The sequence below is a fragment of the Alternaria dauci genome, chromosome 6 (assembly GCF_042100115.1).
Source record: "Alternaria dauci strain A2016 chromosome 6, whole genome shotgun sequence".
Lineage (NCBI taxonomy): Eukaryota > Fungi > Ascomycota > Dothideomycetes > Pleosporales > Pleosporaceae > Alternaria > Alternaria dauci.
In genome coordinates this window covers 1,390,724-2,462,692 of record NC_091277.1, presented here as the reverse complement: position 1 = coordinate 2,462,692, position 1,071,969 = coordinate 1,390,724, and the positions used below count along the sequence as shown (strand labels likewise).

At 51.2% G+C, this 1,071,969-nt stretch overlaps 337 protein-coding genes across 337 annotated transcripts; 171 read left to right on the top strand and 166 right to left on the bottom strand.

The window, feature by feature from the left end:
* Window positions 1-1,889: 1,889 nt before the first annotated feature.
* ACET3X_007138 (uncharacterized protein) lies at window positions 1,890-3,160 on the top strand (the record flags this gene model as incomplete). The annotated part of the gene is made up of 6 exons (XM_069453345.1): window positions 1,890-1,903; window positions 1,984-2,232; window positions 2,318-2,374; window positions 2,429-2,572; window positions 2,640-3,065; window positions 3,127-3,160. 6 exons carry the CDS (start codon window positions 1,890-1,892, stop codon window positions 3,158-3,160), a joined length of 924 nt encoding a protein of 307 aa, XP_069305906.1.
* Window positions 3,161-8,140: 4,980 nt separating this feature from the next.
* ACET3X_007137 (uncharacterized protein) lies at window positions 8,141-9,829 on the bottom strand (the record flags this gene model as incomplete). The annotated part of the gene is made up of 1 exon (XM_069453344.1): window positions 8,141-9,829. The coding sequence occupies one exon, from the start codon at window positions 9,827-9,829 to the stop codon at window positions 8,141-8,143; it is 1,689 nt and encodes a 562-aa protein (XP_069305905.1).
* Window positions 9,830-10,345: 516 nt separating this feature from the next.
* On the bottom strand, window positions 10,346-12,513 carry ACET3X_007136 (uncharacterized protein; the record flags this gene model as incomplete). The annotated part of the gene is made up of 6 exons (XM_069453343.1): window positions 10,346-10,416; window positions 10,596-11,171; window positions 11,220-11,498; window positions 11,548-11,762; window positions 11,810-12,314; window positions 12,366-12,513. The coding sequence occupies 6 exons, from the start codon at window positions 12,511-12,513 to the stop codon at window positions 10,346-10,348; spliced, it is 1,794 nt and encodes a 597-aa protein (XP_069305904.1).
* A 497-nt stretch (window positions 12,514-13,010) lies between these two features.
* ACET3X_007135 (uncharacterized protein) lies at window positions 13,011-15,275 on the bottom strand (the record flags this gene model as incomplete). Its single annotated transcript, XM_069453342.1, has 1 exon — window positions 13,011-15,275. The coding sequence occupies one exon, from the start codon at window positions 15,273-15,275 to the stop codon at window positions 13,011-13,013; it is 2,265 nt and encodes a 754-aa protein (XP_069305903.1).
* Window positions 15,276-16,030: 755 nt separating this feature from the next.
* On the top strand, window positions 16,031-17,770 carry ACET3X_007134 (uncharacterized protein; the record flags this gene model as incomplete). Its single annotated transcript, XM_069453340.1, has 4 exons — window positions 16,031-16,067; window positions 16,117-16,715; window positions 16,776-17,304; window positions 17,358-17,770. The coding sequence occupies 4 exons, from the start codon at window positions 16,031-16,033 to the stop codon at window positions 17,768-17,770; spliced, it is 1,578 nt and encodes a 525-aa protein (XP_069305902.1).
* A 466-nt stretch (window positions 17,771-18,236) lies between these two features.
* On the top strand, window positions 18,237-19,064 carry ACET3X_007133 (uncharacterized protein; the record flags this gene model as incomplete). The annotated part of the gene is made up of 2 exons (XM_069453339.1): window positions 18,237-18,354; window positions 18,460-19,064. The coding sequence occupies 2 exons, from the start codon at window positions 18,237-18,239 to the stop codon at window positions 19,062-19,064; spliced, it is 723 nt and encodes a 240-aa protein (XP_069305901.1).
* A 1,459-nt stretch (window positions 19,065-20,523) lies between these two features.
* Window positions 20,524-22,050, top strand: ACET3X_007132 (uncharacterized protein; the record flags this gene model as incomplete). The annotated part of the gene is made up of 5 exons (XM_069453338.1): window positions 20,524-20,709; window positions 20,759-20,952; window positions 21,043-21,435; window positions 21,490-21,939; window positions 22,032-22,050. 5 exons carry the CDS (start codon window positions 20,524-20,526, stop codon window positions 22,048-22,050), a joined length of 1,242 nt encoding a protein of 413 aa, XP_069305900.1.
* Window positions 22,051-22,456: 406 nt separating this feature from the next.
* ACET3X_007131 (uncharacterized protein) lies at window positions 22,457-24,355 on the bottom strand (the record flags this gene model as incomplete). Its single annotated transcript, XM_069453337.1, has 1 exon — window positions 22,457-24,355. One exon carries the CDS (start codon window positions 24,353-24,355, stop codon window positions 22,457-22,459), a length of 1,899 nt encoding a protein of 632 aa, XP_069305899.1.
* Window positions 24,356-25,365: 1,010 nt separating this feature from the next.
* Window positions 25,366-26,127, bottom strand: ACET3X_007130 (uncharacterized protein; the record flags this gene model as incomplete). Its single annotated transcript, XM_069453336.1, has 2 exons — window positions 25,366-25,531; window positions 25,583-26,127. The coding sequence occupies 2 exons, from the start codon at window positions 26,125-26,127 to the stop codon at window positions 25,366-25,368; spliced, it is 711 nt and encodes a 236-aa protein (XP_069305898.1).
* A 79-nt stretch (window positions 26,128-26,206) lies between these two features.
* Window positions 26,207-28,116, top strand: ACET3X_007129 (uncharacterized protein). Its single transcript, XM_069453335.1, has 5 exons — window positions 26,207-26,448; window positions 26,502-26,627; window positions 26,679-26,756; window positions 26,806-27,500; window positions 27,548-28,116. The coding sequence occupies exons 1-5, from the start codon at window positions 26,284-26,286 to the stop codon at window positions 27,936-27,938; spliced, it is 1,455 nt and encodes a 484-aa protein (XP_069305897.1). The 5' UTR covers window positions 26,207-26,283; the 3' UTR covers window positions 27,939-28,116.
* A 697-nt stretch (window positions 28,117-28,813) lies between these two features.
* Window positions 28,814-30,611, bottom strand: ACET3X_007128 (uncharacterized protein; the record flags this gene model as incomplete). The annotated part of the gene is made up of 7 exons (XM_069453334.1): window positions 28,814-28,927; window positions 28,983-29,053; window positions 29,105-29,346; window positions 29,406-29,712; window positions 29,765-29,838; window positions 30,309-30,423; window positions 30,587-30,611. 7 exons carry the CDS (start codon window positions 30,609-30,611, stop codon window positions 28,814-28,816), a joined length of 948 nt encoding a protein of 315 aa, XP_069305896.1.
* Window positions 30,612-31,261: 650 nt separating this feature from the next.
* ACET3X_007127 (uncharacterized protein) lies at window positions 31,262-31,784 on the top strand (the record flags this gene model as incomplete). Its single annotated transcript, XM_069453333.1, has 4 exons — window positions 31,262-31,392; window positions 31,454-31,519; window positions 31,611-31,676; window positions 31,733-31,784. The coding sequence occupies 4 exons, from the start codon at window positions 31,262-31,264 to the stop codon at window positions 31,782-31,784; spliced, it is 315 nt and encodes a 104-aa protein (XP_069305895.1).
* A 58-nt stretch (window positions 31,785-31,842) lies between these two features.
* ACET3X_007126 (uncharacterized protein) lies at window positions 31,843-32,112 on the top strand (the record flags this gene model as incomplete). The annotated part of the gene is made up of 2 exons (XM_069453332.1): window positions 31,843-31,979; window positions 32,049-32,112. The coding sequence occupies 2 exons, from the start codon at window positions 31,843-31,845 to the stop codon at window positions 32,110-32,112; spliced, it is 201 nt and encodes a 66-aa protein (XP_069305894.1).
* Window positions 32,113-33,448: 1,336 nt separating this feature from the next.
* On the top strand, window positions 33,449-35,222 carry ACET3X_007125 (uncharacterized protein; the record flags this gene model as incomplete). The annotated part of the gene is made up of 3 exons (XM_069453331.1): window positions 33,449-34,169; window positions 34,224-34,706; window positions 34,765-35,222. 3 exons carry the CDS (start codon window positions 33,449-33,451, stop codon window positions 35,220-35,222), a joined length of 1,662 nt encoding a protein of 553 aa, XP_069305893.1.
* A 2,127-nt stretch (window positions 35,223-37,349) lies between these two features.
* On the bottom strand, window positions 37,350-39,761 carry ACET3X_007124 (uncharacterized protein; the record flags this gene model as incomplete). The annotated part of the gene is made up of 6 exons (XM_069453329.1): window positions 37,350-37,502; window positions 37,559-37,786; window positions 37,853-38,856; window positions 38,914-39,071; window positions 39,125-39,279; window positions 39,342-39,761. The coding sequence occupies 6 exons, from the start codon at window positions 39,759-39,761 to the stop codon at window positions 37,350-37,352; spliced, it is 2,118 nt and encodes a 705-aa protein (XP_069305892.1).
* Window positions 39,762-40,976: 1,215 nt separating this feature from the next.
* Window positions 40,977-41,764, bottom strand: ACET3X_007123 (uncharacterized protein; the record flags this gene model as incomplete). Its single annotated transcript, XM_069453328.1, has 4 exons — window positions 40,977-41,096; window positions 41,153-41,344; window positions 41,398-41,617; window positions 41,727-41,764. The coding sequence occupies 4 exons, from the start codon at window positions 41,762-41,764 to the stop codon at window positions 40,977-40,979; spliced, it is 570 nt and encodes a 189-aa protein (XP_069305891.1).
* A 242-nt stretch (window positions 41,765-42,006) lies between these two features.
* Window positions 42,007-43,489, top strand: ACET3X_007122 (uncharacterized protein; the record flags this gene model as incomplete). Its single annotated transcript, XM_069453327.1, has 5 exons — window positions 42,007-42,147; window positions 42,218-42,344; window positions 42,393-42,652; window positions 42,699-43,194; window positions 43,437-43,489. 5 exons carry the CDS (start codon window positions 42,007-42,009, stop codon window positions 43,487-43,489), a joined length of 1,077 nt encoding a protein of 358 aa, XP_069305890.1.
* A 469-nt stretch (window positions 43,490-43,958) lies between these two features.
* On the top strand, window positions 43,959-46,319 carry ACET3X_007121 (uncharacterized protein). Its single transcript, XM_069453326.1, has 2 exons — window positions 43,959-45,464; window positions 45,527-46,319. The coding sequence occupies exons 1-2, from the start codon at window positions 44,774-44,776 to the stop codon at window positions 46,252-46,254; spliced, it is 1,419 nt and encodes a 472-aa protein (XP_069305889.1). The 5' UTR covers window positions 43,959-44,773; the 3' UTR covers window positions 46,255-46,319.
* A 3,459-nt stretch (window positions 46,320-49,778) lies between these two features.
* ACET3X_007120 (uncharacterized protein) lies at window positions 49,779-51,351 on the bottom strand (the record flags this gene model as incomplete). Its single annotated transcript, XM_069453325.1, has 2 exons — window positions 49,779-50,857; window positions 50,907-51,351. 2 exons carry the CDS (start codon window positions 51,349-51,351, stop codon window positions 49,779-49,781), a joined length of 1,524 nt encoding a protein of 507 aa, XP_069305888.1.
* An 870-nt stretch (window positions 51,352-52,221) lies between these two features.
* ACET3X_007119 (uncharacterized protein) lies at window positions 52,222-54,153 on the top strand (the record flags this gene model as incomplete). The annotated part of the gene is made up of 4 exons (XM_069453324.1): window positions 52,222-52,274; window positions 52,387-53,051; window positions 53,186-53,771; window positions 54,015-54,153. The coding sequence occupies 4 exons, from the start codon at window positions 52,222-52,224 to the stop codon at window positions 54,151-54,153; spliced, it is 1,443 nt and encodes a 480-aa protein (XP_069305887.1).
* A 4,757-nt stretch (window positions 54,154-58,910) lies between these two features.
* ACET3X_007118 (uncharacterized protein) lies at window positions 58,911-60,373 on the top strand (the record flags this gene model as incomplete). Its single annotated transcript, XM_069453323.1, has 2 exons — window positions 58,911-59,316; window positions 59,622-60,373. The coding sequence occupies 2 exons, from the start codon at window positions 58,911-58,913 to the stop codon at window positions 60,371-60,373; spliced, it is 1,158 nt and encodes a 385-aa protein (XP_069305886.1).
* A 1,710-nt stretch (window positions 60,374-62,083) lies between these two features.
* Window positions 62,084-63,648, bottom strand: ACET3X_007117 (uncharacterized protein; the record flags this gene model as incomplete). Its single annotated transcript, XM_069453322.1, has 2 exons — window positions 62,084-62,956; window positions 63,382-63,648. The coding sequence occupies 2 exons, from the start codon at window positions 63,646-63,648 to the stop codon at window positions 62,084-62,086; spliced, it is 1,140 nt and encodes a 379-aa protein (XP_069305885.1).
* Window positions 63,649-66,918: 3,270 nt separating this feature from the next.
* ACET3X_007116 (uncharacterized protein) lies at window positions 66,919-68,525 on the bottom strand (the record flags this gene model as incomplete). Its single annotated transcript, XM_069453321.1, has 2 exons — window positions 66,919-67,835; window positions 67,895-68,525. 2 exons carry the CDS (start codon window positions 68,523-68,525, stop codon window positions 66,919-66,921), a joined length of 1,548 nt encoding a protein of 515 aa, XP_069305884.1.
* Window positions 68,526-72,215: 3,690 nt separating this feature from the next.
* Window positions 72,216-72,645, bottom strand: ACET3X_007115 (uncharacterized protein; the record flags this gene model as incomplete). Its single annotated transcript, XM_069453320.1, has 3 exons — window positions 72,216-72,412; window positions 72,465-72,557; window positions 72,609-72,645. 3 exons carry the CDS (start codon window positions 72,643-72,645, stop codon window positions 72,216-72,218), a joined length of 327 nt encoding a protein of 108 aa, XP_069305883.1.
* A 345-nt stretch (window positions 72,646-72,990) lies between these two features.
* ACET3X_007114 (uncharacterized protein) lies at window positions 72,991-74,706 on the bottom strand (the record flags this gene model as incomplete). The annotated part of the gene is made up of 3 exons (XM_069453318.1): window positions 72,991-73,031; window positions 73,087-74,400; window positions 74,454-74,706. The coding sequence occupies 3 exons, from the start codon at window positions 74,704-74,706 to the stop codon at window positions 72,991-72,993; spliced, it is 1,608 nt and encodes a 535-aa protein (XP_069305882.1).
* Window positions 74,707-76,595: 1,889 nt separating this feature from the next.
* ACET3X_007113 (uncharacterized protein) lies at window positions 76,596-77,523 on the top strand (the record flags this gene model as incomplete). The annotated part of the gene is made up of 2 exons (XM_069453317.1): window positions 76,596-76,881; window positions 76,937-77,523. 2 exons carry the CDS (start codon window positions 76,596-76,598, stop codon window positions 77,521-77,523), a joined length of 873 nt encoding a protein of 290 aa, XP_069305881.1.
* Window positions 77,524-78,036: 513 nt separating this feature from the next.
* On the top strand, window positions 78,037-81,123 carry ACET3X_007112 (uncharacterized protein; the record flags this gene model as incomplete). The annotated part of the gene is made up of 1 exon (XM_069453316.1): window positions 78,037-81,123. One exon carries the CDS (start codon window positions 78,037-78,039, stop codon window positions 81,121-81,123), a length of 3,087 nt encoding a protein of 1,028 aa, XP_069305880.1.
* A 6,918-nt stretch (window positions 81,124-88,041) lies between these two features.
* ACET3X_007111 (uncharacterized protein) lies at window positions 88,042-88,889 on the bottom strand (the record flags this gene model as incomplete). The annotated part of the gene is made up of 3 exons (XM_069453315.1): window positions 88,042-88,196; window positions 88,262-88,722; window positions 88,789-88,889. 3 exons carry the CDS (start codon window positions 88,887-88,889, stop codon window positions 88,042-88,044), a joined length of 717 nt encoding a protein of 238 aa, XP_069305879.1.
* Window positions 88,890-89,600: 711 nt separating this feature from the next.
* ACET3X_007110 (uncharacterized protein) lies at window positions 89,601-90,571 on the top strand (the record flags this gene model as incomplete). Its single annotated transcript, XM_069453314.1, has 3 exons — window positions 89,601-89,710; window positions 89,760-90,283; window positions 90,333-90,571. 3 exons carry the CDS (start codon window positions 89,601-89,603, stop codon window positions 90,569-90,571), a joined length of 873 nt encoding a protein of 290 aa, XP_069305878.1.
* A 360-nt stretch (window positions 90,572-90,931) lies between these two features.
* Window positions 90,932-92,444, bottom strand: ACET3X_007109 (uncharacterized protein; the record flags this gene model as incomplete). Its single annotated transcript, XM_069453313.1, has 6 exons — window positions 90,932-90,992; window positions 91,042-91,300; window positions 91,349-91,991; window positions 92,053-92,078; window positions 92,148-92,289; window positions 92,376-92,444. The coding sequence occupies 6 exons, from the start codon at window positions 92,442-92,444 to the stop codon at window positions 90,932-90,934; spliced, it is 1,200 nt and encodes a 399-aa protein (XP_069305877.1).
* Window positions 92,445-93,174: 730 nt separating this feature from the next.
* On the top strand, window positions 93,175-95,385 carry ACET3X_007108 (uncharacterized protein; the record flags this gene model as incomplete). Its single annotated transcript, XM_069453312.1, has 4 exons — window positions 93,175-93,277; window positions 93,336-94,105; window positions 94,164-94,991; window positions 95,041-95,385. 4 exons carry the CDS (start codon window positions 93,175-93,177, stop codon window positions 95,383-95,385), a joined length of 2,046 nt encoding a protein of 681 aa, XP_069305876.1.
* A 534-nt stretch (window positions 95,386-95,919) lies between these two features.
* ACET3X_007107 (uncharacterized protein) lies at window positions 95,920-97,342 on the top strand (the record flags this gene model as incomplete). Its single annotated transcript, XM_069453311.1, has 2 exons — window positions 95,920-95,987; window positions 96,130-97,342. The coding sequence occupies 2 exons, from the start codon at window positions 95,920-95,922 to the stop codon at window positions 97,340-97,342; spliced, it is 1,281 nt and encodes a 426-aa protein (XP_069305875.1).
* A 358-nt stretch (window positions 97,343-97,700) lies between these two features.
* Window positions 97,701-98,540, bottom strand: ACET3X_007106 (uncharacterized protein; the record flags this gene model as incomplete). Its single annotated transcript, XM_069453310.1, has 1 exon — window positions 97,701-98,540. One exon carries the CDS (start codon window positions 98,538-98,540, stop codon window positions 97,701-97,703), a length of 840 nt encoding a protein of 279 aa, XP_069305874.1.
* An 808-nt stretch (window positions 98,541-99,348) lies between these two features.
* ACET3X_007105 (uncharacterized protein) lies at window positions 99,349-100,137 on the top strand (the record flags this gene model as incomplete). The annotated part of the gene is made up of 1 exon (XM_069453309.1): window positions 99,349-100,137. One exon carries the CDS (start codon window positions 99,349-99,351, stop codon window positions 100,135-100,137), a length of 789 nt encoding a protein of 262 aa, XP_069305873.1.
* Window positions 100,138-101,496: 1,359 nt separating this feature from the next.
* ACET3X_007104 (uncharacterized protein) lies at window positions 101,497-105,182 on the top strand (the record flags this gene model as incomplete). Its single annotated transcript, XM_069453307.1, has 4 exons — window positions 101,497-101,583; window positions 101,635-101,666; window positions 101,719-104,833; window positions 104,883-105,182. 4 exons carry the CDS (start codon window positions 101,497-101,499, stop codon window positions 105,180-105,182), a joined length of 3,534 nt encoding a protein of 1,177 aa, XP_069305872.1.
* A 3,306-nt stretch (window positions 105,183-108,488) lies between these two features.
* Window positions 108,489-109,796, bottom strand: ACET3X_007103 (uncharacterized protein; the record flags this gene model as incomplete). The annotated part of the gene is made up of 1 exon (XM_069453306.1): window positions 108,489-109,796. The coding sequence occupies one exon, from the start codon at window positions 109,794-109,796 to the stop codon at window positions 108,489-108,491; it is 1,308 nt and encodes a 435-aa protein (XP_069305871.1).
* Window positions 109,797-116,886: 7,090 nt separating this feature from the next.
* Window positions 116,887-119,211, top strand: ACET3X_007102 (uncharacterized protein; the record flags this gene model as incomplete). Its single annotated transcript, XM_069453305.1, has 3 exons — window positions 116,887-117,117; window positions 117,167-117,469; window positions 117,523-119,211. 3 exons carry the CDS (start codon window positions 116,887-116,889, stop codon window positions 119,209-119,211), a joined length of 2,223 nt encoding a protein of 740 aa, XP_069305870.1.
* A 1,928-nt stretch (window positions 119,212-121,139) lies between these two features.
* ACET3X_007101 (uncharacterized protein) lies at window positions 121,140-125,844 on the top strand. The gene is made up of 2 exons (XM_069453304.1): window positions 121,140-121,507; window positions 121,560-125,844. Exons 1-2 carry the CDS (start codon window positions 121,289-121,291, stop codon window positions 125,715-125,717), a joined length of 4,377 nt encoding a protein of 1,458 aa, XP_069305869.1. The 5' UTR covers window positions 121,140-121,288; the 3' UTR covers window positions 125,718-125,844.
* A 147-nt stretch (window positions 125,845-125,991) lies between these two features.
* On the bottom strand, window positions 125,992-127,075 carry ACET3X_007100 (uncharacterized protein; the record flags this gene model as incomplete). Its single annotated transcript, XM_069453303.1, has 2 exons — window positions 125,992-126,377; window positions 126,454-127,075. The coding sequence occupies 2 exons, from the start codon at window positions 127,073-127,075 to the stop codon at window positions 125,992-125,994; spliced, it is 1,008 nt and encodes a 335-aa protein (XP_069305868.1).
* Window positions 127,076-127,825: 750 nt separating this feature from the next.
* On the bottom strand, window positions 127,826-129,741 carry ACET3X_007099 (uncharacterized protein; the record flags this gene model as incomplete). The annotated part of the gene is made up of 2 exons (XM_069453302.1): window positions 127,826-129,510; window positions 129,558-129,741. 2 exons carry the CDS (start codon window positions 129,739-129,741, stop codon window positions 127,826-127,828), a joined length of 1,869 nt encoding a protein of 622 aa, XP_069305867.1.
* A 936-nt stretch (window positions 129,742-130,677) lies between these two features.
* ACET3X_007098 (uncharacterized protein) lies at window positions 130,678-133,979 on the top strand (the record flags this gene model as incomplete). The annotated part of the gene is made up of 2 exons (XM_069453301.1): window positions 130,678-132,990; window positions 133,038-133,979. The coding sequence occupies 2 exons, from the start codon at window positions 130,678-130,680 to the stop codon at window positions 133,977-133,979; spliced, it is 3,255 nt and encodes a 1,084-aa protein (XP_069305866.1).
* A 490-nt stretch (window positions 133,980-134,469) lies between these two features.
* On the top strand, window positions 134,470-135,612 carry ACET3X_007097 (uncharacterized protein; the record flags this gene model as incomplete). Its single annotated transcript, XM_069453300.1, has 3 exons — window positions 134,470-134,807; window positions 134,941-135,408; window positions 135,456-135,612. The coding sequence occupies 3 exons, from the start codon at window positions 134,470-134,472 to the stop codon at window positions 135,610-135,612; spliced, it is 963 nt and encodes a 320-aa protein (XP_069305865.1).
* A 296-nt stretch (window positions 135,613-135,908) lies between these two features.
* Window positions 135,909-137,136, bottom strand: ACET3X_007096 (60S ribosomal protein eL20; the record flags this gene model as incomplete). Its single annotated transcript, XM_069453299.1, has 5 exons — window positions 135,909-136,067; window positions 136,121-136,297; window positions 136,348-136,532; window positions 136,943-136,956; window positions 137,120-137,136. The coding sequence occupies 5 exons, from the start codon at window positions 137,134-137,136 to the stop codon at window positions 135,909-135,911; spliced, it is 552 nt and encodes a 183-aa protein (XP_069305864.1).
* Window positions 137,137-137,282: 146 nt separating this feature from the next.
* Window positions 137,283-138,912, top strand: ACET3X_007095 (uncharacterized protein; the record flags this gene model as incomplete). The annotated part of the gene is made up of 4 exons (XM_069453298.1): window positions 137,283-137,945; window positions 138,001-138,212; window positions 138,261-138,693; window positions 138,829-138,912. 4 exons carry the CDS (start codon window positions 137,283-137,285, stop codon window positions 138,910-138,912), a joined length of 1,392 nt encoding a protein of 463 aa, XP_069305863.1.
* A 2,030-nt stretch (window positions 138,913-140,942) lies between these two features.
* Window positions 140,943-141,806, bottom strand: ACET3X_007094 (uncharacterized protein; the record flags this gene model as incomplete). The annotated part of the gene is made up of 2 exons (XM_069453296.1): window positions 140,943-141,570; window positions 141,625-141,806. 2 exons carry the CDS (start codon window positions 141,804-141,806, stop codon window positions 140,943-140,945), a joined length of 810 nt encoding a protein of 269 aa, XP_069305862.1.
* Window positions 141,807-144,412: 2,606 nt separating this feature from the next.
* Window positions 144,413-147,108, top strand: ACET3X_007093 (uncharacterized protein; the record flags this gene model as incomplete). The annotated part of the gene is made up of 5 exons (XM_069453295.1): window positions 144,413-144,588; window positions 144,681-144,926; window positions 144,988-145,676; window positions 146,128-146,969; window positions 147,019-147,108. The coding sequence occupies 5 exons, from the start codon at window positions 144,413-144,415 to the stop codon at window positions 147,106-147,108; spliced, it is 2,043 nt and encodes a 680-aa protein (XP_069305861.1).
* Window positions 147,109-147,546: 438 nt separating this feature from the next.
* Window positions 147,547-148,487, top strand: ACET3X_007092 (uncharacterized protein; the record flags this gene model as incomplete). Its single annotated transcript, XM_069453294.1, has 2 exons — window positions 147,547-148,154; window positions 148,265-148,487. 2 exons carry the CDS (start codon window positions 147,547-147,549, stop codon window positions 148,485-148,487), a joined length of 831 nt encoding a protein of 276 aa, XP_069305860.1.
* A 270-nt stretch (window positions 148,488-148,757) lies between these two features.
* On the bottom strand, window positions 148,758-150,130 carry ACET3X_007091 (uncharacterized protein; the record flags this gene model as incomplete). The annotated part of the gene is made up of 8 exons (XM_069453293.1): window positions 148,758-148,825; window positions 148,879-149,064; window positions 149,112-149,330; window positions 149,378-149,449; window positions 149,496-149,632; window positions 149,685-149,788; window positions 149,844-150,035; window positions 150,089-150,130. The coding sequence occupies 8 exons, from the start codon at window positions 150,128-150,130 to the stop codon at window positions 148,758-148,760; spliced, it is 1,020 nt and encodes a 339-aa protein (XP_069305859.1).
* Window positions 150,131-155,468: 5,338 nt separating this feature from the next.
* On the bottom strand, window positions 155,469-156,858 carry ACET3X_007090 (uncharacterized protein; the record flags this gene model as incomplete). Its single annotated transcript, XM_069453292.1, has 3 exons — window positions 155,469-155,655; window positions 155,705-156,479; window positions 156,531-156,858. The coding sequence occupies 3 exons, from the start codon at window positions 156,856-156,858 to the stop codon at window positions 155,469-155,471; spliced, it is 1,290 nt and encodes a 429-aa protein (XP_069305858.1).
* A 494-nt stretch (window positions 156,859-157,352) lies between these two features.
* ACET3X_007089 (uncharacterized protein) lies at window positions 157,353-160,122 on the top strand (the record flags this gene model as incomplete). The annotated part of the gene is made up of 5 exons (XM_069453291.1): window positions 157,353-157,545; window positions 157,596-157,666; window positions 157,720-157,786; window positions 158,026-159,352; window positions 159,402-160,122. 5 exons carry the CDS (start codon window positions 157,353-157,355, stop codon window positions 160,120-160,122), a joined length of 2,379 nt encoding a protein of 792 aa, XP_069305857.1.
* Window positions 160,123-160,864: 742 nt separating this feature from the next.
* ACET3X_007088 (uncharacterized protein) lies at window positions 160,865-162,261 on the top strand (the record flags this gene model as incomplete). Its single annotated transcript, XM_069453290.1, has 4 exons — window positions 160,865-161,409; window positions 161,491-161,727; window positions 161,815-162,038; window positions 162,095-162,261. 4 exons carry the CDS (start codon window positions 160,865-160,867, stop codon window positions 162,259-162,261), a joined length of 1,173 nt encoding a protein of 390 aa, XP_069305856.1.
* A 144-nt stretch (window positions 162,262-162,405) lies between these two features.
* ACET3X_007087 (uncharacterized protein) lies at window positions 162,406-163,931 on the bottom strand (the record flags this gene model as incomplete). Its single annotated transcript, XM_069453289.1, has 2 exons — window positions 162,406-163,779; window positions 163,836-163,931. The coding sequence occupies 2 exons, from the start codon at window positions 163,929-163,931 to the stop codon at window positions 162,406-162,408; spliced, it is 1,470 nt and encodes a 489-aa protein (XP_069305855.1).
* Window positions 163,932-164,503: 572 nt separating this feature from the next.
* On the top strand, window positions 164,504-166,507 carry ACET3X_007086 (uncharacterized protein; the record flags this gene model as incomplete). Its single annotated transcript, XM_069453288.1, has 2 exons — window positions 164,504-165,337; window positions 165,386-166,507. 2 exons carry the CDS (start codon window positions 164,504-164,506, stop codon window positions 166,505-166,507), a joined length of 1,956 nt encoding a protein of 651 aa, XP_069305854.1.
* Window positions 166,508-167,291: 784 nt separating this feature from the next.
* Window positions 167,292-167,725, bottom strand: ACET3X_007085 (uncharacterized protein; the record flags this gene model as incomplete). The annotated part of the gene is made up of 2 exons (XM_069453286.1): window positions 167,292-167,487; window positions 167,628-167,725. 2 exons carry the CDS (start codon window positions 167,723-167,725, stop codon window positions 167,292-167,294), a joined length of 294 nt encoding a protein of 97 aa, XP_069305853.1.
* A 2,854-nt stretch (window positions 167,726-170,579) lies between these two features.
* Window positions 170,580-171,346, bottom strand: ACET3X_007084 (uncharacterized protein; the record flags this gene model as incomplete). Its single annotated transcript, XM_069453285.1, has 2 exons — window positions 170,580-170,950; window positions 171,007-171,346. 2 exons carry the CDS (start codon window positions 171,344-171,346, stop codon window positions 170,580-170,582), a joined length of 711 nt encoding a protein of 236 aa, XP_069305852.1.
* Window positions 171,347-172,478: 1,132 nt separating this feature from the next.
* Window positions 172,479-174,794, top strand: ACET3X_007083 (uncharacterized protein; the record flags this gene model as incomplete). Its single annotated transcript, XM_069453284.1, has 6 exons — window positions 172,479-172,536; window positions 172,589-172,683; window positions 172,731-172,936; window positions 172,988-174,104; window positions 174,155-174,311; window positions 174,358-174,794. 6 exons carry the CDS (start codon window positions 172,479-172,481, stop codon window positions 174,792-174,794), a joined length of 2,070 nt encoding a protein of 689 aa, XP_069305851.1.
* A 2,195-nt stretch (window positions 174,795-176,989) lies between these two features.
* ACET3X_007082 (uncharacterized protein) lies at window positions 176,990-179,449 on the bottom strand. The gene is made up of 2 exons (XM_069453283.1): window positions 178,453-179,449; window positions 176,990-178,405 (listed from the first exon to the last, which is right to left on the bottom strand). The coding sequence occupies exons 1-2, from the start codon at window positions 178,988-178,990 to the stop codon at window positions 178,098-178,100; spliced, it is 846 nt and encodes a 281-aa protein (XP_069305850.1). The 5' UTR covers window positions 178,991-179,449; the 3' UTR covers window positions 176,990-178,097.
* A 648-nt stretch (window positions 179,450-180,097) lies between these two features.
* ACET3X_007081 (uncharacterized protein) lies at window positions 180,098-185,112 on the top strand (the record flags this gene model as incomplete). The annotated part of the gene is made up of 9 exons (XM_069453282.1): window positions 180,098-180,267; window positions 180,316-181,009; window positions 181,062-181,284; window positions 181,993-183,324; window positions 183,383-183,702; window positions 184,153-184,278; window positions 184,337-184,466; window positions 184,532-184,599; window positions 184,675-185,112. The coding sequence occupies 9 exons, from the start codon at window positions 180,098-180,100 to the stop codon at window positions 185,110-185,112; spliced, it is 3,501 nt and encodes a 1,166-aa protein (XP_069305849.1).
* Window positions 185,113-185,225: 113 nt separating this feature from the next.
* ACET3X_007080 (uncharacterized protein) lies at window positions 185,226-186,007 on the bottom strand (the record flags this gene model as incomplete). The annotated part of the gene is made up of 2 exons (XM_069453281.1): window positions 185,226-185,575; window positions 185,848-186,007. The coding sequence occupies 2 exons, from the start codon at window positions 186,005-186,007 to the stop codon at window positions 185,226-185,228; spliced, it is 510 nt and encodes a 169-aa protein (XP_069305848.1).
* Window positions 186,008-186,878: 871 nt separating this feature from the next.
* ACET3X_007079 (uncharacterized protein) lies at window positions 186,879-189,215 on the bottom strand (the record flags this gene model as incomplete). The annotated part of the gene is made up of 3 exons (XM_069453280.1): window positions 186,879-188,553; window positions 188,693-188,925; window positions 189,024-189,215. The coding sequence occupies 3 exons, from the start codon at window positions 189,213-189,215 to the stop codon at window positions 186,879-186,881; spliced, it is 2,100 nt and encodes a 699-aa protein (XP_069305847.1).
* Window positions 189,216-192,955: 3,740 nt separating this feature from the next.
* ACET3X_007078 (uncharacterized protein) lies at window positions 192,956-193,584 on the bottom strand (the record flags this gene model as incomplete). Its single annotated transcript, XM_069453279.1, has 3 exons — window positions 192,956-193,064; window positions 193,144-193,473; window positions 193,529-193,584. The coding sequence occupies 3 exons, from the start codon at window positions 193,582-193,584 to the stop codon at window positions 192,956-192,958; spliced, it is 495 nt and encodes a 164-aa protein (XP_069305846.1).
* Window positions 193,585-193,977: 393 nt separating this feature from the next.
* ACET3X_007077 (uncharacterized protein) lies at window positions 193,978-194,795 on the bottom strand (the record flags this gene model as incomplete). Its single annotated transcript, XM_069453278.1, has 2 exons — window positions 193,978-194,550; window positions 194,601-194,795. The coding sequence occupies 2 exons, from the start codon at window positions 194,793-194,795 to the stop codon at window positions 193,978-193,980; spliced, it is 768 nt and encodes a 255-aa protein (XP_069305845.1).
* Window positions 194,796-196,087: 1,292 nt separating this feature from the next.
* Window positions 196,088-196,969, top strand: ACET3X_007076 (uncharacterized protein; the record flags this gene model as incomplete). The annotated part of the gene is made up of 2 exons (XM_069453277.1): window positions 196,088-196,535; window positions 196,584-196,969. 2 exons carry the CDS (start codon window positions 196,088-196,090, stop codon window positions 196,967-196,969), a joined length of 834 nt encoding a protein of 277 aa, XP_069305844.1.
* Window positions 196,970-198,907: 1,938 nt separating this feature from the next.
* On the top strand, window positions 198,908-201,134 carry ACET3X_007075 (uncharacterized protein). The gene is made up of 6 exons (XM_069453275.1): window positions 198,908-199,418; window positions 199,472-199,761; window positions 199,814-199,945; window positions 200,008-200,240; window positions 200,288-200,860; window positions 200,913-201,134. The coding sequence occupies exons 1-6, from the start codon at window positions 199,183-199,185 to the stop codon at window positions 200,946-200,948; spliced, it is 1,500 nt and encodes a 499-aa protein (XP_069305843.1). The 5' UTR covers window positions 198,908-199,182; the 3' UTR covers window positions 200,949-201,134.
* A 972-nt stretch (window positions 201,135-202,106) lies between these two features.
* Window positions 202,107-209,715, bottom strand: ACET3X_007074 (uncharacterized protein). The gene is made up of 5 exons (XM_069453274.1): window positions 209,479-209,659; window positions 208,995-209,396; window positions 203,489-208,939; window positions 202,486-203,436; window positions 202,107-202,433 (listed from the first exon to the last, which is right to left on the bottom strand). Exons 2-5 carry the CDS (start codon window positions 209,154-209,156, stop codon window positions 202,416-202,418), a joined length of 6,582 nt encoding a protein of 2,193 aa, XP_069305842.1. The 5' UTR covers window positions 209,157-209,396; window positions 209,479-209,659; the 3' UTR covers window positions 202,107-202,415.
* Window positions 209,716-209,931: 216 nt separating this feature from the next.
* Window positions 209,932-211,935, top strand: ACET3X_007073 (uncharacterized protein). Its single transcript, XM_069453273.1, has 3 exons — window positions 209,932-210,112; window positions 210,173-211,045; window positions 211,129-211,935. The coding sequence occupies exons 1-3, from the start codon at window positions 209,977-209,979 to the stop codon at window positions 211,848-211,850; spliced, it is 1,731 nt and encodes a 576-aa protein (XP_069305841.1). The 5' UTR covers window positions 209,932-209,976; the 3' UTR covers window positions 211,851-211,935.
* A 533-nt stretch (window positions 211,936-212,468) lies between these two features.
* Window positions 212,469-213,996, top strand: ACET3X_007072 (uncharacterized protein). Its single transcript, XM_069453272.1, has one exon. The coding sequence runs from the start codon at window positions 212,568-212,570 to the stop codon at window positions 213,963-213,965; it is 1,398 nt and encodes a 465-aa protein (XP_069305840.1). The 5' UTR covers window positions 212,469-212,567; the 3' UTR covers window positions 213,966-213,996.
* A 59,925-nt stretch (window positions 213,997-273,921) lies between these two features.
* On the bottom strand, window positions 273,922-280,793 carry ACET3X_007071 (uncharacterized protein). Its single transcript, XM_069453271.1, has 2 exons — window positions 279,634-280,793; window positions 273,922-279,587 (listed from the first exon to the last, which is right to left on the bottom strand). The coding sequence occupies exons 1-2, from the start codon at window positions 280,198-280,200 to the stop codon at window positions 274,275-274,277; spliced, it is 5,880 nt and encodes a 1,959-aa protein (XP_069305839.1). The 5' UTR covers window positions 280,201-280,793; the 3' UTR covers window positions 273,922-274,274.
* Window positions 280,794-280,951: 158 nt separating this feature from the next.
* ACET3X_007070 (uncharacterized protein) lies at window positions 280,952-283,252 on the bottom strand. The gene is made up of 2 exons (XM_069453270.1): window positions 282,899-283,252; window positions 280,952-282,846 (listed from the first exon to the last, which is right to left on the bottom strand). The coding sequence occupies exons 1-2, from the start codon at window positions 283,118-283,120 to the stop codon at window positions 282,073-282,075; spliced, it is 996 nt and encodes a 331-aa protein (XP_069305838.1). The 5' UTR covers window positions 283,121-283,252; the 3' UTR covers window positions 280,952-282,072.
* A 2,634-nt stretch (window positions 283,253-285,886) lies between these two features.
* ACET3X_007069 (uncharacterized protein) lies at window positions 285,887-289,372 on the top strand (the record flags this gene model as incomplete). The annotated part of the gene is made up of 3 exons (XM_069453269.1): window positions 285,887-286,044; window positions 286,120-287,887; window positions 287,936-289,372. The coding sequence occupies 3 exons, from the start codon at window positions 285,887-285,889 to the stop codon at window positions 289,370-289,372; spliced, it is 3,363 nt and encodes a 1,120-aa protein (XP_069305837.1).
* Window positions 289,373-289,725: 353 nt separating this feature from the next.
* ACET3X_007068 (uncharacterized protein) lies at window positions 289,726-291,142 on the bottom strand (the record flags this gene model as incomplete). The annotated part of the gene is made up of 4 exons (XM_069453268.1): window positions 289,726-289,886; window positions 289,977-290,270; window positions 290,323-290,393; window positions 290,445-291,142. The coding sequence occupies 4 exons, from the start codon at window positions 291,140-291,142 to the stop codon at window positions 289,726-289,728; spliced, it is 1,224 nt and encodes a 407-aa protein (XP_069305836.1).
* Window positions 291,143-291,921: 779 nt separating this feature from the next.
* Window positions 291,922-293,411, bottom strand: ACET3X_007067 (uncharacterized protein; the record flags this gene model as incomplete). The annotated part of the gene is made up of 4 exons (XM_069453267.1): window positions 291,922-292,466; window positions 292,517-293,049; window positions 293,136-293,280; window positions 293,348-293,411. The coding sequence occupies 4 exons, from the start codon at window positions 293,409-293,411 to the stop codon at window positions 291,922-291,924; spliced, it is 1,287 nt and encodes a 428-aa protein (XP_069305835.1).
* A 224-nt stretch (window positions 293,412-293,635) lies between these two features.
* Window positions 293,636-299,127, top strand: ACET3X_007066 (uncharacterized protein). The gene is made up of 7 exons (XM_069453266.1): window positions 293,636-294,582; window positions 294,634-294,847; window positions 294,895-295,144; window positions 295,190-295,952; window positions 296,003-297,024; window positions 297,075-297,921; window positions 297,972-299,127. The coding sequence occupies exons 1-5, from the start codon at window positions 294,527-294,529 to the stop codon at window positions 296,160-296,162; spliced, it is 1,443 nt and encodes a 480-aa protein (XP_069305834.1). The 5' UTR covers window positions 293,636-294,526; the 3' UTR covers window positions 296,163-297,024; window positions 297,075-297,921; window positions 297,972-299,127.
* Window positions 299,128-299,203: 76 nt separating this feature from the next.
* ACET3X_007065 (uncharacterized protein) lies at window positions 299,204-300,549 on the bottom strand. Its single transcript, XM_069453263.1, has 2 exons — window positions 300,423-300,549; window positions 299,204-300,359 (listed from the first exon to the last, which is right to left on the bottom strand). Exons 1-2 carry the CDS (start codon window positions 300,512-300,514, stop codon window positions 299,222-299,224), a joined length of 1,230 nt encoding a protein of 409 aa, XP_069305833.1. The 5' UTR covers window positions 300,515-300,549; the 3' UTR covers window positions 299,204-299,221.
* Window positions 300,550-300,700: 151 nt separating this feature from the next.
* ACET3X_007064 (uncharacterized protein) lies at window positions 300,701-303,087 on the top strand. The gene is made up of 3 exons (XM_069453262.1): window positions 300,701-302,233; window positions 302,282-302,546; window positions 302,598-303,087. The coding sequence occupies exons 1-3, from the start codon at window positions 301,052-301,054 to the stop codon at window positions 302,831-302,833; spliced, it is 1,683 nt and encodes a 560-aa protein (XP_069305832.1). The 5' UTR covers window positions 300,701-301,051; the 3' UTR covers window positions 302,834-303,087.
* A 1,469-nt stretch (window positions 303,088-304,556) lies between these two features.
* On the bottom strand, window positions 304,557-305,790 carry ACET3X_007063 (uncharacterized protein). The gene has a single exon (XM_069453261.1). It carries the CDS (start codon window positions 305,672-305,674, stop codon window positions 304,619-304,621), a length of 1,056 nt encoding a protein of 351 aa, XP_069305831.1. The 5' UTR covers window positions 305,675-305,790; the 3' UTR covers window positions 304,557-304,618.
* Window positions 305,791-308,635: 2,845 nt separating this feature from the next.
* On the bottom strand, window positions 308,636-310,354 carry ACET3X_007062 (uncharacterized protein; the record flags this gene model as incomplete). The annotated part of the gene is made up of 3 exons (XM_069453260.1): window positions 308,636-308,993; window positions 309,052-310,209; window positions 310,257-310,354. 3 exons carry the CDS (start codon window positions 310,352-310,354, stop codon window positions 308,636-308,638), a joined length of 1,614 nt encoding a protein of 537 aa, XP_069305830.1.
* A 2,739-nt stretch (window positions 310,355-313,093) lies between these two features.
* Window positions 313,094-313,757, top strand: ACET3X_007061 (uncharacterized protein; the record flags this gene model as incomplete). Its single annotated transcript, XM_069453259.1, has 3 exons — window positions 313,094-313,286; window positions 313,376-313,383; window positions 313,701-313,757. The coding sequence occupies 3 exons, from the start codon at window positions 313,094-313,096 to the stop codon at window positions 313,755-313,757; spliced, it is 258 nt and encodes an 85-aa protein (XP_069305829.1).
* A 261-nt stretch (window positions 313,758-314,018) lies between these two features.
* ACET3X_007060 (uncharacterized protein) lies at window positions 314,019-315,628 on the bottom strand (the record flags this gene model as incomplete). Its single annotated transcript, XM_069453258.1, has 5 exons — window positions 314,019-314,904; window positions 314,961-315,078; window positions 315,124-315,336; window positions 315,387-315,471; window positions 315,575-315,628. The coding sequence occupies 5 exons, from the start codon at window positions 315,626-315,628 to the stop codon at window positions 314,019-314,021; spliced, it is 1,356 nt and encodes a 451-aa protein (XP_069305828.1).
* Window positions 315,629-315,962: 334 nt separating this feature from the next.
* On the bottom strand, window positions 315,963-318,097 carry ACET3X_007059 (uncharacterized protein; the record flags this gene model as incomplete). Its single annotated transcript, XM_069453257.1, has 6 exons — window positions 315,963-315,980; window positions 316,028-316,317; window positions 316,382-316,811; window positions 316,862-316,902; window positions 317,746-317,923; window positions 318,017-318,097. The coding sequence occupies 6 exons, from the start codon at window positions 318,095-318,097 to the stop codon at window positions 315,963-315,965; spliced, it is 1,038 nt and encodes a 345-aa protein (XP_069305827.1).
* A 436-nt stretch (window positions 318,098-318,533) lies between these two features.
* Window positions 318,534-319,419, bottom strand: ACET3X_007058 (uncharacterized protein; the record flags this gene model as incomplete). The annotated part of the gene is made up of 4 exons (XM_069453256.1): window positions 318,534-318,573; window positions 318,625-318,758; window positions 318,805-319,067; window positions 319,113-319,419. The coding sequence occupies 4 exons, from the start codon at window positions 319,417-319,419 to the stop codon at window positions 318,534-318,536; spliced, it is 744 nt and encodes a 247-aa protein (XP_069305826.1).
* A 1,536-nt stretch (window positions 319,420-320,955) lies between these two features.
* On the top strand, window positions 320,956-322,988 carry ACET3X_007057 (uncharacterized protein; the record flags this gene model as incomplete). The annotated part of the gene is made up of 4 exons (XM_069453255.1): window positions 320,956-321,004; window positions 321,077-321,273; window positions 321,331-321,806; window positions 321,860-322,988. The coding sequence occupies 4 exons, from the start codon at window positions 320,956-320,958 to the stop codon at window positions 322,986-322,988; spliced, it is 1,851 nt and encodes a 616-aa protein (XP_069305825.1).
* A 5,167-nt stretch (window positions 322,989-328,155) lies between these two features.
* On the bottom strand, window positions 328,156-329,029 carry ACET3X_007056 (uncharacterized protein; the record flags this gene model as incomplete). The annotated part of the gene is made up of 3 exons (XM_069453254.1): window positions 328,156-328,405; window positions 328,456-328,895; window positions 328,973-329,029. The coding sequence occupies 3 exons, from the start codon at window positions 329,027-329,029 to the stop codon at window positions 328,156-328,158; spliced, it is 747 nt and encodes a 248-aa protein (XP_069305824.1).
* A 1,510-nt stretch (window positions 329,030-330,539) lies between these two features.
* On the bottom strand, window positions 330,540-332,027 carry ACET3X_007055 (uncharacterized protein; the record flags this gene model as incomplete). Its single annotated transcript, XM_069453252.1, has 2 exons — window positions 330,540-331,913; window positions 331,965-332,027. 2 exons carry the CDS (start codon window positions 332,025-332,027, stop codon window positions 330,540-330,542), a joined length of 1,437 nt encoding a protein of 478 aa, XP_069305823.1.
* A 574-nt stretch (window positions 332,028-332,601) lies between these two features.
* Window positions 332,602-333,796, bottom strand: ACET3X_007054 (uncharacterized protein; the record flags this gene model as incomplete). The annotated part of the gene is made up of 5 exons (XM_069453251.1): window positions 332,602-332,794; window positions 332,848-333,452; window positions 333,503-333,582; window positions 333,634-333,694; window positions 333,752-333,796. 5 exons carry the CDS (start codon window positions 333,794-333,796, stop codon window positions 332,602-332,604), a joined length of 984 nt encoding a protein of 327 aa, XP_069305822.1.
* A 482-nt stretch (window positions 333,797-334,278) lies between these two features.
* ACET3X_007053 (uncharacterized protein) lies at window positions 334,279-336,246 on the bottom strand (the record flags this gene model as incomplete). Its single annotated transcript, XM_069453250.1, has 5 exons — window positions 334,279-334,827; window positions 334,874-335,431; window positions 335,489-335,753; window positions 335,962-336,092; window positions 336,139-336,246. 5 exons carry the CDS (start codon window positions 336,244-336,246, stop codon window positions 334,279-334,281), a joined length of 1,611 nt encoding a protein of 536 aa, XP_069305821.1.
* Window positions 336,247-336,564: 318 nt separating this feature from the next.
* Window positions 336,565-338,988, top strand: ACET3X_007052 (uncharacterized protein). Its single transcript, XM_069453249.1, has 3 exons — window positions 336,565-336,991; window positions 337,042-337,949; window positions 338,015-338,988. The coding sequence occupies exons 1-3, from the start codon at window positions 336,762-336,764 to the stop codon at window positions 338,881-338,883; spliced, it is 2,007 nt and encodes a 668-aa protein (XP_069305820.1). The 5' UTR covers window positions 336,565-336,761; the 3' UTR covers window positions 338,884-338,988.
* Window positions 338,989-339,557: 569 nt separating this feature from the next.
* Window positions 339,558-341,238, top strand: ACET3X_007051 (uncharacterized protein; the record flags this gene model as incomplete). Its single annotated transcript, XM_069453248.1, has 4 exons — window positions 339,558-339,690; window positions 339,747-339,804; window positions 339,864-340,039; window positions 340,109-341,238. 4 exons carry the CDS (start codon window positions 339,558-339,560, stop codon window positions 341,236-341,238), a joined length of 1,497 nt encoding a protein of 498 aa, XP_069305819.1.
* Window positions 341,239-341,449: 211 nt separating this feature from the next.
* Window positions 341,450-349,931, bottom strand: ACET3X_007050 (uncharacterized protein; the record flags this gene model as incomplete). Its single annotated transcript, XM_069453247.1, has 7 exons — window positions 341,450-342,584; window positions 342,635-342,915; window positions 342,965-344,169; window positions 344,352-344,380; window positions 345,440-345,837; window positions 345,889-349,436; window positions 349,490-349,931. 7 exons carry the CDS (start codon window positions 349,929-349,931, stop codon window positions 341,450-341,452), a joined length of 7,038 nt encoding a protein of 2,345 aa, XP_069305818.1.
* Window positions 349,932-350,418: 487 nt separating this feature from the next.
* Window positions 350,419-351,757, top strand: ACET3X_007049 (uncharacterized protein; the record flags this gene model as incomplete). The annotated part of the gene is made up of 3 exons (XM_069453246.1): window positions 350,419-350,661; window positions 350,709-351,313; window positions 351,361-351,757. 3 exons carry the CDS (start codon window positions 350,419-350,421, stop codon window positions 351,755-351,757), a joined length of 1,245 nt encoding a protein of 414 aa, XP_069305817.1.
* A 230-nt stretch (window positions 351,758-351,987) lies between these two features.
* Window positions 351,988-353,914, bottom strand: ACET3X_007048 (uncharacterized protein). The gene has a single exon (XM_069453245.1). It carries the CDS (start codon window positions 353,422-353,424, stop codon window positions 352,048-352,050), a length of 1,377 nt encoding a protein of 458 aa, XP_069305816.1. The 5' UTR covers window positions 353,425-353,914; the 3' UTR covers window positions 351,988-352,047.
* A 224-nt stretch (window positions 353,915-354,138) lies between these two features.
* ACET3X_007047 (uncharacterized protein) lies at window positions 354,139-354,986 on the top strand. Its single transcript, XM_069453244.1, has 2 exons — window positions 354,139-354,325; window positions 354,422-354,986. Exons 1-2 carry the CDS (start codon window positions 354,190-354,192, stop codon window positions 354,841-354,843), a joined length of 558 nt encoding a protein of 185 aa, XP_069305815.1. The 5' UTR covers window positions 354,139-354,189; the 3' UTR covers window positions 354,844-354,986.
* A 231-nt stretch (window positions 354,987-355,217) lies between these two features.
* On the top strand, window positions 355,218-355,982 carry ACET3X_007046 (uncharacterized protein; the record flags this gene model as incomplete). The annotated part of the gene is made up of 1 exon (XM_069453243.1): window positions 355,218-355,982. The coding sequence occupies one exon, from the start codon at window positions 355,218-355,220 to the stop codon at window positions 355,980-355,982; it is 765 nt and encodes a 254-aa protein (XP_069305814.1).
* A 102-nt stretch (window positions 355,983-356,084) lies between these two features.
* ACET3X_007045 (uncharacterized protein) lies at window positions 356,085-357,167 on the bottom strand (the record flags this gene model as incomplete). The annotated part of the gene is made up of 3 exons (XM_069453241.1): window positions 356,085-356,866; window positions 356,922-356,991; window positions 357,078-357,167. 3 exons carry the CDS (start codon window positions 357,165-357,167, stop codon window positions 356,085-356,087), a joined length of 942 nt encoding a protein of 313 aa, XP_069305813.1.
* A 712-nt stretch (window positions 357,168-357,879) lies between these two features.
* On the bottom strand, window positions 357,880-359,430 carry ACET3X_007044 (uncharacterized protein; the record flags this gene model as incomplete). The annotated part of the gene is made up of 2 exons (XM_069453240.1): window positions 357,880-359,354; window positions 359,406-359,430. The coding sequence occupies 2 exons, from the start codon at window positions 359,428-359,430 to the stop codon at window positions 357,880-357,882; spliced, it is 1,500 nt and encodes a 499-aa protein (XP_069305812.1).
* Window positions 359,431-362,072: 2,642 nt separating this feature from the next.
* Window positions 362,073-363,744, top strand: ACET3X_007043 (uncharacterized protein; the record flags this gene model as incomplete). The annotated part of the gene is made up of 2 exons (XM_069453239.1): window positions 362,073-362,651; window positions 362,701-363,744. The coding sequence occupies 2 exons, from the start codon at window positions 362,073-362,075 to the stop codon at window positions 363,742-363,744; spliced, it is 1,623 nt and encodes a 540-aa protein (XP_069305811.1).
* Window positions 363,745-364,101: 357 nt separating this feature from the next.
* On the top strand, window positions 364,102-365,519 carry ACET3X_007042 (uncharacterized protein; the record flags this gene model as incomplete). Its single annotated transcript, XM_069453238.1, has 2 exons — window positions 364,102-364,680; window positions 364,731-365,519. 2 exons carry the CDS (start codon window positions 364,102-364,104, stop codon window positions 365,517-365,519), a joined length of 1,368 nt encoding a protein of 455 aa, XP_069305810.1.
* Window positions 365,520-366,001: 482 nt separating this feature from the next.
* ACET3X_007041 (uncharacterized protein) lies at window positions 366,002-369,112 on the bottom strand (the record flags this gene model as incomplete). The annotated part of the gene is made up of 8 exons (XM_069453237.1): window positions 366,002-367,216; window positions 367,268-367,318; window positions 367,368-367,490; window positions 367,542-367,804; window positions 368,360-368,829; window positions 368,882-368,936; window positions 368,988-369,017; window positions 369,067-369,112. The coding sequence occupies 8 exons, from the start codon at window positions 369,110-369,112 to the stop codon at window positions 366,002-366,004; spliced, it is 2,253 nt and encodes a 750-aa protein (XP_069305809.1).
* Window positions 369,113-369,818: 706 nt separating this feature from the next.
* ACET3X_007040 (uncharacterized protein) lies at window positions 369,819-371,126 on the bottom strand (the record flags this gene model as incomplete). The annotated part of the gene is made up of 4 exons (XM_069453236.1): window positions 369,819-369,822; window positions 370,348-370,740; window positions 370,789-370,959; window positions 371,017-371,126. 4 exons carry the CDS (start codon window positions 371,124-371,126, stop codon window positions 369,819-369,821), a joined length of 678 nt encoding a protein of 225 aa, XP_069305808.1.
* A 524-nt stretch (window positions 371,127-371,650) lies between these two features.
* ACET3X_007039 (uncharacterized protein) lies at window positions 371,651-373,047 on the bottom strand (the record flags this gene model as incomplete). Its single annotated transcript, XM_069453235.1, has 5 exons — window positions 371,651-372,156; window positions 372,209-372,713; window positions 372,764-372,890; window positions 372,941-372,972; window positions 373,027-373,047. 5 exons carry the CDS (start codon window positions 373,045-373,047, stop codon window positions 371,651-371,653), a joined length of 1,191 nt encoding a protein of 396 aa, XP_069305807.1.
* Window positions 373,048-373,495: 448 nt separating this feature from the next.
* On the bottom strand, window positions 373,496-375,212 carry ACET3X_007038 (uncharacterized protein; the record flags this gene model as incomplete). The annotated part of the gene is made up of 3 exons (XM_069453234.1): window positions 373,496-373,827; window positions 373,879-374,868; window positions 374,918-375,212. The coding sequence occupies 3 exons, from the start codon at window positions 375,210-375,212 to the stop codon at window positions 373,496-373,498; spliced, it is 1,617 nt and encodes a 538-aa protein (XP_069305806.1).
* Window positions 375,213-375,641: 429 nt separating this feature from the next.
* Window positions 375,642-377,069, bottom strand: ACET3X_007037 (uncharacterized protein; the record flags this gene model as incomplete). Its single annotated transcript, XM_069453233.1, has 1 exon — window positions 375,642-377,069. One exon carries the CDS (start codon window positions 377,067-377,069, stop codon window positions 375,642-375,644), a length of 1,428 nt encoding a protein of 475 aa, XP_069305805.1.
* Window positions 377,070-377,457: 388 nt separating this feature from the next.
* On the bottom strand, window positions 377,458-378,857 carry ACET3X_007036 (uncharacterized protein). Its single transcript, XM_069453232.1, has 3 exons — window positions 378,655-378,857; window positions 377,970-378,607; window positions 377,458-377,925 (listed from the first exon to the last, which is right to left on the bottom strand). The coding sequence occupies exons 1-3, from the start codon at window positions 378,796-378,798 to the stop codon at window positions 377,481-377,483; spliced, it is 1,227 nt and encodes a 408-aa protein (XP_069305804.1). The 5' UTR covers window positions 378,799-378,857; the 3' UTR covers window positions 377,458-377,480.
* A 22-nt stretch (window positions 378,858-378,879) lies between these two features.
* On the top strand, window positions 378,880-380,491 carry ACET3X_007035 (uncharacterized protein). The gene is made up of 4 exons (XM_069453230.1): window positions 378,880-379,379; window positions 379,429-380,206; window positions 380,258-380,342; window positions 380,396-380,491. The coding sequence occupies exons 2-4, from the start codon at window positions 379,463-379,465 to the stop codon at window positions 380,422-380,424; spliced, it is 858 nt and encodes a 285-aa protein (XP_069305803.1). The 5' UTR covers window positions 378,880-379,379; window positions 379,429-379,462; the 3' UTR covers window positions 380,425-380,491.
* Window positions 380,492-380,741: 250 nt separating this feature from the next.
* Window positions 380,742-382,826, top strand: ACET3X_007034 (uncharacterized protein). The gene is made up of 5 exons (XM_069453229.1): window positions 380,742-381,526; window positions 381,578-381,976; window positions 382,032-382,228; window positions 382,279-382,426; window positions 382,482-382,826. The coding sequence occupies exons 1-5, from the start codon at window positions 381,058-381,060 to the stop codon at window positions 382,808-382,810; spliced, it is 1,542 nt and encodes a 513-aa protein (XP_069305802.1). The 5' UTR covers window positions 380,742-381,057; the 3' UTR covers window positions 382,811-382,826.
* Window positions 382,827-385,430: 2,604 nt separating this feature from the next.
* Window positions 385,431-387,258, bottom strand: ACET3X_007033 (uncharacterized protein; the record flags this gene model as incomplete). The annotated part of the gene is made up of 6 exons (XM_069453228.1): window positions 385,431-385,480; window positions 385,556-386,057; window positions 386,107-386,477; window positions 386,525-386,700; window positions 386,753-387,046; window positions 387,092-387,258. 6 exons carry the CDS (start codon window positions 387,256-387,258, stop codon window positions 385,431-385,433), a joined length of 1,560 nt encoding a protein of 519 aa, XP_069305801.1.
* A 2,157-nt stretch (window positions 387,259-389,415) lies between these two features.
* On the top strand, window positions 389,416-391,192 carry ACET3X_007032 (uncharacterized protein; the record flags this gene model as incomplete). Its single annotated transcript, XM_069453227.1, has 4 exons — window positions 389,416-389,526; window positions 389,583-390,273; window positions 390,331-390,816; window positions 390,879-391,192. 4 exons carry the CDS (start codon window positions 389,416-389,418, stop codon window positions 391,190-391,192), a joined length of 1,602 nt encoding a protein of 533 aa, XP_069305800.1.
* Window positions 391,193-392,139: 947 nt separating this feature from the next.
* On the top strand, window positions 392,140-394,643 carry ACET3X_007031 (uncharacterized protein; the record flags this gene model as incomplete). Its single annotated transcript, XM_069453226.1, has 3 exons — window positions 392,140-392,266; window positions 392,319-392,945; window positions 393,001-394,643. 3 exons carry the CDS (start codon window positions 392,140-392,142, stop codon window positions 394,641-394,643), a joined length of 2,397 nt encoding a protein of 798 aa, XP_069305799.1.
* A 234-nt stretch (window positions 394,644-394,877) lies between these two features.
* On the top strand, window positions 394,878-396,122 carry ACET3X_007030 (uncharacterized protein; the record flags this gene model as incomplete). The annotated part of the gene is made up of 1 exon (XM_069453225.1): window positions 394,878-396,122. The coding sequence occupies one exon, from the start codon at window positions 394,878-394,880 to the stop codon at window positions 396,120-396,122; it is 1,245 nt and encodes a 414-aa protein (XP_069305798.1).
* Window positions 396,123-396,403: 281 nt separating this feature from the next.
* ACET3X_007029 (uncharacterized protein) lies at window positions 396,404-396,834 on the bottom strand (the record flags this gene model as incomplete). The annotated part of the gene is made up of 3 exons (XM_069453224.1): window positions 396,404-396,551; window positions 396,602-396,720; window positions 396,775-396,834. 3 exons carry the CDS (start codon window positions 396,832-396,834, stop codon window positions 396,404-396,406), a joined length of 327 nt encoding a protein of 108 aa, XP_069305797.1.
* Window positions 396,835-397,395: 561 nt separating this feature from the next.
* On the bottom strand, window positions 397,396-398,384 carry ACET3X_007028 (uncharacterized protein; the record flags this gene model as incomplete). Its single annotated transcript, XM_069453223.1, has 2 exons — window positions 397,396-397,748; window positions 397,820-398,384. The coding sequence occupies 2 exons, from the start codon at window positions 398,382-398,384 to the stop codon at window positions 397,396-397,398; spliced, it is 918 nt and encodes a 305-aa protein (XP_069305796.1).
* A 545-nt stretch (window positions 398,385-398,929) lies between these two features.
* On the bottom strand, window positions 398,930-399,835 carry ACET3X_007027 (uncharacterized protein; the record flags this gene model as incomplete). The annotated part of the gene is made up of 4 exons (XM_069453222.1): window positions 398,930-399,037; window positions 399,089-399,420; window positions 399,471-399,666; window positions 399,824-399,835. The coding sequence occupies 4 exons, from the start codon at window positions 399,833-399,835 to the stop codon at window positions 398,930-398,932; spliced, it is 648 nt and encodes a 215-aa protein (XP_069305795.1).
* Window positions 399,836-400,135: 300 nt separating this feature from the next.
* ACET3X_007026 (uncharacterized protein) lies at window positions 400,136-401,767 on the top strand (the record flags this gene model as incomplete). Its single annotated transcript, XM_069453221.1, has 1 exon — window positions 400,136-401,767. The coding sequence occupies one exon, from the start codon at window positions 400,136-400,138 to the stop codon at window positions 401,765-401,767; it is 1,632 nt and encodes a 543-aa protein (XP_069305794.1).
* A 45-nt stretch (window positions 401,768-401,812) lies between these two features.
* Window positions 401,813-402,150, bottom strand: ACET3X_007025 (uncharacterized protein; the record flags this gene model as incomplete). Its single annotated transcript, XM_069453219.1, has 2 exons — window positions 401,813-402,014; window positions 402,071-402,150. 2 exons carry the CDS (start codon window positions 402,148-402,150, stop codon window positions 401,813-401,815), a joined length of 282 nt encoding a protein of 93 aa, XP_069305793.1.
* A 374-nt stretch (window positions 402,151-402,524) lies between these two features.
* On the top strand, window positions 402,525-409,418 carry ACET3X_007024 (uncharacterized protein). Its single transcript, XM_069453218.1, has 5 exons — window positions 402,525-402,620; window positions 402,676-404,649; window positions 405,001-409,020; window positions 409,069-409,182; window positions 409,232-409,418. Exons 2-3 carry the CDS (start codon window positions 402,812-402,814, stop codon window positions 405,170-405,172), a joined length of 2,010 nt encoding a protein of 669 aa, XP_069305792.1. The 5' UTR covers window positions 402,525-402,620; window positions 402,676-402,811; the 3' UTR covers window positions 405,173-409,020; window positions 409,069-409,182; window positions 409,232-409,418.
* Window positions 409,419-409,697: 279 nt separating this feature from the next.
* Window positions 409,698-411,599, bottom strand: ACET3X_007023 (uncharacterized protein). Its single transcript, XM_069453217.1, has 3 exons — window positions 411,484-411,599; window positions 411,244-411,331; window positions 409,698-411,057 (listed from the first exon to the last, which is right to left on the bottom strand). Exons 1-3 carry the CDS (start codon window positions 411,520-411,522, stop codon window positions 410,048-410,050), a joined length of 1,137 nt encoding a protein of 378 aa, XP_069305791.1. The 5' UTR covers window positions 411,523-411,599; the 3' UTR covers window positions 409,698-410,047.
* Window positions 411,600-412,597: 998 nt separating this feature from the next.
* ACET3X_007022 (uncharacterized protein) lies at window positions 412,598-413,394 on the bottom strand (the record flags this gene model as incomplete). Its single annotated transcript, XM_069453216.1, has 3 exons — window positions 412,598-412,793; window positions 412,916-413,160; window positions 413,260-413,394. 3 exons carry the CDS (start codon window positions 413,392-413,394, stop codon window positions 412,598-412,600), a joined length of 576 nt encoding a protein of 191 aa, XP_069305790.1.
* An 827-nt stretch (window positions 413,395-414,221) lies between these two features.
* Window positions 414,222-415,369, top strand: ACET3X_007021 (uncharacterized protein; the record flags this gene model as incomplete). The annotated part of the gene is made up of 3 exons (XM_069453215.1): window positions 414,222-415,010; window positions 415,066-415,267; window positions 415,317-415,369. The coding sequence occupies 3 exons, from the start codon at window positions 414,222-414,224 to the stop codon at window positions 415,367-415,369; spliced, it is 1,044 nt and encodes a 347-aa protein (XP_069305789.1).
* Window positions 415,370-418,072: 2,703 nt separating this feature from the next.
* On the top strand, window positions 418,073-419,700 carry ACET3X_007020 (uncharacterized protein). Its single transcript, XM_069453214.1, has one exon. The coding sequence runs from the start codon at window positions 418,122-418,124 to the stop codon at window positions 419,460-419,462; it is 1,341 nt and encodes a 446-aa protein (XP_069305788.1). The 5' UTR covers window positions 418,073-418,121; the 3' UTR covers window positions 419,463-419,700.
* Window positions 419,701-420,258: 558 nt separating this feature from the next.
* Window positions 420,259-422,205, top strand: ACET3X_007019 (uncharacterized protein; the record flags this gene model as incomplete). Its single annotated transcript, XM_069453213.1, has 4 exons — window positions 420,259-420,418; window positions 420,472-421,053; window positions 421,184-421,941; window positions 422,002-422,205. The coding sequence occupies 4 exons, from the start codon at window positions 420,259-420,261 to the stop codon at window positions 422,203-422,205; spliced, it is 1,704 nt and encodes a 567-aa protein (XP_069305787.1).
* Window positions 422,206-422,753: 548 nt separating this feature from the next.
* On the top strand, window positions 422,754-423,748 carry ACET3X_007018 (uncharacterized protein; the record flags this gene model as incomplete). Its single annotated transcript, XM_069453212.1, has 2 exons — window positions 422,754-423,445; window positions 423,514-423,748. 2 exons carry the CDS (start codon window positions 422,754-422,756, stop codon window positions 423,746-423,748), a joined length of 927 nt encoding a protein of 308 aa, XP_069305786.1.
* Window positions 423,749-423,833: 85 nt separating this feature from the next.
* On the bottom strand, window positions 423,834-425,016 carry ACET3X_007017 (uncharacterized protein; the record flags this gene model as incomplete). The annotated part of the gene is made up of 2 exons (XM_069453211.1): window positions 423,834-424,564; window positions 424,635-425,016. The coding sequence occupies 2 exons, from the start codon at window positions 425,014-425,016 to the stop codon at window positions 423,834-423,836; spliced, it is 1,113 nt and encodes a 370-aa protein (XP_069305785.1).
* A 1,341-nt stretch (window positions 425,017-426,357) lies between these two features.
* ACET3X_007016 (uncharacterized protein) lies at window positions 426,358-427,529 on the top strand (the record flags this gene model as incomplete). Its single annotated transcript, XM_069453210.1, has 3 exons — window positions 426,358-426,400; window positions 426,461-426,646; window positions 426,697-427,529. The coding sequence occupies 3 exons, from the start codon at window positions 426,358-426,360 to the stop codon at window positions 427,527-427,529; spliced, it is 1,062 nt and encodes a 353-aa protein (XP_069305784.1).
* A 313-nt stretch (window positions 427,530-427,842) lies between these two features.
* Window positions 427,843-428,916, bottom strand: ACET3X_007015 (uncharacterized protein; the record flags this gene model as incomplete). Its single annotated transcript, XM_069453208.1, has 1 exon — window positions 427,843-428,916. The coding sequence occupies one exon, from the start codon at window positions 428,914-428,916 to the stop codon at window positions 427,843-427,845; it is 1,074 nt and encodes a 357-aa protein (XP_069305783.1).
* A 653-nt stretch (window positions 428,917-429,569) lies between these two features.
* Window positions 429,570-431,155, top strand: ACET3X_007014 (uncharacterized protein; the record flags this gene model as incomplete). Its single annotated transcript, XM_069453207.1, has 3 exons — window positions 429,570-429,629; window positions 429,678-430,208; window positions 430,268-431,155. The coding sequence occupies 3 exons, from the start codon at window positions 429,570-429,572 to the stop codon at window positions 431,153-431,155; spliced, it is 1,479 nt and encodes a 492-aa protein (XP_069305782.1).
* A 537-nt stretch (window positions 431,156-431,692) lies between these two features.
* Window positions 431,693-433,144, bottom strand: ACET3X_007013 (uncharacterized protein; the record flags this gene model as incomplete). The annotated part of the gene is made up of 1 exon (XM_069453206.1): window positions 431,693-433,144. One exon carries the CDS (start codon window positions 433,142-433,144, stop codon window positions 431,693-431,695), a length of 1,452 nt encoding a protein of 483 aa, XP_069305781.1.
* Window positions 433,145-435,156: 2,012 nt separating this feature from the next.
* On the top strand, window positions 435,157-436,155 carry ACET3X_007012 (uncharacterized protein; the record flags this gene model as incomplete). The annotated part of the gene is made up of 1 exon (XM_069453205.1): window positions 435,157-436,155. The coding sequence occupies one exon, from the start codon at window positions 435,157-435,159 to the stop codon at window positions 436,153-436,155; it is 999 nt and encodes a 332-aa protein (XP_069305780.1).
* A 1,420-nt stretch (window positions 436,156-437,575) lies between these two features.
* Window positions 437,576-440,393, top strand: ACET3X_007011 (uncharacterized protein; the record flags this gene model as incomplete). The annotated part of the gene is made up of 4 exons (XM_069453204.1): window positions 437,576-437,700; window positions 437,753-440,030; window positions 440,081-440,266; window positions 440,322-440,393. 4 exons carry the CDS (start codon window positions 437,576-437,578, stop codon window positions 440,391-440,393), a joined length of 2,661 nt encoding a protein of 886 aa, XP_069305779.1.
* A 699-nt stretch (window positions 440,394-441,092) lies between these two features.
* On the top strand, window positions 441,093-441,682 carry ACET3X_007010 (uncharacterized protein; the record flags this gene model as incomplete). Its single annotated transcript, XM_069453203.1, has 2 exons — window positions 441,093-441,419; window positions 441,530-441,682. The coding sequence occupies 2 exons, from the start codon at window positions 441,093-441,095 to the stop codon at window positions 441,680-441,682; spliced, it is 480 nt and encodes a 159-aa protein (XP_069305778.1).
* A 1,659-nt stretch (window positions 441,683-443,341) lies between these two features.
* ACET3X_007009 (uncharacterized protein) lies at window positions 443,342-443,844 on the bottom strand (the record flags this gene model as incomplete). Its single annotated transcript, XM_069453202.1, has 2 exons — window positions 443,342-443,667; window positions 443,724-443,844. 2 exons carry the CDS (start codon window positions 443,842-443,844, stop codon window positions 443,342-443,344), a joined length of 447 nt encoding a protein of 148 aa, XP_069305777.1.
* Window positions 443,845-444,132: 288 nt separating this feature from the next.
* On the bottom strand, window positions 444,133-445,170 carry ACET3X_007008 (uncharacterized protein; the record flags this gene model as incomplete). Its single annotated transcript, XM_069453201.1, has 1 exon — window positions 444,133-445,170. One exon carries the CDS (start codon window positions 445,168-445,170, stop codon window positions 444,133-444,135), a length of 1,038 nt encoding a protein of 345 aa, XP_069305776.1.
* Window positions 445,171-445,790: 620 nt separating this feature from the next.
* Window positions 445,791-446,969, top strand: ACET3X_007007 (uncharacterized protein; the record flags this gene model as incomplete). Its single annotated transcript, XM_069453200.1, has 1 exon — window positions 445,791-446,969. One exon carries the CDS (start codon window positions 445,791-445,793, stop codon window positions 446,967-446,969), a length of 1,179 nt encoding a protein of 392 aa, XP_069305775.1.
* Window positions 446,970-449,002: 2,033 nt separating this feature from the next.
* On the top strand, window positions 449,003-450,463 carry ACET3X_007006 (uncharacterized protein). Its single transcript, XM_069453199.1, has one exon. The coding sequence runs from the start codon at window positions 449,081-449,083 to the stop codon at window positions 450,245-450,247; it is 1,167 nt and encodes a 388-aa protein (XP_069305774.1). The 5' UTR covers window positions 449,003-449,080; the 3' UTR covers window positions 450,248-450,463.
* A 1,134-nt stretch (window positions 450,464-451,597) lies between these two features.
* ACET3X_007005 (uncharacterized protein) lies at window positions 451,598-453,779 on the top strand (the record flags this gene model as incomplete). The annotated part of the gene is made up of 7 exons (XM_069453197.1): window positions 451,598-451,748; window positions 451,801-451,935; window positions 451,990-452,123; window positions 452,195-452,449; window positions 452,506-452,798; window positions 452,849-453,536; window positions 453,585-453,779. The coding sequence occupies 7 exons, from the start codon at window positions 451,598-451,600 to the stop codon at window positions 453,777-453,779; spliced, it is 1,851 nt and encodes a 616-aa protein (XP_069305773.1).
* Window positions 453,780-454,161: 382 nt separating this feature from the next.
* On the top strand, window positions 454,162-455,348 carry ACET3X_007004 (uncharacterized protein). Its single transcript, XM_069453196.1, has one exon. It carries the CDS (start codon window positions 454,218-454,220, stop codon window positions 455,268-455,270), a length of 1,053 nt encoding a protein of 350 aa, XP_069305772.1. The 5' UTR covers window positions 454,162-454,217; the 3' UTR covers window positions 455,271-455,348.
* A 666-nt stretch (window positions 455,349-456,014) lies between these two features.
* Window positions 456,015-457,072, bottom strand: ACET3X_007003 (uncharacterized protein; the record flags this gene model as incomplete). The annotated part of the gene is made up of 2 exons (XM_069453195.1): window positions 456,015-456,763; window positions 456,817-457,072. 2 exons carry the CDS (start codon window positions 457,070-457,072, stop codon window positions 456,015-456,017), a joined length of 1,005 nt encoding a protein of 334 aa, XP_069305771.1.
* A 775-nt stretch (window positions 457,073-457,847) lies between these two features.
* ACET3X_007002 (uncharacterized protein) lies at window positions 457,848-461,713 on the bottom strand (the record flags this gene model as incomplete). Its single annotated transcript, XM_069453194.1, has 5 exons — window positions 457,848-458,309; window positions 458,357-458,643; window positions 458,691-459,806; window positions 459,916-461,251; window positions 461,429-461,713. The coding sequence occupies 5 exons, from the start codon at window positions 461,711-461,713 to the stop codon at window positions 457,848-457,850; spliced, it is 3,486 nt and encodes a 1,161-aa protein (XP_069305770.1).
* Window positions 461,714-462,943: 1,230 nt separating this feature from the next.
* Window positions 462,944-463,612, top strand: ACET3X_007001 (uncharacterized protein; the record flags this gene model as incomplete). The annotated part of the gene is made up of 4 exons (XM_069453193.1): window positions 462,944-463,203; window positions 463,254-463,381; window positions 463,432-463,536; window positions 463,596-463,612. 4 exons carry the CDS (start codon window positions 462,944-462,946, stop codon window positions 463,610-463,612), a joined length of 510 nt encoding a protein of 169 aa, XP_069305769.1.
* A 721-nt stretch (window positions 463,613-464,333) lies between these two features.
* On the top strand, window positions 464,334-464,912 carry ACET3X_007000 (uncharacterized protein; the record flags this gene model as incomplete). The annotated part of the gene is made up of 1 exon (XM_069453192.1): window positions 464,334-464,912. The coding sequence occupies one exon, from the start codon at window positions 464,334-464,336 to the stop codon at window positions 464,910-464,912; it is 579 nt and encodes a 192-aa protein (XP_069305768.1).
* A 3,990-nt stretch (window positions 464,913-468,902) lies between these two features.
* Window positions 468,903-469,994, bottom strand: ACET3X_006999 (uncharacterized protein; the record flags this gene model as incomplete). Its single annotated transcript, XM_069453191.1, has 1 exon — window positions 468,903-469,994. One exon carries the CDS (start codon window positions 469,992-469,994, stop codon window positions 468,903-468,905), a length of 1,092 nt encoding a protein of 363 aa, XP_069305767.1.
* Window positions 469,995-470,585: 591 nt separating this feature from the next.
* Window positions 470,586-471,928, bottom strand: ACET3X_006998 (uncharacterized protein; the record flags this gene model as incomplete). Its single annotated transcript, XM_069453190.1, has 3 exons — window positions 470,586-471,719; window positions 471,774-471,811; window positions 471,862-471,928. 3 exons carry the CDS (start codon window positions 471,926-471,928, stop codon window positions 470,586-470,588), a joined length of 1,239 nt encoding a protein of 412 aa, XP_069305766.1.
* Window positions 471,929-472,623: 695 nt separating this feature from the next.
* ACET3X_006997 (uncharacterized protein) lies at window positions 472,624-473,835 on the top strand (the record flags this gene model as incomplete). Its single annotated transcript, XM_069453189.1, has 3 exons — window positions 472,624-473,079; window positions 473,128-473,673; window positions 473,722-473,835. 3 exons carry the CDS (start codon window positions 472,624-472,626, stop codon window positions 473,833-473,835), a joined length of 1,116 nt encoding a protein of 371 aa, XP_069305765.1.
* Window positions 473,836-475,797: 1,962 nt separating this feature from the next.
* On the bottom strand, window positions 475,798-476,622 carry ACET3X_006996 (uncharacterized protein; the record flags this gene model as incomplete). Its single annotated transcript, XM_069453188.1, has 4 exons — window positions 475,798-475,944; window positions 475,999-476,223; window positions 476,268-476,372; window positions 476,428-476,622. 4 exons carry the CDS (start codon window positions 476,620-476,622, stop codon window positions 475,798-475,800), a joined length of 672 nt encoding a protein of 223 aa, XP_069305764.1.
* Window positions 476,623-477,745: 1,123 nt separating this feature from the next.
* Window positions 477,746-479,598, top strand: ACET3X_006995 (uncharacterized protein; the record flags this gene model as incomplete). Its single annotated transcript, XM_069453186.1, has 6 exons — window positions 477,746-477,901; window positions 477,965-478,143; window positions 478,190-478,620; window positions 478,673-478,692; window positions 478,742-479,077; window positions 479,128-479,598. 6 exons carry the CDS (start codon window positions 477,746-477,748, stop codon window positions 479,596-479,598), a joined length of 1,593 nt encoding a protein of 530 aa, XP_069305763.1.
* A 7,495-nt stretch (window positions 479,599-487,093) lies between these two features.
* On the bottom strand, window positions 487,094-488,520 carry ACET3X_006994 (uncharacterized protein; the record flags this gene model as incomplete). Its single annotated transcript, XM_069453185.1, has 3 exons — window positions 487,094-487,460; window positions 487,514-488,365; window positions 488,426-488,520. The coding sequence occupies 3 exons, from the start codon at window positions 488,518-488,520 to the stop codon at window positions 487,094-487,096; spliced, it is 1,314 nt and encodes a 437-aa protein (XP_069305762.1).
* A 474-nt stretch (window positions 488,521-488,994) lies between these two features.
* On the bottom strand, window positions 488,995-490,214 carry ACET3X_006993 (uncharacterized protein; the record flags this gene model as incomplete). The annotated part of the gene is made up of 3 exons (XM_069453184.1): window positions 488,995-489,280; window positions 489,334-490,081; window positions 490,136-490,214. 3 exons carry the CDS (start codon window positions 490,212-490,214, stop codon window positions 488,995-488,997), a joined length of 1,113 nt encoding a protein of 370 aa, XP_069305761.1.
* Window positions 490,215-491,591: 1,377 nt separating this feature from the next.
* On the bottom strand, window positions 491,592-492,641 carry ACET3X_006992 (uncharacterized protein; the record flags this gene model as incomplete). Its single annotated transcript, XM_069453183.1, has 1 exon — window positions 491,592-492,641. The coding sequence occupies one exon, from the start codon at window positions 492,639-492,641 to the stop codon at window positions 491,592-491,594; it is 1,050 nt and encodes a 349-aa protein (XP_069305760.1).
* A 4,130-nt stretch (window positions 492,642-496,771) lies between these two features.
* ACET3X_006991 (uncharacterized protein) lies at window positions 496,772-497,618 on the bottom strand (the record flags this gene model as incomplete). The annotated part of the gene is made up of 2 exons (XM_069453182.1): window positions 496,772-497,419; window positions 497,481-497,618. The coding sequence occupies 2 exons, from the start codon at window positions 497,616-497,618 to the stop codon at window positions 496,772-496,774; spliced, it is 786 nt and encodes a 261-aa protein (XP_069305759.1).
* Window positions 497,619-497,985: 367 nt separating this feature from the next.
* Window positions 497,986-498,669, bottom strand: ACET3X_006990 (uncharacterized protein; the record flags this gene model as incomplete). The annotated part of the gene is made up of 1 exon (XM_069453181.1): window positions 497,986-498,669. One exon carries the CDS (start codon window positions 498,667-498,669, stop codon window positions 497,986-497,988), a length of 684 nt encoding a protein of 227 aa, XP_069305758.1.
* A 5,453-nt stretch (window positions 498,670-504,122) lies between these two features.
* On the bottom strand, window positions 504,123-506,408 carry ACET3X_006989 (uncharacterized protein; the record flags this gene model as incomplete). The annotated part of the gene is made up of 1 exon (XM_069453180.1): window positions 504,123-506,408. One exon carries the CDS (start codon window positions 506,406-506,408, stop codon window positions 504,123-504,125), a length of 2,286 nt encoding a protein of 761 aa, XP_069305757.1.
* A 1,550-nt stretch (window positions 506,409-507,958) lies between these two features.
* ACET3X_006988 (uncharacterized protein) lies at window positions 507,959-511,153 on the top strand (the record flags this gene model as incomplete). The annotated part of the gene is made up of 3 exons (XM_069453179.1): window positions 507,959-508,016; window positions 508,093-508,236; window positions 508,338-511,153. The coding sequence occupies 3 exons, from the start codon at window positions 507,959-507,961 to the stop codon at window positions 511,151-511,153; spliced, it is 3,018 nt and encodes a 1,005-aa protein (XP_069305756.1).
* Window positions 511,154-512,161: 1,008 nt separating this feature from the next.
* Window positions 512,162-514,262, bottom strand: ACET3X_006987 (uncharacterized protein). Its single transcript, XM_069453178.1, has one exon. The coding sequence runs from the start codon at window positions 513,738-513,740 to the stop codon at window positions 512,310-512,312; it is 1,431 nt and encodes a 476-aa protein (XP_069305755.1). The 5' UTR covers window positions 513,741-514,262; the 3' UTR covers window positions 512,162-512,309.
* Window positions 514,263-516,986: 2,724 nt separating this feature from the next.
* On the top strand, window positions 516,987-517,730 carry ACET3X_006986 (uncharacterized protein; the record flags this gene model as incomplete). The annotated part of the gene is made up of 2 exons (XM_069453176.1): window positions 516,987-517,321; window positions 517,385-517,730. The coding sequence occupies 2 exons, from the start codon at window positions 516,987-516,989 to the stop codon at window positions 517,728-517,730; spliced, it is 681 nt and encodes a 226-aa protein (XP_069305754.1).
* A 60-nt stretch (window positions 517,731-517,790) lies between these two features.
* Window positions 517,791-522,861, bottom strand: ACET3X_006985 (uncharacterized protein). The gene is made up of 4 exons (XM_069453175.1): window positions 520,300-522,861; window positions 519,242-520,252; window positions 518,454-519,185; window positions 517,791-518,403 (listed from the first exon to the last, which is right to left on the bottom strand). Exons 1-4 carry the CDS (start codon window positions 520,403-520,405, stop codon window positions 517,859-517,861), a joined length of 2,394 nt encoding a protein of 797 aa, XP_069305753.1. The 5' UTR covers window positions 520,406-522,861; the 3' UTR covers window positions 517,791-517,858.
* Window positions 522,862-523,194: 333 nt separating this feature from the next.
* On the top strand, window positions 523,195-524,753 carry ACET3X_006984 (uncharacterized protein; the record flags this gene model as incomplete). Its single annotated transcript, XM_069453174.1, has 2 exons — window positions 523,195-523,465; window positions 523,513-524,753. The coding sequence occupies 2 exons, from the start codon at window positions 523,195-523,197 to the stop codon at window positions 524,751-524,753; spliced, it is 1,512 nt and encodes a 503-aa protein (XP_069305752.1).
* Window positions 524,754-525,067: 314 nt separating this feature from the next.
* ACET3X_006983 (uncharacterized protein) lies at window positions 525,068-526,450 on the top strand. Its single transcript, XM_069453173.1, has 3 exons — window positions 525,068-525,378; window positions 525,431-525,812; window positions 525,864-526,450. Exons 1-3 carry the CDS (start codon window positions 525,154-525,156, stop codon window positions 526,100-526,102), a joined length of 846 nt encoding a protein of 281 aa, XP_069305751.1. The 5' UTR covers window positions 525,068-525,153; the 3' UTR covers window positions 526,103-526,450.
* Window positions 526,451-526,954: 504 nt separating this feature from the next.
* On the top strand, window positions 526,955-528,223 carry ACET3X_006982 (uncharacterized protein). The gene has a single exon (XM_069453172.1). The coding sequence runs from the start codon at window positions 527,084-527,086 to the stop codon at window positions 528,146-528,148; it is 1,065 nt and encodes a 354-aa protein (XP_069305750.1). The 5' UTR covers window positions 526,955-527,083; the 3' UTR covers window positions 528,149-528,223.
* A 9,412-nt stretch (window positions 528,224-537,635) lies between these two features.
* ACET3X_006981 (uncharacterized protein) lies at window positions 537,636-539,090 on the bottom strand (the record flags this gene model as incomplete). The annotated part of the gene is made up of 2 exons (XM_069453171.1): window positions 537,636-538,064; window positions 538,113-539,090. The coding sequence occupies 2 exons, from the start codon at window positions 539,088-539,090 to the stop codon at window positions 537,636-537,638; spliced, it is 1,407 nt and encodes a 468-aa protein (XP_069305749.1).
* A 599-nt stretch (window positions 539,091-539,689) lies between these two features.
* ACET3X_006980 (uncharacterized protein) lies at window positions 539,690-542,463 on the top strand (the record flags this gene model as incomplete). Its single annotated transcript, XM_069453170.1, has 6 exons — window positions 539,690-539,710; window positions 539,765-539,851; window positions 539,895-539,921; window positions 539,974-540,357; window positions 540,407-542,086; window positions 542,143-542,463. The coding sequence occupies 6 exons, from the start codon at window positions 539,690-539,692 to the stop codon at window positions 542,461-542,463; spliced, it is 2,520 nt and encodes an 839-aa protein (XP_069305748.1).
* Window positions 542,464-546,783: 4,320 nt separating this feature from the next.
* ACET3X_006979 (uncharacterized protein) lies at window positions 546,784-548,272 on the bottom strand (the record flags this gene model as incomplete). Its single annotated transcript, XM_069453169.1, has 5 exons — window positions 546,784-546,786; window positions 546,841-547,609; window positions 547,664-547,804; window positions 547,860-547,994; window positions 548,073-548,272. The coding sequence occupies 5 exons, from the start codon at window positions 548,270-548,272 to the stop codon at window positions 546,784-546,786; spliced, it is 1,248 nt and encodes a 415-aa protein (XP_069305747.1).
* A 1,661-nt stretch (window positions 548,273-549,933) lies between these two features.
* Window positions 549,934-550,587, bottom strand: ACET3X_006978 (uncharacterized protein; the record flags this gene model as incomplete). Its single annotated transcript, XM_069453168.1, has 3 exons — window positions 549,934-550,398; window positions 550,448-550,503; window positions 550,551-550,587. 3 exons carry the CDS (start codon window positions 550,585-550,587, stop codon window positions 549,934-549,936), a joined length of 558 nt encoding a protein of 185 aa, XP_069305746.1.
* Window positions 550,588-554,253: 3,666 nt separating this feature from the next.
* On the bottom strand, window positions 554,254-554,714 carry ACET3X_006977 (uncharacterized protein; the record flags this gene model as incomplete). The annotated part of the gene is made up of 2 exons (XM_069453167.1): window positions 554,254-554,591; window positions 554,684-554,714. The coding sequence occupies 2 exons, from the start codon at window positions 554,712-554,714 to the stop codon at window positions 554,254-554,256; spliced, it is 369 nt and encodes a 122-aa protein (XP_069305745.1).
* Window positions 554,715-555,572: 858 nt separating this feature from the next.
* ACET3X_006976 (uncharacterized protein) lies at window positions 555,573-556,197 on the bottom strand (the record flags this gene model as incomplete). Its single annotated transcript, XM_069453165.1, has 7 exons — window positions 555,573-555,637; window positions 555,694-555,763; window positions 555,816-555,842; window positions 555,907-555,941; window positions 555,994-556,027; window positions 556,080-556,102; window positions 556,161-556,197. 7 exons carry the CDS (start codon window positions 556,195-556,197, stop codon window positions 555,573-555,575), a joined length of 291 nt encoding a protein of 96 aa, XP_069305744.1.
* Window positions 556,198-556,462: 265 nt separating this feature from the next.
* ACET3X_006975 (uncharacterized protein) lies at window positions 556,463-559,265 on the top strand (the record flags this gene model as incomplete). Its single annotated transcript, XM_069453164.1, has 4 exons — window positions 556,463-556,693; window positions 556,743-557,525; window positions 557,716-558,879; window positions 558,930-559,265. The coding sequence occupies 4 exons, from the start codon at window positions 556,463-556,465 to the stop codon at window positions 559,263-559,265; spliced, it is 2,514 nt and encodes an 837-aa protein (XP_069305743.1).
* Window positions 559,266-563,835: 4,570 nt separating this feature from the next.
* Window positions 563,836-565,469, top strand: ACET3X_006974 (uncharacterized protein; the record flags this gene model as incomplete). Its single annotated transcript, XM_069453163.1, has 2 exons — window positions 563,836-564,610; window positions 564,709-565,469. The coding sequence occupies 2 exons, from the start codon at window positions 563,836-563,838 to the stop codon at window positions 565,467-565,469; spliced, it is 1,536 nt and encodes a 511-aa protein (XP_069305742.1).
* Window positions 565,470-566,133: 664 nt separating this feature from the next.
* ACET3X_006973 (uncharacterized protein) lies at window positions 566,134-567,707 on the bottom strand (the record flags this gene model as incomplete). The annotated part of the gene is made up of 3 exons (XM_069453162.1): window positions 566,134-566,784; window positions 566,837-567,298; window positions 567,627-567,707. The coding sequence occupies 3 exons, from the start codon at window positions 567,705-567,707 to the stop codon at window positions 566,134-566,136; spliced, it is 1,194 nt and encodes a 397-aa protein (XP_069305741.1).
* Window positions 567,708-568,432: 725 nt separating this feature from the next.
* Window positions 568,433-569,326, bottom strand: ACET3X_006972 (uncharacterized protein; the record flags this gene model as incomplete). The annotated part of the gene is made up of 1 exon (XM_069453161.1): window positions 568,433-569,326. One exon carries the CDS (start codon window positions 569,324-569,326, stop codon window positions 568,433-568,435), a length of 894 nt encoding a protein of 297 aa, XP_069305740.1.
* Window positions 569,327-569,870: 544 nt separating this feature from the next.
* ACET3X_006971 (uncharacterized protein) lies at window positions 569,871-571,298 on the bottom strand (the record flags this gene model as incomplete). The annotated part of the gene is made up of 2 exons (XM_069453160.1): window positions 569,871-570,042; window positions 570,100-571,298. 2 exons carry the CDS (start codon window positions 571,296-571,298, stop codon window positions 569,871-569,873), a joined length of 1,371 nt encoding a protein of 456 aa, XP_069305739.1.
* A 993-nt stretch (window positions 571,299-572,291) lies between these two features.
* ACET3X_006970 (uncharacterized protein) lies at window positions 572,292-573,153 on the bottom strand (the record flags this gene model as incomplete). Its single annotated transcript, XM_069453159.1, has 3 exons — window positions 572,292-572,591; window positions 572,647-572,825; window positions 572,880-573,153. The coding sequence occupies 3 exons, from the start codon at window positions 573,151-573,153 to the stop codon at window positions 572,292-572,294; spliced, it is 753 nt and encodes a 250-aa protein (XP_069305738.1).
* Window positions 573,154-575,176: 2,023 nt separating this feature from the next.
* Window positions 575,177-576,604, top strand: ACET3X_006969 (uncharacterized protein; the record flags this gene model as incomplete). The annotated part of the gene is made up of 4 exons (XM_069453158.1): window positions 575,177-575,391; window positions 575,455-575,650; window positions 575,690-576,129; window positions 576,190-576,604. The coding sequence occupies 4 exons, from the start codon at window positions 575,177-575,179 to the stop codon at window positions 576,602-576,604; spliced, it is 1,266 nt and encodes a 421-aa protein (XP_069305737.1).
* Window positions 576,605-577,962: 1,358 nt separating this feature from the next.
* ACET3X_006968 (uncharacterized protein) lies at window positions 577,963-578,786 on the bottom strand (the record flags this gene model as incomplete). The annotated part of the gene is made up of 3 exons (XM_069453157.1): window positions 577,963-578,439; window positions 578,504-578,573; window positions 578,623-578,786. The coding sequence occupies 3 exons, from the start codon at window positions 578,784-578,786 to the stop codon at window positions 577,963-577,965; spliced, it is 711 nt and encodes a 236-aa protein (XP_069305736.1).
* Window positions 578,787-578,976: 190 nt separating this feature from the next.
* Window positions 578,977-580,282, bottom strand: ACET3X_006967 (uncharacterized protein). The gene is made up of 3 exons (XM_069453156.1): window positions 580,192-580,282; window positions 579,427-580,134; window positions 578,977-579,198 (listed from the first exon to the last, which is right to left on the bottom strand). Exons 1-2 carry the CDS (start codon window positions 580,219-580,221, stop codon window positions 579,532-579,534), a joined length of 633 nt encoding a protein of 210 aa, XP_069305735.1. The 5' UTR covers window positions 580,222-580,282; the 3' UTR covers window positions 578,977-579,198; window positions 579,427-579,531.
* A 145-nt stretch (window positions 580,283-580,427) lies between these two features.
* On the top strand, window positions 580,428-581,686 carry ACET3X_006966 (uncharacterized protein). The gene is made up of 2 exons (XM_069453153.1): window positions 580,428-580,998; window positions 581,432-581,686. Exons 1-2 carry the CDS (start codon window positions 580,465-580,467, stop codon window positions 581,516-581,518), a joined length of 621 nt encoding a protein of 206 aa, XP_069305734.1. The 5' UTR covers window positions 580,428-580,464; the 3' UTR covers window positions 581,519-581,686.
* Window positions 581,687-581,793: 107 nt separating this feature from the next.
* On the bottom strand, window positions 581,794-582,971 carry ACET3X_006965 (uncharacterized protein; the record flags this gene model as incomplete). The annotated part of the gene is made up of 3 exons (XM_069453152.1): window positions 582,776-582,971; window positions 582,131-582,706; window positions 581,794-582,060 (listed from the first exon to the last, which is right to left on the bottom strand). The coding sequence occupies exons 1-3, from the start codon at window positions 582,872-582,874 to the stop codon at window positions 581,794-581,796; spliced, it is 942 nt and encodes a 313-aa protein (XP_069305733.1). The 5' UTR covers window positions 582,875-582,971.
* Window positions 582,972-583,408: 437 nt separating this feature from the next.
* ACET3X_006964 (uncharacterized protein) lies at window positions 583,409-586,196 on the bottom strand (the record flags this gene model as incomplete). Its single annotated transcript, XM_069453151.1, has 2 exons — window positions 583,409-583,509; window positions 583,562-586,196. 2 exons carry the CDS (start codon window positions 586,194-586,196, stop codon window positions 583,409-583,411), a joined length of 2,736 nt encoding a protein of 911 aa, XP_069305732.1.
* A 271-nt stretch (window positions 586,197-586,467) lies between these two features.
* Window positions 586,468-587,823, bottom strand: ACET3X_006963 (uncharacterized protein). The gene is made up of 4 exons (XM_069453150.1): window positions 587,228-587,823; window positions 587,095-587,175; window positions 586,887-587,045; window positions 586,468-586,833 (listed from the first exon to the last, which is right to left on the bottom strand). Exons 1-4 carry the CDS (start codon window positions 587,474-587,476, stop codon window positions 586,807-586,809), a joined length of 516 nt encoding a protein of 171 aa, XP_069305731.1. The 5' UTR covers window positions 587,477-587,823; the 3' UTR covers window positions 586,468-586,806.
* A 146-nt stretch (window positions 587,824-587,969) lies between these two features.
* On the top strand, window positions 587,970-589,204 carry ACET3X_006962 (uncharacterized protein). The gene is made up of 4 exons (XM_069453149.1): window positions 587,970-588,170; window positions 588,219-588,242; window positions 588,299-588,358; window positions 588,407-589,204. The coding sequence occupies exons 1-4, from the start codon at window positions 588,138-588,140 to the stop codon at window positions 588,866-588,868; spliced, it is 579 nt and encodes a 192-aa protein (XP_069305730.1). The 5' UTR covers window positions 587,970-588,137; the 3' UTR covers window positions 588,869-589,204.
* A 513-nt stretch (window positions 589,205-589,717) lies between these two features.
* Window positions 589,718-593,703, top strand: ACET3X_006961 (uncharacterized protein; the record flags this gene model as incomplete). Its single annotated transcript, XM_069453148.1, has 7 exons — window positions 589,718-589,789; window positions 589,980-590,188; window positions 590,241-590,636; window positions 590,689-590,863; window positions 592,823-592,925; window positions 592,989-593,143; window positions 593,218-593,703. 7 exons carry the CDS (start codon window positions 589,718-589,720, stop codon window positions 593,701-593,703), a joined length of 1,596 nt encoding a protein of 531 aa, XP_069305729.1.
* A 1,349-nt stretch (window positions 593,704-595,052) lies between these two features.
* Window positions 595,053-596,254, bottom strand: ACET3X_006960 (uncharacterized protein; the record flags this gene model as incomplete). The annotated part of the gene is made up of 2 exons (XM_069453147.1): window positions 595,053-595,755; window positions 595,803-596,254. 2 exons carry the CDS (start codon window positions 596,252-596,254, stop codon window positions 595,053-595,055), a joined length of 1,155 nt encoding a protein of 384 aa, XP_069305728.1.
* Window positions 596,255-597,336: 1,082 nt separating this feature from the next.
* Window positions 597,337-599,669, top strand: ACET3X_006959 (uncharacterized protein; the record flags this gene model as incomplete). Its single annotated transcript, XM_069453146.1, has 4 exons — window positions 597,337-598,262; window positions 598,313-599,026; window positions 599,077-599,249; window positions 599,299-599,669. 4 exons carry the CDS (start codon window positions 597,337-597,339, stop codon window positions 599,667-599,669), a joined length of 2,184 nt encoding a protein of 727 aa, XP_069305727.1.
* Window positions 599,670-600,008: 339 nt separating this feature from the next.
* Window positions 600,009-600,740, top strand: ACET3X_006958 (uncharacterized protein; the record flags this gene model as incomplete). Its single annotated transcript, XM_069453145.1, has 1 exon — window positions 600,009-600,740. One exon carries the CDS (start codon window positions 600,009-600,011, stop codon window positions 600,738-600,740), a length of 732 nt encoding a protein of 243 aa, XP_069305726.1.
* A 1,165-nt stretch (window positions 600,741-601,905) lies between these two features.
* Window positions 601,906-602,915, bottom strand: ACET3X_006957 (uncharacterized protein; the record flags this gene model as incomplete). The annotated part of the gene is made up of 3 exons (XM_069453144.1): window positions 601,906-602,333; window positions 602,409-602,646; window positions 602,877-602,915. 3 exons carry the CDS (start codon window positions 602,913-602,915, stop codon window positions 601,906-601,908), a joined length of 705 nt encoding a protein of 234 aa, XP_069305725.1.
* A 329-nt stretch (window positions 602,916-603,244) lies between these two features.
* Window positions 603,245-603,614, top strand: ACET3X_006956 (uncharacterized protein; the record flags this gene model as incomplete). The annotated part of the gene is made up of 2 exons (XM_069453142.1): window positions 603,245-603,292; window positions 603,357-603,614. 2 exons carry the CDS (start codon window positions 603,245-603,247, stop codon window positions 603,612-603,614), a joined length of 306 nt encoding a protein of 101 aa, XP_069305724.1.
* Window positions 603,615-604,005: 391 nt separating this feature from the next.
* ACET3X_006955 (uncharacterized protein) lies at window positions 604,006-605,283 on the bottom strand (the record flags this gene model as incomplete). Its single annotated transcript, XM_069453141.1, has 2 exons — window positions 604,006-604,159; window positions 604,238-605,283. 2 exons carry the CDS (start codon window positions 605,281-605,283, stop codon window positions 604,006-604,008), a joined length of 1,200 nt encoding a protein of 399 aa, XP_069305723.1.
* A 615-nt stretch (window positions 605,284-605,898) lies between these two features.
* ACET3X_006954 (uncharacterized protein) lies at window positions 605,899-606,843 on the top strand (the record flags this gene model as incomplete). The annotated part of the gene is made up of 5 exons (XM_069453140.1): window positions 605,899-606,093; window positions 606,144-606,308; window positions 606,360-606,565; window positions 606,616-606,652; window positions 606,706-606,843. The coding sequence occupies 5 exons, from the start codon at window positions 605,899-605,901 to the stop codon at window positions 606,841-606,843; spliced, it is 741 nt and encodes a 246-aa protein (XP_069305722.1).
* A 1,155-nt stretch (window positions 606,844-607,998) lies between these two features.
* ACET3X_006953 (uncharacterized protein) lies at window positions 607,999-609,292 on the bottom strand (the record flags this gene model as incomplete). The annotated part of the gene is made up of 3 exons (XM_069453139.1): window positions 607,999-608,054; window positions 608,105-608,748; window positions 608,808-609,292. The coding sequence occupies 3 exons, from the start codon at window positions 609,290-609,292 to the stop codon at window positions 607,999-608,001; spliced, it is 1,185 nt and encodes a 394-aa protein (XP_069305721.1).
* A 567-nt stretch (window positions 609,293-609,859) lies between these two features.
* ACET3X_006952 (uncharacterized protein) lies at window positions 609,860-610,403 on the bottom strand (the record flags this gene model as incomplete). The annotated part of the gene is made up of 2 exons (XM_069453138.1): window positions 609,860-610,279; window positions 610,326-610,403. The coding sequence occupies 2 exons, from the start codon at window positions 610,401-610,403 to the stop codon at window positions 609,860-609,862; spliced, it is 498 nt and encodes a 165-aa protein (XP_069305720.1).
* A 2,730-nt stretch (window positions 610,404-613,133) lies between these two features.
* Window positions 613,134-615,587, top strand: ACET3X_006951 (uncharacterized protein). Its single transcript, XM_069453137.1, has 2 exons — window positions 613,134-614,435; window positions 614,485-615,587. The coding sequence occupies exons 1-2, from the start codon at window positions 613,863-613,865 to the stop codon at window positions 615,241-615,243; spliced, it is 1,332 nt and encodes a 443-aa protein (XP_069305719.1). The 5' UTR covers window positions 613,134-613,862; the 3' UTR covers window positions 615,244-615,587.
* Window positions 615,588-615,866: 279 nt separating this feature from the next.
* Window positions 615,867-616,948, top strand: ACET3X_006950 (uncharacterized protein; the record flags this gene model as incomplete). Its single annotated transcript, XM_069453136.1, has 3 exons — window positions 615,867-615,945; window positions 615,998-616,095; window positions 616,148-616,948. 3 exons carry the CDS (start codon window positions 615,867-615,869, stop codon window positions 616,946-616,948), a joined length of 978 nt encoding a protein of 325 aa, XP_069305718.1.
* A 3,045-nt stretch (window positions 616,949-619,993) lies between these two features.
* On the top strand, window positions 619,994-622,565 carry ACET3X_006949 (uncharacterized protein). Its single transcript, XM_069453135.1, has 3 exons — window positions 619,994-620,142; window positions 620,212-620,523; window positions 620,573-622,565. The coding sequence occupies exons 1-3, from the start codon at window positions 620,017-620,019 to the stop codon at window positions 622,226-622,228; spliced, it is 2,094 nt and encodes a 697-aa protein (XP_069305717.1). The 5' UTR covers window positions 619,994-620,016; the 3' UTR covers window positions 622,229-622,565.
* A 794-nt stretch (window positions 622,566-623,359) lies between these two features.
* ACET3X_006948 (uncharacterized protein) lies at window positions 623,360-623,975 on the bottom strand (the record flags this gene model as incomplete). Its single annotated transcript, XM_069453134.1, has 2 exons — window positions 623,360-623,516; window positions 623,575-623,975. 2 exons carry the CDS (start codon window positions 623,973-623,975, stop codon window positions 623,360-623,362), a joined length of 558 nt encoding a protein of 185 aa, XP_069305716.1.
* Window positions 623,976-624,626: 651 nt separating this feature from the next.
* ACET3X_006947 (uncharacterized protein) lies at window positions 624,627-625,420 on the bottom strand (the record flags this gene model as incomplete). The annotated part of the gene is made up of 2 exons (XM_069453133.1): window positions 624,627-624,871; window positions 624,925-625,420. The coding sequence occupies 2 exons, from the start codon at window positions 625,418-625,420 to the stop codon at window positions 624,627-624,629; spliced, it is 741 nt and encodes a 246-aa protein (XP_069305715.1).
* Window positions 625,421-625,736: 316 nt separating this feature from the next.
* ACET3X_006946 (uncharacterized protein) lies at window positions 625,737-627,416 on the top strand (the record flags this gene model as incomplete). The annotated part of the gene is made up of 1 exon (XM_069453131.1): window positions 625,737-627,416. The coding sequence occupies one exon, from the start codon at window positions 625,737-625,739 to the stop codon at window positions 627,414-627,416; it is 1,680 nt and encodes a 559-aa protein (XP_069305714.1).
* Window positions 627,417-628,271: 855 nt separating this feature from the next.
* On the bottom strand, window positions 628,272-630,116 carry ACET3X_006945 (uncharacterized protein; the record flags this gene model as incomplete). The annotated part of the gene is made up of 2 exons (XM_069453130.1): window positions 628,272-629,084; window positions 629,133-630,116. 2 exons carry the CDS (start codon window positions 630,114-630,116, stop codon window positions 628,272-628,274), a joined length of 1,797 nt encoding a protein of 598 aa, XP_069305713.1.
* A 585-nt stretch (window positions 630,117-630,701) lies between these two features.
* Window positions 630,702-632,544, bottom strand: ACET3X_006944 (uncharacterized protein). Its single transcript, XM_069453129.1, has 2 exons — window positions 632,434-632,544; window positions 630,702-632,273 (listed from the first exon to the last, which is right to left on the bottom strand). The coding sequence occupies exons 1-2, from the start codon at window positions 632,446-632,448 to the stop codon at window positions 630,942-630,944; spliced, it is 1,347 nt and encodes a 448-aa protein (XP_069305712.1). The 5' UTR covers window positions 632,449-632,544; the 3' UTR covers window positions 630,702-630,941.
* A 184-nt stretch (window positions 632,545-632,728) lies between these two features.
* On the top strand, window positions 632,729-634,383 carry ACET3X_006943 (uncharacterized protein; the record flags this gene model as incomplete). Its single annotated transcript, XM_069453128.1, has 2 exons — window positions 632,729-632,779; window positions 632,887-634,383. 2 exons carry the CDS (start codon window positions 632,729-632,731, stop codon window positions 634,381-634,383), a joined length of 1,548 nt encoding a protein of 515 aa, XP_069305711.1.
* A 2,987-nt stretch (window positions 634,384-637,370) lies between these two features.
* Window positions 637,371-640,714, top strand: ACET3X_006942 (uncharacterized protein). The gene is made up of 2 exons (XM_069453127.1): window positions 637,371-638,411; window positions 638,511-640,714. The coding sequence occupies exons 1-2, from the start codon at window positions 637,606-637,608 to the stop codon at window positions 639,646-639,648; spliced, it is 1,944 nt and encodes a 647-aa protein (XP_069305710.1). The 5' UTR covers window positions 637,371-637,605; the 3' UTR covers window positions 639,649-640,714.
* Window positions 640,715-642,204: 1,490 nt separating this feature from the next.
* On the bottom strand, window positions 642,205-644,722 carry ACET3X_006941 (uncharacterized protein; the record flags this gene model as incomplete). Its single annotated transcript, XM_069453126.1, has 6 exons — window positions 642,205-642,235; window positions 643,197-643,261; window positions 643,528-643,834; window positions 643,930-644,023; window positions 644,077-644,116; window positions 644,168-644,722. 6 exons carry the CDS (start codon window positions 644,720-644,722, stop codon window positions 642,205-642,207), a joined length of 1,092 nt encoding a protein of 363 aa, XP_069305709.1.
* A 1,056-nt stretch (window positions 644,723-645,778) lies between these two features.
* ACET3X_006940 (uncharacterized protein) lies at window positions 645,779-646,932 on the bottom strand (the record flags this gene model as incomplete). Its single annotated transcript, XM_069453125.1, has 3 exons — window positions 645,779-646,347; window positions 646,414-646,785; window positions 646,839-646,932. 3 exons carry the CDS (start codon window positions 646,930-646,932, stop codon window positions 645,779-645,781), a joined length of 1,035 nt encoding a protein of 344 aa, XP_069305708.1.
* A 529-nt stretch (window positions 646,933-647,461) lies between these two features.
* Window positions 647,462-648,215, bottom strand: ACET3X_006939 (uncharacterized protein; the record flags this gene model as incomplete). The annotated part of the gene is made up of 2 exons (XM_069453124.1): window positions 647,462-648,002; window positions 648,139-648,215. The coding sequence occupies 2 exons, from the start codon at window positions 648,213-648,215 to the stop codon at window positions 647,462-647,464; spliced, it is 618 nt and encodes a 205-aa protein (XP_069305707.1).
* Window positions 648,216-650,819: 2,604 nt separating this feature from the next.
* On the bottom strand, window positions 650,820-651,534 carry ACET3X_006938 (uncharacterized protein; the record flags this gene model as incomplete). The annotated part of the gene is made up of 4 exons (XM_069453123.1): window positions 650,820-650,876; window positions 650,934-651,149; window positions 651,200-651,372; window positions 651,423-651,534. 4 exons carry the CDS (start codon window positions 651,532-651,534, stop codon window positions 650,820-650,822), a joined length of 558 nt encoding a protein of 185 aa, XP_069305706.1.
* A 223-nt stretch (window positions 651,535-651,757) lies between these two features.
* Window positions 651,758-655,475, top strand: ACET3X_006937 (uncharacterized protein). Its single transcript, XM_069453122.1, has 3 exons — window positions 651,758-652,445; window positions 652,660-654,668; window positions 654,721-655,475. Exons 1-3 carry the CDS (start codon window positions 652,322-652,324, stop codon window positions 655,225-655,227), a joined length of 2,640 nt encoding a protein of 879 aa, XP_069305705.1. The 5' UTR covers window positions 651,758-652,321; the 3' UTR covers window positions 655,228-655,475.
* A 750-nt stretch (window positions 655,476-656,225) lies between these two features.
* On the top strand, window positions 656,226-659,429 carry ACET3X_006936 (uncharacterized protein; the record flags this gene model as incomplete). Its single annotated transcript, XM_069453120.1, has 6 exons — window positions 656,226-656,430; window positions 656,484-656,713; window positions 656,771-657,079; window positions 657,134-658,537; window positions 658,590-659,147; window positions 659,199-659,429. 6 exons carry the CDS (start codon window positions 656,226-656,228, stop codon window positions 659,427-659,429), a joined length of 2,937 nt encoding a protein of 978 aa, XP_069305704.1.
* A 620-nt stretch (window positions 659,430-660,049) lies between these two features.
* ACET3X_006935 (uncharacterized protein) lies at window positions 660,050-661,492 on the top strand (the record flags this gene model as incomplete). The annotated part of the gene is made up of 3 exons (XM_069453119.1): window positions 660,050-660,423; window positions 660,494-661,265; window positions 661,325-661,492. The coding sequence occupies 3 exons, from the start codon at window positions 660,050-660,052 to the stop codon at window positions 661,490-661,492; spliced, it is 1,314 nt and encodes a 437-aa protein (XP_069305703.1).
* Window positions 661,493-662,699: 1,207 nt separating this feature from the next.
* Window positions 662,700-663,404, top strand: ACET3X_006934 (uncharacterized protein; the record flags this gene model as incomplete). Its single annotated transcript, XM_069453118.1, has 1 exon — window positions 662,700-663,404. The coding sequence occupies one exon, from the start codon at window positions 662,700-662,702 to the stop codon at window positions 663,402-663,404; it is 705 nt and encodes a 234-aa protein (XP_069305702.1).
* Window positions 663,405-663,906: 502 nt separating this feature from the next.
* On the bottom strand, window positions 663,907-666,499 carry ACET3X_006933 (uncharacterized protein; the record flags this gene model as incomplete). Its single annotated transcript, XM_069453117.1, has 3 exons — window positions 663,907-665,414; window positions 665,462-666,163; window positions 666,214-666,499. The coding sequence occupies 3 exons, from the start codon at window positions 666,497-666,499 to the stop codon at window positions 663,907-663,909; spliced, it is 2,496 nt and encodes an 831-aa protein (XP_069305701.1).
* A 2,170-nt stretch (window positions 666,500-668,669) lies between these two features.
* On the bottom strand, window positions 668,670-671,177 carry ACET3X_006932 (uncharacterized protein; the record flags this gene model as incomplete). The annotated part of the gene is made up of 1 exon (XM_069453116.1): window positions 668,670-671,177. One exon carries the CDS (start codon window positions 671,175-671,177, stop codon window positions 668,670-668,672), a length of 2,508 nt encoding a protein of 835 aa, XP_069305700.1.
* A 273-nt stretch (window positions 671,178-671,450) lies between these two features.
* Window positions 671,451-672,103, top strand: ACET3X_006931 (uncharacterized protein; the record flags this gene model as incomplete). Its single annotated transcript, XM_069453115.1, has 2 exons — window positions 671,451-671,493; window positions 671,547-672,103. The coding sequence occupies 2 exons, from the start codon at window positions 671,451-671,453 to the stop codon at window positions 672,101-672,103; spliced, it is 600 nt and encodes a 199-aa protein (XP_069305699.1).
* Window positions 672,104-672,251: 148 nt separating this feature from the next.
* On the bottom strand, window positions 672,252-674,976 carry ACET3X_006930 (uncharacterized protein; the record flags this gene model as incomplete). Its single annotated transcript, XM_069453114.1, has 6 exons — window positions 672,252-672,807; window positions 672,864-673,646; window positions 673,693-673,808; window positions 673,858-674,136; window positions 674,186-674,889; window positions 674,946-674,976. The coding sequence occupies 6 exons, from the start codon at window positions 674,974-674,976 to the stop codon at window positions 672,252-672,254; spliced, it is 2,469 nt and encodes an 822-aa protein (XP_069305698.1).
* A 377-nt stretch (window positions 674,977-675,353) lies between these two features.
* On the bottom strand, window positions 675,354-676,635 carry ACET3X_006929 (uncharacterized protein; the record flags this gene model as incomplete). The annotated part of the gene is made up of 4 exons (XM_069453113.1): window positions 675,354-676,036; window positions 676,086-676,338; window positions 676,388-676,412; window positions 676,466-676,635. The coding sequence occupies 4 exons, from the start codon at window positions 676,633-676,635 to the stop codon at window positions 675,354-675,356; spliced, it is 1,131 nt and encodes a 376-aa protein (XP_069305697.1).
* A 1,408-nt stretch (window positions 676,636-678,043) lies between these two features.
* Window positions 678,044-678,865, top strand: ACET3X_006928 (uncharacterized protein; the record flags this gene model as incomplete). Its single annotated transcript, XM_069453112.1, has 2 exons — window positions 678,044-678,264; window positions 678,319-678,865. 2 exons carry the CDS (start codon window positions 678,044-678,046, stop codon window positions 678,863-678,865), a joined length of 768 nt encoding a protein of 255 aa, XP_069305696.1.
* Window positions 678,866-682,725: 3,860 nt separating this feature from the next.
* On the top strand, window positions 682,726-683,033 carry ACET3X_006927 (uncharacterized protein; the record flags this gene model as incomplete). Its single annotated transcript, XM_069453111.1, has 2 exons — window positions 682,726-682,786; window positions 682,843-683,033. The coding sequence occupies 2 exons, from the start codon at window positions 682,726-682,728 to the stop codon at window positions 683,031-683,033; spliced, it is 252 nt and encodes an 83-aa protein (XP_069305695.1).
* A 2,153-nt stretch (window positions 683,034-685,186) lies between these two features.
* Window positions 685,187-686,979, bottom strand: ACET3X_006926 (uncharacterized protein; the record flags this gene model as incomplete). The annotated part of the gene is made up of 3 exons (XM_069453109.1): window positions 685,187-686,584; window positions 686,650-686,755; window positions 686,807-686,979. The coding sequence occupies 3 exons, from the start codon at window positions 686,977-686,979 to the stop codon at window positions 685,187-685,189; spliced, it is 1,677 nt and encodes a 558-aa protein (XP_069305694.1).
* Window positions 686,980-688,844: 1,865 nt separating this feature from the next.
* On the top strand, window positions 688,845-690,052 carry ACET3X_006925 (uncharacterized protein; the record flags this gene model as incomplete). The annotated part of the gene is made up of 2 exons (XM_069453108.1): window positions 688,845-689,085; window positions 689,157-690,052. The coding sequence occupies 2 exons, from the start codon at window positions 688,845-688,847 to the stop codon at window positions 690,050-690,052; spliced, it is 1,137 nt and encodes a 378-aa protein (XP_069305693.1).
* Window positions 690,053-690,349: 297 nt separating this feature from the next.
* On the top strand, window positions 690,350-692,170 carry ACET3X_006924 (uncharacterized protein; the record flags this gene model as incomplete). The annotated part of the gene is made up of 3 exons (XM_069453107.1): window positions 690,350-690,828; window positions 690,886-691,278; window positions 691,335-692,170. The coding sequence occupies exons 1-3, from the start codon at window positions 690,447-690,449 to the stop codon at window positions 692,168-692,170; spliced, it is 1,611 nt and encodes a 536-aa protein (XP_069305692.1). The 5' UTR covers window positions 690,350-690,446.
* A 400-nt stretch (window positions 692,171-692,570) lies between these two features.
* ACET3X_006923 (uncharacterized protein) lies at window positions 692,571-695,194 on the bottom strand (the record flags this gene model as incomplete). The annotated part of the gene is made up of 3 exons (XM_069453106.1): window positions 692,571-693,315; window positions 693,363-695,050; window positions 695,099-695,194. 3 exons carry the CDS (start codon window positions 695,192-695,194, stop codon window positions 692,571-692,573), a joined length of 2,529 nt encoding a protein of 842 aa, XP_069305691.1.
* Window positions 695,195-695,920: 726 nt separating this feature from the next.
* Window positions 695,921-697,075, top strand: ACET3X_006922 (uncharacterized protein; the record flags this gene model as incomplete). Its single annotated transcript, XM_069453105.1, has 3 exons — window positions 695,921-696,449; window positions 696,518-696,935; window positions 696,985-697,075. 3 exons carry the CDS (start codon window positions 695,921-695,923, stop codon window positions 697,073-697,075), a joined length of 1,038 nt encoding a protein of 345 aa, XP_069305690.1.
* Window positions 697,076-697,443: 368 nt separating this feature from the next.
* ACET3X_006921 (40S ribosomal protein uS19) lies at window positions 697,444-698,139 on the bottom strand (the record flags this gene model as incomplete). Its single annotated transcript, XM_069453104.1, has 4 exons — window positions 697,444-697,688; window positions 697,739-697,860; window positions 697,941-697,998; window positions 698,103-698,139. The coding sequence occupies 4 exons, from the start codon at window positions 698,137-698,139 to the stop codon at window positions 697,444-697,446; spliced, it is 462 nt and encodes a 153-aa protein (XP_069305689.1).
* An 887-nt stretch (window positions 698,140-699,026) lies between these two features.
* On the bottom strand, window positions 699,027-699,423 carry ACET3X_006920 (ribosomal protein P2; the record flags this gene model as incomplete). The annotated part of the gene is made up of 2 exons (XM_069453103.1): window positions 699,027-699,296; window positions 699,352-699,423. 2 exons carry the CDS (start codon window positions 699,421-699,423, stop codon window positions 699,027-699,029), a joined length of 342 nt encoding a protein of 113 aa, XP_069305688.1.
* A 501-nt stretch (window positions 699,424-699,924) lies between these two features.
* On the top strand, window positions 699,925-701,095 carry ACET3X_006919 (uncharacterized protein; the record flags this gene model as incomplete). Its single annotated transcript, XM_069453102.1, has 2 exons — window positions 699,925-699,930; window positions 699,986-701,095. The coding sequence occupies 2 exons, from the start codon at window positions 699,925-699,927 to the stop codon at window positions 701,093-701,095; spliced, it is 1,116 nt and encodes a 371-aa protein (XP_069305687.1).
* Window positions 701,096-704,209: 3,114 nt separating this feature from the next.
* ACET3X_006918 (uncharacterized protein) lies at window positions 704,210-705,184 on the bottom strand. The gene has a single exon (XM_069453101.1). It carries the CDS (start codon window positions 705,031-705,033, stop codon window positions 704,335-704,337), a length of 699 nt encoding a protein of 232 aa, XP_069305686.1. The 5' UTR covers window positions 705,034-705,184; the 3' UTR covers window positions 704,210-704,334.
* A 942-nt stretch (window positions 705,185-706,126) lies between these two features.
* Window positions 706,127-707,775, top strand: ACET3X_006917 (uncharacterized protein). Its single transcript, XM_069453100.1, has 3 exons — window positions 706,127-706,186; window positions 706,370-707,272; window positions 707,322-707,775. Exons 2-3 carry the CDS (start codon window positions 706,379-706,381, stop codon window positions 707,496-707,498), a joined length of 1,071 nt encoding a protein of 356 aa, XP_069305685.1. The 5' UTR covers window positions 706,127-706,186; window positions 706,370-706,378; the 3' UTR covers window positions 707,499-707,775.
* A 522-nt stretch (window positions 707,776-708,297) lies between these two features.
* ACET3X_006916 (uncharacterized protein) lies at window positions 708,298-710,169 on the top strand (the record flags this gene model as incomplete). The annotated part of the gene is made up of 2 exons (XM_069453098.1): window positions 708,298-708,583; window positions 708,698-710,169. The coding sequence occupies 2 exons, from the start codon at window positions 708,298-708,300 to the stop codon at window positions 710,167-710,169; spliced, it is 1,758 nt and encodes a 585-aa protein (XP_069305684.1).
* A 1,914-nt stretch (window positions 710,170-712,083) lies between these two features.
* Window positions 712,084-714,208, top strand: ACET3X_006915 (uncharacterized protein). Its single transcript, XM_069453097.1, has 3 exons — window positions 712,084-712,398; window positions 712,456-712,542; window positions 712,593-714,208. Exons 1-3 carry the CDS (start codon window positions 712,273-712,275, stop codon window positions 713,988-713,990), a joined length of 1,611 nt encoding a protein of 536 aa, XP_069305683.1. The 5' UTR covers window positions 712,084-712,272; the 3' UTR covers window positions 713,991-714,208.
* Window positions 714,209-716,063: 1,855 nt separating this feature from the next.
* ACET3X_006914 (uncharacterized protein) lies at window positions 716,064-718,097 on the top strand (the record flags this gene model as incomplete). The annotated part of the gene is made up of 2 exons (XM_069453096.1): window positions 716,064-716,089; window positions 716,155-718,097. The coding sequence occupies 2 exons, from the start codon at window positions 716,064-716,066 to the stop codon at window positions 717,986-717,988; spliced, it is 1,860 nt and encodes a 619-aa protein (XP_069305682.1). The 3' UTR covers window positions 717,989-718,097.
* Window positions 718,098-720,900: 2,803 nt separating this feature from the next.
* ACET3X_006913 (uncharacterized protein) lies at window positions 720,901-723,968 on the bottom strand (the record flags this gene model as incomplete). The annotated part of the gene is made up of 4 exons (XM_069453095.1): window positions 720,901-722,534; window positions 722,653-722,739; window positions 722,789-723,139; window positions 723,185-723,968. 4 exons carry the CDS (start codon window positions 723,966-723,968, stop codon window positions 720,901-720,903), a joined length of 2,856 nt encoding a protein of 951 aa, XP_069305681.1.
* Window positions 723,969-724,220: 252 nt separating this feature from the next.
* Window positions 724,221-725,787, top strand: ACET3X_006912 (uncharacterized protein; the record flags this gene model as incomplete). Its single annotated transcript, XM_069453094.1, has 4 exons — window positions 724,221-724,279; window positions 724,333-724,437; window positions 724,569-725,528; window positions 725,595-725,787. The coding sequence occupies 4 exons, from the start codon at window positions 724,221-724,223 to the stop codon at window positions 725,785-725,787; spliced, it is 1,317 nt and encodes a 438-aa protein (XP_069305680.1).
* A 195-nt stretch (window positions 725,788-725,982) lies between these two features.
* Window positions 725,983-727,070, bottom strand: ACET3X_006911 (uncharacterized protein). Its single transcript, XM_069453093.1, has 2 exons — window positions 726,906-727,070; window positions 725,983-726,850 (listed from the first exon to the last, which is right to left on the bottom strand). Exons 1-2 carry the CDS (start codon window positions 727,054-727,056, stop codon window positions 725,985-725,987), a joined length of 1,017 nt encoding a protein of 338 aa, XP_069305679.1. The 5' UTR covers window positions 727,057-727,070; the 3' UTR covers window positions 725,983-725,984.
* Window positions 727,071-732,389: 5,319 nt separating this feature from the next.
* Window positions 732,390-734,101, top strand: ACET3X_006910 (uncharacterized protein; the record flags this gene model as incomplete). Its single annotated transcript, XM_069453092.1, has 5 exons — window positions 732,390-732,477; window positions 732,525-732,608; window positions 732,659-732,813; window positions 732,864-733,252; window positions 733,303-734,101. 5 exons carry the CDS (start codon window positions 732,390-732,392, stop codon window positions 734,099-734,101), a joined length of 1,515 nt encoding a protein of 504 aa, XP_069305678.1.
* Window positions 734,102-737,242: 3,141 nt separating this feature from the next.
* Window positions 737,243-738,546, top strand: ACET3X_006909 (uncharacterized protein; the record flags this gene model as incomplete). Its single annotated transcript, XM_069453091.1, has 2 exons — window positions 737,243-737,435; window positions 737,624-738,546. The coding sequence occupies 2 exons, from the start codon at window positions 737,243-737,245 to the stop codon at window positions 738,544-738,546; spliced, it is 1,116 nt and encodes a 371-aa protein (XP_069305677.1).
* A 180-nt stretch (window positions 738,547-738,726) lies between these two features.
* ACET3X_006908 (uncharacterized protein) lies at window positions 738,727-739,449 on the bottom strand (the record flags this gene model as incomplete). Its single annotated transcript, XM_069453090.1, has 3 exons — window positions 738,727-738,881; window positions 738,936-739,271; window positions 739,353-739,449. 3 exons carry the CDS (start codon window positions 739,447-739,449, stop codon window positions 738,727-738,729), a joined length of 588 nt encoding a protein of 195 aa, XP_069305676.1.
* Window positions 739,450-739,731: 282 nt separating this feature from the next.
* On the top strand, window positions 739,732-740,765 carry ACET3X_006907 (uncharacterized protein; the record flags this gene model as incomplete). The annotated part of the gene is made up of 2 exons (XM_069453089.1): window positions 739,732-739,768; window positions 739,843-740,765. 2 exons carry the CDS (start codon window positions 739,732-739,734, stop codon window positions 740,763-740,765), a joined length of 960 nt encoding a protein of 319 aa, XP_069305675.1.
* A 72-nt stretch (window positions 740,766-740,837) lies between these two features.
* ACET3X_006906 (uncharacterized protein) lies at window positions 740,838-742,178 on the bottom strand (the record flags this gene model as incomplete). Its single annotated transcript, XM_069453087.1, has 3 exons — window positions 740,838-741,047; window positions 741,097-742,067; window positions 742,115-742,178. 3 exons carry the CDS (start codon window positions 742,176-742,178, stop codon window positions 740,838-740,840), a joined length of 1,245 nt encoding a protein of 414 aa, XP_069305674.1.
* A 426-nt stretch (window positions 742,179-742,604) lies between these two features.
* On the top strand, window positions 742,605-744,154 carry ACET3X_006905 (uncharacterized protein; the record flags this gene model as incomplete). The annotated part of the gene is made up of 6 exons (XM_069453086.1): window positions 742,605-742,928; window positions 742,982-743,041; window positions 743,105-743,223; window positions 743,278-743,897; window positions 743,944-744,013; window positions 744,061-744,154. The coding sequence occupies 6 exons, from the start codon at window positions 742,605-742,607 to the stop codon at window positions 744,152-744,154; spliced, it is 1,287 nt and encodes a 428-aa protein (XP_069305673.1).
* A 1,811-nt stretch (window positions 744,155-745,965) lies between these two features.
* Window positions 745,966-746,542, top strand: ACET3X_006904 (uncharacterized protein; the record flags this gene model as incomplete). Its single annotated transcript, XM_069453085.1, has 3 exons — window positions 745,966-746,178; window positions 746,228-746,326; window positions 746,396-746,542. 3 exons carry the CDS (start codon window positions 745,966-745,968, stop codon window positions 746,540-746,542), a joined length of 459 nt encoding a protein of 152 aa, XP_069305672.1.
* Window positions 746,543-747,002: 460 nt separating this feature from the next.
* Window positions 747,003-748,456, bottom strand: ACET3X_006903 (uncharacterized protein). Its single transcript, XM_069453084.1, has 2 exons — window positions 748,184-748,456; window positions 747,003-748,122 (listed from the first exon to the last, which is right to left on the bottom strand). Exons 1-2 carry the CDS (start codon window positions 748,335-748,337, stop codon window positions 747,968-747,970), a joined length of 309 nt encoding a protein of 102 aa, XP_069305671.1. The 5' UTR covers window positions 748,338-748,456; the 3' UTR covers window positions 747,003-747,967.
* Window positions 748,457-749,108: 652 nt separating this feature from the next.
* On the top strand, window positions 749,109-751,011 carry ACET3X_006902 (uncharacterized protein). Its single transcript, XM_069453083.1, has 5 exons — window positions 749,109-749,485; window positions 749,539-749,746; window positions 749,799-749,955; window positions 750,007-750,392; window positions 750,440-751,011. The coding sequence occupies exons 1-5, from the start codon at window positions 749,442-749,444 to the stop codon at window positions 750,854-750,856; spliced, it is 1,212 nt and encodes a 403-aa protein (XP_069305670.1). The 5' UTR covers window positions 749,109-749,441; the 3' UTR covers window positions 750,857-751,011.
* Window positions 751,012-751,278: 267 nt separating this feature from the next.
* Window positions 751,279-754,139, top strand: ACET3X_006901 (uncharacterized protein; the record flags this gene model as incomplete). Its single annotated transcript, XM_069453082.1, has 7 exons — window positions 751,279-751,362; window positions 751,624-751,715; window positions 751,810-751,852; window positions 752,116-752,600; window positions 752,650-752,911; window positions 752,961-753,618; window positions 753,667-754,139. 7 exons carry the CDS (start codon window positions 751,279-751,281, stop codon window positions 754,137-754,139), a joined length of 2,097 nt encoding a protein of 698 aa, XP_069305669.1.
* A 666-nt stretch (window positions 754,140-754,805) lies between these two features.
* On the top strand, window positions 754,806-755,708 carry ACET3X_006900 (uncharacterized protein; the record flags this gene model as incomplete). Its single annotated transcript, XM_069453081.1, has 1 exon — window positions 754,806-755,708. The coding sequence occupies one exon, from the start codon at window positions 754,806-754,808 to the stop codon at window positions 755,706-755,708; it is 903 nt and encodes a 300-aa protein (XP_069305668.1).
* Window positions 755,709-758,239: 2,531 nt separating this feature from the next.
* On the top strand, window positions 758,240-760,034 carry ACET3X_006899 (uncharacterized protein; the record flags this gene model as incomplete). The annotated part of the gene is made up of 2 exons (XM_069453080.1): window positions 758,240-758,663; window positions 758,716-760,034. The coding sequence occupies 2 exons, from the start codon at window positions 758,240-758,242 to the stop codon at window positions 760,032-760,034; spliced, it is 1,743 nt and encodes a 580-aa protein (XP_069305667.1).
* Window positions 760,035-760,641: 607 nt separating this feature from the next.
* Window positions 760,642-761,772, top strand: ACET3X_006898 (uncharacterized protein; the record flags this gene model as incomplete). The annotated part of the gene is made up of 3 exons (XM_069453079.1): window positions 760,642-760,746; window positions 760,842-761,599; window positions 761,649-761,772. The coding sequence occupies 3 exons, from the start codon at window positions 760,642-760,644 to the stop codon at window positions 761,770-761,772; spliced, it is 987 nt and encodes a 328-aa protein (XP_069305666.1).
* A 206-nt stretch (window positions 761,773-761,978) lies between these two features.
* On the bottom strand, window positions 761,979-763,980 carry ACET3X_006897 (uncharacterized protein; the record flags this gene model as incomplete). The annotated part of the gene is made up of 2 exons (XM_069453078.1): window positions 761,979-763,152; window positions 763,634-763,980. 2 exons carry the CDS (start codon window positions 763,978-763,980, stop codon window positions 761,979-761,981), a joined length of 1,521 nt encoding a protein of 506 aa, XP_069305665.1.
* Window positions 763,981-764,226: 246 nt separating this feature from the next.
* Window positions 764,227-766,349, top strand: ACET3X_006896 (uncharacterized protein). The gene is made up of 4 exons (XM_069453076.1): window positions 764,227-764,484; window positions 764,613-764,756; window positions 764,833-765,834; window positions 765,890-766,349. Exons 1-4 carry the CDS (start codon window positions 764,451-764,453, stop codon window positions 765,898-765,900), a joined length of 1,191 nt encoding a protein of 396 aa, XP_069305664.1. The 5' UTR covers window positions 764,227-764,450; the 3' UTR covers window positions 765,901-766,349.
* A 250-nt stretch (window positions 766,350-766,599) lies between these two features.
* ACET3X_006895 (uncharacterized protein) lies at window positions 766,600-767,741 on the top strand (the record flags this gene model as incomplete). Its single annotated transcript, XM_069453075.1, has 3 exons — window positions 766,600-766,623; window positions 766,713-766,896; window positions 766,957-767,741. 3 exons carry the CDS (start codon window positions 766,600-766,602, stop codon window positions 767,739-767,741), a joined length of 993 nt encoding a protein of 330 aa, XP_069305663.1.
* A 2,544-nt stretch (window positions 767,742-770,285) lies between these two features.
* On the top strand, window positions 770,286-772,115 carry ACET3X_006894 (uncharacterized protein; the record flags this gene model as incomplete). Its single annotated transcript, XM_069453074.1, has 2 exons — window positions 770,286-771,815; window positions 771,867-772,115. 2 exons carry the CDS (start codon window positions 770,286-770,288, stop codon window positions 772,113-772,115), a joined length of 1,779 nt encoding a protein of 592 aa, XP_069305662.1.
* Window positions 772,116-775,366: 3,251 nt separating this feature from the next.
* On the bottom strand, window positions 775,367-780,282 carry ACET3X_006893 (uncharacterized protein; the record flags this gene model as incomplete). The annotated part of the gene is made up of 2 exons (XM_069453073.1): window positions 775,367-780,171; window positions 780,222-780,282. 2 exons carry the CDS (start codon window positions 780,280-780,282, stop codon window positions 775,367-775,369), a joined length of 4,866 nt encoding a protein of 1,621 aa, XP_069305661.1.
* Window positions 780,283-780,876: 594 nt separating this feature from the next.
* Window positions 780,877-782,744, top strand: ACET3X_006892 (uncharacterized protein; the record flags this gene model as incomplete). The annotated part of the gene is made up of 3 exons (XM_069453072.1): window positions 780,877-781,150; window positions 781,205-782,268; window positions 782,451-782,744. 3 exons carry the CDS (start codon window positions 780,877-780,879, stop codon window positions 782,742-782,744), a joined length of 1,632 nt encoding a protein of 543 aa, XP_069305660.1.
* A 1,349-nt stretch (window positions 782,745-784,093) lies between these two features.
* On the bottom strand, window positions 784,094-785,803 carry ACET3X_006891 (uncharacterized protein; the record flags this gene model as incomplete). Its single annotated transcript, XM_069453071.1, has 3 exons — window positions 784,094-784,105; window positions 784,155-785,313; window positions 785,367-785,803. The coding sequence occupies 3 exons, from the start codon at window positions 785,801-785,803 to the stop codon at window positions 784,094-784,096; spliced, it is 1,608 nt and encodes a 535-aa protein (XP_069305659.1).
* A 1,541-nt stretch (window positions 785,804-787,344) lies between these two features.
* On the bottom strand, window positions 787,345-788,496 carry ACET3X_006890 (uncharacterized protein; the record flags this gene model as incomplete). The annotated part of the gene is made up of 3 exons (XM_069453070.1): window positions 787,345-787,427; window positions 787,661-787,676; window positions 788,200-788,496. 3 exons carry the CDS (start codon window positions 788,494-788,496, stop codon window positions 787,345-787,347), a joined length of 396 nt encoding a protein of 131 aa, XP_069305658.1.
* A 1,191-nt stretch (window positions 788,497-789,687) lies between these two features.
* On the bottom strand, window positions 789,688-790,852 carry ACET3X_006889 (uncharacterized protein; the record flags this gene model as incomplete). The annotated part of the gene is made up of 2 exons (XM_069453069.1): window positions 789,688-790,431; window positions 790,487-790,852. The coding sequence occupies 2 exons, from the start codon at window positions 790,850-790,852 to the stop codon at window positions 789,688-789,690; spliced, it is 1,110 nt and encodes a 369-aa protein (XP_069305657.1).
* Window positions 790,853-792,902: 2,050 nt separating this feature from the next.
* On the bottom strand, window positions 792,903-793,445 carry ACET3X_006888 (uncharacterized protein; the record flags this gene model as incomplete). Its single annotated transcript, XM_069453068.1, has 1 exon — window positions 792,903-793,445. The coding sequence occupies one exon, from the start codon at window positions 793,443-793,445 to the stop codon at window positions 792,903-792,905; it is 543 nt and encodes a 180-aa protein (XP_069305656.1).
* Window positions 793,446-794,472: 1,027 nt separating this feature from the next.
* ACET3X_006887 (uncharacterized protein) lies at window positions 794,473-795,242 on the top strand. The gene has a single exon (XM_069453067.1). It carries the CDS (start codon window positions 794,591-794,593, stop codon window positions 795,170-795,172), a length of 582 nt encoding a protein of 193 aa, XP_069305655.1. The 5' UTR covers window positions 794,473-794,590; the 3' UTR covers window positions 795,173-795,242.
* A 262-nt stretch (window positions 795,243-795,504) lies between these two features.
* On the bottom strand, window positions 795,505-797,361 carry ACET3X_006886 (uncharacterized protein; the record flags this gene model as incomplete). The annotated part of the gene is made up of 4 exons (XM_069453065.1): window positions 795,505-795,722; window positions 795,777-796,835; window positions 796,890-797,105; window positions 797,151-797,361. 4 exons carry the CDS (start codon window positions 797,359-797,361, stop codon window positions 795,505-795,507), a joined length of 1,704 nt encoding a protein of 567 aa, XP_069305654.1.
* A 381-nt stretch (window positions 797,362-797,742) lies between these two features.
* ACET3X_006885 (uncharacterized protein) lies at window positions 797,743-801,219 on the top strand. The gene is made up of 3 exons (XM_069453064.1): window positions 797,743-798,629; window positions 798,695-800,431; window positions 800,496-801,219. The coding sequence occupies exons 2-3, from the start codon at window positions 800,136-800,138 to the stop codon at window positions 801,013-801,015; spliced, it is 816 nt and encodes a 271-aa protein (XP_069305653.1). The 5' UTR covers window positions 797,743-798,629; window positions 798,695-800,135; the 3' UTR covers window positions 801,016-801,219.
* A 7,351-nt stretch (window positions 801,220-808,570) lies between these two features.
* On the bottom strand, window positions 808,571-809,752 carry ACET3X_006884 (uncharacterized protein; the record flags this gene model as incomplete). Its single annotated transcript, XM_069453063.1, has 2 exons — window positions 808,571-809,230; window positions 809,285-809,752. 2 exons carry the CDS (start codon window positions 809,750-809,752, stop codon window positions 808,571-808,573), a joined length of 1,128 nt encoding a protein of 375 aa, XP_069305652.1.
* A 1,735-nt stretch (window positions 809,753-811,487) lies between these two features.
* ACET3X_006883 (uncharacterized protein) lies at window positions 811,488-815,772 on the bottom strand (the record flags this gene model as incomplete). The annotated part of the gene is made up of 3 exons (XM_069453062.1): window positions 811,488-815,372; window positions 815,512-815,554; window positions 815,651-815,772. The coding sequence occupies 3 exons, from the start codon at window positions 815,770-815,772 to the stop codon at window positions 811,488-811,490; spliced, it is 4,050 nt and encodes a 1,349-aa protein (XP_069305651.1).
* A 1,632-nt stretch (window positions 815,773-817,404) lies between these two features.
* On the top strand, window positions 817,405-819,666 carry ACET3X_006882 (uncharacterized protein). Its single transcript, XM_069453061.1, has one exon. The coding sequence runs from the start codon at window positions 817,856-817,858 to the stop codon at window positions 819,113-819,115; it is 1,260 nt and encodes a 419-aa protein (XP_069305650.1). The 5' UTR covers window positions 817,405-817,855; the 3' UTR covers window positions 819,116-819,666.
* A 254-nt stretch (window positions 819,667-819,920) lies between these two features.
* Window positions 819,921-822,782, top strand: ACET3X_006881 (uncharacterized protein). The gene is made up of 3 exons (XM_069453060.1): window positions 819,921-820,261; window positions 820,314-821,591; window positions 821,648-822,782. The coding sequence occupies exons 1-3, from the start codon at window positions 819,982-819,984 to the stop codon at window positions 821,917-821,919; spliced, it is 1,830 nt and encodes a 609-aa protein (XP_069305649.1). The 5' UTR covers window positions 819,921-819,981; the 3' UTR covers window positions 821,920-822,782.
* Window positions 822,783-823,263: 481 nt separating this feature from the next.
* On the bottom strand, window positions 823,264-825,162 carry ACET3X_006880 (uncharacterized protein; the record flags this gene model as incomplete). The annotated part of the gene is made up of 3 exons (XM_069453059.1): window positions 823,264-823,623; window positions 823,673-824,762; window positions 824,837-825,162. 3 exons carry the CDS (start codon window positions 825,160-825,162, stop codon window positions 823,264-823,266), a joined length of 1,776 nt encoding a protein of 591 aa, XP_069305648.1.
* Window positions 825,163-825,780: 618 nt separating this feature from the next.
* Window positions 825,781-827,207, top strand: ACET3X_006879 (uncharacterized protein; the record flags this gene model as incomplete). The annotated part of the gene is made up of 5 exons (XM_069453058.1): window positions 825,781-825,862; window positions 825,912-826,165; window positions 826,224-826,846; window positions 826,912-827,147; window positions 827,203-827,207. The coding sequence occupies 5 exons, from the start codon at window positions 825,781-825,783 to the stop codon at window positions 827,205-827,207; spliced, it is 1,200 nt and encodes a 399-aa protein (XP_069305647.1).
* Window positions 827,208-828,233: 1,026 nt separating this feature from the next.
* ACET3X_006878 (uncharacterized protein) lies at window positions 828,234-829,454 on the top strand (the record flags this gene model as incomplete). Its single annotated transcript, XM_069453057.1, has 1 exon — window positions 828,234-829,454. One exon carries the CDS (start codon window positions 828,234-828,236, stop codon window positions 829,452-829,454), a length of 1,221 nt encoding a protein of 406 aa, XP_069305646.1.
* Window positions 829,455-829,702: 248 nt separating this feature from the next.
* Window positions 829,703-830,472, top strand: ACET3X_006877 (uncharacterized protein; the record flags this gene model as incomplete). The annotated part of the gene is made up of 2 exons (XM_069453056.1): window positions 829,703-830,344; window positions 830,398-830,472. 2 exons carry the CDS (start codon window positions 829,703-829,705, stop codon window positions 830,470-830,472), a joined length of 717 nt encoding a protein of 238 aa, XP_069305645.1.
* Window positions 830,473-830,615: 143 nt separating this feature from the next.
* Window positions 830,616-831,912, bottom strand: ACET3X_006876 (uncharacterized protein; the record flags this gene model as incomplete). The annotated part of the gene is made up of 5 exons (XM_069453054.1): window positions 830,616-830,760; window positions 830,816-831,099; window positions 831,157-831,345; window positions 831,412-831,832; window positions 831,884-831,912. 5 exons carry the CDS (start codon window positions 831,910-831,912, stop codon window positions 830,616-830,618), a joined length of 1,068 nt encoding a protein of 355 aa, XP_069305644.1.
* Window positions 831,913-832,814: 902 nt separating this feature from the next.
* On the top strand, window positions 832,815-833,937 carry ACET3X_006875 (uncharacterized protein; the record flags this gene model as incomplete). The annotated part of the gene is made up of 2 exons (XM_069453053.1): window positions 832,815-833,160; window positions 833,213-833,937. The coding sequence occupies 2 exons, from the start codon at window positions 832,815-832,817 to the stop codon at window positions 833,935-833,937; spliced, it is 1,071 nt and encodes a 356-aa protein (XP_069305643.1).
* A 775-nt stretch (window positions 833,938-834,712) lies between these two features.
* ACET3X_006874 (uncharacterized protein) lies at window positions 834,713-837,742 on the top strand (the record flags this gene model as incomplete). The annotated part of the gene is made up of 3 exons (XM_069453052.1): window positions 834,713-835,248; window positions 835,336-837,553; window positions 837,605-837,742. The coding sequence occupies 3 exons, from the start codon at window positions 834,713-834,715 to the stop codon at window positions 837,740-837,742; spliced, it is 2,892 nt and encodes a 963-aa protein (XP_069305642.1).
* A 2,228-nt stretch (window positions 837,743-839,970) lies between these two features.
* On the top strand, window positions 839,971-841,544 carry ACET3X_006873 (uncharacterized protein; the record flags this gene model as incomplete). The annotated part of the gene is made up of 6 exons (XM_069453051.1): window positions 839,971-839,978; window positions 840,224-840,355; window positions 840,496-840,540; window positions 840,614-840,786; window positions 840,908-841,143; window positions 841,407-841,544. 6 exons carry the CDS (start codon window positions 839,971-839,973, stop codon window positions 841,542-841,544), a joined length of 732 nt encoding a protein of 243 aa, XP_069305641.1.
* A 1,699-nt stretch (window positions 841,545-843,243) lies between these two features.
* On the bottom strand, window positions 843,244-844,035 carry ACET3X_006872 (uncharacterized protein; the record flags this gene model as incomplete). Its single annotated transcript, XM_069453050.1, has 2 exons — window positions 843,244-843,765; window positions 843,823-844,035. The coding sequence occupies 2 exons, from the start codon at window positions 844,033-844,035 to the stop codon at window positions 843,244-843,246; spliced, it is 735 nt and encodes a 244-aa protein (XP_069305640.1).
* A 797-nt stretch (window positions 844,036-844,832) lies between these two features.
* Window positions 844,833-846,140, top strand: ACET3X_006871 (uncharacterized protein; the record flags this gene model as incomplete). Its single annotated transcript, XM_069453049.1, has 3 exons — window positions 844,833-844,983; window positions 845,039-845,523; window positions 845,571-846,140. 3 exons carry the CDS (start codon window positions 844,833-844,835, stop codon window positions 846,138-846,140), a joined length of 1,206 nt encoding a protein of 401 aa, XP_069305639.1.
* Window positions 846,141-846,932: 792 nt separating this feature from the next.
* Window positions 846,933-849,068, top strand: ACET3X_006870 (uncharacterized protein; the record flags this gene model as incomplete). The annotated part of the gene is made up of 3 exons (XM_069453048.1): window positions 846,933-847,628; window positions 847,694-848,064; window positions 848,111-849,068. The coding sequence occupies 3 exons, from the start codon at window positions 846,933-846,935 to the stop codon at window positions 849,066-849,068; spliced, it is 2,025 nt and encodes a 674-aa protein (XP_069305638.1).
* Window positions 849,069-850,238: 1,170 nt separating this feature from the next.
* On the top strand, window positions 850,239-854,907 carry ACET3X_006869 (uncharacterized protein; the record flags this gene model as incomplete). The annotated part of the gene is made up of 8 exons (XM_069453047.1): window positions 850,239-850,382; window positions 850,625-851,524; window positions 851,615-852,443; window positions 852,502-852,569; window positions 853,297-853,398; window positions 853,802-854,766; window positions 854,817-854,839; window positions 854,891-854,907. The coding sequence occupies 8 exons, from the start codon at window positions 850,239-850,241 to the stop codon at window positions 854,905-854,907; spliced, it is 3,048 nt and encodes a 1,015-aa protein (XP_069305637.1).
* Window positions 854,908-855,575: 668 nt separating this feature from the next.
* On the bottom strand, window positions 855,576-856,805 carry ACET3X_006868 (uncharacterized protein; the record flags this gene model as incomplete). The annotated part of the gene is made up of 2 exons (XM_069453046.1): window positions 855,576-856,594; window positions 856,649-856,805. 2 exons carry the CDS (start codon window positions 856,803-856,805, stop codon window positions 855,576-855,578), a joined length of 1,176 nt encoding a protein of 391 aa, XP_069305636.1.
* A 134-nt stretch (window positions 856,806-856,939) lies between these two features.
* On the bottom strand, window positions 856,940-857,347 carry ACET3X_006867 (uncharacterized protein; the record flags this gene model as incomplete). Its single annotated transcript, XM_069453045.1, has 4 exons — window positions 856,940-856,985; window positions 857,040-857,094; window positions 857,149-857,178; window positions 857,239-857,347. 4 exons carry the CDS (start codon window positions 857,345-857,347, stop codon window positions 856,940-856,942), a joined length of 240 nt encoding a protein of 79 aa, XP_069305635.1.
* Window positions 857,348-857,554: 207 nt separating this feature from the next.
* ACET3X_006866 (uncharacterized protein) lies at window positions 857,555-859,152 on the top strand (the record flags this gene model as incomplete). The annotated part of the gene is made up of 4 exons (XM_069453042.1): window positions 857,555-857,576; window positions 857,830-858,172; window positions 858,231-859,056; window positions 859,123-859,152. The coding sequence occupies 4 exons, from the start codon at window positions 857,555-857,557 to the stop codon at window positions 859,150-859,152; spliced, it is 1,221 nt and encodes a 406-aa protein (XP_069305634.1).
* Window positions 859,153-862,156: 3,004 nt separating this feature from the next.
* Window positions 862,157-864,359, top strand: ACET3X_006865 (uncharacterized protein). The gene is made up of 2 exons (XM_069453041.1): window positions 862,157-862,611; window positions 862,667-864,359. Exons 1-2 carry the CDS (start codon window positions 862,214-862,216, stop codon window positions 864,207-864,209), a joined length of 1,941 nt encoding a protein of 646 aa, XP_069305633.1. The 5' UTR covers window positions 862,157-862,213; the 3' UTR covers window positions 864,210-864,359.
* A 1,612-nt stretch (window positions 864,360-865,971) lies between these two features.
* Window positions 865,972-868,202, top strand: ACET3X_006864 (uncharacterized protein; the record flags this gene model as incomplete). The annotated part of the gene is made up of 5 exons (XM_069453040.1): window positions 865,972-866,042; window positions 866,090-866,498; window positions 866,546-866,648; window positions 866,703-867,271; window positions 867,321-868,202. 5 exons carry the CDS (start codon window positions 865,972-865,974, stop codon window positions 868,200-868,202), a joined length of 2,034 nt encoding a protein of 677 aa, XP_069305632.1.
* A 668-nt stretch (window positions 868,203-868,870) lies between these two features.
* ACET3X_006863 (uncharacterized protein) lies at window positions 868,871-871,256 on the bottom strand (the record flags this gene model as incomplete). The annotated part of the gene is made up of 3 exons (XM_069453039.1): window positions 868,871-870,686; window positions 870,740-870,759; window positions 871,212-871,256. The coding sequence occupies 3 exons, from the start codon at window positions 871,254-871,256 to the stop codon at window positions 868,871-868,873; spliced, it is 1,881 nt and encodes a 626-aa protein (XP_069305631.1).
* Window positions 871,257-871,513: 257 nt separating this feature from the next.
* ACET3X_006862 (uncharacterized protein) lies at window positions 871,514-873,758 on the top strand (the record flags this gene model as incomplete). Its single annotated transcript, XM_069453038.1, has 2 exons — window positions 871,514-871,901; window positions 871,969-873,758. 2 exons carry the CDS (start codon window positions 871,514-871,516, stop codon window positions 873,756-873,758), a joined length of 2,178 nt encoding a protein of 725 aa, XP_069305630.1.
* Window positions 873,759-874,586: 828 nt separating this feature from the next.
* On the bottom strand, window positions 874,587-875,915 carry ACET3X_006861 (uncharacterized protein; the record flags this gene model as incomplete). The annotated part of the gene is made up of 3 exons (XM_069453037.1): window positions 874,587-874,595; window positions 874,664-875,437; window positions 875,592-875,915. 3 exons carry the CDS (start codon window positions 875,913-875,915, stop codon window positions 874,587-874,589), a joined length of 1,107 nt encoding a protein of 368 aa, XP_069305629.1.
* Window positions 875,916-878,761: 2,846 nt separating this feature from the next.
* On the top strand, window positions 878,762-881,489 carry ACET3X_006860 (uncharacterized protein). The gene is made up of 3 exons (XM_069453036.1): window positions 878,762-879,899; window positions 879,952-880,787; window positions 880,847-881,489. The coding sequence occupies exons 1-3, from the start codon at window positions 879,448-879,450 to the stop codon at window positions 881,212-881,214; spliced, it is 1,656 nt and encodes a 551-aa protein (XP_069305628.1). The 5' UTR covers window positions 878,762-879,447; the 3' UTR covers window positions 881,215-881,489.
* Window positions 881,490-881,879: 390 nt separating this feature from the next.
* On the top strand, window positions 881,880-885,171 carry ACET3X_006859 (uncharacterized protein). Its single transcript, XM_069453035.1, has 3 exons — window positions 881,880-881,982; window positions 882,033-884,494; window positions 884,609-885,157. The coding sequence occupies exons 1-2, from the start codon at window positions 881,914-881,916 to the stop codon at window positions 883,071-883,073; spliced, it is 1,110 nt and encodes a 369-aa protein (XP_069305627.1). The 5' UTR covers window positions 881,880-881,913; the 3' UTR covers window positions 883,074-884,494; window positions 884,609-885,157.
* A 5,644-nt stretch (window positions 885,172-890,815) lies between these two features.
* Window positions 890,816-891,835, top strand: ACET3X_006858 (uncharacterized protein; the record flags this gene model as incomplete). Its single annotated transcript, XM_069453034.1, has 1 exon — window positions 890,816-891,835. One exon carries the CDS (start codon window positions 890,816-890,818, stop codon window positions 891,833-891,835), a length of 1,020 nt encoding a protein of 339 aa, XP_069305626.1.
* A 2,201-nt stretch (window positions 891,836-894,036) lies between these two features.
* On the bottom strand, window positions 894,037-895,161 carry ACET3X_006857 (uncharacterized protein; the record flags this gene model as incomplete). Its single annotated transcript, XM_069453033.1, has 4 exons — window positions 894,037-894,344; window positions 894,397-894,618; window positions 894,680-895,051; window positions 895,101-895,161. 4 exons carry the CDS (start codon window positions 895,159-895,161, stop codon window positions 894,037-894,039), a joined length of 963 nt encoding a protein of 320 aa, XP_069305625.1.
* Window positions 895,162-897,323: 2,162 nt separating this feature from the next.
* On the top strand, window positions 897,324-902,140 carry ACET3X_006856 (uncharacterized protein; the record flags this gene model as incomplete). Its single annotated transcript, XM_069453031.1, has 7 exons — window positions 897,324-898,747; window positions 898,796-898,978; window positions 899,034-899,104; window positions 899,154-900,566; window positions 900,621-900,826; window positions 900,878-901,634; window positions 901,686-902,140. The coding sequence occupies 7 exons, from the start codon at window positions 897,324-897,326 to the stop codon at window positions 902,138-902,140; spliced, it is 4,509 nt and encodes a 1,502-aa protein (XP_069305624.1).
* A 3,035-nt stretch (window positions 902,141-905,175) lies between these two features.
* ACET3X_006855 (uncharacterized protein) lies at window positions 905,176-909,487 on the top strand. Its single transcript, XM_069453030.1, has 4 exons — window positions 905,176-905,281; window positions 905,359-905,689; window positions 905,742-905,947; window positions 906,012-909,487. The coding sequence occupies exons 1-4, from the start codon at window positions 905,237-905,239 to the stop codon at window positions 906,453-906,455; spliced, it is 1,026 nt and encodes a 341-aa protein (XP_069305623.1). The 5' UTR covers window positions 905,176-905,236; the 3' UTR covers window positions 906,456-909,487.
* A 1,170-nt stretch (window positions 909,488-910,657) lies between these two features.
* Window positions 910,658-912,092, bottom strand: ACET3X_006854 (uncharacterized protein; the record flags this gene model as incomplete). Its single annotated transcript, XM_069453029.1, has 3 exons — window positions 910,658-911,325; window positions 911,377-912,004; window positions 912,054-912,092. The coding sequence occupies 3 exons, from the start codon at window positions 912,090-912,092 to the stop codon at window positions 910,658-910,660; spliced, it is 1,335 nt and encodes a 444-aa protein (XP_069305622.1).
* A 1,228-nt stretch (window positions 912,093-913,320) lies between these two features.
* Window positions 913,321-914,484, bottom strand: ACET3X_006853 (uncharacterized protein; the record flags this gene model as incomplete). Its single annotated transcript, XM_069453028.1, has 3 exons — window positions 913,321-914,162; window positions 914,215-914,367; window positions 914,418-914,484. 3 exons carry the CDS (start codon window positions 914,482-914,484, stop codon window positions 913,321-913,323), a joined length of 1,062 nt encoding a protein of 353 aa, XP_069305621.1.
* A 201-nt stretch (window positions 914,485-914,685) lies between these two features.
* On the top strand, window positions 914,686-915,954 carry ACET3X_006852 (uncharacterized protein; the record flags this gene model as incomplete). Its single annotated transcript, XM_069453027.1, has 2 exons — window positions 914,686-915,059; window positions 915,108-915,954. The coding sequence occupies 2 exons, from the start codon at window positions 914,686-914,688 to the stop codon at window positions 915,538-915,540; spliced, it is 807 nt and encodes a 268-aa protein (XP_069305620.1). The 3' UTR covers window positions 915,541-915,954.
* Window positions 915,955-917,639: 1,685 nt separating this feature from the next.
* Window positions 917,640-919,037, top strand: ACET3X_006851 (uncharacterized protein; the record flags this gene model as incomplete). The annotated part of the gene is made up of 1 exon (XM_069453026.1): window positions 917,640-919,037. One exon carries the CDS (start codon window positions 917,640-917,642, stop codon window positions 919,035-919,037), a length of 1,398 nt encoding a protein of 465 aa, XP_069305619.1.
* A 326-nt stretch (window positions 919,038-919,363) lies between these two features.
* On the bottom strand, window positions 919,364-920,858 carry ACET3X_006850 (uncharacterized protein). Its single transcript, XM_069453025.1, has 2 exons — window positions 920,429-920,858; window positions 919,364-920,379 (listed from the first exon to the last, which is right to left on the bottom strand). Exons 1-2 carry the CDS (start codon window positions 920,782-920,784, stop codon window positions 919,398-919,400), a joined length of 1,338 nt encoding a protein of 445 aa, XP_069305618.1. The 5' UTR covers window positions 920,785-920,858; the 3' UTR covers window positions 919,364-919,397.
* Window positions 920,859-921,942: 1,084 nt separating this feature from the next.
* Window positions 921,943-924,415, top strand: ACET3X_006849 (uncharacterized protein). The gene is made up of 4 exons (XM_069453024.1): window positions 921,943-922,290; window positions 922,568-922,885; window positions 922,937-923,103; window positions 923,153-924,415. The coding sequence occupies exons 3-4, from the start codon at window positions 922,971-922,973 to the stop codon at window positions 924,334-924,336; spliced, it is 1,317 nt and encodes a 438-aa protein (XP_069305617.1). The 5' UTR covers window positions 921,943-922,290; window positions 922,568-922,885; window positions 922,937-922,970; the 3' UTR covers window positions 924,337-924,415.
* Window positions 924,416-927,238: 2,823 nt separating this feature from the next.
* Window positions 927,239-928,001, top strand: ACET3X_006848 (uncharacterized protein; the record flags this gene model as incomplete). Its single annotated transcript, XM_069453023.1, has 2 exons — window positions 927,239-927,817; window positions 927,882-928,001. The coding sequence occupies 2 exons, from the start codon at window positions 927,239-927,241 to the stop codon at window positions 927,999-928,001; spliced, it is 699 nt and encodes a 232-aa protein (XP_069305616.1).
* Window positions 928,002-930,590: 2,589 nt separating this feature from the next.
* ACET3X_006847 (uncharacterized protein) lies at window positions 930,591-933,699 on the top strand. The gene is made up of 6 exons (XM_069453022.1): window positions 930,591-931,067; window positions 931,128-931,239; window positions 931,298-931,408; window positions 931,477-931,572; window positions 931,624-931,879; window positions 931,926-933,699. Exons 1-6 carry the CDS (start codon window positions 930,949-930,951, stop codon window positions 933,398-933,400), a joined length of 2,169 nt encoding a protein of 722 aa, XP_069305615.1. The 5' UTR covers window positions 930,591-930,948; the 3' UTR covers window positions 933,401-933,699.
* A 233-nt stretch (window positions 933,700-933,932) lies between these two features.
* ACET3X_006846 (uncharacterized protein) lies at window positions 933,933-935,441 on the top strand (the record flags this gene model as incomplete). Its single annotated transcript, XM_069453020.1, has 4 exons — window positions 933,933-933,987; window positions 934,043-934,543; window positions 934,598-935,321; window positions 935,417-935,441. 4 exons carry the CDS (start codon window positions 933,933-933,935, stop codon window positions 935,439-935,441), a joined length of 1,305 nt encoding a protein of 434 aa, XP_069305614.1.
* Window positions 935,442-935,969: 528 nt separating this feature from the next.
* Window positions 935,970-936,698, bottom strand: ACET3X_006845 (uncharacterized protein; the record flags this gene model as incomplete). Its single annotated transcript, XM_069453019.1, has 1 exon — window positions 935,970-936,698. One exon carries the CDS (start codon window positions 936,696-936,698, stop codon window positions 935,970-935,972), a length of 729 nt encoding a protein of 242 aa, XP_069305613.1.
* Window positions 936,699-937,098: 400 nt separating this feature from the next.
* Window positions 937,099-940,375, bottom strand: ACET3X_006844 (uncharacterized protein; the record flags this gene model as incomplete). Its single annotated transcript, XM_069453018.1, has 3 exons — window positions 937,099-938,963; window positions 939,023-939,682; window positions 939,766-940,375. 3 exons carry the CDS (start codon window positions 940,373-940,375, stop codon window positions 937,099-937,101), a joined length of 3,135 nt encoding a protein of 1,044 aa, XP_069305612.1.
* A 752-nt stretch (window positions 940,376-941,127) lies between these two features.
* On the bottom strand, window positions 941,128-945,027 carry ACET3X_006843 (uncharacterized protein). The gene has a single exon (XM_069453017.1). The coding sequence runs from the start codon at window positions 943,308-943,310 to the stop codon at window positions 941,544-941,546; it is 1,767 nt and encodes a 588-aa protein (XP_069305611.1). The 5' UTR covers window positions 943,311-945,027; the 3' UTR covers window positions 941,128-941,543.
* Window positions 945,028-946,075: 1,048 nt separating this feature from the next.
* On the top strand, window positions 946,076-947,825 carry ACET3X_006842 (uncharacterized protein; the record flags this gene model as incomplete). The annotated part of the gene is made up of 3 exons (XM_069453016.1): window positions 946,076-946,295; window positions 946,347-947,036; window positions 947,089-947,825. The coding sequence occupies 3 exons, from the start codon at window positions 946,076-946,078 to the stop codon at window positions 947,823-947,825; spliced, it is 1,647 nt and encodes a 548-aa protein (XP_069305610.1).
* Window positions 947,826-950,123: 2,298 nt separating this feature from the next.
* On the top strand, window positions 950,124-953,507 carry ACET3X_006841 (uncharacterized protein; the record flags this gene model as incomplete). Its single annotated transcript, XM_069453015.1, has 3 exons — window positions 950,124-951,476; window positions 951,528-951,822; window positions 951,877-953,507. 3 exons carry the CDS (start codon window positions 950,124-950,126, stop codon window positions 953,505-953,507), a joined length of 3,279 nt encoding a protein of 1,092 aa, XP_069305609.1.
* Window positions 953,508-954,558: 1,051 nt separating this feature from the next.
* On the bottom strand, window positions 954,559-955,500 carry ACET3X_006840 (uncharacterized protein; the record flags this gene model as incomplete). Its single annotated transcript, XM_069453014.1, has 4 exons — window positions 954,559-954,965; window positions 955,086-955,191; window positions 955,367-955,421; window positions 955,487-955,500. 4 exons carry the CDS (start codon window positions 955,498-955,500, stop codon window positions 954,559-954,561), a joined length of 582 nt encoding a protein of 193 aa, XP_069305608.1.
* A 707-nt stretch (window positions 955,501-956,207) lies between these two features.
* ACET3X_006839 (uncharacterized protein) lies at window positions 956,208-957,279 on the bottom strand (the record flags this gene model as incomplete). The annotated part of the gene is made up of 2 exons (XM_069453013.1): window positions 956,208-956,699; window positions 956,752-957,279. 2 exons carry the CDS (start codon window positions 957,277-957,279, stop codon window positions 956,208-956,210), a joined length of 1,020 nt encoding a protein of 339 aa, XP_069305607.1.
* A 1,285-nt stretch (window positions 957,280-958,564) lies between these two features.
* Window positions 958,565-959,955, top strand: ACET3X_006838 (uncharacterized protein; the record flags this gene model as incomplete). Its single annotated transcript, XM_069453012.1, has 3 exons — window positions 958,565-958,632; window positions 958,699-958,747; window positions 958,798-959,955. The coding sequence occupies 3 exons, from the start codon at window positions 958,565-958,567 to the stop codon at window positions 959,953-959,955; spliced, it is 1,275 nt and encodes a 424-aa protein (XP_069305606.1).
* Window positions 959,956-960,357: 402 nt separating this feature from the next.
* On the bottom strand, window positions 960,358-961,029 carry ACET3X_006837 (uncharacterized protein; the record flags this gene model as incomplete). The annotated part of the gene is made up of 1 exon (XM_069453011.1): window positions 960,358-961,029. The coding sequence occupies one exon, from the start codon at window positions 961,027-961,029 to the stop codon at window positions 960,358-960,360; it is 672 nt and encodes a 223-aa protein (XP_069305605.1).
* A 604-nt stretch (window positions 961,030-961,633) lies between these two features.
* ACET3X_006836 (uncharacterized protein) lies at window positions 961,634-963,481 on the bottom strand (the record flags this gene model as incomplete). The annotated part of the gene is made up of 1 exon (XM_069453009.1): window positions 961,634-963,481. One exon carries the CDS (start codon window positions 963,479-963,481, stop codon window positions 961,634-961,636), a length of 1,848 nt encoding a protein of 615 aa, XP_069305604.1.
* Window positions 963,482-964,010: 529 nt separating this feature from the next.
* ACET3X_006835 (uncharacterized protein) lies at window positions 964,011-965,675 on the bottom strand (the record flags this gene model as incomplete). The annotated part of the gene is made up of 2 exons (XM_069453008.1): window positions 964,011-965,121; window positions 965,170-965,675. 2 exons carry the CDS (start codon window positions 965,673-965,675, stop codon window positions 964,011-964,013), a joined length of 1,617 nt encoding a protein of 538 aa, XP_069305603.1.
* Window positions 965,676-967,002: 1,327 nt separating this feature from the next.
* Window positions 967,003-968,327, bottom strand: ACET3X_006834 (uncharacterized protein; the record flags this gene model as incomplete). Its single annotated transcript, XM_069453007.1, has 4 exons — window positions 967,003-967,029; window positions 967,094-967,433; window positions 967,483-967,666; window positions 967,715-968,327. The coding sequence occupies 4 exons, from the start codon at window positions 968,325-968,327 to the stop codon at window positions 967,003-967,005; spliced, it is 1,164 nt and encodes a 387-aa protein (XP_069305602.1).
* A 694-nt stretch (window positions 968,328-969,021) lies between these two features.
* On the top strand, window positions 969,022-971,699 carry ACET3X_006833 (uncharacterized protein; the record flags this gene model as incomplete). The annotated part of the gene is made up of 2 exons (XM_069453006.1): window positions 969,022-971,461; window positions 971,515-971,699. 2 exons carry the CDS (start codon window positions 969,022-969,024, stop codon window positions 971,697-971,699), a joined length of 2,625 nt encoding a protein of 874 aa, XP_069305601.1.
* A 253-nt stretch (window positions 971,700-971,952) lies between these two features.
* Window positions 971,953-973,251, bottom strand: ACET3X_006832 (uncharacterized protein; the record flags this gene model as incomplete). The annotated part of the gene is made up of 1 exon (XM_069453005.1): window positions 971,953-973,251. The coding sequence occupies one exon, from the start codon at window positions 973,249-973,251 to the stop codon at window positions 971,953-971,955; it is 1,299 nt and encodes a 432-aa protein (XP_069305600.1).
* A 749-nt stretch (window positions 973,252-974,000) lies between these two features.
* Window positions 974,001-976,346, bottom strand: ACET3X_006831 (uncharacterized protein). The gene is made up of 4 exons (XM_069453004.1): window positions 975,996-976,346; window positions 975,762-975,915; window positions 975,263-975,699; window positions 974,001-975,207 (listed from the first exon to the last, which is right to left on the bottom strand). The coding sequence occupies exons 3-4, from the start codon at window positions 975,566-975,568 to the stop codon at window positions 974,074-974,076; spliced, it is 1,440 nt and encodes a 479-aa protein (XP_069305599.1). The 5' UTR covers window positions 975,569-975,699; window positions 975,762-975,915; window positions 975,996-976,346; the 3' UTR covers window positions 974,001-974,073.
* A 1,128-nt stretch (window positions 976,347-977,474) lies between these two features.
* Window positions 977,475-978,133, bottom strand: ACET3X_006830 (uncharacterized protein; the record flags this gene model as incomplete). Its single annotated transcript, XM_069453003.1, has 2 exons — window positions 977,475-977,908; window positions 977,968-978,133. The coding sequence occupies 2 exons, from the start codon at window positions 978,131-978,133 to the stop codon at window positions 977,475-977,477; spliced, it is 600 nt and encodes a 199-aa protein (XP_069305598.1).
* A 1,249-nt stretch (window positions 978,134-979,382) lies between these two features.
* Window positions 979,383-981,153, bottom strand: ACET3X_006829 (uncharacterized protein; the record flags this gene model as incomplete). The annotated part of the gene is made up of 2 exons (XM_069453002.1): window positions 979,383-981,082; window positions 981,150-981,153. 2 exons carry the CDS (start codon window positions 981,151-981,153, stop codon window positions 979,383-979,385), a joined length of 1,704 nt encoding a protein of 567 aa, XP_069305597.1.
* Window positions 981,154-981,847: 694 nt separating this feature from the next.
* ACET3X_006828 (uncharacterized protein) lies at window positions 981,848-983,889 on the top strand (the record flags this gene model as incomplete). The annotated part of the gene is made up of 2 exons (XM_069453001.1): window positions 981,848-982,349; window positions 982,514-983,889. 2 exons carry the CDS (start codon window positions 981,848-981,850, stop codon window positions 983,887-983,889), a joined length of 1,878 nt encoding a protein of 625 aa, XP_069305596.1.
* Window positions 983,890-987,803: 3,914 nt separating this feature from the next.
* Window positions 987,804-990,396, top strand: ACET3X_006827 (uncharacterized protein; the record flags this gene model as incomplete). Its single annotated transcript, XM_069453000.1, has 2 exons — window positions 987,804-989,952; window positions 990,011-990,396. 2 exons carry the CDS (start codon window positions 987,804-987,806, stop codon window positions 990,394-990,396), a joined length of 2,535 nt encoding a protein of 844 aa, XP_069305595.1.
* Window positions 990,397-990,893: 497 nt separating this feature from the next.
* On the bottom strand, window positions 990,894-995,969 carry ACET3X_006826 (uncharacterized protein; the record flags this gene model as incomplete). Its single annotated transcript, XM_069452998.1, has 1 exon — window positions 990,894-995,969. The coding sequence occupies one exon, from the start codon at window positions 995,967-995,969 to the stop codon at window positions 990,894-990,896; it is 5,076 nt and encodes a 1,691-aa protein (XP_069305594.1).
* A 281-nt stretch (window positions 995,970-996,250) lies between these two features.
* On the top strand, window positions 996,251-997,261 carry ACET3X_006825 (uncharacterized protein; the record flags this gene model as incomplete). The annotated part of the gene is made up of 4 exons (XM_069452997.1): window positions 996,251-996,277; window positions 996,401-996,501; window positions 996,552-996,699; window positions 996,754-997,261. The coding sequence occupies 4 exons, from the start codon at window positions 996,251-996,253 to the stop codon at window positions 997,075-997,077; spliced, it is 600 nt and encodes a 199-aa protein (XP_069305593.1). The 3' UTR covers window positions 997,078-997,261.
* Window positions 997,262-997,880: 619 nt separating this feature from the next.
* Window positions 997,881-999,124, top strand: ACET3X_006824 (uncharacterized protein; the record flags this gene model as incomplete). The annotated part of the gene is made up of 6 exons (XM_069452996.1): window positions 997,881-998,067; window positions 998,130-998,340; window positions 998,371-998,586; window positions 998,639-998,684; window positions 998,715-998,857; window positions 998,908-999,124. The coding sequence occupies 6 exons, from the start codon at window positions 997,881-997,883 to the stop codon at window positions 999,122-999,124; spliced, it is 1,020 nt and encodes a 339-aa protein (XP_069305592.1).
* A 722-nt stretch (window positions 999,125-999,846) lies between these two features.
* Window positions 999,847-1,000,844, bottom strand: ACET3X_006823 (uncharacterized protein; the record flags this gene model as incomplete). Its single annotated transcript, XM_069452995.1, has 2 exons — window positions 999,847-1,000,579; window positions 1,000,684-1,000,844. 2 exons carry the CDS (start codon window positions 1,000,842-1,000,844, stop codon window positions 999,847-999,849), a joined length of 894 nt encoding a protein of 297 aa, XP_069305591.1.
* Window positions 1,000,845-1,001,655: 811 nt separating this feature from the next.
* ACET3X_006822 (uncharacterized protein) lies at window positions 1,001,656-1,005,898 on the bottom strand (the record flags this gene model as incomplete). The annotated part of the gene is made up of 4 exons (XM_069452994.1): window positions 1,001,656-1,001,754; window positions 1,001,806-1,002,621; window positions 1,002,669-1,003,250; window positions 1,003,295-1,005,898. The coding sequence occupies 4 exons, from the start codon at window positions 1,005,896-1,005,898 to the stop codon at window positions 1,001,656-1,001,658; spliced, it is 4,101 nt and encodes a 1,366-aa protein (XP_069305590.1).
* Window positions 1,005,899-1,006,770: 872 nt separating this feature from the next.
* On the top strand, window positions 1,006,771-1,008,798 carry ACET3X_006821 (uncharacterized protein; the record flags this gene model as incomplete). Its single annotated transcript, XM_069452993.1, has 4 exons — window positions 1,006,771-1,007,162; window positions 1,007,536-1,007,668; window positions 1,007,802-1,007,960; window positions 1,008,028-1,008,798. The coding sequence occupies 4 exons, from the start codon at window positions 1,006,771-1,006,773 to the stop codon at window positions 1,008,796-1,008,798; spliced, it is 1,455 nt and encodes a 484-aa protein (XP_069305589.1).
* A 179-nt stretch (window positions 1,008,799-1,008,977) lies between these two features.
* On the bottom strand, window positions 1,008,978-1,010,399 carry ACET3X_006820 (uncharacterized protein; the record flags this gene model as incomplete). The annotated part of the gene is made up of 1 exon (XM_069452992.1): window positions 1,008,978-1,010,399. The coding sequence occupies one exon, from the start codon at window positions 1,010,397-1,010,399 to the stop codon at window positions 1,008,978-1,008,980; it is 1,422 nt and encodes a 473-aa protein (XP_069305588.1).
* Window positions 1,010,400-1,011,171: 772 nt separating this feature from the next.
* On the top strand, window positions 1,011,172-1,012,797 carry ACET3X_006819 (uncharacterized protein; the record flags this gene model as incomplete). The annotated part of the gene is made up of 1 exon (XM_069452991.1): window positions 1,011,172-1,012,797. The coding sequence occupies one exon, from the start codon at window positions 1,011,172-1,011,174 to the stop codon at window positions 1,012,795-1,012,797; it is 1,626 nt and encodes a 541-aa protein (XP_069305587.1).
* A 714-nt stretch (window positions 1,012,798-1,013,511) lies between these two features.
* ACET3X_006818 (uncharacterized protein) lies at window positions 1,013,512-1,014,237 on the top strand (the record flags this gene model as incomplete). Its single annotated transcript, XM_069452990.1, has 1 exon — window positions 1,013,512-1,014,237. One exon carries the CDS (start codon window positions 1,013,512-1,013,514, stop codon window positions 1,014,235-1,014,237), a length of 726 nt encoding a protein of 241 aa, XP_069305586.1.
* Window positions 1,014,238-1,022,162: 7,925 nt separating this feature from the next.
* ACET3X_006817 (uncharacterized protein) lies at window positions 1,022,163-1,024,967 on the top strand. Its single transcript, XM_069452988.1, has 3 exons — window positions 1,022,163-1,022,242; window positions 1,022,298-1,024,358; window positions 1,024,415-1,024,967. The coding sequence occupies exons 1-3, from the start codon at window positions 1,022,203-1,022,205 to the stop codon at window positions 1,024,822-1,024,824; spliced, it is 2,511 nt and encodes an 836-aa protein (XP_069305585.1). The 5' UTR covers window positions 1,022,163-1,022,202; the 3' UTR covers window positions 1,024,825-1,024,967.
* A 222-nt stretch (window positions 1,024,968-1,025,189) lies between these two features.
* On the top strand, window positions 1,025,190-1,026,470 carry ACET3X_006816 (uncharacterized protein; the record flags this gene model as incomplete). Its single annotated transcript, XM_069452987.1, has 1 exon — window positions 1,025,190-1,026,470. The coding sequence occupies one exon, from the start codon at window positions 1,025,190-1,025,192 to the stop codon at window positions 1,026,468-1,026,470; it is 1,281 nt and encodes a 426-aa protein (XP_069305584.1).
* Window positions 1,026,471-1,027,230: 760 nt separating this feature from the next.
* ACET3X_006815 (uncharacterized protein) lies at window positions 1,027,231-1,029,669 on the bottom strand. Its single transcript, XM_069452986.1, has 3 exons — window positions 1,029,559-1,029,669; window positions 1,029,349-1,029,500; window positions 1,027,231-1,029,288 (listed from the first exon to the last, which is right to left on the bottom strand). Exons 1-3 carry the CDS (start codon window positions 1,029,584-1,029,586, stop codon window positions 1,027,471-1,027,473), a joined length of 1,998 nt encoding a protein of 665 aa, XP_069305583.1. The 5' UTR covers window positions 1,029,587-1,029,669; the 3' UTR covers window positions 1,027,231-1,027,470.
* A 254-nt stretch (window positions 1,029,670-1,029,923) lies between these two features.
* ACET3X_006814 (uncharacterized protein) lies at window positions 1,029,924-1,031,225 on the bottom strand (the record flags this gene model as incomplete). Its single annotated transcript, XM_069452985.1, has 1 exon — window positions 1,029,924-1,031,225. The coding sequence occupies one exon, from the start codon at window positions 1,031,223-1,031,225 to the stop codon at window positions 1,029,924-1,029,926; it is 1,302 nt and encodes a 433-aa protein (XP_069305582.1).
* Window positions 1,031,226-1,031,881: 656 nt separating this feature from the next.
* ACET3X_006813 (uncharacterized protein) lies at window positions 1,031,882-1,033,607 on the top strand (the record flags this gene model as incomplete). The annotated part of the gene is made up of 4 exons (XM_069452984.1): window positions 1,031,882-1,032,087; window positions 1,032,149-1,032,411; window positions 1,032,451-1,032,850; window positions 1,032,905-1,033,607. The coding sequence occupies 4 exons, from the start codon at window positions 1,031,882-1,031,884 to the stop codon at window positions 1,033,605-1,033,607; spliced, it is 1,572 nt and encodes a 523-aa protein (XP_069305581.1).
* A 2,316-nt stretch (window positions 1,033,608-1,035,923) lies between these two features.
* Window positions 1,035,924-1,036,951, top strand: ACET3X_006812 (uncharacterized protein; the record flags this gene model as incomplete). Its single annotated transcript, XM_069452983.1, has 3 exons — window positions 1,035,924-1,036,713; window positions 1,036,759-1,036,888; window positions 1,036,945-1,036,951. 3 exons carry the CDS (start codon window positions 1,035,924-1,035,926, stop codon window positions 1,036,949-1,036,951), a joined length of 927 nt encoding a protein of 308 aa, XP_069305580.1.
* A 794-nt stretch (window positions 1,036,952-1,037,745) lies between these two features.
* Window positions 1,037,746-1,042,141, bottom strand: ACET3X_006811 (uncharacterized protein). The gene is made up of 3 exons (XM_069452982.1): window positions 1,042,102-1,042,141; window positions 1,040,452-1,042,023; window positions 1,037,746-1,040,402 (listed from the first exon to the last, which is right to left on the bottom strand). The coding sequence occupies exons 2-3, from the start codon at window positions 1,041,248-1,041,250 to the stop codon at window positions 1,038,085-1,038,087; spliced, it is 3,117 nt and encodes a 1,038-aa protein (XP_069305579.1). The 5' UTR covers window positions 1,041,251-1,042,023; window positions 1,042,102-1,042,141; the 3' UTR covers window positions 1,037,746-1,038,084.
* Window positions 1,042,142-1,043,426: 1,285 nt separating this feature from the next.
* On the top strand, window positions 1,043,427-1,045,127 carry ACET3X_006810 (uncharacterized protein; the record flags this gene model as incomplete). The annotated part of the gene is made up of 3 exons (XM_069452981.1): window positions 1,043,427-1,043,522; window positions 1,043,585-1,044,310; window positions 1,044,366-1,045,127. The coding sequence occupies 3 exons, from the start codon at window positions 1,043,427-1,043,429 to the stop codon at window positions 1,045,125-1,045,127; spliced, it is 1,584 nt and encodes a 527-aa protein (XP_069305578.1).
* A 118-nt stretch (window positions 1,045,128-1,045,245) lies between these two features.
* On the bottom strand, window positions 1,045,246-1,046,052 carry ACET3X_006809 (uncharacterized protein; the record flags this gene model as incomplete). The annotated part of the gene is made up of 4 exons (XM_069452980.1): window positions 1,045,246-1,045,391; window positions 1,045,445-1,045,606; window positions 1,045,677-1,045,895; window positions 1,045,947-1,046,052. The coding sequence occupies 4 exons, from the start codon at window positions 1,046,050-1,046,052 to the stop codon at window positions 1,045,246-1,045,248; spliced, it is 633 nt and encodes a 210-aa protein (XP_069305577.1).
* A 2,513-nt stretch (window positions 1,046,053-1,048,565) lies between these two features.
* ACET3X_006808 (uncharacterized protein) lies at window positions 1,048,566-1,050,753 on the bottom strand (the record flags this gene model as incomplete). The annotated part of the gene is made up of 4 exons (XM_069452979.1): window positions 1,048,566-1,049,358; window positions 1,049,455-1,050,201; window positions 1,050,251-1,050,336; window positions 1,050,700-1,050,753. The coding sequence occupies 4 exons, from the start codon at window positions 1,050,751-1,050,753 to the stop codon at window positions 1,048,566-1,048,568; spliced, it is 1,680 nt and encodes a 559-aa protein (XP_069305576.1).
* Window positions 1,050,754-1,051,946: 1,193 nt separating this feature from the next.
* Window positions 1,051,947-1,053,280, bottom strand: ACET3X_006807 (uncharacterized protein; the record flags this gene model as incomplete). The annotated part of the gene is made up of 5 exons (XM_069452977.1): window positions 1,051,947-1,052,125; window positions 1,052,181-1,052,342; window positions 1,052,696-1,053,056; window positions 1,053,127-1,053,160; window positions 1,053,216-1,053,280. The coding sequence occupies 5 exons, from the start codon at window positions 1,053,278-1,053,280 to the stop codon at window positions 1,051,947-1,051,949; spliced, it is 801 nt and encodes a 266-aa protein (XP_069305575.1).
* Window positions 1,053,281-1,053,517: 237 nt separating this feature from the next.
* ACET3X_006806 (uncharacterized protein) lies at window positions 1,053,518-1,054,332 on the top strand (the record flags this gene model as incomplete). The annotated part of the gene is made up of 3 exons (XM_069452976.1): window positions 1,053,518-1,053,557; window positions 1,053,634-1,053,914; window positions 1,053,976-1,054,332. The coding sequence occupies 3 exons, from the start codon at window positions 1,053,518-1,053,520 to the stop codon at window positions 1,054,330-1,054,332; spliced, it is 678 nt and encodes a 225-aa protein (XP_069305574.1).
* A 282-nt stretch (window positions 1,054,333-1,054,614) lies between these two features.
* On the bottom strand, window positions 1,054,615-1,055,847 carry ACET3X_006805 (uncharacterized protein; the record flags this gene model as incomplete). The annotated part of the gene is made up of 1 exon (XM_069452975.1): window positions 1,054,615-1,055,847. One exon carries the CDS (start codon window positions 1,055,845-1,055,847, stop codon window positions 1,054,615-1,054,617), a length of 1,233 nt encoding a protein of 410 aa, XP_069305573.1.
* Window positions 1,055,848-1,058,536: 2,689 nt separating this feature from the next.
* On the top strand, window positions 1,058,537-1,062,424 carry ACET3X_006804 (uncharacterized protein; the record flags this gene model as incomplete). Its single annotated transcript, XM_069452974.1, has 2 exons — window positions 1,058,537-1,061,558; window positions 1,061,607-1,062,424. 2 exons carry the CDS (start codon window positions 1,058,537-1,058,539, stop codon window positions 1,062,422-1,062,424), a joined length of 3,840 nt encoding a protein of 1,279 aa, XP_069305572.1.
* Window positions 1,062,425-1,063,227: 803 nt separating this feature from the next.
* Window positions 1,063,228-1,066,635, top strand: ACET3X_006803 (uncharacterized protein). Its single transcript, XM_069452973.1, has 5 exons — window positions 1,063,228-1,063,605; window positions 1,063,752-1,064,530; window positions 1,064,583-1,064,837; window positions 1,064,889-1,066,380; window positions 1,066,429-1,066,635. Exons 2-5 carry the CDS (start codon window positions 1,063,770-1,063,772, stop codon window positions 1,066,555-1,066,557), a joined length of 2,637 nt encoding a protein of 878 aa, XP_069305571.1. The 5' UTR covers window positions 1,063,228-1,063,605; window positions 1,063,752-1,063,769; the 3' UTR covers window positions 1,066,558-1,066,635.
* A 222-nt stretch (window positions 1,066,636-1,066,857) lies between these two features.
* ACET3X_006802 (uncharacterized protein) lies at window positions 1,066,858-1,069,284 on the top strand (the record flags this gene model as incomplete). Its single annotated transcript, XM_069452972.1, has 4 exons — window positions 1,066,858-1,067,014; window positions 1,067,069-1,067,149; window positions 1,067,216-1,068,962; window positions 1,069,014-1,069,284. 4 exons carry the CDS (start codon window positions 1,066,858-1,066,860, stop codon window positions 1,069,282-1,069,284), a joined length of 2,256 nt encoding a protein of 751 aa, XP_069305570.1.
* Between the last annotated feature and the right edge of the window lie 2,685 nt (window positions 1,069,285-1,071,969).

Below are 1,071,969 nucleotides of genomic sequence, written 5' to 3'. Positions count from 1 at the left end.
ACCTTGGAAGCACTGTTTGGTTATGATGGAAAAGTCTGCTCGCTATTGACAGCGTGCATTAGGTGCACGATGATCGCCTTCTAGCTACCTTGAGTAAACACTTCGCGGGTCTGGAGTATAATCTCCTGTGCGGCGCAGTTGTCTAGACGGCAACGGGAGCGAATAGGCTGGTGTTCCTATGCGGTGAACCATGCTTCTGGGAACGCTTTCGGCAGCATGCGTCACGTATCGACAAAGTTACCTGCTATGCCGGCGACTGCATGCGAATCCACTCGATCTACCTGCTACGGCCTCGGCAAAAGCTAATATCACAAAGAATGTCACCAGAAAACATGTACGCATTTACTGCTGTTGTCGTCGTCGCGACGAGAGCATCTTGCTGACAGATGGGCGGGGTTTGGGCGTTTGGGCCCCTTGCGTAACCCTTCTTGTACCAAACGACGAGTCGGCAGCGGAACGGCGCGCGGCGCTGCAACAAGACTTGCGTCAAGTGCAGTCGAAAGGGTCAAGTTAGCAATGTGTGTGTGTGTGTGTGTGCGTGTGTGGATTGCAAAATCTGGGAGCGAGTATCGGGACCATGTTTCCGGTCCCAGAGTGCGTCTTGTGGCATGCTCGCAACGTGCTCTTGCAACGCTGCAGACGGGCAAACGCACATGCAGACATGCAGGATGACGGTTCGCTGGGACAAAGCAATTGTTCGGTACTCGTCTCGCGTAAGCAACATGGTTGATTGAGCAGCAGCTAGGGAGCGCGGAGATTATCCAGGCTGGCAGGCGTCGAGGGTGGTATCACTTGGGTAGTCATTTCGGTCTTGGAGGCGAAAGCGTCGCTTGGGCCGATTGTACGTGTAGGCTGATGGTGTCCTGAAGCGGCAGACGACGAGCACAGAAACGGCAGGGTGTGTCAGGGTGGGTGTGAGTGACGGCGAGATGGCGGCGTGTGATTGGCTCGAGTGGAGCATGGTACGGGATTCCGCGCAGGACGCTTACCACTCTATTGGGCGTAGAGGCCAAGACGAAGGGCCGGAAGTGAAGAGGGCCTGGCAGCAGTCATGGGGGAGGGGGTTGGGTATGCAGTGCAGACGGTGCTATTAGCGATTGGGGGGGAGCGGAGCGAAGGGATGCATTAGGTTCCAGAGAAGTCGGGCGCATGATATCTTGTCTGAGCGGTGTGTGTTTGTGTGTGCGTGTGTGTGTGTGCTCGCTCAAGGCTAGCAGTCGATGGGTAATGCTCTCAGGGTGAAGACGAGTGCAGAGTGGGCCAGTGAGGGACAGGGAGATGGACAGCAGCCAGTCAGTGCACGGATCCCCTTCCGACAGAGTGTTACCGCCATAATGGTAGCCGGAAAGAGTCTTGACTCGGTTGGGCCAAACTCCGAGCCTGAGAGGCATGGACAGGGCAGCTAATTAATAGTAGCTCTGTTAATGGCCTGCGCTGCCGACGGGTCCCAGACGTGCAAAAGATGGGTGGAGCCGCCGGACTGCCTCTTGCATTGATGCCGGCACGCCTGCTTGTGGTCGCAGCCCCAGCCAGCGTCAGCCCTCGTAGTCGCGCTTGACGGAAGCACTGCAGGGGTCGTAGTCGCTTTTAAATACCTCCCGCGCCGCTCGCTGATGACTGAGATCGGCTTTGCTTGGAGTAGCATTATACCTGCCCACCCGTCTCGCCGAGCCACGCCTGTATACACCAACCCTACAACCCTACCACGTCCGACCGCCCCTCCCATGATCAGCGCATACGACACGGCTTCGTCGACTACCACCACGTTCGCTCGACACCACCACACATCGTCGACGTCGTCGTCGTCCGCCACTGGACCTGCTCCCTGGCCTCAGGCATCCAGCGTGTTGAGCGATTTGAAGACGCCCGCCTTCGCTCCAATGGTCACGATGGCTTCGAATGGGTGAGTTGCCCCCACTCGGTGCGACATGGCAACTCTGCCTACCTCCCCCCGGGCCAGACAAACTGACCAAGCGCGTCCAGATTGCCCGTGCCCGCTCAGAACAGCAACTACATGGAAAACGGCCGGTGGTATCATGGCTACCGGAGAGGCCTCTACATGTACCCGTGCGACGAGGCTGAAAAGGACCGCATGGACATTTACCACCAGTTCTTCGCCGTAGCACGGAGAGGCCAGCTGCACCAGGCGCCCGTGCCGACGCAGCCAGCTGTGCAGCCCCGCATCCTCGACATAGGCTGCGGGACGGGCATCTGGGCAATTGACATGGCCGAGTAAGTTGTCGACGACGCCACCCGCGCGCAAAAATAAAAAAGACGGTAGTGGGCGCAGGCTGATTGTGTGTGTGCGTGTGTGCAGCAAATACCTAAACGCCGAGGTGCTGGGATTAGATCTCGTCAACATACAGCCCGAGAAGTATGCCGCCCGCCCGTCGCTTGTCTGGCCTGACACTGATTGCAGCCCCCGCAGAATCCCCCCGAACCTGCGATTCCGTGTGCCACGCGACTACGAGAGCCCGTGGACGCTGGGCGAGGACTCCTGGGACCTGATCCACCTGCGCATGGCCTGCGGGAGTGTGACGAGCTGGCCTGAGCTGTATCAGAAGATTTTCTCGTGCGTCCCTGTATCCTGCACCCCTCCGCACTGCCTCGGTCGCTAATTTGCCCTTGCCCTGCTCCAGCCACCTCAAGCCCGGCACCGGCTGGATAGAGCACATTGAAATCGACATGGAGCCGCGCTGCGACGACCACACGCTGCCCCCGGACAGCATGCTCGCAAAGTGGTACGGCTGGCTGGCTGACGCCACGCACCGGGTCTCGCGCCCAATTGCCTACGAACACCGCACCCGCCAGCTGCTGCAGCAGGCCGGCTTCATCGACATCCAGGAGACGGTCATCCGCGTCCCCTACAACACATGGCCCAATGACCCGCACCAAAAGGACATTGGCCGGTGGTACAACCTGGGCCTGACCGAGGGCCTGGAGGCGCTAACCATTGCACCCCTCACAAGGGTCTATCAGTGGGACCTCAACGCACATGTCCGGCCAGTGCTCGAGAGCGTCCGCAGGGAAATCTGCAACCGCAAGATTCACGCGTACAACAACATGTAGGTTTGCCAATACTTTGCGTGTACCAAACAAAGGCTCCCGCGACTAACCCCTTGACAGCCACATCTGGACTGCCCGCCGTCCCCAGCAGTAGTATCTCGCACCACCCTTGTAGAACTCTGTCATGACGCACACACACACATACACAACCCACCTAGCCCGGACTGGCTCTCCTCCTCCGCTTTCTCGCGCTTCATCGAGCAGCCAACGCGACGGCCTCGTTACACCTGGATTCCATGTATGCATTCCAGCATGTTGTGCCTTGCGCGACACACCATTTTTAGCCTCAGCAGGCCAGCACTGAGCAGAACAGGGGGAGTTCTGCCTGTCACGCCACCACTACCTCTTTCGCGTTTCCTCGCGTCTTCGCGCTTTTCCCGCGTCGTCTTTTGCTCTTCACCTAATGGCGCATCTTGCGGTAGGGAAAAATTCGGTCTTCTTCGGCGACTACCCCCAGTCTGGCGTTACGGCATGTTAACAATATGATACCTTGATACCTTGATACCTCGGTTTCCTTGCGACGACGATTTCTTCACCATCTATTTCCCTCTCACCAAAGCACCGTGGTCTGGACGCGTCAGCATCCTTGTGCATGTCACATTCGGCATCTGTGCAGTCACGTTCGGCAGCAGTGCAGTCACATTCGGCGTCATTGCAGTCACATTCGGCGTCAGTGCAGAGCACACCATGCGGGTGATGGTGGATTGCATGCGGCATTTTGGCTCTCTTCTCACGAGCGTGTTGTTGTTTTTAGCGGAGCAGCGATCAGGACCCTTGGAGTCCCCTTTTGGAGATAGCACGAGCAGTACATAGTAGCTGGAATATACCCCCACTTGCTCGTAAACTTTATCGCGACTCGTCGGTAACAAGGTCTCGGATCTATGTTCCGTCTTGGAAACGACCAGCCGGAATATGACGTTGCACAGGTGGCAATGCAATCTATCAACAAAAGCTGGCTGTAACATGCATGGTGATGGGATGGTGATGGTAACATTGGCAGTCGTGCTATATACGCTCATGCCACGCGTCGCCGTTCCGACACGGCGGGTGGCTCTCTTGTCGAGGATCACATGACAAACATGGCCAACGGTGCAGGCGTGCAGAACCAGGGCGGCGCTTCTAGCAAGCAAGAGGGTGGGCGCGTAATGTTTCAGTGTTGCATCGCTGCCTTGCTCGTTGGCCCAGGGTGCCGGACCGATCCATCCTGTAGCAATTATAGCAAGCGAGCTGCGGCAATGCCATGGCAGCAACATGGATAGCATTCCGTCAGCGGGACATGCACGATATAGTAGTGCATAGGAGACACGGCAAGGCACGATGCGCAAACCCACCTTTTTGCACATAATTCGCGACACAAGCAGGAAAAAATGGTCTGACTCGTACGACGTCTAGAAAGAGGAGGAAGTTTGTCGAGGTGCAGATATGCGGGGGGGGGGGGGGCGAGAAGGATAGAGAGAGGTGTCTCGTTGGTTCCGGGGCTTTGGGCCGGCCGAGGCATCTCCCGTATCCCGCGTATCTTCCTTCCGCGCACCACTTCCTCCAACAAAAGAAGGAATATCGAAGTGGAAGCAGGTGAGCAGCCTCGACTCGCGCGTACATTACTGTACACGGCACACACGGCGGTGTATAGTGTACGGCAAATCTGTTTCCGTGCTGCTTGGCCCACTCCCGCCCTTGGGTCGTTGAGCGCTCGGGTGGTGCGTTCGCCCACGACCTTGCTATTACCGACGACGGTCATCGCAATCTTGATGGGCGGCGCGGAACAACGCGTCACGCTCGCGCGCACGCTGCTAACGAAATATAGGGTACGGATGGGGCGCCATGTCACCACTCTGATAGCCACGGTCCTTTCTCGGTGCTCCTCTCAGCCAATAACGCGCACACCTTTGCCAGCGATCGCCGCACGTGTTCTGACATGTCCGGCAACGCCATGACAGCTCGTGGCCGCCGGTCGACATCGGCAGCCCATCCCCACGGACTGACCTGCGCATTCCAGACTGCCAATTCGTCCACATTCCCATGGCCAGACTCGATTCTGCCTTCCTCCGAGAACCGTATTCACCTTTGCATCCCCCCCACGACCCAAGACGCCGCCGACGAGCGCCGCACGTGTCGGCAACGCCTTTTTTTCGCAGTCCGCACACTCTTATCCCATCCTCCACTTTTCCCATCGTCCCACATCTCCTTATTCCCACCCCTTCGCGCGACGCGACCGCCATTATGCACCTGCTACCACAATCCGTACCATAATCCGACCACCATATACACCGCCAATGTGACTGGCGAGGCCACATCAAACTCTATTCGTCCTCGCAGGTCCCAGCCGAGCCCATGATGCATCATTCCCACCCACCCGCTGCCCTCGTTACCGATAGCGAGGTTCGGCCGCCGCAGCCTCTTACATGATAGCAAGCCGGTATGCGCCACTATTTGCGCCTGTCACTACGCTGTCGCTTTCTTACCACTCTCCCGGATAATCTTTGTCCGCCTGCGAGCCAACGAGTCGCCGATCTTTGTTTTTGCTGTTATGCAACACCCGCATCTCCGGTGCTAGTAGAATCATGGTGGGAAATCCAAAGTTTTGGGCCATGTTGATCTCTTTCCTCCGTCATGAGCGAGTCGAACCTTTTTTTTTTTGGTACTGGACTTGCACGACATGTTCTGGACGCTGACACACACACACACACACACACTAGTCGTCCATCTGCCGGCCCACGTCTGTACGCGGTAGGGCATTCGGCAACACCGTTTATCTGGTCCTCCAGCGCGTTGGTGGCGTGCATGTGACCAACCGTTCGGAATTCCTTTGCCAGCACGCAGACGATGGCATACTCAAATTGGACTTCAGCTCTTACTTGGGGAAGCGAGGCGACCAACAAGGGCGCACCTGGGTACCATATCCGTGGAATACCTGGCCTCTTACCGTAAAGGCACCATCAGCCAGCCAGCCAGGCAAGCCGCCGGCGATTGAATTTGATGCGATATGATTCGACGCGATCTAATTCGATGCGAATGAAATTTGATTTTCGATCTGAGTACCCAGACGAACCGCCCCCGCCGCCTCACAGGAACCATAAGGTTGCCCGCACTAATTCCCCTTACTATTACCACACACTCCGCCTTTACCCTTAAACTTCGCTCGACTCCAAATGGCCCCTTCGTATTCGTCGTTTGGCAAAAATTGCCGCAATGGGCGAGAAACTGCGACGAGGCGCACGCCCAGTCCGACTTGGCTCCGCTGTCATGACGTCCCTCTCTCGTAAGTCTCTACCATTTCCTCCTCGTCACTCCGGAGTTTCACACACCCACACCCTACATGATGAGCAACGCTGGGGCCATAAGAGTTCCTCTCTGCTTTCTTCCGTTCATCGCAATGGGGGGAAGCGGATCGCAGGAACAGTGCTTTCAAACACCAGCCAAATTCTATACCAAGAATCTTCTCAACCTTTTTCTGAACCGTACCATTGCTGCCTGTTATTACAACGGCGCTGTCACATATACACTTTAACCTCCACTTATGATCGGACAGGGTCCAGTGCTAATGATTGGGTCAGGGCACATGTTCCGAAACTAGTACCATCGAATCCGTCTTAGTCAGAAGCCCAGAAGGCTTTGTAAGAAAGTTAGTGCGGTTGAGAGTTGTATGAGGGGAGGGGGGGTCTTCTTGCCAAAGGTTCTAGCGGCTTGGGTACACCACGGCATAAGAATGAAGGGACTCGAGATCGCCATTTTTGCAGAGGGACATGGTTCTCTGGATCGTCAAAGTAAGGTCTACTTGTCCTGCCCGCAGGGTTTAAAGACGATATGACGCGATCGCGGTAATTACGCACGGGGACTGACTACACGACTCGTACGAACGAACAACAAGTTCCAGCTGAAGAAGATACGCGGTACGCGCTGCCGAGGTCCTCACTCTTCCTGTTCGTTCCCGGGCAATGGGTATACATCGGGAGCACGTACAGTATACCAGAGAGACGGACCTCTTTTTCTCCCCCTCGTATTTCCTCCTCCGAGCCCCGAGGTTGGCTCCTCCCCCTAACCCGTGCGCATCGTCTCGTATCGCATCGCCATCGCGCGATCGCACAATGTCGCAATCTCCCTTCCTATGACATGGGCGTGCAGCTTCCCTCCCATTCTCCAAGTAGCTAGGAAGCTCCACGGAGAAATTGGCAAGGCATAATTTAGAGCAGAGTTAATCCCCCGAACGTGGTGGGTCTCCAGCTAGGTAAGTTTGAAACCGCGTGTTCATCACGTTTTCCCTTACTCCACAACAGTGGAGTAAAGAAAGGCAGCGTTCGGCACTTCTTGGAGGATATGAGCGCCCCCCCCCCCCCCCTCCCCTCCGATTTACACACAAACGCCTATCGAAGCCCCTCGTTCATCTCGAAAAGCCTGTTTATTTGGTTGAGACAAAGAAGTTTGTGACAAAACGGCGCGATACTTGCCTGTCGAATATACACTTCCTTCCCCATTAACCCACAATGGCCCGCATCAACTTCCAAAACTTGGTACCCACGCGAGTAGCAAAGCCAGCCAGCCAGCCAGCCAGCCAGCCCAAATTAGCAGGCGCAGAAAGAAGCGTCTTGGAAGCCCATTTCTTGTTTTCCGCAGGAGTCTTCTAGCTGTCGATCTTCGCTCCCGTTAGTGTCTGGGTCTAAACTAGGTGAGGAGCTGGTTGGTTGCTCGGTACTCCGGCCTGCGTAGTCTGGGGGCCAAGAGGAAATGAGGTAGGTTGATTACTCAACTGTTCTCTTGTGTTTCGTGTGGCGCTGTTCGGTTGCTCGTTTGCGGTAGATTCATGTAGGCATACGTTGTGTGTTGTATGCCTGGGCAGATGCGTACTGGTTGGTGCTTGATCACGGAAATTACAAGGCAAAAGGAAATAAAATGAGGCCGTGTATGGCAAAGATTTCCATCGGGTTTTCAGTTCAATTGATGTTCTGGATGCATATCATCGTGTTTTAACTACCACCTTGGTTGGAGCACAGGACCAGTCCAAAGCACAGCAACTTATGGTGCCCTCGTGCGTACAAGTGGTTCATTCCGAGTACGGTATATATCGATCATAGCCTTCTCACTGATAGTCGTGCGGTTCCATGCAGAGGAATTTAAGACGGTTGATAAAGCCACAAAGCGTCCTCTTACCCCATCTTTCCGGCTGTGATTCGCACACGAACCTGTTCCAATATTCGTATGACATCCACTGTCTTGCCTTGACTGCATCGTGCAAAGCGGTAACATTCATCATATCCAAGACCTCTGTTACTTCCGAACTGACATACTCCGATCCCTGATGGCGCTTCTGGACGGTGGCTCTGACGGGGAGACAATTCTTGTTGAGCCAAACTTCGACGATGCTCTGTCGGGCTCGTGGGGTTGCTTTGCGCTCGAAATCTTCCATGAATACCAGAGCGTATCTTTGAATCTCGCCAAGTGTCGTGACGTGGACGTCGTCGCTATGGTCATGTACGCGAACAATGATTGTAGTACGGGGCGGGAAGATGGAAGTGGCCTGCAGAAAATCCCATGCGTTGATCTTGAGGTGATTGAGAGTCTGGAATTGCAGAACGATGGTCGGCTTGTTCAGGTGATCCTGAGCCGCCTCGATTGGGTTGCAGTATCGCATGTGAGATCGGTCGAAGGATCGGAAGGATTCTGCGATGCGATGCTCAAGTACTCTATACGGTGTCTTCGTAGGCTGCGACGTATCGAACCCCAGGATAAGGGTGAAACGAGTTTCACTAAGAAAGCATTCGCGGACCATGTCACGGAGCTGCTTGTTGACGTTGAGCAAGCCGAATTCATGGCCATGCGTAATGCCTGTGTCGAAGTTGTATGTGAAATCGTAGTTGGACAGTGCCAGCCGAGCGATATTAAGAATGATCTTGGTACCTAGGTGGACCAGACACGGTGGGTTCGGCTGAGGGACAAGTTCATATATACTGGACCCTTTCGATAACTGGAATTCGCGGCAGATGTTGGCTCCATAATCGGTCCCCCGATAGTCAATGGTACCGCGAATGCCACTCCGGTGAACGTGGACGTGTTTAAGCAAGCGGCGTGTTCCTTTCAAACGTAACGAATCGTTCTTTCCCAGCTCATACAGAACGTTGCTCATGCCCTCGACGTTGATACGTGACTCTTCAGACTCTTCATCATCTGAATCGAAGGAGTACGACCTGAATTCTCCTGTGTGCTCGAATTCGATTGATATATTGCTTGCCATGTCGTTCCAGAAGATGTCGAGTAATGGTAGAATCGGTAGATCTTGACGGGAATCTTTGTGCACATGTGAACCAATCCCATAGTGATCATCTGGTATTTCGGGTACGCCCACGTCAAGAGTAACAGTGCATAATCCTGGAAGACAGGACCCAATATCTTGGATCCATTCTGTGCACGTCTTGACAGGAGTGGCAATGATACAATCGTGCAATCGCTTATGTCTTAGGCTATACTGGAAGCGAAAGACGTTTTGACCATAAAGGACACCCAGTGCTTCATGGTAAATTTGACGGCAAGTATGAATGATGTCAGGGCTTCCAATGAAGTCGCTAACCCTTCTGATAGGTTCTTTGTCGTCAAATTCATCGTCAACTTTGTCAAAGATAGTGATTGGTTCACAGTCTATCAGCAAGTACCCGTAGATCTGGTTGCGAAGTTCCGGCGGGATACCGAGTAGGGAAGCTGCACCCGGATCGTTGGATTGGGAGTACACTTGCGCGATCCGACCATACACAGGCTTTGGGATTGGGAAGTGCATGGTTGCGGTGGGATACAGCAGCTCTGTTCCTGGACGAGTCGTGCGATGGCAGCAAGTGCGACTGGACTTGTTTAGCAAACATATGAATTTGATGGCTTATAAAATAGGACAGTACTCACCTGATGGCCGCGGGCGTGGTGGCATACAGTTACAACACCCGTGAGCGCAGTGTATCGCGTCAGTCGCGTACGAGAGACAAGGATAATGGGCGACAAAGAGGTGAGGGGCAGTGTCCAGGAAGTCGCAGTGACGTAGAGAAGCCCGAGCTTGGACCCTTGTGGTCGAGGAGGGACAGAGCGACGATTGCTGCGCTAGGACGTGGACTGCACTCACCTTCACTACGTCAATCCGGGGTGGTGAAGCTCCGTAATGAGAGAGACATGGCAGCAAGCATCACCACTGAGATACACTTCATCACGATAGCTAAGCGATGGCGTGCCATCAGATTCAGATCTCGACAAGGTGATTGACACACGCACAAACAGCTGACACACCTCGCTCTCTATGAACCTGCCATTAGATACGCCCACGATCCAAGAACTTCTTCGGCAAATCCACAGTCTTCGCACGCATATACTCCATAGCATCTGCACAATCGTCAGCAACACTCACTCCAACAACCTCACGCATCACTTACTCTTCCCCAAAGTATCATACGAAGAACACGTATTATACCCGCCATCCCTCAAGTGGTCATGCAGCAAAAAATGCACCGACCGGATCCCCGCAATCTCAAACCGATCAATCGGTTTACCGCTATACTCACTCTCCCCAAGAAGCTGTTTGACGCGCTCGATCGTCATAAAAGAGCGCAGCCAATCCCACTCATCGTCGTGGCGGACGAAGAAACCACAGTTACAATCTGATGCCTTATCGCCAGACCGGCCAGCGACGATATATCCCAGCGGTGCGCGAACCGTTTCGCCGAATGAAGCAAGATCGACTGGTGACGACGTTTCGTACGAGACTTGCTGGCGCGGATACTCTTTTGTGACCTTAGGTGGACTGAGATCAGTGACTGTTTTGTTGCCGTACATGGCATGTACGCGCAGAGGTAGTTGGTCTTGCGGCAGAAGCGAGACCCAGTAATCGTAGTATGGTTTCGGTGCAATCTGCCGCAGGTCATTGGAAAGTGAGAGACCGGGGGCGGACTGGAGGAAGACTTCGAGACACCAGCGATTGAATCCGTTCGGGACGTCTGGCCGTACCAACTCGGGATCAGAGGTTTGAGCAAAGATCCGGAAGTCAACTGTTGCTACGTCTTGGTTGGGCGCGTCGATGGGTGATGAGCCGTTTTGGTGGAATCTGAGCGTTTTGAAGCGATTTACGTTGTCTCCCATGGCTGGTTGTCTTTAGTTTGATGTTGTGACAATGATATGGATGTGCTTACCGTATCGGATCTGATCCTCGGTAATTTTGCACTTCTCCTCAATATCGAGACCGCATACAAACATGTGCCACTCGCACTGCCAGCCGGCTGGTGCAGTGATGCCAACCTTGGTCGTAGGTGGTGGGGGAAAGCCCTTGACTCCTGTGACACGCACTAGATCCTCGCCTACCTGCTCCATACTGACGTCGGTGATATCAGCCGTAACATCGCAGTTGTAGTATAATGGTCCTTGTATCTCATACAGCAGCTGCGAAGTGCATGTGCCGACAGTGACGCAACCTGGACGCGTTAGCCGCCTGAAGTCACGATCCCGAAAACCGATGCCTACCTCCGGTGTCCTTCTCTTTCGCAATGTTGAAGCTGCCGTCGTACTCGACTTCCGCGATAGGGAACCCCATGTTGATGTGCTTGCCCGTCTTCATGAGATCTTTGAACATTGAGTAGTATCCTCCTGTGACGTAGGCTGAGCACTCTACCAAATGGCCTGCGATGAGCGCTCCAGCGAGTTCATCAAACTGATCATTCCTCCAGTCATGCCACCACCTAGCCGCATTAGCCGAGTTATTGGTAACAATAGTAAAGCAACTCACGCCGCAGCACCAATGACCGGCGCAGCATCCGCAACTCTCCCAGCGAGCACTATATCAGCACCTTGACGGAACGCCTCTGCTATGCAGAGCCCACCCAAATACGCCTGAGCACACACCGGTTCCATCCCCCACTCTTCGAGCTTCTTGCCATGCATCAGACTCTCAAACTTCTCCCCCTTCTTGATCAGACTGTTGACCTGTCCCGTCACATCATCGCCCTCGATCCATGCTACTTTGAGATGACCAGCGCCCTGCTTCTCCAACATGTCGACTACGACCTCAGCGAGAAGTTCAGTATCTGAAGCACCAGCATTCACCGCAAGCTTCGTCTTGTTCCTGACCAGATTTGGTATCGCCGGTTCAAAGCATTGAATGAACGTGTCAGCGTACATGGCGCTCTTCATCCGCTCTTCCAGACTCTGAATGCCATTGTCACCCTTTTCAGACTTTTGTTTTACTTTTCCACTACCGTGTACAGTCATGGTCATTTCGGATAGCCAGTCGCCTAGTTCAGTCAGTTCAGGACTAACGACATCCACTCGTCAGGCACCCCTACCCATTACAACATCAACCTCCGGATCGCCAGCCATACGCGTGATAGCGAGCGAACGGTCCGTAAAGCCACCAGAGCATCCTGCGATACGCACAGCGCGCTTGCGATCAGTAGAGGGCGACATCTTCACTCTTTTGGAGTTTGTCGCCATGTAAGATTCGTATCGACTCGGAAAAGGATTGATTGCTTCATGATGGAAGGTCTTTCGAAGCTATATATCAGGCCGTACATCCATGACATGTATAGAGGGCTGCTTGCGGATAATCTCCAACGAAGGAAGACGATTTCCTGTACGCTTATGGCGGGGTTGCGGGGAAGGAGGCAGACGCGAGCGCGCGACGCTATCAATGCTCAGGACAAGTTTTCGCAGCGCCATGAAGAACGGTATTTACTCTAGACGACATCTTCCCGAATGCAGTGTCGAGTTCGTGGACCCAGTATGAGCGTGGTTGAGTCTCGTGGTTGGAAGGCATGAAAGGGACGGTGACGCGCCAGGTTCGCGATTCGGCTAATGACTCGTGCTACCCCCGATCATGACTCGTCAACATTCGTAGTGCTATGACGCCTGTTCTCGACTTGACCACCGTAACCAGTACATCTCCCAGTATCACTACCTACAAAAAGATATCCAGAATCCCCTCCAAGCACTCACGGCGCCAAATTCTCAATCACCAACCAAACCAACTCAGGCTTTCCTTCATCCCGAACACACTCCTTCCCCTTACCCCCACCCCTGACCTCCTTCCTAGCACTCCTCCTCTCCCTCCTAGCCTCCTCTTTAGCCGCACGCCACTCCTTCCTCGCAGCCAACCGCTCCTTTCTCAGCACCTTCCTCTGTGCTCTATACTCCCTCTTGGCTTCTATCCATTCCGGGTCTTTCTTCAGCTTAGATTTGGCTTTGCCCTTGCCCTTGCCCTTTCCTGTGTTATTTTCCTGATTCAGGGCGTGCCGAGCTTTCAATACGCGTTTCTTCTGACGGTGTTGTTTCTTCAGGGTGCGAGAGCGCTCCTTGAAGTGGCGGCGGGCGTCGCGGATGGAGAGTTTGCGCGCACGTGCTAGGTCTTTGTCTACGCCAGAGAAGTTTTCGTCGGAGTCGGAGTCGGAGTCGGAACCAGAGTCGGAGTCGGAAGAGATCGAGCTGTCGGACGAGAGGGATGATGTATCGTCGTCGTCGTCATCGCTGTTGTGGTCCTTTGCAGGGACTTTTCCCTTGCCCTTGTTGTCTGCGGTTGTTGAGACAGAGTATTCTGGAGCACTAACCTTGCTCTTCTCATCTCCATACAGCACGCCCGACTCCTGACCCACTGGAGGGTCGTAGGCAGGTGGGAGGTCATCGTTTTGTGCTTGTTGGTACTGTTGACCCGATGTGGTGCCTCTATTCTGCGAAACTTCCCCACTCCCACTTCCACTCGCCATCTTGCCCACATCAAGCCCAAAAGCATTGGCGCGTTTCCCAAACTCGACACCCCAATCACCCATCCGTTTGCCAAATTGTTCACCAATCTTGCCCAACTCTTTGCCCATTTCCGCCCACTCGTCTCCGCGCCACTCGCTTCCGCGACCACGACCACGACCGCGAGAGGGCATACCTCGTCTGCCAAAAGGTCCGTTACCTGGAGCACCAAATGGTCCTCCGCCTGACATACCAAAGGGCGACCAGTGACCCCCACGTTGCCCACGAGGATGACGAGCTCCAGGTCTAGGAAGGGAGTGAGGCGGATCTTCCGGAGGCCCAGGGATAGAATGAGGCGGATCTTCATGTCCCAAATCCCTATTCTGTCCTGACATGTAAGCACCAGTCTCAGACGAACTCTGCCCAGCAGCTGTCCAACCTTCAAACCGCTCACTCAACTCGTACAACTTTCGTACCCTCTCACTCGGCACCGGAACACTCTCCACATCAAGCGCTTCAATCCAGGGATACAATTGCTGCGCCCGCCACTCAGCCGTCGCACTTCCGTCCGCCAGATTAGACACAACAGTGCGCTTGTGCCCTGCAGGAATGGGCAACTGCTCGAGAAGCGCAGTCTCACTGCGGAACGACACGACGAGGCCTCTTGGCGCAAAGAAAGCTTCATTCGCGCCTCGAATGTAATCGTGCACTGTAGTTGAAGGAGCGTATTCATGCGCTGGTTCATGCAGCAGCTCTCTGGCTGTGCTCTTCGTGGCTGTACAAAGGGTCTGTAGACCGTACAGGAAGTCGGCGAATTCGGCGGGTCTAATCGAATGATGCTCCAACACTTCAGCGTAAGCGACCAGGAACGTTACAATCTCATCTACCCGTCGTGCTGGCCCGCCAAGCTCAGGTATCGCGATGAGACGGTTCAGATGCGGTGCATACTGCGCTGCGGCATCTGGCTCCTGACGCGCGAATTTCAGGGCGTGGTACAACAGGGTAGAAGCTGGTCCAGCCTCCATACTGAACGCACTAGACTTGGAATCATACTCTCTGTGCACTCGTCCAACTGCGATGCTCTCGCTGGTACTGACATGCTGCACGGGCACGCTGGTAGCCTTGTCGCTTGTATGATTCGCATAGTCTGGCGCTTGTTCCCGCTCGTCCGCAGGATCTGGCTCTTCGCCTCTCACTCGATACTCCCATACTTCAGGCTCATTAGGGCCTTCGTTAGAAGTGACGCGGTGGGCTTCGAGTTGGCTTGGGTCTACAGGCGCAATGCCGTTGCGTGTATCGTGAACGGCCTGGTCTTGGGCTTCGTCGTATGATGGTGGCAAATCCTCGTACTGCGGGCCTCCGGGGCTGTGGGCGGGGGTTGGCACGAATTCGTTGTCAGAAGAGTCAGCGACTGACATTGCGCTTGGCGTGGAGGCGACGTTAGGCCGTGATTGTGCTGATGGGGGTGGTGGCCTGGAGTGGAAGTCGCCATTGGCGGGGTATGATGGTGGGCCAGCCATGGTTGGGAAGGTACAAGAGGTCGATGTTGATTCAGTTTAGAGATGAAAGTTCGAAGGATTCGAAACTCTGCAGCCGTGTTCTTGATGTGTAGAGGAGAACTGGTGGCTTGCTCATATGTCTCGACGATATTCTACTAGCCGCGTAGTCTCCGTGGAGCTGAACGGAAAGCTGTTGCCTTGTGCAGAGAAACGTCCAATCGCAACTTCAAACTCAGAAGCACGCGTTATTCCCAGGACTAATGAACGTCCAGTCAAGTATTCCAGTCTGTCAGAAATGACGCGTTGGTAGTGAGGAGGCCGCAGTACATGCATGAGATGCACTACATCGGTGGGCTGTGGAGTGGGGCCGACGCCACACAAAATGTTAGTCGGTTGTGGCGGTGTAACCGATTCCAACAGATCAAGCAGTCGCGAAGCATACCGATCCAGGCTGACGGAGAGTGTAAGAATATGCCTACCATGCGCTACGGAAGCACGTGAGAGTGAGAATGGCGTGGTGTGACAAGTGCGCAGCGTGAGATTCCGCCTACTCTTTCGTCCCGTCTGGCCCGCCTAACAATTCGCCCGTAAGACCCACACGAGATGTCGGGCCATTTCACTTTCTTCGTGAAGCTTATCGCGGTATGTTTCATCATTAGTTCAAGTAATTCGGACGTCTTTGAACCTGACACGGTTGCTGCGTCTCGCTGAAAAGACGGGTGGCGAGCGACGTACAGAGCACAACAGCACAACAGCACATCTGCACGACTGTCATCATGGACGGTGTCACAACGGTAGCCGTGATAGGTCTAGGTGAGCTCCCTTATATTCGAGACGACAAACTCAGCGACTGAACTTCTAGGACCGGCCGGCCTCGTAGCATTGAAGAACCTCAGAGAGGAAGGCTTCCACGCCACAGGCTTCGACCGCAACGACTACATCGGCGGACTATGGCAGTACTCGGCAAAAGAGCAGACTTCGGTCATGGAAACAACCAGGGTTAATATCTCGAAGGAGAGAGGCTGCTTCACCGATTTCCCTTTCCCGGAACACGTCCCATCACACCCTGCAGCTGCACAAGTACAACAGTATCTGGTAGACTATGCAAAGCACTTCAAGCTAGAACCGTATATGCGACTCAGTACTTCGATCGAGAAAATCACTTTTGATGAAGAGCGGCAGCAGTGGGCCTTGAATATCCAAGATAGGGGTCAAGAGTACTATGACAAGGTCGTCGTGGCGATTGGCGGTATGATCGGAAAGGCCAGTCTTCCGGTCGTGGAAGGCATCGAGAAGTTCGCTGGGCCTAGCGTGCACTCTCAAGCGTTCAAGCGGCCGAGAGATTACGAGAACAAAAGGGTCATGGTCGTCGGCTTCAGTAATAGTGCAGCAGATACAGCTACGCAGCTTGTGGGCGTGGCAGACAAGGTGTATATGGCGCATCGGCATGGAGCGCGCGTTGTATGTTCAACAACATGACCTGCATTTGCGAGTACTCTAATACTGACTCTTCACTTGTAGCTCCCACGACGCATCAAAGGGATCCCAATAGACCATACGCATAACCTGCGTCTCTTCACTATCCAAGGCCTCATCCTAAAATACTTTCCACATGTCGGCGAACAGTTATTCGACAAGTTTCTTAAGAGTTTGCAAGACAAGAGTTTCAAGATCCGTCCCGAGTGGCGCTTCGAGCCTGCAGGCAAAGTGCCCGTGGTGTCTGATACTCTGGTCCCTTGCCTCGAAGACGGTAGCATCTCATCGGTTGCAGGGATAAGGCGCATTCTAGGCGCCACCGAAGTGGAGCTTCAAGACGGGACTAGGCTCGAAGTCGACGCTATAATCTGGTGCACGGGATACAGATCAGACTTCAGTATGATTGAGCCTCGCTTCGATCCCACATGTCGTCCTCAGCAATGGCTCGACGCTCCCGGATCGAATGGAAAGTCGCTATTCCGTCTATACCACAACGTCTTTTCACTGGAGAAGCCGCATAGTTTGGCGTTTCTGGGGAATGTTGCTATAACACTTGGCGGGTTCCCGATCTTTGGTGCGTGGTTTCAGATGTAACATGCAGGCGAAGCAGATGCTGACGGTGAGCAGATATGGCATCCATGGCTGTAGCCCAAGTCTGGGCTGGCAAATCTAGTCTACCTTCGCCTGATAGCATGAATATCGCCGTTAGCAAGCACCACTCATGGTTGGCCGACTCGGCGAGGCGCATTCCCAACGTGTCGCCAGGGCAATGCGAGGCAAGTGAATGGGTCAAGGCCATGGACCATCTTGCCGGTACAGGTGTCAACGAGTACCTGGGATATGGATGGAAGGGCTGGTTGTTCTGGTTACGCGACAGAAGATTTTGCAGTCTGCTGATGGGCGGGATATGGAGTCCGCACATACATCGCGTATTCGACACGGGGAAGAGAAAATGCTGGGATGGAGCGAGGGAGGCGATCGAAAGAGTAAACGAGCGCGTTGCTAAGGTGAAGAAAGAAGCGAAGAAGAAGGCAGCTTGACGGTGGATGGGGGCTTGGCTTCGCGAATATACCGGAGCGTGCTCGAATGTTCCCTCGTGGTGAGCTTCCCCACCCATGACGCCAGGCCGTACCACCGCATTCACAGGCGGTAATCTTTCACACCACGCGGCGCAGCGCATATATGCTCTGCAACAAGCACGCGGATAGTCTCTGCATCGTCGTAATCAACCAAACTAGCATTGCACACTCTGAACCGGGCTGTCTGCGTTGTCAAGGTGACGTGTAAGGGTCAACCTAGGTTACCATTCTACAAGGCTGGATTTAACCAATCGCACGGGCCGTTGCACAACAGCTGGGGAAGTCGCAACGGGCGACATCTAATTTCGATTTCTTTCCACCAACGCCACCCCGCAAACACTGAACACACCGACTCCTCGCTATACGCTCAGATACTGAACACACCAAAACACGACACACTCCAAACACAGCCGGACGAGCACCCGATATGGCGACCCAGACGCTACACGGCAGTTGCGCCTGCGGCCGGAACCGCTATGTTATCGAGATGCCCAAGCAGCAGATTAGACAGGCAGAGCTGCGATACGACAACACTTCTGCGTCGCGTAAGTATACATCGTGTTTGCTGTGCGGCCCATGAATCCCTTTTGACGGGTCACGTCATGGCGCTACCCTCCAACAAGGTGCTTTCGCTAACAGCAATACTACAGGACTCCACTCAGCCAGCCCTCTCACACTATGGCTCCGTGTACCTCTGCCTTGGTACTCCTCAGCGACGTTTGCGCAATTCTTCGACGAGACGCCTCTGAGCATCAAGCGCAGCTTCACCTCGCCGTATGCACCCAACAGCCGTCGTCAATTCTGCGGATACTGCGGCACCCAGCTCACGTCCTGGAACGAGCGGACACGCGATGAGGCGGACCACATCTCCCTGACAGTCGGCAGCTTGCTGGACGAGGACCAGGAGATGCTGGGTGAGCTCGGCTTCCTGCCCAGCAGCAGCGAGAGCAGCGACGACGAGGAAGAGTCCGTTGCTGGACCCTCACGGACAACCCACCGCTCGCGCACCGTCGCCCGTTCAGAACCGCAGTCTCGGGGCGCGCCTTGGTTCGAGGAGATTGTGCGCAACACTCGCTTGGGCCGCTTCAAGCAGCAGCGCGGTGGACACACTGAGAGCGGCGTGCACGTTGAGTGGGAAGTCACCGAGTGGATCGAAGGCGACGACGGTGACGACGGCGACGGCAGCGCTACACCCAGCAAGCGCAAGATTGGCGATGTGGACGATACCGACGATACCGAGATGCGCAGCGCGTGAGCCTGCCGTCTCTTCCTTTCATATGCGGAATGACATGGACCTGGAGGCGCAAGGTCACTAGAATTAACATCGCTCACGCACGGACGGGGACGAAACGTATGTAATCATTGAGCCTCTAGCAGAGCGACATGGACTCGGAGTTGCAGGTGCGTTTATTTTTTGTACAGTATTTGAGAATGCGTCTTGCATGACGCAGCAATTTACATTGTCTTTCGCCAAGTACATGTCACTGGTCTATTTCGGTCCTACAACACCTTTGTTCTTCATCTCTCTTGCATGTCCAAAGCCAATGCATCGCACATTGTCAATTGGCGGAGCAATCGGGCCCTTAGGACGCGTGGGGGATAGCGCAGACATGCTTTCCTAGCGCGTACTGTAAACGGCTCGCAAGCCTCCGGGGCCGCCTTCCGTTCTGTCTACACCACTTCCCTGACCCCCAATGTGGGGAGCAGCTGTCACCTCAACCACGGTCGTGCCAGCCTGAAAAAAAAAAAAACCTTGACGGCGTCTAGGATCCATCTTCATATCATACTCCAAATAACATGCAGAGGTTTACTTATCTCGCCTTACGCTACTGTGTTACTGCAAAAGTCTCCGCAGCCCCAATTCAGCAGTCGCGTATCTCCCGCTTACATCCACCAGCCCTCCCCCTCATTGGCCAGATGCGCATCCTGTTCCTGCACCATCTACCCGGGATCACTTATCTTGCGCTCTGGGCACCTCAGCTCCGCCTCAGCTCCTTATCAGTCCTGCTCACGACATAACACGATTAGTGTTCCCTGACCCGTCTCCACGGTTCTCCTTCGGACATGGCTACTGCTTGCACGTTACGCCATGGATGTTGGCCCGACTCTCTTTAGACGCACTGGCTGCCCCATCTCTTACTGGGGCTTCTGGCACGACCGGGGCGTACAACGGACGGTAATGCTAGATGCGTTGCTTTATCTCCGAGCGCTGTTAGTCGCTTAGCACACATGGTTACGTGTAAGTGACAGTGTTTTGCTTCACACAGCAAGATAGAGGCGACCGAAGCCGCTGTCTCGCATGGCAGATGGAACGCCATAAGAGTAGGATGCAAGTGAAGAAACATTTTTCTCTCCTGTTATATTACTTCACTGTCGTTCATTCCAGACACGTTTTCACGCCCCCCCTGTCCCGTCTTCTCTTTGCGCCGTGCCTGGCCTTTCTTATCTCTGGGCGGACATTTGCTGTACGATTGACTACCAAGGCCGTTTGATCTGCGATCGATACGCTACTCCACTGATTCCTTCCCCATAAGGCTGGTAATCTACGCCTCGGGCTTCCCGTGTCTGGGCAATACACGACTATTGACATCAAGACATTCCTGTCGCTTTTTGTATATCCCCCTTGTCAACAACCTCCCTCCTGGAAAACGAGTTGCAGGACTACAGCGACTACAGCGCAGTATCTGGCGCACTGCCAGCATTGATTGCCAATCATGGATATGGAAAAGAAGTCGGCTGAGAAGCCAAGACCGGATGTCGACCAGACCATGGGCGAATTGGGCGAGGTCTTGAATGCTTCGGGTCACAAGCAGGAACTCGAGCGCAACTTCAGTCTGCTGAGCATCTGCGCAATTGGCATTACCACGGGAAATGTTTGGGCAGCGTTGGGAGGATCTATTGTAAGTACCCTTTTTAACGTATAGGACACGATATGCTAACCATGTTCAGGTCATCGCGCTTTACAATGGCGGCCCGGCAGGTGTCATTTACGAATTCATTGCCGTCGCATGCTGTTATTTTATGATAGCGGCCTGTATTGCCGAGATGGCGTCTGCTATCCCTTCATCGGCGGGTGTATACCACTGGGCTAGCGTGACAGGAGGAGCGCGGTTTGGTAAAGTTATCGGCTTCTACGCAGGATGGTATGTTTGAAGCATCACTCCACATCTGCCGAGCACCTTGCTACCGGCTCGAGGAGTTGCACACGAGTAGGCACGACTAACACCGCACAGGTGGAACGCTCTGGGATGGATCTTCGGAACTGCGTCGATATCCTCCATCCTCGCCAACCAGGTCATCTCCATGTACGGCCTCTTCCACCCCGGCTATGCCTTTGAACGCTGGCACGTCTTCATTGTCTACCTCATCGTCACTTGGCTCGCCTGCTTCGTTGTCATGTTTGCCAACCGCGCTCTGCCCAAACTCACAAACATTGGTCTCTTCTTCATCCTCATGGGCGTCTTCATCACCATCATGGTATGCGCCATCATGCCCAGCAGAAGCGGCAAGGGATATGCAAGCAACGAGTTTGTGTGGCGCGAGTGGCAGAACCAAGCAGGCTGGAGCAGTGACGGCTTTGTGTTTTGCGCCGGCATGCTGAACGGTGCTTTTGCCGTGGGGACGCCGTAAGTCAAGCTTCTCCTGATCAGAAGCACAGGAATCACTAACAAACAAAACAGCGACTGTGTCTCCCATCTCGCAGAAGAACTGCCCCGCCCCCGAACCAACATACCCAAAGCCATCCTCGCCCAATACACCGTCGGCTTCATCACCGCCTTCCTCTACCTCATCACAATCTTCTACGCCGTAAACGACCTCGACTCGCTCTTCTCAAACCCCTGGCCCTTTCCCCTCGCCGAACTCTACCGCCAAGCCACAAACTCGCACGGCGGCTCCCTCGGCCTCTTGCTCGTCATCTTCATCCCTACGTTCTGCACAAACATCGGCTGCTACATTACCTCTGGCCGCATGCTCTGGACGCTCGGCCGCGACGACGCAACGCCGTTTTCAGCCTGGATCGGCAAAATCGATAAGAAGTGGGAGAACCCGTTTAATGCTACCTTGGCGTGTGGTGTCATCAACACCATTCTGGGCTGTATTTATATCGGTTCGTCGACGGCTTTTTCGGCGTTCGTCGGCTCCTTTATCGTGCTCTCGTCGCTGTCGTATCTCGCCTTTATTCTCCCTAATATCTTGACGCGTCGCCGTCATGTTATTAAAGGTCCGTTTACTATGCCTAACCCCGTGTTTTATACCGTGGCGAGTGTGGCGTGTGGGTACATGGTGGTGTGGATTCCGATTTATTGTTTCCCGTTTGCGGTTCCGTTTGATACGACGACGATGAATTATACGAGTGCGCTCGTAGGCGGTGTGACGATTTTGCTGGGTGGGTGGTATGTTTGGATTAGGAATAGGGGGTATGTTGGGCCGAGGCGGTTGGTGGAGACGTTGGGGAGTGGGGAGACGACGATTGTCGCGACTGAGGGGAGTGTTTCTGGAGAGAAGATTTGAGGATATGGTTTTTTAATGTGTCTTGAGATGTTGTATTCAATACAGAGTTTTTGCCTGTGAGAATCATTTTGATATTTTGAATTCATCTACTCTTGTGTCTAGTAAACGAGAATGTGGGAAATATGGAAGGGGCAACTACCAAATCACCTGCCACTTTGTCCGACTAAACCCCACAATCTGACTAAACGCCTCATCTCTCTTCTCCATTTCATGCAGTATCCACTCCTGTCCATCTCTGTCGACGAGACGCAAGTCCTTGGCACACTCCTTGAGTACCTTGGCCATCTTCTCCATATGCCGATCTTGCTTCTCCAGATAGCCAATCCGATCGTACGGGAGAGAAAAGAGAACTTGATGCAATGGACCCTTTGCGACGAAACGCACTCCTGTCTGATTGACGACGAGGTGTCCAGGCGCTTTCTCGTAATGGCACGAGTACGAGGCAAAATCCTCCTTTTCTGACAAGATGGCAGCAGCATCGAGAGTACTCCCATCCGCCAGGGCGGCTGTTTTCGCGCTAGCATTCTGCTTCTCAGCGATGGCACGAAGACCCTCGGCTTGTATGTACTGAACCGCCCACTCGGCATGCGTGGGGATATTCCAGAACAGACGTTTCGTAGGCGAGACGAGGAGGCGGTATTCTGGGAAATTGACGGAGATGGGAAAGAGGCAGAAGAAGGTGAAACCAGCGGAGAAAGTTGATATTTTGACGAGTAGCCAGAGGGGTGTGAGGACTGTGGCAAGGATACCCGCAGCGAGGACTACAAGGACGGAAAGCGTGCGCGTTGGCTTTCTCCACTCGTAAAAGTTGCGGATGCTCTCGAAGAAGTTTGCTAGATCGGCTAGTTGGACCATGAGCCAGGGGCCGAGATCTTGGAGGAGGTCGTGCGCCCAGTTCTCGTCGCCTTGCTTTTCGATAAACTCGGTGAGCGAGAGCGCTGTTCTCTCCACGTCTTCGCGGTGTTTGATATCGTCGCGCAGGTCCTCGATGGACTGTCCGTGAAAGCGGCGTTCTGCGACCAGGTACAATACTACTGACAGAGCACCTGGTAAAAGGAGGTCCATATACCACAGGATGATGTAGATTACGAGGTACTTTGTGGTCTCGGCAGGGTGCTCCCACCTGTACACCCGACGCGTGGTCATGATGAACTCCTGGAACGGCGACGTCGCTACAATGAGGCGCTCGATGTTTGGCATGATGGTTTCCTTGGATGGTGTCGGCAGCTCAGAGCCGAAGCCAATGTACTGTCCACCATACCGATGAGCGTAGTAGTCCAGTAGGTGCGAGCTATACGCTCTCCAATCGGTAACGGTACGGCCTGCGGTGTCCACTTTCTCAAAGTCTGATTTGGGCTTCAGTACCGCAGTCTCGCGTGGTAGGATTCTGATCTTGCTGACATGTCGATCGAGCGACCATCGAACATAGGTACTTTGCCGCTGCCTGAGCATCTCGGCGAAACTTTCCTCAGCCTGCGTCTTTTCGGCTTCTGTCTTGGCATGGTTGACAGCACTCGCCGCGTTGACCAGATCCACCTCCTGGCCGTGAGGAACGTCGCTCACAGCTATGTTTGCTGCAACTTCTTGGTTTCCCTGACTCTGTCCTTTAGACTTGACCGTGTCGATTGGGTCGTGCAAAAGGTCCTTCAGTGTGTGCTTCTCCGGTTCCATAGACTTGTGATCAAGGCGCGAGTTCGACTGCTTCACGTCCGTGGTATCAGCAAGTACTACCGAATCCGGATCATGCTCCTCAGTCTCATCCTCTGGCTTTGCAATGTGCAGGGTTTTTCTGATCTTGACACTGGCGTTGTGCTTTTTCCGCCGAACCTTGTTGACTATCCTGCCAGCAGACGATGTGTTTGGTGGAACATGGTCCTCCGTACTTGGGTTGAGATTGTGCGAGCGAGGTGTGTCGTCATTGCTACTTTCAGAGTGATCTGTGGGTATCTCAATCTGCCCCTGGGAGGTGATACGTGACCGATCGAGTCCAATGTTCAGTCTGTCGACCTGAACGAGGTCTTTCTGGATATCCATATGGGTAGTGGCGCAGGCTCGGTTAGTTGTGGGCGACGTGCGCAGGCTGCATTACTAGGTGATGTTGATGTAATGTTGATGTCGGAATTTGGATGAGTATTTGAACATGTAAACTCAGCAGATCAAGTGCAAGTGAATGTATGAGTGCGCCGCTTTCGTTTGCGATCCGCGAGCACCGCGGAGGAAAGTGCCAGGACGTCATTGTGAGGTACTGCCACTGAATGGAGTAGTGGCGACGAGAGATGACAGGAAAATCTGAAGGGAAACTTGGCAGTTGTCTCTGCGATTGCGTGTTGGTGTCCGGATGGAGTCTAGGACCGTGTTAGCATCCTGATTGCCTGATAATTTTGGGTGGTGGACTTGTAGGCACGGAAGGCGCGCCAACCTTGAGGTGGGGCAAGGCTGCGCATGTCAGCAACCTCACGTCAAGTGATTGACATGTCGAAGCAATGTCCATTTTGTCACAAGGCTTGAAACTCTGTCGAACTAGATCGCATAATGAGACACATACACCAACCACTGTCTATCGTTTTTGCTCTGCCGCCAGGAGTCGTAGGGTATCCACTGACTCGCCCAAGTCATGGAGACTATGGCGAAGTGCATCAGATTACCACTGTCGACTTCAAGCGACTCCAAGCGACCAAGACCAACATCTGGTCCCAACAATCGCAAGCTCTATTCCTCGGTGCCCTTTCCAACGCGCTGGGAGGCTCAATGACCAATCTAGCTTTCCCACGCAATGCATAGCTCATACATGAACTGGGCCAGAATTTCCAGAATTCGTGAACGAGAGCTGGCCTCGGGCTGACTTGAACGACAACTTCATCTTCACTATCCTTGGTCTTGCATGGGTATAACTAGTCAAGTAAAGCTGTTGCCTATGCTCATCATAAGTACCAAGTCAGTCAAGAGAAAAAGGAAGATTGACATAGTCACTCTCCCCCATAGTCCAGTAGTTCAATAAAAAAAGAGACGTCCCTCTGCATTTACATTTCGATCCAAGAATATATCTATGCGTGCCACAACCTCGCGACGGCCTCGGTGATACCAACGTCGTTTGTCTCGAAAGAGTAGAGGGCAAGACCCAGGGTGACAGTTCCAGCGCGGAGAGCCCATATGGCGGCCTTTCGCGTCTTGGGAACACGCTTGGCGGGGAAGTAGTCGATGATGCAGGACCTGTGTGACATTAGCCAGCGTGCCCACTACAAACGCTTGCTACCAACATACTCAAAGCCAATGTGCGAGTGGACGACGAGAAGAGCGCAGAGGATGGAGTCGGTAAGGGGGTTCAGCGATCCAGCGGCAAAGGGCGCAATGGTCAAGGGAATAAGGCCAGCGGAGACGATCCTCTCGAAGCTCCAGTGGTAGCTGCCGTGGGCGTAGTCGGGGTCGGGCACGGGCACTGGGTCGTTTGTGGTTCCGATGATCTTCTGGGGCAGCGGTGGCAGGATCTGGTTGCGCTGGGTGGCGTGGAAGGCGGCAATGCGTGTCGCCTTTGGGATGGCTGAGCGCTGGAACGCTGGGCGAAGTTGCTGGGCGAGCGGGCGGCTGGTGGTCGAGGCGGCCGTCGACAGCATGCGCTGCGAGGCGTGGGCGGGCGGGCAAGCTTGCCTGAGGAGGCCGGGACGCATGACAGAGGCCATTGTGTGCTGCTGGAGGATGCAGAGGTCGCGGTCGCGGTGGGAGAGGTCGCAAGATGCAATATCCGAAGGGCGAACGATGTTGACGACAATGCCTCGGATGTCGATTGCTGACGTCCCTGCGACGCTCATTGGCCGACGGTGCAGGCCGGGAAATCCCGTGATGGCAGATTTGACGAAACTCATCCACCTCACCTAGGCCAAGCTGCAGCTGGACGTCGTCGATACACCCACCCCAACCCCATCCATCACAGTCCCATCCCCCACCCGCCACCGCGAGCACACGCAATGGCTTCCCGCCGGCTCGCCCTCAACCTGCAGCAGAGCATGCGCTCTCGCTCCGCCATCAACGCCGTCAAGTCCTCGCGAGCCTCGCCTCTGACCCGCGGCCTGGCCACGCCCGTCAGCTACGGCGCAAAGACTGAATCCACTACCCTCGCCAATGGCTTCACGGTAGGCCCGCCGCAGTAGCCCTCTTGTCGACTGCAATTGACCCAACCCGCCAGATCGCTACCGAGCACTCCCCATGGGCCCAGACTTCGACCGTCGGCGTGTGGATCGACGCAGGAAGCCGCGCAGAGACGGACAAGACCAACGGCACTGCCCACTTCCTCGAGCACCTTGCCTTCAAGGTACGATGCCAATGGCACTGGGGCACGACAGGATGCTGATGCTTGGCACAGGGAACCCAGAAGCGCACACAGCAGCAGTTGGAACTCGAGATAGAAAACATGGGCGGACACCTGAACGCCTACACTTCGGTACGTCATATGCAGAGACTGACCATGGACGCCATGTTAACAAAACTAGCGCGAAAACACCGTCTACTACGCCAAGGCCTTCAACAACGACGTCCCCGCCGCCGTCGACATCCTCTCCGATATCCTCCAAAACTCCAAGCTCGAGGCCCAGGCCATCGAGCGCGAGCGCGATGTCATCCTCCGCGAGCAGGAGGAGGTCGACAAGCAGCTCGAGGAGGTCGTCTTTGACCACCTGCACGCCACCGCTTTCCAGGGCCAGCCCCTCGGCCGCACCATCCTCGGACCCAAGGAGAACATCCAGAGCATCCAGCGCGCCGACCTCGAGAACTACATCAAGACCAACTACACCGCCGACCGCATGGTCCTCGTTGGCGCTGGTGGCATCCCCCACGAGCAGCTTGTCGACCTCGCCGAGAAGTACTTTGCCAACCTCCCCTCGGAGCCCCAGGACTACTCTTCCAAGTCCGCCGCGGCCGAGCAAAAGGCTAAGCCCGACTTCATCGGTTCCGAGGTCCGCCTCCGCGACGACACCATGGGCACCGCCAACATCGCCATTGCCGTCGAGGGTGTTAGCTGGAGCGACCCCGACTACTTCACTGCCCTCGTCACACAGGCCATTGTCGGCAACTGGGACCGCGCCATGGGCACCTCGGACTACCTTGGCAGCAAGCTCAGCAACTTTGTCTCGCAAAACGCTCTGGCCAACAGCTTCATGAGCTTCTCCACCAGCTACTCTGACACTGGGTACGTCACTCTTAAGTTACATGAAGATATCCGCTAACACGGCCCAGTCTCTGGGGAATCTACCTCACCAGCTCCAACCTCACCCAGCTAGATGACCTCGTCCACTTCACTCTGCGCGAGTGGTCCCGCCTCTCCATGAACGTCACCTCCGCCGAAGTCGAGCGTGCCAAGGCCCAACTCAAGGCCTCTATTCTCCTCGCCCTCGACGGCACTACCGCCGTCGCCGAGGACATTGGTCGCCAAATCGTCACCACTGGCCGCCGGTTAAGCCCCGAGGAGGTTGAGCGCGTCGTCGGCCGCATCACAGAAAAGGACGTCATGCAATTCGCCCGCAACAGGCTGTGGGACAAGGACGTTGCCGTTAGTGCCGTCGGTCAGATTGAGGGCCTGTTGGATTACAACAGGATCAGGAATGATATGAGCAGGATGCTGTCTTAGACAATGACCACCACCACCTCTTCTTCTTTGATGAGATGAACAAAGATGGGGGGTTGTTGTGCAAAGGAAAGTGTTTATAGTGCCCGTGCCTGTGAGCGTTTTTAGACGGCAGAAACATTGTAGTTTTGTGTACACTTAGTCGATGAGTATTTTGACAAGGAAGATTTCAAACTAGCCGTGGCTTTTGAGTTGGTGGTGGTGTGTTTTCATGTGAGGAAGCAGTGCTAGCGTGTTGAAGTCGTGCAAACTTTAGTCCAATGCCTTGACTACATTACACAAAGCCCAAAGGACGGGAAGTGAGTGCAAGAGGAAATTGCGGCCACGACCTCTCGTAAGCAGCAGGATCATGAGTGACGTAAGCATCACAACGTGGAAGGAGCGCCCCAGTTTCGTAGCAATCATGGAACACCAACACTAAGCACTCACCAGTCCATGCCTCGACTGGAAAGTGAAAGCGAGTTTGAGAATCTGATATTTTTCATTACAAGTCTCCAAGAGAATGTAGGAACAGAAACACCAGGCCATGTAGCCACCAGCCACAGCTACACTCTAATTGCAAAAGAAGCATCTCGACATGTAACTCGACATGTAAATTGAGACTTGCATAGACTAGAAAAAAGACAGCAACGACTCCACAAAGGCATGTACGCACATGTGGCAAGACGACTGGACTGCTAAAAGGATGTAGACAGGATTGAAAATTTGTAGTCTAAACAAAGCGCATACCCGGCCCTGAAGTCACACCTAGGATATACTCTTCATGCCACACTGACAAAATGATGAGTCTAGCCATCATTGACTGTTTGCTTACCAAGATGCACCATATCACCACTAAACCCCTGCCGTTTTTGCGTCTGTGTTATGGTTTTTCGAATTTATGCCTTGGCGTCGGCGGGAGCCTCGCTGCTCTCGGCCTTGGGCGCGTCGGTGGCAGGCTCACCGGCGGGTGCGTCACCGGAGGGCTCGGCCTCGGACGATGTCCAGAGGGTCTGAGTAGAGTTAGTACGCTGGAAGTGGGAGTACAAGGGTGTGGATGAGACTTACCAAGTTGTCACGGAGGAGCTGCATGATGAGGGTGGAGTCCTTGTAGCTCTCCTCAGACAGGGTGTCGAGCTCTGCGTTTCTGTTAGTCTTGTTCAGACAGGGTGTCCTTGTCCTTTACGTACCAGCAATGGCGTCATCGAAAGCCTGCTTGGCGAGTTGGCAAGCCTGGTCGGGCGAGTTGAGGATCTCGTAGTAGAAAACGGAGAAGTTCAATGCGAGACCGAGACGGATGGGGTGAGTGGGGGCGAGGTTGGAGGCGGCAACATCGGTAGCAGCCTTGTAGGCCTCGAGTGACTTGTCGGCGGAAGTCTTGCGCTTGTCACCAACAGCAAACTCGGCAAGGTAACGGTGGTAGTCGCCCTTCCTGGAAAAGAGAGAGTGGTTAGCAAAGCTGGCTGGTGTGGTACATGTGCCGTGTCTTACATCTTGTGGTAGAAGACCTTAGACTCTCCGCTCTCAGCAGAGGGGATCAGGTGGCCGTCAAGGCACTCAAGAATGTCCTCGCAGATTTTGGCCAACTCGGCCTCGATCTTTTGGCGGTACTCCTTGATGAGAGTAACCTGGGTCTCGTTGCCCTTGGACTCCTCCTTCTGCTCGATCGAGGTGACGATTCTCCAGGAGGCGCGGCGGGCACCGATGACGTTCTTATAGGCAACGGAAAGGAGATTTCGCTCCTCGACGGAGAGCTCCTGGTCTGCAGAGGCAACGGCCTTCATGTTCTCGACCATCTCTGTTGTACAGGGTTAGCTTGCTGTGCTGTGCCTCATTGCAGATGCCCTTACCCTCGTAACGTTCAGCCTGCTCGGCCAGCTTGGCCAGGTACACGGAGTCTTCGTAACCCATTGTGATGTGTAGTCTGCGAAAACGGCTGTTAGCTGATGTGAACCGAGTTGGAGCGCGCAACAAGTGCGGCTAGCGGTTATCGCAGTTGCTGAGCAGCAGACAAGCCCCTCAATGTGCGCTACTGCTGTAGTCGGAGAAAATGCCGTTTCGCTGCCGCTGCCGCTGCCGCTGCCGATTGTTGTGCTGCGTGTGTTGAGAACTCAGAGAATGTGGCAAATGAGGCACAGCAATTGCTTGCGTAGCCTTTGCACCTGACAACAGAGCAGATGCGCAGAGAGGGGCGACTCGAGCTGTCACGGCTCTCCGAAAAGAGCGCCGATACACGACACCCTCAACAACAGCGACCAGGGGGTTTGAGCGAAGGGCGGTCTCGACAGCCGGCTAGGTTGATAGGAACGACAGGCGTTGTTTGCTGCAGTTGAAGGCGCAAATTGCAGCTGTCCGCGGATTCTTGGGCAGTGACGAATGCGGTGGAGCACTTACGAAGAGAAAAGTTGGTATAGGGCAGGGAGTGTGCAGAAGCGTAGGTTGCTAGAGGCGGGGTGTGTGTTTGTTGTTGACGAGAAGCGGAGTGCAAGTGTTCTGGTCGAGAGGGCGGCTTGTGGTTGAGTTATCAGAGGAGGGGAGTTGAGAGGGAGAGAACCCGACTCGTCTTGGCGTCGATCACGCCTGCCTGTCCTTGGTTTCACACGGCCCAGAACAGGCGCGACCTTATGTTTTCTGACAGGCGAACAGCGCCCGTCACCGCCTCAGCGGCCAACTCCTCGCCTGCGTAGTGCCTGCCATTGCTCTCAGGCTTGTAGAGCCGCCTTGGGCCTCTGCTCTCACAGGGTCTCTGAACGGCGTGCCCCGCAGTACACCCCTTCCATGACAGCTACAAGGACCAGCCTACACCACGACGATTGGGCATCACATTTGCTTTTGCAGAGCGTACATTGGCTCTCGCCAGGCAGCGGGCGCGATAACTGCCCTGTCTCCAACGTCCCCAACACTTTGTTGGACGGACAGACATGGTGTGGGATCCAAACAGGCGTTGAGACCAGGACCCTGATGTTGCATAACATGTACTATTACCAATGCCGAAGTCTCTCACGGTACTTGCTGTTATGCTTGGAACAATGAAATATGATGTGCATCCCAACACCCGCGGACCACATTGAGGCACATCACCTGCCGACTCCTTTCCCTGACCTGAGCAGACGTCAAGTAAGAACAACTCCCACCTTCGTACGTCTGGCCTCGTGTGTACCAAACTACAGAGTGGACCAGGCAACGATGTTGAGACCCTTCAGCATCACGTGAGGACCGAGCGATGACGCACATGCACGTCCAAGCTCCATGCTCTTCAAGCCATCACTCCACCTCAGCATACCAATTGTATATAACCACACAACACACTCTCAGCACCCATCCCAACATCTCTACCAACCGCAATCATGCTTCGCACATCCATCATCAAGAGCGCGCGCTCAATTGCCGCTCCCCGCTACTTCTCCGCATCTGCCCTCCGCATGGCAGAGGGAGCTACCGGCTCAGGAGCTTCAAGACCTACTGGATCCATGGGCGGGTAAGTCGAGGCTAAGATCCGAATTGTCAATGCGAAGCACGCCAACTGACTCGGCCGTTAGTGACGCCTTCACCAAGCGCGAGGCTGCTAGCGAGGAGCTCTTCATCCGCCAAGAAGAGAAGGCCAAGTACGTACATCTTGTCTGGCCTACCGCGATATCTACTTCGCCTGCAGTCAGACAAAGCAAAGACTGAGTACATTTTTCTGACAACAAACAGGCTCATGGCAATCAAGGAGAAGCTCAAGGCGCAAAGGCAGCACATGGAGGATTTGGACAAGCACATGTCAGTGTACTTCCAGCTTTGCGACATACAAAACGCCAAAACTAACAACAATGCAGCGACGATGTCATTGCCGAGTCTGAGCGCTCAGGCCAGGGCGAGCAAAAGTGAGCGCTTCGCGATGCTCCGGACGAATAACGCGGGCCGACCCATTCGTCGATAACTTGCTATGATATACAATAAACATGTCAAACACATAATCTTCGCAATTGACGTCTCTGATCCTACGTCAGGCGCCTGCGCTCCTTCGTACTCGCTTCTTGATCGTCCTTGTTCGTGTCAAATTGGGCATGGGTCTGTACAGTTGTAGGGCTCCCCAGCAATCCATGTGGATCACCCACCTCAATGCTGACACCTGATACGTCCCGTCAAAAGGACACCACAAGTAATCATCTCTGTACATTGCATCTACACATCATCGCATTCCATCCCACAGTGAGCGAGGCAATCCGGAGTGACCGCGGGAGATTTCGGTATCTCGCGGAAGCGCGTCATTGTGTGAATAGGTTCTTCCTCGGCCTCTTACAACGTCAGCTCATCGAAGATCCGGAGATCCACTACATGGATACAACCCAGGTCAATACAGCCACCGCCCCGCACGAGGCTGGATCACAACTCGAAATTTCCCTTTTTGCTTTTCTGCCGCGAAGGATCTGACAACAACACACAGCTTCGTATCGCGCCTAGCCTCTCCAGCCTCCAGTATCTAGAACATACGCCGTAGTGCTTACGCAGCCTCACACAAAGACAGCCATCGCGCGGACGGAGAATAGGATACGTACCTCAGTTGCACCGACACGCAGGATAGTTTGATACCCTGAAAATCCGAGATGACGGTATCGTCGACTGTGGAATTGATCATTTCGATCAACGTTCGCAGTGTCAAGCAGAACTTCACTCCTTGTGTTCAACAACCATAGCGACTTTACAAATGCCTTGTCGCCTAGGCTTCCAGATCTTCGTCATTATTAGCCCATTTCAAACGCCTCTCGTATCCACGCAGCTAGGCGTTTTACTTTTGCTGGCGAAACAGGTACTGGGGTTGTGATTCTGCATTGCGGCAGGGATCCCGCTAGCACCCATACAAGATAACCGACAGTCTACCACGAACATCCCGGTTGCGATCACCACTGCAAGCGACTACCTTGTGAACTCTCGAGTAACTTGCAAGAACTTTCAAGATCATGCAGCCTCCTCATTTGCCGGCCATCGCCAGCCGTACGAATAACGGCTGGTTTCAACCTCCTGCCAAACTCCTGTTTGCCCCCACCAGGCTACGCATGCTTCTTTTACAAGATACCCCATGCTACGACTAGGTGCATCCCGCCCATTTTTGTATCAAGGGACAGCGAAGATACGTCATAGTCAGCGTCGTCCTGCCCTCGATGGGCGAAACCCTGGATATGGAATCCACCCGTTGCCCCCATCAACGAATGAAGCAAATGCACGGAGCGATATCGCGCCGAGAAGACTACGGACAGACAACACTGGACTAAATTAGGTATGACGAGAGGCGGGTGATGGGTCTATTCAGGGTCTTCACTATAACCTTGGCCGGCCAACATATATGGTCTCCTTGACCGCTCAGGACCACGAGGTATAACTGAGCGTTGATCTACAGCATACTAAACCATTACCAAACATCACCGCTACCCAACTAGCCATACAAGCGTGGCCGCTACTCTGAACGCTCCATCACATCTCTTTCGCCCATCTCTTACTCTTGTCAAATCCCCAGCGGCCAGTCTAGCAGCTACCGCAACCAATTGGCCTACATGGCGCAACAAAACAACCAACAGCCTCAGTACTATGGCCAGACACTGCAAGATGGTACGATAATGGAATCCCCTGCCATGCCACCAACGCGAGCATCCAGTGACTCAAGGCAAGAATTGTTACGACTACCTGCACAACCCCACCCAGCACACATCGACTACCACATGGAGTCTGATCAGAGTCTGCCCCAGCAACCGCAACAACAGCAGCAGCAGCAGCAACAGAGCGACCACCCCCTGAGGTCAATGCCGTCCAATGCTCGAAGAATAGGAGGCCAAGGCGACTTCAATGACCAGTGGACACCCACTCGGCCTCGACGACCATCTCAGAATGTTCCTTATGCCCATGCCACCCATCGTGGTCCGTACATAGAAGACGACTATGATGAGGAAGACTACAATCATCAAGTGTACCGCCGTCGGTCTAACCGTCGCAATCAAGGCCCTCCTATGGCCTACCGTAACTACATCGAGCAAAACTCCAGGTATGGACCGATACCAAGGAATAGTGTCGATGCAAACATGCAGCCCCAATACTCGGATACACCGGGTAAGCCAAACTATGAAATGTACTACCCCGATCACACGGATCAGCCCCCACGCCGGCCTCCTATGCCGGGCGTCGGAAGTGGAGGAAGCAAGGGACCGCCACAGTATCCATCCGCGAAGGCTGTGATGAGGCTGCCCTGGGCCGTCTGGATGGGAAGTAATGCAAAGAACCGTAAGCCATCTCCGCGTCACTCATGTGTCTGCCTCGCTAACACATTTGCAACAGACTTTGTCGCTTTCGTAGGAGAATTTGTAGGAACAACCATGTTCCTCTTCTTCGCCTTCTCCGGCACCCAAGTCGCCAACATTGAGTCGTCAGCAAATCCAGCTCAGAACACGACGACCAATGAGGCCGCCGGTTTCTCACCCATTGTCCTCCTCTACATTGCTCTCGTCTTTGCTTTCTCCCTCATGGTGAACGTCTGGGTATTCTTCCGTATCAGCGGTGGTCTGTTCAACCCGGCCGTCACGTTCGCCATGTTACTGTGTCGCGCTTTATCACCTGTCCGCGCTTTCCTGCTACTTGCAGCGCAGATTACGGGAAGTATCTTCTCCAGTTACATCGTTAGCGTCTTGTTCCCTACGGATTTTAACGTTCGGACTACGCTTGGTGAGGGGACCAGTCTGGCGCAGGGCGTGATGATTGAGGCTTTGCTTACGGCGGAGCTGGTCTTTACCATCTTCATGTTGGCAAAGGAGAAGCACAAAGGTATGCTTTCCCTCATTCTCTCTCCTAGTCCAACCCAAATAACTAACTCCCCGACCAGCCACCTTCATAGCCCCCGTCGGCATCGGCCTTGCCCTCTTCATCGCAGAACTAGTCGGCGTCTACTACACCGGCGGCTCCCTCAACCCAGCCCGCTCCTTCGGCCCCTGTGTCGTAACCGGCGTCTTTGACACGGAACACTGGATCTACTGGGTAGGCCCCGCCGTCGGCGCCATCATCGCCGTCGTCTTCTACCAATTCATCAAGATCCTCGAATACGAGGTCGCAAACCCCGGCCAGGACGACGACGACAAGGACCAGGAGGTGAAAGAGGAGATTGAAAAGGTGAGGGAGGGATCCCAAGAACCGGATCTGGAAGCGCAGAGGGGGCCGGTTGGTGGCCTCATGAGTAACGATGGGACGAGGACGATTCCCACGGTGGCGAGTATCCATCAGATTCGGAAGAAGAAGGCGCTTGAGGGCCAGGGGTTTGGGGGGAGGGGTGAGAATACTTACTAGACGGCCGGGCAGGTATTCGGATTGGCTGCACAGGCTGTCGACTGTGAGTGAGCGGAGTTGAGGGGCGAGCGAGGTGCGCTGGGGTGTAATGGGGTAGATGGGACGGTGGGCTACGCATTACGCATCACGGGTTATGGGTCATGGCTCATGTTAATGAGTTGGTATGGTTGATGGCTGATGGTTGAACGACTCTCCTTGGGTTAAAAAGGATCACGAAGCATGGGGTCCAGGTCATGAATAGGATGTTTACATAGATTGCTCAAAGTACCGTAAATAGATCACACCAGCACTCCGACAATCCTCACAAAGCTTGAGGAGAGAAAGCAGTGAATGGAAAATCAACACTTACTCCCAAAGCCTGCTCCTCACTGCACGCATCCGCCATGTGTTCTCAGAAGTGGAACTGGAAGAGGGTCCTCGGAATACATGCCTCGTACCAGCTCCTCGGGTTCCAACAAGGGGGTGTTGTAACCGAGGTTTTTGTGATTCCGAACCGGCATGCATTGCATGGCATGGCATGGCATCACATGACGTGTCTGTCTGCTGCGATCGACAATGCAGGTGCAAGTTCCAGAGAGAGCCATGTGACATGTGCTGAAACGGCCGACGGGTCCTCGGGGCTTTTCTCCACGTCAGACACGTACTAGAGTAGTGTACCTGACGGATGGTGATGATGTGGGGGGAATAATTCTCCGCTACGTAGGGCTGAATGGTGGTGGGTGTTGGTGGGTGTTCTGTGTCTTGTTGCTGTATGTACATGTTGGATACAAAAGACCTATTGCCGTCTATCTCAAGTAGGAAGGCATTTGTCTTTACTACATCAATATTTGTCCTGCCATCCCCTCCAAGCTGAATTCTTGCCACAGTGGCCAATTGACATGGAAGTACCGAGTTATCTAGATCCACAAAGCCAGTGGAGAAAGAACGTCACACTCCGCACGTACATGCTGACCACAACCCACATTTACTTCACACATGATCCCACCACTCGACATATGCACGCATGCAAGATGTATGTATTTTTTTTTTAAAAAAAATGAACTTATATCTGGCATTAAGTCATCTCGAATGATATGTAAAAAGCTATTCCCCGGCTCTGACCTCTCTCACACACACATCTTCATCTTCATCTCCCTTTCCTCCCCCCCCTCTCTCTCTCTCCAATCGTCATCCAAACAAAATAATGAAAAAGGTAAATGGTATAGCAACGAGGGGTTTTCCTAGTCGACCCTCTCCTCTCCTCTACTCTCTCTTGCACTTTGGCATTTTCCACGACTACCTTTCTCTTCCTCTTTCATTCCCACTCTTTCCTCAACTTTCCACAACGTCCAACGTCCAACGTCCAACGTCCATGATCATGAACATGAACATGAACATCGAAAAATAACCAACAAACAAAAACAAAAACACGCACACACACACAAAGAAAAAGAGATAAACAACGTCTACCACTACACATAGTGTAGGGAGCCGTGAATAGCGAACGGATACAGCCAAGAAAAAAAAAGGGGGACGCAATTGAACAAAGATAAGGAAATCGAGTATTGTGGTAAGTAGGTAGGTAGGTAGGTAGATAGATAGCGACATGTGTGAAGTCGGCAAAAAAGCTCAAGCTCCCAACTAAACAGAACAAAACATAGATAGAGCATAAAAAGGGCAAAAGGGGTAAGTCAAGTTCCGTACGTCAAAACGAGAACATAGCAAGCAAGCCAAGCCAAGACGCCTGTTCCCCCAACAGCAGCGCAGATATAATAAACGCCCACCCCGATTGACGAACACACAGAGAGAGACAAAGGGTTTGGCACGGAACCGCCCAAAGACTTATGAATCCCCCTTTAAACCCTTAGCTCCCAAGTCCCCCGTAATGCTCCAAATAAGAGAGAGAGAGAAAGAGAGAAGAGACGGATGGATGGATGAGAAAGCGATCGATGGAGGAGGAGGTGGTGGTAGTTCTTTGGGGAAAGATAACAACACGGGTATATAGGAAAACAGGATTTTTGTTTTGTTCCACCACGACAACAACAAAAGGGCCAACTAACCAATTGACCAACGGGGCGCGCCCGCGACCAAGCCGATCAAGCGAAAGGATGCCAGTCGGAACACTTAGTAGTAGTTGTTCGAAGCGCGCTATACTTCGGCCGCATTCGGGAAGTCAAAGTCGCTGACCAGGTTACCAAAAGCGTCATTGTCATTCCCCGTATGCAAAAACGAGTCAAAGTCAAAGTTTTCGAGCGCACCAGCGTCGTCACCAAAGTTGAGGCCGAGGTCGAAACCGTTGGGCTGTGTATTTGATTAGCAAGATGCACAATGTTGCTCATGACAGACTTGTCACTTACGTCACCGTCAATGTTGCCAAATGGAGGACCGCCGTTGTCCATGGGTTGGTCGGAAGGCGCTTGAGGCTGCACGGGTTGCTGAGGCCCACCGTTTTGTCCTTGGTTGAAGGACTGCTTGTGTACAGGCGTGATGGGCGCGACAGGAGTCGACGAGGTCGGTGTCGGTGGCTCTTCGCCGTTTGATGTAGCTGGAGTAGCACCTGCGTTACCCTTTTTGTTTGCGGGCTTCTAAAATCAATATCAACGTTGCTCGAAGGCGGGATGAGTTCCCAAAGGGGAAGCGCGAGACTTTACCTTATTATCTTTCGTCACCTTCTTCTTGGGGTTGGCCTTGTTGCCTTGGTTCGGCGTCGGCGGTGCCTGGTTAGACACTGATGGGGATGGTTCGGGTCGTGGTTGTTCGTTTGTGGGCGCTGGAGGAGGCGGCATTTGTTGCCGCTGCTGGGGGTTTTGGCCCATGGGTCCCCCCATCTGCTGGCCGCCAGGGCCCATCATGCCTGGTTGGGGCCCGCCACGCCAACCATTCTGCGGCATCTGGCCGTTGCGCATAGCCTGCATCTGCTCCTGCGTCATGGGCTGTCCGTTGAACTGGGGACCGCCATTCGGATGTGAGCTCGGAGGCCGCATCATGGGGTTGCCGTTGGGCCCCGGGCCCATGCTCTGGGGGTAGAATTGCGGAGGCATTCCTGGGGGTGCTAGGCTGGGGTCGAAGTTCATGTTGGGTGCTGGTGATCCACGTTGCTGCGCCATGATTCCTTCTGGCATAGGTGAGCCGGGTAAGTTTTGCTGGCCGAGCTTTGGTGTACCTCGCTTCATCTGGTCGGTAGGGTTGGGCGATGGGCCGCCAGCCCTGCTACCTTGTGGTGACATGGCAGCGCCAAAGCCTGGGGCGCCGATGACACCTTGCTGAGGATGTCCGGACTGGTTGTCTTGTTCTTGGCGGGCCATGAGTAAGCGCTTCTTGTTCTGCTGCTCAAGCAGCATGAGTTGCATCTGGTAGTCCTGCAGCGCATGGTTGCCCTGTTGAGGTGCGCCTGGCGGGTTGGTGGGCATGCTGCCGGGCCGCGGGCCGTTGCCAGCAAAGGTGAGGTCCTGACCGTCGAGGCCGGACTGGGCCATTGGAGAGCCTTGGACGCCAGAGTTGATACCCTGGGGGGAGGAAGTGTTACTCATTGCCACTCTGTGTTGATGGGCCAGACTTTGGGCATATACCTCGATGTTCTTCTGCTGCGCACCTGGGCCTTGCGGCATGAATTCGTTGAACTGGTTGTTGGGCATGTTACCAGCATTCATACCACCTGTGAGCCGGTCTTGATTAGCTTGTGCCCTCGTCATGCGTGTGACAGATGACGTACCATCAACGCGGGGGCGCTTGTTTGGAGAAGGGGCATTTTCGTTGGACCCGGGCGAGTTGGGGCGGTTGCCGTTCATGTCCATGTTGGAGCCGTCGCGTTGCATCTGAATCATGTTGGGGTTCTTCATGGGCTGCATGTTGGCCATGGGGTTGCCGCTTCTGCTCGAGTTAGCTTGAGGGGCACAGAATGGGGCGAGAGTGCAGATACGTACGGGCGGTTGTTCATGGCTGCTGTGCGCTGGAGCTCGGTGGGCTTGCCGTTGGCCATGGCGCCGTTCCGTGTCATCATAAACTGGGCGTTGGCCATGGGGTTGTTGGCCATCATCAGGCGCTGGTTGCGCTGCTCGTTCTGCATGTGGCCGAGATTCTGTCGTCGTCAGTACTGGAGGCGCTTGTGCGAAGCACGAGGGCTGCAATGCTACTACGTACCCGGTTGTGGCCGAGATACTGGACGGCATTCTTGGGCCCGCCGTTGGGGCCCCGGGCGGCCGAGTAAATGTCCCAGAACTGGACCCACCAGTCGAGCAGGAACGAGTTGTCGGTGACCTGGCCGGCGGGCAGTGCGGGGACGGGCATGTCGTCGGGCATGTCCATGTCGCTGGCGCCATTGGCCTTGTTGGGGCTCGACTTTTCCGTCGACAGCTTGAGGTCGCAGTCGAGCATGGCGCGCGCGAGGGCGTGGTGTCTGTTGCGCAGGAAGTAGTCGTAGATGTACGTGTTGAGGCGCTCGACGGGGTCGTTGGTGGCCATGCGTTTGGGTTGCGCCATGTTGCCCATGACGGGGGTGCCGTTGACGGAGCCATTCGCATTCATCTGCGCCTGCATCTGCGCCATTTGCTGGTTCTGCATCGCGACGGCGGGTGCTGCTGGGGGGCAGGGAGGGGCGGCAGGCGCGATGGGGGTGCGTGGGTGGGTGGGGAGTTAGCGATAGGTGCGCGGTGGTAGCAGTAGACGCGCTGTGTCGTGCACCTCAGTGCTCGATGGGCCGACTAGACCAGCATGGGACGTCGTCGCCACGGGCTGGGAAGTCGCAGGCGGAGCGTCGTGCCAAGGACGCGATGTGCTCGACGACGAGGGCCGGTGATGGCGCGCGAAGATGGGCAGCCGGGTGGGATGAAGGTTGCCGAGAAAGGGTAGCGACGCTGGTGTCGCGATGAAAAGGCGGCGGCTGATGCACGGTATGGGTCGGGGGTTAGCGTGAAGGAAGGACTTCACCAGAGGGACCTCAGCGGCGCGCTGCACGGAGCCTGCCAAGCGATCTGATCACGGCGACGGCGACAACAACAACAACAACAACGACGGCGGTGGAGAGGAGCCGGCGCAAAGGGGCGCGTCTGGTTCAACCGCACAGGTGGATTATCCCAAGGTTGTGCGAAGTTGAAAGTGCTCCAGATCGAGGGGAAGCGTGCGGCCGCTCGTGAGCTGCGCCAAGCCACCCACGTGATTTCGGTATTATTAGACTAGCATCCTCCAGCCTCCTATCGCGCACCACGACGCCCTCGTCGCGACTGTGGCTCGCTTTTGTTTTTCAGTCCGCATCAAGCAGGTCAAGACGTCAGACATGGTGGATGGGTGGTATCGTGATCGCATGACAGCACTCCAACACCTACGTGCTTGGGAGCTTGGTGGGGCACATGCAGCGACAACTCGACTTTCATGTCCGCGACGCAGAGTTGTAGCATTCTCATAATCTAGCCTTGAAAGTACTTGTCGTTGTTGGGCGTCGTCTTGCGTCGACATTGCGCTGAAATTAAGGGGGAGGAAAGACTAATACACCTTGTAGGTGCAGACTCCGTCTTCAATCATCAGTGGTAGTGCAATTGCGCCGTTGTGCAATTACCCTCTCATTGGCTTCAATGGCCATCCCAATAGTGCACTTTCTACCTAGTCTTGTGCAGTAAGTTCGTTGACCGTCTATGCCGATTCCAGCAACACAACCACCGAGTGCAAATTCCAGTCAGATGCTACATTCCGCGAATAGCTGCAGCGTGCAGGTTGGCTTGCCCGACGCCCTGCATGTTCAGCGCGAGACGACAAGTATGCCTTCTCGTTGCGCAACTTTGTCTACTCGTCGTCCGGTGGCATCTCATCGTCGATGAAGCGGATCAGCGTTATCCGCATCTCAGTTGTGTCGTTGCCTCGGAGCACGTCGCTAACAAAGTGCGCCTCGACCTGCATGTGTACCTGGCCGATGTCAGTGTACTGCTTGTTTAGGCCACCCAAACACACCCTCCACCTACCATCTCTAGTGCACCCCGCAGCACGCCCACCAGGATGTTGGAGAACCAGAGCTCGTCCTGCGCGCGGCCATCGTCAGGCAGTTCCACAAAGTCGGCCAGTGGATTCTCGTCGAAGATGAGAGAAAACTGCTTGTTGTCGCTTGACCAGTTGGCGATTGTGGGTGTGATGTTGAGGAAGATCTTGAAGCCAACCTACAGCCGCTACGTCAGCGTGCGGTGCATGTCTATGCGACGCGGCGGGCTACCTTTGAAATCATCTCAGAGACCTCTCTAAAGTTGGTGCAGGCAGGTACGCTCGACTTGGCCAGAAAGTCCTCAATCAGCCGTATGCCGATGTTGTAGCCCATGCGCTCGAGTTGCTTGTTGACATCGGGGTAGTTGTATTCGTAGTCCTTGCACAGCTGGGCGACAATGGTGCCGTATGTGAGGGTGACGAGCTCGGCGCTGACCTTGTCTACGCGTGTCCTTGGATTGTCAGATGCAGTCGTCCAGGCCAGTCGCATGCGAGACTTACTTCCACACTCTGACATCTATTAGCACATGTTGAAGCAACTACTAGACGTCTGGAGCTCACTCCTCGCCCAGGCGGGCCGCTTTGGTCGACGAAGCCATGCGGAGGTACGTGGATGCAAAGGATGTGTCGAGGTGTGGTCGATATCGAGGCTATCAAGTCGTGGTGTTGGCGTCGGGGAGCATGCGGACTGCGGAGGAGCGTTCCTGGTACGCCCGGGCCTTAGCGCGCATCCAGATGTCTACCTTGGCTGAAAGTTTACCAGCTGCAACTCGCCCTACAACCACAGCGCAACAACCCACATAGCCCACCAAGATCACGCCCCAAGCACCCCGCCATCGCCATGTCGAGAGAAAAGCGACCCGCCAACGAGGCTTTTGGCACCAGCCAACTGGTCAAGCGCACAAAGTCGGACGCCAATCTTGCGAGCTCGGCGGTAGCCAGAGTGAATGGCTCAGGCGCAAATGGCGCGCTGATACAAGCGGTATGTGACCACCAAGGACTGTTGATAGAGTACCAAGCTGAAGGTGTCGACGTGCTGACAGGTGCTGTAGGAGCCACGTACCAGCGCGCTGCAGTCTCCGGTTATGGAGTTGACGGGCCATTCTGGCGAAGTCTTCGCAGCGCGATTTGATCCGACGGGACAGTGCATAGCCTCTGGCTCCATGGACCGCTCCATATGTAGGCCTTTTTCAAGCTTGCGAGAGAACACGCGCTAATCATGAACAGTACTCTGGCGCAGCTCTGGATCATGTGAAAACTACGGTATTCTGACCGGACACAAGCAAGCAGTGCTCGATCTGCATTGGTCGCGCGACTCCAAGGTTCTCTTTTCTGCCTCGGCCGATATGCACCTCGCCAGTTGGGACGTCGAGACGGGAGAGAGGATACGAAGACACCCTGGGCACGAGGAGGTCATCAACTGCATGGACGTGAGCAAGCGCGGTGAAGAGGTGCTCGTGAGCGGCTCCGACGACGGCTACATTGGCGTGAGTGCAGCAACATACACGTGTCGAGCATGTCTGACTCTGACAGATCTGGGACACGAGAACCAAAGACGCCGTAACATTTATCCCCACCGACTTTCCCATAACCGCCATATGCCTGGCCGAAGCTGGCAACGAGCTCTTCACCGGCGGCATCGACAACGACATCAAGGTCTGGGATCTGCGGAAACAGGCCGTCACCTACACGCTGCTGGGCCACACGGATACCGTCACCTCGCTCCAAATGTCTCCTGACAACCAAACTCTCCTATCCAACGCACACGACTCGACCGTCAGGACATGGGATGTGAGACCGTTTGCGCCTGCAGACAGGCGCATCCAGACGTACGACGGAGCCCCAACCGGTCAAGAGCGCAACCTCCTGAAAGCGAGCTGGGACTCCAAGGGAGAGAAGATTGCTGCTGGAAGCGGAGACCAGTGCGTCGCCGTCTGGGAGACACGGACAGGAAAGCTGCTGCACAAGCTTCCCGGCCATCGAGGTGCCGTCAACGATGTGCGGTTCCACCCGCTCGGTGAACCAATCTGTAAGTGTTACAAACTTTCTTTCGCGCAAGTACCTGTTCGGAACCCCACGCTACGCTTCATTCCCCAGTCCTGGGGTGATTAGGTGGGGAGGCTCTGCGGAGGGGCTTTTCCAAGCTTTCTCACATCCTCCTTTCCAGCGCTTGAGGCGCCGACAAGGAAATTTCGTTGCATTAATCCCTCTTCACAAACTTTCGACACCTATCACCCAATACGAGGCACGAGGCTGACTTGGCAATTCTAGTGCTCTCCGCGTCCTCGGATCGCAAGCTCATGGTAGGAGAGCTAGGCAAGTGAGTGCGGAGGTGAAGCAGCTTGGCTACGCGAATTTGCTTCGAGATTATAATTCCCGGGATGGAAGCTGTGGAGAAAGGCCCGAGTTGCACCTCCGGCCCCACGCTACGTCACAAGGGCGTTGTTTATGTATAGGACTGGATACGCCGGTGCGACGTTTGACAGGGTTGGGAGGTCGCATGTAACAGTCTTGAATAACCGCAGGGAAGCGAGAGGAACACGGGAAGACGTGTCGAGGAGACGGAATCCTTGAACAGTGCGACGGCATCACTGTTGATAGCAGAGTTAGACACAAATCAACAAAGATGGAGATTTGAACATTATGCATCCTTATGCTGCTATATGATGGTCGCGTTGCACATAAATAGTAACCGCTTGGTTGGTGAGGTGTACGTTCCCAATTGGGATAGACGTTTCAAGTTGTTTTCCCCTCGGCCAACCAGCGCGCACCGGGCCTGGCCATCTTGCTACCTGCACCCTTCTTCCGGTCAACAACCACAGGCCACAATTAGCCAGACATCCAGATCTGATGCACGCGAACGCGGTCCGTGACACAGTCTAGCATCGCTGGACGTCGCGTTTCACACCCACAGCGATCAAAGTCTGATACGCCACTCGTCGCGGAAACGCATGGCGCTCAATGCTTTCTCGCGTTATGATGGCCCGCCTGCTTCTTGGATGCCGCGCCCCCCATGTCCACTCCCTGCGACAGTTCTCTTTTCCCTTTCAACCTCTTGTTGTTGTTTGTCGTTCACCTTCTTTCCTGAAAGTCATTGGTAATAGAGGTAGCGGTTACTGTGCTCCGGCTTGTTTCGCTTCTTTTCGTTCTTTTGCGCTCGTTTGGCCTGGGTGCGCTCTGGATAGCCGTCCTGGTCCTTTTTTCTTTCACCAAGTCCTTTTTTTTTCTCTCTCTCCAATACTGTCGTTCTGGGGGTTCTCGTTTCGATTCTTTCTCGAAATAAGAGGTATAGCCAACCGTTCTTTACTGGACGTACCACAAACACTAGAAGGGACTCGAGCAAGGGCGAAGACCCATTCATTGTTCGACTACTCCACATTCTCCATCTTGTCACAGTCCCGCCGCAAGGTGTTCCTGCATGAACAGGAGCATAGCCCTCTCATTCGCCATTGAGACTTGTCAAGGGAAATCAACACGAGGGACGCTTTTAGTCTGGGGGACGCGCCCACTATAAGGAATACACGTACGCCCAAGATAGCACCTGGGGGTCTCGAAGCCGTGTATTTCTGGACTCGAGCAAGCACACCGCGCTATATACAGATCTCACCATGTTTCGCTCACCACTTTTCGCTTGGTCACCACGACCAGACCAGGACCAGGACCTCGAGGCCTCTTTACGGACGCCTGCAACACAGAACCCGTCGCGGTTCAGCGCATTCCGGAGTAACGTGCGGGGAATCGTCAATGGGTCGTCGATATACTCGCAGTCGCCGGCCCTCAACAACAACAATGCCAACATCAACACACCCAAAACACCCTTCTTAGGCTTCTGGAACCGCCAGCAGCAGCCTGGTCTGGACACCGATCCCACGCATCGCGAATCCCACGATTCCAGATCTCCTCTCCACGCACATCACACCGCAGGGTCCTACATCGGCGCCATCGCACCATCGCAGGACCCATCCAACGTCTACTCTGCCCGTCACCCAGCAGACGTCCCATTGCCCGGAAGCAGTCATCAGCAAGATGGCTTTGTAGACCCCGAGATTCAGCAACTCGCCGATGAAATAAACGGCCGCCGACACAAACGCCGCAAGCACCACAAGCGGAGAAAGCACCACCACCATCACCGCCACCGCACTGAACGATCTCGATCAAATGGATCAAGCGGATGGGTACGCAGAAGAGAAGAGCGAGGCACGCGCACCACCGCTGTTTATATCCGCGGATCAGCGGCACGGGGGAAGATGATAGCGTGTGTGATTTCGGGGTCGGTTCTAATCACCATCCTCGCAATCTGTAAGTCTCCATCCATCTCCACATTCACCCATGTATGTTATTACTAACAACATGATTCACAGACCTAGCCATCGCCCTTACAAACCGCTCCCTCGGCCAGGAAATCCACATCCTCTTCATCATGGTCCTGCTCACCGTCACAATCTTCTTCTGCCACTCCCTCATCCGCCTCTGCATGCTCATGCTCCATCCCCGGTCCCCCCACGACACCCACCGCGGCGTCATGCCCGACATGATGGGAAGCGGGGGCGAGGGCTTCCAGCCCATTGTCCCGATCCGCGTGCATCTGCGGCGGGACGAGGAGGTCGCGGATGGCAGTAGCGCTGTGGACAGCGAGGCGGCGCTGGTAAACGACGTAGTCATGGATGATGAAAAGGATATGCCGCCGCCTCCGCCACCAGCATACGGACTCTGGCGCAGCAGTGTACGTGTCGATCCTAACTTGTTACACTGGCAGCGCGCAGATAGTGTTGCGCGCGGGAGCGTCATGCACTCGCGCGCCGGATCCATGTCTGGTCCTGCTGTCCTTGCTGCTGCGTCTCTACGCGGTAGCGCGGCGTCTACTACCAACGAACCACACACATCACAACAACAAGAGGGTCCCCGCCCGCCTTCTTACGTCTCGGAAGATGGCGTGAGTTATATCACTGAAGCGCAGCCGAGGAGCACGGTGCACGTTGGTGGTAGCGGGCTGAGCGAGATTCATCCAGCGTGGCGGCCTGGGTACGCGATGAGTGAGATTAGAGGGGGTGAGCTGCCTGCTTCCGCGATGAACGGGAATCGTGTATAAAAGCGAAGAGTATACTTGGGTCTTGGTCATTTGGACATTTGTAGCGTTCTAGCATTGCGTTGTCGATCTTCCGTATACGAAATTCATGGTATACAATCTCACATCTTTGTTCGCTGGACTGGGAACACCACGATCATTCTCACACACACACTCTCTCTCTTTCCGGACTTGCACAATCTCTCATCCCGTGCTTTTGCTGCTGCCCTTCGTTATCTGAAGCTAAGATGGAGTGATGATCGGGGTCACTGAAACAACAGCGATACCGGTGGCGTCGTTGCCCGTTCGAGATAAAGCAATGCGTCTCGGCACTTCTTACGCAGCCTGTTTTCTTCTTTGCGTCATTGTTGAAAGGGACGATGTTATATGATGTCATGCCTCGGCTGCTGAGATTGAGGTCTTCGCGGAGTGGTGTGGTGTTCACTGAGAGTTTACTCGGATTTGTTCCTTGTCATGGGAAGAGGACAGGAGGAAAGTAGTGACAGTGCAGTAGGAAGACTGAAGGATTGTGAGTCTGGAAGTAAAATTGCCTGTATTCACGTGTAGATACAAACGACGATTCCTGTCTCATGCTTCTTTTCGTCATCATCGCTTCACCAGCTGCGCATTGACCGAAAAGTACAAGAAGATGCCATTGCAGTTAAACGCTTCCTCCTCTGTCCTGACGTCACTTCGACTTTGGTAAGCCGCATACCATCCCATCGTGCTTAGCATATTAGCCGAGTATACAGCTGCATGTTCTGCGGTAGTGGCGGCTCTGGACACTATCCTTTGATCAATATTCGTTCGGCTCTTTGATACTTATGCTTCTTCACTGTTCTTCATGTTCTCCATGCTCTCCTATACATCCTGTCGCCATAACAGATGTCAAGTATCTTCGTCCAATATTGCCTCAGCATTCCCTTACAGCGTTTGAGATCCCTAGCCGGATCGAACGTTAATGCCATTCGGTATCCTCGGTCGCGTATCTCGGTACGTGTCAAATGGCCATGCGCATACTCCACACGATGTCCCGGAGAGTGTGAGCTTGCTGGGTAGGACGCAAAAAGGAGGACTCCATGTCCATTAAGCCAGATATCAGGAAGTTCACTGTCATGGATCTTGCTCATGTATGAAGGCCATTGTTGCATGAAATCGGCTAAGAGCAGGAAGAGGCTTGGTAGTAATTCTGCCGCTGAAACTGCGGCTTCCTCGTGGTGTATAGATTTTATCCAAGGACACTTGAGGACGAAGCGAAATTTTGCCTCGAGAGGAAAGTAGCGGTGGCTCAATGCAGGAACAAAGTCCTTGATATTGACACGGAATTCCTTCAGGGAGGTGGCAGTGGCGATATCGAAGTAAAGGACGATGCTTGTACGTGAACGGTAGGGGAGTATGTACCCGAAAGGAAACCAATACGTCGGGTGTCTGCGTCCTAATCCATTTGATTTGTACGGCATCAGGGCGGCGGCGAAGTTCTTGAGATCCGTATTCGTGGTGCTGATGCTCTTCCTAACAACAATGCTCGTATCATGTGGTATTGGAGGGTGTGTAGCAACCAACCTGAGCGTACGACTCAGATGAAAGAATACTGGGTTGAAGCCACGTATTGTACGTAGGTCAAGATCAAGTACAATTTGATGAGTTGGAAACATGACGAGACCGAGAATCTTGTTTACTAGGCGGCATGGCAGGCTTTCGAGGCTGAGAGAAGACTGGTCTGCCTCAGCCCATCTCACAGCTTGATGTTCCGAAGCTTCGAAAGTCCAATTTAGGTTTGGTCCAGTAACACGGCCTTTATCCAGATACGAGCTAAGAGTGACCTTGTTGACCAGCAGGTTCGTACCAGCGTAGCGTTTTAAGTCTAAGACATCTTGAGCACTGATTGCGATCAGAATGCTTTGTAAATGTCGGCGCGTTTCATCTCATATGCTTCTCTGAAATGATGGATATCGCCAACCTCAGCTTGCTCGCGCTTTGTCGGCTCTCTCTGGGTGAACTCAACAACATTTATAAGATAGGGATGCTTCCATAGTAGCCGTAAAAGCTGCAGAACAGGTATACATCCCGATTGTTTGAAACACCGATCAGGACACAAAGCACCGGCATCTATTTGTACCCTGGTCAGAAGTTTGAGTTGAGAGCCCAGACCCTGCAGCCACTGAGCCACGTAGTTCGTTACAAGGTAATAATCGTCGCTGTAGGCCAGAAAATCGCCGTTTTTCGTGTCATGGCGATAGAGTGGGCGCGAGATCATGAAGGTATTGTTGCTGTATAGGTATCCGACTGCTTCAGCGTATACCTGCCGACATACGAGGAGAGCCGGAGTGACTTTCTGGAAATTGTGGACGAAGAGCTGACCGTGCATGATCTCTTTCTCGTACTCATCGTCAAAGGCCTCTATCGACTGGCTCCATTCGTCATCGTTATGGGCATATTCCGGTGGAAAGGCGTGATATGCTTTGGCATTGTAGAGTAAGACAGGCCCATCACGCGTGAACAAGAGCTCGTAAACATGGTTGCGAATCTCGGCCGGAAGGTTCAGGAAGGAAGGCTCGTTGGGATTCGCCGGACTCGAGACCTGCTTCGGGATCTGCATCGTCGTGGCGGGCTGGCGCTGTTGTGGTCAGCGAGTATTCAATGAAGAGTTCGCCATTGCAGCGAGCGGCAAGGACTCACCAGTTTGGCGACTACCTGAGTAGCCCCCGAAACGAGTAAAGTCGAGTATGTGGATGGGCGGGCGACGTTTGCTGACAGCAAAGAGTGGAAGTAGAGGAAAGTGAGGGGACTGTTGTTGGTGCGGAAGGTGAGAGACCAGGTGGAGGTGAGTGACCAGATGAAGGTGAGTTCTTCGTCTCTGCTTTACACGCACGGCTTTAGGTGGAATAGCGGACCCTCGCCGTTTGTCGAAGAGTGCATCGAGGACAGAAAGGCAGGAGAGTCAGATGCAGTTATTGACCGAAACCAGTCACATTTTCAACGGCGAACATCAAACTGCTTCTGTGGTAAACATCTTTAGAGCGTAAGTTGATTGGAAGAAGGTGAACCGGGTATCCTGGGAGCTGGATGACTCAAAGTGCGGAAGGCAGGAAAGAAGGCAGGAAGGAACGCTCAAAGGAGATCCCCAAGTGATGCCGGACATCGACATGATTTCTCGCCTTCGCCTTCGCATCTCGTTGATCCAAGTCAAGATTCAGACGATCTCATGATGTGAATTCCAGTTGATCCTAGGGGCGACGACTCCTCCAATCAGGCCGGTAGTGGCTTCGCAACACTATCCAAAGCGTGTACAGAGGTTTCAATTTCCCGTATCGGTCAGCCATAGCCTCGCTGAAATCCATCCTTGCGGCATAGGAATAGGAAATGAAATGTGACCTTGGTGAGTTGTAAACAAAATGATGCGCTCTTCCCTCCATCATGACTCCCCTTTCCAACAAACGCCAAGATAACATGGCATGGACGAACAACCTTGAGAAGGCACGATTCCCGTTTTCGTAATGACACATTCCTGGATCAACCCGAGAGTAATCATTCATCATTCATCATAGCTAATCGTAAAATCCCAGAATCTTGTTCGCCCGATCCAGAATAACTCTCTCACCAGGGCCAAGTCCGGCCGCATCGCTGTCCCACTCTTGCAACCCCATAGCCCGGCAGCCCTCATCACCGACCAAAGCATGCATGTCCTCAGCCTTGATACGCCCAACATGCTCGCTCTCACCGATACCACCACCAAAGTCCGGACTCGGAGTTCCATTGACAAAGTTCTGGCGCTGCCGGACAAGGTAGTTGGCGTTATCCTCTGTCATTGGGCAAGCCGGGATGTACAGCACGCTGGAATCAGACTTGCCTGCATGCGTCTTGTCTACACTGTGAATGGTGTCGCAATGCCATACGACGTAGTCGCCAGGCCTGACCGTCGGCATATGGATCATCGACTTCTGCAGGTTGAGATGCGGATGCAGGAGGTGCGAGAGCTCCTGACCATGACCTGGTGTTGCGCCATGCACCCATGCGTTCTGTGTTGCATCCATCTCCCAGTTGTCCGACGCAAGGAAATCCGCCGAGTTGGTGACGGCTTCGGAGGTCGTCTGCGCACCGGGGTCTACGCCTCGTTTGGGAGAGAAGAAGGGTCGGAGGAGGTAGTACGCAGTTGCTTTCGCCAAAAGCGGGTTGACTAACAGTGTACCCTCAAAGGGTCCAGTAGTAGAGAGCGACAGCCAGCCTTGGAACATGCGGAATGCGCTGCATGCTCCGACGCCTTGGTGGAGGTCGGAGACGACAGGAAGACGACAGCTGGCTTCCCAGGGGTCAAAGTCTTCCCAGTGTCCCTTCCAGACCGAGTCGTAGACTTTTCCGAGCCCGTATCCTTCCTCGGACCAGCGTTCTACACTGCCGCCGTCGACATGTGGTCCTAGTGCGAATTTGGCGTCACCCGGTAGGCGCATGCGCAAGCGATCTGCGTAGCTTATCGGGTGTTTGGTGGAGAGTGGGATGTGTGGGTTGAGGCTGTGCCAGTACGACATGAGGAAGGCTTGCGTCTTTAGAAGGTTCGGATTACCGCGAGCGAGGATTTGGGTGCGCGACCAATACAATTCAAACACTTGAGGGTTATCGGCGGGGAAAGCTATGAAATGGTCAGTGGCATTCATCTCACAAAGATGCGCATGTCTTACCCTTTGTCTGAGGATTCTGGCGGACATACTCTCTCAAATCTTCCTTCCACTGCAGCGCTTCCTGCTCGGGCACGACATTCCTAACAACTGCGACACCTCTTTTGCGCAGCTCGTTGCTAAACGACTCCGGTGCATTATCAATGTCCTTGAAGTCAATCTCTGGGATGACTTTGCTGCCTTGCTCAACAATGAACGGAATCTCGTCGCGAAGTGTGCGAAGGAGGCGTTCCCAGGATTCCCGTACTTCGCTCTCGTGTCCCCGGATCAGACGGCTTTTGAGGTCAGCATATTCGGACGTCAGAGGCTTAAACTCCTGTCCCGAGAGCGATGCGAAAGCATCGGATATGTCGCCTGCGCGCTTCTGGGCCTGTGTCGCAACGGCGCGCAGTTGTGCTGTGGCGCGTCTCGCCGGAGATCGAATGGTTCGAAGCGCGGAGAGCATCATCGTGGGAGTTCGTTTGGGATTGTTCGACTGTCTCAATGCTGTATCATAGTCCTGTTCACCCCCAGCAGCCACCCATTATATACTGATGCGTGTGCCGAGATTGCACCAGACTTCACTGTGGTTCCGACAGAGTCGTGAAGCTGAAGCTCTCGACAGAAGATACTGTACCTTCGGAAGCTCTTCTGAATGGGGCATAGCGCCTTCTATGAGCTCGTGCAACCCACCTGTGTCGCAACTACCACTACATGTAGAGCATCGTTTCCGACATCTCCATCTTGCATCGTCATCAGCTCCGAGGTTCACGAATGAGAAGACGAGGAACGCACTCTTCGACGCATAATGTTAGCTGGCAGTGGCCGGGAGGAAAACAGCGGCTCCAACTTGCCCAGTACCCCGCCATCCCACTCCTCCACGCATCGCCTCTGCCCAAGATGACTTCGCGCCGCGCCTAGCAGGTTAATAGGCAGGCTGAATCGGCGGCCCGTAGTCCCACTGACCGCCCTGGTCATTGTAGACCCTCGCGGGCAGAATCGACGTAAAAGTGTAGCTTCGTCATGTGGGATGGAGCTCTAACACTCAAGTGATCGTGACTATGTGCGGGGCCAGTGGGCGAAGGAGCCATTGACGACACGGGGAAATCGACTACAGCCCGCTTGAGCTGGACGGAGTCGTAACAAATTCCTCATGTGTCTTACGGCGCGTCTGTCACGGCTTTGTCAACGCGCGAGGACGGTTACGGCGGGACGTTCTCCGCAGCCATTTCTGTGTCCACGTATATGAAGTATAGGTGTCCTGCTGCTGCAGGCAGCTTTCTGATCTTCTTCCGAATTGTCAGCTTAAGCATACTTGCTGCTTGACTCCGAAACCGCCATGTCGCAGTCGTACTTGCCAAAAGATTTCCTGTGGGGATTTGCAACAGCGAGGTTCGTCTGACCCAGTGCCGTTCTCCACTGTAAAGAGCACCCAAGTACCCCGCCACGATGTATTGTTTTGGGGGCCGCTTTGTTGTCGCATACTGAGTTTCTGAACCTGCAGTTACCAAATCGAAGGCGCACCGCATGAAGACGGCCGTGCTGATTCCATTTGGGACACCTTCTGCCGCATCCCGGGCAAGATTGCAGGCGGAGACTCCGGAGATGTTGCGTGCGACTCCTACCACCGCGCGGACGAGGACATTGCTCTCTTGAAGGACATCGGCGCAAAATCTTACCGCTTTTCTCTCTCGTGGTCCCGCATCATACCACTCGGCGGCCGCAACGACCCTGTAAACGAAAAAGGTCTGCAGTACTACCTCAAGTTGGTCGACGATCTCCGTGCTGCAGGCATCGAGCCGATGATAACGCTGTTTCATTGGGATCTCCCAGACAACCTGCACAAGCGATATGGGGGCATGCTGAACAAGGACGAGTTCGTGAAAGATTACGAGAACTACGCCAGGGTGTGTTTCAAGGCATTCGGTTCGAGGGTGAAATATTGGATCACCTTCAACGAGCCGTGGTGCAGCTCCATTCTCGGATATGGCACCGGCCTTTTTGCTCCCGGGCGTTGCAGTGATCGGAGCAAGAGCGCAGAGGGCGATTCTTCGAGGGAGCCGTGGATCGTCGGCCATTCACTCCTCATTGCTCATGGTGCGGCAGTCAAGGCCTACCGTGATGACTTCAAATCCAAGGATGGAGGCCAGATTGGGATTACGCTCAATGGTAAGTGACCAGCACGTGGCTCGCGTATACCGTATGACAGTGGGCCAACCCCACGCGTGTCGAGCCCGTGCGAGGATGGGAACAATCGGTCTGACGTCTGAGGATGAGAAACCATGGACTGACATGTCGTGCAGGCGACTGGACGGAGCCGTGGGATCCCGAAGATCCAAAGGACCGTGAGGCCTGCGACCGAAAGATCGAGTTTGCAATCTGCTGGTTCGGCGACCCAGTGTACTTTGGCAAATACCCCGACTCGATGCGCAAGCAACTTGGGGATCGCTTGCCTGAATTTACACCGGAAGAGGCGGCTCTCGTCAAGGGCAGCAATGACTTTTACGGCATGAACCACTACTGCGCCAATTACATTAGGCACAAGGACACTGTGCCAGAACCCGAAGATCATGTTGGCAATCTGGACATTCTTTACCAGAACAAGAAGGGCGAATGGATCGGCCCAGAGACACAATCAGTCTGGCTCAGGCCGATGCCTTTGGGTTTCAGAAAGCTAATCAAGTGGCTGAGTGATAGGTATGGCGGCCCGACCTTCTATGTGACTGAGAATGGCACCAGTCTCAAGGGAGAGAACGATCTCCCTCTTGAGCAGCTGCTGGACGACGAGTTCCGCTGCGAATACTTCAGGGGATATATTGGAGCCTTGGCCGACGCTCACACACTGGATGGAGTGGACGTCAGGGGTTATTCCGCATGGAGTCTCATGGAGTACGTGAATCCCATCCTTTCCAAGTTTCAACCCTTCTTACATCCTTTCGCCCGACGTCTTTCCCACGGAAGTACCTTTTTCCGACAAGTGGTGGAGACTCTATTGTCCGCATTATGGTGTTGCGCGTTCGCACCTGGGTAGATTGTCTTTGTCTCCTAGCTTCAAACACTGATTCCTTGGTCTTCCCGCGGACGCCCGTAGTAAACGGCCTTATGACACACGCTGACATAGTGTACCTGCAGCAACTTTGAATGGGCCGAAGGCTACACGACACGTTTCGGCGTTACCTACGTCGACTACAAGGGTGGACAAAAGCGATACCCTAAGAAGAGCGCGCGCGAAATCTCGAAAATCTTTGACAAGTACATCAAAACGGAGTAAATTCCGGTCGAACAACGGGTGTGGCGTACAAGGGCTGCAGGTCGGATGCGCAGGCCATCAAATCAACGTCGGTATGGGCGAGGGGTTTACAATCTAGGACTTTTCTAGCGTCATGGATGTGGCATGCAGATGTGGATGTGGGACCATGTGGCAGGTAGACGTGGATGCGGGACGATGTGGCATGCATCGCATGTCCTTGCCAATTACCCGCTGCGGAAATATGTGCGACCCTCTCTTTTTTTCTAGATGGATCTCGGAGGCGCAAAGATGCTATCTTAGATTCGGAGCATTGCGCCATCTTAGGCTGGGGGGTGGTCATGACCGCCGGGATGATGGTTGTGTATCTCCCGTGTCATCCTCGCGATTTTGCTTCCGACGTTTTGAATGAACTCTTAATCGACATGCTAAGATCACTGGTACCGTGGTGCCCGAACGTAGCGTCTAAAAAGTTTGGTTGAGTGGCTGTGATGGTGTCACGGTTGGGCCATGAATTAACTAAACACAAGCTGGAGGTGTCGCTGACGATCGGTGTTGAGTAAACTACCGCGTCTTGCTCTCCGCCTGTTTGTCTACACCAATTCGACCATCAAAGTCAAAAAGTACGCCACTTTTTCAGCCCCAGAAATGCAACCCCGCATTTGCATATTACATACAAATCAGACCACCCCTCCAAAAAAAAAGCAATAAAACAGGATTAGTTATGGCCCAGCGATTCTATAACCGCACTCGCTCTTGTTGAGAACCGAGAGCGAAAGGAGAATTGTAATTGTGAGGAAGACCCACCAATGCCTCAATGGCAAAGGGTTACGCCATTGCCATCTTTCTCCCTTCTAGCCGCAGAGCTAGAAGCCTCGAAGACTCTGGATGGCGCAACACGCTCGCTTGGCGCGAATCGTGAAAGCGTGATCGGTGAGGGAGGGCGCGATATTGTAGCGTTAGCGAGGCTAGGAGAGATCACAATGGTGTGGTTAGAGCATGTGGGGCAACCTTTGTTGGGTAGACCCGTGAACTCTAATATTCAACTAAGCATGTTTCAGGATAGGGGTTGTGTTTGTCACCAAAAGTTGGTGGCCGCTAGCGGACTTTCTGGTCCTGTGGGGTTTGGGATGGGACAAAGTTGGACTTTAGCAGCGCTCCTTCAGGTCGTGGGAGAATGTCGGCTGATTATCAGAAACAGACGGAAGGAGAGATCCCAGGTCTGGTAGCGAAAGATAGCGTCATGACGAACCGTCCGTCTGTGACAGTTTGGCGCCTGGCCTTGCTTTGGAACCGGCACCTGAGTGATGGATAATGCTCATGTTTCGGACACCATTTGATCCGGCCGACGCAGGTCTGCTTGCGCAATCGCGAACGGGCCCACGTCGACAAGGTGTCCTGGAGTCAGGCCTGGGTTGAAGGGCCCTTGGGAATGGATGAACTAAGTTTGCCTGCAGCCGCAAGGCATCTTACGAGTAAGACAGGTCTAGCGAACGAACCAGTGCGACGCCTTGGTACCTGCTAACTCGAGTGTTTGGTTCCTGGTGGTGACACGGCAGCTGAGATCTGACAGATGAGGGTGGTTGCACTGCAGAAACTGATCTGCCGCTCCGGGCCACGCTGCACGGATGCGTGCCACTGCACTGCGCCGGGTCCGAAGGGGGGACGAACGCGGAGCTAGACGGAGTCGGAAGAAATGCCATGTCCATTTCACCGCTACATGGTGGACGGCGACGCTCGAGAGTCGAGATCAAGCACACTTGGACGCGTGCGCTGCACCCTGATACTGCATGCCAGTGAATGCGGCGAAGATCAACGTTCGGGCAGCTACGTGTGGGGAAGGCTCAGGTTAGGCCCATCCATACACTTGTGTTAGTAACGGCTGGTTTCAGATTTTCGCAGCCGTCATGACGATGGAGGTTCGGCAGGATGACTGCGGCGCTGTTCTGTTGGGAGAGTGTTTGACAGGTTGCATCGGGATAGCTTCCCCGATGGCGTCGATGGCAAAGGGAATCGAGAGTGGCATCATGCCAGCCACTCCCTAACTGTGTAGAGAAGTGACGGCGGTGACGCTAGAAGTTTGCATGGACGGGCAAAGTATTGACGCTAGATAGCCCTGGGTTGGGTGCAAGGGAGAAGCGAGAGGCGGGCGACAGCATCAGGCATGGACGGAGGGAGAAATGAAGCTAAGCTCGCGACTTGCCGTACGCGTACCGTGGCCCTCGACTCTTCACCGAAACCTGAGGCGGCGGATGGAGTTTGCTGGAAATGAATGTACGTTTTCGGACGCCATCTAGTTGTCGCCGTCTCATGTATACGCACATCATCCTGATGGACGTCAAATAACGTCGCGCCTAACCTCAAGCAGACGGAACGTTGCAAGTGGTGCGGCGTAATCGGATCCTTCGTGCCTCCCCACCTGGCCACCTCTCCAAACCACCACGACTCTGGCCACGAACATGCATTCTGTCAATTTTTTTTTCTTACCGAGATTCTCCATCGAGAGGCAATGCACTGGGCAGGATCGCGCGCTCCGGTCCATTCTCTCATCGCGGCTCGCGGCTCGCGGCAGCTTAGCCTAGTGCTGCCGACGTGCATCATTGTCATCTTCGAAACACCTGCCGAAATTCGCTATCGTCCAATATCGGCGCCAAGGGTATCCTTTGCGGCTGGCAGCGTCTCCAAGGTACGAGCACTAGCAATTCCGAGTCTAGTGGCTGTAGCCTCGCCGTGTACGCCTGCGTCTATGGAGCGGTGAGGTTGCTCGGAGGATTTTTGCTTTATCGATTATTGGGGGATGTGATGCATAGCGCAGCAGATCACTGTGCCGCCCAGAGCTGTCATCAGCACCTGAAGCTCGACACAAGTAGGTGATTACTCAAACACTGTCGCTTTGGTCGTGTTGGTCATGCAGCTGAGACTGGCCGTCAGCAGACACCGGGTAGTCGTGGTGAGAGGTGGTGCACGAGCATTAGCCACAGCCTTTTTTTTTTGGCACCCTCTTTCCCATGCGGCGGGCAGCACCAGGAGAGGAGCGCATCACGGACTCTCTCTCGCTCTCTGGCCAATGCTCCTCAGCTCATTTCTGCAAGTCCGACTATCGGCAATGCAGTCCAAGCGAATGACGGAGCGTTCACCATATCTTTCCACGTGCCGGGCATGCGCTTAGTCTGCAGGGCGCCGAATACAGACGTACCATGTATGCATAGCCAGCACACGGCATGAAACACATTGAAGGTCATGAAGCCACGATAGAGTTTGTCTCCACCGAACATGTACAGCAGGCAGACACGTGTCGGCAACACTGCTCAAAGTCGATATGTCACCTGTACTCGAGGTAAACAAGTGCGGTGGAGTTACCTCGGAACTATGCTGTTACCAGCAGCGCTCGTTCACTGCCAGTGCGGAGGATGGGAAGTGCCTGGGTCCCGACAATGATCGACGTGGTTGTCGAGGCGGCAACCCCCCCTGGCACTCAATACACGTCAAGACCCACAGCGGACCCTCGAGCGTCTCGCAATAGCCCACTGGCTCGACACTCGACGCTCGACCTCGACGCTCGATGCCCTGGTGGAGTAGTATACACACGGTCGACCGGCCCTCCGACTGAAGCGGCCAAGGACAGGCCCAGTGCAGTCCTTGGCATTCTCGGGCTAATTTTCAGCATGCAGGGCTTCCACGTGCTGACCCTTTTAGCGCTGCCGGGGTCTGCTCGTCTGCGTGCTCCTTTACCTGGCCAGTGTCACCCCTGGGCTTCCTAGCATCGCCTTCACCTACTCTGCAGGAGCCCACGCCATACGCTTCTCAAACGTCACATTTTGTCCGTGTCTGCTTACCTGCCATCCAAACCTCGCTACGGTCCGCAAACACGACCAGCTACCTGACTGGCAAGCGGTCATGGCGACATCAGGACCTTGTCTGCCCATGTTATGCGCCTCCGGAGACCCTTTGCGCGCGGTGGAGCTACGGGCGCTTTTCTGCCCTCTCTCACACACGCTCTCTCTGTCGACGTAAAGTGGGCCGAAGCGTGTTGCGCAGGAACTCGGCCATGCCACCTAGAGTGGGGTGCAATATCCCAGGCGACTGTGTGTAGTGCCCTTCCAGAAGAGGCACGACGCGCATCCAGATGCAGGGCATGCTGCTGCTAGGCCCTTGTGCCACCACCACCGTTGAGAGTTTATATGGCGTGAAGGGTCTTTGCTAGCCTAAGCTGATACGAGTGTGTGGGCTACTGTATGCTGTACTGCGCGTCCAAGCCTCGTGCTAATGTCGAAGCTAAAGTGAAACGATTTCCCCAGAACCCACGTTGTGTGGCTACCCACCAGGGGTCAGGATCAGGATGCCAACACTAGTCTAGGGCCGTGCATGGGCCCCGACAGACGCTATCCACCAGACCTGATAGCAGGTTATAGACTCATGCCAGCCATGTCTTGCTACCATTAATTCTGTCTCTCTACCAGTTTTGCTTCGTCCTTTTGGTCTCGCCATCCCTGACTTTGTTTATAATATTCCCTCTTTGCCTGACATCACTCCGTGCTCACCTTCTGGAACACGTCTCACTGCCATCCTCCACCCCTCGTCATTATTCCCCTCTTGGGAGCCCGGGAGCACCCTTCGCCCGTACACACAGCACTTGATATTGCCAAACGCTTGGACCGCATTCGTTTGGGTCACGCTGACATAGCAACGTCGACTTCGCATATACTCTCACCGCCTCTCGCGGATCCTCGATGACTTCAATTCTTCACTACCGAGACCCCATCGCCTACAGGAGTGACTTCATGAGTACCTCCAGCTACCACTCGCCTCACATGGATCAGCAGAAGAGGTCGCCGCCCTACGAGGGCCACTCGTCTGGCTCAGAAGCAAGACAGCTCACTCCCGGTGCAAAGAAGCGACCGTCGAGAGCTGGCACCCGCAGCGTCACTACTCTCACCGCCGCTCAACTGGAGCGGAAGAGAGCCAACGACCGAGAAGCCCAGCGAGCGATTCGTCAAAGGACAAAGGACCACATCGACACACTTGAGCGCCAGGTTCGCGATCTCACTGCGCAATTGGAGAACAACTCGTCGACCAAGATGATGGACCTTGTCCGGAGAAACGAGGAGCTCGAGCAAGAGAACTCTGTCCTCCGCGCCCGTCTATCACACGCCGTATCGGCTCTGGGAGTCCCAGAATCAGGAGCAGGTATGTAATAATGATTTCATTTCTGCAAAAGCACTGTCCAATTGTTCGACTCACAATATCGTTGGGCGTTGTCGTTGCTTTTTGGTGTCTCGGCCCGCGACCGTTTTGGTACAGCCGACCCTCTTTTCGCAGCATGTCACGTCTTTCTTTTGCCTCATTTCCCGCTTTCCGAGTCTGCGGCTCGATCGAGCGACGTGCAGCATCTGTAACATTGGCTTCCTTTTGACGCCCAAGCGAGACGAGAACAGCGATTTTGTTTCTGCAATCGACGTGATATCAATGCATAGCGGCTGACATGACCACAGCAGGCGCACCTTCCCCCAGTGATCGGGTTCATATGCTCAGCCAACCGCGGAGAATGTCGACTGGAACTGCGAGGAGCGCGCATTCAGTACCCGAAATAGCAACACCCGTGTCTCAACCGGGACACTGGCAGTCGCAGCATACGTACACCCACCACGTCTCCTCGCCCCATGTTGACACGCCACCTGCCATGGGCGAGATTCAAGCGCCACAGCACGAAGGAGTTCGCTGGAGCCCTCACCCCGGCCACCCGCAGCAGCAGCAACAGCAGCAGCAGCAGCAGCAGCAGCACCATCAAGTTTCCATGCCAGTGCAGGATGCGTCGGTCCACGCGGTCGAGCAACCAAACATGTCATACCCCAGCCCATATGTCATGGAGAGCAATGCGCGAGCCATGTCCTACCCTCTTGAGAATGCTTCCATGGTCACCTCGCAGCCTATGCCAATGTCCGGTTACGGAACGCCCACGTCGCATCCTTCGCCTCACGCCTCGGAATACCAACGGCACATGAGCGTCCCCATGCATCACCAGCCGGTTCAAGGCCAAGGCCCGCCTCAGCACCAGCAACATCACACGTCTGCCCCCTATGGCTCCTACCCCGTTGGTCCTCAGCAAGGCTACCCGCCTCAAGTGAGTCATGGTAGCGAGATGCCAATGATGCACGCCCAGCACGGCCAGCCTCAGATGATGAATGAGCAAGGGCAGCATATCATTTACCAGCCATACCAGTCCAACATGAAGGTTGAGCATTGATGATGACCACGACTCGTCCAAACATGTTCGCACATCCTTTGTGGTTGCAGACACCGTTGGTGGGGGGTGCCGGGGAGACGATCCTTCGACGACCAGAGCGTCCATTTGCAGCAATCAACTAGACGCGCGAAGCACGGTAGAACAAGCTCATCCTTCAATTCGCAATCTTCCTCGAACGCGGGACACTATTGCCAACGACACGCGGCACTTCGCGGCACGGTCTCGATAGGCTGTATTCTTCGGCGATATATCACAATTGTTCCGCAAGGGCCCTTCCCGATGCAGTAGCTCGCGCCGCAGCTCGATGCTGTCGATGACGGCAAGACGCGATCTCGCGGGAATTGATAGGGACGACCATGTCTTGATCCTTTGGGTTTTGCACGCTAGCAGCAATCGCATTTTCAGCCGTGTCCACACGTTCACCGCATTGTTGCTTACCCGTTTCCAAGGACGCCTTGCTTCGGACAATTTCGCATCACAATTTTTTTTCCTCGGATGCACACTCTGTGCCCCCAAGATCGCATGAAGCGCGATGAAACATCAACACGGCAAGCCCCACACGCGGTATGTAGGATCATATCAATATTGCAGTCGCCCGTCGCGCAGATAGACCCGCCTTGGGGCGCTACAGCTTAGTGTGTTCCCTGGGGGAAGAGCTAGCACCACGATGGACGGTGAAGAGGTGGATCTGACAACGATGAATTTTGGTGGAAGGCGGCAGAAGATTGGGAAATGAGCAGATGGAACATTCCGTGGATCTTCCGATTTCTGCGCGCCTGACTGGGGGCCTCGTCCCGAGACTTGTGAGAAGTGAGCGTCGTTTTGGGCTCACAAGTCGCTTCCCCCTTAGCTAGTCCGACGGGCTGCTTCGATGGTGTGCTGCAAACCTGTTCCTGAAAGAGCAATGGAACCGAGATAGCCCGACATCCGACTATCCGTTCGATTCGCCCATGCCACCACCCTCCCCAATTTATCCGCCGCCATCCGTCATGGTATTTGTCTTTGGAAACTCGCGAAAGGGAAACATGCATGGCGCATGTGGGGCTAGCTTCCAGAAAGTCTGCTAAAACTTCCTCGTGCGGTCACGTCTCCACCAGCGCTGAAACATGGTATGCCAAATACACTTTGCGAGCTATCTGCAAGCTACACTGCGCTACACCGGTCTCTGGTCACGCATGCAGCATCGGGTCGTCGTGAAAGTTCCTGCTCTTGTGGAACATCGCCGGCCCTACTGTACCTGTCCTCGGAATGGTCCTTCCGATAAGCAGAGAAGCGCCGAAAGGTCCGTGGCCAGCAGAATCTCGGCGTGCCTTTTTTTCTGCCCACCCTGCGGAGCCTTTTGCCGCCAAGCCCAAGGTGTGGAGTCTTTTGCGTGGCGTCCCGCGGATCCGAACACATGGGACACATGCGCCCGGGCGCGTTTCCGCCCAATCGCAACCTGCAGCTTCTCCCAGCGCGGCGCCTGCGCTCGCTTGCGCCTGCATAGGGAAGCGTTGCCGATACGCAGCTATACGATGTGGACATGAGCTCACCGCATTGCACCCTGATCCTTGATTGCGGTGGTTTGTGTGCATGTTTGTCACACCGCATGAACGCTCATGGAACGGAAGGTACACATTGACCCGAGCCCGCTGGACAAGCCTTGACAAAAGACATTAATGGTCCATCTACACTATCCGACAACAGGCCCCTCCCAGTTCCGATCGCTCTTCATGACGACGCCTTTGCTGCGGCTGCCTGTTGCGCACGTATCAGCTGTAGCTCTCTGGGATACCAGCGTTCTCCAACGTCGGGGTGACTCTTGATCCTGTTCATCAACGTCGCCTCGCCGAGGTGCCCCCATCTGCCCTTGACAAACGTAAACTCGACGTCGTCCTTGCGCTGCTTGCGTGCCTGGTCCCTGAGCTGTAATACTTCTCCAGGCACGTCCATGGCCTCGAATTGCGCGTCGTAGCTTACGCCCTGGAAGAAGGGGACCGAGTAGCGCGCGCCTTCGCCTCTGCGCGGACTGAGGACGCGGTGTGTGGTTGACGCGCAGACACCGTCTGTCAGAGCCTCCATTCCTTGGCCGATTGCCACGACAAGGGTGCCTGGGATCGGCTTGCAGTCTATCCATTCACCCTTTGCATTTTGTGCTTGCAGCCCGAGTTGATCGGAAGCCTGCAACAGGTAGCTGGTCAACATGCTATCTTTGTGCGGGCCTACGCCCTGGCGCTTGATCTCCCACTTCTTGCGGTCCATCTCGCTCGCCCCAGCTGGCAGATCCGGTACATCGACCTCGGGGTATTTGACTATCTTGAGCTTGTGCTGCTGGTCGCGATCGAAGAACTTGTCAAATGCGGTAGAGGGAAGGCCAATAGCCTCTGCTATCAACGACGTGAAGAGCGTAGAGATGTGCGACATGCGACGTATGTAGTCCTCATACACTGGGCGGAAAGACGGTAGATGCTCGGGCGAAGGCCATTGGTTTGGTGCGAGAAGATTGTGGTACAGCGGTGTGTCGGGTCCTGGTACGGGATGGGGAGTCGAAAGATCGAGTTGTTCTCTGTGATCTGGATTGAAGGCCGTGGTTTCGTTGTCAAGCTACGAGTGGAGTGTTGTCAGCATGCATTACGACGAGTCGGAACAAAAAAGAAAAGTGTTTTTGAGCAAGAGGAGGAACAAGTAATGGCAGGAGTGAGCGAGCGCAAGTTAACGGCCTTCGAGTGCATAATGTTGGCGTCGTGTATTTGGGATATACCCGGGTGATTTTGGTTTTTTTGCAACTGGCGTTATGTCTGAGGGCGTTGGACTTTTATTGTACATACGCGTTATGGGATCACGGCCGGTTTGTATTCGTCGCCTTTCTGTTGCTTCGGTTCTTGTATCATAGTTTCATAGATCGATTTCCTTTTACACCCTGCATAGCGTAGCATAGCGATAGCTTCTAACAAGACCATTGTCATAACTGCACAACCATCGTCCAGGACCTGAAAATATGAACGGATATGAACTAATGACAAACTCACCCTACTCCATCCCAGGAAGCTCTTCTCGTTTTTCATTTCAATCCGCTCCTTTTCTTCTATCGGCAGTTGCTCAAAGAACAGCCCGCACTCCTTGATCACATCTTGAATCAACTGCTCGGGCAACCCTGTTTCGCTCAGGTACAAGAAGCCGACGTTCAACAAAGCAGAGCGCAAGTCTTGTAGAAACTGTGGTTTCGTGGCGGGGTCCAGGGCCGCACTGAGCGGGAGGATGGGTAGAGTCGTGAAGGTCTGTGGCACCTCTGCCATGTTTGTGGTGTATGTGAAAGACGAGACGAAGCGATAGTACGTGTCGCCGGTATGCGACAGTGCCTTTGATGCAGTGGAGTGCAGCGTTGATGTTGTTATTGTTGTCCTTCGTGGGTGTAGATCGCGGCCCTGTTCCGTTGTCGCTCCTGCCTTGTGGTCCGTCGAGCTACCCCGCCTCACACCATACAGCGGGGCAATTACACCAACAGCCCCCGTCCTTCTGGCTGGCCGCAGGAACTGGTTCCCTGTAACGGCAAAACTCCTCGCTTCACTTCTTGCCGTTTTGTTTGGCAGAGCAGATTGTAGAGATGCCTACTTTCTAATAACGAGCCATCCATTTGAACGCCAGACCAACAGCTGTGAGCTTCAAGCCGCCGATGACAAGAATGCTGAGGGCTTCGAAGATCATGATTGTGAGGTGAAGTGGGCGTTCGTCTCGAAGAGGAATGTGTGTGGAGGAACCGTTGTGATTGGTAAAGAGCAGGTATTATTGTTTCTTCAAGGTAACTCGATATGGAGAGAGGAAAAGGAAACAACACGCTGTTTGCTTCTCTTTATACAGCCCAACACCCACTTCCCGAACAACGGCGCGTCCTGTCCGTCCGCCTCACACACGAAGCTGAAATAAGAAACCTGAACCCGTTTGTTTTCGCAGCCGTCCGTTGGGCAGCGGGATGACCTGCGTGCTGGCTTGCTTGCTGGACGAGTAGCTCGCTTCCGCTCCACTCGATCGGCCTTCCCCAGTTATCACCAACGATCGAGGCATCGCATCGCAGCCCGCCGTGGAGAAACATCTCCACAGAGACCCTTTCGGCGCAACGGTCGGCGCTGTTCTACTGCCAATTACCTTGCACGTGCGCACTCATCCATCATCATCTGCAACCCTCGGCATCACGAGATGGTATCTGCGGAACAAAATCATCGCATGCAGCGCTTGTCGAGTTTCATTTACACGTACGATGCTTGCGCGACGGTTCGATCGTGGACTGCAATCGTTGGGCAGGACAGCATATGTATGCGTGACGTACGTCGCACGTCGCACGCGCGATGCGGCGATATGCACGATCAGCGGTGGAAAAATGAGGCTGGTATGCAGGTGTAGCAAAGGCGGTTAGAGGGTGTACGACGACGACAGCGACTACGGGTCATATCGCGTGAACGATAACTGTCGGATGTAGGGCCGGATGGAAGCTGCGATTGTGCTTTTCTCAGTAGTCCTGTCGACTGCGCATACGTGTAGTTCATATCGGTGTTCTTGAGGTAGGCAATACAGCAAAGTGGGTTGCCGCGGCTGCTGTTCATCGGTCTGCAAGGGCAAGCAGCCTCAACGAACAAGTTTGAGGTTGCAAAAAGTCTAGGATGACGGATACGAGCTACAGGAAAACTAATATTCTGTAAGACGCCTTCATACGAAGAAGAAAGAAAAACAACGTTGTGCCTATCAGCCGCCTGCCAGCTCTATACTTCTTTCTGCTTTTGTCCTTGAGCTACCTAGCCGGCCTGCACCTTCCGCAACTACGAAACAGCAATTACTAGCTCAATTCACTTATTCCATCTTCCCCTGCCCGCCACATACGCCATACGCAACCATCAGGATGCACTCAGAAAAAAGGAAGCAAGTCAAGAGAAAACGAAACAGTCGCAGCACAGCATACGTCACCCAGCCGTTGCAATCTCGACAATCGGTCAGCCATCCCACTCTCACGTCCATCCTAACCCCCATACGCCCATAACCCCGAACCGCCGCCAAGACCACGCGCATTACCGTCACCTCGCCTACACCATCTAGAACACCTGTGTCACAGATCATCCAACGGCATTGTATCGGAGAATTGGCATCTCGAACGACACAAACACCCTGACGACCCTGACTGGGCATTATGCAAGTCAGCAAAGTAGGTTGCAGAGTTGAGTCAAGGTAAGCTGGTCAAGGGGAGCACGGACTATATATAACTTGAAACATAACACTGCAGGTGTTGACGGGCACATACGAGTCGTATTGCGTTCCTCGCCGGCTTCGGTGGCGGAACATTGTGTGGCATACCGAGCGTGTCATATAGACAACGGCCAGTTTCTCGTGCAGACTATCGACTCGGCGAGTGCTGCATAATGTGATACTCGCGCTGTGGCCGCCTGGAACAGTCGACGGCGAGCATTCCGTCGCATACCTACCGTGTTGATCAAGTCTGATATCAAACTACCAAGTAATATGTCTATCATGCCAGATGCGATCACATCTAGCCCACCAGAATCTAACCGACATGATCGCTACGCCCCGTCTATCAGCCCGTGTACCTAACCTATACCCTCAAGCCCATCGCTCCGGCATATTCCGATCACATATACATCCTCTACAGCACACATCCTATAGCATTAACAGCCCAAACCTTGACACATGCCAACTCCTAGAATCAATAGCCTAGATGATCGTACATACCGCGGTCTAACGGGATCATCCGCCCATACTCGCTATTCCCAGACCTTATCGTCGCGCCTTCTCCCCCACTTACCAATAATACCTACTCTCCTTTAGCATAGCAGACAAGAGTTACAGTACTCGCCCCGGCCCCCGTCGTCACCGTCATGCTCACCTTTTCGCCGGCCGGGGAAGGGGAGGGACGGCATTACCAAACCTAGACTTGTTGGGCGGGCGGCTTGACAAACGACCGCATATTTGCTTACACCCTCTTCCCAGAAAGCTTCTTGATCCTACGTTCGGGCTCTGGGTGTCAGGTTTCCCGAGAAATCCGGAGCATAGTCGTTCCGCGGAGTTCGGAGAAGTCGGTACGATTAACGTTTGTAAAGGGGAGCACTTTAACATTATCGACATAGCGAGATTGCTGTCTTGGATGTAGTTGTTGAGGAGGCGTTGTACAAGTGCTGCTTTGCCGTCTTTGGGGATTGATAATGGTGATTAGTCTGTTTTTGCGCGCAGACGGATGTGTTTGTTCGCGTTGGTTGGCAGCCGAGGTTGCCGCTGATGTAACATTGTAATTTCACACTCGAGCAACTCGGAGAGATTTTCGGCTCGTGACAAACAGTGGGGCGAGTCGTGAGCAGTGAGGCGAAATGGAAGGAAGAGAAGACGCGGGAAGGAGAGGACATAGTATTGCGAACAATCGGCCATTGGATGTGTATATCGCTAGAAACTGTCGACAGCGTTCGACGAACTAGGAAAGAAAAGTACCACAGCATGCTCTCCACCCGCGATGCCAATCGCCCTATATCGTAATGTCATACCTCATACCATCATAAGCCCATGACTTCACTCTACCTCTTTTCCTGTGGATAGTATGCTGGCTGTCCCTCAAGGCTCTCGCCTACGCCTGTCCGATAGCTAGGCGGCGGGCCCCCAAAGCTCACTTGACCACCAGGCGCTGCACTAGAACTCTGATTAGGGGGAGCGTTATTGTTCGACACGCCCAGGTTCAAGTCGCCTGGCGTGACAGTGCCGCCGTCGCCACCACCAACAAGCACAGTCTGCTCATTGCCCTTCTTGTCCTTGACCTTGCCGACAACCATGCCCTTGGCCACAGACTTGATGATCGCTCTCCTGCTTACGCCGGTAACGTCAATATAGACCAGACCGACATTCTTGACGCCGCCAGCGAGGTTAGTCGTGATCTGTCCTGCTTCGGCGCCGTACTTGTGGCCGACTGCCGCAGAGGCGGCTGCACCACCGCTTGTCAAGAGTTGCCTGCCAGAGTGCGAGATACCGTCTGCGACCGTGGAGAAGGCGATCAAGCTCTTGTTCAGCAGTCCGGGCTTGTAGTTTGCGTTGGGCGTGCCATCTGGGTTCACGCTCTTGGCGTTTGTCTTCTTGTGGCCTGCCATTCCCGCCGCGGCGTTCTGAGCGTACTTTGTGAGTTGGCCTACGGTCTTGGCCGAGTAGCCAGCGACACCGGTCGTGAGGGTGTTGATCTTGCGGACGCGCTCGTGGGTGGCGGGCTTGAAGACCATGGGCTTCTCGTTGGGCCTCGTCTTGTTGATGAAGTTCTCCGCGCCCGACACCATCATGTTGCTGATGTAGCTGGAACCGGTGACGACGAGGCGAGACGCGGCGGCCGCGTTCTGTACGAGGCCGGAGTCCTTGTAGGCAGGATGGCGGGCCATTTCGAGGTAGTCTTCTTCGAGCGGGCGGATGTCGATGCGCTTGCCGTCTGGGGAGACGACGATTTCCACGGGATCTTTACCTGTGTTAGCATGAGTGACATGTGTACGCGCAAAAAGGGTTTGAACAACATACTCTTGGAACCCTGCTTCAAAGCTGGGTCGGCATGGATCATGGCACCCTCGGCCAGCTCACCGACGACGCTGCCATTCTCCTCGTCGACCAGGACGACCTCGCCGTTGTTGCCAGTGCCCACGTAGCCCTCGCCTGGCCGGTAGTCCTGGGGGTTGTATGCCTTGACGTCACCCTTGCCCTTCTCGTGCTGGGGAGCTTGCGCACGCTCGAGGAAGGCGGTGCACTGCGCCAAGATGGTCTCAAAGGTGTCGACGTCCTCCTGCGTGACCGATGTCGAGCCCTGGCCGATGGGCGGGAACTCAATGCGTGTAAAGGCGCCGCTCTCTGGGCCCAAGTCCCATCGCGGTATCAGGTAGCTGCGCGGCGGCTGGTGGTAGATTTGTGTTGTCGCGGGGAGGGGGAGGTCGAGCTCAGGAGGGAGGTTCAGGTGGAGATAGAAGTCTTCTTCGGGCGCTTCGTTCTGGCCGCGCGTGTTGCTGAGATCTGCAAAAGGCGAGTTGGTCGGGACCATCAGCAGCGAGAGCGTCTGCGGCCCAGACGGTGTGAGGGGGCTCTCTTCGCCCTGCTGGATGTGGTAGGCCTTGATGCCCCCGACCGTGTAGAGCAATCGAGGATCTCCATGTCCGCTCATGCTTGCGATGTGTGTCTCGCGGGGTATCTAGGTGGGTTGGTAGGTAGAGAGGAAGACAGAGGAGCAATTAGGCGTCTCTCGGGGGGTATGAGCAGGAGGGGTATCTTCTATTTTGGTGTGCGAGTGCAGGAGCAGCGACCTTTTTATGGAATGCAAGCGACAGGGCGTCGACTGGCCATCTGCAACCTGCTCGACTTTCGGCGCTTGCAAGTTACGTCAGGATGCCTGTCGCATAGCCACTGGGAGCTCCAGAGCATGGCGAATCATGGACCGTGTGGCTGTGCCACCGCGCCACCCAACACAACTCCACGTCGCGCGTGTGAAGATACGTACGGTCTTTTCTCCGCTTCTGTGCCGCTCGCATACCACTTTTGCCCCTTCACATGCTAGACACTCGAGATATACGAGCGAGTCTGGTCTCGTGCTGAAGATCTGGTGCTTGAACGCGCCTCCGAACGCGTCATCCGAAGTCTTGTCGCGGGTTTGGCACTTTTTGATAACCCCACGAAATTCATCGTGAACTGTTTGGTGGAGCTAATGCTCTTTCTGAAATGACGGCGTCAGCAGCTTTCGTCATCTAGCTATTGCGGGTAGTTTCGGCAACGAGCTCAACTCTGTCGTTGCTGGATTGAAACAAGACTCTGCCAAGAAGACACGATAGTCAGGTCAGTTGTATGGTCAGCTTTTGATACTCGTTATGACGGTAGCGCAATGATTGAATGATATTCATAATTGTTTGTAGGGTGATTTACATTTCTCAATACAGGGCAACGCAAATGGATCAGACATGCACTCGAGCAAGAGATGGACCACATAGCCGAAAAAGCATCCATTATCAACAACTGAAAAAATACTCGGGCTCTCCCCAGTATTACTCGCCTTAACTGGTAGCGCCGAAGAATCCCGACGGTACAGTATGCTGGCTTAACTTCCCATATATGCTACACCGAACTGACATCCAATGTGCAAAGGGCCTACGGCAAGTACCGGGCAAAGCACCGGCACTGCTCTATTTCCATCCCGAAACTCCGATCAAGCGACCGAATGTTTCCTGTCCACGACGGTACGTACCGAGCGCATACCCGGAACGCTAGTCGTCGATGTCTCCCACATCTAGTCGTCTCCCGATGCCGCTTCTCCACCATGCCCACCGAGCTGGCTAGGACTGCCGAACCTCGACTCCGTTGTGCCGATCGTACCGAGACTCCGCGAACTATGTCCTGCAGGCGCGGACAGAGATCGGGATCTCTGTACCCGCCTTGTGCCCTGAGCAGTCCGTATAGCTCCTGGCAATCCTTGCCCCCGAAGATCTGTCCTTGATGCAGACACCGAAAGCGACTCCACATCCTGACCAACCAAGGTATCACCCGATGTATGGCCTTCCTGTCCCTTTGCCTGTACAGGTCCACTGAGTGGCAGTGGCGAATCGAGCAATTCTCGGGTATCCAGAAGGTCCTTTCTCGAAACCCTCTCCGCTCGCCCAGGGTCCGAGGAGATATCCTGGGAGCCCTGTCGTTTCTCTGCATTCTACACAGTGTTAGTACATGCAAGACCGTTTAGGAGCTTGGCTTACCTCGCAATTGCTCAGACTGCTGCTGGTCTGAGGCGTCAACATGTCAGACCTAGCGTTGCTTTGTGTTGGCGGAGCACTCTCGCGAGTTCGTGCGATGCGGGCGAGAAATGCGTCCGTCTCGTCTGTAACGCTGCGCCCACTGGCCAATTCCTTCTTCCATCCAATCACCTTTCTGACCAACTCGCGGTCTTCATCTGCGCATATCTTCTCCATTACTTCATCGGCAGGCGGCTCCACGTACCGCCGCTCTCGCATCAACCTGAGGTCTTCCTCCAACTGGGAGCACTGCAATCTGGCTTCCAACATCGCTCTGACATGCCCTCTCGGATGATTTGGGGGACGCCCAGTACGGTCTGTCATGGTTGTGGTGTGACGTGTTGAAGAAGGTGAGTGCTGGAATCTCACTGATCAGGCTTGAGACGCTAGCACTCCCAGCACTCAAACAGGAAGTCGCGACCCAAGCACGGCGAGCACGGTCGGAAATCAGTTTTCAGCAGCGCGTATATGCATCTAATCACCAGGATTCAAGTTACGAGATAGTCTAACATTACGGTTCTACAGATCACGACACATGCTTCAGTCCAATATGATGGCAGGATCCGAGTGAATGTCAGCTTCATCACAAGGTACCGGAGGTCGGATTGGAAATGGAGTTGGAAAAGCGTGTCTCGTTTCTCTCTTTGTCTTTGCGTGTCTCTCTCGGTTATGTTGCAGGGTCTCGCTATCAACACCGTTGCGATACCGAAAAAGCGATGGTATCCCAACTTGGAAGAGAAGTGGGGAACGACGCCAGGCGACCGGGACATTATGCATATTGAGTATCCCAAAGCGTTATTGCAAGGCGTGGACTGGGGAAATATGGTCGGTGTCGGTCAATCTAACATCGGAGGGGAAGGCTACCCTCCCTGGGACTGGGCGCTTGGTACGTCTGCTTCTCTCACCTTCGTCGGCTTAACGCATATGGTGTCAACGGTCAGGGAGAATCAGAAAGGTTGGCGGCATGTGTACGACTACCGTTTGGACAGAGATCCATGGAAGCGCTGGACTGTACTCAATACCGATTTTAGTCGTTCTGATGGATCAGCCGAGACGATATCAGCGGACGATGGGCAGATAACGAGTGTCTACGATTGGCTCAAGAAGACGGGCCATCAGCCAACGTCTTCGTCCGTTGGCTGGACCGGTAACTTGACGCTAGTGCTACCAGTGCTCAATACAGTCTGTACGCCAATAGTCTCCTCGAGCCCGGAGGGGTCAATCGATATTCAGCCGCCAGCCGCCAGCGAGTCGTCTGAACCAGTAGTCAACATCGATCTTGGACCAGTCTCTCCTTTAGGATTTACTGGTGCCGTATGCTCCAGCGTGTTTCGACAAGGGAAGTACCCAGTCAATGTGTGGATTGTTGATAATGAACTTCCCGATCTGAGCTTCAACTGGTATGGTGCTGAATGGCATCAGAATATCGTATACGAGCCAACGACTGCAGGCGACTTCAACGTTGCTAGTGGATTAGGAGTCCAGGCGCGCGATGTCATGCCGAGACTTGCGCCTTTAGTTACTTCGACAGGGCTGCTACCCCAATTCCTGCTCATGAGCCGCAATATGCAGACGGCTGATCCCTTGGTCCATTCCGATGCTATGGGCCTGTCGATCGTTTTTGGTGTGCTGTTGCAGAACATCCTCAGCACGAGCAATAAGTACTGGTCTCCTCTCCCGTCATCTCTGCCTGCTCGACCTGAAGAGAAGATCTCATCTTACCCTATTCAGTGGCAACTGTATAGATCTAGTCCGCGTTTGAAGTGGGAGTGGGCAGCGGTCGCCATTCTCGCGGTTGTGCTGCTCACTTTCTGCTTTGGCATGTATCAAACACTACGATACTGGATGGCGCCGGGTCCGTGGGTGCAGCTTGACGGTATGATGATGATTGCGCAGCACACTCCTCAGTTAGAGATCATTGGGGATGAGAAGGGGGCACAGAAGAGGATCTACTCGGTGGAAAAAGACGGGAGTGGAGTGTTGATACTTAGAAGTGAAGCAGGATAGGCGAGGCCTCCTGCGTAATCGTACATGGTCGTCGTCCTCATGCGAATCCTCGTTTGGTTGAGCCAAGATCCTGCTCATACTCCATACCTAAACTCGCGCACCTTTTTCTGATAGTAATAAGTCGCCAATGCACCGGTCGCACCCAATGCAATCGGCACAGGTGCGCGTCCGCCCGTCTTCATGATGCGCGGTATCGCCGAACCCATCAGCATGACACTGTTGCCAAGTGCGAGTTCAGTACCGTAGTCTTGATTCCGCTTGATGCGGTAGCCTTCGAGCGCAAAGTCAGCTGGTGTCACATGCGCATGTGATGGAGGACTGACCTGCAAAAGCATAAGAAGCACCCAATCCGAGTCCAGCGACAAGACTGGGCTTTGAGCCTGTTCGGAGAAAACCCGCAGTTCCCCCGACAGCCACTGCACCTTTCAGTCAGCTTTCGCACACGCGAATCCCGCTGCGAGACTTACACAAGCCTGCCAACGTGAAGGAAGGATGCTCGGCCATTGTTGGTTTTGACTGTTTTGATGAAGAACGATGATTGGGCGATGGTGTGCTGATGACTGAGTGGGATGATTGGGAAGCTGCGGGAGGGTAGCACGGAAGTGCCAAGCCACCATCACACGATCGATGACATAGGCAATGGCGGAGGCAGGAACGGACAATGAGACTCAAATGTATTATGTTTATTGTTGGGTATGTTGGGTATCTACTGGATGATCTAGTAATGAAAATACGCTACTCAAATCGAGAATAAGCTGCGGTTGTGATGAAAACTCCTGGTACGGCTTCTGCCATATGCCCAAAACCAAAATCAATCTGTGTCAAGGGCAGGTCTCATTAACCGCCAATTTATTGCGCCATGAAGCTCTTGCCATTTCCTATCGCCGGTCCTGCCGTAATAGCATGTTCAAGCAACCACAGAGTGGCTGATACTATACCTCGTACTGGACGACGCAAACGTTGAATACCCAGGCGGCATCTCGTCTCTGGCCCCAACACTCGCACTCCTCGCCGTCTCGGAACTCGGAGGCGCGACACTACGCGGCGCAAATGCGTCCGCAGCGGCTCGGAACGCCGTCTCTTCCACGCTCCTCGCTCTGGCATTCTCGATACCGGTGTCACTGCCTTCAGCGCAAATCTGCACGGGGACCTTGAGATGTATGCTTGAGCTGCCGTGGGCGGAGAACTGCAATGCGAGTGTGTACGTCCGTGAGATGAGGCAGGAGTGGAATGTCGGTATGAAGTTCTGCGTTGTGGGGAGGGTGATTGGAACAAGTATTTGGGCGGTGTAGAACAGGCCTTGCTTGTAGTCTTTGGACGGGGGTAGAATGCCCATTGCAAAGGCTTCCTCCGCTTCGCTCATAGTCGAGCAGTCGCTGATGCCAGAATCGCGTCGGACTAGGCTCTCTGGATTGGGATTTTGTGCCGAATCGTGCTTTTCCCATTGAGCGGAGGCAATGCAGAGACTCGATAGGGGTACATATTCGGAGTATAGTCCTTGCGATAGGTCAAAGCCGAGAGTTGATCGTGTAGGGAGATTCTGTCGAGGAGCGGAGGCATAGTACGTCAAGACTTTCATTTTCGTTGACAACGAGCCAAGCTTCGGTGGTGTGCTTGTCTCCTCTGTAGGATCGAATCGTAGAACCACCTTGGCCATGGTCGTGATTAATCGTCCCTCGGTTCGCGCGCCCGGTATGACAAGGGGTGACGGTTGTACAGTCTTCGCGGACAAGGTTCCAAGTTTTCCCTTGAACAAACCCTTCTTCACTGTCTTTTCTTGTCGCGGTCGGTACTCGTCGTTGTGATCAATGTTCAGTGGAGGCTGCTCTGCAAAAGCTGGCTTGACACGAACTTTCTTTAGCTTTTCACAGAGCAGCGCAATACCTTCTGATCCCCGGTTCTGCGCGATCCTGACTTGAATTGCATAAGTGATTTTTGACATCTCCGGTGCCAAATCATCGAGCAATGTACTGCCAAAGCCAGCAAGATCAGGATCTCCAATGCTTGGTGGAAGCGTAAGGTGCATGTCGCGGATGTGGTCCGAGGCTACACTATGTGCACAGGCCTTTGGAAGTAGTTGCGATGGGACGGTGAATGTGAACGGGAATTTGTAAGCTCTATGAGCTTCAAATATTCTTGGGGTAGGGAAATTTGATTGGTCTATTGGTTGCCTAAGAGTCAAAAACCGGTGCTTTGCCTCTGTCCGCCCAGTCATGGTGGGTGCGGTTGTCATCCTGTCGACGTACACCTGGCTGGTACCTGTGATGTGTTAGGTCATGGCCGTCAACCCCAAAACACCAGTCGTCTCTTACCGGTGAATGCAATATCGATATCCTCAAAGCGTATGTCGTGCGGCGCGGTTATGGTGACTGTGCCTTCAATAGTATCCATGGAAGAATAGCTTGTGATGAACTTGTGACCGTGGCCATCAGTCTCGTTCAAGTCGATCTCGATTGTTGGTTGGCCATAATGCGAGATGTTGCGAACCTTGTAGCCAATCTGGCTCCCAAGTGTTTGCATCCTGTCTGGCGGCGCGACCGACGATGCGCTCGATGAAGAAGGCATGTTGAAGATGTCGCGTGTCTCAAGACCAGCTTGCTGAAAGCAACAGCCAAGGGGCAGTCACACGAAAAGCGGGGTTATGGCCCTCAGACAAGACGCCTCGAATGCGGAGAGCTGGGGTAGTGCGAATGGGAAGCGATCAGGCTAATCTTGGGGGCAAGTGAAGATAAGACGTCTGGATTCCAGGGCTGTGAACGAGTGGGCCTTGAGTCGTCTTATACAGAACAATCAGGCACGCCCTTGCTTGAGTCATCTACAAGCGGCACAATGCCAGGACTGGGTAAGTGATGAGAAGGTTGCAGGCCGCACATGGATGATGCGCTGAGAGGTTTGCCGTCGGATACGCCAGCCGGGGGGAGTCACCCATCCTTCCATCACACACCACGCCCTATATGCCGATAGCGTTGTGCGCTAGACCCATGTAGGTGCGCGCATCTACATTTCTCAAAGCTGAGTACACGACGACACCAGAAGGTCTCCACCACGTCAATGGTCTCGAAGGCGCTTCAGCCAGGTTCTGGGATCTTTTCCGTCATGATGGCATTAGCTTGAAGCGCACCGATCAGCCATGGCGGTATTCTAGCGGTCAGTTGGAGCCCTCAGGCAGCCCTGCACGATCTCATGCCATAAAAGTAGACCGAGCGCGACACGTTCTGACTGCTCGCGTTGAAGGTACACGACGAGTGGATACGTTGTGTCATTGGTCTCTTTGCAAATTTTCGACGTTATGCCGTTAAATGGTAGAGTCAATAAATGTCGCGTTTCAACCTCGTCCAACCATCGGAGCACTCCGACGTTGCTTTTGCTCGCAAATTTTTCTTTCTTGCAGCAAGAGAAGATTTCTAGAAAAAGGACGACTTCGCAAATGATTCAGCATGTCCGCGCGCGAGCATGTGAGATTGCTAGCTTAGTGGCTTGGTCGGGTATGCATGTCTACATTGGCATGTAGGGCGCACGCGCAGCCCTCAGGAAGGGCGCTGGGTATTAATCAGCGCAACCAAGTCCCGCTGTCCACTCAGGGGCAGCACTTCGGCGTGCCGGTGTCGTAGGCGCCTTACTTTGCCATATTGGTAGCACGGTATAGCAGCTGAACTCCGAAGCATCGCAACTCCGAAGCATGCAACTTTCCCGTTGTATTGCGAATCTTACGGGGAAGTGATCTTCCCCCTTGGAAAGCGCAGTGCGTCTCTGTGTTGAAGGCGTTGTCTAGCGTGCTGGAAGTGTTCCGGTAAAACTTGATTTGAGAAAAGGCACTGATAACGAAATGGCGAAAGGGTGTGCAGGCACGTGAAGGCGAGGAGTAGCCAGAATGATCGAATTTCCTGATGGCTGCTGGGAGTATAATGTTGGTGTTGCGGGGTGTTGCGAACAGGGTAGGAGCTATGCAGCAACGCAGCTACCACCTGTGAACATCATTTCATCATCAGGAGCTCCACGTCCGAGTTACGCGCAGCATCTACCAGTGCAGCCTTTCATCTAAAAAGATACCAGCCGGGTCCGTTCTCGCACGCACGCGACAAACGAGAGCCTGCTCACCTTGCAGCCAGTGTGAGAGATGCACAATTAGTGTATGTGTGTGAGTGTCTCGAAGACGCGCTGCGATCGCGAAACAATACCATAGTACACCCCATCCCACCCACGGTCCGGCAATGACCTATAGACGATGAGCAACTTACAATTACCGAATCACCATCGCCACCATCGTCAAAATTAGACCATATATATGTGTCTACACCCTCCAGAATCGGTCGGTTACCTTGCAGCGTAGAATGACGACTATACCCCACAGCTTACTCACCACCTTACATCAGTATCTGCCACCTTAGAAGTGCACAGAGTGCTAGACTTCCCTCACATCATACGACAATCGTGCGCGGAAGCATACAGTCAGCATGGCTGAGATTCCCACCCCGCCAGCTTCATCCGCGGCGCCCTCTCAGCACGCGTCACCTCTTCCGCAACCACGCAAAAACCCGCTGAAGCCTGGCGGACCAAGGGAATCTGATTTGATACGATATCTCGATCATGGCGTCAACAGAATCCAGAAGCGAGTGGACAACCGCATGACGAACCGCAAGCTCAGGCCTGTGCCGGGCGAGGAGGAGGGATACAAGGCGTTTTGGGAGGTCGCGAAGGATCTGGACGGCCTAGTAGATGTTGTCTGGGTATCTGGGTCACGTATGCTACCCTCTCTCGTCCTGAAGATAAGCTTCGCTAACCGTGAGATGTGTAGCCAATCTCCAGATTCCTTACCTACTTAACTTCGCCGTCCTCATCGCCGACTTCCTCCCTCTCTTCGGGTCCTCAACGCGTTCGGCCCAAGCTACGTTCCGCCTACTATCCAAGCTCGACTATGCCTTCTCCTCCTTGCTCACTGGCCGCGACACTGCATCTGGCGAGCATCTGCCTGGCTTTGAAAATGGCCGTACAGTCACTACAACAGACAAAGTGCGCTTAAAGGGCGTTGTAGATCGGACTCGGCTTATCGTCACACGAGTCATGAGCGGGGACAGCGTAGTCGGCGACGAGGATGATATAGGCGAGGCCATGGACACCGACACGGAAGGAGAGGGGGAGACAGGTAGACGTCAAGACACCGTGACCTTTGAAGGGTTTGAAGATAATAACGAAGACGACGAAGATGACGAATGGGAAGAGCGCGGTATTACGAGTGTGTATGAGAAGACAATAGGCGAGCTAGGCGATGTTTTAGGCGGTCCACCGATCGGTATCATCACTGACGATTGGGGCGTCAACGGCACTGAACAGCAAAGAAGTGGTGGTGGCTTCGTTGAGTCGGGGGGCGAGGTTGAACTGTGAGCCCCTGTGAGTGCCGCATTACAGGGAGACTGCCTTGGTGAATGCTGCCTCCATCCGTAGGTATCCCGTCCTGCTCTCATATCTTATCATAGAGTCTGCTCTCGGTGTTCTTGACATGTTTCTCGTCATCGGTTTGGGCGATTTGAACATCCGAAACTCTCTTTTTCTCGTCCGACATCTGGTGACAATGTAGAGTGAGGTGCGTTTTTGTAGTACGTCTCCGGCTGTGGCGGAACGTGATGTGGACGCAGGGGGGTTCTGGCTACGGCGAGAACGTGTGGAAAGAGTACTGGAGGGCGCCTACCCTAAATGGAAACCCACGATATACGTCACGCGATAACAACAGCGCCCGGTCACCACAACGACTACCACGTACCCCGCCATGATCGATACACTCTAGACGGCACCACGACACTCAATCGACTGGAAATCACCCAATTGCCAGGCGTTGTAGCTGTGCTTCTTGCGGCAGTCATGTTATAATACTTGTATATTGCTTCACATCCTCCAAATATGCCTACCTATTTCGCACGCGGCGTGTCGGTGCGACTGAGCGCGACGCCGCTCGAAGACTCAACTACACAGAAAATCATATTGAGAAAGGGCGACGCAGCCAAGCTGCAGTCTGAATCGGCTGAAAGGAGGCTCCTGAAGAGGAGGTTGCTGAGAGAGGAAGTCGTGCCTTTCCCTGGTGATGAGTACGCTTTCCAGCTCAACTGGGTCGCAAACGCGCCTTTTATGCAGACTCGGGTCAAGAACGACGTGTACGACAAGCAGGAAACAACAACGGGTACGCACCTTCTCCAGATTTCTGATAGCATCATCGCGACTGACCAAAGCTTCACAGACGGCGCCTCACTCCACAAACCGAAAGCACTTGCCCTTCACGTCAACCTCTCCGACAAGACGTACATATCCGGCCTCTACAACCAGAAAACATCCCTCAAGATCGAAGTCCTCTTCAATGGGACACTCTCCGCCTGCTTGTTCATACCTACCCACGATGTCAAGTCCGGAGCGAAGAGTAACCACCAGGTCTTCGCAGGAACCAGGATCGACTTCCTCGCCGAGCGACCTTGGGTGATCCTGCCTCCCGAAGTGGCAGCAGACGGTAATGCTAGAAATAATACTTCACTGGTTTCGGTAGAACAGCGATGGCAACACCTTTGTCACGCGCTCCAGACTGAAGCGCGAGAGCGGGGCCAAGACGAAGGGGGCAGCAAGCCTCCCACTGCCGAGTTCCTCCACGCGCTTGCGACAATACAGATGCCGAACCAAGTGCGCAACATGCAGACGCCAGGTGGAAAGACTTTCGGCATCATCGATGTAGTCGTCACTGCTGGCGAAGGTAGGAAACTCACTAGTGGTGTGGGCTATTTGAAAGCACCGAAGCGCATGGTTGACGAAAGCTACCCGTTCGTGCTCGATGCTGATGGCACTACTTTGCGGCCGCGTGCAGAGGCATCTGGTAAGAGCGAGAGCGAGGCGGATCCCCAGAATACCACCGAGCCGAGCTCAGAGGTCATTGACATGGATGCAGAGCGAGATGGCGATCCGGACTATGGTTCTCCCCCCAAGAGACAGGCTATTCAGTCAAGAGTGCGGTTGACACAGGACGTATCACCTGTTTTACCATCGGCTCTGCATCACCCGACCATGGGTCCTTTGACACCGTCGATTCCACCACCTGTCCAAGTTGAATCAAAGACTACAGTACTTCAAACACCAGATTCAAAGGGCCGAAACTTGCTGTTCTCACCGGGGTCTGCACGAGTACATGCGCAACTACAAGGCCAAGATAGAGCATACAAGCCACAAGTGGACATCATGTCGCAAGCAGGATCTGCTCTGAAAATGATGTTCTCAGATATCCCCCCGAACTTACAGACGCCTCAGATGCGTCCATCACCGTATGCCGCTCAGTTCTCGGACCCAACCCTGGGAGGAGTCGCGCCTAATGATCTCATGCGTCAGATCCCGTTCGACTACAGCGGCCAACCTCCCAGTCCACTAAACCGCTTTCCGATAGATTCCCGGGGCACAGGCGTTCCGACCGTGTCGTCTTTCGCTCCATTGGTGTCAGGACTTCCACATGGCCCCTCAAGGTCCGGTCCGTATCCGTACTCCTCGCCTGATCAACCACGTAGTGACTCTTTTAATACACACTACTTACGTCCAAACCACAACCTGCCCGGAGTATGTTTTCCTCTCGCTGGCGGATCTGAGTTCTACAAGCCAAAAATTTTACCGCAGGCTCCAGCTTTTCCTAGGCTCCAGGGATTCTCACCACCACAAGCGCCCTTTCCACCATTCGACCATCGACTTTCGCTGCCATTGCCGCCGGCAGCTCTGTACTCGGTACCTACAAAGCCAAAGCCAAAGCGAAGTCTCTCTCCACAGAAAGCTTCTTCTTTCCAACAGGCAAAGAAGGTGAAGTCTAGCATCGAGGTCAAGCGCTTGGTTGTTCACGGAAAAGAAGATTCAATCTTGGTGGACCACCAATGGGATCCTGCGCAGCATATTGGCATATCTCCCAACCACCCAGTGAAACTCAAAACTCAAGAGGCATCGGCCCAAGGCGAAAAGCAACATGCAAACCCCCTTGAGCAAGGAAGAACGTTCACGGAAAATCGCGGGACAAAGAAGGTTCCGGTCCAGAAGGGAAGTCTGACACCCACATCATCGTCGGAGCACGAGAATATAGGCCCATATATTGCTACGGTCGAGCAACAGCCGACCAGTACTTGCCATGCAGATGTCTCGACTGGCCAGCACGCTACCGATGCCAAGGAACCCATCCTGAAGAACAACCCTGAGAAGGTTGCGATGGCCAAATTGGGTAGCGACAAGGCTCTTATCGATACAGGCAATCAAGATCAGCGTGTAACAAAGAAAAGGTCTTCGCGTCGCACAACCTCTAGTACCAGCATACTCGGCGTACAGGGCCCAAAGGCAAGCCCAATCTGGTTTGAGGACCCGGAAGAGATTCTACGCGAGGCATCAGCGCGACTTCGACGATGTCGGCCTTCTGAAAATCAGGGAAATGCATCTGATGTGGTAGTACTGCCCAAGGCTGTCGTGCCAACTGTTCAAACCCCTGAAGCATGGGATACCGGTACATCATCCCCTCTTTCTAGCCTCCATACGACTCCCGAACCTGAGACGAAACCTCGTTCATACAAATGTTCGCCTCGAGCACTTATTGAATCATCTCCTGCTCCCATCCCACAGGCAGATGGCTCACCCGAACGTAAGGCGTCACCTGAACACCGACCCGGCAATTACGCTCCAGGCCCGGTGAAGCTCACTCCAATCCTCCCAAAATCCCAAGTTCCATGCGGTGATTCCTTGACATCCCAGTCTCCAGCTGCTAAGAAGCGCAAAGCTGCTCAACGTACCTTACCCAAGGAGCCACGGAGCCCCAATCGCCTGAAGACCAACGACAATCCACTGCTGAACAGGGACTGCGTAACCGCGTATGCAGAGAGCAAGGACAAGAAGAATAAACAAGGCATCTTAAGACAGGTCAAGAGCGAGAGGCTGGGAGTGTTCACAGAGAGTGATGTCGTCTTCGCAGCGAGATTCTTCGTTGAGGAGTAAATGAGATCATATAAAGGGGTAGATCACTACGGAGATCACGACAGAGAAGCATGTACGGGATCATGAAGATATGTGTAAAAAGACGTGCGAGGTCTAGAGTTGTGCTACACCCCGTGGGAATGTCAAGCTGGTATTCGCCAGAATATGTACGAAGCATGCCTCGAGTTAAAGCAGGGAAAGGCTTACAAAAAAGAGACACTACAAATGTAAGCCCTGTAGTATCACTGTGTTCATCCTCATTGTTCCTGTTGCTGCTCACCGTTGTGACGTTCCTCTCTTATCCAGGTACCTATCATTGGAAAACCTAGCATGACCAGCCTTTATTAGATAGCATGTCTCTTTCACGCGTACGCGATATCTTCTTCTCATGATGCAGCATGCCTTGAACGGTATCAACTGCTGGCTCTTCAAGCGCGTGTCCGCCCTGTCGCGCAATCACGTGTCATCTGTTTCCAGTCTAGCTCCATCGTGACGAGGTGGCTGCACGATCCAGGTGCGAGCTTGTCGCGTTTCACGCACACGAGCGTCAACACGACCACCACGTACGCATGATTCCCATCTGCCAGCCTCCTTGGACTAAGTCGATACTCGCACATCCAAGTCATCGTAGTTCAATGAGTTTCGCAGTCCCTTGCTCTAATGCAGAGAACCCGAGGAGAGACAAAGAGTGACGTTTACGCGTTATCCCAATAGGCATGCCCGGACTGGAGAACCACAGCATGACAACCATGGCTCAACATGATATGATTCAAATGAGCCAGGATAACTTCCGGCGCATGCATCGCATCTGTTATGGGATACATTACTAACTTTACAAACACCCTGACAACAGCTTAGACCTCGAATACCTTTAGGCGCAACTATTACGATGTCGCAGAAGCACCCGATCGATGTCATGCGAGAGGCGTACGCAGCGAGCCTAATACCTGCACCAAAGCGCGAGCCCGTCATTCCGCCGGCCCCGACTGCTACAGTGGCAGCGCTTACGGATCTTTGCATCATCGGTCGCGGTACATGTGGCATCATATACACGTCCCCGAGTCTTCCCACACTCGCACACAAAATCGGCCGCGACCGAGATGTCGCGACATCGTCCATTTTGCACTTGGCGAAGAGAACGATTGGGACGAATTGCAAGGCAAATATGCGAACAACCTCGATACTTCTTCCGAACCTTTCTACACCCCATCAGAGAACATCGTTCCCAGCGCATCTGGCTCCAAGTCGAGCTCAAGCCGAGAACGACGATTTCGCAAGGCATCCCGCACGTGCCTTTACGTCCTCGACTTCGACAAAGCCTCCCTGCTTTCGTTCGAACGACCCGAACACACGATACAGCAATGAGCCACAGCGGTCACTTGCGATAGAAAAGTTGGAGAGGGCTTTAATACCAATCTGCGAGCCGTTGGAGTGCATCAAGACAACTATTTTATCGCCATTGGTGATTAGATCTCCTACCGCGGCGCACACATGCGCTGTATCGGTGGTGAGATTCATATTGGGTAAGCGGGGGCCGTTGGTTCAGCGCAGGTTTGATGTGCGGACCATAAAATCCACGAGGGTGAGGACATGGCGTATGTTCGCGTAGGACTGGGGTTGATGGTTGGTGGGGGTAATGGCCCCCAACGGCCCCCAATATCGGCTCCTAACACGGACTCGCTCAGCCGCCCTTCTCCTTTTGACCCGTTCGTCTTCGTCTCGCTACCATGATCATCCAATGTCTGCCATGTCGACAGATACTACAGCTCCCAAAGTGGTACCGAACCCGATAGACGCACCAAATCCTGCTTCTTTGCGATACTCACCTCTTCCGCCAGACGGCGACAGCTTCAGACTTCTGCGTGTACTACCTAGCTTGAGGTTCAACTCTCCTCTGCAATGTGAGCTATACACTGCTTCAATCTCGGCTGAGGAAGATCAATATTTCGCTGGCTCCTACGTCTGGGGTCCGCCCGAGCCGACAAAGTCTATACTGCTGGACGGCAAGTCTTTCGAGGTGCGCGAAAACCTCTTCCGGTTTCTTGAAGCGTTCCGCAGCCGGTACCGAACGCAGGTCATATGGCTGGATGCCATATGCATCAACCAATATGACGTGCAAGAGCGGAGTCATCAGGTTCAAGAGATGAAGCGGATCTACTCTGGCACTAAATGCGTCTACTGTTGGCTCGGCCGCATCAACCGATTACCGTATACGAGCATATTCGACAAACACCGGATGAAAGATCTCGTCCATTGGCGTGATAGAGATGCACGTCGTAGTCTACGACGGAGTGAGCAATCGGAATGTTTAGTACAAAGAGAGTACTGGGGACGATTGTGGATTGTGCAAGAGTTTCTACTGGCCAAAAAGATTATGGTTCTGGTGGGGAGGTACAAGCTTTCTTACCGTGAGTTTGAAAGTATTGTAGTCAGTTGGCCTTTCCATAACACGCCTGATTCGCTGCGTGTAAGCAAAACGTTCGATTTGATACGTCTGCGGAGGGAAAACGTGCGATGGACCTTTGAGTCGTTGTTTGCGGACTTTGGCATGCTGCCTTGCTCAATGCCCCTAGATGGTGTGTTCGCTCTACTCGGTCTCGTCGGCGACAGGAAAAAGGACTTGGAGCTCAGCAGTCTGATCGATTACAGTCTTACGGTATGGCAGCTCTTGAGGCTCATACTAGACCGCAAGGTCTTGCGGGAACCATTCAGATTTGTGGAATGCTACGGTCGTTATTTGATCAAGGGACAGAAAGACAAGCATATGCATGATCGCACCAGTTTAGAACTGGATTGCTATCTAGACTGGCGATATTGCGGATCAAGTCACAGTCTGCACAGGGGCATTGACCGGTCATCCTTCCAGCCGGCTTTGCGAGCGTTCCAAGCATGTGTCTCGCCGAAGCTCAGCCACGCGGACGTACCCAACATGTACAGTATAGTCTATGCGCATGACTGGAGGACAGTATCACGACGGCCTTGTGTATTGCTGCGTCTTTCTACAAATGTTTGGGAGTTGCTGAATAAGGCTGAATTCGTCACATACGCTCTCGTTGAAGCATGCGACTTGCGGTGCAAGAAAGGTTGCGCTTCTCACTCGATTGTCGGCTTCGCTGGTGTGAAGTCGTCAAACGAAGAAGAACATCAGTCGACAACGCCGATGACACCGATGGAGCTGCCGCTACCCACAGATCATGCTCTTGGAGAGATGTTCAAGTTCAGGCAAGATGCCCAACAGCGTATGGGAGAGTTGTTGATTGCCGCGGAAAAGAAGGTACGCGCAGTTCGATGCGAATCCAGCCGGTACAGACTTGACATCAATCTCGAAGTCATGATGCAGTTGTCAACTTTCATGGTTAGCATAGAAGAAGGACACTTCTGGTCGGTGTTCCAAGGAGAACCTAGAAAAAGCTACAAAGACCAGATGCTGTCGGAGATGTGGCATAAACTGGGCCGCCCGTCCCTTGGAACTTCTCTTAGGATAAAGACAAATGGTTGAGCAGACGGAAGTTTGGAACAAAGTACCCGGTCGGATGAGCTTATCGGGCCGTACGCGCTGCCGTCTAGGTTCTGGACACGTTGTGTGACGGTGAGTTTCAGTCATGGCCCGCAGAGCTCTGCCGGATTTTTGAGTGTGTTACGGAGCTTCTCGTTTAGTTTGCTAATAAAATTCTGTCCATGACTGCCCCACATCGCGAGTCATTGTGCAGCACTATGCAAAGCCTACCACGATGCCCTACTTCTTTCAGCTCATCTTCAATGTAATAAATAACAATATATGTGTTCTATTTTGGAGCTGAGTCATCAATCAAACCAAGCACGGTTTCACTTCGAAACATTCTCCCCGTAGCTCAGTTGGTTTAGAGCGTCTGACTGTAATATCTGCTGTTATCAGAAGGTCCCTTGTTCGACTCATGGTGGGGAGATCAGTTCTTTTTTTTTTTGAGGTCGGAGATGGGCTGGAATAGACGCAATGGCACTGTGGGTTTACGTCTTGCCCCTCATCCCACACCATCCGTCTAGAATCTCACCGTTGTCACATTGCATTGTGAAAGCAGTTATTGTAGCACGACCAGTGTTTGAATTGTTGGAGGAGGGAACATCTTCAACCCTTTTTTTCTCAATGCGCTTTGCTCTCGAGGTGAGACCATCGCGTTCTTTTGCGGAGTGCGTGGGATTGGTGGGAGGCGGAAGCGAGGGAAGTCACTATGCGCTCCTGATGCAGCTGCAGCTCTGCTCGCCATTTTCTCGACAAACAAATGGCACCTCTTCTTATGAATTCATCCTATCCTCCAAGGCTTACGCCTTTGATTCTACGTTCTCAATGCCGTAATTTCTAGGAGAAAGTCTTCCGGGATGGCATGAATTGGCGCTTCATCTACCCATCAATCTTTAGTAATTGATTTGCATATGTGTACTTGTAGACTTCTAGCATTTTGAACAAGCCTGTTCAGACCCGATTTGTGGAACAGTTGCGCGAAATTCTGTAAGCTCAAAGCAGTCGGTGACAAAACCCTAGATATCATACGGAGGTCAACGGTTCGAGAATAGAGCAAACGGTTCCGTTTGCGCAATGTACTACTACTCGAGGCTGACCGAGACGCGTATAATAGCTCAAGGTGGCCGAGGGCGATGCCTTTGAAGTCGCATCACTATCGGCGTCCTTGTCGAGTATAATCGGCTTAATAGTAAGCTCTTCCCATATGATTAGCAAGCCTGGTTTGCATACATAGGTGTCCAAGGGCATGTCCAGAAGACATGACTTGAGACAAGCTCAATATGTAGGAATGGAGTTCCGATTGTCGCATGACTTCCGCGATAGTCGGAGTGAGTGTGCAAGCTAGGCTGGGTGAACCGATAGGCAACAAGTACAATGAGCAAGTGAAAAGCGCCTATTAGCGGCAGGGCGCAGCTATTCTTGAAACAATTATTAGAGACCCGCGTTGTACCGACGGAGACCATAACCTTACAGACCGGCAGGAACTTTCCACTCTAATCTTTCAACTGCAGGATATACCAGTCACTACTACTTAGTGAATACCGAATGCGATCGTTAGAGAGAATGCCCAACTACGCGCGACAGAGCGCCTTGGACCTGGATGAAATGTACGGCCACTATATCAAGAATGACAACAACGTCGCCATGATGAGAAACATTCGCACCAAGGAGAAGATGAAAAGCGCTGTAAGTGACTGAGACTAATGGAGCTTGTACATAGAGTACTGATCTTCTCCAACCGTAGCATCACTGCGAGGATAAGGAGTGTGGCGGCTGTCCAAGCATGAGATGTGTCAGCTCGCTGCACTTTTGCTGGTGCCTTGCCCCCATCGTCGACAAAGACAAAGGGTCAGACACATACGGTGAAGTCGTGATATGCGGGCAACGCTTCCAGTGCATTTCCCCCAAAGGATGCGCCAAGCATCCATATCTTGAGGGCTTCAACATCGACATTAGGGACGCGCGCAACGGTTACCCTTCTACTGAGGTCAAATAGAAGCTCATCTTCGAGGCATTCAAAACTGAACACGACGCAGCATTGGCGGACAATGTGGAGCAACAAGAACTGTCAAGAGAGTGGGAGGGTATGACCGATCATCAAAAGCGGCGCCAACGGAAACTGCAGGACCAAGCCGCCTTCCATAGATGTCGCGAACGAGAGTGTGCTGCAGGCCATCAGGAGATTGAGGAGGTACCATTGAGGGACGAAGAGGTATCCCTGGCAGGGGACGGAGACATTGTAGGTGTTGCAGCTGGATCATATGGCTTATGTTCCGCGTATCGAGCGCCATACACTAGACCATCAGTCAAGCTAACATGCCCCGTTAAGGATTATCACAGACCTACAAAGCCAGCATCTGATTTATTGCCATCCGCGGAAGCGACACCGACAACGCCTTCTGTCGCAACCCTTCTTCCGTCCGAAAACCCCGAGTCGCTGTCTGCTTGTACGGATAATGGCGAGGTTGCAGATCAGCAAGTACCCGTCGAGATGCCTGCAACTCAGCTCCATTGGAAACATACTCAGAGACAAGGAGTCAGAGTCGCCTCGAGGGCTAATGAGGAAGACGACATAATGGGTAGGGTGAGTCCCAGAGGTTGGAATAGTGTGAGGGGCGGCGAGACGGGCATCGGCGGAAAGGCCGTTCGCGCAGCAAACCTGTAGGGTACACATACGCCTGATCGCTGGGGACAGTGATGGATTCGGAGACGAGCACGAAATCTGTGGTGGAATCGTTACGTGCCCGGCACTTGCATAAATCGGAAGCTGCGATAAGCCCCTCGATGCTCATGTTACGATCAGTCCGCGCCGTCACGCAACTAAAACCTGCAAAATGACAAAAAGTTGACGCATTGGAAAAACACAATCATTGTCGCATTATCTCATACGAGCTGCTGTCTTCGACGCGTTGTGCATGTGCTGATGCGTGTTACTGCGGAAAGGAAAGGCGGACAGGAGCGCGTCAAGCACGCTAGCCGATGACGTATGCCCTTTATGTAAGCGCATGCCCCATGTGGATCCTCCGCAGCGGCTTCCTCCATGCCGTTACCCACAACTCTAGCATTCAAAAATATATTGCCGTCGCCAGCCTATGCAACCTTACCGCCCCGTCCGCACAAACGGCCAAAAATTCAGCTCCTCCGGGAAGGCTCGAACTTCCAACCTCCTGATGGACTGCTACTGCAAGCTGTAACAGTCAGACGCGCTAGCCAATTGCGCCACAGAGGATATATGAATTTTGATGTGCAGATTCTCAATTGACACAGTTCTAATTCCGGGCCTTTGCACGTCGACACTCTTGCCTGCGGTGACCGAGTCTATGGATCGTTCCACATCGCGACCTATGCCTCTACCGACCAAATGGGTGGGCCCGGAATATTGTATACCGTCTTCGTCGAGACCTCGGGGCTATAGATATCGATGTTTATCTCTGGTTCTACTAGTGCTTAGCGGCAGACTCGTTCCAGTCGTCCGTATACGTACGATCCATATTCCACACGCCAGGAATCTTGACCATGTATTCTTTGTCAGGAATCGTGCCTTTCTTATCATTGATGACTTCTAGATGCGCACATTCGGGGTAAAACTGCGGTTCTAGGCAGGTACGATCTGTTAGCACTCTACACGCACCTCCAACGAGGAAAGAACCATGTACGTACTATTCGCCGAATGCAGACTGATTATCTCATGCCTCACCAAATACCTCCCCGCCTTCAACCCCACCGGCACCATCTCACTCCACAAGCTCGGGCTCCCATCCCACATGCTAAACGCCTTCTGGAACCACTCTCCGGTTTCGATGCTTCCCTCCAATAACCCCTTCTCCCCAATCTTGAACCAATCTGCCGTTTCGCTGGAAAAGGTCGTGCAGTCGTTGTCGGCGTTGTCGCAGTACGCCATCCATGCAATCATGGGACCGACGGTGTGCACCCAGTACGCGTACACGGCGGTTATGTTTTCGCCTGCGCGGATAGGTATGTAAGCGCGGGCGGGGGTACCGGGTGTGTTGCAGGAGAGGGATGCGTTGGTGGTTTCGAAGATGGGGTTGTTGGATATCCATTTTCGTTGTGGCATCCATGGGGCGGCATCTTGCATGGCTTCATCGCCATAGGGGTCGTAGCTACGGGTGTTGTTAGGTGGGTCGCGATGGCCACTATTTAGAAGGACTGAAGTGACTTGATCGTACCCTGGATACCATCTCTCGTCGACAGTATAATTCAGAGCACCTCCGTGGGCGGAAACACGACGGGCGAGGAGTACAGCGGTGAATGCAAGGAAGTTCCACATCTCAGATGTCTCCGCTATGAGATTGTATGGAGGAGCGAAATATGGAAGGTGCACTTGACTCGGGTTGTGGCAGATTACACCTAGATTTGATTCAACTACTAGTTGGCAAGAGATGATTGACGATGAGTGTGAGCTCCATGAAAGCTTCCCCACATAGGTATCGCCAATGCCTGCGCATATAACGTACCAAACATCCGCACAGGTACCCTTCTGCCCGGAGCCAAAGTCAGCAACTATCGCGGATCGGTTTATCTCTATATTACCATCGCTCTCAGGTCATGCGACGTTCTTCTACCGCTGCACCTGACGTATAGCTTTGTTCGGCATCTACAACGACCTCATCAAACTCTGACAATACAACAGCCAGTAACATGCGCACATTGCCTTTCGCACTAACAGTCGGGAAGTGATAGGCGTAGAGTGCAGGGTAGTAGAAATGCGGGTAATATGCGAGAATGCTTGGTATGAAGCTTGATTGCGAACACCTTGCTCTTTACCCGGATCTATCTAACAACACGCTCTGATGAACATCGTTCCTCACGTGGCGCAACTGTATTCAGAGTACGGGTGATGGCACGGATAGCTCAGGTTCCACGAATAACAGCCGACCCCACCTGACGATGCGGAGGAGTCGAACGTAAATGGGCATATAACCATCAAGTTCCAGAGTGAACCTCTTCACCGCTTTCGACTACCTTCAGCTCCCCTAAGATGCGTATTCAATTTCTTGCCGCAAGCCTCGCTCTTGCGTCCGGTGCTTTCGCTGCGCAATTGACCCAAGTCTCGAACTATGGCGGAAGTGCGCGCGCGAAGCCTGGCATGTACGTAATACCCATCCATCTCTTACGTCTAGCTAACACCACATGAAAGGTGGGTATATGTACCAGATCAAGTCAAGAGCGACGCGCTGGTCGTAGCAATCCACTCGTGTCAGTCATCGGCGCAGAAGTACTTCCAGAACTCCCTGATCCCCTGGAAGAAAGGTTCGGACACCAAAGGCTACGTGACAGTCTGGCCAAGCTCGACAACCGAGTGCTGGGATGTGTCCAGCAAGGCCTCGTTGTCGCATAACGGCGGCGGCGATTCGAACGCTATTGCGAACATGATCACGTATGCAATCGACAAGTACAAGATCGATCCTAAGAAGGTTTTCGTCACTGGTGGTTCCTCTGGTGGCATGATGAGCAATGTCCTCGCTGCCACTTATCCCGAGCTCATCAGTGCGGTGTCACTGTACTCTGGCGTGCCAGCTGGGTGTTTCGTCTCCGCCTCCGGGGCAGCGGCAGCGTGGAACAACACTTGCTCCAGCGGACAATCTATTTCGACTGCGCAACACTGGGGCGACGTAGTCAGGGGAATGTACCCAGGATATAACGGAACACGCCCGCGTATGCGTAAGTTGTGGACATCAAGGCGCATTCGAACCACTACTGACTCATCCAGAATTCTGGCATGGCTCTGTAGACGGAACACTTAGCCCGAAGAACTATGATGAGACGCTGAAACAATGGACCAACGTATTTGGCGTCAGTACCATGCCGACGAGCTCGAAGAAGGATACACCAGAGAGGAACTATCGCACCGATGACTTCGGTCCGAGCGTTGAGGGCATCTGGGCAGTGGGTGTAGGGCATAGTGTACCCTCACATCTGACAGTCTCGGAAGCCTGGTTTGGTTTGTAAACGATCAGCGACTTTCGCTCCTTCGATGCCCTTCTTTTGGCACTTCTAGCGTGTCTCGCCGTAGCGGCCGTCGAGAAGGACTAGTGTCAGGACGCGGAGTTTCTTGGTGTGGTGGTGGAGACGTGGGCGGTGGAGACGAACTAGCTTCGAGCCCTGGTGATGATATAATGCTTGCCGCGTAAATGCTGTTTGCCTTTTCTTCACGAATTTGGCTGTATGTGCGGCTGGTTCGTTCTAGATCGGGGTTACGTAGAATCTCGCCAGGAACCTCTGGAAATCTCTGAGTGTCCTCGTCACATCGTTCATGGTCTGGGTCGAGCCTTTCATGTGCTGCGTCCCCAAGATAATTTCCAGCTGACGTTAACCAATGACGTATACGGTTTCTGCCAGCTGTCGGTTGGTCGGCTTGGTGAGTATCTTGCTGATTTGCTTGAGAGGCAAACCCCGTATTGCGTTCAGAGTCGGGGTACGTGATAGTCGGGGTCAATTCGAAAGCGTTGGGTGACTCTGATCGAATGCCCAGACCGTCCTCTAAACCTCTGTTGGGGTCAAGATATACAGGCGATGGATGCCCTGGGGGAGGCTGTCGCTCACTACTGCTGGGTGAACCAGAGTTCTCGGAATGATCCGCGAGTTTCTCTTTTGGGACGTCATTGCCGTTGGTTGACCACAGGATATATAGAGAACCTAGTGCAGCCATGGTGGTTCCAGCTAACGGTGACCATTGTCCTAATGAACATGTTAGAAACTGGCACATCGCTGTGACTCTCTGCTTACCAATTGAAGCCATGGGCTCAGTCATAAATTGTACTTGCGGGCTGAAGAAGTTTGCTTCGCCAACCCCGATGATCGTAAGAATCACCCCGCCGAACAACGGGATTTCGATGACGCCCAAGAATTTCCTCACGACGTTGTTAATGCCTTTCAGCTCTCCAACGGTCATATTCGCACCCTCAATCCGAGCATTCAGAGGCTCGACAGGCCTTCGTCGCTTCCAGTTGACCTCCAGAATTTTATCCCAGGTAAATATCAGAGACAATATCGCGGGAATGCAGAACCCGGCAGAGAGTAGCATGGCGGCGTTGAAGGATAGGATGCGCGGCACGGGAATCACATAGACGTCGGCAGCGGACCCTCCCCGCATAGGGGATCTCGGACCCTCGCTTTCGGAGCACTTCAAGTTGCATCTAGCATGCTCGTATGGAAAGTCGGTGGTGCCGTAAAAAGGGTTCCCATCATCGTCGCTGCTGCATGCCGTTGAAGTGACGCGGTAGAACTCCACGCAGAGGGCCAATAGTCCCATCAATATCAGTATCGTCCAGAGAAATATAATGTTGCGCCCTGGAGACTGGAAGTAGGTCCGCGACAGCCTCACGGTAAGAGGGGCAGCCAAAATCCCGATTGCGCAGAACTGGAAAGCCTACACAGCGAACATGACATCAGTGGACGTCGCACGCGCATCTTGGATACCAAGAACTTACTCCGTATATATCCATATCAACGCCGCCTGCATGGTTCGTCGTTAGATTCGCGTTTCTTGGGTGTTCTTGACGTTCTTGGTGGCTGTTGTACTGACCATTCGTATGCGCCGAAGCGAGCACGAGGGCTTGGAGAGCAGAAATGGCCGGCAGAATCAAGACGGCAGCAAGGCACGTATTTCGCAGCCATTCGGCTTTGCGAAAAGTTACACATGCCGCAACCAGGACATAGTACAGAATCTGTACTCATGCATCAGTTTTCTGATAGGCCCAGACGTCCAGACCCGCTCAACACGGGTATGCTAGTATGGGGGTGGTGTACTTACACGCGATCCTGCGCCATAGTTGGATGAAATTGGCCAGGCGCAAACGACGTGCACTGCAGGGCTAGACATTGTAGCTGTTGAAGTAGCTGTCGCAACACTTTGCGTCACAAGAGTGGACAGCGCGCGAGTTGCCGACATGCTCACATAGTACGAGCAAAGGCGGGTGGGATGAAGACTCTACTGAGCAGACTATCGCGAAGGGAGAGTAGCAGCATAGGTAATGCGCACTGCGCATACGGGTACGCCTCCGGTCAGTAAGGCGCTCCATGTGTGTTGTGGACCTCCAATAATCTGGAGTAATGCAATCCACCGGTGAACTATATGGCGTTCGCCTGTTGCAGTTGCATAAGGCGACAGGCTGAGTAGAGGGCATGACCTACCACCGACTGAACCAGTTTGGATTACGGGTGGGGCTGGTCGTTAGCGGCCAACCGGCGCCGAGATGCCATCATCTTGTCATCCTGGGCAGCAAGCCTTTTTACAACACCGCCTCTTAGCCTGCACTTAACAGGGCAGTACAAAGAGCCTCACTTGCCTGCCGCCAGGGTCATGTCGCGGGTCATTTCGCACATGGCACAAGCAATATCTCGGCATCGGCACTGAAACTCACGGTCACGACTAAGCTCCAGGCACCGGCTCACAGATCGCCTGCAACGTCTAGCGTATACATGCACTCTTCAATCGGGCCTAACCAAAGCCTGATTTGGCGCATTTTAACCGTCAAGATATCTCCTGGATTTTTTTCTGGCTTCAAAAGCAATCTGCACGGCGGCCCCCAAGCATTGCCCCAGGACGCGACATGATCTCTGAGCGAGCCACCCAATCGGAAAGGCCAGACCTTGATACTAGCAAAATCAGAGAATGGCGCTCTATAGTGACACTGATTGTCTTTGTTTTGACAAGTAAGTAGAATCTGCATACTGAGGTCGCGAACTCTCAACTAATCATCAACGCATATAGACATCAATGTTCTGTTTCCTTTCCACATCCCCATCTATCTCCCGCGGATAATATGGACCCCGTTCCTCAAGACCATGAGTGCGTTGCGCATCATACCGCCGCCACAACATCCGACTAGAGTGCGCAATGGCAAGCCTGGACGTTTCGTGCGATTCGACTTCCCAATGAACTTCATTACAGCTCCGCTGATAGCAGACCTCTTTCTGCTCGCTATCCTTGCTATAGGCGCGAAGGAAGTAAGAGGCGGCACTCTTGGCGATCAGGGTATCGTGCCATACGATATCATGCTCTTCTTTCTCTCTCTTGCTTACATTGCCATCTCGGTTGACGCCTCCGGTCTCATCAGATGGCTGGCTTTCAAAGTCCTGCAGAAAGGAGGGAAAGTCGGCCACCGGCTTTTCTTCTACCTGTATGCCTTCTTCTTCCTTCTCACAGCTTGCATTGGAAATGATCCGATCATCCTATCTGGTACTGCCTTCTTGTCATATATGACGCGCGTATCAAGCAACATCAAGCACCCCAGAGCTTGGATCTTCACGCAATTCTCAGTCGCAAACATCGCATCCGCAATACTGGTGTCTTCCAACCCTACCAACCTTGTTCTGGCTGGCGCGTTTGAGATCACATTCATCAAGTATACGGCGAACATTATTGTTCCGGTTCTTGTTACAGGAGTCGTGCTATATCCGTTCTTGCTGTACATCATCTTCCATGATGAGGCTCTTATCCCTGCAACCATCAAGATAGAGGATCTTCCCGATGAGCTCAAGGTAAGCGCCTGGAGAGAGAGTTGTATTCTGTATATGCTGACCCAGTTTTCTTCCACAGAATAAGAAGCCAGTCAACCCCAATATTCCTTTCGCCAAAAGTGGGCCTGAAGAGAGCGAGGGCGACCCCAACAGCAGCGACGACGAACAAGAAAAGAAGATGTCCCTCGAAGAAGTTTTGAATCCTTTCTTGGATAAGAAAGGCGCAATTTTCGGCGCAGCAATCATGGCAGCTACACTCGTTGCCGTCTTGGTAATCAACGCTACTGCTCAAGGCACGCACGAACGCCCGGTGTTCTGGGTCACACTACCCGCTTCATTCGTCATGATCATTTTCGATCTCACAATGGGGTGGCTTGGTAGAGCAGAGACGCGCAAGATCGCTCACGAGGGCCGACGGAGAGCAGAGACCGCACTCGCCGAAAGGGAGACAAGGAGGAAATCTGTCATACAGGAGGACGCGGATGGAATTGCCCCCCAATCAGACCAAAAAACGAGCCAGAACTCCGACGAAAAGCCCCACACCTTGGCCGAGGCCTCCAGTCACATTCTGAGTGGGAGAACACACGAAATGATGAAAGTTGAACCCGGGTCGCAGGAAGAAAAGACGTTGGAGCCAAGCAAGGAGACAATGCCGACGACCCTAGCGTCGCTCATCGCAGACACATATCGATGGGCACAGGAGACGTTCCCGACGACCATGACCGTTTTTCACCACCTTCCCTTGGCGCTGGTCCCCTTCGCATTCTGCATGTTCGTACTGGTTCAGGCTCTGGTCACCAAGGGCTGGGTTCCGGTTTTCGCACATGGGTGGGATCACTGGGTTGAGAAGACTGGCACAGTTGGTGCAATCGGCGGTATGGGCTTTGTCTCAGTAATATTGTGCAATGTGAGTTTTCGATACCATCGCAGGATGCCAATAACTAACGTTTGAGTAGTTCGCTGGTACCAACATTGGCACTACAATACTCATTTCCAGGGTGATCCAGGCGTGGCAAGAAATTCACCGTCTGAATGGCGACCCAATCTCCGATCGAACCTTTTGGGGCACGATTTACAGCATGGCGATTGGCGTCAATTTTGGCGCTTTCAGTCTGGCCTTCAGTGCATCGCTAGCAGGCATGCTTTGGCGCGACATCCTGGGCAGAAAACACATCCGTGTCGGCGGTTTAGAATTCGCACGCGTCAATCTGCCCATCATCGCGATTACCATGCTCGTTGGTCTGGTTGTTCTCGTTGGCGAGATCTACATCATAAGAACAGACGACCCTTACGACGCCTGACCAGCCCAGCAACGGTGAAGCGCGTCAGTGTATATATGTTTCTAACACAATAAAATTCAAACAGTTCATACCCGGAAACTAGAGCACTTTGCTCCGTCTGTAGTAAACGAGAATCGTTCGAAACAGGCTTGGCCAGCGCTATGCTCAAGAGCTGTCTACAGAGGGTGGAACGGTGCAGGTAGAACTGACAATAGGCGGATTTCATCCTCCGTTAAAGGCCTGACTTTCGGCTGCGAGGACATATTGGCCGTCGAGTATGTAATATACTCCAGGAAATGGGGAAATGAGCATCGCTGCTGATAACACAGCACTGAGAGACTGGATTTTGAGGGCGACATATCGTACGTGACTCTGCGAACGTGATCTCTACGCTACGTCACTGAGCTATGTCCTCTTTGGTGACACCTGCACTAGCAATCACGGTTAGCGTGTCACTAGCGCGAACCCTCGTTCGCGTTACCCCACGCCCGCTGTCCCCAATACTTTCTACGCAGACATATTCAGTACCTTATCGTCGGCGCGCAAACAACAAAGATGGCGGGCGCGATCTTGCTCAACCATAACGAGCCCACGCTTGGGGCTGCCGAGGCGAACCTTGACAGGTCAGTGACGAGAACTCTAGACAACTCTTAAACATTGCTCATGTCTTATAGGCTGCTCACGGAAGTAATATCAGTTCAAGTAAACTAAGTCTTGTTGTTCTGGAGTGATTGCGCGAGAAAGGATAACTAACCTCCGACGCAGGCTTGGCCAGTTGGAAGACGAAGTCGCGAAGCCGAAGACCAGGCGAACAGACATAGACATTGAATGTCACAAGCTCAGCCGCCCCGTTGCCATGAAGCTATGCCGTACCTTCGCCAACAAGTTCTACACCACTCTACCGTGCGAGCTCCGCGAGATGGTCTACAACTACGTCTGGGACGGCCTAATGCTCCGCCTCGCCTTCGATGACGTGGCCCTATACGGGAGCACTTCGGGAAATTCACGTGAACCGGCTTCATTCCCACGGTTCCGTCATAGGCGGTGGGAGGGGCCCAAAGCCGTGCCTTGGGCCATACCTTGCACGCAAGATGGTTGCCGTTGCTTCGATTGGTGGGAGCTTCCGTGCTGGGCGGACCATCAGTGCGTCGGAATGGACGTCGCCATCGAGGTTGTCAAAGCATACTATCGTAACACCCGATCACTTTCGGTAGAGCCTGACCACTTTGAAGACCTCACTGCCCTGGTATCTCGGGATCACTTCCACCTCGGTGTCAAGCCTCTCGATCACATCCGGCGTCTTATAGTTCCCTTTTGTCATGAAGTTCTCATTGAACAAGGCAAACAGAGAAACAACAACCTCCAGAGTTTGGCTGGCCTTGACAATTTTCAACACCATCTTGAAGTACTCTTGGACGTGCGCGTTAAGAAGGGTTTCGAACTGACAATTCTACTCACGTGGCATGCCTTCTTCATCTACTGCATGCCAGCCCTTGAGCGATCACGAACGGTGGTTGACAAGCTACTCATGGAAGGTGTCAAGGTGACCATACTTGCCTGGGACACCGAAGGGGCACAAGAATATGACGTCTCGGACTACTACACGCTCTCATCGGTCGACTGGCAGAGAAAGTGGATTTGGAAGGTGAAGAAAGACCATCGCCGTATGGGCTTTATTGCGCACCATGACGATCTGGACACATTTCCTATTGGCTTCTCAATTTGCGATGACTTGACAGACGATGCAGAAAAGACCGCAGAGAGAGAAGAGTGGGAGAACGACCAGGACAAGGTGTTTTTGGAAGCTTTGGCGGGCTTAACAGGCCCCACCAGGGATGTTCCCATGTCATACGCCTCCGGTTTCCACACACAAGGGACCCCACCCTACTTCAGTGATCACATAACCTGGGATTTTGGTACATATCACGACAGCATTAGCGACGATACTTATGGCCTTCATGTAGACGGCTTTCTCTAATGTCTTCGCAAACTTCTCATGTCAGAGCTTCGGACATGTCACATCGGCGACCGTCGTCCAGGAAGCCGCTACATGGTACTCCAACGATCAGTGGTCATGGTGTTCGGGGCCGCATAGCACTTGGTATCTACGAAACGCCTCAATAGTCCTGTGGCACATGCGGAGAATACGTACACAACATCTTCATCCCTCATGCATATAGTGACAGCGTGATGAGATGTAGAGGTGAGTCAAGAAAGCACGAGTACACACAGAAATCAGTCGATCAATGAGTCAATACTGGTATTGAACTGGATATCGAACGACATCACATCGGGTTGAATCTGAATCAAGCCGGCATTCTAGCTGCTCCTCCCTGTCATACACATTCAAAATACCTCTCCTGCAAGACATCATGCAGCCTCCCAAACACACCCCCATGCCACTCCCTAAAGTCCTCCCATTCCTCCTTTGGCATACACTTCGCCATCATATTCAGCCACCCACCCACAATCAAATCCGCATAATTCGCCTTCTCGCCCTCCAAAAACGGACCCCCTTCATTCACCACAAAGAAGTCGGCTAACGACTTGAGCGCCACCTTGAACGCCGCCCTGACCTGTTCCCTAGCCTCGCCTTGCAGAGACACACTATCCCAAGACTCCAGATGCGCTCGCTTACACATCTGCGCCTTGACCGCATCTGCAGTCTCAGGATTAAACGGCATGTACTGCGACACGAGTATGACATGTGCCGAAAACGTGGCATCAACGTGGGTATTGAAGTTTGCATAAGCCGCATTCTTTGCACCCTCGTTTAGCGTCAGAGGCGCAAAGAAGAGTGTATCTTTATTCGGACTCTGGTAGTCTAGTCCCGTGCCTTTGGACTCTTTGGGAAAGAGACAGCCACCAGAGTCTGGATACGTGTCTTCGAGGTAGTTTGCAATGTCGAAACTGTCGCCGATGACTTTGTTGTTATTGGATGGGTCTTGGAGCATGGGGAGGGTGTGGAAGTCTGAGCCGTCGTCGAGCTTGCGTGTGGCTGGGCAATTGAGCCCCGTGCGGACGGTGGAGATGTCTAGTAAGTCGACCCATGTTGTTCTGAATGGGACTTTTTTGAAGCAGAGGGCGAGACGGGCTTTGGAGGGGTTGGGCGCGTAAGTGCGGGGTTGTATTGGTGAAGAGATGTCGTAGAAGACGAGGGGTGTTGATTCTGTCATTTTGGAGACGGCAGGAATGAGTGAACTGGTAATGTTGGCTTGTTGCGAAAACGAGCGTGGGAAAGAACGAGTGTGAACTTGGAAGCTGTGATGATTGCAGCAAAATACGTGTCACTGGTATAGATTTATGTATGTAAGATCTTGAGAGCTTGGCGCGTAGGCTGAGAATGGAGAATGGTAGCGACTCAGGGCTGCACTTGCTGCTGCGCCTTACCAAATCAGTTTAGAGATGTATGAGCCATTCTGACGCATATTGCTTTTTGCAGCCAGTCGGTAGGCACAACGCCGAGTTGATGAAACACGAACCTCGCCCACTGTGCAGAGCACGTGACTATCGATGAATGACTTCTTCGCAAGCCCATGACTTCAGATGGATTGGTTGTGTTGGTAGCTCTTGACATCTGCAGAAGGTTTGAGTGCATGGACCAGACGCTAGCGGTGAGTGGGGAAGGAAGGTTATCGCTATTACATGGACACCTCACGCGTCAAACCTCTTCTCCACAAGGTTTCACGCGTCTGCATTCCATGAACTTCATGTTGCAGTCAAGATGCGCCCATTCAACGTCGTTTGCATCACGTGTGATGGAGGCTGTTTGCACGGCAGGCCAGTTTCACGCGTGTAGCAATGGCTAACACAGCTATTGGACAGGCTCGGCACCAGTCTCGTCCTAGTCTTGTCCTCGTCATAGGCCAACGGACTGCTCACACGCGCAATGAATGTCGCATTCCACACGGGTGCAATGCATTCAGCGAGGGTATATATGCCGGCGCCTTCTGACCGACAGCATACTAGACGGCCAAATGCACAATGTCAGCTATACGGCGCGCAGACGCTCTCGACTTGTTAGACGCCGCGCACGATGACGAGCTTCCGAGCTACCACGAGGCTGAGACGGCTCCGGCCTACGATGACAGCGCATACGACGGGCCCCTCGTTACCTACCATCTTCGCCAGTATGATCGCAAGATACAGATGCTCGCTGCCTACGATGCGCCGGTCGTCTCTTCTTACAGAATCACAACGAATAGCTTCCGCGTCTTCTCGAAGAAGCCCGAGATGGAGGTGCTGCACACGTCGCAGGATATGCGCCAGCGCAATATAGCTGCTCTTTCATATGACAACGACGGAGGGTTCCCTTGGCGGCCGCGCGCGCATTTCGATTATACCTCGGAGGACGGCTTGTGTACAAGATACAAGATGGAGTCGCTGAACTTTGAAGACTGGAGTCTCATGGTCGGAGACAAGACATACGTCTGGGTGCTCGAGATGCGACCGGTCGCAGTGGGCATGTACGAGAAAGGCTCCAGCAGGGTCATTGCGCGCTTTACGTTTTCAGACAAAGGTGTGCTGGCTCTCCGAGGCGCTGAGGTTGGTGAGATGACTGTATTTCGCGACGGGCTGACTCTGACACCGGGCGGGATTGACAGAGTCGTCTGTGGCACCATGGTTGTCATCACCTTCTTCAAGAGAATGGGCAGGAACTATACAAATCCGAAGATGGACGGGATGGTGAGGGTAGGGTCGGTGACAGGAGGCATGCCGCTGCCGCCGCTGCATAGGGACTCGACAGCAGGCCATTCAACAGTGGGCAACTGAGCAGGACAATACAGTACATGTCGTTGATGAGCGAGTTCGAGGAAGACGTATTGCTAGAGGTGAACCATGCGAAAGCTCACATTGCTGTGCTTACGCCACGTGTGGAAGGGCCGAGAAGGTACCTAAAGACTAGAGGGTGGTCGATCCGGGGCATCGTGTACCGGGCGGGTGGTTTGCGTGTCATGAGACTGACTAGAAAGGCGACTCGACTCGGCCAGGCGCACTACTCAAGACAGCGGCGCGGACCGTTTGAGCGGCTGTTAGCAAGCACCTAGCAGCCGTTGACAAGTTGGTGTTGTAGACGTCTTTTTTTTTCTTTGTTCATGCAAGCAGCGCAAGTGCATGTCAGTGTTGCCTCATGCCTCGGCGGCAAGACGGGACCCCTAGACGAGCCCGACTGGGGTGAAAGTCTGGATCGCAACGGATTCAGTCAATCTGCCGATCAAAAGAGCAAGTGGAGTCGGGGCCCGTAAAAAAGACGACAAGGCCATCCCCGCCTGCCAAGTGGCCTGAACTCGTGTTTGCTGGTGGGGAGTGAGCCGGGCAAGACGCACAACACTCTTGGTGCTGCAGCGCAACATGGCGGCGGGTGAGTGTGTGGCTCGGAGGGTTGCGCGTCCAGATTGCACTCTTGCCTCTACAGGGTAATGTGCTCAGTCGATGCAGCCGAGCACTGGCAAGCTGTGGCGAGCCCAAGCCGGGGGGTCTGCGCCGCAAGCTGTCAGCCCATGTTCAGCGGTGCGCGACTAACCCAAAGGGAGCGGCTGCCAATCTCTCCCCGGGAGGTCCGCCCTCAGTCCTTTTCCACGACCGCGGACGCGACGTGCGCTGAGCTTCCCAGGCCGAGTCGCTCCTCTGCCACCCACTCACTAATTCATCCCCACCTGAGTCCGCCCGCCAGAGCGCTCCAGCTCGTCCTCTCTTTTCGCGCACGCAAGAATCGTACGGTACCTGCTGCCAAAAAGCAACAATACCCTGTAGAACCCAAAGCCGAACCTGTCTTGCTGCTTCGGGCGTAGTAGCCTCTGCCGTGCATTCACTCCACCTCGCCTGCCCTCTGCGACTCGCACCCCCCAGACTGCATCGAGATCTCCCTCTGATCGTCCGCAACACGCCTGCAAAATCTCCGTCCGCGTCTCCGTCTCCGCCGGTAGCCCACTGTGAGGAATGGGATACACACATCCTACACACGCCCCGACCACACCCGTCGTTCGCGTCTGTCAGCTCGCCGGTACTGCTAGCACAGCTGCGTGAGATCCGCCCCGACTGCGCACTTTTTCCCTGTCTGCGGGCTGCGTTGCTCCCTCCAGCAGCACGTCGGACGTATAGCCTGCGACGCCTCGCAGGGCTATGGTCAAGATGCGGATTCCCATCCGTGAGCAGTTGGGATGTCTGGTTCTGCTGGCTTCCATGATAGGGCTGGCTGTCGTAGCGGTCGCAACATGGGTACCTACCAACGCTGTATACACTCGTCCGTACCCGCACTAACTGCCGCAGCTCACCAACCACAACTTCGTCTTGGGCATACGGTAAACCGCGCCATCTCCTACCATGGACGTGCCCTGCTAACCGTCTGCTTAGGTCGACTCGCCTCACGCTGACAGCCTCTCTCAAAGCCGCCCAGCTGTCGTCAAATCTGGCCCTCATGCAAATCCTCACTCAACAGGCTGCCAATCGCCTCTCTCCACAGTCTGCCCTCGGCCGGTACTACAATGGAAACACATCAGACGAGAACTGGTCCCGGGTCGGGGAAGACTACGATGCCATCTTCTCCGGCGACATGCGCACCCGTGTGGCTATTCAAGCCCAGATATACCCCTTCAACTCCTCCGAGCGCTCCATCTTCACTCGGACTGCATACAGTATGAGGGACGTTGTGCTGCCCATACTCAAGCCTAACGGACAGAATGCTACGCTAGGCGACCCTGAGTACGGCTTCATCCCAGACCTCTACCCAAAGTTCACTGTACAGACCACAACATACAACGACACCGTCAACACGTACAAGGCAGACTACGAAGGCAGGACCATCGACAACACTAGTTACCTCTTGTCCGGGCCATACCGCGTCAACGAAACACTCAGCCTCGTGTCGATTACCATTCCCATCATCAACAACACGTCCAACATTGATACCTTGGGATGGCTGACAGCTGTCTTGGATGCATCACTCATCACCAATGTTGTCAATGCCGTAGAGGGTCTCGACGACAGCGGTCTTACTCTACTTTTCGGCCCGAACCATGCCACCAATACCTTCCCCGCCGAGTACAAGTACGATGCTGCAAACCCTAGCGCTCCCGATGACGTACAGGTGCGCTATCTTGCCCCGCCAACGCAGCGACAAGAAGTGCAGAGACACGGCCAATACGATACTGCTCTCGATCCGCCGCCATTTCCCTGGAGCAGATATCCCGCTGTACGCAAGGGCTTCACCGAGCCGACCGGCGCCACCAACAATGCCGGAAGCATCATCTCTACCAGCAATGAGGATGGCGACAATGTCGCCGTTGGATACGCTGTCATCAACAGTCCTATGGTCGACTGGATGATTGTCGTAGAGCAGACTCATGATGAAGTCTGGGGTCCCATCTACCACCTTCGCAACGTCATCATTGCATGTGTGTTTGGCACGCTGGGTGCCATGTTACTCCTCACATTTCCTGTAGCACATTTCTCTAGTCTGCCGATCCGAAGACTTCGAGACGCCACGAAGAAAACCGTAGCGCCCCACACGTTCGAGGACGACGATTTCAGCTCGCAAAACGATGGTGCCAATGATAATTTGGAAGACGGGGCACTTGCCCGTAAAGAAGGATTTTTCGGTCAAATCATCCACTATCGGAGGAACGCAAAACTCAACCGTGCAGAGAAGAAAGAGGCAGAGAGGCGGAGACAGTTTCGCATTCCGGGCAAGGTCAAGGACCGCAAGCACTTCATCCACGACGAGCTCACCGACTTGACAACCACCTTCAACGAGATGACGGACGAGCTGATGATGCAGTACGAAAAGTTGGAGGAGAGAGTGGCACAAAGAACGGCTGAGCTCGAACAGAGCAAAAAAGCGGCCGAGGCAGCCAACGAAAGCAAGACGTTGTTCATCGCGAACATCTCGCACGAGTTGAAGACGCCACTGAACGGTATTCTGGGCATGTGCGCTGTATGCATGTCGGAAGACGACCCAGTCAAGTTGAGACGGTCGTTAGGCATCATCTACAAGAGCGGAGACTTGCTGCTCAACCTACTCACAGACCTCTTGACGTTCAGCAAAAATCAGGTTGGTCAGCAGCTGAGTCTAGACGAGAAGGAGTTCCGGCTGCGTGACATCAGCTCGCAAGTCTTGGCTATTTTCGAGAAGCAAGCAAGAGAGGGTGGCATCAAGCTCGCTGTCGAATTTGAGGGCCCGTACGAGAACAATCTGGACGACAACGGACGGCCCAACGAGCTACGCGACCTTGGACCTTTCGGACTGGGCCGACTCAAGGACATGGTCTTGTACGGGGATCAACATCGGATACTCCAAGTCGTCATCAACCTGGTTTCAAACAGTCTCAAGTTCACCCCACAGGGTGGTTCTGTCACGCTCACCATCCGCTGCCCTGGAGAAGCCCACATGTCTGACAGCCGCAAAGCTTCCCTACAATCACGACAAAGCTCGACGCGTAATTCAAAAACTCGCATGAAGGCCTCTGCGTCAGAGGTAGGATCCGTTTCAATTGCCACACCACCAGACCACAACTACGGGACTGCCAATGTCATCAACGTCATGGGCAAAGGAGACGCTTTCGCCCGATACATGGCACAAGAGCGAGCTGCAACACCGCCACCCGGACGCTGGCTGTCATTCGAATTTGAGGTGGAGGATACTGGTCCTGGTATACCTGACAATCTGCATTCCAAGATTTTCGAGCCTTTTGTCCAGGGTGATCTGGGACTCAGCAAGAAGTTTGGAGGCACAGGTCTCGGGCTGAGCATCTGCTCGCAACTTGCAGGCCTGATGAAGGGTACAATTGGTCTCAAGAGTGAGGTCGGACACGGAAGTGTGTTTACCATGGTAATACCGCTGAAGCATCTCACGAGTCGGGCCGACAGTACAGCAAGCTCAAGGAACGTGAACCTGGAAACCGGGACACCGCGCAGGAGTTTGTCGATTGACGAGCCGCCGCGAGGCCGCTCACATGACGACGCGCTTTCGGCCCGCTCCATACAATCCGCCACAAGTGGTCCGATGGTCAATGGGAACACCGTTGCTAATGCTCCGCAAGGGCCAGTAGCCTTCGACAACGACAATCAACCCCGTCTTGTCGGTCTTAGTCAGCCTTTCTTCGCTTCGAACGCGCCACTAGAATCGCCAAACTCGCAGGTCGCAGCGATGAAGCGGGTGGAAGCCGAAGCAACAAAACGGGGAGACAAGGTCAAGGTGCTCGTCGCTGAGGACAACAAGACCAACCAAGAGGTCGTATTGCGCATGTTGAAGCTGGAGGATGTGTACGATGTGACTGTCGCAAAGGACGGCCAGGAAGCACTCGACAAGGTCATGGAGAGTATGGAACGTCAAGCTCCATACAATCTCATCTTCATGGACGTCCAGATGCCTAACCTGGATGGCCTGCAATCAACACGACTCATCCGACAGTCTGGCTTCTCAGCTCCCATTGTCGCTTTGACAGCGTACGCGGAGGAGAGCAACGTGAAGGTGTGTAATCCACTGCCATTCTGACTACCCAGATACTAATATATCACAGGAATGCCTCGACTCAGGCATGGACTTCTTCCTCTCGAAACCCATCCGCCGGCCGGCCCTCAAACACGTCCTCAAAACATACTGCCCCACGATTCCAGAAGAGGATTCGGATTCAACGCCGCCTGGTTCTGCGAAACTGGCCCCGAAAACAAACGGCGCAGTGGTAGCCCCTGCCCCCGGAGCAAACGACACAGCGCCTTTTACCATTGCTTCTGGCACGAGCACGAGCGACAACCGTCGTGTGGATGAATCGCCTGCGATATCACCTACGAGTTCGCCGCCGCCGCCGCCGCCGGCGTAGCGGCAGTGACATTGCCGTCTGTCTGCATAACGCTATTTGTTTGATCTTTTGCAACTCTGTCTACGAAGTTCCTTGTTCATGTCCTACGCACGATACCACCTAATCGCTAGTTTTCTAATCACGTCCTTGGTTCGACGGGTTTTTGTCCTTCTTCCCACTTTTTTTTTTGCAAGCAGCAAATGTACATAGCAAGCATGGCGCTGGTGGGGATACATGGAAGCACAGCTTCCCTTTTTTCTTTTTCTCTTTTTTTGAGAACCGCAAAACATTTGGGTGCGCGTTTTGGCGTTCTTCATTGCTCAAAACTTGGATCTGGGAGGGCTTTGGTATTTGGCCATCTTGATGGAATTGCTTGCCTTGGTGTTGATATGAGGAGAAGACATGGGATGTCTTTTTTTTGGAATTTTTTATTTCATTTTAACCAGGCAACAAAATATCAGGGAAGGGATTGGGATAAATCAACTCATCTTGCAGTGCTGTCTTGGCTGCTGCGCACTACTCAATTCGCTTTCCTCCCATCTCTTTGCTGTGACGTCAGTGCGATGAAGTTTTGGATATGAATCAGGCAAGGCTTTACTATTCTCGTTGTCTACATACGGCTGTTCCATGTTGGTACACTTGTATCCTCTCGCGCTTTCTTGCACCACGGTCGGTTAGTCTCATGGGGTAGGCACTTTCAAGCGAGAAAGAAGAGCAGTGGCGGCGTGTCAATCTATGATATCGTCTTTGGAAGATGATTGTCTTGAGCGGAAAGTCGGTTCTGTGGTGGGGTTGTATGCGGCTGTTGAAAAAAAGTAGGGGATGCGACAAGGATGGATGATTCGGCCAAGTTGGTGCGTGATTGAAAAACCGGTGGATTTTTTGTAGGAGGTTGATGAAGGCGGAGAAACCGTGTAAAGATTTCAAGAGAGATTTTGTGCTAAATCTGGGAGAGAATTTACCGCAGGTCGAGTGTGGGAAGAGCATGAGGAGTGCATCCCGAAGACTGCTATTGACCCTGACGAGGCGATCGTCGCAGACGATGGTGAAATGGCGGGTTGAATCCACTGTTGTAGTCGACAAAGATTTTGAGCCCGTCCCTTTGTGAGATAGTGGTCCTGGAATAGAGAATCAGTACTTCTCCTTGGGTATGGCAGAGCATTGGAGGAAGGTGCGTCTTCCAGCTTAATCGCCCTCAGGAACGACGCATGACGCCATTACTTGAATTTGGCAAGAGCTCTAACAGACATATACAAGTGGCTGAAGGCAGACCTTCATACTGGTAGCATTTGAGGCTGTAGGATATAGGTAGTTTCCAATTCTGAGCAACGCGAGCATGGTGTACGAGGCCGCGCAGCCTCACGGGTGGATTGAGTAGCTTCAGGACGCGTTGTGCATTGGTGGAGGTGAGTGTGGGTGGGGTTGTAAGGTGGGGTTGTAAGGTGGGGTTGTAAGGTGGGGAGCAAGGAACGCCATTTGCTAGTTTACGTCCATGATCAGTGAGCTTTAACCAGCAGGCACGATGATGTATCGGATCGAATGATTCGCTACTGATTGCAGAGGCTGTCGAGAGTTAGTAGATAGTAAACAAGATCTTACAACACACCAAGGCTGATGCGGATTGAGGAACCACGAAAACAACACTTTCCTAGGTGAAAGAACCCATGCGGGTGATGCAATTTCTTCCTATACGCTTCGATCCCAAAGCTAGAAGCAGTTCGTTGCTTGGAGTTGAGCGGTGTGTTCATCGCAGCTTCCAGTGTTGAAGGAGCCGGCTCGTCGCAGCGGCATTCACATGCCAAACCCACAGAACGGACAACCAATCATGCAAACATGCTCCAGACACACCATCAGCGGCACATTCGCAATTCCAGGCATCACGTTAGCTTCTTGGTCACTCGAGATCAACACTAATCACATGCTTTTTTTTGCACATGCTTTCCACATTCCACATCCTCGTACCACCTCGATAGCCCCGACGTTTCAGGTCAACCAGGGCAGAGAAAGCCACCGTCAAAACTTCGGCATCATATCTGCAGGCCCGTGCAGGTCAGCCAAAAGCAGTCATCGGAAGTCCGGCGTCCCTAACCATGCAAGACATAGAACAGCGTCGCGATCCCTACCAGCCCGGAGCTGGTACTATAACTCTGACAAGCTATATGTGACAATAAACGCAGAGGACATGGCAATATTGCACGGACAATGGAGCATGGTTATGCCCCGTCTCAAGGACTATGGAAACTTTGTCTTGTAATGATCCAAGAATAGATCGCATGTGTTGGGATTTTGTGGTGTCCAAGGATGTCGACGTGCTGCTCGTCTTTAGTGATGGCAAAAAGTCATAAAGTTCATCTGAACACATGTAGTGGTATTGTGCAAGCATGTCTCGGTTGCTGGCATACTTCAATTGGCTACTGCGGCGCTTTAGTATCGATGCGCTGTGCTGCAGTGACCGATCAGGAAGAAGTCAGAATCTTGTATGAAATCTGTTGGGTCCGCTCGTCGTGCTCCGACATCACTGGTCAGTCGCTGGGAGGGTGTTTCAATGACCGGTGAAGTCAAATGCACAGCATCGTATATTGGTAGTGTCGTCCAGAATGCACTGCTGTATGCTAGCAAGGCGCAACGAGCCAGCGCAATCGCGACGGAAACGGGAATCGCGCGGAGAGACGGGCAGGATGCAACATCGATGACCAACACACATGATAACAAGGTTGGTCGTATATGCGCTAGTAGACGGGACACAACTGTGGTGCAAGACTGCCTGAATGGGCCCGATGCCGATGCCGGCGGGTACTTGATTTTGACAGGCCGGTAACACTCGCACTGAAGGCTCAAAAGAGCATCCAAACCCACTAGTTTCTTCCTCTTTAAGCGCTACCAACGTGGTCTGATTCCGTCACTCCCGCTGTCAGTAACGTAGCTGTCAAAATGCTGTCCCCCATCGCTTCTGCTTGCACCCGCATGTAATGGAACGGCAACCCACGTTCCTGGATTTTCTGCAGTATTACCCTTGTATCGACTAGGGCGGATAGGCTTGCTTCAAGAGTAAGTTGCTGCTGTGAGATGCCAGCCTTGTCAACCAAGTGATGATAAACGCGTCTGTGTAACCCCGCAAGCGCACACATGCATGCTGTGTAATGAATTCGACAATGGATAGGTCATGTATGTCGTGCCCACGTTAAATCCCATCCTTCGTGGGCGGCGAAGAATGCCGATGCGTAATGTCACATCCCGGTTCCGTTGTTGAGGCTGTTGGCCGCGGGTGCATACAACACATGTGATTACACGTCCACCCACTTTTTGCGGGACGCGGCCTTCAATGCTCTAGACCAGGAACGTCCAGAAGCTTGGGTAGACAAATTCATCTTCAAATATGCGCCTGACTTGCTCCAGTACGAATGACTCCACCTTCCCAACATTCTTGAGGACCTGTTTACCGCTGCCTTGGCCACCTATCTCGCTTTCGACTTTGATGTGTTCCAGCAGTCCTCCGATCTTGGGTCGTTGCACGGGACGTGGGTTTTGGCCTTGTGAGTCTGTCTGGAGACCGTTGAAACCGTTCTCCCCGCCAACCAGAGCATCTGCATCATCCGGTGACAGGAAGCAAAAGTGTGCTCTCTTCTTGATGTATGCCAAGATTGCAACACCATCGAAAGTGAGACCGGTGATGTTCAGCTTGAGGGGAATGCCGACAAAGCTCGGCATGGGGTAGTCGAGAAGGATCTCGGCAGTCAGGGACATTTTGATGTCGCCAGAGTATTGCACATGGGTCACGACCTGTATGTCATCGGGGCTCTTCTCACGCATGCGGTGAGGAGATGCAGACGGTATCCGCCCAAAGCTATGCTGGGAGTGACTGTCATCTGATCCGGCAAAGGACTGTTTCTTCCCGTCGTCCTGTTGGTGCCTGGAAGAGGGTCTTGAGCTGGGATCCGGGTGGGATTGTGGTGTGAGGGTTAGCGAGTTCATGGACGCGGCGTTCCGCAGACGCATATTCGTTGGCGTACTCGGCCGGCTGTGACGGTCGTCAAGCCAATTATGCAATTGCGCGCCAGCTACAGCAGCCAGAGGCGTTGTAGCACCAGAGAGACCTGCGCTCAAAGGCAGATGGAAGTAGTTCATGTTGGAGGTGCCACCAGGGATGCCTGGAGTGAGAGCTCCATGAAAGAACGGGCTGCCTAGCTCGTTGGGAGCCAATGACGAGCGCTGGGTGGACGGTCTAGCAAGAGGTTGAAAAGGGCGCAATCTGTTCTGGTTGGGAGTGTGTTCCTCCAAGTCTGCTTCTCGGACTCGTTCCCTGGGATGGCTATCCCTTGGTGACTGACTAGGTGGGTTGCTGGAATCGCGTGATTTGGCGGCATGCTCAGTGTCTTCTTCGCCCAGGTCGTCCCCTTGCTCGTCTGGATAGTCCTCATCGTCTTCGTAAAAGTCCGGTAGTGGGTCGCATATGTCTTTAATCTCAATTTCCGGGGGTACGCTGCCGAAGTCGAAGGAATGCACGTGAACGGAGCGAATGAATCGTGGCAGCGTCACCTGCTGGAACCGGTCGTGAATGAAGGCGCGTATCTTTTCTGCACGCGCGGAGCCTTCTGCGCCGCCTGTGATGGTGTCCCAATTGATGTCAATCGACATGGCTGGAGATTGATGGTTGGGGCTGACGAAAGAAAGTCGCGGCTACCAACGCCGAATAAGGAAGCGACCACCGGGCCGAGCGCACAAACGATGACGCCGAGCCGCGAACCACTCATCATCCTGACCGCGAAGTCATCGCTTGCGCACCTCATTTCTTCACGAAACGTCCAGATGTGATGAGCTATTCACGTCTGCATTGGAACCCTGCCTTCCGCGTAGCCCCCTGCCGACTAGATTCAACGATTGATAGTGAGACCCGCTCGCGGTCGTGTACCAAGTTAGCACAGGTATGACTTGACACGAAAGCAGGTCGTCTAATCGATGAACCGAAAGGAGCCGCTCTGCATCTCTGCACGTGCTATTACAAGCGCCTCTATACCGCAGATCGCTCATGTGATGGTTTGAGGCAACAAGAGCAAGGGATGGTGCGGTAGTTGCAGGGGTGCGCACCGGTAGGCGTCTTACCTCTGCCTGGGGTAGCAAATCACCACAAAGATATCAACCAAAGCACACCATGTTGTCAAGACTGTCCCTCTAAACTCGGTCGTACTAAGTCTTAAGAGTGTGGCAAGGAATCTCGAAAGAGCCTGGGAGGGTCGGTGCACAATCACACGCATGACAGAGGGCGCTGGCGCTATTGCTGCGTCGATGTGGCTCAGTTTTCGGTTGAACCGTCAAGGTAGTCAGGCTGAATGCCTTCTAGAAGACGCGTTACCCGGTTGGCTGCAGATGATCAGTGCGGAGCTTGACGCATATCAGGTGCCCATACATGACAGTCTCGGTTATTTGGCGATCGGGATACACATTGGCGCAGGCCGCGGCTGTGCTGTTGGCTACATGAGAAGCGCTGCACCGGCTGGGTCTCAGTGTATGAAAGAGATTTGGTTATTGTTGTGGTGGCTGAGAGAGAAGAGAGAGAGGCGTGGGTAGACGAATGCATCTAAGCTTACGAGGCGTTGAACATGCCACGGCCCGTCCCTCAGCATGATCGGAGGTGTAGTAAGACGGCCACATCTCGAGGGCTATACGACAAGGTCCTTGTTCCCAGGTTGAGTATTAGGCCCGGTGCACATGCTAGCATGTACTGCATGACAAGACTGGAGCTTGACTGCTGGCGTCCTATCACGAGGCGTGAACAGAGGTGCCTTGACCATGTACGCTCGTTTACCTGGTTGTTAGTGCGAGGCTGATATACAAGGGAGTCAGGCCCCAATATACATGGCGGATTGGCGGCTCGCTTGATTGGCCTGACTCGCGCTTGGTGGTTCGAGGGCTATGTGAACTGTGATTGATGGCATCGCAGAGGCCGTAAGCCCAGGGCGATTGGCGAAAAACGGCATTGCATATGGGGTGCTCATGCGTGATACTGTACCGCAGATCCGCGCAGATTGATTGGCCATGGAAATGGTCTCGTTCGGCGCGGAGGTCGCGCAATACAACAATGAGCTCAACAGAAGAATTGTGGCGACCCGGGAGGGGACAACGTGTCGGTCCCGGGTGCGTAAGGATTGATTGACTCGCTCGTATACTGGACATTGTCCCTCATGCCAACATTGCAAAAGGCCAGAGAGGGCCGACAGAAAATATAGTGATAGCAATGACAAGATAAGAAGAGAGGAGGCATGTGGTTCGCCGTCGGCACATGGCGCGACATGATTAGGAGAACGTGGTATCCATGTAGTAAGCAAGAAGGGTGCCGAATGGCACGGCTAGGAAAATGTCTCGCAACACGGGCCTGTATCCAAAACGCCGGACGTGCAGTGAGAGCCCAAGGTGCAATTAAGACGCAATGCCCAAGGGGGCCAATACTTTTTTTATGAAATCCGTGGCGCCGTGAAATGCAGTCTGGGGAGGGGGAGGCCCGAGGCTCAATGGGGGGAGCTGGCTGTGCATGGGCTCAGTGCGACGGCGGACTGGCCATGATGGGGGTATCGTGCGAAGAAAGGTGAGGGTAGTACACGGCACTGTCGCGGCGGGGGGTTAGACACGTGTGACGCGTATGGGGTTTGGGGAGTGTCGGGGCGCACCTGTCTCAATGGTCGCATCTATCACACTTCTCGTCGTGCTTGACCGTCTTGGTGTTGCAGACGCCGCAGGGCGCTGTTCTTGATGTCGCACACGGGGCCTTCTCGGCGATTTCGTGGCCGCAGCCATATTTGTGTACGACCTTGGTGCACATGTTTGGGCGGGGGGTAGGGTAAGCGCGGTTGAGCGTCGGACGGCGGGGGTAGGGTATCTCCTTCTGCAACGGGCGTGGGAGACAGGGAAGGCGGGGTGGCAGCTGTGACGCGCTGATTGGCTGTGGTGCAGGGAGCTCTTTCTTCTTGCAGCTTGAGGGCGAGACTGCCGTGCGGAGCGCTGCTCTACGTGCTCGCGGGGAAGGAGGACGAGGGAGACGACGAGGACGAGGAGCAGTAGAAGGTGTGTGTATGTGTGTGATGAAAGAAGACGAGCAAAAACAAGTCAGGAAGAATCAACGACGCGGGCAAGATTGAGATGGGCGGCCGGCAGCGGGATCAAAGCTTCTTTGCTGTTGGCGGTGCGAGGGTGTGCCGGCGTGGTCGACGAGGAGACGGCAAGGGCAGCAGCAGCAGCAAGTGCGAGGTCTACTACGTGGTGGAGAGTGGGTGAGGAATGGGTCGGAGCGTCCAAAGGGGATCCAGCGGGCAGCGTGGAGAGTTTTATAACTTCAACATTGAGCGAGCCAGCCCGACGGTACGCTCCAAAGCTGTTAGATTGCCTTCGCTCCCGTTTGCAACAGGACGCGACAGTCTTGTACAGCCGTTGGCTCCGTGCGGAAAGGCAAGCACATACATACGCGGAGCTACTAGCCTCGACGCCTAGCTGCAGCCAGCAAGCCAGCATCGCATCAGCCAGGGTGATCCCGCCTCCTGGCCAGCGCCAGTGCTGTGACCAACACGCCGTGAATGGCCCAATCGCCGTGCCTGGACACCCGACGACCGTTTCTCTCCTCTCCCTCATCTGCCCAGGGTCTGCCCACTGCGGAGGCTGCCCGGCACTTTGCGAAGCCCAGGAAACACCCGCTGCCCCAGCTCCGTTGCTTGCCCATTTCAAATCAACGCTGCGCAAACAAACTACTTCGTCTCCTTGGCCGCGCCGGAAGAGGCCCCGACGCATCAGACCACAGGGCTGAGTAGCTAGTCCATCGTCTCTCTGCCTCTACCTCTGCCTCTTGCCTATGCCTCTTACTCGCACCGTACGACACTTGCTGTTAATAGACAGACGTTGACCTCCGCTACTGCAACCCTCCGTCGGTTACAGGACGACCTGCAACACCATGCCAGACGGCTAACGGCATCTCCAACTCATCTTTTGTTGGCAGCCAGGCTTCCGAGTGAGTCTGTTTGCGCGCATCCTGCCTGACTCAAGCCTCGACTCAAGCATTGTGGTCAATAATCACAACATGTACCCTGTCCAAGCGGACGAGGTAATCACACCCTGGTTCCTATCGCGACCGCGCTCCATTGGCACATGGCACCCTTGTGAATTCAGTCGCCAGACATTAAAAAAAACACCCAAGCTCCTACTTGTCATGCGCTGTCGATTCCAGCGCGGCGGACAACACGGGTGGAACATTGGAAGCAATAATAAGGGCCGTCCTTGCATAACGTCAACGCAGCTCGATGTTAGCTCCCTCGGGGCGAGGGCAAGTGAAGCAAGTGAAGTGTCGACGCAGTAAAATGTCGACAGTGCTAGCTATCGAGTCTGGTAGCCCTGTGTGCCAAATTTGGACGCAAACTTTAGCGTTGTAAATTGCGACTTCCGCCCATGATTCGAGACAGACTGGAAACTTCCTCTCTCTCCATCTCTCTCCAGTCGTCACCCCAATTTCGAACCCTGGAACCAAACAACCCGCGGATTGCAAACACCCAGCCGACTCGGAGCCCCCCTCCAAATGAGCTACCACGTCAGCGTCCGTTTGGAGGGTTGAGAGTTGAGCCGGATTGCCGATGTGTGATTACCGCCAGTCTCCACACCCTGACGACAGTACAAACAAGTCAGCTGGAGCGCAAAGGCATCATACACGACTGAACACGTCCTTTTACGGTCCGCGATCAAGATACAGGCGCTACTCGACGCATGCTGTGTAGCCTGTCAGACTGTGTTCCACAACCAGTCTTCAACGGGCGGCAGGGGTGGTTTCATCCGCCTTTCCCGAAATGCACTAGCTCCACGGCCCGCTCATACCTGATCGACTTGTGCGACCTGGAACTCCACAGTGCAGATGCGCCGTCGGTGATCAAAAAGCAACGCGGACTGTTTCGTTTTGCGAGACGCAGGAATCCAGTCCGCGCGCCTGCAGTCTTGTCGCGCAGAAGCAACATGTGTCTTATACCTGCAACAGCCCTCCAAAGTCTGTTGCTCTCCACTGCGACCCATCGCCCACTTGGGCAGAGCTGTGTTTCGGTATATTGATCCACGTTTGATGCGCGGGGGCTCGCGGCTGTAAGATTAAAATGTGATTCATCTTCCCTTTTGCGTGTTGGCGTATTCCCCCGTCTCCATGCGCATCACAGTAGCCTCATGTGACCGATTCGGCTATTGCTCGGCAGTGGACAACTCAATGCTGCTGATCGCTGCTCATTGATCAACATGGTTGTCAGATCTGTACTGCACTGTGCTGCATAATGTGGTATATCGACCAAGAGCCACAGCAAGGTCGACTTGGGTGCCGACGGATCCACGCAAGGCTCTGGCAGCACCACTTCCGACTCGGATGCTGTTCAGGTCAGCCTGGTGGTAATCTCCAGGGTGCAAATCTCGGTTGCGCTTACCACACGCGAAGACACTAGGTTAGGCCGCGCTATACCACAGTGCGCTTGTGACAGCGGCCCTATCCTTATATCCCTCCGATGACCATCAAAAAGCCGTTGGCTGCTCGTCTCACTAGCACTCCTTTGACGTTGGCAGTTGGTAAGAGGCACAGCATGCCCCACTGCACTTGGAGGATAGCACCAGCGACTATGCGTCAACCTCGGTGCTATGCCTGATCAGCACCTACAATTAGAACCGGGGCTGCCCCGCCTCTCGACAGACACACCTGTCACGTCTACATTCCGCATCCTCGCGGCTACCTGTTCCTTGTCGCCCAACATGTGTATCTAATCTTCCGTGTTGTTGAGGCTTTTCCTTGTCCACCTTTCTACATGGAGATCTGCGTCCGAGACACGGAACTAGCTGGGTCAGGCGCGTCTACACAGTGGTGCGCTTGCATAACGACATGGCGTGAGAACAATACAGTCGCACATGCGACTAGCCTGCTGCCCCGCAAGAGGTGCATCCATGGATAGCAGGCGGTAGTTGCCGGAAACCAAGCACGAAGGCTCATCACAGCCTGGCAGGGCCGTAGGGACACCGCACAAGTTCTACATAATCGCATCCGCACCTTGACAAGCAAAAATAATAAAGTTAAAGCTCCCGGGGCTAGCAGCAGATGGCCGATGCCTCGAACGCCGCCCAGCGGAGGTTGTGCACATCTGCTCGCGCAACATCACGGCCAACAGCACCAGGCTTGCATCCGAAATCGTCGCGTCAACAGCTAGCGTATCGATGCCATGGTATACAGTTTGCCTGTGCAGAGTTATGAGAGCGATGATCAACCAGGAGCTACTAATGCACACGACGTTTTGAGAGACTTTTTCCGCCGTTTGACAATCTCGACCTCTATGGACGCTACGGGACTGCGGAGAGTTTGGATATAGCTGCAAGGTACACATAAACAAGCGCAACGCCTGTCGATCATCAGCCAAGGCGTTGCGGTCAAGGCGAACGAGTACGCAATGCCAACCAGATGCAATATGTACAGACGATCCATTGGAAGAAGGATGATCCGGAGCGCCACGGCTCCTGACGGATACTAGGTACGCCGAAATTACCTTGTACAACTCTGCGAAATACCATCGGAAGATAACTTGGATTCGCGTAAACTTGTCGTCACTTTGAGATAAGCCAGTCGCATGTACACTTTGCTGACACGGGCCAGCTGACTCTATTGCGACGCACACCATCGTTGCTCCGCAAACTGCTGGTCTGTTGTATGAGAACGTAAGCCCAACATTAGCGCAAAGCGGCTGATCTCAGTTGCATGAAACAATGGAACTGGTATGGAGAATCTGGTCCAGAAAAAGTTCCGGAGGTTGTCTATGGCGTACTATTGGGGTGGATGCGATGTAGTTCAGCTTTTATGGTCACGTTACGGAAAGCCGTGTGACGGTCGGCGTCTCTTCCTCTCGTCCTTGAGGGAACGTTCATCGCGGTGTTTCAGATGAAGAGGAAGAGACGGCGAGGCCCAGTAGAGTTCATCGGAATACGTACGGTAGGGCTTGGGCGCAAAGAGCAGAAGCGAAAACGAAAGCTTATTTCACCCGCCCTATACGTTAGCTCGACGAAGCCTGAAGAGCAGGCCCCCTCGCCCTGAATATCTCGTGCACCCCTCTCACGACCGACTGCCTTTGCCTCCGGAGATGTCTTCGCCCTGAACATGTTGGCGATTTGCTCTGGTGGGTACAGTGCGGGGCGTCCACACGTGGGCTTTGCAACGGCTTTACATCGCTGACGTCACAGCACGATCTTTCCGAGCAGCGGCACTTGAACATTTGCTATCGGCTTGTTCTTGATTCGCCAGGAACGGGGTTAGCAGCAGCAATTAAGGCAAGGCGGACGGACAGGCTATCCATTTCTCAGCATGGCATTCTCGAACTGCTCGGGCCAGCTGCCGGCCACATGGCAAAGTCGAGTCTCGCGTCGCACATCGGCGTCGCTCGGCCGTCGATGCAGACGTACAAATCACGATGATCTAACATCATCTGCCTTGCCATTGGCTGTCGTGCACAAACTCCACTCGCAAGCGCGTCGCAATCGCGCAGTCAGAGTCTTGATGTAGCTGCACTGCAGAGCCATTAGGCAACTCAAAGCCGAACTGCAGCGAGCACACGTCGCTATGACGTCGAAAAGTAAACAGATGCCCGCCCGCGATTGCGATACAAAGACGGGCGCGCCGCACGCTGCAAATGCCCACCACATCGATTGACATCGCCAATTGCCTCAATCTTCACTCACAACCGACAATATGGCGTCCGAGATACTAGGCAACGCTGCGGAAAAGGCAAAGGGCCTTGTTGGCGAGAAGACCGGCAAGATGGCTCAGCTTGCAGCCGTCACCAAAGACGTCCACGACGACAAGTGGCGCATCACCACAGATGCTGGTGTCAAGCAGAGCAACACCGACGACTGGCTGTCGGTGGCGACGGACGACCAGCAAGGTCCGACGCTGCTTGAGGATCACGCTGCTCGTGAGAAGGTTAGCACGCCACCCTCTGCAACGCAACACCACGACCTAACATAATCAGATCCACCGCTTCGACCACGAGCGCATTCCCGAGCGTGTTGTCCACGCCCGTGGCTCCGGCGCCTTTGGAAAGTTTACCCTCTTCGAGTCCGCCGAAGACGTCACATCAGCTGGCGTTCTTACCGACACATCGCGCGAGACCCCCGTCTTCCTGCGATTCTCAACTGTACTGGGTAGCCGTGGATCTGCAGACACCGTCCGTGATGTTCGCGGTTTCGCCGTCAAGTTCTACACAGAGGAGGGTAACTGGGACATTGTTGGAAACAACATTCCCGTCTTCTTCATCCAGGACTCGATGAAATTCGTAAGCAATGACCTTGTGCGAACCTCGTGTGACACATTCACTGACTTCTCCAGCCCGATGTCATCCATGCCGGAAAGCCCGAGCCTGACTGCGAGGTCCCGCAAGCACAGTCCGCTCACAACAACTTCTGGGACTTCCAGTACATGCACCCAGAGGCTACACACATGTTCATGTGGGCCATGTCCGACCGTACCATTCCCCGCTCATACCGTATGATGCAGGGCTTCGGTGTCAACACCTACACACTCGTCAACGCCAAGGGCGAGCGAAGCTTTGTCAAGTTCCACTTCACCCCCGAGCTCGGTGTGCACAGTTTCGTCTGGGACGAGGCTCTCAAGATTGCTGGCCAAGACCCCGACTTCCATCGCAAGGACCTGTGGATGGCTATCGACAGCGGTGCATACCCCAAGTGGAAGTTCGGTATCCAAGTTCTCCCAGAGTCCAAGGAGCACGACTTTGACTTTGACATTTTGGATGCCACCAAGGTCTGGCCTGAGGAGCTGGTTCCCATCCGGTACATTGGTCAGCTTGAGCTGAACCAGAACCCCGACGAGTTCTTCACCCAAACTGAGCAAGTCGCCTTCTGCACAAGCCACATCGTCCCTGGCATCGGCTTCAGCAACGACCCTCTTCTGCAAGGACGCAACTTCTCCTACCAGGACACCCAACTCTCTCGCCTGGGTATCAACTGGGAAGAGCTGCCAATCAACAAGCCTGTCTGCCCCGTCATGAACTTCAACCGTGACGGTGCCATGCGCCACACCATCACCAAGGGCAAGGTCAACTACTGGCCAAACCGTTTCCAGACTGTCCCTCCTGCTACGGAGAAGGAGGGCGCCTACATCGACTACCCTGAGAAGACTGCCGGCATCAAGGCCCGCATGAAGACTAGCAAGTTCAGGGAGCACAAGAACCAGGCCGAGCTCTTCTACAACTCCATGTCGGAGAACGAGAAGATGCACATGAAGGACGCTTTCGCCTTCGAGCTTGACCACTGTGACGACCCTGTCGTCTACAAGCGTCTCTGTGAGCGCCTCTGCGAGATTGATCTTGAGCTCGCTCAGAGCGTCGCGGAGATGGTTGGCAGCGATGTGCCAACTGAGCAGACTCGCCCCAAGCACAACAAGAAGGCCAAGGGTCTCTCGCAGATGGACTTTATGCCTGAGAAGCCTACCATTGCTACCCGCATGGTTGCCATCCTCATTGCTGACGGTTACGACCAAGTCGCTTACAACGGCATCAAGGCTGCGCTCACCGCTGCCGGCGCCCTTCCCTTCACCATTTCCCCCAGGAGGAACAAGATTTACGCCGATGGCGAGGACAAGAGTGGCTCCGGCGTCGTAGCAGACCACCATCTCGAGGGCCAGCGCTCCACCATGTATGACAGTGTTTTCGTCCCTGGCGGTGCCAAGTCCATCGAGACCCTCCGCAAGAACGGTCGCGCCGTTCACTGGATCCGCGAGGCTTTCGGTCACTTGAAGGCTATTGGCGGTACCGGAGAGGCCGTCTCCTTCATCAAGCAAGCCGTCGACCTCCCGGGTATGGAGTTTTCGGCCGCCGCTGATGTCGTCAACAGCTACGGTGTTGTCACTGCTGGTCAGGTCCACGCCGATAGCTTCAAGGAGGCTGTCAACATGGCCAAGGAGGCCAAGGACTTCACCAGCGCGTACTTGTACAGCATCTCACAGCACAAGAACTTTGAGCGTGAGACCGCTGGGCTCAACCAGATGGTTGCGTACTAAGCGCGCGGGTTTGATGATGGACGGTAATGATGAGATACCACTTTACTTTTCCAGAATGTAGATACGAAATGATACCACATGACTAGGTTTTACTCACAAACCCTCGACTGAATTTTCCCTGTTCGGCACTGAATACTGGTGATCGCAGTGCGAACGTGAAGAATCGTGAAGGAAAATGTCGCCTTCTTCTTCATTCACTCGTCTTTGTGCTACTCGCTACGCCAAATCAACCGCTGGTTCTCTGTCCGCTTCTGCGCGACAGCAAAATAAGCATATACCATCTGTCCATCCACAGCCTTCCGCCCATGTCTTATACAGACCCTATATCCCCTGTAGTTCTGACCATCACGATACTTGTCAATACAACTCCCGCAGGCATACTCTAGACCATCAACATTATCCGTAGCTCGACCATCATAGCGCTGGTGGATACAGACGTCGACACTGCCAGCTAGTCGATTGCGCGCAATGTACATTTCGATCAATTTCTGCACGGCAGTTTGGATATCTGTGTGGAGCAGTACGAGGGGGATGTTGTAGGTGCCGTAGAAGAAGTAAATGCGTTCTCCAGAGGGGGCAGTGAGGGGTTGGTTAAGGTCGGTGGGAGCTGCGGTTGGGTCTGGTGCGGGGGGTTTCATGTCTTCGTCTTCGGTGTCTGCTTGTTCTTCTTTGATCTTCGTGCGGATTGATAGTGAGACGGCGCTCTCTTCGTTTTCGTCGGAGTTTTCCTTCTTATCATCGCCATCGCCATCGCCATCATGATCAGTGTTCGTTGCTGCGGCAGATGAGCTACCAGGAGTCGGAGATGGAGGGGACCGGACTTGGTTTGCCTGCGCTTGTTTCGCTCGATCTGCTCGTTCTCGTATCTCGCGCTCTTCTCTTTCATCTAGGAGTGCCAGCAATATCTTCCAGTCCTCATCGTTAAGGGGATCAAGACGACGTGGGTTTTGCCGGATATCTGCCAGTCGAGCTTCACGTTTTTGGTTCATGAAAGGTTAGTTGGAGAATCGATGAGTTGTCCAGAAGTGGAAGGAAGCACTTATCCAGGCTACGTTCATCATATATGGAAACAGGCAATTGCTTCCTCACGCAAAGTGATCATGTCTCGTGAGTCAGTCCGTGTTATTTGCTTGGAGTAGGTGTTTGGCCTGGTTAAACATCTTAAACTCCTGAATCACTTGAGTGCAGATGTCCTTCCTACACACCACGGGAGACTGACTACTGTTGATAGCCCATATGATCTAGACAATCATTGATGCTTGCGAATTTCAAGTTGGCGACTTACTGATCTATTCATCGCTCCTTCCAAGGTTTGGTACAGTAGCCCGCACTAATCTCGATGGAGCAGACATCTACCCAGGTATGCGACTCGACCACATCTTCAACATGATCATGAGCAGTGTGTCGTGGATATATAAGCCAAGAATGACTCAGCCATGCAAGACATGGGGCTGGAGGTGGAGTTCGCGTTCTCCGTATCTTGATTGCAGCTCAGCCACACGCCCCACTTCGCACTGCCGACGCTAGCCAGTTTTGTGCGGCTGCGCCCTTCTGAGAGGGAAAGGGCGATACAGGAATTTAGCGCTTATGAACCTGCGAAAGACGTTTCTTTTCACCCACATTGGAAGAGGCCGTCGCAACGACCACACACGTCGTGCAAGTAGAGCACCTTCTGCTAAGACCGGATAGCTACCAGGTCAGGCGACGCGACGGGGCCGACTTGACATTCTGGCACGTAGCGTAGGATCTCCACAATCGCATCTTGAACGACCGGCTTGGCGAAGTCGTAAAGTTACCGCGATTCCCCACTATTCGGCTCACCGGTTGCCTGAACCTTGGATCTCCATCGCCCTTCCCTGAAGCTGAAGGGCTGCATGAATGACTCCGAACTCGATTGCGAACCTCGTGCGCGCAGCGCCCTTTGATCTAAAATACCGAGCAACAGGCCTCAGGCTTCTAGACACTCATTCTCCATCATACTCGCTCATTCCTTGGAGCCTGTGACTGCTAACCGTCTACCACGACGACAGCAATACGCCATACCCAGCGACAACGCCCTCTGACAAATCCCATAGTCATGGACCATCAGGGCGCAGGTTTCGCCTTTGACACGACCAACATGGACTTCAGCAACATGTTCGCGACGCCGCAACAACAGACATTCACGCCAGCGGATAACACTTCTGGCTTCTTCTTCGCTGACGAGGGTATCGATACTACCGCATCGTCTTTCATGGACCCGACCGTATTCGATAGCACCCCTCAGCAGAGCACATTTGACATGCAACATACTCTTGTAAGCTTCTCATTGAGCCTGCCATGTCGCATGCGTGCTAACAGCGTGGCAGGCCTTGGATGATACCTCGGCGACCTCAGCATGGAATACGCAGCTCACTCCTGATATGCAACTCCAACATATCGCGGGATCATTCCCACCCACACCACTACAGTCTTTTGACAACATGCCCACACAGTTCAATGCGCTCGGCAAGCGCCCACTCCAGCTTGACATGCACGACTACCCTCAGTCGAAGCGTCACGCAAGCTTTGATTTCCCCTTGTTCCCTACACCCCCCACGACGACTACGTCCAGCTGGAACCTGGACCCTGTCCCTTCTGTGGTAGCAGATGGACTTCCAGATGAGGCAGCTGACGTCTGCGCGACATGGTTCAACAAATACAATGTACTGCCAAGTGACAGACATATCGACTCCTTAAGCCAGCTCACTGGTGAGCCAGCAGATGCCATCCGAAGCTGGTTCAGTCAGCTCTTGAAGCAGGGTATGGGTGGCAGCCAAAGCGATTCAGCCTACAAATCCCAGACAGCACTCATCCAACAAGAACAACAACAGAAGCAGCATGAATCCTTATGGGATGACCACACGTTCCAGACGGAGCTTCCGGAGGCATACAATGTCTATGGAAGCGTTGCACAGCCAGCGCTTGGGGAGACATCTTCTAATAGCTCATCGCCAAATCGTGACACCGCTACCGTCACCGTCCCCGTAGTTTCCACACGGGGCAGCAAGAAGCGGTGCTGTCCTACCGAGGACATTGAGTTGCTTGGCAGAGATCCCAGGAAGATCTACCAGTGCACTAGGAAGTGCGGCAAACGGTATGGCCGCAAGAATGACTGGAAGCGGAATGAAGAGGAGGGCTACCCATGCAAATCGTGGGTGTGTAGCCTGTGCACGATTGAGGGGGTCGAGAACGTCAAACCATGTTATCGAAAGTACCACTTTGTCCAGCATTTCCGAAACATCCACCCCGAGATGAACCCTGAAGACTTCGACGAGGCCAGTACAGTCATCTCTGAGACCGAATTCCCTCGCAGATGCGGATTTTGCCGACACCGCTTCCAGTCCAGACAAGAACGTATAGATCACATCGCCGACCACTTCAAACAGGGCAAGTGCATGCTTGACTGGCGGGATGAGGAAGACAACGACAGCCACGACTCTGCGGACGATGACAATGACGACGGACCAAGCGATGACAGCTTCGGTGGCAAGCCTTCTCCTCAACCGCCATTCCATCCACGGGGCGGTAATGGCTCCAAGTACCCTGGCAGCGGCGGCAGCGGCAGCGGTCCTGCAGGCCCATCATCCTCCGGAGGATTCTTCCAATTCCAGCTCTCACAACTCGGTGAGAGCCAGTTGGATTGTGCGGACCAACGTACCAAACCCACTACAATTTCGCCGAACATCTCTCAGTCACCGACCTCACTACATGAGTCGAACAAGTCTGGCTCGCGCAGTGTGTCGACTGTTGCGGGCTCCCTGCGAGATGGCCGCATCAGAGCAGAGGAAGACGACGAGACTGCTTTGGCCGGAGATGATGTCGCCCAGTCCATAAATAAGGAGCTTCCGGCCTCATCCATGGATGATAGGACAGACAGTACTCTGTTGGAACATCCTCACTGGAAGCATTCTAGAGGCGGTATCGCTGCTAGCACTCGGCGCTTATCCCGAGCATCTTCAGTCACCACAGGAGGTCGAGACGTCCTGACTGAAGGCATATGGAACAGCATGGATACAATTACATACATAAAACCCAGCACTGTGATGAGACCGACGGATGTTGGACGACCTCCTCTGTCATCCCCAGTGTCTCCCGCTACCCCTGGAGATGGAGAACTCACGACACGCCATGTATCCCTGGACAAGTACACAACGACATCCACACAGGATATTGTGCCATTTGGGTACTCCAGAGGAGCAGTATATGCTAGGGAATCGACCTTCCTTAGTGTCAAGCTACTAGGCTCAGGAGGCTTTAGTACGGTGGATGAGGTCGTGCATCAACAAACGGGGTTGCACGTCAGTCGCAAGACACTCAAGAACCGTAACCAGACGGTGATTGATGAGCTCAAGAAGGAAGTAGGCGTTCTTCGGAAGTTACGTCACCCTCACATCATTCGCATCATGGGGACCTATTCCCGGGGCGATAAGATGTCCATGCTGCTCTCGCCCGTTGCGGATACAACACTTGCGATATGGCTCGAGCGATCAGCGTCGCAGAAGCCTGCCAATCTGTCGGAGACTATCGTCAAAATGTTCGGCTGTCTTACGTCGTCAGTAAGACATCTTCACGAGCAGCAAGTCAGGCACATGGACATTAAGCCTCAGAACATCTTGATCGTCGAAGGTGATCAAGAATTCCCCCACGTGATACTCAGCGACTTCGGTGTCAGCTCCTCGGAGGAGATTAGCGATGACCAACACAAGCCGCTAACACGCCAATACATTGCACCCGAGGTCTTCGAGGGCGCTCCTCGCAAGAAGGCTGCTGACATCTGGAGTCTTGGTTGCGTCTTTGCGGAGATGGCATCCGTTCCGTTTAGTGAAGACAACATGGGATGGCTAGCTTTCCGCAAGGCATTTAGTGGGCGTACTGGCAAGCACTATTGGCAGGATGTATCTGGTATACAAGACAAGCTCGCCGGATTCCTTGCTGAGGCGAAGACCACGACAGAGCATACAGTCATTTGCACGCTTCAGAGCATGTTAAATGCTGATCCAGATGAACGGCCAGATGCAGGAGCATTGGCCATGGTCTTCACTCCGGCACCATGCTGTCTCAACTGGCCCAACGACAAGGCGACATTCCCCGGCCCACAAGAAGAGCTTGATGGAGTAGACTTGCTCAATCAGCACGGGAACATCGACACCTACGACCATCCTCACCATCACGGCACGAACGCCACAGAAGCAAATGCCAGCCTTGCGAATGCAAAGAATTGGCTGAGCGAATGTTCATGGACACACGAGGCTTGTCGCCATACAGCAGCACGCGATGCCAGCTCCTTACCCACACGTCTGATTGAGATTCTTCCGAATGGCCAAGGTGGCACAATTCGCGCAAAGATTGTTCAGACTGACGGCATCGAATCGACTACCGACAAAGTAGAGTACGTGGCATTGAGTCACATCTGGAGTCACATACAGCCACTACTCTCGAGCGAGACACTATCGAGCATGCAGAACGAACTGCTACTACCGACCCTCCCGATTGCGATTGCGAATGCAATTACGGCAGCGCATGACCTGGGCTATAAGTACTGTTGGCTAGACTCACTCTGTGTCTTGCAAGATTCAGAAGAAGATAAGGAACGCGAATGCACGAGTATGGCGTCCACCTTCCGCAATGCGACACTGACCGTCGTACTTGACCATTCAAATGACCCGGGCCATGACTTCAACAACGAAGTTGCCGTCGAAGGCACGACCGACAAGACCTATCTGGTGCCTTTACTTGGATCGAGTACAAGTCAGAGCCCGACGTCAGGCCAATTACCTGCTTCTGCTCTGCTACCAGCTGGCGTCTTGAATACGCCAAACTTTGGTTGGGACACACGTGCATGGGCACTACAAGACCGCCTCCTCAGTCGACGCTTCCTTCACTTGGGCGAACAGTTGTATTGGGAGTGCAACACCCTCAAGGCATCCGAAACTTTCCCTCGCGGACTCTCGCCGCTGGTGTGGGAGAAGATTCATACTGAATCTAGCAAAGTCATGCAGCCTGTCCTGGTGGCCGCTACCATGAATGGGAAGAGCAAACATCGCAACGACCTCATCTCCCTCACGATGCCAGGCAAGGCTTGCCATGCCAAAGATCATCTAGATATCCGGGAGGCCCATGCCTCCGATGGTGTTTTCACTAGTATTTCCGAAAGTGCGTCTGAACCGCAACACATACTTCCTTCAGCAAGTCGTTTACGTGACTGCCAATGGCTAAGGAAGCAAGGCGATGATATCGGACAAGGGACAGAAGCTGTGCAAGCCACGCTAAAAGTCAACTCGACCCAAATGTCCGATCTGAGTTCCATTTTTTGTCCTTCGCATCAGAGGAGTGGAAGTCGTCGACTGAACAAAGCTTGCTTCCAGTCAAAGACACTTCCTGGACAGAACCCAGGCGGCGGTAATGGGAACGATGAAGGGATGGACGGAAATCTCATGAATAGGTGTGGGAGTGATGCGAGTGCAAATGGGAATGGGAAGGACTAGTCGGGGTGCTTTGTGACAGGAAGTCGCTTTTCTTATTCGGCTATTGAGTTGAAGAACCTTGGTCTTTTCCCAGGGCGTTTCAGGAGTTTCTCTTTCAGTTTACATGGCGCTTTACGATTGCTATTTCATAGTCGAGAATCAACGTTTTGGATTCGATTATCTCGTCTTGTGCGCCATACTAGGTGATCATCCATCCTGAACACCTGATTCAATAACGAAAATGTCTGAAGATACCAACGCCATTCAGGTAACCTTACACAACAATCATGACCCCTCAAGCCTCTGGCCTGACCCTCCCTCTCCTCTCCCTCATACTCTCCACCCTCCTCCTATCCTCCTCAAACTTCCTCTTCAAAGCACCCTCAGCCTCCTTCCTGCGCTCCCGATTCTGGAAGCGGTAAAAGTCATCCGTGGCCCTGTGATTCCGTTTTCTCTCATCCAACTCCGCCTTCTTCTTCTCTGCATCTTCAATCCTCGCAGGCCCAACGCGTCCGCCTCGCGTGACTGTCATGAAGCCATCTTCGTCGGGAACGGAGCGGGATGTCTTGCGGAGGCGATTCCTGGCTGTTTCTAGTGCGTTGAATTGTGTGAGGTATGCGTTGAGGGAGGCTTGGAGTGAGGAGGGCGTGGGGTAGAGGAGTGCGTTGTGTGATTTGTAGCCTGTTGATTCCAAAGTTAGCATGGACATTCATGTGGATTCAGCATGTCGAGTAGAGAATATGGGAATCAGACTTACGTTCAACGCCCAACCCTTCTTCTCCTTTCCATACAATACTTTGACCCTCTTTCACGGCCCTCGCCACCTCCTTGAGCGCTCCCCGCGCACTCTTCCTATCCACAAAGACAACGACAGCGCCACTCCCACTCTTCCTCACCTCACTATTCCACAACCGCGGCAACACACTCTCAGCATCTTCCACAACGCCCTCTGCAATCACAGCCGCGTCGTCTACCCTCTTCCTCTTCTTCCCCCTCTTGTCATCGTCTTCCTTCGCAGTCGCAGTTGCAATCACAGATTTCTCAGCATTCCTCCACCGTTTATGCATCGGCTGCGCAGGCACACTCGCATCAAACTCCACGCGCTCGACCATGCTCCCGCCTAGCTGTCCCTGGAACAGCGCGCGTATGCTGCGCTCGTCGGCGTCAATGGGTGTGTTTGCGATGAAGAGGCTGCGCTCGTCGTCTGCGGTGGGGAGGCTGGGTGCGTGCTGTTTGATGTACAGGTAGTGTTTGGCGGTGTTTGAGGTTGCTGGTACGCCCGAGAGGGTGGGTAGTGTGAGGGGGAGGACGGTGAAGTCTGCGATTGTTTTGGGTGGCGCTTTGGATTTCTTGGGCGCGGGGGACGCTGAGGGTGCCATGGTGGCTTTGGTTCGTGGGTTGGTTGCGACGGGCAGCGCTGTGTGCTTGAGGAGGTATTGATTGGTATCTCTCTGGATGAACACGATTTATGACTCTTTCAAACGTCTAGATCTTAGCTCTATATGTCAAGGAGCGCTGTTTCGGGAATCGGACTTGAGATTGTTGGTGTAGAAGTTTTCGCATGCGCCCGCGCAAGTCAAGCTCGTGGTGGAATTCCGCTCACGAAATTTTGGCAGGGATGTCACGGCTGCGTTAGCGTCCGAAGCCGTCCAGCGCTCCCACTGCCTCCCAGCAGCCATGGAGCTTAGTACCACGCAGGCAAACTTTGAGGGACGTTTTGTTTACAAATTATGGGATTGATGTTGATCTACGGTCGCTGTCGCTACATGGGCTAATGCATTGCTAATTGAAGACGGCACTAAATACATACGAATGCTGAGGGACTATGCGCGAGAGGCAGACAAAGCAAGAATGTGGATATCAATGGGAATCATAAGTCGTAACGACGGTGAGAGTTCATCTCCAATGAGAAAATACTGATCGACCGAGAATGCTTGCGTTTCAGCCAAGTGGAATAAGCAAGTGGTAAGACACGGTAACCATGCGCTGCACATCTCAACGCCATCTTTTACGCGTACTCTGAGGACTTGTAGTCAGGGATGATGCTGTCATCCCCGTTGATTATCGTCGCGGTAAAGAGCGGTGTGACGAGAGGTGCGAAGATTCGATAATTGCCACTCTTTGGTTGCTCAGTTGAAACCACCCGGAATGTGCTTCATCGGAGACTCCGGAAGTGAGTGATAAGAATCATCATTCTTCTCGTCATCGGGCGAAGGCTCATGCGAGTACTTTGGCTTGAGTCTGTTGCCAATCTGCTCCAGTCTGTTGTCCTCTACGGAGGACAGAGAAGACGTCGAGTCACCGCGCATAAGCGAAGGGGTGGATTCTGGGCTATGCTTTGGTTTGGTCGGAGAGGGCAGAGGGGATCCACCCTGAGTAGTGTTCAGCGACCCGTCAGAGTTTGTTGAGACACGGTTGCGGAAGGGATTCCTGACGGGTAGGGCTGGGGCGACTGGTTTGGCAACTTGGACAACGCGCGCGTGGATGGCTTGCGGAGCAGCGGCCTGGTGAACCTCGTAAACGACTGGCTCATCCTCAAACTCGTCGTCCTCGTCGTCACTGCTGTCGTCCTCGTCAACCTCTTCAGCGGCTGTTGAGTTGCGAGGAGAGCCAGTCGACTTGGAGTCAACAGCGCTGTCAGTCTTGTTCGCAGCTGTGGGTGTTGCCTCTTCAATCTGCCTCTCAACACTCTTGGCTCGTGGCGGAGTGGCTTGCTCGACCCTGGTCTCGGGGACTTCTGCGATAGGAGGCGTGGGTAAACGTGCGACGCTTGTCCTTGGCGGTAGTGTAGGGGGCGTCTTTTTGATAGTCGGAGGGGGTGGCGGTAGATCATCAGTCTGTGTGCTCATGTCGACCGTTGGTGTCCGGGGCTCGAGTACGCCACTGATGGTGCTTGTTCGCCAACTCGAGCGTCGACTGCCGGCAAAGCTTGACCGATCCACGCTTCTCCGGAACGTGGAGTTCCTGAAAGTGTTGTAAATGGGACTGGTTGGGCTCGGCTTGAATTCAAACTGCTCGCTTGTCGGCCGACTGTGTGTGCCTGCCTCTCTGATTTCTAGGCCGGCTTCTTGGAGTGCCAACACGCCATACGGGTCGGGATCGACAGCGTCTGGAATACCAAAAGTCTTGTCTTCGGGGCCTGTAACCTCAAAGTCTCCTGGTGTTGCCTCGTCTGGTATCAGAGACTCATCCACGTCGGTGTCGCCTTGAGCGGACTTGAGTGTTTCCATGAGTCTCCTTATCTCATAGGGTGGATGCCGTACGTTGCCCGCCAATATGTCCTTGACTCCTATGCGCTCGCCGTAGAAGCGCTCATTCTCGTCCGTTCGCTCGATTACGATGGTTCCGTCTAGCTGGAGGCCCGCATAGAAGCCCCGCGATTTGATATACGTGAAAAGTGGCGCCTGACGCTTATGGAGCTCCGTGTCGAGTATGCCGCCAACACCGGCTGGGCCTGCGACTGCGCTGATTTCTCCTCCCAAGGTACAGCGGACGGACTGGAAAGCCTCCATTGCCTTGTCCGAGTTGATGACGATGACACAGTCGTAAATGTCCACGCCAACGAGGAAGCCTACTCCAATGGTGTGCATCATGATACCAGAGGGTGGTGACCATGTTCCGTCCGCCTTGCGCGCAACCAATACGCCTGCTCCGCCGGATCCGGATATCCAGAGGCCGGACCGCATGGTTGTGAAGATGCAGAGACCTTTGGCATTCTTGATTACCTTGGAGGGTATCTTCTTGAGGACGCGCTGCTTGCCCTTGGGGACGTCGGTGGTAACCGGTCGGTCTTCTTCTTGGTAGAAGCCATCCTCTGTGACTGTGTTAGCGGTTTGCGGTGGGTAGCGGGAGCTGACGTACTGCAGAAGCTTTTGAGGATCCTCGCAGCCTTGTCCGACTCGACGTCTAGCGTTGTAGGCCAGAAGGCTTCAGAGCCGACCTTGTTGGACAGGCGGTTGACAGGCGCACCGAGCTTGTCAACCCAGTTGTAGACCTTGTCGAAGCCTTGCTTTGATTGCGTCTTGGCTGTTGACCACAGGGCCATGGTTTGGGGCGGTTGGTGGTTGCAGAGGCACTACGTCAGAGGGTGGGCCAGAGTGCTATGAGAGGGGTGCAGCAGCATTACACATTAGAGACGAAGCGCGCTTGAAGTAGGGCAACTCGTACGAAGAAAAGGCAAAGAGTATGGTCAGCAGACGGAAGCAGCGGGAAAGGCAGTGTGGTAGGCCAGCGGGCTCCAACCGTTTTTGAGTCCCACTGTACGTCAGCTGTAGGCTAATGCTGGCGGAGGCTGGCGAGGGCGCAGTCTAGCATCGGGTACCTTAATCATGAAGCGTAGGCATTAGCGAGTGACTCGACCCCTGCCCATCACGACTCGATGGAAGAGTTAGTGAGGGCCATGGGATATTGATTTGGCAAAAACAGGACGTAGCGGGGTTGAAGACGGGTGCTGGACACGCCCATGGCCGAGGCGGCACGCTGGCTGATTCGCCGCGAGCATGCGCTTCCATGGCGCCACCAGGAACGAGCAGGAAAAAAAAACCAAAAGTTAAGCAAGACAAGGGCATCCGACTAGACCATGCGTCGTGAATCACGCACACGTGTCGTGCATCCTAGATAGCCGGGGCGGGTCTGCAATCTACCGGAGAGCAAAGCAAGCAAGGCCTCCCCCGTCTTCTGCCCTGGGCGGCGACGGCCGGGGAAACAGCTTCGCCGGGCTCCGGGGGTTCGACGCGCCAAGCCAGGTCCGAACAGGCGCGTCCATGGAGCTCGTCCAAAGTTTACGCTTTGCGACTGCGACGAGATTTGGACAAAGAGCTCCCCAGGACGCTTTTACCCGCCCGTCTTCAATAGCCTACTGGGGCGCGCGTGCGGCGGAACATTTGACGTGCGAAATAAAAAAAAGCGCAAACACTACTTGGGTGTTGGGGTTCCCGGCACGCCAGTCTCAGCACGGTAGAGTCGCGACAGCACGACTGCAATGTTTCGTGGGCCTCCTTCCACACCCGGCCGCGATCTCTACTACGACTACGACCGCCAACCTTCGACCACGCCCGCCGGCCCGCCGCCGCCCGACGACTCGCACTATCCCTCGTCCACACCAGCCGGCCCGCCGCCCGGCATGAACAACCGACTCTTTGGCAACACGCGCCCGACCTTCAACCCGAACAGCCATGCCTACTCCAGCCACTCGCTCTTCGACAGCTCGCCGCCCAAGCAGGGTCTCTTCGAAGGCATTGGCGCCGGCTCAATAGGCACGTCGGCGTCCGGACGGCCCCCAGTGCAGCGAGGACGAATCACCTCGAGCCACTTTCAAGCGCCCACCAACGCACCCAACCGCCACGCACACGGCGAGTCAGAGGAAGAATACACGGATCAAGAGGGAGACGAAGAAGACGACGACGACGACGACGACGACCAAGACATGGACCACGACGACGGCACCGAAGAGGACGAGCCACTTTCCCCGCACCGCCGCAACAAGACACAAAACAGATTCTCCCACTCGGTCGTCTCACGAACAAGCGCAACCGACATGGAGCCCGGCCCCACACTGGTGCGCTCCGGTGAAAAACAGACACAATTCGATCTCCTGGCGCTCGCCAGGGGCCTCACATCCGACGCTCCCCAAGGCCGTTGGATGCCAACTGGCAAACAGAAATGCCTGAACGAGGGCCCTGACCTGATACTGGAGACGGAGCGCCTGTCTGAAAAGGCCCACGAGTCCCTTCACTCAGACTCGCCAGACAAGCGCACCCAAGTGCTCAACACAGTCGCTCAAGAGCTGGTTGCAGTCTGGAGAGAGGCCACGAAGCCGCCTTTCACATCTGCCTTTTCAGACAGTCAAGTACCCTGGGAAAAACGCAAAGGCAGCCAACTCGCCAGTCTTCTGCTCACCCTACACCACCCCCCACAGGTCGGCCTAGACCAGCGAGCCTCCGCCCTCTCACTTGTACCTGCGCGATCCGACTCGAGACAATACACGCCCATTCCAAAAGTACTGCTCGACTGGCTGAATCACGCATTCCCCCTCGATAGTAATACCGACGCCGGACAGGTAATAAAGGAAACAAGCGGGTATTCGAGACATGCGTCTTTCTGGGAGGCCGTTCATGTTTCCATTGTTCGCGGCAACTTCTCACAGACTTTGAAGCTACTGCAGGGTGCTCGACTCGAAAACGCAGAGACAGCCGAACGGGACGGGCTAGGCACCACGGGCTATACCGGCACACATCTCCAGTACGCCAACCAGGCGGTGCGTCAGGCAGTCGATCTTCTGCGCGAATGTCCAGCTGTTGCATCCGAGGACTGGGACATCAAGGGACATGACTGGACCATCTTCCGCCAGCGAGTACAGCACGTATATGCGAGCTTGGAGGATTTTGCCGAGGGCGAAAGTGCAAACCGGCATTCCGTCTATGAGCCTTTCAAGGCAGCACACTTTGGCATTTCGCAATCACAGGCAAGCTTCCAGCTTAGTGTCGCGAGTCGCAAAGCCGAGAGCAAAGTGCCGTGGTCCGTGTACGAGAACCTGGGAATAGTCTACCAGCTCTTGCTGGGCAACGAAGAAGAGATTCTCACCTTGTCGTCCGATTGGATCGAAGCAGTTGTGGGTTTGAGTGCTTGGTGGAACGGGGAAGAGGACGACTCTGCACAAGGCAGTCTGGCGGCAAGCCGTCGCTCCATCATGCGGTCACAACGAGTCCGCCCTGTCGACGTGACTCCGGTCAAAGCGTATTGCCAACGCTTGTCCTCTGCGCTGGCAGCAGTCGTTCACAACTCTGATGAAGACTTCAGTGTCAATGCTACAGACCGCCTTGAAGTCGGTTTGGCATGTGCGTTCGATGACAACATCGAGGGCGCTCTGGAAATCCTCCAGGTGTTGTCACTTCCCATGGCTTGTGCAACTGCCGAGCTCGCCAGCGCAGGAGAGTGGTTCACGAGCGCCAAGGGCCTACTGGATCAGTTTGACCAGAGCGATCTAATGGTCCTGAGTTACAACGAACAGCAGCAGCAGCCAAAGGGTCTGACAAAGGACGACTTGCTCATCTCCTACTCAAAACTCTTAGCTGCCGAGAAAGATCCCTTGACAACGGATGACGGACAAATATCCAAAGAAGGATGGGAGATTGCTGTACAGGTCCTCGGCAGACTGGACGACGTCATTACGGCGAACGAGCGTATTGAGCGGATACTGAACGACTTGCCATTGGAATCCTCGGCCCGCGTTGACAAGATCACTCAGCTTTGCCACAATTTGGGCCTCTCGCAGCACGCTGTTACCATCGCCCAGGTAAGTCATATCACAAAATCTTCTCGGGTCCAAACTTACTGTGGCAGAAATACGCCGACCATCTTCGCACAAATACCGAAAGCTATGGCGACACGCTTCTTTACTATGCTCGTGCCCACGACGCACAAAAGATCCAAGAAGTGCTGCGTGTATTGGTCGCCCACTGCCTGATCAAGTCAATTGCCTATCCACCGCTGGACGAATTAGACGAGTCACTCAACTCGCTCATCACCTCACCCAAGCAGACCCTGACAAATCTCGCAAGCCTGGACTCAGAAGCCGCTTCCCTCCTCTCGAATTATCTCAGCGGCTACGCAACCATACGCAAATACTACGATCTCCGGGATGAAGGGGTGCTTCTAAAGGCCGGAGAGAAGCCAGCACACCGGCCCATGGCGCGGAAACGAGCTGCAGCTAATGCGCTCATGGTCATCATCGCCAGCGCAGCGTCCAGCATCCGTGGGGGGCTGTATGATCCAGAGATAGAAACTGTGGTTCAAGTCGATGTCCTGCTACCATTGCTAGGCGAGGCACTTGTCTTCGTCAACCAGCCCAAGCGCACATTGACTCTCCGTCACTTGTACGACCTCCTTGCGGCCATCGAAGACTTTGATACTGCTCCTAGTATGATCCGAATACAATGCGAAGAAGTACTCGCAACTACTCTCCTCTCCGCACATGACGTCAACTCATCACAACGACTGCCGAACCCGCACCAGCTCCTATCGAAATCCACATCGAATCTGACGACTGCATCAAGCCAATATTCGCTCATCGGTTCAACTGATTTTGGCTCCGCAGATGGTCAGAGTACAGAGGGCTCAACAGTTTTTGTCAAGGGCGGACGTGTCGACGATACCAAGCGTGGCTGGGATTGGCGAAAAGGCTTTCCCAAGGGTGCTAAGAGTGAGGATATCATCACGGTGCTTAGGTTGGGTGTTGCGAGAGAAATCGGGAGAGCCTTTGCAGAGGGTGAGGTTACTGCTTGAGGTGTCTGGTTCGGAAAAATGATACCATAATGTAAAATAGTACAAGATATTTGGTTTTGGCCATCGGGAGTGGACATTTGAACGTCAGTAATCATCTTACGTTGACACTTGTGTATGATGGTCGTGTTTGAGTAATCGTGAAGCATTACTAGACTTCTTGCGCTACTCCTCTACCCACCAGACACGTGCCGCAGTATGTTCGATCATCCGTGTTGCATTTCGAATAGACACGACATGTTCGTATGAATCATTCCCCTCGTCTGCGAAGCTTGAGCATGGAAAGTGAGCTGACCTGCGCCCAGAACCCACGCGTCGACGTTGAACACCGCCGACGCCTACCTCGGTTCCTCGTCTCCCCGCATCACGATCAATATAAACACGCCTCCACGCTCCAAACAGAATGGGGCGAATGCACGAATAGAACGAGCTCTCCAACAGCGTCCTCCACACCTAAGATACAATTCACGTCCACAAATCGCTCCAGCAGAAAATGGCACACAACCAACCCCCGCGCCACGCCCCAGACATCACGCTCCCATCCTCGTACAACAACCTCACTTTTACCCAAATCATCACGCGCCACTACGAAAAAGAGCCTTCCATCATCATCCTCACGCTCCACAGACCAGCCAACCATAATGCTTTCACCGAACTTATGCGCGCAGAAATGGAATCCGCATACACCATGTTCGACGCCGACGACCGCGTAAAATGCATCGTCGTGACAGGACAGGGGCGGATATTCTGTGCCGGCGCCGATTTAGACGACGGGACCGGGGAGGGCAATCTTGATAAGGAAGTTGAAAAAGGGTATGAGCATAGAGATGAGTATGTTGCCTCGTTTTCTTTTTCTTTTTCACCACTTTAATATGACGCCATGCTGTGTTGTATAGTCTTCCCTCTAGAAGAAAACACAACAAAAGACGCAAGAAGTCAGCTAACACGTGACAATCTTCCTCAGAGGCGGCCGCTTGACCCTAGCCATCCAGCACTGTCGCAAACCCTCCATAGCTGCGATCCAAGGTTCCGCCGCAGGCATCGGCATCACCATGACGCTCCCCATGAACATACGCATAGCGTACGCCAACGCGAAGATTGGTTTCGTCTTTGCGCGCCGTGGCATCATCATGGAAGCGGCTAGTTCCTTCTTCTTGCCCCGGTTGATTGGGCATAGTCGCGCGATGCAGGCCGTCACAACAGGGAGCACGTATCTTGCGAGCGACAAGATCTGGGGTGGGTTGTTTGCGGAGACGTGTGACAAGGCGGAGCAAGTGCTGCCAAGGGCGCTTGAGGTGGCCGAGGAGGTGGCGAGGAACACAAGTTCCGTGAGTACATATCTGATGAAAGAGTTGATGTATAGGGATACGGGGAGTCCTGAAGGTCAGCATTTGTTGGATAGTAGGGTCATCTTTGACCTGTTCGGGTCGCCGTAAGTCTATGGCATCGTCAAGGTTGAACAAAGCTAATTGGCTACAGGGACAACACCGAGGGCGTGAGGTCGTTCATGGAGAAGAGGCAGGCCAGGTTTACAGGAACGATGGGCAATACCAACGTGGCTGGATATCCGTGGTGGACGCAGGTGGACACTTTAAACAGACCAAAGGTGGTGCCAGCAGGGAAGCCAAAGATCTAGTTGCATATTAGAATGCGAGCCAGCGCACAAAACGTACTGTTAAAGTGTATTGGCATGACTTCATTGTCTATCGTCCTCATCCCACACAGCTGCTGTTCAATGTCCCTGTCTGGCTCGCCTTCAGGCGCGTAGCTAGCCAGCGCCCTGTACTGCATCACGCGCACCGACGGCTCGAATGGAGGTATCAGGGATTTTCATTCGTTCCTAGTGTACTTCTTTTCGTGAAGCATGCATAACCGAGGGAAACCCATATCATCCCAACCCATCCAGACCGCACTCCGTAATGGAAAACACGCTTAGAAGAAAGTGGAAGGTCGGGTAGCAGAGAAGACCTTCTTGCCAGCCTTCTTGTTGATGCGGTGGGGCAGCGGGAACTTGAGGTTCTTGGTGAGAATTTGCTTGATGTATGGTCGGCGGATGTCGTCGGCCTTCTCAATCTCAACGACCTTGAGAATCTAGAGAGAATGTAAGTGGGCTGACGGGGACGGTGGAGCCGGTCTGGTCTTACCTGAACCTGCCTGAAACGCGATCGGTGGCGGGCGGCCATGTCCTGGTAGAGAGCATCGACGGCGGCGACGCGGGACATCTCACGGTACTCCTTGTACATGTTGTGTGTACCGGAGCGCGAGTCGTACTTGAGCCAGATGCCGAAGTTCTTGACCTTCTGGGGCTTCTTCTCGTGGATCTAGAAAAGTCAGCGTCTACCACTCAGGCTTGGAGTACTGTCTGACGTACCTGGTTTACGGAGACGATCTCACCGTTGGCCTTCTTGATCTTGCGGAGCTTGCCAAGGAAGTACCAGAACCGCGACTTGGCGACGACCTCGTTGGGCGCAAAGATGCGCATGCGGTAGATCTTGGGCGCGGGGTTGGTCTCTGAAGGCAGATGGCGCCCGATGATCTGGTATTCCTGGAAGCGTGCTGAAGCATCGTCAGTACTGCTTCAACCAAAGATAGAGCCCCCCAGTCCAGCAATTGCAGCAACCGTTGTCGGAGAGTTCGGTTGGGTAAGGCTGCTCGAGCACGGTCGTATTCGAATTTGTCGCATGCGAACGATTTCGCGTGCATTCGCTGCCATGGTCATGACTGTTCGGTGCTCTTGACCCGCCCATCGTGTCTGCACACGCACTATTGCTGCTCCTTCCTGGTCGGTCTCGAACTCGTGTTGTCGTGGATTGTCATGGCGAGAGGCGTTCAAGGCCGCGCTGGCCTTGTTCGAAAATTCCATCGGCTGCGATTGCTGGACGGGACCGTCTTGGGGAGAAGAGAAAAGTGCTTACCCATCTGCGAATGGTTAGCAAGCGATGATGATATGGGCTGACGACGTAGACTGACCTTGATTGTGCTGTGAGGTTAGTACCTTGAGTTGGGAAGTTCAGTCAGGTCGTCTCTATCGTGGACACACAAGCGAATTCGACAGCAGCTTGTGGGCGCTAGTTGAGCAGGGGCCCACAACAACTTGGCGGCAGGCGCGAGGTCGTCGGCGAACAAACAGCCCAAACACCGACATGCCAACATCGAGCATCAACCAAACACGCACCAGTCGACGGACTGCAAAACATAGTCTGCAACATGTCCGAAGGTTGAAGACACCAGTTGAAGTCGCGAAACCACTCTGACCATCGCGACAATCATCGCTTAATTTCTGCAGTCGCACGCCCACGCACAACCATGCAAGCCGCCCTCGAGCCTTTCCACGAGGCATACGCCAGTGGCCTGGCGCAACCCGTCGCGGATTTCCTCAGTCCAGTTGCTCCTGCACATGACCCCGGCCGGCTGTACGACTTCTATCGCGCTTCCAGTGACGACAAGATTGAAGGCGATGTTCGCTATGCGCTCAAATACAACAAGAACACACGCATGACCAACAAGGAGGCCGGCGCGTGGGTTGACATCATTGCTGCTTACTGGCGCGCTGTCAAAGAGATCATCACGGCAGACGAGGCAGCGAACCAAGGCAGGCTCGGTGCGGGTCAGCATGTGGCTGTGTACGACGCATGGAAGGACTTGACGAGCAGCTTTATCAAGCACATAAACGCTGGGCTGCTTCCACCATGGGCCATCTTCACCCTGTACTTCACTGCGAATCATCTTAGGACGATAGCAATCAGGGCGGACGAGCAATTGGCCAAATCGAAACCAGCAACGCCCAGCACTGGCTACTCGGACGATATCGTGAGCACCGCCCCGCAGAATCAGAAGCTTGAGGAAGCCGCGCGAGTCTTCAACAGGATCTTTGCTCTCTGTCTTGGCGACAGGAACCCAGACATGTCAGAATCGCGAAAGTGGGGTGTATACTGCATAGCCAATCTCCAATTCAAGACATACTTCAAAGTAAGGTTTATCCCACTCTGCCTTTTGTGACAGTCGCTCACGCGTATGAACCTAGTTGAAAGCCATCAGCCTATCCAAAAACGTCGTACGATCCATCGAAGCACAGTCCGATCTGCCCACGTTCGAGCTGTATCCGCGAGCGCATAGAGTCACATACAAGTACTACCTTGGAGTCCTAGCTTTCCTACAAGAGGATTATGCCAAGGCGGAAACCAGCCTGCAACAAGCATGGGAATCCTGCTGGTCAAAGTCGCAACAGAACAAATCGTGAGTTCAAAGAACCTGACGCGGATGGTTCTCAAGCTAAAACCACAGGCTTATTCTCACATATCTCATACCCTGTCGCCTGATCACTCAACACAAGGTTCCTACGGCCAGTCTTCTCGCTGAGGCGCCTCGTCTAGAACGCATATTCGGCCCCCTTGTATCGTGCATAAAGCGAGGCGACCTCACAGGCTTTGACAAAGCCTTGGCAGAGGGCGAGCCCGAATTTGTCAGACGGCGCATCTTCCTCACTTTGGAGCGGAGCCGCGACATCGCCTTGCGCAACCTCCTCCGAAAGGTGTACCTGGCTGGTGGCTTTGACGATCTCAAGGAAGGGCAAACAGAAAAGGACCGGATACGGAAGTCGCGAGTACCGCTAGCGAATTTTGCCGCCGCGCTCAGAATGGGCATTGCAGGCGAAGGCAGCGGCCAAGCCGTGGAAGACGATGAGGTTGAGTGTTTATTGGCAAACCAGATCTACAAGGTGCGCATACCCTGTCTCCAACGTTGGGCTCTACTGCTCTACTCCACACTTCTGCAGGTCTTACCCAGCATTGGGGCGGCCTCGTCACGGAGACCACATCACATCTTGAACCCACTTGGCTAACCCAGATTGCAGGGTCTCATGAAGGGGTATATCTCGCGCGAACACGGCATGGTAGTGATGAACAAGAAGGGCGCGTTTCCCGGGACAGGGGTCTGATGCCTAAACACACTCTCGTACTAGAAATCTCCTGCGGGACTCAACCATCAATCAATCATGGCTACGTACCGCGACACGTCACTATCCAAGCTGGGAACGCGCATGCACGGTTGCCTGTGTAAGCAGCCTCAACGTGCACGCAATCACGACATGACGTATCACACCATCGCGACAAAGAAAAACTTATCCAGAGCATCAATGCAATACAAGCTACCAACGTACCTCCAACTCTGCATCCCTGGTAGTTTCTTTATCCAATCTAAACCTTCCCATGCACGGTTCGTGAGACAAGCCGGCTCTCGGTGCGCGACCAGTCATTGTCGTAGGAGCCACAAGCCGCGTTCCCGCACAGACACGTTGTCGCCCTATCAGCTGATATCGCGTTGCAGACCCCCCGTCCACACCCAACGCTTGTCCGCCCTGATAATCGTCACCCCACTTGTGCTCCCTATCCGACGCGACCCAAGACGATTTCTCGCTGTCACCCCCGCCTCAACATACAGCCATGGTGGTTCTTGGCGCATGCTGCATGTAGATGGACGTCGGCAGAGGTACTGTGACTGTACCTCCTAAAAGTACCCGTATCACGCCTCATCGTCTAAAAGCGTAGGTAAGCTTTCGGCGAGACGAATCACCGGAAAACGATCGTCGGTGTTCCCTCGGGTACGCAGGCTATCGTGTTCCTTCTTGCCTAGGCGATGCACCTGGTCCTCCTCCATCCATGTCCGTCTTCGGACACCGTTATCGTTCGCCTAGACATTGCATTGCATTTCCCATCCCGTTGAATCGGTTGCTGCCTGACTGGCGTGGTGAGTAGCGCTTGCTAAGCCATGCACCCCAGTTCATAGTTCTTTCCTTTCTCTGCGCTTCCTGCTTCCTGCTTCTTGTTTCCGTTTGCAGCCCATATGTCTTGGTCCTATCATAGCGTACCAGTGCTGCATGTGCTTCGCTCCCCTTAGAACGACTCGATAATGTGTTTTACCCCGCGGATCAGATTGTGCGCTACTTTGCTAGCGATATCGCCTTTGGTTTTGCTGCTCTTCTTGTGGTTTCGGTGGTACTTGCGGTACTGTTTGGGCACTTTCTTCCCGCCGACGCGTTTTGCGCTGATGGCTTGGACGGAGTGCGGGGGTGGGCATTCAAACATCGTGTCCGACAATGCTTTGGATTCTGTAGTCTGGTGTATAATATAACGAACAAACGCTCAATAGGTTTTGTGTGTATACAAGTCCCTTTATGATGTTCAGTTTGCTGGATACATGCACTTGTGTCCTGTGATACCATAAACTTTGATGCGCTGGGAACCCATCTCGGCTATATATCTAGAGTCTGTTGAAGTGCAGATGGAGTGGTGATGCCGCGTTGCCGGCCAGTGATATCAGCCAAGCGAGAGTGGAGATCGAGGATGGCTGAGTATCAAGAATTGTTACATGAAGTGGGAGGCCTAACGAACTGCTGCGCCATGTCGCATTATCAATGGAGAACTTTGGATTGAATCCAATTTCCCTAGTTTCATTCATTGTGATACCAAATGCTAGCATTAATCGGCTTGAACAGGCTGTGAAATCGACGATCGTATCTTGTTACAATTTGATGCAGCTCAGCTGCGAAGAAAGACACCCAGCCGCAGGATGTAGAGGCTAAAAAGGAAGATGAACACGGGACACTCGAGTGACATTGGTCACCCACAACAATCTCGTGTCTCAAGAGGCAAAGAAGAAAGTCAAACTAATGCGACGAAGGCCTGCATCGTGAGGCAAATGCAGAAGATGCGAAACCGCAACGGAACCCATCCTAGATAAAAAGATAAGCATAGTAGTACAACAGTGGCGTGAGTGAGTGCCAGAAAGATATGTCCAAACTGTAACGCCATGCAGAATCAAGACCGCAACCGAGGAAGAGCCCAGTGAAGAGATGAGGCATAGCCGTGAGGCTGAAACAGAAAGTGTATGTACAAGAAGTGTAAGAAAACAGACAAGTAAAATCATTAGTCGCATCTGAGGAAGTGTGATTGCTGCAAGTGGAAAGCTTCAGCGGATTGAAGGTGATGACAGGTCGTCCATGTGGTTGACCATGGCAACGAACAAGTCGAAGAAGAGCTTGCCGCCGTTCTCCATCTCGTTCTGCATCGTGCCGCTGCGCTTGAAGGTGTGTCTGGCTCGGATGATGAGCGCGAGGTAGTGTGCACGGAGCTTCGAATCGTTGTCGGGAGTGTTGGCGTAGGCATAACGGGCAGACGTCAGGATAGTCGAGCACTGGATGCCCGACTGGAGACCTTGCTTCTTCAACGCAAGCTTTTTAAGTTCTTGTAGCCCATACTTGTCAGCCTGACAGTAAATGACGGTGTCTTTCAGTATCGGTCCTACGGAAGACTGGACGACAGCTTCCTGTGTGTTGTTGGCATTGCCGCCATCTTCAAGATTCCAGCTGTTTCGCTTCTTGTCGTACTCCATACGCGGGTAGTAGTCACCCTTATAGAGATATTCAAGAATCGATGAGAAGACTTCGGGTTCTTCGTCAGGCAGGTCGATGCGCTTGTTGGTAGTCTGGAAGAACTGGCCGCTACAGAGAGTCTGAAACCAAGGAGAGTGCGATAGGACATCTTCGTGCGCTGCGAAGAGTCGCTGTTCACGGCCGACGGATATGGTGATGATGGCACTGATGGAAACATTAGCACAGTCGCTTGGGTTGGCCAGGACTGGATGTACTCACCTTCCTAGTGACGGCGATGTTTGGTTTGATTGCGGCGATGATGCTTGGGCATGTTGTGCTAGCCTTTCTACTCTCTTGGACGAATCCCTGAACGAGGGGTTCTTCTTGTGTGATTTAGACTTGCTTGCGCGATGTTTCGAAAAGCTGCCTTCCTGGTGGCGTGTGCGGTTTGATGAGAACATGATGAAGTACGAAAACTGTGGTACTGTACAAAGGGATGTTGTTGATACTTATAAGTGCAGTGGTAGGCAGCAAGTGTACGAATCTGAGCAGGCAAGCAGACGACTCGAAAGAAACCTTAGGCAGATACGTCGCAGGGCAAATGAGACGGTAGCACGCAAGTACTAGGCGACTGCAGCTGTGTATATATACCTGACTCCTAACGGGAGGCCACTCTCTGGCCCTCGGCCAGGGTGAGGGTGGAATGCGACGCGGATTGGACGCGTCCACAGACCTAACACGTAAACGCGATATCACATGTTCCGCTTTGCCTTTTCGAGAGCTAAGAGTCAGGACGGCTGAGCCCCCGGACCTAGACCAAGCAGTATTTGTGCAAGGTTGTGAAACAAAGGCGGAACAAAGAAGGCTGATAGCGCTAGTTGTACGCCGGTGGGTTGGCGTGGTCCTTGAACCGCAAGCAACTAGACGTGTTAGAAACGAGCCATCAAGAGCTGAGGATCGATACTCGCGATGTCTCGTCACATGCTTTTGCCAGAGGCATGCGACGAGCACCGTCAGCCTCGACGGAATGATGAGATGACTGGTCGCAATCTTTGCGCAGGGCTCAATGCCTGCAGCTTGCGTCGGGAAGGGTGGAAGCTTTGGCCAGGTACCCAGGAAAGTTTTGAGAAAAGCAATCGACGCCGCCGTCGTGCAACAGCCAACATCGGCTCATCGCTTGCGTCTGCGAATCAAAGAATGGCGGCCATGCACCGGACGCCCTCTCTAGAGCCCGTTTGCCGTTCCCCTGAGGGGCAAATGTCGCGATGAAGGACCGAATCCTAGTCAAAGAGGCGTGGCGCGAGGCTATGGTCCGGTTCCGCGCAATGGTGAGATCCGCGGCTGGCAAAAGCGAGGTCAGCGACCATGACACGGTGCCTGATGCCGTGAAATTGTGCGTCGCTGATCAATGACCCTTGGACGCGAGGGGTGTATGGATAGAGCGCGTTCGGGCTGCCGCGACAAAAACCGCCCCTCGACACGTCTTCACGTGTTCCACTCAAGCCCGCATCTGGTTTGGCGCATGACGCTACCAGGGAACCCAACGGCTTTGCAGTTTCACCACGTCCGCAACCATCACAATCAACGGCAGCAGCACCCAGAATAATATGTCGCATCCATTGTGACGTATCGAATATGCGGCAGAGCTTCCCCCCTCAGTATGCTGCTCTTCATGTTGGGCGGCGCGGTTTCCTGCTTTGGACTGGTCTGGTCTTTCGGCTTCGACGAATGCTGGCACACACTGTCGTCAACCAGCTCGTCATTCACGGGAACAGGCTTTCCGTCAGATACGTGATTTTTTGTTTTGTCCATCTTCCAACCTGTCTGGCTTTCGGATCCATCGCACCATACTCTGACAGCGCATACAGCCCTTCTAGATGGTGTGAACTCACATTTCTTTAGACCAAAGAAAACACTCGCGCTTCTTGAGCCATTCAGAGTAGTTCTCGGATGGCGCATACGTCTTATGCCAGAGTGTTGGATCGTGTCTGTTCGTTGCTTCCTTGGCTGTGTCTCTAACAGGCGTTGTGTCACACAACTCGCGGCATACATTGGATTTCTTGTCAGCATGCACTTCCAGTATGCACCATGGGTGTCCGTAGACACCAGCACTACTGGAGAACTCGCTGCGCTGGGTAGCATATGAGATATCGCACTTCCCTTCCTGGCCGTCTCGTTCTAGAGTGTCGCGATGCAGGTGACGGAGTCCACCATTTCAAATATACTGGCCCGCAATCAATGTTGATGTGTTACAGTTTCATTCAAAAGTACTCGAGCTTGGCAAGTGCCGCTTGCGCTCGGCAGAATCTCGCCGAACGCCAGGGGTGCCATAGCCGGTATTGCACGTCCGATATTGTCCAGTAGGGGCTCTCTTGTTCGTAAGAGATCAATAAAAACGACGATCCTCGCCGCTGGCACTTGCACACAGCTGTGGCCGACTACGAGAAAAAAGACCCTTTGGCTTACTCAATCGAACTCAGATGGCAGCATCCTACTCCATTCTACGGAAACGACCGGGTAGTATGGCACTTTCGAACTAAAGTGTAGGAGCTTGTTCTCATGGCTCGTCTTAATGGAAAATCCGAGCTCGAGGTGAACCGCAGCTGAGCCCATGACCTTGGCTCTGCGCTGTGCGTTGCATATGCAAGGATGCTAACTGCCTTGTTCGGACTGCCGGTCGGCAATGTGGTCAGATGCAACTCAAGTCTTGGAGCCCTTAAGAGATTGATACTACAGCCACTCAGGGCCGTCATGAACGCTATGCTGCAGATCTCATGAACAGAACTAGAAGCCTCGTGAGATCGACGAGAAAGGCGGTGGGCTATCCTTCCCTTACCGGTGTTCCTTGCTGCATGTATCAAATGTGAAGGGTGCTCGTTACAGGGACACTTTGGGGAATCTCGCCCCGTACTGGGGAACACGTCGGGCGACCATCAAATTAGACGACGCAGCGAATGCAGTAGTATGGCAGTCACCACTAGCCTGCGTTGGAGAGGGAAGCTGACCATGTCTACTTGGTATAAGAGCTCTGGCATCCGTACTCAGCAGCATTTTCGCATCTCGATCAATGGCTGGCATCGCGGTTGTCAAAGCCCTTGTGGCATCTTTGCTTCTGGTCTCCGGCGCTTCGGCCTTTCCTTTCGCCAGGAGGCAGACCACGCTCACTCTTGACGGTGTTCAGGAACAGGCCCTTGCCAATGCGTACAAGGTACTGGATGGGACGCTATCGGATGGCCTGAACAGGTCCGCGTCATGTAACAAAGACACTGTTGCTGTACGCAGAGAATTGCAAGTACTTATGGAAATCATTCGGAACATACGTTAACACATGATAGCGGCGACCTCACCAAAGAGGAGCGGAGAGCATATACCACAGCCGTCAACTGTATTTTGAAAGCCCCTTCCAAGCTTCCTGCCGGACAGTACCCGGGCGCGAAGTCCCGCTATGATGACTTTGTAGTCGTCCACATGAACATGACACCAACCGTCCATGCCACCGCAAATTTCATGCACTGGCATCGCTACTACATATGGGCGTATGAGACAGCGCTCCGTACAGAATGTGGCTACAAGGGTTACCAGTAAGTATCAGTGTACGAGGCTTATGCGAAGTGAACACTAACCCGATATTATCTATCACAGACCCTATTGGAACTGGGCCAAGTACAAAGACCTGGTCAATAGTCCTATATTCAACGGCGATGAATGGAGCATGGGTGGCAATGGGGATCCAATTGGTCCACACGCAGGTACGAGTCTAGGACCGGGACAAACACTTCCAGGTGGACCAGGTGGCGGTTGCGTTACCAAAGGTCCCTTTGCCAACCTGACGATTCGTCTCGGTCCCATCTTATCCACCATGGACCCGAAACTCAACATCAAGACCAATCCGCGTGCTGATGGCTTTGGCGACAACCCACGCTGTCACCGTCGTGACGTGAGTAACTTCTTCACAGAGAGTCACTTGCGGCCTCAAGATCTCTTGTCCCACATCACCAGCAACAAAGCCATCGGCGCGTTCCAAGATTCTCTCCAGAGCAGCAATGTAAACAACCTTGCAGCACTTCACATTGCTGGCCACTTCAGCATATGGGGCGACCCCGGCGGTGATGTGTATGTAAGCCCTGCCGAACCAGCCTTCTGGCTGCATCATAGTCAGCTCGATAGGCACTGGTGGATGTGGGCCATGTACCAGGAGAAGGAGATTAAGTCCCGGACGAGCATGTACGAGGGCGGCACCCATTGGATGATCCCCAACAGTCCTAGAGGCAAACCGACGGATGAACAGGAGTTGAATATTGTGGCGCCACCGGGAAAGAATCACCTTGCCAGTAAGCAGTTCTTTTCTACCACAGCAGGGCCACTGTGTTATATATATGCTTAAATAGTCGAGCGCGTTACTCCCACGTCAATATGATTTGCTGGTTCAGCTACCACGTGCTGATCAAAACTTCACCTCAATATACTTTGATTCTGTTCTCGCGGCATCCCAGCGCTTTCGATCGGATTCAGGAGCGTTTCCAACACCTACATCTGCCCTCAGCTGCCATCATCAAGTCTCGAGAGTGATACCTCACGCCTAGATCATTTTCCAGAAATGGGATGCTTCTGCCCCTCTTACCCGATCGGGAAGGTAAGGGAAGGTGTTGATCAGCGCAACTTTCCAGTGAAGAGATTCATTGCTGCCTGAATGTCCAGGCCTTCACTTGTCGCGTAGGTGAACACACGTGACGACGAGGGTCTAGCGCGACGCGCTAGATCGTCCGGAACGAGAAGCGACAGATGACATGGGTGGTCTTGTTTCACCCACCTACCACCCCGCCACATCGAGAACTGCTGGTACCAATGCGTCAACAGTCACGAAGATGGCGACCCCGCAAGCGAAACGCCGCCGGCTAAACGAAGCCACCAAGACGCTCCAGAAGCCGTTCAAATCGCCGTTCCGCACACCCTTGAAGCCCAGCATAGGAGACGATCCGCCATCCTCAGATCCGCCTGAGATACGCACTCCAGCCCGCAAGATTTCGGAGGCAGATGTCAACGCTGCCAGGAATGTCGCTCCTGCAAGCCGCTATGCACAGCACTCGAACACCTCTGAGCCTTCCACACGGCCACTATCAACGCCAGCAACCTCCAAGGTGACACCACGTGTCTCAAAGTCTCTCGTCTCACGTCCAAACATATCCACACCTTCGCGGGTCGCTCCAAAGAAGGCGCCATCGAACCCCTCAGTCACACGCGAGATTATGCAACTCCGCAACGAGATCCAGATGCTCACACAAGCCCAGACCCTCGCTACCTCTACAAAAGACGACGACCTGGTCGTGCTGATAGATAAATGGCGCACAGCAAGTCGTGCAGCCGCCGAAGAGCTGTTTGGCAGTACTCGCGATAGGGTCAATAGAATGGGCGGAGTAGGCGCGTGGAAGGAACGCGAGAAGGAATCAAAGCAACGGCAGATGCAGTGGGACAAGGAAGAGATGGAGGCAGAGCGGGAAAGGATGGAAGAAGCTAAGGAGAGTGGAGATATTTCGGAAGAAGCGTATGATCGGTATGCTGAGATGGGCCTGGAAAGAGAGAAAGGAGAAGAGGAGAAGGAGACGTTCAAGTGCGCAGACGACGATGTGAGTACGCGGAGACTGTATGCATATATTGTCGCTGACAGGGACACAGTCTTTTACCATGGACATGATGCTCAAGACGCTCAACATCGACCTCAAGCTCATTGGTTATAACAAGGAAGCGCAAAGGTGGGATGGATGAACTTCGAGAGTAAAGGACACCATCCGGCACATCCTCGGCACATACCATGAATTTTACAGAACCCATCCATACAAGAACTGAGCTTGCCCTGTCCACGAATGGACGTAGGCTTTAGAGGAAGCCACGATACGAAGTGTAAGTCAACTTCCATGTCTGTCGCTTGCGGAATAACTTACCATGTCAGGATGATTGTTTACGGCGATACCCTTTTACGAGCGACGGAGTTTATTAACATTTAATGCAGATCTTTAAAAATGTCGAAGAATGCCATGCATGTGACGTCATAGTATACTACTAGCATTACTAATGTCTACGCGCTACGACGGCCATCGTGCTTCTCAAGCCCTCTTGATAGCCCAATTCCTGAAGTCTCATACCAATCGTGTCGCTGTTCCAAACAATCCATACGTTCGAGCTTCTCAACCCCCATTACCAACCATGTCACTCAAAGGCCAAACCGTCCTCATCACAGGTGCATCAATGGGCATCGGCGCAGCCATCGCCGAGCGTCTAGCCGCCGAAGATGCAACACTCATCCTCTTCGCCCGCTCAGGCGACAAGCTAAAGGCCTTGTCCGACTCCCTCAAAGCCAAGCACTCCAACCTCAACATCTTCCTATCCGTCGTCGATGTCCAAGACCACACCTCCCTCAGCACTGCCATCTCAAAAGTAGTCCAGCAAGTCTCACACATTGACATTTTGATCAACAACGCCGGTCTTGCTATCGGTGCCCCCTCCAAGTTCCCCGACCTCAAAATACACGACATTATTACCATGACCAACACGAATATCAATGGGTACATGTTCGCTGCATATGCCGCGTTGAACGAGGGAAAGATGCAAGAGCGGGGCAAAGGCACGATTCTCAACGTCACTAGCACCACGGGGTTGGAGGTACCGCCATTCCCGGGCGAGGCGGTGTATCACGCTAGCAAAGCTTGTCAGGAGGCTTTTACAAATGTGCTGAGGACCGAGTTGGTGGGCACGGATATCAAGGTGCTTGCGCTGCGGCCGGGGGTTGTGGCGACAAATTTTCATGAACAGCGGTACGTCATACATGTCTTTTCGTACATTGCGTGTGTCTCTCGTACATACCGTTTCCGTGCTCTCACACTTTTGATTCTGTGGTGGAACTTTAGGCTAACGACATGTCTAGTGTTGGATATGACAAGGAAAGCTATGACACTTTCATGACCGGCTTCGAGCCTCTTGTCGCTCCTGATGTTGCGGAAGCGGCTGCTTTTATGCTAAGCCAAAAAGATCGGGTCAGCGTGAAGGCGCTGGATGTGGTGCCTACTGCACAGAGGAGTTTACAGGTATTTGATCGGGAATGGAATAGCAGGGACAAGACGCGGAACGAGGAAACGATGAAGGATTGAAGAAGTGTGAGATTGGCTTCGGCCACCATCGAGCAGGCTCAAGCTGGATATAACATGTCTAAAAGTTTATAAGACGACAAAACTTGCATACAGACGCTACGCGGGTACCGAGATACGAACGAGATGAAATCTTCCTATATCGGAGAATATGACACACTACAGCTCGCTATCGTCGTACATGAGAAATGTGCATCAGTTCATCTCACATAGCACCATTTCTTCGAGAAATACCCCTCATACGTGCATCAACGCGAGACTGCTGCACATCTGTCACAGCTTCTCTGCGTCGTTGATGCCACCGTTCGTGATGATGTACGTTGCTTCCTTCTCCGGCATGTCTGAAGCGATGCGTTAGCGGATATAGGACGAATAGCAATCCATGGTAACATACCAGGAGAGTCTTGAATCTTAGCAACACGCTCTTCACCTCGACCCTTGCGAAGCAAAATCCTTGTAGCAGAAGCGTGGGCAAGGATGTGACCGCCGATTGGCTTGCGCCCGTCTGCACCAGCGAAGAGAGCGCTCGCTCCAGGGTCGCTCTGGACTTGATTTGTCAAGAGCACGGCGACGTTGAACTCTATGCACTATCAGATTGTATCAGAACCACCAGGAAACTTGGCATACCTTCAGCGACATGCGTCAGCTTTGAGAGGAACTGGTTGAGCTTCTGCTGCCGCTCATTGAGCTCACCACGGCCAGTGTAGTCGACGCGAAAAAGAGCCATGATGCTGTCGATGATGAGTAGGCGGTACTCGTTGCTGACAAAGAACTCGGCGACTTTGTTGAGAAGTTCCATCTGATGCTCCGAATTCACCGCGCGCGCATACGTAATGTTTTCTTGAGCTGGAGGTTGTAAGTGGAGGCACCAGCGGAAGTAAGATGACACATACCAGTCTCAGGGTCGACACCAAACCGCTCGGCAATTTGGGCTATTCTCTCGGGTCGAAATGTTCCTTCGGTATCTGAATGGATGTGAGCGAAGTTCAAAGGCAGCGATGTTCGACATACCAATGTAGGCCACCTTGCCTTCTGCGCCACCCATATCCTTCGGTAGCTGTGCGATAACAGACATGGTATGTGACAATTGGGTCTTTCCGCAACGAAACTCTCCAAAGACCTCGCTGATACTCATCGTCTGGAAGCCACTACGTGTTGTCAGCATCGAGACTTGGAACGCAGGCTGAAACAGGCACTCACCCCCCAAGCACGGCATCAAGCGCCTTGCTGCCGGTAGAAATCTTGATGACACGCTTGCGCAAATGTCCGAGCTCATGAGCAGTCTGAAAGCCTCCTCCAGACGGCTGTGTTGCATGTCAGAGATCTACACCTCAGTGTCAAGTAGGTGTGGTGATGTACCTGGCACTTTGCGATGGCATCCTTGACTTTGTCGACCTTGATCTCACTGAAGCCCTTGATCTTCAGAAGATTGCGACGAGTAGCCGAATGCACCGATGCGATTGTATAGTAGCCATTTGACTTTAGCTTCGAAATGTCGACGGCACCGATCCCGTGCGCCTGGATCGCGTCGATGTCGACGATGAAGCCGTCCTGTGTGCATTCAGTCAGTGTGTGTCTCACTTCAACGAGAGTAGTTCACTCACATCGTTGTTCGAGTCGTCGCTGGCAACTGAAGAAGCGCCCATGGTAGCTCTAGGTGGTGACTGACTTGGTATGAGATGAAAGGGAACAATACGAGCGAAGGTACGAATGCTGCGCGTGGGAGCGACGAATGTATGAACGAGGGCGTGAAGAAACGATGCACGAAGAAAGAAAGAAAAGTCTAAGGAGGCGAGACGGCGGAGGAAGGCACGATGGGTGGGGGCGCTGAGGTCTGTTTAGTGTGTAAGACTGAGAAGGAAGGAAGGCGCAACCACCACCGTCTACGCGACCGCCCCACAACTGGTACAGAGGAGCACATGTATATCATACGAATGGGCAGAGTTCGATTGGATCGACTCAGAAGGTGCCTGCGTTGAGGGCCTGGCATCAGAGTAGCTCCTAGGACTGTGCAGTAGAATTGACAGTATCTGCTATTCTCGTCAGTGAAAACAAGATCAAAACTCGGAATCTAGATACTGATGTGACTGCATATATTCGAAATAGATGATACAATCAAAATCTAAGCGATGCAAGCACAGTCATGTATGAACATAGTGCTAACAGACAGATACACCGACTCAGCTCCCGACATATACACACAGTCTCCTTCACTCTTCCTCTTCCATACCACCTCCATCCCCTGGGAACAAACTTTCGCACCAAACCACCACAGCGCCTTCCAGCTCCATAGACGAGCCTGATCTATCCAAGCACATCGCATTGGTAACGCTTCTGCCGAAGGAGCTGCCAAGCCAAATTGCTCGTGTCAAAACAGGTCGCCATCCAAATCGCCAAGCCGTCGTCTGTCGAAATAATGGTAGAATGGTTCAAGTAAGGGATATAACGCTTGTGGGGTATCAGTGTAAGAATCGTGAAGAACCTTTCTCATATCCATTGATGACTCGTGAATGTGTGAGATATGCCGAAATGATGCTGAGATTGGCTAGGAAAATGATTGTGATGAAATGGTGAAGCAAACAAAAGACATGATAGTGCATGTCATGGGGGCCAGCGCTCGCCATAATGTTACTCATGGCGAGACTTGGGCGCAGCCTGAAGTCGCCTAGGCGACAGCAGCGGTAGGGGCAGCGGCCGGGACGGGAGCAGCAGCGGCAGGTGCGGCGGAAGCGTCGCCGTTGACCTCAGCCTGGGTGCAGTCGCGAGAGATGTGGCCGGTCTCGCCGCAGCGGTAGCAAGTCTTGCCAGCAGTGTTCAAGGGCCCGCCGTTGGGGGCGGTGCAGTCGCGGGAAATGTGGCCTAACTCATGTTAGCGATTGTATGCTGGAATGCGTTCGGTCGACTTACCAAGCTTGCCACAGGCGTAGCACTTCATAGCCTGAGCCTGGCAGTCACGAGCAAAGTGGTTGGGCCCACCGCACTTGTAGCATGTGGCCGGGCGAGCACCGCCGGCGAAACCGCCACGGAAACCTCCTCCAAAGCCGCCACGAGGAGGACCGCCAGCTCCACGACCCATTCCAGGGTTGGGGCAGTTGCGGGCAAGGTGGCCAGCGATACCGCAGCTGTAGCAGCGTCCGCTGGTGCCGGCTCCACTCAGGCGCAGAGTCGGGCAGTCAGCCTGGACGTGTCCGAGACCCTGGCAGTGGTAGCACTGCTTAGCTGTTGCTTGGTCAGCTCCTGATTCCTTTATCGTATAGGCGTGTGTGTCCCTGAAAGTGCGCGAGGGCCATTGGACGAGTGCCCAAAGTCAAAACGGGTAGTGTGTGGATTGCAGTGACGTACTCTCGGTGGTGCGGGGATGCGGGCATCCGTTGGACTCGTGACCTGGCTGCTTGCCTGTAGAGAGGTTAGTCCAGAGTCGTGAGTGGTTTTGGGGTCGTCTTACAGTTGTAGCACAGCCTCTCAGAGGAAGAGCAAACCTCTGTACATCACCGTTAGCCGCATAGTCTCTCATGGATACTGCAACACGGCTCGCGGCTGCGCATTGCAGGTACTGCAGTCAGAACCAACATGCGCCATCTGTCTTCTGACAGAGCAATTGCAGCGCGCGCCACGAGTGCATGCGCGAGATGGCTTACCGGCGTAATGGCCGACGTTTCCGCACTTGAAGCACGCACGACGAGAGAGAGAAGACATGATGGTGTTTCTCTGCGTATATCTGGAAACAGCGTATAAGTATATAGTCGGTGGTTGCGTGAGCTGCGCAGGGAGTGGATCGTGAATGAGGGGTGGTTTTGGGTTGTGTGTTTGCTGCGACGTCTGCTTTGCTCCGTGTTTGCTCGAGCGAGTGCGCGCGCGACTACGAGAGTTGGTAGGGCCAAAGTACCTGCTTCGTTTGCTTCTTCAATTTCCTTCACCTGCGGTCGCCAGTCAGTCGCAGATTTTTCGAGGGGCTGTTGTCGAGGGGCAAGGGAACGCGGACAAACGAAGCACGCGCCAGGGCGGAACCTAGCGCGCACACTCTAGGGAAGGGGGGACTCTCGGCGGGCGCAACCTACTTTCAACTTTCCTGACCTGCCCACTGCAACTCTTCTTCAACCTCCTGCTAAATGTGGCGAGAGAATTTGGGGGATCGTGGAACATTCGGGCAGCGGGCAAAATGCATCTCTCATAGCTGTGGTCCCTGCTTCGGTTGCGCTAGCGAAATGCGCAATCTGCTCTTCCCGAGGTCGAACTGGTCCATAAACAGCCCCGAGTTGCATCATGCGCCGTTTCATAGAACGCGACTATGCCCTCTTCACTCTAGAAATGTCCCGTCTCCTATCGTTGTGCATCAAAGGCGCTTTCATCGTACCGTGGGGGCCTTGGATGGGTTTTTTACCCCTCCGCTGCTGCCGCCAGCTTAAGAACTCTCCGCCCCGCATCATGACACCACTGTTGCAGTCGCACCCTGTAGCTACAATGCAGAGTCAGCTTCCCCAGTACCAGAAACTCAACGCCCTCAGAGCAGGCTGAGTCTGTCAAAACTGTCGAGCAGGTGGTTGTCCGAAATATTCATATCATTCGTGTCTATCTATTACTCAATGCCAACAGTAGTGACAAGCTTTTTTTTAGTTCGTGGTCGTTCACCTGCCATGCTCTGTCGTGCGGAAGAGGAGGTCTCGTGGCTGGAGCAAATTGTATCGAGCTTTGTAGGTCTTCTAGTCTTCAGACTCGATGACAGCAGGAGCCTTGAGGGTCTTGGTCTTGAGGAACTCGAGGCCTTCGCCACCCTGTATGGCAGTTAGCATTCGGTCTGACGGACCAGGAGTCGTCTCTCAAAACTTACGTAGGAGATCAATGGTGATACTTCAATGCCGGCCTCGGCGTCCTCGCTGACGACAGTGGCGCCGGCAGCTTGCACCCACTTCTTGCCCTGAGTCATGATGTCCTGCTTGCTGGTATCGGGGTCGTCCTCGCCAGTTCCCCGCGCGTTCTTCAGGGGCGAGAACTCGTCCTCGCGCTTGACTTCCATGCAAGCAAACTTGTCCAACGTCAGGAAGGGGAAGCAATCGAAGACGAATTGCTCCAGCTTGATGCCGTTTGGCTTCTCTGGCTTGACGGTCTCGCCCGTCTCGGTGTTGACGAAAGGAATCTTCTTGCGCGCAACGTGGTGAGGAAGCTTCTTTGCCCACTCTGGAATGCTCTCGAGGAACTTGTATGAGTAGTAGTGGTTGACGATGTTGGCGGCGCGGAACTTGAGTAGGCTCGAGTCCTTGGAGTCCTTGGCCTCTGCGTCTTCGGTTGAAATCTCAGAGTACTCGACGACATCTGGCTTGCCGTTCTTCTGGAGGATGAGACCGACAGACTCCTTGGCGTTGCGCTTGCGAACGACCTTGGTTGCGATGTCAACGTTCTTGGACGCGGAGAAGCCGATAAAGGCAGGGTCGGCGACCTTGACGAGGCAGTTGTCGACACAGTATGCGTGGATGTGCTGGATGCCACGCTTGCCCATGTCTTGTACGACACCAGACTGGATGAGGGCTTGGTAGAGACCACCGTTGCCATCGGGAGCGACGGCGACCTTTGACTTGCTCTCCAACAGGATCTTGCCATCGTTGGAGATGCACGGCAAGACACCCTGCTCGAAGATGACGACATTCTCCTTCTTCAGGCCAAAGTAGTTGTTCTTCTCGAAGAAGTCGGCGGTAGGGCCACGAGTAGGGCCGCTGGTCATGACGTACCATGGGATGGTAACGCTCTCCTTGTTGTGCTTCTTGGCGGCCAGCATCTCGGCCTTCCTGATCCTCTCACCCTGCAGCTGGAACAGGCTCTTCTTGCTGGGAAGGCCGATGTCGAAGCATCCCTTTGGTGCGGAGCTGCCCAGACGGGTGCCCTGGCCACCAGCCATCAGCACAACCGCGACCTGGTTCTCGGCGATGAGGTCCAGTCCGCTGTTGTACCATTGGTCGAGGTCCTCCTGCTGGGACGAGAGGACCGAGGATGTGGCATTTTCGGGGAGGGGCTCGAGCTTGTTCTCAGTGGCTTCAGCTTCGGCGGGGTGGAGGGCGCGTTCGGTGATTTCGTTGATGTAGTCGGGGTTGAAGTTGCTCAATTGCTCGTAGAGGCTCGCCTTCTCAGCAGTGGTGAGCTTGTCGTAGAAGGCCTGGTGTTTCTGTTAGCGAGGGAATATGGGATCAAGAGAGGTCCAGGAGTCATGGCCGGGGTCCAGTAAGCTGTTTGGTGCTCACAATGTCCAGCGAGGTGCTCCCAGACTCGCCAGCAAAACCAACAACAACAACGCCGGGCTACACATACAAAAACCTGCTCTTGGCCAGCCTTCTGGTACTTGGACTTGAGCTCGTTCAGCTGCTCCTCTGACGGCTCCTTTGCCGGCGTGCCCTGAGATGCGCCCCCTGTGATGTTGAGCTTCTCGAGCGCGCTGTTGACCGTGTCCTTGATGGCCTCCATGATGGTATGTGGTGCGGGGTATTGGCGGGGTAATTGGTGTACTGTGGAAAGATGTTGCAACTGCTTCCAGAGTGTATGCCTGAGATATACACTGAGCTTGGGGAGAAGGTCGGTTTTGCTGCCTCACTCCGCCTTTATGAAGAATCGACTACAGCACAGCTCTGACGCTCGTAGCCCCACTCGGCGTAGGTCCCTACTGCACATGGGTAGGAACGAGCCCAGAGCCTCCCGAGATCGTCAGCGCCCGCAATTCGTCACTAATAATAGACTTGTTGTACATGCTTCATCTCTTCATTCTCCATAAGCTACAGCTATCTCGTAAGATTACGTGTATAACTAGTCATCGCCCATGCCGCCATGCGCAGAATCAAAATTTCATCCAGATGCTTCTGGGTGCCAGCGAGCGGCCAAGAACAAAAATTGCCGCTCCGGCGCAATGCATCAACACCAGGCTATCCGAAAAAGCAAGCCATATGCAACGCCACAACGCCATCATGTCGTATACCCACATTTCGCATGATGCGGTGCATTTCATCACGCGTGTCCATTGACCTCCGCCTTCTCAGGCTCAGCAGGCTTCAGCGCTTTTTGGGGCGCCGGGTTCAGTATGCGAGTGGCGTCGATCAAGCCGGCGTTGGGGTTTAGCTTGAGGCCAAAGCCTGGGAGATCAAGCGTCTTGACGTCGAGATATCCCTTGGTGGGGATGGGCTCGTTGGTGAATCTACACTGCATTAGCGAAACATTTGGTAAATGGTTGGGCCGAAACTTACAGGTTGCCAAAGACAGGCAGAACAGACTTGCCGTCCGGTGAGTTTGCGAGGTACTCTTGGAATGGCGAGTTGGCCTGAGAGACGACGAAGTGGTACGAGTATGGTCCACTGGCGTGGGGCACAACAGGAATATCGTACGCAGCGGCCATGGCCGAGATCTTGATGAGCTCAGTCATGCCTCCAACCCACATGACATCGGGCTGGAGGATGTCGAGGTTGCGGCCCTCGATGAGCTTCCTGAAGCCATATCGCGAGTACTCGTGCTCGCCTGTGGTGAACTTCATGCGAGGGTGAGCGCGCTTGATCTGCTCGAAGCCATCCGAATCATCGGGCGACAAGCACTCCTCCCACCAGTTCAAGTTGAGGTGTTCAGTTGCCTTTACGACTTCGATTGTGTAGGGTACGTTCAAGCTCATGTAGCAGTCAACCATGAGAGGGAAATCTGGTCCCACGCTCTCGCGGTGCTTGGTAAGAAACTCGACGTTCTTCTTGAGACCCTCAACACCCTCACCAGGACCATAAGGTAGTGGTACCTTGGCGCCAAAGAAACCCATCTCCTTTGCTGCCGCAGGCTCGGGGCCAGTGCAGTAGAAGTTGAGCCTCTCTCGGGTAGCTCCACCGAGCATCTTGTATACGGGCTCATTGCGAATATGGCCGAGCAAATCCCAGATGGCAAGATCGATGACTGAGATGACGGCAACTGGGAGGCCCTTGCGACCATAGAACATGGACGCACGGTACATTTGCTCAAACATGTGGTTGGTGTCTCTGGGATCTAGACATGATTAGAATTGGTACTCGACGCAGTATTCAGCGGAGTGCTCACCTTGGCCAATTAGGAAGCGCTCGAAATGCTCAGCAACGAGCCAGCATGCTGGTGGACCTCCGAATCCAGTAGCAAAACCCTTTGTGCCGTCACTGGCCTCGAGCTCCACACAGAAGGATCCCAAGACGTTGATGCCCCAGCTGGTTCTCGACTTGCGGTAATCTTCATACTGGCTCATGGGAGTCGAGATCTTGCTGTCAATGAGCCAGTGGCCGCCAGCAACGTTGTGATAGTCTCCGCCGCTGCCGGGGCCTTGGGTGACAAAAGTCCGCACATACTTGATGGTGGGAAAGGAGCGCGCTGCGCCAGCCTCTGTAGAAGAAACCATTGTGAGAGCAGGAAGAGTTGGTCACGCGGGAGAAGCAGGCCACAAAGTGAGTGAAGGAGGGGTAGAGGAGGGCTCGGTGGCAGAGGGCAAATGTTATTTAAACGGCGGGATAACTACGTGCCAGGTTTCGTGTCTCATTCAAGAGGGTCCCTCGGTTCATCTCGCTGCGATTTGCAACGACTGGGGGAAGAATGCATTGATTCTTGGGCCAACAAGTGGAGCGCAGGCGCGTGGGCAAGCGTCGCAGCGAGGCGTTCGGCACGTTGGTCGGAATGTGGACAAGGCCGAAGCATGTGTTTTTGCAGATCAGTATTGTACCGAAATGCCAGCGGCCCACTGGAAGCCACCAATCCGGACATGCGGAGGGAGAGTAGGCCGGTAAATACGATATCTGGGGTAAGGGTCTAAGGCATGCAGGCGGGGCTGCGAAGAGAGGACACCTCGGACTGACTTCTGCCGAGTGCAGCTGCACGCCCCCAATCGCATCCTCCACCATGGACACCAGTGCAGGCCACCAGCAGACGGCGAGTCCCAACGGCACTGCAAAGCTCTCCAACCATTCCCCGGGCGATGCGCACGACTGGAGCGGCGACGAGCGCTCCAGCGACGACGAGGCCAACGACCGCAGCCAGAGCGGCACGTCCAACAAGCGGAAGCGGCCGCTGTCTGTGAGCTGTGAGACGTGTAGTAAGTGCGGTACGGCAGGTCCTGAGGCCTCTGATGCTGACCGTGTGCAGAGCAGCGAAAAGTAAAATGCGACCGGGGCGCGCCATCGTGTTCCTGGTGCCTGAAAAACCACTCAGCATGCGTTAGTTGCTGCGCCGCGAACTGATATCACGCCCAGTACTCAATCACATCCAGGTATATCTCCCGCGCAAGAAGCCCGGCCTGCGCGCTGGCTACGGACGAGAGCTGGAATCGAGACTTGGTACGTCGCGTGTCCTTCTTCACCCGCCCTGTTCTGGAGTAGCCGAGGCCTGCATCACGCGGATGCTAGTCTGCTGCCACGCCTGTCAGCCTTTGCGCTTCCGTAGTCGCCACAAAGAGGCCTTCAGACGCGTCGCAATCATCGCGCACCGTGGCTGGACAGGCTGCTCCTTCCGTGTCCAAAGTCAGAGGCTGTACATGGCAACCACGAACCACCGCTAACCGTTGCGCTCCTTCCAGACAAGCTCGAAGCGCTCCTGGTCCAGCAGCAGTCGCAAATCAACCATCTGTCCAACAGCCAGGTCGCCACTTCGGGCCCTTCACCACAGGAGGTGGCCGCCTTCCGCAGCCCGCCCGTCATCCAGACACCTCATATACCGCGTCCCGAAACGGCCCTTTTCATCCAGAAGCCCACGTTTCCTTCGCAGAATGCCATACAGAACCAATATGGCAACGGCGTCACGGACCACAGGCCGACGCCCTCGGTCACAGGCAACGGCTACCAGTCCGAAGACATGAGCAGCATGAGCGGTGGCCTGTCCAGGGATGTCTATACGCCGTACAACGACCACTACCAGCCAGCCATGTCGAGGAACCTCGGCCACGCGGATGCCGACTTTCCTCCGTACGATCTCTTGTACGGGCTCGTCGACCTCTACTTCAAGCACATCAACACCTGGTGTCCCATCCTCCACCGCCAGAGCACGCTGAACTCGCTGTTTGGAGACACGACGCTAGACGAAGCGGACCGAATCATACTCCACGCCGTTGTCGCCACGACTGTCAAGTTCTCCACCGACCAGCGCCTTACGGCGGAGAAGCGCACTCGCTACCACAAGAGCTCCAAGGAAAAGGTCCTGCTGTATGGCATCGAAAACAGCTCCGTCAAGTCGTTGCAAGCCCTTGTGATCCTTGCTCTAGACGTCGTCGGCTGCTCCAACGGACCTCCGGGCTGGAATCTACTTGCGCTCATCACGCGCTCAGTGGTCCAGCTGGGCCTTTCGGTCGAAAGCTACTCACCGAGCGTGGCCCCGCAATTCGCGTCCATATACACTTTGCGCGCCATGACGCTCCCTGAGCCCAAAGACTGGATTGAGGAAGAGAGTCGGCGCAGACTGTTCTGGATGATCTACGTCCTGGACCGGTATGCGACCGTTGCGACAGCTTTTGAATTTGCCCTGGACGAGAAAGAGATCGACCGCCGATTGCCCTGTCGCGACGACATGTATGCGCGCAATGCCCCTGTTGAAACGCGATGGTTCCACACCTCGATGCGATCCGACTACAGTATGAACAGACCAGAGAATCTCGGCTCCTTTTCCTACCACGTCGAGATCCTAGGGATCCTCACGCGCATCCACAAGTTCCTGAAGAAGCCAGTTGATATTACGTCTTTGTCTGACGTCGAATCTTGGCAAAGCCAGTATCGGGAGCTCGACAATGCTATCGAACAATGGAAGTACAACCTTCCGGCAGAATTTGGAAACTCGGCGAGATTATTTGCAAAGCCGGGCATGGGACAGAATCTCGACAGCGGCTTGGTAATGCTCCATTCGGCTTTCCACACGTAAGTTTGCTCCCTGCTCAGGCTACAAAGCATGTACTGACTTTCATAGCACGGTCATTCGTCTTCACTCTTCCGCCGCGTACCCGACCCATCGATCGCCCATCTTCACTCCGTCCTTCAGCGCTAGCCAGAGATGTCTCAGCGCTGTCGAGAACATAACAGCCCTGTGCGCTACTGTACGTGACAACGGTTTGCTGAGCAAACTCGGTCCACCTTTCGCGTTTTCGCTGTGGGTGGCTGCGCGTGTTCTCCTGGTCCACGGATCTACAATCGATCATCGCGTCGACCAGTCGATCAACCTCCTTGTCAGCACCCTTCAAGACATGGGTCAGTACTGGGAAGTTGGTACGCGTTATGCGAGCCTGCTTGCGCGCGTCCTCTCGGAATACCAGGAGAGTCAGCAGACCCCCACGGGCGCGAACGGTGAACGCGTGACGCCTTCGACTGTCAAGATTCTGGCGGACATGCGACGGTGTGCATTCGATCTGGATTTCCTCATCTCTTGGCAGCCCAAGCTCAATAACAACCAAAACCAGAAGATCAGTACTGTTACCCCGGCTCGAACACCTGCGCCGAATGAGCTGGAGTATCTTGACGTGTTTGACTTCTTCAACATGCCTCGCCTCCCAGTTTCGATGGATGGTGCCATGAGTTACCCTGCGCCTGACGGCAACATGCAATTGCCAGATGGCGGTTTTGGGAATGAGTCGAATATCACAAATTACATGGTTGACGCGAGCTCAGATTGGTTCATGAAGCAGTCGGCCTAATGTCTGCTTCGGGTTGCAGAGTGCTTCGGAAACGGACGTGGTATAATAAAAGTTGGTTGACATGTTAGTACATGATATTACGTTTGGGATGATGTTCATATCGTTACTTGTACAACCCTCATTAGTTTCAAAAGATACCCAAATTTTTCTCCAGCAAATCAGTACCTCTTCCTTGTACTGCTAAATCTCAGCCAGGAGACACTTGGCTGCCATGCATGTCTTTGTAGGAGCGTGCTATGCGGAACCGCTCATTCCGATCTCGGAATTGATCTTATCAGTGTGTCATCTGCAACCTCAAATCAAGTATGCTGAAGAACATATCGCGTAAACCTTTGTTAGCCAGAACAATACACGTACATTGTACCTCCCCGAGATTCTAAGCGTCGCCCGAGTCTGGTTTGCTATAGGTCCGATCGCTTTTGGACAAGACGGTCTAGGGTCTAGGGACTATTTGCCGTCGGAATAGGTTGCGTAGACTTCGGGATAGCTTCACAAGGTACATGAATCGTACTCCGATGGCTCCAATGTATAAGAGAGACAGGTCGCTGATACTGAGCTAGCTTTATATCACGCTCGAACATTCTATACACAATTCGGAGTTTCATTCTGCCTCGATATAGAATCAAATTTTTATCACATACTCAAGATTCTGCAACCAACATCATCGGAATATCATACCACCAGTAACCTCTGATACACTCTGCCAAATTGGAATTCATTCAAAAACTCCACAACTCCCACCATGGCATCTCAAACAGGCGATCAACACATCCTTGTCCTCGGTGCAGGCGTAATCGGCCTTACCACCTCCCTCGTCCTGACTCACGTCTACCCCACCGCCAAGGTAACCGTGGTAGCCAAGCACTTCCCTGGAGACCGCTCCATAGAATACACGTCTCCCTGGGCTGGTGCCAATTGGTCTTCTATGGCGCACGACAATGGACCGCTAGAGAAACACGACGAGGTAACCTTTCACCGGTTTGGCGAGCTCATCGATGGCAAGGAAGTGTTTGGATGCCAGACGCTGAAGGCTGGTGAGACGCAAGGTGTAGATGGTGTGAATGGGGGAGGCAACGAAGCAGGGTTGGGGCGAATGGGTATGTGGGGTGTGTTTGACACGCCGATTGAAGAGACGGGACTCTTGACGGAGGCGACGGGCAAGGTGTGGTACGACCAGCTAGTTGGAGGGCTGAAGAAGTTGGAGGAAAGTGAGCTTCCCAAGGGCGCGACGTTTGGTCTCGATTACCCAAGCACGTTCAGGATTAATACGCAGGTATATTTGCAGTGGTACGTCGACTGTCCGTCCTTTCCTTAATTGCAAGACGATGCCCACATAATTAGAATTCCAGAAGCTTACAGTATACGCAGGCTCCAAGTTCAAGCCTTGAACAAAGGCATCAGCCTCGTTCGTCGCCACTACCCATCAGTCTCAGCCGTCCTGGCCGACTTTCCATCAACTACCCTCCTGATAAACTGCACCGGAATCGGCCCCCTGAACCTCTCCGACATCAAGGATACGAACCTCTACCCAACACGTGGCCAAACACTACTAGTCGCTGAGCCTAAGAAACCAATCACTCGAATGTATGAAATGGAACGGGTCAAGTACGACAGTGCTATCTGCTTGCGTTACCTTGCCCAATCCCCCGACGAATTTCTGTGGAACTGATCAGACTGACCATGTGAAACCAGGTACTTCCGCTCTCCTAAGCGAATCGATCCGACGACGACATATGTATTTCCCCGCCCATTGGGTGGTGGCGTCATCCTAGGCGGCAGTCGACAAGACAATGACTGGAGTGCGGAATGGGATGAGGAACTTGGTCAAGACATCATGAAGCGGTGCTGTGAGCTGTGTCCTGAGCTGGGGAAGCCGGAGGATTTGCAGGTTATCGCGAAGAACGTGGGATTGAGACGTAAGTCATAGCAGTCGATCTGTGTCATTGCAAACAGCTATACTGACGATCTTTAGCTTCACGCAAGGGCGGCCCAAGGATTGAGACAGAGATGGGGAAGTGGGATGTTCCGGTTGTGCATTGCTATGGACATGCTGGTGCGGGCTATCAATCATCATGGGGAACCGCTGAACGCGTCCTTGAACTCGTTCAAAAGATGCAAGCGCCGAGCCCGAAGCTATGATCTGGTCATTCTACCAGCAGTTGAGCGATCCACGCATCTTTCTTGTAGAGACTTGAGATGAAAATGGTAGAGAATCAGTGCAGATTATGAGGAAGTAGATGCAAACTCCTTGTGTTGTATTACATGTGTGTATGCACATCAAGCTCAGAGCTTTATGGTGAGGTTGTACATATCCAGACCCACTGCAACTGCAGTGACCGCAGCGATGTATGCGACCAGTATCCCCATGGACTGCAAAACAGTCATATGCAAGGTTGGGAATGTCATGTTGACCAGACCAGTAAGTAGGTTCGCTACAAGGAAGACTGCCAGACCATTGCGGTTGTAGGCATACAGCACAGTGCTAGTAGCGTCTCTGCTTCTTCGAACTTCCTCCTCTTTGGTCTTGGCATTGTACAAGTTTGGGAAGAGAAAACTTTCGATAGTGTAGCAGATGGTGATTTGGTAACTGTTAAACGACGAGACCCAGAGGAAGTAGGGGAGGTTAGCCAGGCGCCGCGATACGGGGAGTCGCAGACCGTAGTAGCTGGTTGAGAAGTAGAAAAGGGCTGTCCAACACACGGAAGTCATGATCAGCTTGCCAAACGTGGATTGTCGGAGCTTAGCCTGGATTGATACGTCCTTTGCGATCGGCTGTTGCCTTGGTAGTGCGGACGCACCTAGTGACTGGCCTGCAAGGAAGATGGCGAGATAGCCAAAGAAAGAGAAAATGCCTTCTCGGTTCTGAGACAGGAGGTCGGTCCGTGGAGCTACCAGTATAAAGGATCCGAGCGAGGTCCAGTCCAGAGCAATCTCATATGCAGCAGCCAGGACAAAAGAAAGAACGGCATAGGACGGTACCAAATCGAATGCCGATTGGAAGAGAGCGGCGAATGGAGGCAAGAAACCAAGGGTGAAGAAGAAGTTCCAGTGTACACCATATTCGGTGACATGTTCAGCATAGTCCAGCCCTTTGACGGAGATGAGTCGTATAGTGCCCAGGACCAGAAGGGGAATGGCGTGTCTGAAGGATGCTGTGAGGCGCTTTGATAGCGGCTGACGGCCAGCTCCTTCCTTGAGCGAAGCCCGGACAGATACTACGCCAGCCGTGAAGACGAAGGAGCCCACCCCCATATCCATGAGCGATGTACCCCAGTTCTCCACTTTTGCGAAGCGCCGGGGAAAGACGCGGAAGTCGACTGCCAGAATAGCAACACATGTTATGACCATCATTGCGCCACGGTAATTCGTAATGAACGGCTTCACGGGGAGTGCATCGAGCTTGGTGTCCTTTTCGGATTTGTCAATCTTGGGCGGTCGTGGGGGGTCTTTTGCCGCGACCGGCTTCTCGAAGACATAAAGCGCAAGTGCTGGAAGCAGCAGAAGGAGGTTCAGGATCCATGGTGAATGGGAGTAAATGGTAGTCGCGAACAACGTGGCTCCGCAGTTGAGCAGGAAGTCAACCAAGAAGGCAGGTGGAGTGTAGGGTGTAAAGAGGCGCATGCGCGACTGGACGACGGACCACAGTAGAATGCTCAGCTATGCTCGTAGTCAGCAAGGGGTCATTGCTCGAGTAGTGGGTGTGTGTACGGTACAGGCATTGCGAGCGAGACGCTGTTAACGTCTGCCACGGAGCTCCCGGTATGTCCAGACACCCAGGCCTCCTTCATCTGCTTATATGTCTTCGCCATGATGCCAGAAGGAGCGTTGGGCGAGTTGGTCGTTTATTTTGAGATGCAATGGTTGGTACATCTGACGCGTCGCGCTGGCCTCTTTACAAACGGGAGGTGGCCCATGCGCCGATGACCTCACACATCGCGGCTTCCACACTCCTCTTCTCTCCAACACCTACATTGCACTGTCACAGAATATAGCCAAGACTCTAGTTCACAGTGCCGATATGTCTGCTGGTACTACTGCATTCCCAGGAATCACCACCGAGGATGCCGAAAAGAGCAGGATTGCACTTTACGTGCCAGGACACCCTCTTTCACCGTCACTGCTCCTCTGTGGGCAAACGCGTCTGTGCGCAGAACTCGGGAATTAGCAACTACAGTAGAAATTTCAGGCTCCTTCCTACTTCACCATCGAACACCCCACAAAGCGACACGTGCTGAACCTCTTTGCTGTGACCTCTTTGCTGCTGTCAAGATATGCAAACATGACCACTACTAACAGATCAAAGATACCTAGTATCCGGCCAGATTCGGTGGGTATGAGAGGGGCATTGCCTGCAAGGGCGATGTCACCTGCGACTCGCGCGATGACGACGCCCACGGGCACTTCACGACTGCCCCGTCGCCCTCAAAGCGACAAAGCACTGCCAAGTCCGCCTATCGCACAGGTGATAGATCCCAACTCTCCTCCCAGGGCTTCGCGCACCTTGGTCGACGCTTTCACGCCAAGCCCGATCCTGAAGGAGTACCCAGTTCTGCGCCCCGAGAACATTCCCCCGCGTCTGAGCTCCAAGAGGAGTTCGCTCCCAGCACGAAGCCCAGTCGCTTCTCGCTCGTTTGTTTCCGCCGATGGAGACGAGGGCACTCGGGTGAAGCGACTCTCCTGGCATTCGTCGGGCTCAGGTTCAAGCTCAGGAACCGGTCCTATCCTCACGATCTCTGGCGATGCAGACGCAGTGATTCTAGGCCACTGCGACTCGATCCCGGCCGTACCTGCCATACCTTTAGTACTCCCAGAGCGTACTGTTCAACCGCATTCTTTCAGCGCTCTCACCAGCCGCATTTCCAAGGCGACAACGTCGCGAGCAGATTTGACCGTTGCAACAGCGTCGCCAGTATCAAGCACCAAAGAGCTCACGGCAAATGGAAGTCCCGTCGTTAAGATCAGCCCCATCCGATCGATGCAGCCGCCGAGGCAGCCTAGTCTAGATGCCAATTCGCCCAGATCGCCCTCGTCAGTGTGTTCGACTGTACCAGACGCCGCGACTGTCAGCAAGGCCTCTATGGTGCTTCCGGATGCCGAACGCAGTGTCTCGCCGATGTCAGACAGGTCCTTAACACCTGCGCCAGAGCCCAAGTCACCTGCTCCGCCCCTTCGAGACCCACCCAAGCCGCCAACTAGTTCTGTGCAAGTCCGTGAAGTATGTAATCTCTATCCCTTGGTATGATGATGTTGACAAGCAAAATAGGAAATTCCTGAGGAGATCTCTGAGCTCACGATCGCATCCGAATCCGACAACCTCCTCAGCGTCAGCAAGGTCAGGAACACGTCAACGCTGGAGGATGTAAGTCCCTCGTTGGGTTCATTCAACCGTCCTGGCAACAGCGGTTCGGCTCCCAACATCAGCACCGCCGAATTGAGCTCGCCATCTTTGTCTCAAGCTAAGCATTCGCGCGATACGATCCGCACCCAAGATCTGTCTAAGCCAAGGGTCTCGGACACAGCCAGGTCGATTAGCATTGATGTCCCATTGGGCCGCGGAACGCCTAAGAGTCGTCCTTCGCGACGCCAGCCATACACACCCGTGGTCTCGTCTTCTTCTGCAGATGACACTACCCCGGAGGACCGAAACGAGGAAGCACTAGCGAAGAAAGTCAAGGCTAAACGCAGCATCCGTGGCTTGTTCAGTCGCGAAAAGGCACGCGTCAAAACACCTGAGACTGCCGCACCCAAGCAAGGGTTCATGGGTGCTACGCGGAGCTCGCTCGCCAAGGTCATGCGCGATTCCAAGAGTCTGTCCAAGATTCATCTGCCGAGAAAGACTGAATCGAGGTTAGAGCTCAGGTCAGATCATACGGTCAACAAGAGGAGCAGTCAGACAGGCATGTTCACTGCGTCTAATAATGGCGGAGCGTCTCTAGTACAAGAAGCAGTTCCTGAGAAGCAAAAGAGCATGACTGAGATGCTTCACGAAATGGTCGATCGCATAGATGCGGAGCCTGAGGACTCGCCAGAGCGTCTGCGCCACGTACAGATCGCAGAGGTATGTGAAACCCTCCGCTTACGGTCTCTCATGTTGGAAGAGCTCGTCCTGACCGTACAAATCAAACAGTGCATGATCCTGGCTGCTGAGTACTCTCGTAACGCCAGAATCAGTGCCTTGGAGGCGAAGAAGAGTGCCCGCGATGCAGAGCTTCATGCAGACCGTGCTGCGCTTGAGTTGACGCGTTTGAATCGCCTGCTTGACGGAGCAGAGATTGACGCTCGTTCTATGAAGTTCATTAAAAGTCTCTTCACGAGTGCTGCTGGCGGTGGAGCGGAGGAAGAGACACGCCCAGGAATTTTGTCAGCCATGCGCGGAGCACATTGAGAGTAGGTCAGAACTCATAGCAATTATCAGAGACCAACAGCTAACAGAAGTCAGTGTGTCGCAAACCGCGCTCTGTGCAGTCTGCTACAGGGCGCCTTTGCACACCATCTACTGTTTTTTCCAGTTCATTGGCACACTAGCCACATTTACAGTTTCAACATGTCGAGCGGATGTGGCTCGCCTGGCATGTCTCGAACCGCCATAATCTGCCATGCGCTTCCTTTTCATTGTCACTCTTTCACATTAGAAACGTACGACAGAACGGCTGTACGATACACGAAGATTGCATGCGTTTACGGTTCATGATACTACAGTTGCATGTGATCATGAACCGATACGCTGGTTGGCTCACTATTGGCCGAGAGCGCCGTTTAATAACCACGACGCGGAAGGGTTGAACATTGACACAATTCATCCGAATGCACGCACAGATCGAGGCTCAGGCATGACTTTGGGAGATACCCCTGTTAGATAAACCGATTGATTTGAAAATGCGAACTTTGTATTGTACATGTCCTTCATATCGTGATGTCATTGCTGTGAATGTGGCCATGAAGACATCCAGGCATTTAAAGGCTGAAACGGAGCTGTGCAAGGCAGTCCTTTAGCATTCTGATCCAAAACACCGACCACGTCAAAAATCCATGCAGCAGCAATCATGCCGACAGCGAGGTTTCCTGCCCTCGAGCATCCGACCTCCAGCGGCCCAGCACAAGCACAACTAGGCATGATCGTATATCGCCCAACCTCCACATTTCACCTCTTTGATATAGGATGAATCTCTTTACATTCCACCACCGAACATGCCGCCGCCTCCACCCTGCTTTCCTTGTGCCTCTCCCTGCATCTTCTCGCTAACCTTTACGTTGACTTCGAAAAACTTGGACACGCAGCGGTCGAGGCAGACGGATTCGCCCTTGTTAAGATCGGCTTCGCGGTAGTTGGTGTCTATGCATTTGGCGGTGCAAGATTTGACGAGGCTGGGGAGAATTGATGTGTTAGTGTTGATCTTGTTTGAGAGGGCTGCCGCCGCCGGTACACGTGGACAGGCGTGGGACGAGAATTGAGCAAATGTAGAGCTACAGGATGCGCGAGAGAGAACTTGGAGTTCCTAACTTACCGGCTGTACATGTCGCTCACCATATCAATCTCGGCTTCCGCCTGCGCAATCTTTTGCTCCGAAGAGATTTGGGGTTTTTGACCGAAGAACATTGACATCTTGGCTGGTGTTTTCTCTCTCTCTTTCTCTTGATGCGGGAAAAACGTGTGCAATTGGCGACTATAATTGTCGTCAAATGTTTTGTTTGGGGTGAAGGGGGCTTGCTAAGGTAGAGTGGCTGTCGTGATGGATTTGGACATGGGTGATGGCGGGCGATGATGTCGCGCGAACAGGAATTTGGAGCTGGGTGCGCAGCGGGGGACGTGCGGACTGGTGGCTGAAGTGGCGCGGGACGCGGGCAGTTGTGAACTTCGTTCCCGTTCGTCTTGGACATGCGACCTGATGAGTGAAGGGAGTGCAAAGGACAGGAAATGACAGCAACTCTGAATCTCTTTGGAATGTATGTGCAGTGTTATTCTAACGGTTTAAATCGGGTAAATGGTACAGTATTAATGATAAGGTTCAACGCTCCATGTAGACGACCTCCGGTTCAATCAATAACTCCAACAAACGTACTTTTACAGCCCTTTTCATCCATCGATACTCCCAAGCAGATCTAACACATGCTTTTGACGTCTCATCCGCGCTGATGCGGTGCTATTGCTAGCGTGTACGGCCTGTGTAGCCTGTGACGACATTGGTCGATCACGCTCAATACCCGATAACTCCGTGGCCGGAAGGATGCGTGGTGAAGAACGTAACGAAGTTGTACTGCGCGTCGAAAGCCGAGACTGCGAAGATAACGCGTATACAGACCAAGGTCTTGTGGTGGCTGTTTGGCGGCATTGGTGGTTGACAGGCATGTGCGAACTGAGTTGTTCGGAGTCAAGCTCAGATGTTGAATGCGGGACTGACAGTTCATGGACAGTGGGGACGGCGATTGGCTCACTGACTGTATGCGATGCTATCGGTCTGCGTGTTGGGCTAGCTGGTAGCTCCGAGAGTAACGGTTGATACTGGTTGGGGTGCGGGCTCCTGCACGCCCTCTGGCTAGGAAGCTGTGATAAATCCCGACTCAGCCGCGCGATCTGATTTGGTGCATGAGCTGGCTCACTCCCTGGAAGCTCGACAGCAAGGCTTATATCTCCTAATAACTCCGACAGTGTCTCAGTCTTCTTGTCTTGGACGACGGTAGATCCTGGCGCTGACGCCGACACCATGAGGTGGAACGTGTGGGGGTTTACAGGTCCGTCGGAGTTTGTTCCACTCATGGAGTAGTCGCCTGGCAGTTCAGCGAGAGCTTGTTGTCTTCCCGAATTTACGTAAGCCCATGTGTTGTTCTGTACTGACGGTAGGGTGGACATGTCATGATGCGCCTTTCTCATTGAGAATTGTGAGCTTGCGCGCCGCAGATTATCGGTATTGAGATGTTGTCTGGTATCTCCTGGAGATGATTGCGAAGGAGGATTGTACTGCCCGGCCGATGTATAGAGAGGAGGCGGACTGGTTGGTAGACTTGGAGACGACGGGTATCCCGTGTCGAGTGAATTGTGGCTCAACGTGGTGTTGCCTGACTTGGTATTCTTGTTACTGCTCAGTAGATGCGAAGCCCACTTCACTGGATCTTTGGCCCATATTTCGGACGAAAACGATGCTTCGGGATGGGAGGAAGAATTTTTCGCTGGCCCGGTTTTGTCCGCAGCATTGCACCAGATTGTCTGAGCGTTGTTGTCCATGGGCACTTTGAATCGCATGTCCAAGTTATGCCCACTGGTCACTCTTTCCTGTTTCGATACAATGTCATCGAAGTAGGTCGTGTTCTGGTATGTCGGTAACTCTTGGCTGATCGGTAAGTCTTCCAGACGATTGAGAAAGCTCAGTATGTTAGATAGTTGTTGATGACATGCCACAAGTTCGCTTTTGCGGTCCCCTAATCGTTCGCGGTCGTTGAGGATGTATCGAAGATTTTGAGATTGTTCCAAGATATGAGAGTGTCGGCCGACATCACCGCATTCCACCCAGTTTCCAATGTCCTCTAAAGCAGAGGTGGTATTCTCGATGGCGCTTCTGATCCAAGGGAGTCTTTCGGGAGTGTAAGCCAGTTTTGTCCGCACCGAGCCAACAGCCACTAATCGCTCGACTTCGAAGAGATCGTTACGAACGATACGTATGGTTCGCAAGAAGATCTCACTCTCGCTCCCAATGTCTGCGCTACGTATCGCAAGGTCAGCGAATCTGAACGCGTTGCTGACACTAGCGGATGTTGTTGGTGCACCTATCGCAGAGTAAGCACTGCGTCGCGATATGTTTCAGCACTTCGATGCATCCTGCACATACCGATAGCTCTGTTCATCTTGAAAAGTCTGGACTGGGAATAGTGATGAAAGATCAATTCATCACCAACAGTTGATGCCCTTACTCCTGCGGGGGTGCAGGTCGTGAATGAAGAGTCCACAGACAGCTCGCCAGCGGGCGACTCATAGACCCCCAATACTGGGCAAGCGACACAACAAAGCTCCAGCCTGCAAGGCTGAGCATGCGGGCATTGCGGTACCCCTCATGCTGTGCTGCGGTGCCTCGAGAACCGATGAGGAGCCAAATGCTTCTTCTCACGGGCTCTGGTCATGCGCCCACTACTAAACATAGTTCGGGTACACCATCGGTCATATTACCGATCCAACACCTTGTTTATTCCATGGCTGAGTGACGGTGGTGTGTCTCACAACGCGAAGGCTTGCAAATTGGGCGAGAGCGAACATGACGCCCCTTCCCGCTAGTGGAACCAACGCTAAGACATATCGAGCATAGCGCAAAAGGAAACCTCAACTTCTTCTCCCAGCCTCGTCGCTCTCCCCAGCATCTCAGCTCACGAACCTTAGCAATCACCCGAAGGCGTCTCAGCGATACGACCACTGCATTGCATACTGCATAAGTCATCCGTTGAACGCCACCTTCGCCCTGATTCTACGATCCTCATGTCGCGAGTTCCTTTTCTAGCAGCACGCGCGGAGGCCCCAGCACCTGGCCCTGGTCTCCAATCGTTTGTACAAGGCCCGGAAATACCACCAGACCTCCATGTTCGCTCGAGAACTCAAACTTGAATGATCCCGGCTGTGAAAAGAGTAGGAACGCAAAGTTCGCAGATCGCGTCAGAATCATGTCCAGATTCTTGCTCCGCTGAGCTTCCAAGCCACTCTGCACAAAGGGCGCCACAATAGAGTCCAGATCTGCGACCGCGATGGCGAATTTTTGCTTACGATCTGGGTCTTGTTTATTCTGGCTAATTCGCTCATGCAGCAGAGTTCCAGTCACGGTTTTCCATTTGCTGTACATGGCTGATTGGGCTGATTCGTGGCGTCAGCTTCCCTTGCCGAGTTGGTAAGGCTGAGATTGAACTTACCGGCATTATTGCCATCCCTTCCTGGTATGGCCATGTCAATTGTCGCCAGTTCTCCGGGCAGCAAGCTCTCATTACGTTCTCCCGTACATCTCGATAGCACAATCCAGGCCAGGATGAGTCGAAGCGTTTCGGCTCGCGTTGAGGTGTTTGAAAGCATGCTCGCAAGCATGGCGGAGCTTGTGCCCGTTGCGGTTGCCAGCTGGCCCATATCCGCCTGACTAACACTGGCTACCGGAACGGGAGAAATATGATAGTAGGTGCGAACGTGGTTCTTGATATTGTCCCGGATCTTCAAAACTGTGTCTGTGATAGCGTCGTCTGCCACGGGCTGGGGTAGCATGTCGTCGATGGTTGTTGCATAGGCGCCAGTGACGGCTGTTGGACCCTTCTCCAAGGTTCTAGCAGTATCATCGACAAGTGCATGAGGCGGTGGATGAGTCTGTACTAAGTTGTATCGCTTCTTCTTTTGGCGGCGTAGTAAGAAGAAGAACACAGCTCCAGCGATGAGCATTCCGACGAGCAACATCGCGATAGCAACCCCGGCAGCCGCGCCTCCAGACAATCCGTTGCGAGAACCGAGTGCATCAGAGGCCTTGCCATCTGGAACCGTAGTATTGCTGCTCGAAGATGACTGGGTAATTATGGATGAAGGTGTGGATGTGGAATCGACGGTTGTTGTTATGAGCGCAGTATTCGCCGGCGGCACAGACGAGAAAGTCGTGGTAGCTACTGAACTCATAGGGGAACATGCCGCAGAACAGCTGGGTGCACCGCCTGGAATGGCATCTGGAAGTCCAGACTGTGTTGTATTCATTCCGTTTTGCCTTCGCACAAACTCCATTTCGAAGCTAAGATGCACGAAGGTGCGAAGAAAGGTAGAGGAACAAAGGTCTCCAGACAAATTGCGACCAGGCTTTTGTGGCTGTACTACAGGTCCTCCGCACTGCTGCTCACTGGCACGGCATGGCCAAAGATGTGCACGCCTTAGCTGTACTACAGCACGGCAGACCACAGGATCCGATGATATTGGTTTTCGCCGGAATTGGTAAATGTTGACGAGGCAGACACCGGCAACCTAGCATCGAGCTGCATAATGTGGGGTCCAAATGTAGGCTTATCGAGCGGTCATGGGTACAAGGTAAAGTGGCGTACTCTAGCATCTAATTCTGGCACATCAAACAAAACTGTGCGCCACCACCACCTACTACACGGTACCAAAGCGGGCCTCATGCAGTAATCTTCTAGATCGGTCTCGAATTTTTGGCCGAGTTGAAGCGCGAGGCTGAGCCGAAAATATGTTGTCTACATTCAGAAACACAGATTCATCATGTCTCGGCCTCGCTAGTCTTCGAAGTTCAGACATGGTATACTCGGAATGACCACTGTTAGATTCAGAAGGTTCGCAAATTCCAACTGCATGGTGTACAGTAACAGTCCGTTCATCAATCATTCCTACGCAGCATACATTCACCATGGAACAATTTCGGCCCCGGCCAGATCTGGTCATTTCCATTGATTTTGGGATGACATGTGAGTATGGACTTGTGGCTCGCTGATATCGCAATGCTCATATAACTATCAGGCACTGGTGTCGCGTACTGCAACGTAGCCACCGGATCCGATAATGTCCGACACATTCAACGCTGGCCGGGGAGGACGCAAGCAAATGAAAATAAAGTGAGGAAGCTGATTGCGCACACGAGACCTCAACTGAACCATTACAGGTACCGACACTGCTCGTATACCCTCAAGACTCAGCAACACCTTCATCATGGGGCTTTCTGGCCGAAACTGCACAGGAGAGTAGTGGTGCAGGGTACGAAAGTCGGGAGTGGTTCAAGATTATGCTGGACGAGGACCTGTTAGAACAGATGCGGAGAAAGTCGGGTGAGCCCTCCAAGGTACCACACATACACGAAGTGGAGAAATGGTAAAATACTCGCTCAAGATCGGTTGCGTGGTCGATTGATCAATATTACAGGTACACCGATTATTTCCGATACCTATACCGTACCGTTGAAGCCCGGCTGAGAGGGGAGCTCGCGAGCCGATGGGAAGACGCAAACATCGAGTTCATCTTTTCGGTACCCACGACCTGGAAGCCAATACCAACCGTAGAACGATTCCGGAAGACGATCTCAGCGGCTGGATTCGGTTCTTGTATTAACCACAGGGCATCAATTGGTTTGACAGAAGCAGAGGCGGCTGCAGTACACACAGCGCGCAGCATGCCGGGTATCTTCAAGGAGAACGAGATACTCTTCGTGTGCGACGTAGGCGGGGGTACAACAGATCTCTCGGTGTTTCGCGTGAAGAATGTACACGGTAGCTCTATCAGTCTTGAGCAGATCGACGTAGTCTTTGGCGCCACTATCGGAGCCGCGCAACTTGACAGCCTCTTCGAGAAAGAGGTGCTGCAGCGACTACAGCGTGCTGACCAACTGCAACCAATGGGACTAATCGATATTCATCAAGCTGCATGGGAGATGCGAATCTCGAAGGAATATCAGAACGCAAAGTGCGACTATGGCTCGGAGGAGTCTCTGATGGACACTGAGTCTTTCGCAGTACGGGTACCCAAGCTCGATAGAGCGTACACGAACCAGGATTACGCTATCAGCGACGGAGACATGCATCTTCAGAGAGACGATTTGAAGGGCTTCTTCGATACCCAGGTGTCGAAACTCTTTGACTTGATGGACAAGCAGCTCTCCCGAGTCCGACAGAAATATCCAACCGAACAAGTGTCTCATCTCGTCCTCAGTGGTGGTCTCGGTAACTCTGCCTACGTCCAACATTGTTTACGGAACCGATACGCATGCGGCTACACATTACAATCCAATGCAAACAACATGCAGATCCGCATTGCTCCCGATCCCCAACTCGTCGTGTGCAAGGGCAACGTGGCCGATCGTGTCCAGAAACTCAAGACTGGACAATCGGTTCTTGGATGGCGATGCAGTCGCGCATCTTACGGCACGATGTGCAAGATTTTGTACGATCCTTACGACCCCGCGCACGACGGGATGAAGACCGAAGTGGACCCTTTGGACAAGAAGACGTACATCATGAACTGTATCGACTGGTTCATCAAGCAGGTAAAGCACCCAGACAGTCTGAGATGACGGTAGAAAGCTGATCAGCGCAGGGCGAACCTGTGTCAAGTGATCATCCGATAGTCAAGAGTTTCCAGCGAAAATGCCCGCCAGCGACGTCCAAGAATCCTAATCCTCCCAGGATCTACCCTACGGAGGTGATCTGTACGGAAGTCGACAGATCTAAGCTTCCGATAGTGATGAACAACGGTATGCATTCTTGCCGCAATACGAATAGTTGTACTAACGACCTCAGCGTGTCGTTCAATTTGCAACATCGAGTCAGACTTCTCATCCCTCCCACTTTCCCTATTCAAACTGAAGAACCGGCACTGGTGGAACTCCGGTCCAAAGTACCACCGCATTAATTACGTTGTCAAAGTAAACCTCGGTGCTGCCGATTTATCCTTCGAACTATGGCACAACGGCACCAAGCTGTCGAAAGACAACTCTATCAAGGTTGAATGGCAAGCGAGTGGGCCGCCCGATCCGAACACGATGGCTGTTGCCCCCGACTTCCCGATGAACAGCTTGCCGGCAGTATCAAGTTATGGTATGGCTCATGACCGTGCGAGAGGAATAAACAGCCAAAGTAATGGTAGAATGGGGATGAACTGGGCAAGATGGGACAACAAGAACGCTGTCCGAGCTCAGGTGATACCCGCGCGGCAGAACCGATCAAGTGTGTGGTAGAGTAAGACTGTATTGCCATCTATATCAGTGTCCGGTGAACATGCAGATACGCGTCCTCGCATTTCTCAAGGTACCGTACGTTCATTTGAGGAGATATGTCTGCACGGGACTAGGACGAGCCTACGGAAAGTGTATTGTGTGTATGCTGGGATGGACGCAATACGCCACAAACCAGCGCTTTAGAATCATTGTAGTTGTCGCCGTTGCGGGAAGGGCGAGAGTGGAATGAAGGGACGGAGATCGAGATCGGCTTTGCCTGCGCTTGGTGTGCGTCTATACTCGCCTAAATTTAGGTGTGGCAGAAATCCGCTCCGAGGCGCGTCCTGAGACGGTAGGAGGATAACCATGTATCCAGCCCACATTGTATACCACCATGGGGTCTTACGCATTTAGCTAGCCTTTCCCGACGTCAACTTATTCCGTGAAGTCTCTTCCAATCTGTAGACCTTCCCAGACCAATGCTCCGAAAGTAAACAAACATCCTGAAATGATAAAGGATAAGAGAAACAAGTTCTTGAAGTCTATCTGAACTTCACCGTCGAGAGCGGTTGGTCGTGGCTAGAACAAACGGGTCCGACAGATATGGCAGACATGACCACCATGCGAGTTGATGATTGTGTAAAGGCATGGACGCCCTATAACATGATCACAAGGTCGAAAGCGTATGCCAGGGTGGCCGGAATCGTTGTAAGGTCCCCAGCAGTAGCTACATTTGTTATCGTTGAACTTGTCGGTGGGTTTTGCTAGAAAGACGCGTGTTGCCAGAAATTCTTCTTTCGTGATGCCGCGACGATCGAGGATAGTTTCGAACATGATGCTGGTTGGATGAAAGTTGGTAGGTTCAGTTCGTTTGAGAGAGTGAGGAATGTAAGTTGTGCGGCGAGATTGAGTAGATGGGAGATAACCGAGAGCGAGGTATGGTGTTTGAGTGGTTCGCTACCGCGCAACCAGTCTTTCGAGTTGAACAAATGAAAGTTGCACTACATGTGGAATTTGGTTGACAAGAAAATGGATCCGTGGGACGTGATTGGAAACACAGCCAAGGAGGGGCTTTACCCAGGTACTGTCGTGATAAACACAACGAATTCACTTCCTTAATATTCATCAAAGCATATTCAAGTGACAGTCGATATACCTTGCGAAAGTGGTTTGAGATAAAATACAGAGAAATCTATGTAGCAGGCTTTGGGATGCAACCAAAGAGCTCAATGGATGATGAACTGCTTCGTGAAGTTGCACATCTGGGAGACCGATGCTGGAAAACACTCCAAAAAGACGCCTCTTCAGCATCATGTAGTGCCGTCTCACTATTCAGCAGCTCTCCATCAGCTTCCATCAACGTCATCTTTAGGTCTAGAGACTTCATAGTCTATAATCGCGGCCGACTCGAGGGTGTCCACCTACACCAAAGTCTTTACCGATCAGTTTCTAACCTGTTGGAATGTCTCGGCAGCGGTCTCGAATACCACGATAACTGCCCAAGAATGAAGCGTCAAAACCAGACCTGTGATGAATACGAAAATAGCACGATCCCGCCGACTCCTGAGTCGAGAGCGTACGCCGTACATCAACAGAGTGTTGACTCTGACTACGTTCAACGCTAGTACATATGCCGGAAATTGCGCACATGAGCTTGATGGCGCCATACCTATGCTCGTCAGGGCTGAGTTTGCCATTTGAACAGCTAAGGGGAAGCAGCGATTAATGAAGAACAGGTCCCATTTGTTATGTCTTATCGCCCGTGACATGATCCAGTATCTCAAACCTGGGTTCCTCGCATACAGGTTGGTGAAATGTTTGATCATGGAGTCGATTTGGCGATACACGTTGCACGCGTATAACAAGTTGTGACCTACGGACTGCATCCAGGCCGGAAGTGTATGGCTCATGGCTTCGATCTTGGCTTCGATCTTGTATACTGCGAGATGGATCAAAGTTACCAAATATAGCCTGGGGCCTACAAAGAGGCATTTGTAGAGTCGTGATATGAGAGTCGGGCCAGGGGGCTGAAACCATTGAGATCGACAGATAGGACAAAGATCCCCGTTCGGGCCCTTGGTCATTTCTTCAAGACAATCGTGTCCGAATACGTGGTCGCAAGACGAGACGCGGGCAGCACGATGGTCTTCGTGGTATGAATCCCGACCTAGGCGTATTAGCTTGTGTATTGCATTAGAATGGCCAATAGTACGTACAGAAAGAGCACATGTTATCGTTGAACCTATCATGGTCGCTAGCGCGGACGACGCCATATTTGAGGAAAGTCGTTCTCGAGTAACCGATGATCTTGTTGAACATGATTGCTTAGATCCGAGTGACTGGTCGAAATTTCCCTAAAGGCGCTAGGTAGACGAGAGTAGTGATGCAGTTGCGTAACGGCAGCGTGTAGAAGAGTATGAAAGCTCGGAAGGGAGAATGCAAGGAGGGGATAAATATTGGATAGTGAGTTGGAAATTGTGTAAAATGCATATTGATACCACTTATAGTATGTATATACAATGAATGAAGTGGAACCTGGCCATGTGTGATGGATCTAGTCGACGGGGGCGCCATATCCACTTGCATGCGTCCAAGCACATAGTACTATTGGCAGCTTGGAACAGCAGCTGAGATCAGGACAGGCAATGCAAAGGACGAGATGACGAGTACGGCAAGCTTTCAAGGAGACAGACGGGTTCCACGTGGATTGGCGTCACGGGCGCAGTTTTAGCCGACGCTAGCGCGGCAGCGCGCGAGCTACAAAACCCCGCCAAAAATGTTTCTTGCTTCTGCAACGGCCTGCCTTGCCAACGCTGCGTTTCTTTGCACACATACAGACGCTCTTTACGGAGCTCGTCGCACCCTGCAAATGAGAAATTCGGAGTAATCTTCACCATCATCAAGCCCTCTTGTGGCTGTACTGCTCGTAAGAGCCTGGCGTGACTCACGTCTGCATCCGGCATCAGAAAACTCAGGGCCCAGAAAGCGCGCTCCTGCCTGGGTGGGAGCGTTGTGGAACTGGTGTCCCTATGGGAGTCGGTGCGAAGATTGTGTGCTTTGATCCTTCGGGAGCAAGGTGACACTGTAGTACAATACGCGGCGTACTTGACTTTGAGTAGCCTTTTGGCGAAAGAGGGCATGGTATCATTCGATTCTGATTACTCTGGCGAGGCAGGCCGTTCACTACTTTTTTTACTATGTAAGTGCGCAATTCGCGCGATCAACTCTAGTTCAAGGATACTGCTAACAAAGAACCACGCGAACCCACCAAACCCGAGCGACCACGCGTTGCGCAACTTTTCATGCATCCTCTGCTAGAGCCGTCTACTCCCCCGGCTCTGATGCTGCGTTCTTCTCCATCGCGTACATGATGTCCGTCCGTAACGTATACTTGATGCCTTTCACGACGTCGTCGCCAGAATGTATGAGGAAGCGATGCTGGAAGAGCAGGACACGTCCAGCCTTTGGCTCAACATCGATACGGCGGTCCATGCGGCCGTTGAAAAATGTAGTGGCGCCGCCTTGGAGCTGCCTCTCACCATTTTTCAGTACTGCATCGTTGAGATATAGGTGCAGGGTGAAATACGAGCGTTCTGTGCGGTCTGGCGTCTCATATGTGCCATCACAATGCGCTGACTCCGTCAGTAGCTGCGACCTTAGAATGCAGTGCCAAACATACGTTTGAAATACTCTCCACCGGTGTACTTGAGATAGCGTCCACGTTCATTCAGTCTTGTTAGTTTCCAAGTCTCTCCCCGCCTGGCTGGACCGTTGCCTGTGACGAGCGCCCAATTCTGCAAGCGATGAATCTCAGGCACCGACGCCTCTATCCGCGCCCATAACTTGGCCATGATGTCTTTGTTGTCCCAGATGATGCGACCACACTTTCTCGTGTCTTCGTACATGGCTTGCATGCCGCCGCCGATGTTCACCATAGCTCTCTCCCACGTGCCGTTTGTAGTCGCTTCAGCTGCTTGTAGCAAGGTGCTGCACTCGTCCTCTGACAGAACACCGTCGAGTATGACAGCCCATGCATCCTCATTCTCCAGTATTCCAGCCTTTTTGAAATCAACTTTAGACTTTATTAGATTGGGCGCTGGACCCTCGAGGAATCCATCGGGGAGCGTGAATGTGGATGGGGGAGGAGGTTCTCGACGTTCCTGGGTGCGAAGCAGATCCTCTTTGAAGCCTGCAGGCAATACTTTGTTAGCCGCCATTGCTGATGTATGTTGTAATGAAACTCTGGTTGCGCGCAAAGGAAATATGTATCAAAACCAAGTGCGAGGGGCTATGTAGAGACTGCGCCGAGCTGTGAAGCCAGCCACAGCCTCATGCCTAGGGCTGCTGCCTTGGGGCAACTTGGCCCTATGTGGCCATCAAGTTGCTAATGTGCTGTCTGTGAGTATCATTGGAGATTTCCAGCAAGCACGTGTGGGATTTCCAGCACAGATTGCTCGTCTTATACACTGCTCGCACTCGCAGAAGCAAGCGGTAGCTTCAAACGTCGACAGGTCCCCGTACTGCGTCTAAAGGACGATGATCGCCAGAAGAAGTCCATGGCTTGTACAGGCGCACTGAATCACGATGACAAACGCGACTATTTGTTTCCTGGATGCGCTCTCCGGGTTTCGTTCATGACCTCGAGTATCGTTATCAACGGTTGCTGCCGGTTGAGCTTGTGGGTGAGTGCCTGGAGCGGCAGGGATCATCACGTGAAATTGTGCAGTCGCGGCCCTTCTGGACCTGCCTCGCGTTTCAGGTACACGGACGGCATCATTCATGCACCATCCTCATCAACTCGCACAACTTGATCCGCGGGCTCATCTGAACGACTCGGGCGCGCATAGATAGCTGACGGCAGTTTCATGTGACGTGTTGCTCCTTATCGTAATCCCCCCCGTTGTGCAGTGCGCGCCTCAACTCCATCGCAAGCCACGGCCGCTCGCTCCACCAACCGTCGCGCCAAGCTAGAGGTGCCGACCTCACTCCTAATTTCCCGCCTTCACGTCAGCTTGGACAACACGTCGAGGCGCACGCGACGCCCAAGAGACACCGCTACCCCACGGCCACAGTCGTCGTCGCCTGCTTCTCTCCAACAGCATCCACCACCACCACGTCGTCACTGAAGCTCCGACCCGCCCGGCCATCAAGCTCCCCTTCGTTCGCCCAGCAACCGCAACACTAGTCAGGCAAACAATCGCCGGCACGCTGGGCGCCAGCCCTACGCCAGACCCTGCATCTATCGATAACTGCCGTTCTTCACGTCACAGCGACCATTGTCGCGCGCCTCTTGTTAGCATAGCATCCCCGGGCCGACAGCAATCATGTCTTACGAGGACCCCCAAGATGCCCAGCACCAGCCCGGCCAAACGCGCAACCGCTTCCCGACGCTCTTTGAAGTGCTCAGTCGTAAGACGACTGCGCCGCTAGACCTCTTTTCCTTCTACATCTACATGCGAGACCAACAACGGTCTGTTGACTACCTAGACTTCTGGTAAGCCACTCGGCGTCCGGGTCTGCGGATGAGGCTAACCGCCGCCAGGCTCGATGTATCGCAACACCTGCAGCTGTGTCGGCTCTATGTGCGACGACTGCACAGGAGCATGATTGAGGAGACACCAGATCTCGAGCGGAATTCCAAGCGTTCGTCCTACGCACTGGACAACGCCGGAGAAGGCCCTTCGAACGAAAAGGCAGACAACATGTCTGACCAGCGCTTGTCTGCCTTTCTCCGTTCTGACCACCCAAGCCGTAACCACTCGCCCCAGAACAGCCAGGGTAGCAATCAGAGCCGCGAGTTCCCGCGTCCAAGCCTGAACGTACTAGATACCCCGGGCGATTCGAGCTCGCCCGGCCAGAACTCGTCCATTGACAACTCACAGCCACGGAGAGAGGATTTGCGGGCATCGGCCGAGAAGATTCTGTACACGTACTTGCTTCCTGGGTCGGAGAGAGAAATCATCATCCCCCAGAGTATACTCGCCGAGGTGCAAGAAGCCATTGAGGGACAGGAGCAGCGCGCCGATCCTGAGCTGTTTGACAATGCCAAAGACTACGTGTTCCAAGCCATGGAGCGCGACGCATATCCAGGATTCCTACAGAACAAGGGCCTTGGCAACCTCGTCCCGCAGAGTATGATGCTGCGTCTCATCCTGGGGCTGATCAGCTTCTTCGCCGCTGTGTGGACGTCGTTCATTCTCATCTTCCTGGACAAGTCAAGAGGAACACGCTGCTGGGTATGCCATGGCCCGCTCCCTTTTTGAGAATGTCGACTAACGCTATAGGCAGATCATACTTCCTTTTACGATTGCCATCTACCTCATCTTCACACACCAGTACATGCTCGACCCCATCATCGCCATTGCCGGGTACAGCGAGTACACCTTCTTCGACTTCAACAAGATCAGGGAGCCGTTTGTCAAGAAGACGCTGAACCGACGCTCGCTCACCGTCCTCGTCATGTTCTTGGCCGTGACGGTAGCTATTTGCTGCCTCTTCATCTTCGTTCCCGGTAAGCGTCTGTGATTCAAGGCGCTTACACGGTCTGTTTTCTGTTATGGGATGTAATGTTTGTTTATTCTTTTGGCGTTTTAAGCTGCACAACATGGGATCAGTCCCGGAGGCAGCAGAAGGAGAAGCGCGGAGGTGATGCACGGACCAGCGGGGACATGGAGAAGATACCCCCTCGCTTCGTCGCCACACGACCTACAGCAGGCATTTCATTTGTTTTGTTGGGGCACAGGTTGGATTGGGCATGTTCTGGTTATGGACGGCTGTTCTCGGTTTGGAGCATGGTGTCGAGGCGTTTATCATGAGCCATCGATCCAACCGCGGGTGTCAAGCGAGATATAACATGCAATATATGATAGTATTCGTCAGTAGTGGCCAGATGACATGTGAAGGCAGTCGAGCGCAGCATGTCTTGGAGTATGTATGCACCCCTGATTGACGTTTGGCGAACCGTTAGCATGTGGAGCGCAGCTGTCAAGGCTGCATGCACGCCAAGGCGCAATGACGTGAAGCGCGGCCCGGGATTGAGCAGCGCAGATTGTACCTCTACGACCATCATCGGCAAAAAGGACGCGCCGCAACAAGTGCAGTGTAGCATCTCTACCAAAGCATCTTGCCAGACATCGACGACTCGGATTCGCTCGCTTCTCCATCGCGCGTGGGTGTGACGATTGCGGTGCCCGACGTGTCGTTCAACTACGGCGACTAGGCGAGTGGACTGCAGCCAGCAGCAAAATGAGCGGACCAACAGCTAAGAGCAAGAGAGGGCCGACGGTGCTCATGACGGATGCGCGCGACACGGCCCCTCGCGCACCCCAACGACCAGGCGCGGGACAGCGACAGGCGACGGGCGCGCGACTGATTTCCGTCGACAACATCCTGCAGTACGCCTCGGACATTCCCTCGCAACAACAACGACGCGGCCCGCCTGGCAGCCGGCCCATGGTGCACACGCGCACCCCCAGCGGACGGCATCCGCTCGACCCCAGGCTCTCCGGCCGCCTGATCCCCCAGCACATGCCCACGCGCTCCAGCAAGCTCAGCGAAAAACTCGTCCTCCTGCCCGAGACGGCCGGCCAGGACGACGGCGACGAAAAGGGCGAGTTCGACCAGGACGAGTACGAAGGCCCGCCCACCGACGACGACCTCGCGCGGCGGACGCCCCAGGGCGGCCCCAACGACAAGAGCTATGCAGAGCGGCTGCCCAAGGCCAAGCGCACCGACAAGCTCTCGCGCGTCACGGCCTACTGCACCGCCCAGGCCTACAAGATGAAGAGCACTGCCCAGTTTGTCAAGGACACGCACCATGCGCGCACCAAGCTGTACGACGACTGTCTCTACACCGTCTACCACCTGCCGCTGCTGCCCGGCAGCGACGGCTACCGCGTGCGCAGCAGCCCTGCGCTCAAGAGCCCCGGCGGCAAGACGGTCCTCGACGAGGAAATCGAGCGCAACGAGCAGCGCGACCACCACGAAGGCTACTTTGGCGACGACGAGACCTACTACGTTCGCGACGACCACGAGCTCGACCAGCCCTGGGACGGCATCCACCATCGCCGAGACTCGTCGGAACCCTCGCGAATTGCGCCAAACGCCCTGAGCTTCGGCGAGATGTTCGTCTTCTCGTACGGCGTCGTCGTCTTTTGGAACTTTACAGAGAAGCAGGAAAAGGACATTTTGGCCGATCTCACTTTTTCCGCCACCGCTACCGGCATCTCCATCGCAACACGACCCTTGACCGAGTCCGACTTTGAGACGGAAGAGTTCCACTTTGAATACAACCCCGAAATCCAACGCCCGCGCGTGTACAACGACATGATTACGCTCAAGAGCGGGGACCATATGATCAAGCTAGCCATGAGCCACGCCATTGCGCAGAGCACCAAGCTAAGTCTCTTTGAAGAGGGCATGAGCCGGACCATGCTGGCGGCGCAATACGTACCCAAACGCTTGGCATTGACGGGCAAATTGGGCATGGGGAGGACAGATGTGGTCAAGATGATTGGACAGCTCTTCACCAGCCGTGTAGAAGTAAACCTATGTACGTAGCCAGGCCACTCTCTCAAGCCCCGCCCATTACTAACAAAACCGCCTTCTAGCATCCAATATGCTCGACACCCCAAGCTTCTTCTGGGACTCGGAGCCCACCCTGCATCCGCTATATACCGCCGTGCGCGAATACCTCGAGATCAAACCCCGTATCCAGGTGCTCAACGAGCGCTGCCAAGTCTTCCTTGATCTGGGTGAGATACTATCTGATTCCATCAGCGATAAGAAGATGACCAAGATTACGTGGATCGTCATTGCACTCATTGTGCTAAGTATCTGCATCACGTGTCTGGAAGTGCTCCTCCGATTCGCCATCTTACAAAAGGGTAGGACTAATGTCCCTGTTGAGAGCGACTTGGGTATTAGAGGGGTAGGTGGACTCAGGGGCATCGGTCCGCCTGCCTACGCTGGACCTGGCTTGCTCGCGGCGAGAAGTTTGGTTTGGGTCGGAAGTGGAGTCAAGCATCTGTTGATGGGCTGAGCATAAGACACAGTTGCACGGTGTACGAGCTGGTTAGCTGATTGGAGCTACGGGGCCAGTATCGTAGACATCATTCTAGCATTGTGATGCTGTTGGATTGCTTCATTATCATCTTCTTATGCATTAGCGACGGGCGTTCTCTAACTGGCGCAAAAGGTATTACGGGGTCCTACTGACCCTTGAACTAGTTTAAACCCTTTTGATTTCTGAGATTCCGATCAGCTATATAAACGCGCTTGTCGTCCTTCTTCTGCTTCTCTACACTCCTTCTGTGTCCCATCATCCCTATTCACTCTTACCTTGTCACCATCAACAATGAGGTTGCAAACCTTGTTCCAGGTCCGCCACCTGGCACTTGCAGGCTGCCTTCTCGCCGGCGTAGCCGCCCACAAAGACAACAAAGAAGAAGACCTGCAGCAGAACTTCGTACCTCATACATTTAAACAACAGGTTGTAAACCGCATGGTATGTTGCGCTCATGGGCACATTACATATCAAGCATGGACTGATTTCGTACTTGCAGGTCTTCAACTATCGCCTCGAGGACTTCATGACCATGTGGAACAACCGTGTGGGGGATCAGGGAGTCACCGATCTGGTCTGGTGGAGTGACGGATGCACTCATGCTGATGATGATCCGCTTGGCTGGGACTGTAAGCCGTGCCTCTGATGAACATGTACGGGATGAAGATGGAGTCACTAACACAGCCAACTCTAGTCAAACCAGCTTGCATTCGCCACGACTTCGCCTATTGGAATTTCCACACTCAGGGGAGGCTCAGTCACGTAGGCTTTACCCATCTTCTTATGCCTGCTTTCAGTGCTTCGAGTCCTCGGACATACAACTAACTTTGCCATTAGGCATCCCGCAAGAAGATCGATGTCCGCTTCAAGGAAGATCTTTACCATCTCTGTGAGGGATATGACCACACCAAAGCCTGCCGCATAACGGCAAAAGCCTACTACCTAGGAGCCAGGGTATCGGGATTTCACGAACGGGATCGGTACCTCGTCATGAACGCCATTCTTGGCCCCATGATAGCTGACGACACTACCCCCGAGATTGCTACTGCGACATCTGCGAACGCTACTACTGTCAGCACTACTACCACTGCTACCGCTACTGCCTCTGCCCATTGGAAGCTCGCACACGTTGGTCCCGACGAAAAGGCTGCGTACCTGGAATGGGTCGGTCGAATGATCAAGCAGCTAGTGAAGAAACTCAGATCGCCAGGGAAGGACTTGACATCTCTAAGCCAGGATCTCGATGCCTGGATACTGCTGTTGGAGAGCGAGTGAGACCAACAGAAGGCTGTGCAATCGCAGGACGCGTACCAACTTCTCAGTCCGTGATTCATCTATGATGTTCTACTGTATGTAGTAGAGTAGCCTCGAAGAAATTCCATTCCACATTACTCCTTATCCACGGCAAAAGCCTTCAAATCATCCATACTGACCCCCTTCAACGCCTTCTCATTCGTCGCTTTCAAGACAACCTTGGGCACTTTCTTATCATCCATGCCTGTCCTGGCATCAAACGCTTCCTTCCACCTACTTACACAGAGACACCACTTGCAGCCATCGCTAAGTCCCACTTGACGCAGGTCATTGCCACGTGCGGCAGAAAAGTCGAGAAATTCTTTGGACACGATACCTGCTATGGCGTGATTACCAGCATCTGAGGCGGGCACTTCACAGTAGCCTGAGCGGGTGAATCCCGTCAAAGGTTGTGTGGAGTGGAGTGCGAGTGGCTGCTTGAAAACTAGTGTCAAGGGTTAGTGAATAAGTTTCGTTGTAGAAATCGCAAACAGCTCCTAGCTTCTCCCGTTGCAGTGCAGAAACGGTGCGACGTTGGAGATGCTGAAACGCTGTGCCTGGAGATCTTTCTAGTAGAACGATAAAACTGTTTCATGCGAATGAATGTGGGATGCAGGCATCGCGTAACCGTTTGGACCCTAAACACCCGGAATGCCCAATGCGTAGTGCTGATACACGGTTCCCCTTCCCCAGCACTCGACCCCAAAATGTACATACCGTTCAATGACATATTGCCAGCTTCTTGTTGTTGTTGTTGCTTCTTCCCGTTCTGTACTGGTGCTCTTTCCCACTTGATCTGCACGTCGTGGACGTGAGCAAAGTCGCGTTTTGGAGCGTTACGTGTGAGATTGGTAATTAGATTGCGTAGGAGGCGCATTGGGGAGAAGGAGAAGCAAATGCGGACTATATGGTTTATGGTTCGTGGAATGTGGTGCTCAAGATGGCGTCAAGAAAGTGCTAAAGCGGAGATTTAGCGCGCATAGGGCTGGATGGATGACGTTTGCCAGGGGGTAAGCTGCCGCAGATCCCCAGCCATGGGATTGCCCGATCGGCTGTTACACCATCGTAGCCGCCGCACAGGTTTGCCGGGTTGCGGGTCTGGGAGGGGCGCGATCGGCGACGCGCTGATCTCCAGACTTTGTGATGCGACTGCGAGGATCGGTGGGAGTGGCGGATCCATTGCAGTGATTATTCCTTCACGTCTGAAGGTGTTGGGAGACATTTCCATGCAGGTTGCGGCCCTTTGACCGAATACGAAGCATATGACGCTAGTCAGGATTCGTCAGCACTTATTGGCGCAAGTGGGTCATGGTGGCAGTGTCCATTTGTGAGCTCACACAAAGTTGGAACAAAGTCAGTGGATTGTGTAAAGACAGCATCAATTCGTAAATATTCGAGATCTAAGATGCTATACTGATGCGGAGGCTGTAAACAATTTTTTTACGTGACCAACGGCATTAAAACTCATCGCGGTCGTGGATATAGCAAGCGAACGTAGACGACCCACACGTTTTGGTAGACGTAGAAAGAGAAATAACTATGCAAGACACCGTATCTCCAATGCATCCCTCACAAGTCTTGCCGTACAAACGCCGCTGATAGAAAAGATCCAAAACGCCTTTTGGGGTATGCAAATCGCCGCCATTCTCATGGGACTGGGTAGGCCGTGGGTATATATGCAAGCTGTACTGTGGTAAATCATGCGCGCACGAGGCGCAGTGTCATGGACGACAGGGTGGCGTGAGTCTTCATCGGTGCACGCCGGCACCGGCCTTGATTTCTTTCTTCATCTCTTCGAGCTTCTTGTGCATCTTCAGAAGGTCGTTCCTCTGTGCTTCGGTCGGCGGCTTTTCCGCTTCGGTCAGCTTCCAGTACAGCTCTTCGTATCTCTTGTAGTACTTCTGGAACTTCTGCGAAAGCTCGACTGTTTGTCGGAAACTCAAGCTGGGCATTGAGGGTGAGGTAGTCGAGGTTGATGAAGCGCCTGGAGATGCGCGAGGGTTGTTGTGATGATAGCGCGAAGCAAGGCCGGTGTCGATGTTGGCAACCTTGCGGGCCTTGGGCGCAGTAGTGGGGGTGTTGGACGAGGATGAGTCGTCCGACTTGCGCTTCATGGAGCTGGTACTGGACGGCGTAGAGCCAATGGCTTTGCTGTTGGCGTGCAAGGGTGTGTGGGTTGCGGCCGGACGGTCGACGTGCTGCTTCTTTACGGCTAGATGATTGTGAATATCGCTGTCGATGTTGTTGGCCTTGCGCTTGAGCGAACTGTCCGAGTTGCCAGCAGCGGATTTGGCGGGCGATGGAGCGGCAGCAAGAGCTTTGTGGACTGGGTGCGAGTCTTCAAAGTCGCTGGCATTTACAGGCGGTGAGGCGGAAAGCGGCGAAGGATTTTTTGGTTTGGTGTTGATGGGCATGGTAGGCTTGAAGGGCCTGTTGGTAGGACGGTCCCTCTGTGCATCGCGACCAGACATTTTGGGCTTTGCACGTAGGTTGGAGGTGCTTTCGGGGACGGGTGCCTTCTTGGTGCGAATTTCTGAAGCGGCAGTAGCAGAGACGTTGGGTTTGGAAGGTGCGGCAGGGCGAGATGCTGAGGTGGTGGGGGCGGTAGCTGTGGGTGTCTCCTTCACCTCTTTCACTTTCACCGCTGTAATGTCTTTCACCTTCACTTTCTCCTTCTCCCGCTCCTTTTCCTTGTCCTTTTCCTTCTCACGAGCCAGGTACTTTTCCTTGATGGACGACTTGGGCTTGATCTCTGGCTCCTTTGCTACCTTTGGTTTCTTCTCAACAGCAGGCTTATCAGCAGCCTTCTTCGCAGCGGGCTTCTTCTTGGTGAGGTCAGAGATCTTGTGCATCGGAGTGCTCACTTTGGCCTTGGGCTTGGCTTCTGGGGCCTTGACCGTCGAGCGCGACAGGCATATGCCCTGGCCTCTCTGGTCACGGGGAAGCAGAATCTGCCAAAGTTTGTCGTCCTTGGCCAGGCGTTGGCGGTCAAACGATTTGATTGCGCCGTCAATGGCTTGTTGGCGGTCCTCGGCGGTCTGGTAGGGGAACTTGAAGGGGTTCAGCTCGCGGAACGACTTGTCCGTCAGCTGCCACTTGTCGGCATCGGCCGTGGAGCGTTTGGCTATCTTGGGCAAGACGTTGCGTATCATGGCCAGAGAGGCACGGCATGTGGCGGCGAGCGAGGCCTCTGTGGCGGGCGAGCGAGCCAGGAGGTGGATGACGGGAACGCGCAGGGCGGCGACAATCATGTCGTGGCTGTTGCTCGGCTGCGAAGTGGGAGGGCGCTTGTGCATGGGCGAGGAAGGCGCGCTGAGCAGGGGCGAGCCCATGATGGAAGGCGCGAGGTGTGCCTTGAAGCCCGTCGAAGGGAAGCGACGATGGGCTGGTGTGCGGCCGGGAGCAGCATCGCCCACGATAGTTCTGCAGCAGTCTCTGTCAGTCCTGGTTTATACACAACACTGCGTCGTCACGACATGCATGTGCGACAAGGGGGTGCTCGAGTCTTGCGACTAGCATGCCAAAGATCGCGGGCAGCCATGGGAATACCGGGGAGGCATACTTGTTGGCTTCCTTGAACTCTGATATCGCTGCCATGTTACTCCTGAGCTGCTCCAGCGCCGAGTCTACGCCTGCCGTCACATCTTCGGCCTTGTGTACCAAGAGGCTGTGGTGGATCAGACCAGCAAACTCGAGGCGGTCGTCGCTGCCAGTCCCGCTGGACTTGTACAGTTCGTATCGGTGGAGTTCGGTGCTGCTCTGCAGCATGTGCGTCTTGTCGCCGTACTTGAGTTGCTGTTGTTGTGGTTAGCCCAGCTCGCGTCGTTCCCGGACCACGCCCCAAAGTCGAAGCACGCGTGACGAGGAGCATAGCATCAACTGTGCACACATACAGGAGTCCGTCCAAAGATGATCTGCGGCGGTTTCCCGCTCCTGGCGCTCTCTAGGAGCTCGTCGACAATGTCTTGGGTAATGTCCACCTGCATGGCCTGCACAGGCGGTTGTTTGCCGTCCTTAAGTCCGGAGTCGCTATCCGGAGCCCCGACAAGGGCAATGCCGCCCGAGGCAAGCATCGACGTCGCCATGTTGGTATCGCTGGCCGTCGGTCTTGTGAGAAGAGGTGGAACAGGCGTGAAGCTCGCACCCGGATGTCGCTAGGAGAAGCAATGCATGGAGAGAGCACCCAGGCACTGAGCGGAGAGCAAGCAGTGCTGCCGGGTTCGAGGCAGAGGCCTGTCGCAGAGGGCTCTGATGTCTGAGTGAGGCGTTGGTAGATTCGAGGAGGACGAAGGAACGAACAAAGGGCGCTCTCGGAGGACCGTCAGACAGGTCAGACTGTCAATGTCATAGCGCGCCCGGAATCCAGCGAGCAAGCGTGCACGGATATCAAGGTACGGTGCTGAAACGATTGGTTGGCACGCACAAGAGGAACGGCTGGGTGAACCAGACAATACGATGGTAGCAACAATGTCGTGCACTCACACATAGACACACACACACACACACGAGTGAAGAGTGGTAGGCTCGACGGAAGCTGAGCGGGTGGTAGTGTTGGGCGAGCTCGCATTCCTCAGAAGGCGGTGGTGCCGACCAGGGCGGTCGAGGCATGGCACGATTACGCTTCAGGGTGCCAAATCCAGCGGCGGCCCGCTTGCAAGGTACCTCGTGCTACCTCAATCTGTGGCCGCTGCAAGGCATTGCCCTCCACGCCCACTGGTTCTGTTCCGTTTTATTAAAACAGCCATCCTCTTCACAAGACGCTTCACCTGTCGCTGCATGCAACACGAATTAAAAACAACATAGACGGCCAGTACTCGACTCGAGACTTTGCATCTCCAGCACGTACTGTGCCATATGCCAACACGCTGACCGACCAACGCTGCACGGTGTGCTGGGTCTGGCAAGCCTGGGCGGGCCCACCGTCACTCGTGGCAGAACTGCGGGCAGCAAATGGCTGTGCGTTTTAAAAACGACGGGCGCGGAATTTGGGAGCCGGGTGCTCCAGGCAGGGTAGGGCGTGTGCTGTACCTGTTTCGAATCCGACCTGGTCTGTCCGTGTTTGAGACGCGAGCATTGCCATGCCTCACGTTGGCCTGGAATTGCCTGCTTCCATCATGTCAGTGAGGCTTCCTCGTCCACCAAGGCGCATCGCCTGACCTGCAAGAAACCTCATGGGTTTCGGCGTTCGGTTGGGGGCATCGCGTCACCCGCGCTGTCATCCGGCATGGCGGATTCGGTGCTGCTTAGATCAGCTTCATCGGGAGGCGCCATAACAGGGTCATCCAAGCCTGACCTATTTTGGTGTCTGCGGAACCATCCACTGCGAGTGGGGAGCTTGCTTGCTCCAACGACTCACTTGTGAAAGCTGACATGGCATCATCGACACTGCAAACGCGAGCCACTACGCAAGCTTTCGTGAGCGTCTCAAAGTCGACTTGATCGCGGACTTTTCTGCCCGACAAGGTTCTGCACGAGTCGTGCCATGCTCTCTCAACACCCCACCTTTAGCAGTCAGCCACACTCTTGCGACTACGACGAACCACTCCAAGCAGTGTGCGCCAGCAGGCAGGCCCGATTCTGTGATTCGTAGAGCGTCGTCGGCTGCAGCGTCAGGCGATATGGGGGACACTAAACCATAGACTAGAATCCGTCCGCGTCGGAACATCGCGTCCGGTTCGGCGGCCAGCAATAATAACCGAATGCGTGTGCGAACAGGTTACTCGACATGTGCGTGAGTAACGACGGCCGCAGGCGGACGAGCAATCGTGTGTTTGTGGTTGCTTCTACCCTCCCGAGCACCTGCAGCAACATCAACACTGACCTGCATACACAGTCGCTATCGCTTGACAGTGTTGCCCTTTTGACAAACACAGCAAGCAGACTGTGCGAATGGCCAATGTCAACGATCAGCAACGATCAGCTATCGGTTCCAGAATCAGCGGTGGCGGGTATGCAGAGCGTCTTCCAATATGGAGAGCTTCCGTGTTCTGGAAGGTATCTGAGGCATAATATCTGCACCCCTGACCCCGTCTTCTGGCGATATTGGCGTTGCGAAGCCATGGCGGGGTACATAGATGAGGTACCACAAGCCTCCGTCACAAGATCATCAAATCTTGATGGAAATTGCGTACAACCATGTCAGTGCGGTTGCTTTTCGATCAGTTTGCCTCTCGTTCGTGCAACGTTGTCTCGAAAAGCAACGCATTGAGAGTCTGAGTTTGAAACTGTAATTCACCGATCTAGCGGTCCAGAATAAATGTCCCGAATCCCGTTCAGCGACTGAGCAAAGTCGGCACATGACTGCTCTGGAGCAATTGAATGTTCGCTTTTGGTTTGATTCGTGCTACCCGATTGAACCGGGGCGTGTCCACCATCGGATGTATGCTGTATCCTTTGACAAACGAGGCTGATGCCCACTCCGCAAGTTCACTTTACTTTTCTCCGCGATTTGGCGGCACAGGAAGCCGCGCAACGCATCCATGACGGAACCTGAATCGCCCCCTATATTGTGCGAAGAATTATTAACGCAGACAGCCTCGCCTCAGCGAAAATGGACCTAGAATCAACATCACGTCAGCAACGCCGCAGACTGCCCTCCTTGTACACGACTGCAAGTCGGCATCATTTCCTTGCTACGCGCGCGACGCATACGAGTCGCCGGGAGATTGGGCGCCGGACAGTGGCAGCCACAGCGACATCACGTCAGCCCTGCGCTTAACGTCGTTTTAGTGCTCATGCCCGCCTATCGGCTTCTGGCGTGCCTCAACAGTTGCGGCGGTATTCATGGCGTCTCACCCAGGCCAGACCTTCCCTTTCAGCCTTCCTTCCCACCCCCCCGAAGGCCGAGTTTTCCCAGCCTCCCAAGCCCACTGCCACACCACCATTTCAGGACGCCATTATGCACGCGCTCCGACCCATCTAATCTCTATTTGTGAGTTTACGGTGCGTCACGCAGCTGAGCATGTACATGGAAAAGCAAAGCAGGACTCGATGGCCTCATCGGCGATTTTCGAGGTGATCAACTGATGTGCAGGTCGGGCCCTGGCGGCGGCGCTGGGCGCGTGGGCGTGTGGGCGCGTGTGCAAAGTCGAAAGGTGTGTGACCCTGGTCGGATCCCGCGTTGAGCGGCAGTGGCGTAGGGCGAGCGATCTGGCGAGGCCACTGTAGCAGTTATTGTTCCCCTTGTATGCTTGCTCTGTCTGAATGGACAGTTGCGCATCGATAATTACCACAAGTTTCCTGCGTGTTAGGGTGACGGCCAGAGATGGTGGTATGAGAAGCAGCAGCCACTTGGTGCATGGTACTACGACATGACTCAGCATAACATGGGCAAACAGGACGTGTTGTGAGTCGGAGAATCGTTGTAGGTATTCGTAAACTTTGAAGACGTAACGAGCAGGACATGAATATCAAGCACTGTAACCATGTCCTGACATTATCCCCACGCCATCGCAATGCAACGCGAACCAATCCAAAGCGCCTGGTGCAACTCCATGCCGAAGCCAAAAGACGTTCCGGAACGTTTCGAGCCCCTCAGTGTCTTGAGTGTGGACTCGGTCTCGGGTTCGCCAAAATCGCCATTCCAAGCCTATTCGTGCCAGCGACTGTTGACCAAAAAGCAAATTCCGTTTCATGAACCGACAGCTGCGTTCTAGACGCATGGCATGCCATGAACGCATGACGACAAGCATCTGAGCCGTTTTCAACGCCTCGCTCCAAAAAAAAAAATACGCAATGACTGTGCCGCCAGGCGCGCGACGGACCGAAGGTCAGACGCACCGAGCCGTGAGGCAGCGGCGGGTGAGAGTAGATGTGGCAAAGGCACTCAGGCGTCGAGCTCCTCGGGTGCCTTGTGGCGGGCAAGAACGAGGCGCTTGTACTCGGCGGGGTCCTTGTCCCAGAGCTCTGCAGCCTGGCCGTTGAGCGGACTTGAGCTGTTTTGCTGTCAGCACGGTGAAGCTCCCGTCTCGACCAATACTGTGTGTGTGTGTGTGTGTGTGGGTGTGTACTCACTTGTTCGGCTCTCCCAACAGACTCTGGAGACTCAGCAGGACAGTCGTGATGTTGTAGATGGCGCTCCACTTGTCCTTTAAGATGTCGAGGCAGATGCGGCCCGAGAAGTCGACGTTGGGGTGGTAGATGGGCGTCTTGTAGAGGACCGTGGGCGGGCTGTAGGGGTAGTTTGCGGCAAACTCCATGGACAGCTTGAAGACGAGGTTGGCGTAGGGCGTGTCGGCCGGGCCGTCGATGGTGGCCGTCCACACGGTCATGTTTTCGTCGTCGGGGAAGGCGGTGATGCCGGGCGTGGGCTTGGTCATGATGTCCATGAGCTCCTTTTGGAGGCTGCGCGTGCGTTAGTACGAGCGCCCACAGTGGCCTTTTTCATGGCACGACTGACCGCTGAGCGACGTTGGCGTTTGCACCGTTTCCGCGTCCATTGGATGAGAGCGCCATCTTTTGTGTGTGTGTGTGTGTGTGATTTGGTATATGCCAATGTCCGAGGTAGGTAGGGGACGACGAGTATGCAATGTGCAGGCAGGTGGTCCAGCGCGTGTGGGAGACGGCGAGTCTAATGCAGGCACGGCGTGGATTGCATGTTGTGTTGACTTCCCTGCGTCTGCCCGGCAACCGCGTCCTGACACGTGGGGATGCCTGTGCATGCCTTTCCCTTTCCCCGCCCCTCGCTCAACCTCCCGCAGCCAATCAGAGCCCAGTGGCTGAACCCGCTCTCACACAACTCTCGACTACGACACGGGCGAGCATACAACTATGCTAAGCATTCTTTCAATATCGTCTGCATGCACTTGAAAACAAAAAAGTCCTCTGCTTGACATCCATGCCAGCCATTCAGTCTTCGTCCAATCCCTTAACCCTCTGCTCTTCCACCAGTCTTCTCTCCAAGCTACACCTCAGTACCCTCTTGTCCTTCCCTATCCCTTGTTCCTTCAGACAGTCATCCTCCCTGTCCCAGTACACGGCCCAACCATACCCGCCCTTCTCCTCCTCCACAGCAACAAGGCACTCCTCTCCGTCCAAAGTCAATCCTTGTTCATCTTCCGTCCAGTCCCACGGTCCGACTTTGTGCTTCTTCGCTTCTGCACGTGGACCATAACGCAGTTCGCGACTTGTCTTTTCTGCGTAGAGCCAATTGAGCTTGGGCTTTGTGGCCCTCGAGGGCGCTTTGCGAGCTACGGGCGAAGGTGTAGAGGGCGCAGACGAAGCAGGCGATGAAGGTGCTGAGGGCCGCCATGCTGGTATGGTACTGACAAGGCCAAGGACAGGTGCCGCAGGCATAGGACGGTGCGGCAGATCCGCAGACGGAAAAGGTAGATAGAATCCTGTAAAGGGGTGTGGTGCCGGCTCATCGTTTGGACCGGGTTTGGGCAACCCTGTCTCTGCGTCTTTGGGCCAGAGCCGTACCTACACGCTTGTTAGTCTCGTGCGTGGGGCGACTCATTGTGGTCACGTACCTTTCCATCTTTTAATACTACCATCGCCCCATGTACCTCGTCTCTCTTCCTGCTCTTTGCATCACAAAACACGTCGAGATAAAATTCTTCTTGGCGCTCATCACTTTCAGCTTCTTCATCTAGCAGCCGCTGCTGGTGCACCGCCTCGTTGGCCCCAATCGCGATGGGTATTCCCGCTAGCGTGAGCGCGTACATTTATTCATTCACGTCGGTGGATAGTCAATGGGCGAAATAGCTGCACGAACAATATGGTTGACGAATGTGGAAAACATGTTATGCGTGCTTGTAGTAAACAGGATGCCAGGCTGCGCAAGCTGGGATATGGAGGCGGACTTCGGCACGATGTTGTCATAGCGGGACACCGCGAGTTCGGCTAAAGCTGCCATCTTGCGTCCCTCTTCCTCTCGAGACTCCTTATTGCCAACCCCGAGCAACAACAGTATACCTTACGCCCGAGACTCCAGTCAGAAGAATACACGTCTACATGCATGGCCTTCCATCTAGATGAGATGGGACGAGACTTGCTTCTGCGGAGTGGGTGCTATGAGCACGTCCAAACCGTCCTTGTGAAAATACTACACTATGTACGTAGGAGCTTATACGAGGGCTATTTGAAGCTCTCCCAGATACTACCCTCGTCCGTACAATCTTCATTCGAAGTATTGCGGTCGAGCCCTCTCCCGAGATGTCGACCATGTCCAAGGGCCGTGCATTCTCTGGCCATTGGGTTCACGCCGATATCTCAGTCTTCGATTTTAATTGGCACGCCCTGGGAGTACAAAACTTGGTTTTATCGTGGCAATGCTATTGCGAGCGCCCCAATATTAGAGGCCCTAGCTGTAGGGTTCAGTTGTTGACATCACTGCAGGAGACGGTCCTGTCTTGTTGACTTGTCGATGACACAGTAGTCAACGAAACCAGAACACGACAGCTGCCCGCTTGGATGCGAGATATTCTGCACGAGAAGCACTAATCTTCTGTTGGACTGGAAGCGCCCGGAACTCTAACGTCATCGCCACATCCATCTACAAATCACTCAACTGCAGCAAGAGGAAATGCAAATTTAGCAATCGCGAGCAGCACTTCAGAAGCGGGCACTTGCACCCCCAGGAACATGGCGAAAACATGTTTACTTACTCTCACCACTTGCACACATTTTCAATACTCGCAACATACAACATCCATCGTTATCCCGCCTATCATTATCAATGCACGACACAAATCTGCACGGAACGGCGTCCTCTGACGAGCATCTCTCCGATCCGGAGCCTTCAAGCATCCAATCAGCGATATTGCAAACTGTCAGTACAGACCACCGATCCAAAGCGAAACCAGATGAGCCACTATTCCGACCCGCCAAAGGACTACGACGTTGGTACCTCGGCTATCTACATCACTGGAAAGAATACAAGCCTAATGTGATACATCACTGGGAGAGTGCAGGCTGCAAGGCAGTTCTCGACGAACTCAAACATCACGAAATACGTATGCCACGACCTGCCGCCACAGTCGACGAAGACGACGACAGCGATAAAGACAGCGCAGTTGGCGATGACGGTGCCATCAAAGAAGGCAACGGTGGTATGGATAACACTGTCGGAGAAGATTACACAGGTCCTTTGAGATTGGAAGATGTGTTTCGACGCGAGGTGGCGGAAATTGTGGAGATCATCTACAACAAAATGCTTACTACATCGATGATGAAGCAATTGGATACTTACAAGCAGCCGGAACGCATTCTACTTGATCCAGCTATGCTAGACCCCAAACTCGGGCCAAAGTTCCGGTTTCGCGCGAGGCCTGCAGGTCGGAACATGGAGTCGAAGCCGAGACTGATCGGTCATGTAGAGTATTTGGGAGGAAGGCTGGGAGCGTTGACCTGGGCGATTGCGGAGGCGAACAAGAACTCGTGGGGAAGCCTGAGATGCGTATTGGGTAGGAACATGGTCCTCACATAAGAATCTCTACTGACTATCGTTGTAGGAGATGTAGCTTGGTGCATGCTGAAGCTCAGCACAAGCTATGGCTTCCTCGTCAGCAGCGACGAGATCATGTTTCTACGTCTCGAAATCGACACATGCGTCGAAGAGGTTGACATCAACATACGCAAACCCGACCTGCCTCCGCAGTTTGCAATGGTCGATGTCTTGGAAGAGCCACATCTCTTCTACTCAGATCCCATCAAGTTTACCGATGTATTTGATTCAACAGAGAGGAAAATTACGGTGAAGATGGGACTGTTATACATGATGCACAGGGTTGTCATGAATGATTGGAATATGCAGGAAAAAAAAGGCAGATGCGCTGGATATTTCAAAAGGACCGAGGCTGGAGAAAAGTGGACCATGAGGCCACCAAAGAGACGGTGAGGGTTGATCGCGATGGAATTAGGACGCCTAGAAAGACCCATAGTATCTTGCTTGCGAGATATCTATACTAGCGATACTTGAGCGGCACAACATTACGTACTTCACCAGCTCGTTGCAGCGAGTACTGTTGAGTGAAAGACTAGGTCGGAATATCGTTGCTTCAGCTTGCACTCATAGCCGCTCACTGAGCGGAGGCAGAAGCGACTCTCTTCCCGCCCAAATTTGGAGCCCACCTATCCGCGCGTCTCATCGTGCTTGTGGCTTGCGCTGGGGTGTGCTCAGCTCCTTGGCCGCTCGCTCTGGCAGCGAATTGCCTCGGAACCTGTCTGCGCGCTGGCGAGCTGATTGGTAGTGCTCCACAATCACAACACCGTGGTTGTGAAAGAAATGCTTGGAACCGGGTGATGGATAGCGCCCAGCAAGAAATGTCAAGATGGTGTATTGAGACAGACAACAGTGCCTCGGCTTACCGCAAACTTGAATTAGGATTGGTGGCAGCGATCGAGCCAAAGTGGTTGGGAAAAGCTTCTGGGCAGCACACCAGGCTGCTGGCAATGCACATGTCGCATATATGTGTGGAGCTAGTCAAACGGTATGGATACTCTGTAATTCTGCGTTTCGCATGCCTCGGTCCTTGAAGTCCTATCTCGCTGCTGATTGGACAGTATCGAGGTCTCATCGGAAAGCCACAACCTGGGGAAGATTACCGATCATGCTCCCAAGCACCAGGTTACGATGTGATGATCGCCACGTTCCAATGTTCTGGTAAGAGCCATGAGTATGTTGTTCCTCCAGACCACAACCCAGACATGAGAAGAAGCTTGGACGCATTACATGAATGGGTGCACGGTCGATTGCATAGCGTACATGATGGATCACTTAAGCAGTGATCGCGAATGCACGGTACTGCAACATCTGGTGCCTGATCTCATGGATGTATGAGATGCTCGTTTTGGTTTCCTTGTGTCCAAGTCGCGTTGCGTCAACATGTGTTCGTGTATAGTGTAAATCTTTCGTGGTGTGATTACGCCACGTCGTCAAGGCTACACATATGCAGAACATCCCTTGGTATTGAGCCTAGTGACGGATAGCGAAGGAGTCGCCCTTTGCGATGGCGGCAGGTTTGCGACAGGATCCATTGGTCTAGGCTGGCGGCGTCGTTAAAGTTTAGTCCTCGTGCGCTTATTAGCCGAGTGTGTGCATGCGTAGAATGCATCGTATCTTATCAGTGCGTCTCCTGAACCTAATGCAGTATTGTCCCGTTGCGTCACAGGTTGGAGCAGATTCTCTCCAATTGTCTCTGTTGATGCAACATGAGGAACTCGGCTGTCTGCCTCAGTCTCCTCCACCTGGCCGTCTTACGGAGCTATGCGTGCCACAAGCGTCCGCAAGGAGATCTTGCTCTACGTCAAGCATCGCAATAATGACCAAGATGGCACCGACAGTGGTCCGCCAAGTGGTTGGAGGCTTGGAACGGGAATTCAGTGCACCTGCCCCCTGCTCGGATGCGGCTCGATGCCACAGGCGCTGCGAAGCAAGCCGGAGGAACTGCCTGCTCAGGACAAGGTCTGGAGAAGGAAACAGTGCCCATGTGGAGTTTTTACAGCGCCAGGCATGCTAGTTACCCCGCGCGTGTTACTGAAACGTGGTGACGCCGATCGCTTGACAGCTGGGTTGCACGACTTGGAGTCTGAACAAAGGGAGTGAATGTAAGTCGGTCCTTGTCGACTCTCCAGCTTTCGTTCTTATGCGTAGCTTCGCCATGGCGGACGGCAAGAGACTAGTAGCATGCTCACAAGAAGGCTTCTCTCGTAGGGTCATTTGGCTTGTTGTGGGTCCGGCTTTCGCCAGGATGCGGGGTCTCCACACGCCAAGCCCGTCCCCAGCTTTTGTCGCCCTTTTGGCTTTGTCCCGCGTATCTCCCTCTCTCACTGGCAGGCTGCTGCTAGGATTGTGCGCTCTTCAATAGGTAGCCATAGAGCATCCCAGACGAATGAGTGTTTTATCCCCGTGCCTCGGTACTTTACCAACCAGCAGCCATGCTTCCCTTCCCAAAGCGCCCACTGTGCTTGGCTGCGCGTGAGTGGGGAGGCAGAAGGCAAGAGCTTTGGACATATAACGTGTGATATCGTGGGCCTACCCTGCTCCTGCTCGAACTCACCACCTTCACCTCCTACTTTCCCAGAGGTCGACGACCAACCTACGTATTCACCATGGCTCACCAAGAGTCTGTCATGCGCCACGACGACGCGTTCGAGAAGAGGCCCGTCTCGCTGAGAGAGAACATCGATGGCTCCCAGGATGGCTCCGGATACGAGTGCGAGTTTAGCGAGCGAGAACAAAGAAAGATCATCCATCGCGTTGACCGGCGCCTTGTCGTGACTGTGGGAGTGCTGTACTGCATCAGTTTGATGGACCGTACCAATCTCAGCGCTGCTGCCATCGCTGGGTTCGTCGGTTGTGGACCCAAAGTTGCTCCGTGTAGAAACTGACAGCCAACAGCATGACAGTCGAGCTGAACTTGACCAAGCTACAAGGCTCGATATCTCACTACTCCATTGTCACCATCGTCTTCTTCGCTTCCTACATCGTTTTCCAGCCCCCGGCCACTGTCATTTGTCGCTATCTTGGACCCAGAAATTTCCTTTCGGCCATCGTAGTGCTATGGGGTGGTGTGATGATTGGCATGGGCTTTGCAGACAACTATGAAACCTTGGCTGCATTGCGAGTTATCCTTGGACTCCTGGAAGCTGGCTTCTTCCCAAGCTGTGTCTACTTGCTGTCCACCTGGTGTAAGCGCGCCATGGTGCCCAATTCGTCGCAAAACGCTGACCTTTCTCTCAGACACGCGGTTCGACATCGGGAAACGATATTCGTGTTTCTACATCCTCGGAAGTCTTGCATCTGCTTGTGCCGGTATCCTTGCGTACGGGTTGATGCAGCTCAAGGGTCGTGAGGGCCTGAACGGTTGGCGCTGTAAGTTGTTTCCCGACTTCACCTTTCACTACAACATCGCTGACATCGCATTCCACAATTAGGGGTCTTCATTATCGAAGGCGCCCTGACATGCTTCCTTGGTATCGTCGGTTACTGGGCTCTGGTCGATTTCCCTGACAAAGCGCACAAATCTTGGAGGTTCCTCACCCAGCGCGAAGCCATGTTCATCATCGACCGTGTCAACAAGGATCGTGGTGATGCTAAGCCGGAGCCATGGTCCTTGGCCAAATTCATCAAGGGCGGTGCTGACATCAAGGTCTGGGGTTTTGCCATGGTAAGCCTCCAGATTCCTATCTGAATGCCTTTTACTGATAAGCATAGATCTTCTTCAACACAACAACCGTTAGCTATGCACTGGCGTATTTCTTGCCCATCATTCTACAAGAAAACATGGGTTTCAGCGTCGGCGCAGCCCAATGTCTTGTTGCACCTCCTTACGCGTTCGCCGCCATTGTCATGTATACAACTGGCTGGTTGGGAGACAAGTACCACCTCCGTGGGCCCATTGTCCTGTTCAACATGGTTCTTTGCCTTGTTGGTCTACCCATCATGGGCTTCCACAGCAGCTCGAACGTCAGGTACTTTGGTGTTTTCCTAACTACTGCTGGCGCAAACAGCAACGTCCCCGCCACAATGTCGTACCAGGCAAATAACATCAGAGGCCAGTGGAAGCGCGCATTCTGCTCTGCCATCCTGGTCGGTATGGGCGGTGTCGGTGGCATTGCAGGAGGTCTTGTTTTCAGGGCACAAGACAAGCCCGGATATGAGCCAGGACTGTACGCCTGCATCGCTTGTTCCCTGCTTACTATCGTTATCGTTATTCTGATAACGTTGAGGTCTTGGAGCTTGAACAAGCGTGCGGATCGGGGTGAGCTTGAGCTAGAGTACAACGATGTAGGTATCTTCCACTCACAACCTCTCCAGCCAGACACTAACACGTGCACAGGATGGCGACCAGAAGGGCTTCAGGTATACGTACTAAAGTCGCACGAAGGGTGATTGACAAATGGAAGACGATGCTTCGGGTGAATGCTGGGATCTAGGTTGTCAAACCAATAATCCAGAGCTGACTACCATACCACTCCATCCTAGCATCGAACATTGACATCGACATGTTCCATTATCTCAAGTTGTACAACACATCTCTTATGAAACACCCAGATGCTGCGTGAATGTAATTGATATCAGAACTCGTGAAGCTGCCAAAATCCTCGTTCATTGTGCAATGTGCTCTTGCGATTTTATGATGGTTATCTGATGTTCGCGCAACCTCAGGATCAGTACTCCGCATTTGAGTGTCCTCAGCGAGGAAGCAGTACTGGCTGCCTTTAGCTGAGTGCCCTAAATTGCTATTGTGTAGTAATCATTACAGGCGCTCGGGATACAGACTATCGAATCAACGCATACTGCGCCAGCGTTACAATTCCACACAGCAGCACGTGGGCGCCCGTAGAAATGAGGTTGCCGCTCGTCATCAACCGACGCTACGCCCTTCGAACTATCACCGCTTATAATGCTCTACCATACACTTGACATATTAAGGATAGCTGCCAGTTTCCAGAGTGGGTCACTGAGATGTTAATGGATTTACTTTTACGACCATCATAGTGGCCACTTACAAACAATATGGAATTTCCACCATCTATCGGGACAACTTATAATGAGTTCCAGCGGAACAATCAGAATAGCGGTGCACGCTGCAGTTATAGCAACCATCTTTCCTTTTGGGCCTCGCGGCGGCTAACGACCTTTGGCGAATCACCATCGCCACCATCATCAAAAATAGGTCAGATATGTGTGTAAACACCCCCCCATATTCTGTAACCACCTTCAGACTTAAGACCTAACACCCGTACAATGCGCGTTAGTATCCTTTCTAAGCATAATATCGAGGTTGTTATGGAAAGAGATCCCCACCAAATCAGGCGTTCCGAGAAACGAGATGTCGTACCCCCAAGGAGGACAGGTCGATAAGCTATCTCGCGTACTATAGCTCGCTGCCTGTCCTGAAGTGATGAAATGCCGGACGCTATGGAGCAGCTAAAGTGATTAAGATCAACGAAGTACGTGGGCCTTAAGACTATTGGATTGTGATATACCATTTCGATTCACTGCATCACTTCGCTACATCGCACGGGTTGACTGAATATCTTTCACGGAAGTATGCCCTTGCGTTTCTGTCCATTGCCTTTCCAAATTTGCAACTTAGTATCATTACACAATCTTTAGGGTAGCTAATGCAATACTTGGCTCTAACTCCCGCTGTACAAATGCACATCAAGCCGGCCCTATGCAACAAGAAATGTGAACCATTGTGGTAAAAACGCTAATACCAGCTGAACTCCGCTCTTTATTTGCATGCTTCTTAAAAGGAGAAGATGGTACGGAAGAGGTGGGATATAGGTATCGAGAAACATCAACTCCAAACGCGTGTTATGGCGCCAAACCACTAGTAAGATTTGTATTTCTACGTGCAAGTTAGTTATGTCTCTTTTCAGCAACGAAAGTACTGAACTCACGTCATCAATTTTTCGTCTAGATCCCGCGTCAAGAGCGTTGCCAACGCCTAGCAAGGCATTACTCAGCGCTTTCGTAGCACCAAGTGCAGGCCGTAGTATGACAGTTGGGGCATGTCGAGCTAGCGCCCTTGCAACTCCAGTTCCACTACCCTCTTCCATAACTTCTGCAGGTATGGCTATTACCGCGTCGCGGGCAGTAAGCAAGTCACGCTCAAGGTGCCGGGCTGCACTACGAAGACCGGCACGCACACCAATTGGCTGATTAGCGTAGTTGGATACGGCACGTGGCTCCTCAGTGTCGGAATTCGGGTCTTCGCCGTCCCAGTCGAGAGGTTGATGACCACTCGGCGAGGCTGTCTGCGGGTTCAGGAAAACCTCAGCACCTTCCAGTAGGTTTTGGGTACCAATCGCTACCTTCGCACCCAGACGGGCCACCTCTGATGTAGTGTTTCTGGCAAACGCGTATACACCCTTCTGTAGACTTCGCACAATCCGACCGTCCTTCTTGTACTCGCGCATTGGCACCACGACGAGATCTTTGAGGCTAGATCCGACATTTACGAGGGGCCGTACTGCGGCCAAGCCCGACAATACACCCGGTAGCTGATTGTTCATGACGTCCGGCATCCAGACATCGTTCAACGTCTGGTGAAGCTTGTCGAATGATGTGATTCCATACACGATAGCGTGGCGCAAGATAATATCCGAACCGTCGAGTATCAGGAAGTTTTTGAATTCGGTTGTGTGACCGGACCGGATACTGTGATAGTCGACACGCTTGGGTTTGTAATCTAGCTTCATATGAACCGCCATCACCTCCAATCGCTGAATGAAGGGCTGATCACCAGCTGGAGTACTGGCAGCTGTTATTTCGTCTTTGAATTCGAAGAAGCGTGTGATGAACTCCAATGCATCTTGATCGACATGCAAGCGGAGTGGAAGTACGCTTACCTGTTGATCCGATTAGCAAACGCTGAAACTTTTGTAGCAGATCAAAACTTGCCTTAATGACGAGTTCAGACGCGGCCAGATCAGTGACTGGCTTGACTGTCACGAGCTCGAGATTAATCATCGGACGAATGAGTTCCCTCGTATCTGGATCAATGGCGCATGTGATGAATTTATGCCACGAGGAGGTAGGAACATGGTCGTAAACCTCAAGGTCTTGCACACGGACATTAATGGAATTAATCGTCTCACCTGTGTCAGGCGGAAAGACGACAAGGTCAACAGCAACGCCCTTCAGTGAGAACGCCATCTTCTTGTGTTTGCTACGCTGGAGCTTGAGACGACGCCTGGGCTTAGTCATACTGCGCGGTCGTGCAGTAGCTCCTGTAGAACGTGTTGCTGTCGAAGTTGCGTAGCTGCCTGTTTCGCTAGCAAGATCGTCGATTTCATGGTTGATGCGCCGGGCGAGAGCTCCCTTCTCCTCCTTGATGGGCACGCCTATCCAAACAGAGTTGAATAGAAAATCTTCTTCGACAAAATCATCGTCCTCATCCTCATCTCTTGCTTTGCGTCGTCGCTCCTCTGCGCGAGCCTCTACGTCATCCACGGCTTGAGCGATAACGCTTCGTGTTCGAGGCCAGTCGTAACCATCGTATAGATTCCAGATAATGTTGACGTCGCGCACACGCACTTTTAACGGTGCGTCTGGAGTCTTGAACTCGTTTGAGAGATGATATTGGTTCTTAGCAGAGTCCCATTTGCGGGCTTTACCCTTTGGTTCTACTTTTGACTCCCCAAAGTATTCATCGCTGAAATCGAAATCTTCTTCGCCTTGAGTGATCTCGTACTTCTCTTGAAAGCTTTCCAGAAGAGCTCGATCTCCACGTTGTCGAGTCATTGGTGACGTAGCCAAAGCGCTGAGATCATCCTCGCCAAGTAGGCTGTCACCCATTTCCTCATGCGTAGGCAAGGACTGTGAGTTATAGATGCTTCCGACAAACTCGAGGTTAGTTGGTACATCGTCCTCGACTAGGTCAGCATTGCTCATGAAGTCAACAGCCCCAGTCTCTTCGTCTTCGACCAGTTCGTCGCCAGTGAACGACTCCATCATCTGTTGGAGGGGTACCACAGTCCTATATTGTTCTGCGGTAGAGGGCGCCATCGGTGGCTGAAGGTCGTTCAGGATTGTGATGAGGGTCTGTGTAGAATCTGCGCATGATTCAATGACAAACAACTCATTTTTAAACTCTACATCCACCAACTGCGGCCTTTCTTTCCCATCGCCTTTGATGTTGACATACACCTTAGCAGCCGCAATCGAGCTCAATGACACGTAGCCCAGCTTGCTGAGTTCCTGGAGATGACTGTTTGTAGATGGGAATGATGAAGCCGGTTCGTGCTCCTCTTCCAGACGCACTATATCATCTATAGCATGCATTGAAGCCTTCCGGAGGTCAATTGTAACAGAGTAGTCATCCTTTGCTTGCTTGGCCACAATGTGTGCCTCTGTAAGTACGAATAGACCTTTTGATGCCGACTTTCGCGGATTCAGACCAACCGCGCAATTTCTCAGCAAGAGGTCGACCTGTAGCGGCTGAGGAGTGGCTGTCGCGGGTGAACTCGCATGGGAAGATTGCCGACTGAGACTTTTGGCGGAGGAGGCGCCCGTGATAGTTGCGACGCTCGATGCTAGGCCCTGAGCGATACTCTCAACCGTACCGTCCTCAGATATCCCTAAAGCTGCCATAATAGTGGTGACACGGTATTCAACGCAGAGGTTGAATAGCTTGACCTTCGCCATGGGTTCCATCTCATCACCCACCATCCTCAGCATTATGACGGGTAACTGTTCTGACGGGCGAAGATTTATGACTTCGTGAATCAACACTTCGGTTTCCCTACAAACAGTTGCCTTGCCGACTTCAACAGCCAGCAAAGCCGGAACACCAATGTGTGCGAGTGAAACTTCTCGCAAGACGGCAGAGACGTTACCAAGTTTCTCATTTACCATGACCCGAGCGTTCAGCTGCTTCAACGATACAAGGCTGAGAAGGCCTGGTCGATCGTCGTCTGGCAGGTATTTTGTAACCTTCGACAACCGCGCTAGCTCCGCACCAAGACTATCCAACGTCTGCATTTCTTGGATGTCTGCGATCCAAATTCCAGCTTCGCTTGTCTCGACTCGGAGAACTGAGCCCTTCCGGCGTTGGCGCAATAGCGTTTCGATTAGGATGTCATCATTGTTTTCGTAGGGATTCTTTGATGGTGTAATCAATGATATTAGTCTCGCTAGGTCGGTCTCTTCAGGTTCGAAGAGAAAGCTGACCGTGGTCCCCTTCAGTTCTGCAGTGAAAGGTGCTGTTTTGTTGGACTGTTCTGTGTAGGGGCCGGAGAGCTGAATCTCAGAAACCTTGAGGCGTACGTTGCCTTGTCGCACAGCAATGCGCACGGATGTTGTCTGCAACTGGATAGCACAAACCTTCCCCCTCAGCGTGAAGGAGACCTCGCCGAATTGGACCTGAATTTTAGGAGGATTCGCAGATGGTGGCGGTGGTTCAGCGGGCGGATGCAAACCATCTCCAAAGTGGACGCCTCGAGGTCGAGCGCGTGCTGGAGACATGACAGGACTCTGAACGGTGCTAGTCGAGTTCATAGAGCTACTCAACTCTAGCATACCACTGAAACCCCCGAAAGAACTGAGCGCGGAATCCAATTTTTGAATATCAAACATGACTTTGACAGGGCGTGTTACCACGGTAATACGATTGTCTTTCCCTTGCTCAATGTCCACTTCTACATCATGGCTGGTTTGTTCTGATAGAACGTTGGCTGAGCGTCTAGATCTGGGTCGCGAGCTGCGGAAAGAAATGATCTCGTTATCCAAAGACGCGAGAACGAATTTTCCGATCCGGATTTGCGATCGCGCAGTGAGGCCGCTGCTTTGACTACTGAGATGTATTGCTGAAAGGTGGATTCTCAGAATCGCATCCGTCGGTTTAAGATCAAGTTGCTGATATGCTACAGATCCTTCTTGAAAAGACTGTGTTGAAATGTTCTCTAGCCATGATATCGCAATGTGCTTCACGGAGACTTCGAGGCTACTAGCAAAAGTCTTTTCAGCGTCTGGGAGTTCGAGTGCTCCAACCTTCTTCTCCGTGTGCGGCTCACCAGTCACAGCTTGCATGAGCCGAGCAAACATACCGGCCATGATGCGACCCGCCGAAATGTCCATGTGCCCCGCTACGTTGCCCACGTCGATGATCACGGAAGGTACGCATCTTAGCTTGGGCTGTACTGGTTGCTGAGACGCGTTTGGTGCTTCCGGAGTGGTTCTTCCGCGAGACGATGCATCTGGCGAAAGCTTTTGTCGATGTGAGGAGGCGTAAGCATAGTTCGAGAACGATCCTGGCATCTCGGCAAAGATTGAATCTTCACCCAGGTTGGAAGGCTTGAAGTCCAATCCTGCTTTCTGTGTAGCACCTTCACTTGTACAACCATTACTCTCTGCGTCTTCAAGGGCAAGAGGAAACCAGAGAGTGATCTCATCGATTGAAAGAAAACGCCTCACTTGTTTTCGAAACGCCGGGGCGTCAGGCTTAGGGGCGAAGAGACGCTCGGGGCTTGGCTCCAAAATCGGACTCTGTCGACTTCTTGGGCGAGGGGTCTCGCAACCTTCGTCTGTCTCCAGCAGAGGCGCTAGTATGCTCCCTGATAGCATGTCTTGTGGTATAGATGTGGAAGATTTTGAACTCGAATCCCTGCTGGAAGTCGGAGATGACTCCCAGCCTCCAGGGATATGTGTTGGTTGTGCGCTACCAGCCGAGGCCGCGCTTACGGCGCTCATATACATACTCTCGGCCTCGTCGTGCGTGAAATATTTGGACTCGGCCATGTCTTCGTCTGGTGATGGTGATGAGTCGCACTGATGACGCGGACTGCCGAAAGAGTCTGGAACTTCTTCAGCTGTGTGCCCATGCGCTGTAGCTAGATTGTCAGTAGAGGAGTTGGTTGGCTCGATATGTCCCGATCCATTTGGCGATGTGGGCGAATTCGGAACATGAAATGAACGGCCAAGAGCAGACACAGTGGGTAAGTCGGATGATGACGCATCGCTAGCTGCTTCTGTAAAGTGAGTATGTCGACTGGAGCTCGCGCCATCTAGCCGCCAGGTCTCATCTTCTGACAGTTGTTCAACTGTTGGCGTATCATCGAATTGAGGGTCGAGCATATTATTCTGCATAGCGTATTCAAGCAAGCCTTCGTCGTCATAAAGTATACTGCTCCCATCCAGACCACGTACAGGTGAAAGAAGATGAGTTTGGTGGGGTAGGCCACCCGCAGCATGTGGATCTAGGCCATCATCGGAGCTAGCATCTGCAAAGCGATCGTCGTCTACAGTATGAACAGAAGATGCCAGTATTGCTGGCTCAGGAGATCTGGAACGCTCCGGTAATACAGTCCTTTCGCGAGGGAATATGTTGTCCACTTCCGTTGGCGAGGCTATCGGACTAGGGTACGTCTCTTCATCTACCAGCGATTGCGTCGAGTTGATTTCTCCCTCTTGCATGGACTGACTAGACTGCACGAACTGGCTTGATTCAGAGGATGGGCTACTATGGATGGGTAGGCCTTGTACGCTGCTCGTTGCAGGAATGCTGATCGTCTGTTGGCTGATGGACACATCAGATCGGATTGTGATTGGAGACGATGGCTGTGTAAGCTCCGATGAAGACGAGAAGGTCTCGACATCAGATACCAAGCGCCCGCAGATGTTTTCTACGCGCATTCTTCGCTTACCTAGCTTGGTAGTATCGAGTGATGGTGTTGCTGACCCGATTTGGACGTGTACATCTTTGGAAGTTATCGAATCAACTGCGACACGCTCGACGTGAAAGTTTAAAGATAACGGGGAGTTATGGTTCAGCTCTGATGCGTCTGGGGCGTCCTTCAGGGAGTGATCTTCGACTTCTATGTCGATGTCATTAACTGTAATACTCAGGCGATCTAGTGCAGTGTTGAGGATATTGCGCAGGTACGCCGGGAGCGCCAGGGGGGCACCGATGCCCGCGGAAGCTTCGTCGCCATCGTCACTCGAGGAGACGGATTCTTGCATGTACTCTGACTGAGACGCTAGCTCCTGTTGTAGCTCACGAATCTCCTCAGCAGGCTCCGTTTTGATGAAAGATTTGGCCAGTTCGTCTACTGTTGGCAGATACTCGTCATCGTCATCAGAAGCACTATCGCTCTCGTCGTTGTGGGTAGCAGAAGGCGACGCTGGTCTGGGAGGTGGCGATGATGGCGTCGCGGTATGTTGCTGGCCAGGCAAGGATGAGAAGGCATCTTCTGCGTCCTCTATCAGCCGGGCCTGTATTTGTATGCCATGCACCTCTATCGATATCTGGGGAACGCCGAAATCGAGGACGAAGGTGACTCGGAGGAGAGAGGCCCGCGCTTTGGACAGATGGATTCCAGGAGGGAGTTTGAGATGCAATAGTGCGACGAGTTTCTACAAGGTCCTGTTAGTGGAGTGTGCAGACGAAAGGCACCTCTCCGGCACGCACCTTGATGTGTAGCCCAACATCCCGAACCTCGAGTGTAGTCCGCTTGCCCACGTCAACGCTCACGAAGTCGGCAGGGTCCTTGTCGAAAATGTCGATGTGGCGCAGCCCATAGAGAAGCAGCCGGCGGCCGATGGAACTCGAGAGCCCGGAGAAGAAGGCCATGGCGGCCGGCGGGTGGGGCTGGCGCCTGGGATGAGGGATCTGTTTACTGTAGGCCGGTCAAACGCCTATCGTTATGAGAGAAGAGGCTCCATGAGTGGTGGGCGGTGCCGATTCCTAGGGCGTGTGACGGTTTCGGAGCGCGCGACAAGTCTTCACGATAGCTGTACGGCGATACAGCGTGGTGCCTGCCAAGCCGCGCTTCGAGTATGTGCAAAGGTCCGGCTTCTAGAGGGAGAGGTCCTGCGAGAGCATCAGCAACAGGATTAGTGAGGGTGCAGCTCCTCGTGGCAAAAAAAGAAAGAGAGCAGAAGACGCGGCTGACCACAGGGCGAGGTTCCGAGGTTTAGCGCGTAGGGTTTAGGTGCGTACAAGTAGCAGATGATGTGTTATGCGATTGCAGGCGACCCGTGCAGCACCACCCCATCACCCGCTACGGCCCCACGCAGGCATCAGGGCCGCACTAAGCAATCGACAAGCAGCAGGCTGCCACGCGTCAAGAGCGCGAGCAGCAGTCACCGAAACACTCGTCATAGCGATTGCTGACTTGCCGAAAGCCATCTCGCCGGGGCGGAACAACAAAAAGAAGCGTACCTGGCCCTGTTTTCGCCGGCTCTGCCTGCTCTATTATTGTTCGCTCTGCCTTCCGTCTTTCGCAGCTCTTGGCATTGGCTAGGGCCCTATTACGTCAGCTGTGGCTAGCTCCGTTCAGGAAGGAAGTCGCGGAATTCACCGATAAGCTCCTCGACGTGACTTGCAAACATCACATTTCTCGGTCCTTTGTTCTCTTCGTTCGTCCTTCGTCTCAAGCACAAACACCATCATGGCGACGAATGATGCTGCAAACGACGATGAGTGGGCCAAGGCCGAAGGCGTCCCTAGCCTAAGCGACCCCTTCATCCAACAGTACCTCCAAGGCCGAGATGCGCTGGTGCAGCAAGAGAAGAGACAACGAAGTGGTTGGTGACCCAAAAGCCATCGCATCAATACGCCATTCACTTGGGTCTGACTACCTTCAGACTACCTTTTCCGCCAGAACCTCTCCCCCATGGCCCAGGAGGCATGCGCTATTGTTTCCCAGATCCGTTTCGAGGAGCAACAAACGCTCTGGACCAAAGACTACGAGGACAGCTTGCTGACCGAACATGTCGACGTCTTCCCAGGAATGATGTTCTCGCTTGCCAAAGAGCGCATGGAGAAGAGCAAGCTATGGCAGATAGTCAAGAAGATGCCAAAGGGCGCACTCTTGCATTGCCACTTAGAAGCCATGGTCGATCTTGACTGGGCCATCGAAGAAGCCCTCAACACCCAAGGTGTTTGCGTAGTGGCTGATGGCCCCATCACTGATAGCCAGACTAGGCGCAAGACCGGCTTCTCTTTCACCTACTCCAAGGACGCCAAGACCGATACCTCGATTTGGGGCGACGGTTACGTTTCCAATACTCCAGTTCCCGTGAAACAAGCCGCTTTGACTTTCCCAGATGGAGGCAAAGTCGCTTTTGTCGAGTGGATCCGCTCCCGTGTCACCATTACCTCATCCGAGCATCTCTCACACCATGAGGGACCAAACGAAGTGTGGCGCAAATTCATGTCATGCTTCCCTATCCTCGGATCGCTGATTTACTACGAGCCTATTTTCCGCAAGTTCATCCGCAGAATGTGCAAAGCCTTGGTCGATGACGGCGTATACTATGTCGATCTGCGCTCAGCGTTCTATACGCCCTACCGTAGTGCGAACAAGGAAGAGTGGGATCAAGATTGGTTCAACATGCTCGAGCACTTGGCTGATGAGATTGAAAAGTTCAAGGCGAGCGAAGAGGGCAAAGACTTCTGGGGAGCAAGGATGATCTGGACCACGATTAGACAATTTGGCAAGCAGCAGGTTATCGAGAGTAAGTCTTCGATCAGCTACAAACATCAGCATTCACCTTCACACCACCAGAGTGTGTTCAATTCTCGTGCTAAGCGTCTTCAGGTATGAAACAATGCATAGAAATGAAACTTGAGTTCCCAGAGATAATCGCCGGCTACGACCTAGTTGGCCAGGAAGATCTAGGCCGTCCGCTTTCTGACCTCGCCCCTGAACTGTTCTGGTTTCGCAAAGCCTGCGCTCAAGAAGGTGTCGATATACCATTCTTTTTTCATGCTGGCGAAACGCTGGGCGACGGCGATTCTACCGATGAAAATCTCTTCGACGCCATCATCTTGGGCACAAGACGCATTGGACATGGCTTCAGCCTCTACAAGCATCCGCTACTCATTGACATGGTAAAGGAGAAGAGAATTCTGGTGGAGAGTTGTCCGGTATCCAACGAAGTATTACGGTTATGCGGGAGCATCATGTCCCACCCTCTTCCAGCGCTCCTAGCCCGCGGCGTTCCGTGCTCGCTTTGTAATGACGATCCGACCATTCTTGGCCAAGGGCTTTCTGGAATGTCGCACGACTTTTGGCAAGCTCTCCAGGGTTGGGAAAACCTCGGTTTGGAGGGCTTGGGATCTTTGGCAGAGAACAGCGTTCGTTGGGCAAGTCTGGACGATTACAGCGCGAAGGACTGGACTCAGGATGTGAAGGATGGCATGTTTGGAAAAGGTGTGCGCGCGCAGAGGTTAAAGGAATGGGTAAGTAAATGGGAGAGGTTCTGCGTATGGATCGTAGAAGAGTACGGTGTTGATGAGAACCTGGAACCCGGAGAGTAGCTACGAGGCTCGCTTGAGGATACATTGAAAGCGTGGCACAATGTAGAAGATTACAGAAAGTATCATCATTGATAGGAAGCTTACCAAACACGTCTGCCAGATGAACACCGCTCACAACGCTGAATTCTTTCTGGCAACTAATCCAAGTCCAAAGAGGATGAAATGGAAAAAGGGTGGCTGCCCCGCCAACTTAACCTGTCGCCCACCATTAGGAATGACGCGCTAAGGGGAGCTGGTCTACATTTGCCTACTTTGATCGTGACCTTTTTACTACTGCGACTGATTTCAGCATGACAACGATGCGTATTGTATCCACGGTACTTTGTATATCAGAATGCCCGATGGGCTATGTGACACCGAAAAACAAACGCCGCGACCTTGACCATGTTGTAAGAGGAAAGAATTTGGCTCTATAACACACATGATGTCGGGCTAAACTGCTACGCGCGAAGCTATTTCTGATTCATCCCATCACATCCACTTGCGCATGTCTTGATGGATGTTTCGGTGCCGCCCATGCGCAAGGCCCCAACATCTTGATTAGGAATAGCGTCGATTGTTGCCTCAGGGTACAGGCAGAAGTGCGGCAAAATCTCATCATTTGCACGTTTCTCTGCGAGCGCCTTTCCATATAATCTGTTCATTCTAATGCTGTTGTAACAATTCACGCGCTCTTTTGTCTTCTTTACTAGTCAACACTATTGAACATAATTCATCATGCCCACACAACCCGGTTTCGACCTCCTCCGCCTAGCACCTGAGCTTATAGCGAACATTGTCAAGCAGGTCAACAAAAAAACAGACCTCTCGCATGTTCGACTAGCTTGCAGATTGTTGAACGAGCACGCAGTGAAGGAGCTTTTTAGACTCGTGTCTGTCTGTCCATCAGAGGAGCACATTGGCTCTTGGAACAGAATCAGCCTGGATGATACCATTCGGCAGATGCCTCGGCATGCAATTATTGACACTCATCCGGATATCGACAATCACGGGTCATGCACTACCAGAGAGACCATCCACGTCGACGAGGATGACGATGAGGCTGTAGACTTCGATGACGCCCTTGCTGCCTTAGCGCGGTTTCCCAACCTCGACTCCCTGGAGATTGGCTTCACACGAGAATGCGTGGGTCCGGACGCCGATTTTTGGCTGGAGGTAGAACAGGATGTGTCTGATCGCGAAGAACAGTTGACGCTCGTCTTCGAGGCCATCAGGGACAGGGCGGTAGACGAGCACAACCGAACGATTCGCAAGTTGACAATCATCAACCTCCAGAACTGTCCTCTACCCGAGTTCACATCGTCCGATCTCTTCCGCAATGTTATGGCCCATTTAGAAGAGCTGCATATAACGACAGTGCAAGAATATAATGAGCATGGGCCTGATCACGATTACAACAAAATCGAGCTGCAGACATTCCCAGCGTACCTCTGCTCGCATTGGTTGAAACCCGTTGCTGAAAATCTAAAGGCGCTATCACTATACAGTGAATCGGAAAATTGGGGCCCTTTTCCTGGCTACTTTGACCCGAGTGGTATCTCTTTCCCAAATCTTGAGACACTTGCTCTGGGCTATTACATGGTTGCGCACGACAACGACCTCGATTGGCTTCTCGCTATCAAATCACTACGCAAGCTCATCTTCCACAACTGCATGATCGCTTCCTGGATCTACATCGATACTGATAATATGAGACGGTGGAAGGTCCGCGCGCAAGATTGGACAAGGCTGTCCGATCCGGACCAACACGAGCAGTCAGGAGGTTTTGCCTATAGTGGAAAATGGAGTCAACATTTCGATCGCATTGCACAGGACCTTCCGAACCTTGTCGACTTTCGTTTTGGTTATGGAGACCCGTATCACGAACCCCAGTACAAAATCACAAACCGTAATGATTGCCCTGTGGGGATCTTCCACCAACGATACATCTGCTTCGACAACGGTATCCTACCCACGCATTGGCTAGAGTCGAGGGATGGTTCCGAAGGAGAGCTGCACGCGTGGCTCGTGAAAGGATTTCCTAGCGATGTCCACAAAGAGAACTACCTCATCGACCAGCAGAGTTTAGACTCTTTACTACAGATTATTACCCTTCGAAGGAACTGTAACGTGTAGGATATAGCTTAGCTAGAAGGGTACTAAGGTCCTAATATAATAACTTCTCTTATTATCTTTATAGATAAGGAACTTACTCTTAACCTATACTTTACGCATAGAAAGACTAGTAAGAATTACTATTATTACTTTCCTTAGTATATTATTAGAATATAAAGCTATCTCTTACTATTCTCTTATAGTATAAAGTAAATACTATTATCTAAAACTACTTTTTAAATAATAATTCTTCTCTCCTATAGGGTAAATAGTCTAGGGATAGCTCTCTTAATATTATCTACTACCTAAGCTAAGATAAGAAGCTAAAGTTCTAGCCTTTTAAGCTTAGAATAATACTATATAGTAAATATATACTATAAGTAGAAAATATACTTATAGCACTAGAGGAGTATATTATAGTAGTTAAAAAATAATAAGATAAATTACCTACCTTCTAAAAACTTTATTAAGTAAAAGATAAAGTTATAATTTTTTATTTTCTGTAAGTGTAGGAGTATTATTAAAATATAACTTTAAAAAAATAAAAAGTAGCTATCCCTCTACTTATTAGTTGTAAAAGTTAATAAGAAAGATAAAGTAATAACACGGTTTAAATATAGGACTAATTAGCGTTTTATAGTAGTAAAGCTCTAACGTCTATACGTAAAAACTAAAGTTAAAATATTTTTTCTAAAGGTAACTAAAAAAAGACACTTATTAAACCTTAGGAGGGTAAAATAAGGATTACTAGCTATTAGCTAGTAATATAATTATAATATATTATAAAGGGGAGAGAGGATATAGTATATTTACTATAACTAAGAAGAGGTTATATAAAAACTTAGTTACTTCTAACCTTTATACTAATACTAACTTATAAGCTTTAATACTACATATAATTATTTTACACTATATACGACCCCCTTATATATAAATACCATAGTAATCCTTAATATATTATACTATAAGAATAATTGTACCCTAGTAGGGGAGGTCCTACTTATACTATTTAATAATATAAAAGATCTAAGTATTATATATATTAGTAAGCTACCCCTAAAAGTCTTCTAGGAGTTAGAGGAGTATAAATATAAGGTCCTTTAGTACTTTTACTATACTAAACCTAATAAGGACCTTATAAGAGAGACTAGGGTTAGCTATATTATAATAGAGGAGAGGGTAGAGGAGACTTTAATAATAATCCTAAGGAGGAAGGGGTTTAAGTTAATATTTATTATAGATACTAATACGTGTTACCTTATTAAGCTTATTAGGTATAGCTACTTAGTTATAGTAGCCTTAGGCGTTAGTAAAGAGACTAAGGAATAGCTATACTAATAAATCCTAGACGTTAATAAGGTAGTTAAGGAGAGGGATCTAAGAGTTATAGAGAGGGAGTTTAAATGTATACTATAAGGAGAGTAAAATAAGGCGTAGATAACTATACTACTAGTATTCCTCTAGCTAAAGTTAATTATCTAGTAGTAATAGTATTATAGATAGTGTTTAAATAAGGCTTTAACTATAACTATAAGGGAAGTAAAAGGCTCTAATATCTATTAACTACGCTTAGTATACTAGCTATATAGTTATTTAGCTTATAGGTTATAGTTAGTAGTAATATAAGTATTATAAGGAAGGGATATAGTAGGGGCGGGAGTAGGAGCGGCTATAGAGGGTGGAAATAGCGAAGGATAGCGTATAAGTTAGAAGGTTACGTCTTATCTCTAGTAAGTATATAATACTATTATATATCTTTAGTATCTAGTATTTATAATATACTATATATATATTAGTAGTACTAAATATAGGTATAAGCCTATAGTTACTTAGTTAGCGCTTTATCTTAAAAAAGTCTCTAAACGTACTATAATAATAAAAAAAAAGTCTATAAAGGCCGAAGCTAATAGTTATAGTTATAGTTATAGTTATAGTAATAGTTATAATTATAATTATAATTATAATTCTCTTAAAGTAGCTATAAAGCTTATATATTAGTAGTACTATTACCTAAACTCCTCTATAGCTACTACGTACCTAATAGGTTATACTATAATATATCCTAAGCCTCTTATCTTATTATTATTATTATTAAATTAATTATCTACTACTTTACTAATACCTACTCTATATATATAATTATTAGCTATACCTACTTAATATAATTATATAATAGGGATAAGATAGCTAAGGATCTACTATAGCTATCTATTATAGTCCTTACTTATAACTATCTTAATATATACCTCTTACTCTATTATAAGTATACCCTTAGCTACTATTATATTACTTAGCTTCTTAATATAAATATTCTACTCTATAGTAATAGATAACCTTACTTCTATATTTATCTTAGTACTAGCTAGTAAAGTAACACTACCTAGGTAAATAAGAGTTATAGTAAATAGGCTATCTATATAGAAGAGAATTTATATTAATCCTTAGTAGTATTATCTAATTAGTTAAGAGAGGAAAGGAAGGTATCTAGGAAGGGGCTTAAGACACTATAAGGCTTAAGATTATTATAGTTTAAGCTAATTTAATCCTTAGTATACTAGTACTTTATATTTACGTTAGTATTAATATTAAGTACTATCTATAACTCTAGGAATAGCTACTTAACGCCTATAATATAATTATATATTATAAGGCCTATAGTATTAAAGAAGGTATTTCTCTTTAGTAGTAAGCTTTAGGATAGAGTATTAAAGTAGAAGTTAAGAAATAGAAATTTAAAGAGCTAGTAGTTACTTAAATATTTCTATAGCCTTAAGTACTATAGTTATAAGCCTAGAGGTAAGCTATAAACTATAGTTATTAACTAAAAAACTCCTCTTCTACTTTAACTCCTCTTCTCCCTAATATTACTATAACTATCTAGAACTACTTAAAGTTTAGGGCTTTAGTTTTAACCTATCTATTATTAAACTATATATAGCTATATATAGTAAAAATAAGTATTTAGGAAATATACCTTTACTATAATTTATTATAGTATCTTTTAATAGTATTATACTTATATCTTTTACTAGTACGTTTATTATTTAAATAGAAGAGACTATTAAGGAGAGAAGGATATAAATATAGTAGAAGGTTAGAGAGGTTAAGTATAAGACTTAGCTTAATAGGCGCTATAGCTATAAGCTCTTTATATTTAGCTATATCTTTCTCCTTAACTAAGGGGGCTTTAGGTAGGAAACCTAGGCCTAGCTACGTAGGTAAGTAGTTAATATTAAATAGGTAATAAAGGATTAATATCTTAAGCTTAAGGAGAGGGAATTTAAATAAATATTATAAAGATATAAGAATATAGTATAGATAGTACTACTACTAAGATTCCTCTAGTTAAAGTTAAAAGTAAAGTAGTAGCCTTAGGTATTTATTCTTAAGAAAGGGTAATAGAAGTAGTAGTAGTAGTTATAAAGGGTAGAAATAGTAGATAATAGTAGAGGATAGTAGAAGATAGTAGAGGATAGTATATATATTAGAAGTTTATACCTTATCTCTAGTAGGTATATAATACTATTTTATCTCCTTAGTATCTAGTATTTATAATATACTACGTACGTACTAGCTATACTAAATATAGGCTTATATAAGACTATAGTTATATAGTTAATACTTTATCTTAAAAAAGTTACTAAACGTACTATAATAATAGAAAAAAAGTCTGTAAAGGCTAAAGCTAAAGCTAAAAAAAAAAAAAAAAGGTCTATAAAGGATAAAGCTAAAAAGGTTATCAAAAATAATATTATTATAAGTATAAGGTACTTAGGTTTAGAGAGCCTAGTAACCTTCTTAGTATATATAGTATAGTAGAAAAACTAGGGGAAGTGTAAGTAGTTAAAGAACTATTAGGCTTAGGGGTAGTATAGGAAAAAGAGGCCCTATAGAAACTAGCTAAATAGTATTTAGCTACAGGATAATAACTACAATACACACTCCTTTTAATTTTTCTATATCTACCTACTACATTAAGCACCTATTCCTAATAGAGAATTAGTAATAAAATACTCTACTATATATAGCAACTAATTAAAACTTAAACCTTACAACCTTTTAACCTTAGGAAAGCTATAAGCGTTTACTAAGCGTAAAATCTATCTAAAGACTTTATAAGACGCTCTATCTTATAGTCTTAGACAGTAAGAGAAATTAGAATAGATATAGTATAGAATAAGTAAGAAATAATAAGAGAATAGTAATAGTATATAGTAACCTAAAGAATATTTAGCAACAAAAAAGCGTAAAGACTAGAGAACACGAATAGGCGGGGATATAGAAAGACCCCTAAGAAGTAAGAAAGACATAATAGAGGTACTAAGTTACTAATAATACTAGGGTTATAACTAGAGTATAGCTATACTATATAAAGTAGTATATTATATAAAGAGTATAGGCTAGGATAATAATCCTTTAGATAGCTATATAAATAAAGAATAAAATAAAGTATATATAGATAGGCTAAATAATATATAAGGCTAAGAATAATAGTAATAACCCCTATAGAGTACTATAAATAAGGAAAAAACTAATAATAAATAACTAGATTAATTAACTAAAGATAGCTAACTAAGATAGTATCTTAAGATATATAAAGAATAGGGTAATTACCCTCTTACTAAAAGACTCTTAGATATATAAGTAACTAACTAGTTAAATATAAGTACTACTTTATATAGTACTTACGCTCTTTATTATAGCCTTTACTATACTTATTATATACGTTATATAGATAAGTAAGAACTAATAAGTAAGGAATAAAATAGGTAAAAGAACTTAATCTATTACTAAACTACTAGCTAGAAGCTAAAATATAAATTAATTTACTTTTACTACTAAAATAAAGAAACTAGAAGCCTTAGCTAATAGTATAATAATACTAGTAGATTTACTAAGTATACTAGTAGTAATACTTAGAAGCTCTATTTCCTTAGATATTCTACTAGTATAGTCCTCTAATAATAAAATAATAAAAGTCCTTTAGATAATAGTAGCCTTACTCTAATAGCTAAGAAGCTAAAACCTAATAGTAGCTATATAACTCCTACTATACCTAGCTAAAATAGTTTTAGTCTTTAATAGTATTAATATTACTACGTTCTTAGAACGCTTTAAAGATATATCTAAGTACTATAGGTTTAGTAATAAAGCTATAGTTAATAGGCTCTTAGCCTATTATAAGCGGAAGTAGTAGACTATTATCTAAGCTTCTAATACTTATAATATAGCTTAGGTGAATAAGTTTTTAAAAGACTTTAAAGAAGTACTTAAGAGGTTATTTAGGAGTAATAACTAGAGCTAGTAAGAAGTATAAGCTAAATACTTTAAATATTAGCTTCTTTAGTGTTAAGTAAGGTCTAATCTAAATATTAAGGAATACCTATAGGAGTTCTAGATCTATAGTAAGCGTTATATTAAAGCTGTAACTATTAATAAAGAACACTAAGGTTTCTATCTAAATAAGGGATTACTACTTAGATAGGTAACTAAAGTACTTAAGAGATTTAGCCTTAAAACTAATAGCCCCTAGGAGTTTAGCTATAAGAAGATTAGTAACTACCTAACTACTCGCCTTAAAGTAGAAGAGGAAGCGCGTATACTTAACCTATTAGAAGTAATTAAAGAAATTACCCCTAAGGTAGAGTTTACCTTACCTAAGCTAATAGCTATTTAGTATATACCTATAGTAAGCTATAACCTACCTAATATCCTTATATAAATTTTCTAAGCCCTAAAATTATCTATCCTAATTAAGGAAGATAATTAGTATTATTAACTAACTTAGTTACCCCCTAGAAAGGCCCCTACTAATATAGAAGTAGATAAGTTAGTTAATAAAATACTAAACCTAAGAATTAATTAGGTTAGCTTAGAACTTAAACTTTAGAAGCTATAATAGATATCTTAGGAAATAGAGCTTATAAGTAACTTAGGCGTTTATATAGAAGTAGAATATAGAGTTAATAATATAATTAGCTAAAACCTTTTAATAAATAGTTAGGAACTTAAAAGGCTATAGCTAAAGGGTTAGTACTAATCCTAATAGTATAGTAGGTATTAATAGAAGGGTTATTAGACTTATAATAACTAATTATATACTACTAATACCTAAGACTACTAGAACTATAACTCCTAGTATAGTTAGGGTAGAAACTAAGCGTAGTCCTTTAATATAGCTATAAACTACTAGGTATATAATAAACCTAGTTACTATAAGAATAATTACCTTATTCTATAAGTATTTATAGATAAAGGTTAAGTATACCTTAATAAGTAATCTATACTCTAGTAGGGTATAGAAGAAAACCTATAAGGTAGAGTACTTAATCTTAGCTAATAGCTCTAAGCTAAGAATCTTTTAGCTTAGATTAAAAGGAGGTAGCTTAAATAAGATATTAACCTACTAACTATTATAGTACTATTTAAGGAAAAACCCCCTATAGTAATAGTAGAAAATAATACTATCTTAGTATAGCTAATCCCTAATTCTACTAGAAGCCTTTAAGAAGATAAAGTAGACTAATACTAAAAATTATCTAGTATCTTTACTAAAGATAAGTTAGACTTTAGGCTATAGCTAACTACCCTTAGTAAATATAATAATAATATAGTCGCTTCTACTATAATAATACATATAATAGTAGAATAGAAATCCTACTCTAGCTATAATAAGTCTAAAGTATAGAAACTAACGTAGAGAGTAATCCTGTAAAGACTAAGTAATAAGTATATTCTATACCTAAAAGGTTATAAGAGCTAATCTAAACACCTTTTAAGTAATAGGAATATTAATAAGGATAGGATAGTATAGTTTAAAGAAACTAACGACGCAATAGACTAGGATATTAATATTAATAACTACTAGAAAGAGGTAGTAGATAGTAAAAGAAATAATAATAACTAGTAACTATAAAAGAAAAAGATTATAGATAAGTTAGAGCCTAATATATAATTAGTTATTAAGAGTATCCTAAATATAATAATACCTCTCTAAATTAGTACCCTTCTAAGTAATATACTAAAGGTATATAAAAGCCTATTTAATATAACCTATATATTAAAGGAGCTAGACCTATATAAAATTAAATTAATAGTTAATAAGGACTATTTAACGTAAGACCTACCTAAGTACTATTTAGGAGGTAATATTAATATACTCTACTTAGTAAATACTCTCCCTAACTATATCCTAGTAGAATCCTAGGAAGGCTAGGTTATTAACTACTAGGGTATTAAAGTAGAATACTAGATAGACCTAGAGATTAACTATATTTAAGAAAATATTATTACTAGTACTAAGCCTAATAATATAGAAGAGGATAATTATAACTATTTATAAGATAATTAGAGGCTATATAATAGGGTAATAAGTATTAAATACCTCTAATAAGACTACCTAAAAGTACTAATTAATATCTAAGGTAATTTATTTCTTATACTACTTAATTTAGGAGTAGAGCTTAATATAATTAAAAGAGAATTAGCTAAGAAAGCTATACTACTAATAACCTTACTCCTAGGAAGTATAAGGGCCGCCTAGATAGTTACTACTAATAGTAGTATAGTAAACTCTATAGGGATTATCTAGGGAGTCCTTATTATTATAAGGTAAGTTAAAGTTTAAATAAACTTCTTTATAGTAGAAACCTATACTAATCTAATTATATTTAGTAATCTATTTCTAATAGACGCTTAGGTAAGGTTTAAGTATATAACTAATAGGCTAATATACTATTATATCTTTAGTATTAATAGCTAATATAATACTAGGTTTATATACACTAAGAGTAATTAACTATCTAAACCTAACCTCTATACTAGACCTATCTTAGGAAAAGGAATAGGAGTATAAAGACTAGTACTCTACTCTATTAACCTACCAAAAGGCTAGAAGGTAAAGCAGCATTTAGTGTAGTAGGGGCGATAGAAGTAAGAATAGACTTAGAAGAAGAACTAAAGGGTAGTTAGCTAAGGATAAAATTTATAGGCGAGTAGAAGAAATAGAAAGGTAAGTAAGAGAGGAAGAAATAGTAATATTACCTTTTATAGGAAAATAGTAACTTTATAGGTAAAGGTATTAATAGTAGTATTATTATAAGAGATAAAGAAGGACTTTATATTATTATAATAGAAGGTTATAAATAGCTATTAGACTAAGTACTAGAAGAAGTATTATAATAAGTATATAAGGAAAATACTACTAAAGATATAGAGGATACGTTTTAGTAATAAAGCCTTATAGAAGTAGATAAGGGTAAGCTAATACCTATTAAGGTTATAATAGTAAGTCCTATACCTCCTAGTTAGGCTAACACTACATTTAGGCTAAATAACGTTTAGATTAATAGAGCGTATAAGTAAAAGGGGGTTAAGGTTAAACCTATTAATAACTTAGGCTAACTAGTACGTAATATTAAAAGAAGACTTAATTAGAAAGAAAAGGCAGCCGTAAAATAAGTACTAAATAGTAATAGTAATATAGCTCCCTTTTACTAGTACTTTAAGCCTTACTATATACTATTCTTAAGAGGTACCTATATTACGCCTAAACGTATTTTAGAGATAAAAACATCCCTAGAACTCTAGCTAAAGGAAAGGGAAATACTTCTAGAAGTCCTCTACTAAAGAGAGCTAGTACTAGCTTAAGACTTCTATAAATCTAGATATATTAGTAGAGATATTATCCCCCTAGTTATTATTAATATAGTACTATACTAAGCCTAGAGGGTAGATTAGTTCCTAGTCCTGTAAAAGCTCTATTAGGTAATTATTAAAATAATCTAAGATTATATTAATAGGGGTATACTAGAGCTTTATAAGAGCTAATACTATAATCCTTAGTTCCTAGTAGTAAAGAAGGATAAAAGCTATTAGCTTATTAATAATACTTAGAAACTTAATAGAGTTATAATAATAGATACTAACCTACCTCTTAATCCTAATAAGTTTTTAGAAGAGTTTACTAGGTATATAGTTATAAGTCTCTTAGACTTCTTCTCTAGATATAACTAAGTTAAACTCTATAAGGACTTAAGAGATATAATAGCTTTCTCTACCCTACTAGGCCTTATATAATAGTATACTTTACTAATAAGAACTATAAACTTAGTAGCTAAGTTTATAAGGGTTATAACTAAGATCTATAGAGAGTTTATCCCTAATTACTATATACTATACCTAGACGACGTCTATATTAAGGGGCTAAAGATAAGGTATAATAATAAGGAAGTAGAGCTAGGTATTTAAAAATTTATAGCTAAATACCTTTTAAATATTAATAAGGTATTAGCGGATATTAAACGTACTAGAGCTACTATATCTAGGTATAAGTTAGATTTCTACTACCCCTCTATAATAGTAGTTAAATACTATATTAATAAGAAGGGATATTACCTAGATAAGAAGAAAGTAGAAAAGATTACTAACTAGCCTAAATACTATAATACTAAAGAAGTCTATATATTTATTAGTATATATATCTATTATAGTATATAAGTATAAAGCTTTACTATTATAGTAGCTCCTCTCTTAAAGCTACTATATAAAAACGTACCCTTTAAGTAGACTAATAAAGAGAAGTAAGCTATAGAGTACCTTAAAAAGGTACTTACTTCTACCCCTATATTAGAATCTATTAACTATAGTAAACCCTTATAATAAATTATCCTTATAGTTAATAGAAGTAAGAAAGGTTAGGGTATAGTTATTATATAAGGTAGTCTAAATAGCTATTAGTACCTAATCTAATTTAAAAGTAGAGTTTAGTTAATAATAGAGTAAAACTAAGACTCTAGTAAATATAAGTATAAGGCGCTACTACTTACCTTAAAGAAGTTTTAATTATATATCTATAAGGTACAATTTATAGTAGAAACTAATATAAAGATACTTATTATATAGCTATAATATAGTACTACTAACTTACTAAGAGCCCTAATTATATAATAGCTAGCCCTCCTTAATATATAGGACTTTAATATTATTTATATTATAGGTAAGAAAAACGTTATAGCTAATACACTATTAAGAAGACTAGAGCTAGAAGGCTAAGAACTACTAGAAGAACTAGAAGAGGATATAGAAGACTTTATTAATACGCACCTAAATATAGTTTAGCTTACTTTTAAGGAAGTACTAGTACTCTAGTATAGTATTTATAATACTAACCTTTTATTTAATAAATAACTATTAATAGAAGGTTATAATAAGAAGTTATAAGCTATTATAGCTTAGCTCCTATTCTATAAGCGCTTAGAATACCTCTCCCTAGCTAAGTTCTATAAGTTTAAGAAAAAGGCTCTTTAAATAATAGTTAGAGAGTACTATCTATTTATAATACCTATAAGTAGAAGACCTTTATATAGGGTTATAGATAACTTAAAAGATTAGCTAAGGATTATTTAGTTACTCTATAAGAAGTCTAGCTACTAAGGTAAGGAAGGGATATAGAGGAAAGTATAAGTAAGATACTACTAGAAAGGATAATATAAGTAAGTTAAGAAGTATATCTAATCCTATACTAAGTATTAATTATACGCGTTAGTAATAGTATAAGAGGAGTTATAGCTAATAAAGCTACCTAATATCCTATTTAGATAGATTACTATTAATATTATATATATACTACCTAAGCGTAATAGTAAGAAGTTCTTAGTAGTAGCGTATAATTATATCTTATAATAGGTAGAGACTAAAGCGCTAGCTAAGAATAACTTAAAAAGTATACTAAAGTTCCTTTAGTATAATATCTTCTACTAATAGGGATTACTACTTAAAATATTAATAGATAGTAGTCTAGAGAATAAAGGACTTATTAAGGACCTCTAAAGCTAATAGAAGATTAATTAAGTTACCTCTAGTATATACTACCCCTAAGGTTAGGGTCTAATTAAATAAGGTTATACTCCTATAGTAGCTACCCTAAAGAAGCTTCTAGGGAACTAGGTAGATAACCTACCTAATATCCTTTAGGTAGATTAAATAACTATTAAGTATACTATAAATAAAACTCTAGTATTCCTAGTATATAGTAAATAATATATACTCTTAATTAAGCTATTAATACTTATATAGTAGATACTACCATAAGAAGAAGTTAATAATATAGTAATACTCCTTACTATAAGAGCTAGGTAATTTAATAGAAGAGATAAGTAATTCTAAAAAGCTATTAATTAGACTATCTAATTACGCTATAAGAATAAAGACTATTTTAATAACTCTAAGGTACTTAGGTCTAAGCACCTTTTAATTAGTAACTTAGTACTACTATAAGACTTATTCTATAACGGCGATAGATTAATACTTATAAAGTTTCTTCCTAAGTAAAAAAGTTTATTTTATATTAAGAATACTAATAAAAAAGGATAGCATTAACTAGAAGAATTAGATAGTACTAAATTCTATAGTTATATACTTAGTAATTAGCTAAAGATCTTTCACTAATATATAATTATTAATTTAGAAGAAATTTACTCTTAACTCTAAACCTAATAAGAATAGACTATAGATAATTAAGCTAGCGCAGGTAGTAATTTATCTAGTAATAAGGATAATCTTAAAACTAAGAAACTATAGTATAGATAGGATATTCTAGAATTAAGTAATAAACTAGCTACTAGTAAGAGACGTAGTTCTCGTTTACACTAACTCTAGGAAATCTAGGACGTTAATTAATAAGAACACGAAGATCTTATAAGGATAGAATCTAAACTAAGCTATATAATAGTAGTTATACTATAACAGAAGCTAGGGTTTAACCTAAATAACTATTAGGCGTTCTCGTCTAGTTATAAAATAGCTATTAAATACTAGTCCTCTAGGTTTAAGAAAACTAACTACTACTAAAGTAAGAAACTAGTAATAATACTATTATTAAACTATTACTATTATATAGAAGAATAGTATTAAGGAGGAGAGGATAGTAAGGAAAGCTTACTAAGAAACCCTTAGACTAAGTTTAAATATACCCCCTTAAAGTGTAGAAAAGAGAATTAAGAGGAGATTTTATATTTATTATAATTAGTTATAGCACTATCTAGAATAAGACTAATACTAGTAATAGTAGATTAACTGCGCCTAGCCTTCTTAGACAGCGAAGGCTTATTAGACTCCTTACTCTTACTAAGAATATAATAATAAATATCCTTAGAATTATTATTATTAAAAATACTACTATTAGTAAGAAACCCTAACTTCTTAGAAACCTTAATAGTTAGCTTATAAGTTAAGTGCTAAACTAAATAACCTTTAAAAGAAGTCTTAAGTACTAAAATAGAAGACTTTTTACGTAGGGCCTATTTCTTTATTAGTAATAGTATTACTAGAGCTTAGGAGGTAATATACTTATAAAGAGAAGGTGTCTTATAGTTAGCCTTAACTAGTAACTTAGATAATAAAGAGGTCTTACTAGTATTTAGCTTATTAATTTAGTACTAAAGATCCTTTACCTAAAAGTCCTTCTACTAATTACTTATAAGCTTAATATTAAGGTTAAGATAACTAACGCGCTTCTTAGGATTAAACTTAATATTATTAGGATTAGGCTCTTTAGTTATTAAAGTTACCTAAGCTACGCTCCTCTTATAGTATAACTTAAGAGCGTTTAGAGGCTTAGTAATAAAATTAGTAAAGTAAGTAATATAAAAGAAGAGTAAAGGTAATATATAAAATAGGGTAGGTATAGAGATAGTAGATATAGAAGATATATTACTATATATATAAGAATAACTTAATATATATAGAGTTAGTAATTATTATATAAAATAGTAGAAGAGGGTATCTAAGAGGGAATTAGGTACTTATAAGTTATAGAATAAGACGCCTTAGCGCCTAAGGTATAGTAGTTTATATAAGTCCTATTTAGAAATAAGAAGTTATTAATAATAGAGGTAGTATAGGTACTAAAGGGTTTAGACTCTAACCCCTTCTTATAATTACTATATATCTTTATAATACTACTAAACTTAGAGTTAGTACTATAAGTATTAGTATAAGTGTAGATAGTCTCTAGATACTAGTAGATTAGAGCTACTAGGTAGGGCTTAAAGATATAGCGCTTCTAACTATTAGATAACTAGAAGAACTTACTAATAGTAATACTATCTATAATAAAGAGCTAAAGGCCTATTAGGTAAGTAGAAGGAGTAGTATTATTAAGAGAAGGAAGAAAAGTAGCGTAAAGGATAGGACTAAGAAAATAATAAGTAAGGTAAAGTAACTAAAAGTACTTAAGGAGGCCTACTAGCTATACTAAAGTAATCTCTTTATTAGAGTTATTCTTAACTATAGTATTAGAATATTAGAATAATATTTAGGTAGACTTAGAGAGGAAGGTTTAACTTACTAAACTCTATAGTAATAGATATAAAAGAATATAATAGAGGAGGTACTTAGAGCTTAGTAACTTAATCCTTAGTAGGACTAAGGATAAATCTTAAGTAGTAAGTATTAATAATAGTAGAAGGCGTAGTCTAAAGGATATTTACTAGGTTAGTAAGTATAGGGGTAGAATTATAAATATCCTTATTATTATCTTACTTAAAGAGCTAAGTAATAGTAGCCTAATTAGTAGCACTTACCTATTCTTACCTTAAGATAGCGCTAGTAATAATTAAGGAAGGCTTTATATAGTAGTAGTAGGATAGGTAAAGTAAAAGGGAATCTAAGATAGTATAGTCTATTACTAAAGTATTCTTAGGTAGTAGTAAAGGAGACTAGTTATCTATATTAAAGTCTAAATCTATAATATCCTAGTTAGTAATCTTATAGCTATTATCCTCCTAGCCTTATAGAGCGTTATTTAGATCTTAAGTAGGTAAAGTAGAATAATATATAGAGGAATATAGATAAGAATTAAACTTACTATTAAAGCTTAATACTAAAGCCTTCTTAGTTATAATAATATTAGTAGCTAGAACTAAGGATAAGGAAAGGAAAAGTAGTATAAAGTAAGAATTAACGCGCGACTAAAAACTAAGTATACTATAATCTATAGTAGTGGTAGGTTAAGTAGGTAGGGTATTATTATAAGAAAGAGTAGATATTATTTTAAAGTATATATAGATAGTAAGGATATAAAGAAAGAGGTAGAGAATAAAGAGTAGAGTAAGTTTAAAGTAGTAAAGAAGAGTAGAACAAAGAGATAAGGGTAGTAAAGAATAGATAGGCTAGTATTATTATTATAGAAAAAGACTCTAACTATTTACTATCTAAAGGCCTATTATAACTAAGGTAATAGACCTACTTTTAAGGTAAGAGATAGTATAATACTAAAGTAATAGTAGGGTATATTATAAGAAATAAGTAAGTCTAAAAATATACTTAGGATATAGGAAATAACCTAGACTATATAGTATAAGGAACTAAGAATATATACTAAAATATAATTTAAGGCTAAAGAGCGCTTAACCTAAATAAAGGATAAACCTAACTAGATAGTTAGTAGAACCTAACTACTTAAGGGAGAACTATATCTAATTACCTTAGATATAACTTAGAAAAGATAGGATATCTAGAGAACTCTACTAGAACGTACTTAGAATAGAAAGAAATAAATCTAGAGTTCTAAGAACTACCCTAGGAAGTTTAGGAACTAGAATTAAGAAAGATAGAACTATAGCTTAGGAATAAATATCTATTAAGTAGCTATTACTAATCTCTAAAGTAAAAAACTTATTATAAATATAGAATTACTTAGTCCTTTAGTCTACTCTATTTTCTAAATACTTTTTAGAAACTAAGTTTTAAAAAAGAAGGGACCTTTAATTTCTTAAGTAAGGGAGGGAGTAGTATAAATACTTTATAGAGAAAGAAGATTAGAAGTAATACTAATATCTTTAAAAGGAATAAGAAGTAAAATAAGATAGTTAGATATAGATTTCTATAAGAACTATAGCTAAAAGCCTATTAAGATAGTAGTAATATAACTAGCTAACTACTTACTACTAAAACCTAAAGAAGTATATAATAAAGACTAGAAACTAGTACTATTACTACTAGACTTAGTAATAAAGGTATCCTTAACTATAGTAATAGGCTTAATAATAGGAACCTTAGGCTAAAGAGTAGAATTAATTAACTCTATATAATAATTAAGACTACTAATATTAATAAGATATTAGCTACTAAGAAGATACTTATAAGGAGAGGCCTTCTTATACTTTTTAACCTACTCCTTTAGAGCCTTAATAGTTAGCTTATAAAGAGAGCGCTAAACTAAATAAGCTTTAGAAGAAGCTAGAGGAGCTAAAGTAAAAGACTTCTTATAAAAAGCCTTCTTCTTTATTAGTAATAGTATTACTAGCTTTTAAGTAGTAGTATACTTAAGAGGAGTAGGTATCTTATAAGTAGCCTTCTTAGGTAGCTTAGATAGAGTAATAACTTAGTTATTACCTAACTCCCTAGCTAAAGGTAGCTTAGTAAGAGCTAAATCCTTAGAGATAATATTATTAGTATCTAAGCTAAGCTTAGGCTTAAAGTTACTAGCCTTACCTTTATTTAACTAGCTTAAATAAAGACTATAGCTAGTAGTAGACTTCTTACTAACCTAGCTAAAGGAAGAGTAAGTAAATAGAGGTTTCTTAGTAAGTATTATAACCTTACTAGTACTAGTATAAGTAAGGAGAGGTAAAGTAAGAGTATTAAGGATATTAGAGGAAAGGATAGGGGAGAGTTAGCTAATATAAGTAATACTATAAAAAATAGGAATATTACCTAAAAAAAGTTTAAATTAGTAAAATATATAAAGAAGAAAAGAAGAGGCTATCTAAAAGATAATTAAGTACTTATAGTAGAAAGAATAGGTATCTAAGGTACTACTATAAATATAATTAATATAAATACTATTCTTATATAGCTTACTATTAATATATATAATAATATAGAGGCTATAAACTTTAGCGTAATAGTTAGAGTTATAGTAGTTATATATATAACTAATATTATTAAAGTTATTAATACTACTAATTATTATAGCGCCCTAATAGACGCTTAGTATTAAAGCCTTAATATTAGAATTAATAATAGTATACTTTATAAAGCTAAATAAGTAGAAGTATAAGCTAATAGTCCTAAACTTAGGAAGAAGATTAAGTAACCTCTTAGAGTTAACCTAAAAGTCTAAAAACTTATTATTAAGGTAAATTATAAATACTAAAAGTAAAGGTCTAAGGGTAAAACTAGTATACTTAAGTCTCTAGAAGTAGAGCTAAAGGGATCTAATCTAATTATAAGAGAGGACTTTATTAGTATTATTAATAACTATATAAGGTAGGATATTAGAAGGATATTTAGAAGGATAATAAATAGAATTTAAAACTTATAGTACTCTATAACCTTATTATAACTAGAATTAGAAGAAGGATAGGTAAAGAGCTTAAGATTAATAGGACTTCTACTACTAGGAACTACTCTCTTTAAAGGAGAGATAGGTTTAGCTTTACTAGCGTTAGGCTAGATAAGAGAAGGTATAGCCTAAAGGATATTTACTAGGTCTATAAGTATAAGGGTAGAATTATAAATATCTTTATTATTATCTTACTTAAAGAGCTAAGTAATAGTAGCCTAATTAGCTATACTTACCTATTCTTACCCTAAGATAGCCTTAGTAATAATTAAGGAAGGCTTTATATAGTAGTAGTAGGATAGGTAAAGAGAGGGGGAATCTAAGATATTATAGTTTATTACTAAAGTATTCTTAGGTAGTATAGGTAGACCCTTAGATATTATAAAGATAGGATCCTAAATATTCTAGTTAAAAAATAAACTATTAGAGTCCTACTCTCCTTAAGATTAGTTATTAAGATCTTAAATAAGTAAAGCTAAGTAATATAGTAAAGAATTAGAAATAGAATTAGACTTACTATTAGAGCCTAATACTAAAGCCCTCTTAGTTATAATAGTATCCTTAGTAATAGCTAGTAGAGGTATATAAGTAAATAAGGTAGAGGAATTAGGTAGTATAGATATAGTAGTAGATTACTCCCTAAGTAGCCTAGTACTATACTAAATATAAAAGCGCTTTAGCTTCTTAAGGGAGTTAATAGTAAGAAAAGATATTATAATAAAAGTATAGTAGAGTTAAGAGAAATAGTAAAAGAGTAATAAAGCTAGTAAGGTAATATAAATAAAGTAATAAGATAGTAGAGAGAAAGAAGAAGTAGGTAAGTAGAAGTAAGTAGAAGTAATATTATTATTATTTAGTATTTAGTTACTAGGTACTAAAAGGCCTTTAGTAATAAATAGAGCTAAAGTAATATTAAAGTTTATAGAAAAAGTAGGTCCTATAGCTAAGACTAAAGGATATTTAGAATATACTTAAGATATAAAAGGTAACCTATATAGTACTATTAAAGGAAGAGGAGGTATTCTAGATAGTATAGAGATTAGTTAAGTAGAGTAGAAAGAGGATTAAATAAAAAGAATAGTAGATAGCTATAGGAACTTAGTTAAATATAAAGTAACTTCTAATAAATCCTAAAAGACTATTAGAAGAAGAAGTAGTCTATCCTAAGAACTATAAGGGAAGAGGAAAGGAATAAGGATAGTATAGTAAGGAAGAATTAAAATTATAATAGAAATTAGGGGATATAGTAAAGGAAGGTATAAGATAGATAGTTAGTAAATTATACTAAGAGGGAGGACTTTAGTATCTAGTTTAGGATTTATAGGTTTACTTATTAGGGTTACGTATAGGTTTTATTATACAGTAGTAAGTCTAAAAGTTATTCTAGTTAAAGAAGAGGAGGCTTTCTTCTTAAGTAAAGGAGGGATATAGTAGAGAAATTAAAGGAAGTATAAGTAGTTAAAGAACTATTAGGCTTAGGGGTAGCGCAGGAAAAAGAGGCCCTATAGAAACTAGCTAAATAGTGTTTAGCTACGGGACAACAACTATAATATACACTCCTTTTAATTTTTCTATATCTACCTACTGCATTAAGCACCTATTCCTAATAGAGAATTAGTAACGAAATACTCTACTACAATAGTAGTTACTATTAAGTAGTATAGTAAGTATAAAGTTATTATTAAGATTAACCCCCTTGAAAGTAACTTAAAGTATAAGTTCTTTAGCTTTAGCCTTTATAGACTTTTTTTATTATTATAGTATGTTTAGAGACTTTTCTTAAGATAAAGCGTTAACTAGGTAATAATAGGCTTATACTTATATTTAGTACTACTAGTATATATATAGTATATTATAAATACTAGATACTAAAGATATATAATAGTATTATATACCTACTAGAGATAAGATATAACTTTCTAATATATATTCTATCCTCTACTATCCTCTACTATTTCTACTCTTTATTAACTTTATAGCTACTCTTTATAACTACTACTACCTCTACTACTACTACCTCTAGCGCCCCTTCTTAAGAATAACTAACTAGCCACCTATAGTATAGCTACTACTATCTAATAATTAGCTTAAGTTAGAGGAATATTAGTACTAATATTATCTACGCCTTATTCTCTTATCCTTATAGTATTAATTTAAATTCCCTCTCTTTAAGCCTAAGATATTAATTATTAATTACTCTCCTAACGTTACCTATTTACTATTATAGCTAGGTTTTAGTCTCCTAGCTTAATCCCTTTCCTAAGACTAAGATAGTAAGATAGTTAACTATAAGGACTTTACTACTACTAGTATTATTAATCTAGGCCTTATAGATAACCTCCTCTATATCTTTTAGTATCTATGTTCTACTCTTCTTTACTATCTCCTCTACTTTAATATTACTAATATTAGAGGTATTAATAATATTAATTTTATCTACTATCCTAGTCTATAAGAGGTAGTAGAACTTAGGTAATTACTTATTTAACTTATTAAGGACTACTTTAGGTAGCTCCCTAGTATATATAGGGTAGGTATATTATATACTTATAGATATATTAATTAGTACCTATCTAGCTAAGGTTTTTAGGCTAGGCTAGAAGATATCCTAGATAAGGATAAAGAGGAAATATATTATATATATTTAGTGCGATTTAATTATATATAGTAGGATACTTAAAGTTAGTGTTAGTATAAAGGTTAGAAGTAGCTAGGCTTTTATAGAAATATATAAAATTCTAGGTAAGCTTAATTATAGTAAAGATACTATATCCTCCTCTCTTTATAATATATTATAATTATATTACTAGCTAATACTAGTAATCCCTATTAGGCCTACTAAGGATTAATAGTAATCTTTTTAGTTAACTTTAGTAATTTCTCTTAACTTTAGTTTTCGCGTATAGACGTTAGAGCTTTACTACCCTAAAACACTAATTAGGCTAGTGTTTAAATCGCGTTATTACTTTATCTTTTTTTATTAACTTTTATAACTAATAAGTAGAGGGATAGTTACTTTTTACTTTTTTAAAGTTTTATTTTAATAATACCCCCTTACTTACAGAAAATAAAAAATCCTACCTTCTTCTTCTTAGTTTAAGAGTTACTATCCTCTAGCTACCTTACTAGTTTTAAGGCCCTTAATAAAGAAGGCCTTAGTAATCTAGTTATAGCTATCTACTCTATATACTAGTATAATTATAACTTATAAATTAGAGTATATAAGGAGTAGCAGAGGGTATAAATATAACTTAAGGATAAAATTATAAAGAATAAAGAGAGTAAGAACCTTTAATAAATACTAGAATAAGAGTACATAGATTAGGATATATATACTAAGCTTATAGAGGAGTAGAGGTTATACTATACTAGCTATTAATAGTAGCTTACTAATATTTAGAATAAGCTATATATAGCTTAGCGTAATACTTTTCTTTAGTAAATTTAGGCTTAAGATACTAAGCTAAGCTTATATTAACTAGCTTACTAATTATTCTTAAACTAGCTTCCTTCTTTCCTTAACTATAATTAACTCTTATTAGTAAATAAGCTTAACGTAATTAGATACTAGTCCTATAACCTACTACTAATACTTACTAATAATAATATATTTTTTATAGCTAATAAGGAAGCTATCCCTATTCTAGAACCTTTATAAAGAGTAATAACTATTATTAACTTACTTTAATAGTTTTATAACTCTAAAGACTAGAATAACTTTAAATTAACTATTTTTAAGAGTAGTACCTAATACTTATATAAATCTATTAGAAATATACTTTTATACTAGTAAACTAATAGTAAGTATTACTAATATCTACTTTAGTATATCTAGTCTCTCTTTTAATTTATAAGTAGAGAGGCTAGAGATACCTTAGTAAGAGGACTAATAAGCTTTATATATATTTATAAGATAGAAATTAAATACTTTATAGTACTCTTTAATATTTAAGGAGACCTAAACCCTTTTATTATAAATAAAGCCTTTATAATAACTCTTACCTACCTACTTATACTAAAGGAATTTAAAATAGATAAAGAGGCCTAAGTATCCTTTAAAGTCTAATTTATATCCTTAGCTTAGAACTTAAATATTCCCTTTTAGTCTAGGAGAAGTTATATTTTCTAAAAGCTACTTATATACTATATCTAGAATATAGCTTTAATTAATTAAACTCTAGACTCTTAAGCCTTATATAATAAGATACTAATAGAAATTACTTAATATGTCTTATAGTATAACTTTACTTAGCTTAAAGGCTTCTTAGATTTAAAAGTTAACTAAAACTAATAAAGTAATATACTATACTTAAAAGGTTAATTTAGTACTAATAAAGGTACTAGAGCTCTTTATATAATAGGCTACCCTAAGGCTAATAACCTACTAAAGATAGATAATTTACTAAAAGCTAAAAAGCTATTAGCTTCTAAGGATCTAAGGACTTACTTTACTTATAGATTAGTAAACTACTTAGTTTATAATTACTTAAATAAACTTACTAATAAAGGCTCTACTAAAATTAAAGTAGAAACTACTACCTAATACTAGTTTTATACTTACCTAGATTATAGTTTTAACTCTCCTTTAGCTAAAGAATATAAGTCTAATAATATTAAATTAGAGTTTAAGTTAGAAAACTAAAAACTCTAAGAGCTAGGCTACCCCCTAGAGTAGATAGATAGCTATAGCTAGAAGTGTTAGTAGACTCCTATATAGGTATTACCTTATAGGAATCTACTAAGCTTCTATAATAGGTCTCTACTTAAGAATCTTAAGTATTAACCCTAATATAAGATAAACTATCTAAATTTATATTTTATTCCTTTATTAGACGCTCCTATATAGTCCTATATATTTATTATATATTAGCTTATAATAGCGCTAATTATAATTATATTTCCTAGAAGTTTCTTAATTAAATCTATACTTTTTAGCTAATTCCCCTAGTTAAAAACGTTCTTTATAGTAGTTATAATAGTAAACTATTAGAATCTATTACCTATTATATTAAATTCTCTCTATAGATAAATAATTATATTAAATAAATAATAGCCTATATAGTAAACTCTTATAAGTTATTTAATCTAGTCCTTAGGTTTAAATAGCGTAAACTCTATTACTCTTAGTTAAACTACTAAGATAGCATAATTAAATTTATAGATAAATACTATTAACTAAACTACTAGCTTAAGGAATAACTACTTATTATCTATTATAAGGGCTATATAAACGCCTAAGATAATAACTAAAGAGAATAAACCCCTTATAATACCTACTATAGTAGTACTACTAAATAGAATTTAGATATAAAGACTATAGACCCTAAGGTAAGTAAACTAGATCTAGTATATAAAGATTTAGATAATAAAGATATTCCTCCTAATATAGTATATCTAGAGGAACTAGAATAACCCCCTAAGCCTAAAGTAGAAATTAATAAAGTATTACTTAAGGCTATTTAGATACTAGCTAAAAAGTATTAAATAGATCTTTACTTAATAATATAATAACTAAGGGAACTTACTTAATTCTAATATACTACTCTAGTTAGCCTTAGCCTTTATAGGCTTTTTTTTTATTATTATTATAGTACGTTTAGAGACTTTTTTTAAAAAAAAGCACTAACTAAGTAACTATAGGCTTATACCTATAATTAGTACTACTAGTATATATATAGTATATTATAAACGCTAAATACTAAAGATATATAGTAGTATTATACGCCTACTAGAAATAAGACGTAAACTTCTAATATATACGCTATCCTCTACTATCCTCTACTATCCTTTACTATTTCTACCTGTTATAACCTGTATAGCTACCCTTTATAACTACTCCTACCTCTACTACTACTACCTCTACTACCCCTTCCTAAGAATAACTACTTAGGGCTACTACTATACTTTTTACTTTAACTAAAGGAACGTTAGTAGTAGTACTATCTACGCTATATTCTTATATCTCTATAATATCTATTTAAATTTCCTCTCCTTAAGCCTAAGATATTAATCCTCTATTATTTATTTAATATTAACTACTTACTTATATAGCTAGGCCTAGGTTTCCTACCTAAAGCCCTCTTAGTTAAAGAGAAAGATAAAACTTAATATAAGGAACTTATAGCTATAGCGCCTATTAAGCTAAGCTTTATACCTAATTTCTTTAACTATCTTCTACTATATCTATATCCTCCTCTCCTTAATAGTCTCTTCTATAATAATATTACTAATATAAGTATTAATCTAATCCCTCTTAAATACTCTACTATCTTAGAATATATAGTAAAACTTTAGTAATTACTTATCTAACCTATAATAAACTACCTTAGGTAGCTCTTAGGTATAAATAGGGCTAGTATATTATATATTTAACTTTTAATAAATCTTTATATTAACTTTTATTTAACGCCTTATATATATTAGATAGATTAATTAGTACTTATCTAGTTAGGGTTTTTAGGCTATAATAAAAGACCTCTTAGAGGATAATATAAAGGAAATATATTATATATATAAGTTTATATATAGTATAAGTCTTAAAGGAAGTCTTAAAAGAAGTTTTAAAGGAAGTCTTAAAGTTTAAAAGTTATTATAAGAATAAAGGTTAGAAGTAGCTAAGCTTTAATAGAAATATATAAAATTCTTAGTAAGGTTAATTATAGTAAAGATACTATATTCTCCTCCCTTTATAATATATTATAGTTATTTTACTAGCTAATACTAGTAATCCCTATTATACCCTTATAAGGTTCGATAGGTGTCTTTTTTAGTTACCTTTAGTAAATTTTTTTAACTTTAGTTTTTATATATAGACGTTAGAGCTTTACTACTATAAAACGCTAATTAGTCTAGCGTTCAAATCGCGTTATTACTTTATCTTTTTTATCAACTTTTATAACTGATAAGTAGAGGGATAGCTACTTTTTACTTTTTTAAAGTTTTATTTTGATAATACCCCTACTTATAGAAAAAAAGAATTTACTACTATAGAGGATAACTATAAGAAATTTTTTCCTAAGCCTTAAGATACTGAATTAGAAGATACTCTTATACTAGAACTTTTTAAAGAATATATAGAGTTTATCTCTACCTTTAATAAAGTAGTAGTATCTAGATTAGGTAATTATTTAGGGTATAACTATAAGATTAAACTAGAACTAGGGGTTAAGATACTAAATTATAAGCCCTACTTATTCTTAGGTATCTAAGAAGAAGCTATTACTACTTATATTAAAGATATAGAAGAATATAAATATATTACTCTATCTAAATTACTTATAAGAAATTTACTCCTTATTATTACTAAACTAGATAAGGATTTATAGGTCTATATAGACTTTTATAACTATAATAATACTACTATTATAAATAGATATCTAATTCTATTCTTCTATAAAACGCTAGCTAAGCTAAATAAGGTAATAATCCCCTCTAAATTTAATATTATTTACGCGTTTTACTATTTTAGAATAAAGGAAGATTCTTAGTAGCTTATAGCTTTTACTATATAGTATAAGATATATAAGTATAAAGTTATACCCTTTAGTTTTTATAATACTCTAGCTATATTTTAAAGAGTAATTAATAGTACCCTCTTAGAATACCTTAATAAGTTCTATACTACTTACTTAAATGATATCTTAGTGTACTCTAAGAATAAAAAGGACTATATTAAATAAGTTAAAAAGGTCCTCTAAAGACTTAAAGCCTAAGGATTTTATATTAACCTAAAGGAGTCTAAATTCTATAAAACCTATATTAAGTTCCTAGAGATAATTATTACTAGTTATAGTATAGAAATAGACTTAGCTAAAGTATCTACTATTAAGGAATAGGAGATACTAACTAATATAAAGGAACTCTTATATTCCTTTAGCTATACTAGATTCTACTAATAATTTATTAAAAATTACTCTACTATTAGCCTCTCCTTAGTAAAATATATTAAAGCTTACGTAGTACTTAGTAAAAAACCTAAAGGTAAGGGCTAGATAGTATATAAACTACTTATTTAGGATATAGAATATAAAGTAGCCTTTAATATACTTAAAGCTAGCTTCTACCCTAGCCTTATCTTAATATACTCTAACCTATCTAAACTTATTAATATCTTTATAGATATCTTAGCCTAAGCTACTAGAGGAGTTATAAAATAGATTAATATCTAAGGTATACTTTAACTAATTACCTTCTTTTTAAGAAAGTATTTACTAAAAGAATATAACTATAATATCTATAACTTAGAGCTAATAGGTATTATTTAAGTATTTAAAGAATAGGAACCTAAACTTATAGGCTCTAGATACTAAATATATATAGTCTCTAATTATAAGAATTTAATAATATTTATAACTACTAAGGCGCTTACCTATTACTTAGCTTTTTAGTTATAATTCTTATCTTAGTTTAACTTTAAAATTATCTACTAACTAGGCGCCTCTAACTTTAAAGTAGACGCCCTTAGTAGAAGGCTATAGGATATTCTAGATAACTTTAAAGACCCTTACTATACTTAGAAATTTATTATTCTAGGTCCTAAGAACCTGTCCCTAGGTATATAGCTAGGTATAGTAATAGTACTTTAAGCCTTGACTTTAGCTTCTAGTTACTATTCTAACTACCTCTACCTAGAATAAGAATACGTTTTTAGAATAATAGTAACTAATATAGAGAATAATAATAATAAGGCTAAAGAGATAACTAAATTACTTTTACCTAATAGAGTTACTAATCCCTTACTTCCCCCTTATAAAGAAGATCTATAACTAATAGAGGAACTACTTAATTAAGCTTATACTAATAATAAAATAGCTATAAAGGCCTTTAAGGCTATTAATACTTACTAGACTAAGCTTTCTAAGTAGTTTTATAAGTATAGATTCTACTTTAGTACTACTAATATCTCTTTTATTAGAGATAGCCTAAGCTGCTATTTATTTATTAATAAAATAAGACTCTATATCCCTATAGATACCTACTTCTACTACTATATTTTTAACCTCTACTATAACTATAAGATTTTAGGGTATAAAGGCCTACGTTTAATACTATATCTAATATATAACTATTATTACTAGCTAAAGATAAGCTAGTCTATTACTAAATACTATAATACTTATATAGTTTATACCTAAATAAAAATACTATAAGATAGTAAATATAAATACCTTAGACTATTACCTCTACCTAACTAACGCTAGTCTAACCTTATAGTAGACTTTATTTAAGACTTACCCCCCTTTAGACTAGATAGAAGAGAATTCTATAATATCTTAGTAGTAGTAGACTATCTTACTAAAAGGTACTATTTTTACCTAATATATAGAAGGACTATAGTAGAAGCTTTATACTACTTTATAGACGTCTTTAAGTACTATAGACTACCCCTTAGTATTATTTTAGACTATAGTACTAATTTTATTATCCCTTTTTAGAAATACGTCTATAAACGCCTCTAGATAATTTTTTATTTTCTATAAGTAGGGGGGGTATTATTAAAATAAAACTTTAAAAAAGTAAAAAGTAGCTATCCCTCTACTTATTAGTTATAAAAGTTAATAAAAAAGATAAAGTAATAATATAATTTAAACGCTAGACTAATTAGTATTTTATAGTAGTAAAGCTCTAACGTCTATATATAAAAACTAAAGTTAAAAAAATTTACTAAAGGTAACTAAAAAAGATACCTATTAGAAACCTTAGTAGAGGTCTAATAGGGATTACTAGTATTAGCTAGTAATATAATTATAATATATTACAAAGGGAGGAGGATATAGTATCTTTACTATAATTAAGCTTACCTAGAATTTTATACGTTTCTATAAAAGCCTAGCTACTTCTAACCTTTATACTAATACTAACTTATAAGCTTTAATACCTTTAAGACTTTTAAGACTTACCTTATATATAAACTACTATATATATAATATATTTCCTCTATATTATCCTCTAGGAGGTCTTCTATTATAGCCTAAAAACCCTAACTAGATAAGTACTAATTAATCTATCTAATATATAATATACTAGCCCTATATATACCTAAGAGCTACCTAAGGTAGTCTATAATAAGTTAGATAAGTAATTACTAGAGTTCTATTATATATTCTAGGATAGTAGAGTATCTAAGAGGGATTAGATTAATACCTATATTAGTAATATTATTATAGAAGAGACTATTAAGGAGATAAGGATATAGATATAGTAGAAGAAGGTTAGGGAGGTTAGGTATAAAGCTTAGCTTAATAGGTGCTATAGCTATAAGCTCTTTATATTTAGCTATATCTTTCTCCTTAACTAGGGGGGCTTTAGGTAGGAAACCTAGGCCTAGCTACGTAGGTAAGTAGTTAATATTTAATAGGTAATAGAGGATTAATATCTTAAGCTTAAGGAGAGGGAATTTAAATAAATATTATAAGGATATAAGAATATAGCGTAGATAGTATTACTATTAATATTCCTCTAGTTAAAGTTAAAAGTATAGTAGTAGCCTTAAGTAGTTATTCTTAGGACTATATAGCTATTAGATACCTATAATATTCTTATTATAGTAATTAACTTTCTAGTACTTATAGGGGTAGTAGTTTTAAAGGGTAGCTATAAAGGTTATAAAGGGCGGAAATAGTAAAGGATAGTAGAGGATAGTAGAAGATAGTAGGGGATAGTATATAAGTTAGAAGGTTACGTCTTATCTCTAGTAGGCGTATAATACTATTATATATCTTTAGTATCTAGCGTTATAATATACTACGTACGTGCTAGTAGTACTAAACGTAAGTATAAGCCTAAGGTTACGTAGTTAGCGCTTTATCTTAAAAAAGTCTCTAAACGTGCTATAATAATAATAAAAAAAAAGTCTATAAAGGCTAAAGCTAAATACCTCTAGATAAAGTAAATCTTATTTACTACCTATTACCTCGAAATAGATAGCTAAATAGAATATACTAACTAGTCTCTTAAAACCTACCTATACCAGTTTTTTAATAATATATAAGATAACTAGGCTACCTTACTTTATATAGCTAAATTCTAAGTTAATAATACTATTAATACTAGTACTAGTATAATCCTATTCTTTACTAACTTAGGATACTATCTAAGAAGTAGTATTTACCTATATAAGAATATAGAAGTAAATCTACTAAGACTAGTAAAGGATTAAGTAGTTTACGCTAAAGAGATAATAAATTTATACTTAGATTTAGTTATATACTTTAAAGAATAGCTCTAATAGGCTAGTTAAGAATAATTAAATTAAGTAAATACTAAATAATATATAGTTCTATACTATAGTCTAAGTAATAAAGTTTAGATATCTACTATTAATTAGAGTATACTATAGAACTCTAAGAAGCTTACTAACTACTAGGTAGGACCTTTTCTATCTTTTACCCTAAACTTCTCTAGCTAGTAGCTACTAAAGCTATTCTAGACTAGGTACTAGCTAGACTACTTCTAGTAGAAGTTATAATTTTTTTTTATTTTCTATAAGTATAGGTGTATTATTAAAATATAACTTTAAAAAAATAAAAAGTAGCTATCCCTCTACTTATTAGTAATATAAGTTAATAAAGAAGATAAAGTAATAATATAGTTAAAATATAAGACTAATTAGCGTTTTATAGGGGTAAAGCTCTATTATTTATACGCGAAAACTAAAGTTAAATAAATTTATTAAAGGTAAATAAAAAAAGATACCTATTAATCCTAAGGAGGGTATAATAGTAATTACTAGTATTAGCTAGTAATATTATTATAATATATTATAAAGGGAGGGAAAAGAGGATATAGTATCTTTATTATAATTAAGCTTACCTAGAATTTTATACATTTCTATATAGCCTAACTACTTCTAACCTTTATACTAATACTACTTTATAAGCTTTAATACTATATATAATTATATTATACTATATATAACTACCTTATATATAAATACTATTGTAATTATTAATATATTATACTATAATATAACGTATAGGACACAGCTTAGCTAGAAGGGCACTAAGGTCCTAATATAATTACTTCTCTTATTATCTCTATAGATAAGGAACTTATTCTTAACCTATACTTTACGTGTAGGAAGACTAGTAAGAATTATTATTATTACTTTCTCTAGTATACTATTAGAATATAGAGCTATCCCCTACTATTCTTTTATAGTATAAAGTAAATACTATTACTTATAACTACCCTTTATATAATAATTCTTCTCTCTTATAAGGTAAATAGTCTAGGGATAGCTCCTTTAACGTAATCTACTACCTAAGCTAAGGTAGGGAGCTAAAGTTCTAGCCTTTTAAGCCTAATATAAATACTATATAGTAAATATATACTACTAGTAGAAAATATACTTATAATACTAGAGGAGCGTATTATAGTAGTTAAGAACTAATAGGATAAACTACTTACCCTCTAATAGCTATATAAGCTAGAAGATAAAGTTATATAACTAGAGGAAATAGGATAAGATATACTTTAAGTAGAAGTAAGCTATATTACCTTTAGTATAAAGGATCCTATTACGTATACCTAATATATACCTAAACCTATAAGTGCTATATACCCTAAATATACTTTAAAACCTAAGGACCCTATAGAGTACTAAAGAAAAATAATTAAAGAATATTATAAATTTATCTATTCTTATAAGATAGCTTTTTAACTACTACTATAAGAGATTTCTATTAACTATAATAAAGTTTTATAGTCTATATAGTATATAGGAAGAGAACCTAAGGAGCTTTAGTATATATACTATAAGTATATATTTAAAGTATAAGGGGAGGATCCTACCTAAGAATACTTTAAGTAGTACCTACTTAACTTACTTTCTAATCCTATTAACTATAGCCTTAAAGTAGCTATAGTATATAATAATACTATATAGTAAAAAGACTAAATAGTTTACTCTTTTACTACTTACTTAGAAGTCTTAGAAGACTAACTCCTTACTTATATTAAGGAGTAAAGGGTATAATACTTATTTATAAAACTATAGCTAGAGTTATAGTAAGCTATTATTAACTATTACTAAGTTCTAGCTACTAGAGAGGACTTTATTATACTAGTATTTATACTTAAAAGAAACTTACGTAGAGTAGCCCTTATATATAAATAATAGGCCTAAAGCGCTTATAAAGGAAAGTATAGAGAGGCTCTTTCTCTAACTCTATAGTATAACCTACTAAAGAAGCTAAAAGATAATAGCTTAATTATATACTTTAAGTACTAGAAGAAGGGGTACTATATTAATAAGTACTAAAGTAGTAACCTAAACTAAGTACCTATTAATATTAACTAAGTAGGAAAAGGGTAAGCCTACTTAAAAATCTAAGATTAGTAAGGTAGTTATAAATTAATATCTTACTAAGTATAAAGCGTATATATAGTATATAAGTAGAATCTAGTTAAGAAAAAAAACTTAGGGTTATTCTTAATCCTTAAGTAGATATTAGTCTAATTAATTAAATTACTACTATAGAAATAGGTATAAAGCCTATAGAGAATATAGAGCTCCTAAGATTAGGATAGATTAGTCTATAATATTAAGGCACCTATATAGTATACGCGTTCTAGGTATACTTATTAGATAATAATAGTGTAGAATATATTACCTAAGTAACTATAAATAGGGTAGATAAAGAGGGACTTCCTCTTCTTCTAAGGAATCCTTTTCTTAAATAAGAAGATATTTCTATTAATTATAAGCGCTAAAAATAGCGCTAGGGATTAACTAAAGCTAATATCTAGTTAGTAAGTATAGAAACTCTCTAAAAAAGTAAAAAGGATTCTAGTTATACCTACCTCTTAGGAACTCTCTAATCAACTAATACTTTATTAGACTATAATACGCGCGTATATAACGTCTATATAGCGTAGGAACTATGTATCCTTAACGCTTTATTAGAATATATAGATATATTTAATAATATAAAGGCTATAACTTTTCTAAGTTATAAGAGTTTAGATTATATAATTCCTATCTAACCTAGTAAAGAGCTACTATATAGACTACTCTATACGCTCTCTTTATAGGAGCTAACTACTCTATACGCTCTCTTTATAGGAGCTTTAGCTGCTCTATAAATATATAGAAGAGGCTCTTTATAAGGGATAGATCTAATATAGTACTAGCTTTATAAGCTTACTAATTTTCTTTATACTAAAGAAAGATAGTATACTTTACCTTTATATAGATTATAGAGGTCTAAATATAGTTATTATAAAAGACTATTACTTACTCCTACTTATTAGAGAGATACTAGATTACTTATTAGGTGTATAATACTATATAACGCTAGATCTTAAGGACACCTACTATTATATATAAATAAAAGTAAGAGATAAATAAAAGATAGCTTTTTAAACTTAATATAGCTACTTTAAGTACTTAGTTATACCTTTTAGGCTAACTAATACTCTAGTAAGCTTTTAGGCCTATATTAATAAGGTGTTAAGTAGATATTTAAACTATATTTATATAGTTTACCTTAATAATATTCTTATCTATACTTATAATAATAATCTTAAGCTATACTAGCGCGTAGTATATACTATACTTTAGTCCCTTAGGGAAGCTAAACTTTATATAAACCTAAAGAAGTATACCTTTATAGCTACGAAAGTCTATTTCTTAAGATTTATTATTATAAGGAGTAGTATTCGCGCTAATCCTATATATATAGAGATAGTACTCTATTTAAATAATAAACGTGCTAGTAAAAGACGTAAGTATAACACTATTAAAAGATACTATAATAAATTATAGTAAAGGTGTGTTTCCTAAACACCTATTTTTACTATATATAGCTATATATAGTTTAATAATAGATAGGTTAAAACTAAAGCCCTAAACTTTAAGTGGTTCTAGACAGTCGCGGTAACGTTAGGGAGAAGAGGAGTTAAAGTAGAAGAGGAGTTAAAGTAGAAGAGGAGTTTTTTAGTTAATAACTATAGTTTAGAGCTCACCTCTAGGCTTATAACTATAGTACTTAAGGCTGTAGAAATATTTAAGTAACTACTAGCTCTTTAAATTTCTATTTCTTAACTTCTACTTTAATACTTTATCCTAAAGCTTACTACTAAAGAGAAATACTTTCTTTAATACTATACGCCTTATAATATATATTTACGTTATAGGCGTTAAGTAGCTCTTCCTAGAGTTATAGATAGTACTTAACGTTAACACTAATATAGACGTAAAGCACTACTATACTAAGGATTAAATTAGCTTAAACTATAATAATCTTAAGCCTTATAGTATCTTAAGCCCCTTCTAAGATACCTACCTCTCCTCTCTTAACTTATTAGATAATACTACTAAGGACTAATATAAAATTCTCTTCTATATAGATAGCCTATTTACTATAACTCTTATTTACCTAGGTAGTGTTACTTTACTAGCTAGTACTAGGATAAATATAGAAGTAAGGTTATCTATTACTATAGAGCAGAACGTTTATATTAAGAAGCTAAGTAATATAATAGTGGCTAGGGGCACGCTTATAATAGAGTAAGAAGCGTATATTAAGATAGTTATAAGCGGGGACTATAATAGATAGCTATAGTAGGTCCTTAGCTAGCTTATCCCTATCTTATAATTGTATTAAGTAGGTATAGCTAATAATTACGCGCGTAGGGTAGGTATTAATAGGGTAGTAGATAATTAATTTAATAATTATAATAATAATGTAGGAGGCTTAGGATATAGTATAATAAGACCTATTAGGTGCGTAGCAGCCATAGAGGAGTTTAGGCGATAGTAATATATAGGCTTTATAACTACTTAAAGGGAATTATAATTATAATTATAATTATAATTATAACTATAACTATAAATATAATTATAATAGTGGCGGTGCTTACGCTCTTAAAATATAATTACTATAATATAATAAAGCTTCTTAATCTCTAGGTAGTGTTAGTAGTAATTATAATAGTAGGGACGTTAAGGCGGTGCAGCTAGGCGTAATATAGGGGATAGACGGAGAGGTATTATAGGTAAAAAGAGACTTCTGAATACGCTAGGATAGTTTAGGCTTAGTTTTAAAATTTCTTAGCAACGTAATATAAGATAACACTGTAGGCCCTATCCCTAAGGCCTAGGGGGGGAGATAGTACTCTAATAGTTAACCCTAACTAGTATTAAGGAGCTATAATCTTTCCTAAGGTTTATTAATTTCTATTAATACTTTATTTAGTACTATACTTAGGAAATAGCCCCTCTTACTAATATTTTAAAAGGGAATTAAGTCTTCTACTAAGATAATACTATAGAAGCTACTTTTACTAAGCTAAAAGAGCGCTTTATATATATACCTATCTTATACTACTTTAATAAATTACTATAGATTTATATTAAGATAGATACCTTAATATTTATAGTCTTTAGTATACTTTCTTAGCTATTTAAAGATAAGAAATAGTATCTAGTAGTATTTATCTTAAGAAAGCTTTAGGCTATAGAACTAAATTATAAAGTATATAATCTTAAACTTCTAGCTATAGTATATAGCTTTAAGTAATAGTAGTATTACTTAGAAGGTACTTATTATACTATTTAAGTTTTAATAGATTATAATAACCTACGCTCTATATATATTATATAGAGGCTTAACCCCTATTAAGTATATTAAGTACTTTATTTAGGAGTATTTAATTTTAAAGTAAAATACTATCTAGGGAATACTAACCTAGTAGATAAACCCTTAAGAAGAGTAGATTATAAGTAAGAGAATATATCCTTAACTTAGTTATTACTTACCTTATAGAATAAGCTTCTAGTAAGGAATAAACTTAGTAGAGTAAGAGGATCTATACTTAGGCTTAGTTTAGTAAGTATATATAAAATATATATTACTAATATTTATAGAACTAGTTAGGCCCCTACTACTAGTACTATAGGATATATATTATATATACTATACTTATAAGCTAAGGTATTAGTTAGTAGTAAACTTATATTAATAGAGTCTAAAGCTTTACTAGATATTCTACTCTAGTTATAGTAAAGGGATACCTTTACCTAGTAATAAGTTATAGACTTTAAGTAAGTTTTATATACTTAAAGCTATAGAGGTATATAAGTTTAGTATACTAATTATAAAGAAGTCCTAAGATATAATAGTAAAATTTATATTTTAGAGGAACTAGCTATTAGGTAAGAAATTTTATCCTAATACTATAATATATATATAGTAGGCTACTTTAGTATATATAGGATACTTAAGCTTATTAGTAAGTACTACTATTAGCTATTACTTAGCTAAGACGTCTAGGAATATATAAGAACTTATACTATATATTAAAAAAGTAAAGTTATATAATATAGTAAATATAGTAAGCTAGTATTACTACTAATCCTAGAGGATATCTTTAAAGAAGTCTTTTTAAATTTTTATTATAAGATTACTACTATTAAAAGAAAGAGTAGGTTACGTCTTTAATATAGTATTTATAATTATAGACTACTTCTCTAAGATAGTTATCTATATACTTACTTTAAAAACCTAAGATATAAAATAGTTTATAGAATCTTACTTTAATTAAGTTATTTTAAAATATAAAGTATAGAAAAGTATTATATTAGACTAAGGCTTTATATTTACTTCTATATTTTAGATAGAGATCTACTACTAACTATAAGTAAAGTGTAAGCTTAGTATAGCCTTCTATCTATAGATAGATAAGTAAACTAAACGCTAGAATTAGACTATAGAGTAATATTTAAGAATTTTTATGTCTAAAAAATAAGATAACTAAGCCTAATTATTATTAATAGTATAATTTACTTATAATAACTCTATTTATAAATTAATAAAAACTACTCCTTTCTACTTTATTTATAGTAAGTACCCCTTACTTATAATACCTCCTAAGGATAGTAAGTAAGAAGAGGAGGTACTAGATATAGTAGATAGAGTTTAGTATATATATAGTATATATATAGTAGTAATAGATTATCTATTAAAAGTATAAGTATATTAAAGCTACTACTATAATAAGAAATATAAGCTAGATATTTTTTATAAAGGAGACTTTATCTTCTTAAGTATAAAGTATATTAACTTAGTTAACTAATTTAGTAAAAAGCTTTTTAGTAAGTATATTAGACTATTTTAAGTCTAGAATATAGTTAGGTTATAAGTATATTACTTACTTCTACTACCTTATTATTATATTTATAACGTCTTTTACGTATCTCTTCTAGAATAATAGAATTCTAGGAAAATAAAAAATAATAATATATAACTACTAGAAGTTACCCTAGAAGGTTAAGAAGTTTAGGTAGTTAAAAAAATCTTTAGAAAATATATAAGAAAAGGCTAGTTATAGTACTAGCTAAGATAGAAAGAATATAATAAATCCTAAGATACTTAGACCTTAGCCTCTAACTTTAAAGATATAAAAGAACTACTCTAAGACTTTAAAGTATTATAAAGCTTATAGTATATAAGGTAATAAAAAAGAGTATAATAAAAGAATTTATAATATACTTAAAGCGTAAATCCTATAGTATAGGATTTTAGGTATCTATATATATAAAAAGTAAAAAATATAAAAAAGAAAAAGAAAAAATTAAGCCTTACTACCTTTATTATCTTTACTACCCTTACTATCCTTACTACCCTTACTACTTTTATTACCCTTACTATCTCTACTACCTTTACTATCCTTACTATCCTTACCTATACTATACTTAGACTTAGTATCTCTTAGCTATATAGCTAGCGCGTTAATAGTATTATCTTTACTCTCCTTATTAGATAGACTATTATTATTATTATTATTATTATTACTATTACTACTAGTACTATTCTAGAAAAAGTTAGTTAAGATAAATAAGGTTAGAAGATAAAGTATAAGAGTATACTATAATTACTATATAACTAACTAACTACTCTAAGGTAGTAGTAATCTTATACTACTTAACTAGAATTAGGCTAAGAAAGTTAATAGATATTATAGGAATCTAGGTAGGAACTCCTAAAGGAGTCCTAGAGTAAGTAATAATATATTAGTAGTTAGTAAGCTCTAAGTTAAACTAGCGCTACGTATATATAAGCTTAATACTTATATAAAGTACTATAGTATTAGTCTTAGGAGTAGTAGTACCCCTTATAGTAGTATTATACTTTATACGTAAGTAGTATAGATAATTAATATAGGTATTTAAGTTAGTAAGAACTTATAAAGATTAGCTAAAGTATAATACGCCTAAAAGACTTTAAAGAACTTACTAAAGTATAACTACTATAGTTACTAGAACTATAGTAATTATAGTAATACTTATCTAGCTTCTTATAAATCTACTTTTACTTATAGATAGTTTAAGTATAGTATAGGTAAGTTACGTAAGTAGTAATTATATTAGTATACTTATTACTATTACTCTAAGTAAATACTATAGTATTCTAGAGGTAGGACTTCTTAATATATTATAGATTAGGATAATAGACTATATTAGAAAGCTTATAGCTTACGTAGAGGGTATAATTAAGGTATATATTAGTATTAGTGTAAAGGTATTAAGTAAGGTATTAGAAAAATTTCTATTATAATTAATAATAAATAGATAGTTACTATAGAAAATTCTACTCTTACCTTACTAAAAATTCTATAACCCTAAAGAGGAAGTAAATAAAGGTTACTATTACTATAATAAAGTAAAAAGCGTAAAGGTAACTTATCCTAAAATCCTTAGTTACCTCTATATTACTCCTAGACTTAGTAATAAATATAATATACTCTACCCTAATGCTATATCTATATAGCGTAGGATAGACGCGCGTAAAGTAGACTAAAAGACTAGATACTCCTTTCCTATTTTCTAATAAGGATTTTAGGTTTTTATTAAGGCTAAGACTATTAAGGACGCTAGCCTAAGAGGGGAAGTTCTATAATATATAGGATATAGCTTAGCTAGAAGGGTACTATAGTCCTAATATAATTACTTCTCTTATTATCTCTATAGATAAGGAACTTACTCTTAACCTACACTTTACGCGCAGGAAGACTAGTAAGAATTATTATTATTACTTTACCTAGTATACTATTAGAATATAGAGCTATCCCCTATAATTCTCTTATAGTATAATATAAATACTATTACCTGTAACTACCCCTTATACTATAAGAATAATTATACCCTAGTAGGGGAGGTCCTACTTATACTATTTAATAATATAAAAGATCTAAGTATTATATATATTAGTAAGCTACCCCTAAAAGTTTTCTAGGAGTTAGAGGAGCGTAAACCTAAGGTCCTTTAGTACTTTTATTATACTAAACCTAATAAAGACCTTATAAGAAAGATTAGGGTTAGCTATATTATAATAGAGGAGAGGGTAAAGGAGACTATAATAATAATCCTAAGGAGGAAGGGGTTTAAGTTAATATTTATTATATATACTAATACGTGTTACCTTATTAAGCTTATTAGGTATAGCTACTTAGCTATAGTAGCCTTAGATATTAGTAAAGAGACTAAGGAGTAGCTATACTAATAAATCCTAGATATTAATAAAGTAGTTAAGGAGAGGGATCTAAGTATTATAGAGAGGGAGTTTAAACGTATACTATAGGGAGAGTAAAATAAGGTATAAATAACTATACTACTAGTATTCCTCTAGCTAAAGTTAATTATCTAGTAGTAATAGTATTATAAATAGTTATATTTAAATAAGGTTATAACTATAACTATAAGAGTAGTAAAAGGCTTTAATAGTTATAGTTAATAGTAATATAAGTATTATAAAGAAGAGATATAGTAGAGGTAGAGGTAGGAGTAAGAGTAAGAGTAGTTATAGAGGGTAACTATAGAGGGTAAAAATAGTAAAGGATAGTATATAAGTTAGAAGGTTACGTCTTATAGTCTCTAGTCTATATATAATACTATTATAAATCTTTAGTATCTAGTACTTAATATTTTATTTTCTATAAGTGTAGGGGTATTATTGAAATATAACTTTAAAAAAATTAAAAAGTAGCTATCACTCTACTTATTAGTCGTAAAAGTTAATAAAAATAATAAAGTAATAACGCGGTTTAAATATAGGACTCATTAGCGTTTTATAGTAGTAAAGCTCTAATATCTATACGCGAAAACTAAAGTTAAAAATATTTACTAAAGGTAACTAAAAAAAGACACCTATTAAACTTTAGTAGGCCTAATAGGGATCGCTAGCTATTAGCTAGTAATATAATTATAATATATTATAAAGGGAGGGAGGAGAGGATATAGTATATTTACTATAACTAAGAAGGGTTATATAAAAACCTAGCTACTTCTAACCTTTATACTAATACTAACTTTAAGTATCTTACTATATATAATTAAATTATACTATATATAAATATATATATCCCTTAAGGTAACTTATTATAGCTATTTAGCTAGGCTAGTATACCCTATCTAGTAAGGAGCCCCTTAACTTATTAAATATAAATAATATAAGCCCTACTACTATAAATACCTAAGAGCTAAATCTAGTAGTTAGTAAGGAGCTAGAGGAGTAAATACCTCTAATACTCTAAATCCTTAGTAATAGTAAATCTATTAGCTAGTACCTTATTAAGAGGTCTAGGGTTAGTAATATTATTATAGAGGTAACTTATAAGTAGATTAGAATATAGTATCTAAAGAGGGTTATAAAGTATAAGGAGATTATTTATACTAACATCTACTACCTTATTAATCTCCTTATATTTAGCTGCCTTACCTACCTAACCTTTAGTAAGTAGAGTAAGGAGACTAAGAGATAGCTATACTACTAAGCTATTAATATTAAAAGAGCGCTTAAAGACTGTTATCCTAAGCTTAAAGAGAGGGAATTTAAAGAGATACTATAAGGATAAGAGAATAAGGTATAGGCTACGCTACTATTAATATTCCTCTAACTAAAGCTAATTATTAAGTAGTAGTAGTAGCTATACTATAGGTAGCTAGTTAGTTATTCTTAGGAGGGGGTAGAGGTAGTAGTAGTAGAGGCAGTAGTAGTAGTTATAAAGGGCGGATATAGTAAAGGATAGTAGAGGATAGTAGAGGATAGTAGAAGATAGCATATATATTAGAAGGTTATATCTCGTCTCTAGTAGGCGTATAACTTACTACTATTATATATCTTTAGTGTCTAGCGTTTATAACATACTATATATATACTAGCTATATTAAATATAAGCTTATATAAGCCTATAGTTACCTAGTTAGTACTTTATCTTAAAAAAGTCTCTAAACGTACTATAATAATAAAAAAAAAAAAGTCTATAAAGGCTAAAGCTAAGTAGTCTATATATAACCTACTACTATTATATATCTTTAGTTAGGCTTAGCCTTTATAGACTTTCTTTATTATTATAGTATATTTAGAGACTTTTTTTTAAGATAAAGTACTAAATAGGTAACTATAGGCTTATACTTATATTTAGTACTACTAGTATATACTTAATATATTATAAATACTAGACACTAAAGATATATAATAATATTATACACTTACTAGAGATAAGACGTAACCTTCTAACTTATATACTATCCTTTACTATCTTCTACTATCCTCTACTATTCTTTACTATTTCTACCTTTTATAACTACTACTACTACTTTTACCTCTTCTTAAGAATAACTAACTAGCTACCTATAGTATAGCTACTACTATCTAATAATTAGCTTTAGTTAGAAGAATATTAGTACTAGCGCTATTTATACCTTATTCTCTTATCTTTATAGTATCTCTTTAAACTCCCTCTCCTTAAGCCTAGGATATTACTCCTCTAATACCCTTTTAATATCCTTTATCTACTAGCGTAGCTAGTGTTTACTTTCTTAGCTTAAAGTACCTTATTTAAGAATAATAAAGTAACTAAATATAAGGAGCCTATAGCTATAGTAGCTATCTATATAGGCTATATATACTAGCTCCTCTACCTTCCTCGCTATCTATATCCTCCTCTACCTAATAGCTACCTCTATAATAATATTAATATTATCTACTATCTTAGTCTATAAGAGGTAGTAGAACTTAGGTAATTACTTATCTAACTTATTAAGGACTACTCTAGGTAGCTCCTAAGTATATATAGGGTAGGTATATTATATACTTATAGATATATTAATTAGTACCTATCTAGCTAGGGTTTTTAGGCTAGGCTAGAAGACCTCCTAGATAAGGATAAAGAGGAAATATATATATTTCTGTATAGTATAATTTAATTATATATAGCATAATTTAATTATATAGAGTATAATTTAATTATATATAGTATAATTTAATTATATAGAGTATAATTTAATTATATATAGTAGGATACTTAAAGTATATTAGTATTAGTATAAAGGTTAGAAGTAGCTAGGTTTTTATAGAAACGTATAAAATTCTAGGTAAGCTTAATTATAATTTCTTATTTTCTATAAGTAGGGGGGTATTATTCAAAATAAAACTTTAAAAAAGTAAAAAGTAACTATCCCTCTACTTATTAGTTATAAAAGTTAATAAAAAAAGATAAAGTAATAACGCGATTTAAACACTAGCCTAATTAGTGTTTTAGGGTAGTAAAGCTCTAACGTCTATACGCGAAAACTAAAGTTAAAAAAATTTACTAAAGGTAACTAAAAAGACACCTATTAAACCTTAGTAGGCCTAATAGGGATTACTAGTATTAGCTAGTAATATAATTATAATATATTATAAAGGGAGGAGGATATAGTATCTTTACTATAATTAAGCTTACCTAGAATTTTATACGTTTCTATAAAAGCCTAGCTACTTCTAACCTTTATACTTATACTAACTTTAAGTATTCTACTATATATAATTAAATTGCGCTATATATAATTAAATTATATTATATATAATTAAATTATACTATATATAATTAAATCGTACTATATATAATTAAATCGTACTATATATAATTAAATCGCACTATATATAAATATATATATTTCCTCTTTATCCTTATCTAGGAAGTCTTCTAGCCTAGCCTAAAAACCCTAGCTAAATAGGTACTAATTAATATATCTATAAGTACGTAATATACCTACCTAATATATACTTAGGAGCCGCCTAGAGTAGTCCTTAATAAGTTAGATAAGTAATTACCTAAGTTCTACTACGTCTTATAGACTAAGATAGTAGATAATATTAATATTATCTATACCTCTAATATTAGTAATATTAAAGTAGAGGAGATAGTAAAGAAGAGTAGAATATAGATACTAAAGGACGTAGAGGAGGTTATCTATAAGGCCTAGATTAATAATACTAGTAGTAGTAAAGTCCTTATAGTTAGCTATCTTACTATTCTAGTATTAGGAAAGGGATTAAGCTAAGAGACTAAGACCTAGCTATAATAGTAAATAGGTAACGTTAGGAGGCTAGTTAATAATTAACATCCTAGGCATAAGGAGAGGGAATTTAAATAGATACTATAGGGATAAGAGATTAGGCGTAAATAGCGCTAGTACTAATATTCCTCTAACTAAAGCTAATTATTAGATAGTAGTAGCTATACTATAGGTAGCTAGTTAGTTATTCTTAAGAAGGGGCGGCAGTTATAAAGGGCAGAAATAGTAGAAAATAGTAGAGGATAGTATATATATTAGAAGGTTCCGTCTTATCTCTAGTAGGTGTATAACTACTATAAAGACTCTAAGTTATTTATATATATACTCTTATATATCTTTAGTATCTAGTATTTATAATATACTATATATATACTAGTAGTACTAAATATAAGCTTATATAAGCCTATAGTTACCTAGTTAGCGCTTTATCTTAAAAAAAGTCTCTAAACGTATTATAATAATAAATAAAGTCTATAAAGGCTAAAGCTAAGTAAGCTTAATTATAGTAAAGATACTATATCCTCCTCCCTTTATAATATATTATAATTATATTACTAGCTAATACTAGTAATCCCTATTAGGCCTACTAAGGTTTAATAGGTATCTTTTTAGTTACCTTTAGTAAATTTTTTTTAACTTTAGTTTTCGTATATAGATATTAGAGCTTTACTACTCTAAAATACTAATTAGTTTAGTATTTAAATTATATTATTACTTTATTTTTTTTTTTTAACTTTTATAACTAATAAGTAGAGGGATAGCTACTTTTTACTTTTTTAAAGTTTTATTTTAATAATACCCCCCTACTTATAGAAAATAAAAAATTATATCTTTAGTATCTACTATTTATAATACACTACGTATATACTAGCTATACTAAATATAAGTATAAGTCTATAGTTACCTAGTTAGTGCTTTATCTTAAAAAAGTCTCTAAACTTACTCTAATAATAAAAAAAAGTAAATAAAGGCTAAACCTAAGTATCTTACCTATACTTACCTCTATATCCCTTCCTTACCTTAGTAACTAGACTTATTATAGAGTAACTAAATAACCCTTAGCTAATCTTTTAAGTTATCTATAACCCTATATAAATATCTTCTACCTATAAGTATTATAGATAGATAGTACTCTCTAACTATTATTTAAAGAGCCTTAATCTTAAACTTATAGACCTTAGCTAAGAAGAGGTATTCTAGGCGCTTATAGAATTAGAGCTAGGCTATAATAGCTTATAACTTCTTATTATAACCTTCTACTAATAGTTTTTTATTAAATAAAGGTCTACGTTATAGATACTATACTAGAGTACTAGTACTTCCTTAAAGGTAAGCTAAACTATATTTAGGTATATATTAATAAAGTCTTCTATATCCTCTTTTAGCTCTTCTAGTAGTTCTTAGCCTTCTAGCTCTAGTCTTCTTAATAGTATATTAGCTATAACATTTTTCTTACCTATAATATAAATAATATTAAAGTCCTATATATTAAGGAGGGCTAGCTATTACGTAATTAGGGCTCTTAGTAAGTTAATAGTACTATATTATAGCTATATAATAAGTATCTTTATATTAGTTTCTACTATAAATTATACCTTATAGATATATAATTAAAACTTCTTTAGGGCAAGTAGTAGCGCCTTATACTTATATTTACTAGAGACTTAGTCTTACTATAAAGGAGTATTACTACCTAGAGGATACTAGGCCTAACTAGGCCTAGCTCTTCTCTTAGCTCTCTCTCCTCTTACTATATCTTCCTCCTTTCCCTCTTCCTCTCTTCTAGAGGTTATCTACTATTCTCTCTTCTAAATATAAGCTACCTTTATAACTAGCTCGCCTTTCTGTACGTAACGTCTACCTTACACTTACTCTATTATTAACTAAACTCTACTTTTAAATTAGATTAGGTGCTAATAGCTATTTAGACTAACTTATATAATAACTATAGCCTTAGCCTTTATAGACTTTTTTTATTATTATAGTATATTTAGAAACTTTTTTTAAGATAAAGCGCTAACTAAGTAACTATAGGCTTATACCTATATTTAGTACTACTAGTATATACGTAGTATATTATAAACGCTAGACACTAAAGATGTATAATAGTATTATACACCTACTAAAGATAAGATAATTTATAGTAACCTTCTAACTTATATACTATCCCTTACTATCTTCTACTATCCTCTACTATCCTTTACTATTTCTACCTTTTATAACCTTTATAGCTACCCTTTATAACTACTACTACCTCTACTACTACTACCTCTACTACTACTACCTCTACTACTACTACCTCTACTACTACTACCTCTACTACCCCATCATAAGAATAACTACTTAGGGCTACTACTATACTTTTAACTTTAACTAAAAGAACGTTAGTAGTAGTACTTTCTACACTATATTCTTATATCCTTATAATATCTATTTAAATTCCCTCTCCTTAAGCTAAGGATATTAATCCTTTATTACTTATTAAATATTAACTACTTACCTACGTAGCTAGGCCTAGGTTTCTTACCTAAAGCCCCCTTAGTTAAGGAGAAAGATATAGCTAAATATAAGGAGCTTATAGCTATAGCGCCTATTAAGCTAAGCCTTACACCTAACCTCCCTAACCTTTTTCTACTATATCTATATCCTCCTCTCCTTAATAGTCTCTTCTATAATAATATTACTAATATAGGTATTAATCTAATCCCTCTTAGATACTCTACTATCCTAGAATATATAGTAGAACTCTAGTAATTACTTATCTAACTTATTATAGACTACCTTAGGCGGCCCTTAAGTATATATAGGGCTAGTATATTATATATTAGATAGATTAATTAGTACTTATCTAGTTAAGGTTTTTAGGCTATAATAGAAGACCTCCTAGAGGATAATATAGAGGAAATATATTATATATATAGTAGTTTATATATAAGGTAAGTCTTAAAAGTCTTAAAGGTATTAAAGCTTATAAGTTAATATTAGTATAAAGGTTAAAAGTAGCTAGGCTTTTATAGAAACGTATGAAATTCTAGGTAAACTTAATTATAGTAAAGATACTATATCCTCCTCCCTTTATAATATATTATAATTATATTACTAGCTAATACTAGTGATCCCTGTTAGACCTCTACTAAGGTTTCTAATAGGTATCTTTTTTAGTTACCTTTAGTAAATTTTTTTAACTTTAGTTTTTGCGTATAGACATTAGAGCTTTACTACCCTAAAATACTAATTAGTCTAGCGCTTAAATTATATTATTACTTTATCTTTTTTATTAACTTTTATAACTGCTAAGTAGAGGGATAGCTACTTTTTATTTTTTTAAAGTTTTATTTTAATAATACCCCCCTACTTATAGAAAATAAAAAATCCTACTTACCTATAAATTTTATCCTTAGCTAACTACCTTTTAGCTCTTCTTCTAAGTTTATTCTAACTTCTATTACCTCTACTATACTAAATAATACTTTACTTTCTAGCCTTTTAGTAAGTTAATAGAGTAGAGTACTAGTCTCTATACTCTTATTCCTTTTCCTAAGATAGGTCTAGTATAGAGGTTAGGTTTAGATAGTTAATTACTCCTAGCGTATATAAACTTAGTATTATATTATTTATTAATACTAAAAATATAATAGTATATTAGCCTATTAGTTATATACTTAATTATTACCTAAGCGTCTATTAAAAATAAATTCCCTAATATAATTAGATTAGTATAGATTTTTACTATAAAGAAGTTTATTTAGACTTTAACTTATCCTTTAATAATAAGGACTCCTTAGATAATCTTTATAAAGTTTACTATACTATTATTAGTAGTAACTATCTAGGTAGCCCTTATACTTCCTAGGAGTAAGGTTATTAGTAGTATAGCTTTCTTAGCTAATTCTCTCTTAATTATATTAAGCTCTACTCCTAAATTAAGTAGTATAAGAAATATATTACTTTAGATATTAATTAGTACTTTTAGGTAGTCTTATTAGAGGTGTTTAATACCTATTACCTTATTATATAGCTTTTAATTATCTTTTAAATAGTTATAGTTATCCTCTTCTATATTATTAGGCTTAGTACTAGTAATGATATTTTCTTAGATATAGTTAATCTCTAGGTCTACCTAGTACTCTACTTTAATACCTTAGTAGTTAATAACCTAGCCTTCCTAAGATTCTACTAAGACGTAGTTAAGGGGAGTATTTACTAAGTAGAGTATATTAATATTACTTCCTTAATAGCGCTTAGGTAGGTCTTATATTTAATAGTCCTTTTTAACTATTAAGTTAATTTTAAATAAGTGTAGCTCCTTTAATATATAAATTATATTAAATAGGCTTTTATACACCTTTAGTATATTACCTAGAAGGGTATTAATTTAAAGAGGTATTATTATATTTAGGATACTCTTAATAACTAATTATATATTAGGCTCTAACTTATCTATAATCTTCTTCTTTTACGGTTACTAGTTATTATTATCTCTTTTACTATCTGCCGCCTCTTTCTAATAGTTATTAATGTTAGTGTCCTAGTCTATTGCGTCGTTAGTTTCTTTAAACTATACTATCCTATCCTTATTAATATTCCTATTACTTAAAAGGTGTTTAGATTAGCTCTTATAACCTTTTAGGTATAGAATATACTTATTACTTAGTCTTCGCAGGATTGCTCTCTACGTTAGTTTCTATACTTTAGACTTATTATAGCTAGAGTAGGATTTCTATTCTACTATTATATATATTATTATAGTAGAAGTAACTATATTATTATTATATTTACTAAAGGTAGTTAGCTATAGCTTAAAGTCTAACTTATCTTTAGTAAAGATATTAGATAATTTCTAGTATTAGTCTACTTTATCTTCTTAAAAGCTTCTAGTAGAGTTAGGGATTAGCTATACTAAGATAATATTATTTTCTACTATTACTATAGGGGGTTTTTCCTTAAATAGTGCTATAATAGTTAGTAGGTTAATTTTTAATTTTTTGTTTTCTGCAAGTGGGGGGGTATCATTAAAATAAAACTTCAAAAAAGTGAAAAGCAGCTATCCCTCTACTTATCGGTCACAAAAGTCGATAAAAAAAGATGAAGTAACAACGCGATTCGAACGCTGGACCAATCGGTGTTTTAGGGTGGTAAAGCTCCGACGTCTGTGCGCGAAAACTAAAGTTAAAAAAATTTGCTAAAGGCAACCAAAAAGACACCTATCGAACCTTAGTAGGCCTAACGGGGATTGCTAGCATTAGCTAGCGATACAATTGCAATGTGTTGCGAAGGGAGGAGGATACAGTATCTTTACTATAATTGAGCTTACCTGGAATTTTGTACGTTTCCATAAAAGCCCAGCTGCTTCTGACCTTCATACTAACACTAACTTATAAGCTTTAATACCTTTAATACTTTTAAGACTCGCCTCGCATACGAACCGTCGCGTATATAATGTATTTCCTCTTTATCCTCATCTGGGAGGTCTTCTGGCCTAGCCCAAAAACCCTAGCTAGACGTGTGCTGATTGATATATCTATAAGTACGTAATATACCTACCCTATATACACTTAGGAGCTGCCTAGAGCGGTCCTCGACGAGTTGGATAAGCGATTACCTAAGTTCTGCTTCCTGTTCTAGAACAGAAAGGCCTCTTAGGTTAATATCTCTAGTGTTAGTAATATTATTATAGAGGTAGCTGTTAGGTAGAGGAGGACGTAGATAGGGAGGAAGGTAGAGGAGCTAGTATACATAGCCTATATAGACGGCCGCTACGGCTGCAGGCTCCTTATGTTTAGCTACCTCGTTATTCTTAAATAAGGTGCCTTTAGCTAGGAAACTAAGAACTAGCTGCGCTAGTAGATAAAGGACATTAAAAGAGTGTTAGAGGAGCGATATCCTAGGCTTAAGGAGAGGGAGTTCAAAGAGATACTATAGGGACAAGAGAATAAGGCGTAGATAGCGCTAGTGCTAACATTCCTCTAACTAAAGCTAATTATCAGACAGTAGCAGCTATACTATAGGTAGCTAGTTAGTTATTCTTAAGAAGGGGTAGCGGAGGCGGCAGCGGTTACGAAGGGCGGCTGCGAAGGTTACGAAGGGCGGAAATAGTAGAGGATAGCAGAGGATAGCGGAGGATAGCGTGTATATTAGAAGGTTGCGTCTTATCTCTAGTAGGCGCATAACTACCGCTACTATTATATATCTTTAGTGTCCGGCGTTTGTGACACACTACGTGCGTACTAGTAGTGCTAAATATAGGCTTACATAAGCCCGCAGTTACCTAGTTAGCGCTTTATCTTAAGAAAAGTCTCTAAACGTGCTGTAACAACAAAAAAAGTCTGCAAAGGCCGAAGCTAAGTTAGTAAGTTAATATCTTATTTAAGCTACCTCTTTTTAATCTAAGCTAAAAGATTCTTAGCCTAGAGCTATTAGCTAAGATTAAGTACTCTACTTTATAAGTTTTCTTCTATTCCTTACTAGAGTATAGATTACTTATTAAGGTATACTTAACCTTTATCTATAAATACTTATAGTATAAGGTAATTATTCTTATAGTAACTAGGTTTATTATATACTTAGTAGTTTATAGCTACATTAAAGGACTATATTTAGTTCTTACCTTAACTATACTAAGAGTTATAGTTTTAGTAACCTTAGGTATTAGTAGTATATAATTAGTTATTATAAGTCTAATAACCCTTCTATTAATATCTACTATACTATTAGGATTAGTACTAACCCTCTAGCTATAGCTTTTTAGGTTCCTAACTATTTATTAAGTAGTTCTAGTTTACTATATTATTAACTCTATACTCTACTTCTATATAAATACTTAAGTTACTTATAAGCTCTATTTCTTAAGATATTTATTATAGCTTCTAAGGTTTAAGTTCTAGGCTAGCCTAATTAATTCTTAGGTTTAGTATTTTATTAACTAACTTATCTACTTCTATATTAGTAGGGGCCTTTCTAAGGGGTAACTAAGTTAGTTAATAGTATTAATTATCTTCCCTAACTAGGATAGATAACTTTAGGGCTTAGAAAATTTATATAAGGATATTAGGTAGGTTATAGCTTACTATAAGTATATACTAAATAGCTATTAACTTAGGTAGGGTAAACTCTACCTTAAGGGTAATTTTTTTAATTACCTCTAATAGGTTAAGTATATACGCTTCCTCTTCTACTTTAAGGTAAGTAGTTAGGTAGTTACTAATCTTCTTATAGCTAAACTCTTTAGGGCTATTAATTCTAAGGCTAAATCTCTTAAGTACTTTAGTTACCTATCTAAGTAGTAATCCCTTAACTAGATAGAAACTTTAGTATTCTTTATTAATAGTTATAGCTTTAATATAACACTTACTATAGATCTAGAACTCTTATAAGTATTCTTTAATATTTAGATTAGACCTTACTTAATACTAAAGAAGCTAATATTTAAAGTATTTAGCTTATACTTCTTATTAGCTCTAGTTATTACTCCTAAATAACCTCCTAAGCACTTCTCTAAAGTCTTTCTAAGACTTATTTACTTAAGCTATATTATAAGTATTAGAAACTTAGATAATAGTCTACTACTTCTACTTATAGTAGGCTAAGAGCTTATTAACTATACCTTTATTACTAAACCTATAGCACTTAGATATATCTTTAAAGTATTCTAAGAATATAGTAATATTAGTACTATTAAAGACTAAAACTATTTTAGCTAAGTATAGTAGGAGTTATATAGCTACTATTAGGTCTTAGCTTCTTAGCTATTAGAGTAAGGCTACTATTATCTAAAGAACCTTTATTATTTTATTATTAGGGGACTATACTAGTAGAATAGTTTTTTATTTTCTATAAGTAGGGGGGTGTTATTAAATTAAAACTTTAAAAAAGGAAAAAGTAGCTATCCCTCTACTTATTAGTTATAAAAGTAAATAAAAATGATAAAGTAATAATATAATTTAAACGCTAGACTTATTAGCGTTTTAAAGTAGTAAAGTTCTAATATCTATACGTAAAAACTAAAGATAAAAAAAATTTACTAAAGGTAACTAAAAGGATACCTATTAGAAACCTTAGTAGAGGTCTATTAAGGATTACTAGCTATTATTAACTAGTAATATAATTAAAATATATTATAAAGGGGAGAGAGGATATAGTATATTTACTATAATTAAGCTTACCTAGAATTTTATATATTTCTATAAAGCCTAAATACTTCTAACCTTTATACTAATACTAACTTATAAGCTTTAAGACTTCTTATAAGACTTACACTATATTTAAACCTACGTATATAATATATTTCCTTTATATTATCCTCTAAGAGGTCTTTTATTATAGCCTAAAAACCCTAACTAGATAAGTACTAATTAATCTATCTAATATATAATATACTAGCTTTATATATACCTAAGAGCCGCCTAAGGTAGTTTATAATACGTTAAATAAGTAATTCCTAAAGTTTTACTATATATTCTAAGAGAGTTGAGTATCTAAAAGAGATTAGATTAACCTCTATATTAGTAAGATTATTATAGAAGAGACTATTAAGGAGAAGAGGATATAGAAATAGTAGAAGAAAGTTAGGGAACTTAAGTATATAGCTTAGGTTAATAAGTACTATAGCTATAAGCTCTTTATATTCAGCTATATCTTTCTCCTAAACTAAGGGGGCTTTAGCTAAGAAACCTAGTCCTAGCTATATAGGTAAGTAGTTAATATTAAGAGAGTAATAAAGGATTAATATCTTAGGCTTAAAGCGAGGGAATTTAAATAAATATTATAAAGATAAGAGAATATAGTATAGATAGTATTACTACTAATATTCCTCTAGTTAAAGTTAAAAGTATAGTAGTAGCCCTAGGTAGTTATTCTTAAGGAAGGAACTAGGTAGTAGTTATAAAAAGTAAAAATAGTAGTAGAGGATAGTATATAAGTTAGAAGGTTATATCTTATCTCTAGTAAGTATATAATACTATTATATATCTTTAGTATCTAGTATTTATAATATACTATATATATACTAGTAGTACTAAATATAGGTATAAGCCCGCGGTTACCTAGCTAGCGCTTTATCCTAAAAAAAGTCTCTAAACGTGCTATAATAATAAAAAAAAAAGTCTATAAAGGCTAAGGCTAAATCTTATTTATATAACTCTTACTCTTTTAAAGTCTTTCTTATAGATTCTCTTAATCTTATAAAGCAAGATCTTACTAAACCTCTTATTTTAGGTTAAGCTCTAGTCCTTTAAGCTTACTCTTTAGTATACTCTAGTAACTTTATATATAAGTTCTCTTCTAAGTATTATCTTTATTTACTAGTTAATAGTAGGGTTATAAGTACCTAACTAGTTATACTTAACTAATATATTTAGTCCTCTTAGTTCTATTATATAAATATTTATAAGGTACTTAATACCTACTATTTATAGCTTTATTAGTTTTATCTCTAACCTTATTATACTACCTCTATATTCCATAGGTTTCTTATTAGCTAGTACTACTAGTATAAGTTTATCCTTAAGTTAGTAAACTATCTTATACTTCTCTACTACTCTAGGTAAGATTATTATCCTTATAGCCTTACTATCTATAAGTACCTAAATATCTTAACTTAGTATAGATATAGTTATAAGTAACTACTTCACTTAACTATTAGTATCCTATACCTTCCTAAGGGTCCTTTTAGGTATACTTTTATTAGTATAACCTTATCCCTAATAGTATCTTAGTTTTTTAGCTACTTCTTTCCCTTATACTAAGGAAAGTAGCTTATATTATTCTTTAAGCTATAGTACGTTAAGTACTTATTATTATAATAGAAGCTCTAATAAATATTCTAATAAGGTATCTTTTCCTTAGTAATCCTCTTCCTTAGTTATACCTTCTTAGCTTTATATATTAAATAGTCTATAACTTTATAAATATTTAATAATAAAGTATATTAATAATAATTATATACTTTATATACTTCCTTTAGCTACTTATAATAGAAGTTATACCTATTTCTATACTATATCTAAAAGAGTTATTAATATATATTTATTTTCTTTAATTTATAAAAATAGTAGTTATTTACTAAATACTTATCTATTTAAAGACTTAGATAATAGTACTAGTCTTAGTTTTTTTTTACTTCTCCTTATCCTCTTTATAGAATAAGTAATTAATTTTATAGTTATACTAATATATTTTCTTATATTCCTTAGTATCTTCCTCTTCTTTAGATATTTCTTAAGCTCTACCCTTAACTTCTAAGTTTTTAAAGTAGGGTTATTAGGTTACTACTTAGTACCTTATAGCTTTAGTATCTTTACTAGTAATTATAATTTATCTTTAAATCCTAAAGTTATTAGTATAGTATATAGTATCTCTATATATCTAATACTACTAGTTAGCTAGTTATTCTATTATAATAGTACCCTTAACCTTCTAGTTAATCTTCTTTAGTAATTCTATAGTAAGAACTTTATTATCTAGTTTAACTCTTAGGATAATTTTATAGCCTTCTTTATCCTTTAAGTATACTTCCTTATAGAGGTCTAGGTTACTTAAGTTATTATCTAGCTCTATCTTAGCTAGGTAAGGTATACCTTATCTAATTATCTAGATTTAGATAACTACTTATTTAACTTATTCTTCTTTATAGTCTTAGGTAAAGTATCCTACTTTACTATAATAGAAATATACTTTATTATTATAATACTTCTAGTATTCTTCTTTAGAGAGACTATCCTATCTTTATCCTTAAGTCCTTTTATCTTTAGACTTTTCCTATACCTTACTAGTTATAATAGTATTACTATCTTTATTATACCTTTTATATTACTTCTTTATATTTAGTAAGTTAGGTTAAAAGTATTTCTTCTAGTTATTCTATTCCTAAAGCCTATTATCTATATATATAGCTAGCTTAATTAAAGTATATAGTATTCTAAGCTTATTATAGTATATTAGACTATCCTAAATTTTTTCTTTAAGGCCTACTTTAAATAGTATTTAAAGTACTATATTATCTTAATTAATCTATACTTATAGTTACTTAAATTCTATAATATATATATATATATATATTTCTTCTTTATCCTTATCTAGTTAGCTTCGGCCTTTATAGATTTTTTTTATTATTATAGTATATTTAGAGACTTTTTTTAAGATAAAGCGCTAACTAGGTAACTATAGGCTTATATAAGTCTATATTTAGTACTACTAGTACGTACGTAGTGTATTATAAATGCTAGACACTAAAGATATATAATAGTATTATATATAGACTAGAGACTATAAGACGTAACCTTCTAACTTATATACTATCCTTTACTATTTCTACCCTTTATAGCTACCCTTACTACGTCCCTTCCTTATAATATCTATATTACTACTAACTATAACCTCCTTTTACTATCTTTATAGTTATAGTTATAGCCTTATTTAAATACTATCTATAATACTATTACTACTAGATAATTAACTTTAGCTAGAAGAATACTAATAGTATAGTTATCTATACCTTATTTTACTTACCTTATAGTATATATTTAAACTCTCTCTCTATAATACCTAGATCCCTCTCCTTAACTACCTTATTAATATCTAGGATTTATTAGTATAGCTACTCTTTAGTTTTCTTACTAACCCCTAAAGCTACTATAGCTAAGTAGCTATACCTAATAAGCTTAATAAGGTAACGCGTATTAGTATATATAATAAATATTAACTTAAACCCCTTCCTCCTTAGGATTATTATTATAGTCTCCTCTACCCTCTCCTCTATTATAATAAAGCTAACCCTAGTCTCTTTTATAAGGTCCTTATTAGGTTTAGTATAGTAAAAGTACTAAAGGACCTTAGGTTTACGCTCCTCTAACTCTTAGAAGACTTTTAGGGGTAGCTTACTAATATATATAATACTTAGATCTTTTATATTACTAAATAGTATAAGTAGGACCTCCCCTACTAGGGTATAATTATTCTTATAGTATAATATATTAAGGATTACTATAGTATTTATATATAAGGTAATTATACATAGTATAAAATAATTATATATAGTATTAAAGCTTATATATTAGTATTAGTATAAAGGTAAGAAGTAGTTAAGCTTTTATAGAAATATATAAAATTCTAAGTAAGCTTAATTATAGTAAAGATACTATATCCTCCTCTCTTTCCCTTTATAATATATTATAATTATATTACTAGCTAATACTATTAATTACTATTATATACTCCTAAGCTTTAATAAATATCTTTTTTTAGTTACCTTTAATAAATTTATTTAACTTTAGTTTTTATATATAGACGTTAGAGCTTTACTCTTATAAAATACTAATTAGTCTTATTTTTAAACTATATTATTACTTTATCTTTTTTATTAACTTTTATAACTAATAAGTAGAGGGATAGTTACTTTTTATTTTTTTTAAGTTATATTTTAATAATACCCCTATACTTATAGAAAATAAAAATTATCCTTATCTAGGAGGTCTTTTAGCCTAGCCTAAAAACCTTAACTAAATAGGTACTAATTAATATTTCTATAAGTATATAATATACTTATTCTATATATTCTTAGGAGCTACTTAAAGTAGTTTTTAAGAAGTTAAATAAGTAATTATATAAGTTCTACTTATTATTTTAGAATAGAAAGGCCTCTTAGGTTAATACCTTTAGTATTAGTAATATTATTATAAAGGTAGTTATAAAGTAGAGGAGGATATAGATAAAGAAGAAAGTAGAAGAACTAGTATATATAGCTTATATAGATAGCTACTATAGTTATAGGCTTTTTATATTTAGCTATCTTATTATTCTTAAATAAGGTACCTTTAGCTATAAAACTAAGAACTAGCTACACTAGTAGATAAAAGATATTAAAAGGGCGTTAGAGGAGTAATATCTTAGGCTTTAAAAGAAGGAGTTTAGAGAAATACTATAAGAATAAAAGAATAAGCTATAGTTAGTAGTAGTTCTAATATACCTCTAATTAAGCTAATTATTAAATAATATTAGTTATACTATATCTAGCTAGTTAATTATTCTAAAGAAAGGGTAGAGGTATTAGTAGTAGTTATAGAAGGTAACTATAAAGGTTATAAAGAGTAAAAATAGTAAAGGATAGTAAAGGATAGTAGAAGATTATAAAAGATAGTATATAAGATAGAAGGCTATATCTTTTAATTAATATTTACTATATAATACTATTATATATCTTTATATCTAGTATTAATAGTATACTATATATATACTAGTAATACTAAATATAAATTTAAGCTTATAGTAACTTAGTACTTTAACTTAAGAAAGTCTCTAAATATACTATAGTAATAATAAAAGGATTATAAAAGTTAAAGTTAATTAAAGTTAACTATAAAGCTATTAATAAGCTATTAATAAGAATTATATAGCTATCTAGTACTAGTTTAATTTAATATAAGAGATAAAACTAATATAAAGAATTATGAATAATACTATTTATAATTTTTTATTTTTAATAAGTAGGGAGTATTATTAAAATATAAATTAAAAAATTAGCTTTAGCCTTTATAGACTTTTTTTTTATTATTATAGTACGTTTAGAGACTTTTTTAAAATAAAGCGCTAACTAGGTAACTATAGGCTTATATAAGCCTATATTTAGTATAGCTAGTACGTACGTAGTGTATTATAAACGCTAGACACTAAAGATATATAATAGTAGTAAGTTATATATAGACTAAAGACTATAAGACGTAACCTTCTAATATATACGCTGTCCTCTACTATCCTCTACTATCCTCTACTATTTCCGCCCTTCGTAACCTTTGTAACTACCCTTTATAACTACCGCTACCTCTACTACTACTACCTCTACTACCCCTACTACCCCTTCTTAAGAATAATTAACTAGCTACCTATAGTATAGCTACTACTATCTAATAGTTAGCTTTAGTTAGAGGAATATTAGTATTAATACTATTTATACCTTATTCTCTTATCCTTATAGTATCTCTTTAAGTTCCCTCTTCTTAAGTCTAGGATACTAGTCTTTAAGCGCCCTTTTAATATTAATAGCTTAGTAGTATAGCTATCTCTTTATCTCTCTACTTTACCTACTAAAGGTTAGGTAGTTAAGGTAGCTAAATATAAAGAGATTAATAAGGTAGTAGGTATTAGTGTAGATAATCTCTTTATACTTTATAACCCTCTTTAGATACTATATTCTAGTCTCTTTATAGGTTACCTTTATAATAATATTACTAACCCTAGACCTCTTAATAAGGTACTAGCTAAGAGATTTACTATTACTAAGGATTTAGAGTATTAGAGGTATTTACTCTTCTAGCTCTTTACTAACTACTAGATTTAGCTCCTAAGTATATATAAGGTAAGTATATTACGTACTTATAGATATATTAATTAGTACCTACCCCTCTGGGCCTTAGGGACGGGGCCTACAGTGTCATCTCATATTGCGTTGCCAAGAAATTTTGAAACTAAGCCTGAACTGTCCTAGCGTGTCCGGAAGTCTCTTTTTGCCCACAACACCTCTCCGTCTATCCCCCACATCACGCCCTGCACCGCCTCAACATCCCCACTATCACGATCACTGCTAATACTACCTAGAGATTAAGCTCTATCGCATCGCAGCAATCACATTTCAAGAGCGCAAGCACCGCCGCTATCACGATCACAGTCACGGTCACAGTTACAATTACAATTACGATTACAATTACAATTCCCTTTAAGCGGCTACAAAGCCTATACATTACTATCGCCTAAACTCCTCCGCAGCCGCTACGCACCTAATAGGTCCTATTGTGCCGTATCCTAAGCCTCCCGCGTCATCATCGTCGTTGTCGAATCGATCGTCAGCCGTACCTACTCGATACGATCACAAGATGGGGATGAGCTGGCCGAGGACCCACCACAGCCATCCATCGTAGTCCCCGCTCATGACCATCTTGACATACGCCTCTTGCTCTATCGTGAGCGTGCCCCCAGCCGCTATCATGTCACTCAGCTTCTCGATGCGAACGTTCTGCTCTACAGCAACAGATGACCTCGCTTCTGTGTTTATCCCGGTGCTGGCCAGCAAAGCGACGCTGCCCAGGCGAACAAGAGTCACGGCAAACGGGCCATCCGTGTGGAAGAGAATTTCATATTGGTCCTCAGTGGTATCATCCGACAAGTTCAGAGAGGAGAGGCAGGCGTCCAGGAAGGGGCTCAAGACACCATGAGGCTTGAGATCATCGTAGTTCAAGCTGATTTGATCCTTGGTGTACCAGTGCTTTGCGTCTGCGTCGGTGTCGACGTTGAGTGCCGTCTGCAACTCCAGGAATGGCCGCTCGACGCCCATGACGCGATCGCACGTCACAAGGCGCATGGTGTTGAAGAAGGTGTTTCTCTTTGGTGGTAAGCTTCGGGATGGAGTGTTGAAGTGGAAGTTGAGAAATGGAAATTTGAAGAGCCAGCAGTTGCTCAAATATTTCTTCATTCTCGAGTACCATGGTCGCGAGACTGGATGCGAGCCACGAACCACGGTTGTCGACCGAAAAACTCCTCTTCTGCTTCAACTCCTCTTCTCCCCAACGTCGCCGCGACTTTCCAGAACCGCCTGAAGTTCAGGGCTTTGGCTTCAACCCATCTATTGTCGAATATATACAGCTGCATACAGTGAAACCAGGTGTTTGGGAAACACACCTTTACCGCGATTTATCACAGTGTCTTTCAACAGTGTTGTGCTTGCGTCTTTTACCAGCACGTTTATCATTTGAATAAATTAGTACCTATCTAGCTAAGGTTTTTAGGCTAGGCTAGAAGACCTCTTAGATAAGGATAAAGAGGAAATATATATTACTATATATAATATAATTAAATTATATATAGTACGATTTAATTATATATAGTATAATTAAATTATATATAGTATAATTTAATTATATATAGTAAGATACCTAAAGTAAGTTAGTATTAGTATAAAGGTTAGAAGTAACTAGGCTTTTATATAACCTCCTCTTAGTTATTTTAAATATACTATATCCTCTCTCCCCTTTATAATATATTATAATTATATTACTAGTTAATAATAGCTAGTAATCCCTATTAGGCCTACTAAGATTTTATAGGTATCTTTTTAGTTACCTTAAGTAAATCTTTTTAACTTTAGTTTTTATATATAAATATTAGAGCTTTACTACCCTAAAATACTAATTAGTCTAGCGTTTAAACTATATTATTACTTTATCTTTTTTATTAACGTTTATATCTAATAAGTAGAGGGATAGCTACTTTTTACTTTTTTAAGTTTTATTTTAATTATACCCCCCTAATTATAGAAAATTAAAAATTAAATAAATTTACTAAAGGAAACTAAAATAAAAAACTTATTAAACCTTAGGAGGGTATAATAGGGATTACTAGCTAATATTAACTAGTAATATAATTATAATATATTATAAAAAGGAGAGAGGATATAGTATATTTACTATAACTAAGAAGGGTTATATAAAAACCTAGCTACTTCTAACCTTTATACTAATATAAACTTACTTTAAGTATCTTACTATATATAATTAAATTATACTATATATAAATATATATCCCTTAAGGTAACTTATTATAGCTATCTAGCTAAGCTAGTATACCCTCTCTAGTAAGGAGCCCCTTAATCTATTAAATATAAATAATATAAGCCCTACTACTATATATACCTAAGAGCTAAATCTAGTAGTTAGTAAGGAGCTAAAGGAGTAAATACCTCTAATACTCTAAATCCTTAGTAATAGTAAATCTATTAGCTAGTACCTTATTAAGAGGTCTAGGGTTAATAATATTATTATAAAGGTAACTTATAAGTAGACTAGAATATAGTATCTAAAGAAAGTTATAAAGTATAAGGAGATTATCTATATTAATACCTACTACTTTATTAATCTCTTTATATTTAGCTACCTTACCTACCTAACCTTTAGTAAGTAGAGTAAAGAGACTAAGAGATAGCTATACTACTAAGCTATTAATATTAAAAGAGTACTTAAAGACTAGTATCTTAGGCTTAAGAAGAGGGAATTTAAAGAGATACTATAAAGATAAGAGAATAAGGTATAAATAGTATTAATACTAATATTCCTCTAACTAAAGCTAATTATTAGATAGTAGTAGCTATACTATAGGTAGTTAGTTAGTTATTCTTAAGAAGGGGTAGTAGAGGTAGTAGTAGTAGTAGTAGTAGAGGTAGTAGTAGTAGAGGTAGTAGTAGTTATAAAGAGTAGCTATAAAGGTTATAAAGAGTAGAAATAGTAGAGGATAGTAGAGGATAGTAGAGGATAGTAGAGGATAGTAGAGGATAGTAGAGGATAGTATATATATTAGAAGGTTATATCTTATAGTCTCTAGTCTATATATAACTTACTACTATTATATATCTTTAGTATCTAGTATTTATAATATACTATATATATACTAGCTATATTAAATATAGGTATAAGCCTAAAGTTACTTAGTTAATACTTTATCTTAAAAAAGTCTCTAAATATATTATAATAATAAAAAAAAAGTCTATAAAGGCTAAAGCTTAAAGATAATAAGTATAAGGTTAAAGAAATTAGGGACTTATAGAAAATTAGTTATTAGTAGAAATACTTAGTTAAGTAGCTAGGATAGCTAGAAAGCTAGAATACTTAAGAACTAAAGGAAAATTTAATAAATTATAAGTTATAGGTATATAAGTACTATTAGAGACATTTAAAGAATAGAGGACTAAGTCCTTAAGGGAAGAAAAGAATTTAAAAAAAGGATTAAAAGAAGTATTATCTTATAACTAGCCTAAGTTAGTTAATAGTCTAAGTAGTAATAGTTTAGTTAACTAAAAGTCTATACTAAGGGTAGAGTTCCCCTTAGCTTACTCTTTTACGTAATCCTAAAGATTTAGAATAGTAAGATCTTAATTAGTAAATACTTACTCTTACGCCTTAGCCTTTAGAAGTTCTAGCTTACTCTAAGCTAGCTAAGCTTCTAGCTATATAACCTCTAAATACTTTATATACTTCTCTTACTAAACTTTCTCCTAATCTTTATTAGAAATAAAAAGGCTATACTTAGCCTTTATAGCTATATATATATAGTATACTAACCTAATATAGTATTAATAAAGTAATAAAGCCTTTTTTCTTTATAATAATTATACTTAGTAACTATCTCTAGATAAGCGCTCTTAATCCTTAAAGTATAAGCTTAATACTCCTTAGTTAAAGTATATTTATAAGAATAGTAAAAGGACTAAACCTTAGGTATAGTTAGGGATACTAAAAGAAGGAAGAGGTAGCTATAATAGCCTAAGGCTTACTAACCTTATATATAGCTAATATCTTAATATATAGTATAGAAAATTAATAATCTAAGGTATTAAGATAATATACCTAAGAGGGGGGATAATATTATAAAGTAATAAAAGGATTCTCTCCTAAATATAAGGGTTAGGGTTAAAGGCTAACTAGTAATTATATTAGAAGGTAATAGTTATTATAGAGCTAAGGAAGTTGTATAATATACTTTCTTACTAAGGCTTATAATCCTAGAGATAGAAGTAATATAAGAGATAGTAAGACTTAAGGTAATAAGTATAAGAATATATTAGATCTTATTATTATACTTATTATAGTTAACTTAAATAGTTTATCTCTTATATAGATTATTAACTAGTTATTCTATTATTTATAGAATTAGTATTCTTTACCTTTTCGTTAAAAAAAAAATCTCTTTTCTATTTAATTATTCCTTATTTTACCTTATAGACTATTACCTAAACCTATCTTACCTTAGTATAGACTAAGATTAGAGAAGTATAGTAAACCCCTATATAATACTTCTTAGTTATGGTAAATATACTATATCCTTACTCCTTATTATAATATATTATAATTACGTTACTAGTTAATAATAGCTAGTAATCCCTATTAGGCCTATAAAGATCTAATAGTCTTTTTTTTAGTTACCTTTAGTAAATCTTTTTAATTTTAGTTTTTATATAAAAGCGTTAGAGCTTTACTACCCTAAGATACTAATTAGTCTAGCGTTTAAATCGCGTTATTACTTTATCTTTTTTTATTAACTTTTATAACTAATAAGCAGAGGGATAGCTACTTTTTACTTTTTTGAAGTTTTATTTTGATGATATCCCCCTATTATAGAAAATAAAAAAATTATTACTTTATCTTTCTTATAGACTTTTACGACTTATAAGTAGAGGGATAGCTACTTTTTATTTCCTTTAAGTTATATTTTAATAATACCCCTACGCTTATAGAAAACAAAAAATTATTAACTAAATAAGTATTTTGTATATAGGCTATGTAATATAGTTAAAAAAGCGAAGAATAAGATTTTCCACTTCTAACGGCTGGAACATCTTACTGTAGGCTCGATAAAGAGAACGTTGAATATAGACATATAGTTTGGGAACGCAAGCGTTCGACACAGCCCATACATGGCTACTATGGGCAGCTAACCAGGGCGTGGAGGAAAAGAGAGACCATGAAGAACTCGCTGCAATGGCACTTTCCAAGTCAAGCACTCAGTGAAAAACACCGCCAACGCCATGCTGCGAAAAGTGTACTCAAGCTTCGGAATCAAACGTACAATCTACTGAACAGGTGCCGAACGACAGGCTCGGCATCACCTAGAAGTCTGTCGCATTGACTAATCGGGAAGGATCATTTTCTGGTATTCTGGCAGACTTTGCTTTTGGTGTAGGATCTGGATCTGGACTAGTTGCATCCTTTGTTGGCTTAGGTGTCTCAATGACAAAATCGGCAACATCATCGCCGGGTTCTTCGGGGAACATTACTGGAGGCGTAAGCAGCACCGGTGCGACTGTGGGTGCATCGAGATTGCTCTCATGTTCCTCTGCGGTGGGGTCCTCTGTGATCATTGGGGGTGGGGACGAAGGTAGTGCTGAGTCTGCTTGACCAACCTCGTCAACGGAAATTACACTGCCTCTGCTATTCGTTCGCATCATCTCGATACCGAGCTTGGATGCAGACTTTGGTCTGGTCTTTGGACTGCGAGTGCGAACAGGGGCATGGCCTAACTCATCGTCTTCGTCATCTCCTGATTCTGCTGACTCGTGTTTGCGTGTCTCTAGTATGCGACGTTTTGCACCTACTTGCTCTGCCGACCGCTGACGACGGATCGTTGCCTCTTCAAGAACAACTGGCGCGGATTCACCGTGGGGTAGGTCAGGTGCACCGACACGGCTGGGACTAGCTGCTTTGTGATCGACATTAGCTGCGTCATCCGAGATTCCCAAGCCACTCATGGCTCGCGCGATGTCTCGCTCCCTCCAATCGTCGGCGTTGTGAACTCTCACCGACATATCCTCGCCTGCACGACTATCGTTGTCGCCGAAGAAGCTAGAGCTAATGGAGTCTTCCCGGCTAGAGCCTCTATAGCTGGCAGAAGGCACGGGTGGGTAGCCGGAAGAATTCGAGGTCGTAGGGCTATCTTCTTGACGGGAAGACTCTTGCCGGAGTCCAGAAGGCATGATTGACGGATATACCTGGTTCGGCGTCCAGCCTGGTGGGGGTGCTTTCCACTGGCAAAGCCGACTCAGCGTATCCGTAAGCTTAGCTACAGTCGGCGGCTTTTCGATAAGTGCATCGAAGTAGTGAGGCGCCTGTAGTTCTTTCAGATAACCAGTGACAGCGACGATCGGAGTATGGGTGTTGGCATTCTTCGTGTCTCGAATCATTCGAGCAACATCTGCGCCGTTGACCTGAGGAAGTCGAAACTCCATCATGATAACATCGAATTTGACTTCGCCCATGGCATACCGTATAGCTTCAGACCCATTAGTGACAGTCAAAGTGCGGCAGCGCAGCTTTTCCAGCAACTTCTCCATGACGAGTCGTGATACCGGGTGATCCTCACATATCAATACGTCCAGTGGTCGGAAGAAAGGACCATCACCAAAGCTGATCTGTGAAAGCCTCCGAGAGCTCTGTCGGCGTCGCTGCACGCGCAGCAGAGCCTTTGCGCGAGAGTCTTCAGTATCGGAAGATGAAGGAGAAACATCAAGCACTTGACTACGGCGCTTGTAGTGTCCTGGTAAAAGATCACGCACAACGTCGTCCTCTTGAGAGCCAAGAGTTTGAGATCGAGCGCGAGGTGACGAAGCCGCGGTCTGACCCAAAGATGATTGACGCTGTCTGGAGACGGATTTCTCTTGGGACGTCGTGGACGGGGCTGATGGTGTTTTCGGAAGCCTGTTGGGTGAAACAGCCTCAGGAGAAGGTCGCAAGCCCGACACGCGGGAGGGGTCGAAGAAGCTGCCCGGTTGCAGCGATGACGGATTGCTTGTCGAATGCGATAGCGTGGACGAGCTGCTAGATGTCTTACGTCGATCGTGATGCTGTCCTGTGCTGAATTGCACGAGCAAAGGGGATGATGGCTGCGAGCCACGACTAGGAGAGGAGTGTGGTCCACTGACTGAAGGAGAGGATGGCCGTCCGTTGGCCTTGTTGGTGGATAGGGTACGTTTGAGCGGGCCTGGCAGCATCGGGCTGTTTTCCAAGGATGGTGAAGGTGAAGTGACGCTAGGTGACTGCAGCGGAGGTGCAGGCTTGTTTTGTGGAAGCATCGCCTCTGCACGCAACTTCTGGATAACGTCCTTGTTCGCTTTCTCCAAAACGGGCAAGTTCTTATAGCTGAAGTTTCCAAAATCATCAGTTGCCATTGGTTCACTGAGCCTCCGTGACCTGCCCTCTCGTACGTGAGCTGGAATGTGAAGAGGAATCAGGCCCCGCTTCATTGTCGACACAGTCACTTGTGATCGCACTCTGGACAGGGCGTCATGAGGTCGGTCAGGGTAATCAGTACTCGGTGTGCCCGCTGGTGTGGTCGATTCATCCTGGAACTCGGGACTGAAATTTGCCATCGCGGCTCCTCTGGTATCAAAGTATTCTGTATCTTCCGGGTTCTCGGGTGCCGGAATAAAGGATGCTTCATCGTCCCGCAGGGTATCCCAGTTGATATCTGCAAACCATGGGTGGCTCCGAATTTCTTCTCCGCCACTGGTGTATTTATCATCCTTGTTCGCTCCGAGTCGTTGTGCAGGATCAGAACACATCAAACGGTTCATGAGATCCTTTGCATCATCCGATATGTCGTACAACTCATCATCGTCCTCTGGCCAGTCGATTTTTCGTGCAAGGATGTTTTGAAAAACCTCATCCGGTGTATCTGCATGAAAAGGAGGGTACCCATACAAGGACTCGAACAAGATGCAGCCCAGAGACCACCAATCGCTTACTTCATCTTGCCCGTTACCAGCGATTGTCTCTGGGGCAAGGTAATCCGGTGTGCCAACAAACTTTCGGTCGCTATCTTCCGGATCAAACAGAGTCATGGGCGGAGGTGGCATTGCAGATGATGATGGTGCAAGCGTGTTGTTCTGAGCTATTACAGACTGGCTCATTGAGTTGGGCGCAGGGTAAAGGTCGGGAGAACCATCGTCACTATACGCTTCTTCTTCGATTGGAGATCGTCCGCGTGGCTGGCCGAAGGAGTCATCAGCAATGGAAAAGCGACGGAACATAGCCTGTAGTGCATCGCTATCCTGGCTGTCGCTCCGGGTTCCTGAGGCCCGCCTTGACCGTTCCCGGCTTTGATGGGAGCACTCTCGGTTCAGGCTGAAGTAAGACGGCTGACCAATATCTCCAGCAAGAGCAGGTGTCATGGAGGGTGTGTGCGAAGGCGAGTGGTTCAGATCAAAGGATGCAGATCGTGAGGACCCCACAGATGTGGCGCGATGGAACGGGCCGGTCTTAAGCAGGTCGGGCGCAGGCTCAACTGACTTGAGTGCACGCTTTTGTCGACCAATCATACCCATACGCGACAAACCGAAGTCAGTAAGCTTGAGATGGCCTTTTCCATCGATGAGTAAATTGTCTGGTTTGAGGTCGCGATGGACGATGCCCCGGCTGTGCAGATGTTCCACACCAAGGACAACCTCAGCAAGGTACTTCTTCGCCCAGTCTTCCGGTAAAGCGCCCAGAACCTTGATCAATGAGGCACAGTCACCACCATTCAGATACTCCATTACAAGATAGAGATAGTCCTTGCTCGAAAAGGTCCAGTATAGTTTAGCCACAAAATCACTCTCACCTTGCCACATCATTATGGCTCGCTCAGCCTTGACATTGGTGACTTGATTCTTGGCAACCATGTCGGCCTTTTTCAGCACCTTGATGGCGTAGTATTCTCCAGTGGACTTCTTCTTGGCGAGGTAAACGCTACCGAAAGCACCCTTGCTAATTGGTTTGATGATCTCAAAGTCCTTGATTGATGGAGGTACTGCGCGCGGTTGCGGCTGCGTAGTAGGAATCAAGCGAGGAGAGACAGGCCTAGGGCCATCCGATCCCGCGGTAGACGACTGTCGGCGGTGGTGGTTGAGAGCATGGACCATTGCCGGCGAAGAGAATTCCGTGGTAGGTAAGATTGGTGACGTTATAGGTGACTGCAAAGCCTCGACACCACTTGGGAGGCGTGGCTTGTTTGTTCGAAGAGGCGAAGATGGTGGGGGCACCATGGAGCGGGCGGGCGAATGCTGTCGACTAGACATTACACTTGGGAGTATCAAGCTCTTACGCTTGCGTTCGCGTGAACTAGCTACCCTGCTCAGTCCTACATCCGACGTTGCTGGTGAATCGGCTCGACGAGGACCAGACAAGACAGACGAACGCATGCTGGTATCACTCTCAGCACCAGCATCACTTTCGAAATGCATAGATTGGCGCTTGCTCTGAGTTGCGATACTAATCGCTCCTGCATGGGATCGCGGTGTTTGACATCCTCCTCTAGGACTACTAGAACGGTTTGAACCGGCTACTGAAGATTCGCGGCGTCCGACCCTGGCTGGTAATGAAGCGTCTGATGTGTTACGAAGAGCTTGCGCCATTGTTGAAGGAGCATCGAAGGATCCAGGGAAAATTCCTTCTTCACCAGGGGCTGTATCGGTATCATTGGCGTCTGACGGTATCTCTTCTTCGGGCTGCTCGTCTTCTGAAGAACTATCCTCGCCAGCCGCAATGCGAGCGGCTTTCAGGATTGCAGCTTCGATGCATTCCTGGACTAATATATCGAATTCGATACGGAGACGCTCAGAGTACTCAAGTACCCTCCTATGGCGAGTAACAGCGTCGATCTTTGCTCTGGCGAGCCGGCTGGTATCTTCACACAAAAGCTTCAGACCCTCCGTATGGTCGACCGAGCCTGTAGTTGGTGATTGCCACTGGAGAACTTGCGATATGCGATTCTCTGATTGCGGTGATTGTGTGCGGATTTCGGTAGCTGCTGGGCCACGCCCGTTATCCTTGACTGCCGGCGTATTGATCTCTAGAGCTGTATCGCACAAATCCAAGACAAGTTCAACGATACGAGCCAAAGGCCTTCGAACAGCGAAGGATCGTGCGCGATGGTGACCGAATCCAGTCGAACGCTCGGAGCGCTCGCGTGATCTCGAAGGCGGCGATGCAGGGGAATTGCGGCCTGATGGTGTACCTGATGATGGTGTTGATGTCGAATGAATAATTAGTCCCTTGTACTCAGCAGGCTGAAGCGGTTGTACCGAGTCGACTGCTGCGGCCCTTGAACGCTGGCTATGGGATTCAAGGGTGTCTAGGACCTTTACGATAGCATTACGGTGCTCAGAAAGTGTTTCTTGCGCCATCTGTACGTCCATTTCTGCGCGATGTTCCTGCAAGCACAGTTCGGAGTGCTTTTCAAACCACCAGGGCGTGATTTGCCGTTCACAGATTCGGCAGAGGACAGGAAGTGGTGGTGCGACGTCACCAGGGTCTGTCGCGCTCTGCTCGGCGAGGCCGGTGAGGTAATGGGCAAGGACTTCGGCCCCGACTCCAAGAGATTCGACAAGGACCTCTGGAAGATCAATCGTCACCTCACGAATAATCGATGGCCGGACCATCCACATTGTCTGCCTGGGTCAGTCTGTTGAAATGGAGGAAGGAGTTGGGACGTACATGGCTCTCCGCTCCAGTGGTCCGGTCGTAGACCATAATCCCCTGTGCTTCAAGGTTCAGAAGCTGATCCTCTTCCTCCTCGACGTGGGTCGGAGACATGGGCAGCGACTCGTGGCCCTCTGCGGATGGGTGCCTCGACTGCCGCTTGCGTAGGATGGAATGAGGGCCTAGTCGTACGGTGAAGCGGGCAATGTGACTCCTGGAATCGTCTTTCCTAACCGACTCGATGGCGTCGGCAAAGCTGTCGGCTCCACCGCATATGATTTCTAGCACCGGCTTGCCCGTGACTTCCTTGGGCAGGGAGCCAATGACGTCGGTCCACGAAGGGCTGACATAGCGAATCTTGCCCTCGAGGTCCAGGTCCATGATGATGTTGAGGCTGTGCTCGGCTGCCTCCTTGAGGTCTGCACGCTCGTTGCGCATGTCCTGGCTGACGGTGCGTTCCATGTTCTGGCGGTGGCCGAGGGAGCCCACAGCTTCCTGCTTGAGAGCAGTGACTGCGGGCGGGGCGAGCGTCGTCGGCTTCTTGTCGTCGGCCATGGCTGAGGTGGGTTGTTGCGCGTACATTGAGTACCGCTATCGCTGCGAGAGCCCGTCGCCGGGGGGGTAATGGGCGGGTGCCCGAGGGCTGGCTGGTGCTGGGCTATGCGCAGACAGCTGCCAGGACCATGGTGGGAAAAGAGACGACGGTCCGGAAGAGTCGGGCGTGTAGGGCAAAGGTACGCGTTGTTGAGCAGGACGGTGGGTAGTGCTTGCTGACTGCAACGAGAGTGGGCCGCGAAACCAGGATGAGGGGACTAGTCCAGCTGCATCATGGTGCTAGGGGAGCGATTGGGTGATGTAATGAGCGTCGAATCGAGCCTTGGTGGTGGGTGCGTGCGTGCGTGCGTGTGGGCAGTAGTGTCTGAAGGGTGCTGGTGATGGGTAGGGTATTCCCTATTCGGCGGCCTCGTCGGTGATTGTCGTGGTGGTGGTGGTGGTGGTGGTGAGCAGACGGGAGAGGGGCACACAGTCGACGTCTCAGCCGGCAGCACGACAAGTTGGGGGAGACGGCGTGGACAAAAAAGAAACAACGCCAGGCGAGCGGATGAGCAGCTGCAGGCATGGAATGGGCCTCTTCGGCACGCTATCCAGCTGGCAAAGGTCCCCACGCAGCACGCAAAGCACGCGTCGAGCGAAAGTCACACGGAAAACAGCCGTGCAGTGGGCGGAGACTAAGGGCGGGCTAGCGCCCCCAGCTACGGCGGCACATGCTGGCCGCCAAAATAACGGCAGAACGTCTTTTTTCCGTTTCACCCAACACTGCCACGCCCGCCCCGTCGTTGCGCAATCAATCCCCAGCGACAGACGGCATCGAATCAGCAAGAGGCCGACGGCATACCATTCCTCTCGCAGCCATGTTCATCTGTCTGCCTGTCTGTCTGTCCGTCTGCCCGCCACAGGCCTCCCATCGACTGACCGCTGCTTCCTCTGCATGCTCGTGGTAATCCCTGGATCAAGTGCAGCCCATTGTGTTATTTGCCCGCCCATGTCTCTTGTCCGCTTGGACGACGCGAGACGAACCACAGGCGGCGCATCTTCAGACAGCATGCGGGCACGTAAACACTATTCTGCAAAACCACGCTTGTAGTCAGCCCTTACCATCAGCCCCTCTTCCCCAGTGCTGGCCACTGCGCCAAACGATAACTAGACTGCTCGGACAATAACGTCGAGTGGCTGCCGTGCAGCTTCTCAAACGCGTGTTCACGCCATCGTCAGCCGAGCGTCATCACCATAGCCCCTCAATTGACACAGCCCAACGTTGCACCACCTGTGTCGTTATTGCTCTCCAACAACAATCGTGCCCCTCGCCAGGACCTGCAGCGTCGCCGTGGATACACCAACCTGGCAAGACGTGTAGATCGCTTCTGTCCGCCCAATCACACCCTCGGCGCATGCACCTCTGTTCCATCCCCGTCCTGCTTGGACGCGGCCCAGGCCCGCGACGTCTGCACCTAAGCCGGGCTTGTCTGCGGCCATATAGGCATTACACACTGCAAGGTGGAGCGAACCGTACATGTGCTATTCCCGCTCCGTACCATTCCCATTCGACATTCATCAGGGAACCATCCTGGGACCTCGACGTTGGATGTGTCCCGACAAATCGTGTGCAAGCGCAGCGCAGCACCACACCCTCCCCACACTAGCTTTGCGTTAGCGACCTTCGCCACCTGAGCGACGATGTGCATCCAGTCTGGAGTGATTAACCAAGATTTATTGACCAACGGCCAGATGGCGTTACAGGCCCTAACAACTTGCTGTGTGCCGAAGCCGAGTTTTTCAAGACGATGCGACCGACAACGCTGCCGCTTCCGCGCCGAAACCTTCGCTCCATCACGTGCTACTCCGAACATCCGTGGACGTTTGCTTACAGTCCAGTCCACAATATCGACTGTCAAGCTAGTCAAAGTATACTGCCTCAGGCTTATGCACACAAATCTTTCCAGACGAGTCGCTCCTGAGTACTACTCTGGGATCCTCTTTGCTCGCCTTGACGCTCTTTCCATCAACTGTCTTTCCCTCATACAGGACCTCAACTACTTCGCCGTCGATGTAACCAGGTAGCGAGTGCCATTGCACTTTCTGGCCCTTCTTCGGTACCCGAGTTTTGTCACCGGCAGCTCCAATTGGTTGGTCACGTTTTCCGCCCGCACTTTTCTGTTTCTTGCTCGGAGCCTCTGCATTGGCACCGCGTCCACGCTTTGTGCCCGGATGCTCGTCCTGCGCTCCGCTCCTGGACTTGCGGTTGGCCTCCAGAAACTTCTGGTATTCTCGTTGGTCGTTCTTCATATGGTCTGGGTCGTCCCATTGCGTGGTACAGTCCGTTTTGCTCTTTTTTTCAATCTTGGTATATGTGTTGGTACTGTCGTCCTTGCTAGCATCCCTCCTGGCGCGCGAAGCCTTTGAGGTGTTGGCAACGTGTTGCTTGCCCTCTTTGCTTCCCTCCTGCTTTCTTTCATCTGTTTCTTCCTTCTCTTTCTCACTCATCTGTTCCCAGGCCTTCTTCGGTAGGTACCGATGTTCTAGACCATTTCCGTCCTTCGCGTTTCCACTACCTTCTTTTGTCTGCCAATCCTCCTCTGTCCATTGGTCGAGATGCTTCGCACTCTTGTCCTTCTTATCTGTGGTATAGCCTCCACCGCGTTTTTTGTATTCAGAAGCCATCATCTGCGCCTACAATCGATGTGTCAGCGCTGCCCAAAGTACTCAAGATCGGTGGACATACCTTTCGAGCGGACCATTGGCCGGGCGCACCTCCTTTTCCGCCAGCCTGAATCTCTTCCTTGACCTCGTCGCGGAGCTCTGGATCTGTGTACTTATCGTTGGTCTGGGAAGGCATCTTCGATGATACTGATCGAGTAGCGAATCTTGAAGGAGTTATAGTAACGCAAGGCGCACGGTACGCGACAGCAAACGACAATGATCGGGGAAACAGCGTGCGATACATTCCAGAAGCATGGGCGTCCAGCAAACCAATCTTTGTACTACCCCAGATTTCCTACCACTGACGCACAGGCACCTGCGTAAGCCCCAATCCTCCTCATCTTAAGCATCCAGCCATCCTAAATCACCTACATCATCAAGTCTTAACAATTCTTCTGTGGGCAGCCAGAGCACCTCGGAAACTGGTACAGCACGTTTCGCCCCTTTCGCAAGCGCGTTGGGATGACATCAATGACTTCTTGATATTTCGCTTTGGGATGGTGTCGACGCTCGGACCCGAAGCTGCGCAAAGGTTGAGGAGAAGCCACTTGATGCACAGTACCCAATCAGCTCCTCGGCGTGTGTTGCAAACCCCTAATTTTCTGCTTCGCAATGTCTTTGCGCAGGTAGGTGCACTCACATTGTACATATCCCCAGCATGGAGACGCATTGCGCGTCTTTTCAGTGTCCAATCTTGACAGTCCTCAAATTGTGTGCGCTTTCCGCCGATATGGGCCGGTCCGAAGCTAGCGTGCCACAGGCGTAGGTTACTAGTCAAGTGCAGCCATCATTTCGCAAGCATTGTTCCTTTTCCTGCATTTACTCGCGCAAACGACTCAAGTGCCCATGCCATTGCGTGTACAGAGACCGGAAATTGTAAAGCCATCGTTTTCCTGTAATGAGCAAAGTCTCTAGTATGTGACCAGCGTAGAGACGCATGTCTCGGAGCATGACCGCAGCCTTGCATAGACAACATCGAATTGGTCCAGCAAAGTATATTGGGCCTGTGTGTTTATCTCCAGGGGCCTTAGTTCACTGGGGTCACTCTATTGACACCGAAACTACTTGCTTACATACATAAGCCCTGGTAATCATAACTGTCGACTGAACTTACGTTGTACTAAAAGATTGGTAGCTCACTACAAAACGTGAAGACTGGCTAGCTATCGACCAATCCACTCGGCACTCGCGCCACCATTGCGTACACGCTAGGGAATAGAAAATCCGAACGCTTTCTGTCATAGCTGTGTCCGATTTTCCCTTCCCGACGTATCATGTTAACAGTGTTTGGGGTGGCCCTCCATCATGGCATTCAATGAGGGCACTTGGCTGGATGACGAATCTACACTGCAACCAAGTTTTCCTTCCTCTCCAGAGCCGTACGGCTACGACGCCTATATTTAGGATGCTAGTAAAGTTACACCAACTCCTTCTTCGTATGCGGCGGACGACAATTTTCCCTGTCCCATTGGAGCTTACATGTACTACGCCTTTTGAAGGCTCCTTGGAGCACCTGCGGAATCCTAGAGGATGCCGTAGTGTGTCGGCGCCCTTTTGCCCACACATTAGGAGCATGTAGAACTGAGAGCGAACGCCTGGCCTATCCTAAGGAGTGTTCGCAGAAGGCTTTCAAAAGGCATCAAGTGACGACTGCGGTCCACATATGATGTAAAGAGAGCAGTCTGATACTGTTAACGCCTGCGATGGAAATTTTACAAGAATGTGTGCTTTCGTTCACAATGACCGATTTGTATCTCACAATGTCCTCGTCTAACCATACCCAAATCTTCTTGACGATGCGTCTTGCTCTAATCCTGTTCATCGCAACGATCACGGCACTACCTGCTTTGCTCCACTCCCGGACAGCCCCACGGGATGCTCCTTTTCCCGACGTCTCCCATCCGGTGGACTACTCTTTCGGCGTCCGCGTACCAAGGACGTCTGATCACCTAGGTGGCAAGGATACCTACTGGTTGAAGAGTTCTGCCTATGCAGCGTGTGCGGCGGGTGTGGGTGCACCGAAGCAGGTGGTAGCCCGAGTTCGGGTGGCCAGGCCACTTGAACGGGGGTGAGCAGTAGTGTTACTCGTAATGGTGCCACGAGTAGTGACCAGACGAAGAACACGACGTACAAGGTTAGTGTTAAAGGGAGGTATACTCTGTTCAAGGGATTCAACGGCGCGGTCGGTGGACAGCGGGTTGCGGACAGTCAGAGTCAGTGTTAGAGGGGTTCAAGAAGGTTTGTCGTTGGTACAATAGTGTAGAGGTCAGGAAAATCGGTCATTTGAATGCCGTTACAATTCTACTTCTTTGTGTCGTCACTACACATGAGAAATCTTACGTCCTTGGCCGGTAAGATTTGGGAAACGGTTGATTAGACGGTGGTCATCCACATATACCTTGTTTGCATGTCCTGCCATGTTTGACAAATATCTTCTTTCTGCACTCTGAACTTGGAGCGTCGTGCGTTTATTTTCTTCGGGTTTTGGAAATTCGTTTCCTGTAGAACATGTCTCGTTATATTTTCATCTTCATGTCAAAAATGATTAGTTTTATGTGACAGGCCTCCTTGCGCCTTCGCTCCGTTCAAGATTACCATGACGTCTTTGCGATCAGATGGAACAATAGGAGTCGCCCGTCAGACACACCAGGAGCTCCAGTGGGAGAACAACAACTCACGTCAGCATGGTGACGCCAAGGTCGTTCAAACACGTATCAGCAGATTCACCGCGTTTTTGCCACGACATGCCGAAGCATGGAGACGATAGGGGAAGAGAGGACAAGAAGCAAAGAGGCACCAAGTGGAGATGAGCGGGTAATGGATACGGGGAGGGGGCAGGGAGCATGGGCCTTTCTCGCCAAGATGCGGGGAGAGCTCCTGCCCCAACACGGATGGCTCACGGCACCAGCCATGCAAGGTACCACAACTGTTGTAGCGCGCAGCTGACGTTGAAGCCATCTCTACATAAGCGGCGCCCAAAGTTGCTCCCACGCTTCTATCCACATCCAACATGGGTGGAGAGTCTCACCGCAATATGCCGGTGCCCGTCGCGAACGACTATCCCACGCTGGCGGCTGGTCCGGTTGGCAAGCAGATCCACAGCATCTACCAGAGCCGCTTGAGGCAGTTTGTCGATGGCGGGCAGTACCGCGAACAGAGTCTTATAGGGTAAGCATGCAGTTCCACCACGCCCACAGCTTCGACTCGGTGCCTGGCTTCAAGAGATGCTCATACGTCATATAGCAAGCTCACCGAAGCTGTTGCCTCGGGTTCCGACTGGGTCAAGCTCTCCGTCTACTCGCCCCCAAACCTCTCGCGCCCTCTCTTCAAGGAAGCTACCTCTCATGCCTTCCACCCCACCAAGGTCGGCGAGTCCTTCGGCCCCAGCTGGTCGACGCACTGGTTCAGGGTCCAGCTCACGGTTCCCAAGCACATGCTCGACAAAGAGCATCTCGAGTTCGTGTGGGACGCCAACAACGAGGGGCTCATCTGGACCGAAGATGGACACACTGTTCACGGGCTGACCGGTGGTGGTGAGAGAACACAGTGGATCCTGCCCAAGGCCTACAGAGACGGCAAGGAGCACACCTTCTACGTCGAGATGGCTTGCAACGGCATGTTCGGGAACGCGCCCGGTGGCGATTCCATCCAGCCACCCGCACCCGACAAGTACTACACGTTGCACACGGCCGAGGTACAGGCCGTCAATCTGGACGCGAGGGCCCTCTATTTTGACTTCTGGGAGATCTCAGACGCCGCTCGCGAGTTTCCTGGAGACTCGACACAGGCTCACGATGCCCAGCAGGTCTGCAATCGCATCATCGACACCTTTATCGCCGGCAATGGAAGTCGAGAAAGCATCAAAGCAGCGCGCAAGGTTGCCGCCGAGTACGTGGGCAAGGACGTTGACTCGCACAAGGTGTACGAGAGCGACCAGGAGGCCATTGTGCACGGCATTGGCTATTGCCACATAGACACGTGTTGGCTATGGCCCTTCGACGAGACCAAGCGCAAGGTCAACCGATCATGGTCGAACCAATGCGATCTCATCGAACGATACCCCGAGCTTCGCTTCTGCTGTTCACAGGCGCAACAATACAAGTGGCTCGAGCAGTACTACCCTTCCACGTTTGATCGTGTCAAGAAGAAAGTCAAAGAGGGCAGCTTCCAGCCTATTGGCGGCAGTTGGGTCGAGCACGATACCAACCTTCCTGGCGGAGAATCGCTCATCAGGCAGTTCTTGTACGGCCAACGCTACTTTGAAAGCAAGTTCGGCCAGAGATGTCGTACCTTCTGGCTACCTGACACATTCGGATACTCGACGCAATTACCCCAAATCTGCCGCATTTCCGGCATGACGAGATTTCTCACACAGAAGCTGAGTTGGAACAATATAAACAATTTCCCACATACAACATTCAACTGGGTCGCGTTAGACAACAGCCAGGTCATCTGTCACATGCCGCCATCAGAGACATATACGTGCGAAGCAAATTTCGGAGATGTCAAGCGCAGCGTTACACAACACAAGTCGCTTGACCAGGACAAGTCGTCTTTGATCGTCTTTGGTAAAGGAGATGGAGGCGGTGGCCCAACATGGCAGCATCTTGAGAAGCTTAGGCGTTGCCGCGGCATCAGTGACACAGCCGGTCTTTTACCCCGTGTCAAGCTGGGCGACTCAGCGGACGACTTCTTCGACCGTCTAGAGAAGAAGGTCGCAAACGGTACCGAGCTTGTGACGTGGTACGGCGAACTGTACTTTGAGCTCCACCGTGGTACATACACCACGCAATCCAACAACAAGCGCAATAACCGGAAGTCTGAAATCATGCTCAGAGACATCGAGTATCTTGCGACCCTGGCCACAATCAAGAACGGCTTCGGCAAGAAGGGCTCGTACAAATACCCCAAGAAAGATATTGACGACATGTGGGAAAATGTGCTGTTGTGTCAATTTCATGACTGTTTACCTGGGAGTTCAATTGAGATGTGTTATGACGACTCTGACCGCGTAAGTTGCTGTTCCTCGCTTCTTCGGTCTACTACTGATTGTTGTTAGATATATGCCGAAGTGTTTGCGACTGGCGAGCGTTTGCTCTCTGATGCCCTTGCTGAACTCGGGTTCAACGACGAAAGTCACTGGGACCATGACACGAAACTTTTCGCAATCAACACCTTACCGTGGAACCGCACCGAAATCGTGAAGCTGCCTAGTTTGGCAAGCCGAACGAAGTATGGGATGGCCAATGCTCAGTACGGTCTCGCGCACCGTGATGGGTCTCAAAAGGGCTTGGGCGCTCTTAACGTCTACCCACTCACCTCAGCATACCCCGCTTCGAAGGCGTCTATTGAAGAGATTCACGCTAATTTTTTCGAGCTTCGTAACTCTCAGTTCATTGTGCAAGTCGCTAATGGCGCCATCAGCTCGCTCTTCGACATTGCCGCTGATCGCGAACTCATCCCCAAGGGTGCCAAAGCCGGCCAGCTCGTCATCTACGACGACAAGCCACTCTATTGGCAAGCCTGGGACGTCGAAGTCTATCACTTACAATCCCGCCAAGAACTTGAGCCGAGCAAGGTGACCATATCGGAGAACAGCGTACACCGAGTCAGTCTTGAGATTGAGACGAAAATTTCCGACAAGTCCTGGATCAAGACAACCCTCAGTCTGCCTGCAGCTGTTGGAAACACACCCAGTGCTATTGAATTTGACGCAGAAATTGAATGGCACGAGACGATGAAGTTCCTCAAGGTCGAGTTTCCAGTTGATATTGTGAATACAGAAGCCAGTTATGAGACGCAATTTGGAATCGTACGCCGACCCACACACTACAACACAACTTGGGACATGGCCAAATTCGAAGTTTGCTGCCACAAGTGGGCCGATCTGTCCGAAGCCACATACGGTGTCGCCATTCTGAATGACAGCAAATACGGCTTCGCGGTAGCCGGCAACGTCATGCGCCTCTCCCTTCTTCGCTCGCCTAAAGCACCCGACGCCCACGCCGATATGGGAAGCCACAAGACTCGTTATGCCATCTTCCCTCATAAGGGCAGCGTGGATGAACGCACGGTCCGCAAAGCCTTCGAGTTTAACAACCCACTCAAGATTGTTGGACGTCAGGGTCCTTTGTCTACCCTGCACAGCAGTCTCCTGAATCCTTTCCACATCTACGGTGCACCCAACCTTGTGCTAGACACTATCAAGCGCGGCGAGGATGACGAGGATGTCAGCCGTGGCGAATTGCCGGTCAAGAAGGGTCATTCCGTTATTCTGCGTATTTACGACAGCTTGGGTGGAAAGAGCAAGGGCGTACTTACGTGGGGTGATGTCGACGTCAAAAAAGTGATCAGAGTTAATGCACTGGAAGACGAGGAGGGCGAGCCTCTAATGATTAGCGACATGAGGGTCGGAACAGAAGAGAAGAGCGAGCAGGGTGTGCCGGTCGAGATTCGCGCATTCGAGGTCGCGACATACAAGCTCATTCTGGCGTAAATGGTGACGCGGATCATTTGACGGGTGATGAGTCAGGAACAGGAGCTGTATGTACATGGACACTCATTCAGGTTTGTGGAGTTATGGGTTCTTGGGTCATTCGCAGCGTCTCAGCATATATCGCTCAGCATCAAACATAACACTACGTGTCAAAGTATCAATAGCCAGCATGCTATTCGATATGATGTTGTAATTCAATACACTGTATCCAAAACGCCGATAATGCCATGTCCCAAGCTCTATGCATCCATCGCTCGACTTTCACCGGGCATTATACCACGACTCTCAGAAAGAGGAAACTTGGCTGCACTGTAGGGCACTCACCCCGCTCATTGGTCCGAATTGAAACGAGCTTAGTGGATGCGATCCAACTTGAGTCTGTTCCTGGCAATCTTGTCATCAACCTGGTCCGTCTTACCAGTGATGCGGGTAATGTGGGTATTTTGCTTGTCGACCTCCTCGCCCATCGCACGACCGAGGTGGTTGAGGTTCTTGGCCATGCCGTGGAGTGCATCTGGTGATAGAATAGTCAGTATATGTGCATTCACGGCCATCCATGGTGACGTGGCGTTCTAATACAGGATGATGAACAGGAGAGACATACCCAAGTTGCCATCAATCTCATTCTCCATAGCATCGTCTTCCTCGTCGGCTTCGAATTGGAATTTGGAGCGCGCGGCAAGCGAACTCTTGTTGTTGCCCGTCGGGCCACCTCCCTGTTGTAGCTGGCGCTGGGCTTCATTCGCGCGAGCTCCAGACTCCCACTTGGCACGGTTGGTGGCTTCCCGCGTCTCGCGGTCGCGGGCGTGCTGGTCCATGGCCTGTTGCATTTGCTTCTCGCGCTTGGAGTTGCCCGTGAAGGGGTTGGGGACGATGGAGAACATGCTTGCATTGATGCCTGGAGACGCTTTAGTCAACATTATCGCTGGTAATGTATAGTGCGTCCTTACGAGCCAATTCTTTGGTTTGGCCATTGGCTCTGTCGCTCTGGATGGAGGCAAGGTCGAGGTTGCGTTCAGTGCTAGTGACGAGTCAGTTGTGCATCTGCATGGCCGAGTCCGGCCAAACTCACTTGTGAATACGCTCTCCTTGTGCGGCCAGGGTTCCCAGAGTTCCACGACCAGTTTCCAGAGCTTGTTCAGCTAGACGGAGAGCATTCCTCGTACTAGCAACGTCTTGCTGCTTCATGAACTTGATCTCCTGCTTTGTGGCGTCGATGTCCTCCTCTTCTTGTTCTTCAGCCGTCAGCTGACGGTCTTCGTAGGTTCCATAGCCGCCGGGGGCGGATCCGTAACCACCAGGAGCAGCACTGCCATATGCGCCGCTCGGGGTGCTTCCATAGGCACCGCTCTGTCCGGGGGCGCTGGGCTGCTGGGGCGGCTGCGCTTTCTGGCGTTGGGGCGCATTGCCAAAGAGCTCGTTGCGGCCTGCCTCGGTGCTCATGGTGTCGTTGGACGCGGTCCGTCCAAGGCCTCCGTAACCGCCAGGGCGCTGGGGTGCACCTCCGCCGTAGCGGTCGTTGCCATAGCCTGACTGCATGCCGTAGCTTCCACCCTGGGCACCGTATCCACCTGGCGTCTGCCCATAGCTCTGGCCCGGGCCTGTCACGGCGGGCGTCTTCTCCTGCCGAAGCGACGTGTCCTGACCACCAGGAGAGTAGGATGGGGGTGGCTGCGCGTACGGGTCCTTGGCTACAGGCGCGGCATAGGGATTCTGGGCTGCTGGGCTGGCTGTTCCGGCCTTGTCTTTTTTCTTGGAGAACAGTCCCATGGTTGAGGTGCGGCTGGAGGAGATTTGGGAGGAGATTTGGGCCGAGAATTCGTGTCGTCTATGTATGTGTCGGTGTTAGGGGTCGGTGCGGTGAAAGCTGACAGGTCGGGAAGCACAGAGGGAATTGTGGGGGTGCCTTATCGATTAGCCTCTTCAAGGTTTACTCGACGTCCTCTCTGATCGCACGTGCAAACTCGAAAGAAGGTGATGGAAGGAAGGCACACGGTGGAGAGGCGACGTCGCGGTATATGAATGTCACAGACACAAGAAATCGTGTTTGAGCACTCGATGTTTTGCTGCGTCCCGTGTTTCAATCGCTTCAAGCGCCCAACCTGCCGCTAGTGGGAAGGCGGAGTGAGTGGAGTACGCCACCGCTTGTGGCTGAGGCGATGCCAGAAATAGTTCACCAGTCTGGGTGAGGACACAGCTGAAAAACTTGGAGAAGAGTTCAGACGACTTTGGCTGTCGCTTCAATCTCTCGAGCTTTCTGTACCCATTTTGTCATCATGTTTTGGGTATCGAGGCCCGTCAGGCTGGCGCATCCCCGGGCCCACATACCTAGGTACCCACATCAACTTGGTCCCTGCATATCACGGAAGCACGTTCACGTCTCTTGCGCAATGGAGCTCTATTCAACACGTCTGAGTTTGAATCTATTACGTGAAGTCCGGGTATCGTCTTTCTACAGCCTTTAGCGACATCGCGAGATACACAAAGTGCGACAGACTCTTCACGCCAACGAACAGCAAGTCGCTCTCCAACGCCAAGTATCGGTAACGCTAGGTTGTCCAGACTGCGCTATCGTCTTCATGCATGACTTCTCCATCGGAGGATGGCAGGTCTTCGTGTTCCTCTTTTGTCCATATCTCATTTCCTGCCACCACAGGGAACGACGTCAGGACTCGACTGATGTCTCCCCACCATACCTCGCCAAACCGCCGATACCAGTCCACTGTAATCTTCAGACCCTCGTCGAAACTCGTCTTGGGTTCCCAGCCCAGCGCGGTGAGCTTCGAACCGTCTGTCGCATAGCGCTGATCATTAAATGGTCGGTCCTCTGTGTACTCTACCCATTTGGACATTTCCGCCATAGAGTCGTGGCGTATTCCGAAGACATCAAGCAGCCTGCTACATATTTCCGAATTCGAAATCTCGTCCTTTGAGGCGATGTTGTAGATTTGACCAACTTGACCCTTGTGCAATATAGTGTCCAGTGCATCTACAATGTCTGCCGCGTAAAGGTAGCGTCGTGTGGGTGATCCGTCACCATGCAGAAGGAGCTTCTGGTTCCGTTGCAGCAGCATGATAAACTTGGGGATAATTTCTGTATCAGTCAACTTCGTGCCTTTATTCTAAATTGGCGAAAGTGCCTACTCTCGGGGAACTGATGCGGCCCGTACACGTTGTTCGCCCGGATAGTGATCAGTGGCAGCTTGAAACTGCTCCGGTACGCGCTGACCATCATTTCCGCTGCAGCCTTACTCGCCGAGTATGGATTGGTGGGTGCCAGTATGCTCGTCTCGCTCAGATCTGCAGCTCCAACAGGAACGTCGCCGTACACCTCGTCCGTCGAGATGTGTATGAAGCGGGTGACGCCATGTTCCCTCGCTCGCTCGAGCAAGACGTGTGTGCCGTAAACATTCGTGTTTGTAAACTCGTACGAATTGCCAAAGCTGAGATCGACGTGCGATTGTGCTGCGAAGTGAAAGATGGTCTCGATCTTGTGTTTGCGCAGTGCGCGCTTTACATCTGCGGGTGATGTAATGTCGCCTTGTTCGAAGGCGAAGTTTGGTTGGTCGTCGAGGATTCGCGTGTTGTTGAGCGCGGCGCAGTAGTCTAGCTTGTCAAACGAAACCACATTGTAGTGTGGGTAGGTAAGGACCAAGTGCCGCACGAACCAGCAAGCTCTGCTTGTTGGTCAGTGGTGGTCTAGTCCAAGCAAAGGTCAAGAGACGCACAGCTCACAACTTCCCGTGGTCTCGTCGCGACGTACATGAAGCCGGCTCCACCAGTAACCAAAATGTTCTTCGCGTCAGGCAGTGGGTCGAAGTTAGTACTGCCGATGAGTATCGGCGCCTGCTTCCAAAGCTCCTGCTTGACTTGCAATCTCGGATTGAGAACTGTCGACCCTCGCCGGCCTGGTAGGTATTGTTAGCGTCTGGGTTGGACTGTGCCTTGCATCGCATGCTGCAGGTGGGGACTCACGCTTTACGCCATTGGTGCCATGAGCAACACAGTGGGCGCTGTCAGAACCTTGGATATAACTCATGGTCGTGATGGCGTTTTCTCTTGTCGAACGAAAGCTGTTAAAAGCTTCCTTGACATGCTCATGTACGGTCCAAACAACGCATACCACCGTGTCACGTCTGGCGCGTCGCTGCCGCCCGTGTTTGCGACGCTGAATTGGTGCTAACTCACAACGGAGATGTACCCGACCGGTCACGTTACGTCATCTTCGACACCGCGAAATCTCAGCATCGTTGCTTTGAACAACTCCCCAACAAGACTGTCTGAAACTTTAGAACCTGACAGATCGATAATCGGATACTGTTCTTCATTCCTCAGCGAGCGAGACTATTGGACTGACAACTCTTTGTGCCGAACGCCATCAGTGCACCCTAAGCCTGTACGCGTCTTCCACAGTGTCCGCCTTGAGCACGGTTGAGGGCCGAATGCTGTTTTACGACAACTAGGAACCTGCAGGTACCCTTCGCTTCTCCTCAGATTCCCAAAGATGTTGCGTTCATCGTTGTTCCTATCCGCCAAATACTGGGCCGACTCTTTTCCGAAGGCTGCACCTGACAAGCCGCATCTCTTTTGCAGCCATCGCCTTTTCCTTCTTAGTAAATACGACGTTCAGGTTTCACGAACAAATGGATAGCCTTGACAGCGTCTTACACAAACACAAGACTTGCGCATGCACTTTGAGGGTCCGATCTGCGGTCAGATAACCACATTAGGCTGCCCCACCTTGGTGTAATGTGGGGATGACAATACGCCCGTCGAGGACGGTCCCGGAGTCCCGGATAGAAAGGATAACTCCGCGTTAACACATGATTCTACGTCTTGTCACTGCCACCGGAGGGATATACACCAAGCACTTCCATTCATGCCACCACTATGGAGTCTTTTAGAGCAATAGAGTGGTCGTCCTTGGGGACTATGGCTATGTGGGCTGTTTGTCTAATCACTTTCGGGTGGATTGCTCTCATCTTGGACTACAGTCGTATGCTGTATCTGAGATGGCGCATGGTAACCGCGCGCTTCTCGCTATGCTCATGCCTCTAGAACATACTGCTAATACAATGACAGCCACCGGGACCATTGCCGTGGCCCATCGTTGGAAACACATTTAGTCTACCAGAGGAGAAACCTTGGTTTCTTATGGAGCAGCTTTCCAAGGATTACAACTCTCCGCTCATCACGTTCTGGATTGGGCGGTCAGTCTGCATGTAACGGTCTTATTGTAGGAAGTCAGTAACACATTGTAGGAGACCAACAATCTGGATCAACGATGCGTGGGCTGCAGACGAGATTCTCGTAAAGCGAGCCAACATCTACAACTCTCGGCCGCGCATGCTGATGTTCGCCGAGTTAATGGGTGGGCAATACAATTTACTACACAAATACACATACACGAGAGAGCAGCGCGAGCGATTTCGCGACCTTCGGAAGCTTACACATCAGGGTATTGGAATTCAGCGAGTGAGTTCAAGCTGCGGTATGGTGCACTTCCTGTTGACATACTCAAGGTACAAAATTATCGCAGCCTCCAAGACAACGAGAACAAGGTGGTCGTGAAAGATTTGCTCAATACACCAGATAAATTTGTGTCACACTTCGAACGATATGCTACAAGCGTTGTGTCGATTATTGGCTTCGGGCGTCGGATTGCAGACTGCCAAGATCCGTTGATTACTGAAGTGATTGCTCAGATGCAAAACTCTGCTCAGATGGCAGTCGTCGCCAAAGACTTCCCGCGCCTAATGGAGACTTTCCCATGTAAGTGTTGGAGGCTCGCAGCATATCCGGCGCTGACAGCCAAAGGGCTCGCAAAGTTCCCTGACCGTATTGCCCCTTGGAAGCGTGGCACACGACGTTCCGCAAAGCCTAAGTTTGGCCGCCACGACTTCTTCTCTGCTTTAGCAGAAGAGGCCAACCAAAGTCTTGGCGAAAACTACGCGAAGTACTTGTTTCGTGAAGCACCTCAGTGCAATCTTCATCCGCTCGAGATCTCCAATCTCGCCGCCAACCTGCTTGGTGCCGGAGCAGACACTTCGAGTAGCACCCTTGTCACGGCTGTGCTAGCTATGCGTGCATTTCCCGAGACCCTCGGCCCTGCGTGGGATGAACTCGATCGTGTCGTGGGTCGAGCACGAAGTCCAACCCTAGATGACGACCTCCCATACCTCCGCGCATTCACCAAAGAAATCTTCCGCTGGCGATCCGTTGCGATAATAGGAGGGACTGCCCATGCCCCTGTCCAAGATGACTATCGGGATGGCTATTACATACCGAAGGGAACCTGGATGCAAGGTAATGTTTGGGCGATACATCACAACGAGCGCGATTTTCCTGATCCTGATCGCTTCAACCCACGAAGGTTTTTGAACACGGACGATCAAAGACCATTTCCTGGAGAGAAAGGATATATGACATTTGGGTGGGGAAGGAGAAGTTGTGCTGGTCAAGCACTAGCAGAGCAAGGAACACATCTCAGTGTCGCACGATTGGTGTGGGCATACAAAGTGGAACCAGAAGTGGACGAGAATACTGGGGAAGATTTGCCCGTCGACATCTTCAACTACTCGTAGGTTATACTTACAGATCGACCTATCGAGGCTTGCTGATATTTAACAGTAGTGGATCCAACTGGAAGCCTCAGCCGTTCCAAGTTAGGTTTGCACCGAGACATGAGGAAATCAGGCAAACCATTCTCCGAGAGGGCGAGCAGGCACTAAAAGACTTGGCCAAGTTTGAGCGTGAGACCAAGTACACCTTCAGCACCTTCTATCAGTAATGTTGGGCTGGATTGCAATAATTGGACTAGAGTACAAAAACTACCTATACAATGAAAGGGCCACATGCAATGCGCGAAGATCAAGGCCAGATCATGTAGAAACACCCTTGGAGTCCCCCAATACGCTGGGTTGATCACTGCTTTATACGGCAAGGCGCCGAGCATCTCCATACATCTCCGCATAACACCCCTGCCCGTGCGGAGTAGACATGAACTTCTCCTCATTGCCCCACGGCGCCAACTCAAACGGCTTGCAGAGACTTCCTAGACGATCTGGCCTGGTCATCTCCTGTTGTCTAAGCCTCCAGTTGTGTCTCCTCATCAGTAGGTAGCTATCTTTCACTGTATGGATCACGATGGCAAAGCTCCAGGAGACATCATTGTGGGCTAATAGAAAATGCTTGCTTATATGCTCGGCTGTCGCGATAGCCAGTATGCAGTATGGAATCGATACCGCTGCGGTTGGTGGCCTTCAAGCTATGCCTGGGTTCTTGATGGTGTTTGGATACGAGGAACCGGCGAGCCCACTGGGCTATGGCATCGACGCAGGTACAATCAATACGCTACGTGGACATAACTGACGCGCTGGACAGTCAACCGTACAACAACTCATGACCTCCCTGCTAAATCTCGGATCGTGCTTATCCGCCATCGCCGCTGGTGTCTTTGGTACATACTTCGGTCGGAAGAAAGCGCTATGGCTTGCATGCATAATCTGTTTAGGAGCCGTATCGCTACAAATCGGTTCGACATCCAAAGCAGGTCTATACGTTGGTCGTCTGTTCCTAGGCTTCTCCAATGGCTTCTTCGTCGTATTTTCGACAGTGTATTGTAGTGAAGCGGCGCCCGCGCATCTCAGGGAGTGTGTCTCTTGCACACATCTTCTCTTACTTAGGCACTAACAATAGCCAGAATCATGGTCGGGCTCTTCTCATTCTACGTGAATCTCGGGAGCATCATCGGCTCGGTAATCGACAACTACACATCACGCTATCTTTCCAAACTCGCATATCAGATCCCTCTCGCCTGCATGTTTATCGTTCCGGTTCTGCTCAGCACATCTCTTTTCTTCGTCCCCGAGAGCCCACGATGGCTCTTGCACCACGACCAGCACGACGCAGCGCGGCGATCCTTGGAGCGCCTTCGTTTCGATCATGGCGACAAGTTGGAACTAGAGTGGGCGGAGATGATCCGCGGCGTAGCGGAAGAGCGTAGACTGAGCCAGAGTTCGGGATTCCTGGATCTCTTTCGCGGAAAAGACTTAAGACGTACATTACTTTGTTGGGGTACGATCGCAAGCCAATCAGCTAGTGGAGTTTGGTTCTTCATTGGATATCAAACGTACTTCTTCACTATCGCTGGCATCACGAAAGCCTTTGAATACACTATTATGAACTCCTGTATTGGGTTTATTGGTGTACATCTAGGCCTGTTCTCCATGAACAAGCTGTTCGGCAGGAGAACGGTCATGATCGTCGGGGCCGTGACTTGCGGTCTGTGTGAGCTCGCTTGTGGAATTGCGAGTAGCGCGAAACCCAACTCAACAGAGACCGGGAACGTGTTGGTAGCTTTCACGGCGCTATTCATGTTTTGCTATAATGCTGGAGTGGGTGTTGCGACCAGTCCTTTAGCAACGGAACTTGTTAGTTCGCGACTTCGCGCTTGGACGGTAGGAAGTGCGAATGCGCTGGGATACTTTCTTGCTTGGCTGGTCGGCTTCTGCTCACCCTACTTTATCAATCCTGAAGATCTCGACTGGGTTAGTACAATCACTCCTAAAGATGCAAGTAGTACCTAATGTGTTTGTAGGGCCCGCAGTATACTTACATTTGGGCAGCTTCGAACTTTCTATGCGTTATATGGTTCTACTTCTTTCTTCCTGAGACAAAAACGCGGTCATTGGAAGAGCTCGATGAGATTTTCGAAGCAGGTGTTCCAGCACGGCAATTCAAACAACACTAGTGTAGGATAGTTGAAGATGCTAAAGGAGATGTTTACGGACCGGAAAAGTCAAAGACGACAGATCAATCAGTATGAGACACTGACTTGGAAATCACAGGAAGAGTAGAGTTGGCAGTGGGTGCGTCACTTAGGCTATTACCGTTTCGATGAGATGTGGTGGTAGGCGCATAGATCAACTATGGTTTCTAAGTATTCACTAATGTAGAACCTCGACTATATGACAGCCCTGGTGCTTGGTTTTGCCGCTAAAGCAAGACGGTCATACCAATCGGGTGGTCTCTCAAACTACCTGCGACAGTGCTTTGTTCGGCAAGCGTATTGAGAGAGTATATGAAGGAGCAGAGGAAATGAGATTTGATTTGAGTTCATATGAGAAGCTGTTCCTTGTTAGTCATCACTAAGAACTCAAGCATGTGCATTTTCTGCAATTCTTCTTGAGACTGGCCCAGCGTTTCCGTTATTCCCACCATGTGGTTACACGCAGCTGGCGATTTTAGTGCAAGCAGCCAGTCTGGGATCAGGGACGTATCTTCAATTGGTTTCACCATCGTCTTGTGTAAGGACGTCTCGATCCTGTAGTATTGATCCTTCGATAACAGTATACAGGTACGGTTATGGTCGTTGCTGCGTAGGTGCCGGTGTGATGTGGGTCCCCTCCTGCACCTAGCAAGGTCTGCATCGATGCCCAAGGGTAGCCCGAGCTTCAATCGAGATATTTGCTCAGCGTTTTTTGCTTGTGAAAAGTGATTGAGATAGTTGTCTATATGTTCTCTTGACTAGACTTTGGTATATAAAGGTCATTGACAAGATTCCTTCCACATACGATCATAGGACACTGAAAATTAGGCTTCCCGTCCGCTCAGCCATATACAAGCAGTGTACCGGCGGATTAGTAGTTAGGTGGGTGACCACTAGCGAATCCCCGCTGTTGTATGTTTTTGTCTTTTTACTCCTGTCGTGGGTAGCAAACGAGATTCTTTTTGCCCATATCCGACATGCGCCCAGTCGCAGCGGGGGGTGGGGTGAGGAAGAGGTCACACGTAGACAATGAGCAAAAGAGTCATGGTGTGTGATGGTATTTAGTATCAGGGACTGATCTAAGCTCGTTGTCGCTTGCTCCTACGTATCGTCGTCGTCTCTTGCTTTACTTGGACAGCAGGAAGGGCTTTCTCTGGCTCTTTCTTGACGCGCTTTCGTTTGGTGGACACTTTTGCGACAGTTTGTTCCAGAAGCGTGTCCTGGTCCTCCTTTTTTATCGTAATTTCCTCTTCTTTGATCTCTACCTTTGCGATAGTCCTGTCTGAGAAAGCCTTGAGGTCGGCCGTGAAGAGAACAGAGTGAGCCCAGCCTGCTTCTTTCCCCCATAGTTTTCGAAACAAGTTTCCAATGGCAGCGTATGTAGCCGCAGTCAGGCTACTGTGCTTGCCCTTGCCGAACCTGTAGTCGCGTTGGGCAATCTGCCAGACATGTGTGTCGACAGGTACAGACTCGGACCAGCCGAGCCCAAAGAGACACACGCAGTCTGCGACCTTTGGCCCGACACCGTGAAGGGCGAGAAGCTCTTGGTGTGCTTGGCGGTAACCGTCACGACCACCCTCAAGCATGTCTCCAGCCGGCTTCTCCTCGACGCCAAATTGTGGACACTCGGGATTACTCAGATTGTCCAACCATGTCAAGCCCTTTTCTTGTGATACTAGGCGTGCAGTCTTGGCTATGTACTTTGCCCGGTAACCGAAACCAAGCTTGATGAGATGGGCTTCGACGTTGGGACCTGAGAGGGCGTGGGGCGTGGGGAAATCGTGGTAGGGTATGCCGTCGATGCTTCCTATGAGCGGTCCGTAGTGCAAGCACAGGTTGTGAACCATGCCAGATATGCGACTGATGTTGTTGTTGCTGCTGCATATGAAACCAATCAGGGCCTCCCAGGCATCCTGGCGCAATATTCTTATGCCAGTGAACTTGGGAGCGCGCTTCTTGAAGTTTGCGTCGGACGCTGCCCATTGTTCGTACAAGTGGCCCAGGTTGGGCGCGAGGTTGAAGTAGTGTTTGACGAGAGCAAGCGTGTCGTCATGCTCGGGCGCGACTGAAGGCGCATTGGACGGGGGCGGAGTAGGGAGAGGGGTCGTAACAGACGGGTAGGTCGCGCGGTAGTGCAGATGGTGAGCGTCTTGGCGGAGGGAGAGTATGCGACCGTGGAGGGCCATTGACCAGACATCGTCGGCCGACTTGCGCCATCTGTGAGGGCACGTTAGAAGGTGTTGCGACTCGCGAGTGCAAGGGGGCCAAGACGCGAGGTACCTGAATGACTGCCCACATCGCAGCGTGGTGTTGATGCATAGCTCCGTGAGGCTTGTAGGCAGCTTGTGCCATTCGGCTGCGCGCAAAGCCATTGTCGGGAGCAGAAGCGGAATGGTACATGCAGAAGCGCACACGAGCAGCAGTGAATGTACCAAATGGCCCGGCCCGGCCTAGGCTGTAGTGACAGGGGTGGTGGTCACGCCAAGGACACGCTAAGGCAGCCCCGACTTTCTCTCACACGTTTTCCGCGACGGCGACTGCAATCACCGCGCAGAAGCATCGCGTCCCAGAGTCTGGACAATTGCACGTGGCTGATTCATCGGTCGTTTCTTGATTCACATCTGCTAATTGCAGCTTGTCTCGCCATCTCACCTTCAGCAGCAACAGCAGCAGCAGCAGCAGAATCTTACGCGGCTGAAGTCTACCCACAGCGCGAGAACTTGTAGCAGCATCCACAGCAGCTCGCCATGAACGGCGATAGCTATTCCAGAGGTAAGGGACGTCCATCAGTACACGTACTGACTAGTGTACAGCTCCCAGAACCAAGACTAACATGAGCAGACGGTGGACGACCGAGCGGATCGCGCAACTACGTGAGTGCACCCACCCGTCGCGACACGGCTGGGCACATGCTGACCACACAGTCCTCGAGAGATGACCATCGCGACCGCGGCGACCGTGCCGACCGTGGTGGTGACAGGCGCCGACGTCGTTCACGCTCCCCTCGCCACGGCGGAGGCTCCCGCCGGGACTACGAGGTAGACACGTATTCTTCCAGCCGCGACTACCGTGAGCGCGAACGCGAGGACACATACGCCCGCCGAGAACGCCGCGACGACCGGGCCGAGCGCGGAGGAGAGCGAGGTGGCTGGGGCGACTCGTACTCGAGACGCGACCGACCTCGGGGAGACCGCGACCGCGACGATGACCGTGGCCACCGCCGGGAACGTGGAGACCGCAATGAGAGAGGCGGCGACCGATTTGGCGGCGATGACCGCAGAGGTGGACGAGGAGGACGCGATGGAGGCTTCGGCGGCGGACGTGATAGGATGCGTCAGGCAAAGGAAGAGTCCCCGCCCTACAACAAGCCGCGCGAGGCCACTCCCGATCTTACCAGCTTCACAAACATCCAGAAGCGCCAGCGTCGCATGACGCAGTGGGACATCAAGCCTGCAGGTTACGAAAACATCACGGCCGAGCAGGCTAAGCTGTCGGGCATGTTCCCATTGCCCGGCGCCCCCCGCGCTGCGCCCATGGACCCGTCCAAGCTGGCTGCCTTTATCTCGCCCTCTTCCGGAACTGCCACAGCTGCCGCTCTCGCGACCTCGGCCGCCAAGCAATCGAAGCGTCTCTATGTCCACAACCTGCCCTCGGGCTGCACGTCTCAGGAGATCATGGACTTCTTCAACAACCAGCTCAATGGTCTCAACGTCGTGTCTGGTAACGACCCGTGCTTGTCAGCTCACATTGCCACCAGCAAGGAGTATGCTGCGCTAGAGTTCAAGGCACCCGAAGATGCGACCCTGGCTTTGGCTATGAATGGAATCTCCATGCGCGACGACGGAGGAGCTCCTGACAGGTCGGGTCTGTCCATCCGCCGCCCCAAGGATTACATTACCCCCTCCGCCGACGAGAATGCATACCCTCCTGGTGACGAGATTTCCTCTGTTGTCAAGGATAGCCCGAACAAACTGAGCATTGTCAACATTCCTACCTACATTGAAGAGGAGCAAATCCGAGAGCTTGTAGAAACTATGGGCAAGCTCAAGGCTTTCACTCTTGTCAAGGACACTGGCACTGACCAGCACCGCGTAAGCATCATCTCAGTCAAACATGATCCATACACTAACACATCTTAGGGCATCGCCTTCTGTGAGTACGCGGACAACGGAGTCATCGATGCCGTCATCGAAGGTCTAAACGATATCCCGCTTGGTGATGGCAACCTCAAGGTTTCACGTGCCACCGTCGGACTTCAGCAAACCACCGGTCTTGATGGTGGAGTTGGTGCCATCTCCATGCTGGCAGGAGCTAGCGCGGCTGAGAATCATGAGCACAGCCGTGTCATTTGCTTGATGAACATGGTCACTTCAGACGAGCTTCTGAACGACGAGGAATATGAAGGTAAGCTAGAAAAGAGCACGTGAAGCATTGCGGGATACTAACAACATCTAGAAATCAAGGAAGACATTGAAGAGGAGTGCGGCAAGTACGGTCCCATCATTGAGACCAAGATCCCTCGTCCCGCTGGTGCCCGCGTCAACCTTGGGGTTGGCAAGATATACATCAAGTACAAGGATACAGAGTCTGCACAAAAGGCTATCAAGGCACTTGCTGGCCGCCAGTTCTCACGGAGAACCGTTGTCGCGACCGAGTTCTCCGAGGAAGGTTTCGACGTTGATGCTTGGTAGTTTGGGGGTTGTTTGAGTTGCGCGTTTGACTTCTTTAGCTTGTGCAGTTGCACGCTATTATTGTTGCGTTGGGGGATACCAAACCGGAAAGTGAAGCTCAGCATTTGTACACTAATTTGGTTTCAGGGGATGTTCGTATGCTTATGAGCGAGTTGGCGCTGGCATTTGCTCATAAGTTGAATATCTGGGGTGGAGTGCGGCAGGCGCTCCATGTAGTTTGCCTAGATAATCATGTCGCATTGTTATTATGGTCGATGGATCTTGACTGCCCCGTGGCTTTGTGTTGACTGTGATTTCGCGACATGGATGCGCTCACTGATGTTGAAACTAGGTGCTGATGCTTGCAGGCGTCAACGGAACGTCCCTTGATTGCCCTGCACAACATGCGTCTGGAATACAGCTGGAAAATTCACGGCAGGGGTCAGTTATCTGAAACTCGTCGCCGCATAGAGTTGCAAGGACAAGACATGGATAAGAAGTGGTCAGCGCAACCTGGCTACTGCACAATATGGCCACTATCGGTGCCGGAAGAAACACTCTGACCGGCCTCCCCTCCCAGGCTTCTTCTCCCTAGGCTGGCATCCATCGTCAAATGATCTGGTATGCTAAAAAAGTCGATATCAGTTTAAAACAACGGCACTACTAGCATAGCTGGACAGACTGTCGTCACGGGCTCAAAGGTCAGTCTCGGAAAAGAGGCCGGATGCCACTTCACTCAGCCCATTACTAAGCCGAGCGCTTTCGTGCTGAGCGATGGGAGAAAGGAGTCAAGAGAGGGTTTGGAAAGAATTGGAGGAGAAACTTTACAAGAGCAAGACTGGAATCACAACGAACTTCTAGCGAGGTGATGTAGACCGAGTGCCTTAGAGAACCGAAACAGTCTGTGTATGAAGCGTGATTGCCTTGATGTAGACCGTGACTAATCGCCTAGATATCGAGTTGTACTCTCATGAATTCCACGATGGTGCGCTCAGATCAAAGCTCTATTCAGAGCTGATAGCTACCGGGGTGAATACAATGTACTCGAGTGTACCAATTCCAAAGTACATGATATTATCAAAGACAGACCATACCTAGGAGACGTATGGAAGGCCATGTTATAAGAACAAGCGCCTATCGCCAATATTGGAGCCCCTACTGATGGTTATTGGCTGGGAAATCTATGGATGGCGCGGCTTCACTGTTAGCATGAAGACCCGGAGTGATCTCCATCAAGGCTAAGAGGGTATCGTTCGTACGACAGTAACATGTACTGTCTTTCCAAAATGTAGCATGTGCCACCTGGGTACCTTCGACATTGAGTGTCTGTTAATCATTCCAAGGTTCACTGACATCAAATGGGGATCTCCGCTGCAGCTAAGTAGGCGACTGAATGATGGGACATACATTTGAAACACACTGGCATATGCATGCGTAGACCTTTGTCTCGGAGAGCGTTTCCTTGGAATCCGAAGATTACACGCCGCAATAACAACATAGCGGGGGCTTCTGTGTTCCGTGATTACACTCAAGCGTCCCTAATGAGGACGAGAACGAAAAGAACAGCGCGAGAAGATGAGATGGGAGGCGAAAAAGAGTAAGCACTCAGGTGGTCACAGACGCCATGGTGAAGAAGAAAAGGGGAATGAGAAAACGTCGTTATCTGTGTTGAACCTGGCCCTGAGCACAACATCCCCGTTACAAGCCTCTTAGTACAGGCAAAACGATCGACAAGGCAAGAACTTAAATTGGTCTATACTACAAAATCTACATCTACTGGGTATCGTCTAATTCATTCATAACCGCCTAGTTCTTGAGCACGTAACGGTACCTGGGAAGGCCCTTTTCAAAGTCGACAATGACATCGTTGGCCTCGGACATGGGCCTGACCTGGACCCAAGCCTTCAAGTTGGTCTTCTTGGCCAACTCCAACATATCGCGAATGTGTTGCCTGGTACCGATCAAGCTACCAGCGATCTTCAGGTTCTTGAAGATGAGGCCCATGGGAGAGAAAGAGGGCAATGGGTCGTCAGGAGCACCAAGCTGGACAAAAGTGCCGTTGACGTCGAGGAGGTTGAGGTACTGGTCGAGAGGGAAACCGCCAGAAATGGTGGAGATGATGATGTCCAGACCGGCAGCGTTCTTGTTCATCCATTCGGGGTCCTCGCCAGTCGCGATGAACTTGTCAGCGCCGAGCTCCATAGCATCGGCCTTCTTGCTTGACGAACGGGAGATAGCAACGACCTCGTCGCATCCGAGAGCCTTCGCGAAGAGGAGGGCGAAGTGACCGAGACCACCGATACCGACAACACCAACGCGCTTGCCTGGACCGGCACCGTATGAGACGAGAGGGTTGTAGACGGTTACACCACCGCACATGAGAGGAGCGGCGAACTCTGAAGGCAGACCCTCAGGAATGGGAATGGCGAAGGAAGCAGGTCCACGCCAGTTCTTTGCGTAACCACCCATGGCCTTGTCGCCGGACTTGTACTTGGCGTTGTAGGTCATGACAAAGTTGTTACAGTTGCTCTCCTGCTTAGTCTTGCAGGGCCTGCAGCTCTCGCAGCAGTCGCTCTGAGCACCAACACCAACGCGGTCACCGACCTTGAGGTCCTTAACATCGTCTCCTACACGGGTGATCTTTCCGATGATCTCGTGACCGACGACGAGAGGGTAGTCTGAGGGGCCCCAGCCGGAGCGAAGAGTGTGAATGTCAGAGCCACAGACACCGCAGTGGCTGATCTCCATCTCGATGTCGGTAGACTCGAACTTCTTGGGGGTGTAGTCACCCCATTGCATGTTTCCATCGGCGGCGGAGGGGTCGTGAGCGACCCATCCCTTGAAGTCTGGTGAGGAAGACATGGTTGTTTGGAATTATTATTGAGTAGGGGATGAATGAAGTGTTGTGTGTGAGTGATGTAGGATTGTTTGATGAGATGCAAAGACACTCTCTGCCACGCAGCTGTCTTATACTTATACACATTTCTAGAAGTTTTCCAGCATTTGTAATATGTCAAGAGACGGTATGAGGTTGCCGTATCACTATCCTAGTGTTTTGCTCTTTCGCCGATCTACGCCGTTGGTATCAGACCCACTTTGACGACGTTTTTGAGCCTCAAGCGGTGCGTGCACTATACATCCGTTAAACCCGCACTCACCGGTCCGATAAGGGTATGGGTCTGCGGCGACAAAGTCTGCAAAACTCTCGGACGAGGCTCGCGGTGAAGACGTCAATCTGGGGCGAGTCCTAGAACATGTATCATCGATCTGCTGGGACACGTGGAAAATCCAAGAAGGAAGGCGTTTGCGCGACGCTAACCTAGTTCCCGTTGACGTGTCGGGGATTAGAATCAATTCGAATCTTTCCAGGCATCTAGGCCAGTCGCGTTGTTATGACGACTCTTCCTTGATTTTCCAAGACGAATTCTTCTATGGCTACCAGCGGGCTGAATAACGGCCTGCTCTTCGGCATACACCCCTGTCATGCCATTCCCACAAGATTTCAGCACTCGGCATTCTTCATATGGCCAGCGGTATATTGGAGATCAACATATCATCGAGGATAACGTCATAACAAGTCAACCCTGCTAACAGTAACCCAGGGAACCGGGGAATCTGAAGATGAGAAGATATCAATGTTCCAATCAGCACGGAAGGCTCCTGGTCTATCATCTGAGTTTCTCCTTGACCTACTTAGAAACCTCCTAAAGCACATGCATTGCTATACTCTTGCGACTAGGGGCTCACCTCAGCCCCCTTATTCCAGAGGGGCTCACGTCCTGGCAAAGAAAGCCTCGCCCCGTCGGATCGCATGCCGAAATTTAGTACGACCTTTGTGGTACATTCCTCTCTGCCATGTTCGTAAAGAGAATTTTATGTCGGTTTCGTGACTCTTCCAAACAACAGTATGGGTTCGTGATTTTTGTGTCGACACATGAATGGTATCTCGATGGAGGATTGTGGGGTGTGGGCTTTCAATTCCAAGCGTAATGCGCGTTCGCCGAAACTGTATGTGGAGCCGTACACTGCCTCATCCAGGGCATCGAGCGCACTGTTTCTCATAGACGTTATCAGTGTTTGTGAATGAGTTGATTGCCGACCTGGCCAGCGTTTGTGTTGAATGGAGGATACAAATCTGCATGCAGTTCGGATTGTTCGTGGCGAGTGAAAGTTTGGCCTCACATGAGCAAGCTTGCAACTCCGCAGTGGTCACCTGTGTAGGCCCCTATAGAGAGAGTACACTCCTGGTCAGTTATATTACATCTACAGTCTTATCTTCTTGACTTTGTGAATCTACCAAAAACAAACCGCTCGAAGCGTGACGTCCGTCTTGCGAGGCATGTGCGCATGCCATGTGAGGGTGGCGTCGCGTATGAAAGCACGGTAAATCCATGCACAACGCGAACTGAAGATGTCCATCATAAGTATGAACCAAGGCTAGGTCGCGACGAAGTTTGAAAGATCACCGTTTGCAAACTTTGGAAGGTTTCGAACATTCGGGTGGAGAAGCCGAGACAGAGATGACGCTTAGTCTCTTGGCATGCGTCATTACCCAAGACAGATGCAGAAGATCCTCAAACTCTGGTGTACCAAGTCAATGCTTTGACCTCAAGCAACCTTCAGACTGTGCAGTGCAGCAGTGCAAAGTCGAAGTGACGACACGAAATTTCATCACTCTCAAATCGTGACGCTGTCAGGCTTTGGAACATGCTTGCCGGACTGCATTTAAAGCGTCGTTGCGTTGCGCGTTGATTTTCCACTCTTCATAATTGGCCGCCTCTCTCCGAATACAGACTGAGATTTCACAGATAGCCAGTTGTTAACAGAATTAAAACAGCCGCGTACACAAGCAGATTTTTCGCGTCTGCTTACGGAGCGTGTATGTACTACTGTCATTGCATCATCCGCAAGCGCTTTCGGCCAAGGGGCTCCAGTGCTTAAACTTTTTATACATATTTTTCACACTTGATCTCAGATCAGCAACCACAAACGACACAATGTCCCTCCGGTCGGCCCTACACGAGCAGTGCCACTTCTCGCTTCGAGGGAAAAAAACATCTCTTAGGGAAGCACAGCATAGTCGGACAGATGCGCATCATCGTAATAGGTCACATGATGTCGAGTTCAGGGTGACTGGCTCCGCAAGCACACGCGCAGCTGAACACAAAATTTATTACTGATTGTCCCAAAACAGTATGTATGTTGTATTCATTGCGAAAGTGAAGCGGCACAACTGTTCGCAGATCGAAAGGCAAACAGTTGCTGGTATGGAGATGATTAAAAGACTAGCAATATGCGCCAAGTTCCGCCATCATATACAACATCTATTTCTCACCACTTGAGACTAAAACTGGTCGAATCTATGACCAAACGTTGTTTGACACAATGCCAATGAAGCTTTCGGGCGGCTTTATCCAGGTCAGCCGCTAGATGGCGCTACCCGCGACGCTAGAGTTGGGGTAAATCTGGGGAAACGCCATGGCGTTGCGGGAGATGACCGATTGGATTTTGGCGATTGGGTACTGGCTGTCTGGAGGGAGTGCCGGACACGCTCGCGTAAGTGGCGGGATCTAGACTGGTGTTACCGATTATCCTTCCGTTAGAGGGACATGGGAGCGGATTGGAAGGCGAATGAGTGAGAGCACGAGGCAAACACTTGTGGGCGTAGATGAAGTGTTAAAGATCATAATTCATAGATGATGGATATATACAGTGCGCAGCGCTATGATGCAAAACTCAAAAACGCTAGGTGTGTAGTTACAAGGGTAGTAGGGACTCTCTCATTACTCTTCGTGAAATCAATAAGTCTTGTGGAATGGACATTTATACCACTTGCTTTTCAGGGTACTCGTTGTAGGTGGCGCTCCTCTTGCGAGAAGCGTCGGCTTCGATCTCGGTCAAGCTGGCGCGGCGGTTGTCGGCGTGCATGTCCTGAACATCTTGGAAAGAGATGGAAGGAACGAAGCCAGGAGACTTCCAGGCCTGGGAGCACTTGCCATAGAGCTCGTCGACTTGCTCAAGAGAAAGTCCCTTGGTCTCGTAGATCATGGCCCAAACGAAGAAGATGCAAATGAAGCAGCATCCGCCCCAAACGAAGAAGACCTTAGCACCCATGTTGGCGTTACCGGGACCGTCGTTAACCATGTACGGGGTGGCGTATCCGATGGCGAAGTTGAGCAACCTGGATATTATCGTTAGTTATGAACTTCAATACCACGTGGAGAAGGATTCGGTCTTACCAATTACTCGCGGTAGTCATGGAGAGAGACTTTGCTCGGACCTTGAGAGGGAAGATTTCGCCAGTGACGACCCAGGCAACGGGTCCCCATGAGCAGGCGAAGAAGAAAATGTAGATGCAGACAAATGCGATCAAAGCCTTTTGGGCAGACTGGTTCTCAACGCCAGCAACGGTACCGGTAATGGCAACGATGAATTGGCAGACAGCCATACCGATGGCACCGAAAAGGAGAAGGTTGCGGCGACCCCACTTCTCGACCAGGTAAAGACCAGGGAAGGTAGAGGCAACGTTGACGCAAGAGGTGATCATACTGACGACGAAGGGGTTGTTGATTCCCGAGTTCTGGAAGAAGGATGTTCCGTAGTAGAAGATGAAGTTGACACCAGTGAGTTGCTGAAGAGACTGGAGAGCACAACCAGTGAAGAGGCGCTTTCCTAGGTTACCGCGGAAGCAGTCGAGGTAGGTGGCCTTGCCAAGAGACAGTTCGTATTCATGGTTGGCAGTAATCTCAGCCAATTCCTCAACGAGAGCGGGGTCATGAACGTCAAGGCGGCGAAGAGTGGAAAGAGACTTGGCAGCCTTCTCTGGGTGACCCTTCTTGATGAACCAGCGAGGAGTTTCGGGAAGCCAGATGCAACCAACGAAGAGAACGATAGCCCAGGCAAACTGAACAGCAATGGGAATACGGTATGAGCCAGTATCGTCCCTATCTTTGGTGGCGTTGTTGACGATAGCAGCAAGCAAAAGACCAATGGTAATAGCAAGCTGGTAGCAACCAACGATGGTACCGCGAATCCACTTCGGTGCAGTCTCGGATTGGTACAAGGGAATAGTGGCACTAATCATACCGACACCGTAACCAGCGAAGAACCGTCCAGCAACGAACATAGGGATAGCGGTAGCGATGGTCTGAAGGACGACACCGACACAGAAGACGATGTTGCTGACAACAAGACCCAAGCGGCGACCGAGGAGATCGGCAGTAGGTGCGGCAGTCAGAGCACCGAAGAAGGTACCAGCTGAGAGAATGGAGACGATCAACGAGGTTTGATCGGCGGTGACATCGGGGAGACCGTCGGTACGGTTGCGAAAGCCAGTGCTGAAAAGCTCTCGCCAGTGCTTCATCCCTAGGATACCACCAATGGTACCAGTATCATAACTGTGAAAGTCAGTATAGTCATATGCTGAGAGATGGAACTTGCATACCCGAATAGAACGCCACCAAAAGCAACAAACAGGCCGACCAAGATGGCGGGCGCTGTCGAGCCAGCTACGCCCTGGGGCTTCTGCAACATCAGACCCATGGTTGGCAACAGTCTGAGATGTGATACCGATGGAGAAGGAAGACTCGAGTCTTGAGTGAAACAGAATACTCGGATGAGGATGTCTACTACTTCATGGCGGGCTGACCATCTTTAAGTACATTTGGGGAAGTGTTTCCACGAGCCTGGGCATCTCCATGGGCAGCCGCCTAGTCTGGAGACTGGACGCATGGATTGAGCGCGCTAGTCCCGCGGCTGGCCAGCAAACTAGTAAGAATAGGTCCGAAGGTGCTGGGGAAGCTTAGCGGGTGGTCTTAGCCATAGTAGTGTTGAACCTAGAGCAGACGAGATGGGGACCACTCGTACGTCCCAGGCCTGTGATCACCAAAGCGTTCACGTCGTGAGCCAATTTTAGGCGGAATTACAAACCAAGAAGCCGAGATACAACTACCGCTACATTGTTCAGCGATTCCATGCTTGTGTTCCAGCAACACGATGGTGAGTAATGTCAGTTTTCTAAAGGGTACGTGCCAGACACGGCCGGTCTACTGACACGCGCACTCAACAGTGATATGCAAGTCGCGTGCTGGACGAAGATGTGGCGTGTGGGCAGTCTGCTGATAGGGCACTAAGCCAGTAGCGCTGCGTTTAGCAGATGCGATCTGTCAAGTCGGGTCCGTGTATGTCGTGAACCACTGACCTCATACTGGGGATAATGCATTGATGTGCAAACAGCCACCGTCTTTCACTACTGCATGACTGCTTGATAGACGTGACTGCGGAGCAATGCCTATGACGATTATATGGGCTTGGTGTTCGTCTTGCCTCGATTGTCAAACCATCGCAACGCCTCGCTCTTCAACGAAGCGTTTGCGGTGTGTGTCTGGCCGTTGCAATGACCGATGGGCTCCCCAAGCTCAGACAAGCCTTTTCGTGCACGATGGATTGGACAGACGGTATCGAGCTGTACGCAGTATAGTCATGGAAGGATTCTGGAATATCGCTGCTTTGGTGCTCGGTATTGCTAACATTGGCCGACGAGCTGACACCAGCCAGTGGTCTGTGAGTACCGTAGCGCACATCGGAGAGGTGGGGAAACGGTAGTGTGGCAGGATTTTGCTTCTGGGCCGCGCCAAAGTAGCAAAAGAACGACAGGGTAAACGGGGTACATTAGTTCCCATAGCACTCCGTGAGGCTCAACAAGCATGCTTGACTGCGGTAGCGTCGTCTCGACCAATTATATGAGCCGGCCATGGTAGCCTCGAACGATGTACCCAGCGCTTGGTCGAACTATCGGGAGGATTTTCTCGAACTAACCAGTGCCGGACAGGCAACGCGGTGGTGATTAGCCACGCAATGCATTTGGAGGCGAGAATCTCGTACACTGTATGCACGGAGTCTGTCATCCACCCCGCTCACTAATCGCAGTTCATCCAATGCGCTGATGTCCCAAGGTTGAACCAGGTCACGGCTGGGTATGTGGACTGGAACGAGGCCAGGGTAACTCCCGAGATGTCTGGAGATTGTGTCTGACCAGTAGCTCTGTATGGAGGATTGGTAATGTCGGAGTCGCTTCTATCCGGCATTCCGCCCCATGGAGATGGAAATTTCGTAGGGATCACGAGACTCAAAACAAGATGGTCTTGTGATGTGCACGGTCGTGATGAAGGAGAGTTTGCGGACATTGTGGATTTGAGCCAACACCGCAGGTCGTGTCAAGCTCCCGAGATCGCTGTTCAAGCTCTGGAGCCAAGGCGGCTCAACGAAGTCACGGGGTCGCCGTGTGATTGACTGACGAACACCTCGCCGGACAATGTTGGATCGGAGTGCTGACTCGCAAGCCGTTAGCCTGTCATTATGATTAGAGGTCCTCGCACTCGACCACGGTGTACTCAGTGGCACATTTCCTCGCCCAAGATATGTAAATCTGCCAGCCCCTAGACACCTCCACATAACCAAATTTAACATGACGACAACGTCTGGGATTTATCAATGCCGTTGTGTCCAATGCGGGGGATCGACATAAGCCGCCTCTCTCTCCTAGGCACAGTCCCTCTGAGTGGCTGTGAGGTCACGAGAGCCAACACATCATCTGAAATGCGTTACGCACGCAGCAAAGGTACCATAAGAACGCGCTGCTCGCTTGCAGAGAATATAGCGGGGCCCTGCTCCCATGCGCATGTTCATGGCGCACAACATCCAGACTGCGACCAGCACTCTTTTTCGCTGACTGGCAGCAATCCTGGTGGCTAACGAAGCAACCTTGGCCGTTCTTGCATGGTAGCCCGCAGGTGCTTCCGAAGGGGTGCGAGTTGGGGTACTGTCACTGTGTGTATTCCATCTTTTATCGAGATGCCTATCGTGACGTTGGACAGAGGTTGACTCGACTGTTGGTATGTGGTTGTGGCTTACGGAAGAGACGTGGACAGTGGAAAGCAGAGTTGTGCGCAACATGAACAGAAGGAAGCTGTCCCTTCCTCGCCAACCAGCCAATGAAAGCGCACCTCAACGCGTCGTCTGTTCCCCACCCAACGCGTCTTTCACCACCACCCTCACCGCCCGTCCCAACAACCCCAGATTGACGTCTAAGAGAAAAAAATGTCAGAAACTCCCGTTCCAGTCCACGAGCCGCCATCTCTGCCCGCATCACCCCTTCCAAAGCGAACAAAAGTCATCGACCCCACACCTCTCTCCCACGCCTCCACCCTACCACGAGGAACAGACTCGGGCGCCGCAACACCGACACCCTTGGCGGCTACACATCTCCCCAGCCATAACAACATGGCAGCACTACAACCCTCGGCCGAACAACAATTGCAGATCCAATTGCTGAGCCCAAATGCCAAGGCGCCGACAAAGGGGAGCGCATTTGCGGCTGGACATGACTTGTACAGTGCAGAGGAGACCGTGATTCCTGCACGGGGAAGAGCTCTGGTAAAAACTGACATCAAGATCTCGGTGCCGGACGGGACATGTACGTGTTTCTATTCTCAGAACCAGTCTCCCCACTCTCACTGTTCATGTGCAATCTGGAGTCACGATGCTGATTGACTTGCTGTACAGACGGCAGAGTAGCCCCTCGCTCCGGTCTCGCATTCAAACACGGCATCGATACAATGGCCGGCGTCATCGACGCAGACTACCGCGGCCCTGTTGGTGTCATCCTTGCCAATCTCTCAGAGACAGACTTCCCTGTAAAGATCGGCGACCGGATCGCCCAGCTGATAGTCGAGCGGGTTGTCATGCCCGACGTAGTTGTGGTAGATCAACTAGAAGATACCGTCAGAGGTGCCGGGGGCTTCGGCAGCACAGGTGGCTTCGGTGCGGCTGCTGCTGTAGCGACAGACGGTACGAAGGCTTAGGTGGCTGCACACGTCGTGGCATGCAGACTGAGCAGGAGAGGTCACAACGTGCCGACTTCTTCACACGTGTGTCGCAACGCTGACGCTGGGAGACCAGGCCTTGATGAGCTTGGGGACAAGACAAGAGGTCAGTTGGCCGGGTCGATGCATACATCTGTGACCCAGGACATGCTGGTGGATACAGCTGAGCTTGTAGTGCGGACGAGCCACTGTGCGGAGCTTGGTAAGCGGATGAATGTTCTATTGTCTCGCTTGGGTCCAGTCACAAGTTGATCATCTCATTAGGGAGTGGTCAATGGTGCGGCCAAATAGAGCTTTACGCGGAACGTCTATGCAACGAAATATTATGAAGTCTCGCCCTCTCCAACAACTTTACCCTGTGTGTCCGCCTGTAATACCTGCATTGCACCACCATCCTTTGTCCCAACGCCCAAATGCAGCACATTCAATTCATCAGGCGTCCTCTCGCCAACATGCTCAGGTACGCTTTCGCCCTCGTGCACTGCTCGTGGTTTGAACCTTTCGAGATGCGGCGGATCCAACATCTCCTTCACATACCGCGGGACCGTGACTTCACTGGCATTCATGAGCGCCAAATGACGCTTTTTGCTAATCTCTTCATCCGCCTCGCCGCCTTCACCACGGCCCTCTTTTGCAGCGCGGGCGTCGTATGCAGCCATCTTCTCCTGACAGACCGACGTTGTGCGCGTCAGTATGGCTTGCATAGACGCGAGAACCTTCTGGCACGCCTTCGCCAAAGGAAGTTCCTCAGCCGACACATTGTCAGGTGACCGCCAGCTTGACGTTGCATGGAGATTGAACTCAGGCGTAGAAGCAGCGTGCACAGCTTCGATAAGACGAGGAATTGTCAACGCGGCGAACATGTCTCCCGTCCCAGAGAAGAAGAGAGGGAGTTGTGGGGTATCGATGCGGAAGAGACGCGGTTTGTAGTCCGAGGTTGCGGTGGAGCCTATGATGGTAAGGTTCTCAACGTCGCTGAGGTCGATCTGCGGCGCTTGCGGTTGTGAACCTTGCTGGGATGTTGCTGGGTCGGAGGGAGTATGCGTGCCGGTACCAGCCTTCGATACTGGTCTCGAGGGTACGGTCTGGTTGTCGCGTGTCAAGCGAAGGGACGTGATAATCACGTGGGGGACCTGGTAGGTCTTGTGGAGGACTTGGATCGCAGCGGCGAGGGACTTGAGATCGGTGATGGGCGTGTCAGAAAGTAGTCTATGCCCTATTAACAACTGCCACGCTTAGTTCCGCAACGCTCTGATTGTACTCACTCGGCCTCGAATTGATTCGGAAGAATGAGGTCTGCCTCGCGCAATAGCCCCTTGTACTCTGGCACTTCATCTTCTGGGATATACAGCTTGCCATTGTCGCCCATGACCGGATCGAGCACTGTCACGGTTAGTCTTGTTCCTGCAACCCCGCGCAATCACGCACCCCAGAAGAAGCTGCCAGGCTTCGTGCCAGCGTTGAGCTTGATATCCCTGCCAATTGTCCCTATTGCTTGTACGGCCTCGGCGCTGGGCATGTATCCTGTGAGAAGTACATCGAAGTTGGTGAGGTTCGATTGACGTAGTCCTTCATAGAGGTCGAGGATCTCGCTCGCGGATGTCTTGGTGCCTCTGATTTGCTTGTACGCCGTGTGATTGCCTGAGTTGTTAGCCACGCGCCGGCCCAAGAAAGATGCCGGGTGCACCCACTGTAATGCACGGTGTTGATCGCAGAGACGTCGCAACCTAGCGATTGCATGACAAGAGTGGCCATTTTGTTCCCGACATAGCTCAGCTCAATGTCAGTGTGTTGCATGCATCGCGACGGCACGCGACTCACCCATGGACTACCTGTCGTATGTTAGCTACAGGACCCATCCTCAGCCTGTGAGTCTTACATGACTGGCAATGGCAAGCACGCGCGTGTCCGGTATTAGCGTGTCGGAGGCCATGTTTGCACTAGGGAGAGAGAGGGAGGGAAACACTTGGGCAGAGCAGGCGGGATGCAGGTACAAAAGTGCAAGCGGGGTATGTTGTTGATGTACTATGTTGATCTTCCTTATCTGAAATTCCGCGCGGTATGACGTGAAGCGTAGGTGGGGCAGTAACCTTCCTTTTGCGCCGAGGGCGCGGAACACACCACGCGGGACCGCTTGCTCGCCAATGTTGCACACCAGAATCATGAACCTAACAGACGCTCGATGCATATCAAAGCCATTGCGCCGCGAATCCCCCACATCTATCCTGAAAACATGCCGCTCGTGTGTCAATGAAATCATGATGCGTTTACTCTTCGTCGCCAATCTATTCTTGTCAGCCATGGTATCGTGCAGTGCGGAGTGGCTTCTTACCTTGGGCGCGAGGTAAAACCTTAGGTAGCTCTGTTCCTGAAGACCGTACTCGACTAACAGAGGCACCTCACTGGAAAGGCAAAGTTTGACCTGGTCCGACAGGCCACTAGCCTTGCAGAAATTGGTCAGGTACTTCAGCGAGAAGGTAAGCGAGACAGGCTCGTTCATCTCAATCAAGACAGCCTCAGACTCCTTTTCGAGGCTGGGATCTTGCTTGAGGATGACGGAACCCGAACCAATGTCGCCAGAGCAAGCGAACTTGACGCCCTCCTTGGTGCACTCGATTGAAACTAGATAGACATTAGCTCGTGCTTCAGCTTTCAGCCACACTGTCACATGTGCCAAAGGACGTACCCGACTCAGACAATGCACTCAAATCTCTACAGATGCGCTGGAACTCAGCAGCAGGCAGCTTGATTGTGGCCGCATAGTCTGTCTCTGGAATACCGAGATGCTCCTGGTCAATGTCCATGAGCTTGATATCATATTCACTGATTCTAGCTGCGTTCTTGGTTTCGAAGACCAGGTTGACGACATCTGGCGCATCCTCGGCCTTGATGGTGAGGATGTCGTCGCTTCCAGCAGCACGAAGCACCTTTGTGAGAGACCCCAAGTTGATACCGAGCGCGATGTTGCGGTCGCAGCGGAAGGGCGAGAAGGCTTCGGACTTGAGCATCATGGAGACGAGGGCGACGTGCGAGTTGTCCATGGCCTGGAGCGCGATGCCCGAGTCATTGCAATCGAAATTGCAGTCCTGCACAAGGTCCTTGATAGCGTCGACGACCTGTTCATCGTTAGAACGGCGTTTACTGAGCCTTTGTTGCGCGAATGTACCTTCTTCAGGACATTGGCCTGGTTTAAGCGTGCCTCAAGCACTGCACACGGTCAGTTTTGTTCGCTACATGTCGCAGGAGAGGTACGTACTTTTGAATGTAAAGGACGATGAATTGCGTACGTTGATGTCGAACGGGATAGACAAGGCGTTGGTTGTGCAAGAGGCAATTGCGGTGGAGGCAACAATCAATGGAGGGGAACGCGAAAGTGGTTGGCAAACGCGTCGGCCACGCGCTAAATCAGCACAGGGCATAAAGAGCCGCCAAGACCTTGCGTTGTGTGCCTGAGTGGTGCCGGATGCAGCAGGAGAACTGATGGTTTTACGAGTACGTGATACTCTGCTCATAAAACTAAAGGCCATTTTCTCTTTTGCTGAGCTTCTGACACGGCAACATGGTCTGAAAGATATCACGATGTTCATGACAATCAAAGAGGTGCATCCTTGACACCAAATCAGGACTTGCGAATACCATGTCGTGGTTTCATGTACCAAAGTGTTATCATAATGGGCAATCCAAAGACAACTCATCCGTACTCTTAAGCACGTGTCGCTCATCCAACCATGGCTCGCCTTTGCGCGTAGTAATGACTGCCGATCTTCCGGCTTGTGGCAGAGCGCCTTTTTCCCTGGTAGTATGCGAGTATCCCAGAGCTGCATCACGGGGGTTGTCTTTGTCTGATCATAGTGAGCCTTGAGGGCGAGTGTTCTTCCAGGCCATCAACAACAACGTCATCCGTGGGTGCCACATATCCATGTTCCGATTTTCCGCTCATCTTGCACCGTGCAGCTCCATGACTTCACGCCCTAACCAAGCCGTAAAACAATGTCCAGGTAAGCACGAATCCACTCAAGCCCCCAAACACATCTCCCAACCACAAGTCACCCAGTGGCCGGTAGAAGTATGCGCTAGGCTTGCCATCTGTCTTGAGCGCAAAGAGCAGCACCGACACTACTAGCGAGCCCAGCAGATAGAATATGAAGCCTGCGTACGACTCGAGGCCCAATGTGCCGGCGGCCACACCGAAGAGCGATGCAGTAAGGCTGCGGATGTTGGAGACGACCTGCAGAGAGCACGGGTTAGTGGAGAGAGCTACAACAAAGTGGGTATGTTGACGCGGCGCAACATGTGGGGAGTGGCGTGGACATGGGCGTACCTGGGTGTTGTGCTGAACGCTGCCTGCAACGATTGGGTCAATGGCAAGTTGTCGCTCCTGGTCCAGGGCCGATGCCGCCATTGTGTATCTAGTGTTTCGATATGCGCCTTGAACTTTAAAAGTCCAGCTGGATGTTGTGGAGGTAGTCGGTCGAGGGTCGGGGTTTTGGATTCGGCCGTACGGTCGCTGTTTCCTCTGGGCGGCCCAGTGGATGCTCGGACGTGAAGTCGCTCCGATTAACCAGCTATCGGGGATATTTGCGGCGAGAGCGGAAGGTTCGGAAAGGCTCCAAGGCGTGCGACGAAGCTTTCTTGGCTGCTGGTGATACCTCTTGATGTTACGTGGTGAAGGTGTTGGATGCACGCAAGTGGGTTGTGGTCCGTGCAGAGACCCTGACCGCATCCCGTCCAATGACCTCTAAGCGCCTGCCAACATCCATCGATATGCAAGGTATCGCGATTCGAGAACATGTCCATTATTGTGTATCTGCTAAATATAGGGTTTCTACTAATCTCACTCACACATCGCCATAGAGGGGGCCATAGCCATCCAGGTACCTTGGCGTGTCAGCTTGATCTGTTGCTCGGTCGTGTAAACTTAATCCTTACTGTTCCAGATGCGGAGAGAGAAAGTAGTTTGGGGTATCTCTCGCGGCTCGTAAATAAGCAATTGCTTGTTGAAAATACCGGCCGTTGGCCATGACGGAGGCGATATTTCCAAGACTGACAAATGCCTCGGCAGCCTACACAAGGTCAGCGAGACGAGCCGGTGGCCGGAACTTTACTCACCATGGACAAGAGATGGCCGGTAACAACACCCTGTTCTGTTGCCACGTATATCGCACGCTGGAGATAGTCGGTGGCTGGCAACAGTAATCCTCGAGCTTCGATATAGACTGCTTGGTGTAGTCGTTGTTCGGCTTCGACCAAACCCCTTGTTGTTGAGGTCAAGAGTCTAAAGTTGCTTGTATCGCTACTGAAGGAATTTCTTTCTAGGCGCGCAATGCTTGACAGAGCCTTTTGCGCTCTAAGCAACCAGTTTCGACCAATTACTATAATAATTAGCGCGTGTTGGGCACATGTACAGAGGTACTTACGAGTCAGAATGTCGACATTGTCTGGATAGAGTTGGAGCAATGTCACTAGCTGGCGTAGGCACCAATCTGCTAAGTCTTGGACCACACCGTTATCAGCGTCGGCAAAGGCCACACGCTGGAAGACGCTGAGAAGAGGCAACTGCCAATTCTTGCGCTCTTCTCCTGGGACGGTATCAGTTATCTCAAAAGAAGCTATTGTGTTGCAAATTGCTGGTAGTTGGTCCCGCCACGACGCAGGAGAGGTGTCGAGATTGGTGTTTATGAGTTGGACAGTTTCCATGAGCCTTTGTGTCATGCTATCATCCATCTTGACAAGAAATGTTGGGTATAGGGCATGGAGATGGAGGGAGAGGATTCAATAGGCGTGTGGTGTATGTAATCGTGACAAACAAAGTGCAAGGGGCACTCGTCGAAAGTACATGTACATGTACATGGTTGGGTAGACGGCCCTGCCTGGAAAGCTGCGGCTCATGCCTGTTACCGTACCCGGCACAGGCGAAGCATTCTTGCTTGGTGCCCGGATACACTAGAAATTAAAAGGCGATTGACCGCGTGTCATGAGCATGTTTTGTGTAAGCTATCCGGGATAGATCAGCCTCGATCAGGTAAACGGAACGTAGCCTAGATGCGTATCTGCGGTTGCGCCGAAGCAATACCATGACGCGACGACGTGGATGCTTACGGCTATAGCAGCGAAGTCCGAGCATGGAGAAAGTGGTGACAAGGACCAAGAGAGGTGAGGTAATCTTTGTGTAGACAGTGGATATTTTGGTCCGTCGCCTGCGGTGTTGTTCCGCAAAGCCATGGCGACGGTCGGTGCGGCCTGACGCTCCCGGTTCCCATGTTGCGATTAGCTCAGCACGGAGATTTGGGATGCAACTACTGCTATGTGCAGAGTTGCTTCTGCGGGGATCTGCAAGCTACGCACATGGCAGATGCGATGGCGCCGGTACGTCATCGGCACTGTTATCGATTGCAACGGGACCCGTAACTTGCGGTGCGCATATAGCAGACGAGCGTCGCCGCAGCATGTCGGATGCGTTGGAACGTCCGAGGACGTCTAATCAGCCGAAGCGCAAGTAATCCGCTAGTATGAACGAAATAGGTCGGAGGTGCGACGGAGTGGGTTGGTCCGTCCAGAGTCTGGGATGGCATGGTCAGAGAAGATGTGAGGCTATGCGACTGACTCGCGGCTGCTCCGGAGATTCAAGAAGGGGCATGTGTCCTTGACCGTTTGGTATGGACGCCCAGGTACAGCTGGCTGCCGTGGTCGTCGGCCGAGGCCGTCTTATCGAGGTAAACGAGACGAGCATGCACCGCTCCAAGGTAGCCCTGGACAGCCACCACGATGGCGGCTCGAGGTCGCGCGCGCATATGCAAGGAACAAGGGGTAAGACATGTCTGAGGGGAGAGGGGGCATGTTCCAGCAGCAGTGCGCGTAAACGAGCAAACGTTCCCCATGAATGTTTCATGCCAATCACAGACTACTGGCTCATTTCCGGAGACCCTGAGCTCACGACTAGTCCGCATTATTAGTTGAGCATGCGAACCACACCCGCTACCTGTGTCTCCAAACCCCGTTGCTGCTTGCACCACGCCGCACAACAAACACGCCGTGCACTTCTCTTTGACTGCTGCTCCCACGGCCACGATTGGACCCCACGCCGACGACGCGCCCGCCGCCCTTGCAGCAGCACCACTACCACCTGCTGCTGCTGCCATCCCCGCCATCTCCATATCACGGGCACCTTCCCTGTCTGGATTAGAGCACCCGCACTCGTCACAAGCCATTGAGCGAGAACCATCGACTCCAGCCAAAATCGCACCATGCCGCGGTAGCAACATGGAGAACATGATACCCGACGACTCGCCTCTTGCGCACTTGCTCCAAGGTGGGCGCTCCCCCCCCCAAAAAGCACCATGACGATGCATGCGATGCGCCATGGATATTAACCGCCGGCTAGGGCAAGGCACTGCGTCACCCGACCACGACACCTCGACATCAACATCGACATCGACATCGACATCCACGCCCTTTCCGCAGAGCTTCGCGCCCCGGGGACCGTCGACGCTGCAGTCGAGGATACGGGACAGGCTGCCCCAGCCGCTGCGCATCCACGCCCGCCATGGCTCCATCGCCCGCATCCACACGGCGTGTTCGGTATGACTGCTGCCACAGTGGCCTTGCCCATATCGCAGCCCCGCTGACAAGACACAGAAAGCCGTCAATGCCCGCATCGGACGCGCCGACAACGAGCGCTTCCTCGAGCAGTTCCGCTACCTCATCGTCGCTTCCCAGCTGCTCGGGGAGCAAGGAGGCCTGCGCGCATCCGCCATCCCCAGCTTCGCAACCGACGGACGCCCCGGCCCTCACGAATTCAAGGTCGCCAGGATAAACCCCATCGGCGCAGCGGCCACGGGCACAACGGCCTTTGCGCTGGCATGGCTGGTGCACTGGTCGCAACGCCAGCCCGTCTTCAGCAAGAGCCGGACCCTCCTGGTGATGCTGGTCTTCGCCGCTGTCTTTACCGCCGGCTACACGTACATGCGCCGGCAATGGCTGCAGTATCTGCGGCAGGAGGCGGTAAAGGGCGCCTCTGACCTGGTCACAAATCTACAGGCCTTCGAGGCTTCGACGTCATCTGCCCTCGCTTTGATCCAGGAAGTGGAGCTTGTGTCACGCGGCTATCGCCTGTAGGTCATCTCCCATCTTGACACCCGGCGGCACAAGTACTAACACGGCGCAGGAGCAGCCCCTTGCCTCCCATCTCACGCATCGAAGAAAAGGGACAGGCCCGTCGTTGCCAGCGACTGCGCAAGAACCTCCGAGCTGCCTACGCCGACATCGTTCCCATGCTCGTCGAACAGTGCCGTAACCTGAAGCAACTGATTCAAGAAGACGATCTCGAAAAGTATCTCGACGTATACGAAATCAGCAATCCGGACATGCAAGAGGCCGCCCTCGGCTACAGCGAGTCTGAATTCGACGATGCCGAAACGTTGAAAGCCCTACGCACCCTGCAGTACCGCCTGTCAACCCTACGACGTGTATACCTCTGTTCTCTCCTGGCAATGGAGGCAGATGGCGGCAAACCCGACTTCGCGCGATGGTCGACAGTGGTCGACTCCATGCTGAACACGGCTCGTCCTGTCGGAGAGTGGAGCGAGAAGTTCAACCGCGTGCTCGCTGAAGAAGAGCAGTTCGTACTCCCATCGCCGGCCAAGGTTGCACCAACTCCTGGCCGAGAGAAGATCCGCAATTCGGTGCGCAAATTGTCGGGATTGTCGAGCGGTATCCGCGGTCTGCAAGCCAAGATGCAAGTACTCCGCGAAGAGACCAGTAAGAGCTTGGAAGACACGGAAGACGTAACCGACCTGGGTCACTCCCTCCTCGCCCAATACGATTCAATCGGTGCAGATCTCAAGAGTTTGGTGCAAGCCTGGGAAGCCGGCAAGAATGCGCTCGCCCTGAACATTGATCGACACGAGCGCAGGATTTCGCATGCATCCAGCGGGCTGCGCTCGCCCGTTCCAAGTCTAGGTGGTCTGACCGCTGTAGATGAAGGCAGTCCGTCTGATGCTCTGCGTGCTCTCAATGGCGGTCTGCTGAGTCCCCACCAGAGTGCCCCATCGAGCGACCAGGGCAGCGCATCCGACGACGAAGTTTTCGAAGCAATTGCGATTCCAAAGACACGAGCCACAATGTCGAGAGAAGAGCGAATGCAGAAGATACAAGACGACCGCGCTCGGCAAGCTTCGTTACGTGAGCAGCGAGACGCGAGTACCAACATGCTAAGAGAATTGGAGTCAGTCATAAATCTGAGGCCACACCGACTCTCGGCGCCCCCAGCTGGCGCACGAGTTCCAAGCCTCTGAAGCATAAGTTCCTTTTGTTTACCTTTTTTTGGGCTAATGCCGGCTGCCAGATGTCGCATTTCTTTCGCTTGCTTTGTTTCTTGGCGCGCATCGGGTCTCAATTTGATTTTGGGCATTTACGCTATACCACTGCCGCGATCGCATTCACTTTTCTATCACATACCTTGGAGTCGGAGGACTAATGTCTATAACGCATACGTTGTGGTCAGAATACCCACACAGAATAGTAATGACAAATATCAATATCGTCACGTACAAGCTCGATTCCGAGGAGCTCACAATTTGCTCTGTCCTTTTTCCGGCATTTGGGAAAACTTTGGGTCATGAGTCCGCGACGACGTGGTTGACGAGTGTTGGTTTCGGGAAATTCACCATCCTGGAACCTTCCGGTAGCGAAAAACGGCCATTGGCAAGCCGCAGTACACGCTGTATGAAGAGCCAGTAACGTCTTACGACGAGATGCACATGCCAAGATTACGGATACTCTCGGTGCGTCAATACGCATTGTTTTGACATCAGACAGCTCCCTTCCGTTTTGGCGGAGACAATTCACTTTACATCGTTTCCGTTTTTAAGCAAGATTGCAGACAAAGAGGCTGTTTACCTCATCATCGTTCTCTTTCTATTCTTTTCTGTATCCCTTAGCTGCACAGACGAGATGACAGAACTGGTGAACCATGGATAGCTCCGGGGACTTGCCCCGATAATGCCTGGCGACATCTCACCCCGAACGTGTTAGGGCGCAGCTGAGACCGAGTTCACTACGGAGCGCGACTGATGGATTAACCACTCTTGGCCGAGGCCACCAGGTGATCCTGACTCATTGGCATTGGCCCCTGCCATTGACCTCAATCATTGTGTGCACTTGCCCTCTGAACTAGCTTCACTCCACCTTACCGCTGGACACCAACCACTGGATGATGAAGAACAGCTTGCTTCAGCCGTATTTCTATTCCTATTCCTATGGCTCCCTCGAACAAGCAACGTCAGATCCGAACGCGTCTCTTCGGGTTCGCGGCGGAAAGCGCAGCTATCGACCCCCTCTGCCAAGTACCGATCCAGAACGATCACTCTGCTCAGAAAAAAAACTCCTCTAAGGTATTGCCACCAAAAAAACGATTTGAAAAGAAATAGAACGAGACATAATAGGGAGAACTAATTGATGAAAAACTCGGAGTACACAAAAAGATTGGCCCTTCTGCAGGACCGGTTCCATCGGGCCACTTTGACCCACCATAGGGATGGTTTCTACCACAGCTTGTCTATTGTTCGTCATCGTCCACGATGCCATCGGTTCGCGGTACGGGAGGGGGCGCGCCGTGTCGCCTGCGCATATGGACTCTTAACCCATCTGATCGAGCATATTGCCTTTCACAACCTTCAATGGGGCATGGATATCGGACTTTGGTTCGACTGGATCCTGCGCAAGCCTGAGTCTTGAGGTGGCGCGTTAGGTTTCCCAGTGCGTGCACACCTGTTAGGACAGTACCACAGCGATATGGACAGGGTACGCTATACTCGCCATCGATCGGAGACGTCTCCAGTGACTGGACCAGTGGTACGGGGTATCTGGCATCTGGAGGTGATGCGGAGACGTTCGTCGTTGGAGCAGTGTAAGAATATTGCGGGCTTTGGCTTCACACCAACATCAGCACCAGCCAGCAAGCCTCAAAAGTACCACATACTAGCTTGATGTAGCAGACGATGGCGACAGAGACGCGTGTGCCGGTCCTGCGGTAGTGTACCTCGCATCCACCGGGTAACTGGCGGTTGAATAAGCACTTTCGTGTCTGTTGTCTGATCAGCGGATGCCTGGTATTCATCGTGTGGCATGCACGTACTGATACGAGTTTGCATACAGCTGCGGCGTTGAGTACCCAAATGTTGGTGCTGGACCATTCTGCGGAATAGCTACTGCGCTTGCACGATACTGGTACGTACTGCTATTGACAGCGTTGTGTCCAGGCGAAAGAGGTTGTTGGTAACCACTGTTGTGGTAGTACGCCCCGTGAGGCTGGACATACACGGGTACCGGCGACCAGCTCTGCTGAATGTACTCTCCAGATCCGGATAAAGGAGAGGTTGTCCTCATTGCCTGTCCAGTTCCACTATCGCAAACTACTGCCAATGCGGACGGTGTTCTTCTACTGTACTCCTCGTTCCCTTGTGGCCAAAGCGTCTCGTCGCGCCTCTGTGTCTGATCGTACGCCATGAAGCCAAGGAGACCCGGGACCGTCTTGGAAATTGTCAAACAAGACTCTGCCCGTACAAACGTCTGAGAAAGAACAGACTCGTCAACAAAACGATCCTGATGACTCCCATGGGATGACGCGAAGCTGATTTGGTGGTCGCTTAGCTAGCTGTCAAGTCGAGCGAAGCATCTCCGTACACTACGTCTCTGTCAGTTTCCCACTCTTCGGCCAAAGACCAACCTACTGAAGACGGCTCACAAGTCCAAATCTATGAGATACTGAGAGGACCGGAAAGCATAAGAATAGACTCTCGAATGGTCTAGGGTACGCACAGTGTTGATGCTGCCTGAGTGTTCAGCAACGAGTGGTTTAGAAGACACACTGCCGACAGTGGAGGACCCTGGGCTGAGACACGACAGCCTGTTGCACGAGCAGTCCGACAAGGTCAACGCCAGGGCATATCGCGCCTCACCGTGTATTTGTCTGTCAAACCGGAACGCCGATCTGCCCTGTCAACATAGCTGCGTCTCAGCTTAAAGGGCGAGGGATTGTGCGACATTCGTTAGCTGATGTTCACGCCAATCAGGTATGCTAAAGCGACACCGGATGTGGCACAGCGCATGAGAAGCGTTGTTGGCCCATATGCTATGGTCTCTGCCGCCTAAGATGTACTGCAAAATTGCAGTGTGCGCGCGGCTGCGGCTGCTGCAACGATACGCCTCTCACGAGGACCACCCCAGGAAGCAGGCAAATGTCCTAAGACATGCAGATATGACCACTCCCTGCCGGGATACCCTGATGCCATGTGCACACCTGGTTACCCACACACTCGTCCGGCACCTTCCCGTCATTGAGGTTCAATGCGCACTAACATCGCCACGGGCTACAGGACGCTCGACTGCTCAGGCTGACGAGTAGGTACAACCATGTCTAAAGGTTCATGTAGTCATCCCATCGTCTCATCGAATGTATGGCTCCCGCTAATCAACAGAAAAACACGGAGGTATACTGTCGATATCGCGCGTATCAGCAACAAGCGCAATAAAGGACAGAACGGGTGAGTGTATTATACGTTCTAGCCTTGTTCACCCATGCCGTCACGGCTTGCGCTTCCTGCGTGTCTGACTTGCAGCGGAGCTGTGACGAATACGAAGCTGCGTGGCGCTTCGCTAACGTTGGGAGTTTATCAAGGGCTTTCTTCTTCGAACACATGCATTACAGTATCGAGAACGCTTTCTTGTAAAGCAAAGTGGATTGACGGGACGGCTCGTGACCGGCGCAGCGCCGGCTATTAGTGGAACCTGCTCTCGCTCTTCGATGCATTCCCAATAAACCCGACCGGCCCGAAATTCTCCTCATTGACAGAACATGTTCCCTGATAACGAAGCATATCTCGACAAGAACAATAACAGCAAAGAGAGCACTATGGATTGCACTCAGACGAACGTGGGACTAAATGGCAAACTCGAGCCAGACGTCCATCTTCGCTACCCCATGAACATCAATGTGTACAGGCTGTAAGGACTCGGAGAACGAAACACAAGAGGGGCACCCTGTTGAGCAATGGTCTCTTGGATAGCCCGGTTCACTTCATTGCCGCTATAAGAATACGTACCCAGCCACTTGGTTTCAAAGCAATGGACTTGACCCAGCCCTACGGAACAAAGAAAAATCGTTTGCGCTCTCCCACACCTAAACTTCTTTGTGATGACGAACATGGCTGCATGTCAGAATGACTCGCAACAGGTAAAGTCTGGCTAGCGGGAATGAGCATACACCTAAGATTCAGGCCGCAAGATAGGCCGCGGATATTGTCACGTTTCGGCACGCTTTGTCTTACATGTATGGAAAGCTGTTCCAGAACACAATACTGTCGCGGACAAGGTTCCTGGTTTGTGGTACGATATGCGCATGGATGCCCTGCAGGCATTAGTTGACATCCGCAACGATAGCCTTCGACGCATCGGCGGCGGCAAGTTGATTGCATTACTTTCGGTACCTTTCTAGTCTTTCACGCCCGTCGAGAGAGCGGCGAAGCTCGACGCCGACAGTCTGCAATGCATTGCATCGGGACGAACACCCGGAAGATCCGACGTCAGAAGGAGCGGTGTGCACATGAGCATATTAGATATGAAAGTCTGTCTTTCTTGCAAGATTCATGTTCTAATATCTTCTATTGAATGCAACAACTACAAGGCTTGAAGCACTGAAAATGGAATTTCTAGCCAGCAGTGCTCCTCGACCGTGTTGCTGAAGTAGTCAATGCGCTCAGGGGATTCGGTGGCGAATCCCCCGCAGCTGGTCCTCGCCACATTCGGCAGTCGATGCATGAAGAGATCTGATCGACCGTGGTGCCTTGCGCGTGGAGCTCCTACAAGGAAGCTAGTAGACTCTTATGCAACAACAGCTAGAAGCTGATCAGATCGCCTCACTAGGTCGATTCAAAACCTTGCACATGCCGTCCCACGATAAGCACAACTTGTCGCACTGATATCAAGGTCTGCCTAGGCCGGTCTGTAGCACTGGGATGGAATAACTTCCATTCTTGTACTCTAAAATCAATACCTCTTCATTCACGTTGATAACATTACCTGGGGCTCTTCGAGTGATGAAGCCCCGCGTCATCGGCAAGTAGCTTGGCTGTTGCTACGATCAACAACTCAGCAGATTGGCCTCTCATGGTAGATTTCTTGAGTTACGAGGAGTGAGCTTGTCGTACCAGAAACCGATGATTGAGAGGCAACGTTACGCTAACTTTGTTTTGACATCATGGGATCACAGAATAGTAGTACAAATGATCAATCAGCTTGCAAGGCCCAAAAGCACGCGATTTCTCTTGTATTTTCTTCTACATGAAGCGAGGACTGAACGTCAAAGAATTGCCTGAGAACGCAACTCATCAGTTGGGGAAAAGATACTCTAACAACGGCATCCAGGAATGCATGACATATGTGAGCTGCATTCAGGACCTGGCATCACCTTTTACGCTTCTTTGCCGGCGGAGTGTTCAGCTCCGGATGGCTTCGTCGGAGGTGGACGAGCAGTGCGTCTTCGCGCCCAAACGTCGATGTACACCCCGGTTGCTCGCAACGGATATGTCTGTTGTTTCCCTGTCCGACGCAAGGTTCGTGCTTGGCCATATGCCGGTTTAAGTTTCTCTGTGCGTATTGGCCAGTGAATGCTGGCTTGTCCAAGCAGACAAGACAGCGCAGACTTGACTTGTCGCTTCACGTAAGTCAGCAATACCCAGGGAGGAAAGGTATAGCTCTACCCACTTAACTATATGTGAACTAGTATCTCTGTCGTTCGCGGTATCGGAAGCTGGAGGTGTTGGGTTGCCTGTCGTTGAATCTTGTCTCAAACCCGTGTAGCTCAGTCCCAACAGACCTCCGCTGTCTGGTCCGTTCCTGCTGTTCACCTGCAGCTGCTCGAGATGCCGACTTCGGTCTGAATAGGAGGAAGTTGCCGCAAGCGATGGTTGCCAGGGCTCTCCTACAGACATCGTGTGATAACCGACAGGAATGTAAGGATGCCTTGGCGGCAGAGACGTCAGGTAGACGTTCTGTGCTGCTTCATAGACGGAAGGCGGCCAGATGTAGGCAGCGAGATCTTCTGGTGGCAATGAGTTCGACTGACTGGCCCATGCAAATGTGCGCTCGTCAGTAGTGTTTGGGGTGTGGTACGTCTCATCGTCATTTGGATCATTTGGATAGCTCTGCTACAAGGTTAGCTCAGCAATCCGAACTAATGCTCTCGTCCACATGTTGGTCCAATCTCTAATATTTCACTTACCATGTCGTCAAAGCTACAGGTGAGCTTGTACGATCCATCGTTTGGTACGGCCATCATGTCTGCATCGTCGGCCTAAATCGCGTTCAACAACCTGTCTACAATTGAGAGAATACTGGTGTGAAAAAAATGAGGCGTGCGATGGTGAGTTCATCGAAAGGCGGAAAGCAGATTGATCAGTGTCTTTTACCAGTTGAATCAGGACCATAGAGCCCGTGGCTATTAGACGCTGAACGGCCGCTGCAGTCGGACAGTAACCTGGATACCGAACAACTCATCATATGTGCCTCGCGTGGACAACGCATAGCCAGAAATGTTCTGAGGCAAAAGCAGTGATGCGATGTCGTTATCTCGCCAGGTACTGTCCACTCAGAGTTGACTGTATTGGTTGCCTCGTTGCTGCGACGCGCTGACGACCATTTGCCTTCCGGCTCACCGGTCCTGATCATACGTGGACGAATCCCAGGTCCTCGAAAAGGGCTCATAGCGCCGAAGGCGGCGTATGGAACTTGAGAGGGCGGTCCCGGAACATATCCTGTCTTGTCTGAACGTGGGCTGTGTGTTGGCGAGTCCGTGGTGCCAGAATCTAGTCGGGTCGTCTTGAAGGCCGTATGAGATCACACTAGGTTGTCTGCCTATCTAGTCCATTTTAATGATGTCACACGGGCGGGGAGAGCGCTTCCACTTCCGCTTCCACAGAACATCTGAGGCAATTCCAGCTACCCGTTCGTCGCGTGACTAGTAGTTATTGAGCAGGGCTGATCGCACAGCTAGCGAAGACAATGTTTGTGATGCCTACGGCGGGTAGGGCAGCTCTCGGCGGGCGGCTGGTCGTGGCTGAGCGGGGATGAGATTCGATGTGCTGTGGCGGTATAACAGCACCTCGTATCCAGGGAATGTGTGCCCCACAGGGCACAGCATGGTGAACGGGAGCTAACATGAACCAGAAAGCTGCCGGCACGGTGCATCTTGTTATACCAACCACGTTGGGCATCAGTCTTCATAGTTCCTGCTCGCCTCACTGTTTGGGCAATAATGAGTTGCTGCAAAGTACTGCCTTTCTCTTACTGCATATCGAGGGCGTCAGTCGAGCGCCCCACTTCAGACGGGGCAGAGATAGAATCGTCAGCCTTGTGTATGTATACCACTGTTGTACTGCCACGTCGATTTCAGAGCGAAAACAAGAGCCTGACACGTAGGACACTTAACGCCATGTAGACAATTTCACCTGGAGGAAATCGCCGTGGTGTGTCTGCCTTCTTCTTACCTGGACGATTTTAGTGCCTGCGGCTGTGCATGGCGATGGGTGGCGCTGATGCCTGCAAGCTCATGAAACACACTGTCGTCAGTGGCGCCAACTAGCATTGCGTATGTTCTTTTGGAAACGATCTTTGGCAGAGAGCCCTGAGTTTTCGTAGGAGACTTTTGGTTCATGATCGATTGATGTATTGTAATAGAAGTTACTGAAAGATATTTTGAAATATGCAACTGGAATTATTTGCGTGTTTAGTTGTGTGATTTCATCAGCGATGCTAGAGACTACAAACGGTTCATTCGTTTCCAGTATACATTACAATACAGCCCTCAACTCGCCGCTTCCTCTAGCTTCAGTCCTCCTCTCGTTCTCATACTCCGTCCACCTAGCCTCAACATCATCTTCACAGACATACGTTATGAGCCAGCTTCCCACACCACCCCATCTCCATGCTAGAGGATCGTCGCCGACGTTCAGCCCCTTCTCCTCGTACTGCTCTTTGCTCACCCTCCCCTTACCATTATATTCACCAAAAGCGCGAAGCATGCGATCACGATCTTCCTGGACAGGTCCGTCATGGACGTGGTAGAGGTATTGCTGACGGTTGCCGCGCGAAACGACGCGCTCAGTGCGCTCACGGCGACAGCGCTCATATACGGCTAATGCACGCTTCTTCTCGGCCGTAGATTTGTTCTTTATCCTGCCCAGACATAGACCGAGGACGTGTCCGTCTTCCAACGACATGCCAGCGCCTGACGCGAGATATGGGAGAGTCGCATGCGCAGCGTCGCCGAGGATTGTGTATGCGCCAGTTTCGTGAGACCATGTGGGATCGAGACCTGGTCGTATCATCAAACGCCACTTGGCAACCGACTGGCAAAGTGCGAGCAACTTTGGGATCCGCGGATCCCAGTCTTTGTAGAGAGCGCGCATTTCTTCGACATTGCCAGCCAATGTATTTGCGCCAGCAGGCATGTCGTCTGGTACCAATAGCACCATGTTGAACAGCTTGCCACCACGGAGGACATAGTTGACTGCGTGCGCATCTGGACCTATCCAGTAGTTGACTTGTGGGTCTTCTACGAATCCCCTAAGCTCAGGATCCTTCAACATATCTTCTGTATTGAGTAACAACCGGTAAGCCAGGTCGCCCGTGAGCAGGGGTGGGTCTTCATGGCCTAGTAATATCTCCCTACATTTGGAGTTGATGCCATCAGCGCCGACTACCAAGTCGGCCTTGTGTCTTGTTCCGTCTTGGCAGACGGCAATGGCACTCGTAGCGTTGCCTCTGACATCTTCTTCATACTCGACATCTACAACCCGCGCCTTTGTAGTGAGCCTGGCACCCAGCTCTACAGCCCGCTCCAGTAGCCCCATGTGCAGATTCGCTCTGTGGAAGTCCCAGAAGGGTGTACCGCACTCCTTTTCATACTCATGGAAATCCATGTCGCTTATCTTGTTGCCCTTCCAGCCAATCATGTTGCACAGCCGTGGCGACGTAGCATGTTTCGAGAGGTATTCTTCTAGGCCCCAAGAGATGAGGACACGCGAGGAGTTGGGTAGACATTGGATCCCGGCACCGATTTCGCCTATCTCGGGGGTAGATTCGAGGATGTGAACGTTGTGACCAGCAAGGAGAATCGATATGGCAGCTCCGAGACCACCTAAGCCGGCGCCGACAATGATGACCTATCGTTGAGCATTAGCCGAAGTACTAGAACTTTGGAAGGAAGAAGTTACATCGAGCCTACTGGAATCATCCCTATGCTGCTTCTCAATGACCTGAGGTTTGACGCCGACCATGATGTCACGAGTATAATGATCTTGGAGAAAGAAAGCAAACCTCACACCTGATAACCAAGAGAAAAAGCAAATGACGGTGCAGCAGTTTATCGTCCATCAGCCGTGTAAACACTTGAAGCACACAGTCACTACTTGAAGGGCATCGCGTACCACCATCTTCGCCCACCTATCGCAACTCATATGCGTGGCAGCTGGCTAGCTGGCGATTACTGGATCGATGAGCGACGCCATGGCATTGGCGCTTATCGAGCTAGTGTGGCATGCTGAGGACATGATGTGGTTTAGGTCCAGAATGGGGGAACTCTCGATTGGTGGGTACACAAGTGTGATCGCGTCTACGGGTGGGCGTTGATGCACGTGTGCAAGAGTGGGGGAAAGATGATGGCAGATGGACAGAACATGGCTGGCGTGAGGGGTAAGCAGTAACGCGGTGGCCATAGCTTCAGATTAGCTTCCGATGTGTGTTCCGATCATTCCGAGATAGGCAGGCGGCAATGTAGACGATAGTCACACCAATGCAGACAACGACAGAAAGGATGGTATGATTTACAATTCATTGGTTCCTATGCCATCGCTAATTGGGCATTGGACCGTCGTAGTCAAGCAGTGAGTACGCCTTGCCTTCCTTCTGCAGCTTGAGAATCTCGCCACGCGGCGACGGCATCATCGCATTCTCTGGCACCTTGTTGTTCTTCTTGAAGTCGTCCGCCATCTGCTCCATCGTCACCCACTCGACACCCTCATGTTTGTTGATATGTTCGATGATCCTGTAACCCTAGTCAGCGCCCTTGTCCATGGTTCGCCTCCTCATCGCACATACCTCTCATGCATGAGCACGACATGTGGCCTTCCACTCACATCGGGATGAATGGTCATGGGAAAGACAAACTCGTCGTACTCGCGATAAAAGTAATCGAAGTGGTCCATCCATATTTGCTCCACGTCCCTCGGATTTACCCATCCGTGGCTGTTTGCGCTCTTCTTCATAAACATCATCGGCGGCAAATCGTCAATATACCAGCTCCCCGGTATCTCGACTAGTCCAGTCTCTTGCCCTTTGGTAAGGGGCTTCATCCAATCTACTGCTTTCTTGCTGTAATCGATCTTGGTCCACTCGTCGCCCGTACGTAGCCAGTAGCAGCGATGGTCTTCGTGCGACATGGAGTGATCGTACTCGATACCGTAGCTGAGCAGAAGCTCCGTGCCTTCCTTGGAAGTTTCCCACCAGGGAGCTACGGAACCGCGTGGAGGCTTGCCGTTACAGAAAGCGGTAAGTTGCTTGTAGGTCTTGTCGAGAACGTCGCGTTGTTGCTCAAATGTCATATCGGCGGGGTTTTCATGCGAGTAGCCGTGGAGCCCGATTTCGTGACCCGCATCCCGCACGGCGGCGCAGTCTTCGGGAAAAGTTTCAAGAGAGTGACCGGGCTATACAATGTCAGACAGCTACGCCAATTTTGTGGGGATGACAGATTTACGATGAACCATGTCGCTTTGATCCCGTACTTGTCGAAGAGCTTCAGTAGGCGTTGGGTTCCTACTGTTCCAGCCCAGAGACCTATGCTACGTAAGATACTGTGTAACCTATTGCCCCAAACAAAGATCTAACCTCTGCTGATATCGCTTGTAGAGTCTTCACCCCCATAGGAACCGAGCCAACCAGCAACAGCCTGTGAATTACCCAGTCAATGATCGCGCTCATGCTCGCTACGTACGGGATGTCTTACGTCAATGTCTACACCATAGCTGACGAGAACCTTCTTCTTGCCCATGATGACTAGCGTTCAAGACACAACAATGCCGCAGTCTAGTGGAAGGCAACGCAGCTGTAGAAAGTAGAGAGTTGATGAAGGTTTGGCCGAAACGCGCAGCAAGAACGACTTCTACATAGCTCATGATAGCAGGCGTAGCTACCCCGCTTATTTTCGGGATGATTGATGCAGGGTAACCCACTTACTGAAGCTGATTGCTCGATTGGAAGGTGGGGGAGTACTATGATTCATCGTACCTGCCGACGGCTGCTGAGGGTCTTATCAACGCGTGTTCGCCTGTTCGCGTGCGCACGTGTGCATTAGCGCTCCTTTTTCAACATGCTGTTCAATGTTCTCAGTATCTGGATCTAAGCTACCGTGCATATTGGGATACGTCAAGTTGTTTGGATGGCGGAAATAGTTGTAGCAGTGAGCAGGCAGATAGCACGTGTTGTTCACAAGACTGCACATCTGGAGCTTCATGGGATGTTATAGAGAACGGCCTAGGCCTGCTTCTTCAGTATGTCGTCGATGGCTGCGGCCACACCTAGAGCCTTCTCCTCCTGCAGTCGTCGAGCTACCACCTGTACACCTATCGGCATGCCCTCCATGCCCTCCAAGTCGAACGTCTGCCAATTCCAATTGTCCAGTGCATTCCTGGGCTCATACTCGCTCATTCTTTTCGCAGCTTCTCCATCGAATTCTTTCGAGACTTGCCCAGCAGGCAGGACGACAGCCGGATAGTCGACGAAGTTGAAAACCTTTGTGTATCCAACCCACTTGCATTTTCGATGAGGGACTGCAGAATGAGGCATGACGGGTGTGAGAAGGACGTCGATTGATTTGCCAGAGTTGGCAGACTTTGTTGAGTTCCAGAGGTCGAGGTAGCGTTTCTGTAGTTCAAGCTTCTTCCTGTTCAACTGCCAGTAATCATAAACAGAGATGGCCTTGCCTTTATTGACAAGGGCTTCTACATGCGGAATGAACGGTTCTCCGCCGGCGGCAACGTCTCGTCGAATGTCCTCACCACCATCTGCAGTGTAGTACTGATCCTGAACCTGGTCAGCTCAAGACCGAATGACTTGTTTTGATATTTACCATGATATCAATACACTCCTGGTGCAGGCGACCCGGAGCCCACGATATCACTTCATGTCCAGCCTCTTCAAGCTTCGAGGCGACTTCATTTAGCACGCGGGCAATGGGTGGGTGGCATTTCACAACTCCATCGTCACGCATGATAGCGACCACCAGTGGTTTGGAACGCGCGTCTTCATAGGCCTCGGATCGCCACGGCACTGGGCAGCACTTCGGATCCTCTTCCCATGGACGTGCATCAATAACAGCTTTGGTGACTGCCGTTAGCGAGTTCATGTTGCGTGCCATTGGGCCAATTACGGATGGAACATGCTCCTGTCCATCGGTCGATACAGATACTCCTTGGTACGGCAGGCGTGTGCTACTAGGCTTCAGTGCGTACAGGCCGTTCATATGAGACGGTATGCGCACGCTGCCTCCAATGTCGGTACCCCAGCCGACCACAGTGCCTTGGAGCGACAGAAGCGCCGCCTCTCCGCCAGTCGAGCCGCCAGACGTAAAGTCGGGGTTCTTCGGATGAACGGTCAGACCCCACAAGGGATTGTCGGTTTCACACCACTAGAAAGCTTCAGCGTCCACGTACCATTCATACATGGAAATCGTCGCATGGCATACCATTATGCTCTGTGGCAGATTGGACTTTGCGACAATGACGGCGCCCATCTTCTTCAACAGAGACACCAAGACGCAATCTTGTTGGGCGGGCTTGAAAGCGCGCCCAACATAGCCCAGAGTGCTGTCGTAACCCTTGACATCAAACTGGTCCTTGAGCGTCATGGGTACCCCGTGGAGGGGACCCACAAGCTGGCCGGTTTCTCGAAAGTAGCTGTCGAGTGCTTCTGCTTGCTGAATGGCATCGTCGAAGAGAATTTCGGTAAGGCTGGGCTGGTCAGCGGTCGCTCCGGGGTGCGGGTAGGGTTATGGGTGGGCACGTGCCAGTTCGTCTTGGGCAGATGTTAGCGAAGTTCAGGGACCAAAGCTCGAAGCTTGGGAGAGAAGTGGGGCGGCGTACTCGGTGGTGGGCGTCTATAGCGCTGGGAGATGTGGCGTGAGAATGGTACGATAGCTGAGCAAGCCGCGGACCTCACCGGATGATATAGGCAGAGAGCAGCTGCGATGCCGTCACAGCACGCGACACAATGGCCTTTGGGATGCTTTGGGCGTCGTCAATGGCCGTCGAGGTCTGACCGCCTCTGGGTTGGTGGTTTCCGTTGGGTTGCTGGCGTTGTTAATGTGTGACGTTGCTGCACTTGGGCGTGTTTTACCTCGGTGGGCACTGCGTGAGCATCGGTGAATCTCTGGATGGCAGCGTCCCGTGTCGTTTGCTTCTTCGTGGCTGTCTGCAGCCATTGAGGCATCTCAGCAGCCGTCATGTTGGGTGTAGATGCGATGATGCTAGACGCCAGCTGTGGAGGGCTTGAAATCATTCATGCACATGTCAAGAGTGCCCGCAAGCCTAACACAGGTACACATGTTTGATATGGTAGAGATAGCGGCATGTGCATTCCCATGGGCTTCTGGCACTCGTCGGAAGCGTACCGTGGTGCTGGTGGCCAACGGTGGGGGGGATACGGCAAGAATGCAGGGATGCCGGGGTGGGCGGGAGCGCTCTTCCCACCCGGCGGAGGGAACGCGTTCACGGCGGAGTGCATGTGTCTCTCGCGACCCCTTGCGTCGCATCAGCCCATGACAAAAGATACTTTCGCGTGCAGCAGCACCTTGACGTACTTCCCCAGACGTCATGGCAATCTGGAATGGGTTGAAAATGGGCAGATGCTCGACAGAGATGCGCACCATGTCCCTCCATCCTTCCCACGTACCTGCGGACCCCCATCTTTGCTCCTAGTGGCCGGCCATCACCACCACGGCAAGCCATTGGCTTTATAGCATGGCTCCTTCACTATGGAACCTCATGAAGCGCTCCACGTCCAACAGCCCGCCGTCGTCGGTCAGACAGAAGATGGCTCCCGGCCTTAGCATCCCAGACACCGAATCTCGTTCGTCGGGCAGCAGCGTCGAGGTGGCCTCGCAGTTCTCGTACACCAAGAGCGATGACTACTCGAGCTTCATGAGCGACGTCATGGTGGTCGGCGCCGGACCAGCTGGCCTGATGCTTGCGTACGTCATGTGCAGCATGCCGAGCGGAAGGAGCAAGCTGACTCCAACAGTGACAACCTGGTGCGCTACGGCATCAAGACGCGCATCATCGACGACCGACCCGACCGCACCGAGACAGGGCGCGCCGACGGAATCCAGCCAAAGACGATTGAGACTCTGCGCCAGATGCGAATCGCCGAGCCGCTGCTCCGCAAGGGCGTCAAGATCTACGACATTGCCTTTTGGAAGTCGTCGGCCGACAAGTCGCTCCACCGCACTGGTCGCGAGATCCACTACCCGCCCGTGGTCGACTTGCTTGATCCATACATACTGCTGGTACACCAGGGCATGGTCGAAGGCGTCCTCGAAGACGATCTGCGCGAACGAGGCGTTGTCGTTTGCCGCAACACGGCCTTTGTCGACTTTGAATACACGCCCATGTCCATCCGTCCGCTTACCGTCAATTGCCAGCAACATGTCAACCACGCCAAGAAGACTTTCGCCACACGGTACATGGTGGGATGCGATGGCGCCCACTCCAAGGTGAGAAAGACCATTCCAGGTGCGACACCTGTGGGCTCATCGACCGACGCTGTTTGGGGTGTACTGGACGGTGTGCTCGATACCGACTTTCCCGACATCTGGAGCAAGGTGGTTATCCAGTCAGACGCACTAGGCTCCGTCTTGATGATTCCTCGCGAGAGGGGCCTGACCCGTCTCTACATCGAACTGCGGCCCGGATCAACAGAGGCAATCGGAGCGCAGCAAGCCACACAAGAGTTTGTGCAAAAGCGAGCGCAGGCGATGTTACAGCCGTACAGGCTTGAGTGGAGGAACGTCGAGTGGTTCGGACGCTACAGGATTGGACAGCGAGTCGCGGCGCGCTTCACAGACGACGAGCGCCGCGTCTTCATTGCTGGCGATGCTAGTCACACCCATTCCCCCAAGGCGGCACAGGGAATGAACACATCAATGCACGGTACAACTTCCCCTGTACGAACCCGAGTCTGAGACATGCACTGACCTTGTATATTGATATCTTAGATGCCTGGAATCTGGCCTGGAAACTCAACTTTGCAATACGTGGCCTTGCGAAGCCTGTCTTACTCGAATCCTACGAACAGGAACGGCAGAAGATTGCCAAGGACTTGATCGACTTTGACTATGAGCACTCAAACGCCTTCCATGACGGAGACCCGGTAGCGCTCGCGGCAAACTTCACAAAGAACGTCGCCTTCATTTCTGGCTACGGAGTCAGCTACGACCTCAACACACTCAACGTTCAAGCCAAAGGTTACAACAGAGGACATCTAAAGCCAGGCTACCTCCTGCCACCCGCAAAGGTTACGCGCTACATCGATGCCAATCCAGTCGATGTCCAGACCGACATCCCTGCACTCGGCCAGTTCCGTATCTACTTCTTCACCCACAATATTCGCACGTCGATGCCCTTCTTGGAGACCGTTTGTCACGCGCATTCAGGAAACATCTCATACGTCGGACGTGTTACGGCTGCTGGCAACGCCTCATATACTGTCCAGCCCCCTCTCGCAGCACCTCACGATCAATTCGTCCTTCCTGAGCGGTACACGCCTGTCAGCGGTGTCTTCACCTATGCCTTGGTAACCGATGAGGATCGCAACAACTTCGAGATACGAGATCTGCCAGCGCTACTCCGTGAATCCGCCTTCACGTTGTATCTTGATAATGTCCCCGACAAAGACACTCGGAAGCAAACATGCATGGACAAGTGGCTTGACGGACTTGACAAGAAGGAGGTTGTTGTGGTCAATGTGCGTCCGGATGGCTATGTGGGTACAGTGCGGAGATTTGTTGATGGTACCAAGGAGAATGGCATGGCTGCTGTGAAATGGATGGACCAGTACTATGAGCAATTTCTGAAAGATACGTAAAAGCCTATTTATTCGACATGTTGGTTGTTTTTGGTTTTTGTGCATGGCTTTGGAGTTCAAAGAGAGGCAAAAGTATTGGCTTCAACGAATAGATGTATGACTTGGCAGTGTTCTTGTCTCAATCAACCCATGCCTTTCCGTTTTCGTACTGCACGTGCATACTTGGATTCTGAACATCTCATCCATACACCGTCATGCAATCTTTTGTTCAAGCTCGGTATTGTGGGTGTGATACAACGAAGACATCATCTTCTTGAATGCTTATCTCCGCATATATCCACTGTCACTAGCCAATCCTATGGACATGGCAGCTCCCCCACTCTTATCAACATCTCCTCTTCTGGCTATCATCCTATCAATGATGGACTTGTTGAGCGCAATCCTTCGCTCTAAACTATGTGGCTCGTCTCAAACGATGCCGCTATGCGCTGCGCTGCTGATGTGTTTAGCCATGTTATGCAATAGAAGTGCATGCAGACTGGGGTCAAGAATGGGAGGCTCCGAGGCGTGTGACACGTACCCACGTAAAGAGCGAGACGTGAAATGACAGTATGCTACATAAAGATATGCTGTAGTATGCTTTTGAGAACTGGACCAACACAGCGTGCATCTTGTGCTTTGTGCAATATCTGCAGTGGCTTCAGCTTCACCATTGCCTCGAAACGCCAAACACCATGCCGATCCAGCCACAAGGAAATATCATCATGGCAGATGAGAAAACCCCGAGACTATCGGGTTCCAGCTTGTCGAAAGAAGAAGCCGGTATAGTAACAGATGTCATCGACAAGAAAGCTGAAAGCGATTATGGTACGACGTTCTCGGGTTATCACTGAGCAATGATCATGTTCTGACACACCATGTAGTGCGTAAACTAGATTTCTACCTCTTACCTTTTCTATCAGTCATGTACTTCTTCAACAGGCAAGTTTACTTCTTTGGAGCCCACATTTGTCCTGTACAGCTGGTTAACTTGGCCAAAGTGTTGACCGATCGAACCTGGGGAATGCGAAAACGGACGGCATGGACAAGGACCTTGGCTTCGTCGGAGAGCAGTATAGCTTGTTGATCTTGCTGTTCTACATTCCAAATGGACTGTGCGATCTTCCACTTAACATGTTGACGAAGAAGTGGAGTGGTAGGGTAATGCTTCCATCCTGTAAGTCAATGATCTCGTGTATTTCAGCACTATCAGCCAAATAAGTCATGAACTAATATTGAATTGCAGTAATGGTGGGATGGGGTGCAATGGCCCTGTTCCAATGTGCAGCATACAACTTCGCCGGTATGCTCGTCATTCGCCTTCTGCTCGGTACTTTTGAAGCCGGGTTCTTCGCAGGCGTCGTCTTCTACCTCACCTTGTTCTACACGCGTGGCGAACTCGGCTTTCGCATTGCGCTATTCTTCGGTAGTGCACTTCTCGCTGGGGCTTTCAGCGGTCTCATCTCCTTTGGCGTCTTCCAGATTGACCATGCTCAGATCCCGGGCTGGAAGTTTTTGTTCATCATCGAGGGAGCACTTACGGTAGTGCTCGCTCTAATAGCATATGCTTGGTTGCCGGCAACGCCTCAATCAGCATGGTTCTTGAACGAGGCTGAACGTGCTGTGGCTGAACGTCGCACACTCCGCGACCTGTCTTCCTCCGGCTCCCACGAATTCAACATACGAGAGTGTTTCAAGGAATGGAACACGTGGAAGATGCTTCCCTGGTGCATCATCTCCTTCACCTACCCTGTCGCTTTCAGCACAACGTCAAACTTTCTGCCCCAGATTGTCCAGCGGCTGGGTTACTCTGTCGTCAAGACCAATCTCTGGACCGTGGCGCCCAATGCTGTGGGTTTTGTCGTCTTGCTATGCATAACGTACAGTAGCGACCGCTTCCGTGAACGTACTTTCCACATCTGCGGTGCTCTGTGCATCTCTCTTGTCGGACTCATCATCCTTGCAACGGTTGATGTTCTCGGCAACAAAGCCGTCGCATACTTTGCTTGCTTCATGCTTTGCGCGGGGGCGTACGTCCCTTCCTGCCTCGTGTACTCGTGGCACAACAACAACAACCTCAACGAAAACGCTCGCGCTGCGACGACGGGCCTCATGGTTGGGCTTGGTAACCTTGGAGGAATCGTTTCCGCTGGGACATTTAGACAGCAGTATGCACCAAAGTACTTGCCAACGCTCTATGCAACGGCGGCGTGCAATGTCACGTGTATTTGCTTTACACTGTGGCTAGGAATGTGGATGAAGCTGGAAAACCGAAGGAGGGACAAGGCGCAGGGCGTTGTACTCAAAGCCGAGGACGTCAAGACCAGTGAGCTGGGCGATGGAGAAAATAGTGAAATGTGGAGATATTTTACTTAGAACGAGCTCAGTGTAGAGCTCAGGGGACTGCCACGTTCCAGTCCAAGTATGTGCTTTACTGCTCATCTTCGGCGTCGAGAATTATAATCTTAAGTTGCTTTTGGTCAAATCGTAGCCACGGTTCGTCTAGCCTTCCGCAGAAGCCACTGCATAACAATCGTGTATCTAGAGACGAGGATGAAGTAACCGCCTTAGCATTAGATCATGACGTTCACAGGCCACCAAGTCCTGCACCCCCACCAACTAAGCGCCACTGCACAAGTCCTCTAAGCACCATCATACCATCATGAACAACAGCCCATCGCACTTTGCTCAAACATCTGCTCACAACTGCTGCGAGACCATTTGTACCTCTCCTGCCCACATTGCCGGTAACGATGTGGTCACCACCAGCTTCAAGGAGCTTCTCGGGCTGAGCTCCGAGAACAGCGTCAAGGAGTGTCTTCATCTCCGCAGCAGGATCCCAGATAATCTCATCGTCATCATATTGATGCTGAAGGTGCTGTGGCAACTGATCTCCGAAAGAAGGTGGTGGCTGTGGTCGAGCATACCACACTCCCCAGACTACCAATGTGCCAAGGTACACAGCCCAAGCGTGGTGCCATAGTCTTCCTCCCCCAATATCCGAGGAGCTGAGTTCGCCATCGAGGATATCCACCCCTTCGCTTACGAGGGCGGCGGCGTGCCAGACTGCTTTTCCGGCTTCTTGGATGTTTTCCGCTACCCATTTCTTTACCACACGTTGAGAGCGCGCATAGTCGTGACGAGCCACTGGGCGGCCAAGTATGTGACGGGCACCAGCGTAAATCTGCAGGTCGAGGAAAGGCGTGTGGAGGAGGATGTGCGCGGAGTGGTACAACGCTAGTGTGGCAGTGCGGTAGACATGAAATTCTTTAGCCAGAGGGTGTGTGGGTGACGGGAGAGAGGAAAGATACGTGGTACAGAAAGTTGTGTAATCCGCATACCAGGCAACGTAAGAGGTCGCGAGACGAGCTTGCCAGTTGCCTAGTGGGTTTGACTCGACGACGCCTAGTGATGTCTGATCGCGGCGTTGCATGTCCCATGCTACTGACATCAGACCATGAAGAAGTAGAGAACGTGATAGGGCATTCAGATTCTTGGGGATTGTGGCAGCATCAGGGTGAAGATACATTTTCAGGCATGATAGAAACAGCGGAGTGGTTGGTTGCTTCTGCCGTAGGTGATGCCATGTCTCAGCCGAGTCGGCCTCCCAAATGGCCTGATCGCAGGGCATGTTGGAGCGAAGTTCAAAGGCGGACATGCATAATGACTGACAGAAAAGTACTGCATGTTGTGTGTCCCACATGAAGCATAGGAACGCCAACCTGCGCATTCTGAGCAAGGCGCCGTGAGGGTTCACTTGATGAATACATACCTCTTCTTTTGCTCTGCTTCACACCATGTCCGCCAGTCATCTTCAAGGTCATCGGCAGCCTCTTCCGGTGTCGGTGGCCGGATGGTTTGGCAGTCGCTTCGACGAATGAGGTTGATGAGCAGGCCATGAAATAAATGTGACATGTCGTGTTGCTTCTGACCAGCTCTGCTTTTACCGAAGCACTCTACTAACAGGATAGTTTGGAGGACCCAGAGATCCGGCTTTGCCGAAAAACCTGCGTTTGCAAAGATTTGTGGTCGTAGCACGTCATGAATGCATACCTGATATGGGTCAACTAGAGTTCAATCGTGAAGGTGCACATCTACTCACAGCAAGCTGGTGGGCATCTTTCTCTCCATAAGTCGCACCTAGTAGCAACACTGATGCAAGAAGGAGAGTATCGACTTCTGATGGATCGAATGTAGACATGTGAATCAGCGGGTATGTCGTGTTGAAGCGTGTGAAGAAGAGATCGCAGTAAGTTTGCAAGCAGGATAACGAAAGTAGCGGGTGATCTCGCATGACTATACTACCGTCTGGTACGGTAGGCTGTATGATGTCGATGAGATCGAGTAGCTGCTGACGAGCCAGCTCATCAATGATTGGCAAGCTTCGTGATGGCTGGAGTAGAGACATGGGTCGCTCCACACCCAGAACAGCACTACTGTCTATCATGGACGCTGGGGCGTTTGTTCCGTCCATGGAAATAGCCTTGGCGCCAGAAGGCAAGATGGTGCCAGTAGCCAATTTGTCTCCTTCGTCGAGTGGCGGCGTGATTATCAATGCACTTGGCGAGTGGGGATGAGGAGGTCCATTTGACTGAGATGGAAGCGAGCCAAATTGACCAACTGTCGATAGCGACGCGTCTATATCCATATGGTCCAGTTGAAAATCGAGAGCATGACTCGGCTGAGAGATATTGTTGTTTCCACCGGACAAGACAGGGAATGGGTCTCCCGCAATAGGTTGTTGAGCCTGTTCATTGCTCGCCCAGTCCATTTCGAAGAGCCAATTATAGTTACTCATGGTTGTGAAGGGCGCATTGAAAGAGCTCGCCGTATCTGGATTGAATATCTCGTCGAATGGCGCATTGTCAAAGACTGTAGAGACGAATGGATCGCTTGAACCGCTTGAAGCCTGCGTGTTATCGCTGGACCAGAAACGCTGATCTGTAGGCGAGTACGAACTAGACGTAGAGACACTGTTGGGATTGAGGGTGATGGATGGGTAATGGGTTCCGATGCCAGAGTCGTTGTCGTCGAGGGAATGAGATATGGAGGGATTATTTGATGTTGGTGGGGATATAGGAAGACCTTGGTGTGGGAAAGAGTTGAAGTCCGGCAACGACTGCAGTAGACCCTCACTCTGTGGCTGCGACACAGACCGCGTGTTCGGACCGTCGTTGGATAAGCTAGGCTTCTTAGTGACTATCTTGCCTTCGGCATCCTTCCACATTCGCTTTCGAGTGTTCAATACTCCGCAGCCTTCGGCGCCAGCTTCTTCGTCCTTTTGACGATGGCGACTAATATGCCTCTCTGCGCATATATGTTAGCGACCAAAGAGTGGCGCCTTTGCGTTTTGTGATGCAAGACAAGTGTAGTAAAGCCCTGAGGGTCTACGAAATAATGCAACTAAACAGAGAGCATGGCATGTAACGAGAGACAAAAAGAGAGAGCCATGTAGTCTGCAAGCCAAGGAAACAGTGCATCATTCTTACCAAGAAGATCTCTCCGCTTGAAGTGAGCCCTGCATCGATCGCAAGTATATTCTCCAGTCGAATGATTCAGCAAATGTCTTTGCAAATGCTCAGCCCTCGTGAAAGATCGTCCACACCCATCAGTCGTGCAAACAAATTTCTTGCCCTCATTCTTGCCAAGATTCCTTCTCTTACGTCCACGGGTTGCTGGATTCGCACTGTCGACAGTAGTGGATGCCATAGCGCAGTATCAGACAAATTGTTTCGATGATCCGATCAAAGGATGGGGGCAATGGGGATGAAATGGGGTGAAGAGAGGCTCAAGAAGCCGCATTACGGAGTACTACACGATAGCGTGAGTCGGATAGAGGCATGCTTATCGGGGTCGCAAAGTCCGACTATCGCGGCCGAGTGTGGAGTTGAGTCGCGCCGCTAGTGGGCGGGGTCACGCGTGGTGGCGCAGGTATGGGAACGCATTCTCAAGAGTGGGGGTAAGGTTTTCCATCGCAAGACAATAGCCATGATCCTGCTGTGACCAATTTGTTCTCTTTTCCGTGTGTTGGACTTGCAAACCAAAGCAGGTGCGTGGTCAGAATGCGGTGAATAGCACGGCTGATTGTCGGGCTGGAAAGGCGGAGAGCGCGGAGAGTTTGCGGTTATCTCCGCTGAGCGTGGCTCCCATGCGGATAGACTATGGTGGCCTAATGTGGACCTGTCATGTCGGAGGGTACGGCAATGGCAGGAGACCATATATGTGAGCTGCATTGGAGATAACCAACATGGTTGGAGAGGGTTGCTGCTCTATCTTGGCCCGACGCGACGCGACTTTGTTTTGACACACTTGCGGCGCGCTCATTAGTCATGACACAAATGAGGTCATCGCCATCGGGCTTTGCTTTCCGATTTGCCGCGCGATAGGCACATCTCAACCGACGGCAATGCAGTGAAGCCTGCTATGGGACACTTAATACCAAAGGATACTTTTCTCGTATTCGAACAAAATTGCCGTGTCTGAAGGACCTGCTTACGCCACAGCAACCAAGAAATTTGTTTCTCCCTCTTTCCTCACAGCTCTCGCCCGGTCCACAAGATCATCCCCAACCGCTAACCTCAATCTCTCACATGTAGCCGGGCTATCCAGATTCCAGCCCCCATCGTCCGTCTTTCCATTCATCTTCCTCGCTGCCACGACCGCTTCTCTCAGCGCAAAGAAGACCGTTGATCCCAAGAACAGGGGCGGTTCACCAATACCTTTAGAACTTTGCACACTTCTCAAGTGATTCCATGATAGTGGGTTACCGTCGTTATCGTGACGCAGCATGCTTGCGTTGAAGATTTGCGGGATATCGCTAAAGCCGGGAATTTTGTAGGTACCAGGGCCTCGAGTGAAGAGCTGACCGGTTCGGGTCCAAAGCGTCTCTTCGATGGTGAAGAGGCCTTGGCCTTGAATGAAAGCGCCTTCGATTTGTCCGTAGTCTATAGCAGGATTGATGGAGTTGCCGACGTCCTATAGTATTGTTAGCACGCTGAGATATAGGCATATCAAAATGAGACATACCATCATAATGTCTGACCGGAGCACGGTGTGATCGCCCGTGAGTAGATCAAGCTCGACCTCGGAGCAGCACGCTCCTTGTGTCCAGTAGTAGTACATGGGCTTGACAGTTTCCAGATTTGTATCGCCCCAAGTGTACCCGACTTTGGGCATCTTCCAGAAGCCATTCGCAGCGAGATTAACACGGTCGACATAGGCGGCATGAGCGAGTGCCTTGAGGGGCGCGTCTTTCCCCAGCTTTTCGCGATACGGCCTCAGCCGCTCATTGATCTGGTCGCATGCGTTCTTGACAGCCATGCCATTCAGATCGGATCCGGAAGATGCAGCGGTAGGCGAGGCGTTTGCAATCTGGTAGGTTTGGCTGTCTTGAGTATAGATAGCATCAAGTGGGGTACCAAGCTCTTGTGCTGCTATCTGGCACATCTTGGTGTAGAGTCCTTGTCCCATTTCCGTTCCGCCATGATGTAGCAGCACACTGCCGTCGTGATAGATCTTGATGTATGCACCTGCCTGATTGAGATGCAGAGCTGTCGCAAAGCTCAGACCAAACTTTGAGGGAACGAGACATATACCGCGCTTCCTCCAACGGTTCTTCGAGTTGAAAGCCTTGACGGCCGCTTTTCGGTTCTCGTAGTCAGCAGACTTGCTCAGCTGGTGTAGGAGCATAGGAACGTGCCAGTCCTCGTCGATCTTTTGGAAGAATGGTGTATGTTGTCCAGGTCTGTACAGATTCCGCAACCGCAGCTCATCGACATCCATACCTAGACCCTCTGCGATGTTGTACATGACAGTTTCCGAAAAATACATGCCCTGAGGCGCCCCGAACCCTCGATACGCGGTATTACTATGAATGTTGGTCCTGCATACGTGACCGCGCAGGAACACATGTGGACACTCATAAGAATTGTCAAAGTGCGTCAAACATCGGTCCATAACCGCTCCGCTCATGTCTTGAGAGAAGCCACCGTTGTTGTACACATCAGCTTCAAGGGCAATGAGTTTGCCATCCTTCGAGACGCCGACCTTCCAACGAGCCTGGAAGGGATGTCTCTGACCGCTGAGTAGCATGTCTTCATCGCGGTTCAGCATGATGCGCACTGGTCGCTTCTCTTTCCTGGCGGCTATCGCAGTGTAAACTGCGAAGGGCACGCTGCGCGACTCCTTGCCCCCAAAGCCGCCTCCCATGCGCTTCACGCGTGCGTTGACGCGGTTGCTCGGCACACCCAGCACTGAGCTCACAAACTCCTGGGTCTCCATGGTATTCTGTGTCGACGACCAAACCTCCATGGCTCCGTCTTCTCCAGAAGGTATTGACAGCGCTGCGTTAGTCTCGAGATAGAAGTGCTCCTGCCCGCCTAGCCTGCTCACACCTTCAAAGATCCTGTCGCATTGAGTGAAAGCGTCTGCCATCTTGTCGTCGATCGCGAGGCCTTTCCGTAGAAACTTTCCATGTGGATAGTAGCTCTCGGCTGCGATGGCTTCGTCGATGGTCAGGATGGGGGGTAATTCTTCGTAGTCGACCTTCACAGCTCGAGCCGCCGCTTGAGCTTCCAGAGCGGATTCAGCGTAGACCATACCGATGACCTGGCCATGCGAAAGTACCTTGTCTTCAGCGAAGAAAGGCTCGTCTTTCCTGATCGAGCCCCAAATGTTGACGTCCGAAGGGATGCTATGTCGGTCAATGTAGCCAACGACCCCAGGCAGTTCGAGCGCTCGCTCCCAGTCGATGCGCAAGATCTTGGCATGTGCTTTTGTCGACATAACGAGCCCACCGAACAATTCTTGGTCTAGTCGCGGCATATCGTCAATATACTCTGCTTCTCCAGTACATTGCTTCAAGGCAGACAGGTGTGCTACCTGTTTGCCTACCACACGTTGTTCGTAGGGGTTGTAATTATCCCGAACACCATCTGAGATCTCGCGATGAATCTCATCAATCACCTGCTTGTCGACATTGCCCAGACCGAATTCAGCGGCGGACTCATGCCAGAAGCGGAAGAAGAGCGAAAGTGTGAGCGTTTTCCGGTAGTCTGCCATGCCACCAGGGACGCCATATGGAAGATCATAGTCCTGCAGCAATGCTGTAAGAGCAGCGTCAAGGGTCTCCGAGTGGAACCAAGGCTTCCCCAAGAGGGCCCCTTGTGTCTTTGGCGACTCTTTTGTCATAGGCGCCATGCCGCCGTATACAATTGAAGCATTCTCTACTAGGCCTTCCGAGTCAAGACGCACTCGAAACGCAGCCGTGACGATTGCTATGTCGTCGTCCTTACGTTTCGCCTGCTTGTACGCTTTGAGAACCTCTCGCGACCCTCGTGGAGACAGAGGGATTCGAATGCGATGGAGCGCTGCATCAGGCGGGAGGGTTGTAGTCCTGTAAGCGACAAAGAAACTTGACATAGGAAGATCGACGCGACCATCTTTCTTGTTGACAGCTTCAAGTGTCACTCCGGCTGCGACGAGCACGGGATTGGCGTCTGAGATGGGCGATGCGGTTGCAATGTTGCCAGCTAATGATGCAATATTGCGAATCTGGCGACCCGCAAAGTATCGCAACTGTTTCCGAAGGGCCTCTAGCACCATCGCACGCTTCCCAAGCATTGCGTAGACCTTTTTGCAAATCTCTTCAAGCTCGGTAAGCGGAGTGTTTGCGGCAACGACAAGCTCGTTGGCTGTCTCAAGCTCTGCATGCATGGGCAGTTTTGTCTGTTTCAGCTCTGATATGTCCGAGATGTAGACAGAAACAGCAAAATCAGAGTTCTTGAAGCGAACCTCCACTTGCACCTCGCTGGCACCACCGACAAGCTTGGCTGACGGGTATGCGTCTTTCAAGTCCACGAGCTGCTCAAGCTTGGTAGGTCGAAACCAGATCTTCTTGTCGTTACCGTAGCATAGCGGCTGTGGTTCATACTTCCATAGCGTAGGCGGAAATATGAGCTCGGTGTCTGGAGCGTATTCCAAGAACTCAATTTTGGGTATTCCTTTGACCGAGCCCGCGGCCGGTGCCTCCATAGTAGACGTGGTCGTCTTGGTTTCAGCAGCCGCACCATGCTCCTTGCTCTTCAGTGGTTTTGCGTAGTCAGCGCCGCTTACTGCGGGATCTGCTTGCGGCCGTTCCTTCGCATCCAAGATGACTGGTATGTGCTCGTCTTCCGACGCCGATGTTGGCTCTGTTGGGGGCGACGAGGCATCCGATTTGGTGTCTGTGGAGCTACTATCAGATGGTGAGTCTCTACAACAGCCACCGGGCCGGCCGCAAGAAACTTTAGAAGGACCAGCGCAGCCATTGCGAGTCAGATCGAGGACGTCTTTCTCGAACTTCTCAGCTTCGCCAGCCGTTTGCTCATCTTCCTCTGCCAGCTGGCCCTTCAGATCATCAGTGACAAAAGTCTTCGCAGCTTGAAGTATCGGTTTATAGCCTGTGCATCGGCATAAGTTGCCGTCAAGATGGCCTTCCATCTCAATCTCACGAGCGCTAAGGTGGAACTTCTTTGTCTCCGGGTTGTATGCGTTGCGCACTACTGCATAGAGACTCATAACGATACCCGGTGTGCCTATTTGGTGTATATCAGTACAGATACTGACACCCAGATTCAGCTCAACTTACAAAAGCCACATTGGCTGCCGTGCAACTTGGCTATCCTTTCTTGCAGAGGATGTGGTCGATTGACATTGCCAATACCTTCGACTGTGATGACATGTTTGCCATCGATTCCAACCAGGGGAAACAAGCATGCATTTACCGATAGATGCTTGATTCTCTTCTTCTCAGACTGCCAGTCTGGAACCTGTAGGACAACGGTGCATGCGCCGCACCCGCCCTCGCCACATCCCAACTTTGTACCTTTGAGGTTTGGCTGCGAGCGGATGTAGTCTAACAGCGTCCAATGCGGGTTCGGATTACTGATGACCGTTTTCCGTCCGTTGATGTACGCTGTGATATCTGGTGTTCGGAATGTCGTCTGGATGAGAGGTGTCAGGGCTTCGGTAGCGGAAAGGCCCCGTGGTGGATTGGCTGCACTGCTCTTCGGCGGAATCGGCAAAGACATGATGGGAGTCAAACCTCAGCAGAGAGCAATGAGACGGTGGAAACACGAAGCCGACTTCATAATATGGTCAGCGAACACGCGTGGCTGCAGCATTCACACCCTCCTCACGTAATGTTATCGCTGATTGGACATGAGGCGACAGTTCCGATGATAGACGATTTCGCCTTTCCGATGGCTGGGCCCACAATACCCCACTCTTGGGCCCCTGCTCAGCCGGGTGGTACGGATGGCTGCTTGTGCGCATACCGCAGATGTTCAGCTTCGTCACCTCTCTTGCTGAGTCTGCCCCTCCCCCATTCCTGCACCTGCAAACACCACTTCCCAACATGGGATCTGCAGCCATGGAGACGACTGGTCTTGAAACTAGCGCAAGGTACATAGGAGGACCCTGAGCGGCAACCATGTAGCTGTTCAAAATCTTTTGTGGTAGCCACGTTCCATTCCCTCCTCTTCGCAATCCCCAGTGCACGTATTGCAACTCGCGAATATGCCGAAAGCAAACAGCCCGACTGGCTTCCAGCCACTCAAGGAGACTGCACTTTTCTCGCCGTTCAAGCTAGGTCCTCTACAGCTTGAACACAGAATCGTGCAGGCGCCATTGACACGCATGCGAGCTATCAAGGAAGAAGAGGGCGTTTTCGTGCCCAAAGAGCTGCACGTTGAGCATTACACCCAACGTGCGAGCAAAGGGGGGCTGCAATTGACGGAGGCTACTGATATCGCCAAATACGTAAGTCGATCGCAACGCATTGGAGCAAACGTGTTGACTTGCAGCAGGCCAGCGGATACCCAGGTGTACCGGGCGTGTTCTCCGAATCTCAAATCGCCGGTTGGAAGAAGGTGACCGATGCCGTCCACTCAAAGGGTGGCTACATCTTCTGCCAGCTATGGCATACCGGCCGTGCTAGTCCACCATCGTTTCGCGCCGGAGCGCCAACTGTCAGCTCGAGCGACGTGCCCATGGAGGGCAACTGGCTTGACGGCGTTGCATGCGCTGACCATCCACCCAAGCCGCTGACTGTCGAGGAGATTCAAGATCTGACAAAGACATGGGCTAAGGCCGCGAAGAAGGCTGTCGAGGCTGGATTTGACGGCATCGAGATCCACGGCGCGAATGGATACCTGCTGGACCAATTTCTACACGACAACGTCAATCTCAGAACAGACCAGTACGGGGGATCGATAGAAGGACGGAGCCGCTTTCCCCTCGAAGTTATCCAAGCGTGCTCAAAAGCCATCGGTGCCGATCGAGTCGGTATCCGTCTCAGCCCATTCAACTACTTCCAGAACACAAAGGACAGTAATCCGAACGAACACTGGGAATATCTGTGCGAAAAGATTGCATCGCTTCCGGAGGGCGAGAGACCGGCCTATGTTCATATGTAAGCCGACCAACTTTGAATGCCGAATCAACACTGACAATTGCTAGGGTCGAACCGCGTTTCGATGAGGTCCTAGACGAACAGGCCAAGATGGACGCTCTAGCCGCATACACGACAAAAGGAGGCAAGGGCGTAGAAGCGGAAGCAACTGTAAAAGTCAAGGGCAACACGCTCGTAAACTTCCGCAACATCCTGCAGAAGGGTGGTGTGAAATTCATGGCAGCTGGTGGCTTCGATAGGAACAATGCAGCGCCCAAGGTCGAGTCTGGAGATGCTGATCTCATCATCTTCGGTCGGTGGTTTATCGCAAACCCTGATCTTCCCAAGCGCCTCGCTGAGGGCCTGGAGCTAAATCAATATGACCGCAACACGTTTTACGGCGCTGATCCGCCGCAAAAGGGCTACACAGACTATCCTTTCCACGCGCAGACGGTGTCTGCTTGAGCAGTCATTTGGGTTCGATGCATCTGTGGCGCTAGCATGATAGACGCACTCTTTGCGTGCTGGTAGAATAAATCGCATTCTTCAAACCATGATTGTATGCATATGTGAATGGCGTAGCCTCTTGTCAAGATGGTGGTGTTGTCCAGGGACGCGTCCCTGAAAGCGCGAAAACGGCGCGTTATGACGTACTAACCCGATTTGGGTCTCATTAAAGCATCCAATGCCCAGGGCTTTATTTAAAAAAATCGATCATATATTATGGGCATCCGTGACCTCTCATACACGCTCATCTACGCCATTGGATGCAACACTTCAAACTCTCTCACGACGTCCTCGGCGAGAAACATGTCCTCGCCATTTGTAAACCCCTCAGTCAGAATTTGCCACAACCGGCGCGCAAGCACGAGTTCCGGACAGAAAGCCTCCTTCAAAAAGCTCTCGCCGACAACACTCTCGAAAGTTCGCTTAGCTTCTAGCAACTCTGCTTCATCTGGGTCGACCAATGTTCCGCCGTCTTCGTTTCCGTTAATGGCTCTACTATTCCACACGAAGGACGGGGCGCGTGTGCTCAAGAAAGCTGGCGCAAACAGTGCCTGGTCGCAATCCATGATACCCGTGATTCTCACTGTCGACTCCGACGTAATAGAAGCGAGAAGTTTGCGCGGATGAAAATTGCTGTGATAGAGATAGAACGGCAGAGAGTCAGGGATGACATGTAAAGAATGTAGCGTTTCGATCATCTTGATGATCCTGTCCCAGAGATCGTTACAGGCGGGTTGTTTTGCTGCGGCAGCATATGCGCGTTGACGGGTGCAGAGGTCGAGTAGGAAATCCTTTGTACTCTGTGGTTCGGCGAGTGAAGTATTGACGTTTGTCGAATGAGCAGTAGGTCGGGTGCGGGGGATGGGTATAGGTTCAGTATTGACGATATCGCGCTTGAGATCATAGGTGGTGTTGCGGATGCTAATAAGGCCAGGGCACTTGTTCTTGATCTTTCCTATCTCTAGAATCATGTTAGAGATGGCTCGGACAGCGCTGAGTCGCTGGGCTTGATTCATCGTTGGCCATAGGTCGCTGAGAGGCTGGCCAGGTAACCACTGCTGAAGCATGTATGCGTGGCTTAGGGCGTTCTCTGCACCTGCGTCAAAAACGGTAACTTTGGGGACAGGGTGCCCAAGCTTGTGACCCAAGTATGCTAGGGTAGTAACTTGCTGGTGCATGTTTTGAGTAGGATTTTGCGGAATTCGCAACACGAATTGCTTTGCGGGACTTGTACGTTCCTTTCGGCCTGTAAAACAGGGCTGAAATATCTCGCGTATAGCCCGATTTGAATACCAAGGACCTCTCGGCGGTATTTTGCAGAGCGTGATGCTGACGATGCGGTTATGTCTACCGTCATGTATTTGATCGATCCTCACATCGTCAGTACAGTAATCAGGAAAGAGATGGAGCATGAGCTGTATGACTTTGGGGCGCATGGCTTCGTGAGGCTCCAAGTCATTCTCTTCTTCCCCTTCTCCTCGCCATTGCTCTTTGACTGCCGACTTTATCGAAACACTCTTGGAAGCATCGCCCGTCTCTCGATTCTTGCCGACCACGAATGGCACATCGCTTTCTGGCTGCTCGTCTTCAGCGTGCGAACCGCTGGAAAGGTTGCGGCGAGTCATTGTATTGACTATGAATGGAGTCTGTGAAGGAATTCTGCTGCTTGTAAGAATTATTCGGAGGAGTGCCGACAGTCAACATCGCGTTGTTCGAATTGCGCACTGTATGCGTCTACGGGAAGAGTGAACGGTCGATGTTGCGAGCAAGCTGAACTGGGGCTCCATTGTTGAGGTAGACGGCATGCATGTCTTTGTCTCAGTGTCAACAATGTGTCAACTGCACGCTGTTTGTGGTACTTGTAAACGACTCAGTGTCTGAAGATACTTCATGAGGCGAGACGTGAGTCCATCAACCTGTACGACTTTGTGAGTTTACTCATTCTCCTTGGCAGATATCTCATAAGCCTCAATCTAGGAATCCGCATTCAAAGACATGGCGTCGATGGGAATGTTGCACGATTGTGTATAGACGATCTCGTCCAGGAAGCCTAGCGCATGCAAATGCTGGATGATGGGAATAATGTAGTCGTGGTAGAGGATCAGCCGACGCAACTGCAACAGGATACCCAGGTAGTCGATAGGAGCTTGGCGCGGTTTGCTATCATCAGCAGCAATCCACCACTGGCTCGGTCGTTAGCATGATGGTCATCTGATAGGGGTCGTCAGGTAGTAGCATGGTTTGTATCTGACAAGAGGCGTCGGAGGTGGCCGAACCTTCCTTTGTCGCTATAGCTTGGTGCCCCGCGGCAAGCCTCGGTCCGCGTCGTCCCGTCTGCCAAAACTCCCCCGCGTCGCGTCGCCTCTTCTCTCCTTCCCTTTCCTTCCACCATGTCAGCAGTCACGATACCGAAATTCAGCCCCGGTGAAGCTGTGACAGAGCAAAATGGGTTGATCCATGGTGTTTCGGCACAGGAGCTGCAGGTCTTGGGCGAGCAGTGCTTCGAGGCGAGGGCGAAAGCTTACTGTAAGTGGGCGAGACGTGTGTCATGTGATGAATGGCGGTAGCAGTAATCCGAGAGATGATTCTGCAGAATGCTATGCTGACAGCATGCTTCATCAGGCCCATACTCGCTTTTCCGCGTCGGCGCATCCCTCCTGCTCACCACGTCGTCTGCAACCGACACATCGGCCGCCCATACTATAACTGGCGCAAACTTGGAAAACGCGTCGTACCCAGTAGGCACCTGTGCCGAGCGCGTGGCCATGGGCACGGCCGTCATGGCAGGCCATCGCATCGGGAGCTTCAAAGCCGTTGGTGTAACGACCGACATTGAAGACTTCTGCTCGCCGTGTGGCATGTGCAGACAGTTCCTGCGAGAGTTTTTGAAGCTCGAGACGCCCATCTTCATGTTCAACAAGGAGGGCAAGTGGATTGTGAGGACAATGGGCGAGCTGCTGCCGCTCAGTTTTGGGCCCGATGTGCTGCCACCGAGGGAGGAGCTGAGGAAGCAGCAAGAAGAGGACAAGGCCAAGACGGCGTAAAGCACGTCATGAGGCAGGTATCGGGGGCGTTGTGGGGAGGATACCAGAGGTTGAGCATCTCGAAGGGGGGCATGTTAGCACTAGATGGTGAATATCATACAATAGAGTTTCGCAGCCCACGGTATGCGATTAGGACTCTTTGCACGACCATTTCCGTATCAAATAACACGAGCCTTCAATTGACCCCAAGAGTTTCCAACAGCCTTTCCGATGGTAGTGGCTGATGAGTGACGGCGATGGATGACGTAACCAGTCGGGACTCGACGTGGAAATCTCTCGCCTCTGCGATTCTAACAGAATCACACCGACCACCAACCCCCCCACGGCCTCACCCAATCCAACCTTCCGCGTGTCTTAATCACATCGCCTCCATTATGCGCTCCATACCTTCATCCGTGGCGCGCAGAATCCGCACATCTCTCACCGAGCCCGCCACTGTACCATTTCGCACACGACAGAGCGCAGCGCCATGCCTGTTCTGCGCACATCGCATACCCCCGCAGACGATATCGCGCCGATTCCAGTCTTCGTCTTCTAGCCCCAACACGGTTGAGAAGCCCTTTGAGACACAGCAATCCTCCACAGCGCAATCGTCCCAAGTGCCACAAACACATTATTCCTTCTTCCCAAACGCCCTCCCATCCGGTCCGCCCCCCAACGGCCCCTTTGCCATCGATCTCTCTGCACTCAAGAAAGAGTTCCTCCAACTGCAAGCCCGCGCGCATCCCGACCTGCATCCCCAAGCAGACAAGAAACGCGCCGAAGCCCTCTCAGCCCGCATCAACGAGGCTTACAAAACACTCCAGAACCCGCTTCTGAGAGCACAATACTTGCTATCCCTGCGCGGGATAGAGGTGGCAGAAGACGAGACGGCCAAGGTAGACGACCGGGAGTTGTTGATGGAGGTGCTCGAGGCAAGAGAGAGCATAGAGGAGGCAGAGAGCGAAGAGGACTTGGTGGAGATGAGGGAGAGGAACGAAGAGAGGATAGCGGAGAGCACGGAGATAATCGACCAGGCGTTCAAGAGGGATGACTTGGATGCTGCCAAGAGTGAGGCGGTCAAGTTGAGATATTGGGTCAACATTAGAGAGAGCATTGAAAACTGGGAGAAGGGGGTGCCGGTTGTGCTGCAGCACTAGGCGACACGGCGGCACATGTATGAGCTGTTGTACGATATCACGATTATCACGAACGGCTCAATGCCACAACCTACATGCTCTAAACACCTTTCATCCATCCATCTAAACAGGGACAGTAATGGGGTTCATCACCCCCGCTCCGCCGTCAACCCTCAACTCCGCCCCGGTGATATAACTGCTAAATCCACTCGCCAAGAACCCCACCGTCCTACCCACCTCCTCTGGCCTCCCTGCCCTCTCCAGACCAATCGTTCGCTTCTGACTCTCCTCTCCCTGCAGCGCAGCGGGCGGAAACTGGCCCTGCGCCATCTCCTTGACACCACAATCCTTGAGATCAACGCCGACATCAATCTGCCCAGCCGTAATCGCGTTGATACGCACACCGGTTCCCTTGAGCACCAGCACACCAGAGCGCACAACACCAAGTGCAGCATGCGAAGCCATTGTAAAAGCAGGAGCCCAACACCCGCCATACGTGCCCGCAACGCTCGTAACGACGATGATACTCCCATACGGCACATCCTTTGGCGCTGCGTTAGGATAACTCCCTTTTGGTGTTGTCTTCTGCATCGCAGCCGGCGCGTACTTGAGCGCGAAGAAAGCAGGCACGGCATTGGTATCAAAAGCTGCGTACAGGTCCTTGGGGCCTGTCTGGTTGATAGAAGGCGGACCGAGAAGACCAGTAGAAGACGTCCAAACGTCGAGGCGGCCCCAGGTATTCAGCACATCGTCGATGAGGGCGAGAGTATCTTCTTCAGAGTTGATCTTGTATGGGTAGCCTATTACTTTTGTGTTTGGGTATTGCGCGTTGATCGAGTCGGCGAGTTCGGCGTAGGGTTCCGAGGGGAGCGAGGAGCAGGCATATATACATGCTGCGCCATGTGCTGGACAGAAGTGTTAGTGATCAGTCCTGGGTGTTTGTCTTCGCACGCGACGTACCGGCGAGTTCAGCTACGATTGCTTTTCCTACGGGTTGTGTTGCTCCTGTTACCACGCACACGAAGCCATACTAGATCATATCGCAATGTCAGTCATCACTTTCATCCTGCATTTTGTCTTGCGTCAAGAGCAAAGTCCAAGAATCTAACAACTTACCAACTTTCCATCTGCTCGGTATGGCGAAAAGTGCTCAGAATCCGTAATACCCGCATCCTTCACTACGTTTCCATTCTCGTTGTCTGTCATGGTTGCAGATTTCCGTGACGTCTTTGGACAGCTTCGCAACGAAGGAATATTATTGAAGAGAAGACAACACCCGCAGCTGCGCGTCCACAGGGCGTCACATTATGTTAGCTGTTGATTGACAGCTGCTTGCTTGGGCAGGAGGCATTATGTCAGTGTACATATCCACGGGGCGCGGAGATGCGGAACAGGCGTGCGGTTGTTGGTTGGGACGTTAGCTTATCGGAGTCTTATCGGGTGCATGGTGGCTTCTGCGGGGCACTTGCGGGACAGTGGGAGGTTGCACAAATATACGCAGACGAACCAACAAAACTATAAGCAGAAAGCATTATTCTGACTGTTTATATGGCTTGTGGTAGACTACAGATATGTATTGTTCTAAGACTGTGTTATTCACATGGCGCTGGCTAGGTTGTTCGTCTAATCAGCATTGATGTAAACAAGCCTAAAGTGCTTGAGAAAAGGTCTAATTCTACAGAGACTACCAAGTCTATTATGATAGAGCTATAAAGGCAGCTCTCCAATGCGGCTGGTCTTTTCTTCTTGTAAGCCAGATTAATGCAGGACATGCCCCTGTACGCAGAAACGTGAAGCCAGCGGCCACGATATAATGTCCGTCGTTGTAGAGGCATTCGATCAAGGAATCTGCAGCGCCTAGAGTTCAACGAGTACAGCAAAGTCCCATATCAATCGGGCCTCTGCTCACTATCTCGAATCAAACTCTGTTTTGGCGGTCGCTGTCTTTCGCTTCCTCATTAGCCTCGCGAAGTTGCTCCTCAAACGATTGCAACAAACGCCCCGTGGCTTCGACGTTCTTTTTCATCTGTTCAGCATCCTGTTTGAGGTTTTTGACGTGCTCGGCGACATGGGTTCCTTCCTCGGGTTTTATGGCATCGATCTGGGTGATTTTGTTCTCCATATGGCTTAGCACCTGCTTTTGCCTCGACCAGGTTTTGCGGATTCGTTCCGTGATAATTTTCGGCCCGTGATAGTTCAATTGGCTATCTTCAGCTGGATGTTGAGGCGTTTTGTAGGCTTTTGTAACTTCCTGGGGGACCGCATCCACTTCTGCGCCCGTGGAGTCTGCTTGTGTCATCTGTTGCAGTTGCTTTTGCGCATCGTGTTCATGGTACCCGAGGATCGCATATCGAATCACCAGATCGGAGACCAGGTTGTTGAGCAGTTGTAGTTCTCGACGAGTAATGTCTTTTTCCTTGTCTTCCTGTACATATTGGTAAAAGTCATGTTCTCTCTGCGCAAGGTGCGGCCAGACGTTTTGCAGCTCGGCGTCCACCTGCTTTTTGAGAGCCTGAACTTGCTCCAACCAATCTTGTACTTTCCTCACGTCTCGCGACTTGAGATCGTCTTTGTACCCACGATATCCGTTTTCCACATCTGGCCCTGCAAGTTCGCCTTCCCCAAAGTCGATCTGGATGACAGTTTCTCTCTCGAGTTCAGCCTTCAGTGCAGCCAGTGAGCCACCACCAGGTCCGGAACTCCCTCCATGCCCCGTTTGTATCGGTCCGCCAGACATGCCGCCCATTGTCCCAATCCCGCCAACTTGCAAAGGGCTGCGGAGAACTGCCATGAACGAAGACGAGTGGTACCAGAGCGCGAGTTTGCCAATCCGAGAGAGTGATGCCTTGGCCCTTTCGTCGTTCTGTAACTTTTCATACTGCTCTTGTCGGGACGAAGTAACGGTCTGATCGAAGAGGTGGAGGAGTGTTGGGGAAATACGAACGACCAAGGCTTGGCCGACCTTGAAGCCAAGCGCACATCCAACCGTAGCAGCTCCAAAGAAGCGTGGGAAGCCATAGACACCGGGCAGAGCCCGCGGGTTCAATGCCATGAATATTCCCAGCGCTCCACCAGCCAGTGTTGCATCTTCAGAAGTCCGGTGCTTTGTCTGTTCCCATAACTTACCAGGCTTGGGCTGTACGTTTTCCATTTTGAACACACCTCGGTTCAACTCATGGCGTCCATATATCCCAGAGGCTGTCCACGTGAGATCTGCGGCACTGATGAAGGCGGCCGACTTGAGAAACACGCCAGGTCGTGAGCGGCCGACAAGAGCCAGGCTACCAGTGACGACTGCAGCGCCGAGTAAACTTCTCCATGGTGATGCGACGAGGTCGCTCTGTGCGGCAACGGCGCCAGGTGGTCTGAGAACAAAGGGTAGTTGTCCCTCGCCTGTTCTACATGGTCAGATCTGGGGCTATTCCTGGGGGTCCAAGTGCTGACCTTCAGGCACCAGCAATCGCACCATTGTGGGTTTCTTCTTTTACAAAACGTGCAGAGGTGGGGGTGTGACCGCGAAAGCCATTGAAATTTGGCGTTGCAAGGTCGAAGTTGGCGGAAACAGTAGAGACGTAATGCGAGCGCGTCCATGATGTCGAAGCGAGATGCGGCGCGACCCCGTCAGTAGCGCATGTGCCGCGACAATCGCATCCTGGGACTGTTCCATTCCTATCGTTCGTGTTGATGATTGTTGTCGGCTAAAAGGCCATACCTAGGTATTCGAGCATCATGTCGGCGTGCAATATCGTCCTGACATTGCCTGCATATGAGATAGCTGGTGCATTGTTGACTGTACGCACCTTCGGTCCAGCGTAGAAATGCTGCTTAGTCTACCGAGGTGGCGAAAAAGAGCTTATGATATAAAGTAATTATGCCAGTCTTACCACCTGCGTTGTTCAAATATTCAATCCTCTGAACAAACACCAAATCAAACGCATGATTTTGAGGATCGTGCTTGTTTGCCGTCGCAAGCTAGCGAAGCTACCCCTCTAACAATCGTGTACGTGGTGTGGTATCCACAATTGACCACTTCGCCAGCCCGGCCGACCCTATCATCTCACGATCAAATTGGTAATTGAATCATATTGTTTCAAATCAAAAACTATTCCATCAAACAGCGCCAACTAAAGCGTCTCGGTCTTATGGGTAATTGGCACCCGATCCATTCAGCTCTTACTCCAACTAACAAACACCAGTCTAGTGGTAGTAAGTTATCCTCCCATGTCGATTCAATGATCAACATCTAACATTATCATCAGTGATTCTCGCTTAGGGTAAACCCAAGCACAGCTTGCGAGAGGCCCCGCGTTCGAGTCGCGGTAAGACCCCATTTTTTGCGCTCGCGTGTGATCGTGAGCAAACATGACTGGCAGAAATGGCTATACTTTCTTTTTGCACTGAGAGGGACAGGTCGGTGAGCACATGGCTATATTGATGCATCATGAACAGACTTCGTTACAAGACAGCATGCTTACACTTTGTTCACTTGGCGCATTGAAGCGGCGTGCTACCGCGTAGATTCAAATCGATATATCGGAGCACTGTAGGATCTTGACATTTTTTTGTCCATTTATACCGCATCTACCCTTTCTGTGTCCCCCCTCTGATTCTGTGCAACGCCAAATGTTGCTCCCCCTTCTTCAATAAACTTACGCTCTTCATCTGTACTAGTCCTGCCTAAGGCAGTGTTTCGATGGGGATACCTACCAAATTGCTCCAGTATATCTCTATGTTCCTTTGCAGACTTTTGATAGTTCGCAACCCACATCTTTGTGCCATTGTACCCATCTAAACCTTCGAGCTCTCGAGCAAACTCCGCCAGTATTCCGTCGGCGAGGTCGTGGGCAGACAGATCTTCAGAGTGCATCAGAGGTATGTACAGCCAAGTCCTATGCACACCAGATAGACGCATGACTGGGTGTGTATCTGGGCGAGGAATGGGCGAAGAGGGCGACAGAATGTCGCGAATGAAAGCATGAGCAATGCGATCGTAATGCGTGTACACCAGCCGCAATCCATCTTCTGTGCGGTAGATATTCCGTGGCATTTGGTCTAGCAGCAGCGCGAAACTCAATGCCGTCCAGGCAGCTTCCTCTCCTATCCCAGTATCTGCCCTGCTTTCCTCCTCGGCAACTCGCGCGATCTCGTCCAGAAATGGCTGCGCATTGGCTTCCGGAAAGTTGTCTGGTCCGATGGCTTCAAGCGCATTCACGCATATGCTTTTGCATTGTCCATCGAAGACATCTCGCTCCTCAGGACTGCCTGCGAACCAGCGTTTTGCAATGCTCATGTCAAAGTCCTGACCAGTCGCATCAACGCCAGAAAACCACAAGTCTGTTATCTTCTTGTATAGGGTTCGGTTGAAGATCGCAGGATCGAGCGTGAAAGTAGACGTAGACATTGTGCGCTGATACGTCGTGGAAAGGCTCGATGGATAGAAGTTTGACGGGCGGAGGCTCGACAGATACAGGCTGGATGTAAGGAAGCGCACCGGTGTGCGAACTGCGAGGCGAGTAAGCATGTTCTGTCATGTTAGCTGTGAGACTATGCACGCGATACTTAAATGTTGAATTGCATGAGCTCCATGACGCGTTGTTTGCGCTTGTTACTTGACTGGGTCGCAATTCTTTGGATGGATGCGCTCGGCGGTTTGGAGGAGCCGACAGCGACGGCTGACTAAAACTGCCTAAAGACACGAGTGGGATCAAGGCTATAGCTAGGTGGGTATTGGTGGAGCTGCGACGGCGCGCCAGACGGCGCTGTAACGCCTGCATCTTCCCCAATACCAGAAACAATGTTCTATGCCGAACCGGACGTGCCGGACGTTGGAGTAAAGTACAGTACTTGATCAAAGTAAGCTCACCTACTCCGCATTCCCCTCTTCTGCACTAAGCATGCCCAGCAACGGATTCATCTACCCGACCATGTGGGGAAACTGGCATGATGGCACATTCAATGCGCCGCGTCTTAAGATGCGGCAATATTCCATGGACACGTCCCCATATATCAAATCGTTGAGGTGATTCATCAGACGTACTACAAGACTCTACTTCAGCTTTATTGTCCCTCTCTACACACACCCCAAGACTGCATCTCCCTAGTTAGCCCCACATGTACACCATCCTCCTGGCTATACTATTCGTCGTAGTCTTCGTCCTTTACACAAGACACAACAACAAGGTACCACCCGGCCTAAAAGCCGCGCCTGGTCCTGCCGGCCTTCCAGTACTTGGAAACGCACACCAGTTGGGCCAACAACCACATCAGCAAATTACCGCTTGGGCCCGCGAGTATGGCGAAGTCTACAAGATACGTTTGGGTTGGAACGACTGGTATATGATATGCTCGCCAGACGCATGTAAAGAGATCCTAGACAAGCAATCAGCGCATACAAGCTCTCGAGCCCCATTACCGGTATCCGGTGATGCGCTGGGCGGTGGAATGAGGTTCCTGTTCATGGAGTACGGTCCAGAATGGAGGAAGCTAAGAGGTATCAGCCATAAGCTGTTGACACCAGCTGTAAGCGCTACGTTCAAACCCAGTCAAGAGTTCGAGGCCAAGATGTTGCTTGAAGAGATATTAAAAGGCGCGGATCCAGCAAAAGGGAACGAAGTGAGTTACAAGGCGATCAGACGATATACTGTAAGCGTTATCATGACGAGCACATATGGAAGAAGGATACCGGAATGGGTGAGTGACGCGTTCAACGGTACAACCATGGGTTACTGATGAGCAGCAGGACTGCGACGAAGTCCACGGCATCTATGAGATCATGAACGATTTCTCTACGATGGCAAAACCAGGTACTTACTTGGCAGACACGCTTCCGATTCTCGGTAATCTCCCACCACGACTACAATGGTGGCGTAAAGGAGTCAAACCATACTTTGACAAGCAAGCGAATCTGTGGATGTCATTTTGGAGTACACTCAAAACTCAGATGGAGACTAAACAAGCCCCAGAATGTTTCGTAAAGCAGTTCATCGAGAGCGACTATGAGACGCAGGGTATTACTGAATTACAGGCAGCATTCTTGGCTGGTAGCATGATAGAAGCTGGAAGCGAGACAACGTCGGCCGCGCTCAACACTGCCGTTCTGTACCTTAGCGCTAACCCACTTGCGCGACAAAGAGCAGTCGAGGAGATTAGAGGATTCACTTCGTCTTCTCGATCCCCTACGTTCGAGGATGAATCAAGACTTCCGTATATTCGCGCCATCGTCAAGGAAACTCTGCGTCTACGCCCTGTCACAAACATCGGTACGCCGCACTATACTACTGCGCCCATAACGTACAAGGACATTCACATACCTGCCAAGTCAGTTGTATGTCTCCAACAATACCCGATTCACTACGATCCGAATCTTTTTGCGGACCCCCAGCGCTTCAATCCAGAGAGGTACATCAACTACCCTCATGGCAGCGGACACTACGCGGCTGGCCCAGCTGCGAGTCGCGACCACTGGGCCTTTGGTGCAGGCCGTAGAATTTGCTCAGGTGTGCATCTGGCCGAGAATAGCATGTTCATCGTATTGGCAAAGTTGTTGTGGGCTTTTGACATTTTGCCGCCGCTTGATCAGCAGGGGAACGAAGTGCAAGTCGATACCAGCGATGAAGCATTTGACGCTGTCGGAAGCACTACGATGGCAAAGCCGTATCGGGTGAGATGGAAGGTGCGAAGTAAGGAAATCGAAGATACGATCATGAGAGAGGCGGCTGAAGCTAGGAGAGACGGTTATGTTCTGAGAGGAGTGCGTGTTGGTGAGGAAGGTGTTGAGTGTTAAGCTTGATAGTGGCGCTCTCGCGTGCGACTTGTATCGCCCGAACCGTTCTTGATGAGATGTGCTTGCCGCAGCGCGTTGTTTTGTCAATACATGGATTTATCGTTTGCTGTCTCCACCTGTGGTAGGTGCGTGTGTCACCTTCCCAATTGCACTTCTTTTCCAGTCGAGTTCGCCACACTCGCGACTACTGCAACAAATCGAGGGCGCCGTCACTCAACGCTATAAATCATATCGTCGTCACAAGACTACAGCTTGCTGAATCACCCGAGCTCGCCAGCTTCTGCAAGACCCTCGAAACCACCTACGCGACCATCAGTTTCACCAAAAGAGCGTCCGCTACCAAAAGACAACGGTAGTATGGCATCACCGTCCCTGTCCGTTGACCCACAGCGCCCCTCTCTCTCGCCAGCCGACTGTCACACCCTCCAGAAGATGGTGCACGATGTGCGCAGTCATTCACCTCTTTCCCCAACACCTTGCTCTAACGATGGACCGGCGAGTCGGTCGAATCTGACTGAAACGTCTGATATCGACGCCGACGAGGACAATGTGAGCTGCGAGAGTCACCAATTTGCTCCCGGTGACGAGCGACAAGACGGGTACGAAGACGAAGACGACAGTATGGAGGTGAGCGATGGCGAAGATGCTTTCGGAGCAGATGAGACGGATAGGGATACGATCGAGGATATCATGAACATGCCCGGCAAGACAGCGCCATCTGTGCCAGTTTGCGACTACAGCAGCCTGTATCCCCACGATCAGCAAGCTCCCGACGGTGCCAAAGAATTGAGCCTTCGTCGCGCTTCAATCGAGAAAAGCTTGAAGGAGCAGTGCCAGCAACGGATGCGAGTTCATAAACCCGCCACCGCTGATGGGATTTACGATGCCAACATGCCATTCGATCACGTATTGAATCGTAGGCTAGCTGTCTCAGAGGTTCGTGATTCCAAGGTTATTCATGAAGACCTCTGCTGACTATATAGCAGTCTTATGAAGCCTCCAGTGACCGTCGTCAAGTGCACATCTCATCCAACAACGTCTGCAAGGTCTCAGGAAGCACTCTGCTGACATCGACTTCGTTCATCGACTTCCCTTTGCCTACTTACGCGGTCGTTCAAACCCCTAACGGCAAGCACATCGATTTCGCGACCTCTGACGTCATCCCATATTCATCTCTAGACAACACACTAGACTACTTCAGAGCACAAGAAGGCGACGAAATCTCACCACATAAACATCGATGTAACACATCTTCCTCGAAAACAACCGCCGAGCTTGCGCGAGAGACTAGAGTAGAGGAGGAAGAAGCAGCAGAGCAGAGAGCTTTGGCCGAGCTAGATCAATTCAGAGACATGGATCTTGCGCCCACAGAGAAGGTTATGGGGGGCGGACCAGCAGGAGATCTCATCACGTTTGGAACCCCGGTAAAGGCGAAAGACGAAGAGCTATTCTCACACATGGCACCTGAAACATTCGGCTCCGAGTTTGAGGAACAGAAACATACACAACGATCGAAACCATCTATTCTTTTATCCTATCGCACTCCTTCACTCATCGAGCAGGACGAAGAAGATGATGCAGATGTAGAAGAATCGGATACCGCGTTCAGCTCGGAACAGCGACAACCCTCCATCTCTCCCAGATGCCCTACTTTCATCACGGTCATTGGTATGCTTCCAGTGGCAATGTTCTGGGCCACTGTTGCAGGAGTCGTCAATGGCAGTAGTAAGGCATTCGATGTGCTCATTGAGAAACTGACAGGTTTGAAGGCGTAAACGAATAGGTAGGAGAACAGTCATGGGAGCGTTTTCGTTGAAATAGATGGTCACGTCGACAGGGCTGAGGCTACGAGACAGGATAGTGGGCGCTTACAGTCAAGTGTCAATTATACGTCGCAAGTAAGATCTTTGTACACTACGAGCGACAAGAAGGATATAGTATGTAAATCTTGGAGAAATGAAATCGCTTTTCGAGGTCACAATTCCGCTTCATGACTCTGCCTGTCACTGCACAACACCCTGACTATGCGATTCAACGCCACCCAATGCAAATCGTGTACACCCCCACCTTAACCCCCACTACCTCGACACGCCCCGTACACTCCCAGACCACGCTGTTGAAGCGCCACAAAACCAATTCCCATCGAATTCAAACGATATCAAAGATGACTCTTGATCATGCTAAATCATCATCCTCTTCCCCACAGGCCTTGCAATTGGGTAATCGAAAGGCACTGCTCGGAAGAGGACGCTAACCGTCACCTCGTATTCCGCTCTCCTTCTTCCCCACCGCCATCTGCCTCATCCTCCCCATCATCATTGTCATGGCTCTCATAGTCTGTCAAATCGTCGCTCATAATGTGTAGTATCTGACTGAACGTTCTGCTCTTCCAGCGACCCATGCCCTCCATAAGATCTGCGCAATGCAACAAAGTGCGACGCGCAGCGAGGTATCCGCCTTCGAGTGTAATGCCAGTTATGCTAAAGCTGCCGCCGTGATGTATGAACTTCACGACTTGCGTCGTGTCTCCGAATGCTATGGGCGATTGCGGCGTGTCGATAAAACCAAGCTGACCGACGGATATCCAGTCTATAAGATCGAGGAGTTCGATGCATGAGTCGTTGATATTACAGTGGGGCGTTGGGGGAAGAGCAAAGATGTATAGACCTAGGACGAGTGCAGCGTGGAAAAGGGCGACTACGCTGTGTGGGTTGACAATATCGCTAACCTTTCGGTCGAACAGTAGCTTGTAAATGTGTGCGGCATGCAGTACGCTCCTTCTTGCGCTTGGTGTTTGGCACCAAACTGAAATGTCTTCTAGGGCGTTGACAGCAGGCTCGGGGCCAGAACGCCCAGCTGCGAGTTCGAAGTAGCGTATGTTTGCTCCAAGCATCATGCAAGAGGCATGCCAAAGGACAGCGGAATTCAAGTCTGCCGTTCGAAGTGCGTCGATCGAAGAACTGGAAAGGTTCACCAACAGGGGTAGAATGTCTCGACTGCGAGCATCTTCGGTGTATATTCGCCAGGGCTGTAGCTGCTTATGGTTTCCTGTAACCTGAGCAAGCCTATCGTTACTCTCGTAGATGCGTAGGAGGAGAAGGGTCAGTAGCGAGCGGAAGCTTGATGCATCGAGCTTCAGTCCGGGGGTCGGATGGAATGATGGTGTCGTCTTCTGCGAGTGAATTCTTGCGCCACGCTGTACAAGATTAAACCACTTCGCCGCGCTGTTGACGTGGTAAAGGGAGTATTCTGAGGGCGGTAAGATCTGTACTGTTTCGGGACGGATCATTGGCGACGTTGAGAGGTAGCCTGCCCACCAGCAATCTGCTTCTATGAGACCAAAGATGATACGTTTGCCGCATTCGACCTTGGACCAAGCCTTCCACTTGGAGTCAATATCGATCATCTCGTCGAGAAGAGGGTCGATCTTTATGCCCTCATTAGCGGAGAAGAGCCCCTGACTTTGCGAAAACTGGGAAAGTTAGTTGAATGACTGGCGGCGGTGTGCCTAGCGGCTATGTACCTCGATGAGCTCCGCATACATCTTCTCTGCTTGCGCAATACGGCTTTTCCGCTATGTGAGTGTTAACCAACAATTCATGCTAATAATAAGTGCTACGTACCCCTGTAATAGATGCTAGGCTAAGTGCAAGCAAGCTGGTGGCGATTATCCTCATCTGCCTATGCGGCGGATGGTCTGTTGTCGGTAGTGATTGTAGTTCCGCCAACGCGAGTTGCAACACAGCCTAAGCATACATTAGCAGTTGCGGGACATGCACAGCTACCACGTCGCTTACTGGAAATGTGCGTGTAACAAACTTCGCTGCACCTGCTGTACCGAGGATACTCAGTCCGATAAGGCACATACAAAGTAGTAATGGCCGTGGCGCGTTCTTCGCTGAGAACGTGGGGATGTGAATGATCGGGAGGGTAGGATGAAAGTAGTAGAGATACATCTCTAATGCAATGTCCAATATTTCAGCAGGTGGAAACTGCACACCTTCGATGCTCGGACTTCCTGCTGCATCGCCGTTCGACGATGCAGTGTCGCCATATGATTCTGACCGCGGTGGTCCGGATGGTGGTAAGTTGTTTAGCGTACTTTGGATTCTGTTCCTGCACTCTTCGTCCAGTCCCCAACGCGAGTTTCGCCGTTCCTTTTCGCTCATTGGAGTTTCCAAGGCTCCAGATCCCACTTCGGAGAGTATGTTGGTACAGTCACACGTTACTAGATTCTGCCATAGGTCTGGCATCAGCCGCGTAGATTTGCGATTCCGTGACGGCCAGCAACTTTGTACGCGCTGAAACCGTTCTCGTGGGACTCTACTTGCTATTGAAACACTGCTACCAGACGGACTAGCCTGATTGTCTGGGGCTGCTCGAAACGCTTCATGTTCGAAAAAGCCATCTACCCCTAGGTGGTGGGATCCATGAGGAGTGTTCATGTCACCTTCGAGAGGAAAGAGCCATGTTTGTAAGGCATCTGCAGGAGTACGGTTAGGAACTGGGTTGTTGCTTTGGACGAGCTCAAAAGCCCACTGATCCAAACTCGAGACATGCCCGGCTGGCGAGAATGAGAGAGCCTCCATAGCCGGATCAATCGGTGGACCCATACTTTCGTGAGGATTTCGATTGGACATCTGGGCATGTTCTGCACGCGCAATGATCATAGGTGACGGCGATCGCCATGGTGTGTCGGTTCCGGGTTCGAGATGCTGCGCCGCGTTGATAAGCGCTTCTATTCGGTCCTCACCGGGTGATGGCGGCTGCAACCGCGATGGAGGTTGCCGGGCATGAGTCTGTGGAGGAATGTGCGCATTGTACTGATCATTCACGTTGATCTGTGGTATTTGGGATTCTCTTCTCCTGGACATGGGCGAGAAGCTGGAATCTTCACGGATCAATGGCGTTGGCGCTGGAGTCGGTCCGTTGGCGGTTCGTGATGCAGATGGCTGCGATGTTTGGCTCTCGTCCATCGAGTTGTGACGGAACTCTTGCTGATCGTTGGTGTTTTGTTGTTCATTGCTCTTCATCCGGTTCATCGCATTCTGCGCATGGCCTTTGCAGTGTCGAAATAAGACATCGCTAGTTGCAGAGGTTGGACGCTAGTACCGAGGTTTTTCATCGGGGTGCTCACCTGCGCGAAAAGTGCTTTTTACACGTCGGACACTCATAGGGTCGTTCTCGTGTGTCTGGGATCATGTTTAGTCAATGGTGATAGTGAAGGTTTATGATAGACTGACGCGACCGCTCGTGCCTCTTCACGTGCTCTACTGGAGGAGAGGTCAGCACACTTTCTTCACGCGCTCGACGGCGACATACATTTGGTGAATGTGCGATCGCACATGCTGCACTGCTTCAACGCCATGTCGCTCGTCGCAAAGACTCGATGTGTAGGCGGATGTCGGAGGACCCTTCGAAGGTCGGTGTCTGCAGGTGCTGTCTAGGCCGCCAAGAGATCGCGGACTGCGGGGGAAAGCAAGACCATGACTCGGCCTAAGCATTATAAGCTCATCTCAACCTTCATCTACAAAACGCATATAAACCTGCAATCCTGCTGCTGCAGATTGCGCCGCGCGCATATGTGTGCCTCCGAACGATGCAGCAGATCTTCTCGTTGGTAGACCACGGTCGCCACTTGGAGATAGCTTCGGCGTGCACGACCCTCAGACCATTGTCTAACGCTATGCCATCACAAAACACCGCAAATCGCACCGTGCCTTATCACGTCTGTTAGATGACGAGACGAATGACCCGAAGAGACGCCTCAAATTTCAACGACTTCTCGAAGGATTTTGTCCTTCTCGAACCCCGGATCGACTCTCATGTGGGACCATGAGGCGTGCGCTAGTGGGGCCTCCCCTGACTGCTGACCGTGTTGGAATCTTCGACTGTCTTATTCGCCTCATCAAGGTGACTAGCTTTGCTTGATCTGGCGCAATGAATCAATCAATTGCTACTTTAGATGTCGGCTAGCCACATTTCATGCTGTCAGTCTTCAGCCAGAGGATTGCGCATCGGATGATCGCGCCTCACACAAGTAAGCGGATAAGCACACGACTAATGGACATGCATTAACTGGAGAGACAAGGTTAGTTGGTCGTGAGCGTGTGACATGTTCTGGTCTGGCCCAAGGGGAATTCCAAGACTGAGACATGAAACATTGGCCAACAGGCAAGGACCAGCACGTAGCAGTGACGACCATCTACCCTGATGGTTTGAGAACTTCCATCAAACCTCGTACAGACATTTGAACTATGCTAGCTAGGTTAAACACATGATTGCGAGAATTCTTTTTCGTATCAGCACCTAAATAACTGCTCCTTCGATCAAGACAATGCTCATGCGGCCTTGGCGAACATATCCAATACTGCGGAGTATACAACCAACAATACGCCTCCACCTGGCCCGAACCTCAATATCTTCGCCACATATCCCTTGTACAACGCTCTGAACCCTTCCTCTCTCGCCACGACCCCCAGACTTGGCCATGCCCAAGCGTATTTTTGCCTTACACCAGGTGTCTTTGCGACACTCTGTATTCGACTCTTGACCACATCTAACGGCGTGTTAAATGTCGTCCCCACAACACCTCCCACGAACCCTGCGATGAGATCGTTGCCCATCTTCTGTCTTTTCGGGTTGCTCGATGTCGCTGGAGCAGGTAGCTGAGCCCGCACCTGGAAGATGCAACCAAAGTACCCGGCATTCCATACAATATGCCGCCATAACGTGGCTTCGAAACCGTTGTATAGTGCCAATGGCCCCTCTTGGCGAATTACCTTGACGAGACAGTCGAAGAGGCCATTGTATCGTGATGCAGAAGTCTTATCTTGCAGACGAATCTTGAGGAGCTCGAAAGGGACAACTACGAGGGACTCTGTTGCGCCGGCGCTGGCACCTGTGAGGATTGCGAGGGGTTGTGTTACTGTCGGAGTAGCGAACAGACGTTGATAAAACTGTGTGAAAGTGTCGTTTGCGGAGAACTTGATAGCACTGCCTTTGATCAGTTGTCGTCAGTTTGGAAGGAACATTCGTTCGTACCGCTTGGGCACCTCCATCAATATGGGCGCGGTAATACCGCGATATAATCTCAACACACCCTCATTCCTGATGATCTTTTTGAAGCAGTCCAAGACGCCATTGTATCCTTCACCATCAACGACTTTGCCATGCTGAAGCTGGATCCGTGTCTTGACAACATCGAGCGGGTACCTATCTACGTTCTTAGCAGTTTTTCTCAATCTCCAACGTCAAGGTACCTAATCTCACATTATCGAGATCTCGGATATTCCAGCAATGGCGCCAGCAGCGAATTGGTAACGGAAGGGCAGTGTCGTCGCATTGTTACCTGATTCAACTGCAATAGTCTTGGTTGTCATATTGAAGATATCTACTCAGCCGTAGGTACCTTGCTTCCACACGTTCCATATGCATTTTACCAGCCATGCCGCCCTTTCACGACCTCGGGACACTACCAACACGCATGCCACCCCCACTCGTAGTATACCACGTTGACCGACTTTCGCAATATCAAGCCCACATGGCATATGCAGGGCACAATACACCCGCGATATGGCCAAGAGCACGTCGCGTGAAGGACGTTGTGGGGCGCATGCTGGTGGCGCATGTGGGGCTAGCGCACTCATCCGGTGCTCCAGATCGAAGAAAGTGGTGCGACGTGGGGCCTCGCGAAACATCACTCCCAAAGTTTGCTGACGGCGGACACGCGGCTTGGGAAATTCGATGGCTGGGTCTCGAAGAACGTGCAGCGGAAAGATTAGAATCCGACAGGAGGATGCCCGAATCATGTGATGACGCGTAACTTGATGAATCATGTCCGTTGGCACGCGTTTTTGCCACGGGGGTTTGGAATGCAGGGGTAGGTAGCTCGCAGCATCACCATCTACGCAACCACCTTCTGTTGCCTCAGCTCCTTGATCTCGCTCTCTCCATATCCCAGCATGTCCCTCAACACCTCATCGGTATGCTGCCCTAATAGCGGCGGTGGACTCCTGATCCGCGGCTCGGCTCTCGAATATTTCACCGGGTGATTGACAAGCTTCACCTTGCCCACCGCCGGATGATCGACCTCCTGAATCATATTACGCGCAAGAACATGTTCGTGCTCAACCGTGCCCTTGATATCGTTCACGGCCGCGTATGGCATCCCGCTACCGTCGAAGATCTCTAGCCACTCCTGTGTCGTCTTGGTCATGAGCTCGGTCTCGACAAGCGTATCGATTTCCGTGCGGTGTTTGACGCGGAGCGCGTTCGTGAGGAAACGAGGATCGGTCTTCCATTCTGGGCGTTGTAGTTTGTCGCAGAGGATGCCATAGAGGCGGTCGTTGCAGCCGCCTACTGCGATGTTCGTGTCTTTCGTCTTGTAGGCTCGGTACGGTACTACTGTCGCTATGGCCGAGTCAGTATGATTTTTGTTCACACGTCTTGAGTCTACCCTTACCGTGTGCAGTTCCCCATCGACCACTATCGCCTTTGCCTGTCACTAGCGCACTGCTCGCAATGTTTGCCAATCCCGAAACCTGCACGTCGCTCAAGCTCGCATCGATCCACTGCCCCAAACCAGTCTCCTTTCGCGAATATAACGCCGCCTGTATGCCGATGGCGGTGTACATGCCAGTCATGATATCCGTAACCGCTACGCCAACCTTGACTGGTGGCCCGTCCCTCTCTCCCGTGATGTGCATCAAGCCCATCTCAGCCTCGACCATCACATCGTAGCCTGCGCGGTCGCGATATGGTCCCGTTTGTCCATAGCCAGTGACGGAAGCGTATACAAGGGAAGGATTGAGCTTCGCGAGGGTGGCGTAGTCGAGCTGGTACTTTGCGAGTGATCCCGGGAGGTAGTTCTCGACAAGCACGTCGCATTCCTGCGCGAGCCTGTGCAGAATGGAGATTCCTGTGGGATTGTTGAAGGCTAGTCCAACTGACTTCTTATTGCGATTTACCTGCAACGAGTCAGAAAGTTAATATACACGATCGCACGTCTCGGACATACCGAAAGGTAATATGCGCTTTCGCCGGGGAACTGACGCTCAACACCATCGGTATACGGTGCATCTGGTGGGCCCCAGGATCGTGTGTCGTCGCCTCGTGTGGGGTGTTCGATCTTAATGACATCTGCTCTGATCGCCCATCAGCGTGCGTCTTATCGTGCTATGTGTCCACAACTCACCCAAGATCTCCAAGAATCTGTGTACAGTATGGCTACTTGATGTTAGCGAATGCGTTTCTACTTCGCTCAATCAATCAATCACATACCCCAGCTAACACCCGGGTCATGTCCAGTACTTTGATGCCAGCCAGAGGCAGCTTCTCAATCAATTGCTTGGAAACATTGCTCTTGGTCGCAATGTTTCTTCTCCGTGATTGCAATGTTCGGGTAGCGACTCGACCAGCCGTGGGTTGAAGATACGCGTGTGGCGCCGCTCTCGCAACGGCTCTGAAAGAAAACATGATCCTGCTCAAGACTTGCCATGGTCACTGACGGCGATGTTAAAAGAAAAGAACTCGATTTCTAGAAGTTCTTGCCCCACATGAAGCTTGTGGGGTCGGTAAAGGGTCTAGTAGGTGAATGCACAGACAATTTCGAATCGATGTGACAGATTTACAGACAGTAATCATTGCGGAGTGCTGAATGCAGTCTACACCGTGTACACGTAATGTTGGAACTCGCACAATTACATCGCTAAACTAACTGGAACGCGAAATTGAGAATAGGGAAGAACGTTTAAGCATGGATGCCGTTCGTTCCATTAACCTTCGAGTCGGAGCTGAGATATTGCTTCAGCTCTTCAGCGTGAACACCATCTGTGCTACTGGTATTGGCACCATGCGAGAAACCTCCAAAGTAGTATGGTGCAAGCCTCTTCTTCTCTGCGATCTTATCGTCCTTGATCCGAGCCAGTAACTCCTGGGCTCTCTTGTTGGTAGAGAAGCGATCCGGAAGAGCGTCCCAAACCCTGTAGTCGGTTCCCCGGGTCTCGATCGTCCCACAACCCTTACGAGCGTACTCAGTAAAGAGGAAGAGACGACTTGATTCGATCATAATGGTCAATTGGTCTAAGTTGACGTTAGCAAACTTGCGACTGTTTGGTAGTGAGCGTAACTTACCAGTGAGAATCTTCTCAGGCTGGCTCTCATGTATCCGCATGCCATGTTGGTATCCCTCATGGAATCCACCGTGAGGTGTGTGGCCGCCCTCAAAACTACCTCCACCCGGTCGGAAATCGTCACTTCTTCCAAGACCTTGTCCGTACAGACAGGCAAGAAATTCGGAGGCGGAATTGCGGTGGAAGTAGGGTAACCGGAAAGTGTTGGTCGCAACGTCCCACCTTGGGCCGAACCATAGGAAGTCTGCCAGTGGTGTCAAAGGATCACGAGATTTGGCTGTGAGGACTGTGAAAATCGATGGATCAGTGTGATCGATGGACGTGCTGTTTTGCGAAGAGAACTTCGTGAGATCATACTTGTACGGGACAACGTTGCCGTGCCATGCGACAAGATCGAAGGGGCTGTGGTCTTGCTGGATCGCCACGAGCTGACCGTTGGTCTTGTTGACAATCTGCCAGTCTACGTGCAGATCGTCATCAATAGCGGCTACTGGGTAAAGAAAGTCGCGAGGATTGGCAAGACCATGGCCGCCTAGTGGGCCAAGATCTGGAAGCTCCCACATAGAACCCCAGACTTCTGTGATATAGCCACGTGCCACCGGTGTATCCGGAGCCAAGTTCAGGCAAAATCTGATACCACGCTGTATGACACAGATCTCGCCAGGTTGCAAGAAGATCTTTCCCATCTCCGTCTGGATATCAAGATTGCCCTGTTGCGCGCAGATAAGGAAGTCGCCATCGGTGTTGCAAAACGCTCGTCGTTCCATACTGGAGTTGATCATGTATACGTACAGCGCAAGACCCTCTCTAATGTTTGGGTCTCCGCTGCCGCAGAGTGTATGCAGGCCATCGACGAAGTCGATCTTCTCATCTTCTTTAGGCAGTGGAAATGGATGCCATTCTGCTTGCTCAGGAAGCGTCTCGACTTTGGGATTGATGGACAAGAAACAGTTTGTAATGTTCGACTTTGTCTCAATCGGGATGTCGCCATCTGTGACATGTTAGTTTGTACATGCGTGAAACATGATAGTGACACATACTATGAGCAGCCGCTGGTCGGCATCGGTACATGTAAGTACTGAAGTTGTGGGCGCGGGGAGCTGCGAATGCTGAGTATGTGATGCCTTCAGTGTAAAGTCCGAATCGAACTTCCTGAGGGTTGTTCTGGGCAACAGGCAAGGTCCCGGGGATGACCTCTGATTGATGTCGATTGCCCCATCCCGCTTGGTAGTCGTAGGGGTCGTTCGCACGTGTTGGCTTTAGTCTTTGGAGATCTGTGAAGTGGAATGCCTTTTGGGGGTCGGTGACGAGCTTGCGTTCCTTGAAGTCTTGCATAGTGTTGGGTGTATGACGATGATTGTAGGTGTATTCAACGTTACCATGTCAAGAATCACCCTTATATTGGACTATCCATGGTCATGGAACTCTGGGCCGACATCTGCCGCAGCTTGGTGGTCCGGCCTGTGCATGATGTGGTGGCGGGGCCCAATACGCATAATAGCGGGGTTACCAATTCGGTAGCTACGGAAGCTGCGAGGAGGCCCACATGATTATAATTGGGCAAAGAACCGTTACCTTGACCGGGTTAGTGGGACCCGTGAGATGGAAATGCGATGCACTCTCCCACATGAAAGATGTCGTGACATGGACCTAGTGGCTCACTTGCGGGGTGCTCGGAAACATAGTGCTGACTCAGAAAAAGCATTCACAATGTGGTTGTCAGCGAAGGTGTTATGCATGGAGGATGTTTTGCACTGATGTTGACTATCTGGATGCAGCTAAGACCTCGTCCACCATTAATCCACACGAGCCGAGATAGTTCTTCGCATCGCACAGCGAGCTGAGCTCTTGGCTGGAGATCTTGTCGGTAATCTCGGACCGCGTCTGCAGAGCTTCTAGCAAGCTGGTATCGTTCTCGATGCTTTCTTTGCATGCCTCGTAGACAACGTCGTGCGCTTTTGACCGACCAACATGTGGAGCAAGGCCCATCATGACAGCTTCGGCGACGATAAGACCCCTAGTAGAATAGAGATTTGTGAGCATCTGCTTGGGGTTGACCACAAGGCCAGAGAGCGCAAAGTCAGCCTGGTTCAGTGCTCCAACAGCAATCACGAAGCTTTCGGGGACAGCCACCCATTCCAGATGCCAGGGACCAGAGGCGCGCTCAAAGTCCGAAACCATACCGTCGAGCACTAAGCCGGCATTCGATCGTAGAATCTTCGACGCTGCCAGGATGACTTCGCTTGAAATGGGGTTCCGCTTTTGGGGCATAGTCGAGGAGGCGCCGCGGTGCGGTACAAAAGGCTCCGAGACTTCTGAAAGTTCGTTCGAAGACATGATGATAATGTCCAGCGCAAGCTTGCCTAGGGTGCCACCAACAAGCGCAAGGTAGTTTGTTATCTCAGCAACTCCATCTCTAGCGACATGCCAGGTAATAGGAGGATCGGTCAAACCTAGATCTTTGGCCATTTCCTTCCGAACACGGATGCCATCATCGCCTGAGCCTAGGGAAGCCAAAGAGCCTGCAGCTCCCCCAAACTGAACCATCAAGGCACGCGCTTTGAGCTGCTCGAGGCGTTCGAGGTGTCTTTGGAATCCAGACAGCCATATGGCGCACTTGTGCCCGAAAGTGATGGGCAGAGCATGCTGAAGATGGGTGCGACCGGCCATGGGCGTATCCCGATGCTTTTTTGACAAGTCCTCCAGGTTCTTGATGACGGAGCGAAGTGTTCGCTCGACAATCTCAAGGCCTTCTTTCATCTGCAGCATGCTGGCCAGGTCCATGATGTCCTGTGTTGTTGCTCCCCAATGCACATATCGTCCAGCCTCGTCACCGCATGATGCAGAGAGTTGTCGCACTAGAGGAAAGATGGGATATCCGACGATTTCGGTTTCGGTGCGCAGCCTGTCGTAGTCGAGTTCTACTTCACGAGCTTTCGATGTCACAATCTCTCCGATATGAGAAGGTATTACATTGCATTTTGACTGTGCCCTTGCCAATGCGGTCTCAGCATCAACACACCGGTTGATATACGCTTTGTCGTCGAACACCTTGCGAATCTCATCGGTTCCAAACAGCGTACGGAAGATGACCGAGTCGATGGCGCTGACGCTGCCGAGTGATCGTCGTTGAGGACGGAAAGTGGTTTGCCGAGGAATGGCACGCAGTGGGGCGCGTCGAAGCAGGAACATGATGCTGATTGTAATGATACGAGGACGTCAATGAATCATGAAGGGGATATGAAGCTCTAATGAGAGCCTGAGCAATGCCCAAGACATGGCTGGCAGCTGGCAGCCGGTGGACGTCGTGTGGGACGCGGATGCAGCAGCGTCGTGTGGGGAAGACACTGCCGGGCTGTTATGCGGGTGGCCCTTGTGTTTAGTGCTTACCAAAGCGGCTAGCCGGAACAGACATGTGACGCGCGCGACAGTTTCGCGTTCCACACTCTCCACCACAATCTGCGCATCATCACCATCCACGAGAGTGTAGCGTCGCTTTTGGGTTTCTGGGGGGCCTACTGTATCGCAATAACCACTGGGCTGATCTTTGGGGAACGGTTGAATCATCACCATCAACATTTTGTCACATTTCTACAATCCATGCTATGACTCTCGGACAAACAACGAAGCAAGACCCAGTCCGGTACTCGCGCACATGCTGACGATACCAATCTCCTTGTCCTGCCGTCGCAGCTCGCCAAACAGCGTAGCAGTCTGCCGAGCACCCGTCGCCCCCGTGGGATGACCGAGGGCTATCGCACCTCCATTCGGGTTCACCTTGTCTTCATCGAGACCCAGCTCTCGAATGCACGCGATAGCTTGACTGGCGAACGCCTCGTTTAGCTCGATGACGTCGACGTCCTTTAGTTGGACACCTGTCCACTCCAGCAATGCAGGTATCGCGTATATCGGGCTGATGCCCATCTCATCGGGAGCGCAGCCTTTGACTTGTGTACCGACGAAGCGACCGAGTGGCTGCAGACCACGCTCCTCAGCCCATGAGCGCCGAGCGAGTATGGTCGAGGATGCGCCGTCGGATATTGGAGACCTGGTGGGTTAGCCACAAAGTCGCCTTGATTTAGGTCAACTTACGAGTTGCCTGCAGTGCTCGTGCCGTTCTCACGGAACACAGGCTTAAGGCTTGACACTTTCTCAAAAGTTAAGCCATGTCGAATACCATCGTCCTTGGTTACCTCGTATGCTGCAGGCTGGCCGCTTGCTTCGTCTATCCTCTGAACCGTCACTGGCTCTATCTCCCAATCAAAGCGGCCTTCCTTTTGGGCGCGACTTGCGCGACTATGACTTCGTACCGCATACTCATCTTGTGACTTTCTATCGACCTTGTATCTTTCCGCCACATTCTCGGATGTAATCCCCATCGGCATGAGGCAGTCGCGAGCATCTTTGACGGTTGATCCTAGTAGTGTAGGCGAAACATCGGTCGGAAGGCCCCGGGAGCCGTAGTTTCTTGACATGCTCTCTACACCGCCAGCAAGCCCCACGTCAATCTGGCCCACCATGATCGAATGCGAGATGTGGGTGATGGCCTGCAGACTGCTCGAACATTGACGATTGACCGTGTGAAAAGTCGTTGAATTTGGAAACCCGGCATGGTTGATTGCCATGCGTCCGGTCTTTGCGAAACCAAGTTCAGCGAGTACATTCCCAATCATGACATCATTCACATCTTTCTTTTCGATACCAGCTCGCTGTACGGCGGCTTTCATGATCTGACATGTTTAGCAACGGCGTAGTGCTTTCTTCTGCCGACACTCACCGGCATCAATATATCTTCCGGGTGGGTGTCTTTGTAACCGCCCTTGAAACCACGGTTGATCGGCGACCTGACCGCAGAAAGTAACACAACATCGTTTGGGCTTTTCTGCAACACGTTTCGCGCAGCTCTGCTAAAGGATGCCATTTTGGCGTATATACTGAAAAGTAACGCGATACATTACTGCAGAAATAGTTGCCTATTGTATCATCTCGCATATCCGAGGAAGTGCCCACATCGTGGTTGCGGCAAGGGCTGTGGCGGGGCGACGTGTATGTGTGGGGCAGAATCGGGAAGACCCCTCTATGACAACTCGGGCAACACCGCAACGATGTTTGCCGGATTTAGCTTGCATGCAGACGCGACTGTTCAATTTGAACATTTTCACACGCAAACTGAAGTCAACCAAACACTACACAATGGCGCTCCCGAACAAGTACCAGAATGGCAGCATCGACTCCTCTACCAAGGGCGTGTACAGAGCGTCGCCTGTCAAGCTCATGATATACGGAAACGGCAAGCAGCCTGTGACAATGGCTTGAAAATAGCTAACTATTTCGCACAGGTACCAGCAGCCAGCTTTCGGATGTCATTGCCGAGCTCGGTGCTACCAAAGCCTTTATCATTACCGGCCGGTCGTTGTACGAGAAGACACCTGTGATCAAGAACATTGAAAAAACACTTGGTTCTGCACACGGTGGTACATTCAGCAAGATCGGGCAGCATGCGTATGTGAGAAGCAGCTCGGTTTCAGCAGCGCAGACTGACATGTCACAGGCCAATTGGGGACATCAAAGAAGCCACCGCCTTGATGGCAAAGTCAGGATGCGACGTCCTCATCTCGATAGGCGGTGGATCACCTATTGACTCGGCCAAGGCAATTGCGTACAACATCCACCAAGAGACTGGAAAGTGGATACCAAGTATCGCCGTGCCGACAACGCTCAGTGTAGCGGAGACGACACAAAATGCCGGCTTCACCACCGAGGAAAAGCACAAGATCGCTGTGAGCGACCCTGAACTTGTACCCAAGGCTGTCGTGTACGATGGCGAACTGGCCATATACACACCATTGAACCTATGGACAAGCACAGGAATTCGATCACTGGACCACGCAGTTGAGCTGATGTACCACCCTCTCGCTGCTGAGATTCCCACGAAGCGCATGGCTCTGGAGGCTATCAAAGATCTCTTCACGTACTTGCCGCAGTCGAAAGCCGACCCTAATAATGCGGAAGTGCGAACAAAGCTCTTCGTCGCGTGTTATTCCTCACTTTTCCCTTTTCTATACACCGGCGGAGTCGGCCTCAGCCATAGCATAGGTCATGCGATAGGTGCTACCTATAGCATTCCCCACGGTATCACCAGCTGTCTCAGTCTAGCGCCGACAGTACACTTCAAGGCCAGCAATCCAGAGGAGGCGAAGCAAATCGCAAGGATTATTCCTTACATTGGCAAGCAAAGTACAGGCAGCGATGAGCAGGACGCGCATGTTGTTGCCGACGCTATCGCCGGACTTGTTGAAGAACTGGGCCACAAGACTACCTTGACAGCTGTAAGTCGCTGAAGCGTATTAAATCGACTTGTGCTGATCATCGATCTATAGTACAATGTACCGACCGGCGATGCAGAAGAAGAAGCCATCGCGTCACGTGCGCTCCATAGCAAAGACCACAAGGATTTTGCGAACTGTGAGTTATCGCGTAAGAATCGGGGACCTTTCATTGACTGACATTCTACACAGTGAAGCAAATCGTCCACGGCTTGTACTAAAGTGTTCCTCTGGCGCAAGCGATAGGTAGCGACTTTAGCAAAGTACCTCAATCAATTTGTTCTAAGCGTGAAAACGCACCCTATGCGCTGTATCCTCAAAGTGTCTATCGATAGCAAGTTGTTCGACGACGCGATAACGCGTCGACACGTGAGGCGGTTGCGGTTGTTTTGCCGTTGGAAATGTTTTCCATGTCCGGGCCCCAGTGCCTTTTTCCGCGTCTGTGATGATCCAATGAACGTGCGTTTTGGCCGCAACCTCCGCATCTTGGCCGGCTAAGTCCTTACCCACCTCCGATTGTGGAGCTTTGCTCTTACCCGCCATCGGCACGGCATTTGGGTCGGTCTGATCCAATCGGCTAGTTACTATGATGCATGCCCATGGTGTTCGTGTGGGGAGCGTCAACTCCGCTGTACACCACAATTCCCACACACCGTCTTTGTGTATTGAGTTTTGCGGAGAAGCTGAGGGCTGGGCCAGGTATCGTTGTCGAGCGAGTTCTAATCACCTTCTTGAACTCAGCCCGCGCCTGCAACAACGTCTTGCGCCATCTCAAACTGCCTTGAACGGTTTGAAGCTTGCCGGCTCGACTTGTTTTCTTCGATACCTTACGGCTCACGACCACGATTCTCACGATGCAACGTTCTCTTCTTTTTTCCGCACGACGCCGCGGCCCGGCGACAGGCTTGCGATTCTTCTCTGCGAGCGCGTCTCGACCAGCCATCAACAAGATCGTCTCCTCCGCACAAGAAGCTATCAAGGACATGAAGTCTGACACGACAGTCTTGGTTGGTGGATTTGGTTTCTCAGGAGTTCCAAACACCCTCATCAACGCTCTGCGCGACCGAAGTGACCTTGGCAACTTCACTGTTGTCAGCAACAATGCCGGTATGCCGGGTGTTGGGCTTGGACAACTCCTAGAGACAAAGCAGATTGGCACCATGATTGCTAGTTACATCGGAGACAACAAGGTGTTTGAACAGATGTACTTGAAGGGCGAACTGAGTCTGCAGTTGACTCCCCAAGGCACGATTGCCGAGAAGTGTGCTGCTGGTGCTGCGGGTGTGCCGGCTTTCTACACACCAGCAGCATATGGAACAATTGGTATGAATGCAAGAATAGTTGTGTATGTACGACAGGGCTGACAATATGCAGTACAAACTGGTGAACTTCCTGTGCGCTACAACACCGATGGTACCATCGCGAAAATGGCTCCCCCCAAAGAAACCCGCGAGTTCAACGGAAAATCCTATGTGATGGAGGAAGCCATTTTTGGTGACTACGCCTTTGTCAAGGTTGCAAAAGCCGATCGTCTCGGCAACTGCCAGTTCCGCAAAGCACAGAATAACTTCAACGAAGCAATGGGCAAGAACGCTAAGATGACAATTGTTGAGGCAGATGAGATTGTTGAAGACGGGGAGATTGCACCAGAAGATATCCATCTCCAGGGAATATACGTGAAGAAAGTGATCAAGAGCACAGTTGGCAAGGAGATCGAGAGGAAAGTGTTCTGGAAGAGCCCGGAGGAGCAGAAGAAAGCGCTCTTGGAAGGTGGTAAGTTATGATCAAACTTTACCACGAGACACATATGGCTAAGCAAATATGTCAGGTTCAACCGAAGCTTCGCAAAAACGCGAGCGCATCATCAAGCGCGCGGCTCAAGAATTGAAGGATGGCATGTATGTCAACCTTGGGATCGGCATGCCACTAGCAGCACCAGCATTCTTGCCCGAGGGCACTGAGATCATACTCGAGTCAGAAAATGGAATTCTGGGCATGGGCCGATACCCCAAGCCAGGCGAAGAAGTGAGTTTGCGATAACAGCAGAGTGCTATGAATATCCTTAACAAACTTAGGACCCCGACCTCATCAATGCCGGAAAGGAAACTGTTACCCTCATCAAGGGCGCGTCGACGTTCGGTAGCCATGAGTCTTTTGGTATGATCCGATCAGGGCGGATAGATGTCGCCATGTTGGGAGCTATGCAAGTAAATCAATACGGAGGTTTGTCCTACGCTTAGAAGTTGTTCGCTTTTTCTCTTACTGAATGTCCCTCCAGATCTCGCAAACTTTATGCTACCCGGAAAGGTCAAAGGCATCGGCGGCGCCATGGACCTGGTCGCAAACCCTACACAAACCAAGGTTGTCATCACTATGGAACATGTCGACAAGAAGGGCAACCCCAAGATCCTGAATCAATGCACATTCCCTCTCACGGGACAGAAGTGCGTGAGTACCATCATCACAGACCTCGCCGTATTCGACTGCGATCGTGTTGAGGGATTAACCCTGAAGGAGCACGCAAAGGGCGTTACTGTGGACGAGATCAGAAGCAAGACGGAGGCGCCGTTCAAAGTTAGCGAGAACTTGAAAGAGATGAGTGTGTAGGTGAGAAGAAGAAAAAGATACCAATAAGAGACCATTTTGATTTCATTGCACGATCCCCTCTACTTCGAGACTCTCAACGTCAGGCCTTCATCTACTGCCTCCCTCCACAGCATCCAGTCCCACATACGCCGGCGCCGGCACATCCTCACTTATGTCTGCCCAGGCACTCCAATGTTTCCAAACCAACTTCCTTTGCTCAATCTCATCCGCAATCGCAATAGCCATGTCAGCAACACTAATCCCAGTCAATCTGCCCTCAAACACGTTCTTGCCGTTCTGTTGCTCACCCACCAACACCATATCATCAACGCTAATCTCATACTTTCCAGTTCTCTTCCCTGGTCGGTACAAAGCAGATGGTGAAACAAAACTCCAGTCAAAGGTCTTACGATCTTCGAAGAACATATACGCTGTCCGTCCCGCTTTGATGAAATCTGATGCATTGTCTTTCACACGGATCTGCTTCTCATAGTCTGCGATCACAGCTTTATCTTCTTCCGTGGCTGCTCCAGAACTCTCCGCTAATCTGGCCTCACGATAACGTCGCAGCGAGGTACCCATGATGCCTAGACGCTCCTCCATGTATGCGATGTGCGCGAGCGAAGTTGAAATCGCCCGGCGGTAGGCGAGGAAAAAGTCTGGATGGTCGACGCACGGAAGGCTGGTACCGGGAACGTGAAGAGAGCCTGCGCCGCCGACAAAGAGAAAATAGGACGATGGACATATCTTGTGCGCTAGGATGATCTTGCGAACAGATTCCAGGAATGGCACTACCGTGCGTCAGTCACTGTCTGTACATGTTCGCGATGATTCCAAGGCTCACTATACAACAACGCCCCGGCGCCAGCTGTGTGCGGTCCAAATTCGCTCACCAGTACATCGATTCCTTCGAATTGTTTTGCTAGCTCTTCTATGGAAGCTTGATCGATGTCTACGGGCCGTGGTATGTAGCGCGGATGCTTTCCCAGTTTTTCGGGGTTACGCGATATACCAAAGACGGTATGGCCTCGGTTCAATAGCTCGACACAGAGGTAAGATCCGCCGAAGCCTGCAGGGCCGATCACTGCCACGCGTAGGGATGAGGGTGACATGGTATGGTTGATCGTAAGTCTTGTGATGGCTCGTCGGTTTGCAAACCTTAGGTAAAGTACCCATCGCAAACTACACGTGAGTATTACTTCATATCTTCGTCCGCTTGCAAGGCATTGATGAAAACGAAGCTGGGGTAGCAGTGCCGAGGATATTGGGTTGGGGTAAGGAAGTTGGGGAAGTGAGGGGGGGGGGGGGGGATGTGGGGCATTGGTAAACTTACATGCAGGAACGAATCACGCTAAGCCGGACTCCTCCGACCGAGACGCGCTTACGAATATGGCGAGCATGTCGAATTAACTTATTTGACCAGGGAAGCTCTCTTGTAGCTGACCTTATCATCTTTGATACAACATAATCGTCTGACAGTATGACATTGGCAGACAATTACGCGTTTATCGGTCAGCAGGAGACTACATATCATACTTGGTATCGATTCACTAACAACAGTCAGGACTTGGGGCAATGGGCTATGCGATGGCTGCCAACGTCCGAAAGAAGATGGACCAGTCTTCAACCCTCTATATTAATGACATCAACGCCTCTGCTTGCACACGGTTTAATGATCAATTCTCGTCGTACGGCCCCATAAAGATCGTCGCAACAGCACGCGAGGCAGCAGAAAACGCAAAAGTACTTATATCGATTGTACCAGGAGGAGCTGATGTGAGGAAAGTGTTTCTAGATGAAGATGACGGGGTTATTGCAGCGAAGAAAGACGAAGAAAGGATCATGTTAGAATGCAGCACGATCGATGTGAAGACAACAAAAGAAGTTGGTCAAAAGTTGAAAGAAGCGGGGATGGGGACATACATCGACGCACCCGTCTCTGGCGGTGTACCAGCCGCAGAAGCAGGTACTTTAGCAATGTTGATAGGCCATCCATCGCCAGCACAAACACCAACCTCTTCAACATCTCCAGATTCCCGACTACAAACGACGCTCTCCATGCTTGGTTCGCAATCGAAATCCTTCTACCTCGATACCCTCGGCGCAGGCCTAACCGCAAAGATATGTAACAACTATCTTTCTGGCACTGTTCTCCTCGCAACCGCCGAAGCCCTCGCGATAGGAGTGTCCCATGGTCTCGACCCAGCTGCCCTATACTCTGTAATCAAGAACAGTACTGGCCAGTCTTGGATGTGCGACCATGTCATGCCCATACCCAACGTACAAACTGAATACTGGGTGCCCAGCAACAGTGGGTACAGGCCAGGATTTAAGACACAGATGATGCTCAAGGATCTGGGACTGGGCATTGAGAGTGCGAGTCAGGTTGGTATTCGACCTAGTATGGCAGAGAGGGCGTTGAAAGTTTGGGAAAGTGCAGCGAAGGATGAGAGGTGTATAGACAGAGACGGCAGTAGCATATACCTGCATGTTGGAGGCACATTGCCGAAGGGGTATGAGGACAAAGCGAAGAAACAGGAGGATGGATCCTGGGTGTTTGCTGATTGAAGTATTGTAATATTTAGCTCAAGATGATCCTGTCGCGTTACTCATCCAGAAATTGCATTGTATTTCATGTCACCTATTTTCCTTGGAGAAAGTTCTGGAACACATCCTGAATGGCATCAAATCCTGCCATTTCTCCCAATTTCAAGATCCTGTCATCTCTCCCAATCTTCGCTGGATCACCATCTGGAACCCACCTACTTGTGACGCCATCAGCACTCGGCCCGTACACTTTGGCACTTAGCTTATCATTCTGCACAGGCGGCCAAGGATTCTCTCCATTGACGAATTTGATGAAGTCTTCTCCATATTCTCGTGCCACTTTCCGCTGCGCATCGTCCAGGTGGTCGTTGTAGTTCTGGAAGAGGTAAGACACATCGAGAATATGGCCTGCTTCGCCCTGGAAACGACCCTCCCAAGGTATGCCTTCGTTGAAGTGATAAAGGAAGAACTTGGAGTCGGAGGTGTTGGGCCAGCCTTTGGCGAAGGCACGAGCAGGAGCATAAAAGCAGATCTCGGAGGCGAAACGCAGAACCGAAAGAATGCCTTCATCGTCGGGGGTCTCCGGGGTAATGTTGTATGATTTGAGCAGTTGTTCAGCTACATCTGGATGAGTGGATAGCGTGGCCTTGCAGGATTTGATGAACTTTTGTGCGATGCCGGGGTTGCGGCCATCGAGACCCATGTATGCGAGGATGCTGGCCTACATGTGATCAACTCATGACTCGTAAGTGCCAAGTTGCCATACTTACATCTAGTTTTGACTCTCCTATCATGAAGGCCTTGCACCACCTCCTACCCGGCATCATGAAGGCTGGACTATCCTCCTGAGATGAGACCGTGACGAAATCGGGTGAACCAGGCATAGTGACGCCATCAATTGAGGGTAGCATTGGAGCTGTAGGCGGCACCTTTTGCCATAGGTCGTCCAAAGGTATACTCAAAAGGGCCTTGATACGATCCTCGGGTGACTTGTCTTTCAAGCCAAATGCTTCTATGGCTTGTTGATATGATGACTCTGCCACGGATTCTGGGATAGGCTTGAATAGTAGTATGGCTCCTCCAGTGCTCAAGCAGCGCTTCATAAGGGGCTCCTCGGAGCATAATAGGACTGTCGCAGACACTGCGCATGTTAGTCAAGCTTCTACACCGATATCTTCGCCCACATACATCCGCCAGCGCTCTCGCCACACACAGTGATCTCATCTGGATCGCCTCCAAAACCGCCTATGAACTTTTTGATCCATTGCATAGCTGTACGCTGGTCATAGAAGCCGTTGTTTGCTTTGTAACCTGCTTTGCGCAATTCTTCGGAAGTTGCAAAGCCTGTGAAGCCCAATCGGTAGCTATAGATATCAACATCTATAGTGGTCTCTTGCAAGGTATCAACACACTCACTTGATAGTAATGCCAATGACGGGTTTCTTCTTCTCGACAGACATCCTCACTATGGGAGCCGGGTCATAGTGTGGGTACCAACTACTTCCAACAGCAAACCCCCCTCCATGAATGAAGACATAGACGGGAAGCTTCGCGTTTGGGTCAATAGCGCCATCTTTGTTCGTCGGCACAGTGATGTTGAGATTCAAGCCTTCGAGATCGGAATGCGCGGGAACATCTGGCAATGGCAATGGTTTCTGAATGAAGCCAAATTCGCGTTCGACGGCACCGATTGGAGATACTGGAGGAGGCCTATATCAATCAGCATTATTGTTTTGTTTTCCATAGCCGACATACCCAAACTTTGAAGCATCCGTAGTGCCAGCTCCATAGTTGTCAACAAGCTCAGGTGCAGCCAAGCGATCCTTCAACGAAGCATACTTCAGACCAAGGAACTGCACTACTCCATCTACGCTCTTGCCCTTCAAATCACCCAGGTGTCCGTGTTGGAGAGTCGCCGACATATCGGTTGTTGGGTGAGAAGAAATGGTGCGAAGCAGAGGATTGGCGGTTGTCCAAGCATCGACAAGGTGTTTACTATATTCTAGCGTGTTGTTGGATCAGCGGCCTGAGGATACGTATTCTTGGAACTGCTCGTTTGCAGTTAGGTCCGTGGGGTAGTGATGACCCAACAAGTTACCCCGCACTTGTCCCTGCACTCAAGTAGTGGGGCAATCATCAGCAACTGAAAGATTGCGCAATGCGGGGGTAGCCCAGCAATTCGGCCTCGCGTCTATGAGCATGCCGTGACTTGTGACATCGTAGTCCGGACTTTGAGCTGGGCGATTAGCAAGCACGTGTACAGCTAAGAAAGGAACTATCGACCTCCATGCTATACGCGACCAGCTGTTTGCACAATTGACGTCAGCCATGAAGGCTAACCTACCTCATACCGATGCCTGCGTCGAGCTTGCTCTTCTCGATGGCGGCAGTTTCTTAGGAGATTTGAGTCGGATGCATGCGGGCGAAAGCGGCACCTTTCGCATGTATAACTGGGCATTCTATATCTCGCACCAGGGAAGGCACATACTTTGGGATCTCGGGCTGGACGAGGTACGTGAATCGAGGGCGAAGAGAAAACCGGAGTTTTCTTCTAATTCATTTTTCTTTGAAGGACCGAAGTTGTTACACTCCGTGGGTCAACAAATTCATGGTAGAGCATGTCAATCACGTTGGGCCTAGAAGAACCATCGTCCAGCAGTTATCGGAAAGAGGCGTCTCCGCAGAAGACGTCGATACCGTACTGTTCAGGTATGAGTCCAAGATCGGATCTGGCTCATGTTCGCTGAGCAGAAGGCAGTCACGCTCATTGGGATCACTCGCGACCCATTAGCGACATTTTTCCGAATGCGAAAGCGTACTTCGGTCCAGGAACAAGAGCAGCATGCCAACCGGGGCATATGAAGGATCCAAGCCTGCAATGGGATGGCCGCTTCTTCGACCCCGAGTATTCGACGGAAAAATGGGACGAGCTACAAGGTGAATGGGGACCCTTTGGGCCGTTTGAGAGAGCGTTGGACTATTTTGGTGACGGCAGTTTTTGGGTCCTCGATGCGCCTGGTCACATGCCGGGCAACATGGCTGCTGCTGCAAGACTGCAAGACGGCGAGTGGGTGCTGCTTGGTAGCGACTGTACGTGGCGTCGTTTTGTGTTTATTGGCCTCCACTAATCTTGCAAACTAGGCTGCCATTCTCGGTACGTTGTCCAAGGTTACGCCGGGCGTCTGCTGACCGTCATGGTTGTTATGATCGGGCGTTTGCTGACTGGATAGGGATTTGTTGGACGGCGTGCGAGAAATTGCGGAGTTTCAGGGCCCGGGGGCAGTGAGCATGTCTCTTCATACAGATCTTGCTTCTGCGAAGGACACTATTGCCAAGATACAACGGCTGGAATCCGATTTTGGTGTTCACACTGCGCTCGCACACGACGCGTCGTGGTTGAAGGATGGCACAGATCAGGTGCTCATGTCGCTGCTGGATAGCAATATGCGCGTCGCAGCCAGGGAGAGGATACCGTATGATGAGATACCGTAGACAGCGCAGGAGATATGAGGCTGGTTTAGTGTCCGAAGCTTGGATGCCTGACAACCAGGCTACGCAGCGACGCGCCGGTTACGCGTCTTGCGTGATGTGATCGCTGATAGGGTGTGCGGGCAGCGTGCTGCCTTGCCACCGCCCCTTCAAGCTTGGACATAGTAACAATTCGGGCGTAAATGGATGTGAAAATGATGTAGAGGCAGACCTCAGATTTGTTGTGCGATGCTTGCAGACGTGATTGCCTCAAACTGCCACGACCACGGTAGAGACGCGCCCTAAGAGACACCTGCACGTGACGAGGGCAGCAGCCATGACGCAAGTCGACAACACTGGTCTTTTTTTTTCTCTGATCAAGATTTGAGACCGCCACCGACACTATCATCGACTTTGAGTGTTTCACACCATGGCGGAGCCCACGCATCTGCTGCCCTATCAGGCGATGAGGCGCTCCCAACTATGCGCTAATCGCTTAGTGCTGATCCCTTGCATCCATAGCACCAAGATCGGGGGGCCTGTTCATTCGCAAGAACTCAATAGCCTTGAAGTCCCCAGGGTCAATGAGCCAAACCCTCTAGGCTTTCATCATGGCTCTGCGCGATCTACCATGGGTGACAATACTCTTCTCCGGCGTGGTCGCGGCCCTCGCGTACGGGACGATGAGGCTCATTCAAGTGCGGCGCTTCTACAAGGACCTTGTACGTGGACAGTATCATCGCGGACAGCTATTGAGGCAACACTGACATATACGTAGCCCAAGCCGCCACACAGTTTCTTCTTTGGTCATCTCAAACTGCTAGGCGAGACTTTCAAGTTACTACCAAGCGATGTGCATTACCAAGCAGCGGCCGTCACAATCGCCAGGAAATACAATATGCCTGGTCTTTTCTACCTTGATCTGTGGCCAATCGCGTACGGACAGATTGTTGTTACAGATCCAGATGTCGCATTGCAAATGACAGCCATTCGGAACCACCCCAAACACGAAGCAGAGGGCCAAATCATCGATCCGTTGATTGGCAACGGGAACATTGTCACAGTGGATGGACCGCAGTGGAAGCATCTCCACAAGATGCTGAGCCCTGCTTTCGCTATCTCGCACATTACCAACCTGAGACCAATGGTTGCTGACGAGGTGATGAAATATCGGTCAATTCTTCACGAGAAAGCCAGATCTGGAGAGGTCTTTAAACTGGAAGATCCCACTCAACACTTGACGTTCGATGTGATTTCGACTGCGACCTTTGGACGATCTCTAGACGCACAAACCAACGGCAGCCCTGCTCTGCAGCACTTTGAGAACATGTGCCGTGCTTACATGGTATCACGGGAGTCTGTCAACTATATCCGTAACTTCTTTGTTAATAAGAAAGTTTTTGCCGAGCGGGATAAGCTAGATGCCATCGTGGTAGATCTCATCAAAGAGAGATTCGAGGTTGTGAAACGTAAGTGATGAAGGCATTGAGACCTAAATGAGTACACCGTTGACATGTAACTCGCAGGCGATAAGCTCGATCTCTCTGAAAAGCGAGGCTTGGGAATTATGGATCTCCTTTTGCGAGATTATATTGCAGAACGAACGAACGACGTGGAGGAGCTCGACTATCAATTCCTCCAAGATGCTCTAACGCAAGTGAAGACGCTCTTGATCGCTGGGAGCGGAACAACGTCGGACACCGTCTGCTTTGGAGCCATGATGCTTAGCGTTCACCCTGAAGTAGTTCGAAAGATGCGAGAAGAGCACGACCGCGTCTTCACCCCTGGTATTGAGGCAACTTACGAGATGCTGAAAACGAAGCCTTATAAACTCAACGAGCTCACGTACACAAACCACGTTGTAAAGGAGATCCTCAGGTTCTTCCCAATAGGCAATACTGCGCGTAAGGGTATCGATACCCTTACATACCAGGGTCGAGAATGGCCGGCCAAAGATATCATGATTTGTCCAGTCCAACTGGCTATGCACATGGATCCTGCAATATTCCCAGGTATGTGGTATCTTTTAAGCCTCCTGTCTGGTGCGCGTTCGGTCACTAAAACCTTTCTCTAGACCCGCTCAAATTTGACCCCGATCGATATGTACGAGAAGATTTCCCGCGTCACGCATGGCGTCCATTTGAAAGAGGGCCACGTGCCTGCCTCGGTCAGCCGCTGGCTATGGATGAGCTGATAATCACGTTCTTGTTAACGATACGAGATTTCGACTTTACATGCGCAGATCTGAAACCCAATAAGACGCCTCGAGTAGACTGGTCCGACCTGGACTTGACTTTCGGCGACCGCGCCTTTCAGGAGTTCGTGTTTGAAGCCAAACCACGCGATGGCATGCCTATGACAGTGAAGAGATCCAATTGGCCTTCGTAGTTGGATTGAATACTGTCGATCTTGCATACACACAGCCATTTCAGGCGGACAGCCCGGCAACGCATATTCTTCAAAATTCCGAAATACAATGTACGACCGATTTTCTCAGCGAAAACATCCATCAGGTTCGAGCACACAGACGGCAAGAGGCGCTGCGCGAAGAAGTCGGTTCTCCTGCAAGCAGGGAGACAGGTCGTCTCGGTCCGAATATCGGTCCAAAACTGGGGGATGTACCAATGACTTGCAAAAAACCGGCAATGTAGTAAGGCTGAGGTACGTGCAGGAATTAGCAATGCTTTCTAGCGGCTAGGTGTACTGTCAATATTCTATCCCAGGTCTTAATTGTGAACCACCGAGCGATAATGACGAAGCATGGAAAAATTATTGCTATTGAGCCATGAGCAAATACGATCCACGCTTTATCCTGTTATTCCGTCACCCTGCGTCGACATATCCCTTGCGAAACCTCGGCCGATGCTTATGCGAGCTTGTCATGACCAAGGTCACACAAGCCTTGTTGCCGTGGAGTCCCTACCTCTCCTCGGGTGCATTGCTGACAGTCGTGGATTTCCATTCAGCCTGAATGCGCTGCGAATCGGAAAACAGTCAGCCCCACTCCGCGCGAACCCCTCACAATTTTTTCAAGTGCCATGGGGCTCCGCATGCGGCTCGGGTATACTCTTGGCTGCTGTATGCCTCTGAGCTAAGCATCGGGAGTGGCTTCGGACAGAAGAGTGGCTCGGTGGTCGGAAATAAGTGGACTGGCGACCGGTACTTGACCGCGTGGCCATCATAACCATGACGTAAAGACATCGTGGGCTCATGTCCTTACCAACTGCGTGCTGACGCAGGGTCACCGACTACGGCTATTCAGTTTGCTATAAGGTATGAGGTGAAGAGAGAGGAATGAGAAGTATCCGGATCATCCAAACTAGAAAACCGGCATCATGCTCACCTCAACGCGTTTGCTACCAGTTCTGCTCGTCGCTACGACAGGAGCTTATGCTCAATTCGTTTTTCCCGACTGCCACAGTGGAAGATTGAGCAATGAAACCATTTGCGATACTTCAGCCCGTGCGTTCATCTTCTGCTGCTACATTGACCTTCTCATACTAACTTTTTACAGCACCGCTGGCTCGCGCGAAGTCTCTCGTAGCTCTTTACACCCTCGAGGAGAAGATCAATGCTACAAGCAGTGGCTCTCCAGGTGTCCCTCGTCTCGGTATACCGCCTTACCAATGGTGGAATGAGGGCCTTCACGGCCCCGCTGGCCCGTATACCAACTTCAGCGATGAGGGAGAATACAGCTATTCAACTTCTTTCCCTCAGCCCATCTTGATGGGTGCGGCCTTTGATGACGATCTCATCACTGAGGTTGCGAAGGTCATCTCAACCGAGGCACGTGCGTTCAACAACGCAAACAGGACTGGCCTTGACTTCTGGACGCCAAACATCAACCCTTTCCGTGATCCCCGCTGGGGTCGTGGTCAGGAGACACCTGGTGAAGATTCCTACCATCTGTCTTCTTATGTCCAGGCTTTGATACACGGACTTCAGGGCGATGCATCTGATCCGTACAAACGTGTCGTCGCAACTTGCAAGCACTACGCTGGCTATGATATTGAGGACTGGAACGGGAACCTCCGCTACCAAAATGATGTGCAGATTTCTCAGCAAGATCTCGTTGAGTACTACCTCGCTCCGTTCCAGGCCTGCGTTCAAGCCAACGTGGGTGCTTTCATGTGCAGCTACAGTGAGTCTGATGTCGATCACTCGTTGTAGGTGTGCTTGCAACTAACGAATTTTAGATGCGGTTAATGGTGTGCCAACATGCGCCGATCCTTACCTGCTCCAGACGATTCTTCGTGAACATTGGGGCTGGACTAATGAAGAGCAATGGGTTACGTCCGATTGCGATGCCGTTCAGAACGTTTACCTGCCGCATGAATGGTCTTCAACTCGTGGAGGTGCTGCTTCCGACGCATTGAAGGCTGGTACCGATCTCACTTGTGGTACTTACATGCAGGAACATCTGCCCGCTGCCTTCCAGCAAGGCCTGCTTGAAGAGTCTGTCCTTGACCAGGCCCTCGTCCGCCAGTACTCCTCGCTTGTGCGTTTGGGGTACTTTGACTCTCCCGACAACCAACCGTACCGTCAGCTCGGATGGGACTCAGTCGCTACGAACGCTTCGCAGGCGCTTGCCCGCAGAGCCGCTGCTGAGGGTATCGTTCTGTTGAAGAACGACGGTACACTGCCACTTTCTCTCGAGTCGTCCACTTCAATCGGACTTTTCGGTGACTGGGCAAACGCAACCTCTCAGCTTCTTGGTAACTACGCCGGTGTCGCTACGTACCTGCACTCCCCGTTATACGCCCTGGAGCAGCTCAAGGTCACCATCAACTACGCTGGAGGAAATCCCGGTGGCCAAGGTGACCCAACGACAAACCGGTGGTCAAATCTTTATGGCGCATACTCTACTAGCGACATCCTCATGTATGTCGGAGGTATTGACAACAGTGTTGAAGAAGAAGACCAGGATCGTACATACCTTACATGGACTGGGGCCCAGCTTGATGTGATCACTGAGCTTGCTGAAACAGGAAAGCCAGTCATCGTTGTGGTCACTGGAGGAGGTCAGATCGACAATACTCCTCTCGTGAATAATCCCAACATCTCCGCCATCCTTTGGGCTGGTTACCCTGGTCAGGATGGAGGTTCGGCTATCATCGACATCGTCACAGGAAAGACCGCTCCTGCTGGACGTCTACCTACGACTCAATACCCCTCCAATTACATTGCCAAGGTCTCCATGATGGACATGAACATGCGTCCCGGTGAAAAAAACCCTGGCCGCACATATAAATGGTACAACGGAAGCGCTGTCTACGAGTTCGGTCACGGTCTGCACTACACCAACTTCTCTGCCAACATCACCACACAGATGCAGGAAAGCTACGCAATCTCTACGCTTACAAAAAACTGCGACAGTACCGGAGGTTTCCTCGAGCGTTGCCCATTTGCTTCCGTAGATGTTGAAGTTTCCAATGACGGCGATGTTCCATCTGACTACGTCACTCTTGGTTACATTGCCGGAGAATTCGGTCCTGCGCCTCATCCCAAGAAGTCGCTTGTCTCTTACAAGCGTCTCCACAACATCGCTGGTGGCGCTTCCCGTATTGCGACTCTTAATCTTACTCTCGCGTCCCTTGCCAGGGTCGACGAGATGGGTAACAAGGTCCTTTACCCTGGCGATTACACCTTGTTGATCGACAACCACCCGCTTACAAGTGTCAATTTCTCTTTGACTGGCGATCTAGCAATGCTGGATATGTGGCCCCAGCCGCCTGCTAATCGCACTGCTCAAGGAGTGAAGGGTGTTGGTGATTACTGGTACGGAGGATATGGAAGCGAGTATGCAGAGGAGCCAGCGGATCTACAGAAAACTATGTAGATGAGCCGCCTTTCATGATGCTATGTAACTCGTGTAGGTAATTTATGACTCCTTATATATCCACCTGCAACCTCGTATGCCTACTTCCACTCTCACCTTCACCTTCGCGCCGAGGTTGCGCTCAGACCACTTGTTTTTGTTTGCTCCAACTGACAGCGTACTGCGTCTTTTGCAAAGAATTTCTTTACGCCTTTGACGCCCACTCTAAATTTCAATTACGACGGCGAAGAAAGCATGACGCTCTGCGACGAGAGCAACAACGAAGGCGCTCTGTGTTACGGGGGTTGCAGCGCGAGTTGCTACTGCTCCAAAGAGTGCCAGAAGAAGGCATGGTTCCACCACAAAATCCTCTGCAAAACTTTCAAGGACTTCCAAGACCGTCCCGAGGCCGAAAACTCTGGGGAGAAATATAGCCGCGCTATCTACTTCCACCCCGACGAGGACGCCCCGCGGTTCATATGGCTCAAGACTAAGGACAAGATGGGATCGGACGGGGATAGTTATCTTGGTATTTGCCCCGGTGCACTCGCAGCTATAAGCAAGAAGGAGGCCGAGTCTGGGGAGTTCATTCATATGGAAAACGCGACGATCCGATACAATCACGCTCTCGCCCGCCTACTTCCGTACACTCTGTTCTTGTCTTACCGCGAAAACTTTCCCCACGACGGATCTACGCACAACAAAGCCAGCGATAAGATTGTGGATCTCAGCTCTGCCCATCTGCACGATTGGAGAGGTCCCATGATTGCGTATGGCACTGATGTCTTTGACGATATTCCCCACAGTTACGACCCATCCTACAGTCAAGATCTCGGCCCTTCCGACCTTCGAATCGTCGCACACTGGCTCAACACTTACTACTTCAGCCCGGAAAACCTTCGAACGATTGAGAATCTGAAGTCAGAGTTGACTAGCGTGGTCGGTGTGCGCATCAACTGCGATGGCGATGTCGATATCGGCGGTCGTCCTCGTTACGAGCATATAGAGCTCCCGGCATTCCATTACATCTTCCAACAAACAGCTACTGATGTTTCCAAGCATATCTCACTACCTATAGTCGTTCAGCGTATTTCTGGAAGTGTCGAAAAATGGCAGAAGCGGTTGGAGACGTCCCCGAACAAGTTCCCTTGGGTCAACACAGCGGGCACTTTCCTCAATATTGGCTGCAAGCCCCAGCTCAAAGAGATTTCTGGCTTCGACTGGGGCCTCGCACCACTGAAGTGGCAGAACTCTGTTGGTTCTGTCGTTGTCATGCGCAAAGACAAGAAGGAGCTGTTCCCTGAACACGTTCATGCTCTTGTTGAATACCACCAGCATCATCTCATGCGTTTCTTCGAGGAGGCATCAGAGCTGCATCGAGACAAGAAGTGGGTTATGAAGCAGATCACAAAGGAGAAGTTCCAGGAGTACTATTTGGCTTGGACATTGAGGCAGGCAGAGAATGTGAAGGTCCATCAGATCTCGCCCTACGACATTTAGACTCCTGCCGGTGCGGCACATTAGTGCAATATCGGTGTCAGTTATTCGCCTGAGGAGTTTAGGTAGATGTTGACGGCTGCTCCTGACCAGCAGGGCCCAAAGAAGATCCGGGAAGATGCATCACTTGAGATACATTAATGGCCGCTCAAGTGACAACCCTCGTCATTTCCATTGTGAACGTGCGACTCCGCGATCTTTCCAGACCACGTTCTAGTTCAAAAGTCTTTGTGATGTTTCCAACTTTTTCGCTGCCGCATGCTAGAGCTTTCTCAAACTGTAATCTATAGTTTACTAGCATATCCACCTGCCTCTTTAGTGAAGAGAATTTTTATCGGCTCCGCGAGCAGGTCCTCTGTCTTCAACGCCTTTGACAATTTCTTGAAGTCCTCGCTCTTCGCGTGTGTTTCTAGAGCCGCTTTGTTCGCATAACTTATCGATGTCAGCTGTGGGCCTGCTCAGGGACCAACAAAAATGCTCACGTCTCAAGCATCACGAGAATGGGCGCATCGCCCTCAACTTGGCGATGTAGATGGTATCGGAGTGTACCGGGCTCGTTTGCCTTTACAGCTTGGGCTGAGATCTTCAGAAGCTCTTCAACCTAGAAACCGTGAGCTGCTTGTATGGAACAGATAGTGTTGGTGTTAAGGCATACCCTGTCGGCCTTACCGGCTTTGGGAGTGACGACGGCAATGACATCGATGGGGCTGGACATGGTGGCGTAATGGTCAATTATTCCAAGGATAGACGGCGAAAATGGAGGTATCGCAGGAAGTAGTTTTAGGGTCAGGAATGGGATAGTAAACTCAAGGAATGGAAATAGATAGTGATACCACAAGTCGCATCCCTGATGGCGTCGCGTTCCGTGCTCCGCTTCCTTTGAGTGGAGCCGAAAAATGCCGAGGCATGATTACATTACCTAGCGGCGGAACCTTCTGAACTTTCTCTCTCTTCCCATTACCATTGCATTCTTGACAACTATCTCAAGAAAGCCCATCACTTGAACCGAATTGCCCTTGTTCAGTTGCGTTCGCCAACATCCTGTTTGATAAAAGTGTTCATTTTCGGAAGATATGCGACAACAGCTGAAGAAACAAGATGAACTCCCGCATACGATCACGCAATGCAAAACCGTCGAAGCATCATGTTCTCGAGAATCCATCACTCAAGCTCCCGCAATAACATTTAGTTCCAAGGTGTTTATCGAAACTGGCTTTACAAGCCGTTACTTGGAGACATGACGGTGTTTCCCTTGTTAGCTGCCTGCGACACCTTATCATACATCATCACCACTGCCTGTAGTCTCTGGCTCAATGACTGCTCTAGCTCCAAGATCATATCTATCGCCTTCGCGTAGGAAGTAAAATCTCGCGTTGGGCGGTGGCAGAGGCCTCTCCCAGCTTCCCTCTCTAGACCAAAAGCTGCCGTCGTAGATCAGCGCATACGTGCTGCCAATGACTTCCAGCTCGTTCTTGTTGACAACCAACGCGGTATCTTCGTCAATTGCCAACCCAAGTAACCCTGGGTAGGCGTCGAGAATCTCAAACATGTCGAAGTGCCTGTTGCGTACCAAGACGTGCTGGTCGATGGCCGAGTTTTTGAGATACCCAAAGCCAACAGTGTGATCACCTGGAAGCGCCGCGTTAGTTTTGTCTACGATGACATATCGCTGGCGGACTAAAGCAGCATCGAATGCGCACCTATCATGATGGTGTTGTTTGCTGTATCTCCGCGTGCGAGGAAACTACCAATGATGCTCGCGCCAGCACTTGATCCCGAGATGACACCTCCTGCATCCAGAACAGCTTGGAATGCTACTTCGGTCTTGGTTCCAGCGTATGCATCGACCAACCTCCATTGCCGTCCACCACCAAAGAAGATGCCCTTCGCACCCAACAAGGGAGCGATGAACTCGTCGGTGTCGGCGACGGCGGGGTCGTACGTGTGTAGGACGGTCACATTGTTTGCACCATAGTCGCGGAAGGCCACGGCCGTAGTAAAATTCTGGTCATAGGTAGCTTCGCCGCCGGCAGTGGGAACGACTACGATGGATGCATCCGGGCCTCCAGCCAGGGAGATGATGCGCTGGTATATGCTTTCGCTTTGCAGGTTTCCCCCAACGATCACGAGATGACCATTTTCTGGGCCAATATAGGTTGTATTGGTGCCGTTCGTCGCGTATACGGGATTCGCTGTGGTCGTAATTGCCAGAACAGTAGTATAGAAAAGAGTAGTGAACCGCATAATGGAAAGCACTGAGATCATCAGATTCTGATGTTTCGAAACGAAGACGCCTTTACATACTACTGCTACTGTCAGTGACGGCATGTTATCACGAAGTTGAGGCTGGGCATCGCATCATCATGGACTTTTGGTCCGATTGGGTCGAGATCGACCGCACCTGCCTGAACTGTGTTAATCTGTCGCCGCACCCCCACTCTTATATTGCCCGAAGCATTGGCACTGAGGCAGATGGCACAGAATGTTGAATGTCACAAGGTGTTGATAAACTGGCAAGGTAGATGCACATGCTGATGCGACTGATGCCCAGAGGAAGACATACAGGCGCTAAGCGGGGTGATGATGTCACCAATCCAGCCTCTTAGCAAAGTCAATCTCCAATGTGTTATCAAATGCGTAACAAATAAGACCATTGAGAGTCGCCGTGGTTCGGAAACGGGTGGTTGTTAAATATGGAGCCTTCCTGTGAGTGTTGGTAACCTTGCTTCGAACATGGAGTTTGGACGATGATGCTCAAATTGATGGATGGGCGCTGTAGAAAGTGGCATCCGATAACTGACCAGAAGCGATCATTCCTCGGCGCCTTCCATCTCGACATCACCTTCTTCGCCCTCTTCCTCTTCGCCGCCTTCGGCCCACCAGAGTGTTGGACCAAGACCAGGTTGGGCCATCGAGCCCTAGAACAGACATTAGCCTCGCCTAGGATTTCTACGATTCCTATGACTTACAATGATCTTCCATGCAGTCGGTCTTTCTTCAATGATCTCACCCTTCTCATCCTTCTCCACGATGGTTGGCCTCTGATCATACCACTCCTCATGCTCCACCCTGAACAGAACAGGCTCGCCCTTATCGAAGAAGAGCTCAGTGCCTTCGGAGTTCCAGATCCAGACCATCTCAGCTTTGGAAAAGGACGAGTTTTCTGGTAAGTTTTGATAGGGAACAAAGACTTCCGAGGTGAATTCCAGGTCAAGGATGATGCCTTCCTCGTTGGAAGACTTGATGCGTCCGTAAACGATCTCGCCACGGAAAGGACGGAAGACGGTCATGCGGAATTCGACTGCGCTGGGTGTGAGTATAGATTGTCTAGTCGGGTGAAATTGCGCTTACTATTCACGTTGACAAGACCTGTCCCGTGACCGATCAGGCCTTCGGTGGCTGAAATAAGATCCCACATACAGAGGCAAAGACCGATACCAGGAACGATCCTATTGCTGTATTTATCGTTGACTACATCTTTGATGGCTTGCGCGCTAGGCTTCTCAAAGTCTTGCGGCTTGATCTGTATCAAGTCTTGAATCGTGGTCTAAAAGGTGGTTAGAAGGAATTCTGAAATATGACACTATGCGATCATGATGGATTCGGCATACGCGTAATCGCATTCCATCCTCTCAAATTTTCTGTCGAGCGGCGCGGAAGCGCGTAGACGACGTGCCGGACCCGGGACGGCGCAGCAAACTTACAAGTATGAACATGATGGCAGTTTTGGAGGCTTCATGGATGTAGAAGTAAAGGATCGGCCGCTACCTAGACATGGTGGATATAGACAGTAGAGTCAGTTGAGAGACTGCTCTGGGTGGTCGCAAGCGTCGCGCTAGTGATATCGATAAGGAACTTTTTGGCCCTGCGGACTTCCGAGGCGCGTCGCATCTCCTTCACCAGCCTTTGTAGCGTCTTTTGCGATTCGTACTATACCACCCGCGTTCTCTTGTAATCACTACTTCTAATGTCTTGAGCTTTCCAGTTCCACGATACGCAAACACACAGACTGCACAATGTCGTTCCGATTTCCTCCACCTCCGCCGCCGCCACTGCCGAAAGCTACGTCCAGCGAGCAACCATACGCGAGTCAACGAGGGGGCCATAGCAGAGGAGGCGGTGATAGAGGTCGCGGGAGAGGCGGCAATCAGAGCCGAGGAGGTGGTTTCAGCAACCCCGGCGGTAATGCTAGAGGTGGCCATGGGCAGAATCGCGGACGGGGGGATGCGCGTGGCAGAGGCGGTCAACGAGGAGGCTATCAGAACAACAGGGGCGGCGCAAACCATCGAGGAGGTCACAATGCTGGCAACGGACAGTACCAGACGAATGCGCCGTCAGACACTGCTTCGGCGAATGGCTACAACAACGCTCCCTTTGCCAGCGGCGCGCAAACACAAGGCGCAACACAGCAACAATATGACCCCAACGCCCTCGCTCAGGTCATGTCGTACATGTCTACACCGGGCGGCGTACAGTCAATGGCCGCATATGCAAACCATATGACGAGCACGGGCGGCTCCTCCTTTCCGCAGTCCCCACAGCGTCAGCAGAACCAACCGAGCCCACGATATTCGCCTCAGCAGCACGCCGGTCAGAAGAGAAAGCTGAACGATCGGAACAACAATCCACAGTCGCAGCCGAACGGACCGCAGCCAAGTTCGAAGCCACCGAGGGCCAAGGCCGCGGTGCCCCCACAGGTCCCTAGCTTTGGCTTCTCTCTACCTCCGCCGCCCGTAGTACGACCGGACAGCAAGAAGCGCAAGGTCAATTTGGGCCTGTCACAACAGCCGGTTCCAGACGAGAGTAGTGACGACGAGGACGTTGACGAAGAAGCTGCATACACGGAAAAGCTCAAGGGTGGAGGATTCGCGTTTGAGCACAATGGAGAGACAATCAGCATACAGACAGGAGCAGAGGTCGCGGCATGGATCAAAGATCGGAGAAGGAACTTTCCCACGGAAAAGAGGGCCATCGAAAAGGCAGAAGAGGCTGCAAGGAAACGAGCAGCCGAGCTTGACTTCTTGCGTAGAGTGAGTGGCAAGCCACCCAGAGAGCACAAGGTCGACCCCCCGAATCCGGAGACGAAGCTTCGCGAGAAGCGACAGGACGATAGGACAAAGAAGGATGATAGGGCAAAACAGGACGCCGACAATCGCCGACAGGAAGAACTCGCGGCGTTACGGAAAAAGCTGCACGAGAGCATGGTGAAGAAGCAGTCTACGCCAAACGTCGTAGATCTAGGCCTAGGGTACGAAAGCGAGACAGAGTCCGAAGCTGAGAGTTCAGTCTTGTCAGAGTCGTCTGTGGTGTCGAGTTCCGAAGACGAGGACGAAACCGGGTCTGAATCAGACGACAGCGACGGAGCACCCGAAACTACATCTTCAAAGGTTGCTCCGCCGCCCATCAAGCTTCCACCTCCTCCACGGGCGCCGAAGAAAGCCGAAACGAAGAGCATGAACGTGTGTACAAATTGGAAGCGCAACGGGAGATGCCCGTATTTTAGCAAATGCAAATATCAGCATCCGCCCAAGGAAGACGAGAAGCTGCCGGGACTGTACGAGCGCATGGTGGAGCAAGAGCTGGCCAAGGCAGACCAACTGGCACTCGATGCGATCAAGTACCTGGGACAGAACGGTTTCCTAGGCTGAGCAGTGTCCAAATGCTAGCAGATACACGACCAATTCATGTGCTGTTCATTCTCCAATGACATATGTACATCCCTCGTCTCCCACCCATACTTCGTGTACCTTGTTTGCATCCACATCCCATCTCGCGCCAGGGCCTATTGTTTCCTTTTTCGCATCGGCATCGTCGGGATATGTGTAGGTTATGGAGCCGTTGAGGACGAGGTGTGTGGTCTTGCCGCTGTGCTTGTGTGGCGAGTAGTGCGCGTTGCTGCAAGATGGTCAGGCTGCATTGACTGTGGTGGCAGTGCAGTGTCATAAACTTACGGGCTATCAGTCCACGTAAACACATGGTCGAACCCCCATGATCGGACCTGGCTCTCTGCTTCTTTTCGCGACTTTGCCATGGTGAATGTGCGCCTAGCAGTTTGCGTCGAGAATGTTAGTCTCCAATGCATCACGCACGCCCACCATCTCTTTGTGCTGGACCCTGAGTGACGTCGGCGGCCTTGGCGAGGCTGGAGCGGCACAGGTTGCGCCTAGGCCCTATTCTCTCCAGCTGCCAGCACCGCAAACAGGGCAGCGAGCGTGCCTTTCTCCCTTTCACCGCGGGCATGCAGCAGACGTCGCGTGTTGCGTGTCAATCGCTAGCAGGTATTGGCCATGACTTGCGCCCCACCAATTGGATCATCAAACGCCAGTGCGGCAGGCCAAGGCAAGGCACGAGCTGACCATGAGGCTATTGCGCCCGCTTCAACGTCGCGGGCCGCACCTCCTCGTACTTACTTTTACAACTAGATGCCGCTGCCACTCCTCACTTGGCCTGTAGTTCAACAGTAAGCTGCACACACAGCTGACTACCCCATACTGCCAGTGCGTTGGTTATCCTCACACATCGTCGAATTGCACAAGGAAGCACTAACACGGGTCAGCGAGCTGAGCTGCCTGACCTCTGCCATTACTCAGGCACACTGCCACTTTACACTCTCCTGCTGCCTGCAAATCTGCCACCTCCTCTTCTGACATCTTTGCCCCCTTCCATCTCGTTGTGCACGCCACGACTGCGACATGTCGCTCGCCAAAGACAACAAGCTGGGTACCCCCAAGGTCGATAACCCAGAACTTCAGGCCGGCGGTGGTACAGCTTCGGCCTCCACTACAGCCCGCAAGGTTGATGCCTTGTCACCACTCCTCACACAATACATCAAGGCCGTTTACGACGACATCGCGAAGCGATATGACTTGACGACAACCGAGGGACAGCTGAAATGGCTGACGGAGGAGCAGCAATGCTCAGGACAGAACGCTGAGCTTCTGGCCGACGGTTCCTTCTCGCATTTCGTCAACTACTTCATGTCAGGCTCGGCAAGTGTCTTGAAGCCTGCGCCGCCTGTGGACGAGTCGTATCCAATCTCAAACTACTTCATTTCCTCGAGTCACAATACGTACCTTACCGGCAACCAGCTGTCGAGCGACTCCAGCGTCGACGCCTACAAGAACGTCCTGATGCGAGGATGTCGTTGCGTCGAGGTTGATGTTTGGGATGGAGACGAACTCTCCGACTCCAGCTCAGACGAGGAAGCTGCCATGGGAAACCCAGGATCCAGTGACGCGAGGAAAGAGAAGAAAAAGTCCAAGACGGGTCTTAGCATCCGTAAAAGGCTAGGGTTGAAGTTTGGCAAGAAGAGCGAAGAGGACAAGGAAGAAGAAACACCCCAGCCGCCTCAGCAGGAAGACAACAACATCAAGCCCTGGCACTCTGCTTCGTACACGTCAAGGGCCGAGCCTAGGGTATTCCACGGCTACACTTTGACCAAGGAGATGACGTTCCGCGCCGTGTGTGCAACCATCAGGGATTACGCTTTTGCTGTATCAAACCTGCCCCTGATAGTCAGTCTCGAGGTACACGCTGGGCCAGAGCAGCAGGAGATCATGGTAGAGATTATGAACGAGTACTGGAAAGACATGCTCCTTGAGCTACCACTAGATCCCACGCACAGTCTAGACGAAGCGCATCTACCGACCCTGAAGGAGCTGGAGAACAAGATTCTGGTCAAGGTCAAACGTGGGCACGTCAAGCCAGTCGCAGCTGTGCCACAGCCTACAACGTTAGCCGCGCCACCATCAGCACCACCACTAGAGCACACCACAAGCACTGATTCTGTGGCTTCGGAGGAATCCGAGGTCGGCCCGGATGGAGAAAAGAAACCTCCGGCGCCCAAACCCAAGATCATTGAAGCGCTATCGCGACTAGGTGTCTATCTGGGAGGCTATTCATACAAGACTCTCGATGCTCCAGAGGCCAAGATACCCACCCATGTCTTCTCTCTCTCAGAAGGGACTTTGATGGAAGTTCACGAGTCCGATCCCGTCCGACTCTTTGAACACAACAAGCACTTCTTCATGCGCGCTTACCCCAAGGGCTTGCGACTGACTTCGTCCAACTTGAACCCTTCGGTCTTCTGGCGTGCTGGAGTTCAGATAGTAGCGCTGAACTGGCAGCGCTGGGATGGCGGAATGATGCAAAACGAAGCCATGTTCGCGGGTACTGGTGGCTGGGTCCTCAAACCTGAAGGCTATCGTAGCACAAGCCAAGAGGCGACTCAGAAGACCGCGATACCCCATCACGACCTTGATTTGACTATTGAGTTCCTCGCAGGCCAAGATATCCCCCTGCCCCCTGAGGAAGATGACCCAAAGGATCTCAAGCCTTACGTCAAGGTTGAGCTGCACGTTGAGTCGCACGAGGAGCGGAATGCCGAGCCCGTACCCGGGAACGGAAGAAGCCAAAAGGGCGAGTACAAGCAGAAGACGAAGACAGCAAGGACCACGAATCCCGATTTTGGCGGTGAAGTCGTCAAGTTCCTTGGTGTACCTGGTGTTACAGAAGAACTGACATTCGTACGGTAAGTCTCATCTCTTTTCTGCTTCGTGTCAAGTACATGCAGGTCGCTATGGGTCAAATGCTGGCATCTCGACTCTATCTGGATGAGTCTGCATCATTTTGCTGCATACGCGCGGTTCGCTTGTTCCACAGCTTCCGAAACGGAGATTTTGGGTGAGCGGACGTGGCACGCAGCTATGGTCAGGGGTACGATTGGGATCACCGCGCCTGCAGATTGCCGATATCCCCGTTCACACCATCGCACCATCGCCGCGTCATTGCCTTGTCGTTTCATTGACAGCACTGCTTGTACTTTCGTAGTCTCCGGTTGATTGGTATCTGGTATTGAGCCATGCTGACATGCTTTTCCCAGGTTCAAAGTCATGGACGACGAAAGACTGAGCGACGATCTAGCGGCTTGGGCATGCTTCCGCCTCGACCGTCTGCAGACGGGTGTACGCATGCTGCATCTATACGACTCAAATGGTGTCATCACCAAGGGTGTGCTGTTGGTCCGTTTCAGGAAGACGGTCAGTACGGCTTGAAAAACTACTCGTTGTTCCTGACCGCTACTGCTGATGCCTCTTTCCTTGGAGCCGATGCACTTCTTGGTGCGACTTCATGCTAATGCACTGCTAGTTGTTTCCGAGGGGCGCGAGAGTCCAGCGTGGGAAACAGTTCAATCATCAGAGCCTGCATCTTCATCAGTATCTTTATCACTCGTCGAGAGACGAGAGACGTCGACAGCGCGGTGGTCTACGCGGGAGACTTGCTTCCTTGTAATAGTGATGGTTGGATCAATCGTGTCGCCTGTGGCTTGACAAGAGAACATGGTAGCAATAGATATTGCTAGTATTGCATGTGCCGTTGCTTTCTACTACAGGTCATACAGCGCTGCAACTCAAGCCTTTTGCAAGATCCATATATATCCGTGCCAGACCGTCGATCCACATACTTGGCGTTGCTCAGCCATCTATAAATCGAACCGTGAAGACGGTAGGAATTACCAGTTGGAGACAAGAACAGGACGGACTGTTTTGCGGTACTGGGTACAACACCAAACGCGATGGGTATTGACATCACGTTGTCTCACTTGGCCGTAGTGCCCGAGAGACAGCCGTCACCCGTACGACGGGACGTCCGTTGAGACGGCAGTCGGCTCATAACTCGGCTCTTCGGGCAAAAACAGGCGAAGATATGTTGTGCGACTCTGCAAGGCGGGCAAGGCTGATGGATCAGCGCCGATCGCGTTTCCACCCGCATGCGGCTCCTGATGGTTACTGTGCAAGTTGCCAGGTCGGGAATCGTCTTCCGACTGTCAGCCAAAAAGAAACGTAGCCGTGCCGATTCATCCGCAAGCTCGGTATCTCGCGATACTAAGGGTTGCCTTTTTGGAGACTTTGTGTGCCGGACTGGGAACAGTGAGGTCGAAAATCCATCTGGAGGAGGCTGCCGTGGTACGGGTGCAGTGTCATCTTCTCACGATTGTAACGCAAAGGCTGTATTGCGAAGCGGCCCTGTCCTACCAGGTAATCAGATCTGTATTTGGTGTTGCGGACCTGCCGCACGGGTAGACGCGGATACGGTTGTTGTGCAGTGGGATCGAGAAAGCAATTCAATGCATTCGTTGTACGTGGCCCGCGCAAAATGCCGTGTAACAGCGATCTCGCAGCGATCGTCGCGTGGCGTTGAAACGAGATCTCAACCTTGCCTTGCATAAGGCGCATCAAAAGGCCGCTGTTTTTAGTCGCAAGGCCACTGCTTTAATCGTCTGACGTTGTTCCCAAGGCGCGTATCGGTCTACGAGAGGTTCGATGATGAGAATACACACCATCAGAGGCTCCGAAGTCGGTACTCTGAGTTCGTCATCTGCGGACTATTGATTGACCGTTCTGGGTGTTGATTCATATAAAACGACGGGCTAGATAGAAGCACGCCGCTCCTAGCGGGTGACGCAAAGGCTTGAGTATGTACTGCTAGAAAGACTTTCTACTCCGTCAGTGTAGCGTGTGTCGCGCGTGCGCCAGGTCAAAAGTGGGGACCAAAGCACGAAATATGATGTGCATGGCTAGCTCCTGCGTAAGGCGAGTGATGGCTCACAGCGAGCGATGTGGTTGGTTCATTAACTTTGACACTTGAAGGGCAGCTCCTAGACATGACGAGCATGTTTTGGCGATCGTAACGCATCCTCATCCGTGACAGGTAACGGCGCTTGTTAAGCGGGACACCGTTATCGGTGTCTGTGCTTCGATCAATCTAGAGTAGCGTCAATGATTACAGCCGTCACTACGGCAAGCAAAGGGATTCGCGTGTCAGCCCGCTCACCATGAAAAGTTTGACAGTACTGTTGTCACTACACAGCTTGTTTCGACTGGACAGGCGGACGGAACGGCCCTCTAGCTCAGTCTAGTGGGTGATTGATGCTTAAATGGTTGTGCCGACGGGCTTGTTTCACCGATTCGATGATTGATTGCCACTTCCGGTATAGCGTCCCAAATACCTAATGCTTGTACTGAGAAACAGTCATCGTAGCTTGGGGATGCAAAGCCTGTAACTTGTTGGAGTGGCTCGGTTGACTATGCTTGCAATTCCACGTGCGACAAGACGTGGCGCCCGAGATAGATAGTCAGCTCTTCAGCAAACATGATCGGCGACAGTTGCCACGCAAGTAGAAACATTCGAGGAAGAAGACACCCGGTTCCCTATAGGTGCTCATTTTCTCTGTTGGAAGCGCACGATATCAGCATAACAAAAGCATCCAATCGGCTGCTAGGCCCAGAACCGGACTGTCGGTGGGTACAGCCTTTGCAAGCTATCTTTGTCGTGCGTCGGGAGATCCGCATCCACAGTGAACGGGAGACGTCCATGTGATGGGGTGTTCTAGCACATCCGGATGAAGACATGCAACCAGCACTTTACCGAGATCTAGATATCAAGAACTGTAATGCTCTAGGACTGGTTCTTCTCGTCTGCTAATCGGCGAAACGATGCGTAGTTGCCTGACGGGAGCAACACGGCGCTATCAAGTGTGAGACGATGGCCGAGTTATCAACAAGCATGATCCGTAATCGTAGGTAGCCCGGCACAGAAGACGAGGTGCATCCTTACTCAGCAAAGAAAAGAGGTTGGAATTCGTGACTTTGAGGTAGCGAAAATGACCAGTAGCTATCACAAGTCACGATCTCGTTGTCTAGCTGCGACGATCAGCCACTTCTGGATGCTTGATTGAGGTTCTCGCTGGTCATGTGCGACACTTGAAGACGACCGTATCACGGAAGGACGGATATCGATCCTTCTGGACCGACAAGCGAAGCAGCGATCGCGATGCAAACGAACGGTGGCTCCTCGGGTGCGTCGACAGATGATTTGGAGGCCGCAAAAGCAAGAAGAGCCTGGATCGTGTACGAGGGCGGGGAAAGCGCCCATGTTTGCTTGCGGCTGCATGTTGCAGGGCTCGAAGATTCGTGGCTTCTCTTAGCGCCAAATGTGACAAAATGAAAAAACGACGAGGCTCAGCGAGATTACCAGTGCCGCGATGCAGACGTGAAAGGTCAAATTTAGTACGGATACAAGCCGAGGATCGAGTTGTACAGTCGTGTTTCTGCGGAATCATGAGAATGTAGCATGGCGACATCAAGCCTGGTCGGACAGAGACTCTGCTCCTCCGCGGTATTTTGGTGTTGCCTGATGTGGAGCAATATGTTCGCCGATATCATCAAGAATATGCAGAAGAACATAGGGCCGGGGTGTTCGCACACTAGGGTCACTCTGCACTTGCGTCTTTTGTGGTTCCAGTGTATACAACGGCCACCCTGCTCCAACGCCGTCTGGGTCTAGGCGGGTGAGTTGAAAGTCTAGCGTCTCCAAGACGCTGGTTGACATGTATCTGCCCGCATGTCCCTAGTAAAAGAAGACTGCATGGCGCAAGCATTCCTGTTCAGCTATCGGTGACGATGTACGACAACCCATGCACACTGTGCAGAGAGAAGGCGCGAGAGCGAGTCGTCTCCTCGGTTTCGGAAGATTGCAGAATGGTGCGGGCGTTACAAGCGTGCCGCAAACACAAGAGTTACGCTAGTGATAGGGAACTCTGGTGTACCGAAGCCGCTCGGGAGGCATTGCAGGTATAAAGACGCGTGTATGGCCGAGGCGGAAGGCCATCACACTGTTCAACCCGTTTCTTCTGTGCTCTTCACCACACTCGTTGTATCTCTCAACCTGCTCCTGTTTACTTTCTTCTTTCAACACATTGTCTTCGTTCGCTTCCACCATGTCATCCAAGACTCAAATGCAACACCGCCACTTGCCACGAAGCGTTGAGTGGCTGCACGCGCCCATTGACAAATTCGCCATTCCTTGTATGAGGGACGCTGAAGGCATCACCACCATGCCAGTGAGTTCAAATTATTGCTTGTGTTGAAGCATCAACTGATTGTTGCAGGTACCTGGTCGTCGCTGCCCCGCCTGTCTCGAGCGTGGAGACACCGTCTGGGTGGTTCCGGGAAAGTGCTGCGCGCAGTGCGGTACCCCCGTCAACTAGAGAGGGCTTTCCAGTGTGAGAATGCTCGTCGCCCAAGTCATACCCGTCACTGATTGCTTGCTAGGACGAACGTAGCTTCCGGACTTGAGATCTTGCTTGCTTTGCAGCGGTTGTTATGGCACGCGTAGAGTGGCTTCCGCATCTTGCGCTTAGGGGTTGTTCGTCTGCATTTTCGAGTGTTGGTCTGGTAACGTTGTACTTGTACTTGGGTTGGCGAATTGTATTCATATCGCATGGTGGTTTGCAAGTTGGCATTGCTGTGAGCGTTAGATTCGAGCTCAATATATGTGTGCCAGCCTGACCATCAGTAAGGATGTGAGAGTGACTGGCGGTTGTGAACCAAGTTAATAGTGAAAGAGCGAAATTTTGCTTGGCGTCTCAGGGTCCGAGAAGGAGCGTCCAGGTGCTAGCGGCGCTCAGGCCAATACTGGGGGCTATGTCGCCGTCTGTTGGAACAGTCAATTCATGGTATATATATTGGGAAATGATGAAGAACAATCGAGCTGGATAGGGCCGTGAGACGAACAGATACACGAATAGATTGAGGGAGGAGGATGTCCAGCGGCGACGTCCTATGCTCGGAAAACAGCTAAACAATGACCTGCGCGTGCAATGTCGGGCCCGACCATGATATCCAGTAAGCGCCTGTTCATCCCATCCTATGTGGTGATGTATGCCCAACTCCAACGCCATATCCAGATATATTACAGATTGCCATTTAACCCGGGAAACAAAGCTTGGTCATTATAGTCGTGTGTTGCGGGAGCGCAGAGGCCGGGTCGTGCTTGGTGCAGCGGCCGGCCCGTCTTTATACTGCGTCTCGCTCGTTGCCCTCTTTACCGGGCTATTGGATAGTGTGTGGAGGATGGCGACGACGCACTTATTTCCCCCCATTTTGTCGTTCGTGTTGAGTCATGACCCACCGCATTTTATCGCGGGTCTCCTTCAACGAGTCGACCAGTTTCTGCGCTTCTCGCTCCTTCTCTGGTAGTGCGCGTCGCAGCCTCTCGGCTTCCTGTATGAGGCCTTCCATCTCTTTCCGGTGCTCCTTCTTGTATGCCTCCATCAAGTTGATGAGTTTGGCTTCTGTCCGCGTCGATCGTGACGATTCATGCTGCATCTGATCGCTGATGATGGCCTGTCGCTTGATCTTGTCGGCGTCTTCGATGCGCTTTCTCCGGAGCTCGTTGAGCTCATCGTTGATCTGGCGGACCTTCTTCTCGTAGCCGTCGGTGATGCGCCTGAAGCCGTCTCGTGCGGTCTCGAGGTTCGTGTCTGCCATGCCCCTCATCTCGTATGCTTGTGAGAGCTGTCGCTGGGTCTCTGACCGTGTGTCGCCCAGCATCCTGAGGGCTTCTTCGGCTCGCTGCTCTGCCGACTTCCGTCTTTGGATCTCAGCGTCGAGTGTGGCCTTGAGCTCCTCCAGCTTCCGGTCTTTCCGTTCTATGGCTCTCGCATTGGTGTCGGCGAGCACCTGGAGATGCTGGTACTCGGCGCGGGAGTCTTCGGCCTTTGTCTGTGCAGCCGACCAGCGCTTGGCTTCGTCCTCGCGGGCGAGCTTCTCTGCGCGGAGTTCCCGGCGCAGGCGGTCATTCTCTTGTGTGATCTTATCAATGTATTGCGATGTCTTTGAGTTTGGGGTGCTGTAGTGGTTGGGCCGGTTCCACGAGCTGTTCTCGTCGGGGCTCATGGGCGCCTTGTCAATAGCTAGCGGGCCCGAGACGTTGCGGGGCGTTGTGTATGAGGGCATGGTCGTCGTCATCGACGACGTCGTGCGTGCTGGTGCGGCGTTCGCAGTCGGAGAGGTGTCGTCGGTGGTCCAAGCTGACCCGTTCATGTCATTCCTCTTGCGGGCGGTGAAGTAGAGTTCGGGGAGCAATGGTGCCGTGTCTTTGTGTTTGGGGTTAGCATCGAACGTGGAGCAGCGGCGTTTCAGAGAGATGCATGCGCGAGTGCAAACAATGGCAATGTGCGGCGCAGGTGGGAAAAGATGTTTATGCAGCGCCGTCCAGCAGGATGATGGGCGATGCGCCGTGTTTGGGAGTACCAGGGGTCCCCCCGGACGCTAAGCCTTACCTAGAACCGCAGTAACCGGGACTACCTTCCGTCTGCGAAAGGAAAGCAGCGGCATGCTTCGAGTCCGCACTTGGATGGGAGACGACATCTGTCTTGGAGTCAGCCTTTGTTTTCTGCCCAAGTCGACGGCGCTGGACCAATGCTGCAGCGTAGGCAGCAACCGCCCACCAAAAGCAATGATGGGACCGCAATCTGGTCGAGGGCAGAGTATGACTAAGAGATGGCTCGAGGGGCTCTTACCTCGCGGACCTGCTCTTCTTGCAAGTAAAGGATCTTCATAGGACCAGCAGCTGTGTACTTGTTCTTCGCAAGTTAGTGAGTGTTGGACAGGCGATCACGCTGACAAGTGAGATGCGCGGTGGAGGTTGTTCAGCCAGCAACTGGAGCAGCTCGCTCAAAAGCAATGCATTTCTGAGTGAAAACTAGTCTAACCCGTTCAAGTGCTTGCACACATCCCCCATCACTTCAGCTTGGGCAGATTCATCGTGAACTGGTTATGCTGGTGTAGCCGTTCGCCAATCAGCCATGATCCCCGCTCAGGTACCCGCCGTTAAGTGGGGCGGAAACCCTGGCAACAGCCTTATAGGACGTGACGTGTGCATTTCCACGACCACGAAACACCGCAATACCCTCAGGCTCGTCGACCTTTACGCGTCTATGCGGGCACCTCTGTTGAGTCTATGAGCATCCTGGCAGGCCCCTCGATACACCATGACTCGACGCTTTGATTCCTGGTCTTATCGTAAACACCTCTTGCCACTCCTAATCACTCACTTTTCACAGCCTGTACACCCAGCCGTCACGATGATATTGGAGATTTTATACCCCACAGGATGTTACCGACGTGGCTGAACTCACCGCTTCCCCAACGTTGCTACATTGTGAGTCATGGCAAGTGTTTGTTCTTCACAGCTTCCCAGTCCCATGATATCGAGAACACACATGCTACATGCAGTAGGCGCCGCCGCCACACTTCACAGGCACTTTGCCATCTTAACTCACGTAACTCCAAGAACATATCGGGCCGACGGCATCTCAGCGAAAGCAAGTATACTAGGTTAGGACAACGACAGTCGAGCACTTTTCTGAGTTTGTAGGGAGTGCAGCGTATAAGGCTCGTGTTGGATGAACGATACTATTCCGAAAAATGACAAATCAACGTGCCTGTACTAGATGCCTCGCTATCCGTATTGCTCTAGCCGAGCATCCTGGAGAAGCACCTGGGGTCACAGTTCGACGGCGAAGCGAAGTTGAAGATCATCGCATAGGTGTCACAACAGATTGGCCGAAGCTACAAATGAAACGGATATTATTCCTTGTGTCTGTACATGTAATGAGCCGGATCTCGTTCTATCTATGGCACAAGAGGCGCCTTCTTGACACGGATCTTGCCTTCGAATGGCTGCTCAGAGGAGATCTGGTTGTTCCTCAACTGTTCCAGCTTACGCTCGTTGTCCTCGTTTGCAAGCTTCTTGTATTTCGCAATGACCTTGTCCATCTGGACTTGGCTTCCGGCGGGGACGTTGTACGGCGATCCATTGTTCATGATCCTGCGCTTGTTAGCCACAGATGTCTGTATTAGTGCCTCCTCCATGTGCACTGCTCCGCCTTGACCTCGGCTTTGACTTCCTCCTCTTATAGTCTAGTGTACCGCATTCAGAAAATTACGTACTCGGGGAATTTCATGTCAACGTATTCCTGCGGCCGCGTGTTCATGAACAGCACCCTGTCGTGACCCGCCTGCTCGATCATTCGCACGTAGTGGTCGTTTTGCGCAGTCCACTTCTCGTGTAGCCCGGCCGTAGCATTGGCGATCATGCGGGTGAAGTACGGGTCGTTGTTCTCGCCGTCCCTGCGCGACATAGCGTACACAGCTATTCCTGCGGGGATGACACCGATTGTAAGCCAGAAGCCGTACTACGTGCCAATTGGGTCAGCCATGTACTTTCCAGAGTATTGGGATATCGGGGAGAAGGCCTAGGACCATTTGGGAGGGACAGAGGGTGGTTGACATACACCCATAGGCTCGTCGACGGCTGGGCTCGGGTGCCCGTGGGCGTGTTCATCGTGGGCGAAGCGGCGCGACTGGCGCGGGAGTGAGGTTCGGCTCGTTCTGGCAGTAGCCACTGCTGTTCTGCGTAGTGACTGCATCGTGAGGTTGCTGGCTGTCGTTGATATCGCTGGGGTCCGCGATGATGCTGAGCTCGAGATCCGCTTAGTCAGGCAATCTTAGTGGCTTGGCATCACCGCTCGCTTCTATCTGAACCATTTTTACAATTGCCATCCAAGCTCATATGGAGGGCATGCAGCATTACCAGATCATGTCACCATCTCGGAACTCATCTCTGAACTGCCCAAGCATAGTGTTCTCTGGAGATTTGTCGAGCCAAGTCCGTGCGCACTGTTATCTGTCTCAGTCGGGATCACTCATGGTAGATTACGATATGATAAAAGACTTTGCTTATAGCGACGTTTGCAGATGAATTACCAGTTTGCATAAAATCACCAGTTCTGGCACTTCGGAGATATCAAGAGCACACTGCGTGAGCCATGAGCAAGGGCGTTGGCACTGTAGCGAGATCTGAAGCCAGGACATCATACATAGTAATAATCGAAGTGAGTGTTGAGATAGCAGTCCTGCAATCCCAAGAGACGAGTGTATGTTGATGATCAGTAACCGTTTGCTTTCAGTGTTTTTGATAGAACAGCCCGTCGATCACGTCAACATCCCAATCGGGAAATGACCGTCCGAACCTCGGTATCTTCTCCGCAGGACACTTATGGGGGATCTGTGCGGACGCGAGCTACAATAACACGAGCGAGCCATAGTTTTACTCCCATTCTCTTCAGCCATCAGTCCTCGATCGAAAAGACGGCAATTTCTAGTCTCTCACTCAAGTTTACTACTCCCAAACCCCCTCGGAATTTTCTCTTAGATCGATTCGCATCTCATTATCGAAACCAGAAGAGTTACCATCATGCCCTCGTACACATCAATCGTTCTTGCCGAGCGGCCACAAGACGTTGTTGTTGCCGGCAAGACCTTCACACCAAAGCAGCAAGAACTCCCATCGGCGTCGTCCCTCAAAGATGGCGAGGTCCTCTTCCAGACACTTTACCTATCACTTGACCCAGCTATGCGCGGCTGGCTGAACCCAACGCGTTCTTACGTCCCTCCCGTCGAGATTGGCGCAGTGATGCGCGGTAGCGGAATTGGTCTCATCGTCGCAAGTAAGAGCAAGAAGTTTCCAGTCGGCACGTACGCAACTGGTATGTGTGGATGGTCCGAGTACACGGTGCTTAACGAAAAGCACGTCGAATCTCTGGACCTACCAGAAGGTGCTGTGCCAACTGACGCGCTGGGCGTATTGGGCATGACTGGTCTTACTGCCTACTTCGGTATCCTTGAGATTGGCCAGATCAAAAAGGGAGACTTTGTGGTTGTCAGCGGTGCAGCTGGTGCTACTGGAAGTGTCGTTGGCCAGATCGCAAAGTTGAAGGGTGCAAAGGTCTTGGGTCTTGCTGGCGAGGACAGCAAGGTATCGTGGTTGAAGGAAGAGCTTGGCTTCGACGACGCACTGAACTACAAAGACCCCCAGTTTGCGAAGAAGTTCAGAGATGCAACCAAGGACCTGATTGACGTCTACTTCGACAACGTAGGTGGAGAGATCCTTGACCTCGCTCTCACACGAGCCAAGCCTTTCGCGCGGTTTGTCATGTGCGGTGCAATTTCCGAGTACAACAAGAAGAAGCCTCAGGGCCCAAAGGTACGTCATACCTCATTGCTTGACCTGCAGGTTATCTTACTGACCGTATATATAGAACTACTTGATGATCATCTCCATGCGCATCCGAATGCAAGGATTCATCGTTTTCGACTACGCAGACAGGTACGCCGAAGCAAGGAAAGAACTTGCTCAATGGCTCTCCGAGGGCAAGATCAAGCGGAAAGAGACAATTATCAAGGGAGGTATCACCAAAGCGGAGGAAGCACTTGTTGGATTGTTCGAGGGAAAGAACACCGGTAAGCACATCTTGTCATAGTTGAGGAGTGAAGCCACTAACGACTACAGGCAAAATCATGGTGCAGGTGGCGGACCCGGAAGCAGCGAAGGCGAAATTGTAAAGACGAGAAGAACATCAAATGAAACAGTTTTATGCTCTATGTCATGCAGTTCTACCTCAATTGAACGCGAGACCGGCCAAGGCCGCTGAATGGTCTCTGGCTTTCCATGCTCACCAGCTGAAAGTTGATAGGATTGTGCGCGCCTTTCGTTAAGAATGCAAGCTTCTGCAAGTGCTAATTGCAGAACGTAGGTGACTCGAAAGCGTGTGTACTTGGAGCTTTTCTCTATCTGCCTAACGTCGCGGAACGAAGTCAAGTCGACATCGCAACGTGAGTACCGGCGGTGCATAGCCTAATCTTGATCGAGGCTAGCATGTTCTGTTCTTGATTGTTTGTGGCAATCTTCTTGGGATCAGGCTGCTGCACCCCGCACCACGCACATTTGGTATACAGTGCAATAACTTGTCTTCTTTGTATTCGCGATGGCCGAAGTACCGTTATTTGTGTACAATCCATTACCCGCTGGCCATATCTGCTTACTTACGCCCACGTCTCCAGCATCTATAGACGGTCAGAGCTGGAGCCTACAAACCGTCAGCCTTGATCAGCCCGGCCTTGTATACGATGCACTATCTTACGCTTGGGGATCACAGGATGATTTGTTTCCCATTATTTTGAACGGAGCTATTTCGTATGTCCATTGCAATCTACATTCTGCGCTTCCTTACCTGGCTGGGCGAGGAAAGGATCGCCCCATACTGCCAATCTGGATCGATGCTATCAGCATCAACCAAGCGGACCACGAGGAAAAGATGAACCAGATCCAGAAGATGAACAGCATTTATCGACAAGCAGCAAGGGTGTGGGTATGGCTTGGCATTCCCGAGCATCCAGAGCGCATCTCGGAGGCTATGGAATTTATTCATGTGGCGTCTGTCGAAAGAAGTCGATTAATGGATCTTAATCGCGTCGATTTCTCTTTGAGGTCGACAATCTTTCATTTTATGACGAATGATTGGTTTCGAAGACTTTGGGTGGTGCAAGAAGCGGCGTTGGCTCAAGAGATCAGCTTTCTCACTGGAGATGTCGAGTTGCAATGGTCAGACATGGAAAAGGCGATGGCTAACACAAAGAATTGTGTAATATTCCAATCACGGACGTGGGCGCAATGGTACTGGAATGATTCGGATCTCTTTGCTTTTAGTCCCGCAGCCATGCTGATGAATGTTGCAGCTCTTGGAGCACAGACACAGGAATGTACTCAGCCCGAGGACCGTGTTCTTGGGTTATTGGGATTGGTGGATCAGGACGACCTGTCGGACACTTTTCTTGATACCGGAATAGCTCATACTTCCTATCAAGATCTGTTCACGCGCTTCAGCGCTTACATACTCACGCAGTACCCAGATCCCAACAGAACCGTGTGGTGGGTATGGCTCGGCCTGGCTTCCGGACCCAAGAAGTGTGAGGGTCTTCCATCCTGGGTTCCGGACCTTCACGCATAAGTAGGGCGACTCATTTGTTAGCCGACTTGGAACTCGCAGTTCCTTCTTATCACGCTGTTGACGGACGGAAAAAGAACCACGAGGCGGCTCGAAGACTGGGCAGCTGATAATCAGAGGTAGAATTCTGGATGAAGTTGTTATGGTGTTTGAACCGACACCCATAAATATTGCATTGTATATGGGTGATACTTTGGTTGGGAAAAGCGACATACCGATTGCTGTGGCGGAGTGGGAGGAGAAACTTGCTCACGATGTAATGCATTGTACGGCTTCCAAGAGTAGACAAGAAAATGATGCGGGTCTCAACCTTGGTATCACTTCCGATACGTACTGGCGTACATTGATCGGCAACAAAGCATCTGTACAAGATGAGGCGGTCGCGCGAGATTGGTACGATGACTTTCGGGCCATAAGTCGAGGGCTTAGAGAGGCCAGTACTGCGCACGGAATTAAAAGGTATCGTAGTTCCACACGGTTCAGATGGTACTTGGAAATGGATATAACTCATGCTTTTCAGACCGTACACGAGTCTGCCACATCCGGAGACAGACACTGCGGAACCACAATGGCAAGAAACCAACAGGCAAATCAAGCGATACAGGAACGCCTGTCGTTTTCTAGATCTCATGGCCATCCTTCACTATAAGCAGATGTTTGTAACTAGAGACGGACGACTTGGATTCACAATGATAGGGGTACGGCCAGGTGATATGGTCTCTGCGCTGAATGGATCGCCTGTACTGCACGTACTAAGACGCGTACCCACCGAAGACGATACAAAGGCCATGGCTTTCGAGTTTGTAGGAAGCGCGTATGTACACGGTCTTATGAACGGAGAATCGGACGATATAGGTGCAGACGAAAAAGATTTGATGTTTCTGTAGTGCTATCGAGCGGTATGGGTGAAAAGCTGTCCAGGTGAGCAGGTTCCCATGGGGACGAGTGGTGAGTGAAAGAAGCACAGGATGTTGGTGGGGTACACTCGAAGGTCTAAAAAACACATCGTTTGACTGGTATGTGACATCAAAGGTTAGAGATGAAATTGAGAACAACGTCCACTAGAGTATTGTTGCAGCGCAAGCTGCACCCCACGAATAAAAACAACGAAGGGGGACAAGCCAAAGTTTAGAGATATTGCCAAAGTTCAAATGAGAGCAAGAGGACACTGCACGTCGGTACCTGCAGAGACGCCCCGCGCTAACCCCACTAGTCATGGCACGTGCGCCGAACTTTTGACGGCCGTCGCTGCCATTCCTTTCCCCACTCACTCTGATCACACTTCGGCCCTCGTCCTGTCAAGGCATGTTATGCTTCGGGCCCTCTCACGATCGATAACACGAGTCATGGCTTCCCCCGAGCCCGCCCGCGTCCCTATCCCCAAGAATGGCGTCGACTACCGTGGCAAAGTGGTGCTCGCGCCCATGGTGCGCTCCGGTGAGCTGCCCTCACGCCTTCTCGCGCTCAAGTACGGCGCCGACCTGGTCTGGGGACCCGAAACCATCGATCGCGCCATGATTGGCACCACAAAGAGACTCAATCCACACACGCAGACGCTCGAGTTCACGCGCCTGCCCACGTCCAAGATCATAAACCCGACACTCGACCCCGAGAAGCGCGAGAGCGTCATATACCGCATACACCCGGAGCTGGAGAAGGGGAAGCTCATATACCAGATTGGCACGGCAAACCCGGAGCTGGCAGTGCAGGCTGCGAAGATGGTGGCTGCCGATGTCGCAGGCATTGACGTCAACTCTGGCTGCCCCAAGCCATTCTCCACGTCTGGCGGTATGGGCGCCGCGCTGCTGAGGACGCCAGACCTGCTTTGCAATATCTTGACCAGTCTGGTTGAAGAAGTGGGAAAGCCATTCGAGATCGGCATCAGCGTCAAGATCCGCATCCTCGAGACGCCTGAAGAAACCGCCGCACTGGTCAAGAGACTCGTGCGCACCGGCATCACGGGTCTCACTGTACACTGCCGAACGACGCCCATGCGACCGAGAGAGCGCGCAATCAGAGACCAGCTCAAGATGATCGGAGAGATATGCCACGAAGCAGGCGTCGCATGCCTCATGAACGGCGACGTCACATCGCGCACTGAAGCCTTGAAGCTCGCAGAGGAGTTCAACGTCGACGGCGCAATGATTGCAACTGAAGCCGAAAAGAATCCCAGCTGTTTCCGACCCGACGCGGAAGGCGGCCCTCACGAGTGGCGGTCGCAGTGGAAGACCGTCGTCACCGAATACATGCGTTTTGCACTGCAGGTGGAGAACCGTTGGGGCAACACAAAGTACCTGCTCAGCCAAATGATACCCGGGAAGGAGAAGGCATACGCGGCTATGAACAAGTCAAAGTGCTACACAGACGTGATCAAGGCACTGGGCTTGGAGAACGTGGACGACTTGCTGCAACAGGCAAACACTGTTGACGAGCATCTCGGTATACCCCTGAACGAATCGCGCGCTTCAAAGCGGGCGAGAGTCAAAGAAGCCCAGAAATCCGAAGGAGATGTCCAGAAGAAAGAAAAGCGCAAGGAGAGAGACGATGAAGAGCCAGAAGCTAAGCGCATCAAGATACCTGAAGTGGAACCAGAAGCGGCCATGACCCTTCCTGCGCAGGAGATGACAGCTCATGCTGCGCTGAGTGTATGATTCATGTCACGATTTCTGGGTTAGGCGCGTATCTACTTGGGCATTCCAGGCGTTTTAAGCATTTACCGAGGCGAGAGGAATCACTCTTGGGCGGAAATGATTGGGATGAACTTATTAGGGATAATAGAAACTGATCAAACTGGCGGTTGCGAAGGGTCTCAGGATAGGTCTAGGGACAGGAATTGACGAAAGACGCGCTAAACTTAAAATGTTAGTCACACACGTGACATGCACGTGCACAAATCTGCACAGTTTTGGAGGATTCTCTCATCGCCAAAATCGTTTGATCGTGCTAACAGCGGGCTGTAGAAGTTATAGCACTATCCCACGCTTGTGGAAACGTGTAACAGAGGGAGGATGAGACAGACCCATCAGAGACTGTAAAATGCGACTGGTGAGTTTGGGAAGGCGGGGAACTTAAGCCCAAGGCACGCTAGGTAGTTCGCGCATTCTCGCGGCTACTCAGCCTTGAAAACCCACGGTCATTTACCTTCATTCTCTATGTGCCTGCGATTCAGACACAGCATATGAGTGCGCCTCCACAAGCGGAACTCTTCGAATGCACGGATGACGTGGCGCATTTCTAGCCCCCTAGTCGACGCAGACAAAGCTCCGCCTCGATGCAGAGCCGCGGCCCTTTGAAAATATCGAATGATCGCTTTCTTCATCCCGTCTCAGTTACGACCACACACCCTGAGACTCTAGGGCCATTGCATCGTTTGCCAGTCTGTCAAGTGAACAGGAATCAATAATTTGTTTGTGGTCCAATATCGGAACACTACACGCAGCCATTGTGATGGCCAGCGAAGGCATCGATACGGTCCAGATGGCGACCATCGCCGAGGCTTCCACAGCGAACAAAACGTCCGTCACTACGACTTCAAGGACCATCACTCCGAGTCCAGCCATGTCGAAGGATGAAGGGCCGTTAATTGGGTCGTGGCTGTGCACCGACGGTAGAACATCTCTCGTCTGGCTGTCGCTTCGTGATGTCGTTAATTTTAGATAGGCCCATATCGCAAGTACATCGAAGCGATGAGCGGCTCCAATCCTGGCCTGAAGAAAGCTGATCCAAACAACGAGAATGGGCCGTTGGTCAACGGCAAAGCGCTTGTTGCGCTCTTAGATGCACCCAATACCGGAGTGCCTGGTTTCCAAACGACCAAATTCAAAAGCGAGAAGGACCTTCGCAGGCACTTTCAGACCACATCGCATGACCATGACCGCCGACGGATTTATCTTATGGAGGGATTGGCTCCTGATTACATCGCAACCGTTGGCGGTCACTTCTTCATGGACCCTACATTTTTCCAACGGCAGGAGAGGACGTGCGTCTGGAGCAACGAGTTTACACCAGTGAGCGATGCATTGCCTCAACCTAGTTTACTAGACCCAAAGCAGGCGTTCCACCTCCAATACTGCGAGTTACGACAGTTCAACAAAGCACTTGAAAACCGTTATTTCTTTTGTGAGCGTACGAGACGGCACGTTGGCATGACAGCGTCGCGTCAGAAAGAGGAGAGCACGGTAGGTATACTGCGACGCAAAGTGGGGTGGTGGTCTCGCGAGACCAAGAATGGGGGCTGGGATGGTACGTGATTTCATACTGTCGATCGCAAGGAGACACTCTGAGTGCACCTCCCGCCTTGAATGTCCAATATTCGCTCTGAGGACGATCGAATCAATCTAGGGCTCAAATGTTTTTTGGCTAACCCGTTTAGTCGTAATACTGTGTGACCCTCAGCTACTTCATCTCTCGCCTGCACCCAAAGAAGTCGTTCCCGGCGACGGGACACTGCGTCCGATCAGCAACGTCCGCGAAGAACTTCGAAACACACCTTTCCAGGATGGCTATGTTGACTTCATCCCCCCCGTACCTCATGACAAGATTGGAGAGAAGGAACAGCATCCGCACAAGTCGATGTTGCGCGACATGCTTCACTATTACCAGCAGCACTCTGACCTGTTTTCACAAGAGGAGTGGGCTGCGCCGCAAACATCAGCAATCTATCTGAACAAGATTGTTGCTGCGCATTATCTTCAGCTTGTTGACTATATCAAGGCGATGCTACCATCGCTTGAACTTCGACTTACCACGGCATGGGTGGAAGAGCAGGGCCAATGGAAGAGTCTCCAGACCATCTCACGCCGGTGCGGTAACTACCGCGATGACATCGAGGACGCGATGCTCAGTCTCGGCTATTCCTTAGATGGTCATGTGAACAGCTCTGCCAAGTTACTGGCGCCAACGTGGAAAGACTGCGAGAAAGACTTCCAATACGTCTACTTTCGGATCAAGATCCTCAAAGAGCGTGCTGATAATCTCATACAAGCCATGACTGGACTGGCATCAATTGCTGGCAATCGTCAGAACCTGGAAGAGGCCAAACGTGTCAAACGGCTCAACCTTCTTGCCCTACTTTTCATCCCACTGGCATACACGAGCAGTCTGTTTAGTATGCAAGACAACTACGGACCGGTAAGTCAAGTATACACCAACGGCTTGTGACACACACTGATATGTTACGCCTACCCTTAGAACCGAAGTGACTTCTGGATCTACTGGGTCAGCGCCATAGGAGTCGTGGCTTTCACGGCTGCTATCACCTGGGTCTTGGACAACGCTTTGAACGACGAAGCCCAGTGGACATGGAAACCGATCAGCTCTCTCAAGTTCTGGGATGCTGGACAACCTGTACCGGGAAAAGTGAAGAGGAAAACGACCAACCTCTACCAATTATAGCTAGTTCGTCCGATTGCAAGAGTCGGACGGCCTGTACTGCGGTTTCGGTCAGCAATATGATCTTGACCTGTGTCGTTCTGATGAGACGTCTAGGAACCACAACATCTTGTCACTCAAAAGAGCAGACAACGATCGGTTCGCAAGCCTCTTGAAGGAATGAATACACATTCTAGGACGACGGTAGTGGGGAGATGTCTCTCTCCACTCGGCCCGGATCACGGATGTACAAACCGCAGAGTGGAGTCTCGAAATAGCGTATTGAAGCATCACAGATGTCCCCAACATGCAGTATTACGATGCGCATTGAACGCAAAGGTGCCCGGCTTCCAGGTCCGTCGGGCTGGAACTAACTGTGTTCCGGGAATGTGGCTGCATTAGACATTGGCCCATAGTGCTCTGCCGCTCTGCCGCTCTGCCGCTCTGCCTAATTAGCCAATATACGCAGGCCGGCTAGCGCCCTAGACGGTAGAATTGTATATATGTGTTCTTCACTTGGATGTATATTTTTGTGAGTTTTGGCAATTCTATAGGGTCAACGTATCTTCATCATGCATATCTCCGTTTTCTTTCCATTCCTGGCTCTAGCCGCAGCGACTCCGCTACGCCCACACTCACATCAACCCAAATCCAACATTAAATGTCCTGTAATCTTTGACGGTCGCATCGCCTCTAACCTGACTCTTCAATCATTCGACACCGCCCAAGGATCCACCCCTTACAATCCCGACTTCGTCAAAGGTGAGAACCGCACCTGGTCCTCCATCCTTCTTTTCCCCTCGCCCAAAGCCGCTCCACAATCCCGCTTCGACGAGCCGCGCCAACACAAGCCCCTCGAGGTCACGATTGACGACGGCTCCTTGTTTCGTGCGGGCGAAAATTTACAGACTGGTTTCCGCCGTGCAGGTCTCCTATTGAAAGACGACCAGAATGATGCTGGTGCCGATGCTTCGGACAAGGGTGTCGTGACGTTTCATTGGAGTGTGAGACAAGACGAACAGAGACCACTGAATCTGAGTCACGAGTATATGAATGTGTGGCACGAGAAGGCGGATTACTCGGGCAACCAATTCATGTTTGTTGGTGGTGTTGTGCTCGTTGGTGACGGCGGGACGGGTGTGGATACGCAGAAGGAAAGGGAGACTTGGAAGATTCAAAATGCGAAGAAGGAATTCATCTTCACGACAAAGATCTTGAGGAGGGAGTGGCAGAATTTTGGTGTGCAGTTGGATCATGTGCGGAAGTAAGTATCTTGCATTTGCTCGCGCTGTGATACTCGATAGAACTTGCGAGAGCTGATGAGATGGACAGCACGATCAAGGTATATTATTCCACAGGCGACAAGCCGCTGGAAGCAGTTATCAAGGCTCTACCGAACGACAATTCTGGAGGAGGGCAACTGCAGATTGGTATTGCAAAGAAACCTACCGAGACGGAGACGGTAGTCTTTGATGGGTATCAAGAGCACATACCATTGCGCGGTGAAGGACAGATTTATGGAGGCGTTTTCGTAGAAGATAGCTCGGGTGGTTGCGTGAGTGTTTGAAAGGCTGTTGAAGAATAATGGAATCATAATTTGATATATACAGAAGAAGTCAGGATGAAGGAAAAGGGAGGCGCAAGTATGCACCTTAATGAACCATGCTCTTTCCAATCTCACTTTCCCAGTTGTTTGCTCTTTCGAAGCCATTTGAATGACTCTGGTAGTCCATCATAGCCTGCATGACCTCGTCTCGTGATGTTACGACAAATGGGCCGTATTGTACGATGGGCTGATCGAGCGGAAGACCAGCGACGAGAATAAACCTCGATGCCTTGTCAGCGCCCTCGTCGACCGAGGCTTCAATGCTGTCGCCGTTGCTCTCGAAGACGACGTTGTGGTATTGTTCGACGGGCCGCGATACGCCGTCGGACGAAAAGATGGTGGTGCCTTCGAGGAGGTAGGCGAAGGCGTTCCAGCCCTTTGGTAGGGGTTGCTTGACTTTGCCACCGGGCTGGACTGTGAAGTCGAGCAGCCAGACGGGGGTGTATGCCAACTCCTTCAGACTCTCAGTGCCGTAGGCCTGCCCGCTGATGACCTTGACGTGCACTTTGCCATCATCCGCGGTCGTCTCGGGGATCTCCTTGGCTCGTAGGTCTCGGTAGCGCGGTTCGCACGACTTCAGCTCCTTGGGCAGATCGACCCAAAGTTGCATTCCGACGTTGGGCGCGCCATCTTCGTTCTGGCGCGGCATCTCGGCGTGGACGATGCCGCGACCGGCAGTCATGAACTGCAGATCGCCCTGCTCAATGGTGCCCTTGTTGCCTGCAAAGTCTTCGTGGTCGACAGCGCCCGATAGAAGATATGTGATGGTTTCCTGGCCTGCAAAAACAAAAAAGTCAGCATATGCCTCACAAATGTACTGGCAGTGGGGAGAGGGGAAGCTGCATACCTCTGTGTGGGTGGTCTGGGAAACCTGCGCCCGGTGGAATGGCAAAGTGGTCGAGCATAAGGAACGGGGAGAAGTTGCGGAGCTTTGGGGTGCCGACACTTCTCCTCACCTTCGCGCCCGCACCTTCGGACTGCTCAATCGCAAGGAACGACTTTGCGATTGTGCGGGGCGAGTCGGTCGTGAAGGCCTCGTCAGGGATGACGGGCAGTCCGCGGAACATGGTCGACATGTCTTGGGTGGTGTTGTACAAGGGCTTTGTGGTCTTTGTGAGGGATGTGACGTGTTTGAGTGACTGCGTGAGTCTCGAAAGCATATACTCGTTGTTGTATACGGCAAGTGCGATTGCGACGAGGGCGATGAAGATGGATGGAAGCGTCTTCATGGGTCGGGAGGGGGCGTTTTATGCAAAACGCGACTAGGGCGACGAGAATGTTCCAAGATGCGTCCAGGGTAATTGGGTGTGGGTGCCATCGCGAGCTTGTCTGGTTGGTAAAGGTTTAACAATCCGGGCGATGTTTAGGTGAGGCTTGGCGGCGAAGGGCTGCTTATGTCGAGCATGACCAAGCACTACTAACGGGGAGGTGGAGCCAGCTGCGCATGGTCCACTTTCCGGTGGCCAATCAGCGACGAGGCGATGACGGAATGCCTTCCGTCATTTCTCAACCCTCAGCCCTGAATACGCATCCTGTTTCTTTTGCTCTCATCGCGCGTAAACAAGGCTGCACGTTTCCTCTCGGCTAGCCTAGTCTTCTTATCCGTTCCGATGGCACGTCAAAACTACTGACCTCATGTATCTTGTATCGACTTGCACAGACCGCTATGGTCTCGCGACACATTTTCGCTCCACGCGACTTTTCGTCGTCTCAGCCTCTATGTGCGGAGCATGCTCCTAGAGATCGAAGATGATGCCAATTTCGGGCCAACAGGGTTACTGGTTTGAGATGCTGGCTTTGCGCACTTCTGTCCCAAGGTTGTTGTCTATCGCGCGGTTCTTCTTATGGCTGTCGGATGATCAGAACGAATAGCATAAGATGGTCGCTGCGCACAATCCGGAACGCATAGAATTTCGAGGGTTGAAGAGATTGTGGGGAAACGTGGCCGGTGACGAACGGAAGCGACCTGTTTATACGCCCAAGCATACGATCCTATGACAGTGTAGTCGTGGATGACCTTCATTCTCAGTCCAGCTGAGGACCAAAGCTGGTCAACTTGCAAGATGATTGTACTAGAGTGGGTTGCTGGCAGGACGAGAGTCCTCCAGGGTAGTTCAGCCTGCTCTAAGCATGATACGAATTTACCTACGTAGGCGTCAGGGTCTGCGATAGCCTGTGAGTAATGGACGATACTTACTGTACAGACTCGCCCCAAGGCTTGTATCAAGTGCCATCTACATGACATACCATACAGTCGGCCAATCACGACTTAATAGCAAGGGTGGGGGTGAACACTGCGAGGACATCGAAACCCCACTCGCGCCATCTTTCGAGCGCAACGCCGCTATCGATAGCGCCACGCACATGAGGGGTAGGCGAGAGATGGGGATGTGGAAAGCGGATCTAGCAAGCAATTGGGATATAATAACATCCGATGCAGTGTGATACTTGGGTGCAAACCATTTCAAACATCACCAATTCCTACACTCACATCTCAAAAGCATTCAGCATCCATATACAACAGCATCTATACCATTTCTTCGATCCCTGACACAGCCAAACGATTCACCATGCCTAGCGCCGGCGATGCACCTCCCATCCTTGACTTCTCCAGTTCGTGGGCCCGACCTGTCTATGACTTGTTGTATTGAAGTCTCAGCTAACAACAACCAGAGTTCTACCAGAGCGATCCGGCTTCCAAGAAACAGCTCGTAGATGAAGTACGAAACTGCTGTCTGCACAATGGCTTCTTCCAAATCACAGGACACAACGTACCAGTCAAGTTGCAGCAGAAGATGATGAACTGGAATAAGAAGTTCTTCAATCTGCCGTTAGAAGAGAAGAACAAAGTGAACAAGGGTAAGTGGATCGACTCCTGCCCAGGGCATCTCATTGATACCTTCGCTCAGATACATCAAACACATGGAACCGCGGCTACGAGCTCCTCAAATCCCAGATGCTGGAAGAAGGCACATCGCCAGAGCTCAAAGAAGGATACTACATTGGCGACGAAATCCCCAAAACGCATCCCTACTTCCTCAACAAGAGACTCAACTCTGGCCCAAACATGTGGCCCTCGGAATCATCCCTACCAGACGTCCAGGACTTCAAGACCACGTCACTAGAGTACTACGCCCAAGTCGTACAGCTCGCGAAGGACATCCTAAAAGTCCTCGCTCTGACGCTCGATCTGTCTGAAGACTACTTCGACGAGTACGCCAGCGGCGCAGTAGCAACAATGCGACTCCTCCACTACCCCTCGCAGCCACCGGACAGCCCAGCAAAACTCACTCGTGGAATCGGTGCACACACAGATTTTGGCTGCATTACCATCTTGCTCCAAGACACTGTTTCTGGCCTGCAAGTCTATGACTACACGACAAAAGAGTGGCTCGACGTGACCCCCACTCCTAGCGCTTTCGTCGTGAACCTGGGTAACTTGATGATGCGGTGGAGTAACGATCGTTACATATCCAATCTCCACCGCGTGATCAACGTGAGTGGGGAGGAGAGGTACAGCATACCGGTCTTCTTTTCTGGGAACCCGGATTATGTGGTCAGTTGTCTTCCAAACTGCAAGGCGGAGGGGGAGCAGCCAAAGTGGCCTCCGATCACAGTCGAACAGGCGATTTTGGGTGGTTACAAGGACTCGTATGGACGGGCGGAGAAGTGGAAGAGGGATGAAGAGGCGAGGAAGAAGGGCGAGACTGTTGTTGGGGTGCAGGAGGTAGCTGTTGCTTAGCGTTGGAGAGCTGGGATGTGAAGTAAAGGTACATGGAACGTGGAAGATTTAGGAAAGAAATTCCAATTCGTCTCGAGCAAGGACTCATTTATACGTTGAAATAGAGGTCTACCAGAAGGGTTGATGACGGGGTAGCGGCATTCTATAGAGCTCAGTGGCAGCAGAAATATGAGGCTTGAAGGTCCGTCGACGTGTCTCTACACGTGGAGATCTCCTAGGGAAAAGAATTATGCAAACCAGAATGTAAGATCAGCACTCATGCCCTGTCAAGGTTGCTTAACAAGTATGGTCGTGTTTCATAATAGTTGTACGACTATACTTCCATGATTGTGTGTACTGGCCCGGCCAGACGTCTCTGAATCTCCTGCCAGGAAGCCATACGTCGCTTCTCCTGACTCCACAAGGTCCCCTTGACACCATGTGTCCATATCCAATTGTCACACAGTGTCGTGTCGTCTTCGTCGCCGTAGAAGCTGACTGGCACATCCACTTCCCAAATACGTACGGTGTCGATTTCTTTCCAGCTCCGCGTTCCCTCCGGTGTACGGTGATTTGAGTTCACGTCGACTAGAATAGCATCCAAGCTTTTTCCATTGTATGACGTAAATATAATATCAATGGCCTTCGCTTCCAGGTTGACGGGTCGCATCATGGCCAGCATTTGTAGTGACGGTATCTTGAGGCAGAAAGCTACTTCCAGATCCGTAAGCTCTTGGGCAGTAATGGCAAGCCGTTTCAGGTTGGGTGGTGGATGTCGGAAGTAATTGAGTACATCGTAGCTAATGATCAGTTCTTCCAGATGTGGCATGCGTACGAAGACATTGCTCTCAGTGACATGCGGTCTGATCTGCTCGATCTCTCTGGGTGTTGCAAGGGTCGGAGATAGGTCGAGAGCCAGCCTCTTGAGTGTGAGTCCAATCGAATCGCAGAGGTCGATAATCTGTGGCAGTCGCACCAAAGGCGTATAGTTCCCTTCTATCAACCTTCGCACCTCTGATGGCGATACAAAGACGGATGTGATGTTTTGTAGAACCCGAGCTTCCGCGAATAACTCGTCGTTACGCCCAGCTTCTCCATACTCAAGAGCTTGCGGATGATGCCCAAGGTCCAATCCTAGTGTTCTACAGAACCGAGCGAAGGTCGTGCAGCTATCCAGGTACAGGCAATATGAGTAAAGGTATTTTGTGGCTACGAGGTAAGTCTGGCGCGACACCAATGTGAGCGCACGCAATGTCTTGGTGACAATGCTTGATGGCTCATATGCTACAGGCTGCTGCTGGCCGTCGTGGGTACCCACAAGTTGGTCGAGGACATTGAGAAACAGCTCCAAAGGTAGTCCCGAAAATCCTCGCTGCAGAATCTTCAGAAATCCAGACTGATTCGTCATATTGATAGCAACGTGGGAGCTGATAGATGCGAGATGGTGAGGGAGGGGATAGAAATCGGGGCGATAATCCTTGGATCGAACACACAAACGCTTACGTCATGTCCTGCCTCGTCAGGAACAACGACACCATGACACCAACCGCATACCGCGCGAACAAAAGCATTGTTAAGACTCGGAGTCCGCGGCCTCCGCATCTTGCAAAGCAAAAGTGCTATTTGCACAGGAAGCGGGGTAGATCATCAGAGCGCGGGCCATCCGAGAGCTAATGCGGAGATGCGGCAGAGATGCAGCGGAACTTGGCATCTCGCCACTCCACCTCTGTCACCACTTCGCTCCAACCAGCAACCATGTCTTGATTTCCTAAAATGCTTGCGAGACAAATTTCCGACATATGTTTCCGTACCCATACGGCCTCCGCCTGTTTTGAATACCGGGCTGTTCGGGAGCGGCACTGCGGTGCGAAGCATCGCCATGATTCCAGACGGAGGCATCGACGAACGAAGGGCCTTTTATAGGCCCGTCTCCACATTCCGAACATGTCCTATGTATAAAGCGCACGAACCTCGATGAGCATGTTTATTGGGAAGCCGAATGTTCCATCTCATCAAGATCCGCGTCAGTCAAAAGTACGGGCTCAGTAGAACTAGTACAGCATGTCGATCCAACGAGGCATTGCAGCTGCAATATTGGTTGCACTGGCCTATATCATCAAGGTACCCTAATTCAGACTGGGCCCTTGCACTGGAAGCTGACAAGCATAGCTCGTGTGGGCAGGGTATACATCCCCACTTGCAAAGCTACCCGGGCCTTGGTATTCCAGATACACCAACCTCGTCCTTCGTTACCACGTCCTCTCAGGCAGGCGAATCTTCTACGTAGACAAGCTTCACCAGCGGTATGGCAGCGTCGTACGGATTGCGCCATATGAGGCCGCCATTTCGGACACAGCAGGCGTGACTCAAATACATAAGATCGGTGCCGGTTTCTTGAAGTCAGACTTCTACACGGCCCTTACACCAACCGATACACCTGGCCTATTCGCTATGCGTGACCCACATATTCACGGCGCTCGAAGGAAGCTGTTCGCGCGAGCCTTTAGCAATAACAGCTTGAACAGCAACTGGGACACGGAAGTCAGACAGAAAGCAACTTTAGCTGTCCAGAAGATCCACCAAGATGCTTCAAGTTCATCGCAAGGAGCTGATATCTTCAAATGGTGGACGCTGATGACGACTGATGTGATTGCACATCTTTGCTTTGGAGAAAGTTTCAACATGCTTGAGCTGGGAAAGGTATGTGATCACATTTTGTCCCATGCAAGTACAGCCATTTGTTCTGACAGATAGAACAGCAAACACCCTACATCGATGCTATCCAGGCCGCGCTGCTTGGATCAATATTGCGATCCGAATTACCAACCGTATACAGTATCCTCCGTTACATGCCCTTCAAACGAGTACGGACTATCGTGACCACTGATGATGTCGTGTATGGGTACGGCGGGCGTGCGATCCAAAACATGCGCAACCACAACGGAAACACTATGAATCTCTTTGGTCAGATGCTGGCTGCTTGCGAAGCCAGCGAGAAGGTTTCGCTAACAGACAAGGATATTCGGGAGGAAGCGGGAAACCTTATTGTGGCGGGATCAGACACCACCGCCGTCACTCTGACCTACCTCGTCTGGGCGGTTCTGAAACAGCCGGATCTGCAGACCCGCCTTGAAGACGAAATCGCACAACTAAGCGACGAACTGACTCCAGGAGAACTTGAGGCCGCACCTGTGTTGAACAGCGTTATCGAAGAAACGTTGAGGCTGTATGGAGCTGCGCCTGGAGCCCTCCCTAGAATTGTTCCCAAGCAAGGCACAACCATAGGCGGATATCACATTCCCGGCGGTGTTGTAGTCAGTACTCAAGCTTACACGAATCACCGAGATCCATCAGCCTTCCCCGACCCAAATCGATTCGATGGTTTGAGATTTTTGAACAAGTCTTCCATGTCGACCTACCAGAAAGCCTCATTTATGCCTTTCGGGGGCGGCTCGAGAGTGTGTATCGGCATTCATCTCGCATACATAGAGCTTCGCCTAGCAACTGCTCTTTTCTTTCGACAATGCCGTGGCGCCAGAATTTCCGAATGCATGAAAGATGATATGATGGAGATGGACAATAGGTTCCTGATCTCTCCTGTAGGTCACTGCTGCTACATCACATTGAAACGATCAGCGGAAGTGTGAATACCATGTCGTCAGGATCGTGGAGCTGCGTTCATATCATGTTCGTTGTACCGCGAGCGAAGTCGCACCTAGTCGAACAAAAGAACTGTAGAACGATGAATACCATTGTGTGAAACTCTACCAATGTGTATCGAGCAGAACGAGGAGTTACTAGAGGCATTCAAGTCCGTATTACTTCACAATTCTCAGGTATGTGCTCTGGAAGTAGAGCTCTCCACTCTTCCAACAACTCAAGGGCCAGATGGCACTGACTGTAACTTGTATATAGGTGAATAGGACGCTAGACAGCTTCTCTATAGTGGGATCTTCCTGCGATAGACCAGAATTAAAAAAAATCATCCGAAACCTCATGCTTGGAAGCTTCTTTGAGTAAGTTCCGACGCTTCGTAGGCGGCTCATATGTGGCTTTGCCTTCGTCTGTTTCATCGACGTAGCCCTTCTTCCAGGCCCAATGTGAAGCGTATAGGGCCACAAGTCTTGGTGCGCCACAGGCACGAGCTATATAAATCTCCAACATAGATCTCCAACATCCCTAGGTCATCCAGTTTTGTCTTGGTCTTCGTCAGACTCAGGTTCGGAGACCGTATCAGAAGGGACTGGCCGGACATCATCCTCAGGATGGAGTTCAATCCACTCCCGTATCACGCTTTTCGCCTCTTCGAATTCCCAATCACTGCGCAAGCTCTCTTTCAGTATGAAAAACATACGTCTCGCCAGCATCGCCTCCGGTGCGAAGGCATAGAGCTTGTACTTCTCTGACGCGTTCTTGAGAAAAACCTGCTTCAATTTCTTTCCCTCCTCTTCAACAGGCTCGAAGGTCGCCATGATTTCTTCGTCCTCATCGCTATCCATGTCGTCCGGTGTCCAAAGCCAGAATGGCGCTCTATAGGCCATAAACTCAGGCGCCATGATAGCCGAATCCCAGTCGATGACACCCGTGATATCCACTTCAGTCTCGTTACATACCTCCGCCAGAAGATTGTAAGGCTTGAGATCACCGTGAACTAGAACGCACGGGCCGTCCAAGAACCCGCGCATTTCCAGAGCTCGCGCAATCGCTGCGAAACCATCCCAGACTTCCTCGAAACAAAATCCAGTCGACCTTTCCCACGCGCGCCACCGTTCGCATTGCTCCAAAAGGTGGTCAATAGGCTTGCGTGCCAATGCCGGCTTGTGTGTTGGTTGATCATTGTAAGCTGGTGTAGAGAATGTGTCGACGCAGATGGAGGAAGTAGATGGCCGCGACAAGTTTTCGGATGATATATTGCCAGCCGGGCCTTCGATTGAGGCGATGACAGCAGCGAAATCAGTGATACGTTCTACAACGCACTGTTTTTGCCGTATGTTGAGTTGACGCCACAGTTCCAGCCGAAGATTTTGACCTGGGAGGCGCGTCTGAATCATAAACGGTCGTTCGCACATGTTCGTAGTGGTAAGGTCGTAGCTGAAGACCTTGGGAACCGGCAAGGGTAGTCGTGAGCTGACCGTCTCTAGGATTGCCAGTTCGTGCTTCATGCTCTCGGCCATATCTTCGACATAATTGTCACCTTCGAAGCTCATGCGTGGGATTCGTAGAATGTATGCATCGAACTTTGTGGCCAAGGTCTCCTTGCGTGCGCCGAAGCAGCGGCGTAAGAACCAGAACAAGCTAAATTGTTTTAGCTTTGATGCTACCGTAATACCGATAACTCGATTATAGGATCCGCCCTTCATGCGATGGATCGTGATGTCCTTGGGGCTTTTTCGAAAGTGTTCGGTAGCGAATTTGGCGACTTTGTACTGGAATGTTTCGAACGGCTCCTGTTTATAACGAATCGTTGTTGCAATCGAAGCTACGTCGTCATCTGGTTCCTCGTTCTGTTTATCGACGCTATTTTCTGTGTCATCCACGCATTGGATGCTTGTCTCTACAGTGGCGGTATCAACAGAAGATGGTGCATTTGCGGCACATAGTGGCGAAGCCGCAGCTGTGGAGAGATGAAGCGACATGTTGTGAACGTAGGATATGAAGTGTGGTTGTAACGTAAGAAGAAAAGACTTTGATTGTTATTTTATAGCCTTGAGACATGGCGCATTGTCATAATGGCAGGTCTTTGTTTGCTAGCGCTAAGACCTCTCGGTGCACAGGGTTGTTTCCCTCAAGCTATTCACTGCGCAAACCTAGTGAACACTCAAATTTATCCAAAGTCTCAATCTAGGTCTTGGGTTATCACAATGCGACTCGTTGGGTCCGCGTATATAATGTTCACAGAATCCGTCGAAACTGTAGGTTCAGAACTCAACTCCACTAAACGCAACATAGCCATCGAACAACTACACGATACATTCAGACCAATACATATACTAGAGTTATGGGTAAGCATACAACTGTACATCACTGCCCAGGTGCGTCTGGCTGGGTTGGTGACGAGAGTCCTGGTGGTTGCAACAAAGCCACTTTCGGCACCGATAAGGTACCCTACTGTACCAAACACGAGATGCCGTGCCGCAACGGCTGCCCAAACAGGAAGCATCTTAAAAATCGGGATGGTTGTAAAAGGTGCGAGGGAGATTGGAAGGCTGCGGCCAGGAACGAACAGCAAGCAAAGCAAAGCGGTAAAGAGATGGAGAAAGGCAAAGAAGATGAAGCATTCTGGAATCCAGGGAAAGGCCGGAAGAAGTAGAACCGAAGATTGAATCAGGACAGCGTTACAGTGATGGGATTTAGATGACATGGATCAAAACACAAACTATCATGGGCTAATGGAACGCGCGAAGTAGATAATTTATCTCATGCTTGAGGGCATCCCGAGTGGATTAGGACTAGAGAGTCTTTCGTAATGCTAGTCTGGAGATACCTTGATACACACTTTTTGGGTCGATGTGATCAAGAAATGCTTTTTCGACCTCTATTTTTTTTGGTTATCCATAAAGACAACTTGCTAATCCATCGAATGCAGATAGATCGAGAGGTCCCTCTTGCCATGTCTTTGGAAAGTGTCAATGGAAGAGAAAGGGCCCACAGCACTGGGCGATCGATCCGGGCGAGGGGTGTCTTCCAGCGGCACGTTGGGCGCATCGAAGCAGGCCAATTACCGCAGTTAGAAACAGAAGCATATTCGGCTTACACTTTCAAAATCTGTAGACGGTCACTTCCGGTTTTCCAACGCGGAACACAGGCCGTGTAAACCCGCCATCGCTTGACGAGAGTGAAGCTTAAGAAGCCACCGGCGTGGATTGATTGAGTCAAATGGGTGATCATTGCACTGTCAAGCGTCCTTTCCGATAGTCCATGTATACTGTCGCGACAGTGGAAATAGGGCCTGTAGATAGGCTATCAGGGAGCAAGCTGCTGCGACTACTGCCTGTACAACGATCAGAACATCTTCTGTGCTTGACGCAAATAATCAAGACAATGCCATAAACATGGAGGTTTGATAAGCGGTGTATGAAAGTTGTGCTTAAAACGAGAATTTGAATCAGGTGACGTGCCCAACCCCTAGCGCATTAGCGCAGAACGTTAGCCAATCATATTGGAGTCTGTGCGTAGACCAATCACATACGTCATCGACGTGCTCATGTAGTATCAGTTCACGAACGCGTCGCGACGGTGGCCACTACACATTTTTCATCGCTCAACCTGAATCGAGGTAGATGTCGTCGCCCGATACTTCGCAATCACGTTTACGAGAGAGCTCCCCAACCTGACAATCGTCGTGCGCAAAACTCACGGCGCACTTAAGTCCTCGCCCCTGGCCAACAGTCTCGCCCCACAGTAGCAGCCCGTCAACCTGATCTCTTCCAACGCGCTTTTATACGTTTGTCTCGTAGTCAACGCGTCTTGACTGAAACCTTTGAGGAGAGACTTTGCGGCAGAGTTTGGTCGCTGAAACCGAGGTTCCATTAAAGGGCAAACCCAAGTGCGGTGTATCTCAAGGAGATCAGCAAAGGTGCTTACTCGAGCCATACTTGGAGGAAGCCCTGGTCGGGTGTGGCATACGGCGCACATAAGACCCTTGACCATGAAGCGGGGTGCCCTCGACTCTTTTTTCAAACGTCCCGAGCCCAAGAAGCCTAGATATGAAGCAAGTTCACAAAAGTCTAGCCATATATCATACCCCTTCGCCATTCCACATCTGCCCGCGTCATTCACGGAGCAGCTGGGGTTTGCTCCGGCGGAGGAGGGCAAGATTATGAACGATCAACTGGACCTAGACCTCGTGTACTATCAGCCATATGTCCCTCCCAGCATCGCGCCAGGAGTCTTTGAATTTCTTCGACAGGAACTCCCCTTCTACCGCGTACGGTACAATATCACTCGCGGAGGAGTTCAAACTCAGATCAATACTCCACGGTTTACTACCGTCTTCGGTGTTGATGATACGTCCCGCTTCTCCCCCGACGGTAGTATTGTGGATGCAAAGAGTGGAAAGCCGGTGGAGAAGAACCGATACAAGTGCGCGCCTCGGCCGATTCCACAGTGTCTGGAGGACCTAAGAAAGGTGACGGAGGGCACCACTGGCGAAACCTTCAATTTCTGCCTTGTCAACTACTACGCGGATGGGAAAGACAGCATTTCATACCATTCGGACGATGAAAGATTTCTCGGCCCTAACCCAGCAATCGCATCGTTCAGTCTCGGCGCAAAACGCGACTTCCTGATGAAGCACAAGCCTATCCCTCCCAAAGACGGCGTTGTGATAGAAGAGCCAAAGGGAATCAAGCTGCCCTTGGCATCCGGAGATATGGTGTTGATGCGTGGCAAAACGCAAGCGAACTGGCTTCATAGTATACCGAAGCGCGCGGGCCCCGAGGCAGGCAAGGGGAGAATCAACATCACCTTTAGAAAGGCGATGGTTAAGGGTGGTACGGAAAACTACTATCAGTACAATGTCGGCACTGGGGGAGTGCACAAGTGGGACGCAAAGACTGAGAAGATGGTGTCTTGGTTGGTAGTGGCAGAGAGCAAAGAGACTGAAAGTGCTCCTGTCAGTGGCGCTGGAGCAAGCCATGGAGCCTAATGGACTACAAGGGGACGGTTTAGGTAATTTCGCCGACTAAGACAAAAGATGTTAGCATTGTGACCTACACTGAGCTCGTGATTGAACCCTGATCCTTTCTCTGATCGCTCTGGCAATATCTTGTGATATATGGGAGGGGGATCATGTAAATTGGTCGGAAAGCTCGAGTATGCGCTTGACCTCGAAAGGGATCGTAGGATGCAGGCTCAGCTACGGACACAGTCTCCTTGGAAGCCATGTCGTGCTTTGTCGAGCGCGACAGGACACCCAAAAAGCTGGAGAGGTGGCGGGCAATTTAGGCGGCGCTAGCCCGACCCCGCCTGGGGGAAGCACAATCACGAGTAGTCCTGACATGTGGAAGGAAGCACGAAGAGGTTTCGGCTTTCGAGATGGTGGTAACTGTGAGGATGCTCTCGCGGCTGTGAAAGACGACGCTCGCGTGTATTGGTATAGTCCGGTGGGTTTGCCCAATGATAAGTAGGTGGAGGATCGCGTGTCGCAGGACATTCTTGGCGATGATGGTTGAGGGTGGTCGGAGTTAAAGGCCGCCTAATTCTCTCCACGTCTGTACCACCAGTCTTTGCCTACAACACCGCAACGACGCCTTCTGAACTCTTCACCGTGGCGGTATCAGAGTCGCCAAAGCTAGCGCATACCACCTGCGCTTTGATTGACTAAATTGCGCAGTGCGAGTGTGCTTCGTGAGGCGGGCGCGTTCGACGAGAGAGCTGGTGGTGTGTGCAAGCCTATGTGGGAAAGTACGAATCAGCGCATGGCTCTGGCAATGTGCAGCTGCTGACAAAGATTAGCAGGCGTCTACACGTCTTTGGTACAGCACTATACCAGATATCCCCCACTGCGCGCTCGATTGCCTATTGCGTAAGCGCCATCTTCCCCTCAGCGAGAGGAAGCACTCGGCAGGCGGCCACCACGAAACAAGGCTGGCCGGACACAAACACGCCAGACACGTCTGACGACACGCTCGTGCACCACAGGCGACAGACTCATAGAGGAGGGGCAAAAAGTGCTGGACTTGACGTCAAGCACGGGCTGGAGGGTGGAAGCAGAGCGCATACACATCAACACCAGGGCAGTGCAGCCATTTCAACCCCAGGCCCTCAGAGTCACATCCCTTGGCGTCTGGAGATAGCTCAGCTCCGGAAGATTTAAGACCGCACCAGGCCGCGATTGCACAATCGCGCACCTTGCGACCTTTGACACTCTCTTTCCTGCAACGCGCACACTAGCGACAGAACGCATCTGCACGAGACGATTCTAGACCACAAAACACCCTGGCTTTGCGTCTCAGGCGACCAGCAACGCGTGAGATTCCATCATTCATCGCCAACGGACTTAGCCCTTAAGTCCGCATTCTCCGTCGAACCCACTTCACACCAGCAAGCCACGCCATATTGCAACCATGCCGCCAACACCACCGTCAACAACTTCCTCGAGCGCGGGACACTCGCCGCCAGATCCACAATTCAGAGTTGTGCGCAAACGAAATCGCGTTCCTTTGTCGTGTGGAGCATGCAGGCACCGAAAGTAGGCCTCCGTCTCAAGAGAAGAGACGATCGTCGTATGCTGACAATTGTAGGCTGAAATGCAATCGAGGCCATCCCTGCGACAACTGCACCAAACGCGGGGATACGGCATCATGTACGTACGCCGCGCCAGGCAACCGCAAGAAGAGTTCAGCGAGCACCGGCTTTGCGGCTACGCCCGATGACATGCAAAATCGTATTGATCGCCTCGAAGGACTGGTTCTCTCCCTCATGACCAATGGCGCCCAGAGCGCCGGCCCTGCTGCTGCTCAGGCCGCTATTGCACACAGTCTCAGTAGTTCCGGTCCGGATCAGCAATTCGATACCAGCCCGATGATGACGAGTATGAGCTCCGGCGCCCCCGAATCGATACCCGAGGAAGACGCCAACGAGGACAGCGACATGGAGACTGTCACAAAGTCGATTGGAGTCATGAAGGTATACAACAACCACACGGTGTTTGCGTCAGAAGCACATTGGTATGCAATATTGGGCGAATTGTCAGAAGTCAAGAACTACTTCGCCGAGCACAAGATACAGTATGAAGATCAGCTCAAGCGATACAAGGCGACGCATGTCGAGGATCGGCCACCGGGAACATCCTTCTTGATGGGCGGCCAGAAACCTAGCTCCAAGGCCGAAATCCTATCGCGCTTCCCACCCAAGCCCACAGCCGATCTCCTCGTTTCGCGCTTCTTCAACACATACGATCCTGGCATTCACATTATACATGGCCCAACATTCCAGGAGGAGTACGACAGACATTGGGCACAACCAGACGAGACACCCGTCATCTGGCTTGGGACCGTGTTCGCCATGATGTGCATCGCACTGCAGTCGTACACACGAGCTGGTGACGAGCCTCCGGAATACCACAATAAGTCTTGGGAGATGTCGAGGGAATATGGCGACTTGACAGCGCAATGTTTGATCATGGCGGATATCACACAGCCCATCACGGGTATGATAGAGACTCTGCTCTTACACGTCCATGCCGAGTACGCTCGTAGCAGGGATGCAGAGGTGGGTATCCTGATAAGCACAGGCATCGTCGTGCGACTTGCGATGCGAATGGGCTTGCATCGGGATCCAGGACCTTATCCTGGCATACCCGTATTCCAAGGGGAGATGCGAAGACGTATCTGGGCTGCGGTACGCTCATGCGATCTGTTGTTCTCAGCCCAGGCTGGCCTACCACCAGTCGTCCGACCACGGGATACAAACACCGAGATACCCCGCAACATTTACGATGACGAACTCCACAAAGATATGAAGATACTACCGCCCTCTAGACCGGAAACAGAGGCTACACCAACTCTTTTCCTGATCAATCGGACGAGGTTAGTCTACAAGCTCGGGGAGGCGGTCGAGTGCACAGATACCTTGACATGCGCCTCGTACGAGGAGGTCATGAAGCTTGATGCGGAGGCCCGAGAGCTGCACGACAACATCTCGCCGCATCTCAAGATGCGGGGAATGGATGAAGCGGCACGCGATCCTTCTACTCTGATTATGCAACGCTTCACGTTGGATCTTCTCTTCCTCAAGATCATATGCGTCCTGCATCGGAAGTACTTGTCTTATGCGAGAGTGCAACCGCGGTTTGCCTACTCCAGAAAGGCGGTCATTGAGGCCTCGATGATGCTACTCAAGCACCAAGCGACTCTGCATCGGGAATGTCAGGCTGGCGGTCGGTTGCGCAACGTCAAGTGGTTCATTTCATCGCTCACCACTGTCGATTTCCTTCTCGCCGCAATGATTATATCGTCCGACCTCTATCACACTGCGCGCGAACCACCGGCTCGTTCTCCGCCGTCCGCAGACACGCTTGTGTGGAGCTCGGATCGGCGAGAGGAGATGCTCGAAGCTATAGAGATAGCAGTGGGCATTTGGGAGGGTCTCAAAGATCATTCTATGGAGGCATACAAAGCGCACACCACGCTCGGCGTCATGTTGGATCAGTTGAAGAAGAGTCGCTCAGCAAGGCAAGCTCCGAATGGCTTTCAAGCAGCTTCTTCGGCGTACCCTTCAATGGCCCCAATAGAAGATGCCAATGTCGCGCCTGAACACTCGGCAGCAATGACTCTGGGCTTGCTTAGCACGGGCGGTATGACGCCTAATGCCAACATGTTCGATCAGCGATACCCGGCAGGAATGGCTAATCTGCTAAACGACCCTGTACCTCAATCATCCATGGGCTTAGCACCCCAATACAACCAACCAACAAGCGGAACAGTGGGGCCGGAAAACTCGTCGAATCCATTCTCAAACCTCTTTGGGGCAAATCTCTTCCAGAACTTGGATCTTCCGCCGACGGACAACATCAACTGGGTACGTATTCTCAGTGGGGTTTAACGGCGACAGTCTGCTAATAGGATCAGGATGCATGGGATTCTTACATTCAGGGCCCAGGCATCGATTCGACGAACAATTTCTTCCCTATGGACCTTGGTGGTTTGCCTATGCAAACTGAGCAAGCCGGAATGCCAGCCACAGGGCAAGCGCCGAATCAGCAGCCTGCGCAAGGAAGTCGGGCAAATGTGTTTGGACACGATGTATACATGGGCGTAAGTACTGTCTCACATTCTTGAACACTTTAATCTGATGACTGACAGCAACAAGGCTGATCAGAAGACGAGCTCTGGCGAGTGGTACGCTCTGGGTTTCATGCTACCGAAACAGTCCAACTCGTAGTCGACGCGCTCACGTTATTCGTGGTATGGGTAATGATCATATGGATATGTATTTTGAGCGTACTGTGTCTTTTGCATGGTCTGTGGATTTTCAAAGCCGAGGACGGCGGTGTTACCAGATATCCCCAACTGTTGGTTGATGTGCGAAAGGGAAGTATAGGCGGACGGAAGGAGGCGCAGCAAGCCATGTGCCCCGTGATGAGAAGATGAATCAACTCAGCTCAGCCTTTGTGCTTGTACCAAAGAACTCCACTTTGGCGTATCCACTACTTGTTTTGCGCCAACTTGTTTGTTGTAGCTGTCTTGCCGCGACTCGTATCCAGATACAGCGCGATACGATAAGGCCGCATCAAGCTTCGATCCCGGCCAGTTGCCGCGCTCCTGCCCCACTTGAACCGCTGGACCCTGAATCACGGCCTGGCAAACGTCATCGCAGTCACGACGGCTTACGCGCTCGCGGTCCTTTGTTTGGCCGTGAGGCTGCGACGGTTGGCCGCCTCAGCCCTGGGTTGTACCCGTACCAGCTGTGCCGCCTGAGCCTCTGCAATCTTCTTCTCACGCCTCATCCACCCCCGCCATCTTCCAGGCTGAAGCCTGAGCGCTGTGCATATCCCTGCGGAACCTGAAGCAACACCACTTTTACCGCGAAACCGATCCACGGCTCGATCAGTCGCTACTGATCATGTCAAACTCGCCGACCATGTCCCCACCCATCCTCACTGCTACCGGCTTCTCACCTCCTCCACCGAGCACCGACCCCATCTCGCCCGTCTCCCGAAGCGGCACTTTCCCTCACAAGACTAGCCCGGCAGTCGTCACGCAAACGCCGCTCATCGACACAAACACACCTGCGATAAATGATGCGCCGGTCGAGCTAGATGGGGGCGAAGTGACGCCCGAGGAGCTGAGGAGGCGAATGTCACAAGGGACAAGTGGAGTCAAAGGTTCCATGCGGGCACCAGACGAAGAGGGTATCGATGCTGAGTTTCTTGGCGAGGGGGAGGATCTGGGCAGGGATGCAAGGGAGGTATGTTGATACCCATGTGCAGAAGCCGCCCAGCAGGCGTGATCTACGTCGTGGCTACATGCACGTCATGCAAGAGATTTTGGAGATTATTGAGCTGACGTTATCACCAGAAACGCGCAGCCATGCTAGCCTCACGCTCGAAAGACCCAAGCGTCATCGTTGATTTGCCGAAGGAGCCTACGGCCGAAGAGGTCGATGCTGCGAGGAAGGCAGATGCGCTGCTACCCCCGGGCATGAGGGGGAAGGTACCCGAGGCGCGGTGAGGCGCTGTGCGTGGTGCGTATCGTAGTAAATATGAAACAGGGAGCAATAGAACATCCATGACGACGTGGAGACACGGGCGAAAATAGATTGGATCTACATGAACGATATGGCGTCTGGAAATATGTTTGTAGATGCGCCAAGAGTGAATTACTGATCGGTTTTTACTAGCCTTATCCACGAAGCATCATGTCCTTTTCCTCGACATTCTTTTCGGACAGACCATGGCGCACCGTCGCGCCTGCTAGTCTCCTTGGGTGACTATACATAAAAGTTTTCAAGCTCCTGTTTCCATCCTTCTGCAGACCCAATACTTTTTACTTCTTATTCATCAAAAATTCGAAGCATTGTCGAATGTCTGCTGCCCGCTTTGTGCCTCTCAAAATCCATGCGACAATGTGTGATGACTGTCCTGCTTGTCTCTAGTCAACAATCTCCAAAATAGAGATGCGAGAGTTTCATGAGATCTCCTGTGGCCGGCACATCGAGAAATCGACATTCGTATCCTGCGGAAGTGAACCTTTTGAGTAACACCACGAAAAATCGAAATCCCCGCGCTCCGTTTGCTGCTTTCAATCTGTAGCGGAAAAAGGAAATGCTGTTCGTCCGTCATCTGAGTAGCTATATACCACCCTTCTGCCGTCTACAAAGTTATCAAACGCGAGGCGAAGACTCTATCACTCACTACACGTTTCTCGAATTCGACAAAACGAGAAAGTAGAAGATGATGTTTTTTGCTCCTTCTTCCCTCAAAACTGGCTACTCATCTGTCATGTCGGATTACGTTGCTTCTTCTCAGATGATGGCATCAAAGAAGTGGGATCAAAATGAATGGTTCTGTGGATTCTGGAACAAATACGCCATGGACAATACTATGCTGTGAAGACGACCACTGTTCTCTGAGAAAAAAAGCATATGAAATATGGGAAATGGAGTGAAGTAAGTCTCTGGTTCGAGAGGTGGTCATGTCTAGGCAGTGATCTCAGAAGCTCATACAACAGTCGAAAATCGAGCTGTAATGCCACCACGAATACCCGCCACTTCTTTCAATATGCACTTCCTGAAACATTTTCAGATTGCTCGACGCCAAAATCCAACTACTATAGTCAAATGTTGTCGGATTGTCTGCCTCGGAAGCGGATGATCTCCAACCCATGTGATTTTTTTTTCCCGCTCCCCAGAATGCCAACAACATGGACGATATCATGTTAACAGGTTGGTCGCGAAGGTTAGGCACGACAAGAGCGCCTACTTGGTTGGTTGCGATCGTTTGGCATAAGAGATATAACCCCTGCATATGGTCGCTGACCCTTTATTTCATACTCGGAAGTTCCAACCCTCGAGCACTAAAAACATACTGAAAACTCTCAATGTTGTTGGAATTCACCCAAAACGACAGCTGGAACTTTATATGAGCTCGTCTCGTTCGATGTGTATGATGGAATCTAAATAGGAAGCGCTGTTCTGTTATGTGCTCCAATCCCAGAGCGATGATGGAACATGAACATACATTGAGCATATTGTACTTATGAAAACCGACAAAGATACGATTCCAGTCGGGTAAGAATCACCTATGCGACGCTGCGCAACTATAGTATACAATCGAACGGGGTCAAAATGCCCTGTCGGCCAATAGCCTCCCAAACTCATCCCCGGTTGAACTACTTGCAGTTGGTTCCCTTGTAGATGAAGGTACCATCGGAGTTCTCACATCCACAAGTGCCGTCTTTGGGGCTCTTGATACATCCCGCGCCGTCACCGCTCTCCTCACCCTTCACGCCCGCTGCATCCCAGAAGAACGTCCATGTGCCAGATTTAGCCTTCATGGCCGATCCTGGCGCGCAGTTGTATGCTTCACATGTTCCGTATGGCCAGCCGTAGTTGCCGTCGTATTGGTGGTCTTGGATAAAGACAGCAAAGGTTTGCTTGGATGTGCGTGTGTTGTGGCTGCACTCGGCGGCCTGGATGGCTTTGCTAGTCTTGATAGCTGTATTCGTTGTTAATTTATGTTTTGGCATGGAGGCAGACAAGTGTGAAGCTTACGTGAACAGCTGGGTGCTGAAGGGTAGCTGCCGTTTGTATTCGAAGTCGCAGGGTCTAGCGTGGCAGTGATGGCTGTTACCAGCATGAAGACGGTAGCGACAGAGTATTGAGAAAACATCATCATGAAGGTAGGTTTGATCAACGAGCGAGTGTTCAGGATGCAAGATGCGATGTGGTGAGTGAAGCAGCGTCTTTTGGCCACAGCGATCAAGCTTCTTATACAAGCTCAACACCACATCGATCCCTTGCAGCATCCCTAACGGTAATCAATCTTCCCATAACATGAAGAAGGACTACCAGATCCACATCCACGTACCGCAAGTTACGCAGTCCTCGGAAATTTGCGGTCTGGCCAATCTTGAAACGGACTAGACAGGGGTGACAGGCGCGCAAAGGCCACAAACCACGCTCAAGTAGAGTAACGTCGGAAGTTGTGTGCCGCCAACGGGCCGAGCCTTGTTGTCATAAATGTTGTTTCGTGCCTGTGGTGTGATGATGTCGCGTTGATAGATCCGGCGTCGTATGTGGGAGCCTTGCATATACTGCCTGGGAGCTCCTCGTCGTCTTCATATCCAGAGTCGTATGCCCAGTCGCTGGGGTCTTGCACTGATGAAGCCGGAACATCCTCGGTCCACTGCAATGTGTCGTCATCCGTGCTCGATGCGTAGTCCCAAAGGCTCTCATCGACTTCACCGATATTGGCCCACGATATTACACCCTCCTCAGGGTTACTAATCAGCCACTCTTCTCCCACAACCTCCTCCATAACCCACTCCTCTTGAGCAGCGGGATCGACCTCAACTAGCTTCATCATTGCATAAAGCTTCTCTTGACGTGCCGCAAGCTCCAACTGAACCACCATGGTATCCCTGGTATACTCGGGCTGGTTCTCTTCATACTTCCGAGCCTTTACTTCAGGCTCCGACACCCAAGCCGCCTCATCCTGAAGCGCCTGTTCAAGCTTCGACAGTAGTTCAGTAAGATCTGGAAGAAGACTTTCATATGCCTCTTGTAATCCGTTGAATTTTTCGTTTTCCACCTCAACGGACCCACCACGCTTACCAAAGTCGTGCGAGAACCAGTTTCTCATCTCGTAGATGGGTCTGTCTTGATCCATGGCTCTTGCAAAGATCCTCCACAGTGAACCCGCGTGTTCGGCAACAGGCCACTTGAATGCGGCTTCATACTTGATCTCTTTCCAGTCTTCGTAGAATCCCACGTGACGTGAGTGTATCCTGCTCTTGATGTTCGAAATGTTTTCATCCAGGGGGTCTGGGTGACGATCAGAGCGGAGGGACCAAGTATCCTGCTTTTGACTTGCTAGGTCATACTTGCTGTCGGAGTCGAGTGTGAAAGTGATGAGGTTGTGAAGACTTTGGGTGAGTTCGAGGTAGTGCTGTGCTGTGGCTCTGGAGAGGACCTTGCCGCAGATGTTGTTGGACTCCATGTTGAAAATGGAGTGCTTAGCGAAAAGGAATTGGTTGGAATCTTGAGACAGCGATGTGTAGAGCGTATACTTGAGAGAAAAGGACAATCGAAAGAGACCTCAATATATACTCTTCAGTGCGCAGCCCCCGTCCACCCATAAATCTATTGGACGACGTACCAAGGAAACCATTTTTTTGGCGATATAAAAATTTGAGGACATTAACATGGCTCACAGAGGGATTTCAAGAGCTTTGATTCGACACAGAGCTCGCTATCATACGACATTGCCTCTGATAGGTTACGCGAGACCGTGAGAATTGCGAACCAAGGCAGCAGCATCTCATGACCTCTAGGCTTGAACATTGATTGGTTTTCCGACTCAAAACGTTGTTGAACATTTGGTAAGGAAAACTCTGGAGTACGTCATCCGGGGCGGAGAATATCGCTTATCATGCGCACTTTAGTCATCCACGCCCTTGCGAATGACATGAGCCATTTTCGCAAGTACAAAGCATTCGTTCGAAGCCGAACTAAAGGGAATCAAGCTGAGATTGACGGTCATATCTACCAGGACAGACTGCTGTAAATTAGCGTGCTCGCACTCAAGACAACGCCAGCCAACCACCAACGTGAACGACTATGAAAGCCCTCATACTCGCCGCCGAGGACCGAACAGCACACGTGCGGGATATACCTCGACCAGCGCCTGCCGCGACCGAGATTCTGATTCGCGTAAAGGCGATTGCGCTTAATCCCATTGATCCACTATATGTTGCGCATCCACTGGGTCGCTCCGGACGCACAGTTGGAAGCGATTTCGCAGGTACCATAGTTCAAACTGGCGATGGTGTACCCACAGAGGCCGAACTTGACATTGGAATTGAGGTCGCGGGGTTTTTGCAGGGTGCTTGCAGCGTCAACGAACGACCGGGTGCATTTGCCGAATTTGTTGTGGTCCCATGGGATCTAGTATGGAAGGTACCCAAGTCGGTGACCGTGGACCAGGCTGCGGGTGTAAGTCTTGTAGCCCTCACGGCTGCCCAGGCGATCTGGTACCGCCTAGGAATGGAAGCGCCATTTCCGTATGATCGCGAGCAAGTTTTCCAGGAGCACCCAGACAAGAGGTCCGCGCACAACCAATGGAATCAAGCCGATACGATCAACGTCTTCGTTTATGGTGCATCTACATCAGTCGGATTATTTGCGGCGCAGATGATACGGCTCAGTGCGAAGTCGAGCGGCAAGGCTATCAAACTGTACGGCGCAGCTAGCAAGGCTCGGTGGAGGCTTCTTAAAGCAGAGCCATATGGGTATGACGCTCTCGTTGACTACAAAGACCCCGACTGGCCAGAGCAGATCAGAGCGTTTACTGCTGGCATTGGGATAAATTATGCGTTCGACTGCATTTCCGAAGCTAGTTCCGTCGAGCGTACCTGTTCGACTCTCGCACGCGATGGGAAGATAGCTATTGTCCGATCTCGTGAAGGTGGGGCTTGGAAGCCAGATAACATTTCGGTCGAACCCATGTACGGTGCGGTATGGGAGGCGTTGGGCGAAGAGATTCAGTATCAAGGCTTTACTGTACGGCGATCACCAGCTGCTCGTGGGTTCGCGGTAAGGTTCTACGCGTGGCTTGGTGAATCCGTGGCTTCCGACCTGAGCCCAAATCCGATCAGGCTGATGCCAGGAGGATTGGAATGCGTAGTTCGGGATGGTTTCCAGTTGCTTGGCGCAGGTAGTATGGAGGAAAGACGAATCGTTCGCGCTGAGCCGTGGATGAGACCTGTCAGTGCCGAAAAGATTGTTTACAACATCTGAAATCACGTCAACCTGCCGGGCTGCCATACTTAGTAGCTGCAATATCAAAAATGCGTCGCTTTTGTAAGTCAGCATTCCTACAATCTCCCGCAGATATAATGCGAAATCGCGTCGTGATGCATCCGTCTGAGGCAATAAGCTTCGTAGCGAAGGGGAAAACGGCTATCCCGTCAGCAAGGGGCAAGAACGCGTCTGGATGGTCCATGTGAATCTCTAGACCAATCTGTAGCCATCCGAATAGCCACGATAGAAGATGTGGACTGTTGAGACTGGGAGAACGCTGAGTTACCCACAGGGTGTTCATGATGCGGTGATGGCGTCATTGGTCTCGTTCGGTGGGCGAGAGGCTGGGCACGGCACCCCACGGCCTCTTCATCTTTGCCTTCGTTCCGTCGAAACATCGCACGGCGCGGTCTCATGAGCTACATTTAGCTTCCGTTCCACAACTTTGGGTCTACAAGGCGCAGCTCCAAATACTCTTTGACCGCACGGTTGCATCGGGCAGCACGTTTCACGTGGGGGCGCGTAAAAGGAGCACCCTTGCCATGCAACACTTTGTTTGCGTAGATCAGGCGGCACACCACAGCACTGCCTCTGTGTCTAGATGGTGGTTTGCTGCAAACGTGCCTGTAAAGCTTCATTATGCTTCGGGTCGCACTCACACATCTGTTCATTCTCATCCTATCACCGTCTATCGATTGAGACACCTAACCTCACACCATGGTACCAGAACTTCTACGAAGAGTCGATGACTGTCCGGCGGGGGGCGTATTTTACATGTGTAATGGTTTCCGTGGTTGCTGTACAATAGATCCATGCATACCAGGTAGTACTTGTCCTGTTGACAAGGACCGAACTCCAGGACGATGTAGGTTCACGCACTATGTTGTGCTAATAGAAACTAATTGTACATAGCCGCCGAAGCATCTCTCGCTTCAACTAGATCAGTTTTGACGGCCACACCCACCGCGACAGGGTCTCCGTCAAGGTCTACAACAGCATTACCACCACCATCTCTCGATCCAGACATCACATTCAGCTTAGCGGAGCCTTCATTCAAAACTGTCACACAAATTACTTTGGCCACAGCAACACCATCAGGCGACGCACCAGATTTGACGAGCCACGTAAATTTGCCTGTAGCAGCCATCGTTGGTGCGGTGCTGGGTACCGCCGTCTTGTTTGTATCACTGGTCTCTATATTGCTGTACCTAAGGAAGAGAATGCATACCAAGATATATAAAGCGCCAGATTATCCGTCACCGTTGGTTGGCAGCGACATGACACCGCAGTTGACGAGTGAGTTCATACGTTGAGCTCCGATCATGATGCACGATATTAACATTAGTCTAGGCAAAGCGTCTTCACAGTTCCAGCAAAAGATAGCCGCTCTTTATAGAGCAGAATCTATAACGGAACAGGATGATCCCGCGCAACTAGACAGTCAAGAGATAGGCCGGGATGACCATCGTCGTAACGACTCCGTCGGACAATTTGCCGAGCTTCCTGCTGAGCCACTGCCTTGGCCAGGGCGATCTTCACACAGTTAGAAAATACTTCCACTGTAATAATACTATGATGTACGACCACAGTTCTATATGTAGAAACGACGCGTATCAAGAATTTATGAGAAACGTGGGTTGTCAACCCAGAGACTAGAACCCGTTACCAGTGTTTAGAATGGGCAATGCAGCGTCAGTCGAGAGAAGAGACCGTATCATAGCCCCCTCTATTCCTTTAAAGTCGCACCGCTCAGGTAGCGAAGAAGCGCAAACACTAGTTGTTGGTGTACATAGCTTGAGAAAGAGAATGCGGATACTGTCTCAGCACAACATTTCCTGGGCTGAAATGAGAAGAAAATCGTGTTCATTCCCTCCTATAGTCACATCACGAGTCGTAAGCAGGACGGTGCGATATTTACTAGTATTCCTTTCAGCTTGCACATAGCGTAGCCGACCAATCATAGAAGACGAGCCCCGCTGACGTCACAGTTGGGCACCTACGATCTCTTACCTTTTCGTCACTCGCGCATACCTAAATCTGCGCCAACTTTACCGTTCCTTTTCCATCAAGAGACTCAACAAAGTTCGCCTCGATCTATTCGCATCACCATGTCCGAAGACGCTGCGCCGCCTGCACCACCGGCGACACAGGCAGCACCTGCCTCCATACCCCGCTATTTTCGGAATGATGCGCCTCTGGCACGACGAGATCCTCACAAACAACTATTAGCGTCATTGGACCGACTGATCACGGACTATCCTCCGCATCATATTCCTCCAGGCGGTGGCTTATATTATGGGCCCATATCAGTAGCCTACCTCTTCTACGCCTTGCACAACATATATCCTGACCTCACATTGGACGAATACCCCCTGAACACATGGTCTGCGGCTTATATTGAACAAGCTCAAGCCCATATCAAGGAATTTCCAGCACCGTCTCCCAAGAAATGCGGCGTTTCCAACGACATCATGTCCCTGCTTGCGCTGTACGCCGTGACTGCGAAAGATCCAGAGACGGTAAAAGAGCTTTGTGATCATGCTGCAGTCATGCTAGAGGACGATACCTCCAACGAGTGGTTGTTTGGCCGTGCTGGCTATCTGTATCTCCTTCGCCTCGTACGCGGAGCTTTTGCCCATAACAAGGACGTTATCGAGCTCATCGAAGACACAGCCGACGAGGTCATCGAAAACATCATGCAAAGCCCGCGGCCCTGGAAATGGCATGGAAAGGCATACGTTGGTGCCGTGCATGGCGCGATCGGGATCATTACACAGATCGTGCTTACTGACCCTTTGTGGGCGTCTAAGCTGGAAGCGGAATTGGGCGCCTTACTCAGTTATCAGTACGAGAGCGGTAACTTCCCATCTTCTCTGCCGCCAGGCCGTGACAAACTCGTACAGGTCTGTCATGGAGCGCCTGGTGTAGTCACCTCTCTTCTCTCAATTCGAGAATACTTTCCAGGCCTCCACGAACGTATTGATAGAGTTGTCGCCAAAGCCAGAGAATGCATCTGGGAGAGAGGTCTCTTGACCAAGGAACCATGCATCTGTCACGGAATCACTGGAAACGCTCTTGCCTTGGACGGTCAGCAGTTTGAGCACTTCTTAACTTATACCACAGGTCATGAAATCAAGTCAATGGCAAGAGACGGTATGTTGGAGAAGTCGGACGACCCATCTGCACTGTGGTGTGGCGAGGCAGGCCGTGCCTGGGCTTGGGCGGTCGCAGACAAGGGTTTGGACAAAAGACTTCTCGGTTACAATGATATCTGAATACCCGAGGGACTGCGGCCAGTGGTTCTACTGGCACTTTGATGATACACACGATGTCATGAGCGAGACGACCTGAGGGCTATTGAGGCGTTTTGCGCAGACTGCCCGTTTCGAGATACCGGCATAGAGGATGCACAACGCGGTCAGCTACAGCTAGCTGCACAAATGACCTGTAGTAGCGTCTTTTTTAGGAGCCTCTAAGATCAGCAATCAACTAACCCTGAATTGTTGTAACGTTTCACTGTAGTACGTGCGAGCCAGTCTATGGTGTTTCCAATGAGCAGGTGCCCTAAAGCCAATGCTGGGCGAGTCGATACCCTGTCAAAGTCTGACCAGCACAACGCAAGAACGACAAAATTAGCACATGTAAAAATTGTGGTTTTTCGAGCTGTTCTGATGGATTCTTGTTAGGCGGCCTTCGTTACCTGGACACGTAGCGGCGCGCGATATACACGACATGCTGCGTATCTCTCCACGCATCATACAACATGGATTGCATTAATCCGCGGATGTAACCAACCACCAACCTTTGAGGCTAGAATATCGACACCTGGCTGGTAGAATACATACCAGGCAGAATCTATGCGGCGGTCCCGACGTGGCGTTGACCGCCAACACGTATACCCTCACTGCGATCAAAAATCTGTCAGGACGTTTGTGGCAATGCGTTCGATTGTAACACACAACGGCTATTTAAGAGACTATCCACTTTGCGTCGCTCCGTATCACTCGATTTCAATTCAATGACTACCAATACGGAAGCCACAAGGCCATAGCCGGACAGAAGCGTACGATCTCATCACGTCAGCACCAATCCTGACTTATACCTCATACATTGACGCTTCTTCATCCAACGTACACCTTGAGTCATCCGCCTGCTGCTACGTTATAATATTTAAATCATTTCCCCACATATCAGCCCATGTCTAATACCTTGTGTGTTCTGTCAACTCCTCAGTGCTAGGTAAGTGCAACACACATTGTCTAACCAATTGCTGGGCTCAGGGCACAATTTCGCTATTACAACTCTCGCCATCAATGCGACAGCAACAAGGGCCGATGCCAACACCTTGTTGTTGATCGTTTTTTAAACTTCGCATTGAACCTCCGATAATCTCCTCTTCTACGCTGTCCTATCTTCTCTCATTGCTGACCTCCACGTCGCCCGCGTCAATACAAGGAGTCATAGTTATGGTCATCGTTCACTCCTCACTCATACGGTGATTAGTCGTGGCTAGTCTGTATTTTCTCACGCAGGGACTGCAAGCCATGACGTACAAATATCGCTTTGCCCCTCTCTGACGGTCTCTCCGCAGATAAAGCACTCAATTAAATACACAGCCGCTCACCATGCTCGCCCCGCGGCTCATGGGATGCGTTCTATTCTGGCTCGTAATGACATATGTCACGTGTACGCCTTTTCCAACACAGAAGAGCACCCATGCGATCCGACAATCTGAAGTGGGGGTGGTCACTGGAGTGAAGACGCGAGATGGAAACGGCAAGATGCACTCAAAACTTGGTGATTAAGAACCACAGCTAATCTTCGATAGGAAATGTTTATATCCGTCGAGAGATTAGGGACCTGATGAACAACTTTCCAGACCAATGGAGTCTCTACATATTAGCGCTAAACGAGTTTCATAAAACTCCGCAGAATAATCCCAATTCTTTCTACGGCCTTGCATGTAAGTATGCGTTCTATGAGGCGTATCTCGCAGTTCACTGAGTTCGTCTCTTAGCGATACATGGCAGACCTTACGAAGTCTGGGGAGATGCGATGGGAATTCCATCAAAAATTGGTAAAGCCGGCTACTGTCCACATGGTAACGAGTTGTTCCTGGGTTGGCATCGCCCGTACCTTGCGCTCTTCGAAGTAAGAGTTCTATCCTCAAAGCTGCCACTTGTCGGCAGAGGTTGTTCAAGAAAAACACTAAATGAGCGTAGCAAATACTCTCTGGACATGTTCACGATATTGCTGGCCAAGCACCTGCCGATCAGATCGAACGATATCTCGCCGCAGCTGACGAATTCCGCATACCGTATTGGGACTGGGCCCAGGGCATTACTACCGGCCCTGTTCCAGACATCTTTACATCTCCATACTTGACAGTCACGGATACAGACCGCACACCGGTTGTGGTCACAAATCCACTATATGCATACACGTTCCATCCTGTACCTGAAGGATTCGATATGAAAGTGGGATACCCTCAGGATAAATGATAAAAACATACGTTATCTAACTATTTCTGTAGTGGCGCCAAATGAGTAATACAGTAAGATGGCCTGAAAACGACAGCCCTAATGCGACATCACAGCAGTTCAAGTTTGTAGACGCCTTCAGAGTCCAGTCTACCAACTTGATAGTTCAAGTAGGGGTTGCCTTTCGATCTAGCACTTTCTCGCGGTTCTCGAGTATACTGGAAGACCCTCATGGTTGGATTCATGGTGTCATCGGTGGCGGCTACAATCCCGAGGAACCCTGGCCGGGTCACATGTGGCCTTTAGAGTACTCATCTTACGAGCCTCTCTTCATGCTACATCATGCGTAAGCTTCCTTCCTTTGAGAAACGATGTCCCACTAACGTCATTTGTTAGTAACGTCGACCGATTGCTTGCGTTGTATCAAGGAGCACATCCTGATCGATGGATGAAACCGTCTAATATAGGTCCTCACGGAAACGTATATCTTGAGGATTTTCAGACTGTGAGCGCAGACACGGACCTGATGCCGTTCAGGAAAGCACCTGGTCAGTTCCTCACCTTCAACGATTGCCGCAATACTACGGTTTTTGGTTATGTGTACCCGGAAACACGACGTTGGAACTTCGAATCGGACGAAGCGTATCAGAAAAGCGTCACAGCGACCATCGCGAACCTCTATAGCGGACGTACGCGTGCACAAGCTCGCGTCCAAGTTACCACTCAATATGTGACCGCTTTCGGACAAGCACTACTGGATAACAACAACACTTACACGGAATGGACTATCGAGACGCAAGCCGTCGCTTCCATGCTCCCTCCGACATTCATGGTCAGCTTTTCGCTGATCGGTCTGTTCCAGTCTGATCCTATAACCGACTTGGGAAGTTGGATGATGCTGATGCCCGAGCGTGACGATGTGCGCACAACGGACGTTCAGTCGAAGCCGGAGAACAAGATGAATGGAACAACAAGCATAACAAGCTATCTTATCGATCGCGTCAACGCCCATGAGTTATCCAGCCTGGATCCCAATGACGTGGTACCGTACTTGGCCTCGTGCCTCACGTGGAATGTCTACGATGTAAGTTTTATAGAGCTTCGAAGTTATGCGCAATACTGATTTCCGTAGGAACACGGTGACCGCATTCCGTTTCCCGACGACGAAACACTGAAAGTAGAAGTCTTCGGCACGCGCGCACGCCTACCAAACGACCCCAATGCGCCAATTGAATACAGCAAAGGTGACGCCACACCTTACCCGGAAATCACGGCAGGCAAAATTAAAGGTGCAAACCAAACCCCACCGGGGATGATGCCTCCCTGATTCTCGCAGGAATAATGTGTCGTGTACGTAGCAAATTCTCTCTGGCGTACAAGTACCTAATTCAAATCTTGTCTCCGTGTCTGGAGGGCAAAACGTCCACGAGAGAATGTCAGATGCTAACTGTGTAGCGGCTTTCTCTGCAGCTTATCAATCGAATATTGTCTTTTTTTCGTTTTACGCCATGTTGTGATGCATGTCTTGGTCGCGACATATGGAAGGTGCAGAGCTCTTCGGCCGTAGCGCGCCCCGGACAAATGCGCTACCAAGAGCTTAGCCCCACTTATTAAACACATACCCCATACATGACGTCTGATTCGCCGAGCTCAGCAGCTAAGCTTTGTGACCATGAGCTCTACATGAACTTGTCTTACCTTTTGTACATTCTCAATCACACAGACGACCTCGAATCTGCTAGTCTAAATAATTTCGGTGCAGAAGATGACCGCATCAACTCTCCGCATCTCCCAGGGGCTTTGTACCTCTTCACAATCGGCCCGCCTCATTGCGACTCACAGCCGGATACATATCCGTAGTGCATCAACCTCAACTTATCCATTTAGCCCACGGCACACAATAATTTCCAAACCTCACCATCGAGATCCTTCCCACGCAAACCAATATCACGTTTCACCCAAGATGTCCAGCCCTGAAATTACAAAGAAAGACTGGTCAGCAACCCAATATCTCAAGTTCAACAATGAACGCACTCGTGCTGTGTACGATCTGGTTGCCCAGATCCAACCCCACATCACCGGGCCAAAGCCACGCATCTACGACCTAGGCTGTGGTCCGGGAAACAGCACAAAAGTGCTCCTTGATGCCTTCCCTTCTGCACGCATTACGGGCATGGACAGTTCACCGGACATGCTTGAAAAGGCCAACGCCGAGTTTTCCGACAAAGAAGCCGTCAACTTTGTACCCGGAGACCTAGCTACATTCCAAGCAGACGAGAAGCCAGATCTGCTCTTCAGCAACGCAGTCTTCCACTGGCTCCGCTCCCCAGAACGCATACCCACTCTTGTCCGATTGTTCGAGTCCTTGGAACGAGGAAGCGTCCTGGCAATACAAGTACCAGACAACTACCACGAACCTTCTCATCGCCTTATGCGCGAAGTCGCATCTCAAACTCACAAGTCTTGGTCTTCTTCTTTCTCCTCCACCACCATCGGCGACCTGGCAGATGCCACGCGCCCTGATCTCGATCCTATAGAGGCGCCGTCAGCATTCTATAATGCGCTCATTCCACATGCAAGTCATGTGAATATTTGGAGGACGAACTACATGCACTTATTGAAGGATGCGGGGGCGATAGTGGAGTGGGTCAAGGGGACAGGTTTGCAACCTTATCTGAATGTAATCAAGACTGAAGTTGGGAAAAAGGGGTTTTTGGAGGAGTATGAGAGAAAACTGAAGACGGAGTATCCTGAGTTGGAGGATGGGAAAGTGCTATTAGGTTATCCGAGATTGTTTGTTGTTGCCGTGAAGAAGTAGGCTTCTAGAATGTAGTGTATGGTTGGGCAGTACGAAGAAATTCGCCTTCCAAAGTATGCTAGGTCAATGAACACGAGTGGTAGACATCGATGTGCGTATGTTTTAACGTGAGTTTCCATTTTTCTGTACAGTCCACTACGCATTAAGTGTCGTTTTGATGTTAGACATGATAAGCTTGGAGTCCAAGACAAGCACAATCCTATACATATCTAACATGATCTAATTCCCCTTGAGGCAATACTGTATGCATATTCGACAGACCATCAAGTCAGAGCCCTGGTTGCCGTCGGCCCAGCCCGCGAAGCCCCGACGATTACATGTCGTATCATCCACGTCACTACAGTGATACAGCTCGAAATTATGGACAACGTGACCCCAATTATTCCTTCTCTTGTTGTTCCACCTCTCTCGACTGTGATTGTCTTTCTGTTTGTTGGCGGATTGAACTGCAGGCCGAGCCGGGAATTGAGGCTGATGTTGAGCTTGGTGCTAAGCTACGCGTAAGGTTGTCTAAGTAAGAACAGGAGTACTTGGGCGGGCCACGGAGACAGGTGGGACAGCAGTGACAAGGTTCGCAACAACTTAGAGGGCATCGTTCGCGGGAACAGGACGGCCGACGAGGCTGTGCTCATCCCAGAGTGCGCATTTGCATGTACGCCATCTGGCTAGGCATGTATAGCAGAACTGGTATTGGCAGCGGCACCTTGAGCAATTAGCTTGACGTCTCTCTAACCAACGCAATACTTACGTGATGTGGAAGCAGCCTCGCTCAAGCTCAACCATTTCCTTGCACTTTGGACATGTCTGCCAGCGCTTGGCCTTGGCAACGCTCATAAGCTCTTTGACATCCTTGTCCTCTTGACAGAGAGCATTGTGTTGCTCGTTCTTGCATGTAACACACGTCTTCTGGGCGCAATCCGCACACGTAGCTACGCCTGCTACGATGTTGGCAGGCCTGATCCAGCTCGAGCAGGTTTTGTTGCTGCAATAGGTACGATCCACCATGTCGAATTCCTCTCTCTTAGCCACGAATCTGGAAATGACTTCTGAGGGCAAGAATGGAATGCAGCTGGTGATTGGTATGATCTCGGAACAGCATCGGGGCGGGAAGTGCGAAGTATCTGTTGTAGAACACTCGAACAGGCGGGTGAGACACTCGCGGCAATATGCATGTGCCTCAACATCGCCGTCATCCTTGCATGAGAGCTGAAGCGTGTCGCGCGCGGGATGTATGTCCAGGCAAGACGAGCAGGTCGCGAATGGGATTTCTGCCTGTACACTCTTATCACGACCATCAAGCAACGTATCGTCCTTGGGAAGTGCCGTTTGCATGCTGGTGAGATCAAAGCTGAGATTCTTGTTGACAAGGGTCTCATCATCATCGGCCTCGGACATCTGGTCGGCGACGTTATCGTATACGGAGAGCGCGAGCGGTACTGCAAGGCCTTGAGATGCGGGCTCGTCGGCGAGCCTGCGAGCCAAATCATGGTCGCCTTGATCGTGTTAGCACTGCTTGATATCCCACGACTAAACCGAGTGTACCTACGTTCAGCCTGCTGCTCCTCCCTCAAAAGTTTTTCATACACCCTCCGATCAGCATTATCTTCTTGAATGATCTTGTGAGCAAAGGCCTGGCCGCGTATATCGTGCCACTTCTTTAGTAGCTCATCGCCGAGCGCCGAGAATGCGACTCGTTCGCTGTTAACAATACCGTTCTTGTCAATCTTGGGTAAAGCCTTCAGGATAGCGTCAACGTCGTCGAGCTGGAGCTTCAAGACGACCTGGGCGGTCGCAAAATCCATCTCGGTGCGATTTACGATTACAATGTGTGTACAGAAAGAGCGAAAAAAAAAAGAACAAATTGACAACTGAAATCCGGATGTGTCACAGGCGATGAGAGGTGAATCTAGCAAAAGTGGGTCGGGTTGGGTACTTGCCAAGCGCGATGGAGATGAGGACGACGCGTCCATCGCAACCAAAACCAACGAGTAGGTGAATGACAAGATGAAGAGAGGGGATAGAATCATCAGATACCTACATGAGGCCTTGAAGCATCTACCAACGGCAGGCAACGGGGGCCTTTGAAGACTACATCGGGCAACTTCCATACATTATCCACACCTGCTTACTCGGCCTCTACAGTAGTAGTTTATATGCCTTGTATGCATCTCTCCGCCGTGAGAGCCTACCCGTCCTCAATCCGAGGTGCTCTTTGCGCTCCAACCATTTCCTCTACAGGCCTTCCCACGCGCGTGCTCGCGCCGCTGTAAACAATGCCAAGATCGTATATGGCACATGTGATTACCCAGAAACGCCTGTACCAATGCTGCAAAAAATGTCCCTCCAGTGTGCATCAAGCAGCACAAGATGCTACAATGCAGTCAAATAATCGTCAGACTTATGTTAAGCCGATGCGTGAAGATGACTGGCCAGTCTAGATGTCATAACGTAGACTGTGGCCAGGGGTATAGAATAGGATCGCCGCATATCGAATGCTTTTCGCTCAAGCCATGAAAACGGTGCATGCAGTCAACGCCATGTACTCCGGTACGGTCCCAAAAAGAGAGTTGTCATGTCTCATCCAGCGCCCGCAGTGCCAATCTGTGTGTGTTTTTGGAAACCAGGCGAGCGATAGCTGTGCCGATGAGGCGATGCAGTGCGATGACCGTCAGCTGGAGCTGGTGTATTCTGGGCGAATGCAGGATTAGGTGCATTTCGGTCATATCCTGGGGTGGGGCTGTGCTGATTGCTACCGGAAGCCGTTGCTGGACCGCCCGCGCCTGCGCCGGCGCCAGCGCCAGCACCTGGGACCTGACGGACTGACGCCTCACCAACCTGTGCTGAGGGGTTGTTGTCCGCTGTCGTAATTTGAGGCGCATTACGCTGGTCTTTCCTGGAAGCTGTACCGGTTTGGTCCCTAGGCAACGGCGTAGGGGCCGACAGAGGATTCTTCCCCCGCTGCTCCCATTGTCGCATGATTTCTTTTGCGCTCATGTCGGACACTTCGTCGCTGAGTAGTTCCATGATTTCGGGGGGTACCTGGATGCGTTAGAGTTGGACAAGAAGATAATGATGATGCAACACACCTCTGAGAACTCATCGTTGTTCTCGATGAGATCGAACACGACCTTGACAGCACCCTGATCCACGCTCTTTACTTCTTTGTCGTTGCTTTCGCGTAGAATGTTTGGAGCCATCACGGTGGCGATATTCCATGTGTCCATCTTGTTACCTGTTTCTTCGTCTACGGTGTGGAAAGACGATACCCAATTCAAGAAGCAGAACAAAACCTCCATGGTGTCGCGGTGGGCTTTGGGCAGTAGGCAAAGCACTAGATGCAGGACTTTCTTTCTTTGCGCTTCATCCTCAATGTCTGCTTCGGTTAGTCAAATATCGTGTGCACAATCAGGAGAAACTTACCATTAGCTACCATGAACAGCCTGTAAAGCTTCAATGTCAAGACCGGCTCAGGCATCAACCGGAGAAAGCGCTTCAAGAGGTTGGCGAGAATGACCGGGTTCTTGGTGTTGAGATCGACCTTTTGAACACCGTTGGCGTCGATTTCCTCCTCAAGCTCGCGTAGAGCCTTGAGGTTACCATTTTTCCTGAACACCCCCTCAATGGACATGTCCATACTTCTCATCGCAGTGATACAGTCTTGCAGCAGAGCTGGAACCTTGAGAGCGCCCGGTCCTACACCTTCTGTGCACTCATCGCCATACTTTTCGACAAGGTATTCAAGCGATTGTCGGAAGGTTGCTTTGTCGGAAACCGGCTTCTCGACTCCTGTAACGCCCTTCTTTGGTTTGCTTTTGTCGGCCTTGAACGCTTTGCCGAACCCGATCTTGCCCCAGAAATTGTTTTTCTTTGATTCAATAAGGTCGAGAAGATCGCCCTGGTTGTACTGGCTGTCGTCAAGCAGAAGTCCGAGCTGAAGCACTGCAAGGCCCTTCAGCTTGAAGTACTCAAGCGGCGAGAGTTCCGAGAAGTAGGTTCGCGAACGGCCCTCTGATATTTGTTGGAGTTCCTGACCTCCAGAGAAATCACGACGGTGACCGTTCTGAAGTCTGGGTTGGTCATCCCGTCCTAGTAGTGCGCTTCCACCGGCACGGAATGCATTCGGGCGCTGCTCTCGTTGCTGTTCCAAAGCGGCCATACGTGCGATATCGTCCAGGGCAAGGGAGTTTACAGCGAGTGTTACAGCGTCGGCTTCATTCGTAATTTCGCGTTCCTGGACGATTTGCATGCCTCCTGGAAGCTGCCCGTCTCCGCCAGAACCGAGGCCCTCCGGACCGTCAATGATTCGCGACTGGCGCGCACGTTTCATGGTATTGGAGAGATGCTTGTCAAGTCGCGTTGATCTTAGGCGCTTGATGTCGGACATGGATTGCTCGTATGCGGCATTGTTGCTGGTTTGACTATCTGTCGCCGATGTCCCTCCATACGACTTGGAGCGAGTGTCGGGTCGCAAGTGAGGTGGATCATCGCCAAGGCGATGTCCTTGTGTGGAATCATAACCTGCCAGGTTAGGATCATCTACAAGTCATTAGTGGGACGAATGTAATCTCGGAAGCGGCTCCAGAAATCTGAGTCGAGGTGTCAAGATGAGTGGTGACGGTGTGATCTGTAGGAGAGTTTTTCTTACCTGAGGTGTGTGGTAGTGCGCCACTGGACCGCAGAGTCGCCATGAGACGGGCATGCGCTACGTTTAGGAGGTGCACGTATTGACGCAGTTTGGTGACCTGCTCGAAGCCATTCTCAGCATCTGGCTGCGCTGCGGCACATGCCGGACAAAAGATGCTTCGCATGGATTTACTCCAATAAGCATTCTGAGTGTCATGGCGCAGGTCAGCGTTGCACCCACGGCACACCATACAGCTGTAATTGTACGACATGTTGTTCAGATGCAAACACTTGTCTTCGACCTGGGCATCGCAAATAGGACATGCGTCGGCCCATCTTGGGACAAGCCGGGCGGACTCAGCTACCTGGTCCCTTTGGGCCTCGTCTTCCAACCGCGCGTCGAGTGAGTTGACTTGGGTAAGGAAGTTGGTCAAACCAGTCGAGCTCCGCGTTTCGCGCTCTAATTTTAGAGAACCCTGCAGACATATGCGGATGAGGAGCTTTAGGTAGTGGGCCAAACCAGTGACTAGTGACAGCAGTTCTTGGGTTACGCCCAGTCGTCGGACGCCAGTACCCTGGGACTGGGTAAGAAGCGCAAAGAAGGCTACCACTTTCTTACAGAGCAGCTTCGATTCGCGGGAGTAGGTCAGTCCCTTGGGCGTCCTGGTGATCAATTGCCCGTCGAGCGCATCTGCAGCCGCAAAAAGCAGTTCGACATGCACGATGAACTTCTTGGCTGCCATGACGCCGTCAACGTAAGCCCCGTTACTGACATGGAGCAGCATGTCGGAGATGCAGGTCGCGGACTTTTCCTCGAAAGCCGATAGGGTCTTCCAGATCCAATTGACTTTGGCCTCGATCTCTTCTTCCTGTTGGCGCACACTCTCGCGCACCTCGTCCGTCGCGTCGCCATCAGCATCTTGCATCCGCTCGATGACGGGTTGGCCTGTGGAATGTAGCCTGACATTCCAGTATTTGTGGATCATGTAGCACTCGGGATGCCAATGCTGGTTCTGACCATTTCGGAAGATTTCGACAAACTGTTTCAAAATCGATGTCTGACAGCCGTTGCACCGTTGAGCGAACTTGGTGGAGTAGTGGTAGTGACAGTAGACGCTTCCCTCGTGCTCGTAGTAGCTGTCGGATGCGCCAAAGACCGTGGGGCACACGGAGCAGGTAAAGTGCTCAATGTGGTATTTGCGGTCGAGCGCTGTGATGTATGAGCCACGGAGGGCTTGCCCGCATTCGAAGCAAAGCAGGTCGAGCCGTCGGAAGTAGTCTGTCTCGCAGAGGGGATACTGCCCGGGTGGCTTGTCGGGGACGGGGAAAAACTTGGATGCAACAATTTTGCCGCAGTCCTAGACGCAGGTCAGCAAGATGATCAATGGTGTTACATGGAGAAATCAAGCGCTCAAGAATGCAGGGAGTGGTCCATCCTGAACAGCAATGCGCCAACTACTCTAGCCGCGGCAGGGCACAAAGACATGCAGACGCCCAATTCCTCCATTTCTAAGAAAACAACACGGGTGTCTTACGTGACAGGTAAAGCATTCCAGATGGTACGTATCGCCCAACGCCCGCACGAATTGTCCAGTCAGTCCCTCTCCGCATTTCCCGCATATCTTGCCGCTACGCTTTGGTTTCGCGACGGCCTGGTTCTGGTCGCCAGGGTCGGTCGACGATCGCGTGGGGTGGTTGGTGCGGTCGTAGGGCGCAAGACTGTTGGACGAGGATGCGGCCTCGTCGGTGGCTCGCCTCGAGAGGCCACCATTGCGCGGGTCGTAGGCGTTGTACTGAGACTGGGGGCCCTGATGATCCATGGGAGGCGGTCCCTCCGCCGGTGTTCCCATGTCCAGCTACGCCAGCTTCGATGATGCTCGTCGGGGGAAGCAGGGTTTCGTGGCGGGTTCGTGTCGTAGCCGCGGGTGCGAGGGGCGCGTGACAGGGAGGCGAGGGTGCGTACAGAGGCCGCGGTGCAGAAGACGGCGTCGTGTAGGCGGGTATCGGCGACGGGAGGGGTGTCGAGTCGCGGGTGGATCGATCTATCCGGGCAGGTGGCCAAGGGTCGACGGGCGGCGGTGCGTCGGCGAGGGCGCTCTGTGTGTGGATGCGCAGGCGGTGGCAGAGTGCAGAGTCGAGCGTCCAAGGGATGCTATGTACAATGGGCGCAAAAGCAACTGGTTCGGCATGCGGCCGCGGCAGACGGGCGAGGCGTTGTGGTGAATTAGGGCGGGCGTGCTATGGGGGGCATAGGACGAGGACCCTGAGCGGTGGATGGATGAAACGCGGTCAGGGCGGGACGGGCACGCAGAGGGATTGAGCGACAATGGACATGCAACTCGCAGAAGCGCAACCACTCGATGCTTGGCGCGAGGTTCGCAGCAGGCGTCTGGACGTGTGAGGCTGGTGGTGGTTGCTGTGTCACTGCGGCTGTGGTCAATGTTCGAGGAGAGGACGCATGTCCATGGACGGGCTAGGCCGCTTTGGTGAAAAGCTGATTGCGATGCACATGAGCATGCCCGGCAGCAGCATCGACCCCTTGACCTTATTTTAGCCCTGGGCGACGCCGGCATTAGAGGGCATTATGCACCTCTCCTCTGCCCTCGGCTGCGTATACAGCTAGCCATGCGCGATACGCATCCTTCACAAAAATGCACTACGTAGACGCACACACACGCACACGAGTTATTTCCCACGGCATCCTCGGCACATGGCAGCCTGTCCCTCGAGCATTAGGCACCCGATCGAGGCCAGCGGGGAAGGCTGTTCAAGCCGCTTGTTTCAAGGTTCATGGCTGACATGCTAGCGCTCTTGGGCCTTGGCGTTCGACATGTTGACAGTCGCGACTTCCACCCCGTCCAGCCTGTTGCTCGCGACTGCAAGGTACGCCCGTCGCTGCTGCCAGAACCGTCCCTTGCTCTCGCACGCACGCACACGCTAGCTTCGCCGCTTTCACTAGCAGGACCGAGCTTGCTCGCCACCCAAGTCACCACATCTCGTCGCATCCAAAACAAAGACCGCTCAATCACTCACCCCACCGTCTACCCGCCATGGAAGGAGAATCGGAGAATGCGCCGCCGCAGAGGCAGGAGCCGCCCGTGTTCAAGGCCCCGAGGCTGGTCTCGCGCCCAAAGCCCCCGGTGCAGCAGGAGGAGGAAATGGGCTCCGAGATCAAGCTGGGCGATTTCGAAGACGTCCACGCCCTGTCTGTCTCGGAAGCGCGCGCCGTCGTCACAGCCGTCCACGAGGCACGGAAGAAGAAGGACCCCGAGAACAACCCGCTGCGCGACAGGATATACAACGACAGCATGTGAGTTGTCACACGAGTCGCAGGATCAAGGGCCGTGCTGACTGCAGCAGAACCATCACGCAGTTTCTCGACTACCTCGACAACTTTGCCCGCTACAAGGAAGAGGACAGTCTGCACTCAATCGCCGCCCTCTTCGATGCCCATCCCGAGATCTCGGTCGTCGAGAAGGCGCTGCTGGGTAATACATGAGCCAGAAGAGTGGAAGCGCTGTGCTGACAACAGTGTTAGGAACCCTGACCCCAGACACTGCCGAGGAAGCCACTACTCTCATTCCCTCGCTGAACATGGACGAGGAGGAGCTCCAGTTGATCCTGGACGAGCTGAACAAAATGCGTGAGTTGGAAAAAATTAACAAGATGGTCAAACGACTCTGAAGCTGACTTCTCGGACAGAGGATCGGCTTCGATAGCACCCTACTGCCACCTTGGACTACTACCAGGACCGTTTGGATGATACGGCGAAAGCGACCTGTTACCGCACCTAGATTGGTACACCTTTGCCCGCGGATGACTTTGTCTAAATTGCTCTACTCCCACTTCGATCAAGCACAACAACCATGCTGGTTCGGGAAATATCAGCACTTGATCTGAAACCTTGTCCGGTTCGGCTTCGCAGCACGAGTCTGGAGCTGCTGTGAAAAGGCAAGTATGGAATATTACCACTAGGCTTCTTAGTCTGATCGAAATCGGCCGTCGAACACTTGTTCTGAGACGTTGTCTTGTTACTTGTGGATATTCATAAATACTACAAGCGTTCCGTCTGTCGCGCAAGGACAAGAATGTTTCTGCTCGCACTGTACGTTTTCACTTGTTCACGCAAATTCCGTGCTGCTAGTGAAACAAACGTGATTGTCAGTTCATTGATGCGATTGTGCAGGTTCTAGCAAGCTCCTTGTGAATACAGAGGCTCTTGTGGCCCGGAGGCAGGCGTGTTCTGTGCGTCATGCAAGGCGCCTACCACTAAATCAAAGACCAGAAATTGCAGCGCCTTGAAGCTTCGTGCCTACATTTGCACTACCTTTTCAACCGCACCAAACATTTCGCTTTGACCACCCACATTTATCGTTATCAGCACACGTGCCGGACTTCTCCGAGCGTCATATAAACCAAACCACCACCACGACATCCAATATGCCAGGCTTTACTTCCTTTCTGCTCGGCCACGGTCGCTTCTCCGCCGCACTCCAAGACTCTACATCACCCCAATCCGATGACGAGTTCGAAACCGATGCCTCCAAGAAGCGTCGTCGAAAACAAGAGCGTAGGCGTGCTCGCCAGGTGTCCCGTATCTACGGCACCGTCCTGACACGCAAAGACACTGAACAGACCTTGGGAACGCTGAAGCAACTCGAATCCGATATCGACGCTCAGATCGAGAGCTTCCACGACATGGGTGTTGCGTTTGAAAAGAAGCGTAAGGAGATTATTGACGAGTTCACTACGCGTGGTCAGTCCATTCTTCAGAATGGTCTCAAGGTGTCGGACACATTTGGAAATGCTCAAGGGGCGGTACAGGCTCTTTCTGAGGCGTTCATGGAAATGAGTCGGACAATGGTTAGTGGAAGACGGGAGAATGGGAAGGTGGATATACAGAGTGTGCAGGGTGTCGTTGCGGTGTACCAATGGCAAGTTAAAAAGCCGCTGGGTGATGTAGTTAAGGAACTTGGAAAGGCGCTCCGTAGACAGGACGGTTGGAGCGATCCGGAGTAGATGATCTGATGAGAGCAGGACATGGGTATTGATAATGGTCTCATCGCTGGAGCATTAAACTTAGCTAAATGTTTATATGAATGTAAAATACTCAAACCAATGCATTCGCTAATTCGATGATCTTGCATGGGAGTAGGAGTAGAACAGTAATGACGGAGCACATCTCAGTCTAACCAATCACAACGGGCAAGTGGGGACAGATCCTGAATCAGTCTAGCCGCGGAGCGCGCTCATTACAGTTGGCAGTCGTGCAACTTCCAAACAACATAATGCAGCTCGCCACTTCTATAATTCTACATTCGCGACGTACGCCGGTTCCCGATAACTGCATTGACTTGAAACATCGCTTCCGGCGTCAGAGCTGTGCCGCACCAATCGAGCCACACCGCAATGCCTCATTACCCGGCGCGACGCGATTTTCACTCATATACGCAACGAGTCAATAAGATGATCTTTGTCTAGGACAATGACAGTCGCTTACCGAAAGTAGCTGGTACCGGGCCCGGAACGGGACAGCCCTGGCTGCACAACTGGTATTCTGGCCCCACTGCTATGCACACTGGCAGCGTTTCATCCACACCGCTTCCGAACGAACATAAATGGCATTGTTATGTCTGAAGGAAGAGAGTGTGTTCCAAGCGTTCTGTGGGGGCGTGTGAGATTAAATCGTTACCGTAATATCAATCTCGGCCACGATGGGACGCAAGCAACCGTATATATACATGCCGTGGTCCTAGAGAAGATCACGATCCGGCCGGAGTATCAAACTTAGTACAAATGGACGGCCAAGAGTGCAGCACCGGCTTCACTTGATACATCTATCACCTTGTCATGTTCTATCGCCTCAGAAATCTTCTCGTATGGATTTGTTACTGTTTGCCTCTTTCCAATCAACACTTCTTAGGTCCTTGAAATAGCCTTATATGCCGCCTGCTCTTTAGCCTGCATTGACTACGCCAGGCACAACCTTCGGATTCTAACTTGAGCTCTTACTTCCGGAGGGTGAATCGGAGGCGCGTAACTATTGGTTCATCAAGCCTACCAATGTTCACACCCAAGTGCGGTGTTCAAAGCAGGAATGATTTGGACCTCCCCGAACATTCTACTGACACGCAATGTTTTTCCAATTCATTCATCAGTGACTAGCGCTTTCATACCGCCTTCGCAACCTACCTCAGGTGAATTGTCGTGGCGTGTTCCTCTTTTCTTTACCTCTGGGCGTGAATCTGCTGTCGATATCGCCGGTGCGACTTTGATCGGTCGTTCAAAGGACATTCACCAGCATGGCTTGTAACACTGCTCCCATTTATATCCCAGACAATTTCGAACCTTTTCAGCGAGCCCACTCGATTGAAGCACAACAACCATTAAAATCTAGCGTCTCCCGTCATGCCCAGAAGCGACACAAGCCCCTTCCTAGCTCTACCATCTGAAGTGCGCGTCAACATCTACCAACACCTCTTACCGGCTCACACAGACCCCGCCGATTATTCCAGTCTTCGTCAAATCTGCCGCCTAGTCCGTAAGGAGTGGAACTTTGAAGCACAGAAGAGCATATTCCAAGCCTACGATCGGTTCGTAGAATATCTAGCCCCCTACGGCATCCGGATTCATGAGTCGGCATATGGAATGCTTCACACTTCGTCCATCACGATCGAGGTACCCATCGAGCTATTCTTCGGCCCTCAACCTGATGCTCTAGATCTCATACCCTGGCATTGGACATGGATTCGAGACGTCAGAGTCAGTTTCTGTCCAGACTGTCCCGCCGCGTTGTTCCGATCGCCTATTATGTACGCGACATTTGAAGAGTTTCACATCGCGATGAACAGGTACATCAACACTGAGAGTATACGCATGAGACTGAGTCGGTTTACTATAAAGAACATAGATCTCTGCTGGCACGGTGCTCCAGACTTCCTTTTCACACGGCACCGAGACAGTCGACCAGACAGAAAGTTGTTCCTCTGGAATGTCCGAACTGAGAAGGAGGAATGCGGGGGTGAAAATCTCCATGTTGTGTGGCGGCGCGTGGAGAAGATGGAATTGCTCACAGCTGGATGGAAAGTGTACGTACCGTTGTGGATTTTATACTTGTTGACGCTGTTGTATTTGACACGATGTGGAGAGTGTCATTGGTTGATTGCGATTCCTCCTGTACCTGCAATACTGCTTCATGGATACTTCGCCTGGATTATCTCTATGTACCTGTAGCACCTTTTGAACGAAGGCTAGAAAAGGAGTATATGCATATAGATGTTGTACATAAGTATTGAGGCTTTTGAGCCAAGGTCTACCTTCTACATCTCGAGGCGACTTAACCAGACAAGCTAAACTAGTATGCGAGAGAATCAAATGGAAGCAGTATTTCTTTAAACGTCTTGTAACAATCTTTGTTTCAAACGTCATATATACGAAGAATAATGACCCTTATTTATGTTCGTGCGTGCACTTGGATACCAATGCTGGAGAAAACCTGCCTGTCATCCACCGACACCCATCTCGTCTTCAAGACCGCTTCCAATTTCCGCCAACCTAATCTCCATCTTCAAAGCGGGACAAACATTCTCGTCTCCTGATAACCATCATACAAATACCTTGTCCTTGTTCCATCTCCTCTTGTCTCTGCTCTCGGCCGCCCAGATACCGGCCGCGTTTCCTTCTGAACTTCTTGCCGCTCCCCTCCATCACCAGCCTCGACGTTCCGTGTTGATCTCCGATGAGCCGCCGCGATTTGTGCATCCGTCCACCTCCTGACCACCCTATCATTGTATTCCTTTGCCGAGCGTTTTCCATCTCTGGCCAGTTTCCTTACGAACTCAGTGCCGCGCCCATACGCGTGCCATTCAGCATCCGGATCCGCCTCGCCCACCACCTCGGGCGCATCGCTATTGCTGTAGACCCGCATCTTACATGTCTCTTCGAAGGCGACATGTTTGCCCTTTGATTTTGGCTTACCGCCAAGGGGAGAGCCTTTCAGTGCCGATTTAAGGGATTCGAAGCAAGTGCGATGGTTCCGCTTCGTCGCCTCGTCAGACCAAAGTTCGTGGTCACGCAAGCTATTCCTGACGTCTTGTCTGAAGCTGCTGAGGATTTTGAGGAGGGTCGCGTAGTTATCTGCTATCCGTGGCCAGTATCTTTTCGAGGCGGCTTTCCAGTCCAGGTCCGACCGTCCTGTGCGATCCTTCCAGAGTGATTTCTTCCGCGCCATACTTCTTGCGACTTCCTCGAGTTCTGCTCTCAATGGCCCTTTCGAGTGGTTGATGCGGAGGCGAAGGACGAGGTCGTCGAGTCGTTTGTAGATACGGCGGTGTTGCTCTCGAATTCCATCTATGGCGCGGCGCGCACGATCGGTTTTTCGGATGCTTGGGAAGGCTTTGATTTCCTCTGTCTGGTGGGTCATAAAGATTTCGAGCTCTTGGCAGGCTTGTATGAATATTTGGGCTTCGTCGCACGTCAGATGCATACCAGCGATGATCGCCCTAGGTGCTTTCTTCGTGAACCAAGACATTATTGAATCGCAGATGAACGACACAAAGAGTTTTGCGCAAGCTCTTATCGTGTGACTGAGCGGATTTGGTTCGTCTAGAAGCGGAACCTTGGGTGGCCCTGACATTTGAGCCAGTGAGAGGGAAAGCATTGGGCTTTCTGGTGTAACAGTTTGGGTCAGTGGGGGAAATTCGTCGCACGCATGACCTTAATAACGCCAAATTAATTTCACTGAGTTCATAATGAGGTAATGGCGATGGCGCAGCTCTGGCTTGATGCGCCTTGTTAATAAATCTGTGTTGAGTAAGACATTACAAGAGAACTTGCGAAGACGAAGAACCCCGTGACACTGTAGGTGTGTGGAGCAAACGCCAGTATGAGCAATCTTGAACCATCTGGCAAGACCTATGTTTTGAGCAAGTCAATAGTCGAGTCGGTGTGTTGGCTTAGATTCGTGGAAAGTACAGGCTCGCCTCGATGACACGACGACCCTAGATACGCTCACATTTTCGCCCTGTCTCCATGATCGGGATTCACGAGGACATAACGATACCGCGCATGGCCGTCCTCCATGTCCACCACAGTCTTGTTCGCGTCCTTCATATTGCGCTTTTGCACCCATGGCTTGACCCCCTTGTCAGCAGCGAATTTCAACATCTCCTCAATATCCTTGGGGCTACCGATCTGACTACCCCCGATCTTGCATCCTTTGCCAATGAGGCCATATGCAGCGATCCCAGGAAGTTTATCTTCGGGCGCGCCGACTTGTATGAATGATCCACCCGTGCGGAGGAGGCGAAGATATGACTCGAGAGGCATATCTGGTGAAGACACGGTACTGATGATGAGGTCCAGGGTTCGGCTATGTTTGCGCGCCCACTTTTCGTCTTCAGACGTGGCAATGTAGTCTGTCGCGCCCATGGCCTTCGCGTCGTCGACTTTGTTCCTTCGCCGGCTTATCGCTACGACCTTTTCGCAACCCAACGCTTTCGCAAACAAGACACCAAAATGACCCAGCCCTCCTAGGCCTACGATTCCTACCTTCTTCCCAGGACCTGCACCGTTGTTCTTCAGCGGCGCATAGACAGTAATGCCGCCGCACATCATAGGGGCTGCGTCTTCGCTCTTTATCCCAGCTGGTATTTTGATGGCGAAATGCGCTGGGACGCGAACATGGTCTGCATATCCACCCATGCTCCAGCTTCCATCCGGGTACCTGGAGTTGTATGTGCTGACCATCTTGGGACAGTGCTGTTCGATGCCCGCGCTGCATTCCTCGCAGTCGTCTCTCAAGCAGCTGAAAGCTTGCGCGCCTACGCCAACCCTGTCGCCTAAGCTCAGGTTCTTCACTTTATCTCCAACGCGTACAACATGCCCTACAATTTCGTGGCCGACGCATACGGGATAGTGAGTCGGGCCCCAGCCGGATCGCAGGGTGTGGATGTCGGTGCCGCAGATACCGCAATGGGAGACTTTGACGTCGACATCGATGTCGTTGAAGGGTTTGGGCTTGAACGACGACCAAGTCATGTTGCCCTGCGCGGCAGTCTTGTCGTGGCCTAGCCAGCCGTGGAACTCGGATGGGGAAGTCATCGTTGGTATGCGGAGGCTCGTGTAACTAGAAAGCGAGGTAAGACAAGTCAAGCTGTGTTAGTGCTGATGCAGGATTTCGTCGCAACACCGGCTGCAAAGGGCACAAAGATGGCATATGTCAAGCGTTGAGCTGTAATCGCGCAGCAGCCAGGACCGAGGATGGCCGGCGTCGAGTTGCTTGGACAAGCTTATCCGAGGCATCTCTGAACGCCAGATGAGGGGGTCCATAATCCATCAGACACAACACCAACAACATTGCAGACGAGATCGGGCCATCCAGCACCGCGGCATAACGTGACGGCAGAGCGGCAGAGTAGCAGAGTAGAGTAGTGTCGGTGTTGTACGTGACGTTGGGAATCGTGAGTACTGAATGCGCAAATTGGCGCTAATGCCGGTCCAACAGTCAGCACAGCACCATGACGGATATTGACAAGGCACGATTCTTCACATAGCTGCATCATTGTCTCGATTGCAACTACGATATACCATTGATCAAGCACGAGGCTGATCAAAGGGCCATGTGTGTCATTTGTTCTTGTGACCAGCGGCAGAACCATGTGTTGAAACAGATAATACCGAAGCAGCCGCCTACTACGCATCGACCTTTTTCATACCCTTTGTGAAAAGAGGACTCTGCTTTACGCGTTCCCAATCATGGAGCATCGCTGTATTTGCCGTACCGTCTCTGACTTCCCCACCCCCACGCCTGATCATCTCATCCTCAAATGCATCTATCGCAGCTTTTCTGTCCTCCCCAGCTTGGATCTTGGTAATGGCTTCATGCAACTTTCCAGCGTCTGTGACCGAGTGATTGAGGCCTTGCCCTCTCTGGTAGGTCATTGGATGAACTGCGTCGCCAATCATGGTAACTAAGCCGTGATGGTTATCCCAACGATGGCCTTCCATTCCGGGGTCCCAGTCAGTCAGCCCCAGATACCATACGGGAGTGCCATCTGGCGTCCACTCGAGCGCGCTCTTCCACGGGTCGCAGAACTCTTTCGCAAACTCCTTCTGTTGTGCCAGTCGCTGAGCACCGGTCCAGTTCTTGGTGGCCTCCTGCTCTTCTAAACTGCTTCTCCACGAGATGTAGTAGAAGAAAGTCCACGACGATGGGTCATCTGCGTCCGGTGCGTCATGCATGCCAAAGAAGGCGAAGTTGTTATTGGGATGCGCGCATGCTAGGTACAGTGGGTGAAAAGACCTTAGGAAGAGAGCTTGCTCAACGGTAAACTTGCACTGAACAAAAGTGGCGGCATACGGTATGTGGTTGATGGCACCCAATTCGCGACCCAGTAAGATCTGTCTGGTCGAAGAGCGAGCTCCATCGGCACCTACCAACATGCTTCCAGTTGCCGAAGTACCATCGGCGAAATATGCTGTAACCGATTGATTGTCGTTTGCGTATGAGAAGCCTTGTAAGCGCTTGTTGAACTGTATGTCAAGGCCCTGCATTAACATGTCGCGCAATTTGCTCCTCCGCAGACGGTAGAAAGGCCCGAAGGTGATGGCTGCAACCAGTTCTCCGGTGTCGCCTCGCAGCCACTTCAGCGTGTCCTGCTCCTTTGTGGGCACATTTGGGTCGACGGAAACGCTCTGTATGCGATCCCACCAGCCGTCTGGCATGAGGCTTTTCAATGCTGGAGCGCCCCAGTGGAGGCCCATGTTCCAGTCACGCTCGCCATGCTTTGCGCCGTTCTTCTCGAAGACGATACATGGGATATTCGCCTGGTTCTCCAATGAGATTACTATCTACATTGTGTTCCACAGACGAGTACGTACTTTGCGGAGGCCCTGGGCGAGTGCGAGTCCGGCAGTTCCTGCGAGTAAGTGAGACTGTGTGCAGGCATGCGGCGTACGCGTCGCTTACCAGAGCCAATTACGAGGATGGGCAACTGCGCCGCACACGCTTCGCTGTCGGCGGTTGGTTTTTCCATAGCAAATGGCCAGAGATCAGCAATGTTTGGGTCATCTTGCAACCCGTTCTCACTCTCGACAACAAAGTTCGAGTATCCACAGTGGAGGGCTGCTTGGCCTCCCCACCACCTTCAACGCACGTTGCAGCACATAACGGGCCGAATAGCATATGAACAGTGAGTGAGACGGGTATCGCCCCATGAGGTCGCTCACCATGGCCTTCACCTGTCCGACACGAAGCGTATTCACCTATGTACAGCTTGTGGAAGGTAGTCGGAGTGTTCATTATCAATTTGCGCCTCCTAAGCCCAGTTTCTCCCAGTAACATCGGCAAAGAGAAGCAATGATCCCGCTTACCCTGAGCCGCTGAACTGACATGCATGCGATGCATCAACGATGCTTTTGGCGCGCGTTGCAGAAGCGCATGCGCGAATGATCGTGGCCGGAGCAGCAGCCGGGGCAGCAGACCGATCTGCTTGATCTGCTCGGGGATGCTGCGCGGGCGCGGCGGCAACGCCATTGCTGCACAGCTCCACTTTCTACGAGACCCCTCGCCCATTAACAAAGCCACCAAAGAGGGAGCAGAGTCGGCACCAGCAAATTCCCAGTACATTGGCACCACAGTCATCAATATGTAACCTGCTCGTGTGCTGGCTTCGGGCCTCGGGTCCTTGATCCTCCACACCACCAGACCATACTCTCAACCTGCACAGCCATGGCATCTTCGTCGTCGCAAAAGCCATCCGAGGGCATCGGCATGCATCACCAAGACAGTGCCATCAACCTCGGCGACGGCTCTGCGTCGCCTTACCCACAACAGCCAGCCCCTGTACACCACCACACATCGACGGATTCCGAATCTTCACCAACCAACAACGACGACGAGACTGGCTTCTCTTCGGACTCAGCCTTCGACAGCGGAAGTCTCCTTGGCGACGAGACGAACACGCTCGCGTCGTCCATCCTTAATCATCGTATCGAAAATGGACGGCAGTACCACGCGTACCGAGACGGCGCATACTGGGGACCGAACGATGAGCTCGCCAAGGAGATATTGGATTTCGCTCACCACATGTATCTCCTTACTTTCGACCAGAAACTGCATCTTGCGCCTCTACAAAACCCACAGACAATACTAGACTGCGGCACAGGTACCGGCATATGGGCGATTGTAGGAAACACCTCATCCATAATCACCTTCATATACTGACAGTCCCAGGACATGGCCGACCAATATCCTTCCGCGACCGTGACCGGCACCGACCTTTCTCCCATACAACCCGAATGGGTCCCGCCCAACTGTCACTTTGAAATCGACGATGTCTCGCTCGAGTGGACATTTCCGCCCAACCACTTCGACTTTATACACATCCGCGAACTTTTTGGTTGCATACCAGACTGGGACTTCTTCTTCCAGCAAGCGTACCGTCACACCAAACCCGGTGGCTGGATAGAGATTGTCGAGCACTCTGTGTGCCCTATATCTGACGACGGCACAATGGGGCCGGACCACTTCTACCATACATGGGGAAAGGTTGTCATTGAGATGGGCGACCGTTTCGGCAAGACTTTTACCATATGGGAAGAGAGTGCTGAGAGAATCAAAAGAGCCGGTTTTGTGGATGTAACGGTCATGGAGTACAAATGGCCCATGAATGGCTGGCCAACGGACAAAAAGCTCAAGAACATTGGACGATGGAACCAGCTGCGGTTGATGGACGGGGTCGAAGGCTTCATGCTGCGATTATTAACACAAGTCGGCGGTGTAAGTACTAGCGACAAGGTTATCGTGGGCATTACTGAACAACTTTAGTGGTCAGTTGCACGCGCACAAGTGCATCTTGCGCAGATGCGCAAGGAGCTGAAGAGCTACCGCGCTCACGCATATTTGCCTGGAACTGTTGTCTATGCCCGGAAGCCCCTATGAACACGAGTGTTTCGCATGTTGCTCCAGCGCAACGTCAGCAAAGCTTAATCAGAGAACCCGAGATGCCGCCATGCTTGCGATTCAGACTATCTACACAGATCGAGACGAATTGGCCTATCCCCGATGCCGATAGGATACCGTTAGATCACCCAGGAGCGAGTATGGCGCATATACCGGCTTGGGCATTCATCACACACGTCTGGAAGAGGGAAACAGCGTCTGAAAGAAGTTTTTCATTAAATGTTGGGCCTATGAGGTTGTACACACCACCAAACATCTGCCTCCTACATGGCCCTTTCTACTGGACATGAATATGCTTCGTCCCAATCGGACTTCCCACTACGAGAGAGACGCCGGTATGACGGCTCATAACGAAGGACCATCAACTGCCGCCTACCCCTAGGAGCTCGGACAGTTGAACGAGTCGCACTTGCCGCAGCTTTCCCGCTCAGTGCTAGGACATAGGCACGATGTCTTGCATGTCTGGTCACCGTTGCAGTTTTGCTGACAGGTGTAAATGGCGGACCGGCATACTTGACAATGGTCAATCGGGGGTGACTCGATGTTGTTGGTTTCTGCACTTGGAGCAGTGGTAGAACAGGTGGTGGTCGAGCACTTGTGGCAACTATCCTGGTCGGTGATGGGGCAATTACATGCTGCCTCGCAAGCTTCGTCACCGTGGCAGTTCTGTTGGCATGTGTAGACAGCGGCCTGACAAATTTGACAATCGTCCATCGGAGGAGATTGCTGGTCACCCGCAGCAATGCTATCCGAATTGGCGATCGCAGGACCAGCCAATGCTGTGTCACGTTCAGTAGGCTCCCATTTGTCGCAGTCTTGAGGAGCCTCGACGCATCCTGTCTTAATGTTAGCATCACCAGAACCGTCAAAAACCTCATGCTGTTTGCATACCCAGCTGACGACATATTGACGTTGGGTCAGAGTGCAAGTAGCACGCGCAATAGTCTTTACAATGCGGTCCCGATCCGCACTGCTTGAGGCAATACGGCAAGCTGGCGTGGCATCCTAGTGCTCCGCATGCATCGCCGCCGGCCCTGTCAACAATACTGTGGGACTTGAGAGCATCCTTGTTGTAGGCAATGTTCATGGGGGCGACATTATAGGCGTTTGTAAAAGCTAGAAGACTAGTAACAACGAGGGTGATGGCGTCGAGCCTCATGGTGAAGGTCGGGTATTGGTTGAGTTGGTGTGGCTAGAGAAGGAAGGCGTGGGTAGAGTCTGGTGGAAAGAGTTTCTGGCCTGGAAAGTGAGAGCGCGTTGTTGACGCTACGTCACCGCCCGCGCACGAGGTAAGAGCCAAGTGGACTACATGGGACGTCCGAGCGTACGGCATGGGAGTGAAGGTGGGTGGGAGGTGGTTCACGCGCAAAGCAGACAGCAAGATACAAGTCGGAGTTGACGAAATTCCTGAGATAAAAAGACGCTGGACCTGCTTATAGTGAATGGACTGAGAATATCTCAACAAGGGAGACCCTTCTTTAGTGGTTATTTCCTAATTCCTCCAATATCGCGCAACTCAATACTCGGTTCTCTCTTTACCACGATCTCCTTACGGACCCAGATATCGCCACCCTTGTCTCCTTGTACGACAGACGCATCTCGACTCTGTTGGCTGGCAATCTTGACATAGCTCGACAGATGGCCCGTACGACCTGCAGACGCGTAGCTTGACGTCGTCGTAACGCCCGCATGATTAGCGCTCCAGAGACCCGAGTCGAGGCTCATCATAAAAGGTTTTAAGAAGGGGATCGTCGTAGTCATGATGCTGGCCACTTGAGCTACTTGTCCGCATACAACGATGCGCCATATCGAGTGGAGAAGGTCGCTTTGTGGGGGAAGGCTACGAATGTATCCGATCTGAGCGGCGGAGGCGAACACGACACTGTACGATTGCCGTGTCAATACAAGTTTGCTGGTAAGAGATTGTAAGGGGGATGCGACTTACACTATGCGCGACCAAAAGCCAGTGACGAGTGTCAGGCGCTTGTCCGACGTGATTTGTAGGGGTAGCACCATCAATGTCGGAACGATTGCGAGCGCAAGGTCAGTCGCAATACTCATGACAGCATTGTATGTTCGCACGGCGCGCTGGACTGCGTTAGTTCGTGATGTAAGCCACACAGAACCATCGGTCAAACTCACGATATCCATACACTTTGGGTTCGTGATATCCCATTGCCGCGGCGCTGGACACTGGAAGGCGAAGAGAAAGACGGCGCTAATTCCCCATAGCAGCGTCAGAATTCCCGTTGCGCGCATCATCATCTGGTGTCGAGCGATAGGCGTCACTGATCCGAGAGAGACGAGCAGTGAGCCCTTGGCGGTAACGATGGTAAGCACGCTCAATATCTCGCTGCTGAACAAAGCCTAACATCGTCAGTGCTGCGTCTTGAAAGCTTGGCGTTGTTTACCTTCCAAGCTCCTTCAACTTGATCTGGCGAGAGACCAGCCTGTATATTTCCGATAGGCTGACCAGCAGGACTAAGAAGTGTTACTGTCTGTCCTATGGACAGGACCTGTAATGATGTACGTTAGTATGCACATCTGTGGTCCTCCTTCTCGGACACCTACCAGAGCAGCTAACAGTACGAAGTCAGCTCTTACAAATCGCCGAGACATGGCTTTCTTCGTGGCAAATTGCGCTGTAACAGCTGATATCGAGAAGGCGAGGAAGAGCCATGCCAGGATCTGAATCAACGGCGCCGCATGGCCTTCGTGGAATGCAGGACGCTTGCCAGCGTCCATGGCTATGCGCTTTGAAAACATGGTGAATTGCTAATTCTAACGGTAGCACTGGTGGTCCAACTGTCGGAGCAGCGCGATGTGCAGAATATAGTACATCACCGCGGGAACAACTCCCTGTGCCGCTATCTCTGTGCCTCATTCCAACATTCTCAAATCACATGGTGCCCACGGACGAGGAAAATGCAAGAACATGATCCCGCTCCCATCTCATATGTTACTCTTCCATAGGGGCGTTCCTATGTCCACACAACTGGTACCACCCCCACGGAAGTATGTGAACTTTCCAGCTCCTTTCGTAGACCTGCATAACCGAGCCGCAGACGGGATGCCAAGTACGTAAGGGGGTTATCTGTCTGCCCTTAGCACTCGGTCAAGCTTGCGTGTTCGTTACAAGCATATTGTTTGCTTGGCACGGTGCCATAGGTCGCTTAAGACATCTACGCCATGTTCGTGCAGAAGTGTCATTTTAGAGCACCAATCAGATGGGAATCAGAGAACACGGACAATTTGACAACTTGCCGTCTCGAAGCAGGACGGCAAGTCCCGGCACGAGGGTTTTTGTGAAGCAGACATGGGTCTTTGTACGACCATAGCGGCTCCTCAAAGTACAGCCAACGCTAGGTACCGCTCGGGACGGTAGCGTCCGCGGTATCTAGGGCCAATTCGACCCGAATCCTGCAGGATGCGTATCAAGTAAGGATCATCGCATTGAGGTGAGGGTTACATTGTTGGGCTAGAAGGGGTAGTGAAGTCTCCAACAGCTCACACAGTACACTGCAAGTGTAAAAAAAGCCTTCAAAGTGTTTTTGGTGTGCAAGCAAAATTGCGAATCTGGGTTCCACAGCAGCAGATGAATAAGTCGCGCACAAAAGAGGAGGATCTAATCATCATGGAAACCCCGTTATCAAGACACCCCGCAGCCTCTTGTGCGGCAGAGGTTGCGGCACAGCATGTAACCTGCTCGATTCGTCTAGCGAAACAATCTGGATGAATCTTCGCATAACCGACGTGTGAACGCGACGCCACTAATCACAGCGACCTTAAGAGGCTGCGATTCATTTTTGTTTTCTTCACATCCGTTACAGTGTTCATCACGATCTGTTGCGGCTGCTTACCTACTTCTTTGAACACCTCACCTGAAGCCATGGAACTTGGCAATCGAACGAAGGCTGAGGCAATCACTTCTGCTGTCCAAGAAGCGGGTCACGATGGCTACACTCGAGATGAAATGGACCTCATGCGACTGGGCAAGAAACCAGCACTGAAGCGTAACTTTGGCTTCATGCAAATCTTGGGCTTCGTAAGTTTTGTTTGTATGAAATGAATAAAGGCATTCGCTAATCATGCATTTTCACCATTACAGTCGTGTACCGTATTGGTGACCTGGGAAGGCATACTCCAAGTTTCTACACCTAGTCTGCTCAACGGTGGCCCTGCGGGTGTCTTCTGGGGCTACATTCTCATATGGATCGGTTCCATCTCCATCTATACAGTCTTGTCCGAATTGTCTTCGATGGCACCCACTGCAGGCGGGCAGTACCAGTAAGTGACCCAATCCTATGGTCGTTCGTAGCTGATGTGTTCTTAGCTGGGTCGCCATGTTGGCTCCACCGTCGTACAGAAAGTTTCTAAGCTACATCACTGGATGGGTATCACTCATCGGCTGGCAGGCCACTACCGCTTCTTCGGCATACCTCGCAGGAACTATCCTGCAGAGCACGATCCTGATGTGCGACTCTGCCTATTCACCAAAGCCGTATCAAGCAATGCTGCTTGGTTGGGCCGTGCTTGCATTTGCAGTCATCATCAACACTGTTGGGAGCAAAACCCTTGCACATTTCGAAGGCTTGATCTTGATACTGCATTTGCTAGGCTTCTTCGCGATCTTGATTCCGCTTGTGTATCTTGCTCCCCATAGCGATGCCTCAATTTTCACCACGTTCGTCAACACCGGAGGTTGGTCGACGCAAGGGCTTTCTTTCATGGTAGGACTACCATCATCCGTCTTCGCACTTGTTGGTAAGCCAGTTCCTTCGCAAGACTTCGCAGGCTTCAGCGCTAACTTTCGCAGGTGTCGATTCCTGTGTCCACGTAAGTCATCCTTGAACTGATTGCTTGTCAGCGTACTAATTCTTGGCAGATGGCCGAAGAAGTCAAGAATGCGTCCAAAGTGGTACCACGAGCCATCCAGATCAGTGTATTGTTGAACGGCGCACTGGGTCTAGCAATGCTGGTCGCGTATCTTTTCTGTCTCGGAGATCTAGATGATGTACTAGAGTCGTCAGCAACGCTCGGGTATCCCTACCTATACGTCTTCTTGCAGGGTACCGGATCTGCTGCCGGGGCTGCAACCATGGCTATGATCATGTGGACTCTGGGTGTCTGCTGTTTAGTTGGCCTCATGGCCGCCACCTCCCGACAGATGTGGTCTTTCGCGAGAGACAATGCCATGCCATTTTCGGCTCAGGTCACCAAGGTGATTGCTCTTCTCTGAACGTTTCAGTATCGTCATGTTGACGCTGATAGCTCAATCCTCGCACACTTAAACCCGTTAACACGATCATGATTACGACCGGCATCTCGGTACTTCTATCTTTCATCGCACTCGGCTCATTCGTTGCTTTCAGCAACATCGTCAACCTCAGCATCGGCGGGCTTTACGCCTCATACTTTATCGTCTGCGCCTTGCTTCTTTGGCGCCGTCTCAAAGGCATCAGCCCATACAATGCACAGGCTGCCATGGTAGGACCAGACTCACTGCAGTGGGGACCTTGGAAAGTTCCTGGCGCATTCGGTGTTGCCAACAACCTGTTCGCATGCGTGTACCTATTTGTACTTTGGTTCTTCTCATTCTGGCCAGGCTCTGTGGAGGTTACTGCACAGTCAATGAACTTTAGCTCTGTCACATTTAGCGGTACGGTAATCTTCGCTATCGTCTGGTACTTTGTCAGAGGCAGAAAGACATATGTCGGTCCGATCGTTGAAGTGGGTCTGTAGTGTTTTGGGGTGGAGGCTTTCAAGGTTCGCGAGATCACAGCAAGGCTCTCAGCCACGTCTGTTCGTTATGCGAAAGGTGAATCATGCAGCCGTCGGTCGTCAGCGAGGGAGGTCTTCTCTGTTTCGGTATCATGTATATAGACAGCAATAGAAGGCGACGAAACAGATACTGTCTTACATAACTTGGGCTTGGTGGGTCGAAGATGTTGGTGAAAACCCCAGTGGCTGGTCACACCGTCATTGCCACGGCTCGCTTAGTCATATATCCTAATAAGTACTAGTGCGTAGGCTCACCATCATTCGCAAAATGCATGTCAAAGGTGATTGCGCTGCAAAAATACTCTAGTGGCCGTTCTTCTCAAAATCAAGACCATGTCAAACGTGATCAGACTTTCCGAAAATTTCCAAATGGCGAACTGGAATGTGGTCATGCAAGGCAGCTGGCCTTCGAGTACACCTCAGATCGACGGCGCTGACGAGACTGAAAGAACGAAAATGGATTATGAATAAATACCTCGTACCTTCCGTGTAAACACGACACTAGAGACCGCCCATATGAACCCTGGTAACCAGAGTGCCTGACCCGCGAGAGTCGACCTTTCCAATCTCAAACGCACAAAAACATCCCAAAAGGCAGAACAATAACGGATGTACAAGAAACAGAAGGACGAAAGCAATGGCAATGACAGGAATACTATAGCACAGAGAAAGGATATACACACAATACGAAGCGAAAAGAAGCACATGCCTGAAAAGGAACAAAACAATAAACATATAACGAAGAGGTATCACGCATCCTTATGAAACAAACTCTTCAGTCCAGAACTCCACCTTCTCACATGTTCATGCCTCTTGGGCGACACGCCCGCATGTTCATCGCCAACATTATTCGTATGGCGGTAGCTCAGCTTTTTGCGCAGACTGTGGCTGGTCTTGGGACGTTCAGGTGTCGAAGATGTAGCTTCGTTATCGGGAGTGGTGGAAGCGATATATGTACTGTGCCGCGAGTTGGAGCTCATGGTGGTTCGAGGCGAAGAGAATGCGTACGAGGTGGTCGGGCGAGTTGGTGTCAGCGGGGATGAAGAGCCGATGCGCGGGGAGGGTGAGGTGCGGGCTTGGTCGGTAATGAGAGGGTTAGGCGTGATTGGACGGCTCTTCTTTCGGAGAAGGTTCTGGGGTCGTTTGCTGGAGCTTTGTTAGTCATTCATCATATTGCGTGGCACTTCCATAGGACACTCACGTCTTCGTCTCCTTCTCTAGCCGGTGGAGTTGCGCATCCGTGTCCCTCAGAGTCTTCTTGAGGTTGTGTCGCGACTTCTTCATGCCTTTGAGTTGGACTACCGCATCATTGCGTTGCATGCGTATCTTCTCGACTTGTGCCGCCCATGAATCGAGGTCTTCCTCGTGAGAGACGGTACTGGCGCTCGTCTGTGGCCTTTCGTGCTGCGCGCTAACGCGGCCAAAGGAACTTCTTGTATGAGAAGAAATGGGGCTAGAGGGAGCAGTATCGTATGTGCCGTCCTGGATAGTGATGTGACGTGGCGAGGTAGTCCTGTTGAGCTCGCTCGGCTCCTCCCACTCCTCCAGGACTTCCAATTGTCTGATCTTCTCTTGCAGTGTGGCCACCAGTTTTTCGAATGCCCTCTTATCATCCCGCAAGGTCTGCACTTCTTGCTCCAATGCAGCAAATGAAGCCGCATACTCATCTTGATGATGTCGCATCTCTTCGATCTCTGTCATCTTCCTCTCCAGTTCGGCCTCTAGGCGAACAGCCTCGTCGTGTTTACCATCCAACTGTCGGTGCTGCTGCTGTTGCTCTTCGAACTTCTTTCTCAAACCGTCATACGCCGAGTTCAAGGATTTTATCCGGTTACTTGAAGACGATCCGAGCTCCTCGATGTATTTCTCCTTCTTCGACAGCTCCTCAGCTAGCTTGTCCTTGCCCATCTTGAGCTCACCCAATTGGCGCATCTGGTCGCCAACCTGATGATGTAACTCCGAGTTCTCATTGATCAGAATCTCGAGTTCATTGTTTCTCTCATCCAGCCTGCGTTTGTATTTCTGCTTGGAACTCTTTGCAGCTTCCAACTTGGATTGAGAGTCTTCTACGAACTCATGGTAGCGCCTTTCGGTATCTTCAACAGCAGAGTGGGCATTAGCCATGTCTGCTTCTACACGCTCAAGGAAGGCTTCTAGCTGTGCATTCTTCTCACGTGCATTATCCAGTTCTTCTTCTGCTGAAGCAAGACGAGCGAGCAAGTCCTTCTCGGAGGAATCCAACTTGGTGTTCGACTCGCGAAGAGATACAAGCTCCTTGTCGGCTCCGGCTAGTTTGGCGGTAGCTTCCAGGCCTTCCGACTCAGCAATAGCCAGCTGCATCTGGGCAGCTTGCAGTTGTTTCTCAAGCTCTCCGTTCCGAAGCGACGCTGCTTGGGACGACTCCTCAAGTTCTGTGTGAGCCAGTTGAAGGTTCTCCAGTTCTTTGCTGCTCATGGACAACTTGGAGGCTAAGCTGAGACCTTCCGACTCAGCAATATCAAGACGCATCTGTGCAGCCTGGAGTTCGGCCTCGAGCTCTTCGTTCCGGTGTGACATTGCTTGAGCAGATTCCTCGAGTTGTGAGTAAGCCAAATTGACATGCTCCAGTTCCTTGCTCGTAGCTGACAGCTTGGAGACTAAGCTAGTGCTGTTTGATTCAAGCTCGGCTATCCGTGAGCGCATGTCGGTTAGATCGTCCTGAAGAGACTCAGCACGCTTTTCGGCGTCGATTGCCCTATCCTCCAAGTCGGCTTTTGCCTTTCGAAGAGCAGTCAACTCTTCATTCGTCTCTGCGGTAGCTGTTGATTCTTGTGCTTCGAGCTCGTGGAGACGAGAACGCATATTCGTCAGGTCTTGTTTAAGAGACTCAATATGCTGCTCAGCGCTACCTGCCTTACTTTCAAGCTCGGCTTTGGCCTGGCGAAGGGCAGCTAGCTCTTCATTTGTCTTCGTAAGCTCAGCGGTGACGGATGAGTTCTGAGATTCGAGCTCGTGAAGGCGAGAGTGGGTCGACGAAAGCCCTTCTTTTGTACTTGTGAAAGCAGTCAATGTCTCACTCAGCTTCTTTTCGACATCGTCCTTGAGCTGCCGAAGAACAGAAAGCTCTTCATTTGTTTCTGTAAGCTCGGAAGCAATAGAAGAATTCTGCGCTTCGAGCTCTTGAAGACGGGAGCGAGTCGATGAAAGGCTCTCTTCCGTACTCGTGGAGACAGCCAATGCTTCGTTCAGTCTCTTCTCAACCTCATCCTTAAGCTCTCGGAGGCTTTCCAGTTCTTTTTTCGAATCGCCTAATTTCAAAGCAAGTTCGGCGTTGTGTGCATCTGCCTCGTCCACCTGAAGACGAGCTCTACTGACATCCTTCTCTAGTTGTGCATTAGCGGCAACGGTGCTCTCAAGTCGACTCTTGATATCTTCATTGTCCTTGCGAGCAGCATCAAGCTCTTTCTCCAAGTCTGAGTTGGCAGCCTGCGTCTCTTCAAGTCGCTTCTCGGTGACTGCCTTTGCTCTACACATAGCTTCAAGCTCTTCTTTGCTGGATGCTAGTCTTGCCTCTAGCTGCGGAATCTGAGCTTGAACCTCCTGTAGTTGGGAACGTGTAGACTGCAAATCTTCGTGAAGTTTTTCACGAGACGCGTCGTCAGCCAACAACTGGTCCTCGAGCTGGCGTTTCGATCTCTGGAGTTCTGCTGCCTCACTCTGAAGCTTCGATATCTGCGAGCGTACGTCATCACTTTCAGATTTAGTCTTAGCAAGTTGATCCTTCGCTAACTGGAGCTGAGTTTCGAGATCTGATTTCGAGCTGTTGGCGTTGCGCAAATCCTGCTGCACTTGGTCTCTAGCAGCCTCCACCTCGACTAACCGCCCACGAAGATCTGTCAGATCCTTACCAGAGGTCTCGCCATCTAGCTGCGCGATTGCCAACGCTTCTTCAGCTTTTGACTTAGCTTCAATGCTTTCGTTAAGAGCGACCTCTAGCTCCGAGATGCGACTCTTCAGTGAATCACTCTCACTTGTCGTGGCGGAGAGTTGTGCACCGAGATGACTCTCGGCCCGGGTGCTTGTGTTCAGATCGTCCTCTAGTTGAGCGATCTTAGTCTGCAAGCTGTCGCGGTCGCTTTCTGTCCATGTGAGTCTTGATTGAATATGGTCAATCTGACCTTCAAGGTCTGCTTTCGATTGAATAGCTTGACCAAGCTCGTTCTCAGCCGCATCTTTTGCGCTTTGCACACTGTCCAATTCTTGTCGTAGAGAGGCCTCGAGCTTCTGTGACGATTCGAGCACTGACCGGAGATTGAACATGGACGATTCCAATTCGCGCAGATGTTCGGCGTTCTTCTGCAATTTGACTGCATGTTGTTCATCAGCTGCTTGCTTCGATGCTTGTACTTGATCCAACTCCTGCTCAAGCCGCGAAACTCGCTCTTCTGACGTCTGAAGTTTTTGTTCGAGTTTCGACTTGACAGACTGCAGGTCAGCAAGCTCGGCATCCCGCATCTGTATGTCTTCGCGGAGTCTGGACTGCAATTGTTGAGCGTCTTTGAGATCGGCTTCGAGTGATGCTTTTTCGTCGTGAAGTTTCTCTAACCTGGCCTGGTTGCTAGCATCAGCCGTCTCCAATGATTGAGTGCGCTTGGAGGCTTGTTGTAGTTCTTTTGTAGTAGCGTCATGAGTGGCACGCAGATCTTCTAGCTCGGTTTGGAGGCTGGTCTTCGATTCGGTCTCTCGCTTAAGCTTCTCTGACGTGGCACGCAATTCCTTATAAATATTGGCTTTCTCGGTTCGCATAGTCTCAAGTTCTGCAGTCAAGCCTTTGATCGCATCACTTTCAGCCCGCAGGTTGGCTTGGACCTGATCCACTTCCTCCTTCAGAGCTGTCAAGGCGTCTTCGGTGTTTTTGCTTGTGGCTTGCGACTTGTGAAGCTGCTCGCGTAGCGCAGAGATGACATCTCCACTGATCTGGATTTTACGTAGGTGCTCAGCCTCGTTCTTTTCGTATCCAATGATCTTCTGTTCTAGGCGTGCAATGTGTTCCAGTCCTCGGTCAAGTCGCTTCACCAGATCTTGGCGTGCGCTTTCCTTTTCTGCAAGACGGTCTTGTAGTGACGATTCGTGGCGGTCAGCAATCTCTAGCTTACTCTGCAAAGAGTGTAGTGTTTCCTCCAGAGTTGCTGTGCGAATCTCAAGTTCCCTAATTTGAGCATTCCGTGCGCCGAGGCGGTCATCCAAGTCTACCGTCTCCTTCTGCAGCGCTTCGATCGTGAATTGCATATTCCCACACTTTTGCTCCCAATCCGCGATTTCAGCACATTTGGCCTGCAGATCCTGCTTCAGCTTCTCCTCTGAGCCCACTGTAACGTTCAGTTGCGCCTTAGTCGATGCCAAAAGTTCTTGTACCGCGGACCTCGAACGCTCCAAGGCAGCAATTCGAGACTGATGACTATGGATCTCCTGTTCCAGACCTTCTCTTGTCGCTTCTAGAAGCCCGGCATCTTCCTTGCTTGCTGCACATTCACGTTGTAGCTGCTCAATGCGGCTTCGACAAGCAGCAAGAGCTTGGTCGGATTCGCGTTTCGCTCGTATCAAGCGACTGTCAGAAGTACGTACCTCGGAGGGACTCGACAAGCGAGGGGTGAGCTCGAAATCTATGTCGTGCCATGGCGAGGAAGACGCTCGCGTTGGAGTCCGCGGCGCAAGAGTAGGACTGTCAAGGACACTCGAAAGCGTCGGTGGGGATGCAGGTGGTGAGATGAACAGACCTCTAGGTTGATGCTGAGGTTCAGGTTTAGGAGACGAGTCTGCACAATCAATCAGCAAAGCCGGGGCCTGGAGATAGCATACTTACATTGAAGCGTCAGCATAGAGGCCCTCTCCAACGCCTCAAGGATCTCTTTGTTCCGTCCTTCCTCGACTCGCAGCGCCCTCTTCAACTCCTCCACCCGCTTCTCGGCATCTTTACCGTCTAGGTAGTGGCTTGTCCTGCTTTTGGCCAGGTTCCGTGCTGTAGTTGCAATCTGCTTCTCCTTGACAGATATATTCACGGCCATGCGAAAGGCGAGACGCCTCAAAGAGGAGACGGACCGCTTTGCTTCGGCTCCAGCGATCTGGTGAGCCTTGAGTTCGGCGCGAAGTGTGTTCCGCTGAGATTTTATATAGGATAGATGCGCCCAATTGGCTATGACAGTAGGCGCGTCCTCCTCCTTGTGTGGGCCCTCTGTGCTGTCTCTGCCATCGTGTTCAGGTCGCGTGGACTTTGAAGAAGAGGGACCCCAGTGTTCCAGCATGAAGCTGTCGGTCATGGACGATACAGAACGCGACAAACTGGAGAGTGGGGTAGAAGACGGCCGAGAGCGTGGAGACGATATCGACTTGCTCTCCTTGGGGAAGTCGCCAGCGCACTTTTGCATATCGAGGAGGCTTGCTGGCAGGATGTTCTCTAGGCCAGAGTGTATGCGCCCGCTGGCACTTGGACGCTCCTGGTCCTTGGGCTGGAAACCAGACGCCATGGTGGGCGGTGGGTTATGCGACCATGGGGTGACCACAACGCGACGTGCGCCAGAGGATGATCAAAACTCTGTATGCAGTGTGGCTGGGGAACTGCTGCACCCGCCGGATTGCGTTGGCGCTGGGCAAGTGTGACAGAAGGGGCTAAAGGAGAGTTTGGTAGTGGGCCACTGTCACGCGAGATTCTGCGGGCCTGAGAAAGAAAAACAGGGGTATGATAAGGATGCGAGAGAGGTTGTAGGATTCGGATGCGGTTACAGACTCTATAGACAAACGTGTGATGTCTGAGGTTGGGCTGACACGACGAGACACGCGCTCCAGGCGGAGAGGGCGGGATGGGCAACAGGCGTCGCACCAGGGTGAATTATGACGCTGGAGCAGCTCCGGCCGTCACTGGAGGGCATACCATGGTTCTTGCGATATTTTCCGGTCGAAGACATTGGCGCCGTTGGGTAGCATGGATCTCCCCAGGCGGCGCCGACGGTGGGTCGATAGTGGGGAGACATGCCCCTCTGGCAGGTGTCTCCCACAGCATCGTCTTGAACGCAATGGCCATGCTTGCTACTCACCAACCGCGGATGCGCGCGGGCACAAGGGACGGATGGCAAGTCACAAGTGATTGCGTGGCCTGACTCGTAGGACACATCCACAACCCGTGTCCCAATGGCAGCAGTATCGAGATTGAAAGTGGCTGCTGTCTGGCACTAGGCTGCTTGCGGGATATGAGGTAATGGTGCATCCCCCACTGCGATCGTCCCAGGATGTTTAGACGAGTCCACGATCTGCTTCATCGCATCGGCCTATAACCGTTCCAACATTTGTGAGCGCCGAACAACGACCATATTTCTTCTGCATGTCGAAATCGCGCGAACCACCTCACCGTTCGATCTTGTGCTTCTGGAAACAACGTCGACGTGCATGAATCATGCTAAGCTTTTTATTGTTTTACCATCATCTACTTGGTATACTTCTTCTGCAGATGCTTGGCAATCGTGGTCAGCTGGATGTTGCTGGTTCCTTCATAGATCGCACCGATCTTGCTGTCCCTAAAGTATTTCTCCGCAAGGCCCTCCCTCACGAAGCCCATGCCGCCCATCCATTCGATTGCCTGTCCGGATACACGTCCTGCAACTTGTGATGACAGGAGCTTGGCCATGGCAGCATCCATGATGAAGTCCTCGCCAGCTTCCTTCTTGCGGGCAGCATTGTAGACAAGGGCGCGGGCGGATTGGATATCTGTCCAGGCCTGGGCGAGCTGATGTTGCATACCCTGGAACTCGCCGACGAGTTGGCCAAACTGCTTGCGGTCGTTCCACACGTAGCTGGGACTGTTAGCACGTGGTCCGACATGTCGGTAGGCAATTCCTGTACTCACCCTGCAGCGTTCTCCCAGGCGCCGAGCGCAAGACCAGTCATTTGCGCTGCGATACCGATGCGGCCCTCGTTCAGCAGCCCAATGGCGTACTTGTAGCCCTCGAATTCCTTACCGAGCAGGTTGTCCTTGGGAATTTCCACGTCGTCAAAGTTGATGACGCAGGTACTGCTGGCTCTGATGCCAAGCTTCTTCTCCTTCTTTGCAATGGAGAAACCCGGTGTGCCCTTCTCTACGATAAAGGCAGTAATGCCCTTGTACTTCTTGCTAGGGTCGAGGTTGGCGAAGACAATGAAGAAGTTGGCCTCGACACTGTTTGTTATCCACATCTTGCTGCCGCTGATCTTGTATCCATTGTCGGTGCGTGTGGCCTTTGTGGCGAGCGCAAAGGCGTCGGATCCCGACACGGGTTCTGAGAGACAGAAGGAGCCGACTGTGTTTGTCGCCAGCTTGGGCAGCCATTCTTTCTTGAGCTTCTCGGATCCCCACTTGATGATTGCAGTGTTGACGAGCGTGTTGTGCACGTCGCACATGACACTGACACTGGGGTCGACACGCGCCAGCTCCTCGATGGCGATGATGGCCGATGTGAAGTTCATGCCTGAGCCGCCGTATTCCTCGGGAATCTCGATGCCCATGAGGCCCTGCTCAAAGAGCTGCTCCACTACCGCGGGGTCCATCGACTCGGCCTCGTCCATCTCCCGCGCCTTGGGGAGGACGACGTCGTTGGCGAACTTGGAGACGGACTCGCCCATGAGCACTTCCGTCTCGGAGAGGTGCGTGATGGGCGTCGGTGGTACATCGGAAATGTCAATGGCTTCCCGGCGGGCGGCAGTCGTGGAGAGACATCGCAGTCTGGAGAGACGTCGTGTTAGCATCAATGTCGTCGTTCGCCTTCACGGTGCATAAACATACTGCGGGGCGGCGCGGGCTGCCGGTCGTAGCGAACGCGATGAAGCAGCAGCAGCAACGCGGCTGAGGGGTCTAAGTGAACGCGAAAAGGAAGCCATTGTCTATTTTTTCTATTGTATTGTGTCAAAGCAGAAGGAACGAGCGTGGCATGTCTTTCGGATCAGCAGCCCTGGTGGACCGCTTCCCATAAGCCGAGGCAGCTTTAAGCCGAGCGCCACATGTCCGGGGTTTGCGGAGAAGCATCCGCCCTCATCACATGTCAGCCGCCACCAACATAGAGCTCCCTTCCACCAGCACACCGCAGAGCAGCAATCTTCTTAACCGCGCGACATCAAGCCATGGTGGTATATTGCAAACTAGCCTCTACTGTATAGCCTTGGTCGACAAAAGCAGCGCAAGGGTATATAAAGCACGCGTGAAACGGAAAAAAGAAGCAACTGATCGTAACACTGACATAACAAAGGATCAACAGCCTCTATTCAACAAGCTGCCATCCAGCTGCAAGGAAAAAACCCCATCCTATTAAAGAGATTGTATATCCGCAACTCCAACATGGCCTCTCGTAATGAGCCTTAGACGCGGTTGTTTGATCCCATGGCAAACCTGCCGGCTTGCATCTGAGCCTTGTACTCGTTGAGCTCCGCGGCTTCCTTTTGCTCTTCAGCAAGGAGAGCCTGGTGCTCTCTCTTGCCCTCGCGGCGCTTCTTGATGCAGCAGAATAAGAAAACTGCTGCGCCAATCGCTGCAGCTCCGAGCACACCAGCAATGATACCAATCTTGGCGCCCTCGGAAAGCGTGTTGAATCGGTTCTTGACACCGTGGGGCGACTGAATCTCTTCAAGCACCTCGGATTTTCCCCTGGCATTTGTTAGTCTGGAATCGTATTGGCAGAGGAGCGCGAAGATACATACGCGATGACCTTGACCTTCTCCCAGTCACCAGACGCATCCATGTCCTCCCACGAGTACTTTGCAGCGCTTGTGTAGTCCTGCGCGTAGACGGATTGAATCGTCATCGTGTATGGTCCTTTGCTGAAGTCGGTCTTGCCACCAGCCCACTCTACGACACCAGGGTCGTTCTTGTTGGGGTCGCCAGCAGCCCATGAACCAAGGCGGACGTTCATGGGCGTTTGCGGGTACCGTGTACCATCTTTGGCCTCGGCGGGGGTGAGTGTCCTGACCAGCTTGTCGTCCACCCACCACTCGACGCGGTCCTTGGTCCAGTCGATCGTGTAGTTGTGGAAGTCGTCCTGTGGGTTGAAGCCTTGGTCAAAGTCTTTGCCGCGATCGTAGGTCGTGGTGTCTCCCTTGCCGAAGTAGTTGGTCAGGATCATCTTGTCGTCGCCGCGGAACTCCCAGTCGATCTCATCGAGCGCCTCTGATTGCAGGATAGCGCTGGAAATGATACCCGTGCCTGTAGCCACCTTCATGACAATTTCAAGGCGACCAAAGAGCATGTAGAAGACCGAGTTCGCCGTGGGAGAATCGCCCGATCGCTCAATGGTGAAGGTTGCGCCCTTCTCGACCCAGTCGATCTTGCCCTGGTTAGGCATCTTCCAGACCTTGTCGTCATTCGGGATGCCAGTCTTGTTCCAGTTGAAGGTGACGTTTCCGCCGAGCGCTTGCATGTCTGGACATCCTGTGGTGTTGAGGGGGTAACCTGCGTCAACGCATCAGTACGTTAGTTGTAGGCAACGACCTGCACGTCACATACAGTCGGTATGGGTTTGCGCAGTAGTCGTAGAGACAAGGCCTGCAATGAATGCAGCCGCGGAAAGAGCGAATGACTTCATCTCGGCGGATTATGTTGCTATGTAAGCACTATGAGTATTGAAAGAGTGTGATTCGCGCGTAGGCCAGACGCGCTGTAGGTGGTTGTAGCAAGGAGTGACTGGGATAGTGAGGGTCAGGTAAAGAGTGGGCTCTCGCGACGAGAAAAGGAAAACGAGGGGAAAATCGTCCAAAGGAGCGTCAGGACCGCGTTTTAGAGACTCGGTGGTGAAGAGCAACGGGGTGCAGCCCTGCAAGAAGATTTAAGGAGTCGTCTAGTGCACGAATGCTCCCTGTCGACTGCTATTGGTCGACGGACCTTAGACCACAAACGGCGCTTGACGATCGCCGAGAATAGCGACTCTCCTGAACGCTTTGTGCCGTAGACGACTTGTCTCCTATTGTCTTTGATTTCATTTGATGATTCAATGCTGTCTCCGCCTCAACTGCCGTCAATCGAGCTCCATTTACTTCCATGGCCGCGATCGATGCGCTCAACCGTATGTGCGACCTTCCCGTTCGTGTCTGCACGCCGCGGGTGGCTTTGCGCCAGGCCGGGAGCCAAGGGGGATTGTGAAACACCTGGCACTCTGCACTGTGACCCTTAAAGCGACGGTCTGCTCTGTACGCCACTGGTGCCGCCCAGCATTGAGATACCGCTGCGATAGCGATACGATTGTGGAGATGAAATCGTCGACGCTTAATGGATGCGCGCACTTTCACACCAACTCTGCAACCATCGCGGCCCACTATCGTCGGATCACGCGCCACTCTTTGCGAGCCGAACTGCCGTGTTGCGACCTGAGCGAAGACGCCGTTTGACCGTGCCAGAAAGAGTCTTTCACCCGTCCGTGCTTTCTCTCAGCCTCCCCCGCCGAGCCACAGCGTAAAAAGAGCTCGTCTCGGCGTCATTATGCTCTCCTTGATCTCCATCCCTCGTATCCAAGGTCCATCTGCTGTGGTTCGGCACGAAAAACTTGCCCCATGCGAACGCCGGACCGTCCATGGCAAACTTGCCCTGCATGCGCCAGCGGCCCATGTACACGTTAAGTGACACCAGAACTTTGGCAAGACACGTCCAGTCAAAACCAAAGTATGCCTCTGCCTTTCCATCCGAGACGGTGTACTTATGCCAGATACCCCAAAGAACAATATACTCGGCCTGGCTTCCTATGTCGTCGTCGTCAACTGTCAGGTGATGCCATTTCAACAGAGCTTGCATGACTTCGTTGCACGACTTCATGACCTCGTGTGGCGAACGCGAGTGGATCACGGCCAACGCTTCGTATCGACAGCCAGTTTGTAGGAGCTGTATGCAGAGCAGGGCTTTCTCCATGCGACTGGTTAGGTGGAGGTACCAAGTCAGTGTATCTCCCGTATGCATCTCGTACGTTTACAACTTACCTCAGGCAACCAGAGCTTACAATGAGTCCCGCATTACCCAGCCACTCCTTGATGGCCCGCAGCTCATGGATCTTCATGTAGTGCAGGTAAGGCAGAACGAAGCGAGCATCCTCGATCGCGTGCATCGTCATCTCCGTGATCATGAAGCCGTTACAGCTGCCTCGTCGCACTTTGTATGGGTTGCGCAGGACAGGGTCCGTGTTGGCCTCTTCCTCTTGGACCCGTATCTTGACTTCGTCTCTGGGCTGTGGGATCTTTTCAGGGTTTGTTGCAGGTAGGTGGAAGCTTTCTGAGCATTGCGACGGCGCTCCGTGGGTAAGAAGTTGCGGTAACTGCCTCAGCGCCGCAAAAGCATGAGCTCGCCCTGCTCTCTGCACTTCGGTCTGCGGAAGTCTGTCCCCGACTGGAAGAGCACCAGACATGAGGTATAAGCTTTCGTCGTGGTTATTCTGAGCAGGTTCCTGTCGCACGTCAAGCATTTCGTGAAGCGCTTGCTTCTCCTCCATCGTATCGCTGCGCACATATGCTTCGACTTTTCCATTGTCCGTCGATGTGTTCCGTTCATTCTGCGGTCCTGATATCCTACGCAACTTTACGGCGGCATCGCTGCCGCCGTTTGGTCCTCTCAACTTTTCTTCGAGCTCCACCACGCTTCTATACGATCGCCAGGCATGTCTCATGGCATCTTTGACCAGCGCCTCGGTCTCGTCTCCCAGTTCGCAGTATATCTCAGCATCGAGCTTCTCCAGATTTCGGTGTGCAAGCTTTAGCTCGCGCTTGACTTCTGTAACTCGTGTGATATTCGATCGCTCGTGTTCGGTGAGGCTTTGGAACCAGTGGATGTAGGTGCTGACACCGCGCACGTAATCTCGTATTTCATCGAGTCTATCTGGGATTGTACCGACCGAGGGGTGAGGTGCGTGGTGGCTTCGTGTCGTCGTGGTGTGTTCGTCTGGCGGTGGCTCCTCTGCGTTGGGTCCGGGTGTGGTCTCTGCAGCGGCGACTGTGGACCGGCGAGGGCTGAACGGGTTGTAGAATCGGCCCATGGCAGCTGCACTTGGTGGTCATGCGCACGTCGCAGCACGATTTCATCCTGGCATGTAGCCGGCCACGACCAAGGTGTTTTTTCGGTTCGTGTACCCTTGGGCCCACCATTCGTCTTCTGGATTGGAAAGCATCTGGTTGGCTACGTGATCCCCTTCCAACACTGGCAATTCCTGCTTGTCGTACTCATCAAGGTTAGGTATCAGATCAGAAGACGGCGCCGCTCCTTGTTTGATGTGCGCTGATATGATGATCTGTCGGTTACTTGCGACTCGCTACATGGAAGGTCTATCGTAGCTGCTGATTCGGCAACAAACCGCCAGTGTCATTACGTCGTGAGAGTTTCATTGCCATCACTGCTTTCTCAACTACATTAATCCTCACATCACAGAAATCGATGGCTATCAGCTACACTGTCATATATCGTGATAGAATACGAACGTTGTTGATCAAGTTCAAGTACAGCACGTCATCGATTCTCCTACTCATGGCATACGACTTCAACTGCGGCTTCAGTACGGCAACTGCTGAGTCCTCCTCTTCGACGCAATTTACCCACAGGTCTCATGACCTTACAACTTCCAGTCTTTGACTTCCTGTTGAGTCGGCCAGACTGCGAATTCTTTCCAGTTGTTCCGGATAGTTTGAAACCGTCTCAGTTCTATAGGGAGACCAATAAGGTCGGGAGCAGCACGTTCTATCGAACTTGCTATCCGTTGCCACGCCCATCCATGTCCTCCTAACTGCCCGACACTCTCTTTATACGATTTGTGCAAACCCATACAACGGCAGGCGTAATGTGCCAGATAGGCGTGCACAATCTCGTGAAGGAGTGTGGACAGACGGCCCATAACCGAGGTATTCAGATTACCGTAGCTTGATACTTCCCTAACATGATTGAAAGCAGACAAGCAGATCAGCGGCATTCCGGTATTTCCGTGGTCATAATGGCCGAATAAACCTGGCGTATTTCTCCAATCTTCCCACTTGAAGTCCACTTCCATCTGAGCGTCCGACGGCGTAGTTGGGAAGAAAATCGTTGAGAAGGTCTTGATCAGCAACTTCATCTCATCTTGTGAGACTGCCTTTGCATCGAAATATCCTAGTCTCTTCAATAGAGCTCTGTCTGATTTGTCCTCGACTAGTGATGTGAAGAAGTTGTGGGCTTGCCATTGTTCGGGGCTAAAACCGTCCAGGCCCAGTTCCAGCCTATGCTTGACCTCGTCACAAAGGCAAAAAGCGTTGTGACTGGCCCTGCGTAAGGATATGCGCTCCCGGTATAGTGGCTTAATGACATAACCACATGAGTTACGGCACACTCCCAGTTCTATCTTGTCAAATCGTGCCCTGGGGTTTTTCTGGAAATGATCTCGAATCATTTCAAGGAATTCCTCTACTGTCTTAGGAACAGGTTTGGGGTACCGCCGATCCACAGACTTGTATGTGAGTGGGAGATCCTCGGACATTTTACTTGTCTATATGCTTGTTACAAAGACTGCCAGAATCGATTATTGTTGTTTTCTGGTTACTCGAAGGAGTCATGCATAGCTGCTCTATATACTGCCTGGCTATAGAAGTCTTATATGACACGAGACATTGAAGAGCATTTCCAGCGTCTGAAATCAGTCTGAGTTCATAAGACAATACCGTACCTACTGAGCTCAACGAGTTTCGTGTGAGCGCTGTTTCGCTCGGTGAACTTGGAAGTGCGACTTGTTCTACACCTGGCTGGGGAGACGTTCCCAGCCATGTATACACCATGTTCATTCCGGGTTTCTCTCCAGGTCACAGATAATGACATGATACTTCACGGTACCTGATTGTGACAACACCGTCAGTTCCGATCTAACTTGATGATGTCCAGTACTATTGACAACTTGGCCAGCAACATATGCAGGATATCAAATTAACACTGCCTCGTTTTGGATATACTGCCGTCCAAGACACCAAGTTTCGTGACTTTTTTTCCGATAGGCTAAATCTGCATGTACTCTCAATCAGAAGAATGGCCTCGAAGTGACACGAACTGAACGAAAAAATGAAATCTGCAAACAGCGAACCACTCCACAGACCCTGCAATTCTCACTATGGTCTTCCGTGTTCGCCAAAATGAGCAGCGTCTTCATAGCAAGATCGACAAGGACAAGTACAGTAGCGGATATACGCTTAGGTATCCTACTATACGGAGCAGATAAACTTTGATTCTAGGAACCCAATCCCGTGAGCTTTATAGGTATAGTCACGTGCAATCAATTGTGGCTTGGGAGTGAGGTCAAAATGGACGAAGTGAAAGGGAGTGATAATAACGCCGTGGTGATGAGAAAAAAATCGTCGCTTACACTTCATCACCTTGTCAGCTACGTAAATCTCCGTCATGTGCGTAGATCAGAATGGCGATGCTCCCCCGATTGACTCCAAAGCATCTACTTCCTGCGGCACCGCCAATCCACCAATCGGAACTCTAGTCCTACAGCCTTCAACACCAACTCCGATGGCGAGTCCCATGAATGCCTTCTACAAGAAGCTATTAAACAACATCTTCTGCGGCCCATGTAGCTGCGACAGCGCTAAATGCTCGCAAGACTCCTACTTCAACTATCCATATTCATGCCCGCTCATCGACCACCCCCGAGACCACATACCCATTCTGCCCAACGAGAAACCCAAACTCGTCGTCGATTCCGTACGAAGGCCATACGAGGCGCTCCATTTTGTCGACAGCGCGACCAGATATTTTTGCAGGCCGTACAACGAAATGAGTGCCGAGCAGCAGGTAGCTCTGAGGAACATGCATGAGAACCGAGAGGATCTTGTTGAAAAACTTGGTTCCGTTGATGCGAGAGACACGTTTCCTGTCGGCAGCATGAAAAGGCTGTGCACGCAACTACTGTCCATCTTCTTTCTCGGAGCGGAGATCGAACTTGGGTTTGCCTGGGACTTGGACGTCTGTCAGCAGAAGGGTTGGCTAGGGTACACGCAGGCAAGACATGGCAATGGTGACAGGACTTTTCAATGTATTACGATGCATCCCACACGACAATCGACGGCCGTGTTATCGTCTCCCGATCGAGCCCAGTCACTGGCGCTGCAGCGTCTTTCCACGTTAACGCACGAGCTGATCCATGCTGTGCTCAAAAGCCTGTGTTGTCAGATGTGCGTGACTTCGAACAGTAACCTCGCCACTCATGGTCGCGCATTTCAGAAGCTGGCGATGGCCATCGAAGAGCAGTGTCCGCAGCTGCTGGGACTGACGCTGGATCTTGGCAGGATGAATGGCATTTTTATGGATATGACGGATCGGGCAACTGGGTATAACCGCCCGAGCATGCATGATTTGGAAGTCTATGGATTTGTGGAATCGTTGGGAGAAAAGATGGGTGTATTGCACGGCTAGCAAGAGATCTGATGTTGTTAGATGGATGTTCAGCGCGCAACAGGCGTCGTTGAGCTACCGCATCATCAGGGGTGTGTTTGTGTGTTGAGCGTTTGAATCTTCTACTATCAGCACGCCCTACATCGTTGCCTCAGCTGGAACATGTGCGACGAGCACTTTCTGAATTCAAAAATGGGGTGACACAGAACCCACCTCTTTGCGTGTACCGCAAATCTAGGCTCAACACCTACATACCGCGTCCGCCTTGTCCACAACGCACGAATATCGCATGTCAGATCCGGTAACCCGTGCCAACTCGTAACCGCTTCCGCAAAGTTACAGTAGCTACGAGGCTGTGTGGCTGGTAGATGCCGTGATATAAGCCTTTACACGACCTGCAAAGGACACGGCCAAGGTAGAGGAGGTGTCCATGAAACCAGTCCGTGAGCAACGGAACAGGCCAGTCAGGAGGCTCTTAAGATGAACCAGACCACGGACTCGGCCTCGCGCAGCTCTTCTCGAGCTGCTAAGCGCCTGGACACCCTGCTATAGCTCATGCTATGAGTAATATGGATGTATGTATTGCAGTTTTCCGATGCGATTCCGTAATACTGCTATGGATGGTCCTTCAGAGGGTCGTCAGGGCGGTTGCAGAGGACGCTGAGCGATCGCTCGGAACTCGTCGATCCAGGCAGGTTGGTCGGGGTTGTAGCTATAGTTGGCGGTTCGATCGTGGTAGACTCAGTAGTCTGTTGTTTCCTAACCCACCCTCCTCTCCCGCCTCTCCAAATATGCCCTCTCATTTTCGCTGCCCTCGGCAATCCCCCTCAAAGTTGGCATGGCCGTCTCCACGTAGTGATTCATAGTCTTTAGCACCTTGGTCGGTGTCCGGTATGCATTCGGCGGCCTCTTGCTAACATCGCTCAAGCCAACATGTGGCACCTTTTTGGCCAAGTCGGCCTGTGCCATGCTCTTCATAGGGCTGAACTGCTTCCAGTAGGGCTGGCGCTCAATAAAGTCTTGGTGGACGGCGCGCGTACGATCGACAGTGACCTGAAACCACTTTGTCCAGTTCTTTTGTTTTGTGGAGGCGGGTGGTGGGTCAAAGGGCATGGGCTTGGGTGCGGGTGAGGGAATGGACGACCGGTGGGTTTCAGCAGAGGTTCGGTTCAGGAGCTGGGAGGGACGGAGGATTTCGTCGATGCCTGCTTTTTGGGGCGTCTGCTCGGTTGGCAAGGCTTCTTCGTCCTCTTCGGCGGTGCGAGATTCGGTGCTGGTGCTGTCCTCGGTGGGTGTAAACGTTTCGAGAGCGAAGCGAATGGGCGAGGCATCGAGCGCGCGCTGGGCGGAGGCTTCTTGGCGGTAGATGGCGAAGGCAATGTTGTCTGCAGGATTCTGGTACTCATACTAAGACGGCCATGAGTAGTTGCTCGGAAGAAGCAGCCATGGTGTGCAAAGGGAGACGTACCCGTAGAGACTGGTACGTGCTAATTTCTCCAAAGCCCTGCAGCACGCGGAATATCTCGCGGCTCTCGGAAAGGTTGGCAGGACGTGGCACTATGCGCAGGTGGACAGAGCGCGGTGCCAGCGCTCGACGGACAGACATGATGGTGGTTGTGTTTGTGTTGTCGGTGGGAGGGGATGCAGCGCGGATTTGCTGGGGATCAGCGACAACCAAGTGGGTCACCAATTTACCAGTGCTCAGGTCCACGGAACATGCGTCTGGCGGGAAACGCTGTGCTGGGTCACGATGATGAGGTAAGTGCAATAGTGTTTTGCATCTTGATCAAATTTGTTATTACAAAGTACATGGGTGTGCGACAGCGCTGAGCTAGTCGCACCCTACAACGCCAGGCTCAACCCGCGGGGAGCTCTCTTCCAGCAAGATCCAGTGGTATAATGCGCCCGTAGTGACACCTCGTAAAAAACAAACGCCTTCGCTATGCATGTAACCCAAATCCGACTAGCAGTGATTATGATGACGACCTCTTGCACACGCCGTTGCCCTTGGACCGCTTTCGCATGCGCACATGTCTGGTGACGCGGACGCAGCTGTCACGACGGTCGCCTGCCCTCGACACTGGCACACCGAAGAGTGCCTCGGCGCTTTGGGTGGGAGCGTCATAGTCCATATCGACGCCCTCGTCGTCTCCAGAAGAGGCCGATGGGCATGTGGTTGTGGGCGATGTGGAGCGTGCTCGCGATGATGGCTCGCTGACGGTGCATTGCCTCTCCTCCTCGATCATCTTGACCAGCTTGGAGAGGTCGCGGGCGTGTGATGGGCTGCACTGCATGCGCGAGCTCTGCTGACGTTGCATTCTCAAAACGGAAGCTGCGATGCGCGAATAGGGCGTTCGCGCCTGCTGCTCTTGCTTCATGGACGAGGCGCACTCGTCGCTGTCGCTGTCGCTGTCCGGAGTAAGAGGGCCAGCAGTGTAGCAGCGCCTGGTGGTGTCGATGCGGAGGCTCTGCTGGTTGAGCTGGACGGCGAGGTCGCCCATGGTGCATGGTGGTGGAGTCGGCGGCCGATGTGGCATGTATTGCGGGTCCATGGCCGGTGACGTGGGCGAGACGTTCATGGCCGCCCGTTCGGCTTCGTAGCGCGAGTAGTCGGGCGACGACACCTTGTCAAAGGAGAAGTCGCGGAACATGGCCATTGTGCTGCTATGGCTGTCAGGACGAGAGTCGCAGATGGGATATGCAAGCAGTGCCAGACGACGGCGGCGAAGGATGCTATAAGGCGCTGCCCATGGCGTTCCGCGGCTTGGGGGCGCTCGACTAAGGCGAGACTAGGCCGCCGGGGCCAGCTCTACCGTGCTTGTGGTTAGCAGGCACTTGCCGTTGGCCCTGCACTCCTCATTCCTCAACTGCTCCACTGCTCCACCTATCCACTCAATCTCCATTCCCGGTCTATACTCCTTTCTTATCGCGCCGCACTCAAGTCCATCACCAAAGTGCACAAACTATGGCATTTGCTGCAAATTGACGCAACCCGTCATGCGTGCCCCTAAAAAAAACTGCCGCACCCTCACCCTCACTCCCGGCTTACATGACGCCAGAGCTCAGGGCTGACTGAGGTAGGGTAGCTGGAAGCGAGCACCCAGGGCTGCCTGCCTTCTGGAAGCTGCAAGCCTGCAAGGACTTCTGCACAGCCCAATAGCCCGCTGCACCTCTCATTCGACACCTCACTCGATGCCGCAATCTGGAGAAGCCATCGGCAAAATCGACTGGCTGTCGACTTCTCCCGCTGTGTCCCATAATTGCGCAGTCTGCGGCGTCTAGTCCTCGATCCAGAAGGACAGGCGGAATGTCCAAGGATGCGCCGCTTCTCGAGAGTGGATCTCTACTTTTTCCCGGAAACCCTCAGTGTCAAACTACGTGTCGAGCTATCGTTATTCCCATGCCTTGCGTCGCTAGACCGGCTCACCATTGCCGCTGGGCGCACTCAACGCAACTGATCGGCGCTGCTAGGTCACTCCAGCTGTAGGGAGCACCTGGCGACAACACACAGTGTACACATGACCCTTCGTATCCCACGCCCACAGCTTTGAAGTTGGAACAATGGGTCAGCCACGCGTTTGGTGAAACCACATGCCGCGACATGCCACGCCTGCTCATCGCCCTAACAACTCGCTACTGCTTTTTTGTCGTCTTTTCTCCTATCGCGACGCTCCTTTTCCTTATTCCCTATATCCAATATTCCGACCCGTACGGACCACGACGCTAAAACAGCCTTGGGTAGTATCCGCCTCAACGTTACATGCGAATAATTCCCTAATTTCGGCCCTTCGTCCTTGGAGGGGGAGCATTCGCCACCCGTGTGGATCCACCCCAGATGCGGAATGGGACCCCTGATGGTTCGATCGGGGATCAGGGTGCTCTCCCGTCAGACGTGGCGCTTTCTTGCATGAAGCCAGCGAAGCCACAGTTTGAGGTACCCGACACTCTGGGGGGCGACGCTTGCCATTGGTCGCCGTTGGACAGCTCGACAGCGGAACACATTTTAGGCTTTCACTGGGCTGAGCGTTCCTGTTTGAGCTGCGACCCCCAATTTCGCGGCTTCACAAATTTTGGATCTCCTCCGACTTCCCCGTTAGTAACTGTCCTTGCGTCGGTCAATGCAACGAATCATGAACACTAGGGTCAGCCCTAGCTTGAGCATGTATCTCACAATCTTCTTCTAGACCACGACAGTACAGCATGTGACAGTGAATCGCTGTATCCGAGCTGAACAGAACCCGTTCGACAGTCACACTTCTCAAACTTGAGATTGTCTCATCCGGTGAGGATAGCAAATCAAGGTATTGACCCTATAGTCATACATCTTACCATCGCCAAACAGCTACGTGGATGATCTTGAACGGAATGTACCATGTACCATTTCGCCGACTTTACTTGCATCGATTCAAGATCCTCCGACGTAGTTGGAACGACGGACACAATCATCCAATTAGAGAATTGGTGTGTGATATAATCCTTCTCTCCCGACTACTATCTCGTCACATCTTGCTGCCTTGGTCCGGCGTCGCCGATGCCTACCGCGATTGGGGGCTGAACGGACCCATCGCAACTGGCCTATGGCTGCGACCTATGTGCTGTATGACCGTATGAATAAGCTCCAAACTATGGTAGCGATACCAACCCGCTGAAACAAGGCCGTCAGAGACGGTCTTGGATGCCTCAGCCGTGAATGTCACTGGGGGGTAGCAGTGCCATCCTCGGACTTACCGAGAGCAGGAAGTCAATCCGATGAAGCTCAAGACATTGCTGAACACTGGACATGGCGATTGCGAAGCGGGACTATGCAGTCTGACTGGATTGCCAAGTCTCACCCTATACTACGCCTGTTGTATACGTCGGGCATCCCGATTGAGAAGTACGATGTAGTCTGTTCTTAGGGGAATGATATAAAGAGGGTCCGTCTGGTGTACCGTTCCTTTCTGTATTGTACATTATCAGACGATATCATCTGCATCATTGACAGACATGTGGCATTTTCTCATGGTACTATACCATAGTATCAGCTTTGACTAGTGCTGCCACGAGTGTTTTGATTGATGTACATGACATACGCAGCTGAGGACACAACGATTGTATAAGTGCTTTGGGCCTGACAGTGGTCAACACTTTCCTAGTCCAACACATTGATGATGAAAGTCATATGTTCTCTTTCTGAAGGAAGTGACAATAATACCGCCCGCAGGCTGCCATGTCAAGATCGAAGGGTATCATTACTAAAACCATACAGGCGGTCTAAAAGCAGTTCGTAATCTAATGCTGCACAATCATACAATACTTTATACACGTCCTTTCTCATCGTCTTCTCCAACACACCTTATCGTCATCTTCTCTCCTTCACCAACACCACCAACACCACCACCACCACCACCTCCTCCTCCTCCTCCTCCTCTAATCCCTGTGATCCCTAACCCCACCCCACTCACACTCCCACCACCATTCATCCCAAAAACCTCCAAATCATGCACACTAGGCAACCTCCCACTCCCCTCACAATCCCTCAACAAACTCGGAAACCTCCCCATATCCACCGCTCCTCCCAACACCACCGTAGCAACCTGCTCTATCTTCTTCGCCAGCATCTGCCACGCGCGTCCATGGCCCCGCGGGCCAATACAAGAATCGTGCATCGGACACGACCGACACGCATACGCTTTAAGAAACGCGTGACACATTTCGTGCAGCAAGGTTCCAAGGCGGTTATGCAGACGCGTCGATATCTGCTCCTGTTGCCGGCGCTGCATCGTCGGATCGAGACTATCGTGGTGACTGAGATGCTGGTGTTGAAAACACCCGCGATACAGCACCGGGTGTAAAAGCACTTGTGTCCCGACGAGCGGGTTGTAGAAGCTCTTGCCGAAACAGTCCGTTTGTCTGGCGTCCAGGTAGCTGAATCCTGCGGTAAGCGTCTTGTTGTGTCGAGGGACTTGGTTGGAGAAGAAGATGCGGTTCAGGTGCGTAAAGAGGTCGTTGAGCTGGCTTGTTGAAAGGGAGCTCCGGAGATCGGGTGAGGTAATGTGTGCATGCCAGGTCGCTATCAGACTGCGGAGGTGGTGTACGGCGGGCGTGGGGCGTGCGGATGGATGGAGATACGTTGCGTCCAGCCAGGCGATGTGGTGGCGTACTAATGTCATTGTTTCGTAGGTGCCGTGGAATCTGAGCGTGAGTTGCGGTCCGAGACTCGTTGTCCTTTTGTCGTTTTGGTAGGAAAAGGTTCGGATGTGCTTGGAATGTGTCTGTGAGGGTCGGTTCCGCCGGTCTTGTATCGTCCCGTGGGAGGCTAGAGTGCTGATTTTGTAGAGTTTCGGGGCGCACTCGTCGCAGGTACATGGGAGGTCTGCTTCTTCGACTGCATTCTTTAGCGAGGTGAGGTCTTTTGGGACAGCGAAGTTGGCGTCATCGTGAGGCGTTGCCGTTGGTGCTGTTCGACCGAGGATGCGATCTTCGATAAAGGATAGCTTTGGGTCCAGGGCAAATAGCGGCTCGAGAAACGGTAACAGGTTGTGCCATCTAGATGGGCCATAGCATGTCCTTCCTTCCTCTATCTGGTCACCAAGTCGTCTCACATCCTCTTTCTTCTGGTGCTTTCCGCTGCCAAGAATCAACCTTGCAATGCACCGGATAGGATGGATCCGTCTTCTCCTCTTCTTCTCCTTCGTCGTAGCCGTATTATTGCTGGCATCGTGCGTTTCAAGGACAGGAGGATTCCCCATGGGGCTGGATTATTAAAACTGGGCTATGAAATCGGCATGTTCTGGAAAAGGAAGAAAGAATTTGAGATTCGGGCCATTGGGAGACGTGACAGCGGTTATGGGGGGACATGTTTAACCGAACAATGAGGCGGTAAGAGATTAAGGATTCTGATTCACACAGGGGTCGCTATCTCGCGATACAAGGCATGTCGCGCACAGACTGTCAGGGTGGTCTGAGGATCGAGACGAGGGTCCGGCATGCCAGATGAAGCCGATACAAAGCAGGCAAGTTTGGAGACTGCCTGGATCCGGGATGTCATGAACATGGCTTCCTGCATGTCGACGCACCCCAAGGCCACGTTTCGCCTTTCCAAATACCTCGAGCACGCGCGTCGTAAGAAAGATGGGCACCTCGGGAATCCTGCCTGGCTGTGATTGTGTTGGGCAAGGGTCACGGTCCGAATGCTGGAGTGTGGCTGTTGATTGCTCGCCGCCACGTGGCGCATTATGGCGGGTGCATCGCACCGTTTTTCAGGGTCTTTAAGGTTCCGCTTATCCGACCCCTGTGTGTGAAACGTCGCGCACGCGCACCCGGACATGCGGCATCTCTTCGAGTCAATCATGTAGCGCGCATTGCGCAGTTGTTTCCGGTTCTTGTGCATGTCTCTTAGCATAACAATCCTCTGCCATCATCGCCGTCGTCACAATGGATGAGCAGGTGATGACGATGCGTTCGTTCGCAGCGTCTTTGCGTCTCCATGGATAGAATTCCAGACTGCCCTCGCACTCAGAGAGCAAAGGTATATCCTTGGTGTACTGGACGTCATCTCGCAATATCGCCTCAAATCTTCCTTGCCGATCAAATCAGATCATTTGACCATTGCACATCCATCATTTTCGACTTGACCTGTTCCGTCTTCTGAACCAGCATGGAAAGACGATATCGCGTTCGCACACTATGATCGTTAGAGAAGACATATAAATTCAACCAGGATGTAGTTCGTCTCGCAGCCGTGTTGGTCGGTAGGAGGACTGACAAGTCCCAGAACTATGCCTCTATCAGTTCCTGATTCATCGGCGCCTAGCCCCGGGAAAGTGATCCCTGGAACTAAAGCGAGATCCATGTTCTGATTAACCACAACATCCCTATATCAGCCAGGCTTACTGAAAAAAATTAGGTTTTTGTTTCATGTACCTACATATGTTAGAACCTAACTCTTGTAACAGACACAGAAGCTAGGAACATATCTTCAGCTAATCCTACTACACACGTAAGATACTCAGATGTCTAGAAAACACAGTGATGAAAAAGATGCCCATGAGGGTCGAAAACCAGGGGTATAACCTCCACAAACTCCATATTATGATTGAACACCAGACTTTCATGACCCAAGTAGGTCTCAGTCACTAAGGTCTATTATCTCCGCGTCAGCTGGCCCTGGATGTTGAGCGACTGGTTCAGGCATATCGTCAGACACACCCTCGCGCACTTCCGCCTTGGGTTGCCAGGACCCATCCTGCTGAACAAGAATATGTCGAGTGCTGGCGAGTCCCTGTGACTCAAGCTGCTTCTTCACATCCTCAATGAAGCCGTCCACTATAAGCATTTGTGGACGAGCATCGGATTTGCAAATAGGGCATTTCCACTGATCAGCGACCGAGGCGTCGCCCTTGCGTGGGCGGGACTGGAGGAAGGTTTCTAGATCGAAACAGTCGTTATGCGGACACGCTTTACTACGGACTGGGATGTCGCACATTTTTGCTTGGCTGAAGGGGTCGAATAATCCAACAGTGAGTGTGCTTTGGACAACGGTGATCTCGTCATCATCGACACCAGCAAGTTTGTTCTTGATACTTTGTAATACCTCATCCGCCGGAATGTGACTCTGGTCCAGGCAGTGTTGCTTGATAGATTCATGAGACAAGACGTCCATCGACTCAATGGCAATCAAGTAGTTGAGATGTGATGTGTCTCCGGATAGAGCCATTACAACAAACTCTAGGACGTTCTCGCCTTCTTTCAAAAGACCTGTGAGGTCGATGGGCAGGTCTTTCCCATAGTGGACCTTTATCCGCGGCTCAAGAGGGGTGCCGTTGAACGTATAATAAGAGTGAGGTATCCAGTGAGTATCAGCCACTGCCCAAAGGTCGTCTATCGGGATTTCCGTTGGGCTAGATTGCGGCCATTCAACACAACGCAGACGCGCAAACATGTTGGTTTCGTTGATATTCATAGCACCGGGCCCGCCAACTGTATCCTGAACAGTCGCTGCGATCCTCTGCATATCGGAGGGTGAGAGCGTAAATGTCCATTTCTCGAGAACACCGCCAGGTGTGGACAGTCGTGCAGGAGGTTTCAAGAACCCTCGGTTGAAGACGTATAGCGGTGAGGACTCGGATTGTGATTTGAGAACTGGGCTTCGCAGGTGGGCTTGGTGCAAACCAAAGCGTGAAGGGTTAGGTACTCGCTGCTGTGGCTGGCGGTAGTTAGGACCGGGAAGTAACGGCCGCTCTGACCGGCTAGATGGTAAGACGGGAGCCGGCGATACACCGGCCGACTGAGGTGGCCGTGCGGGAAGACGACCGCGCTCATGAGGCTGCTGCACGATGGCAGCTTGTGCTGAGTGCGGGCTGACGGAAGTATTCGGGCGTGGTGGCATTGCATTAGTGTTTGCCATGGGGAAATAGCTTTGTACCTGTTGTGGGAGATATTGAGGAGCTGCAGGCACTTGTTGCTGTTGTTGGGGAACACCGTTGCGGATGTCAGCCAATGACAGACCTTGCCTTTGAAGGATAGCTTCAAATCCGTTGACTAGCGTTCTCAGCTTAGTGCCCCAGATTTGATCCTCGCGGGTTTTTTCTTGCTGGAGGTACTCAAGCGACTTGGCAACTGAAGAAAGTTGTCTCTGGCAATAGTCGTCTTGATTCTGACGGAAAACAGCAAGTGCCTGAGCCTCGAAGCTTGCGAAATTAGGGTTGGGAAATATCGGGAGCCAGAGTGACCGCAGAAGAGCCGTGAACAAGAGGCGCTGGAATGTGGGAGAAGCAATGCGTAGTTCGACGGCAAACACTGACGCGAGGGGCGGACTTGCACGTCTTCGACACCACGTCTTTAGCTTGTTGTAATCTTGCGATTGAACAACGAATTGCTTGAACAGATTCGCCTGATGCTCAAACTTGGCCGGCCACCGATCTGCAATTTGCTGCATCGGATACGGAAAGTTGGCGAACAAGTGAAGGTAATTAGGTGAGAGTTTAGAATTCAAGTCAAGGACGTCGGTCAACATGCTCTGCGCGTGATGCAAACTCGGTAGCTTCTGCAAACTCTGGGGTAACGCATGACGGGCTTGGGTGAGCAGGCAGTAACATTGATGCATAGTAACATAGGCCCAGTCCTCGTCCTTGGTGGCATCCCATAGAACGCGTAGGCGTGTTTTATCCCGGGGGTGGTCTTTGGACAGAGGATATGAAGCCTGAAAAATATCGAGAATCTGCAGACAATCATCCTTTGTGTACCAGCCATCACTCGATGGACGATGCGCCGAGGGTGCCATGGGCATGTTTCCTGGTTGCGCTTGCGAAGGCATCTGTGGTGGCATCCGAGGCCCATGTGGTTGGGGCGGTGTTCTGCTGAGCTGCGGGTTGTGCAACTGTATGCCTTGGTGTATTTGTGGCGACGCTGTCATCCTGAGCGATGGGCTGGGAGATGGGCTGTGACTGTTGAGCTGCCACAACATGGGACTGCCGGTCTGTGATTGCTGCCCGGATGCTCGACGAGGTAAGTTTGGGTAGGCATCTGTCGTGTTGGCCACGAATAGTGGCTGGTCCTGTCCATAAACCTGGCTGCGTCGGCGCTTCTCAGCTTGCTGTACCTGTCCTTCGCTTGGCCTTTTTGAGGGGGCGCTCTCGTGTGGTGGCGCATACGCCGATGTCTCGTCGCTTGGAGTGGGCGACGGAAACGCATGGGCGACCGAAGGCCCAGAGGTGGCGGTGTTCCAGGGGACAAGGGCATTGGGGAGCTGGGGAGACGCCGAGTTGGAGAGCGGCTGTCGTTCTGTCTCGACGGTCGGGCGCGTGTGCGAAGGTGTTTGCCGTGCCGTATTCGGGGTTTCGAGGTTGGTGCTCGGAGCGGGATCGGGCACGGGATATTTGCGAGGTCTTCCACGACGACGCACGGCAGAGGGCGGCGGGTTTGGAGCAACGGGGGGCGGCAGGGGTGGCGCGTTGGAAGGCAGCACCATCCAGCTCTTTTGCTTCCCCCCGAGGCTGCCGAGTGCATGGTGGAGGGTTTGCGCCGTCGCATTCTCTGGCAGAGGACGCCCCTCAGGAACCATGGCGCGATGCCCGGGGCAGACGGCTCGCTATGTTTGGGGTGTTTGTTTGTGTGCACGCGCTGGACGCCGCCGACTGCTTGACATGGGTGACGTTGGATGTGGGTTGTTCATGTCGCGCGCGGACATGTGGGCGCATCTCAGAGCATAGCAGGCGGGTCGCGACTGCCGCTTTCCGGTGGAGACTGCGTCTTTGTTGTTGTTGTCCAGGCTGCTGCCAGAGGCGGCAGAGGGAAGGTGCGTTGTGGACGGGTGAGTGAGTGAAGTGAAGTGAAGGTCCACCGCATCATCGCGCCCTCACGGCAACGGCTTGCCATGGGGCACGGACAGCGATGTTTCGCGGACATGACAGGTCAAGGACATGGGCGCTTCCGGACGGCCATTAGTCTTTGGCCAAGTCAAAACCGCTCCAGGGCTGCCCGCGCATGGCTCGACGGTAGAAGCCACTCTGCCAACATGCATGGGCGGCTACTAGGCGGCGTTTGTTTTTGTAGCGCTGGTACGGCCATGGTTTTGCGTACCGACGTAATCCATATCACATGAAGGCTAGGTCGCCTATTGATCCAAGAATGCACATCGCTAGCCTCCTGCCCTTCTGTCCCACCATCCAAGTATAGACACGACACCCCCGGCACCCGCACGACGACGGAAGCAAGCAATATACGTCCCACCCCTCCTACAAACAACATTGCCACTTTGTTTCACTGCCCACCTGTCTGCCTGTTTCAGGTAGCGGCGCCCTCGGGAGCCATCATTTAAACTCGCTGCTAGACGTCCAGCTGTTGCGCCCGCCTCGCCTCGCCCGCCGATAGCGCGAACTGCCACGAGGATGAACCACCGATACTGACTGGAGACTGCTCGCATACACGCCCAACCCGAACCACTCTTGTAGAGCACCTGTAATCATGGCGCAACGCTCCCACACCGAGGGCTGCCGGCCCGGCGACACCCTCGTCGTAGTGCGTATGTTTCCCTCCCACCACCTGTGCCGCCATTGTGCTGCACATTGCATCCACCCGCTGTTGACGTGCGCCCGCAGACGAGTTCCTAGCCCGCAGTCCCGACGAGCTGAGTCTGAGGAGAGGAGACCGCATCGAGCTGATTGAGCGCGACGACGACTTTGGCGATGGCTGGTTTCTAGGCAAGAACACGGAGACGGGAGAGAACGGTCTGTTTCCTGAAGGTATGTTCCCCGGGTCCTAGGCGGCGTAGTCGTGCAGATGCCCCTTATCTGGCTGTTGTGCTTCTTTCTTTTTGCGAGTACCACGGCTCATGCCCCAGCAGTCTACACACGGCCAGCACCAAAACCAACACCTATTCCGACCATGCTCTCGCGCAATCCCTCACAGATGTCTGTGCGGTCAGAGAAACCATCCACCACGCCCGGCATGGCCATCTCTGAGCCGCCGACCGCACAGCCACCAGCTACCACGAGCTCCTCTCCACCTTTAAAATCAGCACCCACAGAGCCCCTGAACATCGCGTCGGGGGCAGAGATTGCGCGCAGGACATCAATACAGAATGGGCAGCGGAGCATCAGCATGACGCTGAGTGGGGAAGCGCCGACCGAGGACGAGACGATCGGGAGCCCCGTTATGCACGAGACGCTGAGCGTCATCGACGAGCACATTACGGGCATGAGCACGCCAAGGCACAGCGCGGCAGGCAAAGAGCTGAGGTCCAATGACTCGGGAAGCGAATACAGCAGCCACCACCGACTGTCGTATATCAACGGGCAGGAAACGGACGAGGAGGAGGAGCAGAACTGGCACACCGAAGACGAGGTCAAGACGTGGTCGCCTGCGCGCGTCGCCGAGTACCTCGAAGATGTGGGCGTGGAGAAGCGGCACTGCGATGTGTTCCGCGATCAAGACATTGACGGCGAGGCGCTGCTGGGCGTAGATCGCAACTTCATCTTCATGCAGGAATTCGACCTGGGCCCCATGGGACCACGGCTGCGCACCTGGATGAAGATCAACGCGCTGCAGTCCGAGGTCAAGAACGCAAAGGAAGCCGAAGCTGCGCGGAGCACGCTGCTCTTGCCGCCTGTCGAGAGTCCCGACGAGTTCCCAGCGGACATGGGGAGGAGCAGGGCTGCGTCGACTGGGGCGGTCCTTCCTCGAATACCGACACTGAGGGAAAGTATGGGATCGCGCGGCAACACCAGCCGCCAGCATGTCCCGCGTGCAGCCTCGTCTGCAGGCCGTTCGTCGACCATTGACGCGACCTCTCCACTCATCCAGCACACGCCCGCCTCGCCCACGCTCGGTTCGCCCGCCCGACCCTCCGCTGCTTCTGTCCGGAGCATGAATCACAGCAGGCGGCACTCGTCCATTGACTACAATCAGGGGCCGCCCACGCCGACTACGCCCAGTTTGATCAAGCCCCCCACGGCAGCAGCCATGCACGCGCACAAGAAGACACCCTCCTTCGACCGCAATTGGACCATGGGCTCGACAGCAGTCAAGTCGGCACAAGCACAAGATCTCATGCGGCCAGTTTCGTCCCATCACGTGCATGCTTCCAGTACCAATGGAACTGCGTTCGACTTCCGCGAGGCTGGTCTGGGCTCTGGAGATCTGGACCGCGGCTACTTCTCCGGTGGTGAGGTCGACAACCGCAAGAACAGGAACGTTTTGCGCAAGAGGGAAAGCACGGGCGGCCATTCGCGTACCACGAGCCACACCACCGAAGCTGGCCAGCGTGCTTCATTCAGCCGCCGACACAGCAGAATCGGCAGCGCAGATTCAGCTCTCAGGCCAGCAAGTCCCATGTCGGCTGCCGCGCAAAAATACTACGGCACGAGCATCAAAAGCGACCGCAGCTCTAGTGCATTCGACTTTGTACGCCCTCTTAAGCCAGCGAGCGACATGCATCCTACAGTGACCAAGCTCGCGTACGATTCGCACAGCATCGACGCCATTGCCAATTCACCCAATATTGCAGGTAGCGAGACCTCTAGTACAGGTCGCGCATCACCTTCGCCCGCTGCTGTCCCATCGCATACGCGCTCATTTTTCAGCAGCAAAAAGTCTTCACAATCCAGGGGTCTCCGAGCGATATCAGATGCCATCACTGGCGGCGAGAAGGCCAACTTGAGCTCCGCCGATGTGACGGCCTCGCAGCACAAGGACTCGCCCATGCAGTCGCCTTCACGGACAGGTTCCAGCACACCTTCTGGCACCTCACTGTCGAAGAGTTTCGAACTGGAGAAAGCAGATGCAAACAGGCGTTTCACGGCTGGCTCCACTACTTCCAAGGAAGGAAAGAAGAAGGCCAAGAAGCATGGTACCAGTGCCTATCTCAAGGGCCGTCAGCAAATCACCCCGCAACAAGCCATGGAAAACTGTGACTACAGCGGTTGGATGAAGAAGAAGTCTTCCAGTCTCATGACAACGTGGAAAACGCGTTTGTTTGTGTTACGTGGTCGCCGTCTTGCGTACTACTACACTGAAAATGACACGGAAGAAAAGGGTCTCATCGACATATCATCGCATCGTGTGCTACCAGCGAACAACGAGAGAATGACTGGCCTGCACGCGTCTCTCACCGGCGCCGCCTCATCACCCACATCTCCGCACAATGCCACAATACAAACAACGGCTTCTGCAGATAGCGCCAAAGGCATCCCAGGGCTGGAAGAAGACGTATCGGGAATGTTCATCTTCAAACTCGTACCGCCTCGAGCAGGACTGCAAAAGGGTGTCCAATTCACCAAACCCATCGTGCACTACTTCGCCGTAGACAGTCTAGCTGTCGGACGACTCTGGATGGCTGCGCTGATGAAAGCCACAATCGACCGCGACGAAGCGCTCCCCTTTACGACCACGTACCAGCAAAAGACCATCTCTCTCGAGAAGGCGCGTGCCATGCGTCAACGTCCGCCAAACCTCATGGACGAAGATGGAACGGAAGATGCCGAAAGGAAGAGCGAGATTTCGAAAGAGAGCATACAAGAGAGCACTATCCACGAAGAAGACGAAAAAGGCCTCGCAATCTCGGGACTCGATGATGCCAAAGCCCTGCTCGCATATGCCGACAGTGCGGATCCTCACCTGGATCACAGGCCCGACAGTACCGCCACAGCAATTGCAATGTGATCGCCCTCGACGTGGTGCATGTCCGCTCTTCTCTTCCGATACCAATTCACCATCTTTCACATCCAGCACGTGCATTAATACTTTCCCACTAGCCGTTTGTTACCAAGGAAATGGGAGCAACTACTAGCGGGATTCTGGGGGCGTTCTCCTCATGGCGAAATCCACAATGTTTCCTTTTTCTCACCATATACCGTCATCAAGTTTGACCAGTCGTGCTTTGTATACAACATACCCCTCTCTTTTCTTTTACCGGTATATTCCCGCTTCCTATCTGCATATTAGCATGTCGATGACGAAACTTCTCCCTTATGATCTTGGGAGCTTTGACTGGAAAAAGTGAGAGATTTAGCTTGACCTTTTTTCCTTGTGTAATGTGGATGGAGCCATTGATCCATGTAGTTAGTCGGCATGGGGAGATGAAATGTGTAATAGTACGATTGATAGATCCAAATCTTCCGAGCACATGCGAGAAGCCAAGTTGAACGGTGTGGACTGCTGATAGAAGATGTGCATTGCCGCTTACTAGCAGTATTATTACCATACTTCTCGAAAGGGCGCGCCTCTCTACACATTTCCAAACGATAACTTGAGTTTTTTTTTAAAAAAACTTCTTTACCAGTACTCCAACGCTGTTTCACAGCAATCTCTTCACTGCATCCTTGCAGGGTCGTGCCCAACCAGCCTCGTCACAACGTCTTGATTTGCATTCGCATGCACATCTCCATAATTCGTATCATGACCTCATCATCAGCTTCTGCTCTACTGCTCCTCCTTCCCCCTTAACAAGTAAAGCAGGATCAAGATCTACGCCCCTGCCATTTGCGCCGAAACACCTTCATTTAGGTGGTGGTCATTGACAGAGTCATCGCAAGACATGCCTGAAACATCTAGTGTTGCTGCCGTGTACTGCCGTTGGTTTTTTTGTCCAAGAGATATGAGGTAGCAAAGAGACTGGTGGAAATGTAATTGCTTTGTCGATGATATTTTTAATTTATTTCTTCATTCGAGGTCCTGCGCAGTGCAGCCTTTGACTATGTAGTGAAACTTATGAATCTATGCAAGCGAGTGTTGTTGTTGGGGTATCATCTCCAAGAAAAAAAACAAGACTGATCCTAAAACGCCTTCCCGATGCTGTTATGCAAGTGGTCTTCATCCCCTAGGTATGTGCAGGCAAGTGGACCGTCCTCTTCCGCCTCATCTTCAGCTCCGTGCTGGTGGTGCTCTCCTGTGGCGCGAACCAATCTCGCAGGCCGCACTGCTCTTCTAAGCTTCTAAATAGGTCGTCGACACGATCTAGCATCCATCCGCTCTTCATCATTCCTTGCGGCTTCGCGTAGCCCAATTTGAACGATGTGGAGATGCCGCAGCTCCCTGCGTCGAAGGAAAACTGCATGCAGTCGTCATGGTCTTCGCACAGGGCACGGCAATGCTCAAAAGACTTCCAGGCGTTTCGCTCGAATTCGTTCTCTGCAGCCGAATGATCGTGCGCGTTATACTCTTTGTCTGCAGACATGTTATCCCATCCAGGGATCGACGCGTCAATCTTTGGCCGTACAAGCTCCATGAACACGTCTCGATGGCGCAGGAGAATTTGGTGGCGTGTATACCAGTCTTGCTCGAAATCCCAAAGCTCTTCAATCTCAGCAGGGGCGACGTGATGGTAGGTAACGGCAGGAAAGCACCATAGATTGCGGTCAATCTTGGAGACGGCGGGGTTGAGGGTGGCTGGGGAATCGCCCTGGAAGTGTGGGAATGCGCGGTAAAGAGGAACGTGTACGTCTTCAAGTACTTTGCCGAGTGCGCAGTCTCCAACCCAGTGTGTCTTTGTGAAGTCCTCGTATTCACTGATGCGCTCAGACCGTCGCGATGCGACCTTCTGCATGGCTGGATTTGAAAGGGCGAATCCGGCGCCACCATATGCAAACTCGACTCCGTTGATGTACAGATGTTTCCCAATGTAGTAGGGCTTGCTGTCGTCGAAGTTGCCAAGAAACTCCAGAAGGTTATTCCAGTTCATATACATGTCCGTTTCCATGAAAAAGTACCACTTCGCATCCGGTTTCTCCTCCAGCGCCCGATCGATCATAGGCAGGAATTTCCACTTGTCCAACTGCCATCCAGCGTTGTCAGTTCGCAGGTAATCCCCTTGCGACGAGCCGGACAATGATGTAAGGACCTGTTGCTGCTTTACGCCCCGTTTTCCATGCTCTTGTAGTTGGTGGTACAACTTGAAGTCCTCGTTTGTCGTCTTTGTGTCTTCGCTAACTCCTTTGAGCACGTCGTGAACTGCGTGTCCCTCTATCTCCTCATCCAGGTCCGAGTGTACAACGAAGTGGGGAACGCATCGCAACGTGGTACGGAAGTGCACTGGCACCTTTTCCTGTGATTCGGTGGCTCCGGTTCGCAAGATGACCAAAACATCGTCGGCGAGTTTGGACTTTGGACAGAATGTTTCGTCAGCATGTTGATGGTCGGAGGCTTTTCCGGCGTGACCGCGGGGCTGAGTGGCCCTGGTGAAGATATTGAGAACGGATACAGAGAATACAATGCAGAAGAGCAGTCGGCATATGAAGGAGCGGTTGGGCATGGTGGTCTAATTAAGGGAAGGCGCAGCACCGGGCTGGGCCGCAGGTGTAAGGAGTGAGTGCAGTTGTCGGTGGTAAGGACAGTAGTAAGAGAATGGAGGTGTTTATGGGCTCGCTAGTGGTCTGGTAGAGAGTGGAGATGCGGCGCCGTAGCCATCGGATGGCGGCGGAGTCTGGCAAAGCGGGGAGTGGTTTGTTTGAATAAGGAAAGAAGAAGAAGGTTCAAGGAGGCTGCATGCCCTCTTGAGCGACTTGTAGCTTACGGCGATCCTAACCTTTTGTCAGAACGTGTGCGCGAGTGGCCGAAGCGACATGGCGATCAATGCCTCCGGTGTGGGTTCGTGAAATGCGCCGGACCTGTCACGGCGTGTCATTGCCATACGAGTAGGATCGTCACGAGCCTCGGTACTAATGGCACAACTAATGGACCGCTATACGAAGCGCGGCGGCGAACCAAGTGTCTGTTGGGGCATGTTTTCGGCTTCTCTCGTGAGAGCAGAGTAAGCTGCTGCATGTTGTCCAGAGTCGTGGGCAGGATAACGCTCGGTGCCGAGTGGTTGGTAATCTGGGGCACGAGGCGTTGCGCCAACCGCTTTTAGCGCTACGTCATGGTCCGTTTCAGGTGGCTGCTTCAGGTATCGCGAATTTCGATCGGCAGTTGCAGCTGCCCCATTGTCGAGGTTTGTATCCCAGCGTCCATCACCATCATCACCAAATGAACGCGCGTCGACGAATGCAGTACCCTCACCTGACGTCCCAAGGGAACATCCATGCTTGAAGCGACCATGTGCGTTCACGATACTTATTTCCGCCGTTGTTGTTGCTGCCGCCGCCGTCCATTCAGAGTTAATTCAACACCCAAAAGAAACCATGCGCAGCATAGTTTGGACACGATACCAAGCCTCTGCCGGTGAGACGATGGCTCGGACGAAGCGCTCGCGGGTCCGGTGTCGGCCTGCAAAACACCAGCAGTAAACCACCAAGGGGTCTGTCCTTTCATTTCCTCCCCTTACACAACTTCCTCCAACGCGCTTTCCTCCATCTCATGCCAGTCCTGCTTTTCGGTTCGATAGCTCTGCATGCGTTAGTTGTGTATAAAAGCTGGTGTGAGCACAGTCTTCTTTTTCATCTTCCAAAAAGCACAGTAACTCTCTTATCCGCGTCTGCACAACGGCGAAGCAACGGCAAAACATTGAGAAAGCAAAGGTCAAACTACGGAACCTTTGCTGACGAGTCAGCATGCTTCTCAACGGCAGCAGCCCGGCCTCCTTATTCAGCGTGCCGTGATTACTCAGCGGCAAGTGTGAGCCGTGGCTGCCAGCTTGTACTGTACTTTGCTCCAAGCGGTGCGCGTTTGAGTTACTACAACTGACACGTAGAACAGCGGCATTACCTTACATTGGCCGCACAGCTATGGATATTGAAAGAAGGCGCGACAAGTCTCCCACTTAACTGAGGAATATACAGATTCGCTTGATAAGTCCACGAACCTAGCAGCTCATCAAGAAGACTAGCTGTTAGATTAGTGCGAGGATACGGGCAGGTCGTGTGATGCCATATTCGAAAGCTCCAAGGCGCGTCGAGCCTCTCCAGCTCCATCAGCTCCCTCGTCTACAACTACCTGCCAAACCCTCGCTCCGTGCGCACGGGAGGAGCGGGAGGAGCGGAGTGCAGCCAAGCAGACAGTGGGGCGCCACCAAGTTTTGGACAATATCACATTGTCGAATGTTGGAATGCGAGAGGCGATTAATGCCAAGTAGGAGCTTCTCTATATCGCTCTGCGCAATGCTTCTGATGGGGTTGGTAAATTACATTTCCGAATTCTGACAGGAAAAGCTGGTAACTGAATGGCTTGCATGACTCCCACCAATTCCCATGATGACTGCATATATTCCAGACACAATCTCATGCCGTTCAAAACTCTCTCGTCATCACACCTCATCTGCATTCCGAACAGCCGATTGACGCCTTAGTACAACCCTATCCATAGTTGAGATGCGTAGCGTAGTTGCTTAAGGTTCTCCTCTGCTATTGCTCTAGGGAAAACCTTTTCGGCGGACCCCAAAAGATGAGATGAGATGAAAAGTTCCATCTGATCTTTTTAGGTGTTGATCTTTTTGAAGGCTTGAGGCGGTGAAATGTTTTCATCTCATCTGATCTTTTAGGGGTCCGCCGAACAGCGTTTAGGGTCCGCTGAAAGTTTACCCTTTACCTATACCTCTACTAGACTACACACGTAATCCCTTGTTTCTCTGTCAGCAGCGTCTATACCTTCTAAAGAAAGAAGACTAGAAACAAGCCCCTGTCTAGAGCGTTTATACCTTCTAAAAGAAGTAAACCTAAAAACAAGCTTTTGTTTCGAGTGTTCCCGTTTTTACACGTACAAATTAAATTCGCAAACTAGCTAATAAGAGCCTCTTACTTTGTAGCATGCCGCACCCTTGTCATTTCCCTTCTCACGTGCCAAGAAGGATATCGGTATGATTCTGAAACTGCGCCAAGACACTCTTTGTCCTTGAACACTCTAATCTTGCCAGAAACAACAGGCTCGTGCCACAACCAGCAGCACGCGCCTCAGTCCTCAGCTCGTGCAATCAAGCTTTTTGCCGAAAGTTATCAAGCTCGTGTATGCACCCCGCCGTACGCTGCATGCAGCTAGAAAATCTCCGGACGTCTCGTTGACACTGATCATCAGAGAATTGCGTCGCGGCGCTCAGCCGGCGAGTAAGCGGCTGCTGCAATATATCAAAGTTCCAATCTAGTGTAACACATGTTGTACACTACTCACTTACTGCTCATCCACTACCACCATAAGCCCGACTGACCGATTTCCCCGCTGAACACGAAATTACTACCCGAGCAAATTTGTACTTGATACCACGGTATATAACGCCCATCATGAGGTGGTTACGTGGTGGGCTTGCTCGACGATCCATTCATCATCTTGGCTACAGCCTCGACCCACTGGTTGCAAAGGATATCAGGACGATCAGTACATACCACGTGTGTGGTGTATCCGATGGCGGGAAGGCCACAAGGTCAGGCATGCCCAGGTGGTAAGCAATTTGTGGGGTGTAAGAGAGACTAGGAAACTTGCGTAATTGTAGTCCACGGGTCTCTCCAGAAGAACTTGGCACTTGTGTATATAAGACCATATTTCCTCGCCGTCAATGAATTCTGCTGACATCAACAAGCTCACGAAACCAACTACCAGTACTAAGAACAATCAGCGAAACCGACTGCCCGTCATGGTCTCAATCAAGCAACTCGCTCTCCTTGCTCTCACCACCGGCCTCGCAACCGTCGACGCTCAGGCCACTGGAAAGACCACGCGATACTGGGACTGCTGCAAGGGCTCCTGCGCATGGGCTGGTAAAGCCTCCGTGAGCTCTCCCATCAGGACTTGCGACAGGAACGACAACCCGATCTTCGATGTGAACGCAAGGAGTGGATGCGACGGCGGTCCAGCATACATGTGCACTAACCAGTCACCCTGGGCGGTCAACGACAATCTTGCATACGGTTTTGCAGCCGTAAAGCTTACTGGACAGGGGGAGAGCAACTGGTGCTGTGGATGCTATGAGTAAGTTCATCGGAGTGCTTTTTAGCATGCCGCAGGACCGAGACTGACACATCTGTCTTCTAGATTGACATTCACTTCCGGCCCCGTTTCAGGCAAGAAGATGGTCGTACAAGCCACCAACACTGGCGGTGACTTGGGAGACAACCACTTCGATCTCGCTATGCCTGGTGGTGGCGTAGGCATCTTCAATGCCTGCACTGCGCAATTCGGCGCGCCTCCCAACGGCTGGGGCAACCGATACGGCGGTATCACCTCCCGCTCACAGTGCGACAGCTTCCCGGAGAAGCTCAAGCCAGGCTGCAGGTGGAGATTCGACTGGTTCAAGAACGCTGATAACCCAAGCGTTACCTGGAGGGCGGTTACTTGTCCCAAGGCATTGACCGACAAGACCGGCTGCATTAGGAGGTAGATAAAAGTGCTACGCGCACTTAGTAGCGCTTTGCGCTGTGCATGGTTACGATGAAAGTTGGCTTCATGTATATATATTTTTATGGGCTAGTGACACAAAGAACAACAGAAATACATTCGTTGACTTAACTAGTCATGTTTGGTCGTGAACTCTGTCTGCCCAACATCATGATCGTGTGAGCTTCCTGAGCTGACTTGTGCCAGCTTCCCATGAACACCGGCAATAGCACTCTCAACGGCCGCCGGTACATCAATGTGGAAGAATGGTCTGTTCTGTCCATGCACAGTGGTGACCTTGCCACTCGGTAGACCCTTGCTCTTGTTAACGGCTTGGATCTCATTTTGCGCCTCTTCGTCGTGTACATTCATGCCCGAAGTATCAAGAGGGGCATAGCTGTACACTGGGTTCCAGTGCTGACGTGCTGCGAAACGTTCGCGGTCGATGTAACCAAAGCCAGCGGTTGTCAAGGCGCGCTTGGTCCAGCGACTGTTGATCGACGCGAAGTGCCACTCTACAGTTTCGGGAGCTGCGTGACGATCGAGCTGCGCGCGCACATCAATGAGACCTTGGATCGACGTAACGTCAACGTTATTGACTGCGCTAAAGTCCAGAATGATGGCACGGAGGATAGGTCGGTTGTCGTCTAGGTTCGGCTGCTTTCCGCGACGTGGGCCTTGTAAAAGTCAGTACGTTGAACAGCACTTCCTGCACATATAAACATACCTGGGTCGTTCCATGGTCGATCACCAACCTTGGTGTATTTGTTAAGCTCTGTTGGCCGGGAGATGGTCTGCGCGTGATGCACAATTTCGTCCATGTAACCTTGCTGGTTGAGATATGTGAAGCCTTCAGTGAAACGGTAGATCAATATACCGGGATACGGAGACTCGATGTCAACAAGCGGATTGGAGCCATCCTTGTGGTCGATTGGAATAAAAGCTTCCCGGACGGAAGCGCCAGAGCCTGGTGCAAAATGGCTGTCTTCCTTGTTGGCGATCGTCTCCGGAGTGGCGCGATAGATTCGGACTTTGCCAAGAACGGCACCATGGGTGAACAGCTGGCGCCAAAGCAGAAGAGCGAACGAAGTCGCAATCGTAACATAGATACCGTTTTCAATGTTCGTGAAAATCGTCACGAAGACACCGGCAAAGAAGATCACGACCTCCAAAGGCGACGTTTCCCAAAACTGGAAGACCACGTTGGGTGGCGTAATGAGATCTCCAACAGCGTGGATGATGACTGCGGCAAGAGCGGCGGAAGGAATGTAGAAGAAGACCGCAGTCAAAGCATACAAAGCTAGGAGGACGATGATCGCTGTGAAGATACCAGCAAGTGGAGTACGAACACCAGCTTTCGATTTGATAGCGGTACGCGAGAATGACCCGGTAGCAGGGTAGGCGCCAAGGAATGGACCGATCACATTTGTGAAGCCCACGGCAACCAGTTCTTGCGAGGCTAGAATATGTAGTTAGTACATCTCCTGTGATCAGATAGTTGCTATCGTTGCTTACGGTTGATGACATAGTTGTTGATTCGTCCGAAAGACTTGGAGATTGCGATATGTTCGAGGATCAATACAATAATCGTGACCGGAATATCAGGTGCAATCGCGGAGAGGAGCTTGGTGTCCATGTTCGGAGCACCAGCATGTTGGAAGCCTCTTGGTACACGGCCGAGGATCTTGAACTTCGCCATCTTGACATCGTTCTTAGCGTTGTGAAGGCCTTTGATGTCTTTGTTGGCAAGCCAGCTGATCATGATGTATAGCAGAATGACAAAAGCCATTCGCAGTGTGCTTACAAAGAACCAGACCTTTTGCTTTGACGGCTGCTTCCTCGACATGAAGTTGCAGAAGACACGGATGGCGTATAACATGAAGAGAGCGGTAAGACCCATGGCAGCATCGAGCTTCGTGCGTGGAAGGCCTTTGAGTGTGTCGATGATGACCAAATATGTAGGACCACGTGTGTTGACGCCAGAAATACCCATTAGTGCTGGGACCTGGCCGGCTCCGATGGAGATGGCAGCACCCGTCATGAATGAGGTGATGGCAACAAGAGGAATGAGCTCGACTATCCTTCCAAGCCGGGTAAGACCGATGAAAAGTAGAACGGAACCAGCGATGACGGACAGAGCTCGAGCAATGTCCACAGCTTCAATCTCTGGTTGCTTTTCCTGAATTTTGGTAACGATATTGCCGACGATGGTACTCATGACAGCGACGGTACCAATGGTGATGTCTTTGGATGTAGCGAAGGCCCAGTAGAGGATGAAGCCAACAAAACTTGTGTAGAGGCCATACTCCGGAGGCAGTTTCGCGAGCAGAGCGTACGCCATGCCTTGAGGAATGACGACAAATCCAACAGTACAACCGGCGATAAAGTCACCAAATAGCCATGTCATATTGTAGTGGAATATCCAGTCCATGAAAGGAAACAAGCTCCTCAGGTAACGCTTTGTGGCGGTCGCTGACGGCTTGAATTGAGATAGCCATTCTCTCGCGGTGGGTTCACGTTCGACATCTGAATTCTGTTAGCTGTTGCCGGTCGATAGGTTCTGCAGTATTCACATGTTTCCACAGACGATATTGACGCGGCGCCGGAAACCTCGGGCTCTTTCCGGTAATCAAGATTTATCCCAAGGACCTTGGCCGCGTTGCGACCAACTGAAGCCATGTTTGGCGGACGTCGTCAAGGAAGGCTGTACCCTGGGCTTCTGGGGTTCCGTCAGCAGCGGGTGATTCAAGATGACAAGAACTCTTTCCGATGAAATCAGAACATTGACAAAAGTCGCGAGTGTTGAGTTGGAGTATCTGCAAGATCGGATGCTGAGCGCAAATTGAGAGAAAAGGATGTGGCCTTATACTACGCTTTGTGGATGGGCGCCCGTGGAGAAGTATTGAGCGCACATGAAATTCGGTCAAATAGAAGTACCATATCATCCCAGGTTCGAGGCGGAGGCACAGACGCATCTGTGTTGGCCCGAAGCCATTCCAAGGACTTGTGGTGCACTAAGACGGCACATGGAGCTTGGCGTGGGCAAGCTACGTGAATGAAGCATTCCGTGCAAATCACAGTGCAGCAGCGCCATGACAGAACAGCGCCCGATCATGACGTGCTTGCGTTGAGCATCTTCCTAAATATTGGCAGATGGCAGACGAGGAATTTGGCAGGCTGGGCTGAGCGAAGCGTTGAGCTTGTAGGGTCTGGGCTGAGCGAAGGCGGAGATATGGCGTTCGAGGCGTTGGTGGGTCGCGTGGGAGATCCGGGGTCGCTGATTGGCAATGGCTGTAGCACACTGTACTCTGCAAGTGTGTACAGATATCACCGTAAAAACGATCCATACCAACTACTTTTTGATCCAACAGGTCCCATTGTCATGGGCAGGGTATTGCTAACGAGATAAACAGGGGGTGGGTAAGGCCTAGTATGGCAGTATCTCAGCGGAGGATGGCATCTGCGTTCTGTCTGTTTAATGTTCGCAATTGATGCCAAGGATTGCGACATCTCGGTTGGCGACATTGGCACCAAACGCCTGCAGCCATATACTAGCGCCCAAAGAGCGACAATGGAGGTTTTCACGCTTTTCACACACAACCCGGCAGATTGGAAGAGCTAATGTGTTGCACCCGACCAGAAGCCTCTTTAGACACGCCCTGCCGTGCGTGTGCGGGCATCTCGGGGCGTTCCGTTCGAGTGTGAGGAACGCCACAATGCTTTGGTGGCAACGTGAGCCAGGAGGCCAGTGTATGCGCGTTTGGAGCACCTGCCGCGAAGCTCGGGAGAACTCTGCCGAGCTTGAGCGTTAGCGAGGTTACTGATGTGATTGTAGGATCGGTGATATGTGTATCGCTTCCAGTCTCTGTTCCAGCAAAGGGCAAGCGCCAGATTAACCTTCAAATGCTGTGCAGTCAGAATCCCAGCTCGGTGATATCCCAAGATGAAGCATTCAGCTGAACTTTTGCCCAAAACCCCGTGTTACGTAAATTCACATCTCAATAGCACACCAACCGAAGCATTGGTCAGGTTCGCGCGGGTCGGTGAGTTGACATGGTCGTCGATCAAAAAAACCCATACTCATATTTCCTACAGGCTAATGTAATCAGCACGATGCTCGGGATCGTCGAAGCCTATGCCAGCTCTTTCAGCCCGTATGCTCTAGTACACCATTGTCCTAGTCTCTTGAATGCCATTGGTCTCCGGCACAGTCCATGGTACGCGAAAAGGGCACACGATAGGGGTCAGGCAGGCACCGAGCGCCGGGAACAGCAAGGACCCTGCTTGGTATGTGGCTATCTCGACGCCGCAGAAGGCCCAGTCCTCATGAGACTGGACGGAGCAGGTGGCGGTTTGTCCCAGACATCTGGCCAACCCAGCCCTATGCGCCACTGATTGTACATCGCCGAGGAGAATCTGAAGTTTGTCCAGATCATGCCCCCACACTCCATACAAGGGAAAAACCGAACACCCTACCCATGCAAGTACGGGGGTGGCGTTGGATTTTTCCCTTGTATGGTGTGCCCCAGCCTTTTACAACACCCTGACTACCGTCTCGTGGGATTTCATCTCGGTCACTGCCCGGTCGAGCAATGGGCATGCGCACGAGTGTTGGAAACGGCAAGCGTCTTGGTATTCATTACTCAAGATGATGGACCGTGGAAAGAAGGGAGATGAAGCATGGCATGCTTGTAGGTTCTTGATAGCGCAAACGACGATCGATAATGCGTGATCTGTTGATTGTTAGTACAATTGCAGGTTGAAGCGTCATATACTGTCAGTGGCGCAACGAGTCGATGGAACGATGAATGCATCCCCAGGTATAGCCCCAGAAACGTGTAAAGAGGGTGTCACGAAGGGTGGACGTGGGTTGTGGAACCCGCACATCATGTGAAAAGGAGCTTCGGGCGATCGCGCGAAAAAGATGCGCCAAATGGATGATGCGATTACGTCATTGATCCCATCCGAGAATCAGCACCGGCTAATATCAACACCAGCATGCGACCGCGTCGCGCTCTAATACTGACAAACAATGTGTACTGGAATCCTCAGGTCAGCTCTGGGGTTGTACGAAGCTACTGAATCAAAGGACAATGTTCATGGCCGCCGCGAGAGCTAGCCAGGCAACAGTCGAAGTTGAAGATGCTTGATCTTTTTTGTTAAAGCCAGTCCGGTTCTATTTAACGGTTACCTTAACGCCATATAACCCCGATGCTCGCTTTCTTTGCGTCCCGATAACAGCGAGATGAGGGGTTATGGGCCAATTGCGCATAATGACCTCAGGCTTAAGCCGGGCGGAATCTTACTCTGTCAAGAGATCGGGCGGAATCTCACTCTGTCAAGTAGGGGCTGGAGAACATCAAGTCTGCACCAGCAGATATTCAACCGCATTAAAAGGAAGCCTCGGCCTTGAGCAACTTTGCGAGCGGGCGACTAGCTAGGCCCTCTTGGATCCTGTAACCCTTAGAATGGCGCCCAACACTCTTCTACTTCAAGGCGGTGTCGCCCTGATCCACGATGCGAACAACCATGTAGTTCCTACCAGAACTGACATACTTGTCGAAGATGGCAGAATTACAAGAATTGCGCCTGAAATCACGTCGTCCCAGGGCGTCGAAACTATCGATTGCACCAACAAGATCATCAGCCCAGGCTTCGTCGACACCCATCGGCACGGCTGGCAAACGCAGCTCAAAGGCAGACATGCCAATGAGGAGCTGATAAGGTACATGGTTACTGGTAAAGTTCCAGGCTCAATTCTAATGCCTGGTTCTGACAAAGAATAGGCAACTCACAGAACTTTCAATACTCACCTCCAGATGTCTTCTATGGCCAACTCGCAGGTATGCTAGAAAGCATAGCTGCTGGCACAACCACCGTGGTTGATCATGCACACATTACCCGCTCACCGGAGCATGCCAGGTCTGCTATCGCAGGTACCGCATCCTCTGGCATCCGATCTGTGTTCTGCTACACCCCATTGATGCTCATCACCCAATTCAATCCCCTCACCTTCCATCCAAATCCTTTTGAAGACTGGGTCATGCAAACCTTTGAGGAACTAGCTGACAGCGGGCCTTTTGGAGATGGACGAGTGGTCCTCGGCTTTGCTTTTGATTTCTGGTTTCTACCCGCGCACATGATCAAAGGCATATTTGCCAGAGTGAATGCGAAGGGTGTCAAGACAATTACCTGCCATGGGTCCGTGGCATTGGGACTCAACGTAGTACAGCAAGCATCAAACCTCGATCTACTGGATGAGAAGATTATCATCTCGCATGGTGGTACGATTTTGAAGGCCGATGCCGAGCTCTTGAAGGCTGCTGGGGCGTTTGTCAGTTCTACTCCTAGTTCAGAACTCCAGATGGCCATGGCGAGGCCGTACTGCTTCGATGCCTCCTTCCAAGATGGAGGTGTGAGCGGAGATTCGATCGGATTGCAGGACAATGCCGCACTTGGCGTTGATTGCCATTCGTGCACTGCCGGTTCTATTGTCTCTGAGGCAAGGCTCGGCTTACAAAATGCGCGAAACCATTATAACGAACATTACATGAAGCAAGACAAGATTCCGGAAACACTTCCTGAAAATCTCAGTGTCGAGGCTGCATTCAATTTGGCAACGATCAAAGGCGCGGAGGCTGTAAACATGAGTAGCGAGATTGGCCGCATCGCGGAAGGCTACAAGGCAGATCTAACCATCTACGATGCTCTCAGTCCTAGCATGGTTGGCGCGGCACAACATGACCCGGTCGCCGCGATCATCCTACACTCGAGCCCGGCCGATATCGAGACTGTCATTGTTGATGGTATTGTGAGGAAGAAGGATGGCAGGTTGTTGCCGATACAAGTAGACAGCAGCGCAAAAGCAACTATAGGCAGCGATACTCTGGACTGGGCATTTATTGCTCAAGAGATTGTGTCGAGCAGGGAGAGAATGCAAAAGGAGATAGACAAGATCGACTTTAAGGAAGCATACGATTCAATCATCAAGATGTTTCAAGTCGATGAGAAGAAATTGATGGACTGAGGTCTGGACAGTGTTCACGAATGCTCAAACCCTGGCAGAGAGTGTTGAGCATGATGCCGTAGATCACACGCAGCCCTGAAACGGGTCGCAGACGCGGTGCCTGGTAGTTTCTGTAGTGTTGAGATGTTCAAACATGTTTCTTGAAAGTTGTTGTGTTTCTTGGATTGCATAAATGGTGATGAAACGTGGTGGGACTGTTGAACAAGCGCGGAAGTAAAGATCTGTGCTGCAGGTGGCGCAGGAGCTTGGACCTTTGAGCATCCCGAGACTCGATATCTCCTTCTAAGATTATCGTCAACATTACTACATCAGCAGCCCGTCTTCGGTTTCTTCGGCCTTTGCTATTCGAATTTGCGTCTTCAGATACTATCCAATCACTGCATATCGTTTAATCGCCACCATGGACGTCAAAGAGCCCCTACTTCCGTCTGAACCTCCGCCCTCATACGAAGACGCACGAAAGTCACCACTTCCACACAACACATCGGCGTCAGGCGCACCATTAGGCAAAAGGCCGCCGCCAGGGCCGCCGCCACCGCTCAGTTTGCCAGCGCTGAATGAATTGAGGGGGTCTAGAGTTGTGCTTGCGAGTGCGTCACCACGGCGGAGACAGCTTCTCGCGCAGGCAAGGACATGCCCATCCGACTTTGGACATGTCAGAGACTAATCTTGTTTAGATCGGCCTCACAAAGATCGATGTATGCCCTTCCAAGTTTGCCGAAAACCTGGACCATTCGCTCGGCGCGCTGAACTACGTCCTCGAAACCGCGTCTGCCAAAGCGCACGATGTCTACAAAACCGAGATTAACAATCGCGAGCGCGGCGAACCGGCCATAGTCATTGCTGCCGACACCATTGTAGTGTCGCACGCCGGCAGAATACTGGAAAAGCCAAAGAATGAGGCAGATCACATAGCAACACTGAAGATGCTGAGGGATGAGGGCGAGCACAAGGTCATGACGGCTGTCGCGGTGATGAGGCCACTAGAATCAGCAATAGACCCAGGATATGCCATGGAAACACATGTGGAGGAGACGACGGTCAAGTTTGACCCTTCTGGTACTTGTTCCAATTCGGCCACGATTAAGCTGAACGCTAACACACATACAGTTACCGACGAACTTATTCTCGCATACGTCAGAACACGCGACGGCAACGACAAAGCAGGCGGCTACGGTATACAGACAGCTGGTTCTGTTCTCATCGAGCGTATAGAAGGATCTTACGACAACGTGGTTGGTCTGCCTCTACGGCAGACACTGAAATTGATAGAAAAAGTCATGGAGCCTGAGGAGGAGGAAGACGGTGACTTCTTTGTGGATAGCCGAGAAGACGGCGAGGAGGAGTGAGAGCCGCCCAGCATTCGCATGATAGCGTCAATACCTGGCACATCGATCCCCGCATAAAATGCTGAGGATGGCGTGCAGCATACAGTTGCAGGAGAAGTGGGGTATTCTGGGTTGTGCTCAATTAGTAGAGGCGCCGATATCTGCCTCCAGGCTCGATGGGTCAGACATCGTAGGGGTAGTCGTGGTATGGTCCTCAAGGATTAGTATGTTTTGCGAATACTCGGAACATTGTATTCGCGCGTTCGCCGGACATAGGCTCGAGAGTTACCCCCGTATGCCCCGTCTCAATGTCAGATAAATTGTGCGCGATTACTACGAGGCTCCTCGTACGACGTGCTTCGAGATGGCTTTTTCTTCTCTATATCGTTTTCTGACATGATTGCAAATCCAAGGGACAAATCATGAGCATGGCCCGAGGCTCCACCAACCCTTCAGTCTCAGCACTCTGTTGTGCCATGTTCACCGCTGTGCATTGAACCTAGGGTTACCCTCATAACCCCTCCATTACCAATCTCGCCCCACATGCCTCGGCTCAGCCCTGCCCTCGCTGCGGGCACCTTTCCCAATGCGTGCAACTCCCGGCGCGACGCTCGTCATGGCTTCGTGTCGTTCAACGTTGTCTCGAAGATTCTGCATTTGCGACAAGTTTCGTGCCCCGCGTCGAGACACTCGACCGAAAAATGGCTTCCAGAGTCGGACGAATCGGCGCGCCCCTGGCCGGTAACTGCCCGATATGCAACCTTGTGACAAGGCTTTCCTGGACGTCGCCTCTGGACCCTCCCATGATGCAATTCGGGTCTTTTTCTCGGCGGTGAAATCACAATTTCTAACCTAGATGCTGCTGTATCTATAGCCAGGTGCTCGTTGTCACTGACATCTCGCTCTTCATCAAACCATCACACCACCTTACAACAGCATTGTACAAGATACCTATACATACCCCCTTCTAATACACCTCATACACAACGCATTCCCGTCACCATGGTTCAAAACAAGGGACTCATCTTCAAGAATGCGCCGGAGGGATGGCCAAAGCCGGGGCAGGACCTCGCTGTTGAGGCCCGCGATATCGACCTCGACCAGAAGCTCCCAGAGGGTGCTCTGCTTGTAAAGAACTTCTATGCCTCCTTCGACCCCTATCAGCGTGGACGCATGCGTTCTCCCGAAGTCAAGTCTTACTCTCCTCCTTTCGAGCTTGGCAAGCCCATCACAAACCGCTCCATCTTCAAGGCCGTCAAGTCCAACAGCGAAAAGTTCAAGGAGGGCCAGACTCTCATCACCATGGGAGTCACCCCTATTGAGGAGTACTCCGTTCTCGACAAGGATGCCGTCGCCAACTGCATCGAGCTTCAGAACCCCTACAACCTCGATCCCAAGTACTTCCTCGGCCCTCTCGGTATGCCTGGTCTTACCGCGTGGTCGTCTTTCTACGAGATTGGCCAACCGAAGAAGGGCGAGACCATTTTCATCTCCGCCGCTTCTGGTGCCGTCGGCCAACTAGTTGGCCAACTCGCCAAGCACGAAGGCCTTACTGTCATCGGTAGTGTCGGTGACGACAACAAGCTCGATTTCATCACCAAGGAGCTCAACTTCGACTCTGGCTTCAACTACAAGAAGGAGAAGGCTGCCGATGCCCTCGCCCGCCTCGCCCCTAACGGCATCGACATCTATTACGAGAACGTTGGTGGTGAGCAACTCGAGGCTGCTATCAACGCCATGAACAACTTCGGTCGCATCGTCGCCTGTGGTATGATCTCGCAATACAACGCTAAGCCCGGCGAACAGTACCCCATCCGCAACCTTATGCAAGTTGTCGCCAAGCGCCTCACTATGCGCGGCTTCATCGTCAGTGACGCAAACATGGGCCCCAAGCACCACAAGGACCACCAGGAGAAGCTCCAAAAGTGGCTTAGCGAGGGTACCTTCAAGGCCAAGATTAGCGTCACTGAAGGTATCGATAACGGTGTTGATGGTTTCCTTGGTATGCTAGAGGGCAGGAACTTTGGTAAGGCTGTCCTGCAGATTGCGGATCTGAGTAAGGAGTAGGATGTTGAATACCCAATATGGCTTTTAATCAGTTAGCGCGTTACCGCTGTTTTGAATGAAATGATGAACAAGCAACTCTGAGTTTCTGTTCCAAATGCTGGTGATGCAGGGAATGATGCGAAATCTGAGTTTATTATTCCAGCCTGCTAAGCTTGTAAAGTAACAAGCTTCCTTTAAAAATTTCTCGTCGAACATGTGCATTGCAGTCACCACAGTGGCTGCCTCTTAACATGACTCGCACGACCGCTGACGTCATGTTCTGCCGATCGCCTGCACTTTCCTCACTCCAAGACTTCAAATTTTCCATAAACGTAGCATCAAGAGCAATCACATTTTTTCTCAGCACAGGCTCACTCAAAGCATGTGCCGGTATCGATGATATCTGCAGATGTCGCGTGTCGACCTGCGGCGATAACGCGATGGCTCTGGGTGCCTGCTCAACGTAGCGACCTGGTGTACCACCAAACCCTCGAAACATCTTCGAGCCCATCTTCGAGCCTGTCGCTAGAACCAATCACCTCGAGAGCTAAAGAAAATGCCATATCGACGTACAGTCGCCAAGGTTCTCAGCTCACGCATAGTGCTCGGCAGAGCGACAAGGCTCCGTCGGAAGTGATATCAGGCAGACCACGACCACGAGCTACGGATATTCGTGGGCCTTTGATATTTGTTCTATGGCTCATAAATCTGTGCTTGTAGCAAACTGTGGACTAGTAGCATGTGGTACGTCCTCATATGTCACCCGTTAAGTCTGTTGCTAATCTGTTCGATGCGCCACGAAGCGCTGCTTTCCATGTTCAGCCTTCTTGCATAGAACTCTTGTCACCGACGCAGTATAAATACCACCCAATAATCAAAAGGATGAACGCAAGAGCCCAGGCAGCAGTCTGGGCGACAGGCGCTAGTTGCTCACAACAACGCCACAGATAGCTCAGCCTTGCGCCATGCCCAGTCTGATTTCCCGAAAACGTCCAAAACATCGGGACCTGGTGCAAAATTCCGACGGTTCATGTCAGATTTCTTACATGCGTACTACATTTCATAAGGCGCCGGTTCCCTTCCTTCAATAGACACTTTCTTTTCATATTCAGCCGGACGCACTATTCTCATCCGAAAGCAACTATGGGCAGCTGTGGAAGCTCTCTCAATTGCAGTAAATGCTATGCCAGTGAGCCTATCGATGGCTGCGATACTGAAATCGACGTTAACCCCGACATTGCGGGCCTTGGAGTGAGCATGCCTTAGCCTGCTTTCCGTATTTTACTTTGACCTCGTCTTTAGGTGCTTATTTCATTTCTGTTCGGAGCCTTTGGGCTATCTCTTGTCATCGTCTGGGGCTACTTCAACAGGTGCCTCCCGCCTGATGTACTGTCTTGCACCGACCAATATGCGCTTCAGTTACTTAAGAAGCGCCGTCGCTCTTTCATCGAAGCCGATCTCCGTTTCGAACCTACACCAAAGCACAAAAGGAGGACGCAGATTATCATCGGTTTTGTTACGGTTCTAAGCGACCAACAGCTAGTGACCGGTGTTGCGATTCTAATCGCAGGGCTTGCTAGTCGATGCCGCATATCCTTTTACGAGTTCAACATCGTCACATATCTGGCTTACTTTGCTACCTTCACGCATGCCCTCTCGTTGCGCGTGCTGCAGAGCCATCTATTCGTGCGCAAGCTTGTTCGAGATTGCCGAGTTGTTTTCACCGTCGCATTCCTAGCGATGTTTTCGTTTTCGTTCGTCGTCAACACGGTCTCGACCAACTTCGATGATATTATAAACGATAAGACACTGAACGTAGGCAACGTGGTTCAATGTCTCTTTGAAGCTTCGAGGTTCGGCAAGACTGTTCAGTTCGACATGGTTGAGTCCATTGTGATTCTCGGGATGTTACTGTTCAACCATGTTGAAGCTATTGCGATGCTATATTTCAAACCGGAGATCAACCCACTTGCTATGCTAGTGAACTACTTTTACGCACGTTGTCTTCGTTTCAGAGGCTTTTCGAGCGAAAACGCCAGTATCATTGTCACCAAGGCGGAAAGCAAATACGAGGCTTGGCTCCGTCCACCACCGGCAACTACAAAAGACGTCAGCGTCTCTGTATGGTACGCGTTCAACATCTACTTCGACTCGTGCTTATCAATTTTGCCGAGGATCCTGCTGGGCATGACGTATGGCACAGGGAGTATCGTCCTTGCTATATGGTACGGAGGGCTAAAACCTGCAAATGGTCTTTATGTTTTGGGGTTCGGGCAAATTGTAGCCATTGTGCTACTGGCTCTCACTCTCCTGGCCGCAGTTGAAGTCATAAATGGTGAGCCATCCAATATCGAAATTGGAAGCAATGTACTAATTGTGGCCTGTTTCTATAGAGCAGAAGCTAATGAAGACCTGCGTTGCTGCCGACACGACCCTATCAGTCCCGGAAGCGAGTGTTGCAGACGCGAATATAACCGAAAGCGACGCTACACCTGAGGACGGTGAAAGAGTTGTAAACACTTTGGAAGCATCTCGAAAGTCTCACCTCAATCAGAGACGTTCTGCTACTAGAGCCTGGAGACGCCTTGCTATTAGGATCTGGAGGCTCCTAGTGCGTTTCGGATCATCAAAGTCATATGATGATCTAGATGCAATAAGAGCTGGAAACTTCTCTGTACATAACGACGACGTCTACACAGCAAGGAAAATGGGCAAGCTTGCAGTGTTGTGTTGTCTCTTGGAGGGATGTTTGTTTACATTCATTGGAGTTGGCTGGAACTTTGATGACACTAGCACAATAGCGTCGGCCTATTTCTACGGGTACCTTGCCTTTCGGATCCTCCTGAGCGTCAAGAGCATGGTAGACCATTTATACTTTGTCAACGACGAAGCCCGGATAGCTCGCAGCCAACAGCAGTCAGGTTCCCAACTCATCAACCTGCAACAAAGTAGTCGGAGCCTGAGTTCCTCGGTACTCCCGAGCGATACCAGTGTACGGACCATTTCACCACCACCACGGCCGGTGAGCGTTACCGAGCAGCGTTCTACTGCGAGAGAGGGACAACAAGAATTCGGAGTGCCGATCAAAACTGATACAGAAGCGGAGGTTGGGGGTGTCATATTGGCAAGACGCAGAACTAACCCTCCGCAACCAAGAGAGTAAAGCTTCTGGTCGTAAAGATTGACAGTCTAATCGTCCCTGTACTACGATGGCTTTAGATCTGGAGGGTTGTTTTCTTATGCATATTGCATCATCCACTTCCTTTGCGTCTTTCTGTTCACAATCCGTGTAGTGTTTCTACAGTTTGAGGAGCTAGCACTAAGAACAAAGGAGGTTAATTGCAAAGCTGCCTACTATGAATGAAGTTGGTTATAGTTCTTTTCGAATCAAAAAGTGAATTGACGAGACTGTGCGTGTCTGAGATGTGGAGATTTGCAATTGGTGACACAAGTAGTCACTGCCCACTATAGCAGGTGTGCTGGCATGTATGCTGTGACGTAACGAATCACTTGTTCGAGAATGTGATTCACGTAGAAAACTTCCTCCGCAAGTAGAAACGTAAGCCGTCAAAACACCACTGGAACGTCATGGTTGCTACTTTCTTCATATTGTTCGCTTTGGTGAACCATCCCTCCAAAGTGCTCCTGCCATGCTCCAAGACCACATCGCCAAGTCAAGCTGATTACGACGAAGTGTGAAAAAGTTCGGAGAGATGCCAGCGGGCTATGATAACCGAACCTGAAAAGCCGATCCTAGCCCACACACACGCCAGTTTGTTCCCCATTGCCAAATTATGCATCCCAAATAAACACGTTCCACAGGTAAATAAGACGAGCAAAATAACCCTGTCCAATGCCGGAAAAGAAAAAGAAGAACGCCAAATCATGCAAAACATAACATAAAGAAAGAAAAGGACCTACTCAGAAGGAATAGACACAGCAACGAAGGTGCTGCTGGTAACTTGATCGATCAATGTGCGGTGGATGCTGATGACAGACATTTGACATGTCTTGTCGCGTCATTAGCACGTGCGTTTCGTTGATACGGTCTGGTGTGCTTTTGAGTGTGCTCGATATCGCCAGCATTGCTGCTAATTACTGTTAGCATTCATTTCAACTACTCGACGAAATTACTTGCCCTTCTCCGATGGCCCCGATTAACTCTGATCATACGGCATTTAGTGCATGTGCGACCAGGACCGGGACCAAGATTGCAGTGACAAGGACAACGTTAACGGCAATGCCAGCAATAAGCGCTACTCTCTTCGACTGTGGCGTACAGTAACCCAGGTGACCTTCCGTGAACGAGGCGATGATGTTGTCTGCAAAGAAACGGAAGAGAAGGATGCAGGGTGGCACGAGGCAGAAAGCCGCGAAGATGAACCATGACAGCTTGCGTCGCCGTGCCTCATCCTCTGGGTTAGGTTTCCGCTCTACACAGAGGAGGTGAGGTGAGTGTTCGTGTGCAATATTGGTACGAGCAGTCGGAGGGTAAATATGGAGGCTGGGGTATGAGGATCGAAGAGGCGTGTTCGTGTCACTAGTAGATGGACGTTCGCTACCGGCCATGAAGTGCGTGGTATGGGTACCTTGAGTCGAGACAGTGGATCGAGCTGCTTCTGGCGCGAGAAACATCTGGCGCAATTTTGTTTGCCCTGGTACAGCAGATCGGCTTGTGCGCCGTTGCGAACGCAGGAACGTGGTCGAGTTGCGAAGGTGCTTTCGAGCCCCGGGAAATGGAGATGCTTCTTGCAGCGTTTCCAGTTCTTTCGTCTGTGGAAACAAACTGGTCTCCGATGGTGTTCGGTCAGATGTCGGAATGTGGGTTGGCCGAGATTGGCTAATGCGAGTTACACTGCCTGTAGCTGGGAACGGTGAAGCGTAGAAACCGTTGTAGTCTGAACGAAAGCTCTGGCGACCGACACTTGAGCTGAGCCTAACACCGGGACTACTGTGATCTGCGACACTGCTACCAGTCTCGTGCATGCCAGTCCCGCGAGGAGTACCAGTCAGATTGCCCTTGGGCCCAACAACGGAAAGCTTTTCAAACGTGTTCTGCCGTTGGAGACCAACAGGGCTGCTGCCAAACACGTTCTCGTCAGCGGTACTTGAAGTCGGTATGGTATCGTCGCTTCGGTATCGATGATGTTGACGGGCCGGATTTTTAGGCGGAACACGCGGCTCATCGACAATGACGTTATCATTAGGTCCAGAAGCCAACAATTCTTGCGTTTCTTTGTCGCTAAAAGCGTACGGATCTGCCCAAGGGGCGTATGCATACGGCTGCTCAACAGCACCACGCCCCAAAACATCATCAGTATGAGGAGAGAATCGAAAGAATGGCGCTGTTCTCGACGCAGGGGGGCTGGTAGCCAATGGAGGAGACGATGTGTCTGGTGCAGTGCGAGCGCTTGCCCGGGCTCTCAGCTGGGGCGGCGATGAGCCGAAGGGGTGGGGATGTTGGCTTTGTATGGGACTGGGATGACTGTAGTAGGTCGGTCGAGGTGGTGACTGAGCTTGTTTCGCCCATGACGGAAGAGAGCCATCCGAGTTTAAGCCGAGGCTGTTCCGGGTACCTTCGCTGCTGCTATAGTCCGCGATACTGCTCAGTGACTCGTGACGTTTAGAATCAGGACTGTTGCCGCCAACTGTCTCCCAGTCTGCTTTGTCTCCGGTGTCTCCGGAGATAGCTCTATCACCACCGCGAAGGAGGGTATCGGAATCTTTTGGGGCGCCAGATGATCTATTCGTGGCTGTCTTGCTCAGCAGCAGGCTTGCTGAGTTACGTCTCCCCCACATGGCGGGGATCGTACTGTCACTCTGGTGGTTGTTGACCGTGTCTTGAAAGATCTGCTCCGCCTGCTCGAGAGCCTCTTTTGGTGTATGCGGGCTCTGTGGGCTATCCACTTGGGAGTAAGATGACGAAGGTTCGAGAGGTCGTGCTTCAGGTTGGGAGTATGATGAGGACGGTTCTAGAGTGCGCGCCGCGTTGGGCTGACCTGAGACATCGAACTGTGAGGTTCGCAGCAAGTTCCGAGTATCGCCGTATGAGTAGTTCGAGCCCTGAGAAAACATACTCGACAGTCCTGGACGCAGAGGAATGAATGGTACTTCGTCGTACTCAAAGGCTGGCGCTAGAGGAGCTGCTTCACGAGGGGGGGATCCTGGGTGTTGAGTAATCGGAGGTTGCCTTGAAGGTACACCAGCTGGTGGATAGTGTGCACCCCGTGCCTTTTCAAACTGCTCGCAGTGCGTAGTCAAAGCTGCGTCGGTTGCACTCTGAGGGCTGTACTCATCGATGAATTTGCTGATGGTGTCCGTCTTCGGATCCCCTTCATCGATGGGAGGGTCGTACATATCCTGGGCGAATGGAAGTGGCACCTGACGGCTGACTCCATTTGAGGCGCTGTGTTCATACAGACTGTCACGATTGTATCCGTTCATGAAGTCACTCGTGTGCATGCCACTATAGCGTGCGAATGGGTTGGCACTACTGTTGCGGTTGCTCGGAATGCCCTGTTGATAGATCGACTTCCGATGGCCATCCGTGGTGTAGATGGATGAACTAGGGTATATCGAGTCGAGATCATCGTAGTAGGGTTTTGAGAAGCCACCTTCTGTGGAGTATGGCAATTGAGAATCGTCAACGCGTCCAATCTCAGTAGAACGGTCATCCGGCAGCATCGATGCCAGTGGCTCTGTGTCATAGTGTTTTGTAGGAAGCCTCCGTGGAATGTCAACGTCATTCTGTCCGGGCGAAAATGCATGGAAACTTTCGTGTGACAGAGGGCTAGTGGGCGTAGCTGGCGACATTGGTCCGACAGGAAAGTACGATGTTTCCGGTGTGGTAACATAGGTTTGATCTAGCGGACGCGGGAAGTCTCCACCCATGCTAATCGATGCCGCACTCACGTTCTGATTCTGCATATCCTGCAACTCTTCGCTCTGTGGTATAGCCGGACTTTTACTGAGCTTCCTCGTTAAACTGCGAGTAAGTCCTTTGAGGGAAAAGCGTGATTCACGTGCGGGCGCCTTGACGACTAATGGTGAAGGGGCGTTGACTGACTCTGGGCTGTACAACGGAGATGTATACGACGAAGAGTTAGGACTGACGGCGGCGGGTGACTGAGCCAGTGAAAGGTCCACATGTGACTGATTGGGAGAGTCTTCGGGGCGTCTCAGGATACCTGCATGCGCTGCGCGGAAGTCGCCGTATACAGGTCGCTTGGGTGCCATCTACATGGCTGTTAGTCGAGTTGAGAGCCGGATTAGGGTTGAAATACCTCTGAAAACGTGTCGCCAGACGAATGGAGAGTAACGTATTCACTAGAATCAAGATCTCGCGAAGGTGTAACAATGTCGTGGAGCAGTAACGAATCGTGAGGATTGACCAGGTCAAACGACGCGCCACGGTAATGGATGATTGCGGGGGTTGCGGGCGGTGTCGCGGGTGCGGTAGTCGCAAAGTTAAGTGGGTCTACATGCGCGGGCTCTCTTTCATCGTGAGGTGGGGACAGTGAAGGGTCGATTTGGTGGGGCGGGTACGGAAAGCGGGACAGCGAGAAGGTCGAAGCCGTAGGCGTGGTATGCGCGCCGCTGGAGTGCGAGAGTTCTGTGGAAAATCTCGATACTGCTGGTGGCGTTGATTGCCGTGGTAGGGTAGGCTTCGCGTTTGCAGTTATTGGAGGAAATACGGAACCTCTAGTCACAGGCGGTTTCGGCAACCTCTTTCTTGACTTGAACTGACGCACCTTGCTAGACGAGTCGCCAGTGAATGTGCTGGATATGCTGCCTGCCTGCACACGAGGCTCAGCTGACTGCGACCGATGCGATAGCTCGAGTGGTGTCTGTTGCTGGAAAGGCGAACAGTCCGAGTTGAGTTGATATGCCGACTGCGAGAAGTGAAGAGGGTGCAATGGAGGACCAGAACCTGACCGCGTCGAATGTGATACAGATGGTGCGCGTTCGATGTCGTTCAGGGCGAGCGCCGCGGGTTTTCTGCGAAGGGTCTTGCCTAACGGAGTCCCTGTCTGCGAGAGTGTAGGCGTGTGTTGCTGCTTGCGGTACTCGTGAATGGTGAGGATGTGAACAGGGGTCCGAGAAGAAGCAGAAGACGTAACCGAGTGGTGCGGGGAGTGTACGGGCGTCATTGGGTTGCCAGTGTGCATCTGCGGTGACGCTCGATCAGAAAGTCGCGGTGACTGCGAGTGGAGGTGGTATGCCGCCATCTTGTGTTCGCCTGTCGGGTTTTCTCTGATAGGCGAGGCGAGAAGTTTGCAATGTTCTCTTTAGTTACAAGCTTGTCATCGGCATCATGGATAGAGAGGGTTTCCAGGCTCTTGGTTCGTTGTTTTGCTTCGAGATCGGGTTTGAGAGGAAGATTAACGAGTGCATCGCGACGCCCACGCCATGGATTTGGTGGTATGGGGGACACGGTGTGGTTGTGGTGCTTTGAACGGAAGGATGAAGTCGCAGCTCAGTGTTGTTAAACGCAAGCGTGGTGCTGTGCCGATGTCTGAGGAGAACGTGGTATGGGGCTACGTCAGAAGTACTGAAGATGCAAGACAAGGACTCGGCGGCGAAGAAGGAGCGACGATGGAAGAATTAGTATTAGAATCGGTATAGAAAAGACAGTGCCACGAGAGTCTATCCCGCTGGTAGAAAGAAGAAGAAGGGACGCTGCAAGATGGCCTGAGAAGGGTCGACGAGGAAGGCACGATGCTCTCTCACCAAGTACCTGGGAAGGAACAATGACGAGACGGCAACACAATAGAACATTGCTAGAAGACGTCCTCAGGCTCAGGCCCGCCCTTGGCTCCGGGGCCACCGCCGCGCAGTCGTAACCTCAGCAGGCCACACGCTTCCATCGCATCCGCGTCTGCTGCCATGGCTCATTACACCTACCGGGTCGTTGTGTGCGAGGAAAGAGCGATGCGACATCGTGGCTGGTTGTCGCTATCATACCCCCGGCTTAGCGCGTGTTCCCGCTGGCCAGTCAAACCTCGCAGACACCTGCAGTGCCGAAACACAAGACATGGCCGCGCTGATGCGAGAGAGCAGTCTCTACCACTGGATCAGCCCCGAGTAGAGCTGCTAATACCCGTCATCTCGTTTCATGGCCCAGCCGTCGAGGCGTCGGAAGCCTAGCGGACCCAATCAGCCTTCGCCGAGCGTTTGCCCCCTCCTGTCACGACCGGCATTGCGCGATGGAAGAGATGAGTCTCACTTCAGCTGGCCCATAGCTGTGGACATTGCTCCTGTTTACGAGGTGCCCGGAGTTTCCACCGGTGAAAAAGATGGGCCGTGAGTGATGAGGGTTGCGTGGCTGTTGATTTCCAAGGCTGTCAAAACCCACGCTAATGTGGCGATCTGCCAGACAGCCGAGTCTTGGGAACTGCATGTTCTCTCGCGAGTAATGGTGAGGCGGGCGTTTACGCACTATCACGCAGGAACGTGGCACATAGATTATTGGTTACAAGGCTGCTATATATTCTCTACGCACTGCCAGTTACCTCAGTGTAAAGCCACTGAGTCTGTCTCCTCCGCTTGATCTGCTGCCCTTGTCTTCTAGTCCATCTTGAGCGAGTTCATGCAAAGCCTGCTTCGCACCGTACTCTTTCAGTCCAGTCCGCGATTTCCTCCGCCGTATCGACGGGTATCGTATAGGCTCCAAGTTGTCCATGGGCGAGTACGAGAAGCGACACGGATTAGAGCCTTGTGGAAACTGATGTTCCAGAATGACTCGTACGTTTACGCTGTCAGGCGCCCAGCTACGGCGATGCTGCTCCCGTACGTCTCTAGGCGACTTGCTCTTGTTTGGGGGTGTGCTGGGCTGCTTAGGCTGGGGTGATGTCGACGCTGCTTCGATTGCTTTACCATCATCCGGTGGTTGATATTCTATCAAGTTAGGATTGTTGACCTCTCCTTGCCGCGTGCCCTGCGATAATCAGCTCTAGTAGTGATTTCCTCGAGGGCGCAAACTTACACTAGTCGGGTACACGGTTCCTGGCATCATCACGTATTCATCCAACGAATGTATCAGGTTGGCGAAATTGTAACCTTGTTTTGGGTGACTCGGAAGAAAACGTTGCCCAATATCGTTCTCGAAGCTGAGCATACAGTCTTGGTTTGGCATGTACTTTGACAGATTGGTATACCACTGGGGATACGTGCCGTACCAAGCTCCGACATGCGCGTTAAGGTCAACAGACATGTATATGTTCTCGAGGTCCTCTGGCTTCTGTACTAGCAGCACAAAGTCAAATTCGCGTGGCAAGCCTGACTTCTGGAGCATGTTCTCTGTGAGTGTCCAAACGGCCTTTGCGTCTTCAACATCGTATTCTGGGCCCAATGGGCTTCTCTTTGATCGAACAGATCTCTGGATGCTCATCATATGGAAAACTTTGTAGCTGCTGTTTACCGTTGCTTTTGGGTTCAGCGAAGCAGATACGGGTGCCTGTGACACGCCTAGCGAGCTCGATAAGCTGAAGTTCCACTGCAGGTTCTCCGGTGACACGGCACCATACATTAGCTCTGGCGCGTGCTTCAAGATACGCGGATGCGAATCGGCTGGCTTTCGGGACGCGCTTGGGTCGCCGTTATCGCCATGGACCGTGACCTCGATTTCGGCGCTCTTGAAACGGTGCGAATCCGGATCGTGGGGATGGAAGACAAAGTGCACTGAAACGAAGAAGAGGTTGTCGATGGTGGTTTCGTGAAGCGCGTTAGACTTGTAGTAGCCGTGCTGAAGACGATTTACATGGGCAGAGATGTACGCTTTCCCAGGCAATCGGCGCTCGTAAAGGCATTTCTGGTTGATCTGAAGGCGCTTCCTTGGAACGTTCGGATCTTTGGGGGCAGGTCTAGCCTTTGCTCTGCTTCTCTTGACAGGGGGGTCTGGTGTCTGGTGTCGAGGCTCGGGCCCGTCATTCCCTCCCTTGAAGTGTTGCAGCAACGAATGCATCGTATCGTGGAGGTCTATCGGAGACGGCGTATACTAGATGCTCGGGTTGCCAGTCATGTAGTACCAAGATGTGGCGCGTGCCAAAAATGTCATCAACACACCCGGCTAGGGCAGTATCTCGGGCATGCTTGAATCTGAACATGCCATGGCTGCGACACAATGCAGAAGCGATGCATTATGGAGGAATGGAGGCATGAAACCAGAGGATGGATAGGAGGCACTCCTAATGAGGTTGGCACAAGCCGAATCCGGCGTAGATCGACTTGTCTCAGTAGTGCAGGTGTGGAAACCGATAACCCTACGTCATTTCGCGGTTAGCTTGAATAAGGGTAGGCACGCGGAGATTTGTGACATTTGTATGGCTTATGGGGAGGATGTGCGCTTCAACTTGTACATGGCTGGACGAGGGTGAAGGGTGCGGCCGACGGCCATAAGCTTCTTATCGGCGCGTTTCTTTATCGCAAGCGAACCCCGCAACACGGCTAGAAGGGGTGAAGTTGATGGAGCGGTAGAACCGGACTAGAGTATGGTGGATATACAAGTACAGTCTTGAGACGCGTTATACCAACAGTGCTCTTGGCTGCTCGAGATTTTGCAATATGCAGTTGTGTCCGAAGGAGGTGTGTTACACGGTGCTGTTCGCACGGGCGCCCCTGCTAATTGTCCCGTGACAGCTTGACAAGCTCGTCATCTCGCAGCTTGGCCTTCTCGCCCAACGCCGACTGGCGAGGGGTGTCAAGTTGAACCATTCCGAGGCAACCGTGAGTTTGCAACGAGTCGCGTAGACGCTGCTAAGACAGGCAGGCATTGATCGCGAACAATCTCCAAGAAGTACGGGCTGAGACTCGACGCGCATCCTCGGTCACATGCTGAACGCACACAGCTTATTCGCGATGGGAACCACACGGTCGCCGACCTCATGGCCATTGGCACGACCATGCTTGGCCGCCGCCATGTCCAGCCCTCTGTTGTCAACTCTCTCTCCGAGCTGATGGTTGAGGGCACCTTCCCCACAGGCACCTACCTCGTTACCGTCCACCACCCCGTGTCCACCGACGATGGGGACCTCGAGAAAGCGCTATACGGCTCCTTCCTGCCCGTTCCGTCAAACGACATGTTTCCGCTGCCCGAGTCAGACGTATACGACGATGTGAAGCAGCCGGGCGCAATCGTGGCAGTCAAGGGAGAGGCTGGTGTCATCAAGCTGAACGAGGGGCGCAAGAGGATCAAGCTGAAGGTCAAGAGTATGGGAGACCGCCCCATCCAGGCATGGCAGCCCCGTCAAGGCGACAGAGCACGCGACTGACCACACACAGGTCGGGTCACACTACCACTTCATCGAGACGAATCCGCAACTCGAGTTCGATCGTGTTCGAGCGCATGGCTACCGCCTCGATATCCCCGCCGGCACCTCGGTGCGCTTCGAGCCTGGCGATACGAAAACGGTCACCCTGGTACAGATTGGGGGCAACAAGATCATAAAGGGCGGAAATTTGATCGCGTCAGGCTTCATCGAGGACACGTCGGTCGCGAATGGAATCGTCGAGAGGTTGAAGTCTGGTGGGTTCCTTCACCAGCCAGAGCCGCATGGCGATGCCGCACACATCGACATCTGCACCATGGAGCGGCAGGCCTACATCAGCATGTTCGGTCCAACAACCGGCGATCTGGTCAGGCTCGGAGCAACAGATCTCTGGATCAAGGTGGAGAAAGACATGACCCGGTACGGCGACGAGTGTGCTTTTGGAGGAGGAAAGACCCTCAGAGAAGGCATGGGTCAAGCCGGAGGTCGATCCGACAAAGACTCACTGGACACCGTCATCACAAACGCTCTGATTGTCGACTGGTCTGGCATCTACAAGGCAGACATTGGGATCAAAGACGGAATCATTGTTGGTATTGGCAAGGCAGGCAACCCGGATGTCATGGACGGCGTGGATCCCAACCTGATCGTCGGTTCCTGCACCGATGTTATTGCGGGCGAACACAAGATCATAACGGCGGGCGGATTCGATACACACATCCACTTCATCTGTCCTCAACAAGCATACGAGGCCATAGCATCGGGTATCACGACTATGCTTGGTGGCGGCACAGGACCTAGTACAGGCACGAATGCGACAACTTGCACTCCTGGCAAGACGCACGTCAGGCAAATGCTGCAAGCTATTGACGAATTACCTCTGAACTACGGTATCACGGGCAAAGGAAACGACTCCGAGCTGCGGCCTTTGCAACAGCAAGCCGAGGCCGGAGTCTGCGGTCTCAAACTGCACGAGGATTGGGGAACCACGCCAGCTGCCATTGACGCTTGTTTGACCGTATGTGACGAGTACGATATCCAGACACTCATCCACACCGATACACTCAATGAGTCCGGTTTTGTCGAGTCGACTATTGCGGCTTTCAAGAACAGAACGATCCACACCTACCACACCGAAGGCGCAGGTGGAGGCCATGCTCCAGACATCATCAGCGTTGTCGAGCACGACAACGTTCTCCCCTCATCCACCAACCCAACCAGACCCTACACCCGAAATACTCTGGACGAGCATCTCGACATGCTAATGGTCTGTCACCACCTCTCCCGAAATATCCCCGAAGACGTCGCCTTTGCCGAATCCCGTATCCGCGCCGAGACCATCGCCGCAGAAGACGTCCTCCACGACCTCGGTGCCATCTCCATGATGTCGTCCGACTCCCAAGCCATGGGTCGTTGCGGCGAGGTCATTCTTCGTACCTGGAATACCGCGCACAAGAACAAAGTGCAACGCGGCACTCTGGAAGAAGACAAGGACACTGGTGCCGATAACTTCAGAGTGAAACGGTACATCAGCAAATACACGATTAACCCTGCCATAGCGCAGGGTATGAGCCACCTCATTGGCAGTATAGAGGTAGGCAAAGTAGCAGATCTCGTACTCTGGACACCAAGAAACTTTGGCGTCAAGCCATCTCTAGTAGTAAAGAGCGGAATGTGCTCCTATGCTCAAATGGTATGTACCGCCCTCTCTATTTCCTTCTGAGTGACTATCATACTAACGCCCAACAGGGTGATCCTAATGGCTCCATCCCTACTATCGAGCCCATAATTATGCGGCCCATGTTCGCCCCACTCCTCCCCCAGACAAGCATAACCTTCGTCTCGCAAGCCTCCATCGCCTCGGGTGTCGTGAAATCCTACGGGTTGCGCAAGCGTGTCGAGGCAGTCAAGAACTGCAGGAACATTGGGAAGAGGGACATGAAGTTCAACGATACGAAACCGAAGATGAAGGTTGACCCAGAACGCTACACGGTTGAGGCAGATGGTATGGTATGTACAGCGGAGCCGTCTGAGACGTTGCCCCTGACGCAGGCATACTTTGTTTATTAGTTCAAAATTGCATGTTCGCCACTGCGGTCGCAGGTATATGTTTCTGCATCATGTGAAAATGTCATTAGCCATGAATATTCATTCGGCTGTAGGGAAGTCCTGCTCGTATACTGCTACAGAATATTGGCTACTCGTACAACAAGTAGTACCTATCTCTGTCCTAGGAAGACTAGCGACCACACCAAAAAAAAAGCTTGAAGCGTTCAGAAACGAAAGTATGGAGGACTCGCGCATCGTCATTAAGAGAGCCTCATCAACCCAACGACGTCAGTCTCCTCTCAAGCACACTACCACTTCCTCCTCTTGACCTTCAGCACCTACCAACTCAGCCTTCTCTTTCTTCGTCATGGGACTCCTTTCCCTGTCACCGTGACTTAATGTGACCTGTCTCTTGCGCTTGATAGTTGGCTCAAAGTCGCTCGCCATCGGATTTAGCATGACAGGGCCGCTGACATCGGAGTGTGTTATCCCGCCGCCAAGTGCCTGTGCAAGTTCGGGTCCCATGCCTGTGGTATCAATGTGTTGCTCAAAGCTGCCCAATTCCTCGCCCAGGGCGCTGAAAAGCTGTCTCTCTAGACGGCCGGTACTGTCGATGCTTGACAGTGACACGCCAGTCTTGTGGCAGGGCTTGAATAGAGAAAGCTTAGTATTGTCCAAAGCGGTGTTGGTGGCTAAATGCGCATCGATGGCGTCCACATCGATTACCTCCACTAGGTCGGGTATACCCCTCTGTGGGTCATGTAAATGTCTGTCCTGATCCTTCAAGGTGGAACTATGTGCTATCTGAGACCCTGAGTTCAATGATGGCAGTAGGCTCTGATCATGGCGCATCGCTTGGTTTGACAGCCTTGGTGAATCGGAAGCGATGCCCTCTTTCCTGCTCCGAATATTTACCGTTGATGGGCCGTGAGCAGACCCAAATTTAGTAGGTTCGGTAGTTGAAGGTGGCAGTTCACCTCGATTGGATCTGTACGTACTTGAAAGGGCTGTAGATGGGTCTCTCATTGAGATATCTGAGGTGTAAGTTGGCAACCTCTGTGCGAAAGGGTTTGGCGTAGGGACGCGATTCGCGTGTGGAAAAGGAGTGGGCAACCGCGACTGCGAAGGAGGATAATTTTCTTTATTGTCTGGAATAGAAGGATGGCTGAGCATAGAAGATTTGTCCTTTGCTCTATCTTGCGATCGTTGCTTACTTGGTGACAGCCTGTTCGAAGCATTTCGTAGGGTGCTGTTGAGTTCCGCATAGGACGATTTGCGAACAACAGATGCTGAAGGCGGACGGTTAACGGGCGGAACAACTTCTGAATTTAGAGGATAGTATGTGTGACCAGTCGGCGGCCTACCAGCATCATCATGATCTTGACTACCAAATCCATGCCGTAATTCACGGTTCTGCTTTGGTGGGCTCATGGCTTCGATGATCTGCCCTAACTGGTCGTCTCGGAGCGTGACGACGAGTTGTCTTTCCTTCTCTCTCCTCGGCTGATGATCCTCCCAGTCTGTGCTGTTACTCTGGTTGTATTGCGACTTATCCGGTCTCCATGGTGGAGGGCCTTGTCTTGACAAATGTGATGATGTATACGAGTAATCAGGCATGGCCATATCGCTAGTTGAACCCGATGTAGTCCTCTTTGTCGACCAGGTATCCATACTCACGTCTTCAGCACAGCCACCGATCGAGTTGAGAGTATCGCCCCATGTACCCGAGCGACTGTTGTTTCTGAAGCCTGGAATTGGCTTCGGAAACTGCGAGATGGATGGCAGATGTGCATTAGATCGTCGATTCGGCACGACGTTCTGTGGTCTAGGGACATTATAGATTGAGTGCTGCGATATCGGTGATTGCATGTGCATGTCTCCTGTGAAAGGTCGAACTTTGGGGGCCCAAGACGGCGTTGGAGATGTCTGTGATAGGCATGTAGCTTGTTCAAGGCCGTTGGGTAGATACAGAGGGTTTCGTATTGGCCACGAGATTCCCGTTTGTTCCAAGATGTCTATATTTCATCAGTGATATGAACGCGAACAGTTTGTATTCCATGGTAGTACCCTTGGGAGCGTGCTGAAATGAGAAGCAAACAATGTCGTTGGTAACACCAAGGTCTGCTTCCCCAGGACCAGTTGACTTGGTAATCAGTTGTTCCGACAGTGTTATTCTTACACGTCCATTCGTATTGTGCGCGTCCCATACGCTTTGCATGAGGGTACGTTGATGAAAGGGTGGGAATTCGAGGTACCGCTTCGGCTGGCTCGTGGGGTAGTCATTGATGGTAAGCGACCTCTTCTCATATGCTGCGACATCGTCAATTCAGGCTATGCGTAGCATCAAGTCTGCTATAGCATACCAATCTCCTGAGGCCATTTCGTGGTAATGTCGAAGAAACCACGACTGTACCAATCAGCATCGAGGACTCATGTTCAAAAGCTGAAGCATAGAGCTCACAATAGTCTAGCCCCGTCGACAATGACCTGGACGCTGTATACGACTTTTTGATTCGTCTTCCGTCGGGATTCGATGAGTGGTGAGGCTTTCGATATCGCGGCCCATGAATGTACGGATATGCGAAATGGCGTAGATGGTGGCAACGAGTTTATGTAACAGGTCAAAGTGGGCAGCTGGCGGCCATCTGCATGCTATCAGTACCGATGCTTGTGACTTTTATGTAGCTTTTGCAAACGGGCGGCGGAGAAAATGGTACTCACACTCTTCAGGTGAGACATAACAGGCAGTCTTGAACTCCTGTATCGGTACGTGAGAGTCCTTGGGGAAGAGGATCACGTCCCAGTCGTCGTAGCGCATGGCAGTTGTAGGACTACTGCTGTTCAGGTCCAAAAGAGCAACAAGCAACTGGCATTCGTGCCGGATGGATGTTTTGTGAGGGGAAGTGGAAGACGGATGTTTATGAGATGTCAAGGGCTGCGCGAAGGAGAGCACGTTCACGGTTCAGTGTGAGGAAGCCACGATTGTCGGTATAGAACGTCATTGCACGAAAATCTCCATACCTGGGAGATCCTCAAAGATGCAATCGAATTCACGCATAGGCGAAGGGGAGTATATAGAATAAAGAAATATGTGGCTGGATTCGATCCGACCTGTACCATTGAACACGTATATAAGAACCGTTAAAAAACCCGTCTGCTTGAAACTCACTGACCACTGGTTCATAACACGACGTTCGAAGCCCTTTGCAGAGCCATCTACTAGAAAGTCTTGAACCTTCGATCTAGGACGTTTCTCGTTCCAGGCATCTCTCAGGATACTCATAATCAGACAAGGAAAACAGTGCAAATCTGAAAGAAACGCATCTTTACAGCAAGGGCGCAAACGCTCTTGCTGTGATGCAAAGGAAACATTTTCTTGACGCCTTCTCTTGTGCATGGGTATACCATAATCTTGTTCGCCAGACGCCGCGCTAAAGCATTATGCCTTCATGCCCAGTAAGAATATAGCCACATTGTTGAATGAAGTAATTCCCAAACTCCATGCTAAAGCGGCAAACAGTATTCGATATGCGTATGACCGATGCGAGGGCGTAATTGAACTACTGCGGAGGAAATTGCTGCGAGAAGGCACCGCCAAAGTCGGACGATCCGAAGCCAGAACTGTTGGCGCCGTTGGGTGGGGGCGAGACGAAGCGACCGAAGCTTCCGAAGGTAGGGGTGCCGTTCTGACCGTTCGGGTTACCAGTCTGACCGTTGGGAGGGTTGGTTGGAGGGCCAGCACTCTGGCTGCTAGGTCGCGAGCCACCTAGATTGGTGTTCATCGAAGGTGGGTAAGGCGAAGGCTGACCAGCCTGTGCTGGGAAGCTACTACACAGCGATGTTAGCAAAGTGCAAAGAAGAGCTCAACGGGAAGACTAGAATGCACTTGGAACAAAACGTCAGACAAATCAACCAAGCCAGCAAGCACGCAACAAAACACGCAAAAAATAGAAGAATCGTGTGATTGGAATGATAGCCAATCCCGCCTGGAGCAGCGCACAATCGTGAAGGAAAGGCAATCCGACAGAAAGCAGCACCCGACCCATGCATGACTAGCTACATCCCATATGCTCCCAGGAATATGAGTGGCACGCTTTGAAAGGAAAGCCCGAAGGGGAGAATAGATGGCCTGTTATACAAAGACTCCCTTCTATGGCCCTCCGCAAGATCGGTGTCGTGAGAAGAAGTCGAGAACTTTTGGAAAACCGCCCGTGATAGAACTAAAGACCAAATCGCTCGAAATTCATCATGCCGAGTCATGAAAGGGGTCATTGCAGTAAGCCAACGGGGACGAACCACGAATGAGGCGCCGTGCAAGCAATACAGAGGGAAAGAATGCGCTTACTGTAGCAAAGTTAGCATCAAACACGCACATGGCAGGATGGATGTTTGGCTTACCTTCATCATTGGACCATAACCGCCGCCGCCGCCGTACGGGTGTTGCGGAGGCATGCCCATGCCTGGGCCGAAGGGAACCGGTGGAGGTGGCGCAGGGCGGTAAGGGGTGCCGGCTGGACCCGAGTTGTTCTGTGAGCGACCCCAGCTGAGACGAACGCGAGAGTTGCCAATCGGGTAGCCTTGCATCTGGTTGATGGCCATCTCAGCCGCATGGCGCTGAACAAACTGGACGAAGCCACATCCCTTGCCTGGAGGAATCTTGACGTAAGTAATCTCGCCGAAGCCCTGGAAGAAGGAGCGGAGCTCGTCTTCGGTGACGTAGCCGGAAAGGCCACCGACGAAAACAGTGGTGTTGTTGGGGTCGGTGAATTGGTTCATCGGCTGGGGAGCACCGTAGTAGCCGCCCATTGGGGGAGCGCCCATGGAGTACATGCCCATTCCGGGGCCGCCGCCGCCTTGTGGCATGCCCATGCCGCCGGGACCACCAGGACCACCGCTCTTGTTCTTGGGTGTGGCGGTAGAGATGCGCATGGGGCGGTTGCCGCAGTAAACGCCCTGCATCTCGGTGAGGGCCTTTTGCTGGTCCTCCTCGCTAGCGAACCGGACAAAACCGTAGCCGCGCGACATACCACTAATGGGGTCGGACATGATCTTCGCAGATTTGGTGGATTGGTACTTGTTCTGGAAGAGCTGGACGAGGACGAACTCGGTGACCTCGGGGCCCAAGTCTCCGACAAATATGCTGAACTCGGGACCACGCTCATCGCGGCTGCTCGACTCATTAGTGATCACTGTCGTATGTGGGAAGGCGGGCGAGACTTGCCTCCTGTCAGCAAGACCACCACCAGAGGCCCAGTTCAGCTTGAAAGGGCGGTTGGAGTTGGGGATGAGTTGGCCGTTGAGGGAAAGGGCCTTGGATGCGGCATCAGGGCTCGCGAAGTCGACGAAGCAATATCCAGCATTGCTGCTATGCGGTAGTTAGCCTGGAGACTTTTTTCCTCGGTGGTCTCCGTGCTTACCCGGAGAACTTGTCACGGATCATCTTGACGTTGACGGTCTCGCCCATGTTGTACCAGATGCTGCGCACGAAGTTCTCATCGATCCAGGGCTCAAGTTCACCCATCCTGCGCGGTATTAGCATTGGTGTTGCCCGCCTAGAGGAAAGCTACCCGAGCGCGCATGTTGCGGTCCGGTGTACACCATGCGCCACACAGGCGCGTATGCGGACTCACCAGAGAGTCGTCTTGCCAGCACCTTGGCCTTGGCCATCACCACCAGCGCTGCCTGGCGGGCCCATGTTGCCCTGGGGAGGAAAGCCGTTGCCGGACGTGTCCATGGGCTGGCCCATGTCGCCGGGCTGCGGGGTCTGGTTGTTCATGTCGCCCTGGGGCTGGCCTTGGAATTGGTCGCCGTAGCTGTTGTTGAAGGACATGGTCGATAGGTCAAGCGGGGTAATCGGTTGAGCTAACGGAGGTGGGGAGTAAGGTTACGGGCTCTAATTATGACAGAGAGCTGTAGAGTCTTTTAAATGGTCTGCGCAGGAAGAAAAAAAGCAAGCATTAGTGTCGGTGAATGAGGGCGCCAGAGGCCAGGCAGCGGGAGCCAGGTAAGGGTGCTGGAGGGTGGCCGAGTGCACTTACCGATTAGATCCGGCTCCTTCTATCACTGTAGAGAAGCGTAGCCTGCGGAGGCGCGTAGGCAGTTGGGCGTATAGGCCAAGGAGACGGTCGGGAAAAGCGGCGACAGGAACTCCGGATCGCACGAAGGAGCGGGAGGGGGTGAGTGGAGGGGGCGTGAAGGAGTGACCGTGAGGAAGCTCGAATGAAATCTAGGCGGGCGGTCAGTCGCGGAGTCTGGCTGCTAGGCATCACATGCGGTGGGCGCACGAGGCCCAAGTCACGACAGGTGCTGGCAACACGCACGGGAGGCAGAGCGCGTCGGGATGCGCAACGCAGCTCTGGCTCTCGCCGGTGGGAGAGTCGCTGCAGGCCGAGCGACAAAGTCCGTGCAGGGCAACGACGTCAGTAGGTCGCAGACGGCTGATGTGCGAATTGATTGTGCAATCCGCCTGTGATGCGCCCGTGGCCGGATGCACGAAATTGTGCAGTGGGCGGCCCGCCAAGACGAGATGAAAATTGCTAGGAGAGGCAGACGTACCGAAAAAGCTCAAGGACACCGGCGGACGTGAGAAGCAGATGAGATCCAAACACCACAACGCAAAGGAATCAGAGAGGAAAGACGCTCGCAGACGAGAGTGCTCGGGTGTGTGGGAGGAAGGTCGGTCGGTGGGCGGGGTCGGTGGAAGAGCGAAGAACTGCTGCAGATGATGTACGGCGCCGAGAATCCGCTAGGATTTACTTCGCTTGGATTTTGGTAGCGATGGCAGCGCGAACCTGGGGACGCGGATGGCGCAGACCAGTCCTGGTTTAAGCTTTCGATCGATACAAGGATAGCTGCGCTGAAGCGACCCAAGGATGAAGCGGCTCCATTGCGAGTGGCCCATTGCATCTCGCTACAGAGGCTCAACACGGCTGCCACGCTGGCATCGACCAGACGAAGAACGGTGCTGGCTGCCTGCGATCTACTCTGCGTTATTAATAGGCGACCCACCCCTGGCACCGTAGATGACTTGCAGCCAAAACTCGTCACTGGGTGGGCTGTTGCTGTGCAGTCGTGTGCGGGGCGGTGCTCCTCACCCAGAGACGCTCCATTGCCTTTCCAATCACCACCGCTCCACCCATGCCCGCATCGCATCTCTGGGCTCTGCACACACAGGCTGCGCAGCGTTGCGCCGGTCGAATCACGCACTTGTACCGCCATGGCCTTCTCCATTCTCTCTCAGTGGCCCCGCCGCCTGCAGCTAGACGGCTGGTCGCTGCGGCACTCACCCAATGAGCTTGATACCGACGCATCACGACCGTTGTGCTCTTGTGGACCTGTCAAGACACTCAGTCAAACATGGGCAACTGCAACTGCAACGTCTACTGATGCTCGGGCTAGTGCGTGGCCAAGCCCATCATTGCTCGCATAATGAGTTGCATTGGTATCTCTTAGTAAGCAGCCTTCTATCATATCGACTCTCTCCCACGTTTCCTACATAGCCTGGCCCATGAGCTTCTCTGGGATGCCAGCAGCAGCCTTGGCCTCGCCCAGCTGTTCGCGACCCTCGGCGAACACCTTGTCGAAGTCGTACTCGAACCACCTGATATCGGGGTTCAGCCCAGCAAATTTCCACTCTCCGTCAATCTTCTTGTACCAGTGCGTGTTGAAGCTGTGGGCGTGGCCCTTGACCGCAACCTTTGTGCGTGTCTCATCCGTGTACCTCTGGTGAGGCACACGGAGCTGGTGGTACCCGATCATCTCGTCCTCCGATGTCTTCTCCCACCGCGTGCCGCCGATGAAGTGCTGTGTCTTGAGGAGCGGGTTGCCTAGGACGGCGGGATCAGAGGCCATGGCGACAAACTCGTCTGCAGGCATGGCCTCCCAGATCTTGTCCAGGAACGAGCGGTAGTCAATCCTCAATGTCGGTGCGATGCATTTGCTAAGACGCTCCCAGTCCTGCCATGTATGAGTAACCATTATCCAGCAGTGCTGCATTTAAACCGACCTTGCTATCGTAGCTGTCTGCCCACTCGTAGCATGCCGACTGGCAGCCCATGACATCTAGGCTCGTTAGTCACGCTCGCAAGAGGTAGCACCAGACGACTAACCTTCGAACGTAGGCTTCAATTCGTTCTTCTCAAACATGATGATTTTTGTGTATGATGATTGTCGGTGATGTATAGATTGGTGTATTACTGTGACAATTCAACTGTATCTCTATAACATCGTCCTTGGTCTTTATATCTGTCGTGTTGCATATTCTAGCACTTCTATTTGCGTCGACTTCTGCGACGTTTGGCTTCGGGTCCCCACCCAACGGGGTTCCGCCATTCGCATAGTCGAGACTGCCGGTGCGGTGCCAGCGGTCGCCAACGGGGCCGAAGACATTTTTGGAGGCCGAAGTCCCTGTGTTTCGACTTGACCGAAATGTTTCTACACCATAGTGGAGTCGCATCGAAAAAGTGCTGCAGGGCAGCTGCTGCCGCAACCCCTCGCGGAAACAAAGAAAAGACGCACGGCCCCTCGAAACACCAAACTACCCGATGGTGCGCCGTACCTTCAAACTTCCTTCATCTCCAGATTTAGCATTTGAGTTGATGCGCGTTTGTTTGGTCTCATCGACCATCGCTGCCAGCAGATCGAGAAGTCGTTTTGCCGCTTATGGTTGTCCAACGACGAGGCTGTCGCCAAGTTCGCGACAATCCGATCAGGTCCCACCACATATGAGGGAAAATTAACCCTTGGCAATCCAAGCGAGGTTCTCCTCTCTGCACAACGTCAAAACAACAGCCCCTCGAAAGCAAAAGGTCTTTTCTAATAGAGAGTGCTACATAAGAGAGTCCCGACTGGAGAAGAAACACACAAATAAACCTCTTGTTGTTGCGCTTGTCGAGAGGAAGACAGGTACTATCGCAAGAATGGCTCATACATCTCTCGAAGCTGGTGGCCCTGGTCTTTGTGAAATCGGTCTGGATAGACAAGCGCAATTCTCAGTTCCCACATCTTTTCTTCTGAGTGGTCGCACGCAAGGTATCTACTTGGCCATAGGCAGATGGGGCTCTCTCAAGCGCCGATATGTGGTGTGACGAGGAATAGCGAGCCAATCGTATGCCCAGCAGTCCTGCAGCTGTACGGGGTGCCTCTCCCGATTTCTTCACGATGTCGAGAATGAGTAGCTGTCGCGTTCTTTCTCTCTGCGAGCACATGATGAGCTTCGCGCAGAATCCCTTTGCGCACCACTCTTTCGTGTTGATTAGTTTCTGAACAACTTTTCGTTTCTTGAGCATCGTTGCGCCTACTTCCATTGTTACTCCATAATCTCCAAGTGGCTTTGCAGCCTGTCGTAAGATTCGTCATGACAGACATATTTGCATGGAAACCACCATCATGGTGGGCTCCCGATGGCATTACCGAAACCTTTGCCAAAACGGACCTGCGTACATTCGCATCAGGATTGCTCCATGGGGATCGTTTCAGACGGATCAATTCCGCATATGCGAAAGCGAAGAGATGCAAAGTATGCTGCAACAATGCCTGGCCTACTGCATCAGGCGGCGTCTTCATTTATAGTCTACTATCGTCCGCTGATAAAGGGTGTGCTGGTTGTTTAACACTATGTGGTATTTTGAACAGATGTGCCTTGCTCTCCAAGAACTCGACCCGACCATTTGAGCTGTCCTTGGATCAGTGGGTATCATGCAGAGTGGAGAGGTCAAGATTAATTTTGGAATGCTACCCAACTGCATCGTGGGAGGTGTTCACTCCAGGAAGTAAGCATCTCAAAATTTTGATGAGTACTGCCGACTAATATGTGTAGATCTCGAAAATCCATGGCAAATACCACATCTACCTCATGAAGTAACTGCGAATTCAGGGTCTGACCAAGCTGTTGAACGAGCGTCGTTGTGGCTGCGAGATTGCGATGATAACCATGCATTGTGCAAAAGTGGCAATCCGAGCCTGCCAACTCGCGTTATCTCGATCCTGGGGCCGACGACTATCAGATTGTACGAGACTGATGGCGAATTTGAACCCTACGTTTGCCTAAGCCATTGCTGGGGGAAGGGCGAAATTACCAAGACTGAGGTGGCAACTTTGCCCATGTACAAGCAAAACATCCCCTGGGAGAAAATTCCCCGGACCTTTCAGGATGCAATCTCTTTCGCCTTCCGACTGGGATACAAGTACGTTTGGATCGACAGCCTTTGTATTGTACAAGATAGCGTCGAGGACTGGCGAAGCGAGGGCAGTAAAATGGCGCAGATATATTCTGGTGCCGACTTCACTATTGCTGCTACCGCATCAAACCGCCCTTCGGAGGGGTGTTTTCGCCAGACCACCGACCGCCCAATTAGCATGTACTCGTATCCGGGTTCGAACGGCTCGATGTTGGACGTGTGCGTTCGGTCCAGCATAAATCACTATGCATGGAGATATAGCGAATATCCCCTGCTGCGCCGTGGGTGGACATTGCAAGAATGCCTACTGTCACGAAGGATAGTGCACTTCACAGCCGAAGAGATGTTCTGGGCTTGCAGGACTGTCAACGAATGCGAGTGCTCATTGTGGTGGGATCTCAAGTCCTTACCTTTCAGGAACTTGCGCAGTCCAAAATATCTAACAGCAGCGATGTCTGGCGAAGCGGAATGCACAGACCTATGGCATGTCATTGTCAGCGAATACAGTAGCTCGTCCCTGACGTATGAGACGGACTGCTTCCCGGCTTTACAGGGCCTCGGCAAGCAATTATATCAATACAAGAAGTCAGCATACGTGGCTGGGCTGTGGGAGAACAGTATGATACAAGATTTACTGTGGTACTCTGATCACAAGGACAAAGCATTCAGACCACAGAAATGGCGCGCCCCCTCATGGTCATGGGCGTCCGTGATAGGTCGCGTCACATGGCCAAATTGGAGTTCAGCCTGTACGCCTTTGTCTTCGTATGTCACCAAAGAGATTATGCTTGCAGGAGCAGATGAGTTCGGTGAGCTTCTATCCGCGAAAATTACTCTACGTGGTCGATGTCTGCTAGACAGCGTGGAAGCCACTTACCAGTGCGACGCGCCGCCATCAGCAACCATTCATTACCCGGACCATCGAGCTTGGAGGAAGTGTCCTCGTAATATTTACCTTGACTGTGAATCCGAGAATTCAGGTACAACCGACACGCCTCCTATACGGGTGAAAACGCTTCTCTTGAGTGTATACGAAATGCAGTCGAAGAATCTCTTCGATGCTTTGATCCTGCGACCCTTGGATACTGGAGAGCACATATACGAGCGGATTGGCTTGATGGAGTTCGAAACTCGCAAGGGGTATGAGGTGTCTGATCTTCCGTTGGGAAACGAAGAAATCATATACATCGTTTGAACGTACGACAGACGCATGCAAAGGTGCCGAATCATGTCTTAGTCCGGAAGGATTATAGACCCGGCGTATATCAGTCAAGTGATTTGCCATATGATATGGGAAGATACAACGATCGGCGTCTAGGATTTGAAAAAGTGAAGATTCTCTTGTCAGATATTCTTGGGAGCAATTTGTCTCAAGAGCCAGACATTCGTGCGTGTGCACAAACCAAGTCCAGAAGATCCAATATTCGAGATGTGCGAAGCAATTTGATTAAAAGCGACCTAAAGGAAACACGGTGGTATCTGTACAACAAGAATGCCCAAATGCCAGGCAAAACACCAGAAACTCAAACTTGCAATAGGCATAGCGTCGTCTGCTCTTTCTCATCCTCTTTGGGTATCACCTGAGGCATTGCGTCCCTCTCGAACTCCCCAAATGCCTTCCTAGTCTCCCTCCCTACTTGTACTGCGGCACTCCCTGTGGTGGCGGTCCATATCCAGGAGCACCACCAGGTCCACCGCTAGGAGGCCCGCCATAATGGTTCATCGCAACGCCCTGCACCTTTGTCCCACCGCCAAACTGTTGTAGCTCAGGTTCCTCTCGATACGCGATATCCTGCCAGAAATTGCATACATGACACCCAACTTCTTTGTACGGCTTCAGACTAAACGGTATGACGGGGATGAAACAAAAGGTAAACCATTGCCAGCGCTTCATTACGCGGCCCGTCATATTGCCGCAGTTTAGACATTTGAGGACGAGGTGTTCGGAGCCTTTGAGCTGAGATGTGAAAGCTAAAGAAGGGGTCAGTCGTCTGGTTCAACTTTGAGCTGGTGTGGGATGGAATGGGATAGGGAGAACCGGATGTGAACCGTGGGAGACGTACTGTGTGTTCCGCAGGTGAAGAAGAAAAACATGATCGCAGACTATATGCGCAGAAAGCGCGGTAGGAGGTACAATACGTGGCCCGTTGATTGGATCGGATGACGATGGTGTCGAGCTGATGAAGTGATACGCGTGCGACAAGCGGTACGAGGGATACGCGGTTGGTCGTTGACAGGGGTTTGTTTGTGGTAACGGTGGACGTAACGGCGCGTGGTACTGAAGTTTGTACGGATGGAGATGCTGTTTGGAAGGAAGACGAAAGTGAAAAGGGTCGTCTGGAAGGCGTTGCGATGGGACGCTGCCTCGATGTTTCCGGCAGAGACAGTATTGGCGCCGAGGAAGCTGCGTCATCAATGTTGCGTCTCAGCCACACTTGGCTTTAGGGCATGGGGCTCCATGGGGCTAGCGGCCAAGCCCGCAGCGCTATTACATATCCACGTACGTACCACGAGCTTGTCAGATTCCGCAGATTCCGTGGCGTGTTGAACGAAGGGAAGTCCAAGTGTCCATATTCTCGCACAATTAGTTTCATTGCAGCAGACGACGACCACTTGATCACCATCGCAAAGGCATCATGGAAGATGGAACAACAGTAAGTATGAACGCTTCATTATGGTATCAAGCGGTAGCCTCCAAAGCCACTTTTGTGGAAAAGAGACTCGTGACAGTCGTTAGGAGTAAGATGTTACAAGCTCATGATTATGCCATTCAATGCCGCTGAAGCGCAGAACCCGTGAACCCCATCGAAAGGATGCTGTCCATGCTGTAAGAACAAAGTCACATCCTCCAGTTTGAGACCAGACTGAAATTGGGCCCAAAATTTAAGGCTTCGATGTGACGAGGGACGAGAATCTTAGAGTGTGAGGGCGCCTTGATCCAGTTGGATTCGTCTACTGAGTCTTGAAAAGGAGGATGGCACAGTGACCGAGGTAAAAGTAGATGAAGTGTTTTGTCTCTGAACTTTGATCAGATGTCGCTGTTCGAAGTTTCTGGTGAAGCAGAGCAACTTACCGTGAGTGACAAAGCTTCCAAAGTTGCGGCCTACGATGCAGTGCCATGTGGCACCCTTCCGGCTGTCGAACTGCGGAGGTGTTAGCGCGCGCTTCGGATGTTACTAAGAGCTGTGTTTTTACCTCTTTCTTTATATACTGGGCAATGTCCTACACAATTATGGTTAACTGGGTCCTAGCAAGGTCCCGAGCTGGGTGGATAGCGGAGACCCACCTTCTCGATAGTGAACTGCTCCATAGCCGACTGTGCTACAAGATGTCAGCGTTCCTGTCAGCCGCACTTGAGAATGGGATGACTTACCGACTTCAATAGCCTCTTGCTGCATTTCCTCGCTCTGTTAGATGCGTTAGCCTGAGATCGGAAGAAGCAATCTGGTTGTCCCGTACCATGTCGGCAGACTTGATTTGAGCTGCATGCAGTATTAGCTCGTGCTTTGCAGAAGTACCGGCATGAACAAAGGGTCTTACCATCCTGCTTGTGGGCATCTGACTTGTCGCTGGCCATGGTGTCGGGTTGGAACTGAGGGTGTGTTTAAGTGATTCAACCGTTGCTCTTTCGGAAGTAGGTGAGTTCTTATAAGGCGTGTGGTTGAGGGAGGCTATGCCTTTGTCATGATGTTTGGGCAGGCGCTCGCGCGGCGGTCAGCGCTTGGGCCCCGGCCTTTGAGGCTAATGCGCGCTAACACTGAAATGAGTCCGTGCATACAACTTTTTTCTCTAAACGCGACAGACATCTGCCACTTCATGCACCACACCACAACTCACCCAGCATGGAGTCGTCACGCATCTTCGTTCGTGGCTTACCTCCCAAGTTCAGCGAAGACGACGTCAGGAGGCATTTCAGTAGCTTGAAGCTACCCGTCACTGACGTCAAGTACTTTCCGCATCGACGGATAGGCTATGTTGGCTACAAGACGCCTGAAGATGCTGCAAAGGCGGTCAAGTACTTCAACAAGACCTTCATCAAGCTTACCAAGATCTATGCCGAAATTGCACGGCCTGTATGTACCTTGCGATGGCGATGGCGACAAGCGGGGCTAACATGCGCAGATCGCCGACAAGGAACTACCAAAGTCGCGACGGCAGCAGAAACTTGAGAAAAGCGCTCCGACAAGTGACGAGTACCGACCGCAACGGCAAGAGAACGATCTCAAGCGAAAGCGAGAGGAAGCCGAACAGGACCCGAAGCTGAAGGAGTTCCTGGAGGTCTATCAGCCGCCATCCAAGACTAGCATCTGGGCCAATGGCGATACACAGCTCAACGACACAGCTGTTGCCCCTGCTGATGAGGCTGTACCGGAGGTTGCTGTGCCAGAAGACGAGAGCGATGGCGAATATCAAGTCATTTCGAAAAAGCCAAAGATTGCAGAAGAACCTGCGACCGCTTCTGCGGCCCCACAGCCCACAGCCACTGGGACGAGCACAACACAGCCCCAGGCTGAAGTGGTAGATGGAGGCGATGCGATGGAAGACATACAGGGAGCACCAGCTGTCGAACAGGGACCTGTGTCTGATGCAGACTGGTTGCGATCAAGAACAAACAGAGTTCTCGAGCTGGTCGAAGACGACGAAGCACCACCGACTGCGACTGTCGCCACCGTGCCACAGGCATCAGCTCCGCAGACTCTTGTACCCGCTGCGCGTTCCGCAGACGTCGTTGAGGCGCAGCCGGAGCCACAACCCCAGGCGGAAGAACAACCCGATACTGCTGCTGCGCCCGACGAAGAAGACAAGATCCGCGAAACTGGTCGACTTTATCTCAGAAACCTGCACTATGAGGTGACAGAAGACGAAATTAGGGAACAGTTCTCCAAACATGGAGCTCTTGAGGAAGTAAGTAGCCATCCGTCTCTGTTACTACCCACCCATGCAATGATGAACATCAAGATAGGGACAACTGATGCTTCGGCACTTGAGGTCACCTTGGAAAGTATTTTAGTAGATGTCTTTCTTATCTGATAGCGGCAAACCCCACCAGTGCACTTACGTATATTTTGATGCGAACAGTTGCTGACTGCTGCAGGTACATGTTCCGTTGAAGAAGGCAGATGGAATGGGCAAAGGCTTTGCCTTTGTGCAGTTCCAGAACCCGAACGAAGCAGTTGAAGCGTACCTCGACAACGACAATACCATCTTTCAGGGACGTCTCCTCCACATCATCTCGGCAAAAGCGAAGAAAGACACCAAGCTCGACGACTATGAGATCTCCAAGTTGCCTCTCAAGAAGCAGAAGGAAATCAGGAGAAAGCAGAATGCCGTCAAGGCTACGTTCAACTGGAACTCACTCTACCTGAACGCTGATGCGGTTATGTCCACCATCGCGAGTCGTATGGGTATAAGCAAAGCTGAGTTGCTCGACCCCACGTCAGCAGATGCCGCAGTCAAGCAAGCGCATGCTGAGACTCACATCATCCAAGAGACCAAATCATACTTCGCGCAGCATGGCGTCGACCTGGAAGCTTTCCAGCGCAGCGCCAAAGGCGATCTTGCTATCCTTGTCAAGAACATACCTCATGGTGTAACGGCCGATGAGCTTCGCAAGATGTTCGAGGATCATGGCACCGTAACCAAGTTTCTGATGCCACCCACCGGTATGACAGCGATTGTTGAGTTTTCCAACGTTGCGCAAGCGAAGACTGCGTTCATGTCATTGTCTTATCGGAAGATGAAAGACTCGATTCTCTATCTCGAGAAGGCTCCCAAGGATCTTTTCAAAGAAGGTGTCGCAACCAACTTTGTGCAAACAACACCGACTGCGCAACCTGCACAGTCTACACAGCCTGGCGCGAAGCTTTCTGCAGCCGATCTGCTTGTTGATGCTCCAGAACCCGAGGCAACAAACACTGCTACCTTGTATGTGCGAAACCTGAACTTCTCCACGACCACTGAGCGTCTCACGGAGGCGTTCAAACCTTTGTCTGGCTTCCGTAGTGCCAAGGTCAAGACGAAGGTCGATCCCAAACGAGGTGTGCTGTCCATGGGCTTCGGGTTTGTTGAGTTCAACAGCCCCGAAACTGCCACTGCAGCGTTACGAGCTATGGATGGATACGATCTCGAAGGGCACAAGCTGCAAATCAAAGCTTCGCACAAGGGCGCAGATGCTGCTGAAGAACGTCGCAACGAAGACGCCGCAAAGAAGGCGGCAAGCACGAAGATTATCATCAAGAACTTACCCTTCGAAGCCAGCGTAAGATCCTTTTATTATAATGACAGAACAATTGCTAATATTGGCTACAGAAAAAGGACGTTCGCGCTCTGTTCACCCCTTACGGCCAGCTTCGGTCGGTCAGAGTGCCCAAGAAATTCGACGCGTCTTCGCGTGGTTTTGGTTTCGCAGAGTTCACCACCAAACGCGACGCCGTCAACGCTATGAACGCGTTGAAGAACACTCACTTGCTGGGCCGCCGGTTGGTCCTTGCATTTGCTGAGACTGAATCTGATGATCCTGAGAAGGAACTGGAGAAGATGCAACAGAAGGTGGGAGCACAGGCCAACAAGGTCGCCTTGCAACGCCTTACAGAAGGCGGTCGCAAGAAATTTAACGTTGCAGGCACCGATGATCTTGACGACTGAGCGCGAATGTGTTCTGGTAGGAGTCGCGCGCGCGACACAGTCAGGCCTTGACACCCTCCCTTGCTCCCCGACTACACGAGCCAGGCCGCCCTTCGCCGCGGCCCACTGAAAGTAGTAGAGGGCTTTGACCTGCTGCACGACGCTATATCTAGAACACCGCATTCTAAGCCTCGGCAGGGTATACCACCAGTGGAGTGAATGAATGGGCAATGGCCACCACGCGGCGTTTCAGACTACTCCAAAGGGAGTAAGGCAGCCACGAACGAGACGTTTGTCGATCATGCAGACCTGACGTACTTTGTTGTTTGCGGCCACTGACATCCGTTCTTGCTCTGAGCAATCCGTGAAGGCTCTACTTGGATACAACCAATCAGGTGACTGTTGAATAGATGGCAGTCGGCTCAGCGCCTTTGATCCCTCTGCTAACGACGCTACATTTACTATTTCAGCAGGCGAAGAAATCTCAACAGACACGATCACATGGACAACAGTCGAAGCATCAAGTCTTTCTCGGCCATGACGAAGGCACGAAGCACGTTAATCTTAATCTCATGGTACTGGCCATGTCACCTCGATGACTGACCCCTCTATCAGTTTCAGGTTAGCGGATATCGTATCGCACCCTACGGTCGGTGCTATAGCCTACTTGCCTATCATGTAGTCCTCCTGCCTAGGGCTGGTCATCCGGACCATGCTTTATGTCAATGTAACCATCTGCATACTTCGCCACATACTCAGTTGCATCCTCATCATCGTTCACCACATCCGTTGCTCCAGTTGCTTAACATTCGTTGTGTTCTGCGTCAGCCTTCATTCTTACTCTGATTATCATCTTCGTGTCCTTTTTTTGTTAGATGCCATAGCCCACCATGCAAGTCCAATCCCAGCCCCTATGCGGGTCGTCGGCGCATGTTCCCCTCTTGGAAGGCACTCCGGTCGAGGACTCATCCCAGCACGAAGACGCCTTTCAAAAGCACCGCGCTGAGCCATCTTACAACACTCACAACATTACGGCTCCTCCACAACTGCAACAACGAGGCAGTCTGAGTCCGTCCGAGAACGCCTACGCACAGCGGTGCGTCAATACAGGAACCTACTATACTGGCAATGTACACGCACAACACATTGGGCTTGCGGGCTTTGTAGTCGAACGATCGGAGAAGCAGATTAGATGTGAACTTGCTCGGCTGTACAAGTTGCTTCAACGATCGGAAAAATATCAGGCGTATCGCGAGAAACAGCCCGCTCTTACACCGGCAGAAGTCATCGCACGAGATGCAGCAGAGAGGAAGGAGCAGGAAAGGAGAAAGGCGGAGGGTCTCCAGCAAGAGAAGGACAAGACAGTCTGGCCCGACTTCATAGAGCATGCCTTTTGGACAGGTAAGATCATACCTTCACTGCATCTCGCTCTACGGTGGGGCTGCCGGATTACTTATGATGATCGTCGTCCTCCGATTGTTCTCTTCGAGCTTTGTTTCGACACCTGAGAAAGAAGCCTGACTAACATACTATAGCACTCGTAAGATGGCCACCAATGGGTCGGAAGAAATATATGCTCGAGGGCACACAGCGAGGGCGAAATGAGCTGATCCAGGATTCCATTCACAGGGACACAGGTGTCAGACGCGATCGCAAACAGATTTCCAGTCACCTCCAGGTGCTCAAGCAAAAGCTCAGAGCTGTTCCTGCTGGTGAGTGCCCTTTCGTACATTACACCGATCGACATCAGTCTTCTCTCATGTGGCTCCTAATGGTCCATCGAATGTCCTGCGTACATCGGTCAAATGCCAGGGCTTCGGAAAATTCCTATGTTCCGAAGTCCTTCTAGAAAGCGGTGGCGGTGGCTTTGCCATTACTATTCTTAGGGTCATCATGAGGGTTGCGCTAGGGCCTACCGGAATGAGACTAACCAGCACCATAGTCCTTCTCTACATGGCCACACCAGAGGACATAACGAAGCGCCGATGCGCGAGCACGCCCGTTCGTACATGTCATTCGTCACACATGCATGGCCGCCAACATGCGCAGCGCACTGATTCTGTTGCCAAATATGAGTACAATATGGCCTCACAGCACGCGTGGACGCATCACCTCGACCTTGCCTTGGGTTCTGGTTCTGGCCCGGGTGCTCGCTCGATGTCATCGCTTCTCACAGTCACAGATCTCAGTGTGGTTGTTGACGGTGATGACCAGCCCGTGCACTGTTTGACTGAAGCGCACTTGAACGGCAAGCTCGACGGCTCAGACATCGCAGATCTCGCGTCCTGGCATCATCAATACTATGAATTTAATTTCCTACGATCCGAGACGGAGGAATGGATGAGCAATGGTCGGAATGTATTGGTCTGTACCGCGCCCATTGAGCTGATAGCAGAGGTCCGGCCAAAGGCTGAGCTGATCATCGCATTCGGTCTCTACTCGCACCTTGATCTTTCCAGATACGACTATATGGAATGCATGACGCGCTTCTATGATAACGGACAAGGTGCTGTCGATCAAAAAGAACAGCGCATGTCATGTGAATACAGGCCAGATTCTTATGGATCCAAAGGTGTATTACGTGTCAGATTCGACGCTTCTTTTTGGTTGGCATCGATGAGACGGTGTGGTGAATTGAGCTACAGAGATGAAAGAAGCGTCCGAGACTCACGCCTTACAGCAGTGCAGGATATATACGGCATCATACCTGGCACAAACGAGGCCCAATGTCTCTGCACTGTCCTTTGGAGATTTCAGCAGACAAGGAACTCTGCAGAAGCTGGCAGCATCATGTGGCGATCGTTCAACTTCGCTGAGACTCGTTCGGCTGCAGAAGAAAGATGGTCCTATGAGGCGGAAAACTACCCCGAAGATCTGGGAGATGTGGAGGTCGGGCATGAGCAACTCACGGATGTGCCCATGTCCACTCCTGTGAACATCACGACATATCACCAAGCTTCACAACTACCAGCGGACTTGGTACAAACACGTACATCACATCACTCATATGAGATTGAGTCTCACCATGAACGTCACCCACCACCACTTTCTATCGATATACTTGGGCCTATGCAACCAGATTTAGACCATGTCAATGGCTCTGCCGCAACCACTGCAACAGATTTCTCACGGCAAAGCTTCGCACTGTCACGCAATCAAGCTACGTTGTCGTCGAGCGCGCACAGCAGCGACTTCGACTTCAACGATGGATACATAACTATCAATGATGTCTTTGAGCCCGCTATGGACATATCGGCTTATGGAAGCTTTCCAAGCCAGAGTGCTGGACTCGAAGGTTTGCATTCGCTTGCTGGCCTGGAACACGATGAGTTTTCGGCTATGGGACTTGCTATAGGCGAGCATGGCCAGTTAGTCCCTGTGAACGCAAACGACCCGCACACTTCTACCGATGTAGCTTGCTATTCGATCAAACCTAACTGGCAACACGCACACCTCATATCGCATCTCGAGCATGCAGCAGAGCAGTATCACCCCTACATTGGCACATGCGAGCACACACAGCCAACACAAGATCATGAAAACTTGTATGGTCACGATATTTACCAGCGGATCAACCAGACAGAGGAGTCTATGGCAACCGGTTTACATGGCGTGCACGCCCACGCCGATCATAATCCATGGGACTTACAAGGACTGCAGAGCCCATTTCAGGAGAGAACCGGAAGTGGGACAACAAATCACGTCAGAGAGCAAGCACACATTTCTGGGTTTGGTGTGCCGGGTCTGATCGAGAGGAGTCAGAGGGGTAGAGGCTATTAGAGATGAGTGGCTGACTAGGTCGTTGCTTACGATAGTACGACTGTATGTTGGCTATGCGTGTATGACGAAGATTATGATTAGACACATTGTTCAAGACTTTAGAGGATAACGATAATGTAATGACACACGCTCATTTGGTATGGCGCATCCCGACACACTGATCACGGTACGCTCGTGACTAGTGAGCACAACCGTCCTTTGATTTCCTAACTTCTTTGACGCCATCTGGACTTGAAACATGCTAGACCTACTGACGCATGCATCTCACAGAACAATTTGGGTCGCTCCAAACTATACACTAACGACGGAAGTGGCGTAAGGCTGCCAGTTAGGCATTCAACGGTCGATGGGGCGTTCCTTGCGCTGCACAGCCGATCGACCTGCGTAGATACCTGGAATAGACGGCATATGCACGTAGAAGCTATGATCGTTGGTGAGCCTGGGTACTATGCATGCGAAAAGCATGGCGGTCTGTAAGGACTTTGTGGAAGGTGGAGACTGCCAACGGCCGCGGCATCACCCGTCAGGCAAGCGGAGCCCATCTCGAAACCCAGACGTCAGCCCGCATGCGTGGTCCTTTACTTCACCCAACAACAACATCGTTACCTAATACAATTACTACGCCGTATGCTTGTCAACGTCACTACTGTCTGAAAGTTTACTGCAAAAGCGACACGGCGCGTTACATACACAAACGCGCTGTCGCGCGGTCACGTCTGTATGCCTGCATTGAGCGGGGCAAACACGGTTGAGCTCGACACCCAAGCTTTGGAACAGCAATCACTCGCGCCCATATCTGCCCATCTTTGCCATGTACACAGAAGCAGAGGATCTAAAGAGATATTTGATCGTGCCTCCTTCGTCTTCTCCACTGTCTTCAAGTCTGACTGCCAGCAACTCAACAAGTTCAGTCTCCGCTCACTTTGCCATTGATACTGAACACGGTCGACAAGGCTCCTACGGCAAGGCTGAGAAGCGCAAAATGGAGGTCGACACGCCAACCCAAACACCCACGCTTGGGTCTGCGCATGTAAATGACACCAAGAGTAACAGTACTCCACTTGATGGAGTTTTCAAGATGGAAGACTTCATCAATCAGCACAAGGATGCGCACCAAGCTCAGATGCTCGCCCGCGAAGCTAAAAATGCGGCTTCTGGTTTGTTTCCGTCGAAAAAGACAAAGACTAACGAGAAGGTCGCTCCATTGAAGCCCGTGGCTGTCGGTGCGCGTTCATCCAAGCATACCATCCTTCTACATGAAAAGTATCAGGCGCTCGGCATCCCGCAACCGCTGTTCACTTATGGAGGGGGCAGCGAGACTGGATGGACGGTGTCTGTTAACTTTCCTGGTCTAGATAATGCAGATGAGCTGCAAGGGCTGAGCGAGGATAAGAAGTTCAACAGCAAACAAGAGGCTAAAGAGGCTATGAGTCAGAGGGCATTGGCAGTCCTAGAGGGCTTGGAGAAAGAAGGGAGGATCCAGAAGGCGGAGAAGAGCAAGAAGAAGAAGAGCGCTGCTAGTCAGGACGTGCAGCAGGCCAAAGAGGAGAAAGAGCCTGGCGAGAATTACATTGGTCAGATTCTCGGTAAGCTGATATCTCTCCCATTCTTGTGCTACTACAAGACACCCTTTTTGGGTACCACAAGAACATGAAGCGTTCCTTCTGACTGACACGCCCAACAGAATTTCAGCGCGCCACCAATGCCCCCCAGCCAACATATACTGACTACCAATCCGGTCAGCGCTTTGCCTGCATCCTCACCATTGAGGGCCTGGACAAGGAGTTTGGTTCCACCGACAAGCTCTTTTCTTCCAAGAAAGCTGCGCGTCGAGACGCCGCCCGCCATGCCGTGGAGTACTTCAAGTCGATTGGCACATGGCCTGAGGAGGTGAACCTCGTAGGTGGTATCAAGAAGAAGAAAGTCCAACCGAGCATGCCCGAAATGGTATCAATATCAGAACCAGATCGTGATTCGGCTCTGGCATCTACATCAGCCGCGTCGCCCAGTGCCAAGAGCTACGCTCAGCAAGTCGCCAGTCTAGCTGTCATACTCGCTCTCCCCACACCAGAATGGCAATACACGTCCCATCCTGAGGATCCGAACTTCCATACTGTGACTTGCTTCTTCCGTGGCGCCGGCCCCCACGAAGGACCCATTGGCGAAGTGCGCAACATATATGGCAAGAAGAAGGCCAAGGAAGAGTGTGCTAGACTCACACTGGAGTACCTGAAGGAAGTCAGGGAGAAGCGTGTTGCTTATGGTGCAAAGATGATGAAGGGCATTGCTGGCGCCGAGGGTGTGATTGCCGCTGCGGCTGGCAAGCCGGTTGAGGGAGAGGGGACGAGTGGAAAGGAGGACGCGGCGGCTAAGAGGAGGTCCGAGCAGGAGATGGCGGAGAGCAGTGAGGAAGACGACGTGTTTGCTGATGCGCTGGAGGCTTAGAGAGCCTCCAGAGCTGAGTAGCATGCGGGTACTGCATGGCGGGATTGCATAGAGACTAGGTTTTGGACATATTGGTCATTGGACTTCTGTGTAGGCGTTCGGTAAAGACCTGGAAGCTTGGGTCGGGCATGGACAAGGTTCTAGCAGCGAACCTGCTTGGATATCTAGGATCTCTTCTTCTACGCGTATTTTCATACACACAAATTGTACCTAAGAAAGTAGTCATGGGCTTCTACTTCTGGACCTAATATAACAGACGACAATGTTTACTTTTAGTCTCCACCATTATACAAAGACGATCACCTTAGAGCGCCCAACATCTATGCAAAGAAACCATGATATTCGCAAATCTCCCTAACATCTATATTAGGAAGACGCTCGTCCAAAGACTATGTAGTGCGGTACGCTTGTTCACGCCATGCGCCTTTATTGAAACCTAGCGACGAGAGAAAGTATACAGTACAGAATGATGCGTCTCGTCGCTTTTTTTTTCACGCCAGAAACAAACTCGCTTCGCATCCCCTTCGCTAGCGTGATGAGAGAAGATATAAAGAAAAGCGGATATTGTGGGTAACCAACAGCGGGAAGAAACCAGTCTGGATCGGGGCAGACACCGTCTATTCCCATGGCCGCGCTTCTGTTCCTTGCGTGCCTTGTTTACCTTTTAGGTCGAAGCAACCTCGCTCTTCCTCTTGGTGCGCTCGCGCTTCTTCTCCTTGCCGGGTTTCTCGGCTTTGTCGGCCTTTTCCTTCTCCAGCGCTGCATTCTCCTTGTCTCCTTCAACCTCGTTATTGCGTGTGCTACGGCCAGACTTGGACTTCTTCTTGATGCCAGTCTCCTCGGGGCTGAGCTCGTCGGGAGAGGTGGCTGGAGCAGGGGCGATGGGTTGTGGTGCGGCCTTTTCTTTCTTCTTCTTATCCTTCTTTGCGGGTGTCTCGGCGACGGCATTGGAGGCTGGGGCTGAGGCTTGCGGCGCGGTGCGGGAGGTGGGCAATGGGACTGGAGTTGAAGCGGAAGTAGCGGGAGCGATGGAAACAGGAATTGAGTTGCCGTTGACAGCTGGCGTTGTCTTCTGGCGTTTGCGTGGAGTTTTTGCAGGTGGAGAGGGTGCTTTCACGGCTGGAGCTTCATCCTCGTCTTCAGAGGATACGTCTGAATCGGCGGCACCAACTTCAGCCTCGATTTCGGGCTCGGCCTCATCAGACGCGTCGTCCTCTTCGATAAGCTCGGCATCCTTGATGCCCTTATTGGCGACGTAAGCAGCTAGCGCGGTCTTGTACTCCTCCATTGACTGGCGGTAAGACGCCTTCCATTGCTGCGCATGTGTTAGCGACCAGACGTTATCAAGCTATACGGGGCATGCTTACCTCCTTCTCATCCTCTGAGAGCTCGTTCCAGCGCTTGTTCACCTCGATCTGGACAGCATTCTTCTCGATCTGGCCACCTGGAGGAAGCGCGGCCTCAAGATCGGCCTTGACGATGGGACGCGCATGTTGGTGGTACAAGAAGGCCGCAGTGAGGGGCTTCTTGGGGGCATTGGGGTCCTTCTCCTTCTTCTCGCGCTTGCGCTTCTTGCTCTTGCTCGCGTCACCCGCCTTGTCGGCTAGGCCCTGGGTTATGTCTTCGACGGCTTTTTGGCCAGCCTCGACGACGGAGGCGGCGGATGCGGCAGCGCCGAGTGTAGCGACATCGTTGCCATAAGGGGTCGTCGCACCCTCTTCGTAGCCGAGGACTGAGTGGCAGTGCTGCTTGTAGCTCTCCAAGAGACTGGTGATGCCGTGCTGGACGTTGACTAGGCCATTCTGGAGTTCGTGGAGATTGAAAATGACCTGATTGTGACTGTAAGCAATTGTTTCTCCTTTGTGCGCTACAGTCTTGCTCGGTGCGGAGCGATTGCGCGCTCCTGATTGCGCTGGCGCCATTGCGACTGGTTGGAGTTGAAGACGCGACTCTGGCAGAAGCGCAGGAAGCTGTTTTTTGAACAATGCAGCCGTTTTGGAGTCGCGTAGATTGGGCGATCAAGGTTACACAAGAGAAAAGATAAGGCGAGGTGAGGGTGAGGGTGGCGCGGAAGTGCGCGTGGTGTCATCGCGACGCGATAGCTGAGGGCAGGCGCGTCGCTGGTGTAAACAGGACGACGCAGGCTGTGGTACGTACCGAGTCGCGAGTCTTCCTAAATTCTGCAACAGAGATGAGGAGCTGGCCAGTTGCTGGCGTTTCCTTTTTCTTGGGCGCCATGTTGGTTGACGTGGTATGCAAAGTGGTTTGAAGATGGGAGGACGGGCGGGTGTTTGAGGAGTAAGGGCGCGGCAGCTTGGACGGGGGGGAGGAGCGCTTGAAATTTTGGGGGGGTCGGGGGGATCGCTAGCTTAAGTGACAGCGAAAAACAGCAAACGCGCCCTAATTTGGGGGGGTCACCAGCCCGTTTTCGGGGGCACCAGGTAATTGCTGCCCCCCAAAATTCAAATCGATCGCCTATCTTTCACACGCCCTGCTGGCACCAAGACGCCCAGGTGTAATGGGATGCATCCATCTAGCATCTAGGGAGGCTGCACCCTAAAGACAACCGCAATGTTTCCTGCTGAAATTTGACAATGCTGGAGACAGTGCATACATTTGCGACGCATTATGCCTCTGCTGCGCAGTGCATGCCTCCTCTGCACTGTCTTGTGCAACTGCATGTGGCGTGTCGCATGTAGAGTGGCGCCCATTTGCTCGCGGCAAGGTGGCCTTGAGCCGCCCATTGATACGGCTAATTTCAGTGCTACCCTGCCCGACCTGTGCGCATCTTTGGGCCGCCCTGTTCAGTCCAACACCGCCCTTGAAGTTGTTTTCCTGTCCACGAATCTCACAAAACTTCCCGACATGGCATCGCCAGCCTTGCAAATCTGCAAATGGCACATTGACGCATAGATTCAAACACACGTTTCCGCGTCTCCTCGAATCGGATATCATTGCTCATGCTACTCCTCGAACCGTCCGCCTTCGCTGACGTCAGGGTATACATCAAACCTCCTCTGTCCATACAGCGGCACTCCCTTCCTAGTCTCCTCAATCTTTCCTGCCTCCAGTTCGCGGATGAGCACACCTTCCTTCTCATCAAGCTGTTCTAGTACCGTCGCATTCGGATCGACAACCATGCTGTGTCCCCATGCATTGTATTCGGCCTCCATATCTCTCGCGGGACTACACAGTCCAACGTAGACCTGGTTGTCCGTTGCCCTGGCCCTTGCCAACAACTCCCAATGTAATGCACCGGTAGTGAGATTGAATGCGCCAGGGTACAGTAGCAGAAATGCGCCCTTTCTTGCCGCAATCATTGCAAGTTCGGGGAACCGTATGTCGTAGCAGATGGCTATCGCAATCGTTCCGTACTCTGGTAGATCAACCAGCGTAATCTTGTTCCCTGGCGACAGCACTTCGCTCTCCTTGAACTTGATCTTGCCTGGGATATCAATGTCGAACAGATGCACCTTGCGATGCGTTGCAAGCAGCTCTCCACTCGGCGCAAATGTCAGGCTTGTGTTGTACAGCTTCTTGGCATCCTTGTCGTCCCTCTCCGGTATGCTTCCTCCTACGAGATATACGCCCGCCTCTTTTGCCAATTTGCTTAGCGCGTGGAATGTCTGCGATTGCGATTCCGACGGCGGCGAGGGGAGCAGTGTCTCGGCGTACTTGTCAAAGTACTTTGTTCCGTAGGGCGAATTGAAGCATTCGGGAAGCACTACAAGTTTTGCGCCGGCTTTTGAGGCATCGAGAACTTTTTGCCGCGCTGATATAAGGTTCGCTGTCTTATCGGCGCCCGAAGCGAGTTGGATGAGCGCGAGCTTCAGCGACTTTTTCAGGAGGGATGCCATGTTTGCCGTAGTCGCTCTAGAAGAAGAAGAAAAGAGACAAGTTTCGAGGATATACCGTCAAAGAGTCTTTGCACTCAAGCAATGTACAATGCAATGTTGGAGGTCTTGTTGGAGTGTTGGAGTAGCGCTGGGGTGGGGTGGTAGCTCCGATCCATACATGTCATAACTCGGTCGGACTTGCCGTCCGACGATGGTGGGGTGTACTTGCCGACGCGTCGAACGCGTCCCCTTACCTTCCTTCCACCTCGCCTTAACATCTCGTGGTAACTAGACCGTCTTCTATTAAGACTGTTTCTCCTTCGCTAACCATTCCCCCGGCGCGATTGGCTTATTAATGGATTCGATCGCAGAACATCAAAGCATCTTTTATTCAGTCACTTCCCCTAGGCAGGACGATTATTGTCTTCGACTTGAGCGTGTCAACGTCACCAATCTTCTCCGTATGGCGAGAAAGGCTAGTGAGCGGGAGTATGCAGATAACACGTATAGGTGCAGTTGATGTGAAGAGTTCAGGGAATATATTTCAGCTCAATGCCTTAAGACATCAAGCTTCATCGCTTAGAGTCTTGTTGTTTACTGTCTCCTCAGTAACACGAACTTCGTGGCTCTTGTCCAGCTCCGACAACACAATCCAAGTGGGAAAGACGCACAACACCGTGATACCAAAGTTAATGCCAATGCTGACAAAGTGGTTCGCACCACCTTCCGATTGCATGCTGTCACAATTGTTAGCCGACGATGCGCGAATGCTGTTCAGGAAAAAGAAGACTTACGCCCAAGCAACAGTTTGACCCAACGCTTCTACACCCCTCAGGATACCGGTAAGATGGCTCAAGTTGGAAAGATCCGTCGCATACTGACCAACCAGCCAGTAGAGGAATTGCTGAAAGGCCTGACCACCGAATTGCCAGAAGAAAACGAGCGCGTAGCTTTTCCCGAAGCCGCCTTGAAACCAATCAAATACTGGCGACTCCGACGCATCGTAGTTCTGTTTTTGCAGGATGGTTGCCCAAATCCATGTACCGACCAAGAGGGTGATGATGCAACAGAAGGCAACGCGACCACGCGTCCTGATATGAATCTTTTGATTGTCGAGCAGGAAGGCGATGATGAACGAGGAGAAGATACCGGCAAAGTTGGTGAAGAACGAGGAGAAGGCGCGAGCTCGGACCGTGAAGTATGTTGTCAACCACGTGCTCATGAAGCCGTTGTAGAAGTAGCTAATGAAGAAGGCTGGTAGCAAGAGCAAAATCCGGCGGCTAACGAACAGCTTGCCAACAGCCTTGAACTCAGCACCCCACGTTGCGGCGCGCTCAGTGACGATCCGTGTGCCATCTCTTCGCCAAACTTTATGTGCTGGCGACAAGCACAAAGCGACCGGGAGACCGAGACACATGATGACGATGAAGATGATGTATGTTGTCGAGGAAACGGATCCAGTCGTCTTCCTGTTTGCGTTCAATCCGAGATTGATGGCTCCTCCTACAATCGGTCCAAGTGCCTTTGCGGTCTGCCAGATAGCAAGGTAAAATGCGCGGTCTCCAGGGGATGGGTATCCGATGATGATAGCAGCCTCAGCAGCCCAGAAGAAACCAGCCGAGATACCGCAAAGAGCGCTACCAAACAACATGAACCATGTGTTTGCAGAGATGTTGTTTGTGTAGAGTCCTGCACCATACAGTGGGTACCCGATCGCACCCAGTGCAAGACCATACTTCAAGCCAATCCGGTTGTTGATGGCTCCGGCAGCGACACAGACCACAGCAAAGAGTCCATATACCAGGGCGTTGGCAGCGGAGACAGCATAGGGTTCAGCAGCTCCTCCAGCTCCCAGCCCACCCAGAGCATCCCACATACCTGGGGCCGTGAACGAAACACCACATGCCACCAGGATTTGAAAGGGTACCGAGCGGAAGAATGGTCCGGAAGCCTTGAGGGAGCCCGAAGGCTCAGACAAGGAGGTGGACGACATGATGACGTCGATGAGGAGTCGTGTAGAAAAGATGGGATGAGGTGAGGAACCTCAGTCCAACGTGGAGACTACATATCTTAAGAGTTCAGACGACACTGCGATCCTTGGCAAATCTGTTACCCAATTTTTTCCCCTTAGTGATGGAGGTTGAGGCAATCGAGACGTTGGACGTTTTCTATGGGGCGAGCACGACATCTGCGCTAACTGACACTTGCGCGCCGTTCTGCGCTCCATGCGTGCCCGGCCTCCACCCTTTGGGGTAGGACTTCACTCGACTTTTCGTGTGGCTTGCTAAATTTACCGCGGCTTTCGTCGGTTTGCGATGTTCATCCGTAAAAGTTGGGATGAATGCGCCCTTTCGACATGAGACGCGGAAAGCACGTTATGTTGGGATCGCGGGAGAAGGTAGGAATGGAAAATTCTTCAAGGTGTCAAACGGGAAGGCGCACATGCTCGACAACATGTGTCTAACGTACCGAAGCTTATACTTGCCCATCAATTCTAAATCCAATTTTAATTTTGTCATTAATACTCATGTCTCTTCGGCTTTGCCAACCCGAATATTTCTTCACTGCTCTGCCACTTGACAATAACATCGACCAGGTTTTTTTTTCGTATAACAACTGTTTATATTCGTCCCCAGCCCAGGTCGAGTACCAGTCGATAATGCCAAATTAGAACTGGATTCTGACAAGGAGTCTCAATTATTCTACGCGATGGCCTGCGGATGAAATTCAAGGAAGCTTGCAGTGGGCTTAGACGCAAATCTGAATTCCCAGTACCAATCAAGGTAACCTTTTCTCCCTTTCTCGGAAAGCAGTGTATGCACTTACAGTCTCGTTCTTGCGGTATTTTACTCTTCTCTCACACGTATTTAGGAAAAAGAGTAAGGAAAGGCTGAGAGATCACAGTAAAGCAGTGCGCCGCATGGGTTATTATGACCATTGAACTGACCAAACATCATTGTGCATCTACTTTTAGTCCATATCCGTCTTAAACACGTGCAGCAACAAAAGCCGCAGCCGCAGGAGCATCGATCTCATAGTTCCCGTGCTGGGGAGTAATGGTAATACCGTTGTCGCAGATGTTGTCGCCCACATGGCAGATGATGAGAACCTTGCTTGCGGCAACAGGGCCAAAACTCTCGTCACGGTCGGCATCGCCGAATGTTACAACAGCGGTGACACGGTTGGCTTGGGCAACTGATAGCCTCTGCGTAGCAGTGTGTACAAGTTGTGCGCCTTGGGAGTATCCAGAGACAACGATCCTTGTGGAAGGACATCGAGTGGCAGCCTGTATGCCATGTCAGCGTCGCTATACAGGTGACCATGGTGATTGCAGCACTCACTTGGTTGATCAGATTGAACATGGTCGTCGCTCCGGCAGCATCTCCTCCAGCCAGGAAGCCAAGGACGTTGGCCGGATAGTTTACACCCTGGATGGCCAAGCGGCTGATTCCTCCGACACGAGCAGCCAGAGCATTGAAGAAGGTTGGGCCTTCTGAACCTGCCTCTCCAACATTGCCCGCTACGCAATTGAAGTCAGTACATATCTTGTACTCGCTTTGGACATGCAACTTACGTTGAGTGGTGCCACGAGCGAAGATGACCGTGATCGGACGGCATGCAGTGCCGTCAGTCAGTTGGTTGTAAGTGCCACCATTGTACTGGCGCTTGGAAAGTTCACGCTCTTCAACACTCTGGTTCTCAAGCTGTGCGGCATACTCCTCGACAGTAAGGCTGCTGTCGATAAGGTCGGTGATAGGGAAGCTCACGCCGCTCGCTGGTGTTGGCGCAGCAAGGGCGACGGGGAGAAGGGCAGCAAGAGCGAGGAGGGAACGAGCGCTAGTCTTCATGGTGAATGATTGTCAGTGCTGGCTGAGAAGAAACGAGAGAAGTTGGAAGGAGTTGGAAAGGATGGTTCAAGAAGAAAAAGAGTGCATCGTTCAACCTTTTGTATCTCGAGCCACCACTCTCTCAATGCATGGCGAACATCGCCGTTACCGTAACAGTACTGTTCCTTGCGCTAGTGCATTATTCTCTTGTAGGCACATTGGCAATACTTGTCAGCAGACCTTGTCCGTATGTCTCTCTACCATTTCGACCTTCTCCTCCGCGTCGTTGACCCTAATGGTTCTTGTTCATCGCGATTTATACCCAATGAATACAAGTGATCCATTCACGTTGACCAGTGGTCGTTCAGTTCCCCTCCGACACTTTAAATGAAATGCAGCTTGATGGCATCGGCCCTTTATTGTGTACTCCTACTTCCGGTTGGTGTCTCCGCGACCTTCTTCTTCACGTTAGTAAACCCCAGGTACCGCCGGATGGCTATGAAACACGTGGGGATGAACGCGACGTTTCCAGGACGAATAGAGAACATGGTTACAGCCAACGCTGCGCAACGTGAGAACCATCGACGATATGATTCGTTATGCCGAGGCTGTCAAGCCTGTGGCGGCGCTATGAAGTGTCGATCAGTGTGAAAAACACGATGCAGCGCCGAACTATAGCCGCTTCTTATGGCTTGAAAGTAGGTTCGACGACAAGACGTTGCTGCATATAACTGTGCTAGTGGCATGTCACTGTCCTCTGATCGCATTGTTGCGATTTGGTGTCTTCAGGATGCATGTCACCCGGCCATGGAAAAAATGGGGTCGGCTGTGCTAAATTTATTAGGACTAGCGCCTAACATGCTCTAAACATATTCTAAATATATTTAAATATACTTATCTTTATTCTTATCTATATCTATTATATTTTATAAGAATAAAGATATAATAGCTAATACTAGTATTATCTATCTTAAAATATAAAAAATCTTTTTTTAGATAGAGATATTAGGAAAAAAAAAAGAACTTATAAAAATACCTAGAATATATTTAGAACATGTTCTTAATATGTTTAGTATATTATATAATCTATACTAGGCTATACTAGCGTGCGCACAGACCCTTTTTAAGATTAAAATACCTAATATAGCTAGGTTATAGCCGACCCTATTTTTTCCATGGCCGGGTGACATGCTGCCTCTTGGTGTCTTCCCTGTCGATGCGATGATGTCATGCCAAGCACTAGCACCAGCCCCCTCAATATTAACGAATTTGACTTCTGGAAACTCGTGCATTCAAAGATGGAACATATTTCTATCTGCTCTAGTGTATCTATACTGCGTCTGATAAACGTCGATGACTGGGTAAAACTGGACGACGATCCAAGCCATCTGGTTCCCGAGGTCCTTTGGAGGAAAAAATACTGACGCCAGCAATTCTAGTGCCATGACAAAACCAGCCAACAGGAAGTTGAAAAATGTGCGAAGCCATATCCGCGTTACTAATAGTCTTCTTGCCTGGGACAAAAACCGGTGTTATCGCACATTGTCGTAGCCGCTCAGAAGCACTAGAGAACCCCGCACACCGTACCCGTTGCCAAGCAAAGACTGCAGTAACAACTGCTGAAATCTTCCCTAACGCTCCTTTTGGCGTCTTGGTAACATTTCGAGCTTCCAATTATGATCACGATCTGCGCTGTCAAGTGCCATGATAGCAAGAGTTGCATTCCTCCGATGACGGCAACTACTGCGGTATCGCAATGTTTTGGAGATACCGGCAGTCGACTGCTTGCCCGTCATGAAGAGTGGGATGGCAAAGCATCGAAGTATAAGTCATAGGTTTGGATGTTTGGTGAGATGACTTCTACGATTGAGACCAACATTCTCGCCCCATCAATATGCGATCCATATCCCTCTTCGCGGTCTGTACAGCGACACTGCTAAAAACTGCTTTCTCGTCACCGATCCACGCACATCATCCTCATCAATCATTCCCTAGTACGGAACAATGGCCCCTGCCGGTCGTCGGCAAACCACTGGAGCAACAAATGCCAGATGAAGACCTCCAAGACATTATTTCGCAGATATCACGCGACAACATCGAGGGCACGATCCGGAAACTTGCCTCATTCGGCACGCGCCATACTCTGTCAAGTCAAACCGATCCGGCCCGAGGTATCGGCGCTGCAAGAACATGGCTTACCGCTCAGTTCCAAGAAGCCGCCGATGCGAGCGAAGGAAGAATGACCGTGGACTGGAACAGGTAGTTGTACCTGTACGAAATGCACGTGAGACATGTACTGACTTTGTATCTTCACCTCTGCAGCTTCATCAAATACCCTGGGGATAACGAACGCATCATCTTCCCGGTCAATATCACAACAGTGGTAGCAACATTGAAAGGCAGTGAGGACCCGGACCGTGTCTACGTGACAGGCGGGCATTATGACTCGCGCAACAGCGATCCTATCGACTACCAGGGCGATGCTCCAGGTGCTGTTGACGATGCTTCGGGAGTTGCAGTCTCTCTGGAGCTTGCTCGTATCTTTGCGCATTACAAGCCCAAGACCACCATCGTTTTCACAGCCTTCGCAGGCGAGGAGCAAGGTCTGCTCGGCGCAGAAAATCTGGCGCAAACTTACAAGAATGCATCTGTGAATGTAGCTGGTATGATAAACCTCGATATGGTTGGTAACTCTAAAGCCGCAGACGGTACTGTTGATCCTTATAACATCCGCCTCTTCTGCCAGGGCACACCCTTGACAGAGAACTCCACAACAACTACATCCCGTCTCAGCATCGGCGGTGACAACGACAGCCCTGCTCGCAACCTAGGTCGCTTCATATATGAAGTAGCATCTAATGCCTTCACTGAGATGACAGTGCGCCTCATATACCGCCTAGATCGCTACAGCAGAGGTGGCGATCATCGCCCTTTCCTAGAAGCAGGATACACAGGTGTTCGCTTTGTTCAACCCAACGAAGACTACACACAACAGCAGTAAGTTTCCCTACTTGAACTACATGTGAGACATGTACTGATTCGTACACTCGTATCTAGTCAAAATGTCACCGTACGCAATGGCAAGCAATATGGTGATCTAGTTGAATGGCTGGACTTCGAGTACAACACTCGCGCTGCCAAGGTCGTAGCAGCCACGATGTGGAGTTTGGCTAACGCACCTGGAGCGCCCACCAACGTTGGTATCAATACCACGACATCCGACAACTTTAGTCAATTCAAATGGAACGCGCCGAAGGGCTTGCCGGTAGAAGGATATGAGATCTTGTATCGCGACACTATCGAACCGCATTGGACAAATGTGATCGAGGTAGGCAACGTGAACTGGTTCAATCTTACTTCTGCGACGATCCACAAGGATAATGTCATTTTTGGAGTGAGAAGTGTGGGGAAAGGAGGTTACAAGAGTCCGGCAGTCTTACCATTTCCGTTTGGATGTACGCGAGATTGCTAAGAGAAGTAGATATTTGAAGGAGTATACTTGATTGAGTGGTATGAAGGAGTCTGTTCCGTTGATACCTGGTCCTTTAACATACAATCCGTAACGCCAATCCTGCTTCTCTTCCCGAAGCACCCGCTTGCTCTCGTCAACCACTCTCAATAGACCTGAGCTCGGCAGTTTGGAACACCGGACTTGAAGAAAAATATGCTGTCCAGTTCGGTTGGGGGTCAGTTTAACACAAATCGAAGAGCGGTAATGATTCACCCCAAAACATACCTGTTCTATTCCATCATCCGGGTCAAACAGATACTGATACCGCTATTCGCCAACTTGTACAGGCTTCTGATGGTCTCTTCATACTTCTTTTGCTCCTCCACATCTGCATCGTCCATGAATACTGCTTCGGCACGAAAAGCAAGCTCTATGGACTTGAGCGAGGTGAGCACAGAAGAGAACCGTTTATTGTGATTGCCATGAGAAGTGTGCGAAGCTCCAGGTATACCAAAATACTCATCGTAGCAACAGTGAGTTTCGCCGATTCTCTCTCGCGCTGCATTCAAGTCAGTAAGAAGTGCCAACGCTACCCCGACCATATTACCCACATCCTGAAGTACTTTCCAGTCTTTTGTTCAACGTTGAGTAGCCCGTTTTCGTGAAAGCGAACCTTCTCATACCGGCGTTTCACTACTCCTGTGCTGGGGAATGCCTTTATGCCCTTGGTAGAGGTCTTCTGGTTCTGGAGGTCAAGCTTGTGAGGTGTCATGATGTGATCGTTGATAACTATGGAAGGTGTGATTAAGTTACTGACAAGATAGAGCGAAGTGGTCTAATATATGCAGAGATTCTCATGCTCAATCACCAGGTAGAGGTGCGGCTGTATTCCGGAAGGCGGTTCAGACAAGGTAAGAGGAATGGAGGTAAGCGGCCACCGAGTTGTACCACCAAACACCATAGCCCACCCCAAAGGTAAAAAACCTCACTTTCCTGCCGAAGTTATGACACAGAGGAACACTTATATATTACCGGTACATGTTCAACGGCAGGCACAACTCACAAGAGAGTTTGATCATAAGTCAGTGAGATGTCCTTTCAGAATGGGAATGTTGGAGCAGAGTATGAATTTCACATCTAAGTTATAGCATCAAAATCAAACGCTTTTGAAGTTGCGCCATAGCATGGCCTGTCATATGCTTTTTTTTCCTACCCACACAGATCGGTGCTCGAGTTCCTTGTGACCATCCGGGTCACCTGTTCAAAAAGAAAGTGATTTCAAAGTGCCGCCTGCTGTGGGGAAGAAACCTGCACAACCGTAGCGTTGTCAGTTTAAGCCCAAAAGAGAATTGCGCATTCTGGTCATCTTACTCATCATCTTATGAGCCACCAACGTCGATCCACTTCTTGTCGGTCTGTTCAACCTTTATAGTGATCAAACTGTCCTGGAAGTCTAGCTCGAGATACCTACGTACCCGCTCCTCATTGGCTTCTTGAGTTGATGTATCTGAGACCTCAAAGATTTGAACATGGATGCCTTGGAGGCAAGGGAGTAACTTTGCAAGTCTCCGTCCATATTTCAGAAGGAAGCGAAACAGTGGCTGTATGAAGGCAGGGCTACGGAGTTGCATATGAAAGGACGTGATCATTCTGCGTTGGTGCGGCTTCAGCGTCATCAAACCACCTATTACTTCCGGCAGGCAAACAGTCGTGAATGTCGTAAGCGTAAGCGGCATGGACGCGGCTTCTGCGTATACCTGGCGACAGGTGCGCAGAAGTGCCATGGCATTCTTCGATTTGGTCCATGGAGGGTAGAACTCGGCGAGCTCCGTCATATATACCTTTCCTCCTAACACCTGATGTCAATGTACGAAGTCAGTACATATCTCACATACAATTCGTGAATGGGCATTTTCCTACAAGTTTCCAGATGGCATTGCGAATCTCAGGCGGCAGTTGTAGAAGTGGAGAGGCACGATTCTGCTTGGTGCTGACGGCACGTCAGCTGTTGCTCGTGTAAGGATGTTGAGTATTCTCACAGTTCCTTCTCATCACCTTTAGGCGCGACATTCAGCAGACCATTCCGGAACTTGTGGTATCCGCGTGCGGGCCGCTTGACAACCTTATTGTCCCTCGTCTTGACAGTGAATGCCTTCTTTGCTTTCGGGATCTTGTCGCCAGCGGCTGTCTTGCGGGGCGACATGGCGGGTGACGACGTCGAGCGTGGTGTTGTCTGAAGAATGTGGGCTATCCGAAGGTTCGGTCACAAATGATATGTTGAGGAAATGAAGCAGCAGTTGAGTCCAGTTATAGAAATCACGCTTCAATAGCGCGAAGCCATGTGCTTAATGAGCGGGGAGGCAAGCACGTGGGTAAGAGACGGGGAGGTGAGAGGAGATAACTACGGTCATGTGAATTGCTCATACGGGTTGCTATGTAATCGACGCAGTATCGCCCCTTGCCGGACGCGAGGCTCACAGAAGAGAACGGCGTCCTTACTTCAACGACGTGTTCAGAGCTCACTATTGCCATTATGTAGCAATGGTTGCCTCATATCAATATGCGCCTCATACTGCCTTCCGCTAGAAGTCATTGTCTCGACTTCATGAGGCTACCTCTAGTGACTGTCAGTACAGGTACGCGATCGGGCTATAATGACTACAACAAGAAGGAATGTGCTCAGAGAGAAGATTGTAAACTCATCATGGATGGTGCTGGACGAGTCAAGGGGTCAGGCCGCAAGCAGCCTTCACTCTCGTCTCAAGCCCAGCACCACCTCTGCCTAAGGATGATAACTCAGATTGCATCATTGCACGTGAAACCGAAGAAAGGAGACTACTTACAGCTTGAGTTCGGCTGAGGGTGTGGTATCTGTTGCAAGCTAACAGTCACGGCAGGTAGGGATGTTGCCTTTGTGGGTTGCTCATCAGTTGCAGTAGTTGCCCTCTTCAGTAGTCGAGATCGAGGGTGTCGTCTTTCTGCACATCGGGCCCATTGGCCTGGTGCCACGCATCCCATTCATCGCTTCCATCATCACTGTCACCGCTGTCGGCCCCGTCACGGCCACTCCTTCTTCGCGGCAAGCCTCTCTCTAGCCTTATTTCTTTTCTCCTCTTCGCGTATCTGTCCCGTTTTCTCTTATTCTTAGCTTTGGTTGTTGCACTAGTGGTCGCCCACTGCTGTTTCTTCGGCCCGGCAGGTGCATCGGGCTGCGTCTTGTCGGCATCTGCGGGCTTGTGTGAGGAGTCTTCCTGTGTTGGAGGACTGGGCGGGGCTGGGCTCGCAGGGACAGCCTTGCTTTCGAGGACTTCGCCATTCTCTTTCTGCAGTCGCCGTTTGCGGAGCATAGCATGAATTTCCGAATGTCGGAACATGGCAATTTGCTCGTCTGTCAGGGTGCGTTTCGTGCCGTCAGGGTAGTAGCCCAGACCATCGTCTGCTTCCTCGAAGTACTCTTCGGCCACTTCTGATTCCGGCTCGAAGCCGTGCAAGAAATGTTCCGGCGCGGGCGCGTGTGGGAAGTGTTGCGCATGAAAGGCGCGTAAATCGTCCTGTGCTGCGTTAGCGAATTGCTACTTGCATTGCAGACTCCAGGCTTTTGCACTCACAATAGTGACGGTGGGAATTTGGAGCTCCATGGCTAGTGTTTAATTTGTAGAGCGATAGGGTAGGCGCGCGCTCCGAGGCGCGGTATATCACGTTGGTGAAGACATAGTGAAGACAAGAAGAAAGGGTTCCCAGGCTCAAAAGGCGCCCGGAGATCATGCGCGCGGTCACGAGGTCTTGGCTTCACCGCGGCATGACGTCTGTGCTTCCCACCTTCTAACGCCGCGTCTACCCAGAACCTGTAACGACACCCTAATGCACACCCTCAAGCAATCATGAAGCCTGCATCTGTCGTCGCATACCCTTTTGCAACCATCTCCCTACTCTTTGCCACGTCTGCACAAGCCCGCCCCTTTGAGAGTATCATCCAGTCATTCAACATCATCAGCGAACAGTCGCCCCTTCGAGACTACATCATGGGCAACCCCGAGGAACAAGTGTCGACTGGTGTCATCATATCCGATGTTATCGGAAAGACACAGAACATTGCAATCTTCAGTGGCCTGACGAGGGACATCGACACAGTCGCCGGACGACTAGATAACGCCTCGCAGAACGCCACGGTGCTGGCACCGAACAACAGCATCATGCGCGATTTAAAGAGGAAGCCATGGGAAGACCCCGAAGACTATAGCACGTTTGGCGCGGACGCATACGAAGGCACTGGCGGGCAGGATCGCGCGCGGGGCAATCTCGAGCGCTTCGTGCAGCGCCACATTATCCCAGAAAGTCCATGGGAGGAGGGAAAGAAGGTCAAGACGCTTTCCGGTGACGAGATTTGGTGGGAGTCCAAGGACGGCCAAAAGAAGGTAAGCCACGCCGCTATGTTCGTAGTCTCGACGTCTCGTTGGACATGCCCAGGCCCCACCTTTCAGTACGCCGAGCCTTTTCGCTTCTCGCTCGCACAAACATGAATAGGATCATTGCAAATTTGGTGTATCCCATCAATCAACCAAGCACATCTAATGTGTTACGGTGAGATGGCCGAGTTGGTTATGGCGCCAGGTTAAGGTTATCTTAACACATATTCCTGGTCACGAAAGTGGCGTGGGTTCGAGTCCCACTCTCATCAGCATTCGTCTGGCTTCAGTCAGATACCCCAGGTTCTTTTTTTGGCGATGTTGTTGGCCCGGGAACGCGTTCAGGGGTTGTGGCGTACACACGGCCTTGTATTTTTGCCCACCACCATTCATTTTTTCTCACGCCAACATCACCAAGTCCTTAGTTAACTTGAAACTTCAGATCCAACCCGCTGATGTCGTGGTCACGAGCATAGCCGAAAAAGTCTCCAATGGCGAGATTTGGGTTCTGGAGGGCTCTCTCGCATAATTGCAATCTACTTGGGAGAGTCTAGATTTTAATCTTGACCTCACAGACGCTCTCTTCCTCGACAGTATCACGATCGTAAAGTGGTTTTCTATGTTATGCATTAGACGGGCTTACGATAAATTGGTGGCAGGAATGGTGGTGGTCGGTTCCTTAGAATACAAGTTCTGTGTTTCCTCGACTCTGTCACATTGCATCTCCTCGTCACGCCTCAAATAACGGCCACGAAATGGAGCAAGTCTCATAAGCACCAGTACTACTTTGCCTAGTAACAGTTCTCAAACACTCTCCTCATAGACTCCCGCATTCTCATGCCCACTCCTCTTCAAGAATATCTTCATACTCTCCAACACCTGCTTTTTCAAATCTGGCCTCTTTAGGTTTTGTCCCGGGAACCCTCCATACGTACTATCAAACTCAAACGGCTTGATCGCCTTCCAAATCCCATGAATGGCCTTGGGCGTCAGTGGAATCATGTTAGGATACGCCCACATGAACGAATAGGACGTTGTATCTGGTATGCGATATGCGTTGTCGAAGCCAGACTATTTCTTCGTTAGCTATCGAAATCTCGACAAAGGCAGATGACGCAGCGAGAATATAGGGGGGACTAACAGGCACACTCATGAACGTATCAGCAATGAACAACTTCTTGTCCCACCACAGCACCGAACTACCATCAAAATGGCCTCCACACTGAATCATCTTTGCCTCGCCGCCAATCTCTTCGATCTCAGTGACCCCTCTAACCAACTTTCTCACGTTATCTGTATCCTTGCGGTTCAACCACATCTCATCATCCCCACACAAGTACACCGGACACCCAAATACACTCGCCCACTCCAAGTGCGTCGTAAAGAAATGTGGATGGCTAATCACAATCGCCTTCAGCCCGCCTTTTTCCTTGATGAAATCAATCGTATCAGGGTTCAGAAATGCGACGCAATCCCAAAGAATGTTTCCACCGGATGTCTGGAGCAAGATGGCGCGTTGTCCGATGCCCAATTGCTTGCGGGTGGTACTGGAGTCGGCAAGGCCAGGGGGTAGCTCAGAAGGGGACAGAGGTGCAGTGGTTATGTAGTGGATTCGTGAGTCTTGCTTGTCGGTTTCAAAGGTGTTCTTCTGGAGGGCTTGGGTAGCTGAGAGTAAGGTCCAGGATTGGCCGCTGGCGGGGACATACTGGCGGGGATCCTGAGGATGAATTAAATTACTTACTCTCCAGGTTATTCAACGATAGGTTGGGTCTGGTAACGGACGTACATCGCATATCCGACATGTCTCTGGGTGCTGCTCAAGTGGAACATCGAATTGCGTACCGCATGTTTCGCAAATCGCTAAATTGCTGGGCTCGAAACTCATCTTGTTGGTCAAATACAATTGGGTATCAAGTCTGAAATCAGTTGACGCGACATACGCAAGAAGACAGGCGGAGAAGCTGTCATGTTCACGATGTATGATGTATGAACTTCCAAAAGTGGGGTCAGGAGGGGAATGAGCAGCCGATGACAGCTCCTCGGAATCCAGCCACTTTTGAGCTGACAAACACCTCTGCTTACGCAACGCGAAGCAATCGAGGCTTGTAATGACCATGTTACGATGATCAAGTAGGCAAAGGTGATGTACAAGTGCGGAGTGTACGAAGCATGTTCCTTAGCTTTGCTCTGGTGCTCACAAGTAAGGAACTAACGAGCATGAGATCGTGCATATCCGACTGTTTGTCACGAGCTTTGACCTTCACGCTGCAGAACGGATGAATGGTTGCATTGCTGATCAGATAACAATAACTTTCATTCCCAGTTTCATTCCCAGGTGATAACGATGTCCTGCGCCGTGCAACGCCTAAGCATTCCACACATACCAAAATGTGCATGCGAGAGCTAAATTATGCGCATCCTATCGTACTATTGACCGCGCCTCGACTTGTGCTTTAGGTACTGCATTGGTAATCCGCGACCACTCGCCGTTGAAAGCATTCACAAGCCACCACTTAAGTTCTAGAGCTTCGTTAGTAACTTCTTCGCACTCTCGACAAAGCCATGCACTTACTGTCATAGACGATCCGGTTCGCGTTGTGGAAGTAGATGCTATGATCTGAATCTGGAAACACGTGGACATCGTAGTTTTCGATACCTGCAAGATCCAGTCTGTCGAGCAGAGTAAGTGTGTTCTGCATGTGCACGTTGTCATCAGCGACGCCGTGCATGACCAAAAAGCGGACATTCTTCGCCAGGGATGTGACATCGCTGATGGTGGAGTTGTCGTATCCTTCAGCGTTGTTTTGTGGTGTGTGCATGTAACGCTCCGTGTAGATGGAATCGTAGTATCGCCAATCTGTCACAGGAGCAACAGCCATTCCGTACTTGAATGTCTCTCCACCGTCCTGCTCGAGCGTCTTCAGGGTGTTGAATCCTCCGTAACTCCAACCCCAGATCGCAAGTCGGTCGGCATCGACGTACTTCTTGCCAGCCCAAATCTTGGCTGCAGCAATCTGATCGTGCGCCTCGTAGTACCCAATGTTGCCTCTCGTGATGCATCGGAGCTTGCGACCAAGAAACCCTGTACCTCGTCCATCCACTGTCACGACAATATACCCGAGACTAGCGGCGATGTAAGATTGGAAATCGACCTTGAACTTCTTGTCGACTTCTTGTGAACCCGGGCCGCTGTACTGGTAGAAGAGGACGGGATATTTCTTCTTGGGGTTGAAGTGCGGCGGACGACGCTCGAGGACATTCAGTTCAAATCCGTCCACGTTGATCGTCTGATAGTTGAGAATGGGCATCTCGAGTGAGCGTACGAAGTGATCAAGGGACTTGTTTTCCTCAATGGTCTTCTCGTACTTGTCCTTGTTCGATGGCGTACTGATAATCTTTTGCCACGGGATACCAGGACCTTTGTAGGAGATCAGAGCATAAGAGCCGCCCGCTGAGAAGGACGCTCCATAATATCCTGAGCCCCCATCCTTCAAGACTTCGCTCTTTCCAGTACCATTCAGATATACAGAGTAAGCGTGGCGTTCCATGGAACTCTTCTCAGTCGAGAGGTAGTACACAAGGTTGTTCGTTAGGTCTACCCGGGAAGGTGCATCCACCACCTCCCACTCGCCCTGTGTGAGCAACACAGGCTTATCGCTGTCCAGAGGCGAGAAGTACCCAATGTGGTCATAACCCTCGTGAATGATTGTGTCGATATAACCATCATCCTTACGTCCGTTGTCGGGATCAGCGGGCACAAATGTCGTCTTTTGTGAGACTTCGAACCAGCCTCCGTCCAACTCTGCGACATTCTCAGTCCGTACTGTCTTGCCAGTGCGCTTCTCCACGTCCATCAAAACAAGCTTCAGGATATCACTCTCGCGATTGGTCTCACGAACAAGAACTTGCTTCGTCTTCCCAGCCCAGACGATCTCAGTGATCAGGCGGTTTTTGTCGGTAAAGTCGTCTTCTATATTAACACTGAACACTTCGCCCTTTTCGACGTCGTAGAATTGTAACGAAACGATGGGATTGGGGGCGCCAGCCTTGGGGTACTTGATGTCACGAACCTCGGGATAGTTCTCCTCGCCAGCTTTGGGTTTCTCTCCGCTTGGCCGCGAGATGAAATATTGAACAGGGTAGGTTGGCACGGTCGACTCGTCGGTGCGCAAGAAAGCAATATACTGGCCATCCTCGGACCACCAAGTCGCGCTGTTTCCTTGAAAGACCTCCTCCTCGTAAACCCAGTCAGGCACACCGTAGAAGAGCTCAGAGCCGCCGTCTTTTGTGATCTGAATAACTTCCTTGGAGTTCAACTTGCGGAGGAACATGTTGTTGTCCCTGGTGAAGACAACCGCATCCGACTGTGGCGATAGCGAAGCTAGCTGTATCATGCTCCCTGGGTGATTTGGATCAAGAGGCTCGCCAGTCTGTGTCTCGACGTCGAAGATCCAGTATTTCGCAATACCAGAGTGTCGCCAGTTCTTCTGGTAATCCGACATGACAAGCACCTTCTTGAAATCCTTACTTGGCCAAACTTCGCTGGGATAGACGTAAGCGCCATCCACCTCAAACGTGTTCTTCTTCATGAGTGTGATCTTGTTTGCAGAAGACTTTGCTTCGCCCTTGGTCCTGATATCCTCGACCACCAGGTATTCCCCGTTCCCGGAGCTCTTCTCAAGCAGCAGGCCATCCTCGCCCTTTGGTCCCGATATCCACGCGACGCTCTGTTGCTGAGGATAGAAGCGGCCTCCAAAGACGTCATCCATTGTGATTCTCTTCCCAGAGCCCTTGGTGGAGGTAGCAAGAGGGTCGTGTGGCCGGGACGAAGTATGCTTGTAGCTACCGCTCATCAAGAAGAAGACGAGCGCAAGTGCCCATCCTGCTACACAGGCCGTGCCTACAATCCACAACCACCTTCTTGCCTTCTTATCCACGGAAAGGGGCGCCTGGTATCGCCCATCCTCGACGTCGAACGGCTCACGCGCCTGACTTGCGTAGTCATCGTCATCTGTGTACTTCTCCCCACGATTCGAATGCAACGCGCGGTTGATGCTTGGATCGTTGATGTGTTCGAGAACGAGCGACGTGGTCGAAATCGACGATACGGAAGCTTCGGAGCCGTCTTCTGAACTGCGCGCGGATCTCTCTTCCTTGTTCAGCAACTCGGTCTCCTCCTCCTCCTTGGCGGTGCGCTGTCGCGGCATTGTGGGGGTCAAGTAAGATTAATTATAAGAACAGTTATAGCATCCTGCGAAACAGCAACACCAGATCGAACAAGTCAGTCTGAAAGAAAGGGCACAGGGGCGGGGCGGAGGCGAGTTATGGACAGTGTTTAGAGTTGCGGAGTTCACGCGGAGGTGCGGGAGCTGTGTTGGCCCGAAACATACCAAGCTACTATTTGACGCAAGGGGCCGGCTTCTTTTGCGATAAGATTTGCACACAATAGAGCCGAGACATGATGTTCTATTCAGACCCAAGTTCGGGGAATTATTGGAAGGGTAGTAATACCAGCTGAGTCAAATCTAAATTGCATAGCTTCCTTGCGCCGTACGCTTCTATGCAGAGCCTAAACTGCCCTGCGTTCCCAGACTTTTGAATCCATTCAAGCGATTGCCATACTCCCCACGGATACTGATACAGCCAAGAGCCTGCTATTACGCCTCATGTTTCTACGGTGGTTAAGTTGTCGACGGTTCCATCAGATAGTGACCTCGGTTCTACAGTAACAACTCCTTGATTATGCTGCTCGGGCGCTGGTGTTCTGCTTCCGCTGGTAGACTCGCGCGCGTCGGAAAGAGTCGTCGATGTGTCAGTCTACGACGGCAATGGACCGAGATAATCCTAGAAGCCTTGCTTAGCCAATAGTCAATACGGCTGACAGTGGACAATCTTACCTCCTTCATGGTGCCTACGGCATACATCTTGTCAACCTCGGATCGGAGACCTTTGATCTTGATGCGAATGTTGGTGCCCTTTTCGATGACCTGTTCTCCATCGTCTGTCCACTGCGGGGGTGTAGCGTTCGCATCGAACTTGATTTCAGCAGGGATCATCTGTCGCTGTCAGTGACGGGTAGGTGCATGGAGGTATGGTGAGAACTACACTACGTCCCACAAAGGCCTGCAAAGAGCCGCAGTCGACGAAGAATCCAGTACGCAACACTGAGGTAACAATGCCGTCCATCTTGACATGGTTAGCGGAGGACTCGATGATCGCGTCGGACGACTCCACGTACCACCTCGCCTTTGTAGGGCCGCCATACGACTGCCTTGTAGTGCACAACGTACTCTGCAGATCCAGAGCCAGGCATCACCTTGCCATCAGAGATGTCGAACGAGTCCAGAATGCACACGATGGTGTACTTTCCGGTGCTCGATCCCTCCTCTTTCTGCAGCAGCTCGCGATGGATGTGCTGACGGATGAGGGGACCAAAGTATGAGGGATGCAACTGGATAGTCTTCTCGAGTTCTTTGAGGAAAAACATGTTGCGCGTTGTGCGAGGAATACGGTGAGGTAGATGCGCGCGGTTCTTGGGGGTGAGGTAGACGAAGTTGCACGGTTCAACGGTAGAGATCGGTATACGGTGGAATGGCAGAGGGACGGCCTTTCTTGGTATTACGCGACTTTATTGTCTTTATTCTGACGGGCCCAGTGAAGAGTCGACAGTGTGTGTGGTATTGAATGCGCGTGCTTCAGCGAGACGCGCCTTCGGCCTGCAACGCAGCCCTGATTATTATATCCAGCAGCCCATGCGCACAGTGTCCAGAGTGTGCGCGCCGCTCGTAGAAGTCGAAGGTATGCAGTGGTCGCAGATGAGGGCCGAGTGGTGAGTGCTGGCAGGGCAGTGGTCGCGACAGGGAGGATGAACTTCCAGAGGCTGCAGGGCTCTCGGCGCGGAAAATCACTCGCTAAGGCCCGAGCAGCGACACAGCTCCCACCTGCCAGCTTGCGCACCCCCACACACCCATGTCGTGATAGCCATTCACCCTGCGCCATCATTCTCTCGGGCTCCCGCGGCCGGTGCACTGGTCTTTCCACGCTATCCGAGCTCGACCTCTTCACGCTGCATCTCCAAGACATGATTTAGCCTCTTGCCGGCCATCCCACTCTTTTGACACGCGCCCAAGTTCCCCCCATCCGGCATCATGTCTCTCAATCTGGAGAAACAACTTGTCTTCGTACGTCATGCTTCAACAGATGTCTGTACTGAGCTGACTGGAACGTAGTATGGAGCATACCACCATAATAAAGTAGGCGATATCAGCACGGGGCATCTTCACATGTCAACTAACATGCCGTGTGCCAGGTCAACGTCGGGATACATCTGCTCTGTGTTCCTCCCATTCTGTTGACATCTTTCCTACTGGTGAGAATCTTGACAGCTAACACTGGGGTGTCTCTAACACGGGCCTAGCTCACCAACACGCCTGCCGTTCCACTACCGGCATGGCTCTCCGTACCTAATCTCCCGCTCAACGTCGGCACCGTCGGAGCCGTCTTATATTCGACTTTGTACATTCTCATGGAGCCCGTTGCAGGCGCCATGCTTGCTCCGATTCTCATCGGCGGCACCGCGTATGCGAACCACCTCACATCGACCTATGGTGCGACCGCCAACTCCTGGGCCGGCGCAGTCAACATTGCATGCTGGATTGCCCAATTTGTCGGACACGGGAAGTTCGAGGGAAGAGCCCCAGCGCTACTGGACAACCTCGTACAGGCTATCTTCCTGGCGCCCTTTTTCGTCTGGTTCGAGATACTCTTCAAGCTCGGCTACCGCCCCGAACTGAAGCGCCGGATAGACCAGGCTGTTGAGGTGGAGATTGCAAAGTTCAAGAAGAGCAAGGAGAAGGGTCAGAACGGGTCTACGAAATGAGGACAGGCCACGAGGATAGATTCACAGTGTATGAGCAGATGAGCACTCGGCTACTGGCACTTGCAGGATAATCAGGAGAGGCGTTGGAGGACCGGGAGACAAAGCAACAGTGTATGAATACCGCAAGAGAAGAAAGCATTGCGCAGGAGCAAGGTGTACGCGGCGTCTTAGAGGCATGTGTTGTCTTTTGGTGTTCGAGTTTGCATGATTGGCTGCATGTTTCTTGAGATTCATACAACATGGTAGGATACCAATTTAGAATGTGTTAAACACTACTAGGCGTGGGTGTCTCTTAAGTTGGATGTGAGACTAGAGCCTATAAGCAAGAAAGCCAACCAAGTTTTTGAAGCCGACTGTGTTTACTTGGAGTGTGATGGTACGAAGCTAGGAGAAGCTCCAGTGGTCTGAGTTGTATCGTAAACCGAGACGTAGTCCGGAGGTATCCACCATCGTCTACTCTATCTCTATCAAAGTGTGGGGTACTTGACCATGTCCTCTCAGGTTCATCTGCCAAGCTCGAGATGTGCTGCAGAGTCCCGGGCGTGACCGCAAGAGGGCGCATAAACAAAGCACGATGCCTCGGACGGTTTTTCACCCCGTGCGTGCGCATCGAATCACTCTCGAGCAGGGCCAACGTGGTGTTGGAGAGAGGGAGCTCGGTTGAGATGCGGCTTTTTTAGGATTAGTGGTGGACGCCAAGGTCCGCGCTTTCCTCCCGAACCGCAGGACTTTCTTCCTCACAGCAGAGCTCCCCATCCTCACCTCCATCACCATCTCCCCTCTTCCATACCTGCATCAATCTCAATTGGTTGCAGAGCCTCCGAAATAGACTCTTGAGCAGCCGCAGCCATGTTCTCAAGGGCCATCCGCCAGTCGAGCCGCCGGGTCGCTGCAATCTCTGCCACGAGCAGGATTGCGTCGGTAAGTCCATCGCAACCGCCTGCCATTGCGCCTGCCGCACCGGCCAGCCATCGCCAGCAGCCCCAAGAACCGATGTCCGATGCCATTGGCGCCGCAATGGAGCTTCGTTGATGGATCTGCGTGGGCTGCGCTGGGCGGAACGAGCTCCCCTCTACCGAGATGCAGTGCTGATACCTTTTCTCCGCCACAGGCCCGCGCTCCCGCGTTCATCAACGCTACCCGATCCTACGCCGCCGATGCAAAGGCCACCCCCACCGAGGTTTCCTCCATCCTCGAGCAGAGGATCCGCGGTGTCCAAGAGGAGAACTCGCTCGCCGAGACTGGTCGTGTTCTCTCCGTCGGTGACGGTATTGCCCGTGTCCACGGCATGAACAACGTCCAGGCTGAGGAGCTTGTCGAGTACGCCAATTCACCAGCACGACAAATGTCAACGGAAGCTAACGGGTGGCAGGTTCGCCTCCGGTGTCAAGGGCATGTGCATGAACTTGGAAGCCGGCCAGGTCGGTGTTGTGCTCTTCGGTTCTGACCGTCTCGTCAAGGAGGGCGAGACCGTCAAGCGTACCGGCGAAATTGTCGACGTTCCCGTCGGCGAGGCTCTTCTCGGACGTGTCGTTGACGCTCTCGGTAACCCCATCGATGGAAAGGGTCCCCTCAAGACCACCGAGCGTCGCCGTGCTCAGCTCAAGGCCCCCGGTATCTTGCCCCGCCGTTCCGTCAACCAGCCCGTACAGACTGGTCTCAAGTCCGTCGACGCCATGGTTCCCATTGGACGTGGTCAGCGTGAGTTGATCATTGGTGACCGTCAAACCGGAAAGACCGCTGTTGCTCTCGACGCCATGCTTAACCAGTACGTTTCGCGATACAAAGTGCAAGCCTGACAAATACTGACCTTGTACCAGACAGCGATGGAACAAGGGTACCGACGAGACCAAGAAGCTCTACTGTATCTACGTCGCCGTCGGTCAGAAGCGATCCACCGTCGCCCAGCTCGTCAAGACCCTTGAGGAGAACGACGCCATGAAGTACACCATCATTGTTGCCGCCACCGCCTCCGAGGCTGCTCCCCTCCAGTATGTATTCACAAAATATCTGTCTTAGGAAACATACTAACCAACCTATTGGTACCTCGCACCATTTTCAGGTATGTTATAATCTCCTTGTTGTGCTGTTGTTTTACTTTCTTTTGCGATGTTGTTGTGTCTTCTCTCACCTGAAGAGTTTTCGCGCTAGCCGAGGTGAGAGCCTCAGCTACAGCAGGCGCTCTGCTTTGAGCTTTACCTGCACCGCATGTATTTCTTTAATGTCTGGACGGTGTCTATCGTCGTTACCGCCATCATGATGCTCGCTGCGGAGTTGAGCGGCATCGTGTGCGTCGATGGGCTGGGGGTGTGCCTTCCTCGACGCGACCTGCTCCTCCCCATTGCAGGTCGCGGCACTCACCCCCGGCCGTGGGCTGCGACGCTGCTTCCTCGCGAGGGCTCCTACCTTTCAGCATGGGATGGACTCAGCGTGACGTCTGGCGATGGCATCCATCTCTTCCCCGCCTCTTCTCCATCCATCCTCGAGCACCGAGTCTGAGTCGAGCTTCACCACCGCTTGCTCAGCCACCCACACACCACCGCCAGCATGGCTGCTCAGTCCAAAATCGACAAGGTCGATTTGGACGGCTACGTCAACGACCTACTGTGGCAAGTCCTGCAGCTCGGCCTTCCCGAGTGGTACCTCCATCCCATCTACAAGGTGCTCTACCCTACCAAAACCAGTTTCTTGGAGGCCTGCACCTCTATACCTCTCAACTTCGCCGACGGTCTTTTGGAGCTCATCAACGCTCCTTCCCCACCATCGCTTGATGAGTTGAAGAGCCTCGCTGCTGCCCCACCCTCAAAAGCCCTTTCCAAGACATGGGTTGTCTACTTGCACGTCTACGAGCTCGAAGGTCGTGAGCCTCGTATCTATATCGGTTCTGGTACCAACGCCGATGATGGTGCTCGTTCTCGACTTGCCACATACGAGAAGCAAGAGCTGTCGCACCTTCCTCGCTTCGTCAAGCATGCCATCGCTCAAGGGTTTGTCAAGACGCACACCACGCTTCTATGCTGGTCTGATATGCCTTCCATGGGTCTCATCACACGTACGAGACAGCGATTTCTCAGCCTCGAGGGCTTGTTTCAGATGCTCTTCCACTCGTCTACTGTCTACCAGCTGGACAGCGTCTGGTACTCTCTCATGCCCTGGTCCAAAGAGGATGTCTGTTGGCTTCCTCTGAATGGTCAGATTGCTCTCCGTGAGCATTGTCGCGGCGACCTCGAGACACCACCGGAAATCCTCGCCGTCATCGCACAGAATCGAGCAGCTCGAAAACAAGCACGTCACAAGGAGAGAAGCCTCGCTTCTATCCGCAGAAACCGTCACAGGTGGCATATCTGGTCCAAGACCTACTTCACAAAGGTCAGAGAGGCACGCAAGATCGTCTGTGACGTTTGCAACACCGTGTTTAATCAGCAATACTTCAAAGATATCCACATGAAGTCCGCGAAGCACAAGAGGAACGTCGCCACTATCGCCAATGGTGGTATCGTCACTCGTGGAGCAAAGGCGGCCAAGTCAAAGAGGCTGCGCGACGCGAACAAGGCTTCACAGAGGTATCCCTGCCATACTTGTGTTCACTTCTTTGGTGAAGCATACACTTTGAGGAGGCACCTCACCCTTCCCTCGCATGCCGCTGCTGTCATCGCTGCCGATGAGGCAATCGAGGACGTCGACTCTGAGCATGCTATCGAGGATGTCGACTCTGAATGTGATTCAGACTGCGACTCAGACTTCCTCTCCGACATGGACTCCGACACGCTCTCCGAGCTTGGCTTGGAGTTCTAAAAACTGGTTTTGGGGGATCTTTTGGGGCATCTTTTGCTGCAGTATATCTGTTTCATGTCTTTTCTCGCTCGATCTGGCTTATCTGTCATTTTCACGGTGTTTTCGACTAATATCGACCTATCTCGCTAACTCTTACGCTCAGGTTGCTCCATGGGAGAGTGGTTCCGTGACAACGGCAAGCACGCTCTTATCATCTACGACGATTTGACCAAGCAGGCCGTTGCCTACCGTCAAATGAGTCTGTTGCTCCGCCGTCCTCCTGGTAAGCTATGACTGTACGAAACCCCCGTGAGACACACGCTGACTTCGTATCTTCAACTTGCAGGTCGTGAGGCTTACCCCGGTGACGTTTTCTACCTCCACTCTCGTCTTCTTGAGCGTGCCGCCAAGATGAACGACAAGCTCGGTGGTGGTTCGCTCACCGCTCTGCCCGTCATTGAGACCCAGGGTGGTGATGTGTCCGCTTACATTCCCACCAACGTCATTTCCATCACTGATGGACAGGCATGTTTACCCCACTCGCCCTGACACGCACATGTTCTAATCCCACACAGATCTTCTTGGAGGCTGAGCTCTTCTACAAGGGTATCCGTCCCGCCATTAACGTCGGTCTCTCTGTCTCCCGTGTCGGTTCCGCTGCCCAGGTCAAGGCCATGAAGCAAGTCGCTGGTTCCCTGAAGCTCTTCTTGGCCCAGTACCGTGAGGTTGCTGCTTTCGCCCAATTCGGTTCCGATCTTGACGCTGCCACCAAGCAAACTTTGTCCCGTGGTGAGCGTCTCACAGAGCTCCTGAAGCAGAAGCAGTACTCTCCCATGGCCGTCAACGAGATGGTTCCTTTGATCTACGCTGGTATCAACGGTCTCCTCGACAACGTACCAGTCAACAAGGTTCTCCAGTGGGAGGCTGACTTCCTTGCCCACCTCCGATCGAACGAGTCCGACATGCTCGCTCAGATCGACCGGGAAGGTGCTCTCAGCAAGGAGCTCGAGGCTAAGCTCAAGGAGGTCGCACAGAGCTTCACCAAGAGCTTCGTCGCATAGACGAGTTGAAGGCTGGAAGAGTGGGTACTGTCTATTCCAATGTTCTGAGGGGCCAAAAAGTGCTGATTGGTCTTTGAGAATAGATGTATAATAGAAGATGCGTCCTCGCCATCAGCTGTGTCTCAATATGGAAGATTTGTTCGTTTTTCTGCATTGACCTCAGCCTGGCAACGCACGCCTACCTTGGTCGACGAATACCTCCTGTGATTCCCTGTGCTCTTGTTAGCGGTACATGTATGGCCAGTCAGCTCATGAGAATGGGATGGCTGGGCTCTGTATATGACAAATGAACGTTTCCTCTGTTAGATCGATGTTATATGTGTGATGGTCCTATGACGATGCTAATTCAAATGATAAACGTGCTGGTAAAAGACGCAAGCACAACACTGTTAAAAGACACTGTAATAAATCGCAGTAAAGGTGTGTTTCCTAAACACCTATTTTTACTGTATACAGCTATATATAGTTTAATAATAGATAGGTTAAAACTAAAGCCCTAAACTTTAAGCGGTTCTAGATAGTCGCGGCGACGTTAGGGAGAAGAGGAGTTAAAGTAGAAGAGGAGTTAAAGTAGAAGAGGAGTTAAAGCAGAAGAGGAGTTAAAGCAGAAGAGGAGTTAAAGCAGAAGAGGAGTTAAAGCAGAAGAGGAGTTTTTCAGTCGACAACCGTGGTTCGTAGCTCGCCTCCAGGCTCGCAACCATAGTACTCGAGGCTGCAGAAATATTTAAGCAACTGCTAGCTCTTCAAATTTCCATTTCTCAACTTCCACTTCAACACTCCATCCCGAAGCTTACATTGACGATGCCGATAACAACCCTGGTCTGTAGTGAAATGTACAATATCCGTTATACCCGGCTGGAGCGAAATTATATGTTAACGCCCTACTAGGCGACTACAGGGAGCAATGAATCTTCGCTTGTATAGCAATACTGTACCTAGGCAACTACAGGGGTGGAGTTCAATGTTTCTCTTGTATGGCAGTACTGATAATGTAAAGAGGAACCGTTTACTTTCTGTTGTACTTCACACACTAAAACGTGTCTTAGGAGTAGACGTTGTGCTTTGCCTTTACATCTGGTAGAGCACAATACAACGAATACACCCAGGGTATGCTTTGGCAGTTTCTTCCATGAACGTTGGGAAGTTCTTACTTCATGCTGAAGTATCATAAGAGAGCCCGGACTATGAAGAGGACGAATATGGTTCTTGCTGATTGTGACAGTCGACATGTGACAAGGCAATCTAACAAAAGTAAAGAAATTTGACGATGCGATCTCGATTCTAATAGTCTATAGGAGGTATTCGGCATACCCAAATGGCCTAAGCAAAAGTGCTCTATGCAAATACATCTATTTCCGCCTTGCGCGTCCTCGCTCCTCGCTGTCACTGGCATCGCCATCCTTGAACGGGTCATCACCAATGTCCACAGCATCACCCGTCTCCGGAGGCTCGTCTCTGTACTCATCGTCCCAGGTTGTCCGCAGACTGATATCATCATCTTCCTCACGTAACCGTTCAGCAGCTTCCAGGGCTCCCGGGTCATCCGCGTATTCGTTCTCCAAGTCTTCGATACTCATGCGACGGATACCCGCACGCTCTTCAGCCTCAAGCTGTGCAGCGCGAGCCTTGGTCTTGCGGTACACGAGCCAACCCGTGGTAACGCCCGCAATAAGACCAATGAGGATGGAAATGTAGGAAAGAGCTTTTGTGCCAGGGTCCATTTTCCCTCCGCTTTCAGCAATCTTCTCGAGCTGGCTGCCGATGAAGATATGTAGCATAAGCTTTGGTGATACGATAGCAGTAGCTAGAGCGTACGACGCCCAGTGTACGGTTGGGAAGGTCGCGACAGCGCCGTTGGATATGGAGTATGGTAGGGGACATAGTCGGTACATGATGAGAAGTTTAAGACCATCGTGCTTGAGGGTTAGGGAGAGGGCGGCGAAGCGCGTGTCATTCGCTATTAGACGGTGGACCATCTTCTTAAGGATGGTACGCGAAAGGAGGAAGGACGCCGTGCTACCGGCGACTGTCGCTGTCGCGGCGATGAACCAACTAGTCTGATGTCAGATTGGATGTAGTAAATGTCCTGACAACCTTACCCATTCGGAAATCCATAGACGAAGCCGGCGATGGTGAGCAAGCTCGAATATCCAATTAATGGCGGGAATGATACAACAAATATCAAGGCCCAGAGTACCAGCCATCCGGCTGTGACGTCTCTCCACTTCTTCGCGACGGGTAGCAAGGCCCCGAATATGCGCTCATTATACACCAAGAACAGTATGCCGCCTACTGCCAAGGCCACATTCGCTACAAAGAAGAGCACTTTCTGCAAGGGAGAAAGTTTATTGTATTGGTCGAGGACTCGTCGCGAGAGCGTATCGTACTTGTCCATGGCGCGCTGCCGCCATGTGCTCTGTTGGCTCTGGTGCGAGGGATTGCGCCGGAAGGTAGATGATTGCGAACGTCGACTCCATATTGGCGTCTGGCCTGTTTCCTCGTCGTCTAGTGGGAGCGCAAGAGCGCGGACATCATAGTCGCTTGCGGGCATGCTAGCTGATGCCTACGTTTAGTGTTGGAGAGAGCGCTCACCGGAGTGGCGCGGAGGTATGCGGAGGTAAGAGGATGTGAATGGGGTACGGAATGCAATAGGAGGGCAACGGGAGGGTGTTAGCTGATACGAGCGGATGCGGACATTCCGTGTGGTGATAGTAGAGGGTTGGAGACAGCTCTGGTGTGAGATGCTAATGCTAGTGGGCGCGCCGCTGGAGAGCCCTTGGTTTCATCGTCATCCGGGCGGACGAACGTGGTGCATCCGCCCTGCATTAGGCGATCAGATCAGATCTACCCCGAGTTGAAACAACATTCCTTTTTGGCATGCGCGTTGACAGCGCGTATGGAGACTGGGAAGGCGTCGACAACTGCATTTCGATGTGTGCATATCGAGATGTATGCAGTAGCAAATGCATAGGTAGGTAAAGTTGGACAGCTCCAGTGCATGTCTCCACCGACCCGCAACATGCAGACACGTGACCTTGCTCAGCCTCTGGCCGCAGTGTGGCGTCCAGGACCGTGTTCGAGGGATACTTGAGGCATATGTTGCAGCTTCTTTTCCGCCGACGAGTGCCATTTCAGCGCTGCAGTCTCAGCCCTGGCCGTTACCAACGCTCAGCCAAGACACACAGCACACGCATCTCTCTATCAGCAACTACCGGCTCTAGGGCCATGTAGGGCAGTCTGGGACCCAAGTGTAGGAGATAACCGTTCCCGCTGTATGGTCGACGTTGCTGCACGGTGCAAGCATCCCCCACCCCTACGTAGTTGAGCCTAGTCCCTCGAGCTTCATTCGCGCTCGCGATCGCCCCAGGCATTCATTCACTCTGCCCGTTCCGGCGCACTTGGTGTGTCCTGCAGAGAAAGGCTGCGGGACTGGTTATTGCCCTTCGTTGCAGCTTCATTCCCTCTGTGACGCGCCGGTCGCTCCTCTGCCATTACCCGCAGTACATGTAATCACCCCCGACGGCCTCCTGTCTCGACCAAGACCTCTGACCCCAAGCGCCCATCCCGCGCGCCCATTCTGACCGCCCATCACCCCAATATACTTGTTCCCTTGCTTGGAAATAATCAATCGCCATGGTCGCCGACGATTTGTACGAAAAGGCGCTGCCCGTGTTGCAGGACGAGGCCCTGGATGAGGAGGATAAGACGGACAAGCTCGAGGAGCTTCTGCGCAAGGAGACAAACCTTACCGGCAAGTCGCTCGAGAACATTGTCCTCGACTGCCTGTGGCGCTACCGCGACGCCGGCAGCTCTTCCAGCTCTCCTCCCAGTCGCCATACCATCATCCGCCGCCCCTCGCCCGCTCCCTGGCAGGCCAACCGCGCCCCGACTCCCGTCAACAACTCTCCGCGCATGGTGCACCCTCCGCCAGGCTTCGGCATAGGTCCACCCGGCTTCGCACGCACAAAGTCGTCGACTGCGTCCCCCTTTACTTCTCCGCGACCCTCGCCGCGACTTGCTTTTTCCACACCGCATATTCCCCACAGCCCCAGCCTGAGCGCATATCAGTTCAGCGAGTGCGCAAGTCTCAACACAGAGTCCTATGGCGATCTCGACGGCCACTCGGTCGACTGGTTGGTCAACGACGATGCTGCAAGCACCGAATCCTCCCTCCTCGGTGACGGCACGCTCAATGGTGCCGCGGCCGAATGGGTGCAGCCTCAGACCATGGACATGGGCCCGTACGACATGTTGCGCTCCATTCTGAGGGACGACCGATCAGACGAAGAGCTTGAGAAGGTCTTGGAGGCTAATGGATATGATCTCAGTGCTGCCCTGCTGGCACTGATGGGCCAGCAACTCGACGTACAACAGCTCCCCGCTACTCCTTCAGAGCATCCTGGATATGTCATCGGAAAGTCTATGAGTCCGGCGTTCAGGCCCAGTACACCCGTAGGCCAGCAGAAAAGCAACATCGTGTGCAAGTACTTCCTATCAACCGGACATTGTGCCAGAGCAGATTGCAGGTTCAGCCACGACACCAGCAAGACACTGTGCAAGTAGGTGTATACACATGCCTCCGGGTATCTTAAACTAACCCTCACTGCAGATATTTCCTAAATGGAAACTGCCTAGCTGGTGATACATGCCTCTTCTCACATGATCCCTCTGCTCTCATGGCTCGTATGGCTGTTTCAGACGTCCAGACTCCGCCTATACCCAACTTCCAGATGTCTGATTATGAGTTCCCCACACTCCACTACAACGGTTCGCCCCTAGGTACCCCATCAATAACATCAGCTGCAACCTCTTTGGAGCAGCTCTACGGCCTTACTAGTGGTGGCCCTACCCGTCCTCCACCAGGGCTTAGTCCGTTTGCCAATTTCACTCCTGGAAGCGGTAGTCGCCCGCAATCTAGAACCGGCAGTCGCCAGACCTCACGTGCTACTACACCTTCAGTACTCGCAGTGGACGACAATGATGCTTTCCCCAGTCTAGGTTCCGCTGCCGCTGCTAAGACTGGAAAGCGTCATCACGGCAAGCGGGGTGGACATGGCCATCACAAGGATGCCCCAGGACCTAACAACCTTGCAGATGTCGTTCGCATGTCCCCTGTCCCTGCTCCTGCCACACCGGTCCGCAAGGGATTAAGGCCAACCAAAAGCTTTACCGGATCTCGCGAGAACAGTGTGGCTGCACAGGCAATACCTGCACCTCAACATATTCCATGGTTGGAGACCGGTGAGAAGGGTAATCAAGCGTACCTCAAAGCTCGTGCCGAGGCCTTTAAGCATGGTAGTCTGCGCAACAAGTTTTTGCAGAGGTAGGACATGTTCGTCTTCACACGGTGCACCCCACGCTAACACCAATCAGCGCTGCTCAGGCCTGGAACCGCAGTGATTCGCGCGCGGCTAAAGCTCTTAGTCTTAGGGGGCAGAGTGAGAACAACCTGATGCGTGAAGCCCACCGTGAAGCTGCTCGGATTCTTTACGAAGATCGCAACAAGGACAGCGACAGCTCAAGAGAGTTGTATGTTGATCTTCACGGTAAGTCGAATTGGACATTTTGATTTGCAGCAGGACTAACGTCGCTCAGGTCTACATCCAGATGAATCCGTGTCATACCTCGAGGGCATCCTTCTAAAGCACAGCTCATCCTCCCGTCCAGTGTATGCCATCACAGGAACCGGCCACCACTCCAAGAACGGCAAGGACAAAGTTGGCAAGGCTATTCGTGGCTTCCTCAACGAATGGCGCTATGCTTTCCGTGAATTCTCTGTTCCTGGTGACCGTAACAACGTAGGTGGCATTCTCGGTATCGATCCGAGCAGCTACGATAAAAGCGTCGCAGAACGGCCGAAGGAGTCTGAATCGGATGGAGATAGCGCGAAGAAAGACACTAAGATTCGCATCATGAAGAGAGACGATGTAATAGACGCGCCCAAGGACCCGAAGCATGCTGCTTAATCTGATTGAGTGGAATGTGGAATGTACCTAATAGGTAGCAAGAAATAAGAAAGAGTTTACTTCACCGCTTGTATTGTTGCCTGGACCGTATTGACTTGTTGAAGTAGCAGATTGTTGAGATGATATTACCCACTGAGGCTGCTCAACTGAGGAAGCCGCAGAGCGTCGCACCTGCTTCTCGCGACAAGGCCCACCATCACGTGCTGAGTGTTGTCTCTCACCTCACAGCTCATGCGTTTTCAGTCGGTCTCGTCTCTGAGCAGCAACGCCGTACCACTACCTGCAACAACGCACCGCCTTGTCCGCTGCCGTTGGATTGCTACTCCACATTCTGCTGCCATGGCTCCCCGACGGCCGAGCACGGCCGGCGAGATCGACTCACGTATGCCATTCGCATCGGCGGAGGTTTTGCTGTGGGGGCCAGAAATGAAACAGCAACACGCTCACCTACTCACGGAGATGCGCAAACTCCAGAGACAGCACGAAGAGTACGATGCCCGGATCAGAACTACCGAACATGTTGCGGAGGCTGCAGAGGCTGCTACATCTAGAGTCCGTCATCTAGAGCAGAAACTCGCAGCAATCGAAGCCGAAGATGACGACAAAGCATTCGAAAAGTGGGCAGTGGGCGAGATGAAACGCCTGGGCATCTTCGTTGACACAAACAAGCACGTCAGGCAGAAGCAGATCGAGCTGGACAATGTTATGTCCCATGCCACAGAGGATCTGGACAAACTTAGACAGGTCCCTAGAGATCTCCAAAATGTTCTTTTACGTCTTGACGTTCTGGAAGCTGGTCGAACTGAAGATACCCGCCGGATCAGAAGCTTGGAAAAAGAAGTCACCCATCTCAGAGCTGTCCAACCGGATCACACTACCAATACCGCTGGTTCCCAAACAATTCCCAGGCCCCAGACATCCATCACGAGAGCTCTTACGCCACCTCCGTTTCCGAACGCCGTGCTTTCAGAAGCGACTACTGAAGCCGACGAAGAAGACTCGACACCTATGCAAAAGATTACATGTGAACAAATCCAGGTTCCACAAAGCCCAGAGATGAGAGACAGGTAAGGCAGTTTTCCGAAATGACATTGTACAATGTTGTTGATGATAACAGGAATCCAAACACCGCCTTCGCTCCAACAATAACTCTAGATAGCCCGACAAAGTCGGCCAGACATAGACTGATGCAGAGGCCATCGATCCACGACTCCATTTTGCTTCAAAATCTAGAAGAACAAAAAGAGTTCCGGGATTTGCCTAACAAACTAGAATATAGCGTTCCCCCTGCAACTCAGCTTCTGCCACACATCCACCAGTCTCGAGGCCCGGCTCCAATTCCAACGTGCGAGGCTCCCTCACATGTCAGAGTCTCTCCACCTCCGACACAACTACTCCACCACAACCGCACATCTCCAGCCCCAGCACCAGTCCCAGCCTCAACGCGTAAAACCCGCCCACGTGCCAGAGTTGCTCCGCAGTCAACATCGGTCGCCAGTAAAGCTGTTCCGAGAAAGCGGAAGCTACCTGAGAAAGAGCCTCAAACTCAACGCCTGACACGTGCCCAAGCTAAGAAAAATCAAGCACAGGAGGCTGAGGAGCAAAAGCCACCAGGAGCAGGTAGCTCTACACCTCTTTCATCTATACAACTGGTCAAGCCTGCTTCATCGTCGCGCAAGAAGCGAAAGACTGCCCATGTGCAAGAACCAGATCAAGTCAAAACCAAACCCAGCACAGCAACTCGGGCTACACAGAGAAGAACGGCAAACTCAAAGCGAAGTGCTGCAGTAGGTCCAGCCAAGAAGACAACCATGGAACATACCGAGCGGATCACAAGAGGCTCCGTCAAATCGAGCGTGCAAAAGGCTGTCACACCGCCTGCGAAGAAAAGGAATCCTTCCCCGGTTCGACCAGATGATTTAAGTCTACATGAACAAAGATCGTTGATCGTCATTCTAAGGAACCCGCAAAAAGCAGCAAGGCTCGGACATAGTGAGAGCGATGACACGAAAAGCTCCACAGCGGACAGAATTAATATATCGCCTTACAAGGCCAATTCGAAGCCTCCAAGCACACGAACCACGTCCAGCCGGACCAAAGTAGCTGTTGGTGCAGGTAGAGCCAGTAAGAGGTCTAGCGGCACAGGGACGAAAGCAGAGATCTCTGAACTCGACGCTTCTTAGATTTTTCAAGAGCTAATGAACTCCGATCTTTGTTCACGTATGGAAACACCGCCTTATGTTTCACTGAACTCGTACAAACCCTCGCGATCCGCAACTGGCACTTCCAGGTTCGCCTCTTCGATATCTTTACCATCCACCTTGATTCCCGCACGCATGACATCACCCGTCTTTACTGGACCCACACCCTTTGGCGTTCCTGTTAGTACAATGTCGCCCTTTTCCAGCGTCATGACCCTGCTGATGTCGCTCAGCTGTCTTGGGATCCGGAAAAGCATCAATTCAGTGTTGTCGGATTGCTTCATCTCGTTGTTGACTGAAAGCCAAAGGTGTGCTTTCTGTGGGTCTGGGATGCGGTTCTTCGCGATGAAGTTGCTGATGGGCATAAATGTGTCGAAACCCTTCGCAATGGACCACGGGAGGCCTTTTCTTTTCGCCTCGTCCTGCACATTACGTGCGGTCATGTCGATAGCGAGAATGTAGCCTGTATTTCGGAAGTTAGTTCAATAGGAACGCCATGTAGTGTTACACTTGGCTCCATGTGTGGCGTTCGTAGTACCTTCAATAGCATCCATAGCACCTTTAGTATCCTCAGGATGCAGATCCCTTATTGTCTTGCCCATGATGAGACCGAGCTCAACTTCGTAGTGCATGTTCACACCACGAGGTCGCAGAACTGGGCCAGCGCCTGGTAGCAAGATGGACGATGGTGGCTTCAAGAAGAAGAAAGGCTGCTTGGGCGTAGCACTGGACAGCTCCTTGATGTGGTCGGCATAGTTCCTGCCTATGCACATGACCTGCGAGGCGTCAGATTATACCAAAAGCCTCCCTTTGTGCTGAATCAAAATCACATTCCCTTCCAACACAGCTTCCTCAACGGTCCAATCCCAAAGCGCAGGGAAACTACCTTCACAAGCCACAATAGCCAATGTCGATCATGGCCGTTATTATCGCCATAGTATGACTTTCCAGCTCTTTCTCCTTCTATGGTTTCTTAACAACACTAGCTGTACACGAAATCACGTACCTTGCGACAATTCGCCCTGATAGCTTGTATGCTTGCCATGACGAAATAAGTCCAAATCTTTCAAACGTAACCTAAAAGCACATGTATATGACTGCAAGCTGGAGCAGACTGGCTTCGGGAAAATACTTAAGCGGCAATCGACGGGAGTTTTGCTCTGGGGCCCCTGCCCGCTACGGGGTTAGGTTAGGGACCGAGATGTGGGGGGATGCCATGTGAACCAACACCAGAGCTTCTGGGCCATCTGTCCCACTTTCGATTGCAACGCAACCAGACTACCGCAACAGCCACTACACATTTGTGGCCAAAGAAGGCGCATTCCTACACTCTCTTCAGCGTCTATGAACACGGCGCAAAGCCAAGGAAACACAATGCAGCTTGCGGAAATGCTATCCGACCTCGTGTCGCTACGCGTTTGTGTACGTCACCCTATCCTCGTCTCCATGAATCCACCCTTCTTTCTAACCACTATTTCGATTGTAGGATCCCGCTGCAGCACTCGCCCTCGTATCTGCGCGCTCTGTAGATCCCACCTCCACGTCCTCTCATGACAACGCCGCAAACGCCAATACAGCAACAGACGATGAGCAAGATCCAGACCTCAAGCGCGCAAAGGACCTGCTGAAACTACATTACGAAGTCAAGGAGGCGCATAAGAGGGGTGAGCTGGGTAGAGGACTTGAGGAGGCGAGGAATATGGTTAGGAAAGCCGTTGGTGAGGGAAGAGGAGGTTGGAAGTGAGCATGGACATGCAAAGACACAAGAGATGCTGTGCGACATTAAGCGCAAGGTTAGGAAGGAGAACACATGTGGACTCGAAGTAGAGACTGAGGTCGGGCTGCATCTGCGGTCATGACCGATAACGTCAAGCCTACGCAAAGAGGGACGGTGAGGGGATCGAATACATCAGTACGAAGAGAAGAGAAGCGGCAATCTCCGCACATCCTTCGTGTCGGTAGCTGCTTAAGCAAATAAGGGGGCGTTGGTCAAACGAAAAAATGTAAGATTAAGGGACCCATTCGCTTCGTAGTAGCATCTACATAGGAGTCGGTAATCAACGCCAGGTTGAGGGTTTCCTTAGGGAGACTTGAAGTTCACCACCACGATCCAAATACCAATCTTCCAACTCATTTCACGATCCTGCGGATGCGAGCATAGCATCTGCTATGGCCTTGACGTCCTCACCAGCCTTCTTCTTCTGGCGAAGAAGCACCATGATGGGGATAGACTCGGGTGGTGCGCGCATGGCTGCGAGTAGCTTGATCTTGTCGCGCTTGCGAGTTTTTCTGGAGAACATTAGTACACAAGTAGCTGTGAAATTGGGATCCAGTATAGTGATGGTGATAAATACTGAATGTACTTACGTGGCCGTCGTTGCCACAGAAGGAGCTGGTGCTTCTGTTTCTGCTACAGACGGTGTGGGTTCAGTCACAAAATTTTCAGGAGGTGCAGACGGCAAATCTCCCGTCCCTGCAGCGGTGTATGCAGGCGCAGCTTCTGACTCGGGTGCGCGTTCGGTTGGTGCTTCTGTCACTGCTGCTACAGGAATAGGGGCAGCTTCAGGCTCGGCAGCCGGCGCTGCCCTGGATTCTTCTGGTCCGGCCACCTCTGGGACAGGCACAGGTGTAGGTTGGACTTCAGCTTCAGGAGCAGCTACAAGCTCTGACACTTGCTCACTTGCTGGCGCAGGTTCTATAGGTTCCGTTTCGATAGGTGCTGTAGCAGGTACTTGCAATGTTGGCTCTGCGGGTGGAACCGCTTCAGGTTCTTGTAGGATGGGTTCGGTTGGGGATTCTGTTTCAGGCACTTCAGCGGCAGGTTCTTCGGTTTGAAGCTCCGCTGGCAATTCTTCCGACATAGCTTCAGGTCCTTCAGCTGGTGGCTCTACTGGCGGTTCTCCTGGAAGACTTTCAGGCTCTGGCACTGTTTCAATTTCGGGATCCATAGGAAGTTGAATTGGAGCAGGTGCAGCTTCAGGCTCTTCAACTGGTGGCTCTGCGACTAGCTCTTCAAGAGCGGGTTCGGGTGCCGACTCGGCAGCAGGCTCGGGCGGGTGCTCGGAAAGAGAAGCGTCTATTGGCTCAGGAGGAGCTTCGATTGCGGGATTCTGTACCTCGTTGGGTACTGGTTCTGGATCTGCTACGATTTCTTCGGGAACAAGTGCTGGCTGATCTTCCATCGAAGGCTCCTCGATCTCAGGATGAGTTTCGGCTGCCGGATTTGGTACCGATTCTGGTACCGGTTCTTCAGGAACAGGCTCAGTCTTACCTTCAACTAGAGGCTCTTCAACTGCGTCAAGAGGCGCTTCGGCTGCAGGCTCTGCTGGAAGTTCTGGGGCGGGCTTTGGCTCAGTAGGCGCTTCTGGTTTCTTTAAAGGAAGCGCGTCAGAAACCGCAGCTAGATCCGTCATGGTAAGTGGGGACGGAATTAACGATATACAAAAGGATGCGGAGGAGAAGTTTGAGAGACAACCGGAGTGGTATAATGGGTCGTGGGGAAATGATATGCTGGTCCAGGTGAGTGGATGATTGTGGCCATATCCTGAGTGGTCAGAATCTCATGACTTCAAGATAGGAAGAGAAGTCGTGACCAGAAAGGTTGACTGAGAATTGAAGGAGGGGACGTGCGAATACAGCAAGTGCATGTTGAGCATGTTAGCTCTGTTTGATTGGGACAGCCAAACCTCGTACAGATTGTTCGAAGGCGAGTAAAGCAGGCCGTTGTGCTGATGGCACATTTTCATATTAGCGTTATGCTGTCGTGCTCTCTCAGTGCCCTGCTATAGACTGCGTTCTGCTGATTCCCAGTCCAAGATGTCGGAGGGAAAGGGTGAGTTCGAGGCGGCGGGTGGCAGGAGCTTAGCGCGTCGTACCTGCATGAACAACTGACGTAGCCCCGGAGATGGATGCCAAGCCCGCAGATGGGTCCGCCCGAGCTCCAGCGTTCACACCGTCGCGAAATCATCCTTCTCCACACGCGTCACTCCGTTCCTCTCCCAATTGCACTCTATCTTTGATTTCTCAAAATGGCGTCTAGTGTCGATCAGAAGCGTCTCAAGGCAACCAAGTTCCCACCCGAGTTCGATAAGAAGGTCGACATCGAGAAAGTCAACATTGACCTCATGAAGAAGTGGATTGCTAACAGGATCACCACTATTCTCGGCGATGAAGACGATATCGTAGTCGAGACCTGTTACAATCTGATCGAACAGAACCAGTTTGTCAGTAGACCCAGAACCGGCACAGCGCAACGTTTGCTAACCTCTGGCAGCCCAAGATCAAGGAAATCCAAATCCAGCTGACGGGCTTCCTCAACAAGGATACAGCACCTTTCTGTAAAGAGCTATGGGACCTCATGCTGAGTGCGCAAGACAGTCCTATGGGTGTTCCCCGAGAACTGCTGGAGGCGAAGAAGGCCGAGCTGCAGCAGGAGCAGGTAAGCCAAACTACGCACTAACGCCATTGCCATTGCTAAGAGTCTCCATAGCTTTCGAAAGCCGCAGCTGATGCTCGACGCGCCGAAGAACAAGCGCAGAATGCTATGGTCAACGCTTTCCGCGAGAGCGAGCGTTCTGATAGACCCGAACGCGGCCGTGGTGGAGGAGGAAGATACCGTGGCAGCGATCGCAGAGGGCGCGGCAGAGACTTTGACAGAGGCGTCCCGCGACGCGAGCACGACTCTAGATCACCGCCGTATGTCTTTCGCTTTTATGCCAGACGAGAAGACCGCTGACATGTGACAGGAGACGGAGACCCTCTCCACCTACTCGCGAGCGTGATGTTTACATACCTGGAGGGGGACGTGGCCGTGGCCGTGGAGGACGTCGCGATAGATCCCGCGACCGCCGTCGCTCACCCTCGGGCAGTCGTTCTGCATCTCCACCACCTCGTCGTACACGTCGCTCACTATCGTCAGAACCCTCTCGATCTCCACCGCCCAGGCGTCGAACGCGGCGTTCTCCGTCAACTGACCGCTCAAGATCTCCGCCTCGCCGTGCTCGTCGTCGCTCTCCTTCACGTAGCAAGTCTCCACCTGCAAGACGAAGGAGGGACAGGTCTCCGGGCAAGAGCAGGAGGCGATCCAGACATGCTTCGCGTTCCAGTTCCCCGCCATTTAGAACCAAATCGAGCTCACCAGCGCCCAGGCTGCGATCACGATCACGATCACGAACCCCCCCGCGCCGCCGGCGTCGCTCGCCCTCGAGCTCCATGTCTATAAGCCCTGTGCGAGCGCGTCGGCGCAGACGTTCTACCTCGTCCGGAGCTGATTCCAACGGCTCTCGCGCCGACATCAAGAAGCGCAAACGGTCTCTAAGCTCTAGCAGGTCACGATCTCGCAGCAAAACTGGTAGGGCTAGACGTCGTGTCACCCGCTCACCCACAGGTTCACCGGTTCGCAAGGAAGGAGAAACCCCAAAGTCATAGGATGCTTACATACCCACTCTCTGCAGCGCGTGTGCAAAGAAGCCCGACGCTTCTTATACGAACGCAAAGCGGTGTTTGCGGTGCTACCGAGTGAAGAAATTGTACGATCGTGACCAGTCCGGAAGGCGTACATCCAAAAGGAGATGAGGAAAAGCGGTCAAAGTTGCTCCGGTCGCGATTGTCCTTGACGTCTTCAGATAACATTATTGCCATTTTTTACCCATGCACTACCGAGAACACTATGTCAGGATTACATGGGCCGGTAAAGAGTATGCGTTTGCTTGCACTACGCCCTCGAACAGCCGCATGGCCACTGTACACTAAACAACTTTACATATCGCAACCCCGAGCAATTCATGACAATACTATCGTACCCGCTCATCCACTTCTTCTATCATCGTGCCGTGCATTAACATGCGGGTTGCGCACCAATAAGTCCTCATTTGGCATATGCTCTGCGACGCATGGTGTTTCTCAGTTGCCGGCGTGGCGCTACGGTGCGTGCGTGGAAGGCAAATGGTGGTTGCACCTGACGGTATGTATCATGGGATCTGGTATAACTTCCGCGGCATTGCTACGTGACTTCTGGAGTCGAGGCCAACGTAGCGCGTGATACCCTGATGCTTTTACTGCCAATTGGCACGTAGTTCGGTCTGTAGTTCGTTGCACGTTTTGGGTCATCAGAATGTCGCTACGCGATTTCATCCTTTGCGCCGTTTGCACTGTGCGGCTACAACACTGATGTCGTCGAGTTTTCCTAGAACAAGGTCAGCAGAATGTCTCGCTCATACGGCTGAATAAACGGACCTCCTTCGATGGACAAGCCCTCGTCAATCGCCTTCTCCATATACGGACTCTCAGCAAATGGATCCTGAGCGATCACTCTGGCAGCATTCATCAGTTGCTGCGCTGCAAATTGCATACCGGCAGCATAAGTCTGATCCTCTGTGTCTTTTTCCTTGTCGCCATTCCACCTCTCCATGCTTTCGCAGATGTTTTCAACAATTTCATGTTCCCACAAATTGTCTACTACACCATCCGTCAGCGCCAGTACGACGTCGTCTTCTCGGATTTCCACACAGTCCATGACCGCATTGCTGTCTGGTGTATCTGGACTGTTCGTCCCCAGTTGCCGTGGACAGTCAAACCAGTGCCATTGCTCCTGCGTTTTGTAGATGACTTCCTTGCTACTTGGTCGTATGACGAGGATTTGGGAGTCGCCTAGTTGCGTCACGTAGAGCAAAGGGTGGTCTGGTTGCTCGTTGTCTGCCCCGAGAAGCGCTCCGCAGGCCGTGGTTGTGCCGTGCCATTCATTGGGCGAGGAGGTGGCTTGTTTGGTGAGTTCGTATGCAGTCTGGAGGTACGTGACAGGATCGGGAGGCGAGGTGGAAGAGTAGGATGCGCCCTCAATTTCAAGAGACCAGAAATGGGCAATTAGTCGGGACCACAGACTGTGTAGGGTATGATCAGCACTTGCTCCCCTTAGGTAACCAAACAACACAGGACTTACGCGGCATGTCCCTTTTCTCTCGTCGCCCATGCTCCTACACCATCGTTTGCTGCAATGAAGCTCTCACTGACTAGCACCGCATCGTCCCCGTTTGTAACTCCTCTAATCATCTCCCCATTCACAGTCGGGCGGCGATCCCTACTCTTGTTATGTGTACTCAGGGGCTCCGAGAAACTAGTCGACGGCAGCGACAGGAATGGCGGAGGAAATGGCCGCGACGGCCTCTTCGCGAAAAGCGCATATCCAGCCTCAAAGTAGAAAGGCAACTTGGACTTGGGCGGCTTCGCGTTGTCAGGAACGGGCGTCGTCGTGCCAGCGCCCGTTTGCGCTTTGGTCGCTTTTTGGGAATAGCATCTCGAACTTGACGATGCGAAAACAGGTAGTGCAGGGAGTCTCGTTGGCGTTCGGAGTGCTGGTCTCCAGGCTTGTGATAGTTGGTGCTGGAGGAGGGGTCTACTGCGCATGCGGAAGCAAGGTGCGGGCATGCCAGCGACTAATTATGCAAGAGAAAGAAAAGTGCGATGAAGGACTTTTGCGTCTTGAAATATCCAACTTCAAAAAAACCATCAGGAGCCGTCGCTCTACCTTCCGGTGTGTGGGGAACCCGAGACCATGGTTTGCGCATGGCGACCATGGATCGGAAACGAGAAGAGGACATGACTCAGCAGGTGCATTACCTTCTATCATGACGTTTGCGGGATCCAACGCGTTCTTCGTAAGAAAAGTAGTCTAATACGTTTATATGTGAGAGTGTATATTTGGAAGGAGTAAGGTTGGACGACTTGGTGTTACGAAACATGGCATTGTACACAACGCTATGCATAAGTGGAACGTAGGCAAGCTAGTCAAGTTTGCTCTTTTAACGGTAGACTACCATTCTATGCTTCCTAGTAACATGGTGGCTATTTTGAAGAGGCCCATTGTCTCTCCAGCCGTGTGTTGAAACCAGCTTGCATAGCACCGGCCATAGGGTATAACCAGATAAACGCCTGTCAATGCACCTATGGGTACCTGCCCTCCCACGTTTTGCTGCAACCACTCCCTGAGTATCCCTATGCCCTCCTCTTTGCAAAATTCTCCAAATCAGCCCGTGTAGCTACGCCCAAGACAAACTTCCTACTGGCGTCCGTTACGACGGCGAACTCCTGCTTGCCACTTCCGTCTACCCCACCCGCGAAGAATTGCTCGAGTTCCTCTAGCGGGGTCTCGGTCGTGATGACCTTGTACCTCCTGCCGCGTCGCTGGAATTTGTGCATTGCCGCCTCGACGGGGTCGCTGTCCTTGACTTTGCCCTCTTTGAGGAGCTGCTGCAGATGCGGAATGCTGATGTAGCCGAGCAGTGCGCGGTTCGTTTGGGAGATGACTGTAAGATGTGTGTAGTCGCGCTCAAGGCCGGACATGAGCGCCCATGATATTGGGTCTGAGGGTTGGATGGACAGGGCAGGCGGGGGATCGAGGTCCTCTACAGTCGCCTACGAACGGTTAGACAAAATGCTGTCAGTGCTCAAGAATACATACACCGCGGTATTTGTCTGCCCACGCTGCTGAGTAGTCGCTGGTTGGTGCGCGATTCGTCGTGGGTGCCTCGGTCGCCATGATTCTGGTGTGGATGGCGGGGATGCTTTGTTGCGCAGCTTTCTGTTCTGTGACGAAAGCTAGGGATGCAGATCTCTGGGTCCACGATTCCCTTGCACTAGGTAAGCGCGAACCGGGCTTGAGCGGGTAGGGCTTTTGCAGTGTCCCGTACGTTCCTGTTTCAGAACGTATGACAGCGGTTCTAGGCGGCCTGAGTGCACCTGCGCAAGTCTGCCGAAGCACGTATCCCAAGTGCATGCATTCACGCCGCGTCTAGAACCTCAATTGTTGCGTTTCTTCCCAGATATCCCAACTGTGGCCATTTAATCTCCACGACCAAGACGAAATACATACAGCGTTTCTCTGATTATGCTCAGGGATGGTTTTGCAGCGCTTAACAATACACGTGATGGCCGGACCACTAGCGACAACCACAGGTCGCTCGTGGGAGCCGCCCGCCTCGAACACCATCAACATCCTCACATCGCCGGCCGAAGAATATCACGCATGCCCCATACGCAGACATGGGATAGCAGTTTTGCACTCCTCACAATCATCTACCCCACCACGACGACACGATGGCACTATTGACGCACCACTGCCCCTCGCTCGCCTACGTACACCGGCCGAACGAACGACTATCCCATGCGTCATACAAGCAACCGACTCGGACAGATACATTGACAAATATGCATACATTACATCTGGGACTTTGAGGTCTTGAGAAGGGCCTGGTTTCGGCCCCCATCCCTTGGCTCTACAGAAGCAGCTCTGGATGAGCTTTTCCCAATCATTCCACGTGCAAAGGCCGCAGCATCAACCATGACTACCGCACACCACATCGGAAAGCCTGGTGCACCAAGACTTTCTGCGACCTCTCCATGTATTTGCACAACACTAGTACTGGCGATTTGACAGTGCGAAAGAGAATCGCGACAACACTTCGCTATATGCAATGCTCCCACGAAACTGGACAACGAGATCCTCGGTCGAGTTGGAGCCTACAAGTACATGTGACAAGCGAGCGCGCCTCTGCAGCGAACGGTTGGCAAGAGATGGAAGACGCAGGTCAGGCTTATCGATAGTCAACGCGGATACGGAAACCCCCTGTTTCGGACCGTGATAACCCGGGTCAGCTTTCAGTTTGGAAGCCCCATGTTCAGTTCTGCCTAAGGATATGATCGATTCTGTGTCCTCCGTTGAAGTACATCCAACGTGGGACGGACATACCTTGGCAATCCAGCATTGATAAGGCATACTAGTTATCACGGAGCCACGGCCAAAACTAGATCCTATAACGTAGCTCTGGATATGGCTGCCGAGGCCGAAATCGTGCTCCTCACGTATGCCTGTTGTTGCGCTCATAGATCCGTGTGCGGGGTGGTAGTAGATGTGCACTCCTCTGCACACCTCCTCTGCAGTTCGTATCTCTAAGATCCTCTCACAACATTCGTTGTGCACTATGTCGTGTGCAGGCAGACCTTCATTCCTGAGCACTCTTTGCTTCTCTGGGCGAAGCATACCAACGACCGAAACGAAGAGACGGAACGTGAGCGATCTCTGTAAAGCGGAGGACTTATTCAAGCTGGCCCAAAAGCAATCATGTTACAAGCGTTTAGCTAACTGTACGAACGTTCCAGATTGTTGGGATTTTACCCAAAAGAGCCAGTGAGCCTACACACATCAGACAATCGATACAAACTACAGTGTGGTATCCCTAAGAGTAAAATTCAACTGGCTTCGCCTTTCAAACGGTAGGCTCGTCGTTGTGCACTTTGGAGAGAGCGTTGCAAATACGGTTGAGGCAGATACATCAAACTCTCATACTGATTCAACCGCGAATGGGCTGCTTGTGCCACTCGGACAAGATAACAGTAAAATCTGCAACGAGGTTTGGCTGCGCAGGAGAGGGGCCGTTATGATACAGGGACAATAGGTCTGTGAGTGCAGCGCGCTTTGTCTTCCGGATAGAATCCGGATCACTGGCAGAGCATGCTAGATTATGGTGAGTGTTTCTTTGTTGTCTCCAACACCAGTCGTATTTAAGCTGACGGATTTTAGTAGTAGCCGAAATGCAAAAATACCCTGACAAGCCTACCTGACCAAGTCCGAGACCCCGCAGCTCAGCGTTCTGACTTGGTGCCACGCAACCTAGCTACTCCCGTCTTATCGTCCTCACAGCACGAGTGCCATCGGCTAACAGCAAGTGTACAGACTTGACAAGACAAGAAAGAGCCAGGAAGTGTCATCTCGGCGCGTGTCGCTCCTACCGACAGTTTGCGCTCTTACCTCGACAGCTTCGTCTACAGCCTCTGGCAGTCAGAACCGATCGACCGCTCAAGCGCTCACTCCAGCCCAACAAGACAACAAGGACACCAGCGAAAGAGCTGCGCCGACGAGGGGAGACCATCACTTGCGCATCATCTCCAAGCGTCGTGCACAAGTATCAGAACGGTGGGTTTGCTTGGCCGGAGGCGCGGCTGCTCTCAGGGCTGTACTCCTGCACGGACCCAAGTCATCGCATCGCGCGAATTCCTTCCACCACCCAGCAAACACGTCACACTTGCTGCAACACTACCAAGTCCTCACTGGTGCCTGTACGAGCGACAAGGAATTACCTCAAACTTCTCCAAACACGGTAGCCCGCGTGGTGCGTGCTGGCTGAAGAACGTCACGTGTTACGCCTGGCGTTGCTGGAAAGTTCAAGAGTTGCGTCTCCGATCTCTTCTTCGCCCTCCCCACACCACCACAATACAACCCAACCACCTCACCCACCGCGCACCATCGATCAGCCTGGTCGACCATCAATCACGCGGTATAGCCATCGCCCCCAACACACCGAAGAGGTAATTCGCGAATCTGCGCCTCTCTTACGCGTCGACACGACATCGTACAAGCGTGAGCTCGACTCGCACAATGGCCGAGGAAGCCAAACCACCCGTGTCTGCGGATGCCACGAACACTGTCGACGAGCCGACGCGTTCCACAGACGCTGTAGCGGAGCCTGCTGTTGCTGAGGCAAAGCCGGCTGAGGACGGCGTCATAGCCACCTCAGGCGTCGCCGAAGGTAACGACTTACTTGTGCGCAAACAACCAAAGAGACATTAGCTAACGCGACCGTGGATCAGTTTCCAAAGACGACAGCGCGCAAAAGGACGATGCTGTGAAGGAGGAGGCCACTGCTGACGCGCAAGCAGAGCCATCTGCAGCTAGCGATGACGCTGGTAAGTGCAGCCAGGCTTCTCTGCAAGTTCCGGGCTCCGTGTACATTGTCTATACGTCGCGTTCGCATGCTGACCCACTATTCCAGATGCCGCTCCTGCCTCCGACGCGCCAGCAACGAATGGCACCCCAGCACCAAAGAAGGCTACCAATGGCAAGCGCAAGTCTGGCGCAGGTGTGCCCGAGCATAAGAAGAAGACACCGGCCAAGAAGGGAAAGAAGGAAGTCAAGCTGCGTCTAGACGTGTCTCCTGGTGATATGTTCATGGTCGCCATGCGCGGTTACCAGCCATGGCCAGTCATTGTTTGCGACGAGGAGATGCTCCCGGAATCGCTCCTCAGCAAGCGTCCTGTCAGTGCTAGGCGCATCGACGGCACATACCGCGAGGACTTTCTCGAGGGCGGCAAAAACGCCAAAGACAGAAGATACCCAATCATGTTCTTGGGCACCAACGAATTTGCATGGCAAGTAAACACTGATTTGTTGCCATTCGACATTGAAGAGGTCAAGAAGGATGTGGAGTCCGGCAATCAAGGGAAGAGGAACAAACAACTCTGGGAAGCGTACCAGGTTGCCGCTGAAGGTCATGATCTGGCACACTTCAAGGAGATGTTGACTGCTCACGAATCGGCGATGCAGGAAGACCAGGAGCAAAAGGATCAGAAGAAGCAGGCAAAGGCCGAAAAGGCTGCCAAGCGCAAGAGCACAGCCCCCGAGGACTCAGAAGATGTTGAGATGGGAGACGCTGACGAGGCCGCTCCTTCAGCTAAGAAGGCAAAGGCCACCAAGAAGCGCAAGAAGGGTGATGAGAGCGATGGCGAGAACGAGAAGGTATGAGTCACGACCCTCGATTGTTTGACATCCGTTAATTCTTTCATAGGCTGCAAAGACCCCCAAGACCAAGCTCAAGCTAACCACGAAGACACCAAAGGATGCATCGGCAGCGAAACCAAAGAAGGAACCCAAGACCAAGAAGAAGTCGAGCGAGGAAGTTGCAGACCCAATCCCAGAGGAGCCACCTATGACCGAGGAGGAGCGACTACTGAAGCGCGAGAAACAGGTTCTGTACCTCCGCCATCGCTTGCAAAAGGGCTTCCTCTCGCGCGACCAGGCACCCAAGGATGAAGATATGGCGAGCATGTCCGAATACTTAACGCAGCTAGAAGCCCATGAGGACCTAGAGGCCGAAGTAATCAAGAAGACCAAGGTTCATAAGGTCCTGAGGGCGATCATGAAGCTTGAAACTATCCCAATGGAGGGAGAGTTAAACTTCAAGAAGCGCTCCGCTGATCTACTTAACAAGTGGAGTGGCGCTCTGGCTTCTGAGTCGGAGCCAGCTGCTACCAACGGCGCCAAGAGCGAAGAGCGGGAGAAGTCCGAGTCTGCTAAGGACGAGGCGCACTCTGTCGAGAAGGCCACAGAGGGACTGAAGATCAACGACACTACCACTGAAGCTGCTGTCACGAAGACTGCCGGAGAGGATGACGATGTGCACATGTCAGAAGCCGACAAGGATGTCATCAAGGACGCACCCGCAGCGCAAGCGGAGGCTGAGAATAGCGGAGATGGTGCTGATGGTGCTGATAAGGCAGCTGAGCCCGAGGCAGCAGCTGCAACTACGGAGACTGCGTCCGCCTAGATGCAATGCGTCTGAGCAATGAGCGGAGAGTTACCTCCACTCTCTGGCTTTTCAGCAGCCATTCGTCCCACAGTGGCTTGACTGCAATACTGAAGCGTAACGGGTCTCGCTGGTTTGTCTGGGCAGGCCTTAGCGAAGCGCGTCGGCCAGCGCGCACCAGCTTGTTTTGAGCGATTTTGCCGTCCTTGTATATATAATGCTAGAATAGCATGGTTAGTGGGGTCTGACGAGGAGACACGGGCTCACATTTGCGAAATGCGTCCTCTTTCATGGGTTCTCGAAGAAGAGTGTAGGTTTGGCGAAGTAAAAGACTGTTTTAGCAATCCGAAAACAATTGAAACTACCTTACCATCATCTCGCTGTCGTACTCCACATCCACTTTGTTTGGTGACTTCTCCTGTCTCGGTTGTCCGCGCGTCTACATCATTGCATCCTGTGGCGCGCATCGCGTGGAGCAGCCCCATCATGGCCCCGCTATCATTATGACGTACTGTTCGCGTTGAGCTCACAACAAAACCAAAGACCCGGAAAGCTCATCACAGCACTCAACAACACCCAAGAATCATACACTCTTCAAAAAAGCCACACTCCATACAGCAACCGATTCCTCGAACAGTATCAAGATGGCCAGCGCAACTAGGAAAGACCTCCTCAAGAAGGTCTACAACATGGTACCGCCCATGCTTGAAAGCTTTCACAAGGGTACGAAGATGTGACGATATTCAGCGAAGAAGAGTCTAATTCACCTGCACAGGTCAATTGGGCCGCGTAGCTGTCATTGGTGGTAGCGAAGACTACACCGGTGCACCTTACTTCTCTGCCATGGCATCCGCGAAGCTAGGCTGTGACATGGTAAGAACATGCATATGCCTTCGGAACAAACAACTTGCTCACCTTCCTACAGTCCCACGTAATTTGCGAGCCCGGTGCCGGTGCGGTGATCAAGACCTACTCCCCCAATCTTATGGTGCACCCATACATGCGTCAATCGAAGAACCTCGCAAAGTCGGAAAGCGCAGACAGCGTCACCTCAGAAGTAGTTTCCATGCTATCACGCCTACACGTCATCGTCATTGGCCCTGGCCTTGGTCGCGATGAGCTCATGCAAAACACTTGCGCAGAGGTTATCCAGGAGGCGAGGAAACAGGGTATTCCGTTCGTGCTGGACGCAGACGGTCTCTACCTTGCGCAGACAAGGCCGGAACTCGTGGATGGCTGCACCGAGTGCATTCTCACACCCAACGTTGTTGAGTTCGGAAGGCTAGCCAAGGCCAAAGGTGTAGATGTCAACGAAGGCGATCCTTCAGAGCTCTGCGCCAAGTTGTCAAAGGCTTTCGGCGGCGTCACCATCATCCAGAAGGGCTCCAAGGACTACATATCCAACGGCTCGCACACTCTCGTATCTGAGGGTGAGGGTGGTCTGAAGCGCTCTGGTGGCCAAGGTGACACTCTTACTGGCAGTCTGGCGACCTTGTTGGCGTACAGGAAAGCATACCACGACAAGATCTGGGATATCGGGACCGAGATGTCGAGGAGCGAGACACTTGCTCTTGCGGCGTACGGCGGATCATGTATTACCAGGGAGTGCTCGAAGCTTGCATTCAAGGAGAAGGGCAGGTCGCTACAAGCGAGCGACTTGACTGAACATGTGCACACCGCTTTCCTAAATGTCATCGGTGAGAGGGAGGAGACTCCTAACTTGTAAGTTTGGGACGGCAACTTTTCGGTTTAGGAAAAGTTTAACTTTGATGGCAAAGCACATCTAATGCCAGAGAGTGGTAGTAATACATGAATAACTAGGACGACCTGTACAAATAAATACTATCAATGACCATTCCTCCTTGAATGAACAGCCTCATTGCTAAGATGTGCACATTTCTAAGACTATCATGGTGTGTTTCGATAGCTAGGTACACAATCCGGTCGTCTCGAGTTTCTGGATTGCATGTCAGACAAACTTCCTCGGAAACGGGGAACGATTCGGAATAGGTTCCAAAGGATCATCCTGGTTAGAAGTACGTGTGAGCCTCTAAACAAGATCTGAGGTAGATGTATTGAGAATATGCAGTGCGCAAACAGGTGCAAAACGTCACTTCGAGCAAAGCATCATGATCTTTGGCCATGTCCACGATACATGCAGCAGGCAGCCTCTACGGGAGTATTCGAATAGCATAAGCGCGTATGTATGCAGGACATCTAGAAATAGACAATACAAAAATTAGAGATACCCCGAGTATGGACGCTGTCTTTGGTTGGGCTGATGAGGCTCAGCAACTGCGCATATGCAAGGGGTGGTACAAGACGGCCGTACGCCGTGAGCCTGCACCCAATGTAAGCAATCCTCCTCAAATCCGGGACCGATGGCTTAACATGTGTGGATAGAGTAGTTCCTGTCTAGGTAACTGTTCGTGCTTCGCCTCGGTCGGGTATCTCCAAGGCTTCCTTTGTCTACCAAAATATTGGAATGCATGCGCGTGTTCGTCTGTGCAACAACAACATCAGTGTAGCCATGGGTAGACAAAGAGAGACTTTAAGCAGCGCTGCAGTTGCCATGCTTCATACATGCGTGTGCATTTGAGTAATCGCCGCTACACTCATCTACTATATTCTTTTCACGATGGAACACGCTGCAGAGGATTACTATGACATGCCAGTCGAGATGCTGCCGTCTGCAAACTTTGCAGGTCGCCCTACTAGCGAAATCAGCACGAGTATGCTTGACGGTCTTTGGACTATGATGGTTTACTCTGCCTCTAGCTCTGAAGACGAAGCGGAGCATGATGACGACGATACCACACCGCAGCTACGGACACCTCCGAGATCGCCACTGTCACAGCAGCAACCAGAGTCACCGGAGACACCAACGATCAGAATAACGTCGCCGCCGCTCAATGAAGATCTCAGACGGTGGAGTGGAAGCTTCAGCAACGATGTCCATGTCAAGGATCAATCTCGATTGCGAAAGAAATCATATACGGCACCTCCTGGCGCCTTGGACGCATTCGTCGTGCCATCACTTGAACCGCGACGAGCCATCAGTGCAAGGCTGACATATACGAGAACGATCAGAAGAGGGCAACCAAAGCCGCATGACAGGTTCACGAACTGTTTGGATATCAGAGAAGCCTCTAGCGGCGAGCGACTGGGACCGCGCAAGGCATTGCCAAAACCACCGTGCCAGGATCATGAGGCCATGTTGCCTGGAGGTCAGCATCATCCCGGACCTCTCTCCAATAAAGCACGAGTACAGGAAACCTTGAAACAGAAGCAGCTCAGAACGCTAAACACAGCTCTGGCAGACTATGAGTCAAAGAGATTGCCTACCTCGCCAAGCTCGATGCTGTCAACACCACGAGAGTGTTACGCGGTACCGGACGAGCTTGCGACGAGTGAAACTTTGGGTAGTCCACGCTCATCTCGCTCGTGGAGCCGAAAATCGGTCAGGTCGATCAAGACGGTGCTTGATCACAAAATTCACTCGCCTCTGTCTGCACGCGCAAACGTACAAGACCGCCATACGCTAAAGCGCAAACACAAGAACGTTGACGTTGACGCGGCTGAAAGGCGGATAGTTTATCTACCCGGAGCGATTATGCTGGCAGCACATCCAGCTAAGCTCCGGAGAGACTCTGTCGCAAGGCTTGATCCATTTACGTTTGACACCAAGCTAGACTCACTAGGAAGGCGAATATCGGACACGCTCGGGCTGGATGGCATAGTCATGTTTTTTGAGGAGTTTGGCGTGGTTGGCGAGGTTAGTGAATTGACTTTTGACCAGTACTGGTCACGGGAAGGTCTAGTCATGAGCGACGACATGGATGAAGAGGTGGAGGAGGAGGACATGGCGGCGCGCAAGAGCAGCGTTTGCAGCGTGGAGGAGACAGGGCCAATGTGCCCTCGTGTGGCACAGAGTGCTCCGCGGGAAGGATTGAAGTCCAAGTTCTCGTCGGCGTCATCTACGGTTTCGATGCATGCGCCAGAGAAACGCAAGCGCAGCAGGCTGAGAGGACTCCTGCTGTCGCCAGGCCTTCCTGGCACAGCCTTCCTCAAGTCGCCTGGGACTTGGGGACAGGCAATGGAAAGTTCGCGGCCAAGTTAGCAACAGCATAGATTGAATCAATCAAACCTTGTGGGAAATGAGCCACGTAACGCGATTCAGGCTGGGGTACCTGGGTACCTGTGGGTGATGGTGTGCCAAGATGTAATCGCGATGAGGACAGCAACCTTAACGGGTAGTTCACGACACATGGGCTGGCGGTTGGCAGCATGGGAGACGATCATTGAGCCTGGACTCGTGTGTTGCTGACATGTCTAACGAAGTCGAGAGCATTGAGGGTGATCCGCCGTTTCCGCGATTCGCGTGCCCTTGAGCGATGACGACGGGGGACGACTGGGGGGGTGATTGGCGTGACGCCAGAGGGAAAAGATGGGAGGGCGACGCGGCTGCCACTGACAGCACTGGTTGCCGAAAGCGACAGGACGCATGAAACCTGGTGGTCCTTCACCGAGTTGTGGGTTCACGATAGGGTAGACCCCAGGATCGCGGTGCCAGGGTCGGCTCATTGGTTTCCGTGTGTGCAAAGTGAGGCAGCGAATGAAGAGGGCGACAGGCGGCTCTGGGCCAATAAACCGCGATACGACGGCCATCGATCGCCAGCGAGGATAGCCCGTCTGAGCCCAGCTTGGCCCTCTGTCCACCGCTCAGCGCGGGCCGCAGTCGTCAGACGTCCTCTGACACGAGCCAGCGCATCGCTCGTCCCCCCATGCGCTGAGATGGTGCTAAAAAGCACATGCTCCCCGTCTCAGCCCGCACCCTCACTTATTCATCGCCTCGCTATCCTCCAGAGAAAACATCCCCAATCTTGCTTCCTGCTCGACAATCACCGCCCATCACCCACCGTAAGAGCCTCCTGCACAGACGATCCCTCTATTCTGGCCGTTGTTGCTGATCACCGTCCCATTGTGCAGTTTGCTTCTTACACCGCTACAAGCCGCGCGACCACACTATTTTTGCTCTACCGTACCATCCCATCCCATTACCCCTCAGACGTCATGGCCGCGACTCTTTCGAATAGCAGTAGCAGTAGTAGTAGTAGTAATAGCTACGTCGACTTCCTCGAACAGGCCAAGCGCAACTTCTGCTTGAGCAACGCACATCTCTCGCACGACGAGCTAAACCGCGCGTGGTTCCAGGCCGCCTGCCAGACCTCGCAACCGTCCATGGCCCACGAGGTGCCACGCTCAATGGCCTTCACCACGTCAGACATGGCTCAGCTCCCAGTATGGTCTACTTTTGGTCTCCTCGTCCCTCGTCTCTAACACGCACCAGACTACCGCCTTCGAGTCCATGGACCGTACCCGCTCCGCCCCCGTCATGGACCGCTCAGACTCGGCCATGGCCAGCGGTCTCCAGCGCTCCAACACGACCTACTCTGACTGGCAGTCAATGGCCCAAGAGCAAAACACAGACTACACACTCTACCCCGACACTTCAATGCGGAGACAGCCGACGCTTCAGTCGGTGCCTGAGACTGCTTACAACAGCATCGCCGAGTACAGCGTTGGCGACTACGTCAACAGCTGCATCCAGCCAGACAACTCCTCTCTCCCCACCCCCCAGCATTCACAACAGTTGCAACTGACACCAAACCTGCAGTGGAGCTCGTCTTCGGACGTCTCTTCACCCAGCACGCCGTCAACAACGCTGATGACTCCTGTTACTCAATCTAGTAACATGAGTCGTCAGGGTAGTTACAACCCTCTGTTTTTTGACAACATTTCCATGTCGCGCAATCAGTCAAATTCTTCATGTATGCCCATCCTCGCAGAGGATGGGTCTTTTCCTTATTCCTTTGACGTCGCTTCAAAGCCCATCAGCGAGTCCGCTGATGGTTCTCATTTTGTCAACTTCACTGGCTCCTCCAGTGAAGCTTTCCTTTCTTCATCTCTTCCTGCAAGTGCTGCACTTGCCTCTTCCGACAACGACCAGTCGTGCCTGGCGGAGGATATGCGGAGGTCGACTTCAGCTGAATCAAGCGAGGGCTACTCGAGCGAGATCTCTGCATCTTCGTCGAATAGCTCTCGTCAATCGCAACGCGAACGCGAGATCGTCGCGCAAGCTACGTCTCGCAAGATTGCCCCGAAGGCGATCGACAACAATGATAAGATCGAGTCTGCGTCATCCAATGCTCAGATGACAAGGATAAGGTCAGAGGATGGATCCTCAAAGACTGTCGGTGTTCTGTCAAAGACACCGTATGTGCGTCCTCAACACCCAAAGATCAAGTGTAACTTCTGCAACGAGCGACCCGATGGGTTCCGTGGCACCCATGAGCTTGATCGTCACATTGCTCGTGCCCATGCCTCGCGCAGGAAGGGATACATCTGCGTCGACTCTTCAGCCGACAAGAAGTTCCTTGCCAACTGTAAGCACTGCCGTAACAAGAAGGTGTACGGCGCGTACTACAATGCCGCCGCCCACCTTCGACGTGCGCACTTCCATCCCCGCAAGAGGGGCAGGAAGGGCAAGAATGATGAGAAGCGTGGTGGCATCGGTGGCGGAGACCACCCTCCCATGGAGTATCTCAAGCAAAACTGGATCAAAGAGGTGGAAGTCGACAACAAGCCCACCCCGCAATCGCCCGGCAGCCAATCCGACAACGACGCGGCCGAGCACATTGACAACTCCTTCGACACTCCCTCTTATGACATGGACAACACTGCTGTCCCCGCCGTCGCCCCCGCCGCCGCTGCCTACCCCGCATCACAGCAACCTCTGCCTATGCAGGTCCCCATGCCCATGCCAGTACAAATGATCAACCAAGTCCCCGTAGACTCCACCCAGTTTAACATGGACTATGGTATGAGTATGCATGCGAGTGAGCCCATGGTGTTTGACAACACTGCCTTTTTCGACCCCAATCTTCCTGTCTCGACAGACATGAGTAACTTCCAGTTCGACGCGTACATGGGTCCTCCCATGTAGGCGCTTCTTCCTTCTCCCTCTCTCCCCCGTCCTCCCTCTCCTTTGCTCGTTGAGCCGCTGATGTACATAACGTTGGGTCTGGGCTTTGCTTTTTCTGGAGTTTGATGCCTGAGACCACCAGTTCGTCTTCCCATGGAGCGGCTGTGGTAGGTCCGCATCGTGGCGTTTTCGTACTTTTTTTGTTTTCTCACGCTCGCGCCGTACATGATCGAAGCCGCTTGCAGCGTTGCGTTTTTTTTTTCTTAGCTGATAGAGAACGAGTGAGCACTCGGTTATGCCGTGCTGCTGGGGAGATACACATTTGCATCATGCATTGATGTTGTTATCATACCATTAATGTCCGTGTGTGGCGTCTGCTGCCGGGCTTCAAAGAAAGTAAAATATAGAATAACTCAAATTTGCTCGCATGGCTGACTGTGATGTTCAACAAGATGACTGTTCTTTCTTGCTGATACTCCCTTGATACCAGCGATCTGCTCTCATCCTCGCATATCATTTGCATACTCATCCACCACATGATACTTGTCCATATTGGGTCACATCACGATCGTTGTACGTTAGTGCGGTAGTGGATACTCCACACATCCCTTTTTTCTTTTTCTTTAAGCATTATATGCATATGCACAATACAGCACAACAGACAACCCGTCTTACTAGACGTTCCATACCAAGACATGTCATTTCTGGTATCCACTTCACCCGAACATAGCCCCATAGGCGCAATAAAGCCGTTACGAGCCATGCTGGGGTTGTCTGAATGTCTGGGCGTAGTTCAATCCTAGATGCACATACACAATCGATCGTGCATGCAAACTTCCATAGAACTATTTTGTGTCAGTGGGAAGATGGTTCATGTTTGACAAGTGCAGATACGTATGTGATGGTAGATTTGATTAGAACAGAATCTGCAGAATGTGAACATTATCAGATTGGCAGACGTATGTATGTATTATAGGCAAAATAACTTGGATCTGCCTAGAATACTGTTGTTGTTGTTGCTGTTGCTGTTGCTTTGGCCGCCTGTATTCAGGCCAGCCGTTCGTTGAGTCCATAACTTTGTGCTTTGGGTACCACCCGATGGTCCCACACATGTCAAGGTATAGCCCGTGTCCAATCTTTGGCATCAAACGTCTAGTAGCTAGAGTTGGGGTAGTTACCACCGCCCTGAGTCGCGTTGTCGACAGGGTTGGCGGGGCCACCAGTCTGGCCCAATGCTCCGCCAGCTTGTGTCGCCTCGCTTTTTGACTGTTTGATAGCCTCTCTTGCGTCGGCCTGTTCGGCCTTCTTCCTGTTTGATCGTTAGCATGGACTTTCGATACATCTCAATCCAGGGTCTGCGTGCTTACCTGTCCAAGTCACTCGCTAAATCAGGCTGTTCTCCACCACCACCCATACCCTTTCCTCCCTTGGCCACCGCATCCGCAACGCGTCCCTCGCCCGGCGCAGCCATTTGTTGTCCATCTAGCTCCTTATGCCTGCCTACATCTTCGTGGCTCAGACCTTTGCTCTCTTCGCCCGCTGGTGCGCCGTGTACACCTTTGCCTTCCTCGAACTTTGCGTTTCGTAGTCCTTCGGCATCGGTAGCTTGCTTGGTGGGGATGCGTTGGTCAACACTGGCTGAGTTGTCGGCGGCATTGAACTCTGTCTGGACTTGCTCTTTGGGGTCTTTTTGCGCGGGGTTGCCAGGTGTGGTGTAGGCTTGGTCCAGGGAAGGCTGCGACGCGCCTTTGGGATCGAGACCGGACATATTGGAATTGGTAGATGTAGTTGTGGTAGACGTGTAATCGAAGTATCAATCTGCAATACAATTAGACAAATTGTAAGGTTGAAGTTCAGTTGCAATTGGGTTTGTATGCAAGAATTCAAGCTTCAGTTTGAAGGATATTGTTTTGGCTACCTGCCATTACTATGACGTCTGCGGGGTGGGCCCGTCATTCATTCCCGCCCCACCCACGCGCGCCGCCGTCATGTGAGAACGCGGAAAACAAACGTCTAGGCCGCGTTTTAGTCTTTGGTTGTAGTAATCGGTATCGGTACGGGAGGACTAGATAGGTGCGTGATCGGTCCCAAAGCTTGCTTGCCGGAAAACTAGCGTAACAAGGCCTATGCACTTCACTCAACCTTCCCAGGTTTACTTGCTTATAGTTCGTAGGGAAACGACAGAATGCTGGTACCAGAATTTGGATTTAGTATGACACACGTTGGAGATGGATGCGCCCACTATGCTTGGAGCGCATCTGTGTGGTACCCGAGCACACAAGCTCGAACTGCGGAATAACGTGAAGCAACCTGTGGGCTACAAAGCCCGCAGCCCACCAACCCTGATATTCCATGACGCCGTAAAAAATGTTTCGTGCCCAAACGCCTTCGCTATGCTTGTATGATGGACAATGAGGTATCATTCCGTTTCCATGACGACGTCTTCTGAAGGCTCTCTGGTCTCGACGTGATTGGTCGTCTCACGGCTCTCCCGTTTCAGCTCTGCTGCTTTGGCGGCTCTCTCGCGGGTTCTGCGATTCCACTCTTCTATGGATTCCGCACCTCCTCCTTCGATTTTGATGGTCTTGGGCTCGGCTGGAACACCTAGAACAGTGCCTTGGAAGCGTGATTCGACGCCGGTCTTGCTGTGTTTCTTCATGAGGGCTAGAAAAGGTGTTAGCGGGCCTGCAGCCGTGATACACGGCGTTGAGACATACTATTCAAATAGTCCTCCATTTCTTCCTGATCCAGCTGCTCGGTTGGGTTCGTGGCTACGGGCTTGTAGATGCCTGCTATGCGCCTGATCTCTTTGTTCTGATCACCCTTGACCCATTCGATGAATTCAGTCACGTCTGCTGTGTCCTCGGCGTCGCGCCGGGCTGCCTCGTTCTCGCGGGCGCCCGTCTCTTCGTTGTATTCATCGAGGGGTTTGCGCAGTATCTCCTTCCAGAGTTCCTCGCCTGCTGTCATGGTCGGCACGAGGAGGGCGCAGTCCTGCATTGCCATGCGCACGTCACTAACGTTTGGCGTGAGGTCGTTGTGATTTGAAAAGGCATTGTAGGCTGTACGCTCTGCCAGCAGCGACAAGTATCGCGCCGTGAGGTCTACGATGGTGTCGACAGCCGAAGGTTTGCCATGCTGGAAGCCCGTTGCGCGTAGAATGTGGAGGACGGCGGGCCGCAGCAAGTTGAGAAAGAGGTCGTTCTGGGACATGCTTGCATTTACGTGAGAGAGGTGATATGCAGAGGCCCGGTCGGTCGGTGTCGTGCTGTTACGGTGGAAACAGCAGGCGCATGGTGGTAGTGCTCGGGCGCAGATGAGTGCTCGGGAAGGTGAAGGGACGCGATGGGAAAGCTTTGGCCCTTCACGACGGCGCCTGCCAAGACCAAAGCCGCATGCAGCGTGAACCACTCCGACTCACCTACCCCAGCTTCCACCCTATCGCACATTCTCGCAAATGTCGCGCTCGCACGCGCGTACTCGAGTATCGCCGTCGTAAACAAGAAAACCTCGCGTCTAGTCGCTCAGGATGAAGCTCAAACTCAAGAACTTAAACGCCGCTCCCAGCGATGCGCCGCCCTCAGAACCTCCCCAGTCCGACGCGCCCACACCTGTTGCCCCAAAACCAGGAGGCCTCAAAATAAAACTCAAGCCTGCAACCCCCGCGGCTGGTGAATCTGCAGATGGCCAGAATGGCGAGGCCAAGGTGAAGCGCAAGTACACAAAGAAGCCCAAACTCGACGAAAGCGGCAATGTCATTCCTCCGGGAAAGCCTGGACCCAAGAAGAGGGCACGCGAAGATGGTGGTGATGATTTTGATTCACCTGCCGCCAAGCGCAAACCGAAGCCTACCGCGAAGAGCCTCGCCATGGCTAACGATACCGACGACGAAGACGATTACGCCGCAGTCGAACAACCTCCACCACAGCCGATCAAGTCGCACAACCGCACCCAGTCTATCAAGCTCTCTATCAAACCAAAGGGTGCCATGGGCTCAGCGAGACCCAGTACTGCTATCCTCAAAGTCAAAGGTGCAGGAAAGCCGCCAGTCAGACCATACGGTGTCGGTTATGACAGTGAGGCAGAGGAGGCGGAACCCGACCCAGCTATTGAATCTCAGTTTGTGCTGCGCATGAAGCCCGGCCCAGACTGCGATTTACTGCGCAAGTCCATCGAGGAGAAGACGATCGGCAAGAGCATATCGCAGGGAGGGCCCGGCGTACACTTCCGATTCTTCGACCGCGAGGGTCGTCGAGCTATGCTCACCATACAGAACCGCATGTACGCCGCGACCATGGTCGAGCTCCCCGCAGTTATAGAGTCGCTGAAGAGTTGGAACAAGAAGGACTGGGTCAAAACTGCAGACGTATGCCAGATGTTGCTAGTTTTGGACGAAGTTAAGAACGAGGACGAAGCTAGGAAGTTTCCGCTCCCCTCCTACATCTCTCCAGACACCCATCGGTTTCCCCATGGTCTGACACCACCCATGAAGTGGGCTCGCAAGCGGCGCTTCCGCCCTCGCAAATCATACATTGATGTTGAGCGTGCCGAGGCGCAGTTGAACCGACTGATAGAGAATGATGCGAATGCGGTATCAACAAAGTATGAGATGGTAGACAGCGAGGCAGAAAGCTCAGAGGAGTCAAGTTCCGAAGAGGAGGTTGAGGACGACGAGGAGATGGCAGATGCCACCCAGGTGGAGGAAATGGATGCTGATCAACTGGAGCAGATGCTTGCTGAAGGACTCATGGATGACGAGGTCGAGTTCCAGGGCGACAACGATCAGCTCAACGCCTTGCTCGCTGGTAACAACAACGTGCAAGTTGAACAGGTCGGCACTCCCACGACCGCTCACGATGTCGCTATGCACGCCCTGGGTCAGAACGGCAACGGCGCCGCCGAAACCGAGACTGCGGCTTCTACCCCTGCAGCAGCGACTTCTGCAGACGACGACGATGACGATGACGATGCAGACTCTGACGAGGACGTCGACGAGGTGGACGAAGCCGCCGCGGCTGAAGAGCAACGTCAAGAGCAACTCCGGGGTGAGATTGCAGAGTTGGAGAAGGCCATTATTCAGAGTACAGAAGCACGGGACAGGCAGACCAACGTCCTCTTCAAGAAGCGTGTACAGACCCAGATCGACAAGCAAAAGGCCGATCTTGCAATCAAGCGTAAGCAGCTCGGAAACGAGGAGGCGGATGAATAATTGGACCTCCTTTTAGACTTCGGTCTTCTTGGGTTATGAAGTTTGGGTAGTATGTTTCAATAGAGACGGTAGCATTGCGACGGCGTTTTTATGGGATGTAGAGCATTCATGTGGCGTTTGGGAGCTCGTGAAGCAGCGGTCATGTTTCTATACCGAATATCCTCTATCTCAATTACTATCTCTACAGACGTGTCTGTGTTCAAACCAAGACACTGCACCTAGCCATGTACAATTACTCGCGAGGGTGTTTAACCAGCATCTCTAGAAGAGCCTCTTACATAAACGTGACAACCATCATCTGGCTCCTACACTGCAGAAGCATTGCTGCGTCAAAAGTGCACCATGCACAACCAAAGTCAACCAGTCTATGTCTTGCGCTATCTGTCAGGGATCACAGTCATACCCGCATCATCAAGTCTTCAAATGAACGATCAAAGGGGTTGATTTCTCAACGTCTCCAAAACGGGTATATACAAAAACAAGGAGACCGTGTGCGACTAGAGCCAGACCGCCATTCGTAAAAGCCATTTACCAGTTCGTCCCAGAGCCAAGATACAAAGCGCCGATGCTAAACAAATGGAACGCCTTTTGGGGAGAATACGACGCTTGAACGCGCCACAAAGAAAAAAAGAGGGGGGTAATAAGAAGGTAGCCAAAAGCAGGCAGATGCAACAAGCAAAAAAAAAACACCCCCCCTTTCAAGATTGAAACCCAACGCCGAGTTATCATGATAACAAAAGAAAAGGAAAAGAGAGAACAAAGAGAGCAAAGCGTTGCTGTCCAAGAACAGAAAATGGCGACACCCAAAAATGGAGCATCGAGGATCAACCTCATAAACAGACGACAAAGAAAAGATCAGTCACTCTCCAGTAACTGTCTAATCTTCTCATAGAAACTTGCAGGATACTGACGAATCTCATCATCAGTAGGGGGGCTTTTATTCGGATCTCTAAACCGATCTGCGACTCTTTGGATGATCTGACCGAGCAACTCTTGCGGTATTCTGAGGTCATCGCCGCCATCGGGATACAGGAAAGGATCTCTTTCGTCCAAGAGCTGAGCTACATTTGGTCGGCGCGAGGCGTCGCGTTGCAAGCAACGACGTAGTGTCGCCTTGAGGCCTGGAGGGACACGAACGTCGCCGACACCGAGATCAGGAATATCGATCTTGTAGTCGCGGTTTACAATGGCCAGGACACGCGCCATTTGGTTTGTAATGTGTGCGAAAGGAGGGCGGCCGTAGACCATTTGATAGAGGATGCAGCCAAGACTCCAAACGTCAGAGGGCTTCCCCAAAGCCATGTCTTTGGAGCCGTTGCCGTTGGACAAGAGGCCTCGGGCGCCGCCAGCGGAATCTTCGAGCGATTCTGGCGACATGTAGTTTGGGGTGCCAATGTGTGAATCTCGGTGCACATTCACAGTGTGGTCAACCTCGATGGCGTTTGCGATGCCAAAATCGATGAGCTTCAAGCGGCCCGATGTGAGGAGGAAGTTTGCGGGTTTGAGATCCGAGTGGACAATGTCGTGGTCGTGAACTGCTCCGACGCATTCGAGCATTTCCTTCCAGTAGTAGCGTGTAAAGCTCAGGTCTAGTTTGCCGTCGCCATCAGCGGGGTCGAGTTTCATTCGTATTATGCGGGCAAGATCGGATTCTCCGAGTTCCATGAGCTGGCAGATGTTAGTATTGTGCTTTGCCTTCTCTCAGAATGTACATACCACACTGAGCACCTGCCGTTGCTCGTCCACCTCCCAATCGTATAGTCTTACAACGCGGTCAACGTTCTTGAGCTTCTGCAGCAGGTCAATCTCGCCCTTGAAGCCGCGCACAGTGGCCTCGTCTGCATCTTCAAGCTTGACTCTCTTCAGTGCCAATAGCTTGAAATTCTCTGCCATGACACGGTAAACAGCCGAACTGCCTCCTCGCCCGATCCTGTCCATTTGGGAGTAGTGCTTGCCATTGACCGACAATGTGCTCCTCTTCTTTCTCTCCCTGGTCTTTGTTGTCGCCGCTCCGGCAGCAGTGGTCGCCGTCTCGAGCACTGACATTTTCGGGGGAGGTGGAGGTGCTGGTCTTCGCGGTGTGTTTGCGTCCAGCGCCTGGAGTGGCCTTTGGTTCTCTTGTTGCTGCGAGGATCGTTGTATGGGTGACTGGTGCTCTGGGGGTGGCTGCATGTGGCGATCCTCTGCCACCTTCATGACAGAGCCGGTGACCTTCAAGACGGAATCGGGCACGTTCTCAGGCTGCGCCTTGACAGCTGAGATGGGCATGTTTTCCTGATCTTGGGAGGGATTGTGCTCTTCTTCGCTCTGAGGTGTCCTCCGAAATCTCCTCATGGGCGCACCGCGTAGTGGTACTCTCTTTATTCGCAAACTTGGTGCAGGTGTAACGGTGTCTTGGACTGGCGTGTTGGAGCCAGGAGATGCATTGCGCGAGATCTTCAGCTTTGGTTTCCTCTTCTCAGGCGAGTCGACGTCACTTCCTTGCGCAAGTAGTGCAGTCGTCAAAGCGCTAAGCTTCATGGGTTGCGGTATCTCGTCGTCTGAGCTGTCGCCAATGTTGATGTTCTGCATCATGGGCGCATCTGCCGAGAAGCCCTGTGACTGCCCCAATACTGACAGTGGAGAGTCTCTCCTGGGGCGTATCGAGGAATGCGCACGCATGCGACCCCCATACGAGGGCGTGGGAGAAAGGGTAGCCATTCCAGGGTCGCGTCGAGATTGCGGACGCGCGTGCCTATATATGTTCTCGTCGGGTTACGTGGATAGCGATTGTTGGCTGTGGGTTAGTTGCGCATGCATCCGGAAGGCAGGCGTTTGGTTTCGTGGTAAGGATGGGGTGAAGTTGGCCGCTCATCGATACTTTGGTAGCGCGCGATTCTGAGACTCGCGTGGGTCGCGTTGCTACGGTAACTGCGACAAACAAACAGCCGAGGTGCACCCTGACGTCAAAAAGCCTGTCATCCAAACCACGACTAGCTTGAGCGTGTGATCTGTGTTGCTTGTCTGAGCTTCAACGTTACAGCACTGTCCAGGGCGTCCGATGGGGTGTCCTGCGATCAAGCATGACATCAATGTAGTTGTATCGGTGATGAGTACATAGTCGCAAGAGCGATGGTGGGTAGGTAAGCTGTAGATGCCAACACTGTCACTTCTTCAGTGCATCCTGCTCTTCAGTGTTTTGACTGCTGGAAGGGTGACTCAAACTCATCGCTCTAGTCTCAATGATGAATGTCGCTCAATGCTAATACAATGACTAGATGTCGTAGTCCGGCTGTACTCGTGGTGTGCTCCCATTTGCAAGCTTGCACAGGACACAATATTCAATGGTCATATTCACGTCAACTGTTTTCTAACGTTTCTGTCTGCTTTTCAGAATCCATAACCTCCACAAACGATGCAAATGGCTAACAACATTACCAAACCATAGTTCTATGAGCAGATACGCCTCCGATCCCGAGCGTGAATCTTCTCCAAAACGCCATCGCCTACCCATGCAGCCAAACAACAGAGGTCTAATGCATTTAATCACAGTTTTGCTCGCTGAGGGGCATCCTCGAGCACGACAGCTACCACAGCAGCAATGTCATCCGGTTTGCCGCCATGCCAGTTTTCTCCAGGGTAGTACCTTTGCACTTCTTTAGCGAACGGACCATCCCGACGAGTGTTCAGCCCCGTTACTTTGGCCTCCTTTGCAATCGCAACCGCCACTTTGGCTTGGAGGGATGAGCTATCGGCTTTGCGAGCCGAGTTGGCCTGTACCAGCTTCGCTAGATCCTGTCCAACTTCAATGGTGCCATCTTTCTCAACCCAAGCACCCAGATCAATCATGTGACGACTGACGATACCGAGCGCATCCTGCGGGCTCAGGTTGTCCCACACACCATCGGTTGCGAAGACGAGGACATCGCCATGGCGTACTTTGTGGTGCGTTATACTCGACTCCTTGGGTAGATCCGAAAGGGTGGAAGGGCCTCCAAACACAGCCATTTGCACCAGCATGCGTTGGGGAGTTTTGGAAAGCTGATACGGAGTATTGAAAGCGTGCGTCTGTGGCTGGGTAAAGTGTCGTACTGCGTTCAATCCCAGGTGCATGAATCCTGAGTCTCCTAGGTTGGCTACCTCGACATTGCCATCCGGTTCTGCAACAGCCAGACATGCAGTGCTACCACCACCCTCGATGCTGTCATCATCTGTGACCTCGTCGTACGCAACTTGAAGCAAGTCCTTCGAGTGTAACGCTGTCGTGTTGAAACCGTGTGGCCATGAGCGCGCCGCGCAAGCCATGTACTCGCACAAGCCGTGGGAGAAGTCAGCTGGATCCAGTCCAGACTCGACCCATCCTCCGACTCCATCTGCTACACCAAATGTTGTCGTGTTTGTGTTTCCCACCTGGCTGAAAAAGAAAGCATCCTGACCGCTTTTCGCCCGTTTCCGCTTGTCAATGGATTCTTTGCAGTCGCGCAGATGCTCGTTGCTGATGCTGGGGTCATGCAGAGGCTGCGTGAAGAGATTTTGCTCCGCGTTGAAGCGATCCTGCTTGGCTGAGTAGGATGCCGCGACGTGGTAGGTGTACTGCGGTGTACTCCGCCAGTTGTGTGAGGTCGAGTGCAGGGACCGTAAGCCGAGCGTGGCCGGAGAAGTGTCCCTGTTGAGCGGGCAGGTTGGCTGTGCAAATTGGGAAGGCATGCGCTGCGAACGGAGGCCCGATGCTGGACTAGAAGTGGCAGACGCTGCCAATGGCGAGGCGGAGAGGGCAAGCAGGAAAAAGCGACTGGATGAGGCGCGTCGCGACACAGGTGGAAGTCGCGCAAGGCCCGCCGCGCTGGTAATGGCAAATGACATGGCCACAGCCAGAGCCTGGAAGGTCAAGGTCAGTACGTTGGAGTGTTGTAGTGCGGGCAGCGCATGCTGGCGGTGCCGTACCTCTGCGACAAGATATGTTGAAGTGAAAAGGGACTAATTCACATTGGCCGTCGTCATTGCCGATCGGCTAGTTTCTGGAGGCCGTAGTACTTACAATTATTTGGAGCATCCTTGAAAGAAATAGAGAGGTAGCAGAAGAAGGCCACGGTAGCAAACTAACAGCAACGAGCTGGCATTGTTTTACTGAAATCTGGTCTCTAACCTGCAGAGCATGTTCGTCTAGACCAAACACTGCAGGTGATTCAAGCTTCGTCTCAAACGCGGAGAATGACATAACCGACGCTAAGTCAGCCCTATCGCCTAAGCCCGTGCCTGGGCCCCAACTTCTTTTCGAGATACTTCGCTACAAAGCACCAGCAACCTTGTCCACGGCGGGACAAGCAGTCACGATGAGCATGCACCCGGCGCGACAGGCCTATGTCGAGGAGGAGAATGGCGCAGTACGTATCCCGTGACTTTTCTGCGAGCGACTGGCCGAGCAGCTTCACGTGCTTCGCAGCTGCCTCCCAAGCTTGTGTTTTGCACTTCAGCTAACCAAGGCGTGTAGGATGATGCCATGGAGGGCATCGACCTCTCGAGTGTGCCCCTCGACCGTGATCATGCCATGCCTGGTGGAGGAAACGCGTCGGCCCATTCCCTTATGGAGGACTTCGACCGCAAACGACGAGCAGCGCAACTCATCGTACCGACCGCCGACCGCGACGTCAAAGCAAAGCTGCGCTCACGAGGCGAGCCCATCACTCTGTTCGGCGAAGGGCCTTCGGAGCGACGCGACCGGCTTCGAGCTCTGCTGGCAGAAGCAGCCGAGGCATCGGGTGAGGATGCCGCAGACGTGGACATGCAAGATGCAGACGAGGCGCCTGGCGACGAGCAGGAAGAGTTTTACACCCAAGGCACACAATCACTACTCGACGCGCGGCGCGACATGGCCAAGTACTCTCTACCCCGCGCAAAGGAGCGCGTCGCATACCAGCGTCGCGAAGCTACCATCCCGCTCAAGACCCACGTCGAGTTCCGCAACACCATCAAGGACCGGCTGAAGGGCTTTGAGCTCTATGGGTCGCAAACCGCAGATCGCCCAGTCAGCATTGTGCGCGTCTCGCCCAACGGCAAGTATGTTGCGTATGGTACCTGGGGCGGAAAAGTTGCGCTCCTGGAAATTCCTAGTTTGGAGCAGAAGAAAGCCTATCGCGGTGGACACACGGAGCGCGCAACTGGCATAGATTGGATGCCAGGCGCGACACTCGAGGGCAGCAATGTCTCGACCTCTAGCGTGAATTTCGCATCTGGTGGAGCAGGCGGCAAGATCCAGCTTTGGTCACTAGACGACGACAAGCCCCTTCGTACTCTCCAAGGCCACACCGATCGCGTATGCAGAGTGGCGTTTCACCCTTCTGGACGATACTTGGCTTCCGCTTCCGACGACACCACATGGCGACTCTGGGACGTCAACACCGGACAAGAGCTCCTCATGCAGGAGGGCCACTCGAAAGAAGTCTACACCGTAAGCTTCAACGGCGACGGGTCCTTGGTTGCAAGTGCGGGCCTTGACAGCATCGGCCGCGTATGGGATGTACGCACAGGTCGTGTCATATACATGCTGGAGAGCCACATCAAGCCCATCTATGGTCTGGACTGGGCAACAGATGGTCATCGCCTCCTCTCTGGCTCAGGGGACGGTTTCATGAAGTGCTGGGACGTGCGTGCGATGAGAGAGACAAACTCAATTGCGGCAAACACCGGAGGTGTCACCGACCTACGATGGTTTAAGGGTACAGACGGACCAGCCAGCGGAGTGCCACTGCAGGAGAACAGCCAAGGGGAACTTATACCAAAGAAAGCCTCTACCTTTGTCATCTCCTCTGGATTTGACAAAAACGTTCAGATCTTCTCAGCAGACGACTGGGCGCACTGCAAAACACTCCAAGGTCACTCTGGCCCTGTCTTCAGCACCGATGTGACGAGCGATGCTTCTTGGATCGTTAGTGGCGGTAAAGACCGCACTGTGAAACTGTGGGCTAGAGACGACAACGGAGGAATATGATAGTAGAACTGCTATACCACGCCATGGCTCGTCATGCTTAACGGCAACAGCAGCGAGCACGCGCCAAAAGCAAAGCAAGCGAAGGCCATGAGTTTGAAAGGGAACACAAAGGTCAGTGCTAGCCCTTTCTACCTGAACGCGGATGTTGAACACAGAATGTCCATAGCTTCAAAACGAGATACCCATTACTCCCGAGCGCGTGGAGTCACCAATACACAGTGCGTTGCGCAATTACGAGTGTGCAACGTCATCCTTCAACTCCATTCCAACCTCCTTTACATGTTCACTCGCTGCTTTTCTTCAGTCTCGAGACTCACCGCTCCTTGCCCGTTTCCGCGCGCGCGCTTGACAGGACCGATATCTCAAAACTACGCGATCCGGCTTACCCAGTGGTGACCTACTCATCATCGCGAGACTACGGAAGACCGCTCGGCATTTGTCGGACAAGAAGAGGCATGCGACTACCCTTCCGTCTGTAGTATGGCATCGCGCCACCTTCTCTACGCAGCTCTACCCATAATTCCAAAACACATCTATGTCGAAGCAAGGCAGCATGTCCCCTCACCGCAATGATCAAAACATCCAAGAATGTTTCTTCCTCACCGCAAGATGATCGACATCGAAACAGGACCTGCCATCGACTGCTCTTGGATATCGGCCGACGGACTAGCTTCATGATGGACCACCGACTGGACTCCGGGAAGCGCAACCGCTCCCGCGAAGTGTTTCAGGTTTTTCAGATCCACCAAAGATACAATGGTCTCGAATTCTAGGGGTTCCACCGCCTTCCATGCGCTTGCTGTCATCGGCCGGCGCTCTGAGCTTTTGGTGATTTCCCTTGACCCCCATGCAACGGCCGAGTGCGGAGAAAGAAGACGAGTGACTCATGGTTTCAAACAACAAAACACTGTGCATGGTGCCAAGACGTCAACGATCGTGGACATTTTCTACAGACAAGAATAACTACGACGGCGAATTCTAGTGGTTATGGCCCATGCGCGGATGCGGAGAGTGGGCCTTTCACCGCTACAGCCTCACCTTTTTGACAGCCACAATTAGTCGACGTCCATTTAGGGCCAGTATGCCATGCGCTGTAGAGATTGGGCTCCGTCGTGTTTCTCATCGTGTCTGTTTGATTCTCATGCATCAGCATCGGTAATACTTTCCGGTCAAGATGAAGCCTTCGTCTCAAGGTAGAGCAGTCGGAAGCAACCGAGTACAATAAGTGGAGCAGTGCATTCGGTCTAGTATGCAGTCCCTGGCCCCGAGTTACGCGTGCCACAGTACGCGCCATAACACGGAGTAGAGAGGATCAACAGTGACGGTCGATCCGGAAGCAGTGACGCGTTGCCATTTCCGAAAGATGGCGCGCTCATTTGGTGTGACGCGAACTGTGAAGTTTTGCTTGGGGATGAATGTCTTGGTAGCCGCAGTACGCGTTGCACAGCACGGGCAGGGTGCACAAACCGCCATAGCGAGGGCTCTATTACGGCGCGAAGATGGTGACTGCAGTGGAGATGGACATTTCGCAGCTGGATACTTTGCCTACTAGGGCTGTCATGCGAGACCTGATACAAACCGTCTGATGTTGCTCGGCGGAAATGGAAGAAAGCGGCAACAAGCAAGCATGATAGCGATTACGAAAAAAGCGACCAATAAGGGACGGGAGAAATCTGGAGAGTTTCCAGGCCTTCGGTAAGAATGGGATAGTGGGATCTAGAGGGTGGCACAGGACGGTAGGCTGTGGCTGCTGCTGTGTTTGCCTCTTGATGAGCACGCCGACAGAGTCGAGCCATAGCCCAGCCAGACGGAGCGGCGGCCGCTTGGTACCTTGCACGAGGTAACTTGGTCACGATAACGAGGGCGGGCAGGCAAGTACAGGAACGGTAGTCGAAAAGGCAGAGGAGACAGGGAAGCAGGCTGCGGGCAGGGAGCGGTGAGATGACTCGCGGACGCCAGAGCGAGCCGGAACTTGGACAGATGACACCATGATCAAGACCGTCTAGGCGGCCAAGAGGGCTCACCTTGCTCAGGAAACGAGGGCGAGCTGCGCAAAAAAGGGAAATGAGATCAGAGTCGGGTGACGAGCAAGTGCCGGGCTACGAGTGGTCGGGGGGTTGGTGGTTGGTGGGTGATGATGGTCGGGGTGTAGTGTAGTGAGCAAAGGCCGGGGCTAAGGCGGGCCGCGTCGCACTCAGCAGACAGTCAGTAGTCATGATGATGATTACGCCAGAAGGTCGCGATATGCGCCGCTACCATTCCGAAACAACAAGTCCCAGAGTTGCGGGAGGGCATTTTTTTCGACAAGCGCGGATTGCATCTTGACTCTTTCGAGCAGAGTTTTCACAGCGGGCGGCCGAGGAGGGTATAGGCGAATCGCGATGCAGTCCGGTGGAAATCATGGCAGTATATGGGCCGGCCCGCGCAGACTAGCCAGTCATGCTCTACGTATCGATAGAGCAGCAGCAGTGCAGAAGCGCAGCAGCATTGCAGCAGCACGGAGCGGCACGGGAGCAGCAGCCGAGCTGTCGTACCAAGCGCTCAGGTCTGGTTTGACACGCAGCGGCGTGTCTGGCTTGACAGGACAGACATGACAGACTCGCCATGTCTCGTGAAGCCAGAAATACACATGGGTGACAGCGGGCGGGCGACAAACGGCGGCAGAGCATCACTCTGGCAGACGGTTGTCGGCCAGCCAGCGACATGCAATGCAGCGACGGCCCCAGGGCAAACACTGGGTAATCAGTGCGGAGGGTGAATGGGCCCATGGCGGGCGTGACAGGACAACCCCAGCCAGTCGCTGCTGGGAAGAGTGCTGGAATGATGCATCAATACCCGACGCTATTGGGGCGTCCTATCAGCAGGGCCTGGCACTGTTTCGTGCCCAGATGCATCCCACGGAAGCGTGACCCCGGTCGTCTCCTACAAGCCTGCTTCTTCCTGCACACCCCGCCCCGAAGCCTACCACCATGCTTTAAGCCCCCTCTCCCACCTTTACCCTCGACCACCCTGACCTGACCCTCACTGAGCCGCTATTTTACATCGCTCGCTATCCAGACGCGCATCGCCTCTGCTGCCCGTCTTCTGCCCCGTTCTTCACATCTCCCACAGCTGAAGTTGAGTACAATCGCTAGGCACATCCTGCGATCAACCTTTACCGAAAAGAGCAATCCACACCGCCAGTCCCGCGCCTACACCGGTACTTTGATACATAGGCCCGCCATGGACCATCACTACTCCAACAACGCACATCACATGGATTTTCACAGACCAAATTCGACACTGAACTCTCTCGACAGGAAACCTTCGGCTTTTTCTTTTGACGACAACGCCACGCTCGACTCCAGCATCCTGGACACGCCCGTCCTCATGTCGCCCACCACCAGCACCCAGGGCATCTTCTCACCCGACACATCCATCTGGGAGGACTTTTCAAATGGCCAGTTCGTCGACCGGACCGCCACCAGCTCTGTTGTCAACACTAACGGCAACAACCCCTTCTTCACCGAGCAAAGCAACAACCCCTTCGCCCGGTTACCACCCAACCAAGCCGCTACCTACGGCCAGCAGTCATGGCCCGTGACCGACAACTCTGGCTCCAGGACGCCCACAGCCCCCAAGCCGCTGAACCCCTTCGGCCCCGGTGACTTTGGAGCTGCACCCTTTGTCGAGCAGCAGCAGCAGATGCCCTTCCACGGACTCCCCGTGCACCAGAATGTCCGACCAAGCGCCGTCTTCCCCTCTGCCCCAGAGCAACCCATGTCGCCCCACACCCACTCCGACTGGATGGCCTTCAACCAGCAGGAGATGGACGCACGACCGGGACCCAAGCGAATGAGGCCCAACACCCCTCCCCGCTCCTTTTCCCCGCGTCGTGACGGCGGCATCCGGAAGAAGAACGCCCGCTTCGACATCCCGGCCGAGCGTACCCTCGTCAACATCGACAACCTCATCCAGAGCTGCACCAACGAGGAAGACCTCAAGGAGCTCAAGCAGCAAAAACGACTCCTCCGCAACAGGCAGGCCGCGTACGTACTCCCATTTGGTTCTTGGCTCCACGCTCCACGTTTGGTCCAACCTACCTTTTGGTCTGTCCTCTCCCTATTCATCAGCTAACATCATCATAGTCTCGACTCCCGGCAACGAAAGAAGAAGCACACCGAGGAGCTTGAAGAGGAGAAGAAGCAATGGATGGAGAAGATCTGCCAGATGCAAGATGACTTTGCTGCCATGCGCATCGAGTACGACGCCCTTGTTGCTGAGAAGGAGAACTGGCACCGTGAGTCCATGGAGATGCACCACATGGTCAACCAGCTCCAGTTCGACAAGGAGGAGCTTGTGCGCAACCACACTCTCGAGACTGGCGAGCTTCGCAAGAAGGTTTCCGTCCTCACTGAACGCCTAGAAGCTGCCACCAGCAATGGCATGGCTGCTGCACCCAGCTCTACTTTCACCGACTTCGCGTCTGAGATGGACAACCTTAACATGGGCAACAGTGACTGGGACAACTACATCTTCGTCAACGACTTTGCTTCCGACGACCAGGCCACCCCCCAGCAGAACCAAGAACTGTCTCTTGTGTCTCGCAACAAGGACGAGGACAAGCCCGTCGCTTCTGGTCTCCTGCTTATGCTCCTACTCTGCGGTGCCTTCGTCGCAAGCAAGTCTGGCAGCGCTCAGCCTCCCATTCCTCGCATGCCCGACGAGGTCCGTGCCGCTTCCGCTACCGTTCTCGACAGCATCTTCAAGGATGCCGGTGTGTCATCTGCCATGGGCGAGCAAGGTCTCATTGCCAGCCACGTCACTGGTCTCGAGCCTACGCCTTCCGGCATGGCTTGGCCAAAGACTACCATGTCTGGCTCTGAACTCGCTGGTATCTCTGGCTCGCACCTTGACCAACTGCACTCCCATCTCACTGGACCCACCAAGGAGCAAGAACACGAGCAGCTGTTCTCCATCACTCCCGACCAGTACAACAGCATGACCTCTCTCGACTTTACTCGCTCCCGATACAGCATGACCAGCGATGACCTCAGCGACCCCCTCTCCCCTGGCTCTCAGCCTTCGCATCGTCGCAACCTTGCCGAGACCCTCGCCGCCATGCGTGAGCAAAGCAAGGGTGACTCTGCTGCCGAGATCTACACTCGCAGTCTGCTCTGGGACAAGATCGCTCCCGAGGTCGTCCACGAGTTCAAGCGCATCGTCGAAGAGTCTGCTGCCATGTCGCGACCCAACACATCTGACGGCACTAAAGCCGAGTGCTAAATAGCACACCACCACCACCACTATCGTTACCAACAACCACCTCTCCTTTGTACTTCCCCAAGTTGCATTTGTCGGTTATCAGCATAGCGCTTCACTTCTTCGCACCCCTTGTGTAGGGGTGCTTGTAGGGACACAAGTTGCATCACGGTCCGGCTGGAATCTTTGTTCTTCCTGCGCGTTTCTCCTTTGAGCGCTCATGATGAGCACCGCCTTTTTCCTTTCTACCACAGCTCTGGCTGCTTGCCAGTCTTCTACAATATGGGACGGCAACGTCGAATTTCGGGTCAACCTTACCAGGTACCCTACTTCGCTTGAGCATAACATGGCGGCTGTTTTCCTTCCGTGTCGAGACCTGGTTCACGACTTCACCTATTTATCTTTTTGCTCTTGTTTCCTTTGTATTGTGGCTTTCTCCTTTGGCATCAGACTGGTTTAGCGAGCAACACATTCGCGGTTGGCATCATCTTTTGTATTTACTGCAAAGCGTAGCGAGCGTTGGATGTTTCCTTTCACGTTACCACGAGATATTGAGAGAGAGAGAGAGAGAGAGAGAGATCGAAACGATGGATATGGGACATGTATCCGACGATTGTACATGATGGCATGAGAGCGAGACAGATTGACAGCATTCTTATTTCTGGTATCTGAGCGAGGAGGAGGACGATGATGATGATCAAGTTTTTGGTTTTACTGCTGAAAGAGACGATTGCTTTCCCCTTCTTCTTCCCCTTCCTCCTGTCTTCTCACGACTAACATGACCTTTACTACGACCTTTACGCCTTCTTACGATAACCCCGTTCACGCTACAACTTTCTGTAATACCCCCTTTCCGGACTCCCCGTCCGCGATGTTTTGAGATACCAGCCTTTCACGTTTTTCCCTTGTCGCGTCACTGAGCGCGGCCGTTCCTGCGACCCTTTGTCACAGAGCCTTGTCTGGCAGGGCTCGATTGGTTGGCATGGCTCGGGAACAAAGCCACTTGTACTTAGTGTTTATCGCCGTACTATTGGGCGAAGAGAAGGTGCGAACGAGTCAAGTAATGCTATCGGATTGCCTTCCTTCAGCGGTTACGTCGCTTCCCTCGAATGATGCCGACTTTGTGTCTTCGCCACTGATTGCCATGTTCGAGACTCTTGCATCTGACAACGCCAGCCCGCGTCCACTTGTCGTGATGCATTCTATGCAAGCCCCCCAGCTCTCTCCCGCTCTGGCGTGAATTCTTCCCTTGTCCACTCACGGCTTTTCCGTTCAAGACCCACGGCGCGGCTGACTGTCGCGTACCTCGCATCGCGCGAAGCGTCCATGAAAGGGATTCCCCTTCCATAATCAAAGGGACACGCGCCATGAGCGGGTTTCCGCATCCTTCACAGTTGATGCGCATTGTGCATAACATATCGCATATAGCGTGCGTATCTGTGACTTGCACAGCCATTCATATTACCCCGGTAAACACGCGAGTACATGTTAGTAAACGAGCCAGCGCAAGCTACCTATTCACAACCTTCCTTTACGCGTAAGAAAATCTACAACATGCACGTCCCCCCCACTCCCCCTCCGGTCTTGCAAGGTGAGACCCGGAAGGAAAAAAGCACGCCTATCGTCCGATTTACCACAGGGTCCAGCATTTCTGCAACATGCAAATGCAAGTTATCGGCCCACAGTCCACCCAGTGGGGTGTAAGACAACATTCGTCATCAATCGCAGCAAGAAAAGGTGGCTCAGCCCCACGTATGCAGGATCTGGGTGCAGGCGGATTGCAGACATGGTGAAACATGATGGATGAGGGACTAATGCAGCAGAGAATGCGGATGATGGGAAGATGGATGATTCACATTCGGACCGCGTCTTGCGAAAATCAGGGTACACGGTCGGAAGGGAAGGGTGATGTGGGTGGCTTAGTACCACATGGCTACTCTCTGTACAATAGTATCCATACGATATCGTTGCTGCTTTATGGACAATAGGAAGCGATGATCTGATCGAAAAAGAGACTTGTCAGAGGGACGATGTCTTGACTGTCACACAGAGATGAGATGCACACACCCTCGTTGAGCTTGATCTGACAACCTTCCCCAAAGCGGGCTGCTGTACTACGACACAAGGCCGTTGCTGTGCCACACCACATGCTCCCCACGTTCTTAAAGCGGAAACATAGCCTATCACGTTGAGAGATACCATGTCCTTGTTTGGATCATCAGGACCTTAGTTTCCCATAGCCCAGATGATGGTCTCTCAGCTACGCCACTTGACTCAACACTCCCTCAGCAAATACGGTAGTGCGAGCCAGGCAATAATTGTGGGGGAGGAAAATACGGGAAAATCCAAGACGAGGGAAACAACTGATAGGCCAGAAAAGCGGTGTGAATTATTGGAAATAACGTTATGCAAAACATACGTTCTAAAGGAAAAAACAATACTTCCCCGCGCGGGAAAAGGACCACACTTCCGTTCTTTCTTCTCACACGACCACCCTCATGACTCCCAGGGTTAGGTTTGTTATACTAAAGTCGGACCGGGACGGAAGGGGTTTTCCGAAAGCGGGTTACGGATCGCGTCTTATTTGGGATTGTACTTGTCCTTCCAGATCCTGTAGAGAGACACAAGTCAGCACGTTGCTCATCCCACCAATCAACGGAAATATCCTCGGCATCCAAGCAATCCAGACCAAAAGCGACGGGATGCCGAAACTACTGCGGCCTAGGATCCAGATCGTGATGGTGATGATAATGATGATGATGTGAGTCGTCCCGAGGCTGCCGTCATTGTCGCGATAGCCGTCATACGAGATATTCCAGTCTCTTTTCAGCATACACCATTGTCGCGCCATCAATGCAACTCAATCTCCAGCTTTGCTCAGACCATCTGAACATGCACCATCTGACTGTGTCTCCACACACACACAATAACGATGCGCAACTCTGTCGTCATTGGCTACCGTCCCGCTTACTCTTTGGTCCGCAACCGAGGCCACCGACGACACGCCACGTGTATCCCCGTAGACAAGCTTGTATGTGCTATTCACCCGACACAACGGGTCTGGAGGCATGCTACTACCCACTACTGGAATGGGTGAGCGAGGCTTGTGCCAAACGGGTAATGTGCTACTGGTCAAGTTTTTCTTTGCGAATGCCATCATGTGTGCGTAGCGGGGAACTGGCAGTAAGTGTGACAGGTCCTGCTGCGGGTGAGGGCGAGGGCCGTCCAGGCGTCCGCATCGACTAAGCGAGGAAGAGAGTCAAAACGGTGCGTCGATGGCCAATCGGTTATGCTTGGCAGATGCGCGTTGAAACTGGTTGACCGATCCGGACGGTAGCGCCGTGCATTAGACTGTTGGATCATGTCTGGTTGCTATGGTGGCTTGGTGTTGAGAATTGATTGAGGATGCAACACCGGCTGGGACGGGATGGCGCGGGTCAACGTGATAGCAGCTCGTGGTGACCACCATGTGCTCCATCCACACGGCATTAAGGTGGTCCTCGGTCCGGCATATTTTCGCTCTTTGTGTTCGATAGTAGAAGGCGATGAAAGAAAGACTGTGCGGTACTTACCAAGTATTGCCTAACGTCTTGTTCCCTTTGGATTCAGCGAGGCGCAGGAACTGAGCTGCTTTGAACTGGCAAGGCGCAGTTAGCATACCTGCCGCACCAACCGAACACGCCAAATGCTGCCCAAACAGTGAGGCGAGAGAACGAGGGGAAGTAGTGGCTCGGTGGATCTTGCGCGTGATGACTGAGGTCGAGGCTGTACAAGACCTCCAAGCTGACCGTTCGCGCGCTATCGCATGAACATCTAGGCGAGTCGACATTGACCGGTGACGCAGTCGCACACGGCAGGACAACGATGGTTGAATTGTAAGAGAGGACGACATGGCTTGCTTACCTTATCCTTCTTCGTACCGAAACCCTCGGTATAGCACCAGGCTACCTCATTCATTGCGTCTGTGTCACCCAGGTTGGCAGCCGTCTCGTAGTATTGCTTCGCAGCTGCCGGGTCTTTCTTGATGCCCCAGCCATTGCGGAAGCAGTTTGCGAGCTCATACATGGCCAGCACAAGCTCGCCTTTGGCCGCACCACCTTTCTTCATGCCGGCCCCAAGGGCCAACTTCTCGACCTCAGCGCTGTTCGCCGCTGCCATGGATAGGTATTGGACAGCTTGTTCCTGGTCAGGCACACATCCCCAGCCATGGCTATGTTCTGGTCAGCGATGCCTTGGGCAACTATCAGGGCAACATTTGGGTATGTTCTGGTTACATCAAGCTGCGAGCAATGAAGCTGAACCTACCGTAACGCGAGACCATATAGTACTTGGGCTAGAGCATTGTTTGCGCCGGTTGGCTCTGCTAGTCTACCAAAAAGCGCGGTAGAAGCCTCAAGATCTGATCATCTTGTCAGCTTCATCATGGCAGACCCCCCTCGTGTGACTACTCACTTCCTTTCTCATGCAGGCGGATAGCCTCGTGGATGTTCTCCTATGCAAAGCTTAGACCAATACTTGCCCTTCTCTCCAAGGTTGTGCCTACCTCGTCCGCAGGCGCACCGACAGTTCCACTGCGACTCCTGGCGCTTGTCGGTCGTCCGTGTGACACTGGACTTGCAGGCTCGTAGGTTGGGGTATTAGGCTGACTGGATGCGTGCTGCAAACCCTCGGTGACCAGCACCGTAGCCCTCGTCTCCCACTTGGCCTCTTCTTCTTCTGTTCGTGCGACACCGTCGCCTCCCACTTCTGGCAGGTTCTCCGGTACGTTTATCGAGCTACTCGACCTGCTCCGCCCAAAGTGTAACCGCTCCGCCAGTTTGTTTTCCTGCTGCCCAGTCGCCGACGCCTGGGACGAAGCGTTGCTGCGACTTCTAAACCTGCCAAAGGTGCCTCTCGAAGTGGGCGACAGTAGGGGAGAGTTGCGCGTGGGATCGCCGGGGAAGCTGGGCGGCTCGATGGTCTCTTGCGTCGAAGTCGTGGTGCGGAAGAATTGGAACTCTGGGATATGAGGAGACAGGGTCGGCCCAGTAGGCGACATGGAAGCACCGCCCTCGTCCCTGATCTTCTCCTTCTTTTTCAGCAAGTCTTTGAGCGCCATGGTGGTGCGCAAAATGAGATGTCGCGTCGGGTTTCGCGCTGCCAGCAAAGGCAAGGGGTACGCGGCTGGAGACCTAACAATATTCAAGGGTAGCCTCACACAACGGAGGGCGAGCGTCGTGCCGTTGGTACTATTCAATTCTGAGGGTTGTCTTATATCTCCGTAGACTCATCGCAAATGTGGACGCGCTCATGGTCCTGCCGGCGCGGGCTGTCGAATTGAACAGCTCGATTCTCTGTAGGACGAGGGCCAAGCAGTAGCCGCAGCCCCCCCTCAGCCTCCACAGCGCGCCGCATATGTCAGACGCACCGCTGCCATCAAGCGCAGCAATCAGCAGTATGCAACTTTGCTCCGGTACGAGATTGATGTGTGTGATAAGATTCCATCGGGATTACATTCAGAATGCACACGACATTGAACACCATCCGGACCTTTTGCGAGTCGTCAGCACTAGGGCGTGTCTGATCTCCAGGAAATCATGGTACCTGACGCTACTCATGCCCCTGTGTTTGAACATCCATCCTTGCAGCACAGACATGGCTATCGAACATCTCTAATGGACAACCTCATCGCACCGTCACAATAGGCAGAAGACGTTCCTTCAGTCTAGATTATTTGAATTGTCTTTTCATGCTTATTTACTGTTCTCTTTTCAACTACACGTCCTGAGAGGACGACTTTAGCCCATCAGCAAGCCAACAGCACCCTCAGGGAACTTCGCAAAACCCCCACCGAGTATCGTACAGCCTCTCTTTTGGACAAAAGATACACGTGTAACATCGATGAGGGTTTGCGCCAGAATAGAAACGATAAAAGGACAAAAGAGGTAAAAGAATCGTGAGAGGGGGTATCATCGAAAGAACCCTAAACGCCATGAAAAGCTCCGAACCTTGAAGAGTCAAGATAAGCAAGAAACGATCATGACAAGGACCTACCAGATCGCAAACTCGCAGGACCAAAACTTTGGAAAACTCGAATTAGGAAGGACCGTCATGGAATCTGAGCAGGGGGGGCACATACATGTCCGGGCATCACCAATCCAGCGGAAGGCCGTGCTTACTCGTCTGTCTCAAAGGCAACAAAGTCTGCCTGGTGGGTAAACTCCTGAGGCGTCCGAGGGGTTACAGTCTTCGGCATCGTCCACTCTGGAGCGTCCTGAGCGGTATCCATGCCCTTGTCAGAAGTGTCCGGAGTAGCGGGAGTGTTTGACGACGGAGAGTGGACTGGGGAAGACCCACGAGTGGCCTTCTTCATGCGAGTGGCGCGACGGATGTGCGAAAGGCGGCAGCTCTCACCATAGTAGCAGTCTCCTGTGTTGGCGAAATCGGGACACTCGTGCGCATGCAGCTCGGCACAGGTGTCTCCCTTTTCGCAATAGCCCATACGTCCAAAAGCTACGCAGTTCAGGGCCGAGGGATTGACACGGATATGGGCAAAGCGGCAGTGTTCCTTGGTGCATCGGCCTGCTTGGAAATGAAGACATGTTGGCGCGTTGTGCGACGACGCATCATGAGGTAATGGGCAGTAGTCTCCTTTAGCACAGTTATCCTTATAAAACCAAGGCTTGCAGACGGCTTGCTTTTCTGGATCATGAACGAGGTAGCATGCTGGGCGGGAACATTGACCTATTCATACGTTAGAAGCGTACAAGGGTAAGGAAAGGTCCCGAAATTGTCGTTTCGTCGAAATACCTGTGGATGTGAATATGGCGCAAAGTCTCCGTGATTCGGGCTGCTGGTGATCGCTTGACGAGGAGACAGTACCATCGGCCGTTGTCTGCGGCAGGTCCTCCTCTTCATTTACCTCGGGAGACGGGGTAGCATTGCCGGTACCGGTGACAGCGACGGAGCTATGCGCAAAGCGAGGTGTGGTGTAGGGACGCGAGTAGGGATGGTATGGTGTGTGACCTCTGCCTCTGCCACCACGATAACCGCCGCGATAGCTGCCTCGTAGATGGTAAGAGGTGTCATGGTGATTGAAGGTGCCGGAGGGGGTGCGGTAACCAGAGCCAGAGTAGCCATTCGACCTGAGCTCGTTGTCCCTCCTCATGCGCACAATGTAACCTAACATCCAATTGTCATTATCTTGCTGAGCCAGTAATCTTCCCTACACCTACTCTTGAGCTCTGCCATGGCGCGTACTTTCTCCTCCGGTGAGGTCATCGCGGCGATTTGGTCCTGCGTGTACGGAGGTGGGTCGCGCGACACCATGTTGGACTAGTTGATCGGGAAATCTATGGGCTGAAGTTGTTAGTAATGCGCAATACTATCACTGCAGCGTCACTTGAGGTTCTCGTTGTGAGGTTATCAGCATACGGCGGATGGGTTTTACCAAAGCAGAGCGTGGGGCAACAAAGAATCACACAAGTCGTCGCGAGGCGGCAGCAATTTCTTGGCAGGGTCTATGTCACGTGGCGTTCCAGAGCGCTCACACCCCCGAGAATCAACCGCGATCGGGCATGCGTAAGTGTTGTTGCACAAAGTGCAGTCAAGGCATATACTAACTTTATAAACCCATGTTCAGATCTGGAAATTTGAGTAAAAGCGTAGAAAGTTTTGGGTAAAGGAGTTCATTTCTGACAGTAATACAGTAGGTAAGATCCAGACACAGTGCGTCCAATTGCTGGTAATAATTATACAGACATAGCTGATTTTAATTGTAGCAGATGCATGCTGATACCACAGTTGTATCGCGTCACTCGGGTCTCTCCATCGCGGTTCGTTCTCCAATCTCCATACCTTACTCAAAGTACCGCACCACAATCTTGATGTCCGCTCGACCTGCTTCCTTGAAAATTGACAACACCGACATTTCCAAATGTTCTCTGACAACTTCAATGTCACTACCGAACCAGATCAGCGTCACCTCGCGGAGGCTGACCAGCTGACACAGATCCCCCAGTTCTTCGATGAACCAGGCTTTGAGTCCAGTCTCTGGGAGCTTCCCGTCTCTATAGACTCCAAAGGCGTCAACGTAAAGTCGTACGTTGGATATAATGTCGGTCTGAGAAGTCGTAAATGTCGTGAGCAACAACTCGATGACATGCTCTGCGTAGCCGACAAAGACGTTGAGGGCGAACGGGAAGAGCTTGGCTTCAAGGTAGATTTGACGACACGCCTCTAGTAGGTTCAACTGCGACCTGGGGTACGCCCAGTGGGGCCACTCTCTATGCTCGCGGAAAGGGCGGATAGGCTGGGACAGGAAAACGTATTCGTAGATTTTATTGCGAAGCTCTGCCGGCAGACGGAGGAGTGGTGACTTTCGATGATTCCGCTGGGAGCTGCGTTTTGGTTAGCGGGTAGCACAGGAGAATGCACTATACCAACATGCACCCTAAAGGTATGCGTAGTAGTCTCCCTTGTAACTCTAACAAAGTGATAGTGCATGCCTCCAGGGCAGGTCGATTCTGTACTCACATTGCTGCGAGGCGATCCATGAGCACGATGCTACGGTCGTAGTATTGTACACGTTCTGGAACAGTTGGCGAGTACATGGCGAGTGTAGAGCTCGTACTTGGGTACGGGGAGTTCAGAGTGATGATAGTAAGAAGACTAGAAAAAGACTGCGTGATCACTGATGAGCGTGTATGAGGAAAGTGGGGCGGTAAACAAGAAGGACGGTGTGGAAGGTGCTAGCTGCGGTAACAAATTGAAAGGTTAGTGACGCCTTCCGCGGAATGACTATATCAAAATCGAAAATATAAAGCGGTTGTCTGGTTTTTTCCTGTACTGCAGTCAAACGCACCAACCGCATGATTCCGGACCAAGCGCCCAAAGACATTACTCACTGGGCACAACGAGACTCACTAGAGGTCGAGGACATGTCTGCCTGGTTCCGCGTACTTACCACAGGTTCAAGAATATATTTCCTTCTTTTTAGAGCGTTTCACACATACGTAGTTGTTCTCAATCCTGATAGTCTTCATGGCCGTAATGGAAGTGCTTCTCTGTGTTTTACTCGTGTCATTGCGCCTGCATTCACGCTAGATGCTGGTCGGACAGGGAAAGCCATAATGACAGGGCGAGAGATTTGCGCATATGATGTCTTTGAGAGAGTAGGAGAATGTGAGTCCATTTTAGTGGTAAGATCAAGGCAACATGTTGCCACGATACAAACTCACCGCCTATCTGTTAGCTTTATAGCTGCACCGAAGCAGCGACACGTAATTCACAGCAAAACTACACTATCGTTCAAACAGTAAACGAAATTTGATCTCGCCTCCGCATGCTGTATGCTGCATCAAACTGTCCATTATTGACACAAAATTCACTTTAGGAGTTCAGAAGTACATGATAGTCTTACAACTCTATCGTGGCCTGAACATTCCACAGAATATTGGCTTATTCCTGACTGGAAAACTTTGTGGCGTTTCTCAAGTTCAATTGACTACCCTTGAAGATATTTGGGATGAAGGATAATAGTTTGGGTTCGGGGTAGATTTGACGGCAAGTGAGGAGTCACTGTCAGGGCCTATCCGAACAAAGTGCGCGACCAAGAAGGCACATTCGACTCGTTTCGGGGTCCGTAGCGGGCAAGAGGCGTAAGATGATGCAGTATATCTGGTTTTGGAGAGTACTGTTGCGATTGGCTAGACCTCATGATAGTGATGATGTAAACCACAGTGCAGCGAGCGCCGCGAGACTATCGGTGTCATTGTCGTCATGTCCTGCTTGTTTGTCAGTCGGCTGCCCTGGCTGAGTTTGCTCCATAGTGCCACAAGAATTGGAGTTGTACAATTACAAAGTTGAAGCGGTCCGAATTGAGACCGATTGTGTGCAGGAGGTCTAAGAAGAACCTAAATGGGTAACGTAAATTGAGCGATGATGGTAAGATCTTGGAAGGTGCTGAAGTAGATGGGGTGACAGTGAAAGTTGGTGCACAGGCTGTTGTGTTCTTGTGCTTCGGAAAGGAGAAGAGAATCGGTGGCTTCGGTGAGTGTGTCGACCCGTATACATGACATCTCAGATCCACTGCATCGCCTGGCAAGGCTCCAACCACCAGTTCAAGACCCATTGTAGCACTTGCAGCCCACTATGGATACTTTGATATCCGGAATGCGCCTCACGCGTTCGAGTTCCCTTGTCGCCATTTCTGATACCACCTTTTTCGTCGTAGGCCAATCCAGCACCCCACTATGACAACCGGCCCACTCAACAGTAAGCCGGCGGAGTCCACGAAGCCGACCTAAGGTTTGCAGAGTAGAGGCCAAGTCACTGCCAAGCTTAACAACGGGACAATTGGTGTCCAAGCTATGTTGATGATGTATATCCGATTTCCCAAGATGAATGTGTATCTTCGTGATAGCGCTTACCTGCGCGTCGGTAAGGCGATAGTAGACAGCGAGGTGGATATCCCAGTGTTCTCCGCTGAACTCATTGAGAGAAAACGGCAAGAACATAGTCTCCGAATGTATCTGTCGACAGGTCGCGAGTAGTGTAAGACGACGTCTAGGAAGGTGGAAGTACGTGGGGCAATGGAGTTTCCGCTTCCTGGAACGACATCTATGCGATCGATTGCAGCTCTTCGCATCACAGACCCGGATTTGCAATCCACCAAGAACGTACTCATATATACGCTTTCGGACGGAGGCGGGCAGTTGGAAGAAGGGCGAGGCCCCTTTGTTACTGGCACTGAGTGAGTGTGATCTGGGAAGCAGTCTGTTTGACGGACAGTACCTACACTGTATTGTTTGATATTGTTTCGCATGTGTGTTCGGCGCGCTTCTCCGTACCGGTTCTTGTGATTAGCAGCCGCTGCGTCCGTCTTAAAAGATGCTCCATTGTATTGGAGGAGAAGAAGATTATTCAAAAGCAACGACAAGAGATCGTTTTGATGAATAGAGGAAATGTGGGGTGGGCGTGATTATTGGAGAACAACAGAGGTGCTGGAGGGTCCGTGCCAGATACCGCGAAGATAATCATGCTCTGTTAGCGTTGAGATGAAACAATGCGGTCTCGGCAAATTATAAAATACATTTTATAATGATACAGTGATATTTCCGCGTGCTTATCTCCCCTCAGGAGACATCGGTCTTGCTATGTATTCAAGCAGACTTGAGATGCACTCATTTTGGCATCGACTCGCTGCAACATTCTCTCTACTCTTTTTTGGTGATGGCTCTGAAGTCCCAATTGTTGAGGTAGCCTGACCCGGCCTATCCGTAACGTCAGCTTCCGACGGCTCATACATGTCACAGGGGGACGGTACTTACGCAGAGATACGTCGCAAAGCTGACCCAACCCATGTATGGGGCGAGCAGCCATCCGCAAGTAGGATCAACCTGTCCCCAGATGCTGATAAGGTAGGCAAGAGTTCCACCGAGAGCGAGGATGTCAACTGTAGCGGCTATGGGTTTACCAAGGCCAAAGTAGAGAGGAGTCCACATCAGGTTCAAGGCAAGCTGGACAGTGTAGAGAGTCGCTCCGTGCTAGGCTACTTTAGCTTGAGCAGTACCAGGAAGTCAGGGAACCATCATACCTTGGCCAAAGCGACAGTGCTGGGGTTAGCGGAATTGGCGCCAATGGTGTATGCGCGGTAGGCTGTGTAGCCCATGGTGGCATAGAGGGCTGTCCATACTGGTCCGAAGACGTAGCCGGGTGGGTGCAGCGGGGGCTGCTTCAGCGTCCGGTATGCCGTCTGAGACACGCTTGCTGCATGGATGTTATATTTCCCATACAGACACAGGAACATGTCGGCTTACGACTGATGGCAAATCCTGTGGCTGTTCCACACAGAACTGGTAGTAGGATGGCTACTGCAGGGTTCTCAAAAGCGAAGTTGGGGAGCGTTAGGGAGGGGATGTAGCTCGTCATGGCGGCGGCGATGGACAATGAGGCTTGTACGCAGCTGTCAGGTCAGGTAGTCTGTGGAATATATCTTGTACCTTTGGACTCCATCACCGGTTTTTCGGCACTCCAATCAAGCGTGGGACCTAGGCAGTTCACGGGCGCACGCGTCGACCCACTTTCCGAGCAGCCGGCACTAGCCCCGTCTCAGCCGTGCCAGCCCTCCGCGATCAACCTCACCCTTCTTTCTGCCATCTCCATCTCCACAGGCATCTTTCTGCCCGGGCGTCACTTTAGCACATCGTGAGTGCACCTTCTCGTCATTTTGCTGCCCATTGTTCGTAATACCCCTTCTTCCTCTTGTACAGCTATCTCCATAGCTCCGCCAGCGTTGTCCCCGTGGCCCTGCGCCCAGCCTCCCTCCCGCTGCCTCTCTGACCTTCTCTCCTTGCGCTGCTGCTTGGGTGCGATCAATCGCGTCGAGCGTGTCGGCTCCTTGTCACTTCTTACCTACCTCTTCCTCCTCGTTGCTCGTCACGTTCCTTCTCCGTCATCTTGTCCCTTACTTGTCCTCTCTCTGACCGAGCCATCATGGCAAACAGCTACCCGCTCCGATTGCCTCCCGAGCATCCACTATCACTCAGCGCATACTCCCGGCAAGATTGCGCGCCACAACGAGGCAAGACCACGCGTGTTGTGCCGAGGCTTGCCTTCTCACACTGCTTCCGAACCACCTGAACACGACTACCCGTCTCCATCGCGCGATACACGCTTGTAACTTCGAGGTCCTTTCAGAGACTTTTGGTCCGCGACGATGGACTCATACACGTATGTTCATGCAGCACAACAAGACGCGCAAAGCGAGACGCTGACGGCTTGCAGTGCTACGCGTGAAGACTCTAGGCCGCCTGCCGATTCGTACAGACGCCGTTCACCAGGTAAGCTACTCTTCTCCTTTGAACCGGAGGCGCTTCTTCTCTTCACCGTGACGCGAAACAACACCGCGTGTTTGCTTCTGGCCTGCGTTGCCAAGCACTATGCTGTCCAACCTGTGGACAAGCTTGGTTGCTACGCTTCCTGGGCTGTAGCTTCAAACCTCGACCTTGATCGAGATCGTGAGATGACTGAGCTAAGCTAACATGCGTGATAAAGGCTCCGGAGACCGCAGGGCAGGCAGGCGACGATCGCGCTCACCCCAGAACATCGACCGATACCAGCCTGATCGCGCGCGCGATTACGATGGACCGCGACGAGACGGCAACCGACGACGCTCTTCACCTCCACCTGTGCAAGCAGGCATCGACCGATACGTGCCTGGCCAGGACAACTTTGCGCCGACCTTCACTACCAACCCTGTTCCAAATCCCATGCACCTCGAATACCAGGTCGGATTCAACTACTTTGCAGAGTGGTGGCGTGTCGAGCAGCTCATGAAGGAGGAGAAGGAGCGCGCGAAGAACGGTGGACGCAAGCCTGGTCTCAAAGGAGAGCGCGAAGCCCGAGAGGAACGTGGCAAAGAGCGCGAGCAGATTCAGGCCGCATATGACGAGTACAAGGAGAAGCTGCAGGTGCAGATGGCGAAGACGTTTGTGGAAAAGCACAAGAACGAGGAGTGGTTCAAGGAGCGTTATGATCCAGACTACGATCTGGCTTTCAAGGAGAAGCTTCGTCAATATCGCCATGGCATCTACGAGGAGTGGGAGCGACAGATAGATGAGGGTTACTTTGACGAATTCACGTTGGAAGGCATCTACAAGAATGACTCGAACGGTGCCGGCGGCATCGTTGAGAAAGAAGAGGGCGAAACAGCAGCTGCCAACGAGGTCTTGGGCGTTGGTGATCTGTTGCCTTGCAAAGGTGGCGAGATCCGTGACGAGACTGCATTCCAGCCTACGCTACTCATCAAAACGATCGCGCCTACCGTCAACCGCGAGAAGGTCGAAGAGTTCTGCAAGGAACACCTGGGAGAAGGCCCTGGCGGCTTCAAGTGGCTGAGTATGAGTGACCCCAACCCACTTAAGAAGTGCCACCGCATTGGTTGGGTCATCCTCAACCCAAGCGATGAGCAGCCAATGGTCATCGACAACCGTGGTGACGGGCGTGACGACGAGGCCGAAGACGGTGCTGTCGAGGACAAACCTGAAGTTACTCAGGGCCCCCAGACCACCGCCCACAAGGCTCTCGAAGCTCTCAACGGAAAAACAGTCATTGATGAGCAACGGGGCAATTTCACCTGCCACGTTGGTATCCATGAGCCGCCTGCCGCACCGCGCAAAAAGGCATTATGGGACCTCTTCTCTGCGCCTGAGAGGATTGAGCGTGATCTTGAGCTTGCGGAACGACTCGTTCGGAAGCTCGACTCTGATCTCAAGGCGCAGCACGAAGAAGACTTTGCTAATGTCGATGGTGTCAGTAAAATTGAACAGCGGGTTGAAGCTCTGGGGTCGAAAGGCTGGCTGCAGCCTCCAGCAAATGCTCCGGTTCCTGCCCAGAAAGCGCGTGATCCTGAGGACTTGGAAGAGGGTGAGGATGAGACCATGGAAGACGACGAAGGCGCCTTCGATGACGAAGTGGATGACGAGGAGTTGCTGGCCAAGAAGAAGAAGCTCGATCTTCTCATCGAGTACTTGCGACGAGTCTATAACTTCTGTTTCTTCTGTGTTTTTGAGAGTGACTCAGTCCACGAGTTGATTCGCAAGTGCGCAGGAGGTCATCTTCGTCGACCACGCGCAAGCCTTACGACTGCTGCCAAGGCGACAGCGAGAGCCACAGCTACCGGCGATCTATTTCCATACAGGAAGCAAGAGTCTTCTGGTGATGCTGAAAATGGCGAGGCTGGGAGTCCAATGCAAGAGCGGAAGCCTATGCGCCTGAGCACAAAGAACCAACAACAACTCCAACGCGCTTTCAACTGGGTCAAGACTTATGAAGAGAAGCTGCTGCAGCTGCTTGAGCCAGAGAATGTTGATATTCGCAAGCTCGGCGGCAAACCTCTGGAGGAGGCTATCGAGGACGAACTCTCCCGCTATGTCAAACAAGAGGACGAATCAAAGTGGCGCTGCAAGGTCCCGGAGTGCACAAAGCTGTTCAAGGGCCAGCATTTCTGGCAAAAGCACGTTGAGAAGCGTCATCCTGAGTGGCTCGAGAAATTGCGCAAGGATGTAAGTATCGATGTGAAACATTGGAACCATCTTGTTTACTAACTTGATACAGCTACAACTGGTTAACAGCTACGTTGTCGACCCTGCTCATATTGCTCCATCGCGTAGTGATGCCAATAGTAATGGTCACTTCCCAATGGGCAATCATGTCCAGGCCACTGGAACACCGCGGGGGTTCAACCTGGCCAACATGAACATGGCAATGGCAAACAATGGCATGCAGAACGGGGTGCACCTAGGCGCCATGTTCAATCCTGCTATGGGCGGTACCTGGGACCCCAATGCCACCCACGACGACCGCGCCGGCCCCATGCGACGGGGCGGCCACCGCTTCAACAGCCGCACTGGACCTTATGATCGCCAACCTCGTGATGGCCGTCCTCGCCCCGCTGTCAACGGTGGCCGACTGACCCCTCCACCTCGTGGTAGCCGTCAGGGTCCTCAGCGATACGGCGAGGGCGGACCCGGCCCTGTGCAATCTGTGCAAGGTCGGTCCATTAAGAGCTATGAAGATCTGGATGCGGTCGGTGGTGGTGGCAGCGGCGAGCTCAACTACTGAGTCTCAGGCTTGCAAAGCATGGGTGGCTGTATTGTAAGATGTTCAGTGGATTGGCGTTAGGGTGGATAACTTTGTCTCTCTTGTTGCCGAAGTGCCACAGAATACCTCGGCAGCAATCTGGGGAATGGAGTAAGTCGGCGTCCCGGGATGAATCTTGCCATTGACTGGCATTAAGAGACATTTACCCACAGGACTGTATCGTGTACAACTAGGCAGATATAGAACATATCCAAATTGCAACTTCAAACAACGGTATCGAGCATGTTCTTCCAATGTGAGATTGTAATCGGGCGGTGAATCGGTCATCTTGGCCCGTGGCCAGAACGTGGTGGACGTCGGGTTTCCGTGCTAGGCATTAGTGACACTGCGCCAAGTGGGAGTCTGCCTGTAAGCGATGCATGATGCTGCGATGCGATCTTGGTGGGCTGAAGCGAGCCGAAGCGGTCTGGCTCAAGTTTGTGTCCGAATCTTACGCGCCGTCCCGCGGAGAGGTGGTTTTTCTGTGCAACTCGATTGTCTCGTATGCGTTGACGGCATACGGCGCGCGTATTAGCGAAACGAGAGAGGGGGATAAAGCGTGAATACGGCCAAGAGACGCGATGCCGTGTTCCTTCCTGTATTCGGCCTCGTGGGCCTCTGCGTCATGGGCCAAGGGCATCGGGTTGCGTCACTCAGCCACAATCCTCTACGCGCCCGACTCTGCTTCAGTGCCGACAAGCATTGAGTCGCTCCACTTTGAGCAGAGGAACGGGCGGTGCAGCCCCATCGTATCTCTTGTCCTTGCTGTCGTGCCCGCATCTCCGCAGCGCACCAGCCTCAGGCGCAGCCACAGGTAGAAGGAGGTGTTATTCCGGCGTCATACAACACGCGTCGACGCTCATCTGCAGGGTCCCTAAAGGCTGTTTTTTTTCGCTCTTCCTTCTAATTCTACACCCCGTCTTCCTTCTTTCGGCTCGCGGCTCTCTAGCCCGTGTTTTTGCGTTACTATTAATTCAAGTATGCCCGCCAACCTCGACGCCCCGCCTGCCATCCAGCTCAACGGTGCTACCGAGCCCACCACGATGAATCCCCAGCCCTCAGTACAGAACTTTGGCGAGCCGGTGCGGCCTGCGCAGCCCACGCGCAACGATACGACCTTCTCCAAGTTCTCCACCGTGTCGGTGCCTCCAGAAGGGTCCATACTGACGGGCAAACAAGAGCATTGTAAGCAATACATCATCTTCCCCGCGCCCATGGCCATACTGACGGATGCGCAGACCTCAAGCGCGAGCTCATTTCCCAGCAAACAAAGTACGAAATCGCCGAACTCTCCTCTCCCACAGCACTGCGGCGCTTTGGCGCGCCCTTTCGCTCAGATGCCGGCGAAGTTGCGCCGGAAGACTCAGAACTGCCCCTCCTCCGCTACATATTCGTAAACCATGTTCGAAACTTCCCCTTTCTGGACAAGGCCAAGGAGAAGGAGTTCTGGCAGGACAAGCTCCAAGTCGTACGTTGTATGAGGTCATACTGGGTAGAGATGCAACTGACCAGGGTCCTGTTCTAGTTCCTCGAGTCCTTTGCGAGCAAAGACATCTCGTCCTCGGAAGACCGGCTGGAAGAGACCAAGAGAAGAAAGTTGGCGCTCAAAGCCGAGAAATTGGTCGAGCTGATGATGGTATCTGGTATCCCTACCGCATCAGGTTACGAAGAGAGGATACGCTTCGCCGAAATGGAAATCGTAGATCGACAAGCGGACGAGAAGGGACTTACCATGAACACGCCGAGCGGCCACTCTATCAACGGTTGGGACGTCAACGTCTCAGGTGTTAGGACAACATCGGTGAAGAGGCACCTTCGGTACCACACACACGCGGCAAGTGGAGAGATGCAAGTCAGAAATTGACAGAATCTAACTTTCCATTTGCAGGAGTACCTCATACGGGTAAAGCACGACGGAGACAAGGACTTCTACATCGGCCGCCGATACGCAGACTTTGTCCAATTACACAAGCGCATACGTCTCGAACTTCCCGGCAAAGTACTCGCCCCGTTACCTCGAAAGAATGCAAAAGATGGACTTCTACAGTCGAGTATCGATGACGATGATGTTAGCTCCATCTCGTCGGGGTCTACTCAAGGGCCACCTCCTCCCGAGCCTGAGAGTAGTGGCGGCGGTGGTCTGCGCAGCTATATCTTTGGCAGTGGACACAAGAAAAACGCCTCACAAACATCACTGGGAAGACGCTCGCCAAGGGCTTCGGCAGACTATTCGACGTACAAAGCCCCGCGAAAACTATACAGGGAAGAGCAACGCGTTTCTCTTCGTGCCTTCCTGCGGTCGTTTCTACACAATGAGCGCATTGCCCAGTCGAATGCTATGGCCGAATTTCTGACACGCGATCCTATAGAGGTCAACGAGGAGGAGATGGAAGACATTCAGAGGCGAGAAGAGATGGACAAGAAGCGCCTAGAAGAGCAAAGGCAGTTCTACGAAGTCGCGCGAAAGCGAGCAGCGGAGCTTGACATCCACATGGAGAAGTTCAGGAGAGAGATTGTAGAAGCCAATGGACTTTCCCATTTGTTCCAAGAGATCAGGGTCAAGAACACCATCGCAGAGCTCAAACCAGAGTACCAAAAGTTTGCAGAGTGGTTACGCATAGAAGTGGCTGCTACCATCTACCATTTGTTCCTAGCGGAAGACAACTCTCCCGAGCTTTTTGCTCAAGCGAAGCGCATACACTCCCTCGTTCCATACGGCGTCCTCAAGAACGTCATCAGGATAGCCAATCCTGCAGCAGTCATGAGCGGAGTCCTGGATCTATTCCTCGCACAGCCGTTCGGTGCCCGATCCCTGCTTCAACGTATCTTCGGTATGGCTATCAACGATGGTGTCAACTCTGTACAGAAAACAATCGACACACTCGGTTCTACCAAGATCAAGGACGATGTGCTTTGCGACAAGATCAAAGCATACGTACAAGCAGACGAGGGCGTCAAGGAAGCGATACGACAGGAAGCCGCACGCGATAATGTTGATGTGGTGGTGACTATACTACGCTCCGAATATTTCCAACCGGAGCTGTCTTCGCAACAGGTGGAGAAGGTTTTCAATGCCTACGTTGCATGGAACAACGCGGTCGAGAATGTGAGATCGCGCCGCCTCAGCAGAACAGCTAGCAGCCGCAGCAATGTCAGTACAGCAACTAACGCGACCGGCCAGGTCGAAAAGGAGATGCGATCAGGGGCTGAGCTCTTCGCGCACCTGAAACAATACTTGAAGCTCTGTCTCAGACAGAGAGACAAGCTGATGATGTTACAAATCATCGAAGAGGTAAGCCAAAGAGGAGAATAATGTTTGGAACAAGTGACTGACACATGTCCAGCCGACGACTCTCCAGCTCTTCCGAGATCTATTCACCATCTTCTACGAACCGCTTGTCCGTGTCTACAAATCCGCAAACGTATATAACAGCATTACGGATTTTGCCCTGTTCGCCGACGACACCATTAGGACAATTGAAGCTTGCCAACGGCAAGAAGTATCTGCAGACCCCAACCAAACCGTGCAAGCTTTTATTGATCTGTGCGCTCGGCACGAGGGTAACTTTTACAAGTTCGTTCACGAGGTGCACAAACACGACAATGGTCTTTTTGACCAGCTCATGGGCTGGCTAGAGGGCATCTTGGATTTCCTACGCCATGGGCCTGGAAGTGGTGGTAAGCTCGACATGAATGCACTCTTCCAGGGTGGCATAGACTCAAACTTGATCGACAAGAACAAGGCGATTCGCGAGATCAATAGTCTGATCAAGTGGCAAATGGCGCGGAAGAAGTGGCATTCAGACAAGACTAGACAGAAGATGGCGAGTGGTGGTGATGATCCCGATCCGCTCATGGGCGGTATCGCTGGCTTCAAATCGAGCGACTTTGGACTCAACGCGGTACGTCTCTCGCTCCGACAACATTTTGGTCGTATACTAATGTCAATATAGATGGATCTTCAGGACCTTGAACTCGATGACGATGGTAGCGACTCAACCGACTCAGAGGACATGGATGATACAGATGTAGCAGATCCAATCGAAGCCGAGCGCAAGAGCCGAGCGCGCGCTGCTGAGAAGCTCAGGAGAAAGGCTGGCGAACCAAAGAAGCCGCCGATCGTGGAGCTGTACAAGCTCAGCGAGGGTTTCAATAGCATGCTCAGGAGCGTTCTGGCTTCATAGGCTATTTATATGCTGCTCAAGTTGCATAACGCCGATCAGGTCACTGTTGGATAGCGTGATGATAGAGCACTCTGGTCTTCGCTCCCAAGACCTAATGGAATTACGTCGAACCTCCATGTAGTTTTTTTTTTTTTTGGAAACATGCTTCCATGTGTACTGATCAGGTCCTGGAGTTGGCGGCACAATACACCCACGTGTTGAGAATGCGCACCTACCAGAAGCGCGCTAGCGCGGCGCAGCGCTCGGAGCTAGTTCTCAGTCGCATAGCATAGCTGTCCTTTAGTTTCAGCCGAAGCATTGCCGCGTCCACGCGTTGAACTTGCTCACCATTCCTCTTCTTCGTATAATGAAACTGCGGCTTTGGCACAGATTGTGCTAACACTCATTCATTCACTTTCTTCGTCACTCAGAGGCAACGCCGATTGTGTTTGCAGTCCGAGTTAACTTGGTCCCACGTTCCAGGCACGAGCACCTACCATATCCCGAACGACTTTCGGTTGCGACCCCCCGCTGTCTTACCTCGAAACGCCCTTTCTATCGCGGAGCTCGCTGGCAGAACATACAACCCATCGTAGCAATACCCCACAAACTCAATTGGCCGACAGCGGCAGCCCGCCGACATGCCCGCCAAATCGCGATTCACGAGGCTCGATGCCTTTACCAAGACGGTTGAAGATGCGCGCGTGCGCACAACGTCTGGTGGAATTGTCACCATAGTCAGCTTGTTGGTTATCCTTTGGTTAACGTGGGGCGAGTGGGCCGATTACAGGAGAGTAACGGTACGGCCAGAATTGGTGGTTGATAAGGGCAGAGGCGAACGCATGGAAATTGCCTTGAACGTAACGTTCCCAAGAGTGCCGTGCGAATTGCTTACACTCGATGTCATGGATGTCTCGGGGGAGTTGCAGATGGGCGTCACGCACGGTATCAACAAGGTTCGCCTGAGTCCTGAGAAGGAGGGTAGCAAAGTTATCGATATCAAGGCTCTGGACCTGTAAGTGTATAGAGCAGTTTGGGTAGACGAGAATATTCCAGAAGCAACAGAGGGCTAACAGTAATCCCAGGCACGCTGACGAAGCATCACATCTGGCCCCCGACTACTGCGGCCAATGTTACGGCGCCCCTTCCCCCACCAACGCAGTCAAGCCTGGCTGCTGCAACACCTGCGACGAAGTCCGCGATGCCTATGCCTCGATCTCATGGTCCTTCGGCCGTGGAGAAGGAGTCGAGCAATGCGAGCGAGAACACTACGCCGAACATCTCGACCAACAACGCCAGGAAGGATGTCGTCTCGAGGGCAGTATCCGTGTCAACAAGGTCGTCGGAAACTTCCACATTGCTCCCGGAAAGTCCTTCTCCAACGGTAACCTGCACGTCCACGATCTCGAGAACTACTTCAAGGATGAGTACGCACACACCTTTACCCACCGGGTTCACCAGCTTCGTTTTGGCCCTCAGCTCAGCGATGCGGTTGTACAAGACATGCAGAGGAAACACCAAGGCTCAGCCGCTGGTGGGTGGTCGAACCACCACATCAATCCTCTTGACAATACCGAGCAGCACACCGACGAAAAGGCATACAACTACATGTACTTCATCAAGGTTGTGTCAACCGCTTACCTGCCGCTTGGTTGGGAGAAGGAGACCAGTCGTCCCGGTAAACAAGATGAGCTGCTCGGCGCCACGATTGATGCTTCATACAAGGGCAGTATTGAGACACATCAATACTCTGTTACCAGCCATCACAGGAGTCTGCAGGGTGGTACTGATGAGAAGGAGGGCCACAAGGAGAGAATCCATGCCAGGGGAGGTATCCCCGGTGTTTTCTTCTCTTATGTGAGTTTTGAAGTTCCTTTCCCTTAACCCTTGAATCTGGTCACTAACATTCGTAACAGGACATTTCACCCATGAAAGTCATAAACCGCGAAGTCCGCGAGAAGACCTTTTCTGGCTTCCTCGTTGGCCTCTGCGCCGTAATTGGCGGTACTCTCACTGTCGCTGCAGCCATAGACCGCGCGCTATACGAGGGTGTGAATAGGATCAAAAAGATCCACTCACAATAGATGGCTATCTTTCCCTCAAGGTCATTTCGTGGGCCGTCTCATTGTTGCATTTACGCGAGTTCGTGTCCGGAGTTTTTGGCGTCGCAGGTTATCTCTGGAAAGACTTGACCCATTTCTACATGTCTGGTAGAGTGACGTGGGCGGCGTGAGCAATGGAGAGCTGGAAATAGATGGGAATTTTCCTTGAACAAGACTTGTATTATCTAGGTCGGATATCTGACAAGAAACACATATTTACGCCAACATCGCCCTCAATCATCCTATGCATAATTCGTCTTGCCTTCCATCATGTGACTCCTGCTATTAATTTCTCGCTGATGGTACCCGTATACCTTTGCACTAAATCGTGGCCCCTCTAATCGCTTAAGCCATTGTGGTCACAAGTAGGCGAGGGCTTGTCCCATTCGTGTTTTTATTCGTGGGTGGAGCTTGCGCTGAAATACTCTAGTGGCCGTTCGTATCAAATCATTCTTTTGCACTTGAACCAATGATTGAAATGCTTATCATATAATAACGATATAGATGAGAAGGGCTACATAATCGGCTTTTGGGAGCCTCTCCAGAAGGCACCAAATCATGAAAGGACCAGTGTCTTCAGGCTGTCATCACAGTGGTTGCCTAGTTGCCTGGCTGCTTTGCCGTCAAATCACGATACGAACACCAGTTCAAGGCTAATGTTATATGGATCTAGATTCAAGAAATTGCGGATCAGGCACAGCTGATTTGCGCAAAACAATAGGTTTAGGTAAAGACATGATGACCGTAAACCACGGTTACGATCAACGGAAGCTTGGATGGGCAGACCAATGGTAATTGTCAAGAAGCGAGAAAACGTGGCTTGGCGATGCACGGACCTTTGACCTTTATAGACGACGATCTCATCTCTCCATCTTGCTTACTTGCACTTCTACAACAGCACGACCAACGTACTACGATAAAAATGAACGATCAACCAAGAGGCGGACGAGGACGTGGTCGGGGTCGAGGACGCGGAAACTGGAGCGTTTCTTTCACACCGCAAAACCACGACGACGATCAGATGATGCTTGATGGTGACTCCTCGCGTGGACGAGGCAGGGGAAGGGGACGAGGAAGAGGAGCATTCAGAGGCGGCCAAAATAACTTCCATCATGACAACCGCTCTCGAGAGCCGTTGGTCGACAAAGATGTGCTCGCAAAGCTGAAATCAAATCCCTCCTACGCGCTTATGGAAAGCTTTCTCGGACGACGCTACGATGGAGCCAGCAAGTTACTCAACCTCTCGACTATTGCTAGCGATCAAGAAATTCTCCAATCCGGCATGTTTGCCTCGGAAGGTGCACAGAAGAAGTTCTTCCCTGCCCTCATGATCGTTTGCGATGCCATTCTTGAGACACAAGAGGCAAAAGAGCAAGCAATCCACAGCGTCACACTCTCCGGCAACAACCTTCAAAACACACACGCCGTTTACCAACTCTGCAACCACTTCCGCCACATCCAAAATCTTGACATCAGCAACAACGCTTTTGCGGTGCTGGATGCACTAAAGCCTTGGAAAGGCCGTTTCAGGAACGTCGAACACCTCATCATCGACCCGTTCCCAACACCCAACTGGGAAGATGAAATCATCTCTTGGTTTCCCAAACTCAAAATCTTAAACGGCAATCAGGTTCGTCCTGACGCAGCGGCGGCAAACAATAGTGCAGCAAACGCACAGCAAATACCAGCATCCACCACACCAACTCCTATACCCACACCCATCGACCCGGAGCAGCAGAGGAAAGAAGAGATGATCCTCTATGTTCAGCGCGAAACCAACCTAAAGCGCGACTACGCCATTCAATGTCTGGAAGCGGGCCAGTGGAATATCGAGCAAGCAGGCATTCTTTTCGCACAAAGTCGAGACTCTTTGCCAGCTGAAGCGTACAATTAGAAGTTTGCGGCATTAGGCAAACAGCAATGGGATTTCGGGGAGCAGGGACAAGAACTTTTGTACGACAGAGAGCAGGATTTTTCCTTTATTGTATGAGCGAGGCAAGAAATGACTCAGGGGCGGAGCATAGGACGGCGTTGTTGATTTTGTATATGGAGGAGCATGACGCGGTACCTATACCCACGCCGCAGAAGCACGAGTATCGTCTAGATAGGATAACAATGTCAAAATCCATGGCCTACCAAGTCTTCTCACACCTACAATGGCAATGAGCTTGAAATTGACCACTTACCATGCGACAGCCTCTTAGGCGGCCAACAGTAAGATTGGCTTTGCGCACCAGCATCAACAAGCATGCAAACGGAAGAGCTAGTTTTGGAACATGAAAAACATGCTCCAGGCCTTCAGCCGAGCGCGAATAAATATCATCTCTATGTACTGACAATATATGTATATACTGAAAGAAAGCCGCATTACAACTACCGAAAGACGTCAAAACTATCTAGTGACTCTTTCTCTGCGCATTAGCCAACGCGCTGTTCAGCGCGGCCGTTACGTCAACATGGAACAGCGGCCTGTTCAGCCCTTGAACAACCGCTATCCGGCCCCTTTGCCTAGCATTACCAGCCTCTACATGTCCGTACGCCTTGCTGTGCTCCAACTGCTTGGTTATGCTACCGGTCTCCGAGCTGTCACCCGATTCTGGGTGTGCTGCCTCGATATCGCGACTTCGTACTTGCGATAGTGCGCGTTGAGCGAGGAGATTCTCGCGTGCTTCCGCTTGCGCGGCAGCAGAGTCCGAGCCGCCGATCTCGGCGACACTGAAAATCGGTTTCCAGCGGTGCGCTATGCCGCTGTCAGGCGTCTCGGGAGTATAGTAACCGAAGCCCGCTGCAGCAAGAGAACGCTTGGTCCAGCGGTTGTTGATGTTGCAGAAATGCCAATCAACTGTGTCGGGAGCCGCATACTTGTCGAGCTGGTTCCTTACGTCAATCAGGTTCTGAATTGAAGTAAGATCGACGTTGTTGACAGATGAGAAATCGAGGATGATGGCTTTCAGCGTAGGCCGATCGTCTTGTATCTGAGCCTCCTTGGCACGAGGGCCAGGGTCGTTCCATGGGCGGTCGCCGGGTCTGTTGTACGTGGCTTGGTTTGTACGGCGCGTCTTCGCGAAAATGATGTCGGTGAGTTGGTCGAGGTAGTGGTTTGCGTTTGGATAATTAAAGCCTTCGCTAAATCGGTAGATGAAGATGCCTGGATAAGGGTCCTCCAGCTGAATACTTGGATTGGATCCATCCTTGTGGTCAATAGGCAAAAAGACTTCACGAATGGAGAGCTCTCCCTCTGCTGGCTTCTGTTTGAAACCGGGCGATGGCATCTTGTCTTCATCGTGCGGGTCCAGAAGATGGTCACCAACGACGGAGTGAATCTTGGCTCTGCCCATGAAACGGCCCTTGGCTTTGAACAGACGGAAAGCGAACATGCCTGCCGATACAGACACTGTGACGTAGATACCATTCTCGATGCTGGAGAAGACTGTAACGATGACTCCGATGAAGAAAATGATGACCTCGAGCGGTGAGATCCTCCAGAATTGGTACACGGTGTTTGGTGGTGTGATCAAGTCGAGCACTGCGTGAATGATGACTGCTGATAGCGCGGCATTGGGAATGTACCAAAACATAGCGGGAAGTGCGTAGATGGCGAGAAGTACTACGACAGCCGTAATGACACCTGCGAAAGGCGTGCGGACTCCAGCCTTGGACTTGATGGCAGTGCGAGAGAAAGAACCAGTTGCGGGGTATGCTCCCAAGAAGGGTCCCAAGCAGTTGGACACGCCGATGGCTACAAGCTCCTGCGAAGGATTGATAACGTAGTTGTTCACTCGTCCGAAGGACTTGGCAATGGAGATGTGCTCGATGAGGAGGACGATGACGGTGGACGGCAGTTCGGTGGCGAACGACTTGATTATAGGAATTGTGACCTTGGGTACGCGAGCGTGTTGGAATCCTACATTTGTAAGCAATGGGGTTGATTAAGATTGAGAAGCGCCTTACCTCGCGGAACGGTTCCAAGGGTAGTAATTATTGGCTTTGTGCCGTTGGCTTTGTGCTCTCGGTTGGCAAGGTAACTGAACAGAATGTACAGAAGGATGACAAACACCGTTCGCAGAGTGTTGATGAAGAAGAACAGTTTCGCACGGGTAGGGAAGCGCTTCGCGAGCTGGCCACATGTGAAACGGATCGCATAGAGGAGAAAGAGGCAAGTCAAGCCGAATGATGCGTTGAGGTTAGTTCGTCCAAGATACTTGAGCGAGTTGATCACCACCTTGTATGTGGGATCCCTAGTCGAGAAACCTGTGATGCCCATCATGGTTGGAAACTGCCCAGCAGCGATACTGAGCGCGGAACCGGTCATGAATGCTGAGATTGCAGGCAACGAGATGAGATCCACAACCCAGCCCATACGGACGAGACCCAAGAAGAGAACGATTGATCCAGCAATGATGGCCAAGGCGGACGCGATCATGTCTCGTGAGATATCTTGGCCGGCTAATTTCTCTTCAGCTGACAGCACAACACCGCCGGTGACTGTAGATAGAACTGCGACGGGCCCGATGGTGATGTCTTTGGAGGTAGCGAAGAACCAGTAGATGAGTACGCCCATGAATGAAGAGTATAATCCGAATTCGACAGGAAGCTCAGCAAGCTTTGCGTAGGCCATGCCTTGGGGAACGACGACAGCACCCACAGTGATACCTGGCGACAGTCAGTAGCCATACAAATAGCCAAACTAGAGCTTGATGTACCAGCAACAAGGTCACCTATTAACCATTGTACGTTGTAGCGGCCTATCCAATGAAGGAACGGAAACAAGCTGTAGCAATACTCTCTCAACTGGGGCCCACTGGGGAGAGTGTCTTGAATCCATTCTTTCGCAGTAGGTTCGTCCTCGACGTATGTGTCTGCGGAGTCGATAGTGAAAACGCTTTCGCCTCGTGTTACGCGCTCTGAGCCAGTTTCGTTCCGGTAGTGCAAGTCGATGCCCAAGACCTTTGCTAGGCCGTGGCCGACTTTACTGGCTGTAGAAGCCATCGATGGGGCAGTGGTTCTTCAACGCGTTCGAACAAAGATGCACTGGTTCAGCACTTGGAATACCACGTGCTTGAAATCCAGTACCAAGTGTGACAAGACCGAACAAGCTTCAGAAGCAAGGATAAGAGTTGCCAGGCGTTTGAAACTTTATTTATGATGACCAACGGGTTGGGAGGCGTGCACAAGCAATTGATGGCTTGAAGCGAGCTGCACGCGGTCTCTCTAGAGCGAACGGCAGTGGTGCGATGCTGGTCGGGGCTGCAGGATCGGCCCTGTAAGCTTCGAAGTCGGATAATTTGGGAAGCTTGAGTGTGCTGGATGTGGGAAGGACCGAAGCCTTCAAGACGCCTCCGAATTGCTCGACCTGGTGGAAAATTGCGTGATCGCTACCGTTATTGGATCGTTTTGGAGGGATTCGATATAGGCTACCGGTCGACGCGCAGTCGGGGAGATGTCGAGGCAATAAGGCCAATGCTATGGTAGAGAGTTTGAGGTAGGTAAGAAGTATTTCCAAGCAACGCCCGGGCGGAGGGTTCTGACAAGTGACATAATGCAGCCCTGATGTGCCGATCAGATTTAACAGACTTCAAGTGACTGTGACGCTTTTCGCCGCGTTACCGGCTTCAACCTAATGACAGATAAATCGGACTTGCAAGGGTATGCGGGTGCGGCGACAGGGATGGGGGCACGAAGGATGAGATGGTTTGCCCTAGCACCCAATGAAAAAGGTTTAGTCTTGAATTGCGTGCTCAGGAGCAAAGATGTCGACTTCGGTGTGCAAGCACGCCAAGTGAGCTTGGTTGACGGTTGAGCTCTAGCATAATTGGCATAAACGAATTTCTTCTAGAGCATTCGTGATGGCAACCTTATCTGACGTTCTGCTGTTTGCAATTCTGTGAGTATGGCATCCAGCCCGACGCCTACCTACCTACAGTACGTGCGGTAATCATTTTGCACGCTCGAAACGACGTGCTCTCTGATCAAAAGAGGCGGCATCTTCTAAATTCCAAAGCTCTCTGTTGAGCGCATTCGTGGTGTCGGAAAAGTCGGTTCTGACGTCATGCTCTGTGAAAGGCCGGCCGTGCGGAGCGGATACGTTGAGACGGCACTTTGACTTGACAGGAACATGTATCCAATTCGGGACAGTTGTCTTTGAAGACCACGAAGCGCTCATGGTGGACCCGCTGCTAGATACGTCGCACAGGAGGAGTTTGTGGGTTCAATTAAGGTTCTTGCAGGATGGCAGCCGCGCATGGGGAAGACTGGTCTTGACTAAGCGAGTAGACGCAATTCAACGTGGGGTTCTCGTCCTTTTAGGAAAGGCAACTACAACAAGTGCATACCGCCATTGCCAATTCTATACGCCAGCTAAACACCATTGAATGAGTTTTCACGATGCTTCAGGTCTGGTTTCAAGAGTGGGCGGTTAGCTCTGCCGCTCTGGTTGATGCTCAATCCTTCTGTTGAGACGGATCGGTTGCTTCCCAGAGAAGTGCAGCAATTACATTAAGCTAGTCTCGCGTGTTCGGCATCATCGCTCCCCGACTTCCCCTCTTGGCTGACCCTCAGTCCTACGTACTCGCACCCACACGGTCGCCCACTTTGAAAGACTTGTACAACGCGGTAACTCCACCTAGAGGATCCAGTGCTGAGTCGGGTCGGATCATTTCGTCCGTCTGATCTCGGCCAACGTTACAATGTTGCAATACCCGTAGACGTGCCCGCTTAGGACCCGCTCCTGTATGGATCTACTATGTGCAATGTCTATCACAAAGCGAAATAGGAACACGCCATTCCTATGATGGTGGTTTTCTAGAAATGTGCACTGCTCTTAGTTGAACTACAAAATCTTTAGTGCCAATGTGCACATTCAGCTCTGTAAAGAGCTCTTTATGAGTTGCGACTAACGACATGTTTTGTCACAATCGAGTTACTGGGGGCATATGACCATCACGGCACCAATCTCAAAGTATTTTGTCGAGTGCTCACAGAAACTGATGCCAAACAAAAAAAAATTGTAGTCGACTAATAGACGTCAACCTTACAAAGTGGCAGCAAAGTGACTGATGCATCAATGTTGCTGTTCTCGTTACGAAACAATCGATTCAACAACGCCAGGACCAATGCACGACACCCAGCAGTATCCACTCGCTCAAGACCACAGGCATATCTAACCCCTCTTCCTAGCCTTCTTCGCCCGATCATAAGCATTCTTCTCCCTGCCCTCTTCGCCCTGAATCTCCGCCACAAGTCTCCTGTACTTGGTCTCGTAAGCCTTGTCCTTCTCCTTCTTCTCCTTGAGCGTCTCTCTCGCAATGAAGTTGGCATCCTTGCGCAACTCCCTGAGCGCGCCTTTCCTCTCGCGCTTGTACTCCTTCTGCAGCTTCTTGGCCTCTGAGCGCTCCTTATCGGGGTCATAGTGGCGGTTGGGGTCGAAGGACTCTTCGAATTTGGGAATACTGGATTTGATGGGCAAGGGGCGGTGGTGGTGTAGGAGAAGAGGTCGCCGTTTGGAGCGTGCGAGAGATATGCGGGCGTGGAGGTTTTGGTAGGTGGACGTCTGGTTTGCGGATTTGAGGGGCGCAAGTAGTGGGGTGAAGATCTCGATGAAGGCGGAGGAGGCATTCCAGAGCTCGGCGGCAGTGATGACGTTCTTGCTGTGTGCCGCCAGGAGAGCGGGCGTGGCGTGCTCTGATTTGAGGGAAAGTCCGGTGTAGCGTATAAACTCAGGAATGTATCGCTTCGACAGTCTTTGGTATTGCAGACATAGCGCACCAATGAAAGCACCTGTCGCAACGTCCTTAGTAGAAGCAGGCGAGGTAAGTCCCATCCAGCGAGCCATGAGGGTGATGGCGGGAGTGACGACCTGGTGGAAGTGATCGGAAGTGGGGAAGATGGATCCGATGGCGGAAAGCAGAGCCAGATCACCTGGTGTTGGGTCATTCGAAACCTGAAGCTGCTTCAAGTGTTCTCGGAATTTGGTAGCAATCTGAACCGGGTACGACCGCGACATAGAATGGATATGACGGATAATCGCTTCAATGACAGCCAATGACGCAGCTGGCGTCTGATTCGACAGGTAGGAGACGTGATCGATGAGCGCACAAGCAAAGTCGGCAAGCTTGTTCTTGTTGTCCGAGTGCAGCCCAGCATGATAGAGCGCACGTATTCTCTGGATGACAGTGGACATATCGTTGGGAGCAACACCCTCAAAGACACTCAGTAACTCCTCGTGAGACCGCGGGCATTTGTAAGTAAACGCCAACTTGGACGAAGGCTCAACGCCGAGAGTAAGGACGCCGTTGACAGCCTTGGGTTGCTCTTTCCGCTCCGGCATGACGTGCTTCAAGAAATCTGCGTCGTCGTCGTCCATGGCCATTGTGTCGTCAATTGCCGAGCCAGCGTCGGACCCATCGTCGGACATGTCAGCCTCCGAGTCAGTAGCCACGAGGTCGTCGTCCATGATGAAGTCGTCCTCGTCTTCAACGCCGTCAGGTCTCAGTTGGCCTGGTACTTTTAGTCCAAACTCGGCGGCGTCGTCTGGCAGGCTATCATCATCTTCGTCTTCGTCTTGCTCCTCGACACCATTCTTGCGCGGCTCTTCGTCATCGCTGACGGGCTCTCCGCGCATTCTCTTCATGCGCTTCTGCTCGAGTTCCTTCAAGCGATTAGCCTCTTCTCTCGCCTTCTCTTCTTCCGTCTTTGTTCGTTCTGTCGGCTTCGCTCGCGAATCTTGCATCAGCTGGCGCACACGTGTATCGTATTCTCTGTCCTTGTCTTGCTGTGTGGTTCCAGCTAGAAGGGCAGCGCGGTCGGCATTCATGCCAAATTCGTTGACCTGGGGGTCCTTGGGCTTCTCGGGCTCGGGCTTCTTGTTGATGTGACCTCGCAGAGCAGCCAAGACGTCATTGAGATCCTTGTCAAGCTCGTCTCGTAGTTCATCGTCGTCCTCTTTCTGTGCCTGACGCTCGTATTTGTGCTGCTTGGACTTGGCCACGACCTCCTTCATGACCTCTGCCTTGCTTTTCTTCCGCTCTGGTTGATCCGCAGCCGCGTCGCCGTCGACGTCGCCATCTTCATCGTCTCTCCGCCTCTTCTTCTTCAGGAAGCCATCTTCGCCGTCGCTGGACCCAGCAATACTTGCCGCGTCATAGTCTTCCTCGCCAATCTCATCGTCAAAACGCAGAGACTGTCCGCCGTGGGTGAGCTCGACCTCGTCGGCATCGTCCTCAAGGTCAAACACGTTGCCACCCCTCTTGCGCTGTTGTTCCCGCTCAAAGCGTGCCATCTCACGGTCCTCCAAACTCATTGTCGGGTCGTCTTCACCTATCCGCCTGTCCAAGATGCCTCCGACCTTGTTCTTGCGATGCATCTCTGGAAGCAGCGACTTCCTACGTGCCTCTTCGCCCGCGCTCTTGGTAACACCGGGTCTACCGAGGATCTTCTTGGGAGCATTTTCGGCCTGCGCAGAGACATACTCATGCTTGTGAGGGCGCGCAAGGTGCTTGAACTCGAAGGGATTGAAGGACTCGCGAATTGCGGCGAGCGCAGACGCTTTTCGTTCGTGGTGGTCGGCGTTCTTGGATTGCGACTTCTTCTGCTTCTTCGACTTTTGCGGGCCCGTGATGCCCTGTTCGCGGAGCGAGGCCTTGAGCCGCTTCAGCTGCGAGGGCGGCATGTCTGCGGGTATGTGGGAGGCCCGGGGACCTGTGAGTAGGGTGTTCGGCGCTGAGAGAGCTCGTGGGCGACACGAGATGGTCGGCTTGAAATTATTTCCCAGCCCAAGATTTCGGCATGGATGGCCCCTGTCTAGCGTCACATCCCTGCAGCCCACTCCCCACTTCCACACGCGACGGCCGTCATCGCGCAAGTGCATTCGCGCTCGCAGCATACGTCTCCAGGCCTCGTCGCCATATGCTGCCGTGGACACCATGACCAAGTACGCCTCGCCATGGCATCCAGCATCCCCGACCACTGGCTCTGGCTCGGCCTCGGTACACACGCCTCTCACCATCAGCCAGGCAAACCCCGCTAACCCGTCTCCCAGGCGTCTTCACATTCATAGCCGTCCAGCAAGTCTCTCACGGCCTCCACACCATCCGCACCCTCACCGAGATCCGAAACCCACAGAACATCCCGCAACAGCGTCGTGCCGTCCCCTCCGGCCGGCCCACCCACCAGGAAGATGCGATCAAGACAAGTTCTCTCCTGACACTGGCGACAAGCCACAACAATGACATCCGCGCCTCCGCTACAAAGATCTTGTGTGCGCGGTTCTACGCTTCAAAGTCCGCCAAAGACCTGCTTATCAAGGACCTGTACTGCGCAGATGGTGAGGTGTTGCATCGCGCGCAGCTGGCGTTCAATCTACTCGGCGATATGGGTGTCTGGAGAGACGACTCTCTGTTGCCAAGCCATGGATTGAGGTGGGATGTCGTCCAGCCTAGCATGGCCGGTGGCTCTCAGGACGAGGTGAGGAGAAGACGGCGAGAGGCCATGGTGATAAGCGACGGCGAGGGCTTGATTGGACGCGGTGATGTTTACATGAGGGGCCCGGAGAGGGAGGAAGACCAAAGCGATGACGGCTTGTTCGTTTCGTCCTGAGCATGCGGATTTGGGGACAAGACGTCGAGTATGGATTATGATACCCCCGGTTGTGTTAGACCTTATAAGCGCTTGGTGTACATCTACTGCTGCTTCCCGTCTTCCGCCAAACTGCAATAGCGAGAATATATACATCTCTCAACTTCGTCTATCGACTGTCCTCACTGCGTCCAAATCCTCTGAATCCTCCAACATCCCTCCTGAAGAACTTGCCAATGTTCTTCAAATTACTCTCGAGGTTGGCCCCTCCATCCGCACCTCCAGCCTGCTGCTGACCCGGCGCAGGACTACCGAATCGATCAACGCCATCCCTCGCGGCATTGACGAGCATGTTGCCCAGGCCCGCTGCGTCAAACCTGCCTCCACCAAGACTCGGTGTTCCCACCGTGCCCATGACACTTCCTGCCGTACTCCCAACGCTACCTGCAGCCTGGATCTGCAGTGGCGTAAGGAACGGCGAGTTCTGTACGAGGTTTTCGTGGTTGGGCGATGCACGGAAGGCAGAGAAGAGGTCGAGAAGTTGAGTTTGCTCAGCCTTGCGGATGCCCTTGAGATCGAGAATCTTACGGAAGTTTGTGTCGGATTTGTCGGCAATGTGGATAAGGTAGGCTTGCACGAGGGCTTCTGGCGGCGAAGGACGAACTTGCAACGTTTTGAGAAGAGGATCGATCTTGGACATGGACTGATTCACGCGTTTGATGAAGCTGTGGAATAGTCAATAGTGCGCCGGGAGAATTCGGAGGAGACCTGAATCACATACCTTGCCGGCGGTGCTGTACTAGGCTCATCGTTGAGCGTAGGGAGCTCCGTGAAACCTTTCTTCAGCACGTAGGAATCTAGCAGCATCTGCTCCGCACCCACTTCGGAAATTGGCTTGCACTGCATTATGTTTGCAATGTAGGTGGAAGCCATAAGATCGACAAGGTTGTCGCTGAATGCTCGCGCATACTGCTGCTTGTGGAGATACTTCAGGATCTCCCCAGATCTTTCCTTGACGTTACGCAGCAGTTCTGCCACATAACTACTTTGGTCACCCACACTCTCGAGCTTGGCCCAAGGCGTGTTTCGCATCTCCCTCCAGCTAGGCTCGCACGCCATCTCGACTTTTCGAACAAGCATTCGGACCGTGGCACTAGCGATGCCCATGAAGGCGTCGGCCTGACTCTGCAAATCAACCTTTTCTTTCAAGTCTTCATCTATACGGCCTCTAATCTTCTCCTCCAGTTGGTTGCAGGTCATGTAGCAATAGTCTGCAGTGTTCAGAATGAGGACAGCATCCTCGACGGAGGGTCCCTGTGCTCCTGCTTTCTCGCTAAGAAAATAGTAGAGCACCTGTTGACCGTACTGATCCAGGTACTTAGCAAAGGTCATGGAGAGCTCCTGTAACCTCGTTCCAGTCGAAAGTTTTGCGCACTGCGCCAATGTCAAACGATAGAATTGGAACAGCTCTGTTGATGAGGGTATCACAGCTTGAGGAGAGAAATCCTCTTCCGGATTCCGCAGGGGTTGCTGCCGGTACTTTGGTATGAGATTGGCGAGTTGCCTACGAAGTCAGCCTTACGATTACCAGGTAAGTGTATGTAACATACTTATCTTGAGATTCGACCCAGAGGCTCATGTAAGGTTCAAAGGCCTCGGAGATGGCCTGGCTAAAGCCATGAGACCGGTCGTCCTTGGAGGCTACTGTATCTAATGAAGAGCGAGACTGCACAGAGTAAGCATGTGATTCGGTATGATAGCCAGCCTTCGCAAACCTCATTAGCGAACCGCTTTTCCAAACTGTGTTCAAAGTCAAGTGTCTCCTGCAAGCATGAGAGAAGCAGTTCGACGTCCAGGCTCTGTCCATCGCCTCGCCGTACGGACTTTTGTAATATGGACTTGAAATCCTCGCGTGTTCCTTCACAAAACGAGTTGGCCAGCATCTCGTTCACCCGCCAATAGGCTGGGAAGATGGAGGCATGTTCGACGTCGTATGTCTTCATCATCCGGTTGAACCAGCTGTATCTTCGTCCAATATTGTCTAGTGATCCAGCCTGGTACCATTAGCGTGCTATCGCCATGAGCGAACGATGGGTGGCTCACTTCATCGTTGCCCCGAAAGACCTGGCGGTACTCGCGCAGCTGTGTGTTGCAGTACCAGTTGATGAGCCGGATGCGAGCATGTTCTCCAAGCGCATCGATAACCAGGCAGGCTTCTGCGAGCATGGCTTTTCGTGAGGCCGTTTCTCCCTTGGCAAACGTCACCTCAAAGTCCTCGCAGACCTGCTCGAGCAACTCGCCCTGCACGTCGGCCACATTGCGACTCAAGGTTGCAATCTGGTCTATGGAGCGATAGCTCTTGAAGTGTGCCACAAGCTGTATCACGGCCTGCAGTAGCTGTGCGCATTCCCTGTACTGCCGCGACTTGCTGAGACTCCGTAGTTGTTCGTAGGCCGTCGTCAACATCTGGAGTCGCTTCAATGCCGTCATGGAAAGCGTCAGGTTCTTCTTGGTGCTATCCAAGCGCTTGATGTCTGCAGTCATCTCGGTGATGGTCTGTTCCGTCTGCATGGCCCGCTCCTGGACGCTCTCAATCTTCTTGAAGAGGTCAGCCAGCTCGGCCTTTGCAGCCTGTATACGCCGGATGCTGTCGGCATCTGAGCTCGACTGCGAGGCGACAACGCCGGCAATGTCTTCGTCGAGGTCATCCTGATAGTTGCGAAGGGCGTCGGAGGTGGCAGCAACCGAGGAGAGGGCGGCGGGATGGGAGAAGAGGGCGTTCAGATGATGGATGGGATCGTAGTCAGCTGCATTGAGCGTCAGCGCCGGATCCATGCCTGTGATTGATCTTGGAACGGCGTACTAGATTCCAGCGAGGTGGAAGGTGCCGACATGTGGTTTGGCGGGAGTCCGCATCAATCGCACGCACCCGCGGTACACGGCCTGCAATCCTGGCAGCGGCGAGCAGGGCACGTTCAGAGTACGAGACGAGGAGAAAGAGACGTCGTGTGTTATTTGGGCAGCAGTACGTGCGACGTGGTATTATCGGCAATTCTGCCATCTTCCTCATGCTTCACAAGCCCGTGTCCCACACACCCAAGGCCTCAATCAAGGGTCCGAGGGCCCGAGCTCGTCACGCTAGAGCAGCTTTTGCGTAGGGGCGCATCACCATCGAACATACACGGAAGCACGAACAGTAGCATCCAGACACAACACGACTCGCCAATACGTTTGCGATGCTACATAGTCCTACGTTGCAGCCACGTACCCTCTACTGCGGGAACAGACCTAGGAAGCCGTTATACACCAGACTGCGATCTTTTTGGGTGAGCGAGCTTGCGTCGCCTGTACCGGTCCAATAGAAGAGTCCACCTAGTCCGTTTTGACGCACGTAGTTGGCCTTCATCCTGACAGTTTGCGGGGTGTCGTACGTGACTAGCCCTCCGTCACCCCCAATGCAGTAGGCTGCGCCCAGCTGCTCGTCTACGTGCTCTTCCGCACCCGGACGGGGCAAGTCTCGGTACTCAAAGGTGCCCTCCTCTCCTGCTTGCCCGGAGAACGAGTGACCTATACCACGGGTCCCGGTGAAACTTCGGCCGTATGCTGGCACACCCATGACAATCTTGTGTCTTGGGACGCCTTGTTGCATCATGTACGAGATAGCTGAGTGGCAGGATATTGCGGCTTCAGGGCTGTGTGGAATGTGTGGGGTGAACAGCTGAGCTTGGTGACCACACTTCTTCACCCAAGGCCCGCTGTAGTCGTAAGCCATGAGGTTGATCATGTCCAGATAATGCGAGGCGTGCGCCAGGTTGATATGCTGAAGGGCCCATTCGCCTGCTGGAAGTGCTGACGAGAGGGTGTATTGGGGCGCAGGCAAGTACTGACGGAGTGTGGCCAGCAGAGCAATGTAATCCCGGCCTTGGCTGGCATCTGAAGGGTGCTCCCAGTCGACTGTTGCCTGTTCAGTAAAGGCACTGCCACTCTGAATTGGTATACTGACTGTCGATGCCATCGATACCGAATTGTTGTACTAGTGCCAACGACGACTGAGCAAAACGCTCACGGCAGGCAGGGTCTCTAGCAACACCCGCAAAAGGCTCGCTGCCTTTCCCTCCGCCGCCAACAGATAGCACAACCCGTAGTCGGGTGTACTTTCGCTTCAATAGGGCGAAAGAGTTAAGACATCCTTTTGTTGCAGGAATGTCGTCAGTGCCGGGTACATCGATCTGCGCATCCGCCCATTCATCGCTAAGCTGTGGAGCAAGTCAGTCAGGGAAGCATCGATGCACCTGATGGACCTACATATACAGTTCCATCGTCTTTCACCCTGTTACCATGTTAGCCCATATATTCAATAACTCCATTCAGTGACTAGCGTACCAGGCAAAGGCGTAGAAGACATGCGAAATGACATCGTAGTTCAGCGATACAGGTGGCTGATCGCGATAGATGCGCCAGTTAGGATAGTAGACTCCGTTCCAATACATGGCTTGCAGCGGTGTGGAAAAGGTGGTGTCGTGACCAGGCGGGTTGAAGTAGTGTCGGCTCATTTTCGGTCGTCGTCAGCTATGGCTTAGCTGTGGCTAGCTTCCTGCACGTCAGAACACCCTGCAGGTAAGGGTCGGCAGCCGAGTCGTAAAGGATGAAGGCTGAACGGATATCGGAAGCTCTTTGTCGTGTTAGGTTTCAAGGTATAGCCTTGGTAATGAGAATCAGGATAGGCGTGCATGTAAACACAATAGCAGGAACTATGTGTGTCAACTGTCTCTGCGACTTGGAAGATGGTTGAGGAAAGAAAACGAATGAATGACTTTATGTTGTTGAAGGTAATTCCGGAACACCTATTGTTCATATGTAATTACAGATGCAAGACAATCAATAGCGGCGCCAGAAGCCATCGGTGATGCAATGTCTGTGATGATCGCCTCGAGGTTAACGGACCGCGCAATCATCCCAGAACGAACGAAGGCTCCTATGCGGGACTTGTTATAGCGGCTCTACTACAGACTAGACGGTGAAGCCCAGTCTGGCAACTGATGAGCTACGATTTCACACTAAAACTGTACCACCAAGCATCTTTGATCGTGGGAGGCTGGTCTGAGATGCGGATGAAGCCGCAATTTTCTCAATATTCCGGCGTCGTAATGTGGACCCTAGTGCTTCATGAGCAAATCGCTCGAATCCACCCGAAAGTGGTTCGACTCTACCCCATGAAGACGGGAGTGCAAGACTATGGTAACGCAAAGATGATCGTCGAAGCAACATGAGTGCTGAACCGAGATGGCTTCTTGGTGGGATGCAGAGTGAGAGGCAAGATGCCGACTGCTGATTACATGGCGAGGAATGTTGTTCCGGACACTGTGTGGAGAAGTCATCGCGAAATCGGCTAGAAGGATACTTAGGTAGTAGCCAAGGAGCATCAGACGCCATGTTGCAGGAGTGGTGACCGAATGCAAGAGCAACCCCGCATGGGATGAAAGCCTGGAAACGATCATGGCTGACTGCGAACACGTTGGTGAAGACGCACACAATCATGCAGAGCGTATCGACGGGCCGTGGAGAGTGAAGCGAACACCGAGGAGCGTCTCGATGCGTGGGATTTCAGGGTGGCATCAGCTGTGAATGTCGGTTCGACGGCACGTTGGAAACGCAAATGCCGTGGGTAGATCATGGTAAGTCCGAACTAAGCGGGATGTAGCCGCCATGGAAGACGTTTTTGGTAAGCTGCAGTTGTGGATACGAGAGCACACGGTGATCACAAAGAACCTTGAGAGTCCGCACCTTGTCTTAGTGTGCACGTGAAGTCGCGTCCTTGGATCTTGGCAGTAATGCTGCACATCTTCTAGCGTTTGCGACGTCACACCAACAACGCCGAGCCACCATTCTGATCTCTATTGCCATCGTGTAGCGCTCACCTGTACAAGACGGCTGAGGCGCATCGGCTTCTCACGCGCCACAATGACCGAGGTTGTGAGCTCAGTACCAGCGCCAGCACCCGAACCGAAACCCGTAGAAAGCCAGCAACCACAGTACACGTTCAAGTTCAGCGAGTTTCTACGGCGCGAATATCGCTTTGGCCTTAGTCCTGACCGTCCGGTATGCAAAGCGTACCTCCAGGGCCATTGCCCGGATGGCAATAGGTGCCCGAACAAACACAACGTCTCCTCATCCTACAACAAGTACGTGCATCTAGTAGCAAAGCATACACCACCTCGTAAGCTAATACATCTCAGTCTGGTATGCAAGCATTGGTTGCGTGGCCTATGCAAGAAGGGCGAAACATGCGAGTTCCTTCACGAGTACAACCTACGACGAATGCCCGAGTGCTCCTACTACGCCCGGACCCAGACGTGCTCTAACGGAGACGACTGTCTCTATCTACACATCGACCCCGAGGCCAAGCGCCCCTCGTGCCCACACTACGACAGAGGCTTCTGTCCGCTTGGGCCATACTGCGCGCTCAAGCACAACAAGAAAGAGAAGCTATGTCCCTTCTACCTCTGCGGCTTCTGTCCCGAGGGCAAGGGCTGCAAGTACGGTGCGCATCCAAGGTTTCCTGCCGACCTCAAGAAGCCTGAGGTGCGTGTGGAGAAGAGTCCCGAGGAGCTTGAAGCCGAGCGCATAGAGCGCGAACGCGAGATGATGAGAAGAGAAGAGGAGGACCGCGAGCGTGACGATAGGAATGGCCATCAAGGCGGCCGCGGCTTCAGGGGTAACTGGGACCGCAAAAAGCGTGGAAGAGGAAGGGGCAGAGGTGGAAGGGGACGAGGAGACTATTGAACGGCTAATCTTCTGCTCGTTGGTGCTCCGGAATAATGCAAAACGCACTCGGTTTAGGCCGAAGAGTGAGAAAGCAGAAAGGATAATGATACCCCTCAAGCTCAGCCCTGGCATCAAGCGCTGAGTAGCCGACGCTTCGGCTTGAATGGACTCTAGTGACACTGGTCTGACATCCGAGTTGCATTTGAAAAGATATATGTGCACGAATGATCTTGGGATGATAATCACGACGAGAAAGCACAGTGGGCTGCAGGACGTGAGCCGAAATTAATTGGCGCGGCACAAAGTATTACTAACTACATTATTTCTCTAGGACGATTGCTTGCGACCGGCTTGATAACCATTTTCTAACCGCTACAACCTTTGTGTCAACGAACTCGACAAATGTGTTTGCTATATTGAAACAAATCGTGGAGGCTCTGGATTTCTCTTTCCAAGAAGAGGCAGTATGCAGGAGTGGACGCGAATACAAATTTCCTATTTGTGCATCTTCCGTAAACTTCGATCACTGTGATTCGAGGGTCGTGCTTGTAGATTGCTCAATGTCAAAGGCGTGCATGCAAGCTGAGACGATTGATGGCGCGAATGAACATTTGCTCTCTAGCTCCATGTTTAGCGTACCGCCCAGCACTGAGTGCTAGTGCAACTGCTTGAGGGTGCATCGGCTCAAACATCTTCTCCCGCAACTCCCTTTCGACTTCCGTTCTTCGCATTCACTGGATATCGCCCGATTTACGCATGTTGACGCCGTCCATTGAGAGGACGACCGCTACAACCCCGCAGATGTTTACTTATCTACAAGAATACCCGCCAGTGGCATACAGCCGTGATCCGGTGACACCGGATTGAACTCTCCATCATCATCTGGAACAGCGCCTGCAATCTCATGTGCTCAGCGTCGACGAGAAGTAATTGGTGACCTATTGTCGTCTTTGCACTCACCACTTCCTCTCACAATGCAGGATGGGTCATCTCTGCATTTGGAGCCAGCGAAAGACGTCCTGTTTATCTTTGGAAAATCACCCAGAAGCTCTCGATACCTATCGCAGCCATCCATCAGCCTTGTGAGCCAGTTACGCTGATCAGGTGTTCAGCACGTATATGTCTCCCCGGCGCTTCCAATCCCGGTAAGCGTTGAATGTACGCACCTTGTCTCTCATTTTCTTCGGGTTTCGATTGATGTTGTGGTTGTACAGATTCCTTCTCGGTGTCGGAGGCTTAGGCACTCCACCATTAGCTTTGCAACTCCACCACCCCTGAAGCTTCGACTGCAGCTGTATGGGCGTCTGCCCCCGCACTCAAGCGACAACAGTCGAATCACCACATAATCGTTCATTGCACCAGCCAGAGAGAGCCTCAAAGTAAGCGCGAGTCAGGCGCCACACCTCTTTTGCGGCTCAGTAAACGACTGGATTTCGATAATCGCTCGGTGTCGCGGCAACAGTTTCTCTTGCCTACACCCTCCCTAAGGTGGCCAACTCGGTATCTGGTCGACAACCATCGCTGCACATGATGCGGCTGCTTTTTGATGACCAGATGGGTATATAGTCTTACCGGACGACGTTCCAGCTCAGCATCGGACGACACTTCAGAACCTCACCACCTAACCAAGCTCAGTCAACACAACCTTGAAGAATAGACCTTCCAACTCTTCTGCAGCACTCAAGCTCTTCAGGGCGCAGCTCTACTCTCTTTAGTACAGTTCCTAGCCCCTTGCCTTTCGCCACCCCGAAGCAATATCTCGTCTCCCGGCTGAATTCAGTCTCGATTTTACTCGGTTTCTTTGCGCTTGAGCCTCAGCTGTGGTGTCCAACATCGTACCAACTCTCCACAAATCCTCGGACCAATGGCAACCAACCTGACGCACCCACATCCATCCTCGGCACAGCAGGCTCCGAGCAACCTTGTCAACCACCCGCCAGTGAACTACAAGGGGTATCCTGAGCTCGCCGCCTTTTTCTCGAGGTTTACTAGATACCTGCACTTGCGAAGATTTTCCGCGGTAGCAGTTCGCCTTTTGCTCTATCGCCAGCATGAGTTAATAGAATTGGAGAGGAAATTAGAGGCACTCGAACACGCGAACGCTCACGACAGCGACCCCGATAAACGACTCTTCTCTGGAGATTTTACTCGACTCAAAGCACAAGTCCACGGTGCAGGAAGACATGATACACAAAAAGCGGTATATGAAACTCTGAAGTCGGAAATGAAAGAATATGGTATGTGATGGTCAAGGAAGTCACGCTCAGCATGGACTAACTTTGAGGAGAAGAAGCACTCATCCGATTCGACCGCCTTGCTCAAAAAGGCTATGACCCAAAGGAGGTTTGTTTCGTCCAAAGATTCATCGGCGGTAATATCGCTCTTACAGGGCGTGACACGACAGTCTGGGGTTTCCCACACGATCCGGAAAAGCATGCACCCGACTTGATTCAGGTCATGGATCGAGATGCTCCCAGTACGATGGGCAGCATATTCCGTGACAGGTTCCTGCTCTGGATACCGAACCTTCCAGGGTGGCTCCAGATACTCTTGACCGGGTCCAGGAGACAACCAGATAGTTATGGCCACCATAGCTTTAGCAATCGCAGACTAGAAGTCGCCTTCCTGTCAATAGGTAACGTCGTCGTTTCTTTGTTGATGTATGTGGCGATGACGTCGATGTACCTCACATCCAGGAGCGCATCCAGCGTCATTGTGGTAATCGCCATTGCCATAACAAGTTCAATATGCGGTATCCTGTTCAAGAACCAGCGATTCATCAATACTCTCGGCACGTAAGTATCTCTTGCTTGCTTTATTCGAATGACCAGCTGATGGAGAAAGGGTATGCGCTGTGCTAGTAACCTTGCTGTTGAATGACGGATCTCAACAACCTCGACCAACGCAAACCCAACCAGCGCTTGCTACCTCAAAGATCTGCAAAGCGATCTGAGTGCCGAGAATAGTATAAGCTGAGTCTCACAACAGACAAGGCTGCGTCCTTAGAGGTTTTGTCGTACTGTGCTTCGTCCTAGAAAGACGAGACTACTGCACGAAGTTATGCGTGGCGAGTTCTCCCCAAGATTTTCGACTTACATGTCTGCCAGCAGGCAACGAGGCGACTACACGCAAGCATGGGTTGACTGTGGACCGGGACGCCGCGCGCTAGACCAACATCGATCGCCATGGCATTGCCTCTACCGCTTGAGGCGTCAGCCTCATATCCCTCGTGCGTATCTGATAACACATTTTCACCCCAGGGCCTTTCTACAGCCAAGGAATCTGCGGTGGTCCGACAATGTACCCAATTCTTCGCCAGACACCCTGTCGCTACCTGTCTCGGTCTACATGCTGAAGAGTTTCTACGTTAAATCGAGGCTCGCTTGACGCCCCGGAAGAAGGCAGGCAACGAAGCCTAAGTCGCGCTTTGAGCAGGGGCCCTTTTCCAAATCAAGAAAACACCAGGCGATCGGTCTTCACAGCTTGACCAGCGGAAATTTCGAACAATCAGAAATTACTACGTTTTTTCAATGTGGAGTCATCGACGCTTAAGAAATCTGGATCTCCTTTTGCCAATTCCCACGGGCTTGAAAGACCAAGGAGAGATGGGAAACTGCGACCGCGCAGCCTGGTATCCCGAGCATAGCCACCGTATACGCCTAGGGTCATCCCATAGATGGGACTGTGCATGCGAGTGCGCACTACAATATGCCAGCTCATATTCTCACCGCTCCTATGTTCGACTCGATACCATCGATTCTAGGACTATATATTTCGTGAGTATCTCGATCAAAATCCAGCTCTCTCTCTCTACTTTTCAGTTCAATTTTCTATATGCATTGCCTGCAACACTGCACCAACCCGTCCAGTTGAAAAGGATGAGCTCGGAAATACAGCCAAACGATCGCTTGGTCACAGACGGGGGTCGCCAGACAGAAGGTAAGAAGATTGCTCCATCATACGATGTTGATCTTTGTACTGAGACTGTGATCTAGCTTTGCTGGACAATCCAGAGTACTGGGCTAAATGGCGTTACATAGAGCGGCATTTGGAAGAAGCCAACAGAGTCGCTTCAATTGTGAACCACGTTCCCGCAACTAGCGCTCAACAGCGTCCTACGCGGACTAGCAGTCAGTCTCAAAACACGCCATCCAGCCATCAGAGCACCTCAAATACTTCTTCTTGAGCACCTTGCGACAGTGGGCATTTATTGGTTCCTCTGTGGACAATATTGTCCTCGGCGAGTGGGTTTTTGGCCTGCTTAACAGACCGCACTGCGAGTCATACGCTCACCGGTCAACACGCATTTGGAAGCACTGGCAGGGGTGGGAATACGCTGGCGGTGGTAGCAGTTGTACCGGCAAGCGATAGCGAGCTTGTTAGCTCAACAATTCACCTGAACCTTCGGTCTACTGGGCGACAATCTGTAGGAGGACGACATGTAGTTATTGGTATTGACAGAATCAATCATCTCTAATGTTTCACAATTGTTTGCCAATACGCAAGGAGACATTCTAATCTCCAAGCTATTTCTCCAATCTCGTGTTTTCAGTGAGCATGTTGTGTGCCGTTTCAGCCTCAAATCTCGCTTGACGGGCCTGAGTATCGGTCTGCTACGTCACCACCAACGGATTTGCCGAAGGATTTCAAGGCGTGATATCTGAAATGAACACAGGGATGGCACAGATATTCTATGTCCGCTGCCGCTCGCCACGAGCGACCATGCGCTCGGTCGCTCAGACAGAATCCGCCCCAGCCGTGGGGCGACATGAACAGGAGGTCGCGGACGAGATTAGTGGTGTAACCTCTGAGTAAAGTAGACGGCATGATCTCCGCAGCTTCATGATCATAAGTGATACTCATGTTGCGTGGTATCTTAAGTATCTTACCCAAGTTAGCCAGGCAGCTATCCATGTCTGCATGCGGGGACGGTGGAAGCGGGCCTGGGGTACCCACAAATCTCCGGCGCTTGCGGCCCCCAAAAGCTAGCCAGGGCTGACTATGGGGTATCCGGGCAGTCTGAAATAGACCCCCTGTTACGCACAGAAGATCCGAAAAGAGGTCTTTACGCGTCTCCAACATGCGCAGCTCACTGCCATCTATGCTACGACCTGATAACCGTAGGACAGTATCGACGCTCATACTTCCACAATCTCTACATACCAGGTCTTAGGATCTTACGAAAACCTTGGATTATACACTAAGCTTGCTCTGCAGGACTGTGTAGGGTACATTCTATTTTCCCTCAGGCATAGGCTGACGAAACCCCCAACTCAGGTACAAACGGCTACCTAGGTATAAGAGAGCAGAGACGATGACCAACCCCAACATTACCCTGCGACCTCACTTGCAAGCTGTGCTGAACGCAAATTAGGCACTGCCTCTCGCTACTATTCTGGCCCTATCCCGCCATCCTCGACCTCAAGAATCCCACTTGTCAATCACGCCGACATGACTACGCGCTATGACGAATCCTACATTTATACTCACCCGAATATGCTAGATTGCGAGCGATTACAAAAGCGCTTGCAGTCCGCATGCATCTGTCAAGTCTCTATACTGTTGGGATTGCTTGTTCTACCAGTGTCTTTCGTCGTTCCGTTGCTGTGTAGCAAGCAGGCAACACATAAATGTGCCTACAGCGCAGAACGCTCAAAATTTTCCTATAGCGGACGTAGAAATTACTACATACACATCCAGAGAGTTTGTCAAGTGCATGCCCAGGTGGGGATGCTGGTGAACCACATTGTGGACTCTACTGTCGCGTGTACGGCGGGAGCGAGACTCTAGCTGGAAAGAGTCTACGGGTGCATCGAAGAACGAGATTAAGAATCAAGACAGCAATCATAGCTCTAAGAGAGTCGTCTTGTCTCACATAACCGATATAATTTACTGCCAATACTGATACGATATACGGATATCCCTTGAGTAACTACTACAGCCTTTTCTTGAGCATTCTGTAAAGCCCCCGGACCTTTCGCCGATCTCTTGTAGGGCAGTTCGAGCTCTTGGCTTGCCGACGTTAGCATCACGAACGAGGAACGTCATATTATGTGAGCGTTACCAGATCTGCTTCCCATTGCAAAGACCTTGCTATACCATTTTATCGTCTTCGACCTGACACTAGACTACTTTAAGGTTCCTCATATGCTTGGTCCGCTTTTCTCCAGCCACAATCTACCTAGGTGATCTTTCCAGCCGTAGAAAAATCAGACCTTGATGGGAAAAGAGTGGTCTGGTTAGACGGTCATAAAATCTTGTTCTTAAATGGTATCATTGAAAAAGAAAACCCAAAAACACACACAACAGAAACGCTGCACATCCTCCCCTAGTGTCACTCTACGCAAGCCAGTACCAAATCTTCTGCATGATATTCTTTGGCACAGGCGCACCAGAAATATCGTCCTTGCACAGCTCGTTCATCTCGCGCACGCCAGTCGTCACATCAATGTTCCTAATCTTGATCGCGAATGCGGTCCTGAAATAGATCTTGTGGCCGGCGTAAAGAGCGAGGAAAATCGGGAGAGTAATGTAGGCAGCCAAAAAATCGGACACGGACCAGTTGGCCGGCACAAAGACTTGAAAACCGTTGGTGAGGGTCAGGAGCGAGATTACGCCGAGGATAAAGTACGTGAGGTATGGCTGGAAAGGCGTACGGTAGGGCAGCGACTCGAGCAAGTTGTTGAAGATCAAGGCCTTGCGGAAGCGGATGTAAGTGATCATAACAACGATCCATGCAATAAACCCGGAGATTGTGGAGATGTTTGAGAACCACAGGAAGACTTGCGCGCCAGTATTTGAGACGTTGAGATAAGCGAGGAGACCGATGGCCCAGGTAGCGAAGACAGCCATGTATGGCACGCCTTTCTTGCTCGTCCTGCCGAAGATCTTGGGCGCTTCTCCGTTAAGAGCCATGCCGTACAAGACACGGGACCCAGAGTACAAGAAAGCGTTTCCGGCAGACCAGGCTGATGTCAAGACAGCCGCGTTGACAACGTGGTTGAGGCCCTGAATGCCTGCTCGTTGGATGCCAATGACAAAGGGAGAGGCCGAAGCGTTGGAGCTGCCGCTGAGGAGACGGTCATCGTCTGATGGGACGATGACTCCGATGATGAAACTTCCCAAACCGTAAAAGATCGCCAGACGGTAGATAAAGCGGCCGGCAGCCTTGGGGATGTTACGGCGCGGGGCGATAGTCTCTCCTGCAGCAAGTGCAATTAGTTCAGGCGAGGTGATGAAGGCAAAACCAGCGCGAACGAAAGCAGTCCAGTAGGCCAGGAAACGCCCAGAGTTTCCTTGCACTATGTACGGTTTGAATGCGCCCGGATTGTTCCAGTATCTGAATCCAAGTCGGCCTTGATCGTTGGGACTACCACCCAGCATTATAACAAACCCCAGAATGATGAGGCCAATGATAGTGATAAATTTGATGGAGGCAAACCAGAACTCTGCTTCACCGAAAACCTCGACTGCGACAATGTTCAGAAATAAAACAACGATAAGGAAGATTGTAATCCAGACGGCGTTGTGAACAGGCGTCTCCCAGTAGTCCAGAAGGATAGCTCCAGCTGTAGCTTCGGCAGCAACGAGAATGGCGTATGCATACCAGTAGTTCCATCCGGCGGCAAATGCTAAGCTGGGGTCTACAAATCGCTTAATAAAGTACGGAATGGTAATACCACGCATGGGAAGCAGGGTAACGATTTCGGCTAGGTTGTTCATGACATTGTAGACCACCTAGAATGTAGGTGTGCGGAGTCAGTATATGTCTCACATTCAGTTTGTGCAGGGACATCTCTTACAAGCATCATACTGAGATAGGCCATAAACAGTGGAGCAGGTCCGACTAGAGCGAGAATAGATCCAGATCCGATGAAGAGGCCCGTTCCGATAGCACCACCGAGCGCGCTGGCGGAGTGTTAGCGTGCGGTTTAGCGACGTCAAGGGACACGAACGTACAGGAACTGAATGTGTCGACTCTTCAAACCACGGTGTGTGTCTCCTCCTCGTCCAGTCTCGCCTCCAACAGTAGCAGCGCCGTGGACAAATGGCTCTTCGAAGCCAACATGGTTCTCCTCGTAGCCATACGGCACAGTCTCAGGCTTTTCTTCATCCATGTGGTGGTTCGGCATGATGTATTGCGAGACAATGGAAGACTTGGTTCGCGCCGGTACCAGTCTTGCTGACCCCAACACGGGGATGTCAGATGTTTATATATACAGAGCTATGTCAAAGACGGGTCAAGGATGCGCCGGCTGTGATGGCAGATTTTTCAAATGTGGTGTAGGGCTCGGCACGCGACGAGGTATACTCCACGTTTGGAATGGTTCAAACGTGGTATTGCAGCTGGTTTGGCGGCCAAGTCCTCCTCCATGGTATGGGGCAATCAGCCCAGGCCCTTGTCAGAACCATGAGTAGGGGTGAGTCTGGGGAACCAATTATCGTTAGGTAATGGCAGACTACCGCGTAAAAAGGCGGGGAAAATCGCCTCGTGCGCTGTGGTGGTTGCAACGCAGTGCTGAACTCGCGTGATGACGTTCGCCCAGCATGCCGCGCATTCCTTCGGTTTTACTTCCTTGCGCCATGGGCACTGTTCATCTTCTGGTGTTTGAAGAGTGAAATAGCGAAGGCGGACGTACGGAGCGAGGTTTTTGGGAGCTGAGCCGACGAAAGCCGCAGACTGTAGGGACGAGGCTCAAGTCAGGCACGCCCAGAGCTACGGCAAGCTTCTAGAAACACGACTAGGCGTCTTAGCGCACGAGGTACCCGCCGATGGTTTGCGAGATGGGTCTGGGTAGTCATGGAGTTCATCGCGGCATGGATGGAGACTCTCAGTCTACCGCGAAACCTGGGGATCGTGGGGATAGTGGTTCGTGCTTCAACGGGTTGTGGATTCTGTGTTTGCACAGGACAAGCGGCCGACGGTGCCATATCAAGACCGCATCCACCGTATAGGAGCATGCACAGTAGAGCGAAACATTGAAAGTCGCTTAGCAAATTTTTGCCTTGGGCCTGCTGTGTAAACAGGCCTACGTCGTTATCACAATGTCCCGCTGCGTTTGATACTCTTATCTTCAGCTGTGGCACGGCAGACATTTCAAAACGTAACACTTTCACTCATAAAGGATCCCGGGGGCTTGGACATCGCTTGGACGATCATTCGTGGTGGGTCTTCTGGTGGATACATAAAATCTTAGGCTTATGCAACCATGGCGCGACCCACTGTCTTACTAGACATCCGTTTAGCAACTTTAGTTAGGTATCCGGGTTCCGGAGTAGAGGGACTATCCTTTGCGCTACATTTCCAGTACCGGAACAACCCTTACCACCCTTCGACATTACATGATCGCAACTTTGGTCAACGTCTTCCCTCCGCTGGAATGCTCCATACGGATATCGTCACGTCGCAATGGACAAGCTTACTGTCAGACATACAAGGTACATTGCCTAGGATGTACCACACCTCTTGAGCATTCGGCCCTGCAACGTTGTTCGTGTTGGAATCCCCTACCGATACTCAAGGAAAACTGGGCCATCAACATCAGATCATGTCAATCTGATAACGCTAAGCGGCCGTCTGTCCCAGTCAAGACTGTTGGACCTGTAGTCTCGCGCAGATGATCGGATATGTTCACCGATGCCGGCCCTTCTACCTGTGTGCTTTTGAAGGCAAGCACCAAGATGTTACGCGTACGTCTTGAGTTGGCCACTCCTCGTATGCAAGGTAGTTGTGGGGCAAAGGAGCCTTTGGAAAGCACGCCAACTCGAGCCTTGTACCTGCTCATGTAAGCTTCGGCAAAGAGCTTAGAAGGAACAACCCCTCACCAAGCTTCTGTCCGCGGCAAGAGGCGAAGGCGCGCATCATGACACCATGACACCAGACGCAGCGGCCCCAAACTTCATATTTTTTCCAGACGTGTCTTCACGCGCTCTGGCATCCTACGCACTTATCAACTCTAAGCACCGATGTAGAGACATCAATTGATCAGTACACGACATGGTTTCGCAGGCACTGGTCGACAAAGTGCTAGATAAAGCGCGAGAGACCGCGTCGCATAGTTGGGAGTATGGAACGGTGTTCGAAGCACTCCTTGAGTACAAAGATTCTCAATTTACCGTCTTTCATGACCCATTTCCAGGTGGTGGGATACCAGTGTTGAGGGTCGAGGATGTAGAAGCACTGCAGTATGTAAAACTATTCATACGGACTGACAGTCAGAGGCTGTGTGAGGGAAATGGTACATCCCACGCTTTCAATACTTACTAGACACCTCATAAAGAGAGAGCGTATGCTGACAGCATGTGTTAGGCTCATCATCCGATCCAACATCCCTCTGCATCCCTGCTCTCCTCCTTTCCAGATCAGCAACCTTCTCTGCGCCTGACAACCCATATCTCTCCGCCGTAAGCCGCCAGCTGCACGACCTGCTTTCAACTACGCCTAGGTACCCCAACGGTGCGATATCACACCGCGACGCGTACCCATCCTTGTGGGCCGACTTCATCTACATGGTGCCGCCGGCCTTCGCCTACAATGGTACCTTTACTGCAGATATAGACATGGTGAAAGAGAGTGTTCGGCAATGTGAGCTATACCACGAAGTTCTTGGTACGCAAAAGGGATATTGGAAACACATAGCCAATGCTGCTGGCGTACGCAATGTGAAGAGTGATGATGGTGCATGGTGTACAAGTAATGCCTGGGCCGCAGCTGGAATGGCAAGGGTACTGGCCACCTTGCGGAAATCTCAATATGGATCCAAAACTGAGGAAGAGCAGATGACTTTACTGCAGATGACTCAAGACATTCTTGATGGTGCCATACAGGCTGATACTGATACATCGGGCTTGCTGCGCAACTATCTCGATGACGAGACCTGGTTCCCAGAGGTCGCTGGCACAGCGTTGATGGCTGCTACAGCTTTTAGGATGGCCGTCCTTGAGCCGGCCCTTTTCGAAAAACGATATACGGATTGGGCAATAAGCAAGCTAGACGCTGTTAGCCGTCACATAGACGAAGAGACTGGTATTGCAGCGCCGGTTGTCAATTCCCTCAATGAAGGTCAGAGGACGCCACTGAAGGGCGTCAATCCCGAGGGGCAAGCTTTTATCGTGTCGCTGTATGCTGCATGGAGGGATTGGAATATCGCAAGCGGTCCCGCGCCAAAATTGGCCGTGGTCTCGGAGAGCCTTGTTATACAGTAGAACCCGATGCCAATTCGTAGAGATCCCCGTATGTGAACCAAATTGTAAAGAATGGTGTCGGCCTCGAAATTCCCGCAATCCAACATGGTCTTATGGCAATACCAATCTTGTTTAGGTGCATGTATCTTCGCATTCTTCTATGCACATACGTTAAAACGAAGCGCATCCAATGTGAGAAGAGAGCGTAAGCACATCATTGGCAGCGCCTGATCGTCGTGCCGTGGTTCGCGCCGCGCGCTGAACCTCGGCAAATCTTACTCCTCACGCCAGTCATGACTCTCCAAAGTGGCATGTATCTTACGCCTGATTGCGCAGTATGTGATCATAGCTAGAAAGTGCTTTGAGCAGCCAGAGTTTCGACACATTTGCCTTGCAGTTCATCTTCTAAATCAATATGCCGTCCTCATACACCCCCGTGATCATCGGTGTTGGCGACGTCAAGAACTGCTCAACTGCCATCGCGGATGCGAAAGAGCCCGCAACATTGATGCTGGAAGCCATTCAGAAAGCCATCAGCGACACTGCGTCTATTTCGAATACCGATCTCCGGTCAGCGATCGACAGCATCGATGTCGTCAGGACGTGGACTTGGCCGTACCCGGATCTGCCAGGGCTTCTGGCGGAGAAGCTAGGGGTTGAACAGAACCTCAAATGGAAGCGATATTCCGAGCATGGGGGTGACAAGCCAGGAAAGCTCTTCGACGAAGCGGCGAGAAGGGTTGCGAGAGGCGAATGTAAAGTCGCGATTGTAACTGGGGGTGAGGCGTTAGCTTCGTGTACGCGCCATCTCACATTTCCTTAGCGTCTCCACCACCATCACTAATTGTACCCAGTATCAGCATGCGCAGCTGCCAAACGACTTCCTCCGCCAGGCTGGACAGCGCCGTCTGAAGCCGTAGATTCGGTCTTCACACCTACAGGCCGCGATCTAGGAAATAGTGCAGTTTCCTCTCTTTGGCAAACACTGTCCTCTACTGACTCTTGCGAAGACCTCGGCGCTATTCACAAGATCGGTGCACCGATCCATGTTTACCCACTTTACGAGAACGCGTTCCGTGCGCATCGCGGCCAGACACCAAGAGCAAACCACCAAGAGAGCGCAAAGCTGTATGCCGAATTCTCCGAGGTTGCGAAGAATAATGAATACGCATGGAGTCACGGAAGTTCGAGAAGTGAAGAAGAGATCGGGACAGTTGGAAAAAGAAACAGAATGATATGTCATCCATGTACGCCATCCTTCTTACCTCAGTTGGGAACAAACGCTAATATAGGACTCGCGCAGATCCTCTGCTCATGAATGCTTTCAACACAGTCAACCTCGCCTCTGCCATTGTTGTCACTTCAACTTCTTTTGCCAAAGAACTGGGAGTATCAGAATCGAAATGGATTTATCCTCTTGGTGGCGCAGGAACGAAGGATGCGGACGAGTTCTGGAAACGACCCAACTTTTACTCCTCGCCTAGTATTGCGCGCTCTATTGATGCAAGTTTGAGGGTGTCTGGCGTAAGAAAAGAAGAGATCGACATCTTTGACATTTACTCGTGTTTTCCGATCGTCCCTAAAATTGCCGCACAGCATCTGGGGCTACCTGTCGTTGGTGGTGACAAACCATTGACGATACTTGGCGGTCTGACATCGTTTGGTGGGGCCGGCAACAACTACTCAATGCACGCACTCACTGAGATGACAAGACAACTAAGAAACGGTAAAGGACAGAGAGGACTGATACTTTGTAATGGTGGTGTTCTGAGCTATCAACACGTCGTAATCTTATCGAAAGAGCCTAGGAAAGAAGAAGCTTATCCCACGGACAACCCACTTCCACCACAGATTACCGATGTTCCGGCGCCAGAGCTTGTCTTCGATCCAGAGGGTGAGGCTATTGTCGAGACGTACACAGTAGAGTTCAATCGCGACGGCAGCCCGCTCCGAGGTTACATTGTCGGTCGCCTGAAGAGCAGTGACAGACGCTTCCTTGCGAACCATGGAGATGATCACACACTGTTACAAATGTCTAGTGGCGCAGAAGAAATTGTTAATAAAAGCGGGTGGGTTTGGCAAGATTCGGAAAAGAAGGGAAGGTCGCTCTTTGCATTCGCAAAGCCAGCGAAGCTGTAACATGGTACCGCTACTCGAACCCCCAAAGATCAGATGGAAGCAGAACACTTCTATAAATGCCAAACACATGATAATCCAACGTATGAACCAATCGTTGTCTTTACCAGGCAATTTATGCGGTCTGACTATCATGCGCTATCGAACTAGTAGACCTTTGCAGCCTTGAGTCCCATGTGTTTGTAGATGCAAGTCGTTTGGATATACATCTGTCGAGGTCGCTGTAAATGGCCCTGTGCAATGCAAGCTGGCCGTCTGTTGACAGTGACCTTTAAACTGTTTGCAGCGGTTTCGCGAGGCCAAGAGCAAAGCGGTGAGACTGCTCATACAATCCTAGTGGAAATATGATTGTAGCACGCATAGCTTGATACAATCACGCGAACCTCTTAAGAACATAAAGACTCTACAAGCCACTAAGCACACTTTGCACCCCAACAGTTCCAACATCATCTCTTTTAGCGATGAAGCCCTTCAATTCTTGCGCGTCTTGTCCGCCTGCAGCCCTGAGCCTATCCCTTAACGCCTCAGGTCCAATGATGAATAGCGTACTGACGTCTGTCAAAACATCCATCGCTCCAGGCTCCAGCTCATCACCTGTGGGCCATCCTCTCACTAGCTCAACATAGCGATTCATGTCCTTGGAAACACTGAGACCACCAACTTGTGAGATGGAGAATTTTAGCAAGTGTGCTAGAACGAGGGACCGCAGACCGCGAGCGAGCTCAGCGAGGAACAGGGAGAGGTTGCGACCGGAGAGCGCGGCAGAGGCTTGGGAGGCGACGCGGGTTAGGAATGCAGAGACATCGCGACAGGCTTGCGTCTCGCTTGTTACCATAAGGTCTTCTTCTTTGGGTCGGAAATCGGTCTTCTTTTGTTGAGATAGACATCTGCTCACCCAATTGAGCGATGCTGTCAACGTGAGATTCAAGATGTTGGATAGTTTCGATTCGAGGGTCGATGTTGTGTTGTTAATGGACTTTTCGATCTCGCGACGAATGGTAAGATTGGGTGTGCATAGAGGGAGGATGATAGTGGTCGTGGTTTGTTGAAGAAGATGTAGGATAGTGGTGATGGCATGTAGCGATGGGAAGTGAGTGAGATCCGGGGGTGTCTTTGAGTTCTCTTGCGAAACGGCATGATCCTGTGCGCTGCAGTGATATTAGTGGTGTACTCATATGAGGCATACATGACTTACGCGTCCAAGGCCGTCTCCAAGTAGATTTCGCCCATCTGTCGTAGTAGAAGGTTAAGCAGTATCTGCACATCCTTCGGTGTCTCGTTGCCAGGCGACAGCTCGAGTCCACGTCCGACACCTTCTGCCAGCCACTTGAGCATACGCTTCGCGACTGGTAGCGACAGCTTGCCATCTTCATCCGTTACCTCAATATCCTTCTTCTCCTGCTGATCTTCTTTCAAGCCAGCAATGCGGAGAAGGGTCGCCTTCTGACTAGCGGGTAGCTCTGTATTTTCCAAGCGCTCCATGTACTTGTCACGAGCGGAAGCAGCCATTTCCTTGCCTCGCTGAGCTAGCGATCCAAAGTATGATGTAGGCATCTTGCTGCGCCGTGAGTGGTAGATGGTGAATTTGAGTAGTAGCGAGGAGTACAGTTCCTCCAGGTTCTTCTTTTCTCGCTCGATGTACTTCTCTCCAATGAAGTAAGACGAGAAAAGTTCTTCCAACTGCTGGTCAAGGGTAGCGGCGACTGCGGATGTAGCAGGCTCTGGATGCTCTGTCAACCCATGTGATTTCAGATCATCTACCAGTTGTGTGATGTAGCTCCTAGAAGCTTGCAACGAACGCAGAAAGGCGAGTGATGATAGCTCTCCAGCTTTGTCAAGCACCATCTCCAGCCGACTCTGTATTGACTGCTGGAAGATGCGCTCCAGGAACTTGATCAGCACCTCCTCGTAGTAAGGGAAAGCTCGTTTTATGATGGCAGACTCATCTTGGACGACGATTTTGACTTCGTCAATAAGAGACTGCAGCGTCGGCTCGACACCCGGCGGTTCGGCATCAGGATCCTGGAGGCGATCCCAAGTTTCCACATCCGTCGCCAGCTCTTCTCCGTTCAACTGCATGCGGTCGATGAAGAACGAGTGCTGGTTGACGTAGGTTCCAATGACACTGGCTCCGTCGTTGAAGCCCTTGAGCGCGACGGCACAGTCGCGCATGCCAGGGTAGTTTGGACGCGCGTAGCATTCCTGGAACTTGCTGAGGAGATCCTGCTCCAGGTTCTCCAAGAACTTCTCAATGACCTCCTTTGTGTTGTGTCTTGACTGATGCATCGTTCTCCTCTTCATGCCATTCGGTGCCTCGCCGTTGACTCGCTGGCTGCCCTCTGGGTCGAGACGTGTGCTGATGCGCAGCAGCTGGCGTGCAATCTCGGCACACCGTACTATGTCGCCATTCTTTCGTTGGTCCTCGAGGATCATGAGCTCGCCGCGTTCGCTAACTTCCTGCCAGCACTCAATCAGAAACTTTGCGTCCAGGGCTCTCTTGCGCTGGCGATCGAGCTCTTCGAGCCGCTCTCCGATGCGCATAGCAACGTTGCCTCCCGTGTCTGATCCGCCCTCGTCACTGCCATTCAGCGAACTGTCCAGCCGTTGGAACCTGTCCATGGCCGCCTCCAGTCTCCGTCCGAGCGATTCGACATTCTGGTTGTGTTGTAGCTCCGCCCGGCGCACAGCTGTCGACAGCTCAGACTCCTTTTCTTCCAGATCCTCGGAGAGACTGTTGAGTCGTGTGAGGGCATGTTCGAAGGTGCGGATGAGCGGTTTCGGGTCAAAGGTCTGCTGGCCAGCGGCGCCTCCCGATCTTCGGGTCGCAGGCACGGCAATCTGGGAGAGGTCTTCGATGAAGTCTTTTACGAGGAAATCCTTGCTCTGCGGGGGTCAATGTGAAAACTAGCCTGAACTGCCACGACTGCTTACAGTGAACTTCTCTAGGGTGAACTGGGGCGCGCGTATCGATGCCCTCGACGTCTGGTGAGTCAGTACCGACGAGCCATCGGAGCTGATGCGCTGCATTGTTACAGGAGATTGGAGCGACTCCGCCTTGGAGGTTGAGCACTACTCGAGTCTTGTATTACGGGCGTCTACCGCAGCTGCCCAGCGGGCCAGTGCCGCCCCGATTGCCCAGGAGCTGATGTTTTGAATCGTCGCAAAGCATCAAGCGACCAGGTGTTGCTAGCGGATGTTGCCCTCTCACTACCGCATGGCACTGAGGAGGTATTTCTTGTTGCGTTGCAGTGTATTCGCACGTTGTGATACAGCCAGCAACATGCCCAAGTCGCGACGGTGGCTTGTCGCACCCCACGCCTCGGTCCCTGGTCCGTCGTACCGTTGCCGCAGCTCCAGCCGAACGGACGACGGGTGACCTCATGCACTATGATGCCACCAGTCCTGTCTTGGTAGGACTTGGACATATACACAGATCCAAAATAACAAGCTCGCGTGTTTACAGCCTCACTCCACTTGCGACAGCTTCCGCGTCATGACCGCCTCAGCGCATGGCGGAGCAGGCTGGTGCGCGTCCACACTTGGCGCACGCTCGGCAGGAACGGCAACCGCCACACGTACCTCGTATGCACCAGCCTCACCGGGGATATTTCATCATCTCACGTCTGCCAGACATGGCCAGCTAACGCGCGCATCCTTCCTCTCCTTCCGCTAATCTTGGACCGCCTCATTGCCCACACATAGACTTTGGCTGGCGAGCTCGTTTGGTCGTCCAACACCCTTACACCGCCCGCAATGGCTGCCACCGGCCTGACCCCGAAGCAAGAAGCTGCTTTTAGGCGAAGCAAGCAGCTCTCGGTCGAGCAACGCGAAGAACTCCTGAAGCCGTTTCTCCCCTCCGAACCGTCCGACAGCGAAAAGGAAGCGCAAAAGAAAAAGGCTCTCCGCGACCGCCGTCAACGCGCATCCCAGCAGAACCGCAAGCCCCTCGTAGGCCCTATCAAGACCTTCCTCCATCTTGCCATCTACCACGTCGTTGCGCTCCTGTTCAGCATCTTCTTCCGTTTCCGTCGCGCCTACCGACTGGTAAGGGGCAAGGTTGTCTCTCTGCTCAAGTACCACCACCGCACGCCAGAGTTCATAGCCCACGATGTCAAGGACCTGGAAAAGCTGCCCAAACACCTTAGCGTGATAGTCGAGTACCAAGAAGATGACGGAAGCCAGGGCACAGCCGGCTTGGAAGGACTAGTGAACGATGTCTGTGAGATCGCAGCCTGGACCGCGAGTGCCGGCATACCATTTCTGAGTGTCTATGAGCGGACGGGTAAGTTGACCCTCTGGCTGCAAAACAGAGCACGCAAAGGCAGGATGCTGGCTAACAACATGCAACAGGCGTACTTAAGAACTACCTCCCCCAAACTCACGCTTCCATCTGGTCAACTCTAGAAGCCTACTTCGGCCCCCGTAGAAAGCCCACCCTCTCCCTGCGCGCACCCCATCTCTCCTCGTACTCCCCTCCCAACACGCCTCCTCAGAGCGCCGACGACGGTATGAAGGAGGACGAACGTCAACACCTCACCGTTCTCCTTCTCTCTGAACACGACGGCCGCGACACCATTGTCGATCTGACGCGCACACTAGCCGAAATGGCGCAAAAGGGCGACGTACGACAAGAGCAGATCAACACTGATTTGATCGATGCCCAGCTGAATGACCATGTTTCCAGCGAACCGGACCTTCTGATTCTGTTTAGCCCTACAGTACAACTCAAGGGTTATCCACCGTGGCAGCTGAGGCTGACGGAGATGTTGTAAGTTGTCTTGTTTACATGACGAGGTCCTGACTAACAAGCAATACAGCCACCTACCAGACAACAAGGGGGTCAATTATCAGGTCTTCTTGCGAGCCCTGTACAACTTTGCAAAGGTGGAGATGCGCCTTGGGAGGTAGCGAGAGCACACGTCGTTTGCATTTCTTACTGTAACAATACCCAATTTGATTACCACTGCCCTTTAACTTGTTGATTTGCTGTCTCTCTTCATCGCAAGTGAAGTGCAATGCAGTGCAGCGACTGAACCTAGTCGACCAGCATGCTCAACACCAGTCACAACAAGTACACGTCACCCAGTAGAGGAAGCACTGTGGAGGTATCTCGAGTGTAATGGTGGTGCTATCTACACCATATCTTCATGCCCGCCATGATCGTTGTGTACGTCATAGCCATCGAGAGTAAATGCACCCAACACCTGTATTCATTTTAGGTCGTCAAGTACATATCCGCCCCACGAAAGAACCCATGCAACCAAAACCCAGTTCGTTTACTTGAGAGGAATGAAACGGGAAGAGTGAGTGGCACCAATACCCGGCCTTCCGTGCTTGACGGGCCTGTATGAGATGGAGAACTCTGCGAGGTAGTGGCCGACCATCTCGGGCTTGATTTCGACCTGGTTGAACTCCTTTCCGGAGTAGACACCAATGACGCTGCCGATCATCTCGGGGACGACAATCATGTCACGGAGGTGGGTCTTGACGAGGTCGGGCTTCTCGTTGGGCTTGGCCTCCTCTGTCTAGCGTTAGTCGTCTCCCGTCAACTGTGCGGACAGTGCTGCCTACGCTTGGACTTCCTGAGCTTCTTGATGAGGCCCATGGGCTTGCGCTTGAGGCCACGGTTGAACCTGCGGCGGGCACGGGCGTGGACGAGGTCGCGGAGTTCCTCAGAGCCGAGGTCGAGGAGCCTGCACATTGATCAGAATACCGCCACCATTTGTACACATTCCCCGTCGCTTCGGAGAGTCGCGGGGGTCGGGGGACGTACTGGTCGAGGTCAACGCCACGGTAAGAGAACTTGCGGAACGCCCTCTTGGCCTTAAGGGCTGTTGGTTTCGTTAGCCGTGTCCTGTCACATTGTGCCTGTACGTATCCAAAGGGAAGCGGTGCGGGTGTGGAGGAAGGGCGCGTTGGAAGGGCAAGGGCGTACCAGCTGCGGCCTCGGGATCGTAGTCAGCGTCAGCCATATTTGCGATTGTCGAAGTAGCGGATGGGAGAACTTCGTTGGGGTCGCGAGGGGAGTTGTCGGTCGGCAATGGAGGCAGTTCGAAATTCAAGTCCAGAGGTGTAGCTGCCCCGTGCGCTAAGCGAGACTCGTTAGCGCGGGTCCGCTATGATCACCACGGAAGTCACGACGGACTTTGTTATGATGGTAGGCCATTGCTTCGGTTTTCCTTTCCAGTTCCACCTGGTCGTGTTGTGCCGTTGGGTCTATTTCAAAGCCCGGTCCATTCCAGAGCCTGGTTTCGTAGGAGAGGCATTGCGCAGCTCTGTTTGCCGAGTCGAACATTTGCAAGGTTGAGCAGGAACAGTTACTCCAAAGGTATACGCTGCTGCGTTTTTGTGAAAGTCATAGAGGTCTGCCTACGCTTCTAAGTTAGGTTTTAGTATCTACAAACAAATCCCTCTCACTTTCACCCCAATCCATCCGTTTCCCGCCAGTCTAGAAATTCTACATGAGTCGCATCTGCTCTATGGACTCCATCAGTGACATGCTTGCCACGAAACTTTGACATAAAATACGAGAAAGGCAGTACAGCACGCTCAGCAACATTTCAATCTCATCTAGGAACTACGCGCTTAGAGAAATCACCATCACAACACGGGTTTGGCGCAGTCACAGAGGAGAGGTAGACAACCTGTAGTGCTTGGAGGTGCATGGCTTCATTCCGGGTATCTCAGCAGGCAAATATTCTAGTATTGCCGCGGTATCCTTCTCCAAACCCCTTGCAGTGCACGCTCGACACGCCCCAAATCGTTCTCATTGCGCATGATTCTCGTGATGGTCGAGAGATTGGCCGGATCATACTTCGTCAAGGTCGGTGAAGGTGTTTGTTTGGCGATGGCGATGCGCTTAGTCGAAGAGACCGAAACCCATGTCCTCGTCAGACTCCTCCTTCTCCTCCTCCTTGGCAGCCTCAGGAGCGGCCTCAGCCTCACCGGCGCCACCAGCGGCAGCAGCACCACCGGAAGCGGGGGCACCACCGGCACCGCCGGAGGGAACGGAAGCAAGCTTCTCGGAACCAGACTGGATCAGCTCGTTGATGTCCTTGCCCTCAAGCTCGGAGATGAGCTTGTCAAGACGGTCGGAGTCAGCCTCGATACCAACGGACTCAAGGACGGCCTGTCGCGATGTTAGATTGGGACAGACACAGAGAGCGGCGCGGTAAGAGACTTGCCTTGACGTCGGCAGCGGAGGGCGAGGTGTTGCCACCAAGGCCGAGGAGGAGGTATGCCGCGAGGTGCTTCATTGTGATTGTAGTTTGGTGGTTTGTAGGAACAGGAGTTCAATCGATTTAACCTGCGCTTGTCAGTATTGTGCTGCCGGGAGTAGTGTCAGAGTGGTGCGTACCGTCGGGACCGGAGACTGAAGCTACAAGTTCTTGCTGTAGGTTGTCGTTCAGAGGAAAAAGTTCGAGGACCGCGAATATTGACTTCTGGTGGGATTTCGCTACTTGCGCTATACCAAAAGGCGGCTAGCGCCCAACGCCCGCCTTGTCACGTGTGGCCGGGCTAAGCAAGGTCTGGGTATAAAAACGACCTGTCTGCGCCGCCGCCGACCGCTCATTCTCTGGCCGCTCGCCTCTTCAATCCTCGACCGGTCCCGTGCGCCTCACCCCGTCACCGCGCGCGCGATCAGTCACCGACGACTAGTGACACCGGAGACTCTTACCCGGAAAGCATGTACAACTTGTCCTCCAATCGATTCGACGACCGGTAGCCCTGAGTCAAACGCTGATCAGTTGCCCACTATGAGTGTGAGTTCAGCGACTCCATCCATGCCGCCGCTCACATGCTGACTGCATCATTTAGTCTCTCAAAGACATCATGTCTATAATCGACCCGAGCGCAAAGGCACAGGCGACAGTATCCAAGCAAGCCCCGCCTGCCGGAGCCCCTAGGCCAGTGTCGCGACCAGGTGGAGGGCCAAATGGTGCAGGTGCCTCACAGACGCCTCAGCTGAAGCGCAAGGCATCGGGACCGGTCGAGAGTGGACAAGTCAAGATACAGAGGAAGGAGGCCGTCGGGGGACCAGCGCAGGTAAACGGCGTGGCGCGTGCCACCTCGTCGCCTGCCACGTCGAGACCTACCCCATCCGCATCCACCACAGCTGTTCCATATCGTGGCACTGCCGCTCCAGCATCATCGAAGCCAGCAAACCCCCCCGTCCGGAAGCCTCTACAGTCGTCGAATGCACCCTCGGCCAGACCCAAGGCCGCTGCGCCTGCGCCTGCGCCTGTGCCCAAGCCTGCATCCCCGGCCACCACGTCAACACCAGCCTCGTCCGCCGCACCCAAGAAAGGGTATCTCGCTATGCTTCAGAAAGCCAAAGAGAAGGATGCGACAAAGCCCATCGCTCCGCCAATCAAGCACGAGCCAACGAAGATCTTGTCACGAAAAGAGCGCTTGGCACTCAAGGCAGAAGCAAGTACTGGGGCAAAGGGCAAGAAGCCTGTTGCTGCATTACCCTCAAGGACCCTAGACCCGAAAGCCGATCCCTCCAAAGACAAGAAGAAGCCATCCGAGGTTGGATACCAAGGCACAGCCCGGCCGGCCAAGAAGCCTGTTGAAGTCGGATACAAAGGAACAGCCCGACCTGCAAGCGTACCTGCAACGTCGAGTCGGAATGGCACGCCAGCCGTCAAGGCAAAACCGAACCCGGCCAAGGGACGCTATGATGGTTATGCAGACTGGGACGAACTTAGTGACATGGAAGATGAAGAAGAAGACTATGCCTCTGACGCTTCCTCCGATATGGAAGGTGGTATCTGGGATGTCGAAGAAGAGGAACAGATAGCCCTCAAGGTCGCTAAGAAGGAAGACGCCGAGGCACTGGCTGAGGAAAACCGGCTGAAGCGTGAGAAGGAGGAACGAAAGAAGAAGTTAGCGGCCATGGCTGCCAAGGCTAAGAAGAGGTTTTGAGGTTCTTCGGCGTTACGGTTCACGATTACACGGCATGGGGGCGTTTCTTCTGCATTCTCGTGGTTGCATAGCCATTGGAGCGGTCTCTTCTTTTATTCTGGCGCATTTACCATCGTTGCATACCCCGAACAACGATCATGGCTTCACAGTAAGTGTCTCACTGTGAGAGACTACAATACAAGTAGTGTATATTTATAAACGCCATCGGCGACAATACCCCCAGGCTTCAATACATCACGGTACCCTTTCTACTCAGGATCGCCTTTTTCATAACCTCCATCATGCTCTTCCCAGTTTCTGCCCAATCACTTGCCGACTGCTGACACAATTCCACTGCAGGTAAACGTGTTCGAACATCACCATGGTCATGCAAAACTGTGTGATTGTCACTGAAGGTACCATCAGCCAACACGCCCGCAAACGCCCCTTTGTCACAATCGGACAGATGGAATTGCCAAACAACGCATGCATCCCCATGATCGGGAACTAAGTTTTCAAATCTTGGTCTTCTTGGATCATCTAGCATCTACGAACCCAAGTTTTCAGCACCCAAATCACGAGTATGCCATCATTCCAGCGGCTCAAACACCACTTCCGACGCCCTACTCATTACTACACAATCCATGAGCCATCTCCTACACCAAGACAACTAGCAGAACAACGTGAAAAAGAGAGGCGAAGGGCACGCGACAAAATTGAGAATGACCTTGATGACGGGCGTATTGCGCCCAGAGGTATTGATTCGCCTGACGAGCTTCCGGTAATTATCGACAGAGGCCCGTACAGAGGCCACATTTACCCACGGGAGCAGCTTTTCTTTAACAGCATCATGCTGGGCTCTGATGTAGAGCCAATTTACGCTGGCCCACCGGGTGGAGAGCTTAGACAGGAGGTGCAAAGAGTTCCAATAAGGCGTCCAAAGATGCAGGGTGAGCAGAAGCTACTGCCAAGGCCTGTGCCGAGCGAGTACTTGACGGCGTCACAGAACGCAGAGAATCTAAGGCGGTGGGAAGAGCAGAACAAGATTGATGAGCTAGGACGAAAACAGTACCCGAGACCCGTGCCGAGTGGGTATCTGACGGCCAAACAAAACGCTGAAAACTTGCGGCGATGGAAAGAACGCAACAAAACCCCCACAGTTCCGCAAGCACACGGTTCAGTGCGGATCCCGTCTCCTCTTCGGCCCTCGTCTCCATCAAGAGGACCGATCACGCCTGGCACTAGAGAGTGGGACGGCTTTATGGACTTCCCTTTGGATAATTCTGTGGACGTTGATGCCAGCAAAGGGGTCACAGTAGATGCACCGGAACTCATTTTACCGACGACATCAACGCCTGCTGCACCACTGCGTTCAACTACTGCGCCTGAAGCTGTTGTTGATCTAGTACCGCAGGCTGATATCTCTTCCACGCCGATTCAATTAAACCTATCACAGATGAAAGCTGAAGGAATTACCTCAAGACGACTACCAATTCGCTCATCAACCGAAACGGAGCAGCCTGAACGGCTAACGTGGAACTCAGTGCTCAACAGTATCCTACGCAACGAGGCTATCGATCCGGCTACGAGAGCCAGAGTCAGAGAAAGAGTTGAACGCGGCCTCATCTCTGCCGGTCAAAAGCTTTGTGACGAAGATTCTTACTCTGTCAATATGGTAGACGCTGGTCTTGTTCCAAACTTCAGCCATCCCAGTGCTGGAAGTGAATTTCATGACCGTCTTCAGTCTGGGCATGCGCATCGGTCGCTGTCACTGGAAAATATCAAACAAACCGGGGAACAACAGGAGCAGTCGCTACCTAATGGTGTTGACACTGGACATCACAATCACCCAAAACCAAGTAGCGCTCTCCGTTATCCTCCCCCACACTCCGACTGGCCACTGCGTGGAGGCAACGAAGAGAGTCCAACTCAGCTAACTAATGGCGTACCACCAGGTTATTACCCTCCATCATCAGGCTCCAGTGACGACTTCCATAACGGTCATCGCCATTACCCACCATCGCCCCCTGATCGTGTATCAGAGCATGTCTTCACCCTCCTATGTTCTTTACTGACACCATCCGAACTCGCCCTCCACTACGACGTCATTTACGATTCAGTTCCTCCACACCCTCCACCATTTCCCGATCTTGTACCACACAGTAATGCCACGTCGGCTACACCACTAGATGTGCGTCTTGTCCAAAAGCTACACACTGCTGTTTGTGGTCTCCAAGATCGCATCGTTGGCGTGGAAGAAGACCTCATTCCAGAACTTAGCACAAACCTGGAGAACAAGCACCGCAGAGTCAGGGAACTTGATGTACAGAACCTCAGCCTACAGGAAGAGGTTGCAGAACTCAAGCGCATACTAGATTTTAGCAACAAGGTTCTGGCTGGATGCTGGGAGCGCGAATGGGAGGTGTGGCGCACACTCAACGATATTCAAAGGAGGCGGGAAGCATACCGTGGCCTGCTGGCTCGCATGTTCTCACGTGCCTCAAGTGCTACTATACAAGACAACGACTTGATGCACTCTCATAGGCCAGATGGCTATGTGGCCCAGCCTCAGTCTCAATCGTTCGGAAGAGCAGCACAGGGCCCTCTTAAGAAGAAGGAACTCGACGCTCTTCTCTTGATGGCGAGACAGAATGCCAGCATACTTGTTGAGGATTTGGGGGACGTAAAGGGTTTGGTGGAAGCGTTCCAGGAGAGGAATAGAGTGGATGGAGAGGTGCTGCCTGCGGACAGGTCTTGGATTGATATTTGATGTCTCTACAAATTGTTAGGATGGACATAGTTTGAACTCATTCTGTTGTCAATCGGGAATGTCATTGGCATCGTTGTAATACTCCAGCATCTCGAATCTGTTAGAAACTAGCACTGTGGATACGATGTTAGCCCTTGGGTGCCACTAAACATGCCTCTGCATCCTACAACTGCATTATTTGCCTGTAGTTAGCATAATAACTACAGAATAGGCAGAGAGCTACTCAGGGGTAGCTACACGGAGAGGAGGAGAAGCCACCCCACCCAGGCAACTATGAGGGGTGTTCGATCTTTGCGCTATATGGCGTGATGCACATGACGTCGCCTCGGACGGTCCAGTCATTATTGGTTAGCATCGACAGCGTGCAATGAATGTTTACTGTTAAGCTATAATTTCAATACAATACCCGCTCAATTCTGATATCGGAAGAGAACCTGAACCCATGGGCTGACATTCATGACGAACCAATCTCATCCTGTCACATCAGCCCTTAGTAGTCATCGCTCCTCCTGTTCGAACCTCCATACCCGGAACTCTCACGGTCATTGGAGCCATAGCTGTCCTCATTCCTGCGTCCAGAGCTTCCGTACGAATCATTGTCGTCACGGCCCGAAGAACCACCATACCCAGAAGAAGTGTTTCCTGAGCCATAAGAAGACTCTTTGGAAGCTCCAAAGCCTCCAGAGGTCTTGTTGCTTGAGCCAAAGTCATCGTCGTTGGTTCTGCGATTAGAGGAACTGTAAGAGTCGTCGTTGTCACGGTTTGACGACCCATAGCTCGACTGATTCTTGCTTCCATACGAGTCATCATCATCCTTGCGGTCTGATGAACCATAGCTAGATTCATTCTTTCTACCGTACGAGTCGTCGTCGTCATTGCGCTTCGATGAGCCGAACTCGGAGGTCCTATTGCCAGACCCGTACGAGTCGTCATTGCGGTCGGAAGAGCCATATCCTGATGACTTCTTCTCCGATCCATAGGTATCCTCGTCATCATTCCTGCGCGTAGAAGATCCATAGGAAGTGCTGTCGTTGTCATTCGATCCATAGCTGGACTTTTTGTTGCCGTAGGATGAGTCCTCCTGATTGTTTCCATATCCGGATGACTTGGACCCGTACTCGTTGTCGTCACGGTTGCTGCTACCGTAGCCTGAGGTACGGTCCTCGCGGTCATTGTCGTTGTAAGACATGGTGATGAAGGCTGGTGCTTGTTTGGAAGAGTCAAAGACTAAGATTGTATCGTGCAGAAAGATATTGGAGCTTGTTGAAGGCTGACAGCGATGGCAGGCATCCCATCTCTTTATATATGCTCTCTCGGGCGCAGACCTACCCCTCTATCACCCCGCAACACCAAAAGCAGGTTTGGTGTTGGTTCTGCCGCTTTTGTTCTATTGCTGTCGTTGCCGATCCCTGTGAAGCTGAACTATGAGCTGAGGACCGCTCTAGATCTCGGCAAAGTCCGAATGCGCAATGGTTCGGCAGCAACTCATCACCAAAAACGTCATGGTGAACATCTCAGTCTCCATTGTCACACCGCGAAGCCACCGCACAGATATGGCCGAGCAGGGTCCTAGACTCTCGGGGTGGCCTTTCCTAGTGCAAAAACAACCTTTGCAGCTGCCCCAGTATGACCGCGAGTGCACCGAAGCTGTATTGCGGGATTAATGTAGTGGCTGAACATGATATGCTGTGTTCGGACGCATCTGATGTGTTGGAGGGGTAGCTTCCAGATGGGCGAATAGAGCAAGAACGATCCGACACGGGACGACCGACGGGTGGGACATCAAGCACGCAAGCGACATGGGCTGCAGACCTCAGGCATTGGGGCTGAGTGTTCCAGCGGTTCCGAAAAAGAGCAATTTGGATGAAGCTAGTTGCGATGCAGAGGGGACAAATGGTGGTTGACCGATTACCTAGTTGTTGATGATCACGCTCATCTGGTAGTGACATTATGGGGCCAGTTCGGTGATGGTCGTACACTCGATGAGCATATGATTGCCAAGGTCCAGGGGTACTCAGGGGTACAGAGGGTATCTGGATACTAGAGCACTAAGAGGGCTCATCCGATCAGACACATTTGCTAGATCAGGGTCAATTAGGGGTCTATATGCCCCCTCCTATCTATCTTGCACGCATGTTGCTGTAACACTAGCACGAATCATGACAGGGAAGCTTGCCGAATAGTGGGTGGTATACGTCATGGTGAGGGGCAGCGCTGCAGGAGGGGCAAGCAACTTCCAAGGTCGACAGAAGCTATAGCTGCCACCCTCTTCAACACACATCTGCACATTCAAGCTTTCCCAATCCTTAATTCATATACACCCCTCAGTTCTTTAAAGCTTTGTAAGTCATTGTTTTCCCATGGCCATCAATGACCTACAACCTTCTCTACTTGGATGTTCGCGCCGCATAGCTCCAAGGAAGGCGGGCTGCCTTTGAGCTTCCGAGCAAGCTTGGAAGAATTGCGAGCGTTAACAGTCAATTGTTCTCCACTTGGGCGTCGCTAACAAGAAAGTGAACCTATAGATCTCCAGCATGTCATACAACGACGATCGCCGCGAGTACGGGCAGCAGTCTGGCTATGGTGGTCGTGGAGACGACCGCCGCGAAAACGAGCAGGGCGGATATGGCGGTGGCGGTGACCGCCGCGAAGAATACGGCCGACCCCAGGAAGGTGGGTTTGGTGGACCTGCTCTAGGCGACGAAGAGAGGCGAGGCGGAGGCGGCTATGGCTCCTCTGGCGGCTACGGCGGCAGTGGGGGTGAGCGCAAAGAAGAATATGGAAGACCACAGGAGGGCGGCTACGGTGGTCCAGCCCTGGGTGACGAGAGGCGCGAGGACCACGGTGGACGACGACAAGAGGGCGGAGGCTACGACAACGACCGTCCTAGCGGAGGCTACGGCGACGACAGGCGCCAGGAGTCTCGTCCAAGCGGAGGTTATTCAGGCGGTGACAACTACAATGACCGTCCATCCGGAGGTAGCACTGGAGGATACGGCGGCTCGGGTAGTCACGGGGGTCAACACTCTTCCGGTACATCCTACGGCGGCGGCGGTGGCTATGGTGGTGCCTCGGATGATTTCTCAGGTGCGGCCCATCACGCTTCGAGCGAGTCTGGAAACAGCGGCGACAACGACCTGTTTAGCAACGTCCTCGGCATGCTGTCTGGCAACAAGGACAAGCTCAAAGATGAGGATGTAGACGAAGACGATGCAGTCAAGCAGCACGAGAAGTTCTACGGTGGTGGCCACGGCGGTAACGAGCAAGCCAGCTCAAACAACGTCGGCGCTGCTGCGGCTATGCAAGCCATGAAGATGTTCAACAACAGCAGCAATGAGGATGCCAAAGGCGGACAGAACAAGTTCATTGGTATTGCCATGGGACAGGCGGCCCAGCTGTTTGACAAGCAGCAAAGCGAAGGCAAGACTGTACGTTGCAAGCTTACCACACACCTGAGTTTGTTACTGACATATGTAGGACCCGGCTGCTACCAAGCAAGACGCCATTGCTCAGGCTGCACAGATGGCTCTCAAGTTCTACCTGAAATCGCAGATGGGTGGGGGCAGCGGTGGAAGCGGTGGAAGCGGTGGTGGTAGTTCTGGAAGCGCTCTCGGCAGTGCGCTCAACATTGCGAGCAAGTTCATGAGCAAGTAGAGTGAGTCAGTCTGCATAATAGACCAAGAGGTGAAAACGGTATTCTGAACCGCATGTTCGTTGTGACGTGGTGCCACAATGTGCCTGCCGCGTTAAAAGATGGTTTCATGTGCACAGAGATATGATGCCATTCTGGCCACCACTAATTTCCCATTAAACAGGGAAACCGATTAGCGAGAGTGGAAGACTGTGGCGATAGCGTACAAATCATGTTACTAGCCCGCTTGACGTACCAACCGCCATTCATGTGTGGCGTACGGCACAATCTACCGTATCAGCAGTGCGAGCCGTTGGCACGCCTGACTTGCGTCTGTCGCTTACTTGCGTCGCAATAACGCAGCTGTACAGCTTGCGCATTTTGTTTGACATTCTGCTGCTTAACCGACGAATTGCCAGCATTACTGCGCGTATAATGGAGGGTCTGTAGGATGAGAAAGTCTGGTCCTATGACATTATACCGCCCCACATCCTGCAGCTGTCTACAAGCTGCATCTAAAGGATCGCACCCCCCATGACCTGTCCGGGCGCCCAAGAACGCGTGTTAGGTCTAGTAAGCGTGGTTTGTTTCCTTATCTGGGACAAGTGTAAGCAATCGACAGACCGGATTGAGGAGATGAGCTGAGAATCCAACAAGCCGCATCCTGGCTGGGGTACATTATGGGCTGCCACCTTTCGGCACTCGCATTGTTCCTTCTACTTTCAGCCTGCTCGTACTTTTCTTTGTACTCTCGATACCCAATTCTCGGGTTTCCCTCTCTCTCGTCTGGTTCTAGTAGGTCGTTACATACGCGCCATCATGATGCACAAAGCCCACTCAGTCGCTACCCGGGCTATCCTGTCACCATTGGAGCTCTTGTCTCTACTACTGCCCCTTGTTGCTGCACAGGATTCTGTTAGCTATGACCTCGACAGCTATGGAGCCTCTGATCCAAGTGGCACGCCGTACCAGACTTACATGTCGAATGCGGATGTGAAACCGCCGCAGATGCAGATCAATCGAAATGGCACAGCGTTGCAGAGCGGACTTGTGTTTCTAGGGATCAACGGTCTGCCTACGAGTGGGCAGAATTGGCCAGCAATATTTGGTATGTTCCTCTGTCTTCTGGGAAGGCAGTTAGATGTTGCACGTGAGCCATGCATGTGAGCTGGGTCAGGTCCTTTGTCGAAAGCCATATTCATGTACTAATTCGTATGGTCAGAATTCTCGGGCGAACGCATGGGGTCACTCATATGGACAGGGAACTATAGCGAACCCTTCGATTTCAAGACGCAGACATACAAGGGCGAGCCTGTACTTACACTCTGGTCTGGGGAGCTACTAAATGGCTACGGACGAGGCTCATATCATATCCTCAACCAAAGCTACGACGAGATTGCGCACTTTCAGGTCAACCATTTCGGAGACGAGATGGGCGATATCCACGAATTTGACATCACTGCTGACGATACCGCGCTTGTCTTGATCTACCACGGCATTCCATGGGATCTGACCGCATCCGGAGGTATCGAGGATGGCTGGCTGTTTGAGAATACTTTCCAGGAAATCAACATCGAGACCGGAGAGCTTGTCTTTGAGTGGAACGCCAGTACTCATGTTGGGATCAATGAGTCGTACAACTCTCTACCGTCCGACGTTGGTCGATCCGAAGAAGCGCCGTGGGATTACTTCCATGTAAACTCCGTCGAGAAGGACAGCAACGGTGATTATCTAGTTTCAGCACGTGTTATGGATGCCATATATAAGATATCTGGACAAGACGGAAGCATCATCTGGCGCCTTCAGGGGAAACAATCAGACTTTGACGTCGACCCAGCTGCCAACTTCGCTTTTCAACACGATGCGCGCTGGCTCAACGACGACCAAACTCGCATGACCATCTTCGACAATGGACCCACCGAGACGGTTAGCTACTCGCGAGGCCTCTTGCTCGATGTCAATCAGGATGAGAAGACTGTCAAACTCATCACTGAATTCACCAACCAAGGCAAAACCTTTGCAACATACGAGGGCAGCTTGCAAGCCATCGATCCATCCAACGAAACCACAAACTTCATGCTTGGATACGGCAGCCAGCCCTTCTTCACCGAGTTGGATCACCAAGGCAACATCCTTCTTGACGTACAGTTTGGCAAGAGCAATGTTGTAAACGCATACCGCGCATATCGCCAGCAATGGGAGGGTAAACCGTCCACCAAGCCGGATGTGCACTGGGACCAAGACGGAAGCACGGCATTCTTCTCTTGGAACGGGGCTACCGAGGTCGAAAGTTGGGTTGTATGCACGGCCAATGCGAGCGATTCACGTACCTGGAACAATCTCACAGTGGCAAGGAGGACGGGATTTGAAACAACAATCGATCTTTCTGATGTGCAGTTGGAGGGATTTGTACGTGGAAAAGCTGTGAGCAGCGACGGTGCTGTGTTGGGATGGACCATGGCGAGTGATGGGAACGAGTTGTATGATGCGCCAGACGATGTTGACGAGATTGGGTCGGCGAGTGCTTCTACTTCTACTGCTTCTTCTTCTTCTATGAGCACTTTAGCACCATCGAGCACAGATGCTGTTCCTTCGAGTACTTCGAGTGGCGCTGCGACGAGGGCAACGCATGGGGCTATGGAGCAAGCGTATATTGCTGCCGTCGTGGTAGTAGGCGGGCTCGCTTTCGCGTGAGGCAGTTGTTGGCGTGAGCACGACAACGAAGTCATTCCATATATAGGAGACTCGAACACTATACCTAGGCAACTACGTAAAGAGCGCTTCATGTCTCCTTTATATACTAACACCCTACCTCGGCAGCTACAGAGGGGGTGTTTGATCTTTCCTGTATAGCGATACCCTACCTAGGCAACTACGGGGTGTTCGGTTTCTCTCTTGTATAGTGTGAGGTGTTGCGTTAGATAAGGGCGTGGTACATGACAAGCGGTTTCGATCTTCAAGAGCGTGCGCGATCACCCAGCCGACGTTCCGACGCATCCCCACAACCCCCAAGCTCCACACTACTACTATTTTGTCACGCAGACCTTAGGTACCCATGAGCGCTCCAGCACCACCTCACACTTTATCACCACTTGGCCTACCTCCAGCGGCTCTGCATGATTGCGCCCATGCAGAACCACATCCTGACTCGGAAGCTGCAGTGCGCTACGAGCGACAGCGCTACTCGCAGGAGTTGGGACCTGTACATGGCGGAAGGGTACCTGTACTAGATGGACCGCGTGCGATACCTAGTGTCAAAAGTCTACGATCGCGTAACGGGTTGCTGCGCAGGCCGACAAGTGACTCTAGAGAAGACCTGAGGCGCTCTACTTCTGACGTCAGTGGAACGAATACGCAGGTCGATGTATATCAGGAAGGACTGAGTAGAGACGAAGTTGCAAGGACAGAGCGGTGGTATGACTCAGTTGTCAAGCTCTGGACTGAGCATGTTAGTCTGAGCATCGACGAAGGAACGCACAGAGACCATTTGGGTGTGTGTCTCGTTTCCTGTCCACCCTTTGACATTTCGGCAGCTAACGAGGCGCTTAGCACTCGAACGCACCTTCCTGGGCTATCTCCGCACCTCGCTCATCCTTGTCATGACAGGAATTCTGACTGCTCAACTGTTCCACTTGCAGCATTCCGCTGCCCCCAACCCGCATTTTGGGTTCTACAAGGTCGGGAAACCACTTGCAGCAACCTTGATCTGCACGGCTATTGTCGTGGTGTTAGTTGGGGCGGTCAGGTTTTGGAGGCTGCAGAGGGCGCTTGTGAGAGGGAAGGCAATGGCGGGAGGGTGGGAGGTGGGATTCGTTATGGTGTTGATGGTATGTTTGCTGTTGGGGATGCTCGCGGTGATTGTTGGGGTCGATATTGAGAAGACGTACTTTGGGAATGAGTAACAAGCATGGTTGTCCGTGTCGAGACGGATGGCGATTGACGTGCTACGCTATGGCGCAGAGGTAGTCGTGTAGGAAATGGACAAGTATCACCAAGGCACGCCATACAAGGGAAAAATCGAATACCCTACTGGGTAACTACAGAGAGTAATCATTCTTCGCTTATATGGCGACACTGTACCTAGGCGACTACAGGGGTGGCTTCGATTTTTCCCTTGTATGGCGTGAAGGTTGGAACGTGTCTCAAGAAGTAAGCACATGACCAACGGTATGTCATCGTCGGCGGTGGGCTTGACTCAGACCCTTTGCAACTAGCCAAATTGACTGTGCAACTGCGGCATAGCGGCACGCGCTGCACGCTATACAAGGGAAAAAAAAAATAAACATTCTACTAGACAACTACAGGGAGAGCATTCATCTGCCTTGTGGAGCAATATTCCACCTCGGCAACTACAGAGGAAGGCGTTGGAAAAGTTTGCTAGCATCTGTGGATGTATTGGCAGCGTATGGTTGTGTACATGCTGGAGAGGTGCGGAAGAAAAGAGTGAGAGAGTTTGCGAATGTGAGACGGTCAAAGTTGTACTGCTTTAGGTAGTAGTGCATGTAGATGTGGGCCGTTGGCTGCAAACACGGCTAGCTCTCACATGTGTGCCGGGTGAGGCCTGACGCAACAACGCCACTCCGCTTCCCAAATCCTTACGCGACAACCGTGCGAACCGTGAGCCCAGCCCTTTCCCCCCAACTCCAACTCCCCAACTCTCCAACACCCCAACACGACAACGCCCCTTGGCCACTTCCGCCATCGTACATAAGGCCTCAAAGCCTCGTCGGTCGCACCTCTCGCGACGCCAACCCCATTGCCCCAGTGCAGCGCAAAGAGCGCTCCGATACCGCCAACATGGGGCTCTCCAAATCCACGCGCATCATGATCCTGCTCGCCATCGACACGGCCTTCTTCTTCGTCGAGCTGATTGCGGGCTATGCGGTGCACTCTCTGGCGCTGGTCGCCGACTCGTTCCACATGGTGTGTATATATCTGGCTTCACTCAGGTGCCGAAGCGCGTGCTGACCCCCCGCGCAGTTGAACGATGTCATCTCGCTCCTGGTCGGGCTGTGGGCAGTCAAGGTGGCTAGCCAAAAGACCAACTCAAAGACATACACCTACGGAGCAAGTGGCCCCATTGCTGGTGCGCGACGGCTATGCTAACGTTGGAGCAGTGGCAACGTGCCGAGACTCTAGGTGCCCTCATCAACGGTGTCTTCCTGGTGGCCCTTTGTCTCTCCATCTTCCTCGAGGCCATCCAGCGGTTCGTTGAGCCGCAGGACGTCTCGCACCCCGTCATCATACTTATCGTTGGTTCCTGCGGTCTCGCATCCAACATCATCGGTCTCTTCCTCTTCCACGACCACGGCCACAGCCACGGCGGCCATTCCCATGGACACGACGCACACTCACACGCCGAGGAGGGCCACGCTCACGATGTAGACGCGCATGACCACGTCGTCGCCGATGAGAGCGGTAACATCGCGGATGTACTGCCCCAGAACCGCATCGGCTTCCCGTCAAACCTCACTCAAACACCCACAAAGTCCAACGGTGTTTCATTCCCATCCAACGCAGACACACGCCGCTCGTCTGCTCCTGGAAAGAAGAACAAGCGCCACAGCCGATCGCACTCGCGCAACTACGCCACAATCGACGAGATCTACGTTCACCCTTCGTCCTTCAGAAACAGCATCATCGAGTCTTCGCGCGCCCACGACGACGAGGCCGATGACGAGGACAACGATGTCGTAGATGACGACGAGCCTACTGAGCAGACTTCACTTCTATCCAAGCCCAAGAGCCACGGCTCGCACGACCACTCACACGGAAATGGCAAAACCAACTACAAGGATCAGCACAAGGGCCACAACCACAACCAGCCCAAGAAAGAGGCATCCGCAGGTGGCCACGGCCACTCTCACGCAGATCTCAACATGCGTGGCGTCTTTCTACACGTCATGGGGGATGCTCTCGGCAACATTGGTGTTATTGGCACTGCTCTGTTCATCTGGCTCACCGACTTCTCCTGGAGGATGTATGCCGACCCCGCCGTGTCTCTACTCATCACCGTCATTATCCTTCTGTCTGCTTTGCCTCTGTGCAAGGCTGCTTCTCGTATCCTGCTGCAGGCCGTTCCAGAGAACCTTTCCATCGACGACATCACCGAGGACATTACTGACCTCACGGGCATCGTCTCCTGTCACCATCTCCACGTCTGGCAACTGTCAGACACGAAGCTTATTGCATCGCTGCACGTCCAGGTCGACTTTGACTTCAAGGGTGAGGGCTCAGCACGCTACATGGACCTCGCACGCCAAATCCGCGAATGCCTCCACCAGTACGGCATTCACTCTTCTACCATCCAGCCCGAGTTTTGCCTTGATGCCAGCCACGACCACTCGGCACATGGATCCGACGACAGCGGCGCGGAAGATGGCGGTCGTATCAGCAGGAACCCTAGCGTAAAGGGCGGCCCTGATGCATGCCTGCTAGAATGCCCCGACAGCTGCGGTGGAGGAAAGCAATGCTGTGACCCCAACACTACCGGCCCCAACGCGCCTTCTTCATGAGCACTTGCTCTTTTTCCTTTTTCAATGTCACTGAGTGTATTATTAGTTTCGTTACAGTACCCCGACGCATATGTTTGTCAATGTCTCTTCTGTTTGGGAGGTCCCATGTATCAAAAGGCTGGGCTGTCATGTTGGTCGCCAATTATGCATGGCGAGTAGAGGATGGAATGGTCGTGGACGGCGCTGTAATGCATTAGAGGAATAGAAGGTATCCGAAGATGGTGATGAAGGAGAAGAAGAAGTGATGGCGAAACGTGACTCGGCTTTCGTATTCTTATCTCTTGACCGTTTACACCAACCTCTCCAACAAAGCACTAGCTGCCACTGGAGGAAATAGTCGCGTGTCTCAGGTGCCCCATGCTGACGGGGTGGCACGTTGGTGTGGGTAGTATACCCATATGGGCAAGGTCTCCACACTCAGGCCCTGCGACACGAAGGGCCTCGAGCACATATCAAGCTTATATTATGGAGTTTGTGTGGGCACTAGGACAACGAGCTTCCAGATGCGTGGGTTGCACCGTGGGTCGCTATCCTCCATTTCCGCCCTGCAGCTGCAGGCGTGGCCCTTCTGGAAGCATTGGGGACAGGCACACACAACACCACGACGCATAGACAAGGGCAGGGCCGGGAGTAACGCGGGAATTGTACGCTTATACAAGGAACGTGTAGGCGACCCGAGATTCAGGCGCGCCACTGCGCCGCTGACAGGCAGTTTGTGTGGGTAAGAAAGCTTGACCGCGCCTTCCGTGGCTGGGCGCTGCAGCTTAGCCTTTCTTGTAGCGGAAATTGCATGGCATGACAGACGCGGAATGACAGTTGCAACGGAGTTGGGCCTGACGTGAACCGAAGCCATGGCCTGTAACACACAGGCGTCCTTGGCATGACCAGAGAAATTCAATACAGAATGTCGAGTGGAAATGTCCCCATCTTACCCCCCCATCTCTCGCCTGATGCTCAGTCACCGCTACCAAAGCAAAGACGCCCCACCACCATCGAAAACTCAACTACCGCTCCAATTCCCCACCAAGCAGCCCGTATGATATGCGCGCAATGCGGAGATCCTTACAGACTCATTGGCCATGTCACGGCTTGGATCCCCCCAATCGAGCGCAACTAGACGAAACGACCATGAACAGCTCCACTGCGGGTCAGAAGCTTATCTCTCTATTTCTCCCCTCGGCGTCGCCCGAATTAGTGCGTATTCGGGACAGTCTGGGAAGAAACCGAGGTCGCTAGATTCGGCCATCTTGGTCCCTGAACCCCGAGAGAATGTCTCAACTATTTCTACCTTCCGCAATCGGGGTGGGTCGGCCAGGCAAATTTTCCACATGTCAGTGTCTGGAAGGCTGGGGACTCGAAAGATTATGGACCGATCAAGACTCGATTGGAAATGCAGTGTGTTGGTTGCTTGGTGGCAGGATTGCCGATGCCTTCCTATCTCTGTGGCGGCACGGTCAGTATGACTGCAGCTCGAAAAACTCGTCTACTCTACTGAGGTGCTAGGGTCGCCCACCGCCGCAGCAAAACGGGCGAACCACAACGCACGCATTCACACTGGACAGGGCCCGGCAGCCCGGCAGGGCGTGATGGAGTGTGGTAACCAACTGTTTTGTCCAAAACATCAACGTAAGATGACCGCATGCCATTGCCATGTTTGGCAGGTGCTTGCAGCTGTTCGGCTTGGAGGCGAATCGGCTAACTGCACGCCGAGCGGGCCATGGCGCAACTAAGCCGCCAAGGGAAGGCTTGGACAGGCTTTGTGTCGGACAACTACGCCCATGTGGTTAGCAGCAGAGCTATCAAGACGTTACATCGGTCATGGCGAGAGTGCTTGTGCGTGCTTGGTTCCACAGCCCTCGAGCGACAGAGGCGAACGTCGGCGCCATTGGATACGTGACTGGCAGGCGGGTTCCGCGCGTGCTCAGCGACGGCGTGGGTTAAATAATCGACCTGTCTTCGTGCTTCTATCAAGTCTCCAGGTGTTACCGGAACTTCTCTTCTACCTCAGGTCACACTCACTCTGGGCTGCCTTTCCATTGACTCCGTCTTTGGTTGCAATTGAGCTTTGAAGCCATGGCTACCGCCCATGAGACTACTGCGTATGTCATCTGCTTCCCTCCTCCTCGACCTTTCTGTACTCGCAGCTTACTGACAATTTCAACAGCGCCGAGGCACTCCAGCACGGTCAAGAGGTCGCTGACCACCACCCCCATCTGTACGGTGCCTCCGTCAACGACTCCAACGTCGCCGGCGCCCATGTTTCCCTCGAGAAGCCCGGTGCGCTGACTACTGGCTCCGCATCCGATGCTGCTTCCTATGTCCAAGAGGATGACGGCATCGGCGGCATCAGACCTACTGCCGAGGAACTCAGGACCCTCCGCAAGGTCGGAGAGCCTCTCCCCAAGAGTGCTTTCTTGGTCGCCATTGTCGAGCTCTGTGAGCGTTTCACCTACTACGGTGCCTCTGGTATCTTCCAAAACTACATCTCGCGTCGTCGCGACGGTTCAGAAGGTCGTGGTGCGCTCGGCATGGGCCACCAGGGAGCCACTGGTCTCTCCACCTTCTTCCAGTTCTGGTGCTACGTTACTCCCATCCTCGGTGCCATTATTGCCGATCAGTACCTCGGAAAGTACAACACCATTGTCATCTTCTGCTGCGTCTACATTGTCGGTCTCATCATCCTCACCTGCACATCTATCCCTGCCGCTCTCGACCATGGCGCTGGACTCGGTGGTTTCATCGTTTCCATCATTGTCATTGGTCTCGGAACTGGTGGTATCAAGTCCAACGTTGCTCCTTTGATTGCCGATCAATACAAGAGGAGGCAGATGGTCATTGGCCACGATGACAAGACTGGGGAGAAGGTCATCATCGATCCTGCCATTACTATCCAGAGGATTTACATGATCTTCTACTGGTGCATCAACGCCGGATCTCTGTCTCTGCTCGCCACCCCCTACATGGAGCGTGACGTTGATTTCTGGTCCGCCTACCTGCTCTGCCTCTGCATCTTCTTCGTTGGACTGCTCGTCCTCGTCCTCGGTCGCAAGGTCTACGTTGTTCGACCTCCTCAGGGATCCATCATCACTGATGCCTTCCGCGTCATCTGGGTGATGATCAAGAATCGCAAGATGGACGCTGCTAAGCCTTCCTACCAGGCCGGCATGGGCAAAACTGCGGTTCTCAACTGGGATGATCATTTTGTCGAAGAAGTTAAGCGTGCTCTGATCGCGTGCCAGGTCTTCGCTTTCTACCCCATTTACTGGGTCGTTTACGGCAACTTCTCCAACAACTTTGTCACTCAGGCCGGTCAAATGCGTGGCCACGGCATTCCCAACGATCTAATGCAGAACTTCGATCCCATCGCCATTATCGTTTTCCTGCCCATTGTTGACCAGTGGCTCATGCCCATGCTCCGCAAGCACAAGATTCCGTTCCCTCCTATCAACCGTATCGTAGCCGGATTCTGGATCGCCTCCTTTGCCATGGTTTACGCTTGCGTCATCCAATACTACATCTACCAATCCGGGCCTTGCTACGCGCACCCCGGTGCGTGCGATGCTGATCTCGTTGACGGCGTTCACCAGGGAAACAACATCCACATTGCCGCCCAAACCGGTGCTTACATGCTCATCGGTCTCTCTGAGATCTTCGCATCCGTCACCGGTCTCGAGTACGCGTACACCAAAGCCCCGCCCAGCATGAAGTCATTCGTTCAGTCCATGTACCTCCTTACCAACGCTTTCGGATCTGCCATTTCTGAGGCGCTCAACCCGCTCGTCGTCGACCCCAAGATCCAGTGGATGTTTGCTGGTCTTGCTGTTGCATCCTTCATTGCTGGTTGCATCATCTGGATTCTCTTCCACCACCTCAACGAAACTGAGGACGAGATGAACCAGCTTGACCAGGACTATGACAAGGATCCAACCATGAGGAGGAGCAGTGTGCACGGAGACCGTACTGTTGGTGTCCACCACTCTATTGACGAGAAGGCATAGATGGTGGTTATTGGAAGCATATGAGTGTGATGATGTTAGTATGATGTTAATGTGCTATATTTTGTCTAGCAGCTATGATACCAAGATGAGAATTCAATCGTTCGAAACGTTTACCAATTGCTTTTTGTTTCTTGTGCAAGCCTCTCTTTTTCCATAAGAACCATGAAACAAATAAATGGTTGCAATGTGCTTCGTGGGCTCCCGTGCTCTTGATTGGATTGGGAGCATCAACGAAACGCACCGAAGGCGTATACAAACTCTCCTAGGAGCCCGAAAAAGCGACTTTACACTCTCGTGGCGTATACAAACTGTCAGGAGACTGTTGTACGTCTCTACATGACGTGACTTGCTGGCTTCAAGGGTACTGTCAACTGTGATAAAGGACATATATCTTGTATGTAGGCAGCTAGCAGGGGGCTTACTTTGTGGGTCCTTTAATCACGTGAATAGATATTATCTTGACTAGGTAAGCAATTCTAGTTGGTGGCAAGACCTCTTAGAACGGCTTGATTTGGTGTATCCACATACCATAATTTGGCCTGATGCCATAGAAGATTGCTGAACAACTACACGTCTCATCAAGTCGGAGAGGCGACCAATCGGAGCCAGCGAAGAACTTGAGGCGCTGCGCTACCAGCCAGCCCCGCATCTATTGCAGCGCGCACTGGCGAAGATGCTTCCCCCCATGCACAACATCCATTCACTTTACGTGTTTGTTTGCTGTACACCAAACGCTATCTTGGAGATCCTCAAACTTCTGGATCCAACTTCGCATCGAAAAGTTCATGTGCTTTGCAAACCTGATGATCTCGCTTGCTATTTTGAGAAAGCAGGAAGGCAGCCTACCTAGGTACGCTCACCTTCTTGATTGGGCCTCCTAAGCTCGTATCATGACCTGTCACACCTCGTATCCTTCAGCCGACGTGCGAGACAGCGCTTCTTTCCACCGTGGTATTATATAACTCGGTTCTCCAGACGCGTCAGCTCGTTCGTCGCTTCATAGCTGAGGGCTATTTCTTTGCTTTTCATCCCAAACTAATGCCTTCAGCCTCTTCAAATAACACTGGACCCTGCCGACTCTTCCACCCACACCACACTCAACACAGCTGTTTAAGATGACGTCTATGACTGCAACAACGCCGACGACAACCTACAACTACATCTATACCACCTACACAAACGCCTCGCCCAGCCCTTTCACCAAACCCACAGAGTTCCCGTCTGTATTCAGCTACGGCCCTGTAGTAGGATGTGCCTCCAATTCCGTCGCTCCCGAACAATCCGCGCAACCATCCAGCTATCCCATCGGCCGACCAGAAGGTCTCAACGGTGGATGTGTCATCAGCAATGACGCTGACGTCAACGACCATGCTTTCTGGGACATGTACGCATGCTGTTCAAGCAACGACTCCACCGCACTAGGCAGCCCATTTCCCTGCACAGCATTGTGCTCGATCACCGATGATCAGAGCTTCTTGGACTTGGGAGAATGCTTGAGCAAGAGAGTCGAGATTGTCATCTGTAGCCCGCCTTTCGACGAGATTAACAGGAACTTGACGGACCCAGACGCAGCTAGCAGCAGCAGCAGCAGCAGCAGTGGCACGGCTGCGCAATCGACTTCGGCCGGGACGATGAGCGAGAGCGGAAGTGCAAGTGCCAGTAGCGACACGAGTGCAAGTGCAAGTACTTCAGCTGCAGCCTCGACGGGAGCTGCCAGTTCAGTGGGTGTTACTCAGGGTGCGTCTTCAAAAGCTGGGCTTGTGCTGTTTGGCCTCATGGCGTTCGGCTCTGCCGCGGGCATGCTATTGTAAAAAGAGAAGGGATCAAATATCGGATATCATGTCCGAGGTAGTCGACCCCATGTCGTTCTCTAATATCTTAATGTAAACTCAATGTACTTTCTCGGGGACAAGAAGATGCTGGGTAACCAAAGAACCAAAATCATGGCTAGATTTGACTACTCTAGTAATCAATTTTCACAACATTCTCTTCTCGCACTTCTGGTGAAGCACAACTCGTCGGATAACGGTGGCGCTGGTATTTACAGTGTGCTAGCTCGCTTTGATACATTATTGAGACTACATCTGATGACACCATTGCACGAAAACGTACGCGCGTGGAATGTCGTCTTCGCTGCAAAAGACTCTGATCGCAAGACCCGGGAGCTTCAGCGCTCCTTTTCCACGGTCGTAAACTTCGATTCTCGGACTTCCTCTTGGAGGTGCAATAAGTCGGCCTGGATTTATTGGTATGGATTGAGCCAGTGATCATTGCGTGTGACGATGAGCTTTTAGAGCATGTTCTTACAGCATGCATGGCCGCACACTATACCACAATCCTGGTCAGCTCTTTGGACGCATTGGTATAGCCTCCCGAGGCCACGATAATCTGCGCTTGCTATGGGCTTTTGACTGCTCACGGATATCAAACGTGGCTGTCTCTTCCTGTACGGGACGTTGAGTTTCCTAGGGCTTGCCGTCGAGCCTATCATGGTGTCTAGACCCTCGTTTCCGGTGAGCGCTCGTGTGCGTCCAACTGATGTGGTCTCAGAGATGGCCTCAAGGAAGAAGACTTGCCTTGTGTAGCGAGGAAGTTGTTGGCTCAACCGTTCCCCAAAGCACAGCCAACGATCACTGCCATACAAGGCCTTCACCAGGAGACTCAAGGGCGGCTACACACTCGTGGAGGAACTTGTTGGTCGCGCACGCGTCGGGAGTTTATGCGTCACATTGACTCTCACCTTCTCAAACGTGGGTGCCTTCGCAGCCATCCGCTTGTACAAGTCACGAAAGTCTTTGAGGTTACTGGGTCACGGCACATGGACCGCGAGATATCGTCACTCACTATCCTGCACGTTACGACGCTCCGATATCTGACTTTCAAGAGCTTGCACGAAAGACACTACACCCACGCTAATAGTCCATCAGCGCCCCCGCCATCCTCCTCTGGTACTTCTCAACTACCTCCTGGCACCGGACCACAACGCCAGCAGCCAACGCGCGTACCCTCTCGTCCTCCTCGCTTCCCGCACCCAAACCTTCGAATACCGTCCTCACCCAAGCCTGCGTCTCCATAAGCTCTTTACCCTGCTCTGTAGCCACCCGCTCCTTGTTCTCGTTCGTTTCAAGCAGCATCAAGAAGCCGAACAGGACCGCGTTCAGGATGTTCTTATCCTTGCTCGCGAGCCCGCGCACCGACAGCAGCAGGTCCCAGTACTCACGCGTCATTTGCGGTAGAGCGAGCGTATTCGGGCCAGACGCGTTCAACAACAATGACAAAGTCTGCAGGAAGGGAGGGAGGAGGTGAGTAGACGCATATATCGAGTCGCTGTTCGCGCGGACTTGGAGCCACCAGCGCCCAGTGAGCGGGAAGAAGAAGTTGTCTGCGACAATCTGCGCAAGTGCGTTCGGGATGGGCTTGTGTCGCTTCTTCTCGACCTCCATGCGCGAAGAGAAAGTCCGCACCTTCAGGATGTTGGGGCCGCTGAGCTGATCGGCTGCTTGGCTAGCGATGGGTGATAGCATCTCGCGCGCCATGCTGCTTGAGATTCTTGCTACCGTGGGTGCATCATTGTTCTCGGCGTAAATCTTGTGGAGGTGCGGCGGGAGTTGTTTGCTAGGGAAGTCTGGCTTTGCTGGTACCAGATCATCGGTCGAGCTGTCCTTCATACCTGCTAGCTCACGCGCCCCAAGGCCCAGAGTTGTGAGCATAGCGATGCGTTGCTGTAGACTGTAGTCGCCCGAGAAGAAAGAGCGAGCGAACCACTGCGCCATTTGTGCTGGCTTCGCAAGAAGTACGGCGATCAGTGCCTGCTGCCGTTGCTGTTCGAAGCCTTCTAGCTCTGAATTGTCTTGTAGCCCGGTAAGCAAAGTGGCTAGTTCTTCGAGGTGATCCGTTACTTCAGTTCCGAAGTTGGCCTTACGACGAATCAAGGGTGCTGCGGTAGCTAACGCGAGCTCATGGCGATCGTAGTTCTCCTGGTCTCGCAGCCCGGCGATCAGATCCCTGATGTAGACGGGCGCGCTGGGTTTGTTGCGGTTGATAGCCGTTGGATCGTCTGTGTCGTCTTCTGGATCAGAGTCTGGCTTCTCGTACACCATCAAATCTGCATCTTCATCTTCAGAGTCTGACATGACTTCAACGACCCGTGGGCCTTGTATCTCGGTGACTGCGGCAGCTTTGGACACTTTAGGAGCCGACTTGGGCTTCGACTGGACTTTCTTTACGGGTCCAATGTCGCGGCGTTTTGTCTTGAAGTCCACGATTTCCCCAACTTTATCGTCGACCTCAGTAAGACTTTGATACCACCTTGCTTCTTCTGCTTCGGCACCCTCTAGTTCAAACTTGAGTTGAAAATCCGGCTTGTCCACCATCTTGGAAATGGCACCACCAACTGCAATACCCAAGAAGCGAGCTCGCGTGGATGCTGCTCCTATGCGGTTCGACATGCCGTTCACGTGAAATGTTGACTTTGCCATCATCGTAAGGAACATAGGCTGCGACCGTTGCACGTAGCCACTACATAGTGCCAGAGTTTGAGCAAGCGCTGGGGTCTGTTAGTTGGCTATGTTTGTAATGTGCAATGCAGACCAGACACTCAGATTGACCCAGTCTTTGAGCTAGGTAGTCGCAAGGTAATCATGTGGTGTACAAATGTCACGTACCTTCTTGCTGCAGTACTGGTGTATGCCTGATGTATACAGAATCGCCAAAAGTTTTTATCAGATTCTCGAGAAGAGTATGTAACGTCTCTATAAGCTATTAGTTGTGAGTGATAAGGAGTGCGTAATCTATACTGACCGTCATCCCTTGCTAGAGCAGCCAATACACTCCGCCGAGCCGAGAGTGATTCATCAAGGGCAGGTATCGTGGATCGCGTAAGTGACGAAACGAGATGCTCCTTGAGAACGTCACTGTCCTTTATGAGTGTGTAAAATAGAGCAGCAGCAGAGGAAATTGTGGTAGAAGCTGTGATAGTCGCGTCATCTTTCCCAACGTTCTCCACAGAGAGATAGTCTTTGGCCACAAACGCAACTATTGCGTTGAGATACTTCCGCTGCTCAAAAGTTCTCATCTGAGATAGGAAGTTGGGAAGGCGCTCGAGCGAGTCACTATCAGTCAATGCTTGAAGGAGGGAGCTTATGATTTGATCTGAGCTGTTAGCACATGCTAAATAAACCCATTACGCCCACATACCAGTGTAACCCAAGCCTAGTGCCTTTGAACAAAGCTCTACAACGGCAGTAAGATATTCCTCGCTACTTAGGCTGCGCTTGAGCAAGATGGCGATATTACGCCCTAACCATGCCGCGTACTCTTTGCCGTGCGCGACCCAGACAGCATCTTGATAAGTCTGATCACTCTTTCTGAGTATGTCTTCCGCCTCCGCTGCGATCGATAGTAGACGACCGGACGCGACTTGAGCAAGGTACTCCTTCCAGATGAGTTTTCTTTGCGTCGAGTTCTTACCATATGCTAAGACATCTCGCAACACCCGGTGACAAGTATCGTCACCGGTCAGTACTGCATTCAATATCTCGAGGGTATCGGCAATGTGCTCAGCTGTATTCCGTGCGTCACCGGGTGCCTTCTTTTGGCGGCTATCTGCAATAAGCGACCGAAGCCTGGTATTGAGATGTCCAAGTCCTGTTGGATTTCGGAGAATATCTTGTAGCTTCGAAACTTCAGGTGAATCTTTGATGGTTCTCCAGTAATTTGGGATGGTGTCGTTGATGAGTTGATGCGCGATGCTCGCGTTCAGTGGTTCCGGTAGTAGGAGGCTAAATCCTTCTGTGGTGAGGTAGCGCAGGACATTGTTGACGGTCTTCCGACTGGGTTGGTTCTTGAGTGCTCCAAGTGCCAATTCTGTAGAGGTGACGGAAACTGCTTCTTCTTCTATGTCCTGGCTCCTTACTTCCTGGATGAGAGGTTCGGTAGTTTTGACCTTCTTGGTCGACACAGCCGTCAAGAAGTCGGTCATGACGCTCAAATATAACCGCGTGATGCAGACACCCTGATCAAGTTAACTCATCCACGGAAAACGTCGTGTTTTGCTGTATTCGTGCACAATGCGAAAGGTAGACGCTTAGTGGACCTTACCCAATCGGTGTTTCCTTTCCCATGCGCAGCCCGCTGCCTAGCGCCTTGGCAGACCGTCTACACTCCGATGCCTACGACCACAGTTTGCTCCGCTTGGCCATCTCCACGCTCATCTTCAACACGCTTCTAGAGAATGGCTGTCAGTATCGATAACATGAGTGCCGCCACAACAAGCAGTCCGCGGGCACGATGGTAAGCCGAAAGCATGGGAAATGTCGGAGCTCTTGACTGATATCATGCGACAGGAAGTACCTGGACAACTTCCTGACTCGCAAAGGACCATTTACAGACGAGGACGCATTCATGGCTGGCGAACAGGTGATCGAGTACCTAAGCAATCTTAAAGTCCTGTAAGGAGCCTATTCCTTCCAAAGTACAAGACATTACAGCTAACAACGTGCAGTGTCATGTATGTCTTGTCAACGCTCGATCATGAGAGATTGAGACCCTTTTTCTGATATCTATACTTACCGAATCCCAGCGGAGCCGGCGGTCTGGGTTGTGAGATCCTCAAGAATCTTGCCCTATCAGGATTCAAAGACATCCACGTTATCGATATGGATACCATTGACGTCAGCAATTTGAACAGACAATTTCTCTTCCGAGCATCAGACGTAGGAAAGTACAAGGCCGAGACTGCAGCTGCCTTCGTCGAAAAGCGTGTCAAGGGCGTCAAGATCACCCCTTACTGCGGCAAAATCCAGGACAAGGACGAGAGCTACTACATGCAATTTGGACTCATAGTATGTGGTCTGGATTCCATCGAGGCAAGGCGATGGATCAATGCAACACTTGTTGGTATGGTGGATGAGAATGATCCGGACTCAATGAAGCCGTTGATCGACGGAGGAACAGAGGGCTTCAAAGGCCAAGCCCGTGTCATCTTCCCAACCATGACTTCGTGTATCGAGTGTCAGCTCGACATGCATGCTCCTCGCGCTGCAGTGCCACTCTGCACACTAGCAACTATTCCACGTCAACCACAACATTGCATCGAATGGGCGCACATCATCGCGTGGGAAGAGGAGCGCAAAGACATTACTCTCGACACCGACGACCCAGAGCACATAACCTGGTTGTTCAACAAGGCATCTGCCCGAGCTAAGGAGTTCAACATCGAAGGTGTTACCTACAGCATGACGCAAGGCGTGGTCAAGAACATTATCCCGGCTATTGCGAGTACGAATGCCATTGTGGCGGCGAGTTGCTGCAACGAAGCATTCAAAGTGGCAACGAACACTGCTCCGTTCATGGGTTTCCCCGGCACAGACAACTACATGATGTACACTGGCGACGACTCCGTATACACGTATACCTTTGAGCATCAGAAGAAGGACGACTGTCCCGTGTGTGGTGCCGGCAACATCGCTCGTCCTCTTCAGGTGTCTCCTGGTATCACACTGCAGGAGTTTATTGATGGGTTGGCGGAGCGGCCTGAAGCGTACGTATTCCCCAATCCACTTCTCTTACTCTCCTGAAATCGTTCATGGTATGCTCACCATCGCAGGCAACTCAAGAAGCCTTCCATCCGTACAGGCGAGAAGTCGCTCTACATGCAGCTCGCAGGTCTCGAAGAGCAAACACGTCCAAACCTAGAAAAGAAGATGGTCGACTTGGTTGAAGAGGGTGAGGAGCTGCTCATCACGGATAGGAGCTTCCCCACACAGTTCAAGTACAAGGTCGTATGGGCTTCCAAGTAAATCTCTATGCTTTGTAACTGGATTGAGCTACTTTTTTCATGGGGACTCTGGAGGGATGATCTGCGATGCGCGTCGCGCCGGACGTGATGATGTCGGTGAAAGCCACGAGATGGAAACAACTAGCCACGTCCTGAACATTCATGAGCCTTTGGTATTCGTAGATGTACAGTTCCAATATACATAGTTCACATGGCCCTTTATTGCACCACAGCCTGCTTTTTCTCTACGCCACTGGCATCAACTGGCTCTTCCTCCTCAAGTACCTCCTGCCCAAACGGCTCTGCATCCCCATCAGGCACCCTGCGAACCTTCAACGTCGCCTCGGCTCCAAACATGCCTACAACACCGATTCTGCGCTCAAGAGGTCCCCAAATCTTGATTGGCGGGGCCTCGCCCTTGAACAGCTCCCTTCCAGCGTGTATCAGCTCGTTGGCGGCAAAACTGCCCTTGGCGTACTTGGGCTCGTAAGGCACGCGGTCCCACTCCTTCCTTTGCAGGCGCAGGAGCTGTTGCTGCATGCTCTTCGAGACGGTGTCGCCAAGCTTCACGTCCGCAAGGGAAGTGGGCATTGACGCATCGCCACCAGAGTTCTTCTTGCGCTTCTGAGGCCCTCCGTCACCACGGTTGTTGCCTCTTGCACCATCGCGCTTCCCACCCGGTCCTGGTCGCCCGCCTTCTCGGCCACGTAGGTTGGGGCCGCGCACCATGGGCCCACGAGCCGGTCCACGAGAGATGCCGTCGACTGCTTGGCGGGTTATGCGCAGTGTCGAGGGGGCGCGAACCATTTGGCCCGGAGGAGGGGTTGAGCCGCGGGTCGTCGTTGGGCGTGCTGTGTTGCGGGCGAAGCGGGGGTTCGCGTCTGGCTGCCCATCGGCCGGGGCATCGTCTTCGGGGATGAAGCCATCCTGGGTGAGGGGAGTGGAGGGCGAGCGGGGGGTTCGTCGTGCCATCTGGCCGCTTAGAAAAGAGCCTCGAGCGAGTGCGCCGGGCTGGATGCGGCGGTTCTGGAGCGAGGTGATTTGCTTGAGGGCAGTCGCTTGCCGGGCTTTGCGTGTGTTTTGCGCTGAGTCTTGATCAGCATTGACTTGGTCGGACCATTGAGCGTCTTGAAGGCGTACGGTCGGCTGGAGATGCATCGCTGCCTTGCTCTTCCAGTCTCTTCGCTGTGCTGTGGAGTGCCCTCGTGGAACATTTGGGCAGGGCTGCTACATCTGCTATCAACGAGCGCCTCAAGGCACCCATTGAAGGGCACACGTGTCGCTGGGCCATGCTGTGTGGGGTGGCCGTCGCTGATGCTGTCACTCTAAACTCCAAAGTTTCGTGATCGCGAAGTCTTGGCAGGCAGGGATCTTGCCGTATGGTCTTCCGCACCACGTGCTCCGCTTCTCGTGCGGCACTCTCTCTGGACCTTGACCGTATCAGTCACTTTGTGGAATCCCACTCATCTCATCTTGGACAGGCTGGTCTTTGTTTTGGACAATCCGTGTTTTGGTCGCGAGCGCGTATCTGTTACTCGCGTGCAAGAACATCCTCAACTTACCCATCCCGACTCATCCACAGTGTCTGCAAACCGCCTCACTCATCGACGACCATTTTGTCCCTTCAACACAGCTGTGTTTCCGCGACATACTCACGCTCTATCTTTTGCCTCAACCGCATTCTGATCGGACGCTGTGTAACACGACACACCCACGGGCGCGTGCAGCCATCCCAACCAATCCTACCATCAAACACAATCGTCTGTGTTCGCAAATACTCTGGAACCCTCTCAATCGCATTCATATCTTTTGATTTTACGTCTATCCTTTCTAAACAAGTTGATCAAACATCATCACTATGCTCCGACGCGCCCCCACTACCATTACCCTCACGCAAGCCGACATCGAGCAGTGGGAGGCCAGTCGCCAACGAAAACTCCATGAGGCTCAGCAGAAGCTCGAATCTGAGGCAGCCTCCAACCAGTCCACTGCTGACGGCAAGTCCAAGGAGTCTAGGCAGAAATCTATAAAGGACCGCATCATGGGTGGAACTGGACAGGGCCGCTGAGTAGACCTTTGCACGCCATTAGGTTGTTAACATAGTCTCTTTTTGGCTTCAATCGGCTCTCCACTCTCGAGGTCGCATTTCGCTCGACGTTCTGCTTCATTCAAGCAATGCTCGAAAGTTGTCTGTCAACAAGGAACGACTGTTTTGGCCTTTGGGTTGCCATGGGTTTGGGAATTTCTTCGGCGTTGTTGGCAGATACCCACAACTGTACCTTACCACCAACGATTTGGTATGCCCAGTACCACCAGAAACGTCTCGGGTTTCTCCCCTCTCACACGTAGTAGGTTTGAAAATATGTCCTGAACCACTGTGCGAGGAAATGTAGGATCACATATACTGTTGGAAATTGATCTCCTTTTAGAGCCGTATGTAAGTATTTGTCAGTGCTACGAACATTGCTGTCCGACTAATCTGAACCAGGTTAAAATTTCCGCGCTGCCATCAGCCTGTTCACGCTCACGGCTTGGAAATCGTCAGGTTGGAAGCATTTGTAACTCGCCCTCCCCAAGCAATAGTCTGGATGAATCATAATCTGTGCTGTTCCCATCATGTTTTCAGACTGTTCACTTGTTTGAGTGCCTGTGAATGTGACACATGCTTTATGCTTCAGCTCTTACCAACTATAGCAGTGGCGAGTGGTGGCGACACCGTCTGAAAGGTCGGTATAGCTACGGCCGGAATGCCAATAAGCACCATTCACTGCTATTACTATATGAATGAGGCGCAGGATGACAACCGAGTCACATCCTAGTGATATTTGCTTTTTCCCTCTCCCCGATCCGCGATAAACCAATAGCATATTTTAGTGTCGAAATGTACAACATATATCAGCGAGGCGTGCCGCTCCGATACGTCTAGACCCTTGCAGTGAATCAAAAGTTGCTTTTTCGGCAACACGGCAAGCCGAAATCCCTCACCGACCATTCCACACAATATTGCGTGGACGGTGACCGGCATGCATCCTAGTGAACGTCCCGTACATATATGCGCTTGCCCAAGCCATCGGTAACGTACCTGAGTGATACGTACGAGCGACCTGACGCCACAATCCTTCACGGACGATGCAGTCGGGTAAACCTCCTCGGTAAGGCCAACGCTACTCTCATCAGCAGTGGCTGGATCTTCGATAGTTGCGCACGTAACATCATCGCAGACCCACCTAGTTGTGCTACCGAATCACATTATAGACATGGGCGAACGCGACGCGGCTCGTGGCTAGAAGTTCCAACATCCCCGTCCGGATATCGACCCCAAAGCGACAACGACGGCCGTTGACGAACGCCATTCCCGTCATGTGACGGAAACGTTGCGCTGAAAGCTGCTTCTTGGGTCTAAATTCGAGACCCTTGGGACGGGACGTGATGTGGAGAGTGACGGGACGGGGTGTATATTACTTGTGTGAATCTAGTTAGTATGTCGATGTGATGCTTCCTATAGATGATTGTGTAAGTTGGAGACCCTGCTCGTGGGGCTACGTATGGAGGATGGTACACATGGGTTCGTACATCGCTTCGCAGTATGGCGTTCAGATGGCGAGCTGACCGTATAATTGGAGTGGGCGATGAACGGGTCAACGTCTCGTAATCTGCAATCGCTGTGTGTCAAGTTTTCTTTGTAGGAAGCTCGGCATGGCTTTTGAGGGGCTGAAAACACGCTCAATCGACGATGCGTGTCGAGGCCTACAGTTACATGCTGGAAATTGGTGTCTGAACGTTAGAGCCGATGGTGGGAGTCTGATAGAATCTGCGATGGCGCTGGAACTTAGATTGTCTGCCGCTCTTGACAAATCGTCTCTTGGTCCATGCGGAGAACAAATGCTCCGCCTCCCAAGCCGATCTGAGACAGTCAACCGCAAACCGAGCAGGCAGTGACACCAAAGCAGGGAGACCAAGTGCCTTGGGAGATGCGAACCCCCGCATCTTGCTCACGGAGACTTTGATGAGCTTGAGAAGGCGGGCTGTACTAGCACACCGCTCAGGTACCAACACTTCTTGCCGTCTAGTGGAGGCGGCATGTGGTGTCTAGACACGAGCAGAACTCTTTGCGGGCCGACTGCTGTTAAACAATTCGAAGGATCTAGTGGTGTTCATAGTGTATTTCGGAGCATCTTCCTATTTGCAATGACATGCGCTCTCCGTGTGTACCGAGCAGCCAGAGGAACGTCTTCTGTGTTCTGTTTGGGTAGACAGCACCTGCTCGTGCATTGAGGTTGTGGAGTGCTTGTAGTGTCTCTTAGCGTACCTGCCGTACCATGGAAAAACCGCTTATGGTAGATCGGATGCGGAAGCCAGGTACCTGGGTTAGACCAGAGAGAATAGTCTCAACTGTACCGAGTTGTTGGCGACATCGCTCAACGACGGTCTCCTTGTAGGGCGTGAGGCTAGTGTTTAGCACTGCGGGATGCGTACACCAATTGATAAAATTGGGATCATATGGAGGATCCAAACTTGGAACACTACCGAACGGGTTCAACGCTCTCCATTTCCCCGCGAATTAACCGTCATACGCGAGCGACTCTAGGTGCATCTTGCCATGAACTGTTCCCTCATAGCATATGCCAACGTCATCTAGGAAGCGAGTCTGTTGAATTGTCCGCCAATCACATATGTGTGCGTATACAGCCTAAAGGATCGCTAAGACGGCGAAGAGGCTTCTGCAGGCACTGTGCAGGACTAATGCATGTTCTCCGCTCGCTACCTCTGACAAAGCGCACAACCTCTGAGGCGTAGCGCATGGCCACGGGCCAGCAAGAAAAATTCGCAGTCATCGCGAACGGCAGCGGGCTTTGCGGTTGTCGCTACATAAAAATGCGTAGTTGTGAGGTAGAAAGTTGGGAAGAACTCGAAAGGACCAACTCGCATGCCATTGTGTTGATAGATAGCAGACAGCGGGGTAGGACACGTGCCTGTCCTGCTCCTCTTGTCATTCGACAGCACAACTTGGGAACCCTCGTATTCGCGAGAAAGTCCTACGATGATGGCAAGCTCTACAAGTGGAGACGATGTCCTACTCAGATCAAAACAATGAGGAGTTTTACGCGTCGGCACGCGTTTGTTGGGCAACTCCACCAAGCAGCGCTAACGCGGCAAAGAGAGGTCGAAAACGCCGGACGTTGCAGCGCTGACTACGCCACCCAGGGCTCACCGGAGCGTGATAGGATCAGCTTTCGATCGAGGCTCTCGACGCTCAGTCAGACCGGAGAATTATGGGGCAGTTCTTACTTCCCGCGACCTGCTTGCTCTTCTCCATGTGCACAGCTGGAGCCGAGCAAGCTGAAATTCAGTCCCACAGCACCGGTTGACGCGTGTGGCTCAAGAGCCAGTCGAGCTTCGTCATTGGAAGGCGACGATGAGCGACGTAGGAGTGAACGACGACCCACCCACAGTTGCAGCCATCCAATCATCACCCTCATCGGTTCTCGGACGTCGCCGATGGCTCCAATTCGAAGTGCCAGACAACTCTGTACGAGAAGGCAACATTGGCAAAGACATAGGCTGCCTGGCCGCTGGTCTGATATCACACATTCAGTCAGCAGCAATTTCGCAGATGCATGATGGCTGAGCTGCCAATCCAGTAGGCGGCCTACCGAGTCTCGACTCCATCGCAACATCGATGAACGAAAATCCTCCACATTAGGATCATGTTGGAAGGGCAAACCTATGGCTTCTACTTCCGTTAGCGACTACGCCGTATTGATCTCTGCTAGACGCCTGAGTATTGCGTTATGAGTGCCCGTCGCGCTTCCGTGTGGGACGCCCTTCACGTCTTGTCGCGAATCACGATGCACGAGCAGCAGAAGAGGTGATGACCGACCGTGCTGCCTTCGGCTCCTTCGAGCCAGTACCCTTTCGCATGCGCGCCCTGTTCCTGAATCCAACCGGCATCCTTGTCTGCAGACCCGCCTCTGCTGCGAGTCCTTGCCGTCTTTGCATACCATGGCCACTAAGCTTCTGGGGGTGAGGCCGCGCTAAAGTAGGGTGGAAGAATGTCTGCAGGGGTGATGGTGGTCTGTTCGCTCGCGGATCGCCGCACCCACTTGGCTTACCCCCCCAGGCCGCCCAACCAGAAGCCACATTCAAGACCAGGCCGTCTTCCTGCATCACTGCGGCTTCACTCTCATGTCGTGTCGGCTTTTCTTACTTCTACCATAACGGTCCGTCGTTCGTTTTGCATATGCTCTGGCCCTGTGTGCCTCTAATCCGACCTTAGAACCTTATTCACTCTTTAGATTCTCCGACCTCGAACTAACGGGAATCATTTATCTCCACATCGTTTCGTTTTTGCATCCGCGACAATCCTCCTGTCTGACACTACCGTTGTTGTTGTCACCGGTTTCATCTACACGGCATTGCCTTACAAGAGCATAACCTATAGCATCATACATCGGCACTGAGCTGTATTCAAGCGCCAGTCACGCCGGTTGACATTACGTACCGTGTATAAGCTCGTCGTATCGCATCTCCACGCACAATAGGGATCACCGCTGGAAGGACTCTCATGCTGCATATTTTCAAGGCGCTCCGGGTCGTCTTGTGAGAAGAGTGGAAAGTCTCAAAATGGCCAGCAATACTACAAGAACCGATCTTCTTCGGGGAGGCTGCCCAGCGCCTTTCTATGATGCTTCGCAGTTTGGATACAATGGCTGTATGTGCCCCGGTCCTATCCCTTCGTATGCTTGCTGACTCTTGCAGTTGTCGATGGGAGATTCTGTGCACCGTTTAAGCAATCAGTTTGCTGCTTGCCATGTCCGCTTACAGACTATCTTTACCCAGAAAGTAAGTTCCAGAGACAGTACTTACGCAATCGCCTCGCTAATCGTATACAGGCTTCAATACAGCATATCGCGCGGCTGAAGCACTTAATGTAGCTGGACTCATCTGTCTAGTCATCTTGCTGATCACGTACCTTGTATTGCCAGCCGAGAAGACTCGTCGACACTACCTCAGCTACTGTCTCATCATTGCAGCAATCCTCATGGCAGTAAGTCCGACTCCCGTCTACTCAACGTTCGTCCTGCTGATCGTTTTTAGCTTGGTTTTGTGATACCCTTCGGTGCTCAGCCGGAGCAGTGCTACGATGAGATCACCCCCAACGACATGTACTCAAGCCTAACATGTGCTTTCTCTGGTGCATTTCTCATCTCTGGAGGCATGTCGATGGCCGTTTGGATCTTCATACGCGCACTTTCCATGCATCTCCAGATTTGCTGGGATGTCACGCCGGGAAAGAAATTCTTCTACTGGGCACAAGGCCTGGGCTGGTCTGTTGCTGCTACTTTCTTCACAATCACCATCACCATAACTGGAGTCTCTTTCAGATTTGGTGATGTCTGCCACGTCAATGCCGAGCATTCAATGAAAGACTTCTGGGGTCCTTTGCTGGCCATCTCAGGCGCAGCCATGGTCATCCAGGTCGCTACGTAAGTTACTCAGCAGACTTTTGGAATTGAAGTTACTGACCCCGCTTTAGCTTCGTATACTGCATCAAGGTCTATCTCCAGAACATGTTCAGCGATGACAAGACGGAAACGCAAAGTAGTGCTGGCCTTCCCTCTTACACAACCAGCTTACGGAACCGTTCAGCACGAGCTGTTTATCGACGTGTTCGCAAAGTCCTATATCTTCAGTGGCGTGGCATAACGGTTGTAGTCTTCATCCTTGTGGACGTCATCTTCTTCTCCGTCGTATTCATCTGGCTGAATTCGGTTACATCGCACGCCACCGACAACTTTCAGGAGCTCCTTCCGTACATCCTCTGCCTGATGGACAATCCCACCAATCCGAAACCGTGTTTCCCCCTCGGCCAGGATATGGCTATCGATCAGTCTACAGTAACAGCAATTCTGATGATGCTCTCCATCGCTGGTCTTCAAGTGTTCTTCTTGCTTAGTCGCTGGAGCATGGTAGTGGGGTGGCGGGAACTGATCAGAAACAAGTTCAGCAAGAATCGCGAATTCGTATCCTTAGACGCCAGGAATCCTACTGAGGACATACGCCCATTTGAGCTCAAGAACTTTGACGAGCCACAATCGCCCCCGAATGCATACAATACTCCAGGACTTGCCAGCTACGCCATGGGTAATGTTCGATCCAATACTCCTGAACATTTCCACAAGGAATTCCAGCGCGACTACAAGAGTCCGACGCTGAGCTTTTCGACTCCACGACCCCAGTCTCGGGCGGCTACCCATGTCGACTGGGATCCTAGATCATCAATGGCAAGAGGAGGACTTGGGCTGCACCCCCCAGACTACGACTCCAAAATCTGAGCTTGAATAAAAAAGTCTATCATTCGCCACACTTTGTCACGTCCACACTGGTATTGACTCTGGAATCACCATGCTGCAGGCATGTTTTAACCGTCTGATTTACCCGCCGGCCCGCAAGAGCAAGGTCGAGTTTCTAAATTCAGCGGATTGCAGTCGTGGAGCTAGCACACTTGGCCATGCATCAGCATGAGGCTATGGGCTACGACAGAGAACCCGCGACTGTATCATGCATCGATGGCACAAACAGACCCGATCCAGCGACCTGCATGTTTTCGGACAATGCCAGACTTCGGTCTGCGTAACCGACTTGAATACCAGGCGACAAACTTGAGTCCATCCATTGTGCATACCACGCACCCGGAGTTCAAAAGTCTTCTCGCAATCTTCGTCGCCAGTTCATCATTAGAATCGACTGAGGGTTTTGATATTCTTCCTCTTGTCCCTGTCACTTCGTATCACCTACAGGAGACCATGTTATACGCATGCACAGACGGCCGTCTGTAAACTGGAAAGCAAGGACTTCTTCATTCGGGTCAAACGTTGTAGCCCCTTTCTCTACTTCTTTTCTTACTCTTCATGTACCCCTCTGCTGGATCGAAATCGGTCTAATTGACCATTCCCTGTATCATCACCGCAGGCGATTGACACTCGCCCTCGTACGGAGTGAACCTTCCGCACATGCCGGATTCAGCGTCGTATCAAGCTACATTGTTGTAAGCTTCCACGCTCTTCTTCCACACAATCTATAGGTCCAGTCGCCCTGTTAGTAGCTCCACTATCGTAGTTCACGTAGGGAGTAAGTAGAGAGACAATCTAAAGTAGAACATGCGAAATGAGAGTATTGACAGGTGTCACCAAACCTTACTCGCACTCGCTTACGTGTGTACCCATCAACGTTCGCATCGACCGTCTGAACGTCCAATGCCGTTTCGCGATCGTTCCTGGACGGACTGGGACACGACATCTGCCGGCAATCTGGGTAAATTCGAAGCATCCGATATGTCGATCGTGGTAGGGTCAGAAAACCTTCGCCGGGCAGAAAAGAAAAGGCCTCCGAAAACGTGGTAGTGAGAAGCGTATCCCAGAATCCCTGGCTTGAGGCCAACAGCAACGTCGCGATCCTGGCTAGGTCACCCATACAATGACAGACGCACGCGAGGTGCTGCCAACTTTCTTCACAGAACAGCGAATTAACGTTAGGCCGTGCTGACGCCCCATTCTTCACCTTGCCATCGGGTCACTATACCACTTTCAGCGGGATTTGCAACACCTCCGCACTCCGTGCCTTTCCGCCCAGGAGCATCGACGCGAGCAAGACTTGTCAATGCAATGCAGTATTCACCTTGAAAGTTCTGTTTCCACCTCCGCGGCTGTACGAGCAAAAATTCAGGTCACATACATCACATGCATGGAGAGATCTGCACTACTCCTTCCCTAAGCACATCATTCTCAACAAACGGCCCCTAGTTTCCAGAACATCGTTCGCCGGGAAGACACGCGACTGTTATGACGGAGGAACGTTATAAAAAGAGAAGGTCCCCATTCCACGTGTGGGTACACAGACGTATCTTGACAACGGCCCCTGGTTTTTAACGGTATAGCGACGTGCCTCTTTGGGCGCAGGCATGAACGCGTGCTCGGTAAGAGCTGCAGGAACAGGTATTTGGGCCGCAGTGTGGTAAGCCTGACGCGACATGGGTATCGAGTGGTCCGCGCGCCATGAGCAGGATTTATCCAACGGCTCGGCTCAGCCGCTCAGGCAGGCCGTGAGAGCAACCGAAATTGGGGGCTGATGTGTCACTGGGGGGAGATGATGCGCGAGCTGGACGCGTTGTCGAAGGTAGTTACTCCGGCACGTAACAGCTTGCCAGAGATTATAGTTTCGGCACTTATGGCCTTACGTACTAGGTATCGACGGCCCGATAGAAGTGTCGGTGACGCGGGATGTGGGAGTGGCTTCAAAACTGAGCAATAAGGCCCACACGGGGCATGAAGGACGACTCGTTTTCATGTTGCTCGTGATGGTTACACACAGGGCTGCTGACATACTCTGCGACGACGACCCGTTTCCGCGTACGCTCGGATAAAGAGGATTGAACTCCTTCAAGGTAAGGTCATTTCTCACCTATATTGCCTGTTGACTCGGGATGTCCCTTTGTGCGGCTTGGTGTGGTCGTCGAACATTTTCGCACAAAGAGGTACAGACGTTTTGATTACTCGGTCGCTCTCCTAATGCACACGATTATAGTCAAGAGTATACGCGTAAAATATAACCTTTACACTACGGGGTTGGAGCCGTATTGGTGTCGCCTTGTTTTGTTGCAAGCTCAGATCCGCGTTGTAGCTTCGCCGACCACCTGAAGTGCACCAATCAACGAGCATCAGCCGACCCTCCCCTCCAGGTGCTAAGCCATCGACATTCAAGTTGGAATAACATTGTGAACAGTAGTGATGAACAATCACTTTTCTGTCTGTCTATCCTTCTATCCGTCTATCATGAAGAGTATAGTGCGATGCCGATTCGTCGAATTCTGCTTGCGGAAGCGACTGCTTTCTGGACCAGCCATTGACATAGCACAATACGTTCTGAACATCCGTCGTTTCTGGACCACGACCATCGCGTCTCAAATCGCAACAGAACTTCTACGCATCGAAAGAGATATACACCCGTCCGAGCAAAACAAATCATGAAAGACACTCTTCCTCGAGTTGCAGTCCTCATAACGGCCATGCTTGTCCCTGTAGTCGCGCCCGACTTTCAGTACTGGCTCCTACACATAGTAATCATCGGAGGGGATGCAGAATGTCTATGAGCCTTCGATGGCGACATATTGCGCTATCCTTATGCATGTAGCGAGCTTTGAAATCAGAGCAACGTCATAACCGAAAGGGTCAAGTCAACTTGTAAGGCACGCCATACCTCACCATGGCGGGGACTTATCCACTTCTTCCTCAACTTCAACATCTTCAATAGATAACGAAGTAACTGTGTCCGGTCCTTCGATATCCGCCTCCGTGTACGCTATTAATCCGTCTCTCACTCTCTAGTCCTTTCTAGATAGCCCTTCTCTCAAGCAGAAGGACCTACGATCTCGCCCCAGTCCATAGCAAGCATTCATCCCGTGAGCTAGCATGGTCGCGATGGGAGGTGGTCCTGATTTTCCGTCCCGACATGCGAAGAAAGAGAAGGAGCTCGTGCTATGCGCGCTATCGTGGCCTCAAGAGCTATGTGAGCGAGGTTTAGAAGAGCTGCGGCAGGCTTTCGACGACGTGGAAGTAAAGTACTTTCAAGTCAAATGGGATGGCAAAAAGTCGGAGATGGATGCGCCTGAAGGTAAGACGATATGTTCTAGGTATCTATGTATACCTGCGAAGCGGCTATCACTTCCGCAATAATGCCGGACCCAGAGTTGCGGATTGGCGCGTTACCAGTCGGTCAGCATCCGCGTTCGCCAGTCCTTCACTAGCTCCAATATTCTCCGAAATAATGCCCGTTGTAAGACCTGGCTAATATCATCGCAGATCTCATCCAGCGCGCAGCCTATGTAGTAACACTCTCATGGCTCCCAGAATCAGCATCGTCTATCCCAAATACCAAACTCATCCAGTTCTTCTCCGCAGGCACCAACCACGTTTCTGATCATCCCATTTACACAGACTCTAAGATTCCGCTATGCTCCGCAAACGGTGTTCACGGCCCGCAAATCGCCGAATGGGTCATCATGATGAATCTGGTACACAGCCATAACTACACCAAGCTTTACGACAACCAGAAGAAGAAGGTTTGGGACCAGAAGGTGGGAAACAGTGTTAGTGACCGGGTAGGGAAGAGGGTGGGTGTGTTGGGCTACGGGAGCATCGGTCGACAAGTTGCTCACGTAGCAAAGGCAATGAGCATGGATGTCATAGCCTACACTGCTTCACCACGCAAGACTCCAGAGTCCAAGCATGACAATGGCTATATTGTTCCTGGCACCGGCGACCCTGATGGCAGTATCCCCAGCGCGTGGTACAGCGGGACTAGCAAAGAGGATGTGCACGAGTTCTTGAAGCAGGAGATTGACCTGTTGGTCGTTTCGGTGCCGCTAACGAAAGCGACAACCCACCTCCTCTCTACCGAGGAATTCGACCTCCTACACAAGTCCAACCCAAAGGGCACGTACGTTGCGAACATTGCGCGCGGGCAGATCATCGACTCAAAGGCTCTCATTACGGCTTTGGAAAAGGAACATATTAGTGGCGCAGCTCTCGATGTTACTGATCCTGAGCCTCTGCCTGAAGACGATCCGCTGTGGGATGCGCCGAACGTTCTGATTACACCGCACTGCAGCGGAGCATCAGACGCATATGCCGACCGAGCGTTCCAGGTGCTCATCGAGAACATCAAGCGGGAGCGAAGCAAAGGCAAGCTGATCAACGAGGTGAACCGCGAAAGAGGGTATTAAATCAGCAACATATCTGGGTCCATAGCTTAACAGAATGTTCCACTTATTTTGATAGATGAACATAGGGTATCATAGACGCCCCGGGTAGACTCCGAGTAATAGATCCTGTGCCTCGTCCTACAATATGTCCTGCTTCTGTCACAAACCAGCGATTCCGCACACGTCTCCGACGTTCATGTATCACCGCCTGAGTATGCTTGACATCAAGCCGCCAGCGAGGTTCCTTGCAAGACCCGAGCCGTACATGGCGTTGGAGGCGAAGCCAGTCGCTTGGCTAAACTTATCGCAGCGCGAAAAGGCGAGTGTATTCGTAATGGTAAGGACGAGTGCGATGACTGCCAGAAATGCGTTAGCACGAGAACCACTTGTCTGCCCTGGACCATGCATACCAACAAGCGTCAACCAGATAAACTCCAAGCTCACCAACGCCACAATCGCAAGCAGCACCCACAAGACGGGCTGCGCATAGAGCGCCAACCAGAAGAATCTCTTATCCGTCGCATTGATCTGGCGCCCAGTTTCCGGGTCTAGGCTCTCAAACACCCAGCGGCCGTCTCCGGTGTTGGCGTCGACTTCGTTCCACCATCGCAGTCCGACGAGACGGCGGCCTGCAATGTTCTTGAGGTAGTAGAAGTCGATTGCGAGGAGCAGGATGGTGATGATGAAGATGAGGACGAAGTTGGACGTGAGCAGGCGGAGACCAAGGAGGTAGACTAGCAGGGAGGCTGTGCAGGTGTGTTAGTCGTGAATGAGGTTTATGAATGTGGTGCCTGGCTGGCTGGATAGATGGGGACTGGGAAGCGTACAGATGCGGAAGAATAGGAAGGTGAGTAGCGTGATGGGATGACTGCTGAGTCTCCAGCTCAGCGAGCCCGGCTCTGGCGCTTGTTGTGCGTTCTCCATATTCCTTGTGCCGTGGGTGTGGGAGGGGTGACTATTGGGAAACAATCCGAGACGTGTTGGAGATCAGCTTCACGTGGCTTTCTCAGGGACGCGTCGGCGATCGGCGTTTCTGGGGGGAAGCTTTGGTGGAGCTGCGACCTCCCCGCACGTCATAGGCTAGCTGGAGTGACCGAGGTGAATAACGGCTATATGGCTGTCTAACCATTGAGGCCCTTGATTTGGTCTCTCTACTGGTTGCGACGACTATCTCGAGACTGGTGCTCTGCTCGACTTACAGATAACATGGCAGCGCCAATCATTCGGAGGGCGTGCATGTACGGTATACCATCACCATTCCAGTCCAAGTCTACTCAGAAGATAACACCAGATACCGTACTAACAATCCTACCATAGTGCCGTCCTCCTCGAAGAAAATGCTCGAAAAGTCTTTTGCCATGCACGCCGACAATGTGACCTACGACCTCGAAGACAGCGTCGCACCACACATGAAATCTGAAGCACGCTCCAATCTCCGCGACATTTTCAATAAACCGCGGCCCAGCGGCATCAAAGAAATGTGCGTGCGCATAAACAGCGTAGACACGGGTCTAGCGCTGGACGACCTGACACAGGTGCTCAAAGGCGAGTATCTCGATGCCATCATGCTGCCCAAGTGCGAAAGCGCCGCGGATCTACATTTCGTTACAGATGTGATACGGCATCTTTCACCTCACCGACATCCAAGCTCAGGGAAACAAGGCAAGAAGGAACCAGTGCGTATCATCGCGCTGATAGAAAGCGCAAAAGCGATACAGAACCTGAGTTCAATCTGTGCCGCTTCGCCTTACCTCTCTGGGCTCGTCTTCGCGGCAGAAGACTTTGCCAAGGATATGAGTCTCACGCGCACACCTTCGCTCATGGAGTTTCTCTACGCAAGGAGTGCCATTGCGACGGCCGCTCGAGCTGCTGAGCTCCCCAGCACCATCGACTTGGTGTGTACCAGCTACAAGGGTGAGCAAGGGCTCAAGACACTGGAGGAAGAGTGTCTGAATGGCAAAGGTTTAGGCTTCAACGGCAAGCAGTGCATACATCCGAGTCAAGTCTCCGTGTGTCACAAAGCGTTTAGCCCTGGAGAAAAGGAGCTGGAGTGGGCGACAAGGATAGTCATAGCAGACGAGAAGGCGAGTAGAGCTGGACGAGGGGCCTGGACATTGGACGGCAAGATGATCGATGCACCAGTTGTGAAGAAGGCGCATGCGGTGTTGAAGCATGCCGAAGTGTGTGAAATGGACGTGAGTGCTGTCAAGGAGACCTGGAAGGGACAGGAGCCCGAATAGTCCCCAATTCGTACTGTGTCTTCGTATTGTTCTCCTACATGCTAGCCACAAGAGAACTACGTGGCTATATCTCTACACAGTAATCATTACGCTGGCATTCTTGTACCAGCTCAGCAACGGATTATCGCCGTTCTTTGTCGTCGTCTCCGCAATATCTGCTCTGCCAGCCATGAAGTCTTCGTGTAAGTATGTTCGTGCGAAGCGTCCGGTTATTGCTGTGTACATGGGTTCCATGACGTTAAAGTCTGTGGGAAAGAGTATGTCGAAGTAGCCTTGGTGCACCTGAGACACATTAGTAGCGTCCTTGCAATGAAATGATTCTTGAGCTTACAAGAGGTGTCGAAACAGGAATCATTTGCCTCTTGTACCTCGTTTGCACAACTGGCGCATTAATGCCCTCCACCGTATCGCCCAGTTTATGGAAGTCGCTACTGATCAGCTTGTGATTTGGAAACTTCTCGTACAGCATGTAGAAGAATTGCATCAGCCGCGTAGGTATGTACTCTGGCATGCTCATGTTGGAGCGGAACGGGACCAGGCTCCTCAGGTTGTTCATGAGCCGCGAGCCTTGCAGCGGATGTGGATAATCGGTACAGGCAGCGTGTCTGCGTTCGAGGAACTTGGTAGCGAGGGGGTCTATGGTGCGGGAGTAGTATTCGAATAGCTCTCCACGAGGATCGACAATGACATGGGATTGATATGGAAGGCCCGTCTCGAAGTCGTACTTTAGGGCATCGTGTGCGAAATTGTCGAAAACTTCCAAGGCGAGGAAGTAGCAGGGCGATGAGACGTAGATGTTCCAGTCAAAGACACTCCGGTTGATGATTTCCACTTTGTCAGAGTGCCCTCGCGCATATGCCGAGTGACCCAGACCCTTCTGTTGGAGGTCGGCTAATTGACTCGAAATTTCGATAATCTTGAATTTTGTTCGCTCGTACACGTCCGGATGCACGTCTCTTATGAAGTCAAGAATGTTCAACATCATCGTACCGTTACCCGCGCCCATCTCGTATATGTTCAGGTCATGGTATGGGTAGAAGTTGTACTTGTAGTCTTCTACAAGATAGCGCGCGATTGCTTCTCCGTAGTAGGGTGAAAAGAGTTCGGTCGGCGTATGCCAGAGTTGGCGGAGATCGTTTGGCTCTTGATAGTCAAGATCGTCTTCGAAAGCGGTATAGCGGTGTCGTAGTTGCTGGAAGAATTCGTGCTCCGAGCCCATGGAGTTGAAGTCGAACGGTTCGCCGGGAGAGAAGATGACGACTTGCTTGGAGAAGTAGCCGTAATTGGGGTTATACAAGCTGTCTATACGCCCATTAGCTTGGCAACCCCATCTGTGAGAAGCCTCTGACCTTCTATAAAGTCACGCAGCAGCATCTTGACTCTGCGCGGTCTTTCTCTCCTACTCCGCAGCATGTCGGCCGTGACCATTGGGTATCTTTCAAACTCCTCCGCTCTCTCTTGGGGAAACGCATTCTTCCTCGGTGTCCATCGGCTCTCTCGCTTCGTTTCCCCCTCACCTAACCGCGTGGCCTTGCCTCGTGTTTGGTGCTGTGGTATGCGGGCGCCTACGAGCGCTGGTCGACCTCTGCGGGCAAGACATTGCGACGCTCGATGCGAGAAGAGCTGGCGGAACAGTTGCGTGGCAAGTGGCGAGTCCATTGCCGCCGGAGACGATCGTCACGAATGCGTCGCGACGGTGGACGAGTTTTGGTTCCCAGGTCCTCTCCGCGCGAATGCGCGTGGTGAGCTTTGCGGGCAGCCGCGCCAAGACGGGGATATCAGCCAACTCCGCCTGCCTCAACCTTTTCAAATGCACACCTCGAATTTCTGATCCTCGATATGTCCGATCGCTCCAGATATTACATTCTAGGGGCTTTCCTGTTGGGCATCGCCCTCACTACTGCATACAATAAGAAGAGGCCGATGCAAGGATCCGACGACGCAAGTGAAAACGGACTTTTAGCACACCAACAAAAATGGTTGTCACAGCTCGCAAAGATCAACGACATAGAACTATTGAAGAAGAGTCTGCTGGAGTTTAGCGGAGACGCAGTCGCAGATGACGTTAAAGAAGGTGTCGAAGGATGCATAGGCAACACGCCTCTCATCAAAATTAAATCGCTCTCCGAGTTTACCGGTTGCGACATACTCGCAAAAGCCGAGGTACAGAGGCACATACCAGATTGCGTTGAGAAAGCGCTGATGTGGAGTGACAGTTCCTCAATGGAGCCGGCAATAGCCCGAAAGACAGAGTTGCTCTCAGCATCATCCAAATGGTACGAGGCAAACACAGTGCAAGAAATTGTAGCGTCAACTGTCATTATTGACTTCCGCATCAGGCCGAAGAAAAGGGACTTCTCATCCCACATTCTGGTGACACTATCTACGAAGGCACCGTAGGTAGCACTGGCATATCACTAGCCGCAATCTGTCGGGCACGCGGCTACAAAGCACACATGTGAGTTGTCATCCGACGCATGAGAACATTGCAACAGCCGCTTACAAGTGGAAGATGCATACCAAACGACATGGCAATCGAAAAGTCAGATCTTCTCCTAAAGCTTGGAGCCGAAGTAGAAAGAGTACGACCAGCGCCTATCGTGGATCAGAAGCAATTTGTCAACCTTGCACGAGCGCGAGCAGAGGAGCATACTGCGAGTTCTGACAAGCCTGGAAGAGGATTATTCGCCGATCAGTTCGAAACAGAAGCCAACTGGCGCGCACACTTCGCTGGCACAGGACCCGAGATCTATGAGCAAACTGCCCGTCACGTGGATGCTTTCGTTAGCGGTGCTGGTACTGGAGGGACTATCTCTGGGGTTGCCTTGTTCCTAAAGTCCAAGTTACCCAACCTCAAGGTCGTTTTAGCAGATCCTCCTGGCAGCGGCCTGTACAACCGTGTCAAGTATGGCGTTATGTTCGATCCCAAGGAAAGAGAAGGAACCCGACGGCGACACCAGGTGGATACCATTGTTGAAGGGATCGGAATCAACAGAGTGACGCATAACTTCGATGTTGGCCGGGAGCTGATCGATGACGCTATCAGGGTGAATGATGATCAAGCGATTTCCATGGCGCGCTGGTTGGTCGAAAATGACGGTATATTTGTTGGAAGCTCTAGTGCTGTGAACTGTAAGTCGTGACTCGTTCAACAGCAGGCAGCACTGACACAGTGAAGGCGTCGCTGCCACGAAACTTGCAAAAACACTTGGTCCTGGGCATCGCATCGTCACGATTTTATGCGACAGGTAAGATGATGTCTCAAAATTTCGACAGTGCACTAACTTCTTCATAGTGGCGCAAGACATTTGAGCAAGTTCTGGAAGAGTACCGAGCCTATTGGTGGCACCGAGAACGATGTGTCTCTCCAAGCCATTATCGATGCTTGAAACACTGCTTCATCATCGCTAGATGGCTACAGATACTTTAGGATTCTCAGAGTTTTCATCTCCCCAAGCAACGTCGCAGACAAGTTCCGAACACGAAAAGTTCTTACAGATTCACCGTTGATCGTATCCGAAACAGATCTGTACAGCGGCGTTCAGATCATGAAAGATTTGCCAACGCATCACAAAATCAGCCAACACGCCAACACGCCACCACGTTCCCAACAAGGATAATCAAGACCAGCCGCCCTCATCGACTTCCGCCATCAATAACATAGAATGCGCGACATTGTGCAGCAATAACTTTCCATCATCCACTCGAAGACAATGGACACGTGATAGATGAAAGACAAAGGCTCTACTCTTCACGAGATACTGAGAGTCAGAATAGCAGGTCTTAGGTGGCAGTGCCTTAACAAAGAGCAAAGCTCCAACAATAATCATTCTCTTGCGACACTCGCCCTCGTTTGTGTCACCTTTATATACGACGGCGGCCCCCCAACCCTGCACGCTGCACCCTCCCGGCTGTTTCATACCAAATACCACGCAACCGTTCCCGCAGCAAACGCCACCAGTCAGCAACATCCGTACCTGATTAGAAAACTTTCTACCAAACGGACATATGTCTAGCCAACGTATGAGTGTCACGAACGGGATCAACAAAGCAAATGTACCAAATTCGAGCATCCTACAAAGGAGGGCAGCAAGGAAGATGCAACTGTCGAATCGCAGTCCGGACCTTGTCAACAAGATTTCTGAAATGCGCCTCACCATCGCTCCTATAGTACATGTCGAGACAGGGAGGCCAGCACCTGATTTCCCATCTACAATGCTTCACCTTTTCCTCTTAACAGAAGTCCAACTCGATTCGCTAGCGAATTACTACTCTCAAACACATACCAACCACCTCACACATCAATATCCAGAGACAATGAACTGGCAACAGCCTTTTCTAGATGCTAGTGATACGTTGCCGGAAAACTGTAAACTAACCGAGCTGGAGCGATTGAAGATTAAGATGAGGATGTTTGCAAGATTTATCGGCATGAGGGGTGCGGATACACCGCGCTGGGAGTATGACCGGCAGATGGAGGTATTGAGGAATAAGATACAAAGGGATGTTTTGGACGAGGAAACAAGGCTGAAAAAGTTTTATCGGGGCCCTGTAAGTAGGCCTTGACGGCTCTCAGGGATGTGAGGTAGCGGTAATCAGAGCCGGGTGGGGAGTCGGGACAAGAGACACGTAGCAGCTTTCTTTTTGGAGCGCCGCATCGGAGATCTTTACGTACTCGTAATGCATATGGTTGAAATTCGTTCAGTGTAGTTCGCGTCGAGGGTTACCGGTAGGATCCACATGCGCTACCTGGTGACCTGGCATCTTGCTGGAGATAGTGAGGAATAATAGGGGCCAGAAAATAACTTCATGACACCACATAAAAAGATATTGTTTCCTTGTGTTCCCAGAATCCCTTATTCATCAGTGTAGTTGCGTATTTGTATCTCCGATCAGGGTAACCAGGTATGATATACGCTGCGAAAGGTACGAATGACTCACCATCGAAATACCATGGGCTGATCAATCAACTGATTGTGGCTTAAAGCCTTATTAGTAACTTCCTTGCTGCAGTACCATACGATGAGGGAAGATGGCAACCAAGGTAGGGCATCGCACACTGGGTAAGTATGAAGGAGGGAAGAACTATATAAGGTGGCCGCACCACTGCATCTCTTTTACTCACACAACTCATATCGTACCTTGAGGTACTTCAAGAGTATATCACATCCATCGACCCTTCGGGAAAAAGAAACTCACCATGAAGTTCATTACCAACACCCTGACCGCTGCGCTGTGCGCCACGTTCACCTTTGCTGGACACGCAGCAGGATCAGATGTCTTCCGGGACAGTGAACAAAATGTGTACGATAACGAGCATCAGATCTGGGGTGACCCATATCATCGTTCTTGGGCCATGGTCTCTCGGGACAAGTCCCAGCCCATCTCCCCGGCGCTGGAAATTCTTGGCAAGGTAAAGGTCAAACTGTCGCCGTGCCGAAACGATTGTTAACGGCAGACAGTGCATCGAATACTGCTACGAGACGGCCCGCTACACGGTGCGTCGGGAGGGAACTTGGGCGGGGGAAAAGTGCCCGGTGGCGTGCAGGGAGTCGCCAAAGGTAAGGTTACCTAGACAACCATTCGGTTTGTACTCTTTTGCTAGATTCCATGTGCTGACAGCCGAATAGTACCAGGAACGCTCCACCGAGACATGGCGGACTCTCTTCGCGCAGGAGGCGCAGGATTGTGAGAACGCGGCATCAAAGTTCGTCGCGAGCCATCCTCGTGGTACCGTGGCTCTCCCTGGTCACCTGAAGGACCTGGGGTGTGCGTAAGGATAGTGCCTTCGCCAAAGCTCAACCCAATGATTACCTAGGTAACACTTCCTCGCACTCCTGAAGAATTCATGCGCCCACATGGCATGGATTCAAACAAAAATCGGGATTCATGGACTGTAAACTAGCCACGAGTCTGTGTAACTGCATTGGATCTCGAGGAGGACTAGTTCGTATGGCAATGGTCATTGGATTATGCTTTGGGGGACGGTTGGATTCCAAGGTTGTATGGCTTTGGTTTTGTTTCGCTGGGGCTCGTAGACTTGGAATCTCTAGATTGTAAACCAGTATTGTATTCCATATTGATGATATTTACAATCTGTTGAGTAACCAGCTAACTGATGTATGAGTCAGTGAATATCCTTGGATTACAAGTCGACTTGAACAAGGTGTAATTGCAATGTTGAAGGACGAAGAAGTGGAACCAAGCTGATGAACCAGACTAGACGACTCACTATACCTCTTCCGTCCAAGCACCAAAACCCACGGGAGATCGACATGGCATAGCGAAAGCTTCGCTCGCGCATACGCCCGTCGCTTGCCAGCACATTGCCAATACTGTGTCTCCCTCTCTCGCGATGCGCCCAGACCCCTGGTTTCCCTCCTACAATCAGTAACGTCCGCCAATATGCCGCCACGTGCGCGTCCTCGCCATCGACCCTGGACCGTTGCCACCGTATGCGGAACCGCTTCGCTCATCTTACCCACCGTCACACTCATCCGCCTTTACGCCATCTCACAGCTACCCATATACTTCTTCCTCTACGCCGGAACAATCAGCGGCGTCACCTTCCTCTTCTATGGCTACGATAAGATGCAGGCGCGTAATCTGGAGTGGAGGGTGAAAGAAGTGACGTTGCACACACTGGCGGCGGTGGGAGGGTGGCCAGGTGCGCTGGCGGGCATGCACTACTTCCAGCATAAGACGCGGAAGGTAAGATTCCAGGTTGTGTTCTGGGGAATCGTTCTAGGCTGGGAGGGTTTTGCCTGGCTGGTATGGAGTGGTGGGGTACAGGTGGGACGATGAGCACAATGGAACAGACCTTCCCATGAGATACAAAAGAGTATGATTAAGGGTTGAAGATGATTACAAAGAGTCGTGACGGTCATGAGAGTATAACCTACGTCTGCCGACGTGGAAAGAAGGAAAAGGTCGCAGTGAGGGAGCCACAAAGGTACCACCAAACGCCTGCCGAGGGTTTGCCCAGCATGGCCTTCCGTTATCGTATCACTGTTCTGCTTTGTTTTAGACCGTCTTCTGGGACGTCTCCTTGGATATGCCCACCAACCTCCAAGAACGCTCAAGCAGTGCCTCCAGACAAGCCCGTAAGGCCCTCTAGTAGAATCGGTCGGAAACCTTCCTCGATACGCCCTTTGCCGAATCCCAGACCTGGGACGCTGTTCGGACTAGACAAAGAGAAGACATTAGCGACCGGTAAGCGGAGACGTGAGTCTGTCAGCGCTTTCACCAGCTCGTTCTCCAATGGGATTCTGCATAGCACCGCCCGCGAGGTTGCTGATGCCCTGCTTGAGGTTCTTGACGTCTTCTTGGTCGGAGGTGGGGATCTTGTTGATTTGGTCTGAGTGATGTTAGTGTTTGCTTTGGTGGTGTATGTGCATTGCCGGTATGGTAAGACCCACCCTTGGCCATGTAGGACATCTTGTTCTCGCCCATGGTCTTGAGGGCCTGCTTCTCCATCTTGCGCTTCATCTCTGGGGAGATACCGAAGAAGTAGAAGTAGCCGGCAGCCAAGGCTATCAAGCCGGCGAGGATGGTGAAGATGCCGATAGCCATGGTAAGGATTGTGTGAGAGCTGGTATGAGTAAAGCGGTCTGTGTTGGAACTCGTGGTGCAGTACTGCTGTACAAGAGATTTGGCAGGATGGAAGAAGTGATGTGCGTGGTGTGGTGGACGTTGTCGATCGAGGCCCATATTATGTACGCGGAAGGGGGCATGACGTAGGAATCGCACATGCAAACCTGCCAGCCTTGCGCCTGCGGAACTAAACGAATGGTTCCTTTCCTTCTTGGCAACTTCTGGGCCCTATCTGTGTGGCGCATGCGTTCTGCGAACATTGAAGAAGTTCGCGTTTTCTGCGCTGCACAGAGACTACCGCTTCCATGTGCGCTGCATACAATCGTCTAGCGGATGTTGCTCAGGCAGTCTCGGCGTAATATACTGGAATGCTAGCTAAAATACGAAAGGGACGGACTCAGTCATACTATAAGAGGCATCTAGTGTCCACACCCTTGAAGTTTCTCATCAAGAAGCTGCGAGCAGAGGAGCGTCCATGCTTTGCGAGTCAAGATGACGGGCGCCACACCCCGTTGACGCTGCTTGACGCGTGTATGCTGTGATGGAGTCTGCATGCCCTGCCCTCGTAGTCATCTTCGCGGTATGTGGTAGCCCCGCATGTGTTGTTTGTTCGTGGAGCCTGGCATACATGGGCGTGAAGAAAGCGTTGAGGGGGGCCGCTGCTAGCTCATGGTCGATTGGCAGCTGGCACTGCGCCTCAAACCCTGGAGGCCGCGAGGCGGACACGACCCTCGAATGCGCCTGCCCCACAGCCAGGCTAGGTGCTACTCCAGTTCTCCCACGACGCTCGACCTTTGCTGCTGACCCGATTCAATCCTGTGCCTCCTTTTCACGACCTTCTTTTGCAGCCTTGCCTTTTCCTCCTTCGAGAGCATTGCTACCTGACTGTTTCTTACCCCTCACCGACGAACCCCCACCACGAGCTGAACGCGCCTGATAGGCAACCCAAATCTCACCCTCAGCCTGAGAATCAGCTTGCAGCAGTCATATAGCTGCACACTCGCTTGCCCATCATGAGTTGTACTGCCCTCTCAGCGTTGCGCACCGCGTTACCAAGTACTGACTTGCCCTGCAGTGACAAACATGCTCAACAAGCTGCACGGCCAGCCCGATAGCTATGATCGCAAGTCTGTACCCTCGCGTCCCGAGCTGCCCCTTGTACTGAACATGCCAAACGCAGATCTCGATACCGCTTCGGAAAGACATTGGGCGCTGGAACGTACGGTATCGTGCGGGAAGCTGACTGTCCCGAGGGCAAGGTCGCTGTCAAGATCATCTTGAAGAAGAATGTGCGCGGCAACGAGCAAATGGTCTACGACGAGTTGGAGATGCTGCAGCGCATGAAGCACCCTCACATTGTCAAGTTCCACGATTGGTTCGAGTCAAGGGTATGCGCGACACGGTCACAGTCCATAGGGCTATGGGGCTGACATGTACCAGGACAAGTACTACATCGTGACCCAACTGGCGACTGGTGGAGAGTTGTTCGACCGCATTTGCGAAAAGGGCAAGTTCACAGAAAAGGACGCCGCTGAGACGATCCGGCAAGTACTCGATGCAGTCAACTACCTCCACCAGAACAATGTTGTTCACAGAGGTATATCCTCCGCCCACAGCAAACAGCCCTCAACAACTGACCCCTGAACAGATCTCAAGCCAGAGAACCTCCTCTACCTCACACGCGACGCCAACTCCTCCCTCGTCCTCGCTGATTTCGGTATCGCCAAGATGCTCGACTCGAAGAGTGAAGTCCTGACCACCATGGCTGGCTCCTTCGGTTACGCTGCCCCCGAGGTGATGCTCAAGAAGGGCCACGGAAAGCCGGTTGACATGTGGTCCATGGGTGTCATCACATACACACTTCTGTGCGGTTACTCGCCATTCCGGTCAGAGAACCTTGCAGATCTGATTGAGGAATGCAAGAACGGTCGCGTCGTCTTCCACGAGCGATACTGGAAGGAAGTGAGCCCGGAAGCCAAGGAGTTCATCAAGAAGCTGCTAGAGCCCGACCCAAACAAGCGACCGACCAGTGAAGTAGGGCAGAGAAGCCAGCGTCTATTGCAATGTACTAACAATACTAGGCTGCTCTCAAACACGTGTGGCTCAGCGGAAGCACTGCTACGGACCACAACTTGGTGCCAGAGATCAAGGCATACGCAGCAAAGGCCCGTCTCAAGCGCGGCATCGAGCTCGTCAAGCTTGCAAACCGTATCGAGGCGCTCAAGATGCAAGAGGACGAGGAGGAGGATGTACCTGGAGAGGCAGACGTGCCTGCAAATGCCCGTGAAGCTGCCGGCGAGGCCATTGCATCACATTCAGTGGACAAGGGTCTAGCGACCAACGAGAATGCAAGCACAGCAAAGGGACCCGGACGCCTGAGCAGGATTGCCAAGGGCGCCATCTTCCGAGAAGTTGTGCTAGCCAAGGTGCGCGAGATGAAGGAGCAGGAGGCGCGTGAGGAGTTTGAGAAGAAGGCGACGGAGCCCTTGAAGAAGTGAGCATGGAGGCTGTAGACGACTTTTCTTGCTTCTGGTCTGATGCTATAAACATGTCAAGATTGCTGCAGTATTAGCGGAGGTGTATACCCCTGGACGACAGCGACCAGGCTCGACTACCTAGAAACAATTGATTGGTAATGCTCGGACGTTTGCCGTGCGATGGATGCTAGGGAGCCAGAGTATGTACCGTTCGCTGTTGACTTGTTGTGGTGAAGCACGATTACAGTGCATGTGGTGATGCAGCAAGGGGGGACCGTGCGCGGATTCTTGGCAAACTGGGAGCCCTAGATTGAACACTGCGGCGCGTCTACCGGGTTAACGACCGAACGCGCATTTCACTGCACCGCCGCCACAATCGTTAGCCGCCTCGAGACGCTCTGCAAACCGCTCAGACAGACTACGCGATCACGAATTGACCGAATATGGAGAGCGCGGCCAAGCGCAAGGCGGCAAGCAATGCAGCGGGTGACCACGACGGTCGCCCTGCAAAGCGACAAAAAGGGACGGTACGTGCAGTCCATGGTGGTGGGTGATGCATCGCCGAGGAGTGTTTGCGAGATGCAGGAGGCGTCATGGTCGCGATGCGGGATGGTCCTTAGACCAGAAGCGCGACACACCTGGGGGGCTCGACGAGCAGGCCATCACCCGCAGTCGGCCCCTCATCGCTCCCTCAACACCACACACACGCCGGCGATGCAGTCGGGGACAGAGGATTTCGACTCAGACACTCGAGGGAACAATGCTGACAGGGGACCGCTTCCGTGCAGGCCGAGACGCCGTCCAAGTCGGAGACAATCGAATCAACCACAACGGCGGGCTTGAAGTTCCTCGACAGCCTGAAGCAGGCCAAAGACAAGACGTACGTGCTTGGCTCTAGAATCCACCTTCACATTGGCAGCTTCCCCACTCGCCCGGAGAGCCATATCCAGCGACTTCCACTGACAGCCTGGCAGCGGACGACCCATCGCCGTCCATTTCCTCACCCTTCCAGACAAGGTATGCTCCCACGCGCCCTCTCTGCATAGAGCAGCCCCCGCTGACCATCGCACGCAGGCTGAAGTACCCGACTACTACGAGTACACGAAACTGCCTATTGCTATAGATACCATTGAGGTATGCTCGTCCCTGGCTCATGTCCGATCCCTAGTTACCTTGCCCCAGCATCACTGCGCTCCCGAGCAATCGCAGTCTGCCAGACCTCTCTGCCTTCTCCCCCGTCCGATCCTCTCGACCTGGGCAACTGCTAACGTACAGCCCAGAATAAACTCAACAACGGCCAGTACGCGTCTCTGGCTCAAGTCGAGAGCGACTGCAAACGATTGGTCAACAATGCCAAAGCCTACAACGACAAGAACTCCGTCATATACCAAGATGCCGAGCGTCTACGCAAGACCGCCTCAAACTGGATGGTGAAGCACAACCCTGCATACCGTGACGGCAACTACGTCGCCACGGCCACGCCGATTCCAGGCGAAGACAACTCTACCCCGTCGAGACCTCCGCCCCGCGTCACGGCAACCCCAAGAACTGCACATACACCTGCTACACCTGCTACGATAGAGACTGTTGAGCGCCCTCGACGAGCGGCCGCCATTGCAGCGTCGGCTACACCAGCACCGTCAAAGTTGCGGCAGTCAGCATCTGCTGCGCTGGAAGACGACGACGACAATAGTGCCGATTACGCAGGCAAGACGTTCCAGCAGGCACAGGAGCAGATCGTCAGGGAGATTATCGACTATGAGGAGTAAGTTGTATGCCATCTGCTAGACTGCCTCTTTGCTAACACCCTCCAGCCAAGGTCTACAAATATTCCTACCTTTCCAGAACCTCCCCTCGCGCAGCTTGAAAGATTACTACCAGCTGATCAAAGACCCCATGTCCCTGGCCGCCATACAAAAGAAGGTTCGCGGAGTGATTGGACGCGAAGCCCCGACAGGACACACATTGTTCAAGAGCTGGGACGCTTTCGAAGATGCATTTAGTCTTATTTGGAAGAACGCTCGTATCTACAACGAAGATGGCAGCGACATTTACAACCTCTCGCTCGAGCTCGAGGTATGTAGTTCATCTCTCCTTTCTCATTGCTCAATACTGACTAGCATAGGAAATCTTTAACAAAAAACTCAACGAAGCCAAATCCAAAGTCAGCGAGCCAACGCAACCAAAGCTCAAGCTCAACATGTCCAGTGCTGCAGCTCCCAAGCAACAGTTGAAGCTCAAGCTTAAGCCGAGCCCAGGATCGGAACGTAATACCCCAAGCGCCCGCGATTCTGCAACGCCTGGTGTCATTGTTGACAATGACGCTCTCCTGCGACAACAACGACATGTTCTTGACAGCATGGGCAACCAGTCATCCACTCCATCGAAAGCTGCTACGCCGACAGCGCCTGCCAATCCGTTTACAGGGCCGAAAGGCGGCTTTTCAGCAATTGCACCACTATCCGCTGCACAGGGCAAGACCGTAGGATCTCCACCGGCGGTCAATGGTGTCAAACAAGATGTACAGTCGCCTGCCTTGAGTGCTATCAGGCCGGCAAGTACTGCGCCCGATAGCCAGGCTGCGCGACTCAGCGTTCCTGCACAAACACCACATCCGAATATGGCTCCTCCACAACATATGTCTCGTCCGGCAAGCGGCAGTCCACATCCAAACGGCGTTGGGCTCCAAAATGGCAACCATGTTGCCGCATACCAAGCACCCACTTACTATGCGCCTCCGCCAGTGGCTCGTGTAGATAGCTTCAGAAAGGTCCCACTCAAGAGTAAGTGCCACCCTTCCGATTCAGTAAACCAATAATTGACACATCTAGGCATCGACGAAGCACTGATACCCAAGATCACACTAAACACCCATCCCGCGCTCAATCCGTCCAAGCCGTGGTGTGTCAATATCCCAGCGAACAAGCAAAAGACAATGTACAGTGCTACAATGGTAGTCGCACCAGCCAATTCGTACATACAAGTCATTCCAAAGGTCCCCATTGCATTGACAAGCCGGATGTACCGCCTCTTTGTTACTGTCAATGGCAACAAGACACTCGAAGCAAACCGAGTTCCCGTTACAGCAGGCATCAACGGTACCAGCCCTGGCCCCGGCTTCGAGGGCGGTAAAAAGAAAGGAGAGCCACTTTTCGAGGCGAAACTTGTCGCCGGCGTTAACCGCATTGAAGTTGAGATCGTTGCAGAGAAAGATCGTAAGGGTCAATCTGAAAGTGGGGGTGCGAAGAAAGAGGATGTTGAGATTGAGAAGTGTACAATCTTCCTACACTTGCCCCGGAATTAGAAATCCGGCGACAGGTGGAAGACATATTGAGAAGAGAAGCGGTTCAATTCACTGGTACTATAGGGATATATTTGTGTTGTTTTTGGCGAGTTTGGGGTACTGGAGTTTGCCATGGCGGCATCAGCATCAAGACAATGGGTGTCGCGGTGCTTGCTTTCACTGTACGATGGTATACCTCAGATTGGATGGGTTGGGGAAGTGAGACTGGAGGCTGGATATCAGTGGAGGAAAGGAGAGCGCGATGTAAATTCCGCGTCACAAGATTAGAGGCTTATCTGTCGAGGCCGTCCATCTGCTTTGTGTTTGAAACGAATCAGCTTTTCAGATAGTGTAGCCCCGACGTATGTGGGTAAGCAGTCTGCGGCGTCTAATACTACCAACTTGAGCTTACTTCCGGCACATCTCCAAGCCTCATATTCTGACCAGTATGCACGTCTCGAGGGCTAAGCTTGAACCTAGCTCGATCGTTTTGCTTTTTTGTATGCAGGTCGGGTTGCTCTTTCAGCTGCAACCCCGGGACTCCACGCCATTGCCGTCCGAGGACGCACAGCGGACAGGCGGGGAAAAAAAGCCAGCTGAACGCACATATACCCTCGGCAATATCCAAATTCATTTAGGACTGTAGTAGTAGCTCCTCCATCGCAATTATATGCAAGACTCGAAAAAATGCCTTCCGCAACCTCGGCTCCCTCGCTATCCCAGCACAACAAGCGAGGCCTCCTTCTTGTCCATCCTCGACTCCACGACCCCACCCCATCCAACGCCGGTACCTTCTTCCGCTGGACCAAACTGCATTTCAGAGACTTGCTCGACGTACCCGATTCCGGTTCCGGCCAAGCCACATATGCTCTGCGTTTCTGCGCTCCAGATAGCGATGACAAGTACACTCATAACGAGAAGGAGGGACCTCTACCAAAGTACATGTACACTTGTGTTGTGTCTGATATCGGATACCTGAAGACAGATGCCTACAACGAGGTTAGTCGGAAACTGAATTTGGAGAAGACGAGGGATCTGGAGAAGGGGGAGGAGGGCGTGGGGTTCCAGGATGATGCTGAGGGAGAAGCGATGGTGTTTAACATTGCGGATGCCAAGTTTGCGGTATATGAAGAGATTGGATCGCCGGCGACGACGACAGAGACTTCGTTTCAAGCTTTGCCGACGCATCTCACTACGAGAGGTGGTGTTGCGCCAAAGTCTGTCTTGGTCGCTGTGCATGTGGATTTACCGCAGGGTACTACGGCGATGGATGTCGATGCTGTCCCGAAGGCCCTTCAGTCCTCACTATTCAATCTCATCAAGACCGCCGTGCCTCCGGCTCTCAAGCCGTACTCTTCATTGTACCGATGGTCTGGCGAGGACGCGCAACCGGATTATCATCCGTTGATCAGCAAAGATGGGCGTGGAGAGTGGATGGTATTGGTTTTGCTGGTTGACGAAGAAGGGAAGACGCTGATTAGGGAGCATGCTGTTATGCTGGTGCAGGGGTGGGTTAACGAGGAGAGGGGAAAGCTGGATGGAGGGAAGATTGAGTATGGGGTTTGGGAGGGTGAAGTTTTTATGAGGTAGATATGTTCTTGATATTGTGCCGATATACAAGGCAACCGATGATCGTGCTACAGATTGCTGGGTGCGAAAGCATGGGCTTCATGCAGTGATATTATTCTCTATCAACTAAAGTACACGACCCCGTCAAATGTGTTCTTGGTCTTCACATGCCCTAACGCTTACACTAAGACCACGGCCATATACAGCTGCATACAGTGAAACCAGGTGTTTGGGAAACACACCTTTACCGCGATTTATCACAGTGTCTTTCAACAGTGTTGTGCTTGCGTCTTTTACCAGCACGTTTATCATTTGAATAAGACCACGGTCGTGCAACATGTTTTCGTCAAATGCAAAACATATGGCTTTGCCAAAACTAGACAATGATATTGATCTCTGCCAATCAGCCTTAGGCGCCACCTCGAGGATGTCAGTCGTGCATCGTTACATAGTTCACGTTGTATACTAAAAAATGTCATCACCAAAAGAAATGAAGATTCTCGCAGACTGAGATGTTGTTGAAGAGACGGATACGACACCACTTTGAAAGCGGGAGCACCGAAAACTAAACAGGTCATCTGATACGGCACTGCAGAAGCAGCGGAGGCCGCAGCTGAGACTGTTCGTATTCCATACCTCTAGTGGAAGCTGAGCTGTCGCGTCTGGGTCTGCGGCTCTGGCGTCCTGCAAGCCAAGATTGGATGAGGCGGTACCCTCGGACAGCAGCGGAAATACCACAATGGACAAGTTCTGCAAAGGTCAGATATGGGCGGGTCTAGCCTCTCAACACTGCATATCGACAGCCTCAGCTTGTAGGACTCAGAGTGGTGGCAGCGCAAAGACAGCAAAGCGACAGGGAAATGGTAAAGACGACGTGCGAGGTGTGTATACAGAGTAGACGTCAGTGTGCCACTGGCCCAGCGAAGAATATAGAAAGCTGCTTCGGAAAAGACCTGTAGAGTTACTAGAGGATGCTGGCTAAGGCCGGTGTATGCTGTCACAATAAGACCTCGACTCAGTGTGATCTTAAGGTTCTCTCGTGTCCATGTGACGGCGCGGGGTTGCGCAAGGGCACGCGGCTGGAGCAAGAATTAGCCAAAAGCCTTCCATACTATGTAGATACGCTCCGAGACTGTGCCAAAGAAAGGCTCAGTACGGAATCGATTGCGAGGCTCGTATAGCTCACGAGGATTTTGAGTTGTCGATATCACGACAACCACGGTACCACGGTACCACGATGACCTAGGCGAGCTCCAGCGAAACAAAGCCAAAGCTATTCAGTCAAACCATTCTTCGAAGCACGAACTAATGACCGTTACCATACAAACTAGGCCTCCTCTGGAAGACCTAAAGGCAATTCTACACTCTCGTTATGAGCTAGCTGAGGTCGAGCTGTTGAGCGTGGCGTCGTGGCGTCGAGGGCTTCAACTGACAGGCTGAACAAATCTCCACGCCAAGGCTAACAGGAGCTAAACTAGCGTCGATCCAAGCAAGAGCACAATCCAGACCGCTCTTCCCGCAGCTTCCCCTTCACAATTCTCCGTCTACGACGAACAGAAACAGTGTCTGCGCAATGGCGAACATCCGCTTCCAACCCCTCGGGTTCATCTTTGCTATTCTTGGACTCACTGGACCCCCAGATTAACTTGCCAAACTTACCGGTCTTCAGCATGCCATTGTGACCTAGTAGTAGTGGCTCATAGCTCATGCATGCTCTAGTGCTAACAACACTGTTCAACTCTAGCACGGCAAGGCTTCTATGGTTGTTTCGATACAGGCTCTGAATTGTTTTGACCGCTCGTATCTAGGCGTGCACCTAGTTATGTAGAACGCTAGATACTGACGAAGACTTTTCTGGCTACGCATCAGCCATTCCAAGTTGAGACCGCTTCGCCCTAAAAGGAAAACCGGTCTTTCCGGGACAGAACAGAACTCGCAGATGGTTGATCTCTTGTCAGATCCCCATAATTTGTGTCAAGTGTTGAATAAGAGCAAGGAGTGGTTACTTGTCGAGAATATTTACCGAATTCAAAATCGAGCTCAACGTTACATATGCACAACTCGGTACTTGAGGTCAAGTCGCTTCTGCACTCGAGAAGTAAAGCATGGACCTAGAATCTTGCATCATCACGGCCTCGCCAGCTTCCGTTTATCGTCTAGCCCTTGCTTATGCCGAGTCTCTGAAACCCTATCTGGGCATAGATACCGCATTTCCGGTTCTTCTAAGAAGTAGTTCGAAGCGTACGGAAACGATGCGAGTGTCGACACGTCCAGACGGTATTAGCGAAAACACCGAGTGGCGTCTCATGCTGCTCATAGGCTTCACATGGCGACCTGGCATCTTTGTAGAGATGGACTTGACACGATCAGGGACGGTGCGGTCTTTGAAGTGGCTGAACAACTTCAAGGTAGGCGCATGCAAGGCCGTTTAGCTCTTGTACATGGCGAGCTGCGGGAATATAAAGACATTCAAGACGTTCGTGCTCAAGGGAGCATCAGCCCAGTTCACGCATACTTGCTCATCACCTTACCCTATCCGCTGTCTGTACGCCATGAAAAATTATCTTTCGGTTGGAGTTGCGACCATCCTGGCATCCCAAGTATTGGCCAGCGACGCTTGGGTTAGTCCTGTATACAAGGAGATCTTCCAAAATGAGCTTCCCATACCCAAGGATAAGGCTGTGTCGTACACTTACACGAACAAGACTACAGGGAATCAGATCGACTTCTACGAGGTTGATGTGAAGCCTTTCACACAACAAGTCTATCGTGGGCTGAAGCCTGCTAGACTCGTTGGGTACGATGGAGTGTCACCTGGACCTACTTTCAGAATGCAGAAAGGTCGAGAAGCCATTGTTCGTTTTAAGAACCATGGCGACAGAGATCTCTCAGTGCACCTCCACGGTGCTTATAGCCGTGCGCCTTTTGATGGTTGGGCAGAAGACACTACTAAGCCTGGTCAATACAAAGACTACTGTAAGCACCACCGAACAGCATAATTGTATCACATGATACTGATATCCCTCAGACTACCCGAACAAGCAAAGTGCACGAACATTGTGGTACCACGACCATGCCATCCATCATACAGCAGAGAATGCCTACTTCGGACAGGCAGGCTTCTATATCCTTCACGACCCTGCCGAGGACGCATTGGAACTTCCTTCGGGCGCATATGATGTTCCCCTAGCTTTAGCATCAAAGCAGTACAACAGCGATGGCACACTATTTGACCCCAAAGATGAGACCGATTCGCTCTGGGGCGACGTCATCCACGTCAACGGTCAACCATGGCCGTACATGAAGGTTGAGCCCCGCAAGTACCGCTTCAGGATACTCAACACAGCCATCAGCCGTGCGTTCAAGCTCAGTCTCGAGGACCCAGTAGCCGAAAAGGTTTCCTTCCACGTCATTGGCGCGGACACTGGTCTCATGACAAAACCTGTGCAAAGCGACAACCTCGAAATCTCAATGGCCGAACGCTGGGAGATCGTGGTCGACTTCAGCGCCTATACTGGAAAGAACGTGACAATGAAGAACGCTCGTGACGTTCAGACAGACGACGACTACAACAGCACTGATAAAGTTATGCAATTTGTCGTAGGGACATCCATTTCAAACACAGCCGGCAATGGCGCTCTCCCAGGGTCTCTGCGCACAGTACCATTTCCACCCAAGAAGAGTGGCATCGATAGGAGCTTCAAGTTTGGACGTGCTAATGGGCAATGGACAGTCAACGGTGCTACTTTCGCTGATGCCCACAACCGCATCCTTGCCAAGCCACAGCGCGGCGCAGTTGAAGTTTGGGAGTTTGAAAACTCAGCCAGAGGCTCGAGCCATCCCGTTCACATCCATCTTGTCGATTTCCAGATCCTCACACGTACTGGCGGCAGGCGAAGCGTTCTGGACTACGAGAAAGAGGCATTGAAGGATGTCGTTCTGCTCGGTGTGAACGAAAAGGTCACAGTCATCGCGCGGTATGCTCCTTATGATGGTGTATACATGTTCCATTGCCACAACCTTATCCACGAAGATCACGATATGATGGCTGCTTTCAATGTCACCAGTCTCGCTGACTTTGGCTACCCCGAAACAACCAAATTGATCGACCCGATGGAGGAGAGGTACCGATCCAAGGATATCAATGACCATGACAACGAGGAAGAGCATATTTACGAGAAGTGTGCTGAGTTCGAAGCTACGGAAGCATACACTGAACCTGAGAAGCTAGAAGAAGCTCTTGCAGAATATTGGGCCAATAGAGGGAAGGTACCTCGCACGTTCGTCACTAGCACTAGACCAGCTTCTTCTGAAGCACTGCCAACAGCCACTTCGCTCGGTCTGTAGCTAGGGTCACTTCGTCCTCGGCTACTATAAGCATAGATTCTAAGACGACTAGTTCAATCACAAAGAACTATGACAAGAAGACATCAACTTCATCTATCAGGAGGAGATAAGATATGATGGAAAGGGTTCATAGCGTTACACCTCCACTTGTACATAATGTTTCACGGCGTTCTAGAGGCTTAATGGGTGTATATTATGACGAAACGATATGACTGTAGTAACACGATCTTTCAAACAAGATCCTCTACTCAACTATGCTTGCTTCCATGCCCACCGCTCACCACGTCTGTCAAACAGTTGTGGACTGGAATACCTAGGTAGACATGGGAATCACACGGACAAATATACAGGTTGACATTGAATACCCCTCCTTCCATGAATTCAATGAGTTAGTCGTGATACAGGTATGTCGTAAGTTTTGGGCAATTGAATGATAGTGAAGTGGACGCCAACGGAAGGAGTGGGGCCGCAGACGTATTGAAGTGCCAAGGCGCCAGGGCAGACCGCAACGCGGAGAGTTCAGCCCGGGGGAGACACTCGTCTAGATTTCCCTTCGCTCACAAATCCAGTGTTTCTCGAGCAGCTACCCAGAATGACGAACTTGGACATGTTACTTCTGAAAGGGGCCTCTGCGAGTAGTCCAGAGGAAGGCCTTCAGGAACTGCGGTACACAATCTTGACAAAAGGCATACCCGCCAACAGCGAGGGCATGGTACGTTCCCCACAATACCCCATGCGATTACATTGCGCATGGGCGCACCCAGAATTGCTAAATGGGTTCTAAATGCTGACTTCGCATTGACTTAGTCAGAGCTACGCATATACATCTGGCTCATCCTCCTCAACGCGCCTCCTCTCAAGACCGACGTGTACCTCGACCTTGTCCGACAAGGCGCCTCTCCAGCGCACGCCAAAATCCAAAATGATACCTTCCGCACATTCCAAGGCGATCCTCTCTTTCGAAGACGCGTCACCCAGAACAGCATCACGCGTGTGCTCAACGCGGTCGCGTGGAGGCTGAACGATGCACACGAGGCACGCGTCAATGGCTGGCAGTCTCCACCCACATTGTCCGAGTTCGGCGGTAGTCCAGATACCTCGATGATGTCGCGCCCTTCCCTGACTGCGGGTACCCGTACAGAAGCGTCTACTACAAACGACGCTGAGCAAATTGGATACGTGCAGGGAATGAATGTGCTCTGTGGTCCGTTCCTGTACGCGGCAAGGAGCGAAGTCGAGGCTTTCACAGGCTTCGAGCGACTCATCACGTACGAGTGCCCGGGTTACGTGAGAGGGTCAATGGAAGGTGTGCACAAAGGTCTCGCGCTCGTAGACAGAGTGCTCGAGGTTGTCGATCCTAAGCTGTATGGTCATCTCATGGCACACCACATGGAAGCCAAGATCTATGCTTTCGCGTCCGTGCTTACTATGTGCGCATGCACGCCGCCACTACCCGAGGTTTTGCAGCTTTGGGACTTCCTGTTCGCGTACGGACCGCATCTGAATATTCTGTGCATCGTGGCTCAGTTGGTCCTTATTCGAGGTGACATTTTAAACAGCCCAAGGTGAGCGTACTCTTCGGATTGTCCTGCAACATTACTTACACGTTCATAGTCCCAACACTATTCTACGTAATCTGCCTGGCCTGAATGCTCAAAAGATCGTAGGCGTGGCTATGAGCTTCGCTGGCAAGATACCTGAAGACATGTACGCGGAGATCATCAGCCACGCAAAGTGAGCTGGTGTAGAATGGGGAGGATGAGATAAGATATTGCGTTTATGATTACGGCCTTATGATTAGATGATACCCACGGGAAAGCACAGTTTACAAAATCAGATTTGTATGAACAACACGTTGCCAATGTGCCACCTGCGTTTTTGTAATGGTATCATGCCTTGCATATGTACAATATCAAGCAGCAGCTCGTCCGAACGGTGCAACACTCACGGGATATCAGCATCGTCATCATCACCTCCAAATCCAAAGCTGAATCCTACGTCTTCCTCTTCGTCTCCTTTGGTCAACTGCTCCCACTTGCCTTTACTTTTCTTGCCTTTTCGTTCCAGCTCCGCAAGGCCTTCCTCCAACAACTCAGGATGTTGCTCCTGTAGTCTCTCTACGAAAAGCTCATAAGCACGATCACAAACATCCTCCTTGAACCCACTAACTTCGCCCCTCTGATCGCGCAGGAAGCCCAGTACGTCCGGCAATTTCTTTCGCGGCACAAAGTTTTGCGTGAGCGCGAGGCTATCTTCGAGGTTGAGGACGAGGTGGAACCAGCCGGACGGTACGTGGAGGACTTCACCGGCATAACAGATTCCTTCTTTGCAGCCAGGCGTTCGGCGTGCGAGCTCGTGGAAGGTGAGCATGTATTCGGCAATGCTGAGCGGAGAGGTGATCTCGGACTGGTCGTCACTGACGATGACACCCGGTGGAGGTTCGATGCCTGGGCCAGCGGGAAACATGAGCCAGTACTTGCTGCCAGTGAGGACAGCGTTCCAAGCTGAAGTGGCATTGGGGTCTTTATGGAATGTAGAGCCGCTGCGCTTGGGACCCATGATCATCCATCGGCAGTCGGGACGATGCTCGCCGAGGACACTGAAAAGGTCGTCGCCGAAGCACGTTGGGCTCCAGTATGCCGCCTCATTGGAATGCGGTGCTGCTGTGACATCTACACCGGTCTTCTCGGCAAAGGCACGGTCGAAGAGATACAACGGTGACTCGTCGGCGTTGTCGTGCATATACGACATGTACTTCTTCATGGGCCAGTCTACTGCTTCCGCGCGAAACTTCGTATTCGGGAATTTCTCAAGAAGGTATTCTGGTGTCCAGGTACCATATACAGGCCATTGCTTGACGGGTGTAGTGAGTACGAAGGGCCTGTCAACCCAGGTCTCGGCGTACTCTTCGTAGGTCAGGTCCGAGAGTCGCGCTATCTCGTTGTGCTTTGGGATGTTGAGCGCGTACGCATTCAGTGTTGTGTGTGCGCATTGAAATGGCCGGTAAAGTGTGTCCGAGAATAGGTTGTTGCATGAAATAGCAGTGACGTTCTCTCTAGGCGTCTTGAGGTAGGTTGCTCGCCATGTTCCACGCCATTCAAAGTCTTCAGCTGGAGAGCTGTTTGATGATTAGCATTTGCCAATAGAAAAGTAGATTTTTTGTTCTGATATTGTTTGATAAAAAGCAAATGAAGGAGACATATTATGAGCAGTACAGATCAGGCAAAGCTTTGCTGCGTAAACGGTATCGCTTTGACAGCGGATGCTAATCCTGGCGTACGATTTGTTTTTGCATATACACCACAATAGGATATAGAACCAAATTGAGCAATATACTTGGATCTGAATCTCAGTAGAGCGAAACTCAGAAACTCAAATGATCCCACGAGCGCATGTTGTCTTGCGAACATACAGCCAATGATGCACAATCAGGCGTGCTGGCACAGTCATACCGCGTAGAGAGAGCTTACAAGGAACAGCGTCCTATGTACACCGCCTGATTTAATATATGACTGGGAGATGACAAGAGATACGGGTACCACAGAAGAAAAAAAAGATGGGCAAAGCGAGATGTTGCGTGTATCAACCATGGAACTCACCTTACGAATAAGGCCCGCCATAATTCGTCCAGCCGAGTGAATGCATACAGAGCCCGGCACGTACTTCCCAGACGTATCAGAACGTCAGCCTCGAATGACTCAAGAATATGGCTCAAAAGTTCATCCGGGAGACTGGCGAACAAGCCGCATCTTGATTTGATATTCTCCGACGCTGTCAAGGCATTACCGGCCGGCTTGATACCCAGAGGATGCGAGGGAACTGCGGTTGCCGCCGCCACATCTTCGTCGTCGATTTGGGCGTCTGTCGCCACCGAAGTCTTTATTCTTTTCGACGGCCGTGATTCGACAGTTGTAATGCCAGGGTGGTCCAGGATGCCAGGCGCCATTTGACAAACAAAAGGGACCACGGATTAGTGTTTGCTCCACGCGGACGTTTTCCAGGCTGCGAGTGAACTAAGAGGCAAACCCTGGAAATGGAAGAGAAGAGTCATAGGCTGACAGTGGGAATGGACCAGTGGAAGTGAAGGCGAAGCACAAGGTGGGAGCCCGTGGGCGCTTTTGAACTAGCGTGCTTTTAGCACTAGCCGACTGCTGAGATTTTTTGTGGCCGACCGACCTCTTAAGCCAAAAAGCGCCCACCTTCTCACTCCTCCATCACCAAATCCACCACACAACACATACCACACACCATCCTAGATACCCGTTTGATTCTCTTGACGAGGATCTGGTATCTAGTTTTTACAAGACAAGTTTCCACACACGCGGCGGCATCCAGAGGATCCTCCGCTTTAACCCCGCCACGAGCAACACTTCGACTACGGTCCAGCACCAGTAGTCACTCCACCAAGTCGCAATCATGGCTGACAAAGGTCTTGAGGATGTGCCCGAGGGTGAGTTTGTCCCCGAGTGCTACCCCGCCGCTGTTCGCAAAAATGCGCGCCCCGCACTGCGAAAGCGACGGCGGTGATAGCCCTCAGTTTGCGAAATATGCTGCGAGCCCCGGCTAACCCACGCGCAGGCCAGATCGAGTCCAACTACGATGAGATCACCGACTCGTTCGACAACATGAACCTGAAGGCCGAGCTCCTCCGTGGAGTCTACGCCTACGGTTTCGAGCGCCCCTCTGCCATCCAGCAGCGTGCCATCATGCCCGTCATCAAGGGTGAGTTTGCCCACACATACATACACCCCCACCACACCACCAACACAGCGGAACAAGCAAAACTGACAGACCACAGGCAACGATGTCATCGCACAGGCCCAATCCGGTACCGGTAAGACGGCTACCTTCTCCATCTCTACTCTCCAGAAGATCGACTCCAACCTCAAGGCCTGCCAGGCGCTTATCCTCGCCCCCACCCGCGAGCTTGCTCAGCAGATCCAGAAGGTCGTCGTCGCCATCGGTGACTTCATGGATGTCCAGTGCCACGCCTGCATTGGTGGCACCAGCGTCCGAGACGACATGAAGGCCCTCCAGGACGGTCCCCAGGTCGTTGTCGGCACTCCTGGCCGTGTCCACGACATGATCCAGCGTCGCGTCTTGAAGACGGACCACATGAAGATGTTTGTCCTCGACGAGGCCGACGAGATGCTGTCTCGCGGTTTCACCGAGCAGATCTACGACATTTTCCAGCTTCTGCCCCAGAGCACCCAGGTCGTCCTTCTCTCTGCTACCATGCCCCAGGACGTCCTCGAGGTTACGACCAAGTTCATGCGCGACCCCGTCCGTATCCTTGTCAAGAAGGACGAGCTTACCCTCGAAGGTATCAAGCAGTTCTACATTGCTGTTGAGAAGGAGGACTGGAAGCTCGACACTCTCTCCGACCTGTACGAGACTGTCACCATCACCCAAGCCGTCATCTTCTGCAACACCCGCAGGAAGGTCGACTGGCTCACCGACAAGCTCACTGCCCGTGACTTCACCGTCTCCGCCATGCACGGTGACATGGACCAGGCACAGCGTGATGTCATCATGAAGGAGTTCCGTTCCGGATCTTCCCGTGTCCTCATCGCCACTGACCTTCTTGCCCGTGGTATCGATGTCCAGCAGGTTTCGCTTGTCATCAACTACGACTTGCCCGCCAACCGCGAGAACTACATCCACCGCATCGGTCGTGGTGGACGTTTCGGACGTAAGGGTGTTGCCATCAACTTCGTCACCGCCGACGATGTCCGCATGATGCGCGAAATTGAGCAGTTCTACAGCACACAGATCGAGGAGATGCCCATGAACGTGGCTGGTAAGTGGCTGTGTATTCCCAGAAGCTCAAAGTCGATTGCTAACGTTGGCGACAGACCTCATCTAAGAAGTTGTGCACTGCTATCTTCTCGTCGCCGCCTCACTCTGCCCACTAACGCTTCAGTGGTGCATTGGATAGAGGCGGTGATCTTCTAATACGAGGACACCTGCACGGCCAGGTGTTCTCTCTGTTTGGTCCGGTTCAAAAGTGGTTCGAGGTAGGACGAGTGATCGTCTATACATCGCGGCATCTTGGCGTTGGTCTCTCATGTGCGAAATGATTTCCCTAAAAGAATGTCTGCATATGATAGACGCAGGATGCTTAGTTGACGGATGGGTCTTTTTCTGCAATTTCATGCTACTTTCCTATGTTCTCGAGGATCTGCTGCACGTCGTCAACGCATGCTCACGCTGTGGGAGGTGTAGCACTTTTCCGATGCCACGCATGTCGATGATAACGATTGGGAGTTTCCTGTCATATAGAGATGCGATTCAATTGCATGCAAGTTACTGAACATGGTCTTCCTCTGCTGCGATACTGGGTGATTGAACAACGATGGTTGTCTGTCGGCTGTGGGCGTGCAATACGTAGTGTCTCCGCACGGCATCTATTTAGGGTGCGGGAGGCTCTCGCGGCTGCCACGAGGTTCATGCATGCCACCGCGTATCGATAACCTCGGCCCTCAGCCCCCCACTGAGTCTCCGACGCACGCGCAGCCTCATGAGACCGACGGCATGGCTCGCCCAAAGCAAAGCCATTGTGAGCATGGCGCTTTCCCAAAGATCAGTTGTACGTCTGTGCCTTCGGCGCTCGAAGCTTCCGCTCCTTTCATCACGTCATAGCCCGCTTCTTCTGCCATGTGCTAATTACCTGGACAGCGCGCACTGGACCGCCTCCGCACATACACGCCCCCGCCTCCGCAGTGGTACAACTGTCCCCTTACTAGGCGCGCCGCCGTCCTCATATTGCTCTTTCCGGACCGTCATGGCGAGCTCAAGGTGGTGCTCACAATGCGAAGCGCGCAGTTGCGCAACTACGCAGGACAAGCTGCGCTGCCTGGAGGTACTTGCTCAGAAGCCATGGGCGCGCATGACATCAGAGTTGCCCGCTGACACGGCGCAGGCAAAGCTGACACACTCGACGAATCTCCATGGGACGTCGCGCGTCGCGAGGCTGATGAAGAAATCGGCCTTCCTATGAACGAAGAGAAACTTCGGGGCTTTACCGTCGAACACCTGTGCGAACTTCCCGCAAATCTGGCCAAGACAGAGCTTGCGGTACGGCCCTGCGTTGCCTTCCTGCGTCCTACCCACGCTTCGTCGGACATATCTGCTTCCTCCAAGCCCAATGGCCTTTCTGTCGAAGAGAAACTTATACCGCGACTCGATCCCAGAGAAGTCGCTGCTGTCTTTACGGCGCCTTTTCATAATTTCTTGCGCAAGGAGTGGGAGGGGGAGGGTCCACCTCCAGTTCAAAAAGACGGCAGGCCTGAAAAGTGGTATCGCGGTTCTTGGACAGACTGGCACGAATCGCGCTGGCGGATGCACAACTTCTACATGCCACGGCCTCCCCGGTCTCCATCTCTGCTACGTAATCCCTCGCGATCATCTCCACCATCTTCACCAGAACCCTCGTCGCACCAGAAACTACTAGACGGGGATGATCCGAGGCCGGAACCTAGCGGGCTCGACACCCTCACGACGTTCAGAGTCTTCGGCATGACAGCTAGGATACTAGTGGATGCAGCCAGAGTAGCATATGGCGAAGAGCCCGAGTTTGAGCACAACAGCCATCACGGAGACGAGGAGATGATGGGAAGGCTGCTGAAGATGGGTAGACTTGGCGAGGTGAGAAAGAAAGGCGAAGTATTGACCCGAGAGGTGCTCAGGGAAGCGAGTAAGATGTAGAATGTCAGAGACGACAACACGGTCTAGATTCCATCTTTGATCTACTGCTATTAATCGCTACTTTACTGGTAACCAGGAAGGCATGGTACAAGTAATAGCCATATATTGATCTCTACAGGGGCCGTTCTCACTTTGATTTATGGTTGTTTCGTGTTTGAGCCGAGGCCACAATGTGGATATTGCAGGATTCTCAGGAGTGCAAGGCGACAAGGCTCGCCGAGTGCAAGAGGGACAGCGATGTGCGATCGATCTGAGCCAAGATGAAGATCTATCGCTGTGGGCAAACACTGAACAAAGGAAAAGATTTTCTGGCAGTAAGCCAGGTGTTCTTGGGCGTTCTCTGGGCAGGTATTACGTTGGATCACATTGGATACGAGACTTGAACAGCGTTACTTGGAAGACAACACATGCTGAAATCACCCACACGCACAAGCGCTTCACTCCAAGGCACTACGGTTCTGCGACACACTTGTATATTTGAAAAGTAATCAGCGGTCGATGTCGTCCAGTGCCGCAGCACAAGAGCACTGCGAAGACATGCTGAGCGCAATTTATGTGCAACAAAGGCCATATCACATCGATATCAGCTTGGCGAACTCTTGACTCTTCCGCAGTGCTCCGCGACGCGCCGTCCTGTTCGCCCGCAAGCAACGAGGTGCATGTTGTGGCCAGAGCGATGTTCCAAGGTTGACATGTGAAAAAGTGCCCCATGCTCTTCTTGGCAAATGCACGGCGCAGCCCGCTTTTTAGCGTTCAGCCTCATGCCCAGGTGCAGATTATCATCATCTGGCAGCTCTTGCCTTGTCGACTATCTTCACATCCCTTGCCTCTAATCATTCACAATTTGCATCAACGTTGGGCTCTGCGCGTCATCGACGCATCCACAGCACTGCCCCGAACACTGGATCACGGTCCGACTGGTGGCATGAAGTCGAGAAGGCGTTGAGAATGCACCGCCCACGCCCAGAAAGCATCTCTTCATCACAGACCCACTGTACGCGAAGCAGTGCATCTTATCCACCTATGACGGCGGCATGGCGATGATAAACTTTGAAGGTTTACGTCGAGTTGGACAACAAGTATCCTCTATCTACAAGCAACCTCCAAGCGTGTACGCGCTCACCTTGCGCGGCAGCATCAACTCTATAGGCAGGCTTCTCGAATGCACGTGGGGGCCCGGCGCTTTTTCGAGAAGTCGATGGGTTAAGATAGGCTTTTTGCCTAAGGCTTAGCCTTGGCCGAAGCAGAGTCAAACACCAGAGTGGATCTTGGGCAAGGTTTCTGGCATTGTTGAGACGACTTCGAGATTTCGACGCGACGATCTTGGCCCGGACGAGTTTGGGCGCACGCAAGCATCAAGTGCCGCCGGTGTCAAACTTCCCTCAACCTTATCTCTGTTCTAGTAAGCGGCTGTGGCTTCTTCGGGCTGCGAAACGGTGGCCCCTTGTTTTTGGTGCGTCTTGCGCGGGATGCTTGGCATCAAGCCGACGCAACGGGCTCCGCTTTAAGCGTTTCGTCATCCGTTTCAATGCCCCTTTTTGGACCACGAATCACCGCCGCTCAACAGCTTGAGCCGCATCTTATTTTCTCGTTGCCCATGTTCCGCGCTTAGGAAATACCCTGCCCAATTCGGAGGATCCCGGACCGTACCATGGTGATCCAAATTGGAGACCGCCAGCCAGCCGGCCAGGGGCTCTTTAAAGTCCAAGGGACTCACCCTGCTCCGCGGCGCGAAGCCGAAGCCGTGTCAGAGTGATTCGGCCCTGTTGCCCTTGAAGCGATGCGCCAGGTCGGCTCTAGGTCCTACACATATGAAGTTGTAAGATGTTTTCATATGACAGACATGGAGTAAGAAAGGACACCCCCGTATACGCATACTACGTGAGAATCACAACGTCAAGACTGTGTGGACTCAACAGACGAAAATCGACCGGCATAGAAAAAGTTATGTTATCCACAAAGTACGCAAGCAACATAGCCACGGTGCAGATCAAAGAATGCGACAAGCATTCATCTTGAATGCGCTAAAAGACGGAAGCTAGATCAAACATCTTGGCGTGTTGTGCACTGCCAAGGAAGAGTTTCCATTCCTGGGACTAGATGAAGCGAAGACGACCTCAGGTCGTTATCTAGAAGTACGTGCGTTGGCTGCAGCCCGGAGCTCATTCGACGCTTTGATGTGGATACTAGGGGAATGTACGCAACACTTCGTCCTCGCCAAGCACTCTGAGATCCCACCATCACTCCTGGGAGCCTCCCTGACTAGCTGTCAGTGGCCTTTGGCACTAGGTTGGCACGCCGTTCGAAACAGGACCGATAGTAAAGAGACAGGCCCATGTTGATCCCGCTCGGCGCGTGTCAATACACTGGTGTAATCCCGAGCATCGCCTCTTGGGTTTCTATCAAATTGCTCCGTGCAGGTCAATACTGGTCCATATTGCGCGTTTTGTGGCCATAGTTTCTTTCTGTTTATTTCCTTTATCTGCTGTCACGTCCATCTTTTAGTCTTCTTACGGTGCAGGCCACCTATTCTTTCACTTCACAATGGATACTCGCTACCAACCAGAGGGTTTGTCCTTTGGCACAAAGGATAACTTCAGCCCCAATTTCGAAAATGGCCGATTTCCTCTCGCTTCTGACCAACAGCAACAACAACCCCAATATTCCCCTCAGCCACAGCAACTAGGCCAGTATGGCCTACCTTCAGGTCCTCGTATGCAGACCCCCCAGCAGCAAGGACAATATGGACTGCCTTCGGGACCTCGTCAGTCTCAACACTCACCTCAGTTGAGCCGGGATGTCAACAACTACTCCCGCTTGTCCAATCCTCAGCAGCAGCAGCAGCTACAAACAAACCAGTACCAGCCTCAACCTGTTGCACCTCAACAGAGCCAGTTCCCCTTCCAGTCTGGAGAGACCATTCGCACCAACACATGGGCAAACAACACGCCAGAAGGACATACACCTGCGCCAATGTACGCATCTGATGCAGGCTACTTCCCCGGTCCAGTGGATGCAAATGGATACCGCATCGATACGAAGGAAAGGCCACAACAACCAGAGAACCCCTTCAGAGACCCAGCTCCCCAGTCCCCACCACCACCAATGGACGACATCGATCTCGAGAAGCACAAGCACGACGATGGCCACTCCGGATGGGACAAGCACACCAAGATTCCTGGCAAAAAGGACCCCAACCAGCCATATCTTACTTTCGGAGAGCGAATCAAGCACTACACATGGGCCAACTACACTCTGACGATGGCCACGGGTGGTCTCGGTACGCTTATCGCTAACCAGCCCCATGCCTTCCCCGGTCTCATCACCATCGGCGCCGTTTTCTACATTCTCAACCTCATGCTGTTTACTGCAGTAACAATGACCATGATCCTTCGCTTCACCAAGTATGCCGGATCCTTCAAGGCCTCTATCACCCACGAACGTGAAGGCCTCTTCCTCGGTCCCTTCTTCCTCTCTATTGCTACAATCATCACCGGAACTCAGAAATACGTCATAGAGGCTTACGAAATCGATCATCCGAACCGAGCTTGGGCAGTCACCACGATGGCGGTTGCGTTCTGGGCCTACACCTTCGTCACTTTCTGCCTGGCTAGCTTCCAATACTCGTTCCTCTTTTGCTGCCATACATACAAGCTCACCAGCTTCATGCCTTCGTGGCTTCTACCCATCTTCCCAATCATGCTTGCGGGTACGATTGCATCGACCATTGCCGCTTCACAGCCCGTGTCTGCCAGAATGCCGATTCTGGTTGCAGGGCTCGGATGCCAGGGTCTTGGATTCACGGTAGCTATTCTTATGTACGCGCATTACATCGGCCGCCTAATGCAGGTCGGATACCCCGATCGTGAGCATCGAGGAGCCATGTTCATCGCTGTCGGCCCGCCTTCTTTCACCTGCTTGGCCTTGATTGGTATGGCCAACGCTCTCCCCGACGACTTCGACTTGCAGGGAGACGGCCTCATCGATGCCAGGCTACTCAGGACCCTGGCTCTAGTTGTCGCGCTCTTCCTTTGGGTATTGGCTATGTGGTTCTTCATGGTCACGCTTGTTGCTGTAAGTCTGCCACTACACTGCATCCCTATCAATCGCTAACATCATTTTCAGGTCATCAACTCCTGGGCTGTATACTTTCATCTCGGATGGTGGGCCATGGTCTTTCCCAACACCGGTTTCGTCATCGCTACCATCTCCATCGGCAACTCCCTAAAAGATGAAACGGTCCTCTATGTTGGCAATGGTCTTACCATCGCTGTCATCACGATGTGGTTCTTCGTCCTGTTCAAACACGTCCAGGCCGTCTACGTCGCAGATATCATCTATCCTGGTATGGACGAAGACATTGCCGATCACTAGTCGCCAAATCCAGTGGTCTCGACACTATCGCTTGCTCCATGCCGTCTTCGCTGTCAACTTGTTTTCACGGCATTTTCTCTTCCAGTCTGGTTCTCTCACTCGTTATACAACCACGTATACGCCACACGTGAGCTAAAAGCATCACGCTCCTTTGTACCCCTTGTTACATCCTCTCTCTTCTCGCCACAGCTTATTGTCTTCTCCCAGAAGCCGACAGCCGGTCTCAACGCTTCTGCCCTTATAGATCACACTCCACCATCCATTCCAAGCATTAGACCTAGGGCGCGACAACAGAACAACTTGTAGGGCACCATCTCAATCTCACTCTTTGTATTTCAAGTCTATCTTTTTCCTATCAGCTTTTGCATAGCGTCGGCGTAAAATCGGGAAGGGGCAACAGATAACACGGGCAATGATTTCAATTTGCGCACTGCACTTTGATGGGCATATAGAGCGTCCAATTCATAGATCCACAAAAAAAGTTCGAATGCATGCGCGCGTTTGTTGCTCTTTCCCACCAATCTTGGTGCTTTCTCTATTGTCCATCATGCTCATTTTTGCAGCTCTTCTCCATGGACCATGATCCAACCTTGGAATCCTCAACTCTCTCAGTAATCAAGATCCCTTGTCCACTCCCACTCTCCTCAAGACAGGGTTGACCAGCATACAGATAATCACAGACAACCAAAACGGCAGATTACACACTGCATGAAGAGATGAAACACCTCAACAGTCTCACATCGTAGTGGCCACGTCAGCATTACAAACTCCGACCTCCGAGAATGATTGCACAAAGCTTGGCTACCTTGGCGGAACTCCATCATCTCTGACATGTATCTATCTCCCCTTTTTAGCCAATGGTGGACCAGAGCAAGGGGTGGGGGACGGGGAAACTTCCGTACATAGTCTGTGCATTACACCGCGCCGACATCTTTTGTTTGATGCACCGAAGCCAAGACGGTCTTGGTTGGAACTTGATTTGTGAAAAAAATGTCTTGGTGATTCATGGGAAGGCTTGGTCTATTCAGATCTGAATCACGGGCAAGGTGCGATTGGGAACCGCGATGCATATCGGAGTGCAACGGAAAAGGGTTGCGTTGTTGCAATGCGTGTGCATGCCGCGACCGGATGAGATGCGATGCGGGGCTTGGCGAGAAAGAAGAGACGTTCATTGAGTGGACTGGGTGGAGTACGTCTCTAACAGCACAGTGGGGTTGGAGTGTATGGAGGATGGAGAGTCGACGGGGGAAATGGGGAAGGTGGAGATGTAGATCGGTGTATGCGTGTTGTATGGTACCTAGGGACTTCTAAGGTCGACCGGCGCTTCGAGACGCTTGGTGTGTGGTAGTTGTGATGCGGATAAAGGTCGATGGATCATGACGTCGATGATTCTACAGCGAGCTCTTTGGTGTCTCTTGATCTTCCATCTGTCTCACTATTCGCAGCGCTTCCTCCAGTCCTTGTTTGGTTTTTTCAAAGTATACGTGGGGGAAAAAGCTGCTGGCTTGACCACTGATGGCCCTTGCTTGGATACCGTGGCTTATCACACCAGCCTAGAGTAGTGTTGGCATAATCCGTTTCTCTGCTTTCGAGCCTTTGATCGTAGCGTTGAACCAAATGCGCCTCACTATACAAGAACAAGACAACACAGGCCCAGATACTTACTCTCATCAGATGAAAAACCCTCGCAATATCCCATTTATCCCCTCTGGGATCCCAGCCTACCTTCTTCGCATAAACATCTAATAGCTCTCCCATCCTCGGCAACCCATTCTTCGCTAGATTCTCTTCATCATAAACATCACCTCCCTGATCAGCCCCCTCTACCTGCTGCGCCGTAGGCCCTCCAGGAATTGCAACCTTACTAACCCGGTTCCAATACGGATCAGTCAAGTACACAATATCCATGAGCGGATGACCCAGCGTGCTCAACTCCCAATCTAGCACAGCAATAACTCTGGGCTCCGTGGGATGCAGAATGATATTATCAAACTTGTAGTCCCCATGGATAATGCAAGTGCGCTCGCTGGGCAGATGACTTCGTATGTAAGCCACAAGCTTGTCGAACTCGGGATGTGCGCGACCGAGTTGACGGCCGGTAGCGACATCGCGGACCTGGGCTTGCTGAGCTTCGATACGCGAGAAGGTGTTGCAGTGGCGGGCGTAGAAGTCGGTTTTCTTGCCATACGAGGATAGACCGATGGTGTCGGGGTCGATGGAATGAAGCCAGGCCAGGGTGGATATGACGGATTTCCACGCGGCGCGGCGGTCTGAGAGAGGAAGCGTGGAGAGATTAGGGTCTGTGATTATGCGGCCTCTGACAAACTCCATGATCTGTTTTAGAGAACATGTTAGATGGAAGAGATGGAAAACAGGATTAGGATGGGACGTGCGTAGAAAGCAGTTCCAATGATTCAAGCATCCATACACAGACAGTATACTTTTGGAACGGGGAAACCTTCCACTGTTCCAAGTGCTTCCAACACTTTGTATTCTCGATCGATTTGGTGCGCTACAGGTGAGATGATAGTCCCGCTGGGTTTCTTCCGGAGAATATAGCGTGTGCCGGCAGCATCGTCGACAAAGTATGTTGGGTTACTTTGCCCATATCCAATCTTCGTCGATATCACAGGTGTCTGCAGATTGGGTATCTCTCGCTGTAGAAACGATCCAAGCTTCGCCTCATCCAGCTTATGCTGCGTATCCTCTTTCTGTGTATCAGCCATGTTGCGACGATCTCTGCTTTCTTTGTCTCTCAGGTCCAACTATGCAAATGACTCAAGGCTGGAACACGAGATTTATTGTGCTTTTTAAGTTATGCATTGGAGGCCGTAGTGTTGTTCAAGTAAGTTGTGTCGATCCCAAGGTTAGCCTCGGGAAGTCGTGTATGAGGGGTTCTAGGAGTAAGCGGGGCGGGATCTACTAATCATTGCGAACGGCAGGTCGAGCAGACTGGGTAATGAAGATCGTCAGCGCTGACTAGAATAGGATTGTCGTGCGGCAGAGAAGCTGGATTGATATGATCTCTACGCTAAATAATCGCGCAAGACGAGCATCGACTAGTATGCTCTGGGTATCCCAAGAAAAGCTATAAAAAAGCCCAACTGCAACGCCAAAGAAGGAATAGAACAGGAGCAACATCCTGATCGACCATCTCCTACTTTTTTACAACGTAGACACAAGAATTAAAACGCTCTCACATGGTGCTTCGTGTCTAAATATAACTCCCCCAAGCAGACACTCTTATGCCCTCACGACGACGCGTCACTACCCTCGCTGCTGAAGTAACTTTGGTCCAATCGCAATATCCACTCAATTTTTTCTCTCTCACTTCTTGCTCGGAAGATGTACGTATTGCTCCTGGCAAAGACAGCAAAGACAACGTCCTTGTGCACACCAGCATTTCCTTGTCCGTTACTTTGCTGTCCGCCGCCAAGCAGCTTCGCAATCTGCGGCGAATGATCGATGCGCGCGGTGCTGATATTGATGGCATTGATTTCGTCGCCATCTGCTGAGTAGATGTGGAGATAAGGCTTCCGCAGCTCGACGTACCGCCGGATCCAGCGCGTGTTCGTTGGGTCTGGCGTGAGGAGGTAGGACGCTTTCATGAGATTTGGATTTTTGCTGATGAAGCGGACGGTAGCTGTTAAGCTGGGTGTTGGGTTTGGCGACGGAGAAGAAGAGCGTGACGCGAAGGCGGCGCCGTTGACGGGTGGCTCAAGGTTCGTCGGGTTGAGTATGATTTCTGCAGGGGCTTTCTTGGTCTTCCAGAGCGAGATCATGCGTTGCAGAAGCGCTATCTGAGCGTCTTCCAAGGGCTTGTCCTTGTTGGAAGCAAGTGCGGAAGCAGGTATGCTCAGTGCCTTTGACGACAAGACGGAACGCGCTGTTTCTATGTCTGCAATGCGAGCGCGGCGCTTTTCAGCATCAATGAAGTCGCGCACCAAAGAGACACCGCGCGGTGTCCAGCCCGAAAGCTGTTCTTCGCCCTTTACATAGTCGTCTTTCGTGTTCATGCGCCAGAGGTCTGTCGCACGCTTGACGGATGTGGGCCGGATTGCGACATTGAAGATTCCTACTGTCGAGTGAACGACTTTTACGGTATTCCAGATACTGGCCAAAGAGAAGAGGGACCCTTGGCGCATATAAGAGCGGCCTCGAATCTGTACAAAGAGGTCGAAAGAGAAGGACATCGGTTCGATGAGCTTGGAAGATGTGACGTCGAAGAGGAGCGTGACCTTCACGCGGAAGTTGTCCTTCGTCGCGCGATCTAGTATCTGTGACGCGTGAGCCGTGCTGTCCCATCGTCCTACGAATTTAACATTCGTGGTGCCATCGGCATTCTTCCTGATGACGGGTGGGGAGATGAGATCGACAGGCACCTCCTTCACGGGTGAGCCATAGTTGGGACTGTTGCCAGCTGCATCGACCATTCGGATGTGGCCCATGCGTACTGACTTTACATCTTCCCATTGTATCGTATCCCCAGAGGTGTGTGTGAGATTCACAACAATGCGACGCGCAAGACCTTGGTGAAGTTGATACACCCCAGCATCTGTAACGTTACTTTGTGTTACCTCGACGGGCTGGTAGGTCCCGTCGTCGGTGATTTCTTGTATCTGAATACGCGAGAAGATGTCATGCGTGTCCTCTGTGTAGAACTCCGACTCTGGCAATCGTGCATGACGACGCTTTTGCTTGGGCTTCTCTGCAGAGTCGCGCATATCATCCCAGCTCAGAAGTTTATCGAGGTGGATGTCGGTGACCTTTGCGAAGATGGAGATACGAAGAAAAGTCTCACGCGGGCTTGGGTAGGGAAGGCTCATGCTGTGTACACTCTCAAAGCGGATTGGCCCTTCGTTGAAATCGGTGATCCAGGTTGTGGTCGTCGCTCCGCTCTCATCAGAGATACCAGGTACGAAGAGTACGGCATGCACTTGAGTGCCTTCTCGTTCTGGAAACCCAACAAGTTCATGCATGCCAACATTGAACTTTAGCGTAGTAGAGGGTGCCTCCGCAGAGGAAGGCTCTAACGATAGCCGGATGATACCAATGGGGTTCGCTGTGTAAGGAGAGATGACGTCTAGGCTGAAGTCTCGTACTCTAGACTCGAATACAGCAGCAAGCGGAACGTCCACGTCGCCAATGCGCGAAAATTCGGGCATGCAGGGTTCGGAGAATGGCGACTCCGGATTAAAGTGCTGGAAGTATTCTGGTCGGTTCATATACTGATGCATTTGATGCATCCGTCGTACGCGATCGCGTAGCTTCTGTAATGACCACAAATGCACGACTTCCTTCTTGAAGTCGATAACACGAACACCAACACATGGCTTAGACTGGCTGTCGAGGTGTTCGTCGTCTTCGCCGGGGATGCCCATGTTGACCAAGTCGTAAGATGACGGAACAGTATGGCCAACATCGACGATACAGAATTGGAAAACCACGTGCTTGTCCATCTGTTGACTCATGACTTGAGCCTCCTTCAGGATAGCTGCGTTCTGCAGAAGCGTCTCCGCCATAGTGACGTACTTTCTCCGCCGCCACTGTTTGAACACCGTCCGGATCAACTCGAGTTGCTGCTCATTCTGCTCGGGGTTTGCAGCTGTCGTTTCGGTTTCGGCTGCTCCGTTGCTCTCGGGTACGCTCTCGGGTACCCATTCGTGCCCAAGCTCTTTCATTTGGCGCGCAAAAGCCTCTTGTTGCTTCTGCAATTGCTTCTGCATCTCTTCTTTCGCAGCCCGCAGTTGTTCCAGCTCAATTTTGGCTTCTGCATCAGCCTTGAGTTTCGCACTGTACTCCTCCTTCTTTTCTTCTATCTGGTCTTCCATGTCTTCCCTTATATCTTCCATCTTTTCACTGCCGTCTTGCCTCGGCGTAGACGGCATCGTCAGCATGGTGTCGAGTGAGAAGTTATCCAATGTCCCTCCAGAAGCATACTTTTCTCGTACAGGATACGACGACATTGATTCTGTATCTTCGTCGCTGAATATCCTACTCTCGGGACGGGCTTTGCGGGTTTCGCGCAACCTGCTGAGGTCTTCGAATAGTGCTTCAAAGTCTTCGTCTGGAAGATTTTCGATACGTTTATCAGGCCCGAGCCAGGCGGTAAGAGCCTCTCTGCGTGCGTAAGAGAACTCGGACTCACGACCGCGTTGCCAGAATGCAGGCGATCCTGCCCTGGGACTATCGGGGTCAAAGTCTGAGTTTGCTATGCTGATGGCGCTGTACGATCTGTCGTGACCGGGTCTTGGTGCAGGCGAAGGAGAGTTGAGCTGGCTGGCTGTGACGGTTTGGCGGAGTAAGCTTGTACCTACCTCAGCACGCTCAGCTCTTGCCTCTTGAGGATTGTTGAAGCGGAAGATGTGGAAGTCGCCAAGTATGATGCGGTGGCCGCTCTTGAGTAACCTTGGCTTATCGATGCGTACGCCATTGACCATGACGCTAGCGGTTTCCTGAGGTATCACAGTCACCTTGCCGTCCACATTTTCAAAGTGGCAGTGTTCTGCAAGAATCTGTGAACCGTTCAGGCGGATCTGAGCGGTCTGGTTTTCAACATCAGAGTTGCCTACAGTCGTCGTGCCTGGTTTCAGATTGTAGACGAGACATTCAGTCAAGAGTGGATCGTCGCTCAGGTTGACCAAATGAGGCATATTCTTGGGTGTCGACAGGCCGACAAAGCCCTTCTCGATACTGATGCCAAGCTCCTCGAGCGCAGCCTCCCGCTCCTTGTGGATTTCTTCCGTCTTTTGCAGCTTCTCTTCCCAGGTTTGGTTCAACTCGGTGTAGAGTTTTTCGGATTGATCGAGCTGCTCGGCAATTTCAGCTTTGGAGACTTTCTTGATCGAGCCGTCTGCTTGTGTAATGGAGACGATTTGCTTTTCCAGCGGTGTGTCGGGTGCATATTGTTCTTCCACGACGCCGTTTCCCCCGGCACCCCCGCCCCCTCCCCCGCCTAGCTGAGACCGCAGTTTTGACAGCTCTTCCTTGAGTTCTCTGATCATGCGGGCGTTGGGGTCTTCGTTGACGACAGCGTGGTTTTTGATGCGTTTGGCGGAATCGGCGTAGCGGAGTGTCGAAAGTGTCTCCTCAAAATTAATGTCGGCGGGAGAGATGGCGGCGATCATAGCCGTCATGCTGTTTCCTCCCAATGAATCTTTGAGGAGCCATGTCAGGATCGAGTCTCGATACGGCACCTGTGTCTTCTTCTTCCCTCCTGACGACTGGTCTGCAAGCGCTGCAATGACACGACCCAGCGTGGACAGTGACCTGTTGATCTCTGCGCCCTCCTTCAATCTTGCACCAGTCGCACCTGTGGATTGCGCGCGCTCTGATCCAGCCAGATCGACCAGGCTGATCTTGGCGACCCTCTCCCCGCTCATGCTTGTCTCGACATCGTGGCGCTTCTGGGTGAGGGTAAGGGTGAAGACGGCGTGCGATCGGGAGGACGTCTCGTTCATATTGGTCGCGGCCACGGTACGGGCCTTGTTTCCTTCGTCCATGAGGTTCTCGATTTCGGGGAAGGACTGGACGACGAGCTTGGCCAGATCTTCGACATAGGGACCGGTGGATGGATGCTCTCGAACTCGTAGGTTTCCCTTGTTGGAGGGGTTCAGCAGATCGCGGACGCGCTCATTGTAGATTTCCAAGTACGAGACTTCGACGGTGCATGACGAGTTCTTGTCCGCCTGTAGTCCCTTGATTCTCTCAAACATGTCCTGGCAAATCTTGGGGATGATTCCGTACTCGGCGCCGTAACCCATCATGGAGTACGACTTTCCTGAACCCGTCTGACCATAGGCGAAGATGCAGTTGTTGTATCCCTGGAAGGCATTGTCGAGCAGCGGCTTGCCCAGGTCTTCGTGCAGGTTGTCCTGACCGGCATAGTTGGGGGCGTCGCGGTCAAAGGACCAGTAGGAGCGGTCGAAGGCGAACGTCTTGGTGCCTTCAGCGGCGGCTTTTGCGGCTTTTCCTTTGACGTCGGTGTGCGATGGAGGGGAGAGGATGGTCTGGTCGCCCTTCATCTGCACGATGCACTGTGCATTGCGCGCCTTTTCTGTGCGTGGTGTTAGCCGCAGCCTCGCCTTGCTCCCAGGGGATGCCTACCTCGGCCGTTGAAGGGCCTGCATCGCACGACGACCTTGATGTTCCCTCCGCCAGACGCCATGGTGCGTGCCGTAACTCTTGTTCCCAAGGAATCCGGGGTATACGGAGAAAGGAGATGGCAACGGGGCGCTCGGTCTATGCAGCGGTCAGACGCGGAGCCTGGGAGTCTTCATGGGCGGCGACGGCGGCGGACGGGCGTGGAGGGGCGTGTTGGCGGCTCAGGGGGGTCGTGTTGTGGTGCAAGATTATTTGTTGTTTTGCTCATTAACCACCCACTGCTCAAGATTAGGTACGCGATCCCGGCACGAGTCGTCGACCCCCTGCAGCCCACTAATGCGCTTGGACTGGAAGGTTGGCTGCCGCCGTGCAGTGGGACCCTGACACGGTTCAGAGACACGGCCACGTCTGTCAACAGGTGAACATGTATCCAAACATGTGGAGCGGATGCCATGTCCTCTGGCCAGGCCACCGCATCCCACAGGGCGAGCGAGGGGCAGCTCCAGAATGCGTCGGCCGGTACCTGGCGTGTGGAATGCTGGGGAACCCCAACTCTGCCTGCGTAGTGCGTCATTCCTCACCACAAAAATAGTATTATTTCACGACCGCGTCCACACCACGCCAGAGCACGCGACACTCGTCCAACGCGCACAATCCAATGTCGGCGACTGACGCGACCAACGACATGTTCGCGCCCCCCGTGAACCGCGCCATGAAGGTGCTGGACCGCACCTTCTTCCAAAAAACCATCCCCACCTCGGCGGCCCGCATCTTCAACCCCAAGGACATATCGCGGTGCCGCAAGGAACTCACCGCCAGCAAGGACACGCTCCCAAACAACCGCGTAGACCCTATCAGACCGGATCCGGATCCGGAAAGAGCGGCCAAGGGAACCAAATGCCTGCTCCTGCGGCCCGAAGTCGTCCATGGTGGTGAGTCACAGCGTGGTGGTGGTACATGGAAGTACTGAGTCTGAAACCAGGCAGATCGGACGACATGGTCCCCTAAGCTGCAGAGTCTCGAGCAGGACGGTACGCTGGGCGTGATTCCCTACCAGCTGCACCTCGACTACGACTACTTCACCTACTCGGAAATCACGAGCGCCATCATCCCCCCACCCGAGTCCGTACACGACGATGAGATACCCCAGGGCTTTGCCCTCGCCGGCCATGTCGCCCACCTGAACCTCCGCGAGCGATACTGGCCCTACAAACACCTCATCGGCACGGTCCTCGTAGACAAGAACCCCATGGTCAAGACTGTCATCAACAAGCTCGACAACGTGGGCACCGAGAACGCCTTCCGTACCTTTCAATACGAAGTGCTCCACGGACCAGATGACATGAACGTCCAACTGCGCGAGCAGGGCTGTACGTTCAAGTTCGACTTTGCAAAAGTATACTGGAACACACGTCTGCACACCGAGCACGAGCGCGTCTGCAGCATGTTCCGCGAAGGCGAGGCAATATGCGACGTCATGGCCGGCGTAGGGCCCTTTTCCATCCCAGCGGGAAAGAAGAAGTGTTTCGTCTGGGCCAATGACCTGAACCCCGAATCCTACAACTCGCTCGTCGAAAACGTCAAGATCAACAAAGTAGGCGACTTTGTCCGTCCCTTCAACACCGATGGCGGGTCGTTCATCCGTCAAGCCTCGGCCGATCTATTGACCAGCGACGAGCGCTCCGTCGCCATCTACCCTAAGACAAAATTCTCCCGCAGCAAACCAGAGGAGAATAAACAACCCGAGCCCCTCAAGACGCTCGTCCAGCCACGCTTCTTCTCACACTACGTCATGAACCTGCCCGCCTCCGCCATCACTTTCCTCCCCTCCTTCATCGGTCTCTACGCCCAGGTTCCCGGCTACCCTGCTGCTGAGATTAAGAAACTTCTCGCACCTCACACTTCTCAGAAACTGCCCATGATTCACGTACATTGCTTCTCCACAAAGAGCGACGACAATGTAGAGGAGGTCAAGGCCATCTGCGAGGAGGTTAGCAGGCAGCTGGGTACAACAATCACACCGGATATGGAGGATGTGAATATATACGATGTAAGGGACGTAGCGCCCAAGAAGAGGATGTTCTGTGCAAGCTTTAGATTGCCCGAGGAAGTTGCTTTTAGACAAGTATAGAGCTCTGTCTACTGTGTTGGATACGTTACTAGGTTACGGTGCTAGGGCTAGGGCCGAGTCTGACTCCCCAATTCCATCGCTCTCCTCCACTCTTCTTATAGATCCATCAACATCTCATCCTCAATATCTTCGTCGTACTCACTCTTTACCACCTCCGTATTCCCATCGTCAGCCGTTTCCATGATCTGCCTGCCATCATCCCCTGTCAGATCAATAAATTGTTCCATGTCGAAATCGAACTCGTCATCATCTACCTTCCTCTCATGTTCCGCAGCCTGCAGCTGAACGACAGAACTATTAGCATCACCGTCGCCTCGGAACACATCCTCTTCGCATACCCCAACCGCACTACTTACTGCATCTTGACTCTCAACTCTAGGCATGACACCATCTGACTCTTTTCTCGCCTCAAGCGCCCGCTGAATCCCCTCTTGTATCTCATGCCTCGTATCTGCGCTACCCATCTTCTCACACCGCTCACACAGTAATGCATCAAGCTTGATTACCCACTCCATAATTTCCTTCCTGGACACTGGCTCACCGAGATTGACGTATGCATCTTCCGCTGGGTACCCCCACTCTGGGCTATTAAGCCGCATGTCCAATCTGCAACACTGTTGTAAGATTGTGTGTATGTTTATGGAAAGAGGCAAGATCAGGTCTTGGATATGGAAACCTTTAGGTGTGCGCTCAAGTGGTAATTTGGAAGATTTTGTTCGTTCTAGAGCGTCAGTGGTGCGACGTCTGGAGCAAAGTGTTTTTCTTGAGGCTTCGTGGGATGGAGTTATGCGAGGTTCTTGTCTGCAAGAAGCATCATTCGGGTGTGGTAGAGTGATGGTGTGCTGTTGTTCCTGTGACTTGAAGTATGCCTCCATTTCCTCGGCGTTGTCGTCGAGACGCTGCGCATCTGAAGTGGCGGTTACCTGGCAGGGCCTCTGGGGAAAGAAAGGACGGTTACTTCGAATATCAGAAGGCCTGTGAGTATGCGACCGAGGGAAGTCATGATCATGAATCTGGGACTGATGGGTTGTGTTGCACGGCCCCAACCGGCTCCCGTCTTGATCAAACACAGCTTGGGCATCTCCATCACCGACCGATTGCTGGTCCAATAACCCTGACATCTGACTCCCTACAGATGAAGTTCGAGACTGTTCGATCGAACCACGCAGATTGACACCCGTTCCACGGTCTTCGTCAAACAGTAGACGATTTCTAATGCGTTGTGAGCGGGGCTGTGGCTCTGATGAAGAAGCTCGGGAAAGTCCAACTTCTGGGGCATTTCGCTGGCTTGGCGCCCGCCTCTGCTGTGAATGGCTGCCGAAGAAGTCACGGATGTCACCGTTATCATTTGAGTGACGTTGGGTTGGAACTGTACGCTCAGCTACGTTTGGAAACGGTTTGCGCGACGCCAACGAATTAGTGGGAGAATGTCGTGACCCTTGGTTCAACTTCACATGCTGATGATGAGTTGGCTGGAAGGACTGTGTGCCAGGTAAAGGCTTTTCGAGCACTGTCTCATGCGATTCCCGATTTGGTGGCGCAAATGGCTTGTTTGCGTAGGTCTGCTGGACGCGACGCCTGCGAGGAGCTGAAGACCCCAGAGAAGTCATATTTTGCGGGCTGGTAGCTGACTGATTGAAGTCCGACATTTGCGAGCCTGCTGAACAAACCTCGCGTTGCGTGAAGTGATTTGACATGCCAGTATGGGAAGGAGAGGTATTGAACTCAAAAAGACGCCGCATATCTACCGCTCTATCTTGTGTGGTATTGTCAGAGCTGCTGATCTCTGAACTCGGCTGCGATACATGCTGAATACTTCGCTCCAGTTGTGCGTCCAATGGAAATCTCGCTACATTCGTCCTTGACGACGTTTGAGGGGTCAAAGGCAACGACGAGCGAGGCCGATGGGGAGTGACAGCGGTACCAGGAGAACCAGGATCCGAGTTGCCATCTCCTTGGCCTTTGGTTGGGCTTAGCAGCTGTTCATGGCTGCCGACTTGCTTTGGTTTGATCTTGGCATTCATTCGAGCAATAGTCCACGGATTGGAGATCTCAGTCGCTCGGATTCCCTCCTCTTCTACAATCACTGGTGTATGGTCTTCTTGCAGAAACTGTAGATCATCTTCGTCGATTCCATACATGCTTGACCTCCAACGTGGTTGCGCTTGCATCAGAGTGATTGGAGGTTCCTCGATCGCGCTGGTAGTCTCATCTCCATAAGCAGTGATGGAGCTTCCAATGGGACTTGTTGGTAGCTGCTTAGGTTGATTTTCATACTGTTGTTGCGCAGATGTCGGAGGCTCAGTTCTCCGAACCTCTTGAGCAGCCTCAGGGTAATAGGCTCTGAGCAATTTATCCACAATACCAGTGACCAGGTCGCTGTTGTCGAACAAAACATCGTCTTTGGCGGGCTCAATGTTAGGGTCGTAGCTGCCGTGTGGACATGTGATGTTCAAGCAGAAGAACGGATCCTTGACACCAGCAAGTGAAGGATTTGACCTGCGGAGTCGGTCTTTGTAGGCTGTAACAATCTGCTTGATGGTACCGCGACTGCTCGATACAGGTCTTGCATCGACCGAAACGAAAGCTCCTTGATGAGCTATCTTTGGTCCAGCCGCACCTGGCTTGGGTAAGAAAGCATGAACCTCGAAGCCATCTGCTTCCAAAACAGCCCAATCGCACTGTAGAGCACAATCCTTGCCAATTACTTTGAGAGTTGCGTCTTTGACCTTCGCATCGGCCTTCGGGGCATAAACGAAGTCGCCATTGTTGCTCTTCGCTTTCAATACGCGGAGTCTGAATCGTGTAGTAGGTCTGGCAAGTGCATAGGCCTGCATGAGTCGCCGGATCTTTGCCAGTAGTTTTGCTGAATCCTTGCTCGCTGTTTGCTTTCGGACAGGTATGTTGTCAAGGAACTTCGCAACTTTGACCGTCGTGCCAACAGGGTGGGAGTTGTGTTCCATACTGCATAGTTTAGTACTAGCCAACTCCAAACGTAAGCACGTTGGAAGTCTTACGAAGCAAGCTCACCGTCGCGACCATATTTGAGCTTCACAGCGACCGGCTCGCCTTCTACTCGAGTAGTGATGCACAGGGAGCTACTCATCTCAGCCATGCTTGAGAGTGCCTCGCCACGAAAGCCAAGCCATTTCCCTCCGACCTCTTTCAGGTCATGAAAGTCTCTGATCTTGCTGGTACAGGAGCGTCGGCATACAAGAGGGCGGTCTTGAGCTGGTATGCCATGGCCATCATCTTTGACTTGGATAGAGTCGATTGTGTTGGTAGTAATATCCACAAATATGCTCTTTGCACGTGCATCCAGAGCGTTGTCGATGAGCTCTTTGACGACGGAACTGGGATCGATGAGAACCTGCCCAGCACCAATCTGTCTCGCTGTTATTGGTGGAAGCGCCGCGATGCCGGGTACAGTAACGATGTCAGGACCTTCCATCATGTCGATGATAGTAAGAATGGTCGTGCGAAGGTCTTATCCGTGCAATACAATTGAAACTGAGTGAGACCTATGGTGAGTGTCTCCATCGTGCCTACCTCTTCCACCGGAGCCGGGCTCGACGCGGAAAGAGCGACGAGCGACGAGCAACGTGCTTGCGTGCGCCATGATGCTACTCATTAAGGTCGCATTTCCCGTGGACGTCATCTCGTGGTTCGCAGGTCAATACGCGATACTACCCCGTTCGTAATTCGCAAGGTCACCCTGCGTCATGCCTCTCAAGATTGCTTTTAAACTGGCCAATCACAGCGTGCACTACCTTAGGGCCCGCGAGCACTTCCGCCCTTAAGATGGCTCGTTGCCACGGTCAAGTTCACTACACATGTCTAATTGATTCTTTTGTTCCCTCCAGAACCGCGGTCTTCGTCACGCCTAGAGAGTACCTGGAGTCGGTAGTGCTGCAGTTGTATCAGCACCACTTCACGATTCTTCGCCCCAGAGACACCCCAAGATTATCTACTCGGCAGAAGTATGCTCTGGACACGACTACGCAAAACACATGTACCCATGCTGACTTCGTAGCTGAACTATACGGAGTTTGTATCATGGCATATGCGACTGACGCTGCACGGTGGCGAGCCCTTACAGTAAGGGACGCCGACGCAAATGGCCATTTCATCTACTCTGTCAAATCCACGCGAATCTATTGTCGACCAACCTGTCCAGGACGTTTAGCGCGTCGGGCAAATGTCGGATTTTATGCGACTCCATTTGAAGCTGAGGCAGCTGGCTTCAGAGCCTGCAAGAGATGCAAGCCGAATACCATACTTGAGGACCCACAGGAGCGAGCGGTGGAGAAAGCATGTGTTTTGATCGACGAAGCCTTGAAGAACGAGGATCCCAGCTCACTGAGACTGCAAGACCTAGCTAAAAAGGTCAACCTCACGCCCCGGTACTTCCACAAGATCTTCAAAGACAAGACAGGCTCGACGCCAAAGGAGTACGCAAAAAATATAGCGGCGCAGCGCAGCAGTCCCAACACCATTTCCACTTCAACGACGATCGCAGATGGAGGGGACCAATTGCGTGATTGGGATATATTCGACTTCAATGATCTAGTTGATATGGGGACAGACTCAAGTCCTCGAAACATGAACGACAGCAGCCTGCCCGGGGAGCACGCGTCTACGATCCATCACGACCTCGAATTTGACATGAGCGATTTTCTAGAGACTTGGAGCGACAACTATGCGTTCGACCAGTCTATTTCCTGGCCGGCCGATGTCTTCGTGGGTGGGCCGGCAATGACGGGATCCTACGAGAAGGCGGAGCCCTCGGCGTCAACACTTGAGCTAGATGCTGTTGCGTTGCTCGACAGCAATAGCATGTCGAGTGACCTGCGAGTATAGTATCCATAGTATCCGCACATATGTGAGCGCATGCATTCAAAAAGACGTGCGTTATGCCCTTGCTGCTGAGTGTGCTCACGCCACTATGATGTATAATTTCATCGGCCTTCACTTGCCAGCCGACTTCATCATGAATCATCGTGTAAACATCGCGTCTCGTTTGTGCTTCGTGCAGCGACACTTGTTTCGTTCCAGTCGTTGCGAGATGATCTCGTAGCCTATTCGTTACATCGTCAGCAGCCGTTCGAGAACTGAATTCCATAATGTAGAAGTGAGGTTGCTCTTCAGAGACCGAGTTATAAGCAGCGACGGCGTAGCATATGTCGATGCTAGCCATACCTTTTCCGGCTCTTCCTAAAGTATTTAATGGTCGATGTATATCATCTTTTGAGCTTTGTGTGCACGTCGCAAGTGTGCGGGTGACGTGATAGGTAGAAACTGCTCAACGTACCTTCTGAAACATAATACTGTCAACAAGAGCTACAAATTAGTCATCTAATAGAGACGAAGTATTGGCGGAGAGAGCGCGGCCCTGGTGAACTCCATAGAGCTTGCGCCATGGTGTTGGAGAGTTGGTGGTAAGGTGCAGAAGCGCTGAGGAAGAAAAGTTGAAGGGTTTCGGAAGAAGCTGCAGAAACCACCGACAGGACCCACATCTGGGACGCGCTAACGTCTTTCATCTACTGGAATCTCTAGCGTGTGTGTGCAACATGTCGTCTGTGAACTTCATATTCCAGACTCTTTATGTTGATTGATGTATTGGTAGACCTAATTGTACAAAAGTCTGTACGGAATTTGGTAGAATTCGATATCTTCAAGGAGTGGAGTTTACTCTCCAACAGCCTCCCAAGCGCTCAATGGATCCGCCCAGACCTCCCAATGCCCTATCTTGCCCTGCTCATCAAATTCACTAAACCTATAAATGAACTGCTCGTTCCATCCCTTGCCCGTTTTCCTACTCGTAAAATGTCCTTTACCGACCACACTTACCATGCCCGCCTCTGCATCCACAATGAACCCCTCCTTTCCCGGGAACGCATCCTCGGGCAAAGACATGTCCAGTACATCAGTCATCACCTTGAAATACTCCTCGCAGCCATCTCGACCAGAAAAGGTCTTAGCTAAGAAAGGCAGCCGCGAACGCGACCACTCAGGGCCGTGCTCTGTGATCTTGGGCGCATCGCTAAAGTATTGCGATAGGAGGTCTGCAGGAGCAGGCGGCGATATCAACGCGCGGCAGAAGGAGTGTGTCATCTCGCGCAGTGTAGTGTTGCGCGTTGAAGACATGACTAGCGGGTCTTCCTCTCCGGGAGCAACCTTGAGAGACGGTGAAGCGGATGTAGAAGTGTTGGGAGTCCTCGGTGTAAGCAATGCACGTGGAACTGTTCGTGCTGGTCGGTAGGTTCACCTGCAGTTCCAACACAGTATTTGATTTGGTGCCGAAGACGTTGTTTTGGATACCGGGCGGCTGTTCTGTGGAGGGACGTGAGCTAACAGGTTGTCGGTTCCGTTGCGAGGCAGTGGGCGTCAGCCCAAGACGCGCGTGAGACTTTAGTTTGGGGGGCGTTTAATACAGGGGAAAGGTGTGTGCGGTAAAGCGTGCGCGGTCGGTAATAGTCTAGATTCTATATGGCAGGAGGGCTGGCGATGAAGTCATCATGATGTTGGCCTGCAACACTTGCATCTCTGTGTTGCGCACAAACAATGATGGTGACAGAGAGCCTCTGTTTTCCGCTCAAGCCTGATACCACCGTCTTCCTGGGCCCTTCTTCATAGAGCGTGGACGTGCCTTGTGTGCTGTGAGTATTCAAGCTACCTAATTCGTCTTCTGCCTCGTGCCCCCCACTTCGACTCACGTCACGAAGGTAACAGACCATTCACCAGCAATGCCGTCCATGCCGTCCACGACCCATTGCCCTGGATATTCTCGGATCCTTCCAAGCTACCAATGTGACCCCTGCTTGTTCAAAATCCACCAATAACTTGGACCGGCCCAGCGTGCCGTAACGGCGTACGTCAGCAAGGTCGTTGCCCAATCTACAGCGTAGCATACATATGCAGCTTACATGCAACCATGCGACGCCGCTGCGGAAGTTCCCTCTGTTGGCTCCAACGGAGGTATTAGTATGAGTCAGATGTAAGGCATGCGTCGAACTGTCACCTATCATCCGCAATCGCATCTGGACTTAGCAATTGCATTGTGCGGAGCAGGGAATGCATTGCAGCATTGGGGTAGTATTATGGTTTTGAACTTGATCAACGTTGCCCTCGAGCTACGAATATGTCTTGGATAGTAGAGAAGCCTGCTGTCCACTTCCAAAATACTGCGAATAGTAGTAGTAAAATGCTTCAATATAAGCCAAATGCCGGAACGCTGCTTCCATGGTATCCACGCCGTGTTGTACGGCCCCATTTAACGCCTCTCGCTGTGTGATTATACAAGTACAATTTTCCCTCGTTGCAACGTGCAGCGGCGCCTCAATCCATTGCAGTGAAGAGGCATACCTGCCGCGCCATCTGACTTGCGAGCAGAATCTCCCTAAATACTTGGTCCATGCCACCTCTGAAGTGAATCGTGTAGCTGTCTACTTTGCCCTTCCTCCTCTTCTCGCCCCATACTAGTTTGATTGGCTTCGCGTCGTCGCATCGTTTGCCCGTCCTGCTTCCTGGTTTCATCCAATCTTGCTGGTACTCGTACAATGTCTCCGGCATGGCATCATCGTTGGGATCGCCCTGTTTCCACACGAACCGGCGTCCGCCGTATGTAAAGCGTCGTGGCGACCACGGAATCTTGTGCTGTCTATCGGGGTATTCCTTGATGGGCTGCGAGAATGGGCCCCGCAGATGTATGCTTCGCGACTTGTAGGCCGCATCTTTAGTCGCCATACGCTTCTTGTCGATGCCGGAGAGAAGGATGGTTATGCATGGCTGTGGAAACTCGGCGACGCGGAAGAACTCGGCAGCGTTGACTTGACTGTCGTCACGATGGGTCGCTTCAAGCATGTACAGAGCGTATTTGTTCGAGTAGTCGCGTGCGCTATAGATGTACTTCCGGAAGCCTGAAGACCCGGTCCACTCCCGTGTGCGGTGGAGATTGTACGTCGTTGTAGGCTGGGTAGGGTCGAGTAGCGAATGGTAGGGGATGTCAGGAGACGGGAGTTCATCAAGCGGGGCATGTGACACGGGCGAGTAGGAAGTTTGCCAGGTGAGAAGGTTATGGATCTGGACTATGTCAGTCACGGCTCGACGGGGCCACCAGAGCGAGCTTGCTACTTACTGCAGATAGGCTCTCGCTCTCCTCGTCCAAGTCTCCGTTGGCTCCCCATTGATTCGGTGCTGGTACAAAGACACACTCGTTCCCCTCTTCGTCAATCTGATCGCTCCCGCTCTCCAGGTGCGGCCTCAGGGCCCGCTGTCGCTCTCTGTGGATATTGATTTGCGTCTTGATTATGCGGACTTGCTCGTCGGAGTTGTCGTCGGGGGATATGCTGGCATGCGACTGCTCAATCTCTTGCTCCAGCGCCAACGCCGCTGCCTCGTGTTGCGAGTAGGACTTGTCGTAGAGCCAGGCGTGTTCAGACTCGAAAGCAGAGCTCCGCAAAAGCTCCAGGTGCTCCCGCGACGTGAGTGCTGGACGACCCATGGTTGGGCGTTGTTGTGTTGACTGAGACGAGGATTGCGAAGACACGAAGGCGATGTGATCCAGAACGAGGAGTCAAAAGCAAGTCGAAATGAAACGGCGTTTGTGATTCAGCCTGGGGTCGCGCAGGAACAAAAGGAATATTGAGGCACACAGAGAGTGGAGGACGGCGGGCTGAAGAGCATGATCATCATGGCCAGGCTGGCAGCAGCTGATGAAGCACTATGGGAGTAGGTGGACGAGTAGGGTCGCGCTGGATCCCCGTCGCGCCCGCCGCACCCTGTCATACTGACCTTCTGCTGTTGTGGCACATGGCGTGCTGGGGGCCAAGTAGTTGCGGTGGCATGGGATAGAGGTGCAGGTGCAGCGGCGCTAGTCTAAGCCGCATGGGGTAACGCGAGATTGGAACTCTATGTGCAGGGCGTTGGCACAGCATCGGAACATTGACTCTACACATTAGCCATGCCACGGCCACCACTCTTGCAGCACGCGTGTTTGCATGCCCTCGGCCGTTCCGAGAACCTTGTTATGTCTCCCGCGCGATAGCGTCGACATGTTGACGCGCTACCTGTTCGCTTCATCCTTCATGGCAAGAGTGGAAATTGCCATTTCGACTTTCGCCTGTTCTGCCTCGTGCATGTCTGCCTCAGCGTAAGACCACACCATGCCGCATGTGGCTTCGCGGTGACGACCCTCACCGTCCCTACAGCAGCCGACTGCGGGCGCTTAGCAGGCGTCGGACTCCGAACATGCGGTCTGTTCTCTATCTAATAAACCCACACCACCACTTGCAGACTCCCGCTAGCAGCTGTGGCTTGCGCCGCCTCTACCATCCCTGGGTCCCCAGCGTCTTCGCGAAGCATTCGAAACCTTCGATACGAACATTGCCTGCTTCTCACGCAGGGTCGAATGATTTTCGCGGTGAAGGAATGCTGCAAAGCACGCTGGACAGGGAACGTCGCCGTGGAACATGGCTGCTGACGGGCTTTTTACCCCACAACCGTCGTTTGGTGGTGCAGCCCCCTTCGGCTCGCCGTTCGGGAGGAACAAAACCATCTCCTCATCCTTTCAGGCACGACTACACATGCAACACTTCACATTGTCGTAAAAGATTACATTCTATTGCAGAGTTCCAGAAGTATGCGGGCGTACATCGAAAGAATAGACACATATGCTTCCAAGTGCCCAAGTCGCCATTCGGGCCCAGCACAGACGGCCCCCCGAACAGTCATCCTCTTGTTTGCGACATGCGCGAGGGAGATGCGTCGATTGCTCGATTTAGGCCCTACCGAAGAGACTATTGGCGCTCACCGAAACCTGTTAAACAACTGCAATCATCACAAGCGTCGAGTCGGCTATGAGAATAGAGAACCACTGCGCTGGTAAACACACCCACATGCTCCACTAGAGAACGAGAGCGACTTGCTACCGCTATCCGGACGCACCTTATGACTCTAGTGGGACTCGGATGGTTCACTGGTTTATTGAAGCCAAGCAATACTGAGACATCCCCTCATCATTCCCACGCCTCCTGTTGCCTTGGTGCAACGTGTGTTCTGTACTTAGACTAGTAGTACTCGACCAAGGACTCGCGAAGAAGTCCTCAAGATTGACCATCACAAGTCATTCCGAGCCGCTACCACACACGAAACAGCAAACTTCCGAGGAGACACGCGATCTACGGGTGAGGGAAAGGTTAAATCGCGTTGTAGCGGAGCCATAGGGGAGGATGCGACAACACACCAGAACGCCGAACAAGTTGCGAACCTCACCGCTTCGGTTGCGTTGTGATACTGAATGATGCTCCACAGCATTCTATGAATGGTCGCACTGTCAAGCTGCGATGCAAGGTACGTCGCATTGACTTCGTTACCGGTAATGTGGCCCCGACAAATTGAGATTTCCATGAATACGTCATGTTTCTAATGTAGATGTGGAACAGCATCAAAAAGGTTCTACCGTCCCTTCGAACAAGGAAGCAAAGCGTTACACAGGAAAAATGTCATAACGTGGTCCTATGTTTATTGGCGCAGTGTCTTGGATGATATACTGCTCAAAACAGGGGATCACTCTCCTTGATCGGCACCAATTCACCCTTTCCTTTGAATGTCTCCACGACTTGCGCCTGTTCGCTCAGCATAAACCTCGAAGTCTGGTTTCCCACGCCAGCCAGGCCCCTCCATCTATCCAGATCTTCTTTCTTCCTCTTGTCGCCCAATGCCTCCTTTGCTCTCTTCCAGTGACCTTCCGAAAACGCAATCATCGTCGTCACCTTCTTTTCCTTGATATCGTAAACTGCAGAGACGATGGTACCTGTCTCTTCAAGCCAGTTTATTTGCCATAGTTCACCAGGACGGATGCATTGGTATGTTGCGCGTTGGTAGTTCACACGACCGGCCATCGGACCACCGTGGATGGCATAGACGACACGGTCAGAAGAGAAACACCATAGTTCGTATCGCCACTTTTCGGGATTGCCATTGTTGTCTTGCGCGTCGTAGTCGTAGATCAGATGCGTGTCGAGAATGTCTTTGTCGAAACTGGGATCGAGCTTTGTGTTTGTGAGAAAATCGGGAAGTTTGTCACCTGGTGCCATCGTGCTTGAAACTTGTAGTGCTTTTTGATAGTGGTGGATATGATTACAGCAAGGGTTTTGTACAGAAGACCTCAGGTTTGGACATGGTTGATGCTCGGCACTACCGGATCGATGACGTATGTGTAGTTTCAAAAGCTAGATACCACGCCACGCCACGCTACCAGAAAGTCGACGTCTAGATTGGCCTTTGCAATCGGTCCGAGAGAAAAAAAGATATAGTTAAGTGCACCGACACCGTCGATTGAGATGCGTACCCCTACTTACCATCATACACAGGTAGTGTCTTGCGTGGAACTCTCACCTCCGCCCTGACGTATATCCCGACTCTGTTAGAAGCGAATTGACCGATAGAATCAAAGGCAATGCATGGCCTATTTGGACTAATGTTGGCGTCTTATAATTTTCCAGCAGTCGTGTCGTGGTGCTCTGCAGGAACAAGCGTAGTGAACTGGATCTGAATCTCTGCGTTTGATGGGACACCTGAAAGAATTTCATAAATCTGCGTTGTGGCGACGCGATATGACGAGATTTGTTGTGTGAATGTGGAAAAAGCAAGAGGAGAAGAAGGCGACGCATGGGTGCCGGAGCTCAGACTATCCAAGGAGGGGCTTAGTGCGAACAAGTGGAGGCTTCTGAGGCCATGGATTTGTCCAGCAGAAGTGGGCAGTACGTTCCTTTTGTCAGCAAGACAGAACAATACCGTAAAAGGTTCTTGTTCCGGAAGTCTTCCTGAACCTTTAAGTGGGGTACAGTGAGCATGATTTGCTACGAAGTGTCCGCCTTACTGAAGGCTTTGTCCGATCCGGGCTGTAAATAGATGGACTAACCACATAAGGTAACATTATTTCCCGACTAGCTTACCTGCCAGCACGGTCCGATTGATCTGCTTAGGAAACATACTTGCTGGCTTACCACATGAGACCAAAGTCGCGGACCAGGTATGCAACGGACGAATGTTGGAGAATATTGCAAGGGCTACCATTTTGATGGCATAAAGGTCTGGATGTCGGCAGAGAACAGGTATCCAGCACACTCATCAACACACAATCAGTTCTAACACTGGAACTGACTACCTCAAAATTGATCATCTTTATGAATACCAACTAGTTCTCAATTTATCCATCTTCTCAAACGAGCCATCCAATATGCCAACCCCTTCGCTTCGCCAAGTCATCGGGATCCCCAATTCGACAGCATCGGTCAAAGACTCCGTCCTTGTCATCATCGACGCTCAAGACGAATACATATACGGTAGCCTGCCAGCTCAAGATTACAAAGAGGTCAATTTCACGATCTCCGGTCTTCTCGGAAAATACCGAAAGCAAAACGGCCACATCATTCATGTCCTCCACAACACGGGCTCTGACGAAGCACCCATTTTCAAGCTCAACGGCAAGCTTACCAAAGAGATGGACGGTGTTGAAGCTATCGGAGGCGAGACCATCGTATGGAAGAAGCACGCCGGATCATTTTCGGAGACGAATCTAGCAGAGATTGTCGAGAAGACTGGACTCAAGAAAGTTGTTCTTACAGGATATATGGTGCATGGCTGCGTGTCAAGTACCGCTCGTGAAGCGACTACGCTAGGTTACGAGACCCTTGTTGTTGAAGATGGTGTTGGACAACGCGATATGAAGGACGTTCCTGCTGCACAGGTTAAGAAGGTTGCTTTAACAGAGATTGATGACATGTTTGGAACCGTTGTGAAGGCCTCAGACATTATATGAATCAATGCGGCTTGCTCTGCTTAACATCCTTTAGTTGTGGAGCGAGTGCATTAGCACTAGTTAAAGTTAACTCCCCCCTGAGGATCCTGAAAGCGCACCTCAAACGTATAAGTGTTGTCGTGATTTATGTGGTCGTTGCGTGCTAGTGAATCAATTGTGATCCATAGCGACGGTGTAGATACTTTCAGGTTCGCTAGCCATGTGGGACCTATTCAGTACGAAGACTTCTATTGCACGATAATCTAACTTGACCGTTGCAGCTCTGTTGCTCAGTGGTCGAGCTTACTTACCATTTCAGCGCATATTTCTCCTCACGTAGTAATTAGTCACACTCACACGCCCTTCTCTCCATAGACCACAACGTGTTCGGTCGATCGCCGTCCATCTGTTGCCACTAGGGTTGATGGGTTGTCTAGTGGAGCTACACCAGCTCGCCTGGCCTCCGCTTCCGTAAAGGTACCGTATAGATCGGTGGGATCGATTTGATCCATATCAGGGACGGGGAAGATCAGGTTGAGAATGTAGAATATAACGGCGCTGATAAAGAAACCTATTTGAATATAAGTGACAATTCTGTATCCAGATCTTGCATTATCTTACTAACCTATCAAGAATGCCATGTTGTAGAGCTGCACCAAGGACCGCGGGGGATCAACGTCTCCTCTCACAGTCACGACAAGGCCTCCAATGGTTGGTGCCCAGCCACAGAGCCAAGCCGGTATCGCTCGCCAGTTAAAGCCATTGCTGAAGTAGTACGAAGAGTCCTCTGTCCTGTACAGATGACTCAAGCGAATTCTTCTCTTCCGCAAGAGAAAGTAGTCGCATGCCATGATACCAATGATAGGCGCCAGAAATACCGAAAAGGACGACAAAACAGCGATGAAAGTGGTGGCGCGGTTGATGAGTTGCCATGGCTGGACGATCCATGCAGCCAGAAATGTGATAATGGCACCACGACGTATGTTGATATAACGCGGAAAGAGGCCAGCGAGGTCAATTCCACCAGAGACGGCGTTACCGCATATGTTCTCGAACATTGCAGTGAAGGCGAAACCTGCAGCCAGAAAGAATACACCCGCACGGGAGCGCGATGAGCCGTTCCCATTGTCCATCATGCGCATAAGTAGATCTGGTGGATTCCAATAGACCTCACCGTAGATCTTTTGTCCCGCAGCAGCGGTGACCAATCCTATCAAGGAGACGATGACATTTGTGACCACGCCGCTAGCTATGGTACCACAGATGTAGTGCCTTCTTGAACGTGCATAGCGTGAGAAGTCGCTGCCGTTGGTGATGCCTGCAGCAAGTCCGCCAATGGTTTGGTTTATGCCAGTCATGATGAGCCATGAAGTACCCCAAGGGGAGCCTGAGGGAATAGATTCGCCAGCGTTCCAGAGAGGACCTACGCCTTTGGCAGTTGCCACTGCCCAGATCATCCATGCCAACATGCCGACGCCGCACCATGTGCAGACTATGAGGAACGGAATCTTGAACTTCTCTGGCCGCAGCCACAAGAACGGGGTGGATAAGAACCAGAATACGACGAACCCTACAAATTGGTCGGTCGTGGCAGGAAAGCTTGCGCTGAAAGTGTTCGGCATGCGTGCGTACGACGGCCAGATTGCAGTGAGGCATACAGCGACCAGACGGCCGCCATTCCAACCTAACCCGAGTCAGTAATGTGGTGCGGATATCGGCCCTCAGAAGCCTTACGTACATTGGACGGCGTTCCAAATGAAGTTGAGGAGGATTCTTTGTAGCAAAGGTATGAAGCTTCCGCGCATACCCCAACTATACCTGTTCTGTACTGTGAAGCCAATATGCCACTTCAGTCCAACCCAAGCGATGGTTGTAGAGAATAGAGCAATCAACACGCTGCCAATAACGATGATAAGAATAGCCTGTGGGACGGATAAACCCATGGCTTCCGTGACTATCAGCCGTCATGTATTAACAATCGTCCTCTGTTGTAGCTTACCCAAGAATGTGCTTGGGGTCTGCCAATTTGCGAGGTTCAACGACGCAATTGCCCAAAACCCGAAGTAATTGAACCAGCCCCATGTCCTCCGCTCTGGTGGGAGTGGGATCAGATCGCGATTGCTCCATGCATCTGTTTGTTCGTGCTTTTCGTCGTCTCCACGCAGACGCACTTTCTGATCAATCGCACTCAATCGGTGCCTTAAAGTCATGATACAAGTAAGCGAACAACGTTGTCAATGTTCGATGAGGCTGGAATCAACGGTTATGAGGGGGTGACCATGATAAACCCCCTCCTTATCACTGGCGCTCGCGGATCATCCCCCATCTTTCCCACCTTCCTAAGGCAATCGCAATCCATGCGTACCCACTCTTGTACATTGGCACATGCTCTGTGAAGAGCCAGCTATTTCTTACAAGTTTGCGTTTTATCGCCTCTGTCGTTGTGGTCGACAAGAGATGTTTTGGATTTCAGCCGGCCGCTCTCAGCAGGGCGGCCTGAGGCGATGTTTCAGGCGTCCAGCCTCCCGCGGCTGCACAACAAGCACCAAGATCCTGTTGGTCCCTTGCTCGCCAGCCCTTACGCGTACCCCATAAACGTCGCATAGACCTTGTCTTCTACTAACACCGAATTCATTTGCTGCTTTTGTTCATCAGTTTCTTTGACTCTGTCGCTTCCGCTCACCGTTCTTCTTGGGCGCCTTGCGAAGCGCTGCAAATCGCGAGGGGCATGCCATGTTTTGGATGGGGGCGAAATCTGGCTGATCTTCCGATACTTGAGGACGAGTCACTACGCTCCAAAGTCCCGACTGCTGTCGCGCTTTTTGAGACGTCATATCAATAGTAAACTCCATGTCTTCGCTGCCTCCCACTCCTCAGTGGCAGGGCTGGCAGACTCATCGCCGCCAGCAGTCGCCTCCACAACAACCAGGGTACCCACAAAACCGTTACTCGCCCGCCTCCTCGCCTAACCACTCGTACTGCGGAGAGTATGCACCTGCCCCGGGATCCTACATACAACCATATTATAGCGACGATACGCCGGTGCCGATTATCGCAGAGCTACCAGCACCCTTACCGCCAGCTCCATCAACTTCAACACCCGAGGAGCAGTTGAGACAAGATGAGTTGCTTGCGCATAGGATGCAACATTTGGAAGTGGAAGGAAGTCGAAAAAGATCGCAAAGTGCAGTAAGCCAGCATGCCCGCCCTGCAAGCATGATGCCGCCCAGCCCCCAAGGGTTGTCACCATTGCTATATCAGCAGCGATCTGCGCAATCTTTGCGACTCCATTCGAGAAGCGTCTCCTCTTTCACCGATCAGCGGCCGATGAGCATGGCTCCAGTGGCTACCCAGCAACTCGCGCCTTTGCCTCTCAATCATCAGCGCTCCGCACAATCCCTACGACCTCATTCGAGAAGCGTTGGAGCGACCACCGAACCATGGAGTCCTGGATCGTTCGATCCACCGCAAGATTTAAGTAGGTTCAGTACCTTACCCGAAGTAGTCGTGGACCAATATCCGGTATCTTACAAAGATCCCCAGTCGCCGCTTGAGAATCTACCGATTCCAGTGTTGCTGGATCAACAGCCCTCAAAGCGACCATCAATCGCACTGGAACCATCCTCGTTGCCCGGATATCTTGAGCAATACCGTCAAGCACCGTACCCGCCTCAGTGGAACCCACCACCCATTGTTACAACTCTGTACGCTCATCGGGGGGAAAGCAAAAGATCATCCGGATCCAGCTGGTTGGACACGCCAGATTCGTGCGCCTGGCGAACAATACGTCCCTCAGAGCATGCGCAAACTCCTGTTCCACCGTCCTACTCGTTCAAGTTTAAAAGCACGAGTAGCAGCTTCCGCAGTCCCAAGTTGTCATGGATAATGACCTGTCCCGACGAGAACACCGACCCGAGCAAGAAAGTATCCAAAGCACATCAAGTTGTGTGGACTTACGATCTGAAGCTGGATCCCAAGACTAATCTCCGCAAGTCTGAGTCCTTGAGCTGCGGAGGTACAAATGCCAGATCCATCCTGACAACCTACGTGCATGCGCTTAATTACGACTCCTTGCGTTTCATCGGCCCAGACGGATGCGCATACATGTGGGTTACTAGCACCAAAGTATCTTCCATTCACGGCTCCCGGTACGACACACTAAGACATGCTCTCTTTGTTGCTGTCGGGAATATTGCCGATCCGCTATATGGCAGCATTGTTGCAGATCACTGCTTCTGGGATGGATACAGTGATGGAAGCGGAGGGTCTTTGCCAGATGAATCGGTTCATATCCGTTCGGCAACCACGGATCCAGCCATGGTTGTAGCAACATTGCAGGTGATGAAGGAATGGGAGAAGCATACGCTCAGACAAGAGAAAAGAAAGAACCCCAAGGCCTTCGCAGAAGCGGAAGACGAAGCCAGGGGATGCGAGCTTGGAGCCTTCAGCTATTGGAAATCTTGAGAGCTTCACTAGACCACAGACATCAGCAAGAAGATGGATGTTCAATGTGGAGTCGGAGCGATTACTCATTGTGAAAGATTTCCCCGAGCGAGTGCTTGGCCCCGCCCTCATATCGCAATCTCTTTGCGCTGACGCGTAAGTACCTAGCGCTTCAACCTGGGACTGCATGCGATTGTGGCTGCCTCACACCTTGTCGTCCCGTCCCGTCCCTTCACAGTCGGCAGGATTACTACAGCTTCGGCCAATCACGGGGACACACTACTAAGGAGGTTACGCATAGAATCACATATCGTTCCAGACTTGCGCTGTGATCCGATGGGGCGGACCTACCCGTTGATGGTTCGTTTCGATTACATACATAGCGCGTTTCATCGCCTTAGTTCCCGCGCTCGGGAAATAATACATCATTTGGGCCTTTTGATAAGTATCGGATCACGGCCACCAGCATAACCACAGCAAGCCACTCGTTGTCACATTCCTTATCCAGTCACTCGTTTACCCATATCTTGCTCTTCCAACAATGCTCACTCTTGCACTTCTCAGCGCTGCGCTGGCCGCCGCTCCAGCTATGGCAGCGCCATCCCCCCAAGGCATCACCATCTCCAACTCAGCAACACAGGCACCAATCAAGATGTGCGGCACGGCGCAGAACATCGTTTTGACTGATACCCCGTGGATCGTATACAACATGTTCTACAACCAGGCGCAAACCAAGGGCAGCATGTGCACTGGATACGACTCCGTGTCGACTGGTTCAGATGGAACCAAGAAGATTAAATGGAGTGCGGTTACTAACATCGACTACGTGAAAGCCACGTACGTACACTCGGGATTTATGAATACCAATGTTTGTATGTTCGAATCGCTAACCTGGACCTAGCGACAATGTCCCCAAGGGTTACACGTTCGTCGGTCTGACCCAAAATCTCGAGACTAGGCTCTCTGCCATCAAATCAATCCCCGCGACATACGAGTGGAGGCGCACCAACAGTACCGCCTACAAGGGTAACATCGCATTTGACTTCATGACCTCCGATACGAAAGGCGACTCCACATCTTCTTCCGCCCAAGAGCTCATGCTCTGGCTTGAATACACCGGTGGCCAACTGCCCATCGGATGGCCTGCTGGTCCAACAGCCACAATCCCCAACCTGTTCGGCACGAGCTGGAAGTTGTACCAGGGCAAAAACGAGGACACTGGCATTACTGTGTCAAGCTTGCTGCCTGATAAGATGTTTCAAAGTCCTTTCAAGGGAGACCTCAAAGAGTGGTTGCAGGCGCTCGTCAAGGTTGGTGTTTTCAAGGACAGCACTTTCGTCAACGTGGGAAATGCGGGCACAGAGCCTTTCTACGGAAAAGCCACTGTAGAGGCCACATTGGGTCTGCAAATCAACTTGTAGGTTTCGTGATGCATGCTACTATACAGTGGTCGTATCATCGAGGACGGTCTTGGCGCATGTTGTAATCGTGCATCGCCTCTCGTCGCTTTCGTTTCTTGAATCTGTTTATAACTAGGGCATACTATAAGACAGCTCACGAGCTAGATCTTGCTGAAACACCAAGAACCATCAACGCAGTTTACTACCCATCCTACCACGAACATGGTGAATGTCCCAGGCTTGCTCATACTTCCAGCAGTATTGCTCACAACGCTATAGCATTTTCCTGGTGATAAAGTTAACATGCTACACAGTGCGCCCTTATGGACTGTACAACGTACGAGCTCAGTTGACTATAAGGAATCCTCCGATACGTCTCATTCTATCCTTTATCTCACGGGGTGAGATACCAGCGCTGCTTCAGCCTCGTCAACAACAAGCAGCTTCGCATGCAAGAACCGTAATGCGACCGATCCCGGTAATCAATGCAAGCAGGGCGTCTGAGCTGGATACGCACGATTGCTTACACCTTGTTTGAATCATAACCCTTAATATGATGCTCACCGCTGCATCTGGACATGCAGCCACCTCTAATAGGCGGCCAACTCGACCTTCGTTCGCAGAGTCCAGCTTACAATCGACGTGCATAATTTCTATGCCTATATACGGATTCTCTCATTCATCCGCCACTGAGAAGGCGAAAGACACACATGACTGCTCAAATATTCTGACTGAAGTTACAGATGCCGACGAAGTTTACACCGAGCAGTGCGAGGCTGCAGCAGCAGTTGAAAATCTCATGTGGTCACAGGAGGACGTCAAATCATTGTGTCCTGTGCCAAACGAGATGCATGGTTCTCCTTCCGGGAAGAAAATGCAGACAAGGTCTACTGCCATCTTAGACCTGGTCCAGAAGAGCGAGCAGCTGGACTGCACTTCTCTCCGGATGGCATCGGAATATACAGAGCTACTTTTCGACGCAGAGTCTCCATTTGAAAGCGACGAGAATCTAGCGCTTCGCAGTGGCTCCGCCCCTAGATTAACGCCCCAGCCGCTGACACATCCCGTTGCACGTAATCACGACAAGCCTTGCCCGACTCTTGAGCTTCTCGATGTCAGCCATTTGAGAATCCAACCCACACTAGCTATGCAAGACTTCCGCGACCACGTATCGAAATTTCTGGACTTGGATGCCTCTCCGGCGACTGACCAAGCCCAGGATGCTATACCGGAATCTACGGCCAGGAGAGATGGTCGTTCTTTGGTGCATTCATTCCCGCTTATATTCGCAGGGCAAACAGCGACCGAAGCACCCTGGCAACTCGAATGCGACCCCGTCCTTCGATACGCCACCGGTTCTTCACTGCTCCCAGGCTTAGAGCATCTTCGCAACATCACTGCTCGCTCCGCAACTATCCAGTACGACCACAACATCGAAGACCTGTATCGTGCTAATACATCTTTCATTGATGGTTGTCACGATGACGAGTGTTTGTCTTTGAATAATGAGATGCATACTCTTCGCGTGCCTGGCGAGAACTTCATGCTCGCTGATAACGGCGACAACATCGATCTCTCAGGCGTGTATCCCACAACAGAAGACATCTTCCAGTCTATAGATGAGCTCGTTAATGCGGACATGTTTGACGTATACGAAGTTCATAGAGGCATATCCTCCGATATGCTGTTTCTTACCAAAGGACACTCCGACACCAGTTCACAAGCCCCTGAGTCATCTGATTTACTCTTATACCCGTCTAACTTTGACGCTCCATTGCTCATGTGCGACAACGAGAACAATTCTGATGTCTCTGATTCAGACCCTGAGAGTTTGCCATTGACTCAACACTCCAAGCTAAATTATGTCGACACTGACACCCATCAATACATCTCTTATACAGCTTTGAACCAACTATTGGCAATGGAGGAAGACGAAACGCGGCCAGTCATTCACCGCGACACCCCCGATGACGATGAAGACCCGGCGGAGATTGGCCTTGCTGAGTTAGTCTATCTTCCTCCAACGGCGGAAGTTTGTGCAACGTTGCAGCCACCGCGAAACAGCTCGAACCCAAACAGATCAAGCTCCAATATACATTCTGCCATTTCTCGGCCACCAATACCCGTTCAGCCTGGACGCAAACGCCAGCGCGCCGCACGCCGAAAATGTGAACCGTATGGGCTACACTCTAGCAACAGGTCTCGACACCAGCGTCAAATTCCGCAGTTGAGACTTGCTACACAGCTCTTACCTAACCGTCGGCCATTATCCATAATTTCAGAGAATGAATCACCGTGTTCCAGCTCGTCTTCTTCGGGAAAGTCCCTGGACTTTGCTAATCATCGAGGATTTGTGAAGCCGATGGAAAGTCGTCGTTTAGGCTTCCTAGACGACGAGGCCCCCGAATCACCAGCGATGCCAATCTCAAGTTCCGATTGCATCAACGATGATCTGAAAATCACAGACTTGAAAGACTATGAATATCTATTTACTAATGCCATATGGCACAATACACCAGTTCTTACATTCGATCGGCGAAACCAGGAAGCATATGTAGGAATGGCGCCTGCATCGGCCGCACCTTCTCCGCTTCCCATGGCACTCGAGATCGAGATCCACAATCGCCTCGCTTTCATGTTCAATTGCATAAACAATGGGATCCTTGACGAACTACCAGCCCTCAGCAGTGACCTCCATTGGACACTTTGCGCTCTTGTGGATGATAATCCCGCCTTAACTCTATTAGATAGCCTAGGCGTAGCTATAGAACTTCTTGTTGAGCGAATGCTGGCATCCACAACTGCTTCTTAGCTTTACACATGCGGCTGCCAATTCGTCCTTGACAGGAAGAGTGACGCCAGTGTAGGCGCTACCGGCAAGTCTAAGCTGAATGTCCCAGATTTTGTTGTCATTTAGCATCTCAACGCTCGCCATTTCATTCGTGGTAATTACTAGAAGGTTGAACAATGATCAGGCCCACACTGGTGTTAAAGTTAGCAAAAGTGATGCGACTGAGTTTCTCCGGAACTCGTGTGTGTATTGCAACCTCAGGCGGCGTCCTTCGTGTTTCGTGGGGCTGCCGGGTCTGTTGTCGACGTGTTGGGGGTGATCCTGGTCCAGGTACCTGCCACATAGCGCTCTTCAGCTTCGCTAGATCTGGTACTGACAGACGAAATAACTATGATGCGTCCATCGCCGTTCCTACTTTGATATGGCCGAGATTCATTCAATCATCGCGCTTGACGGCTGTGTACCAAGAGTCTTGTCTTGGTATGCTGGTCAGTACCGAGATTCAAATCTGGAGCTAGAGCCCAGTGCGGCTGGACCGCCATCCGGTGCTATTAATGGCATCGATTGGATGGAGTACCTCCACTGTTGCTCGTATCAGCAAAACTCTCACCTGATCATCGTATTGGAAACCAACAGAAATGATTGAGAGGCGCGAGAACAACGACCGTGGTAACGTGCGATCATGGAACCACGTCCAGCTCTTCAGATTATAGTCATCTAGTTCGCACATGCATAGGGGCTGCCATGCTTATTGACTTCCAAGAAAGGGTAATTTGTGTCATAGAACGTGACTGCAGGAACAGTAGACACGGAATTCCGTGGTAAGATCTGTTGTTGAATTCGAACATTCTAGTAACGAGTGTCGAAATTGTGGGCATGCTCCGCTTGCTCTGATCTGTCAAAAGCTTAGGGGGAATAAGCTTCCGCCAGGTTCTACAAACAGGGGAGAGGTGCTGTGGTGCAGGCACAACCTGCACTAGTGCCATGTCTGATGTATGTGGCTGAGATGCCATCTGGCCCAGGCTTGGTAATGGTCTGGTGTATTTTTGAGAAAGGGGATCCTACTGGCTGACTGTCGAAAAATACGAGTAAAGTGGAGAGAGAGGGCACTTGCACACCCCCAACGGTTGCATATCGTATTAGCGTGCACGGCTTTGGTCGTGCAGACGACAGCAGGTCCAGCCACGCTGTTTTCATATTGCACAATCTTGGGTAAGTTTGCCACGATTGTTTGTAAGAGCGACGTCCGGTGCTAAGACCCATGACCGGTGCAACGTTCATGTCAGGTCGGAAAGAGACGAACGCCATGCACCGTCAGCGCATTGCTTGTTTTCCGCGTAAAGTGCCCGAAAGCGTAAGACTGGCATCTAGTAACTGCAAGTCAGCATATGTGGCGTCGCTAGCGAAGGGGTGAAGGAGTATTGACAAGACAATGAGGGAAGGCGACAGTACATACAAAGCTCGTCGGCGCATCGAGGGTCTGTTATCAAAGACTCGATTGAGTATAGCTTCCACGGTGCACGCAGGTGGAATTCGGAGGAATCAAGGCTCGGAATGGTGGGGCAGGGGGCGCCCAAGACTACGGCCCTGGTGGATCTTCAGGAACGTGGCCGGCCGGCTATCTTTGGGAGCGGTACTTGGGTAGCATAGCAACAACGGAAGTGTCGCCGAATGCGCGATCTCGCGAACATGAGTTGCTGAGGCCTGGCGGACGATGAGCTGGGCAGAGACGACGGTGGTGTGGTGAAAGCTACTGGGTTCCGGCTGTCGTGACTGGTAGCTGGAAGTGAGCTAGTCTCGTTGTGGTTAAAGCGTGATGCAAATATAGTCCATAACGGTCGTTCATCCCGGCAACGCCAGCATGACTGTGCGGTAGGGCTGTGTCGTTACTCGCCCATCCCCTGCGAATCCTTCGCTGATGTTACTCTTCGGGATGTTCACGCTATCGACAGCTCGTACGTAGAGCGGAGCTCTCCAGATGGCGAGATGGCGAGATGTTACTTCGTGTTGACAAAGTGGAGACAGCATCGACGTCAGCCATCATGGAAGCGTACGGACAAATCTGGGGACTACAGTATATAACTTTCGTTACATCTCATCTATCATGTCCATCTTCATCCAACCATTCACTCTCGCTTCCCAACCAACACTCGCTACTGTGCCATCACAAAAGCCTCCAGTACAATAATTAATTCCAACCCAACAACCTCTCAAACCATCGTCAAGAAAATCGAATCAGGAACACTTTCAAGATGCGTTACTCTTACGTCGCTGCTACTCTCGTCGGCTCGGCCCTGGCCATGCCTCAATACGGCTACTCAGCTGTTGTCCCTACTGGATACCAGCCGGCCCTGACTTCATCAACTCCCAGTGCTTACCACGCCTCAACTCCTGTCTCCTCCAAGCCGTACGAAGCATCTACTCCCAGCTCTGAGGTCCACTACCCAGCGAGCACGCCTGTCTACGAGGCATCTACCCCTCCTGCCTACAGCGCATCCACTCCCGCAGCAAGCTCTTCCGTCTACCATGCGTCTACCCCTGTAGCAAGCTCATCGGCTTACCACGCTTCCACTCCCGTCTACAGCGCATCGACTCCTTCAGTTAGCTCATCGGCGTACCACGCCTCAACTCCTGTCTACAGCGCTTCTACTCCCATCTACAGCGCGTCGACCCCAGCCTACAGTGCTTCCACCCCCGTCTACCACGTCACTTCTTACGGAACTGGCTATGTCCATCCTACTCCCAAGCCTTCATCGGCTTCAGAGTACCCCCACTCCGACTACACCACTACCCTTACCTCGACCCATACATCTTGGGTGCCATGCAGCACTTCGGTTGGCCAGGGAGAGCACTCCAGTGTCATCTACTCGACCTACTTGACACCAACCTACTCCACTGTTACCTTGACCTCGACAGTCCACGGCCCAAAGCCTACAACTGACAAGCCCGTCTACCCAGCGGAGACTCCTGAGGGACCCAAGCCTACCTACCCTGCCGGTACTCCTGAGGCGCCCAAGCCGACCTACCCTGCTGGCACTCCTGAGGCCCCAGCACCAACATACCCCGCTGGTACTCCTGGTGCTCCTCAGTGCCCTGCCCCAGTAACCGTCACTAAGACTGTGCATGAGGTTGAGACCAAGACCGTCACCGTTGGTGCTGGTGGTGCTTACACTCCCGGCCCAGCCCCGTCTGTTGTCTACCCCGAGGGTACCAAGCCGTCCTCTTCCGCAGAGCACTACTCTGAAGGCCCCAAGCCGTCGTCCACCAAGCCTTACCCTGTCGGCCCTAAGCCTTCCTCTGAGGTCAAGCCCCCTTACCCATCCTCCGGTAGCTCGATCCACTACACTGCTTCCTCGGCGCCTTACCCAATCCACACCCCCTCCTCTTCCCACGCTTACCCCACCGAGTACCCTACTCCTTCATCTTCCACCAAGGAATACCCGGCATCCACCCCTTCTTCCTCCACTAAGGGATACCCTGCTGTCACTCCCTCTTCGTCGACTAAGGAATACCCCGCTGCCACCCCTTCTAGCTCGGCTGCACCCTACCCAGTGAGCTCTCCTTCATCCTCGAAGGTCACTCCTCAGCCCACTGGCTACGTCGCCTACCCCCACTACTAAGCTACTCTGGTAGCTTGAGCACTTTCAGTTCTATCACAAGCAACAATTTCGGGCGGCACAGGTGTTTAAACAGCGACGTAGAGACTGTAGCTCTTCTTTGATAGAGCCATCGCTCCTTCACCTTGCATTACTCAAGCGTTCTGATTTAGATTTGGTTGTTTTCACGCATTTGGAATTTCTTTTCATACTCTAATTGTTCATATTCCACGAACGACGGGTATAGAGCGGTTACGATGGGTATGAGTTTAGTAGTAGATACATGTTTATGGTCCAACCTTTTGTCACTCCTTCAAAAGTACTTGCTTATCTTCCGTCGTGATGTAATGGCTTTGAAGCAAGTTCCTGATTGCTGCTCATTCGGCTAAACTACAAATACATATTAACACCAACACACTCACCCGATCAATATTGTTCTACACACATATATGTGAAAGCGTCAAAGAACACGAGGCCCACGCCGCGCTTATGCATGCATGCATAATCAGCATACACATGCAACCGTATGATCGTGTTCCTAGCGACATTCCCGAATCCGTTACTCTTCCCGCACAATCGATAGTCTGGTTCGTATCAGCGCGCGTGCGCTTTTCATTCACATCATTCACATCATTCATCCATGAATGTGTATCGTGAAGTGTGCGCACATTGTGGCTTCCTTTAGCTTCTATAACGCGAGGTTGTATTGAATTTGATCAAGCGACGACGAGTCATCTGATCCTGATGCCGAAGTTGTGAACGCGCAGGATGAAGGAATCTCGCCTGGGCATATTGGAGGATTATACGAGCCAACACTCGACAAAGGGATTCGGCTGCAAGCCGTGTATCGAAAAAAAGACTGTCTACTAAGATATCTGAGTTGTTCGTGCATAAAGCAGACTGAAGTGAGTATGAGAAGACAAGTACGAGTCAATAAGGAACGACTCGTAGAGAAACGAAGAAGAACAAACTGATGAGTCGGAATTTTAAGAGATTCAGCTGCAGATTTCGCGCTATTTGCCAAGGCAGGCACTCTTTGGACTGGTACTCAGGAAGGCATTTGATCTGAAAAATACGTCGCATTACTCTCTCTGTTGGCACTGCTTCGCGAATTGGGTATATACTCAGGACCAAGACCACAAATTACTTACAATTATATCCCTTGCGTCCCTCTTCGAAATGTCCGCACTCATTCCAAAATCCTACTCTCTCCGTTCCTCATATCCTGGAATCTCACATCCGTAAATTCACCCTCGTCGTCTGCTCTTGCCTCTTTCAAGGCGTCTTCTACCGTCCAGATCTTTCTACGTAGGAACCAGCTTATGAAACCTCCGCCCTTCTTGACCTCGTCGTGTGTTGCGACCCAGTATTTCGCTCGTAGTATGCGTTGTGCGAGGACGCCGTTCTTGGCACCGAGATTGAGTTGCTGAGCGGAAGATATGGATACGTCGTGGAGTCCGTGGAGGAAAGCGAGCGTGTGTAGTGGTGGGTCGGCTTTGGCGATTGGGCTGAGTGCCTCGTGGGGGATGCCGTGTGGCGTGTAGATTACACATTCTGCTTCCTCGCCGTTGATATTGGATGAGAAGTCTTCTGCTCCATCACCATTTATGCTAAGACTTGAGAGACGTTTCTTGGGCGTGGCTGTCGACAAGAAGGGATGTGTAGCGAAGGTAATGAGGAGCGCGGAGTGGTAATAGAGAGAATCTCCAGACGCTGTGAGACGCGATATGCTGAGCCATGAGGGGAGAGGAGAGAGGCTGTAGTCGTGCCAGTCGGCGTTGTCGGTGAAGGTGGGCGTTGTTATTACGGTACGGAAGTGGTTCCAGGACGATATCAGGTTGGCTGCTTGCTGTGGGGCTTGTCAGCACATGATTTCTTGGAAGTTGTAGAGTGGAATAAATACCTCTGTCGCGAGAACCGGTACATCACGATGTACCTCTAGCAGTGTCTCCTTATGACAATGGTCTGTGAACTCGTGGCTGACGGCCACACAGTCCACATAACTTCCCTCCTCCACCTCCTCTATGTTTCGCTTCCTCCCTTTCCTACCCGTTCGCAGCCCTCCAGCCAATATCTCCACCTGTCGCGCCAGCTCCTCTACTTCAGCAACACTCTTGACAGCGCTCTCCGTCGCGTGGAATTGCTGGCTAAACCATTTCGCGACATCGCTTTGTCCGCCCACGAACCACGGGTCTATCAGAACATTGTAGTATATGCGACTTCCATGCTTAACGGCGTTTGCTGGGCGTGGTATTTGGAGGAGCCAGGATGTATCGGCGTTCAGATGGTGTAGGACAGGCCGGCGCGTTGCAAGAGCGCGGACGACCGAGTCGCGAACTTCGAGATGGAGTTGTGAAGACGGCGCGTCCATGTTGAGACGAGCCTGATGATTCCCGCGCTGACTTTGGTTGCGCTAGGTACTTGCGCCAGGTATGCGCACTTCAAGGCAACATTTGGCGCGTCGAGGGCGAATTGATGGCAGATGCGACCAAAAGCACGCTAATGGAGGCTGGGGGAATGCGCTCATGACGCACAGACAGCACAACCAGAGCCTTTGCTGAATAGATGCATCATCGTCCCTTTCAGCCTTGCCACGTCAGAACCAACCATGATAGTGGTCTATTTCCATCGTTAAGGCGACTTCTTTGTAGAACAGGCAATACTATACGTTACCTAGGTACTGTAATATCACAGAGCGACTGCCTGATCGAATGGACTGAGTCGCAGCGAAGAATTGCCGGTAAGACAAGTACTTGTCACCCTAGTTGACCTAACCACAAGCTTCGCAGTGTCCTCCGGGATATATCAAGCCATGTTGCCGGATCTATGACGGACATGGCTGTACGAGCTGACTATTGACCGGTTCGCATGACGTAGCGTCCGACACACAGCGCAACAACAGCGATTGGTCGCTACCTAGGTACCATGCAACACTCAACAATAAATGTTACACTTTACGTGCATTGTCGTTGCAATTACTACATTGATGTACTGGGCTATTGGAGGCCGCTTCTAGGGAAAATAGGATAAAAATTAGACAAGGGAAGAAAGTTGGTCACAGCTAGATTGCTTTACCCGACATAAATTGCCTGCGGAAAGGGTATCCTAGGAGACCCTCACGATACTCTGTGAACATTCTTCGTCTACATCACTAAGCCGTTGGATTTATTCTGGTTTCTACGATTTTCATGTAGCCCCAGACCCTTATCTACCATGAAGACCTTCATCGGAGCTGCCTTGCTCTTCTGCACCACACCCGCCCTATCTTCCGTCGTCTTCCTCCTCTCCAGCAAATCAAACGGCCAAGGCCTATCCAAAACCTGGGTCGTCGATCGCTGGAAATGCCAGAACCTCGACGCTGACATGGACAAGCAAGCAAGCTGGGCTTTTGTAGCTTCTGGTCTTGCAAATGGTTGTTTCTTGTACGAGTAAGTGGTGCATCCTCACTACTGCAATATCTAGGAGCTAGATCGGCGTTCGATTGACCGTGATACAGGGACCTGAACTGTACCGGACGAGATTTGTACGTCGAGAAGAATAATTCGAACACCATCGGTCCAGGGCCTGTAAATCTCACGGACTCCAACTTTGACAATGTGGCGAGCTCCTTCTCATGCGTATAAGGATACAAGCAGAACGTCAATTTTGTGGATCCAGACTCAAGGAACAAGAAAGTACATGGTAATACGCACACACACATCGTGGGCAGAGTTGAACGTTGAAGATTTGGGAAAATGGCGCGACTAATGCGCTCAATGCATATTAGAGAAACAAAACTCATACTATACTACATGAAGGTTCAATTCCGTTTTCCATCCGTCATCGCTTGGCAAGAGAACAAATCAAAATGGGGTCCATGCCACCAACGCCGTTGTTATGCAGTGCTCCTCTATCTGGATGATGTTCCAACATCCCAAGAAAAGGGTGGAGAAGAAAGAAGTCGCTGGGGAAAGATACAAAAAACATTTTCGCCAATCTTGGTTGAAACACATACGTGTACGTGTTTGGAGGTAAGAAGTGATGGAATCGGTGGGTGAAAATGATGAGCTACACGCCCAACCCACGATCCGTATAATGTGAACCGAGGTCCAAGTAGAGGACGTCGTCTACTGTGATTTAGGAACCGACTCTGTGTACTTCGCTGCCAACTCTTGTGCAATTTCAGGCGTCTTGACAGCATAGAGAACGGACTGCAAGCCTCCCTCCTTGGCAGGCTTGGTTGCCATGACCATCTTCTTGCTACCGCCAGTAACGGTGGCTGGCAGCGCAGGTAGAATCTGGTAGTTGAGCGGTGTGGCACCGCTTGGGATACGGACTCGAACAGAGCATTTGCCCGATTGCTTGTCCTTGAGGATCCAAAGAGGGCCCTTTGCAATGTTCGTCCAGCCCTTCTCTCCCTCTTGGTGCTTGGCGAGCACGACTTCGGTGTGGAAGATAATGTCATAAGTCTCAAGCTCGTCCTCAGTCAACTTAGTCAAGTCAATTTGTTCTTGCTTGCCACCTTCTTCATCATCCTCTGCTGCAGATGCTGCAGTAGTCTCACCGGCATCAGATAGAGGTGTGGCAGCGCGCGAAGAAAATACAGACGAGGTCACGGAGTTGGCACCCGACGGTGCAAAGAGAGATGATCCACCTGTCGACGGGGCGAAATTGAAGATCGAGGCGGGTGGTGGCTTCGCTGGCGTGGTGGAGAACTCACCCGCTGCAGGCGTAGCAGGCTGGAAATTGAACTTTGGACCGTCCTTTTTCTCAGTGGAGGGAGCCCCACCAAACTTGATCGGAGTGCCGACCTTGAAGGTCTGATCGCCGGCAAATGTATCAGACTTTGGTGGCGCTGTCTTCGATGCAGCACCAAAGTCAAAAAACTGGAAGGGCTTGTTGGCCGGAGTGGTAGTACCGTTGGTCTGGCCAAACATGGAGGAGGCGCCACTGTTCTCCTTCTCCGATTCGGAGTCGTTGTCTCTAGTCATCCTTGAGAGTAAGCTGCCCTTCGGAGCCGTATCCTGCTTCTGGGTGTCTTCAGACTCTGTCTCCGACTCGCCGAACGCGCGTTGTGTAGGCGTGGCTGGTTCCGCCGAGCCAACAGTGTCTTGCTGTTCGCCATCGTCTTCATCAGACTCTTCCTGGTTGTTGGAGGATGCCCCTGACAGATGGCCGAAAATGTTGGGCGATGACGTTTGCGAAGCAGATGCACCGAAAACTGATTGACTAGCTGTGGATGGCGCAGGACTGGCAGCTTTTGGAGTAGAAGCATCGCTCTTAGGCTTCAAAAGTCCGGAAAACGGATTGTCTTTGGGCGAGGTGCTGCCAGCTGACTCGGAACCAGGCAGGACAAATTTGGTCGAGGCAGCAATCTCCTTCTCCTTAGCAAGTCGCTCAGCCTCAGCCTTGTCGTACCTGGCAGACCATTCCTCCTTGGTTTCATCGTCCGAGTCGTAATCCTCATCCATAGCCTTCTTCTTGCGTTCCGCAGCCAGCTCCTCGTAAGTCTTCGCGGTCTTGCTGAACTGGGCCATGAAGCCGCCCGTCGGAGCACTACCAAAGTTTGGCTTGAAACTGGCAGAGGCTGATGTACTGGTCGAACTACCACCGAAGTTTGGCTTGAATCCAGTAGAGGCTGACGTAGCAGTAGAGCTACCACCAAAGCTTGGCTTGAAACCGGAGGTCTCTGCACCGTTAGCAGTCGGCGCTGAGGACGTGAAGACAAATCCTGTAGTTGGTGCGGCTGGTTTTGAGGGTTCCGTAGCAGGGTTCTCCGCCGTCTTCGGCGCGAAGAGACTTGTCGATGATGTGGCCGCAGGTGTAGAAGGCTTGTTGCCAATTGCCTTGGCAAACATGTTCGATGTTGCTGTTGCTGGGGCACTGAGCTTTGGCGTAGAACCAGACAGCTGAGGAGTTGGACTAGAAGGCGCTTCGGTTGCGCGAGCTCGCTTGGATGGAGATGGGTCACGACGGACTTCGGGACTCTCATCGTTGACCTTGCGCTTGGTAGACAGGCTTGATTCGTTGCCAGTGATGCCTCGTGCAGCTGCGCGTTGCTTCTTCGCGTTGTCGATCTTCTTCTTTATGTCCACGGCATGTTGATAGTGCCAGAGGGACACACTCGACCAATCTGCTGTGAGAGGAAGGCTACTGAGCTGCTGTCGATACTTGTCGTTCAACACTTGAAGTTGGGCCGTCAAATCAGTTATTTGCTTCAGAAGGCTATCGCTGCTTTGCGCGCGAACGGCACCTGGAACAGCCCATTCTTTCGGAACGTGCACCTTGGGAACCTTGGGCATCTCGGGTGCTTGTGAGTCTCCGCTGGGGTTCGATAGGGCGGGCGCGGGGGAGGGTTGCGAAGGCTCCTTCGAAGCGCTAAACAGGTTGGGGCGATCGGTGGAAGGCTTGGACAAGGAAGCAAAGGGGTTGGAAGCTTCGGTGGGTTGGAAGAGCGTGGCCTTGGGCGCTTCTGTTGTTGGTTGTTGTTTCTTGAACAAGTTGCTGGAGTTGTTGGTCTCGGGTTGAAATGTCTGGGAGAAGAGACCAGAGCTGGTCTTGGGTTGAGCTGCGGTGAACATTCCGCCCTGTGATTTCTCCACGTCGGTTGTCTTTGCCGGCTGCGGTGTGCTGAACGGCTGGAATAAATTGGACTTTGGTGCTTCTGGAGCTTTCACGGTTGCTGCACCAGTATCCTTGTTTGCACCAAATAGGCTAAACCCGGAATTGGTACCTGTTGCAGCAGGTGTATTCTCTGGCTTCGGGAGCGCGGCGAAGGGGTTTGGTTTGGGCGCATCTGCCGACGCTGTACTGCGGGACTCCTCAGGTTTCTTGAGGCTGCCGAACAAGTTCAACGGTGTACTCGTTGTTTCGGAGGATTTGTTTTCCGTGGTTGGGAGGTTCGCAAACGGGTTGCTAGGGGCTGAACTTGTGGTTCCGAAAAGGCTGGTCGAGGGTGCGGTCGATGTCGCGCTGTCAGGCTTCTGCGCGGTTGCGCCGAAGTTAAACAGACTCGATGCCGGAGCGGTCGCGGTAGCATTTGGCGTGTTTTGTGTGCTTGTGCCCAACCCTCCAAAAGGATTGCTTTGCTTCGGAGCCTCTGAGGTATTCTCGCTCTTCTGTGCATTGGAACCAAAGCCACCGAAGATGTTGTTCGAGGGCGCAGGCGATTGCTTGGGTGTCTCTTCCTTTTGCGCATTGCCACCGAACGTGAATGTGCTCGTTTGCGATGCCGCCGGTTGTGCTGAGTTGCCAAACCCGCTGAACAGGCCGCTCGTGGCTGGCGTGCTTGCGGTGTTTGAGGCTGACGTAGTGGAGGCGCCAAATGTGAAGGGCGTAGATGCAGGAGCGGGGGTACCCGTAGCGTTCGGGGCACCACTCGTAGTGCCAAACATGCCACTGGGCGCAGCACTCGAGGTTCCAAACATGCTGGCGGACGGCGCCGCACTTGACGTCCCAAACATACTGCCTGAAGGTGCGGCGCTCGATGTGCCGAACATACCTCCTGACGGCGCAGCGCTAGATGTTCCAAACATTCCTCCGGAGAGACCTGAGCTGGAAGTACCGAACATGCCGCCCGAGGGTGCTGAGCTTGTGGTGCCGTTCTGGCCTAGGCCAGCAAAGGGATTCCCTTGTGCTGGAGCATCATTGCCAAATATAGACGACCCTCCGAAGGCTGGCGCAGGCGTGCTTCCGTTGGTCGCAGGTGCCGAGTTCGCGTTCGCAAATGGGTTCGCCCCTCCAGCTGTGAAGTTGAAGCCCGCAGACGAAGGCGGCGTGGGGTTGAAGCCTGTGCCTTGGTTGCTGCCTCCAAAAGCCGGGAAGGATGAGCTTGAGAAAGTGTTGCTAGGGGCAGCGGGCTGCGCGGGTGGGAAGCTGTTGGTCGCGCCGCCACCGAAAGCATTGTTGCTGCCGAAGCCGTTGGCGCCGTTGTTCGCGGGGGCGGGCGCGGAGGCACCGAAGCTGAAGGCATTTTGTTGTGGTGCGCCAAAGTTTGCGCTCTGTGAGAGACCCTGAGCGCGTACGTTAGCCAAAGCCGCCTCCTTACGACGCAACTCGTCTCGTCCTTTGCGGGTGTAGCGCTCCGCCGGCATGTTTGCACAGCGATCGAAGGGGTGGTGGAGAGCGTGTTGGGTTGTGTTGGGTACTCACAGAGGAAGCGCCTGCTGGTCGACGGGCTTTTGCGGTCTTGATTCTGGAAACAAAGAGTCAGCACGCGACCGTCAAAGAGCGTCATCGCGAAACGGAAGCGGCGCGAACTTGCCGTCATGACTGGCAAAGGGCAACTTACTTGCGTGATGCCAACTGTGCTGCTGTTGCCTTTTGGGGCACATCCGCGACATCATCGCGCTCTTCGTAGGGGCGCTCAGGCTTTCCCTGGCCGAAGATGTTTCCCCGCTTGTTGGACGACATGGTCGCGATCACTTGTGGGGGTCGAGAAGTGATGGATGCGGTCGGATGATGGCGGGTTGGGCTATAACTCCATGGGACGCGCGTGGGAGATGGAGATGGTTCTGAGGCAGGATGTTTTTGATGTTCGGGAAGTTGCGACCCGTGCTCGACGTCAGGGTGGGCCTTAGTCATGCCCTGGCAACCAACGCGACTCTCTCACTAACGAGGGAGCAAGCTACGCTGCGCGTAGACGAGGCTGTAGAATGCGCGCATATAATACAACATGTTGATTTCCTTCCACGTCTGCCCTGAATCCCAAAGCTGCAGACATTACCAGATGATTACTTTCTTGCACCTGGCTGCTGCACTAATTGGTAAGGCCAGGTTACGACATGCGGCAATTTGAGATACAAAATTTTCGATGAACCTAAACTGGTTCCGATGTTTACTGTCTCTTGTTCAATCGACAATGTATCGGCCCTTGGCAAAACCTGGCACCAGATCCATCATGTTGCCTGGTATTAGCAAAGATGCGGTAGTCATGCCATAGCCCACGGGTGGTGTCAGTGCAACGCATCGTCGAATATCAAGAGAAGGTAGGCAGCCAACAAAGGCAATCATCAAGCCCTTTTGCGAAGACGCAAAACACAAAGGCGGAACGGAGGATTCTCCTCTGTTCAGCATGTGCTGTAGAGACACATGTACAGTGAGGGGCCCGCAAGAAGACGGAAACCGGCTTCTGGTGTGTTTGGCGTCACAACGTAAATGTGGGTGCTGCAGGGCTGACTGTGCAGCACTAAGCAGATAGCTCAGTCCCCAATAACTCATATGAACATGTCATACTACTTTGTCGGGATCGCAGACACGTGCTCGACAAAGATCAACAGGAACGTGGTTGGACGAGAGTGTGGGGTAGGTATGTTTCATCCATGGCTGTTTCAACTTTCAGCCGGGCCGTGGTGAAATAGCGCGCACGTGAGGCACGACGACAAGGCTTTCCCAGACCAGGTCCTCTCCAGGCCTCGTCGTCATGCGGCGCTTGCAACTAGGATGAGAGGAGAGATAACAGCCTTGAACATTGGGTGGCTTGGGCTAGGACCAGGTTTGGACAATGGCGGGGTAAGCGGAGTATCTGTCGTGACGAGGCAACCAATTCGTACATGGGCAGAGCACCTGCTATGGCTGAAGCGCACGCCGTTTGAGACATACGAATCGCGAGTCGGCTGTACATAAGAAATCTAGATCAGCTTGCTGCATTGGTGCGCATGTACAGGACGGCGCATGTTTGCAGGGATGAGCCGCAGCTCTGCTCATGACCTCTCATGATCAAGCCCGCCGCCCAGCTGCTGCGCGTTCCGACGCTGCTGTGCCACTAGATTGCGTGGAGTTGCTGCGCGACCAAGCAATCCAGGCGGGGCGAAAGAGGAGAGCGATGGAGCTCCGTTGATGAGGCATATCTCTGATCGAACGGCACGGTAGCACTCTGTTCCGTAGCTCACGAGCGGTGAGGCTCTCGCAGCCAGTCGTCTCGTTATCTCGATCTCAGCAGACGGCGACTCCGCTCCAGCCCGCCTCTTCCCACGCCCACGCGACAAGACGCTGCCGGCAGCGCATATAAGCACTCGCCTCCCCAATCGCCGCGAGCGTCTGTCCCGAGTGGTGATGCTCTTTGCCCATCACTCCAGCCAGCGTAATCAGTCAATCATCGCCGGCTAACCGTTTACGCGCCTAGAGCCGAGGCCGTCGCCAGTTGGACTGAGCGTTCGCGTTCGCAGCATTCCCAGCAACCAAGGAGGCGTCTTCCCGGCTAAGTAACCGCCGTTTTCTCTGGTGAATACGCCATCGGCCGTCGTCAATCTTGGAACTGCCCCGGATCATCAACACCGGCCCGCCCTCTCCAACCCTTGACACAGTGTTTTCGTCACCATCTGTTGGGAACGCTTGACGTCCGCGGAACCATCGGGAGATCGCGCCTGTCCTGACGTTTACGTTGGCTTGGTGATGCTCTTGCGCGTAACTTGAACCATCCTCCCCCAAAGCGCTGATCACTCCTGGCCTACCTACTCTGACATGCGCCGATAACACGCGCGAGCAACCTCCCAGCATGTCGACCCGGCATGCGCGTCTCCACAAACGAGGATACTCCGCCTCAGCTGCTACGAGCCCGCGCCCTCTGAGCCCCGTTGCTGACTACGACGCCTTTACCTTTAACCGCTCGGAAACGCCAAAGGTCTTCGAAGAATCTTGGATAGAGACACAACGCTCCATGCCGTCCACGACTTCCTCCCACCAGCTCAAGATCAAGCCCTACCTGCGCAAGCTCTCGTCCAAGGAGAGCAGTGGGCTCGATCTATCACGACCGGCAGCCGAGAACGATCTCACCGGTCTGGGTATATTGGAATATGGCGCCTACTCACGGTCCATATCCGATGTTACTTTTTCCCCAGTCAACGGCCGCCACAGACACAACCGCTCAGCGTCCAACACGTCGCAGTTTTCCTCTTCCTCTGGTCTGCAGCGGCCAACACCCCTGCCGGCCATTCGCCAAACTCCGCAGCCCTACACACCGCCAATAGTCCATTCCTCACCGCCTTCGGTCCTGGGAAGCGACCACGAGGGCTATGATATCATGTCCGACGATGAGTTCCGCCTGAGACAAAACGCGTACGAACCAGGACGCCGATCCGGTTCCATCTCCTCGGCACAAGGAACATCCCTACGCCTCCACACAAACAACTCATCCACCCGCCTTGCTGGCAGCTACTCCCAGTCATCCGTCTCGCTCACTTCCCCAGTCGGTGTACCTCGGGCGCGGGGTGACACGCTCAAGTCGATTGACACGACTTCACCCAGCTCGCGCACTTCGTTTGACCAAACATACCGCTTCATTCGCGGCGGACGCGACTCCCCCGTCGACCCTGCCTCGAGGGCTGCGTCCATTCGTGCTGCGCGACAGAAGTTCGAGGAAGAACAGCGAGCCAAAGAGCGCAAGTACGAGAAGGAGGCGCACAAGCAGCAGGAGCGCGACTACAAGAAACAGCTGAAGAAAGAAGACCACCACCGTCGCAAGTCAGAAACGCTCGACCGGACCGAGATCAACCGTACGCGCACTGTATCCACCGACTGTGAGAAGACGCCACGACCCTCGTTAGGAGGTCGCCCTTCAGTGGGTGGGCGCCAGTACTCAGACCACCGCGAGGCGCACTCCAACTCGCTGCCGAAGCTGGTGACGACGGTCGACCCCGAGAAAGCAGCCGCCTTCTCAGCCACACCCAAGGTTACAAGGAGCCGAGCCGCAAAGGGCACATGGCAGCGATTCGTCATCTGGCTGAAGACTCGACTGCTGCGCATGTCGGGAAAGTAGGTTACATGCATGCACCGCCACACAGGTAGTAGATGCATGCAACCTCGACGCGTAAGCGGTCGGCTGAGGTGCCACGCCACCCTTTCTCTCTACCCCTCGATGCCCTACATACCCCTCTCACTTGGCCCACCACTTGAGCAGATTGACTTTGCATCTCATCCTTATACCCGATTCATTCTTGCATATTCTTTACTTGTTTTAGCATGGCGTTCGGTTTGGGATAACGGCCTTTTTCATGATACATGCTCTGCCCATCCTTATGCTGTGTATCTTGCGAGCATTTTTAGGGACATGGCTCTTACCCTTCGGCGCATTGGTAGAGATCTGTTCTGATTATCGCGTTTCCCTTTTTTCCTATATATCTTTATCACTCAGTTGACAGGCGTTGGATAGTCTCCTCAAGACTAGCATCGAATGGCGGTATTTCGGGTCCTTTATGGTTGGGAGCTGGGGTTGCTTTTGGTATAACGCTCTGGCTTCGGCCATTGAGCCTCGCAACTGCAGTACATTTCAACAAATCATCGTTAACCATGTTTGATTCCACCTGCCGCCATCGTACGATACGTTGTGCTCTGATAAGCTGTCGGATCATGATACCAAACTTCCCATTTAATCCATAATGACGTGATATACGCGAGTATCACGCTTTCATGAGCAATTGCTGTTTCCAGAAAAGCAAGCATGAACGGTTCTCCACCACACGATGAGTTTCCTCTCACTGGCTACGACGTGCATGTACAACTCTTGGCGGCGTCTTAAGTCCGGGATTTACCCGCGCATCATCATCGTTCGGCTCACAGGCAAAGCTTTGCCCGCAATTGTCGCCGCGTCGACTACGACATGAGTCAGCCTCAGTTATAACCGCAATGCCTTTACGAAGCCTACCACGAGGCTCACTCGCCCTACGGGCTGCCAGGGGCGGGGCGCTATGGCGGGAATGCGGAGTTGGTGCGGGAATGGGAAGAATAACGCAGAGACGATGGGCGAGCGAAAAGAAGAGGATGGGCAGGGACGACGAGAAGCCATTCTACCTCCAGCTTACGGAGAGTATTTATGAGCGTATCCAGAAAGAGAAGGCGGAGCAGATTGAGATTCAGGCGTTGCAGACAAGAACGGCTAGAGGACAATTCTTTGCGACACTATTCTGTACTCGAGTCCATACACCTCAAATGCATAGCGCATGCTGACGATTGACTAGTGTGTATTTGTACAGCGGGTATAGGCTACTACTACGGCCAAAAGATTCCACGGAAGCCAGACACAAACTCGACCGCAGTCCTCGATCCCTTGAACCCTCCCAAGCACAACATCTCAGAAGCGAACATGGAGGCAGCTTGGATAGATTTGCGCGACATTGTCGGCAGGGAGAATATTACGCAGGACAAGAATGATCTAGAGTCGCACAGCGGATCCTCGTGGTCTTCGCATCCTGCCCAGCCGGGCGATGTCCCATTCTGCGTCGTGAAGCCTGGCAGTACGGAAGACGTCAGCGCGATCATGAAGGTCTGCCACGAGCGCAAGATCCCAGTCACTCCGTATAGTGGAGGCACAAGTTTAGAGGGTCACTTTGCTGCAACAAGGGGTGGTGTATGCATCGACTTCAGCCGCATGGACAAGATTTTGAAACTACACAAGGACGACTTGGACGTCGTCGTCCAACCTGCGGTGGGCTGGGAACTTCTCAACGAGGAGCTTTCAAAGGAAGGCTTGTTCTTCCCTCCCGACCCTGGTCCAGGCGCAATGATCGGCGGCATGGTCGGGACAGGATGCTCTGGCACAAATTCCTATCGCTATGGCACAATGAAGGATTGGGTGATATCGCTCACCGTGGTCCTAGCTGATGGAACTGTTATCAAGACACGACAACGCCCACGGAAGTCTTCTGCCGGATACGACCTCACGCGCATGTTCATAGGTAGCGAGGGCACATTGGGCCTCGTCACAGAAGCTACGCTCAAGGTGACTGTAAAACCACAACACACCAGTGTCGCCGTATGCGCCTTCCCGTCTATTCGTGCTGCAGCAGATTGCGTCTTCAAAGTTGTTGGCGCGGGTGTACCTATCGCCGCCATAGAGATCCTTGACGATGTTCAGATGCAGTGCATCAACGACGCGGGGCAAACTTCCAAGACTTGGAAGAATGCGCCGACGCTCTTCTTCAAGTTTGCCGGTACTCAAAGTTCTGTCAAGGAACAAGTTAGTCAGGTGCAAGGCATGGCTAAGAAATCCGGCTCTGTCAGCTTTGAATTCGCCAAATCTGAACAAGAGAAAGAAGACCTCTGGCAAGCGCGAAAGGAGGCATTATGGAGTGTCATGGCCAAGAGCGAAGGTGATCCCGACATGGCAGTTTGGACCACAGATGTTGCTGTGCCGATCTCTAAGCTCCCTCAAATCATCGAAGATACCAAAGAAAAGATCCGGCAGAGCGGCCTACTAGCTAGTATCGTAGGACACGTTGGAGATGGAAACTTCCACTGTAAGCACTCTCTATTTTTCTTACTCTTATGCAGATTTTGCTCATACATGTTATAGCCATCATCTTATATAATCGCAACCGCGACTACGAGAAGGCGTCTCACCTTGTCCACGAAATGGTCAAGCGCGCCATCGAACTCGAAGGCACAGCCACAGGGGAACACGGCGTCGGTCTCGTCAAGAGAGACTACCTGCCACATGAATTAGGCCAAGATACCGTTGACGCGATGAGGCAGCTCAAGAAGGCTTTCGACCCTCTTTGCTTGCTCAACTGTGACAAGGTCGTTCGTGCGACAGCGCCCAAGCCAGGCGAGGTCGCTGAGTGGTGAGGTAGCTGTAGTGTATAACCAGGTTTTGTTCGTGAGGATGAAATTCAGAAAGTATGGCATATTCTTTGTCTGCGTATCTTTCTCCTCACACTTATATTTGCCTTTTCCAGCCTTAAGATCCTTTGTATTCAAACAAACATACCATATACCCAGTACCCAGGCCCCCTCCATGCTCCGTTCAGAAACACCTTCTCCTCCTCATGCTTCCAGCCCAGCTTCTCGAATCCGAGTTTCTCCAGCACTTTGATGCTCCCGGGATTGTCTTCATCTACTGCTGCTTCGACATACGATTTCCCTACCCCATTTCCTTCTTGGCTGTTGTCTTTTTGCGCTGCCGACGACAAAGACACAAAAGCAGCATAAGCGTTCAACAGCGCGTGACCCGCTTCCGTCGCGTATCCCTTCCCGCGTGCTGAGGGGAAAAAGGCGTATCCCAACACCCTCATGTTCTGAGTTGATGAGTGTGGATGTTCCGTTGATGGAGGCGGGAGAGGGATCGAGGGACCGCTGGGCTGAAGACGTAGGCTTATACTGCCTACGTGCTCTCCTAACCCAATCCCATCGCCATGCTCATCATGATTGCTTGCCAGAGTCGAATTCGAAGGATCGGGTGTTACAAACACAGAGTAAAACATGCTATCGATCCCCGGTGGTGGTGGTGCTAGTTGCTCTTTCATCCATTCATAGCTTTCTTCCAAGGAGTGCGTGGGTCCGCGGAGGCTCCATCCTGTGGCATCGCGGTTGGACCAGTTCTCGTGGAAGAGGTGGACGTGTGGCGAGGATATGGATGATGTGTCTGTTAGGCGGAGGAGGGTCAAGCGCTGGGTGTGAATGAGGGTTTCCATGACCGTGTTGAACCAAGAGAATACCTGTTATAAGTTCCTGTGATAACCCCTTGGCAAAGGCATTTATAGGGTTGAGTAGTCTTGGATTGTACGGAGAAAGCGATGTTGAATAGGGTGTGAGTCAATGATGCTTAGTGTTTGATTCTAAGGTTTTTCGCATAGTGGTGGAGATGGTATGATTTTGACTCATGCAGTCGCATACTTCCCACTTCGTATCCGGAGGTCGAAGGTCTGGGTGTGATCATTATTCGTCCATGGAGCAGAGAGTCCCAGGTAAGATTTCGCCCGAGACAGATGCGCGTGAAAACGCGTAGACATATCCGATTAGCGCGTCTTTCTCGCGTCGACATCTCGGGGTTCCTCGCGCCGACTACATCTCACATCTACCAGCGTACGAGAAGATGCTACACAATTTACTGTCTTCATTTTCAGAGATGGATGGTTGTGTTTTGATCATACTGTGCTATTCTTAGATCGTAGACGACCTCGGGATGACTCATTACGCAACGACCTCAGTCATCAGATCCTTCGGCCACACCGGCTGGTCTACACCGTTTCCTCGCGTCCCTACGTTGTACCGGAGCTTGACGTTCCCCTGTGGGTACTGAATGACAGGCTTAACGCCTTTCACGTCTTTTCCAATTGCACCTGCGTGTCGAACCTCGAAGAAGTCTGGGTTGAAGAGCACAGATCCCGAGTTCTCAGCCAACATCCTCATATAGTGCGGCAACGTATACTGCATGTTGTGGTAGTGGCGGAATACCTGGCGTCTGTTGCGTGTCCAGACTTCTTCCCAGACGTCTTTGGGGTAAGTGCCGACGCTGTTTACGAGCCATTGGGAGTAGTAGTTCAATGCGACCTGCACCGGTTTGTATCAATAATGCTACAGGACTAGAGGAACAACTTACATCGACTTTGTAGGAACCTCCTTCAGCGCCTCTTCGAAGTAGTGCATTCAGCACCCCAATTACTCCAGACGTACCGGTGCAGAAGTCGCTATTGGGGAAGACAGGCGTGACAGGCTCGTCGTTGCCCATAGCTCGTCCAAACTCCATTGATACGCCACAGCAAGCATCGGAAATCTGTTGCCAACCGCTGCGATACGACCAAGGTCCATACCAGCCATAGCAGTTTTCCCGCACAACGATCAGACCACGCTCGCGGTCTTTCGTCAGGTCCAGTAAGCCTTCTGGCGAAAAGCCATATTTGTCCAGTACACCAGGCCGATAGCCCTGTACCACTACATCAGCATCTCGAACCAATGCACGAAGCTTTTCTCGGTCCTCTTCCTCGCGGAAATCAAGATGCGCGTTCCATTTCCCCCAATTGAGATCGACGTGTAGCATGGACATGTCGGTAATGTGCTCTGCTGTTACTCTCATCACCGACGCACCGAGCTCGGCAAGACCTCTTGTCAGAGCTGGCGCGGCGATGACGCGGGTCAGATCGACTACTTTGAGCCCTGCGAGTGGCCTCGTTGCACTCGTCTCTGGGCTATCTGGCCACCAGTACGCTGGCTGCTTCTCGTTCTTGATATCATGGACTTCGTAGAGGCCGACATGAGCATTTGCTTTACCATGCTCGCTATTTTTGTACTCCTCAGTTGTCAAACAGATTGTACCAGCTTGCTTGTACACATCCGACGCCAACTTCTGCATCTCGCTGGAATCTATTTGCGCCAACTTCTCCTCGTAGGGGGTCCAGGGCTCTTCTTTTTCGGACAACTCCTTGTCATACGGCAATCCGATACTGTCCTGGGTTGGTCCAGGATTCATGGAGCCGTGCAAATGGAAGTACCTCCCATCTTTGCATCGATAAATGTTCGTAGCCGCTACACGGTATGTGCTCTTACTTCCATCATGCTTATCACAGTTCTTGAAGTACTTGTTGTATGCGCTCGAACCCTTGGCAAATGGTTTGGTCAAGAATTCGATCTTCTCGCCTTCTGGGTCGATAACGTTGAGTAGGATCGACATGAAGAAGAGCTGTGCATGGTCGCTTGGTTGATCGACACGCGTTAGCTACTTGGAAAAGCATCCATTTACAACGGAGATCCCATTTCAGCAACTTACGTATCTATAATCGCTTCCTGTGGTTCCATGCCATATTTTCTCTTCAGGAGGACATTGATCATGGCCGCTTCTAGCCCTTTGAGTGCTGAGATACTTTCGGCGAAGCGCCAGTTGATCGGTATACTGGGCTTAGATGTGCCCTTGAACTGGACCTTACTCGCGCATTCTGCGATCTCTGCGGGGAGTGTCGGTGCGATCAGAGGGTTATCGAGTATGCCATTGTCGAATATGCGTTGCGTCTCGTTAGGAACAGAGTAGCTTTCGGACCTGTCTTTGGTAGCGTTGTTCAGGCCATTGGTATGCCCGTTCGTCCCGTTGATCGTCATGATGAATTCGGTGGTCTGGATTGGGTTTGAGAAATCTGAAGGCAGAGCTACGACATGCGGGTACTGAGAGCTTTATTGTTCTCACATACCCGAATTGTGACCCACTCGGATCGATCATTCTTCGGGTCTCGTACGAGAGAAAGCGCAAACTACGCCAACTGACTCACCAGTCACATCGTACTACAAGGCCCTAGTCGTCGGCTATGACATCGAAGCATTGTCGATCACGATAGATGAGTGTACATTGCACTTCGCTAACGATGGGGGTATCCGATTCGGTCCTCGGTAGATCGAACTAGTCGAGTCGTCCAAGGTGGGGTATCACCCCGCATCTAGGGTCATCTTGGGAAGAGAATATGGTATTGCATTCAGAACGTTTGACGAGATGGCTTAAATGGGACTTGTGTTGCTACAGTATCGGACCTCAGCCCTGCATAGGCTTCCAAGGTTATATGCCGTTGTTGCGACCCTAAACAACATATACAACCATTTCGTGCGTACCACAAAACGAACTTGTCGCACAAAGTTAGAACATCAAAAGGGCCGGCAATTAAGTGGAGCTTTCAGAAGAGGAAGTATCAATTTCGAGTCTAATCTTGACTGCGAATACGGAAAATCATGTCATCAAATTATAGCAGTAGATGGACCACACAACGGGGGACCCGTCCAGTACGGATAGCGAACTGCTCGGGATACAAAGGTGACACTGACCTTGTGCATTGCCTCAATCTCAAACTGACACGTCCCAGGCGACCCAGGGTACCATATGCGCTACCAAGCGGAATTGGGGGACACGGATTTCATCACAGGGGACTATCTTGCCGAGGTCAACATTGCAGAAAACGCCCAGGCATATGCAGAGGGCAAGCATCCTGGGTGGGAAAAGACAGCTTGGGATGGTATCGAACAGACCATCGATCTGCTGAATAAGAAGAGAACCAAGGTCGTTATTAATGGCGGTGCGCATAACCCCAAGGGTCTGGCGGAGAAGGTACAAGAACTCGTGAGTCTGCGTTCCTCATCCTGGACATCTAGTGCAACGTTTACTCACGTATGATTAGGTCAAGAGTAAAGGCTATGACTTGACGGTGGCGTATGTGTCCGGTGATAACTTGATTGATGAGATGAAAGACGTCAAAAAGAAGGGTTTGCCACCACACCTGGATTCTGACAACAGCGAGGTGACAGTCGTGGAGCACGCACTCGATATTCTTAAGAGTGACAAGCCGATTGTAAGCGCCCACGTCTATCTCGGAGCTCGCGAAATTGTGAAAGGCCTTGAAGAAGGCGCAGACCTCATCATCGCCGGTCGTGTCGCAGACGCCAGTCCCGTCATCGGTGCCGCGTGGTACTGGTACTCGTGGCACGACACTGATTTCGATGCACTCGCTGGAGCGCTGATTGCGGGTCATCTTATCGAATGTAGTGGTTACGTGACGGGCTCCAACTTCGCGGGATTTTATGAGTATCCTTTGGACGAGCTTTACGATCTCACTTTCGGTATTGCAGAGATCGAAAAGGATGGTACTTGTGTGATTACGAAACACGAAGCCAGGAAAGGCTTTGTTACTGAGGATACTGTCAAATGTCAGCTTCTATACGAGTTGCAAGGGAACGTATACCTGAATAGCGACGTCAAGGCGATTCTGGACAAGGTACAGGTTAAAGCTGAGGACAAAAACAGGTACGTCCGAATATCTCTTATCATCGATATCCTTGACCACAGCAGGATCGCTAACCTCTGGATAGAGTCCGCGTGTGGGGCATCAAAGGCGGACCGCCTCCACCTACTACCAAGCTCGCCATCTTCTACCAAGCAGGGTACCAGTCTGAGATTGTCGTCAATGCAACTGGGTACGCAACCAATGAGAAGTTCGACCTATGGGAGCGTATGATCAAATTCGGTCTCAAACAGAAGGGTATACTCGACAGTTTCGACATCCTGGAATTTCAGCGCATAGGCGTACCAGAAGCCAACCCAAAGAGTCAGCTGCGAAGTACATCGTATTGTCGGATCTTTGCTGAAACTAGTGATCTAAGCGTGAGCCTGGGCCTAGCGAGCTTGCTGGCCGACTTTGCGATGCAACATTACTCGGGATTCCATAGTACGATGGACCATCGCACTGCGATACCGAAACCGTACCTGTCCTTTTACCCGGCGATTTGGCCGCAAACCAAACTCAAAACAGCGATCAACATGCTCGGATCTGGTGAGACAAGGACACTGATGACCACGCCGCCACCAAAGTTTGAGGACATCGGGAAGCGGCAAAGTTACGAGACTACGAATCCAGTGGAGGTTCAGTCTTTTGGTCCAACAACGCGTGCACGATTAGGAGACGTGGTGCTCGCCCGCTCAGGCGACAAAGGCGGCAACGCAAACATTGGATTTTTCGTACCCACCAGCCTACCATCCTCTTACTCACACGCATCGCCTCTCTATGCCGAAACCTGGAACTGGCTCCGCAGTTTTCTTACCATCCCTAAACTCAAGGAAATGTTTGGAGAAAGTTGGAACGACAGCTTCTTTGTTGAAAGAGTTGAGTTTGAGGCTATCATGGCGGTACATTTTGTGGTCTATGGGGTGTTGGGTCGGGGCGTCAGCGGGAGTAGTAGGTTGGATGCTTTCGCGAAAGGCATGGGCGATTGGCTGAGAGATGTCGAAGTCGAGGTTCCAGTGAAATTCTTAGAAGGGCGGATTAAGGGAAAGGCTGCTGCTGGAAGGTATGCAACTGAGGCATGACCTAGGAATATGGTGCCAACACTTCTACCCCGGTCACGCACGGTGTATTTGAAGCGTGAACATTACGACCGAGATTTGGGCTCAGGCCTCCGCCAAGCCGCGATGACGTAGAAGGCTAGATGACAGCAACATGTTTGTTCACGCATGCACAGCCACAACCAGCCAACATTCATACATCATCATTGAACTGCACCCGTTTTCCTCGTAGTGTCACAGCAGTGTCACAGCAGTGACAACACTGATCAAGAACCTGTCAAATCTTTACCACCCACTTGAAAGCTAAAACTAGATACTTACTCCCGGTGCACACCTGGTCTTCAGAGCCATCATGTTCAAGAAGTTGAAAGACAAGATCAAGGGTGATGACAGTTCCTCAAGGCCTTCATACGGGACGGATGACCATAACCAAAACTCGAACAACCCCTATTACAACTCGCCTCAAGAACGGCAACACAACGTAGCGCCAACGGAAAAATACCAGGCCCCTCCTGGCCCGCCACCAAACCAGGCTCCGACATCCAAGTCTGAGTACTCTGCACCCCCAGGACCGCCACCAAGTCACGGATCTCCGTCGTACACGGCTCCTCCCGGACCTCCGCCTAAACACGAGTCCTCAAGCTACGCACCTCCGGCAGGACCGCCTCCTTCGTACCCGCAGCAACCGCCTCCTAGTTGGGATCCTCCGCCATACCATGATTGGACCGTTATCCCTGAAACTTCACTTCTGCCTCCCCCACCGTCAATGGGCTACGACAGTTCCCCTACTGCCAACGCGTCTGCCGAGGAAGGTGATCGTGCCTTGGCTTGGACGAACATGAACCCCTTATGGCCACCACAAAACCTCCAGCCTAGCACTCATGCTGCGATTCAGAACGGTCAGCTCGCTTTGCTGAAGGCGCCATCTTACCTGGGCGATCTGCTCCCTCAACCTCAAGCCGGGCACTGGCGATGTCGCACCCACGCCAAGTGCAGAGACTCTAGCATCCTCACTAATCTACCCATGTACAGCGTATTCTGGGACTCACCGCTCAACACGCAGCGCCCCAAGACTATCTATTTCGAACTCAAAGTCATCGGCATAGGCCGCGGTGGCATCTCGCTTTCGGAAGCAGACGCTGGCATCGCGATAGGCTTTGTCGCACCACCGTACCCCACGTTTCGTCTACCAGGCTGGGAGCGTGCCAGTCTTGGTGTGCATGGCGATGACGGGAGGAAGTATGTCAACGATGCATGGGGCGGCATCGACTTCACCTCAGCTTTCAAGCCCGGTGATACCGTGGGTATCGGTATAACCTTCTCAGTTCCCCGGAACCCACCCTCGTATGAAGATTCGCAGCAGGGAAGGATGTTGGATATCGATGTTTTCTTCACACGCAACGGAGTGAAGGAAGGCGGCTGGGATGGCAATGAGGAGCTCGATGTCAGGAGCGAGGGAGGTAACACAGGGCTGAGAGGAGAGTGCGACCTCTTCCCGGCGATTGGTGTGTTTGGCGGTGTGGATTTCGACGTCTTCTTTCATCCATCGCAGTGGCTCTATCACCCGTATTGAGATTGCCTGGACTTTTATTGCCCGTTCCAGGTAAAGGTGTACACTTCGGGAGCGACATGAGGTCCTTTGACCTTGTCACATATGCGTTACAACTCACACTAGTTTCATTAGCTTCCTTCGATCCTACTTATTTACTTTACTATCGCCTTCATGGTATCTTGATTTAAGCTACCTTGTACATCCCAACGTCCGCAGTATCCCGAGTTCTGGCATTTCCCTTATATCTGCTCTTTCCACAGGCCGATACCATGTCTTCAACTGCACCATATAAGTCTCAAGACTTCGGCTATCCTCTTATGCTAGAAGATTACGTTCAGATCTCTCCTCCGGATACCGATGTCGCAGGTCTCTGCGCTACCTGTCATGCACCCGGTGCGAAGAACAAGTGCAGTAAGTGCAAAAACATCCGCTATTGCTCATCAGCTTGTCAGAAGCACGATTGGGACATGCATCACAAGCTCATTTGCAAGAAATACGTCAATTTTACTCGGGAACCTATGCGCGAAACATTGCGACGTGTCCTATACTTCCCTGAGAAGTTCCATAAGCCCCTCTTCTCCGTTCTCGCGTTCGACGAAAAAGGTACGGTAGGCGGCCTCGAACATTACTTCCCGGGTGTACCCGCTCAAGAGATCAAGAAGCTCTCTTTCCACAATCGGTACTTACCGTACTTTGTCCAAATCAACTACGACGCCAACACTCATGGAGAGCGAGCGCTTGCTGAGAACAAGAGCTTCGGACTGCCCTTTCGAGGCCCAATCGTTGTGCTGGCTTATGACTTGGATATTGCGCTGAGTGGCCCAGCGCTGAACGTAGACACTACAATCATGGGTCCACTGGCGGAGTATGTCAAGTTTTGCCGTGAGTATGATGGGCCGAAGTTCATTGAGGTGAGTTGATTGATCACACGAGGGCAAAGGATGTGGCTAACACTACACTACAGCAGCCACAACAAAGGTATACCAAGGCAGAGCTGGAGGATATGATAGGTAAATCTGCTGTATCTGGTCGAGGATAGATGTCAGTTGGGTAGTCTTTGGTGTGGGTGCAGATCAATAAGTAGATGTGGCGATGAGACAATTAGAAGAGTGTTTCAATTCTGGAATGTGGGTATGGCTTGTACCGGGAATAACAGCCACAGATTTCTTCCGGCTCCTTCTCCTATCTCTTAGTGATCTCACCACTGGTCGCTTCTATATGGTTCAATATAAGCTCGACCTCGGCATCTGCCACTTCGATGATATGCTCCGGCACATGATCCGGCCTCCAGCCCAAATTGTAGGCCCTCTTCGCTTCAAATGTGCATCTACGTTCTAGGTCAGCATCTAAGCCATCGTTTGTGAAGATGCATAAGAACCTACTTTCCACCCAGCTGCACCGCGACCATATCTTCAGGGCAGCCCAGGGCCTGCGCCATCTTATCGAGCGCTGCATCATCTGCTCTCTGAACATCGGGGCTACTGATTATTCCACGTTTCGCAAGTGCTTTTGCCATGGCGGCGTATATGTTGTGCCAGGCTATACTGCCAGACGAAGCCAGATAATACCCGTTCTTGCCGTACTCGGGATTCTCGTCACTCAGAATGCTCTCCAGCAGCTTCACATAAAGCTTTGTGTTATCGTCGATATGGCATACTGGCCAAGTCTGAGTGAACTGTCAGAATATTGATCGTCGCCTGGATGTTCTTCTGATTGCACGCACGTGGTTTTCTGGGTTGACATCGTACACGATGCCAGTACCCTTTGCGGCTGTGACCACGGCAACGGTTTGGATTGATATTTTGTTTCCAAAGCCTTTCCCTTCGCCATACACAATACATGGGACAAATATGTAGCTGCGAACACCGTATTTCTCGGCCGTTTCGATGACGGTAATGTTTGTGTTCGCTGCCTAGAGTTGCATAAGTGAACATGTTCAAAACGTGAAGAGGACACTCGCTGTTTGTATAGAACCTACTTTGGTGAAGAAGTCATGTGGAGACTTGGAGCTTTTCTGAAGGTCGTACAACGCCGGATCGGTGTCAAGAAGTCTTCTATCCGTCGGCATTCCTGCATGCTCGCTAAACATCTTTGCGCCGCTGGTGTGCAAAAAGTGGACTTCCCGTCCAGTCTGGTTCTTAACCTCTCCAAGAGCTTTGATCAGAGGTATCTGCATATTGCAGTTTACAGCGTCGACAAGGAAGTAGATGACGAAGATCTGCGCATCTACAATGCTCTTCGTAACACTCTTCTCGTCCTTCAAATCGAGAGGAAAAGGGTGTACGTCATATTGCTTTACCGCCTCCGCCTGTTCTTGAGACCTAACCAGGGCGTATACAGTCTCATTTCCTGGAAGGGTGGTGTTGCGTAGCTGTGCAAGGAGCGAGCCTCCGAGATACCTATCAGATCAGAGTTACGAAGTTAGACTTGGTTGATAGAAGCGCACTCACCCAGATGCGCCAGTTATGAGAATGGGCATTATGGTAACGAAGAGATCAATGTAAGAGGGTAATGAGCGATGTCTTCTTACTGGATACAAGTCCACGATTTTTCAATTGTATATAAACCAACGCTAAAGACCAACGCTGTGTAATACAGCCGCCTTATAAAGACCATAAGACCGAGACCATATGTGTGTCTTCCAAGTAGCCGAAGCAGTTCGTTTCTTTCTACCAGTTGTCTGCCGAAAGCGTATATCAATGATTTGTAATGGCCCCGCTAGGTGATTGCCGAACTCCACGAACGCTGCAGCCCAACGCAGCTACATGCGCTTCTCTTGGATTGTGCAAAATGAAATTATAGCGTACATTAGCCTATGGAGTAAGTGGTACGCGGTCAAGACCGCTGTTGGGCGTGTAATGAGAGTCCGCTAACATGCATGTCGGAAGGAAGGTAGGGGGAAATCGAAGGAGAACATACATGCCTAGGCAAGCTTGGGGGCTGGTGTGCTAGCCGCTTGCAGCTAGCCACCGCGGGGGCTGTGAGCCGCCGAGGCTGGAGGGCTGAGCGGAACACAAATAGGTTGCTTCAACACATTCCGGAATGCTGAAGACTCGTTTGCAAAAGGGAAAAACAAATCGTATGGACTTAATTATCCGATTTCCATAAGGACAAGGGCTTGCTTCGCAACAATGTAGCGTAGTAATAAGAAACATGCATCTTGAGATCTTCACAGATTTGTCGGCTCGTACTTTCAGCTTTCGCGGGCGTAGCAAGCGGGCGCGAATTGAGGCGTGCTTACAGCTGTGCCTCAGCGGACGCCTTGTTTTCGGATGCAGCCCCGACAGGAGCTGAAGTGCAACACACAGCAGAACACTATATATAACGTGCAGGCCTACCGTACCTAGGTAGCTTTGCGTCACAGAGGACGCGACAAATACCATGGCTTTCGCTGACGATACAACCAGCGCAGACGCAAAAGCAACCGAAATTCTAAGGATCGTTGAGCAGTACGGCCTGAATTACGAGCGGACTGGAGCTTGGGATGGGTTCGAGACGTTCCTACCTGTTGTTGCAGGACAGGTAGAGCGCAAAGAACCAATTCGCATGCTACTACCTGGATTTCCTTTCAAATCGCCAAATCAAAAAGACAAGGTACTGGGTGTCTTGCCGGATTTGGGTGAGGAGCTTGCGCTGAAGCATCTGGATGGACTGTGCGAGAAAATCAAGGCGATTTATGAGCATGGCGCTGAATGCCACATCACATCCGATGGCCTCGTATACAACGGTGAGCTGAAGGGAAATGACTTCTTGCCTTGGTATATTACTGACGATAGCAGATCTGCTTGGAGTAACCGATGAGACGGTATGGAACTTTGGACAAGGGGTGCGAGAAATAGCTGCGGTCAACAAGCTCCAGAACCTTAGCTTTTTGCGACTCTGGGATCTACTCGATTATCCCGGAGACTTTCAGTCAAAAGAGTACTACTTGGAGCATGCAGCAAATATTCGAAAAGAGCTCAAGCAGCGTTTCGGTGATCCAAAATTCGAAGCGGATATGGCCAACACATCCACTAGCGATATGCAGATGACGCATACCAAGTATCTCGAGTTTCTCAAGCAGGACTTGGCTTTCAACGATCGGCACAATGCGCTATCACCAGAAGACCAGGCAGCGAACATCGCCAACACAGCAAAGGAGATGATGGGTCGCTGGAAAGCGTTCTCGGCTGCGCTGGCAGCCGTACGCACACCCTACATCCGTCTATCGATCCACGATTCCGGCGGTAAAGATAAGCTGTCCATGGCTGTCATTCCGCAGCAAGAAAAAGGTGCTTTGGGCGCAACGCCATGGCACTCGACGCTCGTGATTGAGGCAGACGGGACGTTGCGTACGGTGCAGCGGTGCAAGGTCGACGAAGGAAGCTATCAGCTTGTTCATCGCGATGACCAACCGTACTGTTTCCGCGCCAAGCTAGAGGGCGAAGACGATTCAACCAAGACTTTCGAACAGCTGTATCCCCATGGTCTCACGATTCGAGATCGCAAGGCGGTGGCTCCTTAACATGGTCGGGGAGGGGAGAGAGCGTATTGTAGGCACCCATGAACATTTCAATGGGACGTCAAATGACAGAAGCGTGAAATTTACGTTGAATACGGTGAAGGGTGCAGTGCTATGAGTCGGAAATAGTCCGTTCGGGAAGATGTTATACGAGCGGGTGGATTATGGTGCTGGATTAGTATTCAGCCTCAACGCTGTGGGACGGTGGTTAGCGGCTAGGTGCGTTCGGCGAGGCTGCGAAACCCCGGGAGCAGCCCAATTGTATGGTAGAGGCATGGCGCCCCTGTTGTCCCCCATGGCCCAAATCTTGGTGATCGGTCGATGAACAAAAGGATCACCCGCTTGTGGCGCCATGATACCCACGGCACGACAAGTTTTGCTTTGGCAACACACGGCATGTTTTGCTGTTGTGTGAGCGTCCAAGTATCGTTTATTCAAACGCAGGGCGCGTCGACTTGTGTAGGCAATAGAGTTCAGACAGAGGTACAGGGTCGACACTGAAGACATGTGATTGTGGCGTGAGGCGATCGGACTGCGGTAGATCGGCATTGTGGGAGCGGCTTGCATCTTCGATGGAGCCCGTGCCCACCCCCCCAACTGACGCCAATTCTGGCCGAGAGAAGCACCGTCGCTGTCAATCAAAACCAAGGGATCGCATGGACATAGGATAATAACCAGGCTCTGGCCGTGTCTTGTCTGCGCGACCGCCGGTTCTTTTGAGAATGCTGCAGCTACTTGGTGTCTCTCTTGCCACCTTCATAACTGCATCAGCAGGCGAATGCAGATGCTCACCCCTCCTCCGGACGACGAAGGCCTCGGAGCTCCTCCCATGAGCCCGCCCGACCACCAGGACAATGGATGCGCTTACGACTGGACGGCCGCGCTTCCTCAGACGGATCACATACGATTCTTCCGCGACACGGACTGGTCGCGTACCAGCCTGGGACCAACCAGCACGTGGAGCCAGACGCTGCGACTGTTTGCAAGTTATGTCCTTTCTGATTCACGCGGAGCCTGCCTCTGGTGGGGGGACATCTCCAATCTTACCGCCATCTACAATGAGGCGTATGCGCCTCTTGCCGCTGGCCTGCATCCGAAGCTCATGGGGTCCCTCTTCCAGGAAGGCTATCCGGATCTCTGGCCGTCCATTAGTCAGTACTTTGTACAGGCCAAGCGGACAGGCACAGGTGTGAACTACAGCGCTGCGAATCCCACAGTGGTCGAGCGAAAGGGGTATACAGAGGAGACATTTTTTTCAGGGGGTTTTGTGCCAGTAGGCATGCCAGGCGCTGTCGAGGGCTTCATCAACACGACGTGAGTTATGTCGAATGGACAACTTGGAGAACATGGCCGTCTCAGTCGCAAATAGCCCCGGGCTCGGTCCTCAACTGACACAACCAGCTACGAGATCACGAGCCAAAAACTCGCCGACCGCCGCACCAACTGCCTAAACACACTCGCCTCGGTCCCCTCTCAGTGTGTCGACGCCGTCTGCTCCCACATCCTCACCACGCTCCAAACGAATGCGAACGACGTGCCCATGGTCATGCTCTACCGAATCGACGAAAGTCTAAGCTCCAACACACTGAAGCTCCATGGTCATAGTGGGCTTTCAGAAGGACATGGCCTCATCGTTGAGGAAGCCACCATCGATAGCGAGCAAGGGTTGATTCCAGATCTGCGACGAGCTGGTACAGAACAGACGATCATTGAACACGACGACCGATTCCTAGCTATCTCTTGGGGCGGCTGGGGTGCGCCGTCCAAGAAGATTGTCATAAGCCCCATCATGTGCGGACCGCGCCTGTTTGGCTACCTCGTGTTTGGTACAAACCCCTACCGCCCACACGACGACACTTGTAAACAGTTCATTCGAGATCTGAGTCACATGGTTTCGAGCATTGTGTCGTCGGCCGTCGATTGCGAAGCCAACCGAAAACGTCAAGAGCAGCTGGAAGCTGATCTTGCTTTTAGCGATCTCAAGCTGCGTCACTTGATTGATCATGCGTCGGTCGGCATGTGCCATGTCTCTCTGGACGGCTTGATGCTCTGGGCGAATGATCACTATTATGAGTTGGCTGGAAAATCCGCTTCAGATCATGCGTTTGGCCTCGCGTTTTTCGAAGCCTATCACGATGATGATAGGGCAAAAGCTGAAGATGTTTGGGAACGTCTGCTCAAAGGCGCCGACCACGTTACAGCCGACTTGCGTTTGAAGCGCATGTACACGCCTCCGACGGGCGATCCCGAGCCTGCCCAGCTCCAGGTTCTAGCCTTCCCGTATCGCGACGAGCATGGAAGTGTCATCAGTGTAATGGCTTGTACGACTGACATCAGTAGACTGTGTTGGGCGCAGAATTTTCAAGCTCGATTAGCCGCTGAAGCAAGAGAAGCAAAGAGACAGCAAGAAGCCTTCATTGATGTAGTCTCGCACGAGATGCGAAACCCGTTGAGCGCCATCGTCCACTGCGCAGATGCAATTGCCAATGCGATCCAAGAGTGCCAAACTCAGCTCGCCGATATCCCCGTACCATGCCTCGATACTCTGAATGACAACATACAAAGCGCAAACGTCATCATGCAATGTGCAAATCACCAGAAACGTATCATCGACGACGTACTCACCTTGAGTAAGCTCGACTCCATGCTCTTGTCTATAACGCCCGTCGCAGTCAAGCCCACAAAGCTTGTAGACTCCATCGTCAACATCTTCCAGGCTGAGCTGAAGGCGAATAAAATCTCTTACAACATCACACCAGACAAATCCTTCTTGGCCCTAGGCATTGACCACCTTTATTTGGACCCGTCTCGGGTGACTCAGGTCTTCATCAATCTACTAACGAATGCGATCAAGTTCGTCAAGCCATCGGAAGAGCCAAACATCTCCATCCGCTTCGGTGCTAGCACGTCCGATCCTCGTGATCTTTTTCCCAAAAATATGTTCTGGGCAACAGAGGGCAAGCAAGACGGCGATGTTACCAGCAACCCAGATTGGGGTACTGGTGAAGAGATTTACCTCGCGTTTACAGTCAAAGACTCAGGAATTGGCTTAAAAGAGAAGGAAATCCACAAGATATTCGAGCGTTTCCGACAAGCAAACGTAAAGACGCACGTCAAGTACGGAGGTAGTGGGCTAGGCTTGTTCATCTCCAAAGAACTCACTGAGAAGCAAGGTGGTGAGATAGGCGTCTCATCGATGCTGGGCCAGGGATCGACATTCGGATTCTATGTCAAAACGCGAAGAGTGGAATGGCAGCCCAGGACCCTCACAGAAATGTTTCAACAGGTTGGACAAGAGGCAGCGGCTCGACAACTGCACGTGCTGTTGGTGGAAGATAACATCATCAACCAGCAAGTTCTCGGCAAGCAGCTCAAAAAAGCAGGATGTCATGTCTCAGTCGCAAACCACGGTCTAGAGGCTCTCGAAATACTGGAACGAGAAACGTTCGACATCGTGCTGATGGACCTCGAGATGCCGGTGCTTGATGGGCTTGGTGCGATGCGCGAGATTCGGAAAAGGGAGAAAGAACAGGTGTACTCTTCCGAACGGTTGCCTGTCATCGCTGTCACAGCGAACGTCCGCAAAGAACAGATCGATACGGCTATCGCTGCCGGAGCGGTAAGTACCCGAAGATTTGTAGCAGCAGTCGTATATTGACAAAGTGTGCAGGATCGCGTCATGCAGAAACCGTTCAAAGCAGCTGACTTGGTCTCCATGATGAAGTCGTTGATGCCACAATTAGCGCCGTCGTCCATCGAACCGCCAACGCCAGGACTGGGCCTTCAGTCGAGTGCACTGGTACCCTGAAGAAAGCTCCATTAACAAAACCAGCGAACTTCTTCGGCAAATAGGTTGTTGGAGCCCGGCAGTTGCCATCGATCCTCCAGTGATCATCGTGGGACACTACGAAAGACCTGAAGATTTCTTTCGGCTCGGGAAGCGCGTATATTACCGTCTTATCTCACAACCTCGCATCAAGAGCCTTCGATCCATTGTGGTTGTTAGAGTAGGAAGTCGTGGTCTTTTCCTGCCGTGCCTGCTCAAATTCAGATTCAGAGCTTGGCTGCAAGATGCTTCTAGATGCAGATGCAGCGGCAACTGACATCCTGTCCCATATACCACCGAGGAAAGTATCTTTCGATGCTAGAGACAACTGCATTAACCGACCGGGCGGTTTAGTACATGGAGACATGTGAAGGACATATCTCGTTGCGTAGGGAAGGGGAGGGAAAATTATGCACAGGAGCCGGTACAAGGTACACGGAAGCTCAGTCATGAGGCTATCAGAGAGAGAGAGAGAGAGAGAGAGAGAGATGGAAATGATTGAGGTATATCAATGAAGCCATACACTACTATCGCCAAAATCACCAATACCTACCGTATGAGATCTGGATAGTGACTCGGTCTTCTCAGCAGTTTGCGAACATTATCCCAAGTATAGAAGCGTTACTAGGTAGCCCTCTACACGATCACGTTGAAGACTCACCACGGCTGCCGTGATTAACGACGGAGATATTACCGGCTCAGGCACAGCCACTAGTAGGTCACCATGTAATCAATCGACTCTAGGCCCAACTCAAAACAATCAGTAATAACGGAACCAATGCAAAAATAAGAACGAATGCCTAAAGCGAAGATTAGTAGTGTCGCTACGACGATTGATGAAAGGATAGCCTGGCCATGTACGGGTATTTGGAATGAGGACAAGGGCGTCGCGTGGCAATTAGAAGGGGATTGTGATCAATACACTCATGTGGCGCCAGTCCGGCCCTTTCTTTGTAGTAAATGCCTGTTGCTTTCAACAACTAAATTGTCATCGCAAGTTCGCTAGGCTGGAAGAGGCTCATGCCCAATCCGATGAGTGATCGTAACCACGAGGAATATAGTGCAGCTACAACAGACAGTGTGCTCACAGAATCTTTCCCTGGATAAACATATTGCGAGATGCAGTATAGGTGGTGCAGACTTGACCGCTGCAGCTTTCGAGAAACATCTTCTGTCATCTTATCCAGGCCGATGCAAACTCTCGAAAAGATTGAGAGAAAATGATACTGCCAACCTCGGAGGTTGAGACGAACTTTGCGGCGACAGACGCGATAGATGGCGGCTTTCCGGATACATGTCGGCGCTGGCCCTGTACATTGCAAGGTGTTGTTGTTTGAAGATGGTGTTGTGGCTGGCCTTAGTAGCCATCCCCAAGAGACCGGTGTCCCGTATGCGTCAGGCTACGGCTTCTCTCCCAGCATCAAGCCAGCAGCAACTGCCACACGTGCCGGTTATATGCTAGAAGCACGGGTATGCAACTGAACACCTTCACCGCTCGCGCCGCTCCGGCAACTACGTATGGGTCGGGAGATACCGCATGTCCGAGTGCTTCATGCGCTCGTCTGTGCGATGAGGGGAACCTGCTATAGTTGCTTGGCATGAGGACGCGTCGGGCTCTGCTCTGCAAGGAGTCCTTCTCTTGCGTACAGAAATGCGATGCGCAAGTTGATGCGTCCACGGATGACTGGCTTCTGCAGAGAGACAATGTCGTGGTCCAAGCGCCAGCGATCGTCCGGAACGGAGTGTGGGGACTCATCCCATGTTGAAAGGCTTTCTGCGACCCGCGGGCGTGTCCACACAATGCATGATGGTCAACTCGGAGGATGCCAACTGCGCGCTCGATATCCGCGCTTCGATCGGCTGGAGAAGCTTGTCGCCGTAGCTGCATTACATCTGCGGACCTGAAACACCGTCTTTTGCTGTGGTACCCTTAGCCCCAGAGTCACTCAGCCTTCAAAACCACACTTGCGCACGCCCAAGCAGCAAACAAGCTCCCGCTGACGTCCGTCATCTTCTTGTCGTCCATCGCTCAAAGACTATGCAGTGCGCCTGTGCCGGGGAAGAAAGATTGTTATCGGCAGAGAGGTCATAAATGGCGAACAGCAAGTAAGTAATCCATAGCTTCTCAACTGGGTGGGGAAGCAGACGCCATCGTTTGCGAGCTCACCGCCGAGACGAGCTCACCGGGCCTCAACTAACGGAACTCAGGTATGAATATGTGCGCCAGTTTGAGCAGCCCGATGCTTTGCTGGCCAATACCTGGATCGTAGTACGGATAGATGGGCGTGGCTTTTCCAAGTACGCTCCCCATTTTCCTCTCCTTCACTTGCGTTGGCAAACTTTCTCGGTTCGGCATATGCAGGTACCCGTAACCATGTTGCATGAACGGATATTGCTGCCCTAGGCCAACAATCTCGGCTATTATCCACCATCAAGCGGGTATCGCTAACAAGACGCGAACAGGTTCACGTCCAAGTACGAGTTCGTCAAGCCGAACGATAAGAATGGGCTTGATGTCATGAACGCTGCAGCCCAGGCTGTCATGAAAGAGCTGCCTGACCTTGTCCTTGCATTCGGCAACAGCGACGAATACAGGTACGTTGCATTTTCTTTCATTCGAGCGTGTTATGTTTGAGATAAATTGGTGTTCCATCGGGGCCGCTCAAACTTCCCGGCATCGTATATACTGGGTGGGGTAGCATGTTTCGGGACTGCTTAGCTGACGTGGGCCGCAGTTTCGTCTTTCATAAGGACTGTGCCTTATTCGAACGTCGAGCCAGGTACGGAGATACTTCCATTGGTGCAACTAGTTCATCTCAGCTCGCGATCTGACCAGGACTGATCCGGACGCAGCAAGCTGACTACGACGATTGTGTCGACTTTCACCTCATACTATGTTTGGTCCTGGTCTACATACTTTCCGGATAAGCCGCTTACACCTCCGCTGCCCTCGTTCGATGGACGTGCAGTGTGCTACCCAAGCGATTCTAATCTTCGGGATTACATGAGCTGGCGGCAAGTTGATTGTAAGTGATATGATACATCTCACCCTCTCTTGTCGGCATTCTGGTTCTGGTTCAAGCCATCTTCTGTGACCTCCTTCTTGATCTTCCTATCACTCATGGATTGAATTTGACCGTCGCTCAGGCCATATCAATAATCTTTACAACACTACTTTCTGGACTCTGCTTCAGCAGGGTGGCATGGGAGCTCGAGAGGCAGAACAAAGACTCAAGGGCACAGTATCATCCGACAAGAACGAGATCCTGTTTAAAGAGTTTGGAATCAACTACAACAACGAACCAGAGTGCTTCAAGAAGGGCACGGTGCTATACCGAGACTTCTTCCCTACTCCGCCACCGATCGAGCAGATAGCGTCGCCAGTACTGTCAGACTTTCCTACGCCACCCATAGCTCAGCCAACACCAAAGAGAGCATCCAATCACCGTACATCCCAGTCCATCGAGAGGGCCATCCCTTATCTGCCAGATCAAAAGGAGTTGCTGGAGTCTCCAGAGCTTTGTTCGCGTCCGACCTTCTTGTCAACAACGTCAACTCCGTCGCCACCGCCTTCACCACCCAATATCTCGAGATCAGCATTCCCCAATCCACTTAGATCTAATCCGATTAGATCTGAGAACAACAGCCCTATGCCGGGTTCTTCTATGCCGCTTTCTCCGCCATCAACTGCAACATGGAACAACAACCCTTCGTCGAACGGCAAGCAGCACCTACCCTCCTTGACGCCTTTGCCTCTATCTCCACCAGTATTAAAGCCAAGTAGCAAGCCACCGCTGTCGTTGAATCAGCCTAATCCAACAACACGCACCAATTTCTCCCCGGTGACACCACAGGGCGACTTCCCCGCAGATTATCCCATAGCGGGCTACCGTCATCATACGAATATAGCGGTCAACCATGGGTTCTCACACTCCGCATCGGCTTCCTTGACGACCTCGTACCCACCTCAGGTGAAGCCCTCCCGGCTCAAACAACGATCGCCGAGCCAGCCTTCGCTGCCGACGTATTTTGCATCATCGAGCACACCTGCACCACCGAAACCGCCATCTATACCATTGCGTATCTCCAGTATTCCTGCCAACAGTAAGCCGCGCAAGCTGTCCTTACCGATCCATCGGTCCACCACAACACTCAAAGCTACACGTGATAGTTTCGATGAAAAAGAGAGTGTAATCAGCCCTCGAGAGACTACATCTACGCCACCCCGGAAAGTCAGCCCACCAATACAAAAGAACAAGGCTCTCCCAAGTCCCCCAATGAGTGCAGAGGAAGAGATGCGCACGCGAGAAAAGGTCAAAGGAAATAGTCCACAGCAAGAATGGAACAAGTATGCCATTGCACCCACCAACGAAACTGAGTCGCCACAACGAAGAACTAGCGATTCAGACAACAGAGGCGGGCACGTCTGGGGCCAGGGTAGTGTCTCCCATCCGGGCATCGCGGAACTCCACGCCGTTTCTGCTCCAACGCAATCTGCACCTACATCGGCATCGTTGCAATACCCTCATTCAAGCCCAGACATTCACACCCTCTTATCGTCGACGACAGCCACCGGGCCAAGTTCCCAACCCTACCCCACTACCCACCCCTTGCCCAGTAGCCGACCATCTACCAGCCGCAACAAAGACGCCAACCGGCCCAAGCCCTCCAAGTCAAACTCCTCCAGGACTAAGCCGGACAAAGGCAAACAGCCAGCAGTTACTACGTCCCAACAAACCAACGAAGGGCGCCCGGTACCCATGAGTCGTACGCAGAAAGACAAGGATAGAAAGAAAAGGAGCAAGGCGACTGTGCTGATGGAACATGTCGATATCATCAAGGACGAGTTTTGGGAGAAGAGACCTTGGATTCTGAGCGGGAAGACGGGGTGAGTTTGATCAGGGCAGGGAGGGTTTTTTGGGGCTGCCCCTCGTCGACCAAGCTTGGATTTCTTCTCTTTCTTTCTGGCTAGATTATTATTATTTTGATGACGGGGATGTATGATACTGGGGGTAGGAGGAAGGGTGGTTGTAAGATTTGGGTATTGGTGTTCATGTTGATTCGAGTAATCGAATAGTACTCGTTCTTTACAACATCGCGCGATCTGTGTTATACAAGGCGGCGCGTATATGTAGGGTATCTAGGATTCTCAAATCTATCCGTCTTACGCCTCAGACATCTTATTTGTTTTGGAGTTGTCCTTGCGGTCTTTACCTTGAGCCTTTATTGGGCTGCACGAAGCCCGTCATCGACATTTCCTGCCCCTTTGTGCAACTCTTCCAAAGATGTTGTCTCGGGGGTCGATAGAGTGTCCACAGGATCCAGCTGGTTGAGTTGTTATTATTGTTATAACGATGGCCCCTGAGACGTTCTGCAGGCGCCTGCGAACAATATCCGATCTGAGAGATACGTGCAACGCACAACGGGTTGATGGCTGACCCGCTCGTTGGCTGCTCTCTCCAGGTGTCGTCTTTCCATCACTGTTATTGTGCCTTGGCTGCCTCTTTGCTCTTCTTCTCCTTTTTATGAGACTTTTGTTTCTTCTCCTTGACTCCTTCGACGGGCTTACGGGTGCGCGTCTCAGTCTTTTTCTGGATGCGACGAAGAACGTATTGGTCGAGCGTCTGACCCTTTGCCTTTGCGCGTGTCTCGTAGTCGGTCTTCTCGGCGGGTTTCAGCTTGGCCAGCTTCTTTGCCACAGCTTTCTGATCGTCCTTCGTTCCGTCAGCATGACCCTTCGCCTTCTTGCTCTTATTGCTGGACGACGCGTCTACCAGCTCTCGCTTGCGCTTGTTCTTCTTGTCCGATTTCTCATTGGTAGGCGCAGGTGTTTCGGTGTCGGATGCAGATGTAGGGGGCGTGCTTGTGCCAGAGGACGGGTTCGATGCGTCTGTGGTAGTCGCAGAGGTGTCTCCGATGGTACCCCCGATCATTTCGCCCTTTACGAAGAAGCCATATAGACCGCCGCGATAGATGCCTTGCGTTCGGATCTGGTCGAGTGTGCTCTATGTCAAAGGTTAGTTGTTTGGTCGCGCGCGTGCGAAAAAGACATGAGCGCATACGTCTTTGCCCGTGCCAATACTTTGCAGGCTCTGGTCGAATGCGCGCAACCACCACTGGTCGTCTGTCGTGTGCGCGGCCTTCTTCTTGCCGAGTCCTAGCTGGTCATTTTTGTGCGCGATGAGAAGCGGCTTTTTGATGCCGCGGCCAGATTGGTCGAGAGAATGGCCTGAGCCCTGCCAGCCTTGCTTGCGCAGATATGCCTCGGCGTTCATGGCAGCTGACGTGAAGGAGTGATAGCCGTCTTCGCGTGTCTGGAAATTTTGGTGGGGAAGTCTTGGCTACCGTAGCGCGATTGACTTGCGGACCCCCGAGACCGTTAGCTCTACCTACCCTCTACAGTGCACTCTATGTCTTGCGCATGCACGTGATGAAAGGGGGGAAATCGAACACTCTACTCAGGTAGCCAAGGTAGAGGACGTTCAATTTTTCCCTTCCACCGCATACATAGGCGTTGTCAGGGTGTTGGCCTACCAACTCCACAGAGAGAGAAAAAAGGAAATATATGGAGAGCTGCTCCCATTTCTTACCACTTGCTGCAGTAGGTTCAGCGTCCAGGTCTCCCTCTCCAGCTCCTGGCGAAAGTCGAGACAACAAAGCTAAACAGAACTTGGCACATCTAGATATCTTTAAATCCTTGTTGGGCGATGCTATGTTCACAATCACGTGGGGCTGAACACGTACGAACAGTAAACCAGCAAATGTCGTGTACTAGGCCGTCGTCAGCTAATGAGAAAGGGCATGACCAAGGCCTAGATTGTCTTCTTCCTTTCGTAGCACCTGCTTATGATGCGGACCGGTTCGTTCTTCACTTTCCACCCGGTCAGGTCGCAATTTCCCCTCGACTCTTACCTTACACCTTTTCCGAGAACAGAGTCTTTCCCTCTAATTCGCTTCTTTGTACACACTATCTACTCTCACTGAATTTGACTTTGCTCAAATATCACCTCTTTTGCATGCTACCTTTGGCTGTATCAACTTACAACGATCTGATTAGACAGTCATACCAACCATGGGACATATACAGCTGTTGTGGCTGCTAACTATCGCCGTCAGCGCTGCCAGTATCCAGAGCAGAAATAGGCAGCAATATGCGGGCATCCAATTCGCTCCAGACAGGAAGCTCTCGGTTACCGTCTTCAGTGATCTTCACCTCGGTGAGCGTAAGCTATCATATGCATTATACGCCTGATACCGGGTCTCACTGACATTTCGTAGCTGATTCCCTGCGCAGTCGTCCCTATGCAGACCTCAAGACGGTTGGTGTTATGAACTCTGTTCTTGACAATGAGCAGCCTGACTTTGTCGTTCTGAATGGCGACCTGTTGTCTTGCGAATGGGTTGGTCCTGCCAACGTGAACACACTGGTCGACCAGATCATGGCGCCGCTCGTCAATCGCAATCTTCCTTTCGGTGCAACGTTCGGCAATCATGACGCATCCAAGACCTGCAGCACTAGAGATGTATCTGAACACATGTGGTGGGATGTCAAGGGTCGGAATGGCAAGAAGCTATCCTTCACAACGCAGTCGGTGGCTGGCGAGGTCGATCAAGTCGGCTGGAGCAATTACTTCGTTCCTGTTTACAGTTCCGATGATGCTTCTGAGCTGAAGATGCTCATGTGGTTCTTCGACAGCAAGGGTGGTCGCAAGTATCAACCAACTGGCGTCGATGTCAGCGTTCCAAACTGGGTTGATGAAAAGGTATGCGACATTTTCTGCCATGTTTTGTGCTGTACTAACTCTTGCAGGTCGTCGAATGGTTTCGCAATACCAACAACGCGTTTACCCAGCAACACGGCCGCGCGATCCCCAGTATGGCTTTTGTGCATATCCCAATTCATGCGACGAGATCTTTCCAACAGAACGGGCGTGACCGGAAAACGAACCCAGGCCTTAATGAAGAGAGCATAGGACATCAGGGCGATGTATGCGACGGCACTGGAAACAACTGCAAGTACGGCGGCGCCGACATTCCATTCATGACGGCGCTCGTCGAGACTGAGGGACTCATGGCCGTCTTCTCTGGTCACGACCATGGTGTAGACTGGTGCATGAAATGGACCAAAGACCTCCCCGGCAACTCTCCTAAGAATGGCAATGGGCTAAACATCTGCTTCAATCGCCACTCGGGTTACGGCGGCTACACGGATTGGACACGCGGTGCGCGCCAGATCGTTGTCAAAGAGGACATGTTGGACGCGAAGGTCGTGGATACTTGGATTCGTATAGAAAACGGAAAGATCTCAGGACAGGTGTCGCTCAACGCGACTTTCGGTATAGACCAGTACCCTGTGGTGGACAGATCAAAGACCTCATAGCCTGAGCGAACGCGACTACGTCCGCCCTATTGAGATATCGGGCCGGCTATATGCTTCTTACCGGGTTTATTGTATTTTGCATTGACGTGGAAGTTTGGAGGCGTACAATACGTATCATACTGGTTAGTAGCTCAATCTGACATGGTTCCCTATTGCACATGGTAAAACTTGATTAAGTGCTGCGTCGGAATCGCGTAGGTTTCAGAGTCCCGCTTTTGTTCAGTCATTACCGTTGTGATTTGAGCGGACATTGGATCGGACTTGTGGAACAAAGTCTATTGGCCCCACCTGCACGCTCGAAAGGGCAACCGAGCCACATGACGTCAGGTTCATTCAATTCCAAAACACCAACACTAGGGTCCCGAGCGCATCCGCACAAGCTCGCCAGCGGAGCAAGCACTTTTTGTGGACCTTACAGCCGCTGCTAAGCATGGCGAAGCATCTTGGACAGTTAGTCTTCGCGGTCGCTGTATCGCCAGTCGCGCCCTGAGCGTGGCTCTTTTGCACCGACGTGTTTTGTTGTGCACATTTCCTTTTTCCTTTCGAGATACCCTACATGACGGCTCATACCATCGCTCACCCTTCATTATGTCGTATCTCGAGCGTCAAACGACGCGCATCACCGGTACAGAACATGGTGCTCGTCGACGCAGCGTCCTCAATCCTTCATCGTCAAACAAGGTGCCCAACGCGAAGAAACCACGTACACGACCCCCGGCATCGCTACGCGACCACCTCCCATACCCTAATTCCACTCTGTCTCCCCCTTCGGGACCATACTCTATAGGGAGCATGGAGATAGAAGTTCCCGTAGAGGACCCCCGACCCATCTCGAACATAAAGCGCAAAGGCCGGCATCTTCTGCAGTTGGAGACTGTTCTATTCACACTATACTACCCTTCCTCGGTCGGAAGCGGGAATGGGAAGGCTCCAGGAGGGGAAAAGAAATGGAGTCGAGAGACATGGCTTCCAAGACCGCGCATGGAAACAGCCAAGGGTTATGCGCGTTTTGCCAGCATACCGAGCTCTATAAGCATTGGTATTTTTGGCGCGACCACCATGCTCACGAAGCTGCGTGGCTACAGAAATGCTCCTCCTGCGACTCATTGGCCTCCAGAAGGCAAGAAGAACGGGTATAAGATTAAGAATCAGCAGGGCGATCCGCCCAAGGGCATGGGCAAGGAGCCCACATTCCCTCTGCTGTTATTCAGTCATGGTCTTGGGGGCTCGAGAACTGCATACAGTAGCTTATGCTCCGAGTTTGCGAGCTACGGCTTCGTCGTGTGCGCGGTGGAGCACAGAGATGGGAGCGGGCCGCGTACTTTCATCAACCACAAGAAACGAGGGAAGCGGAGAAAGGATCCCCAAGGAGGAGCTAAAGCAAATCATAGTAGTTGCGACGAGGATGAAGGGGACAATGAGCGTTTCGACAAGTTTCGGCACCTGGACCACACCGAGGAGGAAATTGCGCAAGGCTACCACCATGTCGTACGTCTCTGTTGGGTTCTCTATGGTAGTGGATAGTACGGGACGTGATTGGCTGATCATTGCAGGACTACATATTTCCCAAAGACAACCCAATGGATACTTCACCCAACAACGAGCACGGCGTAGACGGCGAACTTCGGAGTGCGCAGATCGAGATGCGTCTCTGTGAGCTTGAGGAAGCCTACCGTGTACTCAAAATCATATGTGCTGGCGATGGAGAGGAGATTGCACGGCAGAACCTGCGCGGGGAAGGCTACGTTGGCGGCTCTTCAAGAGGCTTGAATGGAATCGATTGGGCACAATGGAAAAACCGTTTCCACGTAGACAAAATGACCGTCGCTGGCCATAGTTTCGGAGCAGCGACAGTGGTAGAGGTGCTCAGGCATACAGAGCGATTTACCAATGTTCAGGCTGGAATCATCTACGATATTTGGGGGTATGTACATCTGTCCCTCATTACATCGGAACTAACACACTTGTAGTGCGCCTGTGAAGCCACCAGTGGAGGACCCGAAGCACCGGATACACCTGCCGTTACTTGGTATCGCCAGTGAGGCATTCATGTATTGGCAGAAGAACTGGGATGCAGTCATGTCTCTGATGAAAGAGGCCAGCGAGCATGGCGCCCCTGCGTATCTCTTTACTGTCCGGGGCTCCGTACACATCAACCAAAGCGACTTCTCGATCTTGTACAAGCATGTCTCATCGTTATTCCTGAAGGCCACTGTCCATCCGCAAAGAGCTATTGACCTCAATGTCAGTACAAGTCTCGAATTCCTTCGGCTGGTAACACCGGATTCTGGAGGTGGGAAGTCAATCATTAGTAGGTGTATGACAAATGAGAAGATTTTGGAAACGCCTCTCATGGAAGACATACCCAACGAGCACCGACCGACGGATGAATGGATAGCCGCTCGTCTACGAGTAGACAATGAATTTAGGAAACGACTGGCCGCTGGTCTTCAAAGGAAGTTTCGGCGCAACTTCCAAGGCGGCATGGGCACTGGATACACTACTTCAGATGAGATGTGGTGTTTCCACAAGCCTTCGGATGAAGATCTGCAAAAATGGGTCAACGCAGAAGATAGGGGAGAGAAGCGCATAGACGAAGACCGAGCCACCGCGCCAACTGAAGAGAGTCAGAATAGCGATCATACAGTTGCCGATGCTCTTGGATCTGCATCGCATACTCGGAGCGATTCCGAGACGAGCGGAAGTACACTGCGAAGTAACGATGAGGGAGATGTAAAGCATGGACCCAGCTATCGAACAGGGCATGAGGTGCGAGATAGATATGATGATGCTGAGAAAACCACGTCTGGAAAATCGGGAGGGGTGGAGAAATCAGCCGCTACAGGACAGGGTGAAGATGCACCGTCAAGTAATTGGTTGGGTGTTCTTCCCAAGCTTAGAGATGGACCGGGTCAGGGGTCGGCGTAGTTGCAGTGCCGGATTGGGTGATCATACACAAGCTTTAAACATTCTTGACCGGACGCTTAAAGAGCTAGATTTAGACAGGTGCAAGCAGTAGGCGCGGTATGCTCGCCTGGTAGGTTGGGGTGCAGAGCAGCAACATTGGAACGCAACCGATGTTGGCTATCCGAACAACCCGGGGGGTTGTATGGTCTGAAGAGCAGAATGAAACTGATCAGCACCCTCAAGACTGTCAACCAGGATACTATTAAGCACTCACAAGACCATTGCGCATCTAGTTGGAGCGGTTTAAGCTTGTTTAACTTTGGCCAAACTACCCAGGCTCGTCATCAGGAAGCTGAGAATGAAGCGCATGATGGACTGACCGCTGCAAGCGGATGAGATTCTTGGCTCTGCGTGATTGGTCTTGGTACTCGGTAGTTGCCGGAGCGGAAATTTAGCGTTGAGTAATCATGCTGCAAATCGACCCGACCTGCACCAGAGCGACAAGACAGACTGCGAAACAATTGGCCACATCTACCCACCAAGATCTCATAACCTCGGGCTGAAACATCTCGTCATCGACGATTTGCACGAAGAGTCTGGGAATCGTACAGATCTGTGCGCGGGGACAGCAATGTAGATGGCAGCAATCTCAGCAGAGAACCCACACGGCCATGAACCCACAGTGGCACGGCCAGGTACTCGTCCGCACCTTTCGTCCTACATGAACTAGCCGCAGCCTGTGCGGAGATGCGCATTAGCCCCATGTAACAGCGGACCCTTGATCGACCTCGAACCTTATGAGCTGAAGCAGCCGTATGCTGAGTCGGACACCGGACAATCTTTTGCTTTTCCATGCTGGCTGGCTTGCGTCACGTTGGACTAGTTCTGGACGCCAGACGACCCGGCGATCGCTTATTTACATTTGCACAACGTCTTCCCGCTACTTTTACCCGATTGCGATTACTTCATCGAGAGTCTGAACAGAGGATTCCTGCTGTTCTTATTACAGGTGAACGATAGCGGTGTTTTAAGAGTCGGGTCGGAGCGAGAGCATCCCGCAGATTCCGGCTTCGGTCCGCTCTGCAATCCCTCACAAGTTTCGCTACAGATTCCACCGATCCCCCTTCGGGGACTTACCTCCGGCGTCCTCACTTTGCTCGTTCTGCAGTATCAGAAGCGAAGACCAGAATTATGACGAGCTCGGAATCAGAAGAGCAACCACACACATCCCGGAAGCGCTCGCGCAGGAGCAATAGTGGCGATGACGGTGGTGCTGGAGGAAAGAAGGCTAGGGGACGGCCCCGGGTCGATACGCAGGATGCCACAGCCGCAGATGTGAGTGGAGACGTCGTGTCTTTTCTTTTCTTCTACCCTGATTCATTGTTACTCAATCCTACTGCGGAATGGAAGACGATGAATCCACACCTGCTCTGATGGAAGAAGCTGTGAGGCAGATGTCAATCTTCGTCGGCCCCTATGGACGACCCGCAAGTGCCCATCTCATCGCTATCCAGCATGATTCATCTCGCAACCCAATGTCCCAGACTACGCGTCGGCAATGCTGACATACATGGCAGAGACGAAGGACTCAAATCCGTCTTGCTCAGCGAGCTTATCGTCAACGAAAAGAGACGACAATCTCATCGCTGAAGAACCAAAGCATACAGCTACACTCGATCATCGAGCAGATGAACAAGACTTTTCTAAAGCTAAATGAATCGACCGTAAAGTCAGGTTTGTTGCAATTGAACCCGACTTTGTCGCATGAGTTCAAGCTGGTGATGGAGACATTTGCAAACTTGGTCAAGACGGCCAGCGAGGGGCAACATGAGGGCGATGAAGATGGCGAGCAAGGGTATCAGGGAACTGCTGAACGCAATGGTGCACAACAGCCAGTCGAGCCGGATGTCGAAGCTCAACACGCCGGATGGGGCTATTCCACCGCCTCGAAGCCAGATGATCCGAAGCGCCCACAACAACAGCAACAACAACAACAACAACAACAACAACAACAACAACAACAATTATCAACACCGGACAGCTATCTCGCACATATCAGTGCCGCCTACGGTAATGTAGACACCAGCAGGAACGATCTTATATCATGCCGTGTGTTTCCACCCGGCTCTGTTTTCGATCAATCGACCCGGACTTCACAACCTCCAGATGACCCCTCGTCTTTACATACTTCATCGCAACCAACACAGCTTCCCTTTGGCCTTGTGGACCTACACAGCCAACAGTCAACACCCTTCGCATCGTCAAATCCCCACATCTACTCCGTCCGTGTACCAACGCCTGAAGCCACCCCACCAATAAATAGGCTCCCAACACCCCCTCCAACCAAAGTTCCGACGAAGACACTTCAACCGGTGACAACATATAGTTTCGAAGAGACTACGTTTGCTAGGCGACTGTCCAGGGCGGCGCTTGAGGCGGGGTTCCATCTGCTGAGTCGCGCCAATGATCGTCCCACGGTATGTACCCAGCTGCTCGATATACGAATTGTCTTTCCAGCCTCACTGCTCGACTCCAATGACAAAGAAAAAACTAATCATCGTAATTAGGCGATAGATCGCGTCTTCAAGCTCTCTCTATCCCACCAATCTCTTGATCAAATACGTAACCGCTTCCGGATTCTGATGTCCCGCACTATTGGTGAAGACCTGGACTGGTGGGACACGCCTTTCATTCATCTCGGTGGTGCGGGAACTCACTATCCCCGAAGTGATGCTGCGGGCCACATAACACATGTCAGGAATGGATGGAACTTGCGGCAAGTTGGACCACCAGAGAGGCGGGTATATATAATAGAGAACACAGAAGACGGCAGGAGTAAAGAATTAGGCGATTTGGACCTCAGTGGATACGAGGGTGAGTGGTTTGACTGCCACGACGTGCAAGGGTTCTTGGAGGATAAATACGCGTGCAAGCTCGACCCGAGAAGTTCGTTTGCAGAGTGTATTATCGACGAGGAAGACGAAGAGGTACCCGAAGTCCACGCCGATGCACTACGACAACGTGCAAACATGACAACGGAGCTGCCTCGTCTCAGCAATAGCTCTACCAACACATCAACAGCTCCATCAACCACTTCGACAAATCGATCGGACCAGCCTTACACCGTGGAGCATGACGGGGCCTTTGGTCTAGGCATCCCATTCGGTCACACTGGCGACTTCCCCAAGCTCATCAATTACGAACTCTCGTACGATCAGACTCTAGGATTAGATCTCGCCCCCGGATACACTTATGATTTCTCGCATCCCGATGGCTTTCACATAAGCGACATGGATCTAGGCATGGGCACGATGGACGACGTGACTTCAGCTTTGCCAGTGGTGAAGCAGAAGCGGAGAAAACATGGCTGGGTCGACGTTTCAAGACTTATCGATGGTGAGTGCGAACGGTCACGCAAGACGAATAGTGTCAAGGTTGGCTAACAAACTGACAGAAATCATTGTACGTGGCGTTTGTCTGGGGCGGTCGGCGGGATACAGACGCAAGGATGTAGCTCTAGCGGTGCGAAAGGCGTTGGTGCATGACCATTGAGCTGTTGGTTTCAAGTAGTGGTATTGAACGCGTTGAGATATCCGGGCACTACTAGAAGAAGTAGCATGAGATTTGCTTTTGATGCCATTCCTGCGACCCATCTCAGGGACCTCTAATGACTTGACGAAATTTGTATCAGAAAAGCCATGATATCGCATGTACATTTGCGCACGATCGGTTCCTGAGACATGAGCACAGGAGAAGGTTGTACCATGTTGTTGCAAAGGTATCGTTCCGCTGGTTATGATGAATGTCACGTGCAACGCTAGTGTAGCGTTAGGCGCTAAGGAATCGGCGCCCTCAATGATTGCCGGGACGCCGCTCACTAACACTCATACATCCACATCCACGAAAGCTGAGGGCACCCCAACACGTCGTACAAAGCCTTCCGTCTGGGCTCGCGATATCCGTAGAAGTTACTTGACAGCGCAGAAGCTTCCTCAAGCGCGCGCACCTATTTGCAGCCTCAAGCGCTGACGTCGCCTGCCTGGCTTGCCTGCCTATTCCTCAAGCCTCTGCACGCGAGCGACCATCGCAAGCCTTTGTGCAGCCTTCACAGAGCCCATATCGTATACTAGATAGCTGAGCCCATACCAAGCAGTCGCCACCATGTCAAACTCGGTCGTGGTTAGTATCCCCTGGGCGCGCATGCGAGCGGTGGAAGGGTAAAGGCAGGCTTGCTAACAGCGACAACCAGGGCGGCGTCTACCAGCAGATCATCGAGAAGGTGGTCCAGACGTCGCAGAACGACTTTGAGGAGTCTGGCGTCGACCACACCACCCTCGACGAGATGAAGCAGGTATGTGGCAACCTGGCCTCTACATCTCAGCCCTCGCGCCTTTTCTTTCCTTTGTCGCAGCACCCCGGCGGCCCCTGCACCACACCGCTCATTGCTTTTTCCTCGCATTTCTCGCATTTCTTGTCAAAAAATGTCTCGCGTCGTTTTTGCTCGCTCTGGCGATGGCGCCATGATCGCCTGGCTGGGACGTTGGGCGGCTGAAAGCGGGGCGGAGTTGCCGGTCGGTGTGGCAGCTCGGGGGCGTCTCAGTATTTGGGTCACCTTCTTATAGCCCCTGCACAGCTCCCCCACCCGCCAAGACCAACGCATCACTTCCCAACACGGCATAGCCCGTCACGTGACGGCTGTTCTCACACAATGTCTCACTGCACAGCTATGCTGAGCATACACTGACTATCGCTAGGGTTGGCAAGAAAGACTGTCTGCTCTCAAGATTGCCCACTTCCCTTGGGACCCTGCTCCTGAGCCGGTTCGTCAACCGCCTACTGTGCCGTCCAACGTCAAGGTTGACAATGATATGCCTCCCGTTTCCGGCCCTCAGGACGGTTTAAATTTCCCCAATGTGCCCGTCAAGACAGAAGGAGGATATCAGCCCCCCGTTGCCAACTACCCTCCAGCCCAGACTGCAAACAATGGTTACGGTGGCAGCTATGATCAAAACACACAGCTGGCGAATCAGCGCGCGGCTGCGCTTGTCCAGCAACGCATTCAGCAACAGGGCCATGTCCAGCAGCAGAACTTTCCCAACCTTGCCCAACAAGGACATTTGCCGCAGATACCAATGCAGAATCAGCAGCAGCAGCGGATGATGGCGCCACAACAACAGCATCAACGCCCGCCACAACAGCAACAGCAACAGATGCCGCAGCAACGTCCCCCACCCCAAAACCACATGTACACGTCACAGACTGATGGTTCGGGTGATGCCATGGCCGACTGGGAGGCGCTGAAGGCTGCACGAGCTGCTGATGCAGTAGAGCGTATGGCAGCGGACGACTTCATGCGTGCCCGCGTCGACGCCATGGCTATGCGCCAGGACAGTGGACTCATGGTGCCACTCGACTCGATGCCAAAGGGCAAGAAGCGAAAGGCTGCCGTGCGTGTGTTACAGACCGAAGACGCAGAAGCATCCTCGAGCGCACCGGGCCCAGCTCGCTTTGATGGCGACGACGATGTCAAGCCTGAAGAGGATCCGGATGACGCAATCAACTCTGATCTTGATGATTCCGAGGACGAGCTCGGCGATGGCGACAACAGTGATGATGACATGGTTGACTATATGCTCTGTACCTATGACAAGGTCCAGCGCGTCAAGAACAAGTGGAAGTGCACGCTCAAGGACGGTATCCTGACGACGAACAAGAAGGAGTGAGTTTTGCGCTGAGATGGCTAAAGAAGAATTGCTAACGATATGGAAGATACTTGTTCCACAAGGCAAATGGTGAATTCGAATGGTAGAGCATTCGCAAACCATTGCTAATGCCCGTGGTAGCTGAACTCGAGTTCTAAGTCGCTCCGCGCAGCGCACGAACAACACCCGATCGAGACGCGAATCTAATACGACGGTAACAGAAGAACCGCACACGTCGGACCCTCGTTCGCGACGGTTACTACGGCTCAGTACGAACATCGATAAAGAGGGCATCAGATTGAATAACAAAGCCCGGCACTACGTATATGGAAAGTTAAAAAAGTAGAAAGAAAGTAAGAAATCCCCGTAAACGCACGCATTACTTGAAATCATGGATCCCGACGCCGGGGTGTGGGCAAGATTTGCAGGGTCATGATAGTCAAATTGAATTCTTGATTGGGACAAGATTATAGGTCTGGTTGGTTTCCCATACCACAAAGCACAGGCGCATTGGCTCTACCACACTCGACATTTTCCTTGGGCGGAGTTTCCTTGGTGCATTGAAAGAGGATAGTTCACGTATGGAGTCATTGTTGGCGGCAGGAGCTCGGCCAGTCTTTAGCTGGGAGGCTGTTCTCTGCGTCTATGAAAAGAAGGATCTTGGCAAAATCAGCACAAAAGGCATTGTACGAATCGTGGGCTTCTCCTTTTGCTGTTTTCGTCTGGAGCAGGAGTTGCAGACACAATAGACAAACAGATTCGGGACATGCTGAACAAAAAAAACATCCATCATCCTTGCTGTCCGTGATTACTGCAAGCATAATCATCAAAGCGCATCTTGATCTCCGCTCTCTTGGCCGCTTCCGGTCCCGTTGTGGATAATGGTTTCATCAGCATCGCCAGCCTCGGCCTCTTCATCGTCATCGTCTTGCACGAGTGGGACGAAGCGGAAGTCGACGAAACTTAGCTTGGCACCTGCAGCGGCTCCAGTCGCGGTCTGAGAGCTCGGTACGCCAGCCTCAAGCTCGATCATGAACTGCAAACTCAGTACACCTTGGGTATCTGCTCGTATACTGACTTTGGTTGCAACACTCATGGCGCGCGCAGCCTTTTGTATCAAGCTGAACTTGTAGGATGAGCGAAGGACAGCCTGTGGATCGCTCAGCTGGAAGGTTTCGAGCAGATTGGTTGCTTGATCTGCTGTCTCGTTGTTGGCGTTGAGATTTGTAGATGCAGGAGTGCGGAAGGCCGAGGGCTGAGGCTGGTTGTTGAACTCGACGCGGGCAGAGCCCAGAGTGCCGGACGATGCTAGGGCGAAGAAGGGTTTACCGCGTACTGTCTTTGCATACATGGTGAGCTTCTCTGGGCTTGTGGATGATAGTTCTTGTATTGCGTCGTATAGCCAGCTGCCTCGCATGATGACCTTGAGAGCAAGGGCCTGGCGATCAAATGGTATCTCGTCTGCGTATTCGGGCTCGTATGTCGTGAGGTCGCATTGTGTGCGTATGCTTGCCTCGGTCAGAGTCACGACGAGCGGAGCACCAGGGTTATGGTAGCTTATCCGACACAGGTTGTTCATGCCCCCCAGTATGTTGTTTCCTGTAAAGGCTGTGCTGGCCGGGTAAGGAGCGTCGCGCGCCCATGGTGGCCTGGATGTGGAGGGGTCGGTGAGACCGAAGATCTGAAGGGTCTCGAGGAGAGCGGGAAGGGAGATTTGAAATGCTGGCGTGGATGTAGATGGTGGCTCGGATTCGTCATCGCTGTCGGAGTGTTGGGAGGTTTGCAGTGGGGCAGGCGCATTGAAGGTGTAAGTTGTGAAGAGAGCCTTGTCGAGGAAGGCGGAAGCTATTGCGGCGTCAGTCTAGAGAAGGGCGCAGGGTTGGTTGGGCGCAGACGTACCTTCCATGACGCTTGCCTCATCGACAGCGAGCTTGACGCCAATGTCGCTGATCTGGACGTGGGCCTTGTTGGAGAAGGCGATGCAACGCAGGAGAAGATACAGCTGTCGGGCAGAGCTCGACACTGCGCTAAGGACCGGGGGCTCGTCTTGATCCATGGTGCTGTGTTGTGAGTGTATGGGATGTGGGGGATTGCGCAGGTAGAATCGCGTGTCTTGAACTTTTTATTTGGTATTCGATAGATTGTACACAGAGCATGCCCCTAACGCCGGACCGAGAAGTAGGTAGGAAACTAGACGTAGACGCCGACTGCGCAAATCATGTACACTGCACCGAAGCTGTTTGGAGTCAGTCGCTGGCCGCCGCATCTTGCGTCTTTCGAGGCCACGTACCCGAATGCTAGTGCAGCCGGACCACCGAGAACGGGGAGGTTGACGAGGGATCGGTCTGTTTGCGGATAAGCAGAGGTTCGCTGGAGAAGGGCAAGAGTGTGTCGCATACTCATGCCGAAGAGCGTCGTCAGGACGAGGGCTGCGCGTCGTTAGTATAGCTCCACCACGACCAAGCACGAGAGCAGAGCTTCCAACATACATGTGGCTAGCAGCACGAAGCCGACGGTGAACTGCGTGTCTTTTCCAATGGCCGGGCTAAAGGGCGAAGACGCAGCGGCCTCCCACACGTCTACAAGCGGGCTCGACATGTTTTCTGGGGGTGCAATTGCGCGGGATCTTTGTATTCTCTTGGGTCGCCGTGAGAAGCTGCTTGGTGGCCTTTGGTTGCTCGTCGGCCATTGATTGGTGTGGGGCCGTTAGCGTGGGAGGCGCACCTTCCCCGGCATGCAGTCAACACCACGCGCAGGGCCGAGAGAAGGCGCGACTACATAGCAGAAAGCGCCCTACACCACAACATGGCGGGCGCACCCGATGAAGGTAAGTGCCCATATCCTCGTCGCCCCTCGTGTCTCTCCATGGCCCTGCCACCGTCGTCGTCGTCGTCGTCGTCGCACACGTCGCATGTCTCCCCGCAACACCATCCCGCAGTTGCGCGACGTGTTGGGCTATCCCACCTCTCCACCAACTTCACCGCCCCCTCTGTCTCCCCCCATAGCTCCTTCACAAACACGTCCGTCTTCGCTCGGTATAGCATCCCGCGAACTGCCAGCTGACCCATCTGCTCCCAAAGCCAAGCGCAAAGCGACTACCGACCCTCCCAATGCCTCTCCGAAGCGCATAAAGCAGGACCCCTCGACCCCCTCTGCCCCCGCCGACGATGCGCCCGCACCCCCCGTCAAGCGCATAGTGCCATTCCCAGAGAAACCGGCGGTAATAGAAGAGCGCAATGGGGAAATCGAATTCAGGGTCGTCAACAATGATGGCGAAAGGGAGAGCACCATCATCTTGACGGGCCTAAAGTGCATCTTCCAGAAACAGTTGCCCAAGATGCCAAAGGACTACATTGCCCGCCTTGTCTACGACCGAACACATTTGAGCATTGCCATTGTGAAGCATCCTCTCGAGGTTGTAGGGTACGTGTACGCCCATTATCCTCGTCTACTATCAATCACTGACAGTCACATTCTATAGTGGCATCACATACCGCCCCTTCGACAAAGGCCAATTTGCTGAAATCGTCTTCTGCGCCATCTCATCAGACCAACAGGTCAAAGGCTACGGTGCCCATCTCATGTCGCATCTCAAAGACTACGTCAAGGCTACCTCGCGCGTCATGCACTTCCTCACCTACGCGGACAACTATGCTATCGGCTATTTCAAGAAGCAAGGCTTTACCAAGGAGATCACCCTCGAAAAGTCAAGATGGATGGGTTACATCAAGGATTACGAGGGCGGCACCATCATGCAGTGTAGCATGGTGCCCAAGATACGCTACTTGGAGAGTGGCAGGATGTTGTTGAAGCAGAAGGAGTGCGCAAACGCAAAGATCAGGGCTGTCAGTAAGAGCTACGAAGTCCACGCGCCCCCAGCACAATGGGCAAAGGGAGAGTTGAAAGCCATCGACCCCTTGACCATACCTGCAATCAAAAACTCGGGTTGGTCGCCTGTCATGGACGAGCTCGCCCGCGCGCCCCGCCACGGACCAAACTACAACGCCCTTCTCCACCTTCTCAACGACATGCAGAACAACAGCAACGCCTGGCCTTTCCAACAGCCCGTCAACAAGGACGAGGTGCTCGACTACTACGACGTCATCAAAGAGCCCATGGACCTTGCTACCATGGAAGAGAAGCACGAAAAGGATCTCTACCCTACGCCCGAGGACTTTATCAGAGATGCAAAGCTCATCTTCGACAACTGCCGCAAATACAACAATGAGAGTACGCCCTACGCAAAGGCCGCAAACAGGCTGGAGCGGTATATGTGGCAGCGGATACGTGATATTCCAGAGTGGTCGGTAAGTACTTCATCTTCCACGACAGTCTACACAGGCACAACGGGATCACGGCTAACAAACCATCAGCATCTCGAAGGCGAACTAACAGGAAAGTAAGAGCTTCGGTCTTTCCATTCCTCTGGGTTGCCGCTGTGACATGGGTGTTGTAGTAATCTGCATTGTTCTATCAATAGTCTCGTTGTTTTTGTTGTTGTCTTTAGCGGCATTGGGCTGGTGCATGGTGTACGGTATGTTGTATTAATCAACGGGGACTTGGTAGGCTCGTTTATACCCTTTCTCGTACACATCTGATTTGAAATAACCGCACCTGTTGAAATAACCACTCATGTTAAAGGAATGTCCGCCGCAGCAAAACCAAAGCTTTGTTTGCCTCCTGTGCTTTGGAAGGATTAAAGGACCAGCAGGTTTAGGCTTCGGTATCACACCTTCGAAATGGGCAGTTATGCTCTGCTGTATCTAACATGACTACTGTATCACATGGAAGTATAGGAGCAAATTGGTCTCGTCTCGTCCACTCGAGACGTCGCACCCGTCTTGTGACAGTGCCTTGACATGAGACGGTGCTACTCGCAATCACTGACGTGACGAAACACATCTGCGTGATTGCCTGTTCGCCTGTCTGCCTTCTTGCATTGTTTCTAATATCGCCAAACAACGATTGGTAGCACCGAGTACACAGTCCTGACCCAACATGTAGGACCAGGCACATGGACCTAGACACATCTGACCTAGGTAGGTAGGACCAGATTCTGTGTCCAACCAAGACGAAGCGGCTGGTCGTCTTGAGCTAGGCATGTGCGTTACCCTGCCGCCATGTCAAAATGGTGTGTCCCGTAACCTTATCGTGGCGTTCGAAGCGTGTTTCTTGTATTCTTTTTGACGCGTTCTGGGCGAGGCTTTGCGGTTGGGTAGTGTGTTGTGTGTATGGCTACGGGAATGGGAGTGGGCTAACATGATGCGTATGTAGTGGCCAGGGGCATGCAATGTGCGTATACTGGATTCGTGACGTGTTCGGTGCGATGTGCGGCGTGCGAGTACGTAGATGCCAGATTCGTGAGCGATGATGGTACGAGAGGAAGTGTGTTGGGTGTGTTCGCAGGAAAGACATCCTAGCTGGGGCTAGAAAGAAGCGTAATCTGACAGACTGGTAGTACTGTGGCTCTACAATGCAGACTCAGTACTTGGACAGAATCTAGTAAGTATTTCCAAACACTTGGTATGCCGGATTTGATACTTTGTACAGAGTCGACTCGTGCACTTCCTCGCCATTTCAAGGGGGCTTCCTCAGACCTGGTGGGCATGAGTATCGGCCTTGTCACAGCCCCTCCTTCGCAAACAGCCGATCATCGGACTGCAGTCTTGTTGCCGTCTTTACCCAAGACAGTTCAATAAACCTTACCGAATAGCGCATTGGGTGGCTTTGTATGTGTTTGATGTGGTATGCGTACCAAATCGTCCTTGGCCCATGCCGCACCTCCAAGAAGTGGGGAACGTCTTACAAACACTGATAGGAGCTGTCCGAGATTACGGTCATTCCGGATGCCAAAAAGTAAGGTGCTCCGCTATGTGAAAACAAACCGCATCCATCATGATCCTACGAGTGGGAGACGGATGGTACGACTGAGGCTCCGCGGATGGCTGTGCCTCTTAGTTGGTGGTATTCCGTGATTGCGATTGTAGCGGACGCCACACAAGCTATGATTATGTACTGTAAATTGTAACTGGTTGCTTCGCGTAGGGCGGGATGGTAAGCCTGACGACAGGTTGTGCCGAGGACGCGCCCTAGCATGTCGTTCCATGACACACCGAGTCGAAGCTACGGGGAGCAGAATTTCCCAGTTCCTGAGCTTCTGTTGGAAATGAGTTCTGTTACGCTGGGTTTCGCAGCTCATTTGGAGGTGATGGCAGCCCACACGATGGGCTACCGCATGGGGCTGGGTTGGGCCCGCTGCGGGGAAGGGTCGAGGCTAAGAGGGTGAGCCCACCTGCGCATCTTGAATGGCATTCATTACTGTACGCTGCGCTTGAAACCATGTCAAGATCGCTGTGCCGGCCAAGAGAGCGGGTGTCCAAAGTGTATACACAGGCGAGGTCCGCAACATGATTCGGCGCAAATATCTCGATGCGTGTCCTGCGTGTCCTCGTGATAAGAACCCCAGCTCCCATCACCTGCAGGATAACCACACAAGCGCGCTCGATGGTCGAACATGTCTAGCGCAGACCTGGTTATCGGAACGAAGGTGATAGCGCTGACCGAGACTCGCTGGAAAGATAACCTTGAGGAACTCCAGTCCAGCACACGCCAATTGAGGCGCACGCCGTGTCTTACCATGGCGTCGGCGTGTGCTCCAGTCATAGGAGTGGGTAGGAGGGTCTCCTTGCGTCAGACACTGTCCTTTGGTCTGATCTGCAGTTCAGAGGGTCCACAACACATCCACATCACATCCACAAGACAAACATACAGGCGAAAATTGACAATGGTTCGCGGATGGAGCCAAGTGTGGTTTCGCCCCTGTTGTGATTGCTGCTAGACCCCGGCAATTGCTTCTGGACATGGTCCCAAGAGGGCGGAATCGTCGACCTCGGGGAAGACGATGGAGGTCGGCTTGCAAGGACAGAGGTGCTGCTTCGAGAACGCCACGCGAAGCCAAAAAGAGAGCCTCAACCGAGGAGGGGCGCATATTCGCCGCCGCTTATCACAGACTAGGCGGACGGTCCAGCACGTTCATCTCCGTGATTGGCCCCAGCACAGACTATCAATGCTGGGGAAAGATAAGAACCTGGTCGGGGTTGCAGAAGCGCGGTAGGCCGGCCGGTACTGAGGGCGGTTTGACACGAAAGACAGGACCGCGAGCAGCGAGTAAGCGAGCACCAACATGAGATGGTAGTTGTTCCAGAAAGCGGAGACGACCGGAAGCCAATGGGATCCTGCACTACGGTGCTGTGGCCATGGCGAAAGAGGAAGTTGCCAAGTGACCGTCCGGAGCCCGTTCAACTGTTTGTCTGGGCCAGCGACGGTGCGATCCCTCCACTTTGGTGGTAGCGCGAGCCACGGTGCGAAAATATATTTCCCGTGAGGGCCGACTCATATGTGAGAGCCAACAGTTCCTCATCGTTCAACTCTGTCCAGGAATTGCCCTCGTGCCTATTTGTCGCCATGGCCGATGTTCGAGATACACACACAACGCCGGGTGCTGGTGTCGCCCACAACAACGACCCGGCGCTAGACATTGCTCGCGAGCACGACCATCCACACGTGCACCACAGCGCGCGTGCGGCCCACCCTGACAACATTGTCTACACCACGGGAACCACGGACGAGAAGACCAGCAAGTTGTTCCAGCCCAGTGCTCTTGACAGCCAACTCCACCAGCGCCATTCTGCTGGTGACGTCGAGAAGGCGGGTGGTTACGACTATGAAGTCGAAAAGGCCACGCGCAGCTCATCTGATCCCGAGATGGAGGCAGAGAAGAAGCCCTGGTACAGTTCCATGTCTGTATTCTACAGGACGTTCAGACTGCCTATCCACATCTTCCTTGGAGCCCTCTTCACTGGGTAAGGCGCATTTTCCGTGTCCATTATCTCGAGTATTTCGGGCTGACAGTATCAGATGGTGGATTGCCAGTGTAGTCGTGCACCGCCACGACAAGAACTGGATCATTCCATTCTTGTTTTGGTTGGCCATTATGATCCGCCTGATCACTCTCCATATCCCCATCACCGTCGTCACCAAGCCCATGCACTGGATCTGGACCAACACTGGAACGAGATTTGCAAACCTCATCCCGGAGAAGTTGCGCATTCCTGCCGCTGCCGCCCTTACCATCGCCGTCATCATTGTTGGATCCTTTGCCAGCGAGGAAAGCGAGGACAACACGCGTGCCAACCGTGCTGTCTCGCTGTTCGGTCTCCTCGTTTTCATTTTCGGCTTCTGGGCGACTTCCCGCAATCGCGGCATGATTGTCTGGCACACCGTCATCGTCGGCATGCTGATGCAGTTTATCATTGCCCTGTTCGTCCTCCGTACCAAGGCTGGATACGACATCTTCAACTTCATCTCCGAGCTCGCGCGTCTGCTCCTGGGTTTCGCCAAAGATGGTGTTGCGTTCTTGACAACCCCAGATATTGCGGCCAACACATACTTCATTTTCAGTGTTATCCCTGCCATCATCTTCTTCGTCTCGTTCGTCCAGCTCCTGTACTACTGGGGTATTCTTCAGTGGTTTATCGGTAAATTCGCCGTCTTCTTCTTCTGGGCCATGCGCGTGTCGGGTGCCGAGGCCGTCGTTGCTTCCGCGTCTCCCTTTATTGGTCAGGGTGAATCCGCCATGTTGATCAAGCCCTTCGTTCCCCACCTTACCATGGCCGAAATGCACCAAGTCATGTGCTCTGGATTCGCTACTATCGCCGGTAGTGTTCTGGTTGCCTACATTGGTATGGGCCTCAACCCGCAAGCCCTGATCTCATCTTGCGTCATGAGTATTCCCGCCTCGCTGGCCTTCAGTAAGCTGCGATACCCCGAGACCGAGGAGACTCTTACCGCCGGTCGCGTTGTCGTACCGGACGATGATGAGCACAAGGCCGCCAACGCCCTCCACGCCTTCGCAAACGGTGCCTGGCTCGGTCTCAAGATCGCCGGTATGATCGTCTCTACACTTTTGTGTATCATCGCCCTCCTCAACTTGGTCGACGGTCTGCTAACCTGGTGGGGACGCTACATCAACCTCGATGGCGACTACGACCTGACACTCGAGTTGATCCTCGGTTACGTCTTGTACCCAGTTGCCTTCCTCCTCGGTGTTTCGCGCCAAGGCAACGACCTGCTTCTCGTGGCCCGTCTCATTGGTATCAAGGTCATTACCAACGAGTTTGTCGCATTCCAAGCGCTCGTCGACCCGAAGCCAGAGTCTCCTTACCACACCCTTAGCCCCCGCTCTCGCCTCATCGCTACCTACGCTCTGTGCGGTTTCGGCAACATCGGTTCACTGGGTACTCAAATTGGTGTGCTCAGCCAGATCAGTCCCGGTCGCAGCGGCGATGTCTCGCGTCTTGCTCTGTCGGCTCTTGTCACTGGTGTCTTCTCCACCTTGTCAAGTGCTTCGGTTGCCGGACTTGTGGTCCTCGACGGGTCCAACTTCAGCTCTGGCGCGTAGGTTTCGAGTTGGAGTCGTATGAATTAGTGCATTGCTGAGGATTCGCTGTTTGGTGGTCCTAAAATGTTATGTTAGTAAGCTGTCAGGTGTAGAAGATACCCATCTAGTAGTACATGGATCCTAATAAGGAATGAATACTTTTACTTCAAATATTCTTGTACGAGAATCATAATTGCTTCGAAGGCTATCAGCGCTTTGTGTCCAAAATTATGGGAGGTTGGCGCACTATGAGTTGTGTCCTTCGCCCTTTGACAAGAATGCTACCTTGGCGTCGCCCTTTTACACACGACATGTTGCCTCGATTAGGTTAGCGTTGCCAAAAGCGGTAGTCCCTTCACGGCGCACAACATTGCAATCTCGTTTCTAACTTGTGTCGGCTTGTGCGAGGTGATGCCGGAGGCTTGACGGCGGTTTTATGTTTTGCATAAGGCATGGAAACGTATCTTCTCAATCCATGGCTTCGTCCTTTTGTTGTGGATGCGACATGGTAGTCATACGCGAGTACATGCCAATGAGTGCTACCAAGGCCACGAGGTTGATATTTCCAGGGTCTCTTTCTGTGCTCATGAGCGAGTCTGCATGACAGACATTTTGTTTCTCGAGAACAAGACTGTGCCATGAAGTGAAGTGCGGTTAGTTGTGCTGGCATTGGCTCCTGCATCGCCAAGCTTGAGCTAGCTTTGGCGATAGAGAAAGCGCCTTCGTACCAACACGCTCTGTCGGTGTGCTCAAGGCAACCTGCATGTCATCGTCTCCATGGTCCAATTTCAACCTAGGAATATCTTATATGTTTTACCAACAGCGTGGGATGCCTACCAAGGTTGAACGCTAATTACCCGCCACTACAGATTTCGATGCACGATGCAATAACAACGTGTCAACGATGAGGTTGCTCTGCCTGTCCCCAGTCAATCATCAACACTATCAGATGCAATACCAACGCGATCTGGCATCTGGGACTGCCAATCCCGCCAAAAAGATAAGAAATCATCGACATCCAATCACCGGTCACAAATGGCAGTCAAGCGAGGACGCTAAGATTGCCGTTGGAAGCTTGACAGAGGACAGCAATCGCTTTCTCCGCCCTCCAACGTCTTTCCGGCGTCGTGTCACCAAGATGCTAAGGCTTGGCCTATGGCTTAAGTATTGCAAATACACGCATATTTGCCTCCCTTGGTATCACAATCTGTTGACGGCTCTTGACGTCTGCGCTCCTTCTATCGCGAACAGCCCGGTAAGCTGCCCAACGAGGACAACCATAAAGCCGTCCGGCTCTACAATTGGTCCCAGCCCGTGCTGAGTAAAAGCCGTCACACAAAGAATCGCATCTTATCTACAGTATTTCGCTGCGTTATCGGGATATACCGGGGTGCGGAGATCGTTTCCACCCAAAACATGCGCCCTGATGTTGCTCAACCCCACGAAAGCCGCTTGAACCATGCAGAAAGTGTAATACATGGCCGCGATCGCTGTCAATGTCAACTATCATCCGCCGTTATGCACGCTAGCCCTATGCCTGGCTACGCTTGCCTTGTGCGACCGGCAGATGAACGGTGGTATTTTGGGTTTATCTTAGTCGACGTCCTCATCTAGACGTCTCGTGCCGTCGGCTTCTGACTGAAGCTTTTTGCATTGACGTCGGAGCGGTGCTTAGTCGCGAGCTTAAATACATCCAAGCTTCTCGTACCTCCCACGGCGTAGTACTTTCTACTTGCTAGCTGCTGCTTTCTACCACCTTGGGTATTTGTTGTGCTCGCCCAGCATGAGTACCCCTCCGCCGCTGAGCCAGGGTTTCGGCTATGGCATTGTGATAGGTCTGGGTTTTGCCTTTTCGTAAGTGTCATGTCTCCGTCCACAAGACCTTTGCTAACTTGGCATAGGTTAGGCATGATCTTGACGACATTCGTACTCAAGAGATACAACTATGAGCTCCAGACTTCCGAGATGTTCTCAACCGCTGGTCGTACAGTAAAATCAGGACTTGTCGCCTCAGCCGTAGTATCGTCCTGGACATGGGCAGCTACACTCCTCCAGTCCAGCGCTGTTGCCTATCGATATGGTGTATCCGGTCCTTTCTGGTATGCCTCAGGAGCCACTGTTCAGATCATCCTGTTTGCTACGATCGCTATCGAACTAAAGCGAAGAGCTCCCAATGCGCACACGTTTCTTGAGGTTATCAGGGCTCGGTATGGTGCTGTAACACATATCGTTTTCATGGTCTTTGGTCTCTTCACCAATATCCTTGTTACCTCCATGTTGTTGACAGGCGGTTCTGCTGTTGTGACTTCAGTAAGTGTACCTATGGTCTTGTTTCAATTTCAGACTAACGTACGAAGCTTACTGGTATGCACACTGCTGCTGCCTGTTTCCTCCTACCCGTTGGTGTGGTGTTATACACCATGTTCGGAGGCATCAAGGCTACTTTCTTGACTGACTATGGTACATCCCCTCTTTTTTGAGTTTTATGAAAGGGTCGCTAAATCCGAATTCCAGCACACACCGTGGTCATCCTGATCATCCTCTTGATGTTTGCTTTCACCGCATATGCGACCAACGAGAATCTTGGGAGCCCTGGCAAAGTCTTCGACCTATTGGTAAAAGCCGCATCGGATCACCCTGTTGAAGGAAATGCTGGCGGCTCTTACCTGACCATGCGCTCGAAGGAGGGTGCCATCTTCTTCGTCATCAACATCGTGGGTAACTTCGGTACTGTATTCTGCGACAACGGTTACTACAACAAGGCCATTGCCGCCAGTCCTGTCGATGCGCTACCAGGATACATCATGGGTGGTCTGTCCTGGTTCGCGATCCCGTGGCTAGCTGCTACCACCATGGGTCTCAGTGCCATCGCCCTAGAAAACAACCCAGTTTTCCCAGGCTATCCCAACCGCATGGCTGATGCCGATGTGACAGCTGGACTAGTATTGCCTACAGCGGCCGTTGCGTTGATGGGATCGGGAGGTGCTGCAGCGGTGTTACTTCTTGTCTTCATGGCCGTGACATCAGCCATGTCTGCGGAACTTATCGCCGTATCTTCAATCTTCACATATGATTTCTATCAAGTAATCATACCTCCACACTCGACAGGATGATTCCGCTAACACTCCCCAGACTTATATTAACCCCAAAGCTACCGGAAAGCAACTCATCTACATGTCACACACCATGGTTGTCGGCTTCGCTGTCGCCATGGCAGCATGGAGCACAGGACTGTACTACATCGGCATCAGTATGGGATATCTCTACCTACTCATGGGCGTGATAATCTCGTCTGCAGTTCTCCCTGCTACGCTCACACTAATGTGGTCGAAAATGAATTGGGTAGCGGCAACCTTTACCCCACCCCTCGGTTTCGCCTGTTCTCTCATCGCCTGGCTCGTGACCGCCCAGAAAGAAAGCGGAGAGTTGACAGTCCTCACAACCGGCGCCAATAACCCCATGCTAGCAGGCAACGTCGTCGCCCTGCTTTCGCCCATCATCTTCATTCCCGTTTTCACATATGCTTTCGGCCCCCAAAACTACGATTGGCAGAGCATGAAAGCCATCCGCAAAGGCGACGACCACGATCTCGCGCTGGCCGCAAACGTAGACATGGAACGGATCCCCGGCGAGCAACGACGGGCCATTGAAGCCGAAGAGGAAGAACAGGCCAAGCTGCTCAAAGCCTCGCGTATTGCGCGCTGGTTGACTCTCTTCATGGCCATATCTTTCCTCGTATTGTGGCCTATGCCCATGTACGGGTCTTCGTACATCTTTAGTAAGAAGTTCTTTACAGGCTGGGTTGTAGTCGGTATTCTGTGGATGTTTTGTTCGTGTTTTGCGGTTGGGTTGTATCCGCTTTGGGAGGGAAGGAAGACCAGTGTTCGTACTTTCAAGGCAATCTGGGCAGACGTCACAGGGAGGAAGAAGCCTGGGAAGGGGCCGCAGATTGTGGAGGGCGAGGGATCGGATACGCCGCCTGAGGCCATGGAAGAGAAGATGGTGAAGGAGTGAGCACTGGTCGCAAGACGTTGACGCAGCGTTGCGAGTCTCGTGGGAGTGAGGAATAGCGTAAAACAGCTCCGCAGCATCGGTCAGTTGCAGCAATACTACTATACTTGCAAGAAGCTTAACAAAGTTTAAGTGTGATGATGTTTTCATTCTATCCAAGATCAGACGCCTGCTCTCGGTCCCAGATGTAACACCTTCCCAAGCGCACCAAGGCGCGGTGATAAAAACCATGACAAGAAACTCCCCCGAAAGACAGTAGACCGAGTCTGTCTTTTCCCCATGTGTAGATGTCATGAACTTCGTTGTCCATATGACGCTCGAAAAGCCAGTCATATAATTCTCAACGCCTTGCAATGCTTCCGAGACGCCTCGCTTGCTGAACGTGGACAAGAATGCCATGATGAGACCCAGTTGTACGCTTGCCAGATATTCCGAGGGTAGATGTGGAGAAGCCTTGCCCGTGTGAAGGGGTAAGAGGATCGCGTCACACACCCAAACGAGATGTGATACTTACCAACTCACCGTTGCGCGTAGAGTCGGATGAATGATACCAGCTCCTTTGCGCAAACCGATAGTTGTAATGTCCGTGCTAGACACTTGTGATTTGAGCGTACTGCTCCTTGTGAATTCACACTTCCCATGTGAACTCCTCCGTGGTCCACTGCAGTGACTTAACGGATAGTCATCTGCTTGGTGGCGCTGGGCTTCATGGAAGCAGAGCCAGCGGCGGCAACAGAAGGCTGGCCGGGCTTCTTCTCGAAGATCTTCCAGAACTTGAGGGACTCGTCGGCAGCGGCGGTGGCAAGCATCTGGCCATCAGGGCTGAGGCAGCTGTGGAGGACACGAGACTCATGGGCAGGGATCTCGGTGTTCTTGACACCGGAGGGGTAGCTCCAGACGCTCAAGCTGTTGTCGGGAAAACCACCAGTGCTGACAATCTCCTTGTAGTGAGTGCTCCAGCGCAGGCTGGTGACCTGGGAGTCGGTGGGGATGTGGTTGATGCGAGCACCGGTAGTGGTGTTCCAGAAGTAGATTTGACGGTCGTTGGAACCACCGCCAGTCGCAAGCAGGTTGGATTGCCACGGGCACCATGAGACAGCCTTGACGGCAGCACGGTGGTTGGTCTTGGTGAATCTGGGAGCGGCAAGCGCGCGAGCATCCCAGATGTTGACCATGTTGTCGTTGGCACCAGTGGCGAGTTGGGCACCATCAGCGCGCCATTCGAGACCACAGACCTCTCCGGTATGGGAGACGAGCTCAGCGATCTTGTGTTGTGCGATGCGAACATCGTGGTTGTAGACGAGACCAGAGCGGGCACCGGTGGAGAGGATGTGCTTGTTCCATCCCATGACACCAACGCGGGTTTCGTGGCCGAACATGCTACGGAGCTTGGTCTGTTCCTCAACATCCCAGATCTGAACCTCGCCCGTGCCGAGACCGACACCAACGTAGGCACCGTCGCCAGACCACTTGACCGAGGAGATGTAAGTGTCGGCAGGGCACTCGAGAAGAGAGGCCACTGAGCCGGAGTCAGCAGACCAGACGTAGACTGAGCGCTCAAGACCGATGGCGACCTGGTTACCGGAAGACCAGTCGAGCAGGTTGAGGTAGTAGTCATCGACAAGACCGGGAGCATCAAGGACGCGCTCAGGTGCCGACGGGATGCGACGACGGCTCTGTGCATTGACGGCGCTGGTGGGCTTGAGGGGACGGTTGTATTGCGAGCGGAGGTCGATGGGCTTTGACGACTCGGGCGGGGCAGGCTTGAAGGCAAGAATACGAGTGTTTGTGTTGATGCCACATGCTGAGGCGAGTGTGGACTGGTATGCGGCCTGGCCAGGAGCAGGCTTTGACTTTGATCGGCTCTCCTCGTCGTCGTCCTCGAGGCTCAGACCTTCCAAGGAAAGTGTGACATCCTCCTCTGAGCCACGGCCACCAAGATCGAAAGCACTGGCGGCGTTGGCAAGCACGGCTGAACCCTCCTGCTTGGAGCTAGACTTGGGACGCTGTTCGACATCGAGCTTGGTGGCGCCGACACTGCGGATGCCCTCGCTTGCTGTCCGGTTGGGGATGAAACGGTCGGCAGCGTTGTAGGCAATGCGCGTCTTGGTAGGGCGGGCGCGGATAGCAGCCGCCGCCTCCTTCTTCTCCTTCTTTGCCTTGGCCGCGGCAGCAGTGCCGGAGCCAGTGAGGGCCCACTCTGATACACCGAGTTCTAACCGACGGGGCGTGTGTGTGTGGGAGCGAGCAATGTTGGACTTTGGTGAGTCGCGCGTGTTCTTTGTGACGGAGCGCTGGAGGCGGGACTTGAAGTCGTTGCCATGGATTGACTCGTGTGCCTGCACATCGGGAGTCTGGGTGCGTGGGGTGCGGGGAGAGGGTGTCAGTGGGATCCGACCGCCGGCGGTACGGGTGTTGAAGACCGCAGAGCGCTTCTTGACCGGAGTCACGCAGACTGCTGTGCTTGCCATGACTGCTAGTCTCTTGCTGGACTAGGTTAGCTGGATGGTTTAGTGTGTGTATCTGGGTTGCTGGCATACAGTATGGGATTTGGCTTCTGCTATATGTTGTAAGGATTAGTATAAGACAATGCTGTAATCGATGCTTTGAAGTATTGATTCGAAAGTGATTAAGTGGACTGCGCTCTGGAGATGTGGATTCAGGGCGGTGCGCGCAGTAGTAGAGTGTGTGTGGCAGTGGGTATGTAGGCGGGCAGGTATGGGGATGTTTAAGTATCCTTTGTTTACGCTTGCGTTGGCCAGGTAACCGAGAGCAGGACCCAGACAGGACCCTGCGCGAGGCTGGCTGGACGACGGAACCTTGGACGCACGGCATGACATCACATGACGGTGAAAGGTGCATCCGGTTTATGAAGCCTGCTTGCATAGTCGCCGTGCCTCCGCATGGCCTTGGTGTTGCATGCAGCCTCCATGACAGCTTCATAGGGTCTCCTCGTGGCAGGCTGACTGCGACGCATCAGAATAATTGCACTTGGTTGCGACGCACACTTACTCGACTGCCCCTGGTCGTCTCAACCAGGTCCCGCCCCTCGTGCATTGATTTGAGGAGAAATCCGCCCTCTCAGTGGCCAAATCTCGGGTGGCTTCGCTCTTTTCCCTGTGGCCGTGGCCGGGCTGAGTCGTCGTGGGTCGGCGCTTCCGGTTCGAGCTAGGGCGGTGAGGGGCGGCAATATGCACGGCCAGCCAACTCAACTTCCTCCCATCAAACATTCTCGCAGCCTAGACAAAGGCCACCCCTGCCCACTGGGGCTCTTACCACCAAACTACCCTCGCCAACTTCGCCGCTCACGACCCATGGCACACTCATCCGCTCGATCCGCTTTCTCGTCCAATATCCTCAACCCTGCCGTCTCCTCGACACCCTCGCCCAGCCTCTCCCATACCAACACGCCCGCATCCGCCAGCTCCACCAACAACACGTTCCTCATGTCTGCGAGCCCCGTCCGCAGCCGTCGATCAGCCGTCGAAGGCTACAAGCCCAAGATGATCTCGACAATTGGCGCCAAGCCCGCCTGCCTCGTCAATGCCTCCGTGACATATGTTGGCGACGACCAGATATACGCCTTTGGGGGCTTCGACCAGTACACGGACGAAGTATACAACCACGTGCTTCGTTTGAACCTCGTCACGCGGCAGTGGAATCTGGTCGACAACTACGGCGACATTCCAGGCGTACGGATGGGTACGTGCTCACCGCTCTAGCTCCACGCACACACACTACCTGTATCTCGACTGACACCCTATCTTAGGACACACTGCATGTCTTTGGCAAGGCAATAAGCTTCTAGTATTCGGGGGAGAGAACGAGCACCGCCAGCATCTCGCCGACGTCATTGTATTCGACCTCAAAACCGCCCACTGGACGCAGCCCGAACTCCATGGGCCCATACCTCGCGGCCGCGCGCGCCACTCGGCTGTCATATATGACGACAAACTATACATCAGCGGTGGCCAGACTGGACATGATAGTGTGCTAGACGACATTTGTTACCTCGACCTCAAGACGTGGACCTGGTCTCGAACATGGAAATTCGTCCCTCGTTACGATCACGCCAGCTGGATCTGGAACGGTCGCATCTGGATATTTGGTGGCATCAACGACGATATGGAAAAGAACAACGAGATCTGGTGGCTCGATCTTCGCGGCAGCCCCGAGTTTGATCACGCAATGAAATACGGGACCGGCGACCGGCAACTCCTCTCATCCCGACATCGTTACCCCGTGCCGGCTTCTGGTCAGCTCGCGACCGGCAGTACTGGTTACACGGCAAACTCCAGCGTTCAATCATACCACGGAATGAGCTCAAGTCGGTCGCCCTACGTTGCGCCTGGCTCCATCTCGTCCCTCAGATTCCACTCCAGTCCAAACCTACCGTCACAAGCCGCGGGCACCCACTTCCACATCTTCTCTTCTGGCTGCATGCTCGACTTTGTCACTCCGGCAGAGCTGAGTTGTGAGACTAGCTTGTCTAGTCTGGAGCTAGACACTTTGCGATGGCAGAAGCTCGCTGACGGAAAGGATCTTTACAGCCCCAACTACCGCTGGCACTATTGCACCACCAACCCTGAAGGAACACATGCATGGCTTCTGGGCAGCCCAATCGAGTCGGCCAACGATGGGAACCATAATGGTGAGTATCTTAGCGACGTTCTCGCCATCGACCTTCGCAAGTACGGCATCTTGGGTAACGAACTGGCGTCGGACACGCGCTCCAAGATGATGCCCTCCTCTGACGCCAATGTCTCTTCGCATCTCACCGGCATTGGTGCGGATCTGTCCCTGACTTTCGATCAACCACCAGAGAGTGGCAGTGGCGCAGACTTTATCATAACGGCCGATCCGGATGATGATGACTACGTGGATGTTGCAGCGCCAGATCCAAATGGCTCGTCCACAGCCGTAGGTCCGGTCTCGCGACCGATACACGTCCATAAGCTCATTCTACATGCTCGTTGGCCTCATTTCGCCCGTCTGTGGAGCGCCCAGATGGCTGAGTTTCATTCCAAGAAAATGCACATCCCCGAACCATACTCGGCAGTTCGAGCCTTCCTGTTCTACCTGTACACCGATAGCATTGCGCCCAACCCGCAGAATGGACCCAGCCTGAACGATGTGGCCGGCATGCTTGTCATGTCGAACATCTACGACATGCCTCGTCTTCGCCTGCTCTGTGTAAACCGCTTAGGTCGAGAGCTCGATATTGAGCACGCTGCCATAATCTGGGAGCGTTCTGCTACTGCTGGGGAGGATTGGCTCAAGCAGCGAGCAGCGACGTTCTGCATGCAAAACTTTGGTAGAGTCGTCCGCACAGCAGGCTACCGTAACCTTAGCCCTGCAAGCTTGATCGAGCTTAGTTGCGAGGCCGCCCCAGAAGCTCGTGTCGTCGGTGGAGAAGACCTGGATCTGCTCAGCCAGCTTACCGGTCGCTCTTTCGGTGGTAGCAATCGCAAGCGGAGCTTGGGTAGCGCGGGCGTTCTCACTGCCGGTGAAGACGACGGAGAGGATGAAGTGGAGGATGATGGCATGGATGTGAACTAATATTCTCTTTCGATTCGGTTTTTGTGCTTTGCATCGTACTTCACAAGCATATTGGCGTGGCGTTAGTCTTTTTGAGGGCAACTGGGAGGCGTCTTCTGGTCGGGTTCGATATATGCATTGCGTGGGCGCGCAGAAGTTCTGGGGACGGTGTTTGGGCTTGTGTTCTTTTTTTTTTCTGGCACGCGCTCACGATAACATGATGGCATAAGTATTATACCGCTATATAGATACATGAAGTTCCACTTCCGCTCCTGTGTCTTGGTCTGCTAGCCATATCGAATCCTTCGTCCGCCTTTCTGCTCTATCATCTGGCAACTTACCGATATCCCCTTTCGTTCTGCGTACTGAATTGCGTCCCGCCCATTGATCTTGGTACAATTATTCGCTTTGATGCTCTTCAATGTTGCAAGCCCGTCAGCCAGCATCTTGATGGACGCTCCCGTGATATTAGTGTGCGACAGGTCAATCATCTTGAGTCCCGTTTTATAGGTGAGAAGTGCCTCGATGTCGTCGTCGTTGCATTGCACAGTGGCAATATCCAAGGATTCAAGCGCTGGTGAGAGAATCCGTGGTGAGTGGCCTAATATCGAGTTTCGGCCCAGTGGAGTGAATAATCGGCTATCGCCTTCGAGTAAACCATGCAGAGATAAAGAGTGAAGGCCTTTTCCCGTTAAGCATGTATGCGCTTCGCTCTTTTCGGAACAGCATTCTAGTAGGCTGTCTAATCCGTTAGAACTTGCATCTAGGCCGTCGAAGCCAGATATGGTCAAGTCTGTAAGCTCTGGGACACAGCACCGCTCCAAACCTCCAAAGTCTGTCAGATTTAAGCTACCGCGGCTGCCATTGTTATCAAGAACAAGTCGTTGTAATGTTGGCGGCAGTAATGGGAAGCCTTGGAGATTCACCCGTTTCAACACTAGACTCTTGAGCGGCGGCAACTTGGCTACTTCATTGGGCCACCCTTGTCCGAATTGAAAACCTCCCATATTGGAGAGTGACAAGTTCTCAAGGCATGGTGTACGGCTCAGTAGTTCGGCGAGTCCGAAATGGGTCGCCATGACCTCATGAGACCAGTGTATGCCAAGTGTTCGAAGGTTCCCAAATGAGACTGCCCATTTAATGGCAGATCCCATGTCCCTCGACGAAACTGCCATGCCCCTCAATGATCCAAAGGTTATATGCTCCAGCGCAGGCCGAGCATGCATTATCGCCACCGCAGTGTTGCCGCTAATCTCCGGATGTATGATGAGCTTCTTCAGATTTGGAGCACCTTCGACAATATCGAGCAACACAGCTGGCATAGTATGTGGTAGAGATATGAGCTCCAGTTCTGAGAGGTCATTTGCTGCCTTAGCAAGGTTCTTGATGACGTCCATATGTTCGAAGCGGTGCACAGTGGCGCGTGTCATACGGAATTCTGAGCGTTTGAAGGCGGTATTGATAAAGGAGCGAGGAACAGGTCTGCGGGCACCGGACAGGTCGAGATGCATCCAAAGCTTGGGTAGCTTAGCAAGATAGTCCCGCCACCCCTTGCTGACGCGCATGCAGTTGACCATGTGGCGGAAGGAGCAATATTCCAGTACCATCTCCGCTAACTCAGCGGGCAAGACCGTTAATGGGTCGATGGCTGATGCAGGCGATAGTTTACGTGTTTGTTTGTCGTGGAGTTGTTGCAAGAGCTGGTAACCGTCAGTCACACGTTTAAAGTGAAAATCAGAGAGCAGTCATTCTTTGACGAAGGGAGTAATGAGCCAGTTGAGCTTCTCTTCAGAGTGATGGCGGCGGCACTGCCCCCACAGGGACCGGGAGGTGGGACAGGAACATTTCACTTACTTTGAAGTTCTTGTCGCTCACTGGCACATTCTTCATACCATACTTGTAGATTCCAAGAGCTGTCTCAGGCTTTCCCATCTTCTCCAATACATTCGCTGTGCGTAGATATCCCTTGACATCCTGCTTGTTCAATCTGATCATCTCTCGGCCATCTTTGACAGCAGCATTGGAATTTCCCAATTTCTCGTATGTGGCAGCCCGATGATCATACAACTCTGCGGTCGGGCAAGACTCGATGCCTTTTGAGAACGTCTCCAAGGCTTTCTCATACTGTTTCAGCTTATAGTAGCTGCGGCCGATTTCCTGGTACTCTTCTGGTAGCATTGTGCGAGCCACGGTGGCGAGAGAAATGCTTCACAACGAGGCCGATGTTGAACCGTGAATGGCTATTTTGAACGCGCAAAACCCCGGTGAGCGTGAAGCACAGCAATAGTCAAAACAAGGGTAATTTGTCTAGTTGGGCAGAGATCGTCCGGCGAGGCCGCGCAGTTACGAAATCAGTCGTTCTGGGAAAGGAAAATGATGATTTTCGGAAATTTATAGGTCGCTTCTATCCGTTGATCCTCCCTATGGAAGACATGGCAGGCCAGTTGCGGTATCGAAACGCGTAAGTGAGCTACAGTACTGGCGACGCGTCGGAGGCCCATCACGCTAACATGACCTGGGCGGCTCGTGCGCACTGGCCCCGCCTTTCGTTGAGCCTGCTAATTCAGGCACCAATATTGTCCTCATCAACAGACAACAGTGCCAACGATCCGCATCATATACAATAGTGCTGGTCTTTTGTCCTCTTCGCGAACGATGCGTCTTCCGTGGTGCTTCACGCGTGCTGCCCACATACCACTCTCGCATTGGTACCAGTAACAACCGAGCCTGCTATGTAATCACACATGCATGAAAATTACAGCAAACTACTAAATCTACAACACGATACCGATTCTTTGCTTGCATGACTGACTATTTTTTGTCAAAATATCGTCGCTAATCCAATGGCGATCTAGACAGTTGTTTGGATTGGAACAACTCCCAATCTCGAATAGCAGACGCAAAGTCGATGCTATGAGGAAGCTCAAACTGAGCCATAAACAACCACACCGAATCCTACAGGTAGTAGTCATACATTTTGTCGGCATCCGTTTTTGCAGCGCTCACCGAATACCTTCAAGCCATACGATTGTTTTGGCCCAACTCATGAAAACCGAGTTTCTTGTTACAGAATTACCGACTACCCAACTGACAAAGCGATGTACACGCGTTCTCTCCGTTCGTTTCCCTAGAAGCATGCCTGGCGCGTCAGTCTTGGAGACAAGAACCTATAAGATTGTCGCCGGTGGCATTGTGAAGGACATGTGATAGTCAGCACCAGGTATTGGAAAAGGGCCGTTCCGTAGACAGAAGAGGGACACGCCAGATTCACCGAGATGCTGCCTCGGTTCATCACCGGTGCACATGTGTGAACGAACAAGGTAGGAATGAGAGAGTTCAAGGCGTCCAAGCCCGAACTCTTGTCCGCCCCTTGGGTCCGCTGTTCTGCGACTAGCATTGGCGACTACTGGGCACTGCATGACTGGCCGGGTGATTTTAGCGATGGTGGGACACATGATTGTTGAGGAGCAATAAATCCTGGAGATGGTGGGATCTCCGCATTATCACGGAACATCGAATGGAATTATCGGACATTGGCAGCATCCTTCGCACATTGGCGAAGTCTTGGATCGGATTGAATAAGTTCCCCCGACGCAAGGTCGGAGGTCGAATCAGTCGGGGCAGTAGCACGCCTTTATGCGGCACAGTGGTTGCACCGCCGTCATAATACAGTGGATCTGTTTATCTACATGCAGCGCTCGCATCGAGCGGAGACCCCAGAGCTAGAAGATGGCAGCAAACCACCCTTCAGTTTGATCTTCGCCGTTTTCCCCAGTCCCAGAGTTCTGGCAACGGGGTTCACGATGGTGACCAAGTGGGATCAAAGCAAGCGATTCTGTGGAGGTCACTCACAACCGTGATACATAATCAAAAGCTATTGGCGGATTTCGGAACGACCCTGCGTTTATGGAGGTGCTAGAAATGTGGAGTGCGGTCGTCAATATGATTATCAATACGGCATTGGAATAAAGCGGAGACCCCGACATTGACGGCGCTTCCGGTGACACACTGGAGAGAATGTCACTTGGCAGGGAAACGTGCGACAACGCGGTGTAGTGTGTGCCGAAGTGGATATAAAAACGGTGTTTAGGCAGTTATATGTGGAGTTACCATGTTGTTGGTGTGTTTGGCGTGTTTTGGCACACGATATGGAGCCGTCTTTTCCGCGCATGTGGTATGCTTGCGGATGCAAAGTTTGGGGGCGGATTTATTGGGGTGCTGGAGAGATCCGCACAGTTTTATTGGGACACGGGGTAGATAGATCAACATTGAGAGTCGTCGCGTTTCTGTCTATTGTTGTTTAGAGCATTCACTGGTGCTCTTGTCTCCCTTGTGGTTGATGAAAGGAGGGAGTTGGGACAGCAGTCAGCACGGATAACCCGAAACAGGAAGGCCCGAGATCTGCACAATGAGAGCCTCATCTCCACGCTAGGCTTGGGAACTCCACACGAGCCTCCCCCGACTGCTAAGCATGCACATTGGCAACTTATCCCGCCGTGGCAGAAAGCGCGATTATCGCATACCGCTCGCAACGTCGGCCAAGGCGATCAACCGCACGGCGAGGTTTTGTAGGAACGATGTAAGCAAATGAGGATGCTGACCTCAGTGGAAAATCTATTTGGGTGCCAAAGCCACACTGACGTCCTACCTCGGGAACCTCCAAGGCTCGCATGAAGCACACCGCCATCACGTGCAAGGAATGTCTCCTCCCGGCCGGCAGTCGTCTCCGAGCCTCAGTTCCGCCCAATGTTCGTCTGCACTCCATGTCACACGTTAGGTAGCGGACCCGACCTCACAGCACGCATCGTCACCGTTGCAGAACATGGCGTGTTTAAGCTCCACTACTCACGGTCCCTATTAGTTAAGATCATCGGCCAAGTCGCAGAGGCTGCAGAGCCGCATGCGCACGGTTGGTCAGACCCTGCATGGGGACGGACGCGAGTCGCCGGTGCATGACGTCAAGCGTACTCCTGTTGAGATCGAAACCGTGCCATATAGGAAAACTTAGGACGCTATCCATACACGGCGGCATGTAGCCCGAGATGGCGCCCTCGACGACTGGCGGTATGCAAACGAACGCTGAGTTCCTGCATTCGTCTTGACATGCACATGCGTACCGTAGGTTCAACAACGGCGACTCGGCGTGGCGTAGTGCGCGAAGAAACTTCTTTCATGATTCTCGAAATGACAGCCAAACCAGCCGTTCACCAACCGTTCAGCCTTCATCTTTCCGCCAGGGCTCCCCCAGCGTCACTCCAAGCCTTGCACACATGACGTAATGTGGAGGTAGACCTCGGGCTAAGAGAAGAGGCATCCTGTGCCGAGCGCGCTTGTTGGCTTGCAAGCGTCCTCCGCTCTTCTCCAAGATTGGCCCAAGATGCCCATCTCCACCAACAGGCCCCTGTTAGGTTCGCCTTGTACCCACAGTTTATTTGCGCCTCTACCGCCATCAACAAGGCTCGCATTATTGCTACACCAGCCAAGGCCAAGATGTTGGAAAAAATCGTTATCTAGTTTTCTCCACGCGTCAGTCGTACCTTGGTAGCGTATCTTTTAGTGGGCCGAGGGTAGACGACCAGCAACCACGTTTTGGCCGAAGACCCTTGTGCTGGTACTGTGATGATCATTTAAAGGTGTACTCTCTCCCCACGGATCTTTCCTCCGCAGCATCTCCTCACATCTCTCCAGCTTTGATCGATACACTGCAACCATGCCGCCACGTATCAAGGAGTCCGAAACTGGTGTTCCCACCTACTGGGGCCAATCCGGTAGGATGCTCCAGGTCCTCATCACCATCGTTGCCGTTACCGATTTCCTTCTCTTCGGTTACGATCAGGGTGTCATGAGTGGAATCATCTCCGCCCCTGCTTTCGTCTCTGCCTTTCCCGAAGTCGATGGCGACTCCACCTACGAAGGTTTCGTTGTCTCCATCTACGCCGTCGGTTGCTTGCTTGGTGCCATCTTCGTCTTCATCTTTGGAGACAAGCTCGGACGCCGCAAGAGTATCTTCCTTGGAGCCGCAGTCATGATCATCGGTGTCATTATCCAGATTGCCTGTGTTCCCCCATCCAGTGGTGCCACCGCCCAGTTTATTGTCGGACGATGCATTACTGGTGTTGGCAACGGTATCAACACTTCTACCATTCCCACCTACCAGGCTGAGTATGCTCCATCCCAATCCAATTCTCAAGACCTTTGGCTAACCACATTACAGATGCTGCAAGGCTAAGAACCGCGGCAAGGTCATCTGTATCGAAGGTTCCATGGTTGCCATTGGCACGCTTATCGCCTACTGGATTGACTACGGCTGTCTGTACGGTCCTGATGACTTCACCTGGAGATTTCCTATTGCTTTCCAGTGTGTCTTCGCCATTATCGTTATCATCATGATGATCTCGCTTCCTGAGTCTCCCCGATGGCTCCTCAACCACCACCACGAAGACGAAGCCGCTACTGTCCTAGCTGGTCTCAACGGAGTTGCCCGCGACGACCAAGAGGTCCTTATCCAGATGCAAGTCATTCGCGACGCTGTCAACTCCTCTGGTGGTGGTGGCAAGGTCCCAACCAAGGCTCTTCTCACTGGCGGAAAGTCTCAGCACCTCCGTCGTGCTATCCTTGGTGCCTCCTCGCAGTTCATGCAGCAGTTGTCTGGGTGCAACGCCGTCATCTACTACTTCCCCATTCTCTGCCAAAGTGCTTTGAACACGACTCACAACCTCGCCCTTCTTCTCGGAGGTGTCAACATGGTTGTCTACGCTCTCTTCGCCGCCACCTCATTCTACTTCGTTGAGCGTGTTGGCCGCAGAAAGCTGTACTTGATCGGCACCGTTGGCCAGATGACTGCCATGATCATCACCTTTGCTTGCCTGCTTCCCGGAGGTGTAAACAACGAGAACAACGAGGGACCTGCCAAGGGCGCCGCTGTCGGTCTCTTCCTCTACATTGCCTTCTTCGGTGTTACCTGGCTCCCTCTTCCCTGGTTGTACCCTGCCGAGATCAACCCCCTCAAGACCCGCCAGAAGGCCAACGCGTTTTCGACCATCAACAACTGTAAGAAACTCCCCTGTACAAACTGCGTTCGACATACATGCTGACTCTTAATTCTTTAGGGCTGTGGAACTTCTTCATCGTCATGATCACCCCCGTATTGATCACCAACATTGGCTGGGGTACTTACCTCCTATTTGCTGCCCTGAACGCTTCCTTCATTCCCGTCATCTACTTCTTCTACCCCGAGACTGCTGGTCGTTCCCTTGAGGAGATCGATCTCATCTTCGCCAAGGGTTACACTGAGAAGATCAGCTATGTGCACGCCGCTAAGCAGCTGCCCAAGATGGACGAGGCCCAGATTGCCGAAGCCGTTCGCCAATACGACCTCTCTGACAGCGACGTTGAGAACCGCTCTGCGGCTGGATCGTTCAAGGAGAAGCGTCAGCAAGATGAGGAGCTCATGCCTCAGGCAGGCGGACAGATGTAAAACCCCAACATTTGCAGGAGCAAATGTTTGAGCGCTGGTCGTACGCGATTGCGATAGAGCGCGCTGAGTGCGCTTCTGTATCGGCGAGCCGATATTCGTTATGCATAATGCCTGGAGGAATTATACCCGACGCGTAGTCGTCAACCCGTCTAGGTTCGAGATGCATGGAGAAGGTTGCTAGGTCACACAATTGGATGTTTTGGTGGGTTTCTTTTAGTTTATTGCTGTTTTTGCACAGCGCGCATTATACCATAGAACGACAAACGTCGTCAAGCCATAGATATCTATGATCATTTTTTGCAAATTAAATCCCTTGTCATGATCGTGAATGTGTCTACACCACTGCGCTAACGCTTTCAGTCCAGCAACGTCAAGTCATGAACGCGTCGTCGAGAGTGGACTCCCCATCGGCTATCTGATGAATGTTGTGGTGAGGTTCTGTTCCAAACGATGATAGAGCTGCGAGCGCTACCGTCAAAAATTCGCTCCTTAGTATCCACACTAACAATTGTTGGGTCACGTCCATGCGATGCTCTGAAGTGACTGTGCGAAAGTGTAGTTGTTGTCGCTGCCTCAAGGTTGATTCCAAGGTTCGCCGCATGCACGTGCCTCGGCATTTCGGAAACGTTCCGAGATGTGACACTTGTCTCCCAAACTTCAACGCAGCACTCCCACGTCCCCTACCTGCAACTGAGCGACATGGCGAAAGCGAGTGTCTCGTTGGACACACTGGGCCCATTCCTGGTCTGGCAGTTTCTCATACCAGTGGTAAGCATAGGCCATGGACTCCCGCCATGGCAACATCTGACGCGACACAGGCAGCAGGATGGACCCAATCAGTTCTCTACAGCATCTTCATTCGCGCTGGGGACCCTAAACCGCAGCCTGGCACCCCCCGCTACATCAAGCACCGCCGAAATATCCTAATAGCCATATATGCGGCCTACTTTGCCTTCACCATCTACGAAGTCGACTTCAACCTCCAACGCTCCAGCAACGTGTACAACGACCTCGGCGTACCGATAGATGTCGATGAGAGCGGACTGAACTCGCGCTTCCGGCGATTGACAATCCGCTATCACCCGGATAAGATTGGACCAAATGTGGATAGAGATAGGGCAAACGACTTCTACGTCCATCTGAAGCAGGCTAGGGACATTATCCTTGATCCTGCCAAGCGCTTTGCGTACGACCGCTTCGGACCAAGCATCTTTGCGCAGTGCCAGAGTTGTTTGACTATCAAAGATTACACTGACAGTGCCCTGCTCACCGTGGCCACAACCTACGGTGCACTCCTCATCGTCCTCATTGGTGCAAACGCCCTCGGTTTCCTCACCGATGGCTCGTACTGGCGCTATCTTGGCCTTCTGGCTGTCGCAACTTTCGAAGTTCGTACTGCGCTTCGCCCAGACCACCCTGCTATTCTCTCGAAATATTTGAACCCGCTCGTCGCGTCGACGCACTTCCGTCCCGCGTACCTACCCTTCCAGATTGTCACCATAATAAAGAAAGCCGCCATTTCCCTCACGCAGTTCCTCGCTCTGCTTATGCCGCTTTACCGCGCCGACCCTCAACATCCCACCAAAGCTGCCGACGATACCGAAGACACCCGCCACAAGCAGCTCGACCGTTTGAGTGGGCTTGTTGCAGAGAGCAACAAGGACGCGAACAGACTACTGGAATTGGAGAGTGTACCATACAGAGACAACGAGAGGGCAAAGAGCGAGCTGAGGGAAGCACTCAAGAAATACATGGTACAGAATGTGGTACATCAGGAGAGGGAAGTGAGGAATGCCATGGGCGAGGTTATGATGAGGAGAAGAATGGGTGTACCACATGGTGCCGTGGGTACAAGATAAGATTGATGTAAGCTGATTGACGGGTGGTAGCAATCCGAGACTTTTCTGCTCTGTCCCAAGGATACAGCAAAAACCACATTTGACGATTCTGTCTATCACTCCTCGCCGTCGGCGACTCTGCCTCTGATTCACCAGTTCATGCTCTCCTGTCAGGAGCAATAGGAACTTCGCATCATATGATCGGAGACGACAATGAACAAAGAATTCTGCCATGACTGTGATCAATACACGGAAGCGGCTTCGTGAGTTTACACTATCCAATGTCTGGAATTAGATCTGATCAGTCTTCTCTCAATCCGGTACTCTATCCACCATCGGTAACAACGACTAGTGTTACGCTTTGGGCCATTTGTTGCTAAATCCAACTTTTACCCCCGCTGTGGAACAAGTTTCGACGATCCACTAGTTCCCCGCAGCCAACCCCACACATTCTAGGAAGCTTCCAGCAGTATTGACAGCAGCTCAATGGAAGATGTTGCGGTCTTTGGAATGATACTATTCAGTTCAGCCTATGGAAGAGGTGGGATGATGTCAACACAAGTTCGGTCGTGTTATAGAACGGCACATGAGGCTTGAGTGTTCCTTATCCAACGCAGTAACGACACAGATATCTTGACGATGGCCGCACTCCGATTAGCCGCAATATTACTTGCCAGCAATTCGAACACACTCACCTTTCGCGTTCTGGACAGGATTCACGACCGCGGAGGAAGCCCCGTCATACGGCTTGGCAGTATCAACATGGACAGCATAGTTTTCAACGAAGAAGGCGGCGACGTAGTGCGTACCACCATCCTAAAAGGTGGTGTATGGCGAACCACTTTTGGACTGAACGACTATAAAAGTTAGAGTAATTTTCTCAACGGCACCAGACTCATTTCAACCCTCAATTTCGGCAACAAGAGTTTGGATATTTCCAGGGGCCTTGCAGTCGTGTCATTTACATACCAGCCTCACAAGGTTGCATATATTGAAGCTAGGAAATGAGCCGACCTAAAATGAGGAATGTCAGTGGAATGACTCGACAACGGCCTATGTGCAGGAATGGAAACAATATACAGCTAGTATCGATGTCGCTTGGATGTCTTGAACAGTTCAGATCTGCCTCAAGAGCGCTGGTGGGCATCTTCCGCAACTACAGATGATTCAGGCCTTGAAATTCGACCTTCTGCGCTCATTCCAGCAGGTATCGACTCGGAAGATCAAGTCGGCATCTACTTAATACACTCATTTGCCTTTTCAACCTGCTGTCCCACACGCGCAGCCCTGGCTACCGTCGAAAACATCCTCAACCACACCGGACTCACACGTTTTAGAGTCTGGACGATACTTCCAGCATTGATACCACAATGCTAAACATGCGATAGCGATAGACACCAAGCCTGCGCCAAGAGTATCAGCACATGTTTGTGCCAGGACAAGTACGTACGATGGGTTTAGGATGTATCCTCCGTTCCAACTTCATTATAGCAGTTCTGGGCGTCCGAAACATTACGGGATGTGAGAATGAGCAGACTGACAAGGCTAATCGATAGATAGTGTCATCCGAAGCACGGCAAGAGCTTGCTAAGGGCATCTATGTTGACAGAAGAAAGATAGCAAACAAGGTTATGGATTTGAGACAGCGGCTACGTGCTCACTGGATGAGCTGGCAAATGATGTCGACATGGAGCAATGGTATGCCTAAACCGGTGAATCTCACATCTACGTCACGTGAACTGATGCAGTCATCATACCCCGCCTTGCCACTTGCCGAATCCTTCGTCTGCTTCTATTTTCAACACCATACGGAAGTCAAAGGCTGAGGCTGAGCGGTAAGGTTGAGATGTTGGCATTGACGAGTCGGCTTGGAGTTGCATCGTGGCTTAAGCCGTGCTGCGCTGGTGGGGGGTGATTGGGATTCTTCGGCCCACTAAAATGGCTAGCGCATCATTCCTTCGGAATACGTCGCAGCTTCTCTTTCCTCGGACGTATTCTTTCCATAACATTTCATGGAAACTTTTTTTTCGATGCTCTCGACGGCGGATATAAAAAGATGATATATTTCCCTGCCTTACTTGGCAGTACATTGCACATGTTTCATGAGCCGAGATAAGCAAGTGCCTAGCCACTCAATCTACATCGCATGACGGACGATACACGTCCGCAAACCTAGTATTGTCTTGCGACGCCACAATACTCCATTTGCGAAGATTGAGATTATACGCGACACACCTACAGAAGCCTCTAGATGACAGATTTACCACCCAGAAGACAACCGCTATGGTCCTTTATACTGACTCCCGCGCTAATGCAAAGCTTTGTTCTTTCATGTCGAGAAGCACGACTCTCTTCTCTTTGTCCTCTCTTCTATATTCTTTTCAAAATTATGCGCAATCCAGATTCTTTCAAGACCTCTATTACGCTTCTTATACCGAGCATAAACTGCGCAGCTTCGTTCGAGAAGCGCTCATAGTCCCCATCACTCAAGGATCCTTGGGCCAAATCGACCTCGACCACGACTTCGGTCCGAGCTGTTTTGATAATAGCGAGGGTTTCGAGGGTCTTATGGCACAGTTGCTCTTCGAAGAGACGCTTGTCTGGCAACAAGAAGGCAAAACTCAGAGGCTGTATCTGCACGTGTAAACGTCTGGCATAGTGCGCCGGAATCATTCCCAGCCCAAACCCATCCGTTTCAAGGAACGGTTTAAGCAGACAGAGCTCGTGATGCGCAAACTTGAATGTACGCGTCCAGTAGTAGCATTCGACCAACTCTCTAGCCACATCACCACCAAATCCTTCTGCGCTGAGGTATGTAGCGGTAGGATCTTCGACCCATTGGTAAGAGTGCTGGCCGCAAGGTTGTCGGACGAGGTGCGTGAAGCGTCGGTTGTTTCCAGTTGCTGTGCGCCGAACAATGACTTCATTGTCGTAGGGTCCTTCAACGCAGTATGCATACACGCGGTTGCGAATCTCGCGTGGTAAACGAGTGTAGATGTCCGAAGCTACGTCTTCGACTCGAGGTACAGGAGGCCTATGTCTGTCGTTCCTGACAAATCAGTTATGTTCATCTTCCCGTGTATTTACCACTCACTGCTTCCTAGGTCGGTCTACCAGAAGTTCGATATTCCATACAGCAATCTGCTGTCGCATCGTCTTGAGACCGAACGATGCGTCGTCATTTTTGCGCAAGTCGATCATCTCTCCCTGCGATCGACTGCGCTATCGCGTTGAACATTGGAGAAGCATTAGACGTTGCGGTTCTCACCATATATACACTGTCGTCAAACAGCGGTGTCCTGTTCAAAGGTAGGATTACTGCGCAAATGCACGCTGGCAACCACGTGAGAGCTAACCTGCAACGATGCTTTTCGCGAATGGTTTCGCCATACATTCTCCGCTAGTGTCGCCGCCACACGAAGTAATCCGAATTAGGAAAGCATTGCGCATGGCACGGATCCTGTAGGAAGCGGGTAACAACAACAAATGCTTCAAAGTGTAACGTCTGACAGCATAAGCCCGAAAGCAGCGCCGCAGTCGCCGATATGAGATGGCCCGAACTCTGGCCTAAATGATGGCCTTGAAACCGACTTCGCCGAACACATCTGCGGTAGCTTCGAGAGAACCTCTGCTGTGTAAGACTTTCCAATCTTAGCAGTACGTGGTAAGCATCTGACTTGCATTCAGCACCCAACCATCCATGTGCTCACATATCTCAATAGCCCTTTTTGGTCCATTCTGTCAGGTTGGTCGTATGGACTAACGTGGAGTCACGTGTCCTTCACTAGTCTCCGTGGAGACCGAAAGTATATCCCATCTTCCGGCGATCCTAAGATTGGAATTCTGCACGAGTACGAGCTCGGTCTAGTAAACGCAAGCCACGCTCCCCAACGACCTTAGCCAGATTGCCTATCCACTAACTTACGGTCCGGTCCGCGGGTCGAGAGGACCCCACATGCGGCGCAGCAAGCTCAACAATAACGGTGAGGCTTCGCCGAAGCATAATGACGGCACGCAAGTGTATTTGAAAAAGTGCTCTGATTCCGCGGAGAGTCTGCATCGGCGAGGTTCGATATCGTCTGACATACATTGATCATGCTAAATACAGGTAAGACATCGCATATATACGCCCTGTATCGCAAGTTGCTCATACCGTAAGCAGCACTCCGGCTATCGCTAGTCGACCGCAGAGACAAACATGAGTTCGCCGAATCTATGTTCTGGGATCGTGGTTCATGATTGGTCAAGAGCGAGTCCCGCCCTCTCTCGCACGGCACGTTGCGATCTTTCTCCACCAACGCCTATCACAGCAACAAGGGTAAACGCAACGAACATCTTCTCGACCCACCGGCTTGATACCAACTTCTTACCAGGGTTCTTTCACACCACCATCGTCAAGATCGGAGCTGGGCGTCTTACCCACTACACCCATTCCACCCACACTTGCTCGGGAATGCCTTTTTCGCTTAGAGCCAAAATCCTTCTACCACTCGAGCCTTCCCACATCTCCACCGCCTCATCTTACTTTTCATCGCCCGCTATTCATCTTTGTGCATCTAGGCCAATCCTCTCCGTGTGCAAGGTGTCACAGATAACGCCCGGAACCGCGAACTCCACATCAAACAATGATGGGGCTTTGTGGAAATCTCACAGGCAAGTCGGCGAGCTCACTGCTTCGATTGAATGCTTGATCAGCTGGTTAAGGTTTCGATCTGAGAATACTCGAGCCCAGCCTATCGTTGCTTTCCGCATGCCAGTCTCACACACCCATCTCATCTGGCGCCAGCGGATTCAGTGGCCCTCAGGGCGTATATCTCTCTGGTCCTTGCATACTCAGCATCGCCAGTGAACAATCAATGTGTCATTTGTACAGGCTCTAAGCGTTTGGGCTAATTAAACGCGAATTCCCTCTAGCTGTCCACGGTCATTGGGGCTTGTCGTCTCAGCAACCTATTGGCAATCGATCAACACGATCACCAACAGTGCCATATTGACTTCCTACGGCCAATGTAGTAAGTGGACCGCGAAGGTAATTGACTCGGCGACTCTCTAGTGATTCTGGTAAGCGCCAGTACATCGCGCATATTTATCCACCCTCATATACAGGGGTCTTATAAGATACACTAACAGGTTTCCCATGCTTTTCAGGCTCCCCAGACTTTGGCCCGTTGAAATGTTCTAGATGTCATTGGCGTCAGTCCGTAGTGAGTGCGGTTACTATCATGAGATGTACGCTACGACAATGATATATATCTTTAAGCATGACTTCTGAATGCTGAGCAATGTCACAACACACTCTGAGACACGACCAAAAGGGTGTCAGCCGTCATCGCCCCGTCAGTGGCGCGCTAACATCGATTGACGAACAGCCTTTCCGTCTCCACCAGAACGGAAGTGTTTTAGGCTGAACACAAGTCGTTGGCTAGTCCCAAATGTTGGTGGTATACCCAGTCATTGGGGCTACAGCTCATGTACGTCTATCTAGCGATCTCAAATCGATTCCGTTTCTTACTGGCCAGGAGTATTCTACCCAGCCTCGCTAGAGACAACAACAATGCTCACTGTACAGGCACGCCGCTTTTGAGGCGCAATTCACGAGCTGTACAAGCAAGGCCGCGATATACCAAGTACTTGGCTGGAACTGTTGAGGCAGGAATAGAGTGTGGTGAAAGAAGGGCTGATTCTGGAGGGCTTGATAGGGGCGGGAAGTCAAAAGGTCTCGAGTTTTGTGGGGACATGCAGTGAATATATGGAAGACAAGAATGAATGAACCATAAGATAACATCAACGCTTCACAGTGGCTTTATATCTTGCTCTGATCACCTGGGCAGGGATGTAAAGCAACCAGCATTGTACGAGAAACCCAGATATAACAAGCTTACTCCACATTACGGTGTCTTGGCTGTTCACAACCACGAGGAGAAACGTCTTTCACAAAAGATATGACATACAGGATTAAGACGAATGCCGTGTATATCACTGGCTTGGGTCATGAGTATCCGTCCCAATCAATCAAGCAGGAGAACTTCATGGAATTGATAGAGAGATTGCACCCCAACGAAGTAAATTCACCAAGGTTAGTACTCCTTTCCTAACACATGACTCTATCCTGTTCTCGTCTAACATAGCAAAGCATACAAAAGCTCGGACGATTCAATAGCAGAACAAGAATCCTTACTCGCCCAACTACCCTCGACTTCACGAAATTTACCAAAGAAGACGCCACGCCTCCAGAAATCGACTGTATCTCCCGCATATTTCGCACAGTTGGGGTACAGCTTGCTACCTCTGCGTGCAAAAAGGCTATGCGAGAAGCTCGACTCGCACCCGGCGATATAACACATACTGTGGCAGTGACCTGCACTGGTCAGAACAATCCAGGCTACGACCACTTTGTATGTCAAGAGCTTGGACTTCGATCAAGCGTACAAAGATCACTACTCCATGGTGTCGGCTGTGCGGGTGGTTTATCGGCGCTTCGTACAGCTGCCGACATTGCTGCCGCAGCATTACTGAAAGGTCGTCCTGCACGCATCTTGGTAATGGCTTGTGAGTTATGCAGTCTCTTCCTTCGAGCAGAACTGCAAGCCGCCTTACAAGATGGAGAGCTACACGTAGGCCCAGCGCTATTCTCAGATGGCGCAGCGGCGCTAGTGGTATGCAACAGTCTTGCGTTGGATGAGAAGCAAGTACCAGTGTTCGAATTGGTCGAATGGGGTAGCATGGTAGTGCCCGACACATCGGGACATATGTCCTACGACATAGAGAAGCATGGTGTGTCTCATTTCTGTTCTTTTTCTCGTACCTGTTATTTTGGATTATTACTGATGCTGTAGCAGGCATGATAGCGAACATCAGCAAATTCGTTCCAGAAGCGACCATCAAGGCCATTATACCTTTGTTCAGACAACTCCGCGCTACCTTTGGTATCACTCACAAGGCCGCATCATTGGCTCCCAGTCAGGCCTCGAGCTTCGACTGGGCGATACACCCAGGCGGCGCATTGATTCTAGAAGGGGCCAAGCAAGCCCTGCGTCTTGCGGACGACCATATTCGAGCCTCACTCGACGTCTACCGACATCACGGTAACTCGTCGAGTCCAACCGTCCTTATTGTTCTAGACAAACTCCGCACGATGGGAAAAGGCAGAGACGATGTGGTCGCGACTAGCTTCGGACCCGGGCTTATAATCGAGATGTGCATGATGAGGCGGTGTCGTCGTATCGTAGTATCGCCTCCGTCCAAGATCGACCAGTATACCTCTTGGTATGACTTATGGCTTTCTCTACGCGCGTGGCTCCCAAAAAGAGTGTCAAGAAGGCAGCCAAACGTGATGAAGTTGTGGTAAAGAAGACGAGTGGGCATGTTCCGATTCAATGGTAGAGAGTAGCAACGCGACTTACTTTTCTGTGGCTTTTGGTACATACAAGATATAGCGGGAGGATTCCAGCATATCGAGCGCGAGTTACATAGGACGGCATGGAACTGTCGTCTGAGGCTTCCCAAAGAGACTCGTCGTGACTGTTTTTATACACACACAAATATGTATATATTTATGTCAACGTTACCTATTTACCTGCGTCCTTTAAGGAGGTGATCAGTTTCGAGAAATGTCATGATTAGCACAAGGCTGTGTCACAACGGTTACTGTTCGAGTGCACAGGTAATGAGCCACCCGCGGGCTGAAAATGAAAGTGGGTCCGATCATGACGTCAACGCGTCTAATCTCGAAACGACGCGATTTAACATAACACGCGTCCATCATGAACATTGAGACACAACTCCGCAATGCGAACATGGCACGAACACGCTCAAACAAGTTACACGCCGGGCAGAATGAATCATCACTGGCCGTTCCTAGTAACGACGGCATCACAGAAGCCGGCGAGAGGCTGGCAACGCCACCTTCCGCATCCTTCCAGAACAAATTAAAGAAGTACCAATACACAGAGACACGGACAGCGCAAGACGCCACACTGCCATTCTCACCGCCGACAAAATCTAGAAAGCGCAGTAGAACGACCGCGACGGCAGCTGTCAAAGACGTTCCCGAACTATCCGCAAGACCAAAGAAGAAGCGAACGCCTAGCAGATATGCCGACCCATCCAAATACGCACATCTATCCCCACTGGTCGACATACTTCAGCCCAATCTGATATGTGTCTTTGTTGGCACGAATCCAGGCGTTCAGACCGCGGCTGCTGGACACGCATATGCGCATCCCTCCAACCTATTCTGGAAGCTCCTCCACTCATCAGGACTTACCGACCGTCGACTGAAGCCTGAGGAAGACCGGAGCCTCCCTGATCTGTATTGTATGGGTAACACCAATATCGTCGAGAGACCATCCAAAGACGCTGCTGAGCTTTCGAAAGAGGAAACTGCAGCAGGCACTGCGAAACTCGATTCCAAGTTTCTAAAATACAAACCAGAGGCGGTATGTATAGTAGGGAAGGGTATCTGGGAAGCGATATGGCGGTATCGCTATAGTAAAAACCTTGGCAAGAAGGACTTCAAGTACGGATGGCAGGATGAAGAGCACAACATGGGTAAAAGCAAGGATGACAAAGAAGAGCGAGATAGTGACGGCAATGTATGGAAGGGGTCCAGGGTATACGTTACCACGAGTACAAGTGGACTAGCGGCGAGTTTGAAGCCGGCCGAGAAAGAAGCTATCTGGAAGCCCTTTGGGGAGTGGGTACAGAAGCGAAGGGCTGAACGGAACTTTGTACCTCGGCCTCTAGAGGTACAGGGAGCTAGTGACGAGACGTCAGAAACCTAAGCGCTGTCAGATACGGAGATTGTCACCACGTGTCGCTGGAAGAATGAACACCTGGACGTTTCTACGTCACGGACGAGCGAAATATCATGGACAAGCCCTTTGCCCTCGATATTCATATCAGAGCAATCAGTCAACAAACTTCTCCGGCATCTCATCTCCAGACCTTGAGAATCACGACTTGTTTCACTGCACAAAGTCATAATCCGCCTGATGAGCCAACGCACGACTTTGGCACTAACAACCCGAGGGTTCCATTGCTTGCATCGAGACTGCGCCTAAACTGCGCCGCATGAAGACAACAGATTGTTTCGGTCGCTATTTTCAAGGTCCTTTCTGCGCCAAGCCGGCCCTCTTCCAGAGTCACGACCTCCGGATTTCGGACCGCAGACTCTCCACTTGGTAATTAACGGCGTATTGACTTTGCACCGAACGCACCCGCGCCGTTTAAGGTCCGCTGCATGTACGCCGCTGCGGGTTTCGGATCTCTTGGCGGTGAAATATCCGCATGCCATACCTTCCAAGTAGCATTCTGACAGCAGCTGCTTGGGCGGCATGACCTTGTCAGAATATTGATGCCGTCATTGGTGCCATCATTCCAAATCGACTACATTCCCGTAGTTTGATCGAGCCACCATGATGGCCTGTCTAGTACTACATGCTGAAAAAGTGGCGCCACGACTAAACTACATTGAGAACTAGTGCGCGGAAAACACGGCACGTTTGCATTGCAACAGCACCTCACATCACAGCGTGCGTTTCCTAAAAGGGATTCTGTGGCCCACCCCCTTTCAAAAGTAGTGGGAAAGGGTCTCCAGAGAGACTATGTACAGGGCCTCTACTCGATATCCATCACAGTTGTGAGCAGACTTGTCAGCAACACCACACAACACATCAGCGCACCTAAACAGCACCATCTACTCCCACACACGGACATTAGCATGCAATCAAGTCATGCACGTCGGATACCAAGACATTGCATACGCGTATGACATGGATCTTGCGCCTACCGTTACAGTAGTGGCTTGCTCGACCCCACCTGTGCCATAACAGGCCCCAGCGAATGCCACAGTTCTGCGCCATAGCTGCCACACTTGTGGCGCCGGGCAAAGCTCATCCGCCGGTATCTAGGTGTATGGACTCTATTTGGGCATCGACTCGGTCGATTGAGATGAGCACGTTGGTTCGTGCGTAGCCTTTTCACCCTTCACGTTGCAGATCCGCTGTTGCCGTTTGCCGAAAGCAATAGCCAGCGCGTTGAGGCCTGTAATCTTAAAAACACGAGTTCATCCTCCAACATTTTGACATTACTGTGCCACGTTTATCTGCCACGCTTCCTCTGCCACGGAGCACCCTTCAAGTTGTGCCACACCACAAGCCTCACCAAGACCCGCGGGTACGCTTAGACACTTCACCAGCCACGAATCCTCACCTCTATTCCAACATCAAGTCTACAATTCCACAGCAGCAAGTATGAGCTACCCGCCGCCTCAACAACCTGGCTACTATGGCCCGCCACCACAGCAGGGCTATGGACAGTACCCTCCTCCTCAGCAGCAGGTAAGTCTTTTCAAACATGCATGCTCTTGCATGGCTCAAGTTTGCGCAAGTCGAAGGTGTGGCTGACGCCGTGTTTGGCACAGATGTACTATCAACAAGCTCCGCCGCCGCCTCAAGAGGAACCAAAGAAAGACAGGGGATGCTTGACTGCTTGTCTCGCGACGTTGTGCTGCTGCTGGCTCTGTGGTGAGACATGCGAGTGCTGCCTCGATTGTCTAGACTGCTGCGACTGCTGCTAGTCCGCTTCTTCAAGCATATGACAACGATAACGGTGGTTCATGGGGGGAGGAATCTGGAACAAGAAGACAATTTGCACGCTCACTACATTTCCTTGGTGTAATGGCGCGGATATCCAGGGTGTGTCGGGATGGGCATACCGAGAGGCGAGGGACTTGATTTAATGGCTTTGCGTCGTCACTGCAGTGGCACTGGAGTTAGGTTGTATTGCCCTTAGTGTTTGTTGACGCAAACCCGAAACTTACTTCCATTTCATCATGCTCCTTTTTCCATTTTCGAGTGAGAGAATCACAAGTTGGTTGAAGCTATGCTGACAGTAACCCATGTTTCACGACTAGTGCTCGGAAATACCTGTCCTTACGCTCGTGAACACATGTTTCGACACCGGCTAACAAAAGCCGTCGCGGTTAGTCGTCGTAGTTCTCCTCCAGTTCCTCTTGATAGGCCTCCTGCGCTTCGATGAGTTCTTCGCGCTTCTCCTCCATAGACTCCCGGTCGCTACTTGAGATTGAGTCACCGTCCTCGTCATGAGTTGGAACTGGAGGGGGCTCTTCAAAGGCTGGGTGGTTTTCATAAGGATCCGATGGGGGAGGAGCACCATAAGCAGGATCCGCCCCGTAACCAGGTTCTGCGCCGTAACCACCTGCAGCCGCAGCAGGAGCCGCAGGTGGAGGGGCGTATGACTGCTGCTTGCTCTCGTCGTCGCTGTCGTCAGCTGGAAAACATTAGTGGCAGGATTCTGTACGAGGGCTCAAGGGGGAACAGACCAAGTTGATGACCAATAAAGGCACCAGCTGCAATACCGCCAACACCAGCGGCAGCGAGCATGGCAGTAGAGTGGCCGCTCTTCTTCTTCTCAGCCTCGTTTGTGGCTGCTCCAGATGGCGTGTAGTCGTGTCCCTGATGGCCGTGGGTGTTTCCAAAAAGGCCACGTTCATCGTGACCACCCGGTGGCATGTAAGGTGCGCCTGCGGGAGGAGGGGCATATGCTAGATGTGGATGTACAAAGTCAGTCCATGTATCTGATGCAGTTCGTTCAGGGACACTTACGGCCAGGTGGCAGATGCGAAGGAGGATCCCACTGTGTGCGGCCAGTGGCTTGTTCAATGTAGAACCAGCGCTGACTGTTCTGGTCCCATTGCTGCGTCCAGCCTGGTGGCATTGGTGGAGGCGCTCCGTAAGGTGCAGGTGGACCTACGGGCGTGGGCGCGCCGCCATATGATTGTTGTTGCCCATAGCCTTGAGGCGGGTAACCTTGTCCTTGAGGTGGGTATCCCTGAGGAGGACCCTGAGGCGGATAACCATGGCCCTGGGGTGGGTAGCTTTGATCTTGGGGCGGGCCGCTTTGTCCACTTTGTCCGTAGTAGCCATCGGAAAGTGCGCGATCACCGGAACCAGCACCGCCTGGAGCGCCATGAGAATCTACTTGAATTAGCCTTGTGCTTTACATTGATACAACCACTTCACATGCCGGCTGGCTTCTTGTCGTCATCATCCATAAGCTCCTTCATCTTCTTCTTGAGAAAATCCATAGTTCTAACTTGTCACCTAGCAAACGGAGAACTAGTCTATAGGAATTCAAAGGCACGTCGTAAGGGGTCGTATAGGGTACTGTGAAATGAGAATCTTCAGAGCTTTTGCTATGCGCGGGGTGCAAGTGGCTTTAAGGCAAAGGGATGCTGTGCACAGTCCGTTGCAAGCGGGGCATCTCAGGGTCCCCCAGAGCGCACTGCCCCAGTTGTCTTGAGCAAATTGCTCACGCTGTACATGCTTGGCATGATGAAGAGGGGAAGGAGCATGGCTTCAAGTGGAGGGGCATGTCAGTGCTGACCACTTCACTGGCAGGCAGGTGGTAAAAGTGGGGTGATAAAACGGCGCGATTCGTCTGTCGGCTCGCCGGAAATCCATGGCTTGCAAAGTGCTCCATTAGTGAAATTTGGCGTGGATATGTGAAGCTTTCTTGGCTGCGCGCTCAGTGTTGGGTTATGGGTGTATGCTGTTAGCATTCCGCGATGGCAAGTTACACAAAATCCGGAGCCGATTTTAATTTGCTAGTCTTGGGTGGGTTCAATGTTCTAATGGGCTCCCGCAGTGTACGAAGTGTCTACTTCGTTTCGGGATCCTCGTATCATGATCGAAAAGCGGGTGAGTGGTAGCGTGTGGTTGGTGACTGAGGCTTAGCGGTTGCATGCGCCATTTATTGTGGCACTTCTGCCACCGTGGCTAAATTATGAGGCGCACCACGATAGCCGCGAACGCCAAATTTGGCATGCCGCGTGATGTCAGTAGGGAACACGGGGGGTTGCACATGTTGCAGCAATGCAACGGTGCGTCGCTGCGCACACATGCAGAAGCACCATTGCAGGCGCGGTCGACAAGGACGGTGAAGGTCTTCATACGCCAATAGTATTATATCCCTTCTGTGACGAGTTGGGGCAATTGCGAGACAAGTACTTCTCTCTCAGCAATTTGAAGATGGAGTCCAAGCAGGCGGCAAATGAACACAGGTCAATTTTCCAATGCTGGAATTTTGGCCCAATTGATCCTCTCTCACCCCAGTACAGGGTGCGTGCGTCCACGGGAATCGTGACTCGCGATCTTGAACACGTCGTCGGGCCGGGCACGGAGGCGGAACGGTACGCGCACGTGGGCATTATGCAATTATTCAGGTAACAAACTGGCCCTGGACCCAAATTCGCGGAGGGTTGGCCATGTACTGCGCTTGCACGATTGTGTGGTCTTTTGCGTTTGGCAGCCAGACGAATGGATGGGGAGGAAGAGTGCGAGATGCTTGGCGTTGCTTTTGTGCATGGCGCATGGGAGGGAGCCGGCGGACTAAATTTGAACCGGACGAGAAGGCGAGATAGGGAGCATGTTTGAGACGTTTTGCCTAGGCAAGCGTGAATAGTAAGCAACTAAACGCAAAGCATGAGGAAGGTCGGAATTGGGAAAGTGATTGCGGGTTCGGCTGGGTTGGGACGAATAGGAGCGGCGGTTGATTCTGGTAGGCGTGTGTTGCATGGGCTGAGGCCGGCGTTCTAGAACCACATGTATGACGTCGGCTCCCTCCAAGGGTGACTCGAGCACCACCAACGATGCCCCGTGGAAATTGCGCCAATCGTGAATTGCGATAGAATGGGCATTCGGAGAATGCCATGTGTGGTGTCATAGCCCTGGCTCCAAGGCGACGCAGCCCTGAAGCAGCCTGGAAAGCACATACTGCGCGCTGTGCCAGCTCCAACCCACACCCAACAGCCATCGCGATCGACGTGTTGCAGGGGAAGCCAAGCACGCGCACAAGCGAGATCTGCGGCCTCTTGACCCTTCGGTGCGCTGCTCCACCAGATGCGAGAGCTCAAAACAAAAGTGCACAGCGTCTTGGTCATGATGCCCTGAGGACACGACATTCACCCAACTGCCACTGCCATCGTCATTGTTACCGCGCTACCTCATCACGGCCCTGACCCGACCCGAGCCAGCAAACCCGCCCACAACCTGTGCCGCGGCGTCAAGACACTTAGCGCGCAACGCTGGCCATCCCGCTGGTGTCGTCAACTCGGTCCATACGCGGTGAGACTCGATGCTAGATCTGGAGACGACGCTCCACCACACCGACCTTTGTTCATAGCGTGACGTTCGTGGGCGCGATCAACGGCTTTGGCCCTATCTGTTGACTCTCACCCGGGGCTTTTCTATGTGGGAGCCGCGTTCAATCTTCACAGGTCCTGACACAACACCGACGCCTCACGACTCGACGCCCGCACACTGCACACTGAACATCGCCCGCCATCACGAGCCTCTCGCTACCACACCCGGCACCCCAGAGTCGCCCATAGTTGTCGATACACCCGCCAGGCTCCCCGTGCTCCAGCCCCCATGGACGCCCAAGTCGCCACTTGACCATCGCGACTGGAATCAACCGCCGGGTTCTGCGCCCCTGCAGAGCAGTCGACAACACAGTGGGAGGCAGCACGCTGTGCGGACACCACCGGCTGTAGTTGGCACCAAGCGGCCCCCTCCCTTCAGTGACTTCGCCTCCGCCTCTGCGTCGTCTGCGCACTCGACAGAGCCCGCCAGCGAGCCCTTGCACAAGCGCCGAAAAGCCCACCCGCGTTCGCGATACTCGCTCGACCACTTCAACTTTTCCAAGAGCGCGCAATTCCACCTCGACAGCCAGCCGCCCTCTCCTCTCTTCTTCTCGTCGCGAAACACCCGGCCACAACTGCCTGCACGCTTCTCGAGTAGCGAGGCAGCAGCCAGGATGCTCAGCAAGACGCGCGAGGACAGCGGTATCAAGACTGTCACGCTCGCAAGGGGAACATTCAGCGGTCTCAGCCCCCCAGGGCCCCCAGGCGGTGCCAGTGGGCGCACTTCGGAGCGTTCAAGCGTGGCGCCTACAGCATCGCCAGATCCGCGCGACAAGAGTGATCCGTTGCGCATACTGGGCTCTGTCGGCATAGTCGAACTGCTCGAGCAAGATGAGCGGCCAACTTTCATCGTTGATACGGGCGATCTCGCAAACTACATGCCCGAATCTTCCCGGCTGCAGATACTCTTCTCCAACAATGCCCTTCGATCCAACCCATCCACCTGGGAGCTGGTAGCTGGAAGACCGGCTGGCTCTCCACCTGATGATGACGATAAGGCGCATGCGACACAACAGTTTCGAGGCTGGCTGCTGAGCACTGGGTCCCAGGGCGATTCTTCAGAAGTGAATCCGTCTCCCGTAGAACATGGTGGCATTGTGTGGACCTGCTACACCCTTCGGAAACGGCTGCGCGTTGTCTCTGGCTCCGTCTCCGCTCCTGCCATCGTTTTGCCTGCTCCGGATGGTCACAACGAGTTTGCTATACCTTCGACCTCGTCCGCAGGTCTCGGCTCGGGGACCCATGGCGATACCACTTCATCTTCCGCTGATCAGGGGGAAGCACAAGATTATTTTGGTAGCACTACTCCTAGCGTTCCTCAGGGGGCCCGGGGCGAACCGACTCCTCCCATCTCCGCACCCCAATCGGAACCGATCCAAAAGAGATTCGTCAATCAGGGCAATGGCATGATTCCAAAGCCATCTCAAATTGACATATCCTCAGTGGAAGATTCCTCTTCCTTTGCGAATGAGTGCGTATTGCGAGCTCACACTGCAGGCGACGTTGACCCGTTCCACAGGGAAAATAACGCTCACCGGGATGATCATCACGACATGGGATTCTTCGACTGGACCAGACTGGCAATCTCGCCCTCCCTTCCTAGACACATTCAGTTTGCGCGCTCAATCGACTGGGCAAGCACACCTTTGGGTCCGATCGAGTACTGGTCTAATGACCTCCGCGCCATGTGTAATCTTATCATGTAAGTTGATGAGTTGTGCACGCAATTTCTAAATTTGGATACTGATGATAGCCAGGGCGAGCCCCCATCCAGCTGCTATGTATTGGGGCGAAGAACTCGTTGCCGTTTACAACGAGGCCTATATTGGTATGATCGCCTACTCCAACACGTCTACATGTGCTAACATCTCGACTAGGACTCGCAGGGCAAAAGCACCCCGCTCTTATGGGACAGAGTTACAAAGTAGCCTGGGCGGAGATATGGGACGATGTCAAGGGCGTATTTGCCAATGCTCGTCTTACTGGGCAAGCGACAATGAAGGACGACGATTGCCTGTTCATGAAACGCAATGGGTTCCTTGAAGAAACATACTTTTCGTGGTCCATCATCCCCATGGTCGGCCAAGACGGTACGGTAATGGGTCTCTACAATCCCGCCTTCGAAAAGACACGCCGCAAAATCGCAGAAAGACGCATGCTTACCCTCCGCGAAGTCGGCGAACGGACTGCTACCGCTCGGGAAGTGAAGGGTTTCTGGGACCAGGTGTTGAAAGCACTGACCGAGAACGAGTTCGATACCCCGGTAGTAATGCTCTACAGCGTAAACGATGAGAATGATAGTGACTCGTCTTCTATACAATCCAGCAGCTTGCTAGGTTCGAAACAGTGTTTCCTCGAAGGCTCTTTAGGCGTACCAGCCGGTCACCAAGCTGCCCCTGAGCAGATTGACCTGAAGGAAGGGCAAGAAGGCTTTGGTCCTGTCTTCCGAGAGGTAATGAAGACTGACAAGCCCGTGGTTGTTAGCATCGGATCAGGCGATCTACCTCACGCCATGATGGAGGGGCTGGACTGGCGAGGCTTTGGTGACCCCTGCAGAGACGTCGTCATATGTCCAATCCACCCCACGACTGGCGAAAACATACTCGGCTTCTTGGTCATGGGCATCAATCCGCGAAGACCCTACGACGACGACTACAACCTTTTTGTCCAGCTATTGAGCCGCCAATTAGCCACTTCCCTGGCTTCCGTCGTTCTTTTTGAGGAGGAAATTCGAAGAGGACAGAGAGCAGCACGCCTCGCAGCAGAGGACCGTTACAACCTTTCGACTCAACTTGCTGCACGTACACAAGAAGCCAGGGAAAGCGAGACGAGATTTACGCGAATGGCGGAGCTGTCTCCCGCAGGTCTCTTCATCGCTGATCACGTCGGAAAGATAACCTACTGCAATGACACGTGGTACGAAATCTCGCGAGTACCAAGAGAGCCAGAGATGTCGGATAGGTGGATTGACTATGTCAAGGACGAGGATCAGGGCCTCATCCTTGCACATTGGAAGGAATTAGTCAACGACACCAGACCTATCAACATCGAGTTTCGCTTCAAAGCGCCCTGGGAGGACCGGAACCGCAACAAGAGTGAAACCTGGGTCCTGTTCCAAGCCTATCCAGAGAAGGACGAAGATGGGCAACTCAAGAGTGTTTTTGGAAGCATCACGAACATTTCACCTCAGAAGTGGGCTGAAGGCTTCCAAAAACGGAAGATGGAGGAAGCTGTGGAACTCAAGCGACAACAGGAGAACTTCATCGACATAACGTCGCACGAGATGAGGAGTAAGATGATTCCCTGCATCAACTGCTCATGAGTACATGCTAACCTTTTACAAGATCCTCTGTCTGCTATTTTGCAGTGTGCCGATGAGATCAGCACCATTCTAGGCGACTTCAGAGCTTCAGGTTCCAATGTCATTGACGAGGGTATTGTAGCCGATTCGATTGATGCGGCACAAACAATCGCCTTGTGCGCACAGCATCAAAAGCGTATCGTCGATGATGTTTTGACGTTATCAAAGCTCGACAGCGCAATGCTCATGGTTACACCAGTGGACGCTCAACCCTTACAAGTGGTACAACGCGCGTTGAAGATGTTCGAAGGAGAGGTGCAAACAGCTGGCATTCAGATGGAGTTCGTCCTGACCGACTCATTCACTAAGCTCGGTGTCGATTGGGTGAAGATTGACCCCTCACGAGTTCTCCAGGTACTCATCAATCTTACCACCAACGCGATCAAGTTCACTACCACCGAAGAGACCAGAACCATCAAGGTTGTTCTATCAGCATCGCGCGTACGTCCATCGGCAAGCGAACACCCTACCGTTAGTTATTTTCCTATGCGAGCCAAGAGAACGGACCAAACTTACGGATCCGACTGGGGTGACGGTGAAGAGATCTTCTTGGAGTTTGCAGTCCGCGATACTGGCCGAGGTCTTACGCCGGAAGAGAAGAAGCTCCTTTTCCAACGCTTTTCTCAGGCAAGTCCACGAACGCACGTCCAATATGGCGGATCCGGCCTCGGTCTATTCATCTCTCGTGAGTTGACAGAATTACAAGGTGGAGAGATTGGCGTTTCGTCCGAAGCAGGCAAAGGAAGTACGTTCGCGTTCTACGTCAAGTGTCGGAGAAGCAGCGAGCCACAAGAAGTCTTGGAAGTGCTTCCGACTCCATCAATGTCCAGGAAGGTGTCGAATGCGAAAGATAAAGGCAGAAAGGAACTACCCCCTCCTTCCAAGACCGCGACCAAAATCAAGGATTTTGCGACTGTGCCTAGCAAGGACGGCAATGTTCTAAAGGCCAAGCCAGACAGGAGCGAACTCAAAGTGTTGATCGTGGAGGACAATCTTGGTATGTCAATGACATCTCTCCTGTCAGTGTACTTTTACTAATATGCCGCAGTGAACCAAAAAGTCCTTCAACGCCAGCTCCAAAACCATGGCATCCAAGCGACCGTCGCAAACCACGGCGGTGAAGCGCTCGAAGCCCTCAAATCATCTACCTACTGGGCCTCGCCCCATCAATCTCCCCTGGAGGACATATCAGTCGTACTAATGGACAAAGAAATGCCCGTCATGGACGGCCTACAATGTACCTCACAAATCCGTGCCCTTGAACAACAGGGCATGTTCAAGAGGCATGTTCCTATCATCGCAGTCACGGCAAATGCGCGCAGCGAGCAGATTGCGACGTTGCTTGCCGCAGGCATGGATGATGTTGTCAGCAAGCCGTTCAGGATCGGTGAGCTGATACCCAAGATAGAAGAGCTAGCAAGCAAGTTCGGAAGCAAAGGATTGCCGGACCAAGCTTCACTCAAAATGTCCGCTGGGCCGAGTGAGCAGCCCTATGGTGTATGAAAAAGACACACATTACGACGCAGGGTACTTGGATGACAAGCGTAATATTGGTTATACGTCTATGATGATGTTTTGGGTGACGTTCACGCATACAAAAGAGCTGGGCTCGATGGTGTTACGGAGTCTACACACGGCGCATTATGTCTAATGTGTATATCGGCATTTAATGTGGGCCGTTGTTTTAATATGGGATCTTGCGCCTTGGTAACAATTATGCATATGGAATATACCCCCAGGGTGGTTGAGGCGTTGGTTGAGAAAAGGCATATAGACGCATGCACTAGATAGCGAGCGCAATCAAAAACTGAGAACAGGTGCGGGCCTTGGCTACTGTGATTGTGAGAAGGCAGAGTGAAAACTCGCAACCTAGTCGCGGAAAGCGCGTCGCTCTTTCTTCGTACATTTGTTTGCGTGTACGGTTCTTGTAGACAGCTATAACCGACTATCATCGAGCTTCCTTCTTCTCCCTACTTTCGTCATTGGCAACAGCTTGACGTACTCTACTACAGTCTTTCTTGGGCCAAATTCCCGAGTATTTCTCACAGACAGCTTGGAATACATAGCGAGTCGCGTGTTAAGAGTACCAACAGTCATGTCTCTTTTTGATCAACCTCTTCTAAGCTTGCGACTAGAACAGTCTGTCGGTTCACTCTATCCTCTACCTACGCTCTCAAACTCATCGTGATATATGAATATCCTCACATATTCTGTACATCATCTTCTGCCCGGTATCCATGGCGTAGACATCACCGATGTCCGTTTTTGAATGGGCGACGTAAGAGTTTCTTCCCCCTTCTCTACTGCCTCTCCTTCCTTCGGAAGCGCTTCATCTTCTTCATCCCGGTGTTCTTCCTGGTTCTCTTCCGATGTCGCCAACTCCTTTTGGAGCCGATCTATAGTCGCCCAAGTACTCTTGAAATGACTAGTATTGTATTTTTCAATATCCTTCTGGACTTGCCCAGCATGATGGGGTATAAAACCGCGAGTTTCTGTTGTAAGTGGGGCGTCTGCGGCTCATCTCGGCGACCGTATGCTCGTGATGCGGCGTTGTCGTAACCGGTGTGTTGTCATGTGGAAGGACCGTAGCTTGTGTGTTGATAATGACTGACTTGGTTGAGCGGGATGTGGAAGACGAGTTGCACTTCAGTGCCGAACGACGCTCGCTCGAAGCATTCTCTTCAACAGAGTCGGTTATTTTCGGTGTCGCGTCGCCATTGGGTACACATTGTGGTTTTTCAATCGTCTTGGCAAGCTTTGTTGCTACCTTTGTGTCGTCCTTAGCAAGAACCATGAAGCGATTCTGCGAGTTAAATCCCAGGTTCTTTAGTCTGTCAATGACACCCTTCGTCTCTTTGGTGACTGCTTGCTCGGATCCGTCTTGGAGTAAAGTCTTGAGGGGTTGACATCTTTTCTTCCATCTACATTTGACCGTCTCCCAATCCTCTCCAGATGACTGTTCTTCTATAGGTGCTGATTTCGACACGGCCTGTATATCCAGTACCTTTTTTGAACGGGAATCGTCCATGTGCCCATTACCAGGTACTTGACTGCACTCGTCTTTTGCCAGTTCCCAGATATACAGTGCCTCGTCTAACCCCCACTCTTCTGCCATATCGCGTCGTTCGTCCTGCAATTTTTCCAATGTTTCCACAAGCCTCCAACAGTTGAGTCTTGTCCTCCTCCATTGTTTTGTCCAATCCCTATGCGTCATCCACTTCTTGACACCGCCCTTGGTCGTGCACCGTTCTCCCCCTGCGTTGGAAGAGTCGAATATACCCCCACGGCGAGACAACGCAGCTTGCGTGGCTTTCACTTCAGCAATACGAGCCTCTGTGAGGCAGACCGCGCAGACGGAGTCTAACAAGTTGAGATAGATATTAGGTACGCGGGTGTAGCCATGATGGCACTGTTGCTCCATGGTAGCTAATGCCGAGAACCGTGAGCTGTAGGATTTGTTGCGATTGAGATCGTCCGTAGTGGTAGCGGCCGTGGACTTGGTCAGTCAGAAGATGGGATCTTTCCTTGCTCTGGTTCCTATCGTGAGTAGCGGTGTACAAGCGGGAGAGTATCGTTTCGCTAAAAACTGTCGATCAATCCAACAATACGTGAAAGACGAGTGATAATGCAACAAGGTCCCAAGTTGTGTCTAGAGGCCACATCTCGATGAAGAACGGTGAATTATCGTATTAAGATACTTAGGAGTATGAATCAAGAAGACCAGTTTCACCGAATCTGATCGAGCTACAAGAGTGAGTGCGACGGTCAATGTGACATGGTTGGACCCAGCTTTTCATCATTCACTCGGATCTTTGGCCCTACCTATGCCAATGAGCGCCGATCTCGTACGCTATAACAAACTGGAGTGGACAATTGCTGATAGTTTTCATAAGATTAGGAAGTGTGTGGTCCAGAACTGCAGGTCCAGGTATGCGGCGTAAGCGGCTTGCTCAGCCTGGACGTTCATCGTGTTGAAAGTGGTTTTGACGGACATTCCGGTGGCCACGACTTCATCATATCCCGCGTATACGTGTTGCGCGTGTTACCTTTCATGTCATGTTGTGGTGCTTAAACTGCTGTGATTGTGAACAATCGGCAAGGATGGCTATGAGCGTCGTCGTTGAGCATATCCCAAGACTGGCTGCTGTAAACGGCACGCACGAGAAGACATGGAAAGAGCTCGATACTGTACATTGGGTCCAGTCGTCACGGTGCTAGAGCGATGAAATCTTCATATTGTTGGTTAATCTGGGTGCGGGCCGTCTCTCGGATTCATGTCATTGAGCCGCAGGTGACTGTGGATACTAAAGCTATTATCTGTGCGTTGGTGGCAGATGTCCGACGAGGTTGACACAAGAACCCCAGCAAATACATTGTATCACAATGCTGCTGAGTATGCGCGCGGGGCCGCCGGGATGCGGAGGTGCCGGCGATGGTGTTGAGTTCGGACTGGTCGGCAAGCGAGCGTCGGCGATGACGTTTACTGCTTGGCGCTAGCTTACAATGAGCTCTGGCCTTAGCACATGGATAACGCTTATCCTTCTCTTGACGCCCCAATTCTCCTTCCATCCCCTCTGCATCGCATCAATTCGTCTCGCCATGTTTGCCAGACAGATATTCCGCCCGGCCAGGACACTGCACCAGGTATGCGCTCACATTCTCACCAATTGCGACATTGCAAAACTTCCCAGTCTCGGTGTAAAGTACTAACAAAGGGATAGCAAGTGCGCCGGTACGCATCCGAGGCGCCCAAGAGCGGTGGAAACAACAGTGTCCTCTACACGGGTATCGGCGCTGCTGGTCTCGCTGGTGCCTACCTGTACCTGAGGAGCGGCGACGCGCCGTCGGGGCAGAAAGGCAATGCGCCGCCCTCAGAAGAGGCCAACAAGATCCCCGCTTCTTCCGATGGCTCAGTCAAGAAGGCGTTCACTGGAGGCGACCAGGGCTTCGTATCGCTTATGCTGGAGAAGAGCGAGGTTGTCAACCACAACACCAAGAAGCTCAGGTTCAAGCTGCCCGAAGAGGACATGGAGAGCGGATTGCCCGTTGCTTGTATGTTGGACAGCACAAAACGCTGACCAAATCTCATACTGACTCCTCACAGCCGCCGTGATTACCAAGTACAAGGGCCCCGAGATGCAGAAGCCAGTCATCCGACCATACACCCCCATCAGCGACGTAGACCAGAAGGGCTCCGTCGACTTCATCATCAAGGCCTACCCCAACGGTCCCATGTCTGAGCACATGCACAGCATGGAGCCAGGTCAACGGCTAGACATCAAGGGTCCCATCCCCAAGTTCCAATGGAAGGTATGAGCTGCCCAGATGCCCCCAGCTGCGAGACAGAAACTGACGCCATATCCCACCTGTATAGCCCAACATGTACGAGCACATTGCCTTGATCGCTGGTGGCACCGGTATCACACCCATGTGGCAAACCGCACGACACATCTTCCGCAACCCCGAGGACAAGACCAAGGTCACGCTCATATACGGCAACGTCTCAGAACAAGACATTCTGTTGAAGCGCGAGTGGGAGGAGTTGGAAAACACATACCCCCAGCGCTTCCGCGCTTTCTACGTTCTGGACAACCCGCCCGAGTCATGGCAAGGCGGCAAGGGACACGTGACCAAGGAGCTCCTGAAGACTGTTTTGCCTGAGCCCAAGGAGGGTGACAAGATCAAGCTGTTTGTCTGCGGACCACCAGGCATGTACAAGGCCATTAGCGGAGGCAAGAAGAGCCCTAGCGACCAGGGTGAGCTTGACGGATACCTGAAGGAGCTTGGTTACAGCAAGGACCAGGTCTACAAGTTCTGAGCATCTGTAAATATGGATATGTATGATACCTGATCGCGGTTTCCCTCGAGAGTAGTCTTGCAGAAGCGAAATCAGACACTTGGAAACGCGATTCGAAATGCGAGCCGACAAACCTCTTTGTGTGACATATCGCGAAGACAACCGAAGGCACTGTCATCAAGTCGGTCGAACGTAAGAAGAACATCTACGTTAACCACCACATCCCATGCGTAAGACTGTATTGCCAACAAAGCACGAGCCAGCACAATCTTCACGGGTTGTTTTGGTGCTCAGTACACTATGAGAAAAAAGGGAGTTTCTTCGTACCTGAATAGACTGACTGACCAGACGCCGGCAGATCAACACGCTCGCTTACGGGTGATTGGATCGGCGCCAGCAACCGTTTTTAAAGGACTGATCAAGTCATGACGTTTGGAAATAATTTCGGGCAGAAATTGTATCTTGTAGACGTAAACAATGCATGCTGCCAACATTCCCACGAACCCGGAACGCGACAAGACGTCCCTTGACGATCCTGAGCGTCAGTTGGCCCAGCTTTATCAACTACCTACAGAGACAGCCCCAAACCGAATCGTACAGCACTATACTGGTCATAGGTACCTCGCATCACGAGAGCGACACAGATATACGCGATGGGTATCACAGTATCCCATACAGCATTCTCGCCATTATCCATGGTATCGACGATCATCGGCTTTGTCTCGTTTACTTTCACACTCGCTACCTTGTTAAGAGTCTCCTGGTCAAATCTCATGACCTTTCATGCGGCGCCAGAAGAGATCAAAGACACACTGTCGAGCCTGAAACAGGGTCTGCTAGAGGAAAGAAGACACTTGAGAAGAGTGGGGAAAAGGCTGAAGAACGTGAGGAGAGATCGCAGTCACGGTCCTGGCGCCCGGAGTGATTCTGAAGAGTACTATGGCGGATATGGCAGTGGCCAGCATGTGAACGGAGGTCGAAAGAGAAGCAGGCGAGGAAGAGGAGGTAGCAGGAGGGAAACGATGCATTTTGACCGCGACGTGCAGAGGATGAGATCCGGTGGCGAAGAAGAGGCGTTGCACATGATGCGTGTCACCGTCCGTGATCTCATTCAAAAGTTTCGAGGTCTTGAGCATCCATTCCTCAAGCCTGAGTACCAATCTCAAGACCCGGCGCGATGGGCAACCCAATCGTCACCTCACCCATCCGCCGAGAAGTCGCCTTATGCAGCACAATATCACCTGCACTCAGACGATGATTCGCCCTCAGCTAGCCATCTACATGGCAGCAATCGTCTAGGCTTCGAATACGCTAATTGCGATCTTCAACGTCGTTGGCTCTGGGTGCGACGCAAGGCTGACGCGGTCAACTTAAGTACTGTCTTGAGTCGAGTGGAGGGTAGACGAACGGCGCATGAGGTGGGTGAAATATTGAACATGGTATCGGACATTGGGAGAGATATTGAAGATTTTAGAGGAGTGCTTGAAGTGGTGGAAGGTAGGTTAAATAGGGTTGTGGGAGTAAGACGTGTAGATTGAGAGAAGAGCCGGATGAGAGAAAGGGCGGGAGATTGGAAGAGAGTGCGTTCCGGTGAAGAGTACCTACGATGGTAGACATGTTCGCTTCAACCGCGCCACTTCATGCGAGTTTCCCGTACGTTGCACGATCTCTTCCGCCATGGCCTCTCCAAGTATTCCACTTCATTGTTCCAGGACCACTATTCTGGTGCGACGTCTATCAAACCCAAGTAACTAGCAGAGTGGTTCGGGTAGAAGGTGCATGGCAGAGAAAACCTATACATGTGTAGAGAGCAGCTAAGCGTCATATATAGCCACCGTGAACAGAACGACATATTCATAGAAAGAGGATTTTAGTTTTTTTCGATTCTACTGTCGAGGCGGTCCTTAAGATTCTATTTAAGTCTTTGTATAATTGACGGCTTACATTCAGTGAGGAACATGCCACGCCGGCCGCTCACTCGGCAACACCCGTAAGACCATCCCTTGCTACGATATTGAATTATTCAACGGCGTATAAAGCGTCGCGATGACATTTTTCTTACTTTCCTCATACCCTAACCCAAAGTCTTTACCATACGAATAACGTATAACAAAGCAAGCCAGGAACCAATCTACCGCATTCTCGTACTCCATATCCAAACCAAGGTCAACATCGAACAACTCGACCTAAAATGCCCATAAACCCTAATCAAAACGGTTACCAAGACCGAGCCTACTACCAACGCCACGACCTGAATTATATGCCGAGCCAGGGTCTTGGGCTTCCTCGCATAATGACAGAAGGAGAAGGCGGGGGTGATAGAACCCACTATGTTCGCAATCCGCAATCGAGAAGACTACCCCGAATAAACAGTCGAGGTCAACTATTCAGGGAGTACCATCGTGGTCCTTTAGAGCGCCGTGGTTGGTACTAATGGGTTATAGTATGACGAAGAGGTAAAACAGAGGGCCCGTGGAAAATAATCTTGGAAAGGAGAAGAGAGAAGAGAGTGGGTTCTGTACAGTCCTGATGAATGCGTACATAATTTGCAGACATTTACTCAATTGAAGAGCCTACTCGTGTTCACCAGACTTGCGCCATTCCATATGCTTGCCTTTGAAACCAGTTGGTGCCCTTTGTAGCAAAGCCCATTTGTTTGGTCAACGCGGATACAGTATCATGCCTTCTTTGAATGCTAATTGTCCGTCTCTTACATAGCCAGTTGCTTCTCTTGGCTGCGAGTGTTTCATCGGCTAGGATGCAGACGGAAGACGCGTGGAGTACAACGTGATCATTCACAGCGTGCCTAATTGAGTTCGCGTAGGCAATACGTGGTGAGTATGCCATCTCTGGACCACACGGCTCATGCAAACTGCATAGCAGCGCTGCCTGAGCAGCTGATACCAAGCAATAGATTACTCACCAAGTACCTGAGACTCTTAGTTTTCGCGACGAAGCGTAGCAAGAGATGCCACGTGTTCGAGAATACACGACCCGGTCGTTAACGTCTCGGTACAATCTGACCGTAGAAAGAGGCAGTAAGCGGCAGTAAGAGGCAGTCTTAGCGCCGCCGGAAGCGAAATCGACGATGACGCACAGAGGAACAAAACCAGTCGAACGCACAGGTCGGCAAACGGCCCATCGCAGGACTATCTCCATCGAGACCACCTCATATCCAGCCCCATCGGTCCCTGCCCCCACACCTTCCAGATCGCAGCGAATAGTGATAGATGCACATGTGACACAGCATCGTCCTCTCACGTCCCGTGCCGCACAAAAATATTGACCGGCACACCGCTATCGCACGCAAGCACACTTGCGTTCGTGCAGCAGTAGCAGTAGCAGTAGCAACAGCAGTAGCATCACACCACACCCGCCGCCACAGCCAATGGGGAGGACAACATAGGTATAAAAATGCCAAGAGACCCTTGTAGCGAACGTCCCTCAAGCGGCAGCTGCCAGCGAGCTTGGCAATAAGCTTAAGAAGTTGTTGCATGTGGCTCGTGATGCGGCCTGGAATTCTTGGTCAACTAGTGTGGGCTGGATGCTTGTAGCTTGTAGGAATGGGGTCCGTGACAGGGATATGTACGTCATTGTAAGATGCTTATCGGGGACCGCTGCGGAGGGAATGGGAAGGTGAGCACTGGGGCCGTTCCTGGAGGAGTGGTTTTTCTGACGGATGGGGGAGATAGGCGTTGGCCGAATGGCGCAATTTCTCGGTCTTTTTCTTCTTCTTTGGGACGTCGCATGATGAGTATCTGCGATGACGCTTGCCATAATAGGGCGGCCGATGTTTGGTGCTTCAAAGATGTGCGGAAATTTATGTCAAACAGCCAAGGTCACGAGTACAGCATTGGAGGTAATACGGGATGTATATGGTGAAAAGATGAGGCAGTTGAGATTCAAGTTGATGACTTGTCGAATTAGATAATGTGTTGAGCTTTCGATTCGCTTGCTTCGCTAAACAGTGCCGACAACATCTTGTCGTTGCGGCACGAGAACATTTCCCTCATCTAAGAAAGCTCCACGCTTTATGCTGATTGCGGCACATACCAAGCAGACTCCATGAAATGCGACGAATGTTGGTATCCGCAGATGTAATGAATTCGAACAAAGGAAATCGTGAAACGAAAAATGAAACCCGAAAATAAGGAAAACTGAGCAGGAGGTTCTCATCTGTGGCTCCTGATGATTATGCTTGTAATTCTGCGCATTGTGTTGACTCAAGCCATGCTTGCGACACCGTGCTTTTCGTCTTCTTTCTTCTCGAACATCTTGTCCTCAAGCCACTTGGTAGCTTTCGCGCATTGTGCGTCGACGTATGTGGTCCAGAGATGGGCGATGGTGTATTCGACGACGAAGAAGATGGGGATTGCGAGGGCCCAGACCAACCAGTTTGTGGTCCTAGGAATGTAGTGTTCGATGGCTTCGCCTTGACCGTCCTTTGGCTGCTCGACGTGGTATGGTGCAGTGCTGAATCCGTAGATCAGGCGAGCTAGGCCAACCTTCATAACGGTTCCGTGGGTAAGGTACACGGCGAAACTGTTGCGGCCAACCCACATGAAGAGCTTGTTCGAGAACATGCTCTGCAGAGAAGGTGACAGCCAGATTCCAGTAACCATCAGATCCCATCCGATAGCAGTCCAGCGCTTAGGGTAACTTGCCGCACCCTGAGGAATAATCCAGTCTCCGATATTCTTAAGCTGAACAGACCAAGCCGACCACTCCCAGTGCTCTCCGGGGTAGCACGCCACGTACCAGCCGAGGATGATGAGAAATGCGGTGGCAATGCGTCGGGCCTTGACACGGCTGTTGACGAATTCGCGGAAGCTTTTCTCGGAGCCGAGGTCGCAAAGGATGACTCCGTAGAGGAACTGGCACTCGAAAGTTTCTAGTGAGGTTAGCAATTGTTTCAAAAGCAAGTTCAAGGACCAATACGTACCCTTCTCAGGGCTAGTACGCATCCAGTACCAAAGGTATAGAACCATGCAGGTAAAGAGGCGCATGCGGAACTTCATGAAGACAGTGGCGAAGAGCAGAACGTAGATGAGGAAGGCGCCTTGCAGCAGAGGCAAGAGAGCCCACTGGTGGTCATCGTATTCATTGTTGGCACCGGACCATGACGTCTGAAAGTTCCTAATCAATCGTGGGATTTCCTTGTCAAGGCTGCCGATGTTGGTAGGGACAGAACGACGGAACCAGTGGGAGTCGCTCAGGTGCGCAATCTCAAAAGCACCAAGTTGTGCAAAGAACCATGCAATGACAAGAGCAATGGTCGCGGGCATGATCAGTCGCGGTGGGCGACGGAAAGCAGATTTGCCCAATGTCTCCAGCGCAGCTGGAATGTTTCCGGACTTGGCCTGTCGAAGTGGTTTGATGGCGCATACGTAACCGGTCAAAAATGCAAACATGGTAACACCGATACGGCCTTGGAACGGTAATCGGAGGAAGGGCAGTTGCAGTAGTTGCGGTGCTGCGTTCTCGTTGTCACGCGGTGACCAGAGGCTGTAGTCCCAAGCCCGACATAAATGTGTTACGACGACCCAGAATGAAGCGACTCCACGAACACCCTAGGACAGTTAACAGACGCCCATGTCTGGCCAGACTATGACAACATACCTCAACCCAGGTGACATTCTGGCGGTTGTTGGAGGCCATTTTTCCAGGACCAGCAGCGGGTTCCAGAGGAGTAGCAAGGCTCGAGATGGTGGCGCGCGCAAGCGATAACGGGGCCTTTGCTAAGAAAGACATACGCATACAGACGACTTAACGACTGACAATGGGAGATGTAGGCCCCAAAGTGGTGATGTAGAAGAACGCTCAGCGATTGCAGGAAAACAAGAGAGGGAAGAAAAATGAGCGACAAAAGACAGCTATAGAGGCTGCATTGGTGTGGGCAGAATGGGACCAAGAAGGAGGTTAAGGGCATGGCAAGGGTGCAAAGCAAGATCCCCCATGCGAAGACGGCATCTCGGATAGGCTTTCTTGGCATGGCAGAGATGTGTCGAGAAGGAATAGGGATTTTTGGCCGTGTAATTGGCTTCGGGGCTGAAAGGGGGAACAAGCGCCGAGTCAGCATGGGTGGCCGCGTAATAATCGTCGGTGGGTGTTGAGCGTTCCCCACCGGTTTCAGGGCTTCTGTCTCTTGGCAACGAGCCGCTGCATGGGCATTCGCTGTGGCGGTGACAGAGGATGCGCCAACCGGGAGTCGGCACTGCACTCGAGAAAACGAATATGGCGATTGTGCTGGCACTGCCTGTGGCTAAAGGAATGCGTGGGTGCCTAAGGATGCGCAGAGGTTGCGCTACATCCATGGCGAAGAGCCTTGGACACTGGGCATGTGGCGCAACATTGCCCAGGTGAGAATCTAAAGCAGCGCGTCTTTTGGGTCTCAGTACCCACCCTCCACGTTTGACCGGCGGCTGACAGTGGGTGAGATCGTCCATGGTAGATTAGATGACAGCGGCTGTTTTGTGTGTTTCAACTTTGGAGGCCGCGCAATGTGTTGTAGCGCGTCTCACAGCAACATCCTAGCGCGATTCGAGGACAAAGAAGTGCGTATGGGACGACGCGTTGGATCATGCACAGGATAGGAGCCTTATTTTGGCTCTTGTGGATAATGCTTCTAGCGCGGGCATCGTTACGCAGCCACAAGCTGAATGTGGTAGCATGCAATTGTGGCGATCTCCGAATACCATCTGTCAGCATACATACGCTATTGGATTACATTACTCCGTCGACTCAGGTCCCGGATACCTTGGGCAGGAACACTCGGGGAGTTTGGCGGCGTGTAATTTGAGCGGGTGAGGCGCGTGATGTCATTATACATGTCGCCTATTTACTGACTTGAGGTCTATCGCTCGCTTCAACCAACATGGCTTCAGCCTCAGTGGTTCTTTTCAACAATTTCCTTGGCAAAGGCAGCAAAGTCCCTCTTGTCGTCCACCTTCTCCCACAGATTCGGCTGCGTAAACACGGCTAGTGTGTTCCTCGCTACTTTTCCTCCAGCTGCAGCACCTCTTACAAAATGGGGCACGGCTTTGAACTTTCCCTTTGTGATGATTTCCAGTGCTTCGCCAGTCTGGAACGCGAGGCAGTCGCGGGGTATGCTGACCTTTGTGACAGTACCGGTGCGGGAGTGAATGTAGAGGCCGGCCTTGGGATCCGGAGAGCGGTCGAGTTCTCGGAGAGGGGCGAAGGATGTACCAGACTTTGGGGGACTGGCAGCTTCGTCGACAAACATGGCCGAGGTAAGACCAGTAAGACAGCCATGATCGAGATGAGTGGCACACCAGTCGTCCTCATCACCGCTGGATGTGTCAGGGGTTGACGAGGGACTGGGGAAGTAATGCAGTAGTCTGGCTTTGGTCGAGACACTTGTCTTGACTACGTGCTCCAGGTAGCCTTTCTGGTAGCCGTCAATATTGGCTTCGGCGTACTTGTCGCAGGCACGAGCGACCAGGGCGGCTATATCGATGATGAGAGTGCACAGCTCGCGGAAGGTTTCCTCGAAGCCTGGGAGGAGCTCTTGGGACGGCCAGACGTTGGGCGCCGTGTACTCTGGGAAAGACGGGTACTTTTCAGCGAACGATTTCTGCTGCTCCTCAAAACCGTTGGCACAGTTGACATAGTATGAGCCCTTGAGGGTGTCATATCTGCCGTCTTTGAGTGTCTCCTTTCCACAACTCCAGCCAACTAGCCATTTGGATGCTGGTGATTCCAGTTTCGCTGGGCAGGCATTAGTATACATGTAATCATGGTGTTTGGGAGCGCGGCTCACCTAATTCGTCTTGTGGCAGATTTCCCAGAGCAGAGGCGTACGACAACAATTTATGTCGCAGCTCATGGAACTTGGAGGGCAGATCTTTTACAACGATGATACCCAAGCTAGACGATCCAAAGGCATCTTCAAGTAGAGAAAAGTCTACATTGTCTATAAAGATATCAGCCACTGTCGGCTGTGGTGATGCAAATGCCACTCACTATTCTTCAGAGCCTCCAGACCTACGGCGACGGCACTCTGGTTCACTGCAGCGTTAACGTTGGCCATGTTAGTCGTCCAGCAAGACACAGTCTGTGATGATGGTGTTCACTCGGCAGCCAGTACTGTTACTTTATCGTGATCTCGTAGTGCGGGTTCGGTCTCGTCTGATCAGAATCTCGACTGCACCTGCCTGATTCGCTTCAGCCTCGGCCAACTCCGATCTCTCCATTCCGACGCCTAACCACCACCACCACCGCCACCATCACCATGCCCAAAGCACTCCACTTCAAGGGTGACAAGAAGGTCAAGAAGCGCAGAAAAGCCGCCGAACCGTACGATGCCGATGAGAAGCCCTCGAAGCAGCTCACCACCAGCGCGCCTGCCGAAGCTGAGAGCGACGACTCTTGGGTGAGCGCCGACGCGCCGACCGACATATCGGGACCGGTAGTCATTGTGCTGCCCACCGAATCCCCGAGCACGTGTCTAGCATGCGACGCGAACGGAAAGGTGTTTGCGAGCGAATTGGAGAACATAGTCGAGGGCGACGTCGCAACGGCTGAACCGCATGACGTGCGCCAGGTCTTTGTCGCAAACCGCATCGCCGGCACCGAACAGCTCAGTCTAAAGGGCCACCACGGAAGGTACGGAGCTTCAGATGACGCGTAAAGGACGCGACTGACACAGTATAGATATCTGGGCTGCGACAAGTTCGGCGTCCTCAGCGCGACAGCGACCGCCATCTCCCCCGAAGAAACCTTTGTCGTCGTTCCCGTGCCCGACAACCCCTCGGCATTCTCTCTCCAGACTGCCCGTGACAGGTTCCTGACCATCGACGAGTCGTCTGGGAAAGCCCCAGAACCACGAGGTGACGCCGAACACATCGACTTCAACACCACCTTCCGCATACGCATGCAAGCCCGCTTCAAGCCGCGACTCAAGGCGAGCAAGGAAGAGAAGGCAAATGCCAAGATTAGTCGCAAGGAGCTCGAGGACCAGATCGGCCGACGCCTAACCGACGACGAGGTCAAGAAGCTGAGGAAGTCGAGGGTCCAAGGTAACTTCCACGAGACAGCCTTGGACATGAAGGTCAAATCCAGCCACGACAAGTATGCCAGCATGTGAGGGGCTCGCCGTCTCTGCCATGGTGCCTTAATCGCGACAAGGCATTGTGTCGTTGCAAGCTGCCGCAGAGACAAGACAAGCCGTCCTTGGCGTCCCCAAAGCAACGGCTGCACCCGCGTCACACCATGCTACGCATACAGCCGATCCTATGGATGCGACACTGCAAGGCCGCGTAGTCTTCATGCGCCACGACCCAGAACTGGTTTCGAAACGTCATGCGCCACAACTCTGTGGCTGGGCGTCTGGCTTAGACTAGTACCCGTCTACTCCCAAGACCACTGGTGCGGCCCAACGGCAACTTGTCTCATCTCAACAACACACACCAAAGACTGCTATCAAGCTACGCATGGTCTTTTTGTTTTTGTTGTTGTGCATACCCGGTATCGATAGCCAAAAGAAATTAACCTGTGTTTTGCAAGACTTGTCTGCACTCTTTGTTCCTTTTTCTTTATTTTCTTCTATCCGTACGCTTTTTGTCGACAAATGTAACCATGACGAATCTGCAAGCAAGATCAGCGTCAGCTTCGAGTGAGTTGTGCTAGTCTACTGGACGGATGAAGCATGCTGTGCCGGCTGAACACTCGCTACCAAATACGCATACGACAGGGAACAAGTCCGTCGTCCAGCAAGTTGGCTCACAGCCTGTCGCCTTTGATGTAATGCACGAGCAAGACTCTCACACTCCCATGACGCCATGCAAGGAGAGAACCAAACACCCTGCAGTTGTCTAGGTAGGGTGTCGCCATAGAAGGGAAAGATCAAGCGCTCCCCCGTAGCTGCCTTGGTGGCGTGTTCGATTTTCTCCTTGTATGGCGTGCTATCATTTCGCTGACCGACTGACTAGCCCTAAGATACGTTGCTGACTGGGCATAGAGTCTCAATACCCAAAAGCACCATGAATGATGCCCACTTTCCTACCTGGTAGAAGTATGTCCTTCTACCTCACCATCTGCCCCGACTTATCCCAAGTCAAGACTCAATGATCCCTGGAGTATCACATTATGTCTTGGTTCTTCTCGATTCCTCAATGACAGCAACAAGAGTTCCAACAGCAGCACCGGCCCCTTTCTAGCTAAACAGGTAGACTTGGTAGCACGACTATGTCTCAGCATATTCATAATACTTATGGAAAAACTTTTTCGGGTCCCCCAAACGCTATTTGGATCCCCCCAAAAGATCAGATGGAAGCAGAACAACTGTAAAATATTTACCTAATTAGGTCATAATATTAGAGGGTGTGAATGACTGCAGGTATACACCTCTAGGTGTGTTTTGCTTCCATCTGATCTTTTGGGGGGATCCAAATAGCGTTTGGGGGACCCGAAAAAGTTTTTCCATAAGTACTAGGGGAACACGTATGTTTTCCCGGCCAGTGTTGTAAAGATATCCAATAAGAGTATTTAGTTCTAAGATTTGGGGATGTTGGCTTATTAAACCACGGCATGCAAGGGAAAAGCCGAACGCTACCCCCGTAGTTGCCTTGGTAGGGTCCTCGGTCTTTCTCTTGTATGGCGTGAACAACGAAAAAGGGTCCCTGCTAGAGGCCCAGCTCAGTTCGACCATCTTTTGAACGACCACGATTTGAACTAGAACATCTACTCCAGTACAAGGCATCCAAGCATTACAAGGCGAGCTGACCTCTGTGGTCACTGGACTGAGCCTGGAAAAGACACAATTTCTTTCTATGATCCGGCCTGCCGAACTAGCGGTATCGTGTGATTATCTCCACAATGCTAAAGCAGGTGAGAGTCCACGATAGTAAATCAGTTAATCGCCACGCAGCAAAGTGAGGCCAACTCTCTCTTATTACCTCTTGATTTGAGTCCAGGTTTGAGATCACGCGCCTCGCAATTGAAGTGATTGGTCATTCACAAGTAACAAGGCTCGGGGGCGTCGTTACCACAACTCCATGTGGGTCCCCAATGCACCAACCGTGGTAACATAACTCGCAACTGCAATTATTTAACCCGACCTGCAAACGCAATCATCCATTTTCACTCTTAATTCAGAAACTTCAATCCTTTCATTCAGAGATACACACCACTCTAAACCACCTGGAAGATTTCACGGCTGCCCAACACATCGCGTCCACACCCACCATGCCGGGCCAGTACGTGAAAGAGGACTGGAAACTAGTCGACAGCACCATACCTGTCCTGTGCTTCACCACAGCCACTTTTTGCGCCCTCTATATTCTCTCCTTTCCACCGACTAGGCGCCTCTATCGCAGACTCTCCATCCTCATCCTCGCATTTCCAACATGGTATGCATTCCGATACTCGGATCAGTTATCTCCGGACGTGGTATCGAACGACACATTCGCGCGGACGTGTCTGATATGGTTCGCGCACATGAGCTACGAAGTCTGCGTCCTGGAGTTTGCGCCCGTCTTCCCAAATGAGAAGCGAGGCATGGGAGAACGCGAAAAAACCAAGGAAAGAGTCAGACAGGCATACAAGGTTCTTTTCGATCGGAACCACACACAAGTACTTGAACAGAAACAAGAGCACAAGTTACCGACAGACACGAATGGAATTTCGGCATCGAAAGAAAAGACTGCGGAAGAGCAGTACACAGCGACCGATAAGAAGACCGACGAACCCATCTTGCGGAGCACTCGCATTCAGCGTGGCGTTGAGTTTTGCGAGAAATCAGGTCATGGCTACTCTCGCTGGGGGTTCGTCGGCTACCAAATTCTCAAGGCACTCTTTTACTGTGGTCTCCGAAGGATGTATATCCTCTACGAAACGACTTACTCCCCTCTCGTTATACCTCCGAGCGTATACATGGCACCGGGACTATTGAATTTCTTCCTGCGATTCGCAACGTCTGAGTATTACCAAGAGCTAATGTGGCGGTTGGAGATCACGTTCGACTGGTCCGTTTCATCCTTGTGGTTGTACGAAACCTATCACAGTATGCTCGCCGTTCTCCACGTTGGTTTGGGGCTAGATGGCCCGGAAGAGTGGTCCAAAGCACTCTTTGGCTCGTTCAGCAACGCGTGGTCGGTAAGAAGGTACTGGTCGAGGCACTGGCACAACTTTGTCTATTACTCCTACTCGGGTCACATCAAATGCATGACGAGGGGCTGGCTGGGTATGCAGCGCGGTACAATCACGCGGCTGGTCGAGAACACGCTTGTCTTCTTCGTATCCGGCCTCGTGCACTCACTCGTTCGGTGGCAACAGAGCCCCTCTGGCGACTGTTGGGCTATTACCTGGTGGTACGTCGTTCAGGTCCTACCCATGATCATCGAGTGGGGTGTGGCGACTCAGTGGAGCAAGATGCGGACGTGGTTGGGGTTTGGGTCAGACGCGAAATGGCTGCAAAAGGTGGAGTATGCAATTGGGTACTTGTGGGTCATTGCCTGGTTTCTTTTCAGTGTGTCAAAGTACTTTGAAACGAGGATGGCATGGACAGATGCGAAGAGGCTCAAAGTTTTCATCGCAGAGTTGGAGGCTGCTCGAGCTTTCAATGAGACGAATACAGCATGGTAGAGACTAGGCAGGGGCTGAAGCTTCAGCATGTGAAAGGAGTGGATCAGGTTCCATGTTATAAGATAGTTTGTGAAACGATGGAGGATGGATGGCCAGAGCTGTATTACTGTAACAATGCGTCTTTTTTTAATCATCCGAGTCGATTGGATGCGTGCGATAATGAAATTTTCACTTATAACAAGCCCCTGGCGATAGCGTGAGCTGTCGGCCAGATGGTGATGACGACGTATGCTTTTAGATATTCACATCACTGTCAAAATGTATCGTCAAGGGCTATATCTTCAGATAGTAATCAAACCACATTATTCGTGTTATTATCATTAAACTGCGCTTCATGTTTTTGTTACAATAAAAGCAGACTTAATACCTGGTTAGCTCAGGGCTATCCTTCGATGCTGGGAAACTCCACTTGGTCTCAACAAAGACCTTCTGCATGCCATCCTCCTTCTTCTCAAACTTGTAGTAGACCTTGTCCAAGTCTTCCAGGCGGACACGGTGGGTAACCATCTTCATCGGGTCGATGCGCTTCTCTTGGATCATCTGGAGGAGAGACTCCCAGTACATGTGAACAGGTGCTTGACCGTTACCAATGAGACGGATACCACGCTCCATGAGAGAACCAATGTTGAAGTGGTTGGTGAAACCAACGTATACACCAGTGATACCACAGCGACCCATGTTCCGTGTGCTAGTGATCATCTCGTTGATGAGCTCGCTGGTGTCGGTCTCGAGACCGAGCATCATCTCGAAGTAATGTGCCCAACCCTTGGCGTACTCACCGGCAGCACACTCAATGCTGACGTCTGGACCGCGGTTGTTGCACATTTCCTTGAGCTTGCTTGTGACTGACTCGCCCTTGGCCAGCGTAGAGAAGTCGATAGTTTCGATATTGGGGTATCTGGCCTTGACAAAGTCGAGACGCCAGTTGGAATCGATCATGATGACCCTGGAGGCGCCTTGCATCAAAGAGAAGTCTGCAGCCATTTGCCCAATCGGGCCGGCTCCCCAGATGGCGACTACATCACCCTTGTTGACACCAGTGTCGACAACCGCGTGCCATGATGTGCACAAAACATCGGAAAGGAAGAGACCCGCCTCATCAGGAACATCATCGGGAAGTGGCAGGAGGTTGACGTCGCCGTATGCCACACGAGTGTACTCTGCCTGACCACCAGCGTATCCACCAGTGAAGTGGGAGTAACCAAACATGCCCGCTGTTCGGCCACCGTACATTGCATTCTCAATTGTGTTTGAGTTTGTCTTCTCGCACTGCGAGGACAGCTTCTGTTTGCAGTAGTAGCAGTCACCACAGGCGATCTGGAAGGAGGCAACGACTCGTTGACTGTGTTTTGTTAACAATGCTCTATGCAAAAACTAGGAGACGAACGTACCCCTTCTTGAACTTTGTGACACCAGGGCCGCACTCGTCTACAACACCGCAAAACTCGTGTCCGAGAATGTCGCCCTTTTGCATCTCCACGACAGTGCCGTGGAGCAAGTGCAGGTCAGAACCGCAGACTGTGGAACCAGTGACCTTGACGATTACGTCGCGATCCTCTAGAATCTTGGGCTTCGGTGTGTCAATCATGCGGACCTCGTTCTTGCCGTACCATGCCAGAGCCTTCATTGTCTCAGAGTAGTCGGCTGTGCTCTCGTCGTTGCCGGGGTTGCTGACGTTCTGCGCTGTGGTGGCGTTGTCGCCATGGCCAATGACCTTCTCGGCCTGGCGGGCTGCTTGGGACATCATCTTGGGCGTGTATTCGATGTGCAGCTGTATATGTAAAGGGCAGAAAGTGTTCAGAGCTGGGAAGGGTCTGATAGAGAGAGGAATGGAGATGGAGAAGTGACAACACGCGCACAGTCCCTACCTTTTGAATGACAACAGAGACAGAACCGATGTCATATTACCAACGTGTGACGCTAGATTTACAGCCTTCTTACAACTACCGCGAACCAGAAGATTATCCGCCCCTTGTACATGCGCTTGGAGGGGCTAGTCTAACGTCATGACAAGCTGTGGAGGGGTACAAGTCCGCTCTACGCGAGCTGAACAGGTGCGGATTTGGATATGCCATGTGCTGGCGCAGATCAACGTTGGTGATGGGATTTCTGGCGAGCGTCATGGCGATGTCATGGCGGGGCAACACGCGTTTCGCGTTTGGCCGTTAAAGCTAGACAGGGAGCTATGGCCAGACCACCGAGTATGCTCGGAGCGGCATTTGCTCGGCATATATTTTTCTGTCGTGTTAAGCTCAGGGTACTGATATGAAGGATAAACCGGATTAAATGTGGCGTGCGAAAGCGAGAGGCATGTGAAGTCGCCTCTTCCGAACTGACGTGGAAGCATACAGGCTAGAAGAGTGATTGACTTGAAACCAGCGGCAACGCGACGACTTATATGCTTACGACTGAGGACCATGATGGTGCATCTAGCATCCAGATAATTGCTATACGCCGAGAATCCGGGGAGTAATATGCACCAGGCGGTTCATGAACGGACTGGGTGGGTGCCGACGCAGGTACAAAGGCTTCTTTTGTTGCCCAGATGCGCACACATGAACATCGCTAGGAGTAGAACGAGGAGCTCGAGCGTGGCAGCAACAAACTTTGCCTATTCACACTCGAAAGCAAGCACGCCATACAAGGGAGAAATCAAACGCCCTCTCTGTAGTTGCCTAGGTAGAGTATCGCTATAAGAAAGATAAAACGCTCCCCTCTCCTTGCGAACGTTGATCTGTTATATCTATAAGAGAAATATTAAATGCTCCTGTTGTAGTTGCGTAGGTGGTGTTCATTTTACTATTGTATAGTATGCAAGTATGTCTTCTTCTGTTGTCTCGTGGTCCAACTTCTTCCTCAACCCAATGCGCAAGGCACTGGAATCAATGAAAAAGCAAAGCCGCAGTGGCAGACCAGCAAAAATTGCCCCGCTGAAGCCCCCGAAGGAGATTCATGACAACACCACACCCCGCTGTGCAATGGAGGCGACGTTGTCAGACCATCAAATACTTGAGCTTGATGAGTCGCAAGAAGGTAAGTATGCCCAAACAAACTCGCGAAACCATTTGAATTTATAGACAGAATGGCTTGGCACGCTAATGGTCATGTGACTGCGCACAGCCGCTTTGCGCTCGCTTGACGGCTCAACTGCGGGTGGGCCGAGCTTTGGCAGTCGGAGGTGAAAGTTCTCTCACCTCGTTATTTCATCAATACCTGTCATCAGCGTGCCGTCACAGGCATGTTCCAGGGAAAGGTAAGTTCACAGCGTTTCATTGCATGCACAGCTGCCTTGCGCTGCTTACCAGCGCTCAATGGATCGGTTGATATATACTATCCGTCCCGCCTTGAGCTCTGTCAAGCTTCGCAGGCGCCGCAGCCCACACGCTTTCCTATGATGATCCAAAACAACCTTAGAACCGTTGCGAATGACGCCTTCGGGCGGTTGACTTCACCATACCCTTTACTGAACCACTCTTCACCGCACTTTCACTATGACACGCCCTCTGTAACTAGTAGCTAACGAGACACAGGAACCATGAGTCGGCCAACCTTGAACTTTCTCCGCCCATATCTTTACCAGGCTAGTCGCTCCATCAGGCCGGAGCATGCGCGAGCATATCTCTCTGTTCAGCGGCGCTTTGCTCAGAGCCTAGCCGCTGATGCATATACTGGCCCACATGATGTAGAGAAGCAGAAGCGCCTGGAGCACCTGGGCAAGGTGAAGCCCTTGGGCGATTACCACCCTAGGCTGGCCTACTCCACGGATACGCAAAACTTATCGATACGTGATTTTAATGCCAAGTACGATGGCATCCAAGAAACAACTCCTGATCGTGTGTCTGTGTTTGGTATGATTCACTACCTGTGAGCACCGGTCCGGTTCTGACAGTGTCAGGAAGGGTGCGCTCAGTGCGATTGCTTGGCTCCAAGCTAATGTTCCTCGATATTGAACGTGACACACAGCGATTGCAGGTCATGGTAGAGCTGAAGAAGCTCGCACCTCAAAACGGCCTTGATGAGAACTTCAAGGGTTTCAAGAAAGTCGCTCGGGTTGGTGACTGGGTGTGTAAGTGATGAAACCACCAAGCCTGACGATAGACTCTAATGCTACAAAGCCGTCAACGGTAACCCTACAAAGACATCGAGCGGACAACTCTCAATTCTCGCTCTCGACCTACCCCAGATCCTCGCGCCATGCCTCCATCACCTCCCAGAGAGAGTTGACGATGCCGAGACCCTTGCGCGACGACCACACATTCACGCCCTCACAAGCGACGAGCCTGGCGATGTCCTTCGACTCCGGGCACTGATCTATGACTACGTGCGCACGTACTTCATACAAAGTGGGTTCTTGGAAGTGGAAACACCCATGTTCGACGTCAACGCTGGAGGCGCTATTGCCCGACCCTTCGAGACTGTCGCAAACGAGCTATCGAATACTCCTATAAGGCTCAGGATAGCACCTGAGCTCAATTTGAAGCGGCTGATCGTCGGAGGACAGGATAAGATCTTTGAGATCGGGCGCGTCTTCAGGAATGAAGGTGTAGACAACACGCATAACCCAGAATTCTCAACTTGTGAGTTCTACGAAGTTGGCGCGAACCTGCCCACAGTCGTCGCCAGGACAGAGCAATTGGTACACGGTCTTCATACCGCGATTGAGTCATTGAGGTCTACGTATTTCCCTACCCTAGCGGCACCGGAAGACGTCGATTTCACACAGCCTTTTGCTCAACTACCCTTCATACCCACAATCGAGCAAGCTTGTGGTCGCCAGCTACCTGATCTATCGTCATCGAATGCCTCCAACAAGCTGTTGCAGCTATTTGCTGAGCTAGACCTCGTCATTCCACCCAATCCCACTCTTCCGCGTCTCCTTGACGCACTTGCCGAGACATATATTGAGCCTCTTTGCAAGAACCCTACATTCATCACTCACCATCCGGAAGCACTTTCTCCGCTCTCGAAATCACACGTTGACAAAGTCACTGGACAGCGTATCGCGTCTCGTGTGGAGCTCTTCATTCACGGCCGCGAATACGTCAACGCATATGAGGAGGAAAACTCGCCGTTTGAACAGCGCCGCAAGTTCATTCAACAGCGTGACTTCCATCCTGAGGGTGAGGGCGCCATCGATGAGAGTTATCTCGAAGTATTGGAATGGGGTATGCCGCCGACTGGTGGCTGGGGGTGTGGGTTGGATAGGCTGGTCATGCTGTTCGCCAGCAAGAAAAGGATCGCCGACGTGTTGCCTTTTGGCACCTTGCGGAACGTTGTTAGTATTGCTAAGACGAAGTGAGCGGCATTCGGTTGCGGCGAAGTAGAACCACCTTAAAGAAACAATACATCGCTGAGCATGTAATGTCTATTCAATCACCACAGTGCTCAATCCATCTCTTCAAACTGCTTCACAAAGCTTATGGAATCTTCCTGATCCTACATGTTCTGGAACGACGAGTTCGCTCTACACCTACCCATACCTCAGATTCGTACCACTTCATCATGAATACTGTAAGAATAGACGCCTTGGCGGAGTTGGCGTATGAGATACCCGCTTCGACGTTGTATTCGGAACTCCCAGAACAAGCACACAAAGATAAGATCGACCCATATGCTGTGGATCTTGCCATCGCCAACTCCACATCTTCTTCAGTTACCGCAGCGATGGCATCCAGTGGGATCAAAACGCCGACGTCCATGCCCACAACAGCCGAGGTGACGAAAATCGGAAGGGTCCTCGCCACTTATTATGGTACCGTGCCCCGTGGAATGATGGCAACCACGCTATAGAAGGGAAAATACTCTAGTGGACGTTATTCTCAATTTCATAGAAGGGAAAAATTGAACGCCACTCTTGTAGTCGCCTAGGTAGAGTATCGCTATGTAAGGAAACTAACTGCTCTCCCTGTAGTCGCCTAGTAGGGTGTTCGATTTTTCCCTAGTATGGCGTGGCAACACTTGTCGGCACGTACGACACCAAGGCTGAACAAGAAGAGAGTGGTAAATTGTTCAGAACTGTCTGCGAGAACATCCAGACAGAAAGGTTTGGCAAAAGTTCTTTCATCCAGGATTTTGTCCGTGGAAAGGTGAGCACGGAAAATGTTGTAGTGCAGCAAAGCCATTTCGCCCTCGAAGCAAGAGCGTACTCGTTCCCAGTAGATGGGGAGACCGCCGCCGATGTGGCCCTCCGCAACGCAAACCGTCAAGCGTATCTGAACGCAATATCGGCCGGGGAGCAGCTCTGGACGACCACGTATGAAGGCGAGTACAAGCTGGTGCAGGAGCTTCATGCTGCGGCCAAGGGGGTCGCAAAAGCTCGGTGCGAACGGAAGCTGGAGTTCTTGTCTAACCTCAAGGACGCGCCCCCGCGTTGCCATATCGATATGACGACCATCACAAGCGCAATCATGTGTCGGGAGGCGAAGTTGGTCTGGCTCAGCGGTCGCTCATCCGGAGACCGCATAACGTTCTGGAGGGGCACTGTCAAGAGAGATATTATCGCATTGCACCTTGAAACAGCGTCCAAGGTCGTGGACATCAGGTAAATACTACGCTTCCTGACCCACGAGTGAGACTTCTTTCGAATCACTGACACTTGATAGACGTGTGATTGTGAACGACCCACAGCCCGCTGCCGCTCCCGGAGAGGTCCCACCAGCCGGATCGCGGATCCCAGCCATGGTCGCCTACTATTGGACTTATGCCTGCGAGCTGCTGCACCGCATGGTGGTTGGACCGGCGGAGGCACGCCGTTGAGAAAATCTACTCAACGATCGAACCCTCCGTATGGCAGCTTACGACAAATGGGAGACTAGAAATGCTGCTTGCTATGAGGCCATATGTAACCTCTACGAGACGCTCGGCTTCCGAGACAAGGGATACGGCACCTGGCGGGACTTCCCCGTCGTCCTTCCAGGTATTCAAGGCCGTAAGCGTCCTATCGAGGGCCCGGGGCAAGGTAGAAGGTTGAGGGCAGAGGAATTGGCTTTCTTCGAGGGTGGTATACCCAACTACCATATGGTTTACTTCATGCTTCCTCCAGTCACAGTGCTACGCCATACGAGCGAAAAATCAAACACCTTACCAGGCATCTACCGGGAGAGCAACCGGTCTTCCCTTTATGGCGATACCCTACCCAGGCAACTACGGACGTGTCGTTCGGTTTTCCCTCGTATGGCGTGATAGGCCGCAGCCCGTCGATCCCTCCACTTCCCATGTACAAAACCCTTTGATGCGCAACGTATGTAGAAGGTCCGACATGCGTGGCACTCTAGTGGCCTTGATTTGGGCGCTCATTGCGGGGCTGGCCTTCACCGGTATCGTATTCGGACGACTTTTCAGCCTCTTCAGCCTCATGCCTCGGCAACCTTGGAAGCTACCCATTATTGAGTCTAGAGGTATTCAAACACCCCAAAAGATAGGTGGTTTCTTCCACTTTAGCAAAACATTGTTTTCACTATCGAATATTTTGCTGGTAGCTTTTCTACCATTCAGATCAGTTAGATACCCTTCTGTATAAGACATGCCTCTTGTTAGTAATGTCCTCGTATGAACTGCATGCGAGACCTGTACTGAATTTGTACACCACTCTTTAGGTCCGGCCCCCGCCCCTGCCACCTCGAAGTTCATCTTCTTCGCAGGCCGGGACATCGCAGACAAAACAATACCCAACGCTTGGGTTGTGCGGGCGGCCGAGCTTTACCCAAGGACACAACGACTGGTTGCAAGTCAGCTCACCAAGACCGATTCCAAATTTTGACATTTGTCCGGACTGTTACAACACGTCTTTTCGCGGTACTCGCTATGCCTCCTTTATTTCTGCACAACCCGCCAAACCAGCAAACTATCAACTTTCACACATGTGCGATTTCTCGTTCTTATGGGTAAGCTTAGCCTATATGTGGCTTTTTCAACAGGGCCAGCCTGACCTCAGCTTGCTGGGTGAAATTCAAAGCATCCAGAGGGATAAGGATGGTATCTGCCCAAACTTCAACATGGAGGATACAGAAGTCAAGAAAGGAGGGAAACCGGCTGTAACGAGGACGTGGTATTCTCTTCGAGACCCAAAGACCGGATCGCTGATTGAAGAGATGACTGCGTGCTCGGACTGCGTTGCTCATATTAACATTATCTTTCCTTGCCTGAAGCGGATATTTGAGCCGATCGCGGACGGACAAGCGTTGCTCGCGACCTGCGACCTTATGACACCAGGAAACGGACAACAACGGTGTCTAGAATACGTTGAAAGAATTGCCAACGTGGCAGAGAGTACACTAGAAACAAGAACTCGGGACATCACACCACTGATTGACTTTGTCAAGAAATGGGGACCTGTACCTGTCTGCCAAAAAGGGAAGTTGGTCACGGGTGAGAAACAATACTGCTTGTCATCCATGGCATCCGAGTTCACTGCCTGTGAAGAATGCCATCTCAAGCACATTGAGCCTCTCTACTCCAGCACAACACAACCGACCATCCTCTTGCAGCTCAAGGCCGAAGAACCACACCCTAATGGTTTCATGTGTGACCTCTACTCTCCTCGTCTTCAGTCCTACTTCACAGACGCGTGCCGCACCAACGACCTATTAACATTCCGGCAGAAGATTCAGGCACGAAACAACAAGTTGCAAGAATTGGAGATGCAGCTTGGACGCATGAAGCAAGAATTTCAGCAGCTGAAGATGCAGGAGAATATGCATATGAACCAGATGAGGATCGCTCAATCGCAGGCTAGGATGGCTAGCACGCAATGGAGTGTCAGCGGATGGATTGGACCCCCAGTGAGTACTCAGTGGAATGGCATCGAGGCTATGACACCAGAGAATGATACTAATGGTAGTATAGATCGATTGGACTATGACAAATGCGCAAATGGCCAAGGCTAGCGAGAAGGCTATGCAGGCGGCTATTATTCAAGACAAAATGACGGCGATGGAAAAGGAATGGATCGACCACTGGAAATAGAGTTTTGTTGATCCAAACAATGCACACTAGGTGGCACGTTAGTTTGCTGTCAGTCTTGAGCCACCTAGAAGGCGTTCGTAATTGTGATCTAGATCGAATTTTGTTTTCTCCTCTTATTGTATTCGGCAGACATACATACAAGAGTAATGTTGTGGAGCACAACTTTCTATGTAGTAGTCTAGGACGCTGAGACTGACAGTGAGGTGTCGCGAGACCCAGTGCTATCACGCGACCCATGACAGCGACTTTTGTGCGTTGTTTGGTCAACATCTATATGGAGGCGTATGTTCGTGTTGTTCAAAAGGTAGTGAAACATTGAGCCTCCATGACGCTGCACAGCGTCAGTCGCACGAGGCTGTACATACATTGTGCTTGCCCAAGGCAGACTGCGACAAACCGGATGTTTCATTCTGAGACGTCGATATGTTTTTTAGGGCTGACGACTACCCGGAAAGCACATTCCATATGTTGCAGAAGCGCTCGGCACGGGAGGGAATGTTCCTAAACCGCTGAGCCCCTCGGAGATTTCATGCTGTGAGTAGCGTCGTGGAAAGAGTGGTGGCTTTAGATCTCTTTCATCATGATTCGCATGACATCCTGAATGGTGGGAGTCTGCAAAGTCGGTCTGGTCTGGCATAAAAAACAAGAACCACAAGGCATTGTAGCTGTTGGTAGGGCGAACCCCGCTTGTTGGAAGTCATTGTAACATTCAATGACAAAGCAGTTAAAGATCGAGATGGCTGTCATTGTTGGTGGACCTCGCCTGTATGCTCGTTTTCCTGTTTAGGGAATTGACAATCGTGAAGAACAAACAAAAGCGGCAGCTTGCCGGATAGTGATCGTACCGGCATACTGGGATGTCGCGTGTTGGTCGCTAGTCGAGATGGCTTTCAGGCCGCCCTTTGTTATGATTTCGGATGCTTCAAGCTACCGCGCTATACAAGGAAAAATCAAACATGCTACCCAGGCAGCTAAAAGGGAGCGTCTAAGCTTTCTCTCGTAGAGAATAACCTATGTAGGCAACTACAGAAGGAGTATTGAATCTTTCTTTTGTATAGCGACACCCTACCTAGGCAAATACAGAGAGGCCGTTCAAATTTTCCATGTATAGCGTACTGCCTGGATGACAGTACCCGAACGAGCATAGAAGGGTACCGTTGGTGGTAGAGATGCTTGCCAAAGAGACGATGGGAGTAAGCGCCGATAACGTGAGAGCGGGGTTGCTTCGGTTGGATGTCTAGGCGAAGCTGTCAACACGGGTGGGACACCAGGTATGTTTGACACCTTCTCTCAAGCAGGACCATGACTAGTATACCAACGTAGCGTGCCTTATAATGTTGGTTTTGGTATCGGCCACAGATTCAAGGTTGGGTATAATTGGTCCCAAGGGGCACGTTCTCATCGGTTACCGACGTGTGTGCAGAAAGTCATGCAAGCCGACGCTGCAGCCTCCTGTCAGTCATCTGGGAGATTATTCTGTGCCTGTCAGTCGTACAAAGACCGAGAGAAAGACCTGTGCACCACGGCGCTTATTGGCAAGCCGGCTTGGGCGCGGCTAATGTCAAACGCGGGAGCGGCACAGGTCGCACACAGAAGGGCGGCTCGTGTATTCGTGAAAGACGGACAAGGTGGCTGCCTGTAGGCCAGTAGGTCAGACTAGAGTGCATTGACGAAAACTTGCGCAGCGTCAACTGTGGTAGGTTGAAGGGAGACAAAATTGTGTGCTTTCGTGTGCAAGCCAAAAAGTTGGGGATGCAATTGGCCAATCTAAGCATCCGAGCAGATGGTAGCCGGAGACGCTGGCACGCTTGTAGGATCCGGAGATGAGCTAGCGGATATGTGGTACCGATGACGATGCTACAGATGTAGCAAGAAGAGGCTCTTGAGATGCCATGTGTCGACGGACCGTTGCGAGGAGGAATTCATCACACCATCGAGGCATTCATTTGATGCAAGTCGGCCACGTCGATGTCGATGGGGCCGGAACTGGAGACTGAGCAAACGGCCAGACGGGCATATCGACTGTGCCGCACACACTGCTGCTGTCTCAGCGCGCAGCTGATAGAGCCCTTTGGGGAAGGGTGCATTAGCGTCTCATGGAGGCCTGGCCCTAGGCTTCTGCAGCAACGTTCGCCATGCGAGGAACTAATGCTGGATGAATAAACGATGCCGAGGGGCTGCTTACCCCAGCTTTGGAGAGTGCCTCAGCCGTTTGCTCTCTTTCCCGGACGGTATCTGAGTAGCAGAGTAAACTGAATCGTGATGGCACCATCAGACGGGCACAGAGACCCAGGTTCCTAGCGATGGCTGTTCTAGAGGATCCAGTGTCGTGTCTCTGGCACGCACGGCGCGGGATCGCTCAGCACGCCCGCAATCTAGCGTGGCCCTGGGCGCTTAATCTGCAGTTCATCCCTGAAGCTTAGCAGCTCCCAGGGCGGCGATTCGTCTGCGGCGCCAAGTGGTGGTGGTGAACGGACAGGTGTTGTAAGCGGGCCACGGTGCACGGCCGGGCGAGCATGTTCGCTGCTGCTGGGGAGAGCAGCTTGACGCCGCCTGCGCTGAGAGAGAGTCTCCACCGAGGCAGAGTCGCTGTGTTGAAACAACGACACCACCTTACACGCCGACGCCGTACCTTGAGCCTCTTCCCGGCAGCTGGCCTGCTCTGATAAGCCTCGTCCCGTCCTTCTTTCCCATAGACGCAAGCGCTCTCGTCGCCCGCCCACACCACCCCCCTCCCCTTCGCGCCGCGCATTCCCTTCTGATTCGTGACTCGCCGCTCAGCCTCGCCAACATTGTCATCTGAAGTGATAGGCGGCCGATCTGGAGACGGGCCTCTGTTTTTTTTTGTTGTTCTCCTCCCTTCGATTGTGTTGCCCACCCGCAGCGCAGAACCGGGCGCAGCTCTGGCGCAGCATCTGTTGTGCCCTCGTCAAGAGCAGCGTGAGGCATGGCAACCGCGACGCAGCTCATGCCGTCACCGAATGGCCTAAAGTCCATGTCGGCATTCAGCCCCTACACGGACTCGCCCAGCTCGCCGGGCACATTTGCCCATGTCTTCTCAAATAGGTGCGACGCCCTCGTCTGGACAGAGCATTGCGGACTGCCGGCTAACATGGACGCTCCAAGATCATCGGGCCACACGTCCGATCATCTCCAACCACCACCAAGCCCCTACCCGGCTTCCGTAGACCCCTCGCCCGTTGACAGCAACGGCACCAGTCATACCGACCATACTGAGGTGAATCATGCCGTGGGCGCATCTGGGAACACGCGGGGCTGACCTGACCCCACTACAGATTGAAGAGGATGCCCAAGAGAACCACCTGAGCGAAGATGGCATGAGCGACATTAGGTCGCCGGGCACTGACGACATTGTGAGCCCGGCGAGCCAGGACGGCCAGACAAAGGTATGATATCATGCCACCATGTTCAACACGTCCATCATGCCTTCGCTCACTCCTCTGACCTGTGCCAGCCGCATACCCACAAGCTCAACACCGCCGTGCGGAGGGCAGACTCGGACGATGCTCCCCCATCTGTCATCCATGCGCCGGACAACTTCAAGCAGTTTGTGAGTCTCATTCCTGTCATGGTTGCACTGCATGGCTGACGTGTGAGGCAGAGCCGGATGAGCACGTCCGGCGCATCATCGAGCGCAAACACGTCGGATCATACTGCCGTTGAATCGCCATCAACGCCAGAAGCCAACATGCTTCCCGATGTTGAAGACAAGCACACGGCGTCTGCCCACACAACCCCAATTGATACCGCCGTGTCAAACTCGGTTGCAGACCGTAGCACGCCGCGTGCACAGACAAGACAAGATTTCGAGGAAGACCTCCGGCGACGCAGCGTTCGCAAAAGCGTCAATCTCGCTGGTACGTCTCGCCGAGCACTGTAAGTATCACGTGCTAATGTGCACAGATATTGCCGAGTACGAAGACCATGCTACCACCGATTCATCTGCGAGCTCCGTGATCGAACAGGATGACAGCCAGTCATCACAATCTCAGGACGGCGAATCCATGTCGATTGGCACACAAACCATAGGCCAGGCCATCCACGGTATTCACGAATCAGAAAAGGAAGTCGCTGCCCTGAGAAGTGCACTGGATGAATGCTGGATACTCTGCAACTCGCTGGCCAAACTTAGCCAGCATCACCGAACACGCATGTTTCACTACTCAGGTGGAAGTCCCGATATGCAGGAGCATGCTTGGAGAACATGTTGGCGACTTTGCCAGAAACTCTACGAGAGCAGAGAAGAGAATCCTTCCGCGCAGATCCGGCCCACGCTGGAGCTTTGTCGAGATTTTTGTCAAGCACTGTTTGATGTCCGCCAGCGCGGCGATGAGGCTTCAGACTCGGTGCTCAGAGTCAGTTTCGAGCTGAACAACCACCTCTACAACGCGCATGACCGCACCCTACCTGAAACATTCCGTGAACGCACGCTGGATTTCTACTTGACGCTATGTCATCGACTAATGAAGCAGCGGACTTCTCTTCCAGAAGAGACGGACTCGTTGCTGCACGCATGCTGGTCGTTGGCAGAAATGCTATTCAGCCTTCGTCAGAACAGCCGGGATGGCAAGCCCGCCGATGAGGAGCTGCTAGGTTCGGCCATACAGGCATGTTGGGAGTTGTGCGACCTGTTCCGTGAAGGCTGGACACAGGTACGACCGGATCGCGGCACCCCACGACCGACTCAGTATGCCTTTTCGGTTGGTCGGAGTTCTGTGACACATCGCTCCCAGGCTGCGTACTCCGACCGGTCTGGACGGTCTTCCAGTGTAAACCAATCGTATCATTCGGCCATCTCCTCGAGACGGGCAACCCCAATCCAGCCAGAGACGCCGACGACGATTTTTGATGATCGCGAAGAGTTCTCACCAGCGGACGAGCCGAATGTTCCAAACATACTTGTGCTTGGTCCAGAAGCCGGTATGACACGAACCCATGATCGCTGGTCATCCGCTTCTTCCAACCTCTCCACATACTCGGACGCTTCGCATCACACATCTTCCACCGCTACCGCGGGTCGAGAAGACGCCAACTTGGTTCGCCTGAAAGGGCTGATCATCAAGGCGGCCATTAATACAGGCTACAACCGCCAAATTCCCCTCCCAGACTTCATTCGTGCCTTACCGTCCAACAGCTTCGGCGCCGAGACGTGGCAAAGTCAATTGTTCGACAGCTATCGAAAACTTGTTCTTGCAGACCCAACCCTACGAAACGTTCACACTCAGCCACTCCGCAGGCTGACAGCGCTCGAAATTGGACGATCAGTGCAATGGCTGGGCCGCAGCGAGGCATTCAAGTGGCTGCGCGAGCTCTATCGCTTTGTGTTTGGGGCGTACCCCGAAGATACCAGTCAGCGCAACCTCATCATCAATGCCTAATGCACTTTTTTTTTTCTCTTCATACACGGATCTCTCCTTTTTGGATCTCTGGAATATTGTCGGATCACGGGTGTTGTTTGGATGGGCCATTTATTCTTTTTCCGCCATATACCCCAACGCTCTCTCCAGTGCGCGTATCATTCGGTCCCAGCATAGTTTCATCGCATGTTGTAGATTACTGATGCTGCATGTTCGCTTCTGTGTATACCTTCTCGCTATCCTTGTTATCTTTATGAAGCCCATGGGCTCATCCACGATTCCTACATTGCATATGAATAATAATCCATCTTTACCTGACGGCAATGTTATCGTGATGACGACGGCATCTTGTTGTGACGCTCAAGCTGAAGGTTGCCGAACAGAGAAGAGTGTACTCGATCTCCACAATGATGGAGGCGCCATGTGGAGCCTGATTCATGCACAGACCACAACACCTCGGAAGCTCCCCAAGCTCCCCACACGGCGACTCTGCGACGCAACACTCATCATGTAGTCGCCGGCAAAACTTTGGCGGTATAGCCTGCAGTCATCAATGCCTACGCGTGCGATAAAGGCTATATTCTACACTCGCTTTCATCATGAGAAGGGTACTTGCTACAAGATGACCCGTGTTTTTGAAAAACTCACTGACATTCTGACAAGGAAATCGCGTCCTCCACCAGGTGCCCGCAGGCGCCATAATGCCATCCAGCCTCCCATCGGCTCTCACCACACCGCTCTTTGCCTTCTCCTCGGTCACGCAATTCCTCATACCTACACAACAGTTCTGCGACCGCCTGCTCACTTTCTGCATCAACCACCATCGTGTCATCGGATACCCGGTGTGCATAAGAGAGGGAAAGTACAGCAGAAACGAGTTCATCTTCAACTTTGCCATTGTCATTGGCGAGAACGAGCGTGATTGGGCCTGCTATGGTGAAGTGGTGAGGAAGTTGGGGCGCCTGCTGAGAGGACTGGAAGAGCAGGGCGGCTTCTTGTCTAGAGAAGAAGAGGGCATCTGGGAAGATGAAGAAGGAAATGTTGGGTGGGGAACGGACGATGGCGTTGGTGGCTTCGGCATCGGCGGCGGGAGCAAGGTGTATGCGCTGTGTGAGATGGTGCTCGAGGATTTGAACAACTACGCAGAGTGCATGATACCGATCGGTATGCACTGTCCCCTACTCGTACTCAGTATATGTCATGCTAACCAACCCTCAGACGACTCAAATACCATCAACCTGAAACTCTTTCCTACACGACCGCCCCCTCCACCTATTCTCGCCCATCAAGTGCCCTTACTCACTATATCTCTTTCAAGTCTTCAGCAGCCCGTGTCTTCGGACCTCACTCTTAACCGAATCCTGCCATATATCAACGGTATCAACTCGATATCTCACATTGCACAACTCGCTGATACCGATCTTTCTTTGACCAGGCGAGCCATTCAACACCTAGTGTACTACGGATGCTTGATACTCTTGGATATCTTCAGCTTTGGCGCCATATATGCGCCAACAGCTGAGATTGGCGGTTTTATCGTGGACGCAGAGGTCAAAGAAGAATGTATGCGCTACGTCAGCGTGCCGAGGATGAGACTGGGTTCTAATGCGAAGACGGTGCGGATGGACAGTGAGATTTCCGAGAGGAGTAGAGATGAGCGCGGCTCGACGTCGTCTTTGTCATCGCAACAAAGCGCGACTGTGGGGTCTACACTCTGGGTATCAGAGTTTGATAGTCACATTGCCGCGCAAAAGAAGGAAGAGGACGGAGACAGTGTATGGCAAACGAGTCATGAAACATTGATAACGCTATATGCATCGCTACGCCAGGGTCTGACGCTGAAGAATTGGGTTCTGGAGAATGTGGACTTGCTCCACGGTGTTGACGTACGCCGCTTCATTACCTTCGGCATCATCAAAGGTTTCCTGTACCGCGTACACAAGTACGCGATAGCAACCTCCGCAACCTTACCCCCTGCGCCACCAACGAGCCTGCAAACAAGCGCCGCGACGTCGCTCGCAAACCCTCGAGACTCAGACACCACGACGATCCGTGGTCATGATCGCATACATCACGCGTCTCAACAAAGTATCCAGACCCACGGTCACCATACTTCCCAACCAAACATCCACACACATCACCCATCCTTCTCAATACACAGACCGAGCGTTGCCTCCATGTCTTTGAACCCTCATCAGCAACAGAATCCACAACATCTTAGCGTCCACAAGGAGGAACATCCAGTTTTTGAGGGCTTGATGAGCGACAGAGACAAGAGTGGGTTGCCTTTGTTGAGGTTTCTGGATGGCATGCATTGTTTCGATGAGATATGTACCGATTTGGGATTACCTGAACGGGTTGTCGAGGGCAAGGTGAGAAGTATGGGTGAGGGTGCTGGGGTAGTCGTGCACCGATGAGTAGGAACGGCAGGCTCTCATCTTGTGAACTAAGATGAGCCAAAAAGAAGCACTGCGTCAAATCTGGATCCTATGCTATAAATCCTAATGTGTCCGTACAACAATAGCGCCAAATATGCATCCCCAAGCAAAATCATAAGAAGAGACATCCCCATGTCGCCTATTCAGGTCCCCTATGCAGCTTGTTTACCCCGTACCTCAATTTTCCTCGGTTTCTTCCTCTCCTTCTTCCCCGCCTCCCCACCACCGTTCTCTCCTTGCTTGGCTTTCCGCTGCTGCGCAAACTCATCTGCAGCCCGTCTTAGCGCCTGAGGATCCGGTATACCGTCTTCTTCTCCACCCATCTGATCTTGAATCTCTCCATCGACATCCTTTTCATCCGCGTTACCAGTGTCATCGCCCTCTGCCTGCCCGTCCTTGTTCTTGTCTTTATCGTCCTTCTTCCCTCCACCGAGCTTCACCCACGGTCCATGCACACCACCCACGCCCGCACCAACCAACGTCCCAACAGCCGTCGTAGGTATCGTGGCCACAGTACCGACCAACGTGCCCACCACAGTACCCAGTCCAGCACCCACAGCCATACCGATACCCCCACCCCCTATGCTGCCCTGGAACGCACCTGAGCTCAGTACGCGCGCCTTTTTGGAGTTTCCGTGCGCCTCGATTTCCTTGTTATACGCATCTTGTAGGTATTTCTCTCGTTTCTTCGGGTCCTTGATCGTTTCGGCGGCGGCGCGTAGCGACGAAGCTGTCTTGGCCGAGGCGAGTGCGGCTTCGGCACTTGCAGCAGCTTCTTTGAGTTTGTCTTCTGGCGAGTCTGATTTCGCGGCTATGCTCTTGAGCTCGTCGACGTTGGCGACAGAGGACGGTTCTTGCTGGTTCAGCTTCTTGGGCGGCATGGCGTGATTGCTTTTCTTTTCTGTTAATCCTTCGGGTAGGTCGAGTTGATCAGGAAGTTCTGAGCGAACTTTCTCCGTGTGAGAGAGGACACCATGGTGACAGGTGGTACGTAGGGTTTCCTTTGGGGACTTTCGTCGTATCCTTGGTGGTGCAGGTGCCAGTTATGACGTCATTCGTGAACGACTCCGCTCGTCTTAAAACCTGGAAGACTGGCAGGACAACACACGCGCGCTCCGAGGAAGCATTAATTTGTCAAGCATAAAGGCTAGGATTTAGATCTGGAGCGTAGCAAATTCAAGACCAGGATTAGCTCGCTAATCGAGCGCAACTGTCACTATTTACAATGGTCCATGATGCTTACGCTCGTAACCCCCCAAATATCATCCAGAGTGTTACCCCTTATGCCCAGCTTAGGGTCCAGCTTCCCTGCCAAGCACCCCCACTAGTCAAGTCGTTCAAGCCTGACAGCTTCAGGACGCTGCTAGTGGAGTTGTAGCTCACCTTGCTTGCATCGATTGTTTCGCCGTTCAACTTGACCTGTCCAACTGATGGAGCACCCAGAATGGTCACATTGGCAAGCGCGTTCGTGTCCTTGAACTCGCCCTCAACGTCGACCTTCAGCTGTCCAGTCATGGCAGCGAAAGTAACATCCAAGGACGATTCTGGCTCTAGAGACTCGCCGTCATCGACATACAAGTTACCAGAAGCAGTGCCATCTGTTGAGAGCGCAACGATGAGACCCCATGGGTTTTTGCGGGACTCGGTTGTCGTGTAACCGGGCTCTTGGATTGGAAGGACTGAGCCACCGCGAATGTACACAGGGATATGACCCAGGGGAGCAGAGATGGTGGTGTTGACGCCAGCCTCCGCCTCGATGCGTTCACCAGAGTACCAGTCAAACCAGCTTTCGCCGTCGACAATACCAGGGAATACTCCCTTGACGGTGTCGACCTGAGGCTCAAGGACAGGAGTGATCAAGATGTTAGGACCCAGCATAAACTGTGTGTCAACACCTGCAAGCTGAGGCTCATTAGGGAATTCCCACGCTAGCGCACGCATGACAGTAGAGCCAGTGTTGTGGGCGTCGTTGAAAAGGGTGTACATGTAGGGCAATAGGGAGTATCGGATGTGCATAGCGGTCCTGGATGCAGAAGCCACTGCGTCCCAGCGGTAGGGCTCCTGGGGAATGGCAGAGAGCACGTTGTGGTTGCGGTAGAAGGGGAAGAAAGCAGAAAGTTGCATCCAACGAGCGCAGAGCTCCATACCAGTGTTGCCGTTGAATCCGCAGGTGTCGACGCCGAACATGGGAATACCGAACAGCGAGAATGACAGAGCCTGGGGGATCGAGAAAAACATGTAAGCCCACCTCGATGCGTTGTCACCACCCCAGTGACCGGCCCACTTGCCGCTACCAGCAAAGGTGGAACGCCCGATGATGAAAGGTCGCTTGCCAGGGAAGACTTGAAGAAGACCCTGGTAGGTGGCATTGATGATCTGGTGACCGAAAAGGTTATGGACATCGTACTCTTCAACGCCATTCTGATGTGTTGCATTGGGACTGACTGCGTGGACAGCAAGATCGGCTCCGGATTGGACGTGGTTAATGACGTATGGAGGGTAGTTGACGTTGCGCACACCAGGTGTAGGCGTTGATCGGAAGTAGCTGGTAGTTGTAGCAGCCGTCTCCGTGGGTACTTTTGATGCGGCCTGGCTTGATGCGCCAGCTGAAGCCGAAGCGGCCTCGGTTGCATTGGTGATGTTGAAGCCTTCTGGATAATCGAAAACGACGTTGCCAAACTCGCCAGGAAGGGAGAAGGGAGGGTGAACAGGGTTCAAGGTAACATTTCCGGAACCGCAGGAACCGACACAGAATGAGGAGACTTCAGTCATGTCCACCCAGAAGCCGCTGTATGGCACTTCCTTGTACCATTCAACCATTTCTTTGACCCACCACGCTACACCGTTAGAAGACAGCCAGTCTGGGAAGACAGTATATCCCGGCCATACAGCTCCAATGTACTGACTACCATCGGGGTTTCTCAGAAATACATCGGAATCGTTTCCGCGAGCGTAGGTGTCGTAAGCGTCACTAGCGTTCAGTGGGTTCGGAATATAGATGGCGGCATCCACGATGGGTACGAAATGCTGGTTGTTTCCATGAAGCCAATCAAAGAATTCCTTGACATCCGAGGAAGGGAACGACACGGGGTCAAGCGTAAAGTCTCGGTATTGGTCCATGTAGTCAATGTCGAGCCAGATCGTTTCTGGTTATAGTCAGTAAGAGGGAAAAAACTTTGATTGCACCAAGTAAGGACAAACTTACCCATGGGAATGTTGAAGGCCCTCATATTCTCAACAATTTCTCTTGTCTCCTTCCAGTTACGGTATCCCCATCGGCATTGATGGAACCCTAGTGTCCAGTACTGTTGCATAGCAGGCAGTCCAACCGCCGATTTCTGGTACTCCTTGGTCACTTCTGGTTGGGAAGGTCCATCGAAGAAGAATAGATCAATCGCGCCTCCCAACGTTCTCCATGTAATATGGTCAGGCTTCATGACAACATCCATGCCATGCGTGTTGCGGTAGTAAACACCATGAGAGCGCGACTCGTACGGCGAACCGGTGGGTTTGCTGTCATAGCCAAGGCTGGGCTGCTGAAGCTCGGACTGCTTTAAAGGGGTCTTACTACCATTTCCGCCCTTTTCGAAATAGCGAGTTTCTAGGTAGAAGGGATGACTGCCGTATAAGTTGCGGTCGATTGGATCACCCACATCAACAGCGTAGATGGTTGCGGTGAAGTTGTTGTGTAGGCGGAGGCCGTGGATACGCTCTCCAAGACCGTAAAGATTGTAGTCCTCAGGCAGGCTGTTCACGAATTCGATAAACTGGTTCTCATAAATGAGCTTTGTACCTTGAGTGGTGAAGATGATATCTCCAGTAGAGCGACGGCCGACATTGAACCAGAAAGACGGTTCGTTACCCCCTTGCAGATGTGTTAGTCGAGCTCTCTCATTCTTCAGGCGCAAACGTGTCAAGACATTCTGGGCCTCAGAAATGGTTACATACAGTCAAACTTCAGGTCTGTACCCTCTGACGAGTCTTCGGCTTGCGGCCGTGGAACAAGATCCTCGGGTACAATCCATTGGGATTGATTGCTAGCGTCAAGATACTTTGGTACAATACTGACAGCCAGCCTTCCCTTGGATTGATACTCAACCTTCAGGTCTAGCTCTTCAATATCTGTGCCGTAGGTATTGCACGCTGCTCCAGCTAGTGTCAGAGTGGCGCTCAGCCCACGATCACCCTGTTCCAGACCGGACGCCTTGTAGCCTGGACAGGCATCTTGCGCGTTGACAGCTTGCGGGTCGTAGATGTTGGGGATCTGGTTAACACCCTGGTCGGCCGTAGGGGGGATAGTAAAGACAGGGCGGAACGCGGTAGGGGTTCCAGCGAGTGTGGTGCTCCAACCGCCATCGGACGAACTGATAGGTGTCTGGCCAGATGTTAATGCCAGAAAAGAGGAGAGTAGCGTTGAAGCTTGAAGAAAGCTTGAGCGCGACATGATTGCTGCGCTGAACCAGTCGAGTGCTGCCTGGACATCCTCGGACATCCATTGCGACTTGGTCCCTTTATAGCTTTCTGCAGCGCTGCCAGCGGTGCCTGCGTTTGGCGCCATTCTCGTTGATGGTCAGTTGTGCGAATCCCGGCAGCGAAGTAACGTTCGATGACGCTGAATAGCAGGAAGGGCAGCTCTGGAGCAAGAAAGCTGGGCACTTGCATGCTGCATGCATAAGCGAGAGCCGTGCGGGGGATGAACATGGGGAGTCGTGCCGACATTGAGCGAATGAGAACATGCAGCCTCCTGCAGTCCGCACTGGCGTGTGGGGATCTCGAAGTCGAAGGCGCACTTCCAGCTTCGAAGCTTCGGGGCTTGAAGCTTGTGGTAGCCTGTAGTGCACGTAGAAAGTGACCTATTTGGTTCTTGAGATCTTCTTTACGGCATGCGATTGATCCGGGTTCTCTTTCACATCGCGGTCCTAGCTGTGAGCCACTTGGGTCTTGCTTGCTCCCCCAACGAGAATGATTACAATGCTCAATGAACGCATCGGAATGTCTCTCGGACTAGCTGCGTCTCCAAGTGTCACGGCATAGCAGGCTCAACGTTTTGAAGCCGTACGTCAAGCCAGTGGGGTAGTCCCGCAGATCTCCCCACAAGCACGGCACGGTCACGCCATAGAAGGGAAAATTCGAAACGCCATTCTTGTAGTCGCCTAGGTAGAGTATCGCCATATGAAAAAACTAACTGCTCTCCCTGTAGTCGCCTAATAAGGTGTTCGATTTTTCCCTTGTATGGCGTGCGGTCACGGAGAAAGCTTGTGCAGCACTGCTACTAAGCAGAATGGGCCGTTGCTTTACTTGTGTTTATTTTGATTTGATTGTTTTACATTACGTTAGGGTATTAAAGTACAAGGATGCTCAATGTCGCTGTGACATTGCATCCGCTCTGCAGTTATAATCCGTAGTATGGTTGGTATATCCGACTCTGCTCGTAATGGCATCATGCGCTGCTGCATGCGCGATTTGACGGCCTCGCGTGTAGTCCTAGCGCATTCCCGCGCCTACCCTGTCCTGTGCATTGGGGTCCCATCTTGGTCGCGCACGCCCTCGTTGGTCCAAAGTCGGGACCGGGAGCGGAAGGGTCGGCGTGGTATAACAACGCGCGCACTGCCATCCTTCCTCAAGTCCTCGACCCTGGGAAAGTTCAATGAGAGTAATGTCCCAAGGCCTTGCATCTGAGATGATGATCGGCTCTTCGTCTTATGAGGTTAGGTGACTTGTGTAGCTCAAGTCAAAGGCGAATAGCTTGTGGGTCTGCTGTCCTCGCTGGGTCGATGGTAAGTTTTGTATTCGGCAAACTCGTCGCCCTCCTCAGCAAGGTACAGTCCATAATCTGGTAGCCAGCTTCGAGAATCGTGCGTGGTACGGGTCATGGTGCTCTGTGTAGAGGCTCGTGCCGAGCTTCGAAGCGGAGCTGTTGGTAATATAGGTGGTGATTGTCGCGCCGGCGGTGTATAAACAGTTGGTGATAAACGAAAATTGGGGCTCGTGGGGCTAGGCAAAGCCGCTGAGCTTGGGTGCAAAAGCAAACCTGAAGCAGCAGGAGGTGCAGCAGGTGAAAGTGGTGCTGGAATCAGACTCGAGTCCATATCGGCCAGGTTGGCGGGCTTGGTCTTCTTTGGAGAAAGAGATAATGGTTTAGGGAATGTGGATTGCGTTGGTGTACGCGCAGGGTTTCGCGAAGGCAGCGTTGGTGTGGTCGGCTCGCCGTTTGGCTGATCGCCTATAATGTCTTGGTACCAGTCGTAGGAACGGAAACTGAAGCTTGGACTTGGAGGTGGCAGATCAGGCAATGGTAGCTGTGGGGCCTTGCTCTCTAGTTTAGAAAGAGTCTCGACAATGGGCGATGGGGGTTCTGAATCACCTCCCATTGAGCTGTTGTCGTCGGCTATCGAGACGCTATCCACAGAGTTCCTTCTGTTTGGAAATTGGCTCAACTCATATTCCGAGTTTCGCTTCTCCGTGGTCGGCGTTGGTTGCGAGATGATGACTGGGGGAGGTTTTGCGGTAGGGGGAATGTATTCCTCGAACTTGTATTGCGGCTTCCGATCACGAGGCGTACCACTACTGCGAGGAGTATCGTTCCCTCGGAGTGAACTGACAGCGTTGATCATTTCATCATCGAAAATCATACTCTTGTTGATGTTGACATTAACAGCATATCGCTTTGGTTCCGTGGGCGGTGGTGGAAGAGGATTTGACATGAGCGGATGGGGCGTCGGGCGAGGTGGTAGTGCTTTCTCCGTTGACGTTCGCGACTTCTTGTCCATTGATTCCGATCTCTTGCTGCCCGCTTTCTCCTTTGTATCGTTGAACGCAAGAGCTCTGGCGAAGAGCTCAGGGGCCATAGTTTGTTGTTGACTAAAGGCTGCGTTCTGGGGGCTGTTTGGGTATGAGGCCACCAGTGTTCTTTGATCCGTTGCATTCGTCGCACACCTTTGAAGATCGTTTGAGGGCTCTTCGATTGTTGGAGGACGTGGCCGTCTTGCTCGAATTCTCCAGAACCAGTAACCAAGCGCTACCATCAGTACGACCAATCCGACAACTCCTACGCCGACACCTATAGCCGAGCCTGGGGTCAGTTGCGAGGTTGGCTCTGGATCCGATCCACCAAGCGGTGCAGCACCGTTCATAGCAACGCATCTTGAGCTGGAACACGTTTGGTCCTTTGCGCAGTCGCTATCTGTAGAGCATGTTGCGCTGGCCCCGGCACTTGTGTCGACAAGACTTGACTGATCGACTGAGTTGGTTGCGCTGGGGACGGGATTGGTTTCAAGTTGAACAAATGAGAAATCAGATGCCAAGTTGGTAGGTAGTGCGGTAGGCGACGACGAAGCTACAAGTAACGAGGTGGAGGTTGCGGATGGCCTGCGCTGTGTCGTAGAAGTTGTGGGCGCTCGTTGCGACGAAGTGGATGTGGCGGGCGTCCTTCGCGATGAGGTAGAAACACTGATTTCTCGTTGTTGACGGCTAGTAATGAGTGTGGTAGACATTATTATTAAAGACAGTGTCGGAGGTGAATATACTGTTAAGAAAGGAATGGACGACGCCGCGCCGATGTGTCAGCCACTTCGTCAAGATGCGCAAGGCTTCTTTAAGTGATACTCGAGGATATCCGAAAAGAAAGCATGTAGAACGAATGTAGTGTGTGTAGGAAGAGTAGTGAGTGTTCACGAAGGCATGGAGATCCACGATCGACAGAGTCCTTGCGACCAACATCACCATGCAGGGCGGCGAGGGTTAGACCATATCTTGTAGGGTCCGGTAGAAGAGCTAAAGTTTATTGACCATGCGCGCACGGCACGGTCGATCCACGTTCGGTTCGAGGTTTGACGATCCTTAGTGTGCAACCCAACGTCGCACCCGTCAAACCTTGTCCCCAAAATATTGCTTTTGCCGAGACAGATGACAGTAACCAGCGAGATAATGCAGGTACCTATAATGGCAGACTATACTGTCGCGCGGATTGAGGAGACTCAGACCCTCAGTACTCACTACAACACGGTATCTCTCGCTATTTCCCCTTTCGACCAACATCGCCGAATGCGGCAGCCGCAAAAGCACCGTAGGTCCCGAGTCATGAAGTTCGCGGGTGCGCCTCCGAATGTGGCACCAACTCGTTTCAGGGGCACGGAAATGGTACCTGCATATACTATTTTCTGCCTGCGAGCCACTCCACTACGTCTTTTGCGTCACTATCAGGAAGGAAGACAGGGTACCAGACCTTGATGATGATTCCATCCTTGACAGCCAGCGCGCATCTCTGGATCAATGTCTGGTTCTTCCAGGTGAAGGTGAGTAACTTGAGAGCATTAGCAAAATTGTAAGTTCTTGTATGAAAGCAGTTCGTAGGGTAAATGCAGCCGGTCTCTAGCCTCTTTCCGGACTGTAGTGTCCTGAATCGATAATACAAATACATGCTTTACGCCGAGGTCGCGCAGCTGGGTTATCTCATCGCGAAAGCTGCACGCCTGAGGTGTGCAGCCTCGTGCTCCTGGTATGGAGTCCCAATTTTCTGTGATTGTTTCACCAGGCGCGCCAGTACGCGGAAGGCAGAAGACGATGGTCAGGTCTGGATAGAGCGTGACGTCTAGTCAGTCGCCGGCAGTCGATGCCAAGCATACCGGAGATATCTTTGTTCCCTCCAAGTGCAAGCACGCTCCGTCACCCTGGGGGATGGGTAGGTTGGAAGGGAAGTTTGGGTCTGTGCTGGTCAGCACTCAGTCTCGTGAGAATCTGTGCCGCTAACGAGCCATGATAACAGCCGACCGTCGGTACCGAAGTAGCGTCGAGTTACCTTGGCCTGGCTGATGCGTTACCTGCAACGTGCGCTTCGGTCGCCGTCAAGTTGGTGCTGAAGGGACTGTCTACCAGTTGGTAGAGGGTTGACACTGATGCCTTGGAATCGACTTTCCACCGCGGGGTCCGCCATGACTTTTCAATGCAATCGACGATCCAGTGCATAAAAACAGATCAAGGACAGAAATAGTGTCACATTCTTGATTCAGAGCTGTGTGTTTGCTTTGCTGTCTGATGTGGCCGTGTGGTGGTGTTCTCGGCAATGGCAGATGGTGACTGGTGGTGGAGAGGGTCGGGTGGCGGGGTGCGGCGTGAAAAGCACCAAGACAGGTTCAGGACTAATGCAAGATATTACTTTGCCGTCGAACTACTGTTTGGGACTGCACTAGAAGCAGTGGGGTAAGAAGCTAACACGTAAACGTTGGCAGATTCCAGTGTCTTGCGTATGTTTGCTTTACGATATGCCAGTCTTGCATGTGCTTAGGTGATGTTGGTAGGTGGCGGGCACGCGGAAGAGCGGGCACCGCCCGCGAGACCCTTCTTTCCTTGCTTCCCACGTCATGAGCTGCTACGACACTAAGAAGCTGTCGCTCCACCCAAATTGGAGGACAATGGATTTATTTTGCAAAAGAACGGTTCGATCATTGGACTGGAGTTATGAGCAGCAATACGGCTGTGGAGAACATCGCAGCCTTGTGCCGTGGCCTCAATTGCTTCTTACATTTCATTTCGCTTGTTTGATGCAAGGCTATTTCACTCTTCAGCTTTTGTCTTGGAACTACTCTTATCGCAGCATATTCCCACAAGAGAGTGCTGCAATGAGTTAGGCCTCTTGTCCTACGATCGCCATGCCAACTGCGCACATGACGGAACACTCTGAGCTCCATTGCTGCTTTGCAAGCCGAGTTGACGCACAAGTCCATTCTTGTCACAATTGCTAAGATAGAAGAATTCGCATGGTTGATTAGCTCATTCAGATGGTTCCTCGCCCTTCCCAACCTACTCTCATTGGTTGCCGGACCAATAACAAGCTAAGCTCATGCTGATTCTGTCGATGTTTGCGAATGCCCATTGGTGTAGCAACGCGGCAGTTGTCTTGGTATGATTAGATTTGATTAGATTACCTAGGTATCCACACATGCAGGATGCCAGCGGAACATGTCGTGTTCTCAGTGAATAATGTAGTAACGCCGAATCAAGCGGGGTGGAAATCGGCGCTACAACAGCTGGAGCTCCTGCACGTCCACTCGTGACATCATCAAATGTCAGTAATGCGCCCCTCATCATTGGCTAGCTGGCAGCAGTCGCGCTCATAGACAGCTCCTTCACCTCTCACCTTCCTTTGCACACATTAATGCAGTTACTACGAATTCTGCGACCTCTGCGAACCCCACTCAAGCTTCAATTCAGCCCAACTAGCCGCTTACAAAGAGCCCCGTTTACATCAACGACCACGGGCATGGCTCAGGAATTCAAGCTCAAGGATGTCACTTCCTTGGAAATGAAGAATGGAGAGAAGAAGGAGGTTGAGGTTGAGGGTGTTGAGGGAGGAAAGGTCCTTCTTTTGAAGGTACAGGATCAAGTCCATGCCACAAGTTCAACCTGCACACATTACGGAGCTCCTTTGGTGAAGGGTGTGTTGACACCAGAGGGTCGCCTGACATGCCCATGGCACGGAGGTACGTTTCAATTGTTTTGAATGCTGTGCCATTGAGACTAACGCTTTGCAGCCTGCTTCAAGGTCTCGACCGGAGATGTAGAAGACGCACCCGCGCTCGACCCTATTGCGAAATACGAAGTAGTCGAAAAGGACGGCGCCGTATACGTCAAGACCACAGAAGAAGCATTGAAGAACAACAGGAAGTTTCTGAATATCAAGTGCTCGTCTGTGAGCGAGGACAAGGTGCTGGTCATTGGAGGTGGCTCGGGCACACTTGGTGCCATTGAAGGGCTTCGAGGCGGCGGGTACAATGGCAAGATTACCGTAATCTCCAAAGAAGGCTACCAGCCCATCGACCGAACCAAGTTGTCAAAGGCGCTGTTGGCCGATATCTCAAAGGCGGCATGGAGATCGAAGGAGTTCTACAAGGATGCGTCGATTGACATTATTGAAGACGAGGCGAAGAGCGTAGACTTCTCAAGCAAGAAGGTCTCCACCAAGTCTGGAAAGGACTACGAATACTCCAAGCTGGTATTGGCCACTGGCGGTACACCAAGGTGGCTCCCGCTCGAGGGTCTGAAGGGCGACCTGGGCAACGTCTTCCTCCTTCGAACTCTACCTGACGCACAGAACATTCTCAAAGCCGTTGGCGAGAACGGCAAGAAGGTCGTGGTGGTTGGTAGCTCATTCATCGGCATGGAGGTTGGAAACTGCCTCGCCAGCATGAAGAACGATGTCACCATTATTGGCATGGAGGAGGGTAAGTCAAGCATGTTTTGTGTGTGTTTGAGTCCAGACTCATCGTACTGCAGAGCCAATGGAGCGCGTAATGGGGAAGAAGGTTGGCGCTATCTTCCGCGGTCTTCTTGAGAAGAATGGCGTCAAGTTCAAGATGGGCGCGAGCGTTGAGAAGGCGTCGGCGTCGAAGAGTGATTCGTCCAAAGTCGGTGCCGTACATCTAAAGGACGGAACGGTACTTGAGGCCGATCTTGTTATCGAAGGTGTCGGTGTTGCACCTGCGACTGAGTACCTCAAGGATAACCCAAGTGTTACGCTTGAGAAGGACGGATCCTTGAAGACGAACGAGTCGTTTGAGGTTAACGGCCTGACGGATACCTACGCTATCGGTGACATTGCAACATACCCCTACCACGGCCCAGGAGGCGACGGCAAACCAGTCCGGATAGAACATTGGAATGTCGCACAAAACGCCGGTCGCTCAGTGGCCAATACCATTAACAGTCCGGGATCCAAAGCCAAGCCGTTCATCCCTGTCTTCTGGTCTGCATTGGGTTCGCAGCTGCGATACTGCGGTAACACAGTCAACGGCTACGACGACGTGATCCTGCAAGGCGAGCCGGAGAAGCCGTCGTTTGTCGCATACTACACCAAGGGCGAGACTGTCGTTGCCGTCGCGAGTATGATGAAGGATCCGTACATGACCCAAGCAGCAGAACTGATGCGCAGGAACAAGATGCCTAGCAAGAGTGAGCTGCAGAAGGGTGTTGACATCTTAGAGGTTAGTCTTCCGAACGAGATCAAGATCTAAGGAGATCTGGCACGCCATAGAATGGAAGAATCGAACGCCACCCCTGTAGTCGCCTAGGTAGAGTATTACTCTACAAAGGAAGATAAATTACTCTCCTGTAGGTGCCTAGTAGGGTGTTTGATTTTTCCCTTCTATGGCGTGCTGGCTATATATGGATAGTGTTAGCGGACTGCCCGCTTAATAAGGTTTTAATGAAGAGATGTCATCAGAGGTTTCAGGGCTTCCGTATCGGTGATCTGGAAGCATCTTTCTCGTCCGTTGTCTTGCCGTCCAAGGTGAAGCTTGTGACATTGATTTGTCGCTTTCAAACCATATCGTATCCGGTCACTTCCGTCACTTCGGCATCTTGATGTCCCTCTATGACAGCCTTGGGAGCGGTAGTTTCTCAATACCGTCTCGTCGTTTTGTTCAACTGGATCATGGCTTACAAATGTAGGATCTAGAGCTTACAGCGAAATGTGATCAAACTCGAAGCGAGGTTAGGAAAAAAAGATGGATTTGGATGTGCCCAAAGTGAACAGCGGATCCATGCGATCGGGACGTGACCGTTGCAATCTGGAGAAATGCTCCGCAAGATGGGCCGTAGGGCGGTGGAAAGGAGATGAAGGTTTCGCGCAACTATTTCCACAATGTGACGTCAAGGTCGCGCAGTGGGGGCTCGTATTGGCAGAGCGAGGGCCAGCGAGAGCATCTGGAGATGGCGCAAGAGTCGAGCAACGGTGCTAGCGGGAAGGTGGGTCCGCTGGTTGCACGGCAAGGGCGATCGAGGCACCAACGTGTAATCTCCGGAGACTGGCCTAACGCTGGCCCAAAGGGGAGAATTGTACAGAGCAGACGGCGCAACTTAGGGGTTTTTGGAAAAGTCTATCTAGCCTCACCCTGAGAGGTGCAGTAGGCAAATGCATCGAGGGGCAGCCTGGGCAGTCGCCTGTGATTGGACGTGCTACCGAGGCGTACAAAGACCAGGAATGCAGGGCAAGCCTTTGTTATAGCGTGGGCGTCTTGTCGCGAACTTGTGTCTGTGAAGGCTAGAGGCGTGCATGTCCTTGGTGCGCGCATGTCAGATGGCGCGTCATAACTGTCAGCGCCAGCAGTGGTTGAGTTCCCAGATTGTTGTTGATGTTTACCATGTTGCTTTTTGCTCGACGCGTCGCTGCGGCAGGCGGGCCATGCGCCAGCCAAAGTCATCAGCAGACTGAAGGCGCGGGTGAATGGGTCAAGGGAAGGGCACGATGGGAATGGATCATGCATGTGCGTGAGATGAAGCGACATTCAAGGAGCCCGACATATCTATATCGAGGACCTGCCCAAGTTGACAGCACCTGCGCACATGGCGGGCGGGCGCATAACAGGCAATTTACGCGTGCCGGGTCGGTGCTGTGTGAAACAACGACGCATGGCTGCTACGCCTATTCGAGCAGAGGCATCCAGGACGGGCGCTTTGCGAGGGCGACGACAGCGCGTGCCTGAGGGCGTCGGTCGGGCGTGTCGTGTTGTGTTGGAGCAGGCGCCGGGAGAGCCTGGCTGGGTGTCGCTAGGTGCAATTTGACGGCCCATGTGGATAACCACGTCGTTAACCCAGCATCGCATCTGGCAGAGCAGAGTCATTGCTTTGGCGGGCTGGTTTATGCCGGGCCCATGTCGATGATGTGCATCTGCCTCCTTTCCCAAGCCACAGCCTTTACCGAAATTGCCGTCAAGACCAACCTCAGCCGCGCCTTCTCTTCTCTCCACTCACGTCAATCAAACACGTCCCAGTCGAGCTGCACATCGCCGCGACCGTTGGATAGCCGCACGCGCTGTCTCCGGGAGGTAGCAGAGTTGCCTTGTCCCCGACGGCCGACTTTCGTGCACACTGCCACGCTCCATCACCACCTGCACGCTCGCTGCCCACGCGCATGTGAAGCCGTCTGCCCTATCGCGCCAGCAATCCCTCGTGTTGTGCCCTCTGACCGCGCCCAAGACGCCGGCGTAGTCGAGTGTCGTCGCGCGCCGCCTAGGCCCACGCCCTCGCCCACGTCCGCCGCGCCCGTCTCTGAATTGCAGAGACGTTCAAGCACACCGCACCGCCAAAAGCTCCGGTCAGGCCAGTTGCACCCACCTGCAGCTGTCTGGAGATTCGGCGGGAACTAGGAGCACCTCCCCTCCCCGCCTTCGCCCATTCGACAGCTCAACACCGCCAGTTGACGTTCCGCGCCCACAAATACTGCCAGCGCAGCTTAGGACCGATAACATAGTCGGCCAGCCCGTTCGCCGTGCTGCTGCAATTCCTTCTGCACGTCGCATCTCCACATAATTATGGCTGCAGTGGCATCGCAGCCGCCGCACGGTCCGCAGCAGTACTATCAACAAACACAGCAATCCTCGCCCGCAGCAGCTTCGCCCGCTACCGCTCGCCGACCGACATCGCGACGACCCAGTAATGGCGCGACCCCAAACACGCCGCCTCAGATGAACAACACGACCGCCACTGCTGCTGCTGCTGCTACTACTACTACTACTACCACATCCACCACCAACGGCAGCGGCCCTATGCCGCCCCCCAGGACTTCGTCGCACCGCTCCCCCAACACGGCATCGACTTCATCACAACCCGCCCGGCCACGCGAAGAGTCACGTCGGCGAGAAAAGGACAGCCCCAGCTCACGACAGCCGGCCGGCTCGACCAGAGCCCAGCCTGGCCACAGTCGCTCCGCCACAGCCATTGGCCAGACGCCTGTAGGGACCAGCTTGCCGCGCGAGGAGAGCGCCGTCATCAACCGTATCGTTGTCTCCGACACCCAGGACGACATCGCCCGTGCACAAGCACGCCAAGGAGATGGCCCTCCCGTGACCTCTGGCGCTGATCTTACTCCCATCACGGGACTCAGTCTGGTTGGCAGCGAGGGTGTCGACGATGGCGGCCGTGGCGGCGCTACAGTCGGAGCGAAGAGCAGACAGGACCACTCCAAGTCTGAAAACGCGAAGCGATCCAAGTTTGGAAACTACATCCTCGGCCAGACGCTCGGCGAGGGTGAGTTTGGCAAGGTCAAGATGGGCTGGAAGCGAGACAGTTCGGTCGAAGTTGCCATCAAGCTCATACGGCGCGAGACGCTCGGGAGCAACTCGAACCGTCTGCAGAAGATCTACCGCGAAATCCACATCCTACGCGGCTTGGACCACCCCAACATCGTGCGCCTGCACGAGATGGTTGAGACGGAGCGTCACATCGGCATCATTCTGGAATACGCTTCAGGCGGAGAATTATTCGACTACATTTTAAACCATCGCTACTTGAAGGACGGCCCGGCAAGGAAGCTATTCTCACAGCTCATATCTGGTGTTGGATACCTTCACCGCAAGGGTATCGTGCATCGAGATTTGAAGCTCGAGAACCTGCTGCTCGACCGCAACAAGAACATCATCATCACCGATTTCGGTTTCGCAAACACCTTCGATCCCAACGACGAGCTCAGCGAAGAGATTGAGTACAGACTTGGAGACAAGGACTACATAAGATCATTGGGGTTGGAAGGAACCGACGCAGCCCGAAGAGGGGATCTCATGCAGACTAGTTGCGGAAGCCCCTGCTACGCTGCGCCCGAGTTGGTTGTCAGTGACTCACTTTACACCGGACGCAAAGTGGATGTCTGGAGTTGTGGTGTTATTTTGGTAAGCTTATCCAAGCACATGTTTACACGTACACATTCTAACCTCACGCAGTATGCCATGTTGGCTGGCTACCTGCCTTTCGATGACGATCCAGCGAACCCCGAGGGTGACAACATCAACCTGCTTTACAAGTACATCGTATCCACGCCGTTGACCTTCCCCGAATATGTCACACCACACGCGAGAGACTTGCTGAAACGCATCCTTGTACCGGACCCGCGTAAGCGAGCGGACTTGTTTGAGGTGGCGCGTCACAGCTGGTTGGCTGACTACGCGCACGTTGTCGGCTTCATCACTTCAAGCAACACCAACGCGGCCGATGCTCAGCAGGCGTCAGTCTATACGAGTAAGCTTACACATTCACATGGTGGCAGGCATGCATTTACTAACATAGTAACAGAAGACACATTCGAGCCGCAGCCCTCTCTCGCCAGAAGTGCTTCCGTTCGCGAACCGGCAAAGCCACATACCGCATCGACTGCGCCCGGCGGCCTCCAGACGAAGCGCGAAGCGATCAACCAGGCACCCTCTGAAAAGCCAAAGACTACCCGCGATACCAAGCGACGAACCGTACAAGTCGAGTATGTTGCGCCATCGTCGCAAACCGCTCGCGGCGAGGCATCCCCTCCAGTCGAAACAACCCCCAAGGCACGCGGCAAAGAGGCCGAAGTACCTCCTACGGACGGATACCAGTCAGCTACGAGCGCCAAACCTCCTCGTTCTTCGTCTGGCGCACCCTACAACTCGAACAGCAGGAGACAGGAGCCTCAACGATCTGTTTCCGATTACACTGCATTCGGCAACGCACCTCCATCAGCTACGCGCCCATCTACTAGTGGTGCCATAAACGCCTCTAGAATACCGTCACGAGGAAACTCTTACGGACAGCCGTCTGTAGCGGCAGTGGCCCAGACCACCGCAGAAGGACGCTTCTCGCAGCCCAAGGGCAAACAATACTCAATCTCGGCTCCTTACGCACAGCAGGAGACTTCTGATGCGGCGGAACCTCCCAACATTGGCCAACCGAGCTCTCAGCGCGTACAGTCCATACAAGTCGGTGGGCCACACGGTGGAGCTGGTGGTCACAGAAGGTCGAATACGGTTTCTTCAACTCTTGGCCGTATGACGTCCATGTTTTCTGGTCGCCAACCTTCTTATACCCAAGATCCCAAGGAGTCCTTCACATCTACAGGATCTTACGGTGGTTATCCCGAGGAGAAGAAGCAGAAGAGCTACCCTCCCACGTCTATGGCCGGACCCATGTCTAATGAGGCAGTTTCTTCGACAGCTGGCCCCAGAGCGAGCATGGAATCTAGTCGACGCACATCTTTTGGTTTCTCTAGGAAGAACACAGGCGGCTCCGGCGAGAACCCGAAAGGTAGCCGTCGCTTCTCACTCCTTCCATCTTCGCTCTCGAAGACCTTCTCTTCGGGGCGGGAAAGTATGCCAGCCCAAGGCTCCCACGAGCGACGCGGCTCAAGTGCTCGTCCTCGCGCTAGCTCGCGCCCTGGCGGGATGGCTTTTGGTCGCGGTTCGGAATCCAGGTCTCCTAGTCAGAGCACCCAAGGAAGCAAGCTGCCCGGTTTCTACGACGGCCAGCATGACAGCAATTCCAGGATAAGGCAGCCCAACACGAGCGCCGCTGGCCCCTCCTCGGCGCCACCAAACCAGACCCAGTTCGCTGGTTACAACCACTCACAACCCGAGTTTGACGAAAAGTTCCCTAACCCACAGGGAGCCCACCCATCTGCTCAAGGCAACCGCCCCTACCGCCATCCCACCGACGATTCAGAAGCCGATATGACGCAGTCACAGCAGTTCAGCCAAAGGACACCGTCAAACCCTTACCCTGCAGGCATGGGTGGTGATGAGTTGAACCAGCAACAGAGAAAGGGCGTGCTACAGAAGAGCAGGCGCTTTGCAGACGCATACGACGAACAAGGGACGGGTAACAAGGGAAGCTCGGGTAGCTCTAAGAAGGTTATGGACTTCTTCCGGCGCATGGGCAAGCAGAGAACCAGCAGCCGATAGTGTGCCAGCCGTGGAGAAGAACGATCGTAGAGATTGTTTTTGGAAAGAGAAAGAACCACAGCAGGACGGATGGCCGGGCCAGATGGGTGTTTGGAACGATTTGGTTGTCTGACCTTGGGTGTGGTGTTTGGGAGCATACCGGCGCATTCTTTTCACTCTCTTTTCTTTTCCCACTATAACAACCTGTTCTCTGTTGGTTCTTGATTGTGCTTGCTGGATACCACATATTCACGCACATGTCGGCTCTGTTTGTTTTGTTCATCATCAGCGTGCGGCATGCTGAGGTAATTATTGCATTAGCAGGCGTTTTTATTTCCTTCCTTTTTTTTTCCCCCCAACTCCCATTGGATCGGCAACGAAAGATTGTTGGGTTTTACGTTGCCAGGTTAATCTTTACTCTCTCAACTCCCTCTCCTTCTGTCTTGTAGGAAGAGATTGAGGATGATTTTTCAGGTGTAGTCGTAGTTGTAGTGTAGTATACAAGGGCTTTGGGCGACGGCGGTGGAAAGTGGAATTGATATGTTGGAATGCTCGATATCATTTGACTGTGTATGCGTGAGAGGCCGACTGTGCTTGATGTGTGGGATATTGCACTACTCTTGTGATGCCTGGAGTAATGCTGAATCGCGCAGTTTTGCAAAACATGTTTTATACTAACATGATGCTTTGGCTTTCTATGACTGCCGTCTAAGCACAAAGGGAAATCATGCTACAGTATATGATGTAACATGACGGACCATGTTTGTTACCTCGAAAGTACAGTAGACAGTCACTTGAAGTAGTCACAGCAACCTGTTGTTAACGCACAGCAGAACTTGGTCACCACCAACAACCAAGCATCACAACAAGACTGTTCTACCGAAACAATCGAATTCGACCCGACTTAAATGAACGCAACCCCTTCTATACAACCCGACTCGATAGCCCAGGGTATCCAATCGTCCCATTCTATGACCAACATTGAACAAGAAAAGACCCCGGCAACTGTCGCAGTTCCGCTACTGACCAAGGACACACACACATATCGCCCACCAGAATCGCAGAAGCACGACTATGAAGGAGGAAGTTGACCACCCTCCTTGGTCTTACCCACGGGAGGGTTAGGCTTAGTTCCGCCCGCCGAGTTCAACGAGCTCAGATAGCAATTCCAGCCCAACGAGATGACGTTGACAACCAGCACTCTCATCTCTGCGGGCACGTATTTGAAGTTTGTGAACTGGACCCAAGGCCACACCATCAAGTTCTTCTGGTAGCCGGGCAGGTACGCATCCTTGAGACGCTGCACAGGCGAGTTTCCTTCCATGTAGGCCATGGTGGACAGGAAGAGCGCCATGTTGCAGGGCGCGAAGAGGAACTGATCGCAGGCTACGCGCGCCACAATGGTACCGTTTGTAGATTTGAGGTTTACGCGCTTGACGAGGAAGTCGAACCATTTGGTTGCTGCGGGACCGAAAATACCTGGGGGAAAGGGTTAGTTAGTTTGGCGGGAAATGATGATCAGAAAGTGGGGATGTGGGGATTTGGGGATTTGGGCACCGATAAGGGGGTTCAATGGGAAAAAAATGAGCTAAGACGTACATCCTCCATAGGCGGCCATGCGTCCTGTACGTGCGAGATCGTGCTTATCGAGTCCACGGCGTTCTACACCCTGTTGTGCCATTGTGTCGCCGGTTGCGAAGAGTACCTGGTGCGCGCCATGTCAGTTCCTTGTCAATCTGCAATTGCAATGGCTCAATGCCTCGTCTCTCCTTGTGTTTGGTGCTTGTTGGCATAATCGCTGGTCGTTTATCGAGTCGCATTGCGCTGCGCAGGGAGGAGGAGGATAAGGGATCGCAATTCGAAATAAAAAGTCTGCATACCGCCGTAGTGATACTCTGTGTCAAGTAGGGGGAAGTCCTAAGCTTCGCCTGGTACCTATCTTTTGTATCAGCATCATCTGCTCTTGAACTACCATGGCCTTGCACCGCTCTCCTACTCACCAGCGAAACGCCATTTTGTCGGTAATTAAACTTTTACCGTCTCAGCGGTTGGAATGGACAACAGGTGTATATGCGCCTGAGAGTGAGCGACACACCGCTTTAAAAAGTGCGGAAGAGTGGAGAAGCGTGTGTGTGAGAAAAAGAAAGTCGAGCAAGTCCAGCGAGATAGTTTGGTGAGCTTGCGGGACCCTATGATGTCGTTAGTGCAGCAGGGTCCACGCAGCACATGGCGGTCGGGGAGCTTAGCTTTGTACCCCTTGATTCCGACTCGCGTCTCGACCGTCAACACAAGTCTTTATGCAGGTAGGCGCGTTTTGCTATTCAGGTGCACAACTTAATATAGACATGATCTATTGGAAAAACGGAGTAAGGTTCATAATGAGATTCAATTCAGTTCCGAGCTCGTCTGTTCATGGTGGGGTATAGTATGATCAGACACCTAGTTACAAAAAGGACCGACAGTTGTTGTACAAAGGGTCGTTAAATGAAGAAAAAGAAAACAATCAATGCGGGTTGGTATAACTCGTCGTACGTGATGCCACATTGCAATCCGTCCCGTCTTCAACCTGACATCTCCGCATATAGCCCAAAAAGAATCCCTAGATGAAAGAACGCCAGTCCCGCTGATCTCATCCGGGTATGATCAAGCTATGCTCGCAGAAAGCAGGTATCGAAGAAGTCATGTCGTAAATTTTGTGTAGGTGTGGTATGAAAAAGGTGGTTAGTCGATTTCCATCCGTTGAGATGGCGCAGGCCCGCTCAGTGACGGCATCTCTGTGTTGTATGTCTTGTCGGTCTGCACAATCGTGTCGTTGACATGGGGCTTCAGGCCCTTGTTGAAATTGTGGGTGCACAAGCATGCTGTCACAATGGTGATGATGAGAAGGAGGATTGTGAGAATGGCAAAGGCGGTCAGCGACTTGCGGGCTGGCTTGTAGTCCTCCTGGCGATCGGCATCGGCAACATACATGCGGATGAGCTTGAACAAGAAGTAGCCCAAGGCGATGAAGTAGACGACAATGATGCCGACCATGCCGGCAACAGACTCGCGGCGGACCCACCACGCGGCAAAGAACAAAAGGAAAAAAGTGATGACGAGGGCGGCCGCGGTGAGGATAAGTTCGACGGTCTTTGTGTTTTTGACGACGACGAGAAACTGTACGGTGAAGGCCAGGAAGAAGAAGAAGTCAAACTTGAGGAGTGCGATGTAAATCTATGTCATGGTCAGTAGGGCGCGCTTGGATGAGAGGCTTGATGAGTAGTACCTGGTAGGTCAGATAGCGCCTCTTCAGTCTAGTGTCGGCACTGATGCGCTTGTAGATGGTCCAGGCGAACTCATCGTACAACTTCCATGCCTCAAAAGCAAATGTAAAGGTAGCGGCAGCCATGAGGACAGGCAGAGCGACGAGCAAGGGCTTGACGTCCTCCCAGAACTCCTTGGGAATGAAGCGGCGCGTGTTGAGGTCGTCGGCAGCGTCCTTGATCTGGTCAAACTGGATGGCGGCATAGACGAGGATGCCAATGTTGTACATGACAAGTCCGATGACCTGAATGGTGTTCTTCATGCGCAGAGCATCCCATGTGAGGAACAGTTGGTAGATGTAGCCGAACATGAAGACGGCGAGGAAGGTGGGAATAGTGCGGGTTTCGTTTGCGCCAGCACCTTCGGCAGCGAAATGGATCTCATTCTGGAACTTGCTGAAGACGTACGACTCGAGGGCGAGGGCGATGCCGACCTGGCAAATGGCCGTGAGCATGAAAGCCCAGGTCCAGCGCGTGTTGGGAATGTACATCCTCGGCGGGCGTCGTACAACGGGTGGGAGGGTGGTGGGGAAGCCTTCGCGGTGGTGATACCCCCCGGGCTGGGTATCGAAGGGCTGCGGAGGGTATGTCGGTGGATACGTCGTGGTGGGATAGGGCGCGTAGTTTTGGTCGAGCGGTTGGCCTCCTAGGAGGGATGTGCGGGCCTCGTGATGAGTAATTTTGGCTATGGTGGCAGCCGCGATGGGCGGCTGGAACGTGGGGATATAGAGACGAGCGGTTGTGCGGGTTTTGCTTTTGCGGCGCAGACACAGACAGAGTGCGACCTGTGTCGGCTCTTTGGGGTTTGTAGGGCGGCCGGGATGGATGAGACAGCGCGTGGGCGGTGGGAGAATGCTGAAACCAGAGGAGTCGCTGCGTTCGGGGAAGTGAGACTACTCAGAGAGGGAGAGCGCGCGTCTCTGAAACTAGTATCTTGGCTATGCGGAGAGGCCGAAGAAGCAACAGAGCGAACGACGAGCGATGGAGGGATGTCGGAGGTTGGGCGCAATGCTAATGGTCGACGACAGAAGTAGCGAGCGGCAGAGTGGAGAGTGGAAAGTCGTCGTTGGAAGAGCAGGCGGAGATGATGGGTGTGCTGCAGGCGGATGCTGAAGGTGCCAGGCCCTGGTGCGCAAAGTAGCGCTGGTGCTGGGAGAGCCCCGGCCGGGTGTGGAGAAAGGCTGAAGGGGGTCTCGCCGTAAGACCCGCTGGCTGCTCCGTGTTTACCTCTGGCAGCAATGGGAGCACCTAGTTGGAGCGTGTTCGCATGCCACTTTGCTGTGGGTATTGGAATACGGGTGAGAGAGAGACAGTACGCACGTTGTGCACTTTGGCCGGCTACAAGTATTGGAAAGGGATGGCACGCGGCAGCCGCATCCAAGCCCATTCATTAGCCCTCTGTCCTTGGCTTCAGCTCCCCATCGAACCACAGCCCACAGGCACCGCCCCCAGCAGCATTGCTGAGCAGCCCGCGTCGCCTGCCCCCATTGGCCAGCCACCGCTAATTATAGCGCGCACACCTGTGGCGCAGGCCTTGGACTACCACGGCGACAGTCTACCGTACCGTCATGCTGCGCGCGACACCGACAGCTGCTCCAGTCAATTGTTTCGGCCAATCACACCGCCAGTTCTGACATCATCAAGGACGCGTAGTGCACAGGCTCGCCGTTTCGACTGCTCCCGTCGTCGGCCCGCGAAAAGCAGCGGTGTCGCGAGTCGGGCCTCTGACCGCACCGTCACCACCACCACCATCACCAACCACGACGCGCTGCAGGCATGACGTCTGGTGAGTCCTCAGCAGAGTCGATACTGCAGAGAGCTGCCAAGGACGGCGCTCTCGACTCGTAGGTGCCCCACCACGCGACACATGTCCATCATGCGTAGACTCCCTCTAACGCGCCCGCCGACAGAGCAGAATGGCCAAAGACACTCGAGTACATCTTGCATCGCCTTGACGAGGTACCTCTACACCAATCAACCTCAGCCGTTCGCACTTCTGACTCTCCCAGATCGTCGGCGATTTCCCCAAGCTGCCTGCAGATTCAAACCAACGACCAACCACATCAACCACCACCGACCTCCCCTCGCGACCCAACACGTCCAACGCTATATCGAGCCAAGACTCGCATGCTACCGACAAGGAAAATGCACCGCCGACCACACCCCCGCGACCGCCCGTGCCCACCTTTTCCGCCCCGACAGCGTCGCAAAGTGTGCCACCAGAGATTACCACCTTCTACTCGTCAATCCGCTCCACCCTCTCCAAAAACTTTGCAAAACATCCCCCTCACACCGTCCAGCGCCTAGCCGAACTCGTCCTCGAGCCCAAGAAACGCTACCGATACCTCCCGCCCTACCTCCGCGCCCTCGACCGAGTCGTCTCCGTATCCTCGCCCCTCACCATCTTTCCGCTTCCACAAGCCGTGTTGCCTACGTCTGGCGGACTGCTCAATGGCACAACGTCCACCACTCCCCAGGCCGCGCCCTTGGGTTCAGACGAAGCACTAGGTGGCGCCCTACTCACACCCATCCCTTGGCTGCAGAATCGCGGCCAGAGTGAGCTGATTTCAGAGAGCACCGAGATGGTAGACGGTCCCAACGGTGCTGGTCGCATAGAGACGGTGACGGTGGGAATGCTCAGCGGCAGCCAACGAGCCGGATCTCCAAACGCAAATGTAGCTCAGATTGCTTCGTCACATCCCGATGGTGAGACACTGCCGTCTACAGGGCCCGTTACCCAAGGCGAGCTGCTGCGTCAAGAACAAGAGGCGGGAATTGTCCTCAACAACCCTCACAGCATGACCACCAGTCCAACAAGAACCACGTTTGGTGAGATGGAAGGTGGGACTACCATCATGGAGACGGTCGAGGGCGAGGAAGAAGCACCGCATGCAAGAGGCCCAGAAGTCATTGGCATGGAGGACACGGGCCCTCAAAAGCAGGGCAAACTCAACATCGAAGGAGCTATTGGCAGACCGAGCCTTGATCACAAGAGCCCCGAGCCCAAAGTACCCGCTGGCACAGATGCCAAGGATCAGGAGATGAAAGACGGCGGGTCTGACAAATCAAACGACACCAAGACTGTCGACAAAGAGCCCAAGGGAGATGCAACGGCCAAGGAGGGAATAAAGGATGCAAAAGACGTGGAAATGAAGTCGGATGACTAGGCGTCTCGAAATGCTTCCCATGTAACGGGACAAGTCATTCCAGACCCGGTCTTGGCTGACATTTTGCGCCTACTTGATGCGTACACGCCTTCCCGATGAACTTCCTGTACTGGCGGGTTCTTCGTGGCAAGATGAAATATGCCACTCCGCAGGTATTGCTTTCATGGTATACTGGACTACCTTTCGACATGATAGTGGTGAGCTGAAATATGCGAATACCTCCTTAAGTGGGCCATGGCGACTATTAGTGTAGAGCTAGTTTTAACCAGTGTCATAGGAACAAAGAGTCATAGAAAGGTCGAAAAACCAACTTCATTCATCATAGTCTTCTTACAGTCATGGGCTATATGAATTTGTCACATGGCCTTTTGATGAGTGTAGGAAAAGTGCAACATGGAATGCTCAAGCAAGTTTCTTCCACCAAAGCACACCACGGTATCCTCCACCACGTTCACTGCCAATCCTCAAATACTTGACCACGGTGCCCTCCTCTTCCACCTCAACAACGGTATAGTTCCTCCTGTGGTTCTGACCAACCCACGTTGGCACGTTGGCCACTGTTAGCGGACCATGGAAAATCTGGCCCTCCGTCTCGGTAGCCGGCAGCTCGTCGTTGACACGGAAAGGTCCAGCGTACCCGATGCTGTGCTTGCCAACTTGTGCCCAGTCGGCGTCTGTGTCATTGGCCTGGTAAGGGAAGGTGAGGTTGGGCCGGAACTCGGGTTCAGTGGCGGTGATGGTTGCGCTCATGAAGCCTGTGGCTGTATAGATGAGGAGGCCGACCGGGGCTTCGCCATAGGGGAGATCCGGAATGGAGACGCCATTGAGTGTGCTAGATGTGTTTACCAGCGAATAGGTGCCAGCTAGGGAGTTCAGGATGGCTCTGTCGTCGTTGACACGGCGCACTGGTGGTTCTGGTAGCCAATGGGGCGAGGGCTCTGGTGTCGGTGTAGGAATGTCGCGTCGAACTGCCGTTATCGGGAAACAGGATTCTTGAGGCGCACATCCTGGCGCCTGGGGAAGAGCGGATGCCAGAGAGGCGAGGAAAACAATGTGAGCAATAGAGAATCGCATGATGCAGCACAATTCACAAGGGTCAACGAAGCCAAGTCAGAAATGTAGGAAGGCGACCTGAGGAAAAAGAAAAGCCGCGCTTGCAAAAGACGACAGGGCTCTTTATACGCACCATGGTGCTGCATCAACCTCCATCAAGACAGTATACCGCAATCTGTATCACATGATCGTCCTGGAGGCGTCACAGCTGGGCCGAATAGGCATTTCTTGTCCGTGCTGGGCAGGAGCATTGGGAGCACATGCTCAAGCATCATTTCCGGGAAGGTGCCGTCGGCGGTTTGCGGGGTAATCCTTGGTAAAAAAGTCGTTTGATCCGTACCCTGTTTTGAAACACAAGGCCCGGCTGCTGAAGCCTCGTGAAACACGTGGCCGAAATTGTCATGTAGGCGAAAGGCCTGGCCAGGCGGCGTACTTGACCGTTGGGAAGACGTCGTTCTGACGACGCTTCGCCAAGGGCTCCTGGGATACACATCAGCACTGAGCACTGAGCAGGTCAACTAACCCCACCTCAATATACACGGAACGACTGTACCGCCTTGTAGCTCAGCCTCAGGCTTGGTAACTGGTATCCTGTCACATCCCCGAGCGTTCACCCGAGCCATGCTCAGGGTGTCCGAGTACCAAAGCCACCCAAGTACCAGTGGCAGCTGAACCTACGCAAAAGTCGGCCACCAGCGCTCCATGGCCCAAGTGAAGGAAGCGACGGCTGCGGCGTGGCTTCCCGCCGGCCGACGCGAGCATCGTCCATCTCTGCGTCGTTGTCGGAACGTTTGCCGCATCTCTCAACCAGGTCCTCGTCATCCATTCTCGCGGCTTCCTTTCGAAGGCCTTCGACGATCGCCTCACGATGCCTAAAGTCTCGGCTGCACCCACTTGTATCGACGAGCTCGCTTCCTTGTGGAACTGCCCATTGTCCTCGATAGTAATCGCGTCTCTTTCGGCGCATCCTGCTCTTGGTCACATCCCTCATAGGCCCGTCTTTGCCATTCAGTGGGATCACATGGTGAGGGCGTTTGGGCTTGGAGTCACTGTCGAAAGGAATGGTCGTGTTATACTCTTCTGGTCGCTCAAGACGAGTAGTACGAAGGATACCCGTTCTAGGCTTTTTTGAAGCTGGCTCTTCAAGAAACTCCTCGGAGAGCGAGGATGCTGCCTTACGAAGAACATCCACGTCAGCATCGGTGCGAACGTAAACATCTTCGTTGAAAGAAACGCTTGCGTCTTCTCGACGGCGCTTCCGCGTCGGCTGCAAACTTGCGTCATCTGACTTTTTCGTCTTGCGTTTCTTGTCCTTCTTGCGGACTTTGGAAATCTTGGAGCCTTCGATATATTTCCGCTGATCTTTCGTTAGCGTTTCCCACTTGAAATTCTTTGTGTGACGCTCGAGGGCTTTTCTCTTCTTCTCCTCGATTGGCCCATCTCCAGTGTTCTCCGAGTCAGGAAAATCTGCTTCAAATGCAACCTCCCAGTGTCGACCGACTTTTCGACACTTGTAGTTACAGTCATCTTCTATGCGCCCGAGAAATCCGTTGTCCATGGTATCTTCGTACCAGTGAAGGGCAGCTGTAGTACTGTACTGCTTCCTCAGTCGCACCTGCTCATTGTAAATGTCGCTGTTCTCTGGAAGCTGCTTCGCTTCCCAGGCTGTCTCCATCTCGGAAAGAGCCTCCAGTTCAGTGATTAGGTGGACCAGCTGCCTCTTTCGGTGTCTGTAGCTGACATTCGTCCCAGTTGCATCTGTGTAGGGGGCTCGCCTCTTCTTCTTTTCAATGCCACTGTTCGGCATCCATTCATAGGCTTTGCAATGGTACTCGGTCTGAATTTTCTGCCATTCGACCAGACCACCGAGGTTATAGATTCGGTCTTGCATGCTTTGAAGCCCGTTCATACAAGCTTCCGCAAGGCACATTGGACACATGGCTTTGGCATAGATGTCTTTGTAGGCGGGATGAATCGAGTGTCCACATACAATGGGAGGTGGAGCGATGGAAATGGAAGTTGATTTGGAAACGGTCTTAGGAATGACTACGGCGACTTTGGCTTCGAGTGTCGATGTGGCAGCAAACCTACACTGTGGTGAGGAGTTACCCGGTGACGCTTCTACAGGACGACCGTTGGACTGCTTTGACGGTGTGGACAGGGGTGTGGGGTTGATCTCCGCCGTCTGTGAAAGACTATGGTATAATAGTGCTCGCTTTTTCTTCCTCGCTGGTGACTGTTGGATTGAGCTGTTACCTGCGCTCTCGTCTTTTAGGTCTGCTTTGCGCTTGCCCAAAGACGTTGTGCTTGCACAGACACTCAAAGGAGGTAGAGAAGTTGGGCTTGGAGTATTGGACATGGACTTTTTGGCAGTTGCAGCTTCGTTACCCATAACTGTCTCTCTGTGATCTGGTCTGGATGACTGCACGCCTTGCCCGGGTCCTCGAAGAGGGGGGGTTGCGAACGATCCCATTTTGGCGATTTGTTTGGAGACAAATTTGGTGAGAAGGGATTCGATGTGGTTAGTAGGGACTCGTTGATGGGTCGCGTTGTGTGGCGGGGATGGATTGTTTAGAATGTCAGGCGTGTTGAAAAGCACTTGAGCAAAGCTTGGGTGTAACTAACTGTTGCATGCAATGGTTCCAACAACACTAGGAAAGGGAAAGGGTGTTAAAACTGGAGTTGTGGATTGACGTCAAATTCTGTTCAGCTTAGAATTGTGGTACTGGTACTCCGATTGGGGCGTGAAACTTATTCTGCCTGCCCTTTCACCTTTCACTGGCTACCACAACAGTGCAGCTTCTATGTGAGAAAACGGTGAAACTCCGAATTCGCGATTTGAAATTCGGATAATTCATTCTGTATGCGTCTTACGATGGTGGGCAGGTGATGAATGTAGGATCTTGGAACAATGTATATGGAGTCACAATATACTGTCGGATATCAAATTGATGTCTTGATTCACTTTCACTACATCTACTCCTACCAAGCTTCGACTAGATTCATGGGTCAACGCACTCCCAGCTCTCAATGACGTCCGGGTTACCGCCCTTGTACTGGTTGACTTTTGGGAACTTGCAGTGCGCACGCTCAAACTCAACGCCGAGAGCCTCCGTGTCGTTGACAAATTTTGTGCCGATCAGTGTCTCGGGCGCGTTGCCATTTTCCACCCAGTCGACCAGAGCCATCAGAACGTTGCGACTAGGCTCATAACCGTTGATCTCGCCAAGGCCCTGACCGATGGCATGTGCACCATCTCCTCCACCGCAGTGCCCAGTTCCACTGACATAGAAGAACCGGTAGAATTCATCGAGCTTGTCGGAAGAGAGGCCCATGGTAGAAGAAACATGTTCGTAGTACCGAGGCGAGTTCTCGGATGAGATGATGGCGTCGGCCCCACCGTGCCAGTGAATCACTTTAGTACCACGGTCTTTGACTCCGCTCAGGTCACCCTTGAAGGTTTGAATTTCAAACAGATTCAGTCGTGCAGCGTTGTCGTAGTCCTCTGCGTTGAGTGTCGTTGGGTCCCAGGTGGGGTCGTTATAGACGGCGTAGCGGAACCAATCCGTTGTATATGGGAAGGGACTTCCATTCAAGAGAACAGCAGATGCGGTAGACTCAGAACCGGGCTGCATACGAGGATATACGAGGTCTCCGTTGTCGTTGTAGAGCGGCGAATAGACGCCCTTGACCGTCTCAAGCTGCTCGGTTGTTAGGCAGGTACTGGTGTTGCCGCCCTCAGTACAAGCTAAGCCAGAAGGGTCGTACTTGCAATGCAAGGGAGCCTCGATGACGCCGTCTTCATAGTTGTCAAGTTTGTCGCATTGCTTCATGACGTCAGCGTGGACTACGTCCCACTTTGACCTCGGGACGAAAGTGGAAGCATTTGCCGGGCCGGAGAGAGTATAGAAATGTCCGCTCCATGAAGTGAGGTTGTTGTAGGAGATGGCTGGTGCTCCCGCGACGATACCGTCGAAATCGTCAGGGAAGTCCTGGGCCATCTTGAATCCCTGTCTTCCTCCGGTCGAGCATCCCAGGTAGAAGGACTTGTCGTGCGGCTTGCCATAGAAGGTTTCGGTGATCTGCTTTCCGACCACGACACCGGTGTGAAGGCTACGGGCGGTTAGTCAGACTCGAACAATATGGGCAAAGACTACTTACGCTCGGTATGCGAAATCTTCCACAACGTCCGAGTTGTTGTAGAATGGCCTGCCGCTCGTGCCGTTGTGACCGTTGTTTGTTCCAACAGCCGCGAAGCCCAAACCAGACGCGTAGGCCAGGTCTTCGTATTTGATGCAGCCGTTGAGACCGCCATTGCCACCGGAGAGGAACCGCCCTGTCCAGTTGGCCGGAAGCCATGCCTCCATATTGATGCCAGAACGCTCGGATGTCGAGACCCAAAGCACGACGCGGCACATGTCTGCCGTGACAGGTGGCGATGCTTCAGCGCATGTTTGGTCGTATATGGGCAGTGTCAGATTGGTGCCAGCGGGGACAAACTCGGCTTTGTGTACGAAAGCACCATCAATGACGAGTTCCGATGCAACGTCGGCACACTTGGAGCTGAATTTGGCTGGTGTCGTGCCAGTCGTGGGGTAGGATTGAGAAGTGGCGGAGACGGAGGATGCAACAAGCAGTGCACTCTGGAGTGGTTGTTTGAGCTTCATCTTGAAAAAAAGTGGAAGAGCAAGCTTGCTTGTCCGTCTCCCTCCAAGAGTCTGGAAATGCTTCTTCTCTTTATTCTACAGGAAAAATGGGTCTCCATCATTGCACGTCACTAGTGCCTCTCGCTCCTGGAACTAAGGCAGACTAAATGAACCATAGAAGCTGGATCGTACATGGGGTCGCTCTTTCATGCAGCTGCAGGGACGTGCCGTTCGCGGATGCCGTAACGAGGTTGGGGACACGGAAACCCATGCGGAGCTTGTGAGAAGCTGGGGTAAAGCGGCGAGTTACCGAGGCAACACAGCCAAGTTCACGTGACTCAGTGTCCATTCGAGCCTTGTGCTGTTTCTGGCAACTGCCGACGGTCAACGGAGCCTTGCGTTTGATCGATTCTACACCCTAGAAGCTGCCGAATGTTATACCGATAACGGTGCTGGAGCGGGGCTGCAGCTTCCTAGAATGCGACTAACTTGACAACACGTCGCCTTCATTCTGTTGCTCATTCTGCTACAATTACTAGACAATACATACAAATAACTAAAAATCAGCACATCGGATTTTCTACGTTTCGGTTCATCAACATACTCAAGACAAAGTCCATGTGCAAAGAGATGAGGCGGGCAAAAAAGAGCGAACGTCCTAGGGCTCCGGGGGGTTCTCATACGGGTGGTTAGCCCTCCTGGAGATTCGGCCCGATTTAGTGTAATGCCCGCATCGCTTGAAAGTGGAGAGGCAAACGATGCGATATCTGCTCCCCTGCGGCTGCCCCATACGGGGGGGACATTCCAAGGTTGGCGCCGACATGCGGAGTTTTGCCGCTGAACCAGTAATGATCTCCGCGCGAATGGTGGATCCAAACAGCCTCATGAGAATATGTCGGCGGTTACACCTAAATTGCGATGTTCGCAAAAGACCCTGCTGGACGCGCGGACATCGAGTGACAAGTGGTAGGTCACACAGGAACAAGGTTTCTTCCGCAAGGTATGTGTACAGTCCCCCCTAGTTAGAATGCGTAGCGTGCTTTCAAGCAAGTAAAGAGGCGCAGAAAAAGCCTCTATAAGAAAGAGAAACTCTCTAAACAAGGGCTTATCTCTTAGTTTTCTTCCTTTGCAAGGTATAAAAGCTGCTAGTAGAGAGAAGTAATGCCACGTATAGATTCTGCAAGAGTATCTAGTGAACAAGAGGAGAGAACCTAAAGAAAAGACGCCACGCATTTCGACCAAGGAGTTGACTGTATCCTCTGACAGATAATATGTACGACGCATCCCAGTCGTGGAGCAGTTAACAGCCTTTGAAGGATTCCCTCACCGTGCATGGAAAATTCCATTTCTACAATCTCGACGCCCCGATCGATCCCTTGATCATGTCAGCCGTCCTCCACGCAATGGACACCACCATAAGAGCTAGTTCCACCTCATACCTTCCAGGCCTTGCTAACAAACTCCTCAACGTCCTCGAGGAGTTCTTTGGGCTTCTCCAAAGCAGCAAAATGACCACCGCGCTCGTGTCGCCTATAGAATACTAGATTGGCTTCCTTTTCCATGATACTCTTAATGCCCGGAACCAGCTCATAAGGGAAGGCCGAGAAGCCAACGGGCTTGTCATTTTGCTTGACGTCCCTTATTTTTGGACTGAATATCTCACGGTAAGGGTAAAGGCCACGAGCGATGCTTTCCGTGAACCAGTAGAGAGAAATATTGGTGAGAATTTCATCGAGAGAAGGGTCCTCGTCCGACCATTCCAGGAACTTTTCGCCGATCCTGATTCATCTTAGCAAAAGCATCGCTGTACGAAGAGGATGCATCCTACCATGCAAGAAGTGCGAGCGGGTTTGATGCTAGCACGTTACTAATCGTGCTGGGTCTGGTTCCGTGCTCCTGTGCGTACGCCGTTCCGCTTGTGAGCCATGTCATTGAATGACCGAGCGACTCCTTTTCCAGCGCAGTCATCGGAGTATCCTCGTTTGGTCGTGAGAGGGTGCTAAACATGTTTACTGATGCACGTCAGTACTGCAGAACCCATGGGTATGCCATTGACGTACGGTGCATGCCAACACATGAGTCGTACGACCTGTTCATGAATTGCGCTGTGAAACTTCCTACATCTCCTCCTTGTGCGAGGTACTTGTCGAAGCCTAGGTTCAACATGAGCTGATTCATGACACGACAGCTGTCTTTCACCGTCCACTCGTTCTCGGCCGACTGTACAGTACTGAGCGTGTAACCAGGCAGGGAAGGTACGATCAAGTGATATGGCAGGTCCTTGGTGGAGTATTTCTCTTTGACCAGTGTTAGGAGTGGTAGAAACTCGATGAAACTTCCCGGCCATCCATGCATGAAGATGATGGGAATTGCGTCTTTCTTCTCAGAGAAGAGACCAACAAAATGTAAATCGACATTCTCAATCTGCATCTTGTAGTTTGGGAACGAGTTGATATGCTTCTCTTGCGCACGCCAATCGTACTTGTTCAGCCAGTAGTCCTTTGCATCAGAGAGCCACTTGCGGGATACGCCAAAGCGACCGTCTTCTTGCCGTCCCTCCCAGGTTTCAGGCGCGAGCTTCGAGAGCTGAAGAAGCTGGCGCCATTCTGAGACGTCTTGGTCAGAGACGTTGAGAGTAAAGGGCTTTGCGGAGTCGGGTGGTGAGTAGGACATGTTTCTTTTTGGTAGGAAAACGGGCACAGACTGATGGATTGGTAGTTGGATGAACGGATCAGAGCAGGACGCAGTGGATCTTTTTATATTCGTATGAAGACATGCATATAAGCGAAACTTGCTGGGCCAATGCCAGCAGTCACAAGAGGTGGGGTAATCGCACGTACTGTTACATAGTAATCAGGGCTACACGACAACAATGCTCCAGTTGGAAGGAAGATGCTTCCGGTGGGACCCGATTCGCCGAGTCTTGGTAATCGGATGTTTATTGTATGTTCAGGTCTTCTTTGATACAGATCGCTGTCACCGAGTTTGAACTTGGAGTTTGTGTTCCCCGAGCTAGCAATGCTTCAATTTAGACCTCGGTATACACGGTCAGCCAGCAAAGAAGTGCTTTGGGCTTTTGTTTTCCTCTCTCGGATGTATATGGAATTTGGGAGATCAATTCATACTGCATTGGTCATGCCCATGAAGAGCGTAGCGACGCAGAGGTACGCGCCAATCCGACGTTTATGGGCAGTGCGACGCGAGTGAAGCGCGTCGATGCCGAAGGCGTCATCATCATGGTGGGGCGGATCGCCCCGCGATTTGGCATCTGCTAGTTCTGGAACTTTTTACGCACGACTCACACCTTGACACATGTACTGTGCTTCAGCGTTGTCACCAAAGTCCCCATCGCACCAAACCAGACAGAATGGCACCGAATCTGGTCGCTGCAATTGACCTGGCCACCTACACAAAAGCAGGCCAAGGCCTCGATGTCCAAACATTGTCCTTTATCGGCAATGTATTCGTACGAGTCACCGACGAGACTATCGACCAGGCCCTGCCCCATCTGAAGCAGTCCGTAGGTCGGTTTACCAACTACCTCGACGTTGCTTACGTCTCACGCATCGAGGATGTCGTCTCCCTCCTCGATGCCGGCGCCGCCAAGGTCTTCGTTACTCGCCAGCAATTGGACGGGCTCAAGAACTTGAACATCGACCAGGACAGGATAGTTCTGTGCTTGCCGGGAAACACAAAGGAGGAGATCATCGAAGCCATCGCAGGCACACAGGTGGACATCTTCGCCCACCTGGTCGAGGACGTTGGCTACTTGGAAGCATGGCTGAAAGACTACGGAACAGACCGACCAAATGTCTTCGTCTCATTCAAGAACCCAGACATCGAGAGCGCCCTACGCCTGTCTAAGCTCAACGCGATACCCATCATCTCTGCCGAAAACCTTACAGTCGACCCCTCGAAACAGACGAGTGCATTGAGCGTCGCAAAGCTCTTCATGGCCAACGCAACGAGCGACCGATCCGACGGCCTTTTCACGACGCTTGTCACCGATGAGCGGGGCATCGCTCTCGGACTTGTATACAGCAGCGAAGAGAGCGTCGCAGAAAGTCTGAGAACTGGTCGCGGCGTATACCAGAGCCGAAAGCGAGGATTGTGGTACAAGGGCGAAAGTAGCGGGGATATCCAAGAATTGGTGTCATTGGCACTCGACTGCGACAGCGACTGCTTGCAGTTTGTAGTGCGACAGAAGGGCAGAGGGTTCTGCCACCTCGCGACTCCCACCTGCTTCGGCGACTACACCGGCTTGTCAAAACTCCAGAAGACACTTCAAAGCCGAAAGGCTTCAGCACCGGAAGGCTCGTACACTGCACGACTCTTCAACGACTCACAACTCTTGAGAGCCAAGATACTGGAGGAGGCCACTGAGCTATGCGACGCGAATACCAAAGAGGAGGTCGCGTTCGAAGCTGCCGATCTTTTCTACTTTGCGCTTACCAAGTGCATTGCATCTGGTGTAACATTGGAGGATGTTGAGCGCAACCTTGATGCAAAGAGCATCAAGGTCAAGAGACGACAGGGTGATGCGAAGCCAGCCTTTGCCGCGCAAGCAGCAGCAGCAACGACGAACGGTACAACAAACGGAGCCACCAAAGAGGAGGTCAAGGAAGCTGCTTCAGTGCCTAAGAGCAAGGATGATCCGGCTGGTACGAAGGATGGTCGCATTGCCATGAAGCGCTATGTGACCGCAAACGAGCCGTCCGAGACCATCAACGCCGCGCTACAACGACCATCTCAACGCTCGACCCAAAAGATTCTGGACATATGTCTACCGATAATCGAGGCAGTCAAGACCCGCGGAGACGCCGCATTGCTAGAGTACACGCACAAGTTCGAGAAGGCTACATCATTGACATCGCCTGTACTCAGAGCACCGTTCCCTCCAGAGCTTATGCAACTGGCACCCGAGACAGCCAAGGCTATCGACATATCTTTTGAAAACATCAGAAAGTTCCACGCTGCGCAGAAAGAGGACAAGCCATTAAGGGTAGAGACTATGCCCGGCATTGTTTGCTCACGATTCGCTCGACCAATCGAAAGGGTCGGTCTGTATGTGCCAGGAGGAACAGCTGTGCTTCCGTCTACCGCGCTCATGCTTGGTGTGCCTGCCATGGTAGCTGGCTGCAAGAAGATTGTTCTTGCGACACCACCTCGGTCCAACGGTCAAGTAACTCCGGAAGTTGTCTACTGTGCCCACAAGGTCGGTGCAGAGTCTATTGTCCTTGCTGGTGGCGCGCAGGCTGTTGCAGCCATGGCCTACGGTACTGAAAGTGTTACCAAGGTCGACAAGATTCTCGGTCCCGGAAATCAGTTCGTCACGGCAGCGAAGATGCATGTTTCAAATGATACAAACGCTGGTGTGAGTATCGACATGCCTGCGGGACCGAGTGAAGTACTCGTCATTGCGGATGCAAATGCCAACCCTGCCTTTGTCGCATCCGACCTTCTCAGTCAAGCTGAGCATGGTGTCGATTCCCAGGTCATTTTGATTGCAGTCGGCATGAACGAGGCGCAGCTTGACGCAGTCGAAGATGAGCTTCACAAGCAGGCCACTGCTCTGCCACGAGTGGATATTGTTCGTGGCGCAATCGAACACTCTTTCACACTTGCTGTGGACACCATGGAGGAGGCCATGCAGCTAAGCAACCAGTATGCGCCTGAGCATCTTATCTTGCAAGTCGACGACGCAGAGAAGGTGGCAGAAATGGTGGAGAACGCTGGAAGTGTCTTCATCGGTGAATGGACCCCGGAAAGTGTTGGCGACTACTCTGCTGGTGTTAACCACTCTCTACGTAAGTATTATCGTGAGCCTTTTCTCCAAGGGAGCTCTGCTAACAATGATCAGCAACATATGGTTATGCCAAGCAGTACTCGGGCGTCAATCTGGCGTCGTATGTCAAGCACATTACCAGCTCGCACCTTACTAAGCAAGGACTGGAAAACGTCGGACCTGCTGTGATGGAACTTGCACGCGTCGAAGAATTGGAGGCTCATCGCAGGGCAGTCAGTCTACGATTGGGCGTGGCGTAAATGCCATTGAAACGCAACCTGATACCCTTTCATCATCATCACATAGTTCGTGCATAGATCCATACAGTTGGACGCGATTCAGTAAAAGGATCAATTAGAAGATGGATTTCACCTTCTTCACAAAGTAGAGATATATATACGATAGAATTTTATCCCATCTCCTATGAGAAACAAACACCTCTTTCGAGCACCGAGTTGCCTATTCCAAGGTGATAGATCTAGTCGGACGCTCTCGTTCTCTCACTCCATGCATCTAAGCAAGAGCGGAGCAGAGACCGTTGTAAGCCTCCTTGGCCTGGAAGCTACCGTCGAACAGCAGAGGAGTGGCAGCAGCGCCGATCCAAGAGTCAGTGTCGCTGACACCCCAGACGGTAACACCAACACAGTTCTCAACATCCAAGCAAGCGGTGACAGCAGTCTTGTAGTCAGCGGCAGCACCGCCCTTGATGTCAAGCTCAGTCATGGCGCACTCGGGAGCAGACTCGCAGATAAGCTTGAGAGCAGCGGGGTAGTCGGAGATGGGCCAGCTGCCAGACAAGTGGGACTGGGAACCAATACCGTCAATGGGAACACCAGCGGCAATCCACTTCTTGACGTTGCTGGCCATGGCCTTGGTCTTGGCGTAGCTAGGGCTGTCGAGGTTGTAGTCGTTGATGTAGAGCTTGGCCTCTGGGTCGGCCGCCTTGGCGGTAGCGAAAGCGGTAGCGACAAAGTCCTCGCCGAGAACGTTGTAGAAGACGGAAGAGCGGAAAGAACCGCTTTCGTCGAAGATCTCGTTGACCACGTCCCAGGCGTAGACCTTGCCGGCGTACGTGCTCATAAGCTTCTTGATGTGAGCAACCATGACTTCCTCGAGCTTGGTCTTGTCGGTAATAGAAGAAACCCAGGTAGGAAGCTGAGAGTGCCAGACGGTGGTGTGACCGCGGACGAGCTTGTTGTTCTCGGTAGCGAAGCTGACAAGCGCGTTGGCACCGTCGAGGGTAAACTTGCCCTCGGTACCCTCAGTGGCATCCCACTTCATGCTGTTCTCGGGAGTAACCTGGCCAAAGTTTGCGACAATGATCTCCTTGTTCTTTCCCTTGCTGAGCGCGCCCTGGTCGGTAGCGACACCGAGGTACTTCTTGCCATGCGACTTGAATGCAGCATCGAGTGAGCACTTGGCACCGTTGGCACCGCTTCCAGCAACATCGGGAGTAGAGCCGTTGGCTGCAGGAGCAGCAGCGGCGCTGGTGGCCGCAGGCTGAGCAACCGCAACAGGCGCGGCAACAGGCGCGCTAGCGTTCATCGATGGCACAGGTGCGGCAGAAGGAACGACAGGTGCCGGCGTGACGCTAGTAGCAGCAGCAGGAGGTGCCGGCGCATTTCCACCACCGCTAACGCACTGGCTGTACCAGTCGTTGCTCTTGACACAAGACCAGCCTTGAGCGCACTCGGTCTCACCCTGGAAGCCGTTACCACCGCATTGTCCGTAGGGCGCGACGGCTCCAAGGACAGCTGTGGTCGAGGAGAGGGCAACGATGCCGAAGTAGATGGAGGATCCGCGGAAATGCATGGTTGCTGTTTTCGATCGGTACGGTACGGTTCGGTTGGAGTTCAAAAGCGTTCGATCGATGGAGAGTCGGAAAAGAAGCAAGCTTCTGTATGGGATCTCAGGAAAAGAATGTCAGGAAGCACGCTTCCAAAAGAGTGTGAAGAGAAGAAAAGATAGAGAGAGTGTGTGTATGTAGGAAATGAAGATGACCGAATGGCGTGAAGATACATGATGGCGGCGGATGCGAATTCATCTTATACTAGAACAGCTACTGCCGCGATGCGCCTGGAACGGTTCTGCATGGTGGGTCAAATTTGGGCGGGTAGCCGGTTCAAGAGCATTGTTTCATGAAACCATGAAACGCCATCCTGGAGATCATTACGAGGGCAAAAGGTACCTCGGGAACAGTATGACTTTAACCGTCCCGTTGTTCTGACGAACGACAAGTCGGTCAACAGTGGGCTGATGCGGCGCAGAGCAAAGCAATGATGTTACCTGTGGTAGGGTGCCACAATGCGACGTGACAGTAGGTCCGAAATCCAGGTTCGAAGCTTCATGTGTGACCCATGCGGCCGGGGCGCCAAGCGCCAAGCCTGTCAGAGGTAAATATCAGCTAACCTTTTCGAGAACAAACACCAGGCGAAGAGGCGATTGTATGAAAGCCACCGGTTATCAAATGCTTCATGTTCCTTCGCGTAACGAGTTGCGCCACATCACCCACAGGTTAAAGTAGTCAAGCATTTCAAGCATTCCAAGCATTCCAAAACATTCTTGTATTGGTTAGGTTGTGATCGTCAGCATGTTTCATCTATCTGATCTCTCATCATCATCCACATGGTCGCATCATGACTTGTAGACATGTATGACGTGTGGGTTGCAGTACGCAAGAAGACCGGTCGTTCCCCATTCGCCGCCGATTCCAGATTCCTTGTGTCCTCCAAATACGGCCTGTGGCGTCGGCTTCTCCCATGAGTTTACGAAAACTGAGCCGGCTTCGAGGCGACGCGCAATTTTCTGCGCCTGCTCGACGTCTTTGCCCCACACACAAGCACCAAGACCGGTGTTTGTGTCGTTGGCACGTGCAATGACCTCATCAAGATCGGACCATGGTTGTGCAGGCACGATGGGACCGAATGGCTCTTCCTGGATGATGAGGGAGTCGTTTGGCGGGTTGTCGATGATGGTTGGCTTGATGAAGAAACCCTTTTCACTGCTGACATCGGGGTCACCAACGGCGAACTTGTAGCCCTTGGATTTACTGTCGCTGAAGAATTGCTTAACGCGCTCGTACTGCATCTTGTTCTGAACAGGTCCGAGCAGGTTGTCGCCGTCATCTGGGCTTCCAAGCTTGATAGTTTTGGTGAAGTTGACCATCTCTTCGAGGAACTCCTTGTAAATGGACTCGTGAATGTAGATTCGCTTAGTAGCAACGCAGACTTGACCGCTGTTCTGGAAGGCACCCATGACGATCTCGGGCGCTGTCTTCTTAATGTCGACGTCGGGAAGAACGATGGAGGCATCGTTGCCACCTAGTTCGAGTGTGACGCGCTTGAGGGTCTTTGCGCATGTCTCCATGACCTTCTTTCCGGTAGCAATGGAGCCGGTGAAGCTGATCTTGGCAATGTCAGGGTGGTGGCACATCAGAGCACCGAGCTCGTTGTTGCCACCAACTACTTGGAGAACGCCTGGTGGCAAGATCTCCTGAGCTAGCTCGACAAACTTCAAAGCTGTATACGGTGTGAACGGCGAGGGCTTGACAATCATGCAGTTTCCGGTCATGAGAGCTGGCGCGACCTTTCCAGTGCTCAAGACCAGAGGGAAATTCCACGGGCAGATGGCACCGCAAACACCGAGAGGTGTGTACTCTGTGTAGATTGTCTTCTCGTCATCCTCGACCTTCTCAGATGGGACGTCAAGTGTCAGGTGGTGGCCGATGAACCCAGCAACGGCACCAACCTCGATGGCTGCGAATTGTCTCTGCTCTCATGTTAGTCGTAATGCTTTGAATACTTTAGTGGTTGTCACGACGTACCGGCTTGCCAGACTCTTTGCATAGTAGGTTAACGAAGTCGTCGTTGTGTTGCTGATATAATTCTATAACCTGGTTGAGCAATCCCTTCCTTTCCTCTATCGGTGTATCTCTCCACGAAGGGAACGCCTTCTTCGCAGCCGCAATAGCGTCATCCAGGTCTTTCTCGCTCGCAATGGGTACGTCCCAAAGCTCCTGACCAGTTGCGGGGTTCACACCATGATGGATGTTGTCTGAGGTACGTTGCTTGCCATCGACGATGTTGTAGAACGTCTCAAAATCGAGGGTGGAAACTTTTCCTGGAGACATATTGGTGGTTGGCGTAGTAGGCGATGAAGATATGATGATGTAGGTATTGATTTGGCGGGTACGGGCACAACAGCGAGGGCGCCTTTAAACAATTCGAGTCGCCACATTTCTGCGAATCCCTCGCTGCTTGCCTTATCCTCGGTAGTCAGTACGCTTGTCGTATGGTGGCACATTCTTGGTGGGGTTGTAGTACCTGGCTCTTCTTGGCTGCAACGCTCTACCCCACTTGAAGCAGCAGAATCGCAGGGCACGAGCGACAATTTAGGCCTGCACCGTCCATTTCCCTGTAAAATCAATTGGCTGAGCTCTGCGGGTTCTAGTATTGGGGCTTAGTGAGTGGAGGTTTCCTAGATGAGCCGGTGATTAGTCCATTACGAGGTTCGTCATCATCCGAGGTAGGTTGTTGTTGACGGCGCGGATGACATACCATACACGACTGCCGTCTGCCCAGCATCATGTGCATCGGGTATGTCTGCGTGCGTACATGCCACAACCTCGTTGGGATAATTCCGGGGTCTTCCGTCGAAAAGTGGATTCCTCTTCCTAACAGCGGGACCGGTACCTCACACGACTGGAGCTGTGTTCCAACAGCGCGACTGCAAAAGTCTTGACTAGCGTTCGACGTGCCGGCTTTGAGATTAGTCTGTCCACTTTGTGCCCAGTTTACGCCTTTCGCAACGGACGCACCTCTGCCCGAGAGAGCGCAGCTCATCTGACTATAGGATTTACCTCGGCAGACTATAGACTATACCTAATAAAGAACACAGTCCTAAGTCGCGTTATTAGCTATAGTTAGGTTAGATTAAGTCCTGCTATAGTAGGTCTAGTGCGCTATATATAGGAAAACTAGAAATTTATATTATAATATATTACTATCCTATTACTACTACGTTCTTATTGTTAGAACGCAGCCCCGCACCACTACGGTATGCAACTAAAAAGGTACGTATAATTAGTGAACTACTGATTATAGTGCGGGATAGTATATATTATTAGCTAGGCCTAACAACTACTCTACTAAGGGTCTTAATTATATATCCCTTCTTATAACGTGTTATAAATATGTTACTAACACGTTCTAGATTACTTATTTATAGAGAATAATAATAATAATAAGGACTCTTATCTCTCTTATCTCTTCTTTAACTAGTCTTAAGTAGTTCCCTATTAAACGCGTTATAAACGTGTTTATAACGCGTTCTACTAATTAATATAAGGCTTTAATACTCTAACTTCTCTCTATATAATAATTATAGTAATATCTTATAAATAAAATTATATAGGTCTTATATAGGTAGGTAGTAACCCCTTTAATATCTTAGTAATAGTCTGCCGAGGTAAATCCTATAGTCGGATGACATATAGACACTCTGCCCGAGCACCCTGTAGGATTTCCTTGTGGATTACTTGGACGTTTCAGCACTATCGTCAAGGCCGCGGCTCCTCGTATCAACCTGTTTGGGCATGATGAGCACGTTAGCGGAGCGGGTCATGCAGTCTGGCTGCTATCGCCAATGTCTGCATGTGTCTTGCTGAGACAGCAAGGGACCGGGGCAGTGGGTGGGCAAGGTCAGGGCGATTAGAGTGTTGCGAAGAAGGTTTGGGCGACGAGTTGACGTTGACAGTCTACCTATAAGCACAGGTGCTCTTGTGTCAGCACACGCGCCACGTTTTCTTCAGATCTAGGGATGCTGTGGAACGCCTTGTTGGTCACAGCGTCATGCGTCGACTACCATACAAATCACACGATTATATGCAGAATTGCTGATAAGACGCATATGCACAGTCACAATAAATAAAAATTGTGGGCTCTCAAAGTCGGAGGAAAAATATGATATCTCCTTACCCGCTACCACGAACAATCTACGACTGCCGGCCACCACGATGCTTTCTTGAACGCACATTACTAACATTTTCTCCACTGAACGTACAGATTCGACGTGAAGCGACCCGCCTCGCGCGTTGCAGCGAGTACACCATTAGCTGGCGTAGCAAAGGGCGTCAGCGCCACCTCGCTGTTAATGTTGAAGAGAGCATCGCCGCCGCAGGGTGACCAGACTGCAGCTGGTACATTATCCTGCTTGTAGTATTTGCCATGAAACGGACCGTTGATGCTGAGTGCCGATGACGACTGACTTTGCTGACCAGAAATGTAGTACGTAGACTTTACGACACCAGTGACACCACCATCAAGGTCACCCCATCCAGTGTAGTCTGCGCTGAAGATGGCAAATGAGAAGCCAGGGGAGAATTCGAGAGCGAGATTGATTTGGCAGTTCTTTCGCGACTCTTCTGCACTCTTTCCGGTGCCGACGCGGGCTGTGAACTGTTGATTGAAGTCTATTTGCGATGATTAGTATGGGAATGAAGATGAGTAAACGAGTGTAATGGAGGCTTACAAATGGGTAAGATGCCGTTGTCAGTCCAGTTAACATCGATACTGCCTTGGGGACAACCTGAGCCGCCAGAGACGACTTTAGTGATCTTGAAAGAGTCCGGTGCTTGGTAAGTCGGAGCAGCGATCGTTCCCACAGCAAGGGCAAGAGTGGCAAGTGTGTACTTCATCGCGGTGGTGTCTCGGCTTTGTTCTCTTGTAAACGGAGGCAATATTATGTAATCTGATAAAGTGGATGCCAGACGAAGATTGTTTGATCAAAGTGTAGTGTTGCTATTCAAACCAGAGCAACTGTGGGCCCACGACCATCTTATATGTCTATGTAGTTATTCGAGTACGAGACCTAGAACGCAAGCAGTACACTCTTCATCACACTTACTCTAGGAAGCCCTTCGTAGGAACCATACGGTCTCGTCACCGGTCGGGGAAGTTTTCCTATTGGTCACATGCTGGTGAAGGACGGCGAAAGATAGCCACTCGCTACCAACGGGAAACTTTGCATTCATCTCCTGTATCGCTAGTTCGGACATGGCAACGAAGCTGGTAAGGTTGCCATGTTCCTGATATGAGATCTGCTCGTCGATATTGCTCGTAGACTTGTTTACGAGACAGCCGAGAAGCAAGCGAGGACGACAACCGTCGAATGCAGGGCAATCATGCTCTAGAACATGTTGAGTCTGGGGTAAAGTGAACACGATTGAGGAAAGCCCAACCCAAAAATAGCCATTGTGGAAATTACGGTAGCGTGACAAGTACAAGCCGAGTGCAGCAGAGGCGAATGTTTTATATATTAGATTGATAGACCCGGTCGAGGTCACGAACCAGACGTGCGACGGCTGATTATGGGCTGGGCTTTCTGCGGAAGCTTGAAGGTTTTAGCGAGCGAGTGAGATCCTTGGACTTGTTCCGACCAACGCAGAGGCCATGTGTATGTGGGCAAAAGTCGTTGTTCTGGAGCTCGTATGGTTCATCAATGGCAATATAGGTGGTGCTTGTTGAATGTCCATTGTCACGTTTTGCGCGGTAGTCTTGGGCCGAAAAGCGAGCAATGCTAGTACCGATGCATTGTAGTCGAGCGCAAGCGTTGAGTAGGAGGCGACAAGATAAAGGGTCAAACGGTTATTGTAGATGCATGATGTGGGTAAATGGATTGGGAAGTCGCGACAGGGCATAAGCGTCCGAATCGGTACACCCGGGAGGCGATAAGACTAGAAGCATCAGTTAGTAGGGTCAAGTAGAATACAATATAATAATCGTTTGCAGCAGTAATGTCGCTATTTAGCCCTGGTATCTCCCTTTCCAAATAATCCCAAAGCCGCTTCCATGGTCCCCTGAACGCCTGTGTAAAACATTACGTTAGTGAAAGTGTTGCGCCGAATCTATGCTGAGGTATCGTGGTAAAAACACATCGCTTATTGATCAAATGGGAAAGACCTTGCGGAACACGCGCCGCCACTTTGGTACATTTTCTTCTTCTTCCACATCACTAGCAGGCGCTTGACGGGGACCAAGCATAGCCAATGCTCGTTGCCGTGCCCATTCTCGTCTATTATGAGTAGGACCGCAGTCTTGTGCAGTTGGTGCAGGTGGTGCACCGGCCGGCTGAGCTTGTGGTGGAGCATCAGGTGGGGGCGTGGTCCCCATTTCGATATCATGTGGCCTTGGTAGCGTCTGCTCAGGTGCACTGAAGATACGTCGGCCAGACATGGCTCCGCCTATCCTGCTACCAAGCGACCCAAAAGCGGCCGCCGGCCGTGATAGTGAAACTGGCACTGTTGCAGGAGGAGGCGTGGATACCGAACTTGGCTGGGTGTTTGCTGTATGAGCACTGCGCGCTCGCATGCGATTTATATGGCGCTCCCGCCGTACCATGACGTTGGTAATATTGACCGGACAGACACCTGGGGGCAATACAGTTTGCTTGCACATGGGACATAGCGAGGAGTGATTGAGGAGGAAGGTATCGATGCACTCGGGATGGAAGATGTGGTGGCACGGCAGCTCGCGCACTTGTGTTTCATTGACCTGGAAGTCGTCCATACAGATTGGACATGTGGGCTGAGACCACGAGGCAGACATGCCAGACGTGGACACTGTAGGTATCGTGGGTGCAGACGAGTGGCGGAGCAGCTGCGGTGCCTTGTAGCCAGTTTCAGCATCCACGGCAGCGTGTGAGATGTCGTGTGCGTGGTTCGGGGCTTGTGTGGTAGTGGCGGTCTTTTCTGGCTCATTCGAAGCACCAGCGGCAGCAGCACCAGCGGGCGCCGTATATGTGTGTACGGGAAGTTTGTCGAGGACTTGTTGCGAGACTGTGAGGCGCTTGACGCCTAATGCTTCGAGATCGACCTGGCCGTTGAGAACGCGCTCGCGCAGGTCATTGCGCCGTCGTCGTTGGATGATGTGCATGACGAGGGAAGTGATGCTGACGGCGACGAGCAGGACTGCCAACACAATAACGAGAAAAACCCACAGGCTTGGGAGTTGGCCACCAGAGTCGGTACTGATTGTTGCCCATAGGCGCACGTAGTCGGTGGGATCGTAAATCTGCGACAGTTGGTCGGCATGCGGTACCTCACTCAGGTTTCCTGAATACTGGTTCAGCTGCTCCATGATGTTCCTCCCAGTGATTGAAGACAGCGCGTAGGTGGGAAAGTCGTTGGCCGCCTGCCAACTGCCGCCATCTTGGAGATTCCAGGCCGCGTCGTTGAGCACCGGTGGCTTGGCATTGCTGTCTCCGGGCAGATAGGTGAGGAAGGCTTTGGTGGGGTGGTTGCGGGCTGCGGTGAAGTACTCGATGGTGCATTGCGCCGAGTACCAGGGCGCAACGGCGATGAGTGCGTAATCCTTGTCGGACGGGAGATTTGCTATCCGTGTCGCATTCTCGAGGACGTAGTCTGTCTCCTGCTGGGCGCACCCAGATGTGCGAACGTCGGGTACGTAGAGGATGCCGTAGGGGTCTTGGTTGCCGTCGACGCCCTTGGTGGACAGGGTCTGGATGTTGCTGAGGATGCGATACTGGAACGAGACGGAGTCGTTGAGGGTGATGAACTGGTTGTTGTCGTAGTCGATGCGGAGAGGGTCCGGGAAGTCGATGGTAAAGATGCCGATCCTTTGGGCAGCTGTGCGACGGTCAGTGTGTGGTCAGCGTCGTGGTGCCAGACGGGCGGCAAAAGCTGTGTGACGTACACATGTTGGGCGACGCAGTGGACGATTACACGGGGGCCGCTAATATGAGCCAGCTACCATTCATTGCCGGAAGTCGTCGGTGTATGTGAAAGTGTGGGCGCAAGCAAGAGAGTGTTCCGGGGAAAGAGGAGAACGGCGTGGGTGTGGGTTTGCAGCGGTGGTTGAAGGGCGGCGGGCGCGGGTGGCTAGGAGTGAAGGCTGGTCGGCGTCGTCAACGCTGCCGCCCCTCCCGGATGAGGATGGAGAAGCGCCGAGCTTAGCAGAAAGCTTGATGCCCTGGCGCGAACAGGAGATTGCGTCAAGAAGGGCAGCATACATGCGACACGGACGCGGGCCCCCCACTGCACTGCACTGCACTGCACACTTGTCGAGGGACGCGGTTGTGCATGGAGACAGCTAGTGCGCTGCCCGTCGGTAATGACGTTGACAGGGCGCCGTATCGTATCCTTTCGCGACCTTGGCGTCTGTCTCCAGGGCTAGCACGAGCAACAACACACCAACAAACCACGGCGCCGGCGATGCGACGACAATCCAAGACGCCTGCTGCCGCACTTCTCCATACCCCTCCATCGTGGTCAGCATAGCGCCTGCGCCATCTCTCTGGTAGCATTCCGACGCCGGCCGCCAGCCCGCGTCGTGGACGCGACTTGCCTCCTTCTTCCCCGCATTCTACACACCGACACCCGTCGACGCGCAACATGGCGCCTCCAGGCGTGAGCAGCAAGGGCAAGGCGACAAAGCCCGGCAAGCTCGCGCAGCCACCGCGCAGCCGAAACACGACGCCGCTGCCCAATGTGCGCGCCTCGGTCGAGCCTGCTTCGTCGTCGTCGTACTTTGGAAACCGCCTGAGCTCCTACCTCCGAAAGAGCCCCAAGACGGTCGAGGACATACTCGATGGCGGCGCCAACGGCTCCTCCATTCCATCCGGCAAGCTGCTGCTGTCCATGCGCGACGACATCGAGAAGACTGTGCTGAAGAACGTCGAGTCGCGCTGCGTGCAGTCAGAAGGGGCGCTGCGGGAACTGATGAACAACAAGAAGAACCGGGCCCCGCGCGAGAGGGAAAAGGACAAGGATGGCGAGGACCGCGAGCGCAAGCACAAGCTCAAGAAGCTGAGCAAGAAACACGACGAGGACGGCAAGCACCCGCCGGCCACGGGCGCCCACGGCCTGGCCAGGCAGGATGGTGGTGACGCAAAAGGTGAGTTTGGTACCAGGCAATCACATTTCCCTTGGGCATTTACCTGTGCGCCATCTCTCTGAATCCGCTACTCGGTACACTCCTCAACATGGCTCCTCTCTCCCAGCAGTTGATCGTCAAGCTCAACATTCGAGGGCTCCACAGACATCTGACCGCGTCTACAGACAACTCCTCAGCCATCTCGTCGCCAACATCGCAAGCCCCGCCCTCCGCTGCCGGCAATGCGCCAGCCGATGCGCCCTCGCCCAGTGGCTCTGATGTCTCGCACCAACCCGCCCCGGCCCCTGCCGTACCGCAATACCAGACTTTCGGTCCCGATCCCGCAAAATTCGACGATCCTACAATATACCATATACGTGAGGTTACGCCAGGCATGTCGATTGAGGAGAGGAAGGAGATATACTGCGTCGCCGAATTCCCCAAGCATGATCTCCGTGACAGGATAGCCGGCTCGCCGCCAGCAAAGGACTTCTCCAATGCCAAACCGCCATCGCAGGTCAATGCCACCGTCTTCGCCAACTACGTTGAACCCTACATAAGGCCGCTGACCGAAGAGGACGTGGCCTTCCTGAAGGAGCGTGGAGACCGTATAGCGCCCTTCGTATTGCCTCGACGCGGCCAACGACATTACAAGGAGATATGGGCCGAGGAAGATGGGTCAATGCACATAGACTCGAATGATCAACGGCCACCACCCAACGTCCCGCGCGGGGCAGCAGAAGACATCTCGGACGATGTGCTTGAGACAGATCAAGTGTCTACAGGGCCCCTCCTGTCGCGCCTGCTAGCTACATTACGACCAGAGGGGCGCGGAAATCAGAGCAGCCCGAGCGAGACCAATGGAGTCAACGGAGACGCCATGGACATTGACGAAGGCGCCGGGGCGCCTGCAGACACGGCCAACACCAACTCGATACCGGCCGCCGCCCAACTGCCCGACCTCGCTCAGCCGGGCTGGAAACCTCCACCACAGACTGGTCGCACCGACTATGTTGGCATGGAGGACCGCGTACTAATGGAGCTGAAGCATTTCGGCCTAATCTCCGAAGCAGACGCAGAGTCGCAATCATACGATTCCCATTTCGATGACGAAGTAGCCCAGCGCCTTCGCTTTCTACAAGAAGAACTCCGCAAGCAGTCCATCATCAACGGCGCACGAAAACAACGCCTTCTTGAACTCACAGAGGAGCGCATAGCCCAGCAAGAGTACAACACTATAGCCGACGATCTCGACAACCAACTCAACGCCGCATACCTCAAGCGTAATCGCAACATTGGCAAAGGCAAGAAACAAAACAAGCGGCCGGGTGGGGCAGGAGGTGGAAGTCACCCGGTGGCCAACGCCGGCATTTCGAGGCCGGGCGTGGGCGAGCCAATCCGTACGCTCATGGAGAGAAGACAACAATGGATCAATACAATAGGACCTGTTGTTAACTACGGAAAGACTGGTTTGCCAACCGAGACCATATTCGGAGAAGAGAAGATGAAAGAGCTGGAGAACAGGGAGGTAGAGATCTGGAATACAGAGGCTGATGAGTAGATTTTCCAGCGGGTGCAACTTCTATTGGAGCAGGAGGATGCCAGGCGTAGGGCTGAAGCGTCGGCCTTGTTGAATGAGCAACCCACTGTTGAAAGTGATGGCACTTGATGGCGCAAAACAGACATTCCTGGGTGGGGGTCGTCCATGGTCGTCTTTTGGGCATAGCACGGCGTATAGGTGTCGGGATCATACGTGTGGTCTGGTTTATTGACCATACTTGCATAAGTCGTATTCAAGAGTCAGGCGTTCACAGTTTAGCTAGCCTTTGGACACTTCAAAGCCGCTATCCTATTTTTTCTTCTTGATTGAGCACCGCGCATGGCTGTTTATTCACCGGGTTCCCACGTGCATAGGTGACGCATGCGCACAACCCGTAAGATTAGCGAACCTTGGAATCCCCCCAGCCATGAAGACGGAAACCTGGCTGACAACGTTTTTAACCGGCGTCGAAAGACGGCTGCGGTGTGCATATCGGGGCTGTGTCAAGATTCCTTCAGCAAGCGAGCGAACGACAGTAGAGTGTTCGCTTACACGTTTGGGCTGCACACTTGCATTGACTACATGGGATCTGGCAACTCAATTTGGCAACTTAGATCTATCCGGTCTGATGTTCGATTCAGACGAGGACGTACTACTGCCCCGGAAGACAAGCTTTGGATTATCGATCATTTTCACACTAAACGCCATGGACGATCTGATACCGCTAGTAAACTAGAGCCTACTACAAAGTCAACCGAACTGTTGATTCATGTTGTATGCAGGCCGAAGCCTCGTTATGCGACTTGTGGCCTGATAGCCCGTCTCCACGACTAGGCACCACAGACTCATAACTGTAATCCTCTAAGCCTGCTCCGCAGAGCCGCATCTAATCTCTTCCGAGATTCTCGATTGGGGAGTTAAGGTCAACCTCTTTGGGCTATCTGATCCATGGACCAAACCTGCATATAGCATCGAATTGCTTCGCCCGCACGCACAGACTGCGCAGGAACGTTTGCGAGTGGACAGAGGATACACGTGGGCTCACCACCCTCGTGAAGATGTCCAAAAGCTTTCAAGCGACATGCAGAATAATGTTTGCAGGAGCATGATAGGAACGCGCAGGTGCTAGGAGGGTGTGCTGCCCAGTGACATGGGAAGTTATTTTGAGCTGCAGGCGGTGCTTACCCAGTTCGATTAGCAGAACGCTAGCCGTGGTGGGAGTTGGGGAAGGCGGCACTAGGCGGCACGATCACTCAATCGAACAACGCACAGGTAGCTGGTTTTCTTCGATCTCTTCTTGTTCTTCGCAGCATGTCATTCATGATCTACCTGTGCGATACTTATTATATATTGCATCTACTACGCAAGGGCGGATGCAGCAGCTCGTCGCAATGATGACTGGACTTGGAATGCTCACAACGACACGCAAACACCTTGACTGCCTGGACTTCGGTTGCCGTCAGTTTCGGATTCTCTTACCTTGGTAACAGGTTATCCAGAAAACGCTGGAAGGTAGGTTATGCAGGTCTGTCAGCACAGTGAGGCTGACACATCGGCTGCTCATTGGACGTTGCATCTGTACGAATACCAAGACATATTTTCTCTCGCACAGCCCGCCTTACACCTGCATGAGGCACGAACTATTCCGTGCAGTCCTTTCTACCCACCAATACACCTCAGGAACGTGGAGTCAAGGATCGAGTTAGCTGCAGCCGCTGGTGCGGCCAACAGGCATGCGTTATGCAGTGAACAGACCTTAGGGAGGCATGTGTAGGCGGCTTGACGGGTACCGGTAGCAGGGTATGAGGGCTGAGACATGCGGGTGCGCTAATCATGGCAGATGGTAATACTGCGATGTACGTCTGTGCAGCAGATCTAAAATCTAAATCTCACCTACACCACAATGATGGATCCGAGCAAGGTGAGTATCTCAGGATGCTGGGTAATATATAAAGGCGGTGGAGTGCCCGGGAGCTGGACTTGGCTACACATGGCCGGTAGTACAACGCTCAGCTTACTTGCTACTCGACACCGACTCTTCGAAAGAGGCTGCACAGTCGACTATAATGTCTATCGCATCACGGCCGTTCCTCTGGCGCTCACCGGTCCTAATCGATAACAAAAAGACAACACTCAACATGTCTTCGCCGACATCAGCACCCAAGGCATCCACGCCTAGAAAAATCAACAACCTGAAGCTCAGAGCTTCATGTGATTCTTGCGCCGCGTCAAAGGTCAAGTGCAGCAAAGAGCATCCGATCTGTGCGCGATGCTCCACCAACAATTCGAAATGCATATATGGTGTTTCGAGGAAACACGGAAAACCAGGCCGAACGAGGAAGAGAAATGCAGATGGAACTCCGTTCGTCAAAGCCGCAAAGCAACGTCTATCCCCAGGGAGTAGCGAATTCAGCATATCGAGCCTTCAACAGGTACCTATGTTGCAGCAGACGGATCTAGAAATCGCATCGAGCTGGACTTCTGACTGGTCGCCTACACCAAGCTTGTCAGTTACTCCAGGCTTCGACTTTGAAACTGCACCAGAATCATCATACACAAGCGACGTTCATTCAGATACGACCTACATGGATAATACTGCCCTACCGACACAATCAGCTCGATCAGAACCAAGATCAACGATCGAGTTGAACCACCTCTTCGAAGATCCTTTCACAGGGGAGCAAACAGCGCAATCCGACTCCCCCGGTTGGCAAGCTCTCAAAGACTACATAGGCGGTAGTGACGTGAGCCCCATGGACTGTTACTCTACCGGCCCCAAGACCGCCGAGCATCTACGTTCTGTCTCTTCCATCTCCATACCATACAGCCCGATGAGTCAAAGTACAAGAACGTACGACGTAATGGCGCCATATTTCAGCTCATCGATGGACAACTCTCATTGCTGCTACACAACGGCCTATTCAATACTTGATACTCTGAGGCACGTCAGACACACACATCCGGCTTTTACCAAAGGGCCTTTCGACGCTGTTATCCTGACTGCCCAGTCAGCGATAAAGAACATCTTGCAGCTTCTTAGCTGTCCCTGCTCGTCAGACCCACACCTCGCTATGCTATACTCAAGCATAACATCCAAGATTCTGACCTGGTACCAGACCGCCGCTGGTGTACACCCTCCTATTCATTCCGGTACCTCAGTGTCAGCACCATTACGTTGGAGCGATTGTCAATCCGTGTGCTCTTCTCAGCCTGTATTTTCAGCCCCATTTGTACCGAGCATCAGCGAGGTCGAGGGCTTCGGTCCGTACGTGCAGCAATATCAGCATCAGCACCACGACTTTGAGGACCCCGAGCTGCAGAACTATAGAAGACAGGTGATATTGCTTGAGCTGCGAGGCTGTGGACAACTCGTCGAGGCACTAGCTACCTGGGGAGGGAATAGCGCGACCTGCGAGCAAGCAGAGTACTTGTATGATATACTAGGCGGGTGGTTGAAAAGCGAGCTATACAAAACAGTCAAAGGCATTGAGAGCAAGAACTTTCAGTCGAGTTGAGTTACTCGAACGGAACGATGTTACGAATTGAATGATGGCATGTATTGGAGGCTTCCGTTCGCGTTGTAATATTATGCTTTCTGGTGGCTGGTAATTGTCAAACTCAACGAATAGTAATCCTAATCACAACATTCTGAATTTGCAAAGCTCTAGCAGGCGTGAAGCTCGTTCCGGATTGTTCTCGGGGTATAGGTTAAGATCGCGACGACATCATTAGCGGTGGTGTGCATGAAGCTACTGTGGAGCCCCACCCCGGATTACCCCAGTGCACGTGGCGCATTCACATGCCTCGGCTCAGACTGCAGCAAGCATCATAGCACTTACTCACATGCCAGCCAAGTACACCATCACTAGACCTCCGCCATCGACAACACGACTGGGAAATGAGAATCTTCCTAGAGAGGATGTCCACGGTCAACAATGGCCGCTCAGTCTACCTTACGCCAGCCTCATGACCCTCTCCTAGCCCTCTACGACCATTATGCGACGCGCCTCAAGTCCCGCGTCCGCCGCGCTTCCAAGCTCACCAAGCTCCTTTCTATCATCACACTTCTATTCACCATCATAGGCGCGGGATATGGAGGGACCCGGTGGTACAAGAGCCAGCGCGCGGAGAAGGAGACCGGCCGACGCCTGTTGAGGAGGAACTCCGGGCTCAAGAACAAGGACGGCTCCAGGACAATCTACGTTCCCTACCGCGACTCGACGTCCAAAGTCGTCATCCACCCCACCAAGCAGACCACCTTCGATGCGCATCGCAGACTCTTCCTCCAGCCCCCGCGCGCAGCCCGCATGGCTGATACCACGTCGAGCGGTCCGCAAGCGCCGCCGCCACAAACAAAGCCCGGCCTCAACCTGGCTTTCCTACACCAATTTCTCAGCCTGTTGAACATCATGATACCGCGTTGGAACAGCAAGGAGACGGGTCTCTTGGTCAGCCATAGTGTCTTCCTCATGTTGCGGACATATCTCTCCCTAGTCGTAGCGCGCCTCGATGGAGAGATTGTGCGCGACCTCGTCGCAGGCAATGGCAAGGCCTTCTTGTGGGGCATCGTCAAATGGCTGGGTGTGGGAACCTTTTCCTCCTACACGAATGCCATGATCAAGTTCCTGCAGAGCAAGGTTTCCATCGCGTTCCGGACACGGCTCACGAGATACATTCACGATCTGTATCTGAACGACCACTTGAACTACTACAAGCTCCAAAACCTGGATGGAGGCGTAGGAGTCGGAGCAGACCAGTATATCACGCAAGATTTGACACTGTTCTGTGCGAGTGCTGCGTCGTTGTACTCAAGCCTAGGAAAACCGTTCGTGGATCTATGCGTCTTCAACTACCAGCTCTACCGTTCTCTAGGACCTCTGGCTTTGACTGGTTTATTAAGCAACTACTTCCTCACAGCCACAGTGCTACGGAAACTCTCTCCACCGTTTGGCAAACTGAAAGCTGTCGAAGGGCGACGCGAAGGCGAGTTCCGCGCACTGCACTCTCGCCTCATCGCAAACGCCGAAGAGGTCGCTTTCTACGGGGGTGACGAGATGGAAAAACACTTCCTCGAACGCGGTTTCAAGGACCTCAAACACTGGATGGAAGGCATCTATAGCCTCAAGATCCGGTACAACATGCTCGAAGATTTTGTGCTCAAATACTCATGGTCGGCTTTCGGATACCTTGTTACATCGCTTCCTGTCTTTCTGCCTGAATGGGGTGGTGTAGGAGGCACGCCGGAGCTACCTGGAGGCGAGAAATCGCACCGCGAGCGAAGTCGCATGAAGGACTTCATCACAAACAAGCGGCTCATGTTGTCTCTCGCAGACGCCGGCGGTCGTATGATGTATAGTATCAAAGACCTCTCTGAACTGGCTGGCTATACATCCCGTGTCTACACTTTGATCAGCACGCTCCATCGCGTCCACGCAGACGCATACTACCCTCCGCCCGGCACGCGACCTGAATTGTATTCCGTCGCCGACATTCAAGGCACAGTTCACAAGGGCTTCGACGGTATCCGTCTCGAACACGTCCCAATTGTCGCCCCAGCCCTTCATCCCATGGGCGGCGAAGAACTCCTAGAATCTCTATCTTTTATCGTTCATTCCGGCGAGCATCTTCTCATCACCGGTCCCAACGGCTGCGGTAAGAGTGCCGTCGCACGCATCGTCGCCGGTCTCTGGCCCGCATACCGCGGTCTTGTTAGTCGTCCACGCAGCATCGGCGTAGATGGCATCATGTTCCTTCCCCAACGACCCTACCTCTCGACCGGCACCCTCCGCGACCAAGTCATCTACCCTCACACCGACGCTGACATGAAGGATGCCGGCCGCCGCGACTTTGAACTCTCCCAGGTCCTCGAAGAAGCGAAACTTGGCTATCTACCCGACAGAGAAGGCGGCTGGGACACGAAGAAAGTATGGAAAGACGTCTTCAGCGGTGGCGAGAAGCAGAGAATGGGCATTGCGAGATTGCTTTACCACGAACCGCGGTATGCGTTTGTGGACGAGGGAACAAGTGCGGTTAGTAGTGATGTGGAGGGCTTGCTCTATGAACGCGCAAAGGCAAAGGGGATAAGTATGTTTTTCAGTCATCCTTCTTTTCGATGTAACATCGATTTACTGATCAACTCTAGCATTAATCACCATATCCACCCGCGCCTCCCTAAAGCGCTACCACGATTACACACTGACCCTCGGCATGGGTGACCATGGAGATGAGTGGGACTTTCAACGCATAGGAACGCAGTCTGAGAAATCGAGTGTGGATAAGGAGCTCGCAGAGCTAAGGGAGAGGCTGGCTAAGGTGGAGGAGTGGAAGAAGAGGAGAGAGGAGATTGAGGCCGAATTGAACAGAGTATGGGTAGAGGGTAAAGATGGAGAGGACAAAGAAGAAAGTCAGGAACTGGCTCCGCCGCCGTATCTAGAAAGAGACGAGGAAGATAATGCGGCGAATGTGGGCGATGTTAGTCATGAGGAGGCGGTCGAGAGTGGCAGTGAAGACACCTCTGCGTCTAGCTAACCATGTAGAAGAGCAATAGATGTATACATTCCTGTCACTGCAAAAAGAGATCAGAATGTCCCACCTCGTGAGTGCTTCAGCCGATGATCCTTGTTTGGCGTAGATGCTAAAACGAATAGAGGGCAGGCAAAAAAAACATACAACAGCGGGGATTCGCCAGTGGTCACCCACCTGACTACTAATCCGCCGGTATCTTGCTTAACTAGGGCTGAGCGAACGGGAAGCCGTGATCTCAAGATCCTATGGTCGTATGTGACAGTTTTGGTCATCTGGTCGGTTCATATACCTCTAGTGTTGGCGCGGTCAGCATATACCAGAGTATTCACACTAAACCAAAATCTGCGGACAACACCAGACTCCAATGCGATTGTACAATTATCTTATTGCTCTTCCTCTCTGCCGAGGAAACGCCGGACAATGCAAATGCTACTACGGTTGTACAAGTATTAATACATTTTTATGCTTCAACACGCTCGCTAAGAACCAAAGGCCGTTTATTAATATTTCTTCTTCCGATGCCGTACATGAGGATCCTGCCCCTTCCGATTCCTCTTCTGCCTGTCCGTTGGCGGTCGATATGGTTCTTTGCCATACTCCTCTCGGTACAAGCTCAGCATGTATTCGTCGACATGTCTCCGTTCCTTTTCGTTGCCGTCAACATCTAGGTCTTCATCCGCTTTGGTGGTAGCTGCAGCTTCGGAGGCAGCTCTCGTGGCGTTGAGGCTCTCGTTGAAGTCGACTTGGTCTTCCTGAATTTCGTCGACAATCTCCTTTTGCGCAATGGAAGCTGCAGTGCGATCCTCGGTATCTTCTACAGTACCCATGACACGTGCATCGCCAAGGAGCCCAATCTTCTCGCCGAGGACACGTTCCATGGCTGCACCTGCTTCGTCGGTAGCATCGATGCCCATGCTCTCGTCGAGTGCGTCGCGCCAGGTGACTCTGTTGAAAGTGTCTGTGGTGAAATCACCCTTTTGAATAATGACATCGTCGAGAAGACGTTTTTGATTGGACTTTCGGAGGATGTTGGCTTCGATGGTATATTCGCTGACGAACTTGTAGATGTGTACGTCGCGCGTTTGACCAATACGATGAGCTCGGTCTTGACATTGCTTGTCCATTGCAGGGTTCCAATCAAGATCATAGAAGATGACGCTGTCAGCACCTGTAAGATTTATACCAAGACCACCAGATCGAGATGACAGGATGAAGCATAGAATGCGGGAGTCGGTATTGAAGCGATCGGTAAGGATTTGGCGCTGTTCGATCTTGGTAGATCCATCAAGACGCAGATAGCGGTACCCATGAATATTTAGGAATTGCTCAAGAATATCGAGAACCTTTGTCATCTGAGTGAAGATGAGTGCACGGTGACCGCCAGCTTGTAGATCTCGTAGGAGCGTTGCAAGACGTTGAAGCTTGCCACAGTCGTATTGGAGAAGACGTTTATCTGGGAAGGCAATGGACTGTCTAATGCGTGAAGCATGAAAGGGGTCTTTTTGATGTGCTACCTCCGACGATCGAATGAGCTCAACACCGCGCCTGGACAAGGTCAGAGGAGCAAGCTCCTCCGCTGCAACGGCAGGCGTAACACATGTGAAGCGAGCGATGAGAGGCTCCATGGCCTCAGCACGCTGTTCCAGCGTAGGAATCATATCGTGGAAGTGTGTAATCTGTTGGTCGTGCCATTGCGACAAGACACGATGAGAGCGTGGTGACCTGAAGCCGAGAAGACCATGATGTTGGCGAACGATGTCGTAATGAATCGCTTCCTCTTGCTTTGGTTGCATCTGCGCCTGGCCAAAGCCGTGATAATTCGGATGCGGGGTATGGTGCGTTCGGTAAAGGAGAGGCTTAGGCACCTTCTTTCCCTCTGTGATAGCCCCAAAAGTGAAATCGTGCCAATCGACAGTGACCGCCTCGACAATGTCCTTTCCGTAGATAGGCATGAACTGAGTACGAGCGCGAGTGAGATTTAGACAAGTTTGCAAGTGATCTCGGACAGCCACTTGTTCTCGCTTGGCCATAGCTGCCATGGTCGATTGTAATGGAGAGGTACCCTTGTCGATTGGTTTGTTGATACGCCGGGTTTGGCGCTCGATCAGGTCTTCCAAAGGCCGTGTGGCGCGAATAGGGTAGGTACGTCGAGCATGGCCTAATTGAGTCTGTTCCCGTCGCGCAAATACCAGGTTAAGAGCGTCTAGATTTACTTGCTTGTCCTCCATGCCCTCTTGCAAGCGCTTCCTGATGAGAAAGTCCTTGATCTCGTACTGAGCGGCAACTGACTTAGGCATAGCCATGGATGTTACAATAGCTCGCGTTTCGAACAGGTCGGGGTGATTGCAGACTTTTCGTAATGACATTAAGCAATTGATAATCGACATGTAGTTTCCGGAGGACAAAATCTCCTTGGTCGAAGCACGGCCCATGAATCCGTCATAAAGCTGTCGTTGCCGCTTGGAAAGCTTACAGTAGACAACATGCTCATATTTTCCAGGCATCTGCTTCTCAACCTCCGATTTCAGTCGTCGAAGTAGATATGGGCGAAGAACTTCATGGAGTCGTTTGATCACCTTCTGCGCCTCTGCGTCGAGTTGTTGTCTTCCCTGATCGAGAATCTGCGATGTAGGGTTCTTCAACGCCAGCGTAAATTCTTCTAGACCCGCAATGCGACCCTCTCCAGCAAATCCAGCTGGCATCAAGAAATAGAGCAAAGACCAAAGCTCGTCGATGTTGTTCTGCAAAGGCGTACCAGTCAACAAGAGCCGCCGCTCTGTGCGAAGGTTAAGCATTGTCTGCCATCGCTGTGATTTGAAATTCTTGATGTTGTGAGCTTCGTCGAGCACCAAGTAGCGCCAGGGCCGCATTTTGAATGCTGCTGCATCCTGGAGGATGAGCTGGTATGAGGTAATGACAACGTTATACATGTCCTTTCCAGTGTTACGCCAGCCTAAGCGCTTTCGTTTTCGCTCGTTGATGTCGCCATAGTACGTCAAAATTTTGAAGCCTGGCAAGAACTTCTTGAACTCCATCTCCCAATTGAGCATGACGCTGGTGGGCACTACGACTAGATGTGGACCCCATATTTCGTGACGAACAGCAAGGTATGCAAGAAGCGAGATGGTCTGTATGGTTTTTCCTAGACCCATTTCGTCTGCGAGGATGCCGTTAGTCTCAGACTCATAGAGGTTCGCTAGCCAATCCAGTCCATCATGCTGGTACTCTCGGAGGGTACCGCGTAGCAAGAACGGCACCTCGGTTCTTGGTGGGGAAGATGTGTGCCGAGATCTGGATGCATTCTTGGATCGTACTACGTCTTCCGTTGGGGCTGACTCGGCGTTTTCGATAGAAGGAGTCGGTTCTGCTGCAGTGTTCCCGTTGACATGTGGTTCATCTACCTCAGCGACGGAATCATGACCGTTTACATGAGGCTTCTCTTCAGTGGCTTCCACGGGTGATGGAACATGACCATTTGCATGTTCTACCTCAGGGCACGAGTTTTCCGGTTTCACGTCGTCGATTGCAGTCTTGGCAGCTTCTTTCAGCTTCTTGATGTCTTTAGGGGCCAAGAAGCCCATCATGCCCAGCTCTTCTCCCTCGCTCTCATCATCCTCGTCATCTTCGGAGGCGCCTGGACCTTCACCGTCATCATCACTTCCTGAGCCTTCATTGCTCGACCAAGCTTCGCTACCGGATTCTGAGCCTTTATCGTCTTCGGAATCCAGTAAAGCATCATCAACCTGATCAAGTTCGATCGTAGCAGGATCAATATAACCTGGCTTTTTCTTCTCCCCGTCTTCCTCGTGGTCATGGAAGCCGTTGGTATGCGGGGACGGGTTTCCGGGGAATTCACTGGAATCTTCGTCTTCAAGATCAGGGTCTGGCGTTGGCGCAGGAGTGCCCTCTTCCATATCGGCCTGCTCTTCATCGTCGTCTTCCAAGTTCGCTTCGGCTTCGGAGCTACTCTCTGGGATATCGGGAAGTTGCCCATATTTCTCGCGTAGTTGTTCGGCCGTGAGGTTCGCATCTTCATCCTGTTCGTTTTCTTGTTCGCTATCGGAGCTGGAAGACATGATGTCGTCATCCTGTTGTTGTTCTGAAGCGCGCGACGCCCCGCTTTCGGATTCCATCTCATCGAAATCGCGGTCTTCGCTGACCAGGGAAGATGCGCCGTCGCCTGCATTACGGCCACCCAAGATCTCTTGCGCCTGGTTGAACATGTCATCCATAGCCTTGTGTCCAAGCTGCAACTGCTCCTCTTCGTATTTGGCCACACGCTCTTTGTCAATCTCAACCTTGACCAAGCCCCACGCGTCCTTGATATCTTTCACAAGTTGCTTGTACCTCGTTACCTGTCGCTCGGTTTCCTCCTGTTCAATTTCATCTTGACTCTTGCGCTTGAATTTGTTCTTCCAGAAGTCATATGCCTCTCTAGCGAGGATCTTGGCCGTCCGCCGATGTGCGACCTTTTCCTCTTTCAACAGCTTGCCGAAATGTAGGGCATGTGCCACTACATGGTCCCAATGACCGTATTGCGGAGGCGGTTCCGGAGCTGCTTCGGGCGCATACACACTACATCGTGCCTGGCTCAAAACTCCATGCTCAGCAGCTTCGACGATCTGTAGGCGACGCTCGGCCTCCTCCTCAGCCTTCTCTTGTGTTATCCTTAGCGCCTCCTCGCCGTCGAGCGGGTCGTCCTGTCCTAACCACTCTTCGAGCGATGCATACTCTGACTTGGGTGGGGCATGGGCGGGATGACGGTTCGGAGGGTCGGGCTTTCGCAGTCGCAGGCGGAGACGAGGGGCAGGCATTGAGGGATTCGAGTCGTCGGGCGAGCCATAGAGGGCGGCATAAGGGTCGTGTCCATTGGTTTCGGCGTCGTCCATGGGCTCGTCACCTAGATCGTCAGTGGGTGCCTGAGCGCCCCTCCGAGAGCGTCCGACCCGCTTGCGCGTGCCCTCGGGCGACCCATTTTGAAGTGCTGGCGATGTGACTGGGGATGTCGTCGCAAGACCAGAGGGCTTTCTCTGGCGCTCGGATTTGCGCGCCGGCGTTACCAGAGATTGTGCAGAAGCCTTCTTGGTGGTGGTGGATGGCGTCTTCCCTTTCGAGACAGACATGGGCCCCGAACCATTGCGCGACTCCCGCTTGACACCATTCTTAGGAGTGCCATTTGTTTGCGTCGTTTTACTGGCCGGTCGTGGGTTCCGCTTTACAGGCTCTGGCGTCGGCGGTGCAGTGTCCTTGTTTACACGTGACGACTTTCTGACGCCATTCTCGAACACAGTGGTGGGGCCATCAGCCACGAAGGACTTCCAGGGCGGCGATACGGCGCGTGATGCTGAGCGACGCGGTGTGGTGTCTTCAAGTTTCCGCCGCTTTGCCGGCCGCTCAGTGACGCCACCATCATCGCCATTTACTGGCGCCGGCTGATCTTCCTCTTTGATCACAGTTGCGCTATCGATGCCGGTGCCATCTCCATTGTGTGTGCTGCCGGATGCGTCGTGGGCGTCGATCGAGTCGCGTGGTGGAATGGAGTCGATGTCGCGATCCGCAGCGGTAACTTGTTCCATTCAGGAAGGGCGAAAGAGGCGGCCTAGGGAGCCTGGAGACCACCCGGCGCGCGGCCAAACCGACATATATCAGCTGAACTTTGGGGTCGCAAGGCAGCCTGATGCGTGGTGATGACGGTGAAGGGGTCAGATTTTGGGTATCGGCTCGCGTTGGGATGATGCTGTATTGTGTCGATGTCGAGAGATGTTTAAAAACAGAGCCAGCGATAATGTTTGGTAGGGATCACGCTAATTACCGGCACGGGCGCGCATGCCATGCCCTTGACACGAACTGCAGCAAAATGGTAGTGGCTACGTTGCTGAGTGCTGTGATTTTTGCAATCTAAAGTCTCCGCAGATTCTCCCAGGCAGGCGTCAGGCTGTTTGGACCGCGTAGAGGCCTTTTGTGTTACATATTCATGACCGACTGTGGTAGTACGCAGAGCAGTTAGACCCACTTCTCCGCCAAGCATTACCGGGGTGCCGCAACTGAGCTCATCGCGAACGACACACCAATACTCACACCCACCAGCCTCCGGAATTGCGCCACAACGTACGTAGACATCAAGCCCCTATATCGCAGAGATACTCACTCGACTCCAGCATGTTTTCCAGGCGCATTGTAGCGGCCCGCCCGCTGGCTCGAGCCATCGTCCCCGCCGGAGCACGCTCACGACCCCAATTCACCCAGATCCGAACCGCCCTTACCGATGCCGAGAAGAGCGCCATCGAGCTTTCTGACCCGAATCAAGTACGCTCCCAAACTATACGGAAGCAACAAAAGCCGTTGTGCTGATAGTGATAGAATGGCGGCTACATCAACCCGCCCGCCGAGAAGCGAGGAAACCGCGACCCATACGGCGATTACTGGGACAAGCAGGAGCGCCGCAACTATGGCGAGCCCTGCCACGAGGACAACGACATTCTTGGCGTACTATCCCTGCACGACTACAACCACTTCAGTCCTCAATGGGGCTTCGTCCTAATGGGCACATTCGTTGCTACCGTCTTTGGACTCTGCGCAGCTGTTAGCACCATTTACCCCGACAAGCTCAGTGCTCCCAAGACATACCCAGATGGTCTGGAGGCTGAGTTGGGTGGAAAGCGCGCATTGCTGGTGAGTTCATGATGAGAAGTCCAAGACCATCGCTAACTGTGTACAGGCAAGGAAGCCCGGCGACAGCTGGTAAATCGTATGCAGATTCAACTGATATATACATACAACCGGAATGCAATTTTCTTTTTCAATTCAACACCTCGCTATCGTCCTAGGCCTGCTTATGTTGCTTTACGTCACCGCCTGGTCTTAAATGGCGACCAATTACTATTCTTTTGGTTCAGTGTGTCGCTCACTTGGAAAGCAGGAAGCGGCTTATCGACACGTACTCTTAGAACTCGACCGCTCACGCTCTGGAATAGGTCCCGGATCGTGGGTCGTGGGATATGCGAAGCCAGGAACTATCCGCACGATCCCCGGGCCCCCTACAGTGTTACAACAAAATACTAGTATAAGCACATGGGCCCCATGTATCCCACACTTGACCCTGAGGATCCAACGGGGCTAAACACTTCATTCGTTGCATGTCTGTCCACCCTTGCTTGATGTTCAACCTGTCGGGTGTCTGCCAGGATGTTTGCCAGGATCTGATTGGCCAATCCCCATATTGTATACAAGCAATCAACATACTCATGTACGGCAGTTGGTTTTGGAACCTTCTACAGGCCACCATCCTTCGATGAAATTACCCAACAGGGTGTACCGTCAAGTTGATGTGGGGTGAATTCCATGTGGAGACCTTGCCGTGGACGTCACCCCTCATATATTGCTAAGGGTATGCGATACAAGAGTACGTCCCCTGAACTCCAAAATTTGTGTTCTATGTTATTTTCATCTACAGTTCTTCAAGTCGTTCACGGTATTTAATCATCATCATGTACTGGTCCTCACTCGGGCTCACCCTCGCAACTTTTTTCAACCATGTTGCAGCTTCGCCCGCTCACGACCTCAAAGCACGCCAATTCACGACAGCTTCAATGCTGCGCTTCCAATGCTCTCAATTGGTTTACGATCGCATCGATCCACTTGTTCAGCCCGGCATTGCACCGTCAGCACACATGCGTAAGCAGCATCCACGTGCGAGCTCTGCGTGACTGGTAAATTAACCTGACACTGTTACCCAGACCAAATCGTAGGTGGAAATGCCTTCAACGTCTCTATGCCGCCGCTCGATCTCGATCCCAGCACCGAAGCCACGTGCACAACCTGCGATTTTGCTGAAGACTTGTCAAACTATTGGACTGCAAACCTATACTTCAAAGCGCGCAACGGTACTTTCCAACGCGTCCCCCAGATGGTCAACTTGGGCCTTCAAGGTAGAGAAGGCGTTACAGTGTACTACATTCCGCCATACGATGGCAAGAGCACTGTCACAGCTTTCCCCAAGGGCTTCAGGATGTTGGTCGGTGATCCAGGGTTGAGAGTCCACGAGGGACAACAAAAGCAGCTTTGCCATCGCTGCTTTACGAACAAAGAACAGGACCCCTTCGGTGGCGCGCCATGCATAGGAGAATTTGATACTGCAGGCCTGCCACCAAAGATGTGTGGCGGCGGCATTAGGACGACTATTACGTTCCCAACGTCTGTTCATCCTTCCTACATATTCTTATTCTGATGCTAATGTTGAACACAGATGCTGGGATGGCAAGAATCTCGATTCCCCTAACCACAAAGACCACGTCGCCTACCCAACGTCTGGGTCTTTCGAGTCCAACGGTCCCTGTCCAGCGACACACCCCATACATATGCCACAACTCATGTATGAGGTCATGTGGGACACTACCCCTTTCAACGACGCGGCTCTTTGGCCTGAAGACGGCTCACAGCCTTTCGTGTACAGCATGGGCGACGCGTAAGTGATCTGCGACAATAGCAGAGAAAGCAATGCTAAAAACACGATAGGACTGGCTATGGTCAACATGGCGATTATGTCTTTGGCTGGAAAGACGGCGCGCTGCAAAAGGCTATGGATCAACGCTGCTATGGAAACACCTGTACGGGTTTGAAGATTCAGAGTGCTGATGTGTCGACAAAGTGTGGTGTGCCGCAAGCTGTGAAGGAGCCGGTTGATGGGTGGCTTGAGGAGTTGCCCGGTGGGCCTGCCGTTACTTATGAGTGATATGGGCGCAAGTTGTAAGTCATGGGAGGGTGATAGTGATAAGAGGAGACAAACGGACGTGACGAGGCTTCATTGGTGAGCGGACAGACATTCGGGGGTTAAACTTCTATAGACTGAGTACATGTTCCTAGACCCACGAGGGTCTCGCAAAAGCTCCAGACATTTACATAGGGTTGCTACAGCCACGTTTCAACAACCCTTGGCACTACTTTGACGATGAAATGCGTGTCAAAGTTCCTTGTACCACCAACGGTATCACCATTGGCATGCGCACAGTGGTCCTTGATGTACTCTAAATCTGTCGCGATATCGCCACATAAAGCACATCATTGGCTGTTTACAAGGAAGCACTACTAGGCCTGCATTGCCATTTCTTCTGACCTCTGCCTACGCGCTCAAAAGGGGCCATTGCGTGAACATCTTGTAGTAAATAGCTACAGTCCATACCCAGGTATATGAACCAAAGCCGCCAAAGTAGTATTTGGTCGAAGAAATACACTGGATTCCACGGGCCTGCTAAGGAAAGTACTAAAGAAAACTGTGATCAGGTGTTTTCGAACATTTTATTCGAAAAATAAGCCTGTAGCAATACATCAAGAAGGGAGGTGGCGCAGTGTCGCGATTTCGTTCCAGCTGAGAGGCAACGAACACCGAACTCGCTTTCTGCCTCTAAGTGTATAGGATGGACGTATCTAGAAAGAGAACATGCAGCCGAACGAGACCTAATACCTCACCCTGACAGGCAGAGGTTCCATCAAATACCGCATTCTCTCCGCAGCGTCATCATCAGCCATCTTCTGTCTCTCTGGGTCCATCTCCTCCTCTTCTTCTTCTGACCCTTCAAGGGCCTCCTTCTCCTCCCTCCTTCTCTCCCTTCGTCTCATCCTTGCTGTCGTACGTTTCATAGGAGGTCTCGGCCGAGGCGGTTCCGGCTCGAAATCGTGGAGATGGAACAAGTCACACAGCCTCTGCTTCATATCGTCCAACCATTTCAGAACGTCGTCTTCGCACCGGTCTCCCAAGAAAGGCACAATGTTGTCCTCGTTGGCGGCCGTCAAGCAGTCCGTCATGAACCCTTCGGGAAGTTTGTCCTCCCATTCTTGTATCTCCTGCTTCGTTCCAATGTACGTGATAGCATCGACGACGAGACTTCGAAGAGATGAGTTGGGCATGGTGGCCTCGTATATGTCCGAGATGTACCTGTACGGCAGTCGAGCTGGTCTGTCGGCAATGCGGAGGAAGAACTCATCCAGGACTGCATTGCGCAATGTATCAATCTCAAACTTTTTCGAGAAGGCGAAGATATTGATGAGTTCGCCGAAGGAGAAGCGTCGGTGTTGTGTATCATCTGAGTCGGAATGGTCTAGGCTACCGGTTGTGAGGAAGTCCAGAAAGACGCGGAACAGGTAGGGCGAGCTATCGGGGATAGTGAAGAAATCCGATGTTCCATTCAGACTAGTTTGTATTAGGGTACTTCCATATGGTGAATCATGCCCACATCATAGTGCACTGAATGTCCCAAACGTGAAGCATTAAACGATGCGGCGACAAGAACTTACCGCTCATGGAAGTACTCTGATGAAAGGCGCAAGAGTCTTAGAGGCGCTTCGAGTACTTCGAAGTCGTCGCCATACCCTACTTCCAGCAACACAATCTCGGGGGCGCCCCGTGCACTAGGGTACACATGGGGGTCGCGGCAGGGTAAGCACGAGTTCGACATCGCATACCGAGTATGTAGATAGTGTTGATGGCGATTTACATCTAGGTACTAATGCAGAGAGCGAGAAAGAAAAGTCGCAATGAGAGATATAAGTCCAAAAAACGTCAAAGCGGGGTTGCCTTGGAATATGCAAACGGCCAAGTGAGGGTGAAGAACCCTTTTACCTGCCAGGAATTGGTCTATCCGTACTACAGAAAAATGGCGCAAGAAGAGAAGTAGACAGGCTAGACAGCGAGTTTTTGTCTACATAGGCAAGAAGACATAACAACGATACCTATTGGACACTTGACATATGAGGATGACGCACACTCACACGCACGTATCCCGCGAATGATACCTAAGAGTAACCCTTAGCGTACTCATGCGAGCCTCACCGGCTCAAGTGTGAAAACGTAAAGAAGGCCATCTTTTCGTATGCGATATACATTGAGTTCGAATAAATGTAGCTCATCTATGGACCGTAGTAGGAGAGTGCAAGGCCCCATTAATGCCTGGCTCGATCAACGACGACTCGCAAAGGTCGCTGCAGTCAGCACACGAACAGCACTTACGATAGTGAGTGACGCACCTGTCTACGTAAATACCATAGAAATCATATATCTAGCTATCCTACTTCATGTCTTCTCATATTTGCAAAAGCCCACATAGACGCCTCGCTGTACGTCCTACACGCCATAAAGTCCGGATGCCACCGATAACACATTAGCTAGGTATGCCCTCAACGCCCGAACAACGCACAATGATGCAGAGGTATCAGAAAGGAGAAAACAAACACCAAAACAATGACATGTGACAGAAGAGTAGATTTTCCTCATCGGCGTGGACCCATACCGCCCGTCATGCGACCACCACCAGCGTTGAGACTCTGGCGGACAATCATTTCTGCGGCCTGCGCAGCAGCGAGGCGTTCCTGTTGTGCGTTAGCGAGTTCGAATGTAGAGAGCGACGGGATGATACATACCTTCTGCCTGCTTCTGTCCTTCAGGTACCGCTCCGCCTCAGGCCTCATTCTCAGTATCCTCAAAATCATGTCGTCGTTAGGCTCCGCTTGTGCTTCCTTTCTCTTCTCCTCTTTGGCCTTTTTCATCGTACCCAGGTTCCTTGATAGCATGATGGTCTTGTGTTTCCTAGTGGGCATCCCGACGAACCCTGCCGCGCCACCGAACTGGTGACCCATAGCAGGTGGTGCTGACATGCGGTTAAGACGTTGCGATTGTTCTTGTTGTCGCCTTGCACTGGCAGCGGCCATTGATTCGGACGTGCGAATGAGATCCTCGGTAGGTTCGAAGTAGAAGAAGTTGAGGTTCTGAAGCTCATGGTACTTGGGCGATTTGAGCACGTCCATCGGCACGCCTTCGACGTTACCATCCTCGTCAACGGCATGAAAGAAATCGAACAGCATCTTCAGCCACTTGAAGACAATATCAAGCTCTTGCTGTGTCAATGGGCGCTGCTGTGACAGCTTGTCAGATAGAGGTGGTACGAGTAGTGATTCTATCGTTGCAAGGGCTTCTTTCCAAAGCCTTGTCATAACCATGATCATTGCAGCATCTGTCAATGTCTGCTTCATGATCGCAAAGTTCTCGTCGAAGTAGACGAAGAGAGGGCCCAGGGCTTCGGTGACTTCTTGCTGCGTGGGACCCTGGGCTTGAATAACCGACATTGGTCGGGCTGTTCTGAAGTTGCCCAGGTAGTTCGTTACCTTCGACGCTACTCCTTTGTTTAGCAGAGCATCAAGTGATCGGCGGGAAAGCTTATAACCAATAAAAGATGAAAGCTGTCTTTGTTAGCTCAGATCATGTGGAATGATGACAATATGCCCACCTTGTCCGTGATCTTCCGTGTCATGTCACGCTCAGTCCTCTTAAGTGTTCTGAACGACTTGCCAAAGTAGAATTGGATGTCATCCCGTTCTCCTTCCATGCTCACGCGTAATAATAGGCGACCCTGAGTATCCAAGTCAAGCCAGTATTCACGGGGCATGTAGTCGCGGAAATGTGATGGGTCGAGCTTGAGAGATGTCCGACCGACGCAGTCGTGATCGCCCATAGCGTCCCAGTCCCAAATTGTCGCAACAACATTAAGCGGTCCGTTGGTCGTAATGTCGATCGTCTCGTCCCAACGTGGGTTCAGGTTGCGGTAGATCACACGAGTTTTTGCCAAGCGCTTCTGGTACTCATCACCAAGTACAACATATGGATCGCTTAGTCCGTTCATGTCGCATGCTTTGAGGTCTTCAGCTTCGATGATCTTAATAGTGAAGACAAAGTTATTGTTTCGAGGGCGTTGCGCTGGAGGTGGCGAGTTCTTCTGGATGACCTCAGCGCAGGCATCGACGCCAATCTCGCGCTCAAGCTTATCTAATTGCTGCATCGCGTACTCAATGTTGTTGAGTTTGACAAGTGACTAAACGTATCAGCATTGACCGCGTCGTGTAGTGGATGACTTACCTCGGGATAGAACTGGAAGGGCTCAACCTTTTCCTTTTGGCTGTAGAAGTCCTTGACGGTCGACAACCACTTTTCTGATTTGGTTTGACGGGCGGCGGCTTCTTGTTCGGGTGTCAGTCGATCCATCTCTTTAGCAAACTTCTGCTCCACAAGCTCGCAGTATCTTGCGAGTGCGATGCCGATAGACTTGGAAATAGCAGTCATGAATTTGGCGTATTGGACATCGTTGTCCCAGTTCAAGGAAACAATCTGCTCGATGCTCTGGTTGAAGGATCGGAAGACATCCACGACCGATACGCTGTGACGCTCATCATCGGAAGGAATGGGATTCTGGGACTCAATCTGGAACTGGTCCGCCTTGACAGCATTATCAACCCATCCAATCAGGTTCTGATCCGTCATTTGTATCCATCGCCACACAAAATCCTGGAGCTGATCCTCGATACTGAAGGCAAACTTCTTGTTTGGCAAAGCATCGCTGTGTATGCGACGAATTTCGACCAGCTCTTTGTACAAGTCGAACCCATCCTGCACGGGTACCTCTTCTCCTTTGCTTTGCGCAACATCCATGATCCGAGCAACTAGGTCTCGCGCATCTGCAGCGTATGAAGGAAACATTTTCTCAACCAGACACATCATGGGACTAGCCCCCATGACTTCCGGGTTCTTGCGATAACGCTTCTGTATCCGCTCGCATAGCTTGACCACGGCGCGACCAAGCTCAATGACGTGGTAAAACTCCCACTCTTCTTTGGTGTCTGGGATGTGCTTGGCAAGAAGCTCTCGGTACACATCACCGGCCTTCTCCCTCAGACCCTGGCGTAGTTGCTCGGTAAATTGATCCATATCTTCTTCGGTGCCAGGGAACGTGGGATCGTCGTAAATATGTGTCTCTAGGATATACATGACTGGCCCGAGTGGAGGGGGTTTTGTATCGTACACATGCATCATCAGCTCGTACAACTCTCGCAGCAAGCACTCGTGCAAGCTTGACAGAATTTGCTGGTTGAGAGCATAGTCCTGAATCGTCCATTTGGTTCGATCAAACAAAGACTCCTGCACCGGAACGTGACTCATTCGATGCGACTTCTTATCTGTTGGCGGCGGCTCTTTGACATAATTGAAGGCAGCATCGAGCGTGTCTAGACTGATGTCCTGGTTAATGTATTTGTCTCGTATGACGTCTAAAAACAAAACGAGGCGGGAGAATTGGGGTATTCGCCATCGGAGAGCTATCTCGTTCAAGAGTTCAGCCGACTGCTTGGACAGCAGTTTGACGGACGGGTTCTCGCTGGTAGCTTCGGTCGGCTCAAGTTCAGTGTCGGCAAGGTCATATGTCAGTGCTTCATTCAGTATCGCGCGGTAGGTGGCACGTGGATCTGAAGGTATGAAGGTGTAGGATGAGGTATCATTAGGGTCGTCGTTGATGTTGAGTCCACTCATGTCCACAGGTTGGTCAATGACATACGAGGACCCATTCTCGGAAGACAAAGACCCTGGGCGCGAAGCATCTGAGTAACCCGGGTCCAGAGACGCCTTTGGCTTGAATTGTGGCACAGAGCCGGGGGAGCTCTTTGCAAGCTCTGGATTCGACTGAATAATGGCCAGTATCATCTGTGAGAGGTCTGGTACCTCTTGGTTCTTCCATGCCTCGTACGCCTCCTCGGTGTCAAAGTCGTCGCTGTTCAGCGTCTTCTTAGTCATGAGACTGAGGTGGGCTTGGTATGTCTTGAGATCCTGCAAAGCAGCCTTCTCTGTCCACACAGCTTTGTAGCGGTTGATGTCGGCCTGCACATCAGAGTATCCGACGGCGAAGATGCGCGACACGACCAAGACGAGGGGCATGTCCTTGACTTCGTAGCTGCGTGGAATTTCGACTTCGACTGTTGTGCCACCTTGCCCGCCGTTGCGCTGGTTCTCTGCCGCCAAATCTTGGTCGTGTACGAGGAGCTTCTTCTCCATGGTGGCCAGCCGATGCGCGAGTTCTGGTCGGTCCTTTTGCCAGTCATGGTCCTTGAGGGTGGAGCTGACAAGACGTAGGAACAAAGCGACGTGCCGGTCCACCATGAGCTTCCAGCCCTCGTCTCCTGGCGCCTTGCCCTTTTGCAGTTCTTTTGTGGCGTTGGAGTAGAAGATCAGGAGCAGGTCCTCGACTCTCCTGTCCTTGTCCATGTTCTTCCTGAAGGACGGGTCCTTGAATGCGTTGAGGAAGACGGCAAACGTCCGCTTGACCGTGGCATCCTGGAACTCGGGCATGCGTTCCTGGCCCATGAGCACCTTTGTGATGCGCTTGTCAAGCGCGGCCATGAAGTCGCGGGGGAAGCGCGTGCTCTTGGAGTCTCGTATGAGGGAGAAGTCCTTCATGAGGTCGTTGATGGACGTCGACGAGCGCTGGACCTGCTTGGGTGCGGCCGGAACATGCTGCACGCGCTTCTGCCGGGGCTGGAGGAGGTATGCGAGGTATGCTGCACGCAGGGCATAGAGATAGGCATCTTGGGCCGTGACGGGGCGCTTCCCACGGGCGTTGGCCGAGCTGTGTCGTCGCAGGCGGTCCTGTGCCTGGAGGCTGTTGATGCGGCGATTGCTCCCCCGGGTGCCGTCCATGGTGCAGCAGGCGGGAGGGTTCAATGGCGTGAGTGGACGAGTGTGGCCGTGGTTGGGCGCATATCACGGCGGTGGTGGTGTCGTGCACGCTTCCGGGCTGCAGCTGCCCAGCGGGACGTCCTAGCGGGGTCGTGCCTTCTCTTGCGATGTCTCCTCCACGGCGGCGACTCTGCAATTTACCCCCCAGGGCTTCTGTTTGAACGGTGCACCGAAGTTTGCTACGCTCGGCGGTAATGTTTGGGCGTCGCGTCGTGGCCGAACGGGGTTCTGGTGGCGCGGAAGATCCACCAGACTGCGTCACACGCTGTTGGTGCGCAGGGAGCCAGGCCAGGAGCCTCATATCCGTTGACTGGGGGCCCGGCCACCTTGAAACACCGCTTTAATTAGCCGCGAGTTTCTTGTTTCTTCGCGTCAGGTCAACAGCGTCTCTGCCATGGACATGGTGGTTTGACTAGCAGCCCCGCCATCATCCGCACACTGCGCAGCCCGCAGGCACACGTCAAGTATGAAGAGCCTCCGCTTCACTCTGTGCGCCACACCCTACGTTACACACACGGTATCCCCATGGCGCCTGCTACCACCGCCCTCTCCTGCTGTCCCGTGTCGCTTGCATATCATGGTGCTGCTAATTGTATGCCTTGAAGCTCGGCACTCGTCGGCCCCATTCACATGAATGGCAGGAGCAATTGCGAACCGCAGCCTGTGAACCGGACCCTGACTTTAGACTTCAGCAAGACAAGCACAGCTCAACAAATTTCACGCGCATCCATATCCCCCAGACCGACTTGTACCACTCGAGCCAATCCACTATCCCAACAGACTCATTGTCCGCACGTTAGACGATACACTTGTACACCCGCCTACATACTGCCATGCCCGAGTCACAGAGTCCCACAAACGCTGCCGACCGGCCCCGCCTCACCGAAGCTCAAAAGAAGGAGAACCACATCCGCTCCGAGCAGAAGCGACGTGAAGCCATTAGAGAAGGCTTCGACCGACTTGCATCGATAGTACCCGGCCTAGAGGGACAAGGACGCAGCGAGGCAGTCGTGCTGGGAGGCGCCATCAAGCTTATGCGCGAAAAGATTGTGGAGCGCCAACAAATCATCGCCGACGCAAAGGCAAAGGGTATTGACACGACAGGATGGGAGCTGGACAAGGAGACTATGGAGGCGTGCGCTAGACAAATGGAAAGAACGCTGGCCGAGGACAGGCAAGCTGCCAATGAGGAGGAGAACGGCAACGGGACGGAAGTGAAGAAGGAGTAGGCATACAAGTGCAAAACATGGATTAAAGTATAAGGCCAGGGGATAGTGTTGGGTCATCACTATGTTGCGGGCGAACTGTAAAGACATGGATTATCAAACAGTCTGTGTCTTCCTATGGCCTATCAAGGATCATGGCAAAGGATCGTGCCGTTCAAAACAAACGTGATGATCAAATTAGCTTTCATTGTGACAGCTTGAGATCATAGTCCATCTAGACGGATGGCATTCACCCGTGCACCTCACCAGTCTTATCGATAAGCCCAAAATTATCTTTCACATGAAAGCAGCCCCACCATCCAACATGCTAACGCCTCGCCTACCAGTCTAACCTGATTCATCCCCAGTCAAGCATCCCATCATGGCCTTCAGTTTCGGCTTCTCGGGTGACGATATAGAAGAAGATCCAAACGATGTGCAGGACCAAGGGCAGCAGCAGCAAGGAACAGCGGACAGCAGTGTGCCACCACCGATCCCAGCAAAGACACACGACCTAGACGAGTTGGTAGGTATGCGCTTTCTGTGCTTGTGCAATGCAATTACAGATGCATAACAATTCCTCAATCTAGAATGTCCAATACTTCTTCCCAGCTTGAAATGTCAGCACTACTGCTGGACACCGAACTGACATACTTCAGTTATCAACCCTCCCAGACAAGCTCTCCTACTCGACCATCAGCATACAAAGTCCCAAAGGCTTCACAGCCTGCCTTCCCCGCCGCGAGCTCTTCGACGTTCGCCTCCAACTCATGGCCGAGGACGATGGCTCCTCTCAAACGCCCCTGACAGGTCTCGATGTATGTTCAAATTTCCCGTCAAAGGAAACTCCATGACACATTCATCCAAACTAACACTAACACCAAGGACTCGGATCTCCGCCAAAACGTCTATGAAGGCGGCTACAAGACTTGGGAATGCAGTCTCGATCTCGTCCGCTACCTCTTGGACCGTGGTCCACGCAAGGACCTCGACGACCTGATGCGCGTTGGACATGTCATCGAAATGGGCTGTGGCTCTGCACTCCCTTCTCTCCTCCTATTCCAATACGCTGTGAAGAATCAACTCGGAATCTACTTCACGCTGACAGATTACAACGCCGATGTCTTGCGACTCGTCACTCTCCCCAATCTCCTCTTGACATGGGTAGGCACGCTGAGTGCTGAAGATAGTCAGGCGTTGTTCCCGGAAAGCGGAAACCCGCTATTGGGACAAGAAGAGAATGGCGAGTTGTACATCACGCCCGAGGTTCTTTCTGCTTTCAAGCGGGCGATTGGCGAGATTGGAATTACCATGACGTTTATTTCGGGATCTTGGACGCCGGTGGATAAGCTTCTGGAGATGATTCCTTCGTCGCCGGATCTCAACACGTTTATCCTTGGTTCCGAGACGATTTACTCGCCGGCTTCGCTTACGGCCTTTACGGATGCGATTGTTGCGCTCATGGGGCGGGTTAAGACGGGCAAGACTATGGTGGCGGCGAAGAGGGTTTACTTTGGGGTTGGAGGTAGTGTGGATGGATTCAGGGAGGCTTGTGCCCAGAGGGGATGTGTGGCTTACGAAATGGAGTTTGAAGGATTGGGAGATGGTAGCGATGGGGGTGTGAGAAGATGTCTGGTGGAGGTGCAGATGTACTGATTTTGCGAACACTGGTGTTTCAATAAAGCCATAAGCTATGAATGGAATGGGTATCTAGGCATATACCAGGGAGGAAGAGAAGAAGCCAAAAGACTAACAACAATCCCAAAAACGCCATCATGTCATATCCAAGCACCAGCGCAAAGGTATCCAACCCCCTCAATGTCAAAACGATCCTGCTACTTCGCCCTGACTGTGACCGTCGGTGCGGGCAGCTCCCTCCTACCTTCGGGTTCGTCTCCACCACGCATGAGCCTCTTGTACGTCTCCCTCTCTTCCCTCATCTGCTCTCCACGGCTGACCTGCAGTCTCTCAACCCCCTTTCCAATGGTATCAATGTGAAACTCTAACGAGTAACCGCTTGAATACCCCAAAATCTCCGGCGCCGCGACGCCTTCCCGCAGGTTTTCCAACTCGGCCTGGATTTCCTGCAGCTTGAGGAGCGTGTCCGTCACATGGTTGACGGCTCTCTTGCGGTACGCGTTGATATTGGAGAGTAGGTTGAGAGACTTGATGTTGGCCTTTACGTCTCCACGGTTTCCACCGAGCTTTGTCCAAAGGCTAGAAAGAAGTTCGTCTTGTCTGGACGTTATCGTCTGGTCGTCGTTTGTCGCAATTTCGTAGATGGTTCCCAGTCGCTCGTCAAGATTTTGTAGGACAAGAAGGAGCGCCTGAGCAGTCTGAATGAGACCGGTGATCTCGTCCTTGTTCTTGCTGACGTGTAGGACATACTGGTCGAAGATCTGCTGTTGGAGTGTTGGTGGTGGGGCCATGAATGCGCCTGTGAGCTGGTTCAAGACTCGACCAACAGCGCCAACGGAGGCTTCTTTCTCTGATATTCCAGATAGTACGTTCATGGTCCAGGTATTTGTTGCGATGACGCGGTCCATGGCTGCGCCTATACGGCTGTTGTAGCGAGATAGATCAAGGGAAGCCTCGTTGGCGGTTTGCATGAAGTACTCGAATTCGTTCTCCAATGCTTTGCGGCTCGGAAGACGAGAATGTTTGACGAGAATACGCAGATCGCGGATAGCCAGTTCAGAGTTCTTGATTGTGGCAGGCAACGCAGAAGTGTCTTTCGATGCATCCAAGATATCCTCAAATCTACCTTGGACGTTGATAAGCTCCTCAAAATCGGCTTGAGGACTTGTTGTGCCTGTCGTGACGCAGGCAGCGATGAGATAAGAAGAGCCGGGTATGGCACAGACAGGACCCATTACAGCATTTGAAACTGTGGAGCGTAGCATGCCGGATGCTATCTGAATACTGAAGACTAGGATGCCAACACCAAGTGCGACGCCTAGGACCGGCTTGATGAAGTGGCGCAGGGCGTAAGAAAATATGTCCAACAGATGGGCGAGAAGCGGTGCGGCGACGTTGTCCCAGAAGAGACTCACGTAATGCCATGGGCTCACCTCCTCCTGCTCTTGTGGTAACGACTGTGGAAATTCGTTGGCGGAGCCTTTCATGGGGGAAATGCCCGCTGCATGAGGCGAGTTGGATGGAGGATTTTGGGCTGCTTTCCCTGCTCGATTCCGTGGCTGGGACTTTGCGCCTGGTGACGCATCGTGTCCACTCGGCGAGTTGGCCATGGATGGCATGATGAAGGTTGGCTCGAACGCGTCTTGTCTTTGCGTCCTTTGGTCGGATTCTATTCTCTGCGACTGGCTGACTTTGGTACGGCTAGCTGGCTTTCGTACTGGTCGAATTTGGGTTCGAGCTGCAGGCGTTGATTGACTGAGGCGGTCACGCTTAGGTCTAGGCGTCACAGTTGTTTGAGGTTCTTGTATTGTTTCTTTGTCGGATCCCTCCAGTTCCACTTCACTGGCTTCGTCGCTGGCGGAGTGAATGGATCCTTCGTCGCCGGATGCGTAGTCAGCGTCACCCCAACTACTGCCCAAACTGTGTTCGAGTCGATGGGAACGTGCGCTCATGTTCCAAGTTGGACGTTGAGGTGATGGCTGCGCGGGGTCAAGGTAAGGATGCGGGTTATGTGGTAATTATAGACCTAGGCAGTAGTGTGTCTAGCGACAGTCCAAACTGTCTCATTGACTGCCCTTTGTGCAGTTGTAGGAGGCTGGGTAGACAAGTTGCCACTTCCTACGTGTGACGTGGGGCCTACCAATCAGGCTTTGAGCGCATACTACGATCCAACTCGCTGCCGAGACATTTAGCACTTTTGCCATCAGTAAAGTCTCGTGCGGATGAATAAATCTAGCACGTTACCTCTGGTGCCTGACCGCGTTCCTGACTTTGGTGTTGACTCTGTGGACGCGTCGACGTCATGTTGGAGCCCATGGACGCCAAGGCGACTAGTCCAGAAAGTGCATCCTGAACACCACGCGAAGTCGTTGCAGGTATCAGGACTTTCCGATGTCATTACGCCAGCTTTCGTTCGCGCTACGGACTGCACGACGGGCGCGACTAGAAACAGCATCGTGGCGTCGAAATGGACGTCTCTTTGTGCGGAGCTGCTCTTGCTCTGCGCCTCACCGGTTACAGCACACGGTGACTGTCTCGTCTGAAGCACCCGCCAGTGCGCAATTGAACCCTACGACCGGCACCCCACCTACGCCTCCCCTCGACCACCGAACTCTCGCGCAGACGCACAACCTCTTCATCACATCTCCCTATAGCCCTGGCTCGCCGCTCATCCTTCCCAACGGCGCCTATGTCTTCCAGAAGTTGCAGTCGTTCCTCCGAGCGCAGTATCCGCAATTTGGCTTCCAGGAAGTCATCACGCCCATAATATACAAGAAGTCGCTATGGGAGAAGTCGGGGCATTGGGAGAACTATGCCGAGGACATGTTCAGTGTGCAGGGACGAGGGACAACTGCGCAGATTCCAGAAGCAGAAGGCGCGGAGGACGGAGAGTTCGGCCTGAAGCCAATGAACTGCCCAGGCCATTGCTTGCTGTTTAGGGACGAGATCAAGAGCTATAGAGATCTGCCAGTCAGACTTGCCGACTTCAGTGCCCTACACAGGAACGAGATCTCAGGCGCCTTGACAGGCTTGACCAGGGTCCGGCGATTCCACCAGGACGACGCGCACATCTTCTGTCGGCCAGATCAGATCTTGGCCGAGATTGAGCAGACACTCAAATTTGTGGGCATGGTGTACAACACGTTCGGACTAGGTCCCTATAAGCTGCTTCTCTCTACTCGGCCCAAGGACAGCTTCATCGGCACTATCGAGGAATGGGACCGCGCAGAAGAGCAGTTGACTACGGCGCTGAACAACATCGGAAGTGAATGGGCCATCAACGAAGGAGACGGAGCATTCTACGGGCCGAAGATCGACATCATCCTAAAAGACTCGAATGGCAAGGAGCATCAGACGGCAACCATACAGCTCGACTTCCAACTTCCGCAGCGCTTCGACCTACAATATCAGGCATCGCCGGAAGAAATAGAGGCAGGGCCACAGTCATCCATGGATGCAGGTCTGGATCCCGCCCTTCGTCGCCCGGTCATCGTCCATCGTGCCATCTACGGCTCTATCGAGCGCTTCATGGCTCTGCTGATCGAACACTACGCCGGCAAATATCCGTTCTGGCTCTCCCCCCGGCCGGCCATCGTCTTGTCGCTGAACTCCGACCCCAAGGTCCTTGAACATGTCTCACGCATCCAGTCTGTCCTCTCGGGTCTCACACCATCCGACGCACCGAAAACATCTGCATCGTCACCTAAGCCACTGCCGTTGTCGACTATACACCTCCCCATAGACGTTGACACCAGCGACCGCCCGCTCGGCAAGAAGATCGCGGAAGCGAGAACAAAAAAGTACAACCATATCATCGTCGTCGGTGGTAAGGAGGTTGAGAGCGGTAGCATGAACCTCCAAATCATGAATCAGCCGAACGAGGAATCCACTATAGAGGCGTTGCAAGTCTCTCTAGGAAAGACGCTCACCGAGAAAGAGCGATCCAAGGCCACTGTGAATGTTGATCTGGATGGCGCGAGAAGATATTTCGAGAATCTAGCCAACTCATTCTTGTAATGCAGAGTCAATTCGCACTCAAAAGCTTGTCCGTCATCAATGATGTACCGTCATGATTCCGTCGCGACTCGTTTCACTGTGCACTGGTTTTCATGCGCTGGAATTGTCATCAAATTCAGTCTGGGGTATTGTGTAGAACACGCAGCCATTGTTCGTCATCCTGCAACTGAGATACCAAGTCCGGTCGAATGCTCCGTTTCGGTTCCGATATCGCCTACTTGCGCTTTCACTAATCAGCATAGACTGAACGACAACCCAGGGCGCATGTCTCGTCACTACAGTGAATCCCAACGAGACCGAGAAGCGTCATTTCTTCAAACATAGTTACGAAGGTGACAGTCATGGAGGGGCTGAAGTGGAATAGACACGCCTAGCTTGATGTAACCCGTCGGTCTCTACCTAGGTAGAGAAATGACATGTGCCCTACACGTTCTCGTGACTGCAGAACGTGCTTGCAGTACTCAGCTGACTAGATGTGATGTATAATATAAGAGCTCTCACAACTTGCCATGCAGCGGCGATCGGCTATATACCGCTTCAAGTGTTTGCAATAGTGCGAACGCGTCCTCGCCTTCACTTCCGCTTCGATACTCCACCGCCCCTTGGAATGTACTATGTCTTTCCCACACAGGAAATTATATTCAAATCTTTCATCTTTATAACTCGGCCAACGACATTTATAGTCAGGCGAACTACAACCCTGGGAGCATCACTATGAGCGACTCGACAGTACCTTGCGCATACACATGGGCCTCACCTACCATCACCAACAAGCGCGACATCGTAACGATCCAACTCGGTACCGAGAAGAACATTCGGACGTATGAACTGCATGTCGAAGCGCTCAGGATGCGTTCAGGATACTTCCATAAGTCCCTCCCTGCCTCCCCAAACGAGCAGCGCTCGACCGTCCACCTCGCGCTGTCAGTGTCCAAGCCATTCGACATCTTCGCAAACTGGCTATATAGCGGCAGACTGGACACCTTTACCGAGTTCAAGTGCGGATATCTCCACCTCTGCGAACTCTATGCATTCGCCGACTCCTTCGGCGTCCCGCTATTGCGCAACAAGATTGTCGATGTGTTCTTTAACAAGCTCATGCGCGACGCATTCTCGATACCCTGCGATATCATGAAGTACATGGAGGAGAAGCTGAGAGACTCGACACTAAGGAACATGATGCAAGACATCATGCTGAACTGCGGTGTAAAGGAGGAAATAGCCGAGTGGCAAGTAAACTTGGCGAAAGGCTTCGGGGTGAAGAGCAGTGCAGTTGGAGAGCAGGGCGGCGTTGTGCCATTCGGTAGGAGTTCGGACGTAAGAGGTTACCTGGGCGAACTGAAGGGGAAGGTATGTGAGAGATACCATGAGCATTTGGAAGGAGATGAGACTGTTGTGAGACATGAGGATGGATGGTTCTTCGACCCACCGCTGAGATAGTCCAACTCGCCTCAGAGATCGCGTCTTACATTTCGCAGGGGAGGTCAGGATGTGAGAGGAGGTCGAACACTCGGAACAGGATGCGAACGTGGAATGCGCATGTATTAGCACTTGTGTAGTGTTGGTAAATTGGGGGTTGTGGCTGGTTTACAAAGCTGGTGTTCCGCGCGCCGGCCACTTTTCTTTTTAGTGTTAGCCTGTACAAACCAAGACATGCCTTCCCCTTTTCATGAGCTCACATACCCCGAGCCGGCCATCGTCTTATCTCACCTCATCTCAGCCTATTCTTCTCCCTGATGATGATCTGCACGTACGCCTTACTCGCTTCAGATGCGGCAAATTCCGCTATGCTCTGCTCCATGTGTGGCAGGCGCGCCGCGAGCCTGCTGAAAAACGTGCTCTACGTGCTCCGCCTATAGGCACCGCAAGAATGCACCAAGCCTGGTGATGGGTATCCAGCACACCGTCTCTCGTCCAACGCTTGTAACACAACTGATGCATATACTTCTACGCTTCTGTGTCAAGCTCCCAAGTTCCTAAAAGAACGGCGACTTGCGGGTCATGCACGCTACCTTCATAACAGAAGGCTGTTGGGTATAAGTTGTAAGAAAAAAAATTCATCGTAACAACAGAACGTTCAGCGGACGTTGAAGCGTGCCTGATCTACCACGCGGCTGATTTGTACAGGCTTCTCGTTCACGACCAACATGGAGTCAGTACGTTCGCCCGAAATTGAAACTTGAGAAGGCGTCGTCTCCGGTTCAGCCGAACGCATGGTTAACCATTGGGTCACAAGCATACCGAGACAGACTGAGTTGCATGTTAGCTTTTGTCGGTCGTGCTGCAAAATGCAAGCTTACTGTCTGTTAGGCACATCAGCAGGCAGGCGTGGCTCTTCTTCGCAAAAGCCCAGCTGAGGAACAAGCTGTTGTTGCATATAGTGACCACCAAAATGAAGCCAGAGCCAACAACGTTCCGAACCAGCATGACCCGTAAGTCGCTCCGAGAAGATGTTCGCATCGAGTGGCGTGTTCTGCTCATCCAGTGTCTGAGTCCATGCCTTGGAGAGTCGGATTCCGTACAAAGGGTATCGCTAGCGAGACTTCGCATCTTGGGTGCCGCTGAGCCTAATGCTGGTCGAAGCTGCCATACGAAGATTACTGTCAAGATAGTATTGATGAGAGTATCCAGCACAATAACTGCCATTGCAGCCTGTGGCGCAATACCGATATTGCATACGCCGGTCTGATGGTTCAATTCAGCATGTGGATTGACAAACTGCCAGCCCATTATAGCGAGGAAACCACCTGTAGTCAGAATCGCTCCAACGACGTACAATCTATCTCTTATACGATCGACGAATGGGGCTCGAACGATATGGACGCGCTCCAGCAGAAAGAGGTATCTAGTTGGGCTAGGTTAGCGTGTGTATTGGGAAATGACGCCACGCGCAGAAGAACACTGACAGAGCTATCTTGTCCGCGCCGTACATGACGATGCAGACTCTTATGGCAGCATAGCACTGGCCGTCTGTTTGCAAGCCCAGTCCGGATATCTGTATAGCTGTGGCGAACAGGAAGGCTGTACAGATGAAGCCTTGCGCGAAGACGAGCACGTCAGAAACTCGAGTCTTTGGCTTCTGACCTGCCAAACGGCCAGCTCGGTACCCTGGTTGGCAGTCAGTAATTGTTTTGAAAAGTACTTATAGATGAACACTAGAGAGTGATAAGGAGATGCACCTACCCTGGGTCAGTGCAAGAACGAATGCAAACGAGATGCATACCACAACGACCAATACACGATTAGGTGGGCGTTCATCTAGATCGCTGGCTTGAGAGATGTGCCGGTTAACAAGGGTAAGTGGAGACATCGGATGCGCAGCCCCACGAGTGATGGCGACTTGCGTGAATGCCAACAGGGTCGAAAGGAAAGGAAATCGCACAATCGTTGCCAAGCTGTCTGTGGAGACACGGGGACTGTGTCAGGACATATACTGTCGGTCCACAAAGAGAGCTCAGATCAAGTGTTCATTGTCAAAACAATCTACTCGATCTATGGACATGTCGAGCGACTTATCACGGGATTGGCGCATTTCCGAGAGTGTCACCGCTGGAGCTTAGTTGCATCGGCACCAGGATCTGTGAGATGGAGATATCTCCGTAGCGTCATGTGTGGACCCCGTAGCGATCTTTCCGGCGCGCCGCGTGCGGAGACGTGGCGCCACACCTTTAGTGATTGACACCATTGGGCTCTGAAAGATCAAATTAACACGAGAGTTTTAACCGCTGTGTTTCGTACATCGGAAGTCTCTTCAGCCATGTTTCTATTGTAAAAATACCACGGTGTAGATCCTGATTCTACAAGTCTTGCAGTCGCTTTCAAATGGAAAGACTGCAGCCATCTGGCGGTCAACGGCGAAGTGTCCGGTGAGATTCAGAGGAATCCGAATCCGAATCTAGGGCTGCGAATATATTGGACGTCCGTTCGCTGCCAACCTGCATTGCTGACATTGAGGGAAACTCTCGCGACGCGTTCTTCCATTTAGCCCTTGCACATGCCCACACATGATGACGCACCGATCTTGGTGATCATTGATACCTGGCTTTGCGCTTTTCACATGCTGCGGTTCTTCTTCCGACACCGCTGCCGCCATGACAGAAGATACATAGGTACGCTACCCGATGTATCATTGTAGAAGGTTCTGAAAGCCGAGAGACTGCATTTAGATTACTTATAGAGAGCTTGAGTCTGATTCAAATTCAGATCCGGTGTCAACATGTGCACGAGGACAAGAGTGTCGGAAGCTGCGAGGAAGAATGGAGGGTCTAAAATCAGAAGTTCCCGGCTTGTCACAATCTTCCACAATACAAATTCTATGTGCTCTCGAGATTCAAGCCTTCAGAATTCTCTCGGCCAGACCTCTCTTATCCCTGCTTTCTCGATCCTTGTCCAGTTAGCTATACACATCATGACGTTTCGAGACGCTTGTGAATGATGAGCAGGTTATACACGTAGATTTACCAGTACCCTCGTAGGATTCATTTATCCACGTGCAGGTTCTGAGGAACTGACAGCACTCTTCTTGCCATCAGACATCTACCGACCTATTGCCTATCCTTACAGTGGCTTACTATACTCATGACTAGTTCAAACAGCGCAAACACTCTGATGTGGAATCACCATCCACTGCCTTGATATACCGACTATCAGTCCTGGATACGAAATCATCCGCGCCTCAGCTTTTTTGATTGATAACAAAGGCTGAAGTTTAGCACATTGCAATTCTCATAGCGGACGTAGAGGAGTTTGAGGAAAGCACTAGTCTGCGAAAATAAAGGTGGGCTAGCTATTCATGTACGAGCCGGTGTGGTAATTCAAGTTTGTCATTCGGAGAGTTCCTCGTTGTACTTATTCCAGTACCTGGCTGTATATGGCAATGCTCTGCTTCGAATGAAACTGCATACCTGCAGACTGCATGACTTTCTCCAGTTCCCATTCATCCTTTGATCGCGAGCTCAACTGAGCCTCAAATCCTTCCCCACCGTCAGCACTCGTCTTGATAATTGTCCTGGTTGGTCAGTGGTCGTTGGGCATATTGCGTATGTTGGATGATGCTAAGATATCATCAAGCCAACAAGCAGTTGTAAATGCCGAGGACAGTTCACCAGGCAGCAGAGACGTCGGCATCGACCGCCGCAGTGGTGTCGTCAGCCCAGTTGCCTGTCGACTCAGCCGGAGCATCACTCCAACCGCCAGCTGCAGCTGTCGAACCACCGGCATCGCCCCAATCTCCGCCGGCGTTCTCAGCAGGAGGTTCCGGGCATCGCTTCTCGCCGTGACCGAATTTGTTACAGTTACGGCACTTGACTCGGCTCCAGTCGCGAGGCTTTGGACACTCGCGTGACGCATGACCCTCCTCATCGCAATTGCGGCACTTCATCACACGAGGCTTGTCGCACTCCCGAGACATATGACCCTCATCTCCGCAGTTATGGCAAGCCCGGCCGCCACCACCAGCCATCGGCTTTCGTGGCTGAGTGCAGTCGGTCTTGCGATGGCTGATGAGATGTTAGTAAAGCACTCGTAAATAGTCCAAGTATATCCGACTTACCCAGTCTCACCGCAGTTGAAGCAAGCTTGACCACCAGAGCCTTGAGGACAATCGCGCTTCTGGTGACCGGTCTGACCGCAACCGTAGCAGGCACGATCGCCGCCTCCGCCTCCGCCTCCGCCAGATGGGCAGTCACGCTTCTGATGTCCAGTTTGACCGCACCCGTAGCAAGCTCGATCGCCACCGCCACCGCCACCGTTGGTGTTGAAGCTTGAGGTGTTGGTAGCAGCAAAGTCGCCAGTAGAGCCCCAGCCATCGTTGGTTGTAGTGGTAGTACCGCCGAACTCGTTGTTGGCATTTGCAAACTCATTGGTACCGCCGAACTCGTTGCTATCACCGAAGCCAGTCGCGTCGCCCCCGAAGCTACCGCCTGGGTTCTTCAACTTCTCTAGCTCTTCGCGCTCCTCAGCTTCAGCGGCACGGTGCTTCTTGGAGTTCTTGTGACTGGTCCAGTCCTTGGTGAGGATTTGGCGGTCGCAGAGTTCGCAAAGAGACATGCGAGCAACATGCTCCTTCGCCTTGGGGTAGGGATTGGCCACATGGTTCGACATAATAGCAGCCCGGCCACGAGCCATGGTGTCGCTTGTCGGAGGTGGGGGAGAGTGAATCTGGACGCTGTTTGAATTAGCACGATCCGGTAAGGTGCAGCAGATGTTGTGCATGACACTAGAAGCTGCGGTTCAAGTACAGCTTCGAGCACATGCTATGTTGCCAAAGGACTGGAACTGGTTGTGTGCTTGTGCAAATTTGCGGAGCAAACTGTCTCGACTTGGGAGGCTCACACCTTATGCACTGGAAGTGAGAGAGACTTACAATACGCAGCGTAAGAAGGAGCCACAGACAGTCGGCGTCCCTGATGGTATAATCAAACTCGTACGTCTTCGTTGGCGGTATCGTGAGGTGGGGTAGCAGACGGAAGGTGAGCGTGGAAGATCTTATAGAGGCAGGCGCGACGTAGCATGGACCCTGCACCGACAACAACAAACATGCGAAGCGAGACCGGGTATAAGCCGGGAGATGCAATGGAAGGCGGCGGAAGGAAAGAGAGCGTGGAGACGGCGGCGCCAGTATGCACGTCGGGTACCTGCTTCAAAATGACAGGTCACCCCGGAATGGTTAGGTGAGAGTCGACAAGGAAACTAATGGAGGCACAGAATGAGGTGATTGGGGAACATGAAAGTGAGGTCCTGGCCATGCATGTGGAGTCCTATAGCCATTGAGTGGTATGCGTCGGTCTACATACTCACAAGAAGAATGCGTCGCACTCAAGGGCTTGTCTTTTGAAGAGACACTGCGTACAGATCATTGGAATGGTACAAGTGGATGCTTGAACATCGGCAGGGCATGGAACGCGCTGCACTATTTGCATGTCAATGTAGTCCCGATGTACATTTGCTTTGAGGACCGCCTTACCCACCTAGTATCAAACACCTGCAGGCACCCCATCTTCGGCTTCGTTCTCTTCTTCCTCCCTCTGACTTTCACTCTTTACCGGCTCTTTCCAACCCGTACCGGCCTGTACCAATGCGACAATAACTGAAAGTCCTACGGCACAGAGGAACAACGCTTTGAGTGCTTCCGCATATGCCCCGACGGCAACGATTCTATCCTCACCTTCCAGTTTACCCACAAGCGCTGGACTTCCTAGCAGTCTTCTGATAAGCTCGCCGCGGCCTTTCAGCCCTGCTTTCGCAAAGCCCTCATTCAGAGACTTGTGCAGCACGCGGACGAAGTATCCACCACCAATCGCAGAGCCGAACGAGCCTGAGAACCCGCGGAAGGTAGCAAGGAGAGAGATGACAATCGGATGGACCTCTGGGAGCGTAAGGTGGAGGAGATGAACTAAGGCGTAGTTTGTTGCAGCACCAGTGACAAGGCCGTTGAGGAAGACCATGGCGACGTATAGAGCCCATGGACTCGTGGGCGTGGATATGTGAGCGATCACAGCCATCGTCAGTGGGAATAGTGCCATGGCAACGACCGTATGGAGGTAGAAGCTGCCTGTGCGTTTGATGTGAAAGACGCCAGCAAGAAGACCGCCAGTTGCAAAGCCGGCATTCGTGGGGATGAGAATCGAGCCAGCAACGGCGGGCGCCCAACCTCGAACCGCAAGCGCATATACGGGTGTGTAGAAAAGGATACTCCAACGAGCCATCATGAAACCAGTTGTGGCAAGGCAGGTCAACAGGGTACCGCGGGACCGCAGCACAGAAACTGGAATGACAGGGTCGCCAGCGACGTAGGCCTCGTTGAGAACGAAGACTGGCAGAGCGAGAGCCGATAGAATGATGGGTGTTAGGAAGACCTTTGGACCAGATAAGCCGAAGAGGAAGAGTACGATAGTGGTGGTTAATAGGAGTGCTCCGGAGTAATCGATGCGGGCGAGCTTTTCGCGGATCGACAGGCTTTCGTACTTGATGTTCTTCGATGTATGGCTAGCTGGGATAGAAAATAGCAGACCTAAGCCGGCCACGAAGCTTATCGGTGCTTGTATGCCAAAGAGTGGTTTCTGCAGGTGTCAATGGGGATTGATGATGACTTGTACTTGGAGTGACAGCTTACCCATCCAATTCTAGGTTCAAGGGCACCCGCTATCACCGCTCCCAGCGAGACACCGACTGTCATTGCAGTGTTGGCAAGACCCATGTATAGGCCTCTTTTCTTTGGACTAGTCATTTGAATTGCCATGATACTAGCAACGATGAAGATGCCACCACCACCAGCTCCAGTTACGACACGGCCAAGAACAAAGTGTTCAAAAGATACGGACGTGGACGTGATGACCGATCCGATGCAGATCAACATGGTAGAAGAGAACATGCATAGACGCGGGCTAAAGACCTGGCATAGTCGTCCCATCAAGGGAGCGAGAGAGGACATTGCAATGAGATACGACGAAGTAAACCAACTAGCGGATTCGAAGGCGTCTAAATCTGCAACGATGGAGGATTGGGTTGTGGTAAGGATGGAGATATTTGTGGCTATCATGGTAGTTAGAACGTCGCTTGGAAAAGCACTGCGAGATTATAAAGCTAAATGGCTTCTAGTAGTCTGCCGCGGTGTATAACCTCACACATCCAAGGATGGCGTAGTGTAAAGTCCAAAGTAGAAACAAAGAAAAAAGAAACCTGATGGTACTTTAGACACCGGAAGTACATACCTTGTAGAAAGATCAAAAGACCGACAGATCCGACTATAAGTGACCCTCTTAACGTCGAGATGGCTGCTTCACCATCTTTACCCTCTCTGTCCGACGAGGTTGGCGACGGCGAACGGCCAAGCAGAGGCGCATGCTCTGTTGACGCATTCGAAACCGCCATGATGTGAGTTCTTGAATGCGAATTTAGGGGACAAGAACAGTGCTATGGAGGAGTGATGGCGGGAAGAGGAACATCGCGTAGGAAAACGCGTAGGAATAAGACGGGAATCATGATGATGATACGTGCAGGGGTGTTAGTGCTTCCGTCGATTACAAATGCGGAAAGAGGTCGGTTGTCCTTGCCCGGGGGCTTTCGTCCGCGAAGGCAGTGTGATCGCGACGGAGACATGTTACGAGAGGACTGAAGCTCGACGGCAGGGAGCACGTTGGCCCTGTGAGAGTTCCATGAGTGAGAACATGAAAGGTGCACGGCAGTGTTGCGGCGCGCGAACGGGTACCAGGAGTGACGTCAACGCTCATTGGCTGCTGAAGCCACGCATCGGGGGCGCAATTGCCGCGATAGTGGAAAGCTGGCCTCTACAAACAACCGCACCACGACTGCGTACAAGTAGTCGCGCCTCTGCTTCCGGCCCCCGCGAAATGACGCCATGAGTTTCTTTCTTCACTTTACTTTGCGTTTCGACTTATACCCACAATGAGGCCGCGGCTACAGCGGCTAGTGCCGCTTCTTTTCGGTACGTACCTGTGCATGCGCCAGAAGTAGCTTCTGACTGACGGGTAGACTCGCAGTCTTCCTCTCGCTATTCTCATGTGTTTCTTCGAGGCAGAACCGAGAGACTTGGAAGTCGGGATGGGGGGACACAGGAGGCGACGTGAACCCAGACCAGGGCGTACTGGCCTTTAACGATGCCATGGCGCTTCTACACACGATCAAACCGGCGACGGCGCCCTGGTGGAACTTCGACAAAAAGTCTGGCATACTGGGCACCAGCGCATACTACGCAAAGGAAGTCTTCTTCCTGCTCTTCATGAACGGACCGCCGCAGCAGGAGCTGTTGACCACGAACCCGCAACCGAAGAAACTTGGGCAGTCCCTGTCACAGGCCGTCGACTTGTTGGAAGAGGCCGCATCCCAGAAGAACCCGGATGCAATCTTCACCCTCGCCGAGATGAACTTCTACGGCAACTATACGCACCCGCGCAACTACTCCGAAGCCTTTCGAAGATACCACGAGCTGGCGACTCTGAATGGAAATGCCTCGGCACAGCACATGGTTGGCTTCATGCACGCGACTGGCATCGGCGGGGCAGTCAAGCAGGACCAGTCCAAGGCCATGCTATACTACACACTGGGCGCTGAAGGTGGAGACGTACGGTCAGAAATGGCTGTTGCGTACAGACATTCGGCAGGCATATCCACCCCGCGTAACTGCGACGAAGCTGTACACTTCTACAAAGCGGCGGCTGAGAAGGCCATCGCCTATATGCGGTCTGGACCGCCAGGCGGACATTCCATGCCGCGAGAGTCATACAACATTGCCGACGATCAAGGTGGGGTATATGGCGAGGGTGCCAGTACGAGCAGTTCCGGAGCCAACGCCAAGGTTGCAAGCGCTCAATCTGATGCCTTCTCCTCCCTCGACGACGTATTCGAATACATGGATCTCCAGGCCCGGAAGGGTGATGCTAGGGCCACGTTCAACCTTGCTAAACTCAACTATGATGGCGCGCGAACCTTGAAGCGAGACCTTCCGGCGGCTAAGAAACGATTCCTGGAGCTTGCTCGCATGTATTGGACAAAGGACGGAAAGATCAACGCAAATGTATCGCCAACTACCGAAAAGTTGGCTGCGAAGGCCGCTGGCTACCTCGGCCGCATGTTCTTGCGTGGCGAGGGTATGCCACAGAGTTTCGACATCGCGAGAACCTGGTTTCGACGCGGCATGGAGCTGGGTGATGCATTGTCACAGTACTCGATGGGTATTATGTACCTGAAAGGCCTCGGCGTACCCCAGGACGCCGTAAAGGCTGCTGAACTGTTCGGCGCAGCAGCAGACCAGGATCTGGCAGTCGCACAAGTCCGGCTCGGTGTGCTCTTTCTGGATCAAGGCGATATCGCCATCGCCGCCAAATACTTTGAGCTTGCAGCTAGGCATGGGCACCTCGAGGCCTTCTACTACTTAGCTGAGATGACTAACAACGGCATCGCTCGCACCAAGTCTTGCCCATTAGCGGCCACTTATTACAAGATCGTCGCAGAGAAGGCCGAGCTTGTCTCTACATCTTTCCCAGAAGCTAATGAGGCTTACGCGAATGGCGACCTAGAGACTGCACTCGTCAGCTACATGATGGCAGCCGAACAAGGCTTCGAAGTTGCCCAGGCCAACGTCGCCTACCTTCTTGACCAAGTCAAGCCTCGCTTTACCTTGGATTCGCTTGTTCCCTTCATGAAGCAGAAGCCTTCGCTGGCTAGCGATGCATTCCTGGCGCTGGTATACTGGACGCGCTCTGCAGAACAGAAGAATGTCGACGCCATGGTCAAAATGGGAGATTACTATCTGATGGGTCTCGGAACACAGCCTGATTCGGAAAAGGCTGTGGCTTGTTACACCGCAGCAGCAGAGACGATGCGAAGTGCACAAGCCATGTGGAATCTGGGCTGGATGCATGAGAATGGCATCGGCATTGATCAAGATTTCCATCTTGCAAAAAGACATTATGATCTTGCCCTGGAGACGAATCCGCGTGAGGCTTACCTGCCCGTCATTCTAGCGTTGTACAAGCTCAGAATCCGGAGTTGGTGGAATACTTTCACAAATGGCAAGATCAAGTCTATCCAAGAGGAGCCGGGTAAGACGTTACCCCTGAGAACATTTTCAATCTGTTTGATGCTAATACAGCTGCAGTCGTCAAAAAACAGTGGACGCTTTCAGAGTGGCTCAACGCTTTCCTCGAAGCCGAACTCGCCGGCTGGGACGAATACGAGCCTGATGACTTTGACGACACCCATACGGCCGGCGACGACTATTACGGTGACGGCTATCACGGTGACGATATCGACTCAGATATTCTCGAGTCTCTCGTTATTCTGGCTCTGAGTGGCGCTTTGGCATTCTTACTATACTACAGGACACAGAGGCAGAGAAGACAAGAGGAAGAGAGAAGACGGCAACAGGAACAGCAGCAGCAGTTGAATCAAGGCGTGCCAGTACAGCAACAGCAGGCACAAGGACAGCCGCCGGCAGACAGAGGACTATTTCCAAATCCGAACGACCCTGATTTCATGAATTGGGTAGCAGGTGGCGTAGGACATTGAATCATTGTTATGAGGTGGCGTTTGGGAAGCCGACGGGCAACGATAGTTTCTGCACAAAGATTTTGGCGGTGGCTTGTCAATATGTATAGACCTGGGGTAGCGACATGAAAACCCATAGCAAAATCTTTGGTACATTTTCTGGGAGTTCCATGTTTTGGTTGGTATCCACTTTTGGAATGCAACCAAAGTTTGGCATCGCACATCCATGTATTGTGACGACGCTACCGGATTCTCTCCCTTCAAGCATATAAATCTGGCCCCCTTTCTCTTTACTTCTCTCTTCTTTATCACACACACTTTGGGGTTTCAAAAACCTCCTTCCGTGACTCATCTCTTCAAAATCAAAACTCCCATCCACGCCCACCATGGGTCTCCCGAAAGATATCCTCGACGGTTGGGTACTCAACAACATCAAGAAGTTTGATCACAAGCTTGTCGGAGATCCAGCAAATGGCACACGAAGAGTTTCCGGACAACTTCTCTCCCCTCCTGACACTGTCATGGCCTCAAGCACCACCTCCTCCTCTGGGACCGAACTACCATCTGTGCAGCCTGATCTGGAAGTTCCGCTAAACCTCTACTCCGTCCAGGCCTTTGAGTTCATAGGCTTTACAACAAAGAAATCGGAGCAGCTTCTGAAGATCTGGGCCTCTGCAGACGAGTTTAGCTTACAAGAAGTTCTCGCCGCGCACATCGACGAGTTCTGCTGTGGCCCCGTCAAAGACCCACGCACCACTATGCAAGAGTTGGGAATATCAGAGGCAAGACAGGAGAGGATCATGGATCCTCACTTCAACGATGTCAGAAATACTGCACCTATATACCACTGGATTATGGAGCTTGTCCTCGAGAACCTCTGGACACTGGAGAATTTGAGTGAGCGACTCAATCGCAATCTTCTCGTACTCCAGTCTGGTCAGAAGAGTTCCTCTTCGCTACGCGGCGGTGCCTCTGAATACAGGTCCAAGTATGATTTGATTCAAGCTGGTCACACCACCCTCTACCGCTCAACATCAGCAAGGAGACTTGAGAACGTTTTCGGGAAAACCTCTGTCCGTTTGGAGAAGATGTGCTGGATGCCGATGGCGCCAAACGACTTCTCTTTTGAAAAGGTTGCTTACTACTGGAGCAACGAACACTGGGTCTCTGAGCGATTCGCAGCATACACCTCCAACATTATTCAAGCACCAGGCAATGTGTACATTATCCGAGCACTAGTTCCTCAAGGTCTCTTGGAAGGTGAAGGTGTCTGGAAGCTGAACTTTGGCGATGACTGGAAGAAGTTGGTGTGGCATTCAAGAAACTCCGAACCGTACCCTCCGAACATCCAGGAGAAGCACGATCAATCCAAGATCATCATCGGCCCGGTATCCATCAACGAAACTTGGGCATTCAGAAAGATGAAGTCGTGGAAGGAGGTGACCGAGTCTAACACTTGGATTGTTCGTTCAGAGAGCCGCAACTACCATGCCATGCAGTACGTGTGGATTGGAATGAGAGCAATGGCTGCGATGAATGAGCCACTGAAGGACAAGTGGGACATCTTCAGGGGCAATTGGTTGCTTTGCAGGCAGAATGCGTGGGCCGACTGCAGGGCCAGACACATTCCCGAACCTGAGAAGTGGGTAAGTGACCACTTGGCTTAGGATTACCGTACGGCGGAGGGGGGGTTCTGCAACACATAGAAATCGCTGTATGGCACCTAGCGTAGTGTTGTGGTAGTGTTAACATAGTATCTATGTAGTGTTAAGAATACAACATAGTGTTAGTACGCTTTTTAATCTTAATATAGCGATTTCTCTGTGAGTAAAACCCCCCTCTGCGCGCTACGGTACCGCGGCACGCCGGACAAGGGAAAAGTCGAACACCCCACTAGGCGACTACAGGAAGAGCAGTTGATTTTTTTCATAAAGCAATACTCTACCTCGGCGACTACAGGGGTAGCGTTGGACTTTTCTCTTCCAAGGTTCATGGTATGGCGGTAGTTGTCTAGAGGAAGGGTCATAGGCAAATTGGTATTACATACCTATAGCTACTCTACCTTAGTTTAGTAATCAGAAGGAGTGCAAAGTTAAAGTTGGTATTGTGCACAGAATAAACCACGTTGTATAGACGAACAGTCTCCGGACAGCTTCTCCCCCCCTCCTGACAGTATCATCGTCTTGAGCAGTACCTAGGTAAGAAACCACTTCCAAGGCTGGATTAGGATTACCGCGGCACGCCATACAAGGGAACCTTAAGTCGAACACCCCATTAGGCGATTACAGGGAGAGCAGTCAATTTTCCTTGTACAGCGATACTCTACCTAGGCGACTACAAGAGCAGCGTTCGAGTTTTCCCTTCTTTAGCGTGGCGGCATTTATACACCTAGGTACAGGAAGGGTTATAGCAATTTTGTACTACATACCTACAACTACTCCAGGGCTCTACTTTAGTTTAGTAATCACAAGAAGTGCAGGACGCACGCTAGATACCAATGCGAAGGAATACAATGACCAGACCATACCACCGCAAAGACAATCCAACACTTGCCTTCTGCCACCGCATTACCGCAAACCATCATCTTGGCGGCATATATCAGTATGAAAGTGTTCATATCAGCAAAGGTTTGCACGATCGGGGTCTCTCTTAGAGCTCTAGCTCGTCTTAGGCGAACTTGCTTCTAGCTGAAACTAAGCCGCCGTAATCACTCCAAGAAAGACCGTTGTCTCCAATGGCTGCGTCGTACGCAAGTTGTCGGTTCGTCTTCCGTCGCCTCTTGCGGAAGCTGGGTGCTAGTGAATCAACCACGGAGGAAGAGTCGGAAGCCGAAGTCTTTTGTTCGGCCACCGACCAGAAGTAGATATCTCGATCTTCTGGACTTTGATTGGCCACTCTATGACGAAGAGTGTGCTCTAAAGGTGTTTCTTGTGTAGGGAGAATCTTCAAAACCTCAACGTCTCTCGATTTGTTTGGCCTAGCTGAAGCGAGGTCGTTCGAGGCGTGGACTGTAACATGTTGTCCATGAGTGTGCTTAGTTGCGATAGGATTCGTAGTTCCATCTTCAGTTATCTGTGTATCCGTTGGGGTTTCTCGTCGGCTTCGCTTTGTTCGGCCTCCGAAGGCCAGTCTGGCTTCAAAAGTCTCCATCATTACGGTGTCGTGGCGGAAAAGGGCACCTGAGCACAGATCACCAAACAGGTTGCCCATGCTGAGCTCGGGTGTCCAGTGAGCATCGTCAACGGTGCATGGAAATACATCCTTAGGGCTGAAAGCTCTAACAAGGCCACGAAGCTCGGAGTATGAAGAATGGCGACTATACGGAAATCGAATTGTCCTGTTGAACGACGGCTCAATCTTGGAGTCCTTTGAAACAAAAGATGACAGAATAGAGACGAGAGATTTTAGAGACACATCGCCTTTCGTGTCATGAACCTGCTTTTGTAGCTGCATATCCAGGTCGAGTTTGCCATCTCCGACAAGGGTCTGCTGTAGTAGGGCAAGTACTTTCGTCAGCAAATGTTCGTCATTGATGGATGCAGCACAGAGCTCCATCAACTTGTCGACGTCGCCCAATCCACTAGACTCTAGCTCTTCTTTCTGGTCGAGGTCACCCTTTCCACCTCCCGCGCCTATTTCGGCAATCTCTACTCCATCGGCGCGCGTGACTATTGGGATGATGTGTACGATTGCGGCGTTCATATCACCGTCCAGGACAGAACAACCCATGCCACGCTCACAACTGTGAATGCGAACATGCTCATGAGACGTCAGACAACCCGTTTGTATGTGATTGCCATTCTTGAATCCGCATAAAGCAGGAGCCTCACGAATCTCCAGTCCAGACTCTTGAAGCGGCTTGTTACTTGCTGGAACATCAAGGCCCGCCTCTCGCAATTGTCGCTTATCTAGCGTGGACAATGAACCGTATATACGCGCTCGATACTCGTCAAGGTGTATGCGTGAGTCCAAAAATGCAGACAGCGCTATCCATACGTTCTCATACCCGAACGTCCAAGAATGGAAGTAAAAAATCGTATCGTGTGCATACTCGGAGACCTTACCGAGCAGCTCTTGTATGCCTTGTGCTTTACTCGGGAATTGTCGATAGGGCTTCTTCTTCGTAGCGAAAGTCGTGTCCAAATACATGCAATCGAGCGTTCGGTTTCCAAGTGAATACGGTAATAGTACTGGGTTTTGTACGATCGAGTTTATCCACCATTCTTCCGCACGAACATCGCCGGTGTAGAGTATTGCCTTGCCATTGCCCTCGATTAGAAACATGACCGCACCGACGCAATGGTTCGCATCGATAAGAGTTACCCTAATACTGTTCCCTGGCGTTAATTCGATCAAGGTTGGTGTGTCGAGAGGGAGCGCCTTGGCCAGTTTGCGCATGCTTCGGTCGTATGTGACATTGCGACTCTCGAGGATACCTTTGGCAAAGTTGACGCGATAGTGGAACTTCTCTAGTCGCAGCAATATCTGCAAGACATGTCAGCTTCTCAACGAAGTTCATCAGAACCGAATGAGTTTAGTAATCACCTCCCTAGTCGCAGCTGAACAGTACACGAACGGAGCGCGCAACGACTCAAGGCCGACCAGATGATCAGAGTGTACATGACTCAAGAAGCATGCCAACGGCGCCTTGTGCTCCGGTTGTTGACGGAAATAATCTATCCTGATCTGGGGAAATTCTACACTGAGATGTTAGTCTGCACGTCGATTGAGAAGGACGGGCGGAACGATGTTCACCAGCTATAATGCCTTTGAAAGTGGACATATGCGCGAACTATATTGTAGGAAGTGCAACATGTCCAATGTCGCTAGAATGTCAAGGCGCTAGCTGATGGTACAAGCAAACAACATGTTGGTGGTGAAGGGCTGCTCACGACCACGATGGAGAATGAGAGACGCGTCGATCTTAGCGCGCTTCTGTGGGATTCGGGGCAGCTGCGGACGCCCCACCCAATGACGCTTACTTCGGCAGGCTCACTCACTACCAGCCACCACAATTCTTTATTGGGGTGCAGGGGTATGAAGTGCACACTCAGAAATTCGAGAGTCCATTGTCATACCACGGCCAACACGCCATACCTGTGTACCTCTATGGCATCTACTTACAAAACGAACACGTCGCTAACTTTCACAACCTGCCCCGTAGCCATTGACCTGTTGCCACAGATACCCGTAAGGATCGAGAGCGCTCCATCGATATGACTTGCAGCTCTCATATCCTGGTCGATCTCCGCACCTTGCTCACCGAACAAATCTGCAAGCAGCACCTCGTCGCCTCCGCCATGCGCTCCAACAGAATCAGGGATCTCAATGTCCTCAGGCTTCTCAAACAGTTTTCTTAGTGTGATGGATCGCTTTTCGAGCGATCCCTCAAGCGATTGGTCTCCCCCGCTATTCACGTAGCTGTTCTCGACGACTTCCATTTCCACGCGACCGCCGGTGCCGTTGAACGATACGCGGAAGCCTTCCCACGGTGCGTACGCAGTCAGGGAATAGGTGAGTACCGCACCGTTCTCATACTTTACTAGGAGATTCATGGTATCTTCTATGCTTATGCCGTCGCCGAAGACGCTTTGGTCGCGATAGTATGCGTCTTCATGTTCGGCATCAAGGTACATCTTCTTCAGCTTCTCATTCTGATCCATATGCAGTGCGAATGGATCTTTCTTCGCCACCTCACTGCCATGAGCTCTTGTGTAAAATTCTTGGACACCTCTCTTCTCGGCGTTCTCTCGCCCATAGAAGTTCAGGTTTCCCTGCGCATACACCGTTTCGGGGCACGAGGATAGCCAGAAATTGACGAGGTCGAAGTGATGGGTTGATTTGTGGACAAGTAGACCACCGCTGTTACGCTTATCCCGGTGCCAGCGGCGAAAGTAGTCTGCGCCGTGCGACGTGTTGAGCATCCATTCGAAGTGTATGCTTGTCACCCTTCCAATTGCGCCAGATCGAAGGAGTTCCCAGACCTTTGTGTTGTGCGGTGCGTAACGGTAGTTGAACGTAACGCGTACTTTCTTGCCTGTTCGCTCAACAGCGTCGAAAATCTCACGACACCGCGGTGCGTCAATAGTCATGGGCTTCTCCGTTACAACATTGCAACCTAGTTCCAGCGCGCGAACAATGTAGATGTTGTGTGTGCGATCGATGGTTGTTACGATGACTTCATCTGGTTTCGTGTCTCGGATCATTTGGTCGAAATCCGACGCTTTGAAAGTGGGAACCTTGGCATGACCTAGAGCCTCCAACTGTGAGTTCGCAAAGTTCAGTCGTGTCTGGTTGGTGTCGCATAGCGCTACAATAACAGAAGTCTCTTTGTAGGTCGTCGCAATTGCTGTGTAGAAGAAAGACGAACGACCGCCTGTGCCAATCAGGGCATATCTCTTTTGCTTGTTTCCCTCGGCCATATTTGCTAATGTAAGATGCGAGAATAAACGTTGAACCGAGCGTACGGTAGGTCAAGACTTTGTTCTGCAGCCACCTCTTAACCTCTTAACCTCTTAGGAAGCCTGCCACGATGACGCATCGGTGCATCGCTACCCCGGTCAGGCCCTCGAATTCGGCGTAGTCCGCCCCGAATGTTGCACCACGCGATATCGCGATGTCGATCCTGCTTTTTACCGCCACTATAGCCGGTTGGTGAACCAATGCACTGAATGTCTCGATCATGGGCCCCACAGGATCCGCCCCACGGGGAAAGCGAAGCAGGGACAACCTTAGCTTAGCATGATGTTTACCGCGTGAGCTCTGCGGGGAAGCTCACTCCTTGCCTAAAAGCTTCTCTTGATGTGCTACTTGTGCGGATGAATAACGGATGGAAAGACGTGATACGCGGATCAGCATAGCTTTGAGGGGCTTTCAACGCAAGCGGGAAGCTGGAGGTACGCATGGCCATGTGGGAGTTCCATACCCGACAGGAAGATGTGACCAAGAATCGTCGACCCAGCCAGTCGGGCCTCGTTCCCCGAACCAGAGCCTTTGACTGATAAGTATATGAGTCAACCACTTGTGAGATCATTGTGAAGAACACTTACCCATCCCGGAATCATCACTCCGCGGCATCATGGTGACAAGCCACACGGAAGCCCCCAAAGAGGACACCATCACCCATGTCGAGCACTCCACGCCTACAGCTACACAGGATATCGAAAAGGCCGACGCTGCAGCCAAGTTTCTAGCCAACACGCATGTCGACGATGTATCGTTCTCCTGCGAAGAAGAGCGCGCTCTTCTCAAGCGCGTGGACTACCGAGTCCTCCCTCTTCTGCTGTAAGTGTCTCCGTACGCACTACATGTGAGACATGTACTGACCTTGTACGTCTAAATATAGCGGAGCCTACTTCTTCCAGCAACTCGACAAGTCCTCGTTGTCCTACGTATCTATCTTCGGTCTGCAAAAAGACGCAGGACTAGTAGGACGCCAGTACTCATGGCTTGGTTCTATCCTCTATCTCGCCCAACTAGTCATGCAACCACTCGCTGCATTTATCCTTGTCAAATTACCCACTGGAAAGGTCATCGGAACGGCTATCTTCCTTTGGGGCAGCAGCCTGGCCATCATGTCTGCCTGTACTGATTTCAAAAGCCTTCTTGGTCTGCGATTCGTGTTGGGTTCCTTCGAGGCCATGATAGCTCCGGCCTGTGTCGCAACGACAACAATGTGGTGGCGCCGTTCCGAACAAACTCTTCGAACGGGTTATTGGAACGCTATGAACGGTGTCACATTCATCGTTGGGTCCCTTTTTACCTACGGTCTCGGACACATCAATAGCGACTCACTGTACAAGTACCAGGTTATCTTCATGTTCTGCGGCCTTTTGACTGTAGCGTATGCTTTCGTCGTCCTTGTCTTCATGCCGGATAGTCCGATGAAAGCCAAGTACTTGACCGAGCGAGAACGATTCATTGCGGTCGAGCGTCTACGAGCCAACCAAATGGGTATTCAGTCTGGAGAGTGGAAGTGGGATCAGGTCTGGGAGACATTCGTTGACTTTAAAACTTGGTGTTGGTTCATTGCCATCATTGCTATTTCGTAAGTAATTGGTCTCCATGCATCCCAAATCTGGTACTAACGTATTCCTTACAGAATAGCGAGCGGCGGCATATCCACCTTTGGGAATCTCATCATCCGCGATTTTGGCTACACGAATTTCCAATCCATTCTTTTCAATATTCCCTTCGGTGTCATTCAGATCGTCTGTATCCTGGGATCTTCCTGGGGAGCAGCACGTTGGAGTCGCAAAGGTCTCGCCATTGCCCTCGTAGCGATCCTCCCCATCATCGGCACGATCATGATGTTAACCGTGCCCCGTCAGCACAAAGGCGCATTGCTCTTTGGATACTATCTCGTATCATGTCTCGCCGCCATTACACCTTTGATATACACATGGCATGTGCAGAACACCGCTGGTGACACGAAGAAGAAGTGCACGTCGGCTGTGGTGTTCATCGGCATGTGTACAGGCAACGTCATAGGTCCGCTCTTGTACTCTGTTGACGACGCGCCTCTATATCGGCCCGGCCTTATTTCCAACCTGGTAATGTTCGCGCTGGTCGCTATCATTGCACTCCTCATTCCCATATACCTGGCACTGTTGAACAAGAGGCACGCGAAGCGGAGAGAGGAGTTAGGCAAGAGCGCAGTAAGAATCGATGAAAGCATGTTGAAGAAAAAGGAAATGACACGAAAGGGAGTGGAAATAGAGGCGCAAGACCAGAGACAGGAACAGGACAACGGTTTCTCTGATTTGACAGACATGAAGAACGAAGACTTCATCTACGTATACTAGAGATTGGAGATTGGAGAAGAGGGCGGGCAATGCATCGGTGCCACTTGCAATTGAGGAAACCCAGCTAGGAACATGAAATCTTCACGAAAATAATACGTGCGGCTGCTCGCGTAAAGAGAGGTGCAAGGATGAAGTGCAGAAACATATGAGAAGACAGTACCTACCGTTCCTAGACAAACTATGTGGTGTGTCGCGGTAATTCCCGGCATAGAGTGCATTACCTAAGCGTGAAAGATTGGAATCCGCCCTGCCCCGTGCGCAACGCCGCGCATCTGGCCGAGGTTGCATCTACTCCGGTCCAGGTAGTCTGTTACCTGCTACCCCGGTCGAACCAGCTTATGTACACGACCCATTTTCGATACTGTAAGAGGCGCAGCTTTACGGAGAAGGATGTGCAGCATTATCTTCGTGGGTTGACAGCGAGAATAGACCACCGAGCAATGTGGAAACTTTCCAAGGTTGGATCGTACAACGTAGAAACGAAGAACCCCTGATGTACAACGAGCTGACGTCAAAAGGTAGTTGTTCCCACACACATCAAAGAGCCCAGTTGACACTACTTTTTATGGGCTACAGAGTCCTTCGAAGTACCCACGAACACACTCATCTGGCGAATACGGCGGCCGCGTCAAAACTCGCCGGTTGACCATTCCCCTTTCAACGCGACTCCACGCGTCGCGTGTTGATTGCAGAGAATAACTCCATGTCCGTAGGACGCAGAACTCGACTGAATCGAATTGCTGAAGGCGAGCTACCTGTGATAATTTGGTCGTTGAAGCTGAGTGGTGTTGATCTCACTAAGAAAATACGCTGGCGCCACCTTGATCAGGAACAAGCGAAGATATCGGGGATTCCGCTCGTGGATCGATAACACGCCAACGAGCGAGACTAGTAGCGCCAGCCCTACGTAGCCATTTTCTCCTTTCGGCTCGATTCTCCGCAACTGACTAAATCTCACATATTCTGATTGTGAAACATCTGTGGCGCAGTCAAACCGTTTCCGTTGACCTAAAAAATTCTTTCGTACAGCGCCTATCCCGACATGTAGTAAGGCATTCCTCTGTCCAATAAAACCGACATCCTTGCTACACCAAAGGGCCGCCTTCAGCAACGCAAGCTGACTCTATCCCTGAAAACAAGCGTTCGCCAAATCATGCGAAGCCGGGTCAAGGAACAAGACAAGCACTACTTTATTAATAGTCACGATACCCCAGATTAGTCCAGTATAGTGTAATTTCTGCGTCCAGAAGCCATGCCTCGCTTCGCTGCTAGCTGCAGCAAAGCCGTTGGCCTCGACACAGGAGCCCCTAAAGGATCATGTACACTGTCGTCTGTCACCAATTCGCCGCAAAACAAGCGGTAAGAGAAGAGATGAAAGGTATTTCTAAGATACGCGCGTTGTTGCCGCCTAACAGTAGATAGAATATCACACCTATGGAAAGAAACGCGAGATGCATCTGGGACATCACTAAATACGGACCGAACCCTATCTGACGGACCTCGGCACAGAACATCTATCCGTGCCGTTACTACAGTAGAAATCTACCCGCTTGAGAGACGCTAATCCAGTACCTGCATTCGTAGTCGGCTTATGCTACCGCAAGAAGTTAGGTAGCATAGCCTCAGTGTTCGAGCGCCTGTCCACGTTTCACAACATCACTTTCCGTGGCCAACGTGCTCGAAGTCGACGATGGAACCATACTCGGAGCTTCAATAAGCTTGACCACGCTGGTCTTTCGGTCCGAAGCTGGTAAGTACCGTCAGCTTGCTCATGCCTACTCCTTCTAACAAGTATCGAAGCAAGGCAACGCCTCAAGTCTTGCGGCGCGTGGGTACGAGGTGATGATTGTCGATTCCTTTATTATATTTAAACTGGGACCTACTTGAGAAGCTTTCAATCATAGTGACTCCACGGTGGCCTGTCGCTTCTCTTTCTGTTTAAGCACGGCGACAGTTTGGGCACTAGCATCAACTGTATGCGAGCCTCGGGGGCGATCACTACACCGCCATGTGGGTGCAGGATGTGCGCCGTTTGACATGCTACCCACGGTTCTCCTTCTGAAACTCGTATCCCTAGGATGACCACAACAGCTGACGAGTGCTTTGTCAATCATAGGGCGGAAGTGCCAAGATGTATCAATGTCAAGGTATGTACGGGGCTAGTGTTAGTGGTGATGCAACCGAGACGACTGTGTGAATGGGAGAAAGGGGCATACAGTTGATGAGTTGCATGAAAAGTCTCCCCACTTCCTCATGTCAGAACAGTGTGTCCCACTCCTTACTCACCAAAGCTAGCATCTACACAGCAGTAGGAAGATGTTTGTTCGCCAACTTCTCGTTCGAATTGTTGCAGCCGCAGTGTTGCTCAAGTCGTTAAGTGCCATCTGGCACCAGCATGTTTTTCAGTCTTTCCTCGTCAAACAGCAAATCACATTCGACGATTTCCCCACCGACTACGCGAAGAAGCTGAACGAATCGCGAATAAACAACCAGCAGCCTCAGGAGTCCGACTACTCTTCCACATACAACGGTACCAAGATCCCGCGAACGATACACTACATCTGGTTCGAAAGAATCTACCCAGGCCATGAAGGCCCGTCTGGAGGCCCGTCGATTGGGTTTGGATCACCGGAACTATGTCGCGAGCATAACCCGAGCTACGAGATCCGCATGTGGAACGCAACGAGCGCTCGCGAGTTTCTATCCAACGAATACTCCTGGTTTCTACCAACATATGACAACTACAAGTACCCTATCCAGAAGGTTGACGCCTTGAAGTACTTTGCACTATATCATTTCGGCGGCGTATACATGGACCTAGATGTCGCGTGTCGACGCTCATTGGATCCTTTGCTGGACTTTCCGGCCTGGTTCCCGGAAGCATCGCCTTTGGGTGTCAACAACGACCTGATGGCATCGGCAGCGAAGCACCCGATTTTGAAGAAGATGACGGAGGGTCTGGTGACACACAACTGGAACCTGCTCTTCCCATACCTTACCATCTTCTGGACGACCGGACCGCAGTTCACGAGTACGATATTGCAAGAATGGTTCGAAGAATGTCATGATGGGAGGTGCATGCAGCGCGGGGCCAGGAATGACCTTGGTAAGTCAGCAACTTGTCTTCAACGACCAACAACGAACTTGATAGCTGACTTGTTCCGCCTAGACCCCAACTCCTTCGTCGTTCTACCTCGAATCTTTTACTCGGAAGAATACACCTTCTTCGGTCACAAGCCTGGAGGATCATGGCATGGCGGAGATGTCGCTGTGGTATTGTGGTTCGTAGAGCGGCCATGGGCGATTGCAAGTGTTGCTACGGCCTTTGTTGGAACAGTTTTTAGTATCGCTCGGTTGAGGAGTAGGCGGGCCCGACAGAGAGGGAAGGCATATAGTCCATTGGTTTAGAGCAAACATGTTTCCATAAACACTACCTGTGGCAGTCTTATTGCACCTTTGAATGTACACGTGAACAGCCCGTCTATCAGGTGCGGTTCGACCTGTAAGGATTCGTCCCAGACATGAGCAGCCTTGTCAGACTCCTCTCGAAGATCTTTCTGTCGGTTGAAACTCACGAGGCGAAATGTCTGCGCTTTATACCCATGGATTCTGTGCCAATAAGTCTACGACAAAGCGGGCGTCTTGTCTTGAATAGAACTTACCCTTGTGATCGTATCCCAAGTACGCAAGATACGACAACGTATACGCAGATCAGATCGTCCCGAAACCCCGCCCACGCTATCGGTCGAATCGGATTGCACCGGCTTGGTGTCGTTGTGAATCCCATCACTTTGGTGGCAAGCTCAGGGGGTTGGACTGGGATGTTACTATCCCGCTTTACAAATGAATTGTGTCAGCACAGAATGAGTGAAGACGCTCTGAGATCGAAGTTGAGTTGCCGGTATGCTGCTATCTACAGTTCTTGTTAGCACTTTATGGTAGCGTTTCGTGCAGGCTATAAGGAGGTTTGACACGTGATAACCTCAAGTCTAAATCATCCCAAGGCCATTTTATCATAACAAGAACGACCCCGTTTGACCGATTTCAACCATCAGAGAAGTGGGACAGAGAACCAAAGGCTGCCATGCCATACTAACAATCATATTATTTCATGAGATTGATTGATGTCCTTGCCTTTCTAGGCATCTAACTATGCAGGCTTCACTGCTGGCCTCTTCTCCAGTTCATCCTTGCAATAGATCCCACCAAATATAAAACAGCATGTTTATATCGCCCATGTACCATCCACCCAGTATGCCTTGACTGCTAAGAATGACAATTTTCGCTCGATCTTGGAGCCCCAACACCGAGACGATGCTATTACAAAGAGAATATGCACAAAGATAGAATGGAGATAGTAGTACATGAACTGCAAACGCCCGCTAACTCAAACAGAATGATGATGACAGAGAAAGGAGATGATGCTGTTGTGATGCATAAACAATGTTATGCGGATGCTCCCCTGACAGAGACAGGCTTACTGTGAAAGTCTGTTGCCGATCAGTGTGCCGAAGCTGTCGCCTGCGGGTCGTGGCTCCTTGCCAGCTCCGACGTAGAATTCGCAGCGGAACTTCAGGCACTCAATTCCGCGGGCGTCGTGGTATACTTGCACAATATCACCAGTATGCAGATGTCCAAAGAGAGCACGACCCTTGTCGTCTTTCTGCTTCAAGTGCTTGCCGTTGATTGAGATACCGTGTGTTGCGCAGGTCCAAATTCCGATATTCAGGTTCTCTAGGGTGGTCCAATCTTTGCCTTGTTGCGACAACTCCTCTACAGTCTCTGGAGTCTGGCCGCCGGGCGAGTAGAAGAACACGATGAAAGCTGTTTTGGGGATGCGCGTATCACCTCTGTGCTCGTACACAATTGTGTTGTTGCCCAAACGACCCCAGGAAGTTTTGCTCTGATCGATGTTGAGAACAAGGTTGGGCGCAAAGGAATCGGGAGTTGCGATGAGTTTACCCAGTCGCCGTGGTGGCGGACGAATGTCGACCTCCACTGGAACTGAAGGAATTGCTACCGCTGTAGATGGTGCTGCAGTAATGCTCGATGTTGTTGACAGCGCACTTGCTTCCGATGCTGCTGTCGTGTCCGCATATGCGGATGCTTCACTTGTAGCGTCACGGCTGTTCGACAGGAAATCGAACCCGCTTACTCTAGAAGCATACTCCAGATTGTGAGTAGTTGGATCTTTCGGATCGTAGTAGTAGGAAGCAGTCAAAGGAAGGTTAATCTGCCGGTTCATTCCAGAAGGTCGCGCTCTCGGAGTTGGCTCGCTATCTTGGCTAAAGTCCTTGGAGGACTGATCCAAAGAGCTATGCTGAACTACTTCCGGAGTCTTGGGAGTCGCTGGCATCACTGGACTTTGCGTTCTAGATACTGGTGAATGCGGCGAGGTCATGTTGAGATCTCGTACCAACGATTCCGCACCAAGGAGGCTAGGCGAAGAGAAGCCGCGTTCGAGCTGCGCAGGCGCAGTAAAAGGACCCTGAAACTCTGCCTCACCAGTAGTGTAACTAGTGTCGTCTGCTCCATCGTTCTGAACCAGGCGAACCGATTCATCCTGCGAAAGCGCATCGTTGGCACGCGCACTCAAGACTCCAGAGCTGTGCAAAGCAGACTGTCCAATTTCACCAAACAACCGAGGCTGCCTAGTTGTTGGAATAAGTTGAAAGCTCTCGTCGTTCACAAGATGTGAAGAAGTAAACGATGGCTCGACGCTGGAGTCCTCATGATCCCGTACCTGATCTCGGGGGTACAAAGGATCAGCGCGAACTCGCTTTGGCTGGCGCTCTGTGACAAAGGCCATGAGCTCATCATCAGATAGAATGTCGTCCTCTTCGTCCGACTCTGGGATCTCCTCCTCCTGGAGACTAAGCTGCGATAGCTGCTGCTCAGCTTCCTCGGGCTCCTCTTCTTCCGCGATGGACTGGAGGGTCGGGTCGGCGAGAATCTGTGCACCGTCTTTGAGCCAAGGGTGATTAAGACAGTCACGATCCGTTGGACGAGTTGCAGGGTCGGTCCGTAGCATGCGCGTCAGAAGATCGATGCAAGCGGCGGATACACCTGCCTTCTGTAGCGGTGTCGGATCAAGGGGAGTGTGCATGATATTGTTGAACATGGCTTCGCCGGTGGCATCTGAGATGCCCTTGAACGGAGGCTCGCCACATAGAGCATACCAGAGGACGCCACCAAAGGACCAGATATCCACGGAAGAGCTATACGAGTGGTATGTCTTGGCACCACGCCGGCGCTTGGTACCTTTTGACTGGCCGCTAAAGTCAGGAAACACTTCTGGAGCGCAGTAGAGTAGAGTTCCGCAGAAAGTTTTGAGGAAGGTTTCTTCGTGTTTGACGACTTTAGAGAGTCCGAAATCCGATAGCTTGACGGTAAAAGGTTCTAGGTCGGAGATGAGGATGTTGTCAGGTTTGATGTCGCGATGGGTGATCTTCGCACGGTGAAGATAACTGAGTGCGCTCAAGATTTGCTGCGCCATCAACCTCGCAATGTGTTCCTTCATGGATCCATGTTGGTTGAGGTAGCCCTGCAGATCGCCTTGCCGAACAAACTCCATAATAATATAAAGATAATCACCCTGGTCATGGTACTCAACGAACTCGACAATGTTCGGGTGTCGTAGATCTTGCATGATCTTCATCTCATTGTCGATCTTCTTGTCTAGCATACCGTTCTTCATGAATCGGCGCTTCTCCAGCTCTTTGGCGGCGAGGAGCTTTCCCGTCATCTTCTCAGCAAGTTGGTAAACGGTCGCAAAGGCGCCTTTACCAATCTGACCTAAGAAAGGGTTAGCAGGTATTAACCATGCCACGGAGGCAATACATACCGACAATGTTATAGGTCTCACCACCGTCCCACTTCATGGAGGGCCCGCCATACTGCTTGGTGATTCGCTGAACAGCCTTGCCTTGAGCGTCCCCAAAGTCTGGTTGGCACTCGGTAATGAAGTTGCGCAGATTGTCGCGGAAGCGTTCTAGATGGTTGACTCGAGAAGGTATGCGCACGATGAACTTGATCATCTCTGCATCATTGGAGTTTTGGATGCAGATGATTGAACCCGAGCTGAGCATCCGCATCCTGCTGAAGCGTTTGTCCTTGCACTTGAGCAGCGAATCGTCGACTATGGTGCCGTTGGTCGACATATCGTCCAGCATGAGAAGACCATCCGCGTTAAGGTATATGCGGAAGTGTTGGTTGCTTATCCTCTTGCCGGAGTCCTGTCCGAAGATGACATCGGCGCTCTGATGATTGCGCCCGAAGATGAATCCGAGTGGCTTGAACTTTAGCCTCTTTGCAGAAGACATGCGCAGGGCCAAATCTGCACCGGCGCGCGAACTGCTAGCCTGTCGTCCTTCAGGGGCGTTGATGATGAATGTCTCCTGCTCCTCGACATCGGAAATGGAACTACTCATGGAGTCAAGGGAGCCGCGAAAGAGGACATGTTCGGGTCGGTTCAGCGCTGTCTGTTCGACAATCCGAATGGCCGTGGGAGTGGCTGGGTGCAGGATGACCAGAACGTCGGCAATATCGCCGTCGTTGAGACCAGAGTTGTTTCTGCCCAGTCGCCGTGGATCCAAGACCTGTTGGGTCGCAGGCTGAGTCTGCTGAGACGGTTCGGCGTCCATGGTGATTGTTCAGGCGAATCTTCGGAGGAGTAGAGTGTGAAGCCTTGGCGAGGGTCGTCTGGGACCGGGCGCGAGGTACGGCCGTGGAAGATCAGGAGGCGACAGGCGTTGTCGAGCGGATGGTTGAAGGGCAGGGTCTAGGTTTTTATACACGATATGCAGCGGATTGCGGGGATGATTCGAGACAGGCCTAGCGCGAGCTAGTGGTAGTTGCGCTGCTAGTAGAGTGAATGGGTGATGACTTGGACAACGTAGGCACGTTGTTGGACCGTGCGCTCAGTGAATAGGTTGCGCAGGCAGTCGTGTGTAGAGAGTTCGGACGAAGACGCAAGCGGAAGCAACGCCAGAGCTCTGCTACGTGCTCCAAGTCAATGGGACGTTTCAATTTCTTATACACCACAGGCAGCCGAGGTCGAAAATGAAGGTGTTTTTTAGAATGCGAGTGTTCGCCACCAAGTCTCCATTCACCAGTCTGAACAGAGGTGCTCTTCTGCCAGGCGTAGTCGTGAAGCCTAGTCTGCGTATACAGCCCCTTGACTTTGTTTTTCCGGGCTTCCGTCTCAGATGCAGATCAACTTTTGTAGGATGGAGTAAGGCAAACACGGCTCTGACCGAATGGCAACGCGATGTTTATTACAGCGACGCAGTCGCAGTCGCAGTCGCAGAAGATGTGAGATGTATATGTGGGTAGAGCGCGGCAGACGTGTGGGTTGATGGCGTGCGCGTGCAGGTGTGGAGGAAGACGATGCGAAGGGTTGCCCTAGGAACAGGCTCTGGGGGGCAACATGTCAGCGCGAACACGTCGGCACTCATGTGGGCTTTGCGATTGCAATTGGAACCAAGAGACACACCTTGCTAGCAGAACCATACAGACACTTCAGACGAACGTCGGAAGTGAATGGTCGCAGACTCGAGGGCGTCGCGCGTTACAAGACTTTGGGGCGGCCCGCGCGCACCCCGCTATTGGCTGGGCACCTCCTGCTTCAAGCATGCCAGGCAGCAACATGTCTAGCGCCAAAACAAATGTTAGACAGACGCTGATAGACAGAGTTGTGTAGTCTATTGTTGCTTTTGCAGACCTTGGTTACAATTCTAGGTTACCAGAAATGGAGAAACAGGCTTCTAGTTGTGCTCCTACTCTGAAAAGGAATACAGAAAAGTTGTTGTGGAAGTACCGTAGCGTCCTCGCAAATTGCCAGGACAGCGTGTCACGTTTTTTCGCGTTTTCGCGTCGCTAGCAACGTCATCCCTGGAGCTAGCCCTCACCAAATGGACCCACCATCTGACTGGGCATAGTGGCTGTCTCTCTTCTTCGCAACAGGATCACCGAGTACCTTTCCCACTGTCGCTCATGGTTGCATCGTCAGGCCTTCCGACACCCAACTGCAATACACAAACTTTCACGATCTGGCCCCAGGTGTGTAGACCTTGTACACACGTGCTCTGTTTCTGAAATTGTGTCCGGTCGGGTCGTGACATCTCGGAAGGGCGATCAGGCGGAGTGCCTTGCCTATGTTCGGAAATCGGTTGTGTCCTCAGCGTAGATTTTCTTGTTGGCACCTGCTGGTTTGTCTCTTCACTGTCACTGGCTGATGCACGTGCATTTACAGATCAGATAAAGTAATGCAGTTTCCGTATTCATGTCTGTATTGCACACAGTGCTCAGTGTTTTCAATGTCTAGTCACTTGTTTGCGTTGCAGAGAGTCGCTGACTGACATACACCGATAAGACAGACCTATATGCTCATCAACAAACTTGACACAGACCTAGGTACCAAACGCTGTAAGAAACATATCGATACAAGTGCCCCTTGCAAAACGAAGATGCGAATACAATGCAAAGAACAAGGAAAATTTATAGATGGCAATAGAGCCGTGTAAGCAATGGTCCAGTTCTGGTTTGATCAGTTTCCCCAGTCTGGAAGAAAACATGCAATACCAACTCGTTGACTGTGTGCCACGCAGTAATTCTGCCGTCTCAGCGAAAGTACATGATCACGTATAGTGCATGTTGTTTCGTATTGTGAGAGCGCGGGTCCCGCATGAATCATGCCAAATATGGTTTAGCTCCGCGGAAGTGACATCTGGCTCCAACCAGGATTACATTAACTCCGCAATCCGCTCTACGTCGCATGCCTCCAAATCGCTGCACAAACCGTAGCGCATCTTGTCAAAGATGAGGGGAATATGGGCACTCCCGGCGGTGCTGCGCATAGCACTGGCACACCAGCACACATTCAGTGTCTTCGACGACTTGCTCGCGTTCCCACAGGTACGATGGACTGCGCTCACCCGTTACTAGGTAGCGTCATCACTCGCTGATAGAAGACGCAGTATGAGGTTCTATGGCCGGACACTTTTGTCACCGAGAACGATGCGGCATTGCTCCTCTCACACGCATCACCCAGCTCGAGCTCTGCAACGCCGGGTTCGCAAGAGACGCAGGAACTATCCAAGCGCGATAAGCCAGCTGCGAACATAGCACATGACGACGAACCGCTCGAGCAAACATATGAAGCAGTAGTACTGCACGGACAGCGCTACCTCTGCAGCATACCGGTGATACCCGAAGACATACCTCAGAATGACACTACGTCGGCCGAGGAAGCAAAAGCCGAGGAGGAGAAGGAGCTCCTACGCGCAGCAGACCGTGGATGGGAGCTGCTCGAAGGCATGAAGGGCAACTGCATCTACTATGTCAGCGGCTGGTGGAGTTATAGCTTCTGCTACAAGGACGAGGTCAAGCAGTTCCACCAGCTGCCGCAGAGCCGAGGGGTCCCCCACTACCCGCCTGTCGAGGATACGAGCGTACACAGCTTTGTACTGGGCAAATACCCAAAAGACGACAAGGGCAAGAAAGGCGACGCTCAGAAAACGCTTGGAAGTGAACACGGCAGCAAGGAGGCCTTCGACGACGAGGGTGACGCGGGTGACGAGGCGGAAAAGGGCCTAGAGATATCGAGACTGGAGACCAAGGGGTCGAGCAGGTACATGGTGCAGCGGCTGTCCGACGGTACCGAATGCGACTTGACGGGCAAGCCGCGCAAGATTGACGTACAGGTATGTACTTGCACGCTTGTTGTCCTTCGTCGGGCGATACTAACGTGCTCTTCAGTTCCATTGCAATCCGCAGTCGGCCGACAGAATCGCCATGATCAAGGAAACAAGCACCTGCTCCTACCTCATGATTGTCGATACGCCCCGCCTTTGCCACGATGTTGCCTTCATCCCACCACAAGAGAACCTCGCGCACCCCATAACTTGTGAGCCTGTCATACCAGAGTCGGAAGTAGACGCATGGACAGAAGCACAAGTCTCTGCTAAGATGGCCGCCGCCGAGCGTCTCATCGCTGCTCACAACACAGCCGACGACGCGAATATCAACCCACTTCGCGAGCTCGCCGACGGCCTCGAGGGTTCTTCCAAGCGCATCATCATCGGTGGCATCGAAGTCGGTGCGAAGCGGTTTGTTGGTAGCGAAGGCAAGGTGATTGAGAAGTCGGTCGTTGTCGGAGGAGGCAAGGAAACATTCGTCGGTACTGTAGCGAGTAGCGATGGGAAGCAAATGTCCAAGGAAGAGATGAAGAAGCTCAATATTGCCAACCCCAAGGATGTTGAGACCTTGAAAGGAAACCTAAAGAAGCTGGCAGGCAAGAAAGGGTGGAAATTGGACCTCGTAGATACACCTAGGGGCAGAGAGTTTAGAGGTATCATCGACACTGAAGATCAGGATACTGAGAAGACGAAGAAAAAGACGACCAAGAACAAGGACAAAGATGGTGCGGGCATGGCCAAGGAAAAGGAGCGTGAGTCTGAGCAGGCTGACGAGGATGAGATGCAGGAGGGAAGTGAAGAGGTGTACAAGGATGAGCTTTGAGTTCTTCTTAGACAATAATGGATCCACGTTTCCATGCTCATATTTACGGCCTATAGAAACAACGACCATGAGAGTTGATGTAACTCATCGTGCAGCCTGTTTTGTCGACAAGTTGTGCTCAGGGATGAATGTAATTATCCTTATTTTTCGGGCAACCCCAACCGCGTTCTTCTATATCACCCACACAAGCTGTAGTGACGTAGTTGGCTGTGATCATACCTTGTTCAAGATCTGCGCCTTTGTGAATAGGAACACTTCCGCATCCTAAGAATCATTAGCCTCAGGTCACCAACACTGAGAAAATGAGTCCGTCTTACGTCCACACGAATGGTCCCTCAGCCTCTGTACAATCTGCCGGGCATCCTTGGCATTGATTTCCATATGGAGGTTTCGGGCGAAAACGCAAATGCCTTGAATGTGCTCAGGATCGCATGTTTGACACGCAATCTTCTCGCCATTCATGAATGTGACATTATCGGCTATGAAATATGGCTTTAGTAACGGCACCCATGGTCAGAGTATGAACAGACGAGTGCGAGGTATACGTACGGATCTTGCGGAGAGTTGCGAGGATTTGGTCAAGGCTTGCTTTACAATATTTGCACTGCGAGCTACCCTTGCAGTTGATGCCGTGTCCGAGGGTATGAACATCGGTCGAGTTTCCGGAAGCTGGAAAGGTTTCGTAGGGAATGTCCGCGTGGGTAGTCTGGTCGGGCGAGACTTGCGGAACGGCCTCGTCGAGGTTGATGCCAGGAGCTGCATCGAGATCTGGACAGTGTCAGCTTTATGTATTTGCACGCGCTGTAATTGAGATTTTACCGCGAGCTACCGGTGGCTGCAGGCCATTGTCAATGGCGGCCAGAGCAAAGACTGCCGTCGCCCAAAAAATGACGGTGGCAACAATGTTGAGAATAGTAGCTTTCATGTTGACCGCTGCTGGAGATTGACTGGACCTTGTCTAGTTCGCCAGTTGTATCAATTGAGCGCGGAAGAGGAAGTGAGCGGTAATTAGGTAGAGTGGGAAATGGAAAGAAATGTAACACTCTGTAGGCGAGCGTGGTCCAAGTGAATGAAAAGGCACACGTACGCATTATCCAATCAACGCTGGTGAGAAAGCTCCAACAGAATAGCGGTGGAGTATCGGGTCATAATTCCTGTGTAGCATCAACGTTCACTATCTAAGCTGCCATTCTGAGCATGAAAGTCAGTGCCTCGAAATCTCTTATAACAAATGCAAAATCATACGTGCGTTTCGATAGCGGTTGGCGATATCTCCAAAAACTCCAAACGGAGTGTCACACAGAGGAGAAGCTCACTCAACTCGAGAACCATCGCAAATGCTTATCGAAACTCACACATTGCGAGAATTAGAGACTCGTTTCTTCCTTCTGTGGCTAAATCGAATCTCAGTCTTGTGTGTAGAAGACTTTACAAAGTCACTCGCTATCAGCCAGTCACGCCACAAAAAGCCCATGGCGAATTGTTTCTGAGAGGAAAGACTTTGAGAGAGAATGAGGCGGATATGATAGAACAAAGAACAATGCAGTCCGATCCTTGAAATCGGGGTTGAACAGGTTCGTGTAAGGAAAGCAGAGTGATGTATATCATTCGGCCTTGTAGACTTTGATCATATGGCGGCGGGGTAGACCACAGAGCGCGCATTGTGAATTAGACGTGTATCTTCCAAACGAAGGCGCGAAGTAAGCGTGTCGATTGTCGAGCGGCCACCAAAGAGCATCGCAAGCGCAAAGACGCAAGAAGCATGAACCAGAGTGGATCTGGAAGCACATCGGAAGCAGGCTCCACCTATGACATCATTCCAGCGACGCCAATCCCAATACGTTTGACTCGCCCCCTCTCTTTCGCCCAAATCTTATCTGAATCTAATCTCCCCAACTTCCACAGGATCACGGTCGAAGGATTCAACATCGCGCACTCCGAGCGCAGATCCTGGTTCTGGAATCCGCACACGTGGATGATCCCAGTGAGTGTGCATGGAGAATCGGCCCATGGGTGGTTCCTAAGAGCGTCTTCTCGTCATAGCAGTGAAGCAATCGAACGCACTTGTCGATGAGACAAAGCATTAGCGCGAAAGCGCACCGAGACCTATGCACGAGAAGAATCCGACTAGTGAAGGAAACGCGCACAGAAGCCCATTAGTCGGAAGGCAGATAGTTGCCCTATCCACACCGGATATCGGATCATCGCACAACCGAGCGCAACGAAAATCTTGGATCTACAGCGCATGTCTGCATGTCTGATCCTTCATCCTTGAATGTATTCATCATAGAACATCAGATGAGCCCGATAGCCGGTTCTTGGTAAGCGAGCGTGGTGCTTCGAGAAGGGGAAGCGGGGGCGCAGCACGAAGGACCTCGACAATCCTCGTATCTGCATGCAGGTCTAGAAGGGAACGTACACGTCTCAGCCTCACTTTGTGCTGCCTCAGGCAGAATATAAGGAAAAAAGAAAGAAATCAGGTTTGACACGTCAAAGTGTTTTTGCCTTCTTTTGCCTTGTTTCTTCCTTTGGAGGTTGCTGCTCGATGCAGGTGGGCTTGAGATGTCCCCTTGCCAAACAGATAGATGTAAAACTGATGGAAACTGCTGCAGCGACTCTTCCAAACAATGCCCGAGACCAAAATAGAGGCCGATAACCTCCACCGATACCTGCGATGTAAGATTGCTATCCTAGTGTACAATCCCGATGCTTCACTCACAGCCCAGACATACCGATCGTTCCCCTGTGTGCTCTGTGTGCTCTGTGTGGACTTTTCCATATTCCCGCTCTCTCTAGTCCAACCCACCACTCATCTATCCCACGTGAGAAAACAAGGTTCTCACTGCATGTCATACATACAGTCCGGTGAACATGCTGGTTCATCAAAGGACCAGCGCAGTGCATTTTGCGCTCCACTCCCGATCATTTAAACGTCAGTAGCGCTGTTTCTGCCTATGGCTATGTTGTAGATTTAGTTGCTGCCTGTGGCTGTGTTGTAGATTTAGGTTCGGGAAGAGGGGGCCGGGACTGTTGGTTTGGGTGTCACCTTCGATCTAAATATGCTTAGTTGCTGTGGGGCTGTGGCCATGTAGAAAGGGGAGGGAAGAGAGGTTGTGGCTGGGGGCGGTTTGGATGATGTGGCGGGCGTTGAGAAGTGGATAGAGATGCGCTGGAAGGATGCTGTATGATGTCGCGATGGCAAGACATTGAGGTAATGAGAGGCAAACAATTCAACATATGTATAATGACTGCGCTTTTTGATATCCTACTACGAAAATATGATCAGCCGTAAAACGTCGCGATGTGCATAACGTGTCCCCAAACGCCTAAACGGGTATAAAACTATATAGTGACAGTCGTAAATTGTCATGAATCTTGAAGTCCGAAATGTTGTTCCCTCTGTCTATGTATCCCACTCTCTTTATACACAGCGGTTGCTTAGTCCTCTTCGGAGTCCGCATCGCTATCTGACGTGGCGCTCTTGCGTGACTTGCCGTCACCAATCTTCCACGCTGCGCCATCTCGTACGATAAGACCTTCATCAACAAGGTACCGCTCTAGTTTCTCGTCCACATTCCATGTGGCCGGGTCGAGCATTTCTAAGCGGCTTCCGTCTTTCTCGAGATGACGTCCAACGTGCTCCATGCGCTCATCCCAAGATGAGGCACCAACAAATATTCGCTCGCAAAACAGGCAAGTCGAGTGCTGCGGTGGATCTCGTAATGGTAAGTTGCAGCGAGCCTGATGCTCAGGAAGATTCTCTTCCGAGACAGGGTAGTCTTTCTGAGCACGACTGGATTTGTCTTTTGGAGCAGCGTGCATACGGCGAAGATGTTGTGTGAAGAGATCTTTACGGTTGAATTCGTTGAAGTACAATGTTTGTGCGTCGTTGGAATCGGTCGATGGTGGGCATAAATCGCAACGCCAGTAGCCGAGCTTAATGTGTTGGGTGCTGACATGCCTCTTCCACTCGTTCTTCGAAGAGAAATTAGACGTGCAGCCATACCCAGTGAGCGGACAGGGAAATGCGCGGCGGTCCTCAGCCTGAATTCTTGGCTCAGTGCTAGCTTTTGAAGTCTTGGAGGCCCGACGAGGTTTCCTCTCCAACTTGACGGATTCTGTGGGGCTTGAGACAACAGAGTCTTTGCGTATGGGTTTGTGTCGTTTCAATCTTCGACTCGGGCTACTGTTCGATGTAGTAGACCGTCTTCGCTTGCGACTGGAAGATGGACTGTATTCAGAGTCAGAGGCGGGCTCCCCAAGAAAGTCGACGGGCTCCACTGATTGTGCATCCCGTACAGAGTGGCCGATGCCAGAGTCTGCGTACGTTCTATAATCCGGAGTAGCCTCTTCCTTGACGGAAGGATGATGGTGGTCGCAGGTACTCTCTTGTTGCATAGTAACGTCCTCAACATCTTCGACCACTGGCTCTGACACTACAGGGTCATACTCAAGCTCACGAAGGCTGATGTTGCTGCACTCCAGGACACCAGAGTCGCATGGGTATACACCTCCCTGAAGATATTCGGCTTGTGGGTACGACAACGAGAGCTGAGAGTACTCTATCGGGCTTCCGTATGGGTTACTATGACGCATGTGTGGTGACCGGAGTTCGTCCTGGGTGTTCTGGCTCGTATTTCCAGAAGAGGTCCGGTCCGGTGACGCATTGCGAAAGAAATCTGCCGAAGGCCAATGCTGCTCATAGGGTTTTTCGTATCGACTGTCTAGGTACGGTATCTTTGCGTAAAGCATGCCTGGCGTGAGTGGGTTCTGATCAACCAGGAACCGCTGCATGGGTTGCATGCTGACAACGCCGTTGTCGTAATCATCTAGGTAGGAGTCGTCTTCAGTACAAAAATACACCATACGATCTTTGCAGGGCTGCATATAGTTCATTTGCTCTGCCGCCCACACGGGATAGCGAGTATCGTCCATAGCTTCTATCTGCGGCAAGTCTCTGAATTGGTGGCCGTTCATGGCTGATGTTGGATCGTTACACAGAGTGGCGGAAGTAACGATAGGAATCGTGTGTCGCGTGGCGCCCGAAAGGCAATAAGGGTGAGAGATGTAGGTGCTGGTGAAGGTTAGGGAGATTCAGGCAGTTGCAGCTCCTGGTATCTTACTCGACTAGCGAGATAACTCCCCCGTCAAGTCGTGACGGAAATATCCTACTATGGTAGCAGTGGTGGAAGTAGTTCAAGTACTGCGACTGGAGAGGGAAAACAAGGCAAAAGAGGCGGAGCGTCTCTCAAGAAGTATGATGCATCAAGGCAGCAGACTAGGGGGGCTAAGGTCAAGTTGCAATGCTGTGACCTTTAGTGCCGTCTGACCATCCCCTCGATTGTCATACTGTCTACTGCTTTATGGTGAGTAGTCCGCAGAGCCTCATCGTCAGCCACCAATGAGAGTCCCTTGTCCCTTGGCAATGTAGTCCCCTGTTGTTAAGGTTCACCGGTGGGGACAGCTGTGCACATTTGTCCAGCCACCACCGAAATTGACGTGGACATCCGGCACCTACCACCAAAACGGATGGGGTCAGCCCAGGAGCAGCCCTCTAATCAAAAGCACTCACGCTCGCTAATAGGGAGCGGATCACTGCTGTGTCGCGAGACAGCCAAGTCCACATTTGTGCCTGAGCTGCGTCCGCGGAAGGTGCGTTCGCTAAGTTACCAGGACCATGTGCACGTCACGAGCGTCCATCGCTGGCCCACCAGTTTGGCCGTTGGGGGCCGAAACAAGCAAAGAGATTGAACGACGGACGCAAGATTCCGACGACCAAAGCACTTACAGTCAAGAACTATTGTCTCTGTTCGGAGGCCGCACGTAAAAGTCTGTCGTTGGCCGCTGCCGTGCTACCGCACCTGCATCAGGGGCGTGATTATCCCGACAGCTGCCGGGTAAAACCAACGCTGATGAGAAGCCCAGGTCCCGATCAAGAGGAGAAGCCGTCGTCGGTCAGAGTATAGAGGAATGGACTTTGATTGGGAGTTGCTGCATTGTGGCTCGCTGGTTGGGGCGCACTTGGCCCAGCGAGACTCGATTCAGGCATCGAGATAGGGTGAAGCATGGCTTTGTCAATGCGGTCGTCGTACATTGCTGGGAGGCAGTGACAGAGCACTAGTGACAACGCTATCATTTCATGGATGGTAGAAAAGATAGCAGAAACGCGCCTGGGCTGTTTCGACGGCTGCCTGCATCCTTCACGACATCGTCGCCTCACGGCTAAGGCTCCAGACTAACCTTGCAAGGGACGCTGGTCGGCAAGAGCTTCGAGTGTCTTGGGCTCTTGGGGCGCATTTGGGGGCGGTGCGTCCCGTGTGTCTGGAGATGGAGACTGACGAGTGGCGGGCGGGGAGCAGTGAACTTGGAGGACTTCGGAGCTTGTGCACCGTCTCAAGTCGAGAACAGCCCACTTGGATGATATTGCGCTGTCCCCCCTGCATCGGCGCGTGGGCGAGATGGAAGCGACTATCTTCACAGCATGTTTGCTGTCAACTATCAACACATTATCTGGCAGCTCTGCGCAGGGGTGGAAAGATGTTGGAGGTCTAGAAATAGCGATGCACAGAACATGCGCTACCTCCGTATGCTTGGCACAAAGTCCCCGCAGATGGCTTGGAGCCACACAGCGACCACTGCCACGAAAACCGTACGACTGGGACATGATGACAGTCATAGAAATTAGCTATCTCGCGCCGGTCGTCTCCTTTGGGGTCTTTGCGCAATGGAAACGCGGGATGGTGGCTTTTTGGGCCTTTTCTAGATGTGTATGTACGCCATGGCAGTGTTATTGCCAGCAACTGATGCCCTGTGCCGACATTACGCTCCAAGTTTGGCAACGAGGCGGTCTTCAATACCCTCCAATATCCATCGATGCTCTAGCACCTCCAGATTCTCGGCTTCGCTGAGAAACAGCTTATCTGGATCCTGCTCAGGGCCCATCATGCCACCCCCGCCTCCATTGGCCATGGCCATCTGTTGAGAAACTTGATTGGCAGCTTAAAATAACATTGTCAGTTTTACCCGATTAGGAAAATGAGGTCAAGAACGTACCATTGTTACTCCCCAAAATGAAGTTGTAGACGGGCTGGAGTCCGAACAATGTCAGGAAATACCAAGACAAGCTGGACACCCATCTGACGTCCAGGTCACGAGTTCCCACTCCAGATTGCAGCATTGACTTGAACTGTGGGGTCAATGGAAAGGGTAGTTTCACTGCACACATCGATTAGCCGCTGCCCTGTTTTGCTTTTACGGTTCGGGAGCAGCCGAATCTCAGAGGATGCCGGCGAAGCGTTCCGACGAGTCGCAAGAATGATTCCGATGCAGATGACAGTCCAGCCACTTGCCCTAGCAGGTAGCGCATGCGTGAAGGAGCTGCTCCACTGCAGAGCCAGGCAAAGCGAACTATTGTGCATTGTCTGGACATGCGACGCCCAAATACGGGGATACCCATAGACGCTCAGTTCCCAAGCACATCTGGTCTTGCCTTTTCGGTCTCTTGGAGGAAACAATCGCGAGCCGTTCCGCATCGCCCGCCAGGACGAACGCAAAGAAGATGGACTTACTAATAACGAATCCCGAGAAGAAGGCGTTGATCCACCCCATGATGAGCGTCTGTGGGATCATCATAGTCATCTGCCCCTTCATCATGCCCATCATGCCCTCCATAGCCGCCGGATCACTCATGGGATTCGGTCTCGGCTTCCCTCTCAGCTCAGGCTCAGCCAGAAACTTTCCCTCCTGGTACGCCTGCACCATATAGGCTTTACGGGTAGCGAAGGAGGCCGGAGAGAGAACCTGGGCGTTGGTGCGCAGGTTGACGCCGCGTACGAGGGAGCGCTGTTGCCGGATCTTGGCCAGGTCGTGTTTCTTGGGTGTGGACTGGAGCAGTGTCATTGCGTAGTGGCGGAGAATGCCTGTCAAGACCTGGGGCTTGGTTAGATTCTTCTTCTCGCTCTTCCTCTAGTTGTGCATAAAGGAATTGGATGGCGTGTACCATGACGACTGTAATGGGGAGCAGAATCCACCAACTGTAGAATTATCAGCCATGCTTGTCTCCTCCGCAGCAAACACTGCCAGACTTACAACAGCGCGGGGTCCCGATGGATCGTCTGGACTACAGGCTGTCCCATGGCGCCGGCAGTAGACATGGATGCGGAGAAGGGGGTGGAAGAGTGCGGGATGGTGGTTGTTGGTTGCTTGACGACGATAGCTCGCCGTTGAGGCTCCGGCGGGATGTTGCGACCAGGGTCCGCGCTTTGCGCTTATGGAAAGGTGTCCATCCACGAAGCCTACTACATCATCACCAGCTGCGCGACGAGCTTCTGGCTTCACTTTTGCCCCGGATTCCTGTGCACCTCTAGCCAAGGCATAATCCCGACTTCACCATGTCCGCAACCCAGAAAATTGCTGTTCACTCGCTTGCCGGTATGCACTGAATGCCCGTCGTCAGCACCCATCAAGCGGCCGCGTCTGTGGGCCTACATCTAACATGCACCCGCAGACCTCAAGAACACGACCGATGACGCGCTCCCCAACTACCTCAACAGCCTCAAATTCAAGCAAATCCACACGCAAACCGATGTGCGCCTAGTCCTCGGCTACACAGCCGTCACCATCGCCGGCGCACTCTTCTACTACGACTGGAAGTTCGGCTGGGAAGCCAGCAAGCCCTACACACTACCCGCCGTAGTCGCCTATTTCCTGTTAAACGGGGCCTTTAGTTATTGGCTATGGTTCGTGGAGAAGGGAGTTGTGTATGAGGGGGAGGGCAAGACTGGGAGGGTACGTTTACACGCTCCGTTCGCGTACATGTTCGTGGGCCGACTGTTCTGACAACATCAAGGTGAGGATATCTTCCTCAACAAAGAAGCACATCCCCATCTACGAATGCGACGTCGTCTTCACACCCGCCCCCTACGGCTCCAATCCCAAACAAACGATCCACATCCGCGCGCCCATGACCCGGTGGTTCACCTCGGACGGCTACTTTGTCGCAAAGCCCTTCCAGCAATGGCTCGCTTCTGAAGTGCCCGTGGTTGGCGCTGCGGACCCGAATAACGTCGTCGAGGAGATTGGTCGGGGAAGTGCGGGCATGGACCAGACCATGAACCTGAACAGCTCGAATGCCGTGGATATTCTGCAGCAGCTCAAGGCGAGTGGTGCCAAATTTGCGAGCGGGGATGCGCAGAGGCGGAGATGAAGAGGGTCACACACTCGTGGGCTACAAGATCAGCATGGGTTTCAGGCCGAGGCGTTCAGGTGTCTACCGTATGACACTGACCATATTGCACTCGCTGGATAGCAAAAGCATCACACTGGTTCAGTGGGGGGTTCAAAAGGTCTTTACTTGATATGATTGCTGTTTCCGCTATCTAAGAATACTAGGCGATAGCTGAGCTATACTAAACGCCAACAAATGCTGAAGAAACAAATTCCGCATCATTCTCATCATATCCAATCTGGTCCTCCTGCATGACCTAATTCAAGACATTTCCTGCTCAAGCATGGGCAATACCTCCAGCTCTCTCTGAACAATCCTCTCAAACTCCTCCCTGTCTATGCCCGATGCCTTCGCCAACCGGAACAGGCTCTTGATGTCAGTGCTGATATGTTGTTTGATCGCAAGCTCTGCTTGGCTGTAGTGCTCGGCCTTTCGCTCCAGCCTCTCTATCGAATTGGTCGACGCCGACGAAGAGGGTCGTGGATGGTTCATTGCATTTGCGGCAGCGCTGTGATCCTGCTCGACCGACTCAAGGTGTACCGCGCTATCATTGCCATGAACACCACTACCATTCGCGAGACCATTTGTATATGCTGGCGGCATGGACGAGTCGTACCCATTTGGCCCCAGGTTCGTCGTGTCGAGAGGTTCCGTCTGCGGTTCGCGGGTATAGTCGAGGGCGTTGCCATTGAGAGTTGACTCGCCAGCTGCGGGGTTCTCTTCGTCTGGATCGTGCGCGTCGAGAGCTGGCTGCACTTCAGAAGCATAGCGCTCAAAGTATTCGAGTTCTGACTGTGTCGGTCCGATCTGTGTTCGGCTGCTGGTATTCGGGGCTGGAGAGCGCCTGGGCTGTGGTGTTCGTCCGGGTGTCTGATCATATGCAGCCCAGTAGGAGCCGTCGTCTTCCTCTTCTGCCACCACTGCCTCCTCTGCAGCAGGTTCAGCCCGAGCGACTGCTGGCTGAGCTGTGACGCCGTTACTCTTGACTGGGACAGACTTTCGCCTGAAGCCAGCCTCGTCGGCAGCGGGAATGTTGTCAAACCATTCCGTGCCATCTTCAGCGTCTTCAGTTCCTCTGAGCTCAGCTAACAGCCAGCGGCTTCCACCTTCGCCGCCGGTGCACCAGAGGTACGTTGGTATAATTCCATATTCGTCAAGCACCAATTTCGAGTGCAGAGTCTCAGGGTCTGATCGTCGGTACAGTATCTGGTCTGGGTCCTCCACTTCAATCTCTCCCGAGGCTGGATGGGGCTCGACATTTATCTTTTCGACGACTTGCGGTAGTCGTGAGGCGACTTCACGGTCCCAGCACAACAGCGACAACCACTCATTCGAAGATAGGAGTTGTACACGTTGGCGAAGGATAGGCGACAGGAGGGGGAGAAGTCCTGGAGGGACCTCCTTGGAAGCATTCGCTGTCGAGAGGCAAGCGAGTAGCGGTGGGAGGAGCTCCCTCGAATCGGGCCGTGGGATGACTTGGTTGAGTCCAGGCATGGCCGTAGTGCGGTGAAGATATCTAGGAGTTGGGCGTGGAAGACTGAGTGCAGTGCTGGCATTCACCTCAGGATACAAGGAATGTACGGGCTTTTGATACAGTCGACCAAGCAGGGCGCCGTAATCGATAGGCCTATGATGTTTCGAAGGCTTTGTGCTTTTCTGGTGCTTTCGTTCCTTTACTGAAGCCTGTGCTTTGCAGACATATGTAACAGGGCACGGAGTATCAGGGTATTGTGCAACTCGCCAGTGGTCTGCAGTCTTGTCTGTGCTGCTTGTGTGGTGCCGTCTCAGTCTGGTGATGCTGTCACATGCGAATGCGACCAGTGACGCGCAGATGTTCGCAGGCGCTGAAGCGGGGAAGGCAGGAGGCGATAATTGGGAGGTGAACTGCGAGATAGAAGTGGAAAAGAAAGAGGAGGAGAAGCACTCTGAAGCACTTCTCGTTCCACTTTCGCGAACAGCGGTACTGCAGAAAGAGTGGATGCTTAGCTGTGGTTAGTCTCCGCTCCACCGAAGGGTCACTACCGCTCCAAGACACGCACCCCGGTTGCGATTGCCCGGCTAGATCGCAGCATGGAAATGGTTAGCCTCATCTAAGGCTTCGTCAATCAGACACGCTCTATATCCAACGCAACAACTCGTCCAGAGCCCGCAGACAGGCTTCGGAAAAATATTCCATGGCTCGCGCGACATTGTTCCCTGGGTTTCAGAATGCTTTCCTCCTGCCCCGAGCCTAGCACTTCTGCCACAAGCATCTGAGGGGGACATATCCACCAAGCAAACCCAGGTAGTAAATGTGCGCATGCGATAGCCACGCTCAACCTCACGATGGTATGGAACAAGTGTAAGAGACCTGTAGTGACGTCAACTTGTGCGATCGCTCACCCTGGATCGGCACAACACCTGCACAAGACCCTTCATCACGGGTACCTTGCATATTCTGGTAGTAGTCGACAAAGCTGTGATACCAACATCTTGGTGCGAATATCCCAACTCGCAAACGTCGTTGCATCGGACATTTGGCGCTCAAGTCGGAGAAATTGCACTGACGGCGAGCTTGCTAGGCGGGGCTTTGAATATCCACTACCAGCGGCGCGTTTCATGGCCAGTGCAATCCGGTCATTGCGATGTCGCTCGTGGCTATAGATCACGACCCATAGGCGCAACAATGCACCTCACATCTCGTCGACGTGAAGCGATCCTGCTAATTCTGTCATCGTACTCGCCCGCAGCGAGGTGACAGCATACGTCCTCAAATGTAGCTTAGGTCAAGGTAGTGTGCGCTCAAGACAGCAGGTCCATGTGCTCCTTCGCCCATATTTCCGCGAGCCCCACAACCGTCCGGGAGTCTATCCGGCTTCGCTCCATGAAACTGGGGCCAGCCACTTGCTGTGGTACCTTATCCGCTTGCGACGTGGCTAGAAAAGCTTCATCCCTAGGCGTGGCTGATCATGCAAGGCATTCCATGCGATGTCGTCACGTCGCGACCTTCACAGATGGGCCGAGAAGAACAGCTGCAGAAGGCGGCCGGCGACTTGGATGACGAGGGTCCGAATTGCTAGCATGCTGCTGTTTGACTGGCACGCATGACAGACGGAGAGCAATTGCAGGCTTGGCCTACCTTTATATAGCATCAGCATTCGGCTGCTAAACTGCTAAGCGCCAGCCTACGCGGGCGCGCAACAAAGGCTGGGTACATCCATGGGTGTTTCGAACATCGAGCGCGTTCTGACATGACGACCTCGATCGGATGAGATGAGACGAGTTACCACAAGCATCATAAACAGCACATCGAGTTCGCCATGGGGACATGACCTCGAAGCATAGCCACCGCTCGCCCCGTGTTCAGCCCCCTGCTCCCGTTTCTGTATAGAACTGAGGCTGTGCCGTTTGTATCAAGCCTGCCAAGAACGTGTCACGCATCTGCAAATCTGCCTCGAGACGCCAGTCAAGCTCACAATTGCCGTCGCGCCGTCGCGCTTGTTTTGCGTCGATCTGCTCTTTCTCACAACCTCCCGGACATCTGCGCAGCCTGCGCCCACACGGTTTCTGGTTTCGACAACGTAAACAGCATCTGCTTGGCGTGCATCCCTCTACCCCGGCCTTACCATTCTGGAGATCTTGGGGGAAATCAGCCTTGACCGGTGCCTCGACTTTCGCTCTTTGCTGCGGCTGGCTCCACCGTCGACATTGAATTCCACACTGCTTCTGCCAACCAACTGAGAACTCTACGCTGTTTTTCAGTTGCTCGCGCGCGCCGTCTCCCAATTTCGCTCGCGACCCACTCTGAAGCTGTCAACAGAGTACAAGGCCGGCATTGCCTCTAGCTTCAACGGCTCCCAACTTCCGTCCTGTGCGAGGCAGATCGCTATCCAACTTCAAGCTACAGCGGCCTGTCGTCTTTCGCTTTCAGCCGCACTGCGATATTTCTCTTTCGTTCCGCCTCTCCGCCAATCTTGCTGCGTGTGTCGACGCGCTGCGAGACTCTCGCCCCTCCTTCTGGCCTTTTGTTTTTCGCATAAACAGCATCAGTAACCTTCAGGCAGCACTATGCCGCCCTAAGCAGTGTGGGTCATAGTCACGTTATCGTTCCACCCTCGCTGCTTGTCGCAACCATCTGTCAATCGGTGCGATCTGATCTACCGTCGACTTAGCCACCAGGCAGTTCGGTATAATCAGAACAACCATGCAAGCAGTTGATATGCAAACACAGCCCTACCAGGACCCCCGGCGTCAGCCGCGCCACCCTCACGATGTGCAGGCTAGCGGCTATCAACTCGCGCCTTCGGCCGGCAACTTCCTAATGCCAGATGCGCAAGGCACATTTGCGTACTCTGCAGAACCGGCATCCATGGTTTACGATGGGTCCATGGTATCGCATCCCTCGTCCAGCACCCCTGGGCAAGAATCCATCTTCACTCCCAACGTCGGATCCTCTCTCGACTCTTCCTTAAATCCGGATATGTCATACCCTCCACCGAATGCCTACAATCAATCTCAAAACTACGGTTTCTCTCCAGGATCCTACTACGGAAACGGCCAGAACATCTCACCCGCGCATTCGACCGATCATATTAGTCCAGAAGCTGGCTACATGAGCGATCCCAATTATCACGACCCAAGCACTTACGCCACTCCAAATTTCAACGGACACGTTCTCGACGAATTCTCCGGCCTAACGTTTGCTGAAAACGCTTCAACCAGCAATTTTCCGGCATTCCAGGAGCATGTCGATATGTCAGCCCTGACCTCCGGGTCTCTCAATACTTACAATGCCCAGCCGAGCGTTCCCCTCAACAACACTTCACTAAACCCGCACCATCAATTGCTATCCCCTAGTGCGACAAACACCTCTAGTCCAGCACTTGGTGATGAGAGCTCAACGTTTCCCTCCATGCAGTACAATGGAAATGTGTCGACGCCACCAAATCACAGCACTCATCCATCGCAAGCAACTCCTATCAAGCAAACACACAGCCCAGCCCTGACGAACAGTTCCGGAGATGTATCAGTGGTAAACCCTCGGCCTCTCACACGACATCTGACGAGCCCCATTGTGCGTGTAGAGAATTACAGTAGGGAAGACTCACCTTCGCGTTCCGACAACAGCATGCCTGCCAGCAGACAGAGCTTTAGCAGTCGCCGTTCTGGCAACCATCTATCACCCTACGCCCATAACGATACATCCGACGAAGAAGGGGACTCGCAGGAGCACGTACACATGCCATCAGTCGTTCGCGGACCCGAACGAAATGATGATGGTTCTTGGTTAACGACAGGGAATTCCGGGCAGAACGGCATTAATCCCGATGATCGACGTCTGATGGGTGACGCATGGATCCCCACCATAGAGGAGATTGCAGAACAACGATCGAAGAACGAGAAGAAGCTCGAAGTACAAGAGTGGCTCACAAAGAGTGAAGTTGGAAGCGAGGCAGGTGACGTGGGACCCTCGAACAATCTGCTCAAGCCAGTCATGGGTAGACGTCGAGCAAAGAGTCACAACGATATTCAACGCCGAGTGCCCCCAAATAGCTTCGGACTGGGTGTTCGTACCGACTTCGATCGTATAGACGATTCGGGCATACCCGGGCCTGGCGTGTATATCGACGAACGAAGCGATTACGGCGACGGCGACTACGACTACGAAGACGATGAGTCGACAGGACCCGAATCCCCACCCGCTGAGATCGACGTCAATGCAAGCCATGTCGAGAATTCGTACTTTCCTCTCACGCAAGAACCTATACCAAAGGATGGTGCTGTTATCAAGCCATGGGTCGATGGACCCTCGCAGCCCCATCCGCCAAATACTTCAGCTCGATACCAGCCGCCCACATCAAATGCTGCAATGATGCGCTTCTTGATGCGATCAAAGGACGTTGAACAGGCTTCTCTTGCAGCCACGGTTGGCTCACGGCGTCTCAGCGAATCTGACATTGGTAGCATCCGTGCTGCCCCGGGTGTCATCAAGGTTATTGAACCTGAAGTGAGGAAAAGTAAAGAGCGACAACGTCGCCCCAGTTTCCTAGAGAATATTCTACCCAAGCGTACACCAAGCAACCTGCTCAAACGTAAGGGTAGTATACCTGTGCAACAGTCCGACACAGCCTCAGACAAGTCCAAAGAGCTTGTCATTGAGAAGCCAAAGCGCATAGGTAGCTGGGGCCGTCCGAAATCACCTCGGGTTGATACAAACCTGAGCAATCACAGTAAAGAAGCAGAACCACGTAGCTCCATGGGCTTATCTGCAGCTGCCGGACCATGGTACAAAGGCCCTAGAAATGTTATCAAACGTAGCCGGAGCAGGAGTGACATCGGTCGGTCGCCCGGGCTGGCTGAGCTAATGACACAGCACGGCGGGCCGCCTATGCCTATGCTAGCCTCACCACTTGCAGATACAGAGGCGACGAAGCCATCCGCACAGCCAAGCCCGGCGGGAGATGACGATGAAGACGACCATGATCCCGTTAGTATGGATCTCACGGTCCGGATGGATGCTATTATTCCCACATACGACGGCTTCAGAGCTCATGCTAGACAACTTAACCCTCGCTTGGCTGACTTTATGGTTGAGCGCGTCACCCAAGAGCAGATGCGCAGATACAAAAGGCTATTGGAATTCAAGGTCAAGCATCTAAACGCCGTACAGCACAAGAATTGTGCGTCAAGAGACTTTTGCACCGACCTTGGTGGCGAAGCAAAGCAACTTCCACCGAAAGCAGGAGCCAAGGATGCCGACACTCCTTTCATCGGTTTCCAGGTTACCCTCCCTGGTTCTTCTGACGACGACGGTGAGCCTCCAATGGAGGGGAATGTTGCTCCTGCTGCATTCCCTTCGGGTGTACCACTCCCTCCCGTCAAGCGTCTACCAGCTGAGTTTGAATGTCCTTTGTGCTTCAAGGTCAAGAAGTTCTACAAGCCGTCCGACTGGACCAAGCATGTACATGAAGATGTGCAGCCTTTTACATGTACCTTTCCCAATTGCGGTGAGCCCAAATCATTCAAGCGTAAGGCAGACTGGGTTCGACATGAGAACGAGCGACATCGTCAGTTAGAGAACTGGACATGCCAGATTGCTGATTGCAACCACACATGCTATCGTAAGGACAACTTCGTGCAGCATCTTGTTCGTGAGCACAAGATAGCTGAGCCACGACAACGTACCCGATCCGCCAACAAAGATGCCTCAAATACAGGCGATCAAGGTGAGGTTAACGATGTTCGTTACTTCACTGATTACTGACGTGCTTCAGATGATATTTGGGCCATTGTTGAACGATGTCGTCGCGACACCACTAAACAGCCGAAGGATGAGCCTTGCCGGTTCTGTGGTAACATCTGCACCAGCTGGAAGAAACTGACTGTGCATCTGGCAAAACACATGGAGCAGATCAGCATGCCCATTCTCACACTTGTGGATCAGAAGCAACTCAATGCAGACAGCATCATCAGCCCAGTGGCTGAGTTGCCTGAGAGCCGCAAGTTGTCCATCACCCCAAGCCGCTCGCCAATCGACAACCCATCTAGGTACAACCCTAATGCAACCTATGCACCTGGCATCGACCCCCATAGTCTCTACCCTCAAAACTCGAAGACCCAAACGGGATCCACGGGAATGCAGACGTACCCGCCACCACAAATGGCGCCACCACCACCGGCTCAAACTAGCAACTATGCTAACTATACGGCAAGCAATGCTACGTACCACACAAACCAGACTTACCCAGGCCTACAAGTTCCTCGGAAGCCACTCAATGGCTATGCGAATGGACTTCAGATTCCAAACCAGTCATTTCATACTGGAAACATGCAGAACGGAGTGCAGCAATATGGCATGAATCCTGTCAGTACCGTTCAACAGCAGCAGTCGATGTATACAGACTCTCCGGTCGACACCACGGTTACACCTTTTCCTTCGTACTACACCCAAGAGCCACAGGGCTTGACGACTGAGATGCCTAGCATGGGCTATGACACCAACAACGCAATGCATTATCAGCAGGGCAGCACATACCCTGCCATGTCGTACTTGACCGCGCAACACAACTATCAATATCAGCATCAGCAGTAGGGGACGATAAGCGAAGGAGGAGAGTTTCCATGGACCACCCAAGATGGGAAGCACGTTGTGATGTCTGTTTTGTTTTCCTTTGTTTCCTACGATATCCACTCTTGCGCACTGGAAGATGAGTTTACGGTTATGAGGCGAATTGGTTTAGACGTGTTAAGACACCTACTGTCGTTTACAGATTGGGTCGGCTACATTATTAGCATCTTATGGTGCAATAGGCATGCATGATATGATAGACATCGGCGCGTCACCTGCACGATACCACGTCCCTTGCATATTGCGGTCCTTGCGAAACGATGTGTTGTGTGGAATCCAGCTTTAAACGGAAGCCGTGACCCATTCTCTGGATCCCGAGCTCTCAGTCCGAAGCGGCCTCATTGCGTCACGTTTCTCGTCGGCAACAGTCAGTAACAAGTCCTGGCTGAGGCATCTTTGCGTCCATTTCCAAAATACGCGCCCCCGCGCCCAGTCACACACATCAGCATGGCGTACTAAATCGATCGCGCCGTCGGGGAGCATTCCAGGGCTGAGCGGTAATTGGCTACCTGCATCCCCGACACACATGGAGGACCTCATCAGCACAGCCACCCGCAGCATGAGGTCCCGCATCTGCAATTCGACAAACGGCTCGCTAGGTGTTTCCGCAGCACGAATGAGCTTGCAGAAATGTGGAAGAGGGCAAACAGGGCAACGGTTGCCTTCTTGGTGTCGCTCCGGTGAGAGGAGGACTGGGAGGCCGCCCACATGCGCAGTGGCCCTAGCCATCGCCATCATGGCCCTCGAGCTGCGATAACCATAGCGTGTCGAAAGCGACGTGACGACATACCGCCTTACCCTATTTCGCTCACCTCGAATCGAAAGGTTCCGAAGCAAGTTGTTCAGAGCATGCGCATACGATGAAGTGACGACGTCTTGGTGTGGAGCCCTTCCTCATTCCTCACACCGGCCAGGCAGCGCATGCCCGTGCGCAGGGACACGAGACGGAGGACCTCATACACATTACCTGTTACACGCACCTATCTGGCTTGTCACTCTTAGCAGATTGGGGCAGTGTGCTGCAGCTGGGGTCTACTAATGCATACCTGCGCACCTCTCTCTCTCTGAAACGGTTTGCATGCTGCGTTCCTTGTGGCAGGCGTCAGGCTATCCTTCTGCAGCAGGCTGAAAGCTGAGGATCAGAGGTATGTATTACTGTTGCCTTTTGAGAGGCAGCTCGAATCCTCTTTTCGGTGCTTGATGGAGAGTTTTTTGTGCCACTCCGGTGCTTTCTTTCGTCTTCTAGTCGTGGTCCACGAGAGTGTGGATGAGATGCTGATGCCTTAGGCAGCCCGAAAGATGCTGACCCATGATAGCGAACATGTCTCACCACAACCCAAACAGGGCCTGTTCACAACCCTATAGCGATCTTTCTGCGACCAGATATCAGTACAATGGACAGATACCTGACTTGCATATCGATATCGTGCCGGTGGAGCCATGGCAATCCTCTCAACGGCCACAGCTTTTACAGGACGTACGCAACCGGAGGCTCAGCTCACCGGGCTCCGCAAACAATACAACACATACAACACACTCAAGGGATCCTAACCACATGAACTACTCTCAGGAGTTTTCTCCTCTAGATGGTGGCATTGGATTCGAGATGCCCAGGGAGTCATCCTTCCTCGATCCAAATTATGTTCCCCATTACTACAATGCAAGTGCAAGCCGAATGCCCGAACCAGCCTGGAGTCCATTCAACCTTAGAAATCCTCAATCCGGTGTGTCTCATGGCCCGCAACGTCAACCATATACAAACTTCCGGTTCTCACACGGACCGAAGTCTGATATTGGTAGTCAGGCTTCACCGTCTGATGAAGGCTACTTCTCGCACAACACTCAGTCTGTCATGAGCAATGAGCCCGATTGTGTCGATCATGAGCTGCCTGCAAACTTCCTGTCTAATATGGACGGCATGCACGTCGAGTCCGTCACTAGCGAAGCTCCTACGATGTCACGGATGCCTTCAGATCAGCAATCACTCGTCAGCAGCCGTAGCAACAAGTCCAAGAAAGCGTATCACTGTCCAAAGTGTCCAGTGATGCTCAAATGTAATTCAGAGTTTAAGTGCGTAGGCGGCATGATTGCAAGATGGCCATGTGCTGACTGATGGCGGCAGAAAACATATGCTCAAACACGACAAGCCCTTCAAGTGCGAGGTAGCTGGCTGCAAGCGAACAGAGGGGTTTACAACAACAAACGATCTCGATAGGCACCGAAGAAGTCTCCATCAAAAGGGTATCGACAACAAATCTTACAGATGTGCGGTAGAGAACTGCAGAAACAGAGGGAAAACGTGGCCGCGTCTGGACAACTTCAAGCAACATGTAGAGAGGATGCACAAAGACGACGATGTCGGTGATGTAATAAAAAGGTAAATGCATGTTCCTTCCGCTCAGAACACCAGCTAAATTGGCATTGGTAGATCCATATGCTACCCAAAGAACGATGACTCCTCCACGGAAGAAACTAGCGTTGCACCAATGGACATTGATATTGCAGTATCTGGGATGGAAAATACTCTCTCAATCAGTCCGTCCTTGAGTGTACCACCTTTGTTGGACTTCCTTACGCCACAGAGCGCCAGACATTCGTTCTCGCCTGGACCAGGTCTCAATCCTGTGGAAATCGTTAAATCACAATCGCGGCCGTCTAGAGGTAGACCTACCTCGGCACCTCACAACGCGGGTATTCTGAAAACGCAAAAGTCGACACAACCTCAATATCATGCACCGGGAGTATCTTTCAAGCGAACACAGAAGCCTCTGCTCACCACCAAGACGGCTTCTCGCGCACTTGGAAGAAACAACCTCAAAATCCAACAGTCTTCATCCAGTTCTGCCCTGTCCAACGCCCCACAGACCAAGGCTGAGCAACAAAAGGAGCTCAAAAAGAAGTCTGAGCGACAGTCACGCTCACCAAACCCTGTGAACCTCGAAAGCCTCATGTCAGAGATGATACAGAAAGCAAAGGAACATATCAAATGCGAAGACGGATCTGCGGAGCAATCGATGCCAGAGAAGAATGCTGTGTTGATGGACATGGTCACGAAGCTTCTCAACAGCGACCCAGGATCCTCCCATGCAGGACAGCGTCGCTCCAGCAAAGATGCGCCTCCTAACGATAAAAAATGTCCACATCTCCATTGCGGAGTGGTAGTCGCTCGTGAATGTGATCTGCGCAAACACATGAAGCGACACGATCGGCCTTATGGCTGCACATATCCCAAGTGCCACAAACGATTCGGCGCAAAGTCGGACTGGAAGCGTCATGAGAACAGCCAGCACTTCCAGCAAGAAGCCTTTCGTTGCGAAGAGAAACTCCCGACAGGCGAGACTTGCGGCGTGCACCTTCACCGAGAAGGAGCTTTCAAAAACCACCTAGAGAAGCAGCACAAGATCGCATACGAAGGGATCCAAAAGCGCTTAACAGATAGCAAGATTGGGAAGAACTGCCAAGGTTCTTTCTGGTGTGGCTTATGCGGGGCTGTAAAGCAGCTCAAAGAACGGCGCATTGCAGCGTGGGATGAGCGGTTTGATCATATTGCACATCACTTTGAGAAGGAAAAGAAAAGCATTGATGAGTGGATATGTGCTGAGGAGAACCGCCCGAAAAAGGATTTGCTTGAAGAGAAGCTGAAATGTGAACGCTTTGATGATGAGGATGAGAGGGATAAAGATTGTGATGTAGATGCTGTTGGAGAGGACGACGACGACGACGCCCCGCAGCCGCGACCACGGCCTCCTCAACACAACATGTCTGGTATGCCGATGTCAGTCCACGCGACGACGACATCCCCACCGCCCCCACCAGGCTTTGTGAAGGCAAATAAAAGGAAACGGTCAGTTGAAGAAGACACATATGGCCCACGATCGCCAAAGCGCAAGCAAACCATGCTTATAGTGAATCGCTATTGTGTAAGCCGCTCATCGTTTAGGAAAGCATGGTTTGGCTAACTATCACAGTGTTCCTGCAGAAGTCCTTGTGGTGTCGTAGACGTTGCGTGTACCAGTTGCCCTCATCGACTGTGCAACAGCTGTGATTTCCAAGAAGAAGAGGCTTTTATGATGGAATCGATGGACTTCTTCGGATGATGTTTGTAGCTTATGGCACGTGGGCAACCAAGACCCAGATACCCTTTAGATGATTTAAATCAATATGTTGTCGAGCTCGTGTTGATACGGTCATGATGATTAAGTGAAAAAACCAATACATGTGACAATGCTCATCCGCGATGATGACGTTGCAGGGGTGGTGGGTGAAAGCATGTCGGCGAAACCAAATGCCGAGGCGTGGAGTTAGAAACGTGTGCTCATGAACCACAGCTCTCGCGAAGTTCCGTGACGCGGCCTTGCGACCAACAACCTCACCTTCCTTTATCTTCCCCTGCAAACATGGCTGCCGCCGCAGACGACGGGCAGCTCCTCAAGCAGGCGACTGGCCGCAACACTCGAGGCTTGCTCCGAGTGATTATCCTAGTCCTCATCGCTGCAGCAGCTGTAAGCAGCCGTCTGTTCTCCGTGATCCGCTTTGAGAGCATCATCCACGAATGTCAGTACCACAATGGAAACAGTGTTGAAGCAATTGACTGATTGTGCTTCGCAGTCGATCCCTGGTTCAACTTCCGAGCAACAAAATACCTAGTACAGAATGGCTTCTACAGCTTCTGGGACTGGTTCGACGACCGTATGCACCTCCGCCGCATTACCCCCTCGACCCCCTCGAGATGCAATTGACTAACGCGGGATGCAGGAACATGGCATCCTCTTGGGCGAGTCACTGGCGGTACTCTCTACCCAGGACTGATGGTCACCAGCGGTGTCATCTACCACTTCCTCCGCGCCATCAGCCTTCCCATTGACATTCGAAACATCTGTGTCCTCCTCGCCCCCGCCTTTTCAGGCCTTACCGCGCTCGCGACCTACCTCCTGACCTCCGAGATGGTCCCATCGCCCTCCGCCGGTCTGCTCGCCGCAGCCTTCATGGGCATCACGCCCGGCTACATTTCGCGATCCGTCGCGGGAAGTTACGATAACGAGGCCATTGCCATCTTCCTGCTCGTATTCACCTTTTATCTGTGGATCAAGGCGGTCAAGAACGGATCAATGTTCTGGGGTGCAATGAGTGCGCTATTCTACGGATACATGGTGTCAGCGTGGGGTGGATACGTCTTCATCACCAACTTGCTGCCTCTGCATGTTTTCGTCCTGATCTGCATGGGACGATACAGCCCGAGGTTGTATGTCAGCTACACGTCGTGGTATGCGCTTGGTACGCTTGCGAGCATGCAGATTCCCTTTGTTGGTTTCTTGCCCATCCGCAGTAGCGAGCACATGTCCGCGCTCGGTGTCTTTGGCCTCCTCCAGCTGGTTGCCTTTGTCGACTGGGTTCGCGCACAACTCCCCGGCAAGCAATTCCAAACGCTGCTCCGCGCTCTTGTCCTCGGTGTCTTCGTCATCGGCGTCGGAGGACTGGTGCTACTGACCGTCTCCGGAGTCATCGCGCCTTGGACTGGCCGTTTCTACTCGCTCTGGGACACTGGATATGCCAAGATCCACATTCCCATCATTGCCTCCGTCTCCGAGCATCAGCCTACTGCATGGCCTGCCTTCTTCTTCGATCTCAACTTCATGATCTGGCTCTTCCCCGCAGGTGTCTACCTGTGCTTCCAGACCTTGACCGACGAGCAGGTCTTCATCGTCATCTACGCTGTGCTTGCCAGCTACTTCGCTGGTGTCATGGTCCGTCTCATGCTTACTCTGACTCCTATTGTCTGCGTAGCATCGGCAATGGCTTTCTCCAAGATCCTCGATACCTACCTGGATGTCAAGACTCCCGAGCCCGTTACCGAGAACGGCAGCACTGATGCTGTGTCAGTTGCCGCTGCGGTAGTGATCCCCGAAGGTCTCCGATCTACGCGCAACCCGCTCGTTGGAATCTACTCGTACGCCTCCAAGCTTACCGTTGCCGGAGCCTCCGCCATCTACCTCATGCTCTTCGTCCTTCACTGCACATGGGTCACTTCCAACGCCTATTCTTCGCCCTCGGTCGTGCTCGCGTCTAGGCTTCCTGACGGCAGCCAACACATCATCGATGATTACCGTGAGGCATATTACTGGCTCAGACAGAACACCCCCCAGGACGCCAAGATCATGTCGTGGTGGGACTATGGTTACCAGATTGGTGGTATGGCTGACCGCCCTACCCTTGTCGATAACAACACCTGGAACAACACGCACATTGCTACCGTTGGTAAAGCTATGAGCTCGAGGGAGGAGGTCAGCTACCCCATTATGCGCCAGCACGAGGTTGACTATGTTTTGGTCGTCTTTGGTGGTCTTCTAGGCTACTCTGGCGATGACATCAACAAGTTCCTCTGGATGGTCAGGATTGCTGAGGGTATCTGGCCTGATGAGGTCAAGGAACGCAACTTCTTCACCGCACGAGGCGAGTATCGCGTAGACGGTGAGGCCACCGAGACTATGAAGAACAGCTTGATGTAAGTGATCCCGTCCCTACCAGTCATAGCAAATACTAACGCCGTCACTAGGTACAAGATGTCGTACTACAATTACAACGCACTGTTCCCCGCTGGACAGGCCCAGGACCGTGTTCGTAACGCGCGTCTCCCCGCACAAGGCCCCGAGCTCAGCACCATCGAGGAGGCCTTCACCAGCGAGAACTGGATCATCAGGATCTACAAGGTCAAGGATCTTGACAACTTTGGCCGCGACCACCAAAGCGCCGTGTCGTTTGACAAGGGCCACAAGAAGAAGAGGACCACGAAGAGAAAGGGACCTAGGGTCTTGAGAGTGGAGTAGATATATAACTGTATGACGGTCTTGCTAGAGATTTGCAGCATTTGTACAAAATAAGCCATACCGGCATTGTTCGCAGGCGGGCGTCTGGGAAGAAATAAAAGAATTTTAGCTCCCATTGCAAGTATCTATGAGGTGAGTTGCGGCAACAATGCGTAGATGCCGTGGCTGGCGACACGGCTCGAGTACTTCGCCTGTAGATGATGGGTGCGGATTGCGGTCAGGTGGTTTTCCTTCACTTTGACCTCGCGTTCACCGCTTGTGGCAACAAGGTTTTCTATAGTCCTCTTGGTCCATCTTCCGTTTACCCCACCTTTCTTCTTGTCGCTCTTTCCTCTTGACACCCATTGCGTCTTTCTTCCTCGTCGCCCACGTGGCTTCCACGATCAGGGCCGCCCTTCGGCCTTCCCCCTCCACGTCCAGTCGCACGTCCGCACCTACCACAACCACACAATGGCGAACGAAGAGCAGAGAAGGGCCTTTGAGTCGTACATGGGCCGCACTGGCGGCAGCGGCAGTGGCAACCACGAACAAGGCCAGAATCAAGGTCAGCCAATCCCTCAGTACCCGGGTTCCTTTGCCCAGCCAGCCAACTCGTATCTTTTCAATGTGTAAGTGCGCTGCGACTCCCCGAGATTATGAATTGGCTAACGACGACATGTAGAAGTACTCAGAATCGGACTGTTTGGTCGGATCTCCTGCATGATTCGCCCAAGTCATGGACTACAACTTACACCTTTCTAGCAATTTCCGGGCCTTGGGATCCCTCCCGCGGCGCCAACACCTCCGCCGGCAGCTTCCTCTTCCGTCGCTTCGTTTCCGGGGTACCAGGGAGGATATCCGCACGTTGGATACGGTCAAGGCACATACAGTCAGACAGGAATTCCGCAGCGCCCAGCGCCGCTTCTAAGTCCGCAGGCACAACAACAGGGTCAACAACAGATGTCAACAGCTGGCCCATCAGGATATACCCAGGCACCAGGAAACTACAGTTCCCTCCCCCCGCCTCCGGGATATAACGCCGGTTGGCAGTATCACAATCCGGACTCTGATATAAATCGTCGGCAAACGGCTCCACTTACGAGCGCCATGGTACCATCGTCACGGAATACACAGCAGGACATCATGGAGTCAAGATCACAGCAAACAAGCGAACGATTTCACTACCAACGATATGGGCAATCGCAGGCAACCGCGGTACCGCCACCGCAGGTCGAGGAAGTAGCTGTACCAGTTATGCTCTGTCACACTTGTAGTCACTGCGGCCAAATGCGCTCCGCAGGCTTCCATCGCAACAACCCGGTCATCCCTGGCAAGCCTATAGTTCCCACACTCTGTCGACGATGCGAGAGGAAGCTTAAGAGCTCACATCGTTCAAGCAGCAAATACACACACATCCGAAAGTGCACAGCTGATGTACCGTGCGAGTGGGTTGGAGAGTGTGTTCATGTCGACGTCGAACATGACGAACGCAGGGGTCGGAGGCGAAGCAGAGAGAAAACATATGTTACGCGATACTCTCCCAGCCGCCCACGCGTGATTAGACGAGAGTCTAGTCAAGCACACCTAGGCCTACGAGTACTCCAACAACCTCGCGAGAGTTTCAGGACTGAGCAGAAGATGCAGACTTCTTCGTTAAGTCCTGTTCGTTCGTCAAGGTACGCTGGAGAAGTCTGGCCCCCGCCTGACGTTGTTCGCTCAAGGGCAACACAGTCGGATGAAGTATACTCTGCGCCACCTGCGCCACTCCCCAGTCGCACCTCAAGATCTGATGAGGTATGGCCTCCACCAGATGTTGTCCGTACTCATTCATACAGGAAGATTGAGAGTAGCCCACCACGTCAAACGAGTTCTAGAATCGTCGAGCTCAGTTCATCTCCTCCGCCTCAGACGAGATCCACGCGAGTCGTATATCGGAGTGAATCGCAAGAGTTCAGGCCCAGGAGCCAAATTAGATCTCCCGCTCGAGTCAGCGTTCGTGCTAATAGGCGGAGCAAGGAAGCGGGAGCTCGCCTCATGTCGCATCCAAGGCCGTACCGGCCGATCGTTGCAGAGCAGTGTAGTTTTGTCAGGGCGTCAGATGAAACTTCAAGCAATGCTGACTCTGTGCCACGTCGCCGTCTAGAGTCACCTAGCCGGAGCATACTAAAACCCATAGGCACCGATCGCAAAACCTCTTACTGGAGGAAGGACACAATGCGCGAAAGCCAAGAGAGCACTCATGTCGAAGTGGGTGGACCACGTGTCCATTTTGGTGAAGGAAGAAGGCAAGAGGAGCTGGCACCTGAACCACGAGGTAGACCAAGGTATGGAGATGCACAAATGGCCAGCGGAGACAACTATGATCACTATAGAGAGTACTCTGGGCACCGAGTCGTGGATGGTCCCCCGCTTGAGCCACCAACTCAGGACTTTGAGAGAATCTGTGTCCGCCACTCATCACAATCCCCGAGAAGAGAGTACGAAGAAGAGATACGTATTGACCGTCAGCGCCGTCTTTCGCCCTCTCCTCCACCTAGACGCTTTGGAGAGACTCGCGTCCGGCAGGGTTCTCCTCTGACAGCTCGCCATACATCACGTCCACCACCCTCCACCGCATCTCCCGAACGTCCACCACGGCCACTGTATCGTCACGTCTCTCGCACTCGAGCTCTCGCACGTACCCGATCTGTGACCCCACCACCCAGC

Excerpts from the sequence above, each read along its gene's own strand:
- ACET3X_007129 (XM_069453335.1), top strand. The coding sequence starts at position 26,284 with ATGGCTTCCCGCCGGCTCGCCCTCAACCTGCAGCAGAGCATGCGCTCT. Across the intron at positions 26,628-26,678 it reads TCGAGCACCTTGCCTTCAAG|GGAACCCAGAAGCGCACACA; the intron begins GTACGATGCCAA and ends TGCTTGGCACAG. Across the intron at positions 27,501-27,547 it reads ACCAGCTACTCTGACACTGG|TCTCTGGGGAATCTACCTCA; the intron begins GTACGTCACTCT and ends AACACGGCCCAG.
- ACET3X_007121 (XM_069453326.1), top strand. The coding sequence starts at position 44,774 with ATGTTTCGCTCACCACTTTTCGCTTGGTCACCACGACCAGACCAGGAC. Across the intron at positions 45,465-45,526 it reads AATCACCATCCTCGCAATCT|ACCTAGCCATCGCCCTTACA; the intron begins GTAAGTCTCCAT and ends CATGATTCACAG.
- ACET3X_007101 (XM_069453304.1), top strand. The coding sequence starts at position 121,289 with ATGGACCATCAGGGCGCAGGTTTCGCCTTTGACACGACCAACATGGAC. Across the intron at positions 121,508-121,559 it reads TTGACATGCAACATACTCTT|GCCTTGGATGATACCTCGGC; the intron begins GTAAGCTTCTCA and ends ACAGCGTGGCAG.
- ACET3X_007082 (XM_069453283.1), bottom strand. The coding sequence starts at position 178,990 with ATGGCGGCTAACAAAGTATTGCCTGCAGGCTTCAAAGAGGATCTGCTT. Across the intron at positions 178,406-178,452 it reads CGGTGGAGAGTATTTCAAAC|CGCATTGTGATGGCACATAT; the intron begins GTATGTTTGGCA and ends TGACGGAGTCAG.
- ACET3X_007075 (XM_069453275.1), top strand. The coding sequence starts at position 199,183 with ATGGCTCACCAAGAGTCTGTCATGCGCCACGACGACGCGTTCGAGAAG. Across the intron at positions 199,946-200,007 it reads GGGCCTGAACGGTTGGCGCT|GGGTCTTCATTATCGAAGGC; the intron begins GTAAGTTGTTTC and ends TTCCACAATTAG. Across the intron at positions 200,861-200,912 it reads TTGAGCTAGAGTACAACGAT|GATGGCGACCAGAAGGGCTT; the intron begins GTAGGTATCTTC and ends ACACGTGCACAG.
- ACET3X_007074 (XM_069453274.1), bottom strand. The coding sequence starts at position 209,156 with ATGGCCTTCTTCTCCGGGCTCTCGAGTTCCATCGGCCGCCGGCTGCTT. Across the intron at positions 208,940-208,994 it reads ATGTTGGGCTACACATCAAG|AAACTCGTCGCACTATTGCA; the intron begins GTGCGTGCCGGA and ends AGGACCTTGTAG. Across the intron at positions 203,437-203,488 it reads CGTCTGAACTCGTCATTAAG|GTAAGCGTACTTCCACTCCG; the intron begins GCAAGTTTTGAT and ends TCGGATCAACAG.
- ACET3X_007073 (XM_069453273.1), top strand. The coding sequence starts at position 209,977 with ATGGCGACGAATGATGCTGCAAACGACGATGAGTGGGCCAAGGCCGAA. Across the intron at positions 210,113-210,172 it reads AGAGAAGAGACAACGAAGTG|ACTACCTTTTCCGCCAGAAC; the intron begins GTTGGTGACCCA and ends GACTACCTTCAG. Across the intron at positions 211,046-211,128 it reads CAAGCAGCAGGTTATCGAGA|GTATGAAACAATGCATAGAA; the intron begins GTAAGTCTTCGA and ends AAGCGTCTTCAG.
- ACET3X_007072 (XM_069453272.1), top strand. The coding sequence starts at position 212,568 with ATGCCCACACAACCCGGTTTCGACCTCCTCCGCCTAGCACCTGAGCTT.
- ACET3X_007071 (XM_069453271.1), bottom strand. The coding sequence starts at position 280,200 with ATGTACGCGCAACAACCCACCTCAGCCATGGCCGACGACAAGAAGCCG. Across the intron at positions 279,588-279,633 it reads CCACTGGAGCGGAGAGCCAT|ACAATGTGGATGGTCCGGCC; the intron begins GTACGTCCCAAC and ends TGACCCAGGCAG.
- ACET3X_007070 (XM_069453270.1), bottom strand. The coding sequence starts at position 283,120 with ATGTATCGCACGCTGTTTCCCCGATCATTGTCGTTTGCTGTCGCGTAC. Across the intron at positions 282,847-282,898 it reads GCCAATGGTCCGCTCGAAAG|GCGCAGATGATGGCTTCTGA; the intron begins GTATGTCCACCG and ends CATCGATTGTAG.
- ACET3X_007066 (XM_069453266.1), top strand. The coding sequence starts at position 294,527 with ATGGAGCAGCTTTCCAAGGATTACAACTCTCCGCTCATCACGTTCTGG. Across the intron at positions 295,145-295,189 it reads CCTAATGGAGACTTTCCCAT|GGCTCGCAAAGTTCCCTGAC; the intron begins GTAAGTGTTGGA and ends TGACAGCCAAAG. Across the intron at positions 295,953-296,002 it reads GTCGACATCTTCAACTACTC|TAGTGGATCCAACTGGAAGC; the intron begins GTAGGTTATACT and ends GATATTTAACAG.
- ACET3X_007065 (XM_069453263.1), bottom strand. The coding sequence starts at position 300,514 with ATGGCTTTGCGCGCAGCCGAATGGCACAAGCTGCCTACAAGCCTCACG. Across the intron at positions 300,360-300,422 it reads CGATGTGGGCAGTCATTCAG|ATGGCGCAAGTCGGCCGACG; the intron begins GTACCTCGCGTC and ends GTGCCCTCACAG.
- ACET3X_007064 (XM_069453262.1), top strand. The coding sequence starts at position 301,052 with ATGCTGACCACACAGTCCTCGAGAGATGACCATCGCGACCGCGGCGAC. Across the intron at positions 302,234-302,281 it reads CTGGCACTGACCAGCACCGC|GGCATCGCCTTCTGTGAGTA; the intron begins GTAAGCATCATC and ends AACACATCTTAG. Across the intron at positions 302,547-302,597 it reads GAACGACGAGGAATATGAAG|AAATCAAGGAAGACATTGAA; the intron begins GTAAGCTAGAAA and ends AACAACATCTAG.
- ACET3X_007063 (XM_069453261.1), bottom strand. The coding sequence starts at position 305,674 with ATGTCTTCCTCACCAGACTTCAAGGGATGGGTCGCTCACGACCCCTCC.
- ACET3X_007052 (XM_069453249.1), top strand. The coding sequence starts at position 336,762 with ATGGCTCCTTCACTATGGAACCTCATGAAGCGCTCCACGTCCAACAGC. Across the intron at positions 336,992-337,041 it reads CCAGCTGGCCTGATGCTTGC|TGACAACCTGGTGCGCTACG; the intron begins GTACGTCATGTG and ends TGACTCCAACAG. Across the intron at positions 337,950-338,014 it reads AATGAACACATCAATGCACG|ATGCCTGGAATCTGGCCTGG; the intron begins GTACAACTTCCC and ends TTGATATCTTAG.
- ACET3X_007048 (XM_069453245.1), bottom strand. The coding sequence starts at position 353,424 with ATGACTCGCCGCAACCTTTCCAGCGGTTCGCACGCTGAAGACGAGCAG.
- ACET3X_007047 (XM_069453244.1), top strand. The coding sequence starts at position 354,190 with ATGTCAGCAGTCACGATACCGAAATTCAGCCCCGGTGAAGCTGTGACA. Across the intron at positions 354,326-354,421 it reads GGCGAGGGCGAAAGCTTACT|GCCCATACTCGCTTTTCCGC; the intron begins GTAAGTGGGCGA and ends ATGCTTCATCAG.
- ACET3X_007036 (XM_069453232.1), bottom strand. The coding sequence starts at position 378,798 with ATGGCATCCTTTAGCAGAGCTGCGCGAAACGTGTTGCAGAAAAGCCCA. Across the intron at positions 378,608-378,654 it reads CGGAAGATATATTGATGCCG|ATCATGAAAGCCGCCGTACA; the intron begins GTGAGTGTCGGC and ends TAAACATGTCAG. Across the intron at positions 377,926-377,969 it reads ACGAGCACTGCAGGCAACTC|GTCTCCAATATCCGACGGCG; the intron begins GTAAGTTGACCT and ends CTAACCCACCAG.
- ACET3X_007035 (XM_069453230.1), top strand. The coding sequence starts at position 379,463 with ATGGCAAAGTCAGGATGCGACGTCCTCATCTCGATAGGCGGTGGATCA. Across the intron at positions 380,207-380,257 it reads ACAAGACTACCTTGACAGCT|TACAATGTACCGACCGGCGA; the intron begins GTAAGTCGCTGA and ends ATCGATCTATAG. Across the intron at positions 380,343-380,395 it reads CCACAAGGATTTTGCGAACT|TGAAGCAAATCGTCCACGGC; the intron begins GTGAGTTATCGC and ends CATTCTACACAG.
- ACET3X_007034 (XM_069453229.1), top strand. The coding sequence starts at position 381,058 with ATGCAACGTTCTCTTCTTTTTTCCGCACGACGCCGCGGCCCGGCGACA. Across the intron at positions 381,977-382,031 it reads GAAAGCGCTCTTGGAAGGTG|GTTCAACCGAAGCTTCGCAA; the intron begins GTAAGTTATGAT and ends CAAATATGTCAG. Across the intron at positions 382,427-382,481 it reads GCAAGTAAATCAATACGGAG|ATCTCGCAAACTTTATGCTA; the intron begins GTTTGTCCTACG and ends ATGTCCCTCCAG.
- ACET3X_007024 (XM_069453218.1), top strand. The coding sequence starts at position 402,812 with ATGTCGCTCGCCAAAGACAACAAGCTGGGTACCCCCAAGGTCGATAAC. Across the intron at positions 404,650-405,000 it reads GAAGAACTGACATTCGTACG|GTTCAAAGTCATGGACGACG; the intron begins GTAAGTCTCATC and ends TGCTTTTCCCAG.
- ACET3X_007023 (XM_069453217.1), bottom strand. The coding sequence starts at position 411,522 with ATGAAGATCCTTTACTTGCAAGAAGAGCAGGTCCGCGAG. Across the intron at positions 411,332-411,483 it reads AAGAAGAGCAGGTCCGCGAG|ATGTCGTCTCCCATCCAAGT; the intron begins GTAAGAGCCCCT and ends ACTCCAAGACAG. Across the intron at positions 411,058-411,243 it reads CCCGGTTACTGCGGTTCTAG|ACACGGCACCATTGCTCCCC; the intron begins GTAAGGCTTAGC and ends CCAAACACAAAG.
- ACET3X_007020 (XM_069453214.1), top strand. The coding sequence starts at position 418,122 with ATGCTTCGGGCCCTCTCACGATCGATAACACGAGTCATGGCTTCCCCC.
- ACET3X_007006 (XM_069453199.1), top strand. The coding sequence starts at position 449,081 with ATGTCCGAAGACGCTGCGCCGCCTGCACCACCGGCGACACAGGCAGCA.
- ACET3X_007004 (XM_069453196.1), top strand. The coding sequence starts at position 454,218 with ATGACCGCATCAACTCTCCGCATCTCCCAGGGGCTTTGTACCTCTTCA.
- ACET3X_006987 (XM_069453178.1), bottom strand. The coding sequence starts at position 513,740 with ATGCCCAACCGCTCCTTCATATGCCGACTGCTCTTCTGCATTGTATTC.
- ACET3X_006985 (XM_069453175.1), bottom strand. The coding sequence starts at position 520,405 with ATGGCTTCAGTTGGTCGCAACGCGGCCAAGGTCCTTGGGATAAATCTT. Across the intron at positions 519,186-519,241 it reads CAACAACTATGTCATCAACC|CCTCGCAAGAACTGGTTGCC; the intron begins GTAAGCAACGAT and ends TACATATTCTAG. Across the intron at positions 518,404-518,453 it reads TCGACCATGGAACGACCCAG|GCCCACGTCGCGGAAAGCAG; the intron begins GTATGTTTATAT and ends GACTTTTACAAG.
- ACET3X_006983 (XM_069453173.1), top strand. The coding sequence starts at position 525,154 with ATGGACGTCAAAGAGCCCCTACTTCCGTCTGAACCTCCGCCCTCATAC. Across the intron at positions 525,379-525,430 it reads GGAGACAGCTTCTCGCGCAG|ATCGGCCTCACAAAGATCGA; the intron begins GCAAGGACATGC and ends AATCTTGTTTAG. Across the intron at positions 525,813-525,863 it reads GGTCAAGTTTGACCCTTCTG|TTACCGACGAACTTATTCTC; the intron begins GTACTTGTTCCA and ends ACACACATACAG.
- ACET3X_006982 (XM_069453172.1), top strand. The coding sequence starts at position 527,084 with ATGGTTCAAAACAAGGGACTCATCTTCAAGAATGCGCCGGAGGGATGG.
- ACET3X_006967 (XM_069453156.1), bottom strand. The coding sequence starts at position 580,221 with ATGGAGCTCCAAATTCCCACCGTCACTATT. Across the intron at positions 580,135-580,191 it reads AAATTCCCACCGTCACTATT|GACGATTTACGCGCCTTTCA; the intron begins GTGAGTGCAAAA and ends AACGCAGCACAG.
- ACET3X_006966 (XM_069453153.1), top strand. The coding sequence starts at position 580,465 with ATGAAGCCTGCATCTGTCGTCGCATACCCTTTTGCAACCATCTCCCTA. Across the intron at positions 580,999-581,431 it reads CCAAGGACGGCCAAAAGAAG|ATCCAACCCGCTGATGTCGT; the intron begins GTAAGCCACGCC and ends TTGAAACTTCAG.
- ACET3X_006963 (XM_069453150.1), bottom strand. The coding sequence starts at position 587,476 with ATGTTTTTCCTCAAAGAACTCGAGAAGACTATCCAGTTGCATCCCTCA. Across the intron at positions 587,176-587,227 it reads GGCCCTACAAAGGCGAGGTG|ATGGACGGCATTGTTACCTC; the intron begins GTACGTGGAGTC and ends AACCATGTCAAG. Across the intron at positions 587,046-587,094 it reads AGGCCTTTGTGGGACGTAGT|ATGATCCCTGCTGAAATCAA; the intron begins GTAGTTCTCACC and ends TGACAGCGACAG.
- ACET3X_006962 (XM_069453149.1), top strand. The coding sequence starts at position 588,138 with ATGTCTCTCAATCTGGAGAAACAACTTGTCTTC. Across the intron at positions 588,171-588,218 it reads TGGAGAAACAACTTGTCTTC|TATGGAGCATACCACCATAA; the intron begins GTACGTCATGCT and ends ACTGGAACGTAG. Across the intron at positions 588,359-588,406 it reads TGTTGACATCTTTCCTACTG|CTCACCAACACGCCTGCCGT; the intron begins GTGAGAATCTTG and ends ACACGGGCCTAG.
- ACET3X_006951 (XM_069453137.1), top strand. The coding sequence starts at position 613,863 with ATGTTCATGGTCGCCATGCGCGGTTACCAGCCATGGCCAGTCATTGTT. Across the intron at positions 614,436-614,484 it reads GCGATGGCGAGAACGAGAAG|GCTGCAAAGACCCCCAAGAC; the intron begins GTATGAGTCACG and ends ATTCTTTCATAG.
- ACET3X_006949 (XM_069453135.1), top strand. The coding sequence starts at position 620,017 with ATGGTGCTAAAAAGCACATGCTCCCCGTCTCAGCCCGCACCCTCACTT. Across the intron at positions 620,143-620,211 it reads ATCACCGCCCATCACCCACC|TTTGCTTCTTACACCGCTAC; the intron begins GTAAGAGCCTCC and ends CCCATTGTGCAG. Across the intron at positions 620,524-620,572 it reads CAGACATGGCTCAGCTCCCA|ACTACCGCCTTCGAGTCCAT; the intron begins GTATGGTCTACT and ends AACACGCACCAG.
- ACET3X_006942 (XM_069453127.1), top strand. The coding sequence starts at position 637,606 with ATGGACCATCACTACTCCAACAACGCACATCACATGGATTTTCACAGA. Across the intron at positions 638,412-638,510 it reads CTCCGCAACAGGCAGGCCGC|TCTCGACTCCCGGCAACGAA; the intron begins GTACGTACTCCC and ends ACATCATCATAG.
- ACET3X_006937 (XM_069453122.1), top strand. The coding sequence starts at position 652,322 with ATGGACTCATACACGTATGTTCATGCAGCACAACAAGACGCGCAAAGC. Across the intron at positions 652,446-652,659 it reads GTACAGACGCCGTTCACCAG|GCTCCGGAGACCGCAGGGCA; the intron begins GTAAGCTACTCT and ends TGCGTGATAAAG. Across the intron at positions 654,669-654,720 it reads TCGAGAAATTGCGCAAGGAT|CTACAACTGGTTAACAGCTA; the intron begins GTAAGTATCGAT and ends AACTTGATACAG.
- ACET3X_006918 (XM_069453101.1), bottom strand. The coding sequence starts at position 705,033 with ATGTCTTACAACGACAATGACCGCGAGGACCGTACCTCAGGCTACGGT.
- ACET3X_006917 (XM_069453100.1), top strand. The coding sequence starts at position 706,379 with ATGTCATACAACGACGATCGCCGCGAGTACGGGCAGCAGTCTGGCTAT. Across the intron at positions 707,273-707,321 it reads AGCAAAGCGAAGGCAAGACT|GACCCGGCTGCTACCAAGCA; the intron begins GTACGTTGCAAG and ends TGACATATGTAG.
- ACET3X_006915 (XM_069453097.1), top strand. The coding sequence starts at position 712,273 with ATGGGGCTCTCCAAATCCACGCGCATCATGATCCTGCTCGCCATCGAC. Across the intron at positions 712,399-712,455 it reads TCGCCGACTCGTTCCACATG|TTGAACGATGTCATCTCGCT; the intron begins GTGTGTATATAT and ends CCCCCCGCGCAG. Across the intron at positions 712,543-712,592 it reads CAAAGACATACACCTACGGA|TGGCAACGTGCCGAGACTCT; the intron begins GCAAGTGGCCCC and ends ACGTTGGAGCAG.
- ACET3X_006911 (XM_069453093.1), bottom strand. The coding sequence starts at position 727,056 with ATGGCCCAGCGACACGTGTGCCCTTCAATGGGTGCCTTGAGGCGCTCG. Across the intron at positions 726,851-726,905 it reads CGATGCATCTCCAGCCGACC|CGCAAAACACACGCAAAGCC; the intron begins GTACGCCTTCAA and ends ATCAAGACTCAG.
- ACET3X_006903 (XM_069453084.1), bottom strand. The coding sequence starts at position 748,337 with ATGGCTATCGGCATCTTCACCATCCTCGCCGGCTTGATAGCCTTGGCT. Across the intron at positions 748,123-748,183 it reads GATGTCCTACATGGCCAAGG|ACCAAATCAACAAGATCCCC; the intron begins GTGGGTCTTACC and ends AACATCACTCAG.
- ACET3X_006902 (XM_069453083.1), top strand. The coding sequence starts at position 749,442 with ATGCTCAACAAGCTGCACGGCCAGCCCGATAGCTATGATCGCAA. Across the intron at positions 749,747-749,798 it reads ACGATTGGTTCGAGTCAAGG|GACAAGTACTACATCGTGAC; the intron begins GTATGCGCGACA and ends GACATGTACCAG. Across the intron at positions 749,956-750,006 it reads GAACAATGTTGTTCACAGAG|ATCTCAAGCCAGAGAACCTC; the intron begins GTATATCCTCCG and ends ACCCCTGAACAG.
- ACET3X_006896 (XM_069453076.1), top strand. The coding sequence starts at position 764,451 with ATGGCTGACAAAGGTCTTGAGGATGTGCCCGAGG. Across the intron at positions 764,485-764,612 it reads TCTTGAGGATGTGCCCGAGG|GCCAGATCGAGTCCAACTAC; the intron begins GTGAGTTTGTCC and ends ACCCACGCGCAG. Across the intron at positions 764,757-764,832 it reads CATCATGCCCGTCATCAAGG|GCAACGATGTCATCGCACAG; the intron begins GTGAGTTTGCCC and ends GACAGACCACAG.
- ACET3X_006887 (XM_069453067.1), top strand. The coding sequence starts at position 794,591 with ATGCCAACCCCTTCGCTTCGCCAAGTCATCGGGATCCCCAATTCGACA.
- ACET3X_006885 (XM_069453064.1), top strand. The coding sequence starts at position 800,136 with ATGCTCACTCTTGCACTTCTCAGCGCTGCGCTGGCCGCCGCTCCAGCT. Across the intron at positions 800,432-800,495 it reads ATCGACTACGTGAAAGCCAC|CGACAATGTCCCCAAGGGTT; the intron begins GTACGTACACTC and ends ACCTGGACCTAG.
- ACET3X_006882 (XM_069453061.1), top strand. The coding sequence starts at position 817,856 with ATGTCGACCCGGCATGCGCGTCTCCACAAACGAGGATACTCCGCCTCA.
- ACET3X_006881 (XM_069453060.1), top strand. The coding sequence starts at position 819,982 with ATGCCTTTACGAAGCCTACCACGAGGCTCACTCGCCCTACGGGCTGCC. Across the intron at positions 820,262-820,313 it reads ATTCTTTGCGACACTATTCT|TGTGTATTTGTACAGCGGGT; the intron begins GTACTCGAGTCC and ends ACGATTGACTAG. Across the intron at positions 821,592-821,647 it reads TGGAGATGGAAACTTCCACT|CCATCATCTTATATAATCGC; the intron begins GTAAGCACTCTC and ends TACATGTTATAG.
- ACET3X_006865 (XM_069453041.1), top strand. The coding sequence starts at position 862,214 with ATGGCCGATGTTCGAGATACACACACAACGCCGGGTGCTGGTGTCGCC. Across the intron at positions 862,612-862,666 it reads CTTGGAGCCCTCTTCACTGG|ATGGTGGATTGCCAGTGTAG; the intron begins GTAAGGCGCATT and ends TGACAGTATCAG.
- ACET3X_006860 (XM_069453036.1), top strand. The coding sequence starts at position 879,448 with ATGCCGCCACGTATCAAGGAGTCCGAAACTGGTGTTCCCACCTACTGG. Across the intron at positions 879,900-879,951 it reads ATTCCCACCTACCAGGCTGA|ATGCTGCAAGGCTAAGAACC; the intron begins GTATGCTCCATC and ends ACCACATTACAG. Across the intron at positions 880,788-880,846 it reads GTTTTCGACCATCAACAACT|GGCTGTGGAACTTCTTCATC; the intron begins GTAAGAAACTCC and ends TTAATTCTTTAG.
- ACET3X_006859 (XM_069453035.1), top strand. The coding sequence starts at position 881,914 with ATGGCGAAAGCGAGTGTCTCGTTGGACACACTGGGCCCATTCCTGGTC. Across the intron at positions 881,983-882,032 it reads GGCAGTTTCTCATACCAGTG|GCAGCAGGATGGACCCAATC; the intron begins GTAAGCATAGGC and ends GACGCGACACAG.
- ACET3X_006855 (XM_069453030.1), top strand. The coding sequence starts at position 905,237 with ATGTTTGCCAGACAGATATTCCGCCCGGCCAGGACACTGCACCAG. Across the intron at positions 905,282-905,358 it reads CGGCCAGGACACTGCACCAG|CAAGTGCGCCGGTACGCATC; the intron begins GTATGCGCTCAC and ends ACAAAGGGATAG. Across the intron at positions 905,948-906,011 it reads TCCCCAAGTTCCAATGGAAG|CCCAACATGTACGAGCACAT; the intron begins GTATGAGCTGCC and ends CCACCTGTATAG.
- ACET3X_006850 (XM_069453025.1), bottom strand. The coding sequence starts at position 920,784 with ATGATGTCCCAAGCAGCCCGCCAGGCCGAGAAGGTCATTGGCCATGGC. Across the intron at positions 920,380-920,428 it reads GTCACAAAGTTCAAGAAGGG|TCAACGAGTCGTTGCCTCCT; the intron begins GTACGTTCGTCT and ends AACAAAACACAG.
- ACET3X_006849 (XM_069453024.1), top strand. The coding sequence starts at position 922,971 with ATGTTCCTCGATATTGAACGTGACACACAGCGATTGCAGGTCATGGTA. Across the intron at positions 923,104-923,152 it reads TCGGGTTGGTGACTGGGTGT|CCGTCAACGGTAACCCTACA; the intron begins GTAAGTGATGAA and ends AATGCTACAAAG.
- ACET3X_006847 (XM_069453022.1), top strand. The coding sequence starts at position 930,949 with ATGGCAACCGCGACGCAGCTCATGCCGTCACCGAATGGCCTAAAGTCC. Across the intron at positions 931,409-931,476 it reads GCCAGGACGGCCAGACAAAG|CCGCATACCCACAAGCTCAA; the intron begins GTATGATATCAT and ends GACCTGTGCCAG. Across the intron at positions 931,573-931,623 it reads CGGACAACTTCAAGCAGTTT|AGCCGGATGAGCACGTCCGG; the intron begins GTGAGTCTCATT and ends CGTGTGAGGCAG.
- ACET3X_006843 (XM_069453017.1), bottom strand. The coding sequence starts at position 943,310 with ATGTCTACCACACTCATTACTAGCCGTCAACAACGAGAAATCAGTGTT.
- ACET3X_006831 (XM_069453004.1), bottom strand. The coding sequence starts at position 975,568 with ATGTCTCCAGGAAAAGTTTCCACCCTCGATTTTGAGACGTTCTACAAC. Across the intron at positions 975,208-975,262 it reads GCAAAGAGTCTGGCAAGCCG|AGACAATTCGCAGCCATCGA; the intron begins GTACGTCGTGAC and ends ACATGAGAGCAG.
- ACET3X_006817 (XM_069452988.1), top strand. The coding sequence starts at position 1,022,203 with ATGAGGCCGCGGCTACAGCGGCTAGTGCCGCTTCTTTTCG. Across the intron at positions 1,022,243-1,022,297 it reads GCTAGTGCCGCTTCTTTTCG|TCTTCCTCTCGCTATTCTCA; the intron begins GTACGTACCTGT and ends GTAGACTCGCAG. Across the intron at positions 1,024,359-1,024,414 it reads GTCTATCCAAGAGGAGCCGG|TCGTCAAAAAACAGTGGACG; the intron begins GTAAGACGTTAC and ends ATACAGCTGCAG.
- ACET3X_006815 (XM_069452986.1), bottom strand. The coding sequence starts at position 1,029,586 with ATGTCCACTTTCAAAGGCATTATAGCTG. Across the intron at positions 1,029,501-1,029,558 it reads TTTCAAAGGCATTATAGCTG|AATTTCCCCAGATCAGGATA; the intron begins GTGAACATCGTT and ends ATCTCAGTGTAG. Across the intron at positions 1,029,289-1,029,348 it reads GTTCAGCTGCGACTAGGGAG|ATATTGCTGCGACTAGAGAA; the intron begins GTGATTACTAAA and ends CATGTCTTGCAG.
- ACET3X_006811 (XM_069452982.1), bottom strand. The coding sequence starts at position 1,041,250 with ATGGACGCCGAACCGTCTCAGCAGACTCAGCCTGCGACCCAACAGGTC. Across the intron at positions 1,040,403-1,040,451 it reads TGAGACCTATAACATTGTCG|GTCAGATTGGTAAAGGCGCC; the intron begins GTATGTATTGCC and ends ACCCTTTCTTAG.
- ACET3X_006803 (XM_069452973.1), top strand. The coding sequence starts at position 1,063,770 with ATGATAGCGAACATGTCTCACCACAACCCAAACAGGGCCTGTTCACAA. Across the intron at positions 1,064,531-1,064,582 it reads AAATGTAATTCAGAGTTTAA|AAAACATATGCTCAAACACG; the intron begins GTGCGTAGGCGG and ends TGATGGCGGCAG. Across the intron at positions 1,064,838-1,064,888 it reads GTCGGTGATGTAATAAAAAG|ATCCATATGCTACCCAAAGA; the intron begins GTAAATGCATGT and ends TGGCATTGGTAG.